This window comes from Tamandua tetradactyla, chromosome 9 (genome assembly GCF_023851605.1).
Source record: "Tamandua tetradactyla isolate mTamTet1 chromosome 9, mTamTet1.pri, whole genome shotgun sequence".
NCBI classification, from domain to species: Eukaryota; Metazoa; Chordata; class Mammalia; order Pilosa; family Myrmecophagidae; genus Tamandua; species Tamandua tetradactyla.
The window spans coordinates 99,694,550-100,843,810 of record NC_135335.1 but is presented as its reverse complement, the minus strand read 5'-3'; the positions used below and the strand labels follow the sequence as shown (position 1 = coordinate 100,843,810).

At 37.7% G+C, this 1,149,261-nt stretch overlaps 4 protein-coding genes, 7 long non-coding RNA genes, 1 other non-coding gene and 5 pseudogenes across 17 annotated transcripts; 8 read left to right on the top strand and 9 right to left on the bottom strand.

Annotated features, from left to right (window-relative positions):
* Positions 1-37,582: 37,582 nt before the first annotated feature.
* LOC143646238 (uncharacterized) lies at positions 37,583-47,136 on the bottom strand. The gene is made up of 4 exons (XR_013157409.1): positions 46,950-47,136; positions 44,598-44,701; positions 44,086-44,183; positions 37,583-37,701 (listed from the first exon to the last, which is right to left on the bottom strand). It is a non-coding gene; the product is annotated as an uncharacterized LOC143646238 (long non-coding RNA).
* LOC143646371 (ADP-ribosylation factor-like protein 5A pseudogene) lies at positions 43,399-43,953 on the top strand (annotated as a pseudogene).
* Positions 47,137-71,694: 24,558 nt separating the features above from the next.
* Positions 71,695-99,438, bottom strand: SNX18 (sorting nexin 18). Its single transcript, XM_077117136.1, has 2 exons — positions 97,666-99,438; positions 71,695-74,352 (listed from the first exon to the last, which is right to left on the bottom strand). Exons 1-2 carry the CDS (start codon positions 99,296-99,298, stop codon positions 74,099-74,101), a joined length of 1,887 nt encoding a protein of 628 aa, XP_076973251.1. The 5' UTR covers positions 99,299-99,438; the 3' UTR covers positions 71,695-74,098.
* Positions 99,439-104,483: 5,045 nt separating this feature from the next.
* Positions 104,484-107,363, top strand: LOC143645767 (V-type proton ATPase catalytic subunit A pseudogene; annotated as a pseudogene).
* A 24,044-nt stretch (positions 107,364-131,407) lies between these two features.
* LOC143646237 (uncharacterized) lies at positions 131,408-168,102 on the top strand. Its single transcript, XR_013157408.1, has 3 exons — positions 131,408-131,519; positions 135,027-135,124; positions 167,999-168,102. It is a non-coding gene; the product is annotated as an uncharacterized LOC143646237 (long non-coding RNA).
* Positions 168,103-168,638: 536 nt separating this feature from the next.
* On the bottom strand, positions 168,639-169,778 carry HSPB3 (heat shock protein family B (small) member 3). The gene has a single exon (XM_077115166.1). The coding sequence runs from the start codon at positions 169,634-169,636 to the stop codon at positions 169,190-169,192; it is 447 nt and encodes a 148-aa protein (XP_076971281.1). The 5' UTR covers positions 169,637-169,778; the 3' UTR covers positions 168,639-169,189.
* A 29,829-nt stretch (positions 169,779-199,607) lies between these two features.
* On the bottom strand, positions 199,608-318,909 carry LOC143646232 (uncharacterized). Of its 4 annotated transcripts, XR_013157402.1 has the most exons (8): positions 318,835-318,909; positions 294,020-294,131; positions 255,520-255,744; positions 226,992-227,097; positions 208,966-209,018; positions 207,439-207,573; positions 201,717-201,792; positions 199,608-200,850 (listed from the first exon to the last, which is right to left on the bottom strand). It is a non-coding gene; the product is annotated as an uncharacterized LOC143646232 (long non-coding RNA). The 4 variants fall into 4 exon arrangements; XR_013157403.1 differs by lacking the exon at positions 207,439-207,573; XR_013157405.1 differs by lacking the exon at positions 255,520-255,744.
* Positions 232,595-250,100, bottom strand: LOC143646233 (uncharacterized). The gene is made up of 3 exons (XR_013157406.1): positions 249,946-250,100; positions 234,437-234,616; positions 232,595-232,800 (listed from the first exon to the last, which is right to left on the bottom strand). It is a non-coding gene; the product is annotated as an uncharacterized LOC143646233 (long non-coding RNA).
* LOC143646235 (uncharacterized) lies at positions 284,499-286,336 on the bottom strand. Its single transcript, XR_013157407.1, has 2 exons — positions 286,234-286,336; positions 284,499-285,968 (listed from the first exon to the last, which is right to left on the bottom strand). It is a non-coding gene; the product is annotated as an uncharacterized LOC143646235 (long non-coding RNA).
* A 1,405-nt stretch (positions 318,910-320,314) lies between the features above and the next one.
* LOC143646231 (uncharacterized) lies at positions 320,315-335,357 on the bottom strand. The gene is made up of 3 exons (XR_013157401.1): positions 334,982-335,357; positions 331,721-331,812; positions 320,315-320,832 (listed from the first exon to the last, which is right to left on the bottom strand). It is a non-coding gene; the product is annotated as an uncharacterized LOC143646231 (long non-coding RNA).
* Positions 335,358-335,496: 139 nt separating this feature from the next.
* Positions 335,497-835,608, top strand: ARL15 (ARF like GTPase 15). Of its 3 annotated transcripts, XM_077117134.1 has the most exons (6): positions 335,497-335,651; positions 507,849-507,993; positions 538,878-538,937; positions 609,537-609,745; positions 832,929-833,069; positions 835,477-835,608. In XM_077117134.1, the coding sequence occupies exons 1-6, from the start codon at positions 335,604-335,606 to the stop codon at positions 835,477-835,479; spliced, it is 606 nt and encodes a 201-aa protein (XP_076973249.1). In that variant the 5' UTR covers positions 335,497-335,603; the 3' UTR covers positions 835,480-835,608. The 3 variants fall into 3 exon arrangements, with proteins under 3 accessions (XP_076973249.1, XP_076973247.1, XP_076973250.1); XM_077117132.1 differs by having other exon boundaries at positions 832,929-835,608; XM_077117135.1 differs by lacking the exon at positions 538,878-538,937 and having other exon boundaries at positions 832,929-835,608.
* On the bottom strand, positions 356,082-358,434 carry LOC143646370 (small ribosomal subunit protein uS2B pseudogene; annotated as a pseudogene).
* An 89,507-nt stretch (positions 835,609-925,115) lies between the features above and the next one.
* On the top strand, positions 925,116-925,751 carry LOC143645766 (protein Cripto-like; annotated as a pseudogene).
* A 5,474-nt stretch (positions 925,752-931,225) lies between these two features.
* On the top strand, positions 931,226-931,296 carry TRNAK-UUU (transfer RNA lysine (anticodon UUU)). The gene has a single exon. It is a non-coding gene; the product is annotated as a tRNA-Lys (tRNA).
* A 65,337-nt stretch (positions 931,297-996,633) lies between these two features.
* Positions 996,634-1,142,915, bottom strand: NDUFS4 (NADH:ubiquinone oxidoreductase subunit S4). The gene is made up of 5 exons (XM_077117131.1): positions 1,142,777-1,142,915; positions 1,093,479-1,093,557; positions 1,050,564-1,050,736; positions 1,019,874-1,019,947; positions 996,634-997,090 (listed from the first exon to the last, which is right to left on the bottom strand). Exons 1-5 carry the CDS (start codon positions 1,142,872-1,142,874, stop codon positions 996,987-996,989), a joined length of 528 nt encoding a protein of 175 aa, XP_076973246.1. The 5' UTR covers positions 1,142,875-1,142,915; the 3' UTR covers positions 996,634-996,986.
* LOC143647301 (uncharacterized) lies at positions 1,042,257-1,052,006 on the top strand. Its single transcript, XR_013157964.1, has 3 exons — positions 1,042,257-1,042,639; positions 1,042,902-1,043,079; positions 1,051,885-1,052,006. It is a non-coding gene; the product is annotated as an uncharacterized LOC143647301 (long non-coding RNA).
* LOC143647300 (isopentenyl-diphosphate Delta-isomerase 1-like) lies at positions 1,123,329-1,124,435 on the top strand (annotated as a pseudogene).
* Positions 1,142,916-1,149,261: the final 6,346 nt, after the last annotated feature.

Here is a 1,149,261-nt window from a genome sequence, read left to right as displayed (position 1 = left end):
GAAGAATCTATTTATTAGAGATAGTGGAGTACAGAGAGTTAGAATACTGGGCCCTCAGGCGGAAGGTCACCACTGACAACCTCATTCATGTCATTATAAAATTCCTTTTTAAGGTAGGACTACGTTGGAAGAGAAGTCTTATAGTGTATAAATGATTTTATCCTCTTTCTCCAAGACCAAGATTCTGGAATGGCTCTTTCCAAAAGTAGCACTATTGGAATCAGCCAATAAGAGCTCAAGGAATTTTGGATGTCAGAGACTGTTCCGGATGATGGTCTGTCACCTACCTTGACCATAGGGCCAGTTTAGTAATCAAGAATAGATTTGGGAGGAAGAAAAGGGAAGAAGGCATCCACTTGGAAAAGCACCATGCTGGGCATTGTCATCTTTCAATTTAATCTCTCTGGCATGGAGCTTGGTTGGGGAAGGAGGTAGATGGAAAGGAACAAGAATAGTTCAAGAGAAGTCAGATGATCGCTCTTGCTTTCTGAAATCAACACCAACGTCAGCAACATACAACGAGGAAAAGGAAAGAAAAGAAAAGAAAAGAAAAGAAAAAGGACTTGGCTATGAGTAGCTGATTTCTTCTGGGTTAATGATGGGTCACTGATTCATTTTTAACTGTCTTCTCCTTCACCCCTCCAGAGGCTGTTTGTTGGGGTCTTATCTCTTCTCCCCATACTCAGTGATTGTGATTGCTTTTCAAAATTCTTGGTTCCTATGGGGGTAAGAAGACAATATCTATATTTTAGAACCACACATACTCTTTTGAGACCAAAGGAAGAAAATTTTATATGATCTGGAAATGAAATTTTCTGTAGCCCATAATCTGACTCAACCTATCTATATAACTCATTTGAACAATTGAAACACAGGGAACGCAGAATAAGAAAGAGGTCCTTTATTCCTGTATAGATTATTGTAATGCCTGCAAACATCCTAGAATATATTAAGCAGATAATCAAAAAGTATTGGCAAAATCCCCTGAGGGAGGGGAGAAAGAATATGGAACTATTAAACCTTATCATCAGGGAATCTCCTAAAACTGTGTCAAACTTTAGGGACACCCAAATCAAAAGGCCATGCCCTCAATCATGAGGCTTGCTCTTGTGAAGCAGATATAGGTAGCAGAGAAGCTTAGACTACCTATAGGTATGCCCAAGTGTTACTCCTGGAGGACCTCTTTTTTTGCTCAGATGTGGCCTCAGTCTCTCTAAGCCCAATTCTGCAAGTGAAATCATTGCCCTCCCTCCTCCATGGGACATGACATCCAAGGGTGAAATTCTCCCTGGAAACATGGGAGATGACCCCCAGGGAAGAATCTGGCCCTGGTGCTATGCTATCAACAATTCCATCCTGACCAAAAGGGGGGAAAAGAGATGTAACTAATAAAGTATCGGTGGCAGAGAGAGTTCAAATAGTGTCAAGAGACTACTCTGAGGGTTGCTCTCATGCAAGCTTCAGGTAGACCTTGCTATCTATCATGACCTGCCAACCCCCAACCAGCACCATTCCAGCCAATCCTAAAAAACACCTAGGGAAATATATATGATTTTACAAGGGTTCCATGCACTAGAGTAACTTTCCAGAAACGTACAACCTTCAGATGGGTCCCTGAATCAGGTAAATCCTGCAATCTAAAGGGTCCAGCCTCTCCAGAATATCAGATAGTTTCATCTCCCCACCCAATATTAGTGATGAATCCTTCCAATATGAAAAAGTTAGAATTGCCATAGCCCAAACACCCCTAAAGACAAGAATGGAAAGATCAAAGATGATGGTGGAGTTATACAGTGAAAATAGAATTTAACAAATGAATATGAATGCTGAATCCTTAAACTGATACCTCTCTTAGTCTCTAGTATCTTAGAGCAGCTAGAAGTAAAAACCTAAAATCATGGAATCATAACCCACGTCAAAGTCTGAAATATGTTCTACAACTAACTGTGGTGCTGCTGTGCTTTGAAATTTATTGTTTTTTTGTACATATGTCATTTTTCACAAGAAAAGAAGGAAACAAAGTCGATCGTGATGATAAAAAAATATTTAAGCCTTCTAGGCTCCCATATTCTGAAGCAGTTAGAAGGAAAATCTGAGAGGATCATATGGTAGCCCATGACAAACTCTGGGATCTATCCTGTAACTACTTGTTGAAGAGTGTTTTAAAAACTATTGCTTTTTTATTTCTTTACTTTGTATATATGCTATACTATACAATAAAAAAGTTTAAAAAAAATTATTGGTTCCTGACCAGAGCTGGTATGCACAGTGCGGAGAAATGTCCTTTCTTGGCACTTAGGAAAATGGTCCTGCTAAATAGATAGTTGACCAAGGATGAATTATTTTCTCCTTGCCCATACCCATACCCAGCTTGAGATGAGAGTGCCAGCTCCTCATGCCAATGGACAGCCTCATAATTAATCCCCTTGCCATCTGCTCCAGTGGCCAGTTTCTTTTCTCTTGCTTCAAGCTGTCTCTTGAGATTTTTATTTTTAAATTCTCTATGATTTGAGTATCATGTGATGCCAACAAATATGGGGCAAGGTAAAGCATTTTGCTGCCATGAAGTTGGCCAACAGCTTAATTTATGTTATTGAATTTCAGCCAGCTAATTTTCCAAGATCTAGCATTGACTCACCTATCTTGAGAAATCAAGAAGCTTAATTCTTGAAGGCACATTGAGTACCCAACAATGCCATATTCTTAGAAGTCACTTTGGCTTCAATAGGAAGCCCAGGAAATCTGGCCAATCTGTCCCCAAACCTGCAGGCCACTTTTGGGTTTTCTTTCCCAATAGCCCGACATCCAAAATGGCAGTGCAGAGCTCTGGTTCATTCCCTTTATTTTAAGTTCTTGGCAAACATATCCTAAACAATAATGTTTAAGTGTATTTATTCAAAGCAGTAAATACAATGTTTAAATATGGTCTATGCATTGGTTGGGCAGGGAGGGGGGCGGGGGAAATTAGAAATTCTATCACCTAGAACAAAAAGCCAAGATAGAGTTTAATCAATGGAATTACTAGAAGGACACAGCACATGTTTCTCCTTACCCTACTCACTACATTTTTTAATTGACTCTATTGGGGTATAATTTACATACAACAAAATTCCCTCATTTTAAGGTTTGTTGGGGGACCCTAAGGCCACCACACGTTCAGATTTTGGCTAAAAGGTCTCTAAGCTTAGCGTAAAATTGCCTTCTAAGTACTTGAGGTTAAGATATATTAGAGTGATATAGTAAGGATACACAACCAGATGGTAAGGGAAAAAGAAATAGGCAAAATCTAGAGCAATCCATGTACAAACTTTCTTATGCTCTCTCTCCCATGAGGGGTTCACAGGCTTCCCCAGCACTAAGAATACAGTAAAAAAATAAATAAAAATTAAAAAAGATTGCAGCACCATGTATGTATATGTGTGTAGTGGACTAAATGGTGCCCCCACCAAAGGTATGTCCACATCCTAAACCCCAGAATCTGTGAATGCAACTTTATTTAGAAAAGGGGCTTTGCAGATGTGGTTGAGTGAGGGATCTTAGACATTATCCTGGATTATCAGGTGCACCTTAGTTCAATGACAAGTGTCCTTATGAGAGACGCACAGAGGAGCGATAGATGCAGAGAAGAGGAGGATGCCACGGAATCTGGAGGCCAAGACTGGAGCGATGCAACCACACACCTGGGAATGATGAAGTCACAAGAAGCTGGATGAGCCCAGGAGCAGAATTACCCCTGTGGTATCAGAAGGAAGCACGGCCCTGCTGATGCTTGATTTCAGACTTCGCCCTCCAAAACTGTGAGAGAAGAAATCTCTATTGATTTAAGCCACCCCACTTTGTGACAATTTGTTATGGTAGACCTGGGAAATTGATACAACATGAATGATACTTCTGTGCAGGGAGCTCATTGGACACTTAGCACTGGTTTTTATTGGGGGCCAGTCACTTAAGTACCGTCTGCCTAACATGTACCAAAATTCCGCCTCCCAGAAGGCAAGCCAGTGTTCAGCATAAACCTCTTGGTTGCATGGTCTAGACACAGTAAACTACCCTGATCAGACAGAGAATAGTTCCCAGGCAGCAGCCAAAGACTAGCCTTGCAAGCAGGACTTTCTAATGATAGCAGTCTCAGCCTACTATTTACCTCTTTTCTGCACATAAGAGAACAAACTGATGACTTTAAACAAGTGTATGTGGTCATTTAATCATCACCACCACAATCAAGACATATATTTTCAAAAAGTTTCTTTGTACACCTCTGCTGTCAGGCCCCTTGCTCTGGCTCCAAGCAAACACTGAACGAGTTCCTGGCACCATAGTTTTGCCTTTCCTGAAATTTCATATAAATAGAATAATATAGGATGCTGTCATTTGTGTCTGGTTTCTTTCATTTTGTGTAATTGGTTTTGAGATTCATCTGTATGGTTATCAGTAGTTTTATCCTTGTTATTACTGGGGACTAATCCGTAGTATGAATATACAATTTGTTCTGCACTAAACCATTAATAGATATCTAGGTTATTTCCAATTTTCTATTATGAATAAAGCTCCCATGAATATTCATGTATAAATCTTTGCATGAACACGTTTTCATTGTCTTGAAAATGAAATATCCAAAAAATATGAAAATGCCAAGAAATAAAATTGCCACATTGAATGGTAAGCATGTGCTTTACACTATAAGAAACTGTCAAACTGCTTTCCAAGGTGGCAGTACTCTTATGTATTCCCTCCAGCAATACATGCAAGTTTTATTTGTTTCACAACCTCCCCAACACTTGGTATTTTCACTCTTCAGAATTTTAACCACTCTAGCTGATGTGTAGGGGCATCTGGTAATGCCCCTACTATTCTCTGTCTGATCAGGGTAGTTTACTGTGTCTAGGCCATGCAACCCAGGGGCTTTGTGCTGAACACTGGCTTGCCTTCTGGGAGGAGGAATTTTGGTACATGCTAGGCAGAGGGTACTTAAGTGACTGGCCCCCAGTAAAAACCAGTGCTAACTCTTTAATGAGTTCCCTGCACAAAAGCATCACTCATGTTGTATCAATTTCCCAGGTCTACCATAACAAATTGTCACGAAGTAGGGTGTCTTAAATCAGCAGGTTTGTAACAGTTTTAATTTGCATTTCCCTAACAAATAATGATAAGTATCTTTTCATATGCTTATTTATCATTTAGTGTATCTTCTTCAGTGAAATACCTGGTCAAATATATTGTGAATTTTTTACCTGGTTGTGTATCTTCTTTTTATTACTGAGTGATAAGAGTTTCCTTATATATTCTAGATTGAAGTTCCATATCAGATAAATAATACAAATATTTTTCCCAGGTTGTGATTTTCCTTTTTATTTTTTTAATATTATCCTTCAAAAAGTAGTTTTAATTTTTTTTTCTTTTTATGGTTCGTGCTTTCTGTTTCCTATTGTGCTGGTTTGAGGGGATTTGTGTACCCTAGAAAAGCCATGTTTTAATCCTAATCAATCTTGTGGGAGCAAACTTTTCTTTTAATCCTTATCAGTGTTGTAGGTTGGAAACTTGATAGGGTTATCTTCATAGAGATGTGACTCACCCGCTGTGGGTATCAACCTTTCATTAGAGGGAGATGTGACTCCACCCATTCCAGGGGGGTCTTGATTAGTTTACTGGAATCCTTTAAAAGAGGAAACATTTTGGAGAAAGTTTGAGAACCACAGGAGAGCAACAGAGCAGAGTGACTTCTAGCTGCTCTAAGATACTGGAGACTAAAAGAGATAACAATTCAATGATTCAGCATTCATATTCATTTGTTAAAGCTTATCTTCTCTGTGTAACTCCACCATCACCTTTGATCTTTCCATACCTCTCTTTAGGGGTGTTTTGGGCTATGGCAATTCTAAATTTTTGATATTGGAAGGGTCTGTCACTAATGTGGGGTAGGGAGATGGAACTATCTGATGTTCTGGAGAGGTTGGGCAAGGTTTCAGGACTTATCTGGACCAAGGACCCATCTGGAGGTTGTAGGTTTCTGAAAAGTTACTCTAGTGCATGGAACCCTTGTGGAGTCTTATATATTGCCTTAGGTGTTCTTTAGGATTGGCTGGAATGGTCCTGGTTGGGGGTTGGCAGGTTATGATAGATAGCAAGGTCTATCTATCATAAACATATAGGCATAAGAGCAGCTTCTCAGCTCTATTTGAACTCTCTCTGCCACTGATACTTTATTAATTACACTTCTTTCTCCCCTTTTGGTCAAGATGTAATTGTTGATCCCACGGTGCCAAGTCTGGATTCATCAGAGACTTTCACCCCTGGATGTCTTGTCCCACGTAGGGGGGAGGGCAATGATTTCACCTGCAATATTGGGCTTAGAGAGACTGAGGCCACATCTGAGCAACAACAGAGGTCCTCCAGAAGTAACTCTTAGGCATGCTTATGTAGGCATACCTACATATGCTTCCCAAGACTAAGCCTCATGATCAAGGGCATGGCCTTTCGATTTGGGTGTCCCTAAAGTTTGACAAAGTATCAGGGGATTCCCTGATGGTAAGGTTTAATAGTTCCATATTCTTTCTCCCCTCCCTCAGGGAACTGTGCCAATACTTTATTATCTGCTTAATATATTCTAGGATGTTTGCAGGCATTACAATAATCTATACAGGAATAAAAGACCTCTTTCTTATTCTGTGCTCCCTGTGCTTCGATTTTCCAAATTGAAGTTTTCCAAACCTATACAGATAGGTTGAATTAGATTATGCACAGCAGAAAATTTCAGTAACACATCAGATAAACCTTTCTTCCATTGGTCTCAAAGAGTATGTGTGGTTCTAAAATATAGACACTGATTTCTTTACCCCTATGTTCTGAATTACTTTAACCCCAACCTGTTTTACTTCCTTCTTCTCTCTACATATCGTTATATATATAAAACAGCTTCTCAAAATCCAGAAATAATAATCACCACTCTGGACTTAATGTGTCTTCTCTAAAAGCATACAATCTAGGCCCCCGTTTTCTTATAAGCATTTTCTAAAGGTGACCATACCATTCTTGTTCTTTTATTTCTGACTTATTTTGTCTCACCAAATGTCCCACATGTTCATTCATATCGTTGCATGCCTTACAACTTTTTCCCTTTTTGTAGTAGCAAATCTTTGTTCATAAGTATACACCATCATTTGCCAATCTACTTCTCCATCAGTGTATCCTTCAGCCAACTTCATTCATCGGGCATCATGTAAAAGGCTCACAGTCCACAGTCCGTTAACATTCTCAATTTTAGATAATTTCATTGTTCCTAAGAGACGGAAAGCCAAAAAACACACCCTCACCAAATAGGAAATCTAAACCTCCTCTTAACTCTTGTCCCTCACCCCATTATTTACTTCTGCTGTTTCTGTGGTAGTGTTGATTATTTCCTTTTGAATATAGGTCATAGCATGCAATAGCAGTTTTCCCTCTGTACCCTGGACTTAAACACTCTTTATACAAGAACCATATCTTTGAAGCAATTCTTATGAGAACTAATTCATATTTCTAGTGTTAAGCAGTGGGACACGTCAGTCTACACTACCCCTTTCAACCTTGTTCATCTTCAATATGGTAATATTACTTCTAGACCCACTAGAGAATTACCTTCACTACTATCTCTTCCCTTACATTAGAGTTCAACCTCATTAGCTTATGGTTCACCCATCTCTAGCTTCTATGTATCTCTAAGTCCCCTATATTCTGTATTATAAACCTCTGATTATACCTTTATGCTGGTCATAAAAGTGGAATCATACAGTATCTATCCTTTTGTGTCTGGCTAATTTCTCTCAGCATTATGTCCTCAAGGCTCATCCATCTTGTCATGTGCTCCAGAATGTCATTTTGTCTTACCACTGCATAATATTCCATTGTAGGTATATGCCATATTTTGTTGATCCACTTGTTTGTTGACAGGCATTTTGGTTTCTTTCCATTTTTTGGCAATTATGAATAATACTGTTATGAACAGCAGAGTGCAAATGTCTGTTTGTGTCATTGCTTTCAGTTCTTCTGGGTATATACCAAGTACTGCTATGGCAGGGTCATAGGGCAATGTGATATTTAGTTTCCAAAGGAACCACCAAACAGTCTACCATAGTGGCTGCACCATTATACATTCCCACCAGCAGTGCTTAAGTGTCCCAGTTTCTCCACATCCTCTCCAAGATTTATAGTTTCCTGTTTGTTTCATAGCAGCCATTCTTATGGGTGGGGCCATTGTTCTTTTTTTTCCCCCTGGGAGTCATGTTCCATGTAGGAGGGAGGGCAGTGAGTTTACCCGCTGAGTTGGCTTAGAGAGAGAAGCCACATTGAGCAATAAAAGAGGTTCTCTGGATGACTTTTAGGTCTAATTTTAAGTAGGCTTAGCCTATCCTTTGCAGGAATAAGTTTCATAGGGGTTAACCCCAAGATCAAGGGCTTAGACTATTGAATTGGTTGTACCCACCGCTTGAGAGAATATTAGAAATTCTCCAAACGGGGAAGTTGAATATTTTCTCCTTTTTCCCCAGTTCCCTGACAGGGCTTTGCAATACTTCTTTATTCACTGCCCAAATTATTCTGGGCTATATCTGGGTATCACATTAACTTGGACAAACCAACAAAATCTCACACTCTATTCAAGATCCCACATTGCATTATTTTTAATGGGGTAAAAACCCTGAAAGCAATTAAATGTTCAATAAAAAAAGAAATTATTGGATAAACAAATCATGGTAGATCCAACGATGGCTACTTTGCGGTATTAAAAATTATACTTTAGAAGAATATTTAATGCTATCAAAAGATGTTCATTATTTTGTATAGAAAAAGAACAGGTTCAAAAATAAGATGATCCTATTTATGATGGGAAATAAAGTGTCTTTCTGTGGAATTAAAGTTGAAGGAAATACACCTAGATGAAAGCAGTAGTTATCTCTTAGTAGTATCATTATAGATGATTTTTCCTTCTTTTCTTTTTGTGTAAGAAATATTTTTAAAACTTTCAAAAATAAATATTTAAAATAAAAAATTGCTTTTTTTAAACAAAGAATCATGTACTCATAATTTTGTTGCTAACTTCCTTAGATATAAACAGAAGGTCTACTTCTCTACTTCCGAAAGTATGTGTTTGTGTATGTGTGTGATTTTAATCGATCTGTTTCTTATTGCCTTTTCTACATCTTTACTGGGATACACCACAGGTACTTCAAAATATTTTGTTTTTCCCACTGTCCCACCAGCTCCCACATTGTCTCTTCTCCTGTATTTGATATCTCAATAAATGGTACCTCTACTCACCCAATTGCTCAAGTCAAACAACCAGCATCATCCCTTGACTCACTCACTATTATCCTTCACTCTACATGAGCAATCAAAACTAGTGTCCTATCCATTTTATCTAAGTATCTCTCCAGTCCTCCTACTTATTTCCTCCTACTTATATTCCAGCTTCTGGAATCAGAAGCTGGAAGCAATGGAACCCAGGAGCAAAGGACAAGCTGATACCAACCACTAACAGAGGAATTCCAGATGCCAGCAGCTTTTCCTAAGAGAAAGCACCTTCCTCTTGATGTCTTAATGTGTTCATTTTCATGGCCTTAAACTGTAAATTTTTAAACTAATACATCCCCATTGTAAAAGCCAACCCATTTCTAATATATTGCGTTCCAGAAGCTTTAGCAAACTAAAACACCATGTGACAGAGGTGTCCCAGATGCTGGTGGCCTTTCTCCAGAGAAGGTATCATCCTGTTGATGCCTTAATTTAGACATTTCATGGCCTTAGAACTGTAAATTTGTAAGCTAATAAATCCCCATTATAAAAGCCAACACATTTCTGGTATATTGCATTCCAGCAGCTTTAACAAACGAAAACAGATTTTGGTACCGAGAAGTGGGGTGCTAAGATACAAATACCAAACATGCTGAAATGGCTTTATAAAGGGAGGATTCTGGAAGAATTATGAGATGCTTGATAGAAAAGACCTAGATTGCTTTGAAGGGACTGCTGATAGAAAAAAAAAGTAAAGGTGCTTCTAATGAAATGTTAGAAGGAAATGATGAATGTGTCATTGCAAACTGAAAGAAAGGTGACCTTTATTTTAAAGTGGCAGAAAATTGGGCAAAATTGAGTCCTAATATTGGATAGAAGGTGGAATTTGAAGCTGATGAGCTTAAATATTTAGCTGAAGAGATTTCCAAATTGAATGTGGAAAGTACGGCCTGGCTTCTCCTTGCAGTTTATAGTAAAATCTGAAAGGAAATAGGTAAGCTTGGAACTGAACTCTTGGGTACAAAGAACACCAGAAATTGATAGTTTGGAAAATTCTGAGCTTTTTGAAAATGATTCCCCACAGAATAGTGCCCCATGTAAGGATTAAACTCAATGTTTAACCAAACAGTCATTTCAGTGCGAATTAGGCTCATAATTGCAGATATTCAGAAAGGATTTATGGAAAATCCTATTGTCTGACAACAGAGACCCTTGTCTGCCAAATGTGAAACCAACAAGTTTGATGCAAGATCTGTATGAATGGAACCTCTGCCAGCCTGGACTATAAGTGACAGAATAGTGACTAAAGGGGAAAATTACTTCAAAGGCAGAACTATGGAAGCCAAGGTCTGGAGTCAAGATATTGTAGGCCAGGAAAGCAGACCCACCCATGCATGTGGAAAGGATGAGTTTGCCCAGCAGTGTGCAGAGGGAAGATCTTCTGCCATGTTGTTCAAGAAAAGTCTTGCCACCCTAGGCTTCCTAGAGCATGGAGTACATGCCCCGGGGTTGGGGAGAGTCTGACCGCCAGCCCACTGCTCTGAGGGTGTTGAGCCTGTGCTCCAGAGATGGGAAATAGTCTATCCACCACCCTAATGCTTGAGGAGGGTGGAGTCAAGAGCATGATCCAATACTTGGAGATTTTGGAGTCCTTACTCCAGTGTCTGAAGAGAGCAGTGCCACTGTATAAGCCCTTGGACAGAATGGGGCTGCCACTCTATCAAGCCCTGAGTATAAAACATCATTCAATAGCTGAGTCTCAGATCTGGAAATGTAATGGTGTATGTCCTGCAGGTTTTCAGAACTGTTTTGTTTCTGTTGATCCTATTTTCCTTCCAATTTCTCCCTAAAGAAATGGGAGTATATACTGTATGACTGTCTTTCTTTTGTGTATAGGAATCAATTAAGTTTTTCTAAGTTTCCCAGGTCCACAGCTTGAAGGGAATTTTGCTCCAGGACAGACCATGCCTGTAACTGATTTGATGAGATTTTGTACTTAACATAGTTGCTGAAATGATTTAAGCCTTTGTGATATTGTGATAGAATAAATCTGTTCTAGTTTGCTAGCTGCCGCAATGCAATATACCAGAAACGAAATGGCTTTTAAAAAGGGGAATTTAATAAGTTGCTAGTTTACAGTTCGAAGGCCAACAAAATGTCCCAATTAAAACAAGTCTATAGAAATGTCCAATCTAAGGCATCTGGGGAAAGATACCTTGATTCAAGAAGGCCGACGACGTTCAGCATTTCTCTCTCAGCTGGAAGGGCACATGGCGAACATGGAGGCATCTGCTGGCTTTCATGTGGCTCTACAAAAGGGACTCTCTCCAAAATGTTTCCTCTTTTAGAGGATTCCAGCAAGCAACTCCACCTTCAGTGGGTGGAGAGACACCTCCATGGAAATCATTTAATCAAAAGTTACCACCCACAATTGGGTGGGTCACATCTTCATGGAAACAATCAAAATGCTCCCACCTAGCAATATTGAATGAGGATCAAAGGGCATGACTTTTCTGGGGTCCACCACAGATTCAGACCAGCATAGAAAATATTTTGCATATGAAAAAAACATGTCTTTTGGGGTCCAGAGAATGTGGTTGTTTGCAGCTTTTACCCCAGAAAAGGTCATGTTCTTTTAATTCATTCTTGGGAGTGCAAACCTGTTGTAGGTAGGACCTTTTGGTAGTTATTTCAACTGAAATATGACCCACCCCATACAAGGTGAGCCTTAATCCTTTTACTGGAGACCTTTAAGAGAGATGAAATTGAGAGAAGCTCACAGAGAAAAAGTCCCAGAGGAGCTGAGAGAGGAAGCCACTGAAACCAGAAGCTATAAACAATGAAACCCAGGAAACAAGGTCTAGCAGACACTGGTCTTGTGCTTCCCATGGACACAGGTGTTCCAGAGGCCAGCAGCATCTTCTTCTTCAGAGAAGGTGTCATCCTGTTAATACCTTAATGTGGACATTTTCACAACCTCACAACTGTACATTTGTAAGCTAATAAATAATCATTGCAAAAGTCAACCTACTTCTGGTATACTGCATTCCAGCAGTTTTAGCAAACTGAAACATCTGTCTATCAAGAATATTTGTGATTTTTAGGGCGTAAATTTACAATGTGGCATAAATAAAAACAAACCTAGGATCTACTGCTCTCCTATGTTGAGAAATGAAGAATATCCATCCAAAGGAAAAGTTCATTCTCTCTATTTTCTTCCAGAATTTCCATTAGAGCCAACCCAACTGGAAGATATATCAGTGTGGTCATGTCATATTTTGTTTATTATGCCTCATGATCATCATCTTGGTAATTTTACCAGTGAATGTGGCTTTGGGCCCAGAGCTAACCAACATCAAGCATCCATTGAGAATTAGATATCTTGTGCATATTCAGGGAAGACAAATGTCAAGGAAGGAAGAGCAGTTGTTGTCTCTGGGCTTTAGTTTTGCAAGTGCTAGGAATAAACTTGTTCGCCTCCAGATAAATTCTTGGCACCTGTCTGTCTTCTCTACTCTTCCAGCTGAGAACGGTGTGCTTAGGTGAAGGTAGCTCAGATAGGATGGGAAGAGAAAGGAAGAGTTGATTCTGGAATAGTGCAGGCAAATATTGGCACATCCCATAAGGTCTAAGGTCCTCTAGGCCATACAGGAGAGCCCTGGCTATCTGAGAAAGTGAAGTGAGGGGTTGAAAAAGGGAAACAGTTGCTCCATTGTGGTGCATGACAATTTTAAGAGTAATATGTTGCCATTATATTTGTTGCAAACCGTAATTTTTAAAAAAGTCAGTAAGCTGACTTTTGCTTCCATAGGACATCCTAGGATTAATAATAAATTGAAACATAAATAATAAAACTGAGAAAAGTATATTAGTCTGGGTAGGTCAAGATATGCTTCAGTAGCACTCCACAAAGCTCTCAGGGGCTAAAAATGACAACTATTTATTTGTTTACCATGAAAAGTTCATTGTGGATCTAGGTGTCACCCCTCATGTGGATAGGTCAATAACCCAATCTTCTTCAGTCTTGTGGCGCCTCTATCTAAACACACACTTCTATGCACTGGCATGGTAACTGGTTGGGAAAATGAGTGTGGAAATCACATACCAGTTCTTAAATTCTTAGGCTCACATTTCATTGACCAGCACAAGTCAGACGCCTACACTTGAGTTCAAGTGGGCCGGGAAGGATAATTTTCTCTGCACCAGGAGGAAGAGAAGAACATTTAAGTGTTGCCACCTATAGGTGTTTAGCCCCTTAATTATAGAAGTTGGCTAGACTGAGAGATGAGGACATCAGGAAAAGGTAGAAAAAAGGAAAAGCAAGGGGGACAGGAAAGGCTGAAGACAAACTTACATCATTATTTTCTTTAGTATTCATTAACCCATGTGCTGGTTTGAAACTGTTATCATATTTTTCTAATCCAATCTTATAGAGGCAGACCTATTGTTAAGTGGGACTTTTATGATTAGGTTGTTTCCATGGAGAGGTGACCCTGCCCGTTCAGGGTAGGTCTTAATCCACTTACTGGAGTCTTACAAGAGGGAAACTGTTTGGAGAAAGGACCAAGGATTGGAGACAGAGTTTCTCTAGGAGATGCTAAGCAAGGACCTGGAATCTTGAGAGAGCCGAGAGAAGGTGAGATGATATCCAGAGTTTGCCCTGGAGAAGCTAAGAGAGAACCCAAAATGCTTGAAGAAGGAAAATACCTCAGGAGAGGCCAAAAGAACACACAGCCATTTTGGAAACCAACCCAGAAGAGAAGAGCCAGCAGGCATTGCATTGCTTTCCCATGTGACCAAGAAACCCCAGATGCAATTGGCCTTTCTTGAGTGAAGGTATCCTCTTGTTGATGCCTTAATTTGGACATTTTCATGGCCTTAGAATTGTAAATCTGTAACTTAATAAATCCCCTTTCAAAAAAGCAACCCATTTCTGGTGTATTGCATTCTGGCAACTTTTGCAAACCAAAACAACCCATGAGAGTGAGAGAAAGATACATGTCAATTGAACATTTACTGATCACTCACTATTATCATGCACTGTACAGAGAGATAACTGTGACAAGCTTCCTGGTCTCCAGGAAATAAGAATCTGGTAGGGAAGATAGGCTAGTAAACAAAACAGTGGATTAAGTGCTAACTGTGCAAACAGGGTGCCCCAAAGCAGGACATTGTATGCAAAAAAAAGCAGTTCATGGATTTGAAATTTATCACCATAGGTTTTCCAAAAGTATATTTTCCTTCCATTTGGTATCTGCTTAATTAAATATGTTAAAACACTTGACTTTTTGAAATAAATATCAGAAGCTGCAGGGTGGGGTGATGGGAGAGCCAGCCAGTGTTCAGGGGATTATTGACCAGGGTGAAAAATATTTGAACTGCACTGTCTATAATCCTGCCAGTAGCTGTCAGATCAAAAAGCTATGATCCTACGTGCCCAGCCTACAAAGATAGGGCTGTTCTGGTACAAGTCTCTCTCCAAAAGAAACCAACACCCTGACACATTTCAATGAAGAATGATGCTGAAAAAAAGTCAGAGAAGTGTTCTTGACTATTTCAGTTAACTTGAAATACCCTTTCTGCAGCATAGCATAAATAAAATCCTTCACTGGAGTCAACTTCAAAGGGGCATTTGATATACCCTAATTTGGCTTTTATAGCAAGCATCAGAGACAACCAATGACTGTCTCATTTGAATTTATAACTGTACAAGGATGATGGAAGAAGCCAACTAGAAAAGACAGGGTCTACTTAACTTAAGAAGGAAAGTGGCAATCTCTTCAATTTGCCTTAAGAACTGGAAAGGGAGTTGAGAGCGTAAGCTTTGGAGTGCAGAGTCAGAGGATGCGTTGTCCCCACAGTAAAGACAGGTTTGGAGGGCAGCAGCAGCGCAGTCTGGTTGACCTCTCCTTGGCCTGTGGCTGGGGTCACCGGTGCCCAAGCCCTGGCCTGGCAACACCCCCTCCACTCACAGCACGTACAGCCTGAGATGACAGCAGCTGTGCCCCCTGCCCCAGCCCAGATTCCCATGACTGCTGAAAGCACTTATGGACCCTAGGAATGAGAGGAAAGTGTCAAGAGCCTCACCGGTCCTGACCTCACCTACATGGCCTCAGGGATGGTGGTGCCCTGGGACTCTTCACTGCCACCCTTCCAGCCCTTGGATGTGAAGACTGCGAACAAACCTCAAGCCCAGAGTCCCAAGTACAGCATGGAGGGTAATGGTGTGATTCCTATTCCTTTCAACCAGTGGATTGAAGTATGGAAGGTTGTCCCAGGCCTAAGTACCAGTTGAAATGCTTACAGCTCACACAGTGATCAGTGTGACGTTAGGAGAGAGAAGACATCACCAGGACCAGGTACCTCCACTAACGTGGTGAGTAGGCAAAGAGCGACTGTGTGACCTTGGAGGACATAGCCATTTACTTCTCCCAGGAGGGACGGGGGCTCCTTAATGAGAATCAGAGATTCCTGTACCGCAGTGTGACGTTGGAGACCTTTGCAATTACACCATCCCTTCGTTGCTGGCATAGAATGAAAGATAAGGTGGTATCTTTGGAGCAGGGTGTTTCTGTAAAAGGTATGTTACAGGTCAGGACTTTAAAGACAGGTTTGTCCACAGAGAAGACCTACCCTTCTGAGATGTATATCCCAGTCTTTGCAGCCAAATATCTGGCCATATAAAGCACTACAGAATGTACACTGGTTCAAGGCCTTTGGATGGAGCAAATGTGGAAAATTCTTTACCCACAACTCAAATCCTTCGAAGCACCAGAATACTCACACTGGAGAAGGGTCTTACATATGTAATGAATGTGGAAAACCCTTCAGCCAAAGCTCTGGCCTCATTCAGCATGAGAAATTTCACACAGGAGCAAAGCCCTGTAAGTGTGGGGAATGTGGGAAAACCTTCAGCCATAGCTCCACCCTCATTCGCCACCAGAGAGTTCACAATGGAGAAGGCCTTATTCTGGGAAAGTGGAAAATCCTTGAACCACAAATATGACCTCATTCAATACTGGATGAAGGCCTTAGGCATGCAGTGAGTGTGCTGTTTCCATGTTCTGCAAAACAACACTGGAAGAGAACCTTTGTGATGGGGCCTTTCACCCAAATTGAATCTCATATGTCCAAACATTCACAATGGCATGATTCCTCATAAATTTCAGGCTTGTGGGAAGCTTTAAGGAGCTGCATTGCACTTTTCAACCTGTCCAAGGCCCTTGTCAGATTTATGTCACTGTTGGTTTCTGTTGCAGAAGACATTTCACCTCCTCCTGGCAGTTCTGCAAGGTGCATCCGTCAGCACCCCATCATGCTCAGGGAAACAGACTTTTGCTTTCCTGTTCACTGGAGGAAATCATGAGTAGCCTGAGAGGGTGTTCTCATTCCTGTTTTGCTGATTATATAGGGCATGGATCTGGTGCAGTTTTAGGTTAGAGGATGTGATATTACTTGTGCTGACAGCATGTAGAAAAGGGCTAACTTTTTCAGGGACATTGTTGGTCTCAGCTGATGTTTATGTTGAATTCACCAATTTGCAAACTGCCCATTGCAAATTGCTCTGATTTTCACAATAATAAGTGCCTTTTTGCTTCCGGAAAAAAAAAATAAGAAAGAAAAGCTCTCTGGGATTTATGGGGCTCTGGTTTCCTCTAGTTTTTCAGAATCCCTTGGTAAGGATATTTTCATCTATGGATAGAAGAAAGTAACAGAGCAGCATCTTTACTTTGGAGCTGCATCATCAGGAAGGAAAAGACTTGATTTCCAAGCTCATGGGCATGCATTTAGGTGCTTGTCTTATCTGAAGGTTAACTAATTCACATGTCCAACTAATTGTTTCTACTTCTAATTCTTCCTTTATTTTGAAAATATAAAGGAAGTGCACTTTACCACTTAAAGTGCAGTTATCATGGATGGAAAAGTTGTGCATTGTAAAAGCTATTGAAACATTTGTTTACTTGCTCACTTAAAGGGAATGAATTTTTTTTAAAAATGGATGCCCTGGGGAGTCAGAGGCAGCAGCAATGCAGAGAGTAAGGGTGGGGAGGATTGTAAGAGCCTTAGGGAGCACATGCATGCTTGTGTGTGTGTGTGTGTGTGTGTGTGTGTGTGTGTATGCTTGAGTGCATGTGTGTAACTTTCAAGTTAAATTCCCTGGTCACATTTTTCCTTTTTAACAGTTAAATTATGTATTAGATAGAATCACTGTTTGTCTGCTCATACAGGTCCTAACTCTTATTGGCTTAAAGACCGCTGAAAGTTCTTCTCTTACATAAGAGGTGCGAACAGTCCAGGGCTAGTGTGGTTGCCTCACAGTGATGATTTGCAAACTGTGCACTGGGGCATCCTGGGGTACCACAGCAAATTTTAAATTTTTGTAGAAAATCTACCCACTGATACTTGACCTCTGTCAAACCGAAGGAATTAGCATATTGAGGTAGTTCATAGTTTAAACTCTAGGTCTTGTTACATTCCTTTTGATGACATCATATCTCTGCAAACATGACTTTTTGATAGCTGCTCTGATAAATGTAAATCAATGACCATAAAGCTGTCCAATCCAACTCCCAGGTTTGAGAAGTTGTGCAGTGCCCAACAGACAGACACATGCCATTACTGAATAATTGTGGTTATTTAACAATGAAAAAAAAAACTTTTTCTTTCAATTTATTTGTCTTAGTTTTTAAATGGTTTCCAAGTTGGTAGGACATAAATATGTATTAAGTTGTTTAGATACAAAAATTTAATAAACAAAATGGTTAGGCATTCCTTTTGGAATGCTGTAAAAAGATTACTGAGACTCTTAGCCTGCTGTGAATTGGGAGTTTGGGAGCCTCTGCTCACAGGGTCGGAAACCCAGCTTCCCTCAGTTTTGTTACTTTGAATCTTTAGGGGATTGCCCTCTTCCACAAGACCCAAGAGGGGCTTCTACCATGAAAGGAGAATAAGGGGTAGGCACACTCCTTCCTTTTAATGGCAGGACCTGGCATGGGGACACATCACATTTGCTTATGACCCATTGGTCAGAACTTAGTCAATGGCCAAACCAAAGTGTAAGAGAGGCTGGGAAATTCAAACTGTTTGCCAGGTGTCCATGTGCCCATTTAAAAACTGGGATCTTATTAGTGTTTAACAAACAGGAGAAAAATGACTTGCAGCCACTGACACAGACCACAGTAATAAAAACCAACAGTGCTTTGTTCCTCCTGTCATAATAAGTGATAATATTATCAACTGTAATAATATTAATTGGTAAGTGAATTGAAGGAGAACAGCAGGATATGGGAGAAATGAGGGTCTGATGAAAGGAACACAGGAGACATGGACAGTGAGTACACACAATATGTGGGTGCACATGTATCAGGGCCCTGGCTGCTGGGTACCGTTGTGTCTGGCGGATGGTGATACCAGGAAAGGAGGGTCCAACCCCGCAGAAGTTATGGTTTTCTTTGGGACAGGAAACTTGCCTTTTGGAAATTATCAGCAATTTTCAGTCTAAAGAGGCAAAAACATTATCAACTTTTGGAGCGCAGCCTTTAGTTCTGGGAAAAGCTACTCTTAGTTTTAAGGGAAGGCAGCAATAGATTATGTCTTTGGCTTAGCCAGGACCTGTTATTTATATACTGTTTTTTTTATTAGCTTTTTTTATTTTTAACTGAACCACTAACATTTATTGATGAATTATTTAGAAAATCAGAAAACACCAAGCACTGTTTTTTTTAAGAGACTTAATTTCTTAGAGCAGTTGTGGGTTTACAGAAAAATTATGTAGTTCCCATATACCTCCTGACTTCCATACAGCTTTGTTTATTAATAAAATCACACATCAATGTGGCATATTTGTTAGAAATGATGACCCAATATTATTAGAATTATATTATTAAAGTCCTTAGTTCAAATTAGTGTTCACTCTTTGTGTCATATGGTTCTACGTTGTTGTTGGTTTAAAATTTTTATTGTGTTAACATATATATAGATATATAACATAAAATTTCCCATCTTAACTAAATTCAAATATACACTTCAGTAGATTATTATATACTATTACTGTATGTGGTAGTTAGGTTCTGGTGTCAACTTGGTCAAGTAATGATGCCCAGTTGTCTGGTCAGGCAAGCACTGACCTGGCCATTGCCACAAGGATATTTTGTGGCTTGTTGGTAAACCGGAAGGCTGGTATATTAAATCATTAGTCAATTGATTGCATCTGTGGCTGATTACATTTATGATCAACTAAGGCAGCTCTCCCACCAGTGAGGTAATTCAATCGAAGACTTGTTAAAGAAGAAGAGAGACCTTCTCACTTCGTCTTCAGCCAGCAAGCCTCTCCTGTGAAGTTTATCCAGACATTTCATGATAGCTGCCAGCTTCTCAGGCTGCCCTGCAGATTTTGGACTCTTCCATTCTCATGGTTGCGTGAGACACCTTTATAAATGTCATATTTACAGATATCTCCTGTTAGTTCTGTTTTTCTAGAGAACCCTACCAAAACAGGTTAATACTTTGAGTGGTTGTTGAGAAAAAGAATTTTAAAAATGGGCTTTTACAATTGTGTTTCTACTCTGCCTAGACTCAGAGGCACTAGTGACTCTGTTCCAAATAATCAAGATGGTACTGACAGTCCTTGAGGTGCATTGATGTTCTAGTTTGCTAGCTGCTGGAATGCAATATACCAGAAATGGAATGGCTTTTAAAAAGGAAAATTTAAAAAGTTGTTAGTTTACAGTTCTAAGGCTGAGAAAATGTCCTAATTACAACAAGTCTATAGAATTGTCCAATCAAAGGCATCCAGGGAAAGATACCTTGGTTCAAGAAGGCCAATGAAGTTCCAGGTTTCTCTCTCAAAGGAGAAGGCACATGGCAAACACAGTCAGTTTCTCTTTTGGCTGGAAGTGCACATGGTGAGCATGGCGTCATCTGCTAGTTTTCTCTCCTGCCTTCCCATTTCATGAAGATCTCCGGGAGGCATTTTCCTTCTTCATCTCCAAAGGTCACTGGCTCGTGGGCTCTGCTTCTCATGGCTATGTCATTCTTCTCTGGCTCTCTCTGAATCTCTCTCATTCTCCCTCTTTTATAGGACTCCAGAAACTAATCAAGACCTGCCCAAATGGGTAGAGACATACCTCTACCTAATCCAGCTTAACAACCACTTTTGATTAAATCACATCTCCAGGGAGATGATCTAATTACAGTTTCAAACATACAGTACTGAATACAGATTAGAAGAAATGGCTGCCTTTGCAAAATGAGATTAGGATTAAAATGTGGTTTTTCTAGGGTCCATACATTTCAAACCAGCACAGTTGGCAAGAGAGATACTCAAAATATCATTATTAGGTTCTGTTAATTGTGTGCATATACAAGGCATGGCTCTGGGTGAGAATGTTTTTGACATCTTTATGGAGTTTTGTGGAGTTAAAGGCATAATGATGTTGACTGGTTTGCCGCGTCCTCTTTTTCCTCCCCGGTTTGACACGGTTCCCTGGAAGGAAGGGCGGTGGCAAGGCCTTCAACGCCCCAAAAGAGGACGAGGCATAAAATGGTGTAATAGAAAAATACTGGGATTAACGACACTAATTGTGTGTTTCTATTTGCTGGTTGTGCTCCAAGCATTATATCAAAATGAATCAGAAAGCAAAAGAATTGGAAAAAATGATACAAATTGTACAAATTGCAAAACCTTGTTAATGACTGTTTGGAAAAAATTAGGTTGGGACGCCCCCATTAAGCAAGTCATGCTGTAGATACAGCAGGCAAAAGTGCTTTTAGAACAAGTCACAGAAAAGTACCCCATAGAAAGTAAACACTTACAATTAAAAAACCCTGCATTGAGCCATCCTAGAAATTTACTCCCCACCATGGCACCGGTCCATTGCTATAAAACAATAAAAAATCTAAGTAAACAATGTAACCTTTTAATCAAAACAAGCTAACCTTTAACCAGATTAAAATAGGTCTTGACATATTGCCTCACCTGTAGAATAATAGGAAAAGAAAGTCTAAACTCAGAAAACTACAAACACAATGTCTGCGTTTAAGCCAATATCTTGCTGCTATTAAAATCTTGTGTAAGTGTTCCTAAGAAAATCAGAACGTGTACTTTCGCTTTGCTTCCCTGAACCTGTAACTTTACCTAAAACGTAAGCCATGACACAACCATGATTCTGTGATACCTGTTTCCTTGCCAAGAATAAGGGTATAAAATCAATTAAGCAAAAATAAATCTAAGCAACTCTTCTCAGAAAAAAATTCTCTAAGCTGTCTCTTGGTGTTCTTTTCGTGCCGACGACCCTCCACACCTTCAAGCCCGTTCCCTCTGCTGCGGCTGGACCGCGGCACTGGTTGTTGTTAGATATGCTGGATACAGTGATGAAGGAAAAGGATGAGCTAAAGCCTTCCAATTGGCAACTTAAGCACTGCATGAATGATGTAAACGTTTCCATGTTTGCACTAAAAGAAAATCTTATTTCCTATGGTTGCAGACATGAGATCTCTGAAAACCAAACACAGAGCCTCATTGTGCAAGTAGCAGATTTACAATGGAAACTAAAATATCAAACTTGCAAGGTGTCTTCTATTAAAGTAAGGGCTTTGATTGGAAAAAAACTGGATCCTGAAACATGGGATGGGAATATTTGACTTGATAATGATGGCAATGGGGAGATGGACTTCCTGGGATCTGCTGAGCCTTTGCTAGATATATCAGTAATGGACTGTCCTGAGGAAAGAGCTTCCTAACCTCCAGCCTGCCTTGAGGAAGCAGCTTCCCAGCCTCTAGTCTGCCCAAAGGAGTCTGCCACCCAACCCCCACCTAATAAGATTAACCCTTCACTGTCTGCTAACTCTGTAACCACCTCCCCTGGGGAAACAGCCCTCACTCTTCTTTCTGGAGTGAACAATCCTGTTTCACCAGGTGAAACTGCAACAGAATGTTCTGAAGTAATTGGCTTGAAAGAAACTAGTATATCTTTACATGACACACCCCCACTACTCCTCTTTTGTCAAGACATAGAACTAAAGTCCCAGCAGGCCCTGAAAGGTGAGGTGCAAAGTGTGATCCATGAGGCGGTACACTATACTCCAAAAGAATTGCGTACGTTTTCTAATCTATATAGATAGAAATCAGGGAAATATATGTAGGAATGGACATTAAAGGTGTGGAATAATGGTGGAAGAAATATAAAGTTGAATAAAGCTGAATTTATTGATATGGGCCCACTGAGCAGAGATTCTGCATTCAACATTGTAGCTTGAGGGGTTAGAAAGCACTGTTTGGGTGGTTGAGGGAAACATGGATCAAAAGGTCATCAACGTTACCTGAGGTTGAAATGCCAGAACTTCCCTGGCATAATGTAGATGAGGGAATCCAGAGGCTTAGAGAAACATTCCAATGTCTCCAATCCAGAGTGAATTTATCCTGGAAGACCTACTCACACATCCCAGGAATATCCAGAGGACACATCTGTCACTAGAACCTTGAGAAATGAATTTGTGAGACCAGCTCCATTATCCCTGAAGAGCTCTAGAGTCGCCTTTCTCTGTAGATCAGATCCTACTGTGGGAACTGCTGTCACTGAGCTGGAATCCTTAAACACAATGGGGTTGATTGGATCCCAAGTTTGCAGAAGATTTGTGGTGACAGTTAATCACCATAGACAAGGTGGACATGGCCACCATAGTGGACAGCAGACTCAAAGCAACAGTCGAAATAATCTGACATGCAGAAATCTTGTGATGTTGGCTAGTAGATCATGGGGTACCTAGAATTAAAATAGATGGGCAGTCTACTAAATTCTTTTTTAAGCTGAATAAACAGAAGAATTCCAGGTCAAGTGAACAGAAGTCTAACCTGAATTACAAAAACAGAGAATCATGGCTCCTTAATCAATTCCCAGACTTGAGCCAGTTTGCTGACCCAGAGCCTTTTGAATGAGGAGAGGACCAGGTACCCTTGGGGAAGGACCCTTTTACACTGCCCAAAATTTACATTGTTAACCTTCCTCCCAGCCTTCCCCAAGGAGACCTGCAGCCTTTACCAGGGTGACTGTGCACTGGTAAGTGGAAATGAGCAGATATTTCAGGGAATATTAGATACTAGCTCAAAAGTGACACTAATTCCAGGAGGCCCAAAATATCACTCTGCTCCACCAGTCAGAGTAGGGGCTTATGGAGGTCAGATGATTGATGGAGTTTTAGCTCAGGTCTGTCTCACAGTGGGTCTAGTAGTTCCTGGATCCATTCTGTGGTCATTTCCCCAGTTCCAGAATGCATAATTAGAATCGACATGCTTAGCAATTGGCAGAATCCCCACATTGCTTCCCTGACTCATGGAGTGAGGGCTATTATGGTAGGAAAGGCCAAATGGAAGCCACCAGAACTGCCCCTACTTATAAGAAAAGGTAAATCAGAAGCAATACCAGATTCCTGGAGGGATTGCAGATATTAGTGCCACTCTTAAGGATTTGAAGGATGCGGGGGTGGTGATTCCCACCACATCCCCATTCAACTCTCCTATTTGGCCTGTGCAGAAAACAGATGGTTCTCGGAAGATGAAAATGGATTATCATAAATTTAACCAGGGTGGTGACTCCAATTGTAGCTGCTGTTCTAGATGTGGTATCATTGCTTAAGCAAATCAATACAACGCCTGGTACCTGATATGCACCTATTGATCTGGCAAATGCTTTTTTTTTCTCAATAGCTGTCAGTAAGAACCACCAGAAACAGTTTGCAATCAGCTGGCCAGTCCTGAAGTATACCCTTCACTATCCTGCTTCAAGGGTGTATCACCTCTCCAGCCCTCTGTCACAATCTTGTCCACAGGGACTTTGATCATTTCTCCCTCCCACAAGACATCCAATGGTCCCTTATATTGATGATATGATGTTGATTAGACCTAGTGAGCAAGAAATAACAACTACTCTAGACTTATTGGTAAGGCATTTGTGTGTCAGGGGATGGGAGATAAATAAAATTAAAAAAATACAGGGGCCTTCCACCTCAGTGAAATTTCTAGATGTGGGGCATGTTGAGATATCTTTTCTAAAGTGAAGGATAAGCTGTTGCATCTGGCCCCTCCTATGATCAAAAAGGAGGCACAATGTCTAGTTGGCCTCTTTGGATTTTGGAGACAATATATTCCTCATTTGGGTGTGCTACTCTGGTCCATTTACTGAGTGACCAGAAAACCTGCTAGTTTTGAGTGGGGACCGGAAAAAAGAGGATGCTCTGTGACAAGTCCAGGCTGCTGTACAAGCTGCTCTGTCACTTGACCCATATGATCCAGCAGATGCAATGTTGCTGGAAGTATCAGTGGCAAATAAGTATGCTGTCTGGAGCCTTTGGCAGGCCTCCATAGGAGAATCACAATGCAGACCTTTAGGATTTTGGAGCAAAGTCTTACCACTCACTGTAGATAACTACTCTCCTTTTGAGTAACACCTTTCAGCCTGCTACTGGGCCTTAGTAGTGACTGAATTCTTAACCATGGGCCATCAAATTACCATGAGATCTAAGTTGCCTATCATGAGCCAGGCATTGCATGACTCACCAAGCCATAAAGTTGGGCGTGCACATCAGCACTCCATCATAAAATGGAAATTGTATATAAGAGATAGGGCTTGAGCAGGTCCTGAAGACACAAGTTACATGAGGAGGTGGCCCAAATGCCTGTGACCCCCACTCCTGCCACATTGCCTTCTCTTTCCCAGCCCAGAACTACAACATTTTGGGGAGTTCCCTACAGTCTGTTGACTGAGGAAGAGAAAGCTCATACCTGGTTTACAGATAGTTCTGCATGATATGTAGGGACCACCCAGAAGTGGACAGCTACAGCAATACAATCCATTTCTGGGATGTCCTTAAGTCACTCCTGTCATTGCCCAATGGGCTCATGAACAAAGGGCACATAAATGGTAGAGATAGAGATTACGCATAGGCTCAGCAACACAGACTTCCACTCATCAAGGCTGACCTGGCTGCAGCCACTGCTGAGTGTTTAACCTGCCAGTAGCAGGGACCCACACTCAGTCCCTGATATGGCACCATGCCCTGAGGCAATCAGTCTACTACCTGGTGGCTGGCTGATTACATTGGACCACTTGCATCATGGGAGAGGCAGCGATTTGTTCTAACTAGAATAGACACATATTCTGGATATGGGTTTGTCTTCCCTGCATGCAGTGCTTCTGCAAATATTATCATCTGTGGACTTATGGAGTGCCTTATATACCATCAGAGTATTCTACACAGCATTGTTTCTGATCAAGGAACCCACTTCATAGCAAATGAAGTGTAGAAATGGGCACATGATCACGGAATTCTCTGGTCTTACCTTGTTCCCCATCATCCAGAGGCAGCTGAGTTGATAAAATGGTGCAATGGCATTTTGAAAACCCAATTATGGGGCCAACTAGTTGGCAATACCTTGCAGGGCTGGGGCAATGTTCTCCAGGAGGTTAGGTGTTCTCTGAATCAGTGTCCACTCTATGGTGCTGTTTCTCCCATACCAGGATTCATGGGTCCAGGAATCAAGGGGTGGAAATGGTAGGGGCACCACTTACTATCAACTCTAGTGATCCACTAGGAAATTTTTGCTTCCTATCCCTTAAACCTCAAGTTCTGCTGGTCTACAGGTGTTAGTTCCAAAAGGAAAAGTACCCTGCCAGGAGATACAACAATGAGTCCATTGAACTGGATGTTAAGACTACCACCCGGCCACTTTGGGCTTCTCATGCCACTGAATCAACAGGCATGAAAAGGAATTACTGTTTTGTCTGGGGTGATTGATCCTGACTATCAAGGGGAAATAGTACTGCAACTACACAATGCAGGTAAAGAAGAGTTTTCCTGGAACACAGGAGATTCTCTAGGGTGTCTCTTAGCACTACCATGAACTGTGATTACAGTCAATGGAAAATTGCAACAATCCAATCCAGGCAAGACTACCAATGGCCCAGAAACTTCAGTAATGAAGGTTTGGGTCACCCCACCTGGCAAAGAATCACAGCCAGCCAAAGTACTTGCTGAGGGTAAAGGGAACTTGCAATGAGTAGCAGAAGAAGGTAGTGATAAATATAAACTACAACCATATGACCAGTTACAGAAACAAGGACGGTGATTGGATGAATATTTCCTCTCTGTTTTGTTATAAGTATGTTTGCATTTATATATAAACAAATATCTTGTTCTCCTCTTATTAGATGACAAAAGTTGTATCATTCATGTTACAGTATTTAAGTCATAGGATATGAAGTTTAAGAGCAAATATTACCTAAGGACTTGCACCTTATTCTGGAGATATGTAGTACATTTCTGGTTTTACACAGGAGAGTTGAATATTGTTAGGCAAAACATACGTCTGCTATTGTGTTCTATGTGGAAATTAAGCATCTTTCAAGGTGATGTGTATAGGTGCCAAACTGACAAGGGGTGGACTGTGATGTTAGGTTCTGGTGTCAACTTGACCAAATTATGATGCCCAGTTGTCTGGTCAGGCAAGCACTGGCTTGACCATTGCTGCAAAGGTATTTCATGGCTGGTTGATAAACCAGAAGGCTGGTGTATTAAATCATGTCAGTTAAATTGTATCTGTGGCTGATTACATTGTAATTGACTAAAGCACGTCTCCCACCAATGAGGTTATTCAATCAGTTAAGACTTTTTAAAGAAGAGAAACCTCTTCACTGCTTCTTCAGCCAGCGAGCTTCTCCTATGGAATTCATCCAGACATTTCATCATAGCTGCCAGCTTCACAGCCTTCCCTGAAGATTTTGGACTCTTCCATTCCCCAAATTGTCTGAGACACCTTTATAAATCTCATATTTACAGATATCCCCTTTATAATTCTGTTTCTCTAGAGGACCCTGACTAATGCATTGCACTACCCTAATCACTTGTCCATTATTATTATGAGTGACCAATTCCCTTCCTTTTTGATATTCAAATTAATTAAATAATATTAGATGGACTAAAGTAGCCACTACCAAGACTTGATGACAGTGTAAGACAATGAACTTTTGGATTTAAACAATTTACTACGACATTAGAGGTTGATAGGATTAGTGGGTTGATTTTCAAGGGAAGCATCCATTCTGCACCTACAAGGCTTTTGGCACCAGAATCTGCTTCAACTCAGCTAACTGGAGTTGGGTGCAATGGGCTTAAACCCTAGAAGAGGGGTTATGTGGAAGGCAATCTAAATAGTTTGCCATTAACCTTAAAGAAGTTTTGTCTCTTGTCTCAGTGAAGGTCTCTTCTTCTGTTTGTGATGTATTCATATTCCTGTCCATGAGTCAGGCCCTACTCCTCTATATCATGTCTTCTTCCCATGCTGGCTTCACCTGGCTTTACTACTGGCCCCACAGAAGAATGACAGAGAGAAGCCATGCTGCCACAACCAGCTTTGTCCTATTTCCCCATAGCATCATTACACATCTTTATTACTGACATTATACAGATGTCAATAATGGCTTGTGATGGATTTGGTGGCAACTCAAGGAGATGCTGAAATAAGAAAAAGAATTCTTAATACCTGGCACGAAATTTGACCATTCCAGAGTCCAGGAGAAAGGAAGACAAAATTCACATCATTTATGCCCCATTCCTAATTCTGCTTCCTTGCCTTGAGGGTCATCCTCCTCTATTTTTCTCTTAGACAGTGAGTTTTAGGAGGGTTTTCCTTTAGGAAAGCCCATCCTTTACCCACAGGGCTGGACTTCCCTTGGCCTTTGGGAAATGTATTGCTGTGTGGATTGTGCTGGCGAGAAAGGAGAATCCAATCCACCAGTTATTCTGTTAAAAGTCTCATCTAAACAAAGAGTCCTTTGTTCTCTGTGGCTCCTGCCACAGCCAGCACAGTTACTGTTAATTTGTCATTCACGTTAAGGACCCTTTCCTTCCAATCCCACAAAGCCAGGCACAGCAAATCAGTCATAGTGGGCATCTAACTCAGAGGGAACCCCATGTCTCTTTATTCACCATCACAGAGGCCAGTGTCACAGGAGACTTCTATGATTCTCAGTCCATCCCACCCACCAGTGCAAAAAGATAGAAACATTGCTAAAATTTTAAGACTGAACCCTGTGATCCAGGAAAACAGTAAAGGTTGAGATATCCCACCACCATCCCCACACTTTTTGTATTCCAGAAAATGGCAAAGAACTACCCATACGACTTAGAGAAAACTCAGTGATGCCCCTTGTATATCTATGACAAGACCAAACTCAGACCCTCTACACTCCCACTCTTTGTCTCATAAATGATTAGCTAAAATGCTTGAGTTCACTGATCAAGTGGAACAAAACGGTTGTTACCCAAATGTTCGTTAAGCTTCTCTGCTTCTCCCAGATCCTTGAACTTTACGGCTGTATCCCAGAAAACAGTCCACTTCAGCATAAATTATTCTCTGATCTACTAAACACTACCCTTTCATCCTACTTCCCTACAATGCATTCTTTCCTCTCCACAAAAGAAAAAGGCTTTTTCCCTAACACTTGAGATGCTTGCAGACTTGATGATCATCACATTCTCCCTATTGCAATAGTTCTTTTCCTCTATTGCAACAGCCCATTTCTCCCTTTGCAGTCATCCTTTCCAATAAAGCCTCTCCTTACCAAGTACAGACTTGTTTTTTAATGTGGCAATATTTTCTCTGCACAACTGTGAACCCTCCTGCTAGTTGATTCTGTTGCCTATTCCCCACTCTCTCCTCCCAAACAGAAAGCAAGGAACTTTTCTGGACATGTATCATGGTATTTACCTTTTGACCCTCATCTTAACTTTCATCTATGGAGTAAATGACAGACTTCAGGCACAGAGTCAAAGGTATGTGTGGGCCCAGCCCAGGAAACTCAGTCTAGAATAACACCAAGGCATTTGCACAGGGCACACGGGATAGGTCTTAGTATTGTAGGTTTGGTTCCCTTCCAAGACCACCCATCCATGTGAGGCAAAGCTCTGTCTCCTTATTCTTTGGTGGTTAACTGTTGGAACACACACATATACCTCTCAATACTAAAGAAGATAAATATTTTTTCCACATACTATGATTCTCCTACCTGCAACCAAGCAGGATAGGGACAGTTCTCTCTTTGTTCATATATCTGTGTCCAGAACCATCCCCAGAGGCCTTCAGTACACAGAAATCTGATCTATTATTACTCTTTTCAACCAACAAGGCCACAAACCTCCGTGGCCACTCTCCAGCTACAGAAAGACCTGACTGAAACTTTGAAATCGCAGATTTTGTATAGTAGACCACATTAAACTTTTAGGCGAGGTATCCTTCCCTGTTAGTCTCTGTGGTGGCTTGGAGTTATGTATCCATGAAAAACGTGCTCTTAATTTTAATCCATTCCTGTGGGTATGCCTATTATAAATAGGACTTTTTTTTAAGATGTTATTTTTGGTCAAGTTGTGGCCAACTGAATAATTTGGAGTTTTAGTCCAGATTGCCAGAGTCCTTTATAAGCAGAGTGAAGTTCAGACTTAAAGAAAGCCCTGGGGAGCAGCCAGAAGCTGGAAGTCAATGGGACCCAGAAGAGAAAGGCAAAGAGACCACCATGTGCATTGGCATATGACAGAAAAGCCAAGGAACCCCAAAGACTGCTGGCCAGCCAGAAGACATCAATCAACTCCAGAAGGAAGCAAGCCTTCTAGCTTTGGAGACCATGAGCGAATAAATTTCCATTATTAAGCCAACCCATGGCATGTGTGTTTGTTTCAGCAGCCAAGAAACCAATACAGTTTCCATAATCATATATGGGTTAATTATTTCCCTTGACCAGAGCAAACCCCCAGCAGGTAGGGGAAGTTCTACTAAAAAGTTATAACTCCAGGGGTGCAAAGGTAGTTCAGTGGTAGAATTCTTGCCTGTCATGTGGGAGACTCAGGTTCAATTCCTGGCTCATGCACAACACTCCCTCCCCACCCTGGAAAGAAAAGTTATAACTCCAGAAAGCCAGAAACTATCTCTCTCATGGCCCAATGGACCACTGCGGATTTACCAATGGTTGCAAAGGGGCCTTACTTTGAATTGCCAGGGCTACAGTGGACTTCACAGCAGCAGCAGCAGGCTTTGGTAGCAACCTGGTTACAGATGAAGTCATCTGGGAAGGCAGGTTCAAGTGACACTTGAGACTGAGTAGGCACCTCTGGGGCTCCAGGCTGTCCACAGGGAAGGAACAGGATTATAAACTCTCCACATCTGAACATTAGGCTCTTCGGTTGGCATATTATGAGGCAGGCCATGGAATTACATTACTTCATACCCTGCTAAGACATGGCATCTTATGTTTTCCTCAACAAAAGAATGCTAAGAAATAGATACTATTCATATTCTCATTTTAGATAGGAGGACACTGAAGTTTAGTAAAATTTGCACAATGCCACACAGCTAAAAAAAAAAAAATGGCAAAACCAAGACCTGAACCCAGGTGTACTGTCCCCAATGCCCATGTTCTTAACCAAGATGCCCCACAGTCACTCCTATGGGGCATGTGCCAACATCATGGCACACCTTCACCATGTGCCCAGCTCTGGGTCACTCTGAGCTTGAGCTCCTCGTGAGGAATGATCCCTACTTTGATGCTCAACATTTTCATCCAATAAATCTTATTGATACCTATTACAGTCTCAGAATTATGTTTGGCTTTTAGGAGATAACAAGAAATCTAGCAAGATCCGTGCTTTCTAAAATATCTTGTCATCTGGTTGGAGAAACAGAAATGGCACATATAATAACAAATGATACAAAGAAGTTTATAATAAAAGACTAAGTTTTCATAGTAGCTCGGAGGAGAAAGAGGTGAATTCGGGCTGTACTGATACAGGGAAGGCCAAAGAAGAGATCTGAACCAAGCTCTCAAGGATGGATGGGATTTAGATTGGGCAAGAGACTTAAACACACTTAATCTTCTCCCTAACAGCCAAGTACCATGGCCAGTTTGTTTCTTCTAAAGCCAGTGACAGTAAGCTATCTAGCTTTTCTTTTTTTCAAATTCCAAACAGATTCTACATTTGAAACAAAATGATATAAACTTAAAAAGTATGTTGCCACTGAGAGTATCTGACATTGTGTCATGGACTTTTCTAGCTAATACTCATGGAATGTTTTGTGAGTTCCTCTAACAAATTAATTTCAGTTTAGGACACAGGCATCTGCCGCCATCTGAGAGACATTTAGAAGTATATAAAGGATGTGGGATCAAAATTCTAGTTCCAAAGGCCTTTTCCAGCAAATTCTCTTTCCAATTTTTTTTTTTTTTTTTTTTTTTTTTTGCATGGGCAGGTACCAGGACTTGGAATGGTAGGTGATAATTCTTCCACTGAGCCACCGTTGCATCGCCCTCCTTCCTAATTTTTAACAAGATGAACAAAGGGTCTTTAAAAGAGAGCATGTGAACTGGGTTTTACCCTAAATTTCTACACTTGCCATTTCTAGGGAGCTGTGGCAAGGTGTAGAGATAAGCTCTTACACGCAACTCAGACATAGTGGTTTTCTTGGCTCTCTGCCCTCAACTCATGCTTTACAAAGGGCCAGAAGTGCCACAGCCTCGGCAGTGGCCATAAACTCCATCTGGTGAGTAAATTCCAGCTGGGGAGGGGGGCAGTGATTGCTATTGTAACTCTGGGTTTGCCTTCTAACACAGTATACTTAGCGTCTTGAGATCTGAACTGTTGTTGACAATTGAATGTTTTGCTCCATTCCAACAGTAACTGAGCAGGGATTAGGTTAAATAAAACCACCACCACTGACACAGAGGATTTTGATAGAGAGGTTGGTTTGTAGAGGCTCCATTTGGACAAGAGAGTCCAGAAATTATCTGCTGCCAAAAAGTCCTGCTAGCCTTTGCTAGATTTGCTAAAAGGAACTAGTCCTTTGTTGAGTAATGATGGTAAACATGAAGTGCCGGGCACAAGGGAAGGAAGAAAAAAACCTTGGGAGCAAGCAGAGGTAGACCCGGAGGGAAGAGTATAGCTCTGGGAGAAGTCAGACCAGAATACCAGACATTTGTCCTCATTCACTCCCAAGTGCAACCTGGGCGTGGTCATATTTGTTAAATTTTTCTTTCAGCGTTGAGTTGTTCTGGAATCTATAGCCTCCAGGGCAATAGCAATCCCAGCTAAATCCCTAAAATACATTTCTTTCCCAGACATTGGCTTCCTAACTTGTCCCCACCCCCACCTCTAGCTTCTTCCTCTTCTAATCTTTCCCACACAGTGAACCAGATTAATCTTCCCAAATATAGCTTGACATGCACTATATTTATTCTGTTAGTGCTGCCCCTTGGCACAGAGAGAGCAGAGAGAGGGCAGAGGTAAAGAGTCTAGCCTATGGAATTCAAAGCAGCCCTTCATCAAACTGACTCTTCCAATCTGTCTCCCACAAATCACTTTAAATGACCCTCTGTGTCCTCTGGCCTAGGAATCATCCTTCCTTTACCCCTTCTCTCTGTTTTTTCTACCTGTAGTGCTTCTTCAGCATCCTGTTCAAGTCACACCCCCTCCATTTAGCCCACCTGTATCACTCTTACCTGAGGAAGCCCTGGCCCCATCATCACACCACTTAGGACAGTCAGGGTTCACTATTGATAAGTTTCCCTCAAAACCAAGGTCAAAATTCCTACCATTTCCTACTGAAACATAAGAAATTAATTTTTCCATTTATTCAAGAAGGATATGACTTTTTTTAACCCGTCTGTCATGACTCTGCTTGTGAGTCCCTTGAGGTCAGAGATTATGCCTCATCTTCTCGGTAATTGTCTTGGGCAGATCAGTTCTTAGTAGGTGCTTGTTGGATATTTTCGGGGAAAAATGAGAAAAAGTGACCATTTTTCTCTTCGTGTGTTTGTAGTTATACACACTTGCAAGGAGCCCTGGAGATAACACATAAACTGGCTTGAAATCTTAGTGTGCTTAAAAGATATGTATCTCCAGTCTTTAGTTATATACAAGGAAGTGTTTTACAGAGCTATTGAATGAAAAAAAATAATTTATGGCTGGAACTGTGGCTCTTGGGAGCTGTAAAATAAAGAAAGTGAACCATGAAATTGAAAAAGAAATCACCTAACAACAAAATGAGAGAGCAAGAGAGATAGAACAGCCCCAACGAGAAAGCTAATTAGTCAATTTCTTAATCCATAAATTCTATGCTTTTCTTATTTTTTTAAAAAAATCAGCAAAACATATCTTTCCTGCTAAATGTGGCAGTCCTTCAAAAGCTTATATAAAATACAAATGTAAGCCAAAGCTCAATAAGGAGAAATGCAGAAGCTGGTATTTATTAAGGCTGGCCTTTGCAAAGTTGTTCTGCAAATGCATTTTATTTTATTGGCCAGTTTTATAATACCTATGAGGCAAATGCCTAGTTTGGAGCTCTTTCTCTCTTGCTCTCTCCCTTTCTCTCTCTCTCTTTTTCTCTCTATTCATTTGTTTTCCCTTGCTAGCTCCTTCTCTTTCTGTCTTTCTCCCTCTCACAGAAAATCTTAATGTGTTTCAGCTATTATAAACCTGAAGCCAAACTGTACTGACTCAGTAAATGTGGCTGTATATGAACAAAAAACAATGTAGTACCAATGGAAGATTATTGAGTACATCTGGTAAATGCAGAAACATATCTTGTTCCCAAGGAAGATATGTTTCTTTAATTGAAGTCCTATATTTAGAAACTACTGTTTCATTTTTAAGGAAAAAAAGCTCATTGAAAGGAAACAAAATGCACTGCAATATTCACAATGCTGGCCATACCCTCCCTTAGACCTTACCATGCCAATCCTCTTGGGAATATATTAAGATTCTTCTGCCATCTTTGATTAACTTTTCTTCCCCATCAATAGTACTTCTAGTGAATAAGTACTATTGATTTTTCCCTCTAAAAGTCTCACATCTGTACTTTCCTTTCTGTATTCTTACTTATGCAATCCTTTCATCAAGTTTTTCTTGGGTGGTTACAATAAGCTTTAATTATTTTAGCTTCTTCTAATCCTTCCATCTTCAAGCCATCATCATACCAGATGGACTAAAAGAACCAACAACTTAATGGACTGGATGAATGAATGAGAGAAGGAATGAAATTTGCATTAGTGAAGTAAATAACTGGCTTTTGTTCCTGATTCTGTATTCACTTTCCTTTGCTATTTTGCTGACTACAACAGTTTTAATTATTATTAGGAAGCAGCTGTCTGGTGCTGTCCCAAGGGATACAGAAAATATATATGACATAGTTCCTGACATCAAGGACTTTTCTGCTTAGAGAAGAGCGGTTAGCAAACATTGAATAATTAGCAAATAATTAAGTATTTGAACTATATGGTGATACAGGATATCAGATAAATGTGGGTGTAAGTATGAGGGAACAAAAGGATATTTCAAAATGATAAGGTAGTGGTCATATGTGAATCATTCTTGCTTCTCCCCGCAGTCTCTCTAGCATTACACCTAGTAGGGATCTTAATCAAGAAATGTGTTTGGTAGCAAGAGACAGAGACCCCTCAAACTCACATTAGTAGAGAAGAATGAATTCTAAAGGTCCAGGAACATCTTGCATGACCAGAGCAGGGGGTGAAGCTGGCCTCACAGAGACAACACGAAAACATCCGGAAACAGGGAACCTATTCTCTCTGTCACCATCTTTTTCCCTGTGGCAGCGGGACATCTCACTACTGCTATACATCAGATTCATTCTGGGCTCTCTGGAGAGCAAGTCAAAAATGGATCCCTACAGGGACAGTTACGGCTTACATAGCCTCTAGCTACCTGACTGTGGTTACTTATTCCAAATTGCAGTACACAGCTAGAAATCTAAACAGTTCTAAGTCAGAGATCATAGGGCCTCTGCTGCAGGTTGTGAGTGGGGAAGATCTCTCAGCAGGATCTAGAAGCAGGGACAAAATGATTCGCATCTCCAACACAGAAGACACTGAGTAAACATTCACTCAGATCCTCTAAACTCCAGTTATACAAAAAAAGAGATGTCTCCATTCAGGGAAAGGCTTAATTCTCCTTTCTTTTCTGGAGGTAACTTCCTTGGCATTTGGGAATTAGAAATGTTTGCAATACATTTGCGCATTGGCATTGCGATTGGCATGTTCATTTCAACATTAAATTAAGCCATCAGACTTGATTGATGGGCTTAGGTTTAAGAGTTGTGAGTCATGGGTGATGGAACTCACCTGAAACCCCAAAATAGTGTATTGATTTGCCTGGAACCTTCCACAGTTGCAGAACAGAGATCCTCCTAAAGAGTTATAATTATAGATGGGAAGAAGGAGGGGTCCAGGCAGCCTGTAAACCCTGCCCTTAGACTACCTGTAGAATCCTGAGGTCTTTTTCCTCATGTATCGTAACTTTGGTGGGTCCTTGCTGTTTGACTAGACTGGAAGTCACTCATGAGCCACAGTAATATACTCAATAACAAAAGCAGGAACAAACAGGGCATTTTTGTGAAATAAAGTGTACCGTGATTTGAAAATCCACAGTATCTTTCTTGCTGTGTTAAGATTGGATTTGAGTCAGTGTAAAGAAATATCACACTTGGAATCTTGCAATTGTTGGGAGTTCCATCAACCACAGTGAGATGTGGTTGTTACCTCCTTGGATATTGCACACACAACCCAGGACTGGATGGAAGGAAACAACTATATGTAAACATGCCCCACCCTCATCTCGCGCCTGTTCTTTCCAGAGCTTCAAAATTCCCTTTTCAGTTTGTCACATGTCTTTAGGAAAGTCAAGCCCCAACACCCTTACTGGATCCCACATTATCTATTCTAGTTTGTTAACTGCCAGAATGTGATATACCAGAAACAGAATGGCTTTTCAATGGGAGAATTTATTAAGTGGCAACTTTACAGTTTTAAGCTTGTGAAAATTTCAAATTAAAGCAAGGTTATAGAAATGTCCAATCTAAGGCATCCAGGTAAAGATACCTTGGTTCAAGAAGGCCAATGAAGCTGAGGGTTTCTCTCTTAGCTGGAAAAGCACATGGCAAACATTGCAATATCTGCTAGCTTTTCTCTCCAAGCTTCTCGCTTCATGATGCTCCCCCAGGGGCATTTTCCTTCTTCAACTCCAAAGGCTGTGTGGGCTCTTGCAGTTCTCATGGTTCTGAGGCTCTCTCCAAAATGTTCCCTCTTTTAAAGGATTCCAGTAAACTAATCAAGACTCACCTGGAATGGGTGGAGTTAATCTCCCTCTAATCACAGGTTAATATCCACGATTGGTTGTGTCACATCTCCATGGAAATGATTTAATCAAGCATCCAACCTACAGTGCTGAATAGGGATTAAAAGAAACAGCTGCCTCCACAAGATACATCAGGATTAAAACATGGCTTTTCTAGGATACATAATCCTTTCAAACTGGCACACCATCCCTCCACTCTTTAGTCTCTTCTCCTGAGTTACTTTGTTCAGTTTGATGTAGCTGAAAGAACAATGGAGATTTAAATATTTATCCTTACTCTGCAGTATACTAATTGTGTGACTTTGAGCAAGTTACTTAGCCTCTCTGGACTTCCATTTTCTCCTTAGTAAAAATGAGGCCCTACTAATAGCAAAAGCTTTAAGAGTTAGTCTCCTTGAGCTCACTTTAATTTCCACTTTCTAGAATTTAATAAATTCCTTAAAAGAGCCCACACAGGGAAATATTTTGGAGAAAGCTCAGACAGAAATGTTTAGAGATACTTGGAGAGCTGACATAGAAAGCCACTGCAATCAGAAGCTGGAAGCAACACAACCCAGGAGCAAAGGACTGGAGATGCCAGCCACATGCCTTCCCATGTGACAGACACCAGTCTCTCTTCAGAGTCAAGGTATCTTTCTCTGGATGCCTTAGTTTGGACATTTTTTTTGGTCTTAGAAATGTAAACATGTAACTTAATAAATCCCCTTTATAAAAACCAGTCAATTTTTGGTATAGCGCATTCTGGCAGCATTAGCAAATCAAAACAGGTGGCTTTAAATCATGGCCCCAAAATTCTTTGCTAGTCCACTCATTGAGTGTTGGGATCTATGAATTTGAAAAACCAGCCTTTGTTAAAAACCAATATCAAGAAAGGAAGGAATAATATAGGCTCTGTGATTTATTTGTCAAAATTGTCCTCATGCCCATTTCTGGGTGGAGATCTTAAGGAACTATCAGCTTCCACTTCCTATCTATTGAGCTGCTCTTTTGAGAATGCAGCAACTATGCCAAATGGATGCCAAGCAGCTTCAGCCACAAGGAATGCCAATGAATTCAGTTGTGCAGTGATTTAACAGAGTTAAGCAGAACTTAGAGAGCAAGAAATCAGGGTTAGGCATTAACTTGCCATTGATTCAGAGGTTCAACCACACTGGATTCAATGATGCTGTGGCTCCTTCTGCTTTTCCAGCATGCTCGTCCACAGGTTATCCCCTTGGCCTTTCACCATTGCTCCAGTTCTAGACATCAAGTCTGTGTTCAAAATAAATAAAAGACAGAAAAAGATAGTATTGTCAACGTCATCTTTTACTTTTATTATGCAAGGAAAAGTCTTCTCCAAGCCCCAGCAGCCCTCTGTTCAATTCTCTTTGGCAAGAATAGTCACATGATTATCTCTAGGTAAACAGGAGACTGGGAAAGCAGCTAAATTGCTTAGTTACCAAGTTGGCTGCACGTGCACACACACACACACACACACACACACACACACACAATCAGGGTTCTGTTAGCAAGGAGGGAAAAAAGGAAGGAAGACAAGATATTGAGGAGGTAATTTATCATGACCGCAATGGTAATCTTCCCTCCACCAGGTTGGCTTTCTCACCAATCCTAGAGTTTACCTCAGTAGCTGATGTGTAGTAGAGGTGACAGTTTGTAATCATTTGTGGGGGGACAGAAATGGCAAACGTGCCGTGCACAGTCTCCCCTCTTCCAAACAGACACACATACTCTCACATAGCATCCAGTCTGCTGGGACCATAGCATGACCATAAGTAGAGGAAAAGCCCTACCCATCTAGACACAGAAGCCGGCCTCTGGGACAGGCAAAATGAACGCCCCCTCCAGTTAGGAGATCCATTTCTATCTTCCCTAAGATAAATGGAGCAGTGTCTGCAGGTCATTTCCCAAGGACCCCACCTCTCATAAATTCAGAATATGTGATTATCTCAATTCAATCCATTCTGTCCTCTGTGGGCACCCACTAGTGGAGCACAGCTTTCTTTGGATTTCTGTATTGAGATCTGAACTAAGAAATCAGAGCGGTTTTTACCAAGTTACGAACAGTGGTCCAGACAATAGAGTTCAGAGCTGCTAAAGAGCTTTTGAAAATGGCAAAGGCACTGCCAAGTGTTTCCAAATTAAAACAGGCTTTATTTTTCCTAGAGTCTAACTGTTTAGAAAACTCATAGTCTACGAAGGAGAGATGACAGATCTAGAATGGTTTGCAGTCTCTTAACTTACTAACTTAGCCTTCTGCTCTGATTTCCCACTGGAGTGAGACAGGGCAGGGCTCACCTGGATCTTTTCCAGGTTGGCTCCATACCCTCCCATGTAAAGGAAGTCACAAATGGGGCCAGGAAAAGAAAAGAGAGAATTGAACTGGAGAAGGAAAGTGCAGGAGGTCTCATGCAACCCAGAAAGAGGACCAAGAGACTCAAAGCCTGTAACACATGAGGTATGTTTCCATAGGGGTCTGCCAGGATTACATTTCTGAATCATTTCTTAAGACTTGGCAAAGGGGCTCAGATGTTTAAAACTTCTTTCATGGCTGGGGAACTGGAAATATTGCATCTGCAAACAACAGTGGATTTAACCTTCTTTGTACCATAATAACTTTCATTTTTTAAATATTTGAAATTTTACAGGAGTTTCCTTATAGGCTGAAGTTTTCCCTATTCCTCAAATCACCAATCCAAGCAGAGTTCCAGAAACAATATGGCTTTCTTTAAGTCCTTAATATCCTTAACAATTGGAATCCTTTAATATCATGCTTGTAGGTGATCAGTCTCTGCATTTTCTGAAATACATACTCTTATTGGTGGCGACAGGTCAAAAACTATTTTTGAACACTAACCCTATGCTAACTGTGCTAAATTTTGTGGGAAACAAAAGAAATCTATAAGATAGTCATCTGTTTAATTGTGTAAAATATAATCTCATGCTAAATTTCTTAGGCCTTTTTTAGATTGGTTAAATAAATGATAGCTAAGCATTCACTGGATACTGTGCAACCATGAAATAATGACACAGATCTATACAGATGTGGATAACTGCCCATATTATGTAAAAAAAAAATAATAAAAGTGCATTTCCTAATATAACTTATGTAGATAGTTTGATTGAGCGCCATAAGTACTTGGAATCTCAGGTAGGACATGAGATTTTGTTGGTTTGTCCAGAGTGATGCCCCGATGAATCCCAGAGGGATTCAATCAGTGAGTGGAAAAGTATTTGCAAAGCCCCCTTCAGGGAATGGTGAGAGCGGGGAGAAATTCAACTTCCCCAAGTTGAATTCTTGATATTCTCACAAGCAGTGTGGACAACAAAAGCTATAGGCTGAGCCTCCAGTCTTGGGGTTTGTTCATATGAAACTTAAAAAAAAAAAAATAAATAATAATAATAAAAGATCATCGTAGTCTTAAAACACAGCTGCAAATTCTTTAGCACCCCTTCCACGGAGAAGTAGGGTCTTTGCCCCCTCTGCTTGAGTTTCGATGGGCTTGTGACTGCTTTGGCCAGTACAGTATGGTGGAAGCAATGTAATGCAATTTCCATGGGTAGGTCATAAAAGGCCATGCAACTTCCACTTTGTTCACTGGAGCACTCACTCTTAGAGTCTTGAAGCCATGACGTAAGAAGTCCATCTACCCTGAGGAGATCATGTTGTAAAGAAACCCAACACACATGTAGGCGCTGCAGCCCCCAATCCCAGCTGAACCCAGACTTCCAGTTAACCCAATCCAGGTGCCAGCCACCCAGGAGTGGAGCCTCCAGATGTTTCCAGCCCCCATACATCCCAGGCATCCCCAGCCACTTGAGTCTTCCCAGCTGAGGTCCCGACTCCACGGAGCAGACGTAAAGCTATCCCTGCTGTGCCCTGGCCAAAGTCCTCACCCACAGAATTCATGAGATATAATAAAATGGTTGTTATTTTTAACCTTTAAGTTTTAGGTTGATTTTATGTGTGTGTGTGGCAATAGATAATGAATCAAAGCTTTATAAAACATCATGAAGAGTACAGTCACGTTTTGTAAAAAGTATTTATATGCAGGCACAGGAAAAGCCTAGAAGGTGTGGCCCCAAACCATGAACAGCGATTATTTAGGGGAGTTTTATTCACTTCTTTACACCTTTCTATAGTTTCTGAATTATTTATAATGAGCCCATGTTACTTAAATAATGGGGGGGGGGGAACGAAGTAATTTTCATTTCGAAAAAAAGGAACCACTGAAATATGGTAGTGTATCTAATCATCAGTAATGAGGGGAGCATTATGAGGATTGAGGCTTCTCAGTCCTATAACCACAATCAACACAAACATTATTTTGCCACTCAAGTTCGTTTTAGCTAAGTCACCAGGGCTGTGGAGGGCTATCTAGTCTCTTCAGGGCTGAGTTCTATGGAATGAGGAGTGACTGCAAAGGAGGGTCAGGCACTTTTCTCAAGTACTGTCCTTCTCTTGGTGGTTGGGCCCAGAACCCAGACCCCCACCCCCTCCACTGGGCATGGGAAGGGCAGTGGCCATGCAGCAGCTTGGGGAGGGGACGGTGAAGAGGCAATGAGAGGTGGGAGTGTGCATGAAGAGTTTAGAAGATTGAAGTCAGGGCCCTGTGGCTTCCTGCCCCAGCAGGGAAGTGGAAAAGTCTTTGTATCTGCAAATCTTGGCATAGGGTAACCTACCCACTCCTCAGAATGAGGCATGTGCTGTCAACATTATTTTGCCAGTGACAAAGTTGCTAACATTAAGTGTGTCACTGGAGCATATCCTTGTAGTTCAGGATATAGTACTCAAAGGTTAACAACATGTCTTGCCAAGAGCACAAACACAAATCTTGGCATGGCACATTAAGCCTTGGCCCTCTTGAATTTTCACACTTTAGAAACTGAGGGAAAGCAGGGAGAAGCAAAAGGCCACAACTGAAAAGAACAGACCGTGTGACACACAAAAAAGTTAGAATGAAGCCAAGAATGAGTAAAGTATTAAATGTGTAGTTTCTAAGGAGACTTTAAAAGCAAATAGTGCATCAGTGAGGAAGGTGCTCATTAAACAGAAAAGGCCCCAAACCTATGGACCAACTCTTTTTCTTACAGCAGCAACTTCCCACTTCTACAGAACAGAACATTGCACAGGGACCCCAGACACAGTCAGCACCCAGGGACCTCCACAGAGGTTGGTGGAGTCCTAAGAGGCAAGGCGAGAAGTGGGTGCCAGCGTGCTTCGAGCTCTGCTGGGCCAACGTGATCTATTTTCTGAGTATTTTCCAGGGCATCATTCTATTTACATTCAATGGCGACTTCTGCTAAACTTGAAATCTTGTATGTACCCATTTTTCCATCATCAGATACTCCAGTTGTTTCAAGTTAATTACATAGCATTACATGCATGGCCTTGGTTTCCATATGGAGACTATGACACACGGCGGAGAGCAGGCTGGAGTCAGAGCGCCAGTTCCTTCCAGCTCCTTTCATTTGCTCTTTCCATCACAGTTCCCTGACGTTATTGCAAGGACAAAACTGAAACGTCTTCAGTCCCCAAATGTGCTGGTTTGAAGCTGTTATATACCCCTAAAAAGGCCATGTTCTTTAATCCATTCTGTGGGTGCAGATCTACAGTGGGTGGGACCTTTTCATGAGGTTGTTTCAATTGAGATGTGATGCAGCCCGTTCAAGGTGACCCTTAATCCTCTGCTGGAGTATTTAATGATGTTAAGAGAGAGCTCAGAGAAAAATGTCCAGAGAAGTTTGGAGAGCAAAGAGAAGCACGTGGAGAGACAGCTCACAAAGGGAAAAGAGCCCCCAAGTTGGTAAGAGAGGACCTACAGACACTCAAAGAGAAAGCGACTGGAATCAGAAGCAGAAAGCAACGGAACTCGGGGATGAAGGACAGGCAGACGCCAGCTTTGTGCCTTCCCATGTGTCAGAGGTGTACCAGATGCCAGTGGCCTTTCATCAGAGTCCAGCTATCATCCTGTTAGTGCCTTAATCGGGACATTTTCACTGCCTAAGAACTGTAGATTGTAACTTAATAAGTCCCCATTGTTTAGCCCATGACAAACTCTGTGCTCTGTGCTTTAACTAGTTGTTAATATACTATTTGTTAAATACTTTAAGTATTTGTTGAAGAGTGCTTTGAAAACTATTGTTTTTTTCTTTCTTTCCTTTGCATGTATGCTATATTATACAATTTTAAAAGTTAAAAAAAAAATAGGCCCCCATTGTTATAAGCCAACCTATTTCTGGTATATTGCATCCCAGTAGCATTAGCAAACTGAAACACCAAGTAAGGCAGTTTGGGGCTTCTGTAGGCCTAAAATCTGCCTGCTTTAAAGTCTATAAGATACCTTCTGCATATTTCAGGTCACCCCTGTATTAGGTTCCCATGGTTGCTGTTACAAATTATCAAAAACAGAGTGGCTTCAAACAACAGAAATTTATTCTCTCATAGTTCTGAAGGCCAGAAGTTCAAACTCAAAGTGTTGACACAGCTGCGTTCTCTCCAAAGGCTCTTGGGGAAAATCTGTTTCTTGTCTCTCCTAGCTTATGCTGGCTGCCAGCAGTCCTGGGCTTATGGTTGCATCTCTGCCTCCAGGGTCACATAGCCTCCTCCTCGTCTGTCTGTCTTAAAATTCCTTCTGCCACTGTCTCCTAAGGATACAGGCAGTTGCATTAATGGCATACCCAGGTAATCTAGAATAAGCTCCTCTTCTCAAGGTCCTTAATTGAGCAGGCAACGCAACCCACAGGCAATGTTCGTGAGCAGCAGTGGGACCTCACAGGTGGGGGGGGCCCAGCTTCGGCCTCCCTCTGGTTCCTGGGAGACAGGTCAGAGGCAAACGTGGAAGCAGCAGCAGCAGAGGCAGAGGCTCTGGCTGGTCTCTCTCCTGCCCACCAGCCTGAGCCTGAGGTGGTCTGGCAGTCTGCGTGGCTGGAGGGGTTGGCTGCATGAGAATGGGGTTTTTCTTCACCAGGATATGGAGACTGTTCAATCACCAGGAGCACAAAGTAATCATTGTTGGGCTGGATAATGCTGGAAAATTACCATCCTTATCAATTTCTAAGAATAAAATTGACCATCTGTCCCCTATAGTAGGAAGTAATATAGAAGAGAAATCTGTTAATATGCATGTTACCTATATGGGATATTGGTCATCAGCAATCTCTTCATTCTTCCTGGAATACTTACTATACAGACACTGAATTTTTAATAGTTGTTGTGGACAGTACAGACAGAGAAAGGATTCCTGTAACTAGAGAAGAACTGTATAAAATGTTAGTGCATTTTATAATGAAAACCTAAGAAAAGCTGTGTTGCCGATTTTTACTAATAAACAAGATGTCAAAGAATGTATGACTGTGGCAGAAATCTCCCAGTTTTTGAAGCTAACTTCTATTAAAGATCCCCAGTGGCATACCCAGACATGCTATGCTCTTAGAGGCAAGATATTGTGCCAAGGATTTGAACAGATGATGTCTCTTCTGATCTCTTCTCATAGACTTGTATAAACAAAGTGCTGAACTTTACCCTAAAGCTGCAAAAATTAATGGTTTCTATATATTAGTAATAAACTGATTTAAGCTTTTACTATAAGAAGAAAAATGAAGACCATATATTTGCAAAAAAAGATGAAGTCTTACCTTCCAATGTGCTTTCTCCTTAGTTCCTTCCAAAGTAAAGTCTTAAAGCTGAGACTGGCATTTTTCTTGTAATAAACCCTGCCAGGACATTGTGTAGCCTGTGGTAAGTATAAAGAAAAGGAAGACATTGTTAACTTTAAAAGCTTTATTATCAGTGTAAACCTCCCTAGTTAAATGTTGTTCTCTATTAAGGCAAAATACAAATTGGCACAGATATTGTTTCTAATATTTTAATGTGTAATGAAAAGTATTTTGGCATAAAGTTGAGTATGTATTGTATATATCCCTCAAGTTCAATTTAATCTCTTTGATTTATATTCTAAAGGAAATGAGTCACACAAAAATTAATTTATCCTTAGTCGTAAGCACGTGTGATTAGTACTGGCATTGGCATTAAGTGCCATTTTGTACTTTTTCCCCTAGGTTCTCTGCATTGTACTAAATCAGTGAGTTGCTCTTTAAAAAAACAGGAAAGAAAGGAGAAGGGAAAAAACTTGATGTTGTATACATACTTATTGTTGATCAAATCATATGGAAATGGGTGGTGCGACAGTGGCTCAGTGGCTGAATTCTTGCCTGCCATGCCGGAGAGGCAGGTTCATTTCCCAGTGCCTGCCTATGCAAGACAAAACAAACAAACAAACAAAATCACATGGAAACATGTCCTGCAACCGAATTGAACCTGTATCAAATGCTTGGATTGTCTTACAAATGGGTGATGGGCAGAATTAGACAGATCATTTTAACTATTAATTATCAGATCATTTTCCTATATAGATCCTTATGCCATCCACATTACTGAATATAGTGTTGATCCACTAAAAAAAAAAAAAACCGGATCCTGAACTGAGTCACATCTTTTGCCGTATAAGATAGTATTTGGTTCTGGGGACAAGGTCATGGACATTTCTTTTGGAGGCCACCATTCAGCCCATTACAGCCTCTGATTGGCCTTCATGTCTGTGTCTTCTAGTCGGGTTGATAAGATTAACCGTGGTGGAGACGGCTGTCCACCAAAACCAAAACTTCCCTTCCTCCACAATAATGTGCACCTAACTGGGGCCTGGGGTGACAACTTTGCCTCATAGGGCTCCCTGCAGCTGGGTGTGGCCATGAGAATAGGTCCTCAATGGCAGGTGAGGGGAAGAATGTTTCCTCCTTCCAGCCTGGCCCTGAAAACATTGCACCTGTACGCCTCCATGTTTTCCCTTCCCATAAACCTGGGACCCAACTGCAACCTCACAGATGAAGACAACACACCACGACAAAAGTGGAAGGAACCATGGGCCGTGAATGACCACATGGAGCAGAGAAGCCCATCAACTCACCCTGGATCATTATAAGAGTAAGAAATAAACTTCCACATTCTTTAAGCCATTGCGTTACAAGGTCTCTTTTTTAGGGTAAAAAACAAAGCAGGAACTATTAAACTTCATGACTGGGGAAACCTCTGGTACTTTGTCAAACATTAGGGACACCCAAATCAATAGGTCAAGCTTTTGACTGGCCTATTAATTTGGATGACCTTGAGGCTTGCTCTTGTGAAGTTTATATAGGTAGCAGAGAAGTTTAGCCTACTTACAGGTATGCCTAAGAGTCACCTCTGGAAGATCTCTTGTTGCTCAGATGTGGCCTCACTCTCCCTAAGTCCAACTCTGCAAGTGAAATCATTCCCTGCCCCCTATGTGGGACATGACATCCAGGGGTGAAACTCTCCCTGGCAGAATGAGAGATGACTCCCAGGGATGAGTCTGGCCCTGGCACTATGGGATCAACAATGTCATCTTGACCAAAAAGGGGGAAAGAAGTGTAACAAATAAGCTATAAGTGGCTAAGAGAGTTCAAATAGAGTTGAGAGGCTACCCTGGAGGTCACTCTTATGCAAGCTTCAGTTAGACATTGCTACTATCATAACTTGCCAAACCCCAACCAAAACCATTCCAGCCAATCCTAAAGAACACCTAGGGCAATATGTAAGATTCAACAAAGGTTCCATGCAATAGATAACTTTCCAGAAACCTTGGACCAGGTAAGTCCTGGAACGTAGATGGGCTCCAAAATGTCAACTAGTTCCATCTCCCTACCCCTTATTGTTGACAGCTCCTTCCAACATGAAAAAGTTAGAATGGATATAGTCTAAATATGCCTAAAGAGTAAGAGAAAGACCAGAGGTGATGGTGGAATCATACAGAGATGGTTGGGTTTAACAAATGTGTATGATTGCTGAATCATTAAATTGATATTTCTTTTAGTCTCCAGTATCTTAGAGCATCTAGAAGTAAAAACCTAAAATTGTGGAATTGTAACCCATACCAAAATCTGAAATCTGTTTTATGAATAATTGTTATGCTGTGCTTTGAAATTTATTCCTTTTTTGTAAATATGTTATTTTTCACAATAAAGAAAAAAATGTCGATTGTGATGATAAAAAAAATATTTCTTCTAGCCTCTAATGTGTTGGAGCAGCTAAAAGGAAAAAACTGAGATGATGGCATGGTAGTCCATGACAAGCTCTGGGAGCTATCCTGTAACTACTTGTTGAAGAGTGCTTTGAAAACTATTGCTTTTTTCTTTCTTTTCTTTCTTTGCTTTATACATATGTCATATTATACAATAAGAAAAGTTAAAAAAAAAACTAGGCAGCAGCAATAATCAGACACCTTTTTTTCAACTACATTAGGCACATCATCTCATGTTATTCTCATGACATCTTATGAGATAACCTTTACCAGTGAGAAAACTGACACTCAGTGAGTTTCAACACTATTCTATTTGACAGGCACACCTAGAGTTAAGAGCTAAACTTTAGCAGTCATGCTGGATTCCAAAGTCTGTGCTCTTTACCTCTACTTTTTGAGACTTACCTGCTGAAAGATAATTTGACAATAGAGGGACCCATTATAGCCAATGCAGTTGTTAATTTTCAGTGTTAGAATTTTATCCACTGGCCTCCTTGAGTCTGGTTACCATGCTTGCCTCCTCCGGGCTCTCCAGGAACTGATCAAAGCCAGGTCTCTGACACATCAGTCTGCAGTCAGGCCGTGGATATAGTAACTCTGCTTGAGTGAGAAAGGTCACATGGTGAGAGCCCTCAAAGGAGAGCCTGGCAAGTTTTTCCCAGGCAACACCCATCTTTCTGTACCTCTGGATGTGACTAAGAGAGAGTCAGTGAGCTTTTTTCTCTAAATGGGGACATATTCATTGGTCAATGTTTATAATAAAAGTATAGCTTATTTGTTAAGTAAAACCCCATACAATAATTAATTATATGAAGTTAGAAATACAAATTCACTCTTCACTTCACCCCACTCCCAACATCCTCACCCCCACTGCTGATAAACTCAAGTTTCTACTGTTAATAGTTTGGTATGTGACCTCCAGGCCCCCTTGGAGCAGATATATATAGTTTTTGCATACACCAAATTGCAAAATAGGTTATAGAACAATATCCTGGCCATTTATATTTATGAACATGAAAGGATCTACTCTGCTGTGCCAGTTTGAAAGTTTTATGTACCCTAGAAAAGCCACATTTTAATCCTGATTCCATCTTTTGGGGGCAACCGTTTCTTTTAATCCTGATTCAAAACTGTAGGTTGGAAACTTTTGATTAGAACTTCTCCATGGAGATGTGACAGACCAAACTGTGGATGTGACATTTTGACCAGATGGAGATGTGACTCCACCCATTTCAGATAGGTCTTGATTAGTTTACTGGGATCCTTTAAAAGAGAAAACATTTGGGAGAGAGACAGAAATTACAGTAACTTCCCAGTAGAGCTGACACAGATGCCAACACTTGGAGAACAGAAATATGGGTGTTCGGAGATGGTTGGAGCCCAGCAGACATCACCACGAGATGTTAAGCAAGCCAGAACCTAGAGAAAGTCAAGGAAGCCAAGAGATGAAAGCCAGAGTTGGAGAAGCAAAGTGCCCCAACAGGAGCAAAAGCTGAAGGCAACAGAGCCTAGGAGCAAGGGACCAGCAGATGACAGCCACATAACTTCCCAGCTGACAGAGGTGTTCCAGATCCATCAGCCTTCCTTGAATTAAGGTATCTTTTCCTGGATACCTTGGATTGGACATTTTTATAGGCTTAGAACTATATACTTGTAACTTGTTAAATTCCTTTTTTTGGGGGCATGGGCAGGCTCCTGGAATAAATTCCCATTTTTAAAAGTTGTTACAGTTCTGGTATACCACATTCTGGCAGCTTTGCAAACTAAAACATCTGCCTTTCTTTCTTAAAAAAATTTTATACTGTTCAATATTTTTGTATGTATCATCATTTAATCAATCCCTTATGAACAGTTAGGTTATTTTGTAAATTCTTTAAAATGATGAACAGTGCTAAAATCAACATAATTTGTAATTGTCTTCACTCCAGCAATTCCACATTTGATAACCTATAGAAATACACATGCAAATATGCAAGGAGTATGTAAATTTAAATTTGTACTGATATATGCAAATTGCACTCCAAAAATATGGCATCAATTTATATTCCTACTAACAATGTATGACTTTGTTTATATCTTCACACCATCACACCACTGGTTACTGACAATCTTTTTCAATTCTGACTAATCTGATAGGCTAAAAAGTCATTACTTTAGCAGATAACTTCTTTTATCTTTATTGAAAATGAGCATCTTTTATCATATTTATTCATCTTTTGTATTTCTTCTTCTATAGAGTAGCTACTCTGCTTTTCTTTTATTTGTCCTTTCTTATTTTATTCATAAAAATAAAATGTTATTATCCATAACATGTTGAAAATATTTTTTCCAAGTTGTCAATGTATTTTTCAAATTTGTTTACAAATTTGGTCTTGTCAGACATAAAATTTTCATTTTTAGATATCCAAGGCAATTAAACTTTTCCTGTTTTCCCCAAGACATGAATTCTTATGTCATTTATACTTAGAAAGGCCTTTCCTATCCCAAGATTATAAAAGTATTTCAATAAATTTTCTTCTTGAATATTTTAATTTTTATGCTATATAGATAAATCTGATCCAAATGATTTACTATTTGTTGGAAGAATTCAAATTTATTTTGTGTTTAAAACAGGAAGCCATTATCTCCAAATGATTTACAGTTAGATCTTTTCTTCAATTATTTGAGGGCTTTTTTCTTTATCTACTACATTCCCCTATAAATTCAAATCTATTTCTGGACTTCATATTCTGTTCCATTGATCTGTTTAATCCTACCCTTGTACCACATTATTTTAATTATTTTAACTATATAATAAAGCTCTATATCTGGGTGGCAAAAGGTAAATTCCCTTTGTTACTCTTATTTCTATGATAGCATATTTTAATTTCCAGATCAAATTTAGCATCATAGGGGGTGCAAGTGTGGTTCAGTAGAATTCTCACCTGCCATGCAGGGGACCTGGATTCAATTCCCAGTTCATGCACAAACAAACAAGCAAAACAAACAAACAAACAAAAATTCAACAAGTAGTGCTGCAATAACGGGATACTTATATGGAAAATAATAAAATGCAACCCCGCCATACAGCATACAAAAAAAAAACTAGAATCATAACTTCCTACAAAAGTTTATTGGATTTTTTTATTGTGTTTACCTTATATTTAGAGATTAGGGGAAATTTATATCACCCTCTTTAATGTTATAAAACATTATAGCTTATTTTATGTTACATGCTTCTTGTTAATTTTATCCCCACATGTTCAAAATTTTCTTGCTACTGTGAATGATGTCCTTTTTCCTTTACAATTTGTAGCTGGTTATTGTTTCAATATAAGAAAGTTAGGTTGAATTTCTTTGATCATAGATTTCCTCCACCTCGCTCCCCCCCCCCCCCCATTATTATTATCTTCCAGAAGACATTTGGGGAATGCTGCAGAGAGCTTCAGATAGTGATTATTAGCTGTGGCAACAGTATAATTCTTTATGAAAATAGCAACTCATAGTAGTGAATCTATTTTGCAGCTTGATATGTTACATTATAAGTTTTTCTCAGCTAGAAATAGCCACTATTTTCATATTACAGAATACATCAACCATTTTTATAGCATAAGCACAATAAGATCTAGTGATAAGCAAATATGTCTCTTCTGAGATTGAATACATTTCAAAATATGCCTAGGTGCATTGAAACTTTGTATCTACAAAAATTACAATCATGATGAATCCATGTTTTTAAGTAAAAGATGAGAGAGAAGTGATTTCTCATTCATTTAAATAAATAATAATTCATTGTAGCTATTTTAGATATGTCTCCTATTTCAGGGATGATATATTAATTTACCTACACCAAGCATATCTAAAAACCTGTGAGGAGGTCAGAAACATGTGCATACTATATTACCATTTCTACAAAAAAGAGGGACTTATCCATATACGTGCTTATATATGCACAGAATATCTCTATAATAATATATATAAATGGTCACGCTCTCCTCTTGGGAAGGAGACTGAGGGATACATGTAAGCAGGAGATTTTTCACTGTGTACTGTTTTGTATTCTTTGAATTTTATATCACATGTAGGCATTATATTTATTAAAAAGCTTATTTCAAAACAAAAAACAAAAAAACACCTATGCCAGAAAGATATTGAGAAACAATAATATACAATACTGGCAATGGTGTACTGAGAATAAAATAGATATTTTAAAACTTCATAAATGGAATTATAAAATGGTACAATTATTTTTGACATGTCAGGAGCCTTAAAAAGTTTATATTCTTTGTCTGCAAAGTTTTCTCAGGATGAACTCCTAGAGGCAGAACTACTGTGTCAAGAACTACTGATTTATATGAATAAAAATCTGTAATCAACATTTATATCCAATATTAAGGGAACAGAAAATAAATGATGCTACATTCATATGAAAGGAACATTATACAACCAGTAATTTTTAAATTTTAAACCCCTTGATTTTTAAATTTGTGGAATTTTTATGAGATAATATTAAAATGAAAAAAAACAGTTTATAAGCCTATATCTGATTCCAATGATAAAAACTGCATACTCAATATATAATATATATGTTGAATCCATCAGGGTTCGGGTGTAGAGAAGAGAAACCACTCAAATTATTTCAAACCGAAAGCGATTCAAGATAAAGAATCAGATCCCTACAAAATCAAAGGAAAGCTTGAAGGAGTGACTTCTTGAGGGGCCTCTGAGCTGAGCCCGCTGCCAGGTTAAAATGACCTCCATCTGAAACAAAAAGGTAAGGTTTCAGGTGGAGTCCTCAGCCTGAGGGCCTCCATTTAAAAGACAAAGGAGATAAGATGGTCCCTTTCCTAACCATACCCTTCCTCATAGCCCACAGCATTCGACTCATGCAGTATGAAAAAGAACATTTAACTCTTACCACTATGTTTTTCTACAGCCATATTTACAATATTTTTGGAAGAAAAACCAGAACATACACCAAGGAATCCACAGTCATTAAGAACACAGTTCCTGGAGTTAGAAGTCGGGTTTAAATCCCTGTCAACACTCCTCAGCTGGCTCCTTCATCAGTAAGAAGGTCCCAACAGTGTCTCCCTCCGTCTCTGGGCTGTGGAGGAGAATGGAACGAGGCAAAGCACCTAGCAGAGAGGCAGGCAAAATCAAAGTACTAAATAAACGGTAACGATTGTTCTTGAAATATTCTTCTATACTTATTTTCTTTGTTTTCAGTGGCCATGTTACCTTTATCATCAGAAACAAAAACCTCATTTTAGAAAAATCCAAACTTAATGTTATCCTTCCCCCCAAATTTTAAAATAATCATGGCCTGATGAAAAACTATAAAATTTGTAAACTTGTTGCCTTACATCAGGTCCTGTCTGCTGTAGATCTGCTTCCTGTTGATAAGAAGAAGAATAAAGACATACCAGCTCTATTTAAAAGTTGAGAATCAAGAATTCCTGGGTACTTTTATTCTCAAGGTCGCTAATTCTATCTCGCAGATGCCATGTCCAAGCTGTTGTATAAAAAGCACCCAGTTTCAGCATTTGACAATGAATAAGATCCCATTCCCCAAATCATGGGTGATGAGAGGAACATTTCTGAAAATAAAAAGGGGCGTGGAAGAGAAGCAGTTTTCAGTGAGTTTGGCTTACTAGTTCGACTCTGATTTGACCATAGAGCCTCCTAAATATGACCATTTATAACTGAATGTTATGGTTTGAATTGTGTCCCTCCAAAAGGCATGTTCAAGTCCTGACCCCAGATCTGTGAATGTGACTTTATTTGGTAATAGGGCCTTTGACTAAGTTAGTAGTTAAATATCTCCTGGATCCAAACTGGATTGAAGTGGGCCTTAATCCAATATGGTGGTGTCCTCATAAGAAGGGGAGAGGAGACACAGGGGAGAAGAACACCATGTGAATGTGGAGACAAGAAAGAAGGTCATGCGGTGACGGAGTGAGAGAATGCAGTTACACTCCACAAGCCAGGCCAAAAATTGCCAGGCACCTCTAGAGTCACAAAAGAGGCAGGGAACGAAGACGGCTCCCAGCAGACTTCAGAAGGAGCATGGTCCTTCTGAAATGTTGATTTCAGTCATCCAGCCTCCTTAACCTGGAGACAATACATTTCTTCTGTTTTAAGTCCCTTAGGTCATTTGTTATGGGAGCCTTAGAAAACTAACACATGGATTGAACATAAATGTTGGCCATCACTCCGTATGATGTAACGTCCTCAACTTCCAGCCTGATTCCTTCATGAGGAACACAGACTTGGATGCCACCACTTCCTCTCATGGGGCTGGACCCCTGAAGTCATAAAGCCCTTTCACATGCATGATTGTCCCTAGGTGCTCCACCCTCCCTTTGGGCCAGGCAGCTCCTGGTTCTTTTGCCAAACAGGATGTAATTACGTCCAGTGTTCACTGCATTGCCCCAATTGCACAGGACATCTTCTTCAAAGAGCCACATAGAGCAATTTTGTTTGTAATGAGGGCCATCCTTTTTAACTACTATAAAAACCTCCACACTAGTATGAGTCTGGTTTTCCTTCTTGCACATTTTCAGCAAATTTGTGGGCTGGAAATCCATTTGCTAGCACATGGGTAGGAAAACCATGGCTCTTGCTGGACGTCAGCATGGCTCTTTTATGGTTCATTATTTTTCCACATCAAACAACCTTATAATCTCCAGTGAGGGGAAAGCATCCAAGAATATGAACTTTAAGGTACTGAAGTATAAACCCCACTAGGAAGTGATTTTACTTATCTTTCCAAATTCCTTTAAACAAAGGAAGGCTATTAATTTAGTCAGCATTGGAGATAAGGGTCAAGCAGAAAATGACTTATATGTGATGTTAGTGAGAGTCCATTCAGAGAATGGGGTATATCTTTTGGCCACTCCATTAGAAATTGGTTGCCAGTCCTCTCTGAAGGAAAGGACAGTAAGGGCAGGAGTTTATTTAATTATTAAGCTATTTCAACATGGGTGTACTGTTCTGGGTGACTGTGATGTAGACATTCTAAAATCAAAAGAATGATGAAGGAAGGAAATGAGAGGGGAAGGGAGAGAGGGAGGGACAGAGCGAAGGGAGAAGGGAAGGTGCAAAAATTCTAATTATTTGTAAGATAAACTTTAGCTGGGGAAGACAAAGTAAACATTTCTAGAAATAATATTTTCTAGTTGTGTCATATGGGCTTTTCTACATTAGAGAATATTTTGGAGGATGTTCACAAATATAATTACTATCTCACTTACGCACCTTTAATTATAAGGCATGAGGACACGGGAAAAATAAAACCGAGTTCAAATCCCAGTTGGTGTGACTCAAGTTTTTAGTCTTATCACCAATAAAATAGGACAATAAATACCTACTTCATAGCATTGTTGAGAGGATATTTAGTCAGTGTTCTCCAGAGAAACAGAATTATATATATATATAATATGTATATAACTTGGATATACTGTTTTTTGTATATATATGTGCAAATTTCTTATAGGAACTGGCTCCTATGACAATGGAGATTGGCAAGGTCAAATTCCATAGAGCAGGCCACAAGTTGGTGACAGGCTGGCTGAAGTAGAGATAAAACTTCTTTTTTCTGATTTCTGAAGTCCTCAGTTTTTCTTTTAAGGCTTCCAGCTGATTGGATGGGGAGACACTTCTCAACTGCTGAAGGCCATCTCTTTTATTGATTGTAGGTGCAAACTGACTATTGATTTAAAACCATCTATGAAATACCCTCACAGTAACAATCAGGCCAGTGCTTGCTCAAACAAACAAGTAGGACCATGCCTTACTCAAGTTGACACATGAAATTAACCATCACAGAGGATTAAAGAAATGAAGCATGGAAGTACCCCATGAAGTCAGCATCAATGAATGTTTGCTGTAACTTCTTCCCCCCATAACCTCTTAGAAGATAACCAGTTTTTCAGATTATTTTTTGAGACTTGCCTAATTTCTATAATTGGACAGAAGTTTTGGTGATTGGATCTTATATTGCTATATTGCATGATTTTTCAACTATTTAGCTAAAAAATATGAAGTTTTCCAAAACAAAGATAGCAGTAGATGGCTTTTACACAAATACAGTCAGTTCTCAATCACCTGCTATGTATTATCATTTTTATCCTATCCCCTTTATGCTTTGTGAATTCCCAGAGGTCTGGTGGGAATGTACGCCTAGCATACATTATGCTTATAATAAATGTTAACTGAGTAATTAATAAATTCCTACATCAATAGATTCAGATCATATTTTATGAATGGGCTAACAAGAAAAGGTTTATCATAGGATAATTCCATTACTATTGATTCTATGCAACAACATCTGTACTCATCAACTAATAACACTTTAGGATGCAAAATTATTTTTAAATTAAGCTAAGAAAAACAGCTTGAAAAATAAAGCAGATAAGAAACACTGGATGGGTCCTCTGACAGGCAAACATCATTGACTTTTGGATCAAGGACACTTCTGTGTCCCATTAACTTCTCAATATTAATACGCATGACAGACTCATTTAGTTTTCATATTCTGGAGTTCTAACTGATACTTAACAACACGACTGGCAAAGATCTACAACTTTAAAATATTCAATGCTGGTCAGGGTGAGGGAAATGGGGCTCCCATAGTGTTGGTGGAAATCTAAACCTTTAAGAGGGCAATGGAAAATGTTGTGCAAACTTCCCTCCCCAACCCTGCAAGATAATTTCTAGTTAATTTATTCTATAGAGAAGATTATCAAAAATGTATGATTGTGGTAGGCAGAAAGATCATGCCCAAAGAAGCCCACACGCTATTCCCCAGAACCTCTGAATATGTTCTGCTACATGGCAAGGGGCATGTTGCAGGTTGCAGGGATGGAATTAAGACTGCTAGTCAGCAAAGTTTAAAATAAGGAGATTTTCCTGGATTATCCGGGTGGGCCCAATGTAATCACAAGTATCCTTTAAATGTGGAAGAGGGAGACAGAAACATCATTGTCAGAGTGAGGCAACGAGCGAAGGGCTCCATTTACGATCGGTGGCTTTGAAGACGGACAAGAGCCATGGATCAAGGAATTGAGGCTTTTGGGAAAGGCAGCAAAACAGATTCTTCCTAGGGTTTCTAGAAAGGAACGCAGCCCTGCCATCATCTTGATTTTAAGAATTTTGACCTCCAGAACTGTAAGATAATAAATTCATGTTATTTTAAGCCACTAAATTTGAGGTCATTTTTAACAATAACAGTAGGAAACTAATATAGTGATGAAGGATGTCATTGCAGCATTGTTTATAATAAAAGCTGTATGTGCCCTGAATAGCCATCAATAAGAAACTGGTAATGGGTCATTACTACCAATGTTGAAGCTATTAGGCTTCCTCCAAAGACATGCGGCTGGAGGTATCCTCTCTTTCTACTTTGGACCCTTCAAAGACCCCAGTGACCAAAAAATGGAAAGACTTGCCAGTCTGTTTAAAATACAAAAGAGGCAAAATATAGCACAGAAACTCCAGTTGATAAATCGCCCTGCTTATAAATACATATAAAATATAACACCACACTGAGCTTGTAGTACTTTTGAATCAGTCCAGTCTTATATTTGATTTTTAAGATAGATCCATAAACATGCCAGGCATTGTACTGAATGCTGGAAAGTATAGAGAAAAGAAGCTAACAGAGACAGGGAAGAGAAGGACAAGCAGGTGAGAAAATTAGACTACAGTGCAACAAATGCCAGGGTAGAGGAAAGCACTGGGTAAGTTAGGAGCACAGGGTGGGGCACAAAACCAAGAGAGGTTAGGAGGAAGGGAGAGGGACAGCTGCCAGTTGGCAGGAATGCCTGAACCCAGTCCCAAAGGAGAAGCAGAAATCAACCAAAGGAGTCTTGAAAGGCCACCCTGGCAGAGCAAAGAGCTTACAAGAGGTTGGTCAGCATGACGGTCAGTAAGGGTGTATGGGTGGGGTGACGTGTGAGGAGGACAGTAAACGCTCAAACGCCACACAAAGTACCTTTCCATAATTACCTTTCTTATGTTTTCTGAACCTCAGTTTCCTACACTGCAATACGAGAATCATAAAATCTTCCTTGTGGTGGGGGAGGGGATAAGGGATCTGCCCAGAGTCCCAGGGCCAGAGAGGAAAGTCCAGCCACCTCAGTCTCCCTGTCCAACACTCTTTCCCCCAGCCACAGCCACCTCCCATAGAAATGCCTTCACCCGCCACTTCCTGTTTTTTAAAGCCCTGAGGTATTAAAGAATGAAAAACATTTTGTGGTATACTTTTAATCATTTATATGTAACAAATCATCACTTTTTAAACACATACACACAAAACACAATGAAATATAATTGTGCTATTCAAAAATGATTACAGATTGAAAACTATATTAATTCAAAATTCATATGGGCCATGTGCTCTGGTAATGGAATAGAGATTTAAATTTATATAATGAATGTTTTCTTCTTTCAGTCCCTGCACTAAAACCACATTCAGAGAGAACCTTTGAGGATCTTGGTGGAAGAGAAGCCTCGGCTCAATGGGCTGGTCCTGCCTGGCCCTATTTGTATTTACTCGAAGAAAGTTAAATTGCATATCAGACCGCCTGGGAGCTTTTAAAATATATGTAAGACTGGCCCATCCTCTAGATTCTGATGTAGCTGGTTGCATTTGTCAGGGTTCTCTAGGGAATTAGAACCAACAGGAGATATCTGTGTATATGAGATTTTATAAAAGTGTCTCATACAACTGCGGAGATGCATGAGTACAAATTCTGTAGGCCAGGCCACAGTCTCGCAACCACGATGAGGATGTTCAATGACTCCCACAGGAGGGGTTGACTGGCTGAAGTAAAGATGAAAGTTCTCTCTTTTGACTGCTGAAACCATCACCTCTCCCTTAAAAGTCTTCAACTGACTGGATTAAAACCAACTGATTGGATTCTCTCATTGCAAAAGACAGTTCCCTTAGTTGATGGTAGTGGTAATCAACCATAGACACAATCAACCAATTGATTATTTAAGTCCACAAAATGCCCTCGCAGTAACAGTCAGGTCAGTGCTTGCTTGGCACATCCCCTGGCCAAGGTGACACATGTACGTAACCATCACACAGGTCGAGAGTGGGACCCAGGCACCATAACATTTTTTATTACGGCTAATGTAAAACCAGGGATCAAAAATGCCACACCCATAAGTATGAGAGATTAAGAAATGACTCCTTTGATGTTCGATGAACTCCTTTGCAGAGGGAAAAAATAGTGAACATAGATAAACAAATGAGAGCAGAAGGCAGGTGAGCTACAAAGCTTCCCACAGTAGACAGGTGGGAAAGCAGAGGGGCCTCAGCAGGCAGAGCAAAAATAGCTCAAGGGAGGCAGAACCATAATGAGAAATAATCCAATGTTTGCACACTAGGGAGTGAGAAGGAGTCCAAAAGAATTCCAAGCAGTCTGTTAAAGTTTGCAGATTCAGTCGGGGAATGTTTGCAAGTATAACGTCACTAAGGTGAATGGAGAGGCAACTGCTGGCTTTTCGACCTCTGTGTTGGAAAATACTAAAACTGGTCAAAGGCAGCCATTATGGCCACCAGACAGGCATAACTGTACTGAAAGAGAGACCAAATTCTCATAAAATCACTGCCAAAATACAGATGTGTGGGCCAAGATCCTTGGAAGTCAGTTGTCAGTGTTTGACCTTTGGTTGCAGGCTATATTTGGGGGACCATGGTGAGTGGTCCTTAAGAATTTATAAATAAAATTAACAAGGGGTGCACGGGTGGTTCAGTGATAGACTGCTTGCCTTCCATGCGGGAGACCTGGGTTCGATTCCCGGACCATCCACCTGCCCCCAAAAATGAATATGATTATTATCTGGGTGCTAATTTATAAAACCAACACTTAATAGGTCAGAAGAGTCACCCTAAAAAGAATGAATGGTTCCTGAATTACAGCAAGATATATTGTTAAAGTAGGAAGGTATCAGTCAAAAGGGGATGGTCATCAGCCATGGAAGCACAGAAAACAGGAGAGAACTGTCGTTTGTGTTTTCCAAACTCATTACTGGGGACATGGTGCCCTGGTCAAGGAACTCAACCAACTGTCCTCAGCCTCTGCCACCACCATCTTTGTGTGCGCCACCTCTGTGTCTAGATTCTGGCCCTATGACTTTTCTTATACTAAATGTTTAAAATCAGTAAGATCATACAATATTTGTTCTTTTGTGTCTGGCCTATTTCACTCAACATCATGTCTTCAAGGTTCATCCATGTTGTCTCATGTATCAGGACTTCGTTCCTTTTCATGGCTAAATAATATTCCGTTGTATATAGTACCACATTTTTTTTTCATCAATTCATCCATTGATGGAGATTTGGTTGCTTCTACCTTTTGACAATTCTGAATAATGCTGCTATCAGTGTGCTATATAGAACATCAGTGTGTAGTATATTTGAGGCTCTGCTTTCAGTTCCTTCTGGTATATACCTAGAATTGGGATTGCCGGGTTATATGGTAGTTCTATACTTAGCTTTCTGAGGAACTACCAAACTGTCTTCCATAAGGCCTGCACCATTTACATTCCCACCGGTAATGAATGAGTGTTCCTGTTTCTCCACATTCTCTCCAACATTTGTTATTTTCCATTGTTTTAATAGTAGCCATTTTAATGAGTATGAAATGGTATTTCATTGTGGTTTTGATTTGCATTTCCTTGATGACTAATGATGTTGAACATCTTTTCAGGTGCTTTCTTGCCATTTGTATATCTTCTTTGGAGAAATGTCTGCTCAAGTCTTTTGCCCATTTTTGATGTGGGTTGTTTGGTCTTTGTTATTAAGTTGAAGGATTCATTTATATGTATATTGGATAGTAATCCTTTATCAGATACGTGGTTTCCAAATATTTTCTCCCATTGTGTACATTGTCTTTTTAAATGCAATTTAATTGAGATATTTTATATATTCACATCTATAATATCATCCAAATTATACAATCAGTGGTCACAATATCATCATATAGCTGTGCATTCATCACAATTCATTTTTGAACATTTTCCTTACTCCAAAAACAATAAAAATAAGTAAAAATTTTAAAAGTGGAAAAAAATTTAAAAACACCCAAAATCTCCCATATCCCCTCTCCCCCATTATTTATTTTTTGTCTTTTTTTTCTTACTCACCTATCCATACATTGGATAAACGAAGTGTCCGTCACAAGGTTTTCACAATCACATGGTCACACCTTAAAGGGTTTACAGTTATTCAGTCATCTTCAAGAATCAAGGCTATTGGATTACAGCACAACAGTTTCAGGTATTTCCCTCTATACTTCAATACACCAAAAACAGAAAAGGGATATCTATATACTGCATAAGAATAACCTCCAGAATGACCTCTCAGTTCTATTTGAAATCTCTTAGCCACTGAAACTTTATTTTGTTTCATTTCCTTTCCACCTTTTGGTCAAGAAGTCTTTCTCAACCCCATGATGCCAAGGCCAGGCCCATCCTCTGGAGCCGTCCCATGTTTCCAGGGAGATTTATACCCCTGGGATTCAGGTCTTATGTAAGGGGAGAGGGCAGTGAGTTGACCTGTGGAGTTGGCTTAGAGAGGCCACATCTGAACAACAAAAGAGTTTCTCTGGGGGTAACGCTTAGGCATAACCATAAGTAGGCTTAGCTTCTACTTTGCAGGAATAAGTTTCATAAGGGCAAGCCCCAAGATCAAGAGCCTGCCCATCAAATTGGCAGTCCCCAATGATTGCAAGAATATCAGATCTTCCCCAAATGGGGAAGTTTAATATTCCTACGATTTTCCCCAGTCCCTCCCTCAAGGTGACTTTGCAAATACTTTTTAATTTTCTGCCCAAATTACTCTGGGATATTTTGAGGTATCACAGCAACCTGTATAAACCAACAAGATCTCATTTCCTATTTAAGATTTCCTGTAGTTAGGGTGTTCTATAAACTGGCCATACAAGTTAAATTGGACAGTGTGCTACAGAATATAAATTTTGCACCAAAAAAAAAAAAGATCTCTTCCTCTGGTATCACACAGAGTTGAAGTTTTAAAATACAGTCAATTTCATCCTTTACTCTCTAATCTGATTTACCTTAGTCCTACCCAGATCAGCTTCATTCATATTTCGAATTGAAGTCTGGTCACTTTTTCAGTGTTTTTTTTTAACAGTTGCTGTGTGGAGTAATGCTGACTTTCATAGCTACAGAGCTCTAGCTCTGAGTCTTAGGTGCCGTACAAATACAGAAAGTTAGATGAAATGACCAGGTTGTACACAAAGAGCTCAGCATCTCAGAGTTAAGAAATAATAAGTTACAACTCTGGAGTAGATACAACTACTGCTATTATATTGTAGGCCTTCATTTGATAACATATTTCAAATTCAATTTTAGAGCTGGCTCATTATAGTTAGCCTGTATCAGTGAGGCATTGCAATATATGTTTTTTCGTTCCTGGCTTATTCATTAGACATACTATCCTCAAGGTTTATTTGCCTAGTAGCATGCCTCACAACTTCATTCCTTGTAGACCACCTTTTTACTTTCATGATAAACTACTATGAGAAAGAAAGGTTTGTCATTTGTTTGTTTGTTTTGGATGAGGTCCCTTTTATCTATTTTTTCTTTTATTGCTTATGCTTTGAGTGTAAAGTCTAAAAACCAGTACCTAACACAAGATCCTGAAGATGTTTCCCTACATTTTCTTCTGGGAACTTATAGTCCTGGTTCTTATATTTAGGTCTTTGATCCACTACAAATTGATTTTCATACATGGTGTGGGGTAGAGGCCCTCTGTTTTTTTGCAAATGGAGATCCAGTTTTTGCAGCATCATTTGTTGAAGAGACTATTCTTTTCTAAGTGAACGGTCTTTGCCACCTTGCCATAAATGTGAAGGTTGAATTCTGAGTTCTCAATTTGATTCCATTAGTCTATATGTCTGTCCTTGAGCCAGTGCCAAACTTATAACTACGACTTTGTAATAAGTTTTAAGGTCCGGAAGTATGTGTCCTCCAACTTTTAGTTCTTCTTTTTCAAGATGGCTTTATCTATTCGAGGACCCTTACCCTTCCATATAAATTTGATGACTGGCTGGTCTACTTCTGCAAAGAAGGCTGTTGGAATTTTTATTGGGATTGTATTGAATCTATAAATTGCCTGACATCTTAATGAGATTTAATCTTCCAATCCCTGAACACTGAATTTCTTTCCAATTATTTAGGTCTTCTTTAATCTCTTTTAGCCATGTTTTGTAGTTTTCTGTGTACAAATCCTTTACGTCTTGGTTAGATTTATTCCTAGATATTTTATTCTTTTAGTTGCTATTGTGAAAGGAATTTTTTTTCTTGACTTCTTATTCTGATTATTCATTGCTTATCTATAGAAATACAATCAATTTGGCATTGATCTTGTATTCTGCCACTTTGCTGAATTTATTTATTAGCTCTAGGAGCTTTATTGTGGATTTTACAGGATTTTCTGTATATAAGATCGTATCATCTGCATAGAGGAAACATTATTTCTTCTTTTCCAGTTTGTATGCCTGTTCTAGTTTGCTAGCTGCCGGAATGCAATGTACTGAAAACAGAATGGCTTTTTAAAAGGGGAATTTAATAAGTTGCTAGTTTACAGTTCTAAGGCCGAGAAAATGTCCCAATTAAAAGAAGTCTATAGAAATGTCCAATCTAAGCCATCCAGGGATAGATACCTTGGTTCAAGAAGGCCGATGAAGTTCACTGTTTCTTTTTCAAGTGGAAGGGCACATGGCGAGCCCAGAGTTTCTCTCTCAGCGGAAGGGCACATGGCAAACATGGTGTCATCTGCTAGCTTTCTCTCCTGGCTTCTAGTTTCATGAAGCTCCCCAGGAGGCGTTTTCCTTCTTCATCTCCAAAGGTCACTGGCTGGTGGACCCTCTGCTTTGTGGTGCTGAAGCATTCTCTGCTCTCTCTGAATCTCTTTCTCCAAAATGCTTCTTCTTTTATAGGACTCCAGCAAACCAATCAAGACCCACCCAAATGGGTGGAGATATGTCATCACCTAATCCAGTTTAACAACCGCTCTTGACTAAATCACATCATCCAGGGAGATGATCCAATCACAGTTTCAAACATACAGTATCGAACAGGGATTATTCTACTTTTATGAAATGGGATTTTGGTTAAAACATGGCTTTTCTAGGGGGCATACATCCTTTCAAACCAGCACAATGCCTTTTATGTTTTTTCTGGCCTAATTGCTCTGGCAAGAACTTCCAGTACAATGCTGAATAACACTGATTACAGTGGGCATACTTGTCTTGTTCCTGATCTTAGAGGGAAAGTTTTCAGTCTTTCAGCATTAATTAGGATATTAGCTGTGGGCTTTTCATATATGCCCTTTATGATGAGGAGGAAGTTTCCTTCTGCTCCTAGTGTTCAAAGTGTTTTTATCAAGAACAGGTGCAGCATTTTGCCTTTTCTGTGTCGATTGAGATGAAAATGTGTTTTTCTCCTTCATTCTGTAAATCTGGTGTATTACATTAATAGATGTTCTTATGCTGAACAGTCCTTGCATACCAGGGATAAATCCCACTTGATCATGGTGCATAATTATTTTAATATGCTGTTGGATTCAGTTTGCTAGTATTTTGTTGAGGATTTTTGCATCTATATTCATAAGAGATGTTGGTCTGTAGTTTTCTATTATTGTAGTATCTTTATTCAGCTTTGGCACGAGGGTGATGTTGGCCTCATAGAATGAGTTAGAGAATGCTTCCTTCATTCAGTTTTTTTTAAGAGTTTGAGCAGAATTTGGTTAGTATAGGTGCAAACAAAATTCTGGTTGCTGCATGTATATGACTGTTGCCATAGGATGTTGCCATGTTTATTACAAGCAAATATGAAGAAATGCATCCTCCAGAAATTGGCAACTTTGCCTTTGTAACTGACCATGAGCACCAGATCAGATCGATGGAAACGAAAAGTCTAAGAGCATTACACTTTGGTCTGGGTGGCCCTCTGCCCCTGCATCTCCTTCAGAGAGCATCCAATATTGGAGAGGTTGATGGTGAACAACATACTTTGGCCAAATACCTGATGGAACTGACTATGTTGGACTATGATATGGTGTACTTTCCTCCTTCTCAGATTGCAACAGGAGCTTTCTGCTTAGCACTGAAATTCTTGATAATGGTGGGTGGACACCAACTCTACAGCATTACTTGTCATACACTGAAGAATCACTTCGTCCTTATGCAGCACCTGGCTGTACGGTGCGTGAGCTTACAAAGTTCATGACTATCAAGAACAACTAAGCCACATCTAAACATGCTAAGGTCAGTACTGTGAATTCTACAATAGTTCAAGATTTAGCCAAGGCTGTGACAAAAGTTTAACTTATGAATTTGAGTTGGTGTGCTTTAATATTTGCAAATAAAATTGGCACTATGTGCTGTCTGTACATTAAAACAAAACAAAACAAAAAACAACAAAAGAATATGTTGCTCAATTTCCACATATTTGTGAATTTTCTTTTTCTTTCACTGACATGGATTTTTAGTTTCATTTTATTGTGGCCAGAGAATATACATTGTATGATTTCAATCACTTTGAATTTATTGAGACTTGCATTGTGATCCAACATATGGTCTATCCTACAGAATGATTCATGTATACTCAAGAAGAATATGAATTCTGTTTCCATTGGGTACCATGTTCTGTTGGTCTGTTGGGTCTATTTGGTTTAGTGTATCATACAGTTCCTGTACTTCTTTATGGACTTTCTGACTAGATGTTCTATTCATTATTGAAATTGGTAAGTTAAAGTCTGCTACTAGTAATATAGAACCATCAGTTTCTCCCTTTAAATCTGTGAGCATTTGTTTCATATATTTTGGGGCCCTGTTAGATGGATAATTATTTACAATTGCTAATCTTCCTGTTGAATTTCCCCCTTTATCAGAATGTGATGACCATCTTTGTCCCTTGTAACTACTTTTTACTTAAAGTCTATTTTATTTGATATTAATACAGGTACCCCAGCTCTCTTTTGGTTACTACTTGCACGGTATTTATTTTTTTCCATCCTTCCACTGTCAACCTTCTTGTACCTTTAAGGTGAGTCTCCTGCAGACAGCATCTTGCTTTTTATCCCTTATTTGTGCCTTTTGACTGGAGAGTTTAAACCATTTAATTTAAAGTTACTACTGATAATACAGGTCTTCTGTCATTTTGCTATTTAGCTTTGTACCTTTCATACCTTTTTTGTTCCTCACCTCCATTAAAGTCTACTTTAATATTTATTTGCTTTCCTGTGTTGCAGCATGTTGAGAGCCTTCTTATTTCTGCCTGGATATATCTCTAATCTGTTTTTCTTGTGATTACCATGAGGTCAAAATTTAATATCCTAAACATATAACAATTATATTTGATTTGATGCCAACTTCAATAGTATGTACAAATACTTTTCCTAAACCCCTCTGCCCATCTACCATACTTCTGTACTTGTTACTACTTATTACTTTATATACTATATGACCTAAAATCTAGATTTATCATTACTTTTTATGTATTTGCATTTTAGCACCTGTAGGAAGTAAGAGGTAGAATTACATACCAACAATAACATTACAATAATATTGGCATTTATAATTACTCAAACAGTTATGTTTACCACACGTCTTTATTTCTTTATGCTGCTTTGAACCATGGTCTAGTGTCCTTTCCTTTCAGTTTGAAGAACTACCTTTAGCATTGCTTGTAGGGCAGATCCAGTGGTGATGTAGTCCCTCAGCTTTTGTTTATCTGAGAATGTGTTAATCTCTCCCTCATTTTTGAAAAAATGTTTCACTGGATATAAAATCCTTTGCTGGCAGTTGTTTTCCTTCAGCTATTTAAGTATTTCATCCCATTGCCTTCTTGCCTCCATGGTTTCTGATGAGAAATCAGCATTCATTGTTTACTGGGATTCCCTTGTATGTAACCGGTTACTTTTCTCTTGCAGCTTTTAGAACTCTGTTTGCCTTTTGCATTTGGTAGTGTAATCAGTATACAATGGGGTGCATTTTTCTTCATGTTTATCCTGTTTGCTGTTCTCTGAGCTTCTTGGATGTGCATATTCACATCTTTTCCTAAGGTTGGGAAGTTCTATGTCATTTCTTTGACTATTCCTTTTGCCCTCTTCTCTTTCTTCTCCTTCTCGGACTCCCATAATGCGTATATTGTTGTGCCTGATGGTGTCCCATGGCTGTCTTAGGCTATTTTCATCTCAGCAACTTTTGAGGATGATTTGCTTTCCCACAGGGTTTGTCACCAGAAACATGCTATTCAGAAGACATGAAGTCTGGTTTCATTGAAAGATTTGGTATCAAAGGACAAAAAACAAAAACAAAAACAAAAACCCACAATGGCAATTGATTAATTTCCCATTTTATTTAGGACTTCAGATTACAAACAACTTTGATGGTGGTGAGTGTCCTGAGTCTGGTGACCTCCTCTGAGATCCCTGAACCACCCACATGGAGGCCAGCCTTCCTCATGACACTTGGACCCCAGCTTAAACCTTTCTTTCAAACTTTGCCAGTTGTGTTTAGGGAGAACAAACAGCAGTCTTGGCGTGCATACATTTGACAGTCAAAATGAGAGCCATTAACAAATGGCTCAGAAGGGCATGATTGTGCAGTAATTTGTCACGTTGCTAAGGCACAAATTTGCATCTCGCAGGCTGGTGTTCAGATGCGATGCCAGCAGCTGAGCAAAACCAGCACAGTAGCCCCTGGCACCAGGGCATTCTGTCCCCCCGCAGCCGACTCCTCTGTTTGTCTCAGACAGTAACAGTGTTCTTTCTTTGTAAAATACAGTCCTCATAAGAAGGCTGCCTGCTTCTTGATGAGGACCCAGAGGGTGAGCAATTTGGCATTTCATTTCTTTTAGAAAATGTGATTTAGAGTTAGTCACAAACTTAGTGAGTCATAAAGGTCTTCTGCTTTTCAAGACAAAGTCCTACTATATTTACTGCTCAATATATAGCATGGCACCAGATTCCTAGAAGTGTAAGAACTGGTAGTCCTTGTTCTCAAGGAGACCAACCCCTCACCTCCTAATTGCTTCATGTATGTTTGCCTTGTAGTCTCACGTCAGTTGTAAAGTGATTAAAGAACACGGGCTTGGGAACCAGGTGACTTGGGTTCAAATCTCAGCTTTGCCACTTGCTGGCTGTGTAACCATAAGACAATGTCTATAACCTCATTTGAAACCTTGCTTGTAAATTGGTTTTGTAGAAGAGTTCTGAAGGTAATAATTTTTAAAACTGTATAATGGTACCACACCTAGGTCATAAATAAACTTTATGTAGGTGGTAGGGAAAAGAAAGAAAACTAGCCCAGATCCCACAGATAATTAGCTGGTAAATGCCAACTCAAAAGGGCTAGTGTTACAGAGAGCACACAAAACACTGGGAGTGGAGGACTGTTTGGAAGGTTTCACAGGTGAGGGAAGAAAAGAAGGGCTTTGGATTTAGAAGACAAGAGAATCACCTGTACCTTGTAAGTCAACAGACTTTGGTTTGGTCATGTCTCTTCTTATAGTCTATGTGTTCATCCTCTTAAGTGTATTTCTTAAAGCTGTTGAACTTCAACAAAGACTAACACAAGATTGATTTGGTCATTATAGTGAGTCTATGTCTGTACAACAACGTCCTCCCCCTACCTTGTACAATTTTTCTCCAGGTATCAAAGGAGTTGGCACACAGTCATACTTTTTATATCACTTTTTTTTTACTAGTCCTCCTGTCAACTTAAATTTTTCCCCTTATTTATTATTTTCTAATTTTAAATAAGAAATACATTCAATTGTTTAAGTTCAAAAGATACAAAAGGGTATACAAGAAAAAGTCTCTCTCCCACCCAATTAACCCAGTTACTAGATCCCAAAGCAAATAATGCTAGTATGTTGTTGTTTCTGTTTTTACCAATTTTTTGCATCTACTTCCAGAAATAATTTATGCACATCTTATTTTCCTAGTGCTGCCATAACAAAATACCACAAACTAGGTAGCCAAAAACAGAAATCGATTGTTTCACAGTTCAGGAGGCTAGAAGTCAGAAATGAGTGTATCACCAGAGCCATCCTTCTGAAACCATCCTTGCCCCTCCTAACATGTGATGGCTTGCCCCACAACCCTTGACATTCCTTGGCTTGCAGCTGCAGTGCTTCAACCTCTACCTGTTGTCACATGGCCATCTTCTCCTGTGTCTGCCTGTGTCTCTTTTCTCCTGCTTATTAAAGATCTGCCCTACTCCTGCATGGCCCCATTTTAACCTAATTCCATCTGCAATGAACCTATTTCCAAATAAGCTCATATTCACAAGTACCAAAGGTAGGATTTCAACATATCTTTGTAGGGACATACTTCAACCTATACCAGCATATAAACAAATATGCAAATACATTTCTTTTTGTACTCAAAGGGTACAGAAAATATTGTTCTGTCCCTTCTAACTTTTCTTGGGAAAATTCTATATTGATATATAAAGAGCTTCCTCATCCTATTAATTTTTAAAATGACCAACAACTATAGTTTTTAATCTTTCAGGGAACTGAAATTCATCACAAGACCAACTCTCTGTTATTATGAGTACCTAAAAGTACTAAAAGGTCAAATATTCTTTACATGGATTCTAAAATAGAAGCCATTAAAAAGCACCATAGTAGAGTGTGCTTGTCAAAAAAGTCCTTTTCTCCCTGAAATTACGACCTTCACTTTCCCCATACATATTTTGGTTTATATAAAGAACACAGAATCATGACACAGTTGCAGCCTTGTACTGAATATGAGGTTAGCACCTAATTACTCCAGGTGGCAAAAACTGAGGCCAGGGATAGAGGATACAGACTCTCACCACCAACTGATATTCTGAACCACCATCAGCTTTTAGCTGAACCTAATTTGTTAAATTCTAAACTGTATTCCAATGTTTAAAGAGTCCCCACTCTCAAAAAGAACACCATTTTGATTCAAAAACCAAAGCTTTGCATTTTCTGGTGTTAAGTACGCACAAAAGTGGAACAAACAAGCTATCTAACCAAACTTGGTCTTAATTAATATTTTGATTCAAGTCATGGTTGCTCCAAAAGCCCCTCATTCATAAGGCATAACATTCAGCTTCCCAGAGTGAATGCATCAATCTATTAAAATTGTTTCTGTGTAGAATGAGGTTATGAGATATTGAAAACTGGGCCTGCTGCCCTTCTTTTTCCTGGATCTCAAATACGTATTTCTATGGTGTGAAAGCAGCAGAATTCAACAAAATCATTATTCATTTGTTAAACAAAAGCCAGAACTCTGAGCTATCTTCTCCAGGTATTCCTGGTGAGAACTCCAGGAAAACGTCTAAAAATATTGGTACTTACCTCCTCAAAACCAAGTAGGGGATCATACTGAAAAGGGTTTCTTTCTAGCGAAATAAGCCCTTCCTTTGGTGCAGGGCAGGCAAAGGCATGTGGAAGGTGAAAGATCCAGGGTTGAAAACAGGAGTGGTACCTGGTTGGAACCCAAATGTGGATACTTTAATCTTCCACAGTACTAATGATGTGAAATTCTCATTATTTAAATCCTTATTCTTATCACTTGTCAAAGATCCTAGAGGATCTAGATTGTGTTCTTTCTCGTACTATGTATTGGGTTCAGGGCTTTTCATTGTCACTTGGTCTTCACAGCATTTCTGTGAAGATACCATCATTCCATTACAGATGAGAAAATAGGCGTGGAGAGGTTATGTGACCAGCCCAAGGTCTTGGGATGTGTAGGAACATGGCTATCATTTGTAGAGTACCTACTTCTGTAATTTTTATCACTTAACCGTATTTGTTAGGAAGCAATATTACAAAATAATTAAGCATATGCTCAAAGGACTTTGCATGCCAGTTAGTTTAATACCCTGAAAATTCAAGAAAATCTAAGTAGGCCTATCACACAATTGAGGACACTGAGGCTCAGAGATAGGTTGGTGAGTTGCCTAAAAGCATGCAAAGGGTGGTGAAGCTAGAATCCAATGCAAGTCTCCTGATCCAAATCATTGCCTTTCTCTCTGATATTCTGAACATGCTTCCCCACTTGCAGAGAAGTCTGATAATTCAGTAATTATTAAGTCCTGAGAGCTATTTCCTGGGGTGACTGAGAACTTTACTGAAAATATAAGGTCTGATGCATCTGGCTACTTTGAACTTGGAAATCTTTTTCAAGATAGGCTGGTGGATCTCACAATGATGGAATGCCACACATATCCTGAGCATTGCTAAGCCACACTGAAAGTGGCCTTCCTTATGGACAACTGGCCTTGCCCTTGGCACCTTTCTGGCACAAGTCTACCCAGCCAAAATGGGAGCAAAGAGCAGATTTTGAGAGGTAGAGCCTGAAGAACAACAGAATTGGGTCCCTGGAGTGGTTGAAACCTGGGATATTGTATCTAGTGAAATTCAGTTTAAAAAACATAGGCTTGAGCTTGAGCCAGGCTCCAATTTGAATCTCAGCTCACCACTTAGTTTGTATGACCTTGGGAAAAGGATACCAGACCTTTCTGACCCTTCTAAAACTCATCTATAGAGATGGAATCTTCCTTGTAAGGTGTTATGACAACTAGCAGATAAAGTTTACCTTAAGAAGTATCATCACTCCCTTTCTTCCTTTTTATAGTAGATCAGGTGTCTACCACTGGTCTAAGCAGACTGGTGAACCAAAAGTCGGTTTGGCCATCTCAGACATATTGGGAGATACTGAGAAAGCCAGGTCACAAAGAAAAGAAAGAATAAAACAGACATGGAAAAGAAGCAGACCACAGATTACAAAACCCCACAAAGCGGGAAATCTTGATTCCTGGCAGACTTTAGTCCCTGGTAGGATTCACCAGGTCCCAGCACTGACCCACTACCCTTTTTAATCTGGTTTAGGCTGGTTTGAGCAGGACACCTCTGTTTTTGGCAATGTGCTAGTCATTGTCAGAGGCAGAGTACGAAGTATTTCTGGGACATCCTGGGATCAGAATGGACTCATAGCAGCTTTTATTTCAAAACATCTCACTCTCTGAATACACAACCAAGTGATGATATTGTGAGCCACTGATTGTACACCATGTATGGACTGTATGTGTGTGAAGATCAGTCAATAAAAATTTATTTTTTTAATTCTTACTCTCACTTAATTGCTACATGTTTAATAGTTACTAATGTTTTTAGTAAGATGAGCAGATAAGCAGTGGGACAACTTGAACAGCTCTGGTTTTAAATTAGTCAAATCAGCTCTAAGTTTTATGAACAATTTTCATGGCAATTGCAAATGGATGCTTATGACTCTTTCTATCCTGTGTTAAGTCTTTCAACATTAAATGACTGCCTCCTTGACTAATGGAGAAAAAGATTATTATAATATTCCATTGAAGCTGAGAAATAAAACAACTCTCATTTATTTTTTTAAAAGGTAAACATGGCTGATCTGTACTAATCATAACATTTTGAAGGAAATAAAACAAACAATACTCAATATTTCTAGTTGATAAATAAATAATACCCTGTTTTACTTAATTCTGTTAGACAAAGATAGTTATTAATGAGAAAATGAATAATGCTTATAGATTTAAAGGCATCAGACATGGTATTTAGTTCTAAGGAAACGAAAACATAAATGGCGGGAAAAAAACCTATAGCAATGAACTTTGTAAAGAATGACATTTAAAAGTCTATACATAAACTTATATGCTCAACTTCACAGACTAAAATATATTTCAAGTCCTTAATTATGAGAACAGCAGCAAAATTTAGAACAATTAAAAATCAGCTTTTAAGAATTTGTTGTGTTGTTATGAACAAATGCAAGACTCAATTATACCAGTGAAATACCAGTGAAGTCCAATGAAAACCCTAATTCCTACTTCGATCCCAATTCCTACTACATCAACTTTGTTTCACTTTCGAATGTGTTCCCTTAGTCTGAATAAAACCATACCTTCAGATACAACAGCCTAAAAGGGTAAAGAGGTTCCAATGCATGGTTTGTGGAACCAATCTCGCTGCATTATAGTTACAGCGTATCAACGTATTCCAGCTGTAATTAAAACAGCAAAGCCAGGCTCAAAAGGATGCCCTTGTGTTACAAACATATCATAGACCAGATTTCAAATTACAGAAATAAAGACAAGTAATGGCATGAAGGGCATGATAGTTTATTTTTAAAAATCGTTCCATACTGGTCGTGATAACCAGCACACACCATGATGGCTTTTCTCTTGGGTATTAACATCGCAGCATTGTTGTGTCCTGAAACGCTCCGATAGGACCAAGAACGTTTGAGAAATAAAGATCTTAGATGAAAAGGAAGACTAATAATTCTGGTGCTCTATCTCACAAAACCAATTGAAACCCCTTATGAATCAGTGGCATTATCATGTAATGAAGTTATGAAGAAAAAAGGTTCTCTTAGAAGTAGGAAGCATGAACTTCTACTTCCTTGTACTTTAATCTTTGTTTAAGCTATGTCCACCCTGGCTAAAGAACAATCATACAAGACCTCAGATAATTTCCATGCTACCATTGCACAAGTTTAGTGATTTCCTTTAAAAAAAAAAAAAAGAAAACAAAAATAAAAACCAAAACACCTCAAACCACCATCAAAATAAAAAGATAAAAGTGATTTTCAAATCATTTGAAAAGCATGGTGCTTGTTTGCCCAATAAAGACTCAAACTTTAAATTAAATACTATAATCTCCAAACTTCTGCAATAACATTTTTATGTATATGGGGTTTTGTTTATAGAATTGCATTTTGTACTCAAAGAGAAAGTTACCTTTTAGAGGACAATGCATTTGATTACAGTTCCATATATCCATAGTAAAGATAAAGCCACATGATGTCAAATCTGGCTCCAAGGCATGAAATTTTGACCAAGGGTCAAAATGATAAAGATCTAGTCTTAAAAATATAACCTATATAAGGTTACTTTTTAGAAATTAAATGTGCTGTTGAGCATATATTTCAGTAACCTTCTTGTTTTTACTATCTGCAAAATGACCTAATCTATGTGACTCACCAACATTTCCAACTGACCTCTTTACTTCCGGGTTACCATTTCAGTACCAAGGGATTTCTGAGGCAGCATAAGTTTGACTTCATAAAAACAATGGATACTTTAACCTTTCAGTGACAGTTTTTAAATCTGTAAACTCAAGGATCACATTATTTACCTCACCAACTACAAAAACATTGAGATTTTGGCATTTCAAGCCAGAATCTCTTTGTGCTTTTTAAATTAAGCTGCTTTTGAATTTTTTTTGGTATTTATCAGCCATTTGTATTTCCCTTATAATAATAAAATAACATATTAAAAATAATTTTTAAGGTCAAATGTCCTGGGGTCTTATCAATACTTTTTTTTTAAACACAGTATAAATCAATTATTTTTTTCCTTTAGTATTTGGAATAGTAGAAATTTCTGGTCCCTCCTTATATCAACCAATACGACTTTTCATCATCACGTATAACACTGAATTTTACAGACATCCCTGAAAAGTTTTTGATTAAGTAAACGAGTGAATCACAGTGGAGTCTCAATCAGTTAACAGTATGGATCCATTAAAAAAAAAAAACAAAACACACACACAAACACACTGAATATTAAAATCTTCAAACTAAAAACAAAAACGAAAAACCTTTTAAGAACTTAAAACTGAGTATGTATTATCATTGATCCTGCTCTTGTATCCCCTGATTGATCAGACTCCTCTTCTCCATTTTATAAGACATGTTCGCTCAAATCTTCTGCCAAGTTTCCACTTGCGTGAAGAGACTTAATGCTACTGTAGCATCTAAGGGAAGAGAGTGGCACCATGTTGTTCCCTAAGAGACTTCGTTCTGAGATGACCGAGTTCCCTTCTCTGTTCTCGCCAGCATTTTATCAGGAGATAATACTTGCTGTACAAACTGATGACAGCTGACCCCCACTTCCCACCCTCAGCAAATACGAGGTTGCCATCAGTTTGTCATATGCACTGGCCTTTCACTCTTTCATTCAAAAAAGTTGTGGCTTACTTAAAAATAAAAAATAAAAAAATTAAAAGGAGGGGGAAGAAATGAAAATCAAGAGTCTAAAGGCACAAAGTAGCATAGCTGCTCTAGTTGGAGTTTGTAAACAGAGAATAGGTTGAATTTAGGTAATCCCAATCTATGAGAGTAAAAAGGCATCCACAGCAGGCCTTTATCCAGCCAGCTTCTTTGAGACCCCTCAAGGGTTTTGAGGTCTACAAAGTATGCACTAAAATACCCATACTTCAAAAAGCAATAAGGCAAATAGTATAATCATTATTCCAAAAGTTACAATGGTAGTGTAGGCATACATAGTATAATTTAGTTACAATGCGTGGTACTGTTTCTATTACATAACCATATTAACTGTTTCTTTCCTACATAATTATATATTCAGCTGGGTTTCACTTGAACACAAAACCATCCTTGTACCACCACTGATAGTTGGCAATAGGTCTTTGATAGCAGTTTTTATTCTGCTGTAGAAATTATCCTCAAACTGAAAAAAAGTCCATAATTAAATGTCCAGTCATTAAACACTGTCATATTTGTGAAGAGCTTCTTCCAATTTCTGGGTCACTTTTTGGAAAAATATTATTTGTTGTTGTAAGAAATGCTGCATCTGTGATTTAAAGTCTCTTACTCGAATTTGATGGAAGTGATGAATTTCAGCCAAAGTGGCAAAAGAAATAGTGTTGCAGCGATCTTGAATGCCATCAGCCTTTTGAACCTCCATTTTCCCTTCTTCCACATGTCGCCTACTCTCCTTTACTTTGGTAAGAGCTCCTGTAGTTAAAAAAAAAAAAATTACAAAAAAAAATATATATATACACACATCTCCCCACTGACATAGCCACATATTAAACAGAATCTCAGACTCTGTAAATACTTGCATAAACTATTTTAAACTCCTTTGGAATGACTAGTGTTTACCATACTGACTGAATATTTATAATATTTTCCATCTCTTCCAATAGAGATACTATATATAACAGATAATAAACTAGCAAGTAATTGTCTCTAAATACAGACAGACATGAAACTACAGTCTTCATGTTCTTAAAAGAAAAAGTTGGACATTATAAATACATATATAAATAGAATTAAATATTAAAACAATACCCCATAAAAGATGCAAACCCACTGAAGAAATATCACCAGAGAGTATTAAGCAGGACTAAAGTCAGTCATCCTGGCAGGTGCCACATAAGGGAGAACCTCCCCTAGATGCACAGTTACATAAAGACATAAAAGGCAAAGAATGTTCTCGAGCAGCAAAATTCACAGGTTCTTAGAAATGAGAGATAATAAATCTCAAATCTAATGAATACAACCAGTTTAAGAATTCAAATTTCTGAACTCCATCTAGCATTCATTCTGCTAACGACAAGACAAGACAGAAAGAGAGAGAAGTCCAGGACACCTGCCTTGGCAGTCCGGCAACACAACAACATGGAAAACACACAGTTTTTCTTACATATATTGTAATAAAAAGTAAGGGTACCAATATTCAGTAAGCTAACTATGAAAGTTAGCTTACTGGTTTTAATGACTGGGAGCAAAGAGAAAAAGTGTGGCATATTTGAACAGCTCAAGCTATGCATAGGAACAAATAGCAAGGGTTTTTAAACACTTGGGAAGTTATAAGCAGAACTACTCTCTAAGTTCTCAGGAAGCTTCCCTCTACCTTAAACCTCTACCCACTGTACCTCTACACTCAGTGTTCTCTCAAGTGAAAGTAAAAGCATATTTCCCCCCAATAGAAACAATATTACAAATACATTAGATGTGACTGAAATAGTATTAATATTATTAGACACAGAATTTGGGTTTTATTAAAAAGGGCTGTGCTCTTACAGTTGATAAGGCAATTCTAAAACTAAGACTTGTCTGCACATATTTCTAGATTTCGCATATTCTAATGTTTAAAATTTAAAATAGATGAAAATCAAAAAGAGCAAAAACTTCAATCAGCCTTAGCATATAAAGAACAGGAGGTTAGAAAAAGAAAACAAATTAGGGTGGAGTTAAATCATTTATTGACTTGCTACTTCTAGGATTCCTTTAAAAGTTAAATTTTGCATAAGAAGCAACTACAGAGGTACAATATAACTAGATGCGGAGTTGTAAGAAAGCGTTATAGCATCTTTTAAGCATTTTTGCTTTCTAACAGAAAACGAAAGCTATCAACGTTATCCAGACTATATACATTTTTATAATGGAATCTATGAAAAACAGGCAAAGGTTTTCAAAAGCTTTAAGTGGCTAATTTAGGAGGAATCTACTCCTTGTCACATAACAGTGCCATATTTGCTTTCAAAACAGAAACGGAAAACGAAAGAATCAGGTAGGGAAATAATACAATAAAATATAAGGTGAAAACTGGTCACTGCTGGGATAAACAAAGGATCCCATAACACTCATGGGTAGGGCAACAGTTTTTAAAGAACAGACAATAATACATAGGAGTGCTCCGAGGGAAACATATTTTAGAATAGGGATATAAGTACAATACAGTGAAACTGTTTCCTGGGTTAAAAGAGACATTACTTGCATCTGGGATAACAAATGGTCATATTAAGATTTTATTATGAAAAGAAAATGCAGGCAAGTATTAGAATTTGAGATTACATAAGTAAGGACTGACAATACAGAGCAGTGTGAATATATTCTCAGGAAAAAAAAAACACAATTCAAGTACTAATGCTTCTAGTTCTGAAGAAAATACTGTTACAAGAAGATAACACATGAGAGAGTGTAGCCTCCCCAAGTTACACAATAGAGAAATACATTCTCCAAATGTATCTAAAGTACAGAAAAACTTAAGGTAAGGCAATACTCAACCAGTACTCTAATCCCAAACAGGTAAAAGTAATTCTACTGAGTCTCCAGCAAATTTCAACTGCTTCTTCCTTGGGGGAGTGCTAAGGAAGGAGGCAGGAAGGAGGCAGAAAGGGCCATGGAGATGCCTCCTCATAAAAGGGCTGACATGTTGAGGATGAATTTTCGGTTGACCACTCAATTTAATTTTTAAATTAGTCTGGCAAATTATTAGAATTCCTCCACAGGACAGCAACTTCACTCAGAATCAAGAACCCTGAAGACTTTCTTAACAATAAACTCTGGTCCTGACAAGACAGCCATCAGGGAAGGCAAATCAGGGCTGATCTGAAGGCGAGAAGGGCAAAGTTTGATCACAGATTTTTTTTAAGAGGTGAAAGGGCTTTAAAATAATTTTTTGATAAAATTCTCTCAAATTACAAACACAAAACCTGAGGTCCAGAAAAGCTAAGTCACTTGTCCAGTCCCACAGCTAATTCGTGGCAAAGCCCAAATTCCCAGCAGCCCTGGCACTTCCATTTCCATTCCATGCAGGGCCTTCGTCACTGGGGAGACGGCTCACCCTCTCTGGGGTGTATAATGAGTAGATTAGTGGATTAGGATTTGAGATGGTGGCCTAACCTGCTACACCCCACTGAACAGGGTCCTTCCCTTCACACACACACACACACACACACACACACACACACACACACACACACACACACACACACACACACACACACACACACACACACACACACACACTGAGGGTTAAAAGGAAAACTAAGCCAGTATTTTTACTTCGTTTAGGATGTTACTAAATAAAAATCTCTCCTGGATTCCTATGGCATTCTTAGCTGATTCTGAGCATGCAAAATTCATAACTGGGCTCGTTTTTATATTTATTTATCTATTTATATTTATTATGACCATAACTGCCCAGACTCAAAGAAAGGCACTTTGCCCCACTTCTCTCACTCCACCAAATCAATGTCTTAAAATTCATTCCCACTTCCTTCCTAACTTTATTATGTACATCTGACCACTTAAAACAGGCTCAGTCAAGGGATTGAGAAAACCTTCTTGATCAAAAGGGGGAAGAGAGAAATGAGACAAAATAAAGTGTCAATGGCTGAGAGAGTCCAAACAGGTTATGCTGGAGGTTATTCTTAAGCATTAAATAGATTTCACCTTGTTAGTCAAAAGACATAATGGAGAGGATGGAGGCAAGTGCCTGAAAATGTGTTCCAGTAGCCATGTTTCTTGAAGATGATTGTATAATGATATAGCTTTTGCAATGTGACTGTGTGATTGTGAAAACCTTGTGTCTGATGCTCCTTTTATCTACCTTATCAACAGACTAGTAAAACACACAGAATAAAAATAGGGGGAACAAATGTTAGAATAAATTTAGTAGATTGAAATGTTAGTGATCAATGAAAGGGAGGGGTAAGGGATATGGTATGTATGAATTTTTTCTGTTTTCTTTTTATTTCTTTTTCTGAATTGATGCAAATGTTCTAAGAAATGATCATGATGATGAATATGCAACTATGTGATATTGTGAATTACTGATTATATATGTAGAACAGAATGATCATAAGTTTAAAAATGTGTTTGCTGTTATATTTTTAAAAAATTGAAAAACTAATAAAATAAAAAAACAGGCTCAGGCTGGAGAATGCAAAGCATGAAAATATGCATCCTTGTTTATAACACATGTGTATGTAATTTTTGAGGGCTTGTTAATCACATTTTGAAATGAATATAAAACAACTAATATAAATTAATATAATTGTATAACAAGATTCTTTAATATTTCCTTAAAGGCTCAAACTCAAATTTAACTCATTTTATAAATTAATTTCGATCCAGGAAGTAAGCACCATTTGCAAATGTGTCACATGATTTACACAGCATGCCATTAAATTACCTTCATTGGTAATATAGGTTTAAGAAGCATTTCAATGTTTGGTATGGTTTTATTTTCTCTAAAATAAGAGTAGTTAGGTTCCGGTGCCACTGAGGCAATCAGCACACATCCAGAAAGCCCCTCAAGCTGAACGAAGCACACCAGCAAATGCAGCTGTTTATTACATTAAACTGTATTGTATAATTTTCTTCTGCTTCTGATTTGCAGAGAGAAATAAATTTCCTGGCAACTTGTGATCTAATACAATGAGAAAGAAAAAAAAAACATAACTTCAGTGCTTCAGGCATTTTAATCAGGGGTTTTTAAACTTTATCCAAGAAGTTGTCTAGTCTCCCCACAATTTTCCTCCTTAAGCCTTTCTCTTCCACCTCCTCAGTCCCCTATAGGACTTGCTGGTTGTTTAAGGTCTCGCAACCTCTCCAGGTCCACTTTGGCACCTGAACTTTGCCTTCCTTTCCTCAACCAAATCTCTTTTTCTCAGTATGTTTTGTTTCTCCTCAGACCAATGACACAAAAGGCTCAGTCACTAAGCAACAGGAATGCAAAGGCTAAATTCTCTCCCATTAAAAAAAGGCACCTTATTTAAGTTTGAAATGATGAACATGCCAAAAGCATTAATTCGATTTTCTGCCACCCTAGGTCCTTTCCCCAGAAAACCGAAGCCATGGAGGGACAGAAGAGGATACACGTTTAAAGGGTAACAAGAGCAGCTGAGTAAAAGCTGCTCAAGACCAGACATGGTCAGCCTGTTTTTCCTCATTCTCTGCACTTGCAAAATGTTGAAAGAAAATGCTAATTTGGTCAATGTGGCCTATTTCCTTCTTATCCTCTCATCACTGGTGTCCACACCCTCTCCTTTCCACCTACTCCCCATTAACCTCTTCCCCTCCTTTTCCTTCCTCCCTTTTGGTTTCTACCTATTTGTTGATTCTTGCCTTCCTCCTTTTTTGGTTTCTACCTACTTGTTGATTGCCCTTTTCTGCCTCTGCTCCACATTTCTCCTTTTCATATTCTTTTGAGTAAAACCTCTCAAAACACAAAGGCCAATGCCCACTTTCACAGAGAGGTAGGATGGCACTCCACCCAGCAAAAGAATCACATACAAATACCTACTTTGTATATCTCATTTTTCCCTCTTCATACCAGAGGAAGGCAATTATCACCTCCATTTTCAGAGGTGGAAACTCACCCTTAGGGAAGCTGAAGCTAAACAATTTGACTAAAGATGCAAGCTGCATGTGAACCCAGGTCTGCCCAACTCCCCAACCCAGGTGGTCCCTCTGAACCTGGCCCGACCAAGGACCTCCTCACCCATCGTTTCTCAAAGCCCCACGGGTCAGCCTCAAGGCACAGGACACAACACCTCCACCCCCAACCCCTCGGAAGCTGACTGAGGCTCAGGGATGAGCAACTCACAAACGAGCTCTAGGCCCTAGAAATGTTATTCTTGGATCAAGTGATACTAAGTGGGCTCCAGATTTGGGTCACATTGATAAACTCTGGAGGATGTAAATATTAATACTGAACTCCAGTCAGTGAAAGCAGTTTTTTAGAGGGACTAAAAATACCTAAAGCCAAGAACTATCAAAAACAAAAAACAAATTAATTTAAAATTCACTTTCAATGCATAAATATAATAAATAACTGAAAGGTTTAGGAGGCGAAAGAGTGAGAAAGAAGAAAGGTAGGCCAGGAAATTTAAAGTGTGTGGGGGGTATTTCTGCGCTCCGGGGCAGAGCTCACCAAACCCAAGATGGAGGGAGGTGAGTGCGCGCATGGGCTTTGGCGCGGGCAGCTTTTAAGGATGGAGGTCAGGTGACATCTGGAAGGGGCAGTTCATTAGTTCCGGAAGTCAGGTTGGGAGGGGTGACACAGCCTCCGCAGCTCAAGACCCAGTGCCCTTCCCCGTTCCCCCCACCTAACAATAACAAAGAAGGCTGTTAAACCATTTTAAAAAGGAGGGAGAGGGTCAGGTCAAGAAAATAAATTTCAGAAGGAAAAAAACAAACCTAGTTGTTTAGTGATGAAAAAAATCATTTAAAGATATCAGGTCTGGGTTTGTTTCCCGGATCCTGCACCAAAAAAAAAAAAAATTATCAGGCCTCAGTATAGTTTGATTCTGATGATGCAATAAGAAGTAGTTCATTCTAAGTAAAAAGTCTCGTTATATACTAAGTAGCTCTTACAGTTTCATTTAGTAATTGCCAAGTGTTTAAGGGCAGAAAGACATTTACTATGAATGAAAACATTCATTAAGTGAAAATGTATGATTATTTCTACTCACTAGGTACATATATCCATCCTGTTCACGTTGTTTCAAACATGAAAAGAAGGAAATCACATTATTATATCTCTTGTGGCGTATTAGGTAAAACAAGTTGTTTACTGCTAGGAAATTCTACACATTTTTAAAGCTTCTTGTGTTTCAGTTTATATTGAATATCAAATATTACTGATAAAATTATTAAGGTGATAGATTCAAGAGAATTCTGCATATATAATGTACTTTTAGTTTAGAAAAGTTTTTGGATACAGTGGTGGAAAATGATATTTGTGTTTGTCCAAGCAAATTACAGATGAAGATTTCAGAATTTGAGATTAGGAACAAAAGCATGTATTTTTCCTGTTCTTAATAAAAGTAAGTAGAAAGAATATCCTTGATGATCATGACCACACAATATAAGTTCTAAAAACAATTGATTTTGCAAAGTTAAACCCATATAATGTTTTAAATTCAGAGAAAACAAATGATGCCTGAGATCCACAGTTCATAATTTCTAATTTTTTTGTTACCTGAACTATGTACATGGATACTGGTCTGTACAAATAAAGTAGCTTTAGATATATTTGCAAGCTAGCTCTTTGGGTTCAGCTGATCTTTTGTTTTACAACACTATTTCTGTTCTAAGAGAAGAGTGAGTTTTGGAGACTACCTCTAATTAAAGTTAAAGCCTTAGTTTCTTTTTTTCTACAAAGATAAAGGGAGACAAACTAAAGTCAATCTAACAGATGGTGACAAGTCCCTCTCTATGGGCCAGGAAAGGAACAAATGGCACCAGCTCTTTCATAATAGAGCTAATTTTTAAACTTTAGGACTGAAATTGTAAACTTCATTGTCACTAACCGCTACTCAAACTACAGTCTTAACAGTGAGCACCCTAAGACTTAATCATTTCTCCTCAGCGCACGCATCAGAGAATTCTGCACTAGTAACTAATCATCTCTAAAAAAGGTGCCCTCACTGTGGCTACTATGACTGGCACTCCACATCCCATTATGAGCACTAAGCCTTGGGAATAATTCCTGAATCAGCTGTTCTAAATTTAAGCACGTCCCTCACCCCTGTGAACTCCTGCTTCCTCTGGCTGGCAGCTGGCAGATGTCCAGTGGCTAGGAGTCTACTCTGGCCACATCTGGACTTCTTTCGATTAGATCATAAATAACCAATGAGAGACTAAATAAAGTACCCAAAAGTATATATAAATTCAAAATATAAGTTACAAAACATGGAAATGTACATATTACCCTTGCTGATAATATTTAGCTAAACATGTCTCACTACAGATATTAGTGGCTTTTTTGAAAATCACAAATGCCAAAATAACTAAATACAATAAGGGGCCTGGAAAGTAGGATTTTAAGACCCCTTCTGGCCCCATTTTTTATGTTTCCTTCTAATTCTGCTCCTCTTCTTAACCTGCCTATTTCTACCAGTGGCATCATCATTTTCTATCGCCCAAACTTAAAACCTCCTAGGTAACGCCAGACTCCTCAAGATGGCTGTCCCCTCACCAAGTCCTGTCCATCCTTTCCTGCTGGTGCCTCGAGCTCCCACCTGCTTGCATGGACTACTCTCACAGCCTCCTCATCTCGGAACAGAGCCCACAGGAGAAACTTTCTGAGTGCTGCTCTGGGGGCCAGGGCCAGGCAGAGAACTACAGGCAAGAACCTGTAGTTTTTACTTCAGGTCATGGTTCCTTCTGTAAAATGAAGATGATAAAAACATTTACCTCCAAAGCTTCTGCGATGCTTAAGTTCATATACCGAATATAAAATACAAAGCAGAGTGCCTGGTACACAGAAGGCCCTCAAAACTCTTCAGCTATTTTTATGATTAAGATGTCACTGTTCAGTTTACAATCTTTAGTGGCCAAAGAATAAAACTAAACTTTCTAGCAAGCACAGTATTTATTGCAGCGTTAAGAGCATCAGCCTCAAGCCAAGGCAAAACATCAATTCAAATTCTGGCTTTCCTTATTAGCTGTGTGATCCTGGAAATCACTTAACTTCCCTTATCCTCAGTGTCACAGCCATATTATGAAGGAGTTAATAGCTAATATGAAATGCTTAAAAGTATTATATAGTTTTACCATATAATCTAGTTACTCCATTTTATACATAAGGTGACAGGCTGAAAAAAATTAAGTTCGTGGCCAAGATTGCACAGCGAAAGTGGCAGGAGCTCAAATGCAGAATCATCTGATGGCAGAGTTCATGCCCACAGCCACTCTGCTATCATACCTACTCCTGTGAACACACTATCCACAGTCACATATATTCAGGTGTAACTGTTAATTCTAAATTCTGAGATACTGAGCTGTTTGTATATAACCTGGTCTTTCCCAGAAACTTTGGGTATTTATGTGCACCTGAGACTCAGAGTTATAGCTCTGAAGCTGTGAAAGTCAGCAGTACCCCATATAGGAACCGTTTAAAAGTTGAAGAAGTAATGAGACATCAAGTAAAGACATGAATGAACTGATGTGGAGAGGACTAAGGTATACCAGAAGACTGGGTAAAGGAGGATATCATCCATGTTTAAAAACTTCAACTTCTATGTGAGACTAAAGAGAGAGACGTTTATTTGGTGCAAAATTTATATTTTAGGTCATGCATTTCCTAATTTAACTTGTATGGTCAGTTTAATAAACACCATAAGTACACGGAATCTTGAATAGGGCATGAGATTTTGTTGGTTTGTCCAGGTTAATGTGATGCCCCAATAAATTCCAGAGTGATTTGGGCAGTGAATAAAGTATTTGCAAAGCCTCCATGGGGGACTGGGGAGAAAGGGGGCAATATTCAACATTCCCATTTGGGGAATTTCTGATATTCTAGCAAGCAGTGGGGACAACCAAATCAATAGGCCAAGCCCTCTATCTCAGGGTTCGCCCTTATGAAACTTATTCCATAAAGAGAAGCTAAGCCTTCTTAAACTTAGGCCTAAGAGAATCATCCCCAGAGAACCTCTGGTTGCTCAGATGTGGCCTTTCTAAGCCGACGTGGCAAGTGAACTCACTGCCCTTCCCCTCAATGTGGGAATGACTCCCAGGGGTATAAACCTCTCTGGCAACATGGGACAGAAATCCTGGGATGAGCTGGGACCTGGCATCAAAGGATTGAGAAAATATTCCTGACAAAACCGGGGTGAGAGAGAAATGAGACAAAATAAAGTGTCAGTGGCTGAGAGATTTCAAACAGTTGAGAGGTTATCCTGGAGGCTGTTCTTACGCATTATATAGATATCCCCTTTTTCATTTATGGTGTATCAGAGAGGCTGGAGGGAAGCACCTGAAACTGTAGAGCTGTGTTCCAGTAGCCCTGTTTCTTGAAGATGCTTGTATAATGATATAGCTTTTCCAATGTGACTGTGATTGTGAAAACCTTGTGTGTGATGCTTCCTTTAGCTAGGGTACAGACAGATGAGTAAAAAATATGAACAAAAAATAAACAAATAATAGGGGGAACAAAGGTTAAAGTAAATTAGGTAGATGGAAATACTAGTGGTCAATGAGAGGAAGGGGTGAGGGAATGGTATGTATGAGTTTTTTCTTTTTTCTTTCTTTTTCTGGAGTGATGCAAATGTTCAAAAAATTATCATGGTGATGAATATACAACTATGTGATGATATTGTGAGCCACTGATTGTATACCACATATGGAATGTTTGTATGTTAAGAACGTTCGCATGTTGTTTTATCAGTAACAAAAAAAAAAGGTATACTGTCTATAATACGCCCAAAATACTGCTAGTCACATGAGTGCTCAATAAATGATAGCAATTACCATTTACTCTCACTTCCCCTGCCTGCTCTTTCTTCCTTTTTCTTAGAAGGCCAGATAGTAAATATTTTAGACTCTGCAGGCCAAGAGGCAAAATTGAGGTTACTGTATAGGTACTTACACAGCCATTTAAAACGGAATCACTAAAAAAATGTAAAAACTATTCTTCACCAGCTCTAACCAGACAGGCAGCTGGCTGAATGTGGAGTGTGGGGTACAGTTTGCAGACTCCTGCCCCAAGCCATCTCCACATACTATGACCCCCACAGTCTACTGGTCATCTTATACTCCTCCTTGTCCCCCCCACCCCACTCCTGAGCAAGCGGACCTTTTTGTCTTCTCCTCCCCACCCCTGCTGACATTGCCGTGGTTTAGAATTTCATTGGGTTTTGCCAGGATTATTGCAAGAACTTCCCATCTTGCTCCACTCCAAGTCACATTTTCCCCCCACCACCAGCATTTTTCCATCTGAAGTAGAAAACTGACCAAATCGATAACCTGTTTGGTCTTCTGGACTGTCCCTCCATTTTTTTTTAACTTTTTTTTTTTAATTGTATAATACAACATTTATATAAGGCAAAGAAAGAAAAAAGCAATAGTTTTCAATTGACACTTTTTTCTTTTTTTTTGTGAAAAATAACATATTTACAAAAAAGCAATCAATTTCAAAGCACAGCATGACAATTAGTCGTAAAACAGATTTCGGAGTTTGGTATGAGTTACAATTATATAATTTTAGATTTTTACTTCTAGCTGCTCTAAGATACTGGAGACTAAAGAAATATCAATTTAATGATTCAGCAATCATACTGGTTTGTTAAGCCCTACCTTCTCTGTATAACTCCACTATCACCTTTGACCTTTCTCCCACTCTTCAGGGGTATCTGGAATATGCCCACTCTAATTTTTTCCTGTCGGAAGGTATATGAGTAATAACGGATAGGGAGATGGAACTAGCTGATGCTCTGGAAAGACTGGCCCCTCTAGGTTTCAGGGATTATCTAGTCCAGGGACCCATCTGGAGATTATAGGTTTCTGGAAAGTTACCCTAGAGCATGGAACCTTTGTAGAATCTTATATATTGCCCTAGGTATTCTTTAGGATTGACTGGAATGGTTTCCACTGGGGTCTGGCAAATTATGATAGGCAGCAATGTCTAACTAAAATTTGCTTAAGAGTGACCTCCAGAATAGCCTCTTGACTGTATCTGAACTCTCTCAGTCACTGATACCTTATTTGCTACACTTCTTTCCCCCCTTTTGGTCAGGATGGCATTGCTGATCCCATGGTGCAAGGGAGATTTTCACCCCTGCTTGTCTGTCCCAGGTAGCAGGGAGGGCAATGGATTTCACGTGTAGAGTTTGCCCCCTTCATTTTTAAACCCAGCTGCACATCATAATCACTTAAGGAACTTTTTTTAAGAATGCCATTTCCAAACTTCCTCTCCTCTCCTTAGTGAATTCTGGAAAGTCATTTTATGGATACAGAAGTCTAAGACTTTTACATCACTCACATGTTAATTAACTGTCTCCATCTATCCATAAAATATATCTAGATCTTGTCATCTTTATTTCCTATAACTTTTAAATTCTGTTATACATCATCATATAAACAAAAACAAAAACATTCCATAAATCACAGAAGACAACTACTTTGAAATCGATCAAGATACATTTAGTGAGTGCCTACTTCATTAATCCTCATTAATTAATTCAACAAACTTTTCTTAAGCATTTACTATGCATGTATGTAACACTGGAATATATAATATATACAATATATACAGAAACATAAAAACATGGTCAGCACACACTAACCAATCACCAAGCAATGCACAGCCTTCACCACACCATTCAGTATTTTATCAGCTATAATCACTTCAAAAAGGATCAAAATGGGACACTTCAAAGAGGGAGGACTGGATCTGAGGCACGGCTGGCTGTGCATGTGTTGTAGTGGAGGGAAGAAAGGGACAGAATGCAGAAACGCAATTGATCAAAAAGGACTGAAGTGAAATCCTGACTCACAAGCCCATTCCTGACATACTCACAACCTTCCCCATCTCAGCTGACAGAAACCCCATTCTTACTGCTGATCAGGCCAAAAACCAAAACCATGACAACTCTTCTTTCATACTCATGGGATCCATCAGGAAAACCTACTGATTGTACCTTTAAGATACATCCAGACTCAGGCCCCTTCTCACAACCTCTGCTGCCCACACCCAGGTCCAAAGGACAATCATTTGATTATTGGGGTAGTCTCATATTGATCTCACTGCTCCTGTTCTTGACCACCACAGACTATTCTAAACACAGTAACAAGAGGAAGCATGCTGACACGTGAAATTAAACATCATTTTTTCTTCTACTCCAGGTCTTAATAATGACCCACAAAGCCCTACAAATGTGATTTTCCATGACCTTATCTCCTACGAGGCTCCTCTTAGCTCCAATCACCTGGCTTCCTTGCTGTTTCTCAATATGCCTGGCACAGGGTCACCCCAGGGCCTTTGCTCTAGCTGTACCCTCTGCCTGAAAAGCTCACATTCCAGATAACTGCGTAGCTGACACCCTTACCTCCTTCCAGGTCTCTGCCGAAATTGTGACTTCTCAATAAGGTTTACTTTGACAATTCTTTTTTAATTCTGCAACTTGCCTCCCACACCCTCTTACTCTGTTTCACTTTTTCTTTTTTCCTTAACACGTACTATACTCCAACATACATCACACTTTACCTACTGTGTTTGTTTTTCACTGTGTCCCCACCTTGCCAGAACATAAGGCTGGTGATCTCTGTTCTGGTCACTGATACAGTCCTTGTACCTTTAATAGTGTGTGCTGGTTTGAAAGGAAGTATGCCCCCTAAGAAAAGCCATGTTTTAATATAAATCCCACTTCATAAAGGTAGAATAATCTCTATTCAATACTGTATGTTTGAAACTGTAATGAGATCATCTCCCTGGTTGATGTGATTTAGTCAAGAATGGTTGTTAAACTGGATTAGGGGATGACATGTCTCCACCCATTTGAGTGGGTCTTGATTAGTTTCTGAAGTCCTATAAAAGAGGAAACATTTTGGAGAATGAGAGATTCAGAGAGAGCAGAGAATGCTGTAGCACCACGAAGCAGAGAGTCCACCAGTCAGTGACCTTTGGAGATGAAGAAGGAAAATGCCTCCCAGGGAGCTTCATGAAATAGGAAGCCAGGGGAGAAAGCTAGCAGATGACGCCGTATTCGCCATGTGCCCTTCCAGCTGAGAGAGAAGCCCTGACTGTGTTCGCCATGTGCCTTCTCACTTGAGAGAGAAACCCTGAACTTCATCGGCCTTCTTGAACCAAGGTATCTTTCCCTGGATGCCTTAAATTGGACATTTCTATAGAAATGTTTTAATTGGGACATTTTCTCGGCCTTAGAACTGTAAACTAGCAACTCATTAAATTCTCCCTTTTAAAAGCCATTCCATTTCTGGTATATTGCATTCCAGCAGCTAGCAAACTAGAACATAGTGCTTGACCTATGTTGTGCATTTAAATATTCATTGAATAAAACAAAATTTATCTTTTTAGAGTCCTATGAATAAATTTAATGCTTTTAGCTTCCCTCCCTATTCACTGTCTCCCTAACTGCTAAATAATACATGAACTTTCTTTATTCGGGAAAGGAAAATCAAATCACAGTGAGAGATAAAAAGTTATAAGAAAAGGTATAGAAATGATATAAGGGCTAAAACGCATTCAAAATAAAGTTAAATCAATCTATAAATACATGATCAGTATCAGATTGTTTCTGCCTTTGGAGAGATAGTTATTTAGAACATAAAGTGAAATATGCTTTGTAGAAAGGAAAAGTCATAACGACTCATCTCTTTGGTAGCCCTGATAATTACATCCCTCATATGGGTCAGAAAGAAGTTGCTTCAGCAGCCCACTGCATCTCAGCTTCAGACTATGTGGGATCCAACAGCAGCAGGTGGCAGTGACCAATTATTAATCGCTTTCATATTGGCAGGGCCTGGAGGGCTAAGCTCTCCATGCATGTTTGCTGATGTGAATTAAATGTGCATACATTTTCCTTCACATCAACTAATAAAGATTTTCATGCTCCCAGACTACACAATCACATAAGTAGATAGAATACCTCTAAAAACCAGCCTGAACGTCTAAACGTTTACTGTATACATAAGGAGATTTTATTTTCAACATAGGAATGATGCTATTAAAAAAAATCCACCAATAAAATGCTACCTAGGTAATTATTAAACTTATATTTACAGATGAGTGAATTAGAAGCTAGGAGATGTTAGAATGATTTGTGCTGTGACACAGTAATTTGGTGGGGAGAGGTTTAAGGAGACAATCTACATAAATCTTCAGTGTGAACAACAACAAACTACAAATAACACATACATTTATCCCTCTGTTATTATTACTTAGGGGTGCGCAATATAAGAAAACCTTATTTGTCTCTAGTGCTCCCTTTAGTATTTCTTGCAGAGTTGGTCTCTTGGTCAAAATTCTCTCAGTAATTTTTTGCCTGAAAATGTTTTAATTTCTCCCTCATTTTTGAAGGACAATTTTGCTGGATATAGAATTCTTGGTTGGCAGTTTTTCTCTTTTGTAATTTAAATATATCATCCCACTGTCTTCTTGCCTACATGGTTTCTGCTGAGAAATCTACGCATAGTCTTATTGGGTTTCCCTTGTTTGTGATGGATTGTTTTCTCTTGCTGCTTTAAGATTCTCTTTCTCGGACTTAAGGGCAAAGACACAAATGGACATTTGCACACCAATGTTTATAGCAGCGTTATTTACAATTGCAAAGAGATGGAAACAGCCAAAATGTCCATCAACAGACGAGTGGCTAAACAAACTGTGGTATATACATACGATGGAATATTATGCAGCTTTAAGACAGAATAAACTTATGAAGCATGTAATAACATGGATGGACCTAGAGAACATTATGCTGAGTGAGTCTAGCCAAAAACTAAAGGACAAATACTGTATGGTCCCACTGATGTGAACCGTCATTCGAGAATAAACTTGGAATATGTCATTGGTAACAGAGACCAACAGGACTTAGAAACAGGGTAAGATAATGGGTAATTGGAGCTGAAAGGATACAGACTGTGCAGCAGGACTAGATACAAAAACTCAAAAATGGACAGCACAATAATACCTAATTGTAAAGTAATCATGTTAAAACACTGAATGAAGCTGCATCTGAGCTATAGGTTTTTTTTTGCTGTTGTTGTTCGTCTGTTTGTTTGTGTCTTTTTTTTTTACTATTATTATTTTTATTTTTTCTCTATATTAACATTCTATATCTTTTTCTGTTGTTTTGCTAGTTCTTTTCCTAAATCGATGCAAATGTACTAAGAAATGATGATCATGCATCTATGTGATGATGTTAAGAATTACTGATTACATATGTAGAATGGAATGATTTCTAAATGTTATGTTAATTTCTTTTTTTTCTTTAATTAATTAAAAAAAAAAGATTCTCTTTCTCTTTGACCTCTGACATTCTGATTAGAGTACGTCTATTTGGATCTATTCTCTTTGGGGTACGCTGCACTTCTTGGATCCGTAATTTTAAGTCTTTCATAAGAGTTGGGAAATTTTCAGTGATAATTTCCTCCATTAGTTTTTCTCCTCCTTTTCCCTTCTCTTCTCCTTCTGGGACAACCACAACACATATATTCGTGCGCTTCATATTGTCATTCAATTCCCTGAGTCCCTGCTCATATTTTTTCATTTTTTTCCTATAATTTCTGTTTCTTGTCGGATTTCAGATGTTCTGTCCTCCAGTTCACTAATCCTATCTTCTGCCTCTCAAAATCTACCATTGTAGGTTTCCATTGCTTTTTTTCTTCTCTTCTGCTGTGCATTTCATTCCCATAAGTTCTGTAATTTGTTTTTTCAGACTTTCCATTTCTTCTTTTTGTTCATTCCTTGCCTTCTTTATATCCTCCCTCAATTCATTGATTTGGTTTTTGATGGTTTTTCATGTCTGTTTGTATATTCTGAACTAATTGTTTCAGCTCCTGTATCTCATTTGAATTGCTAGTTTGTTCCTTTGACTGGGCCATATCTTCAATTTTCCTGGTGTGATTTGTAATTTTTTGCTGGCATCTAGATATTTAATTACCTTAACTAGTTTATTCTGGAGATTGCTTTCACTTCTTTCACCTAGGGTTTTCTTGCTGGATGAATTTGTTGTGTATCTGTTCATTGACATTCAGTTCAGCTTTTTCTGGACCTCTAACTTAGGTTTTGTTTAACAGAGGAGAATTTTTCAGTTCTTGTTTTCTTGTTTCTTGCCCTGCTTGTACGGTGCCTTTCCCCCCCACACTTAGGAGGGTCTACGTAGGTATTATAGACCCCAGCCGGATTTTCCCAGACCAAACTGGCCTCCTATCAGGGGGAAAGAGTCACCTGCATCAGTTTTCCCTGAGGGTGAGACCCAGCAGGTTGAAAGACTTTCCTGTGAAGTCTCTGGACTCTGTTTTTCTTATCCTGCCCAGTATGTGATGTTTGTCTGCCTGCAGGTCCCACCAGCATAAGATGATGCCGTACTTTTAACTTTAGCAGACTCTCCCTGCTGGGGGCATGGTGGAGACAGAGGAGAGGTTGTAGGCTGGTTTTAATAGCTTCAAATTACCAAGCCCTGGTGTTTGAATTCCTTGAGGGAGGGAATCCACCTGAGTTGGGCTTCACCCCTCCCCTGGGGAAGGCAAAGGCTCCAGACAAGCCCTCGAACAAGCTTGTTTCTGCCTATGCCTAGGGCAGGTGCAGCCTGAGAAATCCTGCGGCTATATATGAAGGCAGTCAAGCGTTTGTAGAAACACAGCCACAAAAACCTCTGTTTCCTTTTTTTTTTCTCTTTCCGTCAGCCTAATGAGTGACCTCCGCTTTGACCAGGTTCACCCAAGCTGGGGGCCTATTTTTAGTAGTCAGAATTTGTTAATTAATTTCACAGTTGGCATTTGGTTGGGCTCGGCCCCTACTGCTGGTAAAGTCTCTTTCCTTTCCCCTCTGGGAAGCAGCCTGTGGGGGAGGGGCACTGGCCGCCGTGGCTTGGGGAACTCACAGTTCTGGGGGTGCTCACAGCTGGTCCAGCTGGCCCAGAATGACGTGGCTCCAGGAGCTGTTCTGTACTGTTTCTGATTATTTAGTAGCTGTTCTGGAGGACAAACTAAAACGTGCACACTGCTAAGCCGTCATCTTGGTCCCCTGTCAGAAAACCCTATTATTCAATTGCAGTATCAGTGATTCCTTGGCCTTGTACACTTTGCCTGCAATTTTGGTGATGAAAGGCTGGGTCAATAAAATTACTGGAATTGCCTTTTAAAGGAGAGTACCTCTCATTTTAAAAGTATCTTTCTACTCTTCAAAAATTAAATATTTACTGAGCAGCTATTATGATCCATAACAGCTAATCCTCATGAAGACCTTGTGAGAAGGTGTTCCAACTTTGCTGTTGAGAAGACTGAGGCTCAGAGAGGTTAAGAAACTTGTCCAAGGCACTACTCACACAGCCACAGCTGGTTTCCCTGTCTCCCCCACTAGTCAAAGAACTCACCTAGGACCAAACCGAGTCCCGTCCAGCCCTCTGCAGACACTAGCAGACTAACTAAAACCTAGTCTGCATGCATAAACGTGGGATGACAAATGGTACAACATCCAATCTTATCCAAAAGAGCTAAACAAAACTTACTAATTTACTTGTACCATGCTGTTTGTGATAATCCTTTAGTTAATGATGTCATGGAGCTTTGCAAAGAAATGGCAAATTAAATCTAACTTGAGAATTAAAACTTGACTTAAAAACAATTAGAAATAACAATCGGTTTTTTTTTTTTTTTTTTACATGGGCAGGCACCAGGAATCGAACCCGGGTCCTCTGGCATGGCAGGCGAGCATTCTTGCCTGCTGAGCCACTGTGGCCCACCCCAACAATCGGTTTTTATTCAACTTGAAGAAAAGCAATATAATTTAAGGGAAATATCATGCCTGTAAGTGAATTTATACCTTCTCTCTCTTACAGAACTTGTCAGTTGTTTGGGTTCTACCATAATGCTTGGAAATCCTAAGGCAACCACTCAGAAACCCATACAGATGACATTTCTAAATAGAGGAAAGTCCAAATGAGTACACAGTGCACCAAGAGTTACCAGAAGAAGCATGGATGGGAGGGCAGGTTCTCCGGCCTTTCAGACCCACTGTGATCAGTGAGACCTACTTGGCTTCCCAGTGTGATTGTGATGAGGGTTCCAGGGCTCAAACAAAACGTCTGAGAAAACACTGACAGGATAATATAAACAGAACTCCCACTTAACTAATGACTAACATCTTCTTGCCCAGTTAAAATTATGCTTTAACAAAGAAGCCCCCAAAATTTCTGAAGTTCCGAAAGTTACCTTATTTTCACTAAGAAAATACATACTGGGTCAAAGGTTAAGGCTAGAATTGAAGTCTCCTTAGAATAGCTGGGAGTGGAGGTAAGGGAGAGGAGGAAGAGGTGTAATTCCAGATGGGCTAAAAAAAACAGGTGCAATTAATAGGTGCAATTAAAATAGGGATGAATGGCCTCAATTTCCAGCCTAAATGTTAAAAATGAAGATGAGTTTGCAAACTGCCCAACTTATTAGAACTTTTCTCTATATTTCTTTTTCTATAACCCTCTCAGAGCTATTTTAGCCACAGGAGACTGTGGAGCAGACAAGAAAGGACTCACTACAGCCCGGCCTCACAGTGCGTGCCATGCCAGGACTCAGGTCATCTTTAATTAATGTCTGAGGGACTAGGACTAACCTACAAGTAGTAAAAGGAAGCACAATTGTGAAATTCTACCCAATAAGATTGCTATGCCTACTACCAGTGCACTATTCCTGAAGTCGTGGGGCTATTTCTTGCTGAAAAGAAGCCTCCATCTAAAACGCTGACAGAGAACAATGGAGTAGATAACGCACATTTAGGAGTACAGAAAACAGGACCGTCTGTCTAGTCCTGCCTCTCTGCTTCACATAGCTCAGTCTAGATTTTATCAACAAACCACCTTTATATGATTTTATATTCTTTCTCTAGAATAAAGAAATTTCACTGTGACTCCAACTATCTAGTCCATATCCATAAACAAAGATGAAACCAATGTTTCTCATAATCTAACTTTACAGTCTTTCCCTTTCACAATATTGCCCAAGAGATAAGCCTAAAGCTTTTAAATCAAGACTCACTGCCATTCAGATTTAGCTTTATTAAATATTATATTGAGAGTAATTACCTTTAGAAACAAAATCATATATGCTAAGAAATTCAGAGTAAATTATATTCTATGGACTACCCCAAACTTACCCACATGAGCATTATTACAAAGGCACACTGCAGGCATGGATAATAAGGGAGGAGATAAAATGCTACCATTTCAAGAAAAGAAAATTGAGACCACTGCATTTCAAAGTTCATCAGCGATAAGCCAGTGTGTACTGTCCAGCCAGAGATCAATGTACTACCTACAAACAAAGAATTGAAGGGACTTCTGTTAAGTCAAAGCAAAAGATGAATACAATTCAATCCGATTCCAAATTTCCATCTAATGTGCTGCAAACTATAGCAAACTGCCTTCTTTCTCCACTCTATTCCATTTATCTAAATAGGTCTGTTTATCCAAAATGCCATCAGATGGTGAAAAAATTAGAACTCTAGAATTCTTTTTCAGTGAAGAACCATATGGCTTCTTCCCTATTGTAGAAAGTACTTACACCAAAGCCATTATTAACTGTAAGCAATGGTTTCAGTACTAAGTATAGCTGGAAAAATGGCAGTCTGCCACATTTAAGAGTACTTGAGTTTTCTAACGATTCCGTAATGCAGACGTCCAATTGGAGACCAGTTGTATTTTCTGAACGGACCACGAACATGAAGGAAGACCACAAAGCTGGTGAAGTGCTACTGGCTCACATCACTGAAACACTTTCCTCATACACTAAGTGTCTGGGAAGTTCTGCAAAGAGGGATCTAGCAGGGCCTGCTGCTCCTTCTGGTTTTAAATCTTAAGCCTATGCGCCTATAAGCCTATATGAGAAGGAGGGATGCCATGAGATGACCATGTAACAAGACAGCTACCCGGAAAGTACATTAAAAGATAATTTGCTGGAGAAATGTATGACAAACTATTGGCAACTGTATAGCACAGCCCTGTCCAACAGAACTTCTGCGATGATAGTTTGTTCTGTATCTCTGCTGTGCAATAAGACAGCCATTAGCTATTAAGCACCTGAAATATGGCGAATGTGACTGAGGAATTAGATTTTTAATTTTACTTAATTTTAATGAACCTAAATTTAAATAGCCACGTGACTCACAGTTACTCTACAGCACAGGCCCAAAATTGTAGCGGTCTAGATCATTCTAAAACCTGACTGACCACAACAGTCTTCTGGGTTAGGAAAAAACTGAGAGGAGCTTAATGTTCCTTTTCTTTCTCCCAGGAATTCAGGAAAAAAAATTCTAACTCTCCAGAACTGCTTTTGTAACTAAACAGTACTTTCTAATTAGGTTCTACCTCATCTGAATGTTGACCTCGCAATATATCATTAGAACATGTGAAATGTAAAAGCAGTGAACTGCTTTTTCTCCTAACAATGGGAATTTAACAGGTGAAATGATCATTTTGAATTTAAAAATTTCTCTCTAAGAATAAACTTTAGACTAGAAATTTATAACAAAATGGTTAAGTTGCTAAGATTTTTATTTCTTTCATTATTTTTTAATCTGTTCTCAAAAGTCATAGTACAACCTTTGATGTGATTCTGCACTGACACTGGAGGAAAAAACAACCTATAAACAAAATCCCCAAGCGCTCAGACTAAGATTCATTTCAATAGCAACTGCATAGTTAAGGTAGGGGAAAAAAACTGAGCTGCTCTTTACAACCGTAAGTCCTGAACATGCTTAACACAGCTTTAGGCTTTTGTATATTTATCTCATCCATATTGCAAAAAAAAAACCAATAGCAACCCTGATAAATACTAGTTGTAAGCAACTGCTTTTAGTAATTTTTATGTACTGCAAACTATAGCCTTAACGACAACACATTCTAACGATGTCATCTAGGAGCACAGGCTCCCTGTACAGCAGAAACAAACTATACCGATAGCAACTGGTGCTCTTTCTAAAGTTCCTAGAGATTTTGTTTAGTGCCCCTGAATATGTTTAAACAACATAAAACGGCCCTGGTTCTAATGAAGGAGGCTTTTCAAATCCCAAGCAACAGGTGGCAATTTCAGTTCTAGGATTTTTAAAAAACAAACTAAATGGTTTATTGTTTTGCTTTAGAGAAGCAGAGGGGAACAGACTAAGTAGACTACTACTGTAAAGAAAAACAGACCTTGGGAGGGACACCACACCTTTTCTAATAAATAATTTCAACAAGAGGGCATTTGACAAAGGTTGGCCAGCATAATTTTGGGTGTATGGTCTGCATGACAGTGAAATTAGTGAATGAGCGATGCCATCCTGGAGTAGCAAGTCTGCGTAGCAGGGTTCTGTAATTGGTTCTACCCTCTTTTACCCACTTACCAACAATTTGCATAAACTCACAGAAACATGTAATAAAAAAGGAAGCAGCAAGGGTCCAGAATGATGTAACTGATGGAATTTAAACAAAAAGTCCTACATTAAGGTTTCAGAAGTCATTTCCACTAGCACATGCAAGTAAGTCAAGGATTCATGGCCAGTTACGCAAAAGAAGACAGTACATGTATTAGCAAGTGCAATATGGGTGACAGTGATATGGGTGCTCAAAAAGCCAATTCAATCTTGTCATTTACACGTTTCCAATTACTGAAAAAGTTATTCTTCTCAACTAAAGTTAGTACTGCAGATGTTTCAGGGTACATTTCAGCAGAGATAAGGGAACACTCAAGGTATCTGTAGGAGCACCCTACGCCCTCTCCATGGCAAGTCAGAAGACTAGCCACACACTTGGAAGGGGAAGGAGAGAAGCAGAGGGGAAGGAAGCAAGACTGCTGTTTCCAAACGTCCAAGGGCTGACATGTGAATAAGGAATAGACTTATTTTGTGTAGGCACAGGGGGCAGAAAGAGACTGAAGAGAGACAAATTTAGGCAATTCAAGAAGAGTATCTCAGAGATCAGGGCTGTTCACAAATGCTTGGGCCCACCTGGAAAGAAGTGCAGTGAAGGCCTTAGGACTGAAAGCTTCTGCTGGAAGGCCAGACCTGACGACCTAAGGTGGTTTCCACCACCCAGCACAGGAAGTCCCATTACACGACTCCCTCTTCCCACACTCCCCTCACAGTGGCTAGGAGGCTTTCACAGACAACCAGGCCTCCCTAACGCCAACACCTCCCCATTAGGTCTTATGCAAGGCATTACGTCAGAATGCAAATCAGTTACTTTAGGACAGACATTACTGCTCTAATTTACTGTATTAAAATTTGTTTTGCAAATTTTGGTGCTTTAACACAAGTTAGGGGCACTAATAACTTAATGAAATAAGAAATAATAAAATGACAAATAACAATCAAACAATATTACAGGAACTCTGTTCTCACTCAGATTCTATACATTTTATGTAGCTCCCCTACATCATTTTCTTAATTTTGGTCTGCTAATAGATTCCAAACTAAAAATAATTAAGCCTAAAGAAATTCATTTTCTTTAAATTTCCTGAAATTAAAGCAAGCCTTTTACCTCATTTTTACAAAGGTTGCAAACAAGAAGCCTGTTCAGGAAGTTCTTAAGTTGTCCAAGATAATTTCTCTAGAGGTGTGTGTGTGGGGGGGGGTGGGGCTGGCTTACCTTTATTTGTAGATACACTTTTTCCCCATCATTTCCCTGCTTTCCAAAACCTATCACTAAGTGCCTCTGCAGTACCTGAATAGATGCTTAAGAGGATTTAAGTTCCCTTCTTATTCTATTCTAATCACAAGATTACAAACCCAAAAAGAAGCTCATTACCCAACTATCCAAACTCTAAAATGACAGCACTGTCATAAAAAGTACTCTCAGAAGATTCTCTGAAGACTACTCACTCCCTATCTGGAAGACACGTTAAGGAGGAAGCTACCAGCGTGACCATCCACCACACTCTCCAGGCAAAGAGCCTAGCTCGGCACATCCCTGCTCAATTCTGGACCTGTAGAACATTACAAGAAACTGAGAGTGGTACTTCGTTTGAAGTCATCCCTTTTAGCCTGAAAAAAAACAAACAAAAAACCCTTCAACATCATTTGCTCTAAAGGCCAAGCTTTACCTTTCTGCACGTGGATGATGTCCGGGAAGTTGGCCAGGTGCCCCTGATACAGCGCTAACAGGTCCATGACTGGGTCCAGGTCCTGCCTGGGCTGCTCCGCGAAGAGCTCGCCGATGGCGTCATAGGCATCTCCGGTGAAGGCGATGGCCTGGTTCAGGCCCACCGAGAAGGCCTGCTGGTCCAGCTCAAAGGCCTGGCTGAGGCCACGGAACGACTGGCCCACCTTCTGATACTCCTTCTTGAAGCCCGTCACCTGCTTGCGCGCGAACTCGTTGGCCGTGTGGTTGAGCTGCAGCGCGCTATCGTCCATCTTCTTGGTGAAACACTTGAAGCCGTCGATCTTACTCTCCACCTCCTGCAGGTCGAGGGCAGCCGCGGGGGGCGTGCTCAGGGTCAGGAAGAAGTTGGCGCCCACCATCTCATCCTTCTCCGCCTTCCTCTTGCCCTGTTTCCAGGCCTTCTCGTCGGTGCTACTGGGACATGTCAGGAAGTGCTGGAAGACGTCGCACTGCGCCAGCACCGGGTGGCTGGCCATGTGGTTCATCCACCAGATCAGGCCCTTCCTGCGTTTGGAGATGAAGTCCTCCTCGAAGCGGCCGGTGGCCTGCTTCTCAGGCAGGTGGGGCACCGAGATGACAGGGAATTTCTCAGCCAGGCGTGCGTACAGCCAGTCGAAGTGCTTGTAGCGCCGGTGCACGGGCACCTGCGTGTGCGTAGGCACCAGCTTGTAGGAGATGTAGCTCTTCATGCCCTTGAACTTGGTCTGCTTAGTGGGGTCGTCGATGGTGCACTGGAAGGGGTAGGGGTTCTCCTGCCACTCGGGGCCATAGGGCCCCAGCACTACGCACAGCTTGTCGCCGTCCTTCACAAAGCCCGACGCCTCGCCGAGCACGAAGGCCTCCCCGCCGGACTTGACGAAGGTGGAGAAGCGGTTGAGGTTGCGGCTCACCGTGGCCGAGCTCTTGGCCCCCGACGGGTGGTGCTGCGGGTGGTGCGGGGGCGCCGAGCAGCCGCGAGGGCCGAGCGACAGATCGGAGCGCGTCGACAGGCGGTAGCGACCCGCCGCGCCTACCCCCGACGACGAGCCGTCGAGGTCCGGGTAGGCGCCGCTGCCCAAGGCGCCCGGCTCGTCCGCCACCGTAGAGCTGTCGTCCCACTCATCGTCCCAGTCATCATCACTGCCCTGGCTGGCCTGGTAGCCGCCGCCGCCGTAGAGCTGTTGGGGCGACGGCTGCAGGGCGCCCCCGCCGTACGTGAAGCCCGCGCCCAGCGGCTGGAAGGTGCTCGGCGGCGGCGCCTGCTGCGGCTGCAGCAAAGGCTGGAAGGCGTCCGGCGGCGGCTTGAAGGAGGCGGGCGGCACGGCGGGCAGGGGCTCGAAGCCGCCGGGCGGCACGTTGGCGTAGCGGGCCGGGGCGCCAGGGCCGCCGTCGGCCGCCGGGCTGGGCTCGGGGGCGCGGATCACCTGCACGTAAGAGGCCGGGAAGAGGCCGCGGTCGCCGCGGCTATTGATCCCCTCGAGCCAGCCCTCGATGTCCTGCTCGCTGCACAGGCTCAGCACCTCGTGCTCCCTCAGCGAGATCTCGCCCGGGTTCTCGGACCTGAAGTCGTAGAGCGCCCGGGCGCGCAGCGCCATGGTCCCGGTGCCCGGGCGGGAGGCCCCTGACTCCCGCCGCCCCGAGCCCCGGGCCCGCCCGACGGGCCCCCGGTATTGCCTGCGCTCTGGCGTGCGGACCGAACGCCGAAAGGCAGCGTGCACCCCAGTTCCCCCGCCCGCCTGCCGCGCCCGCCGCACCGCTCGGCTCGCAGCGCCCGGCTCACAGCGCCGAGTGCTGCGCTGGGCCGCCGCCGCGGGCCGGGGCGGGGCCCACGGCCTCCCACGTCCTCAGATGCGCTAATCCACGGCCGAGAGCCGCCCGCCAGGGGAGAGCAAGCGATGGCCGAGCCTCCGGGCCCCTCGGGTTCCACGGCCGTCGCTGCCCTCTCGTGGTAGTTCCTGGGTAGTGGGGCGCCGAGGCGAGGGCGCTTTGGAGAAAGGTTTCTTTGCAGTGTAGGGTTTCAAGTTAAGAAACGTTTCCTCGAAAACAAGGAAGAGAGTTGCATTCCTAATACTCCTACTCTGAGGACTGAGTGAATACTCCTTAGAATGACAACCCACGCATCTAATAAAAGATTTTGCAACCAATTTATCAATTTGCACTAAGAAATACAAGATTCCTTTGTCAGACGACTGTGCACCAGTAAGGCAGCTCCTGATCCTCTGCTACTCGCTGGAGCCTTTTGGCAAGAGCAAAGTATGGGCCGAGTATGATCTGACAAAATAAGAAACCTCGGATGCATACACCATAAGCGTTCACAGAGAGGTAGCATTTTGCACGTATCGCTTTTCCTCTATAAGGCATCCTCTCACGTAGTGCTGTGAATGAGAACTCAGACTTTTGAGCCTGGCTTCGGGCTTCGAATCTGCATTCTGACACTAACAGCTGTGTGACCTTGAGCCTATCACATTAACTGAGCCTGGGGTTGTCGTGGGGGTTATATAATTTAATCCCCGTTTTACTGATAAAGAAATAAAACACATTAACACATGGCAAATATTGTTCATGATCAGAGGAACAGTTCAAGCATTTGCAGGTGCTACTGTTATTTTGGAAAACAAAAACCCTGACTTCCTTCATAAAGAATAAATAGGGGTCCTAAAACCACAGTTCTAGAGTGTATACACAGGACTGGTCGCAGTACTCCCAGCTGATGTGATACCAGGGGCCTCCTTCTCCAGTTATCTCTGTGTCTAACTAAATTAAGATCATTTCTAAGATAAGTAGAGCAAAAATTACTTCCTGCAATATTAATCATTATTCTTCTGTAGTTGCCTTGTTTCGCATCTTCTTTTCCTTCAGTGTGTAATTTGCACAAAGCTTTTTCTTCTCATAATCCCTTCTAATTAAGTCTAGCCTAATTATCCCTTTGAAGACACCTCTAACTGGGATTCAGCATTCATATGTCATTAATCTCAGCCTGTCCTCTGACCTGATCAAGCAAATCTGGGAAACAGGCCAGAAGAGTATACAATTATTGTAAGGGCTGTGGTATTTAAACATCCTGCACAAAGCCACCAACCCAGTATCTGGGAATTCCTCTGTTCTAGTTTGCTAGCTGCTGGAATGCAATAAACCAGAAACAGAATGGCTTTTAAAAAGGGGAATTTAATAAGTTGCTAGTTTACAGTTCTAAGGCCGAGAAAATGTCCCAATTAAAACAAGTCTATAGAAATGTCCAATCTAAGGCATCCAGGGAAACATACCTTGGTTCAAGAAGGCTGATGAAGTTCAAGGCTTCTCTCTCAAGTGAGAAGGCACATGGCAAACACAGTCAGGTCTCCTCTCTCAGCTGGAAGGACACATGGCGAGTATGACACCATCTGCTAGCTTTCTCTCCTGGCTTCCTGTTTCATGAAGATCTCCAGGAGGCATTTTCCTTCATCTCCAAAGGTTGCTGAGTCATGGACTCTCTGCTTCGTGGTGCTGCAGCATTCTCTGCCCTCGCTGAATCTTTTACTCTTCAAAATGTTTCCTCTTTTATAGGACTCCAGAAACTTATCAAAATCCACCCAAATGGGTGGAGTCATGTCATCACCTAATCCAGCTTAACAATCACTCTTGATTAAATCACATCTCCAGGGAGATGATCTAATTGCAGATCCAAACATACAGTATTGAATAGGGATTATTCTGCCTTTACAAAATGAGATTTTGATTAAAACATGGCTTTTCTAGGGGACATATATCTTTTCAAACCAGTACATCCTCCCACAGTGTTTATCTCTAATGCAGTTCAGTAAGCAAAATCTGAATTATATCTTAAGCTGAAAATTCTGGGTTATCTATGGCTATCCTCTGAGTAAGTAACAGAAGTCACTGAATTTCAATGTCCACATTTTATGTGGTCAGAAACTTAAGTCAACATTACTTAAACATCTAGAATATAATTTTTTTTTCCTATTAAGTCTTGAGAGACAAATCTAGACTATTTAAGGTAAATACATTTAGTTTCATCTCTACTATTCATGTTGTGGTTACTTTTTAAGTTGAAGTGTTAGTTATAGTAACATGAAACTTGTAACGTTTCAGGCTTTGAAGCAGGGAGACTGAAAAAAAAAATTTCAGGGCTATCTACGTGGGACATGACTCCCAGGGGTGTGGACCTTCCTGGCAAGGTGGGACAGAAATCCTAGAATGAGCTGAGACTCAGCATGAGGGGATTGAGAAAAACCCTAGAATGAGCTGAGACTCAGCATCAAGGGATTGAGAAAACCTTCTCGACCAAAAGGGGGAAGAGTGAAATGAGACAAAGTGTCAATGGCTGAGAGATTCCAGAGTCGAGAAGTTATCCTGGAGGTTATTCTTACGCATTGAGTAGATGTCACCTTGTTATTCAAGATGTAATGGAGAGGCTGGAGGGAAATGCCTGAAAATGTAGAGCTGTGTTCCAGTAGCCACGTTTCTTGATGATGATTGTATAATGATATAGCATTCACAATATGACTGTGTGATTGTGAAAACCTTGTGTCTGATGCTCCTTTTATCTACCTTGTCAACAGACAAGTAGAACATATGGAATAAAAATAAATAATAGGGGGAACAAACGTTAAAATAAATTTAGTTTGAAATGCTAGTGATCAATGAAAGGGAGGGGTAGGGGTATGGTATGTATAATTTTTTTTTTCTGTTTTCGTTTTATTTCTTTTTCTGAATAGGTGCAAATGTTCCAAGAAATGATCATGATGATGAATATGCAACCATGTGATGATATTGTGAATTACTGATTATATATGTAGAACGAAATGATCAAAATAGGGATGTTTGCATTTATGTGGTGTTTTTCTGGTATTTTAAAAAAAAATTAAAGAAAAAATATATTTCAGGGGCGAAGATCCCAGGAGTTAGAGGTGATAGTTTTTACAGAGTGGTTGAGTGATGTGAGGAAGCAGTAATTCAGGACGTATGGGCGGGAATCTGAGGTTGTGTGTAGCATGTGCATGGGCACTGCAGGCTCCGGCGTACCAGCTGTGGCGTCTGATGGGAGACCTTTGCACCTGACCAGGATGTGAAGCATGGGAGATGCTGTGCACGGCGTAGGGCCCTGTGGCCCCAAGAGGCAGAAGAACCCCATTCTCTTGAGGTGGTTTTGGGTTCCCAGGAAATGTACTCAAGTATTTAAAAACTTATAAATGTTCACTCAGAGAAGTAAACACAGTAATGCGTTTTTAAAGGATTTCTCTAGAAAATGACTCATATTATCCATAATTTAACTTTGTCATCATATAACCATCAACTCTTTCATGATGCTTTTGTAAAGGAAAGTCCTCAAACAACTGCATTTTCACACTTCTCTCCTCGACCTGAGAGGCCTTAAATGGCCTGGCCCCTGGCTGTCTTTCCAACCTTCTCTCCCACTGAGAAGCCAGGATGATTCCTTGTTACATTCCTGGAACAAACCAAGCACATTTCTGCCTCAGGTTTTCCGTTGCTGTTCTCTCTGCCTGGAATCCTCTTCTCTCATGGGTCCATCAGTTGCACTATCACTACATTCTAAACCAGTGTGGCCTTGGAAACCTGAAAGCTGTACGTTCAAATAGTGCTCCCAAAAGTCAGAGGGAGCCTGGCACCTTTAGTCTCTGACCCTCATCAGACATTATGAGAAAAAAGATAAAAAAAAAAAAAAACCTTTAAGCAAAGCCACCAAGGTTGTGGGTTTGTTTTTTGAAGCAGCTGGCATTAATTACCCCAATACACTCTCTCTCCCTCTCATCCATCCCCCTTTCCATCTTGAAGCCTTATTTTTGTAGTAATTATTACTTAACATAAACTAACATGTCTATATTTAATATTTTCTATTAGAAGATAAACCTTTTGAGGACAGCATTTTTTCCCCAGCATTGAGGATACAGCAGTGAACAACTAATTATAGGCAACCAAGAAATATTTGTTCAGTGAAAGAATAGGTAAACCTCACTGTTCCCTCTCTCTATGTCAGCTCTTTTCTATAGCTTTTAGTGTGTCTGGGTCTATTTGCTTCTGTCCCTCTGCTGCCAGTTGTAACTAAGTGTTCCTAAGAGCAACAGATAATACATCTCTTTAAATCAACAGCTTTAAAGCTAATTCACCCACCCAGAATAGCATTCCAAATTTCCTGAGCTTGCTGGAAATTTCACCATCCGCTAAGAGAGCCATTACTTTTGGAAAAAAAAAACAACACTAGTTTATATTTTATTTGCGTTCTACAAAAGTATAAATATGATTTTATGAGCACTTTTATTTTGTCTTATTTCCTGTTATACTGTCACAGCAGTTCTTCCATGAGCAGAGTAGATATCATCCCTACTGTCACAGACCAGAAAACAGTCCTAGAGAAGATTATCTGCTGAAGTCAAATAGCAGGTGAGTGACCAGGGGCTAATCAGCTGCGCTGAGAAATTCCATCATCCAACTCATAGGTCTGCCCCCTGTCAGCTACTCAGAACCACTATCATTACCTGTAGCACACTCGCTGCTTGGAGGTCTTATAACTGGGGTTTAATAGGAGGCTTAGATTCAAGACCAATGCTATAGTAGGTAGACTTCCAGGAATCCAGTAGAGTGGAGGCATACAGGGCTCACTCCTCTTCCACTCTTCCAAAAATGGCTAGTAGAGAGGCAAAAACTGTCTGAAACAACTGTACTGTGGCTCCAGACATCAGGGGAATACTGTGCAATACCCAGGGAAGAGTGGAATGGAGAGACTAAGAAGCTCTGCTGAAGAACTGTGAGTAACTTGCTCTGATGCAACTCCTGGAGCCCATCAGCTTCAGGTCAGTCTGTTCTGCTCGGTGGGCTGCTGTGGACTGGAAGGGCGCCAGAAGTCCTCTTTGCTGAGAAAAGAGGGAGACACGGCAGGTACTAATCAGCTATTGGCCGGCAGATTTAGACTGCTGGGTCCTCCTGCTCTAGCCATCCAGACAGGTGTTGCCATACCATTGTTTTGACCTGCATCCAGAGACAGAGCCTGCAGAGGGCTAAAAATACCTTCCATTCTTAGGGCTGAGGGGAAGAGGTTGCTGAAGAGGGTGATCTTTTGGGCATGCCAGAAAAATGCAGCCTTGCAGAGCTGATAAAAGGGTTTTTGCATCTTTCCTGATTCTCTCCTCAGGGCCCTTTGTAACTAGTCTATGCCTCTTACATGGGTCCCCGACCTTATTTTGGCTGGGAAATACAGATGAACCAAGCATCGAGTAAGAAACAACACAGACCCAATCAACAACAAAATCCTAGATGAGAGAGAAGCCAAACCTCAAAATAATCTCATTAAGATAATCAGATGTCCAGGTATCAGCAAAGAATTACAACCCATACTAAGAAACAGGGAAGATATGCTCCAGTCAAAGGAACAAAAATTCAGAAAAAATACAGAATTTTCAGCAACTAATCAAAAATGTTCAAACAAATATCCTAAATCAATTTATCCCAATCAATTCAAGGAGGTGAAAGGAAATATGGCTAAAAAGATAATGGACATCAAAAAGGCACTGGATAAACACAAAGAAGAATTTCAAAGCAAGCAAAGAAAAGTAGTAGAACTTAGGGGGATGAAAGTCCTAATAGATGAGATTAAAACTACACTAGAGGCATACAAGAGTGGATTTGAACAAGCAGAAGAAAGGACCAGCGAGCTATAAGGCAGAGACATCCAAGATCTTATAGACAAAAGAACAATAGAGAAAAGAATGGAAACATTTGAGCAGGGGCTCAAAGAATTGAATGACAGCACAAAGCACACAAACATACATATCATGGTTATCCCAGAAGGAGAAAGAATACTTGAGGACGTAACAGTAGAAAATTCCTCAACTCTTATGAAAAACGTAAATATACATGTCCACCCACATACTTAAAAAGAATAAATCTGAATAGGCCTACTCTAAGACATATACTAATCAGACTGTTAACTGCGAAAGATGAAGAGAGAATGCCAGTAGCATGACAGGCGCAGCTATGTATGAATTGGTGAGAGTGGGTCACAGCAAGTTGCTTCGAAAAATTATTCAACTGAAGGGTTACATGGCTACTATCCAGGTGTATGAAGAAAGTTCTGGTGGGTCTATTGGGGATCCTGTCCTCCACACTGGTAAACCTCTCTTGGTTAAGCCTGGTCCTGACATTATGAGAGCCATTTTTGATGGTATTTAAATACCTTTGACAGATATCAGCAGCCAGACCCAAAGCATCTACATCCCCCGAGGAGTAAATGTGTCTGCTCTGAGCAGAGATATTAAATGAGATTTTACACCTTGCAAAACCCTATGGGTTGGTAGCCATATCAATGGTGGAGATATTTATGGAATTGTCAATGAGAACTCGCTTCTCAGACATAAAATCATGTCACCACCAGGAATCAGAGGAACAATAACTCACATTGCTCTACTTGGGCACTGTGATACCTCTGATGTTGTCTTAGAGCTTGAATTTGAAGGTGTAAAGGAGAAATTCAGCATGGTCCAAGGATGGCCTGTACGTCAAGTATGACCTGTCACTGAGAAGCTGCCAGTTGATCATCCATTGCTGCTGGACAGAGAGTCCTTGATTCCCTTTTCCCGCATGTACCGGGAGGAACTACTGCTATCCCTGGGACTTTTGGCGGTGGAAAGACAGTGGTATCACAGTCTCTATCCAAATATTCCAACAGTGATGTCATCATCTTTGTAGGATGTGGTGAAAAAGGAAATGAGATGTCTGAAGTTCTCCGGAACTTCCCAGAGCTCATGATGGAAGCTTATGGTAAGGTAGAATCAATTATGAAGAGAATAGTTTGGTGACCAATACCTCCAACATGCCTATTGCAGCTAGAGAAGCCTCTATTTATACCAGAATTATGCTATCAGAATATTTCTGAGTCATGGGCTATCACATCAGTATGATGGCTGACTCGGCCTCCAGATGATCTGAGGCCCTTAGAGAAATCTCTGGTTGCTTAGCCAAAATGCCTGCAAATAGTGGATATCCCACATATCTTGGTACCCTCTGGCCTTTTTCTATGAGTGAGCAAGAAGGGTGAAATATCTTGGAAATACTGAAAGACAAGAGACTGTCAGCATTTTAGGAGCAGATTCTCCACCTGTTAATTGGCTGATCAGCTACAGAAAGTATATGCGTCCCTTGGATGAGTATATGACAAACACTTCACAGAATTTGTTCCTCCAAGGACCAAGCTAAGGAAATTCTGTGGGAAGAAGAAGACCTGACAGAAATTGTACAAATTTTAGGAAAGGTTTCTTTAACAGAAACAGATAAATCACTCTGGAGGTAGCAAAACTTATCAAAGATGACTTCCTTCAACAAAATGAGTATACTCCTTATGACAGATTCTGCTCATTCTACAAGACAGTAGGGATGCTGTCCAACATAATTGCATTTTATGATATGGCCCATAGAGCTGCTGAAACCACTGCCCAGAGTGACGATAAAATTGCATGGTCCGTTATCCATGAGCACATGCAGGAGATCCTCTATAAACATTCCTCCATGAAATTCAAGGATCCAGTGAAAGATGGTGAGTCAAAGATCAAGGCATACTATGCACAACTTCTTGAAGATATGCAGAATGCATTCCGTAGCTTGAAGAGTAGAACTTTTTTTCTCAGGAAATTCATGTGCGGATTTTCCTAAATTTCTCATCTCAAACTCTTTGCTTCTTTATTGTGCTGCTTTGAGACTAGCGCCTATATGTGTAATTTGCTTCCCTGTTTATTTGGTAGGTGTTATATAAAACAAACATTCCTTTGTCCCTGTGTTCGAGGGGCCTCCCTGATTCTCTGTCTTTGCCGGTGAGTAAAGTAAATATGCCTTCATTACCGTAAACTTATATGTAGGATGATGTCCCTTGTCCTAGGGTTAGCCTTTCTTCTTCACCATTAAATCATAAACAGGGCTACTGCAGGTACTCAATTTGTATGGATTTGGAATGGAAAGCCAGACTTCTATAACTTTTGACAGCTTCTCTGCAAAATAACTCAATATCTATGTGATAAGGTTATTTGTAACTTAGCATTTTGCTAAGTAACTGCTTTGTAGGAAATATTTCCCTATTTTAAGCATGAATGATTATGCATTGTTCCCCCAGTATAAATCAGTAAAATTTGGAGGAAACTGTTGGGAACTATACTGTTTTCAATATAGGCAATTGTGTGGTTCAGCATAATATACAAATCAGTAGCCTCCAAAATAGTGAAAATAAAACCAGGCAGTCAAACTTAGATTACCATTAATCTTATTAAAACATTTTATTTCACTAGGAAAAAATCAGTATCAAGGACTATTGTACTGCACTACTGGGAAAATCTTTTTAAAATTACGTTTGAAACAAGCACTGAAAACTTGATCCACATCATACCCTCTTTCTTTTCCTCAGACATCTTAGAAGCCAGAATCTCTTAAAGCTATGTAGCAGTGTAATCAGCATCAAAATGCCTCAGAGAAGATTTTTCATACTGGTTGAAATATGTTTGCACCTTTAAAGACCAGCTGGGCTGTAGTATTTCTGGGGCCACAATGGCATTATGTTTTCACAAAGTAATGACGTGTCACATGTTTGCATGTTTGCACACTGCATTTTTAATCAACAACTTACCATTTGTAGAAATATTTTTTTCATGTAGTTTTTGATTGATTGGCTCAAAGGTTTCTCAAAACACCTATAACCCTAGCAGCATAACAACTTTCATTTTATTTGATTGGTACGAAATTAATTCTTATATCTGCTGATAGTAGAATCTGTATCATGTGGAAAAAGAATGCTTCATTCTGTCTCTTAAGTATATTTTTAGAATAATGATTATGGTTTTTATATAATAGGGCGCACTGCAGAGCAGCTCTGGATGCAACAATTTCCCATTAACTCTTTGAACAGTAGTTCTGGTCCCATTGTTTCCTCAATGGGAAGAGGAGAGGGTATGTGAACATGTCTAAAAATCTCAAATACTCAACTGTAATAGCATAAAGTATTTACTTTATACTTCAATATATTATTATTTAAATTTTTTGGTAATGAATTTCTGCTGGTCTCTTAAGGAAAGATGCAATCAATAGAGAATTCAGCTATGGTTTTGCTTAAATCCTTGCAGGCTGCCTGTTGTTACAGTTGTCTGCTAATCAGGAAAGGTATTTTTCCATGAAACTTTTTTTACTCTTTCAGACTACTGACAGATAAAAATTATGCAATGATTCGTTGACATGTAGACTTAATGGTGCTGCTCGATCAGTTTGCTTCTAATCCTCCTATCATAGGCCCTAAGACCAATGGAAATTAGAAGGATTTCAAAAGCTTTCTATTCCTACCTTAAACCCACCAGCAAATTAGGATTGTGATAGGAATGATGATAAAATGAAGAAAGTTTGAAACTTTTTTGTTGTGAATTTGCAATGTATTCTTTTAAGAATGTTGATGTATGAGTGTGAGGATACTAGAGAAACAGTGTGACGATGCTAGAGAAACTATACTCAGACATTCACTTTAAGTGTCCCTTCACCACTTATATGTTATAGAATTCAGATTAGGGCACTAATCATATTTCTTTAATGAGAATGTATTAAAATTACAACAATCTTTCAAAAAGATGATGCAGTTCTATATTTATTGTGCTGTGCCTGATCGTAAGTGGAGCCAGTTAAAGAAGTTTCATATGTATTTTTCCAGTGTTAAATCTCACACATTTACCCTTTGGAAATGTCCTTCCATCCTGAATAATGAATGAGAGGTCATATATATTGCTATCTTAGTCTTGAGACTTCACTATCTTTATGTTAAAAGTTGTGTATGGTTGTTAAAGTCCATGATATAATAAAAAATGGATTTAAATTTAAAAAACTTATGGAATTCAATAAAGGCAGTGCTGAGAGGGAAATTTGTAGCCCTAAACACTTCCATTAAAAGGAAGGAAGACCTAAAATCAAAGACTTACCTGCACCCCTAGAGGAACTAGAAAATAACAGCAAACTAATCTCAAAGCAAACAGAAAGAAAGAAATAAAAAATATTAGAGCAGAAATAAATGAAATTGAGGAAGAGAAACAATAGAGTCAACGAACCAAAAGTTAGTTCTTTGAGAAGATCGATAAAATTGACAAACTCTTACTGGGACTGATAAAGAAAAAAAGATAAGATGCAAATAAATAAAATCAGAAATGGGAGGGGGAACATTACGACTCACCTCACTGAAATAAAAAAGAGCATAAGAGGGCGGGCCACGGTGGCGCATCAGGCAAGAATGCTTGCCTGCCATGCCAGAGGACCTGGGTTCGATTCCTGGTGCCTGCCCATGTGAAAAAAAAAAAAAGATCATAAGAGATACTATGAATAACTACTACATGCCAACAAATTAGACAACTTAGATGAAATGAACAGTTTCCTAGAAACACACAAACAACCTACATTGACTTGAGAAGAAATAGAAGACTTCAACAAACAAATCCCAAGTGAACAGATCGAATCCATCATCAAAAACCTCCTAATAAAGAAAAGTTCAGGACCAGAAGTCTTCACAGGTGAATTCTACTAATCATTCCAAGAAGAATTAATACAAGTCCAGCTCAAACTCTTCCAAAAAGTTGAAGAGGAGGGAACACCACTTATTCTATGAAGCTAACATCACCCTAATACCAAAACCAAATAAAGATACTACAAGAAAAGAAAATTACAAACCAATCTCTCTAATGAATATAGAAGCAAAAATCCACAACAAAATACTTTCAAATCAAATCCAACAGCACATTAAAGAATTATACACCATGATGAAGTGGGCTTTTTATCACAGGTATACAATGGTAGTTTAACACAAGAAAATCAATTAATGTTTTCTAAGAAGAACAAGAAATCAATATACCACATTAACAATCTGAATGGGAAAAAACACTTGAGCATATCAATCAACAGAGAAAAGGGATTTGATGAAATCCGGCATCTTTGCTTAATGAAAACACTTTAAAAATAGGAATAGAAGGAAACTTCCTCAACACGATAAACGGCATTGTACTCAATGGTGAAACACTGAAAGCTTTCTGCCTAGAATTGAAACAAGTGAAGAAAAGAAAGCCTATTATCAGTACTGTTATTCAACATTGTGCTAGAATTTCTAGTTAGAGCAATTAAGGAAGAAAAAGAAATAAAAGGTGTTCAAATCAGAAAGGAAAAAATAAAACTAGGGCTATTTGCATATGACATGATCCCATATTTAGAAAGTCATGAAACATCTATGACAAAGCTACTAGAGATAATAAGCCAGCTCAGCAAAGTGACTGGATGTAAGACCAACATGAAAAATCAGTACTGTTTCTATACACTAGCTGGAAATGAGGGGGAAAATCCATTCACAATAGCAACTAAAAGAGTCAAGTATCTAAGAATAAATTTAACCAAGGACACAAAAAACATGTAAAACTATGAAATATTTCTAAAAGAAATACAGATTCAATGTGATCCCAATAAAATTCCAATGACTTACTTTGAAAAATGGAAAAGCCAATTATCAAATTTATTTGGAAGAGTAAGGAGCCCTGAATATCCAAAAACATCTGGATAAAGAAAAACAAAGTTGGAAGACTCCCGAATATTTCCCGAATTAGAAGCATATTACAAATCTATCAAAACCTCATGATGCTGGCATAAAGATAAACATATTGGTCAATGGAATTGAACTGAGCATTCAGAAACAGACCTGCATGTTATTGTCAATTTATTTTTGACAAGGCTTCCAAGTCCCTTCGACTGGGACAGGACAGTCTCTTCAACAAATGGTGCTGGGAGAAAATCTATGTCCAAAAGAAAGAAGGAAGACCCTTATCTCACACCTATACAAAAATTAACCCAAAATGGATCAAAGCTCTAAATATAGGAGCGAGGAACATAAAACTCCTAGAAGAAAGTGTAGGGAAACATCTTCAAGATCTTGTGATAGGTAGTGGATTCTTAGACTTTACGGCCATAGCATGAGCAACAGAATTTAAAATAGATAATAGGGACCTTCTCGAAATTGAAGACTTTTGTGCTTCAAAATACTTAGTCAAAAAAGGTGAAAAGGCACCCTATACTCAATGGGAGAAAATATTTGGAAACCACCTATCTGATAAGGGTATAATGTCCAGAATATATAAAGAAATCCTACAACTCAAAAATAAAAGGCAAAACAACCCAGTTTTAAAAATGGGCAAAAGACTTGAGTAGACATTTCTCCAAAGAACAAAAAACAAATGGCCAAAAAGCACACGAAAAGATGCTCAATATACTAGCTGTTAGGGAAATGCAAATCAAAACCTCAATGACATACCATTTCACACCTACTAGAATGGTCACAGAAAACTACAAGTATTGGAGAGAATGTGGAGAAATAGGAACACTTATTCACTGCTGGTGGTACATCAGTGAAAGTAAAATGGTACAGCTGCCATAGGAGACAGTTTGGTGGTTCCTCAGTAATCTACATATAGAATTGCCATATGACCTGGCAATTCAAAATTGTCCACCTGGCAATTCAGATCAGAAGATCTGAAAGCAGGGACATGAACAGACACTTACATATCAATGTTCATAGTGGCAGTACTCACAAGTGCCAAAAGATGGAAACAACCCAAGTGTCTATCAACTGCTGAATGGATAAACAAAATATGGTATACACATACAATGAAATATTATTCAGCAGGAAGAAGGAATGATGTACTGGCACAGGCAACAACATGGATGAACCTAAGGCCATTATGTTGAGTGAAATAAGCCAGACACAAAAGGACACATATTGGATGATCTCACTGATATGAACTAAATATAATGAGTAAACCCATGGAGTTAATATCTAGAACATAGGTTAATAGAGGATAGAATAAGGGTAGAGAGAATAGGAAGCTGATGCTTAATTTGTGCAGAATGTTTAATAAGGTTGATTGTAAATGTCTGGAAATGGATAGAGGTGATGGTAGCACATTATTGTGAGTATAATTAAGAGCACTGAATTGTGTGTGTATGATTGTGATTGAAAGGGGAAGTTAAGGGTGGTGTATATCACTAGAAAGAAAGCTAGAGGATGAAACATGGAACCATATAATAAGTAAACCCTGTCGTGGACAATGAAGGTGGTTAATAGTACAAATATAAGAATGTTCCTTCAAGAATAGAACAAATGCACGTCAATACACCTAATGCAAACTATGGACTATAGTTAAAAGTAATATTTTAATATCCTTCCATCAGTTGTAATAAAGGTACCACACCAATTCTAAGTGTCAATAATGGGGGAGGGGTAGAAGGCATATTGGGTTTTTCTTTTTGGAACAATGAAAATATTTTAAGATGATTGTAGTGATGAAAGCACAATTTTGTGATTATACTGAGAGCCTTAGGCTGTGCACTTGGATGGAACATATGGTATGTGAATAACCTGCTTTAAAAAAAAAAAGATGGAGGAATGCACAGCCCAGACAAAAAAAATGAACAATGCTGTTTCTGAAAGGAAGACTACTCACTGCGTCTCTGTGTGTACATTGCTTCACCTGGAGTATGAGATCCATGAATAAGGCAGGGATTTTTGTCTGTTTTTTTCATTTACTATATCCCTAGTATATTTAATCAAATAAATATTTGTTGAATGAACTAATGAATTAATGAAACGCTCTAAACCTTAGTTTCTCAGTCTGCAAAAGGGAATAAAAATAATCCACTTCATAGGGTTGAAGTCAGATTTAATGAAGTAATACATTTATATGGTGTTTTACAATGCTCGAAGTTTTCATTTTAACATAATTAAAAGCATAGTCCAATTATTGATCAAAATTAATTTCCCAAATTGTGCAACTTGTTCTTGAGATAAGTAGAGGGCTCTTTTACTTGGACAAAATTTTCATATTTGAATTTTATGACATTAGCTTCTTCTGCAGTGGTATTTCTAGCTGGGAATGTACCACAAATACTGAAAGAATTATTCACTGCTATTGAAAAAAAATCCCTCATTTTTCAATATTGGGCCCCTTTTGCATACAGCTCATTTCTACTCCAAGACCAAATCAAGGAACTAATTTCAATATTCATTACCTGATAGCTCCCTTTATAAATTTTCCTGTTTCCTCCAAAAATGTGTTTTCCTAAATTAACTCAGTTACTCCCTTATGAGTGTGTTCTTGTAGATGCTTTCTTCATTTGCTTATTTTCTATCCCATTGTGAATTGTGGCCTCAGTTTTTCTTCTCATCATCAGGAGACTAAAATTTTCAGTTTATCCATCAACAATCCTCAACTTTTAAATTTCATACCAGAAGTCAAAAACTGTAAAACCAGGTCTGAATCCAGCCTGATGTTTGTTTGACAGCATTTAAAATAAAATGGAGGCGTTCCATTTAAAAATATGGATTTCTGACTTATTTTGAAAAAAAATTAAGCCAAAAGATTGAGTCGCACTGAGCCTGCATTTCTGCTTAGCAATAATTAGCTTGTACCCTTTAGAAAGGGCATGTTCTCACTTGTTTACCATAGTCTCCACTTCTCCCTGTTGCCTTATATCCAAGACCACCTTCATCCCAGACCTTTTAAGCATATGAGATTCTACTCCTCACACATCTATCAGGGCAAAGCAATTCCTCCAGTGTCATCACTATGGTTAACTCATCTCTCTGCTGTGGCCTTTACCTGAGCTGCATAATTACATTTGATTATTTTCAAATACCATCTGGACACATCCCACATAATATCTGCCAGTCCACCCTTCCTTCCTCCCTTGCTTCCTTCCATCAAACAAGTATATAGCTGCCTAATTTGCACCAAGTCACAAGCTAGGCACCAGGACATAAAGAAGATACCTACTGCAGACCTCATGGAGCTGGTGAGTGGAGTTGGCATGGAAAACATGCTTTTGTGCTGTGGTCGGGGTATGTCAAGAGTGATGGGAGTTAGCAGACCAGGGAAGGAGGTAAGGTGGTGGTCAGGAAGGATTTACTGGAACAAATGTGCCTTATTTGATAAATGTAAGTGAGAAAATGAGTTATTTGGGCTAAGGTAGGAGGTGAGAAGGGTAAAGGATGACTGATACTCTAGGAGGAGTTGTTGGAAGCCAGAGACCTAAGGAGTCATTCTGTCTCCTTCATTTACTGTACCAATATTTGAGTGTCTGATGTGTGCAGCCACTCACTGTCTTAGTTGTAGCCAAGACTGAAATGGTGCTTGTGCTTATAGAACTTGGAAACTGGAGGAGCCTAGGTAACCAGACAGATGGAGGTGTCATTTGCTGAGATGAGGAGTACACGAAGAGAAGCAGGTTTGGATAGGAAAGATGAGTGTAGGTTTGGATGTTGAGTTTGAGATGCCTGCAGAACACCCAGGTGGAAATGTGCAGTAGACACTTGCACAAAAATATCTGCAACCCAGGAAAGAGATTCCAGCTGCAGACACGGAGTTAGAAGTCCCAGTCCTTAGACCTTTGTGAAGGGTGTGAAGTGAGAGATCAGAGAGTGAGAGAAGTGAAGACAGGAGAGATAGAAACATGGGCCAACAGTAGAGAGCCCTTTTCCCTCTGTCTAAGAAGGAGGGATAAGACAAGTAAGAGGAAATTTAGGAAAGGGGTGTTTTGAAAATTAGATGAAAAAAGAATTCCAAGGAGAGAGAGAGAAGTGCACATGAAAAAGGATAAAAGTATTCATTTAGATTTAACTAAAGAGTTTATTTAACAACCCCAGACTTACAGCATCCAAACCCCACTGGCATCTCCCAGATATGCTCCTCCACTTGGGTTCCCTTTCTCTGGTGATGATGATGTTAGCATACATTGACTCTCCCAAGATGGACACATCACAGTCACTCTACCTTCCTTCACACCTGTCTACTGAATTTAGCTCTCTCCTCCTACATTCTACCAATGAGTTGAGGCCTGTATTTCTTATTATGATTGGTTATTACAATGCCCTCTTAAAGGCACTGGCATTATTTCCTTCCTCTTTGGCCATACTAACTATCCCACTGACAGGCATTATGCCTGTGCTGGTTTGAAACTGTTATGTACCTCTGAAAAACCATGCTCTTATAATCCTAATCCAATCTTGTGAGAGCAGATCCACTATAGGGTGAACCTTTTGACTGGATTGTTTCCATGGAGATGTGACACACCCAATTGTGGGTGGCACCTTTTGATTAGATGGAGATGTGACCCCACTTATTCAAAGTGGATCTTAATTAATTTACTGGAGTCTTTAGAGAAGCCAACACAGGGAAAGATTTTGGAGAAAGTTCAGACACCGACTTTTGGAGATGCTTGGAGAGTGGATACAGACACAGACATTTGGAGATTGAGTTAGAAATAGCCTGAGTGCTGAGCAAGGACTCCCAGAAATAACCAGAACCTAAAGAGAAGAAATCTCCAGCTCCAGGAGATGCTAAACTAAGAGATAAAACCCAGAGTTTTGCCCTGGAGCAGCTAAGTGAGGACACATGGATGCTTAGAGAAGAAGTCACTAGAATCAAAAGCTGGAAGCAATGGAACCAGGAACAAGGACCACCAGACGCCAGTCACATGCCTTCCCATGTGACAGATATTGGCCTTTCTTTGGAGTTAAAGTGTCTCTCTTTGGATGCCTTAGTCTGGATATTTTTAAGGCCTTATTAACTTATAAGTTAATAAGTTCCCAGTATAAAAGATGATCTATTTCTGGTACATTGCATTCCAGCAGCTTTAGCAAACCAAAACAATGGCTGTCAAAACTTTGGCTTTTTACACATGATGTTTTCTCTGCCTGGAACACCCACCTGTCTTCATCTACTTCACTTGCAAATTCTTTCCTCTTCTCCCAAGAACCTTCTTTTAACAACCCTGGAAGAATCATTTACTCCTTCTCTTATATTCTCACAGCATTCTAATCACACCTGTTTTGTGGCAAGTATCCTACTGTGTTGTAAGGATTCATTATAAATCTGTCTGCTTCCCTTTAAACTGATTTTCTAGAGGCAAGAATCCTTTGGTTTATAGCTGTTTCCTCACTGGCTAGCTATCTTAATGGTACACGAGAGGTATACCATGGAATACAGTAGGTACTCAAATATTTCATGTTGGAAGTGACCAAATGTGCTGTAGCTATAGGGTACATAAGCATGTTATAAATGTGGACGTTAGCCAACTTTGGGAGAAGAATGGAAGGAGATACTTGTGTCAAGATAGGGTGAGTGTTGGTTCCTGGATATGGAAGTAGAATCTCTTGTTCTCATTATTTACCTCAGAGAAGAGGAAAGTAATTTGTAAAGTTAGAATGTCGTGGTCAAGAAGAGTAGAGAAAAAAAGAACAAAGTATCCTGTTAACCCAGCCCTCTGAGTGATGCCCTTACTTTCCCTCCTTGCTGATGGCAGTGGCCCTCCCAGGAGTGGCTTTGCTGGTCAGTCTTCTGGATGAATTCTAACAAGGCTTTTGTCTCATTGTTTTATCAGAACTCCAACCATCCACCTTTGCCTTGAGATCAGAAACTGCAAGAGAATCTGAAATTCAGAGAAGAAAATCAACAACCAAACCTAAAAGAACAAACAACCAAGCACAACCCATATGAAAATTTGCTAAATATCAACTTTCACAATAAATGGACACCTCCTCTAAGACTCATATTTCTAAAATCAGAAAATGACTTGGAAGAGAAATGAATATCTACATAATACACAGAAGATTTATCGCATTAAGAACTTTACATTCAAGGAGAGTGTAAACACTTACAAATCAATGTTGCAGGGTAAACTTAACAAAATTGATGTTGTATGGGGTAACACTATGTACTAATCCAGTAATTTAATTTACATAAAATGGACAGAACAGTCCTGTTATTTAAAAGTGAGAGATAGATGCTTAAGATAGATCAAGAGATCATGACATTTTAAGGCAGACATCATCAATTCAAATGCCCACTTGGATCAGGCAAGGACCGTTAAGAGGGCCTAGTGGGAGGTAGGGGCAAGTCAGGAATGTTGGGTCCCCGGTGAGCTGAGGTTCACCCCATTTAGAGGGCACCCTGGGACTGAGTCCCTGATCCTTGGTGACATGCAGGAATGCTGGCCCAGTACTGCCATATGGTTTGATTTTTCCAAGAAGCCAGAAATCCTAATTTTTATGTGAAATGATCTGATTTTCAAAAACATCATGTGGGACAAGCAACATGTTTCTAAGAACAAGAGTTGCCTTCCTGGCCTCCAGTTTTGGAAGCCCAGGTTGCTCTTACCTGCCTTGATCCTGGCTGGAGGGAGAACACCTGGGCCTTGCGAGGTGGACTGTGTTGAGTCCATTGTATTTCTCCTGGGAACATGCAAAAGTCTTCAGGGAAGTCAGGCTGGAGTTGAGGTGGGCATCTGGAAAAGGACCACCCATTTCCAACCAAGGTGGAATCACAATTTTTCCTCAGAGCAACTGGACCATAGACAAACCCCTCCTTTATAGAAAAACCTCTGCTTTCTTTAAGATGAATTAAAATGCCCCCCTGTGATCATGGGAAAAGGTGGGCTGCTTGTGACTGAAGAAGCACTTCCTCCAGCCAATTCTATGCATACTGACCAAATTAAGAGAACATGTTTATAAAAATTAGAGGAACAGTACAGGAATGGAACAGATGAATTTTCAATGGCACAGATAGTGCTGACATTAAACAAATTCATGTAAAGATCCATAGATCCACTCAGTATCGTCAGCATGGTTTATTATACTGACTCAGAAAGATATCTAAAGAAGAAACTGCAAAATGAAAGAGTATACCTCACTACTTCATCTAATCCATGGTATGGCACATGCACACACACACACATACACACACATACACACCAGGAAAGCTGCACAGAGTCTGCACAGAGTCTGGTACTCATGGTGTCCTGTTTTTTTATTCAAGCATTTGGCAGCCTTGTGCTATGTTGGCTTTAGACGGTGATATTTTTGCTAAACCATCTGCTTTAATATTGCCAGGTAAAGACTGAGTGTTATGGACAGAGACACAAAACACAACCAGTTACCTTTTGCTTGTGACAGGTAGTCCAGATATCTTCCCACATTTCTTTTCCTCATAAGGGGCAGCAGACAGCAGTCCATTGCTCTTGCTACCATATGGCCATCCACACTGCCAGGCCCTGGTACCTTTCCCAAATGCATCCCCTGGTTTGTGAACAATGACCTATCCATGCACCCTAATTCAGCCCCTTGGCTGCCCTGCATAGTCTCAGTTTCCCACCACAGAATGTCTGTACTAGGTTACATGGCTACTGCCATCCAGGTGGCAGGCTGCCCATGTGCTAATCCATCAGTATACAAGGCCGACTTAGCTATACTGCCACACTCATCAATGGTGGGCACGGAGACAGCCACCTTGGGAGGATAAGCAGGGAGGGGCACAAATTATTCTTCCACATAGGAAACTGGCCTCAGGATATCATTTGCATAAGTTGTTGAAAATGCTGTGCTGTAGCAGATAAGTACATCCCCACCCCTGTCTGGGGATGGCTGTTCTTAATTTCACACAGCATTTTTGAGCTAGTCCTTCAACTTGCAGTAAGGTATCATAGGCAGCACACAGTGGTTTTTCTATGGGATTGTCCAGCAATTCAGCTCCTTTCTAGAACTATAGCCAAAAGCCAATGGGAACTTACTTTGCTTGTTGCCTTTGCTACAAGCCCCACATAAAGCCAATATCAGAACTAGCCATGTTTAATTCACAAGTCACATCTGTGTCCACACCCCACATCCATCCCCCATGAAGTCTGAGCTAATGCAATGGCCCATCTGGCTTTTTCAAATGCAGGCTGCTGGGAGGTATTCCATTCCCAGAGATAGCTTTTCCTAATCAAAACATACACAGGTTTTAACATTGGGGCTGAGAGAGGAATGAAAGGTTCCAATATCCCAACAATTCCAAGAAAGCCATTAGCTGTTTTGGCATATGCAGCCTAGGAAAACATTGTGCTTCATCAATTACTACAAAAGAAATAAATTTTGCCTTTCCCGACCATACAATACCCAAGAATTTGTCAGGGCAGCCAAAGCATTGCAGTTCACCATGATCAATTGTCCATCCCCAGATGGTAAAATGAAATAGCAACGAGCCTGAGGCTATTTTTCAGTTCTGGAAAAGAGTTACTGGTTAACATGATGTCATCAATATAAACAAATAGAGTCACATATTTTCATTTAGCCAAATCCTTTGCTAGGCGCCAATAGCAGACGATCAGAATATGTGAATAGTCTCGTGGGAGCATGATGAAAATCCTTTGTTCTTCTTTCAAGGTGAGGCTGAAAATGGGGTGGACTGGCCCTTTTTAAGGGAATACTAAAGAATTGAGTGTTAATTCCTTATGGTAAAGAAGCAACCTTTGGAAACGCACCATACAAAGATGGTTCACACCACCCTTTACCTCCCAGACTTCTTTTTTCTTCTTTTCATTACCAGATAAAGGATCTATAAGACCCCAAGTCTTTGGATCCCAGTCAGGGGAAGTCAGGATGTATCCTGTCACTCTAGGATATCGGCTCTGTTATTTCTAAAGTCTAATCTTACAAGACATAGGCTCTCATTCAAGGCATCCTCCAAATATGCTGATCTTTATCTTTCTCAAACAGTCCCCTCCAACAGCTCCCACAGAATTACGGATTTCTCTGTCTTCCTCAAGACAGCCTGCCATAGCTGACAGCACTGCCCACAATGGCCAACCTACTGCAGCACAACCAGACAAGTGGGCGACCTCTCCCTGCACCAGGGAAGCAGGGCACCCTGGGATTATCCCCGCAGAGTTCCCTTTCCCCAGACTCTTGGTCTCTACATCTGGTGGCTCTGTGGTCTCCTGGCTAGCATGCCAAATGTTCCAGCCCAGCACAACCCTGAGACCAAAGAACGTGCCAGACAGATCACCCATGGGTGCAGTTAGGGGCTTATGGACAGGAGGCAGATCTTCCCCAATAACAGCCATTTGGGAGATGAAAGTCTGCACCTTGCCCAAAGTCAAAAGAGGAAGAGAGAGAGAGAGAATGGCATGCCCAGGAAAAGGCTGATACAGTTTAACAGTTTTGCGAGATTTGGTCATTAAGGGAGGGGGGTTTTACATTCTTTGACCTTTAACATCTGCCCTAGTCATGTAGGGGCTATGGGACTTGCTCTCAAAATGGAGGAGGGGGCAGGGCCCCAGTCCTGGGTCCTTATACATATAAGACAGATACATAAAGGGTCTGAATAAATTCATATTTCTGTATAAAATAAATTTTTGTTTCTATATAATACCTGTAACAAAATTAAGTTTAGCTTTCACACAAGATGACACAGGAAAGGGCTACAGACAGCTCAAACTGGTCTTGCAGGAAGGAAAGGAGAAAGCCTCTAATGTAAGCCTAGAATCAGTACCAAATAGGCAGAAACAAGTTTAAATAAGTAATGGCCAGGGTCACTAAAATGTGAAGTGTACTGGAAAGCAGGAACCTTCCGTGGGAAATTTGAATTATTTGGACTATCCAGATAGGGTGTAATCTCTGGAGTATCCAATCGGTGGAGAGACAGGGGAGCGGCCTGTGTGCTAGGCTTAGGTATAAAATCTATGGCATTCTATTGTATGGTGCACCAGTCACCATTTTAGGACTGGGCCCTCATCCTTGCAAGATCATGAATAAATGATTTTCTTCTCCACAATTGAGTGAGTGTTTATTCTCTTTCAGTATGGGTTTCTTTCTAACAATACCCCAGTATCTGGAGATTTGCCTGGTGCCTGAATTAAGGACCAAGAAAAATATATAAACCCAAAATATTTTTTAAAAAGCATCTTTCTCCCAGGCAGCATCTAACAGATCTGAGTGTAATGCCTAATTGAAAAGAGACAGGTAGGGAAGAAGCTGGCAGAAGATGCCCAATACTGTGCCATTCATTGAAGGAAGGGTGTTGCACTGCTCTCAGTGACTGTCAACACTGGGCTCTTTGGAGCAGAGATTTTTGCCCTGGTGAGATAATCAGACTTTACTATACTCTAATGGACTCCCATTAGACCCAGCTTTCATATTAGCCAAATTACCACAAGGATGTTAGGTACCAAGTTTCTATGTAGTTAAAATGGGAGTTTTCATTTAAAACAAATCTGAAGAAACTTTTTTAGCCTCTGATTGGGGGTTGCTTATTGAAATCTGAGCTTCCATAAAAAACATCAGCCGAATATCTTGTGTGAGCAGTGAACTTACATATGGTTTGGAGCTGGAGCTTCCTGAGTGATTGGAGGAATTGCTTGCCCCTGTGGGAGGAGGCCAACTTGAGGACAGTATACATCCTTCATTTAATCCTCAACTGCATTTAATGAGAACCTATTATATGACAGAGAAAGACTCTCCCTCTTTAGCTTAGATTGGTCCATAACTACTTTTTCTGATCTTCATGCTGAGTGGAAGGACTGGTGGGAAAATTAGGCAATTTGGGATATGGAAGTCCTTTGAAACATTTTCCAACGAAAGGTAGATTGTTACATGCAGAGGAGATAATGAGAAGTAAAAATACACAACCTATTGGATACAACTCTTTAAAGAACTTGGACTTTGAATAATTCCTCTAGTTATGATCATGTGTCTCTTTTCATTTTCAGCCAAAGGAGCATTTTAATTGTTTTTTCGTTATGTCTGTTTGTTTTAGGAATAAGAAAAACTCGAGAGTGATTTTATTACCAGACAAAGGCCATGAATTCTTTTGCCCGACGCACTCAATAACCAATTTCCGAGACACCGGGGTTTCAAAGAGAGAAAGAGTTTATTACCAGGCACATAGTAGGAGAGCAGATGGCCTAGCAGCTCAGTATCTGTCTCCCCGAACTGCAGTAATTCAGATAGTTTTATTAAAGAAAAGATGGAAAGGGTTTAGGATAAAGAGCACAATGGCCCCAGAAGGTATAATTAGAGGCAATCTGAGTATTCAGCATGCGCAGATTGAGTACATGCTTAATCACAGAATGTATAAAAGAAAAATGGCAGAATGAGGTATAGGTGACTTGTAGGTTAAAGTCTGAGCTACTGCACATGTCCAGTGGGCCCACTTTGGTTAGATGTGGTCTAGGTCATCAAGATAATTTTGGACTTGGGGTGGGTTCATTCCTGGTGGACAAAAGACCCTTTGTTAACAAGCATTAGGGGCTATCTTTAGTGATTGCAAGACTCTAAAGTTGAAAAACTGGATAACTGGGTACAAAAGAAGTTTAGTCACAAGTTTTTACAATCACGGGGTAGAAGATAAGGGCTATACGATCGTGATCAGAGATCAAGGCAGCTAGATTACAATTTAGAGATTTCAGGAATTTCCCTCTGTCTACTCCAATATACCAGAAAGTAAAAGGGAATATCTATATGATGATTCAATAATCAAAATCATCCCTTGAATCTTCATTTCTCGGTTACAATTATAACCTAAGCAGAGTCAGTAGCAAGGGGAAGATTTAAGGTACTAACAGAGATTTCAGTTAAGATTGTGTTGGCCTTGATCTGGAGGAGAAATTCCACTTCCTAGAGAACAGAGGGAAGGGAGGGATATCTGCAGATATAGATACATTATTAGGTGGAGGCAGAAGGTTGAGGAAGTTCTACTTGATGGTCTACTTTTGTTTTAACCAAATAGTCCAGGTTGTCTGCTGAGAGTAGAGAGCTTGAAGGTTTGGAATAGTCACTAAGAGTAATGAGGAAGAGAGTTGATTGAGGACAAGTAAAATGTCAAATGAGGTAGAGGGCCCTTTGGGAATCTGCCATGGTGAAAATCAGCACAGCTGTGTGATATTTCTCTGTGGTGATGAGCAGCCCCTGCATAAAAATAAAGAAAGGAAAAAAAAGCATTCCAAGTCTGAGCCTTAACCAGGGAGGCATGGCTGCAAGATATAAGGGGGCTGAATATGGGAGGAAGAAATCACTCAGGGGCTCTTCATACATGCTGGGTATAGGATTCACAGTCTAGTGAGAACACAGCCCAGCCAGGAATCCAGTGGGGCAGTTTATATGGAGATCATTTACATGAATGTTGGAAGACCTGGAAAATCACTAAGGGATGGTGAATCAGTGTGGAGATGAAGGCAGAAGCCACCCTGAGGGTTGAAGCGAGGAAGGGAGGAGATGGCATTACCAGCATCTTGTTGAGGCTGCCCAGTGAGAATGGGACCATGGAGGAGCCATGGTCAATTCCAAGACACCACAAGCAGAGAAGCAGAGAAACACTTCAATTTCTCCATCCCTTCTGGTCTGGAGCCTCCCACTGAAGTCTCTCATCTGTTCAATCTTCTCAGAAGCCAGTTGGGAAAAGAGCATGAGAAATATTCTTTCTGGGATATAGTTTCTCCATCAATTCAGAGTAGAGGAGGCAAAGGATGGGAACTGCATCTGAGAGCAAAGAAGTAAATGACCTGCATACCACAGTCAGAACCTGAAACTAGAAGAAGGCTCAAGGATAGAAAACAAACAAAACAAGCACAGCCACCACCAACTGGTCAGGGGAGCAGACACCTTTTGATCTTAACAGCAGGTATGGGCAGTGAGAAAAGGACAGGAGTCAGGGTCTGAGGAGGATATTTTTGATGTGCCATTGGTAAAACACAAGAGCGCAAGATAATAAGTGTAGTGTTGTGAAGATACTACCACAGAACAACTTAAGGTAAATCAAAATGGATATTGAGTAGCTGGGAAGCCACTGGAGGGTTATGAGCAAAGGGACGTCATCAAAATTCAAATACATTCTCACTTTCCAAAAGTCTTGGGCATGGTTGAAAAGACCCTGCATAAACAGACTCTCTATTAACTTTCTGGCCATATCTCCCTCCTTGCTCATTCTTCTTCACCCTTGCTTTTCTCAAACACACCATCTCAGGGTCATCAAACCTGTTGTCCCTTCTTATAGTAGCCTTTCCACAGATATCCATATGGCTTGTTTTCTCAGCTTCTTCAGGTGTCTGCTAAAGTTTTATCTTATCACAAGGCCTTCCCTGACCACTTTCCTTAGGACTCTCCTTCCATACCATGCTTTATTTGGCTTCTTACAAAGTAATCAAATTAAAATAATAGATTCTATGTTTCAGGTGGTAATATCCACCATCTCTGCACCAGAATGTAAAACTCTGGGAAAGCAGGGATTTTGCCTGTTTTTCTCCCACCTATACTCCAATAGCTTGGAAATAAAGCCTGATACAACTTAAGCATTCCATAGCTATTTACTGAGTGAATGGCCACGTGTATATTTCAACACAGAATTTATTGCCAAAGTAAATCCCGCAAAGTTTAGTTATATTATTCAAGATGAGGTAATGTAAACTTTTCAAAGTTTGGACGCATTGTCATAAGTTATATTAAAAGGCTAAGAAAAACACAGGAAAAAAGAGGAAGAATCATATGTTTGTCTGGACTGCATTTCTGATTATAAGATGGCTTAGGAAATGTCATTACATTTATAATCTGATATATTTTTCATTTAGATCTGGTCAACTTTAATTATTTACAGGCATAATTTTACTAAACATCAGATTAACTTTCATGGGAGAAAAGCAAAATTGTACTACATGCATTCCAATTGGCTCCTTTGCCCTAGAATTATGAAGGATATTGATCTCTTTGGTAATCTGATGAAAACATTAGATCATTGGAGCTCTGGATCACTGGGAAAAAATGCATACCCATGCAAAATATTGCACAGAGTTTCAGTAGAGTCCCCCCTACCCCATCCCTGAACTCCCCCCAAGCTAGGGGTCAATGGCCTCCAGATTCAGAACTCCTGCTATAGTGGGATAGCCATGATGTGGATTAGCAGAAGGAGGACAACAGAGCATTCCAGATGAGAGGGGTATTTTGATCTGGGTTTCACAGAAAGCAGAGCCTGAGAAAAAGACTTCTGTGCTACTGTTCCTCTACAGAGGAATTCATCTGGTTAGTTCCCATCTTCCATTTGTCAAAGATTCACCCCATAGGACATTTAACATCTCTGCATTTCTGCATAATGCAAGAATCTGTGTGGAAGCCAAAGCAAGAGCAAGCCATGAGAGTCATGGGATTTCATGAAGTAGGTTGGAGCCCAGAAAAGAGCCCTCCAGCAGGAAGAAAGACGCTTGGTACGAGGGCCTGGGGTGAGGTGCCCTTAGGCAAAGTAAATCGGCAACTACAAGAGATGAGCCACAAGCACAGGTGCATTTGCCAGGAAGCTAATGAAACTTAGGTTTGGCGGCCTCTCACCATGGGTCCCTTCTAAAACCCTGTACTCGATTTTGTATTCATAACTTTGTATTGTTTTCTTAAAGAGGGCTCCAAAAAGGCCCCTAAACTTCAGGACTCCCCAAAACCTAAATCTAAAGTGGTACATGAGAGATGTCTGATAAAAAGAACAGTAAACAACAGGCATTAACATTTCACATAAAATTTTTTAGTTCACTTGCTTCCTTTTCTCGCCATATTTCACTACACTCCTGTGGGGTAAAAAGGAAAGGTACTATGTTATCTTAATTTTACCACCTGACTTTCCTGATGGGAGTATTAGTTTCTTATTTGGCAAATGGTAGTGCATAGACCAGAGCCCAGCTTTCTGAATGCCCAAATCAGCAATCATTTCACTGTGCATGAGCAGTGCATACAAAAGAACAGGGGTGAAAATAAGCACAGCTGGTTAAAATAAGGTGGCAAACTTCAGGGAGTGGCATGGAAGAAGCATGCTAGATCTAGACAGACTGAGATCCCATGAGTAGCAGAATTGTAATAATTGGGACTTTGACTTAAGTAACCCAAATTTAGAGAATACAAACTGCTAAAATAATAGATTTTAAAGAATGGGCACATTTCAAGTTATCCACCTACACTACCACTGTAGGGAGAGGAAATCCACCATGGGCTCTGAATGTCCCTCTACATTCTTGCTAGGCAGGTCAAAAAAGCAAGACCCTCACTATTCTTGACCCGGGTCACTTCTCAGGGTTGTGTTTGCAGACAGCAATCTTGAGGAATGAGGCCTTCTGTTCCTCTAGGACAATGGAGTGGCTGTTTACATTTTGCTATGAAACAGGGGCTCCCCAAGCTGACTGTTTCCTTCTTATAACGCAGCCCACCTTGTGTGTAAGAAGACCGCCTGGGCCCTCTGTGTTACCCTCATGGAACTTGAAGGACAACAGAATCCAATGTAAACTTGCTAGTGTTCATGTTGCTTACTTGCCATGAGTAATAAAGCTCTTCCCATCTGACGCATAATTCTCATGTCTTCTGGAAGCACCCATGGAACAAGCACTGACTAATTATAATAACTTACACATAAGGTGAAATCAAATTTCAGACCCAGACCATCCCCACCCCTGCCAATTCTGAGTCGTGGTACTCTGCCGTTGGCAGCTTCTGGTAGTCACCTTAGCAGCCAAAGACAGACAGAGCAGGAAAAACATATATAACTTAAGAAGGCAAAAAAAAAAAAAAAAAAAAAAAAAAAAAACACCTGAGAAAATAGAGAAAACTAATGGTTTAAGGTGTCTAGGAGTAAGAATCCAAAAGCCAGAATCTGGCACTTAGGACTGCTTTTGCCCAAGGAAGTCTGCTGATCAGAAGCTAAGATCCTGAATTACATTTCTGGTAACTTTTAGAGACCAGGGGAACAAAAGTCAAGAATTAGAGACCCACCATGGATGGGTGCTTGCTTTGGGCTAAGATTAAAAGGCCTCTCACCACCACTGGAAAAAGCATATATCAGAAATAAGTCAGTTCATACAAGGCTTGGTTTACCATCATCTCATGATTTGGAAAACCTGAGGCTCTACACTTGAATTAAATTGAGCCTAGATTGTCAGAATGTTCCAAAAGCAAACAAAAGTCTTTTTAGAGGATGATTATATAAGTGTAGCTTCAAATATTTCTATAAATTCATTTCAGACCCAATGTCAACACTCAAAGATAACCAGAAATGAGGAGACAAGATCAAGAATAGGAACCAGCAGAAACAGCAGACAACTAAAATAGCGCAAGGGAGGATCCAGATAAGGGTATTATTAGACACAGACTATAAAACAATGATGTTCTCCATGTCCCTGAACAAATTTTCAAGCTTGGCTGATACAATGTTGAATGCAGCATTGCCAGTCACCTGTCCTTTCTTCTCTAATTCTTCTCACTTTCTTCTGAGATCTCTTTCCCTCATTTTTCCCTTACAATAATATTCTTTCTCTTTTTCCACAGATATCTTCTGTTTTCAAAGGTGCTTAGATTTCCCTATATAATGATTTAATACGGGGGCTCTGGAGACAAACTCCCTGGGTTTGAATCCGGGTTGTATGAAATACTCAGAGCTACTTACTTAATCAAGATCCACTCCTAAAATGTGTGCTACCTCATAGGGCTATTATACGGATTAAATGAATTATTGCAGGCAAAGTGCTTATAACAGTGTATGACATTAGACAGTGTTCAATAACCGTTAGCTACTATTTAAACCCTGAACCACTAAAGCTTAGCATCAGGGTGATATAGTTAGGGCATATAATCAACTGCTTTCCTTCTCTTGAAGCCTATCTTCAAGATTTCATCTTTCCCTTGGGCTGCTCTCATGTCCATCTCTCTGACTACCACTTGACCTAGGGATACACTAACTCTCCAAAGTCATGGTACAAACTTGGATAAAAATCCACCACCACTCTCCCAATCCCCTTAACCACAGTGGACAAGTAGGGATTTACAAAAGTCTTTTTAAATTTACCAAAATGCTGAGAAAAAAAAAAAAGGAAAAGAAAGTATATGAAACATATAAACCCAGTGGCTTACAAGATACAGGACTTTATTCCTGTAACTCTTTCACCCCTAGCACTCACAGGCTGTGTCCCATTCTGGCCACATCTCAAGAAAGAAGAACTTCTCCAGGCTTCCAGAGCTGGGGAATAAGGGGCGGGGCTCACCGGCTTCCATCCTTGCCTGATCACTCTCCGGCTCTCAGCCTACCTCCATGTAGAGGAAACTGAATGACCTGTCACATGCAGTTAGACACCTTGATTCTTCTGCAGCTGAGGCGGAAGAATAGGTCTAATTAATCTAACCAGCTTCTGATATGAGAAACCAGATGACAACCAGAAGTTGTTGTGACTGCCTGGAGGAATGCTGTCATCATTCATGTGGACCTTTCCTCCTCTAAGTAGGAAAGAGATCATCCCCACGATGGGTCAGATGTTAGCACATCATTCTTCAGGTTTGAGACGTGTTTGTCCCCAGTGCCGTCCTCACCAGTCCCATGTTCCTCACGGAACATCATCTCTCCTGGCTTCATTCCCTAGGCTCTCCTGTCACCCCGTGTCCAGCTGTGTTTGTTCAACTTGGGGCTCTAGAGGGGAATTATAGAGTGGAAGGAAGAGAAAAGGCAGAGGGTTCCCAGCCTTATTCACGGGTACCCTGGCAGCAGCTGCATCCTTGCATTGTCCAGCTCTCACATAATGGGCCCAACCATTATGAGTTTCTGGGTTCTGGTAATACCATCCCTTCCTTTTGGCCCTCTAGACTTGAGGTAGACATAGCTTCCTGCAGCTGCTAATCTCTGGGTTGCTTCATTGTCCCCTGCTTAGCTTTTCATCTGTTTTCATCACCTGTATAAAATATTACCTGCATCAAATTCTCCTGTTTCTTGTAGTGTCTGCTTTCCTGGTGGGATCTTGACTCATACAATTATCTTCTCAATAACACAACCATGGTATTTACAGAAAAGTGCTTCAGTTTCTCAGCTGCTGAAACAAATATCATACAACAGATTGGCTTAAACAATGGGAATTTATCAGCTCACAGTTTTGAGGCTAGAAGTCTAAAATTGAGGTGTCAGCAAGGCAATGCTTTCTCCCTGTTTGCTGTGGTGTTCTGGGGCTGGCTGCTGGCAATCCTTTGGGTTCCTTGTCTTTCCTGTCACATGGTGATGTCCTCCCCTTTCTCCTCTGACTCTAGCTTCTTGTGGCTTCTTTTACTGTGTTTGATTTCTTTCTTTCTTTTTTTTTTTTTTAAGGACTCCAGCCATATTGGGTTAAGGCCCACCTTCATTCAGTTTGGGCACATCTAAACTAATAACATCTACAAAGGTCCTCTTTACAAATGAGTTCACATCCACAAGACAAAGGGTTGGGAATTGGACATGCTTTTTGCAGGGGACACGATTCTACCCCAACAGAAGGATTATAGATACATGGTAACATGGGCTGGACATTCTGTTATGTTCTCCAATTTTGAAAAATCTGTTACCAATTTCTAATTTCTTTCTATTGCTAAAATCTCTCCTATATTAGTTATCTATTGCTGTGCAACAATTTACTACAAATGTAGTGGCTTAAAAACACACACTTTCTAATCCATGCATGGCTTAGCTGGTTTTTCTGCTCAGGGTCTCACAAGACTGCCATCAGTGTCAGCTGGCTGTGGTCTCATCTGGAGACTCAACTGGGGGAAAACCCACTCCCAAGCTTATTTTGTTGGCAGACTTCATTACCTTGGGGTTAATGTAACTGAGGACCCCGCTTTCTTGCTGTCTGTTGGTTGAGGGCTGCTGTCCACTCCAGAGGCCACCCACAGTTTCCTGCCACATGGCACTCTCACAACATGGTAGCTTAGGTCTTCAAAGCCAGCAGGAGAGTCTTTCCCCATTCTGCTAAAACAGGGTCTTATATAACAAAACATAATCATCTTTGCTATGTGCTATTGGTTAGAAGTAAGTCACAGGCTCTAACACACATGAATGACTATAAATGAGGGTGTGACTCATTGGAAGTTACTTTAGGGTGTGCCCACTACACTGCCTGGGGGGTGAGCAGACAGCAAGTGGATGCAGAGAGTGACAAGTATCCAATTGTGGCTGATTTGGAAGTTGCAGAGAATATCTCTAGGGAATCAGAGGGGGCAGAGAGGATAGACTAACTAATCCTTGTTGAAATGAGCTGAAAGTCCATCCCAGAGAAATGGGCGAGGATAAGACCGGGCCCGAGAGAGACATGGGGCAAGCATGGAGACAGAGCCTCTCTTGAAGATGGCAGCTTGATGAGGGTGGACTGGGGAACTGAACTGCTTATGAAATGGGCAAATCCAGTTGACAGCAGAGGTAAAATAGGATCAGGAGAAAAGAAGAGGCAGGAAGAGCCCATCAGAAAGAGCTGCTAAGAAATGGCTCCAAGGAGACAATCTGAATGGATAGAAAGGTATTCCAGTTTTATAACTTCAGACTCAATTCTTCCCCACGCACCCTTCTTCCCCATCCTAGACAATTGTAGAGAGGCTCTATTTTTCTTTGTTAAAGGCTGCCAGAAAGCAATACACCAGAAATGGAATGGCTTTTTAAAAAAGAATGTATTAAGTTGCAAGTTTACAGTACTAAGGCTATAAAGTTGTCAAAACTAAAGCATTCAGGGAAAGACATCTTTATTCAAGAAAGATCAGTGGATCTGGAACACCTGCTATCAGCCAGGAAGGCACATGGAGATTCTATAACTTTCTCTCCCAGCTTCTCATTTCAGAAGGCTTCCCTGGAGCATTTTCCTTCTGCATCTCCAAAGGTCTCTTGTCTGTGTCAGCTCTGAAGCTTTTTCCAAAATGGTTCCCTCTCAAAGGACTCCAGTAGGTAGATTAAGACCATTTTTGAATGGGTGGAGATACATCTCCATGGAAACCACCTCATTAAAAGGCCCCACCCACAATTGGGTGAGTCATATCTCCATGGAAACAAGATAATTAAAAAGATCCCACCCAACAATATTAAAGAACCTGACTTTTCTGGAGTACACAACAGCTTCAAACAGGCACAGGCCCTATGCCCCAGGAGGGTGGACAGCAGTGATAAGTGATGTTAACCAGACTTTCCTTGTTTTACCCTATGCAATGATGTTGTAAGGGCAGAAACCACATTTCATTTTTCCTCTTAAATATTTTCAAGTACACTGTTACATTTATTGGCTTTGTCCCATTCTCACCCTGTTTCACCTCTTTGAAGAGCTGAGCTTAAAGTTCTTAAATGGTACAGATCAGTTAACTTTCATAATACTGGGAAGTCCATATTCCTTCCTGTCAATGTTTCTCTTCTACCTTTTTTTAGCATCTTTTATTTCAGGAAGTTTCACATTTCATGGTTTCAGTTCTCACTTGTCTTCTAAGCAGGCACTTGGAAAGAAAGCATGAGAGTATGTTTCCAGTTTCAGCCATGCCCCTTTCCATGAGTAGCCCAGCTAATGTGTAGAGGATCAAGAACTAATATGACCCTCATCCTCAGGTTTCAGGATCCAAAGTTCAAGCCTCCATTCTGATCAGGCTGGTTTGTTCACTGAGCTCCTTAACAAGGAAGGACCACCCAACCCCCTCCCTTGGACTGAGAAATCACACAGCAGAATGATGTGTGATAATGGGCTTTGGGGGTCAGACTACCTCTATCCCAGCTTGGTCTTACTAGCTATGTGACATTGAGTAGGTGATCACTCCTTGTGCTTGAATGCCCTCAGCTATAAAATTGGTAAAATAATATCTATAGCATAATGTTATAAAGAGTAAAAGACTTAATATGTGTAAAGAGCTTAGAACAATCCTGGCATCCACAAACTGCTTCAAGTTTAAGAAAATATTACTCTGCTTGTTTCCCTCCCTCCACCCACTCTATCCTTAAAGAGGTGGCTTAAGTCTTATTTCCATGAAACATTTCAGCCTATACTGAACTCTCCTTTCTGGGAACGTTTGTTGGTAGATCCACATAAGACAAGTTAGCACAGAATTGTTTTCATGGATCAGTGTGTTTCCTTGGGTCTCCAAGGGTCCCCTTAATAAATAGCCATCCTCTTCTCAGACTGAGTTCTGAACAAATGGAGAAATATAATAAATGGTTGACGGGGGGAACTCAAATGACTATCTTCATTCTTAGTCAAACTAAATTGTAGGTTGTACTGTACAGTGAGAGTCAATGGGCTTGCTTACTACTTGGAAAATGCACTTCTTCCTCTTGGTAATAAAGAGTAAAGTGAGTATGTACATCCTTAACCCCAAAGCTTTCAACCAAGTCACTTTGTTTCTCTTGGAGAGAAGAAAGAGAGGGACAAGAGAAGCCAGGAGTGTGTTGAAGGAAAATTCTTCCTCCAGCAAACCCAGATGTGAAGTAAAAGCGTTAGCAAGATCTTCCCAAGTAGATTGCAAACTCTTTAAGGGAGGAGGTTTTATCTTAAACTTCCAATGCATTTTCTATAACTTCTAGAAGGATGTAGACACAGAACAGCTTCTTAATAATAATATCAAGTCTCTGTTCTAATCACTTTCTATATATTAACTTTTCAGTCCTCATAGCAGTCCTATGAAATAGCTAGTATTAATGCATGTTTTATAGACAAGGAAACTGAGGCACAGAGCTCATATAGTAAGTGAGAAAGTTGGGTTTTAACTCAATCTGGTTTCCTAGTTCATGCTTTCAATCATTATCCTACACTGCCCTGACTGAATTTCAAGTGTAGTAGTGTGAGTGCAAATGGAGACTGTGAGAGTCCAGAGGCCGAATGGGAATCAGCCCTGCTAACGTCCAGCTAAGAGAAATTCTGTAACACTGATGCTCAGAGAGGGTCATAGAGAAGAAGGAAGCTACAGCACATTTCCATGTTTTCTAAACCATCAGAGTTTATCAAAAGTCAAGTGAAATAATCAATTGCATACTATCTATACTTGGAAAGAAGTTTGATGAGTCATCCTAAGAAGCCACTGAAATAGTTTCTGGGTGTCATATCTAGTCACGAATGCAAAGTGAACCAAAGTTACATCCAGAGTAATCTGAGAAGAAGATAAAAAGTATTTGCTAAGACCCCTTGAGGTATTGGGGGAAAATGCAGAAATATTAAACTTCCCACCTGAGGAAGACCTGATATTTTCACAAACAATGGGGACTACTAATTTAATAGCCAAGCCTCAATCTTGGGGCCAGTCCTTATGAAACTTATTCTTGCAAAGGACAAGCTAAGACTACTTATGATTACACTGAGTCATCCCCAGAGAACCTCCTTTGTTGCTCAGATGTGGCTTCTCTCTCTAAGCCAACTCTACAGGTGAACTCATTGTCCTGCCCCCTATATGGGACATGACTCCCAGAGATATAAATCTCCCTGGTAATGTGGGACCTGACTCCCAGGGATGAGCTTGGCTCTGGCATCATGGAATTGAAAAGACTTTTTGACCAAAAGAGGGAAGAGGAATAAAACAAAGTTTCAGTGACTGAGAGATTTCAAATAGAATCAAGAGGTCATTCTGGAGGTTATTTTTATATATTATATACATATCCCTTTTCAGTTTTTGGTGTATTGGAGTAGTTAGAAGGAAATGCCTAAAACTGTTGAACCGCATTCCAGTAGCTTTGATTCTTAAAGATTAATATAAAACTATACTGCTTTTAAGGTGTAACCTTGTGATTGTGAAGACCTTGTGACTGACACTCCCTTTGTCCAGTGTATGGACAGACGAGTAAGAAAATAAAGACAAAAAAAATAAATAAATAATAGGGGAGGATGGGTGTCTTGGGTGTTTTTTTAAAAAAAACTTTTATTTTTATTCTCATTTTTATTGTTTTTGAAGTAACAAAACATTTTTATTGTTTTGAAGTCATTTTTCATGCAATGTTCAAAAATATTCAAAAATCTACTGTGATGAATGCACAGCTATATGATGATATTGTAAACCACTGATTGCATACTTTAGATGATTATGTGATATGCGAATATATTTCAATAAAATTGCATTTAAAAGTGAATCAAAGTGACTCATATTTGACTGGAAAAAAAAGTTTTTGGTTCTGAGTCTTCTGTTGCTTATGTAATTAAACAAAATTAGTTGTATGATGGAAGGATAGAAGAAGTTTTCCTTTATTTCATTCTTTTATGGTATGGCGTGAAGGTTAAAATTCTATCCAAATATTAATTCTATTTGATGCTATAGCTTTGTATCTTATTTCTGTGATTGATTTCAGTCTGAATTCTAAATTGGAAGTAAAAAATAAACTGCCTCTAGGCATTTAATTTGCTTACCACTAGAGGACACTATCTAGTCTTTTATCTATAAAAACCGAGCACTGAGCACGCATTTCCTGTGTGTATATCAGGGAGAGAGAAGGCGTGAAAGGCTGTCACATTCTGTAACAGGTTTATTATTTGAAATCATCTAAAGTATAAATAAATTTCAAGTCACAGTCCATTGATATGCTTTATTTGACAGTGACTAACTGATTCAAGCCTACCATGTGCCAGGCACTTTGCATTCATTACCTCTGAATCAAGCATCATTATCCCCATTTTAAAAATGGCTCAGAAAAGTCATGTAACTTCCTCAAGGTCATACAGTTGGCACAAGTACTTACTTGAGTTTTTTTTTTTTAACCCTAGATCATGATTGGTGAATTAAAAAAAAAGAAAATTTTCCAACGATGCTATTTGGCGATCTTCTAATCTAGAAGAGGCTCCAGGGAAGTTTACTCCTCCTGGTAGGACATTTGACAGCTCTCTCTGATGATGGGAGATTATTAGGAGCTAAAGATAAATGATAGCAACAACTCTGTAATCTACTGAAAGCTAGACAGGGTCTAGCAAAACAACCATCTAGATGTTTTGCTTCAAATTCCACCTAGTCCAGCTCATCCCCACTCTGTTTGCTGGAATGTAATTAGTGGGATCATTTAAGGGCCAGTTACAACAAGACAGTTTATTTAGTAAAGGCACTACTTTTCTGCCACAGATCTGTGGGTCAACCTTCACTCTTTCTTGGTTGATCAAGATAGCTAAAAAGGTGGTCATTTTTCATGCAAAAAATTTAGGACTTAACAGAATGATTTCTGCTCTTCAATTGTGCTTTAATGACTTTACATCTTTCTGCAAAAGTGGCTGCATTTGGCAGTGATGGGTATTAAATTCATCCCAAGTACTAAAAACGATTCCATTGAAATTGATTGGGCACATATTTTATGCCATCATAAAATTGGAGACTACCAATCTGATAGGCCAGTTAAATATCAGTTTTTGTGATGTCTTGAAACTGAACCTGTTCACCAAGATGATACTGTGCTTAGAATTCTTTATTATAATGGCTTTATATTTCCTGGTCTAGGTACTGTTTAGTCAGCTGCCTATATTATTTTCATATGAGGGAATGGAAAATAGAATTTCAATCCTAACTGTACTGATTACATAAAAAGAAGAATTCCAGGTTCATCCTGCATGAAACATATCCTACTCCAAAATAAAACTACTTAAACATTAATCCTCAAGGATATGAGTCCAGAACACACACGGCCTATCAGGGAGGGTTATTTTGTACACTGGACCAAGAATTACCATTTTCATTTTTTAAACATAGCCTATCAAGACATTTCCTTAAATCTATGAAATGTAAATTCATAGAGCCTAAAAAATTTGAACAAAAAAAATACATGGAAACCTAATATATATATATACCACACATGTTCTAAACACTCATTTCGAGTTAAACATCTAGAAATGTCTTTAAACTACATTTTACATTGCCTGTTCTCCTCTGAGAAATTTGAGCAGCTGTTGTTTCCCAACTGAGCCTTTATTAATGTGAATTATTTTTTTAATTATTATTTTAGTGATAAATAAGCTATTGAACTCCATTAACTCAAAGGCCTCTAAAAGAGAGCAATAACATATAAGACATTGAAAATATGTCTTTAACTGAACAGCTGTCATGCAGAGCAATTCTATTACAATAACCATGCAAGAAATAAACTCATGGACTGTGTGCATAAGGCAGATCTAGTTACAGTTTATCTTGTCAACTGACTTTCCAAGGCCTCCTGGGCCTTAGATTTATGCATTCTCATTCAAGGCAGCAACAGCTGTGCTTGACAGAAACAAGACCCAAGTCACAGCAGATCAGGTGACTCAAAAGTTTTCATTCTGATAAGAATAGGATACAAACGAGCTCAGTCATCGCTGGGGAGCTCCACCTAGATATCTTCCTATGTAGATTTTTAAAGCCTCAAAATCAATGATCAGAAGGAAAATAAGTAAAACATGAAGTGAAAATAGTTTTCTGCCTTTAAAGTTTTATTTTGAAATATTTCCAAGCTTACAGGACGATTACAAAAATAATTCAAACCCCATACAAAGAACTTCAACATATCCCCTATGCCCTCAGACACCCAGTACCAATTGTAGCATTTTGTCACATTAACCTTCTCATTCTATCTATCCATTAATCTATCGGTCCAACTATCTACCTAGATGGATAGACATGTCTGTCTATCTATTTATCAATCCATTTTCTGAACACTTGAGTGTAGGTTATGTACACCATGCTCCTTGAACACTTAGTACTGCCCTGTACATTTCTTAAGAACAAGGTATTCACTTATGTAATCACCTTAAATGCAGTTATCAAGTTCAAGAAATTTAACATTGCTAGAAAGCTGATAGTCTATATCAATCATTTTCATATGTCCTAATAATGCCCATTTGAGCCTTCTCTCCTTCCTTCATAGATCCCATCAGGGATCAAATATTATGTTTAATTGTCATTGTCTCTTTAGTTGTTTATTCATTTGTTGTTTCTTGTTTTGTTTTGTTTTGTTTTTTGCATGGACAGGCTCTGGGAATAGAACCTGGGTCTCCAGCCATTTTTTTTTAATTGTAAGAAAATACATGCACCATAAACTTTCCCATCTCACCCACTTCCAAGCATACCATTCAGCAGAGCTACTCATATTTATAATTTGCAGTAGCCTCATCAACTTCCTTTACTAAACCTTCTCCATCTCACCAAATAGAATCCCTACACACATTGTGTATTAATTCCCCATTGCCCCAATGCCTACTGCTATGCTTTAATTTCTTTCTCTTTGAGTTTTCATATTCTCTAGTGCTTTCTTTGTCCCTATCACAGGGTTAAATTTAACATCCTACACTATAGCACTCTTTTGCTTAGACACCAATTTAACTTCAATGGCATACACAAACTATGTCCCTATCTCTCTCCATCCTTCTACCTCTATGTCGTTCTTGTTACAGATTGAATGTTTATACATTATGAGTCCAAAACCACTGATTTATCCTTACATTTTTTATGCATTCACCTTTCAGATTCTGTGTGAAGTAAAAAGTGGAGTTACAAACCAAATACACAAAAGTACTGGCTTTTATATTTACCCAAGTTGTTACCCTCACCAAAGACCTTTATTTCTTCACTCAGCTTTGATATATTGTCTAGTGTCCTTTTCTTTCAACCAGGAGAACCCCCTTTAGCATCTTTTATAGGGCTATCCAGTGGCAACAAATTCTTTATGCTTTTGCTTGCCTGGAAATGTAATCTCTCCCTCATTTTTGAAAATCAGTTTTGCTAGATATGGAATTCTTGGTTGACACTCTTTTGTTTTTAGCACTTTAAATCTGTCATTCCACTGCCATCTCAACTCCATGAGAAATTAGCACTTAATCTTATTGAGGCTCACTTGTATGTGACATGTCGCTCTCTCTTATGGCTTTCAGAATGCTCTCATTATCTTTGGCATTTGACAGTTTGATTATAATATGTTGCAGTGTAAGTCTATTTGCGTTTATTCTGTTTGGAGTACGTTGAGTGTCTTGGATGTATGTATTCATGTCTTTCATTATATTGGAAAAGTTTTCATAATTTCTTTGGATAGTCCCTCTGCTCTTTCTCTCTTCTTCTAGGACTCCCACAACATATATATTTGTATGCCTGATAGTGCCCCACAGGTATTCAGGCTCTGTTAACATTTTTTCATTTTTTCTTCTTTCTGCTACAGAGATTGGATGATTTAGATTACATTACCTTCTTCATTGATTGAAGGAGCTGATTGACAGCTCCAGTCTGCTGCTGCACTCCTCTAGGGACTCTTTTATTTCTGTTACTGGGTCTTCAACTCTGGTTGCTTTCCATAATTCTATCTCTCTATCGATATTCTCTTTGTGCTAGTCTTTTGTTTTCCTGATTTCCCTTAGTTCTTTGTCCATGCTTTCTAGTTCTTTGAGCATATTTAGGAGTATTTTTTCAATAGTCTTTGTACAGTATGCTCCAATTCTGGTCCTTTCATTGACCAAAGACTAAGAAAGGTGGTTTCTTCTTTGCCTGGGCCACCAATTCCTGTTCTTTTTAATGTTTTGTAATCTTTTGTTGATACATGGACATTTTGATATTTCAATGTTACCACTGGAATATAAAATTTGAGGCTTCTGATCCTTAAGCATGTATCTAGCTAGTATTATGACAGTGCTTCTCTGGAATGTCAGGAGTTAACAGAGAAAGAGAGGGGGAGGGTGAGAGAGAAGGAAAAAAAGGAAACCACCTTTCTTAGTCTTTGCAGATTGATCTGTGCAAGTGGTCTCTTTCTGCATGTGCCTTTTGTCTTGGGCATGCATGTGTGGCCCTAGGAATTCTCCCATTTCCATGGATATAGCAGTTCCCTCTTCCCAAGGAAATAGTTTCCTCATGGTCCCAGGCATTGGACTCTATGTCCTATAGCCAGCAATCCCTTGCTCCTGGCAACCCACAGCATTCTGGGACAAAGCAAGTTCTGGGATGGTGGGGCAAGTTCTGGGATGATGAGTCCCTCAGGCCACCACCATTTGGACTGGGCCAGATATACATGTTCCCAGTATGTGCATGAGGGATATTCTATTCCCTCTAGAACAAGGACCAGGGATCCAAACAGGCAGCATATCTCCTGACATTTAAGGGGAGCTCTGTCATAACGCTAGCTAGCTCCATGCTGGTGAAGAGTTGAGAAGGGACCAGCCGGCACACCATAAAATCCTACTGATGTTAAGTAGCCCTTTTCTTGATTCAGCACACCCTGTTACTACAGTCCTTTAACTGTTTTATGGAACTTTGAGAAATGTTTCTGTCTGTTCTTGCTAGTTTTTCCAAGCTCCTGAGGGGAGATAGATGCCTCAAGCATTTCACTCCACCATCTTGCTTGGGGTGTAGCTGAATATAATTTATTTAATTAAACTTTTAATCTTCAAATAATTGTAGATTCTCATGCAGTTTGTAATAAATAAGATAGAAAGATCTTATGCACCTCTTACCCCTAAATATAACATCTTGCAAAACTATAGTACAATCTCACAATGAGAGCTGAATATACTTTTCTAGGAAGATAGTATTCTACTTAATCAGACCAATGGTCTACTTATTCAGGATTGGCCAATGGTGCCAGAGGACACTTATGGGGGAAAGAGTAATAGTTTGTCTCTCTGATATCCTTAAAACTTAATGATGTACCCAAACATTTGCAATTTGTTTTAAATCCCTTCTAAGAGGGAAATCACTTATGGATAAGTCTAATTCTTCTCTGCTGAACACCTTTCATTTTTCGTTCTTGTTGGAAAGAGGAAAGAATAGGATACAAGGTGTGCTGGCTTGAAAGGATGTATGTACCCTAGAAAAGCCATGTTTTAATCCTAATGCCATTTTCTAAATGCAGCTGTTTCTTCTAATCCCTATTCAGTACTGTATGCTTGAAACTTTAATTAGATCATCTCCCTGAAGATGTCACACACTCAAGAGTGGGTGTTAAACTGGATTAGGTGGAGACGTGTCTCCACCCATTCTAGGTGGGTCTTGATTACTTTACTGGAATCTTATAAAAGAGGAAATGTTTTGGAGGAAGTGGGAGATTTGGAGAGAGCAGAGAAGAACAGAGCCACAAGAAAGTACAACACAGAATGCTGCAGAACCACGAAGCAGAGTCCACCAGTCAGTAACTTTTGGAGATGAAGAAGGAAAACACCTCCCAGGGAGCTGGAGAGGAAGCTAACAGATGACACTGTGTTTTCCCTGTGCCCTTCCAGCTGAGAGAGAAACTCTGACCATGTTTGTCATGTGCTCCTCCACTTGAGAGAGAAACCATGAACTTCATCAGCCTTCTTGAACCAAGGTATCTTTTCCTGGATGTCTTAGATTGGACATTTTATAGACTTGCTTTAACTGGGACATTTTCTTGGCCTTAGAACTGTAAACTAGCAACTTATTAAATTTCCCTGTTTAAAAGCCATTCTGTTTCTGGTATATTGCATTCTGGTAGATAGCAAACTAAAACACAAGGCCAAGGCTCCCAGCCCAGGCTTCACAAACTCTGATTCCTACCTTGTCAATAACTAAAAGCTTCTATCTGGAGGTTCCACAGGTCCTTCAAATTAAACTACTGTGGGGTAATGCTGTGATGTACTGTCCAGGTTGCTCTTCTGGCTACTGGAAGGTTGCCCTCAGCCGACTGCCCTCTTTGGGAATTGCCTTAGCTTAAGAAAATGGCCTCACCCAAAGTCTTGCCCTCTCCACCAGCAGTCTGCATCCAGTGAATAATCAATAAGTCAGGTATAAAAACCTGCACCTGCCCCCACTAGTTCAAACTCTTATATTAGTCACCTATTGTTGCATAACTAATGTCCCCCAAATTAGTAACTTAAGACAACAAACATGTATTAGCTCACAATTTCTTAGGTTCAGGAATTCAGGAGTGTCTTAACTTCTGGATTTGTCTCAGAGTTTCTCATGAGGTTGCAGTTAAGTTGTCTCCTGGGACTGCCATCATCTGAAGGGACTGAAGAATCCAATTCTTCTGTTGGAAGAATGTTTCAGTTCCTAACCAAAAGGTCCTCACCATAGGGCCGCTTATGGCACTGTAATAATGTCTGTGTCAAAATCCCTTTTCCTATCAAAATTAGGCTTCCTTAATGATATCTCAGCCCAACATGATAATTTTTCAGTCACTTTCAGTTCATTAGAATAGTTGCTGCTATCTATTAAAACAATGATTTCCTATCTTTATGATTCAATGATGTATATTTTTAAATTTTGGTTTCACAAGTAACTTATGGCTCTCCTTCTCCTCTCCCCACTCCTACAGCAGAATGGAGGTGTGGTCTGGTTTGCACACATCTGTGGGTGTTTTTCCACCACATATCCTGCCATTATCAGGAAGGAGGGATAGGGAAGAGAGAGGTGTCCTTGCAGGACCCAACTTATTGTCCTTGTGTTCAGTGTGGACAGATGAAGACTGACAGCATCATATGACAAGGGCATTGTTCCCAAGCAGTCCCCCTAGGTGCTATGGGGCCCCTTGTAAGAGAGATGCATTCTCAACTTCAGGACCAGCCCCTAAGCTTTATGAATCTTATGCCATTCCTCTGATATGTGCTCTTTTTTTTCCCAAAGCTATGGTGATCTAAAGCCAGACTAAAGCTCCAACTATGATCTACTCACCACAGCCAACTCTTAGGTCTTCAGGCTTATGTGGAATGCCACACCTCTTGGGAACCAGGACTTTGAGTGGCCACACTTTTGATCCTTGCTCTACCTGGCAGTCCCCTACCATGCCATTTTCCCAATGTACTTTTTCTCTAGCCTGGACACAGAGGCTAGAAGTTAGCCTAGTGTCCAGCTCTTGCCCAGATAGGTATCATTATATCATATACCCACAGACCTCTGAGAAGTTCTTTTGAGAGCTCCCTCAGTTGTCACTGGGAATGGGAAACAACTCAGATCTACTCCATGCCTTTGTCTGGGGGAATAAATAGTTCTACATGAGTAGTATAGTTCTGTAAAAGGCAATGGCCTTCTCCCTTCCAACCTAATCTTATATGGGGGTATAAGTTGGTAGGGCTGGTTCCATTTACTGGTTTCTCTTAGCGAGCCTTGTGGGGAGATGATTGGTCCCAACAGCTGTGGTTCTTGGAATTTTAAATATGGGATACTTAGCTCATTTGATCCTTAGCAATACTTAGCAGCTGTTATCTATGTTTAAAATTAATCATCTGTCTCCCAGCCCCACTCTGATCCTGTATTGCCTATCTTGGTCAAGTGTCCCACCATCCTCCCTGTAGACTGACCAAGTGTCCCAGGATTGAGGATTTTTCCAGGATGCGGAATTTTCTGTAGTAAAACTAGGACAATCCCAGGCAAACCAGGATGGTTGGTCCCCCTGTCTTCCAATTATAATGACACTAACTAGTAACTGAAAGGAAATTCAATTTCTCCCCTTTCTTCACTGTTCCTGTTCTATTGCCCAATTATGTTGTTCCTCTTCCTTTAACAGCCCTTATCTTTATGTTCCCTTTCACTCTGCTATTATCCTAATTTATCCTAGTGATTCTCAACCTTGGTTGCATATTGGAATCACCTGGGAAGGTTTAGCATGTACTGATCCTGAGTCTCATCCCAAAGATTATGACTTAAATGGTTTGGATGGGCCTTGGACACCAAGTTTTTAAAAAAGTTCTCCAGGTGATTCTTGTATGCAGTCTCCCATCTGAATTATTGCTGATCTAAATGATCTTCCCAATTCCAGCATCACCTCCTCTAACCTACTCTTCACACTGTAGCTAGTTCTTTCTAAAGCACAAAGCAGATCACATCATGCCATGCTTAAAACTCTCCAATGAGTCCCTGTTGCTTTCAGGACAAAGACCAAACTCTGCAGCCTGATAGAAGGCAGACATGCATAGGAGATGAGGCTGGAGAGGAAGACAGGGCCAGACCCTATAGGACACAGGTGCTTACACTAAACTACTTGCTTTGCTTCACTTCCACCAGGCTCTATGACAACTCTGTCTTTTGCTCTTGCGCCTAAATCTATCTAAAAATACTCTCTCCCTCATTATCTATTTACTGAAGACTTAGTGGCTCCTTAATCCATTTAAGAACTGTTTACTGAGCACCTACTATGCGCAAGAGAGTAGGCATACAATGATGAGTAAAACATCACAGCCACAGACTTTTAGCCTCCATAGCTAGTAGCCTCAATCACAGAAGATCTCCATGGCCACCCTCCTCCAGCCATGTACAACTGACCATGCCCTTCTTTCTACCTATACTTTAACTTGGATATACCTAGACAATATCCCCTATAACTTTACTACAGCTCTTTGTTTATTTGAATGTATCTTTCTAAAAACTGTAGTAGAAATGCCTTGTTTTCACTTTTACTTATAATACCCATCAGAGTGCTAGGTACACAGAACATGCTCAGCAAGCAGTTTGCCAAATAAATATAAGGAAGCGATAAAGAATGCTTTAGTCTGACTTCCCATATGACTACTTGAAAGCCTTGAATTTTGCTCCCTTCATCAGTCACTGATCTCACAGTTCTATACTTTCCACTAGAAAATAAGGTTCAGTGGCAAATGCAAGTGAATTATGTAGGAATTCATTATATATTCAGAAGGTGTTCTAGTTTGCTAGCTGCCAGAATGCAATATACCAGGAATGCCTTTTTAAAAGGGGAATTTAATAAGTTGGTAGTTTACAGTTCTAAGGCCAAGAAAATGTCCCAATTAAAGCAAGTCTATAGAAATGTCCAATCAAAGGCATCCAGGGAAAGATACCTTGGTTCAAGAAGGCCAATGAAGTTCAGGGTTTTTCTCTCAAATGAGAAGGCACATGGCAAACACAATCAGCATTTCTCTCTTGGCTGGAAGGACACGTTGCAAACACTGTGTCATCTGATAGCTTTCTTTCCTGGCTTGAAGAATGAAGACCCCCAGGAGCCATTTTTCTTCTTCATCTCCAAACCACTGGCTGGTGGACTCTCTGCTTCAGAGAGTGGTGATGCAGCATTCTCTGCTCTCTCTGAATCTCCAGCTTTCTCCAAAATGTTTCCTCTTTTATAGGATTCCCATAAGCTAATTAAGACCCACTAGAATGGGTGGAGACACATCTCTACCTAATCTATCTTAATAACCACTCTTGATTAAGAATGGCTATCTCTTGATTAAGAGATCATCTCCCTGGAGATGATGAAATATACAGTACTGAATAGGGATTAGAAGAAACAGCTGCCTTTACAAAATAGGATTAGGATTAAAACATGGCTTTTCGAGACTTCTGGAGAAGATGGCAGCTTAGTAAGACGCACGGGTCTTAGTTCCTCCTCCAGAAAAGCAACTAAAGAAACAGAAACAATACGAAACAGCTCCCGGAGTCACTACAGAGACCAAAAAGACAGCGTACCCCATTCTGGAACAGCTGAATGGGCAGGGAGAATCTGCTGCAGTGAGATACCCGAGGGGCGCGCGTTTTCCCGGCCGGGGCGGCTGGCGACTGGGGTCCCCTCCACGCAGGTGGCTCCCCGGTCTGACTGGGAACATTGGATAGTGGGGCCCTCCCGTCACGCTTGGCATTTCGGGCCAGCTGGGCAATTAGGACCGGCACTCTCCCAAGCCGTGGCGGCCAGCGACCCCCGCCTCCACGCGCAGTTTCCCAGGCGACTGCCGTGCAGACAGACAAGCGCCACGAGCACCACCTACTGGGCAGGAAAAGAAAAACAGAGCCCAGAGATTTCACAGAAAAAGCTTTCAACCAGCTGGGTCCCACACCCAGGGAAATCTGATCAAATGCCCAGACACCAGCAGAAAATAATGGATGATGCTCGGAAAATTGAAGATATGGCCCAGTCAAAGGAACAAACCAATAGTTCAAATGAGATACAGGAGCTGAGACAACTAATGCTGAATATACGAACAGAAATGAAAAAAGTCTTCAAAAACCAAATCAATAAATTGAGGGAGGACATGAAGAAGACATGGGCTGAACAAAAAGAAGAAATAGAAAATCTGAAAAAACAAATCACAGAACTTATGGGAGTGAAGGACAAAGAAGAAAAAATGGAAAAAACAATAGATACCTACAATGGTAGATCTAAAGAGACAGAAGCTACAATTAGTGAACTGGAGGATGGAACATCTGAATTCCAAAAAGAAACAGAAACTATAGGGAAAAGAATGGAAAAACTTGAGCAGGGGATCAGGGAACTGAATGACAATATGAAGCGCACAAATATACGTGTTGTGGGTGTCCCAGAAGGAGAAGAGAAGGGAAAAGGAGGAGAAAAACTAATGGAAAAAATTATCACTGAAAATTTCCCAACTCTTATGAAAGACCTAAATTTGCAGATCCAAGAAGTGCAGCGCACCCCAAAGAGAATAGACCCAAATAGGCATTCTCCAAGACACTTACTAGTTAGAATGTCAGAGGTCAAAGAGAAAGAGAGGATCTTGAAAGCAGCAAGAGAAAAACAATCTGTCACATACAAGGGAAACCCAATAAGACTATGTGTAGATTTCTCAGCAGAAACCATGGAAGCTAGAAGACAGTGGGATGATATATTTAAATTACTAAAAGAGAAAAACTGCCAACCAAGACTTCTATATCCAGCAAAATTGTCCTTCAAAAATGAAGGAGAAATTAAAACATTTATAGACAAAAAGTCACTGAGAGAATTTGTGACCAAGAGACCAGCTCTGCAAGAAATACTAAAGGGAGCACTAGAGTCAGATATGAAAAGACAGAAGAGAGAGGTATGGAGTAAAGTGTAGAAAGAAGGAAAATCAGATATGATATATATAATACAAAAGCCAAAATGGTAGAGGAAAATATTATCCAAACAGTAATAATACTAAAAGTTAATGGACTGAATTTCCCAATCAAAAGACATAGAATGGCAGAATGGATTATGACCCAGCAATACCACTGCTAAGTATCTACTCAAGGGACTTAAGGGCAAAGACACAGACGGACATTTGCACACCAGTGTTTATAGCAGCATTATCTACAATTGCAAAGAGAGGGAAACAGCCAAAATGTTCATCAACAGACGAGTGGCTAAACAAACTGTGGCGTATACCTACGATGGAATACTATGCAGCTTTAAGACAGACTAAACTTATGAAGCATGTAATAGCATGGATGGACCTAGAGAACATTATGCTGAGTGAGTCTAGCCCAAAACTAAAGGACAAATACTGTAAGGTCCCACTGATGTGAACCGACATTCGAGAATCAGCTTGGAATATATCAATGGTAACAGAGACCAGCAGGAGTTAGAAACAGGGTAAGATAATGGGTAACTGGAGCTGAAGGGATACAGACTGTGCAACAGGACTAGATACAAAAACTCAAAAATGGACAGCACAATAATACCTAAGTGTAATGTAACTAGGTTGGAACACTGAATGAAGCTGCACCTGAAATATGGTTTTTTGTTTGTTTGTTTGTGTGTTTGTATCTTTTGTTTTTGTTTTTTTTCTTTTTCCTTTATATATATATATATATATTATTAGTATTATTATTTTAATTCTCTTTTCTATATTAACATTCTATATCTTTTTCTGCTGTTTTGCTAGTTCTTTTCCTAAATCGATGCAAATGTACTAAGAAATGATGATCATACATCTATGTGATGATACTAAGAATTACTGAGTGCATTTGTAGAATGAAATGATTTCTAAATGTTGTGTTAATTTCTTTTCTTTTTTTTGATTAATAAAAAAATTTAAAAAAAAACATGGCTTTTCTAGGGTACATACATCCTTTCAAATTTAGAAGGGTCTGAATTAATTTATTGAATAGGCCTTGTGTGTAATGGGAAGCAGAAATTCCATTCTTTGTAAGGCTCTTAATAGTAAAATAATATCCTAAGTCATCAATTAATGTCTTAGCAGAAATTGGTTGTACGAAGCATCATCTTTTACCATTCAAAACTACATGTTCAAAGACAATCTGAAGACAAATTAGAAATGGCCCTTTAAAAAGTAGAGTGAGAGGCAGTGGAGTTTGTATTTTGGGATAGGAGTTATTTATGGATCCCATAAATCTGGGCATGAGGCCTGGAGAAAGCAGCAGAAAGACCTTTGGAGTTCAGCTAAGCCTCTGGTAAGACTCCACACTTTCTCCCCACTGTCATCCCTCCGGTGGGAATTCCCCAGTCCTATAACTCAAATTGGGGAGACTCCTCAGCCCCCGCCATGCTACCCAGCAGCAGGTAGATCCATGTAGTTACCTTCTTTTCATCTCTCTTATTTTGTAAACTGCTCTGGGGTAAACTAAATTATTAGTACAGTGATTTTTACTTGACTAAAACTAAGTGCCAAAGGTAGCCTGTTTTTTCCAGAGGTGCATGCAAGCTTCACAGTCCACAACTCTAATGACCAACTCAGTCTCTTGCAATGGACTTCAAAGTCTCTCTTACTTACATATTTTGTTTCTCTGGTCCCTCAGGTAATCTGAATCCTGTTAATAATTTATTGTGATTCTGTTTTATTTGCATACTCCTCTAGCAATTATTAATCCTAAAACTGTAGCAACACAGATAGGTAGTTCTGATTTGAGTTACTCATCCCCTCAACTTTAGTGTCAATGTGTATTTTCCCAGTTTCCTTGCTAAGTAGAATGACTATTTATCCTGATTTGTCTAGGACTAAGGGGTTTTAGTATCAAGCAAATTGGAATGGTTGATCATCCTATACCAGGAGGCTGAACCATAATGGCTAAGATATAAGGCAGAAACTAAAAATTCTAGACAAGATAACTCAGAAAGAGTAAACGTTAGAAAGAAAATAAAGGAAAGAAAGATAGATTTTTTTCTATTTTTAGAAAGTATTTTTAAAAAGTACTTTTAGAATGTATTTTTACTTTCTAAGTAGAAAGTAAGCACAAGAAATAAATGAAGGCATCCATGGAAGAGGAAAATACAAGAAAAAAAAAACATCAAAATGAGAGAAGATGAGACACTGGTCAAATGAAACCTTACATCTATCCCAGAGAGAATAAAAATATAAACGGAAGGACAAGCGCTATACATGCCACTTTGATGAGCAGTGAATTGGAATAAAGTGAAGAATAAGACTTGTTAAAACGTATTCCTCTACATGTAGTTCTTTTCTTTCAGAACGCCCCTTCTGGAAGGAATGGTATATGTCTTTTCTAATGTTAAAATAAAACATAGCATTGTATAATGTTTGAAAAAAAAGATGATCAGGAATAAATCAGTTAAAAATAATTACCTGTCCAAAATTAGTTTTCCCTTATTCCTTAAAGAGGGTGATGTTTCAGCTGTTAGAAAATTACCAGTTCAGCCAGTATTTAGTCTAACTCCTTGGAGTATCTGTAATTTTGTTGTTTGAGGTTAACAAATATTAATGAAGTATATAAGTTATATATAAAGAGATGTACTTGAAATTATATACAGCAATTGTCTTCCTTCCAGTGTTTGACTTTGTCTGGTTTCCTCTCTTGTCTTTTTATTACTATTAAACAAGGATTCAATCTGATCTTCTTTCTCCAATAAAAGATCATCTAAGTGGCCTTTTCACTTTCACGGTGGAGTGTAGTTAGTACATCCATTGTTGTTTTGTGACAATAATTGTGTGCTGCTTCTCAATTTCATCAGTGGGAAGAAGGTGGCTGCATTTGCACAAGGAACCCGGGGCTTTTGGGTGGTAGCAGGAAAATGAGGATGGGAATGGATGGTGCAAAGCACCACTGGCCAGGCTGGGCACTAAGGGAGTGGAAACATCCTTCCTCAAAAGATTGTAGGCATCAGGCAGGGTCTTGGGCTTGTGAGGTACCACCACAGAATAGACCAGCTGGTTCCTGGAGTGTGTACCAATTTTCAGCTACAACCCGGGCCTAATTATAGAATCTGATCCACGAGTCTGGAACACAACAAAGCATAAACATTTTTCAAGACCCCATGTAATATGGGAACTTTATTATAACTCTTGTAATGCTGTGCTGGAGTAACAACAAAGTTGAGATTATTTCAGTGCTGAGATTTCTACCCATTCATATTGCCAGCAAGTCAGACTTTCACTCATTTAAAATATAAGAATAACTGAATCTAAGCCAGACAAAAAAGACTACATATTGTATGATGACATTTATTGAATGTCATCTTACTGAATAGAATAAGCAAATTCATAGTGAATTAAAGTACACTGGTGTTTGCCTAGGACTGGGGGACTGGGAAGAGGGGTGAATGGAATTGGGGAGTGACCAATGGATATGGGTTTCTTTTTGAGGTGATGAAATGCTCCAAAATTGCTTGTGGTGATAGTTGCACAACTCTGTGGATAAACTAAAAATCATTGAGCTATGCACTTTAAATGGGTATATTTTGTGGTGTGGTAGATTGAACTACTACATATATCCCAACAAAAGACATTCTCAGTCTTAATCTACATTCCTGTGGGAGTGAACTTATTCCTAAATAAGACCTTATGAAGATGTTATTTTTAGATCAAGTGTGGCCCAACTGAATCAGGGTGGGCCTAATTCCATTATTTATAAGGGAGGCCTTATAAAGGGAAATTAGAGAAAGCCACAGAGAGTGGAGCAAGAAGTCAAAGTCAGCAGAAGCTGGCAGAGTAGAACAAGGACGGAAATCGCCGTGTGAAGGGAGGCAGGGAGGCAAGTCATGGAGCCCCACAGATTGCTCCAGGCCATGACCATAATGCTGCAGACTTTGGGAAGGAAACTTGATTCAGACTCCAAGTCTCCAAAACTATAAGTGATTCAGTTGCTAACACTGCCAGAGTACAAGATACAAAAAATGGATTGGATTTTACATGAGAGATTCAGTAGGTTACAAATTTATAGTTCTAAGGCCATGAACATGTCCAGATTAAGGCATCAACAAGAGGATACCTTCACTCAAGAAAGGCTGATCACGTCTGGGTTTCTTTGTCACATGGGACAGCATGTGGCAATGTCTGCCGGCCCTTCTCTCCTGGGTTGGTTTCAGAATAGCTCTTGCAGCTCCTATGGGTCCTTCTGGCCTCTCCTGTGGCATTTTCATTCTGCATCTCCAAACTTCTATGTGGCCTCTCTTAGCTTCTCTGAGGCAAACTCTGGATTTCATCTGTCAGTTTAGTATCTCTCCCGGGGCATTTTCTGTATACAAGCATCTGTCATCCCTCTTCTCTCAGTGTAGGTTCTGGGCTCTCTCTATGTTTTCTGCCTTTTATTCTTTTCATAGAAGACTCTAGTAAAAAGATTAAGACCCACCTTGAATTGGGTGGGTCACATCTTCATGGAAACAACCTATCAAAAGGTCCCTGCCACAATAGGTCTGCACCCCCAAGATTGGATTAGAAGAACATGGCTTTTCTGGGGTACGTAACAGTTTCAAACCAGCACTGTAAGCCAATACATTCCTGTTGTTAAGTCAACCCATTGTGTGATATTTGTCATAGCAGCTGGCAAACAAAGACATATGGTATATGAATTATATATCAATAAAACTATTGTTAAAAAGAAAAAAATAAAAACTTGACCAAGAAGTCCATTGTTCCCTGTCCTTGGTAAGTATATTACTTTGGGGGAAGATATCTTTCAAGATGTGTAACATACAAGACAGCACATGCTAAGCATAAGAATAAGATCCTAGAGAAAGTTCAGGTTTTGAGTTCGGCCTTAGAATAAAGAATTCTAACCCAATTGATTTATTATGAAACTCAACTGTTTTTTTGCCATGCGACAGGAACAGAGTTCATAGAGAAAAGAAAGCTCCAACCAATTCTTCCTTCACCTGATCCATTTTGTGGACTGTTAGTGCTGCTATCAGGCTTTTGTGGGAGCCTCCAAACTAGAGAAGCCACTTTACTTTAGCACCCATGGGAGAGAATCAACATAAAACAATTCCTCTCATGTACACCCAAGGTTGTCCCAATAACTGCTTCTGGGAACTAGTGAAAAAGAATTGAACTGTGTTTTTAAAATGTCATTGCAAAACTATTGAAAGTAGAAATTATTTTCTTTTTTGCCATCAGCGTTATCCTTTGCAGTCATTTCTTATACAGTAGATACAATTTTAAAAGTCAGATCTTAATTTTCTCATAATTTTTACATACCCAAATTTGAGGATTAAAGAAATTTTTACTTGAAAATTAAAAGGATTATTCATTTAATACTTGATGATATTTTGTAATACAGTAAAGCATACCCAAGTAAACAATGCAAAAGAAATACTTTTAAAATAAAAAGTAGTATTTTCTTCCGACTCTCACATTCTGCTTGCCAGAGATAATTTAACTGTTCTGCTTGTGGTTCTCCTATTATAACATTTAAAATGTGAGAACCATAAATAAACATAGATAGCTCTTTTACTCCTAATCCAATCTTGTGGGAGTGAGCCTATTGTAAGGGAGATCTTTTGATTAGGTTGTTTCCATGGAGATGTGCCCCATTGAACTGTGGGTGTGGTCATTTGATTACACATCATTTGATGTGACCCCGCCCATTCAAGGTGGGTCTTAATTAGTTTACTGAGTCCTAAAAGAGCTGACACAGAGGGCAGTGAGTTCAGATGGTTGGAGAGCCAACACAGACACAGACGTTTGGAGATGCTAAGATAAGAAATGAAATCTAGTGTTTGCCCTAGAGAAGCTAAGAAAGGACCCACAGATGCTTAGGGAGAGGAGGCCACTGGAACCCGGAGCTGAAACAATGAAACCTGGGAACAATGGGTCAGCAGACATCACCATGTGCCTTCCCATGTGACAGAGGAACACGGATGCTTTCTGTCATAGTCAGGGACATGTGTCAACTTGGCCAAGGTGTGGTACCTGTTTCTCTGGTTGGGCAAGTGCTGGCCTGTCTGTTGCAATGAGGACATTTCATAGAATTAGATCATGATCATGTCAGCTGCATCCACAGCTGATTGCATTTGTAATCAGCCAAAGGGGAGTGTCTTCTGCAATGAGTGATGCTTAATCTAATCTCGGGAAGCCTTTTAAGGAGGATTCAGAAGATACAAGTTCCATTCCTGCTTCGGCTGGTGAGCCTCTCCTGTGGAGTTCATTCAGACCCCCCATTGGAGTCGTCGGCTTCACAGCCTGCCCTGTGGATTTTGGACTCTGCATTCCCACAGTGACGTGAGACTCTTCTAAAAATTTTATATTTGCGAGTGTTCCCTGTTGATTCTGTTTCTCTAAAGAACCCTAACTAATACACTGCCTTTCCTTTGAGAAGGTATCCTAGTGTTGATGCCTTAATTTGGACATTTTCACAGCCTTAGAATTATAACTTGTACCTTAATAAATCCCCTTTTTAAAAGCCAGGCATTTCTGGTATATTGCATTCCAGCAGTTTTAGCAAACCAAAACATTGTCTTTATAATTTTGATAAACTTAAATTCTATACTTTTTAAAATATATTAACTTTAGCCAGAATCTCTGAACTTCTTATCAGAATCTAAGATAAGATTTTTAACACTTCTACATTTCCCTCTCCTCTCCTTCCTTCATTTCTCTCCCAATTCTATTGCCTATGTCATTACTTCTAATTGTCAAGCTTTACTACAGTTTCTTTCTGTTCTCTAACGATAATTAAGCCCCCGCGTTTTGTCTATAGGTGGATGCTAAACGAAAGAAGAAGAAAACAAACAATAGAAGTACTATTTGGTTCTGTTGAGTATAATCGCTACACAATCAAAATTATAGTAGGATTTATAGAACACAGAGCACACATGATCCCATGTGACTACATCTGTACCTCTTGTAAGACAGTGTTCCCAGCAGCAAGATCAAATGAATTCTCTGCTTTTACACCCCACCAAGTGTTCCAAATTATGCCATATTTATTTCATCCAGTTTATTCTATGACTTCTATATAGCTATTGGATTTTCTGAAATTTCTGACTACATTTAGCTTCCCTTGTTTACAGAAATTTATTCAGCTTCCTAATAGTATTTGATATAAGAAATGGCTTCCAAAAAATGTGTAATCTTCTCAGTCTTTCATTTTCCTGTTCTTATTTGAATCAACAATCTTTTTAACTGTTTATAGTCAATGTATAAGAAATTTTTCTTCTTTGCACTCTGAAATGAATGCTGTGATTGAAGTGAATGCTGTCACTTAGGTACCTAGGAAAATTCAAACACACTTGGAGTACCATGCCTTCTAATATTTTCTATGATCTCTTTCCAGAATTTCTATAAAGTAAAAACTATGAAAGAAATATTAAGAGGCAAAAGAATCAATATAGAAGGTTGGATATCCATCTTTTAAAAATATTTTTCAGAGGACATAAGACCAGATAAAAGATTATTTTCTTCCCTAGTTTATCTTATTTTCACAATCATTAATTTACATTTATTCTTTCATGTTTTCTTGATTCCTCCCTTTTTTTTTTTTTTTAGATGCATGGTCTGGGAATTGAACCTGGGTCTCCCTCATGGAAGGCATGCATTCTACCACTGAACCACCCATGCACCCTTGATTCCTCCCTTTTCAAAGCAAACTATTCTTGTTTCATGGGTTTATTATGTCTTTAAAATGTCTCTCTGCCAGGCAGGCAAGATAGAAAAACATTTTTTATTAATTTTTACCTACAAACATTCTATATCCACTGTTTCAGTTTGTTAAAGTTGCCAGAATGCAATATACCAGAGATTGTCAGCTTTTACAATGGGGATTTATTAGCTTATAAATTTACAGTTCTAAGGCCATGAAAAATCTAAATTAAGGCATCAACAGGGTGATACCTTCCCTGAGGAAAAGCTGCCAGCATCTGGGATACTTCTATCTCATGAGAAGGTAAATGGCCACATCCACTGGTCCTTCTCTCCTGGGTTTCACTGCTTTCAGCTCCTGGCTTCAGTGACTTTCTCTCTCAACTTCTGAGGGTGTGTCCTTGTCTCAGATTCTCTTAGGCTTCTCTGAGCTCTCTGGCTCTGTGTGTGTGTCCTTTATCCTCTTAGAAAGGACTCCAGAAAGGGGATTAAGACCCACTTTGAATGGGATGGGTCACATCTCAACTGGAATAACCTAATCAAAAGGTCCCACCCACAATAGGTCTGCACCCACAAGAATGGCTCATAAGAACAAGTCCTTTTCTGGGGTACATAACAACTTCAAACTACCACATCCACCAAGAGAAAATCCCCTCTCATCACCTCCCCCATCTTCAGGTAACCTCTAATCTTTATGCATCTGCAAATTTGTTATTTCTAAATATCTCATACAAGTGACATCATATATTGTTTGTCCTTATGTACCTTGCCTAAGAAAACTTTTTTTTAATTTTTCATTCATGCCAAGTTATTTTTGTTTATGCTAGAATCAGATTTTATTTCTTCATCCTAATCCTTTTTTTTAATTCTTTTTTTTTATTAATTGAAAAAAAGAATTAACAAAACAATTAGAAATCATTCCAATCTACATGTACAATCAGTAATTCTTAATAACATCACATAGTTGCATATTCATCATTTCTTAGTACATTTGCATCAATTTAGAAAAAGAAATAAAAAGACAACAGAATAAGAATTAAAACAATAATAGAAAGAAAAAAAAACAAAAACAAAAAACCTATACCTCACATGCAGCTTCATTCAGTGTTTTAACATAATTGCATTACAATTGGGTAGTATTGTGCTGTTCATTTCTGAGTTTTTATATCCAGTCCCGTTGTACAGTCTGTATCCCTTCAGCTCCAATTATCCCTTTTTTTTTTTAATTAACGGAAAAAAAGAAATTAACCCAACATTTAGAGAGCATACCATTCTACATATGCAATCATTAATTCTTAACATCATCACATAGATGCATGATCATCATTTCTTAGTACATATGCATTGGTTTAGAAGAACTAGCAACATAACCGAAAAAGATATAGAATGTTAATATAGAGAAAAAAATAAAAGTAATAATAGTAAAATCAAAACAAAACAAAACAAAAACCTATAGCTCAGATGCAGCTTCATTCAGTGTTTTAACATGATTATTTTACAATTAGGTATTATTGTGCTGTCCATTTTTGAGTTTTTGTATCTAGTCCTGTTACACCGTCTGTATCCCTTCAACTCCAATTGGCCATTATCTTACCCTGTTTCTACCTCCTGCTGGACTCTGTTATCAAGGACATATTCCAAATTTATTCTCGAATGTCTGTTCACATCAGTGGGACCATACAGTATTTGTCCTTTAGTTTTTGGCTAGACTCACTCAGCATAATGTTCTCTAGGTCCATCCATGTTATTACATGCTTCATAAGTTTATCCTGTCTTAAAGCTGCATAGTATTCCATCGTATGTATATACCACAGTTTGTTTAGCCACTCTTCTGTTGATGGAGATTTTGGCTGTTTCTATCTCTTTGCAATTGTAAATAACGCTGCTATAAACATTGGTGTGCAAATGTCTGTTTGTGTCTTTGCCCTTAAGTCCTTTGAGTATATTCCCAGCAATGGTATTGCTGGGTCGTATGGCAATTCTATATTCAGTTTTTTGAGGAACCGCCAAACTGCCTTCCACAGTGGTTGCACCATTTGACATTCCCACCAACAGTGGATAAGTGTGGCTCTTTCTCCGCATCCTCTCCAGCACTTGTCATTTTCTGTTTTGTTGATAATGGCCATTCTGGTGGGTGTGAGATGATATCTCATTGTGGTTTTGATTTGCATTTCTCTAATGGCCAGGGACATTGAGCATCTCTTCATGTGCCTTTTGGCCATTTGTATTTCCTCTTCTGATAGGTGTCTGTTCAAGTCTTTTTCCCATTTTGTAATTGGGTTGGCTGTCTTTTTGTTGTTGAGATGAACAATCTCTTTATAAATTCTGGATACTAGACCTTTATCTGATATATCATTTCCAAATATTGTCTCCCATTGTGAAGGCTGTCTTTCTACTTTCTTGATGAAGTTCTTTGATGCACAAAAGTGTTTAATTTTGAGGAGTTCCCATTTATTTATTTCCTTCTTCAGTGCTCTTGCTTTAGGTTTAAGGTCCATAAAACTGCCTCCAATTGTAAGATCCATAAGATATCTCCCAACATTTTCCTCTAACTGTTTTATGGTCTTAGACCTAATGTTTAGATCTTTGATCCATTTTGAGTTAACTTTTGTATAGGGTGTGAGAGATGGGTCTTCTTTCATTCTTTTGCATATGGATATCCAGTTCTCTAGGCACCATTTATTGAAGAGACTGCTCTGTCCCAGGTGAGTTGGCTTGACTGCCTTATCAAAGATCAAATGTCCATAGATGAGAGGGTCTATATCTGAGCACTCTATTCGATTCCATTGGTCGATATATCTATCTTTATGCCAATACCATGCTGTTTTGACCACTGTGGCTTCATAATATGCCTTAAAGTCAGGCAGCGCGAGACCTCCAGCTTCGTTTTTTTTCCTCAAGATGCTTTTAGCAATTCGGGGCACCCTGCCCTTCCAGATAAATTTGCTTATTGGTTTTTCTATTTCTGAAAAATAAGTTGTTGGGATTTTGATTGGTATTGCATTGAATCTGTAAATCAATTTAGGTAGGATTGACATCTTAACTATATTTAGTCTTCCAATCCATGAACACGGTATGCCCTTCCATCTATTTAGGTCTTCTGTGATTTCTTTTAGCAGTTTTTTGTAGTTTTCTTTATATAGGTTTTTTGTCTCTTTCGTTAAATTTATTCCTAGGTATTTTATTCTTTTAGTTGCAATTGTAAATGGGATTCGTTTCTTGATTTCCCCCTCAGCTTGTTCATTACTAGTGTATAGAAATGCTACAGATTTTTGAATGTTGATCTTGTAACCTGCTACTTTGCTGTACTCATTTATTAGCTCTAGTAGTTTTGTTGTGGATTTTTCTGGGTTTTCGACGTATAGTATCATATCGTCTGCAAACAGTGATAGTTTTACTTCTTCCTTTCCAATTTTGATGCCTTGTATTTCTTTTTCTTGTCTAATTGCTCTGGCTAGAACCTCCAACACAATGTTGAATAATAGTGGTGATAGTGGACATCCTTGTCTTGTTCCTGATCTTAGGGGGAAAGTTTTCAATTTTCCCCATTGAGGATGATATTAGCTGTGGGTTTTTCATATATTCCCTCTATCATTTTAAGGAAGTTCCCTTGTATTCCTATCTTTTGAAGTGTTTTCAACAGGAAAGGATGTTGAATCTTGTCGAATGCCTTCTCTGCATCAATTGGGATGATCATGTGATTTTTCTGCTTTGATTTGTTGATATGGTGTATTACATTAATTGATTTTCTTATGTTGAACCATCCTTGCATACCTGGGATGAATCCTACTTGGTCATGATGTATAATTCTTTTAATGTGTTGTTGGATACGATTTGCTAGAATTTTATTGAGGATTTTTGCATCTGTATTCATTAGAGAGATTGGTCTGTAGTTTTCTTTTTTGTAATATCTTTGCCTGGTTTTGGTATGAGGGTGATGTTGGCTTCATAGAATGAATTAGGCAGTTTTCCCTCCACTTTGATTTTTTTGAAGAGTTTGAGGAGAATTGGTACTAATTCTTTCTGGAACGTTTGGTAGAATTCACATGTGAAGCCATCTGGTCCTGGACTTTTCTTTTTAGGAAGCTTTTGAATGACTAATTCAATTTCTTTACTTGTGATTGGTTTGTTGAGGTCATCTATGTCTTCTTGAGTCAAAATTGGTTGTTCATGTCTTTCCAGGAACCCGTCCATTTCATCTAAATTGTTGTATTTATTAGCGTAAAGTTGTTCATAGTATCCTGTTATTACCTCCTTTATTTCTGTGAGGTCAGTAGTTATGTCTCCTCTTCATTTCTGATCTTATTTATTTGCATCCTCTCTCTTCTTCTTTTTGTCCATCTTGCTAAGGGCCCATCAATCTTATTGATTTTCTCATAGAACCAACTTCTGGTCTTATTGATTTTCTCTACTGTTTTCATATTTTCAATTTCATTTATTTCTGCTCTGATCTTTGTTATTTCTTTCCTTTTGCTTGCTTTGGGATTAGTTTGCTGTTCTTTCTCCAGTTCTTCCAATTGAACAGTTAATTCCTGCATTTTTGCCTTTTCTTCTTTTCTGATATAGGCATTTAGGGCAATAAATTTCCCTCTTAGCACTGCCTTTGCTGCATCCCATAAGTTTTGATATGTTGTGTTTTCATTTTCATTTGCCTCGAGGTATTTACTAATTTCTCTTGCAATTTCTTCTTTGACCCACTCGTTGTTTAAGAGTGTGTTGTTGAGCCTCCAGGTATTTGTGAATTTTCTGGCATTCCGCCTATTATTGATTTCCAACTTCATTCCTTTATGATCCGAGAAAGTGTTGTGTATGATTTCAATCTTTTTAAATTTGTTAAGACTTGCTTTGTGACCCAGCATATGGTCTATCTTTGAGAATGATCCATGAGCACTTGAGAAAATGGTGTATCCTGCTGTTGTGGGATGTAATGTCCTATAAATGTCTGTTAAGTCTAGCTCATTTATAGTAATATTCAGATTCTCTATTTTTTTATTGATCCTCTGTCTAGATGTTCTGTCCATTGATGAGAGTGGGGAATTGAAGTCTCCAACTATTATGGTATTTGTGTCTATTTCCCTTTTCAGTGTTTGCAGTGTATTCCTCACGTATTTTGGGGCATTCTGGTTCGGTGCATAAATATTTATGATTGTTATGTCTTCTTGTTTAATTGTTCCTGTTATTAGTATATAGTGTCCTTCTTTGTCTCTTTTAACTGTTTTACATTTGAAGTCTAACTTGTTGGATATTAGTATAGCCACTCCTGCTCTTTTCTGGTTGTTGTTTGCATGAAATATCTTTTCCCAACCTTTCACTTTCAACCTATGTTTATCTTTGGGTCTAAGATGTGTTTCCTGTAGACAGCATATAGAAGGATCCTGTTTTTTAATCCATTCTGCCAATCTATGTCTTTTGATTGGGGAATTCAGTCCATTAACATTTAGTGTTATTACTGTTTGGATAATATTTTCCTCTGCCATTTTGCCTTTTGTATTATATATATCATATCTGACTTTCCTTCTTTCTACACTCTTCTCCATACCTCTCTCTTCTGACTTTTCGGTTCTGACTCTAGTGCTCCCTTTAGTATTTCTTGCAGAGCTGGTCTCTTGGTCACAAATTCTCTCCGTGACTTTTTGTCTGAGAATGTTTTAATTTCTCCCTCATTTTTGAAGGACAATTTTGCTGGATATAGGAGTCTTGGTTGGCAGTTTTTCTCTTTTAGTAATTTAAATATATCATCCCACTGTCTTCTAGCCTCCATGGTTTCTGCTGAGAAATCTACACATAGTCTTATTGGGTTTCCCTTGTATGTGATGGATTGTTTTTCTCTTGCTGCTTTCAAGATCCTCTCTTTCTCTTTGACCTCTGACATTCTAACTAGTAAGTGTCTTGGAGAACGCCTATTTGGGTCTAATCTCTTTGGGGTACGCTGCACTTCTTGGATCTGTAATTTTAGGTCTTTCATAAGAGTTGGGAAATTTTCAGTGAAAATTTCTTCCATTAGTTTTTCTCCTCCTTTTCCCTTCTCTTCTCCTTCTGGGACACCCACAACACGTATATTTGTGCGGTTCATATTGTCCTTGAGTTCCCTGATACCCTGTTCAAATTTTTCCATTCTTTTCCCGATAGTTTCTGTTTGTTTTTGGAATTCAGATGTTCCATCCTCCAAATGGAACTAATTCTATCTCCTGTCTCTTTGAATCTATCATTGTAGGTATCCATTGTTTTTTCTATCTTTTCTACTTTGTCCTTCACTTCCATAAGTTCTGTGATTTGTTTTTTCAGTTTTTCTATTTCTTCTTTATGTTCAGCCCAGGTCTTCTTCATGTCCTCCCTCAATTTATCGATTTCGTTTTTGAAGAGGTTTTCCATTTCTGTTCGTATATTTAGCATTAGTTGTCTCAGCTCCTGTATCTCATTTGAACTATTGGTTTGTTCCTTTGACTGGGCCATATTTTCAATTATTTGAGCGTGATCCGTTATCTTCTGTTGGCGTCTGCGCATTTAGACAGATTTCCCTGGGTATTGGATCCAAAAGTTTGGAAGATTTTCCTGTGAAATCTCTGGGTTCTGTTTTTCTTATCCTGCCCAGTAGGTGGCGCTCGTGGCACACGTTTGTCTGCGGGTCCCACCAGTAAAAGGTGCTGTGGGACCTTAAACTTTGGAAAACTCTCGCCGTCCGGGGGGTTCGCTAGCCGAAGTGGCTTGAGCCGGCCCGGGGTCCGAACGCAGGGAGGGTTGCTGGTCGCCGCAGCCCGGGAAAGAGCCCGTCCGAATTTCCTAGTCGGCCCTGGGCGACAAGCGCGGCGGGAGGGCGCCAGCGGCAGCGGCCCACCCGAGAGAGTGCATGTTCCCCAGGAGTCACGGGTTTGGAAGGGGCCTCCCCCACCCGTCACCGTTCTCCGCAGCCTGGGGATTTCCGATCCAATTCTCTCAGTTGGCGTGTTGTGGGCGCCAGCCGCCTTGGTTTCAGGGGACCGCCTCTCCAATTCTCCCAGCCGGCCTGGGAAGGGGGAAGGGAGTAACTCCGGCCGCTTGCCACCCCACCCAGTGAGGACCGCGCGCCTCGGTGATCTCACCCGAGCTGCTTCTCTCAGCCAGCCAGCCGTTCCAGGATGGGGTACGCTGTCTTTTTTATCTCTGTTGTGGCTTTGGGCGCTTTCTGTATCGTTTCTACTCCCCCAGTAGCTGTCCTGGAGAAGAAACTAAGATCCGCGCATCTTACTAAGCCGCCATCTTCCAGGAAGCCCTAATCCTTTTTTTAATGTGTAGTTTTACTTTCCCTAATTATAGGGTTGATTGTTTATATTTACAAAGGACTAGTTTTCACAGAATTGTAGACCTCCTCCCCAACTAGGCCTCTCTGCTGATGGGATAGGCTGACCACTCAGGTGAGGTAGGTCAAATGGCAGGTTTCTCTAAAGGGTGCATGGCCAAAGTTTCCCTCTAACATTAAAGTGAGAAGGCCTTTATTCTGAGCCACAAAAGTTTCAGGAGCGCTAGGTTCCCCAACCAGGATGGGACGTGGACTAACTTAGGTTGCTGTCCCTTAGACAACCTTTCCTTTGATGGCCTTGAGGTGTTGCCCACCTTCCACTTTTCTTCTCTGTTTCTCCTCGGAAAAAACCCGTTTCTCCAGCTGGAAGCCCTCCTTCCTGGTCTCTGTATTATCAGTCGATAAGAACAAAAGAGAAATTCATGGCACTAAATGGGATTGACAGGCAATAATACGCGTGATCAGGGGAGGTTAAACGAATGTGGTCATTCTGCCAGCTTAACTAGAAATGTTTCAGAAAGGAATATTATCTCCAGAAGCTTAATGTGTCTTAAATGAGTTCTTGGAGCAGAGCTTTATTCACAGTACAAAAGGAAAATTCCATAATTCATTTCTTATTATTTCACTGCTTCTTTAGCTTGCCACAGATGCACTTTTGAAGAAATATGTACTTGCATTCTACTTAACAGAGCAATGTGACATTTCTTTAATACTTTGCTTATTAGTAAATAAAAAATCATAGATAATTTTATAAATAATCAAATAGACTTTAGAAATGAAAAGTGATATTGATCCACTAGTGAAGCATCTTAGTTTTTAAAATCTTATGTTTAGTCTTTAGATCAAGTAGGAATGTGTCTAATTCATCTATGTAGAGAGCATAACTATGGGGATTTTCTCAAAACTATTTGTAAACCATAAAAATAATGGTTGACATTTATTGAATTCATTCTATGTACCAGGCATTGTACCAAGTATATGACATCTTTCAGCGTAATCAATCATCCTGGTTTGCCTAGGACTGTCCCAATTTTAGCACACCAGGCCTGCTGGTTGCCCTACATCTTTATCACATTTACTCTTTGAAAGAACTCTACGTGATAAATATATAATTATCCCCACCCTACAGAGGAAGAAACTGAGGCACACAGAGGAAGCAGATGGACCAAAATCACCAAGCTAGAAAATTGAAAATTTGGTGCTCAAAACTCTGTTTATTGACATTTTCATGAGATGTATGATCTCAAAGTCTGCATTTCTAATAACCTGCTCTTTGCTATGTAGCTACAGTCCTTGGATAAAACTGACTTTTGCACTTATCTAAATAGGCCATATTCAGAATTTGCTGGCCAATTAAAAAATCAGTTTCATGAGAAATTAATTGCATCTTATTCAATAACAAGAGGAAATTAAAGACACAATGAGTTTTCAAAGGCTTTGAATGTCTTTTTGGTGAATTTTGAGGATAGTGAGTTTGGAGAGATGAAACAAGAGCATTGGGGAAATTCCACCCTTTCAAAGAACAGAGCATTTAAGGAGAATGGTGTGTGCCTGGCAGCTGTTTCAAGGAGCACAGCAGCCCTGGCACAGCATTTTACAAAGGAAATGATGGTGGCTGCCCTTGTACAGTCAAATTCAAGAGCAGAAGAAAAGTGATGTGCTTTCTTGACCTGGCATTCAACCAGGCATCTCATTTGACTTTCCTACTAATAAACTCTGAGTTTAAGTCCTAGACTGCATCTACAGTTCAAAGTGGAAAATGCTTTGCAAAGCACTGAAAGCTCGACTTTAAGGGGAAAATCATTTGTATTTACCACATTTTATAGAATCATAGCCTCTTGGGATTTGGGCCACTGAAAGCTTTTATTACTTTGTAATAACCCTAGAGAGATGGTTTGTGCTCATTAAATGAGCAAATCCACTTGCTTTCTAGTGAAATTGTGACATCTGTGGAGAAACAACTGGGACTTTACTTTAAGGCATCTATTAAAGGCATTTATTAAATATTACATTTATAGACTATCTTAAACTTATAGTTACTATTTCTTTTCTGAATATAATTTTTGTCTGTATTTGTACAAAAAATATAAAATGGAAGACCCTAAAATTCCTATCATATACTCACTTTTGAAATTTTGATTCCTCCTTCTCTGCATGCAATATATGGCCTGTCCACACTATGGAATATGATACTATCATTAAAATCATATCCCAAACGAAAACTTATTGACATTGAAATATGCCCACCAAAATTAAGGGAGGTAGTTTTGTTTACTTTTTTATAACTTGCTTCCCCTTCTTCAGTTTTAGTGTGGGTTTATCTACTCTACTCAATATTTTTCTGGAAGATGATTTTTATTGGCAGTTAAGGATTTTATAATATACACAGGTTTCAGCTTTAAAAATTCTTACATATTTAATTCTTCAAATTAAAGAATGCCTTACAAATTTTTGTACAAAGTTTTAAATATATGTTTAGAGTAAATCCTTTGATTCCTGCTCTTCTGGTTCTAAAATTATCAAAAGCCTAAACCTACCTCCTGGCAGAAAGACTGTTAATTTATAGGACAAGCCAGCAGCAAGGGGTTATCATTTTACCATAGTCAACAGCACTGAATAGCATACTTTTTTAGTATCAAAAACAGTCTAGACAATTTTTTTAAAACAGTAAATATTTCTCAATTCTTAAAAATGTTTCTGTTTTCCTTTTTTTGTTTTTATTTTGGTTTGTTTTGATTTTATTTTAAAAGGCCACCTCCATCCCAAAGGAAGAATATTTAGATGAATATATCTCCTTTAGAGTTTCAGCAGAAAAGAAAAGGCATACTTCGCTTAGATTTTGAAACGAATATAATAAAATGATCATTTAAACAGATATGGGCAGAGCTGAGGGTCAAACAAAAATGTTGAGGAACCCCGTAGATGGGCCAGAGTGGGAAGCCATTACCCTCCAAAGCCTGAAGGAACAAAGGAGAGGAAGTGGAATTACTGGTCCAATGTCAGCTGGAGCCAGAGGAAAGGCTTCAGTTGCAAAGGAGACTTCAGAGCTTCAATCTCAGAAGGAGGCAGCCCCTTCCAAAAACTGGAACTGAAGCAGCAAAAGCCAGAGAAGAAATACCAGCCTCTCTTTCTGTCCACACGCTGTTCTCTTGCTGGTGCCTTCTGGGTGAATCCAACCTGAAGGTGGAGGGGGGCCCTATGGGGCACAGAACAGGGCAGGGGAAGGCAAAGATGGGGGTGGAGGAATGGAGAATCAGCACAGTCAATATTTATGACTTTTTGTTTAATTCACTTGGAATCTTTCTTTTCAATATGTGGTACATAATAAGGATGTACTTCTATTTTACTTTCCTAGCTAGCCATGCAGTTATCTGAGGTGCATATACGAATCATTTTCTTATTCATATTTATTGCAACCATTTTCAAACTAAATTTTTATGATGTAATGGGGTTTTGTTCAGTGTTTTCTACTCTGTTTCACTGATTTCTTTATTCTTATGCAATAGCATGTGGTTTTAATTATTGTAGCATTATAATATGTTCTAGCATTTGGTAACGCTGCTTCTAAAATTCTGATGAAAAATAATTGGGAAAAAATAACTAAAAATAATGGGATGGGGAATGTTAAATATTAAAATCTTTCGTACTCAAATATATTTTTGAAGTGGAAAAAATTAAGATTTATTTAGTTAGTTAATAAATTCTAATTAGTTCTATAATACAGGAACTCCTATTTATTACACAAGTAGGTATATATTTTGAAAGATAAACACAGGAATTACTAATAGTTTCTTTATGAGTCAGGGCTCTCCAGAGAAACAGAATCCACAGAATATATATATTTTCCAATGCCATGCCTCAACCTTAAAGGGCAAGCAAATGAGGAGGAAGGCAAAGGCAAGTTCAGGATCCCATGCAGTGAACTCTGAGAGTTCCCATTGTGAACCAAAATCTTCAAACCTTCAACAACTTCTGGAATTCCAGCATAACAGGCAGGCAACTTAAAATAAACATAAAACTTAGGTGTGCAGTTTACAGAAAAAGAAAAATTCTGAAGACGTTTAAGAGGCTTGGCACTGTACCTAAGTACACTAAAAATTAGATGAAATACAAGGCAATGTGGAGTGCATAAAATTTGAAGGCTGAGTACGGTGTAGAGGCAATAGATTTTGTAAAATTGTCTGATTTACCTGACATCCCTGTTCTGCAATTCTGGATTTGAGGCTGTGTTGAACATAATCCCTATGTCTTTTCTTGACTGCCTCCTTTTTTTCTGAAGGTGCCACCTGCCTTCCAGACCATGCTGGCTGCCACCTTTGCCAGCACCCTTGCAAAACTTCCTTCTTGATGGCTGGAGTCCAGGTTGAAGCCCTGAGTTTGCACTCCTCAGCCTGCACCCTAACTATGCTGAGTCATACTTCTGCTTCCAGCATGGATGAAATGTCACACCATCGGGAATAGGGTCTAGTTTTCTGAGCAGCCACTAGGGGTTAGATGACACAGCCCAGAAGTGCAGGAGTCTATTGCCTGTGATCCGAACCAGGACTAATGGGAAACAACACTGAGTAGGAAGAAGGCATACAAATTCCTTCTCTTTTCTCTCTCTATGGACTGCTCTGAAGTTTGGTTTCTCCCTTTAGAGGTTCTAGAGAAGATCCATGTGCTGAGCCAAAATCCCTGCCAAGAGAACTATGTCTCTCCTTAGTTCATTGTGTAGCTGTGTCCAACATGGTAATATACCACATCCATTGCTTCCCATTTTTCCTTGCCTTGTTTCCCCTATTTTTTCACCTTCAACATCTGGATTTGCACTTCCCTAATTAAGTGTCAGAATTTCCATCCTTGTCTCAGGCTCTATTTTTTAAGAAAAGATTTTCCAAAAGAACTATAGCAATAGCATTCCTTTTATTGAACAGCTGGATGTTTTCCCCATGCCCCTCAAAATTCACTCCCAATTTTTCTCCATCCTGACTTCTGCCCAGGTGATATTCAAAGCACATCAATAGAACCCTGTCCTCTGGCTTCCAGTTAGGTTCAGCCAGTGAGTTCATTGGTAGGAGACTGGAGGGAGGGAGGAGTTATTCTCCTTGTCCCTTCCATATGAGAGGTCACCTTGGGCTGGTTGTGTCCCTCAAATGAGTCACAACTCCTTTCATGATAGTATCCTCTAAACAACTTTATTTTTGATTTCTAAGAACTTATTCTTTCTCTGCTCATTTCTTTGGATCTGGGAGACATAGTCTCCATTGTACTACTCTTATGTCCCTGCATTATTCCTTATCAGTCCTCTATACCCTGTGTGCTCTTTTGTAATTAGTCTCTTTATAAGTAAACCCTTTCTGAGTTATTCTAATTTGAGGATGCCATCTTTTTTCTATTGGGACAAAGAGTGAACAAGAATGGTTAAAGTATAATATGGCTTATCTAGGCTGGAATAGGGCATAGCCGTCAGAATCAGATTTTTAGTTAATGTTTTGGTAGCAAAAGAAAGTGATACACCATTTTTTTAAAATCACTTAAAATGTCAAGCAGTCTGATGATAAAAAAAGAAAATTTAAGCCCTCTAGCCGCCTATATTCTGGAGCAGCTAGAAGGAAAAATCTGAATCATATGGTAGCCCATGACAAACTCTGGGATCTGTCCTGTAACTACTTGTTGAAGAGTGCTTTGAAAACTATTGCTTTTTTATTTCTTTGCTTTGGATATATGTTATACTATGCAATAAAAAAAAGTTGAAAAAAAAAAGTTAAGCAATCAAGTTTCTTGCAGGAAAGAGAATTCCATAACCTGAAGGGACCATTTAAGAAAAGTGGGCAAATTAAAGGGAATCAATAAGCGATGGTGAAGCACTAGGGATGAGAAATAGCAGCAAGCCATTATCACCTATCCTGCTGAAAGGACAGCGGACAGAAAATGTTGTAATGTTGGAGCCCAGGCAAAGTGGTAGTCACGTAGCAGCTGTAGCTGTGGAGTAATGCTGTCCCAGAAGAGGCTCCGTCTGCGGCAGATTGGGAGTGCACAAGGAACATCCTGCCCCTTCTCCTCTCCTGCTCACCAGTCTTCTCCTTCCCACTTCTGCTCTCCAATCCCTGTGCCCCCCATTGACTGAACCCAATTGGAAACCAGAATGATGCAGTAGACAGGGTCTCAGCGCCAGACGGAGAAGGGCAGAGAATGGGCTTGGGTTGGTTAGAGGTGGGAGGGCAACAGGCAGTACCCCGTACAATCAGGGTATCAATTTCCATCCAGATAGGATCTTAATTTTATGAATCTATGTTTAAGAGAAGACAGAACTAGCTATTTAAAGTAGCTAACTACTCTGCGGTCTTAGCATAATAGGTGATTTTTGTTTTTTAGAGTGTTTGGTGAATTTTCCAAATCAATGCAAATGTTGTATTTTAACAGTTGTCTTAGGGAAAACAGATACTAATTGGAGATGTGCTTATTTTAATTTTAATTTTTAAAGGAAATATTTCCTGCTTGTTGGTGCCTAGTGGTAAGAATTTCGTTTTCTGAAACTTTCCCAGAATAAGATCATGCTTAAGTGAGAGTTTTTCTTTCTTAAAGCACTAGTTTGTTTTCACACTATTCTGTCAATCAATGGAAAAGAATAATAATCTAATGTGACACAAATAGTATCACAGTTCTCATCATATAAATATATACGGGATCCCCTTAAATCCTATTAACTTGACCAGGCAGTAAAGCCAATCTGTCAAACAAACTTTCTTATCCTAATTGAATACAGAAAGTTCAATACATAGGCATTAACGTCCTTTAAATGTATCGTTGCAAATTTAACTACAAGGTAAACTATCATCCCTCTCAAATTACGTTTGTTTTGAAAATTACTTTTTGAAGTCTTTGATTTAGATTATTTACTCTATTATTCCATGTCTTTCATGTTTTAATTTGGTCAACTACAAGTAAAGCACTGATTCATAGTGCGGGTATTAAAGGAGCATGGGTGATACTGTCAGCAGTCTGCATTTAACCAGGCATTCTCCACAGCCGGCATTTCTCTTTCTATTCATAGCACTGTCTTCAGCCTTATTGTCAGCTCACACTGGATGCGGGTAAGAAGAAAGCACCCACTTTCTCCAAAGAAAAATTGAAGGTGTTCAGAATGAGAAAGCAAATCTTTGGAATGCCATAGACCAACTTTAGAAGGTAATAATCCTAAAGCAAATATTAAACCCTACCAACATCTCAATCCATTCCCTTGTGCCAAGGCAGCAGCTCAGGAGAAGATAAGCACTAATCATCAAATGTTCTGTGTAAACTCAGAAGTACTGTGAAACTCAGGCGTCATAATTTTCACTGGCTGCCAGGCTATTTAAAGCTAAGGGTTATGGAGAAAAAGCAGATACATCATATTTTGCCACTTTCCAAAATCTAAAAATTTAAGTTGCATCCAAATAGCACAGGTTAAAACTTTCTGAGTTCAGTATCTGCACTTTTTAAAGTGGTTTCCTAAATCACTAATGGGAATATGGGCTAATATATATATCTTATATCAATATATCATAAGTATCCCCAGAATATACACTATTTGAAAAAACAATATTCCAGTTAGGATTCAGTTTAGCTAAAAAAAAAAAAAGAAAGAAAGAAAATGAATAAGACACATTTGGAAACTTTTAAAAATAAGATTTGTATCTGAGAATTCCAACTGAAGTTTAATATAGTAAGAGTGATAGTGAACCAAAAATAGATTTGAGACCCAATTTCCCAGTACTATATTTTAATTTTCAAATTCTATATTAGGTAAGTGTCATTTTAATGAAAATACACAAGTTTCTCAAGTGGAGGAAAGCACAAATCTTTTCAGCAAAACAAACAGTTTTCATAAAATAGATAAGAATTCTTTAAATTAGTATGGCTGTTTTGCAGTCAATTATTACAAATGGAGACCCTCTGGCATTGCTGGAGTAACAGAGAAAACATTCTGAGCCCTCTCTAGAATAAAAGTACTATCTCCTAAATTGTATTGTTTCTGTTGCAAGGATAGCATCGCTTTGAGCTGCAGGCACATGTTTAATCAGTTTTCCTTGCTAATTAAGAACAATAAAGACAACCCCAACATACCTGGAACTATGAATGTATTTTTAATCTTCATAAAAATCATAGCAAATTATCTCAAACGTAGGTAAGAAAAACATACATGTGGTACCACTGATTGAACTACAATCTTCCTCATGTCATGTCAACACGAACCGATGAGGTTTCACTTAGTCCCAACTCGGTCCTTTATTTCCACGACCAAAATGCCATCATGGCAGAGAATTGCAGACAAATCTTTGGTTTCAACGCCATCTGGCAGTTTATACTGTCGGGTAAAGCTTCTTGAGATAAAACCATGTTCATCCATTCTGTTTCCGTGTTGGGCCTTAATCAGCAGCCAGCCTTCGAAGGTCTGAATGATGATATCTTCAGGAAGGAACTGGACCACATCCAGCAGAATCTGAAAGCGGAATTTGCCTTCTTGTGGTGGCATCTCTGCTGCCGAGTCCCCTGGAGGAGCCTCAGGGGCTTTTCCCAGGTCCACGGTGTTTGGCCCAGGCAGTGCATATAAAGCATGGTCCAGCCTGCAGTCTTCCAAACCTCGAGCTTCAAATGCCTCCTGGTAACGCACTGGGGTTTCTATGAAATGCCTCAAAATGATTTTTGCCATGGTGGAGGGGAAACGAGCATTGAACAGCTTCCCTTTCGCAATCTCCGGTCAGGTTCCAGCGGCGAACCGTCCCAGCTGTCTACTGATTCAATGACCAGTTGGAGTGGCTGTTCTTTTTTAGCCCTGCCCAGATGCAGTGACTTAATTAGGCCTGCTTCATCGCACAGCACACTCACTCTTGTCTTATCCCACACACTGACAATGAACTGCTATTTATAGGGTGCGGTTCAGAGTTGCATTTAGCACACAGCCTGCACAAGCTGCAGAGTAAGAGATCATCCTTAGTTCTCGGTTATCCTTGGCAAATGTGTCTGCCTTGCTAACCTCAAGAGAACAAGAGTGTTTGAATCAGAAACAGTATTTGAAAAATATCTGAGTGCTCCGTCCTTGGGAACCACAGTGATCTAAGAGAATGAGGACTTCTTAGAACAGTCCCAGAGAATGTGGGCTGACACTGCATTTATCCTGGCCATCAAAAGCAAAACTGAGGAGAGATGGATCTAATTGTAATTGATTCAGAATTCAGATACAGGCTGTATTAAATTCAAACATTCTACAAACCCTCAGCTCTTCATCTTATATATTTTCTTTTATTTCGTCTTTTAAACTTTTGTGCTTAAGGGACAGTTGAGCCACATCATCTGGGTTTTTACATTTGACTTATCAAAAATGCAGATCAGGGGTGGCCATGGTGGCTCAGCAGGCAGAGTTCTCACCTGCCAAGCCCGAGACCTGTGTTTGATTCCTGATGCCTGCCCATGCAAAAAAAAAAAAAAAAAAAATTAGATTAGATGACGAGGCTAGAAAAGTGGTAAACCTCGTATGGGGGCTGGGAGGCAGAGAATGGGAATCTTAGTTGTGAAAATAGAGCCGCAGGAGAAATTTTTAAAAACTTTGAAGTATTTGACCTAACAGCACCAATTACCCTAAGGATTAATGTAGTCACAGCTGTGCTACTGAATTGCGAGAACAAATTACATATACAAATTCTACACTATAACACCCTTTAAATTCGGCATCCATTGAAAGGAATGAGACTGCTCTTTCTCCACTGCTATGGGAGGATTTCCGAGACATGTTAAGTAAAAAGGAAAAGTTCAGAACAGCATATAGAATGCTACTATTTATCTTTTTTAAAAAAGCTTTATCCAATTGTATAAATGGAATCTCTCTGAAAGATAGGTACACAGTGTTTGCCTCCTGGGAGGGCAGCAAGATCACTGGAAGGTAGAAGATAGAGTGAGCCTTACTTTTCACTCTGAATATGTTTGTACTTTTTATTTGTGCAATGTGTGTTTAGTATATATATACACACAATAAGTTTTTTTTTCTTTTTGACATGTGTAGGTATCAGGAATCAAACCCAAGTTTGCGCATGGCAGGCACAAAGTCTGCCACTGAGCTACCCTTGCACTGTGCACAACAAGTTTTGAAATACAGAAAACTCCCTCTCCACAAAGGTTAGCATTTTCTAGAACAGGTATACTCAGAAATACTCTTCCTTTAAAAATGTAGGTGTTTTCTTAATATCAAACTATTAAACTTTACTACTGGGAAAACCCCAGATAATGTGTCAAACATAGACACTCAAATCAATAGGCCAAGCCCTTGATCTTGAGGCTTGCTCTTGTGAAGCTTATGTAAGTAGCAGAGAAGCTTAGCCTGCCTATGGGCATGCCTAAGAGTTACTTCTGGAGGACCTCTTTTGTTGCTCAGATGTGGCCTCTCTCTCTCTAAGCCCATCTCAGCAAGTAAAACCATTGTCCTCCCCTTTACTTGGGACATGACATCCTGGGATGAAAATCTCCCTGGAAGTGTGGGAGATGACTCCCAGGGATGAGCCTGGCCCTGGCATCATGGGATCAACAATGCCATCCTGACCAAAAGGGGGAAAAGAAGTGTAACATATAAGGTATCGGTGGGTAAGAGAATTCAAATAGAGTCAAGAGGCTACTCTGAAGTTCACTCTTACACAAGCTTCAGTTAGACATTGCTATCTATTATAACTTGCTAATCCCCAACCAAAACCATTCCTGCCAATCCTAAAGAACACCTAGGGTGTTATATAAGATTCTACAAAGTTTCCATGCAACTAGGGTAACTTTCCAAAAACCTACAACCTCCAGATGGGTCCCTGGACCAGATAAGTGCTGAAATACAGAGGGGCAACCCTATCCAGAACATAAACTAGCTGAATCCCCTTATCTCATATCAAAAGTCCCTTCCAACGTGAAAAAGTTAGAATGGGTATAGCCTAAATACTCTTAAAGAGTGGGAGAAAGATTTAAAGGTTATGGTGGAGTTATACAGAGAAGGTAGGGTTTATTTAACAAATTAGCATGAGTGGTGAATAATTATATTAATATTTCTTTTAGTCTCCAGTACCTTAGAGCAGCTAATAGTAAAAACCTAAAATTGTGGAACTGTAACCCATACCAAACACTGAAATCTTTTCTACAACTAATTGTTGTGATGCACTTTGACATTTTTTGCTTTTTTATATATATGCTATTTTTCAAAAAATAGAAGAAAAAAGACAGAAGGAGGAATATAACAGAGAAGATAGGATTTAACAAATGGGTATGACTGCCGAATCATTATATCAATATTTCTTTTGGTCGCCAGTGTCTTGAAGCAGCTAGAAGAAAAAGTGAAAAACCGTGGAACTGTAGCCCATACCAAAATTTAAAATTTGCTCTATAACTACTTGTTAAAACGTACTTGGAAATGTATTGCTTTTTTGTATACACATTATATTTCACAATTTAAAAAAATTTTCTTTAAAAAGTATGTTTTCTTAATGTGAAAGAAAAATGTCTGTAAAGAAATGAGAATCAAAGAACAAAATCTCCTTTAGCTCCCTTTTATGACTCCAAACAAACCTCTGTGGACATTTTCACCTGTAGTTAGGAACATTCCCTGATAATGCTGTTAACATTCAGCTTTCTTGACCTGTACTTAACAGGGTGGTGACCCTCAAGGGAAACAGTTTTAGTTGTCTTAATGTCCTCCAGGTCATAAAATACCAAGATGCTTTGATCAGTGCTGCTCTGAGGAGTAAGTCAAGAACAGAATTCATTGCCTGTGGTGGAAAATACATGTTAAGGACTTGGCTTTAAAATATTAGAAGGGTAGGGCAGAGATAAAATTATCCACTCCTCTTGCCTCCAGAGATCTCCAAAATAGGCAAGGCGGATTATCTAAGATCCGAGCGAGAAGTTTCCATGTGTGGCCATGGGAGTGAGCTGCTGAGGTTAAAAACAAGCATCCATATTTCTGACACAACATCTGAGACTTCTACTGTTCTGCCATTTTTCCAAAACTGCCCTTTGGTCCTCATCTTAACTACCCCCCTCCTCATCAGCTACCTTGACTCTTTCTCCCTTTGGAGAATTCACTGGGCTTTCCCGTTGATCTCCTCTGGTCCATCCTCCACATTTTAACTAGAGCAGTGGCTTTGAAACATAGTTGATGCCACTCCCCTGCTTAAAATCTCCAATCAGAAGCTCCTCACGGCAACCAGAACAAACCCAGACCCCTTCCCATGGTCTTCAAGGGCTCCTGGCCCCTGCCGACCTCATCCTCCCCCTATTCCCCTCGAACTCTATGCTTCAACCACACAGACCTCCTTTTTGTCCCTCGAATAGCCTAAGCTTGTCTCCTCCTCAGGCTCTTTTTGCACTTGCTTTGAAAGCTCTATGCTGGGAATTCCCTGGAGAACACGGGAGAAGAAGGGGAGCCGCGCAAGATCATGAAATGATAGACACAAGAAGTTAGTTAAGTGGGGTCAGGGGACTCAAACTTATCAGGAGCAAGAGCCCTGAATATACTGACATCCAAATATTTATTGTGCTCTTACATGGCACCTGCTTTAGGGAGTATAATCAAGGAAGATTATTGTTGAATATCTGTCAAGCCTACAAAGCTACAAAGTTTGGTTCCCAGCTCCTTGTCTTAGGAACCTTTCATTTCTTATCAGAATGCTTTCTATTCAGGTCTCTTCCAGCTCTTGAGTCAGCATCCTTGAGAGCATTTGCTTCAGCGGTTTTCCACATCAGCCAAGCATGGAGTTCCGATGCTCAAGCTCTCAGAGAACCGTCTCCAAAAGCTCTACTTTCAGGACTTCTCAAAGCTGACCCTTACTTATAATTTAGATTTCAGGCCAACTGTGTTCAGGTAGGTCTTCTCTGACCACCCAAGTATAGACCCCCTCCTTTCATTCTGATGTATATATTTTACCTCATAGCCAAAATTAACATGTAAAATAATCTTACTTACGGATTGATATCCCTATAGGGAAGGCTCCTTAAGGTCATAAAATGCCCGGTCCACTGCTATATCCCTGGCACCTAAGACAACAACTGGAAAATGGCAGGTCTGCTAAGCCACTCTTGAAGGAAGAAAAATCACCTACTAAAAGAAGTACTTAAGAAAAAAAAGGAAAATAACAAATGTTGGAAAGGATGTGAAGAAATAGGAACACTCATTCACTGTTGTTGGGAAAATAAAACTGTGCAGCTGCTATGTAAAACAGTTTCGTTGTTCCTCAGAGAGTTAAATATAGGATTATGACCTGGCAATCCTACTACTAGGTATATACCAAACGGAATTGAAAGCAAGGACTTGTGCACAGATTTGCACAGTGTTGCACATAGCAGCATTATTCACAGTTTCTAAAAGATGGAAGCAACCCAAGTGTCCATCAACAAATGAATGAATAAACAAAATGGGGTATATACATGCAATGGAATATTATTCAGCAATAAAAAGGAATGAAGTTCTGATAATGGGACAACATGAATGAACCTTGAAAACATCACGTTGAGTGAAATAAGCCAGACACATAAGAACAAACATCATGTGACCTCACTGAGATGAAATAACTAGAATAAGCAAAGTCACAGAGTCATATATTAGACTACAGTTTACCAGGGGCCAGAGTGGGAGTAAGGAATGAAGGGTTAATGCTTAACTGGTACAGAGTTTGCATTTGGGGTGATGAAAAATTTTGGTAATGCATGGTGGTGATGGAAGCACATTATGACTGTTAACAGCACTGAATTATATCTTTGAATGTGGTTAAATGTGGAAATTTTAGGTTGTATATATGTTACTAGAATGAAAAACTTTAAGAAAACATAGAACTGTACAACACAAACAGTGACCCCTAATGTAAACTATCATTAACAGTATAATTATAATAATACTGTTTCCATCGATTGTAGCAAAGGTGCCACACTCAGGCAATTGTTAATAACAGGGAAAACTGTGTGTGTGAGGGGGCGGTTTTGTGGCAACTCTGTACTTTTTGAGTGGTTTTTCAGTAAACATACAATTTTGCTAATAAAAAAATTATTATGTTTAAAAAAGCAGATTCCCATAAATTTTGTAATTTTTGTTTCAGATGAGCCTTGATGCCACTTGACCATCCTTTGCGGTCAACTTCTCCTATTTCTCCAAAGCAGAGATTCCACATTTCCTCAGCTCCTCGGGCCCTCTCTCATAGCTCAGGTCTCACTCTCCCCACTGAGGTGACTTCACCTCAGGCCTTCTACATGCACATACAGACATGTTAGAGCAGAGGACTCACCTCTTTCCCTTCACCTCCACCCCTGGGCCCTTTGTTCCTTGCCTCCTCCTCTAGGCTCTTGCCCAACCAGTGATTCACTTCTTTGATGTTCTGCAATCTCTCACTATCCACTGACTGACCTCAACCAGCCTGAAGGTCAATGTGTCCCATCTTTACTGTTATCAATAGACTTTATTTTTAGAACATTTCTAGTTTTACAGAAAAATAAGGAGGATAGCACAGAGTCCCCATATTTCTCTCTCTCTCTCTCTCTCTCTATCTCTCTCTCTCTCACACACACACACACACTCCACCCAGTCCCCTCCATCATTGACATCTTACATTCATGTGGTACGTTGGGTACAATTAATGAACAAATACTAATACATTATTATTAATAAAAGTCCACAGTTTATTCCAATTTCCTGACTTTTTAATCGAATGTCTTTTTCTGTACAGCATCCGATCCAGGAAAACACATTCCATCTTTTTGAAACAAAACAAAACCTCCTCAACCTTGTATCACCCTCTAGTTAATTATTTCCACCCCTCCCAGCCCAGTGCCTTGAAATTGCAGCCTGTATTCAGTGCTCAGTCTCCAAGCTGCTGCAGTTTCCCTTCTGTGGTGTCATGCCACTGATTTCGTCCTTCTTTAGGTCAAAAACATCCTCTTTGCTAAATCTAGCAAAAGTTAAAACATTCTTATCTTCCCCAACCTCTTCAGCATTTGTTATAGCTACTTATCACGAAAGAATGAGAACTTAAGAGGATAAGTATAATTTTGTTTTATTCTAGTCCATGCAGTCTCAGAGAGGATGCTATTACCCTCAAGTGGGTAAAAATTGGTTCTTGAAGGGTGTTAGGGAAATCAAAGACACTTTATGTGGCCATGGCCACCCTCCTTCTCTGGGAAAGTCACGAATACACACTCAGTGACATCTCTGGCTTCCTGCTACCCCCACTCCCTTTTTTATTATGTGTCATTCCACAACCTGAGGGAGATGTTGAGACTAAAGGAAAGGCCCTGTCAGAACTTAACACTTGAACTAGGAACACAAGCAATGCCAGAAGCTTATCAGAATCGGAGGGGCAGGGCCCCCTCCCCAAAAGGGGTACAAAAACCACACTCAAAACAGTATAAGTTGTTTTCTATTCCCCAGCACAAAGTGGGGTATGTGGAGCTGCCATCTGTTGACTCCAACCCAGAGCAGGTTTTCAGCCACCCTGGGAGACCAGGTGTGATGGGACTTCTTCCCCTGAGGAGATATGCCTTTTCTGGCCTCTTTATTCCATTCAATAAGGGGACCATTCACTGAACGTTTCTGTTGTGTCCTGAACATGTGTTCCCACAGTGCACCATTGTAACAACTTGCTCCAAAGAGGGCGGGGGGCAAAAAAATCTTAGACAGTATTTAATGGTTTGCGGCCCACCAAAGAGACACAGTACGTAAACGGACATATACTTTACCAGTGGTATTAAAGTTCCATGGAGAGTAGGGATGAAAAATTAAGAGGGGGAAATGTCTAAAAAGTTTCCTGAAGAGTAGGAAATTGTAATAAAGCTGCCTGAATTTTCACCAGTTGCTCTAGAGGTGGCAGCAGAATTCTTTTAGAGTAAAGACTATTTTTTTATTTCTTCATAATCAAATGACCCATTGAAGTATTTTTTTTTTCCAAATTAATGTTTGGATTCTATTCTGGAGTAGATAACTGAATTTCATGAATACCCATATCGGTGCCTTTTTTATTTTCCGGCACACACCCATAATGAGCTATATTTATTATCACAACATACTGTACACAAAATTAAAAGTTTTATAAAACACTTAGTTTTACTACATATGCTTCACTCTGATGTTCTCTATTCAATTCTATTTATTGTGACAAAAATGACCCTTGCAATTCACAAATTTATTTCATGGCCCCAGAATCAGAAGCAATGCACAGTTTGAGAGACATTTATGCATTATTAAATGTCTTCATTTTCTAGATGCTAAAATGCCATACAGTAGGTTGGCTTAACAACAGAAATTTATTGGCTCGTGGTTTCAGAAACTGAAGGCTTGCTTTCCCCCCAGGATCAATATCTTCTAGCTGGCTGGAAATATCTGGGGTCCCTTGCTTTTTCCATCACATGGAAATACACATGGTGGCATCTTCTCCTTTCTCTTCTAGTTTGGTTGACTTCTAGCTTCTAGCTACTCCCCATGGCTTCTCTCTCCATCTGACTTTCATTCTTTTTTAAAGGACTCCAGTAATCCAGATTAAAGTCCACCCTGATTCAGCTGCCACACCTTAATTGAAGTAACATCTTGAAGATATTCTTATCTACAATGAGTCTACACCCATCAGAATACAGACCAAGCCTAAGAACATGTCCAAACTGGGGTACATAATTCAATGCACCACCTTAAGCAAGGCAGCTTATCTTTTTTGTGGGGTGAGTTATATCTCTGCAGAGGGAGTGTGATAGTATTAACTGGGTTTTCTTCTGTGGCTGTGTCGTGACACTGAGAACTTTGGGTAAGAAGAGGTGGAGTGGGGCCAAGTAGCACAGCAGTTTATGTCAAATGCTGAAGAGGTTAAGGAAGATAAGAGTGTAAGAAAGATAAGAATGGAAGTGTAGATTTAGCAATAAGAATGTGCTTGGCCCACTAAAGGGAGAGTCAATGGTAAAATAGGGGCAGAAGTTAAGTTGCAGTTGGATAAGGAGTGAGTATTGCATATAGGCTACAATTGCAAGAAGCTGGTCTGTGAGGAGATGGGGAGAATTAACGAGATGCTGACATAAGATATAGATGATCTGTTTTGTTTTAATAATATGTTCTTCAGAAAACGTATCTTTAGTCTAATGAAAAGGATAGAACTGGTTAGCAGGGGACCCTGACAGTTCATAGTGAATGGAGTCTAAGAACTGGGTTGGCCAAAATCTTGTTTAAATATTTCTTTTAGACAAAATAATTTCCTTATGTCATCCTCAAGTCATCAGCAATATTGTGTTTATACTACAGCCCAGTGTTGACTAAGTTTTGGGAGAATTAAGGAAAGGACTACACCCAGGCTTTAGGGAAATCAGAGGCGACAACTTCAACTACCTGGAAAAGCTATTAATGAGATAGCAAGAGATGATAGCAGCAGTCTGGAAAGAGATAAAAATGCCAATGAAGTTAGAACATATGCACATGTTCAAGGGAAATATTTGAAGGGAGATTTTATTGAACCATGCTGCTGTCCCGTAGACTGGCGTCAACCCTGTAATGTTAGGATTATATACTTTAAGGAGTTAAAATTTTAGATAAAATAATAAACACAAATACTTTTTTTTTACAAATACATTTTAATAGGGTTTAAGAGGATGAATAAAGCAATCTTCATAAACTAAAGCTTTGATCACATCATCCTTCCCCTGATTAAAATTTGCAATCATTCTTGGTTTGCTTACTTGAAAACTGTTGTGATTGTGCAGTCTGATCTTGACAATTCTTTCTAAACCTATATTTTTAGTATATCCCTCATCATATATTCCAAACTCTTTGGTCTAAGATTCAAGACCCCAACCAATATGGCAAGAAGGAAATGAAAAATTAACCAATGATTATGATTGCAGAATCATTACATAGATATTTTTCTTTCTCTAATATAGAATAGGCAAAGTTAATACTTGAAATTACTAAAACTCAGCTAGTCTCACCCTTGTTTATACTTAATATTATAATGATGTTCCAACCCAATTTAGCCCAAGACCAAAGCAGGTCTGGCCTATAATTACCCATGAGTTTAATTAGGGATTTATGAACTAGAGAATATTCTCTCTGATGGTGGCCAGTCAAGATATGGAGGTCAGTGTTCCACACAAAAGAGAGAAAAATGCCATAGGAGTGGCTTATAAAGATTAAGATCCACAAGGTGTGGCAATGGAGTTTCAGCAGGGTCTCATATGAGTTGATTAGGAGAGAGAGTTCTAATAGCATTCTTTCCCCCCTAAGGGGGTCTGTTGACCTTTAATGTCTGTCATGGTCAGGCAGCTGTGTGCAGTGACTTGTTCTCATAATGGAGGAGGGGGCAGAGTCTGGGCCCTGGGCCCTCACTACCCACCCCCACACCACAGACTATATTGGCCATAGGACAGACATTGCATCCATATTCCACAACAATGGTATAAGAGAAAACAGAGCACCAGGCACCCTCCACAGAGATAACAACCCTACAAAGGGATGAAAACCTAGGATTTCAGTCTTAAAGGAGATTCTTTCTCCATGTGCTAGCCTGGAATTCTACCAGTCCAATTCTCAGGGGTCACAGTCCAAGGCAGGCCAGTGGTAATTGACAATGACAGTTCAGTGCATGCTCAGAATTGAGATCTATTGTGCATGTAGGTTAACACAGAAGCCTATTGTAGAAAGGTGTTTGCTATAATGCTAAGGGTGAAAAGAAAGATATTTACGGGAGTAGTCATTTTTTAAAGTTGCCGTAGTACAAAATACCAGAAATAGAATGGCTTTTAACAAGGAAATTTATTAAGTTATAAATTTGTAGTTCTAAGTTCAGAAAAATGTCCAAACTGAGTCATCCAGAGAAAGATACCTTGACTCAAGAAAAGCTGATGAGTCCAGAACACCTCTGTCAGCTGTGAAGGCACATAGCAATTTCTGCTAGCTTTCTCTTCCAGCTTCTCATTTCAAAGGACTTTCCCAGGGTGTTTTCCCTCTGCATCTCCAAAGGTCTCTGGCTCTATGGGCTTTGAAGATTCTTCCAAAATGGTTCCCTCTTAAAGGACCCCAGTAAGCAACCCCACCTTGAATGGATGGAGACACACCTCCATTGTAACGACCTAATCAAAAGGTCCCACCTACAATTGGGTGGGTCACATCTCCATGGAAACAACTTCATCAAAAATATCCCACCCAACAGTATTGAGTGAGGATAGAAGAACATGGCTTTTGTGGGGTGCACAACAGATTCAAACTGGCACAATGGGGAATGATGAAAGAAAACTCTTGCTGGTCTAATAGAATACAAGCTAAATTTCCATTAGCAGACAGAAGTGTTCTGGAGAAGGAGTGCTATAAAGGGGTTTTAGATACCACACCTTTCCTCTTGTAGTTGCAGGGAGGCTTCTAGAGTCAAATCCATGGTTAGTGTGGGCATAATAAGTGTCCACATAGTCATACATACTGTGCCTTGAAGTATGGGGGGTGTGCAGGTATGAAATTACTATGTACCCCAGAAATGCCATGTTCTTTATCCTAATCCAGTCTTGTGGGAACAAATCTATTGTTTAGGTTGAGACCTTTTGATTAAGTTGTTTCCATGGAACTATGACCCACCCAACTGTGGGTAGGATCTATTGATTAGATGGTTTCCATGGAGATATATCTCCACCCCTTCAGTGGGGGTCTTACTGGAGTCCTTTAAGAGGGAACCATTGTCTAAAAAGCTGAGCACTGACACAGACACAGATGTTGGAGATGTAGAAAGAAAATGCCACTGGGGAAGCCGTTTCAAACCAGAAGTCAAAGGTCTAGCAGACACCAGCCTCATGCCTTCCCAGCAGACAGAAGTGTTCTGGATGTCACCAGCCTTTCTTGAATGAACATATTTTTCTCTGGATGCCTTAATTTGGACATTTTTATGGCCTGAGAACTGTAAATTTGTAAATAAATCCCCTTTATAGAAGCCAACCCATTTCTGTTATATTGAATTCTGACAGCGTTAGCAAAGTAAAACAAGGGGATCCCAAGTTGGTTACATACATAACTTTTGACCTTTTTTGTAGAAACCATGGCCTAATGCTTAAATGTTGGGCAACCCCAATTCCCCACAGGCTTAGGATCCCCAACCAGTATGGCTGCATTGGCCAGGACCATGGCCAATTGACCTTATTTTCCTCAATTTCTAATGCTTGTGGTGCAGGCAAGAGCAAGTTATTTTCATTACTTCATTGTGGTTATAGCAATGCTGGTCCTTTTACCTGAATTCACAGTGCCTGCATAGGCCCTGCTGTTACCAGTAAAACAGGAGCAGGAACAGTTGCTCATGGTCATAAATTGAGGCTGGCAAGTTCTGGATATAACCAGCTTTTGTTCGTTGCTGCAGAGATTGCTTGTCATCTATTTACTGCTTCTTTAAAAGGCCATTCATTTTTTCAATTAACCCCACTGCTGTGGGGTTGTAAGGCAAATGAAATCTCCATAAAATGTCATGTTCAGTAGCCCAGGCTTCAGTTAGTTGTCCATTAAAGGGGGTCCCCTGTCACTGTTCACATATTTGGGAACCCTAAAGAATGCACTGAGCTTTTCTAAGTTACATATTGTCACTCTTTGGTTAGCTTTCCCTACTGGAAGGCCAGAAACAGTCCATATCTTTGGCTATAAAGGCATATTTCGCACCTTCAGATAAGGGAACGGGCCTGTCCTAGTTTGCTAGCTGTTGGAATGCAATACACCAGAAATGGAATAGCTTTTTAAAAAAGAGAATTTAATAAGTTATTAGTTTACAGTTCTAAGGCCATGAAAATGTCCCTATTAAAGCAAGTCTATAGAAATGTCCAATCTAAGGCATCGAGGGAAAGATGCCTTCATTCGAGAAAGCTGACGAAGTTCAGATTACCTCTCTCAAGTGGAAAGGCACATGGAAAACACAGTGTCATCTGCTAGCTTCCTATCCAGGCCTCTTGCTTCATGACGCTCCCCCAGGGGTGTTCTCCTTAATCTCCAAAGGTCACTGGCTGGTGGACTATGGCTTTCATCATTCTGTCATCCTTCTCTGCTCCCTCAGAATCTCCAAAGGTCACTGGCAGGTGGATTCTGTGTTTCTCTTGGCCTCATGGGCTCTGCTTGGCTCTGCTTGGCTCTATGTGGCTTTCTCGTTGTTCTCAAAAGGTATTCTCTCCAAAAATGACTCCTCTTTTATAGGATACCAGTAAACTAATCATGACCTCTGTAGAATGGGTAGACACATGCCTCCATCTAACCAAGTCTGATACCCATACCTCATCGAGTCATATCTCTGTGGAGATAAACTAATCAAGTTTCCAAACTACAGTACTAAATAGGGATTAGAATAAACCTTTGCTCCCACAAGACTGATTAAGATTAAAGCATGGCTTTTCTAGGGTACATAAATCCTTTCAAACTGGCACAGGGCCCAATATAATCTACCTGCCACCTGGTGACTTGAATCTGCTCACAGCCGATGTGACTGAGATAATGAGGAAACATATTTAGGTGTTCCAGCAAATAGAAGGCATAGTTGTCCACAGCACCCTTTAGCTGTTGTTTGATTTGGACAGCTGAAATTGCTATGCCATTCTCCAGAGTTTGGTACCCTCGGTGTCCTGTTTTCCTATGCACATTCAGCAACCTTATGTGATGTTGGCTCTAGGCTATGAACTCTTGCGAAAGTGTCTGCTTCAATATTGCCAGGTAAAGAACCAGTATTATGGTCAGAGACATGGAAAACAGTTACCTTTTACCTGTGACAGGCAGTCCAGATGTCTTCTCACATTTCTTTTCCTAATAAGGGGCAGCTGACAACAGTCCATTGCTCTTACTTTCACATGGCCAACCACCCTGTCAGGCACCAGTGCATTGCCCAATTGTCAGTACAAATTGTTAATGTATCTCCTGGTTCATGGACAATGACCATCCACATAGCCTTTAATTCAGCCCATCAGCTGCTTTGCATAGTCCCAGTTTCCCACCATATAGTGTCTATACTAGGTTGCATGGTTACTGCTTTCCAGGTGGCAGGCATGTGCTGATATATCAGTATACCAGGAATACTCAAGTCTACTTCCACAGCTGTCAATGGTGGGTACAGAGACAGCCATCTCAGAAGGATCAGTAAGGAGAGGCAAGCACTGTTGTTCCACCTAGGAAACTGGTCCTACAATATCATGCACTTTTGTACTTAAAGGGCTGATGTTTAAAATGCTGCACTATAGCAGTTAATCTTTCCATTTCATTAATGTCCTCAATTATGCACTGCCAGAGTGAGACTTAGGGGCAGTGTCCCATATCCACCACTATATAGGGATGGCTAACTACTTCCATGCTTGGATAAACCCTCATGTGGGGCCCTATTCACTGAAGTCTCACTTTCTTGAAGCCCAGAATTTTCTAGAACACAAAATTTCTGCTTTCTTTATATGCAAGAGTTCAGTTCTCAACTTACCTGTTTCCTCTCACATTTTACTATCAGCTTCAAGAAGCAGCCACACTGCATTTTCCACAAATAGCTTGGAAATTTCTTCCGCTAAATACATTACTCTTAAATTTTGCCTTCCATCTACAAAGAATGCCTTCCTTCTAGTTTGGAACAACATGTTCATCATTTGTCTGAAGCCTCAACAGAGGTATCTTTAGAGTCCACATTTTCTATGAACAGTCTCTTCAAAGCATTCTGTACCTCCTCTATCAAACTTCTTACAACTCCACCGGAATCCTCCCCCTTATCCATTTAAAAAGCTGTTCCAACATGTTTGGTATTTGCAGCCACAGCAACACCCCACTCCTGGTACCAAATCTGCTTTGGTTTGTAAGCTGCGGGAATGCAACACACCAGAATCGGAATGAATCTTATAAAGGGCATTTACTAAGTTACTAGTTTACAGTTCTAAGCTTATAAAATTATTCAGACTAAGGCATACAGGGATAGGTACCTTAATTCAAGGAAGACTGATGTCAGGAACACCTCTGTCAGCTGGGTGGTCATGTGGCTGGCATCTGCTGGTTCCTTGCTCCTGTGTTTCATTGCTTTTAGACTCTGATCCTGTGAGAGTTCCTCACTTTGCTTCCCTGCAGCTGGCTTCCATCTCTTGGCTTCCCTTGGCTCTCTCCAGCTTTATAGGTCTAGAGTAAGAGGAGAATTTTTTGCCTTAGAACAGATCATGCCTGTAGCTGATTTTGATGAGATATTGTACTTGTTTTAACTTTGTATTGTATTTGTATTGTTACTGAAATGGTTTAAGGCTTTTGTGATATTGTAATGGAGTGAGTGTATTTTGTATATGGAAAAAACATGTATTCTGGGGGGTCCAGAAAGTGAAATATGCTAGTTGGAAAGTATTATGTGCCCCAGAAAGGTTATTTCTTAATCCTGATACAATCTTCTGGGAGAAGACATTTATTTTCATGTAAGTTGGAAATCTTTGATTAGATTATCTCCATGGAGAGGTGACACATCCAATTGTGGGTTTGACCTTTTGATTAGATGGAGATATGACTCCACCCATTCCAAGTAGGTCTTGATTAGTTTACTGGAATCCTTTAAAAGAGGAAACATTTTGGAGAGAGAAAGGACAATAACTTCAGAAGCAACAGAGCCAACAGAGAGAGAGCCAACAGAAACTTTAGAGCAGAGCTGACACAGATGCTGACACTTGGAGAACACAGACACAGATGTTTGGAGATGCTTGGAATCCAGCAGACATTGCCATGAGATGTTAAGCAAACCAGGACCTGGAGAGAGCTAAGGGAAGCCAAGAGATGAAAGCCAGTTGCAGAAAAGAAAAGTGAGGAAATCCCACAGGAATAGAGGCTGAAAGCAATGGAGCCCAGGAGCAAGGGACATGCAGATGCCAGCCACATGACTGCCAAGCCAATGGAGGTGTTCCAGATCAATCAGCCATTCATAAGTGAAGGCAACTTTTCGTTGGTGCCTTAATTTGGACAGTTTCACTTCCTTAGACCTATAAACTTGTAACTTATTAAATTCCCCCTTTTAAAAGCTGTTCCAGTTCTGGTATATTGCATTTTGGCAGCTTGCAAACTAACACAGGTACCTTTGCTGATGACCACTTAGCATGTCTTCTTTGGACAGTTTTGACTACCTTGCATCAGCGATGGGATTCACCTATAGTAGTTTGCAAAGTGGTATTTTGCAAAATATCACTTTCCAATATATATTCTAGAATTGGAGATAGGTAGACTGTATACTTTTGAGGTGGTAACTGGCCAATCTGCATTAGTAGTTGTTGTTGTGTTGCTTTAATACTTTGGCTCTCATACCTGGCAATGACTAATGTAGGCACACCAGGTTGGGACTATTTTCCATACACTAAAGTGCATTCTGCTCCAGTGTCCATGAGTGCCAAAATCCTATGTTCATTAGTAGAGGACCAAAAGATTTTAAAATCAATGTGTGGCCCCCAATCCCAGAATCCCCATATGTAGTTCTTATTTGAGGATCTTGGCCAGTCCCCTATGTGAGGGGAAAAGGAACTTGCCAGGCCTCCTCAGCAGGAGGAGCAGAGGGCCCTGTAGACTGTAAGGGTAGGTCTTTCAGCTCAAGTTTCTCTCCCCATCCACTGATCTGGTCTCAAGTTTAATATATCTTTGTTCTTTGGGTAATTTACACCAGAGCCTGACAAGTACTGCATTTGGCTGCCTATCTTCAATTTTAGTATTGGTGGCTATTAAGTTGGCCCACATCCTGCCTGCATGATACATGGCTTGAGCCGTGACTCTCACTGTGGCCCCTCTGCATCTTAGGCATTCTGACTCTCCTAAACTGGCCAAAATTTGGGTGGCCTTTGAAATGGGTTGCTCTACTATTGGGCTAAGAATGGGCACTATGCAGGATAGCATCCGTTATACTTATTGTGAAGGTTTCATATCTGGTTCAACAAAACTAACAACATAAATGGCATGCTTCATTCCTAGTCCCCTCCATACATCTTGCAATTCATCTATCATATTCCAGTGGGGAGCAAGGTGTGGTAGGTCTCTCACATTAGGCTGAGTTTCTCTACATTGAGTTATAAGCCAATTTAGCAATAAATTGGATTCTGGCCTGGCAGTCAGAGTATATATACATTGGCAGAGAGAAAGGTGGTTAATGACTGAGGTTATGTGCTTATTTCTTTTCCTGAAAGTAACACTCCCACTGCACCTGCATCCCAAAGACATAGTAACCAACTTGGCAGGACTTCTCTAGTCTTTTTTCTGTATTGATTCCCAGTTTCATATAATTCAGCTGTGGTATGGTCCTACATGATAACTAAGATCTTTTGATCAAGAAGGGGTGCTGGGGCAGCTGCAGTGACAGCGGCACCTTCAGTAGCACCCTTCGCCTGTGAGGGGTAAAGGTGCTGAATACGTTGTGACTTAACTTTTTATTGGAACAAAGGACAAATAAGCTTCCTTTCCTCATTTTCAATATCTCACTCAGATTGGGGCTTATCATCAGCTGAAGAGAAATCATCAGGATCCCATATTTTAGGGTCCCAGTCAGGGGAAGTTAGGTTATGCCTCACCTGCCCCTTGGACAATTTACACGCTGTTACTATAGCATACTGGCATGCCATTATTTCTAAACTCTCATCCACACAGTGTAGCCTCTCATTCAATGCTTCCTTCAAATCTACTTGCAATATATGGAAGTCCCTTTCTAACTTAAGTTCTTCTTTTAGGTGGGAAACTGCAGCTTTAGTGGCCAGGGCCTCTTCCATGGCCAAACTTATAGCTTCTAACAGGGGCTATTTTAGATTGCTAATACTGCCAGAATGCAATATACCAGAAATGTGTTGGCTTTTATAAAGGGGATTTATTATATTACAAGTTTGCAGGTCAAAGGCCATAAAAATGTCCAAACTAAGGCATCCTAAGACAGATACCTTGACTCAAGAAAGGCCAATGTCTGTCATATGGGAAGGCACATCATTGGTGTCTGCATTCTCTCCTGGCTTCTGGTTTCAAATGGCTTTCTCAGCCTCTGTGGGTCCTTCTGGCTCCTGGCTTGTTTGGCATCTTGTGGGAAGGCCCATGGTGACATCTGCTGGGCTCTGCATTTCCAAACGTCTGTGTCTAGGCAGCTTCTCTCTGTGTCAGATGTCTCCAAGCATCTCCTTCAGCACTCCAAGCATCTCCAAATGTCTGTGTCTATGTCACTTCTGAACTTTCTCCAACATGTTTACCCTTTTAAACTAGTAAAATAATCAAGCCCCACTGTGAATGAGTGGAGTCACATCTCCATCTAATCAAAAGTCCACATCCCATAATTGAAGGGGTCAATCTCCATGGAAACAATTTAATCAAAGTTTTCCACCCTAAACAACAGGTCTGCCCCCATAAGATTGTTATAAAAAGAACATGGCTTTTCTGGGGCACATAACATTTTCAAACTAGAACAGAGGCCATGTGACAGTTGCAGCAGCCTGATGGTTCTCCTTTTCCTCAAATATCCTAACTTTCCTGCGGTCCACTGCAGGAGTACTAACAGTTTGGCTGGGGATTCCTGATCATCCCCATACTCCCTGGGTGGTCCCCATTCATCTAGGAGGGTAGCCACTCCTCCCCACATAGATGTTGCAGGCCATCCAGGATTCCACCCAGAGTCTTTCTTCCCAATATTCATGCCTTTTGTGGCCAGTGGTTCTTTGGTGTCCTGGCTGGGCTCGCCAAAATATCCCAACCCAAGTTAACCCCAAGACCAAAGGGCGCATCTGCCATGGAGTTACCCATGAGTTTAATTAGGGATTTATGAACAGGAGAAGATTCTTCCCGATGGGTGCCAGTGGCAAAACGGAAGTCAGTGTTCCATGCAAATGAAAGAGAGAGAAGAGTGCCATGGTTGTGGTGTATAAAGGTTTAGGTCCACAAGGTGTGAATGGAGTTTCAACAGGGTCTCGCAAGATTAAATTACGGGAGGGGAGTTTTAATGACATTCTTTCCCCCCTGAGGGGGGTCTGTTGACCTTTACTGTCTGTCCTGGTCGTGTAGGCAGCTACATGCAGTGACTCATATTCATAATGGAGGGGGGTGCTGTGGCCCGGGCCCTGGGTCCTCACAAATGGTCATTCTAGCCTGGCCTCAGGCTTGTGTATCGTTACTACTGCAATAGTGACAACTCCATCCCCCTTGTTTGAATCCATAAAAACTCCAAACTCCTTAGACTTGAAGAGACAGATTTTTGGGCCCATAGGCCATCTGATCACCTGCTTTGTGCCAAGCATTAAACTCTTTCTCTCTGTGAAACTCCCATGTCATGGATTGGCTATTATGCACATGGGATATAGAATCTACTGCTTTTGTTCAGTATCAACATGAACCAGAAAGGTAGGTGGAAGACATCATACCTCCTAGTAGTCTCTCAAAGATGCCTACCCACCAGGCTAACTGGGTCACTGTCTTCCAAATGCTCCTTTTGCCTTTTGCTTCTCTGTCTTTTTTTTTTCCTTATGCTATTTCTTTCAGAGGGATGCTATAGTAGGCTGTACATGTTACCTTTTACAGCAAAGACTTTGCAGATGTGATTCAGTTAAGGATTTTGAGACTAGGAAATTGTAAAGGCATAGAAGAAATAATATTTGGTGTCTCGTTATCAAGTCAGTGGTAATTTGCTACAGCAGACACAGGAAATTTATACAGATGTCTTCAACATTATTCCACCTTGGAGACTCAAATCTCTCCTTCCTTTCAGGGTTAACATGAACATTCCATCTTCCTGTGAAGTTCCCACATTACTTCAGCTGAAAGCACTAGTCATGCTTCCCTTCAAGTGATCACCCCAGTTAGCCTTGGCCTGGGCATCACTGCAATTAGCAGGGCCTGCGCCTCTATGTGATGTGGACGATAAAAGCCAGGCCCAGCTTCTCCCGTTGCCGCTTCTGCCCTTTTGCACTGCACTTTCCCAGCAAGGCAGGGACTTCCATATGGCTTTGATGATAAGAAACTGCCCTCAGTTTCTCCAAACTGCCCTTGCCACTTCTGCCTTCTGCCCCATAGAGTTTGAAATTTCTAAGTCCCCAGTTTCTGTGGGAAGCCCTACCCTAGGTCACAATAAGGGCAAGACTCCAGGATCTACGTGTGCTTCTTTTCCTCCCCTTCCTCCAAGGACCTCGCAGGAGCCTAGGCTAGGTAAGCCCAGCAAGCCCCTCCATGGCTCTCCTTCTCCCTTCTCCCCCTCCAGGGCCTTTGAGCTAACAAAGCTGCCCTTATCTGCATTCTCAGCTGGCTGGCTATATGCATTTGTGCCTCATCACCCAAATAACTTCATATAACATCCAGAGATTACTGTGGATTACCCGGGTGAGGCCTAATTACCATCACAAATGTACTTATACAACAGAGTCAGAGGGAGATTTGGTAACACACAGAGGGGAGGGTGATATGAAGACAGAGCAGAGAGAGGTTTGGAGACGGTGGCCTTGAAGGCTGGGGAGATACAGCCACAAACCAGGGAATTCTAGCAGTCCTAAAAGTGAGAAAATGTGCACAGTGGATTCTCCCCTAGAGCCTTCAGTGGGAGTGTGGCCCTGCTGACTCCTTGAATTCAGAACCCTGGTCTCCAGAACTGCAAGAGGATAAATTTCCATTGTCTAAGCAACCAAGTTAGTGGTAATCTGTTATAGCAGACACAGGAAATTTATACAGATGTCTTCAACATTATTCTGCCTTGGAGACTCAAATCTCTCCTTCCTTTCAGGTTTCTCTTAAACATTCCATCTTCCTGTGAAGTTCCCATATTACTTCAGCTGAAAGCTATGTTCCTTTCTTTGCTGGGCATGAGGTCCACCCGGCCCTTATAAATTCCAAGATCTGCCTTAAGGCACTATGCTAGGAATGATGGGAGATGGGGCAGGTATTCAAGAACTACTGGGTGATGAAAGAGTCTACTGCTACACTGGTTTCTAATGTGCACATGAAGCTTCAGCTTCAGTTCCACAACCAAAGGGACCTTTTATAAGACATTTCCTGATGGGAATGCTATCATATTGGAGTCAGGTTCCACTGGCCCTGGTCATGGATTGGCATGTCAGGAGCCAGGTATTAATATTTGGAGTGAGTACCCCACCACCACCATGTTGACTCTGCCTCCCAAATCCTTATTGCTGGGTTCACCACTGTCCTCCACATTCAGGCTGAGCATTATTCCTGCCCCTGGCTCAATTATAACCAAGGCAAACAACATATCAATGGCCTCAATTCAGTATTACCAAGACTTGACATGATGTTAAATTTCTTAGACCCTGTGGTATTGCCACAACAACTGGCAGTCCTCTTAAATCTCCAGTCAAATTCCAAATCCAAGTTCTCCCAACTCCTGGAGTTGGCCCAGTTTGTAAAGCTGAACATTGGCCAAAATTTTCTCCTTTCTTTCCTTTCCTCCCTGTCAAGTTCCATAGACCCTTTTCAGACCTGGGTCCTATCCTGAACCTTAGTTTGTGGCAGAAGTCATGTAGCCCATCTAGAGTGTATCTGTTCCCTCCACAGAGCTGGTTCCTTGTTTCCATGCCCTCTACCTGCTAGCCAGAGTTAACCACTGTCCCGCCTAACTTCTGGTTTTAAACAGCTTCTAGGTCATTGCCTGCCAGGCCACCTGCCTCAGGGAATTATCGTCTCTGAGTGTCACCAGAGCAGCTATGCCCTTTGATGTAGCAGTGCGGCCACCAAGAACAGCCAAATAGCTTCCACAGCTGCTTATCCTGCCTCAACCTCCCTTTTCTGACCATTGACTTTGTAAGCACCAATGTACATTCTTCATGAACCTGCCAAGTCTCTGTGGTCGGGCCCGCCACAGCCCTAATAGATTCACTATGTCCCTCATAGTGGCTAAGGGCATGGACTTAAAGTGGATCCTTTGGCATGCTAATTCACCTCAGCAGGTCTCAATTTCTTTATCTCTAAAATGGGGCTAATAATAGAACATAACTCTCAGGGATGTTAGGACGGTTGAATCTGATTCTGTCCACCAGGTACTGCACTAAGTGATCAATAATGAAAGTGTTTCTGGTGGTCTCTCCAAATCGTAAGTAGGCTAGGTACTTAAAAAGTTATTTATTGGGTGGGCCACGGTGGCTCAGCAGGTAAGAATGCTTGCCTGCCATGCCTGAGGACCCGGGTTCAATTCCCGGTGCCTGCCCACGTTAAAAAAAAAAAAGTTATTTATTAATTATCAAAATGTTCAATGCTTTTTCTCATTTAATCTTTAGAATCCTCATGAAAAGAGGTTATAAAAGCTAATTTTGTAGGGGAAATACTGGTTACTAAAACCAAGATGGTATTTAAATGAAATAAATTATGAAGGCATGGGCACTGAAGAATGCTTTTGACTCTCTCACTGTTTTGTGCAAAGTTTCCACCCTACTCCCACCCCGTCCCCAAAATAGGACCAATACAAGTATCTGTTGCTGACCCATTTTAACATTTCCATACGAAGAGAGATGGTTTCTAAGATATTTAAGCTCCTTTAAGTTGTTAGGCACACTTACACACACAAAGGCATGACATGTGAGCTTCGGACTTGCAAGAAGCAGAGCTCTTCTTAGGATCTGTACAAATCTGTGAAATGGAACCCAGCTGTGGTGTGCTATGGGGCTCTTCAAGTGAGCCAGGAGGGGTTCATTTTTTTTTAATGTGATAACTGCCCTCTGGTGGCAAAGACTGTAATTTCACTGACAAAAGATGGATTCTTGAGTAATAACTGAAATTCTGAGCAAGAAATTCTTCTTCTTTTTCTTTTTTTTTTTTGCATGGGCAGGCACCAGGAATTGAACCCGGGTCCTCTGGCATGGCAGGCAAGCATTCTTGCCTGCTGAGCCACCGTGGCCCGCCCAAGAAATTCTTATTCTTCTTGCCTCTGACTCTATATTCTAAACAAAGATTTCCACACACTGAATCCATGTCACCATTTGGTCTAAACTTTGCCACTTTTAGAACACGAGTGGGTGGAGTGGGGGGCACTACTGGGAAGTTTTTGAAGAATACCTTTTGAAGCCCTACTTTTTAATATATATATATATATATATTGGTATAGTGCACTCATAATTTATAAAAATAAATATACATATATTAGAGGTGTGCGCTCAAAAAAAATTTCTGTCTTTACTTTTTGGTAGGGGCATGTCACTGTTCTTTTTTTATTAATTTATTAATTTTGAAAAATATAACAGCAAACACAAACATTCTTATGATCATTCCATTCTACCTATATAATCAGTAATTCACAGTATCATCACATAGTTGTATATTCATCATTGTGATCATTTCTTAGAACATTTGCATCAATTCAGAAAAAGAAATAAAAAGAAAACAGAAAAAATTCATATATACCATATCCCTAGCATTTCAATCTAAGTTTATTTTAATATTTGTTCCCCCTATTATTTATTTTTATTCCATATGTTTTACTCGTCTGTTGATGAGGTAGATAAAAGGAGCATCAGACGCAAGGCTTTCACAATCACACAGTCACATTATACATGTATCATTATACAACCATCTTCAAGAAACATGGCTACTGAGCAGTTCCCTCAGGCACAAACTATGCTGCTTCTTCATGAATATAGCTAAAATGTATCAAAATAGCGTAAGTAAGGAATAACTTTTAGGAACATAAAGACCTAAATCTGAATCTTCACGCAGACATTTACTGCCTGATGGATCCAGGGCAAGTCACGACCTCTCTAAGCCTTCATTTTTCCTTCTCCACTATGGGAAAAAAAAATGTGTATACCTCTTATGGTTCTTTGAGGATTAAAAAAGTCATGTAAAACACTTGGAATATGTCATTTAAGAAGTATTCAGTAAATGTTAGGCATGATCATTTGTAATACACAAGGGGACTAAAGCTCTTTTAAAAAGCAGAGCCATTTCAACTCAGTAGTAGCTATTTTTAAAACAATAGCAGGTAGCATAACCCATGTTTCTTTAAACATTAATCAAGGGCTTGGCAAATATAAGACGTTACTGGATAACTATGCAAGTACCAATTCTAAGTAGATAAGGTTCAGACCAGCTGGATCCTGGAGAGGAATGTGCTAAAGCTTCCCTATTGCACTAGAGCTCTCTTTATCAGCTATGATCAAATGGGATTTTTTTTCTTTTTCCACAGTTCAGTTTTAAGCCCTTTGGTGGTATTAACATTACTTTTAAGTTATTGAGCTACTCAGCTTGAGAAATTCAAGCTTGCCTGTTTAACCCAAGGGAAATTCCAAAGAAATTCTGCTTTCCTGCTTATTACAGCTTGATCACAAATAGCTCTTAGGGGATTATAAGTTATTTCTTCCACAACATAGGTTAACCAAGAGCTCAGATAAGGATGTCAGGTTAAAGAAAGTGTAGAATCAGAGATAGTGAGGTAGAGGGGAGAGAAAGAAACCAGAAGTCCTAATCAGTCTTGCAATCCTGGGTAGATAGCTGCAACCCATCACCATGCTTAGCTGGAAAACAGGACAAGAGGTAAACTAAGTTTCTCAGTTCCCTTTTAAATTAAAAATAAAAATACCAAGAAGAAGAGAAATGAAAAAACTAAAAAGAAAAAATATATAGGTATCATGTTGATCATAGCTTGTCAAAGTGTTCTACAAACATTACCATTTGCCTCTTTGAACATGTATTCCCAAATCACAGTAATTCCCTATCCATCTAATTCATAATATCATCCAGGGGTATCTTATCTCCAGCACTAAATGGTGGGAAGGAGTCAGATGCTTCAAAAGCACATTTTTATCAGGTTTGAAGAGTTAACTAAAAGAATGTTATAGGAAAGAGTTCACCAATTCTACCCTATGCCCATACATTTTTAGAAGACTTACGTTATAAGCCCTTCTCTGAAAGACTGATCCAATGGCATCTGTTGGCATAGCAGGAAGCCATGTGACCCCACCCCCAGTCCTGGGGAGTGGACACTTGACCAGAGCTGAGCCAATCAGATTCTCTGAGGGAATTGGAATTAGGATTCTGAGACATTATCCTGGTCTCTTTTGCCCATTGAGCTGAGGAGGGCATGGACTTGGACTAGCCATTTGCTGCCATGTGTGGGCCAAAGCAAAGAAGTTGAGTCGTCATGTTGTCTCTACTCTCTTTTCTTTGTAGGAAGAGCAGAGCAAGGATTACACGCCTCAAACCTAGTTGCCTTGGAAATTCTCCAAAAAACAGAAAATTGCCAAGACTAATTCCCCGGACACTTTTTGCCTTTTTGCTTTGGAAAACGGCACTTGTATCTTCAGATAAAATTCTTTTTAATTCCAAAGCTGGTCTGAGTAGATTTCTGTTAGCCTTTAAATAGCAAACACCTGCTAGCAAAAGAGCTTTGAGGAATTTATTCTGAAGCTCAAGACCCTAATGAGTCCATGACTTGAAAGAATCATTCTCTAATAAAGCCAATTCAGACACCAAAACAAACTATTGGAGACATGTTTTTGGGCAGAAGGATTTTCTTGGGGTCCTTCAAATACACAGGCAGCTTCCAGTGCTATCTTAAGTGGGTAAAGCTGGACTTAGTCGGAGTTCCAGAGGAAAGTACTTGGCTAGGCTACCTAGGTCATTTGCAAAGCAAACAGCAACTAAAATCTAAGATCTCACTGACGGAAAAGTTTTGAAACTCAGAGTGGTATTTTATAATCTAGACTCTGAGGATCGATGTACACTTTTGTGTGGGTTCTCCTTTGGAGGTCCTTCCAGAGGAAGACTGAGGGCTTATGTAGCCAATGTAACCTGCCCCCACGCTCATGGCCCACCTGTCTTTGACCCACATTTCCTTTTCTAGTGAAACCTCATGCGAGGTGGCGTTGCATAATGTCTTGAGCATGAGCTGTAAAGTCAGTTGCCTGAGTTCAAATTCTGACTCCACTCCTTACCTAGACAAGTTATTTAATACCTACCTTATAGGGTTCTTTAAAAATCAAATGAGACTACGTATGGAGCAACCCGTGTGTTCCAGACACCATTCATAGTATTTCTACATACAAAATAAAAGCTGCCATGTATACAAAATGCTTTAGCTTATTGGTCACAGGAAGGGTCACCGAGAACCTGGGAGTGTACAGGTGTATACATGTGTGGAACACATGTCCAGTCCTTCAATTCGTAATACCCACTGGGAATTATTAAAATCCATTTTAGAAATGCACCACTTAGCAATTTTTCAGTAGCAGTCAGAGAGGAGAACAAATCACGATGGCCATTGTACCATTGTATGTGTAATACAATACAGGGGTCCTAATAGTAGGTTATTCTAAGGATGTCTTTTCCTAATCCCAAACCAAAATGCATGAACTCATGTCAAACTTATGGGCTTCGTAGACTGAAAGATGCAAAACAAATAGGCTTGTCTCCTTAAGTGAAATGAATGTCAGGATATTAACACAGGGTAAATACTTGAGTTCATTTCTTTCCTTGCCTTCCACAAAACATTAATTTTACTGTGCCACCAAATGGTGCTGCAACATTCTAGCCATCTCTTAAGCACCCCTTGTGATAACATCTTGGTAGTTACACATGTGCTTCGATGAAATTAATTGCTTTTCATTTCTCGCAGCACTGTACAATACTTATCCCAACCTCTAGAAAATTATAGATTTTAGACTCTACTGCTATAAGACTGGACCACCCTCCCCTCAACCAACTGATTTTTACAACTTTACTACTTGCATCTCCTCCCTTCCTGCATACTTGACTTTTCTATATAGAAACTGTCCCAGATTTCCAGAACACTGTGTCCCTTTCAAGCTTTCATGCTTTTGTACTTGCTATTCCTTTTTCTGTCTGAAAAATTTATACTTCAACACTAATGTCTCTTCTTCTGAGAAACTTCCCCAACTCAAACAAATAAAGCTAGTCACCCCATTCTCTGTTTACAAAACACTTTTGCGTCATCTAGAAAGTTTCTCATGTGGCCAGGAAGACAGAGTCACAAATAGTACAATGCCACATGGGGAGTTCCTCAAGAAAAAGGCAGAATCTTCCGTATTTCTGAGCTGGGAATTGTCCCATGTCCGAAGTAGGGAATTTTGCCATCTTGGCACTCAGATACTTCAGAGGAAACTCCAGTTCTCTATATTAAAGTGTGTCAGTCAGGTTCCCAGCAGAACTATGGCACACATAAACTGAGTAATTTAAGGAAAGGTTAAAACACTATTTACAAAGGCATGGACAGAATTTAGGAAATCCACAAGGGACAGTGCAGTACCCCCAGGGCCATCCAGAACATGAAGGAATTAAAACCATTGGGCCTGCAGAAGCCAAGGAGAGGAGGAAGATATTGGAGCCCAGAGTGAGAGCCCCAATGAAAAGGTCCTCCTGGCAAAAGTGACCCTCAGTAGAGAGGTATAGAAAACTCACTGTGACTGAAAGAGAAGGAACTGAGAGAAGACATATTCCTGTTGTCTCCCATTGGCCATTTCTATGGGAGGCCAGAGGCAAGGGGCTATGGATACAATTCATGTGGGTCATTCTCCCTGAGCACAGAGCAGGGCAGAGTGGATTCCAAGGGACAATGAAGACATCCAGGCAGTATGCATCGTGTGCCAGCCTGAAACTATTATCCAGAAAGACCATATTCTTTAATCCTCATTCAATATTGCTTGGTTGAACCTTCCTGATTGTTTCCATGGAGATATGCCCCACCCAATTATGGGTAGTAGCTTTTGATTAGATGGTTTCCACAGAGTTGTATCTCCACCCATTCAAGGTGGGGTTGCTTACTGGAGCCCTTTAAGAGGGAACCATTTTGGAAAAAGCTTTAGAGCCACCAGAACCAACAGAGCCCACACAGCCAGAGAACTTTGGAGAGGAAGAAGGAAAACACTCCAGGGGAGTTTCATGAAACAAAAAGCCGGGAGATAAAGCTAGCAGACATCTCCATGTATCCTCCCAGCTGAGAGAGAAACCCCGAACTTCATTGACCTTTCTTGAGTAAAGGTAACCTCTTGTTGGTACCTTAATTTGGACATTTTCACAGTCTTAGAACTGTAAAGTTGCAACTTAATAAATTCCCCTTTTAAAAAGTCATTCTGCTTCTGGTGTTGGAGAAGCCATAAAACATCGCTGACATAGCTGCCATGGCTGATGCAAGGCAACACAAAATGGCTAACCTGAAATCTGACCTCCACCCTAGCAACAACAGTGACCAATCCTGGTAATTTCCCCTCCAGCCTAGCAACAACGACCACCAATCCCAGCCCGACACGTGTCCCTGCATGCTTCCCAGCCTATATAAGCCTGTGCACTTCCTGAATAAAGCAGACGCCTTCCATTTTCCCCTGAGGGTTGTCTCTTGAGTTGCGTGCTGTGTGCTCTGTGTCTGTGTGACTGACTCAGTACGGCCGCTTGCCCCCAGCCATCAGCTAACTAGCCACCAGCGAGACAACATTCTGGTATATTACAAGCCAGCAGCTTTCAAACTAGAACACATGGTGACAAAGGTTTTGCACGCTACTATAAATGCTCTATCAGTAGCTTTTAGAAGCAGCAATAACAAGTCAGCTACATGTTAGAGATGTTTGGGTTCCCCAGGAAGCAGACCCTGAGATGTATATTAACATGTGGGAGAGATCACAGATCAACACTTGCGGAAGAGAAAGGACTGGAATTCATCTTGCTGTTCCTTTGTCAAAGTAGTTCAAGGTTCTCAATCAGAGAGCACTCCAGTTTTGAATCCCAATAATGCAATTTATTTTCCATGGTCTTTCTTTGGTCCAGGAATAGCAGTCACTTGGCCTCTCATGTCTACTAAGCTCAGAAATGTCCACATTCTTCACACTTTCTACCACAAATGGACAAGATCATGCACTTTTAGTGAGGATTATATCAACCTCAAGGGGTCAAACGTTGGTTCTTGGGGGTCGAAAAAATGTTAGCTATTGCTGTGATTTGTGGCCCCTCAAAGGACCACAGGAACATGAACAGATAAACATTATTTCTGTGATAGTGGGCTTGGGGGGCTGAGGAGACTGGAATGAGGAACTGAAATAATGTCTAAGAAAGGCCACAATGCCACCGAAAAGCTGCAATATAACTACATAAAGCTTCATGTGACCCAGCAGCACAAACAGCATTTCCAGCAGCTTCTCCAGCATCATCAGCAGGACCTCCTGGGTAGCTAGTGTGCTGGTTTGAAATGATGTATGTCCCTAGAAAAGCCATGTTTTAATCCTAATCCCATTTTGTAAAGGCGGCCGCTTCTTCTAATCCCTATTCAACACTGTATGTTTGAAACTGTAATCAGATCATCTCCCAGGAGATGTGATTTAGTCAAGAGTGGTTGTTAAACTGGATTAAGTGATGACATGTCTCCACCCATTTGGGTGGGTCTTGATAAGTTTCTGGAGTCCTATAAAAGAGGAAACATTTTGGAGAATGGAGGCGATTCAGAGAGAGCAGAGCAGAACAACATAGTCACGAGAAGCAGAGTCCACCAGCCAGTGACCTTAGGAGATGAAGAAGGAAAATGCCTCCTGGGGAGCTTCATGAAACTGGAAGCCAGGAGAAGAAACTAGCAGGTGATGCCATGTTTGCCATGTGCCTTTCCAGATGAAAGAGGTCCCCTGACTGTGTTCACCATGTGCCCCTCCACTTGAGAAAGAAACCCTGAACTTCATTGTCCTTCTTGAACCAAGGTATATTTCCCTGGATGCCTTAGACTGGACATTTCTATAGACTTGCTTTAACTGGGACATTTTCTCGGCCTTATGACTGTAAACTAGCAACTTATTAAATTCCCCTTTTTAAAAGCCATTCCATTTCTGTATATTGCATTCTGGCAGCTAGCAAACTAGAACACTAGGTGACAGAGCTTTCCTTTGCTTTACTCAGTGGAATAGGAGCATATGAGGTCAAGCCATAACGCACAACTCTGTAGCCAATGTGAAGGGCTAAAACTGTCCAAACTTTTTACATGATCCCATTAGTATTTGATCGCTTGCTTTTAGACACAAAAAGATATACCAGGCTCATTTGATATCTTCCATGCCCCAAACCTGGAATAAGCTGTTACCGCATAGAGCCAAGGACCTTTTTAATGGGGATGGTATAACAGACCCACCCTGGGTGCTAGGGGCACTAATTGCTTCTGGGCCATTTCTACAAAAGAGCTAGAATATACACATACAGATGATATAGACAGATACTGATAGGTAGATAGATAGATTATATTTGATAGATTCATAATTTCATATTATTATCTCCATTTCAGTCTTAAAATTATATATTTTGTCTTACACTAAAACTCTTATTTATTTATTTATCTATTTATTTTTACATGGGCAGGCACCAGAAATTAAACCCAGGTCTCTGGCATGGCAGGCGAGAACTCTGCCACTGAGCCACCGTGGCCCACCCTAAAACTTTAAAATAAAGAAAATTTTCCCAATAGAATAGAGAATTTTTTAAAGTCATCAGTAGTTATATTGTTTATAATAATTTTTGCATTTTTGTCTTTCTTTACCATCTGGTTTATGTTATCCAGAAGTCCAATGAGTCATCACATGTAATGCCTTTTAGCATCCATAATTCAATTCAGCAGCATTTATGCACTTATTTGCCCCCAATGAATCAAATGTGTGGAAAAGCAGAAAAGGGAATAGCTGATGACAATTACAAGACCATTGTTTTAAATGTAATATTTTTATTAAATATTTTATATTTTTTAACTTTTATTTTGAATTAATTATACATTCACAGGATGTTGCATAGCAATGTTCAGGGAAGTCCAAGGACGCTTCACTTACTCCCCAGTCCCCTCTCCGGCTCCAATTGGCAACATGTTGCATTTCTACAGAACAACTTCAAAACAAGAAACTGGTACAGATACAATCTCCAGAGATTACTCATATTTCACATGTATTCACCATGTGTATGTTTAGTTCTATGCAATCTTGTCTCTTGTGTAGATTCTTGTAAACACACCACAATCGAGACATAGAACTGTCCCATCACCACAATACTCCCCTCCCCTCTACCCTACCATTCCTGAGCCCTGGCAACCACTAATCTGTTCTCCTTCTCTATAATTTCATTTCAAGAATGCTATATAAATGGAATATTTCGTACATAACCACTTCAGATAGGTTTTTTTCCACCCAGCATATTTCCTTTGAGATCCATCCAAATTGTTGAGTTTATTGATAGTCTGGTCCTTTTTATTTGCTGCATAGTATTCCATCGAATGATTATCGCAGTCCATTGAACCCTTCACTCACTGAAGGACATTTGGGTTGTTTCCAGTTTGGCGGCTATCACAAATCAAGCCACCCTAAACATTCGTGTACACATCTCTGTGTGAATATAAGTTTTCATTTCTCTGGGGTAAAGGCTCTAGAGTGCAATTGTTGGGTCACATGGTAAGTTGACATTTAGCTTCATAAGAAACTGCCAAGGTGTTTTCCAGAGTGGCTAAACCATTTAACAGAGCTCCCAACAATGTATGTATAATCCAATTTCTCCACATCCTCATCAGCATTTAATGTTGCCAACAGTTTTTTACTTTAGCTATCATGGTATCCTGGTATCCTGGTGTGTATAGATATCTCATTATGGTTTTAATTTGAATCTCCCTAGTAACTAATGATATTTTCATGTGATTATTTGCCATCTGAATATCAACTTCTGCGAAAACAATGTTGTAAATGCAAAAATAAAAATTATCAGGTATGTCAAAATAGTGCATCTGCAATCAAATGCTTATTGAAATTAAAGTTATTGAACATGCTCTTACTGCATCCTATGATCTTGTAGATGCTCTCTGCAGATCCATCCTTCCCTAGTTGTCCAGACTTCATGTCCCATCACATGAACTCTCCTCTTCTCCACTTCTCATAGGAATTATTCATAGGCTTTTAATCAGTCTCAAGGATATCTTTTAGGGACAAGGTAAAAGCAATGCAACAGAAGGGGCATTTGTCTCCAAGTGCCAGTCTGCCCATCTATAGGGAGAGAGAAAACATGCTAGATAATTTTTTTTAATAGATCCATATGGATATAATTTACAAACCATAAAATTAACCAAAGTGTACAACTATGTGGATTTTAGTATATTTACAGAGTCATGTATCCATCACCATTAACTAATCTTAGAGCATTTTCATCACCCCAAATTAAAATAGCATACCCATAAACACCACTCCTGTGTTCCCTCACCATGTCCCTAGATAAATTTGTAATTTGATCTTGCATTGTTTAGATTTCTTGAATGTAGCATGTACAAACACAGCTTACTTTTAGAATGCATGCACTTCTGGGAAAGTTGAAGTATGACATTAAAGAGGGCACACACACTTTTGATTGCTTTCTAGGGCCATTTCACTTATTACCCTACTACAGCCCCTCTCACCAGGAAAAAAAAATGTCTTCTTGGCTAAATAAAAGGTATACAATATAAATGTCTTTGGAGCATCTTCCCAACCCATGTGACCTTTCCTTAAGTGATCTTCTCTCCCTTCTCAAACACAACACCAGGACTCCAGGAGCCATTTTATAATGGCTGATACATAGATGGAAACTGTGAAATAATACATATATATTGTTTCAGTCCATTAAGTTTGTGTTCATTTGTCATATAGTAATAGACGATTAATATGCCATCCCAAAGGTCTAACTGCATTGCTGGGTCCACAACACAGAGAGCTTGACATACTGTCGTAAATTCCTCACTTTTTACTTGAGCTAGCTCACATTTATTTTATTTTACTTTTTGTTAGAGCTCTGTTACTTCCAAGAAAAAATAAGAACCTAATGCAAAAAAACACAATATCCCACTTGAATCCTTTTGCATATTTCTACCCATACTTACAGCCTCCTCCCCTCTTCCTCGAGCAATGCATGATGTAAATCTGGATAGACTGGATAAGAATAATCCTGGAAAAATCCTGAGGGGTAGAAGGAAGGGGAGAAGAAGAGTACTTGATTTAAACAATTAAAATTAAAGTCACAGTGTAAGATGATTATCTCAAAGTAATACATTTTCAAGAAAGTATGCTTTCTGCTGAGGTTCCTAAAAAGGAAAAAGGTATAAGTTTTAAAATATATGTATCATCATGCCTTTAGGCAGCAGAGAGAATGAAATAGTGAACACACTGCTTTAGTGGTAACCTCCAATGTTCAAATTATATCCAGCAGAACAGGGACAGTATCTTTTGGAGTAAATACCCAGCTCCCCAACTTCTTAACCACAGCAGAGGGGACCTGGGTCATTTTATAAAACAAGATCCCACCCTCCTGGGATGGAACCCTTCCTTGGTCATTTGGGGAACAGACTCTGCCATGGGTAAATTCTATGTGGAAGTGCTCACGACAAGGGAAATTTTGAGTTCTTGATGGCTGTGGCAGCCATGGAGGTGCACCATGCCATACTCCATTCCAGAAAGAAGTCATTCAGCTGCAAAGAGTGGAGAGAACTCCAGCTGCTAGATGCTAGCACCTTCAGCATCTGCCTCGGCTTTTGAACTGAGACCCTGCTTTCTCCAGGCAAACCCTAGCTCATGACTAAGCACCGCACATGCTAGAGTCTGGCCATTTCTGTCCAACATGGAACATCTCTAAGATCATCTCTGCTCTGGAGCTCCCCCATTGGTTTGGCCTTAATTTTGTCACATCTGCATCATGGTCTGAGGCCTCTGCTTCAGTCTTTTCCCTCCCCCCTTTCCTTTAACAAGTGTCAGATGGGAATCAGGGTGCCGAGGCTTCCCCTGTCCAAGTTCGCTTCCTCTTCCCCTTATCTTTCACAGATACATGCCCTAAGAAACATTTTGCAATCCTAACGCCATCTCAGTATCTGCTTCACAGTGGACCCACTGACCCAGCCATGGGGATTGAAGAGATGAGGGAACCAAGCTATAGTGAGAGAAGAATGAAGCAGACACACAGGAGAGCAGGAATGAGACAGACAGACAGAGAGACAGTATCTGTCAGTTTCCTAGTGCTTGTTTCCTCTCCCTTTCAGAGACCTGACTTCTTTTTCATCCATCAGTTCCATGGGACACTGTTATTAACAAGCTTCCCATTTTTCTTGAGTTATCTTGGGCTTTTCCTCTTTGTCACAAGGCAAATTAATTAATATATTTTTGATACCCTCCTCAGAAAAAGAGGGGGGATTAGAGCCACAAAACCACCATCATAATTGTAACCCTTACGTAGCTCTACATTCGCCCCCGCCACTCACTGGGTACACCATTCAGTCTGAAAGGGATGAGAGCAAAAAAAAAAAAACAAGAAAATTCCCCACAGCAGGCAGAGAGAAGAAGCACAGGGGAGGAAAGACTATTAACGTTAGTTGGGATACTCTTCTTATAGCATGAAAAAGAAGGGCATTTTCAGCTAATGAAGTTAACTGGAAAAGGAAAAAAAGTAGAAGAAATGTAAAGGTATAACTTTGAAGTCATTAAAAAAAGCTATTTTAAGAAATACCCTTCATTGGCTCTGTAGGCAGCCAAGGACGTAGAACGCAGAATATGTTTCTATATTTGGTGGCCTCGAGCATTTAAACATATTTTAGAAGCACATAATGACTGAGCATCTACTATGTACCAGGTCTGGAAAAAACACTGGTGAAGCAAAGAGGAAAGACTCATATTTTAGGAGTTCAGATGATGAGAGCAGGAGACAAATAATGAAAAGAATATTGGACATAATCATTCAGAATGAAATGGCTGTGTCATTTGTAGTAGAAAAGCCGGGGTTGAGAATATCTTTCCAACAAGTTACTGAAACATCAGAGCAATAAGAAAATCTACCATTGTAAAAAGAACAGAAATTCATTGAAAATGTGGTATATGTTGAAATGAAGAAGAGGAATAGCATATGTGCTGGTTTGAAACTGTTATGTACCCCCCAAAAAGCCATGTTCTTTTAATCCAATTCCAATCTTGTGGGGACAGACCTATTGTTTGGGTGGGACCTTTGATTAGGTTGTTTCCATGGAGATATGATCCCCACCCATTCAAGGTAGGTCTTGATTGGTTTACTGGGGTCCTTAAAAGAGCAAGCAGAGAGAGCAGACAGTCATTTGGAGATCAAGTAAGCCCGGGTGCTACACAAGGACTCACAAAATAGCCTGAACCTAAAGAGGAGAAATCTCTGGTCTGGGGAGATGCTAAGAGTTGAAACCCAGAGTTTTGCCCTGGAGCAGTTAAGTGAGGACCCACAGACACCTAGAGAGGAAGCCACTGGAATCAGAGGCTGGAAGCAATGGAACCCGGAATAAGACAAGACACCAGCCATGTACCTTCCAATGTGACAGACATCGGCCTATCAGCAGAGTCAAGGTATCTTTCTCTGGATGATAGTTTGGACATTTTTAAGACCTTAAAACTGTAAACTTGTACCTTAATAAATCCCCTTTATAAACGCCAATCCATTTCTGGTGTATTGCGTTACTGCAGCTTTAGTAAACTGAAATAGCACATGAAAAGTAATTATCAAGGTTCAGCAAGAGAAGAATGAAAAGACTTTGGCAACAATGTTTGCAGGAAAGGATCCTGAGCAATGATCATGAAGACCTTATCTCCTAAAAGCCCCAGCTCCAAGCCTGGTCTGTCCAAATTCCCCCTGGGAACTTCGCATGGGTTCACACTGGTGACCACAGGGACATCCCCATATCTATTCTCTCTAGGTTTACAACCAGAGCTGCCATCCAGCCACTGTAGTCTACCTCTCTAGGCTTGTTCTGAATTTTATCTCAGCTTCCTTTGATAAATGTGGTAGCCACCCACCCCAATGGCCCTCAAGGATCCCTGACTCCTAATATTCCCACCCGTTAGTAGTCCTCTGACACATTGAGTAGAGTTGACCTTTGTAACCAATAGGATATGGCAGAAATGACAATGTGTGACTTCTGAGGTTAGGTCACAAGAATATTGAGGCATTCACCTTGCTCCATCTGTTGAATCACTCACTCTGAGGAAAGCCAGGAGCCATCCAATGAAGACACTCACGTAGCCTGTGGAGAGGTCCACATGGGGAGGAACTGAGGCCTTCTTCTGACAATAAGCACAAGGTAAGCAAATCACCTTGCAAGGGGATCCTCCAGCCCCGGTCAAGCCTTCAGATAACTAAAGTCCTGGTGGTATCTTAACTACCAGCATCATTAGACAACCTCAGCCAGAACCACTCAACTAAGCCACTAAATTCCTGACCACAGAAAAACTGTTGGCGAATAAATGTTATTGTTTCAAACTACTAAGAGTTGGTATAATTTATTATACAGCAATTGATAACTAATACAACGGGGGTCAGGATTTCTTAGTTTCATATCATTGTTACTCATTTTCTTCCTTCTATCTATGCATTAAAAATGCATTAATACAAATATTTTTAGAAATCACTTTTCCCACAATGCTGGAAAGATCTATGCCTCCATTTCTGTGACCACACAAAGTATTTTTCTACTCATCTTCGCCTCAAGAAGATTAAAGAGGCACACTATGTAAACAGCAACTGTTTGCTGCTTTGACTGGGAGAGGGACTTTTGACTGATCAAGGGGGCACAACCAGAGTCCACTGCAATTCATCCCAGCCATAGGGAGGAGCAGAAACCAACAATACACCTCACTCAACGCCCATCAGGAGACATAGTTGGAGATTTTGTTTAAAAAAACCATGTTTCCACATTAACTTACCCATGAGGAACTGGCCTCAAAAATCAGGTTTGCTTTAATGATCATCAAGTGAAATGAAGGACACAGAAGCAGCAAAACAATAGTCACTAGGAGGGCAAAGCCAGACTCTTCCAGCCGATAAAAAGGTGGCCTTATCACTCATTCATTCCAACAGTGATGGCATGATCTCCCCAGGGTTTCAGATTCTGACATCCATCTTTGCCTGGCTTTATATCATTACTTGAATATTGTGGGGTTTCTATCACTACCAGTAACCAGCCTCGACTTCTCTCAGCAAGATCCCTCAATTCTACCCTATTCCTCTGTTCCTCATGATCTACCCCAAGTGATGCAATCTGTGCTTGTTTGTGAGGCTCAGAGGTCCAGCATGCCCTTCAGCTAATTTTGTCATTACCTTAACAAATCAAGTCCTGCCCTTACTTCCTTCGATGCCTCAGTTCTCCCTGTCTTAGATCTAATTAAGGTTCTGCAGCTTATAGCACAGAGGAAAGTTAGGAATTCCAGAAGCTCTCCAACAAAGGTGTTCCCTTTTATTTCAAGAACCAGAGCTCTAGGTCATGCCAGCACTTGTAGAAGAAGGATCTTTTCATCTTTCCTCACTTTGTTTTTTCGCTCTTCTTTATTTTGTCTGATTTATAACCCAAATATATAGGTCAGAGACATTTCTCTGTTCTCTTTTTGAGATAAACAGCTCAGATAACAGTGGTCTTTGCAAACAATCTAACCTACTGAGTCACGGGTTATAGGAAACTGTATACACACATGTACATACACATTTATCTGTGGGTGTATACATGTGGGACTGGGTACATATAAATGCATAGAGGCAGTAAGTTTAAAGAAGAAAGTCATTGCTTATTCCCAATACTTTGGGTCTTTTTATCTCATCAATAAGACGGAAATAAAATAGCCCATATCACAGAGGCTTGTTTTGAGAACTCATTGAGATGTTTATAAACACAGGGCCTGGGACATATTGTTTCCAGAGTAAATAGAAGCATATTATTATTATTAAGATAAATCCGGTCACCTCTCATTCCACACTCTGTATGCTACGGGAAGGAATTTTTCTTTGTCTTGAAAGTGTCGGTCAAAGTAGGCAGGGTTTGCCTCTGACTAACTCGCCAGCATCATCTATTTAAAATCTAATAGGTTCATATACTTGGGCTTAGCAACAGTATCCAATGCTCATATAGACCACAAAATGTCCTGTCCCTGCACTCAGCACTTGATATCAACTCATGTGATCCTCACTACAATCCTATGAAGACATTTTATTATTATCCCCATTGGGGGGTGAGGAAATAAAGGCACAAAGGCATTGAGAGGTTAAGAAAGTTGCCCAATACACAGCTCAAAAGAGCCAGAGTGGAATTTGGACCTGATATTCAGGCTCACTTGTTTGTGCTGGAAATGTTCTCTGGAGAAACACTTGCTCGCATTTATAAAGAGGCATATGCAATCATGTTCATTATATTACCAATAAGTGAAGGATTGGGAATATGCTAAGTGTCTATCAATAGGGAACTGGTGATATTTGTCAAGGTATGTCCATGTTTTAGAATACCACGCAGAAGTTGTTGTCATTGTATTGAGGATGGTAGTCATGGGACCATGAGCCAGAAATACTGAGTGAAGATTTAAGGTGCATATTATGCACATGATCCTGTTTATTTAAAATATGAAAAATCTCCATATTTTCAATAGGCAATTAACTGTGTAGCTATAGATATATAAAATGCAAAGACATTTGAAACGTCTGAGGATAGAGATCAAGCTACAGTAAATTTTCTTGTTTCTGCATTTTTAAATTTTTTAACAATGCACTAGTCTCTTACCTGTGCATTTAAATTATATATGTCTACAGATAAATTTCAAAACAGGAAATTGGCTTTTCACCTCATTTCTTTCTGTGCTCCTCACTGTGTACATTTTGGAAAATGGGTTCCTCTTGCTCCTCTTTGCCATGCCTCCATTTACTACCCCTGGAAAATGGGCTCTCTCTTCTGTTCCTAGGATGTTCAGCCTGGTCCCCTGGAAAAATGGATTTTCTGTTCACAAGCCTTCCTGATTCTGTATTTTAGTCCATCTATTTGCAGACTTGACTCAACACCATAACTAGGCTAGAGACAAGAAATCCTCTAGGTAAAGATATAGACTTGGGGTACAGAGAGAATCTCTAACACCAGTCCCTTGAAGACTTGATTAAATGAACTAACCCATGTATTTGGCTAGAAGAATGTCTGCCATATACTAAGAATTCAATAAAAGTAAACTATAATAAAAAGGGAGTCAATGATCAAATATACTTATGGAATATAAAATCAGTGAAAATGGCAATATCCGTGCTGTCTCTGTTTATAACCCTCTGTTTATGTGCCATTGACATAAAACCCAACAACTTTCACATACAATTGTAGGAATAGTTTGCATCTGCTTGTACACAGATGGAGAGGGGGAACATTTTCACTGGGCTTTAGTTGCGATGCTTGAGTTAGAACACATGAACAGCCCAAACCCATTAGACACTGCTCCAGTCCTGGCTTTCCCTTCTGTCCCGTCTGGGGCCCTTAGAATGGGCAAGCTCTCCAAGGCTAACTGCTACTTGGTGGGACCAGGGATGGCCTGACCCCATGTCTCCCCACCGTCACTTCCTTAATTCCTGCCCAGGGGAACCCTGAATGTTTTCCTTATCTTTAAAGTACCCAAACTTAACTGGTCTCAGCCACTGACAACTTTCCTTTACTAAACTTTATTTCAGCCACTGTCTATTCAACTCACTTCTCCCCTTTTTTTGTGCATTTATAATCCAAATACTGATTAAATTGATTATATTGCTCTTTCTCCCTCTTCTTTTATTATTATTATATCACTAGCATAAAGAGGATTAGAAGTGCCTGAGCCACCAACACTTAATGTTATGAAGTTTTGAAAATATCTAGAATCTTTCTTCACCTCCTTAATAATTTTAATACTCAAATTAAGCCTACTTTAGTTCAACCAGTAGGACCCATGAATAGCTGACAGACTTTCAATTGTATTTTATTTATTTTATTCAATTAATGCTATTAACAATACCCTATTACAAAATATGGTGTGTAGTATTTCAGCCACCTTGAATCCAACACATTTTTGTACATTGGGCTTTGTAATTTAAAAAACTTGAAATATATCTTTGAGATAAAAATACTGACTCAATCTAATCGATCATGTTAGATAAAGAATAAATTAGCAGCTCATTATAGAAGACATTCATTTTATAAATAGCCTATGTACCAAATGCTTGGTTAGAAGTAATTTAAATGTGTAACAAATGTTAACTCTTTCCACCTTAAGAATCAAGAGAATGTCAGCAAAATTGACATGCAAGTATCCTCATTCATGAAGTACAGTATCTCATATATTATAATCTAAGTAGTGACCCACCTTAACTTTTATGGAAGCACCTGGGGTATGAGATGGTTATTGTGGGTGTGCACCTGTGAAAAGAAGGAGGAGGCTGCAGATTTGGGCAGAGGGAGAAATCGAACAATAATGCAGTAACAGCAAAGCCTTGCCCAGCCCAGCATGGGGATCTGAACAAGAATTGCACATCAGAGCTGCACAAGATAGCAGGTCCTTTCTTCCCACCTAACTCAGTCACCAGATGAGTGAAAGGACAAATTGACTCTTTGCAGCTAAGACAGAATCTGAAGCTACAGACAGCTGGAGACCGCCACTGAATTCCATGCAGCTGGGCAGCCAGGCCTTGCTCAAAAGGGGATCTCGGTGGTACTTCTCTGTCTATCACATATGGTATTTTCAATTGGGGTTTTAGAGCACCAGTGTTTTGCAAGGTATATGGCAGTGTCCCAGATTTATTTCTCATGGGAGGCATTCCTATTCCCCCTCCAGGGAGTTGGCCAGCTCAGTGAACATATTAATGTCTCTGAGAAGTCCTGCAGTAATCACGCCTGTTCCATTATTTAACCCATTGGTCGCCACTTATTTAACCATAGAACACCTTTTGAGAAACTAATGACATCTCTTGGAACACCAAAAGGAAAATGCACAATGAACTAAGTTAGTATTTAGGGTTTTGCTTGTTGTTTGTTTAGTTTGTTTTCTGATAGAAACCTGTAGACCCTCATTAGAAATGAAAGGAAAGCTGTGTTTAACTGTATTCTTTGAAACTCTAAAGAGAAGTATGGCTCATGTTTTCTCCCAACTTAATTGCTTTTAAATAAAGTGGTAGTAAAATAGAACAACTTGGTTAATAACCACTTTCTGAACTAATCATCATAATTATAGCTACTGCCTAAAACTTGGTGCTCAGAGAAAAAAGACCCCATGAAAACAAGCCAGGAGCTCAATAGAGCTGCCCAAACCCACACAAATGAATCAATTCAACGCAGGATATTCACATTCACATATGATACCCACTGCTTTCAGCTTGAAGGCTTAGAGGGGAGTTATTCACTAGGAAACCATTTATTCAGCTTACTGGAAGTTGATTTCTTTCGTACCTCTGATCTATATTTGGAGGGTACTAAAGAAGTTGACAGAAAGAGAAACAGATTTTTTTACTTCCATTTAGAGGAGTTGCTAAAGACGTGTTAGTTTTCTGACTGTACCCCAAATGTCCCAGGCCTTCTATATTCAGGCCTCATCCCTACACTATCGAGTTTGTCTTTATTTCCAATTTCGCTGGCTTTCCCCAAAATAACCTTGGCTTTTGGGTAGGAATGGAAAACGGTGTAGCCACTATGGAAGGCAATATGGCAGTTCCTCAAAAAATTAAATACAGAATTACCATTTGACCCAGAAATCCCACTTCTAGGTATATACCCAGAGAGAGTGAAAACAGGGTCACAAATCATTATGTGTATAGCAGTTTTATCACAATAGCCAAAAGGTGGAAACAACCCAAGTGTCCATCAATAAATGAATGGATAAACAAAATGTGGTATACACACACAATGGAATATTATTCATCCATAAGAAAAAAATGAAGTTATAATACATGCTGCAAACTAGAAGAATCATGAAATCATTATGTTGAGTGAAACAACCAAGACACATAAAGGCAAAAATTGTGTGGTATCACTTATAAGAGATGACCAGAAAGAGCAAATTCTCAGATATAGAAAGCAGATTAGAGGTTACTGGGGAAAGAAGGATAGAGGGAGGGGGGAAGAAGGAATGTTTTATTTATAAAAATGAAAAAAGAGACTAAGTTGTATATATTAGAACAATTACGTAAAAGTAAATTGCTTTAAAAATAGCTGTCAAATAAAATGTGACGAAAACAACTGAAAATGGGGAAAAGTTAAAAATACAAAAGGAATTTTGTATTCCAATTACTTCACAAGTGTCTTTTACATTTTCTCTATATTTTAAGGAAACCCAGGTTGAAAACTTTGGGCAGTTTCTTTTGTGGTTTATGAAAAATCAATCAATTAATTAATTAATTAAGTAGGAGATGCAAGATGGTGGTGGGCTGGTTTCCCCCTGAGATTCTCTGCCCTTCCGTTGATGCCTGGTGCTTCCAGTTACTTCAGGGAGGCTGGCCCACTGCCAGATCTCTGTGAGGATACCTCTCAGTCAGGGTCCCAAAGCTGCAAATCCCTCCCATGCTGAAAGGGCCACATAGTTTCTAGTCCTTCTCTCCAGATACCATATAGGGCACAGCACAGAAATAGAGAGAATGTCTCTCTAGCTATGTAACAATTGGCCTGCTAGAGCTGGAGACAGCACTACTTTTTACACCACATCTCAAAAAATTGCTGCTATCAACAGCTCCTTCAACTGCCACTTAAGACACAGTGCCACTTAAGGCATCAGACCCAGTCTCTGAGGTTGAGCGGGCAGAGAGTGGAAGGAATGAAGCAGTTGTCTCTGCCCCATCAATCTCTTCCCCCCTTTCTTTTCTCCATACATAACTCTCATGCAATGTGAGGCTTAGAACCAGCAGTAAGCCAGTCAGTAGCAGAGTAGAGATATGTTATACTCCAGCCCAAGTAGTTTTTCTCAATGGGAAGGAAATTCAGATTTTTTCTTTCCCAGGACTCGAAGAAGTTGTTTCCAATGTCATTGGGAGAAAGGGTGGATCTTTTGTGGGCATGGGTCCCAATTTTTCTGTTGATGCCCTTCTGCTGCAGCCTGTCAATCGAGAACATTGGAAATTCGGTGGATGATGAGCCAAGCCCTGACTGCAGACAGATTATGAACCCATACGTGGTAACAGCAACTTAAGATTCCCGTATGGTATTTCCCTTTTCTAGCATACAAGTCACGAGAAGTGGCTGGTGAGAAAAGTTGGTGGGGAAAACACGATTTAATTTTCAAAGCCTCAAAAGATTAGCATGTTACCACTTAAAAATAGCACAACAGAAGTAAAGGAAATCTGTTTTCATTTCTTGGAAAGACAATGACTAATGCTGCCAGTGGCCACCCCGGAAGTCACCTGCAGACAATTCCCTTAAGTCTGAAGGGCACCTGCTTCTCGCTGCCTGAGAATGTGCAGGGCTGGCTGGCGGTGCTTGGGAGTTAACACCCTGTGATCAACCTGCAACCAAAGATGGGCAGGAGCTTGTAGACAAATACCCTAAATTCTCTGTCCTTCAGGGGACAATTCTGAGGCATGTTCTACAAAGTTCCTCAGTGTGCCCTAGCAGAACTTACCCCAGTTGCCCCCAGGAGCAGTCCTTTAGTGTATGTTTTTTTCTTTCTCTGCCTCACTGTTTCCTGGAATCACGTCTCAAATAATTAACCTGCATCTAATTCCTTGTTTTAGGGTCTGCTTTTGCAGGAACCCAAACAAACAGAGAAACCATAAACAAAATTCCAAAATTTTATTTCAGAAAAATATTCAGAAGTTTTACATGCAGTCCTACAGACCTCCTCTGGTATAGGCCTCTGAGATGTTTTAATCAAGGCATCCAGGTCAAAAATTCCTATGTCGTTGCTCCAGGGCCTTCAAAGACCAAAAGGAAATAGAATGGTGAGCTAAGGACTGCCTGCGGTTGACAGTAGTGGAAAGGTTAAGGTTTAGAATGCACCTCCAAAGAGAGAGGGTTGTGAAATCCATGTCAATTAGGCACTAGGGCCTGACTGAGAGAAGAGGGCTGCACACTGAATTCTCATCCGTGTCTCCAAAACTGCAAATGGGTTGTAGTTTATGGACAATTGCTTCCCATCGTTTGAAGAGACAGAGAAAGCATTAGACATGCATTAAATGGGAAGAGAAGCAAACCTTGCAAGTCTGCTGCAGAAGGCAACATAGGAAGGAGCAATAGAAGAGGGTCTGACAAATCTGACCATGTTGGAACACATACAACTTACCAGCACTGTGGAATTTCACACTTCATGAGAGAGCAGGCTGTGAATTCTCACTGTTTCAAAGAAAATTCTTTAGGACCAAGGGAGGAAGGCAGCATTGGAGCCTGGCAGGAAAACAGTTCTACAATGCCAAGCCATAGGCTGAAACCCTCTGCGGAAGGAACTAACAAGGGTGAGGCCCAGAAACCTGAGAATCCAGATAAGAGAGCTCACTGGGTTCACTGCTTTGCCACCAGAATTGTGAAGGTGGGCATAAGAAGGTCAGCTCTAGCCACCAGGTCAACCACTTTCAGGAACTGGAGACCACATGGTGCAGATCTAGAAAAGGACCCAGAGCTTCGGCCATCAGTGTTGCAACCCGCAAGGGCGTCAGAATCCACAGCCCACAGGGGACAGACCAACATGGTGGAGGGGTCCGTCTGGCATCTGGTGCTCAGCCCTGCCCCTCAGACCAGGTCTGAACGCCATGGAAGGAACTGCATTCCACCCATTTCTGCACCATGTGGGCCCAGAGGACTGAAGGGCATGACTTGCCATTTAGTAACTGGAGGCATTTGTGGTCTGAGACTCAGCACCCTGGGCAGGGTGGCTTTCTCCAAAAAGTGACAGGGAAGTGGGCAAGGCATGACTCACTCAAGCACAGGCTCATTTGTGAACCAATGAGACACTGCTTAGGGTCCTCTGGGAAGACTTGGTGTAGAGGATATTTGCAGAGTGATAAAGTCTCCTTCTAGTAAGCAGATAAGAATGACAGCCAACAATTGTTGGGTATAACTCCAAACAGGGTTGTATGCTTTGCCATAAACTGATGACATATAAAAGTTATATATGAGAAAAAGGTAGTCCTGTTTTAACCTATACAATACATGGGCATGGATAGAAAATAAGATGGGAGAAAGGCAAAATATATATCAAACTTGTTAAATTAAACCATTCTAATGGTTTCCTACCTAAGTAGAGGTCAAGGGAGAAACATGACATAAAGCAAAATTCCTTTAATAGGCTGCTTAAAAGGCTCCAGATTTAAATAATAGGGGGAACAAATGTTAAAATAAATTTAGTAGACTGAAATGCTAGTGATCAATGAAAGGGAGGGGTGAGCGGTATGGTATGTATGAATTTTTTTCTGTTTTCTTTTTATTTCTGTTTCTGAACTGATGCAAATGTACTAAGAAATGATCATGATGATGAATAAACATCTATGTGATAAAAAAAAAGAATGTTCATATTGTATGTTGATTGGTTTTATTAATAAAAATTTAAAAAAAAAGGCAACAGACTTTCTAAAGTCTTATTAAGAGAAGTTCATTAAAAGCTTCAGATATCAGCTATGCTTCGAGGCAAAAGAACTTCGACAAATACTGAAGAGTTCCAAGCAAGCATTTTCTAAAGCTTTTCTGCCATTTTTACCAATCACACAGGAAATATAACTGAGCTCAATCAGGAGTTTACCACTGTGCCAATTTCTACAATGTCTTATTTTGGGATTTCCCGTTTCCCTTAAACATCTACCGGAACACCATGAAAAGATAATGTCTTCTGTGTGGCTAAGAAAATAATATTGTAGTAACATAACACCAGAGAACTTCTAAGGGCTTAATATATGCTAGCCATATGTGAAGCTCTTTATTTGAAATTATCTTACTTAGTCTTCACAACTCTCTAAGGAATGTAGCCAAGTCCATTTTGCAGATTAGAAAACTTAAGGCACAGATTGTTTAAATAACTTACTTGTAGGTGGAGAGCTGGGATGTGGGGAGTGGAGCTCCAGGGCCCAAGCTCTTATCCATTGGGCTGCACTGCAGAGGAGGCTGTATGTCCTCCGCCCCACCCCACCATATATGATTAGAGGATTATGTCAGAGAGCTCCCCAATGGTGAGTGAAAATGCCAGGCAGTGGGCACATGCATCCTATGGAAACTTTGGGGAAAACATAGGTTAAAAACACGCACAAAACACCCATTTCAATGTAGGTAAGGGCTGGTGTGAAACCTCACAGGGGGCCCTCATCAAACAGCACTGCAGTTGCAGTTCTTGAGCTAACACAGGCAAACCAGGGGAAGAAAAACCCACCAGGGCAGAGGCCATCCAACTTGGCACTCCCATTTTAAACATATTTTAATGCCATTTCATTGCTGTGGCCTTAAAGAAATTATATTTATATTCTTGCAGTTTAGCAAGCAATATGAACTAAGTGAGTAATTTAAATCAATTGGGATGAGTTAAGGGGAAACACACACACACGTACACACATTAGCACATGAAAATACTCAAGACTGAATCCAGCATTTGTGTGTGGCCAGAAGTATACTGTGAAATGCAGAGAACAAAATATAAACATAGTTTAAGTTATTTTGTTTTCTACAGTTTTCATTTCTGGAATTTGAGAGAAAACGCTGAAAGGAATAAGAAATTAATAGATATTTGTGTAGATGAAAATCTAAGTTTACTTCAAATCATCATGATTTGGAATAAAACATTCCTTTAGGGCAAAACTATGTTTCCTCCGAATAAAGTATAAAATTAAAATACCCCTTACTTCTGATGGCTGCAGAAAAGGACAAAGGGAATGAGTTGCTATCGGGAATCCTATATAATATTTCTGAAATCTAACCTTAACTTCTCCACTTTCACTCTTTCATCTCCTAAAGTCTATTTTCCCCTTAAACATCCTCTATCTTCCCTTCAGCTTTATGCACATGTCCCTAGCCCAGAGGAAGAAATGAATTTGAGAAGTTTAAAGATTGCATTCTTCTGTTCAATTCATTCATATTAAATGGTGAGCCAAGAAATTGTACAATAAATCATTTATAAAGAAAGAACCAGAGACTATATTAATAGTATATTAAACCATAAAATTTAATCAGACTACTAATACCTGTCAAATATAGATGCATTTAGACCAGTAAGAAAAGCTATACACTTTTGCCTGATAGTTAACATAGATGCAGCAAGAGTATTAGTAAGCCTTTCTCTTTTTCTTTTTTTTCATATTTTTATTGGCAAATCTTCACACACAGTCCATACATGGTGTATAATCAATGGCTCACAATATCATCATATAGGTGTGTATTCATCACCACGATCATTTTAAAAACATTTTCATCACTCCAGAAAAAAGAAATAAAAAGAAAAAAGAAAAAACTCATATACCCCATAACGCTTACCCCTCCGTCTCATTGATGACTAGTATTTCAATCTACTCATTTTACCCCTGTCACCCCTATTATTTATTTTTATCCATATTTTTTTTACTTACGTGTCCATACCCTGGATAAAAGGAGCATAAGATACCAGGTTTTCACAATTACATGGTCACATTGTAAAAGTTATATTGTTATACAATCATCTTCAAGAATCAAGGCTACTGGAACCCAACTCTCCAGTTTCAGGTACTTCCTCTAGCCACTCCAATACACCATAAACTGAAAAGAAATATCTATATGATGTATAAGAATAACATTCAGGATAACCTCTTGACTCTGTTTGAAATCTCTCAGCCACTGAAACTTTATTTTGTCCCATTCCTCTCTTTCCCCTTTTGGTCAAGAAGGCTTTCTCAGGGCGGGCCGCGGTGGCTCAGCGGGCAAGAGTGCTTGCCTGCTATGCCGGAGGACCTCGGTTCGATTCCCGGCCCCAGCCCATGTAAAAAACAAACAAACAAACAAAATATAATAAAACAAGAAAATGTTTAAAGATGTTTCCCTTTCTTCCTCCCTTCCTTCCTTCTATCCTTCCTTCCTTCTCTGTCTTTCCTTCCCTTCCTCCCTCTCTTTAAAAAAAAAAAAAAAAAAAAAAAAGAAGGCTTTCTCAGTCCCATGATGCCAGGTCCCAGCAAATCCTGGGAGTTCTGTCCCACGTTGCCAGGGAGAGTCACACCCCTGGGAGTCATGTCCCACGTAGGGGGAAGGGCAGTAAGTTTACCCACCGAGTTAGCTTATAGAGAGAGGTTCATAGGCCTTCTTAAGTTTGCTTTGCTGAAGGTTTTAAGGAATCTCAGATTGGACTTTTAAAAGTCTATATTATCTGCTCTCCTAAGACCTGAGAATTTCTCCCCACCAGATTTCATCAGCAGTAATTATAAATATGAGCTAACGCCTCTGTTCTTGAGATTCTCAGAATACCCACAAGGTTTCAGCCCTGCAGGAACTGACGTTCCTCACCATCTGTGAGGCTGGACCCCGTAAGCCAGATGCCAGGAGGGTTTTCCTGGGAGGACTTTGGAAGCAATGGCTTTATAGAGTGCCTTAGTTCCTCAGGAGCGTCTGGTCACATCTGATTAAATGAGCCTCTTTCCAAATATAACATTACAGTCAAAGCCTTGATTGCCCAACCAATTTTTCCCATTCTGTCCTGCAAAAAGGAAGACAGAGACTTATTGCACGTTTTCAAATAACTATACTGCCATGAAAAGTAAGAACATGCAACCATAGTTTTTTAATTTAAGCAGTTGGGGAGCAGGGCCAGTGGGAAAAATATATCATTTAAAAATGTTTTTTTCAGTTTACAGAAGCAAACTCTACCAAATTATTATGGGCTACAGATAGCTTAAGAAGTGAGGGGCTTCCTTATAGATCTAGAAAATATATCATTAAACAACATCAATAATATTCCTCCAAACATATAATTACACCATCCTTCATCAGTTCATTCAGTCCTTTTAATTGATTCTTGCTCCATTGTAATTTGAGATAGCAGTCATATGAAGGTGTCTGCTTCTCAACTAAAAAGATGGAAATCTTGATTCCGTGCACAGGAATGGATTGAAAAGTGTCCAAGAAATCCCAACAGAAGCCTAAATCTAAGAATCTATTCTTTGAAGTGTCAATAGTTAAAAGTGCCTGATACAGTTATTTCCCATGGGTTTCTGAGACAGTGTTTGTTTCAGACACAAACCCCGGCCAGAAGCTAATTGTAGAGTCTTCTCTGCATTAGAGAAAAACGCCCTTTGTCTGCAGACAATTAAGAATTGAAGTGTCCGTGGTAAATTTATTGCGAACGATTTTCAAAGTGTAAGGTCTGTTGAGAGGTCAGAACAAAAATAATAGAACTCACAAGGAAATTCAATTATTCCTGTGACGTGTAAAACAAAGATAATAAAGCCAATCCAAAGCAGTTTTAGACAAAATTTCTATAGGGACAATGACTACTCAATTTTCAAAGTCAGTGAAAATTGACTAATTTTTGAATTTATAAAAATGGATAGGGCAGGCAATGGAGGCTCAGTGGCTGAGTTCTCGCCTGCTGTGCAGGGGACTCAGGCTCGATTCCCGGTGTCTGCCCATGCCAAAAAAAAAAAAAAAAAAAAAAAAAAATTGGTTATAGTGGGTGCAAGGGTAGTTGTGTTAGTTAGATTCAGTTGTCAACTTGGCCAGGTGAGCATACCTAGTTCTGTTGCTGCGGACACAAACCAATGGTACGTGAATCTCATCTGTTGCTAATTACATCTGCAGTCGGCTAAGAGGCGTGTCTGCTGCAATGAGTGATGTTTGACTTAATCGGCTGGTGCTTAAATGAGAGAACGCAATGTAGCACAGCTAAGCAGCTCAGCGTTCCTCATCTCAGCACTCGCTGCTCAGCCCAGGCCTTTGGAGATGCAGGAAGAAGTCACCCCGGGGGAGGTTGTTGGAACCCAGGGGCCTGGAGAGAAGACCAGCAGAGACCATCTTGTGCCTTCCACATAAGAAAGAGCCTCAGTGGAAAGTTAGCTGCCTTTCCTCTGAAGAACCAACAAAATAAATCCCCTTTTATTAAAAGCCAATCCGTCTCTAGTGTGTTGCATTCCGGCAGCTAGCAGACTAGAACAGTAGTTCAGTGGTAGAATTCTTGCCTGCCATAAGGGAGACCCAGGTTCGATTCCCCGCCCATGCAGTTCCCAAAAACAAACATGAAGCAAGCAAGCAAAAACAAAAATTCAACAAATGGGGCTGCAATAACGGATACTCACATGAAAAAAAGAATGAAATGTGACCCTGCCATACAGCATACAAAAAAAAGATACAATGTTTACACATAATACTCTTGGAATATACTATATATAATATACCAAGAATATGCCCAGCATATACTAAGACTATACCAAGAATATGTCAAGGATATACCGATTATATCAAGTAAGGATATTCAGTAAATCTGGAGTAATTCCTAAAATCCATATTTCAATAAAAGTTTATGGGTAAGCCTAAAATTTATCCCCAATTTAAAAACACTGGTCTAAAAGATGCCAGATTCAAATTAAATAAGGTTGTGTCAAGTTATAAATAATAATGGAATTATCACTAATATAGTTAGTCTGGTTGACTAACATCATCAGACAAAGAACCACTACAACTCTGGCAAATATAGAAACCTCAATGCAACTATTTTGTTTTAATTTCAATGTTATACAAACTTAACAGATTAACCTGTTATATTAACAATGTTTTACTTATACAAATTCAACAGATTTAACCTATATTTAAAAAGAAAAGCATGATCCTTTCACTATAGGGGACTAATGAAAAATAAAATTGAGAAGCCAATTGCTCTGGCATTGCTCATCTTTGCTTAATAAGCAAAACACAATCCAATTTATGTTTCATTAATATACACAATATATACAGAGTTAACTTCCAATACAGATAAAGTGGGCCTTGTACTAAAGAATGCTTATGGGCTGCCACTAGAGGGCACTATAAACAGATTTCAGAACAAACCTCTAGAGCATCTTTCTTTTCTGGTACAGAGCTTGGTAGCATTTGTCTTGTAGAATCTGAAGAGATCAGTTACAAAAGAAAGAAGGCACAGATCTTCAAGAACTGATGAATCTACCTTCATATCTCGCTGCCATACCAGCTTCATGGATACGGATTAGGGGTTCTTGCTAGGGGTGGAGGTTCTGACAGTGACATAATTTACAAGTCTCTTCTCAGCTAATCTTAAATGAGACCCTTCTCCTCAAGCTTCAGTTACTCTAATACCTTTTGAAATATTTTATTATACAATAGTAAATTAGATAATACTACACATCTTTCTAGTCATTATTAGATAGATCTATCTAGTGAGATACAGATATTTTCTGCAGATGTAATTTAAGAAACAAAACATCACAGGTAAGAGTTGATATTGAGCCCTTTTCCAGTTCCATTTGCCTCCCTCCTTCCCTAGTAATTTAATAATTTCAGAGTAAGCCCCAATTCTGAAATTGATGTGTGCCCTTCCCACCCCATGATTAATACCATTGACAGAAAGGACGCACCATTCATAGTGTACTCTACCGTTATGCTCCAAGAGGCACTATTGCTTTCTTCTCTTTGGAGTGTTTTCTTTATTCCTGCTACCGAATTGAAAAGTATGTGTTCTTCCTATTCTTTTGGTACTGTATTTTCAAACAGGTGTACATGTTACATTTACGGATCTTAGAGTCTTAAATATGATATTCCCCCTTCCACTCTTCATGTTGTCTACCATACTGTTTTATCATTTTTATCACCATTGCCCATCACCCAATTGCTATTTTATTCAATATCTCTGAGTGTTGCCAGTGGGAGGGGCATCTGTCTGCATTAGCTCAGTCCATCATGTTGCTGGAAGTCCATAAATAACCTTCAAATTCATCTTCCTTCCAGTCCTTCTGAATACCACTGTGAGATTAATTTTTGCAAAGCTCTGCTTTCCTTTACTATTCCTTTGGGCTACCTGTGAACACTTAACCACATCCTAAATCACGAACTCACCTATAATGTTTGGAACCTTATATGTCTCATCACATTTCTTCTAACTTTTCTCATTGTCTTCAAGTATAAATCTCGAAATCTAGATCATGATCCTTCTTCACTGGCCGGCAATACTTTCTGTGATTGTTTCTGCATCTGTGCTTTTTATTATGCCTGTAGGCAATTCTCTCTTTCTCTTCTTTTCCTCTATTCAAATCCTGTGCTTCCTCCTGTTCTACTTAGGGTCCAACTTGTAGACAGATAGGTCTTATACAACTACTCCATACCAATCTTTATCTCTTGCCTCATATCTTAAGACTAAAAGTCTCTATCACATCATTAAACATCAACTGTTTACTTTCTTAAACTCTCTGGATTCCTCTTGACTGGAAAACAGCAAAAGTTGTTTACAGGCTCTTTCACTTACTTGACAGGGTCAGTAACAGTTGATTAAATTGGGTGAACTTTTACAACAGTCTAGCAATGAAATGTAAAGCATTTGTAACTTGTATGGAGAGAATTTGCTGGTCAAGCTTTCTCAAATAGTTCTAGTTAGCTCAGTGCTATCTCCCTTGTTTGTTATTTCACATAACTGTTACAGTCATTCAAATATTTTGTGAGAATGCGTGTACAAGGCTCGATGTTAGGCATGATGGAGAAAAGCAGTAACATAAAACACAAAAATCCATCCACTAGAGATCATGAGCAAGAGATGGTAGAGTCAGGACTCAGGCTGTCTGGTTTCAAATCTCACTTTAACCATTTACTTGCTATGTGAACTTGGCAAGTTCCTCCCTGTGTCTTAGTTTGTGGTGCAAATAAGGTCAAATGGCCAACTTTGTGGAGCAGCATTCATTGGGGAACACTAATGGAGATAAGAAAAGAACTAGGTGCACTGTTCTCTAGTTAGCCATTCTAGTAAAGCGCACAGCCATCTGGCAGATCTGGATGCCAGACTTCCCGAGGGGGGACCCCCACCCTTAGGTTGCAGAGCTTATAAGCAGCATCTTTAGGAAAGCACAGGAGTCTCACTGGCATGATTAGGGGCTGGAATTCAATAGCAACATGATAGGAAGGATCTTGCCTCCAGCTCTATCCTCCCAGCCTAGTTTTGGTCATTGAGGGCAGCACCAGTCCTTCTGCCTACAGGATCAGGGAGATGGAGTCCAAGCCAATGAATGGCAGGATCCATCATTGCAACAATCATGGCTGGGGAAGCACCAGCCCCTCCCCAGGCAAGATGAATATAGTGATCAAAACTTACACTTAGCTATGGCCCACGGTTTAAGGCAATCAGTCCTGATAAGTTTCCATAGAACTTTGTAGCAAAGCAATTCTTTTTCTTCGGGAAGATCAGCAGGCAAGGGGTCAATCTTAGACAAGTGAATTCTTACATCTCATCTTCTTCATTTTTAAGTCAAAGATAACAATAATGCATATCCTCAAAGCAATTGTGTGAGTTTAAATGGTTTACTCACAATATGCATAAAAGAATGTCTGGCACATACTAAGTGTTCAATAAGCACTACACTTATGATATGTGCATATAATTATAACACAAATGGCTTCCATGCATACAGTCCTATATGAGTTACTATCTAGAATTTCTAGAAATGATCATCTACATGAATCCATAGTCTGCTTCCTCTCAAATCTGCCCACTTAGAATCTCAGATCTGTTGCCAGCTTCCCTGTCATATAGAAATCCCACGATTAGAATGTGCCCAATTGTTTCCTCTGAGAGTCACTTAATTTGTTCTTTGCTGCTTTGTGTTTCCTTTAACTCTAATCTAAGAAAGGCTTTAGATCTAATTTCCTTTTTAAACATTATTGATGAGGATACAAGCAATACCATATGATTTATAAGGCATGATCTCAGGAGTCACACAGTAATGTTAATAGTGGGACGATCAGATGGTTTGTTCATTACCGAGTTATAATAGCCAAATTTCTTCACTGTAAAAAGTACATTTATTTTTCCCCTTTGCTATCAGCAAGTGATCTGTGGGGGTTGTACTTCAGCACCATCTGAACATCTGGTTTTCTATCAACCATTCAGCCAAGAGTTTTAGCATCCAATAGTGACACTTGCCAGGATTAATCATCTCATTATGCCCTGCAAGCATATTATTTTGTATATCATTTCTACATTTGTTGGTGAGCATTCTCCTGTAAATAAGAGCTTTACTGCATCTACTTAATCCACAGGTGCCATTTATTTTTCCTCACTACAGCTACTACTGTAAAAGCAAAACAAACCATTATTTTTTCCCCTTTAATTCCTTACTCCAAAGTTGGGTAATTTATGTAATACACTAATAAAAATTATGTATACTGAGCTTCATTAGTTAAATATTGGAATTCTGTATAATTAAGCTTGAATTGGTTCTCAGGAAAACTGAATGCTGTACCTTCTGATGGTGTTATGCTCAGACCTCCTGCCTTTCCTTATCTTTGATTTTTGCTGCAGGGGCGGGTTCTTAACCCAGTCATGGGACATTTCTAGTGTTAATAGATACAGACTTCGGGTAGCACAAACCACAGGCGCAAAAACCATTATCTGTAGCTGATCATTACACCGCAATTAGATTGTGCCTCTCCCAGGAGCCCTCAAATGCATTCAAAAAAACTATCACCTCTTTTCTCTCTTAGCTATTAGCTTCACAAATATTTGAGCAAAGGAGCCTTAAAGTTTTGCTCTATTGTTACACTGTTTCCTCTACATGTATACTAAAATTAGCCATTTTGCTCCTCTAAGTACATCTATCTGGAAGATATAATGGATTTTTAAAAGCTAAGCAGTGAGAATTCTGGGTTCTGTCTGGGTTGTTATGAGCAATCATTTGGGGACTGGCCATTTGTTACCCTTCAGGACATCTTGGATGACTCAGTCACCCCCTGTGCCCAGTTCTGGGGTCTCTGCTGCGGAGAACAGCAGCTGCTTCCCCAGCTTCCAGTCTGGGCTACTCATCGCCCGTCAGGGATCCTGCCCTCCTCTGCCTCGCCCTGAGCTTTACCCAACCCCATGCCCACCCCCAAGACCCCATCTTTTAGTAGGTGCTCTTCAAGTACAAACACCAAACCAGAGGGAGAGAATCAAAGTCAGAAAGAAAAGGCTGACTTGGCCATTACCACTTAACATTCTCGTCTACATCCAGACTAATAATTCATAATTAGCAAAATTCTAACAGCCTCATGATCATCACAAATAAAGCCTCTCTCATTAGTTGAAGTAACTATCCTTCAGAAAACCTAGAATTACCCATATACACCAGAAGCTTCTAGGCTAAATGATATGTACCAACACCACCCCCCAGAAAAGTGGCATAGTCTTTCTGGTTTTGTGTTGTTTGCTCTCAAATTCATTCTTTGCCTTCCCTTGTCTGCTCGCTATTACAGCAGATATTACTGCAAACTACAATTTCCAGTGTATTCATTTTCTATTGCTATGTAACAAACTGCCACAAACTTAGTAAGTTAAAACAACGCCCAAGTATTATTTCACCATCCTGAAGGTCAGAAACCCAAGTTGGCTTTGGCTTCTCTGCTTAAGATCTCGCAAGGCTGAAGTCAAGGTGTCAGCTGGGCTTCTCTGGAAGCTCTGACAAAGAATCCCCTTCCAAGCTCATTCAGACCTCTGGCAGAATTCAGTTCCTTGCAGCTGTAGGAATTGCGTCCCTGTTTCTTTGCTGGCAGCCAGGGGCTGTTCTCTGGCCCCAGAGGCTGCTTGCCAGCCCTCACACCTGGCCCCTCCATCATCAAAGCCAGCAAGGGCACATCAATTCCTTCTCTTGCTCTCTGACTACCCTTCTGCTGCTGGCCAGAGAAACCCCCTCTGCTTTTGTTGATGTCAAAAGCAGGCTTGTCTGCCCAATGTGCACAGAAGTCAATGCCGTGACACCAGGATTTCAATAGAAAGAGTTTACTGCATAATCGACTAGCAAGAAGACCAGAGGGAAAACCTCAGCTCAGTTTCCCCGAACAAAATGGAGTCTGTAGTTTTATAAGCAAGGGCAGACTAAAGGGAGTAGCTAAGGATGGGGTAAGATGATGTGGGTTAGTCCAGTTGGGGGAAAGCAGGCTTAAGGGACAGGATTTAGCAGAGCATGCTCTATTGCAAATAACGCTAGGTCTTAAAATGAAAGTTTGGTATGCCCAGGGGCTGGAACCTGTCAAAACCGGCCTCAATTGGCCTTAGCAGGTGCTGCACAGGGAAAGGAAACAGTAATTTTTCTTGCAGTGAAGCAAGCTTCTTTTGAATAAACATGAGGAGGTGGGAGCTCAAACAAAAGAAATGGAGGCTTTTTCAAACCAGTAGGGGAGGGGCTACTTCAGTGGAAAAGGGGTTTGTAAGTGGCAGTCTCACTTTTAAAAGGCTCACTCATGTGATTAGACTTAGGATCTCCCAATCTTAAGGTCAACTGATTAGTAAGCTTACTTAATTACATCTGCATCTGCAAAATCACTTTGCCTGGAAGGTAATGCAAACATTGCAGTAACATTACGAGGTGAAGGTCATGGAGCCAGCTTAGAATCCTGACTACCCCTACGCCCGGTTGCTCTTGCCAGCTGACTTCCTATATGGGTTTGACTGATGAGGGACACTGGTGGAAGCCTAATGAGCAGGGAAGGAGAGAATTCAGGATATTTCCCCATTTTTGTTGACTTCAGGCCAAGGTAGGTAGTAGCAACTTCCTATAATACCTCATCTTTGGGTTGCTCCACTTTCCCTGGTTTTCTGCTGTTCCAACACCCTTGTAGATAGTTCTCCTTGTTGAATGGCCTACATGGCCTACATGGCCTACATGGCATAGTTTCAACCTGTAACCTGATTTATAAATCCTCCTGTGTATTCATTCGTTAAACTGACAGAATGCAATATACCAGAAATGGAACAGCTTTTAAAAAGGGAATTTATTAAGTTACAAATTTACAGCTCTAAGGCTGTGAAAATGTCCAAATTAAGACACCAACAAGAGGTTACCTTCACTCAAGCAGGTTGATGCTCTAGGGAACACCTCTGTCAGCTGGAAAAGCATGTGACTGGCATCTGCTGGTCATTGTTCCTAGTTTCATTGGTTCCAGCTTCTGATGCCAGTGGTCTCCTCTCTAAGCCTCTGTGGGCCTTCATTCAATTTCTCTGGGACACAGCTCTGGGTTCAGGCTTGCTTAGCATCTCATGAGAAGGCACATGGTGATATCTGCTAGGCTCAGCTCATACGTAGCCATCTTCTCTTTCTGTGAGCACTCCAAGCATCTCCAAACATCCATGTCTCTGAAGTAACTGTATTCCAAGCATCTGCATTGGCTCTGCTCTCTCCAAAATGTTTTCCCTTTGAAAGGACTTTAGTAAACTAATCAAGACCCACCTAGAATGGGTGAAGTCACATCTCCATCTAATCAACTGGGCGAGCCACATCTCTGTGGAGATAATCTAATCAAAAGTTTCCACCCTACAGTATTGAATCAGGATTAAAAGAGACAGCTACCCCCACAAGATTGGATCAGGATTAAAGCATGGCTTTTCTGGGGTACATAATAGCTTCAAACTGGCACATCCTATAAGGAGATTAGACAGCTAAACAAATAATTGCGAAAAGAAAAAAAGTTGATGTCTTTGTCTATAGGCCTTATGGAAAACAGTGGTAGCTTTAGATATGCCATTGGCTTTGGAATTAGACAGGTCTGGGTTGAAAATCTGACTCTGTACTCCCTGGCTATTGAGACAGGTTATTTAGATGAGGCCACCCCAGTTTAGAGAAGAGGAGATGGCACTCACTATCATAGTCAGGACACAGGTGGCAAATAATGGGTAAACAGTACTTTGCCTATATCTCACAGCTGCCTGGAGAACACAGAGAAGTTGAAAGACCAACAAGTGATATCAGATAAGTCTAGCAGATGGCTTGGGTTGCCTTGACCTGTGAAGAAAAGTAGAGGGCACTGAAGCAGAGAGGAGAATATGAGGAAAGACACAGAAATACAAAAGAGAATTCATATTTGGAGAAGGGAAGCTGTCACATGGTTGAGTGGTATAAGAGTGTATATGAGTGAGTATCCAAGGGAATGATAGAATGTGAGTCTAGAATGGAAAGTAGGTTAGGTCAGAACATTAGGCATGCCATTCTAAGGCGTCTAGAGTAGAGCTTATGGAAAGCCCTATTCTGCCACACATCACCTCAAAGACTCTTTTGCTCAAAAAAGGAAAAAATATCCAGCATGTCTAGAAAGTTAGGTTACTGTGAACAGTTGCAGATTTCTTCTAGCAATGGCAATATTTGAGATACATACAGAAGATTACTTTTAACATAGGAGATCTGGGTGAAAAAAACAATAAAAAATAGAATAAAACACAGGCATTCCTCAGAGTCTATTTACAGCCAGTTCATGTGTCTCCCCAGCCAGGCATAAATAATTCAGTCCCAAACCCTACCTTACCTGCTTTCTTGGGTAGCTTCAGTGCCAATTGTTGCAGTTGGTGTTTCCCAGGAAGCTGATGCCAAGATGACTTCAGATGTGCCAAAGTTGTGTTGTGGGGCAGCAACTGTGAAAGGAAAGGAGGCAACAGGATTGGGTGGGAGGGCCAGATGCCAACCTGATAGAGTCTCTGCCAGCCCAATGAGGAGCTCTGGATCATGGGTTGCCTGCTAGAGGAGGAGTCCTGTGTTGGGTGGACATAACTTGCTCTACCACCTTGCTCAGCCATTGCCTGGGATCCACTGCAATAGCAGGGACATTGGCTCAGGGTTGAGATGGCCCTAATCCCTCTCAGGGCCATCAGGTAATAGTCCTCACAGTTGGGCAGCAAGTCTTTTCTTGAGAAAGATCTAAGTCAGGAGTTGGCAAACTATGGCCTGTGTGCCAAGTCTGGCCTGCCACCTATTTTTCTACATCTCACAAGCTAAAACTGGTTCTTTAATCTTTTCCATGGTGTCATTTTAAATGGCTATATGAACACCTACATAATATCTTGATATTACTTCTTTGCCCACCAAGATTAAAATATTTACTTTCTGTCCCTTTATAGAGAAAATTAGCTGAGCCCTGAATTCTAAGCAGAGCAACTTTGAGTCTGCTCAAGCCTCACAAGCCAGAAGAGGGAGTTTGTGGGCAGATCCTGATGTTTAGGGAAAGAAGGAAATAGTAGATACTCTTTAAGACAAGAAACCGAACCCAAAAACATTATAGCAGGGCAGCCCTAAAACAGTGAGGTTATGGTTTAAAATTCCCTGGCACTGAATACAATTTTTAAAATCTTTGCTAATTTGCTTTAATAAAAGCTTTCTTGTTTTAATTTGCATACCATTTGGTTACTAATGAAGTTGGAGTTAGATCTTTTTTCATATGTTAATTTGAAGAATTGGAAATGTCTGCCATAAATAAAATGAACAGATAATTGAACCAAGGACAAAATGCTTAATATCCATAAAACTAAAATAATCTACAAAACAGAAAACATATTAACTCCCCAACTGAAAAATGAGTCAATATTTACCTTCTTTAATTTGTTAATATCCAAAAACTGAAGCGTATTTTGTGGTTCAATTTCTGAATCCAAAATTTCATAGTTTGGGCCTCTTAAAATATGCAGGGTAGTTACTTAGTATTTGCTACCAGTCTTCCTCTCTATTAATTTATAGAATTAATTTGGTTAAACTCAATGGTTGTACTCCTAAGCAGACTCATAATATCGAAGAAGCAGAAAAAAATATACAAAGGGATAAAGAAGTCAAGACTACTTAGTTTTAGATTTATAATAAGGATATTTTCTCTAAGAGAAATCACAATAAAATATAAATAGCTATTAGTGGATAGCTAGAAAACGTCAATGTCACAAGGAGAAAACTATGTCTGATTGCATCTAGCTTTTGTTAAGAGCAGAACTCCCTTCATACCCAGATTGTGATCTTTAATTATTATTCCCCCCAAAAGAAGCTCCTTTTGAGAAATGATTGATTCAGGTCCATAGCAGGAGATTTACAAAACATGTTAGATATGGGTTTTTTTGTGCCAAAAAGCAAGGAAAACATCAAACTCTAACAAGGTTATGTCAAAATGATATAGGAGTCAAACTGAAAAGGCCCCATTGGCAAAGTTGGGATAATTTTAGCACAAAAGGATAAGATCAGTGCTTGAAACATAAATATATATTAATTCAGTAGTTGATAGAGGTACTCAGGAAAAGACTCATTTGTCACCATTGGAGTTTTCAATGGCACCAGCTCTTTACTCTGAAAATTGATAAAAGGAAAAAATTAAGACTTAATCTTTCCTGAACAAGCTGTGCTTCAGCTAATTTAGAAGGGTGATATGGTAAAATTCCTCATAGAATTCAGCTAACAAATGCAGACAGAATGATAGACTTAGGAAATCATCATTTTTCAATCTCAATGGATCTATTGGAAATGATCAATTTTGATAAATCATTAAGTGCAAAGTTGATGGGGGACTTTATAATGAAGGGGTGGAGCTGTCACCTCCCAATACACTTAGCATTACTAAAATTTGTTCTTGTCCTCATTCTTCAAGATAAAATGCAACAGAAATTCTAGAGCTGCACAGAAGGAGCATTCTTACCAAGAAAACTGAACCTGAACCTCAATCAAGTTTCAAAATCTAATGGCCAGTTTACAGGAAATATGGGGAACAGAGGAACTACTTAAATACCATCATAAGAAAGCAGTCAGCTAAATTCAGAATGTAGGACACAGTATGATATAAAGGACTGGTTTTCTCCAATAAATTAAAAAGGGGTATAGAATAAGAAAATTGTAGATAAAAGAATCAAATGCAATATATGGACCTTGTTTGAATCCTGATTTGAACAAACCAGCTGTAAAAAACATTTGAAACTATTACAAAATATTAACATTGCGTGTTATTCAGTGTTCTCTGGAGAAAGAAGCAACAGAAGAGATGTAAATATGAGATTTATAAAAGGGTTTAACACAACCATGGGAATGGAGGTGTCCAAAATCCACAGAGCAAGCTGTAAAGCTGACAGCTCCGATGAAGGGTCTGGATGAACTCCACAGGAGAGGCTCGCTGGCCGAAGAAGCAGGAAAAGAATCTTTCTCCTTCCTTAAAAGGCTCCAACTGATTGAATTATCTCATTGTGGGAGACATGCCTTAGTTGATCACTGATGTAATCAGCCACAGATGCAACCAACTGACTGGAGATTTAATGCACCAGCCTTCTAGTCTATCAACTAGTCATGAAATATCCTTGCAGCAACGGTCAGGCCAGTGCTTACTTGACCAGATAACCGGGCATAAACGTTTTGCCAAGTTGACACCAGAACCTGACCATCGCACACGGGTATTAAAATAAATTAAGAAATCACGACTGATTTTGTTAGGTATATCATGACAGGGTGACCTTGTGGGGAGGAAAAAAACAGTCCTCAGGTAGAAATGCTCCAGCCAGTCGAAACCACACTCAAGGCCATTCAGCCCTGTCTGGGGCACTAACGAAATTGCACAGGCTTTGAACGGGCCAGATCTAAATCCAAACAAGCTTCCTTTGCAGCAATGCACCTCAGACCTGAAAAGGCAAAGTGCAAAGTGAAGGCTGTGAAGACTGTGATGCAGAAATTGGGTTAGTTAATACACAATTTTTGCCAGCACATTAATGTTTTGAGGTAATCAGCTTTCTTACATTTAGAGAAAAAGTCATAAAAATAAACGAAGACAAAAGTCCCCAGGTGGTTCAGTGGTAGAATACCCACCTTCCATGCAGGAGACCCAGGTTCAATTCCCAGATTATGCACCCCCCAAAAAAAATAAATAAATAAAGACTTTAGGAAAAAGCCTGTACATCTACCTAACCTCCTTTCTCAAGTGGAAGTAGTAAAGCCACTAAACAAGCCACTTAGTTTTTCATTTATATTAAACCATCTGGTGAAGCTTTGAGTACAGATAAAGAAACTTTGAAAGTGCATTAAAACCCTGTATTAAATGCTCTCTGTATTAAAACCCTGCATCAGGTTTTTAATATTAATGCAAATGTATGTTGTCTGTTTGAAGTAAATGTCATAAGAACCTGCATTTCAAAGAAAGAAGAACCTCAGTGCCCTACTCATTGCTTCTGGCTACAAAAGCTTGATCAAAGGGGACCCCAAAAGGTGTCCTATCTATGGCAGATTCTTCTGGCAGAAGAGACAGATATAAAAGGAACCTGGTTAGACACTGCTGAGAACCCTTTAATCTCTATTCAATATGGCTGCCCCGTGTACATTTAGTCAGATCTGAGGAGAGTTTGAAAACAATGAGCTGAACTGAAGGTAGAGCCCTCTAACTCTCCTCGTGGAAGCTCTACTGAGGTTCAAGAGCAAACTGCTGGGGCTTCCCTTGAGACACTTCCTCCCTGGTTTCCCAGTAAGGAACAAACTTCTTTAATGACACATCCCTTCCCGCACAGCCCCGGGCTCCTCAAGTGGCATCCTGTACCAGAGCCTAGTTATGGTTATTTTTCCAAATGCTTGTGTAGTCCAGGATAAAGAAAAGGAAAAGTGGGGGGTGGGGGGGTAGGGGGGGAGAAAGCAGTGGAAGGAAAATAAAGGTAGGAATGGGGCTCACAAAGTAGCAATGGTAAATAATTTATTCATGCCTGGGGTGTCATATATTGACAATAGCATAATATATTCCCAGATTTATAAAATATCTAAAAGCACTTAGGAATGAACTACAGGATTCTTTCCTAAAGGGAGTAAGAGTTTTTTGTGTGAACCTGTGGGGCTTTTTTCTTCCAGGAAAATGAATGTACTAAAAAGATGGAAAATTTTTTTTAACCAACTAAGACATTTCTAGGGCTGTTTTGATTTTATCAACTTGCCTCACTGTCCAGATTTTCCCAAGTGCAGTTCATCACCTAGACACTTAATGTCAATAAATGAAGTGACGCTGAGTACCATTTGTATCGTCCATGTAGAATTGACTGTTGTCTACCCAGAACTTTCTTCCCAGATGGTGGAACGTTCCCATGGAAAGCACTAACAGCAGTCAGACCTACAACTGTTTCCTATAAAGTCCTTCTAGACTTGCATCTTCAGAGACAGTGTATTGCTAGCAAATAGTCTGAGAACAAGCCCTTACATGTTCTAGAATACAGGGCTCTGAAAACAAAAGGATAGCCCATTTTCCAAAAATGAGGTTAGAAAAACAGATACCCAGTTGACTGGACAAATTAGTTATAGGTAGGAAAAAGAATGTGAAACAGGTAATAACTTGAGAGTGAAAGGCAGTTATTATGTGGAGAGATGAATTGTGGTTACTGTGTGTGTGCTTTTGGGAAGGAGAGTTTAGACATTAGAGTTGATTGTTTTAAAATGTATTGGATTTTCATGATTCTCTATAATAGTCAGGGGCAAAAAGAATGTCAGAATGCACGTGCGGGTTTAGGAAAATATATAAAACATAGAGAAATAGACGTTAAGTGAAGCTTTCTATCCTGAATATTGGTCTAGAGCCCATCTAGGCATTTTAAAGGCACCACTACAAACACTGAATCTTACAAGAATAGAATTGCCACCAATTTCTATCTAAAAAAATCTAAAGGGGATTGAGTAAAAGAGTATTGCTTAGAGATCTGGATGAATTCCAAGATATTTGCATTCTTAATATTAAAGCCAACTAATTTAAAAGTTTTATGAAAAGTTTAACTGGCATCATTCTTAAATACAAGAAGAAAAATTATGTTGATTTTCTCTATTCAGAATTGTCTACAATAAAGGCAGAGTATGAACAATGTCTATTAGGAATACTGCTAAATTCAAGTTTTCACGTCTATCAAAAGGATTATACTAAAACAAAAGAAAGAGCCATTTCTCCTTCCTGTAAGAGGGACATGTTCTAAATATATAGATAACCACTATTTATCCAAATACATTTTTAAATTTCTCTTTTGTCAGATCTTATAGTATGTGGTATAACTAGGATAAGTGTGTGTTACCTATTAGTACATTTAAAAAGTGATACCAAATGTAGGAACTTAACAGACAATTCATTATCTCACACAAATTGTAGGGTCAGGGATCCAGGAGTGGCTTCTCTGGATGGTTCTGACTCAGGAGATAATAGTTTAGCTGTCAGCTGGGCTGAAATCATCTGAAAGCTTGACTTGGGCTGGAGAATCTGCTTTCAAGCTCATTCATGTCGTTGTTGACAGGCCTCAGTTTCTCAAGACTTGGTACTTCCCATTGGACTGCTCATTATGGCAGCTGGCTTCCCTCACAGTGAGGGATGAAATCTCGAAAGACAAAGATGGAAGCCACAGTCTTTTATAATCTAATCTTGGAAGCGATATACCATCATTTCTGCTATATTCTATTGGTCACACAGCCCAATCCTGGTACAACATAGGAAGGGACTATACAAGGGCCCAAAACCAAGAGAAGGCAATACTGGGTCCTTCTTAGAGGCTGGCTACTTCAGTCACCCTTTGGACCCCAATGATTCACACCTACCCCACATAAAAAAATATGCTCACCCCATTCCAAGACCTCTAAAAATCTCATCCCATCATAGCATCAGCTCAAATCCAGAATCTTGTCATTTAAAATCAGGTCTAGGTGCCCAAGGCTCCTTGGATATGGTCCCTTAAGTACAGGTCCTTGAGTACAGTGCCTCTCAATTTAAAAACCTAAGGACTCAAGAGAGAAGCTATCTGCCTCCCACATACCTAGTATACAATGATGAAACAAGGACAGGATAAACACCTTAGAAGACTATTCAAAAGGGGGGCACATGGGAGGTACACAGCGAACACCAGTCCATAGCACTTCTGAAATCCAGCCAAGCATATGTTGGACGCTCTTTAGGATACAGTCCTATTCCTACCCAGGAATTATTCTCCATGGTTCCAAACTCTGAGCCATCCTTTCTTTCTCTTGAAAATTAGAAAATGTATGCAGCTGAATATTTCCTTAGACCACAACTGAATTGTAGGGGAATATCTTTTCTTCATTTTAAACTCTCTCTGTTCCTTTGAGTTCAAGTTGACAACGTTTCTGCTGATCCAATTCTTTCTAAAATTTTGTGAACCTCCTGAGAAGGAGGGTCGTTCAATTAAATAAAAGTCATACTCACAAATCTCTTTGAGAAAATCCCTTCTCTACCTTCAGATTCTGCTGAGGGGCAATACTCTTAAGCTTTTTAAATGCCCTGTTGTTGGATTGAGAGGATCTGTGAGTCAAACTGTTGAAAACTGTACAGAGCATTTTGTGTGACTAAACTGGTCATCTTAGGCACCACTTTTTGATCTTTCTTAGCTTATAACAAAATATTATATATTATATATATATATATAATATATATATATATATAATATATATATATATATATCAGCTTTGCATTTAGTTCCTGACGGTACCCTGGATTTGACCTTAAATTTAGCATTGTTTCCCCTCTGTAAAGACAAGTAGCAAATCGTAGCTCCTTTCATTTACCAGTGCTTTAGCTGATCTCCCTCTTGTTTTTGTTACCAGGAACAAGAAGGAACCAGATGTAACACCCAGGCTGGAAATCCGCTTAGCTAGATGCCTAGTTCTTTACTTATGTGTTCTCCCTTCCACAATACTGCAGACAACAATGTTGCTAAACTCTTTGCCACTATATAATAAAGATTCTCTTTCCTCTGGTTTACAACGAGATTTTCCTGATGATCTTTTAAACCCCGAGGTAGTTAAGGCTTTCATTAATGCAACCCTTACAGTCTTTTCAGCTGCTGTCCATTGCCCAGTTCCAAAGCCATTCCCATATTCTAGGTGTTTGTTATGGTAGCACCCCAATTTCAGGTACTAAAATCTATATTAGTTTTCTATTTTAGTATAACAAATTACTTCCAAAACTTAATAGCTTAAAACAACAAACATCTATTATCTCACAGTGTCTGAGGACCAGGAATCCAAGAGCAGCTTGGCTAGGATTTTGTGGTTCGAGTGCCCTCATTAAGTTGCAGTCAAGCTGCCAGGCATGGCTGCAGTCTTCTGGAGGGTTGGCTGGGGCTGAAGATCCTGCTTCCAATCTCACTCCTGGTTGTTTGTCATGTGGGCCTCTCCACAGGGCTGCTCATTACACCCAGAGCAAGTGATCCATGAGAAAGAGAGAGTAGGGGAAAGAGGAGAGAGATATGGAATCCACAGTGTCTATTTTAACTTAACCTTAGAACGGACATATCACTGTTCCTACATTGTATTGATCATACAGACCAACCCTGGCACAATGTGGGAGGGAGGGGACCACACAAGGATGTGAAAACACAAAGATGGGGAAACTTGGGGACATTCTTAGAGGCTGACTACCACAGTGTATCACTGGAAAGAACACTCCTTTTTTCCCTCCCCAGAACCAATTGAAAAGTAGATGCAATGCAAGAATTCAGCAGAGAGATCCAAAATGATAACTTTACTCTTGATAGAAGCTAAATTGGAAGAGATGACTTAGATATATAGCCACAATGAGCTTTAATACTTGGCCCCAGGATTAGACATACCCACCCAATCACGGAGACAGCAGGACAAATTCTTGGAGAAAAGCTTGTTTAATGAGAGTGTGGGAGAAAAAGGAGAGCAGTGTTCCTCTAACTCTAATTCTTCCACAGAGATAAGAGGACAGTAAATAGAGATACCCCCAACACGCTTTCTCTGGGAGCTCACATAGAGGAGAAGTTTCAGGTATCTCCTGCACCACACATCTGTGTGTCCTGCCCCTTTTTCATCAGGTCAGAGAAGGTCTGACACAGTAGTTTCCAAATTTTAGCATGCATCAGAATCGGGGCAGCTTGCATAAATTCAGATTGTTGGGCTCCACCTCTGGGGAATTTGCATTTCTTTACAAGTTCCCAGATAATACTGATGCAGCTAAACTGAGGACTGCTCTTTAAGAATCACTGGTCTAGAATATTGGAGTGGCTGGAGGGAAGCACAAAAACTGTTGAGCTGTGTTCCAGAAGCTGTAATTCTTGAAGAAGGCTATATAACTTTATAGCTTTTACAATGTGCTTATGTGATTGTAAAGACTTTGTGTCTGATGCCCCTTTTATCCAGGGTATGGCCCGATGAGAAAAAAATATGGATAAAGTATAAATAAATAATAGGAAGCTTAAGGGGTAAAATAAATTGGGTGGTTTGAAATACTAGTAGTTAATGAGAGGAAGGAGTAAGGGGTATGGAATGCACTAGTATTTTCTTTTTATTTCTTTTTCTGGAGTGATGCAAATATTCTAAAAATGATCATGGTAATGAATATACAACTATGTAATGATATTGTGAGCCATTGATTGTACACCATGTATGGACTGTATGTATGTGAAGATCTGTCAAAAAAATAATAATTTTAAAAGTCAGAAGGAAATTTTTAAATGATGCTTTAAAAAAAGAGAATCACTGGTTTAACATTTGCCAAGTACCTAGAATGTAAAAGTGTTTTATAGTCACCTCATTTTTCATTCACAGTTTCACTAGTCCACATAACAGTGGAAGACAGGTTTCAGACAAGGAGCTGAGGCTCAGAAGTGAAGTAATCTGGCCAGGTTGACAAGCTAGCCATGCAAAGCCAATTTGAAAAGCTAAGTCTGACTCAAAACTTCATGTCATTCTTTTACACAGTGTTGCCATCCATAACTGAGAACTGAATACTGATGTAAAACAAGACACAGCCTGAACTAACTCCACTTTCCTGGTCTTCTTGGCCTGTGGCCTAAAACACATTTTGCTTCACTTTCATTTGTCAAAATCAATTGTACAACATTTTATGTACAACATATTCAACTATATTATGTACATATTATGCACAGCATTCAACTATGTATGACATATTCAACTTACGCTTATGTCTATGTACATGCAAATTAGCAGTAGGTAACCTTTAAAGGGAAAGATTAAATCTACTATATTACAATGTACTGCATTCTAAAAGTTCCATAAAAGAATTCAGAAAATAGCCAGCACAACAAATGTCCAGATCAACCCTCCACTTCTCCATCCTACTCTCTGTCCAGGAGAGAGACCTTTGTGGTTCCTTGCCCTCTGGCTTCCCAGGGAATTCAACCTCCTGAACAGAGGGAAGATGAAGATTCCCCCAGCTCCCTCCTTATAGGGTCACCTTGGCTGACTGCAGCCTTCCCCAAAAGACACAGGTCCTCTCAAGGCACTTGCTCTGAGTGTCCATTTCCTTCTAGGTTTCAGCAACAACTCTTTCTCTTGTCTCTTCAGGCTTAGGAGCAATAACAGTCTCCAGAATCTTGTTGTGGCTTCCCTCACCCTGACCATGCCTTTGTAAACAATCCCCTTATTAAACCCTACTTGAATTATCCTCACTTGAGTATGGTATTTCCTGCGGGGACCCTGAGTAAACACCTATTTAGGTAGAGTTTACAATTTCACTGTCTTAAAACTTAAGTCACTCTTCTAGAAGGCAATTCCTGCTGCTGTGCAGTTAATCAGACTCACTTGCCTACTCTTGGTTCAGAAGGTGCAAGAGAACTTGTGGCCCTCTTGTCACATTCTACAGGTAGGAAAAATGGCAAGAGGTAAACTGGAAGGTCATGCTAGCAAAATCCCTATCACCAAACTTGCTGCTAAATCTTAGGATGCCATGATTTTCTCCCTGGAGTAAACATTTGTTCTAATGACAGGTAAAATATCCCTGGAAATAATATATAAAGTTGTCAGTCAAAGAAATTTGTGTTAATTGCAAAGAGATGGAAACAGTCAAAATGTCCATCAACAGACAAGTGGCTACACAAACTGTGGTATATACATACGATGGAATATTATGCAGCTGTAAGACAGAATAAAGTTATGAAGTAAATAATAACATGGATGGACCTGAAGGACATTATGCTGAGTTAGATAAGCCAGAAACAAAAGGACAAATACTGTATGGTCTCACTAATATGAACTGACATTAGTGAATAAACTTGGAGAATTTCATTGGAAACAGAGACCATCAGGAGATAGAAATAAGGTAAGATATTGGGTAATTGGAGCTGAAGGGATACAGATTGTGCAACAGGACTGAATGTAAAAACTCAGAAATGGACAGCATGATACTACCTAACTGTAATACAATTATGTTAAAACACTGAATGAAGCTGAATTTGAGAATGATAGAGGGAAGAGGACTGGGGGCACAAATGAAATCAGAAAGAAAGAAAGACTATAAAGGCTGAGATGGTATAATCTAGGAATGCCTAGAGTGTACAATGATAGTGACTAAATGTAAAAAATTTAAAAATGTTTTTGCATGAGGACGAACACAGGAATGTCATTACTGCAGGGTGCTGAAAATAGATGGCAATTAAAATTTTAAAATTTTAATTTATGTGTGAGACTAAAGCAAAAAATGTTGATTTGTGTGTTAGTTAGATTCACTTGTCAACTTGGCCAGGTGAGCATACCTAATCTTGTTGCTGCGGACATAAGCCAATGGTACGTGAACCTCATCTGTTGCTAATTACATCTGCAGTCGGCTAGGAGGTGTGTCTGCTGCAATGAGTGATGTTTGACTTAATTGGCTGGTGCTTAAATGAGAGATTGCAACATAGCACAGCTAGGCAGCTCGGCATTCCTCATCTCAGAACTCGCAGCTCAGCCCAGGCCTTTGGAGATGCAGAAAGAAGTCACCCCGGGGAAAGTTGTTGGAACCCAGGGGCCTGGAGAGAAGACCAGCAGAGACCATCCTGTGCCTTCCATGTAAGGAAGAACCTCGGTGGAAAGTTAGCTGCCTTTCCTCTGAAGAACCAACAAAATAAATCCCCTTTTATTAAAAGCCAATCTGTCTCTGGTGTATTGCATTCTGGTAGCTAGCAAACTAGAACAATTTGGTACAAAATTTATATTTTGACTAGTGCATTTCCTAATATAACTTATGTAGACAGCTTAATTGAACACCATAAGTACATGGAACCTTGAGTAGGACATGAGACTTTGTTGGTTTGCCAGAGTGATGCCCCAATAAATCCCAGAGTGATTTGAACAGTGAATAAAAAAGTATTTGCAAAGTCCCCTTTGGGGAATGGTGAGAAAGAGGGAAAATTCAACTTCCCCAAGTTGAATTCTTGATATTCTCACAAGCAGTGCAGACAATCAAAGCAACAGGCTGAGTCCCCAATGTTGGGGTTTGATCATATGAAACTTAACCCCACAAAGGATAGGTCAAGCCTACTTAAAATTAAACCTAAGAGCCACCCCCAAGAGAATCTCTTTTGTTGCTCGGATGTGGCCCCTCTCTCCAGCCAACACAATAAGCAAACTCACCACCCTCCCCCTGTCATGTGGGACATGACTCCCAGAGATGTAGACCTTCCTGGCAACGTGGGACAGAAATCCTGGAATAAGCTGGAACTCAGCATCAAGGGATTGAGAAAACCCCTAGAATGAGTTGAGACTCAGCATCAGGGGTTTGAGAAAACCTTCTTGACCAAAAGTGGGAAGAGTGGAATGAGACAAAATAAGTGTCAATGGCTGAGAGATTCCAAACAGAGTCGAAAGGTTATCCTGGAGGTTATTCTTATGCATTAAATAGATACCACCTTGTTAGTCGATGTAGTAGAGAGGCTGGAGCGGACTGCCTGAAAATGTGGAGCTGTGCTCCAGTAGCCATGTTTCTTGAAGATGATTATATAATGATACAGCTTTCACAACGTGACTGTGTGATTGTAAGAACCTTGTGTCTGATGCTCCTTTTATTTATCTTATCAACAGACAAGTAAATCATATGGAATAAAGATGAATAATAGGGGGAACAAATGTTAAAATTAATTTAGAGTGAAATACTGGTGATTGGTGAGGGGACGGGTGGGGGTATGGTAAGTATGAATTTTTTTCTGTTTTCTTTTTATTTCTTTTTCTGAATAGATGTGAATGTTCTGAGAAATGTTCATGATGATGAATATGAAACTGTGTGATGATATTGTGAATTGCTGATTATATATGTAGAACAGAATGATCAAAATAAGAATGCTTGCATTTGTTTGGTGTTTTTTGGTATTTTAACAAAAATTTAAAAATTGATTTAAAAAAGACATTTGTGTTAAATGAGTTTCAGATGTTTCCTATTTTGGCAGCTAGCTGCAAAAGAGGGTAAGATTTTAGATTTTAGAATAATGGTTCTCAAGATGTGTGGGGAGAATGGTCTACAATGCTTCCTGGAAGGCACTTTGGAAATCATGGAGGAGTCTTTGATTTTGGGCCAAGGATCAGGGATGCCAGCCTGCCTGTGATGAAAGGGATGGTCCATACAACAAAGAATAACCCTGAAGGAACTTTAATGTCCCATGAACATTCATGTTGCTAAAAATTCTGTTTATAATTATTAAGAGCAAAGACATATTTTCTTTCACATAAGAAAAGAAAGAAAAAGAAAGCATTTGTGCATGGTTATAATATTCAAAGAAATTTCCAGGAATGCAACTAAAATGTAAATTGTGAGACTTTTATGCATTATTTAGTTTGGATTTTTACCAAGATGGCCATGATTTTGGATCTGTATGAACAGGACCACTGCCAGTCTGGACTAAAAGGGACAGAAAGGGACAGATTGAAGGAAAAATTACTTCAAAGGCAGAACCATGGAAGCTAAGGTCTGGAGCTAGGAAATCTCAGGCCAGGAGAGCATTATCTATCCATACATGTGGAGAGAGTGAGTTTGCCTGGAGACAGAGGGCGGCAGAAAAGTGTTGCTATCTCAAGCATCAGAGAGGATGGAGCACATTCTCCAGGGATTGAGGAGTGCCTGGCTGCCACCCCCTTGTTCTGAAGGGTTTTAGTCTATGCCCCAGAGGTGGTAGAGAGTCCAGGTGTTGCTGACATACCTGGAGAGGGGGGGACCAAGAACAAGGTTGTCTCCCCAATGGTCTCCAATATTGCAACCCTCATCCCAGTGTTTGGAGAGAGCCTGGCCTCTGCGTAAGCCCTTGGAAAGGGTAGGACTGCTATTCTCTCAAGCCCTAGGAGAAATGTCATTCTATAAGTGATTCACAGAATAATCTAACAAACTAGGTAATAATCTAATAAACTTGTTCTGCAGGTTTTTGAAACTGATTGGGTCCGGTGACCTCTGTTTTCCTTCCAATTTCTTCCTATGGCAATGGGAATGTTTATCCTATGACTGTTACTCCTTTGTATATTAGCAACAGGTAACTAGTTCTAAGTTTCACAGATCCACAGCCAGAGGAAAATTTTGGCTTAGGACAAACCATGCCTGTAGTTGATTTGATAAGAGTGTGTCCTGTTTTTGACTTGGTATTGTATTTGTATTGTTACTGAAATGGTTTAAGGTTTTTGTGATATTGTGAGGGAATGAATCTATTTTGTGTGTGGAAAGAATATGACTTTTTGGTGTCCAGAGGGTGAAATGTGCTGTTTGAAATTATTATGCACCTCCAGAAAAGCCATGTTCTTCTAAGCCAATCTTATGGGGGCAGACATATTGTTTGGGTAAGACTTTTAGATTAGGTTGTTTCCAAGGCGACGTGACCCTACTCATTAAAGGTATGTCTTAATCCTTTTACTGGAGTCTTCTATAAAGAGAACAAAAGGTAAAAAACTTAGAGAGAGCTCGCAGCCAGCATAGAGAGCAGAGAGATGAAATGAAGACCTAGGTGTTTGGAGATGTTAAACTAAGGAGTAAAACCCAGAGTGTGCCCTGGATAAGCTAAGTGAGGACCCATAGACACTTAGAGAGAAAGCCACTGGAAGAAGAAGCTGGGAGGGCCAATTGAAACCAGATGCCAGGAATGAAGGACAGCAAATGTTGCCATATGCCTTCCCATATAACATAGAAACCCCAGATGCTATCACCCTTTCTTCAGAGTCAAAGTATCTTTCTGTGGATGCCTTAGTTTGGACATTTTTATGGCCTTAGAACTGTAAATTTGTAACTTAATAAACCCGTTTATAAAAGCCAATCTATTTCTGGTATATTGCAAACTGGAAGCTTTAGCAAACTGAAACATGATCCAAAGCAATGTATAGATTCAATGCAATCCCAACAAAAATTCCAACAACCTCCTTTGAAGCAATGGAAAAGCTAATCATCAAATTTATATATAAGGGTAAGGGGACCTGAATAGCTAAATCCATTCTGAAAAAAGAAGAAGGACGTTGGACAGTGCACACTTCCCAATCTTAAAGCATATTACAAAGACACATAATTGAGCAGTAGAAAAGCAACACTCACATTTATGACTAACTGATTTTTGAGAAGATAGCAATAACTACTCAATTGGGGGAAGAATAATCTCTTCAACAAATGGTTCTAGGAAAACTGCAAATCCATTAGCAAAAAGAAGAAGAAAAAGGGACTCCTACATCACACCATATACAAAATCAACTCAAAATGGGTGAAAGACCTAAATATAAGAGTTAGAAATATCAAACTCCTAGAAGAAAACATAGGAAGCATCTTCAGGATGCCTGTGTTATGCAATGGTTTTTTAGACTTTACATCAAAAGCATGAGCAACAAAAGAAAAAATAGATAAATAGGATTTAATCTAAATCAAAAACTTTCATGCATCAAAGGACTTAATCATGAAATAAAGGGACATCTTACAGAATGGGAAAAAATATTTGAAAACCATATATCTGATAAAGGCTTAGAATCCAGAATATATAAAGAAATCCTACAACTGAGCAACAAAAAGAAGAACAACCCAACTTAAAAATAGGAAAAAAAAACTTGAATAGACATTTCTCCAAAGTAGATACAGAAATGGCCAAAAAGCACATGAAATATGCCCAGTTATTGGGGAAATGAAAATCAAATCCAAAATGAGATGCTATTTCATTACCATCCACTAGAATAGCTACTCTTAAAAAATAGAAAATAAATATTGAAAGGATTTAGGGAAATAGGGACACTCATTCATTGTTGGTGGAAATGTAAAATGGTGCAGTCATTGTGGATAATAGTTTAGCAGTTCCTCATACAATTAAGTATAGAATTACAAGATGACCTGGCACTCTCACTTCTAAAAAGAATTGAAAGCAGGGACTCAAACAGACATTTGCACACCAATGTTCATCATGGCATTATTCAAAATTGCCTAAAGTTGGAAGCAATCCAAGTGTCTAATAACTGATGAATGGATAAACAAAATGTTGTATGTGTGTGTGTAACATTTTGTTTATCCATTCATCAGTTATTAGACACTTGGATTGCTTCCAACTTTAGGCAATTTTGTATATTTTGTAAATGCTCCAAGTTGGTGTCAACAGATAGATGGCAGCTCTGCCTGCCTCACTTCATGCCAAAAAAGAGAACCCAATCTATAGTGTTTGAGTGTAGTTTTTGTTTTGTTTTGTATTGCTTTGTTTTTATCTACTTTAGGAGAGGAGGGAGCACAGCCACTGAGACTTCCCATTCTGATAAGAATTTGGAGCTGCTTATTTCTTGTTTGCAGGTTAAAGTTCTGGCCAGGCTTTTCCATTAGACTTGATATTTCCCCCAGTTTGTGGAACAGCACACTATAGAAAAAGAGGTGGGGGGAGCGGAAGACTGGAGGATGGCCATTTAGTGTGTGCAGCTGACTTCCCCAGAGAAGGAAGTAGGTGTAGGTGAGGTCTGGGCGATGGCTACATTAAACGTGTCTGTGCTTTCCCCAACTGTTTCCACTGAATGCTGTCTGCCCCAGCTTCTGAGCTTTCTACACCATTCTCCTCCAGGTCCTAAGACCCTTCTGCTTTGTCTAGTCCCTTCACCTCCAATTACATTGGGAGTGGGAAGTGAGGGTAGATTTGTTCTTAGTTGTTGGTTTAATTGTTCAGTTTAGAGCAGTTGGTTCTCAAACTTCATGCTAAGCCTCATCCCACAGAGTTTTTCATTCACTCGGTCTGGAATGGGCCAAGGAATTTGCATTTCTAAGAAGTCCCACAAATAATGCTGGTGCTGCTGGCCTGGAGATCACAATTTGAAAATCACTCGATTAAAGTAAGGAAGTTTTAGCCATTGTCATTCCCACACCACTTACTTGTCTTTAAATACATCTCTAACTGAATTTAAAAAGAACAAACAGGGTCCCGTGCCATTAAGGATTTGTAGATATCAGGAAATAAGTGGAGAGAATCTGGGGTACAGGAAGTTCTTGTATATACCCCAAAGTCCTTAAGACAAGTCCAATTCTGGCCTTTGGTTTGACAGGGAAAGAGGAAAAAGAAAGAGTCAGAGGGCTGCTTTCCATATAGCAACCAAGATGGAACTTGGCAAGAAGTAGGATGATTGTATAGTAGAATTCCCTAAGACCTACAGCTTCATTCATCCTGTCTAAGTCTGCACACAGTCACCTCCAACTCTTAACCCTGCCTAAATGGAAACTGCACAATTCTAACAATCTGGACTGAATCTGAAGATATTCCAATGAACCTATCTATTTTCCAAAGCATTAGTTACTTATTTCACATTTAATTTCGGATAGGAACAAAGTTTCTGACAAGATGTACGAAATAGGGTTGGAAAGTAATTTTTTTTTTTGGTTGTCTTGCAATATGTGTGCTTTTTCTTAAATAGGTGAGCTCATTTAGAAATTACTAGTAAGATAATCCTTTAACTCCTGCCATATTTGTCTAAGCAGTTACTTAATTTTGCTGTATGTCCTTCTTACTTTCTAGACTCAAAGCTCCCTCAGAGAAAGTAAGTATGGACTAAAATACTATTTTTGAAATAGCAACTAATGCTCCCTGGCCCTTACCCCTCTGTCTAGGCAGACAGGGCCAGCCCAGACATTCTTACAGAAGAATTTCTGTTCTCAAACCAAAGCCAGAAAAGAACATTAGAGGACCACTGAAGTGGAGGGGACGCATCTTGCTGAGATCAGTGATGGAGGCTAGTTCAGATGCTAGAGATGGATAGGGGTCTCCAGGACAGATCACGTCCAAAAATAGACAGATTCCTCTTCCCTACAACAGACTTGGGTCTAAATAGTGGCTTAAAATAGAAAACATGTTGATCTTTATTAAAATTAAGAGGGATTTCTTACACACCTGAGTTTTAGACCAAGTCCACACCCACCACACACATGAGCCTGATAACAGTTACATTGTCCAATAGAGTCCTTAACTTGTGACTTTGTCATTTTCTTTCCTTAATCATTGAAATCTTGTAATTGATCATTCTCTGGGGTATAGTCAATCTATTCCCCTTTATTTCTTAATGAAGTATTTTGAGCAAACTATATACAATGTATGATGAACACTTGTGAATCCAAAACTCTGCTTGATAAAAATTTTAACACATTTGAAGCTCTTTGTGTTTTTCTCTCCAATTTCATCCCTTTCCCCCAAAGTAAATGAATCCATGAGTGTCTTTATTTTATCTAGCACATGTAAGTCTCTATAAACAATAAATATTTTACTTGCTTTCAAGCTTCATACAAATAGAAGTTTGTATATATCTTCCCACAACTAGTTTTTCACTCAACATTATGCTCAGACATATTTATATTGATACATCTGGCTCTGACTTATCAATTTCTTGAACTATTCCACAACTTGGTTAGCATTTCTACTATGGACAATAATTTTGTTTCTAATTGTTTGCTTTTATAAGCAATGTCTCAATGAATATGTCAATAAACATCCTCTTGCATGCATACGCAAAAATTTCTCTAGGATACATACTATTTTTGCTTCCTAGGCTGCTCAAACAAATACGATGAAATCGGTTGGCTTAAACAATGGGAATTTAGTAGCTTACAGTTTTGAGGTTAAAGAAAGTCCAAATCAAATTGTCATCAATGTGATGCTTTCTTCCTGAAACCAGCATTCTGGAGCTAGCTGCCAGCAATCCTAGGCTCCTCTGTCACATGGCAAGGCAAATGGTGGATCCCCTGGTCTTTCTCTTCTCTTCTGGGTTCCGTCGATGTCCAGCCTCTTGCTTCCTGTGGATTTCTCTCCATCTTTCTGAATTTCACTCCACCTATAAAGGACTCCAGTGATCGGATTAAGACTCAACCTAATTGAGGTGGGCCACACCCTCTTAACTGAAGTAACCTCATCAAAAGACCCTACCTACGGGAATGGTTTACATTTAAGAACATGTTTTTCTGGGGTACATACAGCTTTAAACCACCACAAAGATTACAAGTAATATTGCAGGATCATAGGAAATGCTTACCTTCAATGTTTCTAGATATTATTGAATTTCTTTCCAAGGTTATACCAATCTTCACTCCTGTTAGCAGTATTTAAGAGTTTCGAGTATTCCATACCCGTACTAACTCTTGATACTATTAGTCTTTATGATTTTTGCAAATCTGATGGTGTGAAATGGTGTATTATTGTGGCTTAAAAGTGAATGTACCTCACTACTGGAGAGACACATCTTTTTATATGTTTATTGGCAAATATGAAACTCTGTTTGGTGAATAGCTTATTTAGATTCTTTGCCCATTTTTCTTTTGGTCTTATTGCTTATTACTTTATAAGAGCTTTTAATTTTTTCAGTTACATGTTGCAAATGCATTTTCCCTAAGTCTGGTCTTTTAATTTTCTTTATACTCTCTTAAAATATAGAAGTTTTAATTTTATGTGAGCAAATTTCAGTCTTTCCCGTTGGTGAGTTTATGAGCCAAGGGGTAAAGTATAATTTACATCCTCAGTTCTGTCTAAAGGTTTACTTTTCACAACTTCCTGGAAATTACTCGTATAAAGGCAAGAAGTAGGGATCTAATTTTATTTTATTTATTTATTTGTTTGTTTGCTTGTTTAATGTTTTATGGTGGGGGTCACATTCCATTCTTTTTCCATGTGACTATCCCGTTATTGTAGCACCACTTGTTGATTTTTTTTAGTTTGTGCATGGGCCGGGAAATGAACCCAGGTCTCCTGCATGGCAGGTGAGAATTCTACCACTGAACTACCCTTGCACCCCCTAATTTTATTTTTATATAGATAGATAAGCAGTTTTCCCAGTGAGATTTATCAGGTTGTCCTCTCCCCAATGGATTTGTAATGCTGTTATCTGTCAGGTCAAAAATGCAGAAATGCATAGAGTCTGGTTCTGGGCTCTGTTCTGTTCCAGTGGTCCATTTGCTGTCCTCTTATTTTAAAGCAATTGTATAGCAATCTGGTAAAATGAACATCCCTTCCCCACATTCTTGTTGATTTCAAAACATTTTAACTATTCTTAGACCTTTGCTCTCCCATAAATATAGACTCAACTAGTCAAGGTGTACAAAAGGTCCTGCTATGTGTCAGCTTAACCTTTCACACTGAGTTGTTAAAAAATAAAACAAAAACAAAAGCAAACTGAATCATTCTATCGGTTTTACACAGTATTTGAACTATTTATTAGTCAGCAGAAATGTACATTTGTTTTAGGTCCTAAAAATCCTGGGAACAACTGTCTTGACACTTCCTGGAGCTATTACTATAGTAGCTTTGAGAGAGAATGGGTTGGCCGAAAACTCTATTTTTCTAATCCCAGGGAAGATACAAACTCAGCAGTTGTTGTGTGGTACTCCAAGGGATTGGCGCACAGACCTCCCACTGAGATCTCCATGAACTTGCAGCTTGAATTACTCAGTGAGGTCACCCCATGCGGGCTCATGGGCAGATGTCCAAACTTTGACACAAGGCTGCTGTGAGATCCCAAACAAGTGCATACATGTAACTTCTTCTTTGCCTATTACTACAATAGCCTGAAAAATCTCCAGAGGAGTATATTAAATTAATATGGCTTAATATTTTCAAATAATTCTTGCAGATACGTTTTAGGTCAGACAGCTTTTGTAAAAGGCCTACATCCGTATGTATGTAATTTTTTTACTGCAACAAGCTTAATTACCCTAACTGCCTTACAGAATTCTAAATTTGGTATAATTTGCAGCTAAATCCAGAACTAGAAGGGAACATAAAAATAACCTGTTCAGGGGTGGTTCCAAACCTTGGCTGTATATTAGAATTACCTGGGGGCTTTAAAAAATCTCAGAGAACAGACTGCAAAGTCAGATCAATTAAATAACATTGGAATGGGAAACTAAGAACAGGCAATTTTTTTTTGGGGGGGGTGCATAGTCCGGGGAATCGTACCAGTAATTTTTAATGCTTCTTGATTAATGTCGTTGTGCAGCCATGATTGAGAACCATTGATGCAGTTCAAATCTTTTCTTTAGCTTATTAAGATATGAGATTTAGAGAGGTTTTTAAAATTATGCTCTAAACTTGCACTGTCCAGGATGATAACCATTAACCTCATGTAGCTATTTAAATTTAAATTGATTAAAATGGAATAAAAAAATTGAATTCTTCAGCACTAGCCTCTTTTCAAGTGCTCAATACCTTCATGTGAATAGTAGCTATCACATTGGACAGCACAGACACAGAAATTTCCATCATTGCAGAAAGTTTTCTTGGACATTGTTGTAACAAATAATTCCACCTGTTTTTCAGTCTTTCTTTGAAGCATGGCAGAAGACATCTTGTACCTAGCTATAACATGGGCTTGATTTCTGACTAATCATTTAGTAACTTCAGTAGCATTTTAAACAATTATTACAGAATGATTGGTATAAGAAGATATTTTTCAAACAAGTATAACTCAATATTGGCATGTATATCTGTAAAACACCTAATGCTGCAATAAAAGCGGCAGCTTCTTAGGCACTTACAAATGTGGCCCAAACCCAAGAGACCAACCTCACTCCACCACTATACCTACTGATGGATATTGATCCAGGAGGCCAATTGCTTTTCCACATTGGCAAAGGAAGCGCATCTGGGGGAAGCTATAGTTTCCCAGTGAGTGGTCCGTCAATTCCAAAGCCACCTCACAAGCATGTGATCTTGGCCCAAGCAAAGCATAAAGGATGTCAGTAAAGGACAAGCACCTCCTTCTTGTGAATTGAAAACAGGACACTATGAGAACCAGACTGAAGTAGGTTTTTCCATCCTCAGTATAATAAATTCTATCACTGTCTCTTTAAAATTACCAGACAGCTTTTATCATTTAAAACTCTTTGACCTCTTGCAGTAAACATTCCATGGAACAGATTTCATAAAGCAGGCATTGGTGCTAAAGGGATTCAATTCTGTTCTGTTGGTTGTATTTTTGCCATTACAAGCCTCTAGAAAAATATCAACATTTTATTAACATTGTTTTTACAGTTGTGTTAGGAAATTGAAACTTAATACCACTGTACCAGAATATGTTGTTCTTTGTTTTGTGGCTTAACATTTCATATTCCCAAGTACGTTGTATCTGCATGAGGCAGCCATGCCCAGGTCTGAACAAGAAACCAGGACGCCAGTAGGACAATAAGCAAACTTGTTAGTTGCAACGTGCTAGGCACGGTTCTCAACTTTTTATATAGATTATACCATTTAATTCTTACACAACTCACAGTGAGATAAGTGCTGTTATTATCCTCATTTTACAGATGAAGAAGCTGAGACATGGGGAAGTTAAGTAATTTGCTCAGGTTCACACGGCTGGTAAATGGTAGAACTGAACTTCAAAGCCAGGTCATCGAACTGTAGAGCACAGCATCTTCCTTGCTCTGCTGTACTTTCAACATGTGTATGTTTCATAAAAAGGACATACTTTGGGCCTGCCCAGGTCAAGATCAGAGATAGTGGAGGGGAGGGGTCCATTTGGGTGGGTAAAAGGACTCCAGGGTGTTATGAATTAGGTGCATGTGGACACATGCCGTCCTTTCCCCCCAGTTCCCCAAGATTGCTTTGTTGAGGGGCACTCTCATCCCACTTAGACATGTATATCGTCTACTCTCTAGCACTACGCACTCCACTTGTTTCGCAAGGGCATTCGCAGCAGTTGCAACAAAACTGATTTCCAGGGACTAGGAAAGAGAAGGGGAGGGGCAAATACAAAATAGCAGTGGCTGTAGTCACCCCTCAAGATTCCTGGAGTCTGGGCCCCTGATAGATATGAGGCAGTAAGGTTTCCTGGCTTAAGACAGGGGGCCGAGATGGAGAGATAGCATTAATTATATATTATTGCATTAACTATATATTAATTTATATAGACCACTATATAAACCATCACTCTTTTTAAGGCCATATTCTATCATCTGCAACCTTTACAAATCTCAGCGTGTTTCCACATTTCATTTACAAATATAAACAAGAAACACAATCTGTCCCAGTGTTGCTGGTTTCCCAGCCTGAGTGAACCAAAGTATTCTCTCACCCAGACAGCAGTATGACGTTCTCATTGGCAGTAAAGTGTGTTTTCACACCCACTGTTTCTTTGCTTGTTGTGCTACAGACTAATGTAACTTTCCCGTACAGTATTAGTTGAGCCTTATGGACCTGCTCCTCGTTTCCCCTCTAAAGATATCAATTATTTATTCTAAAAGGGTATCATGTACATACTTTTCTATTGAGGGGGCCCACCTGCTTTTTCAGTAATTCAGAGACTTTAGTCTCGTTTCTTACAGGTTTGGGGACTGATTCTCGCCTTGAATTCACAACCGAGGTCCGTGCACTTGGTGTGACAGTGAGTGACGGCAGAGGAGACTGGTCCCTCAGATGGTCCTCAGGCAGCCAGCGTGTGAGCTTGAATTCTGCAGTTGCCTTGGCAACTGCTGAAGTTTCCCTTCCTGGGGTAAAAAGCATAACGTCTCTTCATCTGTGAAAAGTCTATTTTACACTCTCAATCTGCTTCAGGCATAAATATGTCAGGAATGGAACCCTCAGGATTAGATTCTTTTTTTTTTTTCTGATATTTAAATAGGTAAAATGCTCACAGTTGGAGGTGAGCAGGAGGGAGGGGTCTACACGCACATCTCCTACCAGAAACTGGGTTCATATATTTTAATAGAACCAGAATCTAAGCCAGTCCAAGTCTTAGGCTTGCAGGTGACTTTATGAAGACAGAGCAATTTTTTTAGGTCATCACAGAAAGAATTCAATGGTGTTCCTTTGACAGGGTCTCCTTGTGCCATGGCTTGTATTTATAAATGCAACACAGAGAGTTTTGAACGGGGAGAAAAAAGTGAAACATCCTTAAGTGACTATATATTTGATTATACCTAAAATATCTTACATATTATTTAAAGAGCTCATAACATTCTCCAAATGTGAGCTTATTCTAGACCTAAATACTTAGGAAGCCCATCAGCCTTGAATTAGACAGTAGACATTCCCACCATTTCAGCTTTCTTTTCTAACTAAAGCTTCTGTTTGAGCCCAAAGATGCAATTTCCTTGATTGTCTCTTCTTCAAAATTTCCCAGACCATTGCTTACTCCAAAGCCCCAATTTCTGTCTGTCCCATTTACAGGTATGTAAATAGCATTTACTCTTTCTTTCTTCTTTCCGTTGAAGAATTAAGTACCTAATGTCTAATAAACATCTGCCAGATTTTATTTTAGTATTGGGGGAATCGCTGGATTTCCTGAAGCAACAAGATTCACATATTTCAATTCCTATACATTCAGATCCCTAGGGTTGGCCAACCACCCAAGCAGTAAGGCGCACCTGGGCAAGAATGGATTGGCAGGAAGTCAGCCAGGATTATCTGGTCCTAAGTAGATTCAGGAACCTCATCTGAATTCCAACATCCTTGTCAGGAAGTCAGACCTGCTCCTGCCTGTCCTCTGGTACCAAGGCAGGTAACGTAAGACTGAAAAAGCAGATTTCACGCTTTTGCTCTTTTCCCTTAGCAGAAGATAGCACAGAGGCCCTGCACAGTGGGAAGTGAGGTCAGCAACAAAGTATACTGGGAGGCGTGTGATTATATCTCTAGCAGTGACTGCTCACTGGCCATACATCTCTATCCTGATCTGAGAATATGGAGCCTTGTTATCAGTTCTCTTTCAGAACTTTATTCATAATAGATGCTTGAGGAAGGATCCAATGCCATGGAGACAATAGGAAAGAACAGAGAAAACATAGGCCTTGCCTGCAAAGAACCGCCAAGATCCTTGCTAGAATATTTGTCTCCCCACAGATGCACGCCATGACTGCAGCACAGGCAACAAGCTCTTCAGAGAGAGGTTCGGTTAATTTTAGAGAGAAAGAAGAGTAGGCACATCAAAGAAAGCCTCACAAAAACTTGTGTCTGATGCTATTTTTATCTACCTTGTCAACAAATGAGTAGAACATATGGAATAAAAATAAATAATAGGGAGAACAAATGTTAAAATAAATTTAATTTGAAATGCTAGTGATCAATGAAAGCGAGTGGTAAAGGGTATGGTATGTATAATCTTGTTTTTTTCTGTTTTCGTTTTATTTCTTTTTCTGTTGTCTTTTTATTTCTTTTTCTAAATTGATGCAAATGTTCTAAGAAATTATGAGTATGCAACTATGTGATATTGTGAATTACTGATTATATATGTAAAACGGAATGATCATATGTTAATGTTTATGTTCGTTTGTTGTTAAATTTTTTTAATAAATAAATTTAAAAAAAAAAGAAAGAAAGCCTCACAGAAGTGACGTTCAAGTTGAGATTTGAAGGAGAAATGGAAACTGTTCCTGCTAAAAGCAAGAGCAGAAGAGAAATTCTGCCCAAAAGGAACAGACCTGGCAAAGACAAAGAACTTGGAGTAATCCTTGGAGAATATCAGGTATCAAGCTGTTAATTGGGTAGGAATTTAGCTCCTGATGTGACTAGAAAGTTAGAATCCAGTAAGACAGCTTGGGTTGCCACAAACATAAAGTGAAGAATAAAATACATTTAGGAAGTCAGGCAGAAAATAAAATGGTGCAGCGTTTATCAACATAGGAAGATTTAACACCACTCAAGTGCTGTTATTCTAATGTTAACACCAAAATGGTCATCGAAATACTTTTGCAGACCATACAACTTATTGCCTGGACCATAAGGCTATTCATATAAGGTCATGGGTCCCAGGAAAAGGGATAGGATACAGGTCAGTTATCCAGACTAACAAACATTTGTCTCAACAATAGAAGTCCTTCAGGCAACAGGCTTCAGGGAGATTGCGAAGCAGTTGGCTCACTGAGGACTCACCTACTTTGTTCCAGAGAGCAAATTATTGTGAAACTATGATTTTTGTTTTAGTTTCTTAGCTGCTAAAACATACAATGGGTTGGCTTAACAACAGACATTTATTGGCTCATGGTTTCAGAGGCTAGAAGGTTTGCTTCCTCCCCGGGTCAGTATCTTCTGGCCCACCAGCAATCTTTGGGGTTCCTTGGCTTTTCTGTTGCGTGGCAATGCACATGGAGGCATCTTCTTTCTTTTCCAGGTTCCATTGACTTCCAGCTTTGTGCTTCTCTTGTTTCTTCTCTTTTTAGGTCCAGTTTCCTTTGCTTATAAGGACTTCAAATAATTGGATTAAGGCTCACCCTGATATAGTTTGGGGACACTTTAACTAATAACATCTTCAAAGGTCCTAATTACAGATGAGTTCACACCCACAGGACCAGGGGCTGGGATCTGAAAATGCCTATGTAGGGAAAACATGCCTCAATCCTTAACACATTTTGTTTTTTAAAATCATAGTGCGCACACACACACACACACCCTTTGTATCACATGGCAATGAACAGTTGTTCCAACCTAAGCATAAGAAGGAAGAGATCTCCTTATCATTTTTTTTCAATTTAAGACCCCCTTGATTGCTTTTTTCATCATCTATTTTGTTCATTAAGACCAAACGTACAGCTTTCATGAGTTAAGAGAATATTTGAATTTTATTCCTTATTGCTTAAACCAAGTACTATATAATTATATTTATATGTGAATAAATAAAGTCTTGCATATATATGCAAGACATTTTTCTGTCTACAGGGCGGTGCAATCTCTTCCTGTCAGACGTCCAGGAATCCCAGGTTGGGAAGCATGAGTCTTGGGTAAGACTTCAATCTACGTGGACATAAATTCTATAGGCTTTATGCATGTACATATGCGTCTTCAGAGGTCAGAAACAATGAGTATGTCCCCCTCAGTGCTTAGCACAGTAAAGTCCCCAAACACTGAACTCAACACCAGTCCTGTCCTGGGAACAATATGCTGGGATCAGCTGGAGTTGAGCATGCTAGCTGGCTTGTTAAGTGCATGCCTGTGGGGTGGGCACCCTGGAGATTCATGACTTGATTATAAGCTCCCTAATACCATCTAGGAAGAGAAAAGGATGAAGAGCTTACTATGAACCATACTAACAACTGCGCTAGGTATTTAATGTACCTTGTTACCTTGTATCCTTCACAATCTTACAATGCAGTTATTTTTTCCATTTCACAGGGGAGGAAATTGAGGTTTAAGTAGCGCCTCTAAGATTAGAAGATGTTGTGCTTTCGCAGGTCCGATTTCAAAGCCCAAAATCTTGACTCAAGAGAAAAAATAATCCATTCTCTGTTGAGAAGGAAATGTGTACTTGATAGGTGCTGTTCTCAGATTGGTCCCCCTCTTTTATTATTATTATTTAACAAATCAGGCTCTTACAAACTTGGTAAATGAACAAACCATGTTTTGCACCTCTGATAAAATCAGGTTTCTGAACCTGCAAAATAAGTTGTGATGGGAAAAATATTATCCTGCCTTGTGGCGCCCCTGTCAGAACACATCCCACTGCAATGCTAAGCCCCGAACATGTGGTCAAGCTTACCCGACTGCCACACCAACAGACCAGAAACAGAAATTTCAGAGAATTCTCTTTGAAAGTTCTTTTCTGCTCACATGGGCTTACATCAAAATGTCATGAACCTCCTCCTCTCGGGCCCTACAGCTAAGTTCAGAGGCAGTCATCCTGCCAGGATGCGTCTGTCATCCAGGATAACACTTATCACCTCAAACAAGTTCCTCAAGATTCCACTGGCATTTCTTATAGTTCTACCCCACAATTTGCAGCAAGAATGTGCTGTGCTCATAGTGAGCCTACAAACGTTGCAAGGTTCTGAAATAGAACTTCATTGGCAAGAAAATCCCCAGCTGACTGGAGAGGGATAGATGAAAACTTCTAAAGTAACCAGAATGTTGGGGAGAAGGAGGAGAATCAATAAAGGATATTTACTAATATAGAATATGGATAATAAAGGAAAGCTGCAGGCACGCAATAAAAGGAAGAGTGAAGAAACAAAAAAATAACAAACAGATTTTTAAATACCTTTTCGTTGTTTATTGACTTCTGTACCAGAACATGAAATAGATTAGGTAAGAAAGCAGAAACCTTTAAACAAGAGGAGTTTAAGAGGGTCCTCCTATAATCCCACATACTTTCTTTGCAAAATCTGGCCTTTTGTAGAGGGGGAAGCTCTTAAACTTTACAGTGAAAAATATGAGAGAGAAAGAGAGAGAGAGACCCAGCTAGAGAACCCAGTGGATACGTAACTGAATTTTATGACTTCCTCTGACCTAAAATCAGAGGATATCTATCAAATACACCTTTATCCGGACATTAAGAATGATGTACATTCTATTTGACATGGGATAATGCTTATGATATTGAGTAAAAGGGCAGGTTATAAAATAAAACCATTCTATATTAATATTTTTAAACTATCTGTAAAGCATAGACAAAGTGAGACAACGATTATACATCCAAATGTTAACAGTAATCTTGGAGCTATGTGATTGTGGGTTGATTTCCCCACCAAGTATTATTTACTAATTGATACATAACAAATTAATCCAAAATTTAGCTATTTAAAACAATAGGGCAGGCGGGCCGCGGTGGCTCAGCGGGCAGGGGTGCTTGCCTGCCGTGCCGGAGGACCCCGGTTCGATTCCCGGCCCCAGCCCATGTAAAAAACAAACAAACAAACAAAATATAATAAAACAAGAAAATGTTTAAAAATGTTTCCCTTTCTTCCTCCCTTCCTTCCTTCCATCCTTCCTTCCTTCTCTGTCTTTCCTTCCCTTCCTCCCTCTCTCTTTAAAAAAAAAAAAAAAAAAACAATAGGGCAGGCCACGGTGGCTCAGCAGGCAAGAATGCTTGCCTGCCATGCCAGAGGACCCGGGTTTGATTCCTGGTGCCTGCCCATGTTAAAAATAAATAAATAAAAATAAAAACAAAACAATAGACATTTATTATCTTACACAGTCTTTGAGGACCAGGAATCCAGAGACACTCAGCTGGGTGGTTCTAACCTAGGAGCTCTTGCGACATTGTGGTTGAACAGGCAGCTGGGGCTGCAGTCTCTGAAAATTTGCCTGGGGCTGGAGCATCCTCATCCAAGCTCACTCACATGACTGTAAGTGGGAGGCTTCAGTTCTTCAACAAACAGAACTCTCTACAAGACTGCTCATGGCATGGCTTCCTCCCTGAGAGTGAGTGATCAGAGAAAGAGAGAGAGATAAATTTATTTCATAGCCTAATCTCAGAGTCACATATATTGCCTTTGCAGATATTATTGACCAAACAGACCAACTCAGATACAACATAATATTTTAGTTTCCTCTCTACTAAAGCAAATACCATGCAATAGGTTGACTTCAACAATGGGAATTTATTGAATCACAGTTTTGAGACTAGGAGAAGTCCAAAAGCAAAGAATCATACAGGTGATGCTTTTTTCCAGAAGACTGTGGTGTTCTGAGAGTGGCTGCCAGTGATCCTTGGTCCTTGGCTTTTCTATCACGTGGCAATGCACATGGCAGCCTTTCACGGATTCTTAATTCCATCATTGACATCCACCTTCAGGCTGCCTCTTATGTCTTTGTGTGTCCTTCCTATAAGGCCTTATTAATAGGAGTAAAACCCATCTTGATTGTTGTACCATGCCTTAAATGAAGTAACCTCATTAAAAGATCTTATTTACAACAGTTCACATTCACAGGAATGAATTAAGTTTAAGAACATGTTTTTTTTTAGCTATATAGCTCAAAGCCACTACAATGGGAAAGGAATACTCAAAGGTGTGAATATCTCAGGGGAAAATCATCAGGGGTCATCCTGAAGGCTGGCTACCATACCTCACCAATCTTTATTTTCAAATGTAACAAAAAAGCATATCTTTTGTGACATAAAAAATATAAATAGTAACTAATATTAAAGACATTCAGAAAAAAAGCCTATAGAGAGTAAAGCATTTCCAAATAGAGAAAGACAGATAAGTAAAAATATCAGGATTTGACATCTGGTCAACTAAAATGGTGGTATAAGATGCTCCAGGGTTCCATTCCCCCACTGAAACTTTGGACAATAGCAAAAACTAGGAGAACTCCAGAAAACAGTTCAAGGTTTGCAGTAAACTGGGAAAATGCTGAATTAAGAAAGAAGCAGCTTTAAACATGGCAGGAGGAGCTTGTGGTATCCTTGCTGACTCCATCTCTACCACGTCCCCCAAATAGCGTGTTGCCAGCCTGAACTTGCACTGTAGATCCTTTGCCCTGTTTTGGAGGGAATAGAGTATCCCTATGTGCATACTGGAGTGTCTGAATGTCAGTGCCAATCTTTTGCGTGGCAGCCTAAACAATTGAACCCAGAAACTTGTTTCTTGTTTGCCCTTAGAATTTGCAGACAGCTAAAGCAATAAAAGAAACAATCAAAGCAGCCTTGGGCAGAGGATTGTTGGCTTTAAGAAAAAAGGGGGAAAAAGCCTATTTCATACATAAAGAGGGGATATCTGGACTCTTACAAATGGGGTATTTCCTAAAGCCATGAATGAGCACTAGTTCATGGCAAGATGCAGGAACAGAAATGATAGAGAGCACGCTGTACTGCACTTTTGCCTTGGTCTGATATTCCTCATAAGAATGCTAAATCTGAAGGAGAGCACCAGACAATGCAGAGCTAATTTGCAAAGACTGGGAAAGGTGGAGTTTTTTCTGTTGGCTTGTTTGCTTTTGTTAGCTCCTGGCATAAGGAAATCTCTGTCATATCACTAGCTAGATACAAACTTCAGGAACAGACACAGCTCAGGGACTAAATCCCAGAGCTAACAAACTAAAATATTAAAATGTACAGTTGCAGCAAAAGATTACAAGACAAACAAATAAATAGAAAATGATGTCCCACCAAAGGACCAAGATAAAAATCTAGAAACCATCAACAATGAAGGACAAAGTTCGGACATACGAGACAAAAAAATTTTTTTTTTAATGACCTTCAATATGCTTAGGAAAATGATGAATTAACAATATGAGAATTTCAGTAAAGAGATACAAAGTTTTAAAAGGAACCAAACAGAAATTCTGTAGTAGAAGGCTACAATATCTGAACGAAAAATTCCCTAGAAGTCTTCAAAAGCAGATTGGAGGGTGGTGCAACAGCGGTTCAGTGGCAGAATTCTTGCCTGCCATACTGGAGACTTGGGTTCGATTCCTGGAGCCTGCCCACACCAAAAAAAAAAAAAAAAGGAAATTGGAGTTGTAAGAAAAAAGAATGAGTGAACTTGAAGACAAGACAATTAAAATCATTCAGGCTAAGTAGCAGAGAGGACAAAGAGTTTTATATAGTGAAAAGACCATAACGACATGTGGGACATCAAGCATACCCAATATACACAGTATGGGAGTTCCAAGAAAGGAAGAAAAAGAGACAGGAGTTGGGGAATATTCCAAAATATAAGGGAAGAAAACTTCCTAAATTTAACAAGAGATATGACTATGCAGCTTTAAGAATGCCAACAAACCCCAAACAAGATAAACTCAAAGAGAACTACTTCCAGACAAATAGTAGTCACATTGTTAAATGCCAAACATAGGCAAGGGTTCTGAAAGCTGTAAGAGAAAAGCAATGTGCTATGTACAAAAGAGCACAAATACGAAACTTACAAATAGGTGAAAATTAATCCAGTCTTAGACAACCAGTAGATCAAAGAAGAAATCACAAGGAAAAGAGGGAAACATCTTGAGGCAAATTAAAATGAAAACACAACATACAAATGGCTATTCAATGCAGAAATGCAGTGCTAAGAGGGAAATTTAGAGATCTAAGTGCTTATATTAAAAAAAAAGACAATTCTCAAATCAAAAACTTAACCTCATAAGTGGAGAAACTATAAAAAAGAAGAGAAAACCAAACTCAAAGACAGCAGAAGGAAGGAAGTAGTAAAAATGAGAGTAGAGGCAAATGAATTAGAAATTTTTAAAAAATAGATTCATTGAAGCCTAAATTGTTTTTTTTTTAAATATAAATAAAATTTACAAACCTTTAGCAAGACTGGCAAAGAAAAATATATAGGGAGAGGACACAAAAAAACTAAAGTCAGAAATAAAATGGGGACATTACTACTGTCCCACAGTTAATATCTGTGAATATAGCAAATATAGTATGACAGTGAATCAGATAACTGCTTTGGTTTACTAACACTCCCAGAATGCAATATGACAGAAATGGGTTGGCTTTTACAAAGGGAATTTATTGGTTCACACATTTATAGCTCTAAGGCCATGTAAATGTCCCAATTAAGGCATCAACAGGGCAATATCTTCTCACAAGAAAGGCTACTGGCATCCAGGGTTCCTCTGTCAGATTACAAGACACATATCCAGCGTCTGTTGGTACTTCGCTCCGGGGTTTCATTGCTTTCAGTGTCTGCTTCCATTTGCCTACCCTCTGAACTGGGGTCTTGTCTTAGCATCTTTGGGGCTTTTCTCTCTCTGTGAGCTCTCTTCAGTGTTTGTCTCTGAACTGTCTCTCAGCTTTCTCTGCCTTTTGTCCTCTCATAAAGGACTCCAGTAAAGGATTATTACCCACCTTAAATTGAGTGGGTCACATCTCAGTAGAAACAACTTAATCAAAAGTTCCCACCCACAATAGGTCTTCTCTCACAGGACTGGATTAAGAGGACATGGCATTTTCTGGGATAGATAACAGCATCAAACCAGCACAATAATCTAGGTGAAATGGACCAATTTCTAGAAACACAAAAAGTAATTACACTGATTCAAGAAAAAATACAATATCTCAACAGGCCAATAATAAGTAAAGAGATTGAATCAGTCATCAAAAATCTCCCAATTAAGAAAAGCCCAGGACCAGACGTTATTACTGGTGAATTTTATCCAACATTCCAAGAAGAACTAACACCAATCCTTCTCAAACTTTTCCAAAAAATTAAAAAGAAAGGAATACTCCCAACTCAATCTATGAGGCCAGCATCACCCTAAAACCAAAATCAGATAAAGATACCACAAGAAAAGAAAATTTAGACCATATCCTATATGAATTTAGATGCAAAAATCCTCAACAAAATGCTACCGAACCAAATATAACAGTATAAGGAATTATTCACCACATTCAACTGGGATTTATCTCAGCTATGTAAGGATGGTTCAACATAAGAAAATTAATTAATGCAATACATCACATTAATAGAAAAAAAGGGAATTAAAACACATAACCATCTCAATTGATACAGAAAAGGCATTTGACAAAATCCAGCCCACCTTCTTGATATAAACACTTAGAAAACTTGGAATATAAAGAAACATCTTCAACATGATTAAGGGCAAATATGAAAATCCCACAGCTAACATCACATTCAGTGATGATGGGCTGAAAGCTTTCCCTATGTAAGGCAAGAACAAGACAGGGATGCTTACTGTCACACTGTTTTCAGCATTATACTGTAAGTTCTAGCCAGGTCAATTAAGCAAGAAAAAGAAATAAAGGGCACCCAAATTGGAAAGGAACACGTAAAACTTTCTCTACTTGTAAATGACATGAATCTATATACAGAAAATCATGAAAAATCCACAACAAAGATACTGAAACTAATAAATGAATTCAGCAAAGTGGCATGGTACAAGATCAACATGCAAAAACAAGAAGTGTTTCTATACATCGGTGATGAGCATTCTGAAAAGAAATCAAGAAAAAATAGCATTTAAAAAAGCAACTAAAAAATTAAGCATCTAGGAATAGATTTTATGAACAATGTAAAGGAAAGCTACAAAACATTGCTGAAAGAAATCAAAGAAGACCTAAATAAATGGAAGTACATTTCATGTTCATGGATTGGGAGACTAAATATTGTTAAGATGTCAATTCTACCCAAAGCTATTTATATATTCAACACAATCCCGATCAAAATTCCAACAATCCTCTTCACAGAAATGGAAAAGCCAATCAACAAGTTTATATGGAAGAGAAAGGAGCCACAAATAGTCAAAACCATCTTCAAAAGGAAAAATGAAGTTGGAGGACTCACGCTTCTCAATTGTAAGACTTATTACAAAGCTACAGTGATCACAAAAGCACAAGATCACACATATATGGGCACATGTACTGGCACAAGGACAGATTCATAGACCAATGTAATCAAATTGAGAATTCAGAAGTAAACCTTCATATTTATGTCCAACTGATTTTTGACAAGGGTGCCAAGTCTACTCAATGCGGAAAGAATAGTCTCTTCAACAAATGGTCCTGGTAAAACTTCATATTCATATGCAAAAGAATGACAATAGACCCAACTGTATATAAAAATTAACTCAAAATGGATCAAAGGTCTAAATATAAGAACCAAACCATAAAATTGCTAGACTAAGGAAGTATTCTAGTTTGCTAGTTGCTGGAATGCAATATACCAGAAATGGAATGGCTTTTAAAAGGGGAATTTAATAAATTGCTACTTTACAGTTCTAAGGCTGAGAAAATGTCCCAATTAAAACAAGTCTATAGAAATGTCCAATCAAAGGCATCCAAGGAAAGATACCTTGGTTCAAGAAAACCGATGAAGTTCAGGGTTTCTCTCTCAAGTAGAAGGGCACATGGTGAACACAGTCAGGGTTCCTCTCTCATCTGGAAGGGCACATGGCATACACAGTGTCATCTGCTAGCTTTTTCTTCTGGCTTCCTGTTTCATGAAGCTCCCCAGGAGGCGTTTTCCTTCTTCATCTCCAAAGGTTGCTGGCTGGTGGACTCTGCTTCTCATGACTATGTCATTCTACTCTGCTCTCTCTGAATCGCTTATTCTCCAAAATGTTTCCTCTTTTATAGGACTTCAGAAACTAATCAAGTCCCATCCAAATGGTTGGAGATATGTCATCACCTAATCCAGTTTAACAACCACTCTCAATTACATCACATCTCCAGGGAGATGATCTAATTACAGTTTCAAACATACAATGCTGAATAGGGATTAGAAGAAATGGCTGCCTTTACAAAATGGGATTAGGATTGAAACATGGCTTTTCTAGGGGACATATATCCTTTGAAACCAGCACAGGAAACTTCCTTAGGACCTCGTGTTAGGTAACACTTTCTTAGACTTTACACCAAAAGCATGAGCAACAAGAAAAAAATAGATCAATGGGATTTCATCAAAATTAAAAACTTTTATGAATCAAAAGACTTCATCATGAAAATGACAACCTACAGAATGGGAGGAAATATTTGGAAACCGTATAGCTTAGAAATCATATAAGTGCTTATATATCCAGAATATTTAAAGACCTCCCACAACTCAACAATAAAAAGAAAAGCAATCCAATCAAATAATGGGTGAAAGAGTTGAACAGACATTTCTCTAAAGAAGATATCTAGATGACAATTCCTCAGAAAGTTACAAATAGAATTATAATCCGACCCAGCAAATCAAAAGAATTGAAAGTGGGGATTTGAACTGATATTTGCACACTAATTTTCATATCACTATTATTCACAATTACCAAAAATAGAATCATTCCAAGCGTCCATCAACAGCAGATTGGGTAAACAGAATGTCATATACACATACAGTGAAATATTATTCAGCCATAAAAAGGGAATAAAGTTCTGATATATGTGATGTGACAACATGGATGAACCTAGAAGACATCATGTTGAATAAAATAAGCCAGATACAAAAGGATTAATAATGTATTATCTCACTGATAGGAAATAATTAGAACAAGCAAGTGGACAAAGTCAGAAACTAAAATACATGTTAGCAGGGGCTGGGGTGAGGGTAGGGAAGGGAAAGTTAAACTGATACTGAATTTGTGTTTCGGGTGAAGGAAAATTTTGGTAATGGATGGTGTTAATGGTAGCACAACATTACAAATGTAAACACCACTTAATTATGTATTTGAATGTGGTTAAAAGGTGAAATTTCAGGTTGTATATATGTTAATTGAATAAAAATATTTTCTAAAAATCCATAGGACTGTACAACACAGTGAACCCTATCATAAAATATGGACTATACTTAATAATGTAAGTATAATGTTTCACCAATTGTAACAAAGGTACTATACGAATGTAAAGTGTTAAAATAGGAAAAACTGTATGTGTGAGGGGTATAAATGGGAACTCTCTAATTTCTGCCTGAATTTCCTCTAAATTTACAACTTCTCTAATAAAATAAAATTAAATATACATATTAGGATTTATTCAGCTACTGCCTGACTTCAGAGAGAAGGACAGTTAGGAAATACTTTGTTTGAGGGAAGTTTTACTTTGCTAACTCATTCAGCCAGCATTCAACTTTGAAGGGAAGCCCCAGATATCTAATAATCAGAAACAAAAGTATAAAGGGGAAAAAAATCATCACCTGAAATTCTACTGTCTCGTGATAAACAAAATGGTTGGGCTTTGTAGTCAAGTAAACTTGGATTCAGATCCTGGCTCTGACATTGAGTAGCTGTGTGATCTGAGGGGAATTCCTTAGCCTCCAGGGGTCAACAATTTCTTCATCTGAAAAATGAATATATACTCACTATTCTAGTTTGCTAGCTGTCAGAATGCAATATGCCAGAAACAGAATGGCTTTTAAAAAGGGGAATTTAATCAGATGCTAGTTTACAGTTCCAAGACCAAGAAAATGTCCCAATTAAAACAAGCCTATAGAAATGTCCAATCAAAGGCACCCATCCAGGGGAAGATACCTTGGTTCAAGAAGGCCAATGAAGTTCAGGGTTTCTCTCTCAAGTGAGAAGGCACAGGACAAGGAGAGGTTGCTGGTGTGTGGACTCTCTGCTTTGTGGTGCTGCAGCATTCTCTGCTCTCTGAATCTCCTTCATTCTCCAAAATGTTTTCTCTTTATTGGACTCCGGAAACATATCAAGGCCCATCCATGGGCTTGGGTGTGTCTGCTCTCCTGACCTGAGGCTTCTTGACTTCAGACCTCAGTCAGCCTCCATGGTTTTGCCTTTAAAGTTATTTTTCCTCCAATGTGCCCTTCTCCGAACCCCCCAGTCCAGACTGGCAGTGGGTCTGTTTATACAGGTCCCACAGCACTCTCATTGGCTTTCTATGCAGTAGCCTCGGATCGTGCCCATCAGACATAAGGAATTTCCACAAATCCTTCCTGGATAACTTCATGTTCAAGCCTGGCTTTCTCTGAAGTGGCTGGCTGGTTCCACATTTGGTTAAATTCTCACATGGGGCACTCTTCTCTGGGGTCTCCATTCCTGGAAGCCCAGAATTTTCCAGATTATCAATTTCTAGTTTCTTTGTACCCAAGAGTTCAGGTCTCAGCTTATGTCTTTCTTGTTGCATTTCACTATAAGCTGAAAGGAGAAACCAAGCTGCTCTTTCTACATTTAATTTGGACATTTCTTCTGCTACATATCCAAGTTTATGGCTTTTAAAATCTGCCTTCCAGACAAAGCCACTAGTCAATTTTGCCAGATTATCTGCCATTTTAAAACAAGGCTCGCTTTCCTTCCAGTCTACTATAACACGTGCTTCATCTCTATCTAAAGCCTGGTCAGAGGTAAATTTAGAGTCCATGTTTCTACCAACAATCTCTTCAAAGAATTCTAGGCCTCTCTATCAGGCTTCTCACAACTCCTCCAGCTTCTTCCCCTTATCCATTTAAAAAACCATTCCAACATGTTTGATATTTGCAAACTGCAGCAGCACCCCACTCTCTGGTACCAAAATCTATTCTAGGCTGCTAGCTGCCAGAATGCAATATACCAGAAATGGAATGGTTTTTAAAAAGGGGAATTTAATAAGTTGCTAGCTTTCAGTTCTAAGGCCGAGAAAATGTCCCAATTAAAACAAGTCTATAGAAATGTCCAATCGAAGGCAACCATCCAGGGAAAGATATCTTGGTTCAAGAAGGCCGATGAAGTTCAGGGTTTCTCTCTCAAGTGAAACACATGGCACATGGCAAGCATGGTCAGGGCTTCTCTCTCAGCTGGAAGGGCACATGGTGAACATGGGGTCATTTGCTAGCTTTCTCTCTTGGTTTCTGGTTTCATGAAGCTCCCCAGGAGGCATTTTCCTTCTTCATCTCCAAAGGTCGCTGGCTCATGGACCCTCTGCTTTGTGGTACTGCAGCATTCTCTGCTCTCTCCGAATCTCCTTCTTTCTCCAAAATGTTTTCTCTTTTATAGGACTCCAGAAATTTATCAAGACCCATCCAAATGGGTGGAGACATGTCATCACCTAATCCAGTTTAACAACCGCTCTTGATTGTGTTACATCTCCAGGGAGATGATTTAATTACAGATTCAAACATACAGTATTGAATAGGGATTATTCTACCTTTACAAAATGGGATTTAGATTAAAACACAGCTTTTCTAGGGGACATTCATCCTTTCAAATCAGCACACTCACAATCACCCCAAATTAGAAACAACATCAATATCCATCAATTGGTGAATGGGAGACAATATGTGATAGAGCCAGAGAATGGAGTACTTATTCAGCAATAACAAGGAACAAACTAATGACACATGCAATGTCATGGGCAAAACTCAAACACATATAAAAGGAAAGAAACCAGATAGAAAAGACAACAGACCATATATTATATGATTTCATTTATAAGAAAAGGCAAATTTATAGGCAGAAAATAGATTAATAGTCACTTGGGACCGGGAGTGGGGATGGTGATTAACTATAAATAGGCATAAGGGATCTTGCTGGAGGGATAAAAATGCTCTAAATTGGATTGTGATATTTGAACCACTCAAAGTTACCAGAAATCACTGAACTATACACTTGAAATGGGTGAATTTCTGAAAGTAAAATATGCCTCAATAAAGCTGCTTTTAAAAAAAATAATAAAAGAACAGGAGCTGATTGAGTCATCCCACTTGTAGCAGTCTGTACTAAAAAATCAGAAGTATTAGTGATAAGGATTAAATCAATTTATAATCTCATCTTATGGTTACATTTTAAATGAGGATATTTGTAACTTGCTCAATGCAGGATCTTACACAGGGTAAACATTCAAGCATTACCTGTTACAGTAACAGCTAAATATCCACCACCATTGTATTGGTTTGCTAAGTTGCTGGAATGCAATATACCAGAAATGGAATAGCTTTTAAAAAATGAATTTAATAAGTTACAAATTTAAAGTTCTAACACCAAAAAAATGTCCAAACTAAGGCACCAACAAGAGGTTACCTTCACTCAAGAAAGGGTGATGCTGTCAGGAACACCTTTATCAGCTGGAAAGGCACATGGCTGGCATCTGTTGGTCCTTTGCTCCTGGGCTTCATTGCTTTCAGCATCTGTTTCCTGTGTGGTTTCCTTACTTGGCATCTGTGGACCTTCACTTAGCTCCTCTGGGACACAACTCTGGGTTCTGGCTTGCTTAGCATCTCATGGGAAGGCACATGGGAACATCTGCTGAGCCCTGCATCTCCAAACATCTGGGTGTCATGTTGGCTCTGTCAGCTCTGAAGCAACTATTCTTTAAGTGTCTGCATCTGCTCTAAGCTTTCTCCAAAATATTTCTTCCTTTAAAGGACTCTAGTAAATTAATGAAGACCCGCTCTGAATAGGTGGAGCTACATCTCCATCTAATCAAAAGGTCACACACACAATGCCGTATCTCTGTGGATATAATCTAATCAAAAGTTTCTACCATACAATATTGAATCAAGATTAAAAGAAATAGCTGCTCCCAAAAGATTGGATCATGATTAAAATATGACTTTACTGGGGTACATAATATTTACAGGCAGGCAAAGTGTTAACACTCAAAGGAAATACAATTAAAAGAATTTTTCTATCTGCATCTTTCATATAGTTCAGATCATCTTGTATACATCCTATATCTTGTCTATGCTCCATTTATCATAAATATTTTCTACATTATTATAAGATTTCTTAAGTATTCCATGATGGCTTGAGTCCATTATATGACTAAACATAATTTAAACATTCACTGATGTGTATTTAGCTTTTTAAATTTTTATTTATAAATAACTTTGATGAATAACTTCATTCTTAAGTCTTAAGAAAGTCACAGAAATGATGAGAAACTCAGAACATTTATATGGGATTATGGGATCTGAGGTTGAATGTATCGATACTGCTGATGATGCAAGTTGCCAAACTGCTTTCCGGAAAGCTTTTGCCATTTATACTTCCACAGACACTGTGTGAAATCCTGTTTTAATCACACAGCAGCAAGGAACATTATCGATTCTTAACATCTTGGCTCATTTCATAGGTGAAAAGTTTATTCAGTTCAAGTCTGTGGTTATTAGTAAGTTAAGTCTGAACATTTTCCATGTACTTATGAGACATCTGTTATTTCTGTGAATTGTTGGCTCATGTCCTTTGTATCTATTTATATTTTGTGGTTTCATTGTTTCTGGTGGACTTGTATGAACTCTTCATTAAGGATTAACTCTCTTTTGTTGTATTTTTTCCAGATTGTTGTCTTCTCTTTAATTTTATTAATAATAAATGGATAGACATTTTTCATATTTATATAGTTAAGATCACTTTGCAAAGCAGATTTGAAGAAGATTTAGAAAGGTGGACATGGGAGGTAGGGGTGGAAGGGATTGGGAACACCACTTCCTTTGCCTGCTTTCTAGTTTGTCCTAAATGTATGGACCAATGTCTGATTCTGAGCACAAATGTTACCTTCATACTCACAATTTAGCCTTCACTGATTCAACAGCCACCTCCTAATCTGTGACAGGTAAAGACTGTCAAAGCTCCAGGAGCCCTCTGGACCTCAGGACCAACTCAGGATTAAACTGAAAGCTGAAAGTTATAGCAGCATTGCCCTTATGTTAAACTTTTCTCAGGGCTGGGCTCCTACAACAAAAATAGTAAGTCACAGTTTGGTAATATCTCCTTGATCAATCAAGCAACCCAGTAAGAACTTTATTATTCTCACTCTGGAGCAACCTAAGGGTGGAAGTATTGGATTATCACTAAGCAATATGTCAAGTTGATATGTTCAATGGGCATAAGCCTGGAGGGCTGCTGTCCTAGTTTGCTGGCTGCTGGAATGCAGTATACCAGAAACAGAATGGCTTTTAAAAAGAGGAATTTAATGAGTTGCTAGTTTACAGTTCTAAGGCTGAGAGAATGCCCCAATTAAAACAAGTCTATAGAAATGTCCAAATTAAGGCATCCAGGGAAAGATATCTTGGTTCAAGACAGCTGATAAAGTTCGGAGTTTCTCTCTCAAGTGAAAAGGCACACAGGGAACACAGTCAGTTACTCTCTCATCTGGAAGGGCACATGGTGAACACGATGTCATCTGCTAGCTTCTTCTCCTGGTTTCCTGTTTCATGAAGCTCCCCGGGAGGTATTTTCTTTCTTCATCTCCAAAGGTTCTGGCTGGGGGACTCTGTTTCTCGTGGCTATGTCATTGTGTTCTGTTCTCTTTGAATCTCCTATTCTCCAAAATGTTTCCTCTTTTATAGGACTCCAGAAACTTATCAAGACCCACCCAAATGGGTGGAGACATGTCGTTACCTAATCCAGTTTAACAACCACTGTTGATTAAATCACATCTCCAGAGAGATGATATAATTACAGATTCAAACATACAGTATTAAATAGGGATTATTCTGCCTTTACGAAATGAGATTTTGATTCAATCATGGCTTTTCTAGGAGACATACATCCTTTCAAACCAGCACAGCCACCATCATTAATGGTGAAGCATCCATATTTGCTGCATTTGGTTAACATTACAGGCAAGAAGTCCCTACTCCACTTAATAAAGCTGAATGTGAGTATCATTGAGGGAAAAAGGCTGCGGGCACATATGAAACCAGAAGGAAAGACAAAGGATAAAGACTGAGATGGTATAATTTAGGAATGCTTAAAGTAGATAATGATGGTGATTAAATGTACAAATAAAAAAAAGTTTTTGCAAGTGGGAGAACAAATGAATGTCAACATTGCAGGATTCCTGAAAATAGACTGTATGCAGGAAAAAGTACAATCAATGCAAACTAGGGTCTTTAGTCAACAGTAACATTGTAATATGCTTCCATTGAATGTAACAAAGGCATTATAACAAAACTAAATGTCAACTGGAGGTGGGGGGTATGGGGGAAGGGTGTGGATTTTTCATGAAAGAAAAGGAAATGTCTTCATATATATTATGGTGGTGAAGGCATATCTATACACTTAGGTTGGAGTGTATGATGTGTAAATATGTTGTTCAAAAATGGACAGAGAGAAACAACTGCTAGAGAAAATGCACAGAAAGAAATGTACCTATTCACTGTCAGTAGGGAAACAGAGATGTACCCCCTTAGAGGGCAGTGTGGTGGTTCCACAGGAGGCCAGGGATGGGTTTGCCATATGACCCTGAAACCCTGTTGCTCCATGTGAATGGACATTTGCACACAGGTGTTTCTGGCAACAGTGGATGGAGGTGGCCTAAGGGTACAACAACTGAGGAATGGAAAAGGGGACTATGGTGTCTATATACAATGGACTATTGAGTGGCCCCAAGAAGAAATGAAGTTGTGAGGTATGCAGCTAGGTGTATGAACCTTAAGGAATGTATGCTGAATGAAATGTCAGGAACAAAAAGAAAAATATTATTGTGTCTCAATCATATGGAGTAGCTATAATATAAAAACTCGGTGAACTGAAGTCGAGAGCATGGATTAATTTGTTGGGACCTACTGTCAAGGGTCCTAGATAGTAAGCTCTTACAGCAGTTATGTATATTCAGGAGTTGTAACTGTTATTTCTAAATTCTGAGATACTGAGCTGTTTGTTTATAACCTGGTCATTCCCAGAAACTTCAGGTATTTATGTGACACCTGACTCAGAGTTAGAGCTCTGAAGCTATGAAAGTCAGCATTACCCCATACAGGAACTGTTTAAAAAGTTGAAAAAGTGATCAGACTTCGAATAGAGATATGAATGAAGCTGATCTGGATAGGACTAAGGTAAATCAGGATACGGGATAAAGGATGATATGGTCCATATTTTAAAAATTCAACTTCTGTATGAGAGCAAAAGGAGAGATGTCTATTTGATGCAAAATTTATATTTGGGTAGTGCATTTTTCTAATTTAACTTGCATGTTCAATTTAGTTGAACATCATAAGTATATGGAATCTTTAATAGGGCATGAGATCTTGTTGGTTTGTCTAGGTTAGTGTGATGCCCCAATGTATCCCAGAGTAATTTGGGCAGTAAATAAAGAAGTATTTACAAGGTCTCCTTGGGGGACTTGGGAGGAAGGAGGAAATATTCAACTTCCTCATTTAGAGAATTTCTGATATTCTTGCAAGTAGTGGGACAACCAAATCAATAGGTTGAACCCTTGATCTTGGGGTTCACCCTTATAAAGGTTATTTCCTGCAAAGGACAGGCTAAGCATATTTAAAATTAGGCCCAAGAATCAGCCCCAGAAAACCTCTTTTGTTGCTCAGATGTGACCTCTCTCTCTCTCTAAGCCAACTTGGCAGGTGAACTCACTGCCCTCCCTGTACCTGGGTCATGACTCCCAGGGGTGCAAATCTCCCTGGGAATATAGTACAGAAATCCAGGGATCAGCCAGGACCCAGCATCAAGGGATTGAGAAAGCTTTCTTGACAAAAAGAGGGAAGAGAAAAATGAGACAAAATAAAGTTTCAGTGGTGAGAGATTTCAAACAGAGTCAAGAAGTTATCCTGGAGGTCATTCTTATGTGTTGTATAGATATCCCTTTTTAGTTCCTGGTATATTGGAGTGGCTGCAGGGAAGTTCCTGAAACTGTTGAGCTATGTTCTACTAGCCTTGATTCTTGAAGACAATTGTATAAAAATATAGCTTTTCCAATATGAAAAAAAAAAAAGAAGTCTACTCAAGGCCTATGTTTTCAAAAATTCTTTAGGTTAACATGGAGGAAAAAGGTTGACTATTTAAAATCAATGTTAATAAATGGTAAAGATGTTTGTTAATTCTTTAAATGTGCAATTGTTAGAGTAAATGTAATGGAAAAATGATATTCAAAGGCACTAAATTTGTGACCACAGGAAAGTTACTTAACCAAGTAACTTCCTGAATTTGTTTCCCCATCTATAAAATGAAAAAATTAAATGTTTACCCCAGGCCTCTTGATAGTTATAAGAACTTAAAGTCGCTAAACACATAAATTTTCAGTTATTCTTCATTCTTAGGATAATGGAACTAACTGGTAGGTAAAGTGGTTTAATTCCTTGTATAATTTATTTAGGTAGGAATAGTAAATGCTCAATAAATATTGTCACCACTAAGTACTCAAAGCACTGTGCTAAATCCTTTTAACTTCTCATTAAACCTCTACAGTGCTGGCTGCTACTCCTCACCAATGAGGAAACTGGGGCTTGGAGAAACTTTTTTACTTTTCCCATCAGTGTGCCAGATGCTTTCCTGTAACTCATTTCTGGTGTTTCTTTTAATATAATTAACGCCTAATTTGTAGACTCATATATCCAACTGCCTACTCAATATGCCCACTTTGATGACTGATAGGCATCTCAAGCAAAATGTAAAGGAATCTCCTGATATTACCCCCAAAACCTGCTCATCCCATAATCTTTCCCACTCAGTAAATGGCAACTTCATCTTTCCAGATGCTCAAATCAGAAACCTCAGGGTTGTCCTTAACCCCCTCAAACTCGAGTTTAATCTTCCAACAAATTCTGCCAGCTCTATTTTCAAAATACTTCCAGAATCTGGACCACTTCTTACTGTTTCCAAGCAATCACTCTGGCCAGAACAACCAATGATTCTCACCAGGATTATTAAGTTTCTTCCTAAGTGGTTTATTTTTGCACTTCTGTCCCTTTAGCCTATTCACACAATGCTGCCAGCATGATTCGGCTACAATGAAGATCTGATCATATCTGTCTGCTCAGAACATGCTAATGGATTCCCCTGTGACCGAGTAAGAGCCAAAGGCCTACAGTGGCTCTGTGTGACCTGGTCCTCAATATTTCTGACCATGTTTTCTACTCCTCTCCCAGTTGCTCACTCCACTCCAGCCACACCAAGCTCATTATTCCTCTAGCTTCCCCATAGCTCACCTCCTGGCCTATCACTTGGCTAGCTCAGACATTGAAAGAGGCATGGCTGTTCCCATGTTTTCAGTTACTTAGTATATTAATACTTTTTATTTTTTAATTGAGAAGACTGGGTTATAAAAAGTGGCATATTTCAAATATCTATGTTTAACATACATTAATATTTTTAAAAGAAAGTAATCATGTGTTCCAGTTTGCAAGCTGCTGAAATGCAATATACCAGAAACAGAACAGCTTCTAAAAAGGGGAATTTAATAAGTTAAAATTTTATAGTTTTAGGGATGTAAACATGTCCAAATTCAGGCAAGGCTATGAAAATGTCCAAATTAAGGCACCAGAAAGAGGTTACCTTCATTCAAGAAAGGTCAATGAAGTTCAGGATTTCTCCCTCATGGAAGGGCACATGGCACAGTCTGCTAGCTTCCTCTCCTGGCTTCCTTCTTCATGAAGCTCCCCTGGGGGCATTTTCCTTCTTTAATGCCAAAGGTCTCTGGTTGCTGGGCTTTTGTGGCTCTAAAGCTTTTTTTCAAAATGGTTCCCTCTTAAGGGGCTCCAGTTAACAACCTCACCTTGAATGGGTGGAGTCACATCTCCAAGGAAACCATCTAATCAAAAGTTACCACCCACAATTGGGTGGGTCACAGCTCCATGGAAACTATCAAAAGCTCCCACCCAGCAATACTGAATGAGGATTAAAGGACATGGCTTTTCTGTGGTACAACATATATTCAAACTGGCATATCATGTCATTTGAAGATAAGGTCATAAGGTAAAAAAGTCTAAATTTTAGGCCTTTGTGATTATTAGACCCTGACTGAAATAGCCTTTTTGGTCTTTCTTGGTGATAAATTTTGGTTGACATTCAAACATTTGCTGAATCAATATAAAATATATTGCAAAGCAATCCAAAGTTATTTCTTGGTTGCCTCTATATCTTTTCTCTTAAATAGTCACTATTAGCAGGACAGAAAATGTTGTGCAAATATTTAATTTCCTCATAAATGGGTAGTTGCTACAAAATAAAGACAGGAATTTATGCAAAAAAAAAATCTAACTTTTCTTAATGTCCATATCTCATAGCTCTTGAGTAGAAATATCAGTTGTATGATATATAGAAGTACTCTAAGAGAGGTATGCACCTTCCCTGAACCATCCCATACAGCCTTCAAGGCAGAAACCATGTTTTACTTATATTTGTATTCCTACAATCTAATCATTCCCAGGTATTGCATTATAGGCAGTCTCTTAAATACGAAGGAAGAAAATTGGCTAAATTGACATTGCATATTAACTGTTTTTTTTTTTTTAAGATCTTATAACTTTAAATATTCAAAAGAGACTAGTTTTCTAAGTGGAGTTCCTTTCATTTTCCTGTCACTGTAGTCATCTCGCTGTTCCTCCTCAGTGTGTCCCTCATATTCCCCTCATGGCTGCAAGACAGTTGCCGTCAGGTTAAACATTGCATCTCACATGACAGCATGCCTTGCAGACACTTAAAGTTTTCTTCAAATTTCCACTTCACATTACCACTTCACTAACATACCAAATAGGGCAAGCTTTCCTCAAAGTTTCCATTGCTCTATCCCAAGCTTTCCAATAGGTCTATTGGTCGGTTCTAGTTCACATGCCAATCTCTAGTCCAAACACTGGCCAAGAGGGCAGGGACCACCATGACTAGCATGGCTCAATCATCATCATTCATTCCGTGGGACTAGGCTTCTGCAATTAAATCAGAGTTAGCAGGGAAAAGAATGGATTTTGTGCAAGAAAACTAGTGTCTATTGAGTACATTTAATCACAATTTCATGTCTGTGATTACATGTGAGCTCAACATCCTGTTGAGGAAGGGCAGGCAAGTTCTCTGACAATTTAACAGAGGAGGAAACAAAGTCACAGAGATATTGCCCCAGTTTGCCAAGATCATGTAGAAAATCAGATGCCTCTATGATTTTACAGAAGGAGAACAGTTTAGAGAAGAGGAGTGAGACAAAAGTCAGAAACCCAGGGATTCATCCTTAATCTGCACCAAAAAAATTATGTAACCTTGTGTGCTGGTTTGAAAGGAAGCATGCCCCCTAAGAAAAACCATGTTTTAATATAAATCCCATTTCATAAAGGTAGAATAATCTCTATTCAATACTGTATGTTTGAAACTGTAATGAGATCATCTTCCTAACTGATGAGATTTAGTTAAGAATGGTTATTAAACTGGATTAGGGGATGACATGTCTCCACCCATTTGAGCGGGTCTTGATTAGTTTCTGAAGTCCTATAAAAGAGGAAACATTTTGGAGAATGAGAGACTCAGAGAGGGCAGAGAATGCTGCCGCACCACGAAGCAGAGAGTCCACCAGCCAGTGACCTTTGGAGATGAAGAAGGAAGATGCCTCCCGGGGAGCTTCATGAAATAGGAAGCCAGGAGAGAAAGCTAGCAGATGATGCCATATTTGCTATGTGCCCTTCCAGCTGAGAGAGAAGCCCTGACTGTGTTTGCCATGTGCCATCTCACTTGAGAGAGAAACCCTGAACTTCATTGGCCTTCTTGAACCAGGGTGTCTTTCCCTGGATGCCTTTGATTGGACATTCCTATAGACTTGTTTTAATTGGGACATTTTCTCAGACTTAGAACTGTAAACTAGCAACTCATTAAATTTCCCTTTTTAAAAGCCATTCCGTTTCTGGTATATTGCATTCCAGCAGCTAGCAAACTAGAACACCTTGTAACAGGAAGGGCTCTCCAGAGAAAGAGGACCAATAAGATACACATACACACATGCATGCACACACGCTTATTCATTCATTCATTGCTTTTAATGAATAATCTCACACAATTATGATTTGGGCTGGCAAGTTAGAAATTTGTAGAACAGTCTGGAAACTCAGGAAAGAGCTGATTCTGCTGTCTTGAGATGGAATTTCTTCTTTTCTAGGTGTGTTAGTTTGCAAGCTCCTAGAATGCAATATACCAGGACTGGAATGACTTTTAAAAAGGGGAATAAATTACAAGTTTACAGTTCTAAGCCTATAAAAATGTCCAAACTAAGGTATCCAGGGAAAGATACCTTAATTCAAGAAAGGCCAGTGCATCTGGAACACCTTTGTTAGCTGAAAAGTTACGCTGGTCCCTTGCTCCTGGGCTCTGTTGTTTCCAGCCTCTGTCCCTGTGGGGCTTCCTCACTTTGCTTCTCCCAGACTGGCTTTCATCTCTTGGCTTCCCTTGGCTCTCTCTAGGTTCTGGCTTGCTTAACATCTCATGGTGACATCTACTGAGCTCCAAGCATCATGTGTTGGCATCTGTGCCAACTCTGCTCTGAAGTTTCTGTTGGCTCTGTCATTTCTCCAAAATGTTTCCTCTTTTAAAGGACTCCAGTAAACTAATCAAGACCACCTGGAATGGGTGGAGTCACCTTTCCATCTAATCAAAAATTTATACCCACAATTGGGCATGCCACATTTCCATGGAGATAATTTAATCAGAAGTTTCCACCCTACAGTATTGAATCAGGGTTGAAAGAAATGGCTGCCCTGACAAGAATGAATCAGAAATAAAACATGGCTTTTCTAGGGTACATTCAACTTTCAAACTGATACTCCAGAAAACTTCAGTTTTTGCTGTTAAGGCCTTCAACTGTTTACATGAGGTCCACCAACATTATGGAGAGTGTGCTGGTTTGAAAAGATTATGTACCCTAGAAAAGCCATGTTTTAATCCTGATCCATCTTGTGGAGGCAGCCATTTCTTTTCATTACTATTCAGCACTGTAGGCTGGAAGCCTGATTAGGTTATCTCCAGGGAGATGGGACACATTCAATTGTGGGTATTAACCTTTGATTAGACGGAGATGTGACTCCACTCACTCCAGGTGGGTCTTGACTAGTTTACCGGAACCTTTAAAAGAGGAAATGCTTTGGAAAAAGCTTCAGAGCCATGAAAACCATGAGAGTCCACATAGCCAGAGACCTTTGGAGATGAAGAAGGAAAACACCCCTAGAGGAGCTTCATGAAACAAGAAGCCAGGAGAGAAAGCTAGCAGATGTCACCATGTTCACCATGTGCCTTTCCAGTTGAGAGAGAAACCCTGAACTTCACTGGCCTTCTTCAACCAAGGTATCTTTCCCTGGCTACCTTAGATTGGACATTACTATAGCCTTGTTTTAATTTGGACATTTTCGCAGCTTTAGAACTGTAAACTTTCAACTTAATAAATTCCCCCTTTTAAAAGCCATTATGTTTATCACATTCTGGCAGCTAGTAAACTAGAACAGAGGGTAATTACCTTTAGATATTAGCCATATCTACAAAATAACTTCACAGCAACAACTAGATAAATGTCTGATTAAATAACTGCGTAGTATAGTCTAAGTTGGTATATAAAATTAACCATCAGAAACCTAAAAGGTTTTTAGACATCTCAGGGCCTCCATTTCTTCATCTCTAAAATAAAAATCTCTTTCTTGCTCCAGATCTGCACTTGGGCTGATTAATCATTAAGACTCTCTTCTAGGTCTAGCAGAAGTGAGTTGTTGGACTTTGAACCTTGCAGGGCCAAGAGAGAAGAATTAGATTCATTTTAATGATCTTTTTTAAAAAAACAAACAACAGAAAAACCACTCCCTCTTTTGTCTTGAAAGTAAATATGTAAGGGTGTTCTTTTAAAAACCTCTTGTCTATTCCTGAAGCTGCACCTCTGGGGTTGCATGTCTAAATCCTTCTAGATCCAGGTTTGACATTCAAGGAACATGGGCCTTCCTCTGCATTTTGTTCCTCATTTAGAGGGCAAGTCCCCTGTGAATCTACCCCAGAACCCATGGTGCCAGAGTCCTTTATTGCTTGGAAACTAGGATATCCTGAGGGCTCCCTGGTGGTCAGCCCCCACGGCACTTAGGCTGCATTCATTCTAAATTCTGTTCTCAAGTTACACTGCGTTGCCAAAGAAGTGGCTTTATGGGGGCTTGAGAGGGAAATAGTTATTTGGTAACTCAGGGAGCATTACATTTTAAGTTTTATTACCATATGATGTATTTTCCAATCTTCTAAATTCATAGATCTGGACATTTTGCATTTCAGCAGTATTGAAAATCCCTTACTTTTGGATTCTTTTGGATAAAAATTTAGGGTGCTCAACATATTATCTCATGAGACTTTACAATTAAGAATAGATTAGGTAACTTGCGAAAGATTGTCAAATTGGTGAAAAACAGAGTTGAGAGTAGAAACTAGGGCTATGGCACAGCTTCTGAAGTGTCACCTAGGTATAATAATTTTCGTACTTTCAAAACATACACTATTTGCACTCTAAGTCACCCACTGTTAGGATTTCAGGGTACATTGTTTCTGAAAAATCTGGATCGGGAATTTTACTTGAAGATGACTGCTTATAAATTTTATCACTTAAGCCAGGGACTAGCAAACTTTTTTCTGTAAAGAGACAGATAGCGAATATTTTAGACTTTGCAAACCAGATAGTTTCTCTTGAAACTATTCAACTCTACCGTGGTAATGAGAAATAGCCATATATAACATGTAAACAAATACACTTAGCTTATTTACAAAAACAGGTTGCAGACTAGATTTGGTCCATGAGTATTGTTTGCTTGTCATCCTGTGACCTATACTGGCATGCTATTTGGACCATATACTCTTCTTTTTTTGGAAGCAGATAGAAATTGTATTGAGTCCACATGTGAGATGACATGGGGGCACTTTTGCAAGAAAAGAAAGATGAAAGGAGAAAAGTGACAGGCAATGTGGGGCCATTTTCTTTTATAGATTAGCTTTACTTACTCCCCACCCCGCCCTCCTTCCTCGTTTGGGCCTTTCTCCTACCCTCCCTTCTCTCCAGGGTGGTGACTGGGGGTACATAGAGCATTTGTGTGGGCCAGTTGGCTCCACCCTTCTCTGTAGATGGCTCACTTAGGTGGGGAAGGGGGAGGTTGTTTGGCTCCAGGTGGGTCAGCTGCTGCCTGGTATATCCTGTAAGTGGATAGCCCCAGGCAGGTTGTCTGTCTAGGACACTGGCCCTCCTGACCTTAATTAACTGTCCTTGTTTAAGGTCTCCTGCAGTTTTTTTTTCTCTCTCTGTTCTAGTTTTCCTTACCACCACCTCCCTTCCACCTTACTTCCTGTGCATTGTCAGGCCAAGTCAATTCCACTGCCACAATATCTTTTGAATCTGTAGTTTCTTATTCATTCCCCAGTCCTGGCTGGAAAAATTATCCCAGCAGGATTATTGTGATAGCTCAACACACCTCCTTACTTCTTACCTCTTCTATTCCAAGCCTCCCTTGACACTGCTGTCGGATTATCCTTCCTAAATATACTTCTGATATAACTCCACAGCTCAAAAGCCCTAAAGGGCTCCCTATTGTTAGAAAGAAAGCCATTCCTGAAAGAGAACAAACCACTTATCTGATTGTGGAGAAGAAAAGAATTTATTCATGATCTTGCAAGAATGGGTGCTCAACCAAAAAAAAAAAAAAGATGGCTGGTGCACCAAACAACTGAAAGCAGTAGTATAATTTCCTAAACCTAGCACACAGTCTCTCCCGTTTCTCCACTGATTGGATATTCCAGAGATTACAGCCTATCCGGATAGTCTAACTAATTCAAATTTCCTGCCGAAGGTTCCCACTTTTGATTATGCTTTTGGCCATTGCTTATTTAAACTTGTTTCTATCAATTTGGCACCAATTCTAGGCTTGCATCAGAGGATCTCTCCTTTCCCTACCCTTAGGACTGGTTTAAGCTGTCCTGTAGCCCTTTCCTGAACCATCTTGTGTGAAAATTAAACTTGATTTTATTCTTACACTATTGCTTACTAAAATTATTTACACATTTTCACTCTGGTCTTCAACTCCTTCCATAATTTAAAATCATTCCGTTTTCTCTCTTCAACCTCATCTCCAGTGAAGCTGAACTACTCATCATTTCCACCTTCATGTCTTTGCCCAAGCTATTTCCAATCTTAAGACTTCATTCCCTGCTCTCTGCTTTTAGAAACTAAATTGCTTGCTGCTTGTCACATGCTTCAGACCTCCTCTAGGCTTTTGCTCACAATTGGACCTTATACACTTTCACATGATGTTTTATGTCCCTCATTGTGCAACTGGAAAACAAAGCATTTTTCCACCTTCCATCTGAAAGAAATATGGATATAACTGAGAACACCAAGAATAGATGAGTGGTGAGATTAATGTTTGGTTGGAACATGGATATTTCTTGATCATAGAATAAGCTGCCACATATAAAATGCACCTTGATAACTTCACTTTTACCTTAATCATATTACAACAAGTTTGTTTTTTCTTCTGAGATATTATAAAGGCTTTAAAAAATGTTGGCAGAATGATATGGAGAGCCTCCTAGTTTCTAAACTTTAGCAAATGTCTTTTCAAAATGGTGCTGTTCTGCTTCCTTTAATTATGGGCTGAGACACTCACAAGATCTCTTATTTCGATATATCTCCTACAAGATGCCCATGGACTAAGATCAGTTGGGATCACAACAGAAAGCAGATGGCTCATTAAAATCAAGATCATTCAGCGATGTGGGTAGAGTGTTAGAGTTCCCAGGGGATGGGACATTTACCCAAGGGTTATACCAGAGAGGCTGTTATCCACCCCTAGGCCTGTAAGGACGACTCGAGGGCAAACCCTGGGGCCTGCAATCATGAAAAGGAGGCTTTCTTAAAAGCACTAGTGGCACTCTGTCATGTACACAGCTAGCCTTGGGTAGACTGTTGTCCACTTGGTAGCTCTCCTCTTTAAGCTAGGAACTCTGTTTCCCAGAACCCCTTTCCTGTATTGTTCCAGGTTAGAGTTTGCCCATGAGAAGAACTTGCATAAGATTTGGAAGGTGGGTGTGAAGGAAGATCATTATTCTTGGAAGGTCACTTTGGTCAGAGGTGACAGACAGTTGTGGCTGTTCCTGGCAGGCCCCACCTCCCTTCCTGACCCACACACAGCTTATCTTCCCAATTGCTGATGTGTTCACCAACTCACCCTCAAGCCTGCCATCAAGTACTTGGTGGCAGTTTCCCCAGACTTCTCCATAACCTCCCCTTTCTTGGTCCCAGTTTGTCAACCAAACATGTATGGCTCCTCAAAATTTGCTCTGAGAAAATTCTTGGAAAGCACCTGTGCCAGTGTATCTGGCTGACGTGACTAGTAATTATTTTTCTGATCCTCTGACTCCACCAGATCTTCACTTGCCCAGAGCCTTCCACATTTGCATAACATCCAGTTTCTATCTTAAATTCTTATTTCTGTATTATCTGAAATGACTCTCTTTTCGTGACTGAACTCTGACACATAAATAGCTCAAAACTACTTTTCAGGGAGGGAACCAGGTAAATAAATACTTTGAGCCCCCTCCCATCCTCCTTTCAATCTTGCGTCAGAACTCTCCATTAGCTGAACATGACCAAAGCCAAAAGCAAGAGATCTCAGATTGTTGAACAAGCAAGCCAGCTTCCAGAATAGAGAATGGGGGCAGGAGTGGGGGGTGGGTGTCAGGAGGGGCAGAGAGATCTCTGGTACAGGCCACAAAACAGTTATGGTTAAACCAAACATTCAAGAAAATGTGAGACCTTCTTATATCAGTTACACACATGTAGCAAAAGACAAGGTGAATCACTTTTTCCGTACTTTCCCCTCTCAAAAAAAAAGTAAAAACAATCAAAGCCTTCAAATAAGTAGCTAAGAAAAAGTAAGAAGCTTAATAGCAACTTATTTGTTGAATGACTTGCTTTGTTTTAATGTAAATGAACTGCATTTAAACACATTTTATAAAAAGACTAAATAAAATAATGGTCGCTATGAACCACCTGTGTTTTGCCTTTATTTAGGAGAGAAGAAAAACAATGGATCCTGAATTTTTATAAAGAAATTTAAATTAGACATTAAAAAAAGAAGAAAAACATTAGCTATTTGTTCCAAAGTCATAAAGTAAGGACCTATTCTGGAGAGAATCCTAACAATCCTAGCAGAGCTTAGGTAATTTTTCACCTCTTTCTACGAAGAACCCTATTGGAAATCAAAAGGATTCTCGTAAGCAGTGCCATCCAACAAGAACATAATGCTGGCCACAAACGCAAGCCACATATACAATTCTCTAGGAACTACGTTTTTTTAAAAAAAAACTAAGAAAGAGGTACAATTAAATTTAATAATACACTTTCATTTAACCCAACATATCAAAAATATTACCATTTCAACATGCAATTGATATTAAAAAATCATTAATGAGTTATTTCACGTACTCTTTTCATACCAAGCCCTCGAAATCCAGGCTATATTTTACACATATCACACTTAATTCAGACCTGCCACATCTCAAGTACTCAGTAGCTACAGGGGGGTCGTGGCTATTATACTGGACAATGCAGCTTTAGAGTATCTTAAAGTCTATTAAGAGTTTGTCATTCAAAGAATACAGTATAATATTCTGTGGCTGAAAGAGCACACCTTTTTTCACCAGTGTTTCTAGTTCTCTTCTTTTGCATACTTTCCCACCCCCTTGTAGTTGGGCAAGGCCAAATGACTTGCTCTGGCCAATGAATTGCAAGCAGAAGGATTGCATAGCTTCCAGTTAGTGGCATTTCAGGCCTGACAAAAACTTCTCCGTGCTCTCTCTTCCCCTGCCATGATGATTGTGGAAGCTTGTGTTGATAATAAGGGGGGTGCTCTGAGATTGCAGTCTGAAATGCTGAGCCAACGCATGGAGGACAGCTGCCCTACATAACTGGGATAGGAAACTTTTGTTCTATTAAGCACTGCTTCTCTCTGGGGGCCTTCTCAGGGTTCTGATAATAACTGCTTCCTTTTTGCCCCTTCACAGCAACTGCTCTCTGATGTTGGTAGTCCTGATGTTCTGCTTTTCCCGACTCTCAGCCTTAAATTTGTAAGGAAATGCTTGGAACCAATTTGATTGTAAATAATTTAAAGAAAGAATAAAGACCAATCAGGTTCAAGCCAACAGATATTCTTAAACACAGATCATTCTTAAACACAAATCACTCTGAGCAATGAGTGCACATTTTTACCTAAGGATGAAGGGCATCTTTTGTATTAGAATAATAAGTGGTGGTAAGGGAATTATTTTAGATTGTTGCTTTGATTATTTTTTTATATTCATTCAAGGATTTCTTTCTTGAGTGTGTTCATTCCATTCTGTCTTTAGGCTCATTACACAACTTTGGCAAATATAACATACTGTATGTTCATTCAAAATTCTGGAAGGAAATAGATGGCATAATCAAAGGGGTAATTGAGGAGTGTTTACTAAAGGGACAGTTTACCAAAATCGATGCAAATCAATTACTGGAAGTGAGAATGCACATTTTAGAAGGTTATACATGTTTTAAAAGTTTCAGATAGATTTCCAATGCACCTTTCCAAAAGTGATCAATTTATGCTCTCACTGGGAATGTAAAATTGTTTTCTGTTTCCACATGGACACTTTGCCAACACTGGGTATTATCTTTGATTTGTCTCTTTGATAGCAAATAATGTTAACTCATTTCAACTTTGTATTTCTTAGTTAGTGAAAGAAAAAATATTTGGGACAATTGTATTTCTTCACTTACATACTGCCTGTCTTTATAGTTTTCCCTTTGTGCTATTATTGCATGTTTTGACTGGTAAAACTCGCTAAATGCTAACAATTGAGTGTTTTTATTAGACTAAATTCCCTACATAAATAATTTCATGCAATATCCCTTACAACCCTGGCATCAGTACAATTTCTCTCATTATATAGATGAGGAAATTAAGTTTATGAAGCTAAACTTTAATCAGAGTCACTTAACTATTGTAGTGGATGCCAGTGATGATATGCCCCAACCCCCTTCTCCATAGCACCCGCCCTTCAGCTGCCGTGGTTGATGGCTGACCACTCACAGAAGCAACTTCTGTGGAAAATAATCTCCAAGCCAAGCAGGGTGGCCAGCAACTGATGACTGACGGACAGGGAGGAATTTACAGAGCCCAGTCCCCTGGTCTCCTGTTTGCCCCATATCTTCCTGTGGGGGTCAGGCAAAGGCTTGACTTTAGCTGAACCCTAATATCTGCCCAGCTTCTTCCCCAACCTACCCTCCTCTCACTCCTCCAGCTCTCCCTGACAAGCAGCTCCTCAGTAAATCACTCGTACAAGAATTTTCCTCTGAGGCTCTGCTTCTAGGGAACCCAACCTAAGACAGCTGGTAAGTGTGAAATTTCATACTCAAACCCTGGCAATCCAACTCCAGAATTCACACATGCAATCAGCAGAGCATACTACTTTCCTGTCAGAGACACCAGCTCGGACAGCACAGATAGCAAACACTTTCTCTTAATTTGTTACTAGCCTTTTAACTTTGTATTTACCATACAGAGTTATTAACTATATATACACAAATCGATTGTTCTTTTCCATTGTGATTTCTACTCTTGATGCCATGCTTATTGATCCTGAGGTTTGAGATATGTATTGTTCCAATTCATTTTCTGGTTTCCTTTGTTTACATTTATTTTTTAAATCCATATGTTTAGTTGTTTGACAAATTATTTAGGAGGGAAAAGGTTTAGATTCATATACCCTGATCATTCTAGCACCATTAAAAATACATCATGTACTACAACATTTATCCCATTTACTCATAACGCACCCTTGATCTTGCTTTTTTGGCTCTATACTTTTCTACCGATTCCCATATTATAATGCCAGTACCAAAATTTAAAAATTTCTTCTTATTGAAGTTATGGGAAATTTTTTTCCATTTTTATTCCATATAAACTTTGGAAGTTAGGCCAGTTAAAAAAATAACTGAGGGCAGCCTGTGGGGAAAGAAGACAGAGTAGGGAGCTCCAGGACTCAGTCTGTCCTCCAGGACAGCTGGTAAACAGCCAGGAACTGTCTTAAGCAACTGTTCTGGGCCTCTGAAGATCAGAAGAGCACTTTGCAGCATCCAGGGAAGAGGTGGAGGAAGTGACCAATGAATTGTGAATTTTTCCATGAACCCACAATTTCTCTAAAAAAATTTTTATTAAAAAAAAAAAACTGAGAAACTCATTGAGCTGCACACTTGTATGTATTTTTCTGTATGTTATCTTTCAATTTAAAATTTTACAAAAAATACCTTTGGCATTTTACTGTTTATAAAACAATTTGGGGAGAATTGGCATCTTACAATATTGAAGAATTCCTTCCAATCATATGCTATCTCTCAGTTATTCAAGTATTTTTATGACCTTAGGAAAGTTGCATAGGTTTTAGATTTTCTTTGCTTCATATACCTTAAATTTATTCATAGATTTATTATGGTTTTTATTATTGCAAACACTGTGTTTTGAAATGGGGGTGAATATGTAGAAGAGCTATTGCCTATTTATTTTGTGAGACCGCATCAGTACAAATATATTCACATATTACCTGGATTGTAGTAAAAAAATATTACTGGCAAATAATTTTCAATCCTGGGATATTCAATTTAATTCTAATGTTTCATAGATGTATCTACTGTATGTATGGTTTCTTAAGAAGTAAATTTACATTATGTTTTGGGGACAAGTCCAATAGTCTCTCCTTGGTAGAAGGTCCTGGGATATCTGGATTCTCCTGAGGGCTTTATCCAGGGATGACAGATAGCTGCTACACACAACTGCAGCATGCCAGCTGCCATCTGTTCTGACTGATTGGACATCTGTTCAGATTGGTTGGTCAAATTATTAAATTTTGCATGACATAGCTCCCACTCAAGTGAAGTATGTAACACGTCATGCTGTTCACAGGTCCTGGGCATTAGTGCACTGATCTTAGAAAGCTATGAAGAATTTTACTGGTTCAGTTGAGCAAGATAATTATCTAAGCAAAGGAGTCTTAAATTAACCTCTGTTCTAGTTTGCTAGCTGCCAGAATGCAATATGCCAGAAACAGAATGGCTTTTAAAAAGGTGAATTTAATAAGTTGCTAGTTTGCAGTTCTAAGGCTGAGAAAATGTCCCAATTAAAGCAAGTCTATAGAAATGCCCGATCTAAGGCATCCAGGGAAAGACACCTTGGTTCAAGAAGGCCGATGAAGTTCAGGGTTTCTCTCTCAAGTGGACGGGCACATAGTGAACACAGTCGGGGTTCTTCTCTCATCTGGAAGGGCGCATGGCGAACACAGTGTCATCTGCTAGCTTCTTCTCTTGGCTTCCTGTTTCATAAAGCTCCCTGGAAGACATTTTCCTTCTTCATCTCCAAAGGTCGCTGGCTGGTGGACTCTGCTTCTCATGGCTATGTCGTTCTGCTCTGCTCTCTCTGAATCTCACTCATTCTCCAAAATGTTCCCTCTTTTATATGACTCCAGAAACTAATCAAGACCCACCCAAATGGGTGGAGACACATTTCCCCTAATCCAGCTTAATAACCACTCTTGATTGGGTTACATCTCCAGGGAGATGATCTAATTACAGATTCAAACATACAGTATTGAATAGGGATTATCCTGCCTTTACAAAATGAGATTTCGATTAAAACATGGTTTTTCTAGGGGACATACATCCTTTCAAACCAGCACAACCTCTTACCCGCAAAAAGGTATTTTCTTAAAGCAGATACTGTTCCCTACTTGGAGGCAAGGCAGCTTGAACAGGGAAATTATTTCTCCTAAAGAGATAGCAGGGTAAACGGTGGCTACTGAATTTCACTCTTAATAGGCACATAATCCTCAAGCACAGTAGATAGTAAATTAACTACTTTGCCTTTAAATAACAGAAGCATTGCCTTTCCAGCTCAAGATTTCTGGGTCATTACTGTCCCCACCTCCCCCTCAACCTTACTCAGACAATTTTTTATTTTAAAGTTCATTATTTTCAACATCTCACTCCTGGTTCCAATACTTAACCACTTTTCCTTTTAAATTAGGATCTGGAACTAGACATGATATAGAATAAAGTATTCAAACTAAAAAGAGAAACATGGGGCTAGGCTTTAGGAACCTACCAAAACCAAGGATTTCAATGCCATCAAGAAGGTTTACCCCTTAATCCTGCTGCTCAGGATGAAGTAACGTTTATCCCTCTAGTTTTACATCTTATAGCTTTAGCCACCTGCAAGAGACCATTTTGATTCACTGGCTCCAGTTCCAAAAGATCCCCCCCAAAATGCCTTTAACTCAGTTTAGATCAAATACACTTCTCTGTTCCAGTCAGCTATAGTCCATTGTCCTAGAAATGGGCCCTTTTGTAAAATTCAGCTGCATCTCGGGTAACCATGTGGATTGTGAGTATGGCTGTCTTCAAATTAAGTGCTTAGGAGCTAGAGCATGGTGAATGCAAAACAGATGGGCAGGGTGCATGGTGGGTGCAGTGGTAGAATGCTCATCTTTCATGAGGGAGACCCGGATTTGATTCCCAGACCATGTACCTAAAAAAAAAAAAAAAAAAGAGATGGGCAGATATTGCCACTGCATTTAATAAACAGACTAAGAAGCTGTTTATATAATGACATATTGCTATTTACCACTTGTTCTAGGTTGCTAGCTGCCAGAATGCAATATACCAGAAACATAATCGCTTTTAAAAGGGGGAATTTATTAAGTTGCTAGTTTACAGTTCTAAGGCTGTGAAAATGTCTACACTAAAACAAGGCTATAAAAATTGTCCAAATTAAGGCAGCACCAGGAGGTTACCTTCACTAAAGAAAGGCCGATGAAGTCCATGGTGTCTCTCTCAACTGGAAAGGCACACGGTAAACATGGTGACATCTGTTCGCTTTCTCTCCAGACTTTCATTTCATGTAGCTTTCCCAGGGCATTTCCTTCTTCATCTTCAAAGGTCTCTGGCTGCGTGGGCCCTCATGGCTCTCGTGGCTCTGAAGCTTTTCCCAAAATATTTCCTCTTTTACATGATTCCATTAAACTAGTCAAGACCCACCTGAAGTGGGTGGAGTCACCTCTTCCTCTAATCAAAAGTTAATACCCGCAACATCTCCGTGGAGATAATCTAACCAAGTTTTCAACCTACGGTACTGAATAGGAATTAAAAGAAATGGCTGCCTCCATGAGATGTATCAAGATTAAAACATGGCTTTTCTAGGGTACATAATCCTTTCAAACTAGCACACCATTGTTAAAACTTCCCCCTCCAATCAATTTCCCAGTGCCAAAATCCTCTCACTGTGTCAAGGCTACCTGTCTTCCAAAAGCTTCTGTTAAAAAGAAAAATGACCTCTTCTACTTCTGACTTCACATTGTACTCCCTTTCCTTTATTGCACTACAGTCACATTTGCCTTCTTTCTGTTCTTAAACTCACCTTGATAATTCCCAGTTTCAGATTTTTAGAGGTACTGTTTGCACTGCCTAAAGCACTCTGCCTCAGAGATCTTTACCTGGCTGGCTCTGTCAGGCTCAAACACCACTTTAAAGAGTTCTTCTATAATTATACAACTTTGAGTACATGTCAATATTTGAAAATTCTGAGTACATTTGCTTGTTTTCTAGTTATTTATAAGAAGCTGCAAGTAGTATAATATTCTACTAAAAAGTTGCTTAATTTAGAATTTATTATCTCACTTATATAAAAATGTTCCAGTTTCAAGGCTGGTTAGTTGGCTCAGGAATGTCAACAGGACCCCATAGTGGGTCTTTCTGCCCTTGTCATCCATAACCTCTGCAGCAAGAGAGCTGAAGAAGTTCCTGTCATATCCTAAAGTACGATGGAAGGAGTGGGAACTTCTTGCACATCTAAGGGAGAGAAAAACTTTCCAGGCAGCCACCAGCATACTTTCACTGAAATCTCAATGGCCAGTGTTTGCTTATGTATCCAAAGCTCTGAGGAAGGTTGAGAAAGCAGGTATCTGTCATTTTCATTTTCAGTTCTTCATGGAGGTGAGCTCTGACAGCAAGTGAGGGGGAAGGGGAGGTATGGCTCTTGAAAAGACAAAAAGCAAGTCTACTATATGGTCTGTTTCTATGAATTTATCTGTAGTATGGAAATTTCACAAGAGCAGGCACCTGATCCAGGTTCCAAGATCTGCCTCTGAATTTACCAATTACATGAGCCAATAGATTCTCTTTATTGTTTAAGCCAACCAGAGCTGTATTCTGTTGCTTGCAACTAAAAGCATCCTAAGAGATAGCCAAACGCAATCTGATAAGTAAATATAGTTAAGTCAATCTTTAGGCATCACTAATGCAGGGATGACTTATACTTTAGACACAATAGGCACATATCCCAGGACATACAATACTTTTAGATGCCATGAAAAGGTTTTCATTTTAATTCAATTAAAATACATACAATAATAATGAATAGACAATAACGAATACAGTCAGGATTATGTTTGTCTTTATCTCAGCACAGTTATAATCTAATTTTTAAATATTTTTATGGAGGAAGGGGCCCATGAAATTAAAAGTAAAGTCATAATGTGGCCCTGATTAGATTGTCAGATTATCATCTTGGGTATCCAGTATGGGACCCTTTGGGGATGAGAGAAGCAGTCAGGGATTTTATTAGTAGAGAGAAAATTCAAGAAACTACCAAATATATGAGATGCTTTTTCAGAAATACAGACCAGTCAGCATATTGTAATAGGGAGTCCTGAAAACCCAAAAGCAAGTAAGATGATCCTGGGAACCTAGAGAGTAGGAAATGATAGAAATGTGGGAAGATGGATAATAGAAGGAAAGGAAGAGAAGCTGAGAACGGACAAAAGAGATTAACTATAAATAATTTCCTTACATTAATGATGGCCCTGGTTCCAGGTCTACAGAGATATTCTAGCTGGGAGCTATGATTGCTATTCTAGGAACCCAACATTTTCCCCACTTTTGAAACAAGCTCTCAGATTAGCTTTCAGAAATAAGTCTGCCATCAACAGCTGGGTTAGATTGTTTCATATTGCAAGTTATTAGTTCCTGTTCCAGTTCTTATTCTTAATAATTCCGGTTCTTAATAATTCCATGGTCTCTTAGTGGTAAAACTAAAGGTCAAAAAAAAAAAAAGCAAAGTAGATTAATAGCCCTGCTCTTGCTACTCCTAGCAGTGCCCGATTATCCAAAATAAAACAAAACGAAAAATGCTTGAAGGATTTAATTCACTAAAAACAAGTGCAGCAGCAGGTGAGAAGCACAAGACTAAAGTCTCATTAATTCAAACATACCGAAATTATATATAATCTATCTTATCCGAACTCAATGGAATGAAGCTAGAAATCATTAACAGAGGAGACCTGGAAAATTAAAAAATATGTGGAAATTATACATTGCACTCTTAAACAACCTCTGAATCAAAGAAGAAATCACAGGGGAAATTAGGTAACATCTTGAGGCAAATGAAGATAAAAACACAACATGAAAATACTTGGAGATGCAGCAAAGGCAGTGCTGAAAGGGAAATTTATAGTTCTAAATGCTTTTATCAAAAAAGAAGACAAATCTCAAATCAGAGACCTAACCTCACAACTGGAGAGATTATACAAAGAAAGGCAAATTAAGCCCAAAGGGAGCAGAAGGAAGGAAAAAGCATATTAGAATGGAGGTAAATGAAATGGAAATTAAAAAAAAAATAATAAAGTTATTGAAAACAAAAGTTAGTTTTTTGAAAAGATCAATAAAATGGAAAACCTTTAGTTAGCAAGACTGGCAAAGAAAAGAAAGAGAGAGGACACATGAAAAGAGGGACATAACTACTGACCCAACAAATAAAAAGCATTTTAGGTCAGTGTGTTGGTGGCTCAGTGGCAGAATTTTTGCCTGCCATGCTGGAGACCCAGGTTTGATTCCTGGTACCTGCCCATGCAATAAATAAATAAATATGTGAAAATTTTTAAAAAGGCATTTTAACAGGATACTCTGAACAACAGCATAGCAACAAATTAAATAACCAAGATAAAATGGACCAATTTCTTGAAACACACAAAATAACTACACAGACTCAAGAAGAAATAGAAGATCTCAGACCAATAAATAGATTGAATCAGTCAACAAAGAAAAGCCCAGGACCATATGACTTCACTGGTGAATTTTACTAAACAATCCAAGAAGAATTCAAACGAATCCTTCTCAAATTTTTCCAAAAAAATTTAAAAGTGAGAACACTTCCCAACTCATTCCCTGAGGCCAGCATCAGATAAAGATACTGATACCAAAGTCAGATAAAGATACCACAAGAAAGGAAAATTACAGACCATATCCCTTATGACTATAGATGCAAAAATCCTCAACAAAATACTGCTCTTTTGGTTTGCTAAAACTGCTGGAATGCAATATACCAGAAATGAACTGGCTTTTAACAATGGAGATTTATAAGCTTAGAAGTTACAATTCTAAGGCTGCAAAAAATGTCGAAATTAAGATGTTAACAGGAGGAAACCTTCTCTGAAGAAAGGCAATTGGCATCTGGAACACCTCTGTCACATGGGAATGCATGTGGCCGGCATCTGCTGGTCCTTTTTTTTTTTTTTTTTTTTTTTTTTTTTTAGAAAGGGAAACATCTTTAAACATTTTCTTGTTTTTATTGTATTCTGTTTCTCCGTATTTGTTACATGGGCTGGGGCCGGGAATCGAACCGAGGTCCTCCGGCATAGCAGGCAAGCACTTTGCCCGCTGAGCCACCGCGGCCCGCCCTCTGCTGGTCCTTTTCATGAGGGTTTTGTTGCTTTCAGCTTCTGGCTTCAGTGGCTCTCTCAGCTTCTCTGAGACATCTCTCAGTTCTCTGAGCTTTTTCTGTCCATTTTTCTAATAAAGGACTTCAGAAAAAGGATTAAGACCCACCTTGAATGGGATGGATCACAGCTCAATTGAACATAGTCTTTTCTGGGGTACATAATAGCTCCAAACTAACACAACTACCAAACCAAATTCAACAGCACATTAAAAGACTAATACACCATGATCAAGTGGGATTTATTCCAGGCACGCAAGGAGAGCATAACATTAGAAAATCAATACTGTAACACACATTACTAGGATAGAGGGGGAAAAAACAGTTGCAACTCAGCTGATACAGAAAAGACATTTGACCAATCCAGCACCGCTTCTTGATAAAAACACTTTGAAAAATAGGAATAGAAGGAAACCTCCTCAACACGATAAACAGGATAAATGAAAAATCCACAGCTAACATCACACTCAATGGTGAAAACTGAAAGCTGTCCCTCTAAAATCAGGAAAAAGATGAGGATGTTCACTGTCACCACTGTTATTGAACATTGTTCTAGAAGTTCTAGCTAGAGCAGTTAGGTAACAAAAAGAAATCAAATACATTCAGATTGGAAAGGAAGAGGTAAAACTTTCCCTATTTGCAGATGATATGATATATACAGAAAGTCCCCCAAAATTTACAGCAAAGCTGCTAGAACTAATAAATTAATTCATCAACATGGCAGGTTATAATAGCAACACTTAAAAATCACTCATGTTTCTATATACTAGTAATAAACAATGTGAAGAGGAAATTAAGAAAAAATATCCATTTTCAAAAGGTACTAAAAGAATCAAACATCTAGGAATAAATTTAACCAAGGATGTAAAGGTCTTATGAATAGAAAGCTATAAAACATTGCTAAAAGAAATCAACATATAAATGGAAGGATATTTCATTTTCATATAATGGAAGACCAAATATTGTTAAGACATCAATTCTATCCAGAGCAATTTACAAATTCAACACGATCTCAATTAAAATTCTATCATACTTCTTTGTAGAAATGGAAAAACGAATCAAATTTATATGGAAGGGAAAGGGGCCCCAAATAACCAAAACCACCTTGAATAGGAAGAACAAAATTGAAAAACTCACACTTCCTGATGTTAAAACTTATTACAAAGTTACAGTAAACGGAAAAACACAAGGACACACATACAGATGCATGTGCTGGCATAAGAACAAACTTATAGATCAATGGAGTTGAATTAAGAGTTGAGAATTAAACTCTCACATCTATGTCCAGTTGATTTTTGAGAAGGGTACCAGGTCCACTCGATGAGGAAAGAATAGTCTCTTTAACAAATGGTGCCAGGGAAATTGTATACTCATCTATAAAAAAATGATGCTAAACCCCTATCTCACATCAAACACAAAAATTAACTCAAAATGGATCAAATACCTAAATATAAGAACAACAAACATTAACTTCTAGACAAAAACATAGGGAAGCTTCTTCAGGACCTTGTGTTAGACAATGGTTTCTTAGACTTTACATCAAAAACATGAGCAACTAAAGAAAAAAAAATCAATGGGACTGCATCAAAATAAAAAATTTCCATTCATTATGAAAGTAAGAAGACATCCCACAGAATGGGAGAAAATATACGGAAACCATATACCTGATAAGTGTTTAATATGCAGAATATATAAAGACCTCCTGTAATTTGACAACAAAAAGAAAAACAACCCAATTAAATAATGGCAAAAGTCTGAAATAGAAATATTCCAAAGAAGATATACAAATGGCCTAGAAGCACCAGGAAAGATGCTCATTGTCATTAGGCATTAGGGAAATGCAAATCAAAACCACAATGAGATACCATCACACTCACCAAAATGGGAACTTTGGGTAAAATTAAAAATAGCAAATGCTGGAGAAAATGTGGAGAAGTAGGAACACGCATTCATTGCTCGTGGGATTGCAAAATGGCACAGCCACCATGGAAGACAGCATGGGAGTTCCTCAGCAATTTAAGGATAGAATTACCATATGACTTGGCAACCCCACTTCGAGGTATACACCCAAAAGTATTGAAAGCAGAGACTTGAATAGGTATTTGCACACCAGTGTTCAGAGCAGCATTATTCACAATTGCCAAAAGATGAAAGCAACCCAAGTGTCCAGAATAGAAAAAACAAAATCTGGTGTAGACTTACAAGGGAATATTAATCAGCTATGAAGGGAATGACGTTTTGATATTTTTAACAACATGGATAATCCTTGAAGAAATCATGTTGAGTGAAATAAGCCAGATAGAAAAGGACAAATATTGTATGATCTCACTGAGAGGAAGTAATTTTAATCAGCAAATTCACAGTCAGAAGCTAGAATATAGATTATCAGGGCCCAGAATGGGCATAGGAAATGCGGAGTTAATTCATAATTGGTGCAGAACTTCTGTTTGGGGTGATGGAAACTTGGAAATGGATTGTAGTGATAGCAACCCAACATTGTGACGTGTACACCTGCATGCGGTTAAAAGGGGAACTTTAGGGTGTATAGATGTTGCTAGAATAAAATCAAAGAATCATAGGCCTGTACCACAAAGCGACCCCTATAATGAACAAGGGACTATAGTTAATAGTACAGTTATAATACCGTTCTCACATCAATCGGAAATAGATGCCACACTAATGTGAAATGTTAGAAGTGGAGTTGGGTATCCTGGAACTCTATTTTCTGTGTGATCTTTCTGTAAAATAACAATTTCTCTAGTTAAAAAAAAAAACTATGAAACAAAAATCAATGATTTGGTTTTTTTTTTTTTTTTTTTTACCTTTCTCAGCTCATTTACAATAAAAATCCTTATAGTGTGATTTTCTAGGAAGCCTGACCATAATTTCCACAGTTTTAAAAATTCACGTCTGGATATTCGCCTTTGCCTTTGTGTGAAGCAATAATGGTCTTCATAAAAACTAACTGGTCTGGGAGTGAGAGGCTGGCAAATATTACTATTCACACAGTGGTTTTCATAGTTAACCTACATATTCTAACTTAAATGCCTTTTTAGTGCCTTTGTTTCCCAGGCTCCTTCTCTTCTCTATGCATGCAATTGCTCACTGAGCCTGATGGTCTATCCACATTGCTTTCCCAGCCTTCAAAATAGAAAACAAACTAAAATCTGATTTGTCTTTAATTTTCCTTGTTAAATACAACATATAGAAAAGTGAATAAAACAGATACATAGTATAATGAATAGGTATATCATGAACACTTGTGATGTTATCAGTATAAAAGAAATAGAGCATTTCTATTTCTTGAGAGCACTCGAAGTCTCCTGACTGCCCCTTACCATTCAAAATGTCCTCCTTCCCTGTGGAGTAAGAACTTGATTACAATAGAAATAAAAATATTCTTTGCCCTTCTTTTAAATTTTCCATCCATGATACTTTACCTAACAAGGTAAATAAAATTGAACTTTATAAATTAAAAGCTGGATTCAGCTTTTTATTGACCTCCTCTGGACTGCCGCATTTAAGTCACTTTTCTTGCATATATTCTCCATTCGTGATTTTTTTTTTTATAGAAAGTTGTGCTATATCCAGTATTGTTTCAATACTAATAGATTAACTGTCTCCTAGTACTTTATTAAAAAGTCTCTTCACTGCTTTAGCTGAATAGGAAATGACATGTGCCTCTGCCTAGGAGTGATGTTCAGAACATTTAACAACCAGTCACAGGGATGCCCATCAATCAGACTCGGTGCTTTCTGACTGAATATCTGCTCCCCCTGGGCCCTTACTGTTCTCTCTACTGGACTCACCTGTCCTTCAAGGTCTAGGCCAGGAGATGTAAGATTCCACTGGTCCAAATAACAGCTCAGTCCCAATGTAACAGCAAAAGTTGGAGAAGTGACAACCTCTTAGTTTTTTTATCTGTAAAAAGAGGAGGATGAATTAGGATATTTTTGAGGATCCTTCCAGATTTAAAATTCTGTGGCTGGGAGGGTCAGAGAGTCATTTATCTGTCTGTTATTATGACATTCATCACTCGCTATAAGCTGGCTGTGTTCAAACTTTGAAACCCAAGACAACTGGGTTTAATTCACCTTTGAGTCCTCTGACGGAGTAATTCATAGAAAGTGTTAAATGAATGTTTGATATATTAAGTCCCAATTCTATGATGCATCTCTGATTACTCTGATCTCTTCTGTTTCCAGAAACTCTATCAACCACTTTGCTTTTAATCTTAGGCTTCCTCCTAATTTTTCATTCTATGAAATTGAAATTTTAAATGTGTACATCTTATTTCTATAAGTAAGTCTAGAAATTCTGCAGGAAGCTTGCATCCTGTCCACAACAATATCAGAACCTAGACTTCAGGAGGTGTTCTGAGTTTACAAAAAAAAAAAAAATGCTTGGCACTCGACCACAGAACCATAGCTTCTTCACCTGGAAGGAAATTGAACACTGCTGACATTCCACGTGATTGAAGATGGGGGCTCCAATTTTGGTTTTTCTATTTCAAGGTTAAGCAGTGTAGACCTCTGGCTCTACATTAGGGTGAACAGGAGAAATATCAGTACATGTAACAATGTCCTCAAGGTGGGAGTGGGGGTTTCTTGTTCATTAGCAGAACTCAAAAAGCTTTCCGCTCCATGTTGCAAGAACATTGTCAGAAGTTCTGGGTTTTCCTCTGTGTGGGTGGATAGGGTACCTCTCACTTTTCAGACTCAAAGTCCCAGAATCCTTTGGGTGCCTATGGGTTATTGAAAAGTTAGTCTGATGATGTGCCTGAATGCCTCCTCCAGTCCAGCACTAGAGTAATTAAGCAAATTGAAAACAGCAGTCTATAAAGTGACCCCAGCTATACTACTTCTAATGACTCCAAGCTGAGTTCTCAAGTACTTTACTATTTTTAAAGTCAGTCATTTTTCCATGCCTGCATTTTGTTTTACCATAACACATATCAGCCAGAATTTTTCCATAAGCTTTAAAAATAGAAATAATATACCCTTAAGCTAGTTCTCTCCTTGAAAAATCATTGCTGTGACAACTTCATTCCACTGGATTTTTTCCTACCCTCTTTCATTATGTCTCAAGAAGTTTTATCCTTTCTGCTAGGGGTGGGGTTAGTGGTTAAAATGTTCAATTTAGTGTGAATGGACTTAAGGAGTAAGCCATGATTTTCCTTGCGTTGAATTATTTAGGGTTAGCAGGGTCTGCTGTGGAATTTGCCTTGCCTTTAAAATATAAAGGATGACAGGAACTAGAATATAATATGGAAGCATCCATGCTATAACAGAACAAAGTGGGTTTGCCATACACCAAGGATTCTGCGGAGAAATCAGAACTTAGAGGGCAATGAATATGAAGTACCATTACCCATTTTTCCTAAAGATGAATAGGCCTCCAGTATTTGATATCAAGAAGCTGACTATAGCTGAATCCTTGCCCTGGCTGAAGTTAGATCTTGCTGAAGTAGTTACAAAAACAATATGACATATCGTCAACAATTTGGAAGATGTAAAAAAGCTTAAAAAGAATAAAAAATGAAAATAAAAATCACTGATAATCCTACTACCCAGAGACAGCCATCATTCTGTTTCCTCTGTTAAGATTACTATCCCCTTTGAAAGATTTTTCATGGAAAATTGGGGAATGCAGATGGAGACCAATTTATCAGAACCAGGGAGAATGGAGATTGAATGGGAAGACCCGAGAATCTAAGAAATATATGATATTCCTCTCTCACAAGCCTATGGACTGTACTAAGCAGGCCCTATCAGTAATCCAACTGTGACGCCCTCTCACATGCAGATCCACCTCACTGGCCTCACTCTCCAATCCCATACCTTGCAAAAGCAGGACTTTGCATTTTGACATATTCAGATAGACAAATGGTTCAACTAGGAAAATAGTAGAAATTTCAGCTCTCCCTTGTTTCTATCTCCTCCAGACACAGACAATCCTTTAACAATGAGTCCTACCAAACTCAGTCTGCGCTTCTTAGACTCTGAAGGAGCACAGCGCCTATTCTCCATTCAGTGGGATTCTCTGTCCATTTTGCCAACACCTCCAACTGCTGCCCAGCCCCCAGGGCCTCCTACAAGTCAGACTGATAAAAAGGTGGGACATTATTTGTAGACGTGAACTGTAGCAGCCAAAACTGCAGAACATGATTCAACATGAGGTACTCTGGGAAGGGCAAAGTGACAAGGTCACTATGTCTAAAAGGAACTAACCAAGACAGAGATTTCACTGGATTGTGGCCTACAATCTCCCTTGGTACTAGGAGGAGGCTACAGAGCATGTTGGGATTTGTGCAGTTATGGAGAAAGACAACTGGAACACTTTGCCCCAAGTACACTTACTCTGATAAGGAGCAGCTGGGAGGTTCTTCCACTAGCTGCTCCAGTAGACTGCTCTCAGCGACCAAGGCACGGATGGTCTGCATAACAGGGGGTGGGTGAGGGATGGGGAAAGACAATGACTCCTGCATTTTTAACCTGGCCCTTCAGGGAGGCAAGCAGCTGGAAATGTAACTGTAGGGACTCAGGCCTAAAGTTGAAAGACATTCCCCAGACTTTTCCTTCCCCAAGCTCAAGATATGACTCCTCAATCATCAGTGGGTCTAGAGTCACAAGTTGTATGAGCAAGTGACACATATGCTCATAGCTACTATAAAGCATCTTCCCTCTTAACCTTCGCCTCAAGTCTCATGAGGATTCTCTATACTTAGCTGCTGAGAAAGAAAAAATTTAGGTAATTCTGCATGATTTACTGATATTTTCCAAAATCAGCAGATGCAACACTACAGCCCTATGTCAGGATGGCTTGGAGGACAGTATTTAAGGAAGATTCCCCCTACGGGGAAGATCTGAGCAGTGTACCTGGTTGTTCATTTTGTCTGGAAGAAAAGATGGCTATCAGTATGGATCTACACTTACTACAGGAAGCTGCTAAGGGTTTGCATGGATAAGCAGGGATTTGAAAGAAACATGATTGGAAATTGGTGACAAAGAGGTCTGAGAAAAAAATTGTGGCCAGACTTCACCAATTGGGCACAGAATGTGAAGATATTTCTTTTTCATGTTGATGATCACCAAAAAGCAACCTCAGAAGAAGAGGATTTTAATAGTTATGTGGACTAGTTGAACTGTTCTATGAATATCTCTCAGTCTCTTCCCAGCCATCCCTGTCCTTATCAAAAGAGCTTTGAACCATTATAGGTTTGAAGTTTATGCATGGACTTATAACACGGATTTCCTCTTACCAAGGCTGATCTGGTTACAGTTACTGCTGGGTGTCCAAATTCCCAACATTAGAGATCAACACTGAAACCCTGATATCTGAATCAGGAAAAGTGAGGTGTCAGCCAGCCACTTGGTGGCAGGTTGATTACAGTGGACTTCCATCAAAGAAATGGCAGTACTCTGTTTCCAATGGAATAGATATCTACTCTAAATAGGGATTTACCTTCCCTACCTATAATGCTTCTGTCAAAACTATAATCAGTGGACTTATGAAATGTCTTACTCACTTTCATGGTACATATGGCATTGCTTCTGGCCAAGGATCTCATTTTATAAAAATATGAAGTATAGCAATGGGCTTATAGATTTGAAATTCATTGGTCTTATCATGTTCCCCATCTAGGAGGTGGCTAGAAAGAATGGTGGAATGACCTTGTGAAAACTCAGTTATGGCAGCAGCTGCATGGTAACACCTTGCAGGGTTGGGATAATACTCTCAAAGATGTAATAACTATTCTAAGTCATAGAATATGCTGCTTCTCCCATACCCAGGATTTGAGGAATCAAGGGCTGGAAATGGGAGTGGATCCACTTACTATTAACCCTAGCGATCTATTTGGCAAAAGTTTACTTCCTGATTCTATAATGTTAGGCTTTGCTGATCTAGAGGTAGTTCATCTCCATGCAATGAATCAGTAGGCAAAGAAGGGGTTTTTGTATAGACTTGGATGAGTCATCCTAATTATCAAGTGGAAATGTGGTCAGCACTACAAAAGGAGGAGATGGAGAAATTTGTCTGGAATGTAGGCAATTCCTTATAGCAGTTTTCGTATTTCCTATCCTGGCATTAATATCAACAGAAAATTACCAACAACCCAATCAGACAGGTTCCTAATAGCTTAGACCATTCAGGAACCTAAAAGGATTGGGTCATCCAATAAACAAGGATCTATGACAATATTAAATACTAGTTGAGGGCAAAGAAAATATGGAGTAGGTAGTGGAAGAACTAAGACCAAAAGTTACAGAAACAAGGACTGTAATAGTTTTTAGTGTTTCTACCTTATTTTGATATGATGTATTTATGTACACATTAAATTTTGTCTTTTTTTTGTTCCATTCCTCTACTATCTAACACAAGATGTGTTAATAGTAATTAGTTTTACTTCTCAGCCTTAAGTTATAGGATATCAAAGGGGAGTAGGACTCAGAAGAGGAATGAACCATTCCTTAAAGATGAGTAAAGGCATTTATGTGTCTTCCTTTGGGGAGAGTATTGCAGAATGTTGTAGTAAGGGATAGTTGCAGCATGATTTTACTGCTGCCTCCATTTAGAAGAGAAGATGGATAAAGAGGGGTTTATAGATGGCTAAGTAGATGAGGGGTAGACTGCGGTGGCTTTGGACTATAGCAAATTAGCTAAGCTGTAACCACATTTCCAGAATCCCCATCCCTGTATACTTCTGAGTTAGCACTGGCCACAAGAGAAATCTGTGGAAGATTTAGAAAGCAGAAGTGAAGCAGCAGCCTTATTTATTTATTTAGCCTTATTTTTTTAATACTCTAAAGGTCAGCATAGGGTACCAGGCAGCTGTACACATTGTGTTGCTAAGCTGGTTCACCTTGTGGACATGAAGCAGTACTTAAGCTCATAGTTCTGCCAGCTCCTTCCAGATTTCTATTGGCTCCTCCAAACTCTGGGCCAAAGGATGTACAGTTCTTTGGTGAAAGGTGCCAGTTTCTCTGGCAAGTCATACACCACATCACAGTTGGACATGGTGAAAGGCAGATGTGGATTCCAGTTTTTCCACACAGGTTATGGTTCGTCCTCAAGAGTTTCAGTTCATCTTTGCTCATCTTCCCACCTCCATCTGGCTGGGTTATAACAACTTCAGGCCCAACACTAGATGTATGAATGAGAGCCTTGCATAGGCCCCTCCAACAGTACCCACAATTGTGTAAGGTCTTATCCCCATAACAAATTCCTTAATTTATTCACCTGTAGCAGTGTGTAGCTGTATTTAACCTGTTTAGGAATGTTTTATACACTTATTCAAGTCCATAATTGCATACCCTTAGAGTTGAAATTAATTCAGCTTCATGATTTTCTCTTCAAAAATGAAGTTAGTTCATGATTTATATACTATTTTAGAAACTTCCTTCTAAAAGAAGGCTCAGACATAAGGCAATATTCTAAACACCGAGAAGACAATTTACCACAAAGAATCACACTTCATGAAGTTATGTATTCATCTGCAATATCTGATTATATCAGCTTGGGTTCATCATTACTGTATTCCTCAAAGGATGAGTTTTCATAGGAAATAGAGGGTGATTTAGCTGAAGCATGGAAGAGAGTTTAATGAAGGGGACTTGTATTAGCCAGTGTTCTCTAGAGAAACATAACCAACAGAATAATATCTATAATTATTATGATATTTTTTATAAGAATTTTCTCACATGACTGTGGGCATGGGTGAGTTCAAATTCCTTAAGGTGGGCCACAAGCTGGGAACTCTGGTGAAGGGTTTTCTTTCTTTCTTTTTTTGCATAGGCAGGCACCAGGAATTGAACCCAGGTCTCTGGCATGGCAGGCAAGAAGTCTGCCTGCTGAGCCACCATGGCTCTCCCTCTGGTGAAGGCTTTTAATGAATTGCTGAGAAGAAGCTGGTTGTTTGAATTAGAGATAGAAATTCTCTCTTCTGAGTGCTGAGGTCATTACTTCTTTTAAAGTCATCAACTGATTGGATAAGACTTCTCTCATTGTTAAAGGTAATGTCCTCCATTGATGGTAGACACATTCAGCCATAGATGCAATCAAGTAATTGATGGTTTAAGTCTATTTCAGTTTGTTAAAGCTGCTAGAATGCAATATACCAGAAATTGAATGGCTTTTTAAAAAGGGAATTTATTAAGTTGCAAGTTTACAGTTCTAAGACCATGAAAATGTCCAAATTAAGTCATCAACAGGAGGTTACCTTCCATTCAAGAAAGACTGATGCTATCTAGAACACCTTTGTCAGCTGAGAAGGCACATGGCAACATCTGCTAGCTTTGTCTTCTGGCTCCTCATAAGGATTCCCCAGGAGTGTTTTTCCTTCTGCATCTCCAAAGATCTCTGGCTGTGCGGGCTCTAAAGTTTTTCCAAAATGGTTCCCTTTTAAAGGACTCTAGTAAGCAACCCCACCTTGAATGGGTAGAGACATATCTCCATGGAAACAGCCTAAGCAAAAGATACCACCCAGGTATATGACCAATTGGGTGGGTCACATCTCCATGGAAACAATAAAAAAGATCCCATCCAGCAATACCGAATGAGGATTAAAGAATATGGCTTTACTAGGGTACACAACAATTTCAAACTGGCACAAAGTCCATGAAATATTTTCACAGTAACAATCAGGCCAGTGTTTGCTTGACCAAACAACTGGACACCTCACCTGGCCAAACTGACACATGAATTTAACCATCACAGTCCACCCCTTGTCAGCTTGGCTGCTATAAACATATTCTTAAACCATACTTAATCCCTAAATAAAAACAATGAGTTATATTTTTGCCTAACAATATTCAACTGTTCTGTGTCCAGAAAAACACTAACTCTCCCTAGAATAGGGTGCAAGTCCATGGGTAATATTCACTCTTAAATTTGACATCCTAAAACTTAAATACTATGACATAAAGTTAATACAACTTATATAATAAGGGGATAAGATGGGGAAGAAAACAAAGATATTTGCTTAATGTATATATATATAAACATGCACATAAAAAAGGGAATAAATATTCATTACCATTACAGTCCTCATCGCTGTAACTGGCCACATGGTCATAGCTCATATTTACCACTACCTTCTTCCACTACCCATTCCATATTCCCTTTACCCTTAGCAAGCACCTCAGCTGGCAATGATTCTTTACCTGATAGGGTGACCCAAACTCTTATTTCTGAAGTTTCTGGGCCATTGGTAGTCCTGCCTGGAATGCAGTTTTCCATCAACTTTAATCATAGGGCATAGTAGTACTGAGATCATCTGCATATCAGGAAAACTCTTTACCTCCATTCTTTAGTGGCAGTCCTATTTCTCCTTGATAATTGGGATCAGTCACTCAGGCAGTACAGTAATTCCCTTCTTTGCCTATTGATTTATAGGCATGAGGAGCCTACAGTGGCCCAGTAGTGATCTTAACTACCAATTCAAAAGAATCATTGTTGTGTCTCCTAGTGGAAGAACTCCTCCTTTTGGAACTAATACCTACTGCTCAGCAGAGCTTATAGTTATGGGGACAGGAAGCAAAAATGTTTCTAGAGGATCACTAGGAGTAACAGAAAATGTTGCAACTTCCATTTCCACCCCTTGAATTCTAGACCATGAATCTTAGCTATGGAAGAAACAGCAAGATAAGGTGGGCACTGATTTAGAACATACACAGTGTCCTGGAGAACACTGCCCCAGCCCTGCAAGGTATTACTACCCAGTTGGTTTCATAATTTAATTTTCAAAAGGCCATTCTATCAATCCAGCTGTTTCAGCATGATGGAGAACATGGTAAGACCAGTGAATTCCATGAGTGTTTGCCCATTCTTCCACTTCATTTGCCATGAAGTGGGTTCCTTGATCAGAAGCAATGTTGGGTGGAATACCATGATGCTGGATAAGGCATTCTGTAAATCTAAGGATAGTAGTTTTGGCAGAAGTGTTGTATGCAGAGAAGGCAAACCCATATCCAGAGTATGTGTCTATTCCAGTTAGTGTAAAATGTTGCCCCTCCCATGATGGAAGTTGTTCAATGTAATCAATCTGCCACTAGGAAACAGATTGATCACCTCAAGGAATTATGCCATATCTGGAACAGAGTGTTGGTCTCAGCTGCTGACACATGAGACATTCAGCAGTGGCTGTAGTCAGATCAGTATTGGCAAGTGGAAGCCCATGTATAACCTCCATCCTAAACGCCAGGGTCATCTTGTTCATGAGCCCATTGGACAATGACAGGCATGGCTGGGGAAAGAGGCCCAATGGTATTCACATGTGCCGGTTTGAAAGGATTTATGTACCCTAAAAATACAATGTTTTAGTCCTAAACAATCTTGTGAGAGCAACAGCTTCTTTTAATCCCCATTCAGTACCATAGGTTGGAAACTTGATTAGTTATCTCCACTGAGATGTGACTCAATCAAGTGTGGGTATTAAACTTAATTAGGTGGAGACATGTCTCCACCCATTCCAGGTGGGTCTTGATTAGTTTACTGGGATCCTATAAAAGAAGAGACAGTTTGTGGAGAGAATGCTTTTTGAGAATAACGAGAAAGTCACAGCAGAGCCAACAGAGCCATGAGGCCGAGAGAATCAGAGTTCACCAGCAGAAACCATTGGCAGTTCTAAAAGAGCAGAGAAGGATGACAGAATGCCACAGAACAACGAAGCAGAAAGTCCACCAGTCAGAGACTTTGGCAGATGAAGAAGGACGATGCCTCCTGGGGAATTAAGAAGCCAGGAAAGAAAGCTAGCAGACTTTGCCATGTGCCCTTCCAGCTGAGAGAGAAATTCTGGATGTCACTGGCCTTCATGAACCTAGGTGTTTTCCCTGGATACCTTAGATTGGGCATTTCTATAGATTTGTTTTAATTTGAATATTTTCTAGGCCTTAGAACTGTAAACTAGAAACATATTAAAATCCCCTTTTTAAAAGCCATTCTGTTTCTGGTATATCTCATTCCAGCAGCTAGCAAGCTAGAATACCACAGAAGGGGTCACCTTATCCACTTGATTATTAAATTTTTCCACTACTGAAGTCACCCTCTGATGATCATTCACAAGGGACACATCCTCATGTTTTTGCCCACTCAGAAATGTCTATCCACATACCTACGCCCCACATCTCTGTCACCAATTTTCTAATCATGTTCTTTCCAAGTCCCTGATGAACCAGACAAACCATTAGTGGGCAGCCCGAATCAGTACGTAAACACACCTTCAGCCATTTCTCCTTCTAAACAAATGAACAGCTATGTCCATGGCTTAAAATTCCACCACTGGGAGGATTTTCCCTCACCACTGTCCTTCATGGATGTCCCAGAAGGGATAGCTGTCCACTCTCCAGTGGTACCTGTATATTGTGCAGAACCATCTGTTAAGCCAGGACCAAGTTTTCTTTTCCCCAGTAAACTGATTGTAAGGAGCTCCCCAAGAGGCCAGAGCTCTGGGATTTGAAAGAGAAGGTAATGTGGCAGGAGTGGGGGCCATGGGCATTTGGGCCACTTTCTCATGTAACTGATTTGTGCCTTCAGGACGTGCTCGAGCCCTATCTCATATATAACATTTCCATTTTATGATGGAATGTTGCCATGCACACCCAAATCTATGGCTTGGTGGGTCAGAAAACACCCAGTTCATGATAGGTGCTCAGGTCTTATGGTAATGTGATGGCCCATGGTTAAGGATTCAGTCTCCACTAAGGTCCAGTATAAGGCCAAAAACTGTTTCTCAAAAGGAGAGTAGTTATCTACAGAGAATGATGAGGCTTTACTGCAAAATCCTAAGGGCCTGCATTGTGATTTTCCTATTGGAGCCTGCCAAAGCCTCCAGGCAGCATCTCTATCTGCCACTGGATCTGCTGGATTATATTGCCCAAGTGGCAGAAGAGCTGGCACAACAGCCTGGACCTGTTGCATAGCCTTCTCTTGTTTTGTTCCCTACTCAAAACTACCAGTTTTTCAGGTCACTCAGTAAATGGGCTACAGTAGCATTTCCATATGAGGAATACGTTAACTCCCAAACCAAAGAGACCAACTAGGCATTGTGCCTCTTTTTTGGTTGTAGGAAAGACCAGATGCATCAGCTAATCCTTCACTTTAGAAGGGATATTTTAACATGCGCACACCGCCAGATACCTAGAAATTTCACTCAGCTGGAAAGACCTTGAGCTTTTATCAGATTTATCTCCCACCTTCCGATACACCTTACCAATAAATCTAAAGTAGTTGCTACTTCTTGCTCACTAGGTCCAATTAACATATCATCAATATAATGGACCAAGTGATATGTTGTGGGAGGGAGAGATAATCATCGTTCCTGTGGACCAAATTATGATATAGGACTGTAGAATTGATATATCATTAAGATAGGACAGTGATGATGTATTGCCGGCCTTGCATGGCGGATAGGAGTACAGGAGTGAACACCCACCCCTCAATTCCTATCTCTTTATCTCCAGCTCATGCTTCCCATTGACAAGTGAGCTTGGGTAAAGCCATTAGTGGGGTTTAGTGCTACCAGGCAGAGAATGGAAATGGGGGAAGGTAGAGGTAAACTGAAAATAACAGCTACATTAAGAAAAAAAAGCTATTTAGGGCTCATCATGGACAACTGACCTACCACAATTCCTTTAACGCTATGAGAATTAGAGCAAGAACATAAGGGGTTAATACACTTTTTAGCCAGCATCCAGCTGGAAAAATTTATTTGCAAGATTAATAACAAGAATCCATTCAGAGTACTCTTCAGCCAAGGAACACAAGTTCCTGATAATGCTCTGCATTTTCCCCTCCTGTGTGTCTATTCAGCAAGAGATGAGAACAAGGAGCTCAGGGTTCATGAGCTTGATATGAATGCTCATGAACTCTACCTAAGAATTTGCTTTGGGGCTTAAGGAGAAGAAGCAGATCAATTGGCAACTACTCACTTTGATAAAATAGCTCACTCCCACTTCTTTAAGAAAATTGGAGCCCAGAATAGTTAAGCTACTGAACAGGAAGACAACTGAGGTCCCTGAGTCCAGGCCCTTTATATGCTACCATGCTCTTTCCAGAACTGAGGAAAATACCTTCTGTACTGGATTGAAACTGTTTTATTTCCCCAAAAAGCCATGTTCTTTAATCCTGATTCAATATTTTGGGTGGGATCTTTTTGATTAAGTTGTTTCCATGGAGATGTGACCCACCCAATTGTGGGTGGGAACTTTTGATTAGGTCATTTCCATGGAGATGTGTCTCCAACCATTCAAGGTGGGTCGCTTACTGGAGTCCTTTCAGAGGGAACCATTTTGGAAAATGTTTCAGTGCCAAATGTTTCAGAGAAGAGACATTTGAAGACAGAGAAAGAAAACACCCCTGGGGAAGCTGTTTGGAACAAGAAGCTGGGAGAGAAAACTAGCAGATGCAGCCATGTGCCTTCTCAGTTGACAGAGAAACACTGTGCATTATCAGCCCTTTCTTGAGTCAAGGTATCTTTCTCTGGATGACTGAGTTTGGACATTTTTATGGCCTTAGAACTGTAAACTTGCAACTTAATAAATTCCCTTTATACAAGCTAACCCATTTCTGGTATATTTCATTTCTGACAGTATTAACAACAACAAAAAAAACACTAAATACTTAAAAATTGAATTAATTACCATGGAATATTATATAATGTGAAACTCAATCCAATCATTAAGACCACAAAGTCCATAGCAAGGAAAGAGATAATATGAAATGGCTTCGAAGCTACTGTTCAACCCTGACAACTCTAGAGTTCTCAATGCTCTTTATCCTGACCCCCAACCATCTCTCATGGCTCTTGCCATACCTTGTATCAGCCCTCATAAGCCATTAATTCTTCAGGTGATTCTAATTACTATCAGCTGTTTTGAGAAAAGTTCCAATGTTCAGGAAATTAGCTTGCAATACTCAGAGGTCTTGACTCCTCTTTTCTCATGCTTTGTTTCATAAAAGATTTGAAACCTTTGGATACAAAGAGCAAGACCAGCAATTAATCTCTGTTTGTGTTCTGCAAGAGTACATTCTACCACCAATCACTTTATATCATTTAGATAAAATATTAGGCAGTAGAGACATACTTGAGATTCTGGAGACATCTTTGCCTGACTTCTCTTTTATAATCACTTAAAAACCTCTTCTTTTTTCCTTAGAAACTATTCACACTTACCACCCTGGTCTAGAATCTCACCTACTCATTCTAAAATGGGCCTCAATACTTCTTAACTGAAATATTTGCTTCCATACTCTGCTCTACATTCTACTCTGTGTTCCATGTACCTTTCACCGTTTCTGGAATATAATATTCCCTGATGAAACAACAATGGGCTCTTGTCAGAGCCTTATTTCTTCACCCATGGAATTCACAGTCCCGATCAACCAGCCTCATCTTATCTGGATAGTGTGTTCTCTCTCAGCTTTAACAATGGGACCCTGCTGCTCCAGCCAAACTGGTTTCTTCCAAGGCCATGCTCAGTTCTGCCTTTCCAGTCACTTAGAATGCCCTACCCGCTCCTCTAAACCAAGTCCTCTATCTCAAGGCCTTCTATTTCCTTCCTCTTTCCTAGAATTCAGACATTAGGCCTCAATAGTATTTTATATTTATGGCACAATGTAGCTCTTAACTGATAGAAGAGTGATCTATCACCTTTCTGTTAGTATCCAAGTAATCTTCAACAATCATGGGTGTAAAACAATTACTTTCAGTGTTTTCTATGTGCTAGACACCATTCAAAGTGCTGCGCAACTTTATGCGTATGAATTAATTTAATCCAAACAATTTTACACAATAGGAAACCGAGGTATGAAGAAGTTAAGTAACCTGCCCCCAAATCATCCCAGCCAATAAAAGGTGGACTGTGGATTTGAACTGAATTTGTCTCCAGAATTCATGCTAATAATCAGCACTATCCTGCATTCACCTAGAAACAGGAGACTGGCCTTTTGTGAGCCCATAGTATGCCAGGTACCTATCACACAGCACCTCTTTCTAAAATAGCTACTGTTTTCTACCAGTTAGTTGATGCACTGTATCTGAGGCAAATTAATGCATTAAGTGTTAAGCAAACTATCTTATTCTATGAGGCATAGGATTGAAAAGTCATAGCTTCCTATGAAAACTGACACCTATTGATCTTCCAATAGAGACCTTTAGTGAGCAAAAGTATATTTAGGTACTGTAAGCAATTTCCCCCTCTAGGAACTACCCCAGTTTTCAGTCCTTTGATAGACTGCCTACACAGCATTTTTTCCCTTAAGACTGATTTAACTTGCTTAATTTTGTACTTGTCAAACACAAGGAACACAATGAATTCTCTTGAGTTACAGATTTATCAAAAACATCTGTTAATTTACTAAAAAAAGCACCCCAGCCAGAACTGCCCCTTACAAAAGCAGGATCTTGTTCATCCATGAACAGACTTCAGTTCCTTTCTCAAGGCTTATATCCATGATGCTGTAGAGATTAGATAATCACACAGTATCAACTTGCACATTTAAAGACGCCATGTTTGTTTGCCCTGCTTCCTTTTTCAATACAAGGATGCTCTACTCTTTTGTAAAATTTAGCTTCTGGACAAAACATGATATAAAAAAGCATTTCCTTCCTTTCTATTCCATGACAATGCTGTGTCAATTTCTGTTTTAGAATTTCAGACAATGATACAAAGTTTTGTTAATTGTCCATCTGTGGTGCATTCTACACACAAATAGCTGGAAATTTTAGTAACTCAAATAGAACCACTAAAGAAAAGGTAAGATTTGAAGAGTCTCAGACATGCTAAATTTGCCTTACTATTTAACTACTTACTCCAACTTTGCAAAATATAAACATACCTGAAAGTGACCAACTATATTATTCTAGATTTAAGACAAGAAACTTTGTCTTTTAATAAGATTAAAAAATACTCACTAGAGGATTTCCTCTATGAAAATAGGCTTTGCCATAGTCTATGAAACATGTTTCTTGGTGTTACTCAATTATTAAAATGTTTTGAGAGTAATTTATCAAGTTTTGGGATTGTGATAGGTCTATAATCATTTTCAATAAAATGAACTTTGGTATCCTGATGATTTCATATTTTGTCATTGCTTTCTATTGTGACATGCTCTTTGAATAATACTACTCATAACCATGACTTATTTTCCTCCACATACTCAGTAATTGTAGTCTTTTCCTGTGAAGGTTGAGCAAGACAATAGAGACTTACTTCTTCCCTCACCAGTCATGATGATTAAACATCTAATGACTTTAGTTTTCATTAGACTATTGAGGCTGAGAGACAATGCAATATCAAATTGCTTAATTTTGAATAAGAGCTGCGCATTTCTCAATATTATTACAATTTACTTTTGTTACCATAAATAAATATTTGACTTATTAAAGTGTCCCTCTGTGACAAAACAAAACAAAATTGTTCATTCTGCTGATATGAAATAGAGTTATCTGTGATGTAATACTTCTTTAAAAGGTATGAACTGAACTCTATAAGTCTATAAGATTCTGAACCTTGATGGCTCAAGCAACATTTGTTACTTTTCTTCTCTTCCTCTTAACTATATTCTAAAAGTTAGGGACCAGTGGGGCTTAATTAGCAAAAGACAAAAGTAGATTTTTTCTCCTTTGTAAATTAAGTCAAATCATTGCTTACATCTTGAACTGTATGTGGTCTGGGACATTTAATCTAGGAGTCTAGACATTATCAAAACAATATGTTGCATGGAGAGCATTTATAAAAATAAGTGACTACAATTTTTAGAAACAAAGCAATTTTTGCAACTCAGATTTTTCCTATAATAATTTTTTGTTTCACATCTACATGATGAGAGCTCTAACTTATGGTATATTCACAATAAATAGTTCTGTTACCAAAGAGAACAGCAGTGATCCTCCACTTTTGTGTATTGGCATCTGTCACATACAAGCATAGCCGTGTGCCCATTAAATAGTACATAAGTCTTCGTTCAGTTGCTGTTGTGCAGACATGGTTTACATCAATGCTAGTGAGATTTCCTAGCTGCTAAATGAAAAGTTTGTGACAAATGTAACGGATAACCATTTACTTCAGTTGCAGAGGGTCTCCTACTGATGCACTTGACTGCCTTCACATAGATGGCACAAAAGATAGAGGACAGTGGCACACAAAGACAGGCTACTTTTAATAAGCCTGCACAGCTTACTATTTATTTTTATCCTATTTTGGGTTACACTTGGAGCCAAAGAAAAATCAACAAAACCCATGTCATGTTTCTACTGTTCTTTAGTTTATCCTTTGCATAGTACATATCATTTCATTCACATTTTAAAGATGACACAGTAATTTCAAAGTTGAGAGATTTCCCTGAGACCAAAAGTGAAGAATGGAAGAAGCAGGATTCTTTCACTTCTCCAAACTAAGTCAAAACCACTGTTCATAAAATACAAAGCTTTCAGTACAGGATAATAGCCAGTATTTGAGTCCTCAGTGCATTCTTATTTAATTCTCACAATAATATTGAGGCAGTTACCTATACTTTATCTGCCTTTTAAAGGTGGGAAAATCACACCTCAGAGAGGTTAAGCAATCTTCTCTAGGCCACAAAGCTAATAAAGTGCATGGGATTGCCACGCTGCTGCCAAAACTTGATCTTAACGACTGAGCTAACTGAATCAGAAATATATGGGATAGCTGTCTCACAGCATATGTTCACAGTTTTGTAAGTTAGCTATTGCTCTTTGGACCTCTTGAAATCCCAATGAAGTCATATCAGGCCTTGGTCTATATGGTTTCTTTTAGCTCCTACTGATAAAACTGGACATTATGAGGAAATTGAAAAGACAGCCTGAGAACAGGAGAATATAGTTGCAAACCTTAAATCTGATAAGGGCATAATATCTATAATATATAAAGAACTGCTAAAACTGAAAAACAAAAAGACAAACAACCCAACTGAAAAATGGTCAAAGAACTTAAACATTTTTCCAAAGAGATTATACACATGGCCAATAAATATACGAAAAGATACTCAACATTATCAGCCATTTGGGAAATGCAAAATGCAAATCAAAACCATGAGATAACACTTCACATCCACAAAGATGGCTATTATTAAAGGGAAAAAAAAAAAGAAAAGAAGTGTTGGCAAAGATATGGAGAAATTGGAACTTTGGTACATTGTTGGTGAGAATGTAAAATGATGCCACTACTATGGAAAGCAATATGGAGGTTCCTCAAAAATTTAGATATAAAATTATCATATGACCTGGCAATTCCACTCCTAGGTATATACCCAAAGAAAGTGAAAATAAGTTCTCAAACAGATACTTGTACACCAATATTAGTAGCAAGCAGCATTACTCATAACAGCCAAAAGATGGAAATAATCTAAATGTCCTTCAATAGGTGAAAAGATAAAATGTGGTACATACATACAATGGAGCATTACTTGGTTACAAGAAGGAATGAATTTCTGAGACAGCTGCAGTATGAATGAACCTTGGATATATTATGTTCAGTGAAATAAACAAGGCCCATGAGGACAAATATTGTATGTCACTTACATATCCAGAACTAGCAAATTTATAGAATCAGAAAGTAGATTAGAAGATATCAGGGGATAGGGGAACGGGAAAAGGGAGAGTTTTTGCTTGGTGATACACTGTTTGTAAACAAAAATTAAAAACAAAGAAAAATAAAACAGATCAAATCTCTCAAGCTGAAACATTATGTGATGCCCTTTATAACGCCAAAATGATGCTTATCAGTCCCAAATTGTCTTCCGTTTTCTGAACTATTTTCTTAGAGGCAGCAGGAGCAGCTGAAGAGAGCTGATGTAACCTCTAACATGGCATTTTTTGTTTCCCTAGCAAGTCCACTACTGCCATATGTATGCCATTGGTCAGCCACGATGTGTGCGAGAACATACATAAACACAAAGTGAACAAAAGAGGCCATGGTGGGACAAACGTGTTCTAGAACACATTCAATTCAGGATGGTACTTGTAGGGTATCCAGTGACTGAGAGTTTTTAAAAGATGATTCACTAATGTGCCTTGGCAGAGAGTGCACAGTACTGTCCACTTCTCTAGCTCTCATTAGCTGGGAGCATTTGACACCCCAAGTGCATTAAAAAAAATCACAGCAACAATATGGATTGCTATTTGAAGGAAAGCCTCTCAGAGACAAAGTGTTGTAATGAATCAGTCTGCATAGTCTGGTATTAAACAGAGCGTGCACGTACAAACTTTGGAGCCATAGGAAGGAGGAGAATGTGCTGGAAATGCTTTGCTCTCATTAATTCCCCACCTCTTAATAATTAATTAATTTTAGTTAAGTAATTAACAATTACTTTATTGCAAGTTTTCTTCTTAAGACTCTTTTCCTTCTAAGAAGAGATGATTGAGGATTTAAGTAATTGGATTAGAAATAAACTGCTTCTGGAGTATTGAATTTAGAAATAACTTTCTTTGAAAAGAAAATTAAATCACAATTGTTTTCTCTCTCCTTTTTTTAATGATAGGATATGTATACTATAGCTGAATGGAAAGGCACATTAGTGGGTAAAAATCAGAAAAGGAGAGACAAATACAATGCCCCTTACTTCCAAAAATTCTTTCTTGCAGTGTGGGGAATAAGGAAACACACACAAAAAAAAGGAATTGTGATGGGGTGATACAGAGAAGAAAGAAGCCAAAGAGATATGTTCTGTATTGGCATAAGAATAATTAGATCAATGTAACAGAGGAGAGCTCAGAAGCAGACTCCTGTATCCAAGGCATTTTATGTAGGTTAAAGTGACATTACCTATCAGTTGGGAGAAGAATTAATTGCTTAGCAGGTAGTGTTGGGAAATCTAGCTAGCTGGGTGGGCACAGATAGACCTTAACACACAAACAAAACAACAGACACCAAATGGATAAAAGGCCCCAAAGTGAAAGGAAACACTGTGAAGTTTACTGAAGATGTAAATTCTTGACCTAAGGGCAGGAAAGAACCTTTACCTTCAAAAGCACCAGACATAAGGCCCAAAGTTGGTGGATCTGATTATCTAAAATTTACAGATTTTTGTTCAACAAGGGACATCATGGACAAAGTTGACAGATGACAAAATAGGATACATAACATTAGGCACATTAGAATGATTGCCTTTCTCAGGGAGGGGAATGGAAATGGGTTATGCAGATAGAGGGAATAAATCAAGAAAGGGATCCCACTTGGACCAATGATGATAATACAGGCTTTTATGAGCTGAGGAATCTGATCCACCCACCCCTTCTCACCTGGAATACCACAAAAATGGTATGTTGGGAAAATTTCAGACATTTGGTGAACAAATGCTTTTATAAAAAATATTTTTATTGACAAATTTTCACACACATACAGTCCATATATGGTGCACAATCAATGCTTCACAATATCATCACATGCAAATAAAAATTAATAAATGAAGAAAAATAAAACTGGTCAAATCTCTCAAGCTGAAACGTTATGTGATGTCCTTTATAATGCTTAAATGACACATACCAATCTCAAATTGTCTTCTGTTTTCTGAACTATTTGCATCACTCCAGAAAAATAAGTAAAAAAGAAAAAAGAAAAATATCTTACATTTCATACCTCTTACCCCTCCCTCTCATTGACCACTAGTAGTTCCATCTACCCAATTTATTTTACCCCTTACCCCCCCATTATTCATTTATTTTCATCCTTTTTTTTTTAAACTCATCTGTCCATACCATGGATAAAGGAGCATCAGATGCAAGGTTTTCACAATCACAGTCATATCGTAAATGTTATATATTTATACAGTTGTCTTCAAGTATCTAGGCTACTGAAACACAGCTCAACAGTTTCGGGTACTTTCCTCTAGCCACTCCAATACACCATAAACTAAAAAAGGATATCTATATAATGCATCAATATTAATGATCAATAATTAGATCAATGTAACAGAGGAGAGCTCAGAAGCAGAATCCTGTATCCAAGGCATTTTATGTAGGTTAAGGTGACATTACCTATCAGTCGGGATATCTATATAATGCATAAGAATAACTTCCAGGATAACCTCTTGACTCTGTTTGAAATCTCCAAGCCACTGAAAGTTTATTTTGAACAAAATTTTGCTATGGATTATGCTTTGGGCATTTAACGTTTGAGACTCCCTTTCAAATTCTACAGGCTATGGAATCAGGCTTATTTAAATATGACAGGGCCACAGAGATCATTCCCCAGCCCTCACTGCCAATTTATTTTCTGTTATATAACTGTACAACCAACATTTGAGTATGTGCCAGGCCCTGAACTAGGCTCTTAGGCTGCAAAGTCTGATGAAATACTGTTCCCTTCCTTCAAGGAACTCACACTACTGCGAGAGAGAACAAAAACAACAGCAGCAGCCAATACTTACATAATGTTTAATATGTGCCAGGTACTGTTCTAAGTGCATAACATTAACTAGTTTAATCCTAATAACCCAGCGAGGTAGGTATTTGTTTCCTTACTTATAAAGTGGGGTAAATAAGTTACAGAGAAGTTAGGTAATATGCCTAAAGCCAGACAGGCTGGCTGCAGATCTATGTTTTCAACCATTCTGTACAAAACAGTCTGATAAACGCCAATTTAGAAATACACACAAGGTGTTTTACTCATATATATGAGGGGGACTCTCCTCAAATCAAGGGCATGTTTCTACATGTGTAAGAAATGTTTCTACAATATGTGCTCTGTGATTGTGAATGTGATTGTTTTGAGTCTATAAGTCAGTTTGGGGGAACTGACATCTCAACAACTGTCTTTCCATTGATGAATATCGTATCTATTTATTTAGGTCTTTAATTTATCTCAGTATCTTAGAGCTGTAAGAATTATTCTTAGGTGCTTTTAAATTTCTAAATTATTGCTAAGAAATGAGGAATACAATTAATTTTACATTTATTTTTAAGGAATAACAAGATTTGATCATTTTAATCACTGATACATAGATTTATATTTCATATACACAACCACAGTCTGCACATGAGTTGTTTCTTCCTTTCACTCTTGATTTATATTTTTTGTTGGATTATGTTATCCAGGTTCTCCAGTATCAATGGAGAATACAAGCAGTGATAGTAGCATCCTTGTATTGAACCTGACTTAAAAGTAAACACTTTTAAATGTTTCAACACTGAATATGTTTGTTAAGTTTTTTGTAGCTCTCGTCCTCATTGTGAGTAAATTCCCTTTTATTCCCAGCTTGCCATGCAAGAATAGAGCATGGATGTTGTGGTAGTTAGATTCAGTTGTCAACTTGGCCAGGTGAAGGTGCTTAGTTCTGCTGTGGACATGAGCTGATGGCATATGAACCTCATCTGTTGCTGACTGCATCTGCAGTCATCTAGGAGGCATGCCTGCTGCAATGAATGATGTTTGATTTAATTGGCTGGTGCTTAAATGAGAGACCTCAACATAGCATAGCCCAGGCAGCTCAGCATACCTCATCTCAGCACTTGCAGCTTTGCCCAGGCCTTTGGAGACACAGAAAACAATAACCCCAGGGAAAGTTGTTGGAATACAGAGGCCTGGAGAGAAGGCCAGTAGAGATCACCTTTGTGCCTTCCCATGTAAAAAGAACCTCAGTGGAAAGTTAGCAGCCTTTCCTCTGAAGAACTAACAAAACAAATCCCCTTTTATTAAAAGCCAATCCATCTCTGGTGTATTGCATTCCAGCAGCTAGAAAACTAGAACAGAGTTGGTACCAGAGAAGTGGGGTGCTGCTGCAGTTTGCAAATATCAGTCATGTTGGACCAGTGTTTTGGATGGATAAGGGGAAGTTTTTGGAGGAACTGTGAAGAGAATGATGGAGAAGTCCTGGAGTGCTTGAAGAGACTGTTGGTGTAAAGGGAACCACTATCAACCTGGACAAAGGGGGACACAAAAGGGATAAACTGGAGTTTTCAGAGTGAGAACCATGGAAGTTTGGGTCTGAAGCTAAGAAACCTTGGGCCAGGAAAGTGGACCCACCCATATACATGGAGAGGGTAAGTTTTCCCTGAGGGCAGAGGATAAGTCTCCCATCTCGTTGCAGTGGAAGAGTTGTGTCACCTCAGGCCTTTGAGAAGGTATAGCATGCTTCTTGGGGACTGGAGAGAGCCTGACTGCCACCGCATGGAGGGGTTGAGCATGTGCCCCAGAAATAGCAGAGAGCCCAGGTGTGGTCCTGATTCTTGGAGAGGGTGAGGCCGAGAAAAAGGTAGTTTCCTCAATGTCCCCCAAAGTTTGGAAAGAGGTGGGCCAGTGCATAGGTCTTTGGAAAGGGTGGGACTGTCATTCTTTAAAACTGAAGGATAAATGACTTTTAGACTTTGATATCCAATAGAGTTTGCCCTGCAAGTTTTCAGAACTGTTTGGGTCTTGTGACTCCTGTGTTCCTTCCAATTTCTCCCTATGGAAATGAAAAGCTGTATTCTGTGACTGTCCTCCTTTGCATATTGGCACCAGACAACTTGTTTTGAGATTCATAGATCCACAGCTAGAAGAGAATTTTTGCACTTTAATATTGTTTAAGGTGATCTGTGGAGTTGCCAAGTTGACAAGGCGTGGATAGTTGTCAACTTGGCCAGGGGAAGGTGCCTAGTTCTATTGCTGTGGACATGAGCCGATGGCATGTGAACCTCACCTGTTGCTGATTACATCTGCAGTCAGCTAGGAGGTGTGCTTGATGGAATGAATGATGTTTGATTTAATTGGCTGGTGCTTAAATGAGAGAGCTCAATGTAGCACAGCCCAGGCAGCTCAGCATACCTCATCTCAGCACTCGCAGCTCAGTCCAGGCCTTTGGAGATGCAGAAAGGAATCACCCTGGGGAAAGACATTGGAACCCAGAGGCCTGGAGAGAAGGCCAGCAGAGACCACCCTGTGCCTTCCCACGTAAGAAAGAACCTCAGCTGAAAGTTAGCTGTCTTTCCTCTGAAGAACTAAAGAAATAAATCCCCTTTTATTAAAAGCCATTCTGGCAGCTAGCAAAACAGATGTTTCCCAATACTTTTCAGGATCTATGGAGATTATCCTGGTTTTTCTTCCTTAACCTATCAATATGGAGAATTAATTGATTTTTCTAATGCTAAGACCAGCTGGCATTCCTGTAATAAGTTCAACTTAGTCACAATATATTATTTCCCCCTATTTTTCTGAGTGGTTTTGCAATATTTTTATCTGTGTTCATGAATGAGACTGAAATATAAGTTTTTAATGTCCTTTATCAAGTTTAGGTGGCAAGATTATTCCAGTTTTTTTAGTGTATCTGACAGTGTCATGCCTTTTTCTCACTCTGGAAGAGTTTAAGGTTAGAAATTTTTGTTCCTAGAATGTCGGGTAGAACTTGATGTAGCCTGTCTGTTACGGTGCTTCTGCAGGAAGGGTTTTTGTTTCTTGTTTTTTTAATTGTTACTTTAATGCTAGTGTCTTTTTTGTTCATTGTTCTGGACACGTGTGGGTCCTCTCAGTATATAAATGCAAGTTCTTTGGTTCTGGAATTATCTTGATTAGTTTACTGGAATCCTATAAAAGGGAATGACAAGAGAGAAAGCCAGGAGATTCTGAGAGAGCAGAACAAGGTAGCCACGAGAAGCAGAGAGCCCACCAGCCAGCAATCTTTAGAGATGATTGACAAATTTTATTTGACAGTTCCCCTCTCCCCCCGCCCCCGTCATTGCTTATTTTTGTCTGTCTTGAAACATTGAATTAGGTATTAGACCTTTGGATTGCTATTCTAAATTACTTTGCTCTACTGCCCCACATTTATTATTTCTGTGCGATTTCCTCAGCCTTCTTTCTGCTGTACTGTCTCTTTGCCTTTATGTTTCACCTAGTGTCCCTGACCAAAGCCTCTCTAGTTTAACCTGAAAAGTAAACTTTCATGCTGGTCTTATTATAGAATGGCAATGTGGTGATGACCTGGCTTTGTGGAACGAGGCAGGAGATTAGTAGGCTCATCTGCTCCCTTCAAAGGCTCACAAGATGTTTTGTGTTTTTGGCCTCTCCCACTTCAGAGGACCTGACTCCTCCAATTCCTGAGCAGTGGGGTTTCTGCAACAAGAATCAGCTTGCCTTTTGCAGGCTTTTCTCCCTGCAGACACTTACGCTTCCAATTCCCCTGCTCTGCTATGTCAGTTGCCACTTCTTTATCCATTTTTTATTTTCCAGAATGGTTGACCTCTCGTATAGTGGTGTCTCTTCTTTCATTTTTGCCTTTGTGGCTCTCTTTTGGTCTTTGGGAGGGAGTTATGATATGTAAGTGTTCTAGTTTGCTAGCTGCTGGAATGCAATATACCAGGAATGGAATGGCTTTTTAAAAGTGGAATTTAATAAGTTGTTAGTTTAAAGTTCTAAGGCCAAGAAAATGTCCCAATTAAGACAAGTCTATAGAAATGTCCAATCAGAGGCATCCAGGGAAAGGTACCTCAGTTCAAGAAGGGTGATAAAGTTCAGGGTTTCTCAAGTGAGAAAACACATGGAGAACAGGGTCAGGGTTTCTCCTTCATCTGGAAAGGCACATGGCAAACATGGCCTGCTAGCTTTCTTGGCTTCCTGTTTCATGAAGCTTCCCGGGATGCATTTTCCTTCTTCATCTCTAAAGACTGGTGGCTGGTGGGCTCTCTGCTTCTCATGGCTACACTGTTTTGCTCTCTCAGAATCTCCTGACTTTCTCTCTTGTCATTCTCTTTTATAGGATTCCAGTAAACTAATCAAGACCCACCTGAATGGGTGGAGACACGTCTCCACCTAATTCAGCTTAACAACCACTCTTGAGTCACAATTCCAGGGAGATAATCTGATCAGTTTCACATATGCAGTACTGAATAGGGATTAGAAGAAATGGCTGCCTTTACAAAATGGGATTAGGGTTACAACACGGCTTTTCTAGAGTACATACATCCTTTCAAACCAGCACAGTAAGTACATTTGATATGTTATGTTTAATGGAAGATCTACACTCATATTTTAGCTGTACATGTTTACTGTCCAATATGGTAATCACTATCTACATGTAGCTATTTAAATTTAAGTTAATTAAAACTAAATAAAATTTAAAATTCAGTTCCTTAGCTGCACAAATCACATTTGAAGTACTCAATAGCTGCATATGGCTAAGTGGTGGTAGCACCGTGGGCTGCCTGAACTAGAACATTTCTATCATTGCAGAGAATTCTATGAGATATCACTGTTTCACACAATCCACACAGAAGCTGTGCATGACTACCTAGTCTAGAGTAAGCTTGTGTTACTTGCTAGCACATCCCTTTAATTCTGCATAATATTTATCACTAATTGATACTTTTTCCTGTCTCCATCCACTAGAAATTAAGTTCCATGTGAGCAGAGACCCAATTTCCTTAGCATTCCTAATACATATTAGGTGCTAAATAGATACGTGGAATAAAAGATCTCATATGAGCCTTTCCAGAGTACCTACATGCCTGTCTTGCTCAGTATAAACTACATAGACTCAGAATCTCAAACCTGGAAGGGATAGGGTGCATCGTCTAGACAGCACATGATAACTACTTTTTTTCATTGCCCTTGTATAGTAGATCCTTGTTTCTGAGTTTCCTTATTCCTTGCAAGCTGCTTTGAATCAGGTGGTAACTTAGAATTAAGCTACTTACTTGTTAGTCTTGAAAGAAGAGACCAAAATCATAGATCAGAAGTATTCAAAATGTTTCCAACTTTCAGTGAAATACGTACAAGAAAGCAGTTTGGACAAAGTTCTTATGGTGATCTCATAAGGTGTAGGCATGAAAGCAAGTACAGAGCACTTTTTGGGACTTGTTTAACCATGCATTGCCACATCTTTACACTAGGCTCAGAACAAGTGTTCTAGTTTGCTAGCTGCCGGAATGCAACACACCAGAGATGGATTGGCTTTTAATAAAAGGGGATTTATTTTGTTAGTTCTTCAGAGGAAAGGCAGCTAACTTTCCACTGAGGTTCTCTCTTACGTAGGAAGGCATAGGATGGTCTCTGCTGGCCTTCGCCCCAGGCCTCTGGGTTCCAACAACTTTCCCAGGGATGACTTCTTTCTGCACCTCCAAAGGCCTGGGCTGAGCTGCGAGTGCTGAGATGAGGAACACCGAGCTGCTTAGGCTGTGCTATGTTGCGCGCTCTCATTTAAGCATCAGCCAATTAAGTCAAACGTCCTTCATTGCAGCAGGCACACCTCCTAGCCTACTGCAGATGTAAATCAGCAACAGATGAGGTTCATGTACCATTGGCTCATGTCCGTAGCAACAAAACTAGGTACGCTCACCTGGCCAAGTTGACAACTGAATCTAACTACCACAACAAGTGATTACATAAAATGGCGCTGCAAAGCAACTTGTCACCAATACCGTGATTGGGTTGGGGGTGGGTGGAGGGTTGTTAAGAGGAAATGATCTGCAGAGAAACTCCTCTTGGCGAATCCTCATGGCTACCAATTATTTGTGCCCCACATTTAACCATCTTGCTAACTTTCTACACCAGGGGCTCAAACATGTCTCTTTCAAGTAAACAATATCTCATACCCAACTTACTCCCATCAATTCTTCACATGCTGTTTTCCCGCCTGGAAAGTTCTACTCACTCAAGTGTTCAAGACACAGCCCTCCTTTCTTTAAGAATTCTACTTGACACTTCTGAAAAGTCCGACAGAACTCAGTGAATTTGTATCACTTAAATACTTTAGCAACTCCTCCTCTTAAATACTTTAGCAACTCCTCCTATGTCACATTGACTTCTGTACACATTGGCATTGTACTTATAAGTTTGTTGTGAAAAGATCTGTCTGCGTCGTTTTCCTTCATCCTGTTATTTCTATTAAGTAGAAGTTCTTCCATGATAAGCTCTAGCTCTTCTTTCTCTATAGAATCCAGGATCTTGTCACTTTAACAGCCACATGGGGGGCAAAACAATTACTCTGGAGTTAAGGAAGGAAACTCTTCATCCTTACTACTTATTGTGGATTTTGGAAAAGTTATTTCATCTATAATTCTGCTGTGAGATTTCAACATATTAATCATGGGGCCTAGCAGATTTCTTAATTTTTCTTTCCATACTCAGAGCTACCAATACTAACAGGTATGTCTAAGCAGTGACACATTGGCATAGCAGGGCTAGTTGTAGTGAATAGTGAGGTCTATATCCCCAACAGCTAATTGATCTTTAATGGTTCAAGGGTTATGTGCAAGGCACCAAGCCAGGCCTTTTAGGGCTATGTGAATACACATGTGTGGCCATCACAGAGATGCAACATTCAAGAAAGAGCTCACCTGGTTGCAAGGAATGTAAGTGATAGCCTTCAGCTATCAGCTCTGTCAGATTCTACTTCAGCCTTCAAGTCTGGGTCATGCTTTTCTCTTCTCAGGGTGGCTTCCACCCAATGACGAAGCATGGTAGTAGTACAAAGGCCTGGCTATTTCTGTCCAATATGGACTCCTGTCATTGCAATCCTTGCTCTGGAGTTCTCTATAAGGCTGGCAGGGAGAGTGTCAGGTCTGTATAATCTGTTGGTCCCCTTCTGCCAATCCTTTGTCTCTTTTCATTCACTGACGTTATTTCATGCCTAATGCCATCTCAGCATTTGTTTCCTGGAGAATCCAAGATGAAACACATAGTTTCTACAAAGTCTAATGGAAGAGATGGAAATCAGAAAAAAAAGAATGAAATGGTGCAAACAGTGTGTATCATTTAACTAGAATGTTTTAGGTTGTCAATTGTGAAAATGTAAAAGCTAAGATTGAGCTCTTTAGGTCATAGGTCTTAGGGAAAGTAGGCATGCCTGTCTGGTTTACAGAGAGTTTTATAAAATAAAAAGTCTTATTTTTAAAAACAAAAGAAATGATTAGATTTCTGCTAAATTATTTGGGTCTCTGGAGTATTAACATTTAATTTCATTGCATTGGAATTCATTTCCCCATGTGTTCTTTATTGGTTCAAGTGAAATAAGAACATGTCATAAGCTATTTTGTTAAAACAGATGTTTAATTCAGTACGAATTGTTTCTTAAAGTAGCATTGAGATAAATTTGCATACCATATAATCCATCTAAAATGTACAATCAATGTTTTCTAGTACATTCACAGAATTGTACATTCAACACCACAATCAGTTCAAAAACATTTTCATCCAGTGTGGAAGTCCACTATACAGTACCATGTTTCATCTTCTGAGTTTCCTTCCAGTGACATACAGGACCCCAAACTTTCCTTTTCAACTACAATCACACTCACATATTATCATTATTAATTATACTCACTATAATGTGCTACCATTACCTCTATTTTCAAACACTTACAATCAACCTCATTGCATGATCTGCATAAACAAGGCATCAGTTCCCCATTTTCTGACTTCATTCTATCTTCTGGTAACCTATGTTCTAGATATTAACACCATGAGTTTCCTAGTTATATTTAGTTCATATTAGTGAGGTCATACAGTATTTGTCCTTTTGTGTCTGACTTATTTCATTCAACATAATGTCCTCGAAGTTCATCCATGTAGTTACATGTGTCATGACTTCATTTCTTCTTACAGCTGAATAATATTCATTGCATGTATATACCACATTTGGTTTTTTCCATTCACTGGGGACACTTGGGTGGTTTCTGTCTTTTGGCAATTGTGAATAATGCTGTTATAAACATCAGTGTGCAATGTCTGTTTACATCCCTGCTTTCAGTTCTTCTGAGTATATACCTAGTAGCAGGATTGCAGATCCTATGGCAATTTTATACTTAGCTTCCTGAGGAACCACCAAACTTTCTACAGTGGCTGTACTATTCTGCATTCCCATAAACAGTGAAATAAGAGTTCCAATTTCTTCATATCATCTCTAACACTTGTAGTTTTCTCTTTTTTTAATAGTGGCCATTCAAGTAGTATGAAGTGATAACTAATTGCCACTTTGATTTTCATTTCCCTAGTAGCTGGTGATACTGAACATCATTTCATGTGCTTCTTAGCCATTTGTATATCCACTTTGGAAAACATGTCTTCTCATGTCTTTTACCTGATTTTAAATTGGGTTGCTTGTCTTTTTCCCATGGAGCTGAGGCACTCTCTAAATATCCTGGATAATAAACTCTGATCAGATATGTGGTTTGCAAATATTTTCTTCCATGAGTAGGCTGTCTTTTCACTTTCTTGACAAAGTCCTTTGAAGCCCAAAAGTATTCAGTTTTGAGGAGGAACCACTTATTTAATTTGTCTTTTGTTGCTTGTGCTTTGGGTATAAGGTCTAAGAAATAATCTCCTATCAAAAGATCTTAAAGATACCTTCCTACATTTTCTTCTAGATTTGTGGTTCTGGTTTTTATTTTTATATTTTTTAAAATCCATTTTGAGTTCATTTTTGTGTAAGGTGTGAGATTCTTTCATTCTTTTGGATATGGATATTCAGTTCTCCCAGAAGCAATTATTTTTGGAAGAGACTGATCTGTCCCAGTTTGGTGGACTTGGCAACCTTATTGAAAGTCAATTGACCATAGATGTCAGAGTCTATTTCTGAACTTTCGATTTAATTCCATTGGTCAATATGTCTATCTTTATGAACATACAATGCTGTTTTTGTACCATGGTAGTTTTATAATATGTTTCAAAGTCAAGAAGTAAGAGTCCTTCAACTATATTGTACATTTTGAGGATGCATTTGGCTATTTGGGACTCCTTACCCTTCCAAATAAATTTGGTAATTGGCTTTTACAATTCTGCAAATTAGAATTTTGATTGAGATTGAATTGAATATGTAAATCAACTTGGGTAGAACTGACGCCTTAACAATATTTAGTCCTCCAATCCATGACTGCGGAATGTTCTTCCATTTGTATAGGCCTTTTAAAATTTCTTTTAGCAATGCTTAGTAGTTTTCCGAATACAGGTACTTTACATCCTTGGTTAAGCTTATTCCTAGACATTTTATTCTTTTAGTTGCTATTGCAAATGGATTTTTTCCCCCTGATTACCTTCTCGGTTTTCTCATTACCAGTGTATCAAACACTACTGATTTTTGCATGTTAATCTTGCAAATCACCACTTTGCTGAACTTGTTCATCAGCTTAAGTAAGTTTGTTGTAGATTTTGGGGGACTTTCTATATATAGGATCATGCCATCTGCAAATAGTACAAGTTTTACTTCTTTTTTTTCTGATTTGGATGCTCTCTATTTTTCTTTCTTGCCTAATTGCTATAGTTAGAACTTCTAGCACAATGCTGAATAACAGTGGTGATTGTGGGCATCTTTGTCTTGTTCCCCATCTCAACAGAAAAGTTTTCAGTCTTTCACTATTGAGTATGATATTAATTGTGGGTTTTTCTTACATACCCTTCATCATGTTAGAAAGTTTCTTTCTATTTCTATTTTTCAATGTGTTTCTATTAAGAAAGGGTGCAGATTTTGTCAAAAGCCTTTTCTGTATCAATTGAGGCAATCATCTGGTTCTTCTCCTTTGATGTGCTGATGTGATGTATTATATTGATTTTCTTGTGTTGAATCACCTTTGCATACCTGGGATAAAACTCACTTGATCATGTTATATAATTATTTTAATGTGCAGCTGGATTTAATTTGCAATTATTTTGTTGAAGATTTTTGCATCTATATTCATTAGGGAGATTGGCCTGTAATTTTCCCTTCTTGTACTACCTTTATTTGGTTTAGGTATTAGGGTGATGTTGGCCTCATAGAATGAGTTATGTAGCATTCCCTCCTCTTCAATTTTTTGGAAGAGTTTGAGTAGGATTGGTATTAATTCTTGGAATGATTGGTATAATTCATCTGTGCGATCTGATCTTGGGCTCTTTTTGTTGGAGGTTCTGTTGACTGTTTCATCTCTTTATGATTGGCTTGATAAGATCTTCTATTTCTTCTAAAATCAGTGTAGGTTATTTGTGTGTTTTCAGAAAACTTTTAATTTCACCTAAGTTGTCTAGTTTGTTAATCAATTAATGTCTACACTACATCAGCAAATCAAAGAAAAAGAATCACATGATCACCTCAACTGTTGTAGAAAAGGCTTCTGACAGAATCCAGCATCCTTTCTTAATAGAAACACTTTGAAAGCTAGTAACAGAAGGAAACTTTCTCAAGTTGTTCATAGTATCCTCCTAGAGTCTTTCTTATTTCTATGGGGTCAGTAGTAATATTCCCCCTCTCATTTCTGATTTTATTTTTTTTACATCTTCTTTCTTTTTTTCTTTATCAGTCTAAGGACTTGTCAATTTTGTTGATCTTCTCAAAGAACCAACTTTTGGTTTTGTCGATTCTCCCTATTGTTGTTGTTTTCAATTTCATTTATTTCTGCTCTGATCTTTGTTATTTCTTTCTTTCTGCTTGCTTTGGGATTAGGTTGTTCTTCTTTTACTAGATCCTTAAGGTGTGTAGTTAGGTCTTTGATTTTAGCTTTCTTCCTTTTAAATGTAGGCATTTAGGGCTATGAATTTCCCTCTCAGCATTGCTTTCACTATATCTCATGTTTTGATATTCTGTGTTCTTGTTTTCATTTTTAAACTTGTTTTATTGTGAAATATGACATATATACAAAAGAGCAATAAATTTGCAAGTACATTTTAACAAGTAGTCACAGAACAGATTTTAAAGTTTCATATGGGTTACAGTTCCATGTGTTTTCATTTTTTCTCCTAGCTGCTCCAAGGCACTGGAGACCAACAGAAATATCAATATGATGATTCAGCAGTCATACTCATTTGTTAAATCCTATCTTCTCTGTTATACTCCTTCTCTTCTTTGTGAAAAATAACGTATATACAAAAAAGCAATATATTTCAAAGTACATCACAACAATTAGTTGTAGAATAGATTTCAAGAATATGGTACAGGTTACAATCCCACAATTTTAGGTTTTTACTTCTAGTTGCTCTAAGGTACTGGAAACTAAAAGAAATATCAATATAATGACTCAGCAATCATACTGATTTGCTACACCCTAGCTTCTCTGTATAATTCCACTATCAACTTTGATCCTTCTCTCACTCTGGGCATAGCCAAAGTACCCCTAAATTCTAACTTTTTCATGTGGAAGGGGCTGTCAGTAAAATGGGACAGGGACATAGAATTAGTTGATGTTCTGGAGAGGCTAGACCCTCTGCATTTCAGGACTTATCTGGTCCAGGGACCCTTCTGGAAGTTGTAGGTTTCTGGAAAGTTACCCTAGTACATGGAACCTTTGTAGGCTCTTTGCTGAATAAGGATGGGCAGGAATGGTTTTGGTTGGGGTTTGGCAAGTTATGGTAGGTAGTAATGTCTAACTGAAGCTTGTGTAAGAGTGACCTCCAGGGTAGCCTCTCGACTCTATTTGAACTCTGTCAACCACTGATACCTTATTTGTTCCAATTCTTTTGGTATCGTTGATCCCATGGTGCCAGGACCAAGCTCATCCCTGGGAGTCATCTCCCATGCCACCAGGGAGACTTTCACCCCTGGGTGTCATGTCCCATCTAGGGAGAAAGGCAATGGACTCACTTGCAGAGTTGGACTTAGAGAGGCCACATCTGAGCAACAAAAGAGGTCCTCCAGATGTGACTCTTAGGCATTTCTCTAGGTTGGCCAAGCTTCTCCACTACATACATAAGCTTCACAAAAGTAAGCCTCAAGATCAAGGGCTTGGCCTATTGATTTGGGTGTCTGTAATGTTTGGCAAAGTATCTGGGCTTTCCCTGGTAGTAAAGTTTAATAGTTCCATATTTTTTCAAGGGGCTTTGTTGATACAATAGTTTTTGATTATCTGCTTAATATACTTTGGGATGTATCTAGGCATTACATTAAGCTATACAGGGTTAAAGGCCCTCATTCTTATTCTGGATTCCCTGTGTTTGGATTGTTTAAATGATCTATCCAGACAGGTTGAGTTAGATTATGTGCTACAGAAAATTTAAGTTCCGGACAAAATAAATCTTCCTTTGGTTTCAAAGAGTAGGTGAAGTTCTGAAATATAGACAAAGTCTTCCTCTTGTTTTCATTTGTCTTAAGATATTTACTAATTTCTCTTGCAGTTTCTTCTTTGACTCACTGATTGTTTAAGAGTGTGTTGTTTAACCTTCACACATTTGTGCATTTTCTCATCCTCCTCTTGTTGTTCACTCCAGCTTCATTCTACTATGATCAGAGAAAGTGCTTTGTATAATTCAAATCTTTAAAAATTTATTGATCTGTTTTGTGACCCAACATGTGGTCTATCCTGGAGAATGATCCATGAGCTCTTAAGATGAACGAATATTCTGCTGTTACAGGGTATATATGTCTGTAAGGTCCAATGCATTTATAAAAGTATTCACATTCTCTGTTTCCTTAGTGATTCTCTGTCCAGATATTCTATTGATTGATGTGAGTGGTATATTGAAGTCTCCAACTATTATTGTAGAGATCTTATTTCTCCTTCAGTTTTGCCTGCATTTGCCTCATGTATTTTGGTACATTAACATTTATTAGGTGCATATATATTTGTGATTGTTATTTCTTCTTGATTGATTGTTCTTTTTATTAATGTATAATATCTTTTATCTCTTATTACAGCTTTGCATTTAAAGTCTATTTTGTCTGATTTTAGCATAACTATCTCAGATTTTTTTATATATTGTTTGCATGGAATATTTTTTTCCAGCCTTTCACTTTCAACCTATTTGTATCATTGACTCTAAGTTGAATCTCTTTTAGACAGCATATAGATGGAACATCTTTTTTATTATTACTCATTCTGCTAGTCTGTATCTTTTGATTGGGGAGTTTAATTCATTAACATTCAATGTTACTGTAACAGCATTATTTATTTCAACCATTTATCCTTTGGCTTTTATATGTCATAAATTATTTTTATCTTTCTTACTCTTTTAGTTACCTTTACTGAAAATCTTCATTCCTATACTCGCTTCTAAGTCTCTCTCTCCCATCCTTTCCTTTCAGCCTGCAGAACTCTCTTTAGCATTTCTTATAAGGAAGGTCTCTTATTAACGAACTTTCATCTTCTGTTTATCTGTGAATATCTTAAACTTCCTCTCATTTTTGAAGGATGGTTTTGCTGGATAGAGAATTCTTGGCTAGCAGTGTTTTTTAGTATCCTGAATATATCACTCCACAGCCTTCTCACCTCCATGGTTTCTGATCAAAATCAGTCTTTAAGTCTTTTTGGGCATTCCTTGTGTGCCAGTTTAAAAATGTTATGTACCACAGAAAAGCCATGTTCTTTAATCCTTGTTCAATATTGTTGGGTGGGATCTTTTTTATTGTTTCCATGGAGATGTAACCCACCCCATTGTGGGTGGTAACTTTTAATTAGATGGTTTCCATGGAGCTGTGACTCCATTCATTCAAGGAGGGGTTGCTTATTGGAGCCCTTTAAGAGAGAACCATCTTGGAAGGAGCCCACAGAATCAACATAGCCCACACAGAGACCTCTGGAGATGCAGAAGGAAAATGCCCCTGGGTAAACCATATGAAACGAGGAGAGAAAGCTAGCAGACATCACCATGTGCCTTCCCACCTGAGGGAGAAACACCATACTTCATTGGCCCTTTCTTTGGAGTTATCTTTCTCTGGATGCCTTAGTTTGAACATTTTCATGGCCTTAGACCTTTAAACTTGCAACTTAATAAATTCCCTTTTAAAGCTGTTCTGTTTCTGGTATATTGCATTCTGGCTGCTTACAAACCAAAACACCTTATATGTGATGATTCACTTTTCTCATGTTGCTTTTAGAATTCTCTCCCTATTTTTCACATTTGATACTCTGGTTATTAGATCTCTTGGAGTAAGTCTATTAGGATTTATTTGGTTTGGAATACATTGCACTCCTTGGACATGTATATCAATGCCTTTCATAAGAGTTGGGGAGTTCTCAGCCATTATTTCCTCAAATATTCCTTCTGCCCCCCTTTCTCTTCTTTTCTATTTTTGGGACACTCATGACATGAATGTTCATGTGCTTTGTGTTGTCAATCAGTTCCCAAAGACCCTGCTCATTTTTCCCCATTCTTTTCTCTGTCTATTCTTTTGTCTGTTCAAATTTAGATGTTCTGCTTTCTAGTTCACTGATCCTTTCTTCTGCCTCTGTTGTTGTTTGCCTCTAATGTATTTTTAATTTCATCTAATGTGATATTCATTCCCATATGATTATTTTTCTTTGCATCCTTTCCAATTCTTCTTTATACTCAAGCAGTATCTTCTTAACATCCTTTATCTTTTTAGCCACCCCTTGAGCTGGTTTAGATGATTTGTTTGAACATCTTTGATTAGTTTTCCCATATCCTATATCTCCTCTGATTTTTTGAATTGTCTTTCACTGAACCACATCTTCCTGTTTCTTTTTATGGCTTGCTATTGTTTGCTGATGTTGGGGCACTGGATTATCTTGGTGAGTTTATTCTGAAGGTTGGATTCTCTCTTTGGTCAAGGCTTCTGATGTTGATTGGCTTTGTACTAAATCTTTTCTTTGATACTTGGTTTTTATTGCCCAATCAGGGCTGGGCCAGGCACCCACAGAGGGGCATACACCAGTTCCAGTGGGCACCAGGGATATGATAAAGTAAAAATGCAAAAAATTCACTAATTCCTCTCCCCCAGGGTGCACTTTTTTGGGTTATCTTGGTGAGTTTATTCTGAAGGTTGGATTCTCTCTCTTGTCAAGGCTTTTGATGTTGATCGGCTTTGTACTAATACTTTTCTTTGATACTTGGTTTTTATTACCCAACCAGGGTGGGGCCAGGCACTCACAGAGTGGGCACACACCAGTTCCAGTGGGCACCAGGGATAGGATCAAGTAAAAATGCAAAAAAAAAAAGGCACTAATTCCTCTCCCCCAGGGTGCACTTTTCTGGTCTGTCCAGCACATGGCCCTCTTCACCCAAAATCCTTTTATATGTCTTCCTGGAGGTGTGCTCTACACCCCAGCCAGCAGATGGCAGGCTTTGGCAACCTATTCTCTTCAACTCTCAGAAGGCAGGCTAATCTTAGCTCTTTGACTCCAATCAATGGCTTAGCAGTGCCAAGTCTGATGGGGTGAAATTGTAGGTAGTAGCAGTCCAGCAAAAAGCTGGAATAGGTAGACCGTGTCCCACTCTGCTCTTGGGAGAGTGCACCCCTACTGCCCTTTCATTCTGTACATGTCCACCACTAGGGACAGGAGGCTTTGAAGCTTTCTGCCCCAAGAGTGGGGGTGTAGGGGCTGAAGGGGCTAATTCATGATCCCTCAATCTCCAGAGCCCCAGAACAGCTCTGGACAGTTTCTGCCTGGGACCCCTAGTTGTTTTTCTGGGAGAGAAGTGTGCTCAGCCTCTCCCAAACTGACCATCTTAGATCCTCTCCATGTATCGGTTTTTAATATTTGGATTTTAAAATCAAATTTGTTTTCCAGTATGAGTAAGCAAATGGCAACATGGATCATCTCTCTTCCTAAAACACTCTTCTTTTATTAAGAATTTTTCTGTTTTTGAAATGTTAGTTGAACAATGTGTGGCTTTTCATGAAGATGGTACCAAAAATGAAGAAGGAAGCCCCCGCCCCTCCCAAAATTGAAGGCACAGCAAAGGGCTTGAAAGCCAAGAAGGGTACTGAAAGGTGTTCACAACACAAAAAAATATATTTGCACTTCACCCACATTCTGCTGGCCCAAGACACTGCATCAGAAGACAAATATCTCAGAAGAGCAGCCCCAGGAGAAACAAGCTTGACCACTATGCCATCATTAAGTTCCTCCTGACCACTGAATCAGCCATGAAAAAGAATGAAGACAACAATACATTTGTTCTCATTGTGAATGTCAAGGCCAGCAAACACCAGATCAAACAGGCTGTGAAGATGCTTTATTGATATTGACGCGGCCAAAGTCAACACTCTAATTAAGCCTAATGGAGAGAAGAAGGCATGTGTTCAACTGGCTCCTGACTATGACACTTTGGGTTTTGCCAACAAAATTGGAATCATCTAAACTGAGTCCAGCTAGCAAATTCTAAATATTAGTTTTTGACCATTAAAAAAAAAAAGGAAACGTAGAACTCTGTATTTTATACATGATAATTTGCAAACCTACAGCTTCTCTAATAAACAAAGTTGAAACAAAAGAAACAGTGAATATTTTACAATCCCTTGTAGATACATAGTTGATTCATCTGGTTTACTATTCTGCTTTTTTTATGATTGTTATCAAGTAGGGCTTAAAACCTTGGTTACTGAAAGACTTAAAAGGAACATGGCATTTTATTCCCTCTTATAAAGGATAAAGCAACTTGGATGTTTATCCCACAGAAGGTTCAAATCCACCATAATGCATTGTCTAATTAAATATGTTCAGATCTTTTATCCTTCTCTAATAGAAATATTATAAATACTGGAATAGAAACAACTGACTAATAGAGTTTGAGTTGTGCAGAGGGGTGAACTAATCATATTATGAAAATCAGATAAATAAAATTAAAGGAAGGAAGTTAGTCTAGATAAATATTATGAAGTGGAAAGTTTAGCCATGGACAAGGAAAGAAAAGAAATGAGTGGAGATGATCTGATGGAAAAGTTAATATTGATGTAATCAAAAGAAATGGAAACCAAAAGTAAAATAGGAGATGACACACTATGGGAAGAAGAACACATGAGAAATAGCTGGACTGTGTAGAGATGGAAAGGACTTTAGTTGCTGCATCTGAAAGTTTTAAGTTATCAAATTCGTTTGAAAGTTGAGAGGTTATCCCCAGTTTTCTGATGCCAAGTCATTAATGAATTATTCTTGTCTCTGGAAGAATGGAAATATTTACTTTTTCTTCATATCATAAGATAAATGTTGCAGGTTGACTAATGGCCCCCAAAGATATATAGGTCCTAATCCCAGGAACCTGTGAATGTAACTTTTTATGGCAGAAAAGACTTTGCAGTGTGATTAAATTAAGGATCTTGACACAAACGGGTTATCTGGGTGGGTCCTATATACCATCTAGTCTCCCAGAGGTAGAGGGAGATTAGACTACAGAAGATGAGAGGGTAGTATGACCACAGGGGTAGAGATTAGAATTATTCCTCAAGTCAAGGATCGTTGAAGCCAGTAGAGGCAAGAAGCTGAAATCCAGATCATGACTCAGTCTGAACTTCTGGCCTCTAAACTCTAAGAGGATAAATTTATGTTGTTTCAAGCCACTAATGTGTTGTAATTTGTTACAGCACCAACAGGAAACTAATACTGTCAGCAGTGCAGTGCCATGTCTAAGATGCTAATTAAACTTGGGGACATACCGAAATGAATGCATAGCTTCATGATACTTGGTGTTTATAAGGTCTAATCACCTTTTCCTAGTATAATTATTTACTCTTGCTTTAAATGGTGAATTTTCATTTTAAGTGTCTTTTGTTGCTGTAATACTCCAATACCCAGCAAATCCTTTCTGGGAGAAAAAAGGATAAGTCAGTGAACCTGGACTATAGATCTCTAGATCTGGAAGTAACCCTTAATTGTTCAGTGATTAGTCTAACTCTATTCTATAGCTGTGTAAAGAGAAGTCCAAAAGGAATAGGTGACTTACCCAAACTCATATAATTAAGTAGCAGCAGAAGTTTATCATGACTTCAGGCCACTGAGCTTTAAAGAAGAGATGTATGAGACTTGAGCATCTACCTGTAGAAGAGAAAATAGGTTTCATTTGACATAGAGATATTTTAAATTTTAAATTTTCTAACTACAAGAGGTCCGGGAATTGAACCTGGGTCTCCTGCATGAAAGGTGATGATTCTGCCACTGAACCACCCATGCCAGAATATCTTAATCTTAATTCTAATCTCTAACTTTGTTCAATCTCTTCCATTTAATAATCACATACTGTTAGCAGCTTTATGTGGGAGCACTCTGCTCCAGTAAGGCTCATCTCCTAGGAGATAGTCGAATTTTGTTTAGGTTTAGGAAGTAGAGGAGGGGTCAAGAAGAGGTAAAGAAGGGGTAAAGCAGAGGTGGGGGTTAAGGCAACCCTGAAAAATAGGGACAGGGCTCAGAAGAGAATTTGAAGATCATAGGATTTACAGGAGGCAGTAAATGAGAAAAGCGCCTGAATGACTTCTGCAGAAGTCCATGTACAGACACCTCCATTTTTCTGAAAAAGGGGTGTCCATAGTTTAAGAGTGATTCTAATGAAAGACATGTCGCTTAGCTATTAAGGAATAATATACTCAAAGAATGCAAGGATCAAAGAAGATAAACACTCCCTACTTTGGAGTTTGGAGTAGGGGGAAAGAAGACTATAAGCTAATACAAAAATGAGTATTAAAAAGCATTTTAAGGGTGGGCCACAGTGGCTCAGTGGCAGAATTCTCACGTGCCGTGCTGGAGACCCAGGTTCAATTTCTAGTGCTGACCTATGTTAAAAAAAAAAAAAAGTAATTTAGCAATTTCATTTCTAATAATTTTTCATAAGAGTTTCATATGGTGAAGTTAACATATTAGGTCAACGTGCATGACCCAAAACTAGTAAAGACAGTGTTCTTCTGTAAGTTAATATATTCATCAAGCAAATGAACAACAAAAAGACTTTATGGAAATAGCCACTAAGATATTGATTTGGGGGCATGGTAAAATTTAGGGGACCAATTTGTAAAAAATGCAGTTCTGTTTTTGTTTCCTACGAGTGACATTTGAACAAAAATCTGGTTAGCCAGCCATCTTTGCAGAATTGTAGAGTATGGACTGTCAACAGAGTTTCCCCTTACTTTTGACAAGCAGCATAGATGGCCTCGTTCCTCCGGAACTGTGCAATACCATTGTTCAACAAGTCTATACATGTTTTCCTATGCATTTGGAAGAGGGGCGTTCTTTTTACGGAGGGCAAAGGCAGGACTAGATTAATGATACCATGTCTTATTCAAGACTGCAGCTCATTACTTGGTATATAGTGGAGTAGGTTGAATGAATGCATTCTAACCTCTGTACACTCTCTTTAAAAGCATGCATTTGAGTGATTACAGTTTTTGCTATCAAACCTATCAGCTAATACCACCATTTCATGTAGTATTATCTATTATTAGTGGATAGTGTATTATCTGTTCATACCAACACAGTCAAGTTAGTCTCTTCTCTACACAAGGATGGATCCATTAATACCCTGAAGATTAAAACCTAATTTGAAAAACTGGGCTCCATATAGAGTTCTGAAGCATCAGGTTTTTTACCAAGACACATTTTGAAATGTAATACACAATTGTTAAAATATAAACTTGCAACATATTAAATTCCCCTTTTTAAGAGCTGTTGCATTTCTGGTAAGTGGCATTCTGGCAGCTTGCAAACTAGAACACCTGCTTTGAACTGTCTAATCAGATGGTCAAGTGTGACCCTTGTCATGACAAGTGCATGGTCTGTTGCATGCTTTACGTGGAGATGCCCAAGGACATGAATGCCACCATTGCCACAATCAAAAAGAAGCGTACCATGCAGTTTGTGGACTGGTGTCCCGTGGGTTTCAAGGTTTGCATCAACTACCAGCCCAACAGTGGTTCCTGGGGCGGGGCCTGGCCAAAGTGCAGCAGGCAGTCTGCATGCTAAACAACACCACAGCTGAGACCTGGGCCTGCCTTGACCATAAGTTTGACCTCATGTATGCCAAGAGGGCTTTCGTACATTGGTATGCGGGTGAGGGTATGGAGGAAAGGGAATTCTCCCAAGCCCGAGAGGACCTGGTTTCTCTGGAGAAGGATTATGAAGCAGTGGACACAGAGTCTAGGGACGGTGTGGATGAGAGGGAGGAGTTCTAGGGGGTCCTGGCACCTGCAGCATCCTGTCTTCCCAGTTTTGTATCTCTCATTCCACTGTTTTCCCCACCCCTCTACAAATACAGTGAATGTCTCAAGTGAAAAAAAAAAAAAAAAACTGGTGTAGTTCTCATTTCTCCACTGAATGAACATACTCAGGTAGATTAGATAACATACCCAATACGTCATATGGCTCAACAACCTTAAGCCCTCTCTAAGGAGCTATATTCCTTTCAAGGTTAGCTGCAGAGTTAGGTGAATGCCACTGTTTTCTAACAGTAGAATTGCATTGGTAGCCTGAGAAATCTTATTGTTTGGAAATTCAGTACCTGGGAATACAAAAAGGGAAGGTGCAAAGTTGGGGGAAAATAATTCAACTTCAATCCCTAAATCAACATTTGAATACATTTAAAAACCCAGAAAGGTTTTAGCTAAAGAAGTTGCACTCGTGAAATATTATTGTATGGAAGCACTAATTATTAATACAAGTGAGAGCAATTTCTTCATTCTCCTTTCTCCTTAAACCCTGGAAGTTACCCAATCACCTGAGCCTAGTAAGGTAGGTGTGTCTGGCACTTATAGTTATTCAAAAGGCTGAATCTTCAATTACAGCCTCGAGAGTTCTTACTCGGCTTCTTGTCAGACTCAGGCTTTATCAGCTTAGCGTACTTTTGAAATCCAACTCCAATTCCCAAGTTATTCACCAGGAAAAGCACAAGTCTCAAGTCCCTCTGCTCATAGGTACTTTCACTTCTTCAAGTAACGCGGGCCATAGTACATGACTCGGGTCTTTTCAGAGAGCTTCTTATGCTCCTGCTAAATTTTATACAGGGGCATTGGATTTGTAATCAGTGTTAAGTGGATTCAAAGTGTTGAAAGAATTCTCCTTCCCAGTGTTTGGGAACTGCAACTGACTGTACCAAATCTCCAAACTTTTTTTTTCTTTTCAGGAGCTGGGAGTTTCTGATAATACCTCGTCTCCCGAGTTGCTCCAGGCTGCGATGGGAACGTGTGTGCGCCCCCAGGGGCATCAGGCTGACGTTGCTCACCTTAGCAGTTTCACGTGATGAAGGTGGGAGGGGTCTTTCCGCCCCCAAGTCAGGTGGAGTTTTGTCTGTTCACGAAGAATGCTCCTACACCCTTCTTGTCCCTGCAGTATGTCTCGTGGCCTCAGAGCCTTTAGGAAAACGCTCCTGAGAGAAACATTAAGTGTCGGCGACTACGTTCCTCCCACGTTAAAGTGCTTGCTTCTACTGGGGGACTGCAGCCCAGGGTTCTGTTCCCTCTACCTAATCTGAGGCTACAGGAGCACACAGCATTCAGGCGGCAGTATCTGGCGATTTTCCGCTTTTTCTACGCTCGTTCTTCCGCCTGCGCCTCCCCAGCCCACGCCCCTCTAGCTCATAGACACCTACGGCCTCGCCTCTCCCGCGCTTCTCACCAGCCTTCAGCAAAGGCCTGCCTTTTATAGGCACCTCAGCCAATGAGTGCCCTCCTTTCCCTCTGCTCTCCCGCCTGGCCAATCGCCGCGCCCCTTGTGTAATCTTCGGCTCTTCGGCTGCTCTCGGCTATTTTCGCTGTTGCTGGCTTTTCAGGGGCTGATCGCTCGCAGTCAGAGACGCTGCTTTTTTTTCCGGGTTCGGAGCCGTTCCGGATGCTTTAGGCTGCCGGATGTCTGATCTCCGGATAACTGAGGCGTTTCTGTACATGGATTATCTGGTAGGTGCGGGGCAGGGGTGGCGTGTCGCCTCTCAGATCTCGGCGTGCCCTATGTCCCTCCGCCTTGAGGAACAGCCTTTTTGCTTTCTTTCTTTGGTATGGGATGCCTTTGGGGTTCTTTCTCCTGCAGCGGCGGTAGAGCTTGCCCGGGGCTTGGAGAGGCGGCAGCCGGGGCAGCAGCGCAGCAGGGCAGGGGGGTGGTGGAGCCGACAGGTAAAGGTGAGGCCGGGGCCAGCCGGGCTGCCGGGCTAGGGCAGCGCTGGGGCTGTCCGAGAAATGGGGCTGCGGGCGGCGGGGCGTCCGTGGTAGGTTTCTTTGCTTCTCCGCAGAGGACTTTTCTTTCCCGGGAAGCCGGAGTTTTCTGCTTTCCCTTCAGGACTCCAGGTACTATTAAAGAGCCATAACCAGAATGGCTCACTAAGTGCCCGGCAGCCCCAGTCATTTGGTTGTTATTAGATCTCTAAAGCTATGACCTCGGTCGCGGCAGGGTTTTAAAAGCACATTACCATAAACGAGACTGGACTAAACTACATCGCCACCTGGCCGGAACAGGACTGTCCCGCCGTTCAGGTTGCGGGTGCATGCCGCTGTGCACGGGATTGATCCTAGCTGTTCTTCTAGGCCAGGCTTGTGCTGAGTTTAGGTGGGAAAAGTGTCCGCACAGAGTTGGGACCTGGACATTATTTTGAAAGTGGATTTGTATATATGTTTGTGGAATTATGAAAGCGTCGTATGTTGTTCCAGCGATTTCATTTCCCCAGAGTTGCATGTTTGCGGTTAGAGGGATCCTCATTCTTACACTGGCTGTGTTCCCATACAATTTCCATGTTTACCTTCCAAGCTAGAACCGCTATTGCAATGCAGAGTTGAAGTGGAGAGTTAAAACATTGACCCTCCTGTCATCCCCTGGGACACATGCATTGATTTTCGACTGCGGATTGGCCTGGCAATTCTAGGAGATTCGCCAGTGCCTTCTAGGAATTACACTTAAGACTGTGAAATGCTTTAAATGAAAGACTGTGAATGCTTTTCTGATAAAAATGCGCTGAAGGAATTCTGATTTAGTAATTTATTTAGGCTTATACATTAGTTTACTTGAAGAAAATGTTTCCCCTAAAGCTTCATGGCTTGGTGATCTTGTAGGAAAGGATGGTCATTGCACTTAATGCATGTAGTGAATAGAGCGCACTAAAAGAGCCAAAAATTCTGAGTTCAGATTTTGTTTTGTTATTCTGTTGCTGATGGTAGTAACTTCCTCCATGCAGCTCACCCCACTACCTTTAAGGGGATTATCTGATTTGGAGGGTACTTGATTATGCGGAGTGCCATATAAATTAAGAAACTTGCCAGATAGATCCCAAACATTATTTTCTAAATTGGACAAATGATTAATTTGTAAACTGTCTTGTAAGATACAGTATGTTGATTTTTGTCTTGCAGTATGCCTAAATTAAAGCCCAGTAGAATTACCGAATATGAAAGGATGACATTGCCTATAATGTTGAAAGCTAATTTTGGGTATTTAATTAAATAATTCCTGAAAATAAAATCAAGTGATTCTGATCATTTTATTTTCTTTATTTACTGTGTGTGTGTTAAATCTACATATTGCCTCACAGAGGCTGTCTTTAAGTGCAAATGCACCCAACATTTAGGAATAGAGTAATGGAAATACTGGTTACTCAGGTTAATCTCTAAATGGGTGTAGTCTAAGGAAAGGTGGGTGGATGAAGCTTTGTGGAGCTCAATGTTACCCTAAAAGCAGATTAATTTCTTTGCCAGTTTAGGGTCAGTTTTATGTCAAAATCCGTGGGCCTTCTTGTCTTATCTGCCATGTTTCCCTACATACTAGTTTTGCTTTCATAATACGAAAATTATTATTCTGTTACTTTAACTTTGCTTTTTAATAAATTCACAAGTGCAGTGAAACAGTCCCATAAGAAATGACTAACATTGCTTGGGTTATCACTGAAAGTGAGGAAAATATTTTAAAGCAAACAGTTCACTTTTATGAGGGTACTACATATCCTTTATCAAAAGATTAAAGAAATGCCAGAGACCTGGGTTCGAGTCCCAGTGCCTGCCCATGCCAGGAAAAAAAAAAATAAATAAAACCTTTAAGCATTAAGACCTATTTTTGCTGAAACTAAGACTGGAAAAATAAAAAAACAAAACTCAGCTCTCCTGAGGTGGTCGTTTTGTATAACTTTCAGAGAAAAGGATGTACCACTCATCATTCATTTCTTCTTCCTTTCAGAGTGACTCCTTTGCTAAGACATTATCCTTGTATGGCATTTATTGAAAACTTATTTCCAAAAAATAAAAATCAATTTCTTTGTGTCTAGGATCTTATTTTTAGAATAAGTCAATTCTCAAGCTCCTTTATGTATTCCTCCCCCACTCCATGTTCCTTTTAATTCTAAGTTTGATTCTTCAGAATTTGCTAATCTTGAGGACGAGATTAAATGTCCAGTCCATGCACTTGACAGGAATCATTGGTGTGTTGCCTTTTCTTTCTTTCTTGTTTTAGTCGTTTTTTACTATCTTCTTGTTGTTGCTATTGGAAGCTGGAAGAGGGAGCTGTGTGTGTGCATGTACTGTCCATTGTTCTTTCAACTGGATCTTATCACCTTTTTATGTGGAGGAGAGTGGAAAGGAAGAGAAATGAGAGAAAGATGGAGATGCTATTTTTAACAGCTTTTAATAGGATTAAATTATTAAAGCAGATGAAGAAACCTCTCATTTTAGAAGTTGCTGATAATTTCTTATCTTAATTTAAAAGAATGTTCTCAGAAGATAGGCAAGGTAAGGGACAGTACCTTCATATTTAAGACAAGGTTTTTATTCACTTCAGTTCAGGGAAATAAGTGGTTACTTACTAACTGTAAATAAATATAAGTATCACCCAGTGCTTCACATGGTTCCTGGCAGGTATTCAGGCCCAGAATTCATTTATTGCACTGAATCAGTATGAGATGGGAGGGACAATTCTACTTTTCTCACCAGTTTCTAAACAAGACAAGATAAAATCTGTTTGGCTTAGGTATTTTGTTCTGGGGAATGCAGAATGTATCTTTTACTCTTAACTTTAAGATTATCAAGATGTGGTTTATTTAACCTGGGTGGCAATTGAAAAATAAGTCTCTGTTTTCCATTTGATAAGGGACCTCCCTAGGAAGGCCACACATCTTTTTTCTCATCTTTTTTCAGAGTGGGGTTTATTGACAATGTTCATATCTGTCAAGTCTATTGGTAAAGGTTTTGCTGCTGTTCCAACAGGCAGGACCAGCATCTGGCTCCACCTCTCTTCTGACAGGTAAAGCTATTAAGATGGTGTGCAGAGCTTTTGCATAAGGTAGAAGAAAATAGTTAAGTTACAATGAAAGAGGAAAAACATGTCCACCAGGTTTTCTTGAAACATTGGATAAGATCAACTTCTTGGCTCCTTTTAGTTCAAAATTTTCCCTTTATTTTGACTTGTCTGTGTTAAATGGTTTAGGTTTCAACTCGTTCCCCCCCCACACTTCTGTCATTGAAACAGCAGCAATAAAATTTATGGTTTTAGGCTACCCCTTAAATTAGTCTCAATGTATGGAAAAATAGGGAGTATCAAACAGAAAATCATAAAACTTTCTTGAAGATTAATACCTCTAAAAATAAGACCTCACTCTGATATTTTCATTAATTCCTCTGACAGGTATTTACTCATCCCTGCTTTATGCATGGCCCTAAAAATCTTGGAGGATGAGCCCCAGCTGTGATGCCCTCCTTGGCTGTAGGACTGGAAGGCTGGTGGCTATAGGGGACCTGTTTGGCAAGACATGTTGGGTAGAGCACACAGGGGAGGATGGCAGCTTCTGATGTACTCCTTTGCTTTCTAGTACTTATCTCTTATTTTATGTTCCTTTGTTTTATTGTCATTTAAAATGCAATTAGACTTGAGGATGGGACAACTAAGAATTGCTTGATTAATCTTGGGATGCTAATTGTCAATTAATGAATCATTGCATTTATATTTTGTGTTTGTGATTTAATAAGGCCAGGCTTCTAGATTTCTTTGCTTGTATTAACTGGTGAACTTGGCCTGGTTTCATGGCTATACACTGTACCTACCATCATAAAAATTAGTTTGTCAGTGGGGAAGATCTGGTGAGAGAAGATGGATGGAACAGCGCAAATCCATCGCTATTCCTAGGATTCAAACCACCAACCTACCAAGAACAGAAACCTGTGATGTAATACAAAGGGAGGATTCATTGGTACATTGTAAAGAGCCTGTTTGAAAAGAAGAGTGAAGGCATGCTTGTGATTTTAATGATGTTCAGTATCTTAAAAGTGTGCTGTTTTTAACTCTGAATGACTGTGAACCTTTACGAGTTATATTTGGTGTGACTGACTATAAAATAATAATATGGGTTGACCATTTTAAAAGCTGAACTTTGGATTAGGCAGAGTCACATTTAATATTCCTTTATTAATAAATCATAAGATAAAAAATAAAGTGAACACAATAAACAGTGATTTATCAACTATGGCGTTCACAGCAAAAAAAATGTCTACCCAAATCCATCTGCATCTGCAAAGGTATGGACTTTGGTTTCTGACCTTGTGCTGGCTTCCATTGCTCCAGTTTGTAGAGTGAATCCGAGTGAATGACACACAGGAGATGTAATTCATGTCCGTCAGGAGGTATAGTCTGAAGGCTGTTTAAACCATGCATTTGCTGGCAGGTGGGCAGTGTTACTGGTGGGGGGAAGGCATGTGGGGTAAGCCTATGAGTTACCATTTGGAGGGTAGAACCAGTTAATATTTATTGAGCACTTACTGTTTGCCAGAAACTATCTTTAAATGCTTACCACATGTAATGGCATTTAAACTGAGGCTCGGAGAGGTACACAGCTAGCAAGGAATAGCTCTGGGATTGTGGTCCCAGACCCTCCTTCTTCGCTTCCTTCTACCTGGGAAGTTGAACTCCTTCTCATTTATGCTGGGGCAGAGCCTCAGGAGTTTAGTGCTAAAGTTGTTGGGATGCAGTTGAAATGTTCTTGAACAGGTACAGAAAAGTGCTCCTTAACCACTGCCCATGTTAAAGAAACCAGGGGCCTTGATGCTCCTGCACCTCCAAGGACTCAGCTCTGCTAAGTGAATGACTATTAACCAGGAGGTTGGGTAGACGGACAATTGTGGTGTCCCGAGCCTCCTGCGCCACCATATCCTAACTCTGGTCACTGAGGTGATCATCCACATCAAGTGACCACAATTGGGATTCCAGGCATCCCATTACCCTCAGCCCCCTAGCATCCCTTCAGGAGCATGTCCCTGCCTGCCACAAGCGCCAGTTTTCTTTTAAAGCTGTCACTGAGACTCGGGATCTATTTGTCTGTTTGTGTTAAATGTGTTACACTCTTTTTCCAAGTGGCCCGAGAAGTGGGGCAGCACTAGGCCCTAAGCAGCCTTTTGCTTTTGGGCTTCAGTTGGGCAAAGTTCCCTGATGATCTTAACTATAAAGCCTTTTTTTTCCCTGAGGCAGCCTGGAGGGAAGGAAAGGTTTTTAGGGAAGGTCTGATAATGGCATTATAGATAACAAAAAGCTATAATTTCCCCTGATACTTCCCCCAAATCAAATTAATGATGTCTATTATTTTGGAGCCTGCAGTCTCCTTTATTAGGCAGTGGCTCTCTCCCTCACATCTCTTCCAATGCTTTAAGTGTTTAGATGTCTCTGAGTAGCCCAGTTCTGGTTAATCCTCATTTCTGAAGGCCTGCAGAGTTTTGGGGCATGTTAAAAAAGGGTGCAAAGTAGACTTCATAGATGGGTGACCTGTGCAGACGTACAGAACCCCGTGCTCGGAAGAGCTCCATGCTTGATATAATGCTCTGTGTTGACATCTTGAAATCCTTAATAATTTTTAAACCAGGGACTTCTCATTTTCATTTTGCCCTAGGCCCTGCAAATTATGTAGCTGCTTTTCACTTCTAATGCTAAAAACATGGGGATGCCCCTTGGAAGACACCAGGCAGTGACTGTCCTCTGGATCTGTAACCTGCTTCAGTGCAGGGTCCTGACCATCTTGAGCACCATTTTATTACCAGATTCTAGTCTGGTCTCTGGTAAATAGGAGACTGTGTACCCTGTACTGTGCACAGCGTTGTACATGTATAACGTAATCTAAGCTTTCTGACAGTCAACAGTTGCGTTAACCAGATATTACAGATTTGCAAAAGACTTACACCGTTACAGAAGAAGAAACTTGGAGCTCTGAGAGGCTGAGTAATGGCTTGGATCCTCATAACCAGGGCAAAGCCACGGCTAGGGTATGAGTGTAGCTTGTCCGATCCCATATCCATGCTGTAGGCATCATTAGGTACTGCTTAATAACAATAATTCTTGAGAGGATGAGATATAGTGGCTGCACGGATCATAGATACATGCTGGAAGTTGAGGGGTTACTTGGTTGTACCCGTCACCTCCTTACCTGAGGGGGGCCTCTTCTGGGAGCTCTGTAACAGTTCAGCGTCCACTGGGGAGAAAGCATGGGTTTGTACCTTGTGCTCAGGTCTGCTCACTGACTTTGTTTTCATTGTTTTGCCCACTCTCACCTTGACATTTTTGTATCAACCTTGGTGTTCTGTGTTCGGCTCCTTGGTTTACAGCCAAATACACCTACATGATTTTGATGGTAAGTAACTGGAAAGTTTGATTTGCTGGACGATCTCATTTATCAGGTTCCTTTTTACCCAGATTTGCTGGAAACCATTGTGACCTCTGGACTGCTTCTCTCAGGGTTGAGGATTTATTTTTTTAGAATTGTGTCTGTGTTTCCCAGAGAGATATTTGTGGATTCTTTCTCTGGCCTCTCACTCTTGGGGCAAGGGGATAATAATCTGGAGCCATCCCAGGTCCAATAGTCGTGGCACATAAGGACCATAGATTGTTACTGATCAATCTAGACATGGAGTCAGGAGCTAAAATGAAATATAATTCTTTTAAAATTTTATTTTTAATTATTATAAGTCTTCAGAAAATAATGTAACAGACTCCTTTGTATCTAACACCCTGATTAAACAGTTGCTACTATTTTGCCATTTTAACTTAAAAGCCTTTACAATCTTTTAAAAGGAAATGGAATTTTAAGGATTCAACTAAAGCTTCCCAGCTCCCTCCATGTTTTTCCCCTTCCACCTTTCTTAACAACTATCCCAAAATTAGAGGGTATAGTTTTCATCCATGCTTTTGCCTTTTTATTATTTCTTTATGTTTATATAAACAGTGTATAGCATTGTTTTGTGGACAATGGTAATATACGGTACTTATCTTTTTGAAACTTGCTTTTTCCCCCTACTTAGTGTTTTTGAGATTAATAAATGTTGCTGCATATTCATGTGTAGATATTTGTTTTATATGTCTGTTTGGATATTGCCATTTTTATTATTTTATGTAGAGATTTTAATTTAGACTTTGTGAGATGCTTACGGAAGGAAATAGGTATTGATTTTGAGACATGGTTTTGTGTGTGTTTGCTAGTTATGGCTAACATGAATCATGTAAATCTTTAATAGAATATTATTATGTACACTTCAGTCTTTATTATGATTCCTCAGTTTTCCAGTTTACAGCAGTCATTTTCTAATTATATTAACACACATGTACTGAAAGCAAAATTGTTGCCTGTAGATGGACTGAGATTATTTTGACAACATGCTTATTATTAAAGTAAAAGCTTAATGAAGGAAATTTAGAGAAGAGAGCAAAGAAAAAATATATCTAATCTGGCAACCAGTTAACATTTTGGTATATTGGCCTGCAGTCTATATGCAGACTTACTCACTTACATAGAAAAATCAGCCTGGTATTATAATGACGATAAAGTTTTGTGACCTGCTTTTTTTTTTAAGAATTCAAACAGCTTTTCTAATGCAAAATGAATTTTCTGCACTATACTGATAACCAGGATTTGCTTAACTATTTACCTTTTCATTAAATATTTTAGGATTGTTCCGTTTTTGGCTGTTATAAATAATGCTGCAACAAACATTCCATGTAAACACTTTTGTATTTTTTATGGCAGTGTATTGTAAGGACAGTAGCTCCATAGTATTTTAATAGATCTTATCACAAAAAGGGTTCCAGTATCAAATATGTTTGGGAAACTAGATCGAACAAAGTTAAACAACTCTTTTAGAGCTTTTAATATGCTAAAGTACATGGTAACTCTGTAAAAGAGAGATTACTACATTCACTACTCGCATTCTGAAGCTCTTAATATTGATTAAATGATGTGCTTAGACCAGTGCCTGGACATAATTAACCACTGTTTGATAAATCAAAGTTAGGTAATAGTAAATAAAGATGGTGATAGTGATGATATCAATGTTTATTGAGAATTTGCCATATTCTGTGGGAAGAACGTCATATGCATTCAACATTTGTGTAGTCATTTCAACAACCCTTTGAGAAGTAGAGGCTATTTTTCCTGTTTATGGTTGAGGAAACTGAGAGTTAGAGACAATTGAGTAATCACAATTGCTTCACTTGTTAGAAGGCTTGGTGATCTTCCATATTTTTAATCTGGGCATATTTTTATTATTGCCGTAGATAAGAAAAAAGAACTGAGTTTGAAGTCCTGAATCTGGGTGCCAGGTATTTCACTTATTATCTCTGTGATAATTTCCCCAAATCTCAGTCCATCGCAAAATGGAAAAATTAGAGGTATGTTGCAAAATATTCATAAATTTAATTAATCAAATTAAAAAATGTGAGTTCATATCTTTCTAACATTTTGTGAATATTAAAATATCATCTTTATTCTGAAATGATAGTGAATGGTTGTCTTCCCCTTTCTTAAAATGCTATCACTGGCCAGAATGAAAAGAAGACAATCACGTGTCAGTCCTCAAGTTTTCAAGAATGTATCTATTTATGTATATGTGTATGTACATAAGTACGTAGAATATACTTGTTTCTAAAACTCCAAATACTGGGAACCTGGTCTAAGACAAATGACCTTCAGCCGCAATTTCCTCATTTGCAAAATTCACATGCCGTCAGAGTCACTGTGATGATTACTACTGATAAAAGCGTAAATACTTGATAAACTGTAAAGTGCTTTTGAAAAAAATCGCTTTATAACCTTTATACTGATTGTTGTAAGAGTTTATATAACTCAATATATGGTATCAACAGAAGGAGGGCAAGTGAGTCTCTCTCTCTCTCTCTCTCTCTGTCCTTGGTTTTTCCCCTCTCATCAGAGAAACCTTGGGAATCCACCCCACCCCCAAATGGCAATGTACAATGTTATTTTGTGAAATAATTTTAATAAAATTTATATGGGAACACATTCTTTCTTGTACATTTTAAGAGCTCAAGATCAAAAAGTTGCCCTAAACCTTGGACACAATCTATTTTTTTGTTCTGTTCTTTAAATTAGCCATATTTAAAATAATATGCTTTCTCCAAGCCCCAAAAAGAATGTAAAGGTTAATTTTTACCATCACTTAAATATTTATTCCTTCCTTTTTTCCCCCTCTCTAGTTCAGAAAGTTTTAAGGTGGCAATTGTGGTTATTAATGATAGGAGAATCTTATTTTCTGTAAAATAAAAAACACTTTAAGATAGGATTTTTTGAGGGTTGAAGTAATGTGTATAAAGTACTACTACATGAACATAAGGTGGTATATAAATCTAATGTGTGCCCATCTTTTTTTTAATTAAAATTTTATTCACCCAAATAAATAGTTGTTGTCTTTAAAAATTGAGGTATAATTTATGCACAAGTCTTAAAGATGCACAGCTAAATGACTTTATATATACCTGTATCTTGTAACCACCCCCAGATGAAGATATTAAAAATTTTCAACACTGCAGAAGGTTCACTTGGGTACCACTCCTAGGCAGTATTCCTACAGATTAGTTTTGCCTGCTTTTGTACTTGACATGAATGGAATCACAAGTATGTGTATTTTCAGTGTAATACCTTTTATTCAGTATTGTTGTCTGATTCATCTGTTGTTGTGTGTATCAGTAGTTTGTTCTTTTTCACTGCAGTGTAGTATTCTATTGTATGAATAGACTATTACTTTTTTTTATCCATTCTGTTGTTTATGGGCATTTAGATTATTTCCAGTTTTGGGATGTTTGGAATAAAGATGCCACAAACCTTCTTGTATATGTTTTTGGCTTAAATGCGCTTTCCTTTTTGTTAGGTATATATACCCAGGAGTGGAATTGCTGGGTCTTAGGGTATATGTATGCTTAAGTTTACTAAAGACTGCCAAATCTTTTACAAAGAGGTTGAACCAATTAGACTCCCATCAGCAGTGTAAGATAATACCGGATACTCTACATCCTTAACCAATATTGTCAGTCATTTTAACTAGCTATTGTGATATGCCTATGAATTTCACCAGAAATTTGGATAAATTATTTGGCAATATTCTGGAATTCCTACATTATGTTCTTCTGTTGTAAGATTATTTTGAAAATTCTGGTATTGCTGATAGAATTTTAAGAGGTTGTATAGGTGGCACTTTACTATTCCTGCCTTCACGACCAACTAAGTATGAGAGTTTGGACAAACCAGTCATTTTCAGTTTCTTTATCTTTAAAGTTAGTTAGACAATCTCAAGTGTTTCTTTTATTTAAAAATTTTGAGTAAAATTAAAAAAAATTGTCACTCATCCCTTGTCCTTCCTGGAATAGCTGTCTTTCCATTTTTTTTTAAATTCCTAATTCTATGATTTAAGTGATAATCAAGTTGCCTATAAATACTTGATTTGTCATTCATTCACTCAGCCACACTGATTTTTTGGTGCTGTCCTGGGCATAAGAGGTACACAAGAAAGATGCGAGCTTGCTTTCAAGGACTTTACAGTCCGGTAGAGATGAAAAATAAACAATAACATTTTAAAGTAGCATATTCTATCTAGAGGAAAGTAAAGTTTACTAAGAGAGTACATGAATGGGAAGCTAACTTAGGCTTGGGTGCTGGAGAGAGCTTCTCAGAGGAGTCTTATTTATTTATTTGTTTTTTTGTAAAAAAATAACATATATGCAAAAAAGCAATAAGTTTCAAAGCATACTGCAACAATTGGTTGTAGAACAGATTTCAGAGTTTGGTGTGGGTTATAATTCTACAATTTTAGGTATTTTCTTCTAGTTGTTCCAAAACACTGGAGGATAAAAGAAATATCAATATAGTGAGAGAGTAGACATACTCATTTGTTAAATCCTGTCTTCTCAGTTATAACTCAACCTTCTCCTTTGATCTTTCTCCCAATCTTTAAGTATATTTGGGCCTTGCCCGTTCTACCTTTTTCCTGTCAGAAGGGGCTGTCAATAATATGGAATAGGATGGAGCTAGTTGATGTCTGGAGAGGCTGACCCCCCCCACCCCCACCCCCCCCCACACACACACAAGTTTCAGGACTTACCTGGCCTAGGAACCCATCTGGAGGGTGTAGGTTTCTGGGAAGTAATCATAGTGCATACTAGAATCTCAAGTAAAGCCCTAAGTGTTCCTTAGAATTGGCAGGAATGGTTTTGGTTGGAGTTTGGCAAACCATGACAGTAGCAATATCTAGCTGAAGCTTGTGTAAAAGTAGTCACCAGAGTAACCTCTTGACTCTATTTGAACTCTTTCAGCCACTGATACCTTATTTGTTACAATTCTTTTCCTTCTTTTGGTCAGGATGGCATTGTTGATCCCACAGTTCCAGGGCCAGGCTCATCCCTGGGAGTCGTATCCAATGTTGCCAGGGATGCTTTCATCCCTGGATGTTATGTCCCACATGGGGGGCGAATGTAGTGATTACACTTTCAGAGTTGGGCTTCAAGAGAAAGAGAGGCCACATCTGAGCAACAAAGAATTACTCTGGAAGTAACTCTTAGGCATAACTATTGGTAAGCCTCTCTGCTACATAAATAAGCTTCGCAAAAGCAAGCCTCAAGATCAAGGGCTTGGCCTGTTGACTTGGGAAATCCTAATGTTTGAGACAGTATAAAGCGTTTCCCTGGTGGTAGAGTTTAATAGTTCTATATTTTCTCTCCCATCCCTCAAGGGATTTTGCCAATTCTTTTTAATTATCTGCTCAGCTTACTCTAGGATGTATCTGGGAATAACCTTAAGCTGTACAGTGGGAATTCCCACTCTGAGCTCCCTGTGTTTGGATTGTTTTAATGATCTATCCATCCATACAGATTGAGTTAGATGGTGTGCTACCAGAGATTTAGGTTCTGGACAAAGCAAACCTCTCTTTCTTTGGTCTCATAGAATAGGTGAAGTTCTAAAACACAGACAGTGCTATCTTCAGCTCTGTGTTCTGATTTACCTTAGTCCCTTCCTGATTCGCTTGGCTCTTATCTCTAAGAGAAGCCTGATCTCTTTTCAGTTTCTTTAACAGCTGTTGTCTATGTCAATACTGACGTTTAGAACTGCTGAAGTCCTACTCTGAGTCCTAGATGTCACACAGATACCAAAAGCTCCAGGGAAATACCAGGTTTTGCATATATAGCACAGCTTCTCAAAATCTAGAAAAAACAATTACTGCTCCAGACTAAATACGGTGGCTATAAGAACCTACAATCTAGGCCCTACTTTTCTTGTAAGTATTTTCTAAATGACACCATACTATATTTGCTCTTTTCTTTCTGGCTTATTTTGTATCACATAATGTCCCACATTCATTCACAATGTTGCATGCCTCCTGACTTTGTTCCTTTATGTATATACACACCACAGTTTGCCATTCTAAATTCGCAATTAGTATATCCTTCAGCCACCTCCATCCATTGGTCATCATGTGTAATGTCCAAAATTGACAGTCCATCAACACTTTCAATTTTATCAGAGGAGTCACTTTTAATCTGCCTCATTAAGACTGACTAGTTGGCCAGGTGACAGGCCGTGCCAGGGACAGGCAGAGAGAACTGCTTGTGTAGAGCCTGGAGGGGAGAAACCCCATGATTTCAAGGAACTGCCAGGGCTTGGTGTGGTTGGATCAGGGTGAGAAGCAGTTCTTTGGCCTTAAGCTGCAGTGCCTGGCCAGGGATATATGGTTGAAACTTTAAAATTTTGCCTGGAGTGACAAAGTCAGACCTGACTGCAGTGAAGAAAGGGATTGGAAAGGGAGGCTAGACTGAAATAAAAAGACCAGTTAAGAAGACATCCTAGTCTAGGAATAAGATGGTGGGTTTCCCAACCAGGTAGGGGCAGAAGGATGCAGAAAATTGCATAGATTTAAGCAACATTGAAGTATTGACAGAATTTTGTAACTGGAATATGAGAACAGAGGAGTCATCAGGAATGATTATCAGATTTTTGGTTTGGGCATTGTTCTGACTATCCAGAGTAACAGCTACCTCAAACAGTGGCTTAAAACGATAACAGTAGGGGCGGGCCGCGGTGGCTCAGCGGGCAAAGTGCTTGCCTGCTATGCCGGAGGACCTCGGTTCGATTCCCGGCCCCAGCCCATGTAACAAAAACGGAGAAACAGAATACAATAAAACAAGAAAATGTTTAAAAATGTTTCCCTTTCTTCCTTCCTTCCTTCCTTCTATCCTTCCTTCCTTCTCTCTGTCTTTCCTTTAAAAAAAAAAAAAATAAAAAAAAAAAAAAAAACGATAACAGTAATTTACTCATGAATCTGGGGATTGATGGTCAGCAAGGCCAATTTCTGCCTGGGATTTCTGAGGAAGTTACAGTCAAACAGTGGCTGGGGTCATCTCAAGGCTTCACACACTTTGACTGGTGCCTGAACTGGGAACATACCAACACTGAAGGCTGGACAAGCCTGTTCTCCTGAGTCATCCTCCTTCATGTGCTCTTTCTACATGATGGCTCCAGAGTAGCTGGACTTCTTATGTAGTGGCTGAAGGCTCACAGGGAGAATGTACCATGAGAAACTATCAGAAGTCGCCTAACCGTTTCCAACCTAGTTTCAGTGGTCACGCAGCATCCCTCTTACTGCATCCTGTTCATCAAGGCCATTAGGGGAGGGAGGCATAGAGAGCTGATGGAAAGAATATTGAAGAATTTATGAATGTGTTAAAATCAAGACAGGCATTGAGGTAGATAATGGAGTAATATTTGAGGTAATATTTGATAAGTAATATTTGAAGGACTATAGGTTGGGAGGTCTTTAATATGCTAAAGCTGATGAAATTCAATATATCAGAAATGGACCAGCTTTTAACAATGGGGGTTTATTACTGTGCTGGTTTGAAAGGAAGTATGCCCCCTAAGAAAAGCCATGTTTTAATATAAATCCCATTTCATAAAGGTAGAATAATCCCTATTCAGTACTGTATGTTTGAAACTGTAATCAGATCTTCTCCCTGAATGATGTGATTTAGTCAAGAGTGGTTGTTAAACTGGATTAAGGGATGACATGTCTCCACCCATTTGGGTAGGTCTTGATTAGTTTCTGAAGTCCTATAAAAGAGGAAACATTTTGGAGAGGGAGATTCAGAGAGAGCAGAATGATGTAGCCATGAGATGCAGAGAGTCCACGAGCCAGCAACCTTTGGAGATGAAGAAGGAAAACGCCTCCTGGGGAGCTTCATGAAACCCGAAGCCAGGAGAGAAAACTAGCAGATGACAACGCCATGTTTGCCATGTGCCCTTCCAGCTGAGAGAGAAGCCCTGACTGTGTTCGCCACACGCCTTCTCACTTGAGAGAGAGACTCTGAACTCTCGGCCTTCTTGAATCAAGGTATCTTTCCCTGGATGCCTGTGACTGGACATTTCTATAGGCTTGTTTTAATTGGGACATTTTCTCGGCCTTAGAACTGTAAACTAGCAACTCATTAAATTCCCCATTTTAAAAGCCATTCTGTTTCTGGTATATTGCATTCCAGCAGCTAGCAAACTAGAACAATTACATTACAAGTTCATAGTTCTAAAGCTTGAAAATGTCCAAATTAAGGTACCAGCAGGATGATACTTCCTCCCCCTTGAAGATGGTCTATTGGTGATCCTTAGCTCCTCTTCACACGGTAAACACACATGGTGACATCTGCTGGTCTGTCCCTTCTCTCCCAAGTTCATTGCTTCCAGCTTTTGGCTTCAGTGTTTTCTGTGTGTCCTCTCTTTTAGCTTCTTTCTGTCTTAGCTTCTTTGGGGCCTTTTTTCTGTCTTCTGTCTTTTACCCTCTTATATAAGACTCTGGTAAGAGACTTAAGATCCCTTAACTTAAGATCTTGACATCTTAAGAGTTGACATCTCAACTTAGGATCCTACTTCCCAAAAGATCCTATTTACAATGGGTCCACACCCATTTAAGAACATGATATTTTCTAGGGTATGTACAGCTTCAAACCATCCCAGGAAGGATAATGAAGAATTTGATTTTGAAGTCACCGAGTTTGACCTGCCTGTGCAAAATCCAATGTAAGGTTTCAGGTTGGTGGATGGGGAGCTCAGGTATGAAGTTTGGAGGTGTGTATTAGTTAGGGTTCTCTAGAGAAACGGAATCAACAGGGTGCACTCACAAATATACAATTTATAAAAGTGTCTCACATGACTGCGGGAACACAGAGTCCAAAATCCACAGGGCAGGCTGTGAAGCCGAAGATTCCGATGGAGAGTCTGGACAAACTCCACAGGAGAGGCTCGCCAGCTGAAGCAGAAAGAAAACCTATCTCTTCTGAATTCTCTTCCAGTGATTAGATTAAGCATCACTCATTGCAGAAGACACTCCCCTTGGCTGATTACAAGTGGAATCAGCTGTGGATGCAGCTGACATGCTCATGGTTTAATTCTATGAAATGTCCTCATTGCAACAGACAGGCTAGCACTTGCCGAACCAGACAAACAGGTACCATTACTGACCAAGTTGACGCATGAACCTGACCATGACTAAAAGTGTAATTAAAAATAATACCTAACATTTACTGTTACTATATACTATAATATATTGTGTTATTAATTGGTCATGTGCATAATGCTAAATATTTCTCATGTATTATCTGTTAATCATTTTAGAGATTAGAAAACAGGAATTTAGAGAAACTGAGTGTCAGGGCAAGACATGATATAGCCAGGATTTGAAACCAGGTCTGGCTAATGTCTGGGCTAAAGTTCTTTTCTTTTTGTTGTTGCATGGCCTGGAAATTGAACCCGGGTCTCCTGCATGGAAGTCAAGCATTCTACCACTGAACCCCCTGTGCACCCGTGGGCTAATGTTCTTAACCACCAAAATGATAATTGAAACTGCATATGTATGAACTTGCCTAGGAAGGCTTGTACAAAGGGGGATGGGAAGAATCCTAAGGAAGCCCAGTGCCTCAGTTAATGCTGGCACATGGTAGGTACTCAGGTTTTAAGGGACCATTAGGAAAAAAAAGAGAGAAAGAAAAAAAAGAACTGGAGAAGAAGCATGAGAAGACCAAGAGGTTGGAAGAAAACCTCGTGCAAGAGGTTGGCAGTCAGCCTGAAGTAGACAGTTCCGATAAGGAGTAAGTGACCAGTTGTGTTAAATGTTGACTAGAGATCATGCAGGTAACGACTGAAAAATGATCACTAGATCAGTGGTGACCTAGGTTACAGTGCTTTCACAGTGGTCTGGCGGGGGTGGAAGGGTAGAAAGTGATAAGTGGAGGAGTGGAAAGTGAGGAAATGACACTGCTACAATTATGTTTTAAGAAATTTTGCCCTGGAAGAGAAGAAATATGGGGCTATAACTGGAGGGGGATGGAAGATTCACAGTTGGCTTTCCTTTTTAAATGAGGCTAGATTTGAGGTTGGTTACATGCTGATGAAGTAGAATGAGAGGTGATTTTGCTGAGTCTGATTGAAGTATTGCTGGGGAGGGGTGTTTGAGCAGGGTAGGACTGAAGCAGCTGCAGAGGGATGTCCAGGGAGACAGAAGCATTGGCTACTGTGCAGTGTTGACGTTGGCCGAATTAACAATGACTCAAACTACCTCTTAGTTGTGAGATTATGATAATACCTGTACTTTTAGAATATGTAAAAAAAACTTTCCTTCTGCTTTTTGTTCTTCATTTTAACAAAGAAACACCACCATTTATACTGGCAGGCAGTTTCTAAGGGCTTTATTAATTTAATCCTCACAACAACCTTATACGCTGAATACTATTATCATCTCCATTTTTCAAATGTCATAATTGAGATATAGAAATGGTTAAGCAACTTTTTAAAGGTCATACAGCTAATGAGCCTCAGAGCTGTGATGTGAATCCAGGAAACCTGGCTCCAAAGACCTTTCTCTTAACCTGGGCTTAAAACATGCCTAATGCATATTAACTACACCACCCTCATCTCGCCTGCCACTGCCATCATCATCATCATCGTCATCACCACCACCACCACCACCACTATTGCAGAGGGTTCTTTGGAAAGGCAGGGGAGAGGGCACTGATGTGAGTTTAGCTTGTGAGAGGAGGCACAGAGCAGCGTGGCTTGAGTATCAGTGAATAGGAAAGATGGTGGAATTAGCTAGATGTTTTTCCAAAAAGCTGATAAAAAATGGCCCAGGTTGAGGACTTTCAGCTGAAACTAAAACCCATCTCAGGCAGTGTGTTGGAGGCAAGAGTTTGTTTCATTGTGGGCAGCCTGCTTAGCCTTCAGGTGTTATGTCTGGAACGATTGTATAGTAACCTGGATGGATTGTTAATAAAGTTGAAATGGCCTGTTTGATCTTTGCTTCTATTAGTATTGCAGAAATAGTTTTTCGTTAGATAGTTGACCTTTACCCTCCTGCTGTTCTTTAAACATTTTCTTCTTCAGCCCTTCACTGAAGACACTGAGTTGATGGTCCCTCCAGGGCTGCTTCCAGGGCTACTTTAGTTATGTTTGTTGGATATGGCACAGAGGTGCCTGACCAAGGTGGCGAGTGGTACTGAAACCTCTGCTCTGCTTGCCAAAGTACTTATTGTGAATTGACACAGCGGTGCCTAATGGGCTAATCATGGCCCTCCGTAGGCCTTTGGTCTGTCTCTGTTACAGGACAAAGCCCATTGTATCATAGAGCTGGGGTGGGTCTAAGCCTCTTTGAACCCCCAGAGTCTGGCACAGGTACACAAAGAGGTGCTAAGGAGTGGTTAGACTGGGAGAGCTGTACAGGAATGGGTCAGGGCATTGATTTGGAACGAGACTGGCTGCATTTGAATTCTAGCTCTGCCACTTACTTGTGTCTGTGCCTGGATCTTCTCATATGCAAAATGGACATAACAATTGCACCTACTTTAAAAAGAGAACCTGGTATTATAAGTCAGTGGTACAAAAGCATTTGCTATTTTTTAATTGGGACTTTGTATATAAAATTAGGACTTTATGATACTGTTGTCACAAAGGATTTCACTCTGGTTTTATTCATTTTCCTTTCTGCTACCACCTAATATACATAGTGGAATAACTAGGTTAAAAATACTGCTGCTGTTTGTCAGATTGTGTTTTAAGTGGCAACCGTTTCTGATTTACAGGGGTGAAAGGTCTTGACGTGGCATATGGTGGCCCACTTCTTTCTGCAGGCTGCTGCTTCTGCCTATAGCCATGTGTAAGTTTAGCCAAATGAGGTGACTTGCTTTAAACTTAAACTTTAAACCTGAAGTGTCCTGAGGTCTAGAAATGTATCATTGTTTGGACCTCTCCACTTCTTTTTTGTTGGAATCAAACCATTTAAAAGTTAAGTTTCCGCTCTTGAGAACTTTTTTTCCTTGCATGTGATTTATTGGCCAGCTCTTTATCCCTTCTTCCCATATGAATGTTTCCTGAAGTATGTTGTGGAGGAAAGAGTACTGGCCTGATTTATTAGATAATGTTGCTGTTCTTTGTCACTTTGAATATTTCCTGAATCTGACTCTTACTTTTCTTAAGTTACTTCATATAAGAAATGTTTTGATTTTTGGATTTCTCTTTTTAAAGTATAGAAATATTATACATTTATATTGTTCACTGATAATATTTCTCTTAAGGTAACATAATTTTTCCTCTGGTTTGTTGGGTTTTCAGGATGAGTATTTTAAGTACTGGCTGAATTAGATAAGATTATTTGATTTTTCCTGGTTTTTTTTTTTTCATTTCCTAACTTCACTGTCCCTATTGACCTGACCTTGGGCTGGTGCCCTTCTTTATCATTTCTTTTGGACTTAGGCCATAATTTTTCTGTAGCCTGAATGTGTTGGAAATAGATCCCTATGCTTGTGATGTTCTAGTTTCTTCTCAAATATGTCTTTATTTGGAGGAATGCATAGCTATATTGGTCATCTTGAGAAATACCCACAGGTGAATATTTTTCATTTTTCTTCTGTGCTTACTGTTTTAGCAAAAAAATAGTTATGTGGCTTTGATATTCACTTTGAATAGTTTTATAAAATAGATGCAGTAAAAATTTTTTTTCGATTTCATGTTGAGAAAAGATGTTCAGTTACTCATTCTAATCAGATTCTTTGCCATATAAGAGAACCCAAGTATAATAAAACTAGTTGCTAAAAAAGTTTATTTTTTAAAGAGCTGTACAAGAGATGATGCATATTTTAATTCTTTATGACAAAGGTTGCCTTGAATAAGTCAATATAAAAATGCATGGTTGTGAAGAAAGGAATAAAATGAATTAAAATTCAACAAGTTCGCTGATGGTTTGATTTCCTTCTCATCTGTCTTAAAGCAGTTCTCGTCTATTTTCCCAAATCCAGAGTGCTCAAGAGTTTACCTCTAAGCCAAAGCTGTTTATCCTAATTTTTTTATATTATTGAAATTGGTGATATTGAAACAGCAGCAGGCGCAACAGCAGATGCATATGCTTCTTAGCTTCTAAGTGTAGATGTGGTTAACATTTTCCTGGATATGTCAAAATTAACAAGTGCTTTTGTTTTACCCAGTGGCCTTCTAATCAGTTTTTGTTTGAAATGGAAAAAAAAAGTAACTATAGGTCCTCGATTTTAATTCAGGCAAATAGCCCTTTGTTCAAAGAAATAGTATGCCATGGAAAAGGACATTCCAGGAGAAGAAAAACCCCACCTTCCCTTCCTCCTAATTTACCTATTTTCCTGTCTAATTTTCCTCATTCAGCAAATTCTTATTGAGAGCTTAGTGCCTGCATCCTAGATAATGCAGGGATAACTTTTAGTTACTGAGCTTGTAACACTGAATGAAAGACGGTTCTTTGCTTGTGAGAAAACCCCAGATAATGGGTTAGAACAGGGTGGCCACATTTTTTTTTTTTTTTTTTCTGTAAAGGGCCAGTTGGTAAATGTTTTAGGCTTTGCAGGCTGTACAATCTCTGTCTCAACCATTGAACTCTGCCATTGTAGCTCCAAAGCAGCCATAGATAATGCATAAACAAATGGGTGGGACTGTGTTCCAAGAACTTTTTCATTTTTTTTAACTTATAGAAACTTCTTTATTTCCTGGCAACCACTCTTTTGTTTAAGAGCCTATGGAAGAAGAGCTCATGACCAGTCAGTGATTGTTCCTACCCAGAAGGGACCTGTGTGCCTTCAGACCAGTCTGTAACCTCGGGTTGACTGGCAGTAAATTTAGGAGCTGGAGCAGTCCATTCGCCCCGAAGTTCCTCCTTAGTCACAGCTTTTTCAGCAGCAGTCTGCTCTTCCTTTTCAGTCTTTTCAGGATGTCTGTAAAGTAGAAATCAGGCATGACTTCCCGAGGGTGGGCACAGGAGATATTCCATGCATGCTCAGAACTTCCCGGGCCAGGATCCACCACATCAGACCCACCAAGTGAGCTCCCTTGTTGTTACCTGGGATGACAATGACCACATAGCACAGGGGAGAATCTGTGTTACGCAGAGCCATGGTGGGCAGGTTAATATAGGATGCCTCTGTGAGAGGCTGGAGGTCAGCCCTAGGATTGGTCACCACCAGAAGATGTGGCTCCCAAAAGGCTACTCGTTCTGGTTGGTGAAAGCTCTAGGAGTCAAGCGCCCAGCAATAGGAGTTGCTCCAGTGACAGCAGTAAACTTTAGCACAGCTTACTGGCTGGTATTCCTAGAGGATATGACATTGACATAAATGGGTTTTCAATGGCAACAGTGGCATGAGCCACCAGCAGAAGCTTCTCCCACGTCCTCTTCAGAGTTATGATGTAGATGCCATCACTTTTCCTTTGTAGATGCACTGTTCCATTTGGAAGTCAAATTTGGTGCCGCCTAAGTGTGTTCCTGCTATAGGGAATTTGAGGACATCCTTCTCCTTCATCTGCAGGACCTCAGGGGCTCTGGACGTTGTTTACGTTTACCTTTAAGTTACGACGGAAATCAAGGACGCCATATGGACCCCTCTTTGGGTAGCACCAAAAAGTCCAATAACATTTTATTTACAGAAATAGGCAGTGGACTTGATTTGATCCATGAATTGTAGTTGGCCAACCTCAAGCTAGAAGAACAGGATTTACCTCCCTGGAAAGAGGGACAGTATTGCATTATAATTTTCACTGGCTTCGGAGTTTTGATTTGTGTGCTATGAGGTACCTTTAAGGAAGGAGACAACATAATTGGTGGCTTCAGTTTTATGAAGGGCATAAGCAGTGTTCTATGAATCTTCAGAAGGCAGACCTGGAGGTGTCAAAATCATAGGAAGGCACATATCAGATCAGGGTAAGAAAGAACTTTCTTAAGTTTCATCTACCTTGAATAGGAAATGAAAAAGCAGAAGCTGACTTCCTACCTTTTTAAGATTGTTACAGAAGTTCATGCTTGAGTAAGAAGTTGGAGTAAGTGCAAGCTTCCTTTCAGCTTTCAGTTGGTCCTAATTTATCAGGCAGTCTCTTCACCTTACCATGAGTTACTTAAAAACACTGTGGTCTAGTGCAAGATTTCAAAAATTTATTTTCTTTTAAGCAGTTGGAATTCTTTTGTCCAACCAATTTTATGCAGAACTGAGATATATAAAGCAAAGAAGTAATATTTTATTATATATGATTTTTTGAATTGTGTTTATGATATGTACTTATCATTATATTATATATATGCTGTTATCAGGGAGGGCATTGAAGTTGTTCGAGAAACACAAAACTAAATTTAGGCATGTGGAGGAAAACTAAAGGCTCATCTAATTTATTTGTTTCTGCATTTTTTTTTCTCTTTTTGGGTGAAATACTAGGGAAAAACAAAATCCCAGTGGCATTATAGTTACATATATTACATATTTTAAAGTAGTTTACATGTGCAATCCTGAGTTACTCTCCAAAAGGAAGGCCGAAGGTTTAATTCTGAGGCTTGTTCCCCCCTTCCCCCAAAGTTACTCTGGCAGTAAAAGTTAATGTGTGGGTAGACTCCAATGTGTTAAAATTTCATATACGGTATATTTTAGTAGGTGTTTCTCTGCATTTCGGTCTCTAAATAATTTAAATTCAACTTTCGTGGTTGTTTGTCATTTGTAGAATATCCAGTCCACCCCTTTAGAATCCCTTCTGGGGTATAGAATTTGAAAAGTAGTGGTTTGGAATCAGACCTGGGTTGAAATCTGTGTTCTACTTCTTACATGGCTTGGAAAGGGTAATGAACTCCTGTAATCCTCGTTTTTTAAATCTGAAGACAGGTCTAATAATCCCCACATTGTTCTAATTGTGAGAACTGAGATAAAGAGTGTAAACACCCTGCACATACAAGTTCCTTAATAAGTGTCATTTGTTTTCTTCTCCTGTGACTTGAAAGGTAATCAAGGCCATTCTTTTAAATTCAGTGTGGTTTACAACTGTGCAATAGGTGTGGTTTCATTTGTGGTTACTAGAAATTATTCACCATGTAAAAAACAGGCTTGATTAGGAACTCTGTTTTTATGGTCCCCCAAAAGACATGCTCACGTCATAAGCCCCAGTCCCATGAATGTGACCTTATTTGGAGGTAGGGCATCTTTGAAGATGTGATTAGTTAAGAGGATGCCAAACTGTATTTGGTCTCCTGTAAGAAGAGGAAAATTTGGACACAGACATGTGGGACAATACCCTGTGATGATGAAGGCAAAGATTGAAGGGCTCCATCTGCAAACAAGGGAATACCAAAGATTGCTGGCAAACTACCAGAAGCTGGGAAGATGCAAGGAAGGATTCTCCCCTACAGGTTTCAGAGAGAACTTGGCCCGGCTGACATCTTGATTTTAAACTTCAGAATTTTGAGTCAATGAATTTCAGTGTTTTAAGCCATGTAGTTTATGGCACATTGTTATGAAAGCCATAGGAAATTAAGAGATTTACCCTCAGAAATGCATATTACTCTCTGAAAGAAATGGGCTTGTGAGGGGACGTAGTTCCACCATTTGTGGGTTGTGATTCCATCTCTGGTTTAAGAGTGAAGAGAGGAGTTTGGAGAGATCCAGATAGGTGAAGGGCAGGAGGTCAAGAGGCTTCCTTCGCTATACAATGAAAACATGGATGATGAGTATATAGAGTTTCCTTATCAGATTGTAATATCATCTCCCCATATCTGTGTGTTCTCTTTAGTAATTAGCAGTAAAACCATGAAATAAGAAGGGTCAGTGTGCACATCTTTAGACAATCAAGTAAATGATCATCAAAGAAGGGAGGGAGGGCTTGTGCTACGTGGTGGTCAGGCTTCAGGGCAGGAATGAGAAGAAAACCTGTAAGGCTTATAAAAGTCTTGTCATTCTGAAAAAGAAAAGGGAAGTAGGCTGAGTCCCTGGGGACCAAAAGGAGATCCCAGTAACCTAAGTTGGCCCACTGCAGCCCCAGGACTTCACAAAAAATCTCATGTAATTCCCCAACCATTTTAATTTTTTTTTTTCTTTTTTTTTGTGGTACATGGTCCGGGAATCAAACCCCGGTCTCCTGCATGGAAGGCGGGCATTCTAACCACTGAGCTACCTGTGTACTCCCAACCATTTTGATTGAGGTTATTTATCTACGGCAGAAGTAAGACTGTAGTCTGGCTATTCATAAAAAATATCAAAGTTTGGGAGCATCAGATTCTGAAGGGTGGCCCAAAGAAATTGGTCTTAAAATTACAGAATCAACTTTTTGTAGCAATAGTTATCATAGTCCCCTTTGCCGTCCTTGGCCTGTGGGACTCTGAGGCAAGTGACAGGTAAGCGTGTAAATCATTGAAAAGCCTTCAAAGTAAGAACTGTTGTTGACTCTATTTATCAAAATTGTGCAGCTTTTACGGCGCTATAAAGTGAAACACTGAATGGGGGTTTTCTCTATTCATTCATCAGATAGTTATATAACTTATATATATGATCTTGCGCTAAGTGCTGGCAAGAACACAAAACTCCTGCACGCATGGAGGATAGAGTCTAGAGCTGCAGAGATTTTGTAGCATCAGGTATGCTGCTGATACTGGTGAATGTTCTACTCATTTGTTTCATTATTCTTTGAATGTTTTCTGAGTGTCTAAGAGGTGCCGGGAACTGTTGTGTGTGTTAGATGGGGGGGCAAATACAGAGCTGAACACAGGTACTTTCTCGAATATATAGTTTTGTGAAAGAGCCTGACACAAACTCAGATCTTTAAGATTCAGGCATCAGAGGTACATGTGAAGTCCTCTCGATGGTAGAGGGCTAGCTAGCTTCAGGGCCTGGGGGTGTTCATGAGTCTGCTTTAGGGCAAGAAATAATCTTTTCATCATCTAATCCAGTTGCTTCCATCCTGCCTGAACAATAGAATTACCTACAGCTTAGAAAATTCTGATGCCTAGGTCTCTTCATACATTTTTAGTACCTAGAAATATTGATATTGATACTTAAAAATAAAATGTCTTTAAGCTTGGAAACAATTGAAAATCTATTACCTAGCCCAAGCATTTCTTCTTTGAAGCTTTGCCTACTAGAAGAATTAAGACTTTCTTCTAATTAGTATTATGAGAAGTAACAGGAAGGGAAGGGATGAGAATTTTTGAGCTGGAATTAGGAGGCTTGGAGTAAGCCAGGTAAGAGAGGGTGGATGCCTGACTAAGGAGCTAACCTTGGGGATGGGTAAAAGGGCAGCAGAGAGAGGATTTGGGGAGTAATCAAGTTTGGGGAGAAAAAGGGGTGAGTTTTGTTTGAGGTTTCTAGAAAAAGTGTTCTGTGGCATTTTAAGTTTTTGGTGTCAGCTACAGATTTAGGAGATGAAGAATAATATTCTAGAGCATTGAAAGAGAAGATAGATGAAAATTTAGGTTTTGGAGGCACATTTCATTGAAGGGAGTTATTAGTAATTTAAATAATACAGAGTTCAAATAAATAATACAATAAATGTTACCTTTTTATTGATTTGACAGGCAGTAGGTCAGTTCTCCTGCATTTACCTATTCTGCATGCATAATCTCAATTAATTCTTAGACTTCTATGATTAAGATACTCATTTAATCCCTGTTTTACAGATAAGGGTTCAAGCTTAGAGAGGTTTATTAATTTGTCCAGTGATGTAGCCAAGATTTGACTATGGTAGTACTGATTTAGTAAAAGGGCTTGAATCCTGTGCCTTCTGTTAGATTCCTGTTTTCACCATTAAGCTTTTTCTGTAGACTGGAAAGCATCTAATGAAATTTTCGTTGGTGCAAAACAGTTTAGTAGAATGGTTGTAGCAGAAGCCAGAAACTCTTTCCTTAGAAGAGTTATAGGCACAGAATTTTGAAATTTAAAGAAAATGAAAATTAGGGGCAAAAAACAATCTTCAGATAAGAGCATGGACTTTGGAACTAACTTACCTGGGTTTGAATTTGAGTTCAGCCACTTTTTGGCTTTGCGATTTTGGACAAGACATGTAATTATTTTGTGCCTCAGTTCCTCTTCTTATGTAGATATGTAGACATAACTCACAAGGGTTATTGAGAAGGTTAAATGAGTTCTCACTTTCAAAGCCCTCGGAGTAGTGCCGGGCACATGGTGAGTCCTCATGAAACGTCAGGCATGTTTGCTGTTGCTGTGTTGTTGTTGTTTTTATTATTCACCTATTTGCTGAGTGCCTTCTAGGTGCCTGGGCCCTGCTCCCACAGAGAACAAAAGAGATCCCTGCCCTCACAGACACTACATTCTAATGAAGTGGCGGATCAGTTAACATGCAACTTTATGAATGAACAAGGTAATTGTAGGTTTGCTAAATGCTAAGAAGAAAATAAGCAGGGCCATGAGACAATGGAGGTGAGGACAGAGGGCTTTGAAAGTTGGGTGAGGTCTGTCTGAAGGGGTGTTTCAGCTGAGACCTGAAGGTGGTGAAGTTAGCCATGTGTGGGTGGAAAGAAGCTCTTTCCAGGCTAAGGCCCAACTGAGGTAGAGGCTGCTTTGATTTTAGGGACAAGGGGAGGCTGTTGTGACTGAAACACAGGAGGACTGTACAGAAACCGGACCCAGGTGGGAGCTGGGTCTGGATTCTGTAGGAGGTTATGATAGGCAGTTGGCCATCTTGCTTTGAGTGTTTTTCATCTGGAATGGTGTTGAGGTAGAGCAGGCTGAATGGTGTGACTGTTGTGCTTAGTTCCCGCCAAATGGAAATCCCTTTGGCAGAAAGTTCAGGATAAGTTTTAAAACAAGGATACTTTGTATATTAATATATAAATAAGTTTTAGGTAGCATGTAGGCAGTCAGTCAACAGGTATCAGTAACTGATATCAGACTGCGAAGTGCTTATTTGAAAACAATAGGAGGATGTTTAGGGCATTACACTGGCAGCCCTCCAATGCTTGCTTGCATACCCTGAGGTGATTCTTGTTTTCACTCATGCTGTCACTTTCGTCTGGAATGCACTTTCTTCTACACCTCCTTTCACCTACTAACTCCTAATCTTTTAAGATTTACGTCAGGGGGTGCCCCTTCTAGAAAATCTTTCCTGACATCCCTGTAATGGGTTCAGTGCTCCTCCTACTCTATCTCTCAGAAACCCTCTGTGCATACCTTCTCATGTGCTGAACACGTTTATATTGCTGTTGCCGTGGGTGTGTTACATTTCTGCTCTTTCTGAGCTAGGAGATCCTTGAGACCAGGGTTTGGTCTTTCACCTTTGTGCGCTCAGTATTTCCCCAACAGTGTGTTGTCACATTAGAAATGCCCAGAAACTGTTTTTTCTTTTACTTTATTTGGATTGAAAATTTTTTTTTATTCCTAGTACCAGTTTAAAAAATGAAGGAATGAATCATTAATGGTAAGTGGTGCTGTTTTCTTTATAAGGTTATTAGAAGGAGATTTCTTTGCGCCCCCTGCTCAGTACTTTTAAATTAGATTTTTTTGGAGAGAGTCCCTTCTTATCTTCATTTTGGGGGCTCACATCTGCTCTAGTTTGGGTATTATATGTGATTTTTAATTATGTTTTGCAGAAGGTTGACCAAAGTTCTGCAGGCATTAAAGTTATAAATTCTGATGTGATGATTTATAAATTTCATTTGGTTATTCCTGCTGGATGACTTTTCAAATATCTGTGGTTATTTCTGCTAGGTAGCTTTGCAAATCTTTGTGATTAAATTTCACAAGGAGGTTATGTGCTAAAGATTATTATTTTTTACAGGTGAGAAGAATGTTTCCTTTTTGGATTGCTGATTGAACACTTTTATCTTCTATCCACATACAATTGTAGATTATTTGGGAAGTATATACACTCTTGGGATATGGTGGTACTGTTATAACTGAAAATGCCTTATAAAATATTGAGAGGATAATTTTGTCAGCTTTTCTTTATATGAAAATGTTTTTTTATATTGAATATCACGTTCCTTTTCCCTAGTCTGAAGAAGCTATAAGATAGATGCTGAGGAGAAAAACCCTCCACATTTTGTAAACAAAAATTCATTTTATTTTATAATCAGCTTTTTAAAAAAAGTTACTTATTTTCCATTTGGGGAAAATAACCTTTCAAGCCTACTAAGCTAGTTGTTAAATAATTCACTGTTAATGCTTTCAGTGACAGCACTAACAGAAGGAGATACCAGTTCTAAAGTAGGTGGCATTCCCGAGAGTTTATTCGAGTCTGGAGGAGTAGTGGAAGCAAAATGATAGACATGACCTATACTCAGAGAGGATTCCACCCACTCAGGATTTTGGAAATCCCATGTACCCTGGAACGTGCTGATGTGTCCTCTCTCTACACAATTCTCCAAATCCTGCTTCTTTGTCTCCAGCCCATTTTTTTTGAGATGGGGCAAGAGAAAATGAGGGATCTAATTAACCTTACTGGGCAATAGATGAGCCAGGCTCTGGCTTCTTTTGAAGGTGTTTTACTGCCTCCTTCCCCCAGCCCCCCTTCTTGTTTCACTGATTTTAACATATTACTCTCAATACTTTTAAAGAGTTAGATTGGCTATATTAACATTTTAATTTTTATCTCAAGCAAAATTATAGAGAGGGAAAAACTACTGTCATCTAGTTTTATATCAGGATGACAGATTTTACCAAGCATCAAAATTGGAAATGTCACTATAGGACATATTTTTTTAAAAGAGCTCACTTAGAAAGAAAGCCATTGTGTATTTTCATCTTCTGATAGAACTGAAATTTGTTATACTTTGAAATCAGTTTTTTTGGGAACTATATGATGAATGACATTTATTTTCTGCCATCTTGTTGAAGATTTTTTTTTTCTCCTTTATTTTCATGCTTACCTTTGAAATTTCTTAGGGAAAACAACAGTAAACTGTCAGTAATCACATTAATTTCAAAGGGAGTGTTCTTTTTCTTTTGCTCTAGATTACACATATGTTTCTGTAGGCTCTCTTGAAAGATTTTACCCAATCTGTGACATCATCTTTTTTTGAACTTTTTATCAGATGAGGCGGCAAGGAAGATGAGCTGGTTCTGAGGTTATTGTTTTTGAAATAAATATTCTTTAGATCTTCCTCAGGCAAGTCTAGGTGTAGAATTTGTGAATGCTGATTTGGAGACTACTGGCCAGAGTTTATCTAAAATAGAGGGCCTTTTTTTTTTTAATTGGACATAATCACATACTCATCCTTCATTCTGAGCTATGCATTATGTCCCATGGGCTAACAGTTAAAGTGCAATGGGTTCTTACAAATAGACTTTCTCTACAGGGGAAAGAATATGAACTGATTATTTAAAATTTATTACCAGTTCCTATATTATAACCAAAGGAAATTTGATTATGTTTTTAAGTATCTCTTTGTATCTGACTCCCACTAATTGAATGAAGAGGCTTTTTACAAGAACCTTATTGTTAAAGTGAGTTTGGAGTTTGGATGATAAATGTGCCAGATGCTCTTAGGTATGATGGTTAAAGGTAAGGCAGCATTTATAAGGATTAGAGTTTAGAGGGAAAGAATGAGGCAATAAGTCTAGTAAGAAAAAAAAATTACACAAAATGAATTGAGGGTTTTCAGGGTAATCATTCTGGCAATCCCAATAACAGTATTTGTATGCGAGAGGAAAGAAAGATTGGAAAACAGATTTTTAGTAACTAAAGAATAAATATTTCTCCCTCTTTAAAAGATAAAAGCCCTTAAAAAGGATTACTCTACCGATAAATGCTAGGGCCCTTTCTTTTATGACACTGCTTTTGAAAATGCCAATTGGGGTTAGGTTTGGTTGAGAGGGACACACAGCAATTTTTAAACAAGTTGGAAAAACTTATTTCTATTTCATATAAAAATTCTGGAGAAGGTGGTATGACAGTGCCATCATCATTTGTGTCTCCAGTTTCACTCAAGTTTGTACTCCATTTTGTGTGATTTTCTTTCTCAAGGAGCCCTCACAATCCAAGATAGTTGCTGGACCTATATTAAGTCTCAGTTCTAGACTGGAAAAAGAAGGAGAAAAGGCAGAAAAGCAAAAAGAGATCTTCTTAGAGACACTTCTCTTGACGCATCCTTCACTTGTATCTTATTACCTAGAACTTATTTGGCCACATGGCAACACCTAGCTCCAAGAAATGCTGAGAAATGCAGTCTTTCATTCAAGGAAGCATAAAATAAGATTTTTCCATTTTGGAAAAATAAACTTTCCAGCTTACTGAGTGATTTGTTAAATAATCCACAGTTATAAGGGGCTACTTTTCCAAAGGTGGAAGGGAGGAATGGATGTTGGGGGAGGTAGTGAGTTTTCTTAATCTTAAGCTCTGAGGAGGTCATTGTGTTCTGAGTAGTGTGTTTCATTCAAAATAAAGAACCTCTACAGTTAAAATAGTGTTTATAATGATACCTTAATAATAATAGTTACAATAATTGATAATAAATGACTCTAATGTGAAATCTTCAATGTTTCATTTTGGACAACACCACCAGTGAATGTTTGAAAGTCTTTTCAAAGTTTTGGTTGAGGTTAAGAACTTCAACTAATAAATTATCTTTTGAGTTTGGGTTTCCATTGCTATAATTTTTATTTTCAATACTCATCCATATAGCCTTTGGCTTCCCATTCTTTTCCTTTTTGTGTTCCTTTAATCATATACAACTCACTTTATTGTGGTTATTGTTAAAAGAGGCAAGGGCATTTTGCAAAAATCAAGTTTATATGGCTTTTTCGCCTTCAAAAGGAATGCATCTTTGGAAGACTTTGACTATTCTGGGAACCCAGGAATTCCGTTTCTCTGTTTCCTTGGCATAATGGATAAAACTGTGATAGCTGAAGTTGATGGCATTATAACTTCTGCAGAGAAGCTTGTACTTGACAAGAAATAAACAATGTTGGGTTGTATAAAGTTAGGTTTATTTTGACTATGTACTAATTCAATGTGCTACAAATATACCCCTAGCTAAAGAAAAGAGAATAAGTCAATATTCATGCTTCTAGGCATCGTTTTGTAGTTGGGCATGAGTTTTGGGAATGTGAATTTTATTTGGGATGAGAAGTTTTGAATGCTAGATTGAGTACTGCCATTGATAGTCTGAGACCAACGATCTCAATTTTCTCTCTAAATTCAACCTATTTAATTTAAACCTTTCAGCATTTTAGCTAAAGATTTTCCCTTTTTTAAAGCTTACTCTTCTATCTACTATAAATAGTATAGACTTTTATGGTCTGGTAAGGATCGAATTAAACAAAAAGTGCTTAGAAAATTACTTATAGCAGTCACAAAAATTTATCATTAAAAACTGGATATTACAGCAACATTTAAAAGAAGATGAATTTAAACCATTACATAAATCACATCCCTTCAATGATGCTCTTGAGTTGGTGGATGTAATATCTGTTTTATATCCCCATAGTAAATAAAGCAGTATATCCCATATTTTGTTATCTCCATGTCCATTGAATCAGCCTTGAAAAGGCAGATAGAAGGGAAAAAACTTAGCCACTTGCACATAAAGCAGATGTCGGAATACAGGAAACATTTCTTTAAAAAGAGAAGCAAAAACGAGAGGAAAGACTTCAGTTTTTTAGTGCAAACATTTAGTTGTTATCTTTTATTCTTATTTTAATCTTGTAGAGAATGTCTGAATATATCCAGATCTCATTTGCTGTTTGTAGAATTGGCGTTTACACGGTAAGCAATGTATATTTTTGCCGTACCAAATGTCATGAAAAATAATGTGGAGAAGTTTAAGAAACAAAAAAAAGTGAAGAATCAAGGCATGTGGAGCAACAGGAATTGTCTCCACCACTAGTGAGAGTGTAGAATTATGCAGCCACTTTGGAAAATAATAAATCTGAGCACTTGGATAGCCTATAAATGAGTAGTTCCGTTCCTAAAAGCATACTTTGGAGACATTGTGGTGTCATTACAAGAAGATGTATACACGGCATGTTCTTAGCAGTGGTATTAGTAAACGTTTGCCTTATTAGAAATAATGCCTATGTCCATCAGTGGTAGAATGGGTTGATGAATTGTGGTATTTGGATTAATTTCATGAATTACCATTCAGGGCAAAAACATGTGACCTAGAAAAAATTATAGTTACATAATACAATAGTATATCATGGTTGTATCTCATAACATAGTGTTGAGTGAAAGAAACAAGTTACAGGAAAATATATGGGGTGTAGTTTCTTTTCAGTAAAGTTCAAAAGCAGCAAGACTATATGTTGTTTTAGCATTGCACATGTTGGTCGATAAACTATGAAGGCAGCCATAAAAATTCAGACTGTGATTACCTCTAGGGTGATGGTTCTCAAAAGGGAGCAATTTTTTTCTTTTTTTGCCATTTCCTAACCTTTTCTTTTTTTTCAGTTTTTATTTCTTTAAATTTATTGAGATATATTCACGCACCATACAATCCACCAAAAGTATGAAATCAGTGGTTCACAGTATAATCACAGAGTTCCACCAGGAGTAATTTTGTGCTCTTCAGTCCATATGACAATGTCTGGAGACATTTTTGGCAGTCACAACTGATTGATTGGGGATGGGGATGCTTGCTACTGGCATTTAGCGGATAAGAAACCAGGAATGTTGCTATATGCATTGGTTAAACACTTAGGAATTATCTGGCTCAAAATATTGGTGGTGGGGATGTGGAGAAACTAACGACTCTAGAGAACTAGAAAGAAGGAAAGAAAAGGGATACAACAGAGGGGACTTCCGGGGGTTAAAAATTGCAGTAATATTCTAATTTTTAACTTAAATGGTGGGAAGATAAGGTTTTGCTTTATTCTTTATATATTTGTTTTGTGCACTCTTTTGTATGTTTATTTAACAACAACAAAATATGTTAAGGTGTTTGGGGATTTTTTTTGCATGAGTCTGTGTCAGTTGACTCAAATGCCTTGTTGAGAACCCAATTATTAATTCAGGAATATGGGATTTTATCTCTGTAAATGACTATTAAAAGACTTTTCCCATCTTATGATTCAATGACAGAATGTCCTGACTTTCTCTTTGAAGGCCTAGAGAGGGGAAACTGAAACCATGGGCCAGATATACAATGATATCTACTTTTGAAAGACTGAATTATTTCTAAGTAAGGATTTAAAAAGATTTACATAAAGTAATTTTGTTTTCTAACCCACCTTGCACAGAAGAAAATGTATATACTTGTACTAAAAGTTTAAGGAAATTTTTGAAAATGAAATAAGAATTCTGAGAAAAGGCTATGACTACAGATAGTCAATTCCTCGAGGGCAGGGAGTCTAGTGTTTGTCTTTGTATCCTCCACAGTAGCTTGCCCCAAATCTGGCAAATGTTAAATGTTCAATAGTTATATGTTTAACTACGTTAACATCAACACAATTTTCTGTTTTGCTTAGTTTGAATTTAAGAGGAAACAGTATTTCTTTCTTCCTTTTTCACCTTTTATTTTAGCTCTCATCTTTTATTCATTTTACATTTTCATTCAGGATGCTGGATTTTGTATATATCATGTGCAGTCTCAAAACAAAATTGGATGATATTTGTCCCCAGTTAGATTAATTAGTGTACTTTTTATTTATGTGACATTTACGTTGTCTGTTTTTTCAGATCCTCTGAGAAGCAGATGCCAAATTGAGATTAGATCTATTGGAAGAAATGACTGTGAAGGCTAATAGGAGAACAGGAGAAGGTGGGGAGGAGCCTTCAGAATTTGAAGCAGTTCTGGTACCAGCGAAAGGAGAGTGAGAGGGAAAGAGGATTGGGTAAAAAGCCTTTAGGCTGCAGTGCATTTCTGAGAAAAGTCTTACCTAGGCTGGTGATTACTCCTTGAACAAGGGTGTTTGTTAGAGGAGTTATGCTTTGGGCAGGGAAGGCCTGACTCCAGTACCTCTGCATGCTGAGACTCTGGCTGGCAGCACTCCAACGGAAGCACAGCCTTGCATGAATGCCATGTAGATCTGAAGTTGCAAGTTGCAGCAGCTGAAGACCATCAGTCACCTGAGAGGCACACCTCTGTGGTTGCCATAGTGCGTTGATATTGTGCGTTTTTACAAACAGAACTTGAGAATACTGGGACTGCTGATGTCAGGAATTGTGTTTATTTGTCCTTGAATACCTAGCACTTAGCCTGGGCCTGGGACCTTTCAGATATTCAATCTCTGCTTAATTGATGACTTATTCTAAAGCAGATTTTAAAAATTGTCCCTAAAAGGAGAGGGGGTGGAAATCTTGTGAATTATAAATGAAGAACACAAGCAAAACCAGAAAAACTTTTGTTAGCTTCTATTGAAAACTAAATGCTAAATGCTAAGTAAAACAAAAAATAGCGGGGGGAGGGGGGATTTAAAATAATAATGGGTGAGGTTATGGGACAAGAGAAATGATGTTAAGTAGTTGACCTGACTTTTATTTCTGTGTACTTTCACCGTTGTTGAAGAACTGTGGGTTAAGTACTTATAAATGAAGGAAAAGAAAGCCCTATTTTTTTGTCCATTAGGAATGCATAATCTGAAATGTAAAAGCCCAAGATGGAACATAAATAGGGCAAACACAAGGATGACATATAAGATAAAATTAAATGTGTTGCTGTACTATAGGTGAATGCATACCGAAACCTAAACATTAAAAAGTTTAATAAACCATAGAGGATCTCCTATGCATGTTCTTTACCTCTTTTCCAAGGTTTCGAGTAGTTATACTTTCCTCTAAATGTTGAAAGGCAGTATTCTTACTTATAGAGCCCTCACAAATAATTCTTACTTCAGTTTTCTAGGAAGGAGAGTGAAAGGATAGTTAGAAAAACTTACCTCTTATTAATTGTAGAACTGTAAGTAGAATTTACTGCTATCAAAACCTGGAACAAAATAAAGCAGAATGAAGCTGAAGAAACAGTCCTTAGAACCAAGCATTTGCCCCGAGAAGATAAACGGTCTTCTACTTCCTGTGCAGTGAGGCACAGAAGATCGTGTGCCTTCTCCAGAATGTAATGTCAGGATGTATTACAAAGAAGTGATTTAGTTTTTGAAACAAAAGGAGTCCTGTTACTTGACTCTAGACTATTTTGGGTATTAAACATTCATTTGGTTCTGCTCTGCAGGGAGGAGGGAAATCAAGTTAGGCCAAGAGTTTTCATTACAATTGTGGATCTATGATTTTATGAAGCACTGGCAATAAAAACAGGACATACTTAAGAAAATGATCTTGAAATGAGTCTTCTGTGGACAGGTGTGGATTAACTCTAGGTCAGAGAGGCCCAGTAGGACATTGCTTACGATTTCCCTTTTGGAACTACCAAATAAGTGCCTGCAAAGGGACCTGCATTTGTTTTCCCAGACTTCTTCTAGTTGGCAACTACAGCATCATAAAGCCAGAAGTGAATGGTAGACAGCTGGTGCTGGCTAGAATAAGGATGAGGATGGGATGGTAATTTGAGCACCTAACAACTTTCTTATTGGATTGTGTACCTGCCTGTACCAGAATTGAAAATGGGAAGACCAGATGAATGAAGCTGGGGTCAGTTAATCTTGTACCTCTCTAGGAATGGTACTGTTTAAAGCATCCAGAAGCCACAAAGGTGGTTGTTTGCTTCTCTATACTCAACAGTTGCATGAACTAAAATTCAACCAAATGTTGGATGAGATTTGAACTAATAATTCTAGTAAAATACTATACATAGTCACACATACTGGTTGGTAATAGGAGCTTAAAAAAACTCTAAATTCTTCTTTTACTTTTGTAGAAATTGTTAAATGATATTTTATTGGCAGAGAAAAAAACTTATCCTTCAGAATAATAACAAAGAATTTATAAAAATGGTCTAGTTGGGTTCTCTAGAGAAACAGAACCAACAGGAGATGTCTGTAAATATGAGACTTATAAAAGTGTCTCATGCAACCATGGGGATGCAAGACTCCAGAATCCATAGGACAGGCTGTGAGGCTGGCATCTCTGCTGAAAGGTCTTGGCAAACTCTGCAAAAGAGGCTTGCTGGCTGAAAAAATAGTGAAACTTAACTCTTCTCCCTTAAAAGTCTTCAACTGATTGGATCAAATCTAACTGATTGGGTTCTCTCATTTGTTGAAGACATGCCCTTAAGTTGATCCTAGATATAATTAGTCACAGGTGTAATCACCTGACATGATTTAACAGACCAGCTTTCTGATTTATCAGTCACCCAGGAGATATCCTTGCAGTAAGGGTTAGGCCAGTGTTTGCCTGACCAGACAGCTGGACGGTATCATCTGGCCAAGTTGACACTTGAATCCAACCATCACAAATGGCATCTAATTTCATCTTCGAATTAAGATTCACTTTGTAGGGGTGGTACTAGTCCTTTATGTAGCTGCTAGATTTTCTTATACCTGCTGCATATATCATATTCAATTTCTGTGACTTTTTTGGAGGGGAGGTGGGGAGGGTGGAGAGAACTACCTTTGTTATTACAATAAAAGGCCCAAATGTATATTATTGTCACTAATATGATTAATATTATATATTACAAAAGGTGCTTATTTCAGTCTTAATCTGTAGGTCTCTACGTCTTACCCTGAACCTCAGTTGCATTCTTAAAGTGCATGGTGCTATACGTAAGGGCACTGTATTGGTTTCCTATTGCATAATCCAGGACAATCTCCCCATCTTAAAATCTATAATGTAATCATATCCACAAAGTCCCTTAGGTTGTGGACATCTTTGTGGGGGGAGGGCATTATTTTGTCTACCACAGGCCTCAGAGAGGAAGTTATAGAAGACTCTCTACAATTTTATCCTTTGTGAAGGAAAAAACTCAGGGTAGACAAGTTCTGATGCTGGGTTTAAAATGTTGTCATCACATATAACACCAAGGTTAAAATTGGTCAGATACACTGAAAATCCTGCATGTGGCCTCTGCTAATAGTGATCCTTGCAACAAATTAAAGAGCAGGTTTCATATGTGACCAGTGTGGAGAGGAGTGGTGTTGACTGTACCTGTTTATTATGTTCCTTGAAGACTCTAGCACAAACATTAATTATAAACTGTGTGGGATGCTGAGGTATTTGCAGTCATGATAAAGAAATGAAAATCTCCAAGACAAAATAAGTCATATTTTAATTGGAGGAATTCAGTGTTAATTATAGGCTTTAATGGAGCAGAAGTAAATTGATAACATTGTCGGTTTGAAAGTATTATGTACCTCAGAAAAGCCATGTTTTAATCCTGATTCAATCTTGTAGGGGCAGCTGTTTATTTTAATCCTGATTCAACACTGTAGATTGGAAACTTTTGATTAGGTTATCTTCATGAAGTTGTGGCACGCCCAATTCTGAGTGTGACCTTTTGATTAGATGATGTGACTCCACCCATTCCAGGTGGGTCTTGATTAGTTTACTCGAGTCTTTAAAAGGGGAAACATTTTGGAGAAACCTTAGAAACAATAGAGGCAAAGAAACTTCAGAGCAGAGCTGTGAAGACAGATGCTGTCACTTGGAGAACAGAGACACAGATGTTTAGAGGTGTTTGAAGCCCAGCAGATGCTGCCATGAGATGTTAAGCAAGCCAGAACCCTGAGAGACAAGAGAAGCTAAGAGATATAAGCCAGCCCCGGAGAAACAAACTGGGGAACCCCTACAGGAACAGAGGCTAAAAGCAATGGAGCCCAGGAACAAGGGACCAGAGTGCCTTCCCAGCTAAGAGAGATGTTCTAGACACCTTGCCCTTTCTTGAATTAAGGTATCTTCTACTGGATGCCTTAGTTTGGATGTTTTCATAGGCTTAGAACTGTAAACTTGCACATTATAAAATCCCCTTTTTAAAAACCATTTCCATTTCTGGTATATTGCATCCTGGCAGTTTATGAACTAGTGCAATCACAGATACTGGTATGGCTGTTTTAATAAATTCTGTAATAATAGTGGCTTAAACAAGGTATATTAGATTTCTTTCCATATTAAAATTCAATCTGGTAGTCGATTTGGAGTCTAGCTCTTTGCTTCATGTGAGTACCAGAGACTCAGGCTATTTCTGTCTTAATGTTCTTCCATTGCCTAGGTTATTCTGCTCATGTGAGGTGGGAAGATGTCCTACCGTGCACACACCTTTGTTTCAGTCTATAGGAAAGAGCAAATGGAGACCAAGCAGTTCCCTTTTTTAGGCATGACCTGAAAGTTGCACATACCTCTTCTCTCAATTGCTGTGGCTGTACTTCACCATAGACAGGGTTGGAAATGTGCCCTCTAGTAAGGAGCAAAGACTCTAAGGGTTCTGTTACTAAAGGGAACAAGATAATGGATACTGGGGGAGAAAGCCAACTCTTTCATAAAGAAATAAGCTAAAGCAGACTGATCTGAAGTTCATCCATTGGGTGGTACATTATACCTTGAGGAAGAGCTTTGAGTTTAGTATATTTACGAATATCAACATTATTATATGTGGTTTTTGCCCATAGACACATGCACACATGATTAGTGGAGTTCGTGGCAGTTTTATTTTGGGTTGTGTGAATGGAGAGGATACACTCTATGACCTAGGAAGTGAGACTTTAAGTTTGCTTTCTTTCTTTTAATAAACAAGGAAATGTTCTCAAGTGAAATAAAAACATCTGGTTAACCTCAATAACTTTCCTAGCAGGAGAATTTAAAATTTTAGGTTTAATAAATGAGCCTGTTCAGAGCCACAAAGATCTACCCTAATGTCATTTTATACAGTAAGATAGTTACACCATGAAGTGTTTGAGAGTGAAGAGACTGCAGTATTTTTCTGTCATCTCTTGAAATTGGAGCCCAGACAGTAGCAAGATAAAATCTGTTTGGTTTAGGTATTTTATTCTGGGGAATGCAGAATGTATCCTTTTCTCTCAAGATCCAGATTTGAAGCAATATTCATTTGGCAGTGACTAATCCCAGCAGCCCTAAGACATAAGTAAAAGTAACCATTTACTAAAGTATATAAGTATTGAAAAATTAAAAAAAAAAACTAGTAATATGGATCTTTCTTGGAGGAACATTATATTTACAGCAAACTGTATTTGATTTAATGTTATATTCTAAAATAAAAAAGGTGACAATTAAAAAAAATCCTCCTAGTTAAAGGTAGTTGTGAGCCTCATTTTAACTTTTACAAAATGCATTCCTTCCTTCCACACCCCCTCAAAATTTATTTTTTCAAAGTACTGATAACTGGACTGATGATTGGATCCATAGTGATGATTAATATAATGTCTAAAATGACTTAATTAAAATAATTCCAGAATGCCAGTAAAAAAGATTACGTAAAAATGAAATGTGGCACTTTCAATGCTATCTTCTGGAAGAATAGATGGGTCTTCAAAACATGAGAATTCAAATAGATTATTAATAACTAATGTATTCAATGGGGTACCCATTGGCAAAAAAAAAAAAAAAAGATCCGGATTTCTCTGCTGCAGATCTTTGTCTCCAATACAACTCCAGTTGATGAGGGCAGGGCTGAGGGAGGGGGAAGGGGTTCCTATTCAGTCTACCTTAGACCTAAACAGACCTTGCCGACTCTCTTTCTGCCCCTAAACTTGCTCTTGCCCTGTATTCCTTTTCTGGAACCACAGTCCATCCAGCTGCCATGCCAGGAACTGGATTCAGTCTTCAGTTCTCCCTGCTTCATTATCTTCGCAGTCCCCAGGCTCTGACTCTTCTATTTCAGACACTTCTCATCTGTACTGCCATTACCCTGAATCTGGCATCACTATTTCCAGTCTAGACAACCATGGCAACATCCTCCAAACTGATCTTTCCTTTCCAATCTTGCTCCCTTTTAGTCCATTTCTCCAGGCTGCAATTGTCTTTGTGAAATGCAAATCTGATTGTGCTTAAAGCTTTTTTTTTTATTAATCAAAAAAAAGAAAAGAAATTAACACAACATTTAGAAATCATTCCATTCTACATATGCACTCAGTAATTCTTAACATCATCACATAGATGCATGATCATCACCTCTTAGCACATTTGCATCGATCCAGGAAAAGAACTAGCAAAACAGCAGAAAAAGATATAGAATGTTAATATAGAGAAGAGAATTAAAATAATAATAATAATAAATATATATATATATAAAAGGAAAAAGAAAAAACAAAAACAAAAGATACAAACAAACAAACAAAAAACTATAGTTCAGGTGCAGCTTCATTCAGTGTTTTAACATAGTTACATTACAATTAGGTATTATTGTGCTGTCCATTTTTGAGTTTTTGTATCTAGTCCTGTTACACAGTCTGTATCCCTTCAGCTCCAATTACCCATTATCTTACCCTGTTTCTAACTCCTGCTGGTCTCTGTTACCAATGATATATTCCAAGCTGATTCTCGAATGTCGGTTCACATCAGTGGGACCATACAGTATTTGTCCTTTAGTTTTTGGCTAGACTCACTCAGCATAATGTTCTCTAGGTCCATCCATGTTATTACATGCTTCATAAGTTTAGCCTGTCTTAAAGCTGCATAATATTCCATCGTAGGTATGCACCACAGTTTGTTTAGCCACTCGTCTGTTGATGGACATTTTGGCTGTTTCCATCTCTTTGCAATTGTAAATAATGCTGCTATAAACACTGGTGTGCAAATGTCCGTCTGTGTCTTTGCCCTTAAGTCCTTTGAGTAGATACCTAGCAGTGGTATTGCTGGGTCGTAATCCATTCTGCCAGTCTATGTCTTTTGATTGGGAAATTCAGTCCATTAACTTTTAGTGTTATTACTGTTTGGATAATACTTTCCTCTACCATTTAGGCTTTTGTATTATATATATCATATCTGATTTTCCTTCTTTCTACACTTTACTCCATACCTCTCTCTTCTGTCTTTTTGTATCTGACTCTAGTGCTCCCTTTAGTATTTCTTGCAGAGCTGGTCTCTTGGTCACAAATTCTCTCAGTGACTTTTTGTCTATAAATGTTCTAATTTCTCCTTCATTTTTGAAGGACAATTTTGCTGGATATAGAAGTCTTGGTTGGCAGTTTTTCTGTTTTAGTAATTTAAATATATCATCCCACTGTCTTCTAGCTTCCATGGTTTCTGCTGAGAAATCTACACGTAGTCTTATTGGGTTTCCCTTGTATGTGACAGATAGTTTTTCTCTTGCTGCTTTCAAGATCCTCTCTTTCTCTTTGACCTCTGACATTCTAACTAGTAAGTGTCTTGGAGAACGCCTATTTGGGTCTATTCTCTTTGGGGTGTGCTGCACTTCTTGGATCTGTAAATATAGGTCTTTCATAAAAGTTGGGAAATTTTCAGTGATAATTTCTTCCATTAGTTTTTCTCCTCCTTTTCCCTTCTCTTCTCCTTCTGGGACACCCACAACACGTATATTTGTGTGCTTCCATATTGTCATTCAGTTCCCTGATCCCCTGCTCAAATTTTTCCATTCTTTTCCCTATAGTTTCTGTTTCTTTTTGGAATTCAGATGTTCCATCCTCCAGTTCACTAATTGTAGCTTCTGTCTCTTTAGATCTACCATTGTGGGTATCCATTGTTTTTTCCATCTTTTCTACTTTGTCCTTCACTCCCATAAGTTCTGTGATTTGTTTTTTCAGATTTTCTGTTTCTTCTTTTTGTTCAGCCCATGTCTTCTTCATGTCCTCCCTCAATTTATTGATTTGGTTTTTGAAAAGGTTTTCCATTTCTGTTCGTATATTCAGCATTAATTGTCTCAGCTCCTGTATCTCATTTGAACTATTGGTTTGTTCCTTTGACTGGGCCATATCTTCAATTTTCCGAGCGTGATCCGTTATTTTCTGCTGATGTCTGGGCATTTGATCAGATTTCCCTGGGTGTGGGACCCGGCTGGTTGAAAGGTTTTTCTGTGAAATCTCTGGGCTCTGTTTTTCTTTTCCTGCCCAGTAGGTGGCGCTCATGGCGCTCGTCTGTCTGCGGGTCCCACCAGTAAAAGATGCTGTGGCTCCTTTAACTTGCCAATCCGAATCTTGCAGTCAGCCCGGGAAACCGCGCGTGGAGGGGGGTCGCCGGCCACCGCGGCTTGGGGGAGTGCTGGTCCAAATTGCCCAGCTGGCCCGAGACGCCAAGCATGGCGGGAGGGCCCCACTATCCAACGTTCCCAGTCAGACCGGGAAGCCACGTGTGTGGAAGGGACCCCAGTCGCCAGCCTCCCCGGCCCGGGAAAGCACACGCCCCTTGGGTATCTCACTGCAGCGGATTCTCCCTGCCTGTTCAGCCGTTCCAGAATGGGGTACGCTCTCTTTTTGGTGTCTGTCATGGCTCCGGGAGCTGTTTCGTATTGTTTCTGTTTCTTTAGTTGCTGTTCTGGAGGAGGAACTAAGACCTGTGCGTCTTACTAAGCCGCCATCTTCTCCTGCTTAAAGCTTCTTAGTAGTTTCTCATTGCTCTAAGATAAAGCCCAGAATCCTTAACATAGTTTAAAAGGCCCTACATTACTGACTTTTGCTTATCTATTTAGTCTTGTTTTCTATCCCCTCTTCTACCTCCAGCATTATATACTTCAGGTGTATGAATCTATTTTCAGCTCCAGTTACATTATATTCTTCTTCTCCCTCCCCCAGTGCTTTGTACATGCTGTTCTCTCGCCTGGAATGGTCACGTGTCACCTTTCCTGGGCCTCCAGGACCTCCTAATCCTGGGATAAATGCTCTTCATAGTTGTTCCTTCCTTTGCACTTCAGAGTCTTTTACCAACGAAATTGCTTTTATCACACTGTCTTATAATCACCTGTTAATGTTTCTGTAACTCTCACCTCATTGTAGGCTAAGTGAGGGCAGCATCTATGCCAGTCTGTTTCTCTGTTTTCTCCCTAGCATCTGGTGGCTCTTCACCACCATCATCATTATCACCAGTGACATTTACTCACTAAGTGAGTGAAAGCACTATGTTACGACTTTTGAGATGACTTCATTTAGCCCTTTCTGCAATCTTGTGAAGATGGTCCTCTATTAGCCTCAGTTTTCAGAGAGGAAACTGGAGTATAGAGACATTAAATATCTTTTTCCTGTGTTAGAGACGTGATTTGGAGCCAGAATTTGAGTCAATATATTCTATTTCTAAACCCTTACAATTCCAGATAGTAGGCATTCAGTATGTATTTGTTGAATTTAACCTAAAATAGTTTCTCCGCTTTTTTAGCTGAGTTAGTTGTAACTTTTATTATTTCTATTAAATTACATGCATTTACTTTAGAAATATCAGAATAAAAATAAGCCAAAAATAGGAAAATTCACCTTCCCCAAGTGGAGAATTCTTGATATTCTCACAAGCAGTGGGGACAACCAAAGCAATAGGCTGAGGCCCCAATCTTGGGGGTTGTTCATATGAAACTTAACCTCGCAAAGGATAGGCTAAGCCTACTTAAAATTAGGCCTAAGAGTCACCCCCAAGAGAACCTCTTTTGTTGCTCAGATGCGGCCCCTCTCTCTCAGCCAACATGACAAGCAAACTCACTGCCCTCCCCCTCTCTATGTGGGACATGATTCCCAGGGGCATGGACCTTCCTGGCAACATGGAACAGAAATCGTAGAATGAGCTGGGACTCAGCATCAAGGAACTAAGAAAACTTTCTCGACCGAAAGGGGAAGAGAGAAATGAGACAAAATAAAGTCAGTGGCTGAGAGATTCCAAACAGAGTCAAGAGTTATCCTGGAGGTTATTATGGGGTAGGGGGATATGATTTGGTTAATGCTCTTAGAAATACTGATAACTCCGGGTTTCAGGGCTTATTTGGCCTATGAACCAGCTGGAGGTTATATCTGTAACTCTGAAAAGTAAACTTAGTGAGTGAAACTTTTATAGAGTCTCAAATAGAGCCCTGGGGATTCTTTAGGATTTACAGGAATACTGTTGTTTGGGGCTTGGCATACCATGGCAATTAGCAGTATCTAGCTGAAGCTTGCATAAGAGTAACCTCCAAATAGCTTATTGACTCTACTTGAAATCTTTTAGCCACTGATACCTTATTTTGTTACAATTCTTTCCCCTCTTTTGGTCAGCTAAACATTGTCGATCCCACAGTGCCAGGGCCAGGCTCATCCCTGGGAGTCATGTTCCATTTACCAAGGAGACTTCACCCCCTGAACATCATGTTCCGTGTGGTGGGAAGATAATGATTTTATTTGCAGAGTTGGGCTTAGAGAGAGAGTTCACATCTGAGCAACCAAAGAGGTTCTCTGGAAATAACTCTTAGGAATGATTACAGGTAGGCTTAGCTGTTGTGTTACAGATAATAGTTTCATAAGAACAAGCCTCAAGATCAAGGGCTTGGCCTGTTAATTTAGGAATCCTTAATGTTTGAGATAGTACCAGGGATTTCATAAGTGGAAAAGTTTAATGGGTCCATATTTTTTCCCCAGTCCCTCAAGGGACTTTGCCAATACTTTAAAATTATCTGCCCAATATACTCTGGAATGTATCTGGATGTTTCATTGAGTTATACCGAATTGCAAGACTTCATTCCCAAGTCTTGGCCTCATGTGTTTAGGTTGTTTGTCTGAACTGGCCAGACAGGTTGTTAGATTGTGTGCTACATAAGATTTAGGTTTTGAGCAAATAAACCTCCCTTCCTTTGGTCTCATACAGTAGGTGAAGTTCTAAAATACTGACAGTATCATCCTTTACCCTATATTCTGATTTACCTTAGTCCCAACCAGATCAGTTTTGTTCTTATCTCTAATTGAAGGCTGATCTCTTTTGGCTTCTGTAACAATTGCTGTATGTGAACTCCAACTCTGAGTCTTAGGTGTCACCCAGGTACCCAAAGTTTCAGGAAAATACCTGGTTATACACATATAGCACAGCATCTCAGAATTTAGAATTAACGCTTAAAGCTCAGGAATAAGTGTGACTGCTGTAAGAGCTTACAATTTAGGCCCCGATTTTCTTATAAGTATTTTCTAAATGAGACCATATAATATTTGCTCTTTTGTTTCTGGCTTATTTTGTTCAACATAATATCCTCATGGTTCATTCACCTTGTTGCATGCTTCATGACTGCATTCCTTTCCATAGCTGCACAGTGTTCCTCATATGACAGTTTGCCCTTTTGCTTCTCGGTCAGTGTACTCTTCGGCCACCTCCATCCATTGGGCGTTGTGAATAATGTCGCCATATACTTCAGTGTGCAGATATCTATTCAAGTCTCTGCTTTCAATTCTTTCTAGTATACTGCCTAATCATATGGCAGCCCTATTTTTAGCCTCCTGTGGATCCACTGCATTATTTGTGGAGGGGCTACCCCGTTATCCTACCCTACCAACATTGAATAGGTATACTTCTCTCTCCACATTTTCTCTAGCACTTGAATCCATTTATTTATTTATTTATTTTGGATCTGCAGATTTTGTTGAGATATATTCATATAGCATATATTCTATCCAAACGAAGCTATCAGGGTTTCACAGTGTCCTCACTTAGTTGTGCAATCATAATCACTCTCAATTTTAGACAGTTTTCATTGTCTAAAAACCAGATCAGCTGGGTTTTTTGTATGTTTGTTTGTTTTTGCGTTTCACTTTATCACTAACATTTCTTAAGAGGTCATATCGGATATTTTTATTTTATTTTTTGCATGGAAAGGCACCGGGAATTGAACCTGGGTCTCCGGGGTGGCAGTTGAGAATTCTGCCACTGAGCCACCGTCACTCCGCCCCATACCAGTTATTTCTTAGAGTGTCTTTCCATTTAGATTTGTCTAATTTTCCTCATGATTAGGTTCAGGTTAAACATTTTTGAATATAATAGCTTGGGTGACATTGAATCTTCAGTGCATTTCATCTGGGGTACATGGTACCAGTTTATCCCATCACTGGTGTTTGATTTTTTAAAAAAAGTAAAGCAGTTGTAGGTTTACAGAAAATCATGCAGAGTTCCCATATACTGTATCCCTCCCTCCCAGTTTTCCCCATTATTAACATTTTGCATTTTGTGGTAACTTTTTTAAAATTGATGAAACAATATTATTATAATTATACTATTAAATATAGTTGATAGGCTACATTAAGTTTCACTCTGTGTGTTTTTTTTTTGTGGGGTGCAGTTTTGTGTTGTGTTAATTTTTATTTTTATTCTGGTAAATTTTTATGACCTAAAATTTCCCATTTTACCCACTTTCAAATGTACAATTTATTGTTATTAATTATATTCAGAGTGTTATGCCGCCATCACCACCATCTATTACTAAAGTTTTTCCATTGCCCTAAGCAGAAACTCCATGCCAATTAGACATTAATTTCCCATTCCCCACCCCAGCTTACCCCTGCTAACCTGTATTCTAGTTTCTGAGTCAATAAATTTGCATATTCTAATGACTTCATTGAGATTGTACAGTATTTGTCCTGTGTCTCGTTTATTTCACTCAGCATGATGTCTTCAAGGTTCACTAATGTTGTATGCATCAGAAATCCCTTTAAAAAATTTTTTCTTAAATTCATAACCTAAATTCCAGAGGCTGATATTTTCTGGCCTTACCCAAAATTCCATCAATTTTTGTTGTACTATCTCTGTTTTTCCATTATATCTTTGTGGCATATTTTGAGATCAGAAAAGAGTATTTTAAGCTTAGTGCGGTTTTTACTGAACTTTCAGAATGTTTTTAGATTTGTAATCTACATTTTCATCTGGATGAAATCTTAGAGAGTGCTTTGCCCTCATTTGGATTATGGTGTTAATAAAAAAAATACATTCCATCCTGGGTAGTGTTTTTGGCTAGGCTGTTGTGCTGTTGAAGGTAGAATAAGAGTTCAGTTTTCATACAGTTCAGCTGGCTGTGATTCATGGTCACACAGTCTTTCTCACGCTATTAGCTGCCTTTACTTTCAAGGGTTAATGGTATGAAGTGGGGGCTATAAATTTAATTATATTACTACTAGTGGTGAAGAAATTCCATTGACATATTATCTGTTAACTAAAACTTATATATGAAGGGCAGCATGACTTATCTTTTGATGGTAGATACCCTAATTAACAAAGAGAGGCAAAACAAAAGAGAGGGAATAAGAAATTGACTACCTGTATCTACATGAGGAGCAGATAGGTATAAAGGGCCTTTGCGAAGTTTCTTTTGTTAATTATAAATTGTAGCTGTGTGGGTTGGACAGCTCTTTCTTTTATAAATATTTAGAGTAATGTAACTTAGAAACTTAAAATATTTCAAATTTTTCAACTTAAATGTCACGGAGGCCCTTAATTTTCATCAAGATTATATTTAGTTGATGGAAATTTCCATTCTAGGAAATGAGCATTTTTATCTTGTCTTGTTTTCATGGATGGCTGACTTTGTCTTTTTTTTTTTTGAAAAGTGTTGTATTTGGTTCTCAGAGCTAGTACTTTTCTCTTGCATGGAGAGTAATTTGTTTTGCCAGTGACTTAAAATTATCCTAGAATGCAGTCACTATCTAAGATGTGGTGTATTGGCATCCAAGCTTGGGAACAAAATTGTGATTTCTATGTTAAGTACAGCCAGTAGATTTACGTTATATCAACAGAGGAGCTTTTAATTGACCCTGGTTATGATTTAGTCCTGCCTTTGTAGAGCTCAAATTTATTTAATCACTGACGATGTGTTACACAAAGTGAATCTGAATGAGAGGCTTTATGCTTTCTGAATATTGTTAGAATTATTCTGTATCCTCTATATTCCTCCATATTCAGCTAGGGCTCCAGCACTGTTGACTAAGTGGGTAGACAGGTCCTTGGAGTGGGGAGAACAGAGTGCCTTGTCCAGGTTACCGGAGACACAGGCAGCTCTGGCTATGCCTATGGACTGACCTAACAGACTGTGTTCTACTTGGAAGGTCCATGAGGCAGGGAGTTTGCTGATTTCATTCACCGCTGTATTTCCAGTGCCTAGATAAGTGCATGGCACATTGCAGGTGCTCAGTAAGTATTTGTCGAATGAATGAATGAACAGCACTCCAATCAGTGTGGTGAAACTGGTATATACATGCCCCTGAGCATGTACAAAGACACTCCAAAAAGTATACGGGTATGGGTATTTTTTTAAGGGAATCAGTGTCCATCTGCATAGGGTCAAGAGGGATTTACAGTAAATAGCAAGGAAGTTAGGAGCGCTTGATATATCCTCAACCTTCCTGAAATTCTTGCTCAGCCTTCATATCAGCCAAAGTATTTGCACTAAGCTCCAGGAAACAGTTTGTCCCCTCTTCCTTTTTTTATCCCTAATGCACTTTGTTCATATGTTTATTATAGCACTTGCTGTCATACCATAGGATGGAAGTTGGGGGAGGTCTGGAAAACACTTATGGAAATACCTGTTTATCTCTTGTATCCAAGATAGGATGAGTGAATGAGTAAACATTACATTAGGAGTTGACAGCTCAACTGTAAAAGTTACTTAAAGCATTAGAAGTATAATTATAATTTGAATGCATTGTTTGAGGAGATGGTATATAATTTCGTTTGCTTTTATGGTGACTAGTACCAATAAATTTCAATTTAATGTCAGTAGTACAAAGCTAGATATGCAGTTGTTGCCTGTCTTTTGAAGTATTTGTTCTTAATTATAACTTTGTAAGTGATAGGATATATTATTTAGTTTTTCTTTGGGAATCCAAACTTGGGACCAAAGGTATCATTAATTTTTGTCTACTTGAAAATGGGACCACACATTTTCTGTTTCTCACACTTTTGTGTGTGTTGCATCATTAACGGTGTGACTGACAAGAAGCTTACTTTTGTGGTTGTTCTCTGTTGCTGCTGCTGCTGCTTGTTGTTTCTTAGTATCTTAAATGGTTTTCTTCTGTTTCTAACTCGAAGATAAAATTATTGTTTTCGTGTTTCAAGGCCCTCATTCTTCTGGGGACGTTTTGTTCTTTAAGCTAACTGTTCATATTTCTAAATGCTGACATTTCTAATACTCACATATTTTTTTCCTTTATGGTCAGTGAGAATTATATGATTTTCAGCCCATGTATGAAGCCAAAATCTAAATACTGAATAATCAAACTTAGTTGTAGTAACAGAAACCCACCTAAGCTGCTTAAGTACTAATGGGGAATTGATTTCCCAGATTCAAGGATTTCTCATAGAATCCAAAGTTAGGGACAAGGCCCATGCCCAGGAAGGGAAAACTGATCTTTGTCTCTCTTTTCTGCTTTTCTCTTCCAATTGCTTTTCCTTCTTTTTTAATGGACCAACATTTTTTCTGTTACTCTGTCCACAAGGCAGGCGGAAGTTCTTTTCAAGCTCATTTGTTACATACACCCACAGGGAGAGATCAGCTCTCCCATACAACCCCAAATCCCAAAGGGACTGGTTCCCTTAACTCTGTTGTGATCAGTTGAGGTGGGATTCCCTATTCCTCATGGTTACTGTGATATTGAGACAGTTAAGGTGTTTGGATTCAAAAGGTTTTATAGTACCTAACAGTTGATCAAGTAAGTTTGTTTTTCTATCATATGTTTGAATCAAGGTGGTAGGAATGGAGGTGGTAACAGGTGGTCAGAATAATGATGTGTTTTGGAACCTGGACCAATAGAATTTCCTGGTGGATTGGAGTAGGGAAGAATGAAGAGAGGAGTCAAGAATACTTACAAGGTTTTTTGGGAAGGATATGGTTGTCATCAGCTGGAATGGGGAAGGAGGTGTCGAACATATTTTGGAGGGAATATCCAAACTGCTTGGTTTGGAGGCCTTTGCAATAATGTAGGCAAAAGATGATGAGGGCCTGACCCAAATGATAGTGGGAATGAAAAGGTAGTGACAGATAAAAGAAACTTTGAAACCGGTTCAGTGATTATGTCTTTGGTTATATATCGAGGGAATTGGTAGAGGTGGAAATGAAGGAAAGGAAGGATAGAATTAAACATGACCAGGGGAGATGTGTAGGCAGTGATGCCTTTAAGTAAGAGAACACACAGAAGCAATAGTTTGGGTATCAAAGAAGATGACTTTGGCTTTAGATATGTGGAGTTGGAGGTACCATGTTGGAAATACATTTTTGGAGCCTAAAAGCAGTGTTAGAATTGAAGATTTATAAGGGTAGAGTCTCTCTCTGCTTGATTCATTGATCTGTCAGAACACTGCCTGTCCCAAATAGCATTCAAACATTGTTTGTTGGTTGGCTGGCTGGCTGGCTGGAAGTAATTTTGGAGATCATCCAAATAGAGAGGATTGTGCTTTGCCCTTTTGGTCACATTTGTTCATTAGATGGCCTACTCCATTTTGCTTATTATTTCATACTTCATGACTCTAAATTACTACGTTTTCCCATAAGTCCTTACCTTTTAAAATTATGTGAGTCCTTTAGTCTTTCTGTCTGCATTGTGGGGGTAGAAAAATCTTTCAACAAAATTTGCTTCATTGTTTTATTTTTATCTAATTAAACAGTGACGGTGGTAGGTTAACTGGGATATTTGAATTGCCATTCTTCAGCTTTATCTGGCATAAGTTTAAAATGCAAATTATTAATTATACTTGGGTTATCACTAATGATAATACAGTTCTTTTTTTATAGTTGCATTTCTGTTTTTTATGGATGCATAATTCACTTCAGCCTATAATTAATGTTTTTAATAAACTATATTCAGTGCTATGCTATTGGCCTTGTAATCTCTGCTTAGCATTTTCCCAACAACTGTAGGCAGCAAAGTGGAAAATTTGCCATATTGTTATCCTGTTTTCCCACCCCATCCAAATCAACTGGATGAGAAGATAAGCCAAAAGTTCTGCCCAAATGACTCTGCTTATGCCTATTATGTTTCCAAATGATACTTCTGTTGCCAGTGCCTGGCAAAAGGAATTCAAGTACCTATTCATTTCACTGAATTTCATCAGCTGATTTCCTGTCTACACTTTTAATATGAAAGGAACACAAAACTGAATTCTTTCTGTAGGGAAAAGAAGCTAATCTAGAAGTTAAAACTTTTAAAGGTTTTGGAACCTGAAAAGTTAATTTTAGTAAGATCACATGCAGAGTGTAAGAAGGGTTCTCAGCTCAGCTTAGCTGGAAAGAAAGATCAGTATACTTTAATGTTACTTTAGATATTGAGAGAGGAGAAAATATTTATTTGCTGTCATGGGAAGTAAAAACAAAACCCTGCACCTCTAGACATAGGCTAAGAAATAGAAACATAGTTATTAACAAAGAAATGAAAATAGGTAACTGGAGTTTGATCTTACTTTAGGGAAGAGGCAGATTTTCTGTACTAGGTCCTTTGAGAGTCTTAAAATCAGTTCCGTGAAGGGGTGGGCATTTGTGGATCACAAAGGCAGTTTCTGATTCAGACACAGCTACCTAATTGAATGAACTTGGGCAAAATACTTTATAATCTTGGCCTTATTTTCTTCTGAAAAATGATAAGGTTGAAAAATTCTCTTAATCTGGGCCTTATTTTCTTCTGAAAAATGATAAGGTTGAAAAAATTCTCTCTAAAAATCACCCTCAGTTATGCTTCCATGAATCTAGCTTAGTATAGAAAGCAGTTAGAACTAGAGGCTTGAATATAGAGGCTTGTATCTTAAGGGAAAAAAAAGAGGTTGCAGAGAAAGGAAGGAATATCCCTTTGAAATGAGGATTATGTGTGTGAAAGAGATGTTTTATCTGGAAAATAGACTCCCTAAATGAGAGAAGTTGAGATAGCAAATCCTAAAGAGCAATATCCTTTAACATGCACATAACTGTCTCAGAATCCACATTTGTCTATGACTAGTGATTTTTAGGAAATGCCTTTGCCCTAGTTTGTTAGCTGCTGGAATGCAATATACTAGGAACAATGGCTTTTATAAAGGGAAATTTAATAAGTTGCTAGTTTACAGTTCTAAGGCCAAGAAAATGTCCCAATTAAAACAAGTCTATAGAATGTCTAGTCTAAGCATCCAGGACAGATACCTTGGTTTAAGAAGGCTGAAGAAGTTCAAGGTTTCTCTCTTGGCTGGAAGGGCACATGGCAAACACAGTCAGGGTTTCTCTCTCAGTTGGAAAGGCACGTGATAAACACGGCGTCATCTGCTAGCTTCCCTTCTTCTCCCTGAGGCGTTTTCCTACTTCATTTCCAGAAGTCCTTGGTTGGTTGACTCTCTGCTTCGTGGTTCTGTAGCGTTCTCTGTTGTGGCATTCTTGTGGCTCTATCATTCTTCTCTGCTGTATCTGAATCTCCCCAGCTTTCTCCAAAATGGTTCCTCTTTTATAGGATTCCAGTAAAGTAATCAAGACCCACCTAGAATGGGTGGAGACAGTCTCCACCTAATCCAATTTAACAACCACTCTTAATTGAGTCGCATCTCCAGGGAGACAATCTAATTAAAGTTTCAAACATACAGTACTGAATAAGGATTAGAAGAAACGGCTGCCTTTACAACATGGGATTAGGATTAAAACATGGCTTTTCTAGGGTACATACATCCTTTCAAACCAATACATGAGTTATTCCAGAGTAGTTCATTTTTTAACTTAGCAATTATCCTCTGGACCACATTAACATGAAACTTTAATTTGAAGGGAGTCCAATTTACTAGGCTCTTAATGGGATTTTTGCTTGTTCAAATCTAGATGTTAAGAGCAAATGACATACATCTGCACAAAAGAGGTGGTGGTAGTGGTGTGTGTGTATGTGTGAGCCTAGCTGTATAAACTGTTGGTATTAGGTTCCTCTAGGGAAATAGAACTGACAGGAGATATGTGTGTGTGTGTATATATATATATATACGGCTTTGTAAAAGCCGGTCCTGTTCTGGTATATATATATATATATATATATATATATATATAGTGCTGTTTTGAAACTATTATGTACCCCAGAAGAGCCATGTTCTTTTAATCCTATCTGTGGGGGTAGGCAAATTATGGGACCATTTGGTTAGGTTGTTTCTGTGGAGCTGTGACCCTGCCCATTCAAGATGAGTCTTAATCCTTAATCTGCTTACTGGAGTCCTTTAAGAGGGAGACATTTTGGAGAAAGCACAGATGCTTGAAGACAGAAAACTCCCCGGGAAATGCTAAACTAAGATGAAATCCAGAATGTATCCCTGAGAAACTAAGAGAGGATCCATGGACACCTAGAGAGAGAAATATCCTAAAGACAGTAAGAGAAGACCCATAGGTCATAGAGAGAAAGCCACTGGAATCAGAAGCTGAAGGCAATGAACTGGAAGCAAGGACCAGCAGATGCCAACCACATGCCTTCCCAGCTGACAGAGGTGACAGGTGCTGGCAGCCTTTCTCCAGAGTCCAGGTATCATCTTGTTGATGCTTTAATTTGGACATTTTCATGGACTTAGAACACTAAATTTGTAACCTAATAAATCCCCTTTGTAAAAGCCGGTCCTGTTCTGGCATATTGCATTCTGGCAGCATTAGCAGACTATTTGTTTAGCAAACTGAAACATATATATAATATTATATATGCAGTGTAAATATACATATATAATGTGAATATTAAGAGGTTTTTAAAATAGGAATAATTGTTTTATAGGAATAAATAAAAATAAATTTTTTGTAGGAAGTGGCTGAAATGATTGTGGGGTTGGGCAAGTCCAAATTCCTTGGCACAGGCCTTAAGTTGGGAACTTTGATGACGGTTTTTTATTAATTCCCCATGAGAAGCTGGCTGGGTGAAGTAGAGATGGAAATTTTCTCTTTGACTACTGAAAATCATCACTTCCCCTTTTAAGGCCTTCAGCTGATTGGATGAGACTTCTCTCATTGTTGAAGTTCATTTCCTTAGTTGATTATAGATATAATCAGCCATAGATGCAGTCAACTTACTGATGAATTAAATCCCTGGAATTTCATCACAGTAACAATCAGGCTAGCACTTTTGTGACCAAACAACTGGGCACCAAAATCAGGCCAAGTTGGTATATGAACTTAACCATCGTTGTCCACCCCTTGTCATCTTGGCACCTATATGCATCTCCTTAAACCATACTTAATCTCTAAAAAAAGTAATAACCATCATATTTTTAATTAATAATGCTCAATTGTCCTATGTACAGTGAGAAACTCACTGTTTTCCCAAAATACAGTACAAGTCCTTGGAACAATATTTACTCTTAAACTTGATATCCTGTAATTTAAATACTGCGACAAGAAGTTAATACAACTGATGTCATATGATAAGAGATAAGATGGGGGAAAAACAAAGATATTTGCTTTATGTATATATATATAAACATTCTTATAGAAAATACAAGGAAGAAATATTTATTACTATATAGTCCTCATTTTTGTAAGTGATCATATGGCCATAGCTCATATTTATAACTACCTTCTTCCACTACCCATTTTGTATTCCGTTTATCCTCAGCAAGCACCTCGGCTGGTTGTGGTTCTGGGCATGGTGGGGTGACCCAATCCTTTATTTCTGAAGTTTCTGAGCCATTAGTAGTCCTGCTTGGGTTTGGTTATTACAGTTTTCCATTGATTTTGATCACAGGGCATGGTAATACTAAGAGATGCCTTAGGGGATCTCCTGTACTCCAGGCAGACTCTTTATCTTCACTGTGTAGTAACAGTCCTATTTCTCCTTGATAAGTAGGATTAATCAGTCACCCCAGCTAGTGCAGTAATTCTCTTCTTTGCCTGTTGATTCAGAGGCATGAGGAGCCTACAGGGGCCTGTTAGTCGTTTTAACTACCAGTTCAAAAGAATTATTGTTGTGTCTTCTGGTGGAAGTACTCTTCCTTTGGAACCAATATTCATTGACCAGCACAGCTTAAGGTTATAGGGACAGGAAGGAAAAAAATTTTCTGAACGATCACTAGGAGTAATAGTAGTGTGACTTCCATTTCCACCCCCTGATTCTAGACCCATGAATCCTGGCTATGGGAGAAATAGCACCGTTGAGTGGATGTTGATTAAGAACCTACACAGCCTTGTGGAGAACAAGGTCCCAGCCCTGTAAGGTTTTGCCACCCAGTTGGGACATAATTGAGTCCTCCAGCTGTTTCTGGATAATGGGGAGCATGGTAAGATCAGTGAATTCCATGAGCATTTTCCCAGTGCTGCACTTCATTTGCTGTACTATGAATACCTGGATGGTATTCCTCAATCAGAAACAATACTGTGTGGATTACCATGACGCTGGATAAGGCATTCTGTAAATCCAGGGATAGTAGTTTGGCAGAAGCATTACATGTAGGGAAGGCAAACCCATATCCGGATTATGCATCTATTCTAGTTAAAACGCTAACCCTTCCATGATGGAAGTGTTTTTTTCCCCATTATAATTCAGATTTTATTGTTTGTTAATTTTATCTTTCCATACAATTTTTTAAACTTTTTTATTATGTATAGAGCATGTATACAAAGCATGGAAATAAAAAAACAATAGTTTTCAAAGCACTCTTCAACAAGTAGTACAGGACAGATCCCAGAATTTGTCATGGGCTACCATATGATCCTCTCAGATTTTTCCTTCTAGTTGCTCCAGAATACAGTAGGCTAGAAGGCTTAAATATTTATTTATTATCACAATCGACTTTTTTTCCTTCTTTTTTTTTGTGAAAAATAACATATATACAAAAAAAGCAATAAATTTCAAAGCACAGCACCACAGTTAGTTGTAGAACATATTTCAGAGTTTGACATGGGTTACAATTCCACAATTTTACGTTTTTACTTCTAGCTGCTCTAAGATACTGGAGACTAAGAGAGATATCAATTTAATGACTCAGCATTCATATTCATTTGTTAAATCCTATCTTCTATGTATAACTCCACCATCATCTTTGATCTTTCCATCCCTCTCTTTAGGGGTGTTTAGGTTTTGGCCATTCTAAATTTCTCATATTGGAAGGGTTTATCACTATTATGGGGTAGGGAGATGGAACTGTTTGATGTTTTAGAAAGACTGGGCTAGGTTTCAGGACTTATCTGGTCTAGGGACCCATCTGGAGGTTGTAGATTTCTGGAAAGTTACACTAGTGCATGGAACATTTTTGGAATCTTATATATTGCCCTATGTGTTCTTTAAGATTGGCTGGAATGGTCCTGGTTGAGATTTGGCAGGTTATGATAGGTAGCAATGTCTAACTGAAGGTTGTGTAAAAGCAACCTCCAGAGTAGCCTCTCAGCTCTATTTGAATTCTCTCTGCCACTGATACTTTATTAAGTACACTTCTTTTCCCCCTTTTGGTCAGGATGGCATTGGTGATCCCATAGTGCCAGGGCCGGATTCATCCCTGGGAATCATCTCCCATGTCACCAGGGAGACTTTCACCCCTGGTTGTCATGTCGCATGTAGAGGGGAGGGCAATGATTTCACTTGTAGAGCTGGGCTTAGAGAGAATGAGGCCACATCTTAGCAAGCAAAAGAGGTCCTCCAGAAGTAACTCTTAGGCATACTTATAGGTAGTCTAAGCTTCTCCGCTACCTACATAAGCTTCACAAGAGTAAGCCTCAGGATCGAGGGATGTCCTATTGATTTAGCTGTCCTTAAAGTTTGACACGGTATCAGGGGATTCCCTGATGGTAAGGTTCAATAATTCTGCATTCTTTCTCCCATCCCTCCAGGGACTTTGCCAATACTTTTTTGGTTATCTGCTTAATAAACTCTAGGATGTATCCAGGTATTACAGTAATCCATACAGGATTAAAGGACCTCTCTCTTATTCTGGGCTCCTTGTGTTTCAGTTGTTCAAATGAGCTCTACTGATAGGTTGAATTAGATTATGCACTACAGAAAATTTCAGTTCCAGATCAAATAAACCTTTCTTCCTTTGGTTTCAAAGACTATGTGTGGTTCTAAAATATAGACACTGTCTTCTTTACCCCTGTGTTCTAAATTACTTTAACCCCAACCTGATCAGCTTCATTCTTGTCTCTAAATATCAGTTTATATATATATATATACACACATATATAAAAAAACAGCCTCTTGAAATCCAGAAATAATAATCACCACTCCAGACTTAATGTGTGTGCTCTAAAAGCTTTCAATCTATGCTCCTGTTTTCTTATAATCATTTTCTAAAGGTGACCATATCATTAGTGTTCTTTTGTTTCTGGCTTATTTTGCTCCACCAAATGTCCCGTGTGTTCATTCACATCATCTCATGCATCACGGGTTTTTTTTTTTCCTTTTTGTAGCAGCACAACCTTTGTTCATATGTATACACCAGGGTTCGCCAATCTACTTCTCCATCTGTGCACCTCATCGGGCATCATGTAGAGGGCCCAAAGTCCACAGTCCATCAACATTCTCGATTTTAGATAATTTCATTGTTCCCAAGAGAAAAAAAAAAACAATAAACACACCCTAACCAAATAGAAAATCTAAATCCTCTTAACTCTCATCCCTCCCCCTGTTATTTACCTCTGCTGTTGCTTTGGTAGTCCTGATGTTTTCCTTTTGAACCTAGTCCATAGCATGCAATAGCAGTTTTCTTTCTTAAACCTGGACTTAAACAGTCTTTGTACATGAATCATATCTTTGAAGTAATTCTTGCAATAACTAATTCATATTTCTAGTGTGAATCAGTGGGACACGTAGTTCTATACAACCCCTTTCCATCTTGTTCATCTTCAATATGGTAATATTACTTATAGACCCACTAGAGAACCACCTTCACTCCTATCTATTCCCTTACATTGGAGTTCAACTTCATTAGCTAATGGTTCACCCATCTCTACTTTCTATGTATCTTTAAGTCTCCTATATTCTGTATTATAAGCCTGTGATTATACCTTTATGCTGGTCATAAAAGTGTATTCCATACCATTTTAAGTAAAGACGCATTGAGAAAATATACTGAAAGTGTTACACAGATGATAACATCGATAAGAGTGCTTAAGTGTTTGACATAGGTAATAGGAGGCACTACTGCCACTATTACTCCCAGAAATTCATATATATCATATAAAAAAAGTAAAAATAATTCATTGGCATTTTACTAGCATTCTTGGTAATCATCTGTGAACTACAATAACCCTGAACTATTTTATGATCTTCAGAACAAAACAATGTATTTTCTTCCAGTACTAGGGCTAGCTTTTTCAGTTTCATTAAAAAGCAAGCAAACAATTAAATATGACAAAACTTGCACACCATAGCCTGAAAACAAAAGTTGGCATATTCCAGTAGTCCTGGATTTTAATGTTTCTATCATATTAATTCAAGAAATAAACTATGATTCAACTTTTAAAAATGAGATTAAACTCTTTCACCGTAATTATACTTTGTAATTCAAAAGTCTTAATTGAAGCCAGTGTTAACCCAGTAAAAAGCATGTATACCACCCAAGAAACTGCTTTTGTGCTAAGGTAACTTCTTTACAAGTTCATTATTCTTTAAAAACTCAGACAGGTGACTTCCGGAGAAGATGGCGGCTTAGTAAGACGCGCGGGTCTTAGTTCCTCCTCCAGAAAAGCAACTAAAGAAACAGAAACAATACAAAACAGCTCCCGGAGTCACGACAGAGACCAAAAAAGACAGCGTACCCCATTCTGGAACGGCTGAACGGGTAGGGAGAATCCACTGCTGTGAGATACCCGAGGGGTGCACGTTTTCCCGGCTGGGGTGGCTGGCGTCTGGGGTCCCCTCCACGCACGTGGCTCCCCGGTCTGACTGGGAACATTGGATAGCGGGGCCCTCCCGTCACGCTTGGCGTCTCGGGCCAGCTGGGCAATTTGGACCGGCACTCCCCCAAGCCACGGCCAGCGACCCCCGCCTCCACGCGCGGTTTCCCGGGCCGACTGCCCCGCAGACAAACGACCGCCACGAGCGCCACCTACTGGGCAGGAAAAGAAAAACAGAGCCCAGAGATTCCACAGAAAAACCTTTCAACCAGCTGGGTCCCACACCCAGGGAGATCTGATCAAATGCCCAGACACCAGCAGAAAATAATGGATGACGCTCGGAAAATTGAAGATATGGCCCAATCAAAGGAACAAACCAATAGTTCAAAGGAGATACAGGAGCTGAGACAACTAATGCTGAATATACGAACAGAAATGGAAAAACTCTTCAAAAACCAAATCAATAAATTGAGGGAGGACATGAAGAAGATATGGGCTGAACAAAAAGAAGAAATAGAAAATCTGAAAAAACAAATCACAGAACTTGTGGGAGTGAAGGACAAAGAAGAAAAAATGGAAAAAACAGTGGATACCTACAATGGTAGATCTAAAGAGACAGAAGCTACAATTAGTGAACTGGAGGATGGAACAACTGAATTCCAAAAAGAAACAGAAACTATAGGGAAAAGAATGGAAAAACTTGAGCAGGGAATCAGGGAACTGAATGACAATATGAAGCGCACAAATATACGTGTTGTGGGTGTCCCAGAAGGAGAAGAGAAGGGAAAAGGAGGAGAAAAACTAATGGAAGAAATTATCACTGAAAATTTCCCAACTCTTATGAAAGACCTAAATATACAGATCCAAGAAGTGCAGCGCACCCCAAAGAGAATAGACCCAAATAGGCGTTCTCCAAGACATTTACTAGTTAGAATGTCAGAGGTCAAAGAGAAAGAGAGGATCTTGAAAGCAGCAAGAGAAAAACAATCTGTCACATACAAGGGAAACCCAATAAGACTATGTGTAGATTTCTCAGCAGAAACCATGGAAGCTAGAAGACAGTGGGATGATATATTTAAATCACTAAAAGAGAAAAACTGCCAACCAAGACTCCTATATCCAGCAAAATTGTCCTTCAAAAATGAAGGAGAAATTAAAACATTTATAGACAAAAAGTCACTGAGAGAATTTGTGACCAAGAGACCAGCTCTGCAAGAAATACTAAAGGGAGCACTAGAGTCAGATACGAAAAGACAGAAGAGAGAGGTATGGAGTAAAGTGTAGAAAGAAGGAAAATCAGATATGATATATATAATACAAAAGCCAAAATGGTAGAGGAAAATATTATCCAAACAGTAATAACACTAAAAGTTAATGGACTGAATTTCCCAATCAAAAGACATAGAATGGCAGAATGGATTCAGCTTTAAGACAAGATAAACTTATGAACCATGTAATAACATGGATGGACCTAGAGAACATTATGCTGAGTGAATCCAGCCAAAAACTAAAGGACAAATACTGTATGGTCCCACTGATGTGAACGGACATTCGAGAATAAACTTGAAATATGTCATTGGTAACAGAGTTCAGCAGGAGTTAGAAACAGGGTAAGACAATGGGTAATTGAAGCTGAAGGGATACAGACTGTGCAACAGGACTAGATACAAAAACTCAAAAATGGACAGCACAATAATACCTAATTGTAAAGTAATCATGTTAAAACACTGAATGAAGCTGCATCTGAGCTATAGGTTTTTGTTTTGTTTTGTTTTGTTTTGTTTTGATTTTACTATTATTACTTTTATTTTTTTTTCTATATTAACATTCTATATCTTTTTCGGTTATGTTGCTAGTTCTTCTAAACCAATGCAAATGTACTAAGAAATGATGATCATGCATCTATGTGATGATGTTAAGAATTAATGATTGCATGTGTAGAATGGTATGATCTCTAAATGTTGGGTTAATTTCTTTTTTTCCGTTAATTAAAAAAAAAAAAAAAGAGAAGGGATAATTGGAGATGAAGGGATACAGACTGTACAATGGGACTGGATATAAAAACTCAGAAATGGACAGCACAATACTACCCAATTGTAATGCAATTATATTAAAACACTGAATGAAGCTGCATGTGAGGTATAGGTTTTTTGTTTTTGTTTTTTTTGTTTTTTTTTCTTTCTATTATTGTTTTAATTCTTATTCTGTTGTCTTTTTATTTCTTTTTCTAAATTGATGCAAATGTACTAAGAAATGATGAATATGCAACTATGTGATGTTATTAAGAATTACTGATTGTACATGTAGATTGGAATGATTTCTAATTGTTTTGTTAATTCTTTTTTTAATTAATAAAAAAAAAAATTCAAAGCAAAAACTCAGACAATGGAAGTATTTGGATGTTCTACTTTGCTAGTTGCTAGAATGCAACACACCAGAGATGGATTGGCTTTTAATAAAAGGGGATTTATTTCGTTAGTTCTTCAGAGGAAAGGCAGGTAACTTTCACCTGAGGTTCTTTCTTACATGGGAAGGCACAGGGTGATCTCTACTGGCTTTCTCTCCAGGCCTCTGTGTTCCCAACAATCACCCCTTTCCCCGGGGTGATTCCTTTCTGTATCTCCAAAGGCCTGGGCTGAGCTGTGAGTGCTGAGATGAGGTATGCTGAGCTGCTTAGACTATGCTATGTTGTGCTCTTTCATTTAAGCACTAGACAATTAAGTCAAACATCATTCGTTGCAGCAGGCATGCCTCCTAGCCGACTGCAGATGTAATCAACAACAGATGAGGTTCACTACCATTGGCTCATGTCCACAGCAATAGATCTAGGCACCTTCACCTGGTCAAGTTGACAACTGAATCTAACGACCACAGGTGTAATCTCCCTATCATCAGGTAGCAGGCTGATCACGTCTGGGAACTGTGCTATATCAGGAACTGAGTGTTAGTCTCTGCTGGTGGCATATTGGACACTCAGCAGTGGCTGTAGCCAAATCAGCCATGGTGAGTGGAAGTCCATGTTGTACCCATGCATAACCTCTGTTCGTGAGCCCATTGGACAATGACGGGAGTGACTGGGGAAAGACCCCAATGATATCCATCTTATCTACTTGATTATTAAAATCTTCCTCTGCTGAAGTCACCTTCTGGCGATCACGGGACACATCCTCATGTTTTTGCACTCGGAAATGTCTTTTCACATACTTCTTCCCCAGACCTTTTTGTCACCAATTTTCCAGTCATGTTCCTCCCAAGTCCCTGACCATCCAGCCAGACCATTGGTGACAGCCTATGAATCAATATACAGATGTGCTTCTAGCCATTTCTCCTTTCAGTTAAATGAACAACCAGGTGTACTGCTCAAAGCTCAGGGCAGGCACATGTAGGAACTTTTGTGTCCTTCTTGCAATGCTTAAATTGGGAATTTGAAGCCTTCAGCTTGTCCCTTTCTTTTACAACTTTTGCAGCTCTATCCAGTGTACTTAGAAATAAGCAGCAATGTCATTATACTTTTTAATTCCATAGAACTTTTAAGGTGTTAAAAACACTTTTACTGAGAGCCTTGCCTCTCATAAGCCTATGAGTAGCCATATCCAGTGGTGATATTTTGCATCTCTTTTTTATACCTTAATTCAAATTTATGAGATATTGTACAATAGGAAATAATGAGTAAAGTTTTCAGATTCCTTTGTCATTATGATTGAGGTTAACACAAATTGATAGTACAACTTCATTCCTTACAGATGAATGCCTTTAGTTATGTGTCCCCCATAACACTATTTTATAGTCCACACTTTTCCTACACTGGGTGTATGTTAAATATCAAATTTATATGGGGAGACAGCTCTAGGTCAACTTTTATTCCTGTCTCCCTTCTAGCAAAATCCCCCAGACCTGCCTACTATGAAGAGATAATGGCTATCCAGGCCTTCAATATGTTTGGCTACTCATCACTACCTGCTATTCAGAATCATCACTTGCCATATCTTTAAACATAAGTAACATAATCTGTCTTGTGGTTTGGTTCTTGAAGGCCCTGCTTATGAATTTCCAACATAGAGGTAAATGTTTGGAATGACTATGAAGATATATCTCTGGTAATCCTAGAGATAAAAAACTCCAAAGGATTGAGAATCTAATTGAAGCCCCAATATTAGGCAACTGAGATGCCACTTAGGGTATTTTGTTATTTTAACAGCTCTAAAAACTACCTTTTTTATTTTAACTTTTGTAATGAAAAATTATATACGTAAAGAAAATAACACATGCTATAAGTATACAAATTAAAGTTTTCTGCATAGCTCTTTTGCCAGCCCATGCCGTGGACTATCAGCGCCCTCTTGATTGTTGGAAATAGTCATTAGTGCCTTTAAATCTAGTCATGTTAGAGAACCAGTTCCCAAAAACCCCAGAACCAACTCAGAAATTTCATCCTTAAGATTCGGTTTCTCAAGAACCAGTCCTGCTGCCAGGATTGGTATTAGTCAGCCTTCTCTAGGAAAACAGAACTGATAGGATATATAATAATAATGATATATATGTAATATAAATATTATGAGATTATTTATAGGAGTTAGCTCATGTGACTGTGGGTATGGGCAAGTCCAAACCTGGGTGCAAACCTCAGTCTGGGAACTCTGATCAGAGCATTTTTGATGAATTTCCCAGGAGAAGTTGGCTGGCTCAAGTAGGGATGGAAAGTCTCCCTTCTGACTACTGAAGTCATCACTTCTCCTTTTAAGTCCTTTAATTGATTGGGTGAGATGTTTTTCATTGTTGAAGGCAATCTCTTCAATTGATTGTAGATGCAATCATCCATAGATGCAGTCAACTTACTGGTGATTTAAATTCCTGAAATAGTCTCACATTATCAGGCCAGTGTTTATGTAACAAATCACTGGACACCATTACCTGACCAAGTTGACCCATGAACTTAACCATCACAACCATGTAATGAGTAAGTATGGAATAATTCACCTACCTGTCCTGGGTCTCAGTTTTTTCTATATAAAAATAGAGGACTAGACCAGATCTCTCTGAACATATTTCTAGCGTATGTGTTTTGAGATTACATATGTAATAAATTGAAACCCAGACTTCTGAAGTTCATCTCTTGGGTACATTGCATATGTAGTTCCAATATTTCCATATTCATCATATGTCCAGGTTCTGTTTGACAAAAGTATCTACTGCAATGTCAAGTAAAGTAGTAGGTTCTGAAGGTAAGACACCATCCTGACCCTTGAGGAATTTTAATACTCTGGAAGGCCTTTCTGAGTTGATAAATTTAAGTGTAGTAAAACACCTTACCAAAAATCCTATCTAATTAATCTACCTGGATTGTGAACCAAAAACCCAAGACCACTTAAAGACAGAATGATGTTGATTAATGGGTGTGACTGGCAAGGAAGAAACTGTTATTTCCTATGTACTGCAGAGTCCAGGCATTCTCCCACAGAATTCTCCCACAGGCTGTCATGCTGTGATATTAATAAACTAATTGGACTATGACATGCTCTCTCTGGGTACATAAGAAAAGTCATGGAAGTATCAGAGCATTGTCTTAGTAAGCAAACGTATGTTGGTGGAGTTGCCATCTGACCTGGAAACATTGTTACCCACCTGCAGCTCCTCTTTCCTTTCTGATGAGAGCAGGAACTGCATCCACCTGGTCTTCCAGGAGGTTACGTCTCAGGCAATCAGAACTTATTATTTTTTCTTTGGCTAATACTGTGAAGGCCTATCCAGAGAAACATGCAGTTTAATATTATCTAAGTTTTATTCTAAGTTTTGAGATTGGGTGGCTTTGGGGACTGGTGTTGTCGTTAATTGACATTGAGAATACTGTGAAAAGTATGATTGTATGTCTTTGGGCACATTTTTCAGCACTTTGGTTTTCTCGTCTGTAAAATAAGGGGGTTGGGCTGTGGCATCTAAAGATTTTTCTAATTCTATGATTCTGCATTCAGAAGGATGGCCCTTGAGTCAATGTAAGAACCTCAGTTTGAAAATAAAACCTGAGTTTCACCTTGTTTAGCACACTTGCCCCTCTAAAACAGGAAAAATATGTTGTGCATTTAAAAAATAATTTCCTCAGATAAGGGTTAGAATCAGGAGGATTTCTAATTCTTTGTTAAGTAGAAAATCAGCTTAATCAGAGCCTTAAGTTCTCTTGGCATTTGTGACTACTCTGAGTATTGTGTGGTCTTCTTTGACTTGGGTTAATATGCCTGGAACATCTATGATTTTTCCAACTCTTTAATTGGTTCCTAAGGTAGCAAGGGTGAGAGACTAGACTCAGAAGCAGCAGGGATCACCCTTAGGCATCTCTAAGAAAAACAGTTTGGAATTCTGGAATTCATTGAATGAATCTGAAATCCATGAAATGGGGAGTATTGATTTATCTTATTGTAGTATTACTTATTGAAATACTGTGTTGCTTTGCAAGCTGCTGGAATGTGATATACTAGAACTGGAACGGCTTTTAAAAAAGGAAAATTTAATAAGTTACAGGTTTGCAGTTCTAAGCCTATGAAAATGTCCAAACTAAGGCATCTAGGGAAAGATACCTTAATTTAAGGAAGGCGATGGGTAATACCTCTGTCAGCTGGGTAGTCATGTGGCTGGCGTCTGCTGGTCCCTTGCTCCTGGGCTCCGCTTTCAATCTCTGTCCGTGTGGGGGTTCCTCACTTTGCTTCTCTGGGGCTGGCTTTCATCTCTTCTCTTCCCTTGACTCTCTCCAGGTTGGCTTGCTCAATATCTCATGGAAAGGCACACAGCAATGTCTGCTGGGCTCCAACCATCTCCAAACGTTCGTATCTTTTCTCTCTTGGCCCTGGAATTTGTGTTTGCTTTCTCTCTATCAGCTCTGTCATTTCTGATTCTCTCTAAAATATTTCCTCTTAAAGGATTCCATAATCTAATGGAATTAATCAAATTTGTCCCATTAATAAATCAAACTAATCTAATTAATCAAAAGGTCACACCCAGAATTAGGCATGTCACATCTCCATGGAGATCATCTAATCAAAGGTTTCCAACATACAGTGTTGAATCAGGATTAAAGCAAGGCTTTTCTTGGGCACATAATATTTTCAAACTGGCACAAATACTTACTGGAGTATCTATTAATCTAGTAATTGTTATGATGAAAGAGCACTTAGTTAGTATGGCAATATGGAAATTGGGGTTGAAGGAATCACAGTTGTATCCCACATGTTGTGGCTCTTCTTCCTTTTCTGCTTGAACCCGGGAACGTGTTCTAACTCAGGACAGCTCTGGGTAGGAGTAGAAAGAGTATAGGAAGCAGAGTACAGAACAGGATGCACATTCCAAAGTATAACATTAAAGACTCCCATGTTGTGTATCTTGCAATAGAATGGCTGGGGGAACATATTGGTCCTTTTCTTCACTCCCGGTCTTAAAAGTTTGTGTAACACTTGAAAACTAACAAATTTAGTTGTTGTTGTTGTTTGAGGGGATGTTATTTCAGATTTGTTGAGTGAATTCTAGTGTTTCCCACATTCTTAAGTGTCTTTATTAACTGAGTCAGTTGTACTAATAGAAGGGATGGAAATTCCCAGGGTGTTCTAGAAAGACATCCTTACTGTGATTTTTGGTTAATGTGTGGTATCTGAATTACAGTTCAACTATTGGTCTAGGAGTGAGAAGGCATCTTGCAAATGATAACGCAAAGCAATATTATAATTATGCAGTAATGTTATGAGAACATGTTTTAATATTATCTACTACTGATTGTCCTACCTGTCAGAGAGCAGTTTACTTGGTCACTGTATTATGTTTGTATTTTCTTTAATGCAAAAGATTTTTTGTAGTCAGTTAACCCCCCCACCCCATAATGTAAGAATCTCTAAGATACAGTTGACTTTTGCATGTCTGTCTAGAGGTGACCTCTGAACCATGAAAGCTTGTTAAGATCCTGAGATGTTCGCTTTCTTCTTCTTACCTCTATCCTCTGTTTCTTAACCTTGCAACTAATTTCATTATTGGAAAGGAGGAGATATGTAGGATAAACAAGTTAATAGAAATATTTGAGTCGCTACAAAATAACATTCTCAATCCTGGAAAGCAGTGATTTAGGGGTTGTCTATAGACTGTCAGTTTACTTATGTATCTGTGACACTGGTATGAATAACGGAACTGTTTTACAGCAACCAACCCCTAGGTTGAGTTGTGGATGTGTGTCTGCATGTGTGTGTGAGTGTGGATGTGAGAAAGAGAGAGTGGGGCCCTGCCAGTTCAGATTGGTGAGAACCCACTGGGCCACACAGGCTGTTCTGTTCCTTGTTAGTGGCTTGTTGAGTGCTGGGCCTGCTCTGAATGATCTCAGATGCACCACGACAGGCCCTCTCTGCAGTGATCAACCAGCCACTTGTAGATCACTCTTCCTGCATAGTTTGGCAGGAATGGGAGACTGTGTCTTCCCTGGAAAATGAGGGCTGAAGTAGCTGTCTGGGCTACATACAGTCTTGTCATTCTCCCTTGGACTAGTCTGTGCAGTAGTTGTTCATGTCTCAAGAGGTTGTCTGCTCTGCAGAGCCTGTGACAACCGCCACTGGAATCATAGTTTTCCTGTTCCACTGCATTTCCTCCCTCTCCCTGCCTCAGCCTGGCCTGGGAAGGATTCTGAGTGATGTTGGGCCTGTGGTCCTGATATTTCTCTGGGGCTTGGTCTTGATTACTGAATCTTAGGGAGACCCTGGCTTTCCATCCCAAGCCCTTCTCCCTCTATTCCAGTTCTAATCTGGGTGGTTTGTGCCCTGGGAAATTTCTATATTCTGGAACTATCCTAGGGACAGTGTGGGAATTACGTTTGAATGTAGGATCAGTTTGTGTTCTAGGACTTCCTTCCAAGAGCAGGTAACTTCTTTTAGGGTATAGCTCTTGAAGAACTAGTAATTCTTCCTTTCCCAACACCCTGCTTTTCTTATAAGCTGCTCAGATCTTTTTTTTTTTTAATGGGGCTACATATAAATAATACATGAAGAAAATCTTTGTGCCCCTCAGAATCTATCTGTACTATGAGGGTGGGGTGATTTTAAAAATGCATTAAGCACCAGTATCCTGTGAGTCTATGACAGTATGGCTGACTTAGCTATTATCTATAGAACAGTTCCCATGTGGCTGCTTAAGTATAGGGTTTGCAAATAAATACAGAGTGTTATTGTTATAGGAGTAAATAATGTAAGTCGGTACTCCTGTGTTTATATATGGCTCTAAAAAAGAAACCAATGGGAGAGAAAAACCAACAATTGTGGTCTGAAGAAAACAAATACCTATCCCCATTTTGCTGGAGGCGCTATCTTTGTGTGGGCTTAGGAAGGAGGGGTATGGTTTTTACCATTAGGAAACCAATAGTCTCTTCTTTAACGAGTGACTAGATTCTTAGGTTATTTCTTACCAAATTTTGCATTTGTTTTTTCAGTTTTGAGAGTAATACATGTAGGGCAGGCCATGGTGACTCAGCAGGCAGAGTTCTCGCATGCCATGCTGGAGACCCAGGTTCGATTCCCTGTGCCTGCCCAAGCAAAAAAAAAAAAAAAAAAAGGTAATACATGTAGAATGCTAGCCTGCCATGCAGAAGACCCAGGTTCAATTCCTGGTCCAAGCACTCCCTCAAAATAAAACAAAACAAAAGAAATACATGAGAATGGATACTGGGTGAGCAGCTAGCAGCCTCTCCTACAACAGATTTTTCAAAGAATGAGTTTAAAAAATGTAATACATGATTATAATAAAAATTAAACAAACTGTCTTTCTGTTAATTTTGAAACTTGTTCCACACGGTCCCTGGCCCAAACCCTGAATCAGAGTCCCTTAGATCTGGAACCTACAAGCATGATTTAGTTTCCAAATAGAAATCAATTTCTAATAGGAAAGAATTTTACCCAGTTCCTCTTTCTAGCTCCCACGTAAGTAAAGTTTCAGCCTATGGGTGAGTCTCTCTTGGGTTGAGCGTTGCCTCTGGGTCAGTCTGCTGTGCTTGGTCTTTGGTTTTCTGTGTGCATTGCTTGCTAGCTGGGGGTTGAGATGGATTGCCCGGAGTGGGGTGAGGGCAGAGTAGCCAATAATTGCCATTTCTAATACAAGCACCCATGGTTATTTCCTTAAAATAAGTTCCTACACATGAAATTGCTGGGTCAGAAGTTTTTTTCTGATATGAATTACCAGTAGCATTCCAGAAACATTATACTGATTTACACTTCTACCAGCTAGGTGTGACAATTACTGCCCTTTCTTAGACCTTCCCCTCTCAAATCTAGATACTGTAATTTGAAGCAAAACAAAACAAAACCTTTGCCAATCAAGATAAAATAGTCTCTTGTTGATTTTGCATAGTATCTTGTTTGATATGTAAAATTTACAAGATACTACTAAATTTGTTCATTTGTGTTTATATTTTTCATTAGAGAAACTTTTCCATTGTCCCAAATAGAAACTCTGTACGTTTTAAGCCTGAACTCTCCCTATTCCTACACATTTGCATATATTTTTATGTTTATAGGACAACTTGTATGTTTTAAACTCTTTTAAAAAATTTTCCTACATTCTGCATTCCTATTTAACTTCTCTTTCCGGCCATTAAAGCAAAGTATAAATGCAGGAACAGGAATAACAATGATTTGGATTACAGTTTGGAAAATTACCTAGAGTAATTATATATATGTCCATATCAGTAGCTAGTCTTTCCTGGGAACATAATTTCCTAGAATTGAAGGATTTGTTAGTGAAAACAAGATTACAAAGTAATGCCCATAGCAGCTCAAGATCATGGTTAGCTCTGCTCTGACCCAAGTTTTTCAGACCTTGCCTCGAAACAGCCATGATGGAAATACATGTCTGGGTTGATTTTGAAAGGCCAACAAAGAGTTTTGGAAGACTGGAACCAGCATCTTAGATTTGCTAGTATCCAAAACAGAAAGAAGAATACCTGTGCTCTAATGCAAAAAGCAAGTTCCTATTGAATATTTGTATAAACAATTTTGCAACAACATTTATCCATCTCTACGCCCCCCCCCCCCATGGTGATCTTTTCCAGGTGAGGTAAGTGGGGCTGTGTAGGCTAAGTAACTTGAGTTAGTTCACATGTCTCCATCTTCAGCATAAACCACAGGTTTCACTGAGTACCTTCTGTGGCCAGGTACCGAGCCAGGAGCTGGGGATTAGAAATATTTTGAAAAGCCTCTTTACACAAAACCACAACAGATGTCTTTGTGATTTAGAACTGTTATACTAAAAGAAACTATTCCTGTACTCCTATTAAGTCCATTATGATTTATGTATTAAGATTACTCACAAAAGCAAATATAGACCCCAACTATTGCTCTGGTTGGTCCTCAAACTCATTTAGTGGTGACAGAGCCCTTAGAAGTTATGGCATTCTTTCAGTGACACCTCAAAGTGTTGAAAAATTAAGCTTTAAATAACTAAATATGTAATCAGTTAAATCAAATCCCTTGTATAATAGAGGTTTGTATAGACAAGCTATATAGCAAGTACCCAAAGTTAAAAAAAAAAAAGAAGTGAGCATATCTTGAAATTGAGAACTATCTTATTAACTTCTCCCCTTTGTTAATTGGGAAAAGACCCCTCATTGTCTGATTCTGGAAGGTGGAACACCCTGTCCAAGAAATAGAGCATCAGTGTTCCATGGAAATACAGTTTGACAATCTCTGTTTTAATCCCTAGGAGTCTTTGTGTTTGAAAAGAAATGTGTGCATGATAGTCCAGTTTTTCTGACAATATTCCATCACTCCCCACCCCCTTCTCTCAATGCTAATTTTACCTGTTTCTTAAGAAAGCAGTTAGTCATCTTAAAAGAGTGCCAAAATTCGAGGAAGTTCTTTTAGCTTAGAAAAATAATAATAATCCCTCTGGTTGCTTAACTTTAAGCAAGTACTCTTGCTTAAAGTTCTTCCCTTTTTTCAGTTGTATCATTAACTATAACTTTTAAATCAGCCTATTTCCAGTGTTCTCTTGTGGCTTGGCAAAGAATGTACTTGTGTTTGAATAGTTTTTCATTTGGTGATACTTTGTTTTTATTGGTTCTTTAGTTTTCCCGGCTCGGCTTTCTGTCCATCTTGTCATTCTGAGCAGTCCTGATTGACCCTGGAAACTGTCCGTGCCAGACTATCCATGGTTTCAAGCAGGCTTTTGGGCAAACTGGGTGGGACAGGTTTGTCCTTTGTAAAATAGTTGGGGTTGTATTAAAGACCTGTATGCTGAAACCTCAGGAAGTTCAGGGAGGGAATACTTGAGTGTCTAAGTATTTAGTTCTTTCTTCAGAACAAAGTAAGCATCTCACAGTATGAACTTAAGAACTTTCTTGATGCTCTTTTGCAACTGAAGAAATGAACTGTTTGGTTTGCACACTGATTTAACAGGACTGTCTCTCTTCTGAAAAGAAAATTTCCCTTGATTAAATTAGCACATCCTTTGCTAATGCTAAGAGCATTTGGTCTATAAATTTTGAACCAAGCTTCTTAATTGGGATTAGCTAACATATTGCATGCTGTTTAGTTTGGTATCTGACGTCTTCCTGCTGGCTTATGAACAGTAGGACCAGTTACTTCAAAGTCTGTAGCCTGCTCACCATGTCTGCGTTTTGATGATGGTGTGGCGTATCATTTGATTTATTCATCAAATAGTTGCATGGGCCAGCTCTCTGCATACATAAAATTACCAGTCATTAGTGCACGTTTAAATGAAACATATGTAGAAATTGCCCTCTGCTTCAGTGGTTGTCAACCTTGACTGCTTGTTGGAATTACATGGTAGCATTAAAAAAAGGCTGATGATGGCCCAGAGCTTGCCCGTGCCAATTAAAAAAAAAATGTTGATGGCTGGGTCTCACCCTTAAGGACTCTGATGTTATGGTCTGCCCTGTGGCCTAGTCAGTGGGGTTTTTAAATGTTCCCCTGGTGATTCTAGAGTTCAGACAGGTTGAGAACCACTGCTTTAAAGTTGGTTGAATTCTTAGTTGAGGACACTCTGTGCTTACTTTATGCTACAAGTGTTCTCAACAGGAGGTAAGTTAGACTCAATGAGAAACAACTTAAAATAAGAATCTTCTGCTTGGAGTCCTAGAGATTCTGAGTCAGTGGTATTCAGGAAAAACTCCTTAGGCGATGCTGATAACGCCATTGGAAGTGCCGCAGGTATAGTATCAAACGAAAAAGGTGCCAATAGATGCCTTAGGATCCTGACAGTGGTTACGGTTCACTGAGGTCTCTGGTGTCTTCTGTCACCTGTTGAAACAAACACCTGGCCAGGCTCCCTGCTGTTTGCTGCCATGAAAACATCACATCACAGACTTTCAGTATTGATCAGCATTAATATTCAAACGTTAAAAAAAGTCTGACTTCTCTTAATTTGTGTGTGAGTGGGAAAGCATCCTCAACAAACAAACAAGGGTGGGATAATTAAATGAAAACACTTAGATGTCTGCCATAAGTCTGCAGATGTTTGTCTTTTTTGCTTCAGTACAGAGTGTGGCTTGTTTTTGGCCACCTTAGAAACTTTTGTATCATGAAAAGTATGAGGCGGTAATTAAAGTCTGACATCATCGTTTGCTCCCCCTTGTTGCCTAAGTTGGGAGACAATTTGAAGTCATTCACTTCCCAAGCTTCTGTGCAAACTGACAGTGCTATAATTTTGTTAGATTTTTCAAGCTGTGTTTGATAATTAGGAAAAGTGATTTAATTTAACCCAGCATTTGACTGAAAACATATTCGAAGTTAGATTACTTAGTAAAACAAGACTAACTTTGTTACTGTTACGAGGTAGGCATTTGTTTTTCATAATTTATTTTGTTTCAGTGAACTGTGTTTCAGCTAGTCTAAAATAGTGATCCTCAGTGACCTTTAGTATGCCTATTTGTAATTCTAGAGCTCTTCAGAGCCAGTTAGTTGCGGGAGCAGATGCCTAGTAGAGAGGGACTTCAAGTCCATTTTGCAGCCATATGCTCTACCCCCATGGTAGAGCACCTCAGGACTGTGCTCCATCTATAGTGATCCAGCTTTTGCCCTCTCCAGCTCTTCATCTGTGATCTCTTCAGCCCTTTCGCTACTACCCATGTCCCAACATTTTTCCCTCTTTTTGCTTCATCTCTCTCATCAGGACTCTTGGGTTGCAGGTCTCTTCTGCTTCGTGACTTTCATTCCTACTCTTTAGAACTTAAATTGACCTTGCTCTTCCCACTTCAGAGACTGAAAAATTGGGCATGTGCTTCTCTAGCCAAAGTTGCTCTTCACTGTCATGATGAGCTCAAAAATGTGGTGTCTCCCCTGCTCTTGTTTTATCAACCCCACCCTCCCCTTGCTCTACAATTTTATCAGCTCCTCCCATACCCTCTCCCTGCTCTCCAATTTTATCGACCATACCCACACCCTACCCTGCTCTCCAATTTTATCAGCCCTACGCACACCTGCTGCTTTTATTTCCCTACTTGGCTTTGGCCACCCATGACCAGTCATTGGATATATTTTCCACAGCACCCTTGAGATCTAATCCTCAATCCCGGCCACTCCAGTTCTGTTTTACTCCTGGCAGACTCCATTGCTGTTTGCCAGGAACCACTGTGGCCTGATGACTGGCTTTGATACAGATTGCCTCATCCTTCTTTTGCTCTTTAGCAATTCTCTGTTCTCTGTTTTTCTACTGTTGCCTATCCAAACTCTTCCCTTCCATTCAGTGATAGGCTTCCTAAGAATTCATTGCCAGTTTTACCTCCACTTCTCCTTTTAACCACTACAGTGGGATCATGACTCTCCCACTCCAGTTAAACTATTCCTATGTGCATCTGTTTCTTTTTAGCCATTGTCCATTTTGACACTGTTGATCACTTTTCCTTTGATTACACATTACCACTCTCTCCTAATTTTCTCCCAAATTTTGGATTGCTTTTTGTCTGATTCCTTCACCACCTGTTTTTTTCATTACTCATTCTTTAATTGTAGCCAATCTCCCAATGTTCTGTGCTTTGCCTTTACTCAACATTTCAGATGTAAATTTATCCATTCTTGTGAATTGTGTCATTATTTCAGTATATGCCCAACCAGTACCAGGCACTAAGGATTTAGAAATGAACAAGACAAACTCGTTGCCTTTGAGGAAGATGACAGAGATTTACAGAGCACTTAGTATGTGTCAGGCACTATTCTAACAAGTTAGACAGAAACCCCTGTCTTCTTGAAGTTTACTTTCTAGTGAAAGAGAACTACAATCAGCAAATTTCCAAAGGAAATTTGTAGGGGAGGAACCTCTTCCTAGTTTTGCAGGTTTGCCAAGTATCTGATACTAGGATATCAGATGGCGATAATAGCTATGGTGATTGATAAAGCAGTGATAAAAGGATGCCTGGGGTGGGAATTGAAAAATTCTCTCTACTAAGATATGTAAAGAAAATGTGGGAATAAGCTGTACAAACATAGCAGAAGGACTTTCTAGGCAGAGGGACCAGCAAGCTTGGTTGGTCAGGGAACAGCAAGAAGGTCAGTATAGCTGTAGAAGAGCAAGCCAGGGGAAGAGAAATCAGACAGGAGGGTGGAATGGAGTGGTGAGGACAAATGGTCTCTTCTAAGGTTTTGTTGGACATTGTAAAGAGTTTGGCTTTTACTCTGAGTGAGATGGGAAGCGCTTATTTTATACTTGTCCCATTTCCCATTTCTTGAGCTCACCTTATGATAACATCATTGTTTTTTCTGTTGACCCAGAGGTTGCTTTCAGAACATACTATCTTCCTTCGATTTTGGAAGCATTTATGATGTTTTTGGAACCATAGTCATTGGGAAAGTCATGGCCAGGAGAGGGAGATAGCCAATAAATAGGGAGAAATCAAGGTTCTAAAGGCTATGGCTGAAGTTTGCAGCTGGATCCATGGACTTCCATGATGGATGTAGGTCTGGTTTTTCTCATGAGGGAAGAGAGCTGAGGGGAAGGGGGCAGGTGGATATCAGAGAGGGCATCAAGAAGCAGATGAGAAGGACAGATGTGCATTGCCTGTCACAGCAAGGGCCTTGATGCAATCTACAGAAATTAGGCTTTATTCTTTGGAGGATTCAAGACTATTGAATATTTTTAGGGTAGAAAATGATATTAAATTTGGAAAGATTATCTGACTAGTGCTATGGACTAGAGTACATAGAACTGAAGAAGCCCAGGAAGATTCATCCTGTCAGTAAAAAGTTACATGCTTGTTTTTTTGGTACACTTTTTTTCCCTCAGCGGAGTTTTTTAGTTATTGACAATTAATTTTTTTATTTAATATTTACAAGTTGAGGAAGGAAACGGATAATTTTGTTATGTTTTAATTGTGTTTGTCTATTGTAACTATTGCATTTTTCCCAATTATCATATATCATGCTGGTTATTAAAGTACTACACCAATATCTATCACCTAATGGTAGTAGATGTGGTTTGGCAGGGTAATTTGTTAAGGTGATGCATTTCTCCTACACAGCCCACTTATTTAAGTGTTTGTTCAGGGTGGTTTTAACTCTGTGATTTACAATACACTGCTAACAATAACTCCCACCAAAATGGCTATTTCACTGTAATCCAGGTGAGATATGATGTGAGGTTAAACCAAGGAATGGTAGAGGGGTGGATCTGAGAGATATTTAGGAGCGAGACTAAGTAGGATTTTGGCCAGTTGGATGTGGTGGATGGAGGAAAGGTAAGGAGTCTAGGTTGAAAGACAAGGTTTTGGATTTGGAATGGGTAGTGACACTGAGAACCAAGACCAGGAACCCAGGAAGAGGAGAGGATTTGAGGTTAGAGATATGTGGGTTGAGAATGGAAGAAGGATGACCTAATCATGCTGGTTTTAGGTGTCTATGAGACTTCCAGGTAGAAAATTAGTTATTAACTCTATTCACCTGACTCAGATATATGTGGTCAAGAACACAAGGTTTCCTGGTTCTAGCATTTACTAGTTCTGGGACTGAGACAAATTAGTTAATCTAAGTCTCAGTTTCCTCATCTACAAAATGGAGAAAATAACACACTACCATAGGGTTTTTTTCTTTTTCCAGGATTCTAACAGATAATACATATAAAATACTTCATATAGGGTCTGCCGTAGAGTAAATTCTTTCTCTCTGAATTTCTTAGGGCTTTGTAACAAAGAATCACAAACTGGGTAGCTTATTATAATAGAAATTTCTTGTATTGCAATTCTGGAAGCTTGAAGTCTGAAATTTGTAGGGGAGGAAACTCTTCCTAGTTTTGCAGGTTTGCCAGCAATCCTTGGGCTTCAGTCTCTGCCTCAGTTATCATCTGAAATCCCCCCCTCCCCCATGTTTGTCTGTCTGTGTCCAGTTCTTTCCTTCTCGTAAGGACACCAGTCATATTGGATTAGGGCCCACCCTAATTCAATTTGGCCTCCTTTTAACTGGTAACATCTTCAGAGGCCTTATTTCCAAAAAAAGGTGACATTCACAGGACTGGGACATGACTTTTTGGGCAACACAGTTCAATCTACAAGACCTTCTTCCTATTTCTCCCCTCTCTCCCCATCTCCTCCCCTCTCAAACTTAGCAGAACCAATGAGAATTTTGTAGCAATTAAGATCTGTAAAGATGGACTAAGAATTTGACTTTAAGAATGGATAAGAAATGAGAATGATTATGGAAGCTGATTTAAAGAAAGAATTGTCAGGTTTTTTTTTTTTTTAATGTTTTCTAATAGGATTGTTTCAACATTTTTGAAATGAAACATTTAAGTATCTTTCATGAAGCAGGGTTATTAATCTTAATGTCTTATACATCCCAAATGATATTTAGGACATACCTTATATTTGTCTATTTTAATCATTAGTCTTGCTGCATAAGGTTTCTTGAGGAGCCTCCATTTATTCCCATTTGAAATTTTCACTGTTGCTCTTATGGATTTGCCCTTGTATTTTGTCTCTCTTAGGGCAGAAACACTTCAAAATGATGAAGCTTTTTTACCTGTTAACACGGTATGCCAGTTCTAAGAAACTCGTTCTGGCTGAGCTGGTTTTTTGTGACTTGGAAGAGTCCTAGTTAGAACATTTCATTTTTGCTAATTCAAAATGCCCCAAGAAATATTATATTACTAGAGTCTAGACCAGGATCAAGAGAAGATTTGCAACTAGTGAATTGTATGGACTCAGATTACTTCTTTGGGCTGCAGTTTCTTATCTGACAATGAGGGCTGATCTGGGTGATTTCTAGAGGCTCTTTTACTGCTAAAAGTCTGTGACGTGTATGATTAAATCATGTTTATGTTTTCAAAACGTGATGTGTTCTTGGAACACTTGTCAGTGCAGTTGATTGTCCCCAGTGCTGCTGGCCATGTCCTTCTATATTTATTGATTTGTTGCCAATGAACATTGCTTGTATACTGGTAAAGAGAAACTGCTGATTAGGGCATCATCATTAAGAATTTCAAATAAGCAACTAAAACTCCTGAGAAGTGAGTTATGTTTGTTTATTGGGAAACACTGAATGAGTAGATTGTTAAAATGTGAAGTGCCGAAAAACACAGGTACTAGGGATTTTTTTTCAAGGCAATTCTAAATTTTGTTAACTCTCTTGTGTCATTCTACTGTGGTTGCCACTGAGAGTTCCCTTCTAAGACATTTTTCCCCCAGTATGCCCTCCCTATCAGGAACAATGCTGGACTTACAGACGGATGAGAAATGGCTTCTGGGGCAGTAGATACATAAACAAATAATTTCAAGGTAATGTAATAAATGCTAAGATAGAAGTATGGGTGGTGGGGTTACGTATGGGTAGTGGCTATGGTGGTGGAGGAGTAGGAGAGGCACACTGGGGCCCAAAGTTCAGGAGTGGCTGCCTGGAGGTGCTGCTGGTGGAGTTGAGGTATGACAAACGTGTTCAGCGGTAGCCCAGTGAAAAACATTGGGAAATGCACTCCTCTGAGAGGAACATCAGAAGCAAAGGCCCACGTGGTCTGTAGTGTGGAGGGAACTACAGGCAATTTGGTATCATTCCATACAAAGTACAAGGCAGGAAGTAGCCAGAGAAGGCATCAGGGAGGGGCCGGGCCTGGACATCTGTGTGCAACATGCTGAGGATGGGAGCTTCCTGGCCAAGAGCACAGACTCTGGAATCAGACTCCCTAGGTTCAAGTCTCAGCTCATTTCCCACATTGTTAAGTAAATTCTCTGGGCCTTGGATTCTTCCTTTGAACAGTGGGGAATTATTGCCACTCTTATTATATGTAAAATTCTTTGCGTAGTGTCTGGCAATGAGTACTACATAGCAGTAGCTAAATATATTTTATTGTTTTGGCGGTATTGGGATGTATCGAACGATTTTGAGGAAGGGAGTGAAATCAGTCAATCATTTTGCATTTTAGCCAGATCAGTCTGGCTGTCGTGTGGGGTATGGATTCAAGGATAGGGGTAGGTTTGGAGGCTTATCTCTAGGGGTGGGTGCAAGTTAGTGAGGATCTAGTAATAGGACATGATAGCAAAGTTAGAGGGGATGGAGTGAAGAAATATTTAAGAGGTAAAACTGGTGAAAAGTGTTTTGAGATAGAGGCAAGGAGGATTCCTGATTCCTAATTGGTGGTTGTGTGGTACTGTCAACTGAGATGTAAAATATGGGAGTAGGAACGTGTTCAGGGAAGGTTAGTTTGGGACGTGTTGCATTTGAGGCGTCTATAGGATGTTCATGTGGCTGTGTACAATGGACTGTTTGCTATGAGAGTCTGAAGTTTAGGGGAGAGGTCAGGGCTTAGAGCAAGAGGTTTGGGAATGTCAGCTTAAAGGCCATGGTTAAATATAGCAGTAGATGAGCTCGTTGGAGGCAAGTGTGTATGTAAAATGCTTTGAATAGTGTCTGACAATAAGTACTCAATAAGCACTTGTAGCCAATATTATTATTTCTTTGGAGGAATTGGGATGTGTTGAAGGATTTTGAGGGGTGGGGTGGGGGAGTAAGCTGCAGAAGAGACTCTGGGGGTGTTTTAGTTTGCTAGCTGCCGGAATGCAATATATCAGAAATGGAATGGCTTTTAAGAAGGGGAATTTATGAGTTGCTAGTTTACAGTTCTGAGGCTGAGAAAATGTTCAATCAGAGGCATCCAGGGAAAGATACCTTGGTTCAAGAAAGCTGATGAAGTTCAGGGTCTCTCTCTCTCTCTCTCTCTCATTTGAGAAGGCACATGGTGAATGCAGTCACGGTTTCTTCCTCAGCCGGAAGGGCACATGGCAAACACAGCATCATCTGCTAGCTTTCTCTCCTGGCTTCCAGTTTCATGAAGCTCCCTGGGAGGCGTTTTCCTTCTTCATCACCAAAGGTCGCTGGCGCATGGACTCTCTGCTTCATGGTGCTGCAGCATTCTCTGTTCTCTCCGAATCTCTCTTTCTCCAAAATGTTTCCTCTTTTACAGGACTTCAGAAACTAATCGAGACTCACCCAAATGGGTGGAGACACACTTCTACCTAATCCAGTTTAACAACCAGTCTTGATTAAATCACATCTCCAGGGAGATGTTCTGATTACAGTTCCAAATATATGATGCTGAGTGGGAATTAGAAGAAGCGGCTGCCTTTACGAAATGGGATTAGAATTCAAACATGGCTTTTCTAGGGTACATGCATCATTTCACGCTAGCTCCGGGAGCCAGTAAGGTTTGAAGGGAAGAATGTGGAGGAGGAGACCCTAAAGGAGATGGGGAAGGACTGGCCAGAGAATGAAGAGATTAAAGAAAGTCAAGGCTTGGAAATGAAGATTTGTTTTAAGAAACAATAAGCAGTCTTCACTGTGGAAATGCAGAAAAGACATCCAAGAGAACAAGTTTTGAAAAATGTCAGGCTGCCACGTTGGTAAATATGGTCATTAATTACCTTTTCCTATAGGGTTACTAGAAACCCTCCAGCACTGATGGTAGCTATAGGTGTAAAAAGCAAATGTTCCTCACTACCATCCCTTCTGTTCCTTTTGTTCCCATTCTTTTTGCTAAATGTGCCTCGTTGCTTGTCTTCTATCTTGTGAAAATCTTATCTTTTCTCTTTCACATTTATCATTTCATGGTAGTTTTGCAATTGCTAGATTTTTATTTGTTTCATTTGACTTTATGTTTTGTCTATGGTTTGAGGTTTTTATTTAATAGTTACCTGACTTGACAGACATTAGTCCATTGATATATTGATATTGGGTGAAGCTGTTCTACATACCAGAAATATGTTACTAATGTGGTATTTGTTTTTCCCAGTCTCTGTAGTCCGTTTTTGAAGATTACAGAGACGAATTTATGACTTAATAAAAAAAAAGTAGACTATTAATATTACCTTTGTTTTTAAACATGTTTGATGATTTTTTTTTCTTTCCTTTGTGTTTTGGAGTTTCAAAACAAGGCTTTGTAGAGGAAATGGGATAGTGATGTTTTGTTTTTTTGCTTTAGAGCTTGAGTTGAGCAGGCTCTGTGATCATAGAGTGTGAATTGCAGGATGTGGTTCTGGGGTCCTCCCTACACAGCAGACCCCACATCAAGGTTATTCTGGGAAGCCTTATCCAAAGTTGACTATAAAATGCAGGGCTGAACTTTGTCAAAAGGCTAAACAGGAAACAGATATAAATAACTATTCAATCTTAATTCAGTTCTAGCTACTTTCTCACACATGCTTTATAATATACTTTAAAAAGCAGTTCCTTTAAAAAAAAATATTTCCTTAATTTTTAGGTCACTTTTAATAGGAAACTCTTTTCTTCTTAATGCCTATTTTTTAGTTTAGGGGAAAAGCCCAACATTTAGCAACACCCAAGATATGAGAGAAAATTTTGAGAAAATGAAGGTACAAAACTTACTTTCATCTGAATTATTTGTCTTCTATTTTTTGTATGGTTTTTAAATGCTGATAAGGAACTATAAATCTTTAACAAATTTAGCAAACAATCCATTTGGGTTAGAAAAGCCTTTTTCAACCTTTTTTTCATTATCTCTTCTTCTGGAGCCTTTTAGACTTTTTTTCTTAATTGCCCTTCCCCCATGATATTTTCATATCAAAATATGCTAGGTATATGTTCTTATACCGTATGTATATCTGTGCTTTATACATTAAAAGATGTACAATTTTTTTGCTCCCCAAGAACCAGTTTTTGCCCTCTTGTGGGCAATATTATCCTCATTGAAAAGCCGTGGTTTAGAAAGAAAGAGAAAATATGTCTAAATAATCAGCTATTGCAGTCATATCTAAACAGATACAATTTGCTTGAATACATTATAGGACTAATATTACTGAAAAGTTTTCTTGCATGAGCTACCCTCCCCTTTTTCAGAAACACAAATTTTTTTCTAACTGTCAGAAGGAGGGCTAGAGTTTGGCTGTGCCAATAGACCATAGGAGGACTTCTGTTTTAACTTTTGATAATTTGTTTTAGGATAGTTGGGATAATCTTCGAACGTAGGAATGTGTTTTAGGGTCCATATATTGATCATCAGATAATGATTGGCTTTATCAGACATATTCTATATTGCAAGTCCTATCTTAGGCTCAGTAGTGGACATACCAAGAGGTATAAGCCATGATCCTTGACTTTAAAGACCTTAAGACCTTGTTGAGTGAAATGAATACAGGTAAGTGAAAAGTTGCCACAGAGTTTAAATAGTAGCACAAGATCCTAGAGCATAACTGGTATGTAATAAATTGCCCAATGAAAATTATTACAAATAAGGCTGTTGAGAGAAAAGTGAGATTTCAGGGTAAAGTGGCCCATTACACAGGAGGAGAGCTAGGACTGGAAAGCTATTGAGTAGAATTATGTGATTAAGGGGAGGCACCAGGGTGAAGCAAAAAACAAAGGCAGGAATGCTGTAGATCGGCATTAGGGAGGAAGCCGATTTGATTGTTCTGGAGGATTTATGTGAGGCAGGGGTGTGGGAGATGTGGATGAAAAAAATTGTTAGGGACTCATTGACCATAAAGTTTTCTGTATGAGCACACCACCATTATCTGCATATTTTAATTTTTCCCATGTCTTCTAAATAGCTTCTTCTATAAAGATGGCTAGAAGTTGTTAAAGCGTTCTCTGATAGTTTTCTTTTTAGGTCCTCAGCTGCTTTTAGGATATAGTCTAATGCAAAAGGCTTCTGTGGCCACTATGTAGAGATCCTTGGATCCAGGCAAGAGACTTTGATACTTTTGGCTATTTAGTGGAGAGCCTGATATATTAGAAGGCTTCTTAAAGTCATTGTGTACAATGGTGTGCAAAGTGACTGGAGTGGGAAGAGAAAGGAAATGAGGGATCCAGTGAGAAAACTGATGGGTGCCTAACTTGGTGACAACATTGAGAATGAAGGAAAAGTTACCTAAACTTGGCAGTAGTAGCAGGGATAATGAGAGAAGGAGTGGGTTAAAACAAATATTTAGGAGGTAAAAGTGATAAGCCTTATTTATTATGTAACTTAAGTAAGGAAGATGAAAGAGTGTTTAAGCAGATTCCCTGATTTCTGCTTTGTGATTGAGGTGGTAGTTGTGTGGTAATGTAAACTGAGATGTGGAATATGAGGGGAAGATGTTTGAGGGAAGCTAATTTTGGACACGTTGAGTTTGAGGTGTCTGTGAGATGTCCATCTGGATGTGTACAGTGGACAGTTTGCTATGAGAGCCTGAAGCATGGGGAATGATCTAGGCTAGAGCACGAGATTTGGGAGTTCAACTTAAAGGCTGTAGTTAAATGTAGAAAGCAGATGCACTTACTTGAGGGAAGTGTCAGATGGGGAGAGCAGTGAGCTGTAAAGGAAACCGGGGGGACAAAGAAATGATTGAAGACGAGCCAGGGCTGAAGGAGTAAACTGGATCGTAGTTTTAACTGGATATGGGAGGCAGATGCCTAAGGTTTTAGAATTATGTAACTGGGTGAATGATAATATGTCTTGACTGTTAACTTGTAACTCTTCAGTCAGAAATGGGCCATGCCACTCTGCTCGGTATCCATTTGGCACCTGGGAAGCTGTCTCCTACTGGCCAGTCTTGAGCTTTCAGAAATTTTGAAGAGAGAGTGGTCTCTTCAAGTCTCTAGGAACTTTTAGATAATTATCTGTTTATGTCTGTCTCTGGTTGTGAGATTATGAGCACTGGTTTCATGTCTTATTCAATGTGTGTAAGCTATGCATAGCATGGTATCTGCTTTGCTAGCACGTGAGAAAAATTGTTAAATGCATGAATGAGTGAATGAGGTCAGGAGGTCAAATGTTTCAGAAAAGTTCAAGAAAATGAAGATTGAAGAAGAGACTTGAATTTGATGGTCCGCAAATCATTTATGACCTTCAAGGACCTAAACTCAGATTAGTGAAAAGAACAGACACCAGAGTAAGGGGAAAGTGGGGACTCATAGACCCTTATTTGTGAAGTTAATCTTGAGAGAAATAGTTTCTTTGACAGAGAAAAAAGAACAGTCAGATTAAGTAAAGCAATTAGTTTTGAAGCTGTGAAGATCTTATAGATCTTGTAAACCTATTAAATATGAATGAATGTAAAATAAGAAGAATTGGCTCAGGAAATGATCCCTTAAAGAGTCCCTAAACTTTCTAGGACATGCCTAATGTTTCAGGGACATTGTTATGATTTAAGAGATTAAGACACAGAAACCCATCAATTACACTTCCCTTGGGGGGACTTAAAAAAAAAAAAAAGAAAAACTGACAAAGGGATGCATTGTTGATTACCTGTTTGACCTATTTTAAGTACTATGTGAATTGGATACAGTATTTTCTTCTAAAGGTCCTCATCATAGAATTAATAGAACAGTCCATAGAGGGACTTTACTGGAGATTTTCTGGTTTCCAGGTTCTTATTTCATGAGTAGTTAGAAGCAGAGCCTTTTTAGAACTTGTTTAAGGTTACAGCACAGACACTTAGTAGCATCAACAGTACTTGAGCCCAGATAAATAGGCTTCTGTTCTTTTGTCAATACATCAGCTTGTTGTCTCTAAAAGATTTAAAATTTTGTTAATTCAGAAGTCTCTTTGCTCATTTAATCTGAAGGAAGACTTTTTTTTTTTTAATTTACTTTGATTTCTGCAATAAGGCAAGAGAGGTGAGACTTTTTATTTTGGTGGGGTGGTCGGGAGGTCTACATATTATACTGGAGACTTTTTAAAACGTAATTTCCAGGTTATCTTCCTCCCAATTATATATACTGAACTCCACTAATTTCTTTTGGATTTATGCAGCATTCTTAAAGTTTTTTTTAGAGCTTGTTTGAGAGAGACTGAATAAAGGAATTAGAAAATACCTTACGGTTTATTTAGAGAAGGATAGCAGGAGGGCACTTTGAAGTTACTGAAAGATAGCCCCAAATTAAATTACACCTAAACAGAAGAAAATTTCTACATTTTTGAATTGTCTGATTCCATAAAGATAATTCATTTGGGATCATTATTAGAGTGTTCTCTATTTATTTTAGATATAGAACACATTGGAAATTAATATGATTAATAATAACATTTATTAAAAATAGCATTTATAAATTTTTAATTTCAAAATTTAGAATATGGAAAACACCGACAGTGCTATAATTTTTATTAATGCTGACCATTAATCTTCTGATGACATTTTAATGGCTGCCTTTTTTCTTTGTTTAAGGGATGTGTGGAGTCAGGGAAATAATTGATGGAAGAAAATGATGGGAGGGTCAGTGTTTTATTGAGGTAGATAGTGATCACCCTGAACTCAGTTTCCAGAGCATGGTAGCAGGGCCTTTCAATCAAATTATATTTCTGATTTAAAAGCCCATTACTCTATATCTGTAACAGGAAGTGATGATATTGCTGCCAGTCTGAATTATTTCTTAGCTTGACCTTTATTGTGTTTGATTTTGTGATCCTAACTTTTTTTGTAACTTTTGGGTGTAGCCAGGAGAGAATTCCTTCCTATGTTTTAGGAAGTGGCATTAAAACACATTTTTGATTGGTTCCATACTTCCTTACAGATAAAAACCCTTTCTTTCTGTGTGATTGTGAGACTGGTGAGTTTGGAATGCCATTCTATAATGATATTTGACATGAAAAACTCATGGAAGTTTGTGAACTATTCTTGACAATAGGTCTATGAAGTACATTAGTTTCTCAGTTACTTTTATGCCGACTAGTCTTATTTCCCAAAATGAATAGTACAGATAGGTGGATACGTGCTTTTGTTTTACACACTCTTTTATAAATTGTTGGATACGGAATGGGTAAAATCTAAAGCGTTTTCTATTATAAAGATAATATTTTAGGGAATTTTTATAGAATGATATAATTATATTGCTGAAGTGAATTTTCATATCATCTAATCCAATTCTGCCATTTTTTTGGAAATTGAAGCGCAGAGAGAGATGGTTTGTCCAAGAGCTAAGAAGGAGAGCTTTGGACCTAATGTCTACCTGCTCTTTGGCTATTGCTCAAATTTCAGCCCATTCTCATCTGGACTGAATTTGTATCCCTTTCATTCTCGGTCTTTATGTCAAAAACACGTGACTTACTGTGCCCTCAGGTGTATTGCTTGGCCTACAGTCATTTACAATTTCTTGAAATTTATTGTCAACATTTAAAAGATTTTATACAACAATGTAGTTTTCTAGCTTCTTCTGAAAAAAATTGGAGAACTTGAAGGGCTGGTCATGTTGGGTCATTCATGAGTGACTGCTGCCCCCTTTGGGTGACACTTGTGCCTTCAGGTTCATCACATGGTCATTAGTCACCATTTCGTTGTGCTCCACAGTGTCCTGTCTAGTCTCTGCAGCATTTGTTTGGAACCCTACTGTAGTCACTAACATGATTTAGTTCCGGACTATTTTTTGCCTCCCATGGGTCTCTAATGTTATTATATTCACTACTAAATTTTATGCCAGGAAATAGAAGCTTTCCCTTATTATTTTCCTGTCTTTTCCCTTGCCATCTCACCTATCTTTTCTGTTGGACCGAGATATTTGCTGAGTTTCATTCCATAAGAAAATATGAATATGTTTGTAGAAATCCAAACTTAACAATTAGAGGTCCTCGTGCCTGCCCATGCCAAAAAATAAAAAATAAAAATAAATAGAAAACAGTTAGAAGGGATTGTATTATTGCCGATTTGTTACCAAAGACTTCTTTGACTTTAGGAAACAATTAATTTTTTTTTGTTTCTTTAGTTGGTCAATCCATGAACCAGGCTTTGGTGTTGTTGCCACAAGAAGTAGGAGAATGAGGTTTCAGTCCCAACACCTGCTTTATTGTGTTGGGATGACAGCGAGGTAGAAGGAAAAGATGCTCACACGTCCTTCAGAGAGCCATGTAGGGCATCACTAGGCCATCTGACTGATAAGGGCAAGTGTGGAGACAAGGGCTGGGAACTTACCCAATCAGTGTGTGATGTTTTATTTCCTAGATCATTCAGCCCAATTTCCCAAACTGTCTTTTATGTGTCTGCAGCTTACTTAGGACTGTTCCTTTACTGCTGTCAAATCCTTTATGATTTAGGGAAACAAAAAAAGTAGAAACCCTAAACTATTGTCCTCATATATCCCCAAACTCAAACTTAGAGCCCCCTGATGTTACGGTATTCTTTCTGGCAAACCCCAAAAGTTGAAAGAGGGGAAAAATTAGTAAGATTTTTCTCAGTTTCAAGTTGAGCTCATATTTTTTTTTTAACCTTGGATTCTTGCTATATAGATTCTTTGCACAAGCCTCTCACCCATTTTTTCTTTTGGAAAAGAATCTCATTTATCACAAAATTATATAATTAGTTATTTTTAAGATGATCCCCACTAATGAATTTGAGCCATAATAAAAAGTTGAATAATGTTTGATGTACTCTAAGAAGGCAGTGAATTGTATAATAATAGTCTTATTATTATTTTGCCATTTTTTTCAGAGATTATTGGAGAAGCAAATTAAGCATCGTGATTCTGAAAAAAAATTATGGGAAATCTAATCATCTCCATTCTATAGATAAGGGAATGAAAAGACAAAAAAATGTAGTACGTTTTAGAAATAATATTCTTATTTATCATTTCCTTATAATTCTATATAAAAGTAATATAGGTTGGTATTTTTTACCAATACATGGTTTATTTTGAGATTACCAGAGATGGTTGCTTATTAGTTTTGCAGGCTTATTCTTTAAAAGAATAATTAAAAATTGGGACTTTGAGTATCATAATATAGTATTCAACATAACCAATGATTCAAGAGTTTGAAGATTTTGTTAATGTAGCATGTTTGTGTTAAGAAATGTGGCTAAAGTCCCCTTGGGGGAATGGTGAGAAAGGGGGAAAATTCAACTTCCCCAAGTGGAGAATTCGTGATAATTCTCACAAGCAGTGGGGACAACCAAAGCAATAGGCTGAGCCCCCAATCTTAGAATTTCCCTTGAAGGAAAGGCTAAGCCTACTTAAAATTAGGCATAAGAGTCACCCGCAAGTGAACCTCATTTGTTGCTCAGATGCGGCCTCTTTCTCTCAGCCAACACGACAAACAAATTTACTGCCTTCCCCCTCTGTACGTGGGGCATAACTCCTAGGGGTGTGGACCTGCCTGGTAACATGGGACAGAAATCCTAGAATGACCTGGGACTCAGCACCAAGGGATTGAGAAAGCCTTCTTGACCGAAAGGGGAAAGAGAGAAATGAGACAAAATAAAGAGTCAATGGCTGAGAGATTCCAAACAGAGTCGAGAGGTTATCCTGGAGGTTATTCTTATGCATTAAATAGATATCACCTTCTTAGTTAAGGTATAATGGAGAGGCTGGAGGGTACTAGGCCTGAAAATTTAGAGCTGTGTTCCAGTAGCCACGTTTCTTGAAAATAATTGTATAATGATATAGCTTTTGCAATGTGACTGTGTGATTGTGAAAAGCTTGTGTCTGATGCTCCTTTTATCTATCTTATCAACAGACGAGTAAAACATACGGATTAAAAATAAATAAACAATAGGGGGAACAAATGTTAAAATAAAAAAAATGAACAGAGAAGAACTTAAGAACTTTAAAAAAAATGTGGCTAGATGGTATTAAATTAGTATTGTTGACTCCACAGGAAGTAGGTAGTCCAAAGGTAGATATCTGGCTATTTGTATAATAATTTGTAATCAGTTCCAGGAAATAATTGTTAGGTTTTCCCTAAAAGAGGAGTATTTTAAGAGAAACATTCTGATTTCCTAGAAAATCCTAAAAATGCTACCCTAGATAGCCTGTAGTAAGGTTAGAAGACCCCATAACAGATTTTTGTAAAAATTCATTGCAAAATTAGGTTTCTAAAAACAATATTGAAGAAACAGATTTTGTTTTGGTAGGTAAAATAAAATATTTTTCGTGATTTTTTTTTTTTTTTTTTTTTTTAAAGGAAGGAAAGACAGAGAAGGAAGGAAGGGAGGAAGAAAGGGAAACATTTTTAAACATTTTCTTGTTTTATTATATTTTGTTTGTTTATTTGTTTTTTACATGGGCTGGGGCCGGGAATCGAACCGGGGTCCTCCGGCACGGCAGGCAAGCACTCTTGCCCGCTGAGCCACCGCGGCCCGCCCTCGTGATTTTTTTTTTTAAGTACCTAAAAGCTGGCATTTATTATTTAAAAACGTGTGTGTTTGTGAATATGTGTGTGTGTCAGGGGGAGAGATTGAAAGTGATAACTAGTATTTGATGAAATTTGGAACACTAAAAAAATTGAACTGAAGAAAATAAATTTCAGCAATGCTGTCTTCATGGTTTGAATGTCCACTGGAAAAAATCTTAAAATTCAGAGGATTCCAGGAGAACCAAATGCTGCCTAAGTTTTTTTTTTTTTTTTGGCCTGGGCAGGCACCAGGAATCAAACCCAGGTCTCCAGCATGGCAGGCAAGAACTCTGCCTGCTGAGCCAACATGGCCTGCCCAAGATTTTTGCTTTAGAAACAAATATTTATTTATTGTTAAAAAAGGATATGAAGAGAGATTAAAAAACTTCTTGGCTAAATTCAGAATGGTTCAATGGTGAAAAAAAGCAAGTGAAGAGACCGGAAAAAGTGTAGAACCAGGTTGGATTCAAATGGCAACAACATTTTAGTAGTGACAGGAAAGATAAACCCAAAGGAAATAGAACTTACAAATGATATAGAAAGCAGGCAGTTTTTGAGTATGACTGGATAAGAAAAGCATTTCCCTCTATTCCATGTGTTAAACCAAAACACGTGATTTTGTTTTTGTTTCTTTCAATCAACATATTTTTTATTATTTATTTTTATTAATATATATTATGCATTCACATACCATGTAATCATCCAAAGTGCACAATCAGTTATTCACAGAATCATCATATGGCTGCGCATTTATCATCACAATTGACTTTTTTCTTTAACACGTGATTTTAAAGGCACCCATATATTCTCCTTCCCTTCGTTCCTTATAAATGTCAATAACAAACATGTGAGTTTAGTTTGCACACACTGCTATTAGTAATATCTCAAACTTAGTATTGCTGAAGGAATTTGCAGGATTGTTTTTCCTTGAGAGAAACAGGCCCTCAGGTAGTAACTCTCCAAAAAATGTCGTTTTTAAACCACTTTAACCAGAGGGAACGTAGATAGGTGCCAAAAAATGCCCTTTTAAAAATATGTCACAATAATGCATTTTTGCTTTGTAGCTTTTATAGCTTGTGGATTATAGCACTTAAGAATGATGGCAGGAGGGTAGTGAAATCAGATTAAGTTCACCCAGGAATAGGGTCGGTGTTGGAAGGAGTGGAAGATACAGTAGGGCAAGAAGTCTCATTTTGACTTACTCATTCTAACTCACCTAGTAAGGAGTTAAAAGCACAGATTCCTGGAATTCAACTTAGATGATTCTGATTCAGTGGCCTGGGAATGGGTGAGATCCAGGGATTGCCATTTTTAAAACATGCCTAGCTTGGGACTCACTGAGTAAATAGGCAACTCAGTTTGCTCAATTTACTCAGCCATGTCTAACGAGTACTGTAAGAGGATTTCAAATCATGACTAGGACCCCCTGTTTTAAAGGCCAGTCTTTCATTTGTTCACTCAATCTACAAGCATTTACTGAGTGCTTATTCTGTGCCAGCACTAAATAAGACATTGGGCATTCAAGAGCAATCAAATTCCTATTAATTGATTGGAATTTGGGGGTGGGGTGGGGGGCTGTGTGGCAGGGTGCATGGCAGACTCAAGTAAATACTTTCAGTATAATGTGTTAAGTGTGGCGGAAAGGATATAGGCACGTTGTCATGTGAACATGGATGAGGAATGCCTAACTATCCCAGGGTGGGGCTTTTTGATACTATATAATTTTACAATTGTGTCTCTCTACTCCATACACGTATATGCTCATACATTGTGCCTAAGGAAATATTTACCTTTGAATTTAAAGTAAATTAAAATTTTGAGAAATGTAATGGCACCTTTTGAGATAATTGGTGCTTGAAATTTGCACCCCAGTAAAAAATCATGGGTGCTGTATTAGTTAGAATTACATTCTAAACTCCAATGAACAGCAGCTTAAACAAGTTAGAAGTTTATTTCTGTCTCAGGTAAACAAATTTGGAGCAGATAGTCTGTGGCTAAGTATGATGGCCCCTGATGTTCCAAGACCCAGTGTTCCTTTTGTCTTGTTGCTTCACCGTCTGTGATAGCTTAAATCTCATTCCCAAGTGGCTACTTAAGGTCAGGCCATCATGCCCATATTTCAGACAGCTGGAAGGAAGAAGGGCAAAATATAATATGCCCCTCCCTTTCCTTTAAAGAACATGTTCTAAAATTTCACTCCGTTTTCGCTTACTTCCCCTACTCCAAAACTTAGAACTACTAGCAAGGTAGCAAAGTTTGACTCCCCCACCCCCACCCCACTGGGTCATGTGCCCAGTTCTCTCGCTAATGAAGCAGAGGAGAATATATATATTGGGGAACCCTCTGCAGTCTCTGCTACAGAGATAAAGCCTCCTTATCCCAGATAAGCAAAGGACCTAGTAAGCTTTTTTTTCCAGGTGATTCTTTACCCAGGTAAGTCTTAAGTATACCACCTTAACTGCATTAACATTTGGAATAGAAAAGAGATGTTTTCAAATTATACCTACCAATATTTTACTGCAGAAGGGATTTTTGAACTGTACTTTGCACATACCATTTTTTTAAATAATAATGTTAACGTCTTGGATAATAGGGTTGATTGCCTCTAGAGTATTGTACTAGGTAGGGTTCTCTAGTGAAACAGAATCAGCAGGAAATATCTGTAGATATAAAATTTATAAAAGTGTCTCACTTAACTGTGGAAACATAGAATGCAAGGTCTGTAGGCATGCTGCAATCTGGTAGCTCCAATGAAGGTCTACAATGAACTCCACAGGAGAGGCTCGCTGGCTGAAGCAGGAAGAGAGACTGTCTCTTCTGAATCCTCCTTAAAAGCTTCCCAGTTATTACACTAAGTGTCACTTATTGCAGAAGACACTCCCCTTAGCTGATTACAAATGCAATCAGCTGTGGATACAACTGATGCAATCATGATTTAAGTCCATGAAATGTCCCTGTAGCAACAGACAGGCCAGCACTTGCCTGACCAGAGAAATGGACACCACCACCTGGACAAGTTGACATATGAACCTGACCATGACAGTCCACCCCTTGTCAACTTGGCAACTATACACATCACCTTAAACCATACTTAATCTCTAAATAGAAAACAATAACAGGCACATTTTTTCCTTGCCTAACAATACTCAACTATCCTGTGTACAGCCAGAAATGCATTAAATCTCCCCAGAATAGGGTGCAAGTCCTTGGGTAATTTTCATTCTTAAATTTGATAACTTACAACTTAAATACTATAACATGAACAAAACAGCATTACAGTCCTCATTTTTGTATCTGATCATGTGGTCATAGTTCATATTTATAACTACCTTCTTCCCTGTTCCCTTTACCCTCAGCAAGCATTTCAGCTGGTCATGGTTCTTTGCCTGGTGGGGTGACCCAAACCTTCATTCCTGAAGTTGCAGAGCCATTGGTAGTCCTGCCTGGATTGGGTTGTTGCAGTTTTCCATTGATTTTAATCACAGGACATGATAGTACTAAAAGATGCCCTAGAGGATGTCCTATATTCCAGGAAAACTCTTCTTTACCTCCACTGTGTAATTGCAGTCCTATTTCACCCTGATAGTCAGGGTCAGTCACCCCAGCCAGTAAAGTAATCCCTTTCTTGGCTTGTTAATCCAGGGGTATGAGTAGCCTAAAGTGACCAGGTGGCAGTCTTAGATTCCAGTTCAGTGGAATCATTGCTGTTTCTCCTAGTGGAAGTACTCTCCCTTCTGGAACTGAAACCTGTAGACCAGCAGAGCTCAAGGTCACAGAGACAGGAAACAAAAATTTTCCTAGTGGATGACTAGGGGTAATAGTGAGTATGCCATTCCCATTTCCAACCCTTGGTTCCTGGACCCATGGATCCTGGCTATGGGAGAAACAGCACCATACAGTGGATGCTGATTCAGAGCATATACAGCCTCCTGGAGAACATTCCCTCAGCCCTGCAAGGCATTGCCACCTAATTTGCACCAATTCTGGATTGATAGAATGGTGAAACGGCCTTTGCCATTTCAGCTGCCTCTGGATGATGGGGAAGATGGTAAGAGCAGAGAATTCCATGAGTATGTGCCCATTCCTGCACTTCATTGGCTGTGAAGTGGGTTCCTTGATCAGAAGCAATGCTGTGTGGAATACCATGATGATGGATAAGGCATTCTTTAAGTCCATGAATGGTAGTTTTTGCAGAAGTATTGTGTGCAGGGAAAGGAAACCCATATCCAGAGTATGTGTCTATTCCAGTTAGAACATATCACTGCCCCTTCCATGAAGGGCGTGGTCCAATATAATCAACCTGCCACCATGTAGCTGAATGGTCACCTCAGGGAATGGTGCCATATTGGGGGCTGAATGTGGTTTCTGCTGCTGGCAGATTGGGCACTCAGCAGGACTGTAGCTAGGTCAGCCTTGGTGAGTGAAAGTTCATGTTGCTGACCCCATGCATAACCTCCATCCCCACCACCTTGACCACTTTGTTCATGAGCCCATTGGACAATGACAGAAGTTGTTGGGGGAAAGAAGCTGACTGGTATCCACAGAACGTGTCATCTTATCCACTTGATTATTAAAACCTTCCTCCGCTGAAGTCACCCTCTGGTGCACATTAACATGGGACACAAATGTCTTCATGTTTTTAGCCCACTCAGAGAGATCTGCCCGTATACCTCTTTCCCAGACCTCTTTGTCACTAATTTTCCAATTATGGTCTTTCCAAGTCCCTGACCATCCAGCCAAACTATTAGAAACAGCCCATGAACCAGTATAGAAATGCACCTCTGGGCAGTTCTCCTTTCAAGTGAGATGAACAACCTGGTGCACTGCTGAAAGTTCTGCCCACTGTGAGGATTTCCTTTCACCACTGTCCTTCAGGGACATCCCAGAAAGTGAATGGAATGCTGCAGCTTTCCACTTTCGAGTGGTACCTGCATAACATGCTGAACTGTCTGTAAAAGAGACCCAGGTTTTTTCTTCCTTAGTCAATTCACTGTAGGAAACTCCCCAAGAGGCCATAGCTCTGGTCTGGGAAAGAGAAGATAATTGATAGGAGTGCAGACCATGGACATTTGAGCCATTTCCTCATGAAACTTACTTTTGCCTTCAGGACCTGCTCTGGCCCTATCTTGTATATACTTGTTCTAGTTTGCTAGCTGCCAGAATGCAACACACCAGAGACAGATTGGCTTTTAATAAAAGGGGATTTATTTCATTAGTTCTTTAGAGGAAAGTCAGCTAACTTTCATCTGAGGTTCTTTCTTACGTGGGAAGGCTTAGGGTAATCTCTGCTGGCCTTCTCTCCAGGCCTCTGGGTTCCAACAACTTTCCCTGGGGTGATTCCTTTCTGCATCTCCAAAGGCCTGGGCTGAGCTGCGAGTGCTGAGAAGAGGCATGCCAAGCTGCTTGGGGTATGCTACGTTGCACTCTCTCATTTAAGCACCAATCAGTGAAGTCAAACGTCATTCATTGCAGCAGGCACGCCTCCTAGCCAGCTGCAGATGTACTCAGCAACAGATGAGGTTCACGTATCATTGGCTCATGTCCACAACAACAGAACTAGGTGCCTTCACCTGGCCAAGTTGACAACTAAATTTAACTACCACAATACTGTTTCCATTTTATGATGGAGTGCTGCTGCACATGCCGAACTTTATGGCTTGATGGGTTAGACAGCACCCAGCTCATGATGGACAACTCAGGTCTTATGGTAATCTGGTAGCCCATGGTTGAGTGTTCAGACTCTACTAAGGCCCAGTAGCAGTCCAAAAGCTGTTTCTCAAAAGGAGAGTAGTTATTTGCAGCAGATGGTGAGGCTTTACTCCAGAATCCTAAGGGTCTGTTTTATGATTCTCCAATAGGGGCCTGACAAAGGCTCCAGGCAGCATCTCTATTTGCCACTGACACTTCCAGTACCATTGGATCTGCCGGATCATATGGTTAAGTGCAGAGCAGCTTGTACAGCAGTCTGGACCTGTTGCAGAGCTTCCTCTTGTTTAGGTCCCCACTCAAAATCAGCTGCTTTTCTGGTTACACGATAAATGGGCCAGAATAGCACACCCAAATGAGGAATATGTTGGTACCAAAATCCAAAGAGACCAGCTAGACATTATGCCTCTTTTTTGGTCATAGGAGGGGCCAGATGCAGCAACTTATCTTTCACCTTAGAAGGGATATCTCAACATACCCCACACTACTGGACACCTAGAAATTTCACTGAGGTAGAAGTCCCCTGTATTTTTGTTGGATTTATCTCCCATCCTCTGACATGCAAATGCCTTACCAGTAAGTCTAGACTTCTTGCTCACTAGGTCCAATCAACATGAAAGCATCAATATAATGGACCAGCGTGATGTCATATGGGAGGGAGAAACGATCAAGGTCACTGTGGACAAGATTATGACATAGTGCTGGAGAGATGATATACCCCTGAGGTAGGACAGTGAAAGTGTATTACTGATCTTGCCAGCTGAAGCACATTGTTTCTGGTGGTCCCTTCTAACAACTATTGAGAAAAAAGCATTTGCCAGATCAATAACTCACACCCGGTACCAGGGAATGTATTGATTTGCTCAAGCAATGATACCACATCCAGAACAGCAGCTTCAGTTGGGGTTACCACCTGGTTGAGCTTATGATAATCCAGTGCCATCCTCCAAAGACCTGTCTGTTTTCTGCACAGACCATATAGGAGAGTTGAATGGGTATGTGGTGGGAATCACCACCCCTGCATCCTTCAAGTCCTTAAGAGTGGCAGTAGTCTCTGCAATTCTTCCAGGAATCTGGTATTGCTTCTGATTTACTATTTTTCTAGGTAGAGGCAGTTACAGTGGTTCCCACTTGGCCTTTCCTCCCATAATAGTGCTCACTCCATGAGTTAGAGAGCCAATGTAGGGATTCTGCCAGTTGTTCAGTATTATGCATTCTGGAACTAGGGGAATAACTACAGAATGGGTCCGGGGGCCCACTGGACCCACTGTGAGATGGACCTCAGCTAAAACTCCATCAATCACCTGATCTCCATAAGCCCCCACTCTGACTGGTGAATCAGAGTGATGTTTTGGGTCCTCTGGAATTAATGTCACTTCTGAACAGAATCTAATAATCCCTGAAATATATGATCATTTCCTTTTCCCCAGTGCACAGTTACCCTATTAAAAGGCCATTGGTATCCTTGGGGAAGGCTTGGAGGAAGATTAACTGTATAAATTTGTGGCAATGTAGCAGGGTCCTCCCCCATCATTCAAGGGGCATTGGGTCTGTAATCTGTCTCAAGTCTAGAAATTGGTTAAGGGGCTATGACTCTGTGTTTTTGCAATTCAAGTTAGACCTCTATTCACTTGAGCTAGAACTCTTTTGTTTATACAGCTCAAACAAGAATTTAGTAGACTGCCCTTCTATTGTATTTCTAGGTACTCCATGATTTACTGGCCAATGCCACAAGTCTCTGCAAGTCAAATGATTTTGACTCCTGCTTTGAGTCTGCTGTCCATTATAATAGCCATGTCCACCTTGTCTTTGACGAATAAGTGCTTCCACCTGGCTTCTGTCAAGTTGGGATTCCATTATCCACATCGTGTTTAAGGATTCCAGCACAGTGACAGCAGTTCCCATACTAATATCTGACCTACAGAGAAGGACAAGTACAGAGCTCTTCAGGGATGATGGCCCTAGTCTCACAAATTTACTTCTCACAGAACTGGTAAAAAGTGCATCCTCTGGACATTCCTGGGGTGTATGAGCAGGCTTTCCTTGATAAATCAACTCTAACATTCCAATCTCTCTAAGCCTGTAGATGCCCTGATCTACCAGGGGATTTTACTAGGGCAGTTCTGGCATTTTAGCCTCAGGTAATGTTGGCTACCTTTTGATCCATGTTTCAGCCAACCATCCAAACAAACTGTTAATGCCTTTTCTAACCCCTCAAGCTATAACATTGAATGCAGAATCTCTGCTTAGTGGACCCATATCAATAAATTTAGCCTGATCTGGCTTTATATTCCTCCCACCATTATCACATACCCTTAAATTCCATTGCCACACATATTCCACTGATTTTTATCTATATGAATTGGAAAACTCATCCAGTTCTTTTGTAGTATAACGTACTTTTTTATGGGTGATTTGTTGTACCTCACCTTTTGGGGCCTGTTGGGACTTTAGTTTAGTTATAGGTTTGGAAGAAATGAGGGGATGGGGGTGGGTCGTGTAAAGAATTAGAAGTATCTTACAAACCATTTGCTTCAGGGCATTCACTTGCAGTTTCGTCTGGTGAAACATGATTAATCGCTCTAGGGCTAATTCCTTCAGGTGGAGGTTGGGTGGCCAACTCTTGTAGGGTAGGCTGGAGGTAGGGCAGCTATGTCCTTAGGGCAGACTATTACAGAGTTATCTAGAGAAGACTCGACATGACCTAGGCTTTCAATCCCTCCACTGACATCATTATCAATCCATATGTCGCCATCCTATTTTTCAGGGTCCCACGCCTTTCCTATCAATGCCCTCACTTTAATGCAGACACCATGCAAGATTGAGATTTCAGTTTATGTTATAAAGTTGCTACTCTAACAAGATTCTGAATCTGAGTTTCAGAGATCTCAAGTCTGTGACTACAGGAAATAAGATTTTCCTTCAGGGCACTCATAGAAACGTTTACATCTGTCATACAGTGCATAAGGTTCTCATTTGAAGCCTCAAGCCCATCCCTTTCACTCATTAATGTATACAGCATATCTAACAACAACCAGCCAGCATCTCTATACCTCTATACAACAAAACTCCGTAAAGGTGTCAGAAACTTATCCCCCAGAGTCTGGCTTCATACAAGCAAAGCATTAGAGGACTTCAGTGGTTATATTTTGATTATCTCTTTTGCCAAGTCACCCATGGATTGGCAGTATCATTCTGATTACAGGAAACGGAGTCCTTAGTGTCTTTGAGTCCAGTCAGAATAGAAAACCAATCATAAAAACCCATTTTGAAGATTCGGTTTCTTAAGAACCACTCCCAGTACCAAGCTGTATTAGAGTTCTCCAGAGAAATAGAATCAGCAGGAAATAGTGGTAGATACAAAATTTATAAAAGTGTCTCATGTAACTTGGGACTGTAGAGTACAAGGTCTGTAGGCAGGCTGCCATCTGGTAACTCCAATGAAGGTCCACAACGAACTCCACAGGAGAGGCTCGCTGGCTGAAGCAGGAAGAGAGACTGTCTCTTCTGAATCCTCCTTAGAAGCCTCCCAGTGATTAGACTAAGTGTCACTCATTGCAGAAGTGAGAATTCTCCTCTTAGCTGATTACAAATGCAATCAGCTGTGGATGCAACTGATGTAACCATGATTTAAGTCCCATAAAATGTCCCCATAGCAATAGACAGGCCAGCACTTGCCTGACCAAAGAAAGGACACCACCACCTGGCGAAGTTGACACATGAACCTAACCATGACAGGTATAATATATGAAAAAGAAATTCTCAGGGAAAAAGGTGACATTAATAAAAGCCTTTCCTCTTGCTACTGTCCCAGGGTGTTTCCGTGTCTTAACTAGCAGCAATTGTATAGCTAGTCTTGGTATCTCTTTCAGATGTTACAAATTTAAAAGAGAATTGTACTATAGGATGGATGGAGTGAAATACCTCTGATCTGGAAGTCAGGAGATCTGTATTTGAGCCCTGATTCTCTCACTTATTAACTACACATCCTGGAATAATCATATTTAATCTCAGGATTCTATGGTTTAGATAGCTATAGCACTATCGTTTTAAACTGATCTTATCTGTTTTTGTCAGTTGTGAATATCAGGTCCCAAACCTTTTACAATTATTGTTAGTCTATCTTGGGCAAAACATTCATATCTTTAAGAACACACTTTTGGCTCATGAAATGAATTGATTACATTATTCTTTATTACAGCAACTGATCTGCTTCCTTTTGAGGGTAATTTGGAAAACACTTTACATTTAACCTTTGCTCAGGATTTTTCTTGTCCTTTAAACTGACATTTGGTCTATGAAGTTGGCTTAATGTCAGACTTAGATTCTTGACTCAGAACTGCTTGAGGACTATGAACTTGAGATAGCTTTAGCAGTAACTACTTATTCTAGTGCCCCATGTCTCTAAAACAGTATTCTTTGGTGGGGTGACATGGGAAGAATGAGCATCCTTTGGAACTCAAGTTCACAGTCTTAAGTCTTGTATTACAGACTGGTTTTAGAAGTCAGGAAGGGGACCCACTGTTGTCTTCCTTAATGTTTTAACAGCTCCTGGGTTCTTTGTTGTTTCTAGGTTGGGGCAAAGAGTCTTTCCGGTACTGAAGATGGAGCTGACAGTGGTGGGGCACTGGGAAAGAGGCCAGTGGTCCCGTGCAGTACTTCCACTGGTGTCACCCTCCCCACACCCCCCTCACACTACCACACACACCCCCAAATCTGGGTCTTGCCCTTGACCACAAAGGGTTTAGTGACCATGCTGCTCCATCTTTTTCCATTCCTACTTTTTGTTTTTTTCAACTTTCTTAGAATTCATGGGTGGGGTAACCACAATGCCAGGAAGGATGTTGGGGAGATAGTGATGTGGAAAGAATGGAGGGATGCTTTCCTATCACCCTTTGAGCAGTGTTCCCCACCCCTAAATATATAAAGATTTTTTAATTGTTAAAATTTTAAAACTTTTCTCTGGCACTCTTGTGATTTTATTTTTTACATTTAAAATTTCAGTTCAATTGGAATTTATTTCAGAGTAAGTTGAAAGCAGGGATGCAACTTTGCCTTTTTTTTTAATAGAAGCTTAGTTGGTTGCCCAACTAATTAACTGAATAATTCATTTGTTTTCCACTGTTAGAGATGCTACATAATTATATGCAGAACAATGGGGGGGGTTTGGTTTAAGGTGTATTTTGATAACTTGGCATTACTCAAGACAAATTCTACAAAGTGTCATCCCCATTTCTTTGTATCAGTTAAAGTGGCACCTTCATATGGCAATAGTTTTCATATGGTATGCCAGCTTTCAGATTGCGATGTTCTTTGTGAGTTTTTTTTTTAGATTTGTTTTTAAAGTTTTTTTGTATAAAAAGAGTTTTTATTAATAATCCTATACCATGTGTGAGTTTTTTCTTTTTTCCTTTTTATTTCTTTTTCTGGAGTGATTCAGTTGTTCAAAAAAATGATCATGATAAGGAATATACAACTATGTGATTATATTGTGAGCCATTGATTATACACCATGTATGGAATGTTTATATGTTAAGAATGTTTGTATGTTAAGTTTAATCAATAAAAATATTAATAAAAAGTAATAATCTTATACCATGCTACTGCAAATGGACACAATATTAATTAACATAAATGCTCCTGCATCCTTTTCTGTCCCCATGTATGTTTAGATATGTTCCCTCCTCACTTTGTTTTTTACCGCATGCAAGGGAGGCTGGAAACTGCATTCTCTAGTTGGGTAGCCATGTGTCCAGACAAATTCTGTTAGTAAGGAAGATACCAGGTTTGATATGCTTTGTTGGAGGGACATTTCAGTTTGAAGAATTCATGCATGCTTTCTGTATGGCAAAGTCAAGTATAACCTGCGTGCACCACCTCCGTTCCTCATTTGTAAAGTTGGCTTCATATGTGCCGCGGATACTGTGCTACCCCCTTTAGATTCCTCCTTCAGAACTGACACGTTTATCAGCAGCACTCAAAAAATGCTAGCTGCTACCGCTACTACTTTTCCAGTATCAGGGGTGTTTTCTCTGCATATCAGAGTAGTTTATTTAAAAAGCCTTCAGAGAAAAGTGGTTAAAAAGAATGGCCTTGCTTCTTTTTTTTTTTACGTCAGTCCTACCACTGAGACCCTGAATGTTAATGATCTGTGGTTAGGAAGGGGTTTCATGTGGAGACTTCCAAGCTTTTCTTCCCTCTGAATCTGAAAGGAGTGCCAAAACTCCAGCTATTACTTCCCACAAATACCACTCTTAGGAAAGGTGATTTTTTTTTTTCCAATAATTAGGGTCTTTCTTTGATTTGTTTCAAACACTTATAATTCCTCAAAACTTTTTTTTTTTTCCTAACACGGGCAATACTGAGAATAGAATCCGAGTCTCTGGCATGGCAGGTGAGAATTCTGCCACTGAGCCACCATCGCACCGCCCTTCCTCAAAGCTTTTTGATCACCTGTCGTTAGCTTTGGTTCTGATGAATTATGTGTTTCCTTGCGCCTATACCAACTCCACACCTTTTGGACATTTTGCAGCTTTTTGGTCCTTTTGGACATTAACTTTGGCATCTTACCTGCAGGTCATTATTCTTTTTGGAGAGGGTGGGGATGGGGTGTGTGGTCCAGGAATTGAACCTGAGTCTCCTGCTTGGAAGGTTAGCATTCTACCAGTGAACCACCTGTGCCCTCTAGTCTTATTTAATATAATCTTGTATGATTTAGTTTCATGTTTTTATAAAGGTATGCCAATATGTAAAAATCCTATCTTTTATTTTAGATTGGAGGTTGAGAGGTAATGTTGAAAGTGATAAGAATGTGTTTTAGTGGTGAGAATTGAGGAATGTACACGAAAGGATTCTTACCTCAGTGCCTGACACATGGGGTCAACAGTGTTTGCATCATAGCGAACCAGGTCAGCAGTTAAGGAAGCCTTGTGAATTCTCAATATTCCATAAAACTTGAGCACACAATTTGGGCAGGATTTAAAATTAAATCATAATTTATATATTGCCCACTCTTATCCTCACTAGTTTTTAAATTTTTCTTTTATTTTTTTAACTTTTTTAAATTGTAGGATGTAACATATATACAAAGCAAAGAAACGAAAAAGCATTAGTTTTCAAAGCACCCATCAAAAAGTAGTTACAGAACAGATCCCAGAGTTTGTCATGGGCTACCATACCTTCATCTCGTATTTTTCCTTCTCCATAACATAGGTATCCTCACTAGTTTTTAAACTTACTCTGCCTGTGTTCAAATATAACATTTAAATGCATTTGAGATAATTTGCATTTGTCTGATGGGAAGTTGTATTTCCTTGAACCCGCAGAGGATTTTAATAAAAGGAGACAAATGCTTGAACATTAATAATAATTGAACTGGCTTAAAAAATAGGACAAGAGATGAATCGAAGAAAGGAAAGGTTTTGTTTAAATGTATACACCCAGTAGGCAATATGGGATGAGAGAGTGAAACACTGGCACGTTATAAAATATCAGAAGGATTTCATCAGTGTTGACAACAGACATTTATTCTAGGCCAGTCTGCCTGATCTACCTAAGCTGTTGAATTTGGAGATACTGCGTGTTCAGATAAGAATGATAGTCAGAGCAGACATACCGTTTTTGTCTTTTTACACTTGATGCTCAGATGATAATTGGAAGAGTGTGCTCTTTAGTGGCTGTAATTTGGAAATCACTGAGTTTTAGTGTTTAATTCAACTGTATCACTTCCAATATGGATTAATGAGTCCCTTAAAAGAATCTACTCACCAAGCTGTCGTGGCTAAGACAAGCTCTTTAAAAATTCAAAGCCAGAAATGATGCCCTTGACCATGACTGTGTATCAGCACTTGATAGATCATAGAATTTGAGAGTTAGAACAGGAACACAGTGGAATCTGGTCAGGTCTTGTCAAGTGGAAAGGAGTAACAGGTCCTATCAGAGTTTTGAAAGATCGTAGCTATGATTTTGTATGCCACCACAACTTGTTTTACCATCAGAGGAATTAGATGTAATGTGGGCTGTTGAGAAAGGAGTGTAAAAATTCCTTTTTCAAATACTGTCTCATGATTTTAAAACTAAAATAGCTAGGTCAGGTTTCTTAATATTACCTAAACCTTCAAATACCCTAGTTGATTAAATAATTAATTACTTCCATTTCATTAGATGCTTCAAATGAATTGTTATCCCAGGATCTTATTAAAAATTCCCTATTTGATTATATTGAATTAAAAAATGCTCCAACAGTATAGAATTATACTAAAAAGTTCTCCCATTACTATTTCCATTAATACATTTTATTCTCCAGAAATAACAAATGTTTATAGTTTACTGTATACTAACATATATATGTGCTCAGAAACATGGATGTACATGTGAAGTTTTAAAATATGAATTAGATCACATCACCCATTCTTCTGTAATTTTTTTAACTAAACCATATATTTCAGAGATCTTTCCGTGTCATTACATTATTTTTAACTGATAACACTTGTAGAGTTGAGCATATTTTCAATCTATTTTCTTATGTCTTCTTAGAGAAAGATGCAAATAATTAAATTATTTTAACATTAACCATACAAATTTAAACAAAGGTGTGTACTCCAAGTATTGGTTCTCATCCTTCAAAAGTCCTTTTCAGATTTTTCGCTAGTCATTGGAATGCTGAAGCTGTAGGTTGAGAGCAGTTTTGATATCTGGAAATTGAACATAGTGTTACAGCTTTATCCATCAATGTAATGTTTTTAGATACTTAAAGTTAATTTATTAGCTATTAGTCTAAATAGTTAATAAATCATACATAATTTAAACATTATTTTGGATAACTGGTTTATTATCAAATCGTAAGAATTGAAGAAAGAAGAGGTTATTTTTTCAGTCAGTGTGCTGATATGTGACCTAAGGTTCACATTTGTATTTAGTTATTGACTAAGTCCAAACCACATTTGGGTTCATGTTTTCTTACTTATTTTTAAGATATGCCAATGGAAATTTAAAGATAATTTTCCTGTGCTCATATGTTATTGTTTTTTGACCTGCATTTTGTGGGATGTGACCATAGCTCCTCTGGCAATCCAAATACATTTCTTTTGTGTTCTTTGGGCTTACAATTCCACTAGAGGGTGCATTTTACTCTTTTTTGACACAAGACAGAAGCTTCAGTCTACTTCAGTTTTGTTTTCAGTTTCATGGATCTAGTGTTACTATCAGAAAGAGCAAGATTCCTAAAATTCTTAAACATGGATACTTAAAGATGACTGTCACTTAAATGTTATATGTCATATATAATTTAATGTCATATTTATCATGTCTTTTGAATATAACTCATTAATATAAAGTAACTATATGACTGTTGAAATAGTCGCCTTGAACCCATAAATGTTATAGGAGGGCACCAGGAGGGCCAGCACTGTGGGGTGGGTGTGGATAAGGAATAATTTATGGAGAAGATGGAATATGACCTGGCATCTAAAGTTGAGTCAAATTCAAGTAGGTGATGGTTCACAAACTTTTTTGACTCAGGATCCTTTTATATTCTTAAAGATTATTGAGGCATCCAAAGAACTTTTGTTTGTGTGGATTATATCTTTCAATATTTACCATAATGTTAATAATAGTATAATTAATAATAATAGCAAAAACAATGAAGATGGAGATACTCCAAAACTATTTATTTACTGATTTGTTTTAAAATTGCAGTAAATAAACCCATTACATATTAATATGAATAGTATGTTTTTAATGCAAAATAGCTACATTTTTCAAAGCAAGAAAGTTAGCGAGAAGTTTTATATCTTTTCAAATTTCTTCAATGTCTGGCTTAATAGAAGACAGCTGGATTCTCATATCTGCTTCTGCATTTAATCTGTTACAGTACATTGTTTTGGTTAAAGTATGTGAAAAAAATCCAGCTTTATACAGACAGGAGGTTGAAAAAGGAGAAATTTTTTAATAGCCTTTTCAGATAATTGTGTCATTTTCTGTGATTCTACATATAAACTATCAAGTTGTAGTTTCTCTTTTTAAAAAATATTTTTATGGAGGTGTCTTCACCCAGCATGCAGTCCATCTGCAGTATACATCATTGGCTCACAATATCATCACATAGTTGTGTAGTCATCACCGTGATCATTTTTAGAACATTTGCATCATACCAGAAAAAGAAAAAAAAATATGCACCCCATACCCATTTCCCCTCCCTCTCATTGATCATTAATATTACAATCTACTCAATTTTTTTTACCCCTTATCCCTCCCTATTATTTATTTATTCTCTTTATTTATTTATTTATTTTTACTCATCTTTCCATACCTTGGATAAAAGGAGCATCAGCCACAAGGTTTTTACAATCACACGGTCACAATGTAAAAGCAATATAGTTATACAATCTTTTTCAAGAATCAAGGCTACTGGAACACAGTTCAACAGTTTCAGGTACTTTCCTCTAGCCACTCCATTACACCCTAAACTAAAAAGGTATATCTATATAATGCATAAGAATACCTCCAGGGTAACCTCTCAGTTCTCTTTGAAATATCTCAGCTACTGAGTCTTTATTCTGTCTCATTTCTTTCTTTTCCCTTTTGGTCAAGAAGTTTTTTTTTTTAATCCTGTGATGCCGGGTCCTGGCTAATCCCAGATTTCTGTCCCACATTGCCGGGGAGATTTATACCCCTGGGAGTCCTCCATAGAGGGGAAGGCAATGAGTTCACCTGCCGAATTGGCTTAGAGAGAGAGGCCACATATGAGCAACAAAAGAGGTTCCCTGGGGGTGACTCAGGCATAATTGTAAGTATGCTTAAGTTCTCACTTCTCCTTGGCAAGAAAAAGTTTCAGAGGACTGAGCCCCAAGATCAAGAGCTCAGACTATTGAATTTGTTGTCCCCACTACTTCGAGACTATCAGGAATTCCCCAGTTGGGGAAATTGAATATTTCCTCCCTTCTCCCCATCTCCCAAGGGGATTTTGCAAATAACTTTTCATTCTCTGCCCAAATTACTCTGGGAAGTATCAGGGCATCACAATAACCTGTATAAACCAAAAAGATTTCACTCCCTATTCAAGATTCCATGTAATTATGGTGTTCAAATAAACTAACCATAATAGTTAAATTAGATAATGTGCTACCAAAAATATATATTTTGCATGAAATAAACATTTCTTCCTTTGATCTCACACAGAAGTTGAACTTTTAAAGTATAGACCATATTACCCTTTAACCTGTATTCTGAGTTACCTTAGTCCTAACCAGATCAGCTTCATTCACATCTCTAGTTGAAGTCTGATTACTTTTTTAACAATTGCTATATGGGATAACGTGGACTTTCATAGCTTCAGAGCTCTAACTCTGAGTCTCAGGTGTCACATAAATACCAGAAGTTTCAAAGAATGACCAGATTATGCAAATAGCTCAGCACTTAAGCATTTAGAAGTAACAGCTGCAACTCAGGAATAGATGTGACTGCTGTAAGAGTTTACAATCCAGAGACCTTTACAGTAGGTCCCAACCTGATAACCCATGTCCTTTGCTTCAATTCTCTAAGTTTGTTTATTATAATTAGTCCATATGAGAGATGCATGATAATATTTGTCTTTTTGTTTCTGACATTTCATTCAACATACTGTCCTCAAGGTTCATTCATATAGTTACATGCCTCACATCTTCATTCCTACTTGTAGTTGCTCAGTAGTCCATTATATGTATATGCCACACTTTTCCCTTCTGTTCCTCAGTCAGTGCACTCTTAGGCCACCTCTATGCATTGCAGATCACAAAAACTGCTGCCCAAACCACCAGTGTGCAAATGTCCATTCGAGTCCCCACTCTCAGTTCCTTCAAGTATATACCTAGCAGCAGGGCTGCAGGATCATATAGCAGCCCCACCCCTCACCTCCTGTGGAACACTGTCCATCAGTTACATGCTTCATGACTTTATTCTGTCTTACAGCTATGTAATATTCCATTGTATGGGTATACCATAGCTTGTTTAGCCACTCCTCTGTTGATGGACATTTGGGCTGTTTCCATGTTTTTGGCAATTGTGAATAATGATGCTATAAACATCGGTGTGCAAATGCTGGATCATATGGCAATTCTATACTTAGCTTCCTGCCTTCCAGAGTGGTTGTACATTCTACATTCCAACCAACAGTGAATAAGTATGCCTCTTTCTCTATCTGCATCCTCTCCAGCACTTGTGGTTTTCTGCTTTTTTGAAAACAGCTATTCTAGTGGATATAAGATGATCTCTTGTGGTTTGTTTTTCTTTTTGGTGCATGGTCTGGGAATCGAACCCAGGTCTCCTGCATGAAAGGCGAGCATTCTACCACTGAAGCACCCATGCACCCTCTCTCATGGTTTTGATATGCATTTCTCTAATAGCCATCTATTGATGGCTGAAGTTGAGCATCTTTCTATATATCTTTCAGTCATTTGTGTTTCCTCTTCTAAAAAGTTTCATGTCTTTTGCCCATTTTTTAATTGGGTTATTTGTCTTTTGTTGTTGAGTTGATGAATCTCTTTATATAGTCTGGATATTAAACCCTTATCTGATATGTGGTTTCCAAATATTGTCTCCCATTGTGTAGGCTGCCTTTTTACTTTCTTGACAATGTTCTTTAATGCACAAAAGTGTTTAATTTTGAGGAGATCCCATTTATCTATTTCTTTTTTCACTGTTCATGCTTTGGATGTAAGGTCTAGGAAACCTCAAGTGGTAGTTTCTTAAAGCTTGCTTACAGTATGGAATCTGAAAGCACATCAGTGAACCTACTCTGTTCTGTTATGTTAAAATCCATTGGTCTTTCTTGAACTTTGAATGGATGGATCTTTTACCCATGCGTGATGTTGTAATATTATTTATTGTTCTTGGAAAATATTGGTACATAGAGTTATGCAGATCTTCCAAAAGTTGGCATGTAATCAGGAACTCATTTGTTAAAATCACAGCAATCTTGATCAGAAAAGTCTTTAAGTATTGGAAATTTATCAGGTTCATGATAGCAGATTCAGATTTTCCAAAATTTTGATTTTAGTTGAAAGCTTCAGTTTGATCACTGGCAACAAATACTGTCAACTATGTTCCTTACACTGACAGGCTCACTTCATTTATTTTTTAAAAAATCCATAAAATACCCAATTTTGAGTATCATAGTTGTCTGTCAGTAATTCAAGTTAAAATGGTATTTCATGGGAAAAAAGAGGTTAGTTTGGCTTACAAGTACTTTTCCTCAAGACAACCATTGTTCTTTGGTATGAGCAGAATTACTCTATTTTCCATTTAATTACACAGAATAATAAAAAGATGTACTCAATAGTCAATATTTAATAACATTAATAACTTTACTCTTTGATCAAGGACAGTCTTAAATGCAACTATTGTTATTTTTTGCCAATGCATGGCAGTGAAATACCTTTGAGGTACTTTAACACAAATTCTGATTTGTAGTTTCCCTGATACATGGGCATGCATTTTAATTAAACACTCCCCTTCTTTCCACTGTACCCTTTTCTCCCTCACTTCTGCCCATTGTTTCTTCTATTTTCATCCCCAATTGTGGCAAGTGGTCAGTGTTATGGGAGTACATGGTGTGGGGAGGAGGTGTGCAGGTCAGGGAAGGCTTTCTAGAGGAAGTAAGGTTGTAGGTAGGCTGAGGAGTTAGTTAAGCAAAGGTCTAAGGGGCTGTAAGCAGTAGGAGGAGGAAGAGAGAGTTGGGAAATGTTGTTCAGAGTAGCCCCTCCTTGCTTTTATATGTGCTTTTGGTCCATCTTTTGTTTTATTTTCTGTTAGGTTAAAACAGGCAGTTTTTTGACCGGCATAGTCTAGTTATAAAAAATGGAGTTTGCATGCATTTTGGAGGGTCATGCATTCTCCTACTCACCAAAACCTAGTTGCTCCCTATAATCCCTCACCCTCTGACATTGCTGCTTCATATGCTGAACCTTTTCCCTGGCCCCTAGAGGTATTTGAGTTCATGATTCTCAACCTTTATGAACAAGTTTAAAGTTGCCATCTAGACAATTTGACCTAAAAGGAGGAGGTGGAATTGAAGATGAGGGTCAAAAATCAGTCAGATGAAAATGGATTTAATTTTCCCTCTCTACCTCTCCCCCTTATGATTAGGAGGCAAGTTCCCTAACCTGTGTGAGCCTCAATTCCTTATCAGTAAAATGCCTTCAGGGTTGTTGTGTAAGGGAACAGTATTTAAAATGCATGGCACAATGTGTGGTATTGTCCTCAAATGCGGCCACATTTCTTCCATTGATTTTAGAAAGGAATGTAGGGCTGAGAGTTTGAATTGTACTTGTGATTCTGGCTAGTGATTTCTTTTTTTGCTTTTTTGTGTTTTTGTTGCTGTTTATATTTATTCAGCTCTCCTAAGTGAGATTTGATTTTGGAAATATGTTGCAGGCATATTTTTATTAAATGGTACTTACCTGAGCTCTGACTTTTACAAATCCTGACCAAATATTATTAGGATATTTTGTTCTAATATTTTACCATTAACGATTAGCGCTTTTGTATTTTGAGAACACAAAGGGAACAAATTATAGAAAAGGTCTGAGAGCTTTTGACAGTGTAAATGATTTATGAGTGCCATCCAGTCCCCCTCTTTGTGTTAAGAGGTTCAACTCATTTGTCTGGTCTCAGAAGTTCTACACTCCCAGCCCAATCCCCACTCTTCTCCCAGGCATTCTTTTCCAAGGCTCCTTTACTGAGAATTGGTGCCTGGTTGCCTGTTTGCTTTGCATGTGTGTATGCAGTGGGTGTGGGGATATCAGATAATAAAGCAGACTGGCTTAGGTGTACCAAGGAATGTCTGTTTTCCAGATTCCCCAGGGAATAAGTCAAAGAAAAAAGAGACTGCTAGGTCTCATAAATATTTTCTAGCTGTCTGTCCTGTGGAAGCAAAAATAGTTAAGGGGATAGGGGATTGGGAGGTTGAAAGAAGGTAGATTGGAGAAAGTGTCCCATGAAGGATAAAAATATTTTCAAGCATTCATGCAGACATGGTGGGGCTTTTCCTTCCCGTTCCATTGTAAATTGAATCTATGTGGCTTGCTTAAAGCCTCCTCCTTCCATTAGATCTTGGTTGATCTGACCCTGCTTCCCATTCGGGGGACATCTGTCTCACAGTTTCCTTGAGGAAAATATCCTCAAGGTCATCTTGTCTTGAGGATATTTTCACCCCAGTCACAGGAGTTACCTAGCCCTAACCCCTTCTGTGTAATACTAGTTTTCGTAATGTGTTATGCTTAATAATTGCCCAAAAAGCTTTGAAAAAAACACAGAGTATAAGGTCTGCCTCCAGAGAGTTTGATTCAATAGGTCTAAGATGGGTTTGATTCTGTTCCAGGTGCTTCCTGGTTACATCCTTAGAAACAGTGCCCTAGATTACTGATTCTGAGCCCTGGCTGCACTTAGATATCATCTGATAGCTTTTAAACAGTACAAAGCCTGGTTCTCATTAAGATTGTGATTTAATTGGAAGAAAGTAGAAGAACAATAGGTGTACATAGATACCTAGCCACAGTATTTGTTCATAATTCAGGAGAGGCCACAAATCAGTGCATTGCAAGCTAAGATCTCTGTGCTTGCCTCTAAAACTACTTCTTAATAACATTTTTATTTTCATTATATTCTGTTTAATTTTATACTATATATTCACAGTTTTTCAACTGATGCAATTCTGATTTGTGAAATTTCTTGTGTTATCTCTCTTTAACTGTTTCAGACTTTGGATGTACGTATCCAAAGGATTTCCTCTAGTGTGTCCTTCACCCCACCACCCACCAGAGGGCAGACATGTTCAGTCAAATACTTTGACTATTAAAGTCTCTGGTTGCACAGCCTATTATGGCTTGAGATCCTTAGCTGACGCAAGGATTGTTTTCTAGAAAGGACATAGTTAGGTGGTCAAATCTTTACCATAATTGAGGTCTTGCTCATAAGGTCAGAAAATGATTAATGAATTGAAGAGATAAGTCATTAGAGCAGTGAGGAGTAAAATTCTATATGTGCCCATTGCTAACCAAAGTGGCAAGAGGGCTCTTGCATTCCCCAAGTGTCACAGATGCACCCCAGAAACAAGGGAGGGAATAAGCCTCTCACAAAAAACTTGAAGTGCTTCTCCAGCAGCAAACTTATTATTTTTAAAGATAGTATGTTGAGTGCTTTCAATGTGTTAGTTTGACACCCCCTTTCTGAAATGAACAGCTCGTTTAAAGGAGATATGGGAGTAAGGGAAACAGACCCCTTCACTGAAAAGTTCTTAGAATCCTTAAAATAGGATTAGTGACACAAGTGACATTTTCCTAATTCCAGAAATTCATAAAAGGGCATGATTTTCTTATCACTAAAGTGAAGGTTGTGTTATTGTTTACATGGGCTGGAGGAAGAAGATGAACAAATAAGCATCTTACTTGTAGAAAAGGTTAGAATGATTTCAGATAGCCATAAGTTTTCATTGTAAAACTTTGTAAAAATGTCAAGAAGCAGTAACAAGAGAATGGCATTTTCTGCCCTTTATTCATTGACTTTCTCTTATGTTGCTGCCTTGGGGTTGAAGTCCCTGTGGTGTTCAGGGATATTGAAAGTCAAGAAGCATGCCCTGGGATTGATAATACATCACTTAATAACTTGTTAGTTATTATAACTAAAAACTATAACTTAATAACTTGTTAGTTATTAAGCCACAAAGTTAGTAAGCTCTTATCTCTCAGCCCCAAACCCGCCCTTGACTGGGGCTCCCTTGGCAGCTGTGCCAGTGGAGACTACAGGAAGTAGGCTGCAAGGCTCTGGGGCTATGGGAGGGAGAAAGAACTTGTTCCTCCTTCCTATTTTCTTGCTGTTTCAGTTCCAGTCACCTAGGCAATGATCGTTCACCCCACAACTGCAGTTGGTTCAAGTTTACATATTTTTGCCCCCCACCCCACTCAGAGATGTCAGCACCAGCCAGCAGGGTGGGGCTCCATCCTCAGAGGCGTTCATCCCAGCTCCTTGGGGTCCTGCTCCAATTTGATGAGACACCAGCATCTGCTGAGCAGCACCCCCTCCTCAGATCTGGACCCTGTGCCCCCCTAGCTTCCTACACTTCTGTCATCTGTCCCGTCAATGTCCTCTTTTTTGCTTTTGTAGTTCTTCAACCTCTGTTGAACCTTCATTCTTTATAGTAATTTATCTCTCTTAAAATGAGTATGATTTCTGTTTTTCCGACTGAACTGTTTTCAGTGGATTGAAGTTTAACTGGTCCTAATTCTATGTCTATTTCTTTCAATTCTTAAGTTCTTTGCAAAATATCTCTGTATATAATAACTTTCCACCTAGACATTTTCTTCCTGTAGTCCTGTTCGTTGATAGAACCATAATTGGAATCATCATCAGAGAGCAGAAAGGATCTACATTTTAGAGGATGAATTAGTTTCCTGAATTACAGCCTACCAGACATGAGCTAGGGTACCTAATTAATTTCTAATAATAGCTAGCAATCTGAATATTTGAAAAGGAAATTTAAATTAATTAGGCTCCTCAAACTATATACTTTTAAATATACAAAGTAATACTTACATCTGTGGGTATCTATAGAAAAGAGATTTTCTAGATATATATGAGAACCAGCAGAGTTGAGAGAAATCAAGATAATAGCAAATAGATGAAATTGAAATGTTGCCATAAACAGAAGGAAGATAGATTCTAAAGATGGAGAGAGGAAGGGAAGGAAAAATACCATGCGTTTTTTTAGAAAGTTAAGATAAAACCAGAAATTACCAACAGAAAAGAATGTGGTTGATAGATGATACCCAATCTCTGATATTATATTTCTTTTTCTTAACAATTCATATACCATAAAATTCACCCATTTACAGTGTGCAATTCAGTGTTTTTTTCGTATATACACAGTTTGTACAGTCATCATCTAGTAATACACTTTTGCATATACAATGCCCTAATCCAGCTTTTGCTATTCACAAAAGATGAGATTCACTAGTTATCTGAGGAAATTAATCTGTTTGAGCTAACTATAAATATTGGACTTATCTGCCCTATACTTTATGCAGAATTTAGTGATTTAATTATGATTTTGTTTCAGTACTTCTGCAGTTTAATAATATCTATCTCAGGGACCCTGAAAGATTGTCCTGCCAGATTGTTTTGTTCTGTGATAGAATGTGGCATGTCACAGAATGGTTTGCCAGGGTTAGCCAACACCTGGCTGACTTGCTGTGGATAATTTTTTTCCATTTCATCTTTTATAGAAAGCAGAGACTGTATGAGTCAGAGACTGGAAGGAGAATGTGTTTGGAACCAGATGCTCTCTGATGGTTTTGTCCTTTCTGCTTATTCCCATGGAAGGTGCCCAAGGTCCTCTGACCCTGCATACATTTGGTGCCAAGTTCATTTCCCTAAACTCTGTCTTGTCTCTTTCTTGGTAAGAGATCCCAACCACCCCTCTATTTACTGGTTCTGCTTCTGCTACTTAGTCCAGATCCCTTCTCAGAAAAGGTGTTATTCTTCTATGTAACCAGAGACCACTTACTGTTTTGTACCTGCAGATCTAAAATGGTGATTTTGTGATTCTAGATTTCTGTGTTGATTCTGGATTTTCTTGTTTTCTCATTAATTGTGAGCATGTTGACAATTGTTCATGCCTTCGAATAGGTAGACGTTGGCCGTAGTGACGTCCTTAGGAATACTTATTGATGATGCTCATGTTGGGTGGCATTAGCTGCCCTATGTGGCCTTGAGAGCAACCCCAGGGCATTCAGCCTTCTGTGCCTCCCTAAGGAGAACACTTGGGATTTACAGAGCAAAGCAGACCGTTGCCCAGCTCCTATTTCATGTAGGACTAAAAGGTGGAGGCCATTAATGCAGAGGGGTCTGTACTTTTCTTTGTCCCAATGATTTTGATCGTGTCTAGCTGGGTGCTTGAATGACTTCAAGGAATATGATTTAGTGGAAAGGGCTGAACTCTGGAGTGAGACGGCCTTCCTAGAGTCAGTGACTTTTAGTGAGTCTCCTATTCCCCCAGAGGCCTCTATTTTTCATTTACCAAAAGATGCTTATAGTAATATTGACTCCCGAGAGTGCCTGGAAAGATTAAGAAAGGTACTAGACATGGAAAAGCCACGTAAATCAGTGATGACTGGCTCTCACTTAGTCACACTACTTAGCTTGATGGAAGAAGAAGTGCTGCAGCACGACTTTGCTTTCTTTAGCCAGCTATTGAGGGAGCCTGTTGTCATCAGTCCTTTCTTCCCTAGTGGATGATGGGAGAAGATGAGTTCAGAGAAGTTGGCCTGAGTGCTGACAGAATCAGTGTTCTTTCCCTCATTTTATTGTGAGTAATTGTCCCATGCTGTTTGAGATAGGTTGAGGTGAAGAAGACAAAGTTCAGATCCTTGATGACTTCTTTCAATTGAAAGCATATAAATGGTAGCGTGGCTTTTTCTAATGTGGATTTTATTCAAATCAGAAATATTTTATTGATCTTAGTCCTTTTTTTTTTTTAGTACATGCAAGAACTTATTTATATTTGTAGTGTTAATCAATGGGATACATGTCTCTATACAACCCCGTTCATTTTACCTTCAATATGGCAATATTACTTATAGACCCACTAATGAACTGCCTTCACTTCTATCTACTCCCTTACATTTAAGTTCAACCTCATTAGCTTACTGTTCACCCATCTCTCACTTTGGTATATCTCTAAGTCCCCTATGTTCTCTATTATAAGCCTCTGAGTTTACCTTTACCAAGGTCATAATAGCAAAATCATACAGTATCTCTCTGTCTTATTTTACTCAGCATTATATCCTCAGGGTTCATCCATGTTGTCATATGCTTTAGGACCTCATTTCATCTTACTACTGCAAAATATTCCATCATATGTATATATCACATTTTGTTTATTCAGTGGTCTATTGATGGGCACTTGGATTGATTCCATCTTTTGGCAATCATGAGTAATGCTGCAATGTTAATCTCTTTTTTTTCATCATATAATTGTATATTCATCATCACGATCACTTCTTAGAACATTTGCATCAATTTCATAAAAATACAACTGAAAAAAATTCATACATACCATACCCCTTATGCCTCCGTTTCATTGATCACTAGCATTTCAATCTACTAAATTTATTTTAATATTTCTTCCCCCTATTGTTTATTTTTAATCCATGTGTTTTACTTATTTGTCCTTAAGGTAGATAAAAGAAGCATCAGACACAAAGTTTTCACAATCACACAGTCACATTGTGAAAGCTGTGTCATTATACAATCATCTTGAAGAAACATGGCTACTGGAACACAGCTCTACATTTTAAGTCAGTTTCCTCCAGCCTCCCCATTACACCTTAACTAAAAAGGTGATATCTATTTAATGAATAAGAATAACCTCCAGGATAATCTCTTGACTCTGTTTGGAATCTCTCAGCCATTGACTTTATTTTGTCTCATTTTTCTCTTTCCCCTTTGGTCATGAAGGTTTTCTCAGTCCCTTGATGCTGAGTCCCAGCTCATTCTAGGATTTCTGTCCCATGTTGTCAGGAAGGTCCACACCCCTGGGAGTCATGTCGCATGTAGAGAGGGGGAGGGTAGTAAGTTTGCTTGTCGTGTTGGCTGAGAGAGAGAGGCCACATCTGAGCAACAAAAGAGGTTCTCTTGGGGTTGACTCTTAGGCCTAATTTTAAGTAGCCTTAGCCAGTCCTTTGTGGGGTTAAATTTCATATGAACAAGCCCCAATATTGGGAGCTCAGCCTATTGCTTTGGTTGTCCCCACTGCTTGTGAGAATATCAAGAATTCTCCACTTGGGAAAGTTGAATTTTCCCCCTTTCTCACCATTCCCCCAAGGGAACTTTGCGAATACTTTTTTATTCACTGTTCAAATCTTTCTGGGATTTATTGAGGCATCACTCTGGACAAATCTTCAAAATCTCATGCCTTACTCAAGGTTCCATGTACTTATGGTGTTCAATTAAGTTGTCCACAAAAGTTATATTAGGAAATGCACTAGTTGAAATATAATTTTTTTACCATGTAAATATTTTTTGCTTTAGTCTCACACATAAGTTAAAATTTAAAAATATGAATTATCATCTATTTTCAACACCCTGCGTTATTGACATTCCTTTGTTCTTCCTTATGCAAAACATTTTTAAATTTGTACATTTAGTCAATATTGTTATACACTCTAGGTATTCCTAGATTATACCATCTCAGTATATCATATATTTTTCTTTCTGATTTCATTTATACCCCCAGGCCTCCTCCCTCTATCATTCTCACATTCAGCTTCATTCAGTGTTCTAACATTATTGTATTACATTTGGGTAGTATTGTGCTATCCATTTCTGAATTTTTACAATCAGTCCTAGTTGTACTATCTGTGTCCCTTCAGTTCCAATTACCCAATATCTTCCCTATTTCTATCTTCTGATGATCTCTGTTCTTAACTGAAATTATCCAAGTTCATTCATTAATGTTAGTTTATATCAGTGAGACCATACAGTATTTGTCCTTTTGTTTCTAGCTAATCTCACTCAGCATAATGTCCTTAAGATCCATCCATGTTACTACATACTTCATAACTTTATTCTGTCTTACAGCTGCATAATATTCCATTGTATGTATATACCACGGCTTGTTTAGCCACTCTTCTGTTGATGGACATTTTGGGCTGTTTCCATCTCTTGGCAAAATTCTAAATAATGCTGCTATAAACATTGGTGTGCAAATGTCCATTTGTGTCTTTGCCCTCATGTCCTCTGAGTAGATACCTAGCAATGGTATTGCTGGGTCATATGGCAATTCTGTGCTTAGCTTCCTGAGGAAACACCAAACTGCCTTCCACAGTGGCTAGTCCATTTGACATTCCCACCAACGGTGGAGAAGTGTGTCTCTTTCTCCACATCCTCTCCAGCACTTGTCGTTTTCTGTTTTATTGATAATGGCCATTCTGGTGAGTGTGAGATGTGGTTTGTATTTGCATTTCCCTAATAGCCAGGGAAGTTGAGCATCTTTTCATGTACCTTTTGGTCATTTGTATTTCCTCTTCTGAGAAGTGTCTGTTCAAGCCTTTTGCCCGTTTTGTAAGTGGGTTGTCTGTCTTTTTGTTGTTGAGTTGAATAGTCTCTTTATATATTCCACATACTAGATGTTTATCTGATATATCATTTCCAAATGTTGTCTCCTGTTGTGTAGGCTGTCTTTTACTTTCTTGACGAAGTTCTTTGATGCACAAAAGTGTTTAATTTTGAGAGTTCCCATTTCTTTCTTTCTTTTTTCAATGCTCATGTTTGGATGTAAGGTCTAGGAAACCACCTCCTATTATAAGACTGATAAGCTATTTCCCTGCATTTTCTTCTAACAGTTTTATGGTCTTAGATCTAATGTTTAGGTTCGATCCATTTTGAGTTAATTTTTGTATAGAGTGTGAGATATGGGTCTTCTTTCATTCTTTTGCATTTGGATATCCAGTTCTTGAGGCACCATTTATTGAAGAGTCTGTTCTGTCCCAGGTGAGTTGGCTTGACTGTCTTATCAAAGATCAATTGTCCATAGATGAGAGGGTCTGTATCTGAACACTCCATTCGATTCCATTGGTCAATATATCTATCTTTATGCCAGTACCATGCTGTTTTGACCATTTTAGCTTTGTAATATGCCTTAAACTCAGGTAGCCTGAGACCTCTGATTTCATTTTTCTTTCTCAGGATACTTTTAGCTATTCAGGGCACCCTGCCCTTCCAGATAAATTTGGTTATTGATTTTTCTATTTCTGAAAAGTAAGTTTTTGAGATTTTAATTGGTAATGCATTGAATCTGAAAGTCAATTTAGGTAGAATTGACATCTTAACTATATTTAGTCTTCCAGTCAGTCCATGAACCTGGAATGCCCTTCCATTTATTTAGGTCTTCTGTGATTTCTTTTAACAGTTTCTTATCATTTTCCCTTTATAGGTCTTTTGTCTCTTTAGTTAAATTTATTCCTAAATATTTTATTCTTTTGGTTGCAATTGTAAATGGAATTTTTTTCATGATTTCCCCTCAGATTGTTTATTACTAGTGTATAGAAACATTACAGATTTTTGAGTGTTGATCTTGTAACCTGCCACTGTGCTGTACTCATTTATTAGCTCTAGTAGTTTTGCTGTGGATTTTTAGGGGTTTCTGACATACAGTATCGTTTCATCAGCCAACAGTGAGAGTTTTACTTCTTCCTTTCCAATCTTGATGCCTTGTATTTCTTTTTCTTGTCTAATTGCTCTAGCTAGAACCTCCAACACAATGTTGAATAACAGTGGTGATAGTGGACATCCTTATCTTGTTCCTGATATTAGGGGGAAAATTTTCAGTTTCTCCCCATTGAGGATGTTAGCTGTGGGTTTTTCATATATCCCCCTTATCATGTTGAGGAAGTTCCTTCTATTCCTATCCTTTGAAGTGTTTTCAGCAGGAAAGGATGTTGGATTTTGACAAATGCCTTTTCTACCAAGCCACCAAGATGATCATGTGGTTTTCTGCTTTGATTTGTTGATATGGTGTATTACATTACTTCCTTTAATTCTGTGGGGTCAATGGTTATGTCTCCTCTTCCATTTCTGATTGATTTTCTTATGTTGAACCATCCTTGTATACCTGGGATGAATCCTATTTGGTCATGGTGTATAATTCTTTTACTGTGCTGCTGGATTCGATTTGCAAGAATTTTGTTGAGGATTTTTGTGTCTATATTCATGAGAGAGATTAGTCTGTAGTTTTCTATTTTTGTGATATCTTTGTCTGGCTTTGGTATGAGGGTGATGTTGACTTCATAGAATGAGTTAGGTAGCTTTCCCTCCTCTTTGATTTTTTTTGAAGAATTTAAACAGGACTGCCACTAATTCTGTCTTGAATGTTTGGTAGAATTCACATGTGAAACCATCTGGTCCTGGACTTTTCTGTTTGGGGACCTTCTTAATGACTGATACAGTTTCTTGTGATTGGTTTGTTGAGCTAGTCTATTTCTTATCGAGTCAGTGTTGGTTGTTCATGCCTTTCTAGGAAGCTGTCCGTTTCATCTACATTGTCGAGTTTATTAGCATAAAGTTGTTCATAGTATCCTCTCATTACTTCCTTTAATTCTGTGGGGTCAGTGGTTATGTCTCCTCTTCCATTTCTGATTTTATTCAATTGCATCCTCTCTCTTCTTCTTTTTTTCAAAAGGGTCCATCAATCTTATTGATTTTCTCATAGAACCAACTTCTGGCTTTGTTGATTTTCTCGATTGTTTTCAAGTTCTCAATTTCATTTATTTCTGCTCTAATCTTCATTATTTCTTTCCTTTTGCTTGCTTTGGGGTTAGTTTGCTGTTGTTTCTATAGTTCTTCCAAATGGACAGTTATTTCCTCGATTTTTGCTCTTTCTTCTTTCTTGATATAGGTATTTAGGGCAATAAATTTCCCTCTTAGCACTGCCTTTACTGCATCCATAAATTTTGATGTGTTGTGTTTTCATTTTCATTTGCCTTGAGATATTTACTGATTTCTCTTGTAATTTCCTCCTTGACCCATTGGTTGTTTAAGAGTGTGTTGTTGAACCTGCATGCATTTGTGAATTTTCTGGCATTCTGCCTATTATTGATTTCCAACTTAATTCCTTTATGACCTGAGAAAGTGTTTTGTATGATTTCAATCTTCTTAAATTTATTGGGACTTGCTTTATTACCCAGCATATGGTCTATCCTTGAGAATGATCCATGAGCACTCGAGTAAAAGGTATATCCTGCTGTTGTGAGTTATAATGTTCTATAAATGTCTGTTAAGTCTAGCTCATTCATTATATTATTCAATTTCTCTGTTTCTTTATTGATCCTCTGTCTAGATGTTCTGTCCATTGATGAGCGTGGGTAATTGAAGTCTCCAACTATTATACATATGGTCTATTTCTCTTTTCAGTATTTGTCTCATGTATTTTGGAGCATTCTGGCTTGGTGCATAAATGTCTTCTAATTGAATTGTTCCTTTTATTAATTCATAGTGTCCTTCTTTGTCTCTTTTAACTGTTTTACATTTGAAGTCTAATTTGTTGAACATTAGTATAGCTGCTCTTGCTCTTTTCTGATTGTTATTCACATGAAATATCTTTTCCCAACCTTTCACTTTCAACCTATGTTTATCCTTGGGTCTAAGATGCATTTCCTGTAGACAGTATATAGATGGGGCCTATTTTTTAATCCATTCTGAGTCTTTTGATTGGGGAGTTTAATCCATTAACATTTCGTGTTATTACTGTACGGGCAGTAGTTTCTTCTACCATTTTGCCTTTTGGATTTTATATGTCATATCGAATTTTCCTTCTTATAACCTTGACTGATAATCTTCATTTCTACACCCTTCTCCACACCTTTCTCTCCTGTCTTTTCATATCTGTCTCTAGTGCTCCCTTTAATATTTCTTGCAGAGCCATCTCTTGTTTACAAATTCTTTCAGTGATTTTTTCATCTGAAGATGTTTTAATTTCCCCCTCATTTTTGAAGGAGAATAGAATTCTTGGTTCACCGTTTTTCTGTTTTAGGACTTCTCTTGTATGTGGTGGATTGTTTTTCTCTTGCTGCTTTCAAGACTCTCTCTTTCTCTTTGACATCTGACATTCTTATTAGTGTCTTGGAGTACGTCTATTTGGATCAATTTTGTTTGGGGTACACTGCATTTCTTGAATCTGTAATTTTAATCTTTCATAAGAGTTGGAAAATTTTCAGTGATGATTTCTTCCATTAGTTTTTCTCCTTCTTTTCTCTTCTCTTCTCCTTCTGGGACACCCACAACATGTATCTTCATGTGCTTCATGATGTCATTCAATTCCCTGAGTCCCTGCTCATATTTTTCCATTCTTTTCCCTGTATTTTCTTTTGCTTGTTGGATTTCAGATGTCCCAACCTCCAGTTCACTAAACCTATCTTCTGCCTTTTGAAATCTGACATTGTAGGTTTCCATTGTTTTTTTCATCTTTTCTACTGTGCCTTTTATTCCCATAAGTTCTGTGATTTGCTTTTTCAGACTTTCAATTTCTTCTTTTTGTTCATTCCTTGCCTTCTTTATATCTTCCCTCAATTAACTGATTTGATTTTTTATGAGGTTTTTCCATGTCTCTTTGAACATTCTGAATTAGTCGTTTCTACTCCTAATATCTCATTTGAATTGTTGGTTTATTCCTTTGACTGGGTCATATCTTCAATTTTCCTAGCATGATTCGTTCTTTTTTGCTGGCATCTAGGCATTTAATTACCTTAATTAGTTTATTCTGGAGATTATTTTCACTTTTTTTATCTCGGATTTTCTTGCTGCATAATTTTGTTGCCTATCTGTTCTTTGACATTCAGTTCAGCTTATTCTGGACCTCTGGCTTAGGTTTTGTTTAACAGATTAGAATTTTTCAGTTCTTGTTTCCTTGTTTCTTGCCCTGCCTGTATGGTGTCTCCACCCCGACTCCCCCACCGCCCTTAGGAGTGTGTACTTAGGTGTTACAGACTCCAGCCAGATTTTCCCAGACCAAACTGGCCTCCTGTCAGGAGGAAAGAGTCACCTGCGTCAGTTTTCCCTGAGGGTGAGACCCAGCAGATTGAAAGGCTTTCCTGTGAAGCCTCTGGGCTCTCCGTTTTCGTATCCTGCCCAGTATGTGGTGCTTGTCTGCCTGCAGATTCCACCAGTAAGATGATGCAGTACCTTTAACTTTATCAGACTCTCCCTGCTGGGGGCATGGTGGAAACAGAGGAGAGGTTGTAGTTTGGTTTTAATTACTTCACTTTTCCAGAGCCTGGGGTCTGAACTCCTTGAAGGAGGGATTCCACCTGAGCTGGGCCCCACCCCTCTCCCGGGGAAGGCACAGGCTCCAGACAAACCTCAAACAAGCTGAACTCTGCCTATGCCTGGGGCAGTGGAGCCCGAGAAGTCTTGCAGCTGTATTCAAAGAGCAGTCAAGTCATAGAAAAACAGCCAGCAAAATGAAAGAGAAAAACTCTTTTCAGAGCAGGACCCCCATTCCTCATTTTGCCAATCAAGAGCTTAGGTTGGTACGTTGCTCTGTGTATCTCCACGTCCTGTGTGCCTCCTCCTTTCCTTCAGGGCCCAGACCTTTTCAGATCCCAAAAAGCCTCTGTTTTTTTTTTTTCTTTTTCCATCAGCCCTGCCTTCTCTGTGCCAGGGCAAAACCCAGCAATCTCCACTGTTACTTGAGGTTCAGCTAAGCTGGGGACCTGTTTTTAGTAGTCAGAATTTATTAATTCCACAATTGGTGTTTGGTTGTGCTCAGCCCCTACTGCTGGTAAAGTCCCTTTCCTTTCCCCTCTGGGAAGCAGCCTGTGGGGGAGGGGTGCCACCCCCCATTGCTTGGGGGACTCACGGTTCTGGGGGTCTTGCAGCAGGTCCAGCTGGTCCAGACTGGGTTACACTGTGTGTCCGGTCACTGACATGGCCCCAGCAGTTGTTCTGTACTGTTCCTGGCCATTTACTAGCTGCTCTGGAGGATGAACTAAATCCCACGCCTCACTAAGATGCCATCTTGGCCTCCATCCCTCAGCTCTCAATGTTAATCTTTTTGAAACAGTGAGAACTACCCAGCAGGCAAAGGCAAAGCTTTATTCTTAATTAACATGACATTATTTTTAACCATCTTTAAAAACAATCTGTTTAGAAAATTGTTTCTTATATTTCTCCCCTTTGAATTTGTTCACACTTTTTCTTCCAGGTTTACTATACCTTTATCAATCCTCTATTCCTTTTTTCATCAGTTGCCAGAGACAGAAATCTCCCTACCCTCCAAATTTATGTCATCACACCCCAATGGAAATGTGTCCTGTTTTTCATCATTGCCAGAATGTCTGGCCCCCCTGCCACTACTCTGCTACCTTCACTCCTGAGTGCCATAATCAGAGGCAAACCTGAAACTCCTAGGTCCTACTATGATATCAGGTATTTTCATCTCCAAAATAACTGTTCTTGCCTCTTCCCTTGCTGAATTTCTTCCTGCTGCTTTTTTGGTGCTCTTTTCTATTAGTCATTGCCCTTAGGCAGTCAGCCTTTTTTTCCTTCAGGCTCTTCCTCCATCTCCTCACCATAATTGAAATGAGATTTTCTGAACTTTGACTCAGACATTTTTTGCAAAGCTCTCAAGTAATGGCCTACTAATTCTTCTATTTGCTATAATGTAGAGAATTTGACATTTCCCTTGTTCTCTATAGTTGCTTGCAAATAATTTTCACCACTGGCTTTCCTTAATCTCTCTTCCAGTGTTCTTATCATATAACTCTCACCATAACCTCTGAGAATGTCTGTCCCACCAAGTTCCTTGAAGTCTTTGGCACCTGACTTAGAATTCCATCCACTTGAATTTCTGACATTAGTGTAGATAACCTTGACTAAGGTCAGTTTTATGGTTGACTGAATGCCTGGCCTCCCAATTCCAAGTTTCTCTACTCATCCTAAACAGACAACTTTAGACCTTGTATGGCCTGTAATTCTCTCATTTCCAAGAGTTCAAACTCCTAGATCTCCTTCTCTCATCCAGCATCCACTCTATTCACCATCCCTCTACTCCCTCTAAACCTGTTTGTTCTTCACCTTAAATTCAGCCAATGGCAGTTTTTCACCTGTCCCTTTTCTTCCTGCCAGTCCCATTCTTCCTTCACTCCCTAGTCCCTCAGACCTTGAACTCCATTGTCCACCATCTCAGCTGTGTGCTCACTGCCATTCTTGGAATCCCTCATCCTTCTGACCTTCTGCTCTATCCACTGTTCTGATTATTGTCTTTCCACGCCCCCCATTCCACATTTCTACCTACCAAACCCCTGAGAATTGCAGGAGGAAATCATATTCCTGTGCCATTTGCTTCTAGTGTAGATGCGTGCCACCTAACTCTGCTGGAAACTGTGCTCCTGAAAAAGTTCTTTTAATTTTAGATCCTTTTTGACCCTGGGATCTAATTCCCATCAACTTTCTTTACTTTGGAAGTAATATTGCCTTCTTTTTTAATGAGAAATTGGATGTTGGCCAAATTGAATTTCCTTAGCTCTCCTTTACAACTCTACATTTATCCCTACTTTTTGCACATATCTTGTACTCTCTTCGTGACTCAGTAGTGTTCTTACTCTTCTGCCTCGGGGCCTCACATGATTGACTCTGCCCTCTCCTTCCTGTCTTTACTCTCTCCCCTTTCACAGACTTAACTCCCTTTATCTTATGGACCGCTTAATTTTCCTGAAGCCTTATCTTCAGCGAGAGCCTCTTAATCCCCTTAGTTACAAATTTCTCAGGAAACTCACTCTTTTCCCTCCTTCCAGTCTTTACCACTCAGTCATTCCTTATCCTTCTGGCCAAGTGGCATCTTCTACTGGAGCTGTTTTCTCAAGTCAACAAGGATCTCTTTCTTTGTTGCCAGACAATCTACTTCTCAACATCTCTACCAAACTTGTCATAGTTATTTACTCTAGCACATCTTAGATAGTTGGTAAATGTATGTTGAATGGATGAATAAAGTTTCTTCCTTGGTCTCCAAGACATGATAACATCTTTTTTTTTTTTTAATGTTTTTTTAAATTGTGAAATATAACACATATACAAAAAAAAGCAATAATTTTCAAAGTACACTTTAAGAATTAATTGCAGAATAGATTTCAAAGTTTGGTATGATTATCATTCCACATTTGAGGTTTTTCCTTCTAGCTGCTCCTAAACACTGGAAGTTAAAAGAAATATTATGGGGGTGGGGTTCTCCTCCTTTGGAGAATGCCTATACTCATCTTTGAGTGTGTACCTTTGCCACTCCTTAAAGTTTTGACCTGTACATACTGGCTAGTCTTTGGATTCTTTGCTGTACACACTGACTAGTTCTCAAGTTCGTTCCCATATTGAGTTTCCTGCAGCTGAGTCAAGAACCCTCATGGTTGAGGTCTCAGTTTCTCCGGGAACTTCCGGAGCTGTCCAGTTTCAGCTTGACAACCATGAAGGGACCCCATTGCACCTCCTACAGACTCTGTCTTTCAGCATGCAGTAAAGCATGGATCACCCATGAGTGAATTGAACTCCAAGTGGCCACATCCGCAACCAGTGGTACATCATCCAGACCAGTAGGCAACCTAATATTTGCTGTCTCTCTAAACCCCAATCAGGGAATATTCTTCCACTGTGGGCATAGAAGTTCCCTTAGCCTACCCCTATGGTGATCAAGGATATGTACTTTAGTGTATGTGGCCTCTGTACTCAAGCTAAAATGTGGAAATGAGCCTTTTCCCTTCCCAGCTTCCCAATCATCTGTCATCCCAAACTGGAATAAAAGCAGTCCAGTTCCTAATCCCACTCCTAGCTACCATCAGAATTGGGGGAGGTGTAGCCACTTAGCCTCAGGAATAGCCTATGCAGAGTAGGTCCACCATAATCTCTCCTTGAACTAACAGCCTCCACCATAACCCTTCTCTAATCCCAAATAAATTTATTAACAGGCTTCATCCTCCAAAACTGGCAAGCTCTAATTGCCCTTACAGTAGCCCATGGAGGAACATGTGCATTCCTGGGAGAGGATTATTATTTTTGTGTTAATCAGAACCCAAAGATAATACAGGATATTAACTCTCTTAAAGATCAGGTCACTTGATTGTTCACTGAGTCCAAGATTTCCTATTTAATTTACTTGAGTTTCTGCCACCCAGGATAAGTGCCATTCTTTTAGCTCCATCCTTTTCTGTTTAATGGGCCACCCATTTTTACTCAGCTTTGTGGGTTTTCATTTCTCTCTCTCTTTCTCTCTCTCTCTCTCTCAGAATGCTGCACTTCGACAGTAGCATTACCAGTCATGGTACAGATTGAATGCCCTTGTAAGACGTTGACAGACAACCAAGGGGTTACACCAGAGCAAGAAAGATATAGAAACTCCCATACCCTCCCAGAAGAAACATTAGATATGATAGCCAGAAAATTCCTTTCCCATTATAGGCAGAGATAATGCCCCCTGTGTCAGCAGGAAGCAATTACAGAAGACTGAAACTCCTTCCTTCAGCACCTCTTAAGATTCAGGAATGGAATTCTATGGCAGGGGAATGAGGCAATTTAGATAGGGAAGGTGGGAGGGGAAAGTGACCCTAAACCCCATAACCAGAAGTTGCTTTTGGTGTGCATACCCAGACCTCACTCAGGTTAGCACCTGAAAAGAACCAATGAAAGAGTGCGGCTCATCCATCCCTTATTACCATAACCAGAGGGGGAAGGGCCTCTCCTAGTCCTTATAATGCAAAGATCCTGGCCTTGGACTGCTTCTCCTCCTTTGGAGAATGCCTACACTCAACTTTGAGCATGTACCTTCATTACTCATTGAAGTTTTGAACAAAGAAACAAACAAAACAATATAGGATAGAGAGATGGAATTAGTTGATATTCTTGGAGCGGCTGGCCCCTCTGGGTTTCAGGACTTATCTGACTTATGAACCCTCTGGAGGTTGTAGGTTTCAGGAAAAGAAACCTAGTACCTGAAACTTTTGTAGAGTCTCAGTTAGAGCCCTAGGTGTTCTTTAGGATTAATAAGAATGATGTTTGTTGGGGTATGACGAACCAAGGCAATTAGCGATATCTAGCTGAAACTTGCATAAGAGTAGCCTCTAGAGAATAGCCTGTCAACTCCATTTGAACTCTCGGTTCAGTCCAGCAGGCCTTGTTGATCCCACAGTGCCAGGGCCAGGCTCAACTCTGGGAATCATATCCCCTGTTGTCAGGAGATTTTCACCCCTAAATGTCATGTCCCACATGGGAAGGAGGGTAATAATTTTCCTTGCAGAGTTGGGCTTAGAGAGAGAGGCCACATCTGAGCAACCGAAGAGGTTTCCTTCAAGCAACTCTTAGGCATAATCGTAGGTTGTCTTAGCTTCTATGATACTAGAAGTGAGCCTGTAAGGGCAGGCCTCAAAATCAAGGGCTTGGCCTATTTTCTTGAAAGTCCCTAATGTTTGAGAGAAAAACAGGGGTTTTCCAGATGGGAAAATTTAATATTTCCTTATTTTTTTTCCAGTCCCTCAAGGGACTCTACCGATACTTTTTAATTATCAGCCCATTATAGTCTATGTCTTCCAGTGTTACATGAAGCTATAAAGAATTACAAAGCCTCATTCCTGTTCTGGGCTTCATGTGTTTGGATTGTTTAAATGAACTGTCCAGACAGGTTGATTAGATTGCATGTTACAGAAAATTTAGGTTCTAGACAATAAACCTCTCTGCCTTTGATCTCAAAGAGTACATACACTATCATCTTTTGCCCTGTGTTCTGATTTACTTTAGTCCCAACCAGATTGGGTTCATTTTTATCTCTGATTTAAGTCTGGTCTCTTTTTTGGTTACTTTTAACTGTTATTGTATGTAGCAATGCTGACTTTCAGAGCTGCAGAGCTTCAGCTCTGAATCATCGGTGTCACAGAAAGTACTCAGAGTTCCAGAGAAATACCAGCTTATAAGCTTATAAAACAGCTTAGTTTCTCAGAATCTAGAAATACACTTAGAATTTTGGACTAGGTATGGCTGTTATAAGAATTTACAATCTAGGCTCCAATCTTCTTTTATGTGTTTTCTGAAAGAGACCATGGCATATTTATTTGTTCTTTTTTTCTGTCTTCTTTTGCACAACACGTTGTCCTCAAGTTTTATTCGGTTTCTTGTGTTCCTCATGACATCATTCCTTTTATAGCCTGACAATATTCCATCATATATATATATATATGTATATATATCACAATTGTTCCTCATGACATCATTCCTTTTATAGCCTGACAATATTCCATCATATATATATATATATATGTATATATATCACAATTTGCCTTTCAACTTCTCAGTCATTGTACCCTTTGGCCTCCTCCATCTCTTGGGCATCATGGAAAATGTCCACAGTAAACAAACCATGTCCTACAGTGTCCTTACTTGGTTGTACGATCAGCAGCACTCTCAATTTTAGACATTTTTCTTTGGTCCAAAAAGACAAAGTTCTGAAAAACACAGCCTCACCAAATAACAAATCAAAACTCCCCCTTATCTCTTGTCCTTCATCCCCTTTATTTATGCCTAGTATTGCTCTGGTACTGTTGCTGTCTTACTATTAAGTACAGGCTATAACATGCAATATTCGTTTTCCCCCTACACCCCTCTGTTATTGACTCTTTGTACAAGATCAAGCCTTTGAAGAAGTTCAGGTACCATCTTTTTTTACTTGCAATCTCTGTTCTTTTTCAGATACTTTTTCTGCCTAACTCTTAAATTTTGGGTTTCCTCAACTTGGCCAAATGCTGAAAAATATGGGAATATTCAAAAAGTAACTGCCGTGTGCCAGATGTTGCCCTTCAAGTGTTTTAGCTACATTAAATTTTCTAATCTTACAGTAAACATATGAAGTATTCTTTTAAAAGTCCCATTTTTAGAGAAGGTAAGCTAAACTTCAAAAATTTCAGAAACTCATCGATGTGAGTATTAATCAGTTGCAATGTAGAGATTTAAATCCAGTTTGCTTCTAATGTCTGTGCTTTACCCACTGGATTCACAGAGGACCCAGGTCCTCTTTGTGTTTCCCACAGTGCTAGCCTAGTGCTTGTATAGATGGTCTGTTAAGTTCTCAGGGAATAAATCAGTGATATCATCTATTCCTATGGCTTTACCAGTCCTTTTATTTCTTTAAAAAAAATTGGCTTAAAAATAGAGAAAAAAGTAATGTGTGCTTGTTGATAAAAATTCAAACAATAAAAGAGTGTTATATAGTAAAAGAAAAATGAAAATTCTTTTTCACCCCTTCCCGCCACTCCCACTCCCAAGGGGTGGTGACAACTATCATTTTTACACTGATGATTTCCAAGTTTTCAATTTCAGTCCCTAGATCCCTCTTGAGTTTCACAATCCAGTTTCTAACTGTTATTTGAGTCCAGATGCTGATTTATAGCTAATTATATTTTTCCATATAGTTGTTTGTATTCACATATTTGAACCATAGGAAATTATTTGGGGAAAGTGGCAGGTTTAAATCAATCAGTCAACTAATTAATCTCTCATTCCTGCCATATTTATATAGCTGTACGTCTGTCCTGCTGGCCCCACAAACTCATACTCTTCAAAATCAAACTCCTTTTCGTTCTTTCCTTCCTTCCATTTCTTGTGCCTTCGCTCATTTATCTGTGATACCTTCTTCCCTGTCATCCTTGTCTTTTCATCACATCCCCATCCAAACAGATGACAAGACTTTCAATTGTGGAAGGTCATTATAGTGCATTCCCGCTGCACTGTTGAGAGTTCGGCTCACATCTCCTCTTGCTTGGGCAGTTGCAGTGGCCTCCTTATGATTATCTCGCTCTCCCTCTAACTCCACTCTGCTGAGACTTAACTTTCTAAAGCACCAGTGTCATCATGTCCCTTCATTGCATGGCCACAAGCCATAATTTATCTTAACACAGTTTAAGCTCTGGCTATATACAATGCCTTTCTGTTTCTGGACCCTGCCCAGAATTTTCATACATTTAATGTATTTATGCTGTGCTCTTTGTTTGGAATGTTCCCTTATCCAACATTCAAAGCACAGCTCAAATACTACACCATCCTTGTGACCTCCTCCTGAGTCCAAATTCCCTAGTCCAAAGAAGCTCTTCTCGTCCCCAGTGCACTCATAATTGTTATTTGTCCTCAGTATTAGCACTTTGTGCGTTTTGCCTTGTGTGAAGTTTATAGTTTATATCTATCTGCTGCCTCTTTAAACTGTACATTATTTTAAAGGACTCTGTTGTGGCTATTTGTATTCCGTTTAATTTGTACATAGTAAATTATCAGTACTATTTGGATTTGTTTTCTTGCAACTTTAATTTGAGAACCTTAAAAAGATTGCTTGCTGTTCTCATCTTTAGATAATACTGTTAACAACCTTATCCCTCAAAGTCCAGCCATTCTATACAGTGGGAGACTGTGCTTAGTGGTCTAAATAGTTGATATAAATTATCAATCAATCTGTAGACCTTTTTCTATCTCTAAAGTGACCTAGTTACGAGCCTATAGAATTTCAGTAAGATTCAATTCCTGAACCATGGCCTATTATGTGTAAAGACTAAAAAGCCTTACGAAAGATGAAATTAAAGTATTGAACATGTTAAACATTTTAATTCTTATTTTTTAATTTTCATATTTTAATTAATCTTAACATAAACTTCTCTTACATGATCTTCTTAACCATGACATTTGAATACATAATTTTTGATGATTTAAATTTTAATAAAATAAGATAGTTATAAACAGTAAGAGGATGGTTTACTGTTTATGTAAAAAAAAAAAAATAATGGAGGACATGTACCATGCCGTAATCACTGTCTTTTGATAACATGGTGCATGGTAATTTCAAGGTTCAGCTTGACTCCCAAACTGTTTGTCTCCTTTCATGAATTATATCTAGACCAGGGCTCGAAATAAAGGGGGAATGATTTTCTCATTTTCCACTAGTGTCCTGCAGTTTTGTCCTGTTATGAATAGGTGAATAAAAAATTTCCTCTTGTGTTTTGGGGAAGATGAGAAAAAGAAGCAGTACCTGGAATGGAAAAGAAGGAATACAGATCCCTATTCCTCTCTCTTCCCCTGCCCCCACATTCCCTCCCATGAACAGCAAATACTTTAATACAAGGTGATGATTGCATGTGTTTGCATGACAAGTGTATTTTTTATTTCTAATTGACCAGCAGTGTCAGTGTTAAGTTAGGTTGGGAGCTCCCAGAGCACTGTGATGACTTTTGTAGGACGAGTGCCATAGTATCGAAACAAGGGGCTTTAATTTATTTGTTTTGTTGTTGTTGTGTCCTGTTTTTTTATGGCATTAGGCATTAACCAAATCATTTACTAATCTGAACATCGGTTTTGGGTATTTTTGGCTTCTTTTGAAGTATGGTTATTACTTCCTTGCCACTCTATTCTTAAATCTTTTGGGTGAAAATAATCAGTATCACTGTTTTTGAATAAAGTGTCAAGAAACTGACTTTATTATGAGATTTATTTACATTTAAATTTTTGTTCAAAGGATAGCTCAAGTAACTGTGTCTCTTAGAAATTGTCTCTTCAAAATGCGAGAATCGTTGGGGCTAAAGAGAAACTTGCTTACTTTTCCTTTTAGGATTGATCTTTCAGTTCTGCTTGGCTCATTTTTTACTTCCCATCCTCTAATCTTTAAAATTTGCCTTTAAAATTTATTTTGTTTATTCTTATTTGGCTCAAGAGGAGTATTTCCCAAGTTGCTTAAATTTCTCTTGTCCTTTCATTGTTCAGAATTGTTTCAAACTTCTAAATGAAAAACTGTATGTGTGTGTTTATGTCTTTGTGTTTGTGTGTTTTTTCTGGCCAAATAACATAAAATCACTTCTTTGAGCCCCTTAACTTCTCTTTTGGTTCCACTGTTAAGTTTGACAGAGATTTTATTTATTCTTTCTAAATGTGGTTTGTTTTATCTAGTTACTTTGTGTGAATTCATGATTAAAAAGTATGGGATTGTTTTTGTTATTATTTTTTAATTAGAGACCTTGTAGGTTTACAGAAAAATCATGTAAAAAACACAGCGTTCCCATTACCTCCCTATTGTTGACACTTTCCATTAGGGTATTAATAGAAATAGTATAGTAGTTAATAGTACTATTTGAATATTCGTTCATCATTTGTAACAAAGGTACCAAAGGATGGGATTGTTTTTTATATTATATTCTCTTGTACCAGCTGGACTCTTATTAACCTTTGTTTGAAGATGGGTGTGTGTATGTATATAGGTGTGTGTGTGTGTGTGTGTGTGTGTGTGTGTGTGTATGAATAGTGTGTGGGGGTACATAGCAGCTTCTTACTTGAGTGGTTTCCAATTGTAAGATTTGAAAAGAAGAAAGAAAAGAAAGGAAGGATCGGAAAAGGAAAAGAAAGATCTCTTAAGTAAGAGGACAAAGCAATGCTCTCTTAACTGGGCTGGAAAGTTTGTGTTTCATTTAAAATGACAAATCAGCAAATCCCTCCTCAACTAGTTGCATCAAGGTGAATTTCCCTTCGTTCTGGGCCTTGGACATAGTTTGTCTGGACGTCTTCCCAGGAAAGCCCCAGTGTAAAACCCCCATTAAAGCAAAATCACCATAAAATTATTTCATTTCCATAATGCTAGTCTTCTGGCCTACATGAAATGTAACACAACTCTTGAAGTGCATATTTTGAGTCTTAACGTTACGAAACAAGAAAATTTAAAGTGAGTACAAAATTCTCATATATACCCAAACTGTGATATAGATTGTAGATAAAAGGTGGAGATTCTTTCCTTCCATAAGGTGAAGTAATTTGGGTAAAGAACTTAGGCTTTCAGCAGGAAGAAAATATCAGACAGTTTTGTTTTGTTTGGGGTGGGGGCAGTTTTACGGCTCTAAATTCTGGAATTTTAGTCAGGATTAAAGAAAAAAAGAGATGTGTGTACTGATTTCACTCTAAGGACTTATCAATCTTAGTGCTAGAAACTGGATTCGGTGCCGTGGATCTCACCAGGGCAAGAGGGAATTTCAGGCAGACCGCCTGAAATTTTATTGGTCACCATTAGTTAGTTCCAAAAAATAAACAAAGAATGATAAATTATATGAAGGACAATGTCTCTAGTCTTACTGGGGGCTGTTGCTAGTTTTAGAGAGATGTTATTTGGTATTTACTCTTTAATTGCACTAATAAACAAATTTGTAGGAAAAGTGGAAGTAGCACGCAGTTCTCGAACCTCGTTCTTTAAGTTCGCTTAGCACCTAGAGTACGATGAAATATAGGATGGGAGTGAAGGCACTGAATATTTTATTAGAATAAATCAAGCAAGAAGAAAGTTTCTAAACTAAGGCCAATAATATCTGAATTCAGTGCCAGAATTTTTCAAGGTAATGGAATATCAAATAGAAACTTCAGTGAGGATGTGCTCTGGGGAAAAACAAGCTGAATAAAGTTCAGTAGCAGATTCTATTTAGATAAACGAATGAGTCTGGAAAGTTATGTATTTCCTTTAGAAACTTCTCTCTGCTTTTTCCTTCTTCATACACACTAAAGAGGTGACAATAGTATAGCAAAGAAAAGCAAACAGAATGGTGTGGGGTGGGAGAGGAATAATGAAATCATGTTCAAATGCTGGGTCAATTTCTTAAGCCAATTTTGACCTTTCTAGTAAACTCTTTTCCACGTCTGCCAACCACAAATGTCTACATATGGTAACAGGTAACTTGCTTTAGTACCATATAATCTGTGAGACATAAATAACTAGGCATTATAATTATATGGCAGTTACCGTACAGTTTGAGTAGTTACATGGTTGTTAGTACCCCATAAAATAAGGTGATAGTGTTGTTTGTTTTTATAATCTATTATATCAATTTCTCCTTTCCATAATTGTAAAGATCATAAATAATTTTTGTATGCTGTGACATTTCGTGAAACGCTGAAAAGAAAGGTAGTTATTCCTTGAAGGCACCTCGGGGGTCATTCTCTTAGTGAAGAAATCAATATTGATATGGGAGGTTTAATATTATGTGTCATTCTTAGTTTTGATGTATGACCACAGCTTATAGAGAACAGTCAGTATGAGGAATGGCCACAGTGGATCAGCGGGACCTTTGGAAATTCTTAAAAATCATGTATGAAATATTAATAGTTACTGATAATTTTTTTTCTTGCCCCCTCCCTCCTTTCATTCTCTCTTTTTTCTATGTGACCATTGCCTTTTTTCGCAGATAAAAAATGTGACAGATTTTAGGGGTTTAAAAACAAAAGCAAGACTTACCAAAAAAAATCCCCAAATAGCTTGTAGTCAATTAATATGTAATCTATTTAATTAATTCCCTGACTCTTTTGTGGTCATTGTCTTGGTTCCTGGTCCCAGTTTTTAAAACATGAAAAGTTTTAGGCCTTTGCTGGTTCAACTCATGTTGCCCACAGTCGCACCTTACTGTTTCTTCCAAATGAAACCTACCAAAGAGAAGCATAGAATTTGAGGTTTGATGCATTTTAAGTCTTCTTTTTTTTTTTTCTTCTACTCTGACCTTCTATATATGGCTTCTTTGCAAAACAGTTTTGTGCAAGCAGACATGACTTAACTCCCATTCCCTGCACAGAGAACTATTCAACTTTTATGTTTTTTGAATACTGCCTCATCTGAGACTGTGACAGCAATAAAGTATGCATGGCCAACCTTATTTTAATAGCGCACGAGAGCTGTTTTAATTAATAAGTGGATCTCTTTATGTCTGGGGTTTTCGGTTTATTTTGTGGTTCTTTGGAGTTCTGCAATTATGTGGCCTAAAAGGGCTATGTTAGTGGAGACTAAACCCCTTTAAAAGTCTGTCATTTGCATGTTTTGTGTCTGTAATCTGTGTTTTTAGACTACCGTCTTAAAATAAAAAGAAAAACACCGCAGCGGTAGCAGTTTTTCTTAAAAAATGGTATAAAATCTATAGCCCTTATTTATATATGTATTTTAACAGTCATTAATGGAATGCAGCATCTCTGTACACTTACAGAAGATTAGATGTCCTCTTGAGTTGTACATCATATGGATCCAAGTTACTTAAAAGAATCTTCATATTGTGTATTTTCCTCAGTCAGCATCTGCTTTTAAACTTAAAAAAAGAAAAATTGGTAGAACTTGTATAACGCAGCTGCTTGAGCTACTAAAGTTTCATTATAAAAGGTGCGTGAAGGCTCTTCCATGCTGCTGATAGTGTAGTTTTCTTGTTTGATGTGCAGAGATTTTGATTTATTTATGTACACGGTGACTTCCCTGCCATGCTCCTTGCCTAAGGAGTTGTTTATACTACAACAGGAATCCAAAGCCAGCTTTGGACCTTCAGTGACCCCAGATAAAGCAGTAGTATAGGAATACTTTTATGATTGACATTTGAATGCCACATCCAAGCTTTCTTAGGCTGGTTTGTGATCTGCTTTCTTTAGAAGGTGTATTCTATCTAATTCTGCATAAGGAATATGTGATAACAATAGTTCTTGGCTTTAAAAACAATTGTCAAGAGAAACAGGAGCATTCCATAGATCCAAGCCCTGTCCTTTTCTTGACTGGGCTTTAAATTACTAGGAAATATATCCAGTCTGTGGGTCACTATATTTTTACATTAAAAAAAAACCAAACAGGATACAGAAAAGATATCTTTTTATAAATCAGAGGTAATATTTTAGGTGATTTGAATTTTCTGAATTTTATTTTATTTTTTGGATTCCCTGTGCAGTGTTTCTGGGAAGGCTTCATTTGGACAACTCAACGGGAGGCTGCTCTGGGAAGTATTGCACCGGCACTGTTAAACAGATGTCAGTAGATGGCAGTACTGTTCCACTGCAACATTATTTTTCACCACTTCAAATACTGCCTCACATTTCATTCCCAGCCTGATTTTGAAAATGCCTGATTAGCTACATTAAACAATGTTTGGGTGATTTTTTTTTTTTTCCTCATTAAAGCTTACAGAATTATAGCCACTGCCTGAAAGAAAGCCACTACTGGTAGACAACATGATTATAACTTGAAATTTAGTTGGTTCAACCTGGGAAACAGTATATAGGTTTTTAATTACATTTGTAAAAACACTCTGTATATAAATATATAAAATGGCTAACAAGGATGATTGTAATTTCTCACTCATTTTGTCTCAAAATTTTTTTTCTTAGTTCTGTCTAGGGTAACATCTGGTTATTACAGTGATCATCTGAGATATGCATTTGTGCATACATGTTTATTTTTATTTCTACGGGCTACATGTATCCCTTGAAAATAAAATAATTTTCAGTGCTGCTAAGATATTTTGGTGTATACCAACTAATTTTTAGACCAGAATAACTGGTATCTTTACAGTTTTGATTTTTTAGGAAGTTCGGAGAATAAAGCTATTCTTGGCAAAGGGTAGGTTACCTTTTTATATTAAGTTTTTTTGCAGGTCCCTTAGGAAATATGCAGTACAGAAAATAGGGCACTCTCCTATTTTCCTTTTTGTTTCAAGTTATGTTGTAGTAATTAACTCTATCTTTTAGGTTGAGTATAAAATAACTATATAATTGTCATTTATAATGGAAATGTACACAGTTAATTGTATTTTTAAAACGTTTCTTATTTTAACATATTTTTAGGAAAGAGTTCCTATAAGATGGGAGAATGGAATTGGTAGTCCTGCCCCCTTTAAAAAAAATAAACACATTTTGTGACTAATACTGCTTTTGAGAAGAAGATAAAATGCATTTTGTTTTGTGAAATGTTTTGTGAAGACTTTTGGGAGAAGTCGTTTCAAGTTGAACTGAATTTTTAGAAAGTATGGCTTATAAATGTTTATCTTACATTTTCTCATTTCTTTACGGAATTCATTTCTAGAATTGTAAAATGATTGATTATAGACTTAATCTTGCTTTATACTTCAAGACATTTTCAAAATTGGAATATAATGTTAATATGTTTATTCTCTATTATCTTTAAAGGTTTTTGTAGATAGAGTACAAAAAGCTAAAATATCTGCATGCTGCTGAGAACAAGGATTCTGTTTGGTTTTAATTTTATGCTTAGCCTGTATGGATATTCTACTAGTAGTCTTAACTATTATATAAACTTGAAATTCGCAACATAAGCCATATCCTGTGATAGCTGAAACACCTACTTATAGCATGTAATTGCTGACAAGCTCTGCTGTTATCTTTTAGCTATCCCTGTGGCATGATTAATACATTTTAAAGATTCCTTTAAATTTTACATATATATGTGTGTGTATATATATATCCTTACATAGGGAGACACTGCTGTTATAACTGCTGTCTATAACAGTATAAACCTAAAATTTTGTATCTTATTCTAGAATATGTGAAAATTGGGGACATACTTAGTGTCTCTTAGTACACAGAGATGAGGGTAAGTGATAAAAAATTATCATAAGATAATTTTAGCTGTGTTCTTCCATCAGATACAACATAAGCAGCCAAGAAAGAAATGAAACAAAGGTACTTACAGTGGTACCCGCTGGAGTGAAAGAGTAGGTGTAGTTAGAACCTCCTATCTCCTTGGGAAGTTTGCATCTCAAGGCGGTGAAGAGTAAACAGAACCTCCATGGTTTGCAATTGAAGAGATGCTGTTGAGTGATTCATTTTGAAAGACTAGCTTAATGAAAGTTTTACATATTTACTGAAATTTTACCGTTAAAGCTAATCCATAAATGCCTGCATTCATTTAAGCCTTGTTAAATACTTTGGGGAAAGTCAGAATTCTTCCCATCCGACTGGCAATGGAGATTTCTCTAGCAAGTTTTCTCTCCAGCCAGCTATAGGATGAGGGTGGACCAAAAAAAAAAAGGCTTTGTTTCTATTTTATGCACAGCCAGACTTGCTCTTATGTTTGTAATATTTAAAGGAGTTCAATAGGAGGCCCTTGATTCTTTGATCTAATGCCACAGTGCAGTTTAATGAGAAAGGTTTTTAATATTGCGTGCAATATTGGCCATTTCTGCCAGCTCAGACCAATATAATATAATGTTAGATTTACACCTTGGATTCCGTCTTTTATTTCTTGGCGTGAATTTCCCCCACCCCACCCCTGTCTGAAACAGGTAATTACAAAGGTCCTCAGATCAATTTTTGTAAAGGGGCACCCTGACGGGTACCATGACTGAAGTGTGACATGAGCCTTTTCCAATACAATGGGTGGCCTAACATTCCTCTGGAAGCCGAAGCTCATTAAATATTCGGTTCCTTTTTTCCCCCTTCTCCCCCCTTCCTGCACTTAGCTTGAGTCGCGCTAAGTCTGGGGTTTCTTCACTGAAGACTTAGGAAAATTGCTTCGAGTTCTCAGATTGAATTTTTTATGTGTATGACTTCATGATAGCATTAGCATGTGCTTTGATCCATGTGTGAATGGTGCTGGGTCGGCGCTTATTGCCATATCCAGATGGTGTTACAGGGAACAAACAGTTGTGTTTTAGGATTTCTCAATAGACTGTCTAGACTGGCCGGGCAGCAGACAGATACAGCCACCCATCAAATTAGCGTTTGTCAGATTTATGGTAATGGTTCACCAAAGCCTTCCTGTCATTGACATTAAGATTTACGCCTCCAAAGTTATTTTGTCTTCCACAGAATATAGCTTGTAATTGCTCTGATTTAAAAAAAAAAAAAAAAAAAAGTTTAAGACGGAAAAAATCTTGCTGAATGTGAGCTGTTTCTGAATGAAATGAGAATGTAAAAGAAATTAAACAGTGGCTGTGGCTGAGGAGCTGTATTGATTAGGGAGAGGCATGTACCCCACCCCCTACCCACCCACCCTCAAATGATAAGAAGGATGTTCTGTTCAGGTTGGTGTCTCCCATTTGCCCTTGTTGGAAAGAAAAACATGTATGTGGGTGACTATGGCCAGATTTTGCCCTTTCATGTTGTTACTCTGGAGTAACGTGATCTGCTGCCCCAACGCAGTGGGAATAACCTTTTGACAGGCAGTATGTCCATTCTCAGTGGAAATGTTTTCCCAAGTCTGGCCAGGCTGCCTTTGATCATACCTCCTTCCAATGTGGGGTCACAGCTACTATGGTATGCAGAAGTCACTGGTTCCTGCGAGGAAAGTGAGAGACGTGAGGGTTTAAAATAAATAAATAAATATGACCCAAACCCTCTTAAGTTCTTAATCATTGATGTTATGAAGCTGAAAGGCTGGAAATGTCCACATGGAGCGCACAGGATGTTGCCCATTAAACTTCGTGTGTGTCTTTTGGCATAAATGGGTAGAGAGGCATTTTGCACATTTTCATCTGAAGCAGATTGAGTAGTGAGAGTTGATCCCATCTTAGACATGCTGAGGCATGTCTGCAAATGTGTTTTCCGATTGTACGTTGGTGTAAATGACAAATTGTGAAGACGTGAACAGCTCCAGCATTTTTCAGAGGAAGTTCTTTCATCCCTCCAAGAACCCGCATTTGGGGAATCCCCTACTAACCCCTTTGGTATGTCAGGATTGAGAATGGCTGCCTGTTCTGTTACAGGGCAGAATCCTTGCAGAGTTCTTATTCGCAGAGTATCTCTTATCTGCTCCGATGTCAGCAGTGAAGTGATATCTGTTGCTGAATAAAGCATACTCTATTCACTGTGCAGTGTACTGAAAGCTTCCTGCTAACCTACAGTGGCCTCTGCATCTCTCGTGGTGGTGTTTCCCTTTTCTTTTTTTCCTTTTTGTGGCTCTTGCAAAATAGAAATTGTTTGATAGACTGTTAATTTGGGCTCTTTTTAGAGGCTTCCCTCTCATATATTTGTGTTCAGATTTAGCCATAAGCGATATTGTGGGTGCTCAAGTAAATTAAATATAGAGAAATTGCATTCTCTACCAAATGAAATAATAAAGTAATGGGTTTTCAGGTTTACTAGTTTTTAAGTCTTTATTGAGTCAGATGCACTAAATTAAAATAATTTTCCACTTTGATTTTTTTTGAGTGTTAGAACTTTCACTTAGTTTAGGGTATATATTTTTTAAATGAATCAACATCCGTTTATTGAAAAGAATTTGTCTCTTTTATGTGGATATAAAGCTAGGATATTTCACAGAAAAACATGGGAACATTTTTGGTAAACAGAATTTTCCTCCAGACCTTTATCTTTCATCCTTCTCCCTCCCTATTTTCCTTTTTTCCTTCTTTCTTCCTATTTTGCTCAAGTGGCTAAAAAAAAGTTATCCATTTGGATTCCTTTTGAAAAGCATATTCCTTAAGGGACCTTACTGATTTTTACTTAGTTTTGTTTAATTACCAAAAGTATTGTTAAAAGGGTGATCATTTCAGCATCTCAAAAAAAAAACTAAATGAGCTATCTAGAAAATGTGCAGTGGTAACCCATACCAAACTTGGCAATGTGTTCTGTAGCTACTTGTTAAACTGTACTTTGAAAATTATTGCTTTTTTTTGTCTATATGTTATATTTCACAATAAAAATGTTTTCAAAAATAAATGTAATAACTACTGCCTCATCTTCTGCAGTGCTTAACTGGGGTCCTACATGGCATTGGAAGGGGTTACTAGGGAGCATCCTAAGCTGTGGTGTAGCTAGAAAAGGTGCCATATTGGACTTGAGAGCTATTTTAGGTTTGTTGTAAGAAACAGTATAATTTTTACAAGGCACATTTATGGTGTTTTTAAAAAGTTAACTACCCTTCTTACACGTTTATTTTCTTGGAAATTGGAAGAGTTGAATGGAATGCCAGTCATCTAGTAATGTGTGAAAAGTTATTAGAATCTTTTCTCTCCTTCAGTTTGAAGCTTTACTCGTTGGGAATCCTCCGTATTTGTGACTTGGGATTCACGACTCGTAGAATGGAATTTTGACTGTATACTTTTTGCTATATTTGTTTGACACAGACAACGTATTTAAGAGAATCGTAGGATGTTAGAGCTTGAAGAGACCTTAGAGAGCACCTAATTTAACAGCCTCATTTTTCCAGTCAAAGAAACAGCAGCATGGATAGGTTAAGTGTTTTGGCTGAGGTCACAGAGCAGTGATGCCAGGACTGCCATTCAGGTTTCTTACTCCTTCCCCTGCACCCGCTGTCTGCCTCCCCCTGTACCGTCAGTCACTACTTTAGGTATCTAGTACTAGATTTACTCTTTTTTATTATTATTTTTTCCCCCATCAAACATCATTAATCCTTCCGAATCTCCATTTGACTAATTAGTTGAAAGATAGGAAAGCACGTTATATTTTCTTTGAGCAAATTGAACCAATGGCGAAAATATAAACAACAAAGTTAAATGTGACAAAGGTTGTCAATTATATATCAAATAACCATTTACCCCTTCTTGCTAAAATGACCCTGTTTTGTACTTTCTTGTGAAAAAGGACGCATGCAACTGATTCAACCTTTCTCTTACTTCTGTTCCCCTCCTCCTATCTTGAATGTGGATTTGACATCTGTGTTGCTTTAGCCTTCTTGCTACCTTGAGAAAAAGGTCACATTTGTTTAAACAGAGGTTGTCATTCTGATTAAGCGGGGACTTGGCTAATTACAACCAATGGGCTGTCATTGACAAAGTTGAGTAGTTGCTACAGAGACTGTATCACTCATAAAGCCTAAACTAGTTACTGTCTGATCCTTTCAGTTTGCCATGTGCTGGTGTAAACCAGTATGACTGAAGTTTCTGTTACTTGCAGCCAAACACATTCCTAATGGAATCCACCAATAACAAAGATTCCTGAACAGATTTGTGACTTGGCATTTCTATCTGCTCAAAATTCCTATTATCTGATCAAGTAGATCTGCTCGAGATCAGCATACCTCTCGTTTTGATTTTATCCACTAACCTTTATTTCCATTTTGAACTTCCTCGTAATAACTCTACTCTTTTTTTTTTCCTCAAGTAAGTGAAGAATGTAAATGTGCTGCATTTAAGTGCTACCTAAAACCCACATCAGCCCTTTGGTGTTTCAATAACTGTCCAAGGAATTACTTTCTGAAGCATAGGTAAAGAAAATTACTAGGGCTTTTGTCAGTGAATAGAGGTCTATCAATGGAGCTTAAAGCCTTAACTGATGCGGTAGCTCTCCAACTCCTTGTATTATGCACAGACTTGTTGCACTTCTTGATCTGTCGGGACCAAGGGGAAAGCTGGCAGTAGTACCTACCCGCTCTGTGACCATCTACACTGCTTTGTGCCTACCAACCAAATTGTTAATTTGGTGTAGGAAGATAAACTGGAAATACATTGCTGGCCTCAGTAACAGCTGTAATTGGACAGTTTATCTTTTGAACAATAAAGACAATCCTAGCCTGATTTTGTGTGAAGGTAGAACTTTTTCTTACGTGTGAATACAAAGGTAAACCAATACTACCTATTAAAAATATGTATATTTTTATTCTGGTTGCTAAATATCAGAATAATTGTATCTGAGTTCAAGATTGTGTAATATTATTGCAGAAAGAATGTAGACTGGGTTCCAGGAGACTCTGAAATGACTAGAATTATATTATCATTTTTATCAAAATGCTTTTGCCTTGCTTATGAAATTATGAAAGAAAAAAAGAAGAAAAAAATGCGTGAAAGAGAGTTTTGATTAGAATGGGAAGTTTTAATGTCCTGTTTTATAGAATCTTGCTATGTATTTTGAAATTCAGACATGTCTTGGTTTTTAGTAAGAACTATTTAATAACAGAGATAGCATATGTCTATGAATTATGCTTGTCACATCTATTTTTTGGCTTTTCAGTTTACGTGGAAGGCATAAAGAAATAAAATTGATATTGTGTTCAAGCCAAATATTGAGGAACAAAGGACAGATTATCTTTCCCTTTTTTTCTTTTTTAAAGAACTATCCCTCTTGCTATTCTGGAAAGTATATTCTAATTAACACTCTGAATCTTCTAGCTCACTGTGTGTCTTTATATTTTGAAGAGAAAAATGTAACATCCTCATTTCTTTGGGGATAAGGGTGTTTATGAGTAAATGAAAGATAAAAAATAAGAAAGATTGTCCATTTAAAAGAATCTGGAAGAATGTTTTTAAAAACCTTTTCAAAAGATAGCCTTTTTATATAACATGTCTGGCCAGTGTCTAGGTACTAACTAACAAATGACATTAGGTGAATAATTTATTAAATTTGTTCCTGAATAGAGGCATGCCCTATCTGTTTAGATGCTTGTGCCTTACAGTTTTAAGAAGAGATAACATTGGGGGCGAAGTGTATCTTTTAGAAGGGTTTCAAGTGTAGGTGGGCCCTTTCTTCATTCTGTTCCTTGCCTTATGCACACAGATGCCCACGCAAATTGGCATATTGAATGGAACTGTGGGAGTGTGCCACATACTGTGGCTTTCAATTCACTGTGTACTCTTTTCATGTGGACAAGGGGGGCAAGGTTTCTCTAAAAAAAAGAGGTCAAGAGAAGATAACCAGCATCTTACACCTGAATCTGTTTCCTCATTTGAAGGGATTAGGGACTGGTTGAACTACATGAGCCTTTCGAGTTCCAGATGTTTGTGACTCCAGAATTTTGAGAATTTGTTTTATTTTTGAAAGTGATTACTTTTTCAGGTCTGGGTTTTAGATATTCGATATTATTATTATTATTACTAGCAGTGTTAGTATTGTTTGTATCTGAGATGTTGACTAGAGGCATTTTTAGCCTATTTCATGGGCCATGTAGGTTTGTTCATGTTTTGGTTGCGTTACATGCCTCTTAACCTTCTCCTGTGTTTTCATTCCCCTCTTTCCCTGGTGGCTTCTTCTCCACAGTACTTGCTTTTTTAAGCTTCTAAAACAAATCAAGTTCTTTCCTTCCTCAAGGCTTTTGCAACTATGGTTCATCCCCCTGGAACACTCTTGCCTCCATTCTCTGTCTGGCTCACTACTATTCATCTTTCAGCTAAATGTTGTGGTTTTGTTTGTTTGTTTGTTTGTTTTCCCAGAGAGGCTTCTCATAACTTTCCATCTAAATTGGATTATCTTTGTTAACCTTTTTAAAAGCAACTTTTTATGAAGTAAATCTTCATAGTACTTCTCCCTGTCAGTATTGAAATGTTTATGTGTATTCCTTTTTACTTAATATTTAGCTTTTCCTCTAGAATGCAGCTTCCATGAGGGCAGAGAGCAGGTCCTCCATGTTCACCAGGGAATATCTTCCTCTTAGCACTGCTAACCAGTCAATCAATATTAGTGAATAAGTGAAAAATACCAACTCAGAAAGTTGATCCCACGGGTCCTCTGGTCACTCTTGGGGAGTCCTACGTATTGCTTTGGGGAGTGCTAAGGTGAGATTTGTATATTCCATGTCTTACAACTATATGTACATTTTGTAACTGTAAGGGTTAAACAGCCTTAGACATTGGGCCAGATAATTTTAAGTAATAATTCAATGTTTTTTACTCCCACTGTTTGGTTTCTTTTGATTTTCCTTTCTAGCTCTCCAAATGTGATGTCATTAATCTAGATTCACCACAGAAAAAAATGTACAAGGTGGGGGTGGAGGAGGGAGTGCTAAAATCAGAGGATGGAAAGGGGTGAGAGGAGACAGTTTAGAGAAATTATTTAGTATTCGACAGTATTCATTTTCTTATTTCTCCGTTCCCTAGAAAATTATGTATTTGAAGGAACCAGGAAGTAGTAGTATTCATAAGATACCTCTAGCGACTGTTTCTGAAGGCCATCTTCATTCTAATTCATGCTTTTAACTGGAAGCTCCTGGAGGGCAGAGGCATGTTTTTCATATACTTAGTTCTGCACATCAAAATTCTTAGCAATAAATGCAGTTCCTAATATAACTTACGTGGACAGCTTAATTGAACACTGTAAGTACATGGAACCTTGAGTAGGGCATAAGATTTTGTAGATTTGTCCAGAGTGATGCCCCAGTAAATCCCAGAGTGATTTGAACAGTGACTAAGAAAGTATTTGCAAAGTCCCCTTGGGGAATGGTGAGAAAGGGGAAAAATTCAACTTCCCCAAGTGGAGAATTCTTGATATTCTCATAAGCAGTGGGAGCAACCAAAGCTATAGGCTGAGTCCTCAGTCTTGAGGTTTGTTCATATGAAACTTAACCCCACAAATGATAGGTCAAGCCTACTTAAAATTAGGCCTATGAGTCACCCCCAAGGGAACCTCTTTTGTTGCTCAGATGTGACCTCTCTCTCTCAGCCAACACAACAAACAAATGCACTGCCCTCCCCCCGTCTACGTGGGACATGATTCCCAGGGGTGTGGACCTTCCTGGCAATGTAGGACAGAGATCCTAGAATGAACTGGGGCTCAGCATCAAGGAATTGAGAAAACCTTCTGACCAAAAGGGGGAAGAGCAAAATGAGACAAAATAAAGTGTTGGTAGCCGAGAGATTCCAAACAGAGTTGAGAGGTTGTCCTGGGGCATTAAATAGAGATGGCCTTGTTAGTCAAGATGAAATGGAGAGGCTGGAGGGAACTGCCTGAAAATGTAGAACTGTGTTCCAGTAGCCATGTTCCTCAAAGATGATTGTATAAGTGATGTAGCTTTCACAGTGTGACTGTGTGGTTGTGAAAAACTTGTGTTTGATGCTCCTTTTATCTACTTTATCAACAGACGAGTAAACATATGGCATAAAAATAAATAATAGGGGGAACAAATGTTGGAGTAGATTTAGTGAATTGAAATGCTAGTGATTGATGGGGGGCTATGGTATATATGGTATATATGGTATATATGGTATATATGGTATGTATGGTATGTATGGTATGTATGGTATGTATGGTATGTATGGTATATATGGTATATATGGTATATATGGTATGTATGGTATATATGGTATGTATGGTATGTATGGTATATATGGTATATATGGTATGTATGGTATGTATGGTATGTATGGTATATATGGTATGTATGGTATGTATGGTATGTATGGTATGTATGGTATGTATGGTATGTATGGTATGTATGGTATATATGGTATATATGGTATGTATGGTATGTATGGTATGTATGGTATGTATGGTATGTATGGTATATATGGTATGTATGGTATGTATGGTATGTATGGTATATATGGTATGTATGGTATGTATGGTATGTATGGTATGTATGGTATATATGGTATATATGGTATGTATGATATATATGGTATATATGGTATATATGGTATATATGGTATGTATGGTATGAATTTTTTTCTGTTGTCTTTTTATTTCTTTTTCTGAATTGATGCAAATGTTCTATGAAATGATCATGGTGATGAATACACAACTATGTGATGATATTGTGAATTACTGATTATATATGTAGAACAGAATGATCATATGTTCAGAATGTGTGTTTGTTATATATTTTTTTTAATTAATTAAAAAAAATTTTAAAATTAAAAAAAAATTCTTAGCAAAAAGTAATTTAAATAGTGTGTTCAAATAAGCTTTGTTGAATGGCTAATCATATAGAAGCTATCCCTTTTCAGTTTAGGATTGGAACACAGGCATAATAATATTTACGTAGCATGGCCCTCAGGTGTTGGAAGATTACATTCTAATAGTTGAAAAACTTTTCGTTAGTAGCTGTCAGGTTGGGCAGAAATATGGGGCATGTGCTGTTTTGGGGATTCCAAGGTACCATCCCCGAACTTTTGTTCTGCTTGGAAGAAATTAGGTGGACTACTATGCCTACTCCCCACCCCCACTCCATGTTTTCCCTAAGAGGCAGTATAGTGCCTGTGCTAATTTTGAAAGCGGATTAGACCTGTGTTCAAGTCCCAGACTGTACTAGCTGTGTCATCTTGGGCAGGCTACTTCTCTGAGCTGCAGGTTGCTTCACGGTCGCATGGGACTGATTAAAGCACATGCCTCCCAGGGGAGCTGTGAGGATTAAATACGATAATCCTCCCAAAGTGCATGGAAAATACTTCACCCAGAATGAGTGCTCTTTACACGCAATAGCATTGTTATGATTTGAGGGGTGTGCAACCAGGGGAGTTAGAAAAGTACAAAAGAATTGATAGCAGATGATTATTAGTAAATGACTCTACATTTCACTGGGCACTCCCATGTGAAAATAGTGCACAAGTTTATATAAATACCTGAATTCTGAGAATTAGCTACTGAATGATATGAATTTTGTTTGCTCTAAAATAGGCAGAATGTTTAGAATCGATGCTTTATGGCTTTAATTATAGCCTTTTTGATTCTCAATAAGGGACAATTTAAGTTTTATTAAAACTTATCCTGTATCTCCCCTTAAATGTAAATAGATAACGAAAAAATCTAAAACTTGACTTGAAACTTTATAACCATTATAAAAAATTTAGGGTGCATGTATTATCTTCAGTTTCTAGGAGGAATACTAGGCGTTGGGTAGTCTATCAGTGATTTTAAGAAGGTCACAGTCTGGAATTAGTTTAATATCCAAGGAGATAATAGAAGTTCATGTTTAGATAAAAAAAAGTACTGAAGAGAAATTCAAAACAATATGCATTTGCTGGGTCGATTCCTGGTGCCTGCCCATGCAAAAAAAGAAAGAAAGAAAGAAAGAAAAACAAAGTAAAACGAACAACAAAAAAAAATGTGCATTTGCCAAAAACCTGAGTTCATTTGTGACAGTTTAAGACTGGGTTCTCTGAACAAGCGTTGAGAGAGAAAGAAGAGTTGAAAGGCCTAATTCCTGAAAATATAGAATAGAGTCTGGCATAGATAATATTTCTATGTGATTTGTTTCTTATCGTGATAAACGGTCATGGCTGTGAATACAAAAGTTCAGTCTTTAGTCTTGTTTTCTTTTCACCCTCACCGTTATTAATATAATGATCACAATAGGACATTTTGTGATTTGTTAACATTTGACAAACACAGACATTGATATATTTCTCAAAATGAAAATTGTATATAATTTAACATTATATCCTTTACCATTCAACTGTCCAACATTGTTTAGATAGTAATTTCCAGGTTTTTGGATTTCGTAGAATCATAATATATAAAGAAAAAAACCAAATTTTGAAAGGGGAGAACAATTGTGACACTTTATTTTGAAAAACAAGGATATTAGAAAAGCAATGTTCGTCTACTGTTATTGCGTTCATTTCGTAACAGAAAAGATGTTAGTCCCCCCTCCCAAAGTAGGAAGATTATAATCTTTGAATAAATAAGGCCTTTTAAACTGAATAAAAGTAGTTTTATGAAAAAAATCTACTTGTTTTTCTGAATTCATCATAGATTACTGAAAACTTATTTGTGGACCAAATAAGTCTACAAACCAGTTCCAGGGATCATTCCTTTGTGTATTAAATGGTAATAGTTGATGGCGCTACACACACATAAAAAAAAAATATTTCATAGACCTAAGTAATCAGATATTTGCTCATATTTTAACAATTTCCTGTTTTTAGGAGCTAGAAACAAGATATTATTATTTTTGTTTAAATTGTGCATTAGGAAGAGAATGATGTTAAATAGTTAGGTGTCCAGAATCTAATAGAAAAGAAAGGGAAGTCTGAAGCTAGGAAATATTTTAAAAAACCATCCTTTCCACCCTGCCCCACAATCTTTTATCGATTGTCCATGATGTTAATTCCATTCTAATGGAACATTTATCCAGCATTCATTGGGAAATATCAGATTACATACTTGAGGTTGACAGGTGGCAGAAGCCATTCAAACTGTAAAAAATTTAATCAGATGAAAAGCTAAAAAAAAGTCTTTGTCAGTAGTATATACTGAAAATAGTGTACAATGATCAGTAATTGTTATATAGTATACTATAGGTATAAGGAAACATTTAAGACTTTGAAATGGGCAAAAGAGAATAATGCAGTGCTGTAACCTCTGGGGATTACCTAATCTTCTAGGAGTCTACTTTTGTCTGTGACTGGACTATACTATACTTTGTAGAGCTAGAAGTTAACTTGTAGGAAATGGAAAGCAATGCAAATAATTTTTGTCCATAGAAACGCAAATCAGTGTGTCCTGTGGGATGCAGTTTTGATTACTGCCCTTTAAATAGAGCAGAGTTTGCAAATTCATTTCAACATTCCTTTGCTGCATATACTTCTGTGAGCTCTCTGACATCTCCTTTGAACAGGTTGTAACGTCTTTTCTGGTATCCTCATTAGTTAATGAGTTAATGGAGTAAGAGGCATCTTTGGCATATTCATTTTATATCTGTGTGAGAGCCATGATTTTGCCTCTTTGGAACTATTATCCTTTTATACAGGAATGCCTTCGAAAATTTTTAGTAATACATGGCTGTTTTTCAACCTCTATGTGGCTCCCTATGTGATATTCTTGCTAAAGTCTTGTTAGAATTATATCTAAAATGAATGTAATCAGGTTGTGAATGAAATGATGAGGAATTTTACTGACAATGATGTGCAAAACTTTATAGTTGATAGACTTTGGTGTGTCACCTTTGGCCACCCAGAGGGTTTTTGTTGTTGTTGTTCTGTATTTCTGTATTCTTGGCTATGTGCTATATACTTGAAGTTGATGGTTAACTGACTAAGAGAAGTTAGAGTTTACTCTTTTCAGTTTTGAAATATATTATAACTTCTTGCATATGATTTATCAGGGGATGATTATGTTTTCCATTGGTTGACATAAAAACTAATTTGTGTACCTTGAGTTTATACCAACACATGAAGTGTGTATAAGAAAAAGAGAGAGAAGGAGAAGGAAGAGAGGGAGAGAACAAGAAAGGGAAAGGAGGAGGGAAGAGGGAAGAGGGAAGAGGAGGGAGAGAGAAAAGGAGAAAGTTGCATGTATGTGTGACTGTGTATAAGCTGTGGGTTAAAGTGAGTTTCTTAGTTTGCCGGGCTGCTATGACAGATAGCACACGCTGGTGGGTTTGACAACAGGAATTTATTTTCTCACAGTTTCAGAGACTAGAAAGTCCAAAATCAAGGCATCAGCAGGATCATACTTTCTCCCTGAAGTCTTTAGCACTCTGGTGCTTGCCTGCTACAACTCTTAGGGTTCTTTGACTTGTACCTCTGCCTCCCATGATCTCCCCTCCCCGCGCCCCCCAACCCCCGACTTTCTCTCTCTTCTGTCTGCCCTTCATTTTCCACTATTTTTCTTTATAAGCCCTCCGGTAATGCAGATTAAATGATTTAATCGTACCACATCTAAATAGGATTTGAGAAGCTCCTAGCCACAAGTGAGTCCACATCTTAACTTATGGTACATCCTCGAAGGGTCCTGTTTACAAATGAGTTCGTGCTCACAAGAAACGCAGATTACAGTGAAGAACATGTCTTTGTTGGGGTGCATAATTCACTTTACCAGAGGGAGTAAAATAAGGCCAAGTGGGAGGGAGAAAACCTAGGATTATTTTAAAGATACTTAGACAGTGTGTTCCCACGTGAGCTGAATATCCGTGAAAAATAGCGGACTTTCTGAAACCATGAAATGAATGGGGAATTGCCAAATTAATTTTTCCTATCCTTATAATGGAAAAATGCTGATTCTCTAGGACTTAATTTTAGAAAACCTTAAAAATAGAAAAGAAAAAAATATAGCATTCTTCCTCCTAAGTACTTCAAAGATAATTCCATATAAAATAGCCTTTTATACAATTTAAAACAGCTGGATCGTTATTATTGCTATTTTTTTAGCATCCCACTTGTATTAGTTTCCACTTGCTGCTGTAACAAATAACCACAAACTCAATGACTTCAAACACAAATATATTTTATTGTTCTGGAGGTCAGGAGTCTGATATGTGTCTCAGTGGGTGAAAAGGTGTTGGCAGGGCTGTATTCCTTTCTGGAGGCTTTAGGGGAGAATTTGTTTTCTTACCTTCTCCTACTCCTAGAGATTGTCTATATTCCTTGACTTATGGCCCTCTTCCATCTTAAAATATAACAATGGCCAGCTGAGTTTTTCTTACACTACCTTCTTTCTGATTCTGACTTTTCTGCCTCCTTTTTACCCTATTTAAAGACCCTTGTGATTACAGTGTGCCTGCCCAGATGATCCAACATAATCTTTTAATCTCAAAATCAGCTGATTAAGACTGTAATTCCATCTGCAACCTTAATCCCCCCTTTGCCTTAAAACACCATATTTACAGGTTCTTGGGAGTAGGACATAGTCATCCTTGGGGTAGCCTTTATTTTCTCACCACACCACTATATCAAACGATTATATATTGTTTTCCTGCCTTGATTCTTCTATAGTATGGGAGGGTGTGCCTTTGTTGTTCCTGCCTGAAAAATAAGCATTAAAACTCTTAAAGGAACAAGAGCCATTAAACTCAGCTTAAAGACAGCCATCTATATGACTTTTAAAATATGAAATTTGTACAATTACCCTTTTGTACCATATACTCTAGCTATAGCCATGTCTTGGGCCATGAGAAAATACCTTCTTGCTTTGAGTGTCTCACCAGTTACAGAGTTTGCTCACCTGACTTTTTATCCATGTGTGGTTTTGAATTTCTGGCTTGACGTGTGCTAGGGAATCCCAGTTACTAAATTTAGGAGATCCGGAAGAAGGTCTGATATGACATTTTGGTTACCTCAGAGCTGAAAGCACAAAAGCTTATTACTTCCATGGTGAATGTGGTGAGCAGATAAAATGGGAAGGGTGGAAAGAGGTATATCTGTGAAAGGAAGCTCAAAAGGATTCATTCTAGAGTCAAGAATAAGGAAATTTAGAGAATATTGTGTTCTTGTCCTCTTTGGTAAGCCATAGATGTGAAGTAACAAATGAAACCAAGAAAAGCTTGTTGAGATCGTGCAAATGTGGAGTTGGGAATTATTCAACATGTATTTGCCTAACCCGTTGAATTTGAAGTATTTCAGTGGAGGGCCTAGTAGTTGTGTATCTGCCATGATTATTTAGCTGAGTTGCAAAAAAGTGGTAAAAGTAAATCTGTTTAGTTGGGAAGACATGATTCTGGTTGTTGTGAGAAATAATGCCTAAATAAAAAATGCTGTGAAAAAAAAAATCACTGAATCCATGATGGAGTGTGGAGTGTAGAATAAACCACCTAAAAATAGTTTTCATGAACAAAGTGTTTGATTTCTATGGCATCTAAATCAAGTTGTTTCCTATATGTGATGTGAAGGCAGATCTTTTAAGAATGATACGGTGAAAACAGTAGCTTCAGTCAACACGGACCCTTTCATAAAGTTTGTTTATAAGTGTATTTACTTTTTGAGAGGATTTTTTCCTGCCCTTCCTTTCATAATTTCGAGTACCCTAAATTGGTTGGTAAACACTTGTTTCTACAGTGTGTTTAATCTAAATGCAAGTCATGGCATAAATTTTCTTTCTCTAAGGTTTTCATATCTTGGCTATCCCTCAAAGCACAAGGTAAGCAAATTTGGATACAGTGCCTCTGAGGAGCTCTTGTCATTTTGATATGCCATTATGCTCTGTGTTTTCTAAGCTTTTTAAAATTGCTGAATGTTTTAAATAAGTGAATGAGCTGATGTTGTTTGGACTTGCATTCCCACCATACCCCCCCCCGCCGCCCCAGTGTTGAAGTACTGATAGAGTCCTGTTGGTGCAAAACATCCAGACGTTTTTTTATGTACTGCACTAGACAGAATGCTTGTAAGAAATGTAGGCAGGTAAAAGGATTAGTTTTAATTATGATCTGAGCTAGTGTATTCATGAAGTGGGGCAACCCCTCCCGTTCAGGTGTTTTTCTGTGACACCGGCCTTAAAACATTTACCTGAAAGGCGTGTTAAAAGAGCAGTCATTTAAAGTTCTTTCCTTGGCATTCATGAGATGTTTCTCATTACCTGGAAAACACACAGGCAAGTTGGTGCTGCTTTTTAGCATGACTTGCCTAATGGGTTTTTTTCTTTCCTTTCCCTTCTGTCTTACACTTCCAATTCCTGATTCTTCTGTAAGCAAATTTTCAAAGTGGTCTTTGTAAGTGAGACAAAGATGGGATCCAATTGAACTGATCCACACCCATTAATATATTTAGAGAGAAGAAGAAATTTATTATTCCTCTAAACAGGGATCCTGCTGAGGTCCTTGGAATGACCTGCCCAAGTTATTGTATTCACTCCTCTGGGGCTCAGATTTCCCAGGCCAGAGTTTCTCAGTACTACGCTGAAGCCCTTCCCTTCAATATCCCCACCAGCGATAGGAAGTTTGAGCTCATAGATTTACACTTTTATGTGATCCAATATCTTTAAGAAAAGCAGAGTTCATAAGAAAGCTTAGATTTTGAGTATGTAACTCATCCAGCTATAGCCCGAGAGAGAGTGAGCATGTACTACACAGCTTATTTGTTGAGGCTAAAATAGATAGAGCATTTTGGCTGATCCAACACTAAAATTTTGGAGGGCGAGTATATCCAGTTATCAGAACTCAGTTCTTTACTTTTTGCCTGATTTAGACTTGAACTCATCACTTCACTTTGGAACCCACATTGTCATATCCCCTTTTCAAAAGAAATATTTGGGGGCGGGCCGCGGTGGCTCAGCGGGCAAGAGTGCTTGCCTGCCATGCCGGAGGACCCCGGTTCGATTCCCGGCCCCAGCCCATGTAAAAAACAAACAAACAAACAAAATATAATAAAATAAGAAAATGTTTCCCTTTCTTCCTCCCTTCCTTCCTTCCATCCTTCTTTCAAAAAAAAAAAAAAAAGAAATATTTGGCAACAAAGAGTCAACCAGTACTCAAGTTTAAAGTTTAAAAGATTTCAGACCATATTTCTTTCTCAGGCCCGAACCCCCTAATCAGGTAAAATGGGCTCCAGTTGTTAAAATTACATAGTTTGCATCTCAGCTTTCTGCTTCTCCTGGGTGGGTTATTATTAGGTTTTGCCTCACAGGAATATAATGTTTTGTTCTTGTTGTTGAACGAGGTTTAAACAATTTGGGCTCTGCCACTAACACTTAAAGAGAATGTATTTTAAGTAAAAAATAAAAAATAAAACAGCACAAAACCAAATAACACCACCATTATTAAAGGAAGCGCAAATCTTAAGAGTTGTGAAGATGTGAAATGAAACACATCTGTTTCCTGCAAATATTACCCCACCACCTGGAACAGGTATTTTTACTGTTGAGAATCAATACATATTCAATGGTGTATTCTTCAGAGTGTATAGATCTCACCTTTTATTGTAAAATTCATATGAATGAAAATACAACATGACTGATAATTTTGATTTCCTTTTTTTCCTCCATCCCTCATTTGGAGGAGGTTTGTATAGGTAACATGTAATTCTAACACAAATATGTTTGTTCACATTTCCTTTAAGAGTCTTGATTCAATTAAATACACTTAAATCCTTCATAATTCAGTATATATGATTGTAGCAGTTTAGTCACATATTTTCATGTTTTAATAGTTAAAGAATAATGAAAAAATAACATTGAGTATTAAATATCTAAACCTTGATTAAAAACCAAATTGTGTTTCTATTCAGCACATACCAAGGACAGAAATTTTAATGATGTTATAATGCAAGTTTGAAGCAATGTGGTATAATAATAATAGTAACAATAATAATAATTAGCAACTGTTTATTGCTTATTATGTATGGGGCACTATTCTAAGTACTTTATGTTATAAGTAATTTAATCCTGACAACCACTATATTATTAACCCCATTACAGAGATTAGAAAAGAGACCCAGAGAATTTAGGTAATTTGGCCAAGGTAACTCAGCAAATATGTGATGGAGCTGGGAACCAAATCCATTAAGTCTGGCTCTAGAGCTTGAGCTTTCAACTTCTAAATAGTGGAAAAGGCCATAGCTCACATTCCTACCTGCCACCAAATAAATCTATGGAATTTTTAATTAATATAATTCAGTATCTTTGGGCCTTGGCATTTTCAACTATGAAGGGATAACCTTGGACTCCAAATTGCATACTTTTTGATGCATTTTTAGCTTTAGAAGTCTAAATTACCATCTACTTTAAAACTGATGTGGTATCAACCAGTCAGGGACTGGTTAAATAAATTTTGGGATAGTCTTACAGTGAAATTCTATGATGACATTAAAAAAGAAATCAGGTAGAATTCTCTATTATGACGTAGAAGAAATGTCTATGATAAGTAAGAAAAATAATGCACTTTTTCTCTAATTGTAAACATACTATGTTCCCATTTTTGACAGAAAAGAGAGAGTTGTATGTATTCTAATCTATGCATAGAAAAGTTGAAAAAACTGAAAACTGATGATCTCTGAGAGATTAGAATACAGAGGGATGTTTACTTTCTCCTTGATACATTTCTGATTGATTGGATTATTTTTTAGAAGTAGATACTACTTTAGAAATCAGAAAAAATAGAGAAAACAGAAAGACGGTTTCCTGAGCCATTAGGTTGTAGACCAACTTTCAAATTGATGGAGATTTATTTCCTTCTGTGGCCTGTGAGATGATTATATGACCTCTAGTTGTTTTTGTAGCCATTTAAACCATCCTATGTTTTTTAAAATTATTTGCTAGCTTTTTTGCATGATTCCCTATGAATAAAACGAGTTGGTGATTGAATTTATTTTATTCCATATATTCACTGATGATTATCTGTTACCGGATTTTAATTTATCTTTTTGTTGACATTGACTGTCTCTTGAATATTGCTGCCTGGGTATATATTGACCACAGACTACTTGATTTTGAGAGGAGCATCCCAATTATGAGGGTGGGAGCTGTTAAAAGAAAAGTATAGCTCTGACTCAAGGCTTATGGTTCCAAGTACTTCCAAGCAGCTTTATCTTTCTTTTTCCTTCTGTAAATCAAATAGCAGGCAACAGATTCAGACAATTAATGATTTTCATTCTTATTCTCCCAAAGCCAGCAGTTTATAAGAATATATGTCTCATTTAAAATTTTATTGCTTTTAAAAACACATTTACTCTTCTGTACTTATGTTATTCTTACAAATGTGTTTTAAAGCCTAAACCTAGGAATCTTTTTTTCAGATCTTTCTGAAACACTTGAATGAATTGCTGATTAAAATATGGGTAGTCAAATAGAAAGCCCACCTTAAAAAATGAGCTAAAACCTTCATCTCTTCCATTAACCCAATCAAATCTTGATTCTGGGTTATTTTAACGGATATATTCAATTTGCTTGGGATTGCCCATGATTCATTTTATCCATTGATTTATACATTTCACAAACATGCTATGTAGCCAAGCATGATGATACAAAGTTGAATAAAGAATGATTTAGAGTCAAACCATATATGTAATAGGAGAGGTAGACATTCAGGAATCTGGACTAAATAATATGAAAATATAAAGTGTAGTATGAGCCTAGAGAGGGAAAGGAGAGTTGGCAACCCTGGGCCTTGAGAAATAAGAATGGACAAAAGAAATATGGATTTATTTTCTGTGTAAATTAAAATCCCAAGTATCTCAAGAGATATCTTCATGTCTTTTCCATCTATTAGCAGAGAGGGACTGGAAAGATAGAGTCCTGTGTGGGGCACCTCCTCTTCAGGCCAACCCTTTGGAATTTCAAGTAGCATGACTAAAGGTCCCCTTGAGAAGTTTGTACAACTAAAGGTAAAACTTTCCTTGGCAGGAGAAAGATCAAAGATGATTCATTTTGTTTGTATGAGATGTCAGGTAGGCCAGAGTAGATTCAGGTAGTTTAAAACCTATAAATAGCAGTGTGTAAAAGTACAGAACTATGTAATGTTGCTCTACCTCCCCACTTTCCTACAAAGGTATATATTTCTTTTTTTTTGCCAGGTCAAAGATTTTTATTAGAATGAAATTTGGAAGATTTTTCGTTTTAGGTGGCTGGAAAGTATGTCCAGCTGAAAACCATCAGCTTTTTACACTACATGCTTCATTTGAATTGTGTTTCTGGACACAAGTCAAGTATGACAACTGTGAGTTTCAAAACTTTCTCTAACTTGAATCAAAAATGTTTTTGTACCAAAATACAAAGGTCTTTTCTATCTTCTCCTGGCAAGGCCCTATGGAGGTTATCAAAGTGAAGGCTATGTTTCTGGGTCTCATAAAAATGCAGGAGTCTCAGACTTGCGTCGTTTCTTATCCTTCTCTGTGTCCTCCCAGTAATGGTTTATCAGTTCTTGCTCATGACCCTCATAACATCTGTGCCTCTGACAAGGAGAAACTAATAACTTATGTCATGTGTTTTGTCTGCTTTATAAATGTTCAGGCTCCTTTCTTGGTGTTATAGCTTCTTGACAATTAGAGTTAGGTTATGAAGGGGAAATACACTGTCAAAGAAGTCAGGTGCATTACGAGAATGCAATTTTTTAATGGCATAATTCCAAAGAAGGGCAGTGAGGATTCTACAGGCTTCTACCATAGTCTTCCATAGACTGCCTGAAGAGAGATGTAACTTTCTATTTTGGAATCTTTTCATTTGCGGTCTTATGATCCATAGTGTCTCAGCCCCAGATTATACAATTTGTGTTTTTAAAAATTCAGTTATGGTTATTATGGCAAAAAACTTGCATTTTATACTCATAAAACTGAACAATTTATAATAGAACCATATGAATGACTTTAATAGGTCAACAAATATTTATTGAGCAACTACAGTGTGTGAGGTATAGAATTTAATGCCAAAGTAGTTATAGTTATGGCCAAGAAATGATGAAAGCTTTATTGCAAAATAGTGGGATGAATTAGAGTATATGTAAAATTAAGAAACCCTTAAGAATAGAATCAACATGAATAGAATGCCTGTTCAAAATATGGGCACGCGAGAGAGAAGAAATTGAGGATGTTAAGAGGTTTCCAGCTTTGATGGCTATTGGATTGAATGATGACACCATTCCTAAAATGGGAAATACAGGAAGGAAGAACAATGTTTATTGTGGGTGGAGGGATAAAAAGTGAATTTGAGTTTTTGTTAGTTTGACATACCTGAGGGATATTTTGATATAGATGCTTAACAGGAAGTTTAAAAACTCGTTCTCCAGAGAGAGGTTGGAATGGGATGGGATTTGGAAATTATCCATCTAGTTGAAACCATGGGATTGGAGGGAAGTAGCCCAGGTAAAGCACATAAAATAAAACTAGACTGTTATCTCTTGTGCCTGACTTCTAAAAGTTGGACAACCCCAGGATTCTGCTGAGGCTTCCCTCTTTGTGATTAGTGTGATTTTATTGTTACAACTCTAGAGGTAGACAAACTTGGTAGGAGTTGGGTAAAATTAAATCTGAAACAAAACCAATAGAATGTGATTTAAAAGGATGTATGTTCCTTTAACTTGAGAATAATATGGATGGCATACAGAATTCCATTAACCTCACTCTGATGATAAGAGATTAGGAAATAATTCAGTATAGTTTTGAAGGATCTATGGAAACCATTCAACAAATTATTTTTCAATTATTTATTGGGTATCTCTTTGGTGCCAGTCAGTGTTCTAAGTGCTGTGAATACATTAGTGAAAACCCGAACAAACCCCTACCCTCGTGGAACGTAAATTCTAGTGAAGGCTGCAGAACATAAACAAATGAAGAAGTAAATTAGTATATATGTAAAAAAAACAAGTGCTGTTATAAAGCATAAAATGCAGGTAAAGGGAATGTTGTGGGGCGGGGCGCTTGCAATTTTTAATAGAATGATTAGGACAGTTCTTGATGAAAAGATGTGTGGGCAAAGATATGAACAAGATAAAGGAATAACTGAATATATTGTGAAGACGAGATTTCCAGGTAGAGGGAATGGCACATGCAAAAGCCCTGGGGTAGCTATCATGGTAGGAGTTACAGGAGGACCAGTTTGCCTGGAACAGAACTGATTGAGGGAGGAAATAATAGTAGGTCAGGTCATAGAAATAATTGGAGATTTTAGAGGACCTTGTACTCATCGAAAGGGCTTTGTCTTTTATCCTGAATGATCTGGGGAGGCTTTGGAGGATCTTCAGTGGAAAAAAGATGTGATCTGAAATGTTTTAACAGCTGTGGTGTTGTAAATAGATTGTAGGGAGGCTAGAGTGGAAGCAGGGAGCCAGTTCTGATTATTGATTTGTAATTATTATATTGATCTGATTATTATATTGTAATAATCAAGGCAGGAAATGATGGTGATTTAGACTGAAATGGTAAGGGAAGGGGTGGTTAAGAAGCAGTTGGATTCTGGATATATTTGGGAGGTATTGCTGACAATTTCCTGATAGATTGGATGTGTGGTTTGAGAAAAATCGAAGCACCAGGATCTTTCCAGTGTTTTTGGCCTGAGCAACTGAAAAATGTTGCTGTTAATTGAGAGTAGGAAAGTTTCAGGAGGAATGGACTTGGGGATGAGTTAGGAGTTCAGTTTTGAATATGCTAAGTATGTGCTATTAGATGTTCACGGAGTGGGCATTTGCATATGTGAGTTTAGAAGTGCATGCTGCAGAAATAAATTTGAGAGTTAGAAGCCTGAAAAGAGATTTGAAAGCCTGTGACTGTATGAGATCACCAAGAAAGTGGGCATAGGTAGAAAAAAAATAACAATTAATATCGTTATTAATCACTGGCCCCAGTACCCTGTTGGTAAGAGGTTGGTGAGGTGTTAACCTCCTCAGTGAAATATGAGAACATCCAGAAGAGGGAGAAGTGCAAAAAGCTGTGAGAAAAGTATTTTAAGAAATTGAAATTCCAGATTCAAATATCCACCAGCCTATTTGACATTTCTATATTGATGTCCCATAATAGGCATTTATGTAGAAAGAAGGCTGAGATTTGACCATTAGGTTTAGTTGTGTGGAAACCATTGATGATCTTGACCAAAGAATAGTGGGGTTAAAAGCCTGTTTGGAGTTAGGTTTAGGAGAGAAAGAGAGGATTGGAAATAGAGACGATGTTTTCAAAGAATTTTGCTTTAAAAGAAAACAGAGAAACGGAGGGAGAAATGGTATTAGGGGAGAGCTGTGTTTTTATTCTTTCTTTTCTTTTTTCCAGGATGGGAGAAGTAGCAACATGATGTATACGGGTGGGAATGACCCAATAGTAAGAGAAATGTGGTGCAGAGGAGAGGGGAAACTGCTAGAGCAAGGTCCTCGAGCAGGCTGAAGGGAATAGGATCTGGTGGAGGGACTGATTTTAAAGAGGAGCAGACCAGTTCATCCACAACATTAGCTTTACTGGGTTCTGAAAGCTAGATACGATGTCAAAATGCCAAACAACTACAAAACCCAACCCAATTAGTGAAATAATTTAACTATAAACTAGCACCCAAATCACAGGGAAGAATTAGGTAATATGAAACTTGAATCTAGGTTACTGCCACAAGACCAAACCATAATTGTGGCACGAAATCTGCTGTAATGACTTGAGAAAAGAATTCTTTATGTGACTGACCAATATGGCAGGGAAGAATCTCAATCATGATATGCTGTTAAAAGTCCTCATTTATATTTGGAATTATGTATAGAAATGATGAAGTAAATCAAACTCACACTATTAATACTTTTGTGTTAGGTTTAAAATCACGTTTTTATTTTAAAAATTAAAATATTTATGCATGTAATAATCTAATTGTGATTAGAATCCAGTAGTTCCAATTTAAAATATCAAATTGAGTAATTGATTTTGACTTGTGTTTGTAGGTGTGAAAGTTTTTGTAACCAGGTGTAGAATGTTTGAGAACTTAAGATTCACCAGTTTTTATGTTTAATTTATTAAAGTTATAAGAATATAGTTCTTGGAAACATTTTGTGTGTCAGGAGATTGAAATGTTTAAAAAATTTAGTATATTAAATTTATAAATACAAGTTAAATTTAAGGGAGTTTAATAAACTAAGTTTATTACAAAAAGTTTATTACAAAAACTAAGTTTGTTAGTGGGACCAAACATTAATTAAAGTCCATATTTAAAGTGATTGCTATAATTTATTAGGTTTATAACTAGAATAATTGGATTTGTAAGATAAATTTAAAAGCATAAGGAAAAGCAAAATTTTTACATTTCTTGCTTTAATAATTTGAATGCTTTTTGCTAAGCAGTGTGAATACAAATCTTTTTTGTCCAAGAATATCAAAATAAACTCATGTTCATACAGACACCCTTTGTGACCTCATTCATGGCTTTATAAACCATTTACCAATTCTCATATCTGTAGCTTCCCTTCTGACCTGTCTTCAGAACCCCAGATTCAAATATCCACCAGCCTATTTGACATTTCTATATTGATGTCCCATAATAGACATTTCAAACATAACATACCTGAACCCAGAACTCTTCATTACATTTCCATGCTGTTCCCTCAAAACCTATTCCTTACTTGTTAAAGCCAAAAATTGAGATGTCATCCTTGATTCCTCTTATTTCATTTCAGACACTAAGAGGGGTTATATTGATTAAGGTCCTGGCAGGAAACAGATGGCATTAATCAAATTGGTTGGTATGAAGAGAGATAACTAATGGTACTACATAGAAAGGTGTGGACAGGGTATAGGGAAACCATCCTTAGTCCTGAAGAGGCAGAGAGGGAGCTCTTATTGCAGCTGGAGACAGAGATGGCAGGGTAGAGGGGCTTGCCTGATGAGAGCTGTGGATCTTGGTCTAAAGGTGGTTGTCTGCCCTCATGGGCCCGATGAGGAAGGAGCTGGGGGAATGAAAATACTATTTCATTTTCTTTCCTACCTTGAGCATCTTGCTAGTGCCTTCACTTTACTGAATCCAACTAGAAGCCAGAGAATACCAGTACCTGTTGCTGCAGCCCATAGAAGTCAGCCTCCCAGGGCATGGAGCAGGGTGGAGAAGGGTAGAGAAGGCTGGGCTCAGACACCTTTAAGACAACTAGTACAAAGGCTAGTGAAGCCCTCAGTAGATTATTTCTAAGACAGAACCTAAATAGTGTTTTTCTTTTTCTACATATTTTGTGCATTTTGGTTTTTATGGTCAGTTTCCCATTGAAGATAGTCTTAGAACTCGAGTTTTCTTGATAGTTTGTGAGCCTCTTTCTGTTTTTGTCTTTATTTAGTCATGATGCCCCAGTCCCTCACTTAGGATACCACAGCTTCACAAAATACTCTCCTAGGTTAGTCAGAAGTTCTGGAGGTTTAACCAGGCCTCTTAATTGATATGCTTTCTATGGCCAGGCAGTTTTAGTGTATTAAATTGTTAGGGGTTTTATGAAAATTGAAAAGTGCACATACTTCTTTTCAATATGTTTAATTACTTTATTATTGTTGTTAGTAGTAGTTGATATTTTAGCATCATGTGCTTTTAAAAATAAATCTTTAATCTTGTTTTCAAAATTCCATTAATTGTTCATTTAAGTAAAGTAAATATTAGAGGTCTTCTATGAAAGTGTTTGAAAATGTTCTCAAGCTGAGAATCAGTAGAATATTTGAGGTTGCAGTTCAGTTGGTTGCTGAAGCCATATCATCTGTCAAATCAAAGATTATCAAATTATTTGGAACTACCGTTATGATCCCCCACCCCCTTTTTTTTTTTTATTTTAATTTTCTTTTTCTTTTTTTTTTTTTCTGCATGGGCAGGCACCGGGGAATCAAACCCGGGTCTCCATCATGGCAGGCGAGGTCTCTGCCACTGAGCCACGGGAGCCGGCCAACCCCCCCCCCCCCGTACCCCCTTTTAACTCTCTTTTCTTTCCTACCCTTAGTTGATAAAACCTATAAATCCTTACCTTGACCCCAGTTGAATGTAAAGTGTATCTCCTTCCCCTATTTGATAACTATGTATCTAACTATTTGATAACTATGTATCTAACTATTTGATAACTATGTATCTCTATGCTTTTATTGTCACGTTCACGTCTCACCTGAATGCTGCATGAATAAAGACACAAATAATAAAACATATAAGAAGTAGTATGCGATTAATACTGTGCAATGTATCATTTCAAAAACCTAATGTTTTAAGATTACTTATCTTTCATACTTCTTTGGGAGCTGAGGGAAATTTATAAATTGTTAGAAGTTGTAAATTATGAAAATAATAATAGAATTAAAGAAAACCCTTTATTTTATAGTTGCTTTAGAAGTCCTGCTTGTTAAGAAAAACTCTCAGGGCAACTTTTTATTCTTTACCCTACCCTATTGCCCCCTGATTATGTGAGGTCTAATTTTAATATATGCAGAATTTGTTATGAGTGGAATTCTTTGTTTCAGATTTTTACATGGCAGAGAATACTAGCATTTTTTCAGGCCATGTCTTCTTCCCCCCTTTTGTGGTTTCCAAATGAGCCTTGCTCCTCTCAAACACATTTTATGTACTCTTTTGGTGATGAATATTTTATCTCTGACAGCGATGTCTCTAATTTGACCATGCACAATTCCCTTGAGGATCTTTGTATGCTATATTATTATAATTATAAAATTGATTTTAACAGTAAAATCAAAAAGTCTTAAGTATGCCCTTTGATTCTTTCTTGCTTATAGAGAGTTTATGGGGTCTATTCAGGATGGAATAATAATTACTTATACAGAATGTCATAAATTATTTCCACAGATTCACCAAACGAATGAGCCATGTGTCTTTCCTTCTTTTAACACATCTTTATTTAATCCTTTCCTTCCACCCTATCCCCCCACTTTTTTTTTCCTTAACATGATAGTTCACTGAAGGCCTTCAAATTTTATTCTTTTGGGAAAGCTGAATTTGTCTGCCAAGGACCATGTTTCATATATTTATTTTTTTTCCTAACCATAAATATGATTGCTCTATTTTATTTTATTTCTTGCATGTTCAGATGAGTAGCTTGTTGTTGTTTTAACAGTTGCTTCACAATTGTGGTGTGATTTGCAAATTGGAAAAGGGAGACTTGAAGGATTATACATTGCTTAGACAAACATGTTGAAAACCAGAATGGTGGTATTTAAAAAAAAATGTCCAGCCACACATCCTTGGGGAGTTTGTTTCTGAGGAAAAGCAACTGCCCAGACTACTAGATTTTTTGTTTTAATTAACAGAAAGTATGTGCTACACACAGCTTCAAATATGTCTTTCTTCCCAGAAGATATTAATGTTGAAGGGAAAGTAAGATTATGCAAGTTTCAGTGTAAGAGCTGTCAGACATTTGCCTTCTACATGTACACAGTCAGCCTACATCTTTTTCTTATATGTAGTAATATATTGGTGGAAGTGTGGAAAGAAGGAAGGCAACACATGGAGACTAGGAGAGCTGGGTCTTAAATGGCAGTGGACAAGGGGTACATTGAGAAGGCAAGACATTTTTGCTCAGAAAAATCCGGACCAAATTTTCCACGAACTTTAATCTTGCCCTTTGCCTCAATTCAACCTGACTCTTCTTTGCCATTCTCCAAGACTCTGGCATATTCTGTCAGAATAGGCCCAGGGAATTGGAAACCAAACAAATATTGTTCTTATTATTGTATGTCCTTAACTAGAATATTAGGTCAGATCTGCTGTCTGTTGAGCCAGAGGACAGAATGTATAGTTGATATTGTTTTTGGCTGTGCTGCAAATGCATACTCTATTTTGCTATTTGGGGGCAAATCTCACAAAAGCTTAGAGTCAGGGATCCTCCTTTCATTGCCTTCCCCCCTGCCCTCCCCTTCAAACTCTCTGGCAGCCAGCTCCCCTGCATGAAATCAACGTCTGTCCACTTGTATGTATGTCCTGTTCAGAGCAGTCAGAGGTCATTCTCCTGGCTGTGGGGGAGGCTGGCAGCAGGGTGGCAAGCAGTTAACTCCTAAACTAATGGGTGTTACATTCGGCTACTTTGGTTCTTGAGGTTCTTTAGCCTTCTCATCAATTCTGTGAACTCTCAATATTCTTCCAATAAATCACTGTTCTGTTATTTGCAGCCAGAACTCTGCCTGGTTCAAAAGAAAAAGAAGTACAGCCTTTTGGAAGAAAAACAATTGAGATGTTCAAGTACCATGTTTTCCTGGTAGTCTGAGAATTCCTTTTATGGAAAGTAGGGGCTCTGTTTGACAAATAAAGAATTAATGATATTCAGACTTTATTCTAGTGAGACCCAAGTTACATGTTTAAGGCCTATGGAGTCCCTCTGATTTGTTCATCAATCTCTTATATAACATGTATACAATATGGACCAAAAGTTCAAGGTACATAAATTAAGACATTTGTTCTTGTATTAATTTCAGGGAATAAAGTAAAGCAAATACTGAAAGCGTTTATGATGTAAATTGGTAAGTCCTTTTGTGACTTTTAATCTTTTCAGAGAATAGAAGATTATTTTTCTTGGTATTTCCTTTTTGTTAAACTCTGATAAATGATTTGCAGGTACTGAAAGAAACCGCTTGATATCTCATAGATAACCCCAAGTAGAGCTGCCTTATCTGTGTGTTCAGCTTTTACTTGTGCAGTTTGACAGTAGTTGCAAAGTGCCTTTTTAATAAAACACACCTTTAAATAACTCTCTCAGATTAATTTCAGCTTTTAAAGTGAGAAGATGGCTTGAACTACCACTGCTGCTAGCTCAGCTGTGGATCTGAAATATCCAGCTGTGCCCTTTCTGCCTCTCTCATCACCAGTAACACACTTTGTAATCAGAACCCGTCTGACACGTGTGCTGATGTGTGAGGTGAGATGGCATCTAGTTCACTGTAGTGGCTCTTTAGTGCTAGACCGTAGTAAACATTTGTCTTTGTCAGCCGTGAAAGCAATGATTTTTGAGGATGCGCAGGGATTGCAGACATTTTTTTCCGTTATGCTTTTGTCTAAGTCTGCACAGACATAGCAGGAGATTCATATCCAAAGAGACTTGATTTACTTATTAGGATATAGTGGTGTTTAAAAGCTGTTTCTAAGGGTTCTACCCTCCTCTCAAGGAAAGAAAAAGTTAACTGATGCTCCTATTAAGCCTCATATTATTTCCCCTTTTAATTACTCTAGTTATAGCAAATCAAAAGGACTGCCTACATGTAACTAGCCACCATTGGTATTTGGCCTATCATATCGGATCCTTGGCCAGGTGAACAATTTTAAAAAAATCCAAACCTTGAATTATCTATAATTATCTATTGTGAGAAGAATCCTGACTAGTAGCCCCCCAAATCAGTTTCTTTAGGGAATCATTATTCTAAGTGAAAAATTTTATAATAACAAATCTGATGAAAATAATTGCTTTAGATAACAGGACAGTAAATTGAGCATTTTTTAAATATAATACCTCGTTTACTACTCCCAAGAACTTTGTGAGATGAGGCTTCTTTTCTAGAGTAGTAAACTGGGACATTGGTGAAGTAACTTCTCCAGATCACATTAAAGCTTAATTCCAGGCTTGTCTGACTCCAAAGTCATGTGCTTAATCACTGGGGAGCACATCCTGTCATATGTGGATGCTGTGCCAGACACTCGGGTTACAAACTGGAATTTGAAGTAGCACTTGCATTCAAGTGCTCATTGTTTAGTGGGGCAAGATGGACAGTAAATCAGCAATACTTGACAGAATGTTGTGTGCTATGACAGTGCAGTAGAAAAGTGCTAAGGGAGTTTGAGGAAGGTCCTCTATATCAGACTTAGGGTCACAGAAGTTTTCCTGGGAGAGAGGATCCTTGAGTTAAATTTTGAAGGATAACTAGAAGCCATCCAGAGGAAGATAGCCGGAGAATGGTATTAGGCACAGAGGCATAGTCCCTATATCAGCATAGATGCATGAAAGAGAATGGATCAGGAATGGTACATAGGTCCTTATAATTGATGTGAGGGTCATGTATGTGGTGTGCAAATAATAATTATTGTTAGCAACTAAGTTTTATGTGTCAAACTATGTTTTAGGTGTTGCATCAACACTTTCTCATGAGGCAAAGACCAGATCTTGTAGAGCCTTGCTGCATAGATAAGGAGTTTATATTTTTATCCAGGTTGCCATGGGTGGCCATGGAAGGATTTTAGATCATGGGAATGACTTTATCTCTTTTAGAAAGATCATTGCTAGCTGTTTCAGTTCGCTGATGCTTCTGGAATATGATATGCCAGAAGTGGATTGGCTTTCTAAAGGGGATTTATTGAGTTACAAGTTATAATTTTAAGGCTATGAAAATGTCCAAGTTAAGGCATCAACAAGAGGATACCTTAACTCAAGAAAGGCCTATCACATCCGGTCTTTCTCTGTCACGTGGGAAGGCCCATGGTGATATCGGCTGGCCCTTTGCTTCTGGGTTTTGTTGCTTGTAGCTCCTGGTTTTAGTGGCCTCCTTTCTGAGCTTCTGTCGTTGTCCAAGCATCTCCACATGTCTGTGTCTTGCTTTCATCTCTCTGCTTTCTGAGTCATCTCTGAGCTCTCTCTCTCTGTGTGAGCTCTTTTAAGGACCCAAGTAAACTACCTTGAATGGGCAGGGCCACATCCATGGAAATAATCTAATCAAAAGGTCCCACCCACATCTCCGTGGAAACAATCTAATCAAAAGATCCCATTGGATTAGAAGAGTATGGTTCTTCTGTGGTTCCTAACAGTTTCAAACTAGCATAGCATTGTGAAGATTAAATTGCAGTTGGGTAAGACCTGAGGGAAAGACAACAATCAGAAGAACAGCATAATTATTCAAGGCATGGTGGTGATGTTCTAAACAAAGGCTTTAGAGCTGGGGTGGAACAGACAAATAGTAGAGGCAGGTTTGGGCAGATTTACAGGACTTGGTGACTCATGGGCTATATGAGGTCTTATGGAGCTTAAGAATTGTTAAGTGAAGGAATGCCCTTTGTTTCCCCAACAGTAGCATAGAATTTCTACTGTTAGGGACAAGAAGGAAAACAATTTTAGTTTAATTTCAATTTGTTTTCCTTTCTTCTGTTACAAGGCTTCCCGTCTCCAATTCTAAAAGCACCAAGAACAGAGTGTTTGCTTTGCTGGAATCTTTCCTTTGGATTTTTAGATGATACTTAAGCCCACTTGAAGGTCTACCTAGGAGGCCTAGCTCTTTTTAAATGTTTTTATGCCCTTGCTCTACCTAAGTGTACAAAACATTAAAAAAATGCCCTTGGTAAGGAATGTTATAAGTATTGGAGTATTTCTATGCCCTACTTTCTGTTTGGAAACGTTCTGTTCAGATAGAAACCAAAAAAAGAGGACTAATACAAAATGTATTTCCTTCATTTTCCCTCGTTTTTCCTTCATTTTCAGCGAAATTTGTATTTCTTCACTTTTTAGGAAAACATAGTACATAGTCTGAAACTGACCCAAGCGAAGTTTGATTTGGATATGTTTATGAATATCGTACAAAAATAAAGCATGTTACCTAGTTATAGTCAAGCCTGGGAATTTGCTGCGGTTTTTATTGGATAATGCTCTTCATATGAAAATTGATATTAAAATTAAACTGTCAGGGTGCACGGGTGGTTCAGTGGTAGAATACCCGCTTTCCACGTGGGAGACCTGGGTTCAATTCCAAGATTATGCACCACCACCAAAAAATAAAAAAATAAAAAAAATTGCCTCATTGTCAATCTCAAGAATTACATCTTAAAAATAGGAAGGGTACACTCTGTGCCTTTTATCTTCCTTATTAGACCTCTTAGTTTAAAAAAAGCAACAAACAAATCCTCCTCTGTGAACACCTGGAAGTTTGGATAATTAGGAATATATTTTTCTTGCATTAGAATCTCTCAAATCTAATTATCAGATAGACACCCTAACTTTCAGAAGCCCACTTTTGGTTCTTCTTGAAATAATGCACATGAGGGCGTATGAATGCCACTCATCAAGATGACTGATGCGTGGACTGGGAGCCACGTGGACCCCTGGCCTGGTTCAGCATAGCAGCACTCTCTTCCATTCAAAGTTTCAGATGTCTGCCCCTCTGCAAAACCTTGAGGCCAATGTCTATAGCTGCTAAGCATGAAATCCCCTGCTTCTGTTTGTTTCTTTTGTTGCCACAAGTTAATAGGGACAGAGGCAGGAGACAGCCCAGGACAAAGCAGAAATAATGGAGTATTCCACCCCAAAAAGGAATGTAGATTGAGAAATACAAAGGGTAAGGCAAAGACAGACTTAGTGTCCCCAGGCAATGTGGTGTATTGGCCAGAAGCTTCAGTTTGGGACAATTCCAGGCGAAAGCCCTTCATCTGTGATCTCGGAGCAGTCCACATGGTCAAAGGTTTGATCCATCTTCTGTAAAACCGATTTATTGTCTTTCCCACTGAGGTCATAATGAGCCATGGAATTTTTCACCACAGAAAGTGGATCAGTCCAGTAACGTGGGAGTCTTTACCTGGGATATATCTGGTGACCAAGGGCCTCATCATAGCACTGCATTGCCCTGAATATTATTCCTGTTGCTTTAAGTGCCATTTTAGTCTTCATGCTCTTCTCATTCCTTCCTGTGAAACTGTAGTTGCTCTAAGACATCAGGGTATATTTGACATTTATTTTTCTTCTTAAAAATTAAAAGCATTAGCTGCAAGTTTGCATGTTCATTTATAGGCCATCTCCTTCATGTGTGTTTTCACATAACCCAGTTTATCTGTGTATCTCCTGCCATGCTCTTCCTCAACACATTTTATTTTTTATTATTATTATTTACCTACTTTATTGAGGTATAGTTTATATGCACACACATTTTAAGGTATGAAATTTTAGCACTATTGCCACATAGATTTTCTCCGTTATTGTCCTGCTTTAAAACCAAAAGTCTTTGCAGTCTCGTAACTGAATGACAAAAAAGGGTTAAATGAAAGAAACAAACAGTGGATTTCTGTTGACTGTGGAGACTGGGGAAAGAGAAGCCCGGAGCTTTTCAGTCTCCCCTTGTTTTCCATCCCAGCCAGTCCATTCTCCTCCTTCCTTACTCCCTCACTCAGCCTTGCAGGAACCTTGAGTATACCATTTCTCACCCATGACCTCTACCTCTACTGCAAGAAGGATGCAGGTCCTCTTTCCTTAGAACGAAAAGTACTTTAGCTACAAACCTGACTGTGCAAGGAATCGGTACAAAGGCTTACCTTTTCTCCTTTCTTTTTTAGGTGTCTTTCTGTTCAGTAACCCAGGCAAACTTGCTTAAAACCCTCTTTCATGCCCTCAAAAATAACCGACAGAAACCTCTTCCTTCTATTCCTGTGCCTCTGTCTCCAGAAATGACAGCACCAGAATAGAGACATGAGTGAGGGCTCTGCAGCCCCAGCTCTGCCCCTTTCTAACCACAGGTGCAAATGCCCTCTACGCGGGATACCTCCTCAGATGTTATGTTAGAGATGCACTGGCTCTGGTGACTCAGAAAACAGCGGTGGGGCAAGACTTCGGGGTTAAAATCCTCACTCTGCTTAAGCAAGTGTCTTGATTTCTTTGGGCCTTTGTTTCCTTATCTTGAAATGAGAGTCATATAATACTTTTCTCATTGGATTGTTTTAAGAAGTAAATGAAGTGAATTCATACATATTCATCACTTACATCTGGTGCTTGATAGTGTTAGCTGCCTTTGAATTTATAAGTTATCAGGATACCTACCCTTCCTCGTATCTTCTCTAGAGCTCAGGCAGCTCTTAGAAATCCTGTAACATATTTTCATTGTGTTTTCTAAAGGCAAACCCATATTTGACTACAATAGACTTAGAAATATTTTACTTTAAATCAAGTAATGTTAGATGTTTAGGCACTTCTTAGTATTTTATCCAATAAATATGTTTAATGTTAGAAAACGCTTCTAGAAATTGACTTCTCTTTAAACACTTGTTTTCACTCTGAGCGTCATAATATACGGGTGCCTGTTTTTGGTTTTGAAACCAACCCACCTAAGAAATATACCCACTTAAAGTTATGGGTGATTTTCCCCTTGCTTTAAATTTTTTGTTCATCTCACAAAGTATTTATTGCGTGCTGCACCAGACCTCGCCCTAAAGCTACACAGAAAAAAGACCTGGTTGTCTGCCATAAGAGACCTTGCACTTTTGTCTGGCAAGACCCGTATTTAAATAATGAGGAAACAGTGCAGGGCTTGGACAGTAACTAGGGGAAGTCCCAAAGTGGACTGAAGAAAATTTTCCAGCAACTATGCAGAACTTCAATCAAATTGAAATCATGTTCAGAATAAAATCATGTATTCATGATGCAAAACAGAGCATCAATTGAAACAAATGCCATGGGCCCAGAAGGCTGGGAATTTAGCGACACTGGATGGTAGGAAATACTGGCAATGTGTGGGGCCGGTGCCAAAGTGGGGCGATTTTGAGCACGACTCCACAACTGTGAGGTTGGAGGATGTGTCTGCTCCTCTGTTGTGGCATCTGGCCACCATTGGTAGCTGTAGAATAAAAATTTTTGAACCAATAGGACCGAGAATCAATGTATCTTTGAATCTGTGTGTGTGGTTCTTTTATCTAATAAATCTAACAGGTGGAGAAACTACACATGGAATAGTATTAACTGCAGTATAGAAGATTGTGTGAAGGACCAAGGAATGGAAGAAAGGATTAATTTTCTCTGCGGGAAACGGGGAGCACTTCCCAGAGGATGTAGTCTTTGAGCTAAAAACCTTGAATAGGAATTCACCAAGTAGAAAAAGGAGGAAAGGGCCTTTATGCTGAGCACACGGGACCAGGGTGGCACAGCAGCATGAAGTGCTCAGATTGTCTGAGGTTCTGGAGAGTTATTTGGAGGGGAGGTGGAGATGAAGAAGGTAATGAGGTGGACAGTTAAGTGCTTAATTAGTCCTTTACTGTGTTGATTCATTGAACAGTTATTGCTGACTACCTACTGTTTCTGGTGCTCTGCCAAACCTGCCAAACTGCTCTCAACCTAAATGATAGGCTCTGGGGATATTTTGAGATGATCTCACTGCCTTGGTGGTAGGCCACCTGACTAAAAGGCAAGCTCTTATTTTACCCTTACAATTTTTATTTATAATATATGCGGTGACCTCCTTTTGCAAGCAAATATTCCTAAGGATTTTGTGTACATTTTTTAGCTAATTCATTTTTCAGTTAAAGATTATGTGATTAGATGAATTTTCCAAAATCACAGGATTATGACCAATGATTGTGGTCTTTGCCCTCTCTCAAGATCTTGGCACACTGTCTCCTCTCATATCATGTTGCTAGAAGTTTGTGAATACGTGCTATGGAGAATCATCCTATGTCTTAATATAATAAAGTAGGTTCTTTTTTAAAAGAAACAAGACATAACTGACCCTTTGTGAAAAGGCCTGGAAACTGATGCAGTCAAGGCAACTGAGACTATGCCCTGTGTTCCTCCACCCCACCTCCCACCCCTATAGAGACTATAGTTATAAATATGGACTGACTCTGTTCCTTATTCCCTGCTGCAAGTGAGGGCCAAGGTTGAATGCAGCTTTAGTATTGTGGGTTGAACTGGGGTAGATACAGCATGTGGAGGCTGCTGTGGGCTAATGGAAGGGAAGGTGCCACAGTCTGAGCTGCATGTTGAACTGCCAGTCCCCAGCCCATGGCAGCTAACTTTCACCCAAGGTACCTTTGGAAAATGAACATCATGACAAAGAGTCATTTACCTGCTATGGTGCCTTCCTCAATAGTATATATACAAGGTACCAAAGTCTCATGATTAACCTCCTAAAGAAGGCAGATAGTGAATTATGTTAAAATGTTACTGGTTAATCACAGGGAAACTGAAGCATGGATAGGTTTATGAGACTTGAACAGACTTATACAATGCGTTAGTGTCTGGCCTGGGAATGAAGCCTGAGTTTGCTGCTTGCTGTCAGGACTGCCGACAGCATTGTGTTTAGCATTGTACGACAGTGAAAGGAGCTTACTCTGAACAATGAGAGAGCTGCTTAGGAGACAAACACAATGAACTTTGGTACAGTATAGTCTAGAGGCCAAAATGAGTAATTTTAAGGGAATTGACTGTGAGATCCAAAGCTTCATTAAGTTTTAAAAAGTAAAGCACATGAAGAGTTTGTGCAGTTTTTAGAAACTGACTTTTAAAAACATGAACAGTCTTCCTACACGTGAAGTAGAATTTTCTTAAAGTCTTATTTTTTGGCTCAAAATCGGACACTATTCCTCTCTATGATTTAGTTCAAAGATTCTGCCTTGAAATAGTTGTCAGTTCAGCCTTTAAGTTCAAGGAACCAAAATACCTCATTTCCATATCCTATGGTTTTTGGGAGAGACTTTTGTTTTATTCAGATTTCATTTGAGCTTCTGCCAGAAAAGTCAGAAATACAGAGCCTGGAATTCAGGAAAGAGGTTCGGAAGGAGATGTCATGTTGGGTATCTTTGCCATGTCCAGGATTGAAAGCATGGGAGTGAGGATGAGATTACTGCAGAGAATAGAGAGAAAAGAGAAAAGAAGGCAGTGGAAAGGAATGCCACTCTTAAATTTTCTTTTTTGCTATAAGTATCTCAGATGACGTAGAGTAAATTAATAGGTGATAAAGACATGAATGGGCTTGGCTACAAGATTTTTGCACTCTGGATTTTTAAGAGAACATGAAGATGAAATTGTGGAACTTTTGACTAAAATATGCCAAGTAATGTTGTTATATAGATATTTTAAACAGAGCAATATAGCATCAGTCATATACAATTTAATTTTACATGTAAGTTTAAAATGGTAGTTTTTGCTAAGGTGGTTGGGCCAGTCTCTCTCCAGGAGATAGAGGAATTCTGGCAGAGTTGCTGAGCCAGAAAAATGGAGTCCTTTAGAATGAAATGGTCACTTGTACGAAGACTAAAGTATCCCATTAAAAGGAGTGAGTTTGTGACTAATGTTGTTTCTGTCAGAGTTGTGCCTGGCAGAGCTCACCTAAGTGTGAATAGCTGCTAGCATGTGGTAATCCTTGAGAGAATGAATGAATGAATGAATGAATAAACTAAAACTCCAAGAGAAACTCTTATCAAGAACATGGGAGGGTGGACAACAGTGACTCAGTGCCAGAGTTCTTGCCTGCCATACTAAAGACCCGAGTTCGATTCCCTGAGCCTGCCTATGTCAAAGAAAAAAAAAGGGAGACTTGTTTTGTCTTGGCTAAGAACAAGGCTTGCAAAAAGTCAGACAGCATCAGCCAACCTTCATTTGAATCTGGGCTGTGATGTGTTGGCACCCAAATATCGTTTATAGCTGTGGTCATTACTCTTATAGGAGAAAACATAATGAAACTAAAGTAAAGCCAAAGAACAGCAACAAATATGATGAGGGGATAGGAGGGGTGGTTATAAGAAGGCAGACTGAAGTAATCAGGACTCCTCAGGCTTGAAAAGGCTGAGAGGAAATAAAATTAGAGTTTAATAAATCCACGAAGAATATAGATTAGATGATGATAGCACTGTTTACCAGAAGTAGGCAGAATCTCCTAAAAATCGAGGAAAAGTAAATTTGAGATAAGAAGCTCTATCTTACTGAGAAAGTAGATCCTGTAAATCAAAGCCACTTTTTTGGAAACTGGGATAAATTTCTGACTTTGAAATGAAGTGAAAAAGTGAAGGCTGAATTTCAAGTCATGATCTTTCTCTTTATAATTTACATTATTTATTATGCACTAATACTTAGTCATTTTAAATGTTTCTAAGTTTTATTTTCACAGTTTTATTTAAAACTTTTTATTTAAAAAGAGTCTGACTGTTTTTCTCCACCTCTCTTGGCAGTGTTTCCGTGCACTTTGCTGCAAGGGGCCACCACCTGCACGGCCAGAATATGACCTGGTTTGCATAGGTCTCACCGGTTCTGGCAAGACCAGTCTGTTGTCAAAACTCTGCAGTGAAAGCCCTGAGAATGTCGTATCTACCACAGGTGGGTATCAGACCAGGGTTCTATCCCGTTCTCTCTCTTATCCCAAGAAGTTCTAGTTTCTTATGTTATTTGTCTGATTCCTCTTTCTCTCATGAGAGAAATATTCAGGGCCTAAATACTTCACACTGCACAAGTGGGCCTCTAATAATGGATGTTGAAAGTAGAAAGCTCAACAACGGTAAGGTAGTAAAAACAGTAGGCAACTTCTCCCTTCCTTTCTCTCCTCCTCTAATTTTGGTAAATGCTTCAGTCAGTTTATTTTAATTTTGAATACTTTAACATACTTTAAATACTTTTTCCAAACAAGATTTGAAGAAGGTTTAATAGCACTAAATTGCTGCATCCTGTATCCTCTGACTAGACATTTCATTGGCACTGAATAAATCAACCTCAGGGAAATATTAATAAACTAATCCTGAAATATGGAACTCAGGTGCTTTGACCAAATGGATTCATCTCAGGCCCAGTCAGTGTCATCCTCCATTGAAGTGTCACTCTTGCTTTCTTTTGTTGGTCGTATTCTGCCTAAACAGTACTACAGATATATCCTAAATCTTCTTATCATTTTTCATTCCAAGGATGAAGGGAAACATTGATCAGGTATACCATGTTGTTTCGTGAGTCGACCAAGGAAAGTCGGTCTAGGGCAGGGGTTCTCAATCAGGGCGATTTTGCCCTAGGAACATTAGATAATGTCTGGAGACATTCTTAGTTGTCACCACTTAGGAGAGAATGCTGTACTAGCATCTAGTCGATAGAGGCCAGGGGTGCTGGTAAACATCCTAAAATGTCAGTAGTATGGCTTTGGGCCTTTACCAAATGCTTCCTCTTTCAACAGTCAAACAAACGAAAGAGAGTATAAACTATGGCAGTTAAGGAAGGGGTAGGATAAGACATGATTTAGGAATGTCGGAAAGATTATTCATTCAGCCAGCTTTTTCGGAGGCACCTACTATGTGCTAGGTATAGTATTAGACACTGGGGATAAGTATACATAAGCTATGCTCCTAGCGTTCTAGGAGATTTTAATCTCTTGGCCATGCATACATTATGTTCATACCCAGAAATGACACAACAAAAAGGGAGTGATCAGCTTGCTTGGAAAGAGGGACATGGAGGAATATACAGTGTAATTTTCTGTATTTGAACTTGAAAGTAAGCCTGATAGAGTGTGAGGTGGAAGAAGAGAATTTCAGAACAGAAGGGAAGCTCCTGTGTAGGCAGTGAGGCATGAAACAGAGACCTCCTGGGGACAATAAGAAGTTCTGCATGGCTATAGTGTATGGTCAGTAGACTGCCAGGAGACCAATTGTAAGAGATAGGTTGGTTCAGCATGGTTGAATCTTAGCAAACTTTTACACTAGGAATTTGAGCTTTTCCTGCAGAAAGTACAGTGCAGAATCATTGGAGTATTTTAAGAAGGAAATGACATGATCAGATGTCCTTTTGAGAAGGATCATACTGACCATGATGTGGAAGCTGAATTGTGGGGAGCATAAGTGGGGGCAGGACTAGAAAACTATTGTAGTAGTGCGGCCAAGATTATGAAGCCCTTAACCAAGGCAATGGCAGGAGGGATAGAGGAGTTTGACAAAAAGTTTTGTCAATATTTGTTGAATGAATAAGTGAATGACAGTAAATGGAGACTGTGTAGTATTTTTATATAAAGTATGTTCATTGAGTCTCATAACAGCCTGTTACGTCAGGTGTGATTCTTTTATCCATAGTCTATTGTTAAATCACTTGAGGCTCTAAGGTATGGTGATATAGCTATTGTCACACAGCTAGTGACAGAGGTAAAATGCTAATTCATGTCATCAAATAAAGTCTAGTGGTAACCAGTGGTTACAATTTCTGATGGAAGTATTTATTTGCTAGTTGTATGTAATATTGTACATATCTGTTGAGTAATATATTATGAAGTTATATAAACCTCATTAGCTTGATAATTCTTTTCAAGTAAAATGATTTCTCAAAATGTGTGCAAGAGTATACTTTTCTCTACTTATTATAGTTATAAACAGAGAAGTGCTATTGCTAGCGAGGAAAGTTTTGAATTATAATATAAAAATTATGATTTATTAAATTCTTATAACTTTTTATTTGTAAATTATAATGTTTTATATTTGTTTTTATTATAATTTTTACATGTTTTCCTATGACTGGAACTCCTTATAACTTAATGGGCTAACTGATTTTCTGATGAGTTAGAAATATTGGCTAACATTTTAGATATCAGACTTCTATGAGTTATCATTATTTTGAACCAGGCATAGTGCCTTTTTGGAAGTCTCTTTGGAGATCCCAGCCATCAAGAAGGTTATACCTGGTTTAGGAAGATAGGGTTTCTAGTGATAAAATAGTTCATAATTTAATGGATGCTTAATATATGCCAGTCCTCTTGCTGAGATAGAATGCATGTGACTATACACTGTCCAATATATCAGGTGTGGACAAGAGGTCAAAGAACCAGAGTCAAATAATGCGTAAGAATAAAATCTGAGAATGAGCTTTTAGATTTGGTGACAATGTGGTTACTAATGACCTGTGATAGAACAGTTTCAGTAGAGTATTGGGGTAGAAAACAAACAAATGGGACATAATAATCAAGAAGAGGGAACAATCTTGCTCTTATGGCTAAGATTGCATATAGACTACTTATTCAATAAAGTAGAGACAAAAAGTGAAAGCAGTATTAAATAAATTGATTTTTTTAAAGAAAGATGCCAAGTGAGCATGTTAATAGACAGAGGTGTAGGAGTAGTGGACCGGGAAATGGAAAGACTAAAGATGTTTAAGGAAAGGATAATGAGCAAAAATGAGTGAGGAATTCTGTCCTAATTCTGACCAAGATATGGAGTAACAGGCACTTGTTTTACCCCACCACTTAAAACAATTTCTCTCTCTATATATATGAAACAACATTTTTTCAATAGAAAGTAAATACTAGTCAATGAAGGGCAGTCATTCTTGAAAAATAGGAAATAAATGTGTGAGCCTTATTACTGCCTCAGCTTATTGCCTTGAGAGAATTTCTAGTCATGCATTTTCAGGGGAGACTTGAGGTAGAGCTAGGTGGACTCTCTGGGTTGAAGAGAAAGAGCTGAGAGTTTGGGGAGACTAATGCATTTGGAGTTCATAGGATAGACTAATAGGAAAGAGAGAGAGAACCCCAGAGATCAGTGGTGGGTTTCCCTTGAGTATTCAGCAAACTATTCAACAGATGCACACAAGGAAACTATCAGAGGTCAGAGAAAGAACCATCTGAAAAGATTTGAACACCAGTGTCTGGTGCACACACAGGGCTAAGAACTGTGCCTGTTCACTGTGGACTGTAGAGACTCATAGTTCATAGAATACTGGATTGAGTACTCAGGAAGGTCTTGCCTCAGGAATGGGTGTAAATTAGCCCTAGGCTGAGCGCTGCTCTGGACCTGCTTAACAAATCATGTTAGCAAGACCCAAAGGCTCAAATTGTTTCCTTGTAACTTAAATACATCCCAGAACAAAGCTATAGAAGATTTGCTCCCCAAAACAAGAAAAATCCAACACCCATTGTGAAGATAAAATTCGCAATGTCAGGCATGCAGTCGAAAGTTACCAGGCTTTCAAAGTGACAGGAAAACATGACTGATAATGAGGAGACTAATCAATCAAATTCAACCCAGAACTGACACAGATGTTTGAATTAGCAAAGGACAGTAAACGTTTTTTAAACTGCATTATGTATTTTCAAGAAGTTAAATAGAGACATGGAAAATGCTAAAGACTTATACAAAAATTCTACAGATGAATACTACAACATCTGAGATAGATTAGGCACCAGATGAGATTGATGGCAGATTAGATGTTGCAAATGGAAAAATTAATGAATTGGAAGTCAGTAGACATAGAAATTCTAAAATTGGAAACTGAGAGAGAAAATAATTTTAAAAAATGAAAGACACTTCAGTGAACTGTGAGACAACTTCAAGTAGCTTAATATATGGATAGTTGGAGTCTGGAAAATGGGGGTGGGAGATGTACAGAAAAAAATGTATTTGAAGAAATCATGGGTGAAATGTTTTCTAACTTGAAAAAAACTATAAACCCACAGATACAAGAAGCTCATTAAACCCAAAGCACAAGAAACATGAACAAAACTATATACATAGGCATATCATAATCAAATTGCTCAAAGTCAGTGATAAAGAGAAAATTTTAAAAGCAGAGTAAAAAGGCATGTTACATATAGAGGGATAAAAATTAAGATCATATCAGATTTCTCACTGGAAACAATATAAGCAAGAAGACTGTAGAGGAGAGGCCCTTCCCAATCAAGATGGTGGCATAAGATGCTTCAGCGCTCCTTCCCTGCACAGAAACTTTGAACAACAAGCAAGAACTAGCAGAAAGATCTTTCTCAAAGTTTCAGAAAGCTGTAAAAGTATTGCAGTAATTGGGTGAGTGCCAAATCAAGAAAAAGGCGACTTAGAAGCAGTGGGATTACATGGCATCCTGGTCCCAGAAAAACAGAATAATCCTTGTACAAGTACTAGGAGCCTATAATTCTGGCTAAATCTGTCTGGTGGTGGTCTGAGGGACTTGCCATCCCAGAACTTGTCCTGCATGTAGAATACAGCTCACAGAGCTCTCCTACAGAATGTTGTGAGAGAGCAATCAAATCCCTGGGTCACAGGATTGCTGGCTCTGGAACATACAGTGCAATGCCAGGACCACGAGGAAACTGTTTTGAGGAATGAGGGGACATTTGGGACTGCGTTATTGGAGGAATGCCCAGGACAAAAGGCATATACAGAAAGGATCAGGAATCTCCTCAGACCATTGGAATCATTCATTCTGAGGAGTGGAAAGAAGAAAAAATGAAGAAAATTTGAGCAGTTTGAGAAACCTGTGAGATTTCTCACATGTATACCATTATGTGCTTTGGGGGAGTCCCAGAAGTAGAAAAAAGAGAAAAGGGAGCAGAGAAAATATTCAAAGAAATAATGGCTAAAAATTTCCCCAGTGGCATAAAAGACATGAATATACACATGAAGGATGCTGAACGAAATCCAAATAGGATAAACCCAAATAGACCCACACCATGACATATTATAACCAAATGGTCAAATGCCATAGATCCAGAGAGAATTCTGAAAACTGCAAGAGAGAAACAATAGTATGCCACGTACAAAGGCACCTCAATATGATCAAGTACTGATTTCTTATTAGAAACCATGGAGGCAAGAAGACAGTGGGATGACATCTGTAAAATGCAGAAAGCAAAAAAAGTGCCGACCAAGAATTCTCTATCCAGCAAAACTGACTTTCAAAAATGAGTGAGTGGGTGGCATGATAGTGGCTCAGTGACAGAATTTTCACCTGCCATGCTGGGGACCTGGGTTCGATTCTTAGTGCCTGCCCATGTTTAAAAAAAAAAAAGAAAAGAAAAAAAAATGAGTGAGAGGTTAAGAAATCCCCAGATAAGCAAAAGCTGAGGGAGTTCCTCATCACTATACTGGCCCTATAAGATCTGCTGAAGAGAGTTCTGCAGGTTGAAAGGAGAGGGCAATAGAGTATAGATTGAAGCTGAATGAAGAAATAAAGATCTCATCAGTGAGGGTCAGAACATGGGTAAATTATAAACATCAGTACTACCATATTTTTGGTTTTTAATTTCACTTTTTATTTCCTATAAGATCTAAAAGGCAAATGCATGAGAAATGTAATGATAAATCAGTGGTTTTAGACTCATAATTTAAAAACATGTAATTTGTGACAAGGACTATGTTAAGAGGAGAGATAAAAAGTTATAATAACATAGTTTCTGTATTTTTTGAATTTAAGTTGGGATCAAGGCAAATGAGATAGTTGTAGATTTAAGATGTTAAATTTAAGCCCATCGGTAACTACGAAGAAAACATTGGAGAATATGCAAGCTCTTAAGAGGTGAAAATTAAAGTACAGGTTTCCAGGAGTGGTCAGGAGGCAGGGGAACTGGAAAGTTAATGCATAATGGGTATGGGGATTCTGTTAGGGGGGATGGAAAAGTTTTAGTAATAGAAGGTAATGGAGGTACAGCAATATTATAAATGTGATTAATCCCATTGAGTGCTATGCTTTGAAATTGTTCAGATTGGAAAGCTTTGTTGTATATATAATAAAGCAAATAAAGAGACAATGGCAATTAAATGCAATACATGATCCTAGATGGGATTTAGTAAGGGAGGGTGAGAAAGCTCAAAGTGACATTATTGGGACGTATGAAAAAACTGGAATATAGACTGTAAACTTTCTATAGAAGTTAAATTTCTTCAACTTGATAACTGCGCTTAAGGAAGTTACAGAATAAACTTTTTTTAAAGATAGACAGAGATAGATGGATAGAATGATATGACAATTGTGGTAAAATATTAACATCATTGAAGGTGGATATCTAAGGATGTAGGTGTATATTGGAATTCTCTGTATGAGGTTTATATTATTTTGTAACTGTGTGGTAAGTTTGAAAGTATTTCAAAATAAAAGTTAAGCCAAAAAAGAAAAAGGAAAAAGATAGTGGAACAGCATCTTAAAGAAGTAAAAGTAGAATAACTATAACCTATACCCAGAAAAAATATCTTTTAAAAAGAATGACAAAATAAAGACTTTTTCAGATACATAAAATGTGAAAGAATTTATTGCTAGAAGACCAGGTGTGCATTGCAAGAAATGTTAAAGAAAGTCCTTCAGACAGAAAGAAACTGAGAGCAGGTAGAAATTTGGATCTAAAGAAAACAATAAAGAACACCAGAAATGGTCACTATATGGGCTATATAATTTATTATTTTTAATTGACATTTTTGGGGGCTGTACATTGTCCCAGAATATTTTTAAATAATGTCTTTAAAATATAACTGACAGTTTAAAAACAACAGTAATGTATTATGGGGTCTATAACATATGTAATAATACAAAGCATGAGAACAACAGTATAGATGCTGGGAGTGGGTAGGGGTAGGGAAGGGGATCTGTTATAAGATTCTTCTATTGTGTATGAAGTGATGAAGATGCACCATAAACTCTAAAGCAACCACTTAAATAAAGCAAAGAAGCAGCAAATGAGATGAGATTGAATTACTAAAAATATTCAGTTAATTCAAGAGAAGGCAGAAAAAGAGAAAAAATGAAACCAGAATGAATGGGACAAATAGAAAACAAGTAGCAAAATGATAGTCTCAACTCTGACCATCCATAATCAAATTAAATATGAATGCTCTAGATTCTCCTATTAATAAGCAGAGATTGATATGATTTGATGAAAAAGCAATACCCAGCTGTATGCTGACTGCAGTAAATGTGCTTTAAATTTAAAGAGACAAAGAGGTTAGAAGCAAAAGGGTAAAATTGATTTGTTGTGGTAACAACAACAAAAAAATGAAATGGTCATATTAATTTCAGAGAAAGTGGATTTCAGGGCAAAATTTAATCCCAAGGATAAAGAAGTTGTCTGAAAACTGAGAAAGTTTGAATGTAGCTCTGGCCAATAGTTTGGAGATTGTTGTTCCTGAGACTAGAAGACAATTGGATGTGTGGTACAATTGCAAAATGATAGTTAAGGCTGAGTTGGGCAAGAGAGGTATGAAGCAAGGATGTAGGAGAAAGGGGTAGATGCTTGCTGGTTGGGAATGTATGTTCATTATAACTATTGGGGAGGGGCGGAAGGCAAAGGAACAAGTTAGTTACATCAGAGGGGAGGGCTGGAGGACAGGCAGCAGAAGAGAGCCAAACACAGCTGACTTTAGTTATTGGTGGACTCACAAAAATTAATCAGGGCCAGAGACTGAGGCGGCATTGCTTGTATTTGCACCCTTGTGCAGGAGTCTTTCTTTCATAGCAGGGAGGGGTGTGTATTTGTGCATGTGTGTGTGCAATTGAGGAAGAGCATGGAAAGCAGAGAGGAAGGGTTTAAAATAACATAAAGCCCAGTATCAAGAAAGGTTACCCAGGAGAAGAAATTTGGGGCATACAATTATGTTCAGATATTATAGACAGTCCCCTGAAAAGTGGATACCTGAAATAAATCAAGTCAGAAAGTGTGGATGATTAATATGAAAAATGGGATAATGGCTAGAGAAGGAGGTTGGAGAATAATTTCAAAGGAAAAGAATGTGGAATTACTGGAAACCTAAAATTAAGACAAACAAAAAAAGACTTCTGAGAAATATTGGCATCAGATATTATAGATATGAGTTTTGGCCATACCGCTTAAAAAATTCAGTCATATTTAAAATAACATTGAATAAAGAATCTGGCAGATAAATTAACTAAATGAAGCTAAGTTCACAAAAGAATAAATGACAAACAAATAGAAAAGCACCTTTACAAGAAGATCATCTTTACTAGAAAATAAACAAGAAAATATTAATTTTATACCTAATGAATTTACCAGAAATGTTTTTTTTAGTGAAAAGACCCAGTGCTGCTAAGATTGTAGTGTAATAATACTGAATGTTAATGGATTAAACTCCCCAATCAAAAGATATAGATTGGCAGAATGGGTTTAAAAAGTATAATCCAACTATATGTTCTTTAAGAGACTCACCTTAGACCCAAAGACACAAATAGGTTGAAAAAGTAAGGATGGAAAAAGATATTCCATGCAAAGAGTAACCAGAAACTTCTAGGGTAGCTATGCTAATATTGGACAAAATGGATTTCATCAAAATTGTTAAAAGAGACAAAGAAGGACAGTGTATGGTAATAAAAAGGGTAATTCTCCAAGAAGAAATACCAATCATAAATATTTATGTACCTAACCATGATGCCCCAAAAGACATGAGACAAATACTGGCAAAATTGAGGGGAGAAACAGACGCCTCTACGATAATAGTTGGAGATTCTGATATACCACTCCCATCAATAGATAAAATATCTAGACAGAAGATCAATAAGGAAACAGAGAACTTGCATAATGTATCTTAACTAGACCTAAGATACATATACAGAATATTTCAGCCCCAAACAGCAGATGTACATTCTTCTTAGTGCACATGGATCATTCTCGGGGATCCACATGTTGAATCACAAGCCAAGTCTCAATAAATTTAGAAAGGTTGAAATCATGCAAGCAAGAAAATCAATTAATGTAATACACCACGTCAACAAAATGAAGAAAATCACATGATCATCTCGATTGATGCAGAATAGGCATTTGACAAAATTCAGCATCCTTTCTTGATAAAAATACTTAGAAAAATAGGAATAGATGAAAACTTCCTCAGCATGATGAAAGGCATATGTGAAAAGTTCACATCTAACTTCATGCTCAATGGTGAAAGTCTGAAAGCTTCCCCTCTAAGATCAGGAGCAAGACAGGGATGGCCACTGTCAGCATTGTTACTCAACATTGTACTGAAAGTTCTACTCAGAGCAATTAGACCAAGAAAAAGAAATAAAAGACTTCCAAATTGGAAAAGAAGTAAAACACTCACTATTTGCAGATGACATGGTCCTGTACATAGCATGTCCCGAAAAATCGGCAACAAAGCTGCTGGAGCTAATAAATGAATTCAGCAAAGTGGTAGGGTACAAGATCAGCATGCAAAAACCAGTAGTGTTTCTATAAACTAGTAATGACCAGTCTGAAGAAGAAATCAAGAAAAAAAAATTCCATTTACAGTGGCTACTAAAATGATCAAATATCTGTAAATAAATTTAACCAAAGATGTGAAAGATTTTGTGCACAGGAACATTGCTGAAGACCTAAGTAAATGGAAAGACATTGTGTTCATGAACTGGAAGTCTAAATATCATTAAGTTGTCAATCATTCCCAAGATAATTTACAAATTCAATGCAATCCCAATAGAAATTCCACAGCCTACTTTGCAAAAATGGAAAAGCGTATTCCAAATATATTTGGAAGGTTAAGGGGCCCCTAATAGCCAAAAACATCTCTAAAAAAGAAGAATGAAGTTGGAGGACACACTTCCTGACTTTAAAGCAGTATTACAAAGCTACATTGTCAAAACAACATGTTTGTTTTTTTTTTCAAAAGGATAGAAATATTGACCAATGAAATCAAATTGAGGCTTCACAAATAAACTGTCACAGCTATGGCCAATTGACTTTTTTTTCTTTCATATTGAAATTTTATTGGTTGTTCTGAAGATCAAAACACAGACATTATGAACAATTTGTACACAATACTTTATGTACAAAAAAGTCCAAAAAGCCATGTAGTTGTAATTCTTTTCGAAAGTTAGTCCACTGACTTTCCAGCTTGAAATTTCGAGGCAAGTTTTCCCTATGAGGAAATCAAGTACTGCTATCTTCAAATGTTGATAAGCTATTACATCAGAAGTCCTACTAATTCACAATTTAATATACACACCGTATATTAACATCATTATTTTTTTCACAGTATATATCATCATTATTAGGAAAACTGGACAATCATGACCAAGGATGTTATAGAGTATATACAATTCAGACAGGGAAAGCCAAGATCAGGGAGCAGTTTTAAGAAACAATTCTAAAAAACATGGGAACAGAAGTTAATTAAAATGTTCAACACATATTGAATGCATGGCTGTGACTCCAAATCATCATACAGTATGCATTGTATTATAGGATAGAAAATCTGCCACTCCCCACCCTATGAAATGTTGTCTTCCAAGCCAGTGACAGTGTGGAATTTATATCTCCTTAAAAATGTTTCTTCTAGAGCTACTGAAAAAATTGCATTTACAAAATAGTTGATTAAAATATTCCTCTAGATTATACAAGAAGGGAGCAAAGGGACCACTGATAAGTCATGGTATACGATATTAGTCAGACTTGGCTTCTTTCTCTCCTGCTTCATCAGAGGCTAGACTTTCCTCATTTTTAGTTTCTGCATTTTCTGCAGGTAAATCTTCTTTAGTTTATTGGTCAACCATTTCAGCTTGTTTTCCCTTTGCTTTCCCATTCCGTTTTTTGGGGCTTCATTTCCACATTCACAGGATAGGTTTAGCTGACAGCCTCGCTGACCTCCTCTTGGTGTCCTCCTTCCTTGCCCCTTCGGCAGAACTGACCTCTGTCTTGGACATCTTGGTTCCGGGTGCTGAGAGCCTTCTAGGAAACTAGGCTATTGGCCACTGCTGTTCTTCCTACCTCCAGGGATGCTGGGACCTGTCCAATGGACCTTTGACAGGCCGCAAAGCCTATTTAATTGGAAATAAATAATCTCTTCAACAAATGGTGCTGGGAAAACTGGATATCAAGATGCAAAAGAATGAAAGCTAACCCCTGTGATGGTTTGAAGGTGTATGTACCCGAAAAGATCATGTTCTTAAAGCTAATCCATCCCTGTGGGTGTAAACCTGTTGTGGGTGGGACCTCTTGATTACGTAGTTCAGTTGAGGCCTGCCTCAAGTGAGTCTTAATTCTCCTACTGAAGTTGTTTATAAGAGAAGCTAAGAGAGACAGAAGATAGAGATAAAGACACCGAGCTGAGAAGGAAAGCTAATGAAAAGCCAGAAGCTGAAAGCAAGGAAACCCAGGAGAGAAGGGAAAGATCAGCAGACCCACTGTGTGTCTTGCCATGACAGAGGCGTCCCAGATCGCTGGTAGCTGGTCTTCAGGGAGAAAGCATCACTTGCTGATGCCTTCATTTGAACATTTTCATGGCCTCAGAACTGTAAGCTTAAAGTAAGTAAATCTCCATGTAAAAGCCAGCTTATTTTTGGTATATTGCATTTCAGCAACTTGAGCAAACTAAAACAACCCCTATCATACACCATATAAAAAATTAATTTATAATAAATCAAAGCCATAAACATAAGAGCCAGGCCTATAAAACCCTTAGAAGAGACTGTAGGGAAACAACTTCAGGATCTTGTGCTAGGAGCAATGGTTTCTTAGACTCCACCCCCAAAGCACAAGCAGTGAAAGAAAATGTAGGTAAATTGAACCTCCTCAAAATTAAAAACTTTTGTGCATTAAAGAACTTTGTGATGAAAGTGATAAGACACCTACTGAATGGGAAAAAATATTTGGAAACCACATATCCAATAAGTGTTTAATATCCAGAATAGATAGGAAATCCTACAACTCAATAATAGAAACACAAATATTCCAATTTAAAAATGGAGAAAAGATTTCAACTGACATTTCTCTAAAGAAGATATACAAATGCCTGAAAAGCACAAGATGTTCAACATTGCTAGATTATTAGGGAAATGTGACTCAAAACCACAGTGGGATATTTCATACCCACTAGAATGGGTACTATTAAAAAAAATACAGAAATTTACAAGTATTGGAGAGGATGTGGAGAAATAGGAACACACACACTCATTGCTGGTGGGAATATAAAATGATGCAGCCACTGTGGAATACAATTTGGTGGGTCCTCAGGAAGCTAAATATAGAATTACCATATGACCCAGCAATCCTGCTGCTAGGTATTTACCTAGAAGAATTGAAAGTTGGAACTTGAGCAGAATCTACAGACTGATATTCTTAATGACATTATTCACAATAGCTGCAAGTGGAAACAACCCAAGGGTTCATCAACTGATGAATGGATAAACAAAATGTATATACATTTGATGGACTATTATTCAGCTATAAAAAGGAATGAAATCTTGATGCATGCAACAGCATGGATGAACCTTGAGGACATTATGTTGAGGGAAATAAGCCAGACAAATAAGGACACATATTGTGTGATCTTGCTGAGATGAACTAATTACAATAAGCAACTCATAGAGTTAGAATATAGAATATAGGTTAGTAGGAGATGAATTGAAATTAATGCTTAATTTGTACAGAATTTCTGCTTAGGTTGATTGTGAAGGTTTAGAAATGGATGGTGGTGAAGGCAGTAAATTATTAGGAGTGGAATTAACCTCACTGAATTGTGGGTGTGAATGTGGTTGAAAGAGGAAGTTTTAGGTTGTGTATGTTACTAGAATGAACATTTGAAAATAAAACACAAGACTTTTTAATTTTTTAATTTTATTTTTATATTTGTTTATTTTTTATTAAATGCAATTTTATTGAGATTAAAAAAACATGGACTTTTCTAACATGGTGAAGCCTATTGTGGATGATGGATTGGCATTTGTAGTACACGTATAAGAATATCCTTTCACGAACTATAACAAATGCATGACACTAATACAAGGTGTTAGTAATAGGGTGATATATGGGGAACGAACACACCTAACCATGAACTGTACTTAATAGTACTATTTTAATATTCTTTCATCAATTGTAACAAAGGTACCACACTATTGCACAGTGTCAAAAATAGGGGGATATATGGGAATGCCATATTTTTTACAGGACTTTTCTGTAACCTACAACTTCTCTAATTAAATAATAATAATTGGAACAAACATGTTGTTAAGTAAAAGAAACCAGACAGAAATTACTACATATTGTATTATTTCATTTATTTAATGTGTAAGTATAAATAAATCAATAGAGGCAGAAATAGATTAGTGGTTCTGCAGGTCTGGGGAAGGATAGAGGGATTGAGAGGTGACTGCAAAAGTGTATGGGTCGTTTTTATTTTTGTGGTGAAATTATTCTAAAATTGATTGTGGTGATGAATGCTGAACTCTGTGATTTTACTAAAAGCCATTGATTGTACACTTTGGATAGATTGTATGGTATGTTAATATATCTCCATAAGACTGCTTAAAAAAAAAAGTCAAAACTCAGAGGGCCACAAAATCCTCCAGAGAATAAAACCTGGTGGTGGAAAAGAAGAAAATGGGCAGCTTGCACCTTGTTCTAGAAATGAGTGATCTCTGCCCAGAGTGAATTCCTTGACTGTATGTGCACTCGGAATTTGTTGATAAGAATAGTTGTTGAACTTACATTATACAAATGTTCATTTTTTTCTTTTTAAACCAGAGGAATGGAAATCAAAAGACTTAGAATAATATATTGCCTCAACATGGAGAATAACCTAGAGAAAACTGAGCATTTGGAATTTTTAAATGTGGAACATATCTTCCAGGGATATATATTACTGCACTTTAAAAACTGTCAAGCAGTGCTTCATTAAGTTAAAATAGAAAAAGATCGCGATAATTTCAAAGAAACCTAAAAAGGTCCATGAAAATGTGAATGAGACATTTAAACAACTTTAGTATTATCTGCATATGTATTAAGTCAACAAGAAAGACAAGTTGGAAAGTCAAATTTTGGTATCTGCTAAAGTACTCTGCTTCATAAATTCCAGTAGATTAACTCTTTTGATGATGTTGAAATCATATTTAGAAGAATTTTGCTAGACTGTTTTCCAAATATCACAAATCTGCTGTTGTATAAATTATACCTTGAGTCCAGGTCAAAGCCAACAGATCTGTGGAATGTCTTTCCTTTCCATAGTTCCTTTGAGTGTCCCAGGAATTTCAGATGCACACATCAAGTGTCTGTGTTCATGCATGTGGACTCGTGTAGGGGGGAAGTGGTGATGGGGTTTGGTGTTAGAGGTCCAAGTAAAATACACGTGTTCCACTGATGAATAAAAATAGACTAGCCTTCCTTCCAAAACTAATTTTGTTATAATTCCAGGAATGCTTTTCCTGCATGAAAAATTTCAAATCCATCTCCCCCTATATCATAGGTTTTATTGGATTGAAGGACTAAAAGACAAAGACTAAAAGGCTATGCAAACAATTATTTCCTCAAAGATTTACTAAGTCATATATTTATTAAAATTTGTAGGGTTAAATCTTATGGGAATTTTTTGTCATATTAATATCAGTTCGGTAGGCTGGGGGAAAATGACTGATTAACTTAGGCTCCAGCCGTCAAGTTGCTTGAATGAAGCCTGTCTGGGGAGACTGACCCATGAGGACATCAGCCAAATACTAGAGTTCATTGATAATATACTCAGTTGTTAATGGTGTTTCCTCCTGTCTTGTTTGATATAAATAATCCTAAGAGAAATCTTAAAGCGCTAACCTAATCCGCTCATTTTGCAAATGAGAATTTGAGGCCAAGAAAAAAAATGACTGGCAGATCCAAGAGCTGGGGATGGGACTACTAGGTCAGTGCTCTTGTCACATCATCACACTGCCTCCCTATGGAGAGCATCAGAGTCCAGTTATTTTTTTGAAGCAGTAACAAAGAGCTCATCCTATCATAGCCGAAATAGGTGGACATTTTCTCTTCTCTCCTAAGTCCTGATTTTATTAATAATGTCTATTAAAAAGTACTTTCTAAACTCTTGCTATTATTTTTAATTCCATTAATAAGAAACCAGTATGGTATAGACCTGACAACATCTGTTTTGGTTGTTTGTGTTGGCCTATTTATAAGTAAGAGGGAAAGGAAATTAGTGGGTTTATTAGGTATGTAAATGTTTTCCCAGTTGCTGTCCCAGTACTCTGGTTCAAAATTGGTCAAAATAGTGTAGATGAATGAACTTGTGGGTTTATGGAAGAGATGCTGGAACTCAGAGTAAAGACCATAAGTTCTGGCAATGAGACTTGGGTTCAAGTTTTGAATATAGCACTTAGTTCTTTTGCAAGGTACTTAACTCCTTCTAGGCTTCACTTTCCTCTTAGGACAGTGGTACTGACATTAATTTTAAGATTATTTTGATGGTTAAATTAGGAAATAAATGTATATCCTTAGCAGAGATTTTTAAACAAATATTGAGATCGTATTATGTACCATATCATCCTTGCAGTCTAGCCAGGGGACAGATGTTCTGAAAATCACTGAGGAGATGTACAGAGTACAGTGAGAACAAAGAACCAGCAGAATCAACCTAGTTTAAGGACATCAAAGAAAGCATCCCTGCAGAAGTGAGTTAGAGCCACCTAAAAGATGAGGAGAAATTAGCTAGGTGAAGAGAGGGGCCAAGAGCTTATGGAGGTATGTGCAAAGGCTCTGAGATGGAAGGGCCTGAGCTTGTTTTAGGAACTGAAGAATATCAGTGAACAAGGGGAATATGGTAGAAAAATAAACCTTGCGAGGGAGAGAGGGATCAGATCAGGTAGGGCCTTATTAGGTGTTTTGGACTATATCCTGGTAATGGGAAGCCATCTGAAGGTTTTAAGTAGAGGAGTGTTTTGGGTTGCTAAAGCTGTTGGAATGCTATATGCCAGAAATGGATTGGCTTTTAAAGGGAATTTATTAGGTTACACCACCACTCTGGCCAAGCCATCACCATCAGCATCTAGACAATTGCCTTTTAACAAATCTCTTTGCATCTGTCTCAATTTGTCTTCAAAATTAGCAAAACTGGTCTATGTAAAATGCACGTCTGTTTATAACACTCCCTGTGCTGGTTTGAGTCTGTTACATACCCTAGAAAAGCCTGTGTTCTTTTAATCCCATCTTGTGGGGCAGACCGATTGTTGTTTCCATGGAGATGTGACCCCATTCATTCATGGTGGGTCTTAATTCCACCTCTAAGGAAGAGACATTTTGGAGAGGATTCAGAGACAACCAAGTTTAGAGGAGCTAAGAAAGAAAATACTCCAAGGAGAAGCAAGAAGGACCCACAGTAGCTGAAGAGAGCCATTTTGAAACCAGAATCCAGAAGAAAAGAATGAGCAGACATTACCATGTGCCTTCCCATGGGACAAAGGAACCTCAGATGCCAGCTGCCTATCCTCTGAGAAGGTATCTTTCTCCTGAGGCCATAATTTGGATATTTTCGTGGCTTTGGTACTATAAATTTGTAACTAATAACCCTCCATTGAAATATCCAACCCATTTCTGGTATATTACATTCTGGCAGCTTTGGAGATTCTGAGTCTCCAGAAGGCAAGTCCCTGTAGAATAGGGCCCCATGTGAGGATTTAACCAGTCAGCTATATCAGGGCAAGCCAGGATTGGAAATGGAGTTATCCAAAAGTATTTATACAAAGTCCTATTGTCTAATGATTGGGACCTTTGTGTACTGCATGCAAAACCAAGTGTTTTTTACAAGATCTGTACTAGCAGAACCACTACCAGTCTGGACTAAAAGGAACAGATTGAAGGAAAAATGACTTCTAAGGCAGAACCATGGAAACTGAGGTCTGGAGCAAAGAAACCTTGTGCCAGGAGAGCGGACCCACCCATGCATGTGGAGAGGGTGAGTTTGCCCCAGAGATTGTGGAGGGCGGGCCTTCTGCCCCACTTTTCAGGAAGAACGCTGCCATCTCAGGCCTCAGAGAGGGTGGAGCACATTCCCCGGGGATTGAGGAGAGCCTGACCACCACCCCACTGTTCTGAAGGCATTAAGCATGCGCTCTGGAGGTGGCAGAGAGTCTGGGTGCCATCTAGATGTGTGAGGAGTGTGGGGTTGAGAACAAGATGGTCATCCGAATGCTTAGAAATATTAGAATCCTCACTCCAGTGTTTGGAGAGAGCAAAGCCACTGTGTAAACCCTTGAAGAGGGTGGGATTATCACTCTCTCAGGCCCCAAGAAGAAAATGTCTTTCTATAGATGACTTTCAGACTTGGAAATCTAATGGAATTTGCCATGCAGGTTTTCGAAATTGTTTGGAATCTTTGACCCCTGTTTTTCCTTGAATTCTTCCCAATGGCAGTAGGAACATTTAGCCTATGAGAGGACCTTCCTTTGCATATTGGAAGCGGATAACTTGTTCTGAATTTCACAGGTCCACAGCTGGCAGGGAAGTTTGCTTTACAACAAACCATGCTTGTAATTGATTTTGATAAGACTTTGTACTTATTGTTACTGAAATGATTTAAGCTTTTGTGATATTATATTGGAATGATTGTACTTTACATATGGAAAGAACATGTGTTTTTGGGGTCTAGTGGGTGAATTGGACTGGTTTGAATATGCTATGTAACCCCAGAAAAGATATGTTCTTTTAATCCATTCTTGTGGGGGCAGACTTGTTGTGGGTGAAATCTTTAGATTAGGTTGTTTCCATGGAGATGAGACCCATCAGTTCAAAGTGAATCTTAATTCTTTACTGAAGTCATTTAAGAAAACTCACAGAGAGAGAGAGAGCAGAAAAAAGAAAATGCCCCAGGAGAAGCTAAGAGAGAAAGAAATGTCCAAAGACATTTTGGAGACAGCCATTGAAACCAGAACCAGCCATGAAGGGCCAGCACACATCACCATGTGCTTTCCCATGTGTCAGGGGAACCCTGGCTGCCAGCAGCCTTTCCTCCAAGAAGGTGTCTTCCTCTTGGTCCCTTAATTTGGACATTTTCATGGCTTTAGAACTGTACATTTGTTACCAATAAATCCCCATTGAAAAAGCTAGTCCATTTCTGGTATATTGCATTCCAGCAGTTTAGCAAACAAAAACAGCCTGCTCTCCCAGTTGTCACATTCTGGGTTCTTGATATCCTGAAGGTGGATTGATTCACCTCCTTACTTCTGCAGCTTCTTCATAAATTTCTCAGCATATTCCCTCTCATGAGATTGGTGAAGGAAATATTTGGCAAAGTTCTTTGCAGCCACTTCATCAGGGACATGTACAGGTAAATGTAAGAGGTGTAGAGCTCCAGGTTGATCTGGTGGTTGCTGGCTGCTGGAGGCCCCGAGTCCTGGTTGTAGTTTGGTGTGCCTGCTCCTCAAGCTGGCATTTGAGGAGAGGTAGTGATAGGGCCTCGGGGTGGTCTGAGGGAGCTGTGAAGAGGTGGTGGAGGGCTGGCTTTGAGTGGCCGGCCAGTGGGTAAGAGCACCCATTCTGTTCAGCACTGTTCAACAAGCAGGGAACCGTGACTCTGAAAATGTCTGGCCAGTGTTTGTGTTTTTATTGCTATTACAACCACTGCTAACCTAATAGAGCAGAGCTTGAGGCTACACATGATCTTGACTAAGAGAAATTTAAAGCATCCAGTAGTGTTTTGGAGCACTATGTTGATCTGAATTTATAGTTATATTTATTTAAAGAACACTTCATAGTACTTACTTTGTGCTGTTTATTCCCATTTACAGATGAAGAAGCTGAGGCACAGGAAGATTAAGTTACTCAAAGTCAAACAGCTAATCTAGTAGGACCAGAATTTTAACACAAATATTCTGGCTCTAGTGCCCATGCTACATGGTGGTTTTTATTCTTTAAAGCAAACTTTGAGAAAGGTATTTTGATGATTTGACCCTGTATCCCTACTAAAAATTATATTAATTCTCCCCTTGACCTTTTCCAATGTAAGGGATCTGATAGTCATCCTTCTTGGTTGCCCTTCTGGTGAACTGAAAGTGTGGCTTTAAATTTTTAGTTCTGTTTAATCCTTGAAAATGTTTAGAATGACTAAAAATAACACTGGTTCTCTTCCATGAATAGTATATTTTCTTATTTTCTGGACTGATTATCTAGGCTTTGATCTTTGGACATTAATTACCGTAGGTATACTGTAAAAATAGTATGAAGACAGCAATATGGAAGATTGCATATACCTTTGCAGTATAAATCTAGCCACACATGTTCTATTTGAGAAAGCATTTATGAGTCCTCTGCAGAAACAGTTATATACCTATAAATAAAATTTCGAAGTTCCTTTGCTTAGTGTAAACACTGAAGGGCATTTTTTTCTAGTGAATTTATTATGTAGACTGTGCAAGGATTTAAAGACAATAACAGTAATATAATCTGTTGGATTAAAAAATTTCAAAAGTTGTATTTTGCATATGGGTGCAACCAATTTCTGGAAGGATATTACGTCCCTTTGGGTGCCTGCATATCATCAGCTTTTAAGAATCAAAGTAGATTAAACATTGCTGGTGTGCTCTATACCTGTTTCTTTTTCAGAGTTGGGGCCTGTCCTACTTCTCTGGAAATTCCATACTTGAGTTGGAACCAGTAATAGACTGCTTAACATTTGCCTAGGACCTTACATTTCAGAATTTCACAATCATTGTCTTTTAATCCATATAACACCTGTCTGAGGTAGGTAGCTACACTCAAGCATCCAAGTCTCCTGCAGGCTAATTTCAGTGCCAGCAGGAGTACTGTGATTGGCACTGACTTTCCCTAATTTCCCAGAGGCCAGACACCTGGAGAGGCTTTCCTACAGGCCCAGGTACATGCCATTGTTTCAGACTCATGGGACTCCCTCCTTATTCCTCATGCTATTTTACTAAGATTCAGTGACTGTATGCACCATTAACCATAATGCTATGCCTACTGTTCAGTCTGTATTAAACCCAACAAGGAAGGGAATGTTTCAGAAGATTCTTAAAGGGCCCAATGACCTTTTACTTTCTGAATGGCAGATTTCAAATGTTCATATCTTAATCCCTCTAATGAAAGTAATTTTCATTCAGTAGTAGCTTTTATGATTCCAACTAAGTACTTAAAAGAGTAAATGAGCCTCCAGAATTTCTGTCTTAAAAGTTTGTAATATATTTGGATAGGCAAAAAATATGTATACCCCTTATAATTAAATGACAAACAATTAATCATTGGTTAGTTGATATATAATGCTAGCAATGATATATTGTATGCGTTTGTGTACCAGGCATTGTGATAAACACAATATGTATATTATCTCTTGCTCACATAACCCTGTGAGGTGGATATTAAGGCCTTCTTTTGGTCATTGAGAATGCCAAGGCTAGTAAGTTGCCCTTCATCATAGGGCTTATGAGTGACAGAGCTAGAATTTAAACTTTTGTCTGAATCCAAAATCAATACTGCTTAGGTGTAAGATAATGTATAGAATCTGAGAGTGCTGAGACAACATATAGCAAAGGAGTAATGCAAATAGGGCAGAATAAAAAGGTGCATATTGATTTCCTTTTTTTTATAAAGCAAAGCAAACAATTGTTCTTATCTGCGTGATACTTATATCTTTTTTATCTTTCTAGGTTCTTATAAGTTGCCTCAAGTGTAAAGTATTTGTGTGTCATCTCTTTGTACTTTCTTGAAAAGGGGATTGCATTTTATTCATATTTTAATTGTACATATTAAATAATAGGTGGGATTTGGACTCAGAAATGACTAATAAGATAACATAAAAAATTAGTTGGGCTTTTAATTGAAAAATAAGTACATGTAAGTGGTAAAACAATCCAATGAAACAAAAGAATCTCTCTTCTATTTAAGACCTCCAGGTCTCCAGTTCTCCCCAGAGTGATTACTAGTTCTAGCTTCTTGTGATCTTTTGAGAAATATTCAATATATATTTGCATATGTTTGTGTGTATGTGTAGGTATATAAATATATACTATGTTTTGAGTGAATTGATTGATTTAAATTGTAACAGTTAAATTCCCACATTAAATAGTTAATCATAGAGCAGAACTGTGCTCTCCATGTCTTTTATCATGCAGTTCTTTTTTTTTTTTTTTTAGAAAGGGAGGAAGGGAAGGAAAGACAGAGAGAAGGAAGGAAGGATGGAAGGAAGGAAGGGAGGAAGAAAGGGAAACATCTTTAAACATTTTCTTGTTTTATTGTATTTTGTTTGTTTTTTACATGGGCTGGGGCCGGGAATCGAACCGAGGTCCTCCGGCATGGCAGGCAATCACTTTGCCCGCTGAGCCACCGCGGCCCGCCCTCATGCAGTTCTTTTATCAAATGCATTATAAAATGTATGTCTATACATAAATGGATAATTATGATTGTACTTTTAAGAAAATGTGTGTATGACCTTTTAACTATGTCCTTAAAAGAAAATGTTAAGGATTGTGGGAAGAGGGGTAGATGACAGAATAAGAAGCTTCAGGAATTACTCCCTCCACTAAAACAACTATTGAAGTGGCAGGAAATATTCTGAATCAATCACTTTGAAACTCCCAAATCTAGGGAACACTGTCTAGCATCCAGGAAGGGCAGGAGGTAGAGGCTGGTAAATCTTGCTGAAATCCAACACCCTCTCTGCAGCAGCTACCATCTTTTTTCCAGCCTTCTGGCAGGCAGTGATGGAGACAGGAACTCTGGAGCTCAGGCTTCTGGTACAACTTGCTGGTGCCAAGGTGGGACAAGAAGACCTAGTCCTCCAAACTCTGAGTCTGATCCCAAATCTCTACCTTTGATCAGCTACTTCAGGTCACTTGGGGCTGGCTCTGAGGGCAGCCATTGTTATAACCCACCTTGGGCAAAGGCCACAAAGAAATTAAACACAGTAATATTTCTCAAAATTGTGGAAAATAGTTAAAGGGCTACATTAACTGGGCAAATGTTGAATTAAGAAAATAGAGTACTCCCATTGTAGTTCCCTGGCCCTATTCCAGAAGAATTAGAGTGGTTCCTGTGTGCACACTGGGGTGCATGTATGACAGTGCCTATCAGTCCTGTGACTGTCTGACAGCCTAGGCCTGGGAACTTGTCTCTGGCTCCCCTTACCAGAGTTTGTCCTAAGGGCAGAGGAAGTGGCTGGTTTACAGCTGGGACTGTGTGAGAAACAATCAAGTTGAAGCAACTTGGGGCAAAGAACTACCTGCATTAAGTCACTCAAGAGAGCACCCAGGAATGGGAGGAGATCTATGTCAAAGGGAGGAGAGAAGGAGTTCATTTGAATTCCTATAAACTTTTAAACTAGGAGTTCCTAAAGCCTCTTGTAAGCACAAGCCCAGGAGAAGAAGTAGCTTTCCCAACACAGGCTCTGGGAAAGATCAGATAAGATAGAGAGAACCCTGCACTTCTCATTTGCCTTGGGCTAATAGGAGGCCCACTCTGAAGGAGACCACCAGCTAAAGCAGAGGCAGTTTGCAAAGACTGTGAAAGGTACTTTTTGTCTTGGTTTATTTGTTTTAATTAGTCCTGGTATTCAAGAAAATCTGTCATATCATTATTGGATACAAAATTAAGGAATAGACAGCCCAGGGACTAAATCTAAGACTTAACCCTTTAAAATATTAAAATGTATGGAGTACAACAAAAGATTATAAAACAAACAAACAGGAAATGATGACCTATCCAAAGGAACAAGATAAAAATCTAGATATCATCAATGGAGAGTACCAGACTTTGGACTTAAAGGACAGAATCTTTAAAATAATGATCCTCAGTATACTCAAAGAGATAGAGGAAAATACAGAAGAATAATCAAAGGATATGGGGGAAACAATAAAAGAACCTGAAAGGTTTAGGAGGCAAAAGGGTGAGAAAGAAGAAAGGTAGACCAGGAAATTTAAAGTGTGTGTGTGTGGGGTATTTCTGCGCTCCCGGGCCGAGCTCACCAAACCCAAGATGGAGGGAGGTGAGTGCATGCGTGGGCTTCGGCATGGGCAGCTTTTAAGGATGGAGGTCAGGTGACATTCGGAAGGGGCAATTCATTAGTTCCAGAAGTCAGGTTGGGAGGGGTGACACAGCCTCCACAGCTGCAGTTGCAGTGCCCTTCCCCGTTCCCCTGACCTAACATTCCAGCCTTTTTGTGATAATAGGGCTCTGAGATCTTTCTGGCTACTTCCTGCTGTAATGGGCGGCTTGGGGTTATAGGCTAGAACCATCATGGCTAGGGGAGTGGGGAGGCTGGCTGTAGGAATCTGGTGAGGAAGGCAGGTGATGATAACGATGCAGGGGCATTTGGTTGACTGCTACCTGGGATAGTTCCTTCATGTGTCCCTGAAGGAACTTGAGGAGGCAGGGAGCTAGGAGAAAAAAGAGACAGATTAGGATAACTGGTCCTGGTAGTGGGAGGAGCCACATCACCAGAGAAGAAAACCAGCTTAAGGCAGAGTTGGTTCCTTGTTTTCTGTGGTAGAGATCGTCTCTTGGTTTGTTTAGGGTTTGAATATTTTGTTCCACCAGACCCGACTCGTTGACATAATAGCAGCATTCCTCTTAGGGGAATATACACATTCCTCCTTCTTCAGCCATCAGCAGGTCTAAGGCCCGTCGATTTTGAAGAGTTACCTGGGCTAGTGAGGTAAGTTGACATTGTAGAAAGGAAAGGGATTCTGATGTCGATTCCAGGGCTGCCTGTAGTCGAGTCTCAAAGTTTTGAGAGGTTAAAATACCATGTCCCAGTGCCCCTCCTGCTGTGGCTGAGGCTGCAACTGAGGCAGTTATGCTGATGCTACTAGGATAGGAGGAAAGGCAGCCCTTTTTTGAGTGAGGAGAAGGCAGTAGCCAGGTTTGTTCGGACTCCCCATAGAGGGTCAATCGAGGAACAAGTTACCAGGAAGCATGGTCCCGGGGCAGGGGAGTTAAGGCACTTGGTGAGAGTTCCATTACAGCAGAAATATTGTCCTTTGGGGGCATGGGTGGTGGTGTGGATAGTGACGTTAGTCTGCCACTTGCTATGAAGTTCTGTTTGAGAGCTTTTTATCCAGTGTAGTGAGGCTCTTAATTTGGCAAGCAGATCTTGCCCCATTAGTGGGCTGGGGCAAGAAGGCATTACTAAGAAAGAATGTATAATGGGGTACCCTTCTATTAAACATGTAAGCAGTCCAGTAGTTAAGGGGCACGAAGGACGGCCATCTATGCCCATAACCATGACCTGGGAAGGAAGGAGTTGACCTGAGTAAGAGGGGAGAACAGAAAAGGTAGCCCCTGTGTCCACTAAAAAGGAGGTGTACTTACCCGCTACCTTGATCGTTACCTGGACTCGACGAGGGTGATCAGGGTCGCTGAGGCTGGGCATCGTCAGTCGTTGGTGGCCAGGCCCAGGACTGCTAGCAGTGGGTTAGGGGTTGGAAGGACAGCCCCCCACGGCCAGGCACCGAGGGGCAGTCACTTTTCCAATGTGCCTTTGTACCTTGGGTGGTAGAGGATTGGAGCACTGGTGGGACCAGTGTCCGTCGAGACCACATTTGAAGCACTTTCATGGTGGTGGATTAGTCCTAGCCGGTTTCTTCTCCGTTGAAGTGAGCCGCAGAGCAGCAATCAGGGATTGGGTTTGTAAATTTGCCTTTCAGCGGTCCCGGGATTCCTTTTCTGCCCTCTCTAGTTCATCACGAGTATTAAAAATTTTAAAGGCCGTGTTTACCAGGTCACAGATAGGGGCCTGAGGACGGTCCTCAATTTTTCTAAGTTTATGACTTATATCTGGAGCCGATTGGGATATAAAGTGTGTGGCTAAAACAGTTTTACCAGCCTCCAAGTCAGGGTCTAGGTGGGTATACTGGGAGAGGGCTTCTGTGAGCTGGTGTAGAAAAGCAGCCGGGTTTTCATCAGGACCCTGGGTAATTAGCTTATGGAAGTTTACTACTTTATGTGAAGCTTTCTGCATGCCGGCTATGAGGCATGTAAGTATTTTGTCCCATCTAGTCTGCCTGTTCCTCCCCACTGGAGTGTCAACCTGATATTTCCACCCTGGCTCTTGGTCTGGCACAGCCTCGGCCCCTACCTGCATGGTGTGGTCGGTTATATGCACCTGGTTAGCATGAGCCCTGGCTGCATTGAAAATGCGGTCCATTTCATCTGTAGTCAGGGAAGAAAAGCAGATTACATGAATGTTATGCCAGGTTAAATCATAGGCATTAGCTAGATATTGAAATTCCTTAGTATAGGCGGTTGGGTCGCTGGAGAATGAACCTAGCCGTTCCTCAATATTAGGGAGGTCAGCTAGGGAGAAAGGGATATGTACTCGAACTAACCCCTCAGGTCCCGCAACTTCCTGTAGTGGACAGTAAAGAGTTCTTTGAGTGGGTATGAGAGCTTAAAGGTGAGGAGGGCAAGGCTGTTGAGGGCAGTGGGCGACTGGATGGAGATGGAAGGGGAGGGTACGATGGCGACTGGAGCGCTGCCAGCAGAGAATGAGGAAGAGAAAGGCAAGATGGCGACTGGAGCACCACTGGGGGGAGGGGAGGGGAGAGCGGGGGCGAGGAGGATACAAAGGGAGGGGCGGGGCGCGGAAGGAAAAAAGCCTGGACACAAGGAGTTTCGGCCCTTTTGTCGTTCCTCTGGCAAAAGTTGCAGAGGTTCGTAAGGATATTAAAATAGAAAGTTACATCCTCAGGCCCATGCGAGAGGACCTGCTGCCCATACTGCGGGGTCTCAAAGGAGAAAGGACTGGCCCAGGGAGTGTCGGCGTCCCAACGCCCTGAGAGTCCTCGGAGCTCTTACGAGCAGGGGCTCGTCTCCCCCTGGTTTGAGGCCCTTTCAGGTCCTGGACCTGAATGTGGGAGGGAACCGAGAAGCGGGGCGTCCCCATGGCTTTCCGAGTCCTGGTAAAAGGGTGTGAGGCTTGCAGACGTCCCCGTTCACCTCAGCCCTCGGAAGAGAACCTGACCTGAACTCACGGTTTTCGGAGTGTAATTAACAGATAGGCTCTCTCGGAGCCGTGAGACCCGGCAGCAGGGCGAGGAGGGAAGGGACTTACCCAGTCTGTGGTGGATGCAGTGGTGGGCCAAAGAATCCCTTGTCGCTGGCCATGTGGAGGAAGGAGGAGAGAGGAAGCCGGGGCACCTTTTGTCCAGGCAGGCGGCACCCGTGCTCCTCTCCCGGGTTTCCGGCACCAGATGAAAGGTTTAGGAGGCGAAAGGGTGAGAGAGAAGAAAGGCAGACCAGGAAATTTAAAGTGGGGGGGGGGGGGGGGTATTTCTGCGCTCCCGGGCAGAACTCACCAAACCCAAGATGGAGGGAGGTGAGTGCGCGCATGGGCTTCGGCGTGGGCAGCTTTTAAGGATGGAGGTCAGGTGCCATCTGGAAGGGGCAGTTCGTTAGTTCCGGAAGTCAGGTTGGGAGGGGTGACACAGCCTCCACAGCTCCAGTAGCAGTGCCCTTCCCCATTCCCCCCACCTAACAGAACCAAATTGGAATCTTTCCAGAGAAATACTGGAATTGAAGAACACAGTAAGTGAAAGGAAAGATTCCATCGATGTTTTCAACAGCAGATTAGAGGTGGCAGAAGCTCAATATCAGTGATCTTAAATACAAGACAACTGAAATAACTCAGACCGAGAAACACAAAGATAAAATAATAGAAAGAATAAGAAGAGTCAAAGAGACCTGTGGGACCCATAAAGTATACCAATATGTACACTATGGGAATTCTAGCAGGAAATGAAAGAGAGAAAAAAGCAGAAAGAATACTCAAAACAAATAATGGCAGAAAAATGCCCCAAATTTAATGAAAGACATGAATATGTTTATTACAAGAGTCCAACAAATCCAAACAGGATAAACTCAAAGATAACCTCACTCAAACACATGGTAATCAAATTGTCCTATGCCAAAGACATGGAGAGGGTCTGTAAGCTGTAAGAAAAATAATGAGTTATGTACAAGGGAATTCCAGTAAGACTAATGCCAGTTTCTTTTCAGAAACTATCTGTTTCATGGAGGAAGAAGGCATGGGTATGATATATTTTAATTGCTAAAAGAAAACAGTAGCCAACCAAGAATTTTATATCTGACAAGACTTTCTTTCAAAAATGAGGGAGAGAGAAAGACATTCCCAGATAAAGAAAAGGTAGGGGGTAGGTGGGTTGTCAACACTGAATGTGCCCTCTTCAGACTGAAAAAGAAATAGGACACTAAGCAGTGGATCAAAGCAGTGTAAAGAAAGGCTTCTAGGTGAGGTCATATAGATAACTATGAATGCCAGTTTGTTACATAACTCCACTTCTTCTTACAGACACTAAAATGAAAATGCATTAGAAGTATGATAAATCGACAATTTTAAACATACAGTGTACAAAGACATAATTTATAACAAGTACAAAAAGTGTGAGGATTAGGATAGAGTAATAGTATATACACATGCTATTGAAAATAAGGTAGTATCAAATCAAATATGATTGTTACAGATTTGGGTTGTTGGATTTTAACTCCATGGTAACCATAAGGAAAATACATAAAAACATATAAGAAAGAAATGAAAAGGTACTCAAAATGGTTCAATACAAAAACTAAATGAATAAGTAAGTAGACATTAGCAGAAGAATTTAGTGTTAAAAAAGTATAAGACTTAGAAACACAAAAGAGCAAAATGGCAAATAAAGTCCTACATTTTCAGTGGTTGTTTTATATGTAAATGGATTAAACTCCCTAGTCAAAAGAGAGGGATTGGCAGAATATATAAAAAAGGATGACCCAACTGTATGCTGTTTTTGAGAGACTCACCTTAAATGCAAAGACATAAGTAGGTTGAAAGTGAAAGGATGAAAAAAAAAAGATATTGTGTAAGTAGTAACCAAAAGAGAGTTGGGGTACTAATATAAGATAAAATAGACATTAAATGAAAAGCTGTTACAAGGAACAAAGAATGTTATTCTATACTAATAAAGGAGTCATCTCAACAGGAAGACATAACAATCATAAATACATATGCACCTAACAGCAGAGCACCAAAATATATGAAGAAAATGTTGACAGATTTAAAAGGAGAAATAGATGCTCTATATTAATTGTAGAATATTTCAGTAACCACTTTTGATAATGGATAGAACATCAAGATAGAAGATCAAGAAGAAAATAGAAGACTTGGATGATACTCTAAACTACTAACTTGGATGATGCTCTAAATTGCTAAGCTAGACCTAGCAGACAATTATTGAACACTTCACTCAATAGCAATAAAATACACATTCTTCTCTACTGCACCTGGATCATTCTTCAGGATAGACCATATGTTAGGTCACAAAAAAAGTCTCAATAAATTAAAAAAATAGTGAAGTTATATATTTTTCTCTGACCACAATGGAATGGGCTAGAAATTAATAACAGAGAAATAATTGGAAAATTCATGAATATGTGAAAATTAATGTACTTTTAACCAGTGGGTCAAAGAAGAAATCACAAGGGAAATTTGGAAATAATCTTGGGGTGAATGAAAATGAAAACACAATATATCAAAACTTATGGGACTCAGAAAAGATAGTCTTGAGAAGGAAATTTAAAGCTCTAAATGCTTACATTAAAAAGAAAATCTTAAATCAGAGACCTTATCTCAAAATTAAAAGATCTAGAAAAGAACAAACTAAACCCATATCAGGGAGCAAGAAGAGAATAAAAAAGATTAGAGCAGAAATAAATGAAATAGAGAATAAAAAAACAGTAGAGAGAAACAGCAAAACTAAAAGTTCATTCTTTGAAAAGATGAATAAAATCAATCAACCTTTAGCTAGACTGACAAAGAATAAAAGAGCGAGGATTTACATAAAATCAGAAATGTAAAGGTGGACATTACTATTGAATAAATAGGATTATAAGAGGATATTTTGAACAACTGTACACCAACAAATTAGATAACATAAATGAACAAATTCCTAGGAACACACAAGCTACCTACAATGACTCAAGAAGAAATAGATCTCAAAAAAACAGTAAATAGTAAAGAGATTGAATCAGTCATTAAAACCTCTAAAAAAAGAAAAGCCCAGAACCAGATGGCTTCACAGGTGAATGTTTACCAGGCATTCCAAGAAAAATTAACATCTTTTCTCTTCAGACTCTTCCAAAATCTTGAAAAGGAAGGAACACCCCCTAACTCATTCTGTGAAGCCAAAGCTAGATAAATGTACCACAAAAAAAAAACAAAACTATAGACCAATATTCCTTGTGAAATATAGCTACAATAATCCTCAACAAAATATTAGCAAACAGTCTTATCAAAAGAGTTAAATATCATTTACGCATGGGATTTATCCCAAGTGTGCAGGGGAGGTTCAATATAAGAAATGTATAAATGTAATGCACCACATTAAAAGGACAAAGGAAAGTAACCATGTGATATTTCAAATGATGCAGAAAAGGCCTTGGACAAAATCTAGCACCCTTTCTTGATAAAAATGCTTAGAAAATGGGAATTAGAAGGAAATTTCCTTAGCATGATAAAGGGCATACATGAAAGGCTAACATATACGCCCTTATAAATATATTCACACATACGTATATATATATATATATATATATATATACACACACACACACACACAACATGTATATAGCTAGCATCATACTCAATGGTGTAAGGCTAAACACTTTCCCTCTAAGATCTGGAAATAGAAAGAAATAATGGACATCCAAATTAGGAAGGAAGAGCTAAAACTTATCCTGTTTGCAGATGCCATGATACTATATTTAAAAAATCCTGAAAAAGCCACAATAAAGCTGCTAGAACTAATGTACACATTCATCAAAGTGGCAGGGTATAAGATCAATGTGCAAAAATCAATAATTTTTCCATACACTAGTGATGAACAATCTGAAGAAAAAATCGAGAAAAATATTCCATTTACTATAGAAACTAAAAAGAATCAGATATCAAGGAATAAATCTAACCAGCAATCTAAAGGACTTGTAAACAGAAAACTACAAAATATTACTAAATAAACCGAAGTAGACCTAATTAAATGGAAGGACATTCCATGTTCGTGGATTGGAAGATGCCATATCGTTAAGATAGTTCTACCCACAGCAATTTGTAGATTCTACATATTCCCACTGAAGTGACAAAGGCAATTATCAGATAGATATACTAAGGGTAAGAACCCTGAATAACCAAAGCAGTCTTGTAAAAGAATAAAGTTGGAAGACACACACCTGCCAATCTTAAGACTTATTACAAAGCCACAGTAATCAAAACAGCATGAACTGGCACAATGATAGACATATAGACCAATGGAATTGAATTGAGAGTTCAGAAATCAACACTTAAGTTTATTTTTTAAATAAATAATTAAAATGATAGTATGAATAGTATATAATTCTAATGTGGGTGGTTATGATTTAATTACCCTAATATCTCAGTTTGCTGAGTTAGATGTGGGGGAAACCTGCCATTTACTTTATAAATTAGTTGGATGCGAAGACCTCTATAGATTTGATGTTTTCTTCAAGGTTTCTCTATACTTCCAAGTGCCTTTCTTACAATTAATTAAATTTATTTAGTGACAGAATAGATTAAATTTATCAAATAAGGCAATATGTTGAAGAAAATGGATATTGTTGTATTTTGCTGTAAAATAAAACTTTTGAAAAATGGTAGAGAATAATGTTACTGGTTTATTTTAGAAATTGATGAGCTATGAAGAATATTTTAAGTATTTTAAGAAGTTGTTTTGCTAATTCTTTTGTTTTTTTGTTGTTTTCCTTTTTTTAGGTTTTAGTATAAAAGCAGTACCATTCCAGAATGCCATCTTGAATGTAAAAGAACTTGGAGGTATAACTTTTAAACTCATTTCCATGTCTGGCTTTCACTTTTATTCATTGTTGTGTTAACATGTTATGTGTAAATAAAACAATGATTTATTATTACTTTGAAAGTTGATTCTTTATAACCTTTTCTCATAATAATAGATTTCTTAGAAATATTTCTTTCTTTTTAGAACTATCTTGAGAATTGTTGGAGAGAATATGAACTGCAGTTTTTTTGCATGCATCAAAAAACTCCATTAGTGGAGTTTCATACATTATATTCCTTGGTTTTATCTCTTCAAGAAATTTAGTCTTAAATAGAAATATTAAGAGAATTTTAATATAATTATAGAAAGATAAGGAATATATTATGCATGTCGTAGAAGTGTATTTTAGAGTAATTGTGTTTATAGTGCAAGGTTTTCTGTATTAGATCTCTTTTAGAGTGTATTTGTTCTTATAATAAATCTTTACCAATGGGTTCTTTGCTGACCAAACACATTTATTGAATAGGATGTACCCCGAACTATATATCATTCAGTCTTCCATTGCACTCTCAGCCTGGCTTTTTTGGTTGTATTATGTCAATCAGGGTCTTAACCCATGTAAATAGGTTAACAAATCAGTCATTTCATTGAACCTGCTTAAATTCTCTAATGGCACAGGAAAATGGTAAGGGCACTGGAGTTCAGTATAATATTGATAAGTTTAATGACTTAGAAGAAATTTCTGCTCCATCTCTTTAATCAATTTAATGACTTTACCCTGTTTCGTTTTGTTTTTTTAAAGATCATTCTAACTGTGGCCTATTTTTTTAAAAATTTTTATTAATAAAATCAATCAACATACAATGTGAACATTCTTAACATACGAACATTCCATACTTGGTGTGCAATCAATGGCTTACAATGTCATCACATAGTTGTATATTCATCAACATGATCATTTCTCAGAACATCCACATCACTCACTCCAGAAAAAGAAATAAAAAGAAAAAAGAACAAACTCATACATACCATACCCCTTACCCCTCACTGTCATTGACCACTACTATTTCCCTCTACCCAATTTATTTCAACATTGGTTCCCTCTATTATTTATTTATTTATTATCCTTATTTTTTACTCATCTGTCAATAATGTGGGTAAAAGGAGCATCAGAACAAGGTTTTTACCATCACACAGTCACATTGCGAAAGCTGTATCATTATACAATCATCTTAAAGAAACATGGCTGCTGAAACACAGCTCTACAGTTTCAGGCAATTCTCTCTAGCCTCTCTAATACACCTTAAACTAAAAAGAATTTGTCTATATAATGTGTACGAATAACCTCCAGGATAACTCTCGATTCTATTTGAAATCTCTCAGCCATTGACTCTTTATTTTGTCTCATTTCTCTCTTCCCCCTTTTGGTCAAGAAGGTTTTCTCAATCTCTTGATGCTGAGTCCCAGCTCATTCTAAGATTTCTGTCCCACATTCTCAGGAAGGTTTACACCCTGGGAGTCATGTCCCATGTAGAGAAGGGGAGGGCAGTGAGTTTGCTTGCTGTGTTGGCTGAGAGATAGGTGTGGCCTATTTTTAGTTTGATGAAACCGAAACATCAACTTTATGCTATATTGATTGTGTTTAATGCCTTATTATTTTTTTCTAGCATTGAATCAGCTGGTCTTTTCAGGTGTCAGTGTTTTCAAATAGGTTTGCTTCTGTTAGTCTGTTGTATAGCTACCTTTGACTTTTGTAGTAATAATATTTAAAATTAGCCATGGTTGATAGATTTTTACTTTCTTTTGAGACATTTGGGTTTGTTGTTCTGACTTCAGAAATCATAAATAAATCAGAAAACATGAATGTTTTCATAATACAATAAGGAAATTGTTTAAAAATGATCTTCCTATTAATATAGATTGAATATTTTGATGTTAATTTGTGGTTTTTTTGTGACTGTTTGCTTCTTAGTGACAATAATATAACTTATGAATATTTTAAGATCAGAAAACATATTGTAAAAATCCATGGAATCAAACTGTGTTTGAAAATTCTACAGATTTTAAATAGTTTGTCCTGAATAAGTGTTTTATTATGAAGTTGACAAGAAGCTTTTATTGAACCTCTCCAGAAACAAGTGATTAATTAATGATTAACTGATTACTTGTGCAGGGATTTATAATATATAGTATTTAGATGAAATGGTGAATATATTGAATGATTTTAAAAGTGAACACTTTGAGGAATTTATTACCTTGATTCTGTACCATTGAAATCCAATACAATAAAGATCAAGTCACAGGATTAGAGGGTGTATAAGTTGGCAATAAGTCTGTTCCTAAGGAAGGTATTTTTTGCCAAAAAACCTGTGCTCTGAAAATTACTAAAATGAAAATTACAATGGAAAAGAACACCATGGGTTTGGCAGTAATGTTTTAGTTTAAACCTTTTCTGTGGTGACATTGAAAGATATATGTAAAAGACTGAGCCTCAGGAATTGGGGCAGGAGCATCAATTCTAGGCAATTGATAGGCAGTCTGTTGGCATGTGTTAGTATTGAAGAGCAAATTTCTAGCCTATGCCTAGAATCATCTACCCTTTCAATTTTAATAGCTGATTAAAAAAAATATTTTTATTGAGATATCTTCATGTACATACAGCCCATCCAAAACATACAACCAGTGGCTCACAATATCATTACATAGTTCTGTATTCATCACCATGATCATTTCTAGAATATTTGCATCATTCCAGAGAAAAAAAAGAATGAAAAAACCCCTATGTCCCATATCCCTTACTCCTCCCTCTCATTGACCACTAGTATTGCAGTCTACCCCAATTTTTTTTACCCTTTATTCCAACCCCCCCCCATTATTTTTCTTTACTTATTTTTTTTTTACTCATCTCTCCATACCCCAAATGAAGGGAGCTTCAGCCGTAAGGTTTTCACAGTCATGCGGCCACATTGTAAAAGCTATATAGTTATGCAATCATCATCAAGAATCAGGGTTACTGGAATACAGTTCAGTACTTCCCTCTAGCCACTCCAATATACCATAAACTATAAAGGGATATCGATATAATTCATAAGTATAACATCCAGGGTAACTTCTTGACTCTGTTTGAAATCTCTTAGGCACTGAAATGTTATTTTGTCTCAAATTTCTCTCTTCCCTCTTTCCGTCAAGAAGGCTTTCTTAATCCTATGTTGCCGGGTCTTGGCTGATACCAGGAGTTCTGTCCCACATTACCAGGAGATTTACACCCCTGGGGGTTCATGTTTCATGTAGGGAGGAGGACAGCGAGTTCACCTGCTGACTTGACTTAAAAGCTCTATTTTGTTTGAAAGACTGTTTCTAGGAGAAGAAAACCTGAGTGACTAGAATCTAGTTGCGTGCTTTGGAAGCAAATATTGGAGGAAGGGAGTTCTTGATCGTTCCCAGACTAATTCATTTATTCAACAATAGGTTGTCTGGGCATTGGGTGTTATCTTTTCCAAGAACATGTAAAAGGCAAGGCTAACATATGCAAAGAAAATATAGCTTTCTTAGGATTTAGAGTATATCCTAGGTAACAAGAGGATTGTCACAGTATAAGGTATATGAAATTTGGATAAAACATGACCTACTGAAATCATGTTTTCTGAAAGATGGTTACTTGACCATGAATTTCTAAGTTGAGAAAAAAAAGAGGTGAGTGCTCTAAGATCAACATATAAAAATATGAGACCTTTACTCACCAATGGAATGTTGCTTAGAGGATGGGTTAAATCAGAGTTAAGTCAGATTGTCAATTCAGAGGCTGATTCTGAATTTAAGGAAGAAACTCAAGAAGATAAATGATAAAGCTAGGCAGATAGTAAGAGCCAGGACAGTGGTGGAGTCTTAGTGAGGAATGTCAGGTGGTTTTGCTTATCCTAGGGTTAATTCAAGGGAAATACATGGCCCCTTTTTCTCCCTGCAGATATCCTTCCTCAGCCCCTTTCAGATAGTTCCAAAGCTCTCTGTACCCATCCACCCCAACCTTAAGTTAAATATCTCATTTCTTCAAAATAGGATGAGATATGAACTTATGCTGCTTATCTAGAAAGAGGAAATGAGGTGAAATAACAATGAGTAATGGGGATATAGTTAATGAAAGTCACTTTTGGGGGATTTTAATAAACTATATATTGCACACATGCTTTATATATTTGTGTGTGTGCATGTGTGTATGTACACACATGTCTATGTATATTTATACATATATCCATGTGTATACATATACATATTTATACATTCTATGCACTTATCAATTTTCTGTTTTATGAAAAGGTTTTCTGCATCTTTCACTTAAAAATTCCCATGATTCTCATTCATGTACAGTTCTTCTTATGTGATTTTTTTTGACCATTCAAGCAGTCATCCTATAACAATTAATTGCTTATCTGTCAATCATGATTCTAAGGACTGGGAGTAAAATATATTTAAGCACAGCCCCTGTCTTCAAGGAATTCATGGTTCAGTGATGGAGACATTCTTGAAAACAAATATTTGCAAAATGAAATTCAGATTTAAAAACAAAAGAAAAGAAAAGTAAGTACAAGGTAAGAGGTGGCACAGAGATAGGCCTAGTCAGTCCAACTTAGAGATATGATGGTGAATTCTGTTTTCACCATTTTAAGAATTACATGCTCTTGATACCCTACCTATCACATGACCAGGCTGTACTGATTATGCCTATTTTTGTGTAGAATTGGGACTCCAAATTTTCTTCAATATTTTTTTGTTTACTCCCATTTCTCTCTTCCACTCAACTTTCTCATTTACTTTTTTTGCAACTATATGCCTAAAGAGTACTTGCTATTTTTATCTCACAGGTAGTGAGGCACAGGATACCAGGACACAGGGTGATTTATTCACTGAGCAGGTTATTTAGAGGTAGAAATGAGAGCCAATCTGAGGACTTAACTAGTGTACTCTACACATAAAGCATTTTACCCGGTACCTGGCACAAGAGGAGTGCTCTACATATTATCTGATGCTGCTTGTATTATCATTATTATTATTATTATTATCTGTTCAATTTAAAGTCTGTTACATGCTTGTGTTTGTTTTCTTTAATGTTGTATTGGTAAAACATGTACTTGTTATTCTACTCAAAAACTTTTATATCATTTAATCTCTAATTATTCCAACTACTTTTATCATTGTCTTTTTTTTATCCGGCACTCTCTTATTTAGAGGTCTTTTGCCAGTTACTCTCCCAACTCCTGTTGCTTACCTCTCCTGATTTCTTCAAGACTGCCTTCTGAATCAAAGTCTTGAATCCCCTTTCCAAACTTTCTAGACTCTCCCATAAACATATCATTTTCATTTATTCTTTTACTCTTTTTAGTTCATCCACCCAACAAATTATATTAGATGTCATAATGTGTAGTGCATAGTATATCCCAGGCTCAGTCCTATGAAGTGTTGGTTGTTATGGTGCCAAGACAACCCTAATTCTTGCACAGACCAGGTAATACATACAAGGGAAGCTCTTGTTGTGTACTTATCTTCTCTCCTCGGTTCAAGTCCAGTATTTCTTATTATAGGCCTAGAACAAAATTCCAGGTTAATCTCTTCCATATGTGAAGGGATTTTCTAATACCATCTATCTGCAATTAAGTATTAGTTCTGATCCCTGTGAAGCACATTCTGTAATATTGCTCAGTGAACTTTTTTCTTACATATTCTCTCATTCAGAAGATTTTTGTTGAAGCTAATCTATACCCTTTCTCTGTAAGTTTTAAGTAATTTATTTGCTTAGTCTTGCTCTAGATTTTGTTCTTCTGAATGTTGTGCAAGATACCTATCAGCAGTCTTGGGTGGATAGATGGATTTATCTTTCTAAGATTTTTCCTTCCTTCTTAAGGAGAAGTTTGAAAGCCTCGTCATTCTGTTTGATTCTAGGCAAGTTCACTTCCCTGTATCTGTTTCCATATCTGTAAAATATAATGTTAATAGTTCCTACATCATTTAATACTGTGAAGACTAAACTGATGGCAGGACAGTGCTTAGACTGGAGCCTGGCACACAGCTAACACTTGTGGAAGATTTTTCTTTTATTGTAATTAACTTCCACTTCCCCACCCCCTTAACAACCCACTTACAATAAAATTTTCTCATGATCTCCAAAAATAACATAAGTCTTGTGTTGATGGTTTTTTTTTTTTTTTTCCCTTTCTGTGGTCTTTCTTCTCTCCCTTGTAGGCAGGGTGATCTTTTCCTGTGTTACATCTGTTTAAACTGAAAAGCCACTGGGAAAGGACCTCATTGGAGGATTTTGCCTACCATATTTTTGACCCTCCGCATGAGTTAATAATAAATGTTTTTGCCTCTCTCCACCTTATCACCTTTCCATCTGTTTTCAGAATTCACCTGAAAAATTGCTTCTGTTGTCATTTGCCTCTTAATTGTTTTTGTTTTCTGGTTGACTTATGTATTTTAACCACATTACTGAGGTAAGTGAAGCATCTGGTATTTAGCTGAGTTGAAATCAGTGGTTCACCCTACAGGGTGGTCAGTCATTTTTTCATTTCAAAAATTTCCAGTTCTTAAATCTAAAAGCAGATTTTTATGTATTGATAGGGAGTTTTCTCTTGATAGTAAAAGTTTGCATGTGAATTAATAGAATCCCAAAGAGGAAATATCCATTTTTTAACGTATTTGCTTCATTGTCATTTCTTGATAAAGATCCAGGTTTCATAATATTCCTTTTTCATTCCCAAACTGAATTCAGGAACTGTGATTGTTCTGTTGAATGACACTTTTTTTTCTTCTAATAGGCTAATGACTTTATATTTGAATTGTCCTCCTGCCTCTACCCTGGCTACCATCTCCACCGAATGCATAATGTGAAAATCTTGTCTGCACAATTGACATTGGGAAAGGCAAAGAAAAGCTGAAAAGCAGTGAGCTGCTTTTTAATTTCCACATTCATTGCTGCTAGATGTGAATCAAAAGGAAAAAAGTTCATGAAGATGTCATTTGCATTTTATTTTAATTTTTTTCCTCGAAAGAGAGGATGACTTTTCTTTTTTTGGAAGATGGTGAGAGCAGTGCAGAAAGTGCAGGTTGTACTCATTTACCCATTTACTTCAGCCCATGCTATACTGATTGAATGATTTTTGAGGATTGTCAGCTAAGTCTTTTTTTTTTTTTTTTTTTTTAAGGTTTTGCTTCTTTCAGCAGCCAAGCTGTTATACGAAACAGATGTTAACTCTGTCCTGTTTCTTTGTTTGCCTGGAGGAATATGCCTTCTCAGAGTGAAAGGTGCTGTTTGTTTGCATTCTGCTAGTTATCTTCGGGTACTGTTAATCTGTCCAGGTTATTTGCGTTGCTTAATTTCTCCAGAAACTGTACAGGGCAGACTTCTTGATAGGCAACCCAGGGGGCACTGCTGCCTGCTTTTTAAAATTTCTGCCTTTTGCTCCTGGGTCATCTGGTGTCTTTCACAAAAATAAAGCTTTCTTTCTTCAGAGTTTCCTTTTTATTAGAATTTACTTTAGAAGGAAAAATAGCCCTTTAATTTTTATCTTATTTGCTCCAGCAGTTCCATATATAGGTTTGCATTTTTTCTCCTCCATATCCCTACTACCACCACTTATTTAAAAAAAAATCAGCTAATATCTATGAATTTAATTAATATTATGACTGCCTCTGAGAGTAATACTCCACTACAAAGGGAGAGGTAGAATAAAGACAATTTAAGTAAATAAATTGGTTGCATATTGTAAAGAAGAAGCAGTGTAGCAGACAGACTTGAAGAGGTTATTATGGCCACATTGCGTTGAGGGACAGATGGAGGTGTGGAAATTTCTTGCTCATGTTGGAGAGCACAGCTTGCCATTCAAAACTGTTTTAGACTTCTGCAGATGCAGACCTAGGTTGCTTTGGTAGAGTCAGCTAGAAACCATGCCCCTGGCAACAACAAATGATAACACAGGGTCAGGTTCCGGTATGGCCATGTCCACAGAATACCTTATAACTGTGTTGTAAGCTAGATTATACTCAGCTACAAGTAAATATGCAAATTATGGGGGTTTTATATAATATAAGGAAGAAATTTGGTTCAGCAAATAGAGTTTAGCTTACTCTCTGCCATGCTCTGCATAGGAACTTCCTAATGTTTTCTTATCTGTAAACGTAAGTTTTAATAAATCACCTCTATTAATTTCCCAAGGGGTTGGGTTGGAAAAGAAAAATTCAATTGCCTAAACTCAAGAGATGCTTTAAGAATAGATGGTGATATTTCCACCAATTCTCTTTTTTTACAGCCGTATATTCCATATTACAGTATGGAATAGTACAGACTTCTTGATATAGTATTGTTTTCTTATCTAGGAAAAGAACCAGGCCTTTCTGAAATGGAAACAGCCAGTTAACTCCTGGCTCCCTGAGCTGTGTACTTTCTCACTTAGGCCTAAGCTATACTAGGGGAACGACGTTGGCATAAAGCCAAGTCACTTGGATAGGAGTTAAAAGGCCACAGATATCTGAATTGGTTGAACAGGATCCCAGGGTGGTGGTGTTCAAGCATTTTTTACACTTGCTAAGGGAAAACTGAGCCAAACAGTTAGGAGAGCCAAATAATTGAATCTAGGGGCTGAAAAGTCTGTTATTGGCTGATGTAGCCCTGACCTTAATTTTTGTTTTCTTCTGGAGAAGTGCCCTAGTCAATTTTTTTAAGTCTGTCTTCCCAGTCCTAGTGTAGCATAGCACTTTTTCTGAGATTGTATATACATATTAAACGTATGAATACTACTCTCCTGGCCTTTTGACCCCTTGGCTATGGGCCTCATGTGCTTCTGAAGGTTGCTGCTTTACCACTATTTCCTCTTTAGGAGCAATCAGGTAATTTTGTGTCTTCTAACCCTATTAAACAGAACATTTATGCCAGTTTTTCCTTAATTTTCTCTCTCTCCCAAGAGAAATGGTATTTTTGTTTTCCCTAGCGGTTGCCGTGCTAGTAACTAATTTTCATTATATATTTTGTTTCAGTGTGGTATTGCAGCAGCAGCACTCAAAGTTAGACCAGTATTTGCCTACAATAAAATAAGCCAGGGCAGGCCACAGTGGCTCAGTGGCAGAATTCTTACCTGCCATGCCGGAGACCCGGGTTCGATACCCAGTGTCTGCCCAGGCAAAAAATAATAAAATAAGCCACGGACATGGGGCAAGGCATTTAATTTTTCTGAAGCTGTTTTCTTTTCTAGTGGCTGAAGATGCTTATAACTGTTCTCATATACAACACAAATAGTTTATTTTTATCTTGAAACAACATCTCCTTAGCTTTGAGCCCTAGGAATCATTAAGCCCACCTCCGAAAACTCATCAGGACCATATGGCCTTATTTTCTCTATTTCCCTTTCATTCTGATTTCTTCAATTACTCATTTTTGTGTGTGTGTGCAGTAGATATTTGGATAGCCCTTAGATTTGTGTGTATGGTGTGAGGCAGGGCACACAATAACAAAAAATAACACTAATATAAAACATATTCTCCATTGTTGTGCTGTTTACTTTAAGAAGAATTACAGTCCTGTTCTATAATAGGATTGAGCACAGATGCAATTAGGATTGCATAGAAACTGCAGAGGAAACTTTTTCAGAGTAAAGGTCAGTCTAGGAAAAGGAATATTTGGGACAAAAGGCCTAGAAGTGGCAATGGGTTTAATTTACAGATTCAGCAAGATTGGAGAGTGGGGAAGCATTGAAAACACTCAGTAATCTGAAGGGTTCACTGTACTATAGTATAAAGTATATACTATATTTTATATATATCCAGCAGTTCCAAGCTGGAGAGAAATTTACCAAATTATGACATAAAAATATTAAATACTACATACTTCAGAAGCATGAAATTGTTGTTTATTCGTTACAATGAATATTTATTAAATAGCAACCCCAGCACTGAGTCTACTATCCCACACAAACACACACGTACATATACTGAGAGTGAGATTGTCCATAAGAATTATGGAAGTCCTCAGAAAAAAATAAAGTTTTATTAGATTTAGTTTTAATTAAATTTCTTTAATTAGAATGGCAACTTGGCAACTGTTGAAGAGGTAATATGTTTGCAGCTATCCATCACTTACCAAGATAGATTGATTCTCTGACTTACTCTACAGGCAATAAAATTGAAGTGGTTGAATTTGCTCTGAGGCTTCACAAATTTGTTGTTTTTATTTTCTCAGTAACCAGAGTCTTGTCAAAAGGTGTCATTAAAGATGCTTGACATTTTGATCTTGAAATTCCCTAATATTTACTACACATTTATCATAGGAAGTTAATTATAATTTCTTAATCCAAGTAATGTAAAGCTCTAAAATGTAAGCAAGTTATGTGATTCAAAGTTGAAGATTTATTCTGCATATGTGTCTATTCTCCCTTTCCTGGCCAAAATCTCATGAAGTGACACACATGTACACATACAAACAACATTTAGAAACTTGAAAATAAACTAACAAACAATAACAAAATCAGTAACAAGGGAAGAAAGACAAAGCTTGAGGTACAGACAGTGGAAACAGGAAATAGAAGAGGAACTCATCAGGATTGTTTATCAGGTTGGTTATCAGAGTTATTAATTGGGGCGCTGTATTTGTAGAGATGCCTTTCTTCTCTTCTCTTTTTGAGCTAGTTGTGGATAGCAGCTGTGTTTACTCACAAAATAAATCTGTGAGTATGGGAGCTAGGGCCAGAGAGGTCGGGCAGTGCCCCAGGAATGTACTGACTGCCAGGTGAGTTGGAAACTCCACACATGCAGGAGACATGCCACTCATCTCTCCCTATTAATCACTAGAAATAGGCAAGGATAACAAAAGACCTGGGAAACGGAGATATTCAAACAAAAGATGACACACCACAGTTTAGGGAGGTCAACATCATGAAAGAAAGATACCCAATCAAAAATCAGGAGTAAAAATATCCAAGGGTGTGGAGCTAATAGAGCACGCAGAAGAAGACATTCAGAAAGATGCAGAAAGCTTTTGTATTCATGAAAAAGAATCACACACAGAACTTGGGAATTTAAAATTGGACCTTAACAATTTAAATAAAAATATCAGTTGATACAATTCAGATGTAAATTAGTGAAATAAAGATTGAGCTAGGTAATTTCCCCTAGAATTCAATGCAAAAAGACTTTGGAAGTATAAGAGGAAACTTAAGAGACATAGTAAACATTTACAGAAGTTCTTCTGTCCTAAAAAGAGCTCCAAAAGTAGAGAAAAGAGAATATGGAGAGGATAGAGTAATCAAAGAAATAATATTTAAAAAATCTCCAAGATGAAGAAGCTAATATTCAGATTTAGCACAACCCCTAAAGTGCTAAATATAATCAATAAGAAAAGATCCATTCTAAATAGATTGTGAAGAAAGTGCAACCATTAATTATAATCACAGGAACACACATAATAAATAAATAGCATTTTTTCTGATTTCAACATGGGAAATGGCAGAATCAAATAAAGATGAAAGAACTGTGGAAATATGTATATTTAGGTTATAGATTATAATTAATGCAAGGAAAAAGAAAATTTGAAGTATGTGTTTTTAAAAATTGAGTAAGCACTACAACAGTAAAAATAGAAATGTTAATGCATAAATGTCCTTTTAAAAAGAATCTGAAAAGTTTGATATTCAGATAATATAATAAATTATCTTAAAAAAGGGAATGCGATTTCTCTGAGATCAAAGGCAATTTTTGCTTTTCCACATCATGTAAGATTCTTCAATGAGTATTTCATTGTTGTTATTTTTTAAAGAAAAAGGAGATATAGATTCTAAGCCACTATAAAGAGAGAAAGCAAAGAATATTTAATAAAATCAAAATGTAAGAAAGGACAAAAATAATATAAAGCAACCATTAAAAAGTTATGATATATAGATCACATCTGGGTATACATCAGTAGTCACAATAGATGTGAACATCTATTTTTAATATGGGTGACATTAAAAATACCAATTAAAACATACTCTGGGGCGGGTGTGGTGGTGCAGTGGCAGAGCTCTTGCCTACCATCCAGAGACCCAGGTTTGATTCCTGGTGCCTGCCCATGAAAAAAATATATATATATTCTGCTCTATCTAGTGACAAGAGATACTTCTAAAATAAAATGATGCAGTCAAGTTTAAAATAAAGAGATGGAAAAGATAACCTAAAGAATGGTTATTTTTTAGAAAGTACTTGGAATTATATTAATATGAGATAAAATAGAATTCAAAGCAAAGAACAGTAAGTAAAATGAAGATTTCATAGTAACATACTCAAATAGCAAGGTAGTCATGAACCTTTACGTATTTAACTTCATCATTCTGACCTATATAAAGGTAAAGCTAAGAGAAAAGTAAGGAGAAGCAAACAGATCCATAATCAGAAGATTTTTGCCCTATTTCCTTCATCAGGCAACAGTAAATAAAAATATATATTTAAGTAGCCAATTAATATTTAATTGATAATTATATAGTTTTACATGCAAATAGAAGATGCATATTCTTTTGAAATACTCAGAAAGTTTTCGTATAAGTTACCACGTATAATATCTTCTGGCTAAAATCGGTGTCTTCTGACTAAAATCTGGCAAAATTAGGAAGTAATAGCAAAGAGACAAAATGATCACATATAAAACAAGATTTAAAATACTCTAATCTTGCAGCATGTACACAAATTAAATCAAAATGTATTACAGACTAAATGTGCAACCTAAAACTGAAACTTCTAGAAGAAAGCAGAAGAGAAAGTCTTTGCAATTTTGGGTTAGGCAAAGATTTCTTAGACAGTCACCAGAAGCATGAATCACAAAAGGAAAATTAGTAAGTAGGATTTCATAATACTTGAAAAGTTCTCTTTGAAAGACACTGTTAAGAGAATGGAAAGATAAGCCGTAGACTGGACAAACATTTGCAAATCGTATGAATGATAAAGGACTTGTTTTCAGAATATTTAAAGAACTCTCAGAATTCAGTAGACAATAGAAAATACAACTAAAAGATGGACAAAAGATTCAAACACACATCAAGAACACATTAAAATGATGAACATTTTATCATTTGATAAAACACACATCAAGAACACATTATAACTGTTCTCATATACAACACAAATAGCTTATTTTTATCTTGAAACTCACAGCATCTCCTTAGCTTTGAGCCCTAGGAATCATAAAGCCCACCTCTAAAAACTCTTCAGGACTGTATGACCTTATTTTCTCTATTTCCCTTTCATTCTGATTTCTTCAATTACTCATTTTTTTGTGTGCAGTAGATATTTGGATAGCCCTTAGATTCGTGTATATGGTGTGAGGCAGGACATACAATAACAAAAGTTCTCACCTGTCATGCCAGAGACCCAGGTTTGATTCCCAGTGCCTACCCATGCAAAAAAAAAAAGGTATACACAACTATGTGATGATAATTGTGAACCATTGATTATACACCAGGTATGGACTGTATGTGTGTGAAGATTTGTGAGTTAAAGAATATATATATGGGTGGTAAATAAGCACATGAAAAGACATTCAACATCATTATTAGGGAAATACATGCCTCTTCACACATATTAGAATGACTAAAATTAAAATGCCTGACCATACCAAGCATTAAGGAGGAACTAGACATCTCATACACCACTAGTAGGAATGTAAAATGGTACAGCCACTTTGGAAAACAGTCTGCCGGTCTCTTAAAAATAAGTGTACACCACCCATGTGAAGCAGCCATTCCAAGAGTAATGCAGACCTATGTTTACACAAGCATTCATAGCAACTTCATTTGTAACAGCATAAAACTAGAAGCAACTCAAATGTTATCAGCAATAAATGGATAAACTGTGGTGAATTCATACAATAAAATACTAGTCAGCAATAAAAAAGAATGAACTACTGGTACTACAACATCAAGGATAAATTTTAAAATGAATGTGTCAAGTGAAAGAAGCCAAACATAGTGAAGAACATTTAGATATGATTCCATTTATATAAAATTCTAGAAAATATGAACTAGTATTTAGTGACAGAAAGTTGATTAGTGATTACCTGCAGATGGGGCATCGGGGGTCAAATGGAGAAATGGGAGGGAGGGGGATTATAAGGGTCCTGAGAAAACTTTTTGGGGTGATGAATATACTTATTATCTTGATAGTGTTGATGGTTTCTCGGATATATACATATGTCAGAGCTTACAAACTGCACACTTTAAATATGTGCAGTTTATTATATGTCAATTATACCAAAATAAAACTATTTAAAATATTCTATACCCTTAGAAATTAAAAGGTACTCTTTTTAACCATCTTGGGTTACAAGTGGTAGGAGGTATGTTTTTTGGAGGTTTTTAAGGCCTTTTCGTAGTTGTTTTTAAGTGAAGAGTAATTTTTAGATAGGCTAAGTTATATTATATGGTTTCAAAGAGAGAAATGTGTGGTTCAGTGGTAGAATGCTTACCTTCCATGTGGGAGACCCCGGGTTCAATACCCAGACTATGAACCTTAAAAAAAAAGATAAGAAAAGAAAAAAGAGACAGACGTGACTGGGGAAAAAAAATTCAGAAATAAAAATATCAATATCAGTGTCTACATAATCATATAGCTGAATTATTAAGATTAAATGTGTAAACACTTATATTCTAAGATATCAGTATTACTGAATCTATCAATTTGACATTGTAGATTTTTTGAATCTCAATTTTAAGAAGACAGATTGATCTGAACCTGCACAACAGTACTCAATCAATGGAATACATATGACAGATTTGTTTTACAAAGAAAGATTTCTTGGAATAATTCAGCTGTGGTTCATTCCAATGGGATACTGAAAATCATAGCAGTGTAATTGTGGTTTTATTTATGTAAAGCATTGGACTTGATAATTCTGCAGGTCTTACAGAAAGTAGAAGGTTGGGAGAAAACAATAATGACATTAAGATGAAAAAATATTAGAAAGTATTTGCTTCCAAAACACTTTAATTAGCATTAAAAATAATCTACCATGTTTCACAAAATGTGGAAGTGTGTGCCTGTAAAATAACTTTTTGGTTTGTTTGCACTTTGCAATAATCTTCTTGGGTAAATTCTGCTATAGATCTTATTCTATCCAGACTGCCCTTCTGGTTAAAGTTTTCCAACAGACCTTATTTTGTTATAAAAAATGATATATTTTCCATTTGGATTTTTCCTGATTTCCTTTTTTGCAAGTCTCAGTAAAATGCCTGGTTAAAATTGTTATAGGTATGTTTATCTGTAATGGTATTCTATATTTAATATGCTAGAAGGGTAGAATATAAGTACATATTTTTTCTCTGTACTTTGCCATCATTAATCCCAGCAAAGTCTGTGGAGTGGGAGCATGACTACTCTTTTTCCTTAAGATGATGGTGGGTTTTAAATTTTAGATAAGATATATAAAACCCCTCTATCTCAAAACCACTGTTGTTGGTAAAATCAGAGTTGGTGATAGGTTCCTGTATTAGAAAATTCACACTTAGCAGGGTGCCAACCCTTTTTTTTTTTCCTTCTGCATTTTCTCTTTTTCTTACAGTGTCCTCCAAATCGATTTAAATACCAATGGAAATCCTCTTATTATTTAGATTTTACCTCAGTAAATTAGGATGGGCCTAATGTAAACCAGGAAGTTAAATATGCAGGCACAGCGGTAGCCCAGCACTGTAAACATAGTTAACAGCACTGAAATATATATCTGAATGTGGTTAAAAGAGAAACATTAGTTGTATATACGATAATAGAATTAAAATGTTAAAAAAAAAAAACCATGAAACTGTACTACATAAACCTTAAATTAAATCATGGACTATAGTTAATAATACAATTATAAGAAATGTACCTCGCCAATGTAAGATGTTAACAGTAAGGTGGTGTATGGGAATCCTCTATATTACACATGATTGTTTTGTAAACCCACAGTTTCTCTAATAATTTTTTTTTAATGCAGAGGCACACTTTGGCAGCTCAGTTGCCAGAAGAGTGTGTGGCGTTTTGGTAGACAATAGATACATTTATGTTTTTAAGATGTGGGCTTTGATGCTTTTACTCTCTGTGTAAAATTATCCAACTTTTGTAAACATTTATCAAATCGTAGCGCCATATTATATCTACTTACACAGGTGGAAATCTTTTAAATGGCAAAGGCTTACGATCCAAAATGAGTGAGTATGCCCTACATTTAGAAATCGAGAGAAATACCTGAAGTCCTTAGGTGTACCTCTGAACAGTGTTAAGACAAAATTTCCTAGTTATTTCAGATTGTATATGTAGCTATAAAAAATCATGATAAGAGTTTCAGGCCTCTTACAAGAGATGCTGTGAGATAGTGAAGGCATTTGGCCCTCTAGTCTTTTTAAGTTTGGGGGAAAATATGACAGTCAGCAGCATGTGAAATTAAAGAAATGTAGATGATTCCCCATCCCCCCAAATCTCTTTACTCATGGTTCCATTAAAGGCTTTTTTTTCCCCATGTCTTGTTTAGTTTAACTCTTGCTACAAATTTACATGAGGACTCGGGAAAAAATCACCTTGTCGATAACACAAGAACCTTTTTATTGGGTGAGGGTATTTTTTTCATTTCTCCAAGTCTGTGAAAGAACTGGGATTGCAGGCAGGCAAAAGAGCTCAGAGAAGGCACCCCAAGACATGTTTCTACCTAATAAGAAAAAATACAATTTAGGGCAATATAAAAAAGAATAACAAAATGAGAATCAGATACCTAGATTGAACACTCTTGTTTTCTACCTATTTAATGATTATCAGCCTTTACAACAACAACTTTTTCTCCCTTCTTTGGGGAGAAATGCCTTTTCCTATACCTGTCCAAGACAGGCTTGATGTTATTCTTTGAGTCTTGGCACTTCTTCATGAATGATCTTTTTTTTCTTTTTAAGATCATCCATCATAAAGAATTTTATTCAAAGTGCTTAGGAGATTTATTTCTCTTAATTCATCTCAGAATATAGTAAAAATATTCCTTTTTGTTTCAGATGTTGAACAGCTTCATTACCTCTGAGTCCTCCTCTGTGCTGTTACTTCCTGGAATTAAAGCAACATACCCAGCTTTCCCTTTGGATGAACCTTCCTTCCCCATGCCTTCTTTCTCTTTGAAGTCTCTGAAATTTGTTTCTCTTCTGGTTTGTGGAGAAACAAGGAAAAGGGGGGGAAAAAACAGCACTGGGGAACAATAGATCAATGTGACACACGATGTTTTTCCCTTAATTCTCACATTCTAATCTGAAAGGTTTATAAAGTATTAGTTTTAGGTTTCTCTGTTCCAGCTAATTTCTGCTCTTTTCTCAACTGGTCTGCTTAATTTGTGTCTAAAGGTGTTTTTTTTTTTTTTTTTAATTTGTATTAAAGAGTGAGGAGTGGATATATATTAGTTAATGATTTTTATTTAGCAAATCCCAAAACATTAGGGCAGGTTTTAACAAAATGAGACCATTTAAAAAAACGAAGTGATGTACTGTGGTATTCTTCTCAGTAGTTAAAGGAAAACCTTTTTGTGCTGTCTTATTCAGGAAGTGTTGAGTATTATCCCAGACTGAAGGACGTGGGTAGAATATTTCAATTTTTTTTTATTTTGCTAACTTTGTTTCAGTTTGATTATTGTACCCAGTATACTGTTCAAAAGAATTCTCTGTTAAAATAGTGCTGGGATTTTTAGGCTAATATGATTTTGATATCCCGATGGTGCTACCACAGTACCTTATCACTGTTATTATCCAAGGGCAACGTGCTTTGACAAAGAACAGTAGAATTCTAGTCATCAGTCATTTAAATATCTACTGAGATGCAGATGTTTTAAGATGTGTATAGTTTAAATCCTGTTGGGAATTGAATCATATCTCTCACAGAAGGCATGTAGGTCTTAATCCAGGTTTCGGTGGGTGTGATGCCATTTGTACATAGCACTTTTGAAGATGTTAATATTAAGGTGTAGGCTTATTTGCAAATAGGATCTTGAGAGATCCTATTTAGATGAGACCATCTTTAATCAGGGTGGGCCTTAACTCATATATGATTGGAGCCTTATAAGCAAAAGATAGTTGGCTACAGTCAGTAGAAGCTAGAAGCCAGAGAATGAGGCAGGTTGTCATGTGGTAGAGGCAGAGATGTAAGCCAGGGAACCCCAAGATTGCCAGCAAGATGCTGTCAAACAGCTAGAGTCTGCAGCAGTGCACCAGTGGCTCAGTGGCAGAATTCTTCCTGCAGTGCTGGAGACCTGGGTTCAATTCCCAGAGCCTGCCTGTGCTCCCCCACCCCCCCAAAAAAAACCTGCAGAGTCTGGCAGACAGTGTGGCCTGTTGAGACCTTGGTTTCAGACTTCTAGTCTCTAAAACCATGAGACAATAAATATTTGTTGCTTAAGCTAACCCGTTGGTGGTATTTGTCATTGCAATCCTGTGTTAAAGATTGTTTGCCAAGATTTAAAAATAATCCTGCATAAAAAACAATATAGATTTATGCATTAGTCATTTATATTGAATATTTTATAGTATTGTGAAGGAATCATTGGTTTTATAAAAGGTTTCACTCCAAATTTTCTTTAAATATTGGGGTCCCAGTACATTTTAAGTTATTTGAGTTACCTAAATATTTTCCAGACAATTTCTAAGGCATGCATTCATTCTAAGATTTTCTTCAATGAGTTTTAGTCACTGCAATGTCTGCTTACATTATTTCTTTTAAAAAAGCTTTCTCCCTTAAAAGGATGCTAGTCCATTTTACTGGGTTTCAAAACCCCTGACACCCATCATACACAACTATCATATATAACTTTAACTTCAGGTTAAATTTCTTTGGGAACGTTCTCTATAGGCTGTTATGAAATTAAAATCTTATATACTTCTCCATTTATCATATCTGGAACAAATATCTCTGTGACAGAGAACAAAAGAGCAAGGACGTAATGGATGTCAGATGATGAAATCTAGAAGGTAAGAGCATAAAAAATTTTCAGTCCAAGCTCTTATTTTTTACTTGTGTCTTTATATCTTATATCTTGAAGACTTTCCTGGTCTCATTATGGTTTATTAATCAGAGAAACTGAAACGTTAACCTTGATTGGCAGTATAGTTTCTAACATTCTTATTTGTTCTATAGGTTTTCCCTGTCTTTGTCTTATTTTTCTTTCCAGCTCTTCTCTTAGATAGACTAGAGCTGTAGTGCCATGTTAAAGAGGAGTCAGCTGAAAACTGGAAAAAAATGTGATTTGCCAGATTCTGCCCCTAAAGTGTCAAGTCCCATGGCAGCACAGTGTGAGCCTTGGGGCGGAAAGGAAAGACTCTCAGAGGAGCCAAGGAGCCATAGTCCATGCCCTTCTCGCATAGCATCCCTGGGAAACTCATGCAAGGAGTTCAATGGGACAGGTCGCCAGAGGAGAACACAAGGGAGCAAGTACAGGACAGCCATGTGCATCATTTGGCCCATGTGCTGACCATATGAAACTTTCTTTGGGACTGGAAAGTGCCTGACATGGCTAACCTGAAATATATCACTTTGCTGGCTCCTGGCATCATCCTTGTTTTTAATGTACAGGGGATGCTGTTGCACTGTTTGAGTGTTGCTGCAGTTTGATGACCTGGGGGAGCCTGAAGCAAAGAAGTTATCTCCTGCAGTTCTAAATCAAGTTTTAAAACAACAAACCATTTTAATATCTGTAGCTGGAAGGGAAATGTTTGGAGCTGTATAACTGGCAGGCAGGAGTACAAAGAGTAAAAGAAAGGACGATTCTTGGGCCAGTTTTGGACATAAACTGAACTAAACTAAAAGAAACCCAGGCAGACTCTCCTGTCTGGCTTCCCAGTAAAGTCAGAGGGGACAGTCCTGGCAGAACTATGGATTTGTATGCTGGGATAGATATAAACAGCAAAACTCTCAGCCCTGTGGCTATAAAAAGAAATATTTTTTATGATGTATTCATTGTTTAAGAGCAGGCTGTGAGCTTTGTTTAACATTTATTCCTATGCAGTTCAAAAAACCAGAATTCTATCTTCTTGTGTGCTTAAGTTCTTTCAGATGTTTTTATTGTGTAACATTTTCTCCAGATTCTTCTTTTAATGTATGTCCCCCCCCAACACAATCTGTTAAAAGATCAGTTTGTGTGAATCTTGACACTGATGCTATTTCATGGTTTTAATTTGAACGTGAGTTGTTGCAGCTGGAAGCATATGATTAATGGCACAGACTTGTTTGTCGCAAAAGCAGATGATATTTTGCATTTAGTCAAGATGCATTGGAAAATTGACATGTTTATATTTTGCTGGACATAAGTCACATTTCAATTTACTTTTGAATTCTGCTTATAATTTGAATCAATCTTAAACATGCCAATGTACGTCTCTGGTGATCTCTGATACATCTCTGGATACTTAAGGTATTCAAGGAATGGCTACAGAATTGCATATTAAATATACATTGTCCATTATTTAGTTAGCCAAAATCTTCTGCAGGGAAAATTGTACTAAATGAGTCAATGACTCTGGGAGTTAATGTGTGAGAGAACGGAGGGCATGGTATAGAACTTAAAAGTTCACTTCTGTCGATTGCCTTTGTATTTTTAAATACTTTCACAGTTTATCTGCATAGAGGGGTGATGCTTCTAGTCTTCCGTGCCTACTGCCATGATGCAGAGTGCAGACTCATGTGAGACATGGCAGTGTCTTAAGGATCCTCTCTGTAGTTACTCTGGAACCCACAGTGGCTTATGCCTGTATTTGCTGCAGCTGCTTGAGCCTTCCTTCTCAGAAGCAATGTCTGAAACTTTATGTATGCAATCTACTTCAGAAATGGGTCTTGCAAGTCAGTTGAGGACTGTGATGGCATTCTCCCTTTTAGCTGCTTCATCTTGTAAAATATTATGAAACCGTAGATGTTAAATCAGGTGTTGCTTAGTTGAATCTGTTACACAGAGTAGAAATTCACTCTTTTCAAATCCTCTGGCCTGTGATTGTACTAGTCCAAATTGAGTATTTGCATGGTGAGGAACTTCTCAGGAAGCACCTGTATATGCCATATTTGAAGACTTTTCATTGTTATGATTGAATATAATTTGCCAAGTTTAATCTTCCTGCTGCTGTTCTACAGTGGATACAGTTCTGCCGTGTTGAGCCACATCTAACCACTAATACAGTTTCCCTATATGGCATTTGAGAAATATTTATTTTACCATCGTATACTCTGAAAGACTGTTTTCCAGGCTAAATATCTCCCATTTCTTCAACTATTTTCTGTCTGACTTCATCTCCAGGTCCATCACTATCCAGGTTGCCTGCTTCTGGACAAGTTTTAAATCACAGCGATCTCTCATACAATGTATTCCCAGAACTCAGCAGGATACTCTAGATGTGGTCTGGTCAGTGACATTCTAGTCGCTCTTCTTCTAGGCACTATGTTTCTCTTCATGCCAGCATTACAAGCCACATCATCCCATTGGCTCATATAGGATATGCGGTCAATAAAGCATCCAGCTGTTTTAGTCGTTCCCATTCTGTTCTTGCACAGTTGATTTTTTTTTTATTCCAAGTATCAGACATTACATTACTTATATCTGTATTCAATTTTATCATATAGGCTTTGGCTTATTGTTCCAACTTGTCAAGAATTTTTTAATTCTGTTATCCAACATATTAGCAATTTATCTTAGCTTTGTACCACCTGTAAATCTTAAATCATCCCTTCTAAGTTTTTATTTGATTAAAATGTATAAACATGTTTTGAATTGTCTACTCTGTGCCCTGCTTATCTTGGGTAATGAAGTGACAACAATGTATTCATTCTTTCAGGGAGCTCACAGGTTATTGGGAATGATAGACATTTAATTTTTTTTTAATTATAATGCAGTGTGATTATTGGTATAATAGAACTATGTGTAAAGTGCTGTGAGAACCAAGCTTGGTTACAAATCATCATTGAATACTCACCTCCTACCATGTTCGGACACATTTGTGAAGTTTTGATTATAGCGGTTAAATCAGCTATAATGCTACCTATCGTCATCCAGTTTGCTTTTCTCTTTCTTTCTTGCCAAGGATACAAAAAGACACTTGTCAAATATTTTGCTGAATTGATCTCATACTATGGTATTCCCAAAATGTTCCAACTTGGCAAAGTGATCCAAAAGGAATTGAGAATTATTTAGAAAGGCATTCTTAGTGAAAACATTGTGGTTCATGATGATCCCCTTTTCAAAATCTGGGGCAATATTTGCCTAGTGCAATCTTCTCGAACTTTCCTGTTTTTTATAGCATTGCTTAGAATGGTTTTGAGATCACATTTGAGTTTTTCTACCTTCTTGGTATATAATCTGTCTGGATCTGAAGACTTGGATTAATTTACAGAAACTTGATACATTCTCTCATGTCTTTAAATTTATCTTCCTCTTTAGCCTTTCCAAGTTGAAAATCATTGTTCTTATGATCTCCACCTGTTTTTTCATTATTGCCCATTCTTAACATTTTTGCAAAGCTATAGTTCATTTTAGCCTTTAGTCTTCTTTCCCTTTCTTATAATTTCACCCCCCTTTAACCATCTTCCCCTTTAGGATGAATAACCACTGACTTGCATTCTCCTCCTCTTTCAATTATTATTTTAAAATCCTTTGTAAAGTCTACAATAAATGGCCATTTTTGGTATTATGTTCTCTACGATAATATACTAACCACTTCATGGTCAATTCAATTCAGATACAAAACTCTTCATTATTTTCTCTGCTATGAAATAGTCATCTGAATAAGGTAGATACTTATCAGAACTGGGGACTTAATAGGAGGCATGCTTTTAATAGCATCTGGTCCTGATAACATGGATGATAATAGCAGAGTACTTAATACCAGGCCTGGCACGAATGTGCTCTTATGGGTACTGCCAACATTAGCCACTCTGTTTTCTGCTTCCAGGGGTTCTGCTATTGATCTCCCTTTCCTTCTCATTACATCAGTTAATAATCCTAATTCAATCTGATTTGTGGTGAATTTTTACTCTTTAATATGTCTCTACACTCTCTAATGAAAGATAGTAAAATAACTTAACTCTCAGTTTCCATGTCCTTCCCATGTATCTATATTGTCTTCTGTGCTTTGGTATGGATTTGACACCATAAGTATTTATCTGGAATTTTTTATCTGTTTATACCTCTCGAGAAATTCAAAACACAACTATCTTCAGTGTTTTTTTTTTTCCTTTCTACATGATGCATATTGCTGTCCATAACTATTTTACAGTGCTATTTCTTTCCAGCACCTTGGTCTCCAACATCACCCCATTGCTACTACTACTGTCACTTCTCTTCCTATTGCTAGTTCATGTTAATAGATACCCTGCTGCGTGCTCTACATGGAGTATCTCTTTTAATTCTCACATTAACCTGAGGATGAATGTTAGTATCTTTATTCTGAGGAAAGTGAGGCTTAGATTAGAATTTAAGTAGCCTGTTCAATATCATATAACTGACAACTGTCAGAGCCAGCATTCAGTCCTAAATTTGGAGTTTTAAATATATTTTTGTGCCCTGTTCTTTTAATTTAACATTGTCTCATAATGATATGTGGCTGCATAATATTTCATGCATGGTTGTATAATAGTTTGCTTAACCAGTTCCATATTATATACATAAGTTGTTTCTTTACGTATTTTTTGCTATCATAACTAATGCTATTATAATCATATTTTTGAGTTTCTGAATACCATCTTAGATTAAATAGTAAAAATGGAAAGTTCTGGATGAAAATATTTTAATTTGGCTTATTTTTCCAACTTGTCAAGAATTTTTTAAAGCTCTTGATACATAGTACAAAACCACTTTATAGAAAATTTGCATTGTTTTACATTCCTCTCAGCTATATTTTTCTTGCTACTGCATCTTTACTAGTATTGCAGATTATCATTTAGAATTTTCTTTAGACATTCTGATAAATGAAGAATGTTACATATAACTTTATTTTGTATTTCTTTGATAACTGAGTATAATTTTTAAATTTTTGTATTTCTTGTCATTTTTCATGTCTATTGATCTATTTTGCTATTAAAAATATGGCTATTTTTATGTTGGTTATTGCAAGAGAGTTTTGGGGATTAAAAGATTCTTCTGAGATTGGTTGGCAATACATTAAACTCATTAATAAATTTGGAAAGAATTGAAGTATATTTTCAATTGAATATATATTTTATATTTAGTCTTCCTATCTAGAAACTTAGAATGATTTTCATTTATACAGACATTGTGTGTGTGTTTTTCTGTGTCACTCATACAAATTTTGGGATATCCCCCCATATTAGCATGTTTTATTGCAGTCACCTGGATTTTCTTGTTTTTATTTTTTTAATGTCATATTAAAAACACTTTTCTTAAAACACTTAATTTTTAGCCATCTGATGGAATCATGTTATTAGTTCTAAAATTTCCGGTTAATTCTCTTGGGAATTTAGGTAAACAGTTATCATCTGTAAATAATGATTATTTTGTCTCGTTTCCAGTGGTTACAAGAACTTCTTCTCTTCTACCACTTTCCGTCCTTATTGTGTTGACTAGCACCTTATGACAATGCTAAAATAATTGCAGTGGTTGTAGAACCACATTAGTTTTATATCCTCAGCACCTGGTATAGTACTTAACACATAAAAGGCACTCAGAAAATGTTTGCTGGAGTGAATTTAACTGTCAGAACATTTTGGCTCTCACTGGTAACTTAAATATGATGTGCATATGTAAGGATAATACAAAACAAAAAGTTACACATGATATTAAAAGTTACAGTTATAAACTACCCTGGCTATTTAGTGGAGAAAGGATATTTTTTTACAAACAATCAAAAATGGTTTTGTGGAGGAGCAATTTAAATGAAGGTCTTCAGAGTGGATTATGTTTGGAGATATAGAGGTAGTGAGAAAACATATTCCTACCAGAGGGAGAAGTCCTGAACCGAGGCAGGAGCACTTGGAAAGCGTGATGGGGTAAAATAAAAGTGTAAGCAGTTTGTTTTTGCCAGTGTAAAGGTTCCATGAAATGGTGTGGAAGGATCCAACTCAGAAAGGTCAATTCAGTCAGAGCATCAAGAACCTTGAATAGCAGACTCAGCTTTGTGGGCCAATATTTCCCAAGGTTTTTTTTTTTTTTTTTACATCATCAGACACATAGAAAATGATAATATTTTATGGCATACTGCTCATTGCTAGAGGTGATGACAAGACAGGGAAGGCATATACCCCAGACCCCCCAAAGACTACAGGGATCTCAGCACATGTTTAATCCAACCAGTGCACATCCATGTTAGGAAGAAGGTAAGATTTATTGTTTCAGATTTTTTTTTACATTGTTATTGTGAAATATAACATATATACAAAAAAGCAATAAATTTCAAAGAACAATGTAACAAGTAGTTATAGAACAAATTTCAGAGTTTCGTATGGGCTACAGTTCTATAATTTAGTTTTTTCCTTCTGGCTGTTCCAAGACACTGAAGACTAAAAGAAATATTAAAATAATGATTGAGCAGTCATACTCATTTGTTGCAGATTTTATTTAGGTGTATCTCACTGAAATTTCAGTTAAAAGCTAGTTTGAGCTATCTGCCACACTCATTGCTCCCTCCTTTCCATATACTTGTATGCATTCTTTCTTAGAGTACATACTTTTTCAGTTCTATTTTAAATACCAAGAGTCCCATTCATTTACTTCTATTTCAAAACTGTGACTTTTAATTGTAAGAAGAAATGAAGATCTACCTGTGTCCCAAGTTCTTTAATTTCCTACCCAGGACAAAAAGATAATTTCTAGATTTCTCTAGTCTGAATCATTATACTTGTTTCACCTTACTTCTTATTCATTTTATGATCCTTTTGGAGAGTAACTACATCTTAGTACTAATTTAGTTAAATTTTGACGTGAAGTTCCCTCAAGATTACTTATAGTCTCCCAGGAAGTAAATACATCTCTGAAAATTCTTTCATGGAACTGGTATATGGCTCTGAAAAAAATAATCCATCAAATTGTTACACTTCAAAACTGATGAAACTATTGTAGACTGTAAACAAAATTAATGTTCGTTTCCTAGGTTACTTAAAGCAGATACCATAAATTGGGTTGGTTTAAACAATGAGAACTTGCTAGCTTACAATTTCATCAGAGAAAATGTCTATCATCAAGGCGAAGCTTTCCTTCCAAAGACTGGCTGCCAGTAATCCTTTGCTCCTCAGTCCCATCTAGACACATACTGGCATCTACTGGTCTCTCCCTTCTCTTTTGGGTTTTGTTGCTTTCAGCTTCTTGCTTCTGCGATTTTCTCTCTTTGTCTGAATTTCATTACATTTATAAAGGAATCCAGCAATAGGATTAAGAGCTATCCTTATTGAGGAGGGTCACACATTAACTGTAGTAGTCTCATAAAGAGGTCCTACTTACAATGGGTTTATATCCATAGGAATGGATTAGAGTTAAGAACTTGTTTTTCTGGAGTACATATGGCTTTGAACCACTAAAGTTAACTTAAGGAAGTGATTTTTCTATTGAAAAATTTCCCTTGAATTAAAGAAACAAGTTCAAAATATTACAATACCTTGATTTAATAATGTTGCATCTCCATTGTTCAGAGCACTTACTCCAACTCTTTTGACATATAACCAATTAAATTGAGTATAAAAACAGATTTTAATGTAATTTTGTAAGACATTTTAATAAATTTGAAACCTTTTTTATTTTTATTTGATTTCCTATTTTAAGACTTAGAAATCTTTATGTATTACACTTTTCACAGTAGTATCTCACTTTGACATTTTGGATATAGCTGCAACTATGTTTTTAGTACTGAAATATTATTTGAACAACTGGATATTTGATGATACTAAAGATTTATTGTTAATTTCTTTTAGATGAGATATTGGTATTTTGGTTATTTAAAAAATAATCCTTATATTTTCTAGATATATACCAAAATTTTTACAAATAAAATGATATAATATCTAGGATTTGCATCAAAATAAAATGGGGGTGATCATTGAGGGGGTGGGGATGGGGCAGGATTGGCCAAGATTTGTTGTTGTTGGGAGTGGGTAATGGGATTCAGTGTACTTTCCTGTTTAATTTTATGTTTAAAGTTCTCCATAATAATACATTTTAAAAGTTAGGAATATAATTCATCATTTATTTAATGAATGTCAGAAACCCTATGGGCTGTTGAGCGTAAGGATAGCTGTTAAATCTGCACTGGGTCTGAACTGCTTTGCTTTTTGTCTTCTGTTGTCTGTCTTAAAAAATATTATTTATCCCCTCTTTCTTTCTTTCTTGTTTAATTTCTTAGTTTCTTCATCTCTTCTTGCTGTTGTCCATATGCGCGTCTCTGGCGGATTCTCTCTTCCCTGTCTCCCACGCAGTGACTTACTCCTCCTAATGTGCTCTGAGCACGGAGCCAAGAAACTAAGTATGATCACATTTTTTTTAGGCAAGATTTCTATGTGGACTTGAGATATTTCTTGGAGTATTAAGCATGTGGGCTCTATGATGTTAATTTGGGGACACTTCCGTGGGCTGCCCCATGATTCCTACTTTTTAACTGTGTTCTGGATAGTGGAAGCATCTTATAAATATTTAAACATATTGTACAAATAGTCATCTGTGTTGGAAAATGTAAGTAAGGGGGTGGTATTATAGTGGTATTGGTAATAAAATTTCTTTTATGTACAACACATTGAAAAGAAATTTAACTTTCTAGTTTTATGATTACTTTAAGGACCAGAAGAGTAAACAAGCTTTTATGGGAAATATACATATTGATGAGCAATAGGTTGAAGCACTCTGAAAATGAAATCATTGTTTTCCCCCCATGTGGGACATGACATCCAGGGGTGAAAGTCTCCCCAGTGGCGTGGGAGGTGACTCCCAGGGATGAAGCTGGCCTGGCACCGTGGGATCAGCAGTGCCAGCCTGAATAAAAGGGGGAAAAGAAGCGTAACAAATAAGGTATCAATGGCTGAGAGAGTTCAAATAGAGTGAAGAGGCTACTCTGGAGGTCAGTCATAGGCGAGCTTCAGTTAGACATTCCTACTAATAACTTGCCAAATCCCAACCAAAACAATTCCTGCCAATCCTACAGAACACCTAGGGCATTATGTATGATTTTCATGGTATATAATATATATCAAAAATAATAAATATCAATAATTTTTTTAAAAGAGAAATAAGTTGAAGCCTAAATGACATAGTGTCATAAAGATATTATCAGCGTTGGGACTTTCTAGATTATGAATTCACATATCAAGCAGAGGCCATGTTTAATTGGCTTACCACTGTATTCTTGGTGCCCAGAGCTATGTCTAGTATATAAAGAAGTCACCCAAATATTTGTTAGTTGGTTGAGGGAATGAATAATATAAACCACATAGCTATTTTTAATTTGGCATTCATGAATTGAGTGAAGCCTTATTTTAGTTCGTCATTGCTAAAGCAAATACCATGCAGTGTGTTGGCTTAAATAATGGGAATTTATGGGCTCATGGTTTTGAGATTAGAAGTCAATTCAAAGTGTCATCAATGTGACCTTTCTTCCAGAAAACTGGTATTGCCAGTAATCCTTGGTCCTTGGATCCTCTGTCACATGGCATTGCATATGGCAATGCACATGGTGCCTCTCTGCCTTTCCCTTCTTTGCAGGTTCTGTCGGCTTTCAGTTTCTAACTGTTCCCCCTGAGGCTTTCTCTCTGTCTGTTTTAATTTCATTCTGCTTATAAAGGACTCCAGCAATAGGATTAAGATTCATCCTGATTGCTGGGCCATACCTTACCTGAAGTAACCTCATCAAAAGGTCCTACTTACAATGGGTTCACACCCACAGGAATATAATGTTTTAGGAACATGCTGTTTTGGGGTACATAATTCTAAAACCACCATAAGACTATATGCCTGTTCCTATATTAGTTACCTGAAATATCCAGAACTGGTCTCGGTACATAAGTACAGAAAGCTCTCAGCTCAGGCAGTCATAAAAAACTGGACTTAAAAAAAGTAAAAAAAACAATGTTAGAAGCATAACAGCAAAGACATGCGACATTTGCTATAGAAGCACATAGAATGGAGAAAGCAATTTTGTAAAAATAAAATTAAAGAAGGCTTTGCGTGGTGATAAAGTTTGAGATCAGACTTGAAATGTACATAGGTATTTTCTAGGTAAAGCAGGAGTGAAGCACAGGAGAAACAGCCAGAAGAAAATGCTTGATAGAAATTCGAAGTGTCCACCAGCTCAGCAGTTGTACTGGAATAGAGAGGAGGAGGTAACATTGGGTAATTCATGGTTGACTAGGAGTTAAGAATGACTCTAAGATTCATGCTTGGGTGGTTGCCAATGCCCAAACAGGGAGTTTAGGAGGAAAAAAAAACAGGCCTAGTTGGAAAAGGCTTTAAGGCAAGTATGAGTTCATTCTGGGACAAATTGAATTTAAAATACCTAGAAACAATTTGAAGTGAATGTATGATTGATGGTAAGAAATAAGAGTATTGATGCTCAACAGAATATTAGATAAAAGTATTTAAACGAAGTGTTTTCAGATTATTAGAGCTAGATAACACCATCTGAATACAGGCATTCCCTTGGAGAATGTATAAAGTGAGCAGAAAGAAGTTGAGAAATGGAATTTTTGTGTTTATCAGCAGGCGTACTTCTTTATTGGATATTTATATACTTTGAGGATAAAATCATATCGTTTTCATATTTTCATCTGTGGAACACAGCACATCGCATTTAGTATACACTCAGAGCAATTTTTTTTTTATGTTGTCTTTTAATGAATCATTTTGAGAATGGAATAAATGCTGTTTTCTAAAGCAATAATAGGTTGCCAAAAAGAACTGGATAAGTTAAGTTTTTCTTCCTTTAGTTCATTAATCTGCATTTGGAAGTTTCGTTTAAACTTTGCATTTATTGTCTATTGCTGTGTAACAATTTGCCACAAACTTAGAGACTTAAAACACCACAATTTTTCCTTAATAAGTTAGACTAGAATTACCGTATCATTTAGCAATTTTACTTCTAGGTATACACCCAAGAGAAATGAAAACAAGTGTTCACACAAAAAGCTATACATGGATTTCATAACAGCATATTCACAATATCCAAAAAAGTGGAAATGATCCAAATGCCCATCAACACATGAATGGAAAAGAATATATGGTATATCCATACAATGGATTATTATTCTGCCATTAAAAGGAATAAAGCACTGTTACATGCTACAAGATGAACAAACCTTGAAAACATGCTATGTAAAAGAACTAGACAGAAGGCCTCATATTGTATGATTCCATTTATATGAAATGTACAGAATAGGCAAATCCATGGAAATGTAAAGCAGATTAGTGGTTGCTAAGGGCTGGGACAAATGAGAAATGGGAAGTGACTTCTTAAATGAATATTGGGTTTCTTTTTGAGGTGATGAAAATGGAATTACATAGTGGTGATGGTATATTGTGAATGTACTTAATTCCACTGTCATACTTTAAAATGATTAAAGTGGTACATTTTATATTGTGTGTATTTTTCTACAATACTTTTTTTTACCACACATTTATTTTCTTGCAGTAGGTCAGGAATCTTGGCAAGCTTTAGTTGAGTCCTTTGCTTCAGGATCTCTCACAAAGCTGCAATCAAGGGGTCAGACAAGGCTGAGGTAATTTCTGAAGGCTGGACCGAGGAAGTATTCCCTTCTAAACTCACATTGTTTTTAACTGATTTCAGTTCCCCAACCTAATCCAGCAATTGAGGGCCTCCATTATTAGCCAGCTGTTGGCCAAAGGCTCCCTCAGTTCCTTGCTACTTGTGCCCTTCCAGTATTGCAGCTTATTTCATCAAAGCATGAAAACTAAGAAGGCAATAGAGGAAGTTTATAACCTAATAATGGAAGTGACATCCCATCACCTTTGCCGTATTTTTGGTTAAAAGCAAGATAATAGCCCACCAATCAAGGGGAAGGGGATTACAGAAATGTATGAATTCTAGGAGGCAGTGATCATTAGAAACTATTTAGAGGTTGCCTGGCACAAACTTTAAGGGGCAGCCTTCACCATGCAAAATTTCTTCAAGGCTTCTATAATTTACATTGGACAACCTTTTGATTGCCCTAACAAGATTTTCCTCATCTAATAATCTTAAATTATTGAGCACCTATGACCCCACTATGACAGGTATAAAGAAAGAGAAGATGTGGTCCCTAACCTTATAAAAATAGAAAATTTGATTCATCCTCTTAGTGCTTTCTACTTTTGTGCAGTAATAGTTTGCTTAACCATTGATTATTAACGAAGATATATGACATTAAATTAGTTTGTGTGCTAAGACTTTCATGGCACTTGTGTGTGCATTTGTTTGTGTATATTTCTGTATTAAATGAAATGATCTGAGTCTTCAGGTTTATAGCAAGACCATCATTTTCTAATTAAGGAAAAGATGACTTTAAAAAAAAATTTTTTTGGCATGGGCAGTTTCCGGAAATCGAACCCTGGTCTCCAGTGTGGCAGGCAAGAATTCTGCCACTAGGCCACCATTGCACTGCTCAGGAAAAGATGACATTTTGAAGGATACAAACCAAAGAATGGGAATGGGGTGGCTAGTGTTTTCCCTCTATTTTTGTTGTTGTTGCTGTTTAAGCATTGGTATATAACAAACTATTCACAATAGTGATATGTCTGTGATAAATGTGTTGAAAATATTTTTTTCTTCTTTTTAAGGACATTGATCTAATGCCAGAATGGCAAACTTAAGCAGATTGGCATACTTTTATACATGTCTACTCAACAATTGTTTTCAATTTTCTTGAAAAAGAAGGCTGTGAAAGGAGGGATGACTCTTCATTAGTCAGCTGTGAAAGCTAGAATCATTTTCTACGAAAAGTTAGAATCAGAGCTATAAGAAAATTCAGCATTGTGGAACCCAAGTGGATACCTAATAATGTTTCTTCTCATGTAGTCTGTTCTCTGCCCATAGGCAAATATATTTTTCAACCTTCCCAATCAAAATAAAACTTAGACAGTAGGCTTAACATCATTTAAACTATGCTGTCTCTCTCCTTTCTTTTGAGTGTGTTCTTCATGGGAAACTGTATTTGGAAGTGAAGTGCTTGACCTCAGGCAGTGTTTCCAACTCATTTGTCTTCTCTTTGGCTAGTGCACTGATTACTAATCTTTTCATGCTTGTGACACCCTATTTTGTGTAACCCTCTGTTCCCAAGTGCTTTATGACACGTACACACCTATATTTCAAAGATAATTAAAATTAATTTCATTACGAAAGTTCCATAAGCCTCTTAAAATAGTTGGAGGCATCCCATAACATCAAAGACATAAGACTGACAATGATTGATTGAACGATATGCTAAGTGTGACGAAATCGGTTTGATGGTATATATAATGTAGTGAGCTGACCTTGTTTTTGCATATATTAATTGTGTATAAAGGGAAATCTGATTACTTTAAGATATCATTTTAATGAATCATTTTATGGAGACTATTCATTTGGAATTGTCTGGAGTGGAGTCTTATCTTATCACTGGCATCCCATTTGTAATGGCAACTTAGAACCACCCAGGGAAGGTTTAACCCTGAAGACAGACAAAAAGGAACTGCCTTGCTTCAGAAAGAAGCTTAGAGAGAAGAGTACTTTAGAAAATAAAATTATAAAAGGAAGGGAAAGAGTAAGGAAGTGTAATTATAAAAGGAAGGGAGTGAGTAAGGAAGTGTTATTTAAGCCTGTATAAAAATGTCAGACTGCTTACCCTCAAATCCAAGGACAAAGTAGTATCATATATCTATTCTTTCATTCATTTATTAATTAACTTAATCATCAAGTATTGATTGAATTTTTGCTCTGAACTAGATTCTGTGTAAGCACCTGGAGACATGATAATAGAGGTGGATCAAACAAGAAGGATTTTGGGGCTTTTTAGCAAATTTGATTAGTGTAACTATAGAGACAGGTACTTGGTGAAATTTGTATGCTTAAGTAAAAGCTATGAAGAAGCTGGGTTATAAACAGTTATGGGAATTCTTGAGAGAAAAGATCCCATTTTGTGCTTTGACTTGTTTTGCTTTTCTACTATTTATCATCCAATTGCATTTTATTTGAAAGTAGTCTTTGACAGCAAAAAGAATACTTGCCTACAAATGGCAGTCCATACTACCAGAACCGTCATTAGGGTTGGCATGTTTGTCAATGAAAAGATGACATGGAATTTGATCATCCATGGGTTCATAAACAAAATGGAAGGAAGTGCCATAAAGCAAAATAATAACTTTGGATGTATATATGTATATATGTGTATATATGTATGTGTATGCCATATGCCATATGTATGACACCATCAACCCCCAAAACTATATAGACACACACACACACACACACATACATGCATATCATATATAAATGAGATCCATTTGTATTAGAGATTAATTTGGGTTAACATGCATTCTCATTTTTTTATCATATGTAATAAATGAGACAATGTCTCCAAACTGTTAACTTAATCACAGTTTCTTTCCAGATTTAGCTGAGGACAGCTGTATTGTAGGAATGTGTACTGAGGGAATGTGTATTTTCATCTGAAGATGAGAAACCTCTTTTTTTGGTGTTGGAGTAAAGAAACCTAGACACAGTGGGGGAGGAAGAAATTTGAACATACTGTATAGGCTCAGGGAAATACAGCAGATAGAAGAAAGTTATTGGAAGAGGAAAAGGATCAGTCTCAAGTAAAAACTTGACTTATTTGCATTGTAAATTGCAGAGAAACCTATTTCCCTTTGCCTGTTCCTCTCAACATTGGGTAGACTTTCACTCCCATAACTTAGAATTCAGATTAGTTCAGTGGTTCAATAAGTTATAGGGATAAATGATGGGCAAATAATAGTAACAATAATAACAAAAAAACACAGTTAACACAATGAAAATTTAGTATATCCCAAGCACTATACTAATTGACTCACTTAATTCTCACAAACCTGTGGGATAGCTAAATATTATTATTACCTCCATTTTACTGAGAAGGAAATTAAAGAATAGAACAATTACATTGTTTATCTAGGATCACTCAGATGACGTATAGCAGAGCTAAGTTTTGAACCCAGTGTGTCTAACTTCTGAGCTCATGCTCGTCATCACTCTGTGGTCATACTATCTATCAGGGTTAGCCCAGAGTCCAACTCAATGTACTGAGTTTTCAAGAAAAGTTGCATAACGAATTGTGAAAAAAATTGGAACATCTTGAAAGTTTTCAATTCCTAAATGCTAAGCTGCCCATATTTACTTAAGGTTTGACTTATCCAAGGAACCAGACTACTCTTCTGTAATTGGTAGGGTGGCAACAAATAGAACAAGGGGCCAGGAGGGAAAATTTAAATCTCTCTTCAGGAATTGTGGCTAGCATTTCCATCAATAATGTCATGGAGAATGTTAAAGGAAGATAGTGTAAATGTGAGTGGCATCAAGTAAATATTGTAAACAAGTAAACAAGCAGAATTCTTGTCTTGAGGTCAGACTAATCACAGTGGAGAAATGTTTGTTAGTGAGAGAAGGAAGCAGGTTAATATTCTACTTTTTGATTGTCAAGATTTATAATCCATGACTCTAATTATACTTTATTGTTGTATAAAATGAGAGAATAGGTGGCTTTAGAACATTTTCTGTGGGCTGCGAATTTGTCTTGGTCTTTTGTCTTCATCTAAAACCTGTCAGTTTTGCGTGTTTCTCAAATTTCTCATACAGTTGCCAAGTTAAAATTTACAATAAATAGAAATATTTGGGGGGAAAATGGTAACCAATGCTAGAATACAATAGTATTTTCACATTATTAAAAGATCTTATTTCACCTTCCATTTATAACAAACATCTTCCACTGCAGCCAGAAAGTTCCAAGACTAGCTTTCCTAGCATGGCCGTCAGATTTCCTGGAACACTATAAAAGTGCTTTGCTTTTTGTGTCATGCCAATAGTTCAAGATATCTGGGGCTTGGTAAACATTTGGAATTATGCAAATTGTGATTACCTTGGGGTTTGTGGGTCTTTGTAGGAGCCAGCTCTTTGCTTCTGCAGAAGTACATAAGGGAGCATTTCTCTAGAACTCTTCCCACAGCTTTTGCTTTCTCTGCTTTTAATTTTATGTGGCTATTGGTTTTGTTGGGCACCAAGCAGGACAAGCTAAAAGATCTAAACAGGCTAGAACAAGAAAAATGCCCTTGTCTATGTTTTTAGTACTATGCTTAGCACATGATGTATTGTGGCTACAAGTTTTCAAATACTAAAACAGAACTGTGAGACAGGGCAAACAATGAGCTGAGTGGTTTTATTGTTTTTTATAATTTTTACGTTGGATGTCAAGTGAGAAATTTCATGCACAAGTTATATGTGCCAGAAAGAAAAATTACATGCTGTAAAGACTGTATACTAACCACTACCATTAACCAAAACATGAGTTTATTTATGATCATGGAAAGTTTTGTTGGGTAAATCCCACATTCTGCGTTTGATAAATCTGAATAAATATTTTATTTAAAAATTAGTTAATTCATGGGTAAGATATGGAGTTTCACTATGTATAAAATTTTGTGTCAGATATGTTCAGAGTTATGAAGAAAGACCATCCACATTAATGTATAGAACTCCCAGATGATGCTTTCATTCTAGTTGGGTAGTTGAAATATGCATTCAGAATACTATGTTACAGGTTAGAAAGTGTTATTAGAAGAACTGAGAGAAGTAAACTAAGAGTTTCTTACTTCCAGCTGGAAGATCAGGGGCATCTTGATGGGGCAGGTAGTATCTGATGTGGCCTTTGAAGAGCATATAGGGGTTTGAATATACAAGAGCTGAGGGGAAAACTGGCTTAGGAACTCCAGGCATAAAAAGGATAGCAAAACCAAACCCAGGAAATTGAAAACTTGAATCCTGTTAAGGAAAGCAAGAGATTGCACTTGTGGAATATACAAGGAGAATAATAGACAAATAAGGCATGAGTGGCAGATTGAAGCTAGTTCTTGAAGAATTGAGAATGCTGTGTCAAATAGTTTGGCAATATCAAGTTATAGACATTGAATGTTTTCAGCAGGATGGTGATACAATTTGAGCTAGTTTTCTGGACATATATTAATGTTTTAACTGGATTAGTACTAATAGAACCAATTAGAAGGTGATTCCACTGGTCTAGATGGGAGGTGATGAGGTGCAGGAAGAGAATGTAGAGGAGATACATATATAAGGTATCAAGACATGGTCCATATGTCAAACATTAGGACTTAACATTGAAGTTAATGATGTAAAAGTGTGTCTTAAGTAACGTGGACATCTAGAATACTTGGTAAGGGAGGATGAGGTGAGAAGAGGGCAGTTGGTGTATATACTTGCATAATGTTTCAAACTTTGTTTTATAAAGTAGAGGCTGAGAACTACCTGGCTCAGAATCTTCTCAGAGGAGGGGGCTATTTAAAATTCAGGTTCAGATTCTTGGTCTGCACAATAGTAATACTTTTCCTAGGAATTAAAGATTGTGACCACAAGGCTAGAATTTCAAGATAATGAGACCAAGAAAATTAATTTGAATATTTTATGGGTCTCTTAGATTTGAGACTGCACACTATCTTTGGACATGAGAGAGACAGGTTGAGAGAAAAGTTATTTCAATCTAACACTTTTATTCCGGCTAGAACAGAACTCCAATTTTATGCAAATGTTTTAGTAGATTTTAAATGTCTCTTTTGCATATTAAAGACAATGAATATCTACAATTCTAAAACCCCTGGGTGGTCTCTGGTCCCTTCACCCTCTTAAAGTATCAAGGCCCCCCAAAGAGCTTTTGTTTATGAGGCTCATATCTTGTACCAGTTTGAAAGGATGTATGTACCCTAGAGAAGCCATGTTTTAATCCTAATCCTATTTTGTAAAGGCAGCCATTTCTTCTAATCCCTATTCAGTTTTGGATAAAGTATGTTTGAAACTTGAATTAGATCATCTCCCTGGAGATGTAACTCAATCAAGAGTGATTGTTAAACTGGATTAGGTGGAGACATGTCTACACCCATTCTAGGTGGGTTTTAATTAGTTTACTGGAATCCTATCTTCTAATCCCTATTCAGTTTTGGATAAAGTATGTTTGAAACTTGAATTAGATCATCTCCCTGGAGATGTAACTCAATCAAGAGTGATTGTTAAACTGGATTAGGTGGAGACATGTCTACACCCATTCTAGGTGGGTTTTAATTAGTTTACTGGAATCCTATAAGAGAGGAAACATTTTGGAGAAAGCGGGAGATTCAGAGAGAGCAGAGAAGAACAGAGCCACAGGAATGCCACAACAGAGAATGCTGCAGAACCATGAAGCAGAGTCTACCAGCCAGCGACTTTTGGAGATGAAGAAGGAAAACACTTCCCAGGGAGTCAGAGAGGAAGATAGCAGATGACGTCATGTTTGACATGTGCCTTTCCAGAAGAGAGAGAAACCTTGAACCTCATTGGTCTTCTTGAATCAAGGTATCTTTCCTTGGATGCCTTAGATTGGACATTTTTATAGACTTGCTTTAACTGGGACATTTCCATGGCCTAAAAACTGTTAACTTGCAATTTATTAAATTCCTCTTTTAAAAAGCCATTCAATTTCTGTTATATTGCATTCTGGCAGCTAGCAATCTAGAACATATCTATTAATATTCACCATGTTAAAATTAAAACTGAGAAATTAAAAAAAAATTAATTCCTTAAAAAATAATAAACCCAAAGAAGGTGGAGCAAGATGGTCACATAGTCAAGTGTGGAATTTAGTTCATCCTCCAGAGCAGCTTGTAAATAGCCGGAATAGTACAGAACAGCTGCTTGGGGAACATCAGTGGTGGCACACACAATGTACACCAGTCTAGACCAGATGGAAAAAGCTGAGCGCTTACACAGAACTGTAAGTTTCACAGAGCTGATTCTCTGAGGGGAAAGCAAATAGACTTTACTAGTAGCAAGGGTTTAGTTCAACCAAGCTCCAGTTGCAGAATTAATTAACAAATTCTAACTACTGAAAACAGGCCCACAGAACAGATGAGCCTAGGATAAGCACAAAATGAACTAGGAATTTTTGCCCCAGCAAAGAGAGTGGGTATGACAGAAAACAAAAACAAAGGCATTTTGAGTTGGACAGCACAAAATACTGTAAAAGGGTTCAACCTCAAGAAGAGGGGGCGCATAGATCCTGGAGATTCATAGAGCCAAGTACCAACTCAAGCTCTTTATTGACAAACTTGGGGCACAAGGGTCTCACTCTGAAAAGGCTTTTCTACTTTCTTTTTTAACTTCTCAACAGCTCATTAGAACTGGAAGCACTCTTAGGCTCTGGTACTGCCCTAGGCAAGGGCAGAAATAAAGTTTGTCTGAGAGACAAAGTCACTAGTCATGTGAAAGGGAATAATGCTTTAAAGGATATATCTTCCCCAAGAAAAGGGGGGCAGGGACCCAGCTCAAATGGAATCCCTCCTTCAAGGAATTTAGGGCCCAGGGGCTGGAAAACAGAAGCATTCTAAGCCATCCTACTACCTCACTTCTGTCTCTACTACACTCCTGGCAGGTAGAGTCTACTGATATTGAAGGCACCATATCACTTTATGCTGGTGGGAAGCTGCAGGCAGACAAACGCCACATGGTGGGGAGGATAGAAAATGCACAGAGACTAGAGTATTCATAGAAAAGTCTGACAACCTGCTGATCTCACCAGCAGGGAAAACTGATGCTGGCTATTCGTTCCTCCTGAGACATGGGTCTGTCTGGTCTGGAAAGATCTGACTGGGGCCTATGATATTTAGTGAGGCCCTCCTCAAAAACAAAAAGAAAAAAAGAAAAATAATTCCATATAGTCAGAGCAAGAAACAGAAAAAAAAAAAAAAACAAGACCTAAAAGTTCTAATCAGTTAAAAAGAACCTATACTAGAGGTCTAGGATAAGTTTAACTGAATGTCAAAGAACAGACAGTAAACAAAAACATCTAGTGAGAAAACCCTAGGTAAAAGAGTGAAAACAATCTCTAGAATAAACTAAGAAAATCAAATGCCTAGGTGTCATCCAAAAATAACAAGTTGTACTAGGAAAATCGAAGATATGACCCAGTCAAAGGACCAAACCAAGACTTCAGATGAGTCACAAGAGTTGCAAAACCTAATTCAGGATATTTGAACACACATGCAAAATCTCATAAAATATCAAATTAATGAGTTGAGGGAGGATATGGAGAAAACATTGGGTAAAATGCTTTTCAAACTCAAAAGTTTGAAAAAACAAATTGCAGAACTCATGGAAATGAAAGGCACAACTGAAGAGATGTAAAAACAATGGAAACCTACAACATCGGATTTGAAGAGGCAGAAGAAAGGACTAACGAACTAGAGGACTGGGCACCTGAAATATGATACACTAAAGAAAATATAGGGAAAAGAATGGAAAAAATATGGGCAGGATCTCAGGGAATTGACTGACAACAGGAAGTGCACAAATATACATGTTCTGGGTGTCCCAGAAGGAGAAGAGAGGGGAAAAGAAGGAGAAACACTAATGGAGGAAATATCACTGAAAATTTCCCATCTCTTATGGGAAATTATGTCTTATGAAAGACATAAGGCTACAGATCCGAAAAGTGCAGCATACCCCAAACAGAATAGATCCAAATAGGCATGCTCTAAGTCACTCACTAATCAGATTGCCAAATATCAAAGACAAAGAGAGAATTGTGAAAACAGCAAGAGAAAAGCAATCCATCACATACAAGAGAGCTCAATAAGACTGTGTGTAGATATCTCAGCAGAAACCAAGGAGGCAAGAAGGCAATGGTATGACATATTTAAGATTCTAAAAGAGAAAAAACACCAGCCAAGAGTTCTATACCCAGCAAAACTGTCCTTCAAAGAGGAGGGGAGACTAAAGTATTTTCAGACAACCACTGAGAAATTTGTGACTAAGAGACTGACTCTACAAGAAATATTAAAGGAAGCACTACAGGCAGATAGGAAAAGGCAAGAGAGAGAGGTATGGAGAAAGGTGTAGAAATGAAGACTATCAGTAAAGGTAAAAAGAGAAAAAAATTAGATATGACACAAAAAATAAAAGACAAAAGGATAGAACAAAATACTGCCTTTACAGTAATAACACTAAATATTAAAGAATTAAACTCCCCAATCAAAAGACATAGACTGGAAGAATGGGTTAAAAAAAAGGACCCATATATGCTATCTATAGACAACTCAATTTAGATCCAAGGACAAACATAGGTTGAGCATGAAAGGTTGGGAAACGATATTTCATGCAAACAACACTCAGAAAAGAGCAGGAGTGGCTATACTAATATTCAACAAATTAGACTTCAAATGTAATACCATTAAAAGAGACAAAGAAGGACACTATGTATTAATAAAAGGAACAATTCAACAAGAAGACATAACAACCAGAAATATTTATGCACCGAGCCTGAGTGCTGCAAAATACATGTGGCAAACTGACAACACTGAAGGCAGAAGGAGACACCTCTACTCTAATAGTTGGAGGATTTGATTTGCCACTGTCATCAATGGATAGAACATCTAAACAGAGTTTAAATAAGGAAACAAAGATTTTTAATAATACAGTAAATGAACTAGACCTAATAGACATTTACAGAACATTACACCCCACAACAGCACTATACACATTTTTCTCAAGGGCTCATGGATTATTCTCAAGGATAAGGTATATGCTGTGTCACAATACAAGTCTAGTAAATTTAAAGAGATTGAAATCATACAAAACCCATTCTTGGATCATAATGGAATGAAGTTGGAAATCAATAACAGGCAGAGGACCAGAAAAGTCACATATATATGTGGAGGCTAAACAATGCACTCCTAAACAACCAGTGGGTCCAGAAAGAAATTGCAAAAGAAATCAGTAAATATCTTGAGGCAAATGAAATTGAGAACAGGAGAGAGAGAGAGAGAAGTGGAAGAGGAGACATAACCACTGACCCTGCAGAAATAAAGGAATTAATGAGAGGATACTATGAGCATCTATATGCTAATAAACTAGACAACATAGATGAAATGGACAACCTCCTAAAAAGGCATGAACAACCAACATTGACTCGAGAAGAAATAGACAATCTCAATAAAGCAGTCCCAAGTAAAGAGATTAAATCAGTCATCAGAAAGGTCCAGAAAAAGAAATGTCCAGGACCAGATCACTTCACTTGTGAATTCTACCAAGCATTCAAGAAAGACTAAATACCAGTCCTTCTCAAACTCTTCAGAAAATTTGAAGAGGAGGGAAAACTACCTAACTCACTCTATGAAGCCAACATCACCCTAATACCAAAACCAGACAAAGATAGTACAAAAAAAAAAAAATTGCATCACTCTCACACAAGCATTAGTTAGACTCTGCTACCTACCATAACTTCCCAAACCCAACCAAAACCATTCCAGCCAATCCCAAAGAACACCGAGGACATTATATACGATTCTACAAAAGCTCCATGCACTAGGGTAACTTTCTAGAAACCTGCAACCTCCAGCTGGGTCCCTGGACCAGGTGAGTCCTGAAATGCAGAGAAACCAGGCTTTTCAGGATGTCAACTAGTTCCATCCCCCTACCCCATATTATCGACAGCCCCTTCCAACATGAGAAAGTTAGAATGGACATAATCCAAATACCCCTAAAGAGTGGAAGAAAGATCAAAGGTGATGGTGGAGATGTACAGAGAAGGTAGGGTTTAACAAATGAGTATGACTGCCAAATCATTATATTGATATTTTAGTTTCCAGTATCGTATAGCAGCTAGAAGTAAAAACCTAAAATTGTGGAATTGTAACCCATACAAAATTCTGACATGTACTCTACAACTAATTGTTGCTATGTGCTTTGAAATTTATTGCTTTTTGTATGTTTGTTATTTTTCACACACACACACACAAATCTTCTAGCCTCCAGTGTTTTGTAAAAGCTAGAAGGGAAGATCTGATTTAGTGGAATGGTATACCATAACAAACTCTGAAATCTGGCCTGTAACTACTTGGTGAAGTGTACTTTGAAAATCATTGCTCTTTCTTTCTTTTGTTCATATATATATGTATTTAGCAATAAAAACATTTAAAAATTAAAAAATAGTTACAGGCCATTCTCCTTAATGACTATAGATGCAAAAATCCTCAAGAAAATACTTGCAAATTGAATCCAGCAGTATATTAAAATATATATATACCATGGCCAAGTGGGATTTATTCCAGGTATGCAAGGCTGGTTCAACAATAAGAAAACCAATTAATGTAATACACCTGTTCTAGTTTGCTAACTGCCAGAATGTAGTATACAGAAACAGAACGGCTTTTAAAATGGGAAATTTATTGAGCTGTAAGATTACAGTTCTCAGCCTGTCATAATATCCAAATTAAAGCAAATCTATAGGCTTGTCCAGTCTAAGGCATCCAGGGAAAGATATTCAAGGAGGCTGATGAAGTTCAGGGTTTCTCTCTCAATTGGAAAGGTGTATGGTGAGCATGGTGACATCTACTAGCTTTCTCTCCAGGCTTCTTGTTTTATGAAGCTCCCCCAGGGGCATATTCTTTCTTCATCCCCAAAGGTCTCTGACTGCATGGGCTCTTGTGGTTGTCATGGCTCTTGGGACTCTGAGGCTTTTTCCAAAATGGTTCCTCTTTTAAAGGATTACAAGAAACTAATTAGGACCCACCTGGAATGGGTGGAGTCACATCTCCCTTTAATCAAAAGTTAATACCCACAATTGAGCGTGTCACCTCTGTGGAGATAATCTAATCAATTTCCAACCTACAGTACTAAATCGGGATTAAAAGAAATGGCTGCCAGAGGAGCCAAGGTGGCAGCTTAGTGAGAAGTGGGATTTAGTTTGTCCTCCACAACAGCAAGTAAATAGCCAGGAACAGTACAGAACAACTGGTGTGGCCACATCAGTGACTAGTGCACCCCAGTCTGGACAAGCTGAACTGGCTGTGAGCCCACCCAGAACCATGAGTCCCCCAAGCCATGGTGGCCAGCACCCCTCCCTTACAGGCTGCTTCCCAGAGGGGATAGGAAAGAGACTTTGCTAGCTCAGGGGTTGAGCACAACCAAGCTCCAATTGTGGAATTAATTAACAATTTCTGACTACTAAAAATAGGCCCCCAGATCAGCTGAACCTCGAGTAAAGCCTGAGGTTGCTGGTTTTGCCCTGGTGCAGAGGGGGCAGGACTGACAGAAAAAGAAAAGAAAAAAAAACTAGAGGTTTTGGATCAGACAGTATGAAATACTTGAAAGGGTCTGGGCCCTGAAGGAAAGGAGGGGGCACATAGGACCTGGAGATACACAAAGCAATGTACCAAGCTCTTCATTGGCAAACTTGAGGAATGGGGTACCTGCTCTGAAAAGGATTTTTTTTCTTTTCTTTTTTGCCATAGTTTTCTATGGCTTAACTGTCATTTGGATACAGTTGCAGGGCTTTTCAGGCTCCAAATGCCCTAGGCATGGGCAGAATTAAGCTTGTTTGAGAGTTTGTCTGGAGGCTGTGCCTTTCCCAGGAATGGGGTAGGGCCCAGATCAGGTAGAATCCCTCACTCAAGGAATTCAGAATTCAGAACCCAGGGTCTGGAAAACTGAAGCAATTATAAGCCAGTCTTCAGCCTCTCCTCTGTCTCTACCACGTCCCCAGCAGGGAGAGTATGCTGAAGTTAAAGGTACCACATCACCTTATGCTGGTGGGACCCACAGGCAGACAAATGCGACATACCGGGCAGGATAGGTAAAACACAGAGTCCAGAGGCTTTGTAGGAATGTCTTTCAACTTGTTGGGTCTCACCCTCAGGGAAAACTGATGGAGATGAGTCTTTCCTCTTGAGAGGAGGCCACTTTGGTCTGAGAAAATCTGACCGGGGTCTAGAATACCTAAGTAGACCCTCCTAAGGGAAAATAGGCACCATACAGGCAGGTCAAGAAACAAGAAAATAAGCACTGAAAAATTCTGATCTGTTAAACAAAACCTAAGCAGGAGGTCTAGAATAAGCTGAACTGAATGTCAAAGAACAAATAGACAACAAAGTATCCAGCAAGAAATTTCCTAGGTAAAAAAAAGTGAAAAAAATCTCTAGAATGAGCTAATTAAGGAAATCAAATGCCTAGATGCTAGCAAAAAATAATGACTCATACCAGGAAAATTGAAGATATGGCCCAGTCAAAGGAAGAAACCCGCAATTTAAATGAGATACGGGAGTGGAAACAACTAATTCAGAATGTTCAAACAGACGTGGAAAACCCATCAAAAATCAAATCAATGAATTGAGGAAGGATATAAAGAAGGCAAGGAACAAGCAAAAAGAAGAAATCAAAAATCTGAAAAAACAAATCATGGAACTTAGGAGAATGAAAGGCAGAGTAGTAGAGATGAAAAAAACAATGGAAACGTACAATGTTAGATTTCAAGAGCAAAAGATAGGATTAGTGACCTGGAGGATGGGGCTCTAAAATCCAACAAGCAAAGGAAAATATGGGGAAAAGAATGGAAAAATATGAGCAGGGACTCAGGGAATTGAATGACAGCATGAGTGCACTAATATACATTTTGTGGGTATCCCAGAAGGAGAAGAAAGGGGAAACGAATGAGAAAAACTAATGGAGGAAATTATCACTGAAAATTTCCCAATTCTTATGAAAGACTTAAAATTACAGGTCCGAGAAGTGTGGCATACCTCAAACAGAATAGATCCAAAAAAAACACCAAATGCAAATAGAAGTACTCCAAGACACTTACTAATCAGAATGTCAGATGTCAAAGAGAGAGATGGAATTTTGAAAGCAGCAAGGGAAAAGCAATCCATCACATATGAGGGAAGCCCAATAAGACTATGCATAGATTTCTCAGCAGAAATCATGGAGGTGAGAAGACAGTGGGATAATATATTTAAGATACTAAAAGAGAAGAACTGCTAACCAAGAATTCTATATCCAGCAAAATTGTCCTTCAAAAATTAGAGGGAAATTAAAACATTTTCAGGAAAAAAAATCAGTTTCGTAGACCTTACATCCAGAGCATGAACATTGAAGAAATAAATAAATAAATAAATGGGAACTCCTCAAAATTAAACACTTTTGTGCATCAAAGAACTTTGTCAAGAAAGTAAAAAGACAGCGTACACAGTGGGTGACAATATTTGGAAACGATCTATCAGATAAAGGTCTAGTATCCAGAATCTATAAAGAGATTGTTCAACTCTGCTACAAAAAGACAGACAATCCAATTACAAAATGAGCAAAAGACACGAGCAGACATTTCTCAGAAGAGGAAATACAAGGGGTCAAAAGGCACATGAAAAGATGATCAACTTCCTTGGCTATTAGGGAAATGCAAATCAAAACCAAAGTGAGATATCATCTCACACCCACCAGAATGGGCATTATCAATAAAACAGAAAACAACAAGTGCTGGAGAGGATGTGGAGAAAGAGGCACATTTATCCACTGTTGATGGGAATGTCAAATGGTATAACCACTGTGGAAGACAGTTTGGCGGTTCCTCAGGAAGCTAAGTATAGAATTGCCATATGATACAGCAATGCCATTGTGAGATATCTACTCAGAGGACATGAGGTCAAGGAAACAAACAAACATTTGCACACCAATGTTTTTAGCAGCATTATTTACAACTGCCAAGAGATGGAAACAGCCAAAGTGTTCATCAACAGAAGAGTGAAGAAACAAGCTGTGATACATACATACAATGGAATATTATGCAGCTGTAAGACAGAATAGAGTTATGAAGTATGTAATAACATTGATGGACCTTAAGAACATTATGCTGAGTGAAATTAGCCAGAAACAAAAGGACAAATACTGTATGGTCTCACTGATATAAACTAGCATTAGTGAATGAACTTGGAGAATTTCAGTCAAGAACAGAGACCATCAGAAGATAGAAATAGGATAGATATTGGGTATTGGAACTGGAGGGACACAGATCATGCAACAGGACTGATTATAAAAATTCAGAAATGGATAGCACAGTACTACCTAATTGTAGCACAATAATATTAGAACACTGAATGAACCTGAAAGTGAGAATGATAAGAGGGAGGAGGCCTGGGGACACAAATGAAATCAGAAGGAAAAATAGATGATAAAAGCTGAGATGGTATAAGAGTGTATAATGATAGTGACTAAATGTATAAATTTTAAATGTTTTTGCATGATGAAGAGCAAAGGTTTGTCAGTATTGCAGGGTGCTGAAAATAGATGGTAATTCATATTTTAAAACTTTGACTTAATGTGAGAGTAAAGCAAAAAATGCTTATTTGATACAAAATTTAAATTTTGATTAGTGCATTTCCTAATATAATTTATGTGGACAGCTTCATTGAACACCCTAAGTACAGAGAACCTTGAATAGGGTATGAGATTTTGTAGTTTGTCCAGAGTGATGCCCTGATAAGTCCCAGAGTGATTTGAACAGTGACTAAAAAAGTATTTGCAAAATCCCCTTGGGGGAATGGTGAGAAAGGGGGAAAATTCAACTTCCCCGTATGGAGAATTCCTGATATTCTCACAAACAGTGGGGACAACCAAAGCAATAGGCTGATCCCTCAGTCTTGGGGGTTGTTCATTTGAAGATTAACCCTGCAAAGGAAAGGCTAAGCCTACTTAAAATTAGGCCTTCAAGTCACCTCCAGGGAACCTCTTTTCTTGCTCAGATCTGGTCTCTCTCTCTCAGCCAACATAACAAGCAACTTCAGTGTCCTCCCCCTCTCTATATTGGACATGACTCCCAGGGGTGTGGACCTTCCCAGCAACATGGGACAGAAATCCTAGAATGAGCTGGGACTCACCATCAAGGAATTGAGAAAACCTTCTCGACCAAAAGGGGGAAGAGCAAAATGAGACAAAATAAAGTGTCGATGGCTGAGAGATTCCAAACAGAGTCAAGAGATTGTCCTGAAGATTATCTTTTTTATTTTATTTGTTTGTTTGTTTATTTGTTTATTTATTTATTAACATGGGCAGGCACCAAGAATCGAACACAGGTCTCTGGCATGGCAGGTGAGAACTCTGCCTGCTGAGCCACGTGGCCCGCCCTATTTTTTTTAAATACCAAAAAAACACCAAATGCCAACATTCATAAATTTTGATCATTCCGTTCTACATATATAATCAGTAATTCACAATATCATCACATAGTTGCATATTCATCATCATGATCATTTCTTGGAACATTTGCATCTATTTAGAAAAAGAAATAAAAAGAGAACAGAAAAAAATTCATACATACCGTTACCCACCCCTCCCCCTCACTGATCACCAGTATTTCACTCTAAATTTATTTTAACATTTGTTGCCCCTATTATTCATCATTATTCATGTTTTTTAAATTTATTTATTAATTAAAAAATTTAACAAATGAAGTAAAACATTAACATATATAATCAGTAATTCACAATATCATCACTTAGTTGCATATTCATCATTTCTTAGAACATTTGCATCAATTCAGAAAAAGAAATAAAAAGACAATAGAAAAAGAAATAAAATGCAAACAGAAAAAAAAAAAAGATCATACCTACCATACCCCTTACCCCTCACTTTCATTGATCACTAGCATTTCAAACTATACTTATTTTAACATTTGTTCCCCCTATTATTTATTTTTATTCCGTATGTTTTACTCGTCTATTGATAAGGTAGATAAAAGGAGCATCAGACACAAGGTTTTCACAATCACATAGTCACATTGTGAAAGCTACATCATTATACAATCATCTTCAAGAAACATGGCTACTGAACACAGCTCTACATTTCAGGCAGTTCCCTCCAGCCTCTCCACATCTCGACTAACAATGTGATACCTACTTAATGCGTAAGAATAACCTCCAGGATTGACTCTGTTTGGAATCTCTCAGCCATTGACACTTCATTTTGTCTCATTTCACTCTTCCCCCTTTTGGTCGAGAAGGTTTCTCAATCCCCTGATACTGAGTCTCAGCTCATTCTAGGGGTTTTCTCAATCCCTTGATGCTGAGTCTCAGCTCATTCCTGGAGATTATTTTGCACATTATATTGGTAATCACCTTTTATTCAAGATGTAGTGGAGAGACTGGAAGGAACAGCCTGAAAATGTAGAGCTGCATTCCAGTAGCCATGTTTCTTGAAGATGATTGTAAAATGATACAGCTTTCACAATGTGACTGTGTGATTGTGAAAACCTTGTATCTGATGCTCCTTTTGTCTACTTTATCGACAGACAAGTAAAGCATATGAATTAAAAATAAATAAATAATAGGGGGAACAATTGTTCAAATAAATTTAGCAGATTGAAATCCTAGTGATCAATGAAAGGGAGGTGTAAGGGGTATGGCATGTATGAATTTTTTTGTTTTCTTTTTATTTCTTTTTCTGAATTGATGCAAATGTTCTAAGAAATAATCATGATGATGAATATACAACTATGTGATGATATTGTGAGTTACTGATTATATATGTAGAATGGAATGATCATATGGTTAGAATGTTTGTGTTTATGTGTTGGTATTTTTAATAAATGAAATTTAAAAGTAAGAAAATAAATAAATAATACGGGGAAATTGTCCAGAAATTTTCAAAGAATTAGAAACAAAGGGTTATACCTGTAAAAAAAAAAAAAAGACAAAAACAAAGAAGGACGGTATGTATTAATAAAAGGAACAATTCAACAAGAAGACATAACAATCATAAATATTTATGCACTGATCCAAAGTGCTCCAAAATACAGGAGGCAAACACTAAAAAGAGAATTAGATACATCTACCATAATAGTTGGAGACTTCAATTCCCCACTCTCATCAGTGTAGAGAATGTCTAGACAGAGGATCAATAAAGAAACAGAGAATTTAAATAATACAATAAATGAGCTGGACTTAACAGACATTTATAGAACATTACACCCTGCAACAGCAGTATACACCTTTTTCTCAAGTGCTCATGGATCATTCTCAAAGATAGACCATATGCTGGGTCACAAAGCAAGTCTCAATAAATTTAATAAGGTTGAAATCATACAAAACACTTTCTCAAATCATAAAGGAATGAAGTTAGAAGTCAGTAATAGGCAGAGTACCAGAAAATTCACAAATATATGGAGGCTCAACAACACACTCTTAAACAACCAGTGGGTCAAGGAAGAAACTACAAGAGAAATCAGTAAATATCTCAAGGCAAATGAAAATGAAAACACAACATATCAAAATTTATGGGATGCATCAAAGGCAGTGCCAAGAGGGAAATTTATTGCCCTAAATACCTATATTAAAAAGGAAGAAAGAGCAAAAATGGAAGAATTAACTGTTCACTTGGAAGAACTAGAGAAAGAACAGCAAACTAACCTCAAAACAATCAAAAGGAAAGAAATAACGGAAATTAGAGCAGAAACAAATGAAATTGAGAACATGAAAACAATCGAAAAAATCAACAAAAGCAGAAGTTGGTTCTATGAGAAAATCAGTAAGCTCAATGGGCCTTTAGTGAGGTTGACAAAAAAGAAGACAGAGGATGCAAATAAATAAAATCAGAAATGGAAGACGAGACATAACCACTGACCTCGCAGAAATAAAGGAGGTAATGAGAGAATGCTATGAACAACTTTATGCTAATAAACAAAGGAAATAGCTGTCTCCACAAAATGGATGAAGATTAAACATGGCTTTTCTAGGGCACATAATCCTTTCAAACAAGCACAGTACCTTATCAAGAAATCGAAGTTGAAAAGCCACGTGTTCATCAAATTGATGCAAAAAAGGCATTTGACATAATTTAACATTTTTTCTTGTTGAAAACACTTCAAAAGATAGAAATAGATGGGAACTTCCTCAACATGATACATGGAATACATGAGAAAACCACAGTTAACATCATCCTCAATGGGGAAAGACTGAAAGATTTCCCTTTAAAATTGGGAACAAGACAAGGATGCTCACTGTCACCATTGTTATTCAACGTTGTGCTGGAAGTTGTAGCCAGAGCAGTTAGACAAGAAAAAGAATTAAAAGGCATCCAGATTTGAAATGAAGAAGTAAAACTCTCACTGTTTGTAGATGACATGATATTATATGTCAAAAATCCTGAAAAATCTACAGCAAAGCTACTAAAGCTAATAAATGAGTACAGCACAGGAGCAGGGTACAAGATCAGTGCCAAAAAATCAGTTGTGTTTGTATACGCTAGTGATGAAAGTCTGAGGAGGAAATCAAGAAAAAAATTCCATTTACAATCTCAACCAAAAGAATCAAATATTTAGTAATAAATTTAAGGATACAAGAGAACTGTACACAGAAAACTACAAGAAATTGATAAAGGAAATCATGGAAGACATAAATAAATTGAAGGGCATACTGTGTTCATGGATTGGAAGACAAAGTATAGTTAAGATGTCAGTTCTACTTCAGTTGTTTCATAGATTCAATGTGATACCTATTAAAATCACAGCAACTTACTTTGCAGAAATAAAAAAAAAAACAATAATGAAATTTATTGGGATGGATGAAGTGCCCCGAATATCTAAAAATGTCTTCAAAAAGAAAAATGAAGTAGGAGGTCTCATACTGCATGACTTTAAACCATATTACAAAGCTCCTATGGACAAAACAGCATGGTACTTGCATAAACATAGATATACTGACCAATGGAATGGAATGGAGTGTTTAGATATAGGCCTTCTTATCTATGGACAATTCATCTTTGATAAAGCAGTCAAGCCAACCCACTTGGGAAGTCAAGCCTCTTCAATCAATTGTGTTTGGAGAATTGGATATCCATATGTAAAAGAATGAAAGAGGATCCATATCTCACATGTTATATAAAAATTAACTCAAAATGGATCAAAGACCTAAACATTAGAGCTAAGGCCATAAAACTTTTACAAGAAAATTTAGGGAATATCTTATAGGTCTTGTAATAGGAAATAGTTTCCTAGACCTTACACCCAGAGCATTAGCAATGAAAACAGAAATAGATAAATGGGATCTCCTGAAATTTAAGCATTTTTGTGCCTCAAAAAACTTTCTCAGGAAAGTAAAAAGGCAGCCCATGCGATGGGAGACAATATTTGGAAACCACATATAGGATAAGGGTTTAGTATCCAGAATATTTAAAGAAATTCTTTAACTCAGTGACAAAAAAGGCAAACAACCCAATTTAAAAATGGGCAGAAGACATGAACAGACACTTCTCAGAAGAGAACATACAAATAGCTAAAAGGTACTTAAAAAGATGCTCACCTTCCATGGCCATTAGGGCAATGCAGATCCAAACTACTATGCAGCATCATCGCACCTACTAAAAAAAAAATGAAAAATAAAATGACAAATGCTGGAGAGGATGTGGAGAAAGAGGCACACTTATGCACTATTGGTGGGAATATAAAATGGTATAACTTTTCTGAAAGGCAGTTTGGTGATTCCTCAGAAAGCTAAGTATAGAATTGCCATATGATCCAGCAATCCCATTACTAGGTATATTCAGAGAAACTGAAGGCAAGGACACAAAGCATTATTTATGATTGCCAAGAGATGGAAACATCCCAAATGTCCATCAGTGGGTGCGTGGCTAAGTAAGTTGTGGTATATACATATGATGGAATATTACACAGCTGTAAGATAGAATAAAGTCATGAAGCATGTAGCAACGTGGATGAACCTTGAGGACATTATACTGAGTGAAATTAGCTGGAAACAAAATGACAAATACTGTATAGTCTCACAAATATGAACTAACATTAATGAGTAAATTTGAGAGTTGAAGTTAAGAATACAGGTTATCAGGAGGTAGAAATGGTAGAGATTGGGCATTTGATACTGAAGGAATACAGATTGTGCAACAGGACTGATCGCAAAAATTCAGAAATGGATGGCACAATACTACCTAATTGCAGCACAATAATACAAGTGCACTGGATGAAGCTGAATGTAAATATGATAGAGGGAGAAGAGCTGGGGACACATGAAACTAGAAGGAAAGAGAGAGGGAAAAGACTGAGATGGTGCAATTTAGGAATGCCTAGAGTGGACAGTGATGGTGATTAAATGTACAAATATAAAAAAAAATTTGCATGAGGAAGAACAAATGAATGTCATCATTGCCAGGTGTTGAAAATGGATTGGTTTACCGGAAAGAGTACAGCCAATGCAAGCTAGGGTTTATTGCCAACAGCGACTGTGTAATATGCTTCCACTGAATGTAACAAAGGCAAAAAGTAAATATCAGCAGGCGGAGATCATTGGGGAAGTGTATGGATTCTTTGTGGAAGAAAAGGGAATGTTTTCAGATAGAGTATGATGGTGAAAACATGTCTGTTTACTTAGGTTGGCTTGTATGGTGTGTGAATAAAATTGTTTAAAGATGAACCAAGAGAAACAAGTGGTAGAGAAAATGTGGAGAAAGAGATGTATCTATTCACTGTTGGTAGGGAAACTGAGAGGTTCAGTCCTTGGAGGGCAGTGTGGTGGTTCCACAGGAGGCTAGGGGTGGGGTCATATAGGCTTGCTATATGATCCTTCAACTCTGTTTCTTAGTATGTACCTGGAGGAATTGAATGTGGGGAACATGAATGGACATTTGCACACTGGTGTTATGGTAGCAGTGTTTGCCATTCATAATGGATGGAGGTGATCTAAGGGTACAATGACTGAGGGAAAGAAGGGAGAACTTTGGTGTTTATGTAGAACAACCTATTGAGTGGTTGCAAGGAGTGAAGTTGCGTGTCATGCAACTAGGCGAATGAACCTTAGCAGTGTATTTTGAATGAAATATCAGGGACAAAAAGACAAATATTATCATGCCTCACGCATAGGGATTAAATGTAATATAAAAACTCATTGAATTGAAGTTGAGAGCATGGGTTATCAGGTTTGGTCCTATTACAAAGGGTCCTAGATGCTAAACTCTTCCAGGAAGTGTATATATATATATATATATATATGAGTCGTAACTGTTATTTCTAAATTCTGAGATACTGAGTTGTTTGTATGTAACCTAGTCATTCCCTGAAAGTTCATATATTTATATGACTCCTGAGACTCAGAATTAGAGCTCTAAAGCTATGAAAGCCAGCACTGCCCCATACAGGAACTGTTTAAAAGGTTTAAAAGGTTGAAAAAGGGATCTGAGTTCGACTACAGATATGAATGAAGCTGATCTGGATAAGATTAAGATACATCAGAAAACAGCGTGAAGGATGATGTTGTCCATATTTTAAAACTTCAACTTCTGTGTGAGACCAAAGGGAGAGATGTTTATTTGGTACAAAATTTGTATTTTGGATAGCGCATTACCTAATTTTACTTGTATCATCAGTTTAGTGTGAACGCTATTAGTACATGGAATCTTGAATAGAGCATGAGATTTATTTTGGTTTGTGCAGGTTAGTGTGATGCCCCGATATATCCCAGAATAATTTTGGCAGTGAATAAAGAAGTATTTGCAAAGTCCCCTTTGGGGACTGGGGAAAAAGGAGGAAATATTAAATTTCTCCATTTGGAGAATTCCTGATTTTTTTTTATTAATTAAAAAAAATTAACTAACTACAACATTTAGAAATCATTCCATTCTACATATACAATCAGTAATTCTTAATGTCATCACATAGATGTATGATCATCATTTCTTAGTACGTTTGCATCGATTTAGAAAAAGAAATAGCAAGACAACAGAAAAAGAAATAAAATGATAATAGAGAGAAAAAATAAAAAAAATATGTTAAAAAAAAACTATAGCTCAGATGCAGCTTCATTCAGTGTTTTAACATAATTACATTACAATTAGGTAGTATTGTGCTGTCCATTTTTGAGTTTTTATATCCAGTCCTGTTGCACAATCTGTATCCCTTCAGCTCCAATTACCCATTATCTTACCCTATTTCTAACTCCTGATGGTCTCTGTTACCAATGACATATTCCAAGTTTATTCTCTAATGTCGGTTCACATCAGTGGGACCATACAGTATTTGTCCTTTAGTTTTTGGCTAGTCTCACTCAGCATAATGTTCTCTAGGTCCATCTATGTTATTATATGCTTCATAAGTTTATTCTATCTTAAAGCTGCATAATAGTCCATCGTATGTATATACCACAGTTTGTTTAGCCACTCGTCTGTTGATGGACATTTTGGCTGTTTCCATCTCTTTGCAATTGTAAATAATGCTGCTATAAACATGGGTGTGCAAATGTCCGTTTGTGTCTTTGCCCTTAAGTCCTTTGAGTAGATACCTAGCAATGGTATTGCTGGGTCATATGGCAATTCTATATTCAGCTTTTTGAGGAACCGCCAAACTGCCTTCCACAGTGGTTGCACCATTTGACATTCCCACCAACACTGGATAAGTGTGCTTCTTTCTCCACATCCTCTCCAGCACTTGTCATTTTTTATTTTGTTGATAATGGCCATTCTGGTGGGTGTGAGATCATATCTCATTGTGGTTTTGATTTGCATTTCTCTAATGGCCAGGGACATTGAGCATCTCTTCATGTGCCTTTTGGCCATTTGTATTTCCTCTTCTGAGAGGTGTCTATTCAAGTCTTTTTCCCATTTTGTATTTGGGTTGGCTGTCTTTTTGTTGTTGAGTTGAACAATCTCTTTATAAATTCTGGATACTAGACCTTTATCTGATATGTCGTTTCCAAATATTGTCTCCCATTGTGTAGGCTGTCTTTCTACTTTCTTGATGAAGTTCTTTGATGCACAAAAGTGTTTAATTTTGAGGAGTTCCCATTTATTTCTTTCTTTCTTCAGTGCTCTTGCTTTAGGTTTAAGGTCCATAAAACCGCCTCCAATTGTAAGATTCATAAGATATCTCTCTACATTTTCCTCTAACTGTTTTATGGTCTTAGACCTAATGTTTAGATCTTTGATCCATTTTGAGTTAACTTTTGTATAGGGTGTGAGATATAGGCCCTCTTTCATTCTTTTGCATATGGATATCCAGTTCTCTAGGCACCATTTATTGAAGAGACTGCTCTGTCCCAGGTGAGTTGGCTTGACTGCCTTATCAAAGATCAAATGTCCATAGATGTGAGGGTCTATATCTGAGCACTCTATTCAATTCCATTGGTCGATATATCTATCTTTATTCCAGTACCATGCTGTTTTGACCACTGTGGCTTCATAATATGCCTTAAAGTCTGGCAGCGTGCGACCTCCAGCTTTGTTTTTTTTCCTCAGGATACTTTTAGCAATTCGGGGCACCCTGCCCTTCCAGATAAATTTGCTTATTGGTTTTTCTATTTATGAAAAATAAGTTGTTGAGATTTTGATTGATATTGCATTGAATCTGTAAATCAATTTAGGTAGGATTGACATCTTAACTATATTTAGTCTTCCAATCCATGAACACGGTATGCCCTTCCATCTATTTAGGTCTTCTGTGATTTCTTTTAACAGTTTTTTGTAGTTTTCTTTGTATAGGTCTTTTGTCTCTTTAGTTAAATTTATTCCTAAGTATTTTGTTCTTTTAGTTGCAATTGTAAATGGAATTTGTTTCTTGATTTCTCCCTCAGCTTGTTCATTGCTAGTGTATAGAAACACTACAGATTTTCGAATGTTGATCTTGTAACCTGCTACTTTGCTGTACTCATTTATTAGCTCTAGTAGTTTTGTTGTGGATTTTTCCAGGTTTTCGACGTATAGTATCATATCATCTGCAAACAGTGATAGTTTTACTTCTTCCTTTCCAATTTTGATGCGCTGTATTTCTTTTTCTTGTCTAATTGCTCTGGCTAGAACCTCCAACACGATGTTGAATAATAGTGGTGATAATGGACATCCTTATCTTGTTCCTGATCTTAGGGGGAAAGGAATTCCTGATTTTTTCACAAGCAGTGTGGGAAACCAAATCAACAGGCTGTGCCTTTGATCTTGGGGCTCACCCCATTACACTTATTCCTACAAAGGATAGACTAAGCCTACTTATGATTATGCCTGAGTCACCTCCCAGAGAACCTCTTTTGTTGCTTTAATGTGGCCTCTCTCCCTAATACAACTTGCCAGGTGAACTCACCTCCCTCCCCTAACCCTCGCCTGCACCCCGCATGGGGCATGACTCCCAGGGGTGTAAATCTCCCTGGCTGTATGGGACCCAACTCCAGGATGAGCCAAGACCTGGCCTCATGGGATTGAGATAGTCTCCTTGACAAAAAGGGGAAGAGAGAAATGAGACAAAATAAAGTTTCAGTGGCTGCGAGATTTTAAATAGAGTTGAGAGGTCATCATCAGGTTATTCTTATGCATTAAACAGATATCCCTATTTAATTTATGGGGTATTGGAGTGGCTGGAGGGAAGCATCTGAAACTGTCGCACTGTGTTCCAGTAGCCTTGATTGTTGAAGATGATTGTATAACAATATTGCTTTTACAATGTGACTGTGATTATGAAAACCTTGTGTCTGATCCTTTTATCCAGGGTATGGACAGATGAGTAAAAAGATATGGATAAAAGAATAAATAATAGGGATAAGGGGTAAAATAAATTGGGTAGTTTAAAGTACCAGTGATCTATGAAAGGGAGGCATAAGGGGTATGGGATGTGTGAGTTTTTCTTTTTGTTTTGTTTTCCAGAGTTATGCAAGTGTTCTAAAAGTGATCTTGGTGATGAATAGACAACTATGTGATGATATTGTGAGCCATTGCTTGTACACCATATATGGACTATATGTGTGTGATATCTCAGTAAAAATGTTTTTAAAAATAATAATAATGATAAACCCATTGCATGCCAGTATAAATAACTTCATGAAATTACATTTGTAAAACAACAACTAAAATAGAAGAGAAGTAAATCTCTTTAATATCTTCTTAATAAAAGAGAGCTGGATTCGCATATCTTCTTCTGCAATTTAATCTGTTGCTATATGTGGTTTAGATTGAAGTATTTGAATAAAACCACCCTCATATAATTATGAAGTTGGAGAAGGGTGGAGTTTTTAGAACCCTTTCAGGTAGTGATTATTATCCTTTTTTGATACTGTACTGAAATTCTTTAAAAAGTCGTGGTTTCTTAAAGGTCAGTTGCAATGTGAAATCTGAAATCATGTCACTAAACTTTTTTTTTGTTTCGGTTATTACTAACATTCAGTGGTCTTACTTGTCCTTGGAGTGGACCTTCTACTCATGCGTTGTTTTCTAATATCATGCACTGGTCGTTTGGAAAAGATTGGTTCATTGAGTTATGCAGACCCTCAAAAGGTTGATGCATTTCATTATAAATATCTATCATCATCAATTTCATTATTGACTAATTGTCAAACTCATAGCAGCAGATTTAAGTTTTCTGAATTCTGTTTTTTGATTGAAAGCACATTTCATTATTGGCTTACTATACTATCATACTTACTAAACATACTATCAGTTGTTTACCTTGAAGTAATAGACTTCAACATACATTTTCAAAAGTCATAATTTGTCACCTGAAATTTCTGGTAAAAATGTAGTTCAATAGAGGAAAAAACTAGTTTAGGTAAGTGAGTCACATAAGTGCTTTTCCTTGAAACTACCATTTACTTCAATATGTAGCAGAAATGATTTTTGCCTACTTCTCCTTATGTCACACTGTATATATAAAAAAAGACATATTCAAGAGTCAATTTAATGAACAGAAACAAGTGCTAGAGAAAATGTGGAGAAAGAGATGTACGTATTCACTGTTGGTAAGGAAGCTAAGAGGTGCGGCTTCTGCGAGAGCAGTGTGGTGGTTCCACAGCAGGCCAAGTATAGGGTTGCCATATGATCCTGCAATCCCATTGCTCAGTATCTACCTGGAGGAACTGAGAGTGGGGACACAAATGAACATTTGCGATGGATAGAGGTGGCCTAAGGATACAATGACTGAGGAATGGAAAGGGAAACTGTGGTGTTTACATGTAACAGACTACTGAGCCACTGCAAGAAGGAATGACGTTATCCTTAAGGACAGTATGTTGAATGAAATGTCTGAAACAAAAAGACAAATATTATCATGCCTCACTCATATGGACCAATTATAATTTACAAACTTGGAGAACTGAAGTGGAGAACAAGGGTTATCAGGTTGAGGCCTATTGTACATTCCTAGACTGTAAACTCTTACAACAGGCACATATATTCAGGAGTTGTAACTGTTATTTCTAAATTCTGAGATACTGAGCTGTTTGGATATGACCTAGATGTTCTCTGAAACTTCATATATTTATATTACACCTGAGACTCAGAATTAGAACACTTAAGATACCTTAAAGTAAGCATTACCTCATTTAGCAACTGTTAAAAAATCTGAAAAAGGAATCAGACTTCAACAAGAGATATCATTGTAGCCGATCTGGATAGGACTAAGGTAAATCAGAATACTGGGTAAAGGATCATATGGCCCATATTTTCAGACTTCAACTTCTACACGAGACCAAAGGCATAGATGTTTGTTTGGTGCAAAATTTGTATTTTGGGTAGCGCATTACCTAGTTAACTTGTATAGTCAATTTATTTCCACCATTACATGGAATCTTGAATAGGGCATGAGATCTTGTTGGTTTGTACAGTTTAGGGTGATGTCCTCATATATCCCAGAGTAGCAGGACAGAGAATAAAAAAGTATTTGCAAAGTTCCCTTGTGAAGGCTGGAGAGAAAGGAGAAAATATTTAACTCCCCCATCATGGGAATTCCTAATATGCTTTCAAGTAGTGGGGACAGCCAATTCAATAAGCTGAGCCCTCGATCTTGGAGTTTGACCCTATGAAACTTATTCCTTCAAAAAAGAAGAGCTAAGCCTACTTATAATTAAAGTCAGCCCTAGAGACCCTCTTTTGTTGCTCAGATGTAGTCTCTCTCTCTCTAAGCCAACTAGGCAGATGAACTCACTCCCCTACCCTCTATGTGGGATATGACTTCCAGGGGTGTAAATCTCCCTGGCAACTTGGACCTGACTCCCAGGGATGAGCTGGAATCTGATATCATGGGATTGAGAAAACCTTCTTGACCAAAAGAGGAAAGAAAGAGAGAAATGAGACAAAATAAAGTTTCAATGGCTGAGAGATTTCAGAGTCGAGAGTTTATCCTGAAGAATATTCTTAGTCATTATATGGATATCCCTTTGTAGTTTATGGTGTATTTAAGTGGCTAGAGGGAAGTACCTGATACTGTTGGTCTGTGTTCCAGTAGCCTTGATTCTTGAAGACAACTGTATAACTGTATAGCTTTTACAATATGATCCTGTGATTATGAAAAAGAAAGTATTTAATATAACTAACAATTTTTACTGCTTTATTAAGGGCATTTGTAGGCAAAAGTGGCTCCCCCCCCCCGCCCCCGCATATAGGATGCAGTCAAGAATACAGTGGTACTAGTTTGGTACCAGCGCCTCCATTCATGCTGAGGTGAATTGCAGTTTTACTCACAATCACTTTTGCACCATCCATGAAAATGTCAACCCAGTGAAAAGGGTAAATAATGTGGTAGATAATTGTGAAAAATGGTTTTAATCTCCTGGACTTCCTGAAAGGGTCTTGAAGACTCCCAGGATCTGGGACCACACTTTAATATCAGCTTGATATTAGCATACTTAATTCTTTCTTCTGCTCTAAAGTATGTAGACATTACTTATACAAAGCCTCGGTTCTTTTTTCCACATAATAACAACTGTACTTTCTGTGCTTTTTACCACTGAGCCATGAGTCTATCCCCAAAACGTGGTGAAAGGGCCCAAATTAGCACTTTCACACTATTCTTGGGTAGCTGATAGAGGCCTTGTTGGTGTACTGTGTATAACCTCATTTCCATGAGTTCCAATCCAACTTGCAACTCTTAGTACCTTGAATTCTTTGCATAGAGGCTTTCTGGCTGTTGGAGCCTGCTCTGCTTGGATGCCTTGGGCAAGCTGGAGGAGCTGGGAAATTAAGACCCTCCCTCCTCTACAACCTTCAGCCAACCATTAATGGGGAATCCATTGATAAAGACCCTAATTGTTTCAACCTTAGTGCCTAAGCTCTGGCTATCCACAGGAGTAGCTTGCTTGATAGCTCTATTTTTGTGGTTCTCTTTCCTTAACGTACCCACTCTGTCACTATTGTTTCTTGGATTTACCTCTCAAATAAATCCTGCTTCTGGGGTAATCCAAAATAAGGCAGAAGCTATTTGTTTCCTTTTCCATGTTTCCTTTATCTTACAGCTTTTAGGAGAGGGAGAAACTTCCTTTTTTCTTCCCCATAGCATTTTGTCATGGTAAATTTTTAATGTATGTTTTAAGAAGCTAATTTCTTTGAAGTCATGCACTTAGGCATATTTCCATTATTGCATAGGGCATTTGTTTATTCATTTTTTTTTTTTTTTTAGCATGGGCAGGCACCGGGAAGCGAACCCAGGTCCTCTGGCATGGCAGGCAAGCATTCTTGCCTGCTGAGCCACCGTGGCCCACCCTTATTCATTTTTTTTGTTTGTTTGTTTTTTTTGTTTTCAGCTTCTTTTTTTAATGCAGTTTTATTGAGATACGTTCACACATGAAACAAACCATCCAAAGTATACAAACACTGCATGACAGCATTATCACATAATTGGCCATATAGCCCCATGATTAGTTTTAAAACATTTTAATTACTCCAGAAAAGAAATAAAAGTAAAAAAGAAAACCCAAATCCTCCCATACTCCTTTTCCATCCCTATTATTGGCCCATAGTAATGGTGTTGTTTATTTGTTATTGTTGATAAAAGAGTATTAAAGCATTACTGTTAATTATAGTCCATAGTTAGCGATAGGTTCTACATTTCCCATACACCCTCTATGATTACTTTCTTGTAATAGTGCCATTCATTTGTTCTAATTCATGGAAGAACTTCTTTATATTTGTACAATTAATCACAGACATTTCTACCACACTTATTCATTTTTAAGATTTATAAATTCTGGAGGATTGGCAGTTTGGGTCTGGGGGAAGCTCAGGCATGGGTAGGTGGAACTGTCCACTGCAACTGCTAACAGACAATGAATAGTAGACAAGTCACTTCAGAAAGGCAAGCCAGCTATATTCTGTCTTCATACTAACTAGCCAATTACTTGTGTCCCCAACTCAGACTTCATATTTCATGTTCATTCTCTTCACTGTGCCCCACCTTCCACTTGTTCCTAATTTCTTTTTAGCTTATATTTCCTTAGCCCATCAGAATGCCTTTCTTCCTCTTCTCTCTAACATCAGTATTAACCATTCTTTAAAGCCTATGGGCAGCACATCTCTTAAGGACACATTCATTAAATAGATCACTTGGTCTATTCCCATTCCATTGGAATATCTTATTCACTCATTGGGAAGCAGTTCCATGTTGTGGAGAAAAACACATAGTCTTTGGAGTCAGATAGTTCATGCTTTGAATCCTAGATCTGTCACTTATTAGCTTTAGACTTGTAGAAAAGTACGTAGCTTTTCTGTCCCAATTTCTTCATCCATTAAATGATAGTAAAGAGTAAAGGGTAAAATGATATATGTATATGAATGCCTTACAAGGGTAGGTTAGGTGTGGTGGTGATAAATATATATTACTAATCTTTTGTTTCCTATGTGGGTGTTCATAGCAGATCTCACAGACCATGGAGTCTGAGGATTTTGGTCTCTAACTCAACACTGTATCTACTGTTCCAGTAGTGGTTCCTTAATCATACAGACCAGATTTTTGTTTTACGTAAAGAAGTCACCAATATACATTTTCTTTCTTTTTTTTTTCATCATTTAGAATAAAGTGTTTTCTGATTTCTTGAAAAGTAAATAGGGCAATACACCTCCCTCAGAGAACTTCACTTTTAGTCTTCTTTAATTTTTATTTTTCACTTTGTATTGCCCATTTAGGTAGGGTTTAATTTGCTTTAATATATTTTAGCTTATATATTGGGGGACTTAGGTATGCATGTCCTAGTCCTCATGAATTCCTAAAATTCAGTTTTTTAAATAATATTGAGTCTATTTTATAGAAGATGAAAAGAATCAAAGGAACCACCAATCGGAAAGTTTCCAAAGATGGGAGAAGTAAAAGGGAATTTAAAATTGTTATTTTTTCCCCTTCTTCCCTCCTCCTCCCTCTCTCTCTTTCTTCTCCTCTTGGAACATATTTTCCTCATCTTGGAAACCATTCCTCATAAAGTAATAATAGTGAGGTGACATTTGTTCCCATGCTGTACCCTTTGTTAGGACTTGAAGACATATTGGCAGTTCAGGTTCTCCAAAACTGGCTTAACCCTCTATCCATAGTTTCTGGGTCTCCATCCTCATTAAGATTTTCAGAGAGAAAACCCCTTCCTTTACAATTTCTTAAAGTTGTGGTAAGAGGACTGAAAGAGAAGACAATCTAATCTTTTCATTCTGACTCTCTCTGCTACCCAAGGAGGCTGACAGCAGTGGCCGGCAGCCCTCACCCTGGCGAGCCTGTAGCAGCGCTCTTTGACAGTGGCCTTCTGGGAAGCCATATTTGTTCAGGATAGCTGGCAACCAGCCCTTTTTCAGCAAGGCTCCTTCTTGATGGTTGTCCTGATTGGCTTTCCTTTCAGAGATAGGATTAGATCCCTGTAATTGCTCTTGTTTTACTGTTTCTAGCAGTCACTAATGTCATAAGTCACTTATGGAAGTATCTTGAGAATCACTATCTGATATATGTGGACATCAGCCACATGTGGCTTTTTAACTTTAAATGTAAATTGTGGGCCACGGTGGCTTAGCAGGCAGAGTTCTTGCCGCCATGCCGGAGACCTGGGTTTGATTCTCAGTGCCTGTCCATAACAAACAAAACAAAACAAACTTTAATAAAGTTAAATTTTGAAAATTCAGTTCCTCAGTTGTACTAGCCAGATTTCATTTGCTCCATAGCCACATGCAGAGAACAGGTATAAAATATTTTTGTCATCACAAAAAAATTCAATTGGACAGAAATCAGAATTTCCATAGAGACGACTCTGAGCAGCAGTTTTTATTGTTGACACCTGTAGGATCCTTATCATTTTTTAGTTCATTGTGTCTATCTTTCAAAGAACAACTCTTTAAAGAAATTTATCCATAGCCTTTTATTTTAGCATAAGGGACCTTAGCATTGCGACATTGGTTGCAAATAACTAAATAGTCTTCTAAAATTGTCTCACATAATAAAGATTTATTGTGGTCACACAATAAGGCCGCCTTAGTATAATGTAGATGGTTGGATCTGCTACCCAGCAGTGATCTTAAGGACCCAGGCTCTCATTATCAAAAAAACAGAAAACGACAAGTACTGGAGAGGATGTGGAGAAAGAACCACGCTTATCCACTGTTGATGGGAATGTAAAATGGTGCGGCTGCTCTGGAAGACAGTTTGACAGTTCCTCAGGAAGCTGAGTAGAGAATTGCCATATGGTGTAGCAATCCCACTACTAGGTACATATTCAGAGAACCTGAGGGCAAGGACACAAGCAGACATTTGCACACCAATGTTTCTAGCAGCGTTATTTGTGATTGCTAAGAGGTGGAAACAACCCAAATGTCTTATATATATATGATGGAATATTATGCAGCTATAAGATGAAATAAAGTCGTGAAGCATGTAACAAGATGTTGAGGACATTGTGTTGAGTGAAATTAGCCAGAAACAAAACGACAAATATTGTATGGTCTCAATAATATGAACTAACATTAAAGAGCAAACTTGGAGAATTGAAGTTAAGAACACAGGTTATCAAGAGATATAAAGAGGGCAGAGATTGGACAGTTGGTGCTGAAGGAATACAGATTGCACATCAGGACTCGTAGATTTTCAGAAGTAGATAGCACAATACTACCTGATTATAGCACAGTAATATAGGTACACTGAGTAAAGCTGAATGGGAGTATGATAGAGGGAGAAGGGCTGGGGGCATGTGTGAAACCAGAAGTAAAGATAGAGGATAAAGACTGAGACGGTGTAACTTAGGAATGCCTAGAGTGGACAATGATGGTGATTAAATGTACAAATAAAGAAGCGTTTTTGCATGAGGGAGAACAAAGGAATGTCAGTATTTCAGGGTATTGAAAATAACTGGGGTATATAGTCAAAAGTAACATTATAACATACTCTCACTGAATGTAACAAAGGCATTATGCCAATGCTAAATGTCAACAGGCGGGGGGTGGGGGAAGTGCATGGGAAAGGGGTATAGACTCTTTGTGGAAGAAAAGAAATGTTTTCAGATAGAGTATGGTGATGAAGGCATGTCTGTACACTTAGGTTGGATTGTATGATATGTGAATAAAATTGTTTAAAAATGAACAGAGAGAAATAAGTGCTAGAGAAAATGCTAAGAAGGAAATGTGCCTATTCACTGTCAGTAGGGAAACTGAAAAGTGCAGCCCCTTGGAGGGCAGTGTGGTGGTTCCAGAGGATGCCAGAGATGGGGTTGTCCTGTTATCCTGCAACCACATTGCCCAGTATATACCTGGAGGAACTGATTGTGGGGACATGATTGGACATTTGTACGCTGGTGTTTATGGTGGCAGTGTTCCCCATCCACAAGGAATGGAGTGGACTAGGGGTTCAATGATTGAGGAATGGAAGGGGAAACTAGGGTGCATACATACAGTGGACTACTGAGCGGCTGCAATAAGGAATGAAGCAACTAGGTGAATTAACCTTAAGCACTGTATGTTGAATGAAATGTCAAAAACAAAGTCAGATATTATCTTGTCTCACTCATATAGACTAACTATAATATAAAAACTTGGTGAACTGAAGTAGAGAGCATGGGTTATCAGATTGGGGCCTGTTGTAAAGGGTCCTAGGCTGTAAGCTCTTACAGCAGTCACATATATTCAAGGGTTGTAATGTCATTTCTAAATTCTGAGATATTGAGCTATTTGTTTATCACCTGGTCATTCCCAGAATCTTTGGGTATTTATGTGACACCTGAGACTCAGAATTAGAGCTCTGAAACTATAAAGGTCAGCAGTACCTCATACAGGAACTGTTTAAAAAGTTGAAAAAGGGATCTGACTTTGAGTACAGATATGAGTGAAGCTGATCTGGATAGGACTAAGGTAAATCAGAATACAGGATAAAGGATGATGTCCATATTTTAAAACTTCAACTTCTGTGTGAGACCAAAGGGATGTTTATTTGGTGCAAAATTTATGTTTTGGGTAGTACATTTCCTAATTTAACTTGTATGGTCAGTTTAGTTGAACACCTTAAGTACATGGAATCTGGAATAGGATGTGAGATTTTGTTGGTTTGGCCAGATTAGTATGATGCCCCGATATATCCCTGAGCAATTTGGGCAGTGAATAAAGAAGTATTTGCATGGTCCTCTTGGGGTATTAGGGACAAAGGGGGATGTATTCATCTACCCCATTTGGAGAATTTCTGATATTCTCACAAGCAATGGAGGCAACCAAATCAAAAGGCTGGGCCCTTCATCTTGGAGTTTGCCCCTATGAAATTTATTTGTTCAAAGGATAGGCTAAGCCTACTTAAAATTAGGCCTAAGAGTCGCTGCCAGAGAATCTCTTTTGTTGCTCAGAAATGGCCTCTCTCTCTAAGCCAACATGGCAAGTGAAGTCCCAACATAGCAAGTGAACTCACTACCCTCTCCCCCTACCTCGGACATGATTCACAGAGATGTAAATCTCCCTGGCATTGTGGGACAGAAATCCCAAGATGAGCCAGGATCCAGCATGAAGGAATTGAGAAGGTCTTGACTAAAAGGGGTAAGAGAGAAACAAGACAAAATAAAGTTTCAATGACTGAGAGATTTCAGTCCAGAGGCTATCCTGGAAGTTATTCTTAGGCATTATACAGATATCCCTTTTAATTTATGGGGTATTGGAGTAGCTGGAGGGAAGTATCTGAAACTGTTGAGCTGTGTTCTAGTAAATAGCCTTGATTCTTGAAGTTGATTGTATATAGCTTCTACAATGTGACTGTGTGATTGTGGAAATCTTCTGTCTGATGCTCTTTTTATCTAGGGTCTGAATAGGTGAGTACAAAATTATAGATAAAAAATAAGCACATAATAGGGGGGACAAAGTTTAATATAAATTGAGTAGATGGAAATACTAGTGGCCAATGAGAGGGAAGGGTACAGGGTATGGTATGCATGAGTTTTTTTCCTTTTTCTTTTTGTTTCTTTTTCTGAAGTGATACAAATGTTCTAAAAAATAGTCATGGTGATGAATACACTACTATGTAATGCTATTGTGAGCCAATGATTGTGTACCATGCATGTAATGTTTGTGTTAGGACTTATCAATAAAAATATTTTTTTAAATAATAAAAATAAAAATAAAAGACCCTGGGCTATTTTCTTCTTCCTTAGTTATGTTTTCTTGTGCTTCTCTCTTTACTGAGATGCGAAATATCTTCCAGAAGCTCACGAAGACCCTTGGTTAGTTCTTGTTGGCAGAACTGGGTCATTTGCCCATGCTATTGAAGACTGGAAAAATGAGTGTCTCGCATTTTTAACCTATATTGTAGTAGGCTGGCTCTGCTGATAAGGAAAGTGAGCACTCTGAAGACAGATTTTTGTGTTTTGTTTACTATTATATCTAGGATTGTGCCAGGTACTTGGTAAATTTATTCAGTGAACGAGTGAATGAATGAATAATGAGAGATATTATTGAAGTCCATAATGTTCCCCAGAAATGAACCTATGCATTGTGTTCTACTCCTTTCTTCTTCCTCTCACTTCTTAATAATGTAATACCTTAAAGCAGACATCTGGCTGTTTGGCTCTCAGAATGAGTTCTTAGGTTCTTACCAAGCGTTCCTACATAGCCTTTAGTTAGGGCAGTATGTAACTTTTGGTAATTAGGACATCAATCCCTCTACTAATAAGAATACCTCTTATTTTTTAATCTAAATGTGCAAAACATAAACCATGCTTGAGTTTGCTGTTAATTTTATTTAACAATTGTAGCATAAGTGGCACCAAACAATTTTCGGTCTTTAGAATAAGAGGGCTTCAGATTCCTATTAGGTGTGTCTGGTGTTTGTTACTCCATTTGGATTTGGTTTATGGGTTAAGAATGTTGGCATTTGGGCATCAAACAGGTGTCTCTGCCCTTCCTGTTATGTTCACTTTCAAAGCAGCTGGGTTAATGATACATCAATTTCTAATTTAAATGTAGTGACTAAACCGTGGCCCACTAAGCTGAACTGAACAACTGTTTACCACTCTTCCCTGCATTGCTGGTTTCCTTTGCCCTAATCTGGGTTTAGGCTGCTGCTGACTACACACATTGTGCGGGAATTTAGAATTTAAAATTCCATGCTTAGTGTTTGTGGTGAAAGTTAGAAATGCTAAGACTGGGCATAAGACTATGTAGTAGGAGATAAAGAAAAGGCCCTTTTCATTATTAATAATAATGTATTATTCATGTATTATCAGGTAAGAGACATTTTTAAAATTTATAGCGTTTCTTTTTGGGTTTGTTTCATCCAAAATGTATTTCCAGGTAGATTTTGTGTTCTGAAATGTGACAGATGAATATAGTTTCTCTTTGAAAGAGATGACTGCATGACTTGGACTTTCAGTGTTGTTTCCAGTAGACAAACCACGTTAAAAAAATGCAACCAGTTTTCTTCTCTGTGTACTTAACTTTCTGGGCATCATCTAATGTTGTGTTCTTTGATAAATTTACAGGCGTCAATGTGATTAGTATTATTTTGGCCGGGTTTGAGGGTCTGAGTTAAGAAGAATAATGATTTTCTAAATATCCCTTATAGAACCTAGCTTAATGCCTGGTACAGCACAGGTATTTAATAGCTGTTTATTGAATTAAGTGGTTGGGAAATATTTTTGCATGTATTCCTAATCTGGCCATTAATGTGTGTAGGTTCTTAGGGACTTTTTTATTCTAAGAGGTTCCATTTTTTTCCTCCTAATTTATGTGGTAGTAGAGTTCTTTATTTGGTCTCATTGTCCCTTGGGTCAATGATCCCTTATTTCAAGCTTCTAGACCTAAATGTACTTTTAGGTGTGTATCTTTGGGCAAGTTTCCTAATATTTTAGAGTCTTGTTTCCTTCTTGATAAAATAAGGATATCTCATGAGACTATCATGGGTAAATGAGATAATGCATGCAAAATACTGAGAACAACCAACATCTATGTCAGAACTAAACTTGTTCAATTGTAACAAATCAGCTATGTATACAAAAGTTCAACAAAAATCATCAAAAGCATTATGTGAGCATTGGCTCTGGCATTTATGGTAAAAGAATATTGTATATATTCTTATATGAAAAGTGTATGCTACATACCCTTTACATTTGTGAAATTTATAATAAACTTGTATAATTACATATGCACACGATATCTTTGTTGTTCTTTTAAACATTTGCCACTGGGTAACACTGCCTCAATTTTCTCCCTTCAGCTTTTAGATAGTGTCTGGATGTTGCCTATAGTAGATGCTGTTAGCCTCCCACCCAGAGTTCCTTCCCTGGGCTAGTACACCCATTTTCTAGCTGCTGTGGGTGTTGGCTACTAATGACTCACACCTGTACCCTCCTCCAGAGGCCTGCCCTTGGCTGCTGGGAATTCAACAAAATCTATTTAGGAGATTATGAGGTCACAGCATGGTTAAACACCACTCTTCTCCATGAGTGGCTATGAAGACACTGAAGACCTCTTCGGTGACTATGAAGAGGTATAACAGCCAACCCTCTTGCCCCTGGACTGGGCAACCTCTATGGTTCTGTCTATGCTCTGGAGCTCCCCGTATGATCAAGCTGAGCCTAGATTTCTGAAATCAAATCTTTGCCTAGCTTCTCCCCCCTATTCTATCTTGCATTTTTCTGCTTTCTCCTGATGGTGCTCCCTCTATAAAGCAGGCGAACAAGAAACCCCATCTCAGGTTCTGCTTCTAGGGAACCTAACCTAAGATGTTGCTAATTCCAGTACCTCTGTTGTTTTTTCAGTTCTGCCATCACCTATGGAACTAACTCCCTATATTAAATACTCTCTGGTTTATATCTCCCTTCTTGTTTTGTTTTGTTTTCTTGCTTGGACCCTGAATGATATGTAGCAACCTGCTCATATCCCATGTCTTTGTGCATTTAATGTTACTCAATCTCAAATGCTCTTGACCTGTCATACCTACTGAGTTATTTCATTAGAGTATAGTAGAGAATTCCCAAGGTTTAGAATCCAGAAGCTAGGTTCAAAGCCTGAATCAATTATATTTATTAACTAGGGACTTTGTAATGATTATATATGAACTATTCACTGTGCCTGGAAGATAGTAACTGCTTTTATAATCTTTGGTTTTCTCTTCTATTTCTCCCTGAGGGATATGAGCATCTCACTGTCATACAGTGGCAGGTTGGCTCTCCAGGGAGAAGAAAAACCCTAATTTGTAGCATTTGCTGATTTCCATGGTGAAAATATTCCCATTGTTGTCCAATTTCAAACTACTAATGTGATATTACTGAATATAGCGTCAGGAAGAGAGGCACAAAATTGGCTGTTGCTGGTTAGTAGATGCCAGCTCATTCTCTACTCTTGGTATCCCTAACACTTGGCACAGTTTATCAAACATAGAAGGTGTATGTTCAATAAATGACTGAACTATAGTTATTAACTGGTTATGACTTCATGATGTACAATAAGTCGATGAAATTCCTTGATGTGTTTTTTCTTATATAACCAAATATATGCCCATACCTCCCGTCTCACCTCCACCCACCCATATGAATTGCCCATGCTATTCATGAAGCAGAGTTTTAGTGGTTGTTATGAGGTAGTAGGAAATGCCCATGTCTTCCCTGAGCAAGTTGTTTACTTACTCAAGTGCAAATCCCAATTTTGAGATTTTCTGAATATAGGACAAGAAATCAAACATTCAGCTCTCTTGACCTCAGTGGCTTTTGAGGTTCGTTCTTTCCTAAAGGTCTTTCCTGCTCTTAAAATTCATAAAACCTAATCCATATGCAATTTAATTTCTTAATTCATTCTTTCAAAAAACTGCATTGATCTTTATTTATACATTGTGCTAGATATGGAAATACAAACAGGAATAAGATGTGGCCCATGCCCATGAGAATCTCAGTATCTTTCTTTTAAACATATGGTCCCATACAGAGCATGAGTATGCTTATTACCGTTTATTCTTCCCCCTGGATTATAAACCATAATGGGCATAAACAGTTGTGCCAAATGCCAGTGTTTTAACCCTTCACAGATTCTAGTACTTTGACATGTAAAGTATCATGCTAATAGTTTTAACTCTTTAGATGAAATTAAGTAAGGCTGTACTGATCAGTAAGCAGTTCTATTAGAAATAATCACCAAGTATAATGCTAATGGTATGGAAAGAAGCCTGGATGAACATTGAGTTTAAATCTTAGAAGTACTTATTCTGGTTCTTTTTCACATATTTTGATAAAAAAAAGTCATGAAGATTGGCTCTTAAACTTTTGCATTTTCCTTCATATCTCACTATTGACTCTTAATACCTTCTCTATTCTCATCCACCTTGTTCGCTGCCTTTTCTGAGTTCCTGTTCTACTCTGTACCACAGAGTTTAGCACTTAATTTTTTAAAGCTACATTGTTTCCAGTAGGAACTGTCATTTGGGAACATTCTTCAGTTGCTGAAAGCTATTTTTAAAAAGAGAATTTGTTTTATTTTTGACAGGGGCTGATAATATCCGGAAATACTGGAGCCGCTACTACCAAGGATCTCAAGGGGTAATATTTGTATTGGACAGTGCCTCTTCAGAAGATGATTTAGAGACTGCTAGAAATGAACTGCACTCAGCTCTTCAGCACCCACAATTATGCACTTTACCCTTTTTAATTTTGGCCAACCATCAAGACAAGCCAGCTGCTCGCTCAGTACAAGAGGTATGTCGTATTAATATGACAACTCTGTCTTCCTGTGTTTGTTGGACTTTTGCTGCCACATTGAAATGTGAAAAGATGCATAAGATCAGGGATATACTGATTAAGCTATTTTCAATGTGAAACCCTAGTTTTCTTAGAATGTAGGAAGCCTATACCAATAGCATAGATATCTCATATATTTTCATACCTAAATCCACTTGGAGAGCATAGATTGTCTTTTAACTGCTTAGCAAAAGTTCTATCTGGACATTTTTCTTGTGTATTTTGAAGGGCTAAAGGGCCCGGTTATTTAACATGTTTTTTTTTTTTCAGTCCAACGACTTAACTTAGTTCATTCTCTTCTTCTCCAGCTTTTTAAAGAATGCATCATGTGAATTACCATACATCTTTGCATTCAACTGTTGTATTTTGTCCTCTTAAATGCACACTATTGACAGGAAACAGTGGGTCCCATTCTGCAATCATCCTGGTTGAAAATTCATGCCTTATCTTGCAAGTTCCATGCCACTAAATATGGGCCCACCCTTTATCTTCTTCACTGAATTTTTCCTAGGTTGTATTTTTCCTATGAAAGCATGAGACTAATTCTGGGCAAATCATCAGTGTCTCATTCAGCAGAGCTTCTGAATCATGATACTGAAGTAATAAGATATAGGAATAGTTTTAAAACTTATTTATAGTGAATTATAATCTTGAGTACAGTATGATCAAACCTTTTGATGTATTCCTTACACCTGTAACTTTCAGGATGTGTTTTTCAGAAAAGTGTATGCTCACTCAAATGACTTTGGAACAAGACGATTAGTAGGAACGTTTCCCTTTGGCAGAATTATAACATGTTCTAACGCCAGTCTTCCCCCACATTATGTGTATGACCCATGGGCAAATAGCTTTGTTCTTATGCCTGGCTTCTGACTTGTAAAATAGGAATAATGCAATTTATTATTATAAGTGAGTGGGATTAATTTAGATAATTTACTTTGAAGTATAAAGTACTAAGTAGAAGAGGTACCATATGTAGAGTTTTCGTTTGAGTTTCAGAACAATAACAAAGAAGGCAGAAAGCCCCTTATTAAGCAGACAGAGCTCATGCCTATCTTTAATTGTCTCATTCAGCATTAAGTGCTTAGCACTTTTTTCCCTTATAGATTTTGTAAATACCTTATAAATAATATTAAGTAATTAAGATGAAAATAGCAATAAAAATCCATTCAGGGAGGCATTAATGTGCAGATTTTCAGCACTTTAATTGTGGTGCCTTACTGAGCTCTTCTTAAGACCTCAGGCAAATCTTTTAATTTCTCAGCATCAGTTTTTCTGTTTATAGAATAGATATAATAATATGTAATCATGGATAGTTATGAGTATTAAATTAGTTTATGATTATAAAATGTTTTGCTGAAAATGCATTGTTACTTTGGCAATTATTGTGGAAATAATAATACATAAACTATATGTATACATATATGATATGGTATGGATATACATATATAATATAATACGTGATATACAATAATATAATACAACTGGCATTATAACTTAAATCACTTCATTTGAGTAATATGTAATATCTGATAAGTTTTTTTTTTTTTTTTTTTTGCTTTTAAATTTAAGAAACTATCTATTTTCCTTGGGTATCATTTGGTTGCTACTTTCTTTAAACCTAACATATAACTCATGGTAATCCTCAGTAAGAAGTAAAGACTGTGACATTGAATAAAAGAAGCTTTTCTCAATTAATTGCTTCTGGGTTTGTCTTGCGTGTGTTGACTGGCTATTTCCTGTAGGAAAAGGGCCAATATCTTTTTTCTCTTTCTGTTTATGAAAGTGTTGGAATTCATCTTTTAGTAAGGCAGAGGCTATGAATATAGAGTAGTCACAGATACGGTTTGAAAATGATCCCATACTTTTGTATGCTTGAATGTATGTGACTTTGCCTTTCCTTTTTGTTTATACCCAGTGTAAATGAATTTTCCCCAAAATTATTGCTGGTAATAGAATTTGCAAATAGCAGCTTGGGGACTGCTTTAAGTAAAGCGGTTTCCTTATGATTTTATAAATGCACATCAAACAGGTGTATGTTAACATTTTAGACTGCTTGTAATGGGAAATATGGGTAGATTGTTTTATAGTTCTCCTTGAAGTTTATGGAAACATAATGAAGTGCTCATACTTACTTTAGGATTGGCAGAAAGAGGAGCTTCTTTTTTTCCCCATTGCTTAAAACAATGCTGTTTTTCTGTAAAGTGGATTATAATGTCAGGAATATTTTAAGAATTAATTTAATGCCTTATTGTTAGATAAAAAGGGAGATGTGAAAATGAATCTTAAACTTTTTGGATAAGCAATAGCCTAAAGTGGTTGGGGGTAGGTGCCAGTAGAAGAGGGGTAGAAGATTGAAGGTGAGCAAACTCACATGCTACTGAAATATGTGTAGAAATATTCATTTAAAAAATATTCTTTCTTTCATTGTCATAAAGGGACATTGAAATGCCCTGTATCTTATGCATTTGCATCCACTAGTAAGTATGCTCTTTGTGGAATTTTCAAACGCTCTGAAAAATACCTGTGAATTTTGGGCAAAATTCTGTTTTTTTTCAGAAGCAAGGAAAACAGTGTACCAAAAAGCACTGAATGATTATTTGATGCAGTTAAAAAAAAAAAGAGTCAGAAAAGCTCCCCACAATGAAATAGTTGCATTCTGTGCTTAACACATCATGCCAAAATTGTGTGCTTATTTATCCCGTTACTGGAGTAAAACCAGGAATTCACTTGCCATTTAATGAGGATATCAGGATATTACTGACTTTAGAAGCCAGTGAAATTCAAAGAAGCCAGCTGAATTTTCATCAGGATCCCATAAGAGGATGAAAATCATCAGGAAGTTGTACATTTATTCCCCTTCTTTGTGTGAGTGTTGATATGTTTGTGTAGATCACTGAGTTAAGAAAGGAAGACAATGGTTAAAATTACTATATAATACTATGTAACCCACAGACAGAGGGCAACATGCCCAGTTGTTTTGTTGCCCTTTCAAAATGCAAGTGGAATCTTGCACATTGCATAGTTTCCCTTTCTGTAATAGACCTGGTAAATGACCTGTGTTTAACTCAAAGGAATTTTAAGAGTTTTTTATCCTGAGAATTGATAGTGAAACATACATTTTTAAACAAATAAACCATTCTAAAAAAATTATCAAAACACTAGGAAAAAGAACACCCTTTATATACTGTCTGAAAGCCAAGCAATTCTTGCAACAGATGTTTGTTGTATTCACTTTGGGGAGGTGTAGTTACCACAGTTTTCCAAAATTTACTCAAATCAAGTACTTTTCTCTATAGAAAACATACTATAAAATTATGTCAAGTGGTCCACATGATTCATCAGGGAAAATTCTGGTCAAATTTAAATGCTAAAGCTCTAAAACGAGAAATCTTAAGGGTAAAAGGTTGGGTTTTTTATTTGTATTGAATTGTAATTGTATCTAATTTATTTTATAACTCCCATAGGAGAGCATACTTCAGTTCTGAAGTTATTTAGTAGATGAGGAGGATTTTATGAGAAGTTAAGTTGATGTAGTAGCCAATAAATGTAATCCTCTTTTCCCTTTACACAGTTGCTGATTGTGATTCTTTTACTTCCTAGCTTTTTTTCATCTTAGTTTTGTTTTATTGGGTATTACCATATCTTGTAAAGACAGCATATTTTGTTATATGGAAGGAGCAGTCTATCTTTTCAGCAGTGTCATCTGATACAATGTCCATATTCCCAATCCAAAAGTATTTAACCTTTTTAGAAATAGTACATCAAAATCCTGTTAACTGTTTGTTGCATATTAGAAAAAATGTTAATTGAAAAAGTGAAAACTGTGAAACAGATTTTTGAAGGAGAATTATAAGGTCCAATAACTGTATTTATAGGATTGTTTGTTCATGTTTCATTAATTGTAGTGTGGAGAAATCCAACTCCTAAGTTAAGATATCTACATAAAGTTAAAATTTGCGATTAGGCCATTTCTCTGGTGTTATATATGAAAAGAAGAGGATTTAAACGTGAAAAGAGGATTTGGTGGTATTTTTGTAATGACATAAGCATTACTAGCTATTTAAAATCATGTTTTGTCTGGGGATATAAATATTCAGATTGTTTTGGACAATGCATTCAATATTCAGAGTATCATGAACAGTTTATCTAGTTCTATAGACATCTTCTGTAAGAGGGTGCTAGTGTGTATTTTTGTGATATTTAATTGTTACCTTTAGCTAAAGTTACTCCTTGTTGATAGGTATTCATTTCCAAATTGTGCTATTTCTTTTTCCTCCAGAGGTTCAGAGAGAGTTTTGAAGGATTGAAATTTTTGCACAATTTTAAATAATTAAAATATTAATAAATGTAAATTTTATTTATCAATAAATAAAATTGAAATTATAAAATAGAAATGTAAATAAATTTCTTGATTTAAATTTTTACTTTATGCTGATATAATAATAGAGCAGTTCTTCTTTTAATATCTCTATGATGTAGTGAATATTTTCTGTCTTTACATGACAAGTCTTTTGTTAGAGAATGTAAAACATTGTTTAAACCAGGTGAAACACTTTGCTTAATTGAATATTACTTTCAGTATATGTAGAGATACATGTGTTTGTAAGATGCTCATTGCAAGTGTCATATACTTAAATCTTAAGATTCCTCCAAGTATCTTGACCTGCCTCTTGGCAGCATTCTAGAATTCTGACTTTGATTTCATATAGTGCAGTGTACATACCTTTTGTGTGAGAAGTTTGAAAACTCCCTTATGGGACATATTCTTATTTTTAAATGATATAAGAGATACAAATTATTTTCTGTCCATTCCTTACAGATGTACTCCTTCTAAACACTGTAAAAATTTATTCTTGGGGAAACAGTGAGAGGGTTTGAAAGTCAATTTTTCACTGACTGACTAGTAATCTCCTGAAAATGTTTACTAATTTGTAAGAGAAGCTAAAATAGCAATCATTTCATTAGTTAGTTACTAAAGTATAATTATTTTAAGTATTTTAAAAAGCAATTTTTAGCTCAGAATACTAAAACATCCAGAATATTTTATTTATTGTATGTTCAAATACTTTGTCCTCTTTACACGCATTCGTAGAGAAAGTGAACTTGTGTATTTAATTTCACTGATTCTAAATCTATGCACCTTGTTCTCACCATTCTTCTCTTAAAATATCTGGGTTTCTTGTAGTCACCAGACAATTTTTTTGAGCATGTGCCAAGTCCTCTGAAAACAAATAAAATTCCCATTTAAAAATATGTTACCAATGAAAGATCCTGTCTATCACGAAGATTATTTAGGTGGGGTAAAAAAAAGTAAAACATTTCAAAATACAGCCAGGCATATTCAAAAAAAGGATTCATTATGTTTTCTTTCCCTTTCTACATTCTTCCTTATATTCAGTCGCATTCTCTTCTTCCTTTTATGCAAAGCTGGCAAATTTTGAATCCTCTTTCAATTCTTACTCTTTCCACATCTGAACATTTCATTAAGACTCTTCCAGGTATCTTGACTTGCCTCTTGGCCACATTCTAGAATAGTGGGGGGTTTTTTGTTGTTGTTTTGCATGGGCAGGCACCGGAAGTCGAACCCGGGTGCCCGGCATAGCAGGCAAGAACTCTGCCTGCTGAGCCACAGTGGCCCATCCTAGAATAGTGTTTTGATTTCAAACTTAGTAGCGTACACACTGAAAGTGTCCTTCTGCCCCTACAGTACTCAGAGCTTCCTTGTTGTTTGAACCCCCAGATTTCCCTACTTTCCCTATTCCTCAACACAGAGGATAAGAAAGCAGTTCCCACCTACTTTTCATAATATCTGTAAAAACAAATGCTATCTTCTTATTTCTTTTGCAATCAAGTAAAACTCCACAGATATTAGATGTTGATATGCTTCATAATTGGATTCGCTTTTCTCACTCACACTCATCTACCACTCAAAATTCCTGTTTCCTTAGGAAGACCACCTCAGAATTATATGTCACATGAGTAATTCCTGAATGCTGGTGGCTGAATTAAGTGCCCTCTTTCTGACTTCCCAGGACACATAGGGCTTACCCTAATATTAGCATGAAACTTACCTATTAATTTTTCTGTCTATCTCCCAAGATTGTAAGCTCCTTGAAGGGTAGCAATGAGGGTTTCTTATGTCTCTGTGCTCAATATATATTGGTTGACTGAAGACCACCTGAGTCTTACTACATGCTTTCCTACTTTCTTCAAGCCATTGACTTTATCTAGATTTTCTTACCATCTCTTTACCCAGAAATAGTCCAGCCTTTCTATTTCCATCCTTTCATATAAAATGTTTCCTTTTCATCGATACCAAACCTGACCTCTGAATATTGCTCATGAATCTCACTTTTCATGCATCCTTACCACTTTAATTTTTTTGTAGTTTTAAAAAACTTTAATTTGTTAATTTATTTACAAAATTGTTTTCATGTATTTTTATATACTTACATTTGTGTTTGTGTTTGGGAACATCAGATAACAGCATACCTGATTGCCCTTTTTTTCCCAGAATCCCTTATAGAGAGTGGGTGGCAGGACTTTTTTTTTATGGTTTTTTAATAATTGCCTGTATTTTAACTGTATGGAGTTTATTTCATTTGCTAGCATCGCAAACTTTTACTGTTTGTTTTTCTTCTGTAGATTCTGTGGGATATAATAAAACTGTGTGGCAACATAATTGAGATGGTTTTAAACCAATGAATTCAATGAAATAAAAGCACATTTAGCCTTTTAAATTATGAAATTGTTTACTAGACTAGTGTAATTTAGAAAGATTTCTTTAATTCTAATATTTAGCACTATTTCTTATGTCCTTAAATATTTTACAGTACTGAACCATGACTAATAAAGTTAGAGACTAATTATATTCAAACAATATTACTTTTCTTAATCTGGGTCTTTTTTGAAACACTGTGTATATGAGTGGTTGGAATGGCAAAATTCATCCTTTATTTCAATTTTGAATTTTTCTAAAAGTTACTATTTTATAAACTCTTATTTAACCAAGTCAGTGGATGATTTTGAGGCAAATATGTATATGGTACCATTTCCTTGGAACTCAGTTCCTTTCATTTATATATTTGCAGAAGAAAACTCAGTCACTGTACATTCCATAGCTTATAAAGTTAATAATATATTTGTTAAGTTACATTAATTTGAAAATAGACCCATAGTTAATCTTAGTAAGGTGCTTTGAAGATAAAAAGCACAATAAGTGTTGGTTATTATCATTATGATAATTATTATCATTATTATTATTACATAGTGTCTGCTGAAAAATGCCCTTGGTTACTCTGACGTGGCTGAGACTAACGGGGGGGGGGATTTTATTCAGAATAAGGATTTGAAACAATATGCTAAAGACTTATGATTTTTTAAGAGATCATAAATCTTATGCTAATTCTCTTCACCAAAGAAAAATAAACTTCCTGGTGATTCTGTAATGCAGAAGCGGTGGAATTCATTTTGAATAGTTTGAATGTTTTCGTAATCTCTAAAAAGATATGTCTGAGGAGTAGGAATATAGGTCTTCTTAAAAGGTTCTAAAAACACAGCCATTGATTTCAAATAGTAAAAAAATATATATCTCTTAACTATTTCTTAGATGTGTAGAGCTCAAAATTATAATTTAAGTATTAAAAAGAGAGTAGAGCCTAATTATAGGAAGAAAATGCAAAAGCTCCACTAACATTACAAAAATGAAAAATTAAATCTTTTGATAAAAGAAATAAAATAAAAGATATTTTGATAAAAATAGCTCTAAATAATTATATAAATTAACCATGGTAAGAATAGCTTAAGAAGAATTCTTTAGATTATTCTTTAGAGAGCAGACTTCAGGATTTAGCAGAATTTCTTACAAGTACTGCAAAGATTGGTATCACAAGTACAGGGATAAAGGAAATTATTAAAACATTATTTTAATAGGCAAATGTATGAAAGAGGAATGTACCCCCAGCCTCATAATCAGTGAGACATTAGTGACATGTCTGAAGAAGACATTCCCTAATATTATTGCAAATTAAGTAATAAAAGACCTCAAGAGAATGAAAGAGAAGAGGTGCCTGGAGCCAATGAATTACAATTGACAACCTAAAGGCAGTTGAAGAACCAATTGCTAGAGTGATTGCAAAGCTATTCATAATGTGCAGCAGACAGAGCACACCAGAAAGCTGGAACAATGCCTTCAGTTCAGCAATATTGCTTCAAAAGAATGGAAAGAGGGGAACGGGAAGAGCCACTGACCCTGAGACCAATTTCCAGACAGCTGCACAAACTATATACTGTAATTAAAGGTTTTGACCAGTAATCACAGCAAAGCCAGACTACAGAAAGTCTAGGGAGCCAGCAACGTTTATAATAAGGCAGGCATCCTTAACTTAAAGCATGGAAAAAGCAGGTAAGAAAACCAGTCCATTTCTGGCAGTGACTTTGAAAAGCTCTGTTGTGTTAGCACAAATACGAAAATCACGTATTTTTGGCCTTCTTCCTATAAGAACAAAAACATGTAATGAAAGGTACCTGCTTTCATCTTTTGAAATGAAAAGAATACTCTGCTACTTAGAAACAGGCATTCTCTCCTTGCCATTTTATTTTGTTTTCTTATAAATTGCATGTGCCTTTGATGAAAACGATGAACTAGACATGCAGTGGTACATATAATAGACTGAATTCACTTAGAAGTGATCACTCTCCCAGTGTGCATGGACTGTTAGAAATACACTAATCAACACCTGAGTAATTTGCCTGTAGACCCTCTTCTCCCTTCTGTTTACTGGTATCTAAAATCTCTTACTCTTTTTCTTGTTTTCCTATGTCTCTTAGATAGAATTCTATATACAGCCACAGATCAATTATTTAAATATTCACATAACCATTTTAGCATTTATATCTTGAGAAAAAGATTGTCTAGTGGCATGATGAAGATGTTAACTACAAACAAGAAGGTGTCATCCAGAGGTCTAATGAAGAAAAATAGCATCTCATTTTGAGGGTGTCACGTAGTTCCCTCCAGACTGGGTCTGTTATGGTCTCTGCCGTATTTGATTTCAAAGCATCTGATAGTGAAGTGGGTAATATTTTCTTTACAAGAAATTCTAGGAACAAAATTTATACATACATAAATCTTTGTTTAAAAAAAAGGAAAAGTAAGAGAACAGTTACAACTACTCCTATGCAGTTGTGAAAGGAAAGAGTGAAGTGGGATTTCATTTTATTTTATTTAGGCTTACAATTTAACATATGCTCAAGTGTTTGGATTCATTTGTGCTAAGCACACTGTACCATAGGTTAAGTTTAGTTCATGCCACACCTGAAACAAAATTATGGAGGTTTAAAAGAAAGCTTTATAAAGAATGCTTAAAATAGCCCTATAAAGTAACTAGAATATCATATCCATATATGAGAAGTAAAAGTGCTTGAGTGCTTTTGGGAAGAGGATTCTACGTATGACCTGTGGAATAATTTAGGGGTTGCATAGAACAATGTAAGCTTAACATGTAGAATTTGAAATATATCATTTATTTTTAGAATGTGGCTATGACTAATAAATTGTCAAGCCAAAACAAGTCTTTTTTGAAAGAGGCCAAAGTGGAAAATCTGGGTAACTTGTGTACAGTTTAGACAAGGAGGACAAAGAAATAATGAAATGAAAATAAGAGCTTGGCAGGGGAATCCTTAGAGAACAGCTGGTTGGAGAATTGCAATTGTTAACTGTGTTATAAAAGAAAGATGTTCTCTCATCATGTTTTAGCATATTGCATTGAAGACAAGATTGAATAATCATTAGCAGGATCCTGAAAAACAGATCAAAAAAGATCTTGAGATAGAGGTATTAATTTATATGCATTAAATATTATTGTTATTATTATTTTATGAGACAGCACATCATTGTGCCCAATCGCTTGTATTACATAACAAGAAGCCCTATTTTTCCAAAACATAAAAACGTACATTCTTAAGGAAGAAGACCTTTCTTTTTTATTTTATATAAAGATTTACAGTTTGCCCAGTTCTAGATTAGTGTCATATTTAAAGGATATTTGTTTAACTTATTGGAAAGTTACTTCTGAGTAGTTGCATTATTTAAAAGTGTGAGTAGAGATTCATAAACGTGAAAATGCTTGTTTCTGCATGTTTGGTGGGCTATTAACAAAAAAGGAATGCCTACTTTCCATGTTTTCATAGTAACTTTGATGTTTTTCTTTAATTAAAGTTTAAGTTTCAACATTTTTCTCTTTTTTTAATTAACAATAGCTTTTTAATGGCTTTTACATTAGTAAGCAAATTACACTCACTTCTTAAGTGAAAAAGAGAAAACAGACTAATATTCTATAAGGTAAGACCTGAGGTCACCACATTGCTTGAGCAATGGCCTGTTGTGGTTAATAGAAAATTTTGATTAACATAACTATCTCTTTGACATTTTACCAGAAGGTCTTTTCTTCTTTTTATATTATTAAAATCTTTAAAACTCCATCAGCACAGTTTTTTGCTCTAGGGAAATAAATTCTTTCTTTAATGGTTCTGAATCTTGCAGTGCTCCTTGGATTTATTATAGTATTATTTGTAACAGGATAAATGCAGAAAGTATAGGATATTTTGTTGAATTTATACTAACTCCACACGAGGTCAAAGACATTGTATTTTTGATGAACCACTGACTATGATCCTATGTTCTTATAGTTCTATCTTTTTAAAATGCAATATAGAAACCCTAATTCCTGTTGTACTTCTTATTTGAATTCTAGTTAGTCAAGATTTTGCCATGTAATTCTTTAGCTATCACAATGCTGAACTGAAAAATGTATGCACTTAAAAATTATTGTAGTTTTAAGATGTGAAATCAGGACGTATGGCTATAGTTCCTGGGTTTTTCTTCCACCAAAATTCTTTTTTGAATAACTCTTCTCCAATACAATTTCTTCAAAAGTATTTACAAGTTTATAAAGAATTCATAGTTGAGATTACTTGATCCATTCTCTTTCCATCAAATAAGATTTTATGACTAATAAGCAGTAGAAAATTTATATCTGTCATTTTCATTTGGGTCTCCATGGAATATTACATAATCATTAAAAATATTTTAACCTTATTTTAATTAATTATTTGAATGATTAATAAAACCATATGGTACAATTTTGAAAAAGTATAGAAAAGTGTACTGTGAAAAGGATTTCTCTTTTCTACTCCTGTAGAATTGAGCTCTAATTTACAATTCTCCATCTCAAGTCAGGCTGCTTTATACCAAACTCTGAATGCCAAAAGTTAGAAACACCAACTTCATGAATTTTACTTAGCAACATAATGAAATGTGAACTACATATTAATGAGTGTAATTCTCTTATAGATGGTAGTAAGCTAACTTACATTAAAATACTACAATTACCTCAAGAAAATGTGTTTTAATACTTGAGTCTCTAAGTTGTAACCATGGTATGAGTTTTAAGCAGGTTATTGAATTATATGAGCGAAGGGGACTTAAGAGGAACCGTGTGCTTTGATTTGTGATTGTGTGACAATCTGTATCTAAATAGACATAATTTATTTGGATTATGAATATTTTCAGACATACAGAAATAGAGAATATATGACAGATAAACCCACTTTTAACATGCTACCAGATTTGTTTCAGATCTTTTTGAAAAATCATTAGCTGAGTCATTAAAGATCATTAAAGATTCAGTTAAGCTCCATTCCTTCCCATGTCATTTATTGCATCTGCCCTTCTTCAGAAACAATTAATATTCTGAAGTTGGTGAGTATTTTTCCCAAAGTACATTTTTATACTTTTACTACATATCTGTGTATCTATAAGCAATATACAGTAATGTTTGATATGATCAGATTTCACACAAGGTATACTTTTTTAGTCATATTTTTTTCATCATATTTTTGAGATTATCTAAATGATGCCTGTAAATCTATCACATTCATTTTCACTACTATAGTATACTCTAGAACATGACTGTGCCATGATTTTATTTTTTCAATCCCTTATTTGTAAAGTGTTAACATTGGATTTGGGGGATTATAATCTGTCAATTAATATCTTTGAGTATGCTTCCTTGCTTCCTCATGTACATATACATATGCAAGCACTTCTCAAGTATATATAATAGATTTGTAGTTACAAGGTGATAGGATATGCACATCTTTAGCTTGACAACTATGGGAAGAAATTTCCCATGGCACTTCTGGTTTGGAAATGACAAACATTAAGATTCTAAGATCAGACTGCCTGTATTTAAATCCTTCTTATCATTCACCAGCTAAATCAAATTGGATGAAAACTCTAATCTGCTTCCTTACCTAGAAAGTAGAGATAATACTAGAACCTACCCCGCAGTGTGTGGTGAGGATTAATAGAGTACTTAGCACATAAAGAAGGCTCAATCGATTAACTTTGCTCCCTACTTTCTTACCTCTTTGTCCTGTAGGGTTGTTATGACGAGTTAATGATATAATGTTTTTAAGACACCTAGAACCATGCCTGAGATAGAGTAAATGCTACGTGAGTGCTTGTTAAACACACAAAAATGAAGCAGAAAAAAATTCCAGTTCAGATATAATATGTTTAAATGCTCTTGACTTGAGTGTGAGTGAAGAATAATTTCCAAATACTGCCCCCCAAATCAGGGTAAAGCAAAAATCAATGAAGACCTTACCCAACCCTTACAACTTTTATTAGATTATAAGCAACTACTTCATGTTACCTTCATTTATATGTGCAGTACTCTTGTCGAAACCTTTTTTTATCATTAACTGATAATATTTGTACTTTCCTCTTTAGTTGTGGGAAAACCAGGAAAACCAAATTCTTTCGTGATTTTCACTTGTGATGTTGGATACGAAATCTTGTTCTTGAAGATGTTCTGGATATATCATTCTCCATAATTTTCACAACAGTTTTCAATGCTGTTGTTAAGAGCATTATCTTAAAATAAAAAATAAAACCTACAAAAGCAACTGTAGGACGTTAAGCTTTGGAAAGTATAATAAAAATAAAGGAGCTGAGTGAACAAGGTATAGGCCTACTTGCAGGTTTCTGTGGCCTCTCCCAAACCCAGAAATCTGCCTTTTATAGCATGCCACTCGGCTGGTCTCATGACTTGATTGACAGGCTTGAAGGCCCAAGAGGTCCCTCAGATTATTTTAGAGTATATGTTGCACCAACTCCTATATTCAGATTTAAATAGAATTTTCTCAAGCATTAAAGGTGGATTACTTTGTATTACTTTCATTGCTTTTCAAGTGTTTTTTGAAGCATTTAAGAGTCCTCCTCAGAACTGGATTTCCTGGAGTATGTTTTCTTTTGGGAAATTTTAAGGATTAGTTGTAGACTTTCCAAAAGCCTGAAGTTTAACAACCAAAAGGACTTGATTAAAACAAATTACTTTAAAAAAAAAAAAGAAAGAAAGAAGAAAAAGAAAACAGGGCAAAGGAGGAGGAAAACCCATACTATCTCTGCATTCCTTATAATAAATCAGACCTGTGTGTGTTTTTAACAAAAACGAGGGTGTGCTTTTCTCCCCCTTCATTCTCAGTTTCTTTTGATCATTGATCTGGGTGACCCCACGCTCTGGGTTTTTTTTTCTTCATTTGACATGGACAGATTTTTGAAGTATAGCTCTCCTTTGGGAAGCCCAGGCAGTTCCACTTGACTAACCTGTGATCTAATGAGCAGTAATGCAGGGTTACAGTGGCCATTTTGTTTGCTTTGAGGGAGGATGGCTAGACAGAGAGTGGGAGAAAGACGACGTCTGCAAAGAAAAAGAGAGGCAGGGTGATCGAACAGTGTGAAAAAGACTTGTTAGCCCACATTAGTTTGCCTGATTTACTTCACAACAGGTCAGGAAAGGCCAACAGCAGCGTTGTTAAATTGCAAAGTTGAAAATCCTGGTATTAGAAAGCTTTCAGATCTCTGAAAACTGTTGATTTCAACGTTGGTCTTAATTCACGTTTAAATGACAACAAACAGGGTAGCATCAAACTTTTCTTCAGTCCTAAGTATATTTATGAAATAATTATGGGACCCTAGATTTTCTTTTTTAATGCTGCAACTTTTAAACCTATTGTCCTGGTTGGCCCATTTTCAATGAGTATGGATATGAAAGAGAAGCCAAACACTAAGCAAGGTCATTGCACTTTTTTTTTGCCCTATGTACGACCCTTAATGAGGTGCCTGTGCTTTCTATTTTGAAATGCTCTAAGAGTGTGTTTGTTGAATTCGTATCTGGATAACTGCCCATAGCTCTTAAGTTTGTTCTCGCATGTCTGTGTTTGTGCACGCGCATGTGTGTACATGACTGTTTGTGTGTGCATTCTTACACATGCTTGTCCTCCTTTTAGATATTAATGAATAAAACCAAATTAGGTTTATATGTCCTGTGCTCTTCCATCTAAAATTTAAACTAGTATGTTTTACCTCTTATTGTTTGTTTATACCTTTTAGTTGAAAGAGAATAGATGACTTACCAAAAAATACGCAAATTCCTGTAATGTCTTACCCAGTTTAAATGTCTGTTAAAGGAACCTAAAAGTAATGTCCTTGAATCTTAAGTTTTTCCTTTATATTCCCAAGAACTTTGAAGTTTATGCACCACACACAAAAAAAGTGCAGTTGTTGATCACAGCACTGCTTCTATTTGACAACCATTTTTGTAAGACTAGCCAATAAAAATCAATTCACCATGGGATTAAAGAACATTTGGTATTGCCAGCATCTTGATTTTATAAAAGAAAGCATGAGGTATCTAAAACCTTGTGTTTGAGATAAAAATGGGAACTAAACCAACATGGCAATATTATTGCATGATTATGGCATCATCTCAAGCTGCATGGTTGGTACTTTATCGGGGCTATAAAATGTACCTGGGCTTAAGTGTAGTCTTTGTTCCATAAAAGTGCCCAGAACATGGACTGTCCTATTGGTAGTCCTAATCCAGATGCTTTCACTGTAGCAAGAATTGTTTCAAACAGAATAAAAATATATTAAAGACCAACTTTAGGCTTCTGGTAGTCTTGAAAACTTACATGTACAAACTGTCCTCTTTGTAGGTATGCCTGTCCATCTACACATTGGGAAAAGGGACTTCCCAAAGATGGAAGAAAACCTTGATTCAAAATTTTAAGTATATTTAAGTATTTTCAGCAATGTATTACCTCTTTAAAAAACAACTTGTGTCCATTTACTCAACTAATATTTATTGCCCACTGACCATGTGCCAAGCACTATGCAGGGAGGTACTGATATGATTAAGATACAGTCCCCCTCCTCCAATTATTTGCACATAGTAGATAATTATAATTTACTATATAAGATCAAATGGATATAGTAAAAGAATACTAGGAGGAACTAAAATTAATATGGACTAACATCTGTATAATGGAAAGTATGTCTCATATACTTTATTATCAGTAATTCTCCCAACAATCCTGGAAATCACAGTATTATTTCTTTATCCATTTTAGGAATGAAGGACAAGAGAAATGAAGTAATAAGCTACCCATGCTCTAACTTGTAACCTGAACCCAAGTCTTTAGACTTCAAATCATATTCTCTTTTCACTCTACCACAATAATCTCCTTTCATCGAATTTTTTAAAAAGTAACAAAAACATTTCATTGATTTGATTTTTAAAATATAATTACATTTCCATTTTTTTACTTTGAAGTCTTGAATCAAATTTTTCTCTTTGGATGTTTCTTGCTACTTGGACAGGCCCCAGATACCACTTTGCAGATGGGCCCTTTTTACAAATGAGCTCAATTGAAATGAGAGTAATATATTGAAGAAACCAAGCCAAGTATGTTTTTATATATTTGTGAAACAGAGTGGCCATTGTATTTCAACTGCTTGAGGGAGAAAGCCTACTGATTTGGGCCTAACTTATTGTCCAGTCAATCTTTGTTTTTAGAAAAAACATAAGACTGCGTTGGAGAGCTAATGACACCGAAAGCAATTTCTGTAAACACCCAGCCTCTTCCCTAAGCTTTCCTGGCTGTAACCCATCTCTGACAGCTTTCAGGCTCCATTCATTCATGTGTTTAGTCATTCATCAATTTAACAAACTAGACAAGAAGAAAAAGGGAAGGTAAAAAAGGGACTTTGGAGACAGAGTCCATATTTGGAGAATTGTAGGCCATTCCAAAGAGAGCTATAGATTTCCTAAATGTAAACTTGATGCTTAAATGAGAAATTAAAAAAAAAAGTCATAGGGTAAAAAGATAGTCTTTGCAATAGATAATAGTTCCTTTTTTTCATATCACTTTTCAAATTCATGCCCTCTTCCGCACTGGTATCGTGATGGCGGAAAGTTAGACTGGAATTTTACATCAACTGATCTGACCCCAGTGTGGCAACGGATTCCTGCATTCTTCTCCCTATTCTATAAAATGCTGCAGGCATATTGAAGAATAAGAGACACTAAAAAATCTGTCTCAGTTCTCAAAAGATTTCTGAGTCTTGATTTTATACTGTCAATGATAAAATACCACTGTTATCTTCTTTCAGTAGTAAAGTTTCTCCTTGCCGAAAAGTTATTGATGTTCTTGCGAAGAAGGCAGTTGATCTACCTTTTATCAAGTGAGCAAATACTCACTTGTTTTGTTTTGTTTTATGGTTCATTTTTTAAAAAAATATAACAACAAACAAAAACATTCTTAACATATGATCATTCCGTTCTACACATATTATCAGTAATTCACAATATCATCACATAGTTACATATTCATCATGATCATTTCTTAAACATTTGCATCAATTCAGAAAAAGAAATAAAAAGACGACTGAAAAAAATTCATACATACCATACACCTTACCCCTCCCTTTCATTGATCACTAGCATTTCAAACTAAATTTATTTTAATGTTTGTTCATTGATCACTAGCATTTCAAACTAAATTTATTTTAACGATTATTTATTTTTATTCCATATATTTTACTTGTCTGTGGATAAGGTAGATAAAGGAAGCATCAGACACAAGGTTTTCACAATCACACAGTCACATTGTGAAAGCTATATCATTATGTAGTCATCTTTGAGGAACATGGCGACTGGAACATAGCTCTACATTTTCAGGTAATTCCCTCCAGCTTCTCCATTACATCTTGATTAATAAGGTGATATCTATTTAATGCTTAAGAATAACCTCCAGGGTAAGCTCTGAACTCTGTTTGGAATCTCTCAGCCATTGACACTTTATTTTGTCTCATTTCACTCTTTCCCCTTTTGGTTAAGAAGGTTTTCTCAATCCCTTGATGCTGAGTCTCAGCTCATTCCAGGATTTCTGTCCCACGTTACCAGGAAGGTCTACAACCCTGGGAGTCATGTCCCACGTAGACAGGGGGAGGGCGGTGAAATTGCTTATTGTGTTGGCTGGAGAGAGAGGCCACATCTGAGCAACAAAAGAGGCTCTCTTGGGGGTGGCTTTTAGGCCTAATTTTAAGTAGGCTCGATGTATCCTTTGTTGGGTTGTTTCATATGAACAAACCCCAAGTTGGGGATTCAGCCTATTGCTTTGGTTGTCCCCACTACTTGTGAGAATATCAAGAATTCTCCACTTGGGGAAGTTGAATTTTCCCCCTTTCTCACCATTCCCCCAAGGGGAACTTGCAAATACTTTTTTACTCACTGTTCAAATTACTCTGGGATTTATTGGGGCATCACTCTGGACAAACCTACAAAATCTTATGCCCTACCCAAGGTTCCATGTACTTATGGTGTTCAATTAAGCTGTCCACATAAGTTATATTAGGAACTGCACTAGTCAAAACATAAATTTTGTACCAAATAAACATTTTTTGCTTTAGCCTCATACGTAAGTTAAAATTTTAAAATATCAATTACCATCTATTTTCAACACCCTGCAGTAATGACATTCCTTTATTCTTCCTCATGCAAAAACATTTTAAATTTGTACATTTAGTCACTATCATTATACACTCTAGGCATTCCTAGATTATACCATCTCAATTTATCATTGATCTTTCTTTCTGATTTCATTTGTGCCCCCAGTCCTCCTCCCTCTATCATTCTCACATTCAGCTTCATTCAGTGTTCTAGCATAATTGCATTACAGTTAGATAGTATGGTGCTATCCATTTCTGAGTTTTTACAGTCAGTCCTGTTGTACAATCTGTATCCCTTCAGCTCCAATTACCCAATATCTTACCCTATTTCTATCTCCTGATGGTCTCTGTTACCAATGACATTCTCCAAGTTTATTCACTAATGTCAGTTCATGGGATCTTTGTTTTGATGAGAGATTCGTAGATGCCTACAGCAGTTCCTCAAACACACTTGCTGCTCAGTGAATATTTGTCAAATAAACAAATTGGTTCTGTGCTTGTGATGGATCCAGCAGTGCGCTGTGTCCTGGATGTATAGTAGCGAGCAGCCCAGACTGAGTTCCTGCCTTTGTGCAGCATTCCATGTGGCTGGTTTTCAAAATTACTTGTTTCATAGAGCAATCACTGTCCTTTACTTTAGGGGTGGGAAAAAGAATCATAATGCATAATGATGGTAACAAATAATTATCAATATAACATTTCTAAAAATGTTTTAAAACTTTTATTGTGTCATTTAGGAGAAGATGGTTATAGTTATTACAGCTATTAAATAATGTACACAAATTAATTGCTGGGGAAAATATCTGAATTTTACGCCCCAGGGCTTTTTTTGTTGTTGTTGTTATTTTTACCTTTGTGTTTCTCTATACCATTATTTAACTTGATGCTATATTGATTCTTAGTTGGAAATTTCCATGTTTTACTAGCCAAATGAAAAAATCTCTAATTTGATTATATATTAAAACGTTTGGGCATTTCTGGCAAAATTTGATTCATTTAGTGGAATGATTCTTCTTTCCTCTACACTTTCAGAATTGGAAATGCATTTTTATTTATATTGGGAAAATGTGGCAATTTTTAAGGAGATCTAAATAGAAATTTTGTAAGAATCATTCTTCTGGTAGTAGAAGTCAGAAATTTGGTGAATATCAAGATTAACTGGTATGACATTGGCTAAGGCAGTTGGTAAATATCAGAAAAGCATCTACTAGTCCATTATGGCATACATGCCTCAAGTCTTGAGAAGCCATTGTGTCTCAGGGGTAATCATCTAAATGCCTTTCATCTGCTTCACTAATTGTTTTGCACACTAAACCCTGTATAGAAACTTTTACCTGCGACCACATTGAAAAAATATCTGCACTTAAGGATGTGTATTTTGAAAAGTGTGCATGTGTGTGCATCCATAAAAATTGATATTTTTATAGCAGACTTTTGATATTCATTAGGATATATTCTAAACTTCCCACCTATAGCAAAGTCACTTAAATATTGTGAAGTATGGATTCTTAAGCGAAAAAAGAATACGTTAAAGTCACTTTTGCAAATTTTCCAGAGATCACTTCCATATTTTAAAAAGTAGCTTGATTACCCAAATCAGTCTTTTAATAGATAGAATATGTGTAGGAAGCATAGTGGTACTGACGCCTTTACACACCCCTTTTGCCTTTGAGAATCAGTGCATCCACTAAAATAAGTCCTGGCTCTTTTATTAGGAAAAGATATCAATCAAATAGAGAGTTGCTGAATGTTTGCCCGAGTATGTGTAGGGAGAGTCGGAAGGCCCTCCAGCATCCTTACCCTACGGCCAAATGCTGCCCAAGTGTTTCAGTTCTTGTTAGGTCGGGTTTGGGGTGCCTGGATTAATCCCAGGGGGAGCGCACCAGGGTCCAGACTGTGCCCTTCCCCAGCCATTTGGCACAATTCCAGGATCTCTTTAATGTTGGAGTTGAGTTATGGAGAATGTACCTTGGAACAGAGCAAACTCCCTAGACAAGACTGCTGTGAGCACTTTACATTCAACAATGGACACTATTCTCAGTGATTACCAAGAATTCAATTCGTTTTTCAACAGTAAGGGGCTGCATCTTTAACATCAAAGCAGAGCTTTGTTTGTCCATCACTTCTCCTTTATGAATCCTTCTTTTATATGTCTGCATATAAATGTGCCTGGAAACTGTATGTGCATGGATATAACTATAAAGCAATAAGACTTTAAAAAATATATCCCCAAAATATATGAATGCTTTCCCTTCTAAGCACAGAGACTTTTCAATTTATAGTATATTATAAAGCAGGTAAAAGTGATATAAATTGAGGTGATATAATCTGAATCTTATCTTCCTATTTAAAATATATTAAAGTTTGAAAATTCATAACATGGTAAAATTTGACAGAATTAAGGTCAGCCTAGAGATCCTCTGGATTGAGGTTATGCCTGGGACCTGGTGCCTTAGGACTGAGTGCAAGAGAAGATAAAGAGCACATAGATATACACCCTTGGGAAAATAATGCAGAGATTATTATCCTAAAAAAGGTTGCTGTTTTCTGTGTCCAAGATTACCTTGAGTGGTTCTGTGGTTATTTTAGCAGTATCTCCTTTTCTCCATTCATATTGTCTTCTGGATTTTGAAATATGAGCCATAAAGAAAATCTTTGTATGGTTTTTTCTTTTTTTTTTTTTGCATTTTCCTTTTAATTAAAAATTTCTATATTCCATGCTTGGTCACCCATTTCATTATGAACTTGTCTAAGAACAATGGGGGTGTGTGTGTATTTTACCCATCTATTCTTTCTTTTATTCAGAATTCCCTGGGCACTTACCTACTTGTCCAGGCAAATAAAATTTACCTTTTAAAACCAAACATCTTCATCTCTGAAGGTATTGACAAGAATACATCAAGGATTCTAAAGCCAAATACTAAAAAATTTCTAGAAAGCTTTAGGGCATCACTGGGAATAAATATGTAGTGTACAGCTTCATGTTGTAACTGTTTTTGCATGTATATTTTAGACAGAAGTTCTGGGATAAACTTGTACAGTCTATTAGGCACATGTTAGTAGCTGGAGGCTGGGGAGGGAGTGGAATGTACGGAAATGGGTCTGTCTTGGGATGTCTCGTTTTCCAGAATCCCTGCCAGGGGCTGGCAGGCTCAGAAAGGCAGATCCTGGCACCATTCCCTACCGCTCTCCTGCCCTCTGTGGCATACCCCATCAGACGCCTGTTCTAGGCATGACCTAGATTCCCAAGCTGATGCCTGAAATCAGCGGGGCTCAGTGTTTTTTTTTGTTTTCCTGTGTTTCCTCATCTCTTCATCTCAAGTCTTGCCTAGCCATTAAGTTAAAGAACTGCTCCAAAGGCTTGTGCCAAAATGTGTCTGCCCTTATTCTCAGTGGCATGAGCCCAACTGTCAGTTGACAGGTGGGCATAACCACCTGGGGAACAGTTAGCTTCCCACACCAGATGGAATTTTAGTGGTCCAGGATAAGACCCACAACTGGGTTTTTGGAACAGATGCTCTGCAGACAGTCTCTGGATATCAGTTTTCCTTGTCCTCCCCTTTTTCTCTGCATATGTAGGCATGAGTAGAACTCTATAACATTACAGAAGATTTTTGAACTTGAAGTTTCTCTGCTGACTTGGTGTGTTAATTAAGAGTCTTCAGCCCTTGAAGACTTAAGAGATAAAGTCTCCAAAAGCAAAGCTGTGTATAACTATGGAATTTGAATAGTAACCTTAAAGAATATAGGTTATAAAAACATTTATATTAGCATTTGCCGAAGTGTTATTTGGCTCATCTTGGGAGTATTGACACTTAACTTTTTCCCCTCTCAATAGCACAATTTGGATTAAAATCTGTTTATGGTAGATGGTCGTATGTATAAGTTGTACCCTTTCAGATTTCCAAAGTATGGAAGAAAATTTTTTTTTGTTTTATTGCAGATAATTGAAGGAATATATATGAAAGTGAATTCCTCTGATTTCCAGATTAGTATTTAAAAATTTTAGAACAATTTTAATTTTGTGAAACTCTAACTTTTTAAATGAAAAAATATATATACCAGTGTTTACCAGTCCTGTCTTCAGCCACAGAATATCTGCATTATGACAAATGACTCAGTTTTAGTGATTGATGTCTAATGTCAACACTAAGTGGGCCTTCTAATGTCAACACAGCCTCTTGTGGTTGTGTTGAATGTGCGTCTTGCTCCAGAGGTGTTTGTAGCATTCACAAGAGGGTGCCCTCGCAGATTTTTTTTTATTAACATTTCAAAGATTTCATAATTATCTTCCTTCTTTTTCCCTTTCTTCTTCTTCCCTCACATCCTCCCTCCCTTCCTTTCCATGAAATCTATGAAAGATGCAGAAGTGTATATGTGGATTAAAGAATGGTATTAAAAGTCACTCCTTCATCACATATGTTAGAAAGCAGAACACCACCATTATCTTACAAATCCCTGTGCTTCTTATTTGCAAGTGCCCTCCAATATCCCCTCCCAGAAGTAACCACTGTCTTGAATTTTCTGTTACCTAATTCCTTGTTCTTTATACGTCGGTAACCTATACATGCATCTCTAAATTGCATATTTGTGCCTGTTTTTAAAATTGCATGTAAATTGGGAATCATACTAATTGTGGTCTTCTGTGGTTTTTCTATTTTTCTTCTCACTTATCTTTTTGAGATTCATGCTTGTTCATCCCTGAGGCTATGATTCGTGCCTCTTTATTTCTATATAATATTCCATCACTTATATATCACAGTTTATCCATTCTACTGTTGTTGGGCTTTTGAGTTGTTTCCATTGTTTGGTTATTACAAACACAGCTGCTATGAACATTCCTGAACATATCTTGTAATTATGTACAACTGTATCTCAACAGTTTTCCCTAAGAATCAAAAGTGTTTTAAGATACTTGCCTATTTAACTTTTGTAAGTAGTGCCAAGAATTTTCCAGTGTAGATAGGAATTCCCTTTTGTTCACATACTTGTCAGTATTTCATATTATATATCTTTTAAATTTTTGTCAAGCTCTGTGCATGGTGTGACATTTTCTAACTGATTGTTGCTATTAATATGAGAAATAAACCTATGTGTATTGATTTTTTGGAATTTGCAAACTTGCTAAACTGTTAATCCTTATAATTTATATGAATAGCTTATGGTTTTTCTACATATACTCATTTTATCATCAAATAAAAGTTGTTTTTTTTTTTCCATGTCTTGCTTCTTGTCTTCCTACATTAGCCAGGATCTCCAGGATAATTTTGAATAGGGGTGGTGACAGCAACTGTTATTGTCTCCTTTCAGTCCTATAGGGAGTACTTTGAATATTTTTCCTTGAAGTATGACATTTGCTGCAGGATATTTATTTATTTAGATAAATAGCTTTAATCTGGTTAAAGATAAAGGGCATTTTTAAAAAGATATCTGTGCTAGTTAAAAAATATTGTGAGTCCCAGAAAAGCCATGTTTTTTAATCCCAATTCATTATTGTTGGTTGGGATCTTTTTGACTGTTTCCATGGAGATGTAACCCACCCAAATGTGGGTGGTACCTTTTGATTATGTGGTTTCCATGGAGAAGCATCTTTACCCATTCAAGGTGGAATTGTTTACTGGAGCCCTTTAAGAGGGAACCATTTTAGAAAAAGCTTCAGGGCCACAGAGCCCACACAGCCATAGACTTTGGAGATTGAGAAAGAAAATGCCCCCAGGAAAGCCATTTGAAGAATCTGGTAGAGAAAGCTAGCAGACATCGCCGTGTGCCTTCCCAGCTGAGAGAAAAACCCCGAACATCATTTGCTCCTTTCTTTGAAACTAAGGTATCTCTATCTGGATGCCTTAGTTTGGACATTTCTATGGCCTTAGAACTATAAGCTTGCAACTTAATAAATTTCCTTTTTAAAAGCCATTCCATTTCTGATATATTGCATTCTGGCAGCTTTTGCAAACTAAAACAATATCCTTTTCTGTCGTGAAATGAATTTATCTTGAATGGATGCAGACTCTTATCAAATGCTTTTCCCAGGATTATTGGGATTATGTAATTTTTCTCCCCATTAATAGCAACCTATGAATGTCGTAAATTACATTAATGTATTAAATAATATTTAATCACCCTCAGAGTATTAAATGTGATGGCTACAGTAGACATTCTCTCCTCTTAATTAACATAAAATCTAACTGAAAAAACAAAAATATGATTTAAGAAAAGTTAATAGATGCCACAAGCATAGCTTGTAATTATTTGCAACATTAATGGTGCTCTGAGTTGATTTGGCCAAAGCTATTGGACTGAACTAGCTTGGAGGAATGGGGCCAGTTGTGGGGAGCTGAAACTAAAAGAACGGCTGTTTATCTTTTTATGGCACTTTGAATAGCAGACTTCCTTACCAAATTATGTGTTATGAGACTCTAACACTGATTACAAGTAATGGGAGCACACTCAATATGAATGCTGCTGCTTAGTGAGATTTATTGCGTTTTGTCTCATAAGACCACCTCTAGGCTCTACTATTGTTTCCAGCAGATACTTTGCTTACCCAGTTTGGCGGTCATTAGTCCCATTCTGGAATTTGCTGTGACAAAATTGGCTGCCAAAATATTTGGATCTTTTTCCTTATTAAGCTATTTGATTCTCAGGATTGATTGGGGGGAAACAGCTATGTTAGAACAGTTTGATTCAACAAATATTCATATGGAACCTACAATATGAAAAGGACTCTGCTAGTCTCCTATGTAAATAACTAATCATCCAGCTCTCAGGAAGTTTCCTGTATACTCTGTTGGGTACTGATGTCCTTGAATATGATGTGATTAAAAATCTCATTTGTTTTCATATTGGAAATGATGAGTAGTTTCAGCAGGATTATTCTTCAGGCTGAGAAAATCATTCTCATGCCAGGCAATGGAGCAGCAAGGACTGGAAGAAGCTTATTTTTTCAAGGGCCAAATAGATTATTTTTGGTAATTTTGTTTTAAACTACTATGCATATGCATATCTTTATTCTGTCTTGTTTAACTTAGTCCTGTGGGTTTTGCTGTATTTTTATAGTTCTTTATACCTGCCTACCCCAGTTTTGACACTCCTGTGAGATTTCTTTAGTCAATGCTACTTCCTGCATATTCTTTACCATAATTTATTCATAGCCTTGTCATGACAACCCCTCAATTATATAATTAGCTGTTTTATTCTTTTGGTTTTTTGTGTGTATTTTGCTCTATTCTCTGTACTCCTTCTTTATCACCTTTCTGGAAATAGTCATGTTAGTAGGTAGTGTCTTGCCCGCTTAGCATGATCATTATAGTGCAATTCATCATATTTCTGTGGCTCTACAATCCATCAGCTAATGTGGAAAACACAGTATCATGATTATGCTTATTAATATTTGGAGGTTTTTGGTTTCACTTCTGTTGGCTGTGGATATGGTAGTAGTGTTTCTGGTGTCCTGCATTGTTGGCCTTGTGAAAGTGGTAAATCCCAATGGAAAAGAGTCACATGTTCATATTTTATCAGACTGGAATATTTGTGGTAAATGTAGTTATGGCCTAGCACTTCTATCCTCCTTGTGTAGCTGCCCAAGCCAGAGGTGCTACTTCCTGAAAGTGAGGCATTCAAAGAATCCAACCATAATATGCTTTTGAGTTTTGCTGTTAAGGATACCTAAAACTAAAGTAGTGTAATATCATGGCTCAGTTTAGCAACTGTGAGATATAGCCCCAAATCCTGAGCAATTCTTGTTTATAGATTTTCTGACTCGGGGTTCTTAAATACTTTACTTCTGCCTACAGAATTTTACAGTGGAAATAATCGATTAATTCAACCTTGAACAAAGTTTTTAAAAATAATTTAAAGCATGAAAGTTATTTGCTATAAAATATGTGTTGCTTTGCATATATAAATTCCTTATTCCTCTCTTATGTCTTCATGCTTTGTCCTCCTGTTTTCAAATTATTGAGTCATCTGCCTGTGGAAACTTGATTCTAGTTTCTTTGTAAACTAAACTCAAAGACTAGAAAAATGATGGGCAATTTCATTCGAATTATCATTAGGCCAATTGCCTTATTTTTATTTAACTCATTCTGGATTTCTCTTTGTTCCTGACTCAATGGACCAGTGTGTATTTTTATGTCTGATTAGCATACATGTTTCATAGGGTCATTGTCAGGATTAACTAATTAAAAGTAGAGGGAGGATTAAGCATTCTCTTTGTTTGCCCTTATCATGTTAGAGTGGTTATAAAATCTGTTGCAGCCAAGGTCAACAGTCATCACTTCAAGAAATCTCTGAAAGCCTGATGAAATTCACACCTGATAAACATGCATTTATGCCTCTGTAAAATTTGTATACATGAATTACATTTCATGTATAATAGTCCTTTTATTGTTTATGTGCCTTGAAAGGTATCTTTTAGTTCTTGATATACCTTCCTAAACTCTTATGAGCAGAGTGAGACTATTTGCATGTACAGAATTTTAGAGCTAAAAGAGCTTTAAAGGGATTTTTTTTTAGTCTACAAGTTCTAAAGTGATCATCTGTCCAAGTATTAATCAGATATGATCCAGTTTAGCTGCATTGTCCAGATGATAAAATTTATGAATGTTGCCACTCAGGGGTGAGTAAAATTATTTGTCAGCCTGCCTGCCCTGAGACCCATTAACCCCTTCCCTGCTCTTCAAAACCATGATTACCACCATCGGTACTGACTTTTCTCTTAGTGACACCTGCCAAATAGATTAGAGGCAAGCAGAAAGTTCCAAAGACCAAGGATATCTTCATATTGTGTCAAAAGCTACAAGTCAGACAGTGCTGGACAAATAAATTTTGTGTCAATTTGCATATGAATAGCTGAAGGGAATTTAAAAATATTTTGCACACAATTGCCAGATGTTTTAAACCACTGCTAATCAAACCATTTGTGGGGAAGGACCCATGCCCCCACCTCTGCCTGCCCCAGGTCAATTCATCATACGCTGATACTTTTGATCTATATGTTCAATGAGATGAGACCACAGATCACATGCTTGGAAGTCACAGAAATGTCAAATTGCTGTAAAAGTTTCTAAATCTTTTTCTCCATTTCTCTTTATCATCTTGTCTACTAGCTCTTGTCTTCAGATCACACTTTGAGTAGTGTTGCTCTAAATTTTACAAAGGGTAAGAAAATGAGGTCAATAGGAGTAAAACAAAGCAATAATAGATGTGGTAGACAGAATTATGAGACCAGCTAAATATTGTCAAGTAAAATCAAACATTATTCTATGATATGTTTTGATCCCGAACAGTTTGCTAAGCACTGTGCAGATCATAGAGTTAAAACAATTCACTCGTTTTCTGTTGTTCTCATATTATATAGCGAATAGACAAAGTAGCAGTGTCATTTCAGTTTACCCAAACTGAATGAACTTAACCTTGCCTAGAGTGTAATATCTAAGATATATTTGTTCTATAATTTCAGTGACGTAGTTTCTCAAATTTCATGGCCGTTTTTATTAATATCCATGTATACATACACACAGACAATAGCCAAAGCAATAATATCTGAACCATAAAAGAGTCCCACTAAGGATTCATAAATATGACCTCTCCCACCCAATCATTTTCAAATCTGTTTGTCCCTTTAGCAGCTTCCAAGATGATGTTTTTCAACTCCCATTACACCCTAAGAATTTGCTTGGATGAGTGAAATCAGTTGCAGCCCTCTTTGCCAAAACATGGTGCCACACCCTTGGCAGGTAGGCAATGTTGTCTTCATATGTTTGCAGAATTACAGAGCATTAGCACTTTGTCCTCCAGAGAGCACCCAACCCTGCCCCTTCAGCTTACAGTGCAGTCATGCCACAGACAGATCTGGCTCTAGAGGGGAAATGGCAATGTGAAGGCTCCTGATAACTTTGTGCAGACAAAAAGGTTCTAGAAAAACAGTGGCATCCTGCAGTCTTGCTGGGAGAGAAGGTATGGAGAGATATTGAGGTGGAAGGGTGGACAGAGTGATTGTTATTCTTTCCACTCAAAAAAAAATGAATAAATTTAGACAGACCACTTTAAATTACAACCTCTGGATCTTTTCCGAAGAAAGTCAGCACCACTGTGGTGGCCCCAAAACTATCCTATTCCTCCACCCCTCTGGGAGTCTCAAGATCTCTAAGATTAGATGAGCCCAAGAATAGTTTTACCCCACCCAGCCACTCTATCAGCAGCCATCTGTGGACTGAGAATCTGCTCCCATTCAAAAACATTATGGTGTCCTGAAAGGCCTCGTAGATCCCTTGGGGGTTTGGTCACACAAGCTAGGAGTGCCAGGTCCACTCACTAAGGCTAATGGTCCCTCCTACCCTGGCTGATTTCCAGTAGTCCTCCTGGAAAACTTCCTGATTTCCTCCGAGAAGATGTGACTCCTGCCAAAGATGTGCAACTTAGTCCCTTAGTTCCCATACACCCTGACTATGGGATAAACACTGGCAGTGTAGGGATAACTACCCTCATATAGATCGCTCAGTGTCTTGTCTGTATGATTAATCCCCACAACCCCCACTCCCACTCCATTAAACTGTAGCTCATGTCTAATAAATATTTGTTGAATAATGAGTGACTGATGAGGATGATAAGCCCTTTCTAAAATTTTGCTGCCCTGTGAAACTTCTGTTTGTTGAATAGTACTTGAAAATCATTAGCTATCATAAAGAACTCATAGTTCTATATGGTATAATATCATATATTATAAATGTGTGTTATAATTTTAATCAATGATTTACTTTAGGATACTTTTGAGCTCCAAGTTTGGCAACTCAGGGCATCAACATTTACTATACATCTATTATTAATAAGAACAGGTGCAATTCTGATAATAAAATGAATGCACTTAAAAGGTTCTGAATAGGGAGAAAGTGACATTTTCCCCTTGACTTTAGGTATAATTGGAGATATTTTCTCATGGAAAGACTTTTGACCTGAAGCAACAATATGTACGACATTTAAATATATCCCAGTTCATTTCATTGTCAATGCCCAGCCAAAGTGCATTCAATTCTTGCACAACCACATCTGCAATAAGTTAGTAAAATCAGGACTCAATCCCCACAGCATCGAATATTCAAGAAAAGCATTTAAAAATTAAAGAGTACTATTGAATTGACTCCAATTATATTAAAGAGATCTTTCTACCCCATGAATCTCAATTGTTTGAATAGCCACATTGCCACTATGTATTTGCTACACAAAAACTCAACAGAATACACTAGTTTTTCTCTTTTCTTTCTTCTTTTAATTAGAATGTATTGCTCATGAAATACAAGTCTTTGATTTATACTCTTGACAGTGGAAAGACAGCAGAGTTACTTTTTCCTGGATAAATTAAGTCCCTCTTGTCAAATATAACTACTGAAAAAAGAAACGTACAGTGTGAAATCCTAACTTTTCAGCATATCATATATACTTACATAATCTCCTTCATGTTTTCCCCAGATATTTTCACTCTAAAATATGATGCCTTCATCAGTCTTCTAGCTTTTCAAAAAAGGTAGCCAGTTATCCAGAGCCAGAAATAAAATAGCAAAATTGTTTGAATCTAGATCTTTTAATAAGCTCAATTCTTTATTAAATCCTATTTCCTGAAGGTACCACTTAATGAAAAAGTTTGACTGATTTTCATATTACAGAAGGATGATATTTGCAGATGGTACTTCTTTTCCCTGTTAATTTTAGGCTTGAGGAGGAAGGACTAGGCAACAGCTACAGTCTCTGCTTCTTTCTCAAAGCATTTAATGTCTAAGAGCCATATACTTTCAGATGCAAAAAAGGAGGAAACACAGAAGAGAGGAGAGCTAACAAGAGTTGGTGTGAGGACTTCCTTCTTCCTATCTTAGCTAGTAATTAGTTGAGTTGATGGTAACTTTTTTTTTTTTTTTTTTTTTTTTTTTGATGGTAACTTTTTTTAGTGTAACTATGGAAAACTTGGATCAGCAATTGCATTCAGAATAGATGCTATCTTATAATGATAATTAAAAAAAAGATCTTTGAGGATTATTTTTCTTCCAAGTGTGAGTGTCTATCTATAAACACAAGTTTGGAAGGGGTAAAACTTAGCAATTCAGGGAATATTGTTCATCTTGTATGGACATTCATATCAGGAATGTCGTTGTCTAACAGAGTACCTAAATCTGTCTTGACCATAAAATTCCTCTATCCTATGTTTTATTTAATTTGGTGACATTTTCCTGGAAGCACTTTATAATTTAGTTGCACCTAATACATACAAGGTCTCATTCACAGAAATTGTATGTAGAAGGTTGTCTCTTTTTTTCTTTTGCTTGGGCAGGCACCAGGAATCGAACCTGGGTCTCTGGCATGGCAGGCGAGAACTCTACCTGCTGAGCCACCTGGCCTGCCTAGAAGATTGTCTCTTAATGGCTTAAATTAATATAAACCTTAATTTATTTAATTTTGAGAACTTTTTGGTGTTCTAACAGTTGACATTATTGCTTATATCTGTTGCCCAGTTTTCTGCAGGTATCTGTCCTTTTAAAGGAATAGCTAGACATTTTTTTCTTTCTTTCCTTATCAGCATTTCTTAATCTGCCTATATTTTTAAAAGGAGAGAGGGTTCGTTCAAAATGCATTTGAGAGAATGTTCATATTACGTAGACTTGCAACTTAAAAGAATTTTCAAGCATCAAAATTTTGCGTTAGCACTTACCATTGGAGCCTATTTGCTTGTTGCTTGGTTCTGTTTTAAGATCCATGTTACATTCAATTTTCTTTCAATTCTTTATTCTGTGGTTGTTTGGGTTGGGTGATTTGGGTTCTCTTCAACAATGGGTGCTTTGAGTAATGAACTTCAATGCATAATTATCCAGTGAAATCATAGGGAAGTGATGAGGTAACAAAAAGCCAACTTATTTTCAGGAGCTAAAAATAATGCTATAATATAGACATTAATCCATACATGAATATTCCAACATCTGACTTTTTCCTGATCATTTTACATATTTATATAAATTATAATTCTAAATTACAAATTTTTAAAACTCGCTATTCATCTTTAAATATCATTTAATTTTTTAACAAAGCAATTAAACCTGATATTTTAATGAAATTATATAAACTACTGAGCTCTTTTGAACTAATAAGATATTGATGTTAATTCATTTAAAAATATCTCCCCCTTTGCCACTTTAGTTGAGATGCATTACTATAAAAATCAATGGTGACTGCAATACCATTTAATCATAATAAAATTTGAAAATTATGCTAAGCTGATTTTCATGCTGTGCTGGGTCACTGGGTTAGGGAGTTAAATTATATGTAATTTTTATTTATTTATGAGCTAGTATTTTACATTTGTTTAAAGCATTTTTGGAAATTGGAACTGATGCATTCTAATTTTTTTTATTTTGTTTAGGAAATATGTAGTCAACCGTATTTCAATTAGAATAGTCATTCTAACTATTTGTGTTCGTGAGGTCGTTAATTTGGGGGAATCTTCTATCCTTATCTCCTGAAGTAGGGAAAAGAGTTGAGGATTTACTATGGGACAAATGTTTTTAAAACTACTTTATGGAGTAGTAGTCTGTCTACTTATATAGAAGTTTAAAATATAGAGAAATAAATAGAAGTTTAAAATAAACTAATTCTTAAAGGAGAGTTGCTGAGCTTTTAAGGTTCAGGTATTTGAAGTTTCGTGTATTGTTTCTTAACTCATAGTTTTTGCCAGTGAGTCACATATAGCAAATGCAGCCACTTTCACTGCCTGACCTGTGCATTCTAAACTTGCTGTTATTCAAACCAACCTGTGCAATAAATATAATACATATTCGAAGCAATAACTATTCTGAAGTTTTTTAGTTAATCGTGACACACTGATGCTTAGGAGTAAATTTGGTTCAGCAATGAGAAAAACCCAGCATCTGAAACATTAGGAATAACTCACTGTGCTTGCTTTGTTTATCTTAACCTTAAGCGGGTGTTATAAAAATAATGGGCAAATAAAATTAAATTCAAAAGAATCTTTGTGGGCAATTCCTTTAAATACTGGAAATGCAATTGTTTGAAAGAAATAATTCGTTTAGAATTTATTTAGAGTCATTTTAATAAAATTAGCATAGTTCAAGAAAGCCATTGTCATTCATGTGTTTTCCCATAATGCCTTATTAATTACATCTTTCAAAAGAACTGGTTTCTCAGATTCCAGAATCCACCAAAAATGTTCACAAATGCCTTGTAAAATATTGTTTGAAAAGAAGTTAAAAGTTTGAGGTCATAATAGAGCCTTTTCACTCCTCCTCCTCTTGCCCTATGTTAAAAACCTTAATGTTCACATCTTTGCCAAGTAACTGACAGCTCACCTGGGTTGAGGTTTACAATTTAAGACACAGAGTTGGGAAAGAGTCTGAAGTGATTTACCCATGATCCGAATTAGCTGTTTTATCGGTGTTTTTTTTTTTACAGACTTTATTTCTGCATGTTAATTAAGTAAAGAGAACCCATCCAGAACATTTAGCATAAATGTTTAAACATGTTTTCCCTTGGAATAGTGCTCATCAGTTTTCCCAAATAATGTCTGACATAGGACATTAAATTCCTTCAGACCTTTGTAATACTTCACGCCTTGTTGTTTGGAAGGTGAGCTGCTTTGATGTGAGTTCTTTACATTTATGGCTCAGTCTCTGAGTTCATATTTCTGGTGAACATTTCCATGGACACAGCAGCCACTATACAAATCTCTCTTCAACGACTGACCTCTGAAAAGTTTAATGAACAGTTTGAAATGGTGAGTCACTACCTGACCCTGGTAAGACACTTCTTAATTGCTTCTTTGCAGCCATGTTTTCTATGCTATTTTCATAATATTCCTACAACACGCATTTTTTTTCCTATAACAGCAGACAGCCTTAAACATCACAATTTGAGAAAACATCACTTTATCATTTTTGCATCCCATCCAAAAAAATCAGAGTTTGAAAACCTCAAGTAACTGAATGACAATAAATTTACAGGCATAGGAAAACTTTACCTGTACTCTTAGCTTCTCTCTACTGAATTTTTGTATACCAGGATGAATGATAACGACCTATCATTGGGATTTCTTCAGCCATCCTTAATAGTATAGAATATGTTATCATAATGGCAGCTTCTAAGAACTCACTACCACCTCAGCACCACCTCAACAGAAGGTCCAGTGATTGGTGACATGGCAAGCACAGGAATCTCTTTTGGAATAACAGTGATCTCTGCCTCCACAGTTGATTTGTACATAGTCATGGAAATTTTTTTTAAAAAGGTCACTTTAATAAAGTATCAGTGGCAGGGAGAGTTTAAACAGAGTCAAGAAGGTACTCTGGAGGTTGCTCTTACTTCAGTTAGACCTTGCTACCTATCTTAACCTGCCAACCCCCAACCAGGACCATTCCAACCAATCCTAAGGAAAACCTTCGGGCAATATATAAGATTCTACAAGGGTTCCACACACTAGAGTAACTTTACAGAAACCTACAAACTCCAGATGAGTCCCTGGTCCATCTGAAACCTAGACCAGCCTCTCTAGAACATCAGATAGTTCCATCTCCCTACCCCATATTTAAAAATTTAGAATCGCCATAGCCCAAACACCTCTAAAGAGAGGAATGGAAAGATCAAAGGTGATGGTGGAGTTATACATAGAAGATAGGATTTAACAAATGGATATGAATGCTGAATCATTAAATTGATAACTCTTTTAGTTCCTGGTGTTTTCGAGCAGCTAGAAGAAAAAACAAAAAATTGTGAAATTGTGATCCATGTCAAACTCTGAAATATGTTCTACAACTAATTGTGGTGTTGTGCTTTGAAATTTATAGCTTTTTTGTATATATGTTATTTTTCACAAAAAGGGAAGGAAAAAAGTCAATTGTGATGATAAAAAAATATTTAGAGTTTACATGTACTAAGGCATAGTATAAGACAGTGGTAACAAAGGAATAAAAGTGCTGGAAGAATTTTAAAAGCAGATAGATGAAGAATTACTTAAGAAGTCCTCATAGAAGAGGACACATGTAAGACCTTTAAATAAGAAAGTAACATTTAAACAACTAGAACTCTGAACTATTTTTAAGAAACCATAACTAAGTTTTGTGAACTAACATATTCCTGACATCATTTAGGAGTTGGCAATAATATTGAGAAAAATTTGAGTCTTTTTCTGGATATAAATCCCTTAAATATAAAAAACTGATTATATTTCAAACGGGTTTTTTATGAACTCTGAAGGTAGTGCTGAATTGGACTGAGAGATTTTAGGTATATTATAAGGTAATCATTTGTATGTTCTGAGTATAAAGTATTTAGATGCATGACTGTGTTCCAAACCCAAGCATTAATTTCTTCCTTCTTCCATTATTTTGTAATATCTTTGTCTCTTTTCCCCTTCATGAATACTGCTTTTGGAAGGAAGTATGCAGGTACAAGAGCTTTGTGTATCATATATTTTAAAAAAAAGAAATCTTTTGTGTTAAGCTGAGTATTGATATAAAACTAAAGTTTAGTTTTCTTCCTGTTAAAATAACATGGACAACAGAATAATATCCTTGCTAATGTTTATGTTGGCATTATCCTTTATTTCAGAAGACTGGTCTTCTCACTGTTAAGGGGAAAACTGTTACGAATAATTTGTTCTTTCACCTTATGCAAGTAAGGTACTAAAATAGTTTAACCTATTACATAGGAGGTGTTTGGGAAGTATTACAGTGGTTTAAAGGGATTTTCTATCCTGCTGCTGGTTAAATTTGTATAGGTTAAATATTATTCATGTATTTAGAGACTGTATAAAGTCCTAAAAATCTGACAGTTCTCAATGTCCATGTATTATGCTGATGGTAATCTGTGGGATGTTAAGAAATGGTATGGTGTTTGTTAGTCATGGTTTTAGTTATTCTTAAAAGGCTGCAGATCATAGAAACAGCCAAATTGTCCATTGCACTGCTTTGCTCTAATACTTCTCTAAAAGTATTTTTGCTCAACTGTAGATCAGAGCTCCATTTGTTACAAGGAAAAACTTTAAAAGAAAGGTTGGACAAATATATATGTTATATGTTATCTGATACATAACAGAACTCTGGTAAATGTGTAAAAGTGAAACAGAACAAATCCTCTACTATGGTTTCTTAATATAAAATAACTGTCTAATGTTTTTATTTCTGAAAGAAGCTTCATTTAAAAATGCTTATAAAAATTAAAGCTCAGATCGTAAGAGTTAAAAAAAGAAGAAAAAAAAAAAGGTCACTGCGATATCAGACCCAATTAATACTATAAATCTTGTTAGTTCATTTAGTTTCATCTGTTAAGTATTGAAGTTTTGCACCTTCATAATCTGTTAAAACTTAATGCCATTTTTTTTTGAGAGAGAAAGAGTTTATTACCAGGCGCATAGTAGGAGAGCAGATGGCCTAGCCACCCAAAATCTGTCTCCCCAACCTGCAGTAGTTCTGATAGTTTTATTAGAGAGAAGGTGGGCAAGGTTTAGGATACTGAGCACAATGGTCCCAGATAATGTAATTAGAGGTGATCTAATTAGCGAATTTGTTCAGATTGATTACATACTTAGAGACCATGTGTAAGGAAATGGCAGAATGAGGTATAGGTGACTTTGTAGGTTAAAGACCAAGCTCTGCATGCCTGTTGGGCCCATTTTGGTTAGAGCCAATCTTGATTATCAAGATTACTTCGGACTCAGGGTGGGTTAGTTCTGGTGTGACCCAAGAATCTTCATTAATAAACATGAGGGGCCATCTTTAGTGATTTCAAGACCCTGAAGTTGAAAAACTGGGTAACTGGCTGCAAATGAAGGTTAGTGACAATGTTTTTACAGTCACAAGAGCACAAGATAAAGGCTCTACAATCATTATTAGAGATCAAGGCAGCTGAATTATAATTTAGAGATTTCAGGAATTTCCCTCTGTCTACTCCAGTATACTACAAAGCAAAATGGAATGTCTATATAATGGTTCAAAAACTTAATACCTTTTTAACAAAAGATGTCAGCCAAGAATGTAATGTCTTGGTCTTGGGAAGGTGATTTTTTTCACTGTGATTTCATTCTGTGGTGACCACCTTTGATTACCTTCTCAAAGATGTTTTATGTGTGTTCTTTGCAACTGTTTCAAAGACGTTATCATGAGGGCTTTGATTTTCAAGTATCCTATGATATTCACAAGTTTCCCTCACATTACCTTCTATACCACCCAGATTTCTTACTTTGCTATTGAATATCTGCCAGTTTGTGACACACACACACACACACACACTCATGTTTATCTAGATGTATAACTTATTATGGAAATATAAAAGTATTTTATATATTTCAGAAAGCTAATATAAGATGTTAAAAGACAAACTGCAGAGTCAGCATACAAATCCAGGACTCCCTGACTCCAATCCATTATTCTGACTTAGTCCATACTCTTCATTTTTCCACGTTTCATTTGGTACTTTAGTTTTTAATCTGATATTAAGTTCATAAATTAAATACAAGAGAATATAATAATGACTTTAAAGTCATATATGAAATATATCATAGTTTATTTAAAGGGATGTATGTTATTAACCCAGATACTATTTTGTTCTAACTGTGCTTTTTAAAATCTTGTCTATCTTATGAATGAAATCCTAAATGATGATTAAGAAAAATAATATTAGATAAAACCTCATGGAATTCCGAGTGAACAAGCTTCATATCTACCTGAGGAAGAGTATATCACATTTCCCAAATCTGTCTTGGTTGGCTAGGGAAATAACAGGATTCTAGTGTTGGAAGAATTACCTGTATTTATTCTCCCTTGTTGGGCAAAGATCATGAACATTGATTTAACCATCCAAATTATAGATTATCTTAATAGCTTCTTTAGCTATGTGACTTTAACCACTTTAGAGCAGTGTGATAGCCCATAGCTTTTCTCTTTCTTCTGTATTGAGTGCTGAGAATCATACTGTCCGTCCGCTTTAGGTTTTCCTGGGAGTGTTTCTCTTCGTCCTACTCGGTCTTTGAATCTTTCTATGCTTAGGAATTCCGTCATACGAGATCCACTTCTATTTCTAGAACTGTTGCATCCCATAAAATCCTGTGGGAGGATAGGAATTGACACTGAAAGTATGTGAAGATTGGTAGCATTGGGACGTCAAAATGTGAGATGGACAAAGGAACTCTTTTAATTTAAAACCCTTTTTAACTTTTACCCATACCTTTTATTTAAGCATTTTGACACTAGGTATAACTAAAAGAATAAAGCTGTACAGTCAAATAGGGAAGATCAAAATTGAGAAGAAATAGCTTTATTTTACTACCTATCTACCTCTAATACAATTACATTACAATCTCTTTGAATTGGTTAGTGAAAACTGACAGCTCTAGAAATTTGTGCCTTTTCTTTACAATATAACAAATCATATTTTATCCATCTGTTTGGCAAAAGACTGTTATCAATTAATGAATTTCTTCAATAATGCAAAAGACATTTAATCTCACATGGGTTTCAGTGAGCTTCAGACATTACTCATCAAGCTGTTATAAAAGCAGTAAAGCAGATACAAATAAAAAATTAACAAAATCTGTTTTCCTGTTGAGATCCTTGTCTTCCTTACCTCCCTACCTCTCAACCTTTTCTTAGTTCTTTTTAAACTTTCCCTTGAATTTACAGCACTTTATTGGCAATCTGTGGTTTATGGACTGAATTAATCCCAGTCACTCACTTTGAGGACAAAAGAAGTAATAATGATAATAGCCAACATTTTTAGTATTCACTCACTGCTAGCCAACCATGTTGTGAAGTAGGTAACATCAAATCCTCATTTTATAAATGAGCTCAGCTTGTAAGCAATTCATACTGGTGTTTGAATACCAATTTGATTTTGAGACAGGATTTTTTTTTGTCCCATACCACTTGAAAATGTTATAATCTAAATCTGGTGTATAGTTAAGGTGCTAATCGACAAGAAAATTACCAAATTAGTGAGCTAGAAGAGAGGCTAATGCAAACAGCGAATATTCAGATTATCATCCTGTGAATAAAACAGTTCCACAATGGATTCTCTCTGCTGCCAGCACAAACGAGACTGAAAGGCAACACCTGGACTGACGGGACTCCACCCAGGCTCCATGATATTTCTTGGCATTCCTACTGAAGCTGCTTAGAAGCCTGGAATGTTAAAATAACTAGCAAGCAGCACAGGAGTCAAAATGAGTTTTGTGCTTACAGGTACTGCTACTTCCCACCTGGCTGATATTCATACATCCAATTGTAAAGTTTCTTGTTACTGCTAGTTTGAGCCACCTTCATGTCTCTTGGCTTTTCTTTTGATCGAGGGGACTAGAAGTAGGGAAACATTCCTTGATATTTATATGTCAGTAATTGGCAAAGAGGAAAAGAAAATTTAATCTGAGATTATCACTGAAACATTGGTCTTTTCCTTTTTTAAGTAGACCCTGTCAGATTATTTCTATTTGCTTTACCCACCATGTACATTGTTCAATACTCCATAGAGGGACCAGCCATATCTTTTATATATGAAGCCACTTTTTCAAGCAAATACTAAAATGTTAACACTCTTATTTCAAATTTGGATTTCCATACATCCCGCATGATATGAATTTGCTTCAGAGTCTGAATCCTCTTGTATATGTGGTGAGAAGTTCAAAATCACCCCTGTTTATACAGCCTTTGGCAGTTTGGGCAATGTGTTTTGTCACCTGTTTGCTGTCTTCTGAAGAGCTGGAAAGTTTATGAAGAAATAGAAAATATGACTTTGAGCCCTTGACATTTTTAAATAAATGTACATATTGTTAGTGACAGATTGCTAAACTTGGCTTTAGACACTTAGCTATGTTTCTTGCCAAAAGTAATCCAGATGTGCATAATTTATCCGGCTGCCATATGTGCACTGACATGTCTTTCTATAATCAACGGTCTGTTCAGTATAGTTACAGTTAAATGTTCTTTTTTATCAACAATCTTTTGAAATAGCACTGACTTGATAAATTATTTTAAATATAACAACTGCTCAAAAAGTAATGATCATCCAGTTTGGCTTTAAACCTGAGTGACCAGACATGTTGAGTGTCTAGAAAAGACATTGACAATCAGAATTCTCTGGGGCCATATGTGCTTTATGTGAAAAATCTACAGTACCAACATCAATGTGATTTCATTTCGATGAATTTCTTAGGAGTGTAGAATGGAAGTTATATATACGCAATTAAATATTTTTAAAACAACAACAAAAGGCTAAGGTTTCTAACCAAGTCCTTGTTTTGGAAAGGAAAGCTTGATACAGATGAAATAAATATGTAGAAAGGGAACATTGCTTTTCTTCATCCACTGACTCTACCTTCTGTGTGATGTGTGGGCCGTGTTTGCAACTTTTACATGGGTAAGTCACCGTGCTGATTGCCAAGTGATATCTTTTTGTTGAAGAAAGGCAATTTTGCTCCTAGAGAAATTTTAGAAAACATGTATATGATAAGAAATGTCCTCCTCTATTGCCATTTTTAAAATTGATGTGTAAATATCTTGGAGAAATTTAGACCACTTGAGGATAGCACTTCCTTAGTGATTGTGCTGTCCCTGAGAGGTGGTTACCTTGAAACCATGTCCTTGTTTTTTATCCTCTGTGACACTGAGCCACCATCAAGTCTAAACAGGGAATGTTGTCAACCATGTGTGTCCTTGTTTGTGTTTGTCCACAGCTGCAATTAGGTTTTTCATACTGTCCCCATCTGTGGAAGCTGGCTGTGCAGTGACCTTGGACATTTTGAAATCTGTTCAACCAAGCCCATGTGTGGGGAGAAACTCAGAGGACAGATGGTGGGACTGATGATGGGGAACTGTTTTGTTAGTGATTGTGACTGGTAGTAACCAACCTATCCTGTCACCAGTATGATTTAAAAGACATATCGTGAAACCTATTATGATAGGACAAAAACTGGCCGAGTCTTAGGGCATATGCAACTGAATATAAGAGTGATGCAGTGGCAGTTTGGGAGACAATGTATATTCTGTTACTATTGTAGCCAACATTTAACTTTTATTTTGTAATCAGCTCCCACTTTCCCTGAGAGTTCAGGAGGAGGTTCTGAACAGGAGTGCACTGAAAATCAGAGAGGCCTATGGGAATTCCGAATTTCGTACTTGAATGCTATTACTTGAGTTTGTCTTTAAAAATGAGCCTGCCATGTACCAAAAAAAAGAGAGAGAGAGGCTGCATTTGAGAAAAAGCCTACACAATCTGATTTAGACTAAATTCTGTTATTTACCCTGCCTGTGCTCAGTTGTCAATTTGGAACCCATTGTGAATGATTTGCAATTTGAAATGTTCAAGTTGTATCTTGTACAAGCTGCTGATCACTGTTTAATGCTTAAATTCTTCTATTTTTGGTATATTTAAGGATCCTCTAGTTTTTACAGATGTTCACAAACACAGACATATATGATTATGCGGTGAAGTTTAGGAGGAAAATTATTATTATTACTATTACCAGCATTATCATTACCACCACAGCCTATATATTTTTTGGTTTTGACTTATTAATTTTGAGCTAATTAAATTTTCCCAAATTGGTAGATTCGTCCAAATACAGAAAAACTAAATTTCTCCTACTTTGTCATCTTAGGGTGTCATGTTATTACGAAAATGCCTCAAAGTCTTTTTAAAAAACTGTATGTTAATATGCCCTTTTGGAAATAACAGTGTTTTATATTATATAACAATAATGATAATATCCAGGCACTGTGGCTGTAGAGCTCATTTACCTAATTATTCTGCCCTTCAATCTCTTAATACCAGTATTAACACATCACACTTATAAAGAGCCTATCCATCAATGAGATGATATGACCCAGATAAACATTTTGTTGTTATTTTTGTTATTTTGTTATACTGAGGAAATTGTAATTAGGATCATTTTACCTCAGAATCTCTTCTCTGCTTTGTTTAAGTTAATGCCCCAGTCTGACGATGTAGTGCCTGTGATAGGATTTACCTCACCTGTCTTACCTGCTGAGGTCACACTACTGGGTGCCCTTCCACTGGGACCCTGTCTTATCATTCATTCTTCCAGCAACTTATAAATTAGGAATAGAAAAACATACATATATAGTCCCTCTCCTCAAGGAGCTTACATCCAGTGGCCCATGTTCATGGTTAATTTTCCATAAATGTTGAGTAAACTGACTTTCTAGAGACTTTTTCTGAGCTACATGCCTGTTGGACAGATCAATTTCTTGACTCGCTGCTTCTCAGGGCCAATACTCTAGAACCCACTGATTGTACCTTACTTTGCTTAACAGCTAAAATTTTTTTTTTTTAATTCATACTCTTCTTTTCCCTCACTTTACCTCCACCCTGTTTTCTCTGCAATCTATTAAAATGGAAAGAAAATAGTTTGGAGTGACACTGGGTTTCAATCCTGGTTCTACCACTTGAGACTATAGTCAAATTCTCTAATCCATAGTTTACTTATCACCAAGTCCTATATTGAAGATTAAATCAGAATCCAAAGTAACTGCACATGGTTTCTGTCCTTGAAATGATGGTACTTCAGTGGAAGAGATACAAACAAATAACAACAGCAAGTGATAGGTATTATAGCAACATACTATAGGAGCTCAGAGGTGGGTAATAAGTTTTGGTGAGTGCTTAAGTGTGTGAGTGAAACTTAAGAAAGGGCACTGAAATACATAAAGCTTCTTGTCAGACGGCTCAGTACAACCTGTAATAGCCCATGGTATGACTGTATAGGTTATTGAGTACCTACTATGTGCCACACAGTGTACGAGAGCGTGGTTGTTGTTCAAAGGAAAAAGCTGAATTGCCCACTGCTGTGAATATTAAGTGAACATGTACCTACGTTGTCTTTCTCTGACCAGATGACATTCTATAAGCATTTGATAAAGACCATGACTAGACCCGCTTGTAGCATCAGTACACCTCTTTAAATTGTTTCTTTTCTGGCCATTTCATGGAAAATGAACTAAGAAGAAGATGAGTATATAACAGCTTGCAGATGCACTCTCTTTCATGCCTGTAAGCAAAACATATATATCTACTTTTGAGAAATTTTTAATCAGATAATGTGCTAACACAAGTAGTTTACTTGACAAAATGAATAGTTTTTAAATCGAATTCATAAAAGTATAAGCTTTCTGCTTCTGTTTTTCATTACAAGGTGGATAAATTGATGCAGATACTGAAGAAAATTGTAAGGAAAAACTCTTTCTGTCTCTTCCTAAAATGCAGTGTAAATAGCAGCATATATTGTCAATCTCAGTAATAATAACACTCACGAAGCACTACTTGCTCAGAGGAGTGAGAAAAATATTTTGATATTTAGCAAATGCTATCCCAACAGTGAAAGGAGTGCCAACTTCCTATTAGATGTTGAATCAATCATTCCGACAGCCAGTAGTTATTGAGCAAACATGGCTAAATTTTAATCTATAAGTAATTTAAAGACATTCTTTTTCATATAGTTTTTAGGAAATTTTTTTTAATTCTATCATATTATTATTCCCTTCCTTCAATGCTTAGCCTCTACCTCTCTGTATATAAAATAACTTTCTAATATGTCAGTGATTATGCTTTAGTTTCTCTTATTTTTTAGATCATTTTTTTGTATGTTTAATTTTATTTTTAATTTTGTAGAACAAATATAACATTATATTAACCTGGAGAGTGGAGCAGGAACAAATTTATAATCCCGTGACCCTAATACATGTTTTTAAAATCTCAGCCCTATTGACAGTTGGGGCTGGATAATTCTTTGTTGTGGAGGCTGTCTCGTACATTTGTAAGCTGTTTAACAGCATCCCTGGCTTCTATCCACTAGATGCCAGTGGCACCCGCTGAATTGTGACAACTGAAAATGTCTTTAGATATTGCCAGAAGTACCCCCTGGGGGACAAAATCACTCCCCACTTCCAAACCTCTCCCAACCCCTCCATTTGAGAATTGCCCTAAAACAAAGCTATTACTAATCTTGAGTGTTCCCTGTGAGTCTTTCTTCATGCAAGTCTTTCACAGTGCTGTAATACGTGTGCTCTACTGATATATTTGTCATATCACATCTGAGCATTTTCTCCTATTAACTAGGCATCAGAATTATCACTTTTTAATTGGTCTCCTAATCATGAGTTTTTATGAATAATGTGGCAACATCTTTGTGCAAATATTTTTCTACTTCAGATTTTCCTTTTAAAATGTGCATTATTTTCCTACTTTTTCTGGAGAGTAGAGGGCTTAGGCTCAGATAAAATGGAGCCAGAAAGGGTCTATTCCTGGGAGATAAAGCATTGCTGGAGTTGTCTATAAATTCTAAGAATGTTTGTCTCTTGCAAGACTAGAGTATTTGCATATACAGCAGAGTGCTTTACTGAGGAATGCTGGAGCCCCAATACTCATGAAGAACCCCTTCTTCTCTTCTGCTCTTCCTCCTCTCATTTCCCTAGAGCTTCATCTGAGCTCTGGTACAGGAGAAAACATCCAGCCTTTGAAATCAGACAGACATGAATTCATTCCTGCCCTGGGCACCACTAGCTTAGTGATTTGGATCGCTGTATACTCTGAAACCTTCTCCTCATATAGAAAAAGTGGAGAAAATACAGCCTATTATACAGAGCTAGAGTAATGCTTAGAAATAATATATATAAAACATGTAACAGGAAGTGATCAATAACTGTTGGTTAGATGGAGTGATACTAATAGTTTGACTTACAATTTTTGCTGATCTAAGCCAGCACTGTTCAGTGGGGATGTAATGTAAACTGCATATGCAAGCCACATATGTAATTTAAATTTTCTAGTAGCCACATTAAAATACAGAAAAAAAGCAGGTAAGATTAATTTTAATACTGTATTTTATATAACTCAACATTTCCTTGTATCATAACTTCACCATGTAGTAAATATAAAAATTATTAGAGATGTTTTACTTTTTTTCTTGTACCAGATCTTTGAAATCTGACATGTGCTTTACATTTACAGCATATTCCAGTTTGAACTAGCCACACTCCAAGTGCAGTAGCCAAATGTAGTTAGTTGCTACCATATTGAATAGCACAGCCCTAAGCAATATGTGAAAAATACTAGTTTAAAATATGTGCATTAGTGGCAAATAAATTATTATTAGGCATGATAGAAATGTTTCCCTTAAAGATTAATAGTTCTAATTATCTCCACTGCCCTTTTTTTATATAACAAGAGAGAGAACTGTTAAAACTTCTATATTTTATGATTGACTTTTTCAAATTTGTTTAATTCCATAGTTATCAATAGAAATAACTTGCAAATACTATCATTTTAATGTGTATTACATCTTATTTGCTATTCAGTTTAGTGTTTGCCTTAGTATGTTCAAACTTTTCCATTCAGCAAATATTTATTGAAAGCTTAATGTGTGCCTGTGCCAGACACTATTCTAAATTCCTTCTTCCATTAACTCTTTAGTAGCCATAAGAGCTCAGTAGGGGACAGTACTAATATTATTCCCACTTTTCCAAATTAGAAAAGTGAGGCACAGACTGGTCAAATTGCATGCCTGAGATTGCACAGCATGGAAGTGGAAGAATTGAAATAAGGCAGGAAAACTGGCTGGATAGACTCATGCTTTTAAAAAATGCAGTGATTCTTCTTTAATCTTTAAGGGAAACATTTCTATCATGCCTAATAATAATTTATTTGCCACTAATGCACATATTTTAAACTAGTATTTTTCTGTCTTTTTCTCAGTCCTCATTTCTCTCAACCCAATCCAATTATATTTATCCATCCCATCGTAAAACTTGGTCAGCCTCAGGACCTATTAAGAATAGATGATCACATCACCTTTTGGGTTTTCCGCAGTTGCCCTACTATACCAAAAACACTGTATCTTATTTTTGATGTGAGGATGAGCCACTAGGGTTGTAGGCAGACTCAGACCACATTATTCACTATGGACCACACCCTTTGGATACTTTCTTCCTTTTGAGGAATAATCTCTTCATCTGTACTTCAGTATCATGTGAGAATACTCTGGCACTTTTTTAAATTTTTTTATTTCAATGCAATTTTACTGATAAATATTATATATTCACATACCATGTAATCATCCAAAGTGTATAATCAGTGGTTCACAGTATCATCATATAGCTGTGCATTCGTCATCACAATCGACTTTTTTTTCTTTTTTGTGAAAAATAACATATATACAAAAAAGCAATAAACTTCAAAGCACACCACAACAAATAGTTGTAGAGTAGATTGCAGAGTTTGGTATGGGTTGCAATTCCACAGTTTTAGGTTTTTACTCCTAGCTGCTCCGAGACACTGGAGACTAAAATAAATATCAATATATAGCAGTCACATTTAGTCTGGAGTGATGATTGTTATTTCTGGATTTTGAGGGGCTGTTTTATGTATCTATCACCTCATATTTAGAGATAAGAACAAAACCAATCAAGTCAGGATTAAAGTAATTCAGAATACAGGGGTAAGGAAGACATTGCCTGTATTTTAGAGCTTCACTTACTCTTTGAGACAAAAGGAAGAAAGGTTTATTTTGTCCAGAACCTGAATTTTCAGTAGCACATAATCTAACTCAACCTGTCTGGATCATTTAAACAATCCAAACACAGGGAGCCTAGAATAAGAATGATTTTTAATCCTGTACAATCTAATGTTATGCGTGGATACATCCCAGAGTATGTTAAGCAGATAACCAAAAACTATTGGCAAAGTCCCTTGAGGGATGGAAGAAACAATATGAGGCTATTAAACTTTACCACCAGGGAAACCCCAGATACTGTGTCAAACATTAGGGATATCCAAATGAATAGGCCAAGCCCTTGATCTTGAGACTTGGTTTTGTGAAGCCTCTACATGCAGTGGAGAAGCTTATCCTACCTGTGCCTAAGAGTCACCTCCAGAGGGCTTCCTTTGTTGCTCAGATGTGGCCTCTTTCTCTCTAAGCCCAATTTTGCAAGTGAAACCATTGTCTTACCCCTACATGGGACATGATATCTGGGGATGAAAGTCTCCCTGGTGGTATGGGAAATGACCCCCAGAGGTGAGTCTGGCCATGACACCATGGAATCAACAATGTCATCTGACCAAAAGAGGGAAAAAGAAGTATAACAAATAAGGTATCAGTGGCTGAGAGAGTCTAGAGGCTACTCTCGAGGTCACTCTTATACAAGTTGCAGTTAGACATTGCTACTATCATTACTTGCCAACCCCCAACTAAAACCATCCCTGCCAATTATAAAGAATACCCAGGGCATTATACACGATTCTACAAAGGTTCCATGCACTAGGGTAACTTTCCAGAAACCTATCACCTCCAAATGGGTCCCTGGACCAGATAAGTCCTGAAATGCAGAGGGGTCAGCCTTTCCAGAACATCACCTAGTTCCATCCCTCTATCCCATATTATTGACAGACCCTTCCAACAAAAAGTTAGAATGGGCATAGCCCAAGTACCCCCAAAGAATGAAAGAAAGAGCAAAGATAATGGCAGATTATATAGAGAAGATTGGGGTTAACAAATGAGAATGATTGCTGAATCGGTATATTGATATTTCTTTTAGTCTGTGGCACCTTAAAGCAGCTTAAAATGAAAAGCTAAAATTGTAGAATTGTTAATCCATACCAAACTCGGAAATTTGTTCTGCAACTAATTGTTGCAATGTACTTTGAAATTTATTGCTTTTTTATATATATGAGTTTTTTTTACAAAACAGATAAAAAGAGAAGGAAGCGTATAGTAGAGAAGATAGATTTAACAAATGAATATGACTGTTATAATCAATATATTGATATTTCTTTTGGTTTCCAGTGTCTTTGAGCAGCTAGAAGAAAAAAATGAAAAATCATGGAACTGTAACCCATACCAAACTTTAAAATCTATTGTTTAAACTACTTGTTAAAATGTACTTGTAAATTTACTGGCTTTTTGGGTATGTGTTATTTTTCACAATTAAAAAAAAGCATTAAAAATATATCAATATAATGACTCAGGAATCACGCTCATTTCTTAAACCCTACCTTCTCTGTATAACTTGCACCATCTCCTGTGATCTTTTTCCCACTCTTTAAGGTTATTTGGGCTATACCCATTCTAATTTTTTCATGTTAGAAAGGGCTGTTAATAATAAGAGAGATAGGGGGATAGAATTAGTTCATGTTCTGGAGAGGCTGGCCCCTCTGTGTTTCAGGACTTATCTGGCCTAGGAACCCACCTGGATTGTATGTTTCTGGGAAGTAATCCTAGAGTATGGAAACTTCATAGAATCTCAGATAAAGTCCTAGGTTCTTTAGGGTTGGCAGGAATGGTTTTGGTTGGGGTTTGGCAAATTATGCTAGGTAGCAATATCTAGCTGAAGCTTGCATAGGGGTAGCCTCCAGAGTAGCCACTCGGCTCTTTTTGAACTCTCAACTACTGATACCTTATTTATTATACTTCTTTTCCCCCTTTTTGTCAGAATGGCATTATCAATCCCACAATGCCAGGGCCAGCTCTTGCCTGCGAGTCATCTCCCACACTGCCAGGGAGACTTTCATCCCTGGATGTCATGTCACACATAAGGAGGAGGGTAATGATTTCACTTGCAGAGTTGGGCTTAGAGAGAGAGAGAGCGTCTGACACTTTGTTTTTAACTTGTGCAGTCTGAGTTGTGTGTGACTCATTGAGCAGAATGGGCAAGATAAATGGTGGGAAAACTAAAACCCACTTTCCTATGACCCTATGTCAAAATGGCAAATTCCACTCTGTGCTCTAAGAAAAATGTTAAAAATTATGTGGTCAGAACAGAAGAGCTACAGCCAAGAGACAGTATTGGAGAGAGAATTTCTAATTTTAAGAAACTTGCTAACATCATAGCCACTGCTAATGGCTGTATAAATATTAATAAAGCTTTAAACACCTCCCAAATTAGGTTTATTTTTAAATCAAAAGTGCAAGACATGGAAGTGGTAATTTGTGTTAGTCCGGCAGACGCAAAATTAATTGAGATAAAAACAAGAAGTAGCAGGCAAACCCTTTGGGTGAAAAAAATAATAAGTCAGTCTAACTCATTTAGACAGTTTTGAGTGAAACCTAATAACAAGAAATGAGTTCACATTATTGAATTGGGAGTTTGTCGTATGAATTGATGCCCCTTAACATCAGAGTCAAAGTATCAACTAGACTTGGGTTCTGTGGCCTTACCGTTTGCTATGGAAGTGTATGAGAAAGCCACACCTCGCTTAAAGCTTGGTTTTACGAAACTCCTATGTGATTACCATATCAGGTCTGCTGCTTTACATCTGTCAGTAAGCTGGACAGCAGGGATGAGAGAATGAGTGTGGCCATAGCTAACACATGGAACATTAGGGACAAAGAGGCTTATTGGTACCTCCAAGTCTTTTATGTGTTTCCCAGAACAGTTTGGCAACACAGTGAAAACTGACTGCACTGTCCTCATATTTCCTAGAGGAATGTTCTGTCCACCATTTCACAGAACCCCTTGTAGCCAGCCCATAGTCTTAAGGGATAAGCCAGTAAGACACGCTGCATAGTCATGATGCCCTACCTTAAATACGATTTATTATCAGCTGTTACTGGTTGTCTAATTTTTTGCTCTTCGTAACATACTGTGTCTCATGTATGAAGAATTTCTCTTTGAAGTTATGTGAAATCTACTGTGAAAGGATTATTGTGAGGGCTAAGGATGTTGGATTACACAACTGGGAATTTAGACATAAGGGAAGAAAAGAAGCAACTTCAGAGGAACAACTCAAAGAGACTGATTACACAAGTCCTGGATTTCTCTACCTTCAGGGGTTACTGAAATTCTTATCCTCCAATGGCCATTTTATTTCCTCTTTCCTGTTTCTTCTTATGGGTTTCCTGGTAAGGAATCTGGCTTTACTATTTGTGTGCCTAGATAGTGTTCCTTTCATGGACTGGAGTATGTTATTCATTTTTCTTTCTGCAGAATCTTGGCTTAGAAAAAACTTTTTAACTGCTTTAAATATTTAGGCTTGAATTTTCCACAAACCTCATTTTCACATGCAAGAAACTACCATCTAATTCAGTAATGCTGAAGGCACCAAATAACTAACGTGAACCCTTAAAAAAATTAGCTATAGAAATAAAACAATAAATTGTTCTTAAAAGAAGGTGGGATGTTACAGATAAATCAATCTTTTCTTTAACCACAGTACATTCCCAATCTGATGTCCACCAGCACCCCTTGCAGGTAACCATTACTGGGACTTAAGTTCCAATATCTTTCCAGACCTTTCCAGATAATTTCTCACATTCTGCATATATCCAGAGCAAATGGAATAGTATTTTTGTCTCTGTTTTTGCATAAATGCTGTTGTACCAATACATCATGTTCTTCTAGCCAAATGATGAAATGAGCAGGTTCTTGCCATTATTTAAATACAAATGGTTAAGCTGTCACTTGAAAATTGAAGTCTGTGCACTAAGTCGAAATGTAGAATTTGGAAAACCCTTGAGGACCCTGAAGGTCATTTTTGGCTGGCCTTGTAACGCTCTCAAGCCAGTTCTGCTTTGCAGTGAAAACAGTGTCAGAATTGGAGGGAGGTCCTAGACAAACTAGAGTCAGCTTCTCTAGGTTTTTCAGATCTATGAACCTCTGAAGCCTATTCCCCTTGTGCTATTTGGAAAGGGGTCATGTTATGTTTTTTAGCTAACTTAATAAGCTCTGTGTTTTTATTAGGTTAAGACAACCTGCTAATGATAATTATTCTGTATAAATAAAAAAGCAACTGTAAATATGCATAAATAAAAGCAAGAGGGATTATCTGAGTGTCTTAATGACCCAAGGCTTATATAAAGGCTTCCTTTGAAGGAATGCGTTTTGGACTGGGGGGAGGGATATGTTGTGACAATTGTAAAAGGAGTATGTTATTAAAATAATTAATCAAAATGATATATTCAGAATCCAACTACATCTCATGAGCTCCACTGCTACCACCGTCATCTCTTGTGTGGCTCATTGCAAGGGTCTCTAGCAGTCTTCCTGCTTCCGCCCTTGCTCTTCTATACTCTATTCTCTCACAATAACCTGAGAATCCTTTAGAAGTGGAAGTCAGATCAGATCACTCCTCTTTTCAAAACTTTCCAGTGACTTCCCCCGGTAAAAGCAAAAAGCCTTGTATGGTCTGGATTCTACTACCTCCCGATTTCATCTTCTACCTCTTTTCCTACCGCTCCCTTGGCTCCATCCACACTGTTCTCCCTCCACTGCCTGACCCTGATAAGTATCATCTTACCTCAGAGCCTTTGCTGTTCCTTCTGCCCAAATATCCCTGTGGTTCACTCCCTTACTTCCTTCAGGAATTTTTGCAGTTGTCATATTATTGATGAGATCCTTCCTGACATCCCAATCACTTTCTAGCTCCTTTACTATTTTTCCCCATAGCACTTCATACCATCTCACATAGTAGATATTCATTTGTTTCTTAATTATTTATCTCCCCCCATGAGAGCATTAGCTCCTTGAGAAAAGGGCCTCCATTTATTTTGGTGCCTATAAAGTAAGGACTCAATAAATATTAGCTTAATTAATAAATATGTTATTTAGACTAGTCAAATTAGAAATTCAGTGGGGAAAATGAGCTATGAGGACCCATTTTAAAAATCAACTTGAATAGAAAAAAGAGAATCAGTAAAATAAGAAGAAAGGGAGATAAAATACCACTGTATATTTTTAGTTTTCTGATGTCTTCAAAAATGATCAAATTTGGAGACCATTATATGCTTTGAATGATAATGAATGTTTTCTGTCTGTAGAGGCCATTTTTGAGTATGGTATTATTTCATTAATAACAAGAGTTGACCCCCTCCCTGTTCAGTAGATAATCAAACACATTAAAGAAAAGAACATGATGGGAATAGAATGTTCTTTTTAAACCATGGCACAGCCCTGTGATAAAACTTCTGCTTCATCACCTTTAAATATGTTGTCAACCTTAAGGTTTTCATATTGAAAGAGAAGTGTGTTGATGGTCTTTTAAAGGCTTCAGAGAGAACATCTGTTTCCTTAGAATGTGCTCCAGAAATACCAGTCCAAAAATACTGGAAAGTTTAAAGACTAGCCAATTTAAATGGATGGCAAGATGACCAATAATTTTTCATCTTATGGGTATCTTTTATTCCTAAAGACCCCACAGTATTTTGCCCACTGATGTTTACAAAGTACAATTCCTACTTTAGGCTAACTATAATCTCTTAAACTTTCATCTCCCTCCTAAATGATTTCTAGCCTGTTTTCTGTGAAGGTACAATTCTTCTTTCTAAATAAAACCTTTCTTTCTGCAAGTTCATTAATCTGTCATTTCATCGTTCAGTGTGTGTGTGTGTGTGTGTGTAACTGTCACCATCAGCCAGAACAGCAGCGTCAAGGGCCTATGTGAGTACCGTTTCCCACTTAATTCTCAAATCTGTTCTCTGGTATTTACTGTCCCCATGTATTGAGGAGGAAAATGAAGTTTAGAAAATTTCGTAATTTGCCTAGTTAAGAGGCAGGGCCAGAATTCAAAATCGGGTATTCTGTACTTTACAGTACATGATCCTTCTGTTCACTACACTGCCTCCCCAGGAAGCAAGTGGCCTCTGCAGTCTCGCTTAATGAGATGGCTGGGTGTCAGTTTCTTCATTTGTAAAATGAGGGAATTGAATCAGATAGTCTTTAGGGTCCCCTGGTCTTTCTCTTTATGCCTTTTATTAGTGGTAAGGATAATGACTACCACTACTGAGTTAAACTCTTTACAAATATGATTTAATAAATTCATATAACTATATGAGTGAGATATTATTATCATGTTTCTAATGGGACTCAAAAGTGGTTCAGCAACTTGTCAAGGTTACACAATTATCAAAAGCAGAACCCAGGTTTGGGACCATACTAACATTCCACTGCTATGTATATGTGTATACTGTTTATATACTACCACATGGTCCTTTTATGTAGAAAGTGTTAACTTGATAAATGTGAGAAGAATTTACTCATATGCTAATTCAGTGAACATTTGTTGAGTAGGTATTATGGATCAGACTCTGGTAGGTGCAGTGGACCCAAAGAGAAACAAATCTTGGTCCCTCCTCCTATGGAGCCAACAGTCTTCAAGTGGGTGGAGAGGGGAAGGTACACATGGATTATTGTAATACAGCTTGAAAGGTGCAATAATTGTGGTTGAACAGAGGGTCATGGGAATTGGAGAAGTAATTCTGATCTGGGCATTGAGGGGTGAATAGCAATTTGAGAGACAGAGAGCAGGGAAAAAAGCAGGAAAAAAATGACAGAAGAAACTAGATATACAGAGACAAGTGAGTATAGCCATGTGATAGAATATTACTTGGCTATAACTAGGAGTAAAGTACTAATGCAAACTGCAACATGGATGAACCTTCACAATATTATGCTAAGTGAAAGAAACCAGTCGCAAAAGGCCACATATTAAATGATATCATTCTTATTAAGTGAACAGAATGGGTAGATCTTTGAGGCAGAGAGTGGATTGTGGTTACCTAGGGCTGAGGGACTTGGAGGAAATGGGGAGTGACTGCTATTGGGTACTGGGTTTCTTAGTGGGGTGATGAAATGTTCTAAAATTGATTGTGATGATGGTTGCACAATTCTGTGAATCTCTCTGTCTATTTTAAATGGGTGGATTAAATGGTATATGAATCATATCTCATAACTTTTTTTAAGGCAAATAAATGTCAGAGAATATGGAATGTTTAGGTAGCAGTGAGAAGGTTGGTATGATTGGAATGTTGGGTTTGCAAGAACTGAGATAAAGTAGGTTGTGTTCATTTGACAAAGGGCCTTCTACATCAGATTAAAACCTTTACTTTTCTTTCACTCTGCATTCTAATCTCTGTGGTTCATCCACACTGTTGGATGTAGCTGTAGTTCAGATTTTTCACTTTTTATAATATTTCATTGAGTGAATATACCACAATTTACTTTTTCGTTCAGTTGTTCTGAGTCATTTGTTTCAAGATTTTTTTCTCTTACAAATTGTACTAGTGTACTACTAGTGTGTAGTCTCAGAAAACAATATATGGTAGAGTGCCATTTTTATAAAGCTCAAAATTAAGCAAAACTTTGTAAGGTATACATGCATATTTATATGATAAAGCTGTCCTTGTAAAAGGAAAGAAATAATTTTTAAAATTTGGGACAGTGATTTTGGGGAGAAGTGGGTTGATTGGGGATAGGTAGACAGAGAGAAAGGAAAGAGCAGAAGCACATAGGATGAATACAAGTTTCAGGTAAAGTTCTAGGTCTTTATTGGGTGGTACATTCGTAGTTACTTATTAACTATTTCAATATACTTTGGAACAATTTTAGATTTACAGAGTTATTTCAAAAATAGTACAGAGTGTTCTATATTCCCCACACCCAGTTTCCCCTTATTTGTATAGTACATTTGTCACAATTAACCAATACTGATATAGTTATTAACTAAAGTCGTACTTCATTAAGCTTTCTTTACTTTTTCTGTTCTAGGATTCCATCAAGGATATTACATTATATTTAGTCATCACATCCCCTTAGGTTTCTCTTGATCATGACAGTTTCTCAGAAATTCCTTGTTTTCCATGACCTTGAATTTTGAATATTGGGTGGGTATTTTGTAGAATGTCCCAGGAATTTGTCTGATGGTTTTCTCATGGTTACATTATTCTCGAGAAGAAGGTCACAGAGGTAAAGTGCCATTCTAATTATATTTTATCAAAAGTACATACTATCAGTATATCTTATCACTATTGATGTTATCTTTGATCACATAGCTGAGGAAGTGTTTATCAGGTTTCTCCCCTACAAAGTTTCTTTTCCCCCTCTATTTCCGTATTATATTCTTTGGAAGGAAGTCACTATTTGCAGCCCATAGTTAAGGAATAGGGAATATTCTCCACCTCCCTAAGGACAGAGTGTCTATGTAAATTATTTGGAATTCATCTCCATGGGAGATTTGTCTCTTATCCACCATTTATTTATTTATATTTGATCAGTCATTTCTTTATACCAGTGTGGACCCATGGTTATTTATTTTATACTGAGTTATACTACAATATAACTCTATTTTGTTCAAATTGTTCCATCTTTGGTCATGGGGAGCACCTGGACTCTTTGATATGTATGCACTTCCTTACTTCATGGCACTGCAAAATGTTCCCAGCTCATTTTGTATATTTCCTACCCCACCCCTAGATGAGCCATTTCTCTAAGAACCCCTGATTCTTTTATTAGAGAATGGTATTAGAAACCATGATCTTGCTAGTAGAGGTGCTCATTGCTTCTGGAATATCTTTGCTTCTGGGACCTCTCAGCTGATAGAACAAGGAAATACATGTATATATGAACCTGAGTATATACACATATCTATAAATATTTTTGTGTGTAATCCTTTACATTTATAGTAAACTAAACCTGAGTTCATACTGATGTCTTTGCCTCTAATTTATTCCCACATGGATCACTGAAGCCTTCTTCCTTGTGTGGTATCAAGATTCTTAACCCATACCACTGTGAGAAACAGTTTTATTAGCTAGAGTACTTACATGTAGTGTACCTTCTGCCTTTAGTGTCACACACTCTGTGTGTTTCCAAGTACCTTGTTCCCCCCATCCCCTTCAGTGAAGTTATTTCATACATTTGTAAGGTATTTTTATTTTATTTTGTTACACTCTGCATCCCATCCAGGGATCTACCAACCTTCTAATTGATTTTTTTAGTTTACATATATTGAGGATTACTCTTGGTGCTACAAAATTCTATGGCTTGTAACCAGAACTTAATGTCTGATACCCATCATTAATTATAGTATCGTACAGAACAGTTTTAGCACCCTAAAAAAAAAAATCTCCTTTCACCTTTTCAAATTATCCCTGCCCCATGCAAGTTCCTAGCAACCCTTGATCTTTACTATCTCTATAGTTTTGCCTTCTCCAGAGTGTCATATAATTACAATCATATAGTATATAGTTTTTCAGACTGGCTAATAAGACATTATGCATTTAAGATTCATCTATGTCTTTTTGTGACTTGATAGCCCATTTCTTCTTATTGCTGAATATATTCCATTGTATGGATTTTGCTACAGTTTATTTATTCACTTATTGAGAAACATCCTGGTTACTTCAGTTTTGGGTAATTACGAATAAAATGCCCTCGTCACAGGCATTTGTGTGAAGATAAGTTTTCTAATCAGTTAAGTAGATACCTAGGAGTGTGATCGCTGGATCATATGGTAAGGCCATATTTAGTTTTGTAAGAAACTGCCAAAGTGGCTGTATCATTTTATATTTCCAACATCAATTACTGAGAAGTCCTGTTGCTTCATATCCTTATCAGCAATTGGTGTTGTCAACTTTTTGGGGGATTTTAGCCTTTCTAATAGGTGTGTAATGATATCTAATTTCTGTTTTAATTTGTGACTCCCTAATGACAAATGTTTAGCATTTGCCATTTGTATGTCCTCTTTGGTGAGGTGTCAGTTCAGATATTTTGCACATCTTTTGATTGGGTTGTTTATTTTCAGGCTCCATAATTTACGTATGTCACAGATATTCTTTTGTGTGTATCATAAAATATTTACATAATAAAGGAAAGGAAAAGGAGCAGCTTCATGCTGAAGGTGTGGGGACTTTGGATTCAGACGTAACTTCAAATGCCAGCCTTGCTATTTATCAGATTTGTATCCTGGAGAAAATTATATAACCTTTTAGCTCCTTAGTTTCTATATACTTAAAATAGGAATGTTAATACCTCCCTTACTTGGTTTTTGTGAGAATTTAATAAAAGCAACATGGGGATCAAACAAGTCGTAGGAACTTTATACATGTACTACATCATAGATTGTCAATAAATAATGGTTTCCCATATCCCCAGTAGTGGGGCATTTACTCATTCATTAAACAAATATTTATTAAGTGCCTATTCTGTGCCAGGCACTGTTCTATGTGTTTGAGATACATCCATGAATCTCTCTTGAGTAGAATTTATAAAAGTCTTTACAATTTAATTGTGATATCACATTCATAATTTGAAAAATAGCTTGGGGTAAAGAGACGAGTAGCAGAAAAAATAAGTTAACAGGCCCTTCTAAAAGTTCAGGCAAGAAATGATGGGAACCTAAGAGATAGAATTGGAGATGAAGAAGAGGAAACAGCTAAAAGAGATGTTGCAGAGTTAGAATCCAGTGAACATGGAGATTGCTAGGTGATAATGGATAAAAGAGTAGACATTAAAGATCATTGACTTCCTCTGAATGCAATATAATAAAATACTAGTTTATAAAACAGCATAACTTTTATAATCAATAGTTTTGAAAATATATACTTCATGTCCTTAGTCAAGTTTTATTTTTTTAAACTCTTCAACTTAGAAGTGCCAGTTCCCTAGCAGAAGCACCTGAAGAGAGAACCAAACATTCAAGTCAAGTGAAAACCTTTGAGAGTAATTTTCTGAACTCATTAGCCACCAGATTTTTGGTGTTGGTTCTCATAATTGTATTTTGAGCATTTTAAGAGAAGCCTGATAGTCTTGCTTCTTTTATAAAGTTGGAAGGTAAGCTGCAGCTCGATGGCATGATTAGCTCAGCAGCAAAAAGAACTGCACAATTTCATCTCCAATTGTAAGCTAAACAGAGCCAGGAGATGATTCCCCTGTGTATTTATAAGTAAGAGTTAAATCTCTCCCAGTGTAATGTAGCACCAGATCGAAGTAAACAGACTATGATTTCAGTGCTAGACACAGCCTTAAGGCAGAAGAAATTACACTGTCATGCAGAGGATATGTAGCTGCTGCTATTTTGGTGCTTGAGTTCTTTGTTGTCACATAGTTGAAGGCAATCCAGATGAGGAAGAGTGTTAACCAGCAAAAGGAGAAAATTCCCTGCATATGGCTAGGGGGATGTCAGGGATAGGAAAGATAGTACAGTGCCATCTGAACACACCGGTATGGGGTCTGTTCCAATAAGTGCAGTCTTCAGCTTGTCTGCTCATTCTTACTGGGAGCAAGTTGTGCAAAATGCTGCCTAAAGCTTAAAATCTATATCTCATCAAAGGTTTGCTCTACCACTGTAGTATCCAAAAATCATTATTGCTTCTGTCATTGAGTTAGCTTTCTGTTGCTTGTAAAATAAACTTAAGAAAAAAAAAGTTAACTTATGTAAGTTAAATAACAATATTGTGAGGTTGTTATTTAAGGTATATATTATTTAAGAAACATAATATTTGCCTTTGTATGTCTCTATCTTTAGATGTATATGTAGACATTTTAGGCAGTTAAATTTAGAATCAAAGGACTAATTCCAAACAGTTTTAACACCCAAAATAGAAAGTTAAGTGATGAAAAGAATATTGTATACTATAACAAATCTAGAAGGCAAAACTGAAATCATGTTTTCCCATGTAACTACTAAAACCAAGGCACATGAACCAGTAGGGAAAAATGTAGGATAAATTTGAAACTTATCTTAGCATTAGAATGATCCACAATGCTTATATAACTTTAAAATATCTGCAGAGAAAAAAAATGATAACTGAATTATGTGATAATGAATTACCTCAGGATAACAAAATTAAATCCATGACCCATGCCATTTCTGTCATCTTCAGTCATGGAAGAATTTGTCTTAGGGGTTTAGTTTGTCTTCAGTATTTCCTAACTGTTGTGAATAAATGTTGTCTTTCCAGAAAAACTTCTTCAATATATTCAGAGACCAGCATTCCATATTCCTTTGGGACACTATCCCTTCATGTTTTATTTTTAATAAATTAACTGTACTGTCAATTCAATACCTCTATTTCCTGCCTAAAGAGATGACCAATCAGAATCCTTTCCTGGTATTTTATACAAAGATATTAGGAAAAGATCTTTTTTCTCTTTGCCGACTAAATTGAAATGATATATCCCACAGTGTCTCTCCTGCTCCCTGCCCTTCCTCCATGATGGAGAAAGGCAGTCAACATACAGAGAAGCAAGGCTGAGATATTGATTAATTGGCTTACAGATATTTGTCTAGCTCCATTTATCTCTTTCGTAGTTACATTACTAATCAAGCTCCCCTTCCTTTTTGAATCTTTCAATGGAACTACTCCTGACTAGTTTTGTTTAATGCAGACTCTGAACACCAGTTGGTTAGATCACACTTTCTCGACCACTGAAGTGTTCACATCACCCCTTACTCAAAAACTTCCCACATCTCCACTGGCAAGAGCACTAACTTTGTGAGGTGGAGAGTCTGAGATTGAATTATGACTTTTCCACTAATGAGCAAGTCTCTGAGCCTCTTAATCCATGTGCCTAGTTCCTGGGGTTATTGAGAGACTGAGATGTGATATTATAAGTGGAGGGTATTTGATACAGACCAGGGCACAGTGAGCCCTCATTGAGGATGTTCCGATTCCTGAGCATGTCTCTCAAGGCTTTCCACGAGTAGCCCCCACCCCACCCCCAGCCCCTGCCTGCCCCCTCCCCACCCCTGCCTGCTCTGTCATCCTCGCCACTCACTCTTCTCCTAATTAAACTCTATTTCAACTGGTTTGCTTGTCTATCCCACATAACCCTTACATTTTTTTTCCTACATGGCTTGCCTCTTGCCTTTTATCCACTTATTTAAATTTAGCTCGTTTTAAAAAAAATCAGTAAAAGCACTCCTATGTCTCGCATAAAACTTCTTGATTAACCATTCTTAAGCAATTATTTCCTTCTCCAAATCCGTGTAGCACTCTATTTATTGCCTTTCTCTTTAATCTGGGAGTTAATGATATAATGTCTGCATCTTTTCTGTTTTTTTTTTCCTTGATCTGTCATACATTCTGAATTGTTTGTGATTTTAAAAATATTTTTGTTTTAAATCCAATTGTGTGGTCCTCCTGGGAAAGAGCTATTTTTACTTCTTTCTATGCTTTATAGAGTTTATCACCTACTAGTTACTAAATAAGAATGCTGAATCTGGTCCTTCTTTTCTTCATAGATCTGTTTATTCTCATCCCTCAGAGAATAGTGGGCTATATAAAAACTCAAGTGTTTTGAGCCAATCTTTTTGTTACAGATATACTCTTACTTTAATAAGTAGCCTCCCATGAGAAAAGGAGCCAATCACAGGCAATATAGGAAATATAAATCAAATAGGACTGAAAGAGATAATGCCAGGCATTGTTTGGGCCTCAGAAGGGTTAGTTCTTTTATTCTATTGTTAAAATTTCCTTCAGATGAGTTGGCTTTTAGTATTCCAATATGGAATTATAAGAGAAATGGGAACTAGAATTCATTGCCTCCTAGTAACTGAGATACAAATGCCGAAAAATTTCTGTACCTACAACTTTGGCAAGCTCCTCTCAGTGACCAAACTACTCCTGTGACTTAAGGCCAAAAATGGAATAATAATCAAGTGCAGGTAATTTTTTTCCCTCGGTTCCTGACGTTTTTACTCTAAGGTAAATTATTGCCTCCTTGTGAAACAAATCACTCTTTGACATAATGCAATTGCCATCATATGTTCCTTCAAAAAATGTTTGTCTGCTACAATGTGCATCATGTCACAATTCAACACCTGCAGTAAAAGAGTAGACACAAAACCGGCAACTTGAGGAGAATTCTGGAGTTCAGTTTGACAAATTCAGATAAAGTTTATGAAGAAGCCTGGTTCCTATCCCCACGTTTAGACTTGCAAGCAACTGGATTTTTTATGCCATTGTAGTTATCCCTACTGATGGTTCCATTGCTAAAGATATGCTGGGTGTTATGTTCAGGGAACTACTTTATAATGCTGGTGTTGAGGTCTAGGAATACCATGTTCAGTGCAGACAAGCTATAGTGAACTAGGCTTTTGACTCTTTTCCAGCGATTACTTTTCCAGAATCATGATGTAACTTGTGGTATAGCCAAATTCTTGAGCTAACAAGTAGTGATATAACTGGGTTTGCTGCAATCATTATGAATTATTGAAACTTCTAAAATGAGTTCTTAGTCTGAAATTTGGCTCACCAAAATCTTGGCCCCAGAGGTGCATTTTAAAACAAACTAAAACCAAAAAGGAGATCTTAAATCCAAAATCCCCTTAAATTCGCTAAAACTGGTTTAAAATAAAATTATGTCAAAAGTGGACCACAGTGTCTCAGCAGGCAGAGTTCTTGCCTGCCATGCCGGAGACCCGGGTTTGATTCCCAGTGCCTGGCCATGCAAACAAATAAAAAATAATAATAAAAATAATAATAAAATAAAATAATGTCAAATTAAAAAGAGTAGAAATTTGAAATTGTCAAGTGTTTTATCATGTGATGTCAATGGAAGTCTGCAGAGAATTTAAAAATTTATATCAAAGATTTTACTAACAAGATATACACCAATATTTAAATAAGATAATAATATAAATTAAAATAGCCCAAGAAAATGATTTAAGTAGAAAACTTCATGTTTTTGACACATTATAGTTTATAAATATGATATATCAGATAGGAGTAGAATAATTGCTTCTTTAAAAATTGCATCTTTACCTTCTTTTGAATTCAAACTATGATTTGAGCTAATTGATGATCTACTTCTAAATTAAAAATCAAAACAGCTTGGAGCTGGAAGTTGCAGATTTTCAGGAAGATTTTATATGTTAAAGACACAGATCACATGCTCAATATATTTTATGCACAAATCAGTAAATCAAATGAGTGAGTAAACCGGTAATCAAGATGCAATGTGAATGATAATATACAATTTACTGGTATTTAAAGTCATACTAAATGACTTTAATATTTCCAAGCTTCATAGTCGGTGTTTATAAAATGGAAATAATAGTTCAACCTTATTTGCAGTTTGGTATTAAATGAAATAATATATCTAATACGTCTGACAGTGCCTAGCCCATAGTAGTAAATGGTCTCTTCCTCCAAGATGGGTATTTAGTCTTAAGAAAAAAATAGAAATCTACTTTTTAGAACTGGAAAAGATATTTGGAGAGACCAATGTAATTAGCTAACTCTTTATTTCACAATGGAGATCACTTCCTAAAGGAAATTTTCACCCTTTACTGCTGTCCTTGATCCCAAATCTATATTTTCAATTCAAAGATTCTGAAAACTGTTGCTCATGAGAATATTGCCATGGTCACTATTACAGAATTCTCTTCCATCTTGAGCAGTCTGAGAACATTATAGACTGCAGGTTGAAAATCAATGACTTCCATTTCACTCAGACCTTAATGAGGAACTCTTACATGCCAAACATTGTGCTAAGTACAGGAAATATAAGTAAGACATATCATCCCTGGCCCTGGGAACATATTGTACCATGAGAAAGATAGGCTTGTACAATAGTAACTGTTTTAAAAGGTATAAAGAAGAAAGGTATATACACAATGGGAGCAGATCCCTAATAATTCAGCCTTGGGGTTGAAGAAGCCTTCACAGATAAAGTTCCAGAAAGATGAATAGGCCTTTCCCAGGAGGGTATGGGAAGGTGAGGGTGAGGGGCTCAAGGCAGGAAGGCATGGAATTACTATTAGTAGTTCTGTTAGAGGTACCATGGTGGCCCTGTGTATCTGGAACAATGGTTTTCTAAAGTGAAACCTTTTCTTATATAAAATTCCACATGGAAAAGAGATAAAAAAAAAAAAAAAAGCACAGCTGCTTTTTTGAAACAGGGAGGAAGGCTTGAAATCACATCTGTTAGCCTTGGTAGCCCCAGGCACTCTGAGGAAACGGAGAAAATAGTGGTAGGACATGATGCCGATCCATGAGGCCAGAATATGCCACTTGAGAAGGTTAGGGCTTTGTCTTCTGAAGACTTAGCAGGTATTGACATTTTTAAACTAGTATCACGTCCATTAGATGTACTTTAGGTGTTCTGTAAGATGGGTCAGAGCACAAAGATTCAGAGCAGAGAGACCTGTAAATCAGATATTCCAGGAGTCCAGATGCTAAAAGAGAGACCAGGTAACTAATATGCACGATCTTAGTACCGATTTTGAATTCTTCTCTGCCATACTCCATGACCTTTAATCAAAGAAATCTTGGATTTCAAAGGACCTTCTATGTGTTCTAATTCAACTGCCTTCCTAGAGAGGTGCCAATTTAACAATGCATCTGACAAATGATTAGTCCACTACATGAATTAGAACATTTTCAGGAGATAAAGCCAGCTCCATTGGCTTCTTCATAGCCCTAACTGCATTTAAAACTAAAACCCTTCCCTTAATTTCCACTAGAGTCAATCTGTTTGGAGGTTTTTACCAGATATTTATCTACATAATATATATCCTTTGGATATTTATATACATACATCAGGTCCTCACTCTTTATTTCCTTCTCTAAGCAAATCATTCACGATTTCCTGATTCAGAGTTCATGGGCATGGATTTCAGGCTGCTTGCTTTCCTGGTTGCTCTGTGTAGATACTATTTTCACTGTGAACTATTAAAATATGACATCCAGAACTGGAAGCTATTCTTCAGAGATGGGTTGAACAACGCAACATCCAACGAAGGAGACTTTACGTCTCTTAATTTGGAAGTAATACTTTTTAAAGAAGTGTATGATTGCAATAATATTTTAATAGTCAGGTCATATTTGTGGCTCACATGGAGCATGTAGTCAACCCAGACCCTGTAGCCTTGAGCAAGTCGATTAACCCATCCTGTCCTCAATAGTATGACAATAAAGGTCACACCTGCCTCCTGTTTATGATAATTATGGATAATATGATGTTAAATTAAATTAATAAGCAATGTTGTATTTGAAATTCAAGGTGACCTAGTTGTTGTGCAGATGTAGTTTTAAGAAAGACAAAAGAACCATTGACAAGAAAGTCATCTGTATCAAAATCATATTAAAACACCCTTTGTGGGAAGAAAATGGTTCCTTAGCATTTTGTGTTCTATGACCCCTACTCTTTCAGTTTTAGCAATAAAACATTTAGCTTGACTGCTCTATAAATAGATTTTAAACTTATATTGTCAAATAATACACAATTTGATGTGAGTGAAGATGGTTTCCCTGAGAGGCTAAGTTAGTTGGTTTATATATTATTGTCTTGTATGTGTCTCAGTTTTTCCCTTGGCTTCCAAGTCTTTGAGGCGTATGTTACTTGCTCCAACAGAATATTCTCTTGGCTGACTTCAGCAATGGAGTGACCAAGTCTGCTCTACAATCACTGGCAGTGATGTTGCAGTAATCGGAATAAAATAAGATCCTAAGGAGAATCTGGCTTGGAATATAAGAGTTACAAAGTAAAAACAAACACAGACCCTTGCTATTAGCCTTCTGCATACTGAGAGCCAAAACACTATTTGGACAATCACGTTCCAATGTATTTTATAAAAGCTGTTATAGAGCAATTTCCCTGCATGATTTAGACAAGATGATCTCTTCCCCACTGACTTTATTATATCAGTGGCAGCCAAAAGCTTTTAGAAGATAATTTGTACCCTTCACAGGTAGTCTAAAGCAGTTACTAAACTTCATTATACTCTGAAACTCTGCTGGGCATGGTAGGAAACTGTGTTTGGCTCTGAGGATTAAAAAACATTCCAAGATATGGTTACCAGCTCTGCCATGATCAGTCTTATTAAATTACTCTTCCTCATGTCTTGCTGATACTCTATGGGAACAATGGACATAGAATCCAAGCTTTTAGCTCCAGTTATTTCATTATAAAATGAAGGGAAATATGACTCTTTGACAAAAATTGTGGACCCTCTCTGTGAAAATTATAGCTGTTATTTTCAAAATCCTATTGTTGCTGCTATGTTGATATCCCTGATACTTGATTTTCTTATCACACTGGAACTTTTGGTGTGTTATAATTCATCCATTCAAGTATAAACTTTCTAGCATTAAGAGAGAGAAACAAAGTGTATTACTGATATGCCTTTGGCCACTTTTAAGACATGATTAATATTGTTTAATACCTAGCCAGGAAGAAATGTGCCATTTATGCCAGACAAGTCCAGATAAGATGTTAATGGACTAAACGAAACTAAAGATAAGAAATACTGAAAATTAAAATTAAAATTTCATCAAAAACACTTCTGTGAATCACAGGAAATTAAAACAAAGAGGACTAAAACTGGTGTTTTGTCAAATGAGTTAAATACCTCCTTTCAATGTTATATATTCTTATTTGAACTTGGAACAAATGGGTTGCAATTTGAACTGTATGAGCTGGTAATTTTGTGTGCACATATTTTATGCTCCTGTGGTTCCTGTCTGGTATTCAAAAGCATGGTGAATATTGAAATGCAGAAGTTTAGAAAGCAAATATGTATTTTTCAAGACAAATTTCTATCCATTTCTAGCTGTATTTAGTAAATTGTTTAATTTTTAAAGAATTTTACAGTTCTCCAAAAGTAATCATATCCCTTTTGTACACGTTATTTCAAATTCTCTTCGATAGAAACCTCACGTCCAAGAGTTAAATGAGTGATAGAATATAACATGCAGCAGAAAGAATATTTTGCCTTACAAGTTATACATAAGCTCTTCTACACTTTATATTCTTCTTTCTGGTGGTTTTCATTTTCTTTCCTTTCTTCTTCTCAGTTCAGTTTTCATGTATTAATCTTTCAGGTCTGTCTTTCCTCCTCGATTTTCATACTCCTAGACACTAGGATTGTGTTACTATCCCCATCAACCAAAATAGGGAACACTATTGGGGTGTTTGATTGGGTGGGTGGGTGAATGAATGCTTGCATGGTGGATAGAAGAATTAATGGTTGAGTAGATAAAATAAGCAGGTGTGTGGATGAAAGGGTGGGTAGGGGGGCACCCCTTCCCTACTGATTGCTAGAATCCAGAGACTTACTGGTTGGCAATTATAGGGCTTCAAGATGGTCATAAAGAAGTTTGTTATATTTTAGAATGTGCTTTGAAACTATAAAACTTGGAGGAAGAGTTTTGGGTGTCTAATGTTTAACAAGAAAATTGTAAAAGGCTTAGGTTAGCACTGTTAATTTTACTGGGATAGAAAAAAATCTTTTTTTTTTTCCAAGTGAATTTATAGTTTAGAAATGGAGTATGACTTTATGGCAATTAAGGCAATAATTCCATTGACAACTAGTGTCTCAGTATCTGCTTGTCTATTATAATATAGCCATGAATGCGATTTATATAATTTTTTACAAATAAGTTCAGACTGTTTTGTTTAACCAAAAGTGGTATCTATAAATACTGGTTTGTTACTTATTCTCTCATGTAAATTCGTGCAGTGAGATAGAAAAAAACTGGATGTCTTGTTTGTGCAATTCCAATTTTGCTTTACTCCACTCTTTAATAATTCAGTTGCTTACAATGTATTTTATTTTTTTCATTGACTTATGAGAGAGTTTATACTTAAATTTTCATGAACTCTTTGTAGAACTTGGTTCTTTTATATTATTGCACTATTTCTGTCTGGAATTGTATATATGTTTTAATATTTTGAAATCAAGTAAATATAAGTTCATCTAGGGACTAAAGCATTTGAGTTGTCAATTTGGAAATCCTTTGCCAAACCGTCACAAGGATATTGGTGTAGATACATTTAAAAATAAATTTTCTTATAATTTGTCTAGACTGCTAAGTACTAACTATATCTGCTCTGCAGAGAATCAGATTCTGCCAGAAGCGTCTCATGTCTTCATTATGCCATTATCGCAGTGCATAGTGTTCTAATGAAATATACTTTTTCTGATATCTCTAAGCAAGGTTTAAATAAGCAAAAACTTTTTAGGAGTAATAATTTCATTACATTCACAGTATGAGAGCATCATGAATGTGCCCATTAAATATCCATTACTATAATCAGCCACAAATTACTGGGTGTGGAATTCGTTATACAGATATATATTCAGTTGGCTACTTAAGTATGACAGATTCGTGTTTCTACATATTGATTAAACAGTAAAAATAGATTATTCAATTAAGAATTGTTTCTAAGATATGTAATAGTTGGAGGGTTCAGGTGGATAATGAAATCCCATAATGAAAGGTCTATCTATAATATTTCCCAAATTTGGAAAGCCTCAAATAAAAGTGTTTGTATTGCTACCAAAAAGTAATGGGAATAAATGATAGGTTTATTTTAGTTTATTAGCATGCCATGATTAACTCATTGAGTTTCAAATACACTATTTTTAAGACTATGACAACTCTTGTGAATTGGAGGCAAATACAACTGGAATTTTTAAAGTGAATATCATCCATTTTCAAGCATACTTCACCATCTCTAAGTACCGTATCGTCCTAGAATTCACAGTGGTTGCCAAGATTCCTGGGTCAAGCATGCTAAAATCTTTGAACTATTTTTTAGAGTGTATATCTTATTTTACCTAACAGAGAAAACTAACTATAATTAGGGTGGAGGTATTGGACATCACATAGGCTATTTCTGTCTATTGCCGTTTTAGTCCAGTGGTTAGTTTTTAGTGTCTGGAAAGAGATTAACTTAATCTGGGTGAGTAAAAAAATGGGCTATTGCTTTCTAATTTTTCATTTTTATAATAGTTTACTAAACCTCTTATTAGTCATTAGTTTTCAATATAAACTTTTCCTTGATTTGGGGAACAAAAATAATTTCCTTGAAACCTACTGCTGTAAGAGAGAAATTTGCATTAGTACTTAGAGAGAACTTTGTCAGTGAAAAAGTGGTGTGTTTTATTTCAAAGATAAAAATTTTGAGATTTTTTTGTTCATTTTTCTTTCATTTTTTTATGACTTAATTGACTGTCATTTTAAATATCAGTAGATTTCAGTAATCTAAAATTAGACCGGTTTCTGGAAAATAAAGCAATTATTTATTTATAAGACATTTATGTTCCCTATAGTTTTACTTTTCCATTTAAGTATAAAAGATACAAAATGAAATATATTCTTGCTGATATATCATGAATCCTTTATGTAAATTCCCATTTAAAAATGGAACCATCCTTCTAAACTTTGTCATGTTTCATACAACAGCTTTAACAGATGCTTTTCACTCTGCTTATACAGAGTATAGACTTGAAGGAAAACAGGATCTTTCTCTTGGGTGCATCCTCAGAGTTCTTCTCACATCTGAGTAAACAAAGAAGAGAATGAGGTATTTGCATTCAGTCAGTATTCTAATATGTGGAAATGTGGTGAAAGAAATTGAACTGAATATGTCTTCTAAGATGTTTTATGAATAGAAAGTATTCTGACATTATTGCAAGTCCAGAAATAAGGTAGTAAAGTGATATATTGAATGAATTTTATTTGGAAATTTTAATATATTGCAAAAAATGTGTAGTCATTTTTTAATTCAATTTTATTGAGATATAGTCACATACCATATAATCATCTGAAGTGTGCAATCATCGGTTCACACTATCATCATATATCTGTGCATTCATTACCATAGTTTTTTAATGTTTTCCTTATTCTAAAAAATAAAAAAGAATGCCCAGAACATCCCATATCCTTTAAACCCCCTATTATTTATTTATTTATTATTTGTTCTCATTTTTTACTCATCTGCCCACACACTGGATAAAGGGAGTATCAGTCACAAGGGTTTTCATAATCACATGGCCACACTGTAAAAGCTATCTAGTTATTCAGTCATCCATAAGAATCAAGGCTACTAGATTACAGTTCTCCAGTTTCAGGTATTTCCTAGCTTTTCTAATACACTAAAAACTAAACAGAGATATCTGTATTATACATAAGAATAAGCTCCAGAATGGCCTCTGGACTCTATTTGGAATCTCTCAGCCACTGAAACTTTTATTTTGTTTCATTTTTCTTCCCCTTTTTGGTCAACAGGGCTTTGTCAATCCTGAGATGCCCAGGCCAGGCTCATCCTCTGGAGTCATGTCTCACGTTGCAAGGGAGACTTAACACCCTTGGGAATTAGAGTCATATCCCACATAGTGGGGAGGGCAGTGAGTTTACCTGCCGAGTTGGCTTAGAGAGAGGCCACATCTGTGCAACAAAAAAGGATATCTGAGGGTGATATGGTCACTTTTAAATTTGCGCAAGATGTATTTCATTTGGAATAATTCAATGTTTGTTTGTTTTATTAATTTCCAGGGTGTTTCTAATACCTAATCAATATTGTCTTCATTTTTCTCTCTTGATAAGTGGAGAGATTAAATTTTTTCAATTAATTTTCTTATTCATTATTTAATAGACTTGTTTTCTTTCCTAGCTATTCCAAATATATTGACAGAAAACATATTTTGAATATGACTTTACTAAAACAAAAATTTATTGATCTAGATATTTCTCAGATATTCCCAGTAATGGAAAAGAATGATCCAGAATAGCAATTAAATTATGGCTAATACCAAAAACCCAGTTTTTCAGTTTACTTATGACCTTTTATCTTTGACAATTTTTTTCTTCCCTTCCACTTTAAAGTGGACTTTATCATTACATCATCTAAACACATTTCTTAAAGAGCTACTAATTTACCAATAGTGTTCTAGTTCCTGGCTGTTCCTTTGTTTAGAAGACAAGTACAAATTTCCTTTGACTCATCTTAATTGGGAGAAAATCAGGTATACTCTTCAAGAAATTCATGTTTTCCCTTTTGTTAAATTTCTGATGACCAATATATATCATAATTATATTTAATTAATTTTTCCATTGCCTAAGAAAAGCTAAAGTAAGGATATATATTTCATTCTAACATAATCAAGGAGTTTTGTAATTAATTTTAAAATACTATGAATCAATTTTTGACTTGCATGTCATCCATTAATCCTGCATGGGAATTTGATTACAGTGTCTGTACAATTTTTCCTCCAGACAGTTGCTTTATTTGGATATCATAACTCCTCATCTGGAATTGAATTCTTAATGTTTTATCATTGTGAGTTTAGCAAAACTATGGACTGATTTTATAAAGCTATCAAAAGTGCTTGCTCATAACTGAGGAGCATATGATTCAGTGTTTCAGAACTTAAAATATATATTTCTTGAAGTAATTAACTGAAAGGTTTGAAAAAATGTATCTATCCTAGTTTGGTACATTTTTCTAACCTGTGTTGCCAACTAGTATTCATTTCCCTTTAGGAATGCATGTGTTTTCATTTCAGTGTTTTACATTAAAGCCTTAAAAAAATATGTTTGTTTGTAAATTGATTTTTTTAAAACTATGGTGTCTTTTTAGGCCTACCAAATCTGTTTTACTTCAGAAATTTGTGATGCCTGTCTAAAGAGTAGAAATATTTTCAGAATCATTCGCATAACACCTTGGTAGACTGACCACCTTTTACTTTAACAAATGACATTGTTTTAAATGTATCTTATTCATAATGGTAGAAAGGAGCAATTCTATATAGTTTAAAATTTGTTCTCTCTCAGCCTAGTGTCAATTGTTAAGATTCATGTAGTTGAGGTTTAGAGGTTAAAAACTAGGGTCTTGAGTTTGAATATTAATTTTAGTAACCCATTAATTTATTTTATTAGGAGCTTTACAGGCATTTGTTTGCTTTAATTATTTAAGCAAACAAATTTATTTTACTAGGAGCTTTACAGGTACTTGTTTGATTCAGCTGTTTAAGCAAACATTTTCAAAGCACGGTTTGGTATAATTTGTTACCTGATACAGCTGTAGCCCCCATCTTCCACATGAGTGAAAAACACATACATACGTATGTTTGTTTCTATATACTGACCTAAATCCAAATAAGATTATCGAGTAAAATGATAATCAAACTTTTCAATTCAGTCCGTCCAATCAGCCCAGGAAAATAGTGTGCAATTAAAAACTATACAGGGTTGAAAATTTTAGCCATTCAGAAAGTGTCGGGAACCATGACTTTAAGTTTTATTCTAATTTACTTTAAAAGTCAGGAATTTGAATAGCTTATTATATATAAATAAAGTAATAATAACACATATCCCTAGCCTTCAGATTTTGTTTTTGTGAGGCATTGATCATACCCACACTTAAGCAGTTTCTTCTTAAGTCATCTTACTTGCATTGCAAGATGGTTTCTGCATATCACTTTTTTTATTGTGACTAGGCCAGGTACTCATTGTATCCTCAATATGAATGTGCCAGAAGAAATAATGAATAAATAATTTTTTCATTAGACTTAAGGAAATTTAAAAAGTCAAAAAAATATCTTTTAAATTTCTCCAGTACTGAGGATAAATCCCTCACGATTTCCATCTACAGCTTTGAGTGGAGGTTGATTGTTTATGCATATAGTGACAATGATGTGAAAAATGTCTTTCCTGTTAGCAAGTAGAAAGACTTCTCTACTCAGTAATTCCAATCATATATAATCAAACATGATACATGACTGGGATTAAGAATTAGGTATTTCATAAGTTTTCCAAACTTCTCTTTTTCTTTCAATATGACTAGCCCAAGAAAAGCTTTGCCATTTGGTGTGGTGAATTGTGTCTGTGTGTGTGTGTGAAAGAGAGAGAGATGAGAGATCAGGGAAATGCATTTATCTTCTGGAAAGAGAAAGTCTAGAGGGTAAGACAGTCATTTCTTAGACAACAGTGATAAGACCATGTCCATCACTCATTCCATGCATGGTAGTGTATTTTAGAAGTTGTTTTATGGAGAAATGGAGCACATTCAGATGGGCCTTTAAATGATGCAGTTCTGAGTTTTGAATAAACATCCCATAAAATATTTTTTTTCTTAAGTGAATAACACCATCCAACAAGTCACCTGACCTTCCAGAACATGGCCTCTAGAGTGCGGCAAAATTTATCTAGGACTGAAGGAGTACCATGTGTTCTGTCTACAAGGTTCCTGCATACGATAAAGTTTGAATGTTTTGTTGAGGACCTCTTCCAAAATCTTCTAGTGATGAGACAGAATGTCATCTATTCATCTACTTTGAATAAATGTCTGAGATGACCTTGACCTGGTGGTACCAGGAACTAAATGGCATAACTTTAATAGTCTGAACATCAGATTATCTTTCCCAAGTGGTGCATAAGGGTTACTCACAGTCTAGATAATTTTAGGCTAGATAGTTTAAATGTCTATTTTTGTAAGTGGTTCATTATTATTAGAAAATTCTTTGTGTGGCACCAAACCTTATACTCATGATGAGAAATAATGCAGTTTTGACCTTTGTTAAATAAGATTGGTCTTCTACCATGATCCTAGGCTCTTGGGACTGATTCTGTACTCCTTGCTCTGGAGGGTTTATCTCATTGATCATATACCATGTGTACCACATGGACATGGTAGCTTCCATCTGTATTTGCCTTTTGCATTCAAAATGGTATCTGGATGATTTCTCTTTTGTATCCCACTCTCATCTTAAATTTAACACAGTAACCCAAATCATCCTCATCCTTTTAAGCCACTGTTACTTCTCGGCTTTCCCATTACGTTGAATGGCACTTTCAACCACTTAATGTAGTTCAAATATTAGGACTGATTTTGCTTCAGTTTCAGTGCTCTTTACATTTAGCCTTGGGAGAAGAATCTCCTTTTACTTCTAACTCTCTTCTTGACACCATGCCACATCCCCACCTAAACCCATACGAGGGCTTCCTAGGATCCCTAAAGTCAAACCCAAACTTTTTACCATGTTCTTTAAGTTTTTATATGACCTTGCTCCTGCTTATTTCTCTACCTTTTTTTCCTATCACACCAGCTCTCACTGTGTCCTTCCAACAAGCAAAGTTCTTTGCTTCCTAAGGACCTTCGAACTTGCTGATAATTCTACCTGGAATTTTCTTTCCTCAGATATATGAATGTCTGGCTTTAGGTCTCAGCTTAAATGACTTCCCTACACACACCAGTCCCTACTGTTTTTCGAAAGGCTGAAGACATGCAGTTTTGAAGATTATTCCTTATTCTGAGTTTATGTTCTTCCAACATTTTTGTTAATGTCTTTTTTCTTAAGAAATGATAATTGTAATGTGCACTAATATGTTGTGACTCTGGGTCACAACCTTTTATTTTATTTATTTTTAAAAATTTTGTTGCTTCATGAAATTCTTAGAATTCATTCCAAATTCTTGGAATCACTCATCTAAACCACTCTGGGCATTCACTTCATTCCTGTTCCAGGTCCCTTATTTCCTGTCATCCTTTTCGCCAGTTGCTAGTTCTCCAGTCCAGATCATACAGCCTAAGGAATTTTTTGCTCAAGTATTGTTTTGGGATCACTGTTCTCCAGTTTAGAAAGAGAAATGACTTCCCTTAGCTCATGTCTTTATACCTGAATAAGGGATGTAGAGGCAATGGCTTTCCAGTTCCTGCATCCTGTCAACATAAATTACCCTAATTCTGTTCACCATAAACTGCCTTGAAGTCATTCTGTAGCTTATACATACCTGCTTCTGTAGCTTTCCTTGCTATATTAAAGTGCTTTTTTATATCCTTCTTCACTTTCAGATGTTCTTTGAATATGAGTACTCCATTACTTACATCATTTCAGTGAATGTGTGATATGTCAATACTGTGTATGTGTGTCTCTTATGTATGTTATGTGTGCTTATATTTCTGGAGGATTGGGACCTTTAATACCTCCAAATAAAGATGGTAAACTCCTTAAGAGCTGGGTGGTGACTTCTCTTTAGCGTGTCTCTGTAGATGGAGCTGCAGAGATGATCTTAAGTATTTTTGTAAATTGACTGTTTTTCAGGCGTTTTGCCAGGCTCTTTAAAACATTTTATCATTTAATCCTGACAACCCAGTGAAGTGTAAATACAATTGTTATTCCCATTTTACTTCTCAGAGAATTCCTTAACGAAATTGCCCAAGATTACATGGCAAATAAAAGACAAAGCTGGGATTTTTAACCCTGCCAGTCTGACTCAGTGCCTTACATTTAAAATGACTGATGCAGCATCTCGCATTCCTCATAAATTCTTAATAATTCTGACTGACTACCTGCAGTGTATCCAGAGAGAGCCAATCCTACTCTTTTCCTTCAGTAAACTGGGTGCCAGTTAAATGTTGGGTAGAAAAGAACATAAAATATCAACTTCATAAGTTGGTCAAAAATCTAAGTAATGTAAATCAACATTTTTCTTAGCAAACAAAGGATTAAGTAGTCAGTGACAGAACTTTTGAGGCACTGGGGTTGTTATGGAACTTAGTGTTATGAAAAGTCTGGGGAAGTATAAAACATGTTTTTATGAGGTAGATAGCATAATTTAATTTCTGACCGAAGGCGGTTATGAAACAGAATGAGTCATCATAGCCATTTATGCAAATTTACCTAAATCATTGCTGCTCTAAAACAGAAGCACTGGTTACTACTAACTGGTTGATATTACAATAAGTATATTTTAATATGCATTATAATAATGACTACCTCTCTCTTTAGAGTGTATAATCCAGAACTCCAGGAATGAGTTTGTTCTTGTTGTTTGACATAAGGGCCAAGTGCTTGATGCTTTAATTAAGAAGTAGATCATTTAGAATACCAAGGAGAGAAGAGGGTCGAAGAACAGCCCCCTCTGCTACAGATGGGGCCAGGTTGGATATGGTAACAGTTGCAAGCATAGGTCAAAATGGCAAAAGTAAAAATGAAACAAACAAACAAAACCAACAGTATTCAACTATGTATATGCCCTGCTTTTGTCATTGACAGGTATTCCACAGTTTTATACTTTAAAATTCTTGGGTTAACAACTTTTTTTACTGTTCAGTAAATAGTGAATTTATCCTTGTTGGTATTCATAGTAGACCTCTCTTAACATAATTAATTCCCCTTTGGCAAATACCATATTCTATAGCTGAGTAAACTGTGCTGGGCTGCAGAGCCTCAGGGATTACACCTGAATTTCATTAAGGAAGTTTAAGTAATATACAAGGAATCTCACCCCTCACAATTGCCTTAGACTGGTTAGGACAAGATGAGATACAATTTTTTTTTCCAAAACTTTCTGTAACAACAACTTTTTTGCTTTTTTGGGGGGGGGGGAGCAAGATATTTGATCATATTGACTTTCAACACGATACTACTGTCTATAAATACTGGATGACTCATTTTCTTTTTCCATTCTCACCTGTTCAGAGTTTAGAGTGCTACAGGCCAAATACCACCACCACCGCCGCCCCCCCACCCCATTTGTATTTTTTAAAACACTGCAAACCCACTCATTTGAAATGAGTAGTAAAATGCACTTCAGTTAGTATCAAGTGAGGTCATCTCATATCTCCAAAAGGAAAACCTTAAACCCTCCACAGGTATGGTTTGTATGGTTTCCAAGCTGAAGAGACCTTTGCAATCCAGTGGTTACAGACATATGTCAGTGAACACTAGAAGATTCCTTCTGGCAACTCAGTTCGCATGTTTGTCACAACTCTCAGATACTAAGACCTTTCTCTTAATATGGTATTCACTGGTGTCTCTCGTCTTCATTGTTTAGGAACAGGTGCTATTCTAGAAATGACAGCATATGGCTGAGGGGACATCTTTGGTGATAGTAGGCCTCGTCTTTGCTCATCTTCCCTAATCTCTGTAAAAAAGACAGGAAATTGACCTCTTAGCAACTTGAGAAAATTTCCTTTTGCCCTTTTGAGAATTCAGATTCAAAATCATATAGTAAAAACTATGATTTTGCTATGTAACAGACTATTTATTTGATAGCCTTTGATTCTGTTGAATGTGGCTTTTTCATTTCTCTTCTCAGTAAATATGGATTGAGCATTTACTATGGGCCAGACAAATCTGGAAGAAGTTAGTGAATCTAAATGTTCAGCATTAACTCAGTGGCTAATAAAACTATAGGGAAATGACTTAACATCAAATTATTTACATTTCTGATAAATGGCTGAAACCCTAGTGCTGAAAATTTGTTTGGTTTTTGGTTTGTATGTCTCTGGAAATTATCCAGTCAAGCCCACTATTCCATAGTGGAAACTGAGACATCATAGGAAGGTGGTATTCTAATGTTCCTGCCAAAGAGAGATGTTAAGAATAATAAGAACTACAGTTTGAAAATTCTGTAAAATGTTTCTGAGAATAAGTGCCAAGGGACTCACACCATCCGGTGTTTCATGGCAAGTAAAACATTCTAAGAAATTAATTATTCTTATGAGTGAAATGAAGACCTAGAAGCTTTATTCAAAATACCTTCCTTGACAGTTTATCTCTGGAAAATAGTTTTCTCACTGACGTGATCAGATTTTGTAATTAAAACAAAACAAAACGAAACAAAAAAGCACTCCCCTGTAAAATAGGATCTTTCCCATTAAAATGAGAGGGGAAAAAAGTGATTATCGCTTTGCATTGTTTTGAATCAAAAAGAACCACATGTCTTTTGGCACATGGTACTTTCCAGTTTTTAAATCCTTGTTCCTGAAAATGTGATCATGATTTATTAGAAATTTGCCTCAGGTTCTGTATCACTTTAGCATCTAATGTTCAAGGTTCCAATTAATTTTACAAAATTGAATTAAATTCTCTTGTTTCCTGACAAAATCTCCTTCTTCATAAGCCGTGATATTAAATTTGCTGTTCTTGGCATGGGAAGTGCTTTCAATACATGACTGCACTTTGTGTGTTTTTCCCTCCCTTGTCTCCCCATAATCATATCATATGTGTATATTCAGCTAGCAGATATAAGAAAACCTAGGTGAGAGTAAATTTAAGTTTTCAGTCGCTGTCCTCACTTTACATTTGCTCCACAAAGAAAGGATTGTTTCTTCCAAGGATCATTTCCATTAGTGGCAGGAAAGTGTTATCATAGTTTTCTGTAGAAATCAAATCAGCCTGTGATTTAGTCCTTTATCCTCTGTAAGGTAGTAACCTACTTTCATCATTTTTGTATCACTTCATGTGATTCAAATGTTTGTTTATTTGTCAACTTCTTTATTCATTAAGTACTTGTAAAAACAGTTCCCCTCCACTTAAATGGGCTCTTCAGAAGTCTCTGGACTTTTATATTTTACTCTGTGTATTAGTATTAGCTATAAATGTAACTGTGTGTGTATAATTTTTTGACATCAACTCTTTATATTATTGTGTAATGGGGCCTAATTGTTCCCTGTTCTAATTAAATACAGAGTAACTATGCGTGGTTTAGATAAGGGAAAAAAAAGTGAATTCTTGAATACGTAGCAAAGTAACTCATAAGGCTTAGTTAAGGGTCAACATTATACACAGTGTTATATTCCTGGAGATGTAAAAGTTAAATGAATTCTATCCTATGGCATAGAATTCAAAGCATTGAAAGATTCTGGATAGATTCAGCTTTATGGTACATGTTATTCATGTGTTAGTTCACATACCTACAAAGGTATCATGACCTTCATATAGCTTGATATCATATATTTGCCATTGACTTTTTTTTGTTTTTGTTTTTTTTTTTGCATTGGCAGGGAATCGAACCCGGGTCTCTGCCATGGCAGGCGAGAATTCTGCCACTGAGCCACCAACGCACTGCCCATTTGCCATTGACTTTTTAATGCAATTTTATTACGTTATGTTTACATACCATATAATCATACAAAGTGTACAATCAGTGATTCATAGAATCATTATATAGTTGTGCATTTATCACCACACTCAATTTTAGAGCATTTTCATTACTCCAAAAAAAAGAATAAATTTAAAATTAAAAAAAAAAACAGAACATCCCATACCCCTTACCCCCCTTATTATTTATTTTTTGTATTTATTTTCGTACTTATCTGTCCATACACTGGATAAAGGGAGTGTCAGTCAAAAGGTTTTCACAATCACATGGTCACACCATGAAAGCTATATGGTTATTCAGCCATCTTCAGGAATCAAAGCTACTGAATTACAGTTCATCACTTTCCAGTATTTCCTTCTAGCTATTCTAATACACTAAAAATTAAAAAGGGATATCTATGAATTGTATAAGAATAAGCTCCAGAATGACCTCTCAACTGTATTTGAAATCTCTCAGCCACTGAAACTTTGTCTCATTTCTCTCTTTCCTTTTTTGGTCAAGAAGGCTTTCTCAATCCCTTGATGCTAGGTCCCAGCTCAACCCCAGAGTTCTGTCCCACGTTGCCAAGGAGATTTATACCCCTGGGAGTCATGTCCCACATAGTCAGGGAGGGCAGTGAATTCATCTGCTGAGTTGGCTGAGAGAGGCCACATCTAAGCAACAAAAGAGGTTCTCTCAGGATCACTCTTCGGCATAATTATCAATAGGCTTAACTTCTCCTTGGTAGCAGTAAGTTTCATAAGGGAAAGCTCCAATGTTGAAGGCTTGGCCTATTAAATTGGTAGTCCCCAATGCTTTTGAGGATACCAGGAATTCCTGAGGTGGGGAAGTTTAATATTTCTGCTTTTTTCCCCAGTTCTTCAAGGGGACTTTGCGAATACTTTTTTATTTTCTGCACAGATTACTCTGAGATGTATCATGGCATCACATTGAACTGTACAAACCAATAAGATCTCACTCCCTGTTCAAGGTTCCATGTAATTTTGGTGTTCGACTAAACTTATTATGCAAGTTAAATTAAGTAGTGTACTACCAAAAATATAAATTTTGCACCAAGTAAACATCTCTTCCTTTGGTCTCACACAGATGAGATTTTAACAGTCAATATCATCCTTTACCCTTTAGTCTGATTTCCCTTAGTCCTAACCAGATCAGCTTCATTCATATCTCTAATTGAAGTCTGATCTCTTTTTCAGCTTAACAATTGCAGTATGGTGTAATGCTGACTTTCTAGCTCTGAGTCTCAGGTGTCACACAGATAACCGAAGTTCTAGGGGATAGCCAAGTTATATATGAAGAGCTCAGTATCTCAGAATTTAGAACTACCCATTACAGCTCAGGAATAGATGTGGCAGCTGTAAGAACTTATAATCTAGGAACGTTTACAATAAACCTTCCCCTGATAACCTGTGCTCTTGAATTCAATTCTCAGAGTTGGCATAATTATAGTTACTCCATATTAGAGAGATATAATATTTGTATTTTTGTATAATATTTGTAATTTTGTTTCTGGCTTATTTCACTCAACATACTGTTTTCAAGCTTCGTTCACCTAGTTGTATACTTCACAATGTCATTCCTTCTTGCGGCCATTCAGTATTCCATTGTATGTATAAACCACAGTTAGCCTTTTCCGTTCAACAGTCGTTTTACCCTTAACCATCTCTATCCACTGTAAATCATGAATATTGCTGCCATAAACATGTAAAAGTCATTTGTATCCCTGCTTTCAGTTCTTGCAAATATATCCCTAATAACGGGGTTGCAGGATCACATGGCAACCCTATACTTAGCCTCCTATGGAACCATCACACTGCCCTCCAGAGGGGCTGCACCATGCTTCCCTACCAACGGTGCTTATGTACATCTCTCTCTCTGTTTCTCCAGCACTGGTATCTTTCTGCTTATTTTTTAAACAGTTTTATTCACATACCATCCAGTGGTTCCAGGTATAATCAAATAGTTATGCATTTACCACCACAACCTATATGAGGACATTTCCATTTATCCACAAAGGAAGAAGAGGATAAAAAAAGAAGACGAAAAAATATAAAATAAACTAGAGAAACACTAACAACATGAGTGAACTTTGAGAGTTAAAGTTGAGGACACAGGTTATCAGGAGATAGAAAGAGGGTAGAAATGGGCATTTGATGCTGAAGGACTACAGAATATTCAACAGGATTGATAGCAAAGATCCAGAAACGGATAGCACAATACTATCTGATGGTATCACAATAGTGTAAGTACACTGAACAAAGCTGAGTGTGAGTATAGTTGAAAGTAAGCTAGGGGCATGTATGACACCAGAAGGAAAGACAGAAGATAGAGTTGAGACTGTACAACTTAGCAAAACCCATAGTGGACAATGATGGTGATTAAATGTACAAATATAAAAATGTTTTTACCTGAGGGAGAACAAATGAATGGCAACATTGCAAGGTGTTGAAAATGGGATGGTATATGGGAAAAATACAGTCAATGCGAATGAGGGCCTATAGTTAATAGTAACATTGTAATATGCTTCCATGAAATGCAACTGTGCCAAGTTTGAATTTGTTGGGTACCCCAGAAAAGCCAAGTTTTTAAATCCTCATTCAGTATTGCTGGGTGGGATCTTTTTGATTGATTCCATGGAGATGTGACCTACCCAATTGTGGGTGATAACTTTGGATTAGATGGTTTCCCAGAGATGTATCTCTACCCATTCAAGGTGGGGTTGCTGACTGGAGTCCTTTAAGAGAGAACCTTTTAGAAAAAGGTTAGAACCAAAAGAGCCCACACAGCCAGAGGCGCTTGGAGATGTGGAAGGAAAAAGTTAGCAGATGTCACTGTGTGCCTTCCCAGATGAAAGAGGTGTCTAGAACACAAAGACCCTAGCAGCTGCCAGCCACATGACTTCCCAGCAGACAGAGCTGTTCTGGATGGCATCAGTACTTTTGAGTGAAGGTAGCCTCTTGCTAGTGCTTTAATTTGGACATTTTCATGGCTTTAGAATTGTAAAATTGCAACTTCATAAATTTCCTTTTTAAAAGCTGTTGCATTTCTAGTACATTGCATTCTGGCAGCTTTTATACTAAAACAGTAACAAAGGCAGTATACCACAGCTAAATGTCAGAAGAAGAGGATATAAGAGAGGAATATGGGATTTTGGGTCCCATATGTCAGTTCATATTAGTGAGACCAAACAGTATTTGTCCTTTTGTTTCTGGCTAATTTCACTCAACATACTGTCCTCAAGGTTCACCCACAGTGTTGGGTGCATCATGTCTTTATTCTTTACCCTTACTGATAGTCTTCATGTCTACGTCCTTCTGCAAACCTCCCTCTCCTGTCTTTTCCTATCTGCCTTTATATTAAAGTGTTCGCTTCAGTATTTCTTATAGAGTAGGTATCTGGTTCACAGACTCTCTCAGGGTCTGTTTGTCTGAAAATATTTTCAACCCCCCCTCATTTTAGAAGGACAGTTTTACCAGATATTGAATTCTTGGTTGGTAGTTTTTCTCTTTCAGTATCTTGAATGTATCATACCAGTGCCTTCTCACCTCCAGGGTTTCTGCTGAGAAATCTATACATAGTCTTATCAAGCTTCCTTTGGATGGATTGCTTTTCTCTTGTCCTTTCAGAATTCTCTTTGACATTTGATAGTCTGATTAGTAAATATCTTAGAGGAGGTCTATTTGTATCTATTTTGTTTGGAGTATGCTGCACTTCTTGGATCTATAATTTTATGTCTTTCATAAGGGATGGGAATTTTCAGTGATTATTTCCTCTATTATTCTTTCTTCCTTTCCCTTTTCTTCTTCTAGGATACCCATAGCAAGTATGTTCACATTCTTTATGTTGCCATTCAGTTCCCTGAGACCCTGCTCATATTTTTCCATTCTTTTCCCTATCTGGTTTTTGTGTGTTGGATTTCAGATGCTCTGTCCTCTAGTTCGCTAATCCTTTCTTCTGCCTCTTCAAATCTTCTGTTGTAATTCTCTATTGTGTTTTTCATCTCTTCTATTGTGCCTTTCATCCCCATAAGTCCTGCCATTTGTTTTTTCAAGCTTTCAAGTCCTTCTTTATCGTAGCACGATGTCTTCTTTATGGCCTTTATCTCTTTTACTATACCTTCCCTCAACTCATTGATTTGGTTTTCCAGTTGATTTAGCATGCATGTTTGAACATCTTTAATTAGTTGTTTCAACTCCTGTGTCTCATTTAAAGTGTTAGTTTGTGCCTTTGACTAGGCCATATCCTCGTTTTTCCTAGTATGACTCACAATTTTTTGCTGGTGCCTAGGCTTCTGATTTCCTTGATTAGTTTATTCTGGAGGTCAGTTTTACTCATTTACCTAGGGTTTTCTTGTTGATTGGCTTTGTTTTCTGTTCTTTGGCATTCAGTTTAGTTTATTCTAGACCTCTAGCATAGCTTCTTTTTAACTGATCAGAATTTTCTAGCTCTTTTTTTTTCTGGTTCTTTCTGCCTATATGGAGAGCCTTTTTTTGAAGAGGGTCTCCCCATATGTGATTGACTTCAATAGGATTTTTCCCAGCCATACAACCCTGGATCTCTGGAAGAGGGGGGTGTAATCAATATCAAGTTTACCTGAGAATGAGACCCAGAGTTTGTCAGACTTTTCTGTGAAGTTCTAGACTCTGAGCTTTTCCTATCCTGCCCAGCAGGTGGTGGAGGTCAGCCCACAGCTCCTCACTAGTATAAAGGCCCTGTCCCTGCCAGGGTTGTGATTGAGACAGAGGTTGAGGAAGAATGTGGGCTTAAGCTGTTTCTGTTTTCTAGCCCCCAGGGTCTGAATCCTCTGAATGGGGACTACCCCTTGAGCTGGACCTGCCATCTCCCCACCTTTGAGAGAAAGATATGCCCTTTAGGTAATTATCTCCTTTACTTGACTAGTACGTTATCTCTCTGACCTACTTGAACTCAGCTCTTGCCTGGGTCAGGCTGGCAATTGAAAATGCTTCAGTCTTTATTTAATGAGCTACTTAGAATAAAGTGGGGGGGAAGGGGGAGAGAGAGGAGAGAGAGAGAGAGAGAGAGAGGAGAGAGAGGAGGACAGAGGAGGAGAGAGGAGGAGAAAAGAAATCCCTTTTCAGAATAATTTATATAACAGGGTCGGTGCTGGAGCCTGAAAGTGCTTGCAGTTCTATCTAATGAGCTGTTAAGAAGTTAAGAAAGAAAGAAAAAAAGTAGAGCTGTACCCCTACTCCTCAAGTTTGCCAATCAAGAACTCGCATTGGTACGTGGCTGTATGTGCCACCTTTTCTTCGGGTCCAGCCCTTTTCCTGTATTTTGTGCTGTCCAACTCAACCTGTTTTTTTGTTTTGTTCTGTTTTCTTCTTTTAGGATTTTCAGTCCGACCCCCTTTCTGCTGGAATAGAAACTCCTAGTTCCTTTAGTGCTTATTCCAGGCTTATCTCTGCTGGGGGCCTGTTTTCAGTAGTCGAATTTTGTTAATTCTGCAGTTGGAGCTTGGTTGAGCTAAGCCCTTGCTACTAGTAAAGCCTGTTTCCTTTCCTCTTGGGGAACCAGCTTGCAGTGCCCCTGGGGAGAGGTGCCGGCCTCCGCGGCGTGGGAGACTTACAGTTCTGTGTGGGATCTCAGCTGCTGTACCAGGTCCAGACTGGTGTGTGCTATGTGTCCAGTCACTGATATTCCCCTAGCAGTGGTTCTGTACCATTCCTGGCTATTTACTAGCTGCTCTAGAGATCTAAGTAAATTCCACACCTGCCATTGACATTTTTTAAATTTTTATTTGAAAATAATTCTAGAGTCACCTGATGTTGCAAAATAGTGCAGAGAGGTTCCTTGTTCCCTCACCCAGTTTCTTCTTATGGTTATTTTATAAAAATACATACATATGTATATAATTGTGAAATCTTCAAATACATACAGTCCATACATAGTATATAATTAATGGCTTATTTTTTTACTTATCTGTCCATACCCTGGAGAAAAAGAGCATCAAACACAAAGTTTCCACAATCACATGATTACATCGTAAAAACTATGTAGTTATACAATCCAATTCAAGAATTAAGACGATGGAACAGAGTTCAACAGTTTCAGTCACTTCCCTCCAGCCACTCCAATACTGGTGGGTTCTCTTTTATATAACTATAATACAAAGTCAAAATCAGGAAATTGACATTGGGATAGTGTGTGTATATAGTTCTTTAATTTTATCCTATAGGTAGGCTCATGTAACCACTATTGCAGTCTGTGTAAAGAACCATGTCATCTACACAAAGAGCTCTCTCATGTCACCGCTACCCCAGCCTCCACCCTCCCTCACCCTAGAAATCACTAATTTTTCTCCTTGTCTAATTATTGTCATTTCGAGAGTGTTGTATAAATGGAATCATTGCTGTATTGTCTTACACCTGCCATTTTATTTTTTCTTTTTATCCCTCTGTTTATATTTCTCTATTTTATTTTTCCTGCTTTCCTGTGGGTTGCATAAATATTGTTTAAAATTCCATTTTGAGTTATAGATAATGTTTTTGAGTATATCTCTTTCTATAGCTTTTATACTGGTTTCTCTAAGTATTACATTATGCATTCATAATGTGTCAGTCTCTGGTGTCAGCATTCACTAGGTTAAAGTGAAGTGTAGAAATTTATCTCCCTTTACATCCCTTCACTCTCACTACTTATAATTGTTTTGAACATTTCCTCATTTTTCAGTCTAGTTTCTCTCTGTTTTAAAGATTGGGTAATTTCTATTGTTCTGTCTTTAGGGTCACTCTTTCTTCTCATCCTTCCATTCTCCTTTTGAGCCCAATCCAATTGAGGGTTCCTTTTTTTAATTTAGGTATTGTGTTTTCCAGTTCTGAAAAATGTCTGTTTGGTTCTTCTTTTTATCTCCTATTTGAGAACATTGAGAACCTCATCAGTGTTGTAATTTTTGCTTCAACCATCAAACATAATTTAGAAATCTCAAAAAGAGAAGGAAAAATCTCTTGTATTTTCCCATATTTTCACTCTTCTCTTATTCTAAGATTCCTGTTCAATCATTTCCTTTCAGTTTAGAGAACCATCCTTTTGTCATTCTTTTAGAATAGGTCTGTTAATGATAAGCTCTCTTAGTTTTCTTTCCATTTAATCCTGAAGGATATTTTCGGTGGATATGGAATTCTGGGTTGACAGTTCTTTACTTTCATTACTTGAAAAATATTGTGTCCCGACCCGCAGGACAGTCAACGGGGGTCCGCCACCTGCTGAGGGAAGAATGGCGATGGGACAGAGAGACGCAAGAAGGACAGCAAGACAGGATTCTGATCAAGCTGCAAATTTTATTAAGCAAGCCGGGTGTATATATACCGGCTTGGGGAGGGAGTAGGGTATGTGGAGCATTATGATAGGAGGGAGTTCGCGCCGGCGGGAAAGACTGGTTAGATAATTGGTGGGGAATTTGCGCCGGCGGGAAGGTCCCGGCGGCGGGAACCTATTTCCGTGAAGAACCTTGTTATACTAAGTAGGTGCTGTTGTATCAGCCAGGGTGGCCATGTTAGCCCAGTCGCCGTCTTAGGCTAGCCTCCTGTCCCCAACATCATTGTGCCACTTCCTTCTTCCTGGCCTCCATAACTTTTGATGAGAAATCCACTGTCATTTACATCCTTTTTCTTCTATAGCTAAGGTTGTTAATTTCTCTCTTGCCACTTTCAAGATTTTTTCTTCATCCTTACTTTTCAGAAGTTTGATCATGGTATGTCTTGACATGGATTTCTTTGGGTTTGCCCTGTTTGGGATTTGCTCACCCTCTTGAATCTGAGTAGGTTTATTTCAATTATTGTATTTTGGGTTCTAAAATTTCCATTTGGTTCTTCCTAACATCTTTGTCCCTTTTTTGGTGTTGTCTGTTGATTGTCCTTTTTCATTCAATTTTTCCTGATTCTTGGTATAATGATTGACTTTTGATTGTATTCAAGATATGTTTGGTATTATTTTATGAGGCTTTGGATCTTATGCTCCTCTGATACTGCTCTGCCTCTTTACTGCCTCTTGGGGGTGGAAGTCCAGAATTCCCACTCTGCCTTCACTGTCACCCAAAGAGAGGAATGACTCATCACTACTTTGGAGGGGGTGGGACTTCCAGCTCCTCACTAGAGCTCTGCTGATACCACCTGGGAAGGGTAGGAATGCTTCTTAATGCTCTCCTTGTGGCCTCCACTAACACTGTAGGGGTTGGAGAAGACAGCCTATTTCTACTGAGCTGTGGTGGAAAGCCCTGACTCCCCTGGGCCTCCTCTGACACCACTCCAGCAGGGAGGGGTAATTGTGCTTCCTAGCCTCCAAGTTAGGGAGGTGGAAGTCCAAGTTCCCTACTGTCTCCAGTGTCTTTGTGGGGAGAAATGTCACCGTCATTGATTCTTAAAGACTCATTTCAGCATTTTAGATGGATAGGTCTTCCATTTATAAGTAACTTTTGTATTTCCTATGCTTTCTTTGGAATTTTTTTTTTTTTGGTACTATTTCTCGTAGATCTACAGATCAGTATATATTTAGCTTTTGTCAGACCAATTTTAACAAAGCCTCAAAGCTTACAATTTTGACTGGTGTTGTAGCATCACATTTGAGAGCTGCTAATTTGCTTTTCAGATGTGAGAAGAAGAGAATAATTGCAAAGTGTGCTGTGGATGAGAGGGTTTAATGCTTTTCTAGGTATTTTGTGAAAAACAGTGAAAGTATAAGTTTTTTTAATGAAAGGAGCAGTGCTTGTATTCTTACTTGATTCTTTGGTTTATAATCAGTGCAATTAGAAATACTGCTTTTTTTGTTTTAGATTTTTGACAGAATTAAATGTATATGCTTGTATAGGGATATGTCAGCATGAGCAGTGGATGTAATATTGTTAACCTTTATATCCCTTTGTCAGCTTTAGGATACATTTTATTATCTTTCTAGAATTGCATATAAATAGAAGATACAATTTTGAAATTTAAGAATTTGTAAACACATTCAAACATTTAGGGATTCAGTGATTTTGTGGCCCCAGCATACTCAACTGTTGTTCAACATGTTATGAATTGATTGCCTTTAAAAATCCCTCCAAGAAATGACAGATTTATAGGTAAATCTGCATATTTACCGAGCAACAATTTTTAATTGCTCTGAAGATTCTCAAGTCACTTGCTAATATAAAGCTTCTAAAAATAATTGTGCCTAGCCTCTTAAAAATTGGAATACCAGGGAAGTATGTTAGCCCTATCTCTAAGCAAATGTGAACCTACTAGAACAATATTTTGTTTACCTACCTTTGATACATACGAATGAGGTTCAAATCAGATCACTTGCAAAAGACTTCATTGATAAATGTCAGGCTTATAGATTAAAAACATTATAGCTTAAAAATAAAATATTTATCCTGTTAAGGGAGATTCAGAAAGTGTTTTACACATTACAATGATAAATTCCTCAATTTTATAAATTAAGTTAATGTACTTATTTTTTTATTAAATTTAATAGCGAAGATGCCAGAAGTATTTAATTGACTAAAAACTGTTAAAGGATAAAGAATGCAGTGGTACCAAATTAAGAAATAAACGATCCCTTTCCTTAATTCAGCTTGCATACATTATCGTAGAAGTGTGCAAGTCATAGAAAAAATAACTGTGAGAACTAAATGAATTAACCAATTTGGGTGTTTTGTTCTGTTTTTGTTTTTTAAGAAAAGGGAGAAACTTTCTTGCTTATCATGTTTGTTGCTTCTCTCTTCAACAACTTTGGGCTAGACTTTACGGTTTGTTTAGCTGTGAAGGAATGACAGACTTGGGGGATGGTGAGGGAGCTTAGTTTTGGAATGTAAATACATGTAGAGCTTGCCTCCTTTTGTTTAGCATCTCTTTAAACTAAGACAAAAAAAATCAGTGAATGAATGAATAGCAGCATGGTGAAATACCTAAATGTTTGAGTTAAAATTTTTGGATGTTTGAAATCCTATTTGGATCCTTTTCCCAGATTGCAGTGCATTCATATGCACTCAGCAGGAAACTTCATGGAGATGCACATTTGGTCAGAAGGTCTTTGAAGGTGCCTTTTTCTTAACTTGTGCCTTTTCTTCTTTTGAAAAAAGTAATGGCTTAAGTCTGACTGAAGAACAATCTTTTTTGTATGTTCCTTATAAGAATTTACTTATGGTTCACAGATCTTTACCCACCATCTATGTCTGCAATCCTTGGATTTAAAATAGCATATATCCTACTACAGACTACAGGAAACGCCAAATTAAAGACTTAATGACATAGTGTTGAAAAAGACAAAAGGTGACAAATTATAAATCAGTCCCCTAAAACCTTGTTCCCTTGAAACTCACGGGAAAAAGAGAATGTGCATTTGAACCATTTTTTAGGAAGCCTTAGCTTTTTGGTACTCGTGCAACAGTAAAAATAAATGGTACACTTGGGTTTGAATCCAGATATGTAAATTTTTTAATGATAAACATCAGGAGTTTGTTTCTTTGGTGGGCAGTAAGCTTAGCTGTTATGTGGATATTTCAATACTTCTAAATTCCGTCAGCTTTCCAAAATTTTGCCCCTTTTCCTAATTTTAGAATTACTCTGAGGATTATCATTCATGATATCAGTCTGTCTAGATAATTTGGTGGTTTATTAATTTTCCTCCTCATGTTTGCCTTAATCATACTCAAGTCCATTCCAGTTTTCTTGACTTGTAAGGAAGTGAGTGTCTTTTGTCTATCGCTTAAGTTCTGGGGAAGGGAGCAAGAACAAGAGGCTCTGGGGGTGAATGGAAGGGTAGAGAGCAGATGGAGTGGGAAGGAAAAGGAGGCCTTTAAAAAAAAAAAAAAAAGAGCTAGTTTCAAAAGGCCTCCGTTACTGCTTCTGGCTCATTTTTCCAGCCTTTCTGAGAAGGGTTTCTTTCCCAAAGGCACTGATTTCCCTTAATCTCTGACAGAAAGTACTCTTCCTGGGTGGTGGAATGGGAATGCAGACGTGAGCTTGTGACAGTACAGCTGGTAGTGAAGTTATAATAATAATAGCAGGGAGAACCCCAGCCCCATGGCCCCTGGTAAAACTTTGGAGCTACATTTGCTCCTTGGGGTGAGAGAGCTCTGTGCTGGTGCCATTGGTTAGGAGAGCTTCACAATCTAATACCAGACTTAAAACGCTGAAGCACACTCAGCTTTCACTCCATTTCAGTTCAGTTCATTTGAAGTTACTGAAAAAAAAATAAAACTAGTCAGGGTTGCACAAGCTTGCGCCTGAGTGAACACAAACACACCGTTTTGGAAAAATTATGTCAAGCCTAAACTCTCCCTTGTGCTCAAGGGTGTGTGATTCTAAGGTTAAATGTATTGAAGAAAATTCCATACACATTACCATCCTTATTTTTATGATGTTGCAGTTCCAACAGAGAATTCATTGTGACACAGGGCAGAAGAGACAAAAACAGCTCAAATCAAATGCCAAAACTTCAGGCAAAAGTAGAGAACTTACCAGCATTAGAGTGTTGGCAAGTTCACTTTCTTTGCTGTTATCTTCACTTCTTCCTTAGCCTGGAGTCATGGGGATCCGTTCTGGTTCTTCCAACCATAAAATTGACCTTTTCATTCTAAGGAAGTGGTTATTAAAAGGGGTGAGAGAGATGAGTGGCAGTGGATACAAAATGTCATGGAATTTATATTGAGAAAATCATTTGGTCAGAAACGTAGAAGTAAAGTATTTCTTCAGTAAGTCATAGCATGATAAGGTTAGTATAAAAAATAATTAGGTGATGAGATTGCATTTAAGTGTAGTCTGTAGTGTATTGTGGGAAACATGTCAGCAGGCAGCATTAAGTGAAAGAAGGCCTGAGAAAGGACATAGAGCGCTGGCTTCCTTGTGCCTGTGGCTCTTAAAGGCCAATTAGTCAATGGGGAAAGGTGGGTGTTATGAGTAAGGAGTAAGGAGGCAGGACTTATTGCAGGGCCTACTGCTACAAGAAAATGTGAAGCCCCTTGTTCAAAAAATAAGAATTTCAAGACATTGGCAGCAGAGTGTTAAACCAAGTGCAGGTTCCTTGGAGTGGTAAAGGGGACTTTTCACAGGTTACAAACCCACGAAGCCAGCCCTGCAAGCTGGGCAGGCATGCTGATGGCCGATCTTGTTCTAGAATCTTAGGGATCCTTTTTCCTCACCCACTGTCACTCACTACCTATCTAAAAAGGATTTTGTGAAAATTCCTTGACAGGGAACAACAAATACTTGGAAGAAACTCAGAGAAAATAAGAGATATGTTATATGTACACTTAGACAAGGCCTGTTTATGAATACACATAATTCTCTAAATTAGAAAGCAGATGTTTTGTTCACAATTGAGGGAACACTACTGTTTTGTGACCATCTGAAATTATTGCTACGGCAATTGTAAAATTAATGTAACAGTACTACAAAGCTTCCCAAATCTAAAATTCTGTGATTCTAATATCCATAATCATTTATATGATATTATAATTTAAATTCCTACCCAGTGTTCAGCATAACAAAAGAACAACTCATATATGGATGTTAGGGAGATATCTAAAACGAATATCTAATATAAGCTAAAAATCTTCAACTTAAATTTATGGCTTGAATATTTAAAAGTTGCAGAACTAACATAGATTTCTTAAAATTGAATTTAAAAAAATAAGATAAGGGAAGAAATGTTTGCCTTCATTTTTCTATCCTGGGTTCAGTGCAACAAATGAGTAAAATGCAAGTCCCCAATCACTCAAGGCATGGCTTAATTATTGTCTTCAGTGATATGAAGTGTTTTCAGGAGAGTGACCAGATAAGAAACAATGAACTGACACACCAGAGCAGGAGAGACTTCGGCTGAAAGCTGAAGCATGGAGCCTACAGACAACAAAATACCATGGTAGGATGTATAAGGCAAGTTATAAAGTCTTCATTTCCAGAAGATTTTACTATTTGCCCCTCTAAAGGGATGGGCAGTATCTTCGTTCATATATCTTCCAGACATATGATTTGAACTGAACTATGCTAAGATATCAAAGGACTTTGTAATGGGTCCATGTCATTTTAGGCACTCTTATTTAAATGGTATGTTTAAAATATGTGGTTATTTTTATAGAAAATGCTGGTATTTTGTTAATCCTCTTGAAATGCTACTATGATTTGTAGTATCTGGTCTGTCTAGAGCTGTTCTTTTAAAATACTTCAAAAGCAGTTTACCAGGATTACCCCCACTGTCTTTGGTACAGTGACTGCATTCAAACTTTCCTTCTCTATTTTTCTAACTAGGCAAGTCTTTTCACTTCTGTGTGTTAGGTTGTTGTAGTAGGTTAAATGAATTCTTAGAAATGAAGCTGAGAGTGGAGCTCGTGGGATTTCTCACTCCTCTTACCCTGCAAAGGTGGTAGATTATTTTGCCCGATGTGCTCAAATGACCAATTCCTGAGATACCTGGGTGTCAAAGCGAGAAAGAGTTTATTGCCAGGCACAAAGCAGGAGAGAAAGAGTTTATTGCTAGCAGCCCCAAAAGTTGCTTCCTGGAACTGTAGTAATTCTGATAGTTTTATAATATCAAAAAATGGGCAGGGGACGGGCTGCATTGGCTCAGCAGGTAGAGGTCTTGCCTGCCATGCCGGACACCCGGGTTCGATTCCCATGCAAAAAAAAAAAAAGATGGGCAGGTTTTAAGATAATGAACACAGTGATTCCAGATTTTATAATTAGAGGTGATCTAATTTTTGAGCATGTGCAAATTGATTACATGCTTAGTCACAGAACATATATAAGAAAACAGCAGCCTTAATATGATGATGGGTGTGACTTTAGTATTATAATGAGGTATAGGGGACTTATAGTTAAAAATCTAAGCTACCGTGCATGTCAGGCAGGCCCATTTTGATTAAATCCAGCTATAGTTAGGAAGATAACTTTGGATTTGGGGTCAGTTAGTTCTGGGTCGGCCCTTCATTGGTAGACATTAGGGACTGTCTTTAGTGGTCACAAAACTCCAAAGTTGAAAAACTAGATAAAATGGGTACCAGTGAGTGTGAGTCACAAAGTTGTTACCATCACAAGGGTACAAAATAAAGGCTCTACAATCATTATCAGGGATCAAGGCAGTTGGATTATAATTCAGGGTTTTTGGGTATTTCCCTCTGCCTACTCCAGTATACCAGAAAGCAAAAGGAATATCTATATAATGATTCAGCAAACATAAGTATCTCTTAAATCCTAACTTCTCAGTTACATTCTCACTGCCTTTGTAATTACAAAATCACATTTCTTCCAGCCATGAAGAATAATACTTCCAAATATTTAAACTTTTTTCTGTTCTTTATTTTTAAAAAGCTAGACAACTGTTTTTTGACAACAAAAAAAGTGTTCATGCTAAGAAATTTACACATTTCAGAAACAAGTCATAGAGAAAATGGAAGTTCCCTAAATTCCAGCTTTCTTGAGGCAATAGTGATGAAGTTTTGTGAAACATTTAAACTTTGCATTTTTGTAATCTATAAATCAACAATATGTAGAAGCCTGGGGTATTGGATTCAGGTTCTGTGTATCTGCTGATGGAATACCTTATATGACTTCTGTTCATATTGAATAGTTTTTCTTGAGTTGGAAATCTCCCCTTGTATTTTAGCCCTGCTCACAGAGGATTTTTCAACCCACATTATAGGCATTTGTCTTTATTACTTTTCTAGGACTTCTTAACATTAACAACAGACTTTTGTTACCGCTAGTTTTTAAAATCATCCTACTGTTTCTATGGAGTTGTTGGGATAGATTTATTTCAATTAAATAATATATGAGATAATTCCTTCAGAGACCAGTGTTTTCTTCTGATGTCCTTAGTGTTGGAAAATCTTGGACCTAACATAGCAGATTTTTTGTTTGTTTGTTTTATAAAATTAGCCTGCAGTTATTCTATGTCAAGTCCGGGAAATATATTGAATTACCAGGTTAGATCTCTTCCAGATAGGGTCAAAGATGAGGTAATATCTATCAGGTATTGAGACTGATTTTCTTGTATGTCTTGTCGAATGATCCTGGAGGCAATTCCAATGGAAAAACAACCACCAAAAAAAAATAATAATTGAATGTAAAAATGTTCAAACCGTGAGAGTATTGATTGGGATATTGCCCGTAGTGACAGTTTTTTAAGGCAGTGCACTTGAAGTCCTAAATTTGTAGATCATTTGTTGAAGAATCAGTCTTGTTTTATTTCAGAGTGTGTAACTGGCTTGATACTCTAAAGTATAATTGTCAAATTAAACAAATTAAGGTATGATGATTATTATTATGCATGGATCGTCTAGCAATTATTCAGATCCTCTTCAGGCTGAATTTTAGTCATGGTTGTTCTGTCCTAGGGGAAGAAATAAAGTGTCACCCTGGTTTTTTTGTGTGCTTTTCTGAAGAGCTTTCATTTTACTCCCAGTCCTCTCAAAGGCGGCGCATTATTTCAGAACAGCCACCACTCTCCCTCTCTTTGTGTTTGTCTCAACCTTCCCTTCCCTGTCTTCATTTTTTGCTTTTGTTTTTGTTTTTTTAACTCTGTAAAAGGAAAGTAGAGTATCTTCAGCCTGCCCTCTCCTCCCCTTCTCTGCTTTTCAGTCCCTTTCCCTTCCCCCACCTGGATATTGGGCTGAGAAATTATAAAGAACCTTAAATTCTGCCTTTTGTTAGGCACTCTGATGACCAAAACTTTTGGAACATTGCTAAAATGGGCTTTGGAGACTTTTCCTACTCTCCCTGCCTGCCATTTCTGCAGATTATTGAGAATTGGTTCTATTGCCAAACACGGCAGATATTGAGCCTCAAATTTTGACCCATTTTTCATCGTTTGTCTTAATATAGAAATTGCAAGAGATAAAAATGATTATTATTCTTAGAGCAATAGTCAACTCCATGTATGCTGAATTTGGTTGGGCTCTTGGATTGAAGACAAAACATTTTGTGTGTGAAGGTCCACAGCCCATTGTGTTATAAGCAGTAAGGCTTGCAGCCACAAGAAAACTCAGGGGTTTTTTTTGACCTGAGATAGTTATCCAACAAATTTTAGAGATAAAAATTTCTAAGTATTGCTTTCTTTGGACTAGAGGGCATTTCATAAATAAACAATTTTATAATAATGGAATTATATACTTTATAACAACCTACATATCTATGTTTGAAATGAATAAAGTGAATTGTAGAAAATTTACGGTTTTATGTAAAACTGTAATTTTAGGTTGGTTGGTAGAGAAAAATGACAAACAAGCTCTTCGACAAGATGCTTGGTCTGAAGTTGAAGCCAGTACTGCTGTCTTTACCATCTAATTGTATAGTTGTAAGCAACTCTGTGATGTCAATTTGATAATGATGGTGAATATAGAGGAAGTCAAAAGAAAACTTTTATTTAGACTATCAAAGATTCATGGGAAGTAAGATGTGTGTGTATATATACTGTGTATGTATACACTAAGTATGTATATACTGTGAAGCACCTTTTGTTTTACATTTCACAAATTCTGATGGAAGTTTTATTTTGAGTGAAACGTGAATGCTGTTGTCAGGATATACTAATGATAATGATCAGATCGCTTTAAGAACATTGAAATAAGTTTGCTTTTCTAATGTTTGCTTCTCTTTCATTAACGTAAATTGTTCCTTGGACTTCCAATCAATCACCCATGACACTGAAATGACAATGTCAAAATATATAGTAGAGATGCAAAATTATTTCTATGTCATTAACATAAGCTTTAAAATTTTAATCTAGGGGAAGAAAAAAGATTAAAATAATAAAAAGAAAAATCCTCTGGAGCAGTTTACAAACAGTTGGGGAAAAAGAGGAAAACAAAGATGAAGCACAGGGACTAGTAAAAGGTTTCAGTGTTTCTCTTGTTCACATGACAAAGTAGCAGTCAAAATACACCCCGGTGATTTGTTGCATCTGGTAAAAATGCTGCAGTAGCTAAAGGGACGATCTCTGGCTTCGATGAAGAAATGAATAAACAAGACAGTGTAAAGAGAAAACGCCAGTTAGTGATCAGAGACCGCATTCCCCATCCCTTACAAGTGCTAGCTTTGGGTGATGCCAGAAGTAGAGAGGTCAAAAGTCTGAGAGAACTTTTGTTACGAAGGGTGCTTGTTTTGGATTTTCAAAATTTGGATGACATAGCCCTGTGCTTTGGGCAAATGGATTAGCTCTATCAGCACAATTGTAGTAATCTGTCTAAAATGTGGTAACGCCTTACCATCTAATAGGATGGATTTTAAAATGCAGTCCGTACCTAGATTTCACTACCCACTGGATGTTCATTAGGATCCACCTTCTTTTTAGATATCTTTGCTCACCACTTCTGTTTTAGGGAGTTTCCCAACCCTTCTCACTCTCCCTATGAAGTGCTTTAAAATTATATGTATGTGTCCAGAGGTCTTTGGAAATTTAGGCAAATTTCTCAACATTAAAAAAAAAATCTATTTCTGACTTATAGACGTTACTTAGCTCTTCTGACACATAATGCATAAGCTATATAAGCTGTGGAACAATCAAATATAGCTGCTTTGGGGGACAGAACTGAAGCAGGAGTACTCTCCACAGTTTTCCGTGACTCACTGATGTACTCAACGCCTGAGTCTCGTGCAGAGTTTAACCCTCGATCTCTCCAGAAAATGACAGTGTTTCCCTGTACTTCCTCTTTTAAATGTTAAGGGCAGGCAAGACCCCCAGCATTTCGATTTGAAATAAAGTCTTGTATAGTAGAGAACTCTGACTTATGTATCTTCTTTTAACTCATGTTGGACTGTCTGTAAGGAAAGTAGCAGCATTAGGCAGTCTATTAACAGGGTATTATTTTGCTTCTGTGCTAATAAAATTTTATGGTTTCTCTTTTCCATAGCTCTGAAGGTTAATCCTCTATTTTGTCACATAACTGTGTTTTTGTTTTAAGTAACTGCAGTATGAAAACCCTGTAAAATGAGAAATAATTAAGAAAGTGTTATTCCTGAATTTTAAAAAAACGAAAGAAAACCTGTCAATAATATGCTAAAAATTTTACCTTTTTTTCCTTTTAAAATTCAGAAAGGTAAACATATTTAATCTGAGGATAAGATCAGATGTCCTTTTGATGAAAATCTAAGCTGAAGTAGAGAGAAAATCTGTTGAAAGACTATTTGAATAAGAGAAATGTATTCACATCTAGAAGTTCAATTATTTGCAATTCAGGATAGTAAACAAATTGGCCAAGTTTATTGTAAAACCATTGATTACCCATTTTGAGAGTGCATATGATTAGAAAAGATCCCATGATGAATCTGTATTTTTCAAAGGAAAAATTGGGATCTGGAAGCCACAGATCCAAAGTTAACTTTCTTCTTGAAAAAACTATTTTTTTTAAAATTAGTCTTAAAATACTAGAAATAAAATCAAACAAAGCAAAAACAGTCCTAATTATAGAATGTGATTTTCAGGAGGGGTATATTTTCATTTTATTTAACTTTTGAGTCGTCAATACATTCACCCAGTACAAAATTGAAGGCCCAAAAGGGTACATGGTAAAAGGGTACCTACCCATTCCCTACCTTGCAGACAACAGTAATAGTCTCATTTTAAGTAACTTTAGATCAGATAAGAGCTAAGTAATAGATGTTATTCATTTTAATTAAATAAGCCTTTTTCAATTTAGTTCTGCGTAAAATATTAATTAAATTAGAACCATATGCTCTAGATCCCTGTTTTTTAAGCAACTGTTTGCAAGATGATAGGAAGTCATGTAAAGATTTTGTGAACTTTGTGTTAAAAAAATGAATCATATATAAAATATCAAAATTTGTTGGTAGTAAGCACTATTTTATGAATTTTTTCTTGCCTATGTATCTGTATTCATACATACACATACACACATACACATGTATATGTATATTGGGTCTCAATACCAATATCACTTCTTAATGTCAATCATGGCGAAAATTTTTGAAATCCGTAGTTCTACTTTTATTCCTATAGGCATTTTTTAAAAATATTTTTATTGACAAATCTTCACACACATACAGCCCATACATGGTGTATAATCAATGACTTACAATATCATCACATATTTGTGTATTCATCACCATGATTTAGAACATTTGCATCACTCCAGAAAAAGAAATAAAAAGAAAAAATTCATATATCCCATACCTCTTAACTCCTCCCTCTCATTGACCACTAGTATTTCAATCTGCCCAACTTATTTTACCCCTTATCCTCACTAGTATTTATTTATTTATTATCCTTTTTTTTTTTTTTTACCATCTATCCATATCCTCGACAAAAGGAGCATCAGACACAAGGTTTTCACCCTCACACTGTCACGTTGTAAAAGCTGTATTGTTATACAGTTGTCTTCAAGAATCAAGGCTACTGGAAACAGCTCACCAATTTCAGGTACTTCCCTCCAGCCACTCAAATACACCACACACTAAAAAGGGATATCTATATAATGCATGAGTATAACCTCCAGGATAACCTCTTGACCCTGTTCGAAATCTCTCAGCCACTCAAACTTTATTTTGTCTCATTTCTCTCTTCCCCCTTTTGGTCAAGAAGGCTTTTCAATCCCATAATGCATGCAGGCATTTTTTAGTACAAAGCTGTTTAAAGATTCATAGCCAGGGAGTGTACCTGTACAATGTAACTTCAGTTATAGACTTATACACCTGTAGCTAAAATTATGGAAGAAAGAACATGAGCTCTGAAACCATTGAGGGCCCTGGGAGTTCCAGATACAGTAGCCTCTAAATTCAAAGGGGTTGTCAGTACTTGGGAGATGTGATTTAAACAATCAATGAAGTTTCCTTAAAAGGGATATGACAAGATGGAAGATCATTATAAGCTCTACCATGAGTACTACTGGGCAGAAAGCAATCTGGGGTGATACTGGATTCTGTGATTAGCTGTCAGGATATTTGAAATCTGAAAAAGAGGGCAAATTCCAAATAGTATTGGATACTGGGATGCATGAAGAGGGTGGGTACAGGGGTCTCAATCTTCTGCCATCCACAAACTCTGTGACATTTAATAGTTCACGTAACCTCGCTGAGCTTTGGTTGCTATACCTGTTTGAAAGCAACGACAAAACTAGAAATGAAAAGTAGAAACAGAATACTTGTCTCACAGGATTGTTGTAACTTGAACAGAAAACATCACACACTCTGGATAGCACATTGTAGGTACTCAATAAAATGTGAATTCATTTTTTTTCCCTTTACATGAACTCATTGAAACAAATTACAGTTAAAGCCTTCCTCCGCACACCACACATGTTCCCACCCAGTCATGCACATGCCCACACACCCACATACAGAAGTTTAACCACAGGAACCTTTATTGATGTTTATTTACTTTATTATTCTAAATAAAGTACTACTAATGTCTTCCAAATTATCTGTCAGCAAGTACAAATGACTGTTACAGAGACTGATGATACATAAGTACTTAAGAGCAGGTCTACAGAACTTTGCCATCCAGGCCACTGGCAAGTTATTCAGCCTCTCTGTTCCTCCAGTTTCCTTATCTGTAACATATCAGTAGGAATAGAACCACCTCATAGGTTTTTGTGGTATGAGTTTAAGTGAATTAATATATGCAAAGTTTAAGAAAAGTGAGTTCTTCATTAATACGTGAGTGCTAAAGGGAGCGTAAGAGTCATCAGTTGGCCGCTGACTGAAGGCTTTTTATAAAAATGCAGACATGAGAATTGAGCAAGATTATAAAGTGGGGCTAAATAGAAACATAGAAAATAGAGAGATGCTTGTTTACCTTTGTGCTATATAGTTTTTATCGAGTTGTTTTGAAATTCCTCTTTTTACTTTTAGATTAGGATGTCTGTATGTTTCTTGCATACAAACTTATTAACTGGCACATTTGCTTTTTAAAAATTTATTGGTGATTCTTGCTTTTAATGAAATATCCTCTTTAGATCTTTTTTTTTTGAAGGGGTAGGGGGTACAAAAGAGATGTATTTTAAATTCTTAAGTTTAGTTCCAGGCTAAAGGCAGTATATATGCTCTGACTGACAATCCTGGTCTCTTTAGAATAAAATACAAACATCACAGGTGAATTCTTTGGCAGCTTAAACCTGTTTCCATAGCTCAGTCATTGTTTGGGGAAAAACAGTTTGATCTTAAAGTGAATTTTCAAAATTCTCATGTAAAAACCTCAGCTCAAATCCCTTTATATGAAAATTCACATTGTGAGAAATTTTCTGACTGATAAACGTAACCAGCTCGAAGATTTGGGGAGCTGTGGTGTGTAGTTCGGGGGTACCTGTCTCCTGTGGGCTTCTTGCTAGAATTTGAAACAAAGATATCGCTTCATTCATACATATGGGTAGTTACTCAGTTCTCACTCTAAAATTGAGGTAAGTGCTCAGTTGTGAATATCACATCCCTTCTATCCCCCACACCACTTGGCGCTCTGTATTTGTAGCTTCCAAAGTTCATGAACTGCATTCTGAGTTACCCTTGGAGCCTATATGCCTATTGGGAATATGTTTTAAAAACTCATGCTTTTTGCCAGAATGCTTCAGTGCAAATCCAGAATTTCACAGATTTAATGTCCATAGTGTCATTCCCAAAGCAGGGCAATTTCCATTGACTACTGCCTAGTGCCAATCCTTTTGTCCGATTTACAGCAAGCCCAGAAAATTATTGACTATCATGGCTTAGCTTTCTTACCAAGCAATAGCTAACAGATCAATAGAAAACTGACAGAGATACCCAGGATCATTAGTAGTGAGCACAGTTGAAAAGAAATTCAGAAACATGTATTTCAGAGCAACAAGAAGAGACCTGTGATGCAGAGCTTGTCAACTTTGTTGAAGAAATTTGCAAATATATGCATCTGTTAGCGATCAGTGTCCTGACTTAATAAGCAAGTTTAAAAATACTGATTATGCTGATGTGCTTCTGATTTCTTTTTGCAAAACAGATGAGTAGTTTTTATTCCAAAATTTGTTCCAAATCCTATTTTTTGGCAGTATGCTGGGTTTAGTCACAGTGTGAATAAAGTATCTTTATTTAAGCTCCCCGTATCTTGATTGCTCTGCCTAAAATATCTCAACACAGTGTACATTTGGTCCTTCTTAGATTGTTACAACTAATGTTAAACATCAACAACTTCTTCTTTTAAGCTAATAAAAAAGTTGTAGCTGCGACTCTTAGTACCCTAATAATACCTCCCAGACTCAATTTTCTGCTCTTCTAAATACTGAATACCCATGTTGTTATTCTCAACTCACTTCCTTTGCCTCTTAGCCACTGCCTTTTTGTTTTGTGGCCCTCCGTTATCACTCAAAGAACAACTGATGCCTCCGCTTCACCTTTGGATAAAGAACATCATTATTAAACTGGCATTTGATTAGTGTGTCCTGGACTCCTTCCCCTCTTAGTAGCCAAGGACACATTTCTGAGTTCTTTATCTCGATCCTTGCCAAAATGGGAAAAAGAAAACTGCTGAACCTGGAGTCTTGGGAGAGACTTCACTAGTTTAATCCATATTTTTCATATAAGTGACTTTTTATCATTCAACGACTCTAGCCATGGAAACTAAAGAGTTGTTTGCCCCTTGTGGCATTTAACTAGGGTATAGTCATCTCTAATAGACTTGAATCATAGAATATAAGTAATTTCCTTATAAAGAGCCTTCCATAGACCAGCATGAGAATCTAGCAGTGGTGTGAGGGATGCTGATGCTGGGAATCCGAGATGGAAACCTGATCTTAGTTACTTGCTCTGGATTGCCAGAGGCTGGTAGTTAGATTTACTCCTTGTGAGAGATAAGCACTTGGGGATCTTCTCTCAGTCATTTGTTGACTCAAATTATGCATCACATTAAACAGCATTCAACCCTTAGGAAAAGTCAGTTGCCATGTTTTGGAACCTTAAATGCTGGAACAGTAAACTTTCAAAAAATGCTTTGATGCTCATATTTAACAAAAAGTTCAAAGGAACTTATAAACAAACCTAATACCCTGCCACTTATCATTGTTTTATTAATATGAAGTGTTTTTTTCTTACAAGCAAATAAGGAAAAGTTCACCTTTTTTAGCCTTCCATAGAAAGGGAAGTTAGTAGTTCATAGGGTTTTGAGAACCATATAGATTTGTACTTTAGAAAAGATGTGGCTGTGGTCCTCTTAGAACAATAAATAGTTGTCTATTGTAGTGGTGTATTGACTTTACAGATATTTATCAAGTACCTTCTAGCACTGTATGGGAAACTTATGATACAAGGGTGAAAAAGATAGTGGCTCTCCCCTCAAAGGTACATAGAATCAATGTTAAGGTACACAGTGCAAAGAAATGAATAATGGGAGGACGGAATGATGAATGGAATACCCAAACGTGCAAAACCCTTTTGGGAGTGGTGAAAGGGTTATAGGTGGGACTGGTTTCATAAGCTTAGGGGGCCCAGGGCAAAATGAAAATGCTAAGCCTTGTTCAAAAAGCAGGGGGCATGCCATGAGAAGTACTAAAATATAGAGCTTTTACTTTTCTTCCATGTTTCACCTCTGTTCACACATATGATTCACTGTCCCGTTAGACTTCATTGACAAAAATACAAGTTCAAAGATACAATTAGGAATTTTTTAAGATGATGATAGCAGAGCATTAAAGTACAGAGTCCTTCAGGTCTCGGACCCCTTTGGAAGGTCAGGCCCTGTGTGATCACATGGGTCACACACCCACAAAGTAGTATCTAGTACCACACTGTACACATGAATACTATATATATAATATGTTGACACTATACTCTTTTTCAAGGAAGGGGTTATATAGAAAAATTGGAATCAATTTGTACAAGAGGGATAGGTTTTGGTAAGTATATGTCTTAGATTCTTTGGTTGGGAATGGGTTGTAATGTTTGATTTCTATACGGAAGGAGAGACAATAGGGTATAAAAAATTTAGCAGAAAGAGCAGGTTTGGAGCAATTTTAGGAATAGGCTAGGCTGTTTGTTAAACTGTAGCTGAGGATCTGCCATTAGGACCTTATATTTTAACATTCAAAAATTCACAGAAAATATAGGCATTTAGGCTTTTTTCCTTAATAGACTGACTTATTAAATGTGAATTGTGTTATTTTTGTTTTCGCTTTAGAGGAGTACAAAGGAAAGGGAAAATATTACTAGCCAGACCCCAATTCATTCATTCCCATAGTGGGTTTCAGTCTCTGCAGAGTCTGAGTAGCGGTATAGCATCTTACCTGCAAAGCCACATGCACTTGGGAGCTGGGCCGAGGTGGGTGTAAGTAAGTCCCTGCTCCCCCATTTATCAGCTAGATGACCTCATAGGAGTTACTTAAACTTTCTGCGTCTTTTTTACTTTCGTGTGTAAAAGAAGAATGGTCATTGGTCTCACCTCACAAGATTGGAAGGATTAAGTTAATTGTTATATGTAAAATGAATTTATATATATATATGCGTGTATATATATGGTGAACTAATATATATAATTTACATGTATATTTATGTATATAAGCACGTATGTGTGTGTTAACATATATCACAGATTTTGGAAATCATATTGTCTGTTCTGTTCTGCTTTCTGCTATGGCTGCTGCTGGGTTGGCCTTCCCAGCATTACTCAGCGGAAACAATACTCATATTTAAATAAATAAATTCCTTTATTTGTGCAACCTATAGCCTACCCCCTCCAGTAGCCCATGTGAGAGACGGCTCAATCACCTGTCATCTGCACTTGAGACTTGGATTTGAAGCACACATTTGAAACCCAATTGCTTTTTTCTGTTCAAGGTGCATTAATACGTATGGCACATCTTTCTACATCAGTAGTCACATCAGCCCCTCCCTTTCCGCTCTTCTGGAGGGTGACTGTTTAGTCTCTTGCAGTCACAGCCTGTTAATGTCAGACCATCCCACACATGCCTCCAATTGTGATGAGAATTCATCCAGGCATTATTTAAGGCAGGCCGAAAGTCTGTCTCATTTATAGATATTACCAGCACCACTGCCACATGTAAATAACCAGATGACCAGAAGAATGTTTTTCAAAAGATCAAAAACCCTTAACTTAGAGAGTTAGTATCTTCAGTTTTTGTTGTGGAATAGATGGTGAAGTGAACTTGTAGCAAGCTTATTTCTTTTCCTAACCTGTAAGCCTGTTCAAGCCTCCTCTAACCTTTAAAAAAAAAGAAAGAAAAATAAAAGAACATTTATGGAGTCTACAGTACCTCATTTTCCTTATGGCCAGCTTTCTCTAAAGCAAAGTCACCTTCATTCAATATTCTTTTTTCTGATTCTCTCTTAAATTCTTTAATATCTAGTACCCTGTCAAAACTGCCCTCTCAAAAGTCTTCATTAACTCACTACCAAATCTCACAGCTGCTTTTTTTCTCTTCCTACCCGACTTGACTTCTCTGATCCTGTTTCTTTGCTTTGTCTTGTGGGTTGTTGTTGTTTATTGTGTTTTTTCCTAATTATTTTTTACTGTGGTAAAAACAACTTTTAAGTGTACAATTCAGTAGCATTAATTCCATTCACAGTGTTATTCAACCATTACCACTATCTATCTTCAAAATTTTAATCTGAAACTTTGTGTCCATTAAGCAGTAACTCCTCATTCTTCTCTCCACCCAGCTCCTGGTCACTTCTAACCTACTTTGAATTCATCTCTATGAATTTGCTTATTCTAGATATTTCATGTGTTATTTTGTGCCTTGCTTATTGCATTTAGCATAATGTTTTCAAGGTTCATTTACATTTACTTATTTATTGCTTTTTAATGTTTATTTGGAAGTACAGGAACCCATTCAGGCATTTTATTTGTATGTATGTAATACATCCCTTGAAAAAGAATCCCATGATATTTCCTCGTGTATGTTTCATCTTGCTTTCTGGGGGTCCATATGCCAGCTGAGGCCATCAGAGCAGTATAACCAAGCCAAACTGATGAGACAGGAGCAAGTTATTCTGCCATTTACCTAGGTCTTTGATTTGCACATCAAACCTTGTACTAATCACGCCACAGTTATTGAACATGCCTGTGAGTTTGACAACAATTTTATCAGCTCTGTGATCATCAGTGATTTCAAATTTGTCAGTGTAACCATGCTTCATCATCACAGTTAGAAACCAGATGATGACTTTGGAGCCAGGCTAATAAGAACACGGTGTTTACCTCTCTCCTTGGCTTTTGAGAACATCAGCATGGTTTTCATGCACACCATTATGACTACACAGAACCTCATTGAGTTTTTGAATGCTCTTTTTCTTTCAAAGCTGTCTTCTTGGTTGACTTGTTCTGGCATTGCACCTCCTCTCCTACCTTACTTTTCAATGTTGTCTTTACTCAGTATTCTTTTCTTCCCTAACCCCTTGAATGTAGACACTTGCTAAGCTTTGGTTCCACATCTTTCTCTTTATTTCTCTAGTCTTTCTCTCTGGGAGATTTCTTTTGTTTCATGACTCCACCCTTGATAACATTTTCAGTGTTGATATTGAGAAGTTTCTCCTAAGTTCAGATCCAAATGCTCATCAGATTGTGCCTATTTGATTGCTCCAACAACCCTTTAGCCCCAACATCCCCATAACATCAACATGTTAAGTAAATTCATCATCCCAGATGGAATTTATTAATCTTTCTCTTTCCATTCCATGTCTGCTGTTTCTGACATGACTCCTCCCCTGCTTGGTGTTGTACTGATTCTCCTAGACCCCAAACCTATTCACTCGTCTGTCTCTCCTTTCCAATTTTTGTAACTACAATATCTAGTACAGTGCCTGGGAAATAGTGTCAGCTCAGTAAGTGCTTGCCTGACTGATTGGATGATTTACTCAGTGAATTAATATTGAGCAGCTTCTTTCTCATTCCCGATGCAGTTCTCGAGTTTAGTTGCTTTCAAGTGAAAGAGTTTGCATGCTCCCATCTCTTGTGAAAATACTTCCACTTCTATGCTTTTGCATCTCTAACCTGGTCCTTTATATTTCTGCCAGATAACACTTATATGTTATCATCCTAAGACACAGAACCCATTCAATACAGGGCTGTGTCTTACCCATCTTAATATAACCCAAGTGCTGAGCCACTGTGCCTTGTATACAGTAGCCACTTAGAGTTTTTATACTGAGCTTAACCGGAGCAGAGCTAAGAAGGAAGGAAAGAGATGTGAGGGGGTGACAGATTGAAAGGAGCATTAGAGAGATAAAAGGAGAGAAACTAAAGGACTGAGGCCAGCCAGTCTGTGTGTAAACATTCCATTACTCCTGGTGTTAGATTAAACAAAAGCTTGTGGGTTTTTTTGTTGATATCCCTGGACACTTTCCCTCCAACTTTGAAAAAGGAGGATACATTATTTGAACAGATGGGGAAAGTAGGGAGAAAATGAGCTCTGTCCCCTCACTCACATATATTCATAGAACATGGAACATGGAACCTACTTAACCTTGTCTAACTGTACAGACAAGGAAACTGAGGCACTGAGAGGTTAAGTGGTATAATAGCTAGCTACTGAGAAACCCAGCAGTACGACATGAATCCCTTCATTCTTCTTCCAGTACATCCACCAATAAATTACATTTCCCCCTTTCAAGGTGGTTTAGACCAGTATTTAAAGGTGAGGGATTAGAATAAGAAGCTTAAACATGTAAAGACCCTTTTTTCAAGCACACATTTTCAAGATTCACATTTGACTCTCTTTAAAGGGCTCAGCCTGGTTGAAAATAGATTAGTAGTTTTCAGTTTCTTATTTTAAGTAGAGATTCTACACCATAATTTGGAAAACAGATTAAAATGAAATTGTTGTGGTTAAATTGTGGGTGAGACCCTAAATTCTTCCTGCTTCTCTCTTCCCCATTAAACTTCCTCCTATCTCAAGATGACCCCAGAAGAATCTGAAGATTTCTCAGAGAACACTTTTCAAGCTGCTGGATTAGATGATGTCTAAGATCCTTTCTATTTCTTACATGCAGTGATTGTGTAATTGTTGCCATCTGGGTCTTTATTAAAAATTCCCAGGTGATGGAAAGCACTGAGACTCAGCATCAAGGGATTGAAAGAACCTTCTCGACCAAAAGGGGGAAGAGTGAAATGAGACAAAATAAAGTGTCGATGGCTGAGAGATTCCAAACAGAGTCGAGAGGTTATCCTGGAGGTTATTCTTATGCATTAAATAGGTATCACCTTTTTAGTTAAGGTGTAACAGAGAGGCTGGAGGGAACTGCCTAAAAATGTAGAGCTGTGCTCCAGTAGCCATGTTTCTTGAATATGATTTTATAATGATAGAGCTTTCACAGTGTGACTGTGTGATTGTGAAAGCCTTGTGTCTGATGCTCTTTTTAGCTACCTTATCAACAGATGAGTAAAACAAATGGAATAAAAATAAATAATAAAGGGAAAAATGTTAAAATAAGTTTAGCTTGAAGTGCTGGTGATCAGTGGGGGTAAGGGGTATGGTATGTATGAATTTTTTTCTGTTGGCTATTTCTTTTTCTGAATAGATGCAAATGTCCTAAGAAGTGATCATGATGATGAATATGCAACTATGTGATGATATTATGAATTACTGATTATATATGTAGAATGAAATGATCATAATAAAAAATAAATAAATAAATAAATAAATAAATTCCCAGGTGATAGGGATTTCAAGAAAAAGAAAAGGAAGCGGTGTGGGAAAGCATGCTGGCTATCAGAAGGTAAAAGGCACCTCCCATCTGGCACCTCCCAACCTCTAAAAAACACTGTTTAGAGGTTTTGAAGGATGTAGCCAGGTTGATAAACAAAGATGATTGTTGGTGATGGGAACAGAACAAAAAATGAAGAGCAAGGAGGCTAGAGTTGGGGAGCTCAGGTTAGGGAACTCTTCTGAGCTCAGGAAATAAAGAAGGAAGCTAGCAAATGCTTGGGAGAAAGAGTTTGTAGGATGTTTGTGAATTAAATTTACAGCGTAAAAGGCAGAGCTTTGGGGAGTTGATTTTTAAGGTTCAGCAAAAAAATTTATTTCAGATGCATAAATTGGTCAAATGGTTGTTAGAAAGTTTACTGTTCACCATAGTAAGGTAATGATGTTAGAAAGATTTTGCTGCGCATTGCAAGAGAATAAAAATCTAAGCTAATTAACCAATTTGATTGATTTGGTAACTTCTTTGAATAGCTGGAATTTCTTCATAATTTGTTTTTATAAGGGCAGCTGTCTTGATAACCAGGAATAGTAGCAGTTGATGATAATGTTTAATTGTGGAAAAGTGGGAAATGGAAATCCTAAAAGGCCTGACTGTATCAACTAAGTATCAACTAAGAGGCCTTGTAGCCTCAGAGTAGGTTTCTGCCATTTTTCTTGAGCCCACTGAATTGAGCTGGATGACAACTCTCCAGAATATGATGTCCAAAGAATAATTTACAGAGTAATAAGGAAAGAGAGAAAAGAAAGGAAGAAAGAGATGAGGAAAGGAAAGGCAAGACTGGTAAGAGAGATAAAGGAAAAATAAAACTGAGAGTTTATCTTCATCAAGTAAGACCACACCAAGAATAGTTTGTTCAGTTATAAGCAGCTTGATTCCAGATGTGGAACAGCTGGAGAGATTTCAGAGGAAAGCAGCAAGAAGAGAATTAGACTGAGCAAGAACTGGAAAGTATATGAAAGGCAGTACCCTTTGAGAATGAAGTCAATGATATGAGGCCTTTTCTAATTTTTATGGCAAGGGTTAAGAAGCATAAGAAGTTCTTTTAGATGTAGTTCAATTTTCTCTTCGTATCCAGGGCAGTCACTTGCTAAATATGTGAGCTTTTGCAAACAGACAGAAAGAAAAATTTGTTTGCATAAGAGATACTCAATAGTCTGAGCAGCTCCAGAGCTTTATAGTAAGATGGGGTGCAGTGAGGATAAGGACAGCCTAAATAAAACAGCAGGGAGACAACTGTGGAGTGTGGACTCTGCGAGTCAAGGAACAGCCGATGGTGGACGTGTTAGCGGTTCCATCCTTGAAGGCAAATAAAAAGTGTGCTGAACTGGTCCTTGAGGTTTTATTGTTGGGAATCATCCTGAGTCTGGCAGGGAGCTGCCTGAGATTACCTAATGGGTTTCTTGGTCTCTTTTCTGTGATTCATCCACCCTTGCTTAGGGCAGTACATGGTTGAGTCACTGCTGAAGGTAGATATCTCATTAAAAGGGGGAATTAAAGACTATTAAAAATGATTTGCTTCTAGCCCCAGATGAAAGAAAGTAGACCAATTTACAATTACAGTTGCCCTGGTCCAAAATAAAATGCAAATTGTCAAAACGGAGTAGTTGTAGAGAAACAAGAGTGAACCAGGGCATCACTCCTTTGGCATTCTTTTAGAAGAAAGGAAGCCTGAAAGGAAATGTCTGAGAGAGTGTGATTTAAGAAGCCTTCCCTCACCTGCTATGAAGAGTAGAGTCCCCAAAATGAAGTTCTTTGTCAATCTTTGACATAAATTTGGAGTGTGAATCTAGACATTGAGTTTTCTGTATTCCCTTAAGATGCAAGAGGATTGAGTCCATTAATCATCTTTTCAAAAGAAAATTTATTTTTAAAAAAAAATCACAAAAAAACTTATGTACAGGTCATCTTGTGGCCCAAAGTAGGTTTACAAGTTTTTCCTGTAAGAATCTGGAAACTGCATAAACAGAGTTACCAAATGATGATGGAAGTCACAGCCTCATGAAACATTGAATTGTCCACTATATACATGATGTCATATCCCATCCTGAAAAGAGTAAGAACCGACCAATTCCATAACTGATCGTTTATGAAGATATTGTGAAATTGGAAATTGTGTGTTATGTCTGGAGGGATTTACTAGAAGTTATTTAGTTAAGTCCTTCATTTGTAATGGCTGGCTCATACATCCCAGAAGTATTAAAAAATGATTGTGCTGTTTTTGATTCTATCTTCTGCATATACCTTAGGCATCCCTCAAACATAGCCCATATATACTCTGTGTAAAATAATTAGCCCAGCACATTAAAAACTTTCCACCACTGGCCATTTGGTCCCAAGGGAAAAAAAAATAAGTGATTAAATTTCTGGGGAAATCAAACGGTGGAGTAAACCCACAAGTATCCAGGCTAGATGTAACTTTCATTCCACTTCTGTTGCCTCTACAGTGGTCCAGATTCTCCCCACCTCAACATCACTTGCACCCTAGTTCCAAGATTGACCTTTCTAAATCCTATCCTATTCATAAACCTCAAGTAGTTTCTTCTTTACTACAAGAAAAGTAGGCTCCTGGCTTAACTCTGAGTAAGAAATGCTCCATTATTTCTTTGGAGAATTCTTATTCATACTGCAAATCAGTGTTTTGTTTTGTTTTATTTGCATTTTCAAACTAGGAGTCCTGCATACAGAGTAATTATTTTCAAGATTGTACTGAGATATACACATCACTTCTCACAGAGTATCAGATGGACAGCTGCTGGAGTCTTTAAGCAGAATCAGAGTCCTGATGCATGGCCCAAGAAGACTCAGGCAGTAGGACTCCTGTTCATCCGTCCTCTCATTCAGTGACCAGTAATTAAGGACTTCCTGGGTACCTTCTGGTTTACTCTGTACCCAGTTTTGCACTGGGTTAAAAAAAAATCAGTGAAAACTAGAAAAATACTGCCTTAGGCCAAAGTTATACAACCCTTGTAACTCTTTAATTCATTTTATTGATATTTATTCTCTCACTTTTCCCTAGCATATTTAAAAAGAACAGGGAGTAGGAAATTCTATGATTTTTTTTTTCTTCTGGATACAGCTGTTCCTTTGTCAGTTTTTTAATCTATGAGATTCTCCTGGGCCACTGTAACTCAGCCAGTATCCCCTCTGAAGGATTTGAGGTTCATTTGAGTATAGAACACTCCCCAAAACTGTTTCATTTCCTTCAGTAATTCCTCTGGCCAAGGGTGCAGGGTAATTTTAGGGAAGCCTTTTGGTGTTTTAATGGCAGGAGTGATTGTAATGGAAATACACAGTGCTTTGTTTTAGTGTTCTCTTTTCCTTAAATGTTGAAGTGAACATAATTTTGTTTTAGGAAAGGAGATTCAATGTTGTAATCTTAGCCCATTGTTCTTATTTCCTCCTTAAATTTAAAGGCTTTCTCAATAATTCATGACCCTAAATTTTTACTTCTTTGGGATTGAAAGTAAATTAAAGTAAAGTGAGGACAACTGGAGTTGAGCAGGTATACAATAGTAAAATCTGATAACTCCTTGTCTCTCCCTATCCAGCTCCTTTAATTTTACCATTAATCTCTTCTGACAAGAATTTGTACATATCTTCTGGGGAGGCATAGTGTAATGTTAAAAGCAGATTGAATTGTCCTACAGACCTCTGAATCCTATCTTAGCTACTCATTAGCTCATTAGCTGTATGAACTCTTTACTCGCCTATGAAATGGAAACCCAACATCAACTAAATAGCTTTGTCATAAGAATAAGTAAATAATGTAAAGAAGTGTTTAGCACATTGCTGGCATTGCTTGGCTGCTAATTAAAAGTGACTGCAGATTGCTTTTCAAACTATGAGGAAATGGAGAAGTAGGAGATAAAGACAGCATAGCGTGTGTTTGAGTTGCTTTGATTTTTTTTTTTTTTTTTTTTTTTGCCAAATGAATGTTGGAGAAAATAAGGAAATGCAATAAGTAGAATAATTTAGGAATCTTATCCAGTGAAAATCAGTAGTGCCCAAAGGGATAAATTGTAACCTCTAACCAATGGTTGGCAAAAAGAAACCAGAATCAAGACTTTAAACTAAGTGAGGTAGGTGCTGAACAGACGTTTCATCATTTTAGCCTCCCTTGCTGGAGAAAATTCATCAGTTCTGTGTGCTTATCACCCATTGTAGGTAATGTTGGTATCGTGAAGAAACAGGGCTTTGAAATCAGGCCAGCCAGAATTCTCTCTAGGTCTATTATACTTCTCTGAGAGGCTCCCCCACAAAAAAAAATAGATTAAAAGAGGTACCACATTGTGAGGTTTTAATGATAATCTATGTAAAGTTCTGGAACAAGGCCTGGCACATAGGGAGTTACCAATATATAGTAGCTTTTATTACTTATAAGTTTTCTTCTCATGTTGATAGAACAGGTTCACCTGTCTCTGGATGTGCTGTTGTGATAGCATGGACGCATATCGACATGTCTGACTCAAGGAGTGTATGACCCCTGACAGTAAAATGAGAGCACTGACTCCTTTAATAGACGAAATCTCTGTTAATGCCCCCATGGCTCTATGGTTGTGGAAATTAATATTTTTGCCCCTACAAATCATAACCGCTTACTATTCATATGGTGATTCATACTTTACAAAACACTTTATCTACACAAGTGATTTTAGATGTATTTTATAAACAGACTTTTTAAATGCAATTTTTATTGAGGTATATTCACACAGCATAGAAATCATCTGAAGTATACAATCACTGGTTCCCAGAATCATCACATAGTTGTGCATAGAGCCCCATGATCAAATTTAGAACACTTTCATTACTCCAAAAAGAAAAAAGAAAACCCTAATCCTCCCATACTCCTTATCCCCCCATATTATTGACCCATGGGATTGGTGTGGTACATTTGTTTCTGTTGTTGAAAGAGTATTAAAATACTGTTAACCATAGTCTATAGTTTGTGTTAGGTACATTTTTTTCCATATACCCCTCTATTACAGTGTTGTACATATGCTCTAGTTCATTTAAGAATTGTTTGATATTTGTACAGTTAATCAACTGTACAAATTGTCCATCACAAGATTCCCTGTGTTATACATTCCCATGTTTTGACCTCGAACTTTCCTTCTGGTGACATGCATGACTCTAAACTTCCCCTTTCCATTCTGCTCACACACCAGTCAGCAGTGTTTGTTATTCTCACACTAACATGCTACCGTCACCTCTCCATTGCCAAACAGTTAAGTTCACCGTAGTTAAACATTCTGCATATAGGAAGCAACCACTCCCCATTCTTTAGCTTCATTCTATATCCTGGTAACCTATATTCTATATTTTATGTCTCTGAGTTTATGTATTATAATTAGTTCATAGCAGTGAGATCCTGAAATATTCGTCCTTTTATTATTCTCTTTTTGAAAAGTATGGAAACTTAACCTCGATTAGTTGTGCTTCTACTTCCTTCCACTATTTCATTTGGCTTTCTGCATGAGTGCAATCTGGAGATGCTTTGTTCCCTACTCCCTGTGGAAAATATTTTCTTGAATGAAAATTCCTGTCAGAATGCTAGACTTTAACATTCCTCTTGCTTGTGATTTGTTTTTTTAATTGCCATGACAGGTAGGTGAATTAGGGAGCAGATCTTAGAACCAAAGTTTAAGTGAAGCTAAGAGGGGTTTACCGCATTCAGTCTTTAGAATGGCAGGGTGGGCCTTAAGCGTTAATATCAGAAGTCTCTTATTCTCATTGCAAACCACGTGTTGCCTGTGACTGAATGAGGGGTTATGTCTTACCTGTACAGATACACCTTTTAAAAATATACATATGTGAATACCATGTGGTTAATAAAAATAGAAATTCCTTTACAAGCATTCCTGACTTGGCGGTAACTTCTGAGCATTATATATTTTCTCAGGCTAAAGATAATAAACAACATATCACTTGTAGGATTTGTCCCCTTGATTTCTTTTATTCCCCCATCCCCCGCCTTTTTCCCTTTTTTTTACATTGAAATGTTGGGGAGCACTGACCTAGGCTTTTGTTGATTTAAGTGTTAGCTGGGGGGTAAAAACACTGCATAAAGTTTTTGTCTCTGGGATGTTTATATGCAAGTGATTCTTTCTTCCCATTGTAAGTAAAAAAGCCTCAGATGTTCCACTTAAGTGGTATACTTTCTATCTTTCATCTAAAGAACACAAAATACTGTATAAAACTCCACATGGTGATGGAGGGGAAGAAAATGAGTGACTGGCAGGGTGAGAACGCCCAGGGTCATACGGGGCACCAGAGGAAGCATTGAGGAGAGAAAAATGATCTTCCTGACATAATTCATTGTTCTCCGTTCTTGTTTCCAGAGACTTGATAAGACTTCTCTGCTGAGTTTTCTGCTCTAATTTCGTCATCAGAGAGCTTGGATTTGAAATACTTACATTTTGTGCTGCTGTCTCTCAAAATATGATATCCTCTATCAGTGGAGTCAATCATTTGGGTTAGTTTGTTTTGGCAGAATTGTGTGGACTTTAAGGACTGAGGCTGTATTGCTCTATATGGTCCATAAAAACTCAGGCCAAGTATTCATGGCACAGATTTGACAAGGGAAACTCTCAGGTTAAATAGGAATTAATCCTAAGAGTAAAATTATTGCTGACAGTTTTTTAGTTCCCCAAATGGGACAAAATTTCAGTGCAAAAGACTGCTATGCTAAATTTAACATCAAATGCTTAATTTAAAAACATTTATTAATGGGGTATTAATGGGGTATTTTTCTTGCCTATGTCTAGAATTTCCCAATATTCACATTGTAACTTGGAGATAAAAACATACTAAAACACTTAGGTAAGTCTCTTGGAAATTAATCCATATTTGTGATAAGAATAAAAACAAATATATTATTTACCACTGTACAAAGACAAATCAAATCACTGCTGGGTGTAAATACTCCAGCAGATAATATCTGTGAAATTAGTCACTACTTAAATCCATCATCCTTAGAATGAGGTGGGGAGCCATCAGTCTTCTTTATAAGGGAGTAACGACCTTCTGGATGCTGATGTTTCCCACAGCTGCCTCTCTTAAGCTCCATCCTTAAACTTTCCTGCTGGAGAGTGACATTTCTGAAAGCCCAAAACCACCTCAAGCCCAACATGCCAAAAATTGAGCTCATCTCCCCTTGAACATATTCTCTTCCTATTTGTCCCATTTCAGTGACTGTCACTTCTGTCAACAAACTAGTCACTTTGGGTAGTCATCTAGACTAGTCTTTCAGGCTGCTTGCAGGCCTTAGCTTCTCCAGTCCATTCTCTGCGTTTGCTCTTCTTGTTCTCCATACAGGAAATCTGATCATATCAATCCCCCTTAAAATCATAAAGTGGCTCCCCATATCCTTTAGTACAAAATTCCATTGTTTGGCACAGAATATAAGACCCTCTATGACCCCACCCCTGTCCCCCTCACTTATTTCTGTCCTTTCTGGTTCACAATATGTTACAGCCCCATGAAATGTTGTTGTTTTCTAAATGGGCTGTACCCTCACACTACTCTTGGCGCATTTGCAAATGTTATTTTCTCCACCTGCATGCCCTTCATTTATATTCTGTACTCGGCTCAGGCATGTCTTTGACATGGCACTTACCCAACTATCTGGTACTCATTGATTGTTGAGCTCTCCTGCCTCACACTCCGCTAGACCCTAAGTGAAGGGTATATGTCTTATTTGTGTTTCTCATCCCAGCAAATAGCCCAGCACCTGAGACATGGAAGATGTTCAAATAATGTTTGTTAATGCATGAGTGAACAAAGGAATCAAGAAATCAATTTATTTCCTTCTGATAAACAGAACATTGATGATACACGGGCTAAATCTTAGACATCTGAATCTTCAGTGCTGAAGGGAGTCTGTGATGAGTCCGTGATGGTTGGTACCTTTTGTTGACAGAATGGTATGGCCACTCACTTTCCGCTTTGCCATTTTTATTTTTAAAGCTGAACGGTCAGATGATGTAGGCAGGGCCAGGGATTCTGGCCAAACATATGTACTAATGCTCCTAGACCTATCAGCAGCCTTAGGCAGGTCCTATCAACATGTTTTGCTCACCACCTCCACCTGCAAGTCCCTTCCCTAGAAAATTTATATGGACACTTCCCCTTAATTCCTTCGGTTTTCAGACTATTTCTCAATAAGGTCCTTAGCATTATCATGTACATGGGCTTAGATGCTCCTGGCATCTTTCTATCCATAATTAATTATAAAAGTCACTAAATGTTGCCATGAGATGGAATAAAATTAGATAGTGAGCACATCACAGTAGTTGACTTGCTTATTCTTAATGTCCTGCATCATGTCCAGGTCAAACACTAACCAAGGATTTAGAGTATCCCTAAAGGACAAGATCTTTGAAAACTTCCTAGAGATATAAAGTATCAAGGAGAACACTTTGCAAGTGTTCTATAGGCAAAACTCTCTTTGAATGCATTGGTCAGAACTAGTGAACTGTGGTGGTTCCAGCAATGGACATCACTGAATCAAGCCCCAGCTGGCTGAGGCTGGAAGAGACTCAGAGGGCAAACTTATTGGCTGTGCTCATTCATTGGAAACCACTGGTGGGTCTCCTGGACAGCATTTCTACTCACCTCTTTTTATGTTCTTCTCTTCTGATTGATATGGAAGAAAGGTTAGAGAAGGAGAAGGAAGTATTAGAGCAAGTGGGAAGGAGGAAAGACTGAGATTGTAAGAGTAGGAAGAAGGAAATTACATTTTCAGACTGGAGTAGAAGTACAATCAGGTCCACCCAGTCACCTTTCTCAATCCAGTGAACACGGGGCTGCCCTGGCCTCATGTACAGATCCTTTGCTCCTCACCTCTCCAAGTTTCATATAACTAGATGACTTCCCTCACTGTTGTCATTGACCTTCTAATGGTCTATTACCATCTCTTATAATTCTAGAATTATAGTTGCTTCAAGACCTGTGTGCAACAAAGCAGTCATTACATCCATTAATAAACTGATAAGTTCTATATGGACATAATTTTTCTCATTGTTTTGTTTACTAGAACAATGTTTGTTCACTTCACATCTCTTTATTGAGTGATTTGAATATATAGATGAATAAAAAAATACCCAAATAGTGTTAGGTTGTGAATTTATTGTACTGAGACAAGTCTAGGCAAGAGTATAAGTTAAACGCTACAGTTAGTGCCTAATGTAGTGACCTCAAGAATTCTGCCATTAGCTCTAATTTCTATGCTCTTGGTCTCTACTCACAAATATACTGTTTCCAAGCAGAAAACATTTAGCAGAGAAACTTTTTGTCTGCTTTTAAATAATTTATATTCACCTAATAGACAAGAGAAATTTCTCAAAGGAGTAAGGGCATATTTGTATATCACAATTTAGGGCAGATTATCTATGAGAATATAACCTATTTACTTTATAAAATGTCATTTTTCTTCTCTAAGATTAAGTCATAGGAAAGGAAACTTCATTGACACCCCAACACACTTACAAAACAACTTAGCTGCCAAGCTACTGTCTTCACTCGTCTTTTCTAGTCTAGACCAACCTGGTCAGCATGACAGATTCTAAGGAAAACTTGTCAAAAGACAGGTTAATAACATCACCTTGCTGAACGATAGCCTGTCCCCAGTTTCAAATATGTTGAAAAGTTAATGTGGTTATTGTTTCTGTGCGAAGATATAGTCTAACTTGTACACAGTGTTTTACTTTGAGTTGCTTTCCCAGTCAGACCACAAAGGCCAAGTCGCCTGATAATGGGGCTAAAGGCATATTAATTGTACTCTGGACTTCTGGGTTCCTCCGAGATCTCTAAGCTCTGGTCCTGTGTTACCTCAAGAGATCTCTAGTCGTACAGAGGCATGTTCCACAGACTGGAGACAGGTAAGAGAGTCAGGGGAACAATAACTATTCAGTGCTCTTTGTTCACAAGGCCCTGACTACTCGTACCTTCTTCTCTTCTGCCCAAAATATCATCTGTTCATTCATTTATTCAACAAATATTTGCTGAGCTACCACGCTAAAATATGCACATTTAGAATCTGTGAACAGTGAATAAAACCAACAAAACTCCCTGTTCTCACAGAGCTTTTATTCTAGTTGGGTGACAGAATTAATAAACAAATAAATAGCACATGTAGTAGGTTAGACGGTGATAAATTGACAAGTCAGATGGCGGAGGTTAAAGCAAGGATGGTGGGTAGGGTCTTGGTGGGGAAGGGTGAAATCATTTGAAATAGGGTGAACAGGGCTGGCCTCAGTGAGAAAGGGACACTTGTGCAAGGCCTTCAGAAAGATGAGAGAACATTGACCAAGGCATGAGGTGCAAGCATGCCTGGAGTATTTGGAAAATAGTAAGAAGGTCAGTGTGACTTGAATATTGGGCATGGGGGAGGTCAAGTCTAGAAGTAATGAAGGTGAATGAGGATCTTAGAGGGTGCGTAAGGGCTTTGTCTTTCGTTCTGGTTGGCGTGGGAAGCCTTTAGAGAATTGTGAGTTGAATGATCTGAGATAACATATGTACTAAAGCATCTCTTCATACATAAAGCATATGTACTAAAAATTTGCTAAAATTAACTAATTTGTAAATTTACTTAAATGTGCTAAAGCATCCTCTCTGGCTGCTGTAGACTGCAGTGGGACAAGGGCAGGAGCAGGATCGGTCAGGAGACTATTACAGTATCTAGAATGGAGGCAATCATGGTGGCAAAGATCAGGCCAGTAGCAATCAAAGTGTTTTGACAATCACATTGCTAACAGGATTCCTGATGGATTAGCTATGTGGTCTAGGAGAAAGAAGAATCAAGATATGGGACCAGGGCAGGCGGCGGTAGTGGGTAGAGGGGGAGGAGTGCTGCAAGGGATCTAAACAACTAGAAAATGAAGTCGTTTTCTGAGATCCAGAGCGCTTTGGGCAGCACAAATGTGAGGGATATGTTAAGTTGGCCCTACCTGCGAGGCATCCAAGTGGAGAGGCCAGGTAGGGTTGTAGCCAATGGAGTGAGTGAAAATGGAGAGAAGCAGCCCAAGCTGGAACCCTTATGGAGCCCTGAAGCACCCCACAACATTAAGAGGAGAGAAAGAGAAGGAGGAATTGGCAAAGAAGTCTGAGGAGGAGCAGTTACTATGGCAGGAAGAAATCCAGGAGATTGTGGAAGAGGAAAAGCATGTAAAGTGAGAGGAGTTAGCAAGTCAGCTAAATGCTGCCAGTGGTATTCCTGAAGCTGCTGTGAGAGAAAAGAAAGGGAGGGGGGAGAAAGAAGAAAAAAGGAGGGAAAAAGAACATACAAACAACAAAATGACTCCGATGCTCTGTTATTATAAACACATACATTTTATATAGTTAGATGTATGTTTTATGTGTTCGAACAAAGCTGAATTATGATATATAATTAATCATGATTCAGTTTTGTGTCAAGATATTAAGTGACTAAATTCATTGCTCTGAAAGCATACCTTACAATCTCATTATATTAATGTAATAAGTGAGCTGCTATTTCAGAACTCAACCTGTTTCTATCGGTGTTTCATAAATTGGGAAAACAGCTAAAATAAATTGTTGTATTGTGAATTGTTAATTTTCAAATCAAACCACATTGTTATATATTTTGAGTCTGGCCTCCATACTTATTTGTATCTCATTAATTCTAGATAGTAGCAGACTTTTTAGTAAGTGAACATGTAATTCATTCTTTACATACAAAGGCTTTTTTTCATATAGTTACATTTTTGTATGAAAGAAATAGGGCTGTGAAGTTCAACCCCAGCTCTTAGCATAAAGAAGAATGTGTAGGTTTAATTCTAAAACTGAAGAGTATAGGAAATATTTAAAAAGAAATTAAACTTAGAAATCAGGTCTTTTACAAAGTTTTATCAATGTCGGCAATAGGATTATTTTTAAGAATTGTGTGTCTTCTTTCAGTAGCTTTGGAATTATCAGAAAATGTTGTTTGCCATTAAAATTTGGACAGTGAGTTGCATTTTAAATTTTTATTGCCAGCCATATCCTATAAACCCTACTTATATTCCATTTAAGATTAATAAGCCCCCAAAGAAATACTTTTTTGGTGTAGTCAAAATGTTTCCTGTTTAACCTTGGAATCAGATGCCTTGTTTCAATTGCAATTAGATTGTGGCATTGGCAAACTGTGACTTATTCACAAAATTTGAAGCTTCATTTAATGAAATTTCAAAATCGAAGTACAAAATGGAAAAATCGTTGGAAATACCTTAGCATCATCCATGCAGATACTTTAAATGATTGCATCATTTCAGCTTATAGCTTTTCTAAAATACGCCCATGTAGAAAATCAGTTAACTTAAGTTTGTATGTATTTTTTGATACTAAAATTTTTAAGAGCAAGTTTGTAGTCATTATAAATGTTTATATTCTGTTTGTCTCTTGGAACTTTATTCTTAAATTTCTTGCAGTCTGCTGTGTTTTTAGACTGCACTCCCTTAGTCCAATGCTGTCATTTTCATCACCTATAAATAATATTTATTTAGTGTACTCATGCTCTTTCTAACAGCTGTTTCTCCAAGTAAGCTTGCAGTTGCACAAGCAAACTGAATGTGATAGAGTAAAAAGCAATGAATATTTCTAGACATTTTACTTCAGGCATCTTCAGCCCTGGTGAAGTAAGAAGGTGAAAGCAACAAGGAAAAAAAAGGTGGTAGCGTGGAACAATTAGCAAAATCAGTTCCAGTAGAGAGCAGTTCAGAAGGGAAGGACCACACCTTCCCATGGCTTTCATTCCTACATGCTCTCAGCATTAAAATTGGATGGGACCCATTTTAGTTTATAATTTACCTGTTGAAGTAGGTTTCTATTACATGATTCATAGAAAATGCCTTGACCCATGGCATCCCTAATGCCTGTATAATAAGTTATATGATAATGAGCTTTGGCTCTTAATTCCTCTGGAAGAAATAAATCATAATCATAAAGTCTTATAATAGGTTAAAGCCATATGAAATTGCCACTATTCCCCTGTTTTTGACATATTTCTTCTGGTTTAATTCTAGTATTTGTATAATGCTGTATGTAGCAAGCTAGGGGAAATTTTATATCAAGTCTAAAACATCTAAGTGACTTGTTTCAGGTAAGATGGTTGGAAAGTGGCAGAAGTTGAGACTTTAAACCCCAGTTTTCAGAACCAAATTCAGTGTAAGTTCTACTATACTGTATTATGCTTCTGAGGAACAAATTAAAATAATCATAATATTTGTGATATTGAAAATACAATACACACTAAGGGAAGAAAAGTCTTTAGGAAGGAAATTATCATATGTTCAGGTGATAATCACAGAGAAATTAGAAATTGCAGGAAAACTTGCCTTGTCTAATTATTTTCATTCGCAAGTCGAGGTAATGTTATTTTGATATTTTGCTATTTCTTTTTTTTTAACTCTCATTATAGAAAAGTAAAATTATAGAAATTTACGAAAGTAGAACAAGTAGTATAATGAGCTCCCATGTACCCATCACCCAAGTTCAACAGTTATCAACTCACAGATAATCTTGTTTCATCTCTATTCCCACGTACTTTCCTATCCCCTACTGCATTATTTTGAAGCCAGTCTCCAACATTATGCTATTTCGTCCATTAATATTTCAGTGTGCATAATAGATGATTCCTAGTCTGTTTTCAGGATAGTTTGGGGTGACAAATATTGCACTTGTTGATGGGCAAACAATTAAAACCTTTACAAAATTGAGCAAAGCCATTGTAAGCATTGTCTAGAACTAAAAATTGCATCACATCAGCAAGAATTCAACTACCAAATCTTCCTTTTCTGGCCTCTCTATATCAAATACTAGCTGTAGGTATGCCAAAGTATGCATAAGAAGTGTTATTAAACATGTTGTTTAGGAAGTATGTGTATACTGAAAGTTACATCCAACATGTCCAACTCAAATAACAAAAGCCCCTCTTTTTTATTTATCACTCCATGTTTGTTTGTGTGTGGATGCACTAAAAAAAAAATTGTGTATAATGTAGTTACCACACTTAATAACTTCTGGACACTGAATCGGAGATAGCATTCGTTGATTCTGAATATTTTTATTATTGTTCTTCAAGTTCTTTTGTTGTCTAATTGGAAAACTAGTAAAATACTATAATTTTCCAGATAAAGTTCTTGGCAAGTTTTCCTTCTTTCAAACCCCCTAGGACAGTCCAGAGCTCCATGAAAACATGAGTCAAATACATTACAATTTCCCAAGGAGAATCAACATCTTTTCCAGCTGTTTGGATAGTCTGTCTAACATCTGACCAAAGTCCCCCTCTCTCAGTATTGTTCTGCGCTTTTACACTTGGACTTTGATTTTTTTCAATGTCATAATTTTAAAACTGAGCCAGTAGTTTGAGTATTCAGTTTTTTATTTTTGCCTTTTAACTCTTATCACTTACAAAAAAATAACAATAATAATTTTTTTAAAAAAAGAAAATCCCAGCCACAGAAGATATTGTCTCCTTAGATATTTCTTTCTGATGGTGTAAAAATTCCTTCTTAGTGCTCTCAAATTTCTCTCTTTCTCTCATATTTTTTCTGTTGTTTATAGAGTGAAATGTCTCCCAACTATAACATCAAAAAGAATTAAATTTGTTTTAATTGATTAGTTTCAGATTGTCTATTTTAAGTGTTTTTTGGCCCTGGCCAATGTGTTTTAATTTATTCAGAAGGAATGTATTTGTGATCATTCCAATTAATTCCTTGTCTGTTTTTACTGGCATCTGTGTGAAACTAGTTCTGATAACTTTAAAGTTTGGCAAACTATACGGTAAACTGCCCAAGGTGGGATGGAAAACTTTCAGAGCCCAATTAATAAAAGTCAGCTTGTCTTCCAGCCTATCTACATAAAATCTTCTGTTGCTTCGAGGTGTCTTCATAACCACTAATAAGTTAATAATATTTGTTGACTAATTCAGGGAAAGAAGGTGAAACGGAGTAACTGTGTTGATAAGAACGGATTCTGAAATAGAAGACCACATATCAGCCAGTAAATATGGAAGACATGCATATACACATGCACATACCCACATTGCTGTAAAGTTTAGAGTAGAGAGGATGGAAGAGAATTTAACTCTAGAAAACCTGTAATTTTGCTCAAGCTTTTATTCCAAGAGGAAGCGATTTCAGTATTTAAAATATCCTAGAATTTGAGTTGTGTTCTGAGTTTCTCTGTAACCACCTGAAATTGACACCAGGACATGTACATCAGTATACTATTCAAAAAATAATTATAAGAACAACCTGATGGTTGTTGTAATCAAAACTCATTGATTTATTTGTAACACCTTCCTATCTTCATTATCTGTCTTTAATCTTTTTTACTAAAAATTGGAAAGTTGTCTCAAACTCTTCAGCAGCCATAATTTATATCACTTGGGAGGGAGAGTGTTTCCTCTCAAGCTTCAATATACCCTGTAGATATTAAACTGAATGCATATTTGGGCATGTTCTGTGATTTGGATTTACCTCTTCCAAGTTCTCCCTCATTTCTATATGCTGCCACTTTAAAATATGCCAAGAGACATACTGTGATTTGGGGACATCAAACGCAATTTCCATTTAGATATGCTCACATAATAAATGCAAAATGTATCTTAACTGATGGTTTGGGTTTTTTTTAGCATGTTTTTCTTTATTAGAGAAGTGGAGCATTTACAGAACAATCAAACATAAAACACAGTATTCCCATATGCCACCTGTCATTAACGCCTTGCGTTGGTGTGGAGCATTTGTTACAATTGATGGTGCCGCATTTTTATAATTTTATAATAATTTATAACTGATTTGTACCATTAGTTACAGTCCATGGTTTAAGGTATGGTTCATTGCTTATATAGTGTGGTTCTATCGATTATTTTTTCATTATTTTTGTTCTCTTACTATATTTACAATCTAACATTTCCACTTTCAGTCACACTCAGATATATATTTTGGGGCTATTAATTACGTTCACAATGTTATGCTATAAATGTCCAAGCCCGTTTTATAATCACAGTTTCTTGAATAAGCCTGAATTGTTTTTAACAGTGAAGTGGGGTTTTTATTGTTGCTTTTTTCGGGGGGTGGGGGCGGGGTGCATGGCCCGGGAATCGAACCCGCGTCTCCCGCATGAAAGGTGGGCGTTCTACCACTGAACCACGGTGCACCCCTGTGAAGAGTTTTAACCTTTCACATTTTTTTAATTGACAGGAAAAGGTCTTTATTCTGGAATATCCTAAGCACTTGAGGAAAATTAATATCAACTACAAAATTCAGAAATTACTATCGTATTGCATGTTTCATAGTGGGATTTGTTACTGATTACATTTGAGCAGAAATAAATTTTTTAAAATATGTATTATGCATAATGACTTGAAAGGCTTGCTCTTATCTGCTTGATAATTCTACCTGATTCACCAGAGCATGTACCTAAACTAATTAATCTTTTTCTTTTTTCACACTGCATTTTGCCTCTGGGAAAATGTGCTGAAATCAGTGTTGTCACATGTTTTTAATTTTAGAAAATCCATCTTTCTAAGATAGACACGGTAAGAAAAACTAACTGCACAGAACACCACATTAGTAAGAAAGTAGTTGAAGTTCTGCCATGAATAGTTACCAAAAAAGAAAAAGTATGACACTATTTGGCCTCATCTCCTTAGCTTGGGAATTCAAGTTGTTGAATACCTAATAGTGCTTTTCTAAGTATTTCAGTTTTTAAAAAATATGCTGTGGTGGACAAAGAATGCCTGTTATGTAAACATATAGTTACTAAAGACCCTAAGACATGTTTGAGTATTTCAAAATATAAAATGTGATCAGATAAAAATAAAAAATTACTGATGCATGTTTAAGCAGTGTACATCAAGAGATAAGCCCCTTTGAAAACTGCTATTTGATTTGCCTGTGAACTTTTCCTGTTTTAGTAAGGTGTCTGAATGAATCCAGTTTGAAAGAAGACTTTTTTTTTGCCCCCATCGCCCCCAAATGTTCAAACTTAGCTTTATATTTTCAGTTCCCCTGTTTCAGTATGTGAGGTCTTAGATCATTATAAAATAGGAACAACTTAAGAGCAAAAGATCAGGCATGCTAGGTTTCCTTGCATTTTTGTTAAGTAAAATATTAAGTAATTACTTGACAGCTGCTTTAATTTATCCAAACAACTAGATTTTTTATAGATTATCCGTTCGCACATAAAATTTCACTTTAGCATGCTTAATGAGAAAAAAACAAACCCTAATCTCAATTTATGTCCCCAACCAGCTACTCACAGCTCTTATTTTTTCTCTAATTCCTCATCTTTTCTTGATCTTTTCTGTGCAATCACAGTCCTCACTCCAGGAATCTGGCCTCTCACCCCATCCCATTCCAACCACTGCACCGTAACTGCTTTTTCCAGGATCGCTTCTGTGTTACCCACTTCAGTGGCCACTCGCCAGTCCTTGTCTTTCTTTTTCAACCTCTTGTACCTTTGGAGGTCATTGCTTAGTCCTGACTTCTCCATTTTCCCCCATCTGTGGCTTCTGTGACACCATATTCTATTACCTGTCTTGTTACTTATTTCAGGTCTTCTCCATGGATTGTTCTTCCTCAACTGCTTATTGTATATTGATTATTCCCAGGATTCCATCCCCTTGCCTCTAAAGAAGGCCAGTCTCCCTGTACGGTCATGTCCCCTCTGAGGACTGCCGCTATACATGCAGATCATTTCCAAATCTGTCCGCTGAATGGCAGATCTGTATATTCAGTGGCCCTACTGAATATCCCACAGGTCTCTCAAACTTAACCATACAAAACTGCATCCATTTCTATCTATTGCTGTTCTACCTGCGCCTTTTATTTTCCCCGATTCAGTGAGTAGTACCACCGTCACACCAGCCTGAATTCTGTGTTTGATTCTTAATACCTTTGTCTTCTTCCATATCCAACTAATAAGTCCTATCAAGTCCACTGTAGCCTTAATACCTCCATCTTCTTTGATGGCATCTTTCGTCTGCTTTTGGCCTCCCACTGGTTTGACATTATCATTCAATACTTTTACATTTCTTTATTGTCATTTTAATGGAATAATTAGAGAAGAGATAAAATTTGGGTGGTAAATTCATCTTGTTTAAGCAGAAGTCTAAGCCAACTTTTAAATTAAACTTTTAATATTTTTTTGGAAAACAAAAGCAAAAAATTTTAAACTACATACCTGAAATTATAATATATGAAGATTGGTAATTAACATTTTGTCTTTAACATTGCAGACTTTTCTATTCAAATCTTTTAATGGGATCACACTATACAAACAGGCATATTAATGTGTACATACTTCATTGTCAGTGATTATAGATCTGTAATATCATTTTTCCATGGCAATGTTATTTGACTGCAGCATAGTTTATTAAGCAAACATGCTATTGGAGGATGTATAGACTCCTCTCAATTTTTATTATAAACAGAGAGAACAGTCATATTCATAGATCCTTCTATACTTGTCTATTTTCTAGTGACAAATTCATACAGGTGAGATTTGTTGGTTTGAGGGAATGCATTGTTTTAGGGCTTTTAAAATAGATTGTCAGAGGCTTAGTACAAGTTCACAAACTGTCCCTAGCATCACATGAGTTTCTCTAGGTCCCACAGACCCACAATAATAATTCTTCTATATTTTTGACCAATTGGCTAGATGAAAAAATGGTGACTCCATCGATTTGCTCTAATTTGGACAGATTTTTAAAATGCTTGGTTATCTGATGGCCAAAACCACAATAGATCAGGAGCAGGAAATTGGAAGAAGAAAGATGACTTGCTATAGTCAGATCCATTGGCAGCAGTGTGAAGTAATAGCAGCCAGACGTGAGGAAGTATACAAGGAAACCAAAAAACCAGAAATAGAGTCCCAAAATGCACAGTGCATGGCCCATTTAATTCAAGGCCCAGCAGCCCAACCCTCTTCAGTGGTCTCTGAGGCTTTCACCATATTTCAACACAATGTCCCCAGTCTCAGCATTTTGAACTCCTATGAAGAGAGTAAAACTTTGGCTTATAGACCTAGTAACTAATTAAATGTCAACTGTTGTCAGTCAGTTGCAGATAGCTAAAATAGCATTCTTTGTGTAACCTCATACTAAAATAAAGCCTTTTAAAAACACTTACTACATATAGTACTTCAGTTCTCCACTTACCTTCTTCTGTAAAAATGCCATGAATGAATTTTGTCCTTTTACCCCACTATATCATTTGCTAAAACATTGACAGTTATGCTAATAATGTGCAGAAAAGAAATATATTCTAAGACATCCTTTCGGCCTGGGGTAAAGAATTCTTCTGGCATAAGTTAGTTTTAGGAAGTTAGTTTTTAAGGAACTATTTGGGAAAATGTACTTATTGTTCTAGGCTATAGACTAGGTCACGTGGGTGGAAGTTAAAAGAATTAGAAGTCTTCTAATTCTAAGAATTAGAGGTTTCTAATTATGGCAAGGATTTCTTATGAAATGTTTTCCAAACCGTTGGGCCTCAAAAAATTCTTAGTGATCAATAAATCCAATCCCCTTATTTCACAGCAAAGCAAACCAAAGCTCAGAAAGGGAAGCGTGGCTTCTCCTGAGGAGTGGTATAGCACTATAACCCCAGCTATCCCAAATTGCCATGCAGTGCATTTTTACTTGATAAAGTATCCCTCATAGCAAGCTCCGCATTTCTAGAATAGTGTCTAATTGTCAAGGATAGAGTGTCTGCTTGTCAAGGATGTTATGGAAAGGATTTCTACATTAGGAGGGACATAAGGTTAGAGGACTAAAAATCCCTCTCAATTTTAAGTAACTCTGTTTAACAAGCAGAAGAAGGCCATCTGGTATCTTCTTCAAGGGGGAAAATACTAGGTATTTTTTAAAAAGGAAAAATGGGAAGCTAAAATGACTTTACAATGAAATATCGTGCTAGTGGATTTCAGTGGAGGCTTTCCTGTGTAGTGAATAGTCTCTAAAAGGGACGACAAGGAAGTCTCCACTCCTGTCCAGAGGGGTCGGAGGAAGAAGTGACACTTTGCTGAGAAGCACTCTCTGTTTCTCATGGAGGGGAAGATGGCCAAATTCTACTACAGAATTTGCCTCAGCTCTGGTGATATGCCCACACATCTACCCTCTCTTGCTTGCAATCTTCAAATAAAAGAAATTACCAGAACAAATCTAGAGAATCTTACTGCTGAGAAGAACTAATCATCTACTTCCAGAATTTACATAGCAATAAATGACCAAAGATGTGAAATGTTCAAGTTACATTTTAAGTCAATTTTATAGTCTTGAATTTTCATATTTTATTATTTTTTTCCATGAAATCCATAAAATTGGATGAAGAAATAAAGCTAAACCTGGCTTCTTGTATCAAAAGCAACCTATGAGTTTCTGCACTGGCTCTTATGGGGAAACACTATTTTTGACCCAAAACAAAGAAGTTAACTTCAATTCTTCAGTTCTAGAATAAGGATTTCAAGATGTATTTTTACCATGCCAAATTCTGCAAAGTCTTGGAAAACCAAAACCATAATGTGGAACTGTGACAAGAGTGTACTGTGATCTGTTTCTTCAGAGATAACATGTTCATTGTTCATTTGAGGGGTGGGGGGATTAATGTGCTAATTAGGTAGTAAATTTTTATTGTCAAATTCTTCTCCTCCTTTATTACCTTTTTATCTATATCCTAGGGAAATATTCTTTCTTATTTTCCAGATCCACTCTTAATATTGGCCTAGATTAAATAGCCCACATGCACAGAGCCTTTTCCAAAAACCAGGCACTGTGCTGGATGCTTTATTTATATTACCTCATTTAATTCCCACACTAAACTAATGAGAAACTTTTTCATTTATTATTCATATTTTTATGGATGAGGAAATTAAAGCATAGAGTTAAGTAATTTGTCTTTCAAGTCACACAACTTGTAAGAAAAGAAGCTGAGGTGTAGACCCAAGGCTGTCTGGCTCCACAGGTCTCACAATTTTTTTTTTTCAACTTCTTTGGATGACTCTTAAACACCACGTTCTACTATCTCCCATCCCCTCATATCTCAGAATAGTTCTCTTCTTAATTCAAAATTCACCCTAAAACTTTCATATGTCCTTTAGGTCTTCGATCTGATTTAAATGAGCCAAAGTTAAATGAAGAAATCTGTTCATGTGTAACAAGGCAGACACTTGCCTTGCACACTTCTGTGAATTATTCCGCCTTGCTTTTGAGGCAAATAGAATACACATATAATATATATTTCTCATCAGTCTTTACATGGAGACAAGGAAGGAATGTTTTGGTTTGGGAAATCTTACAAGCTGATTCAGATAGATTTCAAAATGAAACTTACTGTTCAAAATTGACAACACACAACACACTCTTATATGGTTCCAATTATGGTTGCTGGGCTGGCTTCCAATTCCCAGGATCATTTTTATGGATGTTTCTGTAGCAGTGAGTAAGAACTGTTTTTCCAGTGAATTAATGTTGTTTGGTAACAGATTAGATTATTTATTGTGTTATAGTAAATGGTAATTATTTATGTAAATCATGGAAGCTCCAAAGACTGGATACATGGAATAAATGCAACATAAGTATAGTGTATGTTTACATGCATAGTTTGTAATTTCATGTACCTTTTGATTAAAAGTATTCTATATATTAATGTGCTTTCATTCATTGTAACAAACATACCACACCAATGCAAGGTGTTAATAATAAGGTTGTATATGAGAATCCTGTATCTTATGCATAATTGTTCTGTACACCTACAAATTCTGTAATAAAATAAATAAATAAATGCAAATATATTCAGGTGACATTACAAAATTAGGAAAGTTTGTGTAAAAGATTTGCTCAGAATCTTGCTAGCCTACCCACATTTTCATCTTTCTGTACCTCGTTCCAAATTCATCCATATGCATAGTTGCAGTAATTATAATCCTAACATAGGCACCATTTTGTAGAATCCCTTTCTCATTAATACATTTCTTCACACATACACAAAGTGTTCTGGATACTCTTGTCTCCAGTTATTTGTTGAAGTACAAATTGTGCCACCATTTATGGTCATACCTGTCAAAGTTGTTAATGCATTCCCTTTGACGTGCTACTCTTACTATCAAGAATTTTCCATAGAGTTATATTGTAGAAGTATAAAAAGCTATACATATAAGAATGTTCATTGAAGAATTACTGATAGAATTGCTGATAGTAGTTAAAAAAAAAACCAAGCAAAAATAACATGGGGACAATTTGAATGTCCATTAGTAAAAAAACTGATTAAAGAAATTATGTTATTCTATATAAAAGAACCCCATGTAGTCCGTGAAAAATATATGGTAGATATATATATGTGCTGCTGTTGAAATACCTTCAGAATAAATTAAGTGAAAAAAGAAAATTGAACAGTCTGGGTTGATTTTGTACACTTTTTTGAAAATATACCCACATTAAATTAACACACAAATTCCTAAAGCTTTTTTTTTTAATCCATTTTTTTCAGGAAGGATACACAGAACTGTAATATATACAGTTAAAAGTAACTAATTTTGCAGAGTGGGATTATAGATGATCATGAAGTTTTACCTTCTGTTTCATGCTTTTCTCTACTGCTGCGATTCTCTAAACCTGCACTTGTATTCCTTTTTTTTTTCCCTAATTTAATGTTTGGTTGGTTCATTTGGGTGATGGGATTAGACACATTTCTTTTAAGCTTTCCTGCATGACAAACACTAATAAATGTGATTTAACAAATAATAATCAGTGGAAAGGATTTTTTGTTTTTGTTAAGAACACAGTCTTGAGCCCGAGGATATGATTTCTGAAGTTTGTGACTGTCCTGATTAATTTCACCTTAGCCAAACAGTAAATGAAAAAAATTCAAAACTATCCCAAACTATGTTGTTGTTTGTTTATTTATTTATTTGTTTTGAACACCAAAAGGATAAAAGCCTTTTATTCACATAGAAAATGTTAACCCGTTTAAAATATTAATATGGTGTTTATATACTACCTTTCTTCCAGGAACTGAAAGAGTTTTATATACCTCATTAATTCTTTCTTTTTTCTGTTCTTTTTTTTTTTTATTGTGAAAAGTAACATATATACAGAAAAACAATAAATTTCAAAGCACACTACAGCAATTAGTTATAGAACAGATTTCAGAGTTTGGTATAGGTTACAGTTCCATAATTTTAGGTTTTTCCTTCTGCATACTCCAGAAGACCTGGAGACTAAAAGAAATATCAGTATAATGATTCAGGAGTCATCCTCATTTGTTAAATCCTATCTTTTCTTTTATAACTCTACCTTCTCCTTTGATCTTTTTTTAAATTATTTTTTATTGATGTATATTATATATTCACATATCATGTAATCATCCAAAATGTACAGTCAATGGTTCACAATATCATCATATAAATGTCCATTTGTCATCACAATCAACTTTTCCTTTTTTGTGAAAAATAGCATATATAGAAAAAAAGCAATAAATGTCAAAGCACATCACAACAATTAGTTGTAGAACAGATTTCAGAGTTTGGTATGGGTTACAATTCCACAATTTTAAGTTTTTACTTCTAGCTGCTCTAAGATACTGGAGACTAAAGGAAATATCAATACAATGATTCAGCAACCATACTTATTTAACTCTACCTTCTCTGTATGACTCTGCCATCATCACTGATCTTTTTCTCACTCTTTAGGAGTATTTGGGCTATGCCTATTCTAATTTTTTCATGTTGGAAGGGGCTGTTGATAATCTGGGGTGGGGGATGGAACTAGTTGATGTTCTTTCTGGAGGGGCTGACCCCTCTGCATTTCAGGACTTATCTGGTCCAGGGACCCATCTGGACGTTGTAGGTTTCTGGGAAGTTACCCTAGTGCATGGAACCTTTGTAGAATCTTATATAATGCCCAAGATTTTCTTTAGGATTAGCAGAAATGGTTTTGGTTGAGGCTTGGCAAGTTATGGTAGATAGCAATGTCTAACTGAAGCTTGTGTAAGAGCATCCTCCAGATTAGCCTCTCCATTCTATTTGAACTCTCTCTGCCACTGACACTTTACTAGTTACATTCTTTTCCCCCTTTTTGTCAGGATGGACTTCTTGATCTCACGGTGCCAGGATCGGACTCATCCCTGGGAGTCATCTCCCATGTCGCCAGGGAGACTTTCACCCCTGGATGTCATGTCCCACATAGTGGGGAGGGCAATGATTTTACTTGCAGAGTTGGGCTTAGAGAGAGTGAGGCCACATCTGAACAATAAAAGAGGTCCTCCAGAAGGCACACTTATGGGGAGGCTAAGCTTCTCTGTTACATACATAAGCTTCACAAGAGTAAGCCTCAAAATCAAAGGCTTGGCCTATTGATTTGGGTATCCGTAAGGTTTAACACAGTATCAAGGGATTCCCTGACGAGTGAACTCTCTCAGCCACTGATACTTTATTTGTTAACACTTGTTTTCCTCCTTTTGGTCAGGATGGCATTGTTGATCCCATAGTGCCAGGGCTGGACTCATCCCTGGGAGTCATCTCCCACACCACCAGGGAGGCTTTCACAACTATGATGCTTTCTGTAGAAGAAATTACCTTATTGCCTGCTTGTCCTTGTCATTTCCCAGTCCTTGACTGGATGTAGGTAGGAAAAACAACATAGGGCATATGTCTGAAACCCTGCATTTGAGCTGTGTGGTATAAAGGAAAAGTATGAGGAAACCCCAACAAGAACAAGCCTCTTCTACTTTCTGTCATTGTGGATGCCCTGAGGGAAGTTAAAAAGCCAGACAGCTCCAGGATCTCACCCACAGTGTTCCCAAAGTTGGACATATCATCTTTTATCATGCGAGTTTACAAGCACAGAGGATTGAGAGGATTGGAGTCCTCTCTCAGTTAGGAGTTCAAAGCCCTGGGGTCAAGGCCAAACTCTGCTACCAGCCCTGTGACTTTGGACAAGTCGCTTAACCCTCATCCCCCACAAAAAGGTGAAATGGCCATTTATTTTAGCCAGAAAACAAGTCAAACACATCAATGTTTATGATAAAGTCTAGCCTTACAGCTTGAGCACATAGTGTACAAAGCATTTTACTCTCCCTTCCCTCGGTAATTCAAAATAGCTGTAAGAGAAATCAACCTTCAACTGAATGCTTCTGTCAAAACAAAATGAGAGGAAGGACAAGCTATCTATTCCATTAGCTATTCTAAATTCTATCCTTAGATTAATTTACAGCTTAAGAAATCTTTGTGCCCTGGCCTCACTGGTTTGGACTGCTATAGATATAAATGCTTCCACTGAAGTCCATTTACTTTCATATTAACTGAACTGTCATCAAGCCACCACAATAAGAAAAATCACAGTTAAACATACAGTGTTTGAATTTTTTCACTATGTTTTTAATACTTTTATTCAGAAATCTTCACACACATTCAGTTCATACATGGTATACAATCAGTGGCTTACTATATCGTTACATAATTGTGTATTTTCATCACTGTGATCATTTTTACAACGTTCGCACCACTCCAGAAAAAGAAATAAAAAGAAAAAACTCATACATCCCATACCCCTTACCCCTCCCTCTCACTGACCACTAATATTTCAATCTACCCAATTTATTTTACCCCTTAACCCTCCTACTATTTATTTTTATTCATATTTTTTAATTTATTATACCCTTGATAAAAGAAGCATCAGACATAAAGTTTTCAAAATCACCCAGGCACATTGTAAAAGCTATATCATTATATAATTGTCTTCAAGAATCAAGGCTACTGGAACATAGCTCCACAGTTTCAGGTACTTCCCTCCAGCCATTCCCACACAGCATAAACTAAAAAGGGATCTCTATCTAATGCATAAGAATAACCTCCAGGATAACCTCTCAACTCTGTTTGAAATCTCTCAGCCACTGAGATTTTATTTTAATAGTCTCATTTCTCTCTTCCCCATTTTGGTCAAAAAAGTTTTCTCAATCCCATGATGCTGGATCCTAGCTCATCCTGGGATTTATGTCCCCCACTGCCAGAGAGGTTTATACTGCTAAGAGTCATGTCCCACATAGAGGGGAGGGCAGTGAGTGAGTTTACCTGCTGAGTTGTCTTGGAGAGGGAGGTCACATCTGAGCAACAAAAGAGGTTCTCTGGGGAGTGACTCTTAGGCATAATTATAAGAAGGCTTAGCCTATCCTTTTCAGAAATAAGTGTCATAGGGGCCCCAAGATCGAGGGCTCACCCTGTTGATTGATTGTCCCCACCGCTAGTGAGAATAGCAGGAATTTCCCAAATGGGAAAGTTTAATATTTCCTCCTTTCTCCCCAGGGCACTTAGCAAATACTTGTTTATTCATTGCCCAAATTACTCTGGGATATATAAGGGCATCATACTAACCTGGACAAACCAACAAAATCTCACGCTCTATTCAAGATTCTCTGTACTTATGGTGTTCAACTAAACTGACTATACAAGTTAAATTAGGCAATGTGCTACCCAAAATATAAATTTTGCACCAAATAAAAATCTCTCCCTTTGGTCTCCCACAGAAGGTGAAATTTTTAAATATGGACCAGGTTTTTATAGCATCGTTAATCCATATGAGTCACGCATGATAATTTGTCTTGTTTCTGACATTTCATTCAACATACAGTTCATTCACCTAGTTGCCTGTCTCCCGACTTCATTCCTTCTTGCAGCAGCTCAATAGTCCATTGTATGTATACACCACATTTCCCTTTTGCTTTGCTCAGTCATTGTACCCTTATGCCACCTCCATCCACTGCAATCCCGAATACTGCCACATGAACCCCAGTGTGCAAATGTCCATTCGTGTCCCCTCACTAAGTTCCTCCAGGTATATACTGAGCAATGGGGTTGCAGGATCATATGGCAATCCCACCCCTCGGCTCCTGTGAAACCACCACACTGCCCTCCAGAGGGGCTGCACCTCTCAATTCCCTACCAAGAGTGAATAGGTGCATCTCTTTTTCCACATTTTCTTTAGCATTTGTTTCTCTCTGTTCGTTTTTAAACAGTTTTATTTGCACATCAGACAATCCAAAATAAATAAATCAGCATGTTTTCACCAACATAATGTATATGAAGACATTTCCTTTTCTTCCACAAAGAATTCATACCCCTCCCTCATGACCCCCACCTGTTGACGTTTAGTTTTGGTATAATACCTTTGTTACATTTCAGTGGAAGCATATTACAATGTTACTGTTGATTATAGACTCTAGCTTGCATTGATTGTGTTTTTTTCCTGTTGCAATGTTGACATTCATTTGTTCTTCTTCTGCAAAAGCATTTTTATATTTGTATTTGTAATCACCATCGCTGTCCACTTGAGGAATTCCTAAGTTTTACTGCCTCAGTCTTTATCCTCTATCTTTTCGCCTGGTTTCATACATGCCCCAGCCTTTGTCCCTCAATCATACTCACATTCAGCTTCATTCAGAGTACTTATGTTATTGTGCTACAACCAGGTAGTATTGTGCTATCCCTTTCTGAATTTTGTGCAACAGTACTAATGGTAAAAATTCAGAAATGGATGGCACAATATTATTCCTTTTTTAAAAGGCCAAATATTAATTTCCCCTTAGAATTTTTACCAGGAAAATATTTTTCTCTTTTACCAGAAAGGTTTGCTTTGGCTTATAAGGTAACGAGAAGATAAGATATGCATTATACATAAGCATTTACCTTGTCTGAACCAATTTTTACAACTTTTGGTTGGAGAAAATAATATCCATTTTAATGTCCTTTGACTTTCATACTGATGTCTTCAATTCAGGCCCTTTCACATGAACTCTAGATTCAGATATCCATCTGGCTGCTCAACATCGCCATTAATTAATCAATTTAATGAACATTTACCAAGCATCTCCTCTGTATCAGGCACTGCTCTAGGCATAGGGTCGGGTAGGGTGCGGGTACAGCACTAATCAAGAAAAGCCAAAGTCCCTGTCCTCTTGGGATTTACAGTTTGGTAGAGGAGAAAGGTAATAAGTTAGCAAAGTAAAATGTGCTCTATGTTTAATAGTTGATAAGTGCTAACTAGGAGGAGAAATAAATCGAGGAGGGAAAGGAAATTGGCATCATTGTGGGAGACTAGAAGAGGAAGAGTGCAATTTTTAGATGAGGTTGGGTAGGGAAGGCTTCATTAAGAAGATAACTGAGCAAAAACAGGGAGAGAGCAAGCCAGTGCAGACATTTCTTGGTTGTAGGAATAACAAGTACAAAAGGCCCTGTGTGGGATCGTGCCACTATGTCACCCTAGCTAAAGCAGGCTTCCAAGTCACTCCTTCCCGTGGCTACCCTATCCTGTCTTCTACATAGAGTGTATTAGAACCTGCAACTCAGCTCTTCATTTGTCAGTATATATATTGATCATCTCCACTACCAAATGTGAGATTCATGAGGGCAGGGATGCTGTGTTTGTTTTATTCACTGTTGTGTCCCTACTGCATGGCACAGAGATAGGAAATGCTTTTCAGGGAAATGCACACCCACTTCTTCCTCCATACAGTTGCTTAGGTACCTTGGCAATCACTTAGCTTAAGTAATAATCTTCTGTGTTACTAGTATTCTAAATATCACAGTATATTTATTTGAAAATTAGAATAAAAATGAATTTAAAATACTTTTTAAATTAAAAGCTAACAATGTTTGCCCTACTTTAAAACATAAGTTTAGACATGTTTTATATTTATCAAAATTCTTTCTAAAAATCATTCCCAGTTTTAGAATTTTAATTACAGCTGCAATCCTCATATCATAATATTGCTGTAAGCACACAAGGAATTCTTTGCAAAGTATTTATGTATTTACAAAGCTCTGTAAAGAAGAAATTCTAATGAGCAAACACTGAGAATTGAATTCTAGAGCGTAGGTAATCAGGAGAGAGAAAGTGGGCAGAGGTTGGACAATCGATAATTAAGGAATACAGAGTATTCAATAAGGCTGATTGTCAAGATTCCTAGGTTGTAAGCTCTTATAACAGTCATATCTATTCTTGAGTTTTAACTGTTACTTCTAAATGCTGAGATCATGAGCTCTTTGTGTATAACCTGGTCATTCCTTGGAACTTTGGGGATCTATGTGACACCTGAGACTCAGAGTTCTGCAGCTCTCAAATCAGCATTACTCCATACAGCAACTGGTAAAAAAGGTGAGAAAGAGATCAGACTTCAATTAGAAATATGAATGAAACTGACTTGGTTAGGGCTGAGTTAAATCAGAACATAGGGTAATGACTTATATTGACAGTGGTTTAAAATTTCAACTTCTGTGTAAGACCAAAGGAAGAGATGTTTATTTGGTACAAAGTTGATATTTTCTGTAGCACAATATCTAATTTAACCTTTATGGTCAACTGGGCCATGCTTGCCCATATTTCCTACAATCATTTTTTAAATGTGTTATCCAGACTTTAAAGAACCCAGCCCTAGTTTCCCAAACAGAATAACTGTACTACTTGGAAAAATGAGACACAGCTCCATTGTCTTTTGGGATTATAAAAAAAAAAAAAAAAAGATGTGTAAGATGAGAACTATCTAATAGAGCAGAGAATTCCCTGAACCAGTACTTATTCAGCTAAAGATCTGAAATTAAATACTCTGAGATTTTGAAAGTGAAGTGCTATTCTCATACCAGATATTTAGTGTGCTTGTGGAGTAAGGTGTGAGAATGAAGTTTATAAAATCCAATACTATGTCATAACATAGCTTTAATCTTGAGAAAGAAAACTTAGTGTTTTTCCAGGGATCATGGATAATGCATTAAAAACATAAGTTCACTACATATATACCCATATCAATTGTATTTCATAAACTGATTAGCTCATAAATGAGAAAAATGTAGTATGTAAGATCATTGTTTTGCTCTCATCTTCATGTAGCTAGTGCTTTTCTGCCTTCAGGTTCAGTTTGAAAAAAGTGTAATTGCCCCTGCCCCTTTCCATCTCCCTTATCCCCCACCCTGTCTCATATTAAAAAGGTCCTTCTGTTTTACACTCCCTTAACACCATGACCTTCAATAGCTCTGATTACGATTCTACAACTGATTACGATTCTACAATTACTTAAAAGTTTATGATAGATTGTGTGATGAGTGTTTCCCTCAGTATGTTCACTCTCTACTTCAAGCTGTAGCGATGTTGTTAGAAAAGGGTGTTAATGGGTTTAAACATGTCAGAATCCATTTTGCTGTGTGAGAAGTTCATTTTACTTAAAACAAGTCTATGGATGCAAATAATATATATTAAGATTCTATTAAGTCCCTACATGATGGTAATAATCACTTACATTTATATAGTGCTTTATAGTCTGCAAGGCACCTTTATCACTTACCTTTATTCTTCTGAGCTGGGTAGTATCTCATTTATTTTACAGATAAGATACTGAGGCTCAGAGATTGAGTGATTTGCACAGATCATGGAACCTAGTAATTGGCAAAATGAAGAACTCCCATCAAGTCCCTATTTTCTTTCTAGACCACAGCTGCAACTCTTAGTAATGGTCTAATTCAGCATACATATAAATATTTATAAACATTATGTCATTGTTCTGAACTAGCACATTTACCCTTTTGACTGCTTTATGACAGTGTAGCTGTGTAGCAAACCGTACATTTGCAGACTTTCAGTCTACTGCAGTTTTATATTCCCCCTCATTTGAAAATTTCATCCTTTGCTAGCAACATCATTGTCATAAAACAAAAAATAAATCAAAGCTTTTCCTATTTGTTGTCTAATTAAACAGTTCTGACACTATTTTGCTCTTTTCACATGCTTAACACACCTTGAGTTCCTTTTTGTACACTTTCACTGCTGTTTATATTGTGAAATCACAGTGCTGTTTCTTATTTGAATGTTTTATCATCTGACACCTAATAATAAAAAAAAAAATTTGTTGGCTCTACAGTGGAGTTTCATCTTTCTTAATGTTTAAAAATGGTTAGGAGTTATTTCACTTCTCAAACAAAAATCATAGTGGAATTAAATAAGCATTTCCCTCTGGAGATAAAGATAGAAATTTGAAAGTAAATCACTACTAACTTTGGGCCAATTAAAAAAAAAGTTGCATAGAGATGATTTTTCACATTCATTTTTTAAATGCAATACTAAAACCAGACAGTGCCATATAAAATAGGCCCAAAGCACTTTTTGTACCTAAACTAAAAATTGCTTTTGTGGCCTTTTGCTATTATAAAGCAAACAATAAAAGGAAACCATTAAAACTTTTTAAAAATTTAAACATACGAAGCTGTTTTTGTTTGTGCAAGGGCTCTGATTCGTTTGCATTCTTCTTTCACACAAAATTTCCAAAATCACAACACATATTGTCCAAAAACATTTGTACTAATAGTGTTGTGTATGAAATTGTGTTATCATTCCCAAAAACATGAAATTTAAAAGTGTTTTCTTCCTTTAACCAAAGCCTAAGAGAGTAGTAAAATATTATATAATGTGATAATCTGGTAAAAGAGAAGCAACCTTTATAACACTCAAAGGAAAAAGATCTATGGAGAGACTGATTTTATCCCTGTGTGTATATATTTATATACTGATTTTTTTCATGGACATCATATCAAAAGTATGAAAGCAAGGAAAGAAGTTTTCCAAAAGGTTGTTTCAAGGTATTATTGTGTTATCTAGACCAGGCTTTAAAAGATATAGTCTGTATCAGTGGTTGAGAGATTTCAAAGAGTTGAGAGGTAATCCTGGAGGTTATTCTTACACATTATATAGATATCATTTTTCAGTTTATGGTGTATTTGAGTGGCTAAAAGGAAGTACCTGAAACTGTAGAGCTGTGCTCCAGTAGCCTTGTTTCTTGAAGATGTTTGTTTGAAGATAAAACGTTTACAATGTGACTGTGTGATTGTGAAAACCTTATGACTGATGCTGCTCTTATCTATGGTGTGGATAGATGAGTAAAAAATATGGAAAAAATAAATAGGGGGAACAAAAGTTAAAATAAATTGAGTAGATTGACATACTAGTGGTCAATGAGAGGGAGGGGTAAAGGGTATGGTATATATGAGTTTTTTCTTTTTGCTTTTTTATTTCTTTTGCAGGAGTGATGCAAATGTTCAAAAAAATGATCATAGTAATGAATACACAACCATGTGATGATATTTTGAGTCATCGACTGTACATTGTGTATGGAATATTTGTATGTCAGGAATGTTTGTATGTTAAGTTTTTACAATAAAAATACTAAAATCATACATATATACATACACACACACACACACACACACACACACATAGCCGGTAGACTGTTGTTAGTCTGCAACAAGACAAATACAGAAATTAAGAGTAAGCATTTAGAAACTTACAGCCATTTGACATTGCTGCACCATCCAAGGGCATGAATTTGTGTTCTCTAAGAGCATAGCTCTGTTCCATGACTGATTAATGCTCAATTAATGCTCAATTAAAACAAAACAACCCAGATCCTTCACCCCAGATAATAGGAGAAGCACTGATTTCAGAGTTGACAGACATTTTTTATAAAGGGTCAAATAGTAAAAATTTTAGGCTTTTCTGGCCATTCACAAAGTCCCACATTCTCAACTCTGATGCGTGAAAGGGCCAGAGACAGTATGTAAATAAATGAATGTGACTGTGTTCCAATGAAACTTGATTTATGGATGCTGACATTTGAATTTCATATGCTTTTCAGTTGTCGCAAAATATTCTTATTATTTTGACTTTTATTCCCAACTATTTAAAAATGTAAGAACAATTCTGAGTTCTTCCTGCAAGCCATATAAAATAGGCAGTGGCCTTGTATGAATTTCTTTAAAATATATACATGTATAAAGAAGACTGGGATGGAAGAGCTCTTTATCAGATACATAAGCATAGTAGTAGATTATTATACTACTTGAATGGTAGTTGAATGGAGTGGGTAATGATAGAGCATGAGGTGAAATCCTGCTTCATTCTGACCCTCAAATAGAGAAATAATCTCTTTCAGTGGTAAGCAAACATATCCTGTGAATAAAACAATCAGTGTCAAAATTCTGTAATAGATTGTGTGAGCTGAGATACAAAATAAAGAATTACTGAGATTCCTCCTCTGTCTCAGGCTCCTCATCAGAACGGGTTATTTGTGCTCCTCTCTCTCTCTCTCTCTCTCTCTCTCCCCCTCCCCCCCACCCCCACAGAAACCCAGAGCTGAGCTGAGCTGCTCCCACAGTTGACCAACCAGCGTGAAGCCATCACATTTCTGTTCTTAATATCTCCACTTGGTTTATTAGAATCACTTCCTCACTATCTTGACATAGCATTGCATACTTTTAAACTTATTTTATTACTTGGTTGATCTATTATATAATCGTCAAATTATGATATCCATGTTTTCACTTTTACTTGTCATTTATTTTTTCACATTAATGCACAGTGCCTTTTTCTCTGCCTCTTTTGAACAAAGTTATGCCAACAAATACCTGCACATGATCTAAGCAAGCCAATCTTTTGGTATGTGAACGTTCAATAAAGACACTTATCTTCTTTATTATTCATTTGTTAGTCTTCAGTCATAACTTAAGATTCTTTTTTCACTCTTCACATATATGATAGTTTGGGTTTTTTTTTTTTTTTAAAAATTACTTGTAGTATGTCAAACTTGGACCAACCATTCATGAAGCCAATGAAGGTCAATGTTTTGAGTTAATATAATAAAATCTCCTGTTAGAATATTTGATCCTTTTTTTTGCTCTATTGAAAAATATAAGAAGTTCAGTTTTGTATATATGCTTTGGCATTTTTGGACTAAGCCAAGCCCTCCAAAAAAGTAAGAACTGAAACAAGCCAAGGTTCAAGGAGACATATCTTTGCAATATAAGCAAATCTATTAAAATTCTGTATTAAAAATAGTGTTTGCATGTATGCCATCTGCTGTTGTCAGCATTTTAAATGAAGAAGAAACTGTACCTCCTGATAATTGAGAACAAACTACAAAAGTTGGTCTCTTGATTATATAAAAATTTTTTAAAAACAGCCATTTTCAAACAGCAACTTTTAAAATAGGCAACTGCCTATTTTTCACTTGAAAATCAAAGTCAAATTGTTATGAGTGCTTCTTCATTATTCATATTTAATGATATAATGGCTTATTCTTTAATATCTTAGGTTTATTCGTGAACAGAATGTCTTGTCCTGTAGAAGTCGGGACATTAAGTAGAGCCCTGTCTGAAAGCAATGCTAAGCAGAGAGCACTTAGTTGGAAAGTTACAGAGCCCTCTACAGTGCTGTAGCCAACAGGAAGTAAATTATTCAGTTGTTGTGCATGCATTGGGGGGTATTCGTTTAACTAACGTTTACCAGGCACCTTCTGTGTGTCAGGCATTGTGTAGCTTTTATTTTATTTAGCAGGATATTTTTAGATTATAAATTACTATTGTTATTGGGGTATTATTTGCAATCAGCCACACTTCTAAACTTAAGCTTTTAAAGTAACTGAAGAGCCCAAACTAGAATCTTTAGAATGGCAGTGAAAGCTAATGATTTGTGTGTGTGTTTTGTGTGTTGCTTTAATTCTCTATAAAAGTCTTTGAGCTCTGGACCCTGTGCAGTTATGACCCCATAGCATCTCTTTGTCTGGAAACCTTTAGTCCAGTCCTTCTGATGAAGTGAGTCCTGATCAATGTGAAGGAATAATGAATGGGCACAATTGTGGCTTACTTGATCTATCACCTACAGTGTGTTTTAAATATATATATTCTAGCAAGTGTGGGACCCTTAATTAATGAAAAAAAGTGAAAACATATCAAAACCAATGAACGATCTTAATTGTTTTTGTAATAAAAATGTGTCCACTTGGAAGCAATAACTTCTCTATTTTAATGACTACAGCTGTTTTGGAAATCTATTAGATAAAGACTCCAACAGCATCAACTAATGGTTCTGTATTACCAGATTGCTTCCAGATTTCTCTTTTATATTCACTGAATAAGAGTTCTGTCCATTTGTAAGTATAGGACAAATTTCTAATGTTTTTCTTCAGGAGAGCCAGCCATTATATAAATACCAGATCTATAAGTAGCCATCAGATCAAATTATTCAAAACCTAACAGTTAATTTTTACTTTTTGCTTACAAAAAGCATCTTATATAAGACCAAAAGGACCACAAAATACTGTTTTTACACAAATGATGATTGAAATGAGGTGCGGGAAAGTATCACTAATTTTTTCACTCATGTCTATTTCTTCTCTTTCTGATTTATTTATTATTTCTATGATGGTATCATTTTGTTCATTACTTTCCTGCTTCTGCAATCTCCCTTTTTATCCCATTCTTTTAATTTATCTCGTTTAATTCATATTCTCTTTAATTTTGGGAGTATAATACATGCATGGGAATTTTTATTGTGGGTGAGGGGTCTATATTTTCTTCCAAAATGGATTCTTGCTTCCTTCTCATCCCTTATCCTTTTTTCCATTCTCTGTTTGTTCTAGTAACTGGCATAGTTGACTCTTCTCTTTGTTGGACTAATATTTAATATTTCAAAGGAAATTAAGAGCTTTCCTTCGCTCTTTAGTGTTGATGAATTGTCCTTAACTTTCCTTTTTCCTTCTCTGATTAGACTTTTGTGCTTTGTACCCAGAATTTCATCCAGTGTGAGGATGTGAAGTCCTGAGGACCCACGTGCTGGAGGAGGGGTAGATTTGAGCTGGTCTGTATTCAGTTTGTTGTAGGATCCAAACTTTGCTGTTCTTCAGTAATAGCATTAAAGCCTTTCATCCAGCTTCATTCTGTCTGTTCACAGTTGTATCTTTTAGGAGGAGTTGGGATGTGGGGTTTTGTTCTTTCTGACTTTGTATTATTCCTCCAATTCAAGGAAGTACTGGCAAATCTGAGTTCCAAGAAGAGCAGCAGCAGGTGGTGTTTATTTCTCTCTCCAAACCCTACCTGCCCCAGCAATCTTTCCATTCTTCCCAGCTAGAGGAGAAAAGGGGAGGCCAGTGGGCTTTAACCATGATATCATTAATCCACAGAAGGAGAATGAAACTTCACTTGGGGTTCTTCTCCATCACATTGTCACGTCATGCCCTATCCCTATACAATACACACATACACTCACACACACACTTATTTAGATGACCATATTTATCCCTCACATTGAGTAAATCCTTGCTTATTGCTTAAACTACAGTAAACCCTGACATAAACTCATGCACCCTTATTAACACAAACTCAGGTGTAACGTAAGTGGCAGTTGGCTGCCCCTTCTCTTCATCCCAGCCCCTGTCCTTATTGACTTTACCATAATGAGCTCCCAAATACATGATTGAATTTGTTAGACTCCTACATATCATGTTATCAAAAGATTGACTGTAATTAATTAGCTTTGCTTGATTATGACTCATCTCCCTTTCTTCTTCTTTCCTGTCAAACATGAAGACTAAAATGGTGAACCCTTTTCTTGCTTTTTTGTGTCTCAGGAGATCCTGTGATGGCAGGAAGGGTTTTTCCTCAGGATGGATTTTTTTTCGTGTTTTCCCCAGGATGCCCAAGTGCCACCTCAGATCCATTTTCTCCAGGTTGGGAGCTATAAATGATAGTTTCCAGGATTTTGTCCACTTAATTGTCCCATCTCTACCCCAATCCATTCTGGAGTTGGAAGCCTGTTTTTCCTTGGAATCTTTTACTCCTAGGTATTACTTTTATGATTTTCTCTTTTTCCTTTTTTTTTTGAATAATAATTATTAAGTTTATTCCATTAGTTTTTAGGGGAGAAATCTATAATCTGGCTTTATTCTGCCTATTTATATTTAGCCCAGAAGTTCTAAAATTATCATCACATTTAATCTTCACAATGTCCCTTCAATATAACATAGTTGATATTACCTCGATTCACAGAAGAGGAGACTGAGGTTAAGAAAAGAGTTTCCCAATGTCACATAGCTAAGGAGTCAAAGAACAGGGGTCAAAAGCAAACTTTCTTCCTCCAGAGCCTGTGGTCTTCCCACTTCTACACCACCTCCTGCTGCTGTCAGTAACCCTTCTCTGGGCTTTAGTTACTTCATCTACAAAATGAGGGGGCTGGACTGCAAGATCCTTCCCAGCTCTAAATTTGTGTTTATGGTTAGTGGAATGAGAAGACTACATTTTACTTTAGCATAAATTTATTTGACTTTACATTTAATAGGAATGGCCATATATTTCAAGTTTAAATATATATTTACATATTTCTGCAGTCAAGAGTTTGGGATTATGTAAACCTTTTTGTTTTCTCAACTCATTTTTCAGGTGCTTTGGAATTTCACTGCCCTTCTCTTTAACATATGGTGTTTGCAGTTGTAGAGTTGGAGATTTTTATTCAAACATTAATTTCTTCCTATATTATTCTTTCTCTAACACTTCCCAGTGTGCTGAGACTGAGTTGGAGGTAATGTGAGGCAGTGAAACAAAGCAAAATCAAATAATCCATTTAGAGGTTAAACCCTCAACCTTGACCCAAACAAACTGAGTTAGCTAACCAAAGATTACATTAAGGAGTCTATAAGCCCCTGCTTTTAACAATTTATAATTTAAAAGATAAACTGACTGATGTCAATGTACATCTGTCTCACATGTACATACTCAATAAACAGCTCATATGTCCATATTCACAGCTGCAAAGTAATGATGGTGCAGACGTAAGATTACAGTGGAAATAGTGCTGATCTGTTAGAACAAAAAGTAGAGAAGAGCACAGGAAATAACTGTGGGACAGAATCGTGGTTGTCTTAGGAATGAGGTCAGAGTTTGTATGTGCATGGAGAAAGACTTTGAAGATAGATGAATGGAAAAGAGGGAATATAACCCAAATCACTCTTGGCCTCTCCCAAGCTTGTTCCTCCAGCAAGTGATGAGTGGCCCTGTGTCCACAAGACTACAGCTTCCCTGCTCTGTTCCTGGGAATCAACATTCAACATTTTTTTCTTATCTCTTCCCTTCTAAGTGTTGAGTCCATCCCAAGAAAGGAATCCATTGTAGTCTTCAACTCATCTTAGTCTTTCATTTGGATAATGTAACTTAATGGAGCTTCTTCTAACCGTTCTTTTCTCCATGTCTATTTTGTTCATTCAGTATTTTTGAGCATCTTATATTTCCCAGATATTTTGATAGGCCCTAGGTATATAGTGATGAACAAAGAAAGAAATGGTACCTGAGTCAATGAAGTTCTCATAGATGAAGTAGAAAACTGACAAGCCTAGAGGGGAAAACAACAAGCTAAGAAATCAAGGAAAAGGATAAGGTGCAGAGATGCAGAATGGCTGGGAGTACAGCAGGGAGCTACCCATTAGATGATTAGGTCATTTCTTTTTTTTTTTTATTGAGAAATCTTCACACACATACATTCCAAACATGGTGTACAATCAGTGGCTCACAATATCATCACCATTGTCATGGTCAGGATCATGTGTCAACTTGGATAGGTGATGGTACCTGTTTGTCTGGTTGGGCAAGTGCTGGCCTGTCTTTTGTTATGAGGACATTTCATAGAATTAAATCATGACCATGTTGGCTGCATCCACAGCTGATTCCATTGTCATCAGGCAAGGGGAATGTCTTCAGCAATGAGTGATGCTTAGTCTAATCACTGGACACATTTTGAGGAGGATTCAGAAGAAACAGGCTCTCTTCCTGCTTTGGCCAGCGAGCCTCTCCTGTGGAGTTCATCCAGACCCTCCATCAGAGGCTTCACAGCCTGCTGTATGGATTTTGGACTCTACGTTCCCATGGTTATATGAGACACCTTTATAAGTTTTTATTTATGAATATTTCCTGTTGATTTTGTTTCTCGAGAGAACCCTAATTAATACAACTATGATAATTTTTTAGAACATTCATATCACTCCAGAAAAAGAAATAAAAAGAAAAACTCATACCTCCCATATACTCTAACCCTCCCTCTTATTGACCCTAGTATTTCAATCTAGCCAATTTGTTTTACCCTTTGTACCCCCTATTTTTTTTATCCATATTTTTTTACTCATCTGTCCATACCTGGATAAAAGGAGCATCAGACACAAGGTTTTCACAATTACACAGTCAAAATATAAACATTATATCTTTATATAATTGTCTTCAAGAATATAGACTACTGGAACACAGCTCAAGTGTTTCAGGTACTTCCCTCTACCCACTCCAATATAGCATAAAATAAAAAGGGATATCTGTATAATGCATAAGAATAACCTCCAGGATAACCACTCGACTCTGTTTGAAGTGTCTCAGCCACTGAAATTTTGTTTTGTCTCATTTCTCTCTTTTCCCTTTTGGTCAAGAAGGCTTTCTCAGTCCCTCAATGCTGGGTGTTCTGTCCCAAATTGCCAGGGAGATTTACACCTCTAGGAGTCATGTCCCACACAGGATGGCAGTGAGTTCATTTGCCATGTCAGCTCAGAGAGAGAGAGAGACCACATCTGAGCAACAAAAGAAGTTCTCTGAGGGTGACTCTTAGACCTCATTTTAAGTAGGCTTAGTCTTTCCTTTGCAGAAATAAGTTTCATAGGGGTAACTCCCCAAGATCAAGGGCTTAATCTATTGATTTGATTGTTCCCACTGCTTGCAAGAATATCAGAAATTCCCCAAATCAGGAAGTTGAATATTTCCTCCTTTCTCTCCTGTCCCCCAAGGGGATTTTGCAAATACTTCTTTATTCACTGTCCAAATTACTCTGGGATTTATCAGGACACCACGCTAACCTGGACAAACCAATAAAACCTCACACCATATTCAAGATTCCATGTACTTACGGTGTTCAACTAAACTGACCATGCAAGTTAAATTAGGATATGCACTCCCAAAATATAAATTTTGTACCCAATAAACATCTCTCCCTTTACTCTGTCAAAGAAGTTGAAATCTTAAAATATGGACAATATGTTCCTTTTCCCTTATTCTGATATATCTTAGTCCTATCTAGATCAGCTTCATTCATATCTCTAGTTGAAATCTGATCCCTTTTTCAACTTTTTACAGGTCCTGTATGGGGTACTGCTTACTTTTAGAGCTGTAATTCTGAGTCTCAGGTGTTAACATAAATACCTGAAATTTCTGGGAACAACCATGTTATATACAAACAGCTCAGTATCTCACAATTTAAAATTAACAGTTACACCTCCTGAATATATTTGACTGCTATAGAAGCTTACAATCTAGGATCCTTTACTATAGGTCCCAACCTGAGATAACCCATGCTCTCAACTTTAGTTCACTGAGTTTGTATATTATACTTAGTCTATATGATTGAGGCATGATAATGTTTGTCTTTTTGTTCCTGACGTTTCATTCAACACACATTCCTTAAGGTTTGTTCAGCTGGTTGCATGCATCACACTTCATTCCTTCTTGTGGCCACTCAGTAGTTCATTGTATGTATACACCATAGTTCACCCTTCCATTCTTCAGTTGTAGTACCCTTAGGCCACCTCCATTCATTGTAAATCAGGAGTACTACCTTCATGAACACTAGTGTGCAAATGTCCATTCGTGTCCCCCCACACAGTTCCTCTGGGTATATACTGAGCAGGGGGGATTTCAGAATCATTTGACAAACCCACCCCTAGCTCCTGTGGAAACACCACACTGCCCTCCAGAGGGGCTGCACCTCTCAGTTTCCCTCCCTACAGTGAATGAGTACATCTCTTTATCCACATTTCCTCTAACACCTGTTTCTCTCTGTTTATTTTTAAACAGTTTTATTTCACATCATTCAAGTGTATAGACATGCCTTCGCCACTATACTCTGTCTGAAGACATTTTCTTTTCTTCCACAAAGAATCCGTACCCCTTTCCCATACCCCGCCTTTTCTTAATTTATTAATTTAAAAAAATTAACAACAAACAAAAATATTAACATATCATTCCAGTCTACATATATAATCAGTAATTCTTAATATCATCACATAGTTGCATATTCATCATTTCTTAGAACATTTGCATCAATTTAGAAAAAGAAATAAAAAGACAACAGAAAAAGAAATAAAAAGATAACAGAAAAAAAAAGATTATACATACCATACCCCTTACCCCTCTCTTTCATTTATCACTAGCATTTCAAACTAAATTTATTTTAACCTTTGTTCCCCCTATTATTTATTTTTATTCCATATGTTCTACTCGTCTGTTGATATGGTAGATAAAAGGAGCATCAGACACAAGGTTTTCACAATCACAGAGTCACCTTGTGAAAGCTATATCATTGTTCAATCATCATCAAGAAACATGGCTACTGGAACATAGCTCTACATTTTCAGGTAGTTCCCTCCAGCCTCTCCACTACATCTTGAACAACAAGGTGATATCTACTTAATGCATAAGAATAACCTCCAGGATAACCTCTCGACTCTGTTTGTAATCTCTCAGCCATTGACACTTAGTCTCATTTCACCCTTCCCCTTTTGGTCGAGATGATTCTCTCAGTTCCTTGGTGTTAATTCTCAGCTCATTCTAGTGTTTTTCTCAATCCCTTGATGCTGAGTCTCAGCTCATTCCAGGATCTCTATCCCATGTTGCCAGGAAGGTCCACACTTCTGGGAGTCATGTCCCATGCAGAGAGGGGGAGGGCAGTGAGACTGCTCGTAGTGTTGGCTGGAGAGAGAGGCCACATCTGAGCAACAAAAGAGGCTCTCTTGGGGGTGACTCTTAGGCCTAGGTTTTAGGTAGACTTGACCTATCCTTTGTGGGGTTAAGTTTCATATGAACAAACCCCAAGACTGGGGGCTCAGCCTATAGCTTTGCATACCCTGCCTTTTGACATTTAGTTTTGGCATAATGCCTTTGTTTGCATTCAATGGAAGCATATTACACTGTTACTGTTGACTATAGACCCTAGCTTGCATTAATTGTGCTTTTTCCCATATACCATCTGTTTTTAACACCTTGCAATATTGACATTCATTTGCTCTCCCTCATAAAAAATGTTTTTTAATTTGTACATTTTGTCACCATCATTGTTCATTCTAGGGATTCCTAAATTATACTGTTTCAGTCTTTATCCTTTATGTTCCTTCTGGTTTCATACATGCCCCCAGACCTTCTCCTTCTATGATACTCACATTCTGCTTCATTCAGTGTACTTATATTATTGTGCTACAATCAGGTAGCATTGTGTTATCTATTTCTGAATTTTTACAGTCAATCCTGTTGCACAATTTGTATTCCTTCAGCACTAATCACCCAAACTCGACCCTATTTCTGTCCATACAGTATTTGTCCTTTTGTTTCCAGTTAATTTACTCAGTATAAAGTCTTCAAGGTCTGTCCACATTGTTACATGCTTCATGACTTTATTTTGTCTTACAGCTGCATAATATTCCATCATAGGTATGTATATAGCTTTTCAGGCATTCGTCTGTTGATGGACATTTGGGCTGTTTCCATCTCTTGGCAATTGTAAATATTGCTGCTATAAACATTGGTGTGCAAATGTCCATCTGTATCCTTGCCCTTATGTCCTCTGAATAGATACCTAGCAATGAGACTGCTAGATCATATAGCAGTTCTATACTTATCTTTTTGAGGAACCACCAAAATGCCTTCCAGCATGGTTGTACCATTTTACATTCCCACGAACAGTGGATAAATGTACCTCTTTCTCCACATCCTCTCCAGCACTTGTTGTTTTCTATTATTATTTTTTTTTTTTTGATAGTGGCCATTCTAGTGGGTGTCAGATGATATTTCTTTGTGGTTCTGATTTGCATTTCCCTAATAGCCAGTGAAGTTGAGCATCTTCATGTGCCTTTTAGCCACTTGTATTTTCTCTTCTTTATAAGTATCTGTTCATATCTTTTGCCCATTTTGTAATTGGGTTGTCTGTCTTTTTGTTGTTGAGTTGAAGAATCTCTTTATATATCCTGGATACTAAACCTTATCTGATATGCTGGTACCAAATATTGTCTCCCATTGCGTAGGCTGCCTTTTGACTTTATTGACAAATTTTGTTGATGCCCAAAACTTTTTAATTTTGAGGAGTTCCCATATATCTATTTCTTTCTTGACTGCTCATGCTTTGGGTTGTAAGGTCTAGGAAACTACCTCCTAGTACTAGTTTGATAAGATATTTCCCTACATTTTCTTCTAAAAGTGTTATCATCTTAGCTCTAATGTTTAGGTCTTTGATCCATTTTGAGTTTATTTTTGTATAGGTTGTGAGAAATGGATCATCTTTCATTCTTTTGCATATGGATATCCAGTTCTCCAAGCACCAGTTATTGAAGAGATTGCTCTGTTCCAGGTGCATTGGTTTGACCACCTTATCAAAGTTCAATTGTCCATACATGAGAAGGTCTATATCTGAGCATTCTATTCAATTCCATTGGCCAGTATATCTAACTTTATGCCAGTACCATTCTGTTTTGACCTCTGTAGCTTCTTAATAAGCTTTAAAGTCAGGTAGTGTGAGACCTCTACTTTATTTTTTTTCTCAAGATATTTTTAGCTATTCAGGGCACCCTTCCCTTCCAAATAAATTTGGTTATTGGTTTTTCTATTTCTGCAAAGTAAATTTTGGGGATTTTAATTGGTATTGCATTGAATCTGTAAATCAATTTGGGTAGAATTGACATCTTAACTCTATCTAGTCTTCCAGGCAATGAATGCAGTATGCCCTTCCATTTATTTAGGTCTTCCATGATTTCTTTTAACAATTTATTGTAGTTTTCTGTGTATAGGTCTTTTGTATCCTTAGTTAAATGTATTCCTAAATATTTGATTATTTTGGTTGCTATTGAAAATAGATTTTTTTTCTTGATTTCCTTCTCAGATTGCTCATTACTAATGTATAGAAATACTACTGATTTTTGGGTGCTGATCTTGTACCCTGCCATCTTTGTCTTGTTCCTAATCTTAGTGGGGAAGCTTTAACGTTAACTGTGGGATTTTCAAATATTCCCTTTATTATGTTGAGGAAGTTCCCTTCTATTCCTATTCTTTGAAGTGTTTTCATCAAGAAAGGATGTTGAATTTTGTGAAATGCCTTCTCTGTATTAACTGAGATGATCATGTGGTTTTTCTGATTTCTTGATTGTTGATATGATATGATTAATATTACGTTAATTGATTTTCTTATTTTGAACCATCCTTGCATACCTGGAATAAATCGTACTTGATCATGGTGTATAGTTATTTTTGTGTGCTGCTGGATATGATTTGCAAGTATTTTATTGAGGATTTTTACATCTATATTCATCTGAGAGATTGGTCTATAATTTTCTTTTCTTGTAATATCTTTGTCTGGTTTTGGTATTCGGGTGATGTTGGCTTCATGGAATGAGTTAGGTAGCTTTCCCTTCTCTACAATTTCTTTGAAGAATTTGAGCAGGATTGGTACTAATTCCTTCTTGAATGCTTGGTGAATTCACATAAGAAGCCATTGGTCCTAGACTTTTCTTTTTGGGGAGCTTCTTGTTGTCTGATTCAGTCTCTTTACTTGTGATTGGCTTGTTGGTTATTTCTTTCTTCTTGACACAATGTTGGTTCTCTCTCTCTCTCTCTCTCTCTCTCTCTCTCTCTCTCTCACACACACACACACACACACACACACACACACAACCTAGCTAGGGATCCATCATTTTATTGATTTTCTCAAAAAACAATTTCAGATTTTGTTGACTTTTTCAATTATTTTCATCCTCTCAATTACGTTTATTTCTGCTCTAATCATTGTTATTTCTTTCCTTTTGTTTACTTTGGGGTTTGCTTGCTGTTCTTTCTCTAATTCTTCGAATTAAACAGTTAGTTATTTAATTTTTGCTCTTTCTTCTTTTTTAATATAGGCATTTGAGACAATAATTTTCCCTCTTAGTGCTGCCTTTGCTGCATCACATGAATTTTGATATGTTGTGTTTCATTTTCATTTGCCTTGAGATATTTACTGATTTTTTTACATTTGAAGTCTAATTTTTCAGATATTAGTATAGCTATCCCTTCTCTTTTATGACTGTTGTTTGCATGAAATATCTTCTCCCAGCCTTTCACTTTCAACCTATTTTTGTTCTTTGGTCTAAAGTAAGTCTTCTGTAGACACCTGTTTTTTAATCCATTCTGCTGGTCTATGTCTTTTGATTGAGGAGTTTAATCCATTTACATTTAGTGTTATTACTATCAAGGCAGTACTTTCTGTTACCATTTTGTCTTTAAGATTTTATGTCATATCTAGTTTTTTTTCTTCTTTTACCTTTACTGATAGTCTTCATTCCTATACTCTTCCCCACACCTCTCTCTCCTCCCTTTTCCTACCTGCCTGTAGTGCGCCCTTTAGTATTTCTTGCGGAGTCAGTCTCTTGGTCACAAATTCTCTCAATGGTTGTTTGTCTGAAGGTATTTTATTCTCCCCCTCATATTTAAAGGACAGTATTGCAGGATATAGAATTCTTGGTTGGCAGTTGTTGTCTTTTAGAATCTTAAATATATCATACCACTGCCTTCTCACCTCTTTTGTTTCTGCTGAGAAATCCACACATAGTCTTATTGAGCTTCCCAGTGTATGTAATGGATTGCTTTTCTTTTGCTGCTTTCAAAATTCTCTTTCTCTTTAACATCTCACAATCTGATTAGTGTCTTGGAGTACGTCTATTTGGATCTGTTCTATTTGGGGTATGCTTCACTTCTTGGATCTGTAATTTTATATCTTTCATAAGAGATGGAAAATTCTCAGTGATTATTTCCTCCATTAGTCTTTCTCCTCTTTTCCCTTCTCTTTTCCTTCTGGGACACCCATAACACATATATTCGTGTGCTTCATGTTGTCATTCAGTTCCCTGTGACCCTGCTCATATTTTTCCATTCTTTTCCCTATATTTACTTTTGTGTGTCGGATTTCAGATGACCAATCCTCTAGTTCACTAATCCTTTCTTTTAGTCTTCAAATTTATTGTTGTAGGTTTCCATTGTTTGGTTTTTTTTTTTTTCATCTCTTCTATTGTACCTTTCATTCCCATAAGGTCTGTGATTTGTTTTTTCAAACTTTTGATTGCTTCTTTTTGTTTGCCCAGTATCTTCTTTATATCCTCCCTCAATTCAATTTGATTTTTGATGAGATTTTCCATATCTATTCAAACATCCTAAATTAGTTGTTTCAACTCCTGTGTCCATTTGAATTGTTAATTTGTTTCTTTGACTGGGCCCTATCTTCAGTTTTCCTACTTATGACTTGTTATTTTTTTATGGCATCTGAGCATTTGATTTCCTTAGTTAGTTCACTCTGGAGGTTGTTTTCACTCTTTTACCTAGAGTTGTCTTGCTGTATGACTTTGTTCTTTATCTGCTTTTTGACATTCAGTTCAACTTCTTCTAGACCTCTAGCCTAGGTTCTGTTTAGCTGGTCAACAATTTTCAGTTGTTGTTTTCTGTTTCTTACCCTGCCTATATGGAGCCTTTTTTTTTTTTTTCATTCTTGTTGAGTGTGCCCTGAGATATTACAGACCCCAGTCAGATTTTCCCAGACCAGACTGGCCTTTTCTCAGGAGGAAAGAGTCACCAGTTTTCCCTGAGGGTGAAACCCAGCAGCTTGTCAGACTTTCTGTGAATCCTTTAGACTCTGTGCTTTTCCTATCCTGCCTAGCATGTGGCACTTGTCTGTCTATGGCTTCCCACCAGCGTAAAGTGATGTGATGCCTTTAATTTCAGTAGACTCTCCTTGCTGGGGCAGGGTTGAAACAGAGGTGAGGTTGTAGGTTGGCATAAATTGCTTCAGTTTTCCAGTCCTTGGGGTCTGAATTCCTTGAAGGAGGGATTCCACTTGGCCCTGGCCCCACCTTTCTCATGGGAAACTACAACCTTTAGGTAATTAACTCCTTTCACCTGACTGGTTATTGTCTCTCAGACAAGCTTAATTCTGCCCTTTCCTGGGGCAGTGCTGGAGCCTGAGAAGCCTTCCAGTTCTGTCTAATAAGCTTTTAAGGAGTAGGAAAAAAAGCAAAAAAAAAAAAAAAAAAAAAATCCTTTTCAGAGCAGGACCCTAGCTGCTCAGGTTTGTCAATCAAGAGCTTAAGTTGGTACATGACTCTATGTATCTCCAGGCTCCATATGCCCCCTTTTCTTAGGGTCCAGCCCTTTTCCAGTATTTTGTGTTGTCCAACTCAAAAAGCTTCCTTTTTTTTTCAGTCAGCACTCCCCCTCTTTGCTGAGGCAAAAACTCCTAGTACCTTTAGAGCTTATTCCAGGTTTATGTGTGCTGGGGCCTATTTTCAGTAGTCAGAATTTGTTAATTAATTCCACAATCAGGGCTTGGTTGAGCTAAGCCTTTGCTACTGGTAAAGTCTATTTCCTTTCCCCTCAGGGAACCAACCTGCCATTGTGGGAGGGACACTGGCCTTCATGGCTTGGGAGACTTACAGTTCTTTGTGGGTTCTCAGTCAGTCCACCTGGTCCATACTGGTGTACACTGATGTCTAGTCATTGATGTAGCCCCAGCAGTTGTTCTGTTTTGTTCCTGGCTATTTACTAGCTGCTCTGGAGGGCAAACTAAATTCTACACCTCACTAAGCTGCCAACTTGTCCCACATCCCCTAAAGACTTTCTAACTCTAGAAGTCTGTGATTGTTTATGTTATCCAAATAAAAATGTTAGTGTTTTTTCTATAAAAAGCGCTGATAGCTGTATTAGGTGCACATCGCATTTCTCTTCCATGCCTTCCTAAATTGTCTCAATTCCTACACCTAAGTCATTTCTTTATTTCATCCCTTTCCTCATATATTCCAAGTCTCTCGCTCAAAGTATTTGACCACCCTCTTCTGACTTTTCCTAAAGTCCCATATCTAGGCTGTTTGTCAGTATAATTGATAATATTTTAATAAGTATTTGTTCAAAACCTTTTATGTGTTCGACACTGTGCCATACCCTCTGGTGTTTGTCACATGAGTTTAAGTCCTATAAGATCCCTGTAAGGATTTTAGTTCATTCCCCATCCTTCATTTGCTCTGCTGCACCCTTTTCATGATTTTTATTTCCCAAAGTCCACCTACTACGAGACCAAGAGTAGGCTAAATGACTTCCTTATTCCTTACTGTCACTTGCTGATCATTTCTCCTCCAATTAAGAAATCTCAGTTCCTTTTGAGTTATAAGTGATTATACCATTCTATCTGCTACTTTCCTTGGTACATTTATCTACAACCTCTTGTTTACTCTGCCTTTCATTCATTGAAAGTTTTAAGTACCCGGTTTCACTCTTCCTCCTACTGTGGTTCTATCATTATTGGAAACTCCAGTCTCCAGTTAGAAAATTTATCCAGCTCCCTGGTCTCTCAGTTTTTTGAGCTTCTTCCTTTCAGCAATCTTTACTCTACTCTGCCTGAGTCACCCACTCCTCAGACCACTATCTCACTAATAGACCTTGTCATTACCAGTAGCTGCACCACCCATAAAACCTCAATTTCATGTGCTATAACTTTTGCCATTCCCTCCTATCTTTTCAATTTCCTTACTCTATACCTACATCTAAATAATTGAGCATAACATAAGGAAAAATCTTTAACAGTCTTGACTGTCCTCTCATTTAGTTGATAACCATCGATTTCAAGTGGCCCTGAATATCTGGCAATCTTATTACATTTTCCGGGGCTATTCTCTGGGGACAACTAGTTCATACTTTCATCTTCTCAGACCTCTACATTCCCTTCCTCTTCTTAATGGATGGCCTTACTTTGTATTTCACTGAGAAAATAAAAGTCATCAAAAACAAAAACAAACAAACAAACAAAAAAAACATCTTACAATGACCAAACCTACTAACTTATGGTACCCACGTACTCTGCCTTACTCTTATCCCTTTTCCTTTGGTTACTGAAGTTATACTTTCTGGCATTGTCAGTTTTTACCCCTCTAGTGGAGCATTACAATCAGGATACAAACAAATGGCCTATTAAATTTTGAAATCCTTTCTTATCCATACCTCCACCTTCACACCAGCCAGCTCCATTCTTGGCCATGCAAACATGCCTTTATAGAAAAACTACTGAAGAGCATATTGTCTGTTTACTGACTCAGTTTCCTTACCTCTCATTCCCTCTTGAAATCATACCAATCAGTTCTCATATGACTTGACTACTGGACAATCCATTGTTGATCATTTCTTCTCTATCTACACTTATACCCTTGGTGATCTGATCTTTCCCTTAACTTTAAATACACCAATAACTCCTATATACTGATGATTCCTACATTTACATCTCCAGCCAAGCCTTTCTACTGAACTCCAGATTATACCATGCTTCCTTGGCTTCTGTACTAGCCTGTCTAATGTCATCTCTTACATTTACGGTCAAAGATTTCTGAATTTCTCATCACCCCACCCCTACACAAACCCAACCCCTCTCCCAGTATTTTCCATCTCAGCGAAAGTACCACTATCCCACCCCTCAATTATCCAGTTCCCATGCACCAGTTTCTCTCATCCCCCATATGACAAGACCTGTTGGCTTTATCTTCAAAATACATCCCAGTTCATTGACACCATTATCACCCTGATTCCAAGCCACCAATCCTAACTGGCTTATTGTAACTGCTTCCTACACAGTCTCCCTGCTTCCATTTTTGCCTTCCTGCATCCTCCACACAGAACCCATGAGCTTTTTATACGTGCAAATAAGATCAGGTCACTCCTTTTCTCAGAACCCTGCAGTGGTTTCTCATCACACTTAGAATAAACCCAAAGACCTCGCCATGGTCTCCAGGACATTTAGTGATCTAATCCTTGTAAGTACACAAGAAAAAGCCTACATTAAAGGGACACTCTTACCCTGATCTTCATGTGAATCTCTCACTCACTCCTACTCAGATCGCTGCTCAGATGTCACCTCCTCAGAGAAGTCTTCCTTGATGCTATCTGAAATGCAAACCCAACCTACTCCCACCTCTCTAAAAATGCTCTTCTTTCTTATCATGCTTTAATTTTCCTCAGAGTATTTTTATGAGTATATATGGGTGTGTTGTGTGTCTTTCAAAAATTTTCATTACTTGTATACATTCAGTTATCCCACTAGAATGTTATCTCCATGTTAATAGGAACTTCTGTCTTGTGGCTGCATTGTATCCCCAACATTTACAAAGTACTTATCACCCAGTAGGCTCTCAATAAATCTTTGTTCAGTGAATTAGTAATTCTGTCTTCTCTCTCTGTTACAGTTTTTTCTTAAAAATAGGCTAGGATATGCTGCAATCACAAACACCCCCCAAATTTCAATGCCTTAAAGCATCAAAGGTTTCTTTCTTACTAACACTACCTTAGCAGGAGATTCCTTTGTTCACTTGTAGTTGCACAGAGACTCAGGCTGAGAGAGAACAACCACTATCTTGGTTGCCAGTTGCAGTGGTAAAGGGAAAAAAGAGAGGGAATGGGGGGAGGGGGTCTTTCCTTGGTGAGTAAATACTGTACTCATCACATCCACTCACAGTTCATTCTCCAGTAGCAGGCACGTAGCCCTATCCAACCACAGGGAACCTGGAAGTTCATTCCTACAAGTTACCAAAGGCAGAGAGCCAGAAATTTCAGCAAATAGCACTGACTACCACAATCATATTTTTAAAAATTTGCAAGCAAAAGGAGCAGAAAAAGCGCATTCGTTATCCTCTCATCTTAACATAACCTCAGTAATCATTTTTATGTATTTCCTTTACTAATTTTTAAATTCTATATATACTTTTTCTTTTTCTTTAGATTACAGAATACATATTTCATACATAAAATAGCATAGCAGAGTGTACACTGTCTTAATAAATGTTGACATTATGCCATATTTATTTAAGATCTCAATTCTTTTTTAAATAGAAACTTTATAAATAACTCTACTTGATCCCCTTCCCCTTTCTCTCTTCCTTCCAAAGTAGTAGTGTAGTATTTTGTGTTGGGTATCTTTCTGCAACTTGCTTTTCTTGAGCAACATTATGCTTTGGAAAGTTCATAGAATTCAGTTCACATTTTTGAATGCTGCATAAATAATCTTTCATGTAATAATACCAATTCTGAGTAAATATATGCCCTTGTTCCTAAGCCCATCTTTAGGCTGCCTAGATACTCTTACCTTATGTATTAGTTAGGGTTCTCTAGAGAAACAGAATTAACGGGGAACACTAGCAAATATAAAGTTTATAAAAGTGTCTCACATAACCGCGGAAATGCAGAGTCCAAAATCCGCAGAGCAGGCTGTGAAGCTGATGATTCCAATGGAGGGTCTAGATGAACTCCACAGGAGAGGCTTGCTGGCCCAAGCAGGAAGAGAGCCTGTCTCTTCTGAATCCTCCTTAAAAGGCTTCCAGTGATTAGATTAAGCATCACTCATTGCAGAAGACACTCCTCTTGGCTGATTACAAATGGAATCAGCTGTGGATGTAGCTGACATGCTCATGATTTAATTCTATGAAATGTCCTTATAGCAAAAGACAGGCCAGCACTTCCCCAACCAGAAAAACAGGTACTATCACTTGGTCAAGTTGACACATAAAGCTGACCATGACACCTTTAATCACCATATCCCAGCCCCTCTACCTATTTTATATAACTTCACAAAGCCTTTTCTCCTCCAATTACTTTCCACTTCTAAGAATATCCCAGCTTGACATCTGGTATAATCCATATTTAGCTATATGTTGGCATAATGTTTCTTGTATTATCTAGAAATCTTGAACATGAGACCACTCTATGTCATAGAGTTCAAATTCTCTGTGATTCTTGCTGTTCATTGCCAGCCAGGCATAATTAGGGACCAAGAAGCAGTTTTAGTAGAAATAGAAGTGAACACTCTGCAGACAGGTGGGGCCTCCTCTGGGTGGAAGGGAACAGGAAAGGGAGAAAGGAATGAAAGGGAGAAACCACTGACAACACAGAGAGGAACCCCCAAATACAGAACTCATGCCCCAGCATGAACATGCATCTTGCCTGCTATTGTCTGATAATGCAGATGTAAAGTGGCAGATAATCTGTGGGTTCCTGTTATGGAGAATTGACCCAAATGGAACTTTACTCAACCAGAGCCACTGGAGTTTGCAGTTTCTGAAAAGATTTGTCTTCTTTGGCAAAGCCAGAAATGGGCATTACTTATCTTCATGTACTTGGCTAAAGCCCTTGAAAAACTTTCCTGACTCATAAGAAAACAATTTAAACCCAATAATCCCTGCTTCATTTCTTTTTAATGACAACCCATTCTGTAGGGGTTTCCTGTGTGAACTTACTCGACCTCCTTTAAAAAGAAAAATCTACTTCGGATGTGGAAATGAATTTATTATCTGTCGCATGATGTTATTTTTTTAAAAAAGCTTTTTTTTCATGTATTTCTGTATTATAATCCTGGTTTTGAGGATTGTAGGTCCATTTTATTGTGAATTTGGCCATGGCTTGATGTGTAATGTTGAATTCTTCCTGTTTTAAGTATTTTCTTTTAAAAAATCATACACAAATAAAGGGAAAGAAGGAAAAGAAGAAAAGAACGAATAATGCTTTGGTTTAACAAATAAATAACATTGTAAAATAAACCACTGACGTTTTGTAAGGTAAAAATCTCTCAAAGCTACTCATTATTATGAAAATAAGTAATAAAATATTCATGTCATAGGCAGTTCAAAGGAGCTCCATTGACTGAACTTGGTAATTAATTGGTAAGCTTTAATGAGCAATATAATAAACTTCTTTTTCCTGTAAAAGCCTGACCTCGTACCATTTTTAATGAAAGTTTGTTTTTATAGAACAATAAAACTACAAAGAAAATGTGAGAATTAAGTCAGCTGCATGATGTGATTATTAAACTATTTGCTGTTAAATGTACATTCAAATTATTAGAAGTTCGAAAGAACTGACATCACATTATAATGTTTTTTCTATTTTTTATTTTAAACATTGCAGGTCCAGAAGTTATGAGCCTAAGTGAGGTGTGCATGCTTCTTTCTCTCCTTTGTTTAATCCATAATTGTTCTCTGTTAAAGGCAAAATTCAATCTGTGGGCATGTAATGTTATTCAAGAACACATACGATGAATGAATTTCTGTTAACTTCATTTCACATTGAAGAAAAAGTTCCTCAAATATGTCAAAGTAACTGTCTCAGAATAGCCAGCCTTTTCTTACGCATCTCTGGAACTGTGCTTCCTTTCCTTAATCTCCGCCAAGGTTTGCTCGAAGTCAGAGAGAAAAGGATATGATTATTTGAACTTCATAAGAAATACCCAATACAAGCTTAAAGAATTAAGATTCACTAACAAGTAAAATGTGATTGGCTATTTTGCTTAAAATCCATATGAGAACTAGAATCTCAAAGAGCTAGCCTTCTTTGAGAAAAATTTGTTTCCAGACGATATTTAAATCTCCAAGACTCCTTTAATTTTTATTTAAATAGCTGTGTAAAACAGGATATTTGTGGGACGTAAATATTTTGTTATCCATTATTATAATTTTCAAGCAGAATATTTTCTATAATGCCAGAAAAATTGCCAAGATTTAGTATTTATTTTAAAGTTCCAGAGGTAAATATATTCAATAATTCAAAAGACACAATTTTAACACAAGGAAACACAAAAAGGATAGGCAGCCTCACACAAAAGCAACATTGCAAAGGAAGCAATTTTAATGTCATTAGTAACAAACTAATCTCAGAAAGATGAAAACTGGAGTTCAAACATAAGCATGAAATAGAAGACCATGGGAAGATACAAAAGATAGATAATACTTTGATGAGGAAAATTAATAGAAAACAATAGTTCTCTAAGTGAAAGAAAAGAAGAAAAAAGGTACTTGAAGACAAATAACATTTGCCTTTTTATTCACCATGACGTGAATGGATTTGGAGCACTTACTAAACCTAATGCAGTTATTGATGCTTGATACATGCTTAATTGGGGCAATTGAGGAAAGTATATTCTAGAAGAAGTACAACCAAGATATTTGGGAATGAGTCTAGGTGGAAGCAATGGAATGTTTGTCACCATTACCATAACTGACTTCGAAGGAAATCTAAATACAATAAAGAATTTCAGTGTACTTTTATAATACTGGGAAATCTGTGTAAAAAAAGTGGGGAAGATTCACATAACCTTAGACAAACTTCATCCTGATTAACTCTAAACACAAAGCAGTAAACTGAGACTCATGAAAAGAGTCTCAGTAAACTAAGACAACAATGTCTGACGGATACCTATAGGAAGGATTTTTTTTTTTTTAATGTTTAAGCAACCTGATAAAGAGAATGGTGGAACATCTAGGACAAAAGTTTGATATGTGCAAAATAATGAAAAGATTATCTGTAGGCAAATGTACACAGGCTATTCTGGAAATATGATTTGAGTACTTAAGGTTTTGTACAGTGTTTACCAGTGCGTGTGAGGGGCAGGGTAGCTTTAGAACACTAAATGTTTTTGGGTGTCAGAGGTATTATACTCAAGTTTAAAATTCTGATTTTTTTTTTTAATCAGGTTGTGTTAAACCACGGGACACGTGTATATACCACATTTTGTTAGCTTTTGGAAAAGAGTTAGATTGGTAGAGAGATATAAACAAGAGTCAAAGCAAGCATTTGATGTGCTTGTAAGTTCTAAATTCAGAATGCAATGTTGTTTAAGGCTGTTTAACAACCCTCTGGATCAAGAGAAAATTATTTCAGCCTTTTAGTATTATGTGTGTCTTTGACAAAGAGCACTGTTACTTCTACTTTTAGAGGAATGAACACAGACTGTGAATACTGATCTGGCCTTGATATGGGCGGCCACGGGAATTGTTTACCCCCAAGCAGTGGTGATATTATTGTTGTACCAGTTATGCAGGGTTTGGGCTTAAAAGTCTCCGCAGGCTCCCTCTGCCTTCTTTGCCATTCTGTCACCTACCCCTTACCACGCATCCTTGGTATGTGGTATATCACTGCTGGTGTTATCATTACTCTATTTTGTACTTCCATGAGGCTCTTTTCTCTTAAACACTAAAAGTTGTATAAACTACTTATCTGTTATCCTAACAAAGCAAGACCAGTGTGACTGTGCTGAAAACTGAGTAAGACTTCTTTTTAACTCCGCACGCACGTGCGTGTGTGCGTGTGTGTGTGTGTGTTGTATTTATTCTGTGATAACCTTTTATCTCCTAGACACTTAATTTGTCGTTTAGGACATCTGTGGTTGGGAATGGAAGGCCCATTTTGTAATTGCTCACCATGCCAGAGGTGAAAACCATTGACATTGAACCTCCAGGGAGGGAGAACTCTTGGCAGGGTTCACTGTCAGTGGGTGTTTTGTTTTTGTTTTTGTTTTTTGTATTTTTTTCAGTTCTGTCAGGTTTGTGTTCCCTTGGGGGAATTTGTACCCAGAGTATTGAGTTTTTTCTGTTGATTTTTTTCCAAAAGCATGTTTTCTGCATTCCTACTTTATGGTTCCTTGCAAAGAAGGAACAGTTTCTTTCCTTATTTGGTTTGGATTTGATTAGCGATGTTTGGGATTAGTTCAGTCTTTCTAAAGTAAAACAAATGAGAGGTAGAGAGTGTGGTGGAAATAGTGCTAGACAAGGAAGCATGAGACCAGAGTTGTGGTCCCAGCTTTCCTTCTATCCAGGCCTTGCAAAGGGACTCTTATTATTTAACCATTGTGATCCTCAGGTTATATGCAGATGAAATGCATCTATAAACTGAGAAAATTGGGTAGTCAACTCTAATGAATTTTTCCGAAGTATTTCAAAATGCTCCTTTTAATAATCATGCTAATATCAACAGCAATAGCAGTTATCAAGCACTTAATTGTTTCTAATTCCCACAACAACCCAGAAAGAGACAGGTACTAATTTTCAGCTAGGGACACTAAGGTTTTCCCAGTCTCACACACATAGCAAATGACAATGCCAGGATTGAAACTCAGGTTGGCTCAATTCCCCGCAATTGTGCCAATACTACAATTTCTAGGCTAACGTGACAGTGTAATCGTTATTGCATTTAGGTTTAGAATCAGTCATGTCTGGGTTTAAAACTCAGCTTCACCACTTTCTACTGGAGTGACCTTGGGCAAATTATTTAACTTGTGTCTGAGCATTGTTAAATTGTAAAATGGGTGAAAATCTCCTCATAATGTTGTTGAGGATAGATTGCAAACAACATGTAAGGCCCTAAAAATAGTGCAAACAGGAAATAAATGGTAGCTTTTGCTTGGGTTTTTATTTATAATCATTATTACTAAGAGGCCTAACATGAAGATATTTATATAAAGAAAACTTGTTTTATTGTGCCTATGTGTGCATTTCTTTTTAAAAGCTAATTATTTCATTAAAATTTCTTATTTTTTCCTTTCTCTCTTTTTTCAAGGATTACTAATCTCTGAGACTGTCTAGGATTTATTGTTGTTGCTGCAGTTTGCTTTGGGGGCATATGGCTATCAAATACAAAGTAGACATGAATAACCCCCCACCCCCATTATTTACCAGCCCTGTCCAGCCCCAGACTTACCTAGGAATCCAGAAAGCATTCAACCATATTTTAGAGGATCTCTCTCAACAACGAGTTGTCAAGAGCTTACTCTTTCTTGGGCACTATCCTAGGCACTAAGGTTTTGGATATTCTCAGTTGCTATCCTGTAGGTAAATGTAAAAAAGTCCAGGGTACAAGGAAATCAATAGGCTGAGCCCTCAATCTTGGAATTTGCCCATATGAAACTTATTCCTGCAAAGGATAAGCTAAGCTTACTTAAAATTGGGCCTAAGAGTCATCTCCAGAGAATCTCTTTTGTTGCTCAGATGTGTCCTCTCACTCTAAGCCAACACGGCAAGTGAACTCACTGCCCTCCCCCTCTACGTAGGTCATGACTCCCAGGAATGTAAACCTCCCTGGCAACGTGGGACAGAAATCCTGGGATTAGCTGGGACTCAGCATGAAGGGATTGAGAAAATGTTTTTGACCAAAAGGGGGAAGAGAGAAATGAGACAAAATAAAGTGTCAGTGGCTGAGAGTTTCAAACAGAGTTGAAAGGTTATCCTGGAGGTTATTCTTACACATTATATAGATATCCCCTTTTTAGTTTATGGCGTATTAAGAGTGGCTAGAGGGAAGTGCCTGAAACTGTAGAGCTGTGTTCCAGTAGCCATGTTTCTTGAAAATAATTGTGTTATGATATAGTTTTTGCCAAGTGACTGTGTGATTGTGAAAACCTTGTTCTGATGCTCTTTTTATTTACGGTATGGACAGATGAGTAAAAAATATGAATTAAAAATAAACAAATAATACAGTAAAAAAAAGGTTAAAATAAATTGAGTGGATTGACATACTAGTAATCAGTGAGGAGGAGGGCTAAGGAGTATGGTATGTATGAGTTTTTTTTTGTTTCTTTCTTTTGGTGGAGAGATGCAAATGTACAAAAAAATGGTCATGGTGATGAATACACAACTGTGTGATGATATTGTGAGCCACTGATTGTACACCATGTACGGAATGTTTGTATGTCAAGTATGTTTGTATGTTTGTTAAGGTTTACAATAAAAATATTTTTTTAAAAAATGAAATATTGATATTAATACCAAAAAAAAAGTCAACCCACTGTGCTAAAAGAAGAGAAGGATTTGTGATAGACCCCTCTAAAGAGTACAGGCTTATTTTGTACTCTCTTGGGCTAGTGGTTTAATAGGATTATGCTGGGGATTTGTTTTGTTTTGTTGGTCAATAATTTAAATCTATTTAATTCAACAAATTGTTAATACTTCTACCCCTCAAAAGCATGTGTTTAGACACTGCTCCTAGGTGAGAATGAGTGTGGAAAAAATACCTCCTTCAGTGAGTGGCAAAACGATTTGGGTCAGATTGTTAAAATGTGGGAATGTTTATCAGTAAACAAAATCTCATCAAGTGGTAATGGGGTCTTAATTATGATCCTCTCTTCCCTTTTAATCCCAGTTCATTCTTCAGTTCCACATTTTTATTAAGAACATTTCTGAAAATACCACCTCTGGGAAAAGGCTCTGGATTCACCCATGTGAGAACTCTTTTCTGTATAATTAGCCTAATTTTTTTAAATCAGATCATGCTAGTCATTGTCCTAGTATGTTTTAACTCTGTGATGTTACCAGTTTGAATATTGAGTTTGAGGCAGTAAACCTCCTTAAAGAAAGATGTATACTGTGCTTTATGCATCATTACTGAAGGAATTTTGCTTTGAAGCCCAGTGTGAACACTTAATTTTTATTTGCTATTATAAAAGAGCCTCTTTGAGCTGACAAATATGAAAATATGACTGTGATTTGGGCAGGAGTCCAGAAACTTTAGAGAGAATGATGCTTTTATCTTTTGAAAGTCTTTGACTACTGCATTATTCTATTAATAGAGAATGGGTAATAACCTCCTCCAAGTCCTTCTTCTATTAGAACTGATCTTTCTACAGACTATAGGGGAAAAGATGTACGTGTGGAGTGGTAAGAATTTAATGTACATTTACTTAAATTTACTTGGGGCTGTTGTTAAGTTTATTTTAGAGCTCTTTGTCTAAGGTTTCTTCTTTTTTTTTTTCTCCCCCTCAATTTATATGCTATTCTTCCTGGAATTTCACTTAAACAATTAAAATATTATACTTTTAAATTGATGTGCAGCTATGTATTTCTGATGTCTCATGAACTGACAGTAAGTTACCCTTGAGCTAAATGGCAACTTCACTTGGCATCCAGGAATTCTGATTTGCCTTCATGGAGTCTGTGGAAGTGTCCAAGTCCAAGTACGTAGACATATGAAACCTCTTCTTCTCACTCTGTTTTATTATTACAAGTAATTTAAGATTTAGTGAAGGTTTAAACAACATTACAGAGGGAAGATTTTCATAGGCCAACTAAGCATACCTGCTAATTATAGGTAACATTTCTATGAATATCTATCAAAAAGGACTTTAACTAAATAGCTATAATAATTTCAACGTTCATTTAGAATCATAGATAAAATTATAATGGTTTCCTATTTGTAGAAGCTGTCAGAGTAGAAGAAACCTTAATTATTTACCATCCTGACTGATGATGCGTTAAAGTTTCAGAGAGTCTGCCTACACAGGGAGATTATTTAAGTAACCTCCCAAACTTCAAAATCAAAGTTTAGCCTTTGAGCATTGCTATTTAAGCCTGATTTGAGAAATATCCTGCAGATGCGATTGTGAAAATATGATATATCAGCCATCATCTTCTAAACTGAACTAAACAAGTTAGAAGGAAGTACAGAACTTCATCTTTTAAGAGACCCTTAAACTTGGTGGACATTGACACAAGCTTTCCAAGTATTCACTCTAATACATTTGAATGCTTTTTCTTAATCTGTACTAATAAAAGGAAAGCTTTCTTCTGCTGGTCAAAACCTGTGAAGGAATGCTCTTCAAATTATACCGCCCCTATGTACTGTGTCTCTTTTCCTTTCAGAATCTATTAATCCTTTTCTCAGAGGGTAGCTCTATCCATGCCTCTTTCTGACTTTGGAAGACTCTTGGAGAGCATGAAGGAAAGGTAGGTAGGATTATAATTGTCAGAAAAAGCTCTGGGTTTTCTCCTAAGAAGAATTGTCAAAAGATAAGAAGAATTGTCAAAAGAGTAGAGCAGACAAACCCCCACCAGGACCATTCCAGCAGATCCTAAAGAACACCTAGGGCAATATATAAGGTTTCACAAGAGTTCCATGCACTAAATGTAACGTTCCAGAAACCAACAACCTCCAGATGGGTCTCTGGACAAGATAAGTCCTGAAACCTAGAGGGCCCAGCCTCTCTGGACCTTTGGATGGTTCCATCTCCCTACCCCATATAACTGGCAGACCCTTCCAAAATGAAAAAGTTGGAATGGCCATAGCCCAAAGATCCCTAAAGAGAGGGATAGAAAGATCAAAGGTGATTCTCTTATACAGAGAAGATAAGATTTAACAAATAAATGATTGCTGAATTGTTAAATTGATCTCTTTTAGTCTCCAGTATCTTAGAGCAGCTAAAAGTAAAAACCTAAAATTGTGAAATTGTAACCCATATCAAAATGTGCAAAATCTGATTTGCAACTAATTGTGGTACTGTTTGCTTTTTTGTATATATGTTACTTTTCACAAAAAAGAAAGAAAAAAAGTAAAAAAAAAAAAAAAAAGAGTGGAGCAGAGACGCTTGGTCCTATTCTAAATCATTTTTTTTTACTTGTTTCTTTATTTTAAACTGCAGCAGTGACTTTGATAACTATGGCTTTAGCTTTTCGCACTTGTATGAATCCTTTTAAATATGCCCAACTGCCCCCATTAAATTTGGAGACATTTGGGGGATGAGGAGGATTACGAGAACAAGCTCTATTTGCTAGAAGTGGATCAGAAACTGACGATGGAGCTTGGTTGCTCTTTGCTCCAAGTCTCCTACATTTTTCTCTGTAACTTCTTGAGCTCCTTCATCTTTTAAGAACTCACATTTAGCCTCTATTTGCAAATCTCGATTCTCTGACCTCCTTTGTCCTTGCCAGCCATTGTTGATATCTCAAAGGCTACATACATTTTTCTACATAGTATACCACAATTTCCTCAACGGCATAAAAACCCAATAAAAGACAAACAAAATGAGAATGGCTAGGAACAGGTATTTAATTTCTTCTAACTTTAGCCCACAAGTCTCTATTTCTCAACTCCAGTTGGTAGTTTTATTGTTGTTGTTGTTTGTTTGTTTCAGGGGTTGCATTCCAAATAAGTTTGTAGGCTGGAGGGTTGGGCTTGTGTCCTAAACATCTTCTGTACTCCCTGAGGCACCAGCACAGTAGCTATTTAATTAAAAAAATACTTTTTGATGGGCCAGCTTATCCTAAATCATTTGCTGTCCTTAGGCTACCACTCAACATAATCCATACTTTCTGGAAATCAGTCCACACTTTGTTGAATCTCAAAATCTAGTTTTCTAAATTGGCATTTGTACTTACTTGCAAAAACTAATAAGGGACAGTCTCAGTGCCCTTATTGCTACGTTACCAAAAAAAATCATAGCTATGAGCATTTTTTAACTAATTTAAACCTTTTAAGGAAAGGAACTTCTTCCAGTTAAGAAAAAATAGGATACAGGAATGCAGAAAACATATGCTTTTGGGGAGGGTGAGAGGAGGCAGTAGAAAATTAAACCTAAAAAGCTTTGGGTACATCCCCCAAGGGGGTATAAACTGAACGGAACTGAGCAACGCCCACCAGCCCCTGTCCCTGCCAACAGCTTCCCCTTCTTGAAAGAGCTTTGCCAATGGCATTTTAACTCTGGCACAAGGACCAGTTACAAAATGGTCCTACTATTCCCAATCCCAGACTTTCTAAATGATAAATAAGCAAGGAAGTAAAAAACCTTCCAAAGCAGATCACATCTGGGTTGAGGAGCAAATTTACACCAATGAAATGGTGCTACCAAATAGCAAACAGTCTGGAAGACTCTGTGCCTTGTTCGGAAGTATTGAGTGAAGTCAAATTTGCAACAGAAAATGGGATGCAGCCAATGTTTGTGATCTTTCTCTGCTACATTGGTTTTAGGTAAGGCTGTACATTGTGACAAAGTGAAATCAATGATTCTTAAATTGTTTCAACAAAATAATGAGACAATAAGTTTATTCTAAGCAGTAACATCTTGATTGTATGCTCTGTGCACCTTTGTTTAAGTAGAAGGCAGGGCTGCTATATCCCCAAATTCCAGAGGAACATCCTCCATGTAATCACTGTTTGAATGGTTCCCTGGAGTTGCAGTGACCCTAGTTGTGAAAAAGATAAAATTGGGGAAAGTATTTTCCCCTAAATTTTTATCATAATATATTCCTATTTATTTATTAATATTAATAAGCAACATGAATTCTTTTTCCTTTTTTTGTAAGCCAAATAAAGCTGAGACTATGCATATATGTTCATAAGGATTTGATTTTGAACTACTTATCATCACAATTTATGATTTATGAAAGTACTAATTTTAAAAAGGTGTAAAGCATTCCGTGTTTACCCCCCTTTCTTTACTCAACTATCAGGAATGCCGTTATCTATTCTCATGGAATCCTCTTTAGGTAGAAATAAATTTTAAAATGGAGTATCAGGTCCATTTTAAATGGATCAACTGGGACAGGATAGTATCTTCAATAATTAATTTTGGGAGAACTGGATATCCATATACAAAATAATAAGAGAGGACTCCTACATCCCACCCTACATAAAAAAAATAATTTAAATGGATAAAAATCTAAATACAAAAGTGAGTACTGTAAAACTCCTAAAAAGAAAATATAGGGAAATATCTTCAAGACCTAATGATAGGAGGTAACTTCTTAGGCATTACACCCAAAGCATAAGCATTGAAAGGAAAAGATAAATGGAACCTCTTCAAAATGAAATACTTTTGTGCTTCAAGGGACTTTGTCAAAAGACTGAAAAAGCAGCCAACTCAGTAGGAGAAAATATTTAGAAACCACATATTTGATAGGAGTGTGATATCCAGAATATATTAAAAAATCATCCAACTCAACAATAAGAAGATAAGCAGCCCAATTATAAAATGGGCAAAAGACATGAGTAGACATTTGTCCAAAGACAAATACAAATGGCTAAAAAGTGCATGAAAAGATTCTCATCTTCAGTAGCTATTAGGGAAATGCAAATCAAAACCACAATGAGCTATCATCTCATACCCATTAGTATGGCCACTGTTAAACAAACAGAAAACTACAAGTGTTGGGGAGGATGTGGAGAAAGAAGAACACTCATTCACTGCTGGTGGGAGTGTAAAATGTTGTAGCCACTGTAGAAGACAGTCTTGAGGTTTCAAAAGAAGGTAAATATGGAATTTCCATATGATCTGGCAATGCCGCCACTAGGTGTATATCCAGAAGAACTTAAAGCTGGGACACGAACAGACATTTGTACACTGTTGTTCATCATGACATCGTTCATAGTTACCAAAAACTGAAAGCGACCCAAATGTCCATCAATCAAGGAATGGATAAGCAAAATGTGGTATACATATGATGGGGTATTATTCAACAACAAGAAGGAATGAAGTCCTGATGCATGTGGCAACATGGATGAACCATGAGGACATTGTGTTGAGTGAAATAAGCCAGGCACCATAAAACAAATAATGTATGATCTCACTAATATGAACTAAGTATAATAAGAAACTCAGACTTAAAGTCTAGAATGTAGGTTACCAGGAGATAGAATGAGAATAGAGAATGGGGAGCTGATGCTTAATTTGTACAGAATTTCTATTTAGATTGAGTGTAAATGTTTGAATATCAATAGAGGTGATAGAAGCACATTATTTAATTATTATGTGTGTGAATATGACTGAAAGGGATAGTTTGGAGGGGGTGTGGAGAAATAGGAACACTTGTTCACTGCTAGTGGAAATGTAAAATGGTACAGCCCCTGTGGAAGATGGTTTGATGGTTCCTCAGAAAACCATCAATATAGGGTCGCCTTACTACTCAGCAATCCTGCTACCCAATATATACCCAGAAGATCTAAAAGTAGAAACATGAACAACCATTTTCACAGTGATGTTTATAGCAGCATTGTTACAGTTGCCAAAAGATGGAAACAATCCGACTGTCCATCAACCAATGAATGGATAAATAAAATGTATATACCTACCATGGAATATGCTCAACAGTAATAAAGAATGAAATCCTGAAGCGCACAACATGAATGAACCCCGAGGAACAATGCTGAGTGAAATAAGGCAGACACAAAAGGACAAATATTGTGTGATTTCACTAACATGAACTAATTACAATATGTCAACTCATAGTCATAAAATTTTAAATATAAGTTTTTACCAGGAGATGGGATGAAGCTAGAGAATGGGAAGCAGTTGCCTAATATGTACAAAATTTTAACTGGGTTGAACTGAAATGTCTGTAAAGGGATAGAGATGACAGTAGCACATTCTTGAGATTTCAAGTAAGAGTGCTGAATTGTCTGTGAATGTGTCTGAAAGGGGTTGTTTAGAGTCATGTATGTTACCAAAAGGAAAACTAGAGATTAAAATATGGGGACATGTAACACAGTGAACTTTGTGGTGGATGATGTCTGTGATTAAAAGTACAAATAGAAATAAGCTCTTTCAAGAACCGGAAGAAACGTACAACACTTTTACAAGGAGTTAATGATAGAGTGGTATATGGAACAAATGTACCTATTTTACAAACTACAGACTTTATTTAACAGTCTTATCTTAGCATTCTTTCATTAGCAGTAACAGCTGTACCACACCAAAACTAGAGGTCAATAATTGGGGGGATAAGGGGAGTGTTTTGGGTGTCTTTTTTATGTATGTTATTTTTCTTTTTGGAGTAATAGAAACGCTCTAAAATTGAATGTGATAATGATTGCACAACTGTGTGATGATACTGTGAGCCATGACTTATATACTTTGGATGGATTATATGGTGTATGAATATATCTCAATAAAATTTGCGTTTTTTGAAAAATGGAGGGTGGACATAGTACCCAGAATTCTTTAGTTCTGTGCCATAGCCTCTCCACTTAGTTAAATTGCTTCTGTTGCAAAAAGATTTCATTGTGCCTAATTGGCACAAATATGGTTTAATCCTTAAATTGATTTATATTTTTTCTATGGAGAAACGTGTAGAATATTTTAAAGTTTCCCGAGAGGAAACTTAGTTGCTCTGCTTGTAGGAATGCCTCCTATAGTCAGTATGTGCATTAGTTGACCTACGAAAATGCTCCCCTGTTGTGTTAAGCAACCCAGAGTGTGTCCTTTACTGAATTAGGAGTTTTGAAACGCTCTCTCATTCCCAAAGCAATACCTTCTGCCTCCTCTCCAACAAACGTATCTCCTACATTCAGCAAGAGTGATGTCTATTTTTATGGAATATTCATTAGAATCATTGAAATTTACCTGACTTGGGGAAAATTTCACCCACATGATGATAAATTTCATCTTGCTCAAGTGACCTTTCCTTCTCAGACTCTTTGAAGATACCAAATCCAAGCAGCCCTGAAGATACCTCCTGGCTGACTGAAGAACGTTGGCAGGTTCTTAGTAACAGAGATGTCTGAAATCACTTAGGAGGTCTCTAGATAACATTCAAGTTTTAAAAATGCATCAGTAAAAAGTCTCTCCTTCTCACTCTCCCTCTCTCTTTTTCTTTTATCTTGGTAGCCAATACGTAATACATTGGATCAGAAGAGGCAACCTGTATGGCAATGCAAATTTTAGAACATTGTTTATGAATATATTTTATTACTATATTATAACTTTTTAATTTGAGAAAAACTGGTAATCCATGTTTATTTACGCTAGTTTCTCCAGGTGTTCAGTTTCATTGGGCTTCATCAGAAACTACCCATGAAATTATTAGGCTCTACATTAAAAAAGAGCTCATAATAAATGGATCAGTCTATCCTTAGGACAAGGTGTAAAGAAAGAAAACACTTCAGCTTAGCAACAGATGTGCCCTTGATGAATTATCATCCTTTGCTCTTTTCCTTTTCTTCAATAGAAATGCCCAAGCTTTGTTGTGCCTTAATTGCCCTATTCCATTCTGCCACACATTTACCTTACAGGCAGTACTTTGATGGAGAGTTAGGTTTGGTATGATCCATCCATTTATGGCAGTCCACTGGGTCTTCCATCCCAGCTCCCATGATTTATTTCATTAACACAACCAAACCTAAAATGCTTATTTTCTATAGTGCCGTCAGATAAGAGAATTATCTTTTAGGAACTAAATTTAATAAAGGGGAATTTATCTTACAAAATGATAGAAGAGCTAATTTTCCAAATTGTTACCCATTTTACCAATTTAGTGAATTGGTTAAAATTCTCAGTTATATTTTCTAGCAAACGTGTATAGCAGGCAAACTGTAGTATTATAGTTTCAAATTTTCATTATACATTTTTTTAAAACCGTTTTTGAGCAGCGCAAAGAATACTTATGTTATCCTGACTTCTATATGAGCCAAAGAAACATAAGTTTCTGGTTGTTTTTCCCAAGTGACTTATCACAGCGAATACTTTACATAACTCTTGACTCTTCGGGGCAAGGCATTTAGCTTTAAAATACACTCACTGAAAGAAAAATAATATTTACCCTCATTTCCTCCTTTTATCCTTCTTCCCTTCTGTCTGGCTAATCTGCATGCTTTTCTTATTCATTTTTTATAACTTTTCTCCCTATCTGCAATGCTTTTCTAGTCAAAAAGGTAGATAGTCTTGATAGGTGAGACTAAGAATTGATTCACTTTAACTGCATAAAATTTTTAGAGTATTTTCCTTGATTCTCAGTACTTCTGTTGATAGAAGAAAATAATGATATTTCAGAAATGAAAATTATAATGCTTTTGCTAAAGTATAAGTATGTGGGCCTATACAAACTGGCAAATCCAATAACCTCAAAGCAGATATTCAGGTTGCCACGGGTATTTGGATTACACCATTTTTATATTGGAAATAATTTCATCCTGAATGTGAAATGGGCATGGGCTAAGGCAATGAACTTTCTATGATGTAGACACCTGGAGGTGAAGGGACTGTACAGAAGCTTTGTTTGAACTCTGCTTAGCGTTATATAATATTCTTCTTGAACCAGGCAGGCATTCAGACAGCTACTTCCTAGAATAACAATGTTTTGCAATATTTTTTTCAAGTTTGCCATTTAAATATGTGTATACATTGAGAAAGAGAGAGACTCTGGGAATATGAATAAATGAAAATTGGTGATAATTTGTAGAATTTGGGTAATTGCTCTATTTGTTTATAAAGTTCTCACAGTTTTGTCTCAATTTATGATTCCCATTTACACAGGATATTCTTCAAAGCCTCTTCCCCTCCTTAACTTGAAGACTTTTATTGGATTTAAATCCTTTATGTAGCTACACCCCATAGTGAGGTTGGGAAATAGAAGTGAAAAGAAAGATCTGAGGCGCTGAGGGATCTTATAGATACATCAGGGTCAGACCAGTGACATTGATTTTCCACTAAAATGCTTGTATTTACTTTGCAATAAAAAATAAATATTAAATCCAAGTTCTGGTCCTAAAATACTTTCCTCATTTAGTATCTAAACTACTTAAGAAACCATAAACTACTCCTCCTTGCCTAGAATCTTTTCTGGCACTCAGGGTCCTCTATTTATATCTTGATTATAATCAAACACCCATCTCAAATCCTGCCTCTTCTATGAAGACTCCAGGAACTCTTTGTACCATCAAGGTGTCTTTATTACTGATAATGAGGTCAGTGATATTACCTGATGTTTATGCTATGCCTCCCGTGTACCAGGCACTGAGCTAAATGTTTTTTATGCAGCCTCTCACCCAGTCTTCACAACAGCCTTAAAGGATATCTACTTTTTACTATCACCATTAACAAATGAGGAAACTGAAGCAGCTCAGGGAGATTGAGAGAAGCCCCAAGATGACATAGTAAAGGGCAAAGCCAGAAATTGAACCCAAACATCTGAGCCCAGAAAGCACCGTACGGTAGACTGTCCATGAGTTGCTTCAGCCCTCGTTCAAAAAAATAGATGTTCAGCTCTTGATGATGATCAGTTTTCACCTCACTATATTTTGAAGGGAGAACATCTATTTGTTATCCTTTTAATTTTGATCTCAAACATAATATGTACCAACACCCTAAGATCCTTTTCCATGCTTATTTTTCAGGGAGCAGAACATGGTCCTAGAAACCTAGTACATGCACAGAGCTGCACTGAACTGAATTAGAAAGCACTGATGATTAGAGAGGGAAATTTTATGATGATCTAGGCAGATACTTCATGCTTAAGGATGTGATTGCAGAGGAGAATTAGAGCCAAGGGGTAGGTGTTTAAATGGGAAATAATAGAAAATGAATACCCACATGTGGGAAATAATTTTTAGCTAAAGGAAGAGAAAAGAAAGGCGATGTGTGTATGTATGTGAGCCTATATTTGTGACTTGGCAAGACCAAGATATGAATAGGGCCAGACCTGCGCAAGAGTGGAATAGAAAAGGAATATAGATGATGCCAGACTACATACTTGAGAGACATGGAACAGATAAAGTTGTCAAGAGAGAAGACTTACAGACGTGAGGAGTTTAGTATTTCCAGTATTGAGGTCCTATTAATGTGCTCAGTGCAGGTTAGGCTATTAAAGATTAAATGAAGAAAGGTAAGTTGAAACTGGAAAGGCAGACTCTTTTTTTTAACATTATGATTGAAGGTTTGATCAGATAGTTCATCACACGAGGTAATTGACTTGACGCATGATTTCTTCCGGTTCTGCTGCGCCTTGGGGCGTAGTTTTTCTGGCCCAGGAAACAACTTCCTTTGGCGATTTAGTTTATATAGGTCCATACATAATAATATCTTCCAGTGAACTAAAGTAGAGAGGAAGAGGACCTTTGGTAGGGAAAGAGAGAGAATATTTCCCATGAAGCTAGTTGTTCCATATTAGCAGATTTTCTATTGTTTCAGCTAGATTGTTATTTTTTTAGATATGGTACCATTTTAAGAGAAAGAAGGAACTATTTGTTATTACATCTATTCCCTTCCCTTCTGCAAACAGCATTTCCCAGACTCCCTTACCAACGTGCTTCTGATTTGGTTTGGCCAGTGGGAAGAACTGTCAGGACATTAGAGGGTAAGGAGAATGGGAGAAATGAGGTATATTTACTTTTCTGTGTTTGGGGTAGAGTGGTTCACAGGAAAGGGACACTTTTTCTGCAGTGGCTGTATCACTTCCATGGTTCCAGATCCCACTAGGCAGTCCCTGCCATGGATCTAGGTCCCACTGGATGGACCTGATTTGCGTCATCTAGTAAATGACTTCCTCCCAGGTCTCTTGAATCCTAGATCTATTAGTGGCTTCCTGCTGTTGGGAATCTCTAGATTGTATCACATGTTGATTGGGCTTCTAAGTGCCTACATCACCTGTATAACCAGTTTTCTGTATGAAATTCAATATCTTGGAGCACCTAAAGTGGTTTCTGTTTTCCTGCCTGGATCTTGACAGGTACAAAAAGATACTTGGATTAAAACAAATGTGTCTTTTCCAGTGTTTTAAAAATGGCTTTCCTTATTTCTTTGTGTAGTTAGAAACAAAAAAGACTAAGACATAGAGGTTAATAACAAGATAGGTTTGTCTTGAATAATCAAATCCAGAAAAGATGTTTTCCATTTTAAAACTATCAACTTGATCACATTTTTAGTATTTGAGACTGGGTCTTCTTAAGTTGCTTACATGGTAGATACTGGTAATTTTCCTTAACAATTGCTTAATAGTAATACTAATGTTGTTTAATACTGAAGTCACGTAAATGAGTGCTGATATAAATTGACTTTTAACCCACATGAACAATGTGTTTTAATTAGATCAGTTGTAGGTTTACAAAAAAAAAAAATCATACAGAAAGTACAGCATTCCCACATAGCCCCTCCAAACCAGTTTTCCCTATTATTAGCATTTTGTATTAGTGTGATACTTTTAATAAAACAATATTATTACAATTATACTATTAACTTTATCCCACTGTTCACATTAGAGTTCACCTTTTATATTGTAATTTCCATAGTGTGTGTGTATTTGTGTAGTAACTTATATACAAGATACAATTTCCCTTTTTCTCTCTTTTTCAAATGTACAATTCAGTGGTATTAATTACATTCGCAAACTTGTGGCTCCATCATCGTCATCCATTGCTAAAAATTTTCCATTGCCCCACAGAGGAACTTCATACCAATTAAACATTAACTCCCCATTTACCTCTCCCATCTGACTCCTGGTAATCTGTATTCTAGTTTCTGACTTAATGAATTTGCATATTCTGCTTATTTCATATAAGTGAGATCATACATTGTCCCATGGTGTCTGGCTTATTTCACTCAACAGGTCTTCAAGTTTCATTCATGTTATAGCATACCTCAGGACTTCATTCCTGTTTGTGTCCAAATAATATTCCATTGTATGTATATACCACATTTTGTTTGTTTGTGTCCAAATAATATTCCATTGTATGTATATACCACATTTTGTTTACCTGTTGTGTTGATGGACACTTGTTGTGCTTCCACCTTTTGTCAATTGGGAATAATGCCACTATGAACATCATCGCACAAATATCTGTGTAAGTCCTTGCTTCTAGTTCTTTTGGGTATATAACTAAAAGTGGGATTGTTGGGATATATTATTATACTGAACTTTCTGAGGAATCACCAAAATGTTTTACACAGTGAATACACCATTATACATTCCTAACAACTGTTTATGAGTCTTCTTATTTCTCCATGTCCTCTCCAACACTTAGTTTTTATTTTTGTTTTTTAATAGTAGCCATTCTGGTAGGTGTGAGATGGTATTTCATTGTGATGTTGATTTGCATTTCCCCAATGGCTAATGACATAGAGCATCTTTTCGTGTATTTATTGCATTTGCATATCTTCCTTGGAGAAATATCTATTCAAGTCTTTTGCTCATTTTTTAATTGGTTTATGTTTTAGTGTGCTTAAAGCTGTCAGAATGCAACATACCAGAAATGAAAAGCTTTTAAAAAGGAAATTTAATAAGTTGCAAGTTTACAGTTCTAAGGCCATAGAAATGTCCAAACTAAAGCATTCAGATGAAGGTACCTTAACTCCAAAGAAAGGGCCAATGGACTTCAGGTTATCCCTCTCAGCTGGGAGGGCACATGGTGACATCTGCTAGCTTTCTCTACTGGCTTCTTCAAACGGTTCCCCAAATGGCTTCCCTGAGGGTGCTTCCTTTCTGTATCTCCAAAGGTTTCTGGCAGTGTGGGCTCTATTGGCACAGGAACTTTTCCCAAAATGGTTCCCTCTTAATGGGCTCCAGTAAGCAACCTCACCTTGAATGGGTAGAAATGCATTTGCATGGAAACCATCTAATCAAAAGTTACCACCCACAATTGGGTGGTTCACATCTCCATGTAAACAGTCAAAAAGACCCACCCAGCAATATTGAATGAGGATTAAAGAACATGGCTTTTCTGGAGTACACAAAATCTTCAAACCAGCGCAGTTTGTTTGTCTTTTTGTTCTTGAGTTGTAGTTCTTTATATATTCTAAATATTAAAATTTTGTCAGCTCTATAGTTTCCAAATGTTCACTCCCATTCTGTAGGTTGTTTTTTACTTTCTTGATAAAGTCCTTTGATGTAAGAAAGTTTTAATTTTAATTAGTTGCCATTTATCTGTTTTTACTTATTTTACCTATTCTTTTGGTGTAAAGTCTAAGAAACCACTGCCTAACACAAGGTCCTGAAAATGTTTCCCTATGTTTTTTTCTAGGAATTTTATAGCTCTGGTTCTTATATTTAGGTCTGTGATTAATTTTGAGTTGATTTTTGTATGTAGTGTGAGGTGGGGACCACCTTCATTCTTTTGCACATAGACATCCAGTTTTCCCAGCACCATTTGTTGAAGAAACCATCCTTTTCCCATGCAGTGGACTTGGCACCCTTTTCAAAAATCAGGTGGCCATAAATGTGATGATTGATTTCTGAACTGTCAATTCAATTACGTTGTTCTATATGTCTTTCCTTGTGCCAGTACCATGGTGTTTTGGTTACTGTGGCTTTATAATAAGTTTTAAAATCAGGAAGTATGAGTTCTCCAACTTCATTCTTCTTTTTCAAGATGTCTTTGGCTTTTCTGAGTGCATTACCCTTGCATATAAAATTAATGATTGGCTTTTTTCATTTATGCAAAGAAGGTGTTGGAATCTCTGTTGGGATTGCATTGAATATGTAAACGGCTTTGGGCAAAATTAACATCATAGCAATATTTATTCTTCCAATCCATGAGCACAGAATGTGCTTCCATTTCTTGGTCGTCTTTGATTTCTTTAAGCAATGTCTTGTAGTTTTTGTTGTTCAAGTCTTTTATATCCTTGGATAGATTTATTCGTAGATATTTGATTCTTTTAGTTACTATTGTGAATGGAATTTTTTTTCTTGATGTCTTATTCAGTTTGTTCATTATAGAAATTCTACTGATTTTTGCCTCTTGATCTTTTACCTGCCACTTTGCTGAATTCATTTATTAGCTCCAGTAGCTTTGATGTGTACTTTTCAGGATTTTCTGCATATTGGATCATGCCATTTGCAAATAGGGAAAGTTTTACTTCTTCCTCTTCAATTCGGATGCCTTTTATTTCTGTATCTTGCCTAATTGCTCTAAATAGAACTTCCAGTACAGTGGTGAATAACAGTGGTGACAGTGGGGATCTTTGTCTTGTTCCTGATCTTATAGGGAAAGCTTTCAATCTTTCACTATAATTATAATGTTAGTTTTTTGTATGTGCCTTTTATCATGTTGAGGAAGTTTCCTTCTATTCCTAGTTTTCTAAGTACTCTAATCAAGAAAAGGTGCTGGATTTTGTCAGATGCTTTTGTGCATCAATTGAGATGATGTGTTTTTTTTTCTCTCTTTGTTCTGTTAATGTGATGTATTACATTTGTCGTTTTTCATTGAATCACCCTTGCATACCAGATCATGATGCATAATTCTTTTAATGTGCTGTTGGATTCAGTTTGCTAGTATTTTGTTGAGGATTTTTGTATCCATATCCAGAAAGAATATTGGTTTGTAGTTTTCTTATTCTGAGGTATATTTATCTGGCTTTGCTACAGGGGTGATCTTCACCACATGGAATGAGTTAGGGAGACTTTGAGTGGTATAGGTGGTAGTTCTTTTTGGAATGTTTGGTCAAGTTCATCTGTGAAGCCTTCTGGTCCCGGTTTATTCTTTGTTCAGAGGTATTTTATACTGATTCAGTCTCTTACTAGTGATTGCGTTGTTGAGATTTGCTATTTCTTCTTGAGTCAGTGTTTTTGCGTGTTGTGTATGTGTGAGAAAAAACATTTGTGTGTTTCTAGGAACTTGTGCATTTCGTCTAGGTTATCTAATATGTTGGAGTGCAGTTGTTCATGGTATCTGTTTATAGTCTTTTTTGTTAAGTGAACGAAGCAGTAGTAATTCTCCCTTTTTATTTCTGATTTCAGTTATTTCTATCTTATCTCTTTTCTTCTTTGTCAGTCTAACTGAAGATTTGATTTCATTGGTCTTTTCAAATATCTGATTTTTAGTTTTATAGATTCTTTCTATTGTTGTTTTATCCTCTAATTAATTTATCTTTGCTCTAATCCTTGTTATTTCCTCCTTTCTACTCCCTTTGGGATCAGTTTGCTGTGCTTTTTCTAGATCCTCCAATTGGTTAAATCTAATTAAAGGCTTATTGATTTGATTGATCTTCTCAAATAACCTACTTTTGGTTTTGTTTTATTATTTTTTTATTCTTTATCTCATTTATCTCCACTCTAATCTTTCTTACTTCCTTCTTCTCACTTTGGGTTTAGTTTGTTCTTCTCTAAATCCTCTAGTTTTGAGGTAAAGTCTCTGGTTTGGGATCTTCTTTTTTCTTTCTTTCTTCTTTTTTAATGCAAACATTTAGATATAAATTTCCCTGTCAGCACTGCCTTTGCTACATCCCAGGACTTATAGTGCAGTGTGTTTTTATCTTCATTCTTCTCCAGATATTTGCTAATTTTCCTTATGATTCTTTTCGTTGAGCCATAGGTTGTTTAATTATAGCGTTTAATTTCCATATATTTTTGAAGTCTCCAGTTCTCCCTATGTTACTTATTTCTTGCTTCATCCTATTGTGGTCGGAGAAGATACATTGTATTATTTCAATATTTTTTTAGTGGATTGAGACTTGTTTTGTGACCTAACTTGTAGTCTGTCATGGTGAATGATCTATGTGCAGTAGAAAAAAATGTCTGTTCAGCTGCTCTTGAGTAAAGAGTTCTAAATATGTCTGTTAGGTCTAGCTGATTTAGAGTGTCTTCAGGTCTTCTATTTTGTAGTGATTGTTCTAGTTTGCTAGCTGCAGCTGCTGGAATGCAATATATCAGAAATGGAACAGCTTTTTAAAAAGGGAGTTTAATAAGTTATAAATTTACAGTTCTAAGACTGTGAAAATCTCCAGATTAAAGCAAGTCTATAAAAATGCCCAAACCAAGTCACCATCAAGAGGTTACCTTCACTCAGGAAAGGTCGATGAGTTAGCATTTCTCTCCCTACTGGGAAGGCACATGGCGAACATGGTGACAATCTGCTAGCTTTCTCTCCTGGCCTCTTGTTTCGTGAAGCTCTCCTGCGCATTCTCCTTCTTCATCTCCAAAGGTCACTGGCTGGTGGCATCTGTGGTTGTCTTGTCCTTCTATTGTAGTTCTGCAGTTCTCTCCTTGTTCTCAAAAGGAAGTCTCTGAAATGTGTCCTCTTTTATAGGAGTCCAGTAAACTAATCAAGACCCTTGTAGAATGGGTGCAGACCTGTCTCCATCTAATCAAGTTTAATACCCACAATTGATTGAGTCACATCTCTGTGGAGATAACCTAATCAGGTTTCCAGCCTGCATTATTGAATAGGGATTAAGAGAAACAGTTGCTCCCACAAGATTGATTAGGATTAAAGCATGGCTTTTCTAGAGTACATAAGTCCTTTCAAACTAGCACATTCCACCCTCTGAACCCTAAAAGGACATGTTTTTCCACATACAAAATACATTCATTCTATAACAACATCAGAAAAACAAAACATTTCAGTTTTTTTCAGTAACGGTACAAATATAATGCAAGGTTAAAACCAGTACAAATTCAGTTACAGGCATGGTTCTCCTCTGACTTTGGACTTGTAAAACTCAGAACAAGTTATTTGCTGCCAATATACAAAGGAGGAACAGTCATAGGATACATATACCCATTTCCATATGGAAAAATTGAAAGGAACACACACAGGGGTCATGGGACTGAAGCAGTTTCAAAAACCTGTAGGACAAATTCCATTATATTTCAAAGTCTGAGAGTCACTTATCTTGGGCTTTTAGAAAGCAGCAGTTCCACCCTTTCCAAGGGCCTACACAGAGGCCTGCCTCTCTCTGAACACAACCTTGGGGGACACTGGGGAGACCACCATTTTCTTGGCTTCACCCTCTCCAAGCATCTGGGCTGCATCTGGGCTCTCTGCCAGCTCCAGGGCACATGCTCAGCCTCTCCATGTGGTAGCAGTCAGGCTCTCCCTAATCCCCAGGGAATGTGGTCCACCTTCTCCAAGACCTGAAGCAGCACAACTCTTTCACTGCAATGAGGCAGAAGGCCCATCCTTTATCTTTGAAGCAAATTCACCCTCTCCATGGGTTGGGTGGATCTGCTCTTCTAGGCCCAGGCTTCCTGACTTCACACCCCAGCCTCCATGGTTCTGCTTCTAAAGTTATTTTTCCATCACGTTGTCCCTTTTCTGAGCCCTGTCAGTCAAGACTGGCTGCAGTTTCTTTTATACAGGTCCCACAGCATTCTTGTTGACTTTCTATGTAGCAAGTAAGGATCATGCCTACCAGACAGCAGGAGTTTCTACAGATCCTTTTTTTGGATAATTCCATTTCCAATACTGACTTTTTCTGAAATGGCTGACCAGTTCCACATTTGGTTAAATCCTCCCATGGGGCATTTCTCTCTGGGGTCTTCCTTCCTGCATACCCAGAATTTTCTAGAACATCAGTTTCTGGTTTCATTGTACCCAAGAGTTCAGATCTCAGCTTCTCTCTTTCCTGTCACATTTACACTATAAATGCGAGGGGAAATCAGACTGCACTTTCCACATTTAATTTGGAAATCTCTTCTGCTAATTATTCAAATTCATGGCTTTTAAAATCTGCCTTCAGCCAAAACCACTAGTCAACTTTACCAGATTATCTGACATTTTAAAACAAGGATTGCCTTCCTTCCAGTTTACGATAACACATGACTCATCTCTGTCTAGATCCTCATCAGAGGTATCTTTAGAGTCCACATTTCTACCAATAGTCTCTTCAAAGCATTCTTGGGCTTCTCTGTCAAGCTTCTTACAACAACTCCAGAATCTTCCCCTTATCCATTTAAAAACCATTCTAACGTGTTTGGTATTTGCAAACCACAGCACCCCAATCCTCTGGTACTAAAATCTATTCTGGTTTGCTAACTGCCAGAATGCAATATACCACAAATGGAATAGCTTTTTTAAAAGGAAGTTTAATAAGTTACAAGTTTACAGTTCGAGGCCGTGAAAGCTCCAAATTAAAGCAAGTCTATAAAAATGTCCAAACCAAGGCACCATCAAGATGTTACCTCCACTTCAGAAAGGCCGATGAATTAGCATTTCTCTCCCAATTGGGAAGGTATATGGTGAACATGGCAACAATCTGCTAGCTTTCTCTCCTGGCCTTTTGCTTCATGAAGCTCCCCTGTGCGTTCTCCTTCATCTCCAAAGGTTGCTGGCTGGTGGAGTCTGTGGTTCTCTCGTTATTCTATTATGGTTCTGCGGCTCTCTCCTCGTTCTCAAAAGGAACTCTCTCCGAAATGTGTCCCCTTTTATGGGATTCCAGAAAACTAATCAAGCCCCACATAGACTAGGTGGAGACCCATCTCCATCTAATCAAGTTTAATTGGATTGAGTCTCCATCTCTGTGGAGACAACCTAATCAAATTTCAACCTACATTGCTGAATAGGGATTAAGAGAAACGGTTACTCCCACAAGATTGATTAGGATTAAAACATGGCTTTTCTAGGGTACGTAAGTCCTTTCAAAGCAGCACATTGATCTCCTGTCTAGATGTTCTCATTGCATTTGATGAAGTTTCTGCCATTATTTCTTTGGATATTACTTCTTCCGCTTTCTCTCTTTCTTCTCCTTCTGGGACTCTCTTAATGTATATGTTGGTTGTTAGGCCTGGACACAGGACCCCCCCCCCCCCCCCCCCCCCCCCCCCGGTATGTAACCTACCTCTGGCAGATATTTCAGAAAGCCTCTCTCACACCAAACCGCACCAGCCGGGCATCTCCTTCACCCTCCATCAGCTGCCCTCATGTGATAACATCTCATTAATCACTCTCTGGTAAATGCATTCTTGTATAAACTTCCCTTACACACTGTCTGCCCTCCAGCATTTACAACCCTGCATGCCTAAGGCAGCATTTGAATTTTAAACTTTACCAATGGAAAGCTGCCAACTCCTAATTTAGCCCCTTATTTCTGAAAACTAGCCAGTAGAGACCTGCCTAAACCTTGCTCCCCAGCTCCCTAACCCTAAGCCTTAAAAAGCCTATCCCCCGCCATCTTGGGGCAGCTGTATCTCTCTTTCTCTCCCCTGAAATGCTGCCTGGTGACTCTGTTTCTCCCTGAAATAAAGCCTTTTCTTGAAGTCCTCTGTTCCCCGTCTCATTCCTGGTGACTTTGCTGAGTTTGCCTTTCATTGGTCACTTGATGGTGTCTCACAGTTCTCCTGGGCTCTGTTCATTCTTTTTTATTCTTTACCTTTCTGCTTCTCAGTATGAATTATTTCAGTTCTCTTGTCTTTGAGATCACTGATTCTTTCTTCTGCCACCACCAATCTGCTGTTGAAAATGTCTATGGACGTTTTCATTTCAGTTAAGTTCTTCAATTCACTATTTCTCTTTAGAGAGTTCCACATTGCCCATTCATTATTTTCCTCATATCCTTTAGTTTTTCTGTGTTTTCCTTTATCTCTTTGAGCATATTGAAGATCATTATATCTAAATCTCTGTCCAGTATTCCAAAGTGTGGTCCATTTCTGGGTATTTATTTTGTTCCTTTGGTTGGACCATCATTTCCTGTTTCTATGTTTGTCTTGTATTCTTTTGTTGCACAATGTATATTTTAATATCTTAAAGTATTACTCTGAGATTTAGAACCTGACTGTCCCTTAAGTTTGTGTATACCTAATGATATGACATAGATTTTCTTGAATGCCAAGAGCTAATTAAAACAAATAAACCAAGGCAAAAAGTACCTTCTACTCTCTACAAATTGGCTCGTGGTCTCCTTCAGAGTTTAGTCCTCCTATTAAGAGGATCAGCCCCAAGACAAATGGGAAATGCACAGTCCTCTTTCTTATCTGAGCTTGTGTGAAGTTGAAGCTGGGGAGCCTGCTTCTTCTCATGAGCTTGTGCTTGCTAGAAGCCCTAGGAATTCTCCATTTATAGTTTGTAGGCATTTCAGTGAATGCCCCCTTCACTGCATTTGAAATAGACCTCCTCTCCCCCCCGGGTGCTCTCTTGAGTGACTTAATGCAAGTAATTCTCTGTCCCAGGCTGTTTCAACTCCATTGTTTCTCACACAGTCCCTGTTGTCTGCAAGCTGCATCACTGCTGTCAGGACTAACTCTGGGAGGGGAGCCTGAGGCATGTTTCCTGAGTCAGTCCCTCAGGCTTCCACCCAGTAGCTTGGCACTGATGTACATATATTCAAGTATGCATGCTGGGACCACTCTGCTCCCTCTGGAACACAGCCAGGGACCCACAGTGGGAACACAGTGGGGGAGGGACCAACAAGGATGCCAGGATCTTTTCCATGGCTTTTGAAGGCCCATTTTCTTAATGCAGTTAAGTTAATGCAGCTCTTCAACTGTTTTCAGTAGTTTTGAGAAAGGTTACTCTCTTTAAGATTCCTCTGCCCCTGGGATAGGGGTTGGGTGGGGGTGGGGGGGGGGGGGACAATGGATACCCTCAGAGTAGGCTCTCAGTGATCTGAATAGCCAATCAAAGGTAGATCTGGAATGGGCCCACACAGTCCCAGAGTTTGGAGCACTAGATCTTTATGTCCCACCTGGACCAGTAAGCTGGGCTAGGTGTTGGCTCTCCAGGCCCCACTGCTGCCTACCACAAGGCTCGAGGAAGTGGGGCGGGAGCCACTGCAGAAAGAGTGAAACTCACAGGCGTTTATTGCATTTTACCAGCCACTTCTTCCTACTCCTTCCTGTATGCTTCCTGGATGGAGTTTGGTTTCCCTAGACTCCAAGTTTCAAAGTGGTTGATTTATACAGTTCTTGCCAATTCAATAGTTGTGTTAGTGAAGGGACTGATTCCTAGAACTTCCCACAATTCCACACCTCCTTACTTCTTCCTAGTGCCTACTTTTATTTATGTTTTCCTTTTTGTTCCCTTCCTTATCACTTCAGCCACATAAATAAAATACTGAGGAAGGAGGTTGATATAAAAAAAAGTTGTTTTCCTCTTAATGAGTTCTGTTCAATTATGATACCATCATCACTATTCTATTCCTTTAAGCCATCACTGTAGATATGAGTGAGATTAGCTATTTTGCATTTATATATTGTGATTTGTTTTATTATTCTGTCACTGTGTTTTTAAAAGTCTTACATTAAAGAATATTTTATTATGTCTTTGGCTTTTTTTCCCTTTCTTACAATACACACTAACAAATTTATTATTGAAATCTCCAGAAAAACAGGACTCAATATGCATCTATTTGCATTTCTAAAGCAGGAGTATACTCTGTTAAGTTAAATTTAATAACAATTTATAATCATTGGCAAAATCGATCTTTCCTCTGTAACAAATGAACCAGTAGAATTTCCATTTACTTTTTCCTATGATAGTCATAATTTATATAAAAGAGACAACATGAATCATTTTAACCTTTTTATCTTTTTAACCACTGTTCTATTTACTGATACATGTAGCAGATTTTAACTGCTTAAATTAAACAGGTTTAAAAAATTTTACATTCATCTTCAATTATTATACTTTCAATTCACCCTGTCTTTATAATACTTACCAAAGGAGTAAAGATTTTATTGGCAGTACATAAAATATAAATGAAGAATTTATTCAAAACTAGTAGGTGAGTTGATTATCTAGAATTGTTCTGTCCAATATGTTAGCCACTAGCCACATTTGATTGTTTAAATTTAAATTAATTAAAGTTAAAGAAAATTCAGTTCTTTAGTCACACTAGCTACATTTCAAGTGCTTATTAGCCATACTTGGCTTATAGCTACCATATTAGACAATGCAAATACAGAATTTGGAGCCTGTTTTCCCATGGAAACAGTGTACCATCAGTGATTCTTTATCTTATGGAAGCTCAGTGTCCCACACAGGTGCCCTGGTCATGCTGGGGACCCGAGGATGGGAATGGATAGAAGGGAAGGCTGAGTGGGTGGGTCCCAAATCCTTGCTTCAGTCTGAGACTCCCCTCCTGAGTTTATTGTATGTATGTAAGTTCTGTGTAAGATATCATTTTAATAAAGTTTTTACTACTTAAAAGTCAATTTTTTAAACCAATGTTATATTTAATTAAGCTTAGCTATAGAACCTCATTTAATATATTGTAAAATTAAAATTAGAGAATGATAGGCCTTTACATTAAGAAGATAACCTAAAGTTTTTAAAGTCTAACACTATCTTCTTTCTACCGAAGGAAAAGTTAAGTGATTTGCCCAGTGTTCCGAAGTTAGTAAGCAGCATGAGAAAAAAACAGAAGTTTCAAGGAATAGTTGAAGTATCTGCAAATTAGGCCAAATAAAGTAAATTAAAGTTTAATAATTTTTAAGAAGAACCAGTCTTGAAAACTGGCACTTGAGAGAAAACATTTTATTAAAGGCAGTAGGAGACTTCTGTAAAAATGCTGGAAGACCATGATAAGTACTTCTTATGGGGTTTATTCCTTTATTCTAATATCCCTTCATACTTTGAACTTAGCGGTTTCTTGATTTAATATATTGCTTCCCCTCTCCTAAAATTTAGCAGCACTGAGTCAGGTATTTTGGGCTCACAAACAATACTGAATTTGATAAAAATTGAGAGAAAAGAGAAAGTATGCAAAAGAGAAGAAGAGCCAAACAGCCGTATATCCGTCCTTGTGAGGACCGAATGCAACTCCTGTGCCACCCACCAGATGACGCCGTTAGCCAAAGACAGCTTAGTTGCTGGTCAGTGTTGAGTAGGAGGGGCAGAGTAGTTGATGCAAGCAGCCTCTGAGTAGGAATGAAAACAGGAAAGGCTGTGTCTGTTTGACCATTAGTAGGAAGGAAATTGAACTAAATGTTAGGGATACAGATTCATGTCCTGAACTTTTTCAGCTGACCTTGTTTTAGTCGTTTCACCCATCTGGGTCTTGGGCTCCTTATCTGTAAAACAAGAGAGTTGAAGTAGTTGCTCCTTCTGGCTCTAAACTTCTGACGCTAAGAAAATCTTTTCCATGTCTGTTCTTTGGAATGAATCTTATTTTCAATTCATCTCAACAGTTTTAAAATGCTGTTTAGAATAATTAAAGTAACACTAAGAAAGGCTTGAAAAGTAATCAACAAAATTGTGAATATCTCCCATAATGTCGTTTTTGTGACAATCTGCTAAAAATGTTCTTAAGCTAATAAAAGTAAAAGACAAATACCAAATGAATGCTTTTAAAGAAAGCAGCTAAGGAGACATAATGGCAACTTTCCAAATGCTGCTAAAGCTTTCAGTCTGCTCCTCCCAGCTGTTACTTCTCAAGGTGCTCATGGGCCTTAGGAAATCTGACACAATGTCAGACAAATACCTTTCTCCCGACACTTTTATTACCTCCTTTTCCTGAAAGTCATAATCTAACACCAGGAAGAGAACTTATAGTCATGTCCCATTTATCTCCAGTGTTCTGCTTTCTAATTGAAAACTTTCATTCATGTAGTTCTCAAATAAGATCTTAAGCATTAGTTCAAAGTGTCTGCGTATCTTTTTCATTTTTTACACTTTTTTTTATTAGAGCAGTTGTAGGCTGACAGAAACATCATGCAGAAAGTACAGAGGGCCCATGTATCCCCACACACGTACACATAGTTTTCCCTATTACTAACATTGTGCATTATGTATGTCTTTTTAATTTTAGTGTGTTTACCTGGTCTGGAAAAGTAATCAGTGGGGTTTGTCAACGGTTCAAAACTAAAACTTAAGTTTTTTTGGATATTACAAGATTTTTATGCCCAAGGATATACTAGAAATAAAGGAATATCTTGGTCTAGGTTACTATTAAATGAATTGCATTTAAGTAAATCATCCTTACTTAAGAAAGCTTTGTGTATTTGACAGATTTCAGGGTATATAATTTGTCTCTAGTACTTAAAGATCATTTTAGCAAGTAGCCTTTTACCAAGGTGGGGGGAAAAAAGCCTGACCCTCAGAAGCAACTGCATCATATTTTATGCAGATGTAAAGGTTTAGAAAGGGCTTGAAATTCAGATCACAAATACAAATTTCTGTTTCAAGTTGGGGAGATGTGAGAATTTTTTTTCAGGTGTGGTGGGTGGCTGTTTATTTGTTTTGAGTTACTTGAGTTTCATTCTATCTGATAATTACCAGTGGCAGCTGATAAAGACCAGAACTTGAATGCTGTAGTAGGGGAGCACTCTGCAAAACATTTGACTCTAAGTTTGGAGTTATTTATCTCTCTATAAGACTTCATTAGGGTGTAGTTATGATTATATACTCACCTCCAAAAAAGCTACCTCTTTTTACCTTTTTTTATGGTATAGTATAACATATATACAAAGCAAAGAAATAAAAAAGCGGTAGTTTTCAAAGCGCTCTTCGAAAAGCAGTTGCAGGACAGATCCCAGAGTTTGTCATAGGCTACCATACCATCCTCTCATATTTTTCCTTCTGGCTGCTCCAGAATATAGGAGGCCAAAGGGCTTAAGATATTTGGTAATTTATCTTGCCCATAATGCTATCTAGTGGGTTAAGTATTAAGGAATGAGCAACCAGGGGGTTAATATGATAAGCACTGTCTCTTCATAGTCGTGTTTGCATATAACATCGTGAGTCAAAAGAGGAAGGAGTAACACGTGAAAAACCTTAGATTCAACCCACAGCATAGTACATTTTGTCATGATAAAGTGCCATTGATCTCATCATTCAAAAACTACATCGATCGAGTAAAATTTATTTTTATCTGTGATTTTTTATCACATCATTGTATGTTCATCATCATGATCATTTCTTAGAACATTTGCATCAATTCAGAAAAAGAAATAAAAAGAAAACAGAAAAAAAATTCATACATACCCTTTACCCCCTCCCTTTCATTGATTACTAGCATTTCAATCTAATAAATTTATTTTGACATTTGTTCCCCCTATTATTTATTTATTTATTTTTAATCCATGCTTTACTCATCTATCCATATGGTAGATAAAAAAAAGCATCAGACACAAGGTTTTCACAATCACACAGTCACATTGCAAAAGCTATATCATTATACAATCATCCTCAAGAAACATGGCTACTGGAGCGCAGCTCTACATTTTCAGGCAGTTCCCTCCAGCCTCTCTGTTATGCCTTAACTAAAAAGGTGATATCTATTTCATGCATAAGAATAACCTCCAGGATAACCTCAGGACTCTGTTTCGAATTTCTCAGCCATTGACACTTTATTTGGTCTCATTTCTCTCTTCCCCCTTTCAGTCGAGGTTTTCTCAATCCCTTCTTGCTGAGTCCCAGCTCATTCTAGGATTTCTGTCCCACGTCGCCAGGAAGGTCCATACCCCTGGGAGTCATGTTCCACGTAGAGAGGGGGAGGGCAGTGAGTTTGTTTGTCATCTTGGCTGAGAGAGAGGCCACAACTGAGCAACAAAAGAGGTTCTCTTGGAGGTGCTCTTAGGCCTAGTTTTAAGTAGGCTTAGCCTATCCTTGTTCATAAGTTTCATATGAACAAACCCCAAGATTGGGGGCTCAGCCTATTGCTTTGTTTGTCCCTGAAAAGCTACCTTTTTTATCAACATGAAAATAATAAGTTTAATTTGGGTAAATTGTATCTTCTGTACAAGTTTCCCAGAACAAGCTCTGTGTACAGCGGGCATTCAATAAATATTCGTCACTCAGCCAATAACATTTATTAAGTGCTACTATACTTTTCAAATGTGCATAATCAAAAGTGAATGTTCTCAAGAGAGTGTACAGTTTTCAGGTTGTTTTTCTCTTGTATTTCTGGTTCGAGATCTCCACAGCTGGCTAGCAAAAGAAGTTATTCTTTTCTTATGGAGATGGTATTCTCAAGACTTATTTTCCATTAGTTACACTAGATCAGTGTAGTATTCAGTCACTGTTCATCACTACACTACACTTCATCATGTACTAGTTGTGAAAATATTGAAGTACAGCCCATCCATGGAAGGGCACTCCTGTTCATCTGTCTGCATTGGTCCTTCCTCCAGGACATCCTGGGCTGCTCCCCAATTCAACAAGCAAAGGAACAATTCCTGGTTCAACAGGGGGCCTCTAGAGCCATGCTCCAGCACTACCACCAGCATCCGTCCATTCTGGTTGGTTAGTGTCCATGTCGTACCAGTTCGTACATATTTTAAATATTACCCTTTTACTAGGTAGGCATTATCTACAAAGAAACTTAGGGCATCTTCAAGAAGTCATTGTCATTTAACAAAAAACATCCAGAGATCCAATGAACTAGTACAAAACAATGATTCTTTTATGGTGAAATATCAGATTCTTTTCCTGGTCCTAGGGTAGTCATGATGAAACCACTTTTGAATCCTCATTTCAAAACACAAGCAAGGGGACAGTAAATATTAACTAAACTAAGCAGAGCTAAATATAGACTACAAAAGTAAGGAAAGAAAGAATTGAACTTTGGAGAAAGAACTGAAATTTAGAGAAGGGCCAAACCAGAAACTCAGACTAAAGGCACATCAGAAGAATTAGTCTTCTTCATCACAAAATGGCTGGCTGGAGAGGATTATTAATTAATCAACACACCAAATGGTGCTACTGTACAAGTGACGTGAAATAGGAAGTGGTTTGATGAGCAGGCATTTGACAGATTTATATTGTCATGCAGGTATCCCTTGCCTTAAAGATGTAAATTAACTTCCAATCTATAGCCCTGATGTGTCCATAGGATTGAATTCTAGAACTGAATTAGACATTAAAAAAGAAGAAATCTGAGTAGCATAGTGTTATTGAGAAGCAGTATGATGTAATGTAGTGGTTCCAAATTATTCCCTCCTAGGAATCCATTCCTTCAATCAGAGCAGCCCTGCTTTTAATATTTTATATGCATTAATCTGTCATTGTCTGAATGAAATTATTTACAAAAATTAGCCCATGTTAATTTCCACTGTTTTCCTTTATAATTAATGAGGAAATAAAATGTTTACATTTATTTCAGTGGAATGTAAATTCAAGTTTAAAATGAGAAATGTCAATTTTGTGGGTTTGTAAAAATATACTTATATAGCTATTACTGAGGCAGTCAACCACCAAAGGTAAGAGCATGGTTTTTGGATTAAACATAAGTTTTATCACTTGTTTGCTCTGTGACCTTGGGCAAGTTACTTACCTCTCTGAGCTTCAGTTTCTATGTGAGTTTAATGCATATAATAAGTTGAATGTACCTGACTGGATTGTAATGAAAATTAAATGAGGTTGTATTTCTCTATTGGTTAGGGTAACGAGTAACCCAACCAATATAAAGCCTACAGTTTCCATGGTTTATCATTATGACTTTATTTCTTCATCACCTCACGTTCAGTGTGGGTCAGTTGGGTCACTCTGCTCCTTGTAGCTATTCAAGGATCCAGAAACCTTCTTGTTATTCTCTCCTTTAAGTCCTTGGACCCACTTTATTTAACCATTCTTGGAAATAGAAAGCACATTCTTTAATAGAAAAGAGTATAAAGGATTCATTTGGGCCAGGTCTGGAAGCAGTGCACATCACTTATGCTACCATTCTGTGTGCCAGGACTCAGTCTCCTAACCATGCTCAGCCATGGAAAGGCTGCAAAGTCTAGTCTGGTTTCCAGCCCTGAAAGAAGAGAATGCAGATATTGCTGTAGCTGATTCCACCATAGTATCTAAAGCACTTAGCACAGGGGCTAGCACACCATGGTGCAATTTGCAATGATGCTCACAGTTTTGGCAGGTGCTCAGACTATGCAAGTTAGCATGAACCCATGGAAACATTCACAATACATTGAAGAGCCATCTTTGTACAAAATTAGAAATGAATTCTGAGAGCCAGTCTAGCAGAGAGACAAGAACAAAAGACATGGCATGAACCTTGCCATCATGTCCCTAACCACATTGCAACTGTATAAACATAAAAAAAAACTTTTGTAAAACTTGGGATAAATTGTACAGAGCTTCTGTTTGCATTGATGGAAAAGTATTGGTAATGGATGATGGTGATAGTAGCACAACATTTGAACATAATGAGCAGGACTGACATATATTTGAATGTGGATAAAAGTGGGAATTTTAGGTTGTGTATATGTTACTAGAATAAAAATTAAAAACACAAAAAACATAGGACTGTACAACACGAACAGTGAACCCTAATGTAAACCATGGGCTATAGTTAATAGTATAATTATAAAAAATGTTCTTTCATGAATTGTAACATATGCACTGCACTAATGCAAAATGTTAATAATAGGGTAGTATATGGAAACTCAAAAAATGGTAAAAAGTGGTAAAAGCAAAAAGATAGTTATGGAAGTGTTTTTATAGAAGGAAAGATTGGGGATTTGACATGTTTGATTTTTTTTTTTTTAATTCTTCTGCTTGAGAAAAGAAAACAAATTGAGAACCCTTAAATGGGGAAAAAAGCAAACATGTCTTTAGAGTTGAAGGCCCAGGTTCATATCTCATCTTTTGTACTAAGTAGTTACAAATTTCATTCATGAAAGTACCAAATTTTGAGCTGCTGTTTGAGCAAGACACTTTTCTAAGGACTTCACCTGGATTTGTGCCCAATCTTTACAAAAACTCTTTAACGGTAAATGTTATTCCCCCATTAAAAAAAAAAAAAGATTAGGAAACTAAATTGAAAGATATTGAATGACTTGTTCAAGATTATCTGGTTGAAAATGGCAGGATGAAGTTTTTTCCAAGCCAGGGAGCACAGGGCGGATGTGAGAAACAAAAGAACACCCATTTCACTGGTTGTTCTTAGAACCCAGTGGGATAATTCAAATAGATGGTGTTCCAGAGTCCAATACAAAGTAGATGCTCAATAAATTTGAACTCCCTTTATCCCCTGTTCTAGTTTACTAGCTGCTACAATGCAATATACCAGAAACGGAATGGCTTTTAACAAGGGGAATTTAATAAGCTGCTAGTTTACAGTTCTAAGGCCAAGAAAATGTTCCAATTAAAGCAAGTCTATAGAAATGTCCAATCAAAGGCATTCAGGGAAAGATACCTTGGTTCAAGAAGGCCAATGAAGTTCTGGGTTTCTTTCTCAAGTGGAAGGGCACATGGTGAACATAGAGTTTCTTTCTCATCTGGAAAGGCACATGGTGAACACGGTCAGGGTTTCTTTCTCATCTGGAAGGGCACATGGCGAACACAGCATCATCTGCTAGCTTCTTCTCCTGGCTTCCTGTTTCATCAAGCTCCCTGGGAGGCATTTTCCTTCTTCACCTCCCAAGGCTGGTGGACTCTGCTTCTTGTGGCTATGTCATTCTGCTCTGCTCTCTCTCAATCTCCCTCATTCACCAAAATGTTTCCTCTTTTATAGGACTCCAGAAACTAATCAAGACCTACCCAAATGGGTGGAGACACGCCTCAACTTAATCCAGTTTAACAACCACTCTTGATTAAATCACATCTCCGGGGAGATGATCTAATTACAGTTTCAAACCTACAGTGCTGACTAGGGATTAGGAGAAATGGCAGCCTTTACAAACTGGGATTAGGATTAAACATGGCTTTTCTAGGGTACATACATCATTTCAAACTAGCACATCTCCCATCCCATTTCTCCCCTCCATGATGCGTTTGAGGGAAATATGCTCCCTCCCACGTTTCTTTGATCTTGTCTCAGTTACTTATCAAAAGTTCTCACACAGACATGCTGCTCTAACTCTGCTTTCTTTCCTTTCCCATTCTCTTTTCTTTCCCTCAACCACTACTTTTTTTTTTACCCCACTCATTGTTTGTGGCAAGCACTAAGTTTATCTTTTTCCTTCTCATCATTAGAAAGATAAATTGTATTTATGCTATTCTTCTTCTAAGGAGTGTGAACCTCCTTGGCAGGAGTGCAGTTATTTTTACAAGGAATAGATAGTTTTACATTTGTAGATTCTACCGTGAATACTTAAGGTTCTTCAAACCATTCCACATTCATTTCAATGGCCTCCCTGATTCATCCCAAGTTAAGGGAGTCTTATTTAAGTAACGGGAAAGCTTTTGCTATTTACTACTCAGTATATTATATAACACCTTGGTTGGGCACTTCTTGGACTTAGGTTTTAGTACTTAAAGTTGTTAAGGAAAACTGTGTAACTGCTTATATTTGCCATGTGGTTCATACTTTACAGAGACTGGTGGTGATCTATAAGAAATGTCTTCATAGGGAGGTGTCATGAGAGGGTTTATGAATGTCCTGTATACTTGCCCAGTTTTGATGTTCACCCACCCCAGATGCTTATAAGATATACCATTAAAGTTTTCCTCTACAATTGATAACAAAACCAGTGGAGGAAATAAAAAGTCCCATAGAAATCCAAAAGTTTATCTGCTTGTTCTAATTTAACTGTGCAATTAGATCATAGATTTATGTTGACACTCTTAAAGTTTAACAGACCTTCAAAAGGAATGCAAAATTTTTTATTGTCTACAACACCAGTTTATACCTCCCACCCTTGCATGTCTATGTTCCATTAAGTTCCTCAAATAAAAAAGTAAATTTCAAAATCTCATCTGTTTCATATACTTAATTTTCTTTCAGATATTTAGAACCTTTGATTTCATTTGCTAAACATTTGTCAAGGGTCTGCTATTACTTTAGAACCAGTTTTTAAGTGCTTCGCATTTATGATTATGCAATCCCCTGTTCACATTTTTTAAAGCCTTACTATCATCTTCTCTTTTTTTTACTATCATCTTTGATAATTGTTGAAATTCTACTGAGTTTGAGAAGTCTCTTCTACTACTCCATGCTCACCCCCAAATCCAGATCACTCATTATCACATTTATGTAAATATTTTTAGATATTGATCCAGGTTGTCAGATGCCTTTAAAATGTCTGCTTTTTCTAAGTCTGCTTTCCTTCTCTCAACACATCTCTGCATTATTCCTTAATTCATTAGTAGTTATACATTTGGGTGTCTAGTTTTCTTGGCTATGGTACAAATGGAAGCCTCAGCTATCTTGTTGCCATATGTTCTTACTGCATATGCCATGTGATTTCTAAGAATGGGAAGTTCAGAGTCTCTTTTGAGTCTCAGTTTAAGATTGATAGCTCAGAATATGCGATATGGGTAAGCACAATGCTGTCTTACTGCTATTTACCAAAACCGTTTTGAGGAATTTAGCATCAGTTTTGATTGCCAGTTCACTCCTGGCAGACTCATAAAATCAGGAGAAAAGGGGTCCCCTGCACTCCTCTAGTAAAAGAATTTGATAAATGAGGGATTAGAGAAGTGTTAAATCCTTCTAGAGGCAATGCAAAGCAGCTTCTCTTGAACATCAGAAAAGGTTAATCATAGCTGCTCTTCTCAAGCCCAAGACTTGAAGAGCACTATTTTCTAGATTAATAAGATTTAAGAAAATAAACTGTTTAGCATTTTTTAAAAAGATCTATTCCCTGATGTGTAGTCTCTGGAATGAAAGTGGGGGAGGGGGAGAGGAATAGGGGATAGAGGTTGTTTTCTTAGTGTATGAGCTTCGTGAAGGCAGAGACTTTAGATCGTATGAGTTTGATTAGTAAGCAGAGAGAATATGTAGACTCCTTATAAACAATGATGATAATGTTGATGGAATGGCCTCAATTTGAGCTTCCATTTATAAAGAATGAAGCCCTTGTCTGAAAGATATCTGTATCTTATCTCTACCAGGGTCCCATACAGGCTTGAGCAATGGAGTAATTCTCCATCAAATCGTCTACGTTAAGTTCCTAAGAGAATTTCTAATCATTCAATCTATTGGTATGTTCCACTAATCTTCATATCTAAGTGATATCAGAGACACACTTAATGAGTTGCTGCTCTCAAATAAGTTGCTACAATTGGACCTAAAAGGCTTTTCTTAGGCAAGTCCAGATATCCACTTTCTCTTATCTCCTTACTTTCTTACTGCCTTCTAGAGAACAAATGGCTGGTCCTTTTCCAAAGGGACAGATTTTCCTATCTGATGCTTTTGTTCCCCAGAAAGAAAAGAAAAGGAAAACTGTCCTCTTCCCCTAAGATACTGAATCCAGAGCAAACAGAAGCTTTGTGGATTCCTTTTGTGGTGGTCTTCATATAAATATGAATAGAGCGATTACTGAATATGGGGGGTTTGGGTTAGAGGTAAACCATCCCTTTGATATGCAAAGTAAAGTGAAATGGTAAAACATCAAATGTTGGGATGTTTGAAAGAGTTTCCTAAATGACCTGTGAGGACTTAATTTGCACAATGTTAATGTGTTGTACCTCCTTGTGATGTTAACAGACTTTGGAGGAAATTATGTTGGGTCTTTACCAACCATCTAGCCTTTTCTTTGTTTCAAAGGAGAGTCCCTGTACCTTTATTTTTCTATCAGAATATTTTAGGTTAGCCTGTGTCCTTGCCGCCAGGTTTAGCACAAATTTATAATCTGCCTCTCTCATAGTAAAAATTTTCTTCATAAAATAATACTTTGTATTTTGGAACCTACATTTTTTCTTTCTGTATTATATTTGACTCTTCACCTGCTACAGCCCAGTTGAGTTTAAGATGTTCTCTCAATTAATTCTGTTCTGGGGGTTTAATAAGTAAGTTCTAGAATTTCTACTTTGGAATAAGAGAAGCCAAATTGGACAGCAATAAGTAGATCATTTAAAATCTCCTGACGTCAAAAGTCAATTTGTGATTAAAGTGGTTTTATCTTTCTTATTCGAAACAGTGAAATTCAAAATATATCTTTTTGGATCAGTATCACTCTAAAGAAAAAAGCTTAAAGATGATAGTGGGGTCATATTTAAATTTTCTTCCTTTCATTTTGTTGGCATCTTAAGACTAAAATATGAAATGAATGGCTACTGGAATATAGGTGCCTCTTATTGACGGGGTCATAGATGTAGATACTTTCAAAAACAATATATTCCCTGTAAAATAAGATAGTATAGACATCTTTAAAGCATTGAATACTCGATTTCAGGATCACACTTTTAAAAATCCTTTGTATTAGTTTCTCATAGTTGATAAATATGAGCTCTTTTGAATGGATTAATGGCTGTTGTAACAGGTAAATCTCTTGCCCTCCTCTGTGCTCCCCACTGCCATTTTCATGCACATGCAGCACATCTCATTGTAATCACTGCCTTTCTCACCCAGTAGCCTGTGAGTTCTTTGAGGGCTGCATCCAGGCCCATTTGTCTTAATGTGTCGCTCGCAGTGCCTGCCACATAATAAAGCCCCAACCAACCAAGTAAATAAAAACCACAGATGATCACACCTGCCCTATTTTAAGAAGTATTTGTGGATCTCTTCCTCCCTCCAGAAGTTTGGTTTGGTCCAACTTCATGCGCCAGCTTCTCTGCCAGGACAGCAAGGCCCAGGGAGGGAAGAAAGGACTCATTCGGTTCCATTCAGTGATCACCCGCCGAGCATCTGCCTCTTATCAGGCCCTGCTTCAGCACTGACCAACATGAGTGAATGTAGACAGGGCCTGTGATAAAAGGAATATATATTCATAGTATATATAGAGAGAGAGGGAGAGAGACATGTATGTGTCTGGCTAACCTTGGGCTGAGGGAGCCATGCATTCTTGGGGGAAGGGAAAACCAAAGAAAACAAAAGCAGGGGATATGCTGGATAAGCAGCAGGTCAAGGTATGAACAATAAAGCATGGTGTATTTGGGGAGCAGGTATGGCTGGGCTCAGGGTGGTTTGGTTAAAGGTATTCTTTTCTCCTCTGGGATTTCTATGTCATTTGGCTGGTGACTCCTTGGATGTTAAGGACTGTGCTCTTCCTTCTTTGCTCCCCAGATGAGCTTTCCTCAGAGAAGATCAAGAGTGTTAGTAGATTTAAATGTGATGAACTGATATAGAGCTATAAATAACGTGTGTATGTGTTCTAATTTACTCTCACTTCCTTGTCTTATCCATCCTCTGGTGTACAAGAATAATGAATGGACCAAAACATTCCACAGAAGGGAAAAGAAGGCGATAAGGAAGAAGAAGAAAGTTTATGTTCAGACTAAATCCCAAGGGCCCATGACTTCATGGAGGGAGGGGTTGTTTATAAATATATAGAAATAATTGCACTTTAAGAAAGAGTTTATATTTGCAGTGATATAGGGTAAATACCATTGGAATTATATAATCAAGGAACTGCAAGAGCTCAGAGAAGGGAAATCTTGCCTGTGATCGGGGATTGAGGAAGAGGCACTTGATTTGCATCTTAAGAATAGGCTAGACTTTAACAGTGGTGACAGCAGTAGCAGAATATTGAGTGCTATTCTAAGTGCTATCCTACCTCATTTGAGCCACACAACGAACCCTGTGAGCTAGGTAGTATTCTTCTTATAATTATTATTATACCTATTTTTCCAAATGAGAAAAACAAGGCCTAGAGTAGTTAAGGAACTTGCCCAAAGTCAAGCAGCTAGTAAGTGGTAAAGTGAGGATTTTAACATAGGTAGTTTGAGCCCAGTCCAGTTAGCTGTTACACTAAACAGCCATCTATACAAAGATGGAGCAGAGGAGAAAGAAATTCCTTGAGCAAAAAACTCAAATGTGGGATGGGCAAGATGGATTTAAGGAACAAATGAACCCAGTTTGGATATAAAGTTAGAGACACAGGAATCTGTGAGTGTTGAGATGACCACCCCCATTTTGAATCTTAGGTCTTTCATTCACCTTCTCTGCTTCACTTCCCTAACATTTTGTACCATAGTCTGAGATATTATATAGTATTTTACTGGCTCATCACATTTATTGTCAGTCTCTCCCCCCACAATATAAGCAGCTTGCAGGCTAGAATTATTCTGTTGTTCACTGCACTCTACTTAGTTTCTAGAACAGTATCTTACACTTAGTAGGTCCCTAATGGATATCTGTTGAATGAGTGAGTGTATAAGTCCAATCCAGATCATGGAAGGGCCCACAACACTTCACCAACTTTTGACTGTCTCTTAGGGACCCCGTGTCATATAGAAGGCCACCAGTAAACCTTTGCTAAATCAATGTGTTTATCTGTTAATGCACTCAGTGCTGCCATTTAGAGGAGTGACTACTGTAATGATTGTACTGAAGAGATAAAAAGACATCAAAAAGAACTCTATGGCAGAAATGCTTTGTTCTAATCATAAGTTCTAAAGGAATGGCTGCCTATATGGACTGATTTTAAGGGACTGCAAGGAGGCATGGCAACCAGACCTCGTCTCAGCCCTAACATAGGTGCCTGAAGTTGCATAGTGTTGGGTTGCATTTCCATTTATTAATCATTGGTTTTTCTTTATTACTGGCACTCTCTCAGGATGTACTATCCTGGCAGGCATCAGAGTTCTATTGTGTGCAGGCTCTCCAGCTAGACCCCACCATCACATTCCAGCTCCATAGCTTGGGCATGTTATTTAACCTCTCCAAGTCTCAGTGTCCTGGATTTGAAATAAAGAAATAATAAAGGCCCTCCCTTAGTGGGTTGTCACCAAGGTTAATGAGTTAATATATTCTTAAAAATCTTGAAAACAGTGCTTGATGCATAATAGGATATATGTAGACTTAGGGTTTCTGAAATGGCTAAAAGGAATTCTTGGAAAGGAAGGTGGAAAAGGAGGAATAAAGGCAGATTTTATTTATCTCAGAGAGTTTGGCCAAAGACCAATGGCTAAAGATAATTGAACTTTGCTATTTTTTCAATCCTCCCTCCCCTCCCTGCCACCCTGAGAGGTTATTTTGAAGAGTGTTGTTGGGTTTAATCATGTGATATTAAAAATGCCAGATGACATCTGATCCAGAAGATAATTAGAACTAGAACTGGATATCGTTCCATCACCCAAAAACACCACAGGGGGAAAAAAACTATATGACACCACAACTGACTATCTTTAAAAAAAGAAAAGACAAAAAAACTGCATAATGATATATTTTTTAACTTTTTTATCACATAATATAACATATATACAAAGCAAAGAAAGAAAAAAGCAATAGTTTTCAAAGCACTCTTCAACAGGTATTGCAGGACAGATCCCAAAGTTTGTCATGGGCTACGATACCATCCTTTCAGATTTTCTTTCTAGCTGTTCCAGGATATAGGAGGCTAGAAGGCATAAATATATATATTTTCATGCAAATCGACTTTTATCCTTCTTTGATGAAAAATAACATATATACAAAAAAGCAATAAATTTCAAAGCACCACCCCACAATTAGTTGTAGAACATATTTCAGAGTTTGACACAATTTTAGGTTTTTACTTCTGGCTGTTTTAAGATACTGGACACTAAAAGGGATATCAGTTTAATGATTCAGTATTCGTATTCATTTGTTAAATCCTATCTTCACTGTATGAATCTACCATCACCTTTGATCTTTCTATCCCTCTCTTTAGGGGTGTTTGGGCTATGGTAAGTCTAAATTTTTCATAGTGGAAGGGTCTGTCACTAATATAGGGTAAAGAGATCGAATTATCTGATGTACTAGGGAGGCTGGGCCCTCTAGGTTGCAGGACTTATCTGGACCAGAGACCCATCTGGAGGTTGTAGGTTTCTGAAAAGTTACTCTAGTGCTTGGGAACTTTGTAGAATCTTATATATTGCCCTAGTGTTCTTTGAGATTGACTGAAATGGTCTGGTTGGGGTTTGGCAAGTAATGATAAGTAGCAAGGTCTAACTGAAGCTTGCATAAGAGCATAAGTAGCCTCTTGACTTTATTTGAACTCTCTCTGCCACTGATAACTTTATTAGTTACACTTCTTGTCCCTCTTTTGGTCAGGATGGAATTGTTGATCCTACAGTGCCAGGGCTGAAATCATCCCTGGGAGTCATCTCCCATGTCACCAGGGAGACTTTCACCCCTGGATGTCATGGCCCATGTAAAGGGGAGGGCAATGATTTCACTTGCAGCGTTGGGCTTAGAGAGACTGAGGCTACATCTGAGCAACAAAAGAGGGCCTCCAGAAGTAACTCTTAGGCATGCCTATAGGTAATCTAAGCTTCTCTGCTACTTACATGCACTTCACAAGAGTAAGCTTCACAAGATTGAGGGCATGGCCTATTGACTTGGGTGTCCCTAAAGTTTGACACAGTATCAGGGGATTCCCTGATAGTAAGGTTTAATAGTTCCATATTCTTCCCATCCCTCAAGGAACTTTTTTTTTAATTGTACAGTATAACATATATACAAAGCAAAGAAATTAAAAAGCAATAGTTTTCCAAGCACTCGTCAACAAATGATTACAGGACAGATCCCAGAGTTTGTCATGGGCTAACATAAGATCCTCTCATATTTTTCCTTCTAGCTCTTCCACAATATAGGAGGCTAGAGGGCTTACCTACTTTTTATCATCACAATCGACTTTTTTTGTGATCAATAACACATATACAAAAAAGCATAAATTTCCAAGCACAGCATCACGTTTAGTTGTAGAACATATTTCAGACTTTGACATGGGTTACAATTTTAGGTTTTTACTTCTAGCTGCTCTAAAATACTGGAGACTAAAAGAGATATCAGTTTAATGATTCAGCAGTCACATTCATTTGTTAATTCCTATCTTCTATGTTTAACTCCACCATCACCTTTGATCGTTCCATCCCTCTCTTTAGGGTTGTCTGGGCTATGGCAATTCTAAATTTTTGGTATTAGAATGTTCTGTCACTAATATGGGGTAGGGAGATGGAACTATCTGATGTTCTGGAGAGGCTCTGCTAGGTTTCAGGACTTACCTGGACCAGGGACGCATCTGGAGGTTGTAGGTTTCTGGCAAATTACTCCAGTGCCTGGAACCCTTGTGGAATCTTATATATTGCCCTAGGTGTTCTTTAGGATTGGCTGGAATGGTCCTGGTTGGGGGTTGGCAGGTTATGATAGGTAGCGAGGTTTACCTGAAGCTTGCATAAGAGCAACCTCCAAAGTACCCTCTTGACTCTATTTGAGCTCTCTCTGCCGCTGATACTTTATAATTATACTTCTTTTCCCCTTTTGGTCAGGATGTGATTGTTAATCCCATGGTGCTAGGTCTGGATTCACCCCTGAGAGTCATCTCCCATGTCACCAGGGACCTCAAGACAATACTTTTTGATTACCTGCATAATGTACTCTAGGATGTATCCAGGCATTACAATAATCTATGCAGGATTAAAGGACCTCTTTTTTGTTCTTTAATAATCTAAAGGGCTCCCTGTGTTTCAGTTGTTCAAATGAGCTATACAGACAGGTTGAATTAGATTATGCGCTACAGAAAATTTCAGTTCCAGACCAAATTAACCTTTCTTCCTTTGGTCTCAAAGAGTATGTGTGGTTCTAAAATATAGGGACTGTATTCCTTACCCCTGTGTTCTGAATTACTTTAACCCCAAACCGATCGGCTTCGTTTTTATTTCTAAATATCAGGTTATATGTATATATAAAATAGCCTCTCAAAATCCAGAAATAATATTCACCACTCTGGACTTAATGTGTCTGCTCTAAAAGTTTACAATCTAGGCCCCTATTTTCTTATAAACATTTTCTAAAGGCAACCATACCATCCTTGCTCTTTAGTTTCTGGCTTATTTTGTCTCACCAAATGTCCCACATGTTCATTCACATCGTTGCATGCCTCATGACTTTGTTCCTTTTTGTAGCTGCACAACCTTTGTTCATAAATATATTAATAATAATATTTTAAGCCTCATTTGTTTTATGCAGAGAAACAGTTGAAACAATCCCTGGATTTTACTATAAGAGATTTGGTCTATAGAAGTATTTATTCTGACTGTGCTGTATAAAATCCATTCTTAAAATGAAGTAACTTCAGTAAAGTCTGCTCCTAAAGCAAGGCTGAGAAAATTAGAGTCCACTCTCCATGGTAACAGTGTTCATTTTTAAGATACCTCTAAAATAGTGAGTATGACCCGAAATTGGTGATTTTCAATGAAGGATAGTGTTTTTTTAAGTAATAAGGCCAAGCAAAGAGATGTTGACTGAATGTTGTTATTCAACTCCAGACTGAGATACTACTTTATTTTTGTTTGTCTATGTAGTTCTGTTTATAAAGAACTTAAAGTGACTCACACAAAAACAATAATAATAAAAGAAATTGAAATAGAAGTAGTCAAGACGAAGAAAAAGAGACTATAACAATGCCAACCACATGGTCAAATCATTGCTTTAATGGGGTTTCATATGTAGCTCTGAGTTTTTGAAAAACAGAAGGCGAGCGATTGAGATCAATGACATATTTTTCACTATTAGAAAAGAAGAGGATGTATCTTCCACAGGGAAGACAAAAGCCGTCCTAGCATGGCTCTAAAATACTTTTTCTATAGGATACACTGAGTGTTGTAATAAGTATTCCTTGTCAACATTTTTGTGGTAAAAGTATAGATCTGAAATACTTGTGACTCTTTTCTGTGATGACATTAAAGTTGAGAACCTAGTCCAAGATGCCATCCAGCAAAGTGATGTAATAGCCTTCAGCAGGCTGTACTTGAACTTCACTCTAGGGTAGCATTAGACTGCCTGTAGGGGAAGAGGGATGGCCTGGCCCTTTAAATGATCTTCTCTTAGAAGGGGGTCCAATGGATAACAGATGATAGATTTCCTGGTCTAGAACCTTAAGCGCTGGTACCATCAATTGTGGAAAATATAAATATCAACTTTGCAGCCTGGTGAGCAGGTGTCGGATTTTCAGCTGTTCAAGTTAAGAACCCTGAGTGATATTCTTCCTGCCTGGAAGGCTTTCCACCTTCCAGAAGTGGACAAATTTAAAGAAATTGTTATTGACTTAGTGTGGAAAGCCCCAGAATGTTTTGATAAGATAAAAATTCATATTTCTAAGAAATATGATTTCTTAGATATAATCAAAATCACCACATAAGCTGTGATGAATAAAAGCTACTGCATTCTTTGTGCTACATGAGTAGATGTAGTCATATGAGTGCTATCGTATATTGTCATTTGTTGTTTTCTTCACATTCATGCAATAAATGTTTATTGAACTTCAGCGATGAGCTAGATTACCTTCCTGCTTGTAGCTCTGCATATAGGCGCATTTTTATTGGCTTTCAAAACTGGTATCTTTCTACTCATTGATCTGTTCATATGTCTGCTTTGCTTTGTTAGTTTTTAAAGTGTAAAAACTACAGGTGGTTATTGTTTCAAGTTCAAAGATAAATGAAGAAAAAGTTAATCATCTTTGTTCCCCATCTACTTCCCAGGGTTACCATCCAATCTTATCATTCTGGTGTGGCTTCTTCCCCACCTTTCTCTATGTTCAAATAACTTTCTTTCTAAAACTTAAATATGTAATATTAGTGGATTTTTAAATGGAGCCATATTTATTATGCTGGTGCGTAGAAGAAATTTTTACTTCTTATAACTGATTTTTTACAGTATACTTATTTGTTTGTTTTGTCTTGAGGAAGGGAGGGGAGGCATAGTTATCACTCTCCAGAATAACTTAAAAGCTTAAGACCCCACCTGCAAAGAAACCTTTCCTATTCTAAGCGTGACCACACTTGGCAGGATGTGATATGCTTGTATTTGTCTGGTGATATCAACTTTCTTCTCATGTCAACTTTTTTTTTTCTATAATGCAAGTTTAGATATGCTCATTAATTTTGAGACTGGTTTCAGTATAATAATATCAAATCTAAATACATCCTGTGCATCCCTCCAAAAGAGTCAGTGCATGAGTAGCTTTGCATTAAGCTTTGATCAAACGGGGGGAAATTCCAGTAAGTAGCATTACTGTGCATTTAGAGAGTATAGGGAATCCTAGGAACAGCATGACCTTAAAGATGCCAACAAGAATTTAAAAACTGAATATATAATTATAGCATCACTTTCATGCCTATAATAATAGGTTAGGATGATAAGTATGAAACAAGATAGATATCTGTTGGAAAGGACAGGACAGCTTTGTGTGGAAAGCTTAAATAGCAATGGTATATGAAGCATTTCTAGATGCCCAAAATTTCTATCTATGAAATACAATGTGCGGGGAGTTTTTGCAAATTAAGTTGTAAAACACTGCTAACACAAAGAGGGGGATATATTACAGGAACCCTAAGCCAGCTTTCAACCACTTCCTCCACAACCACTTTCTCTAGTCTACCCCCACCCCCCAAAAACAAATACATGCACACACACTTTCCCATTACAAAAACTCCACTCTTAAACCTAAAGAACAATAATTCTTATAGATTCATGCATGCCATGTGTCAGTAAATGAATGTCCTTGCAAAAAATGTTTAAGAAAGCAAACTTCACTATTCCCATTTTAAAGATGGGAAAATAGATGCAATTGGAATGTGGGAAGTATAGGAACATAGGACAAAGAGTTCTATCTTAAATATAAGTGAAAGTAAGTCTCCTACTAGGAGACCATAATTCTCACCAGCCACAAATGATGAGTATATGGCTGACCATCCTTTCCTGGAAACTTCAACTAACCTGAAGGAAGAGGCAGCAGCTTCATCACATCCAGTTGGTTAATCCCCTATCTGTCAATCACTGGTGTACAAGCTGAATAGACTATAAATTCACATTTCTGGAGCCACATGGTCAAAATAGCACTTTATATTCAGTGTGAAATTCTTAAAATGAAACCCAGCTGGCAGGCGCAAAGGGTACTTTGGGGAGGGGGGGGTGTGGCAAGGGAGGGGAGAGGGAAATGAGGAGGGGAATATTGGGTGTGTAAAAGGTTCCAGAGAAAATCATGGAAAAAAAAAAAAAGCTTTCCACAAAGCTTTTTATGCTTTGTGCAGATATAGGAACATGTTTCATGAATTTCTTAAACCTGAACTTCAAGAGTCTAATTTATAATCTTTCATGAAAACCATTAAGATAGTTTTGCAACCCATTCCAAATTGAGCCTTGCCTGTAAGGATGGAATCATTTGCTCATTTAGGGAACTGTTTTCAATTCTTCCATGAGTGCTATTTAATAAATTATGTCCCTCAGTGCTTTAAATAAGTCCTTGGCTTAATAACCTAATTTGAGAGAGAAAGTGGTGTGGGGGTGGAGAACAGTGAGTTCATTTCACTTACATCTCATGCTCAGAACTTCGGCCCATTATGTTGCACATCTTTATTCTGTTTCCTTCTCTTTTCCCAGATTGTATAGGAAGTATCTTATGTCTTGGTGATTTACAGGGTCAGTGGTCATGTCAGAACCAGGCAACCCCCCATTCCAGAGCACAATGCTTTTAGTTAGTGATCCGAGCCTTGTAGCACTTAGATTAGACCAGACATCTTTACAGGTTTATCCAGTCAGTTTGTTCCTTCTAATGGCACCAAAAAGCAGTTCAACCTGTGACCAGGTTCCTGCATAGTTGGTGTCTGTGACTTCATATAAGAAGCCAGGATTCAAACACACTGGTAGCTGCAAAAGATTTCAATTTGTCCATATGCTTTATTAAAAAGATATAAAAAAAAATGCGTGCTGCCTTTTACCTGCTAAGAAGTGTGTACATCACCTGTGCTGTTCCTCTGGATCAAAAGCCAAATCAAACAGTCAAGAATCTGTTTCTCAAATCTTCATTTCTCTAGAGCCACACATCTTTATTTCTTTTTGTATATTAAATTAGATGTTGCACTAGTGTTCTAGGGTTGCAGTAACAAATTACCACAAACAATAGAAATTTATTCTTTCGCAGTTCTGGAGGGTAGAAGTCTGAAATTAAGGTGTTACTTGACACTGCCTCTGAGGATCTTAGGAAGCTCTTCCAGCTTCTGGTTGTTCCAGGCGTTCCTTGGCTCATGGCAGCATTACTCCAACCTCTGCCTCCATTGTCACAAGGCCATCTTCACTCTGTGTCTGTCCGTCTGTCCTCTTCTTATGAGGATGGCAGTCATAATGAATTAGGGATCACTCTACTTCAAAATCAGGTCACATTCACAAATATGGGGTTAGGACTTCATTGTATCTTTTATGGGGACACAATTGAACCCATAAACATGCTATGATTAGGCACCTAAAACTATAAAACTGTACCTTTTGCTAAATATGTTGAAGATAAGATATCAGTTGATTCATTCACTGAAAATAAATTTGTGGAAATGCAGAAGTAAATGCCATTTATATGTATCATCTTATCTTATTTTGTGATTGATGCTTATCTCAAAAATAGATGGTTGACACAAATAGTCATTTGTCAGGCATTGGCATTATATGATTTTTTTGACATTATATGATTGTTTTAACTTTTTTTGTTGTATAATATAGCATTATATGATTTTTAACTGTTGTGATAGTATTGCCATTTTACCAATGAAAAAAGATGTGAAAGGAGTGGAAAGAAGAAGTAGATAATAATTTTAAGGTAAGACAGGACTGTTCTGCAAAGCACTAAGTTTGCTTGTTCCTTAGAAAACTAAGTTTAGTAGATTGTAGTCCACAGCAGTGGCTAAGAAAAGCTCAGGGAAATTTTCCTGGGGGGCATACTTTATAATTCTGTTTCCATTTCTGGATCTGGAAAATTCCATTTAAAAAATATTTTACAAATGCACTCAGAATAATGTAATGTTTAATATTTTAAAGGACATTCTATTTAATAGCCAGGTATCCAGTAGATGGATATATATTTTCATAGATGAAGGTACATAAAGGTTTTTACAGGAAATTGCAGGGTGTGAATGTGTGGATGTGAGTATAAGTGTGAATATTTTAATTTTATTTATTTTTACTCTACTTTCTTGTACAAAAAGGTTTGAGGCGATAGACACTAGTATTGATTCTGACAGTGGACATGTTTTTATGTAACACTCTGTACTTCAGACTGAAGTAGGTGTTAATGACTTCCCCTCTGAGAAGGCTTTTGATTCAGACATAATGAAAAGCACAATTTGATATTAAAGCAGTAAATACACAGTTAGAAGCCCCCGTATCTGGCCTAATCTGAACTGGTAGTTGAAAAGTTAATCAAGATTTGGTAAAAATGGGAAGTCATTAAAATACACACACACACACACACACACACACACATATCTTTATTTTAGCTTGAAACATAAAAATGGTACTAATCTTTGGATACTGACCCAAGGCCTTTTCTCTGAATGTGTGGCCACTAATCAGAGTTCCATATTATACTTCTTGCATAAAACACAACCATTGCCTATAATTTTCAGCTTCTGTTTCTTTAAAATGGAACCATCAGTTAAAGATACTTATAATCTGCACCTTTCCTTTGCAGTCCTTTATAATTGTCATATCTAATTCAATAGCAGTTGTCTTTGGTGATTCACCTTAATAGAGTCTTTTGAACACATTCAACTTAATTTTTCATAAAATCAAAGTTCTCTTTTCAAGTTCATAGTCCATCTGTTGGTGCCACTTTTGGGAGGCAGGGTGTACATGGTCCAGGAATCAAGCCCAGGTCTCTTGCATGGCAGGCGAGCATCCTACCCCTGAACTACCCTAGCACCTTCCAGGTGCCACATTTAATTAATTAAATTGCTTAATAATACTAAGATCCATTGCCTTAAATTGAAGTTGTGACAAGTTGGAGACGCATACAGATCCACTTTCAGGAACAGAAATGAACAGACATCTTAGAAAGGAGCCCAACAGTCATGAGCATCTAGGGGTAACTGGCAACAGTTGTGAGCAACTCATGTGGAGCCAGCCTCAGTAGCATCTGGTACTAGGACAGTAAAGAGATTCCATTCATCTTGGACAATCGAGTGGAAGTTCATCAAGAGAGTTTTATTGTAACTATATGAAATTTCACTCTGAAACTAAAGATTTGTCCTTATCTGTGGCTGCTTAGATGGTGTTTAACCCATCTTACACCTTCATCAGTTATGTGGCAAATGCTGTGATTGATATAGAACTTTATTTTTTCTGTATGGCTTTGATGACTTACTTTCTTACTTGTCAGTCTCTTCCAATACTGTGTAAGCTCCATAAAGGCTGAGACTGTATTATATTGTTGTCTCCCCAAACAGTAATTGTGTAGAATGAATGAAAAGAGACTACTGCCTTGGTGTACTTGTTTCAGCCCAGTTTGGTGTGCTGACTTGACCCCACTGAGATCTATTGATGATCCCCTTTGAACAAGAAAGGACAGAGGGCATGTACCATCACCCAGTGGTACTTCCTAATGTAACTCCTGGCCTTCCTTTCCAGTCAGTTCCTGAATCTCCTCATAATTGTAGGGAAGGAGTGTGATGATTTGTGCTGCTAAACCATGGATTGAATCATTTGCAGAACATTTGTTCTTTGATCTAAAGATCAGTTTAGAGCAAGATTTCTTAACCTCAAATCTCTGTACTCTTGACATTTTGGGTTAGATTGGTTTTGGGGGGTGGGGGAGAGAGTGCAAGCTGGGCATTATAGGATGTTTTGCCGTATCCCTGGCCTCTACCCACTAGTTGCCAGTGGCACTCCCTACCCCCCACCCTCACAGTTCTGACAACCAAAAATATCTCCTAACATTGTCAGATATCCCCTGGGAAGTATAGTTGCTCTTCCTCCCCTAGTTAAGAACTGGTAGTTCCTACTCGTCCTAGGATGACAACGAGGACACAAGGCCAGACTAGCAATGCTGGGTAAATCCAGTCAGTGGCTTTTTTTTTTTTTTTTTTTTTATAGTCAGTGGCTTTTAGAAGCTTCATTTCTGGTGTTCTCCTTGTGTCAGATTGTAATGTTCACCAAACCTTTGTCTTTCACAGACTTTATACCGAGTTTAACTAGTCCTGTGTGGGTTGATTTTGTTTTGTTTTGTTTTGGCTAAAATTCTTCAGGATGGATTATCACTCAGCTTTTCTTTCCTCACTCTGACTGCCAGCCTCTTTCCAAGCTCATATTTCTCAGTTGCCAGGATATTAGGCTTCTGGTCGTAATGCCAGCAGGGAAAGAAATTCTCTGTCCGTGACTAACATGGCAGTTTGTTACGAGACCATTTGTTACCTGTTCCCTTTGCTCAGATGTGTTGTTGAGATGGTTATCAGCTTTTTCTGCCTTTTCCCCCTATCTTTCTATGCCTTCCTGTTTTTCCTTTTCCTCCCAGTGTTTCCATGGTGGCATCTTGCTGAAGCCAGAGGACAAACTGCTGACAGGAACATCCTTTGAATATCCCTGCATCTGGACAGGGCCATTGGCACCCTCCATTGGTGGTTGAGCAACCCATGTCTTGCCATATTTGTCTGTCTCCTGTTTAAGGCCCAAGAATTTTGAATCTGCTCCAATATCTAAATGTTGTCGTTGTTAGGACAGAGTGCTGCCATAGTACCATAAGGCCAATATTAAACATGTTTATTTGGGTTCCATAGATTAATATTTTGATCCGTTACTACTGCTATTGCTTTCTCACACCCACAACTGCAAGATTGAGATATGGAACACATTTCCACTACCAAAAGCCAAATAAATTCAAATATATAAACTATTTTGAAAAGATTGTGTGTGTATGTGTATGTGTGTGTGTGTGTGTGTTTAATATTCTTTAACTTTTTACTAACATCTTTTTTTCCTAATATTTTGATGAATCAAAGAATCCCTTGATTCTGGCATCAAGGGTGCCAGTATCAAATAAGCAGAGAGAATAGTTGACAAGATAGAATCCAAGCATACTTTTCTGGTTGTCTGATTAGGTACCAATTGATTGGAGTATATTTGTGGTAGTGAGGCTTGTATACAGAAAAAGTTGAATGAGTCATGGCTAAAAACTAATTTTAAGATAGATAAATGTTTTTAAAGAAAATGCAAAATATGAAATAGTATCAGTGACTGTGTTCATGTATCTGCTAACATTATGTTATCTCAAATGTTTTCATAAATTTAGTGTTTATGGAATGAAATTTAATGTTCACTCTTAGGCAAATGTTGAATTTGAAAAATACCAGGTGTGGGGGTCTTTCCCTCGTGCACTTTGCAGAATCATGGTCTGTGGTAAGAAAACAGTGTAATTTCTTAACAGAAAAGCATAAATTCTCATAATTGGAAGGTCCTCAAAGCATATTTACCAATCCCAGGCTAAGCTTTCAGCAAGGCAGAAGACAAATAATCTAATTGTGCTGATCCATTTCAGTTACTAAGGCAGACTCAACTGTTGGTAATTGGTGATTTTTTGTTCAAATACTACTCAAATTCATAAAATATGGAAATCATATCTCCGGCCTGTACATTACAATACCAGAAGACCCGTCCACCCTCCCTCCCAGCCTGCCATTTCAGCATGTGCAGTTAATGAGTATTAGGTTTAAAAAAAAAGCCATAAAAGAATCAATTTCATGGTGAATGCATCTAGTTAAGCAAGCCATTTAAACAACATTTTACTCGTGTGTAGCAGACCATTTTATAAGTCACTGATAGCTTTACAAGCTTGTGTTTCAGACAAGCTAATTGGTTGACTCTGATATGTGTTTAGGACTTTCACTCATTAACGCCTTTTCCTGTCCCGTACATACTTGACTAGCTCTCATACATATGGGTGGGACTGTTTAAACAACCAGATTCTTATTGCCAGGAGAAAAAGGTTTTCGTAGATAGGGTTCTTCTTACTTACAATGTTTTGTCTCCTTGAAACAAAATTAAATCATAGCTGAGTATTATTTCAAACATGGAAGATACATATTCAAGTATAGCACTATAAAATACATGGTACTAAAAATGAATGCTTTTTTGAAAGAGTGGAGTGGAAATGATTACAGAAAGGAAGGAAGAGAGGAGAAGAGAAGAGAAAAGAAAGGGGAAATTATGAGCTGTTGCAGCCAGGCTGCATCTGTAATTAATGACTATGTTAAAGATGTTATTGAAAAATCTGTTGCCTGCACCTGCATGCAAAGACAAGTGTACAATCTTTTTGCATATGTCAATGCTTTCCATTCTCTGAGATAAGAATTAGATGCTTTGTTTGGACACAGATTAAAGGAATAGCTCAAAACATGAGTGTCCTATGGGTCTTGAGAATTCTGGAGTGGTTCTATTTTTCCATGATAGGCTGTTTACTTTTCTATTTGCAAAACGATTTGTTGCAGCTGCCTGTAGGCATATGTATAATAGAGCTTAAACCAATTAGACCTACAGTTCTGAAACTTTTCATGAAATCCCAACTCCTGCGTGAAACCCTAGCCTGATTAATTAGAAAGAGAAGTACCTTTTCTCCAATATTCAATTTCCTTCCTTTGCTAAGATTTTAATATAGGATGAAAAGTAGTACATATTTTGTTGTTCTTTTCAATATACTTTCAGCTATTTAAATGTATCAAAAAAGAGTATTGTCTTTGTGTCCAGAGTTGTACTGGGTACATTAGAGAATATAAAATATTTGTTTTCCTTGTCTATGCCCTCAAGGAGCTGAGGACTCATATACATGAAAAGAATTAGTGAATAATTATCCAATCTGGGTTATCCTATAATTGAAAATTAATTTCACCACAGACTTAAGGAGATATTTCATCCTTATTTAGTCTTAATATTTTCTGACCCGTGAGTTTATAAAATATTTATTTATAGCGCCTGTTTCAAGGAGAAAGTGATGACTCATATAGCTGAAAAGTTCATAGGTTGGTGGGCTTTAGGCACAGTTTGATCCAGAGGTTCTATCAGACCAATTTTTCTGCAGTTCTCTTGGTGCTCTCCTCCTCCGTGTATCATCTTTATCCTTATACTTCATTCCCTCATCATAGTTAGATAGCTGCCAGCAGCTCCCAGAGCTACCTCCTTTGGCATTCATATCCTGCAAAATGATAAATTACCAAGAACCTGAATCTCAGCCCAGATGACCCTAGGAATCTTTGAACCAAATTGTCCCACCATAGCAGAAGACTTTACAGTTATGTGAAAATATAAACCTTCTTCATCTTTTTAGGCCAGTTCAAGTGTGACATTCTGTTTCTTTCAACTGGAGGCCTCCTCAGGTATACATAATTTGGCAACAGAAGTGAGGTGAGACAATTAATGAAAGCGTGCAATGATTAGATACATGTAGGGAGGAGGGAAATAAGGAGGTCTTTTCTGTCCCTGACTTGTAAGGTTACCTATCCTGTACTCTGATTGCAAAAGAGATTATTTAACTTTTTGCCTATTATTACTTGAAATATGTCATTAGTTGTTGTGAATATAAAAACAACGAAAATATGAGATAGACACAATCCAATTGGATGTCATTTTCACATTTATGAGAGCTGTAGCCTTGTCAGGTAGCAAAACTATGACAAGAATATAGAACTCTATCTACCCAAATTAATCAATGAAGTTAAAGAAATTAAAACAGAATTACAAATATGGGGATTAGAGAGCCGTAGAATGCCATTAAAATTAAATTACTGTTCCATCTTAAGAAACTAGAAAAAGAAAGAGCAAACTAAATTTGGGTTTAACAGAAGGAACAAAATAGTAGGAAAAAAAAATAGAGAAAATCAACAAAACCACAAATTGGTTCTTTAAAAATATCAACAAAATTGCCAGACCTTTAGTTCAACCAACTAAGGAAAAACAAGAAAATACTCAAATTGCTAAAATCAGGAATGAAAGCAGAGACATTATACTGACCTTACAGAAATAAGAAGGATTATAAGGAAATACTGTAAATAACTGGATGCCAGTAAAGTAGATAGCTAGGTAAATTAGACATGTTTCAAGAAAGATACAAACTACTAAAACTGACTCAAGAAGAAATTGAAAAACTGAAAAGATCTATATAACAAGTGAGGAGATTAAATTAGTAATCACAAAAACTTCCTACAAACATAAGCCCAGAACCAGAAGACTTTACTTGTTGAATTCTATGAAACATTTAAAGAAGAATTAGCACTAATCATTCAAAACTCTTCTAGAAAAATAAGAGGAGGGAACACTTCCTAACTCATTCGATGAAGCCAATGTTACTCTGATACTAAAACTAGACAAAGATACCCCAAGAAAAACCTGCAGACCAATATCCATTATGAATATAGACGCAGAAGTCCTCATCAAAATACTAGCAAACCAAATCCAACAACATATAAAAAGGATTTTATGTCGTGACCAAGAGGGATTTATCCCAGGAATGCAAACTCAGTTCAATATCTGAAAATTAATTAATATCCTACATTATAACAATAGCCTATAAAACAAAAGGCACACAATTATCTCAGTAGACACAGAAAAAGCATTTGACAAAAATCCAACACCTTTTTCTGATTAAAAAACACTTCACTCATTCAACAAAGTAGAAATAGAAGGGAACTTCTTCAACCTGATAAAGGGCATGTATGAAAAACCAAAACTAACATCATACTTCATGGCAAAAGACCAAAAGCTTCCCCGTAGGATCAGGAATAAGACACAGATGTCTGCTCTCACTACTTCTATTCAATATTGTATTGGAGGTTTTAGTCAGTTAGGAGAGGAGAAAGTACATCTATCTTTATCTTCAGATGACATGATCTTGTATATTAAAAATCCTAATGAATCTACAAAAAAAACTATCAGATCTAATAAACAAGTTCATCCTTGTACGTAAGGATGCAGGATACAGCATCAATATGCACAATTTATATGAAATGTGTAAAATAGACAAATCCATATATACAAGTCAGTTGTATTTCTTTGCAATGGCTCTGAGTAATATGAAAATGAAATTAAGAGAAATTTCTTTATCATACCCTCAAAAAGAATAAAATACTTAGGAATAAATTTAACAAAAGAACTGCAAGATCTGTACACCTGAAAATTGTAAATCATCATTGAAAGAAACTAAAGACCTAAAATAAAGTGGAAAAAAGTCTGATGTACCCAAATTGGAGGACTAATATTGTTAAGATGCAATACTCTCCAAATTGATCTACAGATTGAAAAGAATCCCTATCAGAATTCCAAATGGCTTTTTTTTTTTTTTGCAGAAATTGACAAATTTCATATGGAAATGCAGGGAACCCAGAATAGCCAAAACAATCTTGAAAAAGAACAATGTTAAATGGCTCACAGATCCTGATTTCAAATTTGATACAAAGACTATGTGTTACTTTAGGATAGATATAAAAATCAATGGAATAGAATTGAGACCCCAGAAATAAACCCATATTAATATGGGCATTTGATTTCAACAAGGGTTCTAAGAAAATTCAATGGGAAAAGAAAAGTTTTTTCAACAAACAGTGCCAGAATAACTACATATCTAATGGAAAAGAATGAAGTTGGATCCCTACTTGATACCACATACAAAAATCACCTCAAAAGGGACCGTGACCTTAACATATGCATTAACATTATTGAACTCTTCAAAGAAGACATAAGAGGATATCCTCATGACCTTGGATAAGGCAGTGGTTTCTTAGATATGACACATAAAGTACGCAGAAACAAAGGAAACATAAATGAATTGGACTTCATCAAAATTTTACATTTTTGTGCTTCATAGGACACTATAAAGAAAGTAAAAAGACAGCCCACAAAATGAGAGAAAATATTTGCAAATTATCCAATAAGAGTCTAGCATCCAGAATATATAAAGAACATTTAGAAGTCAACAATTAAAAGGCAAATAAATCAGTTTAAAAATGAGCAAATAATTTGAATAGGTATTTCTGCAAAGAAGATATACAAATAGACAATAAGCACGAGAAGATCCTCAGCACTGTTAGTCATTAGGGAAATCCAGATACCAAAACTACGGTGAAATACCATTCCACACTCATTAAGATAGCTATAACACATGTTAACACCAAACTTGTACGTAATTTTCAAAGCAGCTTTATTCACAACAGCCCCAAAATAGAAATAACCTAAACATCCATCAACAGATGAATTAATAAACAAAATGTTGTATATCCATACGATGGAATATTATTCAGCCATAAGAAGAGATGTAGTACTGATACACGAAACAACATAGATGAACCTTGAAAACATTTTGCTAGGTGAACAGAGGCACATGCAAAAGGGCACATATTGTATGATTCCATTTATATGAAATGTCTAACATAGAAAAATCCAAAAAGAAATTAGATTAGTGGATGCCACAGGAGAAGAGGCAATGAAGAGTGATTGCTTATAGGTAGGAATTTCCTTTTAGGATAATGAAAATATTTTGGAATTATATTGTGGTGATGTTTGCACAACCTTGTGAATATAATAAAAAACACTGAATTGTGTGTGTGTGTGTGTGTGTGTGTGTGTGTGTGTGTGTGTGTGTGTATATTTTTATGGGCAGGCACTGGGAATCTAACCTGGGTCTCTGGCATGGCAGTTGAGAACTCTGCCTGCACTGTGGCCCGCCCAAACTGTATGTTTTTAATGGATGAATTTTATAAGTAAATCTTGTCTCAATAAGAGAAAATTAAATGGTTGTAGAACCAGATGGAAAGATATTAAAACATGTACTAAAGAAATGTAAAATCCACCCGAGTAGAGGAGGAAATAATCTCGAATTTGGGTATGGGGGAGGTGCCCACTTCTGTTAGTAGACCATGAATTAAGTAATAACTTGTATCCCGGCACGAACAACCCCCTTTAAGACAATGAGGTCCTTTTTGCGACAGCAACTATTTTTTTCAAGAACTTAACCTGTCAATGGGTGTCTCCAAATATTTTGCCCTGGTTATCTGCTGCTATCTGCTGCTCCAATCTCATGTCTGAGCCAAAAAATTCTAGTTGAAAAGCAACCCAAGTCCACTGAGATGAGAGCCTCAAATTTCATGGGATGATAGCCCATTTCATTTGAGATGGGGAATTGTTTCCTTGAGGAGAAAGTCTTTTAACCCTGCAAGGGTCAATATTAACGGTATCAAAATGATAAAATAAATCAAACCCAGCATATAAAAACTTTCATTAGAAGTACGGGTAAATGTAGGTCACTCTTGTGGATTTATTTTGTGATTCTCATTTAAAATGTGTAATTAATATCAGAATTGACCTGTTATGTGGAAAGGTATGAGACTTTAGTTATTTGTAAATAGTGTAAAAACATCAGGAAAAACTAGGCTTTAGATTGTGTCAATTTAATAAATTGTGTATATATTTCTAAAACTTCAAAGTAACAATAAATAATATTGCTGTCCTCTAAAAGCTATCCTCAAGGACACCAAAACCCTCAAACTGACAGGTCACAGCCGTATGCCTAATGGAGTGTAGCTTTAGGGAATTGGTAGGAAAGCTTCTTCTTGTGGCCTTTAGGATGGTTCTACATGAAAGAAACTCAGGTTGAAGGCAAAGAGGAAATAAAATATGGCTTTGCTGAGAGATGGCTCTTGTAGCCTGCTAGACCACAATCCAAAATATGAAATGGTAACTATAGCCTGGCCAGTTTGGAAAAGCCAAACTCCCACTGAGGTGTGCCAAAGCTGGGAAGTGGGCATCTGGCAAACTGAGGTCAAACTGCTGCCCCCCAACCCTCCCAGGCATTCCTTCTGCCTCTTCCGAGACAAAGAGGAGAGCTGCAGATTGCTTTAGGCCCAGGGGTGGGCATTATTTTGCTATCATGCCAGCTCTGTGGCAACTCCTCAACCTGGCCATTGAAGCATGAAAACACTTGTAAGTAATACTTAAATGAATGCATGTGGCTATGTTCCAATAAAACTATTTGTAGGGTATTTATCTATCTGTCTATCTGTTTGGAAGGTAGAGGTTGGCTGAGGGCTTGAGAGGCAACTAACGTTGTGACTAAGGTCCCTTCTAATTCTAAAAGTTTCTTCTTTATTATTAAGGCTTCTTCATGAGGAGAACTACAGCTGCTTTTAAAGGATGAGCTAGTTATAGGCTCATCCTTTCCATCTGTGGATGAAGGTGGCCTTTGAAGTGGAAGCAGGAGTTTGAGGAAGCCTTGTATGCAAGAATCAGTCCAGGCCGTAGAGGGCAGGGTGGAATAACTGGAGTGACGAGGGTACGGGTGTGGGAATACTGAGTGTCTGTCATTAACCTCTGGAGGAAGGAAGCTTTCGTACCCAATTTGTTCCTTGCACAGTGGTGTCTGATAAGCACACTTTTTGGTTAAGATAATAAAGCATACCCCAGAACATATCAGAAAAAAGAAAAATAGCTGCCATTTGCTCTATACTTCTAGATTAGCCAATTTAACCCCAAACAGGAATGCTTTCCAGATATCAGGTTCTACCACCAGAACCATGGGACCATTTTATTTGTCTCCTCTGGAACATGCCCAGTTAGCCTGTCCAATGACAGATGGGGTGTCTATAAAATTATCGCCACAGCACGTAACCATTCTGTACAGTCAGACATTACTGACTGGGGAAGAAGACTTACAGTAGAGATGAGGCTCTATCACAGGTCACAACCTGCTGTCGTTTGTCTGGTTTTTAATTATTCTCAGGTCAGGAGGACTACATAGAACTCCTAAGAAGAAACAGTCTTATCAAAACTGTACTTTTATAGTGCACACAATATTTTAGTGACCAGTCTCCATTATAAGATGCATTCCCAAAGTAAAACTGTAGTATTGATTAATATCAGATTGCCATTTCCTGGTCCTTGTTAACACCTGGTAGAAAGTAAATAATAGCCATATGTGTTGTAATATTTTTGGGACTATAACAAATTGGTTTTAGTTGTATTATTTATTTCTCCCTTTAATAACATATTTAGTACTTTTCTAAGCGTTTCAGAATCCTGCAGGCAGTACAATGAAAAGGGGAACAGCTGGTACTGCTCTCTCTAGACTAACCTTTCTTTGAACATGCTGCCAAGAATGCACTCTGAAGAATCTTAATGATGCTGTGCCACTTTATCTCCAGACTGTCCTGGAGTCACGGAGTGGGCAAAGTTCTCTGTAACTTTGGTGAAGGCTGTCAAGCTAAGCCTGCTCCACCAGCTTCTGTAACTAAGACAGTGAAGCTGGAGAGTCCTTTTGAAAGCATACATCCAAGATCTATTTACTCAGTGGTTAACAAACAGCTCTCTGGAAGGGAAAAAGCCTGGTTTGTTGCACTTGCCAATTTCTGTGGTATAAACACTCCAACTGTAGCAGATTTCACTACTTGTACAGTTTGAAGTCATTATGGCCAAAACTGGGAAGAAAATGCACACAATCAACTTCTGACCCCACAGTCAGTGGGCTCCAGCACACCACCATGAAGCATTTCAATACAAAAGTTTACCCCCATGTGACATGTTAATACAATGGGTGCATCTGCTTTAGTGATTTAAGTAGGGAGCAAGGTCAAGATGAAGAAAGTATTTTTAATGGTTGTGGAAGATATACTTCAACATTTCACAGCCTCTTCGTACTCTCTTAGCATCCTCTTAATTAGAATCCTGGGATAAATTTATCATCCAGACCATACTTTTAACAGAGCATTCAAAACCAATATGAACCTTTCTCGAAAACCGATGTGAACCTGTCTCGAGAACCATTATTCATATAGTTCTTTGAAAAATATAAACCATGCAATGGATGCTTTGTGTATTTGCTATTGTAAGAAGGCAATAATGACTCCACTGGGTTCAAGATGGTTTATGGAGTCAGTCGTTTCTCTTGCATTGTCCTCCAGCTTGCTTTCTACCAACTCCCATGACTATAGTTCATTTTCCTGGCTTTCTGTATTCTGTCTGAAATCCTCACCCAGTAGTCTCACAATTGCCCTAGCTGCTTCCCTATCACTATTGGTTTGAAGGAGCTAAAATGATCAGATCCGATTCTCTTGTGAGACCTGATTTCTTTTCCAGAGATGAAGAAAACGTGTGCCTTTATTCCTAAAGTTTCTTCTAACAGCCCTTTATCAAGATATGTCTTGTCCAATTGACTTGGATGATTAGGGAAGTGTTCTAAATAGCTATATCTTTTTTCATTTTGAATCCATTGCTTTCCTTATTCCTTGCTTTCCCTTACTAATTGTGCAGTATCAAACAATCTTTTATGGTCACTAAAATGCCCAGAGGAAAGAATAACTTGCAGTCTTATAATACAAATGATGACAGTCCTCTTGTGAGGCTGTTTTTGTTTCTGTTTGTTTTGTTTTACTGTAGTCTGCTCTCATCAGACAACCCCTATGTTGACAAATGGAGTGCTGGCACAGAGGGCTCATTAGAGTGCATTCAGGCTGCCTTCACACATGCACCACAATCTCAGTTCAAGAAATGTTGGTTGAATGAATGAATTTATGGGAAACCTACTTTCGGGATGACAGTTTCTAAAGCTCCTTCCACTGACCCTGACCCCACCACAACCTGCCACCTCTACCCCCAAGTTTTAAGAGGGATTGATGATAATCTGCTAGCTTTTCACAGAGAGAAGACATATTATATGTGACTGAGGATCGGGGGAAGTATGAGTGAAGCAAATAACCAGCTTCTATTTGCGGTGGTGAATGTGTGAAAAAATAAACTAATTGTGCCAGACGGAGCCACAAGGCACCTGCATTTCACATGAGCTAGAGCAGCAGTTCTCAGTTCGCAGCAGAGGCAAGACTGGACCACACTTTTGAAGATGGGGGTGGGGGTGGTGACTAGTTTTTAGTTACAGCCATGACATGTGAGTGCTAATGGCATTTAGTGCAAAGGAACTAGGGGTGACAGATATTCTAGGATGCACAGCATCCTCCCACACAACGAAGAATTGCCACACATCCTAACTCTCTTTTTAATGTCTTGCCACATGTTCAAGTTGATCGAAGCTCTTTTTATAAATATCTGAACTTAGACCCCAACTCTATTTTACATAAAAACACTAGGTAGATCCCTTCTGTCCTATCCCCCAGCTCCCCAGAGTGCTTAAAGGAAAACGAAGCCAATTCTGGGTGGATTCTACTCATGTGGTTTAAAAGCAAAAACAGAAAAAAAAAAATCAGATTTACATTAAAAACAAAATGAGGTTTGCAGGTATTTGAGAAGGAAAGACCTTTCACTGTAGCTCAGAAACTATTGCATGACTTCTCGAAATGTCACCACCATAAGTTTGTAAGAATTGAAAGTAAAGTGTTTGAATCTGAAGTGAGGGCAAGGCAGGGAAATCAGTGAGTATCATTATAACCATATTCGAGAGCCTGTACCTAAGAAATAATTGTTTTCATGATTTCTCTACTCAAGGAAACATAAAGTACATCTATCAAAAAAGTGTATCACCCATGCTTTGTAATGTCTCACAGGTTTAACAGCTGTTACAGACATTAGCTGCAGTGAGACACTGCCAATCCATCTCTGTTATATTAGGGCTTTACAGTAAATGCAGTGTGTAAGTAATGGAATGCAGTAAAGCACATCACCCTTCAGTTGCATGAGTAAAGAAGGGCTTTGATGACATGGCAAAAATAAGTTGACTACTATGGTGGCTTTGTTTTCCTATCTCTAGGGTGGACACATGGCTGCTGCTAACAAATGCCCACTCTCTGTGACTCTCCTGAAAATAGCTAAATGACCACAGGTTGCCAGGCAGCTGTATTCCACTGTCACTCCCCCAAGTGCCGTCTCCGTCACCAATGTGAAACAATCACTGTCTCCGTCCAACAGTTTCTAGTTAAGCATGACATTTAAGCAGCTGATGAAGTTTTCAAAAGACTTTGATTCATTTTCTCTTGTCATTTTTTAAATGTTTATCTTGATAAGAGAAAGAGTTTTTAAAAATTATGTGTATCATAAAAAAAAGATCCTTACATCACAGGCATTTTTTTTAACCTTAAAAACAGTATCAGTTGGAAGCATACGACTTATGCTGGTCAAAGATAAACACTATCCTTTAATGTTATATGTCAACATATAGAAGGACAAAATTGCAATGGTGGGCAAGTCAAAAAATGATGGAATAACTTTTCCTGTAGTAATATAGAGGAGGTAAAAATTTAAAGTTCAGGTTAATAAAAGAAAACAAAAATGTTACCCTAAAAAAAATTAGTCATCAGAGCTTTAAGTTTCATCCTCTCACCTGCATTTTAGTCTTTGTTTTATAGAAATGTGAATTCCTAAATAATCAAAAGCTATGTTCTGGTGGCAAATATTTACTCACTGTATTTGGATATCAATGTAATGCTGAAACATTTTAAAATTGATATTATAGTTACAGAAATGTGTGGAATCATTTAGATTCCAATAGGGTGAATATGGCAGAGTTAGATACCCACTTAGGTTGCAAATCCGAAAATCTCAATTGCCCAGCTATATTTGTCAGCTTCTCACCACCATCCGCCGTTAGCTGGTTGGCCACTCTGAAATTGCAGCTTCCATTTCCTTCTCATGTTTAATATTCAGCAGGACCAATTACTGAAACATAGCTACCTTCAGACATCTTTATTATATGTGCTTACATGATAGACTATATTTTCAGTTGCCTAGAAACCAACATAATGGAGAGCTGGATCTCACTGTTTTTTGTATCTGGTCAGTATTGCAAAGCATCACAAATTACGAATATTCTATGATTATTTAAATCGAATATTGTTCTCAAATTAGTTGTAAATACGTTACCAGGATCAATTCTGTATAATTTTTAAATGGACCATTTGGAGGAAATACTATTAGTGAGATATCCTTATTTTCTTCATTTTAATTTTATTTAGTTTCTCACCACCAGCCCTCTCCCCAGTATTAGCAGAACTTGAAACACTGTCCTTTGGCTTGGGGGTTGTAAATGCATCAAGGGTCTTTTGTGCCTATGCCATACTTTGTATGCTACATGCTGGCCCTCTCTTGAACATTATTGATCAAATACCAGATGGCATCGTAAGCACAGGAGTCACCTGTTTCCGAGCTCAGTGGTACAATCTAAAGCTTTACTTTGTGGAAGAAGCAAGGAGACTATTTCAGTGATTTTAAACCCTTTAGAGCGGCCAACTCCTCCTCCACTTGTAGCTCCTGCCAACTCTCTTCTCTCCCTGCTGGCCGATGGCTTCCTCAGGCCGCTGGCTGGCAGCTGCTCCGGTGAGACCGGGTGGGTTCCCTGGTTCAGGTCATAGTGCACGTTTCAGATTCTCTTGGAGGTAAATTGTTCTGAGTGCCCTAGAGAAGAGAACTGAAGAAAGGTGTGGGTTTTATATTTTCCATAAACAAGAATATTCATGGTTTATAAAATACCTTGGGCAAAAACTGTTCTGAAATTGTGTACCCATTTTCCGATCTGTAAATGAGATTTTCATTACCCTTCAGAATCAAAATTAAGGAAGGTCTTTCAAGTCTCACACAGGCTTCTGAGTTTTCTGTTTTGTTTTGTTTTTTAAATTAATATGTATTACAAATTTGCAAATAGGACTTTTAAGAGACACTTGAATTGCAAAATGTTAGCATTTTGTGGTTCCTAAAGCTAACATAAAGACTTAGTTTTTCTTATATACATGTCCTTGCTCACATGAAAGAATATATACATTACTGAGGCCAGTTTGGATGGTGTATCTCTGCTATGGACAATAGTTTGATGCTTGCAGTAATAAGGCAAAATGAAACTACACTTGGGAATGACATGAGGTCAAGACACTTTTTTTTTTGTTTTTTTCCCTGGACCAAGTACTAAGGTAAAACCTTGGAATTTTTCCATGGCACATGGGATTTAATGAAATTTATTGGCCAAGCATGTCTTTGAACAGTGCCTCTTCTGATGTTGTTACTGACTGTATTTATTTTGTGTGACATAAAACTTTGCTGGATCATAAATGTGATGTTCTGTTCCTGCATGATGTGGGTTGTGAGTGAAGGAGCTTCATGAACTTTGTACATTATCATGCCTTTTGAGAGAAGATCACCTGTATTTCTGGAAGTCATAACATTTTAATATATATTAGCAGTGAGGGTTGGTAATACTAGATGCTGTAATACCCTAACTAATATAAGAGTGACTTAAGAAGGGTTAGTTATCAAACAGGTTTTTAAGGCAGCAAATGTTCCACTCCACTTAGCAGTTGTAAGATTTTGATCTCTTTCCCCCCCCTAAAAATTCAGAACTGGGAAAAAAAAAGCTGAGAGATTTTATTACTGTATATATATTTTTGTAAGTTTGTGTATATATATATCGATACATACATACACTCAGTTTCTACCCTCTTTCTAGAATACAGTTTCCCAGGTCTCAAAATAGGTACTAGAAATTTAAAGGAGGGAGAAAAAAATTGTTTAATTGTTGCATAGTGTGCTTAATTGCCAAAATAATTGTCTTGAATAATTGATATAGCACATACAAAAGTTGTCACCAGCTTAATAAGTCAGCAAAGTGATATAAGCTGCTCCGCTAGAGTTATTTTGATCGAATCAAGTTTTTTTGGTGTCTGCAGTGTATTTTGCCCGTGCCATAAGCGCATATAGTTCTTTTTTAGACTTCATCAGACCTCCCATGCTGTTAAGTGAATGAGTGGCTTGCAAGCAGGTCATTCACCCCTAAAGAAAACACTCCCAGGTTATAACATATAACCCACATTATAACAACAGCTGTTGGATTGGATCCTGAAAAGGCGTAGGCATCGCAGTTCATATACATTCTCCTGGAAATCCGCCCACTTCATCACTCTCAAAGTTTTGGTATGAGAAAAGTTCTGATATAATTAATAACACATTTTTTTTTTCCGTAGGTCAAAAAATATTTTGAACTTGAACCACTCGCACGTGGAAAACGCTGGATTCTGCAGCCCTGCTCCCTGGATGACACGGATGCACTGAAAGACAGCTTCTCTCAGCTGATACATTTGTTAGAAGAAAAAGACCACGACGCTGTAAGAATGTGAAATCTGGCAAAGAAAACGGGTTCCCAGAAGGCCTTCAACCTATCACGCTAGTTTCTCATTTTAATTGTATTTTGTTCTCCAGACTCGAAAGGCTTCAGCATCTATTTTTCTCTAGCTATCTCAGATTCTCATCTCTCTATTCCAGTGAATATTCTGTAAACCAGGTAAATTATCATCGGCATTAACTTCAAGCACACACTACTGAGAGAGAATTTATTCTCTGTTTACCACTAATTATCTTCACCGCATGTCTCTTCCCTCTGTTGTTCGAAGCATCTCTTGTACACTCTGTCCTAAAATGGATGGAATTCATGGCTCATGGAAATCAAATCCTTTATGAAGGACTCAAAAAGACTCACAGTCTCTTGGCTAATTTTCCAGGTTTGGGGGTGGAGTGTTATATGGCTGGGCCTCTACGTGATATGTTTATCATTTTCAGATCTCTTGGGGTTTTTATTATTTTATTTTATGTTTTTAGTTACTTTGTTTTTATATACTGACCTTATAAACTATGAGAGAAAAATAAGAAAAATTAATTTAATCACCTTATCAGGAAGGACTATCCTACCATATTAACTTTGAAGAACTTAAGGATAAGACACCTGATGTTTCCTTGATTTTATTTGTCTCACTTCCTCCCCTCTTTTAAGAGCTAAAACATTGCTTTAGTTTTTGAGAAAGATCAGAGGAAATTCAGGCACAATGCATACATCACTAATTAATCTTTGCACGAAGCCTCAAATCTTGAAGGGAAAGATTATCCTGCATAAAGTCAAACTAAAAATCTCAACAGTTTGAAACAGAGAAAATTTTTACAGTAGTGGATAAGACTTTAAAAGCAGCTGAACTGAACATAGTTTTGAACTGGCATAGGGTTTAAGTTGGCGTGTATTGTGACAAAGCTATCACAGGGCAGATTCATCTGTATATTCATTCATTAAGTGCTAATATCGTTTAATGGAGTCTCTAATTGCCTCCATTTATTAAACGATTAACACTCTATCAGTACTTCTTATTATAAACCTCTATTTTCAGGGGTTTCAGTGTGCCCTTAAAAGTGTGCTGGGGCTGCAGAGAATAGTTTTAGGGCCCAGATTCAGTCTTTGGAACTAATTTTTAATTCATTTAATTTAAATGATAAAATTACATAGAGAGAATTGTACAGTTTTACTAAACTTTAGACCTTTGACCTTTTGTAAATCAGGAATAATCTATGGCTATTGAGGTTTGTGGATTAAATACAGTATAGCACATTTGGTAGGCTTTTGACCACGTAAAATACCAACTGGCTAAATGATAAAAAACTGCTCCCTACACCTGAGCAATAAAACATGTCTGTAATTTTTAGGTACTATACACTGCTACTCAAATACCACAGACGCACACTATATTACGGGGTGATGTAATCCCTTGTTCATCTCCAGAAGATACACGTCAGGCCCTTAATGTTGTTCAAATACCGTTTCTGTGGTTTAATCTTGTAGGTGGATTTTAATGGAATCATTACCTTTGGAACATTAAACACTTCTTTATGGTCTTTTTAAAAAAATGCAATGGATCAAAAACAACTTCATAGCAATTCATACAGAATTTTGTCCCCCTCATCCTTGAATATCACAAAACATTTATTCTAACGACCAGTTACACAATTCCTGCTTTTATTTTGTCCTGTTGTGCTCATCATCTATGAAAAATAAATGATCATTAGGCTCTGCTTTCCCTGCAAGTTCATTAAATGTAGAATATTATCTTTTGAAGATACTGTGGCTGAGTGCTCCTAAGCCATCTGTTAAATGACTTCCCGGTGTGTGTGTGCGTGTGTTCAAGTGTGCGCCGGTGATGGGCCTCTTCTCAGACCCACGACTGTCTGCAGTGTCTCAGCCGTCAGAATGAAAACATTATCAATCAGTACCCAACAACAGCTGTTTTTGACAAGTTTCTGTCTGACGCCTAATGCTTTACAACTGTCAATAAGGCTCCTTCTTTGTCTAGCAGTTCAGAGCTCGCCGTCTTGCTGCTTCCTTGCGGCATCCTGTCCTTGTAACTCTAGAATTTGTCATGTTTTGGAAATCCACATGGGGGGAAAGGAGGGGGGCTGGGACTGGGGTGTGTGGGTGGGTGGGTGGACGTGTGTGTCGTATCCCTACTTGCCTGTAAAGTGCCACAGGTGTCTTCGTTTGCATATTCAGATATTATATAGGAACTAATTATGGAAATGTTCTGTATTTCTTCACTTAGCTTCTTGTTATATTTATGGAAGTTACCAGTTTTTGTACCTTCTTAGCTAAAACAATTGCCTTTTATGATGGCAATTAATTTATATGACAAAACTTTGTATCTACTGTAGTTTACAGTATTGGTTGCTAATTAACTGCCATATGCCCTGTCTTTCTAGTAAACAATACCATATCGGCAATTCAAGGTTACCAGACTCGCGTGGACAATTGCCAGACAAGAAGAATTCATATTGTCTGTGATTTATATATGATTTCCATTGTCTTCAAATGAAAATAAACGCTCAGTAGAATCAATGTTTTCAGACTGGCTCCTTTCAGCTTTAGCATTTGGGAGTCCCAGATTTCTGTTTACGTTTGTGTTGCCTGTTTAAGTCCTCAAAATAAGTTTTGCTGCTCTTGGTCAAAACAAATGATTAATTCGCATTTCCTTTGAAGCCATTGTGAAAGACTTTAGAAAAAGAAAAAGAAAAAGCCAGTGTCTTTTCCAGTTGGTTTGTCTTCAGCAGCAATTTACTTTCACTGGAGCCATTCCTGCAGAAGGAGTGAGCAGAGTTGGGATACTAATGTGAAGTGACAAGCTTCAATCAAAGCATCATTTTATAATATTTGCTGTGAAAACAATTTTCTAAGAGTGGCACAGTTTGGTGTAATAAAACTATTTCCTTTTACTGGCGATGCCCTTAGGAAATAAGTAAATATTTTTAGTGTCTCAAGAGAGACTATTAAATGTAATTTAAAGGTCCTTCCTTAAGGGTGAGAATACTCTATTTAAAAAAAAAAGAGTGAGAAATAAAAATTTAAAAGATAGATGAATGGGAGAAGAGAGAGAAAGAAAAAGAAAAAGATACCTAATAGGAGATGAAAAATTCAAATCCCAGTCCTTGTTTTATCCCAAATGCAACATTATCCTGACACTGATTTGACTACAAAGAGAGCTGGCAACACTTCACTCCTAAGCTGCCATCCAACCTGCATTCCTAGTCTGGTTTCCAGGGTAGGCAATTAGCATTTATCAACTTCCTAAGAGTCTCAGACCTATCCAAGCAAATGCGGTGAGAATTGTAAGATTTTAAAGCAAATGGAGTTTTCTTCGTGTTCAGATTGCATATTCAGACTTGAATGGAAAAGTAATAATCGCGCCTGGCTTCATCCACTTTATAAGTTTAGAGTGCATTTTCATTAACCTCCTGACCTAATGGCACAAACAGAAATGAAAAGATATGCATGTGGGGGCGGGAAGTAGGAGTTGCCTTTTGGGATCTGTCATTTTCCGTTGGTTTGGAAGGGAGGGTCTGTTATCATTATGCCGAAACTGTAGGAGAATATAGATTCCCCGCTTCCCACCCACCCACCCCCAGCCCGGGTCCCAGAGGTCTGAAGTTCACACTGTGAGATGCATTGCCACAGCATGTTGGGAATTCCTCCCTCTGAAGGGTTCACAACTTTTGGTCGCCACTGACTCAAGCAGGATTAAATGTTTTGCATCTCAGGGTTAAATGTCTTCAAACTCAGTTGCATGAAGTGACTGATGAGCCTAAGTTTTGGCACCCCACCCCACCCCCACTGTACTAATTTAGGAACATGAAAAGAATGCCTTCCTTGTAAGACAGGAGGGCCTCAATTGGAATATCAGCTTCCCCTCCCTTTTCCCATTCCCTTTGAATTAAAACCCTAAATGAAAAACTTCCTTCCACCTACAGAATCTGGAAATTCTCCCTTACCATCCTGGGGGTTCATCTATGCATGACAACCTCTTCGTAACGTGACATTTTGTAAAAACCAATGCGAAGAGTTTAAAGGCACGTCCAACATGCGACGTGTCTAACCTGCTCTTTTCATTACAGAACAGCGAAGTAAAAAGCTCTTCATGATTTTCTACCAGATTTTCCCTATGCTCGCATCTTGCATTCCATCTCTGCTCCAGGAGGAATGCTCTATTCACTCAGTCCTGGTTTAGAAAGGCCACCTACAGTGTTCTTAGGCTTAGCTTGCCGCCCTCCCTCTTCAGGCTTTGCTCCTCAAGTCCTTGGATCACGCACTGGAGTGTCTCTATGAATAATCACTTTTTACAAGGAAATAGCAAGGTCTTTCTGGTTTTCAAAGCAACTTCACTTACCATATATGTACCTTGTGAGAACACTGGTTAAGTATCATCATACCCTGTTTGGACGATACGGAAAGGAAGGGGGCTCCTAGATTTCATGCCTTCCCAGATTTTAACCCTGCCTAACTCCTGACCCCCACTGCATTGGCTAGACATTTGCATAACAATGGCCCAAAGTAGACCAGGAGATCAAAGTACACTTAAAAATAATGGTCTTCTACAAACTACCAAAGAATGATAATTATTTCTTTCCTTCCTACCTTCCTTCCTTCCTTCCTTCCTTCCTTCCTTCCTTCCTTCCTTCCTTCTTTCCTTCCTTCTTTCCTTCCTTCCTTCCTTCCTTGTTCCCTTCCTTCCTTCCTTCCTTCTTTCCTTCCTTCCTTCCTTCCTTCTTTCCTTCCTTCCTTCCTTCCTTCCTTCCTTCCTTGTTCCCTTCCTTCCTTCCTTCCTTCTTTCCTTCCTTCCTTCCTTCCCTTCTACCTCCCTCCCTCCTTCTCTCTCTCTCTTTCTCAAAAATCTCTTCCTCTTATTTTGATGCTCATAAAATAACCTACACAGACATTTCAGCCTGATTCTAACAGCAACATTCCAACTGTGGAGGTAGGTTGGCAACGTAGTTCTCAGAGAGGAAAGCCTGGCTGAAGCCCACAGGGACAGAGTACGCACTGACAAATGAAACTAAGCCTTGGGTAAGCATCAGGTTCCTGGACTCCCTTATTTTCCTGTTTTCCTCCTGGGATATGGGAGGGGGGATGGGTGCCAGGGTGGCTGGTTGTTTCACAAAGCCTAAGATCATTTATATCACAGGCAAACCCTCTTGAAGGTGTGAAATCCAGCCTAGAATGCCACAACCTTTCCCTGACAAGTGATTCATTGAGACAAAGGCTGGAGCTCCAGCATCAAACAGATGTCAGACAAAACACCAAATGCCTATAAATGATTGCTTTTCAAGCAATGGAATGAGTGTAAGACCTGGCCTACTGATGCACTCCATGTCTGGACAAGCTTACAGAAGACACAGGTTAGAGGTGGGGGTGGGGTGTTTTTAAATGGAGTCTGGGAGGAAGGCTGTTTCTGGAGAGAGACGTGAAACCACGATTCTTACCTGAGTGGTTCCCATGAAGATGAGTGATTTCTGGCTGGTTTGTATATAATATATATAAAAGGTCACTCAGGAAAACTCATGTCAAGGGCACCCTGAAGGCCAGACTGATATGATGTGATATTAAGTCCATTAGACATGTAAATATCAGAGTATATTAAAAATGAGAAGATTTTGCTGGAACGGAAACTGCTCACCAAAAAGCAGAGACAGGAATGCTAACAGTAAGTCTAGCTGTCATTCTCTATAATCTGGACCAAGTCAGGTTTAGCTCTGGACCTTCTCCAGTTGTTTTACAACTTTCTAGACATGGGGTATATCAACCCAACACTTTTATTAACAGCTTCAACAGGATTTTTCAGATGACAGCTTGTCAAGACTCAACTTACCATTGTGCTTTTTACAGGTTTTATCTTGCAGTTGGAACTGTCTCTTGGTTTTAATAACTTTTAGAATTCTAATTTATCCAGACATTACATTTTTAATGAGCACCTACTTGTACTGGCATTAAGTTAAGTACTTGGAATATAGTAGTAAATTTGACCTACTGAGTCCTTAGACTGTGTGTCTTTAATCCCTGTAACGTTAATTGGATTATTTCTATGACCTTGGATAACTTTTTTTGAGGGGACGGTCATTTGTTAAATGAAAATTATTATTTGAGTTTTTAGATAGTTTTATACTTATTCTTGGCCCTAATTTCTGTTTTCACCTCTCCTAATTTAGAATTGTCTTTGAATTATTTTAGCCATGCTCCTTCGTTTCTTTTGAGGTCACTAATCAAACTAAACATCTAAACAAATACGTGCACAGAAAAAGCTTTTCCTCTTTACAGAACTTAGAAGTGGAATTCTGTAAAGCTGGCAAGGTTTATTCTGCCACTTTACTGCTACAACAATGAAGTGTGTTGTCTGATACAAAATGCTTCCAAAGTGCAAATCGAAACTGCCAATCGGTTACTGTCAGGTTGGTCTTCCTTGTGTTCAGAGAATTCTACCTCCTTCTCCAGAACAGCATTGTTTCATCCTTCTGTCTGTTGTGTGACAAACGATCTCTATTTGAAATGTTGAGCCCTGAATCTCCAAGGGAGAAATTCTTACTCAGTAGTAGTCTTGTGGGGGGATTTTGTTTTGTTTCATTGTTTCCACCTAACAGTAAAGGCTGCTAAGTGAAAGCATGCCACAGTTCACATGTGCAGATAGAGACAGTAGCCTATAGACTAGAGAACCCCCTGGATTTTGTACCTAGTCAGGCAGCAGCAAGTTTCAATTGGGTTTTAGGAAACTGCTTTGTTTTTCTTTCATTGAGGATTGGGAACTTGGAGAGACACCTCTAAACTCATTTATTCCAACATGGAACCCAGGGAAAGTGATTCCGTTAACAAAAAAGAGCACATTTTGGATTAGAACACATTCGCAAAATTTATGCCAATACCACTCTAATTTCCTCAAACACCTAAAGTTCATATTCTTTTTCCCTCACCAGCTACCGAGCCCACAACATATGTTTCCATCCAGTTCTCCTGCCTTGGTGTCCACGTAGGTCACAATAGTAAGATGAAACAGAAACCTCTCTATTTCCATTCAGATCATCAATGTCAAATCATCCCAACATTTTAGATAAAACAGCAGGATCCATGATGTCACATAATACTAGAAACTAATTAAAATGTGTGGCTCATAATTGGGTGTCTACCCCTAATGAAATAATGGATCAGCACAGTGCCCATCAATGACAGCTAACGTGAAAATGAGGGAAACAACCAGACATCATGTGCTTCTTGAGAGAAATGCACAGACCCACCCAGGAAGGAAGCTTGCCAAAAAATTGCACCTAAGTCTGATCAAGCCTCTAGATCTAACTAATAGTTTATAGAAAATACAGGGACAAAGGAACATGTTAAATGACACATGGTAATGGAACAGTCAAAAATCTAGACTACTGGAAATTTGACAAGACAAATGAGTTGGTTTCTTAAACAATGGTGAGGGGGAAGAGAGAAACAGAGGAAACCTATAGATTTAAAAGGTATTAAAAACTCTATCAAACAATTGCAGAGTATGGATCTTATTTGGATTCTGATTCAAACAACCAAAATGTAAATGCATGAAATTTGAGATGGTAAAATTTGAACACCTTACTAAATTTGGTATGACTGAAGGAATCATTGATTACTGAACTATTTGAGGTGTGGTAATAGTATTGGTATTGGGTTGCTTTTTTTTTTTTAACTAAACTTTATCTTCAGAACCACTCAAGACTTACAGAGAAATTGTGCAGAAAATACAGAAGGTTTCCATACTATCGCATTCCCTTCTGCCACCCACCCCCCAAAAAAACCAGTTTCCCCTGTTAACATCTTCCATTTATATAACTGATGAACTGATATCAACACACTATTATTAACTAAAATCTATAGTTTTCATTAGGGTTCACTGTGGGTTCTGTGAGTTCTATGGGTTTTAACAAGGACATAAGGTTACCATGAGGATTAATGAGCATCTCACATATAAATTGCCTCTCCTGGTGCTTAACATATAGGAAATATTCAGTAAGTGTGACAATTACAATTCTAGTAACATGTTGAAAGCTAACATTTTCCCTTTGCATTTCTTAGGTAGACAGTTATGCAAAAGCTGAGGTTGGTTGGAAAGTACAAATGGTGAAGTTTTGCGACCAATGAAATTATGCAATGGCTGCAACGATAACTAGGGCTCAGGAACCCCATTCTCACCTGATCATGGAGCCATTCTATAGCAGAGATGACTCAAGTAGCCTCAGTCTTTCATCGTTCAGCTACCATTCATTGATTCATTCCTTCAGCAACTACTTATTATATGTATATTGTGTGCAAGGAATTGTGCTATGTGTACTAGAGAAGGTAAAAATCAATAAAAGGCTATAACCTAACATAGTTCTCTGTACTAAATATTTTCTATTTATATGTTTATTTCTTCAGGTATCACCATTTTTTTTCTATTATCTTCTGTGTCATCGTTTGCTTATAAACCATAGAAAAAATGCTGATGTCTTCTGTTGCCCTTTGAAAATTGTATAGTACTTTATGCAAGAAATTTCATGAATATTGCTAACTGGCAAACAATGTCAAGTGAGAGGCAAAGGTTTTAAATCTAAAACATTTTTTTGTAAGGCTGGAATTGTATAAGGTGAGTTTTATCATCAATGATCATAAAAGTAATTTATATTTATTGTGGGAGATGCAAAGTTTATAAAAGAGAAAATAGAAAAATCTAAATCACATTAAATTCATGATGTATATCCTTTCGGTCTTTTTTGTATCCATATATAATTTTACAACATTGGGACCATACTAAACATACTGTTCTGGAACATGCTTTTTTTATTTGTTAATATATTAGGAACATTTTTCCACATTGTTGAATTTTTTCCTCAAACATGATTTTTTAATGTAATTTTATTGACATATATAATATATTCACATACCATATAATCATCCAAATTGTACAATCACAGTATCATTATATAGCTGTGCATTCTTCATCACAATTGATTTTTTAACATTTTCATTACTCCAAAAAACATAAAAATAAGAACAAAAGTAAAAATAAAAGTGAAAAAGGGTACCCAAAACAACCCAGACCCCCAATCTCCCTATTATTTATTTATTTTTATCTTTTTTTTTCTTGCTCATCTATCCATACATTGGATAAGTAGAGTGTCAGTCACAAGGTTTTCACAATCACATTGTCACAGCTTAAAAACTGTGTAGTTATGCAATCATCTTCAAGAATCAAGACTATTGGATTACAGTTGAACAGTTTCACGTATTTCCCTGTAGCTGCTCCAATACCCCCCAAATTGAAAAGGAATGTCTATATATTGCATAAAAATTACCTCCAGAATGACCTCTCAGCTCTATTTGCAATCTCTCAGTCACTGAAACTTCATTTTGTTTCATTTCTCTTCCCACTTTTGGCCAATAAGCCTTTATCACTATCTTTGATGCCAGGGCCAGGCTCATCCCCTGGAGTCATGTCCCATGTGGCCAGGAGATTTACACCACTGGGAGTCATGTCCCACAAAAGGGAGAGGGCAGCAAGTTCACCTGCAAAGTTGACTCAGCGAGAGGCCACATCTGAACAAGAAAAGAGGTTCTCTAAGGGTGACTCTTAGGCATAATCATAAGTAGGCTTAGCTTCTCCTTTGCAGGAATAAGTTTCATAAGGGCAAGCCCTGAGATTGAGGGCCCAGCCCATCAAATTGGCAATCCCAATGACTCTGAGAAAATCAGGTCTTCCCCAGGTGGGGAAGTTTAATCATTTTCCCCCACTCCTTCAAGGGGACTTTGCAATTATTTTTTAATCTTCTGCCCAGCTTACTCTGGGATATATCAGCCTCACACCAAACTGTACAAACCAACAAGATCTCACTCCCTATTCAAGGGTCCATGCAGTTGTGGTGTTTGAATAAGCTTACCATTACAAGTTAGACTAGATAGTGTGCTACGGAAAATATAAATTTTGCACCAAATAAACATCTCTTCCTTTGTTCTCACACAGAAGTTGAAGTTATAAAATACAGTCAAGATCATCCTTTACCCTATAGTCTGCTTTACCTTAGTCCTACCCAGATCAGCCTCATTCATACCTCTAATTGAAGTCTGGACACTTTTTTCAGTGTTTTTAACAGTTGTTTTATGGGGTAATAGCCACAGAACTCTAGCTCTGAGTCTCAGGTGTCACACAAATACCCAAAGTTCCAGGGAAGGACCAGATTATACACAAAGAGCTCAGCATCTCAGAATTTAGAAGCAACAGTTACCACTCCAGAATAGACTTGACACCTGTCAGAGTTTACAATCTAGAAACATTTACAATGGGGCCTCACCTGATCGTCTGTGCTCTGGAATTCATTCTCAAGAATTTGCACATTATAGTTAGTCCATAGTAGTGAGGCGTAATAATATTTGTCTTTTCATTTCTGGCTTATTTCATTCAACATACTGTCCTCAAGTTTCATTCACCTCGTTGCTTGCTTCAAGAATTCATCCCTTCTTGTATCAACTCAGTAGTCCATTGTGTGTTTACACTACAGTTCCCCTTCGCATTCTTCAGTGGGTGTAACCTTAAGCCACCTCCATCCATTGGAAATTGAGAACACTGCTGCCATAAACACCAGTGTGCAAACGTCCATTCGTGGTGTGTTCCCACTCTCAATCCCTCTAAGTATACACCTAACTACGGAGTTGCAGGATCATATGGCAACCCCACCCCCAGCCTCCTGGGGAGCCACTACACTGCCCTCCAGAGGGAAGTCTACTTTTCTACCAACAGTGAATAGGTGTATTTCTCTCTCTCCCACATTTTCTCCCATATTTGGATCTCTTTGTTCATTTTTAAAGAGTTTTATTTACACACTGTACAATTCAACCCAAGTAAAAGATCAATGGTTCCCAGTACAATAACATAGCCATGCCTTTGCTACCACAATCTATACAGTGACCTTCTCATTTCTTCCACAAAGAATCCATTCCCCTCCCCCAAACACCCCCCTTCCCCACCTGGCTTATTGGCATTTAGCTTCGGCATGTTGCCTTTGTTACATTCAATTAAAATGTTACTGTTAACATATTAAATGTTAAAATGGAAGCATATTAGAATATTACTGTTCATATAGACCCAAGTTTGCATTGATTATATATTTTTTCCTATATGCCATCCCATTTTCAACACCTTGAAGTGTTGACATTTATATGTTCTCACTGATGCAAAAACATTCTTATATTTGCACATTTAATCACCATCATTGTTCGCTCTAGGCATCACTAAATTATACAGTTCCAGTCTATATCTTTCCTTCTGACATCATACATGCCCCAGCCCTCCTCCCTCAACCACAAAAAGAGGGTAGAAATCAAAACTGATTGTTAATGGCTGCATAGTACTTACAAATACTACTATTTATCTAATTACTTCCCTATTGCTGGATGTTTTGATTTGTTTTAATGTCTGTAGAAAAATATTTGTCCACATTCCTTGATGATTTCCACAGAATAAATTCTTTGAAGTGGAATGACAGGATTAAAGTCTGAACACTTTAAAGGTTTTTAAGACATATTGTCAAATTGTCCCCCTCAGATGTATTAATTCACAGCTCCTCTAAGTATCTGAATGCTTGTGCTCATTTCTCTATTACCATGTGAACTTGTGGTAGTGAATTATTTAATCTTTCCTGGTTTAATAGGTAAAAAATGAAATCTTGCTTTAATGTGCTTTTGTGATAACTTGCATCTTAGCTAGATTTTAAACAAACAATACAACCTTGGCCTCCATTTTCTGGGGAAGTGGGGAAAGTGACTAATATTTAATTCTGTAGGCTAAATTGTTTACTCAAAATACTTCCCATCCGCCCATTACATGGCACTGATCATAGGGCAGTAATGCAATAGATGGATGGATGGATAGGTGGATGGGTGGATGGATGGACAGACAGATGGATAGATGGTTGGATAGGTAGATAGATACAGATGGATAATTTGTATGTGTGTGTATGTGTAAGTGGTAGAAGCATTTATAAATAAATAGCATGTACTATTGATGAGTCCACTGTGTATTAGAAAGCAGGTGAGGGAAGGGAAAGAAATAATAGAGGTACAAAGGAGGTGAGGATTATGTGTGTGTTACTCTCTTCCTCACAATGAAAAAAATTGCAACATAAAGAGGAAGGTAGTTTTGAGTTGCAGAGGACCTCAAATGCCAGGAAGAGGAACTTGGGCTAAATTTGTTCAATGGGAAGCCATTTAATGTTTTTGAGAAGAGCATGTTTTGTTTGGCATGATCAAAGCTATGACTTAAGAAGAATAATCTGGGGGAAAGATGAGTAGGAAAAGGAAAGATATAGGGTGAAGGTAACTAACAGGTAGAAGAATAACTGTGATAAGATAAAAGATTTGGCAGGAAAATATTTGTCAGAGGAACAATAAAATTTACCAAGATGTTATTAGTCAAGCTGTGCCCAAACTAAATGAGGGTCAGCCTTAATCCAGCATGGCTAAAGTCCTTAGAAACAAAGGAAATTGTACAAAGAAGGAGAAGCCATGGAAGAAGCAAGAAGTTGGAAGTCAACAGATCCTGGAAGAGAAAAGAGGAGATGCCAGTATATGCAATGCCACGGGACAGAAAAGCCAAGTACCAAGGATCATCAGCAGACAGCCCCAGAATGCCACAGTCTTTGAAAAGCAGTGCCTTGCTGATGCCGCAATTTTGGATTTCTCCTAGACTCAAAACCATAAGCCAATAAATTCCTATTATTAAGTCAACCCATTTTATGAAATTTGTTTTAGCAACCAAGAAACTAAAACACTTTTGTTTCACCCCATCGCCCCATAGTCCTGAATAATGAAAATAGGATGAGATTGTCTCCAAAAGCTGGACTTGGCAAATTCCCATAATGCTATGTAGATACGTAGAGATTCTGTGGATGTAGCAAAGTGCTACTCACACTATCTACAGAGGAGTTCCAAAGGACTAAGGAGTGACCACAGATCACCCAGAAAGTGCTCTGATGAACACAGTCAAGTTGCCTCAGAATATGAAATTTAATTGTATGACGATGAATTAACCAGCTAACACATAAGATGGGCAGGAATACATTTCTGTGGCTGCATTCCTAGGCTCCTGGGGTAACTGGAACCGTTTTTTTTTTTTTTTAATTAATTAATTATTTTTTTAAATACCAAAAAGCACCAAATGCAAACATTCTTATGTTGATCATTCCGTTCTACATATATAATCAGTAATTCACAATATCATCACATAGTTGCATATTCATTATCATGATCATTTCTTGGAACATTTGCATGAATTCAGAAAAAGGAATAAAAAGAAAACAGAAAAAAATTCGTACATACCATACTCTTCACCCCTCCCTTTCATTGATCACTAGCATTTCAAACTCAATTTACTTTAACATTTGTTCCCCCTATTATTTATTTTTATTCCATATGTTCTACTCGTCTGTTGACAAGGTAGATAAAAGGAGCATCAGACACAAGGTTTTCACAATTACACAGTCACAATGTGAAAGCTATATCATTATACAATCATATTCAAGAAACATGGCTACTGGCACACAGCTCTACATTTTCAGGCAGTTCCCTCCAGCCTCTCCATTACATCTTGATTAACAAGGTGATATCTATTTAAGGCGTAAGAATAACCTCCAGGATAACCTCTCGACTCTGTTTGGAATCTGTCAGCCACTGACACTTTATTTTGTCTCATTTTACTCTTCCCCCTTTTGGTCGAGAAGGTTTTCTCAGTCCCTTGATGCTGAGTCTCAGCTCATTCTAGGATTTCTGTCCCATGTTGCCAGGAAGGTCCACACCCCTGGGAGTCATGTAACCACGTGACAGGGGGAGAGTGGTGAGTTTGCTTGTTGTGTTGGCTGGAGAGAGAGGCCACATCTGAGCAGCAAAAGAGGTTCCTTTGGGGGTTACTCCAAGGCCTAATTTTAAGTAAGCTTGACCTATCCTTGGTGGGGTTAAGTTTCATATGAATAACCCCCAAGACTGGGGGCTCAGCCTATAGCTTTGATTGTCTGCACTGCTTGTGAGAATATCAAGAATTCAACTTGGGGAAGTTGAATTTTCCCCCTTTCTCACTATTCCCTGAAGGGACTTTGCAAATACTTTTTCATTCATGGGACAGTTTTTAAAGATGTACTAGCATAAAATTAAAGTCATCCTACAACAGCTAGATGATAAAAACTTCTCTACTATTCATCTCCCATCCAGGTAATCTCCACAGGTATGCAAACAGAGCATTGTGCAAGACCCCGACTCAGAAGGGCCCTGCACTTGGTTTAATGTTCTACTGTCATTATCTTGAAATTCTTAATAATTTTATCATTGATCTTGTGTTTTGTCAGTGAAATCCAATGAGACAATGGAATATGCACGTGAGTAGAGGAGATAGACACTATATGTGAATCCCTACCTCCCTATTCACAGAGTTTGCTAGGCCATGATGTGTGAAAGTTCAGCAAGACTCAAGGTTTATGATTTTGTTGTCTAGTGAAGTTCAGAAAGCTGTGCAGGTACATTTCCTTTGATAGACCACATTCTGAAATCATAATGGTTCTTTCTTGCATGCATGGAGGAAAAAATAACACTGTTGATGTGCCCATCATACTTGGCATTAAAAAAGCATTATTCCAGCAGAGTGAGCCATCATGGCTTCTGAGGATGTGGCCCATAGACGACTGGCATCAAACTAATCTGAAGTACTCCTACAAAAGATTCCTGGGCATGCTCCAAGGTCTACTAAGTCAGAATGCCTATGAGTAGGAGACCAAGAATTTCTTTAAACAAGCTCTTCATGTGATTCTCACCGTGGATACCCCTCAAGTGTTTATGGGCAGCAGACGGCAGAGGAGTGTGAGCAACTACGAAGGTGAATTAAGAATAAGAACCTTTGTTTTTCCAAGAGCTGGTAAACTCAGCCTGTATCTGCCAGGTTCTTCCCAGCGCATTGCCCTGGAATGAGAAGCTACAGATTGTCTGCAGTGTTGGGTTCTGAGTACTAATTTGCTCTATGTCTTCTCTTGTTGAGATCGAATGGCATCTTATGGAAAAAGAATGGGGGCTGGATCTGCAAAAGAGGAACATGGTCACATGAGGACTCTAAAGACAAACTGTATGGCTTTAATGAGTAGGTTTGGGTATGCTCTAAGCCAGGAATCAAACTGTATTACATGTACCCTTTGGTTGCAGGAAGATGTTCCAGGGGATACAAGGCAGGATAGTTTTATGGGAGGTAATTTCTAGATCTTCAACCTACATACGTATTCTTTCCTAAAAGTTGTCTGCCTGAAATTGGGCCTGCAGTCTGTCACTTCACCTTTATCTCCTTTTCACAGTCACCCTTCCCCCAGTTTAGAAAAGAAAGGCAGATCTCATTGTCCCTTAGAGTGGCCTGAGTACTTAAAGACCGGCAGTGTTATTGAAAGAAAACCAACTGTTAAAAGAAATCACAGAAGACATAAATAGATGGAAGGGCATACCGTGTTCATGGATTGGAAGACTAAATATAGTTAAGATGTCAATTCTACCTAAGTTGATTTACAGATTCAATGCAATACCAATCAAAATCCCAACAACTTACTTTTCAGAAATAGAAAAACCAATAAGCAAATTTATCTGGAAGGGCAGGGTGCCCCGAATTGCTAAAAGTATCTTAAGGAAAAAAACCGAAGCTGGAGGTCTCACGCTGCCTGACTTTAAGGCATATTAGGAAGCCACAGTGGTCAAAACAGCATGGTACTGGCATAAAGATAGATATATTGACCAATGGAATCAAATACAGTGTTCAGATATAGACCCTCACATCTATGGACATTTGATCTTTGATAAGGCAGTCAAGCCAACTCACCTGGGACAGAACAGTCTCTTCAATAAATGGTGCCTAGAGAACTGGATATCCATATGCAAAAGAATGAAAGAGGATTCGTATCTCACACCGTATACAAATGTTAACTCAAAATGGATCAAAGATCTAAACATTAGGTCTAAGACCATAAAACAGTTAGAGGAAAATGTAGGGAAATATCTTATAAATCTTATAATTGGAGGCGGTTTTATAGACCTTACACCCAAAGCAAGAACACTGAAGAAAGAAAGAAAGAAATGGGAACTCCTCAAAATTAAACACTTTTGTGCAAAAAAATAAAAAAAGAAAAGAAAAGAAAAGAAAACCAACTGCCATGATGAGTCCAGAAAAGAAATTAATGTTTTAACCAAATGCCACTATTCACTGCAGCAACCTCCCGAATTTATCTTGTCTTCAAAATCTCCTAGTAAGTTGCCTTTTTGCATTCACTCTGGCCAAATGATCAAGTTGTCTGAGTGTCGAATAAAAGCAAAGAACAAGGGGTCATGATTTTTAAATATACAGACTATAGAATGTGTTCATAGCCTTTTCCGTCTTTATACAGGACTACCTTCCCCCTTCAATACAGTATCTACAGTATGGGGCTGGAAAAGCCATCAAAAACATTAAAGGTACTAAGGGCGTTTGCTCCACATTCCTATCTATGTGTTTGCCAATTAACATGATTTGCAGCTGAGAAAATAATACTCAATCCGTCAAAGATAAATTGGGTCCCCAAACTGTGAAACAAAGGGGAGAGAACCGATGATGTTTTTTAAAAGTTATTGCAAACAAATGCACTTCAAAAGGTACTGTGGTGACAGATTCTGTTTCACAGCGTCTTCCCAATGCTTCTCAGCCTTCCGAGACCCTTCTTCAGAATCTGCTGGACCTTTTCACCATGGCTCTGCTGATTGAGGATATAGGTTGAGGATATACAATGTGTAGAATTTTTCTGAAGTCTAGACTTGCAGTATCCAGTATAGTAACCACTGGCCACATACAGCTATTGACACTTGAAAAGTAACTCGTCCAAATTGAGGTATGCTGTCAGTGCAACACATACAATGGATTTCAATTAGTTCAAAAAGGAAAAGGAACATAAAGCATCTGGTTAATAATTTCTGCATTGGCTACATGTTGAAATGATACTATGTGGGTTAAAATATATCATTAAAATTCAGTTCTCCTGTTTGCTTTTACCTTTTTCTGACATGACTTATAAAAAATTTAAATTAACATAGATGTCGTGCATTTGCAACTCACATTATATTTCTACTATGGCTTCAGCAGCCTTGGAGAAAGTTTGATAGGAATGTGAAAATACAGTTCTAAACAGCAAACTGAGTTGGGGACATTTGAGGCTGACAGTGGCCCTTCTTGCTAAAAAGAGATGTACTTGTGACAGTTGCAGCATGTGAAAGCCAGACCGATAGACTATAAACATACCTTCCTTCTGGTTCTAATACTTAATAAACCTCAAAGGAACTTTAATATTTAAACCAAATGGTATGTGAGATTTCAGTAGGTTTATGTATTGCTCTCCATTCAGCCATTTGAGAAATCCTATGGAGGTCTCTGCATGGCTGAGTTCCAATCACCTGCCATATCCCAACTGAAGACTGACCCAGCACTAATGATCCAATGAGATTTTTTTTCTCACTGATTTGATATTAAATAGGAAAGCTTTTGAATTTAACGCTTACAGATAGCATGAAAATTGGAAGTGTGGGTTTTAGCTGAGCCAACTTCAGCAGATCCAAGGACTGCTGTTGCCGGATGGTGGGAGAACAGTGCTTCTGGTTCCCATTATTAGCTCCAGTTTGGCTAGAGGCAGCTGTTTGCAGGGTTCCTCATCTCCAGTGGGGAATTATGCATACACTGAGTCCACAGGGTTTTTTCTACTCTAGGTAAAGCACTGTTCTTAAACACCATTATTTAAGACAACCACGATTTACTGATCTAAGCCAAGAATTTAGAGCTTTCAGATTATGAGACTTAGCCCATTTGTTCTGTTCAGAAGCTGGTGCCAGATATTATGTAGGGGCTCTGAAAGGGTCCCCCAAACAATAACAATAATAACTGAAAATACTTCCTATGTGTTATATATCAACAACCAATGAGCCCTATCATATCTCTAATATATAAATATATTAGCTCCCTTAATCTTCAGCCCCACTTGACATAATGGATTTTGTTGTCGTTCCATTTGTTTGTGTTTGCCCAAGGTTATGTAATTAGTAAGTGGTAGTGCCAGCTGCAGACCTAGGCTGTTTGACCAGAACCCACCCACATTCAGAACCATCTGCTATTCTTGGGAAGAATAAATTGTAAAATCTCAACAGCTTCCATCAGAAATAGGAAAATGGAGAATCAGAACTTCTTCCGTCCCTGGGGATCCAGGACCATGTGTGTGTGAATCAATGACTCAAATGGAAGTGTGTTCTATTACAGGTGTCTAGTGAGGGCAGACCTACCTGAAACTAGCTTCCAATTTTATCTTAATAGAATCTTCCTAACGTGGAGGTAACATGATGTGGACAAGACAACCTTTCTTTCACTGTGAAACCTCCTCTTCAAATGAAATCCTATGCTTCAATTAAACAGAAAACATCGCTATACGAAGAGCAGTGTCTCAGAGCCCTGTGCTCACTCATCCCTGCCCAGCAATGTTGCCCTAGAGCACACACACAACCCATTGGGCATACAGAGCAATCTGAAATTTGGGGAATTGGGTTAGGAGTTCCAGATTCCAACTCTAGTTTTGCCACTTACTACTCATGAAAGTTTCACTGACCATCAGTTTGCTCGTCCCACCACTAGGTAACTACCCATAATTCTCTAGAGAAAGGAAGTCAATTAAATATCAGAGTAAATAGAGCTGTCTTCAGCAGAATCTTCTTTTGGTCAATGTGTGAAAAAAGAAAGGTCTTGACTTCTTAAGCTTCTTACCATGTCTCCCTTTCTTGAGTTAGTGTGGACAGCCGGTCTCTGAGTTGAGCTTTTACCTCTAAAACCGGTATTCTCTGACCTAGGAGGGAGTGAAGTAAGCCATGGCAAAGTTTCTCAGAATTACCCTTTTCTGAAGGGAGGTACAGAGCAGCAGAAATGGAAAGAGAATGAGAAAACAGGAGGGTAAGCAAGGATCCAGGAGATTTAAGAGGTGGCAGTATAACAGCTAAATGTACCGTGGAGTCAGAGACTTTTGTAGAAAGGCAAAGGAATTTCTTTTGCAGCTTTGCTACCTTTTAAGCACAGATAAAAATATTCTACTCCACCCCACTTGCCCTCCCTCCCTAGCTAACACCTTCACTTTCCTTATATCATCCATGAGGCTGTATCATGGAGGAGATGCCACGTACTTTGGACTCTGGGGAGAAAAGACACGTTACCAGCAAACCAGAAGAACAGTAGAAATAATCTGTGCGTGGATGGTAAGTCAGAATGATGCTTGAAATGGCTTTAAATATAAAACGTTCTTCCTTAGCAGGAGTGCTTGTAGAAGAGAGAGAATAGAACTATACAACGGGATCATCTTTCTGCTTCTGTTGTCCCTGTACTAGGTTGTCATGTCCAATGTCAAATTAGATCAAGAGAACAAGAGGGGTTGGCTATGAAGGGCCTTCCATGTGGCATTGTACTCAAGACTGAAAACATAAAAAAAAGTCTGACGACATTAAGACATTCCTCCTGATTTGAGGGGCTTTTGGGGAAGTTGGACACAGAAAACTGAAACCACCCAGGGCAGTCAGAGACGCTACTGATAAATCTCCTGGGCACTATGCTGTCATTCAGATAGTGCACATGCTCAAGTCTTCAGTAGCTCCTTAGGCTCCGGTAAAATAGAGCTGTGCAGCGCATATTAGATTCTGATCCAACTTCACACCCACGGCATCTGTCCTGTTGTCCTGTTTGGGGGGACACACTGGACCCTACGTGGATCCCTTCCTGGTGTTCCTGCACTAATCGCCCTTCTTATGGAGCTCATTAACCTTTGCAAATAAATGCTTTTGACTGTAATAGCTGCCGAGTCTCTTCGTTAACTTACCTAAAGCTTGAAGCTAATTTAACATCCAATTAATTTATTAGATTTTATTCAAACAAAGGGAGGAAAAATGTGCCATCTTGTTGTCAATATGCTACCCTGAAAACATTCCCCAGCACGTGTAAACTCTGTGGCTCACTTCACTTTTCCAGATGTGGCTGACTGGACCGCCGAGTTGGTGACATTACAGATGGATAGCAACAGCCCCACTGCAGGCAGATGAACGTGGTAACTTTGAAGTGATGGGGGAAGTCTACTCATCCATTAGCCAGAAGGAAAAGCTATTTTCTTCTGTAGAATCGGCAGTTCATTCCCACCTCAAGGAGACCGTACAATTAGCACACACTAGCACTAGGAATTGGGGGTCTGGGGTTTTCACTCCTACCTCACTGAGCATGCAGCCCCAGTGGAGTCAAAATAAAATTTATTCCAAAGAGAGCTAACTGTAGGCTCCTCTTGAGAGAGGGTATGCTGCTTGGGTATATAAGAAAACAGTTATACTTCACCCGTCTAATCAAATCTTCACCTTCAGCACGTAAAACAAAGCCCCCATGTCCCATACAGCTGGATACAGTTCATCCTTCCATATCCTGGACATAAAAATTTCAGAGTATACTGCTTCCCATATTCCAAAGAGGAGAGTAATAATGATGAGAAGGAAAGAGAGAGCTCTTTAGCCTTCCATCTTCTGTGCAGATACAGGTAGTGAAAGAATTTTCTGAGGTGGGGGTGGGGATTTTCCAGCAGGATAGAATGAGTCAAGATTTTGGCATCAGAGTAACCTTGCTTCAAAATGTGCTCAGTTACTAGGTATTTGGGTGACTTATTGAACCTCTGGGAAGCATGATGTGGTAGTTAGATTCAGTTGTCAACTTGGCCAGGTGAAGGTGCCTAGATCTATTGCTGTGGACAAGAGCCAATCGCGTGTGAACCTCATCTGTTGCTCATTACATCTGCAGTCAGCTAAGAGATATGCCTGCTGCAATGAATGATGTTTGATTTAATTGGCTGGTGCTTAAATGAGAGAGCGTGATGTAGCACAGCCCAAGCAGCTCAGCATGCCTCATCTCAGCACTCACAGCTCAGCCCAGGCCTTTGGAGGTGCAGAAAGAAATCACCCTGGGGAAAGTTGTTGGAACCCAGAGACCTGGAGAGAAGGCCAGCAGAGACCACCCTGTGCCTTTCTACGTAAGAAAGAACCTCAATTGAAAGTTAGCTGCCTTTCCTATGAAGAACTAATGAAATAAATCCCCTTTTATTAAAAGCCAATCCATCTCTGGTGTGTTGCATTCTAGCAGCTAGCAAACTAGAACACATGGTTTCCTTATCTGAAAAATGGGGATATTTTGCAGTGATATCATGAGGAACAAAGAATCACACATGGAAAGGCTCATAATCGGGTCTCACATAATCAGTCCTCACTATTTATTTATTTGGACAGTATGACAGAAATCTTTTTTTTCTTCTTCTTCTTCTCACTCAGTACAAAGTACGCAAGGCTGGTAATTAATGAATCCAGGGGAACCTGGACATTTCAAAGTATATTCAGAGGCTAGAGCAAGGCTCCTAACATAGAATTAGATATCTTGTGGCCAACTTATTTGAGGAGAATTATCTGGTCCCAGCCCTTTCTGAGATTAGCAATGTATCAAGATCTATATTTACAAGCAATTGATTATGGAAAGTTAACTTTAACAATCTGCCCCTTATGAAAAACACCACTACAGAGTTTTTTAAGGTGACAATCCCTTCTCAGGTACCTTTAAGTTTTAGTTTTCCTTTATTTAGAGAGATCCAGGGCCCATGCAGGTTTTAGGACACACCTGTGGCCTTTGAAAGTTATATCTTCTAGAGTGAGGTTCATAAAGATCTAAAGGGTCAAAGCTGAAAAACAGTTCCAGAGGCATATGAGTAAATTATTTTTATCCTTGTGTTTTCTTGCAAATGAGTAATTGAGAGGCAGGCACAAAATGGTGGAGTAGGAACTTTTACAGGCTGATCCCTCAACCAGAAAAATGAATGAGCTGGTAAAAGAGATCAGAATTAGCTCAGTTGCAATCCTTGAACCGGACTGGAAATTTAGAACAAACAGTGGGGTGCCAGATGAAGGGGGAGGCTGAAGATCTCAGCTTTCTCAAGCGAAGACCAACGCAAACCAGCAGCCAGCCCCCATTCCTCAGCTCCATTGCTGCACAGATGCCAGCCTTGGCTTCAGCAGTGGCTTCCGGTCTCTCACCAGCAGCCACCAGGATAAAGAGCAAATGTACTTCTCTGCTTTTGTTTTTGTTTTCTCTTTCTTTTGTTTTGTAGTCCAGCAGATCCTTGAAGGACAAGCATAGATGGTAGCCAAGATGGTGGTTCCCTCAGCAGCAAGGGTTCCAGCCTCCCACCAGCATCTACCAGGTGGTTTTGGTTGGTTTCCTTTCTGTCCTTTTTGGCGTGTGCACACACGTGTGTGTGTGTGTGTGTGTGTGTGTGTGTGTGTGTGTGTGTGTGTGCGTGTTTGGCCTGGAAGAAGATACCTGAGGGAACTGCATGGGTGCCAGCCTTGGTTTCAGCCTCCACAATGGCAGCTTTGGGCTTCCCATTAGCATCTACCAAGAAACTGGAGATGCAGTGTATATTTCTTGCATGTGTTTGTGTGTATGTGTGTGGGGGGTATTTTTTCTTTTTCTTTCTTTTTTTCTTTACTCTTGGTCTGGTAGACTGATGAGTGAAAGAACCAGATTTCCAGAGTAACCACAATATAACCCTCAGAACATGCAGTTCTCAATAGAAATTATAAAACATACAAGGAGACAGGGAAGTATGGCTCAGTCACAGGAAGAAAAGAATTCAACTGAAACAATCCTGGAGCAACCCCCATTGCTAGAATGACTGATCAAAGATCTTAGATCAACTCTCTTAAATAGAATGAATGAACTAAAGAGAAACATGGACAAAGAACTAAAGGGAATTAGGAAAACAATATATGAACAAAATGAGAACTTAAATAATGAGATAGAAATTATAAAGAGCAACCTAATAGAACTTCTGGAGCTGAAAAGCATAATAACTGAAATGAGAAAATCAAAAGAAGGTTTGACAGCAGCTTGGAACAAGCAGAAGAAAGGATCAACAAACTTGATAATAAGACCACCGAAATTATCTAATCTGAGGTGGAGAAAATAAAAAGAATGAAAAAAAAATCGACAGGGCTGGACAAACGTGTGGGATACCACCAAGTGTGCTGATATATGTATTATAATAGTCCCACAAGGTGAAAAGAGAGGGGTGGGGTGTAGAAAAAATATTTGAAGAAATAATATCTGAAAACTTCCCCAATCTGATAAAAGATATGAACATATAAATCCAAGAAGCTCAATGAACTCCAAATAGGGTAAACCCAAACACAAAGAGAGAATCTTGAAAACAGTAAGAAAAAACAGCACATAACATATAAGGGATATGTAAAGGATTAGCATCCAATTTCTCATTAGAAACCATGGAAGCCAGAAAACAGTGGAATGATTATTTGAAGTGCTAAAAGAAAAACAATTATCAAACAAGAATATTACATTTGGCAGAACTATCCTTCAAAAATGAGGGATAAAATAAGATGTTTCTCTACAAACAAAAGCTGAGGAAGTTCATTACCATGAGACCTGCCTTATAAGAAGTCCTATAGGGAGTACATTTTGAAAGAAACGAATACTAGACAATAACTCAAAGCTGTATAAAGAAAATACATTTGTTATAGGTAATTATATGTAATGTAAATGCCAGTATTATTGCATATTTCATTTGTGACTCCATATTTTATTTTTTATATCACTTCAAATTCAAATGCATAAAAAAGCATAAATCTTTGTTATGGGCATATGACATGTAAAGATGTAATTCGGGACAAGAACAAAATAAACAAGAGGCAGAAGGATGTAGGAACAGAATGTGTGTATAGGCTATGGAAGTTAAATTAGTATCAATGCAAACTAAGTTGTAATAGATTTAAGATGTTGAATGTAATCCCCATGATAGACACAAAGAAAATATCTTAAAAATATACACAAAAGGAAAAGAGAAGTGATTCAAAATGGTTCATTAATAAAGATTAAACAAAAAGAAGGCAGAAATTGAGGAAAGAAGGGACAAAAAAGTTGAAGTCATAGAAAAACAATAAGAAACATGGCAGAAATTAGTCTTGCCTCATTAGTAATTATCTAAAATGTAAATGCATTATACTCTTCAATCAAAAGTCAGAGATTGGCAGAATGGATAAAGTAGAATGACCCAATTATTACCTGTTTACAAGAGACACAGCTTAGATCCAGATACAAAAATGTTGAAAGTGAAAGGTTAGGAAAGAAATACTTCATGCAACTAATAATCAAAAGAGAGTGAGGTTGCTAAACTAATATTAGGCAAAATGGAGTTTAATTTAGAAACGATTACAAAAAACAAAGAAGGGCATTGTATGTTGATAAAAGAGTCAATTAAACAAGAAGATATAACAATTATAAACATATATGTGCCTAACCACAGAGCCTCAAAATAAATGATGCAAACATTGACAGAATTGAAGGGAGAAATAGACAGTTGTAACAATAATAGTTGGCAACTTACATACAGCAATTTCAGTACTACATTGACCATCTATACAGAAGATCAACAAATAAATATAGGACCTAAACTACAGTACAAACCAAGTGAACACTTTAAGCAACCAGTTAATAAAGAAATCACAAAGAACACGAGAAAATAGACACATTGTTATAGCTGTATTAGCTTGTAATACAAGCTGTATTAGCTTGTAAGCTGCTGGAATGCAATATACCAGAAATGAAATGGCTTTTAAAAAAGGAATTTAATAAGTTACAAGTTTACAGTTCTAAGCTTATGTAAATGTCCAAACTATGGCAAGCAGGGAAAGATACCTTAATTCAAGGAAGGCTGATAGGTCAGGAACACCTCTGTCAGCTGGGAAGTCACAGGACTGGCATCAACTGGTCCCTTGCTCCTGGGCTCTGTTGCTTTCAGCCTCTGTTCCTATGGGGGTTCCTCACTTTGGTTCTCCTCACTCTGACTTTCTCTCTTGGCTTCCCTTGGCTCTCTCCAGGTTCTGGCTTGCATAGCATCCCATGGTAATGCCTGTTGGGCTTCAAACATCTCCAAGCATCCATGTATCTGTCCTCCAAGTTTCCTCATCTGTGTCAACTGTGTGTTGAAGTTTCTGCCAGCTCTGTCATTTCGGGCTCTCTCCAAAATGTTCCCTCTCTTAAAGGATTCTGGTAAACTAATCAAGACCCCCTGGAATGGGTGAAGTCATATCTCCATCTAATCAAGGTCACAATCACAATTGGGCACGCCATATCTCCATGGAGTTAAACCAAAAGTTTCCAACCTACCGTATTGAGTCAGTATTAAAAGAAATGGCTGCCCCCTCAAGATTAAATCAGAATTGAAACATGGCTTTTCTGGCGTACATAATACTTTCAAACTGGCACATTCCACTCTCCGGACCCTTAAAAAGATATTTTTTTTCATATAGAAAATACATTCACTTCATCACAATATCACAAAAGCCTTAAACCTTTCAGTAACAATATAAATACAATACAAACATAAAACAGTACAAAATCTCATCAAACTCAGTGTGCCAGTTTGAAAGTGTTATGTACTCCAGAAAAGCCATATTTTAATTCTGATACAATCCTTTAGGAGCAGCCATTTCTTTCAATCCTGATTCAATGCTTTAGGTCAGAATCTTTTGATTAGATTATTCCCACAGAGATGCGACAAACCCAATTGTGGGTGTGACCTTTGATTAGATGGAAATGTGATTCCGCCCATTCCAGGTGCGTCTTAATTCATTTACTGGAATCCTTTTAGAGGAAACATTTTGGAGAGAGTCAGAAATGACGGAAGCTTCAGAGCCAACAAAAACTTCATAGCAGAGCTGACACAGATGAGGACATGTGAAGAACAGAGGTACGGATGTTTGGAGATGCTTGGAGCCCAGCAGATGTCGCCATGAGCTGTTAAGCAAGCCAGAAGCTGGAGCGAGCCAAAGGAAGCCAAGAAATGAAAACCAGCCCCAGTGAAGCAAAGTAAGGAGCCCCCAAGGGACAGAAGCTGAAAACAACGAAGACCAGGAGAGAGGGAATGCCAGCCACCTAACTGCCCAGCTGACAGAGCCATTTCAGAGAGTATCAGCTTTCCTTGAGTGTAGGTCACCTCTTGTTGGTGCCTTAATTTGAACACTTTCACTTCCTTAGAACTTTAAACTTGTAACTTGTTAAATTCCCCCCTTTTAAAAGCCATTGCAGTTCTGGTATATCACATTCTGACAGCTTGCAAACAAATGCAGTCAGTTATTGGCATGATCTGCTCTAAGGCAAAAAATTCTCCTCTGACCTGGACCTGTGGAACATGGAACAAGTTATCTGCTGCCAATATAGAAAAGAGGGACAGTCATAGGATACATGTTTGTATTTCCATAGGCAGAAGACAAAAGGTAAACAGGGGTCACTTGACCCAAACAGTTCTGAAAACCTGCAGGGCAAACTTCATTAGATTTCAAAGTCTGAGAGTCAGTTATCCTTGGGGCTTAGGGAGCAGCAGTCCCACCCTTTCCAAGGGCCCACCCAATGGCTTTGTTGTCTCCAAACTCTGGGGTGGTTTCAATCTTGGGGAACATTGGGGAGACAACCTTTTTCTTTGCTCTACCCTTTCCAAGCTTTGGGGAAGCACCTGAGCTCTCTGTCATCTCTGAGGCACATTCTCAAGCCCTCCAGAGTAATGGGGTGAAAGCCAGACTTCCCCCAATCCCCTATTTATGTGCTTCACTCACTCCAATGCCTGGGATGGCACAACTCTTCCTGAGCAATGAAGTAGAAGGCCTGCCCAATGCTTCTAGGACAAACTTACCTTCTCCACATGTATGGGTGGGTCCGCTCTGAGAGTTCCTGGTTCAGACCTTAGCTTCAATGGTTCTGCCTCTGAAATTATTTTTTCCTTCAATTTGTCTCTTTTAGTCCAGACTGGCCATGGTTTCATTTGTACAGATCCCACAACAATCATTTTGACTTTCTAAGCAGTGTACCCATCAGACAATAGGATATTCCACAAATCCTTTCTGGTTAACTCAATTTCCAATCCTGGCTTTTTTCTGAACTGGCTTACTGCGTCTTTATTTGCTTAAATGCTCACATGGGGCCCTCTTCACTGGGGTCTCACTTTCTGGAAGCCCAGAATTTTCCAGACCATCAACTTCTGGTTTTTCCTCCTGCATTTTACAATAAGCTGCATGGAGTAGCCAGAGTGTATTTTCCACATTTAGTGTAGAAATTTCTTCTGCTAAACATCCAAGTTTATTATTCTCAAATTCTACCTTCCATCCACAAAGAAGCCTTCTTTCCAGTTTGCAAAGACACATTCATCATTTCTATGCATAGTTTCATTGGAGATGTTAGAGTCCACATTTCTACCAATAGTCTCTTCAAAGCATTTGGGGCCTTCTCTATCAAGCTATTCACAATTCTTCCAGTGTCTTCCTATCCATTTAAAAATCTGTACCAACAAGTTTGGTATTTGCAAACTGTAGGACCCCACTTCTCTGATACCAAAATCTGCTCTAGTTCAAAAGCTGTGAGAATGCAGTACACCAAAAATGGAACTACTTTTAAAAAAGAAATTTAATAAGTTATAAGTTTACAATTCTAAGCCTATGAAAATGTCCAAACTAAGACATCCAGGTAAAGATACCTTAATTCAAGAAAGACTGATGGGTCAGGAACACCTCTGACAGCCAGGAAGTTAGGTGGGACTGGCATCTGCTGGTCCCTTGTTTCTGGGGTCCATTGCTTTCAGTCTTTGTTCCTGTTCTCACTTTCCTTCTCTGGGGCTAGTTTTCTCTCTTGGCTTCCTTTGGCTCTTTCCAGGTTCTGGCTTGCATAGCATCTCATGGTGATGCCTGCTGGGCTCCAAGCATCTCCAAACATCCATGTTTCTGTTATTGAAGTGTCCACATTTGTGTCAACTGGGCTTTGAAGTTTCTGCCAGCTCTACCATTTCTGGCTCTCTTCAAAATGTTCTCTCTCTTAAAGAATTCCAGTGAACTAATCAAGACCCCCTGGTATGGGTAGAGTCACATCTCCCTCTACTTAAAAAGTCACACCTGCAATTGGGCATGCGATGTTTCCATGGAGATAATCAAATCAAAAGTTTCCAACCTACAGTATTTAGTCAGGATTAAAAGAAAGAGCTGCCCCCCACAAAATTGAATCAGAATTAAAACATGACTTTTCTGGGGTACATAATAGTTTCAAACTGGCACTACAGTCTTCACTAAAACACAAATATTCTGATTAGGCATTTTCTCCTAATGTGGCTGGCTCACTGGATATACCCCAGAACCTGGTAGTGCTTGGCAGAAAATAAGTACTCAGTGAATATGAATTGTATGAGTGAATCAATGAATGGAGGAAGGAAATTGGAAATAAAGGAAACTGAAAGTTCCTATTTAGTTGCTTTGCTACATGAAAAAATATCTAGTTTAGTGTTTCTATGCTACTACTGTTGAGGATTTTGGGGTGCCTACAGGCATGTGTTAGGTACTTAAGAAGCGTTATCTTCAGTTATGCAGATCTAGGATGCAGGTATTATTAGTCTTATTAATAAATAAGTAAACTGTGGCTAAAGGAATTGAGTAAATAAAAGAAAAAGAAAGTGAGTAACTTGCACAGGCATATAATAGTAAGTACAGAACACAGGAGCACAATTATAGTTTTCTTTTTGTCATTTATTTTGTTATTTTTGGTTTTTTTTTTATCTTTGCATGGCATTTGTTCTTCTGTTACTACAAACCCATCTTGGCAGTCATAGTTTTCAAAAAAGTACTTATTTGCAACTGAGGCAGAGATAACCAGTCAACCTCCAATATCCCGTTCTCTTCTTTTCTTTTAAAATTGACTTCTTTTTTGTGTGTGTGAAAAATAACATATATACAAAAAAGCAAACATTTCAAAGCACAGAGCAACAATTAGTTGTAGAATGGATTTCAGAGCTTGGTATGGGTTACAATTCCACAATTTTAAGTTTTTACTTTTAGCTGCTCTAAGATACTGGAGACTAAAAGAAATATCAATATAATGATATTTATATTCATAAATCATATTCATATTCATTCATATTCATTTGTTAAACCCTACCTTCCTGTATAATTCCACCATCACTTTTGATCTTTCTTTCACCCTTTAAGGGTATTTGGTCTATGCCCATTCTAGCTTTTTCATGTTGAAAGGGGCTGTTGATAATATGGAATAGGAGGATGGAACTAGTTGATGTTCTGGAGAAACTGGCCCCTCTAGGCTTCAGCACTTATCTGGTCCAGGGACCCATCTGGAGGTTGTAGGTTTTTGGAAATTACTCTAGTGCATGGAACGTTTGTGGAATCTTATATATTGCCATAGATATTCTTTAGGATTGGGTAGAATGGTTTAAGTTGGGGTTTGGCAAGTTATGCTAGGTGACAATGTCTAACTGAAGCTTGCATAAGAGTGACCTCCAGAGTTACCTCTCTACTCTATTTGAACTCTCTCACCCACTGATACCTTATTTGTCACACTTCTTTCCCCCCTTTTTGGTCAGGATGGAATTGTGGATCCCATGGCGCCAAGGCCAGGCTCATTCCTGAGAGTCAATGGCAGTTTTCTAACTCCAAAGCATGGGTGTCTTTCACTGCCCCCCATCCCGTTTCTTTGATGGAGGTGCAAATTACAATTTTGGTCATTTAAAGACAGTTGATTTATGCAAAATCATATTTCAAAGGTAGGTCCCTACAATGGGTTAAACTGGCAGAGCTTCCCAAGCAGTTTGTGGCAGCCATTGGGCATGCCATGAGCAAGTTATACTTGGGCTGAGATGCCAGTTCCCTCAGTCCTTAGGGAGTGCAGATGTGTATTCTGGGGTCAGTCCCCTTTGGGGGAGAGAAACCTCCTCATTTTGATATGTCCATGACATGAAATAGTTAAGGAAATTCCAGATGAGAGTCAATGGTTCCAGTTCAAACTGGTCCATTGCTTTCGGGAAAACATTTAAAGCCAAATTTCCAATGGCTTTACTATTTCCAGTTTGAGTCTATTACAAATAAGGCTATAAACATCCATGTGCAAGGCTTCATGTAGACATGTGTTTTCATTTCTTTAAGATTAATACAAAAGATTGGGTTTGCTGGGTTGTATGGTAAATATTGTTTATCTTTATAAGAAACTGCTAAACTGTTCCCTAAAGAAGCTGTACCATTTTGCATTCCCACCAACAAAATACAAGATTTATAACTGCTCTATTTCCTCACCCGAGCTTGCTTTTATTAGTCTTTTTAATTTTAATTTTCCTGGTAGGTATGCGGTGGTAACTCGTTGTGGTTTAAATTTGCATTTCTCTTTGAAAAATTATGTTTAACATCTTTTACTGTGCTTATACCATCTATTGTATCAGCTACATTACTGTAGCTGTTCAAATCTTTCACTCATTTTTGAAACACTGAGTTTCACTCATTTTTGAAACTTCTTATTACTGAAGCAAAAGAGTATATATATTCTAAATTTAAATCCTTTATCAAATATATGTTTTGCAAATAGTTTTTCCCAGCCTTTGATTTGTCTTTTTGTTTTCTTAACAGGATCTTTTAAAGATAGAAATTTTAAATTTTGAAAAAGTTCAATGTATTAATATTTTCTTATTTTTCACTTTGGGTTCCTGCTTTTTGCAACTTATCCTAGAAATTTTTGCTTGAGCCAAGGTCACAAAGATTTTCTCCTAGAAATTTTATAGTTTTAGCTCTTTTAGATCTATGATCCATTTCTAGTTAATTTTTTACTCAATTCTTAAAATCTAACTCAGGAACAAAAAGTTATACTTCATTTAGTGAATCCTGGAGCTCTGCCGGAAATCGTGTAATTGTTTCTTGGAGAACCTGAATATAAACATGTCTTTTACCATATTTTTTTTGGATTAGCCCAGCTGTTGTTATGTAAAAGATTTGTATTTCAATACACTTTGAAATTCTATATCCTAAAATCTATATAAAAGCACAGTTCCCATGGGACTGGAAGATTAAGTACTCCCTTCTGGATATTCTTAATTAACTTGCTGAGATGTTGAGAAAACTCCAACCCTGTTTCATTACCTTTGAAATGGGTCCAGTCATACTTGACATGAAGCTACTTTATAGGCTTATGTAGACTGATTGAGAAATCTTGTAGAGAGGCCATAGAGATCTCAAATGTAATTGTTATTATTGCTAATTATACTAATTCTCAGTTAAAACTGCTGCCAGAAAGCCTGCAGATGACGTCAATAATAAGGGGTTCATTGATTTGCATGTGTTGTAAGAGTGTTAATTGTAATTATTGCTTTGGCAGCTGCAATGTCTAATTCCACAGATGTTTATTCCATTAACGATGCATTATTTTTGAAGTATTATTCTGGTAGTGATGAGTTTATATTACAGACCAAGACCCTCCTGTGATGAAATGTTATTATTTGTGGGGTTTGGGCTGCCTTTCTCACACAAGACAACCTCAACTAGACATGCCCTCAACACATGACCTGGTTTAAGTCTAGGATGGGAGAAAATTATTTCAAAGCCAATGCTGGAGTTTTTTCTTTCCTCCCTCGTCACAGGTGCCTTCCCATAAATATTTTCCTGAAATGGAAGTTGCCATGGGAAGTGGGTGGGTGGTCTGGACTTTAGACTAAGGGCCTGGCAGTCAGGGGTCTGGAGCTACCTTTGTGTCTAAAGACCCAGGGCAGTGGTAACTCAGCCAAAAGATAAAGAGGGCTGCTTTCCAAGGACTATTGTTAAGCATTTAGCACTTTGTAATTGTGATGTGCCTTCAGCCTTTACTTACTTCTTCACTGCAGCCCTGTGGAGTTAGGGCAGGACTCTCAACTGTCCCGGCAGAGGGAAAAAACCAGCCTGGGGGTGGGGACCGAGAGATCATCAAAGTTTCCTTTTCTGCTGGACCTTTTCAGCTGGTCTTTGCTACCATTTTAAATGCTGTCTGAAGGGTCAGAATCACTGGCTCTTTTAGTAAAATTTTTTCTCTTAATTTTTTAGTAGGAAAAACGTTCAAAATAGTCAAAGGTAGGAAGAAAGTGTAATAAGCCCCCGCGTACTCATCTTCAACAATGATAAAGTCAGGACCAATCTAATTTTATCTATATTCCACCCACTTTCTCCCAACCTGCTGAATTATTCTAGAGCAAATCCCAGACCTCTTATCAACTGTAAATATTTTGACATCTTCTCTAAAAAATAAGGCTTTTCTTTTTAAACATAAACTATCACACCTAAAAAATGACCAATAATTCTTATATATCCAGTCAATGTTCAAATTCTCCAAATACCTTATTATTATTATTTTTCAGTTTCTTTTTTAGAATCAGGATTCAAACTGAATTCCATTGGTTAGTTACAACCGGTTGGTGTCTTTCAAGGCTCTTTTAACCTAGGGGTTCCCTGACTATCTCGATTTTGTTTTCCCTTGCAATTTAGTTAAGCAACTAGATCCCTTTTCTGGTAGGATTTTTATCCTGGATTTTGTTGATTGCACCTCTTAATATTTTTAAATAAATCCATCTGCCCCATGTATTTTCTGTAGGTAGTAGTTAAAGCTAGAGAATTTGAATAGATTTAGGTTTGAATTCTTTTTTACAAGAATACTTCACATATTATGTTGTGCATACCCCATAGAAGATTCATGGTTGTCTTTGCCATTAATGACTATTGCCTGAATCCATGAATTAATTTACGGTTGCTATATGCTAATCTGTCACCTATTAGCTGGTATTCTTCTATAAAGAAAAAGTTCTCTTCTCTTACTTGTAGTTACCCAGGGATATAGTTCATGTAGAAAAGGCAAAATAAGTACTTGATTCTTTCCTTTATTTATTAGTTATCAAAGTATAATTAGTTCTCTAGTATCCTACAAATGTATCTAAATACATTTTTTAAATTTTTTTAATATATCGGTATGATCTTATGGATTTAAATATGCTTACTTGTCTCACTTTATTGGAATTATTACTGTTTTGCTCAAACTGTGCCATTGCCAATAGCAGCCCCTTCAAGTTGACTCAAACCTTTTTGACATAGCCCCAATAGTCTTTGATAAATTCATCACTTTCTGGTAAGACGAAATGTTGCAGACTCACTTTTCACCTTTCCTGTTGATATTCAGAATCAGCCTTCATTCCTAAGCTAGTAATGATATTTAAGGACCACAGTCTGAAACTGGGGGTGGTTATTATTACTGGTTTAGTTATTCCTTTTAGGCCTTTATAAAGAACAGAGGTTAAAAATGCCCATCAAATCATCACCTATTTCTCCTTTCTCATATGGAAAAGTCCTGGTTCTCGGAAACACAATATGTCTCTTTTATGTTATCACACAATACTCACACAGCTCTCTCAGAATGAAAATGATAATACTACACCAACGACATGATTACTGAAAGTAGATTAAGTTCTTTCTTTTTGCAACTCTTCTACAGTGAAACTTCTGGGTATTAGCACCATGTGAAATAGTTTCTCTGTATGCAGTTTTGCCACCAACTTGATGTAATGCTACATTCATTTGTTTCACTTAATTTTCAATTTTTAGAGGTTGTGTTTTCAGATTAAATTTTGCCCTTGTACATAAACTATTTTGAGAGTTCCAAATTCTAAAATACAATGCAAGGTATAATCATAGAAATCTAGTTTTTATGCCTGTCTACTCCATCTTGTCCTCTCCTTTCCTTAGAGGTTATCATTTAAATGGTTATATCCTTCCATTTTCTCCTAAAACGTTTATTGTGATAACATTTATACAACATAAAATTTGCCATTTTAACCACTTTTAAATTCAGTGACATTAATTGTATTTATAATTATGCTACCGACACCATTCATTATCAAAACTTTTTCATCAGCCCAAATAGAAGCTCTGTACTCATTAAATAGTAACTCCACACCCCTTCCTTCCCCATCTCCACCGTCCAATCCCTGGTAGGCTCTAATTTACTTTCTGTCTCTGTGAATTTCGTTATTATAGATATTTCATATAAGTGGAATCATGCAATATTTGCCCTTCTGTGTCTGGCATGTGTTTCTCTTAACATAAGTTTTTCAGCAATATCCATGTTGTAGAATGTATCAGAACTTCATTTCTTTTTATGACTAACTAGTAGGTTATTGTATGTATACATACCACATTTTGTTTATCCATTTTTCTATCCCTGGGATCTTGGGTTGTATCTACCTTTTGGCTATTACGGATAATGCTGCTATGAGCATTGATGTACCAGTATCTGTTTGTATCTCTGCCTTCAATTCTTTTTTTGGTATATACCTGAAAGTGAAATTGGTGCATTCATGGTTAATTCTATTTTTTACTCTTTGAGGAGCCACCAAATATTTTCCACAGTTGGCTACACCATTTTACATTCTCTCCAGCAACAGCCCAATTGTAACTATTTCTCCACATCCTCCTTATTTTCCATTTAAAAAATAGCAGCCATTCTAGTGGTGTGAAGTGGTATATTATGCTTTTGATTTGCATGTCCCCAATGACTTATGATGCTGAGCACATTTTCATGGCCTTATTGTCCATTTGCCATCTTCTTTGGAGAAATGTCTATTTGTCTATTCAAACCCTTTGCTCACTTATAATTGGATTGTTTGCTTTGATGTTGTTGAATCATAGGAGTTCTTTATATATTCTGGATATTAAACCTTTATCAGATATATGGTTTCCAAATACCTTTTTTTATTCCATGAGATGTCTTTTCATTTTTTTGATAATGCCTTTTGATATCCAAAACATTTTAAGTTTGATGATGTCCAATTTATCAATTTTTTCTTTTGCTGCACATGCTTTTGGTGTCATATATAAGCATTCATTGCCCACCAAAAGGTCATGAAGATTTACCCCTATGTTTCTTACTATATTTTATGATTTTAGCTTTATATTTAGGTAATTGATCCATTTTGAGCTAACTTCGTATATATATATATATATATATATATATATATATATATATATATATATAAGAAAATATGAGTCCAATTTCATTCTTTTCAAGGTGGAATTGCAGCTGCCCAGCACCATTTGTTGAAGAGGCTATTTTTTCCCCCATTGAAGGACCTTGGCTCCCTTGTCAAAAATCAATTGTGGGCAGGCCATGGTGGCACAGTGGCAGAGTTCTCACCGGCCATGCTGGAGACCTGGGTTCAATTCCCCATGCCTGCCCATGTAGGAAAAAAAAATCAATTGGCCATCTCTCTCTTGAAGCCAACTTGGCAGGTGAGCTCACTGTCCATCCCTCCTACATGGGTCATGACTCCCAGGGATGACAATCTACCTGAAAATGTGGGACATGACTCCTGGGGATGAGCCTGGATCCAGCATTGTGGGAGTGAGAAAGACTTTTTGACTAAAAGAGGGAAGAAAAATGAAACAAAATAAAGTTTCTCTGGCTGAGAGATTTCATATAGAGTTGAGAGAACATTCTGGAGGTTATTCATATGCATTATTTGGATATCCCTTTTTAGTATTTAGTATATTAGAATAGCTAGAGGGAAATACCTGAAACTGTTGAACTGTATTCCAGTAGCCTTAATTCTTTTTTTTTTTAAATATTTGTATTGACAAATTTTCATACACATCCATTCCATAGATGATGCACAATCAATGGCTCACAATATCATCACAAAGTTGTATATTCATCACCATGTTCATCTTTTTAGAACATTTGCATCACTCCAGAAAAAGAAATAAAAAGAAAAAAATCTTACATACCTTACCCCTTGCCCTTCTCTCTCATTGATCACTAGAGTTTTCATCTGCCCAATTTATTTTACTCCTTATCTCCCCATTATTTATTTATTTTATCCATATTTTTACTCATCTATTCTTATGAAAAAATGAATAAAAAGATCATCAGACCCAAGGTTTTCAAAATCATACAGTCAAATTGTAAAAGTTATATCTTTATACAATTGTCTTCAAAAATCAAGGCTGGTAACCTTAATTCCTGAAGATAATTGTGTAACTATATAGCTTTTAATTTGTGGCTGACCCTCACTTTATCCAGTGTCTGGACAGATGAGTAAAAAAGTAAGGACAAAAAATAAATAAATAATAGGGATATTTTTCATCAAGAAAATCCCATATAAGGGATATGGGATATTTTGAGTGTTCTTTCCCACTCTAAATAGTTTTCAAAGCACTCTTCAACAAATACTTACAGGCCAGATCCCAGAGTTTGTCATGGGCTACCATACCCATGTGTATGGTATTTTCCTTCATCTCAGATTTCTCCTTCTAGCTGCTCTAGGACATTAGAGGCTAGTAGGAATATATATTTTCTATCATCACTTTTTTATTTTGTTCTGAAAAAAGACATATAAACAAAAAAAAAGCAATAAATTTCAACACACAGTGCAACAATTAGTTGTAAAACAGATTTCAGAGTTTGGTATGGATTATAATCCCACAATTTTAAATTTTTATTCTAACTGCTCTAAGATACTGGAGACTAAAAGAAATATTAATGTAGTGATTCAGCAATCATACTTGTTTGTTAAAGCCAGCCTTCTTTGTATAATTCCACCATCACCTTTGATCTTTCTCCCACTCTTCAGGGGTATTTGGGCCATACCCATTCTAACTTTTTTATGTTGGAAGGACTGTCAATAATAAGGAGTGGATTAATTGATTTTTGAATATTAAGCTTGTATTCCTGGAATAAATCACACTTTCTTGTATTTATAATGCTTTTGAATGTTGTTGGACTTACTTTGCTAGTATTTTATTGAGGATTTTCATTTCTATATCCACAATGTAATTTGCCTTAGGTTTCTTTTCTTGTGTTGTCTTTATCTGGATTTTCTATCACTGTCCTCATAGAATGAGCTGGGAAGAGTTCCTTCCTTTTCTATTTCTTGGACGAGGCCTTCAAATATTTTACCACACAAAAATATATACACATTCCACCTTTTTAAGATAAACAGGAGCAAATTTTTACATTTTCTTTCTCTTCCTTCTCTCACTTAAGAGTATATCCTGGAGTCCAACCAATCATAGCGGTAGGATAAAACACAAGGATTCTGATCCTCCACAGAGTCTTTTAATAACTAGCAAACACAACTATCCATTCTTCTCAAAACTCTGGAAAGCAGAGGTTACAGCAACTGAGCAAGTGCTGCATCAAGAAAATGCAGGTTTAAAAATGCGATGAGAAACTTGTGGTGCTCTTACTGGTCCTTTTCTTACCCCTCCTCATTGTGGTATAGAGCCAGTCTGTGATCCCATTGTAGGTCCCTAGCCCTGTTCTGGAGGGAGCAAAGTAACCCCTATGTGCATCCTGGGGTGCTTGTATATTGGTGCTAATCCACTGAGTGGTATGACTGAACCAGGAAACACATCTTTGGTTTGCCCTCCCAGAACTTACCCTGCAGGCAGATGCAGCTTACAGACAGCTAAAGCAGTGTAAGAAACAATTAAATCAAAATGCCTAGGGTAAAAGGTTACCAGCTTTTACACATACAATACAATACAATACCCAGGAGAGAGAGAAAATTCCATTTCATAGGGGGTAGAGGGGGCATTCATGACCCAACTACATGTCCTTTACAAAAGACTAAACTGAGATTCAAAGACACAAGTACAGGGTAAAAAAAAGGATGTCAAAAAACATTCTATGCAAAAAGTAACTGAAAGAGAATTGGGATAGATATACTAATATCAAATAAAATAAACTTAAACTAAAAAACTCTTATGAGGGACAGAAGTGGGAACTATATATTGAAAAAAGGATTAATGCAACAAAAGGCATAACAATTTATAAATCTGTACGTACCTAATGTCAGAGGCACAAAATATATGAAATAAATGTTGACAGATTTGAAGGGAGAAATATATGATTCTAAAATTATAGTAGGAGACTTCAATACACCACTTCCAATAATAGATAGAACATCCATGCAGAATATCAGTTCTGGAAATTGAACACTTGAATGATACTATAAGCTAACTAGAACTTATGGACATATTTAGAACACTTCACCCAGCAGCAGCATAATACACATTTTTTTCCAGTGCACATGGAACATTTTTCAGAAAAGACCATATATTAGATCACAAAACAAGTCTCATTCAATTAAAAAATATTGAAATCATACAAGTATCTTCTCTGACTACAATGGAATGAGACTAGAAATCAATAACTGAGGGAGAACTGGAAAATTCAAATATGTGGAAATTAAACAATGTACTCTTAAACAACAAATAGGTCAACGAAGAATTCAAGAGAGAAATTAGAAAATATTTTGAGGCAAATGAAAATGAAAGCACAACATGCCAATATTTATGGCATTTGGTAAAGGCAGCACCAAGAAGAAACTTATTGCTCTAAATGTTTATATTAAAGAAGAAATTCTTCTCCTCCTTTGGAGAATGCCCACACTAATCTTCCTTTGAGCATGTACTTTTGCTACACAAAGTTTTGAGCTGTAAAAAAAAAAAAGGAAAAAGAAGAAGAAATCTCTCAAATCAGAGACCTAACTTCAGACCTAGAGAAACTCTAAAAATAAGAACAAATTAAACCCACAGTGAGCAGAAGGTAAGAGATAACAAAGATTAGAGTGGAGATAAATGAAAAAAGAAGTTAAAAAAATGGAGAGAATCAATGAAATCAAAAGTTCATTTTTTTGAAAAGATCAATAAAATTGTCAAACCTTTATCTAGACTGCCAAAGAAAAAAGAGAGAGAGGATGCAAATAACTAAAATTAGAAATGAAAAAGGAGGCATTACTACTGACCCCACAGAATGACTTATATGGAGAAGAGTCTGTATGAGTAGATATAGTTCTCAATCATTTTTACAGCTTTACAGTACTCTGCTAAGTGGATATTCCAATGTTATTCAACCAGTCCCTTATCAACAGAAATTTGAATTTTGTCCAGGCCTTCACTATTACAACTCATACTGCACTGAATTAACTTTGTAATAAATCTTTTCATATTTTTACTAATGTATCAGTGATATAGATTTCTAGAAGTAAGATTGATTATTCAAAAAAATAACCACATATGAAACTCCATTAAGTATTGCCAAGCTTCCAAAAACAAGTTGTACCATTTTGCATTTTGTAAAAAAAGTAACTATTTGTGCACAGCCTCACCAACACTATATTCTGTCACACTTTTTGTTTTTCTCTTTGTTTGCTATTCTGGTAGGTAACAAACAGTAACTTCTTATAGTTGTAATTAATAATTATTTCATTAGAAGTGATTTTAAGCATCTTTTCATATGGTCAAGGTCCATTTGCATATCTTTTTAAATAAAGTTCATTTCTCTAGTCTATTTTTCTATGGAGTAGTTGAATTTTTTCTTCTGTTTTTAGAAGTCTTCATATTTAAGGTTGTTAAAAAACTTTGTCTGTGATTTAAATTGAAAATGTTTTTCCCAATTTGACATTTGTCTTTTTACTAAGCTTGTGGTATTTTTCTTTTACCATGCAAAAGTTGTGATTTTAGTTTTCATAATTGATTCTTTAGCTTCAACTTCTCAACCAAGCACAGACATAGCAATTATTTAGAAACAAGGAATGCTGATTGAGAGCAACTCAAATCCAAAGAAATCATTGGCTACTTGCCCATGGACAGCAACTTAATGCTTCTCCTCAAAGCCTTTGATGCCCACCTTTCCTCCTTATCATTATTAACACAGTCATTACTAGAAAAACCATAGATTTCTGAATGACAGTTCTACCTCTAACTAAGGGTCTGTTTCCTTATGGAGTTTTGCTGACTTGGGTGGATGAAAGTGATAATGTGGTGATGTGGACAGGGAAGAGGATTCTGAGGATGCAAAAGCTTTGGGTGAAGCTGAGGGGCCCTAAACAGTGCAAAATGGGGCTGCCAAATGTATTTCCCTCTAAAGATACTGCCATGAGAACAGAGAGGTGTTTTCTTAAACTCATATCCATCTTCTTAAAAATGAACTGTGGCTTTCATCATGACTTCTTTTGCAGGCTAAAACAAACACCTCAGGTCTCAATCATGTCTGGAAGAGAATCTCACAGATGTGTAGATAATGCTGCATTTCTTTGATTTTATAGACTTAAACCCTGAAAAACAAGTGGTGGTAGGGTGATAGTCAGCATTTCCCTCTCTTCATGTCTACTGTTTCCTGGCAGGTGAGCTCTACCAAACACACTGCATTTATTTCACTCATTTGGGCTAATATGTTTATTTTTGTTCTTTAAAAAATTAAATTATGAAGAATTTATAAATGATTTTTTTTAAAAGCACTGAATGTACCATAGCAGACACTAGGTATCTACCACCGATTCCTTAACCTAATTCCTTCAGAAGGCGTATATTTTAATATTCAGTTTTAAACATTAGATTAGAACAGTTCTCTGCATTATAGTCAATTATATATATAGTTCTATATATTTATATAAATAAAATATGTGAGTGTGTATTCATGTAGGCTTTAAGAAAGTTAGGATAGGGGATTTTTTTTTTATGTTATTGTTGGTACTTCACCCCTGATGTTTAGCTCTTGCCCTATATCTCTGAAGAGCTTGCTTGCCTTTTTCTTTCATGACTTGCAATAGAGGATACATTGGACTTAATTTATTTTTTTAATTGTCCCCAAACATGAGTTGGTTTGGGAAAAATGTAGGACAGTACCCAACACAGAACACAAAGAGAGTGTCCTGTGTCTGGTTATAATTTAGAAGTGGTCTTATTAACTTTAACATACCCCTTGCTACTGGACTGTGCTGAACTTACAGAAATCTGAGCTTTATCTCTACGTGGGAATTTAGACAGTGTTCAAAAGTTGTGATCAGGTTATGAATCTGACAAATTAGTTCCTAATTATTTGGCCCCAGGCTCTGCCCATATTGCACGCAGAGCAGGCTTTTACCAGGACAGTTGGAGAGTTTTTGATGCTTAAACTGTTTTAATTTAAAACAAATGGATTCATGTGATTATCTCAACCACAAATACATGACACAATGGGTAATATATTTAAAAGACAAGATGGAAATTTAGTAATGGAATTTCAAAACTGTTTGAAAGAAACGGACTTTGGGGCGAAAGAAAGGAAGAAGTATTGGTGACGCCAGTTTGATTATTTTCAAATACCATAGCTGGACTTCCATTTGTACAATAGAAAGAATTTATGGAGCTGTAAATGGCACCAGCAAGAATCTAAGTGCTGTAGTACCATGCAGAGACCTCAGACACCCAGAAAACTGCAAAATTCATTCACTCTTATGTAATTCACTTTCTATGGGAAACTTTTTTATTTATCTATTCTACCAAGAAATATCTAGATAGAAATATAGTCTTGATTTCAATCACTTTCCTCCTTTATTTAGTTACTATCACTGGTTACTCGGGCTCTTTGTTGCTATTTCAACATATGTGCATTCTATACGGACCAAACCCTATAATAGTAATAATAACAGCTAACATTCATTGAGCTTTCCCTATATCCCAAGCATTGTTCTTAGTCTATGCGTTACTTTATTTAATCCCTACAACAACCCTAAGTGATTGATACTATTATTGTCTTTCTCTTGTTATTGAGGAAGCTAAGAGAAAAGTAAGTATGTTAACTGCCCAAGGCAAACAAAGTAGTCCATAGTCTTAGCCATTACATGATACTGTCCTTCCAAGCATGTCAAACATCTTGTGAAAAATGCCTTCCTTGTGCAAGGAAAGGGTTTCCAAAGATCAGCTGATTTAAAGTGAATAGCAGGACTTAATCTTTTCAGAACTACAAAAATAAATGAGATTTGCAATAAAGTGTGACAACAGGTTGTTCAAAGCATTCATTTAGAAGTTTTAGTTTTAATACAACTGTTTAAAAACCAGTAACCTTTTGGAATAGTCACTATAATAGATTCATTAGGTTGAAATGTACAAAAGTGCCAATAGTAGACTCTTTTTGACCTACAACAATTGCAATTTCCTATGGTGCAGTCTAATACTTTTGCTGTCATTGAAATGTGGCACTTTTTAGGGATCTAGGCTGTTTGTTAATCTGTCCATCCAATAATATTTATTGAGTGTTGGTTGTGCCAAACATTTGGTCAGTTGTAGGGACATATGGTCACACAGATATAGATCTTTCCCCCAAGAAGGTCCTGGAGACACACAATTACAAATAAAATAATATTATCGCCATTCCAACTTTATGTATTACGTCTTAAAGGTATTGCAGAAAGAACATACAGATAAACCTAGAGAAGACCGATAATTCTTCACACAGAAGGAGCAGGTTTGACTGACATGTACTGGATGAACAGTAGAAAAATTTGCTTCTACTGCTGAAAAGAATGTTAAAAGTATTGAAAAAAAATCCAACCAATGTAATTTTCAAAGACGAAAAATATGACATTTTAGGGTCATTTGATTTTTTTTGAGGCAGTATTGCGGACAAGGCAAACTTAGATGCTTTTGAGTCTGGGATGTACAACATAAATCTTTATTCCTTGGGACAAGTTACGTCTCTGAACATTGATTTTCTTATCTAGAAGGTAGAGATATTAATGCCTACCTCATAGAATTACTAAGGAGAGCAATTACATTGTGTATGTTAAAAGCTCAGCAAAGCTTTTTTTAGAGTCACAAGAACCAGGAGAGCCCATGCAGCAGAGACCTTTGGAGATAAAGAAGGAAAACACCCTCGGGAGAGCTTCATGAAACAAGAAGAGAAAGCTGGTAGAAGTCGCCATGTTCGCCATCTGCCTTTCCAGTTGAAAGAGAAACCCTGAACTTCATCAGTCTTTCTTGAGTGAGGGTAACCTTCATTTGGACATTTTTATAGACTTGCTTTAATTTAGACATTCTCATGGCCTTAGAACTGTAAATTTGCAACTGTCCTTTTTTTTTAGAAGTCATTCCAATTCTGGTATACTGCATTCCAGCAGCTAGCAAACTAGAACACCTACCTACCTTCAAGCCATAATGATCACACGTACACATGATCAGCAGAAACAAATAATTGAATTTAATTTTTGGTAGAAAAAAAAAATACCTTTACCTAGTCCCCATGTAACTTCATATATTCTACCAGGAGAAATTTTGTTTCTTTACTCCAGCTGGTGAGTTGATGAGGCTCTCAGGCTTGGGAATTGATGGGCCTTGTAATTGCTTTCCTCACTTACATAACCACAGCTGCAGTTTTCATTCATAAATTGTAAAACTAATTCTTTAAAATTTTTCATATTGGCCATTTGCTTCAAAGACATCCAGTGCCAATGAGTTCGCAGGTGTAGATTATGAGACAGAAACATATTTGATTATTGGTCAAGCACTGGACTAGCTGTCAAAAGTCCTTGGCTTTCACTCTCTCATTTGTTGTATTTTCTTATGGCTCCTTGGAAAATCACTTCATTCCTCTATACCTCCGTAGCATTGCCAAGAAACTAGAAAAGCTTATTATTTATTTGTAAGGTACTTCAAGAGGCTTAAAGAGTTATAAAAAATGGAAAATAGAACAGTGCTATACATGGATTCAACATCTTTTTAATAAAATAAACTTTAAATACACCTAATTGCTTAAAAAAATAGCTAAATACGTTAGTGAACATTTCAAATGGTAGGAAAAAAATATGTATTTGAAGAAGAGAAAATCTAGATAGAGTTTATTAACTCTGATCTATAAAGGCCACAATAATGTTCTCGTACTTATTCTGCATATGTAAACACGTACAAATAGTTAATAATTGGTAAATGCATGTGCTTGAAGTGCTTGTCTATGTTTGGTATGTAAATTTATATACTTTTCTAATTTTTTCCATTATATAATTTGCTATTTTTAATCCCATAAAATAAAGGCATTTGTAAAAGAAAAAAAGCTCAGCAAAATTATATGTGCAGAATACTTAACCAAATACTTAATCAAATTGGATAATAAATCCAATTATTTTCCACAGCAACTTTTGCTGTAAGGATGTCAGATTTTTTAAAATGAGACTCCATAAACCACATCATCACAGAGCCATGGTGCTGTCTCCGGGGGATTTCAGAGTTCCAAATGCTGGACTTTTTGGACTTTGCATTGATGTGGCCCTGGGGACTGGTTCAAGTAAGATTATTTTACTTCTTTGTTAACCAGCACATCACTAGGGCATCATCATGGAAGTGTCAGCTCTATTTCCAATGAAAGCCATTGACGACATTGTTGATAGATGGGTAGGTCTTGCGTTGGTGGGTGTTGCATGATTTTAGACAGTTTGTGGCTTTTCATCAGGCCATGGTGTGGTACTGAATTTTCCCAGAAACCCACGGTGTCTGCTTGTCATCTTGCAAGTATGTGTGTGAGCTTCAAGAGCAAACTTGTCAACACATAAAAGTTCCCAGGTGGCCTTTTCAAGGACTTTTGATCTCTATGGTCTTTGATTTGAATGTTCCAAAGTAGATTTCTTGTTGCATCCTCAAGCATGGCTGTGCAAACTTAAGCTAATACCTGGCTCAGTTAGTCCAACTTGTTTGACTACAGTTGGATCCATGGCAGGAAGAGCAACCTCATATCTGACATCCTTGACTGAGCCATAATCCACTGGCTTTGGGAGCTCTGCAAACATCTTAGCAGAACCTTGGAAGAGGCTAGCCAGGTGTTGACCTGTGGCCAGCTGTAAGGGAAAAGTTCCAATTATGGAATCTTGCCTGGGAAATGGCTGTCAGATTTTTGTCCTGCTGCAGGCAACTGTTCTGATCCTTGAGTAGTTTTATTAACTGCAACCACAAGCTGTAGTGGATTGGAGATGTCAGTTTAGGAGCAGCAAATACTGAGGTCCTGGAACACAAGCAGCGAGCTACAGTAAAATAAGGCTTAGTGCAACTTGCTTCCCTGGACTAGTTTCCTGTGAATAAGATTGGCAAAAGGAAGTGTTATCAGACAAAGACTGTGAATTCTTTTGCTCAATGCACTCAATATCTAATTTCTAAGACACCAGGATTTCAAAGAGAGAGTCTATTACTAGGTGTCTAGTAGGAGAGTAGATGGCCTAGAGGCCCAAAATCAACGAAGTAGAAAAACTGGATAGCTGGATGCACAAATGAAGATTAGTCACAAGGTTTTTACAATCACAGGGACAGAAGATAAGGGCTATACAATCATTATTAGAAATCAAGGCAGCTGGATTACAATTTAGAGATGTCAGGTATTTCCCTCTGTCTACTCCAGTATACCAGAAAGCAAAAAGGAATATCTATGCAATGATTCGGTAATCAAAATCATCCCTTAAATCCTGATTTCTCAGTTAGAGAAGACTCTCCAAGCTTCTGCATGGTGGGTCCTGAGCCAGAAGTGGGAAAGGAAGGTCCTAGTCTTAAGGCTTGAGTACAACAAAAGGTAGAGTTTGGCTATGAGAGACCCTATTGTAAAAACATCAGGGACTACAAAACATGTGCATACCCCCAAATTAGAGCATAATATTTCTTGGGTTTGTTAATTTTGTCTTGATATTTTGAAAACACTATTTAAGCATCACATTGCTTACATTTTACAAAGGGTTAATGTAGAAAGATCCACTCTGGAGGGGAAATGTGTTTTGGTTGTTACAAATCCTCTTCCCCTTATGGTTGAGTTCTGATATAACCCTCATGCCATCCAAGGCAATAAATAGCAAGGGGTTTGGAATAAATCCAATTATTTTCCACAGCAACTTTTGCTGTAAGGATGTCAGCTTTTTAAAATGAGACTCCATAAACCACATCATCACAGAGTCATGTTGCTGTCTCCAGGGGATTTCAGAGTTCCAAATGCTGGACTTTTTGGACTTTGCGTTGATGTGGCCCTGGGGACTGGTTCGAGTGACTTAAAACAGTCAGCACTGGATCACCTCGTGGCTGAGCCGAAGTGAAGATCCTGTTTTCAAGAGCTTGCAGGAGAAGGACTGAAGGGGAAAGACCTGAGAATGGGCCACGCGGTCTCTGCGGCTAAGGAGAACCGGACCCTTGACTTTCCCTGTCTTCGGACACGAGAAGCTCCTTTCTGGTCACACACACGTTCACATCCGTCTTGGCAGCCTGAGCCCCTACCCCTCCCCCCTCCCCCATGTCCTTGAAAATTCCTAGAAGTGTAAAGACAAAATCAGCTCTGGGTTGTTGGCAGGGCTCACTGTGTTACTAAAAATGGGTCTTTGTGGATGGAGCTTTAAAAGTTTTAAGTGAGAAAAGGAAAGAAATTTATGTAATTATCAGTGACTCCAATGACTTCAGTTGTTCTGAAATGGTTCATTACCCAAGGCTGAAATGGGGTCACAGGAACACCGCTTCCCAGTTAGGGAGAAGCAAATCTCCCCGCCGCCCTTACTCCTCCCTCCCACCTCAGTCGGCCAAGAGCATCACTTGGGAGCAAGTCAGGGAACTTTTCATGGGGGTTTGGATGTACAGACGCCCAAAGGGATCTCTGTGTGCTGCAACCCACCTTCACAGTGATGTCTTCTCCCTGCCTCCTGCCTAACTCTGGGTCCTTTCCCTCCCACTGAATAATGGGACGTGGGGAAAGAAGACAGTTTCTTTTCCAAACTGCAGAAGTGGAAGGCTGGGCGTCAGCGCTCTCCGAGCCCCGGGCCTGACTCCAGCCTGCTGGCTGATACCTGTCCTGGGTCAGCCTGCAGAGGCCGAGGAGGGGAGCAGAGTGGGAAGTGGTTTTCATGACAGGCTCCCTTATTCATGTCTGTCCTTTTCTCAGCCAAATCTGTATTTCCTGGTACCTCTCTCGGGGCTGCAGAGGAGGGGCAGTTGGATCACTTGGTCAGCTTTTTCCCAGAATAGGGAGCCTCCCACTTTTGTTTACTTCCCAATGAGTGAAGAAGAAGGCAGAGGAACGAAACAGAAACTGGTTGCCCCAGGGTCAGCCCTGGTTTTGTTAAACAGAACCATTTTCTCATGTCAGGTAGACACCTGCGGACCCTCTCCTTCCTCTCCCTCCTGACCTACTTCCAGCTGGCTCCCTGTCCAGCCCTCTCCACAGACAAAAGAAACTCTACTTGGTCCTCAGAGACCATTTGTCAGGTATTTTTGAGGTGCCCATAGGCTGAGATGTCAGGCCCTTGGCTCCCAGCTTTTGGTTTCACTTTTGATAGTCCTACATCTTTTCTATACCAACCACCCATATCTAGAATTTGTAGCAGGTTCCTTTCCTCCAAGAGAAATACCACTGAGCAAGGAACTCACAGCCGGCTGGCCTTTGTGCCAGACCCAAGTCAAAGGAAAACATGGGCCTTTCCTTTTCAATCTCTAATGCTCTGTTGTGTTCTTGCAATCCCATAGACAAACGCAAGCACTTGGCACCATCCCCCTCCATCTACAGACGAACCTTTCTGGCATCTTGGTACGTTCTGCCAAGTGGAATTCTGCTGTTCCCAGCCTCTCTGGGTCCTCAGTGTCATTCTCCTGGCCTTATCATAGACTACCCATACCCATGCTGGTGTTGAAGTCAGGCAGGCACTCTGCTCTCTTCCTGTGGGGGTGGTGGCTCATTGAGTGCAGCTTGGCCACTTCTGGACAGCCTGGCAGTCAGAAGGGGCTTGGTGGTTAGCGGACCACCTGCTCAGGTGGAGGAGTTCTGGTCTTCTGCTGGAAAAGCTCATCTCCTTAATGTTGCAGAAGATGGAGTGAGACTTACAGAGAGATTGTACAACTGAATCCTTTCTCCTGGGCTGTCTCTGGAGTGATGTGGGTTTTGGTCTTGACTAGGAGCTTATGACTTGGATGAGGTGTGTGTGTCTTCTGCACACTTTTCTCATCCACCGGTTCCCTGCCCCCAATCCCAATTCAGATGCTCCTTCAGCCAATACAAAAGCACACACACACACACACACACACACACACACACACACACACGCACGCACGTGCTGAGGGTTCCTGCCCTTTTCAGCCTCTACTTTCCGCTTCCAACCAGTTTGTTCTATTTCCAGCTTCTCACTTGGGATTCTTAGTTCCAAAGGGAAAAGTAAAGGGTAAAACCCCTTAAGATTGGCTGCAAATGGCTGCTCTGAATCTTGTCAGTCTGGCTTTACAGGTGAGAAGGGGAGTTTTCAGAACAATTAGAAATCCCTCCCAAAACAGCTCCTCTAGCAATTTGCATTGAAACAAAAGTGCTGATGTTAGAGAATCATTTCATTGGTTTTGTGCTGCCCCCCCCCAAAAAAAACTGAAAAAAAGAAATGCAAATATACCTAACAGGAGTAACAAATCGCCACTGACACTTAAATTTAGTTTGTCAGATGACTTCCCTCTGGGGGAAGTGGGTAGGGAAATGCAGAGGCTGAAATACAAGAAAAACACAGAAAAGTGGAGCTGGGGAAACATTAACAAAATTCACTTGTTTCCCAATTTTTTCCTAGTATCACCTCTCTGTATTTCGGTTAGAATTTCATGACTCTTTATGTTTCAGCACTTGTCTACCTTAGGAAAAATTGAGGGAGCAAGTTAGCCAAATAGTTCTTGACATCCTAATTTTACAAGCTGGTACAATGTTATGAAATATATGGGAAGGAGGCACCCCCGGACATTTGTCTTTTTGTCTCTTGTCTTAATTAAGTCCATATGGATCCCATGTGACTTCAGAGCACACGGACCATGTTTCTTTATTTATTTTTCATATTTTCCTTTAATGTGCTGCTTCAATTAGAGAAGGAACATTTCCATGTTTGGATTCAGAGGTACAGTACAGAGAGAGAATTGTTTGGACCATAAACTATTGAGGGAATATATGAGCTCTTAAATCATCAAAAAGATATTTCCTGGTATTAGTTAAGACAACTTTTGGATGAAAGAAATAGAGAACAATTTGAGCTAGCTTAAGCAAAATAGGAGGGGGGAGGGGGATTTATAAGGATAAAGGGGTATCTCATGAAAACTGAGCAGGAATACAACCCAACCTGAGGGACGCTTGTCAGCAACTCAGGAACTAATTCTGTCTCTTGTTTCTGCTGCTCCCTGAACATCTGCTTCTCCTTTTATCTCTCACTGCAGACCAGCTTTCTCTGGTTCTCTGATCACTTTGCAGAATACGGCTGCTCCCAAGCTCCTGGATCCACATGTTATCTTTCCAGCCACTCAAAGACTAAATACCTGTTTATTAGCTCCAGTTCTTGGGAGGGAGAATCTGGTTTGTTCAACCTAAATCAGATGTCTTCAGTGGCCTAATCAGCCATGGACAAAGGAGCAGGTCACATACCACAAATGTGGTGGCTGGGGTCTCAGTCTTGGGCATCAGGGGTAATTTCTCAGAGAAATGAGAATGGTCCATAACCCAAGCAGTCAGCCCCTGTTCCGAAAGAGAGCTCTCCAGAGCTCTGTATCTTAATTGCTTGGAGCTGAATGTCCCCATCTCATCAGCTGTGGGCACAAACAGAGCCTTCTTACAGCACTGGAATAGTTCAGGACTTGACCTGTGTGCCTGGCCCACCAGGGTTTTTTGAGTGTTCATCTGAGCTCAAAAGGTGGTACCTCAGTTCCCCTGCAGGCATCATGGTCTGTGCGGCTGCTCTTTGGGTATGCCCACAGCATCAGGCTTGACTCTTCATCAGGTGCCCATACATTTTGAGCTTATGCCTACTCTCTTGGTTTAATTGCTATTAACACCCCCTTTTATAATCAATAATGTCAATAATGTCCTGGTTTGTATAGACAGATTATATATTCTGTCTGTCTTTAATGTGCAAGTTTTGTAATGGCCCAAGATGAGAAGGCCTTCATGAATCCTCTGTTAGAAATGCCTCCCAAAGGTGCAGTTTGTGCTCCTAACATTTTATGGAGAAGCAAGTGACAGAGACCCAATTTGACCTAAATTAATTAAAGTGGGGAGTTTTATTGATTGACATAACCAAATCAGGAAAGGGCAGGTGTCATGGGTCAAATTGTGCACCCCCCACCAAAAAAAAGACATGTTTAAGACTTAACTCCAGATGCTGTGAAAGGACCAGATTTGGAAACATGAAGATGTTTTTAGCTAAGATGAGGCCAAACTGGTTTGGGGTGGACCCTAGTCTAATGTGAGGATACAGACCCTTCCTTAATGTGAAGGAAGAAGGCCACGTTACAGAAACAGGAATTGAGTTATGCTGCCACAAGCCAAGGAACACTGGGGATTGTCAGCTACTGCCAGAGGCCAGGGGAAGAGCACGAAACAGTCTCCCAGACTTGTCCCTGTGAAGCAGAAAGCTTGGACATTCTCAGTTCTGGACTTAACATCCTCAAAACTTTGCAACCCAGAACTCAGAGTGCTGTTGTTAGGAAAGACCCTGTTTTCTTTTTTTTTTTTAAATTTATTTATTAATTAAAAAAGATTAAGAACAAACAAACAAAAACATTAAACATTAACATATAATTCTGTTCTACATATATATTCAGTAATTCTCAGTATCATCACAGTTGCATATTCATCATTTCTTAGAACATTTGCATCAATTCAGAAAAAGAAATAAAACAGTAACAGAAAAAAAAGATTATACATACCATATCCCTTACCCCCCACTTTCATTTATCACTAACATTTCAAACTAAATTTATTTTAACATTTGTTCCCCCTATTATTTATTTTTATTCCATATGTTATACTCGTTTCTTGACAAGGTAGATAAAAGGAGTATCAGAGACAAGGTTTTCACAATCACACAGTCACATTGTGAAAGCTAGATCATTATTCAATCATCCTGGAGAAACATGGCTACTGGAACACAGTTCTACATTTTCAGGCAGTTCCCTCCAGCCTCTCCATTACATCTTGAATAACAAGATGATATCTACTTAAAGCATAAGAATAACCTCCAGGACAACCTCTCAACTCTGTTTGGAATCTCTCAGCCATTAACACTTTGTCTCATTTCACTCTTTCCCCTTTTGGTCAAGAAGGTTTTCTCAATTCCTTGATGCTAAGTCTCAGCTCATTCTAGGAAAACCCTGTTTTCAATGCCGGGGTCACAGGCCATCACTGGTCAGTCACTGTGGCCAGGCCCTATCAGAGTCCCACTGAAAGGAGGAGAGTGCTTTTCCAGACAAAACAACACATGCCCAGCACAGTGTCTTTCAGTGTTTACTATGAGCCCATCTTCCCCAGAACTGGGTCCGGAGTCCAGCTGGGGGAGGTCATAAGATAAATAGAGATGGTCCACCATCCCTTCCTTTCAACAGCTAAGAATTTCTGACTGAGGCAAGCCCCTCCTGGTCCATATTCCCTTAGCTCACCCAGGAGGATCAGCAGCCCTTAGGCAGATGGACTTTCGTTAGGCTGCCCTAGTGGTTCAGCAGAATGCCAGCAGTGGTCATAGTTAGGCATGGTGGTTTGAAACTACCCCAGAAAAACATCTTCATAAACCTAATTCATTCTAATGAGGGTGGGCCCGTTGTAAAGAGGAACTTTTGATGAGGTTGCTTCAGTTAAGGTGTGGCCCGCTTCAGTCAGGATGGGTCTCAAGCCTATTATTGAAGTCCTTACTAGGTGGGATGAAATTCAGGCAGAGAAAGCCATGGAAGCAAGAAGCTGAAATTCAGTGAAACTGGGAAGAGAACTGAGAGACCAGGGAGGCTGCCAGGTGCATTGCCATGTGACAGAGGAGCCCAGGACTAAAGATGGCCAGCACCAGTCCCCAAACACCTCAGTCTTTGGGGAGAAAGCATCACCTTGATATTGCCTTGATTAGGACTTCTCGTGGCCTCTAAACTGTGAGCCATTAAATTTCCTTTATTTAAACCAACCCATAGCAATGGAATTAGTTTGAGCAGCCCAAGGAAACTAATACACTTAAGTACAAATATACATCTACCATTATATATCTCTATATTAGCAAAAACAAACAATGTTGAGGAAGACTCATGCATTGCATTCTAGTCCAACCATTAGTACGTTCTTGAAATTAAGCCCTTCTACTTCATGGAACCGTGGCTTGAATCCTAAAAACAACCAGGTGGGATTAATGGGAAAGAAGCTTCTCCCCACTCTCCATCTCTCTCTATCTCTCTCTATGTCTGTCTATAAGTGTGTGTGCCTGTGTGTGTGTACTACAGATATATCAAGGTGTTCATGAACAAGGACTTGTATGGTCCATTTACTAGCTTCAGGGTCAAATGTTATTCATAGAAGAGAAAAGCTCATTTCTGCTCTGTTGAGAACTTGAATATTATCTTATCTGTTCATGGGTAATCCTACTTTTCTATAGTATTGCTAATTACCACGCAGCTTTTAAAATTATTTGCAGCAGTGCTTCTGAATGATTCTCAGTGAAGTTGGACAATTTCAGATTTGTTCAGCATTCATTGCATGCCTGTGTGGGTTTCCTTATCTGCAGGAGATGGTGTACTGGTTGACCTTCAAGTTTCCTTCAACCTTCCATTCAAAGATTCTTGAGTCCACAGATAAAGCCAATTCAGTTTGCATGTGAAATCCACCTACTTTAAAATTCTTTCCATCTCCTCTCAAATATATTTGGGAAAATAATTCCAAATTAAGAGACTAATAGGAGGCTTGTGATGTACATTAAGAGGAAAAGGATTAAGGTTTGGACAGCTAACCATGGGTTGAACTGCTGAGTGACCAGAAGTTTTCAGAGGAGACAAAATTGCAGGCCACTATGTTTGGAAAACTGTGGCCTGGGCTTTGCTTGCAAGCTCGTAGGGCTTCCCCTCACTGGGGAGCAGTGAGCATTGGTCTGCAAGATAACTTGCCTACTTTGTACCTTCTCAACCCTGTGCCAACCCTTCCCAATTCCCAGTGCCAGGTCCAAAATGAATTAGCAGTTTATTGGATGCACCATATGGTAAATCTCTCTGAGAACCAGCCTTCTGCTGAAAGACACACGCCAGGGCATGGCTTGTCTGAGTTTAAGCATCTTCTGCCAAAAGATGATTTTGCCACAGCTTTAAAACATATGACGCAAGTTTTGTGCTGTGAAAAGTCCCCACTCACAATTTGTATTTTTGTTCAGAGAGATAAAAGAAAAGAAAACAAACACATGAGTCCTAACGCAGGGCCTGTTTACAGTATGGCCAAGGAGTGTGCAGGTCTCATGTTTTCTTCTGCATCCCTGACTGCTTGGAACTGAATGCATAAATTGGTTTAAAGGTGCTCCAGGTCTACTTGATAATGAAAGAAAATGGTGATACTTTCTGGAACTAATTATGTAGAAGAATCACCCAGCTCTGGTTTCTAGTCACCATTCACGGTACTGAGTTTCTGTCCTTCTATAAATTTTCAGTTTTAGAAAATGAGTTCCGTGAGAAATGGCCTGGCTGACCTTGATTGTGCTTCTAGGAAGCTATACGAATATTTTTGAAACCAAAGATCTTATAATTTTGCTAATTTTCCAGAAAGGAACTCAAGTCTGAGACAGACAGAAACCCAATTCTAATTATACTTCAACCCTCCTGGGCTCCATGGACACCCCTTGCCCCTCCCTCCTCTTTCTCCCCATCCTATTTCTAGTCAGTAGAAATGTGAATACGAATACCCAGGCCTCTTAATCGTAATGTTTCTCTGGAGTTAGGCTCAGCAGTTTTCTCCAGTGTCTTCTTAAAAATCCACTCCTTCCTCTGGTCATCATTGTATTTTCTCTTATTTTTTTTTAAACCTCTGTCTCTTTTTATAAAGCATTTTACTGGAAAACAACTTGGCACCAAGCATCTCTTCTTTCAGTTATAGCACCATCAAGCTCCCATTGGCCCACACACTGCACTGCTGGCTGAGTGCGGGTGAGTGTGAAGGGAATAGATTTCTTTTAAAACACTCCACATTTCTACCACAAATGGGAAGCAGCAGAGCTCTCCCCAAGTCCATCACATCTGGTGAAAGCACCATTAGAATGGACTGATGTGACTTTGGCTACCGAACCTAGGAGTCCTATCCCTGCTGTTGCTGCTGCAGTCTGAAGTAGGGGAAAGACCACGGCATGGGGGGAGGGCCGAGATTGGCCAGTTATTTTATTACTAAATTTCCAAAGTCAAGGACCAATGAGGATTTACAGCCCTGACACTGTAAAATGGCTGCTACCTGCAGGAGCGCTCTCTCTTGGAGTTTCTATCTTCGCCCCAAAGGAGGAAATTTCCAATCCACCTCACTACAAAGTTGGGAAGATGCCTGTCATGGCTAATTTTATGTATTCAAATTTTTGTGTTGGCCAGGCTGAAGTATTTAATCCACCACTAATCCAAATATTTCTGCGAAGGTATTTTGAAGATGTGATTAACATCTGCAACGAGTTGACTTCAAGTAAGGGATATTACCCTCAAAAATGTGGGCGGGCCTCATCCAATCAGTTGAAGGCCCTAAAAGTTAAAACTTAGATTTCCCGGAAAGGAAGAAATTCTGCCTCAAGGCGGCAGCGTCAACTCTTGCCCTACAGATTTTGGACTCAAGACTGCAATATCAACTCTTGTCTGAGTTTTCAGATTGCCAGCCTGCCCTACAAATTTTGGGGTTTCCAGCCCCTACAATTGCATAAGCCAACTCTTAAATCTCTTTTACACACACAGAGACACACATACAGGATGACTGCCTCTATTCCCTTCCTTCTTCTCTAATTGGTGAGTTTGGATGCAGAACTGGTCCTTTGTTGTTTAACCCTTTCCTTTCTCACTTTCTGAGAAGTTTCTTCTATTCTTTGTAAGTTTCTTGGGACTGGACTTTGCTTGTGCAGAGATGTGGCCTGCAGCTCTGGATGGCAAATGACAGATAGGGGTATGTGAGAAGTATCCCGAAGCCCACTGAAGACTCAGATCCTAGGTTTGTTTTCTAATCTAGCTTTATCAGCAATAAAGCTAAATTCTTGTCTCCAGCTCTTTGCATCCTTTGTCCATGTCTCGATTGTTTTGAGGCTTGGAAAGGAAAAGAAGGAAAATAATTAATCATCATCTTCAAACTCCAGCACTGTGTGCAGTGTGTTTGAGAAGCAAGACAAAAAAATTCTCGGAGAAGACCATGAGGACAGAAAAGAAATGAAGCAATGTAGAAAAGCAATCGGTGACCAGTATGGACACTGAGGAATAGATGCAGAAGAATACAGGAGAGCTGAACCATCTACTTTCCTCCTAGGTGAATTCATTCAACAAATAAAATAGGAAGACAAGGTTTCTCAAGGATGGAGGTTCATCTTGGAGCCTTTTAAAGAATGGTGCCTTCAAGATTAACTTCACAGTGAAGCAGGTCTGGATTATTAAGAAGAATTATCTGTCAGGGCACCCATGGGTCATTAAGGGAGCTTTCTTAGCATGTCCACTCAGGGGCTACTAGAATTTGATTTATACAAATGTTCTTGTGTCTTTTGGAAGGGTAGTGGGCATTTGAAGGGCAATTGAGAATTTAACTAAAGTCTTCCAGTATAAAAGATTATACCCTGCCAGGAGGGGTAAGAGAATTTGGTAGAAGGTGAAAGTAGGGAACACTCATTGATTTTAAGAGCTCACTCTTAGCCAATAGTTCTCAATCCATTAGACTCTCCTAGGGAATTTCAAAACAGTTCCAATGGATAGGTTTTATCCCACATCATTCAAATCAGACACTCTGAGGATAGGCCAGACTGAAGAAAACTGTCCACCATATTCTGATGTGCAGCTAGGACAGTGTCCTAGGCTAAAGGAGCATCAATTATCTGGGTCCTGCTTTGGGAGCAGCCACAGGTTATTGTAGTACTGGAGGTAATGTGGGGCATACACAGTGCTCCAACTTGAGACTGCCATTGGAATGGTTCTGAAAATGTTGCAGGGAGCAGCATCAGGAACATAAAGGACAATGTAGATTTCATGGAAGTGGCTGACATTTCCAGGCCAGCCATAGGAAATACCACCATTAGGAAATGTCACTGTTGGCAACTTTCAGGAACCTCCAACACGAACTCACACCAAAGGCCTCCTGCAAGAGAAGGATCAAGCTAACAAGAGGAGCTTAGCAAGTTGGAAGTCTCTTTGCCACCCAGCTCAAGTCACACTTGGGAATGAGGGAATTGGCCACTTTTATCACTTGCTATCTGGAGGTGTGGACCAATTTTTCCATATACTTCCCACTGAAATGAGTGAATAATTTCCTCCTGATGGGGCTTATGCATACCTAAGTTTTTATTGAGAACATATTTTGAAGCAGACACAGTGCTAAGACCTAGATTTGGAATCCCAGAAACTGCATGAAGCTCCAGCCAACAGTAGAGATCTAGAATCACAACCTAGCTCTCATCTGAGAGGACACTGTGGTATGAGAGAAGAAGGTTCTGATGGAATGGTGCCCATAAACATCTTAGCTATTATAGGAATCCCAAGCTTAATGTCAATTGAAGTCAACTTCAGAAATGAGACCATATTTGATTTATTTGGAGTCAGGCAATGGAAAAGCCAATGTTATTACTGGAAGGAATTTGACACCATTGAGCCACTCTGGGATAAAGGCTAAGTACACATTATTTTGGAATGAAATGGCAGTCATAGAAGATATTGTATGACTGCACTGAGAGTTTGGGAAAAGCTTGATTCTGGGTAGGGACTGCACTGAGAGTTTGGGAAAAGCTCGATTCTGGGTAGGGAATGGAAGTGTGAGCTTGAACCCTGGGTCATGCATCTCCTCCCCATATGGAAAGGCCTTTCCTGTGCTATTCAGGGCACAGTGCTCAGAGAAGGCCTTGTTGGTCTTGGGAGCTCTCAAAGGCCCTACTAAAAATGTCCAAGGCCATGCTTGTTGTGATTTGTGACAGGCACAAGGACTTCCTCTTTGACGTGCTGTGCCCACTTGCTGTCAAGTGGGAAAACCATCTCAATAAACATGTACACTGATGGCTCAGAGGAAGGGGAAAGTGGAACAAAAATTCACTGATGAGGAGCTCTGAAAGCTCAACAGGGCTAGAAATACAATATGAGTTCAGGAACCCTAAGTGAAAGCCAGTAGCATTTTTTTCCATTTCAAAGAAAAATAGCATGCACAGCTCACTGATGTTAAGTGGCTTGTATAACAGTGCAAGGTTCTAGGCAGATAGAAGTGGAGAAGAGGTTTTATGACTTCAAGTCCAATACGCCAATGCCTTGTAGAACTGAAGTTAATGGGGAGGGAAATCAGAGGTGATTAAGAAACACAGAGGAGAAAGTATGTCACTATATGCTAGTGTGTATGCCCAAAAGGAAATGTGAAATCATTTACATTTGAGGGCCCTCCATGTGTGGAGCACACACAACTGTGAAAAGTCACAAAGGAAATGGAAGACGGAGCTCTTCTTGTCAAAGGAGCTTGCAGTGGAGCTGTGGAAGTAGGACATATAGAAATGGATATACACATAATCCAAGTAACGTAGGAACAAACCACATGCCTAAGTGAAGAAAGCTAGTTGAGGAGCCAGGAGCCAGGCAGGAAAGAAGAAGGCTCAAGGAGGTATTTGGAAAAGGTTGTGGGTAGAAAGTAAATTAATAGAAAGCAGAGGATTAGCATGACCTGAACTAGGAGCCTCCTACCAAGGGGGGTTTACGTCAGCTCATTTGGCCATGCTGCAGCCCTCCTAAGGGTTCCTGGGTTCTAAGACTAGAGAAACAGCATGAAATTCTCTCCCAGGCATACTCTGGAAGAAAAGGGAAGAGGAGAAATAAGAGAAAGCTTCACTGTAATACTGCAAAGAGAAAGAACAATAGCAAATGGGATGCTCTGAAACCATGCGCACATTGGAACACAACTATGAGAACAACTGGGTAAAAAGAGTTCATTTCCATACTTTCATCCCCTCCTCCTCTTTCCAAAGCATCCTCTATGCCATTTCCAGATGGTTCATGCTAAAATTTTCAACTTATGCTAACTGGCTAGTAGCAACTGATTTGGCCTTTCTTAACCTACTTTCCAAAAATATTTGTGAAGACTTAAGTAACTATGAAAATACACAGAATAAGATTGGCAACAAACAAAACAAAACAAATTCTATTGCTGGAAGATGAGAGGGATTTTTAATATGGCTTGTGGACCTGAACTGAAGTAGAAAATAAGCCAGAAACATAAACACACACTACCTATACACACCCTTTTAGCATAAGGCAACACTGCTCACCAGAGAGAGAAAAGGAAGAAGATTCTGCATTCCATTCAGAGACATGTACATTGCTGACCACAGAACTCCTGCTGTTTAATGGATCTGGGCTCCCTTCTCCACCACAGCTACCTTCATTCAGGATCAGCCTGCTGGGGAATGAATGGTAGAGTACTGTTGACTTAGACCCTCACATAAACCACCATGGGCAGGGGCAGAGATCAAAAGCTCTGATAGTGTGCTTGCTGTGGATCAGAGATTTAATGTACTTACTTGGTTCAGCATTTCAGAGGTGAAGGTCTTGGAAATAGGGGGGAAAATTCATAGCTCTTTCTAGGAGAGCCAACATGAGGAATGCCCGTGAGTGATCAGGAACTGTGTTGTATGCTGTACATATTCATCTCATGTCTGGTCATAGACCTAAGCGGGTTGAACCGCCTCCAGGGGACCCTCGTGAGTTTGGGGCACCATTTGCATCAGCGCAGCCTGCTGAATCGGTGTCTCTTGGGTTGGAACCAGTTCCCCACCAGGTTTCCAGGTGATTCTGACAGTTAAAGCACCAATGACCTAGAAGGGGACTGCATGATAATAGAAATGACTTATTTTAAGAATAAATTATTAGAAAATGATTGGCATCCTCAATAACATGTGGCCACAATGAAGTAGGAACAAAAGGCCGTAGATGAGAGCATTCTGAAGAAAGGGCTACCCAGATACAATCACCATGTCTATCACATGATACAACATAAAGTGAAAAAGTTGAGAAGAAAAAGGAGCTGTAAGTGATAAAAAAGGACAGCAGAGAAACAATCACTGCAGTAGCACAATTAAAATATGCCCCAGAGACAGTAGACAGCAGATTGATGGAGTAGAATTTAAATCAGCAACATGGAGGATAAGCCTAGAGACAATTCCAGAAGATAGAAATAAAAGGAGGTGGGAGGACGAGATATTAAATGAAATGATGGATCCACCAACCAAAAATGGTGGATAAGAAGATGCTGTCATTCAGAGACTAGAAAGCCAACCTAAGAACCACAGATTTCCTGAAAAAAGAAACTAAAGTAGTTAGAACAGCAGTGATCATCCAAATTATTTTGAAAAAGAAAACCTTTCAAGAGAGAGGAAAGGCTTGACTTTACAGATGTAAAAAAGCACCCTGGTTTAGCCAAAGTTATTCTTAGAAATTATTATAGCAAAACTTTTAATTATAAGGATAAGTGAATAAAATCCCCATTCATCTAGCCAAAAACAAAAAAAAACCTTACCTACAAAAATACCAGACAAGCTTTTGACTTTCTTCTGCAACTTCAAATGCCAGAAGGACAACGGTGCTTTGTTTACAAGGTTTCAAGGGAAAATTTATAAATCAGGAATTCTGTGCTCAATTTTTCATCCATGAAGGCAACAGACATGCATTCCCAGATGTAGACAGGTTCCAAGAAGGTACTTCTCATGTATTGCATCTTGAAAAGTTATTTAAAAGTGTACCCTCACTGACTAACTGATGAATCGAAATTAGGATTTCAAGAACAAAGAAATAAATCATAGTACCAAAGACTGGCAGGGAGAAAAGAAAATAGCTTCATCAAGGGTTAAATCTAAATAATTGTTGTAAATATATAACTGGGTTTAAATGCCAACAATATTTTTAAGAATTCTTAAAGCTCTTAAAATGAAACACAGAGATTACAAAAAAGGAGGGGCTGGGAATGACAAAGAAGGAAATCAGAGGTAACAAAACTATAGTGAGCAGAAGAAAACTAAAGTGTAATTTTTTAAATGCTATGATTAATTTTCATAGAAAGAAAAGAAAACAGTGTATCTATAATATAGAACTATAAAAAAGAATTTAGAAAACTACTGAAAATTAAAAAAAAAAATTTTTTTAAAGAATAGCTTGAAAGTAGAAAGTCAATCTAATCCAACCCTTTCCTATTATAAAGAAATTGAGTCTGGTTTTTCTAGTCCTCTAGCTCCAGGATAGAGAGTGGCTATGGTTGAAGTATCATCTTAACTCTACCCATCATAGATCCCCACTTTTTTTTTTAAGGTAATAGGAAGCTGCTGTCTTACAAGAGTTCTAGAGCCACGGCAGGTGGAAATGGCTATGTGTGGAGTCAGGAGGGGTTTCTCTGGAAAGGCAATGAAAAGTCTCAGATTCAATATCCAGATGAGTTAAGTGTTTTTTAAGCCCTGGGTAATTTACAAGTGGAGCAGACAAAACCCTTTAAATGGACATTTCCTTCAACACCAGACTTGTTTTGGAAGTCTGGGCCAGGCGACAATGATGGCACCAAAAGCGTGTTTTCCCAATTGGAGTCAAAACATTTGCTGAGAAGCCCCATCAATTGGCTAGACAAAAGTAAATAGGAAAGAGAAACCTGGGAAAAGAGGGGTGACCACACAGGCCTGGGTAAAAAGAAAGGAGAGCTGGAAGGAAGAACACTGCAAAAGAGAGGGCAAAGGAATGGGATGCAGGGATGGTTGGACCAGTCAATTAGTTAACATTCATTGTTCATTTATTTATTCATCACAGATATTTATTAAGCACCCTTTATGTACTAGGTATAGCTGTAGATGATAAGGATACAATAGTGACTGACCAAGTGCCTACCTCACGGAGCTCACAGCATTTCACATCACACATCTCACATCACTGAGTCTTAATATCATTTCTTCATATCTTCACATCACATCCAGCATTCCATTTTCAAATGTGACAAGGTGCTCACATTTTATACCATTTCATACCAACCATCCAAAACCTAGAGGACCCTCACAAATCTCGATGATCTTTTCCAAAACTTGGCAAGTTCAGAGGCCCTAATACCGTTGTTGGCATCACCAAATCACGGGTGGAATGTGTAGTGGGTAAGCTGCTCTGGTGTGATCTGCATTTGTTTCATTGCAGGAACTTACTGTCTTGCCTCCTTTACCTTGAGGGGAGCTATTATCAATCCTCTATGATTTTTAAATTTAGCTATGACAATGGTCACCTTTAGTCTTTGAAATGTCTCTTGGTTGGGGGTCTCACTTCATAGTATCCTGGTTAAGGCACATTCTTGTGGTGGGTAACAACTTCATCCCAATTGCATAAGCATTTTGCCCAGGTTGAGAGAATGGATTTAATTTTTGGTTTGTGTGATAGAATCTCTGTTCAGTTCATTTTCTTTATCAAGAAAGAATGTGAGAAGAAATAATGGTTTATGACTAACTAGAAGCTCTGGTAAGTTTCCATTGTTTATGTCTGCAGAGGTAGAATTTTTTCTGGATGGTGCTATAATGATCATTGCATGGGCAAATATCTGCATCCATATGGGCAGCAGTAGATACTGAAATAATTCACCCACAGGGCATTAATAATAGATATGGTTATGTTTCCTGGGATTATGCTTTATTTTCCCTTTAGTATTTCTGGTTTATTCAAACTACTTTTAAACCATGGTGACAGTAACTAAATTCTACCCTCTGCTCAGTCTAATATACTTGCAAGGCTGAAAATATCTATTAAATAAGGACTCATGGTGAGGACACACTGCTTCTTATAGGGGCTGAGGTCTTGAAGTTGTTTGAATTTGCTCTTTACCTGTTACCATTGCCTTACAAAGGAAATTGGTGCAAGCCCTTTATTACATGCCCCATTCCTGATACTGTGCTTTCTTATATACAGCATTGTTCACTCCCTCCTGGAATTCTGCCCACTCCCCTTCCTCCCTGTATCCAGCTTATCTCTAGCCCTCCTTTAAGGTGTTCTTAAGGCATTCTTATATAGAGATTACTCAAAAGAAATGCTACCAGTGCTTTGTTAGATAGCAGAGATTTGACCCAATGCCTTGTTGTGGAACAGGGAAAGAAGAACACCCATCCACGGATTGAAATAAAGGTCATACACACACACCCCACCAGACCCTGGTCAACTAAGGGGGACAGCTAAGGGACTACCTTCTGTCTCTGTTGCTCTGACTATGGCAGACTGACCATGCTCATTGACTGGGCAGCCAGAAGTCCAAGTCACCTGGATAGGATTGGGATTCCTCGACTTGTTGAGTCTATCCCTTGCAATAGAGAATGTCCCCAGGCAAATTCATACTGCTGATTGTGGGTTTTTCTGAGGGCAGAGATTATGCCCTACCTCCTAGGTCTGATACACTGAGGACCCCCAATGGGCAAATGGTATACCTTTTAGTAGGTAAGATTTTTGGTTCTGAGATTGCATCATGGGCTAGTCATCTCTCTATCTAGACTATAAAAGGATAGATCCAATAAGTGGCTGATACTTTGAAGTTTAACAAGCCCCCTCTTCCTTCTAGGAGCTTTTTATATCTGAAGAGGAGCAAACAGTTTTTTTTTTAAGTGAGCAAGAATATCATTTTAAAAATAATGAGATGAATAACTGCCACGGAACCAAACAGTTGAACTCTCTGTCAATTCATCTTTCTTTCAAGAAGTGTTCATGGTATAGAAGATACTTTTGGCTACAGTGGATACTCAATAACCACTTCCCCTATATTTCTGATAAGTAGAATTCTGATATGTTCCCATGTGATTGTGTGCTTCAAGGGTGCTGGGTCCAGCCTAGGTACCAAAAGGGGTGAATCTTGATAAGTCTAAGTTAATTATAGTGACTCCATTCTCCTTTTCCAGCAGTTGGCTTAGAGATGGGCATAGGAGCAATAATGGCCCATAAAACATGAGGGGAAGTTTGTGGACAAGGGTAGGAGAAGGACTAGAGAAGTTTTCCTGCTTACAAAGAAATGCCATACTTGCTTACGACCTTTGGGTTTTGTTGTGTAAAGATATTATGGTTACAGCTGTTGCACCATCTTTTAGCCATGTTGCTATATAACTAGAGGATCAAAGCCAGCACCCTGAAAATGGCAGAACAGAATTATGGGAAGAATCTGGTCCATGCTGACTTTGTTGAACCACTAAGTTAACCAACTTATATCTGTCATACCTCAGATTACTCTTCCTTTGAGAAAATAATATCCATTATTGTTTAAGCCAGTTTCCATTAATTTTCTCATTAATAACAGCCAAAAAATAAAAACGGGGAAGCCAAATTTCGTCAGAAGATTGCCAAGTGTGTGAGCAAAGACTCAAAGTCAATTAAATAATTTAAATGGCATTGGACCCATGTCTGATGCATCCATTTCCCACTGGACAATTAATTCCTGCAGGGAGGTCATCCGTTTTCCTAAGTTCTATGAGGTGAGCACTACTAAATATGAACTCCTTTTGGGGGAACTTAGGAATCTTTAAGGTGGACTTGAGACATGAGAACCAAGAAGTTTCTCCCAGGTTTCTAAAATCATAATCTACTTGAGACTCCCCGTTCTGCTCAGCAGATGCCATGGCCTGGGTTCTGAAGTAAGTCCTCCCAGGGTCCACACTGTGTGTGGGGAGGAAGGAGAAGAGGATGGGTATTGACAGGTGGGGGAGGCAGGCCCGAGAGCGGCGGGAGAAACTACCACTCTTACCCTCCCACCTTCCTGGGTCCACATAGCGCCTTCTGCCCTGGCCTGCCAGCCAGTGTGGCTTTACTTGCTGGGTGCTGAAAGACTGCAGCCTGGGGAGGCTTTGTTTAGTGAGACGTACTTTTCTTTCTCTTTTGCGCTCTGACAAATATTCTGTAAATTAGTCTCGCCAGTGGAAGGGAGCCTGGTGGTTTCAGCTACTCTATATGCACTGTAACGCACTCCGCGTGACTTCCTCCATTTCAGCTCTTTGCAGAGTCATTCATTAGTTGCAAGTGGGGTAAGAGTAAATTGCCTTCCCAGGCAAACCTCTGTGGATGAGTATCGGCTAAAGTGAGACCAGGTAGGGAACAGACCTTAAAGTGCAGGATCTGAACTCCATGGCAGCAGCAGTTCCTGAGCCTCGGGTCAGTTTATGAGGCTCCGGTTAGAGATTCCCCACTAGAGCTAAAGAATGAAATCAGCAGATCATGGGTCAAGCAAAGACTTGCGAAAGGATATTAAAGAGGAAAGAGACTCCTCAGGCCAGTAATTAGATCTAGGTGTTACAAGGCGAAATAAAGAAGGGTCCATCAGAAAGTATGCTGGTCAGTTATGGAAGTGGATATAGCAGGGAAATATGCTGAGCTACTGAGAGGTTCTTGTTTCCTGGGCAGAACTGATAGCTTTTCATCTGTCCAATTTCAGGGAGAAGGCAGACGCAGTCTAAGACAAAGAAGTCTTTGCTTGGTCTGAGTTTTTAAGTCCACAGAAGAGATTGTAGTCTAAAAGTCAAAGTGCTTTCTATTTTTTATTTTCAAAAGGAAGGCTTTGTTAGGAATGAATTTGTGCTATGATTCCAAATTCTAGTTTTTTATATCAAGAGCAAAGTTAGAGAACTTATCACATAGAGTTTATAAAGAGCAGGGAAAAATGCTTGCTGGCTTAAGCACACGTATCTGGTTTATACAAGAGAAGATAAGGCCCCTCTCTCAGCAGATAAAGGAGTAGGGAGACAATAGGAAGAAGAGAGAACATTCAGATACCAGTGTTGGGCTATGCTTCCTGTCAACCACCTGACCCAACATGCCCAGGGTGGAACCCAAGGGATAATGGAAACACCCAAATAGATTTGTTGACCTCAAAGCAGAGGAAGTTTACATCCTGTTTCGACTAAACTCTGAGACCACAAAGGTTTACAGAGTGCCCCATGCCAACATGGGGCAACTGGAGTGCACAGCTGGGGAGAACTGGCCCCCACTTTGGTCTAAACAGGGGTGGGGGCTGAGGTAGACTTTGCCATCCCAAGTCCTTTTGGGTTCCCCTGGGTTTTAGAAGCGATAGGTTTCTATGTGCTAGAGCATGGCAAAGAAGGAAGCTGAGAGTGAAGCCCAAAGGCCTGCAAGGGTTTGTTGGCCAGAGGGTAAAGGGATCCATGGCAGAGACTAGTGGACTACTCAGTCCAAGTCAAGCCCTGGATGGAAGACTTAGTTACGTGGCACAGACTGGCAGTGCCAGCATAAGCTGGTGTGGGGCCTGGACCATCTGAATCAGTTTCAGCAGTCTAGGGCAATGAATAACAAGCCAAGTCAGGAGGATAGACAAGTTGGGAGGCTATAAAGATTGATAATTATTACCAGTAATCTCCATAGCCACCCCCATCCCCAACCCATCTCCAAGCATATGTCATAGCCTGGGAGAAGGGAAAGGGGGAGAATTTGAAATGAACAAACTACCTGATTAAAAGGGCCTGGGTTTTTTATTTTTATTTTTTTTATCATGATCATTCCATTCTACATACATAATCAGTAATTCGTAGTATCATTACATAGTTGCATATTCATCATCACGATAATTTCTTGGAATATTTGCATCAATTCAGAAAAAGAAATAAAAACAAAACAGAAAACAATTCATACATACCATACCCCTTTCATTGATCACTAGCATTTCAATCTAAATTTATTTTAACATTTGTTCCCCCTATTATTTATTTTTATTCTATATGCTAACTCATCTGTTGATAAGGTAGATAAAAGGAGCATCAGACACAAGGTTTTCACAATCACACAGTCACATTGTGAAAGCTATATCACTATCCAATCATCTTCAAGAAATATGGCTACTGGAACACAGCTCTATATTTTCAGGTGGTTCCCTCCAGCCTTTCCAGTACATCTTGACTAGCAAAGTGATATCTATTTAATGTGTAAGAATAACCTCCAGGATAACCTCTCAACTCTGTTTGAAATCTCTCAGCTATGACACTTTATTTTGTCTCATTTCACTCTTCCCCTTTTTGGTCGAGAAGGTTTTCTCAAGCTCTTGATACTGAGTCTCAGCTCATTCTAGGATTTCTGTCCCATGTTGCCAGGAAGGTCCACACCCCTGGGAGTCATGTCCCATGTGGGCAGGGGGGAAAGGTGGTGAGTTTGCTTGCCATGTTGGCTGAGAGATAGGTGACATCTGAGCAACAAAAGAGGTTCTCTTGGGGTTGACTCTTAGGCCTAATTTTAAGTAGGCTTGGCCTATCCTTTGTGGGGTTAAGTTTCATATGAACAAACCCCAAGATTGGGGGCTCAGCCTATAGTTTTGGTTGTCCCCACTGCTTGTGAGAATATCAAGAATTCAAACTGGGGAAGTTGAATTTTCCCCCTTTCTCACCATTCCCCCAAGGGGACTTTGCAAATACTTTTTTATTCACTTTTCAAATCACTCTGGGATTTATTGGAAGGGCCTGGGTTTTAAACAGGAATTGGCTGAATAACTTTGAATGGCCAAAATGAAGATTCCTGCCATCAGCACAAACAGATACTTGTTAGCTCAGTTGAGCTCTAGGAGAAAAGTAAAGTCCGTTTGTGGACACTTGGATTTGTGGACTGTATAAAAGTCAAACCCACTGCACCAAAGAAAAGTAACTCTCACCAAGGCAAAAGCTGACCATGCCTATTTTCTGCCCTTAGCCATTAGTCTGAGGACCCAGAAGAAGAGTCACTCACAAGGGCATCACTCTTGTGAGAGGGAGGGGAGCAAAGAGACCCTATATCTAAGTGTAAACTGGGACATAAGAAGTCAAGGAAAGTGGCACTGGTTTGATTATGGTCCCTAGAGCACAGGGTCCCTAGAGCACTCCAGTCTTGGGAGGGGGTTGCCTGAGGCACCTCTTCAAAAGTCTATATAGCTCTAAGAACATTGCGCATTAGATTGTCCTAGCTTGTGGAGTTTTGTGAATGGCATTTGAGTCAGAATAATTCTTCATTGTGAGGAACTGTCCCTAGTAAGACTCCCTCCCAGGTAGAGCTGTTTATAGGGCAAGAAGTTCTCTGTAATGTTGATTTCTTATGATAAGTCAATAATTTTGTATTCTAGTTCAGTATTTCAGCCTTGTGAACACAAGAAGTCAGCTTGGCCTGGGGTGCTATAGAGAAATTCTTGTATCCTTTAGACTGAGACCACAATCAATGGCAAATAAGAGAGGACAATTATAAGATGTTCCTTCAGAAAGTGTACTTTTATAGTCCACTTAAGACCACTACTTATTAACTACATGACTTTGGACAAGTAATTTACCCTTTCTGTTCCTCAGTTTCCTCATTTGTAAAGGGAGAATAAAATCATATTTTTATTGTAAGGCTATTGTGATTAAATGAAATAATCTGTATAGACACAATAACATCTAGAATAATAATGGTTAATTAATGTTCTAGTTGTTATACCTGAGCCCCAGGTACCTGGGCACAATAGAGAAGCTATAAGGACCAGGTATGTCTCTCCAATAGTGACACAGTAGAGCATCCTGGAAGAGACACCCTACCCCAATCCTACTGAATTTTCAGAAACCAGAACCCTGTCTTCTGGAAGGGTGAATGACACAGGGTTCACAAAAGCACCAAGAAAAGAAAAAGGCCCATGCAGTATCAAGAAATAGAAGGAAGGCATGCTTTGGCACCCAACCCAACACTTCTTCAGCCTCTATTATGGTAATGGCTAATAAGATGCCAACCAATACACTGAGCTGTTTATATGATCTCATTTAATTGTCAAGTGACACTACAAAATAGGTACTTTTGTTAGTTCCACTTTATAAAGAAGAAAATTATGTTCTAGAGAGGTTAAACAAATATTGCTATTCCTTAAATGGTATATTCTAGTTTGACTCACTCAATGAATTTTTATTGAATGACTTCAAAGTGCCTGAAACTATTCTAAGTTCCTGAATACATCAGTGAACAAAACAGAAATGCCTGCCCTCTCAGAGCTTGTATCTTAACTGGGGAAGAGAGACGCATCCCAGAAACACAACAAATAAATAAGTGTGTCAAATAATGAAAAAAGAAAAGATAGCAAAAGGTGAGAATTCAAAACCTGCACTTGAAACCTCTACGCTACAGTTTTCTACGATGGTGTTTTGACCACGGGGAATCTACAAAGAAACTATTTTCATTAGTGATAATAAGCAACTTGGTCTGGGCACTTCCTGAGGCAAGAAACACATATGTGTAACATGTCTTGAACATAATGAAACTCACCCATGAAAATACTTAAAGATGGGAAACAGGCCGCAGGGGAGACCACAACTCAGCAGCACATCCTGCAACCTTAAATTTCTTCTATGTTCTAAACTCTGCTTTTGGAAATGGAAAAGACACCCACAAATTAAATCCAAACCTCTAACAAAATGGCCCAAAGAATGAGCCATGTCATGCACTTGATTTACACCCGTGCCGGCTCCCCAGGGGTCTGATCCTCAGCTAAACCAGAGCTCCACTACTGCAGGGTTTGTCTGTTTCCAAATGCAAACCCTCTACTGGCCCTTCCCATCAGTCACTGCCTAACTCTGCAGGGGCTTCCCGAAACATCATTTGTGTTTTCTTGTTCTTTTTCCGAAACTCACAACCAAGAAAATATTGAATAAGTAAAATTACCCATGACATATAATTTTATCCACATTTATTACAAAGGTTGTCTCCCCCAGACTTCAACTTCCAGTTGAAGCCATCAGGAAGGGATTACTGTTGTTATGAAATGTGTAAACAATTGTTTATACAAGATTCTCATTGGCTGAGCGTCTGGCAGGCTCCCCATGTGTGGAGGGTTCATGCATACACTTAGAATGTGGAAAGAGGGGTCAGCAGACAAATAGACAAGTGCCTCCCACCGGGCAGGAGAGAAGTTGGGGTGCAAATGTAGAATAAAATTGTAAAATTTCTTTGCCTCTACTCAACTTCCCTGGCTATTAGGGAAATACAAATCAAAACCACAGTGAGATATCATCTCACACCTACCAGAATGGCCATTATCAATAAAACAGAAAATGACAAATGCTGGAGAGGATGTGGAGAAAGGGGCACACTTATCCACTGTTGGTGGGAATGTCAAATGGTACAACCGCTGTGGAAGGCAGTTTGGTGGTTTCTTAGGAAGCTAAGTACAGAATTGCCATATGATCCAGCTATACCATTGCTAAGTATCTATTCAGAGGTCATGAGGGCATGAACACTGTTCTAGTCTGCTGGCTACCTGAATGCCCTATACCAGAAACAGAATGGCTTTTAAAAAGGGGAATTTAATAAGTTGAAAGTTTACAGTTCTAAGGCCAAGATAATGTCCCAATTAAAGCAAGTCTATAGAAATGTCCAATCAAAGGTATTCAGGGAAAGATGCCTTCTTCAAGAAGGCCAATGAAGCTCAGGGTCTCTCTCTCATCCGAGAAGGCACATGGCGAACACAGTCACAGTTTTTCTCCCTCAACTGGAAGGGCACATAGCGAGAACAGCATCATCTGCTAGCTTTCTCTCCTGGCTTCCTGTTTCATGAAGCTCCCTGGGAGGTGTTTTCCTTCTTCATCTCCAAAATGCTGGCTGATGGACTCTCTGCTTCATGGTGCTGCAGCATTCTCTGTTCTCTCTGAATCTCCTTCATTCTCCAAAATGTTTCCTCTCTTATAGGACTCCAGAAACTTCTCAAGACCCACCCAAATGGGTGGAGACATATCATCATCTAATCCGGTTTAACAACCACTCTTGATTAAATCACATCATCCAGGGAGATGATCTGATTACAGTTTCAAACATACAGTATGGAATGGGGATTATTCTACCTTTATGAAATGGGATTTTGATTAAAACATGGCTTTTCTAGGGGACATACATCCTTTCAAAGCAGCACAGACACAAACAGACATTTGCACACCAATGTTTATAGCAGCATTATTTATAATTGCCAAGAGATGGAAACAGCCCAAGTATCCATCTACAGATGAGTAGCTAAACAAGTTGCTATATATATATATATATAATGTATATATATATATACATACATACAATGGAACATTATGCAGCTGTAAGACAGAATAAAGTCATTAAGTATGTAAAGACATGAATGGACCTCGAGGACATTATCCTGAGTAAGATTAACCAGAAACAAAAGGACAGATACTGTATGGTCTCACTGATATGAACTGACACTAATGAATGAACTTGGACAATTTCAGTTAAGAACGGAGACCATCAGGAGATAGAAACTGGGTAGGTATTGGGGAATTGGAGCTGAAGGAACACAGATTGTGCAACAGGACTGATTGTAAAAATTCATTAATGCATAGCACGATACTACCTAACTGTAGTACAATAATGTTAGTACAATGACTGAAGCTGAATGTGAGAATGATAGAGGGAGGAGGCCTGGGGACACAAATGAAATCAGAAGGAAAGATAAACAATAAAGACGGAGATGGTATAATCTAGGAATGCCTAGAGTGTATAATGATAGTGACTAAATGTAAAAAATTTAAAAATGTTTTTGCATGAGGAAGAACAAAGGAATGTTATTACTGCAGGGTGCTGAAAATAGATGGTAATTAATATTTAAAAATTTTAACTTATGTGTGAGACTAAAGCAAAAAATGTTTATTTGGTACAAAATTTTTATTTTGACTAGTGCATCTCCTAATATAACTTATGTAGATAGTTGGTTGAACAACATAAGAACATGGAACCTTGGGTAGGACATGAGATTTTGTTGATTGTCCAGAGTGATGCCCCAATAAATCCCAGAGTGATTTGAACAGTGAATAAAAAAGTATTTGCAAAGTCGCTTTCAGGGAATGGTGAGAAAGGGGGAAAATCCAACTTCCCCAAGTTGAATTCTTGATATTCTCACAAGCAGTGTAGACAATCAAAGCTATAGGCTGAGCTTCCAATCTTGGGGTTTGTTCATATGAAACTTAACCCCACCAAGGATAGGTCAAGCATACTTAAAATTAAGCCTAGGAGTCACCCCCAAGAGAACCTCTTTTGGTTCTCAGATGTGACCTGTCTCTCCAGCCAACAAAACAAGCAAACTCACCACCCTCCCCCTGTCTACATGGGACATGACTCCCAGGGGTGTGGACCTTCCTGGCAATGTGGGCAGAAATCCTAGAATGAGTTAAGACTCAGCATCAAGGGACTGAGAAAACCCCTAGAATGAGATGAGACTCAGCATCAAGGGATTGAGAAAACCTTCTCAACCAAAAAGAGGAAGAGTAAAATGAGACAAAATAAAGTGTCAATGGCTGAGAGATTCCAAACAGAGTTGAGAGGTTATCCTGGAGGTTATTCTTAAGCATTAAATAGATATCACCTTGTCAGTCAAGATGTAGTGGAGAGACTGGAGGGAACTGCCTGAAAATGTAGAGCTGTGTTCCAGTAGCCATGTTTCTTGAAGATGATTGTATAATGACATGGTTTTCACAATGTTACTGTGTGATTGTGAAAACCTTGTGTCTGATGCTCCTTTTATCTACCTTATCAACATATGAGTAAAACATATGGAATAAAAATAAATAATAGGGGGAACAAATGTTAAAATAAATTTAGATTGAAATGCTAGTGATCAATGAAAGGGAAAGGTAAGGGGTATGGTATGTATTAATTGTTTTCTGTCTTGTTTTTATTCCTTTTTCTGAATTGATGCAAATGTTCCAAGAAATGATCATGATGATGAATATGCAACTATGTAATGATATTGTAAATTACTAATTATATATGTAGAACTGAATGATCAAAAGAATGTTTGCGTTTGTTTGGTGTTTTTTTGGTATTTAAAAAAAAATTAAAAATTGGTTAAAAAATGGAAAAAAAAAGACTGCTCTCAGTCCTATTACTGGAGTCCTTTATAAGTGGAATGAAATTCGGAAAAAAAAGAAAAAGCCACAGGAAGCAAGAAGCTGACCATCAATGGAAACCATAAGAGAAGGGAGAGACCAAGAGATGCCACCATATGCCTTGCCATGTAATAAGCTAAGGACCAAATATCAGCAGCAAACAGCTGCCAGAATGCCACAGTCTTTTGACAGCAAGCATCGACTTGACATCGTCTTGATATGGATTTTTTCCCAGCCTCAAACCGTAAATGAATAAATTCCCATTGTTTAACCCAACCCATTCCATGGTATTTTCTTGAACAGCCTAGGGAACTAAAACACTTAGTATTCAGACTAAAAAAGTTATCTCACCTTGGGAAAGAGAATAAATATATAGCTATGTAGACCTGTATGCAATATAATGATTTGGGTTTGGTTGATCCATCTTCCAACCCCAGGTAGGGCACGTGATTCAGGTCTGACCAGTCAGCACAATTCCATCCCCCCTGGCCAAAATGATGGGCTCAAAGATGGGCACATAGTCTAAGCTGGGCCAATGACAGTCTCTCCCAGGACTTTGGCTGGCACTCTCAGGAAAGAGGTGTGCTCTTCCATAAGCACTGCTAAATGGGTAAATTGTGGGCTCAGAGCTGCTTTGGCAACTTTGTCTTCACATGTGGAAAGACAGCCTGAGGATGAAATTGATCCAGATAACAACTGGGAGAAGAGAGACATAATGTCCTGAGATACCACCGAGTCCCCTGACGTTAAATGGACTTCACAGTGATACTAATCCATGCATTTTCTTCTTTGCTTCAACAAGGTTAAATTGTCTTTCTGTCACTTACTACCAAATTAGTATTAATATATTCAGAAACATAAACATAGAGCTACTGTTTGTTGAATATCCACCATGTACCAAGCACATTGCTAGATACTTGACATAGAATGTTTCATTAACTCCTCACAATAGTATTCTCATTTGGATAATGCTACTCTATTTCAGAACAAGAAAGTAAGATTAAGTAGCTTGTACAAAGTTATATGGTTAGCAAGATGGGAGGATTTGAAGTGTATGTACCCCCAGACAATTATGTCCTTAAAGTTAATCCATTCCTGTGGGTGTGGACCCATTTTGGATCTTTTGGTGAGTAGGATCTTAAATTAAGACAGCACCCATCTCATTTAGTGTGGGTCTTAACCCTCTTACTGGAGTCTATTATGAGAGAATGAAATTCAGACAAAGAGAGGAAAAAATCATGGAAGCAAGAAGCTGGAAGCAATGAAACCCAGAAAAGAAGACAGAGAGTAGCAGAAGCCACCATGCACCTGGCCATGTGATGAGGAGCCCAGGATCACTGGCAGCTGGTCTTTAGGGAGAAAGTGTCTTGATGATGCCTTGATTTGGACATTTTCATGGCCTCAGAACTGTAAGCTTGTAAACCAATAAATTCCCATTGTAAAAGCCAATACATTTCATGATATCTGCTTTGAGCAGCTTAGTAAGCTAATACATAAGAATAGTGGAGATTTGGACACAGGACACTAAGGTTCCCAAGTCCATGCTCTTTCCACCCTATGGTGCCACTAGGCACTAAATGTTGCATGGTGGAAAATGGACTTGCCATCAGAAGACTCTGAGAGTTATGTATTAGTAACTCTTGGATATTCATTTACCCCTTTGTAAAATGGGATTATAAAGCTTACCTCTTGAAATGAAGGATATGAATGATCTTAGCAGGCTCTATGTCTATACCAATGATTTTTTTTAACAGCTTTGAGATAGAATTCATATACTGTACAATTCACTCATTCAAAGTATACAATTCAATGTTGTTTAATATATTCACAGATATGTGCAGCCATCACCACACTCAATTTTAGAACATTTTCACCATCCCCCAAATAAATTCCATATAGCTATCACCCCCACCCCCCATGCCACGCCCAGCCCTAAGCAACCACAAATCTACTTCCTGTTTCTATAGATTTCCCTATTCTGGGTTTTCATATGAGTGGAATCATATAGTATGTGGTCCTTCTCAATTAACTTCTTTCACTTAGCATAATGCTTTGAAGTTTCATCCATATTACAGCCTGTAGAGTACTTGATTCCTTTTTATTATTCCACGGATTCTTAACCTTTTTTGGGATTAAGGAGTCCTTTGAGAGTCTGATGAAATTTAAGCAGCCTTCCCTCTGCAAACATACATATGTAATAGCTTCCAAAGGTGCCTGGATCCTTTATCCCATCCATGAAATTCAGTACAAATGAATAACTGTAAGTGTTTGCCAGTAAAACTCACACATGACTTTCAATGGTGCTTCTTTTCAAGGAGCTGTCTTCCCTGTGTGCATGTAACTGATCCAGCCGGGCCCCATTACAACAGGATTCTGTAAGGCGGGGCGTCTGCCTGGGAACATACCTCAAGCACAGCAAGTCCACAATGATCAAGTAGATCCCCTGACTACAAACCACCATCTCCAAGAACAGTTGCAGAGATTCTTTCTTTTAGGACTTTATGAAGATACCAAAGGATTAAATAAGAGTGGCTAAACATAGTAAAAATAAGAACTAAGTGCAGTTTACTATACAGTAAACTTAACCATGTGCAGTGTGTTTATACTATAGGCTATAAATGATATACAGAGGATTCTGATAAGAGTTTTCAATTCTTCTCACTAGTTGCTAGTGAAATCTTATCGTGTGTTGCTGAGAAAATAGTCTCTGTTCTGGTTGAGTCAGGGTTCTGATACTCTTCTTCAGTTTCCTGCACTATTATCATATCTCAGCAGTCCATACTTGGAGAGTGGCTTCTTTGTATCAGGGCCCTCAGTGCTATGGTGGAAGATTTTTATCTGATGGTTAGGATGAGGACTAATCAGATCACTGAAAAAAGTGTAGCTAAAGAGGGGAATAACCTAAGCAAAAGATACCTATGTACCTTTACATCTGATTTTTATTTAAAACATATCAGTTTCACATAGGCTTATGAAATTGTTGGTCTTCAAATGCTTATGACATTCAAGACAAAACTTTTATAGAGTGCAACCTAAAACAGGTATTCGTTTGCACAGTCTTCTGGTCTTATGATCAGGGATCCTTGTCCTAAGCATTTGCTGTGGAATTCGAGTGCTGACTATGTCTGGTTTTTTCCTCTTCAGTCGTTTAGAGTTGTCTTGTCCATGCCTAAGTTCACAGGCCATTTCATATTAGAAATATACACAAGCTCCCCCTTTAAAGTAGGCCTTTGCTGAATCCTTTTCTAGGATGACTAAATTCCTCCTAGTATCATAATTAGAACTTTCAGATATGGATTTCCTGAAGCAAATTTGTAGGACCAGTTTCAGGCAAAATCATGAAGTTGGTCAAATTTATCTTCAGTTCATTCCTTCCCAATTACCCTCTTCACCTCTCGCTGCCCCTGTCTAGTCAGACCCGTCACCAACAGATTTGCTAAGACTTAACCTTGTCAGGATAGGATGTGACTACGCATATCTCTTGCCTGACTGTGCCCTATCTTTGAGGTATCTTAGCTGAATTTGTCTCTAACCTCGCCACCGCCTGGGTCCAATCCATCCTTGTTTCCCACAGGGACTGCTGCAACAGTTTCCTAACTCTTTTTGGAATTCTCCCTGCCCTCAATCCAATGTTTTCTTCATTGAGCAGTCCCAGGATATCTTTTTTGAAATCTAAATCATGTCACTTTCTGTTAAAAATCTATTCTCTTAGAATAGAGACTAAAGTTTTCAAAACGACCCTCTAAGTCCTTTCTGACCTGGCTTTGCCTACCTTTCTAGCCTTTTCATGCCACATCATTCTTCCCTTGCTCTCTAAACCTATCCGTGTTGTCTTCTTTCAGCTCTTTAGGCATGCTGTGTGTACTCTTCTCTGCCTCTAGGTCTTCTGTTCCTTCTTTCAAGGACATCACCAAGGTGTCACTCAGGTCTTAATGGTCCCAGGGAGGCTTTCCTGACCCTCTAGCCTAAACTCTCATAGCACCCTGGACTGTCACTTTTTGAATGTTCCTCAAATTTACAACTCCTAGTCTAACATCTGACTCTCTCAATAGGCTTTAAGATACATGAGGGAAGGAATCATGTTTGTTGTGACCACAGCTATATCCCCAAACACAAAGTGTGGCACCCAGGAGAGGCTAAAAAAGTATTTATTGGATCAATGCATGCACGTGGCACCCTTATTAGGGTTATTTGCCCTTGCATAGGGGACTCTGGGTGACACAGAACCTTAACCGAAAAGCACCTAGGTAGACCAGGTGGTACAATATTTGTGAGCAGAGGATTCTTTTCTTCTGTTTGTCAAATGACATTTCACTGGGGGACTAATAGCATTGCAGGCCACCAAGGTCTTGAGTTCATCTCTTCCCAGTTCCAACGGCCATCATGTTTATTTCTCAGGCCCTTCGACCTATCTAAAGAGTCCTGTGCATTAATGTGGTGCATTTGTTACAATTTATGGAAGAATATTTTAATAATTATACTATTAATAGAGTGTAATATGGGAACTCTATATTTCATGCATGATTTTTTCTATAAACCTAGAACTTCTCTAATTAAAAAAAAAAAAAGTCCTGGATTAATTCTCTTGAGAACCTGAGAGAATCTCATAATTTAAGCTAAATTTATATTTGCTACCTGTAAAACCCATTAAGAATAAAATGACAGTGACAAGAACAATCCAACAAAAGAGTAACATCAGTGCTCTTGTTTTGGATCCACTGGTTCTTCGTGAGCGTGGCTGTTCTAGTTTGCTAGCAGCCGGAATGCAACACACCAGAGACGGATTGGTTTTTAATAAAAGGGGATTTATTTTGTTAGTTCTTCAAAGGAAAGGCAGCTAACTTTCCACTGAGGTTCTTTCTTATGAGGGAAGGCACAAGATGGTTTCTGCTGGCCTTCTTTCCAGGCCTCTGGGTTCCAACAACTTTCCCTGGGGTGATTTCTTTCTGCATCTCCAAAGGCCTGGGCTGAGTTGGGAGTGCTGAGATGAGGTATTCTGAGCTGCTTGGGCTGTGCTACATTGAGCTCTCTCATTTAAGCACCAGCCAATTAAGTCAAACGTCATTCATTGCAGCAGGCACGCCTCCTAGCCGACTGCAGATGTAAATCAGCAATAGATGAGGTTCACGTGCCATTGGCTCATGTCCACAGCAACAAAACTAGGTGCCTTCACCTGGCCAAGTTGACAACTGACTCTAACTACCACAGTGGCAATCTCCATCTTTCAGTCAAAGGGTGGCTTAGAGAGAACCTGGGCTGCAGAGACTCGCAGCTACTCTCAGGCTGAAACTTGGGTCTCCCCTTCTGTAGACTCACCTGGTTGTTGTTTCATAGCTGCAGTCACCATTTTGTTGTGTTTGTTGTTGTTGTTTTTCTGGAAGGTAGGAGGTGTTTCAGATAGCAAAAATGGAGATTCAGTGGAGGTTGAAAAATATCCAAAGCCAAACCTCAGGTCAATTGATGCTTTCCATCAGGTAGTCTATCTCATTTCACTTCCTTGTGTTTGCATGACTTCCTTACTTCCTTTCTACTTTCTGATATTCAGGAAACTTGCACCCAAAATTCTTCTGTGTTCTCTGGCTGACTATCTCCAGTCCTCTTACAGCATAGTCACACCTGGGGAAACTATACTGACCTCCCAAATCCTCCCTTGCCACACAGATGGGTCTGTGTTCTCACATCACTTCAGTCAGCTCTAGACTTCTGCTTTGACACTATGTGAGTCTGTGTCTTTAAGAGAGAAAGAAACACAGATGAAATAAAGGTCACCTCTTATATTTGAGATAATTGTTGGAATGAGGTTGCTTTGGTATACTGAAGACTCATTTTCCATTTTAGGTCCCATCAGTAACTTCCTGACTCTTCTGTTAAGCAGACATCCTTGGCCAGAGAGGAAAAGCTGGTAATTTAAAAATAGCCAGCTATCTGGTGATATTTCAAAGGCATAATGGAGAACTGTGACACATTGCTGGAGTGTTGGGCTCAGTTTATGTCTTCCATCTTCCTTAGGCGGACAGAAGAATTAGTCTGGTTTATGATGAGTTTTGTGTATGTTTATTGGAAAATGTTCTGCTTTAAAGAGACCTTTCACCCTAGCCAAACACACATCGCAGGGCAGACACCCTGCATAGACCTGTGTGTACTTGTCATGTGGCAAACAGTCTCTCTTGGGTCTGCAAGAACAGAGACTTTCATTTATTCCCAGATGCCAGGCTGAGGACAATTAATACACAGTCTGCTGGGCTTGGCCAATCCAGAGCCCTTCATCACTTAGCCTTGATGATACACTCAGCCATGCTCGTGGGTTTAGAAACTCAGAAAATGGTGAGAGGACAAGGGCAAATGATCAGAAATACACCAATGGAAGCTCATTTCTGATTGGAGCTATTGTTTAGGTTTATGACAGGTTCCTCATAAACCATTCTGTTCAGAGTTTAGCCTGTGTAAGTCACATCAGAGGCTCCTTGCACCCGACCAAACCAGACCAGACACACAGTAACCACAAAAACATTCCTATCTTTTAAATATAAGAAGCCAACCTATTATAACCTCCTCGGCAAACACTGTCATTTTATTTATTCATTCTTCTTTGATGCTTAGTACTTAACCTGAATGGCTTCTTTTATGTGTTCAGTTTGTCAAGACAGGATGTAGAGTGTATCATTTGATTTTAAATCGCTTTTCCTGGGTAGATACTTTGGGCATAAAACAACAGTTAAATCCTATCTCTTTGGGACATGCAAGCAGGTAAATTGGTGCATTTGGGGATTTGTTTTCCCCATTCCCTTTGCCTTCCACATCTGTGCCTGTGGAATTTGTTTCTCCTTGTTTTCTTAAAATATGCCTCTGGAGATCCATTTGCTCAGCCATGAGCTCCAGCAGACACCCATGGTTTATGGATAGTAAGCAAGGCCACATGCTGAAAAAAAAAAAAAAAGATGAAGAAAAGAAGAAGGTGGTGAGAAGGAGGAAGGTAAGGGCGGCACAAGTCTGCACTGAAAAGAACAGGCAGGTTGGCAGAGAAGGCAGCCGCAGCCAACCAGAGCTGGTAGGAGTGCCCACCATGGATGGAGGTGTCTGCTGGGGCCACTAATTATTTTGCAGTCAGAAAGTGCCTGGTGAAAGGCTTAAAGGAGAAATTCAATGCACTTTCCTTTTATCTGCCTTTCCAATTGATGTCTATACAGACCGAGCAGGGCTCCCCAAACACGCCAGTCTGTTTCAGATACACAAGATTAAGTAGCTAGTGACATTCAAGACCAATCGGCCCACCCAGAAGGACTGAAACTAGCGGAAAAGCTGTCAGATTTCGCCTTTTCTCCATTAATCTTGAAGCTTTTCAGTGGTGCCAGGCCGCATCTCCATCAGACAAGTTGAGAAGAGCATCCAGCAACTTTCTACTGCCCCCCATCCCTGCCACCAGGAGAGTAACCCCTTCACTGCTGGGCTGAGCTTTCAAGATTTAGAAGGTCTCTCTTCAGGGTCAGATTCTGAACCCCATCCTTAGCAACAGACGCTCGCGTGCCCCATCCCCTTATAACACTGTGGGGAGCTGGAAGCGGTTTGCCGGGTGCTTCTCCCTTAGAAGTGTATGCTTAGTGCACTCCCCAGGGCAGGGGCACAAAGATGTCAGAGATGAGCTGGCATAGAGACAAGATGACTTTAGGGGTAACGGGGAGGACTGAGGAAATGGGGGGTGCCTTCAGGAGTCCGAAAGCCTTGCCCCTCCAGACAGAGTGAGTGAATGGGGTAGAAGGGGAGAGGGGCAAAGAACATGCGAAGATGGGAGGAAGGAAGAAGAAAGAACGTGCATATAAAGGGAGATGCACTCTGGCTTTGTACATCTCCTTCCCCCACACCCCACATTAAATCCCTTTGAAAGCAGGTGACGGCCTGGGCAAGAGGTCACCAGTAAGGAGCAAAGGGACAGACTATCACGCTTAAGCAGAAGCGCTGGCTGAAGCAGGATTTCCAAGAGCTCCAGCCGGCCCGGGGCCTGGCTGAGGAGTGTCGGGTGTGTGAATAGAGGCCACGAGACAGAGGCAAAAGAGGAGAGCAGATCAGGGTGGGATGTGCCTCCGGCTTCCTGAGACCTGGCTTTGCCTTTGAAGATGGACCTCAAAGAACCACTGGCTGGAGGGGGCGAGGGATTTTCCCCAAAATGTCCCCACCCCTCCTCCTTTCTGTTTACCCCTGAGAACCTTTTCTGCAGCCTCGTCTGCTGTCAGCCTGAGTCTGCCCCCAACAATGGGTGTCTGAGAAAGCTGTGGGCCCAGTTCCCTCAGATGGGGATGATTTATGCCAGCAGGTATAGGCCAATCCTATTCAGAAACTAAACTCCAGCCTCCACTAAAATCTTTCACAGCTCATATAGTTTTAACACACACACAGTCTCGGTCACAAAAAAAAAAAAAAAAAAAACCATTCTTGAGTAGCATAGCTCACTCTGTGTTGGTTTATATTCTTTCCTTTAGTAGGTGAGGGCTTCCCAAGCCCCTCCGCCCACCTCCCCCCAGATGACTGCTGGCTGCAAGGGCTCAGCCTTTCTTCCATGTGCAGAAATTGGAAAATAGACCTCTGGATGATTTGTTTTAGGGCAACTTCCCACGCGGTACTCAGACTCATTTAAATAACTTTCATTACATCAAAGAAGTCACCCTCTGCATTAGTCCTAGCCAACTGGATGACTAGACACCTCCATCACCCAGAGTTAATAGCATTTCTTAATTTGATTAAAGTGGTAATGAGCATAAAACTATGCAAAGGTAGGCTTGTATTGTCAGCAGTCTCAACTTAATGAGAGAAGACAGATGTGTCATATTGGTGGATATTAATATCCACTATCAATGGAGTATTAACCCCCAAGAAAACAGATCAGAGGCATAACTATATCCAGGCATAATAGCATATGTACTGAGCATTACCTTTGCCAGGATCATGCAAATACATTAACCTTATTGACCATGATAAAATATTTTGATAACCACCCACCAATGTGAAAGGTGCCCGGCCCAGTATGGAGTTAATACTCAGCAATTTAAATTTTATAACGTGCACTTTCTGATAAATGTGTTCAGTGTACAAAGCAGCCAGGGATTGGTATGGGATGCCAATGTCTGGCATCAGCATGATTCAACATCTAAGATTTCAGTTCAGAAAAAGATAAGGACTCGCACAAAGGGAATTTAAGACCCTGAAGGCAGGTGTTTTGTCTAGGAGTTTAACAGAGGCTTTGTGTGTCTCTCTAGGAAGGGCCAGCACTCAAGAGTACAATCACCTTCTACCTGTGCGATAGGGGTTCAGCCTGGGTGGCTGGGCCCAGTAGACCATGCTTCTCTGCATCTCCCCCGCCTTGGCACCTGTCAAAGCTCTGAAGACACAGGAATAGGTAAATGGGGAATGTACTCAATGAAAGTCTGAGATGGTGGCCAGCTGTCACAGCCTCCACTGCTTTCTGGCTTCCTTTAAAAGTGTCAGCATGTCTTTGCACTCCCCCAGAAATTGCTAACTAGGGGAGCACCACTTCCTATTAGAAGAGGAGAGGAGCCACGCGTTTGCTTCTCCTGTCTCAGGAGACGAAGGGCCTGAAATCTGCAGGCACAGAACCATCCATCCCAGGGCACGTTCACACGTTGTGCTCTGATAAGACAGCTGCTGCATAAAAACCCTTTTACTCTCTTCTCCAGTCATCCCTTATTGTCACCTGCTCACCCCGAGAGGCCGCGGGGCTGGAGCAGCCCTTGATATGGTCCTACGTGTGGGGGCTTCCAAGGAACAGTACTAGTCACGTGCCGTCGTCATTTATTTTCCTCTCTTATTAGGGCTAACTAGGTCTAGGTAGAAGTACATTGTGTTTTCATTTCATCAAAGGGAGGCTTTTATTCTGCCCCTCAACAGATGGAAGCAGTTCTCCAAACTGGTCCCCAGGACTTCCTTTTTTCTTTCTCCATTGAGTCTTCCAGAACAAAATCATAACTGAGCGTAAGGATGTGGTCAAAACTGGAAAATGGGTATTACATTAAATACAACATATTCTTACTGTCATTCCCGGATTACTTGATAAAGGATTTATACATTGCAGGGACATATATTTTAAATCAGTATTATAGTTTTCTCAATGAATACCAGCTAAGTTTATAATGTAACTTTAAAAAAATTTAATGCTATTTTATTGATCTATATTATATATTCACATATCATGTAATCATCCAAACTGTACAATCAATGATTTACAATATCATCATATAGCTGTACATTTATCAGCACAATTGACTTTCTTTTTTTTTTTGCGAAAGATAACATATACACAAAAAAGCAATAAATTTCAAAGTATACTGCAACAATTAGTCGTAGAACAGATCTCAGAGTTTGGCGTGGGTCACAATTCCAGAATTCTAGGTTTTTACTACTAGCTGCTCCAAGACACTGGAGACTAAAACAAATATGAATATAGTATTCAGCACTCGTATTCATTATAATTTAACTTTATATTATGGAAAAGAAAAGAGATGTGAGCGGTTTAGATCTGGAAGGGAAGTGTGGGGGGGGGGGAATCCAGCAACCTGGGATCCCTTGATTAAAATCCTTTGTGGGTGGGCCACGGTGGCTCAGCAGGCAGAGTTGTTGCCTACCGTGCCGGAGATCCGGGTTCAATTCCCGATGTCTGCCTATGCAAAAAAAATCCTATTTTGTGAAGAACCTGGACTTTTCTAGAACATGTCTTCTTTCCCTCCAAGGGTTCTGTTCTGTTTTTTCCCTCTCTTGTGTTCTGTTTTTTCCCTCTCATGACCCCACTTCCACCTCCTTATGTCTATCTTGCATGGGTAGAATCAGCTGGTCCCTTTACTTTACTTGCTGTCTTGACTTTTTTGTTTTGTTATTCCAAGTGCCCGCCTCTACCCAGCTGCCCTTTCCATCTGGTCCCAGTCTTAGTCACTGGGCAATCATTGTGAGGAAGGACACCTGAATTTTAATTACACAGAGACACGCAGTAATATCCAGTTGGCTAATACTCAAATCTCCGCTGTGGGTTGACTTATTGTGCGGTCAACTTTCTTGGTGGACTCAACAGTGTCGTTCAGACAAAATGTGTGGAGCCGCTGCTGGCCACCTTCATAGGAACAAGCCACCCAAAACGCGCCACTCAAACCTACTGGTGAATGGCTCAAGGAGATGGGTATGAGAAGGCAACAGAGCCTGGAAGGTAACATTTAACAGAAGCGTGTTCTCTGGGTCCCATCAACATGTGAGGGAGGGAGGGGGAGAGGGACTTCACTTTTGTTGGGAAGAAATGCTGTCTAAACCAGATTCTATGTGCAAACCTCATTGCCCATCAAAATATCAGTCCTTGTCTGGCCCTTAACTGAGAAAACAGTTGCTGTCAGCATGAAGCTGAGAGAGGAACCTAGAGGCTGAGGTGAGGACTTTAGGACTAGAGTCAGAGAAACAAAGGAGCACCGTAGGAGGCTTTAGAATTTCTCTAACCACTGTTATTCAATGAGAGAACATGTTACCTTTAAATCCCCTTAAAATTATAGGAGTGTCAGGCTTTAGTAGTCATGCTAGGTATGGGGAATTAGAAGGAGAACTAGAATATGAAGCTCTTTATCCTTCCTAAAATCCTTATTAGAGGGTATGTCACTGATTATGAGGCCTGGCTATGCACTACCTGGGAGTGGGGTGGGGGTGAGAGGTACAGTGGCAAAATGGGTCAATTACATTCCTCACTTGCCTCAATTAAGCTTTTAGAGACTGGGGCAGGACATAAACTGCAGTTGTACAAAGAAGACTGCAATTTAAAAATGCTCTGGGGAAAAAAAAACCCAAACAAACAAAAAAATAAAAATGCCATGTCAGTCTCCAGAACACCAACTAATTCCATCTTCCTACCCCATATTATCGACAGCCTCTTCCAACATGGGAAAACTGCAAAGGACATAGCCCAAATACCCCTAAAGAGTACGAGAAAGAGCAAAGATGATTGTGAAGTTATACAGAAAAGATAGGGTTTAACAAATGAGCATGATTACCGAATCACTATATTGGTATTTCTTTTAGTTTCCAGTATTTTAGAGCAGTTAGAAGTAAAAACCTAAAATTGTGGAATTGTAAACCATACTCTGAAATCTGTTCTACAACCAATTGTTGCAACGTACTTTGAAATGTATTGCTTTTTTGTATGCTATTTTTCACAAAAAAGAAAAAAAATAATTGATTGTGATGATAAATGCACAGCTACATGATGATATTGTAAGCCATTGATTGTACACTTTGGATGATTACATGTTACGTGAATTTATAATATTGATTAAAAAAAAGAAAAAATTGTGCTGGGACATCTGGAAACCACCCCTGCCCTCATAATGTGCCAGGCCTGGGCTTGACTGCTATGTTTTACTTTTGCTTTTAGGTGCATGGTCCAGGAATCGAACCCAGGTCTCCCACATGGAATGAGAGCATTCTACCCCGAACCTCCTGTGCACCCGACTGCTATGTTTTATGATACAAAAGCTGAGAGTTTGAACTATGATCTGTTGGAACAGAAACCGTCAGTGCTTCCAGAACAAAGGCTTTGACCAGACCTGGGGCCCCTCTGTGAAGGTGCTAATACCAGTCAGACTCTTGACTGCTCACACAGAAACCCTCATAGTCCACCCTTTTGGTTGTCTTCAGCCAACAACTTGAACATGTCCAGGCATTTCTTAGGTACCTCAAACTTAATACATTCATCTGGCAAAATGTCTTCTACGAAACGTTAGGGTGAGGTAAGGAATATTCTTGAGGGACCGTTTAATGCAAGGAGGCTACTGTCAACATTTCAGAAAGGGTACTGGAAGTGAAACATTTGTTCATGACATGGCTACCGAGGCCCTTCCCAAATAAAAGTACATTTGTTTAGCTGGCAACGATCTCAAAATAAATGGCTCAGTTGGGATTTGGAGAAGATAATAGAGGGAGTTTGAGTGTTGAGCAGGTTAAGGAGTCCAATCTGAAACACAGACTGACCTGAGCTTGCAAGTGCTTTCCCTTAGTTTTAAGCATCCAGATTGCCAGAAAGTTATATCCTTGGCTCATGTTCTTCTGGACCACCAGAGAGTCAGGTTTACAGAACCAGACTGTATGAGTTTGTTAAATGCTTCCAGAACGCAATATACCAGAAATGAGTTGGCTTTTATTAAGGTGATTTATAAAGTTACAAGTTTACAGTTCTAAGGCCATAAAAATGTCCAAACTAAGGCAGCCAGAGAAAGATACCTTGACAAAAAGAGGCCGATGTTTGTCACTTGGGAAGGCATGTGGCTATTGTCTGCATACTTTCCTGACTTCTGGTTTCAAATGGCTCTCTCAGTCCCTCTTGATCCTTCTGCTTCTGGCTTGCTTAGCATCTCATGGGAAAGCACATGGTGATGTCTACTGGGCTCTGCATCTCCATACGTCCACGTCTAGGCATCTGCTCTCTCTGTCAGCACTCCAAGCATCTCCAAATGTCTGTGTCTACATTGCTTCTGGCTCCTGTCTAGCTTCTGCCATCTCTCTCAGCTCCCGGCATCTCCTGGGGCGTCTGCATTTCCAAACCTCTGTCGGCTCTCTAGCAACTGTTCTCCAAGCATCTGAGCTTCCTCCAAAATGTCTTCCCTTTTAACAGGCTCCAATAAACTAATCAAGACCCACCTTGAATGACTGGAGTCACATCTCCACCTACTCAAAAGTCACACCCACAATTGGTTGTGTCACATCTCCAGGGAAAAAAGTCAGTCAAAGTTTCCACCCTAAACAAAAGATTTGCCCCCACAAGATTGGATTAGGACAAAAAAAAAAAAAAGAAAAAGAAAAACATGGCTTTTCTGGGATACATAACAATTTCACACCTGGGGGGGCAAAGGAAGGCAATATAAGAGAGACGACACACTCCTTTAAGTGTCGTTATTTATCCAGAACTGTTTGGAGGATGTTGTTTACTACTTCACACAGAGGCATATGATAAATTTCACATAGAGTTGAGGGCAAGGAAAAGTTTGCCAGTCTCACGAGCTGGCGGCTCTGCATCCTCCTGGTGGACAACAGTGATTACATTGCCCACTTGGTTTTTCCATAAGATTTGAGTTTGCCAGCATCCAAGACCAAGGTGTGGGCTCATTGCTGTTATCTTTCATCTGCCCAAGCTTTTTGGTAGGATTTTTCCCCGTTACACTTGCTCCTTGATTTTTACCTGTGTTTATAGTTTTTTGTTTTATTGCACTTAAGCTTTTCATGTAAACAGTCTTACGTCCTTTTGGGAAGTAGGTGAGGTAAAATGCCATGCGAAACAGCCTGATATCATTTTGGTCTTGGGGCTCCAAAGTCAAAGGTATCGATGTATCTGTTCCAACACTTATTACTACAAGTGTTACTCTCAAGACCATGCATGCTGCCTCTGGTGGAGACAGAGTAAATGTGCTAGAAAGCACCTGAATGGAGAGGGAAGGATTTTTAAATCTCCTGTTTTGCTCTACACCAATCTACGTCTAAGGAAATGTTACCCACCCTTGCTTGCACCAGAGGTGCTTGGAGAACCTTCCGCAGGAGCCCACACAGAGGAGGTCTTTGGTTTGGTCACTGGAACTGCTGCCAGTCTACAGTGGACCTCACCTCTTCTGGTCCTGCTGCTCACTTCCTGACCCAGACTTCTGCTCAGAAAAGAATCCCTCATTCCTTGTTGCTTCCCCACAGGCTGCTCTGCCTGCTTTGCTGTTTAAAGATGTGGTGCTTTGTAATTTGTTGCATCTCAGAGCATCTTTGAGGCATTTCTTCTGACCACCCTGCTTGCAGCTGCCTACTTCCTCTGCCCTCCAGCAGCTGTTCTGGTGTCCTGCTGTCATCTCTCTCTGTATATAGCCAGACAAGCAGTCTCTTTACACTAGGATCCATCCTTTCAGTGTTGGTAGGCTGGCTGCATTCCAGGACCTGGGTAGACAGATACAAGAGAACAAGCTTGGGAACCAAATGTTGGCAGGAGGATGGCATCAACACAAAGCTGTTTGCTAGTGATCATCGAGGAGGGGCAATCGGAGCATCTTCTTCTTGAGCTGATGACCTCTTAATTCTCAGTCTCTGGAGATGCTTTGACATCCAGGAAACAGTATCCTCTAAAGGGATATGTTTTCTTCAAGGGCTGTTGTTTTCACACCCAGAAATGTTTTTACCACCCCTATGGCTTCTGGCACACTGGACCCAGCCCTAGGATCTTCCAGTAAATGTAAAACTAATAAAGCAAAGAAACCAATACCAATGATGCAGGCAGTTTGTAAAGATGTGTTAAATTTTCGAGTACGGATGTGGAAAGTAGAGAAGGAAAAATGACAGCTTAAGTCTTCCTTGTCTGTCTGTCAGGGTGAATTAAAAGGGATGACATTTCTTTCTTTTAAAAAACTGGCACAAGGAAAATGTTGGAAAGAAAACTAGAAGCCTTGTTTGTCACTGACCCTGGGCTGAGAAGCCACACCCTGTGGCCAAAGAAGGAGCTGTAGCCTGGAATCCCAGGACATTCTGTAGATAGGAGATGGAAAGGGCATTTGGATAGTGCTTGTTTGCAGAAGACGTGAATGAGGGACAGAATGGAGAATGGTGAGACACATGTGGTTGATATTTGTCATTGTTTTGCTGTCTAATATGTGAACCGTATTTCTGTGCTTTAGAAATTTCCTTCCTAAAGCCCAGAAACCTACCTTATTAGCCTCCCCTTGAAGCTAAAGCTAGAATATGAGACTTAAGGTGGGTCTCTCAGATGCAAAATCCCAGCCTTTAAACAGGAGCCATAGCACAAGCAGAAACAGTAGATAAATCATTTGGGGAGGGTGGTAGCAACAGCTCTAACATCCTGCTTGCCACGTTCCGCCCCACAGCAGGATGACCACAGTGGACTGATTCTGTGCTCCTGCCTGCTGTCTGAGCAACAAGTTCCTGAAGAGTTTGTAGGCCACCTCCTATCCTTTGAAAACTATTCTTTTTCTGCATGTCAGCCACAGTTGCTGTTGCTTGCAAAGTGAGATTTCAAGTAAGATAACACAAGTGCTCCCTTCTAACTCCTCACCCCAAAGATTGGACAATTTGAATCAAATTCAGACTCCCTACATCAAGCTTCTGATGTCCAGGTCTCAACTCTGAGGGCTAAAGGTTACAGCCTGGTCTGTCTATAGAAGGGGGACCAAATGAGAGTAAACACGGGGTGAGGCAGCTGAGCAAATGGCAGGGACAGGTAGGTGGTCTTGGCAGGCAATAAGAGAAAGTAAGTTGCAGTACTTAGAATGCAACCAGGGGAGAGCCTGAGAATTTGGGGGTAGTGAGCAGAGAGGTGAACAAGGTACATGATTATCAGATTCAGAAGGTAGGTGGAGAGCACCTTAGCTTTCATGTTTACTCAGGAGGCCCAGGCTGGCTAAGCAGACCAACCATGGAGTTAACAGAGAAAAATAGGTCACTCTTCTAGCAAGGAAAGCAGGGTGTTGACATCCTTTGAATGGCCATCCCAGCAGAGACAGGCAGAGCTGTGTGAAAGGACATGTTCTCTTTATTCCTACACTTTTGGGGCTGAGGTGGGTAACTAGGGTCCAGCACATAAAGCAGAAATCATGCAGCCCCCATTCTGAGATTCCACCCAACTTCCCTTTGATCTGACAAATTGGGACCTAAATGATCTAATAGTGCCAGATGGCTTCCGAGTAAGCAAACTAATCGGACATTTCTTCAAAGGTATACTATTCCATTTGGGATGAAAAGTAGGAAAAGTTCTCTGAAATAGTGAGGGACAAGAGAGGCAGGGTTTTATTTGAATTAGAAACCAGCTCAAATTTTGCCCTGCAGGCTCGCAACATTTTGGAGTTTGATTTTGTTAGATGTGGGAACTTTGCTACCGGTAGCTTGAAACAATATTCTTGCTGTTTATCAGCCCTCCAATATTTAGGAGAGTAAATGCCCGAACATCAGATATAACATAGGGAGTTAAAGCTTTCCGATGGGTGGGTAATGAATGCATTCATTTATTTCCTCCTCCATTCATCTACTCATTCAGAAAATATTACTGCATTTTATTAAGTACTTTGTGTGCCAGGGCTTTTCTCTAAGTGAGATAATTCTCCCATTTAATCCATATAGTAGACAGAGATAAGTACATTCGCTACCCCCATTTTACAGATGAGGAAATTGAAGCAACTTGCCCAAAGTAGAGACCAGAAATAGAGGAGATCAAGAGGTACAGCTGTTGCTGGATCTGTTAGAGCATATTTATGTGAAATCTCAGCCTCTCAGAGGGGAGTATAACTAATGGAAAAATGAGGTTTTCTTGCTAACTTCCTTGGCAGTCAGTGAAGTCAGGGTTGTTTTCATGTTCCTAAAAAGTCCCATTAATTTGTTAGGCACTTTCAGAGGGGCAGCCTAGCAAGCAAAAGAGGAAAGGTGGGGCTGTGAAGCATCTGTTGTTTGCATAATCTTTTCAAATGCCAATTTATAAGGACTTGCCCTCTTCAATTCGAATCTATCTGAACACTCTTCCTTCTCTCTAATAGATGAAAACATGTAAATGTAACTTTTTTGATGTTCTTAAGTAAATGGTGATATGAAACACTTTCTTATCCATGAAGAGCTCCAGAAATATTTAGCCTTCATTTAAAAAGTTACATAAATATGTGCTAGTGGAATTTTTTTCGAGGCCAAATACCCTGAAGGATCTTAGTTGTCCATCTCCAACTTCCTTGCTCCTGGAAAACGTCAACCTTTGGGCTGCTTTGACTGTTTGTATTTACCTAAAATTTTGCTTCTGCAGTAGCTTTTACTATATTTTGGCTACATTGCCTGTCCAGGGATTGGAAATAGTGTTCTTATTGGTATGAATACAAATTATAGCTCTAAATCCTATAAAAATCTGCTTTTTTCCCACATGCTTTTCCTGATAGGAAAGAAGGAAACAGAAAGCCCATAGGATGGATTTCTGGGATTTCCTTCCAAACTGAAAAACAGGCCCCACAACTTTGGCCCCTTCCATTTCACTTCTCTGTGTGATTTCCATTCCCTGCCACTTGGCAATTCCAGCCAATGAATTACATAATCTTCAGATCTTTTAAGAATCAGCCTAATTTTTATCTGACATTCCTCCCCATTTTGCTCCTTGGAAATGTAATGTTCTAGTCAGTCTTTCAAAGTGAACATGGTGGATTGAGGTTTCATAGCTTATAAAAGAAGCATACTTAGAAATATATTCTGACTTTATGTCACAGAAAAAAAAAATCATAAATTTTATCTGAAATTCTTATAATTTTGGGAGGACCTCAATCCCAAAAAATCTTTATTGAATCTGCATCACAACTGATTTTATTCCTAAACATTTTATTTTGAAATAATTTCAAACTTACAGGAAAGTTGCAAAAACAATACAAAAAAATAGAGAACTCCAATATTCTCCCCACTCTAGATACCCAGATTATCAACTTTTAATATTTTTCTACATTTGTTATATCATTCTCTATCCATCCATCAAATATCTATTTGTCTATCTATCTATCTATCTATCTATCATTTATCATCTTTAAACATTTGTGGGTTGCATACATAAGACTCATATAACACTCAATATTTCCATGTACATTTCCTAAAAATATGGATACCCATTTATGTAATTTTATTCAGTTATCAATTTCAAGAATTTTAACTTTGATAGAAATCATATGCTCTATATTCAATTCTTTCAATTGTGTCAATAATACCCTGCTGGGCATTTACTCCTCTTTTTTAGATACAGTCCAAGATCATGAATTACATTTAATTGTCAGTGTCTGTGTAATCTCGTTTGTTTTTGTTTTGTGGTAAAATTGATACAACATCAAATTCCCCATCTCAGCAACCCACAAGCAAACAACTTAGTGGCATTAATCATACTCTTATTTTTGTGCTACCGACACCACCATCCATCACCAGAACTTTTCCACCAAGGTGATGTCATCAAGCTGGTGAGGTAAGATAACCCCTAAAAAAATCTTACAAGAGATTCAATGAGTAAAAGGACAAATCCCACTTGCTTAGAAATCTGATGGATGGACAGTAGACATGGAAGGAAGACTCTAGAAATGCTGAATAGAAGAAAGAGAAAAATAGCTGGTAGTTAACTTCTGTCCCAACCCATCAGTCCTCATCCTTCCCCCTCATTCAGTCCTGTGCAACTTTGGAGTTGCTCAGAGGCAGTCACCTGGATCCTGCTTGCCTCTCACTGTGGACACTGACTATAAAGCCACTTACATCAGTGATTTAGAATCCTGTGCATATTCATGCACAGGGACCCAAGTCCATAGAGACCCAAAGCAGTACAGAAACCACTGAGGAGTTTCGCATACAAAAAAGTCCCCAAAGTGGGGGTGGTGGTGTTGGTGGTGGATAGAGACCATGCTAGAATGACAGTTGCCAACTGCAGCACTCAATAAATCCAGTTACTGTCAACTGGACCACCTAAAGACAAAACAGACTTTTCTGGAATGACTCACCATTTTGGATTGACCTCACGTAGCCCCCCCTAGGTCTGGATACCCTAAAAGGGAAGAAACCAGAGGTAGAAAAATTTCACTCAAAAAAACAAAAAACAGGGGCTAATAAACTGAATTGTGATAGACAAGAGGGTCCCAAAACAGTGTAAGGAAAATGGGGCACTGAGTGAGAAAAAATAATTTAAATCATAGGAACTGGGGAGAAGATTCTGCACAAAAACAAACAGTACAGATCACGACTCCTGGAGAAGGAATGGAGGAAAGGAAGCTTCCTCATGGAGGTGAAACAATTCCATAAAAAGTGCAATCTTAAAAATCGTACCACATATCCAGGGCAAGAATCTGATGAAGAAGAGCTGAGAAAATCTGATCAGTTAAACTTGAGTCATTCTAAAGGTCCAGACTAAGTTGGGTAAGTGTCAAAGAAGAGCCTCAACACAAAGCTAATCAACAATAAAACTCTAGACAAGAGGGAGAAACTAATCTTCAGAGTTGCTCATCAAAACAATCATATGTCTAGAGAGCAGCAAAGAATTATGGGCCACACTGAGGAACAAGAAGATATGGCTCAGTCAAAGGAACTAAATAAAATTTAAGAGGAGACACAGAATTTGGAGTAATTAATCAAAGAAGTTCAAATAAATGTCCTAATCAATTCAAGGAGATGAAGGAAAATATGCATTAAGAGATAAAGGATATTAAGAAGATAATGCGGTTGAAGAAGTAGATTCCCTGGAAAGACTAAATGCCAGGTTTAAGGTCAAAGCATTCATTAGGGCCAAAGAGTGTGATGAGCCCCAGTTTCTTGGGCATCCTGACTCTAGCTTCTTTTCGGGAACGTGCATTCATTGTTCTGGATATTTTTCTTTATAGATTCCCCTTTTTCACTTCAAGAAATTTATGTGTTTTTTTTGGGTGTTTTAGTGATGCACAGGTCAATTAAAGCCATGCTATCATTTTTTTCCCCTTAAATTGAGAGCTATGGACAGCAGGAAGATGGAGTGTTTTTCTTCTAGTGTGATTTTAATCACGGCCATTTCCAAAGTATTTGAATTGGGATTAGTTGCTGCATTGGGCCACCATTAACTGGCATGATGTCACAGGGAGGCCTGGACTTCAGGGGTGCTGACTCTCAGTCCCAGGAGGAGCCTGCAATTTGTCATCAGTCTTTCCAGTTGGTGTCATTCCTGGGAATCCAGAACACTCAGGAGCTCAATAAAGCCTGCTGTCTGAATGGGGAAACCTGCATGCTGGGGTCCTCTTGTGCCTGCCCCCTCCTACTTCTATGGACGGAACTGTGAGCATGATGAGCAGAAACAACTGTGGCTCTATACCCTATGACACCTGGCTCCCAAGGAGGTTTCCATGTGCAAATGCCGGCACCACTGGCTTCACTGGTTCTCCCAAACATTTCTACCTGGTTGTGATGGTCGTGTGATGGATAAGCCCCTCACAGCTTCCAGGACTCCAGAATTGGTGCCATTTGCATATAATACTCCTCTACTGGCTGGCATCTATCTTTCTACCCAAAGTTACTATTCATCAACATGTGCCTTTCTCTGGAACAAGATTAGATGCCATGAAATTTCATGGCAGCCTCTGAAATTGCTGCTCTAACATCATAACAAAAAGATGATCATTTGTTAGTTGCCTTGACATAATAAGTACATATCCATAACAGTCCCTAATACTTCCTTGAAGTACCAGCTCCTTTCCTCACTCTAACTCTACCCCCTCAATAAAAAAAAACACTTCAAATAAAGTCAGCTGTATCTACATGGTGCCCTTGTCATGTTTTTTGAATCATTAGCTCTAACTAATTATAAGTAGTTAATATATTTTTTTAAACAATTCAATTCTATCTCCAGTTTATTAAAGTCTAATCCTAGTGTGATACAGAAGATAAAGTTTTGAGTAGCAATGATAAAAATCAATAAAGACAGTATCTTTAAAAGAAATGGAAGAATGCCTTTGTACCAGAGAAACAGAGAAGAAAAGAGAAAGCAAACAGAGAGACAGTGGAAAAGAGAAAAATAATTACTTGCTTAATGATTAGATGGATGCAGAGAAGAAAGTTAAAAAGCTAAATTGAAGAGCAATTTTCTATCACCTCTAGAAAGCTACATAAGACAAAATATCCTTGTTTCTCAAGACATTGTAAGGAGGAAAAAGTCTTCTTAGAAAAAAGTTAAATCTAAATTTCTCCCAATAAGACTGGTTGATAAATTGTTTTCTCCATACTGTGCAATTATCTTAACTCTTATAGAAGACACGAGAAAATGTTTACAATATATTTAGCTATAAACTAGGTGATAAAACTATATTGTAAAACCCATTTTAAAGTATGTATGCACAATAAAAATGGATAATATAATTTAAAAAAAAGAAGACAATGTGTGAGCATAAGAAAAATTTGAAGAAAAATTTGAAAATATAAAAAGAAACATAACAGACATTATGGGGATGAAAGTTACAATAGTAGAGATTAAAAATACATTAGAGATGCAGTACATTGAGCACCATAGAGACAGCACCATGGCAAGTGCAGGCCAGGTGTGCACTGGGCAACTCTGATCCTCATGATGAAAAATAATTAGACATGGGCAAAGGAGACTCTAAAAAACCGGGAGGCAAAATGTCAGCATATGCCTTTGTAAAAACTTGCAGGGAGGAGCACGAGAAGAAGCATCCAGACACTTCAGTCAACTTTTTAGAGTTTTCTAAGAAGTGCTCAGAGAGGTGGAAGTCCATATCTGCTAAAAAGAAAGGAAAATTTGAAGATAGATCTGACAAATAAAATAGAAAAATAAGATGGTGGATTCAAGAAATGTCTTTACATTAAAAACTTTGAATGTTAAAAGAGTGAATTTACCAATTGAAAGATACGAATTGGCAGAATGGATTAGAAAACAAAATCCAGCTATATGCTGCTTACAAGAGACTTATCTTAGACACAACGATACAAATAGATTGAAAGTGAGAGGATGGGAAAAGATGTTCCATGCAAGCTGCAACCAAACGAGAGCTAAAGTTGCTACATTAATATGTGACAAAACAGATTCTTAATGTAAAGTCATCATAAGAGATAATGGAGGACAATATATATTAATGAAAAGGATGATTCACCAATAAAAATAACAATTATATGTGTTTATGCTCCCACTCAAGGAGCTCCAAAGTATATGAGACAAACATAAGCAAAACTGAGAGGAGTGATAAATATTTCAACAATAATAGTAGAAGAGTTCAATACACCATTCTCCTCTATAGACAGAACAACCAGACAGAGGATCAACAAAGAAATAGAGAATTTAAACAATTTAATAAATGAATTAGAACTAACAGTAACACATAGGCTATATACCCCAAAACACCAGGGTATACATTCTTCCTAGTGCTCATGAATATTCTCTAGGATAGATCATATGCTTGGACACTAACAGGTCTTTATAAATATCAAAACATTGAAATAATTCAAAGCACTTTCTCTGATCACAATGGCATGAAGCTGGAAATCAATAACCACCAAAGAATGAGAACTTTCACAAATATAAGGAGATTAAATAACACATTCTTGAACAACCAGTGGGTCAAAGAAGAAAGTACTAAAGAAATTGGTAGCTATTTGGACATGAATAAAAATGAGAATATAACATATAAGAACTTATGAAATGTAGCAAAGGCTGTGCTGAGAGGAAAATTTATTGCCCTAAATGCCTATATTAAAAAATAAGAAAGAGTAAAAATCAAGGACTTAATTGCTCACCTCAAGGAACTTGAGAAGGAACAGCAAACTAACCCAAAGGCAAATAGAAGAGAAATAACAAAGATTAAAGCAGAGTTAAATGAATGGGAGAACAAAAGATCCATAGACAGAATCAATAAAACCAAAAGTTGGTTCTTTGAGAAAGTCAATAAAATCGATGGGTCACTAGCAAGACTGACAAAGAAAAAAGAAAGAGGATGCAAATAAACAAAATCAGAAATGAGAGGGGGTTCATTACCACAGACCCCGAAGAAATACAAAAATCATAACAGGATATTATGCACAACTATACACCAACAAACTATACAACTTAGATGAAATGGACAAAATTCCTAGAAACACATGAACAAGCTATACTGACTCAAGAAGAAATAGATTTCTCCATAAACCGGTCACAAGTAAAAGAAAACTACAGGCCACTCTCCCTAATGAACATAGATGCAAAAATTCTCAACAAAATACTAGCAAATTAAATCCAACAACACATAAAAAGAATTATTCACCATGACCCAGTGGGATTTATACCAGGAATGCAAGGATGGTTCAAAACAAGAAAATCAATCAATGTAATTCAGCACATTAACAAATCAAAACAGGAAAATCACATGATCATCTTGATGCTGAAAAAGCATTCGACAGAATTCAACATCCTTTTCTGATAAGAACACTTCAGAAGGTAGGAATCAATGTAACTTCCTCAATATGATAAAGGACATATATGAAAAACTGATAACCAGTACCATACTCAGTAGTGAGAGACCGAAAGCTTTCCCCCTAAGGCTGGGAATGAGACAAAGATGCCCTCTGTCACCACTATTATTTAACATCTTCCTGGAAGTTCAAGCTAAAGCAATAAAGCAAGAAAAAGAAATAAAAGGCATTCAAATTGGAAAGGAAGAAGTAAAACTTTCATTATTTACAGATGGTCTGATACTATACTTGGAAAATGCTGAGAGTCTACAGAAAAGTTATTTCAGTTAATAAACAAATTCAGCAAAGTGACAGGATATAGAATTAATGTGCAAAAATCCATAATGTTTCTATACACAAGTAATGACCTAACTGAGAAGTCAATTAAGGAAAAAATTCCATTCAAAATAGCAACTAAAAGAATCAAGTATCTAGGAATTAACATAATTAGGGATGTAAAGGACTTGTATATAGAAAACTACATAACATTGCTAAAAGAAATAAAAAACTGAAATAGGTGGAAAGACATCCCCTGCTAATGGATAGGAAGGTTAAATGTAGTTAAGATGTCAATTCTACCCAGAATGATCTACAGATCTGACACAGTACCAATCAAAATTTGAAGTCTTGGAAAAGCTACTTACCAAATTCATCTGGAAAGGAAAAAGATCCTAAATAGCTAAAATCATCCTAAAAAAGAATGAAAGTGGGAGGATTAACACTTCCTGATTTTAAAACTTATTATAAAGCCACAGTGGTCAAAACAGCAATGTACTAGCACACAGAGAGAAGTATTGACCAATGGAATTGAATTGAAAGTGCAGAAACAGACCACTAAATCTGTGATCAAAGGGATTCAATAAGGCCCCCAAATCCACTGAATTGGGACAAAATAGTCTTTTGAATAAATGGCCATGGAAGAACTGGATATCAATAGCCAAAATAATGAAAGAGGACCCTTACCTCACACCATATACAAAAATTAACTCAAAGTGGATCAAGCACTTAAATATAAGAACTAGCACTATAAAGCTCCTAGAAGAAAATGTAGGGAAACATCTTCAAGACCTAGTAATAGGAGGCACCTTCCTAAACTTTACACCCAAAGCACAAACAACAAAAGAAAAATAGATAAATGGAAACTCCTCAAAATTAAATGCTTCTGTACCTCAAAAGATTTGCCAAAAAGGTGAAGAAGCAGCCAACCCAATGCAGGAAAGTATTTGGAAAGCACACATTGGATAAAGGTTTGATATCCTGTGTACATAAAGAAATCATACAACCAAAAGAAATCTCAACAACCAAAGAACAAACAACCCAACAGATGACTGGATTAACAAAATGTGGTACAAAATGTGGTATATATATACAATGGAATACTATGAAGCATTGAGTTGAAATGATGTCCTGAAGCACATGACAAGATGTAAGAGTCTTGAGGACATAATGCTGAGTGAAATAAGCCAGGCACAAAAGGATAGACACTGCATGATTCCACTTTTATGACCATAGTAAAGGTAAAATTAGAGGCTTATAATACAGAGTATAGGGGACCTAGAGATACATGGAAGCTAGAGATGGGTGAACTGTCAGCTAATGAGGTTGAACTTAATGTAAGGGAATTGATAGAAGTGAAGGAAGTTCACTATTCTATAAATAATAGCACATATTGAAGGTGAACACGATTTTGAAAGAGGTTTTATAGACCCATGTGTCCCACCAATTAACACTACAAATATAAATAAGTTCTTGCATGAACTACTGCAAAAGTATGAATCTTGTACAAAGAGTGCATACATTTGGGGTATAGGAAGAAAATTGCTATTACATGCTATGGGCTATGTTTAACAGGAAAACATCAACAGTACCACAGCAAGGCCAGGGGTAAATAATGGGGGAAGGGACAAGAGTTAAGGGGAAGTTTGGATTTTCCATTTGGTGAGGGTGTGTTTATTGGTTATCTTTCTCTTGAGAACAATGAAACTATCTAAAATTGAAAGTGTTGATAGACTGTTGACTTTGGACTTTACACGTGAGGCCCAATGAATAGAAGTGGCTGAAGGATGCACTGACTGAGAAGTAGTTTGGTGAAAGATGCTGTATACATATGATCAAATATTGTGCTGCTGAATGAATCTGTGGGACACTTGATGAGGCAAAATAAGCCAGAAACAAAAGAGCAAATATTGTATGGTCTCATTTAGAAAATACTCATAAGAAAACAGGGGCCTAGATTGTAAGCTCTTATAGCAGTCACATTTATTCTGGAGCAGTGATTGCTACTTCTGGATTTTGAGAGGTGGTTTTATATATGTGCAACCTGGTATTTAGAGATAAAAATGAAGTCAGTCAGGTTAAGATTAAGGTAATTCAGAATACAGGGGTAAGTGAGACATTGTCTATATTTTAGAACTTCATCTACTCTTTAAGACCAAAAGAAGAAAGGTTTATTTTGTCCAGAACCCAAATTTTCTGTAGCACATAATCCAACTCAACCTGTCACAATAGACCATTTAAACAATCCAAACACAGGGAGCCCAGAATAAGAATAAGGGTCTTTTATCCTGCATAGTTTACTGTAATGCCTGGATATCCCAGAGTGTATAAAGCAAATAATAAAAAACTATTGGTGGGTGCAAGGGTGGTTCAGTGGTAGAATGTTCGCCTTTTATGTGAGAGATCTGGGTTCAATTCCCGGACCATGCACCCAAAAATAATAATAATAATAATAATAATAATAAGTATTGGCAAAGTCGATTGAGGGATGTGAGAAAAAATAAGGAAGTATTAGATTTTATCAGGGGAAACCCCTCATATTGGTCAAACATTAGGGACGCCTAAATCAACAGGCCAAGCCCTGGATCTTGAGGCTTGCTCTCATGAAGCTTATGTTTATAGCAGAGAAGCTTAGCTATAAACTCTCAGGCATTCCTAAGAGTTACATCAGAGGGCCTCCTTTGTTGCGCAGATGTGTCCTCTCACTCTCTCTAAGTCCAACTCTGTAAGTGAAATCATTGTCCCCGCCCCTACATGGCACATGACATCCAGGGGGGAAAGTCTCCCTGGTGGTGTGGGAGAGGACTCCCAGGGATGTATCTGGCCCCGACACCATGGGGATGACAATTCCATATTGACCAAAATGGGGAAAAGAAGTGTAATAACTAAGGTATCAGTGGCTGAGAGAGTTCAAATAGAGTTGAGAGGCTATTCTGGAGATTACTCTTACCCAAGTTTCAGTTAGACATTGCTGCCTAACATTACTTGCCAACCCCCCAACCAAAACCATTCCTGCCAATCCTAAAGAACATCTAGGACAATATATTAGGATTCTACAAAGGTTCCATGCACTAAGGTAACTTTCCAGAAACTTATAACCTTGAGATGGGTCCCTGGTCCACTTAAGTCCTGAAACCTAGAGGGGCCAGGCTCTCCAGAATATCAACTAGTCCCATCTCCTTACCCCACATTATTGAAAATATGAAACATGAAAAAGTTCCAACATGAAAAGTCAGAATGGCCATAGCTCAAATACCGCTAAAGAATGGGATAGAAAGATCAAAGGTGATGGTGGGGAAGAAGAGAAGGTAGGGTTTAACAAATGAGTATGACTGCTGAATCATTAATTTGATATTTCTTTTAGTCTCCAGTATCTTAGAGCAACTAGAAGTAAAAACCTAAAAATGTGGGATTGCAACCCATTCCAAAGTCAAAAATCTGTTCCAGAACTCATTGTTCTGCTGTATTTTGAAATTTATTGCTTTTTTGTATATATGTTATTTTTCACAAAAAAGAAAAAAGTTGATTATGATGATAAATGCAGAGCCATATGATGATATTGTGAACCATAATTGGACACTTTGTATGATTACATGATACATGAATAGATAATATACATCAATAAAAAAATGAAGTGTCTCAAAAACAAAGCAAACAACAACAACAAAAAACAAGGGCCCAAATGGCTAAAGCAAGTGCTGTCTTACAGTAATAACATTGAATATTAATGGATTGAACTCTGCAATCAAAAGACCCAGATTGTCAAAATAGATTTAAAAAAAGGGCATGATCTAATTATATGTTGTTTACAAGTGACTCACCTTAGACCCAAAGCCACAAATAAGTTGAAAGCAAAAGGTTGGGACATGATATTTCATGCAAATAGTAACAAAAAGAGAGCTAAGGTAGCTATAATAATATGACAATATAGACTTTAAGTCTAAAATTTCTTTATGAGACAAAGAAGGATATGATGTATTAGTAAAAGGGGTAATCCACCAAGAAGAAATAACAATCATAAATATTTATGTACCTAACCAGGTGCTCCAAAATACCTGAGGCAAACACTGGCAAAACTGAAGGGAGAAATAGACACCTGCACAGTAATAGTTGGAGACTTCAATACAGCTGTCCATCAATAGACAGGACATCTAGACAGAGCATAAATAAAGAAACAGAGAACTTGAAAAATATGGTAAATTAACTAGACCTAAGAGACATATACAGAACACTGCACCCCAAAACAGCAGGATGTACATTCTTTTCAAGTGTTCATGGATCATTTTACAGGATAGACAATACGTTAGGTCATAAAACAAGTGTTAATAAGTTTTAAAATATTGAAATTATACAAAACATCTTTTCTGACCATAATGGAATGAAGCTGGAAATCAATAACAGGTGGAAACTGAAAAACCCACAACTATACAGAAATTAAATAGCAAACTCCTAACCAATCAGTGGGTCAAAGAAAAAAATGCAAGGGAAATATGTATATATCTTGAGATGAATTAAAACATGAACACAACAGGTCAAAACTTTTGGCCTACAGCAAAGATAGTGCTGAGAGGGTTATAATGTAAGCATTTATAACCCTAAATGTTTACATTTAAAAAGAAAGAACTTCCAGGGGAAGATAGCAGAATGCGGAATTGAAGGACACACTCCTCCTCCAAAACCAGTTAGTGCATAAGCAGAAACTGAAACAATAGTTCCAGGGCTTCAGAGGCCAGGGGAGTGCTGCACAGTAACCAGGAAAGAGTGGTATGGGGAGACTGAGAAGCTGTGGCAAAAAGCTGTAAATGAATCATGCTGTGGTAGTGGCCAGTGCCTATTCCCCACCTTTGAGGCAAGCGACACTGGTACACTCAATGGCTGGCCGATGTGGATGGAGAAGGATGTGAATGCCTTCCTCCATGGTATCAGGGTTGTTTGTTTTTTTATGACCAAGTGCCAAGCATGGCTTCTGATCGGTGAGTTTGGAAAGCTGATTCCTAGCCCTGAATTGCATTTCCAGCCTACCCCAGACAGAGTTTCCTCTGGACACTGTTTCAGCACCACCCATCCCAGGGGTGGAGCCTGTGGTGTTTGAATAAACACAAACCCTCCTTAGGGTTTGGGGCAAAATTTACTAAAGGCTACCATCTGCTGGGAAGACCAGTAAAGTGCAGTGTTGGGGAGCCAATAAAAATGGCTTTGTGGCATCTTTCCTGATGTCTCCTCAGAGTCCTTTGAAACCAGTTTTTGCCACCTTCCTGGGTCCCTGACTCTGTTTTGATCATTAAACATGGGCAATTTTAAAGATCTAGAATGATATCAACCAAGTGTCAAAGAAGACCCTTAACTCAATGCCAATCAACAACAAAACCCTAGGCAAGATGGAGAAACTTATCGCCAGCATAAACTCATAAAGATAACCATTTGGCTAGACATCCAAAAAATGACAAATCATGACAAGAAACAGAAAGATAGAGCCCACAGGAGCAAATTTAAAAGTTGGAAGAGATGCAGAATTTGGAAAAACTAATCAAAGATGCTCAAACAAATCTCCTAAATCAATCCAAGGGTATGAAGGAACACACGGCTAAAGGGATAAAAGATCCTAAGAAAGGACTGAGTGAGCACCTGGGAATGAAAGACACAGTGGGAGAAATTAAAAATACACTAGAGGTGTACCACAGCAAATTTGAACAGGCAGAAGACAGGACCAGTGAACTAGCAAATGGGACATCCGAAACTGTACAGAAAGAACAGAGAGAGAAAAGAACGGGAAAAAATGAGCAGGGTCTCACAGGATTGTATGACAACACAGAGCTGTCAGAAAACCCTCTGCTCTGGGAACAGAGGGGGACATGCCACAGTTCTGATCCTACTGTTGGTGGGCAAAATGGATCCTTTGTGTCCTGCATAGTTGGTCCTTTCCAGACTAGGACCTGTGGAACCTGTGGCACCACTGATTCCATAGATGGAGAAATAGTGGTGAGTGACTCGACTTGGCTGTGGCTCCTGGCACACATTTCCACCCTTGACAGCTGCACCTTCTAGTCAGCCTGGACCCTGCCCTATTGGTGCTATGGACTGATAGAGTCAGGGAAGTCCTCCCACCTGGGATCAGAGGGAAACATGACACAGTTCTGATACAATTGTTGGTTGGTGAAATTGGATTGTGGAGTTCCACAGCCCTGGTTCTTTCTGGACTAAGGCCATTATTTCCACCTGCCTCAGAAGCAGAGGGGACAGAGGCTAAAAAACCACTTACCTTTTTAGGGCCATGGGGAATAGGCTGCCGAAGAGAACAATCTTCTGGAAAAGTGGGAAAGTGCAATCTTGGGAAGCTGCTTCCCTGACCCTCTCTCCTTTGGAATTGACCTTCATCCCCTGTGTGGGACTCTGACCCTGTTTTGGCAGGGGTATACTGATGAGCCAGGTGCCAAAGAAGAGCTTTAACATGAACTCAATCAATAATAAAATCTTAGACAAGAGGGGGAAATTGACTTTCAAAATAATCTTGTTAATCAGATGGTAAAATATAAGCAAAAAATTGAAAGACATAGTAAAAAACAAGAAGATATGAGCAAGCCAAATGATCAAATTAGAAGACTGAAATTCAGAGATGCAAAATATGGAACAACTAATCAAGGATGTTCAAACAAATCTCCTAAACAAATTCACCAAGATGACTAAAGAGATAAAGGATATTAAAAAGACAATAAGTGAGCATAAAGTAGTATTTGAAAGCATACAAAGAAAAATAATAGATCTTATGGGAATAAAGGACATAATAGATGAAATTTAAAATACACTAAAGACACACAACAGCACATTTGAAGAGATAGAAGAAAAGAATCAGGGAGCTAGAAGACTCAGCATCTGAATTTGAATAGACCAAAAAAAAAAAAACAAAAAAAACACACAGACCAACAAAGCGATGTACCTACAAAGAGAATAAACACTAATAGAACCACTCTGAGATGCGTACTTATGAGACTGTCAACTGCCAAAAATGAAGAGAGAATTCTGAAAGCAGCAAGAGAAAAGCAATCTATCAATTACAAGGGAACTGCAATAAGATTAAGTGCAGATTTTGCATCAGAAACCATGGACGCAAGAAGGTTGTTGTATGATATACTTAAGGACCTGAAAGAGAGAAACTGCCAGCCAAAAAGTCTTTATCTGCCAACACTGTCCTCACAATTAAGGGAGAGTTTAAAATTTTCCCAGTTAAACAGAAGCTAAGAGAGTTCGTTAATGAGAGTCACACTCTACAAGAAATACTAAAGGGAGTTCTGAAGTCTGAAAAGAAAAGATAGGAGAGAGGCTTAGAGGAGAGTGTAGAAATGAAGATTATAGGAAGAGTAACTGAAAGGATAAAAAGAGTGACAAAAAGAAGATACGACGTATAAATACCTAAGGATAAAATGATTGAAGTAAGTACGGCCTTTATAGTAATAATATTGAATGTTAATGGACTAGATAGTCTTTGCCTATTTTAAAACTGAGTTGTTTGTCTTTTTTGTTGTTGACTTGTAGTAGTTCTTTATGCATTCTGTATATCAAACTCTTATCAGATAAATTAGCTTCCAAATATTTCCTCTCATCATGTAACTTGTCTTTTCACTTTCTTGATACTGTCCTTAGATACACAAAAATTTTTAATATTGATGAAGACCCATTTCTGTATTTTTTCTTTTGTTGCTCATCCTTTCAGTATAAAGTCTAAGAATTCATTAGCTCCTACAAGGTCCTAGAGATATTCTCTATGTTTTATTCTAAGAGATTTAGCTCTTATATTTAGGTTATTGATCCATTTTGAGTTAGCTTTTGTTTACAGGATGAGGTACATGCCCAACTTCTTTCCTTTATATGTGGAAATTCAGTTTTCCTGACACAATTTTTTGAATTGACTATTCTATGTTCATTGAGTGAACTTGTTAAAAATCAATTGGCTATTCTCTCTCTCAGCCCACACAGCAAGCAAACTCACTGCCCTCCCCTTCTCTACATGGGACATGACTCCCAGGGGTGTGGACCGTCCTGGCAACATGAGACAGAAATCCTAGAATGAGCTGGAACTCAGTATCAAGGGATTGAGAAAATCTTCTCGACCAAAAGGGGGAAGAGCAAAATGAGACAAAATAAAGTGTCAGTGACTGAGAGATTCCAGAGTCGAGAGGTTATCTTGGAGGTTATTCTTACGCATTAAATAGATACTACCTGTTTGGTTAAGGTGTCATGGTGAGGCTGCAGGGAACTGCCTGAAAATGTGGAGCTGTGCTCCCGTGGCCATGTTTCTTGAAGATAATTGTATGATGATATGGCTGTCGCAGTGTGACTGTGTGGTTGTGAGAGCCTTGTGTCTGATGCTCCTTTTGTTTACCTTATCGACAGACAAATAAAACATATGAATTAAAAATAAATAAATAATAGGGGAAACAAATGTTAAAATAAACTTAGATTGAAATGCTGGTGATGGGTGAAGGGGAGGGGTAAGGGATATGGGATGCATGAATTTTTTTCTGTTTTCTTTTTATTGCTTTTTCTGAATTGATGCAGATGTTCTAAGAAATGATCATGATGATGAATACGCAACTAAGTGATGATAGTGTGAATTATTGATTATACAAGGATGGAATGATTATATGATAAGAATGTTTGTGTCTGTATGTAGTTATGTATCATAAATTAAAAAAAAAATCCTCACACACACAAAAAAAGGAAATCAGGAGAGAGCTCCCTTTTTCAAGAGTTAGGAACATGTCTTTGAATATCTTTGTTATTTGCCTTAGTGGCTTATCATATGGGGTTTTTGCACTTAGTTGTTGGTCAACTGCTAAGCAAGAGGAAGCTCAAACCAGAAACTCTGACATCGTACTCCAGAGAAAAAATAGATGGAAGAAAACTGACCACAACTGCTGAAGTCGAGTGATGAATTCATTAGGGGTTTATTACACTATTCTGTCTACTTTTATATATGTTTGAAATTTTATGTAACAGAAGATAAATGTGATCATCAGTGAGACTAAAATATGTCAGTGGACAAATGCTTTCATGCCCAAGTATCTATAAAACCGTGGTTTTTGTTTGTTTTAGAGTCAGGGATTTTTAAATCTTCAAGACAATTTTTTAAAATGAATCTTAATGGAAAATGCCAAGTGAGAAAATAACTTAAGAGAAAAATAACACGTGCCCCCCCAAAATTCAAAACCACAGAATACTTTACATTTTTTCTATATCATAAAACTTGTCCAAAAAAAAAAATCAATTAGCCGTAGATGTGAGGTTATGTTTCTGAACTCTCAATTTCATCCTTTGGTCGATAGGTCTGTCTTTGTGCCAGTACCAAGCTGTTTTGATCACTGTAGCTTTTCAATAAGTTTTAAAATCAGGAAGCATGAGTTCCTTAATTTTATTTATTTATTTATTTAAAATTGGATGGTTATGGAAAAAGTACCATCAACACAAGCTAGGGTCTATAGTCAACAGTAACATTGTAATACGCTTCCATTGACTGTAACAAAGGCAATATACCAAAGCTAAAATCAATAAACAGGGGGTATGGGATTCTTTGCAGAAGAAATGGAAATGTCCTCATACAGATTTGTGGTGATGAAGACATGGTTATGTGATTACACCAGGAACCATTAATTTTTTGCTTAGGTTGGATTGTATCGTTTGTGAATAAAACTGTTTAAAAATGAACAGAGAGATACAAATGCTGGAGAAAATGTGGAGAGAGAAATGTACTTATTGAATGCTGCTGTATGATGCAGCAACACCATTGTTAGGTGTATACTTGGAGGAACTGAGAGCAGAGACGTGAATGGACATTTGCATACTGTGTTTATGGTGGCAATTTTCATGATTTGTAATGGATGGAGGTGGCCTAAGGGTGCATTGACTGATGAACAGAATGGTGAACTGTGGTGTAAACATACAATGGAATATTGAGTGGCTGCAAGAAGGAATACAGTTGTAAGGCATGCAACTAGGTGAATGAATCTTGACAATATGTTGAATGAAATAAGACAGAAACAAAAAGGGAAGTATTATTATGCCTCACTAATATGGATTAGCTATAATGTGCAAACCCTGAAAATTGAATTTGAGAGCATAGGTTATCGGGGGAGGCTTATTGTAAAATTTTCTAGATTGTAAGCTCTTTCAGCAGTCACATCTATTCTGCAGTGGTAACTTATTTCTAAATTCTGAGATGCTGAGCTCTTTGTGTATATCCTGGTCATTCTCTGGAACTTCAGGTATGTGTGTGAAAGCTGAGACACAAAGATAGAGTTTTGCAGATAGAAAGTCAGCATTACCCCATACAGCAATTGTTACAAACAGTGAAAAAGTGATCAGACTTCAATTAGAGATATGAACGAAGATGGTCCAAGTAGGACTAAGGTAAAGCAGACCAAAGGGTAAAGGATGATATTGACTGTATATTCAAACTTCAACTTCTGTGTAAGACCATAGGAAGAGATGTTTATTTGGTGTAAAATTTTTATTTTTGGTAGTGTTCTAGTTTGCTAGCTGCTGGAATGCAACACACCAGAGAAAGATTGGCTTTTAATAAAAGGAGATTTATTTCATTATTTCTTCAGAGGAAAGGCAGCTAACTTTCATCTGAGGTTCTTTCTTATGTTAGAAGGCTCAGGGTAATCTCTGCTGGCCTTCTCTCCAGGCCTCTGGGTTCCAACAACTTTCCCTGGGGTGATTCCTTTCTACATCTCCAAAGGCCTCGGCTTAGCTGCGAGTGCTGAGATGAAGTATGCTGAACTGCTTGGGCTGTGCTATGTTGAGTCTCTCATTTAAGCACCAGCCAATTAAGTCAAACATCATTCATTGCAGCAGGCACACCTAGATGACTGCAGATGTAATCAGCAACAGATGAGGTTCACGTACCATTGGCTCATGTCCACAGCAACAGAACTAGGTGCCTTTACCTGGCCAAGTTGACAACTGAATCTAACTACCACATATAGCATAATATCTAATTTAACTGGTATGGTCAGTTTATTTGAACACCATAATTACATCAAAACTGGAATAAGGAGTGAGATCTTGTTGGTTTATACAGGTTAGTGTGATGCCCTGATAATCCCAGAATAAGCTGGGCAGAATATAAAAAAACTAGGATGCTTTTTAAAAACTAGGATTGCAAACTCCTTTCCTTTTGAGGGACTGGGAAAAACTTCCCCACCTGGGGAAGACCTGATATTTCCACAAGCATTAGGGACCGCCAAGTTGATGGGCCAGACACTCCATCTTGGGGCTTGTCCTTATGAAACTTATTCCTGCAAAGGAAAAGCTAAGCCTACTTATGATTAGGCTCAAGAATCACCCCCAGAGAACCTCTTTCCTTGCTCATATGTGGCCTCTCTCTCTAAACCAACTTTGCAGGTAAACTCACTTCTTATATGGGTCATGACTCCCAGGGGTGTAAATCTCCTTAGCAACCTGACTTCTGGGGACAAGCCTGGCCCAAGCACTGTGGAGTTGGGAAATTTTTCTTGACCAAAAGGAGGAAGAGAAATGAAACAAAATTGTTTCAGTGGCTGAGAGCTTTTAAATAGTGTTGAGAAGTCATTCTTGAGGTTATTCTTATCATATATAGAGAGATCACTTTTCAGTTGTTGGTGCATTGGAGTAGCTAGAGGGAAATAACCTGATATCAATAGCCTTGACTCTTGAAGATGATTGTATAATTATATAGCTTTTAAGGTGTGATCATGCAATTGTGAAAACCTTGTGACTCACACTCCCTTTATCCAGTTTACAGAAAAGAAATAAGAAAATAAAGACAAAAAATAAATATATAATGGGGGAATAAGGGGTATGGAATGTTCTGTGTGTAATTTTTATTTTTGTTCTTTTTTTGGAGTAACGAAAATGTTCAAAAATGTATTGTGATGAATGCACAACTATCATCATACTGTAAACCACTGATTGTAAACTTTGGATGACTATGTGGTATGTGAATATATAATATATGTCAATAAAATTGCATTTAAAAAATCAATAAGCCATGTATGTGAGGGTCTATTTCTGGGCTTCAATTTGAATCCATCAGTCAATATGTCTGTCTTGTGCCAGTACCAAACATCTTGATTATTGTAGCTTTTTAATAAGTATTAAAATCAGGAAGTCTGAGTTCTCTAACTTCATTTTTCATTTTCAAAATTGAATCGGCATTTGAGGGCCTTTGTACTTTGCTATGAATTAGTTTGTTCATTTTTAGTTAAGGCAGTCGCAGTTTACAGAAAAATGCAGATAGCACAGGGTTCCCATATACTATCTCCATGCATCCAGTTTTCCCTATTTTTAAAATTTTGAATTAACATGGTAACCTTTTTACAACTGAGGAAACAATATCATATGTATCATTGACTATCTTCTATAGAAGATATCATTGACATCTTCTTTACATAGATGTCACTCTTTGTGTTAAACAGTTCTGGTTTTCTATTTTAATTTTTATTCTGGTAACATATATAAAACCTAAAATATACCATTCTATTCAATTTCAGTTATACAATAGGGTGGAGCTAGTTGTATTCAAAATATTGTATTAACATCCATTACCAAGCCACTTCCATCATCCAAAAATAAATCTCCTTACCAATTAAGAATTAACTCTCCATTCCCCACTCCCACCTGGTCCCTAGTAACCTGTACTCTAGATTCTGACTTTATAAATTTATACTATTTCATTTAAGCAGTATCATCCAGTGTTAGTCTTTTTTGTCTGGCTTATTTCATTCAGTATGATGTCTTCAAAGTTCACCTATGTTGACTCATGCATAAGAACTTCATTCCTTTCTATGGACCCATAACATTCCATTCTATGTATACACCATGTTTTGTTTATCCATGCATCTGTTGATGAACAGTAGGATTGTTTCTACCTTTGGCAATTGTAAATAATATAGCTATAAACAACAGTGTGTAAATATCTGTTTGACTCTACTTTCAATTGCTTGGTCATATGGTAATTCTATTCATACTTTTCTGAAGAACCACCAGATTATTTTCAGCAGCTGCATCAGTTTACATTCCCACAACAGTACCTGAAGTGTCTTATTTCTCCACATCCTTTCCAACACTAGTTATTTTCAGTTTTTAAAATATCAGTCATTCCACTGTCTGTGAGATGTTATCTCATAAAAGTCTTGATTTGCATTTTCCTTATGACAATGATTTTGAGCATATGTTATGTGATTATAAATCATTTGCATATTTTCTTTGGAGAAATGTCTATTCAAACTTTTTGCCCATTTTTAAATTGGGTTGTTTATCTATTTGTTGTGGAGTGTAGGAATTCTTTATATTCTAGATATTAAGCCCTTTTCAGATATAAGATTTCTAAAATGTTTCCCATTCTATAGGTTGCCTTTTACCTGTATAATAAGGAATGTGATGCACACAAGTTTTTAATAGTCCCATTTATCTATTTTTCCTTTTTCCTGCTTGTGATTTTAGTGTAAAGTTTAAGAAACCATTACCTAACACAACATCCCTAAGACACATCTGCAAGTTTTCTTCTAGGAGTAGTATAGTTTTGGGTCTTATAGTTAGATCATTGATCTGTTTTGAGTTAATTATCATAAATGGTGTGAGGTAAGGGTATACCACTTGTTTGCATATGGCTATCCTTATTGTATATGAGGTTTCCAAATATTTTCTCCCATTGTGTAGGTTGGTTTACTTTCATGATAAAGTCTTTTGATACACAAAAAGCTTTTATTTTAATGAGGTCCATTTATCTATCTTTTCTTTTGTGGCTTCTGCTTTGGATGTAAAGTATAAGAACATATTGCCTAACACAAGGTTCTAAAGATGTTCCCTCTGTTTTTTCTAGGCAATTGATAGTTCTGGCTCTTATATTTAGGTCTTTGATGCATTTTGAATTGATTATGGTATATGTTGTGAGGTAGCAGTCGACCTCATTCTTTTGCACATGTTGAAAAACTATTCCTTCCCATTGAGTGGTCTTTGTCCCTTTTCAAAAATCAATTGGCCATAATGTGAGGTTTGACTTCTGAGCTCTTAGATTCCATTGGTCTAAGTGTCTGTCATTGTGCCATACCATGCTGTTTTGATTACTGTGCCTGTATAATAAATTTTAAGATTGAGAAGTGTGAGTCTTCCAAATTTGTTCTTTTTCAAGAGGGCTTTGGCTTTTCAGGGTTCCTTACCCTTCCATATAAATTTGAAGATCGGCTTTTCCATTTCTGCAAAGAAAATTGTAGGAATTTTGATTGAGATTGTGTTAAATCTATAATTTTCTTTGGGTTTAATAGATATCATAACAACATTTAGTTTTCCATTCTGTGAACACAGAATGTCCTTCCACTCATTTAGGTCTTTGATTTCTTTGAGCAATGTTTTGCAGGTTTCTGTGTACAAGTCCTTTCCGTTCTTCATTAGATTTATTCCCATATATTTGATTCTTTTAATTGCTATTGTAAATGGATTTTTTTCTTGATTTCTTTTTCTGATTGCTCATTACTAGTATATAGAAATACTACTGATTTGGGGATGTTGACCTTGTACCCTGCCAATTTGTTGAATTTGCTTATTAATTCCTGTAGCCTTGTAGATTTTTCAGGATTTTCCACATAGGATCCACATAGGATCATGTGGCCTGCATAGAAGGAAAACTTTATTTCTTCCTTTCTAATTAGGATTGGGTTTTTTTTTAATGTTTTTTACTGTGAAATATAACATATATACAAAAACACAATAAATAATAAATTTCCAAGTACATTCTAACAAGTAGTTGTAGAACAGATTTTAAAGTTTGGTATGGGTTAAAGTTCCATGTTCTTTTGTTTTATCTTCTAGCTACTCCAAGACACTGGAGGCCAACAGAAATATCAATGTAATGATTCAGCAGTCATACTCATTTGTTAAATCCTATCTTCTCTGTTATACTCCTCCTCTATAAATAACATATATACATAAAAGCAATAAATTTCAAAATACATCACAATAATTACTGTAGAGCAGATTTCAGAGTTTGGCATGGGTTTACAATCCACGATTTTAGGTTTTTACTTCTAGCTGCTCTAAGGTACTGGAAACTAGAAGAAATATCAAATTAACGATTCAGCACTCATACTCATTTGTTAAACCCAGTCTTCTCTGTATAACTCCACCATCACCTTTGATCTTTCTCCCATCTTTACAGGTATTTGGGCTATGCCCATTCTAACTTTTTCATGTTGAAAGGGCTATAAATAGTATGGGGTAGGGAAATAGAACTAGCTGATGCTCTGGAAAGGCTGGCCCCTCTAGGTTTCAGGACTTATCTTGTCCAGGGACCCATTTGTAGCTTGTAGGTTTTCAAGAGTCACCCTAGTGCATGGAAACTTTTAGAATCTTATATAATGCCTAAGGTGTTCTTTAGTATTGGCTGGAATGGTTTTGGTTGGGGTTTGGTAAGTTATGATAAGTAGCAATGTCTGAACTGAAGCATATTGTAAGAGTGACCTCCAGTATAGCCTCTTGACTATATTTGAACTCTCTCAGCCACTGATATCTTATTTGTTACAATTCTTTTACCTCTTTTGGTCAGGATAGCATTGTTGATCCCATGGTGCCAAGGCCAGGGTCAGGCTCATCCTGGGAGTCATCTCCCACACCACCAGAGAGACTTTTAACCTTAGATGTCATGTCCTACATAGTGGGGAAGGTAATGGTTTTACTTGAAGAGTTGGGCTTGGAGAGAGAAAGGTCACATCCAAGCAACAAAAGAGGTCCTCTTGAGGTGACTCTTAGGCACATCTATAGATAGTTAAGCTTCTCCACTACATACATAAGTTTCACAAGAGCAAACCTGAAGATTGAGGGTTTGGCTTATTGATTTGGTGGTTCCTGATGTTTGGCACAGTATCCAGGTTTTCCCCAGTGGTTAAGTTTAACAGTCCCATAATTTCTCTCCCATCCCTCAAGGGACTTTGCCAATTTTTTTTTTTATTATCTGCTTAATATAATCTGGAATCTATCCAGGCATTACATTAAGCTATACAGGATTATAGGCCCTCATTCTTATTCTCAGTTCCCTATGTTTGGATTGTTTAAATGGATGACTTTTATTTCTTTTTCTTTTGTGATTGGCCTGGCCAGAACTTTCAGTACAATGTTGAATAACAGTGTGACAGTGGAATCCCTTGTCTTGTTCATGATCTTATATTTCTTTTACTTCCTGCTCATTTTTTAAACATTTTTAATTGTATAACATAACTTACATACAAAGCAAAGAAAGAAAAAAGCAATAGCTTTCAAAGCATTCTTCAACACATAGTTACAGAACAGATCCCAGAGTTTGTTTTGGGCTAGCACACTATCATCTCAGATTTTTCCTTTTAGCTGCTCTATCCTCTACTGGAGGCTAGAAGGACCACATTTTTTTTTATCATCACAATCAACTTTTTTTTCTTTTTTTGTGTGTGAAAAATAACATATATACAAAAAAGCAATAAATTTCAAAGCACACCACAACAATTAGTTGGTAGAATAGATTTCAGAGTTTAGTATGGGTTGCAATTCCACAAATGTAGGTTTTTACTTTTAATCAGTCTAAGATTCTGGAGACTAAAAGAAATATCAATTTTTGATTCAGCAATCATACTCATTTGTTAAAGCCAAACTTCTCTGTACAACCTTCCCATCATCTTTGATCTTTCTCCCACTCTTTAAGGTGAAAAAAATGGATTATGCTTATTCTAACATTTTCATGTTGGAAGGGGCTGTCAGTAATATAGGTCAGGGAGATGGACCTAGCTGATGTTTTGGAGAGGCTGGCCCCTCTAGGTGTCAGGACTTATCTGGTCCAGGGACCCATCAGGAGGTTGTAGGTTTCTGGAAAGTTACCCTAGTGCATGGAACCTTTATAGAATCTTATATATTGTCCTAGGTTTTCTTTAGGATTGGTTGGAATCATTTTGGTTGGTGTTTGGCAAATTATGATGGTAGCAATGTCTAACTGACACTTGTGTAAGAGTGACCTCCAAAGTAGCCTCTTGACTCTATTTGAACTCTCTCAGCCACTGATACCTTAGTTGTTACACTTATTTTCCCCCTTTAGGTCAGGATGACATTGTTGAATCCACATGCCAGGGCTGGACTCATCCCTGGGAGTCATCTCCCACGATCTTATATTTCTTATATGAACATACCTTCACACTTTTTTAAAAAATAAGGTAAATAAGCACTTTAGTACAATAAGTAAGCAAAATTAGTCATAGAAAAGTTAAAATTTCAATTCCCTCACCCCCGACTTTATTTTTTCAATTGCTAGTCATATATACCAGAATTTGCATAAAACAATTTCCTCCTTTCATTGTGTCATGCTTTTTTATGCATTCTGTCAATCTCTGCCTTTTGACTGGACAGTTTAGACTATATACACTTAAAGTCTCTTCTGATAATGCATGACTTTTTTCTTCCATTTTGCTACTTACTCTTTGTGTTATCCTTTTATTTCAGTCAATTCTTCCATTAATGCCTACTTTCATATTTATCTTTTTATTTTTTGTATGTTATCATATTAAGTCACTTCTCATTTCTTTCTGGATATATTTTTCAGATATTTCCCTTGTAGTCATTATGTGGTTAAAATTTTTTTTTTTTTTTTTTTTTTTTAGTCTCCAACAACTTTCTTTTTTTTTTTTTTATTAATTAAAAAAAGAATTAACAAAACAATTAGAAATCATTCCAATCTACATGTACAATCAGTAATTCTTAATAACATCACATAGTTGCATATTCATCATTTCTTAGTACATTTGCATCAATTTAGAAAAAGAAATAAAAAGACAACAGAATAAGAATTAAAACAATAATAGAAAGAAAAAAAAACAAAAAAAACAAAAACAAAAAACCTATACCTCACATGCAGCTTCATTCAGTGTTTTAACATAATTGCATTACAATTGGGTAGTATTGTGCTGTCCATTTCTGAGTTTTTATATCCAGTCCCGTTGTACAGTCTGTATCCCTTCAGCTCCAATTATCCCTTCTCTTTTTTTTTTTTTAATTAACGGAAAAAAAGAAATTAACCCAACATTTAGAGATCATACCATTCTACACATGCAATCATTAATTCTTAACATCATCACATAGATGCATGATCATCATTTCTTAGTACATTTGCATTGGTTTAGAAGAACTAGCAACATAACCGAAAAAGATATAGAATGTTAATATAGAGAAAAAAATAAAAGTAATAATAGTAAAATCAAAACAAAACAAAACAAAAACCTATAGCTCAGATGCAGCTTCATTCAGTGTTTTAACATGATTACTTTACAATTAGGTATTATTGTGCTGTCCATTTTTGAGTTTTTGTATCTAGTCCTGTTGCACAGTCTGTATCCCTTCAGCTTCAATTACCCATTGTCTTACCCTGTTTCTAACTCCTGCTGAACTCTGTTACCAATGACATATTTCAAGTTTATTCTCGAATGTCCGTTCACATCAGTGGGACCATACAGTATTTGTCCTTTAGTTTTTGGCTGGATTCACTCAGCATAATATTCTCTAGGTCCATCCATGTTATTACATGGTTCATAAGTTTATCTTGTCTTAAAGCTGCATAATATTCCATCGTATGTATATACCACAGTTTGTTTAGCCACTCTTCTGTTGATGGAGATTTTGGCTGTTTCCATCTCTTTGCAATTGTAAATAATGCTGCTATAAACATTGGTGTGCAAATGTCCGTTTGTGTCTTTGCCCTTAAGTCCTTTGAGTAGATACCTAGCAATGGTATTGCTGGGTCGTATGGCAATTCTATATTCAGCTTTTTGAGGAACCGCCAAACTGCCTTTCACAGTGGTTGCACCCTTTGACATTCCCACCAACAGTGGATAAGTGTGCCTCTTTCTCCGCATCCTCTCCAGCACTTGTCATTTTCTGTTTTGTTGATAATGGCCATTCTGGTGGGTGTGAGATGATATCTCATTGTGGTTTTGATTTGCATTTCTCTAATGGCCAGGGACATTGAGCATCTCTTCATGTGCCTCTTGGCCATCCGTATTTCCTCTTCTGAGAGGTGTCTGTTCAAGTCTTTTTCCCATTTTGTTATTGGGTTGGCTGTCTTTTTGTTGTTGAGATGAACAATCTCTTTATAAATTCTGGATACTAGACCTTTATCTGATATATCATTTCCAAATATTGTCTCCCATTGTGAAGGCTGTCTTTCTACTTTCTTGATGAAGTTCTTTGATGCACAAAAGTGTTTAATTTTGAGGAGTTCCCATTTATTTATTTCCTTCTTCAGTGCTCTTGCTTTAGGTTTAAGGTCCATAAAACCGCCTCCAGTTGTAAGATCCATAAGATATCTCCCAACATTTTCCTCTAACTGTTTTATGGTCTTAGACCTAATGTTTAGATCTTTGATCCATTTTGAGTTAACTTTTGTATAGGGTGTGAGAGATGGGTCTTCTTTCATTCTTTTGCATATGGATATCCAGTTCTCTAGGCACCATTTATTGAAGAGACTGCTCTGTCCCAGGTGAGTTGGCTTGACTGCCTTATCAAAGATCAAATGTCCATAGATGAGAGGGTCTATATCTGAGCACTCTATTCGATTCCATTGGTCGATATATCTATCTTTATGCCAATACCATGCTGTTTTGACCACTGTGGCTTCATAATATGCCTTAAAGTCAGGCAGCGCGAGACCTCCAGCTTCGTTTTTTTTCCTCAAGATGTTTTTAGCAATTCGGGGCACCCTGCCCTTCTGATAAATTTGCTTATTGGTTTTTCTATTTCTGAAAAATAAGTTGTTGGGATTTTGATCGGTATTGCATTGAATCTGTAAATCAATTTAGGTAGGATTGACATCTTAACTATATTTAGTCTTCCAATCCATGAACACGGTATGCCCTTCCATCTATTTAGGTCTTCTGTGATTTCTTTTAGCAGTTTTTTGTAGTTTTCTTTATATAGGTTTTTTGTCTCTTTAGTTAAATTTATTCCTAGGTATTTTATTCTTTTAGTTGCAATTGTAAATGGGATTCGTTTCTTGATTTCCCCCTCAGCTTGTTCATTACTAGTGTATAGAACTGCTACAGATTTTTGAATGTTGATCTTGTAACCTGCTACTTTGCTGTACTCATTTATTAGCTCTAGTAGTTTTGTTGTGGATTTTTCCGGGTTTTCGACGTATAGTATCATATCGTCTGCAAACAGTGATAGTTTTACTTCTTCCTTTCCAATTTTGATGCCTTGTATTTCTTTTTCTTGTCTAATTGCTCTGGCTAGAACCTCCAACACAATGTTGAATAATAGTGGTGATAGTGGACATCCTTGTCTTGTTCCTGATCTTAGGGGGAAAGTTTTCAATTTTTCCCCATTGAGGATGATATTAGCTGTGGGTTTTTCATATATTCCCTCTATCATTTTAAGGAAGTTCCCTTGTATTCCTATCTTTTGAAGTGTTTTCAACAGGAAAGGATGTTGAATCTTGTCGAATGCCTTCTCTGCATCAATTGAGATGATCATGTGATTTTTCTGCTTTGATTTGTTGATATGGTGTATTACATTAATTGATTTCCTTATGTTGAACCATCCTTGCATACCTGGGATGAATCCTACTCGGTCATGATGTATAATTCTTTTAATGTGCTGTTGGATACGATTTCCTAGAATTTTATTGAGGATTTTTGCATCTGTATTCATTAGAGAGATTGGTCTGTAGTTTTCTTTTTTTGTAATATCTTTGCCTGGTTTTGGTATGAGGGTGATGTTGGCTTCATAGAATGAATTAGGTAGTTTTCCCTCCACTTTGATTTTTTTGAAGAGTTTGAAGAGAATTGGTACTAATTCTTTCTGGAACGTTTGGTAGAATTCACATGTGAAGCCATCTGGTCCTGGACTTTTCTTTTTAGGAAGCTTTTGAATGACTAATTCAATTTCTTTACTTGTGATTGGTTTGTTGAGGTCATCTATGTCTTCTTGAGTCAAAGTTGGTTGTTCATGTCTTTCCAGGAACCCGTCCATTTCCTCTAAATTGTTGTATTTATTAGCGTAAAGTTGTTCATAGTATCCTGTTATTACCTCCTTTATTTCTGTGAGGTCAGTAGTTATGTCTCCTCTTCCATTTCTGATCTTATTTATTTGCATCCTCTCTCTTCTTCTTTTTGTCAATCTTGCTAAGGGCCCATCAATCTTATTGATTTTCTCATAGAACCAACTTCTGGCCTTATTGATTTTCTCTATTGTTTTCATGTTTTCAATTTCATTTATTTGTGCTCTAATCTTTGTTATTTCTTTCCTTTTGCTTGCTTTGGGGTTAGCTTGCTGTTCTTTCTCCAGTTCTTCCAAATGGATAGTTAATTCCTGAATTTTTGCCTTTTCTTCTTTTCTGATATAGGCATTTAGAGCGATAAATTTCCCTCTTAGCACTGCCTTTGCTGCGTCCCATAAGTTTTGATATGTTGTGTTTTCATTTTCATTCGCCTCGAGGTATTTGCTAATTTCTCTAGCAATTTCTTCTTTGACCCAGTCGTTGTTTAGGAGTGTGTTGTTGAGCCTCCACGTATTTGTGAATTTTCTGGCACTCTGCCTATTATTGATTTCCAACATCATTCCTTTATGGTCCGAGAAGGTGTTGTGTAAGATTTCAATCTTTTTAAATTTGTTAAGACTTGCTTTGTGACCCAGCATATGGTCTATCTTTGAGAATGATCCATGAGCACTTGAGAAAAAGGTGTATCCTGCTGTTGTGGGATGTAATGTCCTATAAATGTCTATTAAGTCTAGTTCATTTATAGTAATATTCAGATTCTCTATTTCTTTGTTGATCCTCTGTCTAGATGTTCTGTCCCTTGATGAGAGTGGTGAGTTGAAGTCTCCAACTATTATGGTATATGAGTCTATTTCCCTTTTCAGTGTTTGCAGTATATTCCTCACGTATTTTGGGGCATTCTGATTCGGTGCGTAAATATTTATGATTGTTATGTCTTCTTGTTTAATTGTTCCTTTTATTAGTATATAGTGTCCTTCTTTGTCTCTTTTAACTGTTTTACATTTGAAGTCTAATTTGTTGGATATTAGTATAGCCACTCCTGCTCTTTTCTGGTTGTTATTTGCATGAAATATCTTTTCCCAACCTTTCACTTTCAACCTATGTTTATCTTTGGGTCTAAGATGTGTTTCCTGTAGACAGCATATAGAAGGATCCTGTTTTTTAATCCATTCTGCCAATCTATGTCTTTTGATTGGGGAATTCAGTCCATTGACATTTAGTGTTATTACTGTTTGGATAATATTTTCCTCTAACATTTTGCCTTTTGTATTATATATATCATATCTGATTTTCCTTCTTTCTACACTCTTTTCCATATCTCTCTCTTCTGTCTTTTTGTATCTGACTCTAGTGCTCCCTTTAGTATTTCTTGCAGAGCTGGTCTCTTGGTCACAAATTCTTTCAGTGACTTTTTGTCTGAGAATGTTTTAATTTCTCCCTCATTTTTGAAGGATAATTTTGCTGGATATAGGAGTCTTGGTTGGCAGTTTTTCTCTTTTAGTATTTTAAATATATCATCCCACTGTCTTCTAGCTTCCATGGTTTCTGCTGAGAAATCTACACAAAGTCTTATTGGGTTTCCCTTGTATGTAATGGATTGTTTTTCTCTTGCTGCTTTCAAGATCTTCTCTTTCTCTTTGACCTCTGACATTCTAACTAGTAAGTGTCTTGGAGAACGCCTATTTGGGTCTAATCTCTTTGGGGTGCGCTGCACTTCTTGGATCTGTAATTTTAGGTCTTTCATAAGAGTTGGGAAATTTTCAGTGATAATTTCTTCCATTAGTTTTTCTCCTCCTTTTCCCTTCTCTTCTCCTTCTGGGACACCCACAACATGTATATTTGTGCGGTTCATATTGTCCTTGAGTTCCCTGATACCCTGTTCAAATTTTTTCATTCTTTTCCCTATAGTTTCTGTTTCTTTTTGGAATTCAGATGTTCCATCCTCCAAATCACTAATTCTATCTTCTGTCTCTTTAAATCTATCATTGTAGCTATCCATTATTTTTTCTATGTTTGCTACTTTATCCTTCACTTCCATAAGTTCTGCGATTTGTTTTTTCAGTTTTTCTATTTCTTCTTTATGTTCAGCCCATGTCCTCTTCATGTCCTCCCTCAATTTATCGATTTCATTTTTGAAGAGGTTTTCCATTTCTGTTCGTATATTCAGCATTAGTTGTCTCAGCTCTTGTGTCTCATTTGAGCTATTGGTTTGTTCCTTTGACTGAGCCATATTCTCAATCTTTTGAGCGTGGACAGTTATCTTCTGCTGCTGGCGTCTGGGCATTTATTCAGATTTCTCTTGGTGTTGGACCCAGCAAGGTTGTAATATTTTTCTGTGAAATCTCTGGGTTCTGTTTTTCTTATCCTGCCCAGTAGGTGGTGCTCGTGGCACACGTTTGTCTGTGGGTCCCACCAGTAAAAGGTGCTGTGGGACCTTAAACTTTGGAAAACTCTCGCCGTCCTGGGGGTTCGCTAGCCGAAGCGGCTTGAGCCGGCCCGGGGTCCGAACGCAGGGAGGGTTGCTGGTCGCCGCAGCCAGGGAAAGAGCCCGTCCGAATTTCCTAGTCGGCCCTGGGCAACAAGCGTGGTGGGAGGGCGCCAGCGGCAGCGGCCCGCCCGAGAGAGTGCACGTTCCCCGGGAGTCACGGGGTCACCGTTCTCCGCGGCCTGGGGGTTTCCGATCCAATTCTCTCAGTTGGTCCGGGGGCTGCGCGTGGTGTGGGCGCCAGTCGCCTTGGCTTCAGGGGACCACCTCTCCAATTCTCCCAGCCGGCCCGGGAAGGGGGAAGGGAGTAACTCCGGCCGCTTGCCACCCCGCCCGGTAAGGCCCGCGCGCCTCGGCGATCTCACCCGAGCTGCTTCTCTCAGCCAGCCAGCCGTTCCAGGATGGGGTACGCTGTCTTTTTTATCTCTGTTGTGGCTTTGGGCACTTTCTGTATCGTTTCTACTCCCCTAGTAGGTGTCCTGGAGAAGAAACTAAGATCCGCGCGTCTTACTAAGCCGCCATCTTCCAGGAAGTCGTTAAAATTTAATTTCCTAAACATATAATAATTTAAATTTATACTAATTTGACTTTGATAGCATACATATACACTGTTCATATGCATCTTGCCTTTTTTATTCCTGTTACAAATTATGTCTTTGTGCATTGGGTGTCCAAAACTATACATTTATCATTAATTTTTTGTATTTGCATTTTAATACTTGAAAGAAGAAAGCAGTGGAGTTACATATCACACAATACGATATAATAGAATAATACTGGCACTTATAACTACCCAAATGGTTTCCTTTAGAGCAGCTCTTTATTTCTTTATGTTGCTTTGAACCACTCTCTAGTATCCTTTCCTTTCAGTCTGAAGAACTCCCTTTAGCATTACTTGTAGGGCAGGTCTAGTGGTGATGAACTCCCTCAGCTTTTGTTTATCTTGGAATGTCTTAAATCTTGCCCTTATTCTTATGTCTTACTAGATATAAAATTCTTGGTTGGCAGTTGTTATCCTTCTGAAGTTTAAGTATTTCAATCCACTGCCTTCTTGCCTCCAGGGTTTCTGATGAGAAATCAACACAATATAACTGGGACTCCCTCGCATATAACACACTGCTTTACCCTTGTAGCTTTCAGAATTCTTTTTGTTCTTTGAATTTAACAGCTTGATCAGTATGTGATGAACATAATTTTCTTCAAGTTTAGCTTGTTTGTTGATCAAAAAGCAGTGGGGGGCTAGTCAGAAGAGAGAATTTCCATTTTTGCTTCAGTCAGCCAGCTTCTCCTGGGAAATTCATCCAAAAACTTCATCTGAGTTCCCACCTTGCAGCCTGCCCTATGGAATCTGGACTTGTGCATTTCCACAGTCAAATGAGATAATTTTTATAAAGTCTCATAATATTTACAGATATCCCCTATTGGTTCTGTTTCCTTGACAACCTTGATTAAGACAGCAATGGAGTCAAATCTAAGTTGGAGGTGGCCAAATTTTTCTCTGAGAAATGCCTTTCATTTTGGCTTAGTGGTAGATTGCCTATTGAGGAAAGCTTTGAATGCAAGTTCTCAATATAAATAAAAGATCAGCCCTGAACAGCAAGTAGGAACTAGATTTTCCATCAATATGTATGAGTAATTAGGTAGATATGTGGTATGTTCTAGTTTGTTAGCTGCCAGAATGCAATATACCAGAAATGGAATGGATTTTAAAAAGGGGAATTTAATAAATTGCAAGTTAACAGTTTTTAGGCTATGAAATGTCCCAATTAAAGCATGTTATAGAAATGTCCAATCTAAGGCATCCAAGAAAAGATACCTTGATTCAAGAAGGCTGATGAAGTTCAGGATTTCTCTTTCAAATGGAAAAGCACATGGTGAACACAATCAGGATTTCTCTCTTGGATGGAAGGGCACATGGGGAACACAGTGCCATCTGCGTAGCTTCCTCTCCTGCTTCCTGGGAGGCATTTCCTTCTACATCTCCAAAAGTTGCTGGCTCATTCACTCTCTGCTATGTGATGCTGTGGCATTCCCTGCTCTCTCAGAATCTTATGGCTTTCTCTCTTATCATTCTCTAGCTTTTTCCAAAGTGCTTCTTTTTTAAAGGATTCTAGTAAAACCTATCAAGACCTACCCAGAATGGGTGGAGACATGCCAATCTAGTTTAACAACCACTCTTCATTGAGTCACATATCCAGGGAGATGATCTAATTAAAGTTTCAAACATACAGTACTGAATAGGAATTAGAAGAAATGGCTGCCTTTATAAAATGGGATTAGGATTAAAACATAGCTTTTCTAAGGTACATGCATCCTTTCAAACTGGCACATGGTATGATTTGAGAAGTGTTAATCAAGTGTTTTAGTTTCTTTGAGGCTAAAAGAAAGTCTTAATCAGGGCCTCATCAAGGCAATGCTTTCTCCCTGAAGACTGTGGCATTGTGGGGTTGGCTGCTGGTGATCCTTGGTCCTTAGTTTGCCATCTGCCAAGGCATATGGCAGCATCTCCTCATCTGTACCTTCTCTTCCAGATTCCATTAAAAGCCTTTTGCTTCCTGTGGCTCTCTCTTTCTTTCTCTCTCTCTGTTTGAACTTCATTCTGCTTATAAAGGACTCTAGAAACAGGATTAAGATCCATCCTTTTTAAGTTGGGCCGTACCTTAAGTGAAGTTACCTCATCAAAAAGTTCTTCTTACAAGGACAGGAATCGGTTCAGTTTAAGAACATGTTCTTCTGGGGTACATACATCTCCAAAACACTACAAATATCAACTTCAAGATTTAAATGCCTGTCTCTAAACCTTTCATTCCACTTGCCCCAGTTCCAGACATCCCAGCAAGTTAATAGTTTAGGAAACACAGACTGGGCCATCTGATTGCAGGTCAGGATGGGGTGTTTGGGGCAGTCAAGATTTGTCAGAAAGTGGCTGAGAAGATTTTTTTTTTAATGTGTATTTGTGGGGGTAGGAGGTGGAAATGTAGTTTATTTGGGGAGGAAGAAGGTAGGTAAGTGGTAAAGAGTTAGGGAAGCCTGACAAAAGGAAAGATGAAAAGATGCCAACAGTATTAGAGTAATTTCAGAGATTTAAGCACTGGAAATAAAAGTAAAAGCAACATTAAACTGTAAAACAAAGCATATGTACAGCATTTTGGATAAGTTCATCAGAGCTGAACTTTTCTCATTTTCACTGGCTGTCCCTTGTTGATGCCTTACCCCAGGGCTGGATCTGAATGGTTGGCATTCATGAAGGGAAGTGTGCCTGCTGATATAGAGCTCAGTATAGGGCTGCACAGGCTGTATAGTACTACACAGCTCCAAAAAGAGGTTGTGAATATTATACCATGTTCCTGGAGCCACGCAACTTGGAGGCCCTGGGATTTAGCCTTTGCTTGAGAATAATTGTGCTGAACCAAGTATGCTCAGAGAACTCCCTGCCTGGGGTCACTGGAGCTCTGATTGAAACTCAGATTCCTATAGAATTAGACTGGGTGGAGGATATGGGAACTGGAGTTTCTATTTTAAATAAGTATTGCAGTTAATTCCTGGTACACTTCAGCTTGACAAACAACGGCAACATATGCTATGGTATGTTGAATTATGTGCCCCAACAAAGACGTGGCCTTAACCTTAATCCATGTTCCTGTGGATGTGAACTCATTTGTAAATTGGACCTCTTGAAGATGTTATTTTTAATTAAGGTGTGGCTCAACTGAATGAGAAGGCCACACGAAGATACTAGAAGTCAGTGGAAACTGGGAGAAAGAGATAAGTATGTGACAGGAGATAGAGATATAAGCCAAGGAACCCCAAGAATTGTGGCAAGCCAGAACTGGATGCTACAGTCTCTGGGGAGAAAGCCTGGTCTTGCCAACACTTTGGTCTTGGCCTTTCAGCCTCTGAAACTGTGAGACAATAAATTCCTTCTGGTAAGCCAATCAGTATAGGATAGCTGTCATAGTAGACTGGGAAATTAAGAAATACAGGCTAACTACATTTAGGTGATGTTACCGACTACTGTTTATCCTATACCCCTAAGTAAAACTCCAAGTCACAGAGGCTTGAGCTTCTGCTCTAGATAAGTTCTGGCATGGCCTGCTTCAGAGTCTGGTCAGCTTGTTACAGTAATTACAAGTTCTGGCCTAAGCCAAAGAAGCATCAATTCCATGGCATAGCAGTGCTATCAGGAGTTCTAGAGGATCGGGATTCAAGATCTGGGCCCCCATGTCAATTGTACCACTAACTAGCTATTTGATTGTAAATTCATAACATTTGGGGGAACATGTTTTCTTGTGTATTTGATTAGTGTATGTCAGGAAGCATCTTCTAGAACTTAACCTAAACCATCTTTCCTTTTCTAAGTTATGAGAGAGAAAGAAAGCACAACATATAGGTCTACTACTCAGAAGTCCTTGGTCCAAATTTATATATATATATATTTTTTTTTGTATGGGCAGGCACCAGGAATCGAATCTAACTGAGTTTCCCACATGGCAGGTGAGAACTCTGCCCAAATATGCTTTGAAATTCAGAATTGGTTGTTTTTTTTAAATGTAATACACTTATATGCTTTGAAATTCAGAATTGGTTGGTTTTTTCTAATGTAATACACTTATACCTTATATATGACATAGTATCTTCAGCAGAGTCTGGGGCAATGTCCCATAATTGAATATGTTAATTATTTCTGCAGTAAATATATGATCATTTGAACTAGTGAGATAAATAAAAACTACAAGTAGTCTTAAGTCACGTATTCTTGTGAAATGAGATTTCCTCCAAACTCCAAAAGACTTACAGATTTTAGAGCTTTTTAATCTTTGGAATTTTAGGATAAGGAATTGTGGACTGGTACTAATGCAAAATCTTATATCTTAGCTAAAGTCATACTTGTGGTCCACTGTACATATTTGATGCAAAAGGAAAGAGCACTGAAGAGGATTACAGGTGCCAAGTTGACCACAGCATTATGGCTAAGAGGGCACTGAAGCTTAGATTCACAAGCCCAGGCCTTTTACTTATTAACTGTGACCTTGGGTAAATTAATTAACCTCTTAGTGTCTCACTTTCCCATCTGTAATTTATAGAGTTGTGAGGATGAAATAATTTATTACATTTTAGGCACTTAGAATATTGCTTGTATTTTGTATGTACCCAACAGGTGTTGTTATTTTAGGAATTGTGTTGACTCACTTGTTTTATTTGTTAACTTGTTTCCATGTGGAAGGAAGGGATGCGTTGAGGTACAGAAAATAAGAGGTTATTATATAGTGTGCCAGTCAAACTCTTTTCACCTTAGTATTGTCCTCTGGTCCTGCTACAGACATAATCTTTGCTAACTTCTCTTTCTACCTTGTCTCTGTGCTCAGTCCCTCCATCTATAAAACTCAGTGTTATCCTATGTACGGATAAGATCATGTAAATAAAAGCAGACTAAATTTTTCAAACAGGGAATTGTTATTATTTTCCTGAAGGGTAAACTGTATTTCTGCCCTATTTTATCCTACATGGATTACTAAGAGAAGTTATGCAAAGTAGGAACCTTGAGGACTTATTTTATACTTAAACCATGTGTTTGTTCAAAGTGATTCCTGATAAAATAATAAAAAAATGAGAGGTGTGGCCAAGATGGCAGCTTAGCAATGTGCGCGTTTTAGTTCGTCCTCCAGAACAACTACTAAATAACCAGAAACAGTATAGAACAGCTCCTGGAGCCGTGTCAGTGACTGGACACACAGCATACCCCAGTCTGGACCAGCTGGACTGGCTGCAAGCCTCCCCAGAATCATGAGATCCCTAAGCCGCAGTGGTCGACTCCCCTCCCACACAGGCTGCTTCCCAGAGGGGAAAGGAAAGAGACTTTACCAGCAGCAGGGGCTGAGCCCAACCAAATGCCAATTGTGGCATTAATTAACAAATTCTGACTTCCAAAAATAGGTCCCCAGCTCAAGTGAACCTGGTCAAAACAGAGGTCGCTCATTGGGCTAATGGAAAAAGAAAAAAAGAGAAGAAACAGAGGTTTTTGTGGCTGTGTTTCTACAAAGGCTTAACTGCCTCTGGATTCAGTAGCAGGACTTCTCAGGCTGCAACTGTCCCAGGCATAGGCAGAAACGAGCTCCTTTCAGGGCTTGTCTCAAGCCTGTGCTTTCCCCAGGGGAGGGGTGAAGCCCAGCTCAGGTGGAATCCCTCCCTCAAGGAATTCAGACCCCAGGGCTTGGTATTTGAAGCCATTAAAACCAGCCTACAACCTCTCCTCTGTCTCCACCACATCCCCAGCAGGGAGAGCCTGCCAAAGTTTAAGATACCACATCATCTTATGCTGGTGGGACCTGCAGGCAGACAAGTGCCACATACTGGGTAGGATAAGCAAAACAGAGGCCAAAGACTTCACAGGAATGTCTTTTAACCTGCTGGGTCTCACCATCAGGGAAAACTGACACAGGTGACTCCTTCTCCCTGATAGGAGGCCAGTTTAGTCTGGGAAAACCTGGCTGGAGTCTATAATACCTACATAGACACTCCTAAGAGTTGGGGGTGAAAGGCACCATACAACCAGGGCAAGAAACAAGAAAACAAGAACTGAAAAATTCCCCTCTGTTAAACAAAACCTAAGCTACAGGTCCAGAATGAGCTGAACTGAATGTCAAAGAACAGATAGACAACAAATTCATCCAGTAAGAAAACCCTAGGTAAGAGAAGTGAAAGTAATATCCAGATTAAGCTAATTAAACTAATTAAATGTCTAGACACCAGCAAAAAATAACAAATCACACAAGGAAATTGAGGAAATGGCCCAGTCAAAGGAACAAACCAACAGTTCAAATGAGATACAAGAGCTGAAACAATTAATTTAGAATATACGAACAGACATGGAAAACCTCATCAAAAACCAAATCAATGAATTGAGGGAGGATATGAAGAAGGCAAGGAAAGAACAAAAAGAAGAAATCAAAAGTCAGAAAATACAAATCACAGAACTTATGGGAATGAAAGCCACCATAGAAGAGATGGAAAAAAATAAAACAATGGACACCTACGATGTCAGATTTCAAGAGGCAGAAGATAGGATTAGTGAACTGGAGGATGGAACATCTGAAATCCGACAGGCAAAAGAAAATATAGGGAAAAGAATGGAAAAATATGAGCAGGGACTCAGGGAATTGAATGATAATATGAAGTACACAAATACACGTGTTGTGGGTGTCCCAGAAGGAGAAGAGAAGGGAAAAGGTGGAGAAAAACTAATGGAGGAAATTATCACTGAAAGTTTCCCAACTCGTATGAAAGACTTAAAATTACAGATCCAAGAAGTGCTGCGTACTCCAAAGAGCATAGATCCAAATAGACGTACTCCAAGACTCTTACTAATCAGAATGTCAGTGGTCAAAGAGAAAGAGAGGATCTTGAAAGCAGCAAGAGAAAAGCAATCCATCACATACAAGGGAAACCCAATAAGACTATGCATAGATTTCATAGCAGAAACCATGCAGGCAAGAAGACAGTGGGATGATATATTTAAATTACTAGAAGAGAAAAACTGCCAACCAGGAATTCTATACCCAGCAAAATTGTCCTTCCAAAATGAGGGAGAAATTAAAACATTTGCCGACAAAAAAATCACTGACAGAATTTGTGACCAAGAGACCAGCTCTACAAGAAATACTAAAGGGAGTGCTGGAGACAGATATGAAAACACAAAAGAAAGAGGTGTGGAGAAGAGTGTAGAAAGAAGGAAAATTAGATATGACATATAAAATCCAAAAGGCAAAATGGTAGAAGAAAGTACTACCTATATAGTAATAACACTAAATGTTAATGGATTGAACTCCCCAATCAAAAGACATAGACTAGCAGAATGGATTAAAAAACAAGATCCTTCTATATGCTCTCTACAGGAAACACATCTTAGACCCAAGGATAAACATACATTGAAAATGAAAGGTTGGGAAAAGATAGTTCATGCAAATAACAATCAGAAAAGAGCAGGAGTAGCTATACTAATATCCAACAAATTAGACTTCAAATGTAAAGCAGTTAAAAGAGACAAAGAAGGATACTATGTACTAAAAAAAGGAACTATTCAGCATGAAGACATAACAATCATAAATATTTATGTACTGAGCCAGAATGCTCCAAAATACATGAGGCAAACACTGTAAAGAGAAATAGACACATCTACCACAATAGTTGGAGACTTCAATTCCCCACTCTCATCAATGGACAGAACATCTAGACAGAGGATCAATAAAGAAACAGAGAATTTGGATATTGCAATAAGTGAGCTAGACTTAACACACATTTATAGAACATTACACCCCACAACAGTAGGATACATCCTTTTCTTAAGTGCTCATGGATCATTTTCAAAGATAGACCATATGCTGGGTCACAAAGCAAATCTCAACAAATTTAAAAAGATTGAAATCATACAAAACACTTTCTCAGATCATAAAGGAATGAAGTTGAAAATCAATAATAGGCAGAGGGCCAGAAAATTCACAAATATCTGGAGGCTCACTCTTAAACAACCAGTGGGTCAAGGAAGAAATTACAAGAGAGACCAGTAAATATCTTGAGGCAAATGAAAATGAAAATACAACATATCAAAACTTATGGGATGCAGCAAAGGCAGTGCCAAGAGGGAAATTTATAAGTGCCTATAACAAAAAAGAAGAAAGGGCAAATATTCAGGAATTAATTGTCCACTTGGAAGAACTGGAGAAAGAACAGCAAACTAACCCCAAAGCAAGCAAAAGGAAAGAAATAATGAAGATTAGAGCAGAAATAAATGAAATTGAGAACATGAAAACAATTGAGAAAATCAATAAAACCAGAAGCAGATTCTATGAGAAAATCAATAAGATTGATGGGCCCTTAGCAAAACTGACAAAAAGAAGAAGAGAGAGGATGCAAATAAATAAGATCAGAAATGGAAGATAGACATAACCACTGAGCCCACAGAAATATAGGAGGTAATAGCAGGATACTATGAACAACTTTATGGTAATAAGTACAACAATGTAGATGAAATGTACAACTTCCTAGAAAGGCATGAACAACCAACATTGACTCAAGAAGAAATAGATGACCTCAACAAACCAATCACAAGTAAAGAAATTGAATCAGTCATTCAAAAGCTACCCAAAAAGATAAGTTCAGGACCAGATGGCTTCACATGTGAATTCTACCAAAAATTCCAGAAAAAATTAGTACCAATTCTACTCAAACTCTTCAAAAAAATTGAAGAGGAGGGAAAGCTACCTAATTCATTCTATGAAGCCAACATCACCCTCATACCAAAACTAGACAAAGATATTACAAAAAAAGAAAACTACAGACCAATCTCTCTAATGAATATAGATGAAAAAATCCTCAACAAAATTCTAGCAAATCGAATCCAGTAACATATTAGAAGAATTATACATCATGACCAAGTAGGATTCATCCCAGTCATGTAAGGATAGTTCAACATAAGAAAATCAATTAATGCAATACACCATATCAACAAATCAAAGCAGAAAAATCACATGATCTTCTTGATTGATGCAGAGAAGGTATTTGACAAAATTCAACATCCTTTCCTGCTGAAAACACTTCAAAGGTTAGGAATACAAGGGAACTTCCTTAAAACGATAAAAGGAATATATGAAAAACCTTCAGCTAATATCATCCTCAATGGGGAAAAACTGAAAACTTTCCCCTTAAGATTAGGAACAAGACAAGGATGTCCACTATCACCACTGTTATTCAACATTGTGTTGGAAGTTCTAGCCAGAGCAATTAGACAAGAAAAAGTAATACAAGGCATCAAAATTGGAAAGGAAGAAGTAAAATTCTCACTGTTTACAGATGATATGATACTATATGTCAAAAACCATGAAAAATCCACAGCAAAACTACTAGAGCTAATAATGTGTACCCCAAAGTGTCAGGTTACAAGATCAACATTCAAAAATCTGTAGTGTTTCTATACACTAGTAAGGAACAATCTGAGGGGGAAATCAAGAAACGAATTCCATTTACAATTGCAACCAAAAGAATAAAATACTTAGGAATAAATTTAACTAAAGAGGCAAAAGACCTATACAAAGGAAACCACAAGAAATTGTTAAAAGAAATCACAGAAGACCTAAATAGATGGAAGGGCATACCATGTTCATGGATTGGAAGACTGAATATAGTTAAGATGTCAATTCTACCTAAATTGATTTACAGATTCAACACAATACCAGTCAAAATCCTAACAACTTACTTTTCAGAAATAGAAAAACAGATAAGCAAATTTATCTGGAAGGGCAGGGTGCCCCAAATTGCTAAAAGTATCTTAAGGAAAAAAAATGAAGCTGAAGGTCTCATGCTGCCTGACTTTAAGGCAAATTATGAAGCTACAGTGTTCAAAACAGCATGGTACTGGCATAAAGATAGATATACTTTAAGGCAAATTATGAAGCTACAGTGTTCAAAACAGCATGGTACTGGCATAAAGATAGATATATTGACCAATGAAATCGAATACAGTGTTCAGATACAGACCCTCTCATCTATGGACATTTGATCTTTGATGAGGCAGTCAAGTGAACTCACCTGGGACAGAACAGTTTCTTCAATAAATGGTGCCTAGAGAACTGGATATCCATATGCAAAAGAATGAAAGAGGACCCATATCTCACACCCTGTACAAAAGTTAACTCAAAATGGATCAAAGATCTAAACATTAGGTCTAAGACCATAAAACAGTTAGATGAAAATGTAGGGAAATATCTTATAAATCTTATAATTGGAGGTGGTTTTATAGACTTTACACCCAAAGCAAGAGCACTGAAGAAAGAAAGAAAGAAATGGGAACTCCTCAAAATTAAACACTTTTGTGCATCAAAGAACTTCATCAAGAAAGTAAAAAGACAGCCTACACAATGGGAGAATTTATTTGGAAATGATATATCAGATAAAGGTCTAGTATCCAGAATTTATAAAGAGATTGTTCAACTAACAACAAAAAGACAGCCAATCCAACTACAAAATGGAAAAAAGATTTGAACAGACACTTCTCAGTAGAGGAAATGCAAATGGCCAAAAGGCACATGAAGAGATGCTCAACGTCCCTTGCCATTAGAGAAATGCAAATCAAAACCACAATGAGATATCATCTCACACCCACCAGAATGGCCATTATCAACAAAACAGAAAATGACAAGTGCTGGAGAGGATGTGGAGAAAGAGGCACACTTATTCACTGTTGGTGGGAATGTCAAATGATTTAACCTCTGTGGAAGGCAGTTTGGCAGTTCCTCAAAAAGTTGAATATAGAATTGCCATATGACCCAGCAATACCATTGCTAGATATCTACTCAAAGGACATGAGGGTAAGGACATAAATGGACATTTGCACACCAATGCTTATAGCAGCATTATTTGCAATTGCAAAGAGATGGAAACAGCCAAAATGTCCATCAATGGACATTTGGTTAAACAAACTGTGGTATATACATACGATGGAATATTATGCCGCTTTAAGACAGAATAAAATTATGAAGTATGTAACAACATGGATGGACCTTGAGAACACTATGCTGAGTGAGACTAGCCAAAAACAAAAGGAAAAATACTGTACGGTCTCACTGATAGGAACTGAGATTAGTGCATAAACTTGGAATATTTCATTGGTAACAGAGACCATCAGGAGATAGAAATAGGGTGAGATTTTGGGTAATTGGAGCTGAAGGGATACAGACTGTGCAACAGGACTGAATACAAAAACTCAGAAATGGACAGCACAATACTACCTAACTGTAATACAATTATGTTAAAACACTGAATGAATCTGCATGTGAGAATGAGAGAGGGAGGAGGGGTGGGGGCATAAATGAAATCAGAAAGAAAAATAGATATTAAAGATTGGATGGTATAATCTAGGAATGCCTACAGTGTATAATAATAGTGACTAAATGTACAAATTTAAAAAATGTTTTTGTATGAGGAAGAACAAAGGAATGTCATTATTGCAGGGTGCTGAAAATAGATGGTAATTAATATTTTAAAATGTCACCTTATGCATGAGACTAAAGCAAAAAATGTTTATTTGGCACAAATTTTACATTTTGACTAGTGCATTTCCTAATATAACTTATGTAGATAATTTGATTGAACACCATAAGTACTTGGAATCTCAGATAGGACATTAGATTTTGTTGGTTTGCCCAGAGTGAAGCCCCAATGAATCATAGAGTGATTCGATCTGTGAGTGGAAAAGTATCTGCAAAGCCCCCTTCAGGGAGTGGTGAGAATGGGGAGAAATTCAACTTCTCCAAGTTGAATTCTTGATATTCTCACAAGCAGTGTGGACAACCAAAGCTATAGGCTGAGCCCCCAGTCTTGGGGTTCGTTCATATGAAACTTAACCCCACAAAGGATAGGTCAAGTCTACTTAAAATTTAGGCCTAACAGTCACCTCCCAAGAGAGCCTCTTTTGTTGCTCAGATGTGGCCTCTCTCTCCAGCCAACACAGCAAGCAATCTCACCACCCTCCCACTGTCTACGTGGGACATGACTCCCAGGGGTGTAGACCTTCCTGGAAACATGGGACAGAAATCCTAGAATGAGCTGAGACTCAGAATCAAGGGATTGAGAAAAACCCTAGAATGAGCTGAGACTCAGCATCAAGAGCTTGAGAAAACCTTCTTGACCAAAAGAAGAAAGAGTGAAATGAGACAAAGTGTCAATGGCTGAGAGATTTCAGAGTGGAGAGGTTATCCTGGAGGTTATTTTTACACATTAATTAGATATCACCTTGCTATTCAAGATGTAATGGAGAGGCTGGAGGGAATTGCCTGAAAATGTAGAGCTGTGTTCCAGTAGCCATGTTTCTTGAGGATGATTGAGTAATGATATAGCTGTCACAATGTGACTGTGTGATTGTGAAAACTTTGTGTCTGATGCTCCTTTTATCTACCTTGTCAACAAATGAGTAGAACATATGCAATAAAAATAAATATTAGGGGGAACAAATGCTAAAATAAATTTAGTTTGAAATGCTAGCAATCAATGAGAGCGAGGGATAAGGGGTATGGTAAGTATAATCTTTTGTTTCTTCTTTTCTGTTTTCATTTTATTGCTTTTTCTATTGTCTTTTTATTTCTTTTTCTGAATTGATGCAAATGTTCTAAGAAATGATGAATATTTAACTAAGTGATGATATTGTGAATTACTGATTAGATATGTTGATGTTTTATTTGGTTTGTTAAATTTTTTTAATTTATAAAGAAATTTTAAAAAATAACAAAATGAAATTGAAACAGTTTCCATTAACTCACTCACTCATCTTCTCCACAGCCCAGGAGATTCTCCTTATGATATTGAAAGATTCTAAGCCAGAGGCTTGCCTCTCTTCGCACTCAAATTGTTTAATCTGGGCTGTGACTGGCTGTGGCCACTGAAACAAATCACTGGTTCTGGGATCAAAATTCTGCAAAAGCAGAATAATTCAGTTCCAAACCATAACCCTGGGTGGAATTATATTATTAATTTAAGTATCATTGAGAGGGTGGTTCTTCTCAATCTGATATTTATGTGATGAAAGTAACCACGACATTATCAGATGTTTAAACATGCACCCAAATCTAAAGTTTCACTTCTGCTACCTAGGTCCTAAACAACATTTGCTGGAGTCTTCCAAACTTATTAAAAAAAAAAATCAGGGAAAAGGGATTAATGAATGGCATTATTCTACATCATGGGGAACAAGGATTGGTATAGGAAAGGGAGATGAAAATTTGGATTTTTTTTCAGTAATAAGTTCCAAAGAATTTACTTACCACTGCCAGACATGACAAGACTTTTAAGGGGGTAAAAATTCTTTCTGTGCTTTCTGATCACCCCTTTTTAGCCCCCCTTCACTGACTAATTTAATTAGATTTTCCTTAAAAGGATTTCTCTGGGCTAAAAATTTGTATATGCCACATTTCAGCCTTGAGTGTATTTTCACTATGGAATTAACTCTGGGAAAACTAATAGAATCTTAATTATACTGGTACTACCAAGAACTGTTATAGTAATCTTTTCACTGCATGCCACTTCTTTGGCTTTGATTTACATTTATTTTAACCATGGTCTTTTATTTAGCACCTTGTGAACAACCATCCACAAGAACCCACAGTCACAACATAGGTAAAGAATCTTTCATTCAATGCTTCTAATACACACTGTGAACTAACTATAAAGCTTTCAGTACCAACAAGATTTCTGCAATTTATCTTTCATGGAAAGATATTGCTAAGTAAGTGGAAAAATCACCAGATCACCAGTTTAGGATACCTCAGTGAACTAATGATGATAAAAAACATTGACTCAGAGTTTGAAATTCTCTTATATGTATCCCTTGTAACACCACATAATTGGATCTTATTTTTTTAATGTAGTCTGGTAATCTGTTCTTTCTTTGCAGTGTTTGGTTTATTCATTTTCTATGCTATATTGTTATAGTTGGATTAATGTCTGTCATTTTACTATTTGATTTCTATGGTTCTCATGTCCTTTTAGTTTGCCTGTTTCTCTTTTATTGCCTTCTTGTATTATGGGATTACTTTCTGGCATACCATTTAATTACCTTTATTAACTTTTAAAATATATTTTGAGTTATTCCTTTAATGGTTGCTCTAGGGCTTACACTATACATCTTAATTTATCTATTTCAAATTAACAATAACTTCATTCCACTAAGATACAGAAACTTTGCTACAATAGAACTCCATTTCCTTCTCTTTCTTCTTTGCTGTTATTGTCATACATAGTACATCAATATGTTATAAACACAATACAACCAATTTACTTAATCAACACGTTCAGCCCTCTTCATTTCCAAAGGTTCAAGTTACTCTCTGGTCATAGTTTCTTGCTTCAAGGTAGATTCATTCACTCTCCCTTCCTTTATGATGTTATTTTCATATATATTACACCTGCATAATTATAGTTTATTTAATTGTTTTTAAAATCAGTTAAGAGAAGAAAAGAGAAAAATATGTAATCCTGCTTTCTTTTATAGTTACGTCAAAACTACCTTTACTGGTACTCATTGTTGCTTTGCGTAGATTTTAATTACTCTCTGGTGTCACCTCTTTCAGCCTGAAGGACTGCCTTAAAATATAGCTTTAAAGGTACTTTGGCTAGCAATGAATTCTGCCAGGCTTTGTTTATCTGCTAGTGCCTTTATTTTGTTTTCATTTCTTAAAAATAGTTTTGCCGAATATAGGAATTTTTTTTCTTTTAGTACTTTGGCTATATCAGCCCACTGAATTCTGGACTTTATGGTTACTGATGAGAAAAGTCAACAGACTGATTGTGGTACCTTCTATATAAAGAGCTGCTTTTTTCTTGTTACTTTTGTGGCTTTCCCATTGCCTTGGGATTTCTACAACTTGCCTATGATGTGTCTAGCTACAAATAGACATATTAATATATATGTATATATTTAAAATATTTTATTGAGTTATTTTCACACACATACATTCCATACACAGTGTGCAACCAATGGCTCGCAATATCATGTAGTTGTGTATTCATCACCATGATTTTTTAGAACATTTGCTTCAGTCCAGAAAAAGAAATTAGAAGGAAAAAGAAAAAACTCATGTATATCATATACGTTAACCCTCCCTGTCATTGACCACTAGTATTTCCATCTACTAAATTTATTTTACCTTTTGCCCCCCTATTATTTATTTATTATCCCATATTTCTTTACTCATCTATCATACCCAAGATAAAAAGAGCATCAGGTACAAGGTTTTCACAATCACACAGTCATATTGTAAGCGCTGTGTCATTATACAATCATCTTGAGGAATCAGTGCTACTGGAACACAGCTCAAGTGTTGCAGGTACTTTCCACCACCCACTCCAATACACTATAAACTAAAAAATAGTATCTATATATTAAATAAGAATAACCTCCAGGATAACCTCTTGACTCAGTTTGAAATCTTTCAGCCACTGAAACTTTACTTTGTCTCATTTCTCTCTTCCCCCTTTTGGTCAAGAAGCCTTTCTCAATGTCTTGATGCTGGCTCCCAATTCATTACAGGATTTCTGTCCCATATTGCTAGGGAGATTTACACCCCTGGGGGTCATGTTCCATGTAGGAGGGAGGGCAGTGACTTCACTTGCCTTTAGCTTAAAGAGAGAGGCCACATGTGAGCAACAGAAGAGGTTCTCTGGGGGTGATTCTTAGGCCTAATTTTAAGTAGGCTTAGCCTATCTTCTGTAGGAATAAGTTGCATAGGGGCAAACCCCAAGATCGAGGGCTTGACGTATTGATTTTGTTGTCCCCACTGTTTGAAAGAATATCAGAAATTCTCCAAATGGGGTAGTTGAATATTTTCTCCTTTCTCCCCATTACCCCAAGGGGATTTTTTTCAAATACTTTTTTATTCACTGTCCAAATTACCCTGGAATTTATTGGGGCATCACTAACCTGGACAAACCAACAAAATCTCACACCCTATTCAAGATTCCGTATAAGTTAAATTAATTTAATTACCCAAAATATGAATTTTAGGTGCAGATATTTTTTTGCTTGTCCAGTTTGGAGTTTGCTGAGCTTATTGGTGTGTAGATTAATATTTTTCATCATTTGGGTAGTATTCAGCTATTATATTTTTGAATTTTTTTTGTTACTATAGTAGGCAAAATAATGCCTCTACCCATGCATACAATGTTCATGTCCTATTCCCTGAATACTGTGAATACATGACCTTGCACATGTGATTAAGTTTAATGACCTTGAGATGGAGAAATTACCCTAGATTTTCTGGGTGGGCCCAAACTAATCATGAGTCCTTAAAAGAAAATATCTTTTGGTGGTTCAGTAGTAGAATGCTTACCTGCCATGCAGGCTGGATTCCTGCCCCATGCCTTCACCCAACCTCCCCCCAAAAAACCTATCCTGGCTGAATCAGGGTCAAATGTATATGTAACTGCATAAGAATGGTCAGAGAAAAGTAACATTACTGGTTTTAGAGATAGAGGATGGGGGCTATGAATTAAGGAATGTGGACATCCTTCAGAAGCTGGAAAAAGCAAGGAAAGAGATTTTTTCTTAGAGACTTCAGAAAGGAATACAGTGTTGCCAACATCTTGATTTAGCCCCATGAGACCCATGTTTATATGTCTAACTTATAGAATGGTAAAAATAAATAAATAAATAAATTTGTGGATTTAAAACTTTTTACTGTGTTACATATATGTAACATAGAACCTGCTATTTCAACCATTATTAAACGTACAATTAAGTGGCACTAACTACTTTTACAATTGTGAAACCATTAACAGCATCTATTAAACATCTTTTAATCACCCCAAGCAGAAACTAGAACCATTTACTATAACTACCCATTCCTCCAGACCCTGATAACATCTAATCTACATTTTGTCTCTATGAATTTGCTTATTCTAGATATTTCATATAGGTGGAAGGAATATTTGTCTTTTTATGCCTGGACTATCTCACTTAGCATAATGTTTTCACGTTTAACCCACATTGTATCAAGTATCATTCCTTTTTATAACTGAATAATATTGCATTATATGCATATACTATTTTATATATCATTCCCTATTGATGGACACTTGAGTTGATTTCACCCTTTGGATGTTCTGAATAACGTTGCAATGAACACTGATATACAATTATCAGTTTGAGTCTCTGCTTTCAATTTTTTTGGTATATAACTAGAATTGGAATTAATGGGACATATAGTAGTTCGATGTTTAACATTTTGAGGAAATACCAAAATATTTTCTTCAGCAGCTGCACCGTTTTGTATTCTCGTCAGTAATTCATGAGGGTTTCACTTTCTCCTCATCTTTCCCAACAAAGATTTTCCATATTTTTTTTTGTAGTAGCCATCCTAGTGGGTGTGAAGTGGTATCTCATTGTGTATTTAATTTGCATTTCCATAATGGCTAATGATGTTTAGTATTTTTTCATGTACTTATTGGCCATTTGTATATCTTTTTCAAAGAAATGTCTATTCAAGTCTTTGCTCGTTTTTTAGTTGGACTGTCTTTTTGTTGCTAAATTGTAGAAATTCTTTATAAATAATAGATAATATTAAACAATAGCAGATAAATCATTTACAGCTGTTTTCTCCCATTCTGTAGACTGTATTTTTACTTTCTTAATAGTTTTTTTTAAAACTTTTTTTAAAGTAGTAGTTACAGGACAGATCCCAGAGTTTGTCAGGGGCTACTATAGAATTCTCTCAGATTTTTCCTTTTAACTTCTCCAGAATATAAGAGGCTAGAGAGCTTAAAATTTTTTTTTTTATCATCACAGTCAACTTTTTTCCTTCTTTTTTTTTTTTGGTGAAAAATAACATATATACAAAAAGCTATAAATTTCAAAGTACAGTACCACAATTAGTTGTAGAACATATTTCAGACTTTGACATGGATTACAATTTCACAATTTTAGGTTTTTACTTCTAGCTGCTCTAAAATACTGGAGACTAAAAGAGATATCAACTTAATGATTCAGTATTCATATTCATTTGTTAAATTCTATCTTCTCTGTGTAATGCCACCATCACCTTTGATCTTTCCATCCTCTCTTTATGGGTGTTTGGACTATGGCAATTCTAAATTTTTCATATTGGAAAGGTCTACCACTAATATGAGTTAGGGAAATGGAATTATCTGATGTTCTGGAGAGGCTTGCCCCTCTAGGTTTCAGGACTTATCTGGACCAGGGACCCATCTGGAGGTTGTAGGATTCTGGAAAGTTACTCTAGTGCATGGAATCTTATATATTGCCCTAGATGTTATTTAGGATTGGCTGGAATGGTCCTGGTTGGGATTTGGCAGGTTATGACAGGTAGCAAGGTTTAACTGAAGCTTGCAAAGAGCAACTTCCAGAAAAGCCTCTCAATTCTATTTGAACTCTCTCTGTCACTGATATTTTATTAGTTACACTCCTTTTCCCCCTTTTGGTCAGGATGGAATTGTTGATCCCATGGTCCCAGGGCTGGATTCATCCCTGGGAGTCCTCTCCCTTATCGCCAGGGAGTCTTTCACCCCCGGATGTCATATCCCACATGGGGGGAAGGCAATGATTTCATTTGCAGAATTGGGCTTAGAGAGACTGAGGCCACATATGAGCAACAAAAGAGGTCCTCCAGAAGTAACTCTCAGGCATGCCTATAGGTAGTCTAAGCTTCTCCACTACCTACATAAGCATCACAAGAGTAAGCCTCATGATTGAGGGCGTGGCCTATTGATTTGGATGTGCCTCAAGTTTGACACGGTATCATGGGATTCCCTGATGGTAAGGTTTAATAGTTCCATATGCTTTCTCCTATCCCTCAGGGGACTTTGCCAGTCCTTTTTGATTATCTGTTTAATATACTCTAGGATGTTTCCAGACATTGTAACAATCTATACAGGATTAAAGGACCTCTTTCTTATTCGGTGTTCTCTGTATTTCAGTTGTTCAAACGAGCTATACAGATAGGTTGAATTAGATTATACACTACAGAAAATTTCAGTTCCAGAAGAAATGAAACTTTCTTCCTTTGGTCACACTGGTTGTTTAAGAGTGTGTTTTTTTAAATCTCCATTTATTTGTGAATGTTCTCATTCTTTGGTGGTTATTGAGATCCAGCTTCATCCATTGTGATCAGAGAAAGTGCTTTGAATAATTTCAATGTTTTTAAATTTAAAAAGACATGTTTTGTCCAGCATATGATCTACCTTGGAGAATGTTCCATGAGCACTAGAGAAGAATGTATATCCTTGTGCTTTGAGGTGCAATGACCTATATATATCTGCTAGGTCTAATTCATTTATCAAGTTTTTAACTTCTCTATATCTTTGTTGATTTTCTGTCTGGTTGTTCTATCTATAGAGGAGAGTGTTATATTGAAGTCTCCTATTATTATTGTTGAAACATCTATCACTCCCTTCAGTTTGTTTGTTTTGTTTTTGGTCATTATCATTGCATTTATTTTTTTTTTAATTTTTTTTCTTGTGAAATGTAGCATATATACAAAAGAAGCAATAAATTTCCAAGTACATTTTCACAAGTAGTTATAGAACAGATTTTAAAGTTTGATATGGGTTATAGTTCCACAATTTTTTGTTTTTTCTTCTAGCTGCTCCAAGACAATGGAGACCAACAGAAATATCAATAAAGTGATTCAACAGTCACTCTCATTTGTTAAATTCTATCTTCTCTGTTATACTTCTCCTTCTCTTTTGTGAAAAATAACATATACAGAAGAGCAATAAATGTCGAAGTACATCACAACAATTAGCTGTAGAACAGATTCCAGAGTTTGGTATACATTACAATTCCACCATTTTAGCTTTTTACTTCTAGCTGCTCTAAGGTATTGGAGATTAAAAAATATGAATATAGTGATTCAGCACTCATATTCATTTGTTAAGCCTTACCTTCTCTGTATAACTCCACCATCACCTTTGATCTTTCTCCCATTCTTTGCATTTATTTTTAAAAAAATTTTTTATTAATTAAAAAAATTAACAAACCAAATAAAACATCAACATATATAATCAGTAATTCACAATATCATCACTTAGTTGCATATTCATCATTTCTTACTCCCTTCAGTTTTGCCAATATCTGTCTTATGTACTTTGAAGCTCGTTGATTGGGAGCATGAACATTTATGATTGTTGTATCTTCTTGGTGAATTGACCCTTTAATTAGTATATAGTGTCCTTCTTTGTCTCTTATGATGTTTTTACATTTAAAGTCTATTTTGTCCAATATTAGTATAGCTACTCTTGCTTTCTTTTGGTTACAACTTGCATGGAAAATTGTTTTCTATCCTTTCATTTTCAATCTATTTGTATTCTTTTGTCTAAGATGAGTCTCTTGTAAGCAGCATATAACTGGATTATGTTTCTTAATCCATTATGCCAATCTGTATTTTTTTAATTGTTAAGTTTAGTCCATTAACATTCAAAATTATTACTGAAAAGGCATTTCTTGAATCCAACATCTTATCTTTTTTATTTTATTTGTCAGATCCATATATTCTTTTCCCTCTTTCTCTTTTTATTCTTCAAATTTTCCTTTGTGGTACTCTTCAATTCTGTGCCCTCCTCCAGACCTCCCTCTCCTGTCTTTTTTTTTTCAACCAACAGAACTCCTTTTAGTATTTCTTATAGGGCCAGTCTCTTGTTGACAAATTCTTTCAGGTCCTCATTGTCTGTGAAAACTTGAATCTCTCCTTCAATTTTTTTTTTTTTTTTTTTTTTTTTAAAGGAAAGACAGAGAGAAGGAAGGAAGGATAGAAGGAAGGAAGGAAGGAAGAAAGGGAAACATCTCTAAACATTTTCTTGTTTTATTGTACTTTGTTTTTCCTTGTTTTTGTTACATGGGCTGGGGCCGGGAATTGAACCGAGGTCCTCCGGCATAGCAGGCAAGCACCTTGCCCGCTGAGCCACCGCGGCCCGCCCTCCTTCAATTTTGAAGGACAATTTGGCAGGGTACAGAATTCTTGGCTGGAAGTCTTTCTCTTTCAGGATGTTGAATATATCATACCACTGTCTTCTTGCCTCCAGGGTGCTAGTTGAGTAGTCTCAACTTAGTCTTATCTGGTTTCCCTTATATGTAGTAGATTGTGTTTCTCTTGGTGCTTTCAGGATTTTCTACTTCTCTTCAACATTTGCCAGACTGATTAGTATGTGCCTTGAGGAAGGCCTTTGGATTTATTCTGTTTGGAGTTCTTTGGGCTTCTTTGACTTGCATATTTATGTCCTTTATGAGGGTTGGGAAGTTTTCCCCCATTATATCCTCAACTACTCTTTCTAGCCCTTTACACCTCTCTTCTCCTTCTGGGACACCAATGATTCTTATATTTGTGTGCTTTGTTTTGTCTATCATTTCCCTGAGATCCAATTAAAATTTTTCCATCTTTTTTGCCATTTGTTGTTTTGAGTCTTTGAAATCAGTTATCCTGTCCTCTATATCACTTATTCTTTCTTCTGTCTCTTCAAATCTGGTGTTGTGTGCCTTTAGTAAGCTTTTTATTTGGTCAACAGAGTCTTTAATCTCTGTGATATCCACTACTTTTCTATTTATTCTTCCAAATTCCTCTTTATGCTCTTCTACTGTCTTCTTGATCTCCTTTATGTCATTTGCTATCCCACTTATTAAGTAGAGTTGTATGAACATCTTTGATTAGTTGTTTCAGTGTCTGCGTCTCCTCTGGTGTTTTAATTTAGGCATTAGGTAGGGCTGTACCTGTCTACATTGTGATATGCTTAGTGATCGTCTGTTGTCTTTATGGCATGTAAATATCTTGTTTGATTTACTTTGGGAGTTGATTTCTTTCAGTAGTCTAAGGCCTTTTGTTTGCAGGATGGTTGTACAGCAGGAAGAAGGGTATGGGGTGGGGTGCTCAGTGTGGTGATTTGCTTCAGGGCAGATATGGGCATAGGTTGGGGGTGTTATGCTGATACTTGTGACATGGGCATCCAGTGGCCAGGGAGGATATAGCTGTGTGGGTGCACCAGTCTGGGGCATAACCTTGGTGTGCACTGATCTAAGGTATGGAACACTTGTGTGCATGCATAGAGCTGTGGCAGCAGGTCAGTGTTATGCCTTCGTGGATTGGGAGCAGATGTGACTGGCTGGGCAGGTGAGCACTTTCTGAGAGCTGGAAAGTGTGGCTGAGGGCTGTGTCACATGCTGTTCTAAGACTGTAAAGTGCAGTTCTGAGAGCTGAATGATGTGATTGGGGTCCCGTGTGCCTGGTGGGTCTAGGAATGCCGTAAGCTGATACACAGAGCTCAGGGAGGGTGAGATGAGGCTGTGCAACACTATGGGCAGGGGGCAGTGGTAGCCTGGGTATGGAGGTTAGTGCCCACAGCCTTCATGTGCTGGCCACAGCCTGCAGGGAACAGGGAGAGGAAGGTAGTGCTAAGGAGGGGTGTAGGAGAGGTGGGTTGGGGTGGGGGGTTGGGGCAGGTATGTGCACTGGGGGTGGTGGGGTGGGGGCACCTGGAGCATGGGGAATGGGAGTGGGTGACCAGGTTTGGGTTCTTGGGGTATGGGGTGTCGCTGGTCAAGGGCTGCATTGGTTGGGTAGCATGCTCAAGGAACATGGCCTGGATTGCTTTCTAGTGCCCGGCTCCTTTCCATGCACTCCTGTGTGGTCTGTGTCTCCACACCAGGCTTTCTGCCTCTCAGTTGCTCTGCCTCTGCAAGCAGGGTGCCCTATGAGGTACTGAAGGGGCTCTCCCAGGTCAACCACACTCCTAAATCACCACCTCAGTTGCCCTCCTGTCCCTTCTCTAATTTTAACGTGGAAAAGGGTTAATCTCGAGCTACTCTACTTGGCTGTCTTCCTGGAAGTCTTATCTCTTGACAGTGTTCTGTTGTGAAAAATTCTTTAATTTTCATTAAGTCCAATTTATCTATTTTTTGTTGTTCTTGTCTCTCATGTTTAAGAATCCATTGCATTACTAAGAATCCATTGCATGAAAATCATGAAGAGTTTCTCCTATGTTTTCTTCTAATAGTTTTATGATTTTACATCTTATATTGAGTTAATTTTATATACGGTGTAAGGTAAGGGTCTAACATTCCTTTGCATGTTGAAATCCAGTTTTTCTAACACCAGTTGTTGAAGAGAATAGTCTTTCATCATCGTGTGGACTTGGGACTCTTGTCAATAAGTGAATTGACCATAGATGTGAGGGTTTATTTCTGGGCTCTCAATTATACTCTATTGGTCTGAATATTATCCTTATACATTGTTTGTGCAATAATATAAATTCATAATTCTTTTTATGCATTTGTATTTAAGTCCTATAAGAAACAAATAGTGGAGTTACAAACCAAAAATACAAATAATACTGATATTCATATTTACTCATGTAGTTATATTTACTATAGATCTTTGTTTCTTCACATGGCTTCAAGTTACTCTCTGTTGCCTTCCTTTATCACATTTGTAGAGCAGGTCTAGTAGTAACAAACTCCCTCAGCCTTTGTTTATCTGGAAATCTTACTTTTACTTTCATTTTTTCTTAAAGTCTCTTTTTAAAACATTATTTATTGCAAAATACAACATATATAGAAAAAAGCAATAAATTTCAAAGTACATTTTAACAAATAGTTGTAGAATAGATTTCAGAGCTTGGTATGGGTTACAGTTCCACAATTTCAGGTTTTTCCTTCTAGCTAATCCAAGACACTGGAGACTAAAAGAAATATCAATCTAATGATTCAGTAGTCATATTCATTTGTTAAATCCTAACTTCTCTCTTGTAGCTCCTCCTTCTCCTTTGATCCTTCTCCCAATTTTTAGGGTTATTTTTATGCTCATTCTTTCCTTTTCATATTGAAAAGGGGTCTCAACAATATGGGGTAGGCAACTGGTTGATGTTCTTGGAGAGGGTGGCCCCTCTGGGTTTCAGGACGTATCTTGCCTAGGTACCTATCTGGAGGTTGTAGTTTTCTGGAAAGTAAACTTAGCATGTCAAACTTTTGTAGGATCTCAGATAGAACCCTGAGTATTCTTTAGGTTAACAGGGGTGATGTCAGTTGGAGATTGGCAAACCATGGCAATCAGCAATATCTAGCTGAAGCTTGCATAAAAGTAGCCTCCAGAATAGCCTCTTGACTCTGTTTGGACTCTCTCAGCCACTGATAATTTATTTTGTTGTTTTTTTAGCATAAGCAGGCACTGGGAACTGAACCTAGGTCTCTGGCATGGCAGGCTAGAATTCTGCCACTGAATGACTGGTGCGCCGCCCTGATACTTTATTTTGTTACATTTCTTTTCCCCTTTTGGTCAGGACCGCATTGTCATTCCCACAGTGCCAGGGCCAGGCTCATCCCTGGGAGTCATATCCCATGTTGCCAGGGAGACTGACACCACTAGATGTCATGTCCCATTAGGGGGTGGGAGGAGGGGCTGATTTTACTTGCAGAGTTGGGCTTAGAGAGAGAGGCCACATATGAGCAACAAAAGGGTTTTCTGGAAGTAACTTTTAGGCACAGCTATAGGTAAGCTTAGCTTCTCTGCTACAGAAATAAGTTTCATAAGAGCAAACCTCAAGATCGAGGGCTTGGCCTATTAACTTGGGAGTCACTAGGGTTTGGGAAAATATCAGGGATTTCCCAGGTGGGAAAGTTTAATAGTTTTGATTTTTTTCTCCAGTCCCTCAAGGGACTTTGCCACTACTTTTAAATCATCTGCCCAACATACTTTGGGATGATTTTACCTTCATTTTAAAATCGCAATTTTGCCAGATACAGTATTCCGGTTGGCAGGGATTTTTTTTCTTTCTACACTTTAAATATGTTATCCCACTACCTTCTTGCCTCCATGAAATAAGTAGTTAATTTTTTTTTTACTAAAATTGCTTTATTTATCCCACCTCTTTTATTATACACATTATGTGCATTTTTAGAAAAGGCAATAGGAAAATATTAATAGATTTACATAAAGCATGTAGGCAAAACACACTAAATCTATGTCTTCTAAGCCTGTTCAGTAATATATAAGGGAACTTGTTACAAATCATAATGTTTTCATAATCTGTCAGGAAAAAGGTCATATTAGCACCCCTTTATACTTTAATAAGAATGTATTCTCTTAGCCACACTGGGAAAAGTAATATCCTGTTTGTTTGTGTCCTGAAGTAATTATTAGTATTTTACACATTAAATTTATCCTTAAAAATTTCCATCAGTTTGGAAAATCATAAAGTTAGGAAGCTAGCTAGGCCACTTTTCCTAATTTTAGTAAATATTTTCAGTTCAGAAATCAAAAATTGGGCAGGAGAGTTGCATATAAGGTACATACATAGTTTAAATCTTTGGGACAAGAAAATGCAAGCAGTTTAGCAAGACAATAACCTTCCTAATCTTATACCACTAAAACTGAAGTTCACAGCAGGCAGATGTACACATCCATGCACTGCAAAATAAGTTCAAATTCTTTGACATTTAGGCTTTCTAAATAACTGCATGCTAAGGTCAAAAAAAAAAAAAACTAAAAATATTACATGTAACAAAGAATTCGAGAAAGTTAAAGATACAAACCACAGAACAAAAAATCCACCCCTCACATACTGGAGAAAAAGATGGCAATAATACTGTAATATTTAGTAACCAATATGAAATTTTCACCAAGTTGAATCATGCTGATTGAAACCTTTTTTTTTACACGGGCAGGCATCAGGAATCAAACCTGGGTCCTCTGGCATGGTAGGCAAGTATTCTTGCCTGCTGAGCCACCGTGGCCTGCCCCTGATTGAAACATAATAGTAAAATTTACATATTATTAATGTATGAGATAATCACATACACACAGCTCTGACTGAGTCTTATAAACTCTTAAAAGTATTTTAAAGGTAAAGTGAAACAAGCAAAAAAATGGCAGCCACAAGTAGATTTGTTGGAAGTACAATACACTAACGTAAAAGTAACAGATATAATGTAATCTATACAACTCAATATCCTAATAGTGTCCTCTCAAATATATAAATAATAAATAAATCATATTTGACTTTGTCAAGTTAACAAAATAATTACTAACCAACCTTGTATTTTATTAGTTAATTGCTTAGAAACACCAATTGCCACTTTAAAATTACTTTCCATAAAAATAGAAGGTACATCAAAGTCTTTAATCTTCAAACATTCCCAAATTTTGGAAGACAATTTGTCAATCAAAATAGATCTGTTAAAAAAAAGTGATTAAAAAACATACATACCAGACTTCCGGAGAAGATGGCGGCTTAGTAAGACATGCGGGTCTTAGTTCCTCCTCCAGAAAAGCAACTAAAGAAACAGAAACAATACGAAACAGCTCCCGGAGCCACGACAGAGACCAAAAAGACAGTGTACCCATTCTGGAACGGCTGAACGGGCAGGGAGAATCCGCTGCGGTGAGATACCCGAGGGGCGCGCGTTTTCCCAGCTGGGGCGGCTGGCGACTGGGGTCCCCTCCATGCACGTGGCTCCCCGGTCTGACTGGGAATGTTGGATAGTGGGGCCCTCCCACCACGCTTGGTGTCTCGGGCCAGCTGGGCAATTTGGACCGGCACTCCTCCAAGCCGCGGTGGCCGGCGAACACCCTCCATGCGTGGTTTCCTGGGCCGACTGCGAGATTTGGATTGGCAAGTTAAAGGAGCCACAGCATCTTTTACTGGTGGGCCCCGCAGACAGACGAGAGCCACAAGCGCCACCTACTGGGCAGGAAAAGAAAAACAGAGCCCAGAGATTTCACAGAAAAACCTTTCAACCAGCCGGGTCCCACACCCAGGGAAATCTGATCAAATGCCCAGACACCAGCAGAAAATAATAGATGATGCTCGGAAAATTGAAGATATGGCCCAGTCAAAGGAACAAACCAATAGTTCAAATGAGATACAGGAGCTGAGACAACTAATGCTGAATATACGAACAGAAATGGAAAAACTCTTCAAAAACCAAATCAATAAATTGAGGGAGGACATGAAGAAGACATGGGCTGAACAAAAAGAAGAAATAGAAAATCTGAGAAAACAAATCACAGAACTTATGGGAGTGAAGGACAAAGAAGAAAAAATGAAAAAAACAATGGATACCTACAATGGTAGATCTAAAGAGACAGAAGCTACAATTAGTGAACTGGAGGATGGAACATCTGAATTCCAAAAAGAAACAGAAACTATCGGGAAAAGAATGGAAAAACTTGAGCAGGGGATCAGGGAACTGAATGACAATATGAAGCGCACAAATATACGTATTGTGGGTGTCCCAGAAGGAGAAGAGAAAGGAAAAGGAGGAGAAAAACTAATGGAAGAAATTATCACTGAAAATTTCCCAACTCTTATGAAAGACCTAAATTTACAGATCCAAGAAGTGCAGCACACCCCAAAGAGAATAGACCCAAATAGGCATTCTCCAAGACACTTACTAGTCAGAATGTCAGAGGTCAAAGAGAAAGAGAGGATCTTGAAAGCAGCAAGAGAAAAACAATCTGTCACATACAAGGGAAACCCAATAAGACTATGTGTAGATTTCTCAGCAGAAACCATGGAAGCTAGAAGACAGTGGGATGATATATTTAAATTACTAAAAGAGAAAAACTGCCAACCAAGACTTCTATATCCAGCAAAATTGTCCTTCAAAAATGAAGGAGAAATTAAAACATTTATAGACAAAAAGTCACTGAGAGAATTTGTGACCAAGAGACCAGCTCTGCAAGATATACTAAAGGGAGCACTAGAGTCAGATACGAAAAGACAGAAGAGAGAGGTATGGAGTAAAGTGTAGAAAGAAGGAAAATCAGATATGATATATATAATACAAAAGCCAAAATGGTAGAGGAAAATATTATCCAAACAGTAATAACAGTAAAAGTTAATGGACTGAATTTCCCAATCAAAAGACATAGAATGGCAGAATGGATTACGACCCAGCAATACCACTGCTAGGTATCTACTCAAAGGACTTAAGGGCAAAGACACAGACGGGCATTTGCACACCAGTGTTTATAGCAGCATTATCTACAATTGCAAAGAGATGAAAACAGCCAAAATGTCCATCAACAGACGAGTGGCTAAACAAACTGGCGTATACCTATGATGGAATATTATGCAGCTTTAAGACAGACTAAACTTATGAAGCATGTAATAACATGGATGGACCTAGAGAACATTATGCTGAGTGAGTCTAGCCAAAAACTAAAGGACAAATACTGTATGGTCCCACTGATGTGAACCGACATTCGAGAATCAGCTTGGAATATATCATTGGTAACAGAGACCAGCAGGAGTTAGAAACAGGGTAAGATAATGGGTAATTGGAGCTGAAGGGATACAGACTGTGCAACAGGACTAGATACAAAAACTCAAAAATGGACAGCACAATAATACTTAAGTGTAATGTAACTATGTTGGAACACTGAATGAAGCTGCACCTGAAATATAGTTTTTTGTTTGTTTGTTTGTTTGTTTGTATCTTTTGTTTTTTTTTCTTTTTCCTTTTATATATATATATATTTTTATTAGTATTATTATCTTAATTCTCTTCTCTATATTAACAGTCTATATCTTTTTCTACTGTTTTGCTAGTTCTTTTCCTAAATCGATGCAAATGTACTAAGAAATGATGATCATACATCTATGTGATGATACTAAGAATTACTGAGTGCATGTGTAGAATGGAATGATTTCTAAATGTTGTGTTAATTTCTTTTCTTTTTTTTGATTAATAAAAAAAATTTAAAAAAAAAAAAAGATGATTCTCAAAATAGGTAAAATCCAAACCATTCCTGCCAATCCTAAAGAATACCTAGGGCATTATATAAGATTCTACAAAAGTTCCATGCACTAAGGTAACTTTCCAAAACTTGCAACTTCCAGATAGGTCCCTGGACCAGATAAATCCTGAAATGCAGAGGGGCCAGCCCTTCCAGAACATCAACTAGTTCCATCCCCCATCCCATATTATCGACAGCCCCTTCCAACACGAAAAAGTTAGAATGCATAGCCCAAATACCCCTGAAGAGTGAGAGAAAAATCAAAGGTGATGGTGGAATTATACAGAGAAGGTTGGGTTTAACAAATGAGTATGAGCACTGAATAATCATATTAATATTTCTTTTAGCTTCCAGTACCTTAGAGCAGCTAGAAATAAAAACCTAAAATTGTGGAATTGTAACCCCTACCAAACTCTGAAATCTGTTCTACAACTAATTGTCGTGATGTACTGTGAAATTTATTGCTTTTATGTATGTATGTTATTTAAAGAGAAGGAGAAGTATAACAGAAAAGATAGGATTTATCAAATGAATATGACTGCTGAATCATTATATTGATATTTCTGTTGCTCTCCAGTGTCTTGGAGCAGCTAGAAGAAAAACTGAAAAACTGTGGAACTGTAACCCATACCAAACTTTAAAATTTGTTCTATAACTACTTGTTAAAATTTAGTTGGAAATGTATTGCTTTTTTGTATATATGTTATATTTCACAATAAAAAAACATTAAAAAAAAAGAAATAAACAAAATATCCAATGGAAAAAAAAAGACATACATACCATATTCCTTTATGCACAGTTTTCTTCCCTTATGAAAAAGGGCACTTAGTGTATAGCCAAAGTTCTCAGAAAATGAAGATCCTGTTGACTTTCTTTTTACACAGATGATATATTGTATGGTGTTTTTAATATAAAAATATGAATATTTTAATAATCAGAAGATGAAAACATGGTCATTATAAAATAATCTCACTCAGTATAATATCCTTAAGGTCCATCCATATAAAGTTTATATATAAACTTTATATAACTTTATAAAGTTATAAAGTTACTTCATAACTTTAGTCTGTCTTACAGCTGCATAATATTCTATTATATGTATATACCACAGATTGTTTAGCCACTCATCTGTTGATGGACATTTTGGCTGTTTCCATTTCTTCACAACTGTAAATAATGCTGCTTTAAACATTTGGGTGCAAACGTCCATTTGTGTCTTTGCCCTCATGTCCTCTGAGTAGATACTTAGCAATGGTATTGCTGGCTCATATGGCAATTCTGTACTTAGCTTCCTGAGGACCTGCCAAACTGCCTTCCACAGTGGTTATACCATTTGACATTCCCACCAACAGTGGATAAGTGTGCCTCTTTCTCCACATCCTCTCCAGCATTTGTCATTTTCTGTTTTATTGATAATGGCCATTCTGGTGAGTGTGAGATGATATTTCATTGTGGTTTTGAATTGCATTTCTCTAATGACCAGGGAAGTTGAGCATCTCTTCATGTGCCTTTTGGCCATTTGTATTTCCTCTTCTGAGAAGTGTCTGTTCAAGTCTTTTGCTCATTTTGTAATTGGGTTGTCTGTCTTTTTGTTGTTGAGTTGTAAATATCGTTTCCAAATATTGTCTCCCATTGTGTAAGCTGTCTTTTTACTTTCTTGATGAAATTCTTTGATGCACAAAAGTGTTTAAGTTTGAGGAATTCCCATTTATTTATTTATTTCTTCAGTGCTCTAGCTTTGGGTTTAAGGTCTAGGAAAACACCTCCTATTATGAGATTTATAAGATATCTCCCTACATTTTCTTCTAACTGCTTTGTGGTCTTAGATCTGATGCTTAGGTCTTTGATCCATTTTGAGTTAACTTTTGTATAGGTGTGAGATATGGATCCTCTTTCATTCTTTTGCATATGGATATCCAGTTCTCTAGGCACCATTTATTGAGGAGACTGTTCTGTCCCAGGTGAGTTGGCTTCACTGCCTTATCAAAGATCAATTGTCCATAGATGAGAGGGTCTATATCTGAACACCCTATTTGATTCCATTGGTCAATGTATCTACCTTTATGCCAGTACCATGCTGTTTTGAACACTGTAGCTTCATAATATGCCTTAAAGTCAGGTAGTATGAGACCTCCAATTTCATTTTTTTTCTCAGGACACTTTTAGCAATTCGGGGCACCCTGCCCTTCCAGATAAATTTGCTTATTGGTTTTTCTATCTCTGAAAAGTAAGTTTTTCGGATTTTAATTGGTACTGCATTGAATCTGTAAATCAATTTAGGTAGAATTGACATCTTAACTATATTCAGTCTTCCAATCCGTGAACACGGTATGCCCTTCCATTTATTTAGGTCTTCTGTGATTTCTTTTAACAATTTCTTGTAGTTTCCTTTGTATAGATCTTTTGCCTCTTTAGTTAAATTTATTCCTAAATATTTTATTCTTTTGGTTTCAATTGTAAATGGAATTCGTTCTTGATTTCCCCCTCAGATTGTTCATTATTAGTGTATAGAAACACTACAGATTTTTGAATGTTGATCTTGTAACCTGCCACTTTGCTGTACTCATTTATAAGCTCTAGTAGTTTTGCTGTGGATTTTTCAGGATTTTCGACATATAGTATCATATCATCTACAAACAGTGAGAGTTTTACTTCTTCTTTTCCAATTTTGATGCCGTGTGTTTCTTTTTCTTGTCTAATTGCTCCAGCTTAGAGCTTCCAACACAATGTTGAATAACAGTGGTGATAGTGGACATCCTTGTCTTGCTTTTGATATTAGGGGGAAAGTTTTCAGTTTTCCCCCATTGAGGATGATATTAGCTGTGGGTTTTTCATATATTCCCTTTGTTATTTTGAGGAAGTTCCCTTCTATTCCTAACTTTTGAAGTGTTTTCAGCAGGAAAGGATGCTGAATTTTGTCAAATGCCTTCTTTGCATCAATTGAGATGATCACGTGATTTTCTGCTTTGATTTGTTGATATGGTGTATTACATTAACTAATTTTCTTATGTTGAACCATTCTTGCATATCTTGGATGAATCCTAGTTGGTCATGATGTTTAATTCTTTTAATGTGTTGCTGGATTCGATTTGTTAGAATTTTGTTGAGGATTTTTAAATTTATATTCATTAGAGAGTTTGGTCTGTACTTTTCTTGTTTTGTAAAATCTTTGTCTGGCTTTAGTATGAGGGTGATGTTGGCTTCATAGAATGAATTAGGTAGCTTTCCCTCCTCTTCAATTTTTTTGAAGAGTTTGAGCAGGATTGGTACTAATTCTCTCTGGAATGTTTGGTAGAATTCACATGGGAAACCATCTGGTCCTGGACTTTTCTCTTTGGGGAGTTTGTTAATGACTGATTCAATTTCTTTACTTGTGATTGGTTTGTTGAGGTCATCTATTTCTTCTCAAGTCAAAGTTGGTTGTTCATGCCTTTCTAGAAAGTTGTCCGTTTCATCTACATTTTGTATTTATTAGCATAAAGCTGTTCATAGTACCCTGTCATTACTTCCTTTATTTCTGTGGGGTCAGTGGTTATGTATATCTTCCATTTCTGATCTTATTTATTTGCATCCTCTCTCTTCTTCTTTTTGTCAATCTTGCTAAGGGCCCATCAATCTTACTGATTTTCTCATAAAACCAACTTCTGGTCTTGTTGATTTTCTCAATTGTTTTCATGTTCTCAATTTCATTTATTTCTGCTCTAATCTTCATTATTTCTTTCCTTTTGCTTGCTTTGGGGTTAGCTTGCTATTCTTTCTCTAGTTCTTCCAAGTGGACAGTTAATCCCTGTCTTTCTGCCTTTTCTTCTTTTTTGATATAGGCATTTAAGGCAATAAATTTCCCTCTTAGCACTGCTTTTGCTGCATCCCATAAGTTTTGATATGTTGTGTTTTCATTTTCATTTGCCTCGAGATATTTATTGGTCTCTCTTGTAATTTCCTCCTTGACCCAGTGGTTGTTTAAGAGTGAGCCTCCAGATATTTGTGAATTTTCTGGCCCTCTGCCTATTATTGATTTCCAACTTCATTCCTTTATGATCTAAGAAAGTGTTTTGTATGATTTCAATCTTTTTAAATTTATTGAGATTTGCTTTGTGACCCAGCATATTGTCTATCCTTGAGAATGATCCATGAGCACTTGAGAAAAAGATGTATCCTACTGTTGTGGGGTGTAATGTTCTATAAATGTGTGTTAAGTCTAGCTCATTTACTGTATTATTCAAATTCTGTTTCTTTGTTGATCCTCTGTCTAGATGTTCTATCCATTGATGAGAGTGGGGAATTGAAGTCTCCAACTATTATGGTAGATGTGTCTATTTCTCTTTACAGTGTTTGCCTCATGTATTTTGGAGCATTCTGGCTCAGTACATAGATATTTATGATTGTTATGTCTTCTTGCTGAGTTCTTCCTTTTATTCATACATAGTATCCTTTGTCTGTTTTAACTGTTTTACATTTGAAGTCTAATTTGTTGGATATTAGTATAGCTACTCCTGCTCTTTTTTGGTTGTTATTTGCATGAACTATCTTTTCCCAATCTTTCACTTTCAACCTATGTTTATCCTTGGGTCTAAGATGTATTTCCTGTAGACAGCATATAGATGGGTCCTGTTTTTTAATCCATTCTGCCAGTCTATGTCTGCCAGTCTTTTGATTGGGGAGTCTAATCCATTAACATTTAGTGTTATTACTGTACGAGTAGTACTTTCTTCCACCATTTTGCCTTTTGGATTTTATATGTCATATCTAATTTTCCTTCTTTTTACCTTTACTGATAGTCTTCATTTCTACACTCTTCTCCACATCTCTCTCTTCTGTCTTTCCATATCTGTCTCTAATGGTCCCTTTAGTACTTCTTGCAGAGCTGATCTCTTGGTCACAAATTCTCTCAGGGATTTTTTGGTCTGAAAATGTTTTAATTTCTCCCTTATTTTTGAAGGACAATTTTGCTGGATATAGAATTCAGGGTTGGCAGTTTTTCCCTTTTAGTATCTTAAATATATCATCCCACTGTCTTCTCGCTTCCATGGTTTCTGCTGAGAAATCTACACATAGTCTTATTGGGCATCCCTTGTATGTGGTGGATTGCTTTTCTTTTGCTGCTTTCAAGATTCTCTCTTTCTCTTTGACATCTGACATTCTGATTAGTAAGGGTCTTGGAGTATGTCTATTTGGATCTATTCTGTTTGGGGTATGCTGCAGTTCTTGGAGCTGTAATTTTAAGTCTTTCATACGAGTTGGGAAATTTTCAGTGATAATTTCCTCCATTAGTTTTTCTCCTCCTTTTCCCTTCTCTTCTCCTTCTGGGACACCTACAACATGTATTCGTGTACTTCATATTGTCTTTCAATTCCCTGCTCATATTTTTCCCTATATTTTCTTTTGCTTGTTGGATTTCAGATGTTCTGTCCTCCAATTCACTAATCCTATCTTCTGCCTCTTGAAATCTGACATTGTAGGTGTCCATTGTTTTATTTTTTTCCATCTGTTCTATGGTGGCTTTCATTCCCATAAGTTCTGTGATTTGTTTTTTCAGTCTTTCGATTTCTTCTTTTTGTTCACTCCTTGCCTTCTTTATATCTTCTCTCAATTCATTGATTTGATTTTTGATGAGGTTTTCTCTGTCTGTTTGAACATTCTGAATTAATTGTTTCAACTCCTATATCTCATTTGAATTGTTGGTTTGTTCCTTTGACTGGGCCATATCTTCAATTTTCCTAGTGTGAGTCATTATTTTTTTTTTTTTTTTTTTTTTTAAAGAGAGAGGGAGGAAGGGAAGACAGAGAGAAGGAAGGAAGGAAAGGAAACATCTTTAAACATTTTCTTGTTTTATTGTATTTTGTTTGTTTGTTTGTTTTTTACATGGGCTGGGGCCGGGAATCGAACCGAGGTCCTCCGGCATGGCAGGCAAGCACTTTGCCCGCTGAGCCACCGCGGCCCGCCCCAATGAGTCATTATTTTTTGCTGGTGTCTAGGTATTTAATTACCTTAATTAGTTTTTTCTGGAGTTGTTTTCACTTCTTTTACCTAGGATTTTTTTGCTGGATGACCTTGTTGTCTATCTGTTCTTTGACATTCAGTTCAGCTTATTCTTGACCTCTAGCTTGGGTTTTGTTTAACAGAGGGGAATTTTTCAGTTCTTGTTTTCTTGTTTCCTGCCCTGCCTCTATGGTGCCTTCCACCCCCCTCCCTACCCTTAGGAGGGTCTACTTAGGTATTGTGGACTCCAGCCAGATTTTTTCAGACCAAGTTGGCCTCCTGTAAGGAGGAAAGAGTCACCGGTGTCAGTTTTCCCTGAGGGTGAGACCCAGTAGGTTGAAAGACTGTCCTATGATGTCTCTGGACTCTGTGTTTTTCCTATCGTGCCCAATATGTGGTGCTTGTCTGCCTGCGGGTCCCACCAGCATAAGGTGATGTGGCACCTATAACTTCAGCTGACTCTCCCTGCTGGGAGCATGGTGGAGACAGAGGAGAGGTTGTAGGCTGACTTTAATCACTTCAAATTTCAAAACTCTGGGGTCTGAATTCCTTGAGGGAGGGAATCCACTTCACCTGGGCCCCACCCCTCTCCTGGGGAAGGCACAGGCTCCAGACAAGGTCTCAAACAAGCTTGTTGCTGCCTATGCCTGGGGCAGTTGCAGCCTGAGAAGCTCCACCACTGTATCCAAAGGCAGTCAAGCCTTTGTAGAAACACAGCCACAAAAAAAAAAGAAAGAGAAAAATCCTTCTCAGAGCAGGATCCCCATTCCTCAGGTTTGCCAATCAAGAGCATACATTGGTATGTTGCTTTGTGTATCTTCAGATCCTATATGCCCCATCCTTTCCTTCAGGCCCCAGACCCTTTCAAGTATTATGTGCTATCCAATCTAAAAAAATCTGTTTCTTTTTTTCTTTTTTCTTTTTCCATCAGCCCTGCCCCCTTGGGGCTGGGGCAAAAATCAACAACCTCCACTTTGATGAGGTTCAGCTGAGTTGGGGGTCTATTTTTAGTATTCAGAATTTGTGAATTAATTCCACAATTGAAGCTTAATTGGGCTCAGCCCCTGCTGCTGGTAAAGTCCCTTTCCTTTCCCCTCTGGGAAGCAGCCTGTGGGGGAAGGGCACCGGCTGCCATGGCTTGGGGAAGTCATAGCAAGCCTTGGGGGGGCTTGCAGCCGATCCATTGGCCCAGACTGGGGTATGCTGTGTCTCTAGTCACTGTCGTGGCCCCAGCAGTTGTTCTGTACTGTTCCTGGCTATTCAGTAGCTGTTCTGGAGAACGAACTAAATCCCACACCTCGCTAAGCCTCCATCTTGGCACCCAATGCTATTATTGATTTTTGCATGTTAATTTTATGGCATCTAACTGACTTCCTTTACTGAGGCCTCATTAATTAAATAAACTTTACTTTTTATAGCAGTTTTAGATTTACAGAAAAATTGCAGATAAAGTTACTGTGTACTCCACATTATTATGTATTATTAGACATATATTATTATGTATTATGTTAATTTATATTAACATTATACATTAGTATGATTAATTTCTTACAGTTAATGAATCAATATTGATACATAATTAACTAAAGGCCATAAATTATTCAGATTTCTCTAGTTCCTTAAAATCCTTTTTCTATTCCACAGTCTCTTCCAGAGTACCACATTGCATTTAATTGTTATATCTTCTTAGGCTACTCTTGGCTGTGACAGTTTTTCAACTTTCCATATTTTTGGTGATCCTAATAATTTTGGGGGGTACTAGTTAAGTATTTTGTAGAATGGCTCTCAATGGAGATTTGTCTGATGTTCTTCTCATGATTATTAGACTGGAGTTATGGGTTTTGCAGAAGAAGCCCACAGAGGTAAAGTGCCATCATTTTATCACATCATATTAAGGGTACATACAGTTAACATGACCTATCACTGTTGATGTTGACCTTGATCACCTGACTGAGGCTGTATTTGTCAGGTTTCTCCACTCTAATGTTACTTTCCTATCCCTGTGTCATATTGTACATCTTGGAAGGAAGTCACCAGGCTCAGCCCTTACCTAAAGATGTACATACATTTTTAGAACCCCTCTGCATGGGAGATTTGTCTCACCCCTCCCCCCCAACATACTCATTTATGCATTCAAAAATTTAATCATAACAGTGTGGATGCTTGGCTATGTATTTTACAATTTGGATTACATCCAATACCATTTCACTTATTTTATTGCTCAAATAGTTTCATATTTGGCCACTGGGAGCTCTTTTAGTTGACTCCTGTGTCCCTTTCACATACCTACAAAACTGATTTTTAATTTTTGAACGCTACCTTACTTTCTGGCACTACATACTTCTCCAGGATTTTCTTGTATATTACCTGCCCTAGTTCTAGCATTATCCATTTTCCTAAGGAGTCAGGGTTCCTTTTTTTGGGGGGGGGGGGTGTGTGTGCATGGTCTGGGGATCTCTCTCTCATTTTTTTTTTTTTTTTGAGAATGGTATTAGAAACCAAGATCTGTGTACCAGGTGTGCTCATTGAAGGTGGACTGTCATTGTTTCTAGACTCTTTCACCTGACAAAACAGGAAAACACATATATATGCATACTAACCCCCATATATACCTGTATATCTAAATATCTTTATCTATGAATCTCTATCTGTGTTTTGATTTGTTAAAGTTGCCACAATACAATATACCAGAAATAGGTTGGCTTTTATAATGGGGATTTATTAACTTATACAATTTCTTAGCCATGAAAATGTACGAATTAAGACATCAACAGGATGATACCTGGACTCTGAAGAAAGGCTGCCAGCATCTGGGACACCTATGTCACATGGGATGGCACATGGCTGGCATCTGCTGGTCCCTTGCTCCTGTGTTTCATTGTCTTTAGCTCTGGTTCCAGTGGCTTCCTCTGTGGGTCCTCTCTTATCTCCTACAAGGCTTTCTCTCTCAGCATTCTTCTGTCCTTTATCCTCTTATGATAGACTCGAGTAAAAGGATTAAGACACAATTGAATGGAGTGGACTGCATCTCAACTGAAATAACTAACCAATAGGCCTGCACCCATAATAATAGATTAAAAGAACAGAGACTCTTCTGGGGTACATAACAGCTTCAAACTAGTACAATCTGCATATTAATATTTCTATATTTGACCATCTGTATTTATATTAGGCTAAAGATGAAATCATACTGATGTTTCAAACTCTAATCCAATATCCCAAGGATCATTCTTGTCTCATCCCTTGCTTATCTGTAAATTTGCTTCCAACAGTGAGAAATCTGGCTCTTACCATCTGCGATCTATTTACTTAATTGTCCAAATTTCAGCATACTTGCATAGCAGTATGAGGATTAACATATAATCCCATGGGAAACAGGAAATAACTTTATCAAGTAGAATACAGTGCTTATGCAGTTTCTTTTGCCTGTAGTCTTAACAGACTTATTTCCAAAGTTACGTAGGTCAGCACTATTTTGCTCCTTCTGTTGGTTGCCAGGCTGCAATGTGAGCTCTTCTGCAAGGCAATCACTGAGAAGAGTGGGGAATGCAAGTAAGGCAAGTTAAAATGCCAAGTTTACCAGTCTTACTAATATTCCACTGTTTTTTCTTGGGAATAAATACTCCCTGAGTTGCTGCAAACCTTTGGTTAATTCCCAGAGTTCTGAAAATGTTGATTTTGACAATTTTCCCACTTTCTTTTTTTTCTCATTTATACAGAGAAACTTTTCAGAGGTCCTTATTCCATCATTTTCATTGATATCACTCTTTTCCCTGGTCTTTCTGCCATCCCTTTAATTTTGCCTTTTCCAGAACGTCATATAATTGGAATCATACAGACTAGATTCTTTCACTGAGCAGTATGCATTTAAGATTCACTCATGGTTTTTTTTTTTTGTGGCTAGGTAGCTAATTTATTTTTATGTGAATTATAGTCCATTATATGGATGTACTAGAGTTTGTTTCTCCATTCACCATAAAAGGATATCTTGATTTCTTTGATTATTAGAATGATTTGTATGATTATGAATAAAGTTGCTAATAACATTATTGAGTCAATTTTGTGTGAATATGCTTTCAAATGAGTTGAATAAATACCTAGGAGTGTAATTCCAAATCCTTTAGTAAGACATTGATTAGCTTTGTAAAACATGGCCATACTATCTTCTAAAGTGGTTGTACCTTTTTGCATTCCTGAAAGCAATGAATGAAAGTTCCTTTTGTTCCACATCCTCTCCAGAAATTGGTATCATCAGTTTTTAAGACTTTAGCCATTCTATTAGGTGTGTAGTTATATATCATTGTTGCTTTAATCTGCAATTCCCTAAAGATAAATGATATTGATCATCTTTTGATATGCTTATTTGGCATCTGTATATCTTCTTTTTAGGTCTGTTCATAACTTTTGCCCATTTAAAAATGTGGTTATTTTTCTTATTCAAAGTTAAGAGTTCTCTGAATAGTTTGCATACAAGTCTTTTATCAAATATGTCTTGAAATATTTTCTCCCAGTTTGTGATTTGTCTCTTCATTCTCTTTAACAATGTCTTTCACAGAGCCAGGTGTTTGATTTTAATAAAGTCCAACATCATTTTTCCTTTCATGTACTGTGCTTTTAATGTTGTATCTAAAACTCATAGTCAAACTTGAGATCATCTAGATTAGTTTCTCCTATGTTTTCTTCTAATAGTGTTATAGTTTTGTATTTTACATTTAGGTCTATATTCTAGTTTTAGTTAATTTTTGTGAAAAGTGTAAGGTCTGATCTCCAGCTTTATTCCTTCCTCCCTCCCTTCCTCTTCCTTTCTCTGTTTCTTTTGCATATGGACATCCAATTGTTCCAACACCATTTGCTGAAAAGACCATCCTTTCTCCATGGAATTGATTTTGCTACTTTGTCAAAGATTAGATCTATTTGGGGGTGGGGGTTGTCTCTATTCTGTTCTCTGATCAATGTATTGATTCTTTTCCAAATACCATGCTGTTTTATTAGTGTAATTTTATATACTAAGTCTTGAAATTGCGTGGTATGAGTCCACTAACTTCCTTTTCCTTCTCCTCCTTCTCTTTCGTCCTCTTCTCCCATTCCTTTTTCCCATCCTCCCCTGCCTCCTCTTTTTGTCTTCTTTCCTTTTTATCTTCTGCTTCTCCTCCGTCCTTTCCCCCATCCTCCTCCTTCTTCAATATCTATACTCTTCCTCTTCTTTTTTCTTCCTCCTCTTCCTCATCATCCCCGTCATCTTCCTCCTTCTTTTTCTTCTTCTTTAATGTTTCAGAGGCTACTTTAGTTATTTCCCTTTCCATATAAACTTTAGAACTTTTGCTAATTACTAAAGAAAAAATGGGATTATGAGATTATGTTGTCTATAGATCAAGTACAGAAAAATTAACATCTTAATATTGTCTTCCACTCTATGAATACAGAATATCAATTTATTTTTAAAAAATTAATTCACCAGTTTTGTAGTAATGCATATGTATTAATGTATTTAGATTCATAACTTTTTTCATTTTTTTCTTCTCCCTCTTCCTCCTCTCTCTGTCTCTGTCTCTCTCAGTGCAATTGGAAATGTTTTCTTTTCTTTTTTTAACTTCAAATGTCATTGCCTATTGCTGGTATATGAAAAGCACTTGAGTTACTGACCTCCAAAAATGTAAGAGAATAAATGTGGATTGTTTTGAGCCATCAAATTTGCTATAATTTTACTTAGAAATTTGCCATAGGAAACTAATACCGAGACTAATAAGACTTGTACTTACTAGCAGAACTACATTTTCTTAGGAAATTGCATCTAATTTTGCTCTATTTCCATTTCTGATACTAGTAATATTAATCGTAAGTCCCTAGCAACCTATAAAAAGGCACATAGACTTTGACCCTAAAGACAAATCTTTTCATTTTATAAAACCTTTATTGATTTCTTTTATTCCTTGTTTACCACCTACTTTTGATTAGAAACATTTTTTTCCAATGGACTGTCCTTGACCGCTCTTCATTCTTCCTCATAATCTTGCTTTTTTTTACCCTATTCACTGTCACAATTTCAATTTCACCTTACAGCCAATGTCTCTTGACTCTTTTCCTAAGCTCCAGACCCCAATATCCAATTGTCTGCTTTGTGCATCTTCAGCTGGACTCCCACATTGGCCCAGAGGGTGGGACCACTGCCCAGGTGGGTCCAAAAGACAGAGTATCAAGCCATCAGGCCTTGATATCCAATGGAATTTGCCCTGTTGGGATTTGGAGTTGCTTGGGACACAGGACTTCATTTTCCCTTCCAATTTCCCCATTTTAGAATGAGGATATTTATCCTGTAACTGTCCCACCATTGTATTTCAGGAGCCTGCAACTTATTTCTAGTTTTCACAGGTCTGTCAGATGGAAATGAATTTTGCTCCAGGATGGTCTGTACCAGAGTCTCACCCATACTTGATTGATTTGACTTAGATGATGAGAATTAGAACTGTTTTGACGGGATATTTAAAAGAGATTTTGGATGTAAGTTTAGGATGTGTAGCATTAATAAAAAGTTGGCTGGTCCCTTGAAATAGTTGCTGGGAAGGCTAACTGCTATAGCTTTGGAATTTCCTGTGATAAAAATGTCTTTGCTATTCAGGGTGAGCCTAGGACCACATTCATATTCTAACAAAATGAGGGGGCTATCTGTAGATAATCATGTGGGCATTGATATCACAAATCATGCTTACTAATAAAAGCCCATATAAACTTGTGATCCTTGAAGTTCTGGTGAGCTTCCATGACTGAGAAGATACATCACTGTGCTGAGAGAATGACATTTCTGAATCCATATGGTGAAGACATAGAGACTTGCATTTGAGACTCTCATAAACCCCATCTACACCTGCCTATTTTTGACTTCCTACTTGTACCCTTTTACTATAATAAAACTATAGGGTGGTGCAAGAGTGGCTCAGTGGCAGAATTCTCACCTGCCATGCCGGAGACCCGAGTTCCATTCCCGGAGCCTGCCCATGCCAAAAACAAAACAAACAAAAAATTATAATCATAATTACAGCACTTTCAATGAGTTGTGAGTCATTCTACCAAATTATAGAACCTGAGGGGCTGGTGGGCACCCCTTAATTTGCAGCCAATTGGTCAGAAGTGAAGTTGGTTTAGACCCCAAATTTCAACTGGTGCTTGAAGGGTAACCTTGTAGAGAATTGTCCCTAACCTGAGGAGTCTGGCCTAACTTTAGGTTGAATTAGAATAGAATTGAATTGAGTTACTGCAGTATTTGTAGTTGGTGGTCTGGTTACAGAAATGGATGGGAGTTTTTGCAACTGATGCAATCTGAAATGGATTATGACTTTTGGGATGTTGGGATGGGGTGAAATGGTTTGCACATTGGAAGGATGTGAGTTTGGGGGCACCTGAGGGCAGACTGTACTGGGTTGGACAGTATCCCCCTCCCCAAAATTCATGTCTACTTAGAAGCTGTGAATGTGACCTTACTTGGATAGAGGGTCTTTACAGATGTGATTAGTTAGATAAGACATTCTTAGAAGAAGAGGGAAATTTGGACAGAGAAACATGCACACACAGACACAGAGAATGCAATATAACAACATAGGCAGAGACTGAAGTTATGCTGTAACAACCAAAGAAATGCCAAAGATTGCAGGTAACCACAGAAGCTAGGAAAAGGCAAGGAAGGATCCTATCTTAGAACCTTCAGTGAGATCACAGTCCTACTAATATCTTGAGTTTTGACTTCTAGCTTCCAGAATTCTGAGAAAATAAATTACTGTTGTTTTAAACCACCCAGCTTGTGGTACTGTTATGGCAGCCCCAGGAAACGAATATAGATTTTGGTTTATTGGACTCTTGTGTTCAATAATAATTAGAAAGAATTCATCTTTCCATGCACAGAGTTGTAAACATAAAACCAAATTACACCAGAAAATGAATGTTTTATCAAATTACATATTAACTTCAATTTGTTTTACACAAGGGAAAACTAGAGAAATATCATATTCTTCAATTTTTGCACATGCCAATTTTGAGTAATATTTCTTCTAACATTTCTTCACTTTGTCTTGTTCCACATGGACCATTCTAGTCATACTGTAAATGACCACAGGAATGGAAAATCTGATCTCTAGACTATTCTGGGTATGAATTCTAACAGTCTTCTCAACCAAGTATACCTAGAAGAGAGATTTTAGAATTAAATGGAATATGCAGCTAACATTTTGAAAAAATATTGCTAATATGCTCTTCAAGACAGGACTGTACAAATATATACTCTTACATGTTTTCTTGGTTTTCTATGGGTTAGTGAGCTATTAGTGTTTCTTTGAAATGAGAGAAAATATGTATTTATATACATTTTTGAAACATTGGGAATATATTAGCAATTCAAGGAAATCATATACCGTTAATCAACTTTCTTTCTTTATAACTACAGTGATTAAAAGTATGGACTCTGATAGACAGACCTGGGTTTAAGGACCAGCTTTGGTACTTATGAGCTGTGTGATTTTGAGCAGGTTTTTTAATCCTTCCAACCTTGACTTACGTATTTACAAAATGGGAGTAATAATAGTGCTAATTTAATAGAGTTACTATGAGGATTAATATACAAAGTGTTTACAGAAGAGGCTGACAAAAGTATGAGCACAATAACACATACCAAATGATCCAAACAATTAACAAACAAAAACATATATTTATATTTAAAAAAACAATAGTCACACCCAAAATCTCCAAGATTAAACATTTATTTTCTGAGTCTCTCAATTTCAAAATAATATAAAATCTTTACCTGAACCCCTCACAGACATTATGTATTGATTTGTGGGTAGATATTAGGATGGAACAGAATTCACGTAGCCTCAAAGAAGCTTAGAGAATATACAGTTTTAACTAAAGAGAAAAATTTCAATAAGGAGATTTGGGCTTAGATTTATCAGTCTGTAATGTTAGCATGTAATTCTCTACATATAATAAAAGAAATCTAAGACAGCATTTTAATAATGATGGCTGGAAGTTTATTAACACTATTAAGTTAGGAATGGTTATAAAAAGCAAGCATAAAACTTCAATGTTGCAAGTGATTTCAAATACTCCTTTTAATAGATTCTAAGTACCAAAATTTCCTAGAGGTATAATCACCTCAAATCTCTTCTATATATAGGAAATTTGTAACATGTTCAATTTGAGACATCAAAAACATTTTAAATAGACACAGCAAAATGTATCTGTAGTTTAAAGGTCAAATTTATTAGGAGATTAAGAGATATATTATACACAGACTATAAATACTGCACAGCTGACTTTATTTACAGTCAAGCACAGAGATATAGTCAGTGCCAACCTATTTTGTGGATACCCTTGTTCTTTTGTTCCAAGAAAAGTTAGTTGCATAAGACTTGGACTTTGGTTTCGGAACCTTCCTCTCTTCAACGTCATAGTTCCATCCTAGGAAAAGAAACAACACAGGAACAGAATTAAAGAGGATACCTGAAGGACACAGCAAACAGAGGTTAATTTTTATAAATTTTGTGTTCATTTATCATAAGTAAATGTCAACATATCTTAAAGGCTTATTTAGTAATTTGTTCCTTTTTAATCCTCTGTAACAAGAGGGTCCAAAAACATTGCCTGGTGATGATTTACCATAACTCAAATTAAAAGTGTAAACCATGATTTGATTTTTCCTTAATACTCCTTGCTCACTTAACAATGGCTATATATTATATAAAAGTTTCCATTCAGTTAGGTGGTTTAACATATAACTTCTTTAATAACTTCAGTGAGGAACACTGAACAATATAACCTCTCTCACTGTTCTTCTAAAAGCTGGTGTCTTACAACTGTTTGAAGCTTATCCGAAGTGATATAGAAATACATGTACATACATATCTACAGGAAATTACAGCGTTGGTGTGGATCATGAGAGATTCAGTTCAGCCTCCTAGACTTTGACAGGCCAAAGACTAAACTCAGAAAGTTGTTCAATGTTTGTTTTAAATGCTATATGCATCAAAATGAAATGAAAGTACACCTGAAGAAACAATGAAAAATTGTAGGCCTCATTTCAAAGGCCCATTGGATCAGAATCTCTGGTGGGGGCCTGAGAATATGCACTTTTAACTATCATCCCAGGACATTTTTATGTTTAAATAAAACATAAAAACCACAGGCCTAATTGTCTTCTGAGAATTTATATATTTTCTCCAAAGCCCTTTATAATGTGTTGTAATTTTTAAAGGTGGATTTACTTATGTCTATATCTTCTGCTTTAAGTCCAGTTCTACTTCAGTTCCCCTCAGATATGGAGAACAACTGAATCATCATCTTTCTCTCTGAAAATATACTTAAGTCACCTTTCTACTCCCTGAGCTAATGAACTCTGTCATAGTTTATTTCATGTGTCAAGTTGACTAGGTTATGGTGTCCAGTTGTTTGGTCAAGCACTGGTTGCCCCTCTAGTTATTTGTGAGGTACTTCATAGATGCAATTTTCATCTATAATCAGTCGACTGCATCTAGTCAACAAAGTTGGTGGTCTAAAAAGCCAGAACAATTGGTGGTCTGAAAAGCCAGAATTGAGGATTTCAAAGGTCAGAAGAATAATTTCTGCTTCAACTTCAGCATTTGGCTCTTGTTGGAATTTCTAACCAACAAGCTTCTCCTGGGGAATTCGGACTAAGGATTTCTGTATCACCTTTACTGGAGCTTCCAGCTTGCGGTCTGTGCTTACAGAATATGGACTTGCCAACACTACAGCCACAGCAGTTGCACTTCTTATAATAAACAAACATATCTCCTGTTAGTTCTGGTTTTCTGGAGAAGTCTGACTAATACGCATTCTTAAAACTCTCACACATTTTCCATCCCTTTAATTTTTTATCATTCTTCTAATAACTCATTTTGAAACATTTGAAGTGTCAAGGTTGAATTGTGCACTCATGTATAAAATGCCTAAACTGAATATTATACAGTCTAATTAAGTGAGCTCCTTGATTATGTGAGTTCTTATAAGTGCTGGTGTCACCTGACAAGTATACTTCCTGCTGCCGCAAAGTTTACATCTCAATAGATGTAATTCAATTTTGCCAGAAAAGTGAAATCAATGAAACTCAAGTCATCAAAATATACTGCTACTGTTGCTTATTTCAATGTTGAAAAAGGAAAAGGAAACTGTCTAATAACATTTAACAGAATACTTCAAATTTACTCTTTTATTTTATCCATGAAGGTAAATGATATTTCTACTATAGAATTCCATATATCTTCAAAGAAAGCCCGTTTGCTATATAAGGAAATGGAGAATCAGGAAAGCAAATGAAACAAATGTTTTTAAAATACAAAGGCCTCAAGAATCAAGAAGAGAAATAACTCATTCAATTCCTGCTCATCTTAAATTTATTTTGCCTTAGAGAGTAAAGAAAAATGGCTTGAGTACTATTAGGCAGGATCCCTTCCCCCACATGTGACTAGCCCTTAACATATATTCCCACACAGTAGTTCCATAATTCCCCCTACGTCTGCCCTCCAGCAACTACATTCCTGCGATAGCCCTCTTACCCAATACCCTCTAGCAACTGTTCCTATGATAACCTCCTTACACAACATTCATCTTCCAGCAGTTACAATCCTATATGACCACAGCAGCGTTTAATTTTTAAACCCCACCAATGGAAAGTTGCCAACTCACAACTTAGTCCCCTGCTTCCAAAAACAACCAATGGAAATCTGCCAACTTCCCACTCCCAAGCTAGATAAAGAAAACCTGCCACTTCCCTTTCCCATTTTTCCCGCCAATCATATTATATAATCTGTGTCCTTTTCCTTGTTCAGGGATGTCGCCATCTTAGACTTCAGCCCTTCTGTGTGTAGCCTCCCAGTAAAACTCTTCTAATCAAGTTTTAGTCTCTTCTCCTCACTTCCAGTTAAAAATCTATCAAGTACTTTTTTAATCATTAAAAAAAAATCACAAAGCCATATATTACTTTAAGAGAACCTGAATTTATAAAATAATTTCATTAAGAAGTAGCTATTTACATTTCAAAGAAAATTACTAGAGGCACAAAAGTAGTAGCTATTCCATACAGTTGTCATGAGAATTAAACAAGTTAATTCATGTGAGGAATACACAATCATTACTTAGCTCTTTGAGAAAGCTACTTTTCTAAAACCATCATGTGAATTATTATTATCCCCTTTCTACAGCTGAGAAAACTGATGCATGGAGGGTAACTAGCACAAGATCATTTAGCTAGGAAGAGGCAAAATCAGGATTTGCACACAGCCTGATTCTGGAGCCTGTGCAATTAACTACTATCCTGTACTATCTCTGGTGGTTTATAGTAAATGTTAAGTTACTATTTTTCTCCCAAGCTTAACTTTTTCATTAATTTCTTAACAAAATATTTTCTATATAATTTGAAGTATGTGTGTAAATAAAATTGCCATCACACTGAAGCCCATTAATTTTGATTTTGAATTTGTGGTATTTTGGGTATAGTTAGGTACAATTTGACCCAGTTATTACCTAAAAAGGTAGTTTGGGTAAGCAAATTAACATTGTGAACAAGTCTGTACTTGATAACTGTGGTGTTTTGAAGCTGTGTACTCCCCAGAAAAAAATGCTCTTGGATTTAATCCATTCCTTTGGGTGTGAGCCCATTGTTAGTAGGACTTTTCAAAGAGGTTACTTCGGTTAAGGGGTGAGCCACCTCAATCTGAATAGGTCTAATCCTCTTATTGGTGTCCTTAATAAGAAAATAAAATGCAGACACAGAAAGAGAAAGCCAGGGAAGCAAGAAGCTGAAATCAATGAAACCTAGAAGAAAAGGGAGCCCCAGGAGATGCAACCACATGCCTTATCACACAGTAGAGGAGCCAAAGATCGTTGGTAGCCAGTCTTTGGGAAGAAAGCATTGCCTTGATTTGGACATTTTCTCGGCCTTATAACCATTTCATATTTGCTTTAAGCAGCCTAGGAAACTAAATCAATAATTACAATTATAAACTCCTCAAGCATGTCTTGCAAATACTCTTGATAATTTAAAAAAATATTCAATTCAATGAAGTATAACAATAATATTTACTGAGCATTTGATATTTAATAAATATTATCGATTATTTACTCTGTGTCAGACACTGTTTTAGGCAGTGGAAATAAAATGGTGAATAAAACAGAAAAAATCCCCAGACTTCTTTATGTTAATAGAGAAGAAAAATTCATAAGTAAATGTATAGAATAGTAGGTGTGAACACATGAATAAATATGATTAAAAATACTTACACGGTAATGAACACTAAGGAGAAAACATTTTAGATAGGGCAGACAGGGATTCCCTCCCTGAGATGGTAACATTTGAGTAAGACCTGAAGGAAAACAAGAAGCCATGTGCATATGCAGAAAAAGAGTTTCAGGCAGAGAACAGAAAATGCAAAAAAGGCCTGGAGGCAGGAATGTGCCTGGTGTACTATGCTCTATGCTAAGTGCTTTAAATTGTACTCTTTCATTGAATTACAGGTTGCTTGGCTTTATGAGATAGGTACTATATTTACTTATCAGGAAAAATAAAGCATAGAGAAGATAAACATGCAGCCTAATGCTACACAGCTAATAAGAGGCAAAGCCAGGATTTTAACCTAGGTGACATTAGAGCTATGCATATAACCACCTCATCAATGAAACTGCATTTCTTTATAAAAATATTCTGAGTTCCAATTTTTTATCTATTTCACTTTCTTTCTTTCAGTCAGTGTGAATCTGTAACTTTTTTTTTTCATTTTTAAAATATGCTGAAACACTGTTTTCAGAATCCCTGGAAAAACAGGTTTATGTTTCCCACATTTTTTCCCCAGAAACGGTTTCTAGTGTAGATTCTACGACTGTCTGGTTATAAGGATCATTGGCAAGTTAGCCAAGACCTCCATGATCTTTTCTTACCAACTGAAGGGGAGAGAACTCATGCTTTCTCCCCATTTACTTCCTCCCAAATTCTCCAGTCCAATAAAGACATGATAGGAGGAAGTGAAGAAATGAGATGCCCTTGGAAATATTTAGGAATGAGTACTATATTCAAACACATACCCAAATAATAACTCTTTGATTCACCTGCAGTTATTCAGTCTTTTAACCACCAGGGAGAAAAAGAATTTTTTTTTAACTGATTCAGAACTCAAACATAGTTCTATTATTTGTTCTGGTTATGGAGTCTAAAATGCTGTCAGGGTCACTGCAATGTGAGAAGACTGGGGTTTTGCACATATAAAAGAAACAACTGGCTTGGGTTTTCTCCTGGTAACTAGGGAGTGAGCTGACTCCTGGGAATTGTGAGCCAGATTATAGTTGCTGTTGATGGTGATAACAACAATAAATAGAAGTATCATTATAGGGAGTGGAATGCAGATGGGCAAAGCACCCTGAGATAAACAAGAAAACACATGGAAGAAACCCATGTTTACTAATAGGATCCATTTCTACATTACTACTCTACCCCAACTACCACACATAATTGTTGGGATGTATAGCAAATAAAGTCTATTTCTCTCATATTTTTCTGTGGAAAACAACTTTGTTCTAAAAGCTGTACAACCAACTAAGCTTCTCTGATAAAGTAAAAGCAAAGGAGAGTATAAGGAAGGCTGATGAAAACTCACAAGAAACTGAACTTTTTTTTTTATTGTCAAATCTTAACAAGCAATATATAACATCATCACATAGTTGTGTATTCATCATCATGATCTTTTTTGGGGGGTATTTGCATCACTCCAGCAAAATAAATAAAAAAGAAACAACTCATATATACCATACCCCTTAACCCTCCCTCTCATTGACCACTAGTATTTCAATCTACTCAGTTTATTTTAACCTTCGTTCCCCCTACTGTTTATTTTTTTATCCATATTTTTTAATCATCTGAAGAGACTGAACTTAAAGTTAGAGCCCACATAAACTCTCATCGGATTTCCTATCCATCATTCAGGAAACTTTACTATGCAGGGCTCACAATTATAATGGAAATTTTCTCTCTTCTTGGAGCACTTAAGAATCTGATCAAATTTCCAAGCATTCCTCCCCAAAGTACCCAGATGAAGGAATTTACTGGTCTCACTACACTTCATACAATATTCTTTCCCAAACTACTTTTTTCTAAATAATGTGGCAATATAAAAACTATTGAATCAAGAATAGCCTTTAGCTAAAAAGACAAAATAATTATTTAAGAATAACAACATTTGAAAGGGTAGTAAACACTGTCTTTAACAATGGGGTGGATTACATAAATTGTACTCCTTTTTTCTAATTCCCATTTGAAACTTGATCTTAAAAAGAAAGAATGCAATATAATTTTCTAACAGAATACAGAAATTTAAGAAAGGAAGTTTACGTGTCAAATGTTTTAAGTTCTATACAAATTACTTTTTCAACCCTAAAAGAAGTTGTTTTTGTTTTTTAAAATAACTCAAACTTATGTTTCTGAATGAGATCACAGAAGTGAAAACACTTGCACTATTTCTCTAAAATCAAGGTGTAGTGTAGTCTACAATGACAATGGTCCCATATGTTGTCCTGTTAGGACACTGAAAACCAGCCCTTGCTCTTCCCAGCTGTGCAACAGAAGAAGATCAAAGCAACTGAGTCCAAGGCAGCTGCCCCAGGGATGGGGTAAAGCTCCCAGGACTGCCGTCACTTCCCACTGAGGAGAGCAGCCATATGGCATGGATTAGCCACAAATCCAACAACCAGCACCTAAATGATGAGAAGCTGACTTCCTTTGGTGTTTCACACACTGGAATGCTTTCACAAAGATATTCTGAACTTTAAGTCCCAGTATCAGAGAAGTGCCTCTGGCAAGTATTCTAGTAAACTTAAAATGTAATCTGTAATATCCTAGGCTCAGTTTCTTTTTCAGAAATATGCCAGTTTTTGTTTTGTAGATCTCCACGCTGCAAATGGGATATTCTATTTCCTATTATATGAATGTTTGGTGTAATCTTTTCAAATTCCACCAAAGACAAAACAAAAAAAGTTTCTGAGCAAAACCAGACTACAACAAGTAACTTATGAATTACATGTCTGAGACAGAAAAGGAAAATTAATTCATTCATTTTTATTTACAGAATCATTCTATTTATGGTCCAATAATGCAAACATAGAAACATTAATCAGTGTTTTTATTGCTTGTAAAATGTATTACCTCTAAAAATCTTGGTTCAAGTCCTGTGAAAGGTCTTTCTCTTTTAATAAACTAATATCAAACTCTGATATTAGCTTAGAAGTGAACAGTATAATGATTTCTCATACTCTCCACGTGTGCATCAAAGAACCACCACAATATACTTTGGTAGTCATTGCTAACTGAGGCATGGAATCAGAAGAGCAAAGGTTTGGGGAGGCTTAACTAAAGAACGACGGTACTTGAAAATTTTTAAGATTTCTCACATTATGCCTGACTGAAAACAAAAGGATGATTTCTATTCTTCCATAAGCCTAAAATCTAATCTAAGGGGAGAAATAAAGGGAGAAAAATAGTTTTTAGGAGCTTCATTTTAAATTTACCTCTCCTTTGAAATTTTCCAAGTATTTAATTTTTAGGGAGGAGAAAGGAAATAATTTATCTTAGACTTAAAAAAAATACTATGGAGCAGAAATAGTAGGGTTTTGGATACACTGGCGAAGCATTTCTTTCCTCCAAAATTATATAAAATGAGTTAAATAAGCAAATAAGGTGAAACATGAGGCACCTGGAATAGTTTTAGATTAATAACACACTGTATCTGCCCCAGCTGCAACACCTCTCAAGCAACAATAAAAAAACCTAAAGACATCTTTGATGTGATAGTCATTGCCCCCCTTAAATCTTATCTTTTCAAATAACAGAGTTGCTGCAGAGTATTTTCTCACTTCCAAAACAATAACTGGAACCACGCTATTTGGAATCGGCCACAAAACAAAGCAGGATATTAATAAATTATTCCGGTTTTTGTAAAATAAATATACAACGTGTTTTTCTAGATAAAGAAACTATACACGATGGTTGGGTGTCCAAAAATCACTTCCAGTGATTTTGATATAATTGGTGCAGAGTATCATCTGTTCACAGGGATTTCTAGAATAACCTATAATATACAAGTAACTTCAGCACTTCCCTAGACACAAGACAGGACTAGGAATTAAGAAAAATGCAGGAAGAAAAAAATCGTGGTTCAATGGAAACCTATGCATATCTTATAGCACATCCTTCTGGGTTATCAAATCTTAGTCCTATTTAGGTCTTTGAGCTTTTTTACAACTCTTTGTTAAGTTGTAGGTAATTGATAAACATATAAATTGACCTCTCTGGTAGTATTTAACTGACTTCCGCTACCTTACTACCCACCTCCCTACGGTGGAAAAAACAGTTTTGTTTCCATTTGCAATTCATCTCAGTGTTTCTTTAGTCCATATACATTTGTTCTGTTTTGGCTTTTCCTTTGAAGTGAGTCCTTAATATCACTTAAGAAACATTCCTTAATATATGCTCTTTTTATATCTATATGAAAATGATTTTACTTTTACTGGAAATTTTTAACAGTTTTGGAGGTCCCGTTGAGACTCCAAATAGATTTACCTGTAACCAAGAAGTTAGGAATATACAAATGATTTTCACTACTGAAATATTATATAGATATTTCTTTTTACCTTCTAAGTAGAATAGCTTAGAACAGCCAGAAGTAAATACCTGAAATTGCTGAACTGTAATCTAGTTGCTTTGATCTTTGATAGTGATTGTATAATTAAATAGCCTTTATCTTGTGCTCCTGTGATTATAAAAACCTTGACTGACACTCACTTGTACATCTTTTATCCGGTTTTTGGACTTTAGGGTCTTATGATCATTAAAGACAGTTCCTAATGTTTATCAATGAACGGCCTTGAGTCAGCCCAGGACTAGCCCGCCCAATTCCAAAATTATCTTGATAAACACAGCTGGATTTAACCATAATGGGCTCCCTGACATGCACAGTCACTTAAACTTTAACTTGTAAGTGACCTCTACCTCATTATAATACTAAAAATCACACCCATCATCATATTAAGGCTGCCATTTTCTTACATAAGTTCTGTGACTAAGCATGTAATCAATCTGCACCTGCTCAATAATTAGATAATCTCTGCTTATATCATCTAAAGCTTTGTCTTCCTATCCTAAAACCTACTCATGTTTTGATATCATAAAACTGTCAGAATTATTGCAGTTTGAGACGATAGATTTTTAGACCAATAGGCCTCGTGATTTCTTGCTTTGTGCCTAGCAATAAACTTTTTCTCCTCTTTGAAACCCCGGTGTCTTGGGAATTGGTCATTTGAATGATTGGGGCAGGTGACATCACTCTAACAAGAGCCAGGCAAACTTCTTCACCAGAGAAGTGGTACACCAAAGTTTTTTCTTGATTCCCAGGGGTGAATCCAAAGCAGCAAGAAAAATTTTCTTACTCTCTGTTCCTCTAATTTTAATCTTGCCCACTACTAATTCTGGGAATCGGTTTTATGGTCTGCCTATTAATTGATCCCTTGTAAAAGGATTAATCGTTATCATAGAGAGCTTTTCTCTGTTGGGTGAGAAATTACAGAATTTGGTTTGTTATCTGTCTATCTATTTTGAGCTCAAAACAATTAAGAATTTGTACCCAATGAGAACAGCTCTTTGGTATGGACCAAAGAATTCTGTAATTTTTTGTTTGCTATTGACCATGACTGAAATTTTAGAATTAAAGGTATAAGAGCTCCAAGTATTTGTAATTCATTACAAATCCATTAGCTTATCATTTTGTGTAAAGTTTTTCTACTTCTGAATATTCTTAAATTGGATTATAAAACCTCTTTAAGCCTCTGTTCTGATTGAATTACAGAACTAAAGAAAAAGCATTTATAAAATGAATATTCCTACAATAACTGAGAAAACAAGGATATTGAACTTCTAATATTTTCAATATTTGGACTGAAAAATTATTCTTATAGAAACTAACACAAATATTTTCAGAATTCAATTTCATATAATGTAGGTAAATCTTTGGTAAACAAGAAACATCTATGTTTTCCTTGATTTATTAGTGTTAAACATAATATACACATAGGTTTTTATTCTTTTTGGATATGTTATTCCTAAAGTTATAGAAGTTTAGTAATAAAATAAGCTAGCATTACATCTATTTCATGTTTATTATGAAAAATGTAAATTTGTATTTAACTGAATGTATTAATTATTCTGACTAAATTTTATTTAACAGTAATTATATTCAGAGCATGTCACCTTAAAAAATCAATTTCAAAAATCTTTAGGCAACTAAAAACCTTAGACAAATATTAATGGATATTTATTAAATATCTAGATTATTTCTAAGTAAGATAGAATACTGAAACATTGATTACTAAGCAGAATTTTCTGTTTGAATACTTTTGCTTCTTGTTTTTATATGCTACAGAAAGTCTATGTCATTGGGTACAGACCCAATGGATGAATGTATCGATTTTTGTGATGTGGAGTAGCTGAAAGAATGCACATGGTTATACAAAGTTGTGCTAATGCATATTCATGGGTTCTGCTAGTCTGCTAAAATGCTGATGTGTAACAGTTTTCAGTTATCCATCTCCCAGTTTTCTCTATGAAATTAAGGTTACATTGGTTAAGTTATAATTAATATACATGAATGAAACTCTATAGGAGCAACAGTGGCAGAGAGGTCCATCTTTGTAAACATTGTAATGAAATGTATTTTTGTTTATTAAAGGAAAATGAGAATAGTTACATCTTAAAGTAAAATGACTGGCTATTCCAGAATGAGAAAAAATGGTGAAGGAAAAAATCTGGATGGATATAGAAAGTTCACAGAAAGGAAATTATATTTGACTGTATTATAGTATGTGCAAATAGTAAGCCTGAAATGCTATGAAATATGTTAAAATCTTAGCAAAGTTTTCTCAATTTTGAAAGGCCTGTTTCATGTTTGCTGTCATATACAATATGAAGAATTATTCGTCTTTACGTGTAATCTGCCTAGATAGCAAAGGTGACTATCTGTGGCTTATTAGAATAATCATTTATGCTTTATAAATGACTTGAAGTCCCTGATCACTTTCGTAAGTGCTAAGATTTTTTACAATCATGCTACCTTCTATGTTTATTTTGATAAGTTTTATTGTCACTTTGAAATGAATAGTCAGATTTTTTTCTCAGGCATCTATAATTCAATTCCTTTCTTAAGTGTTTAACTCTCCTGATAACTTTTTAGCTTTCCCAAGATTGAATCCTAATTGTAGAATAAAATTAAATACAGCTTTTAGGATATCTTTGCACTAAAACTGTCTTTGAGATTCTCCAGAGGGCCCCTGGAAAATTTCAAAGATGTGTTCTTTTGCTTTGTAAAAAGATAGATAGAACTATAGGTTTATGGGATATATCACTATTGATGAGATACATGGGAAGAGTTGTCAAATCAAATAAGATGCTTAGTTTCCTGAGGTTAAATTTGTACAGATAAATTAGTATAAACATTTCAGAAATTGTGTGCTATATAAGAAATTTCTAGAGATTTATCAATGCCTTCACTGTCCATAATATATGGTCTATCTATAAGAGTCTTGGTACTGTTTTGCCTGATGTTAGACAATAAAGGAATAAGTCATCAGTCATAATTTCAGTTATTTTTTTAAATGTTAACTTGGTTGCATGTTTACTTCGTTAGTTTGAATCTATCATCTTCTGGGTCAGTAGATGACAATTTGGGATCTATATCACTTACCTATGGAGTTTTATTAATATACAATGTTTAAGATCCACCCCACACTTATTCTTTTTACTTGACATTATTGATATATTTTTGGTATTTTCTTACTATGTGATTTGCATATTCATGGTATGCATTATGTTCTTAGGATTATTATATCACATCTCAAGATTTCTTTCTCTGTAAAGATTGTATTTAGGTACTTTTATTAATTAGATGTTATGTTCACTGTCTTCTTTGAAAATAGGCTCAATGACTATGCTTATATTTTGTCTACAACTTTTTTGGATTGACTTTTTAAAAAAATTTATTTTATTTATTAAATGCACCAACGTACAAACACAAACACTCTTACCACATGATCATTCCATTCTACATATTGATAATTTACAATATCATCACATAGTTGTATATTCATCATCATGATCATTTCTTGGAACATTTGTATCAATTCAGAAAAAGAAATAGAAAGAAAACAGAAAAAAATTCATACATACCATACCCCTTGCCCCTCCATTTCAATCCACTAAATTTATTTTAACATTTGTTCCTTCTATTATTCATTTATTTTTAATCCATATGTTTTACTCATCTGTCCATAACGTAGATAAAAGAAGCAATGGACTGACTTTTAAGCTGTATTATTTTTGTAATGAACTCATTATATTTTTCACTTTTGAAAATTATAAGTAATGTTAACCACAGCCACTTAAAGCCTTTTGTCACCTAGCTTTTTGTTTCACTCTGACGCTTCCCTGAAAACGTTTGCAATCAGATACAGGTCAGAATGTTTTAATTTCAACAAAAAAGGACTGTGCCATAGTCTGTGGAAAAGACTATGATAGGTCCTTTTGGGCAGAGGCTTCTGATGGAATTGCAAACAATTTAAAACCAGATCAGTGAAATGAGTCAGGATTTCCAGAACTTTAGTTGAGAAGCAGACGAGTTCATGATTCAGCGTGGTAAGTAAAATAAAATGGCTACCTGCACTGTGCATTGCCAGGGGTGACCATCTCGAGAAAGGATTTTTCAGAAAGCAAAAACAACTAACCTGCAGGTGCTTTCTAAGAGAAAATGGAACTATGGGCTGTACCCCACAGAAATGCAGATAAGCAAGACCTGGTGACAAACCAGTTTCCTCCAGAAGAGAGGGCTTATCAGGACAAACCATTGAACAATGCATATCTGCTCTGGGCCATTTCTGTAAGACCCTTCATATGGGAAATGGAAACAATGTCAGCCAGTCAGAACATTTCCTCACTTGCTTCCACATTTGCCCTATTTAAGCTTTCCTGTCCATTTCCTTGGCAGAGCTCCTTTCCATGTGTAGTTTGAGTGTTGCCTGATTCATGAATTGCAAACTGCTCAAATAAGCTCCCATAAATATCTTGTGCGTTATTTGAACAAGTAGAACAAGAATTAATTACATAGGAAAGAATGAACTGATGCAGGGGTGACTGTAACTTTTGTTTGGAATACTGCTGATATTCTATTTTTTAGATATGTAATGAAGTTTTTTCCATTTCCTCTTAACTCATTATAATTTAGTAGACTCTGTTTTGTAACTTGAAATCAAACATCTGTAAATTATATTCACCCTATGTGACCCCTTCAGAATTCAGAAACTCTAATTGAACATTTTTATTTTTATAGCATGTTATTTGCAAATGTTCAACACGAAGTTTTTACTGGGACATAATGATAAACATTGGTTATGCAACCAAGGCCTTACATGAAATGCCATATATGAGAATAATGCTCAATCCGATATGACTAGGCGATTTTAAGGAACTAAGGATGACTTCATTGGGCCAATGATTATAAAACCCAGGAAAACTGGCCTGGCACCTGGCTTACAGGGTTCCTAGTCTTAGAGGCGGTAAGGAAGATCACTTTCTGGCAGTCCAGGAACCTTAGCATATTTGGAGGACCTATAAAAGGTAAGAATTTGATGAAACAGATATCATAGGTAAAATCTCGTGGCAAGTTCTTGGTTTGGCTTCTTAGCCTTAAGTGCTTTTCAAAGTCCAATCTGAGATTCCTTAAGAAAACTTTGAACAAAGCAAGCTTAAGAAAATTAATAGGGCAAATTAATATCATGGTATACCTATATAAATAATCACACCAAATATGAGAATAATCTCATTTTGTCAAAATGAATAATCTTTGTGATTATTTTTATCAAAAGGGGAAGAACAGAACAAAATTTGTGTTTCAATGGAAATCTAGGCTTCATCTGCAGCTCACCCTTGAGTTACCAGATTCTAGTCTTGTTCTTTGTCTTTCATCTATCTGCAATTCTTTATAAAAAAAGTTGTACATGACTGACAGATATGTAAATTATGTCCTGGGTCCTACTGGTAGAGATTTAATTGACTTCACCTCTTCTGACTTCCCTCTATTTTGCAATTCATCTCAACATTCCTTAACTTCAATATGAATTTCTGCTGCTTTAACTTTTTCTTTGAGTGGGTATATAGTATCTGACTGATTCCCTCATATAAGTAAATAAACTCTTTAAAACACACTATATTTCTATATGAGAGCCACGATTCTTAGCTTTGTTCTGAAAACTGTGCTTTACCAGATATAAAGGAGTGAGGATGAGATACTTATCAGAGAGTCTAAATTATGTGGAAGTCCAGATCTTGTTGATGCTGTCCACTTCTGGAATAGTTATCCTGGGCTGTATCTCCAATTATCTTCTTTTTTTATTGTTCTGTTTCTGGGCCCAGAACTGTCTGATTCCTTCCCTACTTCTACTTCTATTACTTCAGAGGCAGGTTTTCCCCTCCAATAGAATGTGTTTTCACAGCTTGCCCTCTGTCTTCCTATTCCTGAAAAAAGCCCATTCTATTTTGAGAATTTCAAAGAGTTTTTACAGCTAACAATAGTGAGAAACAGACAGGGGGTAAAATGACATACCAGAAGAAAGTCACAAAGTTTTAAATCAGATCAAACGGGGGAAAAAGCCATTTCTAGTTTTCATTAGCATATAAATGGTAGCAGATCCTAGTCTTCTACGTAGTTTTCCACAGCTATCTTCTACCTCCTCCCTACCCTTCTAACCCACCACAAAACACAAGGAAAGACAAAAACCAAATGAGTGAGAAAGACGGGTCTCTTCAGTACACAAAGAACTAAAATAAAGCTCATCTACATTTCAGAGGAAACGTCAGATACTTTTTTCCCTTTTTTACAGAGAAAAGTTATCTTTGACGAGTTCCTCTGGAATAGATGCTGAGCTGAAAGGGAGACATTTAGGTTGAGATCCTGGAGGAAAAAAGAAGCCAAAAGAAACAGGGGTATTTATACTTTCTTTACTTTGTGTGTGTGTGTGTGTGTGTGTGTGTGTGTGTGAGGTCTGGAGAATAGACAGAACTAAGTAAAAAAAGATAGAAGCAGAAGGGTGGCTACAGGAGGAAGAGAACTTAATAGTTTTAGAAATGCAAGTGTTCTTATATATAAAAAAGATGGACTTGCACAATACTTTATTTGGTTAAGAAATTTAAAACAGTTGATTAATAGAGATTTTGTGACTAATATGGGTTTCTTTTAATTATTTTATATTATCATACTATATTTAACATAAGGATTTCCTCTCATCCTTGTTTTATAATGCTTAACATTATCTGAAGAACAGAACTGTACTGCTTAAAAATTTAAATAAAAGTTTTTCAAAGTTGGATTTTATTTTTCATACTCAGTATAGAATATGTATTATGAAATATTTATAATATGTATATAGTATATAGCATGTATATTTCTAACTACTCTAGATCAGCACTGTCCAATAGAATATGAGCCACACGTGTAATTTTTAATTTTCTAGTAGCCACATTACAAAATAATTATTTTAAATTTATTAAAATACAGTTAAATTTATCTAACCACATATTTTATTTAATCCAATATATCCAGAACATCCTTATTTTAACATGTAATCAATATAACAATTATTAATACCTACATATTTTCATAGTAAGTCTTCAAAATCCAATGTGTATTTTACACTTACATTACATCTCAATTTGAACTAGACACACTTCAAGTGCTAAACAGTTACATGTGGTTCATGGTTATCAGAATGGACAGTGCAAATCTAAATGATTAATTTTTAAGATCTACCAGCAGCACTGTATTACAGAAAAAACAGTGGACTGAGGAATCTAGAAGTCTGAATCCCATCAGTTAGGAGCTATGTGACAGATCTTGTCTTGGCCTTTTCTGTTTGTTTTTAATTTCTCTGGACTCATTATTATTATAAAATGAAGAGTTTAGAATAAATACTGTACAGCTTAGAAACAACTCTAACATTATGAAATTATCATATTAAGTACACTCAAATTCAGGGTGCCAACCCTTAATAAACTCAGGATAAGCTCCAAATAAATTTGGCAGAAAAATATTTATTGACTATAGAATATTTTACAAATACACTAAAATATAAGAAACTGTTAACCAGTGTATTAGAGCTTTCTTTCTTCAGATTCTAATTAAAGGGAATTAACAGTTCTTTTAAAAGATAGCACAAGTAGCCAAATTAATTTAAAGTGATTTCTTTAAAAGCGTAAAGCATGATCTGGGGAATAATTTTCAACATCACTTAACCTACAGTTCAAAATCACTGGTATTTATTGAGAACAGTAAAAGATAAAGATGAATGAGACTTGGGCTTATCCTGGATTTTATAGCCTGGTAGGCAGGATAAAGTATCAGTTTGAGTATGAGGGACTTTGCTTTATTTAATTATTTATCCCCAGAGTCTAGCTACTCTGTGTCGGCATACAAAAGGGGACTCAACATATTTATCATTGAATACAAAATAAAAATTATTATGGAAGTTAAAAAGAAAAAGGAGCACGTCTAAGTGGTGGTAGGAAATAAGGGTTCAAGAAGGAGAAAATATTTAAAACGTATTCTGAAGACTAGGTTGGAGGTTTATAGGCAGGGATAAGGATGCAGTAAGCTTGAGTAAGGTTGTAAATGGAAGAAAGTTTATAGAAGGTTTGGGGTACAAGGACAGAAAGAAAAGTTCGGGCATAGTAAGATAAAACTAGAAAGGTTAGTGTAGCGCTTTAGTGATATTAGTGCATATATTGTGAACTTGGAATTATCAGTTGAGGAATTTGTCTTTTAAGCCATAGCCCTTTGAAGGTGTTTGAATAAAGGACATTTTTGGATTTATAAAAATATCAGAGAAGAAAGAGTTTCCCTATTGAGGAAGTCTACATGATTTAGACCAGGGGTCAGCTAATTTTTTCTGTATATAGGGCCAGAGAGTAGGATTTGGAGGCCATATGGTCTCTATCTCAATTACACTTGGTAATTGTAGATGAAAAGCCATCATAGACAATATATAAATCAATATGCATGATTATATTAAAGCAAAATTTGCTCATCCAACAAGGTATGTGACCTTGTTAATTAATGCTACATTATGTCTCTGAACTTCAGTTTCCTTTAATTATAAAATGTGGATAATTAACTGTCCCTATTTCAGAGGATCATTGTGATATTAAATGAGAATGAATAAAAAGCATATAATATAGTGACTGGTTTATGACAGTGTTTATGAACTGCTGGCTACTGAGATGATGACAATGACGTTCCCTATTACCTAAGTCTCAAAAGCAACTAAATCTGAGAATCTTAGTCAATATTGTATTAATTCTCTATAATATAAGTCAAAATGTGGTGTTTTGGAACTGTATGTACCCCAGAAAATCATGTTATTAAAGCTAATTCATCCCTGTGGGTGTAAATATATTGTAAGTAGGACCTTTTGAATAGGTTACTTCAATTAAGGTGTGAAACAGGGCTGAGTCCTACTTCTCTTATTGGAATCTTTTATAAATGGGATGAATACAGAAAGAGGAAAAAAAAAAAGCCATAGAAGCAAGAAGCTAAAAGCAACAAAACTTGGAAGAAAAGGGAGAGTCCAGCAGACTCCACCATATACCTTGCCATGTGCCAAAGGAGTCCAGGATCAGCAGCAGCAGCCAGTCTTTCAGAAAGAAAGCATCATTCTGATGATGCCTAGATGCAGACATTTTCACAGCTTCAAAACTGTAGGCTTATAAGCTAATAAATTCCCATAGTTAAAGCTAATGCATTTCATGGTATCTGCTTTGAGCAATTTGGCAAACTAAAACACAAGGGAATTGACGGTTATGGCTTTTCTTTTCCTTTCCTTTTTTTTGGTCCACCATTTAGAAGTAAGGTTTTATGAAAGGTTTAACTGTTTATTTTCAGAAAGGTCCCTGAGTGTACAAATTATCTTATGGCAGTTTTACTCTAACTTCCTATTTCTAGACACTATTGAAGGACAATCATCTTATGTTCCTGAATAGATATTTGTCAGGTTTTACTATCAACACAAAATCCCCCGTATCAACAAAAAACACATTTTTCTCTCTAGAGCATATAGTGAATAGCTATTGGGATAGATAGTAAATAAATATATAAATAAAAATATCCAAGATTGTCCATGGCCTTAACATCCTTAAGTTCAAAGTTTTAGAACATTACCAATCTAACTTCTCATTTTAAAAATGAAAAAACATGTTTATTAAAGCAAGTATTAGAAAACATGACTTGCTCAAGCAAGTCATTCCATAGGGGAGAAATTATGGAATTAAAAATACTAGTAACAGCCTCCCAATCCAGACATCTTTCCATACTAGTGCTTCTGATCTTTATTTTTTATGCCTTAACTTACCAGAACATTGGTTCATCCAACCTTCAATGATACTGCCTCACAATGAAATGATGTGAGGTGGGAGTGGGGGTATTCATTTGTATGTGACCCCAAAACATCCACTTATTCAAGGGGAGCAAATCAGAATGGAGGGGGTATTGTGGAATTTCAAATTTGTTTATTTTGATCCTCATGGTGTTTATTCAGACCTTACTTCACTGTAGCTGGAAAAATAGGACTTACCTAGTTAAAGATATAATACTCAATGTGAAATAAATGAGGCAGATCACAAGTACTATAGTGGATTCAAAGGCAGAATAATCACTGAGGACTTTACCAGAAGATGAAAGTGGCTTCAAATTCTTGAGTAAAAGAACATATTTCAGAAAATCATTAATTTCACCAAATACTGAGAGTGTATTATATGGGACGTTTTGTGCTAGATGCTGGGGACAAAGCAGTGACCAAAACAGACGTAATTCTTGCTGCCTTGTAGAGCAAAATTCCTGATTCACTGTTACCCTACAATTTTGGAAGTCATTATCCAGTAAGCTTTTTCAAGTTATATTTTCTGATGATTTTGTAAATGTTCCTCAGTATTCCTTCCGGAGGTAGAATCAGGTTGGAAAGGCACCTGATTTCAACAGCAGCAGTGGCTAGCTCACACCTGCAATCCACATGGCAACTATAGTCATTCATTCTTTGTACCCACTTAGAGAGACACTAAGCAGTGATTTAACAGTTTGATTTCTAGTTATTCAGCTCAAAAGAACTACAGACCCAAAAGAAAAATTTTCAAGGTGCCGGAAATGAAATATGGTAGGCTGCAAAGATGGAAAACATTAATGGAACTGTTTTTGGTAAGTTACATTACAGGTCAATGAAGAAGACAGAATTGCAAATTTTTAAGCAAAATAATATTTTCAAGATTATCACCACTTTGAGAACAGCTATACAATTAACAAATCAGGAACTTGCCAAGAACGAGTTAATAAAATATTTCTTAAGAAATCTTTGTATAATTGTAATTTGTAAAAAATTTTTAATTTTTTATCTGCTATTAATAAAATAATAGTTTTATACAATTATATCCTTGCTTACTAGTTGTCCTACTCTGCTGTACACACTTTAGTCTTATTAATTAATTTAATCCTCACAACAATTCCCTACTGTATATATAAGGAAACTGAAGCACAGGGCCAAACAAATATGGATTCCAACCTAGAGTTTGGTTTCAGACTCTTAATCATAAGTTGGGAGAAAAAGGAAACATTTTAGATAATAATAAAAACTTTTATAGTACTTTCACACTTATATGTCAAATATGGTAGATAATATTAATCTTTTACATGTATATCCTGCCTTATAGTAACAATACACTTAAATAGACACGATCTCATATGAATAATAACTAAATTAGATCCAAATTTAATTTCATCAATTAGAACAGTAGAATGCATTAGGTATAAATGTACAGTAATGCATTCAAATTCAAGAAAGATAAACAGCAAAAATACAGGGAGGAGGAAAGTGAGGGTCAGAACTAAGAGTTATTAAGTGCTTAACAGCAGAAAATGAGAAAAAATATGTTTTAAGAGTTTTTATTTATCAAAGTTCAATGTAAGCCAGTAGATTTAGGCAGCTGCCCCAAATGATTATATACTCTTAGGGAACATTATTATAACTATAGAGTTGAGATTATGTTTGATATGAGGTCCACCATATCTAGAAAACTAGTAAATGGAGACATTTAGGGTAAAAGGAGATGTTCAAGTATAAGATAATGATAACTATTTTTAGACACTGAAGGAATATCATAAGGAATAACAGGCATGAGATTTGGGCTCAAAAAAAAAAAGAAAAAGATCTTTCTAATAAATGGAGGTGTCAAAACTGGAATTAGCTGCCTGATGAAATGTTCAACTGGAGTTTAGACACCCAAATATCAAATGATTTAGGAGACAAATTGACAGACAAGGAGCCTTATTACCGGTATTTACATCAAATTAGAACAGAATGGCTTTACCTATTCTAGTATACTGGAATTCCATTTTTTATTTTTATTTTTTGTAGTGGGATGGATTCTGATGATGTAAAAAGTTTTAAAAAACCACTGGATTAGATACACTGAAAGATTTCTTTCAACTCAAATTCCTGAATGCTTTTTTTTAAAACTTTTTTTTATTGTGAAATAAATACATACATACACAAAAGCAATAAATTTCAAAGTACATTTTAACAAGTAATTATAGAACAGATTTTAAGGTTTGGTATGTGGTACAGTTCCACAATTTCAAGTTTTTCCTTCTAGTTTCTCCAAGACACTGAAGACTAAAAATAAATATCAATAGGATGATTCAGTAGTCATACTCATATACTAAATCCTAACTTCTCTGTTATAATTCCTCCTTCTTCTTTGACCTTTCTCCCAATCTTTAGGGATATTTGGATTATACCCATCCTAAATTTTTTTATGTTGAAAAGGGGTGTTGATAATATGGAACAGGAGGATAGAACTGTTTGATGTTCTTGGAGAGACTGGCACCTCTGGGTTTCAGGATTTACCTGGCCAAGAAACCATCTGAAGGTTTTAGGTTTCTGAAAAATAAACTTACTTAGTGCATAAAAAACTTTCGTAGGATCTCCGATAGAGCCCTGCTGGTTAGCATTAAGAGGAATGATGTGTGGGATTTTGCAAACTATGGAAATTAGCAATATCTAGCTGAAGCTTGTATAAGAGTGGCCTCCAGAATAGCCTCTCAACTCTATTTGAACTCTCTTAGCCACTGATACCTCATTTTGTTACATTTCTTTTCCCCCTTTTGGTTAGGAAGGCATTGCCAATCCCACAGTACAAGGGTCATGCACTTCCCTGGGAGTCATGTCCCACGTTGCCAGGGAGACTTTCACCCCTGGATGTCATGTCTCATGCAAGGGAGGATAACGATTTTACTTGTACAGTTGGGCATAGAGAGAGGCCACATCTGAGCAACAAAAAAGATCCTCTGGAAGTAACTCTTAGGCATAATTACAGTTATAGGCTTAGCTTCTCTGCTGCAGAAATAAGTTTGATTAGAGCAACCCTCAAGATCAAGGGCTTGGCCTGTCAATTTGGGAGTCCCTAATGTTTGAGAGGGTATCAGGGGTTTCTCAGGTGGGAAAGTTAAATAACTTCATATTTTTTTCTCCAGTCCCTCAAGGGACTTTGCCAATATTTTTAAATTATCTTCCCAACATACTCTGGGATGTATCTGGGTATTACATTAAGCTATTCTGAATTTCAAGCCCTCTTTACCATTCTGGGCTCCATGTGTTTGGGTTCTATAAATGAATTATCCAGTTGAGTTAAATTGTGTGCTACAGAAAATTCAGGCTTTGGACAAAAGAAAACACTCTTCCTTTAGTCTCACACAGTAGGTGAACTTCTAAAATACAGACACTGTCATCCTTACCCTGTATTCTGATTTACCTTAGTTCCAATTAGATGGGCTTTGTTTTCACTAACTGAAGTCTGATCTTTTTTTCTATTTAACAGATGTTGTATGTAGCAATACTGACTTTCAGAGCTACAGAACTCCAACTGTAAGTCTTAGGTGTCACACAGGTACCCAAAGTTCCAGGGAAATACCATGTTGGATATTTGTTTCTATGTTTTATTTCTACAACAGGGCTGCAATAAATATCTTTAGTATATGTCTTTGTGCAAATGTATGTGTAAAATTTCTAAAAATGGAATTATAAGATACAAAATACACATTTAAAAATTTGATAGAAATCTGATAGGTATTATAAAGCATTCTTTTTTTATTAATAAAACCAATCAACATACACTATGAACATTCTTTTTTATCGCATACTTGTATTTTCATCATTATGATCATTTCTTAGAACACTTGCATCAATTCAGAAAAAGAAATAAAAAGAAAGCAGAAAAAAATACATACATACCATACCCCTACCCCTCCCTTTCATTGATCACTAGCATTTTAATCTTCTAAATTTATTTTAACATTTGTTTTGCCTATTATTTATTTATTTTTAATCTAATACATCTGTCCATAAGGTAGATAAAAGAAGCATCAGACACAAGGTTTTCACAATCACACAGTCACATTGTGAAAGCTGTATCATTACTTAATCATCTTCAAGAAACATGGCTACTGGAACACAGCTCTACATTTTCAGGCAGTTCCCTCCAGCCTCTCTGTTACGCCTTATCTAACAAGGTGATATCTACTTAATGCATAAGAATAACCTTGAGGATAACCTCTCAACTTTGTTTGGAATCTCTCAGCCATGGACACTTTATTTCGTCTCATTTCGCTCTTCCCCCTTTTGGTCGAGAGGGTTTTCTCAATTCCTTGGAGCTGAGTCCCAGCTCATTCTAGGATTTCTGTTCCATGTTGCCAGGAAGGTCCACACCCCTGGGAGTCATGCCCCACGTAGACGGGGGAAGGCAGTGAGTTTGTTTGTCGTGTTGGCTGAGAGAGGTCACATCTGAGCAACAAAAGAGGTTCTCTTGGGGGTGGTTCTTAGGCCTACTTTTAAGTAGGCTTAGCCTATCCTTTGCGGGGTTATGTTTCATATGAACAAACCCCAAGATTGGAGGCTCAGCCTATTGCTTTGGTTGTCCCACTACTTGTGAGAATATCAAGAATTCTCCACTTGGGGAAGTTGCAAATTTCTGAATTTTTTATTACGGTTCAGTGAAAATATAAAATCATATCTTGATTTTATTTTTCAAAACAAAAACAAAACAGATCAAACATACCATTTTTTTCTGCAAAGGCAACTGCATCTTCTTTAGTACTGAAGGTCAGTACCATGTTGGACAAAGGATCAGCCCTGTAAGAACAATATTTTTTCCAGGGTTTAGCATTAAGTTTTGGCTAGAAAAAAAATATTAAAAATAAAACATAAAATATTTAAAAACTAAATTGTCATTATATAATATTAAATACAATTGGTGGAATATATTATTTCTACTAATCTCTAAAAAACAATAGTCTGAATACCCTCTTCTATGTTAAATTTGGGATATTATCTAAAATATATTATCAAATAAAATTTATACTTCCAAAGACTTTCGGCTATTTTTAGACTATAAAATCATTTTATTCAACTCTTTAAACACAAGAGGATTCTCAAATTGGCCTAACAAATTCCATATCAAGATGATTACTGATGATGTAATTACCACTATTATTTCCTCAAAAAATAGATGGCAAAAACACCTACTCTTTTTAAAGAACCTTCTATCACTAATGATGATAACTCTCTAAAGCAAAGCACCACTTAAATATATAAAGATCCAAGATATGGCGTCCTATTGAGTTTTTCAATCTAGGATAGTAGCAATGTTTATAAATTTACATACATGGTATTTTTCAAGATATCATATAATTTCGGAAGTGACACTCAGGTTTATAAAAAGGAAAAACACTGCTATAAAATGTTATTGTGAATCTCTAAGAGGTAAATAGATGATTCTATGAAACATTGTTTAGGAAATGTGAATGTAAAAATGTAATGAAAACAGGGCTCAGGAAATAACATTTGGGTGTGGAGAAATATGAGATATTATGAGGACCCACATATTGCTGCTGAAGAAACTCTGGTCACACACTATGGTCATTATTCTGGGATCTGTGTAAGATTCCTGTTATCATATTCATTCTTGTTTTTATGCAATTTTATTACGATAAATTCACAGACCATATAATCATCCAAAGTGTACAATCAGTGATTCATGGTATCATCACAGTTGTGCATTCATCACCAAAATAAATTTTTGAACATTTTCACTACTCCAAATAAATAAAAATAAAAATAAAAAGAATACCCAGAACATTCCATGCCCTTTAACCCCATTATTTACTTATTTTTTGTTATTTTTTACTCATCTGTCCACACACTAGATAAAGGGAATGTCAGTCACAAGGTTTTTCAATCACACAGGTATACCATAAAAGGTATACAGTTATAAAATTATCTTCAAGAATCAAGTCTCCTGGATTACAGTTCAATAGTTTCAATGTTTCCTCCTACCTATTCTAATACCCTAAAAACTAAAAAAGTGGAGGCAGGCAACGATGGCTCAGTGGCAGTGTTCCTGCCTGCCATGCCAGAGACACAGGTTCAGTTCCCAGTACCTGGCCATGTAAAAACAAAAACAAACAAACAAAAAACTAAAAAAGGATATCTATATAATGCATAAGAATAACCTCCAGAATGATCTCTTGACTTTATTTGAAACCTCTTAGCCACTGAAATTTTATTTCATTTCTCTTCCCCCTTTGGGTCAAGAAGCCTTTCTCAATTCCATAATGCCAGGTCTTGGCTCATCCCTGGGAGTCATGTCCCATGCTGCCAGGGACATTTACATCTGTGGGAGTCATGGAGGGCAGCAAGTTCACCTGTGGAGTTGGTTTAGAGAGATGGGCCACATTTGAACACCGAAAGAGGTTCTCTGAGGATGACTTAGGCATGATTGTAAGTAACTTAGCTTCCCCTGTGCAGGAGTATGTTTCATAAATGGCAAGTCCAAAGATAGAGGACTTGATCTATTATATATTGGTAGTCCTCAATGCTTATGAGAATATTAGGAATTCCCAAGGTAGGGAAGTTTAATATTTCCACATTTTTCCCCAGCCCCTCAGGGGACTTTGAAGACATTTTTTTATTTTCTGCCAAGATTACTTTGGGATGTATCGGGTCATCACTCTAATCTGTACAAACCTAGAAGATCTTATTCCCTATTCAAAGTTTCATATAATTATGGTATTCGAAGAAACAGAACACACAAATTAAATAGTATGCCACAGAAATACAAATTTTGCACCAAATAAGTATCTCTTACTTTGATCTCACAAAAAGGTGAAGTTTAAAGCAGTCAATATAATCCATTACTTTTAGTCTGATATACCTCAGTCCTAACCAGATAAGATTAATTCACATCTCTAACTGAAGTCTGATCTCTTTTTCACCTTTTTAAACAGTTGCTGTATGCTGACTTTCATAGCTGTAGAACTCTAGTTCTGAGTCTGAGGTGTCATAGATACCTGAAGTTCCATGGAATGACCAGGTTATATAGAGAGAACTCAGCACCTCAGAATTTAGAAATAACCATTACAACTCTAGAATTGATGTGACTGCTGTTAAGAGCTTACAGTCTAGGAACCTTTACAATAAACCTTTCCCTGAAGGCTCATGAATTCAATTCTCAGAGTTGGCACACTATAGTTAGTTCATATTAGTGAGGTGTTATAATATCTGTCTTTTCCTTTATTTCATTCAACACATTGTCTGCAGGGCTCATTCACCTAGTTGTATGCCTCACAACTTCGTTCCTTCTTGCAGCCGTTCAATATTACATTGTATGTATATATACACCACAGTTCTCCTCTTCATCAGTTGATGTACCCTTAGCCACCCCACCCACTGCAAATCTTGACAATCACCACCACAAATGCCAGTGTGCAAAGGTCCATTTTGTCCCTACTTTCAGTTCTTCCAAGCATATATCTAATAATGGGATTTCAGGATCATATGACAATGCTATACTTACCCTCCTGTGGAACTTCCACACTGTCCCCCAGAGGGCTACACCATTCTACTTCTCTACAACAGTGAATAGGTACATATCTCTCTTCACATTTTCTCCAGTACTTGTATCTTTCTGATTATTTTTTAAACAGTTTTATCCACACTCCATATAAACCATCCTAAGTAGACAATCAGTGGTTCCATGTATAATCACACAGTTATGCATTTACAATCACAACCTATATGAAAGACATTTCCATTTATTCTGCACAGAAGGGGGGGGCGGGGGGGACAGATAAAGTATAAAAAAAATAAAATAAAAAGGAGAACAATACTACCACCAAGAATGCCCCCTCCCTTATAATCCCTTTTTATTGATATTTAGTTAGGTAATTGCCTTTGTTACATTTAATGGAAGCATATTATGTTAACGTTCACCATAGACCTTACTTTGTACTGACTGTATTTTTTTCACATACCATTCCATTTTCAACTCCTTGCAATGTTGACATTAATTTGTTCTCTCTCATGTAAATATTTTATTATATTTGTATACTTTTAATCACCATCATTGTCCACATTAGGTTTCACTAAGTTATACAGTCCCAGTCTTTATTTTCTATTTCTTTCCTTGCGTGTCATAAATGTCCCTAGCCTTCCTCTTTCAACCATACTCACACTCAGCTTTGTTCAGTATACATGCAATATTGTTCTACCATTAGATAGTATTGTGATGTCCATTTCAGGAGGGTTACAATCAATCCTGCTGAATATTCTGTACTCTTTTAGCATCAAAAGCTGAATCTCTACCCCTATCTCCTGATAACCTGTGTTCTTAATTTTAACTCTCAAGGTTCAATCATTAATGTTAGTTCATATTAGTGAGACCACATAGGAATTGGCCTTTGGTTTCTGCTGATTTCAGTCAAAATAATGTCCTCAAGTTTCATCCACAATGTTGCATGCTTCATGACTTCACTGTTCCTTACACCTACATAATATTCCATCATACCCATATACCACAGTTTGTTTAACCATTCATCCATTGATGGACATTTGGGCTGTTTCCATGTCTTGGCAATCATGAATAATGCAGATATAAACATCGGTATCCAAATGTCACTTTGTGACACTGCCTTTCGTTCCTTTGAATATATACCTAGTAATGGGATAGCTGGATCATACAGCAAGTCTATTAGCTTCCAGAGGAATAGTCAAACTGCCTTCCAGAATGGTTGCAGCATTCTACATTACCACCAATAGCAAATAAGCATGTCTCTTTTTAAAAATCCTCTTCAGCACCTGCAGTTGTGTTTTAGTGATAATGACCATTCTAGTATATGTGAGATATATCTCATTGTGGTTTTGATTTGCATTTCCCTAGTAGCCACTGAAGTTGAGCATCTTTTCATGTTTTTGAGCCATTTGTATTTCCTTTTTAGTAAAATATCTGTCAATGTCTCTTGCCCATTTTTTATTAATAAAGCCAGTCAACTATGAACACTATGAACATTCTTTTTTTCATCACATAGTTTTACATTCATCATCATGATCACCTGCATCAATTCAGATAAAAACAACAAAAAGAAAACAGAAAAAAAATCATACAAAACCATACCTACCCTTCCCTTTCACTGTCACTAGCATTTCAATCTACTAAATTTATTTTAACATTTGTTCCCCCTATTATTTATTTTTAATCCAATACATTTACCATAAGGTAGATAAAAGAGCATCAGACACAAGGTTTTCACAATCACAGGCCACATTGCAAAAGCTATATCATTATACAATCATCTTCAAGAAACATGGCTACTGAAAGACAGCTCTACATTTTCAGGCAGTTCCCTTCAGCCTCTCTGCTATGCCTTAACTAAAAAGGTGATATCTATTTAATGCGTAATAATAATCTTCAGGATAATCTCTCGACTCTGTTTGGAATCTCTCAGCCACTGACGCTTTATTTTGTCTCACTTTTCTCTTCTCCCTTTTGGTCCAGAAGGTTTTCTCAATTCCTTGTGCTGAGTCACAGCTCATTCTAGGATTTCTGTCCCATGTTGCCAGGAAGGTCCACACCCGTGGGAGTCATGTCCCACATAGAGAGGGGGAAGGCAGTGAGTCTGCTTGTCGTGTTGGCTGAGAGAGAGGCCACATCTGACCAACAAAAGAGGTTGTCTCAGGGGGTGACTCTTAGGCCTAATTTTAAGTGGGCTTAGCCTATCCTTTGCAGGGTTAAGTTTCATATGAACAATCCCAAGATTGGGAGCTCAGCCTACTGCTTTGGTTGTCCTCAGTGCTTGTGAGAATATCAAGAATTCTCCACTTGGGGAAGTTGAATTTTCTCCCTTTCTCACCACTCCCCCAAGGGGACTTTGCAAATACGTTTTTATTCACTGTTCAAATCACTCTGGGATTTTATCAGGGCATCACTCTAAAAAACCTACAAAATCTCATGCCCTACTCAAGATTCCATGTACTTAGGGTGTTCAATTAAGCTGTCCACATAAATTATATTAGGAAATGCACTAGCTGAAATATAAATTTTGTACTAAATAAACATTTTTTGCTTTAGTCTCACAAGTAAGTTTTAAATTATTAATTACCATCTATTTTCAACACCCTGCATTATTGACATTCCTTTGTTCTTCCTCATGCAAAACATTTTTAAACTTGTACATTTAGTCACTATTATTATACATTCTAGGCATTCCTAGAGTATACCATCTCAGGCTTTATCATGTATCTTTCCTTTTGATTTCATTTGTGCCCCCAGGCCTCCTTCCTCTATCATTCTCACATTCAGCTTCATTCAGATTCTAACATTATTGTATTACAGTTAGGTAGTATTGTGCTATGCATTTCTGAATTTTTATAATCAGTCCTGTTGCACAATCTGTATCCCTTCAGTTCCAGTGACCCAATATCTACCCTATTTCTATCTCCTGATGACCTCTGTTCTTAACTGAAATGATCTAAGTTCATTCATTAATGTTAGTTCATTATCAGTGAGACCATACATTCTGGGTAATCTCACTCAGCATAATGTCCTTAAGGTCTATCCATGTTTTATATACTTTATAACTTTATTCTGTCTTACAGCTGCATAATACTCCATCGTATGCCCATACCACACCTTGTCTTAGCCACTCCTCTGTTGATGGACATTTTGGCTGTTTCCATCTCTTGGCAATTGTAAATAATGCTGCTATAAACACTGGTGTGCAGATGTCTGTGTCTTTTACCTCATGTCCTCTGAGTAGATACCTAGCAATGGCATTGCCTGGTCATTAGGTATTCTATACTTAGCTTCTTGAGGAACTGCCAAACTGCCTTCCACACTGGTTGTACCATTTGATCAACAGTGGATAAGTGTGCCTCTTTCTCCACATCCTCTCCAGCACTTGTCGTTTTCTGTTTTATTGATAATTCATGCCCATTTTTAATTGGGTTGTCTTTTTGTTGTTGAGTTGCAGGATCTCTTTATATATCCTGGATATTAAGCCCTTACCTGGAAGGTAGTTTCCAAATATTGGCTCCTCTGATGTACAAATGTTAAATTTTGAGGGGATACCATTTATTTATTTATTCTTTTACTGCTTGCACTTGGGTATAAGGTCTAGGAAACCACCCCCTATTACAAGATTGCTAAGATATTTCCCTACATTTTCTTATAAAACTTTCTCCACATCCTCTCCAGCACTTGTCGTTTTCTGTTTTATTGATAATTCATGCCCATTTTTAATTGGGTTGTCTTTTTGTTGTTGAGTTGCAGGATCTCTTTATATATCCTGGATATTAAGCCCTTACCTGGAAGGTAGTTTCCAAATATTGGCTCCTCTGATGTACAAATGTTAAATTTTGAGGGGATACCATTTATTTATTTATTCTTTTACTGCTTGCACTTGGGTATAAGGTCTAGGAAACCACCCCCTATTACAAGATTGCTAAGATATTTCCCTACATTTTCTTATAAAACTTTTATGTTCTTAGCTCAAATGTTTAGGTCTTTCAGACACGGTAATTTCTAAATAAGGTGTGTGATGGGGTCTTCTTTCATCCTTTTATTGAAAAGGCTGCTCTGTTCCTGTTGAGTTAACTGATTTGCCTTATCAAAGATCAAATGTCGTAAATAAGAGGTTCTATTTCTAAACACTCAATTTGATTCCACTGGTCACTATATATATCTTTATGCCAGTGGCATGCTGTTTTGACAACTGTAGCTTTGTAATATGCTTTAAAGTCAGGTAATGTAATCTCTGTTTTTCTAAAATAAATTAACTGAAAATGTGTTAAAAAAATTTCAGGTAATTTGCGACCTCTCACTTCATGCCTTTCTCAAGATACTTTTAGCTATTTGGGGCACCTACCCTTCCTATCAGACTTGGTTATTGGTTTTTGTATTTATTCTAAGTAAGTTGTTGGAATTTTAATTGGTATTACATTGAATCTGTCAATCAATTTGGGTAGACTTGGCATCTTAACTATATTTAGTCTTCCAAACCATGAACGTGGTATGTCTTTCCATTTATTTAGGTTTCCTTTGACTCCTTTTTGGCAAACTTTATAGTCTTGTGAGTGTAGATCTTTTATGTCCTTGATGAAATTTATCCTTAAATGTTTAATTCTTTTGGTTGCTATTGTAAATGGATTAAAAAACAAAATTCCTCTTTAGATTGTGCATTGCAAATATATAGAAACACTACTCATTATTATGTGTGAACCCTGTATACTGCCACTTTGCTATACTCATTTATTAACTCTAGAAGCTGTGCTGTAGAATCTTCAGGATTTTCTACATAAACTTACTTTCTATCTGTAAAGAGTTAAAGTTATACTTTATCCTTTTCAATCTGAATGCCTTTTGTTGCTTTTTCTTGCCTAATCGTGATACCTATAACTTCCAACACAATTTTGAATAACAGTAGTGACAGTGGGCATCCTTGCCTTGTTGCTGATCTTAGAGGGAAAGCTTCTGGTCTTTCCCCATTGAGTATGATGTTTTGGGTTTATCATATATTCCCTTTATCATGTTGAAGAAGTTCTACTCATATCCTTTGAAGTGTTCTTATCAAGAAGGGATGTTGAATTTTGTCAAATGCCTTTTCTGACTCAATAAGATGATCATGTGGTTTTTCTGTTTTGATCTTTAGTGGCATGATGTATTACATTAATTGATTTTCTTGTGTTCAACCAGCCTTGCATACTTGGAATATGTCCCACTTGGTTATGATGTATAATTCTTTTAATGTGCTGTTGGGTTCGAATTGCAAGTGTTTATTGAGGGTTTTTGCATCAATACTGATTAAAGAAATTGGTCTGTAATTTTCATTTCTTGTAGTATTTTTGTCTGGTTTTGGAATTCAGATGATCTTGGCTTCATAAAATGAATTAGGCATCTTTCCCTCCTCTTCAATTTTTCTGAAGAGTTTGAGCAGAACTGGTACCAATTCTTTTTTGAATGCTTGGCAGAATTCACATATGAAGGCATCTCATCCTGCAGTTCTTTTGCGGAGCTTTCTAATGAGTGATTCAGTCTCTTTGTGATTGGTTTGCTGAGGTCATCTATTTCTTCTCAAGTCAAGATTGGTTGTTCATGTTTTTCTACAAAATTTTCCATTTTGTCTACGTTTTTTACTTAATTAGCATATACTTGCCCATAGCATCCCTTTTTTTTTTTAAATCTCCATTATTACCATGGGATCAGTGGTTATGACCCCTCTTCCATTTCTGATTCTATTTATTTGCATCCTCTCTCTTTTTTTTGGCCAGCCTAGCTAAGTGTCCATCAATTTGATTGATTTTCTAAAAGAACCATCTTCTGGTTTATTGATTCTCTATCATTTTCATGTTCTCAATTTCATTTATTTCTGCTGTGATCTTTGTTACTTCCTCCATTCTGTTTGCTTTCAGGGTAGCTTCCTGTTCTTTCTCTAGTTCCTCCAGGTGAACAGTTAATTCCTCAATTTTTGTTCTTCTTTTTTAATATCGATATTTAAGGTAATTAATTTCCCTCTTTGCACCACTTTTGTTTTATCATAAATTTTGATAAGTTGTGTTTTCACATTCATTAAAAGAGATATTTAATGATTTCTTTTAACATCTTCCTTGAGACACTCATTGTTTAACTGTGTGTTGTTTAGCCTCCATACATCTGTGAATTTCCAGTCTTCTGACTGTTACTGATTTCTAGCTTCATTCCATTATGATCCAAGGAAGCATTTTCTATAATTTCAATCTTTTAAAATTTATTGCGATATGCCTTGTGACCCACTGTATGAGTTACTCTGGAGAATGATTCATGAGGACTTGAGAAAAATGTGTTTCCTACTGCTGTGGGGGGTAATGTTCTGTAAATGTCTGTTAAGTATAGTACATTGATCATATGATTCAAAATCTGTTACCGTACTGAACCTCTGTCTAGATGTTCTATCTATTGATAAGAGCAGTGTACTGAAGTTTCCAAATATTATTACAAAGCAGTACTTCTCCATTCAGGGTTGTTAATGTGTGCCTCATGTATTTTGGGGCACAATGGCTCAGAGGATAAGTACTTACTTATGATTTTTATGTTGTTGATGAATTGTCCCTTTTATAAATATACAGTGTTCTTCTTCACCTCTTTTGTTTTTATATTTTAAATTTAATTTGTCTGATATTAATATAGCTACCCTTGCTCCTTCCAGGTTGTTCTTTAAGTGAAATATTTTCCCGAACTTTCACTTTCAATCTGCTTTTATCATTCAGTCGAAACTGAATCACTTATAGACAGCATATAGATGGGGCCTATATTTTAATCCATCCTGCAAATCTATGGTTTTTGGCTGGGGAGTTTAATCCATTAACGCTAATGTTATTAATATAAAGGCAGTACTTTCTTCTACAATTCTTTCTTTTGGATTTTTTTTTTAACTTTTTAAACAAATATATAAAGCAAAGAAATAAATAAAAATAGTTTTCAAAGTACTCTTCAAGAAGTTGTTACAGGAAAGATCCCAGAGTTTGTTATGAGCTAACATAAGAGTCCTCACATTTCTCCTTCTAGCTGCTCAAGAATTTAGGAGGCTAGAAGGCTTAAATTATTCTATCACTACAATTGGCTTCTCTTTTTTTTTTTTTTTTTGTGAAAGATAACAAAATACAAAAAAAGCAATAAATAAATAAAAAACCACAATTAATTGTAGAATATATTTCCAAGTTTGACATGGGTTACAATTTCATAATTTGAGGTTTTTATTTCTATTTGCTCTAAGATACTGGAGTCTAAAAGAGACATCAATTTAATGATTCAGCATTCATATTCATTTCTTAATCATACCTTCTCTGTATAACTCCACCATCACCTTTCATCTTTCCATCCCTCTCTTTAGGGGTGTCTGTGCTATGGCCATTTTAATTTTTCATGTTGGAAGGATCTGTCACTAATATGGGGTAGGGAGATGGAACTATCTGATGTTCTGAAGAGACTGGGCCCTCTAGGATTCAGGACTTATCTGGTCCAGGGAAACATATGGAGGTTGCAGGTTTCTGGAAAGTTACTCTAGTGCATGGAGCCCCTGTGGAATCTTATATACTGCACTAGGTGTTCTTTAGGATTGGCTGGAATGGTCCTGGTTGGGGGTGGGCAGGTTATGATAGGTAGCAAAGTCTAATTGAAGCTTGCATAAGAGTGACCTCCAGAGTAGCCTCTTAAGCCTATTTGAACTGTCACTGATACTTTTAATTATACTTCTTTTCCCCCTTTTGGTTAGGATGGAATTGTTGATCCCATGGTGGCAGGGCTGGATTCATCCCTGGGAGCCATCTTCCATGTTGCCAGGGGATTTTCACCCCTGGATGTCATGTTCCGTATAGGGGGAGGGCAATGATTTCACTTGCAGAGTTGGGCTTAAAGAGAGTGAGGCCACATCTGAGCAACAAAAGAGGTCCTCCAGAAGTAATCTTTAGGCATACTTATAGGTGGTGTAAGCTTCTCCACTACGTACATAAGCGTCACAAGAGTAAGCCTCATGATCAAGGGCATGGCCTACTGATTTAGGTGTCCCTAAAGTTTGACACTATATCAGAGGGATTCCCTGATGGTAAGGTTTAATAGTTTCATACTTTTTCTCCCATCCCTCAAGGGACTTTCCCAATACTTTTTGATTATCTGCTTAATATACTCTAGGATGTGTTCAGGCATTACGTTAGCCTATACAGGGTTAAAGGACCTCTTTATTATTCTGGGCTCCCTTTATTTCAATTGTTGAAATGAGCTATACAGATAGATTGAGTTAGATTATGTGCTATAGAAAATATCAGTTCTAGACCAAATAAATCTTTCTTCCTGTGGCCTCAAAGAGTATGTATGGTTCTAAAATACAGACAATGTCTTCCTTACCCCTGTGCTCTAAATTACTTTAAACTCAACTTGATTGCCTTTGTTCTTATTTAAAAATACCAGATTGTATGTACATATTTCCATATATATATATATATATATATATATATGGAAATATATAACAGCCTCTCAAAAACCAGAGATAATTACTACTCCAGACTTAATGTGTCTGTTATAAAAGCTTAAATCTAGGCCCCTGTTTTCTTATATGCATTTTCTAAAGGAGACCATCACCATTGTTGTTCTTTTGTTTCTGGCTTATTTTGCCTCACCAAATATCCCACACATTCATTCACATCATCACATGCGTCACAACTTCATTGCTTTTTGTAGCAGCACAACCTTCATTAGTAAGTATACACCATCGTTTGCCAATCTACTTCTCAGTCAGTGCATCCTTCAGCCACCTGAATTAATCAGGCATCATGTATAGTGCTGAAAGTCCACAGTTCATCAACATTCTAAATTTTAGATAATTTCATTGTCCCCAAGATGAAGAAAACCAATAAACACACTCTTGCCAAATAGGAAATCTAAACTTCTTCTTAACTCTTGTCCATCCCATTACTTACCTCTGCTGTTGCTGTGGTAGTGTTGATGTTTCCCTTCTGAACATAGCCCATAGCATGCAATAGCAATTTTCCCCGGACATAAACACTCTTTATACATAGATCATATCTTTGAAGTAACTCTTGCAAGAACTAATTTATATTTCTAGTGTTAATCAGTGGGACATGTAGGTCTATACAATCCCTTTCAATCTTGTTCATCTTCAATACAGTAATATTAGTTATAGACCCATTAGAGAACCACATTTACTTCTATTTATTCTCTTACATTGGCGTTCAACCTCGTTAGCTAACTGTTCATCCATCTCTAGGTTCTATGTATCTCTAAGTCCCCTATATCCTATATTAAAAGTTTCTGATTATATATTTATGATGGTCATAAAAGTGAAATCATAAAGTATCTATCCTTTTTTGTCTGGCTCATTTCACTCACTATTATGTCCTCAAGGCTCATCAATCTTGTCATATGCTTCAAGACATCATTTCATCTTACTGCTGCATAATATTCCACCATATGTATATACCACATTTTGTTGATCCATTCATCTGTTGATGGGCATTTGGTTTGTTTCCGTCTTTTTGCAACTGTGAATAATGCTTCTAAGAACATCGGTGTGCAAACGTCTGTGTGTGTGTAATTGTTTTCAGCTCTTCTGGGCATATATTGAGTAGTGCTATTGCTGCTTCATTGGGCAACTTGATATTTAGCTTACCAAGGAACTGCAAATAGTCTTCCACCAGCAGTGCCTAAGTGTCTCAATTTCTCCACATCCTCTCCAGAACTTATAGTTTCCTGTTTGTTTGACAGCAGCCATTCTTATAGGTGTGAGGTAGTATCTCATTGTAGTCTTGATCTGCATTTCCCTTTTAAACAATGAAAATGAGCGTCTCTTCATGTTTTCAGCTATCTGTATTTGCTCTTCAGAAAAATGCCTATTCATATCTTTAGCCCATTTTATAATTGAGTTATTTGTCTTTTGTTGTTGAGTTGTATAATTTCTTTCTGGATATAGGATATTAAACCTCTGTCCGATATGTGATTTCCAAATATTTTCTCCCACTGAGGTGGCTGCCTCTTCACCTGTTTGATAAAATCTTTTGAGGTGCAGAAGCATTTGATTTTGAAGAATTCCCATTTATTTATTTTTTGTTTTGTTACTTGTGCTTTGGGTGTAAAGTTTAGGAAGCTAACTCCAATTACTAGGTCTTGAAGATATTTTCTTACATTTCGTCTAGAAGTTTTATGGTGCTAGTTCTTATATTTAGGTGTTTGATCCTCTGAGTTAATTTTTGTGTAGGGTGTAAGATGGGGGTCTACTTTCATTCTTTTTGCTATTGATATTCAGTTCTTCCATGCCCAATTATTGAAAAGACTATTTAGTCCCAGTTCAGAGGATTTGGGGTCCTTGTCAAAAATCACTTGTCCATAGATTTGGTGGTCTATTTCTGTACTGTCAATTCGATTCCATTGGTCAGTGCTTCTGCCTTTGTGCCAGTACCATGCTGTTTTGAGCAGCACTGTGGCTTTTTTGAAAGTCAGAGAGTGTCAATTCTTTTACTTCGTTCTTTTTTAAGGATGCTTTTAGCTATTCAGGGTCTCTTTCTCTTCCAGATGTATCTGGTAACTAGCTTTTCCAAGTCTTCAAAGTAGGTTTTTGGAATTTTGATTGGTATTGTGATGAATCTGTATATCAATTTGGGTAGAATTGACATCTTAACTATATTTAGCCTTCCTATCCATTAGCAAGGAATGTCTTTCCACCTATTTAGACCTTCGATTTCTTTTAGCAATGTTATGTAGTTTTCTGTGTACAAGTTCTTTACATTCCTAGTTAAATTCATTCCTAAGTACTTGATTCTTTTAGTTGCTATTTCGAATGGAATTTTTTCCTTAACTGACTCCTCAGTTGGGTCACTGCTTGTGTATAGAAATGTTACTGATTTTTGCAGCTTTAATTAGTTGCTTCAACTCTTGTATCTTATTTTAAGTGTTAGGGTCATATATTCCTTTTCCATAGTATGGCCTAGTTTTTTGTTGGTGGTGGTGATGTCTAGACATCTGATTTCCACGATGAGTTTATTTTGCAGGTTGTTTTCATTCTTTTACCTAGAGTTTTCTTGTTGTTTGGCTTTGTTCTCTAACTATTCTTTGGCATTCAGTTCAACTTACCCTAGACCTATAACATTTGTTTAACTGATCAGAATATTTCAGCTCTTGTTTTTCTTGTTCTTGCCCTGCCTATATGGAACTTTTTTTGAGCATGGTCTCCCCAGATATGATTAATCCCAATCAGATTTTCCCAGACAAGGCAAGCCCAGGTCTCAGAAGGAGGACGTAATCATATCAAGTTTCCCTGAGGATGAAATTCAGTAGGTCGTCAGATCTTCCTGTGAGGCCTTTAGATTCTGTACTTTTACTATCCTGTCCAGCAGGTGGTGCTTGTCAGCCCTGTGACTCCTGTTACACCATTAAAGTGGTGTGGTGCCTTTAATTCTCAGCAGACCCTGTCCCTGCCATAGGTATGGGCAAAACAGAGGGTGAGGCAGAAATCAAGCTTAAGCTGTTTCTGTTCTCTAGGCCCTGTGGTCTGAAGTCTCTGAATGAGGATTGTCACTTAAGCTGGACCTCACCACTTCTACTTTTGGGTAAGATATACCCTTTAGGGAATTATATCCTTGACGTAACATGTTATCTTGTCTCTGAGGCTTATTTTAACTTCACCTTCACAAGGGTCAGTCCTGACAACAGAAAATGCCTGAGGCTTTTGTAACTTCCTGCTTAGAAAGTTTGAAAAATAAAAAAAGAAATGCCTCTCAGAGCCAGTCCCCACCTCCCAAGATTCACGATTTGAGAGTCAGAGCTGGTACCTGGCTCCATGTGCTTTTCTTGGGGCACATCCCTTTTCCAGTATTCTGAGCTTGGTTGACTCTTAGCTTATTTGTTTTGTTTCCCATCAGCCCTGTCTCTTCTTTGCTGGGAGAGACCTCAGGGCTCCTTTCTGCTTGCTCTGGGTTTATCTGTGCTAGAAGCTTATACTTAGCCGTCCAAATTTATAAGTTCATACCACATTTAGAGCTGGGTTGAGCTATGTTCCCGTGCTCCTAGCAGACACCGCTTCACTTTCCCATGGAGAAATGTTTCCAACATTACTGATAGATCAGTAATGTGCCAGTGGGGGAGAGGCACCAGCCTCCATAATTTGGGGGTGTTATTTACAGTTCTGTGCTGTGATCTTGGCCCTCCACGAATTCCAGACTGGTGTACACTATGTGTCTGGTCACGGACTTCCCTCACAAAGTTGTTCCAGAGAGTTCCTGGCTATTTACTAGCTGCTCTAGAGGATTTACTAAATTCCACACCTCCTTACGCCACCATCTTGCCCTGCCTCCTACAATGTTAAATTTTACCTGAATTTTCTCATATGTACTTTTACCATAACCCCTCTTTGAAAGCAAGAGACCTTCATATGAATAGCTACACTAGTACTAATAACAAATGATAATGTAAAATTACCATTATCATTTGTCTTCTTTTTCAAATACATTAATTCTCAGTTGATAGTTAAATAACTATTTATACTGAGAATAGAAGGGTCACCATAAAAATGATCTCGTAATTTGATAAGTGTTGACGGAGACATTAGCTTAGTTTATAGTAAGGCTATAAACAATAGCCACAAAACCTGAAAGAGGTGAGCAGATATTTCAACAGGTGAGACTGAGATTGGAGTTCAGTTCCACAAAGTTAGAAGGACTTGGTCAATACTTTGGGCTTTCCAATGAAACCTGAAAAAGGTCTGAAGAGTAAATACAGGGCAGGCCACGGTGGCTCAGCAGGCAGAGTTCTTGTCTGCCATGCCAGAGACCCAGGTTCGATTCCCAGTGCCTGCTCATGCAAAAAAAAAAGAAGAGTAAATACAATGTTCTAGGATTAAGACTCTGAACAATACTGAAAAAGAACACTCACACAAAGCATAAAATCAATTCTGCACAAGTTCAAGGTGATCTATCAGTAATTTAACAGCCTGCTAGAGCAAAGCTCATCATATTACTACTCTCATTAACTAGACAAACAAAAGGTTTCAGAGAATGAATAGATAATTGATACTTAGTATAAATTACACTGATTATTAACTGATGACTTTTCATTTGTATCATATTAACAGGAAGTCACGTTAAATAAAAGAAAGGTATAAGAATCTTCATTTTAATATGATTTGTAATACACCCAAACAGAAAACCACTTAAATGTCCATTAATAAATAGCAGAATGGATGATTCTCACAAATATAATGTTAAGCAAAAAATCCAGTCACAATAGAGCATGCCAGAGATGATTTTCTTTAAAATACAGAAACAGATCAAACTAATCTATGCTGTTTGAGTTCAGTGTAGTAGTTACCTTTGGAGGGTTGGAATTGGAAAGGGGCATGGGATGGGATAAAACTTTTGAGATACTATCAAAAGTCAACCTGTATATCATTCACAATGGTATGTTTAGGCTGTGAAAATCCATGGAGCTGTGCACTTATCTGTATAATTTTCTGTACTTATTTTCCAACAAAATTTTTTCACAAAAGTAATATAAGCTTGGCAATTATTACATTGTGTTTGCCTAGAGTTCCAAGGTTGATTTGATTTTTTTTTCCTTCAATGAGATATTTTTCATACTGTTTTAAATTTTTAGTTTTCATTTACTATTACTTTCAACAAACATTATACTCAGTGCGGTTTTAGGTTTATAGAAAAATTGCACAGAATATACAGAGTATGCATAACCTGTTCTTCCTCATATATATAGTTTCCCCTATTCAATTATATCCTCTTAACGTACTTACTAGATATCACTAAATCAAAAAATATTTATAAAAAATTATTTCATCATTAATTATAATGTTTAACATTGGTCAAAAAATTGTCTTTTGTTCCATATAAAACAGACTTTGTGAAGATACCTACCATTTGTGAAGGGCAATTATGATTTTCTGCTTATGGGCAGAGCCTATTAAGGGTTCTCTAAAACAAAATTAAATATCAGTACAATATGAGAACTAGTATTATGAATATCAACCAAACTCCTAATTTTTTGTAAGAAAGATATTTCTGAAAATTTAGGCACTGAGAATTCTTAGAAGATGCTTCTAAAAGGCAGAAAATGGCAAGTGAACAAGTTTCTACTTGGGAGAGCTTAGCTTTCTTTGTCCAGTTGAAGTAACACTAATTTTTATGAACAGCCCTAAATGCTGTTAACTTATTTAGTACCCCATAGAAATGTTAAATGGTCATCTTTTAGCACACAGAATACAATAAAACAGAAATATAAAATGAAAATGTAGAAAAAAAGTTTACATAAAACCAACATTTTAATGAATGCTTTCGCTGTTTTTAAATTTTATGCAGGTAAGGAATGTCAGAGAGTTGGATAATGACAAAAATCAAGTGCAAAAACCTTAAATACACATTAACAAACCAAATCAAGCCAGTGTATTTAAAAATAATAAAATCATGTCAAAGTATGACATAACGAGAAAACATATCATTGCAATGTCAAAAATCAAAAGATTAAAGGAAAAAATGCATCTCAATAGATGCTGGAAAAGCATTAAATAAAATTCAATACTTATTCCTGATTTTTAAAAGAATCCTCAGTCAAAATTTGAAAAGTAATTTCTCAGTTTCATAATACGAGACAAATTCCCACTAAAGAGGAAAAAAAGGCAATAAGGATGTTGGATATTGCCACTATATTCAACACTGCCTGCAAATTCTAGCCATTGCAATAAGGCAAGAAAAGGAAATGAATTATAAGAAAAGACAAAAAATATGGTATTACTTTTAGATTTTACAACTAGACAAAACGAATCTCTTGAAAAATCATAAGAACTAAGAGACAATGCAATAAGGTGGCTATATACAAAATCAAGTTTAAATATTAGCAACAATTACAAAATGCAATTAAAACAAAAAATTCATCCAAAGTAGCAATAAAAACTATAAAATATCTAGGAATAATTTTACTAAATGTAAAAAAAACTTCTATCAAGAAAACCATCAATTTTTGCCAAAAGATATGTAAGACTAAATGGAGCAAAGATCACATTCAAGAATCAAGATAAAACATATATACTACAAAATACTATGACGAAATCTAAATGAAGCAGGTAGATCTGTATATCAGTATGGAGAGAGTCAAGACATATGGAAAAAAATCAAGTCACAGCACAAAATTTATAGTATGATCTGGTTTATGCTGATACATACACAAAAGGATATTAAAAATCACATATATGTGTATGAATGCTCAGGAAAAAGTCTGCCAGGATGCACAACAAATTCTACAAGCTTTACTTCTATGGAGGGTGAGGGTATGCGGGCAAGAAGGCAGTGAGAGGAAGGGAAGAGTAGTGATTGGTAACTTTCACGGCATATTCTATAGATATGTGTATTGGTTAAACCTATGAGACATGTTAATTTATCTGAGCAATAAGGGAAATAAGGAGAAGAAAAGTAGAATATTAAAAGTTTTTTTTTTTTTAATTGAGCTCCTTGGATTAAGGCAGATAAAAAGCCTTTGCAATGTGATGGAACAATGTAAAGAGGAAAGACTATATAGAAAGTAGCCTCATTTGGCAGCACCTGCTACTTATAAACAAAAGGACAATCTCCAAGCCTATGTTTGATAAACACTGCTCACAGTGGATTAAAATTGAGAATGAAGTTTACTATTTAGATAGGTGATGAGAGAATTAGTAAACATTTGAATTAGTAAGCATATCTCCTTAAATTAGTTGACATTCTATGCTATGATGACATGAAGAAACCCTTGTTTCTAGAAGTTCAATAAAAGATATATAAATCTCTAATGAAAAAAATTATTTAAAAAATAAAAAATGCAAATTATATTTATCAAAAATGATTAATCTAACCCAGAAATTATTTTTAAAGTATTTTTATTAATAAAACATACAAACATTCTTCATATACAAACATTCCATACATGGTATATGACCAGTGGCTCACAATATCATCACATAGGTGTGTATTCATCACCATGATGATTTTTTTGAACATCTGCATCACTTCACAAAAAGAAAGAAAAAAGAAAAAAGAAAAAACTCACACGTACCATACCCCACACCCCTCCCTCTCATTGATCACTAGTATTTCCATCTACCCAATTTGTTCCCTCTATTATTTGTTCATTTTTTATCCATATTTTTTACTCATCTGCCCATATCATAGATAAAAGAAGGATCAGACATAAAGTTTTCACAATCCCACAATCATATTGTAAAAGCTATAACAATATACAAACATTTTAAACAAACAAGGCTACTGGAACACAGCTCTACAGTTCAGGTACTTCCCTCCAGCCACTCCAATACACCATAAACTAAGAAGGGGAGATCTATACAATGGATAAGAATAACCTCCAGGATAACCTCCCAACTCTGTTTGAAATCTCTCAACCACTGAAACTTTATTTTGTCTCATGTCACTCTTCCCCCTGTTGGTCAAGAAGCCTTTTACAACTTTTTATTGTGAGGTCCTGGTTTATCCTGGATTTCTGTCCCATGTTGCCAGGGAGATTTTTATCTCTGGAAGTCATGTCCCACATAGGAGGGAGGGCAGTGAGTTCACGTACTGAGTTGGATTACAGAGAGAGGCCACATCTGAGCAACAAAAGAAGTTATCTGGGGGTGACCCTTAGGTCTAATTTTAAGTAGGCTTAGCCTTTACTTTCAGGAATAAGTTTCATAGGAGCAACCCCCAAGATCAATGGCTCGGCCTATTGAATTGTCCCCACTGTCTGTGAGAATATCAGAAATTCTCCAAATGGGGATGTAGAATATTGTCCCCTCTCTACCCATTTCCCCAAGGGGACTTTGAAAATACTTCTTAATTCACTGTCCAAATCTCTCTGGGATTTATTGGGGCATCACACTAACCTGGACAAACCAATAAAATCTCATGCCCTATTCAAGATTTCATGTACTTACAGTGTTAACTAAACTGACCACATAAGTTAAACTGGGAAATGCACAATCCAAAACATTATTTTTGCACCAAATAAACATCTCTCCTTCAGTCTCACACAGAAGTTGAGGTTTAAAATATGGATAATATCATCCTTTACACAGTCTTAACCCAGAAATTATTGAATCTAATCAGTTTCCATGATCAGTGCACATTAATATAACTAAGAGAAAACATAAATATCTCATATTTTGGTTTTATCAAAATTATAGTACTGCGGACAGAAATAAAACAAATGTAAAAACTTGCCAATGTAATGGATAAAAGACTGTCAAGAAATACACTAAATTCATAAGCAAAGTAATCTTACGCAACTAGCTACAAAAATTAAACATGGTAAGTCATCTCTAACTATTCACTGAAAAATAGATGATGGGGTAGCTTAAAAACCTTGGATCAAACACAAGGGATGATTTTGCATCTTAAGATATTTTTAATATTACGCAAACACAAACCTTCTAACGTTGAGTTCTAACATCTAAAGATACAGGTAATTAAAAGAGCATAAGATGGATCCCTGGTCCAGGTAAGTCCTGAAACCTAACCCAGCCTCTCCAGAACACAAGATAGTTCCATCTTCCTACCCCATATTAGTGTCAGACCCTTCCAATATCAAATATTTAGAATTGCCATAGCCCAAACAAACCCAAAGAGAGGTATGGAAAGATCAAAGGTGATGGTAGAACTAAACATAGAAGATAGGACTTAACAAATGAATGTGAATGCTGAATCATTAAATTGATATCCCTTTTAGCCTCCAGTATTTTAGAGCAGCTAGAAGTAAAAACCTAAAATTGTAACCCATGTCAAAGTCTGAAATAAGTTCTACAATTAATTGTGGTGCTGTGCTTGGAAATTTATAGCTTTTTTGTATATATGTTATTGTTCACAAAAAAAGAAGGGAAAAAAGTCAATTGTGATGATAAAAATGTATTTAAGCCCTCTAACTTCCTATATTCCGGAGCAGCTAGACAGAAAAACATGAGGATTGTATGGTAGCCCATGACAAACTGCTGGGATCTATCCTGTAACCACTTTTTGAAGAGTACTTTGAAAACTATTGCTTTTTTATTTCTTTGCTTTGTATATATGTGATACTGTACAATAAAAAAAAGTTAAAAAAATTTAAAAGAGCGTAAGAAATATATAGTACTTTAGCATCTAAACACAAAGATCTGATAAAAAACTCATTTAAATATAAAAGTTTTGGTATGCTTATTAAGTCAAGCACAATTTATCTTAAAATTCTAACATGTGAACAAAGGTGGCCTTTCAAAACTAAAAAAAAAACTGTACACAGTTTACAATGAAATTTATTCTGTATATTTAAAAAAATAAAGTATTCACAGCCATGAAGTACACTTTCACAATAACATCTCACCCTGAAAAATGTATGGGAAAACCTTATCACATGACCACAATAACTTTATAAAATTACCTTCTACATTAGCCCTGCCTCTAGTACTGAGGAAATATCTTAAAGGTCTTTTTCTTTTTATGTATTCATAATAAGTCTGTCAAAAAAATTTCCAGGGTTTGAAAATATGTCTGTAAGTAATATCTATCCTGTTTCTTATTCTGTATACTTTGAACCTCCTGTGTTATCGGGGTTAGGTGTCCATTAAAGCCTCTAAGCCAATCCATTCACATGTAACAGATAATTACTTATAATTATCTGTTATTCTCTGATAATTATCTCTGATAATTAGTCACAGAGATAACTGTATATCTATCAGAATAAATGAATATAGTTAAGTACTAGATTCTCTACATTTGGAAACAGTGACTTTGAACATATATTGTTATGTATAGTAGGGACAAAGTAATTTCTCTTTTATTCTGTCCCCAAATCATTTCTTTGACCAATAATAAAAATCTTACATTAAAATATTAGCATTCTTTTTTTCCTCATACATAAGGTGGTTCTCTTCATAAAAACAAAAACTAAAAACTACATGGATATACCTAGCCAGTTCTTAAATTTTTCTCAAGCTTCATATATTAATATTAGATACATAATCATAAAATGAAATACAAGCAGATTAAGAGCCCAAACTATGGTCCAGTCATTATTTTCTTCGGGCCACAGGTTTTCCTTGGTTAAATGAACTTTAAGTAGATGATAACAAGGAAACTTCAGCTCAAAACTCCAACAATCTTATAAATGCTTTAAATATTGTACAAAAAGAATTCAATATGTCTAAGCATTAACTAATACTATATGCCATATTTTCTGTCACTAAAATGTTAAAGAGCAGGAAAATAAAATATAGGCCTGATTTTATTATTAACAATATTGCAGAGTCCCTATTTTAATCAAGTAAAATTTTTAAAAAATTTATTTCTTACTGTATTTCTTAATGTTAGTGGGTTTTTTCTTAACATCAGAACAAAGAGAAATAATAAAGAACTTTTTTTTGAGGAGCAGGAGGAGAAAAACTGTTTATTTCTCCACACACAGTGGGACTGAGAGCTTTTTCAAAACAGCAATTACTGGTGTCTCTTTAAATCTTGGCTGACTTCCACCAAGACAGCCTATCAACAGGTAGAGCTGGTGAGTTGCCTGAGCAACAGGGCTCTAGTTGGCCCAAACTATTAGCTACCTCACTGCCCACTCCCAAGGAAAGGGAAATCGACTCTTTAAATAGCAATACTCTGCTATTTAAACACACTTGCCTAAACTTCTCTACTTCTTCTCTTCTCGCTCCAGAAGCCAGAGATCTGACCTCTGACTATCAGTTGGGAGGGATGTGGTAAAGAAGATGGGGTGGGAAGGACAGAGAACAGTGCCTTTATCTGGGTCAGACATATGGCCGAGGGATCAGAGGGGAGAGGAAGTAGGTCACAATCCCAGAGAGATGAAGAGTCACCAGCACAAAATGAGATACTTCTAGTCCCTCCTTTCTGGCCCACCCACTTTGGGAAACTACTCAACCTGAGGCCCTCACCACAAGGACACACAGTTGCCGACCACTGGGTAGAAGAAATGGGTAGATGGCTAAAGAATGGGTGAGGCATGGGGACAAACTAAGCTTCCCAAGTCCCCTTTAACCCCAACTGCCCCAGAAGGCTTGCCCTGAATTCTGTTTACAGACAAGCCTGTACAGACTTGTAGAGACAGAGACAGGAATCCACATGGAATATCACTGGATCTTTTCGTGTCTCCCCAAGTCTGGGAATAAGTAGCGTTTATGTGTGAGGGGGTGGATCTCTGTCTTTTTGGTAGGGAGGTCGCTGTGGTTTCTGATATTTTGTATATATTTCTTGCAAGAAACCTTGGGTTGCTGCTGGCTGGCCTGACATCCTCCCATGATTTCAACTGCCACCAGTCAAATATCTGAATGTGCCTGGATCTTTCTGCAGACTCTTAACCAGCTCTGAGTCTGGCCACCAGGATACTCTCATTCTTGCCTGCCACCCTGGTGGAAGGAGGCTTGTGCGAGACCAGGGTAAGGTAGGAGGGAAAGTGGGCAGTTTTGGGCCTCAGGCCTTGGCCCGGAGTGTGGGAGACACCCTGGGTTGTGAGCTTGGCCAGCACATGGTCTAGACAGCTAGTGTCTGGGAAGCCATGGCCCATGAGGTCAGGTCTTATGGTGTATCTCATTCCACCATGGTGTCCAGTCCAACTCATTGGTAGTAACGGATGTATGGATGGTGAAGACAGGAATGTTGTAGATGATACAGATGGTTGGGGTGTCAGTGAAAACAGGAAGTGAGTTGGGGGTGATGTGGAATTCCATCTTCCTAGGCAGATGGGTGCCTATCTTCTTATGGATGACCCTGCAGGTAGGAGGCACTGCAGGCTGCCATCCTTGTTGTCATTAGTGTACGTGGCCACAGGGCACAACAGGTGGTACCTGTGGCGGCAGCAGCCCATGAGCTCTGGCTACACATCCTTGTGGCACAGGATGTCCTCATAGCTTGACATTGTGACCAACTGCTACATGGAGATGAAGTAGGTTCTTCCCATTCTGCATGCACCTCCAACCACATCCACAGGGTTCTTACACTTCCTGAGGTGTTGCTTCTTGGTCTTGCTGCACACACTGGGCACCCCTGGCATTGGCCTGATGTTGCACCTGCTCACTTGGCAGTAGGTACAGGATGGACTTGGGGGCCCACTTCAGGCACACCAGGGTCCCTACCCTGGGTCTGACACAAGTGCCACTGCTGGGCTGGGGGTAGGGAGGCAAGCTGCATCCTCCAGGCCCTGCCCACCTGGTCAGGCCAGGAATCCTAAGTAGAAACCTAGTGGAGCACCTCTGTGGGCCCTGCCCACTCACCCATCAGCTGACTTTTAATACTCAAAATTCTAAGCTCGGGTTTGATTCCCAACCCATGCACTTCCCAAAAACAAACAAACAAGCAAAACAAACAAAGGAAAAAGAACACAACAAAAATTCAACAAACTGTGCTGCAATAATGGGATACACACATGGAAAAAGAATGAAACGTTACCCCCACCATACAGCATACAAACAAAAAAAACTTCAAAGCAATGTCCACCTCTTGCAGACAGGGTCTATCTTTCAAAAACAGTCTTTACTTTGGAAAAACATTTTGAAAAGAACTCTTCATTCACAACGTACATTATATCTCATTTTCATCCAATATGTTATAAAAACAGCATTTCTGTATTCATGAATGATAACAGGTTATAGTTTTGATTTTAAAGCAACAAGGTATAAAATAATCACTATGTATTTAAAAATTAAACTGTACTATTTGTAGGATAAATAATGCTATAAAAATGATTGCATGAACCTTTGTACAAGCACAGAAAGGTGAAACATTTATCTAAACCCTCTCAAATTTATATTCTTAAAGTATTTTATACAGAAACAAATTATTAGAGTATATAAGACACAAAAACCCTGAAAAAGTTAAGAAGCTCCCCCAAAAGAAAAGTCCAGGAACAGATGGTTTCACATGTGATTCTACCAAACATTCCAGAAAGACTTAGTACCAATCCTGCTCAAACTCTTCAAAAAAACTGAAGAGGAGGGAAAGCTACCTAACTCATTTTATAGAGCCAACATCACCCTCATACCAAAGCCAGACAAAGATATTACAAAAAAAAGAAAACTACAAACCAATCTCTCTAATGAATATAGATGCAAAAATCCTCAACAAAATTCTTGTAAATTGAATCCAGCAGCACATTAAAAGAATTATACACCATGACCAAGTAGGATTCATCCCAGGTATGCACGAATAGTTCAACATAAGAAAATCAATTAACGTAATACACCATATCAACAAATCAAAGCAGAAAAACCATATGATCATCTTCATTGATGCAGAAAAGGCATTTGACAAAATTCAACATCCTTTCCTGTTGGAAACACTTTAAAGGATAGGAATAGAAGGGAACTTCCTAAAAGGAATAAATGAAAAACCCACACCTAACATCATCTCCAATGTGGAAAAACTGAAAACTTTCCCCCTAAGATCAAAAACAAGACAAGGATGTCCACTGTCACCATTGTTGTTCACCATTGTGATGGAAGTTCTAGCCAGAGCAATTAGACAAGAAAAAGAAATACAAGGCATCAAAATTGGAAAGGAAGAAGTAAAACTCTCACTGTTTGCAGATGATATGATACCATAGGACAAAACCCCCCCAAAACCCACAGCAAAACTATTAGAGCTAATAAATGAGTACAGCAAAGTGGCAGGTTACAAGATCAACACTCAAAAATCTGTAGTGTTTCTATACACTAGTAATGAACAATCTGAGGGGAAAATCAAGAAAAAAATTCCACTCACAATTGCAACCAAAAGAAAAAAATATTTAGGAATAAATTTAACTAAAGAGACAAAAGACCTATACAAAGAAAACTGCAAGAAATTCTTAAAAGAAATCGCAGAAGACCTAAATAGATAGAAGGGCATACCATATTCATGGATTGGAAGACCAAGTATAGTTAGGATGTCAATTCTACCTAAACTGATCTACAGATTCAATGCAATACCAATTAACATCCCAAAACCTTACTCTTCAGAAATAGAAAAACCAATAACCAAATTTATCTGGAAGGGCAAGGTGCCCTGAATAGCTAAAAGTATCCTGAGAAAGAAAAATGAACTCAGAGGTCTCATACTACCTGACATTAAGATGTATTACGAAGCTACAGTGGTCAAAACATCATGGTACTGGCCTAAAGATAGATACACAGACTAACAGAATCGAATGGAGTGTTCAGATATAGATCCTATCATCTATGGGCAATTGATCTTTGCTAAGGCAGTCAAGCCACCTGGGACAAGTCTCACCTGGGACAGAACAGTCTCTTCAATAAATGATGCCTAGAGAACTGGATATCCATATGTAAAAGAATGAAAGAGGATCCATATCTCACACCCTATACAAAAATTAACTCAACATGGATCAAAGACCTAAACATTAGATCTAAGACCATAAAACTGTTACAAGAAAATGTGGGGAAATATCTTATAAATCTTATAATAGGAGGTGTTTTCCTAGACCAACACACAAGCATTGAAGAAAGAAAGAAAGAAATGGGAACGCCTCAAAATTAAACACTTTTGTGCATCAAAGAACTGCATTAAGAAAGTAAAAAGACAACCTACACATAGGGGGACAATATTTGGAAATGATATATCAGATAAAAGTCTAGTATCCAGAATATATGTTGTTCAACTCAACAACAAAAAGACAAACAACCCAATTACAAATTGGATAAAAGACATGAACAAACATTTCTCAGAAGAGGAAACACAAATGGCCAAAAGCACATGAAAAGATGCTCAACTTCCCTGACTATTAGCGAAATGCAAATCAAAACCACGAGATATCATCTCATACCCACCAGAATGGCCATTATCAATAAAACAGAAAACAACAAGCACTAGAGAGGATATGGGGAAAGAGACACACTTAGCTACTGTTGGAGGGAATGTCAAATGGTACAACCACTGTGGAAGGCAGTTTGGCGATTCCTCAGGAAGCTAAGTACAGAACTGCCATATGACCTGGCAATACCATTACTAGGTATTTACTCAGAAGGCATGAGGGCAAGGACACAAATGGACACTTGTACACCAATGTTTATAGCAGCATTATTTACAATAGTGAGAAGATGGAGACAGCCAAAATGTCCATTGACAGAAAAGTGGATAAACAAGCTGTGATATATACATATGATGGAATATTATGCAGCTGTAAGACAGAATAAAGTTATGAAGTATGCAAAAATATGGATAGACCTTAAAGTCATTATGCTGAGTGAGATTAGCCAGAAGCAAAAGGACAGATACTGTATGGTCTCACTGATATGAACTGACATTAGTGAATGAACTTGGAAAACTTCAGTTGGTAACAGAGACTGTCAGGAGAAAGAAATAAGGTAGATATTGGGTATTTGGAGCTGAAGGGATACAGACTGTGCAACAGGACTGACTGTAAAAATTCAGAAATGGATAGCACAATACTACCGAACTGTAATACAATAATGTTAGAACACTGAATGAAGCTGAATGTGAGAAGGATAGAGGGAGGGGGCCTGGGGACACAAATGAAATCAGAAGGAAAGATAGACAATAAAGACTAAGATGGTATAATCTAGGAATACCTAGAGAATAGTGATAGTGACTAAATGTACAAATTTAAAAATGTTTTTGCATGAGGAAGAACAAAGAAATGTCAGTACTGCAGGGTACTGAAAATAGATGGTAATTAATATTTTAAAACTTTAACTTATATGTGAGACTAAAGCAAAAAATGTTTATTGGGTACAAAATTTTCTATGTTGACTAGTGCATTTCCTAATATAACTTATGTGGAAAGCTTAATTAACACCATAGAACATGGAACCTTGAATAGGGCATGAGATTCTGTAGGTTTTTCCAGAGTGATGCCACGATAAATCCCAGAGTGATTTGAACAGTGAATAAAATAGTATTTGAAAAGTCCCCCTGGGGGAATGATGAAAGGGGGCGAAATTCAACTTCCTCAAGTGAAGAATTCTTGATATTCTCACAAGCAGTGGGGACAACTGAGCAATAGGCTGAGCCTCCAATCCTGGGGTTTATTCATATGAAACTTAACCCGGCAAAAGACAGGCTAAGCATGTTTAAAATTGGGCCTATGAGTCACTCCAAGAGAAACTCTTCTGTTGCTCAGATGTGGCCTCTCTCTCTCAGCCAACATGAAAAGCAAACTTCCCCTCTCTACGTGGGACATGACTCCCAGTGGTGTAGACCTTCCTGGCAACATGGGACAGAAATCCTAGAATGAGCTGGGACTCAGCATCAAGGAACTGAGAAAGCCTTCTCAACCGAAAGGGGGAAGAGCAAAATGAGACAAAATAAAGTATCAATGGCTGAGAGATTCCAGAGTCGAGAGGCTATCCTGGAGGTTATTCTTACAAATAATATACATATCACCTTTTTAGTTAAGGTGTAATGGAGAGGCTGGAAGGAACTGCTTGAAAATGTAGAGCTGTGTTCCAGTAGCCATGTTTCCTGAAGATGATTGTATAATGATATAGCTTTCGCAATTTGACTGTGTGATTGTGAAAACCTTTTGGATTTCAAAATGTTTCTCTTATCTACCTTATGGACAGATGAGTAGAACATATGGATTAAAAATAAGTAAATAATAGGGGGAACAAATGTTAAAATAAATTTAGTAGATTGAAATGCTAGTGATCAATGAAAGGGAGGGGTAAGGGGTATGGTATGTATGAATTTTTTTCTGTTTTCTTTTTATTTTTTTTCTGAATTGATGCAAACCTTCTAGGAAATGATCATGATGATGAACACACAACTATTTGATGATACTGTGAATTAATGATTATATATGTTGAATGGAATGATCATACAGTAAGAATCTTTGTGTTTGTATGTTGAATAAAAAAAAACTGAAAAAGGATATATTAGTGAATGTTCTGGAAAAGCACTGATGAACATGTTAAAATTTCAAGTGTCTCAAAAGAGCAATCATATTGTGTTTTTCCTTATAAATTTCTTTAGTCTCTTTAAGCAAATGATTTACAAAACCCTCTTTTATATGAACAAAATCTCCAGGATAACAAAACATCTAAAAACCTGTGCCTGAATATATTTTGGTTAATAAAATATAATTCTATTTAAATAGCAATATGGCGGGTATTTTTAATAAAAATTCTCCCAGCCTCATTGACAGAAGAAATGTTAAATATCATATTTTTCTAAAAAGGGGTATAATTTAAGCCAATAACTATCTTAAAACTGGAGACTGGACATATGAAATATTCTAAGAGTTTTAAGAGCAACAATTTTCTAGCCTATTTATAGTTAATGTTTTTCTCTAATGCAGCAACTTTTATTTAACTACAATCCTGCTATTTAACATTTGGGCCATATTCAACTTGGAGATTTAGATCACTGACTTCATTGGTGATGCAAGAATTATGACTACTTTATTCCAATGCTCTGTAAAAAGTAACCTATTAATCACAAGATCTTAGGAACTTACAAGTTTTTCTCAAAGTAGCTAATTTCTAAACTCACCTCATTTTTCCCCCCAGAAACAAAAGTAAAGTTTTATAAGGATGTTTTGTTTTAATTCAGCAATGGGTAAAAAGTATACATAGCTTGGGGACCAAGCTAAGAGTGCTCACAAAGTCAGCCATTTTTACCCAATAAATAGTACTCTGAAAAAGACTGGTTCAAGTGAGCAAAAAATTATTTGCAAAGTCCCCTTGGGGGAATGGTGAGAAAGGGAAGAAAAATTCAACTTTCCCAAGTGGAGAATTCTTGATATTCTCACAAGCAGTGGGGACAACCAAAGCAATAGGCTGAGCCCCCAATCTTGGGGTTTGTTCATATGAAACTTAACCCCGTAAAGGATAGGCTAAGTCTACTTAAAATCAGGCCTAAGACTCACCCCCAAGAGAGCCTATTTTGTTGCTCAGATGCGGCCTCTCTCTCCAGCCAACGCAACAAGCAAATACATCGCCCTACCCCTGTCTACATGGGACATGACTCCCAGGGGTGTGGACCTTCCTGGCAAAGTGGGACAGAAATCCTAGGATGAACTGGGACTCAGCATCAAGGGATTGAGAAAACCTTCTCGACCAAAAGAGGAAAGAGCGAAATAAGACAAATCAATGGTTGAGAGATTCCAAACGGAATCGAGAGGCTATCCTGGAGGTTATTCTTACGCATTAACTAGATATCACCTTGTTAGTCAAGATGTAGTGGAGAGGCTGGAGGGCACTGCCTGAAAATGTACAGCTGTGTTCCAGTAGCCATGTTTCTTGAAGATGACTGTATAATGATATAACTTTCACAATGTGACTGTGTGATTGTGAAAACCTTGTGCCTGATGCTCCTTTTATCTACCTTATCAATAGATGAGTAAAACATATAGCATAAAAACAAATAATAGGGGAACAAATGTTAAAATAAATTTAGCAGATTGAAATGCTAGTGAACAATGAAAGGGAGGGGTAAGGGGTATGGTATGTATGAATTTTTTTCTGTTGTCTTTTTATTTCTTTTTCTGAATTAATGCAAATGTTCTAAAAAATGATCATGATGATGAATATGCAACTATGTGATGATATTGTGAATTACTGATTATATATGCAGAACGGAATGATCATATTTAAGAATGTTTGTATCGGTTTGTTGTCATATGTTTTTAAAAAATTAAAAAATTAATTAAAAGAACAAAAAAAGAAAAGACTGGTTCAGTGATTTGTTGTGCTGGGCCAGATTTATGTGCGTAGATATGTATTTTTGCATGTAGATAAATGTATGCACATGTCTTTGAGCATAGTGACACCTAAACCAAACTGTTTCTAAAAAGTACTGTCATAAAGCATATTTCATATGAAAGTGTTTAAAAATGAGTTATTTTAAAATAAAAATCTACATAGTAAAAGAGGTGAAAACAAAATTTAAATTAAACCAAAATACTCACGTTGATGCCCAACCCATCAAGGGGTTTTCCCACCGCTCCCTGGTATCAAACTCCATCTTCCATTTCTTTGTATTGTTTACTCCAGACTGCATGTTATTACGAGCAGGAACAAAGATCCTAACTCTTCTAGTTTTGATATGCTCTTCTGGAACGCCTGTTAAAGTTGTAATATCCTACAGAGAAACAAGCAAAGAAACACGTTCCAATTCTATTCACATTTCTTTTAAATTGGGTTTTCGGCTTTCTGGCTTGGCTTAGAATTTTTATTCTAAATATGCATCAGCCAATTTTTCCCAAAGAATTACACTATGAAAAGAGTTAGGGTCTTTCAAATGTTACAAACCATTTCTTTAAATATATTTATCTCACAATCCTGTTATTTTTACCATATAAAGTGCTATATGATATTCAGAAATGGTATATTGGGAGGTGGGGCAGGGGTAAGAGGACAGTGGGAATGGGTCTTATAATCTACCACATTATTATTTAATATTATATATGTTTGATAGACATCTTATTTGTTTAGTAGTAGCTGAAGAAGGGTATAACAAGCACATAGGAATGTTACAGAAGTATGGGGTAGGATATTTTGCCCAAATCCCACAGTATCCCCTCCATTCTGAATTGGATTCATAAAAACTATAACCATACATTTTTTGACTTTCTTCAAATTAAGATTTATATGAAAGCAAACACAAACTCTTAACATTAAATACTTCAGGAAGATGAAACTGTAGGAAACAGACATGCTTTCTTTCTATATTTCTATACTGTGGTGTGCATATGACAGAGTATTTAAAAATCAATAAAGTTTTTAAAAATTTACAATCATTCGCATATCTTGATTTGTACTATCAATAAAGTAGAAAAGGATAGAGTGACTTTTAGGATGGAAAAACTTTGAAGTAACTGGCTACAAAATGTGGCTAAGTTTTTTACATTTTAAACTTATAATTACTAATGCTTCCTAGCCTTCTTGAAATATGGCAATTATATATTGATGTCATCCCCCAATGTGAAGTTGTCATTCGAACAAATGGTTCCCAAGACAATGGGCTTGTGAAATTTGAAGCCTACACGTTGTCTAACACAGAATCCTTGTTTTTGCCTGCAGTAGAAACGTAAGGTACTGCAGCTGAGTTGAGCTGTTGCCAAAGATAGAGAATAAAAATGGCTTGGCATCTCTCACATACTTGACACTTAAAGGGACAGAAGCTCTAAAATTCCTAGTCCCTGTAGGCACACTCTTAGTCTAGACAAACTGATTTCTCACACTTTTAAAATGCATTAAGGCAGCCTTTTGTTATCATTTCATCCACAGAGCTTCGGCTGGTGACAGAAGAACCTGTGCTTCAAGCAACATTTCAATGGGTTAAGGCACCTGCTCCAAGAGTCCATTAAAACAATATAATACCTGAAAAGAACTTTAAGACACTAAGTTGAACTGTGTACTTGTGTTTTCAATGCTTTGCTTTCCCTCTAGGTTCTCACTGAGCTACCTATGACTCAAGTTTAAAAAAAAAAAAAAAAAGTTAAACTATATTAAACTAATGGTATTCTCCATAGATTTTTACTTCTGTATTGCAATATGTACCACTTGTGATTTGTGTCTATTTATAAAATACACAAGTGCAGTGAAGATTTCAATACTGCCTTTACATATTTCTCATTTTATTGATAAAATAGTGCTAAATAACATATAAATAATAATTCATACATTTTCTTATGATTACAAAAATGTTAAATCACATAAGGTATAAGAGCCTTCAGGTTGGCATCTGAAGAACCAACCTCAAGATGTGCATTTTACCTAAGACTCAACAGTTAGGAATTACCTGTTGATAAAGCAAGTTACACTATACATAATAATCACGCATAAGAGAACGAATTATAAAGCTTGCAATTTTTTAACAGTTGCGTCAAGCATGAAATCTATATTCTTATTAAGGAACACCATTATCTTGTTAGGATAAAATTTCAGAAACACAACTTTATATACAATATGCTATTTTAAACATTGGTAACTAATTTTTAAAAGTTGTTAATAATTAACAGATTTAAAGGGCATCCAAATCAAGATTTGCTACTGAAAAGATGCATATCAAAAATCTGAAATTCCGCTCTTTCAGCACCACCTCTTCAACATTTTGAATTCTGAAGCAACTAATAGCTAACCTTCCAATTCATAAGTCAAGTTAAATGGGCAAAGAATTTTAAACATCATTAAGTTATATACCCTATTATAAACAAATTTTATTCTTTTAAATTTCTATTTCCATTGTAAAAATTGTATGATTCGGTTATCAATTGTACCCATTTATATTGTGTGAATTCACTTTTTTTTTTTTTTTAACAAAGGAAGCAGGGAACAAGCAATGGGAAGTTGATGTCAAAATGCAGAAAAACCTCCCAGCAAGGTTCTTGCAACCACCCAGGATTTAGAGTCTTGCTTGCCGCTCTCTTTTCAATACCAGAATTTCACACATTTCAATGACTATTATGACTTCAAAGAATCAAATTTTCATCATTGTCCGTCATCTGCCGGTTGATTTGTATAAAGGAGTTCTTCTGCATGCACTCCAAACAAAAGCCTCCTTACTTTTGTGGCTATATATCAAGTTTAAAAGTTTTGTTTGTGACAGTTGTGTCTTTGGTAAATTAGGGTAACACTGAAGGAGTGCAGCTGCTCTGCAGGAACCTCCTTTTTTGGCACCATTTCACTTAAATAAAAACTGAATAATTAGTTTCTGCCTTTATTAAACCACAAAAATGCCACTGGCCTTAGTAATTACTTCCGGTTGCCCCACCCACTTAACCTTAACAGTTTACACTTGCCTTAAAGAGAAATAAATGAAAAGTGTTTTTGCCACTTTGGATGAATCTTTGATAGATCTCTAAGTATACCCAGAAAATTAAAAACTTTTATTAGGCTTTTGGTAGTAAGTTCACTAAATTGAATGGCACCATGGATCAATGTTGAAAGTTTTAATAGAGCACTTACTGGAACATTAAGTGCAAATAGTGATTATAGAAACCTGTTCTCTTGTGAATTGTTACTTGCCAATTTATGTGTTTTAATTTATTTCAGAGTTACAAACTAATCTAAATTTGATGATTACATTTAAACATGAAAAATGATAAAAGCAAAAACAATCTTAGGATGTGTAATGAAAACTTCCTTTCAAGAACGTTACAGATACTTTGAATGAGAAACTCACTGAATGGTCTCAAATAATTAAGAACATTTTAAAATTAATTTTGCAGCATAAATTTTACAGTTGAAAAAACATAAAAATTTGGCAGCCTAATCATGTCTATTTACTTTCCACAAAAGAACTTAAAGCAGTTCTAAGAAGTTAGTGACTACAGCAATTCAGATATAATCAAAACTGTAAAAATAAATCAGAGGTGTGCTAGTAGAACCTATTTTGTTGTTGTTATTCAAGTAAAATTTATGTGGGAGTCTGACCAAATAATGAAACAGGTGTTGAAATATGACATCCACTATGTTTTGCATATGAGGCAAAGATATAAGGTAGAATCAAAAGTTAAATTTAAAGGGAACGTTGTTGATAAAATCTGAATGCATCATGTAAAATGATGCTGCTGATAATATGAAGAGTAAAAAAACTATATATATAGTCATATTTTTCCTTCTCAAACTACTTTCCTTATTTCCAGCCTAGATCCTTCTCAGCAGGATTGGGAAGAGCAATGGCTAGAAGTAAAGGACTGAGTCAAAAATGAGTTAGAATACCAACCCTCAATTTTGGGCAAATTTTTAGACTTTGCAAAGTGCTTAGCTTAGGCAACAAAAAAACTATTTCTCATTTATTCAACATATTTTTCAACATTTAGTAGCTATCAGATATGACAAAATGCTCAACATTACAAATGTCATCTCGGTTGTCATGAAAATTACTACTCAACTTTTTAAAAAAAGGAAGCAGTGGACAAGTAATGGGCAGTTAGTGTCAAGATTGAGAAAAATCTTCATCTTTGTTGAGAAATATTAGTTAGGAATTAAACTACTCTACAAAGAAAAGGTTTTATCAATTAGAGTCAATAGATCACTTCAAGTCTGAAGAACAGAAATATATAGCCTCTTTTTGGCATTTTAAATATTTTATTTCATAAAATAGTAAGGAAAAAGTGAAATATGATTATTGATATTAGCGCACTTAAATTAAAGTAAAGCACTTTAAAAATGTAACTATATTTCCCATTTGTGATATATTCATATCTCCTAATCAAAGAAATTGTAAGGTTATCCCATGAGCATGAGCATTTATATTTATTTATCTGTGAATGATTTAAGAATTGAAGCATGATCTTTAAAGTCAACAGAATGGCAGTACCCTAAATAACATAAAGAACGATCCTGCCATCCTACATTGTTGTTAAAATGGTTTTGAAATGTAGAGTAACACCACCATCACCCCCACTCCCCAAGATGGCCACACTATAATACCCTGTAGCCTGTGAATATTACTTACATGTAAAGGAATTTTATAGATGTGACTAAAAAGTTAAGATTCTTGAGATGGGGAGATTATCCTAGGTTATTCAGGTGGGCCCATTCTAATCATATGTCCCCTGAAAAGTGAAGACCCTTTCCCAGCTACAGTCAAATGAGAGATCTGATAATGGAGGAAGGGTCAGAGAGATGCAATGTAGCTTTCCTTGAAAAGGAAAGTAGGTGACACCATCCAAGAAACAAGGCAAAGCACTGGATTCTCCTGTAGAGCTTCCAGAACACAGCCCTGCAGATATCTTCATTTTAGCCCATTGAGGCCCATGGCTGAATTCTGACTTATAGAACTTCAAAATAATAAATTTGCATTGTTAAAGCACCAAGTTGTCTAGCTTTTTTTTAAAAATAAAGAATGAATATTCCATTTCTTGTAGATGTTACAAAAAAATGAAATACATTATATGTTAAGTAAATTTATTGCATTAAATATGTAACTACACAGGGCCTGACATCCATGAAATTAAAGGAATAAATTATAATTTACTGTAGTTTGGAAAAGTGCCTTACTGATCTCAATTCAAATAGAAAGATCCTACTATACCAAATTAACTATGCTGGGAGTGGCAGGGGATATAAAGATAAGACTTCATACCTAAATTTAATAAGCCTATAATTCCTGGCGGTGGAGAGATAGTGTTGGGGGAAGAGAGATGGTGAAATACAATAATAATCAAGAGAATGGCATTTTAATTCAGAAAAACCTAAAACGTCCCCATTTGCTATGTATAAGACTTCTGACAAGCTGCTCAAATTTTCTATATGTTAGTTTCTTTCTCTTTAGAAAAATATACACCAAAACCTACCTCATGGCACTGTTTGAAAAGATTAAATAAGCATACAGTGAGTATTGAATAAATAGTAATTGTTGCTTCTAGTAGTTATGAAGTAAAATATGAAAAAATGCCATGGGGGTCAAATAAGAGATCAATTTGGTTTTGAGAGTGGAAAGGTATTAGAAAATACCTGGCCAAGGGGGAAGGCAGATGATTTAGGAAAATTATGACTTTAAAAAAATGATTAAAACATAACATTAATGCGAAATTTTAAAAACATACACATTTATCATCCTAGCTATTTTCTAATCTGCATTTCCTATCAACAACTACCCATATACATATTCATTTTACACGGTTATAATAGTAGTAAACTACATTGATTTTTTCAAGTAACATCACTTCACTAATTTTTTTCCCATGTGGTTACCCAGTGTTCATATTTCTCATATTAATGGCTCCATTAATAATCTATTAAGCCCATATGCTACAGTTTCTTAGACAATTCCTTATTATTGAAAAATCAAAGTTTTGTTATTACTGTTGAAATATGGATTGCTACACTGAAATTCTCAGAAACCTAATCCTTTTAAGGTTAATCTCTAAGAGTAAAATTAACTGATTCAGAGTTATGTGAATTTTCAAGGTCCATAAAATGTTATCAGATAACTTTCCAAAAGAGTGATAGAATACTATATTGCCACCAAGCATATCTAGGTATGCCAATTTCCCTTTATTCTCTAAGGCACAGGCAAACAGGTATATATTAATTGTCTTGAATTTATTTAGTGTGTGTTCTTTATACAGAACTATAAAGGAGACAGAAGGTGTTTGGTTTTTGACATGTAGTAACACTTTAAAAATTACAACTGAATTTCCTCAAAATTGCCTAAACCATATAATTTTTTTTTAATTTTTTTATTAATCAAAAAAAAGAAAAGAAATTAACACAACATTTAGAAATCATTCCATTCTACAAATGCACTCAGTAATTCTTAGTATCATCACATAGATGTATGATCATCATTTCTTAGTACATTTGCATCGATTTAGGAAAAGAACTAGCAAAACAGCAGAAAAAGATATAGAATGTTAATATAGAGAAGAGAATTAAAATAATAGTACTAATAATATATATATATATATATAAAGGAAAAAGAAAAAAAACAAAAACAAAAGATACAAACACACAAACAAACAAAAAACCATATTTCAGGTGCAGCTTCATTCAGTGTTCCAACATAGTTACATTACACTTAGGTATTATTGTGCTGTCCATTTTTGAGTTTTTGTATCTAGTCCTGTTGCACAGTCTGTATCCCTTCAGCTCCAATTACCCATTATCTTACCCTGTTTCTAACTCCTGCTGGTCTCTGTTACCAATGATATATTCCAAGCTGATTCTCGAATGTCGGTTCACATCAGTGGGACCTTACAGTATTTGTCCTTTAGTTTTGGGCTAGACTCACTCAGCATAATGTTCTCTAGGTCCATCCATGTTATTACATGCTTCATAAGTTTAGTCTGTCTTAAAGCTGCATAATATTCCATCGTAGGTATACGCCACAGTTTGTTTAGCCACTCGTCTGTTGATGAACATTTTGGCTGTTTCCATCTCTTTGCAATTGTAGATAATGCTGCTATAAACACTGGTGTGCAAATGTCCGTGTCTTTGCCCTTAAGTCCCTTGAGTAGATACCTAGCAGTGGTATTGCTGGGTCGTAATCCATTCTGCCATTCTATGTCTTTTGATTGGGAAATTCAGTCCATTACCTTTTAGTGTTATTACTGTTTGGATAATATTTTCCTCTACCATTTTGGCTTTTGTATTATATATATCATATCTGATTTTCCTTCTTTCTACACTTTACTCCATACCTCTCTCTTCTGTCTTTTCGTATCTGACTCTAGTGCTCCCTTTAGTATTTCTTGCAGAGCTGGTCTCTTGGTCACAAATTCTCTCAGTGACTTTTTGTCTATAAATGTTTTAATTTCTCCTTCATTTTTGAAGGGCAATTTTGCTGGATATAGGAGTCTTGGTTGGCAGTTTTTCTCTTTTAGTAATTTAAATATATCATCCCACTGTCTTCTAGCTTCCATGGTTTCTGCTGAGAAATCTACACATAGTCTTATTGGGTTTCCCTTGTATGTGACAGATTGTTTTTCTCTTGCTGCTTTCAAGATCCTCTCTTTCTCTTTGACCTCTGACATTCTAACTAGTAAGTGTCTTGGAGAACGCCTATTTGGGTCTATTCTCTTTGGGGTGCGCTGCACTTCTTGGATCTGCAAATTTAGGTCTTTCATAAGAGTTGGGAAATTTTCAGTGATAATTTCTTCCATTAGTTTTTCTCCTCCTTTTCCCTTCTCTTCTCCTTCTGGGACACCCACAACACGTATATTTGTGCGCTTCATATTGTCATTCAGTTCCCTGATCCCCTGCTCAAGTTTTTCCATTCTTTTCCCGATAGTTTCTGTTTCTTTTTGGAATTCAGATGTTCCATCCTCCAGTTCACTAATTGTAGCTTCTGTCTCTTTAGATCTACCATTGTAGATATCCATTGTTTTTTCCAGTTTTTCTTCTTTGTCCTTCACTCCCATAAGTTCTGTGATTTGTTTTTTCAGATTTTCTATTTCTTCTTTTTGTTCAGCCCATGTCTTCTTCATGTCCTCCCTCAATTTATTGATTTGGTTTTTGAAGAGTTTTTCCATTTCTGTTCGTATATTCAGCATTAGTTGTCTCAGCTCCTGTATCTCATTTGAACTATTGGTTTGTTCCTTTGACTGGGCCATATCTTCAATTTTCCGAGCGTCATCCATTATTTTCTGCTGGTGTCTGGGCATTTGATCAGATTTCCCTGGGTGTGGGACCCAGCTGGTTGAAAGGTTTTTCTGTGAAATCTCTGGGCTCTGTTTTTCTTTTCCTGCCCAGTAGGTGGCGCTCGTGGCGCTCGTCTGTCTGCACGGCAGTCGGCCCGGGAAACCGCGCCTGGAGGCGGGGTTCGCTGGCCGCCGTTCCTAATTGCCCAGCTGGCCCGAAACGCCAAGCGTGATGGGAGGGCCCCGCTATCCAACGTTCCCAGTCAGACCGGGGAGCCACGTGCGTGGAGGGGACCCCAGTCGCCAGCCGCCCCGGCCGGGAAAACACGTGCCCCTCGGGTATCTCACCGCAGCGGATTCTCCCTGCCTGTTCAGCTGTTCCAGAATGGGTACGCTGTCTTTTTGGTCTCTGTCGTGACTCCGGGAGCTGTTTCGTATTGTTTCTGTTTCTTTAGTTGCTTTTCTGGAGGAGGAACTAAGACCCGCGCGTCTTACTAAGCCGCCATCTTCTCCCTAAACCATATAATTTTACTTTATAAGAATGGCTACCAGAAGAAGTAGGATGCAAAGGAAACACTTAAAAACAGCTAACTGTTCAAAACATACCTATGGAACATAATACCTATGGAATGTATAACATTTTTGGAATGTATAAGGGATTGTAAAAATTTTCAGATTTTACTGGATAGAGGTTATATTTTGTAGTACATGATTTGACATGGCAAAGGCAAACCAAGTCAACTAAGGAACTACTCTATAAAGAAATTCCACAATTAAAAAAACATGATACAGAAATAAAGGTTTTTTTCCCCTAAAAAGCAGGAAAATTTATTTCCTTTTAAAAAGAAAGTACTTGAAACAATTTTTCTTTTCTATTAACTTGAAATAACTGAAAGTGAAGTTGTTGAAAAATATCATGCTTAGCCCTGGCACAGAGGGATTGATAATGCCTTCCTGACTAAAAGGAGGAAAATTATTTAACAAATAAGGTATCAGTGGCTAAGACAGTTCAAATAGAGTCGAGAGGTACGCTGGAGACTACTCTCACACAAGTTTCAGCTAGACTTTGCTATTTACCATGGTTTGCCAGCCCCAACCAAAACCATTCTGCCAACCCTAAAGAACACCTAGGGCTTTATTTGAGATTCTACAAAGGTTCCATGCACTATGATGACTTTCCAGAAACCTACAACCCCCAGATGGGTTCCTAGGCCAGATAAATCCTGAAACCCAGAGGGGTCAGCCCCTCCAGAACATCTATTAGTTCCATCCCCCATCCTGTATTATCAACAGCCCTTTCCAACATGAATATGAATTTGCCCATAAATACCCCTGAAGATAGGGAAAAAGACCAAAAGAGAAGGTGGAGTTATAACAGAGAAGATATGATGTAACAAATGACTATGACTGTTGAATCATTATATTGATATTTATTTTAGTCTCCAGTGTCCTGGAGCAGCTAGAAGGAAAAATATAAAATTCTGGAATTATAGCCCATGTCAAACTCTGAAATCTGTTAGACAACGAATTGCTGTGGTACGCTTTTAAATTTATGTATATGTTATTTTTCACAGAAAAAAAAAGTTGAGGGAGAAAAAAAAATTATGCTTAACAAATAAATGGATCAGCACTGCCTCAATGAAAACTAGTATGCTTAAATGAAGCATTTTGAAAGTTATTAGACAAATGTTTAAAACTTACAGAAACAAAGATATGACATTAACAGTGATCAACTTTTTAATAGCTAAAAATGGCTTATTTGTTTGCTTTTTATTCTTTAGCCCAATGCTCCAGATGTTCTGGATTTTTAAATCATTAAGTAGTGTAGCTCTACTACCTTTTTCATGTGCTGAAATGAAATGGGAAAAAAAAGTTTGACCATGTGGCACTTGGAACTTATATAGGGTATTAACATTTTGAAAAGATCCAATCTGCTATTACTTAATCAAATAGTCCTCCTCATTTTCTGGCAATAAATTAAAAGCCTTGGCATATACACAGCATACATTAAGAGCTATGAGAACAAAAGCCACAGCAACAGAGAACTAAGCATAAAATAATCCTTGAATAAACAGGGCAAAGGCACAGAAGATAAGTAAACTTCCTACAATCGGGAGATGATATAAGCACTAAATGAAATTAATTAAATCTGAAGAGGAAAGTGGTAGTCTTAGAAAATAATTTAACAGATCAAAAGCTGAATTTTATTGGTTTAATAAAGACATATTCATGAGGCAATGATGTGAAAATCAAACTAGAATGTAAGGAGATACATAACAAAGTTTAAGACAATTCCTATTAATTTGGCACAGAAATAAAAGTTAAAGTATGCAACAAAAGTCCTCCTTTCCATTATGTCAGAAACTGGCAATTGGTGAGTTAACTGAAAATACTAGTGAAAACAGATCACAAATAAATACATACACCCACATCCCTTAAACTGTGTTGTGACTCAAAAAAGTATACATGAATGCTGGAGACCCGGGTTCGATTCCCGGAGCCTGTCTGTGCCAAAAAAAAAAAATTATACATGAACATTCTTTTAACAATCTCCTGACATAAGGTCAATGATTTTTAAGTATAAGCCCTACACTTAGAACTTCAGGTTTTATTTCTTTCATAAACTACCTCAAAAATCCTTCATTTACAATTTATAGTTTTGGTTTCTTTAATGTGATGTGAGCATGTAAGAATGTTTCTGAGACAATCTGAATGAAAAATCTGTCTGGACTATTATGATTCCCTTTCACATCACAATCTTACAATTCTTTCCTCCACCTAAATTTGACTGTAGTTGTCTGTTAAAAATTCATCTTTAAAGACATTTCAAAGCACTCAATACAGCTGTCACAGAAATGACTCTTTTCTTTTTTGTCCTCACAAAGAAACAGATCATAAGTTTTCATTAATTTATGTAATTATCATTAGTACAACTGGCAGAAAAAGGTGTGGAAAGAAGCGTAACTGATTCTTGGTAAACATATGACTCAACTACTGAGAGCTGAAGTCTGACAACAGAGTGAAAAGGAGCCTAAATTAAGCTATTTTATGCTCTGTGTTGAGGATGTTTCTATATTATACAGAGAGAATTCAGAACATTAATAACTGAGCAATTGCTAAAGATTGGTTAAAAAAAATAAGATTGTGCTTGTATGAAATGATGTATGTACCCTAGAAAAGCCATATTTTAATCCTAATCCCATTTTGTAAAGGCAGCTGTTTCTTCTAATCCCTATTCAGTAATGTATGTTTGAAACTGTAATTAGATCATCTCCCTGGAGATGTGATTTAATCAAGAGTGGTTGTTAAGCTGGGTTAGCTGGAGGCGTGTCTCCACCCATTTGGATGGGTCTTGATTAGTTTCTGAAGTCCTTTAAAAAATGAAACATTTTGGAGAATAAGACAGATTCAGAGAGAACAGAGCAGAATGACATAGGCATGAGAAGCTGAGTCCACCAGCCAGGAACCTTTGGAGATGAAGAAGGAACATGCCTCCCAGGGAGCCTCATGAAACAGGAAGCCAGGAGAAGAAGCTAGCAGATGATGCTGTGCTCACCATGTGCCCTTCCAGATGACAGAGGAACCCTGATGGTGTTCACCATGTGCCTTTCCAGATGAGAGAGAAACTCTGACTGTGTTCGCCATGTGCCCTTCCACTTGAGAAAGAAACCCTGAACTTCATGGGTGTTCTTGAACCAAGGTATCTTTCCCTGGATGCCTTAGATTGGACATTTCTATAGACTTGCTTTAATTGGGATATTTTCTCAGCCTTAGAACGGTAAACTACCAACTTATTAAATTCCCCCTTTTAAAAGCCATTCTGTTTCTGATATATTGCATTCTGGCATCTAGCAAACTAGAACAAAGATGTTGTTAACAAAGCCAGTATTGCAAAAAAAAAAAAAAAAAAAAAAAAAGTTACACTTCAGCATACAGACCTCTATTGCCATCCGTTATGGAGTAATATGTACCAGAGTACCACTCCTGTCATATATAACTATAAACTGGGGGAAATTATTTAAAACAGCTATTTTTATATATTGGCCAACCAGAGAATAGACAGCATAGCACTGTATGATCCCTGAAAGGAAGAAAACTCTTGATTTAATCTTAAATTTGTCTAGGATTTATACCTAGAAGCACATTCCAGACCATAGTGCAGAGAGGTAGAAACTAAGCAGTCTTTCCAAGCAAAGGAGGTGGGAACTGGAGTTCAGGTTGCTGAGGTGATGGACATGTTTGATGCAGAGTTTTTAAGAACAGGGCATTAAGCAGAAAATGAGCTTCAGAAATCATCATAACCTTAGTGTAAAGGAGACTAGGTGAAGGAGCACAGCTAATGGAAAGTTCTAACCAGCCAGAGTAGAGAGACTTTGCTGAACACCCTGAGACATTCCACTGAGACAAGAGAATGGCCAAATGGTAGAACAATGAGAAGACCACCTAAACAATGCTTAAATGCTTAAAATCAATCCTTAAAAGATCAAGACAAAAAAATCTTGACACCTAACAATACAGCAATCACCATGTCCATTAAACACTCAAAAATTACTAGAGATGTAAATAAATAGAAAAATTTGACCTACAGAGTGAGCCATTGTGGCTCAGCAGGCAGATTTCTGCCATACCAGAGACCCGGGTTTGATTCCTGGTGCCTGCCCATGTAAAAACAAAAACAAAAACAAACAAACAAAAATCTGACCTAAAATAACTATAACAATAATAAAGCAGTCAATAGAAAGAGACACAGAGATAATATACATGCTGGAAATAGCAGACAAAGATTTTAAATATGCTATTACACATATGATCAAAGATCCAAAGAAAATGATGGACAATGAGTATTGAAATGGGGGATTTCAATACAGCAATGAAAACTACAAAAAAAGAAAAATTCTATATCTAAAAAATATATCAACTAAAATTAAAAAATAAATGTACAGGATTAACAGAAAATCGTATACTGCAGAAGAAAAGACCACGGAACTTGAAGACAGAGCAACAGAAACTAACCAAACAGAACTAACCAAGCACATGGGGAAAAAAGAATGTGAAAAATTAAACTAAGCCCAGTGTCCTGTTGGGCAATAATAAGTAGCATAAGTGTTAATTAGTTCTCAGAAGGAGAAGAGAGATTATAGGAGAAAAATTTTTTGAAGAAATAACCACAAATTTGATGAAATTATCAACAACAAAAAAATCCAAGAAACCTAATGAACAACAACTGAGATAAACACAAAGAAAGCCACCATAGAAGCACAGTATAATGAAATCTCTAAAGTATAAAGATAAAAAAAGAAAAATCGCAAAAGCACTCTGATGGAAAAAAGACATGTTATAGAGAACAACAAAAATGAAAGCTTAAAAGTAGTTTGAGGCAAAAGAGACACATTATATACAGGGAAACAATCATAAATAAAATGGAATGACATCTTTAAAGTACTAAATAAAAATCTTCAACTTAGAATTCTTTATCTAATGAAAGGTTTTTCAAAATGGAGTCAAAACGAAGGTGTTTCCAGATAAATAAAAGCTGAGATATTTTTTGTCATTAATAGACAACAGACGCACCCAACAGAAAATATAAGAGGAAGTTCTTCAGGCTGAAGGAAAGGGACACCAGGTGGAAATTTGTTTCTATATGAAGGAATAAATAACTTCCAAAATGATAAATTTGTGGATAAACATTAAAAATATTTCTTCTTGTTTCTTAATTATTTACAAGATAACTGATAGACAAAGCAAAAATAATAATTCACTATGGGGATTATAACATGTGAAAGTAAAATATATGGCAGCATTAGGACCGGAATGATAAATGGAAGTATTGTGGTAAGGTTCTTAGGTTACATGTAAAGTGATATTAGTTCATGGTAGACAGTGAAAAGTTAAGGATGCATACTGTAATCCCTAAAGCAACTGCCAAGAAAATAAGAGAAAAAGGTATAAGCACAACATGAACAGAAAAGCTAATTTTATATCCTAAAAATATATTCAATCCAAAATGAAGACAGGAAAAGAAAATAAATGGGATGGAACAAATAGAAAACAAATAGCGATAGTAGACCTATACTCAGCCATATCAATAAATACATCACATACAGATGTTCTAAACAGTCTAATCAAAAGGCAGGGATTGTCAATTAGGTCTTTAAAAAAAAGCAAGATCCAAATATATACATGACAGGATAAAGAAGGTGGCATTTTTTTTTTAATTTATTAAATATAACAACATACATATACAAACATTCTTACCATATGATCATTCCATTCTTGATATATAATCAATAACTCACAGTATCATCACATAGTTGTATATTCATCATCATGATCATTTCTTAGAATATTTGCATCAATTCAGAAAAAGAAACAAAAAGAAAACAAAAAAATTCATACATACCATACCCCTTATCCCTTCTTTTCATTGATCACTAGCATTTCACTCTAATAAATTTATTTTAACATTTGTTTCCCCTATTATTTATTTTTAATCCATATGTTTTACTCATCTGTTGACAAGGTAGATAAAAGGAGCATCAGACAGAAGGTTTTCACAATCACACAGTCACATTGTGAAAGCTGTATCGTTATACATACAATCACCATCTTTAAGAAACATGGCTCCTGGAACACAGCTCTACATTTTCAGGCAGTTCTCTCCAGCCTCTCCATTATACCTTAACTAAAAAGGTTATCTATATAATATGTAAGAATAACCTCCAGGATAACCTCTCAACTCTGTTTGGAATCTCTCAGTCATTGACACTTTATTTTGTCTCATTTTGCTCTTTCCCCTTTTGGTCGAGAAGGTTTTCTCAATTCCTTGATGCTGGGTCCCAGCTCATTCTAGGATTTCTGTCCCACATTGCCAGGAAGGTCTACACCCCTGGCAGTAGAGAGGGGGAGGGCAGTGAGTTTGCTTGTCATGTTGGCTGAGAGAGGCCACATCTGAGCAACAAAACAGTTTCTCCAGGGGTGACTCTTAGGCCTAATTTTAAGTAGGCTTAGCCTATCCTTTACGGGGTTAAGTTTCAGGATGAACAAACCCCAAGATTGAGGGCTCAGCCTATTGCTTTGGTTGTCCCCACTGCTTGTGAGAATATCAAGAATTCTCCACTTGGGGAAGTTGACTTTTCCCCCTTTCTCGCCATTCCCAGGAGGGAGACATTTATAGAACACCAAAACCAACTACAGAAAACAGTTCTTTACAAATACACACAGAATATTAATTAAGACAGACTATATCCTAGGCCATTAAAAAAAGTCTCAAGAAATTTCAAAAGATTGAAATCATGCAGAGAATGTTGTTGAATACAATGAAATTAAATAAGAAATCAATAACAAAGTAATTATTGAAAAGCAAAGATAAGTATTGTAGGTAATACTGAAGAGAATGACGATCACCTTGAATTGCTCTGGAAAGGTTTTATACAAAAAAGAGAACACAGACTGACATGTAAGAACAGGGAGAGAATGTCATTACCTCATCAGACACATTCTTCTGCTACAAACTGTTGAAAGGCAGTATAAAAAATGATGGTTGTAGAACTAATAATAGAGTAATAGAGTGCAAGTATAGTGCCAGTAGCAAGAGTTAACAGATACGGCACTAATCACTGTGCATTTGCCTAATATTTTATATACATTTATGGCAATTGGCATCAACTAGCGTATCCACAATTCATAGTACAGTGATAGCTAAATACATAATGTTGTTGCTCAGAATGTGCTAAGCTTTGAGGACCTTCTAATTCCACACTATGGCATGTAAGAATTATGTGCTTTTACTGTTTTCTAATGCCTATACATATGGCAGCTACCTATTCTGAAGAATTTGCTACACCCCGCAAGTCAAAGCCTGGAAGGTATCTATCGAACTGGGCCATGTATATTAGAGATACAGCACCAGGCTATGAAGAGCCATATCTCTAAAATTACATAGAGTAAATTACCAATTGGCAAATACCTCTCTAGAAATATTCTGAATCAATTATCTTTAGGCAGCAAAAATATTTAATATGTAAATACAAAACCTTTAGATTTAGTAATCCCACTTCAAAGAACAGATCCTAAGAAAATAGAGCTGTGATAAAAAATTCAGACTTAAGGATAAAGACGTTCATTCTAACATTATGTACAATTTAAAAACTGGAAATAACCTGAAGTAAAACAATAGATGGTTGGATAAATGCTTTATGATATAGCTGAAACAATATCTATTTACAATTATGCTTTTGAAAAATTTAAAGACAGAAAGGTATTATAATATAATGCAAGTAACACATGATTTATATTATATATGAATATGTTGGATGTTGGTTTAAATATGCATATAAAAAAGTAAATATACCAAAATTGCAGGATTAGAGGTGAATTTAATTTTCTTTACATTTTATCATTTAAAAATTAATGTTCCTACAATGTGCATATATTAAAATCAATAAAGAAATTTTTAATCACACAGAGTTTACTGACCAAATGTAATGTTTATTAATAAGAATAAAGCCTACAGAAACTTTTTTGGATTAATACAGTTTACAATTCCCATCATTAAAAATACGTTATAAATGACTAAAAAAAGTCTTCCTTGAATGAAAACTATACAGTAACACATCTCCCTAGTAAAGAATTACACAATTGACTGTCAGGAGCTATGTAACTTCATAGTGGTTTAGGAAAGTGCTATAGGCCATTAGAAAAGGCAAATTACATGATAAAAAACAATAAATGCCAACTATACTTACATACAGAAATGAACAAATATAACTAATGTAGACCATTGTACTTGAGGCTAACATTTTTCTTGAAAATGCCCTGGAACTCAAGACCTGAACAGCAAATGTGGCTCAGAAGTGTAACTGCAATTAAAGATTTGCTTAAAGATAACAATGACAATTCCAGGTTGCTTCTCTCTCCAGAACAACTCCAAACAGAAAACAAAGGGGAAAAAATAAATGTTTTGAATGATGAACATAAATGAGGCATGGTGTTCTATTATTTAACACAAATATTCTTAACTCTCAAAACAACCCTAAAAAGGTGTTATTTTCCCTTTATAAGATAAGGATGCTTAAGGTCAAATAGTGAAAAGAAGAAATTAAAGATCTAAAACTGTATCTGTAAGTTCATGCCTTTCTTCTATCCCATGTTTCACACTAGGGTGAAAAATGTACAACTGACAGCATTTCTTTTTCCATTTAGTAAATGTTTTTAAAAGTCCTTTGCATTTCCAGAGAAAATAAGTCAATGAAAGAAAAACAGCTCTTATAGAGTTCAGAAATCAGTGTCTTTTCCCTCTAGATCTGATGCAGCTACCTTGTCATTTTTGTAGAGCGAGAGGAAATAAGAGGTAAAGAAAGAGAATGGACAAAAGGAACAGAAGTGTAGAAGAAACAAGAGAGGAAGAACTACAAGGAAAGAAGAGAGAAGAGAATGGGGAAAAAAATGATCATAGCCTAGGAAACCCAGACAATCAAAACTGTTTAGGTTTTTGAGAGAGGGAAGAAGGGAACAGAGGAAGAGACAGAAATAGCCACTTGATGAAGAGGGAAACAAGGTGGTGGGCACAAGAGCAGCCAAAAAGAGATAAAAAGATGACCAATTATACAAGAGGAAGAGAGAGTCACAAGGAGAAAGGCAAAGAACATACAGGCAATGGGAAGAAAAGCAAAGTGCAAAAGAGCAGAAAGAAGGGAGAAAAGGAGAGGCAGACAGAGAAGTAGAGTTAAAGTTAGAATGAAGACAACAGCCATTAGCACCCACCCATGCTGTCAGCTGAAGCAAGGTACAGAAGCTTAAATGTATTTGATGCTTGTCAGCACCAACCTGGTGGACAGCAGCTCAGTCAATTTCTTCTCATCATCTTTACCCTTGGGTTTGTAAACCTCCACTAACTTTTTTCTCTGGGGGAGAGTTGGGATGGTAAATTAGAGGAGGGAGACTGAATTTACTACTTCAGGTCTCAATATGACCTTTAAAAAAAGCAATTTCAAATTTAGGAGATCCTTTAAAAGAATAATCACTGTATTGTAGTATTATATATGATCTAAAATACAAAGACAAAAACTGATATCCTTTCAACGATAGTCTATTAAGAATTAAATCATTTGTATCATTATGTAGAAAACAATGAAAACTATAAAAATGACCTCTGTAAAAAAAGTTAAAAGGGTAAATAAAAACAGCAACAATCACTTCCTTTAAGTTGTTCTGAAGTGACTATTAACCATTAAGAGATAAGTGATTCTCAAGCTTTTTCGCCAATATAAATCATCATACCACCCCTCTATATAAAACCTTCTGATAAATTAAAATAAAATTCCAACTTTCTGGTGTAAAAATCTTCATTCACCGCCTGCCTACTTCTCTAACTTCTCTCCCTGTTCATTATGTCATAGCTTTCTCACTAGCCTATGACTACTTCCAATTAGTTCACATTTTCAGGCATTGGCTATTTCCCTTTTCTGGAGCATTCTTACTTCGGATAATCACCCAGCTGGTTCTTTCATCGTTTGGATCTTCATTCACATTTCACTTTTCTAAAGTGGCTTTCCTTGATTATGCTATTTATATAGCCCCTATTTTACTCGACCCCAACCTCCTGCTCCAGCTATTTTCTATCCCATCACCTTGCTTTTTCTTCATAACATTAACATTAATCTATAAAAGCATCTTATTTATTTATAAACAAAGTTGGTGTCTACTTACACTTGAGGATATATGCTCTAAGGGCAAGGATGTTGTCCCTTGTTCACTATATCCCCCTGGGCCTAGAATGTGGTACCTTGTAGGTACTCAAAAAAAATCAAATCAATGGCAATGAAAAAAGTGCAGTAGTATTTTAAATATTTTATACTAGAAATAAGAAACCAGCTCCCAATCCCCTGAAGGATCTTTACAAACTACAGAATTTGAAGTTTAATACCACCTAGAGGAGTTTTAATTTCTAAACAAAATAGGCACAGACCACAACAACCACACTTGACTGTTTAATAAATTATAATACTAGCCAAGTCAATAACTTTGTTTTAGTAGTCAAACTGAAAACTATCCAATTAGGTTTAGAAATCTTTTTAATTGATAGATTTTAATTATATAAATATATACTCAGTAGTCACTGTTATGGATGCTAATCAGATCCTCAATTCTTCCATTTAAATCAGCAAGTCACAGCCAAACCTTTTGGTATTTCTCTGTGTCTTCGGTATTGCTCAGAGAAAGCCAAAATCAGTTTTGATGTTTATTTTATTAGAAGCATTACACTAAAAAACCTCCATGGAATAAAATATAATCAAAGCTGAAAAAAGTACAGATCTGAACATTAAAAGAGGAACTGAATTTTTTAAAAAGCCTATTCACACATTTCTTGAAAAGTATAAAGTATGCTTTAATAAAGAGGCAGAGTTTTGTGGAAGCATTGTGCACAGCATCCAATATGTGTCCATATTACTGCCTGATATTTTTAAACTTCCCATCTTGTAAAATATGAATGATACTTATCAGCTTGCAAGTGGCATTTTAAAGAGTTAAAATCAATGCAGAAAATAGGTGATATATGGTTAAAACACCTGAATAAAAAAACAGAATTAATGTTTCCTAGTCTCAAATTCTGAGGTCTGCCTCTCCTTTTCCTTTCTTGCTCTCTAATTCTATTCCCTGAAATACATGATAAGGAGAAAATATTAACTGGCAACAAAAGATGCTAATCCTATTTCTTTACCTCTTCTCACCCCTACTTTCATTGAGAACTTACTATAAGATAATGGATATTAGTTTAAGATGGTATCTGGATAAATTTTGGATTTGAAACTATCTGGCAAGCTAGCCAATTAAAAAGGCTATAACTGTAAAAACAAAATAATTTTTTTTTTTACTATCAAAGACACACATTAAACAAAGACTACAATCAAATACAAATAAAGCATCTATATATCTACATAGCCTATAAAAACTTTGATGATTAGTTTATAATTATATTCAATTAAATGAATAAAATTAGAATGAGCAATTTCCAAAGAGTTCAGATAAAATACGGCTTATATTTTGGCTTCATTAAAGGGTTAAACACTGATAATGCCTTTTCAAATACAAATTGTTTAAACTTTAAAAAATATGACAAAAAACTTTAATATAAAATACAAACAAAATATTATCAATTCTACTTTACTCAGAGCCAAAGCTCCTACATAATAATATGCAAGAATTTTAAATTCTTGAAAGCAAGTGTCAAGTACTATACACAATTTCCATACACAGCAGGTAGTAAATCAAGAAAAGAACTGACACAGTTACTCTCCTTAAAAGAGACATACAATGGAGAACTGTTATACAGCTCTAGCATACTACAGGTCTATGCATTAAAGATGTTGTGGCTATTAACAGTTTAAACCTTTACTGTATTTTGCTAATTGGTACATAGAACTTTAAAGCTTTTGAAATATAAAACATTCCAGTCAGTTCAATTCTCCAGCACTGTTCATGTATTCCAAGTAGGAACAAAGAGGAAAATAAACCTGCTTTAATTGCTGAAGAATCACAGATAATAGAGATGGCTGAATACTGTAGGGGAAAGATCTTTTGTTCCTTTAACAATTTTAATATAGAAGAATCATTCTTTATTAATGTGTTAATGGTTCTTATCTGCATATAAAACTATTATTTTTAACATTCATTTGCTTTGTATTTAATAAGTAGAAGTTTTATATAACTTGATAATGTGTAAAAAAGTGCCTTATTTTCATTGAGAATATATTTTAGAAAACAAAAGCAGTATAATCTTATTTAGAAATAACTGTATATAATAGTTTGACTTATTTTAATCACCAACATTGTTTAATGTAAGAGTTTACTGAAAAAACATTTTAAAACAAACTAATATTATATCATTAATTTAGGAAAGTAGAAACATTTCCATTTTAAATGATCAATTAATTCTATCTAAATAAATTTTCAATAATTTAAGAGCATTACCCAAAATCATAAAATAAGTTATTTTAATATTAGTTCATATGCTTAGTTATATATGTCATGTGAAAGGAGTATCAAATGTAATTTAATAATTTTCTAAATATATGAGCAATCACCTTTTATTATGTGATTAGTGTCATTGGTACACAATTAATTTACTGACCAACCTACTCAAGAAGTACAGAAAGAGGAATATTTAGTAATAGCTTTACCAAGACTTAATATTTTCATTACTTGATTTCTTTGATATTTTCCAAAGCCAGTCAATCTTTCTTACACACACTCCCGAACATACTCCCCCCACCAGAGGCACTAAGAAAAGGATGATTAAGAAATCAACATTTCACTATAAAATGTATACCTCCCCAAATCATTAGTCATTTCTTCTTACTTAGAATTTTAAGCAATAAAATTGCTATTCATCTTTTTTTGCTGTTTCTAGTAGCTTGTTAAGTAGTGTGAAAACTGACCAAGGGAAGCACATATTTAAAAATCATAATTGTTTTTAAATATTAAAGTATATTAAAACTTAACCTTCATATTTAGTTAATGCTTTTTTCTCTTTTTATTTAATAGCCTCATATGAGTAAAAGAATGTAAATAAGCATTTTAGGCTGAAAAACTTTAAAACATTTTTACATATTTAGTGAAAGTCTTTAAAAAAATCCACACACGAACTGCCAATATGGTAGGTTCTCAAAGGCTGCTATTCTTTGATATAAAATGAAATACTACTTAGTGAATAAAACATAAAAAACTCCTGTCTACCCTTCAAAGAGACATATCCTTTGACCCAGTGCTCCAGACTAAAGCCTTGAAATTTTTGCACAAGAATGCTGCGTGAGGAAAGTCCAGACAAAACAGACACTTGAGATGCTAGAAGGCTGTATAACTCCAATGGCAGACACTACTGCTTCCAATAATCTAGCAGAGATAGCGCTGCCAAACACCAAAAGAAAGTAATCTCACCAAAAGAAAACTGACCCTTTAAAAGAAAAGCAAACAGTCAAAACAAATGTTTTATCTTTTTTGTGCAGGTCACTCCTTAATGACCTATTTTTAATTCAAGTTTGCAAACTCATAAAAAGTTTTCATCTATAAACTTTTAGTATGTTAGGAAGCAAAAGCAACATAACACAAATACCTGTGCAGCAAATATAATCTGAAAGCCTGCAAAAATCAGTCATTTTTATAAAACTCTTAGAACAAGTTCAAGCAATGAAAAAATTTAAAAAATTTTTTAAAGTGTAAGAGTGACGAAAATTTGTTTTAAGCAACTTGTTGCTACCTGCAGACATTCTAAAAAAGCAGTATTAACACTCACTCAACTGAGTGTGCTATCACTATCATATACATAATCAAACAGCAATTATTTACTGCAAGCATCAGCAGGTACCAAAGCTTTAACTGCTGAGTTAGTGCTATTTGGAAGAAATTATCAAGTAGTGGAATACAACAAACCAGCAACATTGAGAACAATGACTATATATTTTACATGCACATTACTAAAAATGCCCCAAATTTTATGATTGCACATTAATTGCAGTGTACTATAAAATAATTTCTCAAAAAAGCTTTGAAATGATAGCTGTCCTTCAAAATCAACCTCCTAAAAAGATTTTGAGATTTACATATTACTAAATATTCTTTTTTTCACTGTATTTATGTTGAGGATGCATGTATAAATAATGATAATACACTTTGCTCATATACTTTAAATTAAAACAGGTGGTGCTTAATAATTTTAAAACAGAAAAACTAAGCACCTGAATGAAAACCATTGAAAGTGTCAATATAAATGCAATAACAGTACCAAGCACATAAAATAAGTGTTCAATAAGTATTTATTAAATATATAAATAAAGAATAAAGGAAAAATGGCAGCCAGCCTATTTTACAGAAAGTATTATATTCAAATTATTAAGGCTTTTTAAAATACATTTATTAATAAATTGAAACAATTCATATATGTTATGAGCTTATTTTACTGTTTTTGGATTAAAATCTTAACTGTAATAATAATCAGCAAGGCAAATGTGACAAACGAGTCAATATTTTAAAAAGGTAATAAATATGATTAAAAAGCAAATCAAAAGTGTACTTATGTATGTCTAATTCACACTTCAGTCATTTTGGTCGGGGGGCAACTTACTCAAAATCTTTAAAAAGTACTGCAAATTTAACTTCTCTTTTGTATAGTCCAAGTGAATATAAAAAGACAACAGGCTCATTGGGCTTGGGTATTCATCAAATATACTGAAAGGAGATTGGAGTGGGTGGGGTAGGGGCCGCAAAAAGGAAAAAAAAAGTTACCCTCTTAATAAAGCACAAAGGCAAAGACATTCTTCACCCAACCTCCATGGCACAGCTACTCTTGTAACAAAACCAAGGACCAAGCAAACAACCATTTGCAAGCTTTCCTTATTATCTATAGGAACTATCACATATTTGGAAATAATGTTGCAACCCACAAAAGATTTCTTCAAACACGTGCTTCATAAATTTGCAAGCTTATTTTAAGGTTCTGCCATCTATTCATTATTTAAAATCTTATTTGTTCAGAGAATAAATAAAAAGAGTAGTTAGCAGTTTATACACAACAAATTTTGGACTAAGAGAGGAGACATTCTAACAAATGACGGAGTAGAAATTTATAATGTATATTGATAAATAAATTTTTATTAACAATAATCCAGAAATTACTACAATTTTATTCTTAGGAAATTTGCTTTTAAAAAATGTCAACACTGGAAATAGTTTTAAAACAGAGAGACTGGATTCTTTAAACTAGAAAATGCTAATCTGACTTTTCTCCTCTATATTCTGTGCCTAAAGAAAAAGGTAGATTCCATGTTGTCAGTAAACAATTGATGCTCAGAATAAAACAATATTTTTTTGTACTTAATAATGATACTGACATCCCATGAAACACTATGAAAACTTTTTTATGTTCTCTATTAAATTCTGCCTGTTAGCTGTAGTATTTAAAACAAATTTAAGGTTAAGACAAATGTAACTTGCCCTTTGAGCATATCTGAGAATAAGTTAAAAATAATAAATAGCTATACTCAAGATAGAAGAAAAGAAACATGACTTGTAACTGGACACAAAAAAAGTATCTGAGGTTTTAACTCTCCATGAAATCCACTTAAGAAGTATGAGAACCTAAATTTTAAATTGCTTTACTGGAACTGCTGTAAATAGCAAGAAAAGAGGTAATGATTCCCACCATACTCTACACTGTACATATTATGAGAAATTCTGGTAGTATTTTAAAAGGGATACAGTCAAAATGGAAAGTAATCAAGGTGATGAATTAACTGGAACTCAAGTAAAATAAATCAAAGCCCTGGGGATGTTAAAGCAGAAGAGAGAAGACTCAGGACAACAATTCTCAAACTTTCTGGTCTCAGGACTCTTCTACATTCATAAAAATTATTGTGATCCTAATGAGAAATAAACCTATTGATATTTATCATATTAGAAATTAAAATGGAGTAAAGTTAAATATGTATTTGTTAATTTAAAATAAACATTCTTCCTGGTGACTGCCCATGCAAAAAAAATTAGAAGAAAAAAAAATAAGCATTTTATGACAAATAACTATTTTCAAAAATTAAAAATATTAAGTAAAAAGAGTAGCATTTAAAAAAATCTCTTTTTTAATGTCTGGCTCAACAGAAGACAGCTGAATTGTAACATCTATACTTGCATTCAAACTGTAGTGCTAGGTTGTTTGGGTTGCAATATATATAAAAAATTCAGCCTCATACAAGATATATGTAACTAGAAAAAGAAGCACTATTTTAATAGCCTTAATATTTTCATATTCAGTTATATTAAAATCCATCGTTCTAGCCTGCAGTTTAAATTAAACTTCTACCAATTTATGACTTTATTACACCATGTTCCTGGTCATAAGGAAAATACTGGTTCACTGAGGCATACATATATTTCCAAATGTTGACATATTTCATTACACACTATCAAAAAATCATGTTACTTAACACCACCTCCAATCCCATTAGAAAAGTCTTTAAATATTGGAAAGTTATCAAGCTCAAACAAATCAGTGGCAGAATCAAATTCTATAAAAATTCTAATTTTTCACTGGAAAGCTTACTATGGGCCACAATTCCTTGAAGTGACAGGCTCACTTTTGAGAAAATATCTGTCATATAACCAAGACTGAATAACCAAAGTTTGTCAGTAGTCATTGTTCTTCCAATTAAAAGATGTTTCATTTAAAAAGTGGCTAGTTCAGTTTGTAAAAAAAATGTCAACCATACAGGTACTTTTCCTAGAGATAATCATGTACTTTGGTACGTAGTAGAAATGTTTTAGTCAAACTCTGTACTGCCACGGGAAATATAAAAAGAGTGTATGCAAGGGTTGAGATTTTTAAGAACTGTTAATTTTCAATGCTTCATCAAGGACACAATGTAATTGGTTTTTTCCTTCTTTTTCTTAACCTTGAATGTAAGGAAGTGAAGAATACAAAGACTAGTAAGAAAGTGTAGGGTTGCTACCCTGGTTTGTGCTAAGGTGCAAATGTCAACATAAAGTGAAAAAGAAAAATAAAATCTTCAGTACTTGTGCTGGTTTGAAGCTATTATGCACCCAAGAAAAGCCATGTTCTAATCCTAATTGAATCTTGTGGGGACAACCATTTCTTTAATCCTCATTCAGTATCTCTGGGTGCGATCATTTTTATTGTTTCCATGGAGATATGACCCACCCAATTGTAGGGGATAGGTTTTGATTAGTTGGTTTCCATGGAGAAGTATCTCTACCCATTCAAGGTGGGGTATCTTACTGGAGCCCTTTAAAAGGGAACCATTTTGGAAAAAATTTTAGAGCCAACAGTGCCAGACAGAGCATTCCATCTGTCTGTCAGAGATCTCTGGAGATGCAGAAGGAAAATGCCCTCAGAGGAGAATCATGAACCAAAAAGCCAGGACAGAAAGCTAGCAGATACTTCCATGTGACTTTCCAGATAACAGAGGTCTTCTGGATCCATCTGTCTTTCTTGAATCAAGGTTCCCTGACTGCCTTAGTTTGGACATTTTCACAGCCTTAGAACACAAACTTGGAACGTAACAAAAGTCCCCTTTTGAAAAGCCACTCCATTATGGTATATTGCATTCTGGCAGCTTTTACAAACTAAAACAGCATTCTTATAAAAATAGTTTTGATTTTAGGGTCCTCCTGAAAGGATCTTGGACACACATAAGGGTCTGAAAACAACTCATTGAGAACCACTATTTAGGAATGAAAGAGCTGTTTTCAAATATACAGAAGACTGTCAGGTAGAAACTGGCAGACTTTGAACCAATGACTAGAAGTTATAAAAAAGTGGACTTCAGCCAAATGAAGAAATAACCTTTCTACCTCTTTACAAAAATTGAAGTATAAATTACAAACAGTAAAATTCATCTCTTTTGTGTACAGTTCTCTGGGTTTTGACAAATGAATACAAACAAATATGCATTTTCACAAACAAATGACTACCACAATCAGGATAAGAAATAGTTATATCACTGTCAAAATTCCCTCATGCCCCTTTATTATTAATTTCTCCTCCCATACCAAGTCCCGGGCAACCACCAATCACTTTTTGGTCCCTAGAATCTGTCCATTCTAGAATACCATATAAATGAAATCATATAGTGTCTGGCTTCACTTACTCAGACTAATGCACTTGAGATTCACTCATGTTTCTTTCTTTCTTTTTTTTGCTCAGGAGAAATCCATTGTTTAGATATACTGAAGGATATACGGGATGTTTCTAGTTTGGAGAATTATGAATAAAGCTACTACAAACATTTGCATGAAGATTTTGTGTGACTATCAGATTTCATTTCACTTGGGTACATTCCTAGGAGTAGGGCTGTTCAGTCATTTGGTAATAAGTCTATGTTTAATTTTATTAGATACAACCAAATTTTTCTAAATTAGCTGTACCATTCTGCATTCCCAAAAGTACTGTATTTATGCCTGCATTCTCACCAGCACTGTATGAGTTCCAGTAACTCTGCATCCTTGCTATCACTCAACATTGTCAGTTTTTCTTTTTAAACCTTTGAATAAATGAATAGTGGTATTTCTTTGTGTTTTTAATATTTATTTTCCCAATGAATAATGATGCTAAGCACTTCTTCATGAACTCATTTGTTATCTATGATCTTGGTGAAGCATCTGCTCAAATGTTTGGATCACTTTTCATTGGGCAATTTTTTAATTATTTATTTCTAAGAGTTCTTATATTTTCTAGATATAATTCCTTTTTTACATTATTTACTAATGTTTTATAAATATTTTCTTCCAATGTGTGGCTTGTCTTTTCATTCTCTTAATGTTTTTCAAAGAGCAGGAGTTTTTAAATTGTTACGAAGTACAGTGTCATAATTTTTTTTAAAAATTGGATCACGCTTTTAATAAAATATCTAAAAAAATCTTTATTGAGTCCAAGGTTACAAAGATTTTCTCCTACATTTTCTTCTAGAAGTTTATTTTTTTATTTTTTTTATTTTTTTTTTATTAACGGAAAGAAAAAAAAAAGGAAATTAACACAACATTTAGAAATCATACCATTCTACATATGCACTCAGCAATTCTTAACATCATCACATAGATGCATGATCATTGTTTCTTAGTACATTTGCATCGGTTTAGAGGAACTAGCAACACAACAGAAAAAGATATAAAATGTTAATATAAAGAAAAGAAATAAAAGTAGTAGTAATAGTAAAAAACAACAACAACAAACAAACCAACAAGCAAACAAAAACAAAAAAAAACCCTATAGCTCAGATGCAGCTTCATTCAGTATTTTAACATGATTACTTTACAATTAGGTATTATTGTGCTGTCCATTTTTGAGTTTTTGTATCTAGTCCTGTTGCACAGTCTGTATCCCTTCAGCTTCAATTACCCATTGTCTTACCCTGTTTCTAACTCCTGCTGAATTCTGTTACCAATGACATATTTCAAGTTTATTCTCGAATGTCCGTTCACATCAGTGGGACCATACAGTATTTGTCCTTTAGTTTTTGGCTGGATTCACTCAGCATAATATTCTCTAGGTCCATCCATGTTATTACATGGTTCATAAGTTTATCTTGTCTTAAAGCTGCATAATATTCCATCGTATGTATATACCACAGTTTGTTTAGCCACTCTTCTGTTGATGGACATTTTGGCTGTTTCCATCTCTTTGCAATTGTAAATAACGCTGCTATAAACATTGGTGTGCAAATGTCCGTTTGTGTCTTTGCCCTTAAGTCCTTTGAGTAGATACCTAGCAATGGTATTGCTGGGTCGTATGGCAATTCTATATTCAGCTTTTTGAGGAACCGCCAAACTGCCTTCCACAGTGGTTGCACCCTTTGACATTCCCACCAACAGTGGACAAGTGTGCCTCTTTCTCCGCATCCTCTCCAGCACTTGTCATTTTCTGTTTTGTTGATAATGGCCATTCTGGTGGGTGTGAGATGATATCTCATTGTGGTTTTGATTTGCATTTCTCTAATGGCCAGGGACATTGAGCATCTCTTCATGTGTCTCTTGGCCATCCGTATTTCTTCTTCTGGTAGGTGTCTGTTTAAGTCTTTTTCCCATTTTGTAATTGGGTTGGCTGTCTTTTTGTTGTTGAGTTGAATAATCTCTTTATAAATTCTGGATACTAGACCTTTATCTGATATGTCGTTTCCAAATATTGTCTCCCATTGTGTAGGCTGTCTTTCTACTTTCTTGATGAAGTTCTCTGATGCACAAAAGTGTTTAATTTTGAGGAGCTCCCATTTATTTATTTCCTTCTTCAGTGTTCTTGCTTTAGGTTTAAGGTCCATAAAACCACCTCCAGTTGTAAGATCCATAAGATATCTCCCAACATTTTCCTCTATCTGTTTTATGGTCTTAGACCTAATGTTTAGATCTTTGATCCATTTTGAGTTAACTTTTGTATAGGGTGTGAGAGATGGGTCTTTTTTCATTCTTTTGCATATGGATATCCAGTTCTCTAGGCACCATTTATTGAAGAGACTGCTCTGTCCCAGGTGAGTTGGCTTGACTGCCTTATCAAAGATCAAATGTCCATAGATGAGAGGGTCTATATCTGAGCACTCTATTCGATTCCATTGGTCGATATATCTATCTTTATGCCAATACCATGCTGTTTTGACCACTGTGGCTTCATAATATGCCTTAAAGTCAGGCAGCGCGAGACCTCCAGCTTCGTTTTTTTTCCTCAAGATGTTTTTAGCAATTCGGGGCACCCTGCCCTTCCAGATAAATTTGCTTATTGGTTTTTCTATTTCTGAAAAATAAGTTGTTGGGATTTTGATTGGTATTGCATTGAATCTGTAAATCAATTTAGGTAGGATTGACATCTTAACTATATTTAGTCTTCCAATCCATGAACACGGTATGCCCTTCCATCTATTTAGGTCTTCTGTGATTTCTTTTAACAGTTTTTTGTAGTTTTCTTTATATAGGTTTTTTGTCTCTTTGGTTAAATTTATTCCTAGGTATTTTATTCTTTTAGTTGCGATTGTAAATGGGATTCGTTTCTTGATTTCCGCCTCAGCTTGTTCTTTACTAGTGTATAGAAAAGCTACAGATTTTTGAATGTTGATCTTGTAGCCTGCTACTTTGCTGTACTCATTTATTAGCTCTAGTAATTTTGTTGTGGATTTTTCTGGGTTTTCTACATATAGTATCATATCGTCCGCAAACAGTGATAGTTTTACTTCTTCCTTTCCAATTCTGATGCCTTGTATTTCTTTTTCTTGCCTAATTGCTCTGGCTAGAACTTCCAAGACAATGTTGAATAATAGTGGTGATAGTGGACATCCTTGTCTTGTTCCTGATCTTAGGGGGAAAGTTTTCAATTTTTCCCCATTGAGGATGATATTAGCTGTGGGTTTTTCATATATTCCCTCTATCATTTTAAGGAAGTTCCCTTGTATTCCTATCTTTTGAAGTGTTTTCAGCAGGAAAGGATGTTGAATCTTGTCAAATGCCTTCTCTGCATCAATTGAGATGATCATGTGATTTTTCTGCTTTGATTTGTTGATATGGTGTATTACATTAATTGATTTTCTTATGTTGAACCATCCTTGCATACCTGGGATGAATCCTACTTGGTCATGATGTATAATTCTTTTAATGTGTTGTTGGATACGATTTGCTAGAATTTTATTGAGGATTTTTGCATCTGTATTCATTAGAGAGATTGGTCTGTAGTTTTCTTTTTTTGTAATATCTTTGCCTGGTTTTGGTATGAGGGTGATGTTGGCTTCATAGAATGAATTAGGTAGTTTTCCCTCCACTTCGATTATGTTGAAGAGTTTGAGGAGAGTTGGTACTAATTCTTTCTGGAATGTTTGATAGAATTCAGATGTGAAGCCCTCTGGTCCTGGACTTTTCTTTTTAGGGAGCTTTTGAATAACTAATTCAATCTCTTTACTTGTGATTGGTTTGTTGAGGTCGTCTATTTCTTCTTGAGTCAAAGTTGGTTGTTCATGTCTTTCCAGGAACCTGTCCATTTCTTCTAAATTGTTGTATTTATTAGCGTAAAGTTGTTCATAGTATCCTGTTATTACCTCCTTTATTTCTGTGAGGTCAGTAGTTATGTCTCCTCTTTCATTTCTAATCTTATTTATTTGCATCCTCTCTCTTCTTCTTTTTGTCAATCTTGCTAAGGGCCCATCAATCTTGTTGATTTTCTCATAGAACCAACTTCTGGTCTTATTGATTTTCTCTATTGTTTTCATGTTTTCAATTTCATTTATTTCTGCTCTAATCTTTGTTATTTCTTTCCTTTTGCTTGCTTTGGGATTAGTTTGCTGTTCTTTCTCCAGTTCTTCCAAGTGGACAGTTAATTCCTGCATTTTTGCCTTTTCTTCTTTTCTGATATAGGCATTTAGGGCAATAAATTTCCCTCTTAGCACTGCCTTTGCTGCGTCCCATAAGTTTTGATATGTTGTGTCTTCATTTTCATTTGCCTCTAGGTATTTACTAATTTCTCTTGCAATTTCTTCTTTGACCCACTTGTTGTTTAAGAGTGTGTTGTTGAGCCTCCATGTATTTATGAATTTTCTGGCACTCCGCCTATTATTGATTTCCAACTTCATTCCTTTATGATCCGAGAAAGTGTTGTGTATGATTTCAATATTTTTAAATTTGTTAAGACTTGCTTTGTGACCCAGCATATGGTCTATCTTTGAGAATGATCCATGAGCACTTGAAAAAAAGGTGTATCCTGCTGTTGTGGGATGTAATGTCCTATAAATGTCTGTTAAGTCAAGTTCATTTATAGTAATATTCAGGTTCTCTATTTCTTTATTGATCCTCTGTGTAGATGTTCTGTCCATTGATGAGAGTGGTGAATTGAAGTCTCCAACTATTATGGTATATGTGTCTATTTCCCTCTTCAGTGTTTGCAGTGTATTCCTCACGTATTTTGGGGCATTCTGGTTCGGTGCATAAATATTTATGATTGTTATGTCTTCTTGCTTAATTGTTCCTTTTAATAGTATATAGTGTCCTTCTTTGTCTCTTTTAACTGTTTTACATTTGAAGTCTAATTTGTTGGATATTAGTATAGCCACTCCTGCTCTTTCCTGGTTGTTGTTTGCATGAAATATCTTTTCCCAACCTTTCACTTTCAACCTATATTTATCTTTGGGTCTAAGATGTGTTTCCTGTAGACAGCATATAGAAGGATCCTGTTTTTTAATCCATTCTGCCAGTCTATGTCTTTTAATTGGGGAATTCAGTCCATTGACATTTAGAGTTATTACTGTTTGGATAATATTTTCCTCTACCATTTTGCCTTTTGTATTATATATATCATATCTGACTTTCCTTCTTTCTACACTTTTCTCCATGTCTCTCTCTTCTGTCTTTTTGTATCTGACTCTAGTGCTTCCTTTAGTATTTCTTGCAGAGCTGGTCTCTTGGTCACAAATTCTCTTAGTGACTTTTTGTCTGAGAATGTTTTAATTTCTCCCTCATTTTTGAAGGACAATTTTGCTGGATATAGGAGTCTTGGCTGGCAGTTTTTCTCTTTTAGTAACTTAAATATATCATCCCACTGTCTTCTAGCTTCCATGGTTTCTGCTGAGAAATCTACACATAGTCTTATTGGGTTTCCCTTGTATGTGATGGATTGTTTTTCTCTCGCTGCCTTCAAGATCCTCTCTTTCTCTTTGACCTCTGACATTCTAACTAGTAAGTGTCTTGGGGAACGCCTATTTGTGTCTAATCTCTTTGGGGTGCGCTGCACTTCTTGGATCTGTAATTTTAGGTCTTTCATAAGAGTTGGGAAATTTTCAGTGATAATTTCTTCCATTAGTTTTTCTCCTCCTTTTCCCTTCTCTTCTCCTTCTGGGATACCCACTACACGTATATTTGTACGGTTCACATTGTCCTTGAGTTCCCTGATACCTTGTTCAAATTTTTCCATTCTTTTCCGGATAGTTTCTGTTTCTTTTTGGAATTCAGATGTTTCATCCTCCAAATCACTAATTCTATCTTCTGTTTCTTTACATCTGTCATTGTAGGTATCCATTGTTTTTTCCATCTTTTCTACTTTATCTTTCACTTCCATAAGTTCTGTGATTTGTTTTTTCAGTTTTTCTATTTCTTCTTTATGTTCAGCCCATGTCTTCTTCATGTCCTCCCTCAATTTATCGATTTCGTTTTTGAAGAGGTTTTCCATTTCTGTTCGTATATTCAGCATTAGTTGTTTCAGCTCCTGTATCTCATTTGAACTATTGGTTTCTTCGTTTGACTGGGCCATATGTTCAATTTTCTGAGCGTGATCTGTTATCTTCTGCTGGCGTCTGGCCATTTAGTCAGATTTCCCCGGGTGTTCGACCCCACAGGTTGAAAGATTTTTCTGTGCAATCTCTGGGTTCTGTTCTTCCTATCCTGCCCAGTAGGTGGCGCTCGTGGCACACGCCTTTCTGTGGGTTCCACCAGCGAAAGTTGCTGTGGGTCCCTCAACTCTGGAAAACTCTCGCCGTAGGGGAGTTTCGGCAACCGAAGCGTCTTGGAAGAATGCCAGCCGGCCCGGGGTTCCAAACGCGGGGAGGGTCGCCGGCCGTCGCAGCACAGGAGAGCGTCCGGCCAAATTAGCCAGTCGGCCCGGGGCACCAAGCGTGGCGGGAGGGCGCCAGCTGTCGCAGCCCGGGAGAGTACACTGTTCCCAGCCGACGGGGGAGTCACGTGTTTGGAAGGGATCCCCCGGTCACTGTTCTCCACAGTCTGGGGATTTCCGACCCAACTATCTCAGTTGTTCCGGGGGGCCTCGTGTGGTGGGGGCACCAGCCGCCATGGCCTAAGGGGACCGCCTGTCCAATTCTACCAGCTGGCCCAGGAAGGTGGAAGGGAGGGACTCCGGTCGCTTGCCGTCCCACCCAGGAAAGCCCGTGCCCCTTGGTGATCTCACCGGAGCTGGTTCTCCCAGATAGTCAGCTGTTCCAGGATGGGGTACGCTGTCCCTTTGATCTCCCTCGTGGTTCCGGGAGCTGCTCTGTATTATCTCCACTCCCCCAGTAGCTGTTCTGGAGGAGGAAAGGTGAGGGCGGCAAGGCTGTCGAGGCTGGTGGTGGAGGAGCACGGTGAAGGCGGGGGAAGAGGGCACCGTGGTGGTTGGAGAGCAGCCGGAGCAGGAGGGGGAGGAGAGGGGAGAAGGATGGCGGGCGGCTCGGCTGCTGCGGGGCGTGGGCGCCGCGCGGCAGGCCGGCGGAGAAAGAGAGGGGAGAAGGATGGCGGGCGGCTCGGCTGCTGCGGGGCGTGGGCGCCGCGCGGCGGGCCGGCGGAGAAAGAGAGGGGAGAAGGATGGCGGGCGGCTCAGCTGCTGCGGGGCGTGGGCGCCGCGCGGCGGGCCGGCGGAGAAAGAGAGGGGAGAAGGATGGCGGGCGGCTCGGCTGCTGCGGGGCGTGGGCGCCGCGCGGCGGGCCGGCGGAGAAAGCTCTTCTAGAAGTTTTAAAGTTTTACATTTAGAATTATGATCCACTTTGAGTTCACTTTTGCATATGATACAAGGTATGGACCAAGGTTCCCTTTTTTGGCATATGGATATACAATTGTTCAGCATCATCTGTGAAAAGACTATTTGCATTAGAAAGTGCTTGCTAATAATTATGGCTACTGTAAAGGGCAGCCTCGAGAAGAAGTGAGAGCTTGATAACAGGACATCTTAAAAAAAGGAGTTCAAAAACCAGTTGTTCAGTCTAACAAAAAAGGGCAAAAGAATAAACTACCTTTCATTTCCAAATCTCACTTAAGAATTCTCTTCAGAAGGCTACTCTGAGGAAGGCTTGTAAGTATGAGCTCCTGTCTTTTTCCCAACATTCACCTTTTAGTGGTTACTAACTGGGTTCCCATATAAGATTTTCCTTGAACAATTTTTTAAAATTAAAAACCAATGGAATTAGTAACATCACTAGGTAACACAGAAAGTTATAATCTGGCTTTAAATGCCTAAGATTCATTTTTAGAAACTAGAAATAGCCACTAAAATAACCATTAAAATCAATTGAGTTTTTCCCATAGTTTTACTGTGGGCTATACAGATATCACCAAGTATTACCTATATGCATTTAAAAAAAAAACATTCTATATAAATATTCAATGGAAATCATGATAATAGCTATTTCTCTTAAAGTACAATTAAGACTCTAGATTGTATTCAACTCCAGGTACAAATATGAGAATAATGGAATGTTGTATAGTTAATAAAAATGGCATAATAATCTAATTAAGTTGGTTCACACTACATAATAGCAACAATAAAATGCTTTTTCTTATCTCCTTTTAAAATAATGATTTACTTCACATTTTGAAATATTTTTTCTTTAATGTTGATATATACTTTTAGAATCATTTTTGCTCAGAATGCAAATATATGCAACTCAAATTACTCAGTATGTCTGTAATTGCCCTTCTAAATCCCTAGGCTTATCACTATGCTACTCATTAAACTCTCTTCATCAGAGGGTGTATAGGAAGAAGTCATGAAACCCCTTTCAGTACTATGCTACCGGATGAATTAATCAATCCTTTCATTTGTAAAATAAATGGCTAAAACCCAGGCTTGAGAATGACTTATGGGATTCACTTAGCCATATTAAGCATTACTTTATAGATTATGAATAACTATACATATAGACTGCAACCGATTTTCACCTAGAATACCATAATGGCACTCTGATTAATATACTTCAAAGAAAGACATAATAAAGCTGGAGAAAATCTGTATAGGGCAACAAAATCCATCAAAGGTATGTGACTGATTTTTGTGAGATATAATTAAAAACAATACACTCAAACCAGTCTGGTTTACTTCTCTGGTATGCTTTATAGCACCTTGTTTAGAGTAATGTGTTGCTGGCTGACTCACTCATTCTTCAAATTAGAAAGAAGAAAACTTAGAAGGATAAAATCTGGGGATATTATAGGGTGTACACCATGATACTGGAACAAAGAGACAATCTTGTGGGGCTTGATGGTCATAGAAAAAACTAAAATAATAGTACCATCACTAATTAATAAACATTTGGCAAGTCTAAATCACCCTTCTCTCATATACCTACCTATACAAGAAATAAAGTGAGGAGAATAGAGGCAATTGGGTGATGTCATAAATAAATAATGGGGATTTTAATTCAGGGCCAACAGTAACTACAATATCTTTAGTGCCACAGGACATGATTTGCCATGACCAAATGAAATCCTACTTTATGACTTCAGTTTTGATTGCTTTTAATATACAATTAATTGATGCTTTCCCCCAAAACAGTTTTACAACACTATATTATTTTCTTGCGATAATTATACCTCTAAGGCATTGCGCTATTTTGTCATCAATCTAAACTTCTAAAATGTATTTGAAAGTGCCAGAGGAGTGGAGGAGTAAAAATATGAAGGATTTTTATATTTAGAATGTAAAAATATTAATGGATATATCCTCATTTACTACAAACTCAAGAATATTTCATTATAAAATCCTAAAGATCCCTACGAAATTTTTCTAATGTTTCAATTCTGTTATTATGTTACTAAAGTAGCTTTCTAATATTACAGTGAAGGCTAAGATGTAACTAATTAAAGAAAAAAATTACTGAAGCAATGTTTTATTACTGCTACCAAATTTAATTCTCTTTACATAACCCCTAATTTTACCTTTTTAAATAACAAAGATTTGACCATAAAACAACTGTGCAAAATACTGGTAATAGATCTCACTCTATACATCAAAAATAAATTACTTTAAAAATGATAATAAGCAAACTCATTTTACATAATTTAATGAAATTTTTAGAGGAGAAAATAACATATGTTGTATTTATCACGTGCTGAAGCATGAGTAGGTCATTCAACACTGCATAAAAATTTGAATAAAATCCAGGCCCTGGTAGTGCTCAGAAGGAATAAACATGTAAAATAAACACTGAAAGGAATATTCTTTAAAATATAAATACTTCTAATGCTATATTGGGAGTATACACAAATTTCTAAAGGAGTTCAGAGCAGAGAGTGATTATTTGGGTGGGTTGGGAGAAGACTCACAAGAACTTTTTTTTTTTTTTTTTCAAAGGAAAGACAGAGAGAAGGAAGGAAGGATAGAAGGAAGGAAGGGAGGAAGAAAGGGAAACATCTTTTAAACATTTTCTTGTTTTATTGTATTTTGTTTCTCCGTTTTTGTTACATGGGCTGGGGCCGGGAATCGAACCGAGGTCCTCCGGCATAGCAGGCAAGCACTTTGCCCGCTGAGCCACCGCGGCCCGCCCAAGAACTTTTTTTTTAAACATAACATACAAACACAAACACTCTTACCATACGATCATTCCATTCTTGGTATATAAACAATATCATCATACAGTTGTATATTCATCACCATGATCACCTCTCAAAACATTTACATCAATCCAGAAAAAAAAATTAAAAGAAAAAAAATTCTTACCCTCCTCCCCCTCCCCCTCACTGATCACCAGCATTTCAATCTACTAAATTTATTTTAACATTTCTTCCCCCATTATCTACTTATTTTTAATCAAGATGTTTTACTTGTCTGTCGATAAGGTAGATAAAAGGAGCATCAGACACAAGATTTTCACAATCACACAGTCAAATCGCGAAAGTTATATCATTATACAATCATCTTCAAGAAACATGGCTACTGAAATACAGTTTCACATTTTCAGGCAGTTCCCTCCAACCTCTCCATTACACCTTAACTAAAAAGGTGATATCTATATAACGCATAAGAATAACCTCCAGGATAACCTCTAGACTCTGTTTGGAATCTCTCAGCCACTGACACTTTATCTTGTCTCATTTCACTCTTTCCCTTTTTGGTCAAGAAGGTTTTCTCAATCTCTTGATGCTGAGTTCCAGCTCATTCTAGGATTTCTGTCCCACATTGCCAGGAAGGTCCACACCCCTGGGAGTCATATCCCATGTAGAGAGGGGGAGGACAGTGAGTCTGCTTATTGTGTTGACTGAGAGAGAGAGGCCACGTCTGAGCAACAAAAGAGGTTCTCTTGCAGGTGATTCTTAGGTCTAATTTTAAATAGGTTTAGCCTATCCTTTTCAGGGTTTAAGTTTCATATGAATAAACCCCAAGATTGTGGGCTCAGCTTACTGCTTTGGTTGTCCCCACTGACTGTGAGAATGTCAGGAATTCTCTACTTGGGGAAGTTGAATTTTCCCCCTTTCTCACCATTCCCCCCAAGAGGACTTTGCAAATACTTTTTTTTTTTTAACATGAGCAGGCACCGGGAATCGAACCCAGGTCCTCAGGCTTGGTAGGCAAGCATGCTTACCTGCTGAGCCACCGTGGCCCTGCAAATACTTTTTTATTCACTATTCAAATCACTTTGGGAATTATCAGGGCATCACTCTGGACAAACATACAAAATCTCATGCCCTACTCAAGGTTCCATGTACTTATAGTGAAGAACTAACTTGTGAGCTATATTTTGAAAGGTGGATGATGAAAGAAGAGAAAGAACCTTGAGCAAATATTACAGACACAGGCACATAAGAGAAATGTAGAATATGTTCTGAGAAATTTGTTGGTGAATGAAATATAGAGTATGTAGAAGATCTTGATGGGCTGCATGCATATACTAAAGTCTGTGAACTTTTTCATACAGGCAAAAATGAGCCACTAAAGATTTTTTAGCAGGGGAAACAATTTGATCAGATCTGCATAATATAAAGGGAGCTACCAGTAGGAGGGTAAATGTATAGGGGAATCATGTGGAGCAAAGAACTGAATGATCAAAGAAAGACAGATTTGGAAGCTATGGTTGATATTCAGAATATATATATGAGGAGGGGTTAAATAAAGGAAGTGACATTGGGGGTGAATGGACAGAGAAAATGAAAGAGAGATAGAATAGAGTTATTTAAGAAGTAGAACATATAGAACCCTTGCATAATGTGAAATATAGACTTAAAGATAACTTCAAAGTTTATAATTTATATATCAGTTGAAATGTGAAGTTTTTAAAATGGCATTTCCACCATATAAATATTTTTAGAAAAGTATTTTCCTAAATTATGACATTAAGTTGGTTTACTCCACTATATCTCAATATTCTAACTTAAATTCTTGAATTTTTGTGTATTTATCTTTTGCTGCATTAAACTAAAATGAAACTAAACAGGTCAGCTGTTAAAACACTAAACCAAATAGCTAGACAGTCTCATTAGATACTGATTTTTTAAAGACAGTGTACATTTTTAAAAAAATAACTTTTTAATTATATAAAATAACACAGATATAAAGCAAAGAAAGTAAAAAGCAATACTTCTCAAAGCATATTTCAATAAATAGTTACAAAACAGATCTCCAAATTTGTCATAGGTTACCATTCCATCATCTCAGATTTTTCCTTCTAGCTGCTCCAAAACACTGGAAGCTAGAAGGAATGTTAATAATTCAGCTGCCATACTTGTTTGTTAAATCCCATTTTCTCTGTTATATCTCCTCCTCCTTTAATCCTTTTCCCAATTTATAGGGATCAAAGATAGGGTTCTTAATTTATTTTTTTAAGAAATGATCATACATTGAAGGGCTAGATGAGAGCAATTTTATTATTATTTTTCACATAATAATAACAACAACTAATACGTATTAAATGTTTAATTTAATGAGGATACTGTGCTAAGTATTTTATGTTATATTCTCATTTCTTCCTCAAGAAGAGATAGAACCTGTTTATCCTTGTTACGCAGATTAAGAGGCACAGAGAAGATAAAATAACTTGTGCATATCGTACAGCAATAAAGTAGTGGACCCAGGATTTGAACTCTGGAAATGTGATTCTAGAGCATGCACTTTTGTGGGGCGTGGGGGTGTGTGTTCTAGGGGAGTGCATGGTTGGGAATCAAACCCGGGTCTCCCGCATGGCAGGCAAGCATTCTACCGCTGAATCACCTATGCACCCCCTAGAGTATGCACTTTTGTTTTTAGAGCATGCACTTTTAACTACCATTGAGTAATGTAATTTTGTCCCTTAGGGTTTTTTTTTAATTATTTATTTTTTATTGATATATATTATATATTCACATACCATGTAATTATCCAAAGGGTCCAATCAATGGTTCACAATATCATCATATAGGTATGCATTTACCATTACAATCCCTTAGTTTTGTAGAATTAATTGGTATTAGGGTAGTTTAGGAGAGCAAAAGGGAAACTGGCAACAGGAAGAGCTGTTAGGAATCTAATATAGTAGCTAAGTACACTATCATCAATAAGTATTTGCTAAGTAAACATTAACAGTATAAGTCACTGGACAATGGGTCCATCTAACCCTGCTAGAGTAAAGCCTTAGGAGAATTATGTGGGTCAGAAGAGTGACCAATAAAAGCATCTCAAAGAATGGACAAAACTAAGAAACCACATGGGGAATGGTCAGGGGCTTTCCCCTGGAGTAAAGAGCATCTTTTCATTAAGCTAAAGGCCCTAAATATGTAAACCTAATATTTTATGAGAAAGCAGAATAAGATAACATTTTCCCAATATAATTCACTTAATAAATAGACTCACAGCCAAAATTAAAATTATGGCTCTTTGAAAATCACCAAGTATCTCCTTTAAGCTTACAATACATTGTGAAAGATTGTTATGGTGAAAAAAAAAATAATATCCCTATTTTATAAATAAGTGAAACCTAATTCATAATCAATTAAAGTAAAAACCATAGCTGATACTTTTTTGATCCTGGACCAGTTGTAACTCCAAAAGACTAGGTTTCAAAAACTAGGTTTAAATACCTTTTTCAATTCTATTAACACTATTGCCTGTACAAATGTATAGAAATAGTATATCATATGTCAAAAATATTCACACTATAGGTTTCAGTTATTAAAATGTGTTTAGCATATTAATATACTAAATATACTATACTGAAAAATAAATATATTACACTGAAAATATTAAGTCTTTAAGCAAGGAAGAAAAGTGAAGGTGATGGATAAAATTACACTCTAGTTCATTTTATTCAGCCAGTATTTCTGGAATGCCTATTTTTTAAAAAAATAAATTTTTATTGAGAAATATCCCCACACAGGTATTGTCCAACCATATTATATAATCAGTGGCTCACAATATCATCACATAGTTGTATATTCTTCACTATGATTATTTTTAGAACATTTGCATCACTCCAGAAAAATAAATAAAAAGAAAAAAAAAACAGAACTCATACATCCCATACTCCTTACCCCTTCCTCTCATTGACCCACATTTCAATCTACCCAATTGTTATCCTTTATTTCCCCCTATTACTTATTTAGTTTTATCCTTATTTGTTATTATTTATCTATCCATACCCTGGATATAAGGAACATCAAGCACAAGGTTTTCACAATCACAGTCACACTGTAAAAGCTATACAGTTATAGAGTCTTCTTCAAGAAACAAGACCACTGGAACACAGTTCAACAGTTTAGGTACTTCCCACTAGGCAGTCCAATACACAATAAATTAAAAACGGACATCTATATAAAAATGTTCAAGAATAACGTTCAGGATAACCTCCCGACTCTGAAATCTCTCAGCCACTGAGATTTTATTTTGTCTCATTTCTCCCTTTCCCCTTTTGATTAAAAAGGGTTTCTCACTCCCATGATGCCGCATCCCAGCTTATCCCCAGAAGCAACATCCCCCCAGGGAGATTTACACCACTGGGAGTAATGTACCACATAGAAGAGAGGGCAGTGAGTTCACCCACCAAGGTGGCTTAGTGTGAGAGGTCACATCTGAGAATGCCTACATCTTGCCCTTAGCATGCTGGGATAGAATTATGGAATAAAACTACATAATCCATTCTACAGAAATAAATATAAAACAATAAATGGTGATATGGCATTATAAAAGAAATGAGTATTTTTAGAATATTTAAATGGGGACCTAACCTAGGCATACTTGACTAAATTAAGTGGTACTTCCTTAAAATTTGAAGAATAATCAGATCTTAGCAGGATGAAGAGAGAAAGGATTGGCAGAAAGTATTGAGGCAAAGTGAACAGGATCTCTGAATACCCAGAAGCAGGAAAAAGAATAGCAAGTTCCAGGCTTGGTATAGCTGGAATACACAGTATGAAAAAGAGTAGTACAAGATAAATTTAGAGAGGAAGGCAGGAGCTAAATTATGTGGGTGGTTCAAAGGCCATGTTACAATTTTAATACAAACAAGGACAATAGAAAGGCACTTAAGGATTTTACACAAGAGAATTGCAAAACTTGCATGTTCAAAAGACCATTCCAGCTTTGTTATGGAAAATGAATTGCAGGCAGATTCAAGTGTCTGCGGAAATCAAATAAGAGGATACTGCAGTAATCTATGTGAAAGATGATGGTAATCTACACTAGGATGATGGCATAACCAGTAAGAAGACCTAAGAGATAATCAGAAGATAAAACCCACTAGTATTGAGTATTAGATGTGTTTCCCAATTTTCTATTTATTTATCTCTCTATATCTTTAATGGCGCAAACAGAAATTTTAAGTATAGCCTATTGTTTAGATTATGCTTTCAGGCCCAAAGTCAAGTGATAAAAAGACTACACAACAAATAGAAGGGGGGTGGTAAATAAATATATCCATATATTTGATTACAGTAAACCAGATAAAAAAAATGAAAAGCATGCTTATGCTATCACACATTTTCACCAGAAATCTTGGAAACATCACAAAATTTGTACTATTATACAATATAAGCATAAATATCAAGTTGCATCTAAAGTAATGGACCACACATTGAAAAACTGAATAAGCAATGGCTGCCAAAATTCTAACCTGCTGTCGATTAAGAGAAGAATGTTATTCATCTGTTACTAGTTGTAATTTAACCCTCCTGGCAATGTAGAAATGGTGTGTGTGTGTACATAACAATAACATTGCATGATTCAGGAAAACCCAATATACTTAATTTTAGATAATAATGGTAAATATAACTTCATTAAATAATAACTGAGGAAATTAAAAAAAAATCAGAACATTAATTACAAAAATAAGAATGTTCTGATTGCTACTTATAAAACCACCAAAATGGAAGCCTTTCATAATTTTAATTACTTAATATTTGTATATAACAATATTCGTACAAATGCTTAATATAAATTACCTTTAACTTTCTGTAACTAATGCCTCTTCCTAAAATTTATGATCAATCTAGCAATCTGAATTCAAATCATGTTCCTAGAAGAACCCAGAATGTTATACTGACATATATTGTACAAAAATAACCCTGAAGGCAGAATCATAGCAGTATGTGGTAGAAAATCCTTACCAATTTTTCATCAACTGTGATGAGTTGCGTGTCTTGAATTTGATCCTGTGCTAACCTCCATGTGGAAGTGCTCAGCAACCTGCAGTGAAAGACTTTAAATTAAAAAATGATCCAGGCAATCAGAAAACAGAGGAAGACAAATCTTAATGAAACAGCTACTTTAACAATATGTATCTCAAAGAAAGAAAGAAAGAAAAAGAGAGAGAGAGAAAGAAAGAAGGAGGAGGGGAAGGGAGAGGACAGAGAGATATATGAGGGCACAAAAATCCTTTTTTTCTCTCCAATTAGTTTTGTTTGCTGAGTTTTTGGCAAAAGCTCACTTGATGGTTCACGACAGGCTGTACTTTCTGTCAGTTTACAGGCTCTCTGTCACATAAAGGGCACCAGTGACAAGGACTATACTGCTCTCTGAGTGTACAGTGACTGGTTTATCATGACCAGACAGAAAAATGTGAAAGTATACCAATTGTTCTGGAACTCTGATTCCTAAATGAAGGCATTAGAAAGGAAAACAAATCTCAAAACTATTCTTAATGGCTTAAAGCTGCAGAATTTAATTATAAAATGTTAAACAAAAAGTTTCTTCACTCTGATTTCAAAATAAAGCAACACAAAGAGGAATAATTTGCACAATCATTTAAACAAGTTATTTCTCACTTTAGTTAAGTATCCCACTCACATAACTGAAGAAAGCCTAAATGGTTAAAACAGAAATATTAAGTCAGAAGTAAAAGGAGCACAGACTTAGATCCTTTATATTAGCACCCTTCACCCTCGCCACAAGAAATTACTAAAAGCTAACAAATTTTTTTTTCATGTACACATCGTAGTTTGCACTAATGAACTTCATAGCTATCCCTGTTTGTGACATTTTAAAGATTTCTAAAATACTAAGCCATTCTATGTAAATTTCTCCTTCAAAAGTAAGTTAGTATTGGGCAGGCCATGGTGGCTCAGCAGGCAGAGTTCTCACCTGCCATGCCATAAGACCTGAATTCGATTTCCAGTGCCTGCCATGCAAAAAAAAAAAAAAAAAAAGTTAGTATTAAAAAAAATAAGTTAGTAATGAAAGAGGAAGACAATAGGCCCAGGGAATAGGGAATTCAATGCAAGACAGAAGCTAAGGTGATCCCCAAGATGGTGGTAATGAGATATCCCATGTCAACAGATATGTAACCAGCCTAGGGATCAATCAATCCTATCTGGATTTCCTAAGAGTAATTTCTGATGGAATACCTAACATGTCCGAGTATATTGAGAAGATATTCTCATAAGTGGAAGAAAGTTTGGGGATTATTTAAATATATAGAAAACCAAGCAAAAGAAAAAGCAAGACATTATTAATGCCAGGGAAAACAATACGTTTTAGAAAAAAGGCAAATCATAGTATGTAATATTATAGAGCTAAGCTGTCAATAGCATTTTAAATGGCCAAGAGTAGTAACTTACAGACTGATCTAACTAAAAGCATGTAAAACTACTTGGGAGTACACAGTTGGAGGGTGATGGTTCATAAATATGAGTGGTGGGAGGAAATAAAAGAATACAAAATCTCATCAGACTTTTCTGTAATAGGAAGTCAACAGATAATATTTTAAAGTGAAAATTCAAGAAGTATCGATGAAAGCATGTGATTTAGATAGACAAATGTAAATATAATTTAGAAAAATCAAATGCGGATGCCTTCAGAGAATGGGAAATGGGTGAGGTGAGGGGTGGAGACAGCCGTTTTTCATACAAGGTTTGTACAATTCTTTACCTCTTTAAATATGTGCACATATAAGTTTGATAAACAAAGAACTAAGTTAAAATTTTTTAAGAGTAAGTTAGCATATATAATTAGAGATCAAATTTTCAAACCAACTATACAGCATATTCACTCTTATCTTTTCTAACATAACATAATCACATCATAATTTCAATGCAACATAATCACCAATAATGGAAACAAAATTTTATGCCAGAAGTTTAATTTTTAGTAACAAAATGTGTGCACAGCTTTATAGAAAACTTACTCTCTAACAAGATAATTTAAAGATAATTCGTAACACAAAAGGCATTTTCACATTATGAACATGTATCTTTAAAAGTATCTGTCAATTATTTTCCAAATTTAAGCTAATGATCTTATATAATTCTTTATCATTTCAAATGCCCTGCTCAGAATTTGCCTACACAGAAATTTCATGGAAATTATTTTAAATCCTTTACATACAGTTAAAATATATACTCCTATTGTTATAATACTAAAGAAGTATAATCAAGAACCTTTAAAAATCTATGTACTCTGGTAGTCAGCCATTCTGCCACTGGTATACCCATGCACTCCGGCCTACGTTATAATAGACCCTTAAGTTGAATTGTATCCCCTACATGAGAAACGGACTTTGACTGGACAGAAAATAACTGACAAAGTGCAAAAGGAAACATTCAGCAAAAACCAAATAAGTACAAAACTTTAGAAGAGTGAAGGAAACCAACTGCACAATAACCATAACAAGATAAACAAATGGCCAGAAAACAACAATCACAAAGGACATAAAGATCCAAGCAGAAATGGCCCAGCAAAATGACCAAATCAAAATTGCAGAGGGGACACAGAATAAGAACTAATTAAGGATATTTATAAAGAAATAAAGGACATCAAGAAGACTCTAGAGGAACATAAAGAAGAATTCAGGAGATTAAATAGAAAAATGGCAGATATCACAGAAATGAAAGACACAGTAGACCAAATAAGAAATATACTGAAGACACATAATAGCAGCTTCGAAGAAGCAGAAAGAAGAATTAGTGAGCTAGAAGTAGAACAGAACTAGAGATCACAAAAAAACAAAGAGCAAGAAAGATGGAAAGAATGCAACTGGATCTTAAGGAAATGATGGACAACAAGAGGTGCAAAAATACAAGAATTATTGGTGTCCCAGAAGGTGAAGAGAAAAGCAAAGGGTTGGGAAAGTTAGTTGACCATACAACTGGAAAAAACTTCCCAGCCCTTATAAAAAGACATGAATATGCATATCAAAGAGGCCCAGCGAAATAGAATAAATCCAAACAGCCTCACTCCAAGACACATATTAATCAGACTGTCAGTGTTGAAGAGAAACAGAAAGTCTTGAAAGCAGCACAAGAAAAGCAATCTACTACATATAAGGGAAAAACACATAAGACTGACTTCAGACTACTCAACAGGCACCATGGAAGCAGAAGGCAGTGCTATGATATTTTTAAGATCCTGAATGAGAAAGGCTTTCAAGCAAGAACTCTTTCTCCAGCCAAGTTATTGGACAAAATTGAGAGAGAGACTAAAATCTTCAAAGATAAAGAAAGATTGAAAGAAATAGTCAACAAAAGACCAGTCCTACAAAAAATACTAAAGGGAGCCCTGTCAGTTGATTTTAAAAAAGGCAGGAGAGGAGATCCAGAGGAGGGCACAGAATAGAAGAACATGAGTAAAGGTAATTTAAAGGAAAAGAGAGACAGAGAGAGAAGGAAAATAATATATAGATCTGATGAGTAAAAACTAAAGGACAATATAGTAGAAACAAGAACTGCTCTTACAGTAATTACTTTGAATGTTAATGGACTAAACTCACCAATTAAAAGATACAGACTGACAGAATGGATTAAAAAACATAACCCACCTATATGCTGTTTACAAGAGACATACCTTAGACTCAAGGACACAGTTAGATTGAAAGTGAAAGGATAGAAAAAGATCTATGCAAGCTATAACCAAAAGAAAGAAAGAGTAGCTATACTAATATCAGACAAAATAGATTTTAAATGTAAAGACGTCACAAGAGACAAAGAAGGACACTACATATTAATAAAAGGGACAATTCACCAGGAAGAAATAACAATCATAAATGTATATGTTCCCAATCAAGGAGCTCCAAAGTACATGAAGCACATATTGGAAAAACTGAACTGAGCTAAGACATATCAACATAATAGTGGGAGACTTCAATACACCATTCTATGCTATACATAGAACTACCACACAGAGGATCAACAAGGAAATAGAAAACCTAAACCAGTAAGATAAATGGATTAGAGCTAATAGATATAGAGAGATCATTACATCCCCAAACAACAGAATACGCATTCTTCTCTAGTGCAAATAGAACGTTCTCCAGGATAGATCACATACTGGGACATAAACTGAGTCTCTATAAATTTAATAAGATTGAAATTATCCCAAGCACTTTCTTTGATCACAATGGAATAAAGTTGGCAATTAATAATCACCAAAGAACCAGGGCTTGCACAAATATATGGAGATTAAAAACACACTCTTAAATAATCAGTGGGTCAAGGAAGAAATTGCTGGGTGAACCAGAAAATATTTGGAGACGAATGAACTGAGAACACAACGTATCAAAACTTATGGGATGCAGCAAGCACAGTGCTGAGAGGGAAATTTATTGCCCTAAATGCCTATATTAAAAAAAACAAGAATGGGCTAAGCTTGAGGATCTAACTGTTCACCTGGAGAATTTAGGGAAAGAACAGCAAACGAACCGCAAAGCAAATAAAAGAAGAGAAATAGTAAAGACTAAAGCAGAAATAAACAAACTGGAGAACAATAAAACAATAGAAAGAATCAGCAAAACTAAAAGTTGGTTCCTTGACAAAATTAATAAAATTGATGGTCTCCTAGCTAGACTAACAAAGAAGAAAAGAGAGAGGATACAAATAAATAAAATCAGAAATGAGAGGGGGATTGTTACCACAGATGAAGAATAAATTTTAAAAATGATAAGAGAATATCATGAACAACTATACACCAGCAAACTAGATAACTTACATGAAATAGACAAATTCCTAGAAAACACAAATTACCTATACTGTCTCGAGAAGAAACATCTCATTAAACCAATTACAAGTAAAGAGATTCAGTCAGTCATCAAAAATCTTCCCACAAAAAAAAAAAGCCCAAGATCTGATGGCTTCACAGGACAATTTTATCAAACTTTCCAAAAAGAACTGACAACAATCCTGCTCAAACTCTTCCAAAAAATTGAAGAAAAAGAAATGCTACCTCATTTTATGAAGCAAACATCACTCTAATACCAAAATTGGATAAAGATGATACAAAAAAAGAAAACTATAGACCATTCTTCCTAATGAACATAGATGCGAAAATTCTTAACAAAATAAAAATACTAGCAAATCGTATCCAACGCCACATTAAAAGAATTATACATGATGATCAAGTGGAATTCATACCAGGAATGCACGGGTGGTTCAAAATAAGAAAATCAATCAACGTAACACAGCACATTAACAAATCAAAAGGGAAAAATAACATGATCATTATCGACTGATGCTGAAAAAGCATTCAACAAAATCCAGCATCCTTTCCTGATAAAAACACATCAAAAGTTAGGTATTGAAGGAAACTTTCTCGAGACCATAAAGGGTATATATAAAAAATCCATAGCCACCATCATACTTAATGGTGAGAAATTGAAAGCATTCTCCTTGAGACTGGAGACGAGACAAGGATACCCACTGTCACCACTATTATTCAATATTGTATTAGTAAGAACTAGTTGGAGCAATTACACAGGAGAAAGAAATAAAAGGCATCCAAATAGGAAGGGAAGAAGTAAAATTTTCATTATTTGCAGATGACGTGATCTTATACTTAGAAAACCCTGAAAAATCTACACTGAAACTACTTGAGCTAATAAACAAATTCAGCAAAATGGCAGGATACAAGATTATCATACAAAAATCAGTAATGTTTCTATACAGAAGCAAAGACCTATCTAAGGTGACAACTAAGGAAAAACTTCCATTCAGAGTAGCAACCCAAAGAATTAGGTAACTAGGAATAAGCCTAACCAGGGATGTCAAGGACTTATAAACAGGAATTTTTTTAAAAATTGCTAAAAGAAATTAAAAAATGGCCTAAATAGATGGAAAGATATTCCATGCTCATGGACAGGAAGGTTGAATATCATCAAGATGTCAATCCTACATAAGGTGATCTACAGATTCAATGCAAGACCAATAAAAATACCAACAACCTATTTTGAAGACATGGAAAAACTGCTTATCAAATTTATATGGACGGGAAAGAGACCTCAAATGGCTAAAGATATCCTAAAAAAGAAGAGCGAACCAGGTCTATCACTTCCTTACTTTAAAGCTTACAGTGTAAAGCTTTACAGTAAAGCCACAGTGGTCAAAACAGGATGGTACTGGCCCAAAGACAGAAGGACTGAATAGTGGAAAAGAATCAAGAGTGCAGAGATTGACCACCAAATTTACAGACATTTGATCGTCGATACGGCTGCAAATCCACCAAACTGAGACAGAATAGTCTTTTCAATAAATAGACATGGGAAAGCAGGATTATGATAGCCAAAAAAAATGATAGAGGAACCTACCTTACACCCTATACAAAAATTAATTCAAAATGGATCAAAGATCTAAATGTTAAAGCCAGTACCATAAAACTTTTTGAAAAAAATGTAGGAAAACATCTTCAAGATCAAGTAATAGGAGGGAGCTTCTTAAACTTCACACCTAAAACACAAGCTGTAAAAGAAAAAATAGACAAATGGGAACTTATTAAGATCAAGAGCTTCTGTGCTTCAAAGGACTCTGTTAAAAAGGTGAAGAGGCAGCCAACTCAATGGGAGAAAATATTTGGAAAAAACATATCAGATAAAGGCTTGATATCCTGTGTACATAAAGGAATTACACAGCTCACCAACAAAAGAACAAACAACCAATTATAAAATGGGCAGAGGAAAATAGGCACTTTTCTGAAGAGCAAATACAGATGGTCAAAAAGCACATGAAGAGCTGTTCATCTTCATTGGCTATAAGAGAAATGCAAATCAAGATAACAATGAAATACTACCTCACACGTATAAGAATGGCTGCTATTAAAAAAACAGGAAACTATAAATGATGGAGAAGATGCAGAGAAATTAAAACACTTATTCACTGCTGGTGGGAATGTAAAATGGTTTAGCCGGTGTGGAAATCAGTTTGGCGATTTCTCAGAAAATAACATACTGAGTTGCCCTATGAGCTGGAAATATCAATACTCAGTATATACCCAGAAGAATAGAAGGCAGTGACGCAAACAGACATCTGCGCACCAGTGTTCATAGCAGCACTATTCACAACTGTCAAGAGATGGAAACAATACCGATGTCCAACAACAGATAAGTGGATAAACAAAATGTGGTGTATACAGAGGATGGAATATTATGCAGCATCTTGGAAAAATCATGTCCCGAAACATATGACAACTTGGATGAACCTTGAGGACATAATGCTGAGTGAAATGTCAAACACAAAAGGACAGATACTGTATGATTCCATTATTATGACTGTGATAAAGCTGCAAGTGTTTTGGAGCAGCTAGAAGGAAAAAGCTGAGTTGAGGGCATGGTAGCCGATGACAAACTCTGGGAACTGATCTGTAGCTGCTTGTTGAAGTGTGCTTTGAAAATTATTGCTTTTTTCCTTTCTTTTCTTTGTGTATATATATATATATCTTATAGTTTACAACTAAAAAATAGTTTTAAAAACCTGTAGGCAGTTATAGCAATATTAGATAAAATAAATTCCTGAAATCAAAAATTTGAAAATATTTAGTAACATAGCATACTACTATAGTAAAATTGATATTTGTAATAACTCTTTATTTGATATTTTGAGAAAGTACAGTTTCAATAGTTTATTAAATGGTATTTAAGATACTGATTAACATTTAGAAATCAAGTAACTCTGATATCTATATTTATAGATTATTTTCCTTCCTTGCTTTAATTTTAAATTGGTTTATGAAACATACTGTACAATGACTACTTAGAAATTTTTTTTTTAATTTGCCTATGGATAAGCAAACAAAGATATCCATTTTCAGTGGTTAAAATTTCCATATGTTCATTGTAAAAATATTTGTATCTTCATATTTTCTGAAATAAGAAAAAATATTTAGTAACATAGGTCATTAATATAGTGATAATGATATATGTAAGAACTTTCTACTTGATATTTTGAAAATATTCACGGTTTTGACAGCTGATCAAATGGCATCAAAGTTAGTGTTTAATACTTAGAATTTAAGAACTTTGCTACCTGAATATATAGATTTTTTTTTCCTTGTTGCCTCTATTTTAAATTGGTTTAGGAAACTTAACAGGCTTTACAATGATTACTGATACATTATTTAAATATGCCTATTGTTAAGTTAACTAAGACATCCATCTTTTGGAAGTTCAACATGTATTATTTGTTTTCTTAAATGAAAATAAATAAATACAACAAATAAAAAATGAAAAACATCTATGTACCCAGGAGTTCCGGGAAGATGGATAGGTCGGGTTCATCCGTAATCTAAGGAATGGCTAGAGAAGGGATGGGAGGGTGACTAAGATGGCAATTCCAGGGTGCAAGTGACCTGCGAGGGTCTTCTAAACCACATAGGGAGGCCTTGGTTGCAAAAGCTGAAGAACTGAGAAGCAGAGAACCAGAGACCGTGCAGCTGGTACAAACAGCCTAACACGGGAGCCCAGAGCACTTAGGAGTGCACAGACAGGGAAGAAGGGGACTGGAAAGTGAGCCAAGCTGTTTTCCTTGAACCCACTGCCCTCAATGGTGCAGCTCATGACCCATGACCCGCCCCATACCCCACACACCTGAACCCCATCACCCGCTGCCCCCACACTCCAAGAGCCCCTGCCCTGCCAACCCCCTGCACACAAACTGGTCCCACGCCTCCACCACAAGCATGCGAACGCCTACCCAAGCCAACCCACATCACCTGCAAAAGTGCAGTCTTGCCCCGCCACACCCACCTCCCAGTCCCAGCCTTCTACAGGTGCTCACCAGCAATAAAGGCTGTGGGCACTTACCTCCATATCCATGCTATACCCGCTGCAAGCCCATACACTCGTGTAACCTGAACCTAGACTGCTGAGCACTGCGCACATGTTCATCGGTTTATGGTCCTCTCAGATCTACACATGCACATGGCCTCCAGTCACACCCCCAGGTCTGGTCAAGTGCTGACCTGTGCAGCTGGGCCATACCTGTCCTCAGCTCACGTAGGTGCAACTTCAACCTGCTGCTCTGAGCTCACGTAGGTGCAACTTCAACCTGCTGCTCTGAGCTCTGCACATGTGCACAAAGGGTCCCGCTCCGTAGACCAGTGCACACCAGTAACCTGCCACCAGACCCGTGCATCCGCACAGCCACATCCTCCCCACCGCTGGGTGCCCATGCTCACAGGCATCAGTGTAGCATGCCCAATTCAGGCTGCAATGCACCACTGCACTGCTGTGGCCCACCCCTTGCCCTGCATCCTGCTCCACATCCATCCCACAAATACAAGGCCTTAGACTACTGAAGAAAATCAATTTTCAAAGTAAATCAATCAAGATATTTACATGCTGGGAAGACGACAGAAAACAACTAAGCACATCATGATGCAGAGTTACATCCCAGTCTAACGACCAAATTAAAACCACAGAAACACAGACGTTGGAACAACCAATCAAAGATGTTCACAAAAATCTACCAAATAAAATAAATGGGATGGCTGATGACATAAAGGAGATCAAGAAGACATTAATTAGAAAGCTTTGTTTTAGTTTGCTAGCTGCCAGAATGCAATTTAATAAGTTGCTAGTTTATAGTTCTAAGGCTGAGAAAAAGGTCCCAATTAAAACAAGTCTACAGAAATGTCCAATCTGAGGTATCCAGGGAGAGGTGCCTTGGTTCAAGCAGGCCAGTGAACTTCAGGGCTTCTCTCTCGGCTGGACCAGCACATGGCAAACACAATGTCATCTACTAGCTTTCTCTCCTGGCTTCCTGTTTCATGAAGCTCCCCAGGAGGCATTTTTCTTCTTCATCTCCAAAGGTCGCTAGCTGGCAGACTCTCTGCTTTATGGTGCTGCACCATTCTCTGTTCTCTCTGAATCTCCTGGCTTTCTCTGTTGTTCTCTTTTATAGGATTCTAGTAAACTAATCAAGTCCCACACTAATGGGTGGAGACACTTCTCCACTTAACCCAGCTTAACAACCACTCTTGATTGAGTCACATCTCCAGGGAGATGATCTAATTACAGGTTCAAACATACAGTACCGAATAGGGATTAGAAGAAACAGCTGGATTTATAAAATGTGATTAGGATTAAAACATGGCTTTTCTAGGGTACATGCATCCTTTCAAACCAGCACAAGCTTAAAAAGGAATCTGAAAGGATAAACACAAAATAGCATGACAAAAAACATATGTTACTGAAGAAGCTCCCAACACCAAAAGCTAGAAAAATTTGAGTTAAAAATAAACAGGGTGGTATTGTATTATAAATCAAACTGTAAAAGAAATATGAGTTCATTATGACATAAATAAATGACTGAATAAAATTTAAAATAGGGTAGAAGAGATGAACCTTACATACAGAAGAATTCCAAGTAATATAAGAAAATATTCCTAGTGCATTTCCTAATATAACTAATGTGGACAGTTTAATTGAACACCATAAGTACATGGAACCTTGAGCACAGCATGAGATTTTGTAGGTTTGTACAGAGTGATGCCTTGATAAATCCCGGAAGTATTTGAACAATGAATAAAAAAGTATTTGCAAAGTGCTCTCAGGAGGAATGGTGAGAAACGTGGAAAATACAACTTCCCATGTGGAAAATTCTTGATATTCTCACAAGCAGTAGGGACAACCAAAGCAATAGGCTAAGTCCCCAATCTTGGGGTTTGTTCATATGAAACTTAATCCCACAAAGGATAGGCTAAGCCTACTTAAAATTAGGCCTAAGAGTCACCCCCAAGAGAACCTCTTGTTGCTCAGATGTGGCCTCTCTTTCTCAGCCAATACGACAAGCAAACTCACTGCCTTCCCCCTCCTCATGTGAGGCATGATTCTCAGGGGTGTGGACCTCCCTGGCAACATGGGACAGAAATCCTAGAATGAGCTGAGATTCAGCACCAAGGGATTGAGAAAACTTTCTCAATCAAAAGGGGGAAGAAAGAAATGAGACAAAATAAAGTGTCAATGGCTGAGAGATTCCAAACAGAGTTGAGAGGTTATCCTGGAGGTTATTCTTATGCATTAAAGAGATATCACCTGTTTAGTTAAGGTATAATGGAGAGGATGGAGTGAACTGCCTAAAAATGTGGAGCTGTGCTCCAGTGGCCATGTTTCTTGAAGATAATTGTATGATGATATGGCTGTCACAGTGTGACTGTGTGGTTGTGAGAGCCTCGTGTCTGATGCTCCTTTTGTCTACCTTATCGATAGACAAGTAAAACATAGGAATTAAAAATAAATAAATAATAGGGGGAACAATGTTAAAATAAATTTAGTAGATTGAAATGCTGGTGATCAGTGAAGGGGAGGGGTAAGGGATATGGTATGTATGAATTTTTTTCTGTTTTCTTTTTATTGCTTTTTCTGAATTGACGCACATGTTCTAAAAAATGATCATGATGATGAATATACAACTATGTGATGATAGTGCGTGTTATTGATTATATAACAAGAACGGAATGATCATATGATAAGAATGTGTTTGTAAGTAGTTATGTATCACAAATAACAAAATAAATTTTTTAAAAATAAATAAATAATAATAGGGGGAACAAACGTTTAAACAAATTTAGTAGTCTGAAATGCTACTAATCATTGAAAGGGAGGGGTAAGGGGTATGGTATGTACACTTTTTTTTGTTTTCTTTTTATTTTTTTTCTGAGTTGATGCAAATGTTTTAAGAAATGATCATGATGATGAATATACAACTATGTGATTAAAAAAACAACATTCATATTGTATGTGATTGGTTTTATTAATAAAAATTTTTAAAAAAGAAAAAAAAATACTCCTTTCTGCTGAAGGTGAAATTTAATTTCACCTCCCAGCCCCTTGAGTGAACACTACTTAGAAACTTGCTTCTAATGAAGAGAGTATGCAGAGGGAAGAAATAGTAACCCTACAGTGAAGAAATCTAGCAAACACTATCTCAACCAAATAATCGTGATTAATATCATAACTGCTAGATTATGCTGTCATTAGGTACTCCCTGATATAACAAGAGAAGAAAGTCACTTCACCTCTGTGGTATTATTCCTCACAGCCCATAACCCCACCTATTCATGAGGAAAACATCAGGCAAACCCAAATTGAGGGTCATTCTACAAAGCGCCTAGCCGGTATTCTCATAAAGCTATTGAGGTCATGGAAAAGAAGCCAACACTGAGAAACTGTTATACATCAGAGGAAACTAGAGTCATAATGACTAAATGCAACATGATACCCCAGATTGGATTCCATAACATTGGGAAAAATTGAGTGGAAAAACTGGTAAAATCAGAATAAAATCTGGAGTTTAAATAATAGTAATGAAACCAATGTCAGTTTCTTAGCTTTGACAAATGTGCTATTAACACTGGAGAAAACTGGATGAGGGGTATACAAGAAATCTTTGCACTATCTTTGCAACTTTTTTATAAATCTAAAATTATTCCAAGATAAAAAGTTTATTAAGCAGCAAACTGCCATCATCTAAGTTTAGGAAGATAGGGGAGTAGAAAGCTCCAAGAATCAGTCCCTCCACCAGAACTATAAACAAACAGGAACTGTCTAAATCAACTATTTTGAAACTGCAGAGTTCAGTAGAACACTGTATAGCATCTGCAGAAGAGTGGAAGGAAGAGGCTGGTAAACTGATAAATACCTATGAACTCCACGCTTTGTGCAATGGTTATCACTGTCCATCCCTTCATCAGACAGCTGTGAGATCCTTAATGCCGGCCCTAGTACAGCTTACTGGAACTAGGGTATAAAAACCTAGTTCCCCAAATTTCAGTGATATGAAGTCAGATGGCTGACCCCAGCTACTTCAGATCTCTGGGCACCCAGCTCTAGGGTAGCGACTGTTCCAACGTGCCTCAGGTACAGGCAGCAGAGGAAATTTAAAGACAGTATCTTTTCTCAAAACTATGAAGCAGAGCTAAAGAGCTTCATTTACTGGACAATGTCAAATAAAAAAAAGCTTCAAAGAGCCACAGGAGAAGTTCCTGGCACCCTTGCCAGACTCTTCCTCAACCCCTCCCCATGGTGGTGTGGAACCAGCCAGCAGTCCCTTTGTGGGATATTCTGGCTGGGAAAAACTAACCTATAAAACTCCTCTGGCTCACCTACTTCCTAGAATTTTCCTCCAGGGAAAAACCTTTGGACATTAAAAGCAGTGTAAGAAACTCTGAGTCAGGAGAACTGGGGCAAAAGATTACTTGTTTTAAATCTTACTGGGGAGCATCCAGGAGAGGGAGAAGGTATTATTTCCTATGAAATAGAGGGGACATTCAAAACCCTGTAAACAAAGGAATACCTAAAGTCTCATGAGCAAAAACAAACCAACAAAACACAGTCTCAGGACAGACAGAGTACCCTGCACTTTGTATTCACCTTGGGCTGACCATCTAAGCAGCCAAGCCAAAGCCTGTTTCCAAAGACTGTGAAATGTTTTTTTGCATTGGTTTATTTGATTTTGTTAGCTCCTGGCATTTAAGAAAATCTGTCATGTCACTAGCTGGACACACTCAAGAAACGGATAGCTCAGGACAAAATCTCAGAGATAACATTTTAAGATATTACAATGTACAGTGTACAAAAGAATACAAGACAAACAGACAAACAGAAAATGATGGTGTTCTAGTTTGAAGGCTGCCAGAATGCAATAGGCCACAAAGTTTACAGTTCCAAGGCCAAGAAAATGTCCCAATTAAAATAAGTCTAACAGACATGTCCAACCTAAGGAATCCAGGGGAAGATACCTTGGTTCAAGAAGGCCAATGAAGTTCAAGGTTTCACTCTCAAGTGAGAAGGCACATGGTGAACAAAGTCAGGGTTCTTCTCTAATCTGGAAGGGCACATGGCGAACATGGCATCATCTGCTAGCTTTCTCTCCTGGCTTCATGTTTCATGAAGCTCCTCAGGAGGCATTGTCCTTCTTCATCTCTAAAGGTCCCTGGCTGGTGGACTCTGCTTCTCGTGGCTATGCCGTTCTGCTCTGCTCTCCCCGAATCTCCCATTCTCCAAAATGTTTCCTCCTTTATAGGACTTCATAAACTAATCAAGACCCACCCGAATGGGTGGAGATGTGTCGTCACCTAATCCATCTTAACAACCACTCTCAATTACATCACATCTCTAGGGAAATGATCTAATTACAGTTTCAAACATACAATACTAAATAGGGATTAGAAGAAATGGCTGCCTTTACAAAATGGGATTAGGATTAAAACATGGCTTTTCTAGGGACCATACATCATTTCAAACCAGCACACATGGCTTATCCAAAGAAGAGGATAAAAATCAAGAAAACATCAACAAAGAAGACCAGAATGTGGACATACCATACAAGAATTTTCTAAAAATTATATTCAATATGCTCAAGGAAATTAAAGAAAATAAATAGAACCAAAGGATACAAGGAAGGCAATAACTGAAAATATGAGAATCTCAATATACAGACAGGAATTAAAAAAAAAAAAAATACTGGAATTAAAGAACACAATAACTGAAATGAAAAATTCCCAGGAGGGTTTATGACAGCAGACTGGGGCTAGCAGAAGAAAGAATAATGAACTTGAAGACAAAACAACTGAAATGACTCAGGCTGAGGGGCAGAAAGAAAGATAAATTAATTACCCATAGCAAAGATACTTTAAAAAATCTGTGGTACACCATCAAGCATACCAATATATGCATTATGAGTGTAGCAGAGGGAGAAGAAGAAGAAAAAGGAGCAGAAGGAATACTAAGAGAAATAATTAGAGAAAAATTCCCTAACTTGGGGAAACTCATGAATATGCCAAGAAGGGCAACAAACACCAAACAGAATAAATGTGAACAGAAATGTGCCCAGATGCACAGTGGTCAAACTATCAAATGCAAAGGACAAGAAACAAATTCTGAAAGCTGCAAGAGAAAAGCAACATGTCATGTACAAGGGAGTCCCAATTAGATTAAGTACCAATTTCTTATCAGAAAACACAGAGGCAAGAAGGCAGAGAGTTGAAATACTTAAAGAGCTGAAAGAAAATAATTGTCAACCAAGAATTTTATATTTGGTAAGATATATCCCAGGAAACTTACTTTCAAAAAGGAAGGGAACATTAAGACACTCAGATAAACAAAAGTTGAGACAGTCCATTACCACAAGACCTGCTTCAGAAGCAATGATAAATAGCAATTCAGACAGAAAGGAAAGAACCCTGACAATTGATAACAGCAGCATAAAAAAAATAAGACGTCCAAAAAAGGTAAACACAGGTGTAAAAATATATATATCAGAACTACTGTATTGCATTTTCTGGAACACAACTTCACTTCTTACTTCTTAAGGGTGCTAAAATATAAGGGCATAAAAAGTAACGATCAGGCAGGCAACGGTGGTGCAGTGGCAGAGTTCTCGCCTGCCATGCCAGAAACCTGGGTTCAATTCCAGGTGTCTGCCCATGTCAAAAAAAAAAAAGTAATGTTCAATCTATGGTTGTGGACATAAAAGATAGAAAGATAAAATTAATAATAAATACAAAAAAAGTGGGGGAACAGAGAGATATGTGTATGTGTATGTGTATGTGATTATAGACAAGTTGGAATCAAAAGAAAAATGAACGTTACATATTTAGGATGTGAAATTTTATCCCCATAGTAAACCACAAAGGAAAGATATGAAAACATATCCAGGAAGAAATGAGAAAGAATTTTGTATGTTACCATACAAAAAATAAAAAAAAATATGAAAATAGACATTAACAGAAGAACTGAAGGTCAGAAAATACTTGACTTTACAATGACTAAAAGAGCTATAAAGACTAAATAGTCAAAAAAGAAAGTTGCTTTAAAGGTGTTCTGTTCAACTTGTTTTCAGTCTCAGTGGGTAGCAAAACAAAATAGTAATTTTGTTGGAGGAAAACGGAAATCAGTTATATACATTAACTATCCCATATGCTGTGAATTGAAAGACTTCCTTGAAATAATGTTTTTTTCACAATGCTATCTGATTTTCAGGCTCACTGTTTCTATACTTGGTCATTTAAAAAAAAAAAACAAAAAAACTTCAACTTACATACGTGTATTTTAACAGTAAATATTATTTATTTAGGTATAGGACACTAATCTCAGAATGCATGTAAATCCAATTAACAGATGATTTGATTTTTATAAACATATAGGTAAGAGAAATGGACAAATCAATATATGTAGCAATTCAGTTGTCATGGAAATCAGGGAATGAAAATAAAGCATTTTGTTCACGGAAAAAAAAAAGACTAAATAGTAAAATGGCAGAAGTCCTGCATTATTAGTCTAAACGTAGATGGATTAAACTCTCCAGACAAGATGTAGAGACTGACAGAATGGATAAAAGAGTGCAATCCACTCTTTTTACTTTTACTGAAAGTAAAAGGATGGAAAAAATACATACCATGCAAGTAGTAACCAAAGGGAGCTGGAGTAGATATATTAATATCAGATAAAAGAGACTATAAGTAATAAACTCTTATGAGGAACAAAGAAGGTTACTATATACTGACCAAGGGATTCATTCAACAAGAGACAAAACAGCTATTAATATATATGCACCTAACAGCAGACCCCAAAATATATGGCATAAACACTGAGAGACTAAAAGGGAGAAATGAACGGTTCTACAACAACAGGAGATGTTAATGCACAATTGTCAATAATGGAAAGAACACTCAGAAGATAAAAATAGGAAATAGGAGGCTGTCCATGCAAAAAAAAAAAATATATATATATACACACAGGAAATAGGAGACTTGAATAATACTCTAAATCAACTAGACCTAATAGGCACACATAAAACATGTCACCCAACAGTAGCAAAATATACATTCTTCTCTAATACACATTGATCATTCTCCAGTACAGATCATATGCTTTGACATATGCTTTCAATAATTTTTTTAAATATCAAATTCATACAAGTATGTTTTCTCCAACAATGAATGAAACTAGAAATCATTAATGGTGGGAGAAATGGAAAATTCACAAAAATGTGGAAATAAGAGCATACAATTAGAGAACAAATAGGTCAAAGAAGAATTGAAAATAAAACTATGGAATTCTTGAGAAAAACAAAAATAGGAACAAAATATACCAAAATTTATAGGATGCAGTGAAAGCAGTGCTGAGAGGAAAATTTATAGCTCTCAATGCCTGCATTAAAAGAGATGAAAGATCTCAAATCAGAGAATTAATCTCAAAACAGGAAGACCTAGAAAAAGAAGAACAATCTAAACCCAAAGTGAGCAGAAGGAAGGAAACAAAAAAGATTAGAGTGGAGATAAATAGAGAATTAAAAAACAATTGAGAGGAAGCTAAGTATAGGGTTGCCATATAATCCTGCAACCTGTTACTGAGTATGTGCTTGGAAGAACTGAAAACAGGGACAGGAAAAGACATTTGCATGATGGTGTTTCTTTGGCATTATTCACAATTGCCCAATGGATGGAGATGGCCTAAGGGTATAACAACAGGTGAAGGGAAGAGCAGACTGGTATATACATATAATGGAATATTGAGCAGCCACAGAAAGGAATGAAGTCATGAGGCATGTAACTAGGTGAATGAACCTTGAAGACATTATGTTTAATGAAATAAGCCAGAAATGAAAGGACAGATATTGTATGGTCTCACTAATATAAACTATAATGGGCAAACTCTGAGAATTGAATTTGAAAACATAGGTTATCAGGGGATAGAAAGTGGGCAGAAATTGGACAATTGATCATTAAGGAGTCCAGAATGTTTAATATGGCTCATTATGAAGGTTCCTAGACTGTAAATTTTCCAGCAGTCATATTTATTCCCGAATTTTAACTGTTATTTCTAAATTTTGAGATACTATGCTTTTTGTGTATAACCTGGTAAGTCCCTGGAACTCAGAATAAAGGGAAAAGGATGATACTGTCGGTATTTTAAAACTTCAAGTTCTGTCCAAGACCAAAGGAAGAGATGTTTATTTTGTCCAAAATTTAAATTTTCTGTAGCACACTGTCTAATTTAATCTGTCTAGTCAGTTTATTTAAACAACTTAATTACATGGAACCTAGAATAGGAAATGAGATCTTGTTATTTTGTACAGGTTAATGTAATACCCTGACACACTGCACAGTATTTTGGGCAGATTTTTTTTAAGTTGCAAAGTCCCTTGAGTGAGTGGGGGAAAATGTGAACTATTAAACTTCCACACCTAAGGGATTCCTAATAATCTCTCGAACATTAGGTACTCCCAATTTAGTAAACCATGTCCTTGATCTTGAGGCTTGCCCTTATGAAACAGCAGAATATACAATCTTCTCAAGATCACATGAAACATTCAACAAGATATGCCACATTCTGAGCCATATACACACTTTAAGATGTTAAAATAATAGAAATCACATAATATATTTACTCTCAGACCACAATGGAATTAAAATAGAAATCAATGATAGAGATACAGTTGGAATATCTTCAAATAATTGCAGATTAAACACTTCTAAATAAAACATGGGTCAAATAAAAAGCTTTAAGATAAATTTTGAAAATATTTATTTGTAGATTAACTGTGTGATTATCCTGAAGGAACCATAACTAATAATTTTGGGGGTGACTGTCTAATCATACTAGTCATCTCTGAGGTGGAGCATAGCTGCTATGTTTCTATGCTGTCCTAACCATGGTGTTTATATAAACTAAACCAAGCTGGGCCAGAGATTCCTTTTCTCTTCTAAAAATTTAGGATTAGGACATAGCTATTCTATTCATTTTGAGCAGATCACTTGAACTTGAAACACAATTTGAAGAGACAAAGTTTGTTATGTTCATGAAGACAGAAAATCCAGCTTAAATAGAATGGAATGGCATATATAATAAATGTCATTTTTGTTAACCTAGCAAAAATGGTTTTCACACAAAAGAACTTTAACTAGAACTATAAAATATCATGCCACACTGTTAATTAATTAGCCAAGAAAATAATTTTGCTTATACTACATCTTTGTAGAATTTGCAGTTTAAAAGAAATGTCAAATGAGGAAAAAAAAACAGTAGTGTATATATTTAATTTTAGTTGTACTGGTTCAATTAAAAAAATAATTAAAAGAATATTAAAAAAAGAGGTATCACCCAATTTTGTTTTAAGCCTCCTAACTATCCTATACATAAGTAAAACTGAAGGCTGAGTTATAAAGCTTCTCATTACAGTAGTATATTCCTTGAGACTAATCAATCAAGACCTATACCATCCAATACGGTAAGCACTAGCCACATGTAGCTACTGGCACTTAAAATGTAACTAATACAAATCGAGATATGCTGAAGTGTAAAATACACACTGGATTTCAAAGACTTAGAATGGAAAAATTTTTTTTCATTAATAATTTTGTATTGATTAAATGTTCATCATTTAAATGATAGTATTTGGATACATTGGGTTAAATAAAATATTATTAAAATTAATTTCACCTGCTTATTTTTACTTCTTTTAATTGTGGCTACTAGGAAATTTAAAATTACAATGAGCTAGTCTATGCTCAAAAGCGCTTTTTTTAGAAAACCAATGCTTCAAATTTCTAGCACTTAAATTTTTTTTTACCATCTTGATGCATTGTTTTGTTATCTATTATATCAGTCTGAGTATGGATTTAGTCTAATTCTGAAAATAATAAGCTATTTTATTATATTGCTTTAGGTCTCAGTTTCCTATTCTATAAAAAAAGGACTCTGTAACAGTTATCTATTTCTGCACAACAAATTATTCCAAAACTCAGTAGTTTAAAAGCAAAATTTATTATCTCACACTGTCTCTGGGAAAGGCTTAATTGAATGATTCTGGATCAGAGTATCTTATAAGTCTGTAGTCATGATGTCAGCCTGAGTTACAGTCTTATGTAGACTTAGCAGGACCAAGAGGATCTCTTCTAGAATGGTTCACTCATACGGCTTTCAGATGGAAGCTTCAGTTCCCCACTGGCTATTGGCAAAAGGCCTGAATTCTTCATCACATGCCTCTCTATAGGGATTCTGAAGTGTCCTCAGGACAAGGCAAATAAATAGTTTTCTGGAGTGAGTCCTCCAACAGATCAAGGAGGAAACTTCTGTACCTTTTATGACCTAGTCTCCAAAGTCATAAACTGTCATTTCTGCTTTATTCTATTAATTAGAAGCTAATTACTAAGTCCCATCCATTCTCAATGGAAGGGAATTAGACTCCATTTCTTGAAAGTATCAAAGACCTCATGGACTTGCTCAGTAAACAGTCAAATTCAAAAAGGTGAAATAATATTTCTTGAAACATCATAAACAACTATCACTAAGCTGTGATACTGAGATACAAATGCCTACCTTGGAATACTTAAGTATGAAGGGCTGTCATTTTATTTTAAAAGGCACAGAATTCTAAGCTAGTGGACAGTTATTTCGAAAAATTTTTCCTTTGTTTCCAGCTATCATAAATTTCCAAATGTCCTATTATTTTGTATTCTGCATAATATCACAAGTGCTTGAGATAGTCCAAAGGAAATGCATTTTAAAAAATAGAAACATGGAAATAAAACTATGCAATATGTGAATTAAAAAGAAGTTCAGACCAGGTGTGTGGAAGATGAGGGGTGGTGACATGTGGGGAGGGGCAAGGAGTGCAGGGATAAGCCACAAATAAATTGGCAATATGTACGCAAATGCTAAAGTTGAGCCCTCAACTCAGAGTTACCTGAGCTAGCTGATGGCCAAAACTAAAATGGTACTCTCACCAAATAAGCTTATTGTCCAAATGAGAAACTTCTTTTCACCAGTTCTGCACTCTAAAATAGGTTCCAAGGTAGGGAATATACAGAGGACATGGATATATAGAGGACAAGATCCTTAACTACATCCCTAGAGCAATAATGGATCTGTAGCTTATATGACCTCTCAATGAAATGATTATTTCTCAAAATAAAACTCATTCATAGAAATATTTGGGGCAAAGGAAAATATTTGGCAAGGCAAAAGTAAGAGTGAGGAAGAAATCAAGAAATTACACTCTCTGACGGTAAAAGAGCTTGACCCAACAATGAATATCTAGAGTAACGATTCTCAGAGCATGGTCTCTGGACCAGCAGCATCATCTGGTAAACATGTTAGAAATGCAATTTTTGGCCCTCACTCCAGATCTAATGAATAAATAACTCTGGTAGTACAGCCCAGCAACTGTTTTAACAAGCCTTGAAGGTGATTTCTTATGCATGTTTAAGTTTGACTGCTCTAGAGAAAGGGACAGATTGCATGTCTTCCAAACAACATAATCTTCCATTGATATTCCTTCTCTGAATATGACTTTTTTTTCTTATGGGCAGGCACCGGGAATCAAACCCAGGTCTCCTGCAAGGCAGGTGAGAATTCTGGCTATTGAGCCACCATCGTACTGCCCTGAAGATGCCTTTTTAAAATACCTTTAGTTAGAGGTTAGGAACTGCCAGAATTAGCATTCTGATACTTTTTAAAATACTCCTTTTTAACTGAATTTTATTTTATAAATGAGATCCCCAAACAATAGATGGGAATAAATAGTAAACAACTAAGGTGCCCTCCAATCATCCCTGCTTGGTATTCAGTCCTTCATATAATTCTCTCCCTTGTGTGAGCCAGCTTCAGTGACTTGCTTTTAACCCACAGAATACAGCAAAGTTGATGGGAATGTCACTTCCATCTTTATGTTACAAGAGTTTGTGGCTTCTGTTTGTTAGCGGATGCTCTCTTTTGCTTTCTCAGTGTGCCTGCACTGATGAGCCAAATTCACATGCTGGAGAGGAATATGTGGCAAGGATCTGAGGGCCAGCCCTGCCAACAACCCTCAAGGAACTGAATTCCTCAGTTCAAAAGCCCACAAGGAACTGAATCCAATAATCTCTAAACCTTGCCTATAGCCTTGTGATAGACCTCACTGAAGGAGGGGACCCCAGTTAAGCCAGGACCAAATTCCTGATTCAAAGAAACTATAGGATAATACATTCGTGTTGTTTCAAGATACTAAATTTGGGGGTTACTTGGTAGACAGCAATGGACTCAGAACTGGACTTCAGGTAATAAAATAAAACATTACTTTCCAGGATCTAGAGTATTTTTCAAATAGCCTTAATACTGTGACTCTGTTAAGTCAGTCTTCCTCATTTATTCATTAAAGAGTTTAATACTTGGCTCAATTTCTTCTTTACCAACTATTTCTGTCTCTATCTTTAGTGACTTCAACATCAATAGTTAATTTATTCACCACTCTGGCCTCTCAGTTCCTTGGTCTCCCTCCTCCTCATTTCCAACAATCTTTTCCTATAATCTACATTGACCACCACTCCCATGATCATGTCCTGGGCCTTGTTCATTACCTAGTAACTGCATGACTTCAAAAATCTAAGTACCAAATGATCCACTCTGATGACCACCACTAATCCTTCTAGCACTCTTGCTCTAGTTAATCCATTCCAACAATCTTTGGCACTGTGACAACTTCATGGCAACGCCTATCATTCATTAACCAAGCATTTATAGGGTTCATCACCCTCACCTACTCACTTCCATCGATTTCATTACTCAGTTATTATAGTCATTGCCTATCATACATCTTCAATTACCTTCATCCTCTTTTTCTCTATCACACAATCAGACAAAACTTGAACTAGCTTAATCTTAGTCTTGTCTTCCATATTCGTTCTTGAACCACAAAACATAGAGAAATAAAAAAAAAAAAACAAACCATTCCAACACCCAACTGTGCTGATCTCCCTTTATACTGATTACCATAAACCTCAAGTATATCCAGCATGAACACAACATTTCTATAATCTGGAAGTCTTCAAAGTTTTTAATTTGTAGAACCTTTACATACTTAAAAATTATCAAGGACATTTGGGCTATTTCCATTTCTTGGCAATTGTAAATAATGCTGCTATAAACATTGATGAGCAAATGTCCGTTTGTGTCTTTGCCCTCATGTCCTCTGAACAGATACCTAGCAATGGTATTGCTGGGTCATATGCCAATGCTATACTTAGCTTCTTGAGGAGCTGCCAAACTGCCTTCCACAGTGGTTGTACCATTTGACACATGTGCCTCTTTCTCCACATCTTTTCACATGTGTAGTTTTCCTTTGTTGTGGTATCTTTACCTGGCTTTGGTACAGGGGTGATGTTGGCCTCAGAATGAATTAGGGGTTGCTCCCTTCTTTCAATTGTTTGGAAGAGTTTGAGCAGAATCAGAATAAAGTCTTCTTGGAATGGTTGGTAGAATTCCCTGTGAAGCCATTTGGTCCTAGGTTTTTCTTTGTTGGAAGGCGTTTGATTACTGATTCAATCTCTCTACTAGGAACTGGCTTATTGAGATCTTCTATTTCTCCTAAGCCAACATAGGTTGTTTGTGTGTTTCTAAGAATCTGCTCATTTCATCTAGGTTTTCTAATATTGACATACAGTTGTTCACAGTATCCTCTTATAGTTTTTTTTTCCCACTGGGTTGGTTGTAATGCCCCCCTTTAATTACTAGAGCTAATAAAATGAATTCAGCAGAGAGGCAGGGTATGGGAGCAAGACAAAAACCAATGGTGTTTCTATATACCAGGAATGAGTAAGAAGCTGCAAGAATCATTTCCTCCACGAAAACAACTATTGAACTGGCAGGAACTGTCTGAATCAACTATTTTTAAACTCTGAAATCTAGTGAAACTTTGTGCAGTATCCAGGGAGAAGTGGGAAGAAGAGGCTGGTAATTTGGATAAAGCAGTGAGTTCACCCTTCTTGCAGTGGCTACAATCCCCCCTGCCCCAGTCTCATGGCAGGCAACAGAGGGGACAGCAGCTTAGGCTCCTGGAACAGCTTTCGGTGCCAGAAAAAAAATTCAATTTACAATAGCAACTAAAAGGTTCAAATACCAAGGATTAAATTTAACCAAGGATGTAAAGGACTTATACACATAAACCTATGAGATTTTGATAAAAGATCTAAATAAATGGAAAGACATTCCTGTTCCTAGACTGGAAGATGAAATATCATCAACTCTACCCAAATTGATTTACAGATTCAATGCACTTCCAATCAAAACTTCAACAGCCCATTTTGCAGAAATGGAAAAGCCCCAAATAGCCAAAAACATCTTGATAAAGAAGAACAATATTGGCGGACTCACATTAGGGTGGTCAAAACAACATGTCACTGGCACAAGGATAGTTATATAGACCAATGGAATCAAACTAAAAGTTAAGAAATAGACCCTCACATCTATGGTCACTTGATTTTTTTTTTTTAACACGGGCAGGCACCGGAAATCGAACCCAGGTCCTCTGGCATGGCAGGCAAGCATTCTTGCCTGCTGAGCCACCGTGGCCCACCCGGTCACTTGATTTTTGACAAGGATGCCAAATCCACTTAATTGGGACAGAATAATATGTTTAACAACTGGTGCTGGAAGAACTGGATATCAATGTCCAAAAGAACGAAAGAGAACCTCTATCTCAAACTTTATACAAAAATTAATTCAAAATGAATCAAATATCTGAATATAAGAGCCAGTAAAATTCCTGGAAGAAAATGTAGGGAAGCATTTTCAAGAGCTTGTGGTAGGTGGTGGTTTCTTACAACTTACACCCAAAGCACAAGCGATGAAAAATATATATATATATATTAATGAGACCTTCTCAAAATTAAATAATTTTGTGCTTCAAAGGACTTTGTCAAGAAAGTGAAAAAGAGGCCTACTCTAATGAAGAAAATATTAGAAAATACATATTCAATAAGAGTTTAATATCCAGAATATATAAAGAAATCCTACAATTCAACAAAAAGAAAGACAACACAATTTAAAAAATGGGCAAAGAACTTGAATAGACACTTTTCCAAAGACAAAATACAAATGGCTATGTCCTGGGGAGAAATACCAGAGACCCAAGACTTTTCTTAGTAGACAGTCCCACTCCTCAATTGTCTGTTGAGCATTTCAAGTTGGGAGGGAGAAAGAAACTTCAACACCCCTCCAGCACTTAAGCAACTCAGATGTTGAGGGCTGGAAGGAACAATGTGTTTAAACAACCTTCAGCTCTGGCCTTAGACCTGTGGCTCCCCCCAAATCTAGAGATCTTGCCTGTTTCTGGCAGTAATGTGAGAGCTGTACCCGGCCTGAGTTCAGTGAACAAAGGGAAAACTACATTCAGATAACTGCCCCCCAGGTCTGCAAGTATCAGTGACATGGCCCTAGCCCTCCTCTGAGAATGAATACTTGTGAAGAATGCCCGAGGGAAAGGAGAGACTTAGCCATCCCTCTCCTTCATAGCCCTTAAATGAGCTGTGCCAAGATCCCAGGACGGAGGCTTGGGAGGAAATTTTCAAAGGAGTCCCTTCCACTTGCTCAGAGCCACTCTGTGAGTGGGAGCCACAGCCTTTGCAGGAAGGCCCAGAGGCAGGTGGGTTATTGCAATTAGAAAATGTGAATGACGTCTAGAGTCCACTTTTGGGGAAGTGGATAAACTACCACCCCACTATATGTATGTTATTTCTTGATTTCCCATTTTTTAAATAGGAATTTTCAACCGTCTGTGCTTGTCTAATGTCTGCTTGGAACAGTTTGAGACCCTGTAACTGTTTTAAAATGCATGCAGGTTAAGATGAATCTCCAACCCAAGGGAAAAATAAAATGCAAAAAGCTTTGTGTATTAAAAAAATAATAATAATACAAATGGCTAAAAAGCACGTAAAAAGATGTTCAACAACATTAGCTATTAGGGAAATGGAAATGAAACCACAGTGAGGTATCATCTCACACCTATTAGAATGGCCACTATTAAAAATACATATATATCAGGTAACTACAAGTGTTGAAGATGTGAAGAATTAGGAATATGTATTCACTGCTGGTGAAATGCAGAATGATGCAGCCACAGTAGAAGACATTTTGGCAGTTTCTCAGGAAGTTAAGTATAGAATTGCCATAAGATCCAGCAACCTGCTACTAGGTATATACTTCGAAGAACTAAAAGCAGGGGTGCAAAAAGACATATGTATACCAATATTCACAGTGGCATTATTCAAAATTGTCAAAAGATGGAAACAATACAAGTGTTCATCTACTAATAAATGGATAAACAAAAACGTGGTACATATATGCAATGGAATATTATTCAGCTTAAAAAGGAATGAAGTCCAGATGCAACAACATGGATAAAAGCTTCAAGATATTATGTTTAGTGTAATGAGCTAGACACAAAATGACAAATATTTTATGGCTAAAGGGAGTTCTTTAGACAGAAAGGAAAGAACACTAGACACTGTATAATTAACATAATGAACCCTGGTGTGGATGATGAATGTGGTTAATAGTACAAATATAAGAATATTCATCCATGAACTAGAACAAATGTACTTCACAATTACAAGGTGTTAATAATATTGTGGTTAATGGGGAAAAATACAAGCTGTGGAATATAAGTTAATGGTAATATCATAATATTCTTTCAGTTGTAATAAAGGTATCATACCAATGCCAAGTGTCAATAATAGGAGGGTATAAGAGATATGGGATTTTTTCTTTTGGGGCAATGACATGTTCTCAAATTGACTGTAGTGATGAATGCACAACTCTGTGATTATATCTAGAGCCACTGATTGTACACTTTGGATGAACTGTATGGTGTGAGAATGAAAATGTTTTAAAAAAATTATACAGAGATTAAGACATTCCCAGATAAGAAAAGCATAGGGTTGTTCAACTCAACAACAAAAAGACAGCCAACCCAATTACAAAATGGGAAAAAGACTTGAACAGACACCTACCAGAAGAGGAAATACGGATGGCCAAGAGGTACATGAAGAGATGCTAATGTCCCTGGGCATTAGAGAAATGCAAATCAAAACCACAATGAGATATCATCTCACACCCATCAGAATGGCCATTATCAACAAAACAGAAAATGACAAGTGCTGGAGAGGATGCGGAGAATGAGGCACACTTATCCACTGTTGGTGGCAATGTCAAATGGTGCAACCACTGTGGAAGGCAGTTTGGCGGTTCCTCAAAAAGCTGAATATAGAATTGCCATACAACCCAGCAATACCATTGCTAGGTATCTACTCAAAGGACTTAAGGGCAAAGACACAAACGGACATTTGCACACCAATGTTTATAGCAGCGTTATTTACAATTCCAAAGAGATGGAAACAGCCAAAATGTCCATCAACAGATGAGTGGCTAAACAAACTGTGGTATATACATACAATGGAATATTATGCAGCTTTAAGACAAGATAAACTTATGAAGCATGTAATAACATGGATGGACCTAGAGAATATTATGCTGAGTGAGTCCAGCCAAAAACTAAAGGACAAATACTGTATGGTCCCACTGATGTGAATGGACATTCGAGAATAAACTTGAAATATGTCATTGGTAACAGAGTTCAGCAGGAGTTAGAAACAGGGTAAGACAATGGGTAATTGAAGCTGAAGGGATACAGACTGTGCAACAGGACTAGATACAAAAACTCAAAAATGGACAGCACAATAATACCTAATTGTAAAGTAATCATGTTAAAACACTGAATGAAGCTGCATCTGAGCTATAGGGTTTTTTTTGTTTTTGTTTTTGTTTTTACTATTATTACTACTTTTATTTCTTTTCTCTATATTAACATTCTATATCTTTTTCGGTTGTGTTGCTAGTTCTTCTAAACCGATGCAAATGTACTAGGAAACGATGATCATGCATCTATGTCATGATGTTAAGAATTACTGATTGCATATGTAGAATGGTATGATTTCTAAATGTTGGGTTAATTTCTTTTTTTTCTTTTTTTTCCGTTAATTAATAATAAAAAAAAAAGCATAGGGAGTTCATTACCACTAGTCTGGTCCAACAAGCAATGCTAAAGGGAGTTCTTTAGACAGAAAGGAAAGAACACTAGACACTGGATCAAAGCAGCATAAAGAAACAAAAACGCCAGGTAAAAGTAACCATATGGGTACTTATAAATGCCAGTATTACTGAATTTTTTGGTTTTGAACACCACTTCTTACTGGTACTAAATTAGAAACCCATGAAACTAATGATTAATCAATGGTGTTGAATACGTACAATGTATAAGGATAGAATTTGTAACAAGTACAAAAAATAGGTGGAGGAATGAAAGGGTACAGAAAGTGGAAGTTGCCCTTAAATCATATACATTTGTTATAGATTTCAGATGTTAAGTTTTAACCCCATGGTAACCACAGAGAAATACATGAAAAATGTATTTAGAAAGAAATGAGAAGGGACTAAAGATGGTACAATATGAAAAACTAAACATGAAAGTAGGCATTTAAAAGAGAATTGAGGTTCAAAAAATATATGATTTACAAAGAAACAAATAGCAAAATGGCGGAAGAAAGTCTTCTACTGTTAGTAGTTATGGTAAATGTGAATGGGTTGATTGATGGGTCTTAATTAGTTTACTGGATTCCTCTAAGAGGGGAATATTTTGGAGAAAACTCAGACACAGATGTTTGGAGATGCATACACAAACACTCCAGCCCAGAGAAGCTAAAGAAAGAACCCACAGACACGCAGAAAGAGGATGACACTGGAATCAGAAGCTGAAACCAGAAGCCAGGAAAGGACAGCTGTGATGGTTAGGTTCTAGTGCCAACTTGGGCAGGTGATGTGCCCAGTTTTCTGGTCAGGCAAGCACTGGCCTAACTGTTGGTGCAATGATATTTTCCTGGCTGTGTGATAAATTGGAAAGCTAGTTTATTAAGCCATCAGTCAGCTGACTGCAGCTGTGGCTGATTACATCTACCATGTTCAACTAAGGGCCTGACTTCTGCAAATGAGATAATCCAATCAGGTGAAGACTATTAAAGAAGAGACTTTTTCACTGCCTCTTCAGCAAGCAAGCCTCACCTGTGGAGATCATCAAGCCCCTTCATCAGAGCTGCCAAGATTTACAACCTGCTTTAGGGATTTTGGACTCTTCAGAACGTTGCAATTCCCCACAACGTTTTAGCATTCACAACTAATTCAAAAAGTTTTAAATACTCTGAGACCAAAAACATACCTACCTTGACCAAGAAATCAAGTGAAGTAGTAAAATGTTTGAATTCATCATTATCATAGTACTTATCCAGGGATATTATATATTACATGATTTAGCAATCAGCAGTATTATAAGTTTGCTGAAACAGAGAGCTTCCCAAAACTAACCAATCAAAAAAATTTGTAAAGTACTGCTGAAACCCAAAAAGGGGCTAAACCCTAACAAACAACTCCCATACCCCAAAAAGGGGAAGAAGGTGAACTATATGTATGCACTTGGATTAAAAATAGCATGGAAAAAAATCCTTTGAGATGAATTGTCATAAAAAAAAGAGCAAAATTTTAATCTGAGATTTTTTTCACTTTTAAACAAAACTAAATTTTTTCAAACTAAAAAACTTTAATTGAAAACTATTACTTTTTTCTTTGTTTTATATATATGGTATATTATGCAATAAAGTTTTTTTAATTTTATTTAAATTGTTTCTTATAGAGTTATATTCTGACATGAAACCAGTACTTTTCTACTGACTTAAAATAACAGCTCATTTTTGAAAATCACCTAAAGATGATGTTGTAATTTTAAAATATTTTTGGTTATGTTAGTGAATACACAGGCAATAAAATACTCTTCGAAGAGAACAGCTAAAGACCTGGCAAGGTTTATTATTATCAACTACAAAATAGTGTATCTAGAGTTGGCGTTCTCATTGCTAAGCTCAGCAACCCAGCAGCCTGCTATGACTGGAACAGCAGTATTTTAGGACATCTCAGATATATTGTAACGATGCCTGAAAGTAACGCGAACAATATCAATAAGTAATAGGTTCAACTTCTGGAAGAAATATGTATTATTATTGATGAAAATGACCATAAAACTGGATCCAAGACTAAAAGAACGGTCACCTAAATGAAAACACTGACTGTATTAGTTAGGGTCCTTTAGAGAAACAGAATTAACAGGGAACACTCGTAAATATAAAATTTATAAAATGTCTCACATGACCGCAGGAACGCAGAGTCCAAAATCCGCAGGGCAGGCTGTGAAGCCGACAATTCTGATGGAGGGTCTGAACAGATCCCACAGGAAAGACTCGCCAGTCAGAACAGGAAGAGCCTGTCTCTTCTGAACCCTCCTTAAAAGGCTTCCAGTGATCAGATTAAGCACTACTCATTGCAGAAGACATTTCCCTTTGGCTGATTACAAATGGAATCAGCTGTGGATGTAGCTGACACGATCATGATTTAATTCTATGAAATGTCCTAATCGCAACAGACAGGCCAGCAGTTGCCCAACCAGACAAACAGGTACCACCACTTCACCAAGCTGACACATGAACCTGACCATGACACAAAGGATTATTGCATCAAGATTTTAGTATCTTCTTACTCAACAACAAAAGTAAGCTCCTACTATAACAGAGATCAGATGCTAGAATTACCTTTCCAGGTTGTTTTATAAATACTTATTGCAGCCATCCATTAAGTAATCCAGGAGAACTTGGAAGAAAATGATGCAACTGGAGTAAGACAAATAGCACAGAGGCATTTAAAAACTGAAATAAGAATTTCCATGGTAGAGATTCCTCCAGAAGAAATTACGTAACACGAATTCACTATAGTGCTCAGTCTAACGGTATTTGGGGTGAACATGAAACTGATTATGTTTTGTTTATAAGGAAGAAATGAGATTAGAAGCTATTGTTGCATCAGAGAACTAGAAGAACTTCTGACAAAAGCAGCCAATAGTGAAATTAAGATAATTCTATGGTTTAAAATTATTGCAGAGACTTTTCTCTTTAAATGGTGGGAAAATTTAAATTATTTGAATCACTTTGTTGAATATGGGATAATATATAGAATGTGAACACAGAGATGAGTAATTAGTAAAGTACTGAGATTTTCTATATAGTAAACTTAGAATGCCTTATTTTTAAAAAATGGCTATTAGGAAGACATACACTCATGCTTTTACAACTAGAATTTAGGTAGAAAAGATTACAAATTCTTAATTTTATATCATACATGCCATATACGCACTGTTGTTTGTAAAAGAAGACATTTATGAGATACTGCAAAATTAATTTAATGTATTAAAAAACATGCTCATGACAAATGTAAACAAATTAGTGAAGCTCTTCATTTTCGATACTGGTGTGATAAACATTTTCAGAACACTTGTAGAACACTTTGCTATTTGCCAAATGCTTTATATAGCAGTGACTTCTTTTATTACATCATGGTCCAGAAAAATGTGCAAAGAAGCTATTTGCTTGGGTACCTCAAAACAGTGTAATTAAATTTCAGTTTTAACAGATGAAACTAGTAGATTTAAGGGAAATTAAATGGTATATACCCTAATCTCTATCATTCTAAATTGATTTTGCAGTTTAATCATTCTGGAATATCATTTGGTATTTAAATTAATCATTGCTTTTGGTAATAAGCAGACATTTATAATGACTAGGTTAAATCTTTTAATACTCTTGTCAATTAGCAAAGTTTATTCTTTCCGAATCACAGTGAACAGAGGGGCTATACATAAATTAGGAATCGGGTCATACTGTACAACAAGGTTTCTTAACCCTGGCACTGTTGACATCTGGGGCCAGATAATTCTTCGTTTTGGGGCTGTCCTGTGCATTGTAGGATGCTCAGCAGCATTCCTGGCCTCTACCCATTACATGCCCGATTTGTGACAACCAAAATGATATCAGATATTGCCAGATGTCCCATAGGGGTCAAAGTCACCCCCAGTCGAGAACCTCTGCTCTACAAAGTCAGGCCATAATTGCAGGAGATAAACAAAGCAGAAAAAAAGCTAATGTTCACATTAAATAGATTCAGATTATGGAATATTTATATATTAATATTTAAAAGTATACCTCAACTAGGCAGTTTTGCAGGTTTTTAGACTCCTACCATAGACATCTTAGATTTGAAATCTTAAGACATCTTTATAAATGCTATATAATAATGAAAAAAGTTGTTTCTTACAAAGCTAAATGGTACATACATTCATTAGAAAAATTATTTTTTTTAACCCTCTGCAATTTCAGGCAAGACTGTTATAAGTAGCATTTATTTTATTGATAAGTAAAAGCAATAAAACGTTCCACTTTTTAAAAAAAATAGCGTATGTATGTTCAATAAACCCACTTGAACCCTGTCTACCATATATACCTAAGAGTGTATACCAGTTTCTAATCTCTAGTCTCAATTTATCACCTACTGAAACATCTACTATATACTACACACAATGCTAGACACAGTAGCTGACATTAATGGTTGTCTGGCTTATTAGGGGAAGGCAGATTTATTAACAATAATTTCAGTGTCATTGGTTTGAATGCTAAGAGTAATTGCTATGATAAAGGTTTATACAAATTAAACATGGTGCTTTTCAATGCACTGGGGAACATCTGTGTGGGGAGAGTAGGAGAAAGACAGGTAAAAATTCCTTAAGAATGTTGCCTATGCTATCCTTTTGTTTTCCCTGAGCATCTACTTAATGCCTCAGAGTTAAGAGGGGAATTTCAAAAGATTTAGCATACTACTTAGATTGAGTCACACATTCAGTGCATATTATATGTGGTACATATAGCCTTAGCAAACAGGTTCATAATTTATTTTTCAACGGAGGTATACTGCCACATAAGCAGCAATTTAGATTCTAGTTGCAAAGTCAGGAATTTTTTATTTTCCCAAATGTATTTCCACCAATGTATCTTATTTTGTCTCTTCCCAACTCCGTTCCAGTAAGTTGTACAAATGGTGAAATGTTTGTACTCCTACCATAGATCTCTTAGATTTGCGATCTACAATAGCAATATCTACAATATTATGAAATGTCTTTAAACCCTAATAGTTTACATTTTTAGTTGCTTTTTATTTCTAAAAAGAATTTAGCAAATTTAATCAAATAAAATAATGTGTTTTCCTTTATGTGTACTATAACAACAGAACATGCAACCTCAATCTCAAAATTCAGCATTTATTCTGCATAATAGGCAATCTGCCTATAGATTCTAAAATCTATAGCATAACAGCTACACAGCTATTTACTACAGAAGATGAAAGTACTATTGCCAATTATTTAAATTTGCAATCTCTCCAATTTTTTTTTTATAGAAAACTCTGGTGACCTAGTTAAACCCTATGACCCAAATAGCTATCTTTCTGACATAATTCCACTTACATATTTTAATAAATACTACCTTAAGATACAATCTGCAATGCTATCTATTGTTTAATAGGATAGAAGCAAGCAAGAAGCATCATAAAGCCATGTGATTAATTTTTCAGTAATCTGTGACATCATTGTCCATAATTGTTGTATTTAAAACCCAAGCAGCATTTCAGAAAAAAAAACTAAAATGCAATGCTGCATTCAGAGACGCTGCTATGCAATACTCTTTTTTTATTTCTATATTATTCCATAATCAAATAAGCCCACAGGTCTTTACCAAGTAAATATTATGTGCTAAGCATTATGTTATGTTCTGAAAATACAAAAGTAAAGAAGAAACAGTCTCAAAGTACTTAAGTCTAGAGAAAAATACAGACAAGTCAATAGACAATTACAGTTTCTAAAAAAAACATAAGAACAGGGGCCTCTAAGACCACACAGGATTAGTACTTAACATAGGCTTCTCAAGCAGGGCTTCTCAGAGAACGTGATGTCTAAATTTCCACCTAAAGGATGAATAGGACTTAACTAGGAGGCAAAGAGTACTGAGGAAAGGGGGTTAGGGGAGTGGACACAGAGCAGAAAGCAGAAGAAACAGTCTAGGCAAACAGAACCTTAATTACAGAGGAAAGAAACAACGTTAACCAACAGCATGTAGTTCAGAATCACTAATATATAGAGTATGGCTGGAGGCTGGGCTAGGAGGGGGATTGATGAAAGGATGAGTGCCAAGGAATAAACAGAAATGCTAGCATGGGATATGAAGGACTCTCTGGCATGCTGAGAAATTTGGACTTTTATCATGTAGGCAAAGACAACAAATTAAAACCGATGACAAGGAAACTAGCTAGGAGGCAGGATGATGGTAGCTACAGTTGTAATAAGGATGAAAATGAATTTGAGACTTAGGAAAATGAATATTAGGATTTAACAACTAACTGATATGAGTTTTAACAGAGGGAGGAGACAAGAATGGCATATAGGTTTCTGGCTTAGATATCTAACTGGGTATTGGTGACAGCAACTAACAGGGAAAACAGGAGTGGAGTCGTAGAGATGATGATCAACAAACTGTTCTGGATATGCTGAACATGAGATGCCTGTGGAAAATGCAAATGGTGATGTTCTGGTATACCTATAAGCACCTAGAGTTCAAGAAAAAGATGCAGAGTTACATCTTACATGGGAGAGCAGGTTGTAAAGTCAGTGTGTTAGGCAAAAATTACAAATAGGAAATTTTAACTTTCGAAATTCTGTAGGAAGACCTCTCCAATGGAGACCCATATATCAGTTCTTAATAAGCCATTCTCCAGCACTGGAACAAAGTGCTGCTTCTTTTTAAATGATCACTAAATAGACTGAGAGAAATAACTTGCACTCAAAACTTTTTAAAAAACATCTTTTTAAAATTGCCAGGCATATGTGTTCAATTTACTTGAGTGAAAAGTGTATATAATGCATATAAACTGTATACATTTGGACTTTAATGTAAACAGATGATAACTTAAGTTATAGCAAATAATAAGATACAGGGGAATTTCTGCATTAATTACCCACTGCTGCTCCACAAGTTTAAAGCTTTAAAACAACACAATTTTTTTTTTTTTTACAGTTCTGGCAGTCAAAAGTCTGAAATTAGCCTTACAGGCCTAGTAGTAAGTGTAGGACAGAGCTGGGTCCTTCTGGAAAATTCAGTGGAGAATCCATTCCTATCTCTTCCAGCTTCCAAAACTTGCCTGTATTCCCTAGTTTGTGGTCACATCATTCCAATCTCTGATCCCTTTATCACAATATCTTCCCCTCTTATTCCCCTATATTCACTCATAAGGACCATCGTGATTACATCTGGCCCACCAGGATAATCTCCCCATCTGAAAATCCTTAATTTAATTACATCCACAAAGTTCCTTTACCATATAAGGTAAAAATCCACAAGTTCTAGGGATTAGTATATAGACATATTGGGGAGGCAAAGGGTATCATTCAGCCTACCACAGAGTATGCAGTAAATAAAGGTATTGATAATGTTCTAGCTCTTAAATTGAATAGTGGGTTCACAGAAATTCATTTTGTTATTATGTTTCCTAACATATGCTATATATATTTGAATGTATATCAACTATTACATAATTGTAAACATTTCCAAAAGAGTAAAAAAACTAAATTAAACTTAGGAAATACTGACAGTTCAAGGAATGGGCAAAACATGATGAGCTTTCAAAGGTAACTCAGAAGGAGGAAAGTCAAAACAGATGTCAAAGGAAGACTCCAAAATGAGAAAGTCATCTTTACGAATTGCAAAAGTCAGATATGATAAAGACTGAGAAGAAGCCATTCAATTTATCAACAGGGTCACTGTTAATCATGATGAAAGCTTACTTCAGTGAAATGGTGGATACAAAAGACAGATTACATTGAGCTCTCCACAATCTGGCAAAAGCCAGGTACAAAGAAATTCTTCCATATACTTACAAATAAACTACAGTAAGTAAATAAGACAAAATCCAGGATGTTCTAGTAATCCAGAAAGAGGAACTATGATCTAGGCAAGATTTACAAAAAAAAAAAAAGCAAAAAAGACAGGGAAGGAAGAACAGAAATGAGAAAGAAAAGAAAAAAGGCCACAGAAGAAAGAATAAGGATAATGATACTGACGATAATGATGATCTTATACTATGACTATACTTACTACGACACTTAGACTATGCCAGGCACTGGGCTGAGCATGTCATATACTTAATAAAACAGAGATTATTATGTCCATCTGATAACAGAAAACAGGTACAAAGAAGGCACAAAGCTAGGAAGTATCAGAGCTGGGACTCAAATGTAGGTAGATATGACTTCAAAGCTTGTGCTCGTAACAATTACCTTAGACAGATGTAATGGATCCAATGAAGTAGGTTAAGTAGAAGGCTAAGAATGTGGCCTAGCAGCATGGCTAATAATGTGAAATTAATAGAAAATCTCTGCAAAAGAGTTTTTTCCAAAGTTGAAATCAAGGGCATTAGTAAAAGCGTTTTTATTTTATTTTTATTTTATTTTAAAGATAGTTGGCCACATCAACAATTTGAAATCATAAATCAAATACAGGATACCCATATACTATCGCATTATTAACAGCTGGCATTGGTGTGGTATATTGTTGCAAATTATGAAAGCAAATTTTTATAACTGAAGCATTACATTAATACAGCCCATTGTTAAACTTAGGTTTCAATGTGTTGTGCAGTTCCATGGATTTTTTAAAAATTTTTATTCTATAGCATACATACAACCTAAAATTTCCCCTTCTAACCACATTCAAATATACATACCAGTGCTTCACAAACATTCACAATGTTGTGCTACCAGCACCACCATTCATTACTAAAACTTTAAGATTAATCCAAAGGGAAACTCTGGACAACTTAAGCATTAACTCTCCATACCTATCCCCAACCCATCCCCTGGTAACCTATATTCAAGAGTTTGACTTTATGAGTTTGCTTTTTCTAATTAGTTCATATCAGTGAGATTCTACAGTGTTTACCTTTTATGTATGGCTTATTTCACTCAACACGATGTCTTCCAGGTTCAGCCATGTTGTCAAATATCAGAACTTCATTCCTTTTTCTGTCTGAATAATATTCCACCCATTGTCTATATGCTGCATTTTGTTTAAACACTCATCAGCTGGTGGACACTTGGGTTACTTCAATCTTTTGGCAAATTGTAAATAATGCTGCTAAGAACACAAGTATGCAAATATCTGTTCAAATTTGGAAGATACCTGCTTCCAAATCTTGTGGGTATATACCTGGAAGTCAGATTTCCAGGTGATATGGTAATTCAGTATTTAACTTTGAACTGCCAAACTGTGTTTCACATTGGCTGGACCATTTTACATTCTCACCAACAATAGATTTGTTTTCCTATTTTCCCACGTCCTCTCTAAAACTTGTACTCTTCATTTTCTAATAGTCATTTTAGTTGGTGAGAAATGCTATCTCATGTGGTTTTCATTTGCATTTCACTAATACCTAATAATATTGAGAATTTTCATGAGCTCTCTGGCCATTTGTATCTTCTTTGGAGAGACATCTGTTCAAGTCTTTGCTCCATTTTTTAATTGGGTTGTTTGCCTTTCTGCTGTTGAATTATAGTAGTTCTTTATATATTCTGGGTATTAGACCCTTATCAGAGATGTGGTTTCCAAATATTTTCTCTCATTGTGTAAGCAGTCATTTTTGCTTTCATGATAAAGTTCTTTGATGTACAAAACTTTTTAATTTTGATGAGGTCCCATTTACCTATTTTTTCTTCTGTTGCTTATTCTTTGGGTATAAAGTTTAAAAAACGATTGCCTAATACAAGGTCCTGAAGATGCTTCCCTACATTTTCTTCTAGGAGTCTCACAGAAGAAAGAAACATATTATTTAGGCCTCTGACCCATTTTTAGTTGACTTTTATATAAGGTGGAGAGGTAGGGAGTTCACCTTCATTCTTTTGCAAATGGAGATAGTTTTCCCAAGATTGCATGTTGAAGAGACTCTCCTTGTTCTTTAACTTTTGACCATAGGCCCAACTTTCATTAAACTTCATTTGGAGGGCTGATATATGCCACATGGGGAAAAAACAATCTGAAGTAGTAGCTGTCGCCCACATTAAGATATGGACAAGTTAGATAAAGAAAGGCTGGTAAACTAAGACTAGCTGGCTGTACCTTTGGCCTTCCCATTGTTTTGATAATATAAACCAATTTCCTCTTCTTGCCTAAACCATTAAACTAAGTTTCTGGATTTCTGTCACTTGCAACTGAGAAGGGACCAACACAAGAGTTAATATAAACAAAGTCCTGAATACATACTACTGCTCTCTATGGAAGGGCTAGAAAACATGGGATCCAAGAAGCCTCTAGAATAATTACTCTGATGTCATAGCCCCAAAACTTTCATCAGTTAATCAAAACAGATCTCTCACTCCCATACCCTCAAAAAAACATTTTGCTGATGGACTTTACCAATGATTCTAAATATATTCTCTGCTTCCACACAATTTACATAGGCTACAAACTGCCATCTTTTATTAGATGCCATGATTTTCAACCAAGCACCAACCCCTTTCTCTGTTCCATTTCCAAGATCCTGGAACATTAATTCCTCCCTCAGTTGAGAATCAGTGATTAATAGTTTGATTATATGAAAAATTTTTGGAATCATTTTAGATCCTTTACATCTATTCAGACGTGTTCAAATGCAATAAATAATAGAATTAAGCTTTTTAAAAAATCTATTCTAAGATGGCCTGTCCCAGGGTAAGATAGAGTAAGCACATTCCACCCTTTCATTTCCACTGAATGCAACTATAAAATCTGGACAGCTATGTGAAGTGGGTTTACCACATTGTTTTTCCTCTAGTATCCCCTGCCTGAACATAAGGCAGATGGAAACCAGGAAGTAAGTACTGTGATATGCAGAAATAGCTCTAGGAGAAATACTTTGCCCCCAAGGTGTTGAAAAGGGAAGTAACTCTTGGAAAGAGTATTGAAATTGTCCATTTTTTCCCTCATTTCTCTGTTTTCTCAGGTAGGATGAACAAAACCTTGGTAATCCCATGGTCACATGACAGTAGTAACAATGGAAATATGCAAGAGGCAAAACCCTGAGGGAGGTAAATCTTCCTCTCCTTTCACTAGAGGCGTATTTATAAGAAGGTAGGCAATGCCAGTGTTCTATTTTTCCCTATCTCTTTCTGACTTGTCTCCTGTTCCCTTGGCCCTGTAAAATAGTATCTGTGCTACAAAGTCACAAGTTTTAGACGGAAAAATGAAAAACACAGTCCCATGGACTGAGTTCTCTGAACATAATGGAATTAAATTAAAAATCAATAATGGAAAAAGGAAAGTGTCAAAATACTTGGAAAGGAAACTAAACATCTCTAAATAGTTCATAGGTAAAGAGGAAATCTCAAGGGAAATAAAATATTTTGAATAGATTGAAAAGAAAACATATCAAAATTTGTGGGATGAAACTAAAGAAAACAGAAAGGAAAGAAACACTTCCCATTTCATTTTTTGAGTCCAATATCTCTGATACCAAATCTAAACAAAAAAAGAAAACTACAGACCACTATTCCTAATACACATAGATGGGAAAATGCTCAATGAAATATTAGCAAATCAAATCTAGCAATTTTTAAAAAGAATTAAACAACACAACCAAATAGAGTTTATCCTGAGAATGCAAGATTGGTTCAATATTTGAAAATGAATCAATGTAATCCACTACATTAACAGTTTAGAGAAGAAAAACCAAGTGATTTTTCAATTGCTGCAAAAAAGAGATCAGAAAAAAATACATCTATTCACAACAAAAACTCTTAGCAAAGTAGTAATAGAAGAGAATTTCCTCAACCTGATAAGGGACACCTACCTGAAAAGCCAATAGCCAACATCATACTCAGTGGCAAAAGACTGAAGGTTTTCTTTCTAAGACTGATAAACGGCAAGAATGCATACTCTCACCACTCTTACTTAATATCCTTCAGGAAAAGGATGGGAAAAAAACAATTGTTCCTTTTTGCAGACTACATGATTGTCTACTTAGAAAATCCCAAAGAATCTACAAAAAAAACCTTCTAGAACAAATGAATATAGCAAAATTTCAGGATACAAAGTCAACCCACTAAAACCAATAGTATTTATAAATCATATCCACAATTAGAAACTGAAATTAAAAAAAAAAATGCACAAAAACAATGATTTTTACCATATTCCCCCAAACTGAGATACTTAGGTATAAAACTATTAAAACATATAAGGAATCTGTACATTCAAAACAAAACACCAGTGAAAGAAATAAATCAATAAATAGATATACACGTTAACCAAAAAAAAAAAAATTAACCTTGATTTAACCCTCATACTTTATACAAAAATTCCTCAAAATGGATCACTGATCTAATGTAAGACATGTACTTCTCATATGACCCAGGTATTTCCCATCACATATCTATCCTAGAGAACCGAAATAATGGTCACACAAAATCCTGCTCAAAAATATTTATAGCAGCTCTATGTACAGTTGCCCCAAACTAGAAATAACCCAAATGTCCTTCAATGGGTAAATGGACAAACTGTAGTATAAAGATAGAACGGAATACATGCAGCAACAAAGAGGAACAAACTATTGGTACATGCAGCAACTTGGATGAATATAAAAAAATTGTGCTGAGTGAAAGTTAATATCAAAAGCTTTATACTATATGATTCCATTGATATCACTGTCTCAAAATGACAAAATTATAATGATGACGAACAGATAACGTCTCCAGGGACTACAGGGGCAGGAGAGGGTTAACATGATGCCAGGGATTACAGGGGTAGAGGAGGGATATCATGACGAAGGAGTCTCTTGAGGTGATGGAGCTGTTCTGTACCCTGATTATGGTGCTAGTTACATGAATCTATACACGTGCTAAAATTCTAAGAACTGTACATGAAAAGGAAAAAAAGTGTATTTTTCTGTATGATATTTTTAAGATAAATTTAAAAGAAAAAATCCAACTTAGAGTCAAAAGTGTTTTCTCTAGTTTAGCTTACCAAGCCATCAATACTGTTCATCTTATTTAATTAAATATATATAGTTCAAAGAAAAATAAAGATAGAATGGAATATATAGTTCAAAGAAAGATACTGATAGAATGGGATACATCCTAGGGAATATCAGGAGGTTACAAAGCATCAGGTATCTGGTCATTAATAAGGAGTAAACAAACTGGAGATGCTAAACTTAAAGCAGGATTTGGCAGGAGAATGAGTGATGACAAATGTTTTCAATTATCTGAAGGGCTGACATGCATCAGGAGTTAGACTTGCTCTATATAGCATTAAAGAGAAACATCATTTATCAATGAATCTTAAAGTATAGAATGTTTTCTAGGGCTACCAGAAAGTCATGATATCCTCCTCAACAGCTAGATTATAAAGAGGGAGGCCGTTTTAGAGATTCCTGCATTAAATCAAGTGTTAGACTTGATAATCCTACAGTTTTCTTCCAATTCAAACATTACATGAATCTATGAACTATAACTTAATCTGCCAAGGTAGAATGCATTGAACACCTACAAAGGTATCCCTTCGTGCCAAAATATCATTTTGTGCAAAATATCATTGCACAAATACTACAAAACACTTTCCAAATTTTTATAAAGGACATACTACAGCAAGCATTTAAATACAAAATCTTAACAACAGCTATATTATGAGATCTATTTTACATCTCTAAATCTCATTTATACTAAGGATGTTAATATTAATTTACTGAATTCAAATTTCTAATGTCTAAGTCTAATTTCCTTAGATGTAAAAGACAAAAAATAAATAAATACAAATTTCATGCAAATTTCTATAAGTATACTGAAGAAATCTCTTGAAAAAGAAGTGTTCTTTCCACACAAAGAGTGGTAGTCCTCAAAAGAGCCCAAACATCTGCATTCACTTTAAACCTCATCAAGACAGACTGACATTTTTAGGAGAAGCATATGGCTTACTGAACAGTCATCTAGAACAGCATCTTTTGTCTAGTAAGCCCTATTCAAGCACCATTTACTTATGTATGGAGTGGCTGAATAAAGGAAAGAACATATTTTTGAGTCCTAGAAACACAAAGAAATAAATTCTTCATCTAACTTTCTTTAAGATATAGCAAAACATATTAGAAAAGCAGTCAGATCTTTCCTCTAAGAGACAGTGCTCTCAATATCTGAAACAATTCTAAGAAATCACTGAAACAAAAGAACTCTAGAGAAGCATGAAACTTTCTTAGAGAACTATAACCAGCCAAAGACCACCTCCCTAAAAAAGCCATTTCCATTTTAAAGGATAAAACACTTACTTCTTAAAACTTTGAAGGGCAGAGTTCAACAGCTGCACTATATTAAACCTGAGCCCTTCCAAAAGGAAGAACAAGAGTCTCCAGAGAGGGAGTAACATGGCCTGCTTTCTCCAAAATTACCAAAATGCCTGTTCTGCCTCTAAGGAAAGTTTCTCCAAAAAAGGGGGGGGGGAAGAAAAGCCTCTACACAATGCATAGGGGAAAAGCATAAAACTTAAAACAATTTAGATTAAGGAAATATGCAAAAACAGAAGCAGTTTGTTGTTGTTGTTGATTGGTTGGAAATCTTCTCCACCAAGGAAAAATTGTTTTCAAAATATAGCATGGAAACTATTTTTTCAAAAAGGCAGTTTTGTGCCCTGGCTTTCCATCAGAATCACCATAAAACTAAATCTCAACCCAATGTTACTGAACATTGGTGGAGGCCAAGGCATCTGAATTTTTTAATGGCTACGAAAGGTGATATTGAGGCACAGCAAGGGTTTATAAAAAAAACACTGAACCAGACAATAATTCCATAAAGGAAAATTTAACTATAGTAGGAGTCCAGCAAGAAGAAAAGGTCACATTCAAGTAACTAAGTAGTTCTTATTCAAGCAACTAACTAGTTCTAAAGAATCTAAGGTTGTATTTATCTATCAAACTACTAAATGACAGACAATAGTACAGGACTTGGAACAGGAATTCTGAATTGCTCTACTGTCACTACTTAAAGGACAAAAGACTTAGAACAGTTTGTTAAAATAATCAAATATTTATATGAAAAGGATTATGATGAATGAGGCCACTGAATGGCTCAGGTACAATCAGAATCAGGTTCCATTAGGGACTTCTGACCCTGCAAATCAAAACAGAAAATTATAAGAGTTCATGTACTAAATGTAATTATCTACGGATCTTAAAAGAGCTCAAGGCTTCAATAACAACAAAGTAAACTGTGGCCATCTTCAGACCTTCATTAAGGCCTACTTTATTTTACATTCCAACAGGTTTAATTGCTTGATATTCAAGCCTATGATAAATTAAAAGTGGTGGTGAAACTGCTAAGGGAAGCAGACCAGTCAAGAAAGACAGAAAAACACTCAAGGCAGACTTAAGAACTCAGAAATCATAGCAGTCACTGATAGTTTTTAAAGGTAGCAGAATACACTGATTTTTCTAATGATCAATGGAGAAGAAAAATATGTTCAGTATACCCTATTGAATATATATATTACATGTATTTTGTTTAAGAGGGTAAGAAAGTGTAAGTCACCTATAGGAAACCTCACCAAAATTTGGAGAAAAAAAAAATCCTCAGCTGCAAAAATACCATAGAACTAATACCACATTTGGAAACCCTCACTGTACAAAAGGTACAGTGCAGTGAAAGTAAATATAAGCGCATCAATAATATAAGCGCATCTGAAATAAAGAACACACCTTTAAAAAAGAATGTAAGAAAACACTGAGGTTTTATTATGATTTATTATCAGACATAATAAATAGTGCAAACGTCAATGTTTTAGACAGCTAAATCAGATTATCTCCTAGCAATATAAACTTGAAGAAATTAGCATCTGAACCTCAATTTCCTCATCTAAAAAATGAGACCACTTGAGTTCATAAAATTCCTGTGAAAAATACATGAGATAATTTCGGTAAACTCCTTGGCACAGTGGTCGATACACAATACGTGAGAAATAAATGTTAGCTCCTATTATTAATTTTTCCTCAGAAAAAAGCAGCCATAAAAAACAACCCTCAGCTTTTAGCAAACCATATGGTATGTTAGTTTTGAAGCTCTCCTATTTGAAATTGTCTTATTCTGTACTTATCCTACTCAAAATCGGAGACCTCTTCTAGCATATGAAACCAAGCTGCTCTATCTTTCTCCATTAAGGCTATGTAGTATTAACTTTTAAAAAGATCAAGAGCACAGCTTGCAGAAAACAAGTCTAATAATCACAGTTAGTTGCTCTTATTCCAACCTCTTATGGCCCATGACTACCTTTTCCAAAAAAGATTCATTTTCACCTTTCTTTTTTTAACCTGTATATAAAGGAGGAGTCAGGACACTTGTGGAGAGATATGTGGGTACAATTAGAACTATTTACATAGCAATTTCAATCCAGAAGTTAACAGTATTCTAGGTGACTATCCTAAACTCAGTTACAAATAATTAGGAAAAATTATGATTTGTAGATATTTTATATTCAAATTTATGCAGATTAGTGCCGACCTGTCTTTTACTGATGAGGCTATTAAAAAAAAATTATGCTTATGAAAAAATGTTTATTTGGTACAAAATTTATATTTTGACTATTGCATTTCCTAATATAGCTTATGTGGACGGCTTAATCAAACACTATAGTATTTGTAATGTTGCGTAGGGCATGACATTTTGTAGGTTTGTCCAGAGTGATGCCCAGATAAATCCCAGAGTTATTTGAACAACGAATAGGGGAATAGTTGGGAAAATGGTGAGAAAGGGGGAAAATTCAACTTTCCCAACTGGAGAATTCCTGATATTCTCACAAGCAGTGGGGACAGCTAAAGCAATAGGCCAAGCCTCCAATCTTGGATTTTTCATATGAAACTTGATCCTCCAAAGGATAGGCTAAGCCTACTTAAAATCAGGCCTAAGAATCACCCCCAGAGAAGCTCTTCTGTTGCTCAGATGTGGCCTCTCTCTCTCTCTGCCAACACAGCAAGCAAACTCACTGCCCTCTCCCTCTCTACGTGGGACATGATTCCCAGGGGTGCAGACCTTCCTGACAACGTGGGACAGAAATCCTAGAATGAGCTGGAACTCAGCATCAAGGGATTGAGAAAACCTTCTTGACCAAAAAGGGGAAGAGTGAAATGAGACAAGATAAACTGTCAGTGGCTGAGAGATTCCAAACAGAGTCTAGAGGTTATCCTGGAGGTTACTCTTATGCATTAAACAGATACCACCTGTTCAGTTAAGGTATAATGGAGAGGCTGAAGGGAACTCCCTGAAAATGTGGAGCTGTGCTCCCGTGGCCATGTTTCTTGAAGATAATTGTATGATGATATGGCTGTTGCAGTATGACTGTGTGGTTGTGAGAGCCTTGTGTCTGATGCTCCTTTTGTTTACCTTATCGATGGACAAGTAAAACACATGGATTACAAATAAATAAATAATAGGGGGGACAAATGTTAAAATAAATTTAGTAGATTGAAATGCTGGATATTGGTGAAGGGGAGGGGTAAGGGGTATGGTATGTATGAATGTTTTTGTTTTCTTTCTATTGCTTTTTCTGAATTGATGCAGATGTTCTAAGAAATGATCGTGACAATGAATATACCAAAAAAAACTCCTGAATTGCACACTTGAAGGTGGTTAAAATGGGATATTTTGTGTCATATACTTTTTACAACAATAAAGTTTTTTTTAATGAGGTAAAAAAAAATAATAATGCCTATGGCTTCCTGCTTTTCCTCATAACTACAGTAAATCTGTATTTACTCATTTATACAAGCATTTACCTGCTACACACAAGCCATACACTAGGTGCCATGAAGTATACAAAAATGAAAATAAATTTGTTATTTTCCAAAAGCTTGTGACCTCATTACTGATATATCAGTTCATGTGCTAAAGCCTGCTCATATGCAAATGCGCACATGTGAATTTAAAAAAAAGAGCCAGTATAGGTGGTTAACCTGAGATAATCAACAATCCAAACATCTTTGTGGCTTAACAACAAAGGTTTATTTCTCATTCACTTAACATAACCAATAAGGTTCAGCTTGTGCTTTGCTCCATGTTGTCTTCACTCAAGGATCCAGGCTGAAAGGGCAGCCCCAACCTGGGATATGCCCATCTCTAGAGCAGAAAGAAAACAGCAAAAACATGAGATAGCTCTTAAAGCCTCAGTTGGCTGTGGCCTATCATTTCCACTCGCATTTCAATGGCCAAAGCAAGTCATTTGACCACTAAGGTCAGAATACATAATCCTGTCATAGAAAATGGTAGTGTTTTTAAACAATACAGTCTACCACAATACCCATAGTCAGGATTAAAGAAAAGAGTATTATTCAAGGTATTCAAATCAGTAACAAAAACAGCTGGCATCTATTTAGAGAAGGCTCTTTACATGCCAGGTACTATTCTAATAGTTTATGTGTTAAAATATTTAATTCTCCTAGGAAGAATTCAGTCAAGATGTCTACAATGGATGAAAACTGACCAATCACTTATGGATATTTTGTAATAAGGAAAATAAGCAAAACAATGGAACCTATTAAAAGACACTTTAGAAGTATTTCAAACTCTCAAAACTTGGCTTTGACATGTTAGAAAGACAGAAAAAGTAGCTTTCCATTGGGCAGGAATCTATTTATTTATGCTGCTTATTTGAAGCAGAGGCCAACCTACTGATCTTAAATGTCCTAAATGTTTCTCAAATTTGGGCTGCGCTAGCTGCCTAGCAAGGTGTAATATACGCAGAAATCTTGTCAACCATAGGACCTCTCATTCAATTGGAGGTCCCTATAGATTCATAATTTCACACAGGCTTAACTAATGCTGAAAAAAGGAAATAAAGCAACAAAATATTGCCAGAGATTCAAGCACAAAATAGGCTTTACAGAGAGATCCCATAACCATTCCCACCAGTTATTAACACCCTCTGAGGATCTACCACCCTAGAGAGCTATGTTTGAGATAACCCCAAGACCCAGACCCAACTGAGAAGTAATAAAACAGATACGTACACACACAGACGAACAGTACACACACAGGTGAACAAAACCTGCATCAAATCTCCTGAGTCCCAAGTACTACTATTTTGAAATAGTGTATCATTTTATTAGTAAAAATTACCCTAGAAAATCCTTTAGGAAAGTAAGGATAAATGTAGACTATTTATGCCACCTCCCCCATTCAATCCAGAGAAATGAGAAGTACATGGAAACCGAGATCAATTGCGATGTGCCATGTCATACTCACTCTAGAGCACACACTCAGTAACTAGATCAACTGAATTACCAATGCCATTTAATAACCGTTTCTCTCCCATGTGTATATGCTGTTTGGTTTTTTGTTTTGCTTTTTGTATTTTACAGATATAGTTAAGTTGATATAAATTAATTAGCAGCTAATTGCTTCCCTTTTTCTGATAGTTCCTTTTCTTGAATATTTGTATTTTTTCCCTACTCCCTACCTTACCATGGGCCTTACTGATTCCACTCTCCCTCATTCTACTTCTTTTCAAATGATCTGAAATGTTTCATCATTAGCAAATACTTTCCTAAGCATTAGAATAAGATGAATTTTAGAAGTAGATGGCCCTCTTAATTAGTCCTCTTTTCATTCAATCTTTTCAGATCTTCATTACCCTCAAGCCATAATAGAAGTGTTTAAGATTATAAAGAAAGATTATGCAAAAGAAAAGGGCCATAGATTTCCCCCAAGGAGATGACTATCATAAGCTCTTAGGGTAAAAAGGTGGTTTAGAGAGTAAATAAATTTTGTGTTTAAATTTTATTTAAAATTCAGTTTCCTTTGCTTTTAAGTTTTTTAAAGTATTAAACAAAGATTATATGATCTTAAAAATCATTTTATTTTCAAATTTCTCATAACACACCTGCAAATAGAAACTCAAGTCAGGGTAAGTAGTGATAACTATCTAGCATAGTTTCCAAAATCTAATATCATTCTAACTTCAATAACTATAATTGCTGATAAAATGGCTATGTTTTAAGCTAAGATTCACAGCCATGTTTTGATTAACCATGTACCAGTGGATCTCTTCAAATTTGTTTTTGGCTCTAGGGAATGTACAATTAATCCCCATAATATGTTGGAGAAAAAGAACTAAACTGGGTCACATCTACTCTAGCTCTAAATAAACCAGTGGAGTAATTTACCTTAAAGAAACACTTCTCATTCTTCAAGATCCCCATATATAGAACAGCTGCCTACAAAATGATCATTTACCTTTCCCCAGTCTCAGCACCCTTATTTCTCAGTGACTCTTTATTAGGTATCTTTCTATTGTTTTCAAGCTATTTAATAAGCCACTGATCCTAGCAGGATAACTACTTGGAATACTCCCTTTGTCATGCAACACCCACTATCTAAAAGTCAACTCCAAAAATTCTTTATAATTTACCTGATTTTGACTCTCTGCATTACCTTTATATTTCTTTAATATACCACTAATCAGAATTTGATTAAACCCTGTTACATTTTTACTATACCCATTTCTCTCACTTACTTGACATCCCTCCATCCAGTCTTTCCATCACTGTTTGAAACACTTAAGTGTAGTAGTTATACCAAGAGGCTACCACACTAAGAATAAAACATACTACTTTACAGATAAAAATGCTAAAATGTATGTGCGTGTCTGTGTATGCTGTAGCATTAGTATTATAATAAAGTGGGGAAAATTGAGGTTACATGGAAATAGAGGATTAAGCAACGCAATTGAAAATTATCCCAAAAAAGCTTCAAGGCAAAAAACAAACTACAAAAATCTTTGATTTACCGTGAGGCTTTAATAAAAACGTGGATGGAAAACCTCCTAGCATTACCACCAGTATTTTAAAAATTACTTTCCAAAATTATTGGCAGTGATGTTTTCTACCTAGCATTGAACTGAAATCAACTTTTCCTCCCAAACTTAGTAAAACAACCTTTCTCTTCGAAACTTAATTCCACATAAAGCTGTGGAAGGAAGAGAGGGACGTAGACCTCCTATAAGGGCTCAAATGGCAGGAAAAGAGGTGGAAAATGCGGGGGGGAGGGATGTGAAAAGTGGGGAGAAAAACCAATGAGACACTTCCCGTTTCTGGGGAGAAGGGGTCTTGCTCGCAGCTTCTGAGACGACCCATCCCCCACAAACTAACTAACTCTCTCTCTCTCTCCCACTCTCTTCCTTTCTCTTTCTCTCTGCCACAGGCCAAAGGTTTCCGAGAAACACAGATCCTCCGCCCCCTCCTCACATTCACGCCCCCACTCGCCTGGCTTGCGGCCCCATAATCGCAATTAGTCCCAAATCCGCCAGTTCTCTCCCAAGACAGGGTCAGCAGGGGACGCTTCCCGGAGGTTCCGGAAACCAGTGAGAAAAGACCTCCACAATAGTGGCAGGACCCGAAAATCTTGAGGAAGAAGCCTGACAATCCTGTTACCTGGTTGAAACCCTGGAAACGGAAATGGCAGCTAGAGCTGCTGCCCTTCTCCCCCACATCGCTTGCTTCAGCGCCACTGACATTGAGACTGCCGCCATCTTGCTGCAGGCAAACGCCGGGATGGGAGGATGGGTCACCGCAAGGGACAAACTTCCTTCGTTCTCAAGCGTGTGCAAGTGCAACGTAACGGAGTGTGGGCTGGGTTTTTTTTTTTTTTTTTCTTTCTTTAATACCGGAGTTCAGAAAAGTCGTGAAAGATTTTTGGTGGATAGATGTAATAAGGAAAGTGGATGCAAGGAAAAAAATGCAGAAGTACATTAAGTGAAAACATTACGCCTTAAACTATAATCTTTGTCAGTTGTCAGTACTGGGTATTTACAATGAGAATGAAAAGACCAAAAGAAAATAAATGGAAATTTAAACACCTGCAACTTATAATTTTTTCAAAGGACTGAGAACATTTGGAGCTGAACTCACTGGGAAAGCCAGAGGGTTCCTTGGGTCCTTGAAAACTTGAAGTAGTACTTTTCCAAAGTGTTGCCAGATTCAGTCTGCAAACCCTCAGGACAGGACTGTATTCTGTTTGATGTCCTGTAGTTATAATCATATTTTCCAAACGAAAAATATGGACACATGGCCTGGCAAAGGATTATTTTTAATGTGTGGATTTTTTGAAAACTCAATGGAATAGAATATTTGATATTACTATTAAGATCAGTGAATGTATGATCATGATACATAGAGTACAGAAAATATTACTGAAACTCAGTGCATTTGAAACAAAAATTAGGCGCTGGGGCAAGTGTTGGAAACCTACTAGCATTGTGAGCTACTGATTTTAAGAACAATGAGTAACCGGATTATATAAAAAGCAGCATAAGGGGTTTTGTCTTTTAAAAGATGTTTCAAATAGAATAAGAATGCTCCTGCTTTTAAAATTAAGTCCACCAAAACATAACCTTTATTAAACAAAATCGAGGAATGGGGAATGTTTTGTATCTACATTATAGCCAATTAGAGGAACACTATACACGTAAAAGAGAAAGGGGGAAAAGAAAATTCAGGGTCAAAGGAAAGAGAGATACGTCCAGGGAGAGAGAAAATGCACAGAAGGATGAAGGAAGGTGAGGGAGAGATACCTCAAAGGGATTTTTTTTTAATCTTTTATTATGAATAATCATAGATTCACTGAAAGTTGCAAAAAGAGGCCTTTTGTATCCTGCACCCAGTTTTCCACAATAATTACATCCCACTTAACACTTGGTACAATGTTAAAAGCTGGGAGTTGACAAAAGTATAAAGTGTGTATAGTTCTGTGTCATTTTATGTGTCAATTGTGTGACCATCACTACAATGAAGACAAAATATTCAATTACCACAAAGGTGTCCCTCATACCACCTTTCTCTAGTTATACCCACCACCCTAAATCTGTTCTTCATATTCAAAACTTTGTCATTTCAATAATGGCATAAATAAATGGACTCATGGCGTATGTGCCCTTTTGAGATTGACCTCGTTCACTCAGCATGATGCCGTTGAGATCTATTCCAATTACCTATATCAAGAGTTCATTCCTTTTTATTGCTGAATAGTAATACAAGGTATAGATATACCAGCTTGTTTAGAATTCATTTATTGCAAAGCATACTGTTTGTTTCCAGTTTTTTACTATTACAAATAAAGTTTCCTTATGAACAATCATGTACAAGCTTTTGTGTGGACATAAATTGTCATATCTCTGGAAGAAATGACCAGAAATGCAATTGCTGTATGATATTTTATATGTATGTTTAGTTTTTTAAGAAACTGCAAAGCTATTTTCTAGAATGGCTGTACCATTTTATATTCCTAATGGCAATGTATGAAATATCATTTCTGTACGTGCTTGCCAACATTTGGTACTGACACTGTCACTGTGTAGTGATATTTCACCAGTCTTAATTCACATTACCCTAATAGCCCATGGTGTTGAATAATTTTTCATGTGCTTATTTGCCATCTGCATATCCTCTTTGGTGAAATATCTCTTGTCTTTTGCCCATTTCCTAGTTGCATTATTTGTTTTTTTGTTTTTTACTATTCAGTGTTAAGAGTACCATATATATTCTAGATATGAATACTTTATCAGATAGGTGATTTGCCAATATTTTCTCCCATTTGTAGCTTCTCTTTTCATCTTCTTAACCGGGTCTTTCACAAAGCAAAAGTTTTTTTTTTATTTTGAAGTCCAGTTTATTGAATTTTTAAATTTATGGATTGTGCTTTTGGTGTCATGTCTAAAAGCTACTTGCCAAGCCAAAAATTTTCTCCTAAGGATTTTTTAATTTTACACTTTACATTTGAGTTAATTTTTGTGGGTTAAATTTTCAGTTGATATGATGTGAGGTTTAGATGAAGGCTCTTTTTTTTTTTTTGCCTATGGATATCCTATAGCTGCAACTTTGTTAAAAAAGACTGTCCATCCTCCTTTAAATTGCTTTTGCACCTTTGTCAAAAAATCAGTTGGCCATACTTGTCATGGCCATTTCTGAGTTCTCTATCTCAAGAGGGAATTTTAAGCCCAAGGGAGGCTTTGATGTTTGTATTAAACTTTGAAGATTTCTATTTCAAAGTGAGACATTCTATCTGTCCCAGTCTTCTTAAGGGCACTTCCTGTATCTCTTATTTTCACTACTGTCCATCTCTATTGACCAAAGCCTAATCTCTCTACCTACCACCTCTTCTGGTCCCTTGTTTCTATGGATTTGGAATCCACAGTGATTTTTCTGCCTTCCTATGGAACCCATAAACCAAGATCAGCATTACCATCAATATACTCCTGTAGCATTCCTAGTTTTCTTGACCTTCTGCTGGATTCCCTTAGCTGCCCATACATGAGGCTTATAATCTACTATTCATCTTTGCTAAACAGAACAGCAGCCTAAGAGACTTTATTACAATTGAGTGCTGTCCAACCTTATTTGGTTCCTCAATAGTTTGGCACAGCTTTTAATTCACTTAGTGTTCTTTAACCTCATTTCCCAAATGGTATTCTGGGGAACACTAATTGTGTGAGACTTTAACAGGTGTTCCTTAAAAAAAATGATTCCATACTATTAGTATATTCCTGACTCGGAAAGTCATCATGCCCTTGGAGTCATCCTTAATTCTTCTTTCTTTTACACTCCATCTCAATCATTGATATATTCAGAATCTGTTTTCACATCATCTACTGTTACTACTCTAATCCAAGTCACAATCACCTCCTGCATGGTTTGTAGTGTTGGCTTCTCAGCTGCTTCCATATAACAACCAGAAGCATTGAAACATAAAACAGATCATGCAATTTCTCCATTCAAAACTCTTCAGGACATAAAGTACCTGACACTATTGAACTATGTTCCAGTAGTCTTGATTCTTGAAAATGATTGTATAACTCTATAGCTTTTACAATGTGACTGTGTGATTGTGAAAACTTTGTCTGATGCTCCTTTTATCCAGGATAGGGACATGTCAGTAAAACAATATGGATTAAAAATAAATAAATTATAGAGGGGATAAAGGGTAAAATAAATTGGGTAGATTGAAATATTAGTGGTCAAGGAGAGGGAGGGGTAAGGGGTATGGGATGTATGAGTTTTTCTTCTTTCTTTTTATTTCTTTTTCTGGAGTGAAGCATGTTTGAAAAATGATCATGATGCTCGATACACAACTATGGATGCTATTGTAAGCCACTGATTGTATCCTGTCATGGTCAGGTTCATGTGTCAACTTGGCCAAGTGATGGTACCTGTTTGTCTGGTTGGGCAAGTGCTGGCTTGTCTGTTGCAATGAGGACGTTTCATAGAACTAAATCATGATCAGGTCCGCTGCATCCACAGCTGATTCCATTTGTAATCAGCCAAAGGGGAGTGTCTTCTGCAATGAGTGATGCTTAATCTAATCACTGAAAGTCTTATAAGGAGGATTCAGAACAGACAGGTTCTTCCTGTCTTGGCTGGTGAGCCTCTCCTGTGGAGTTTGTCCAGACCCTACATAGGAATTGTCAGCTTCACAGTCTGCCCTGTGGATTTTGGACTCTGTGTTCCCATGGTCACGTGAGACACTTTTATAAATATTATATTTGTGAGTGTTCCCTGTTGATTCTGTTTCTCTAGAGAACCCTAACTGATACATATACCATGTATGGACTGTACATGTGTGAAGATTTCTCAATAAAAATATTTTTCTAAAAAACCCTCCAGGAGCTTTCTATGTCATTAAAAAAGCCAAAGACTTTCTGTTCAACAGGATCTCCTAAAAGTTCTCCAACATCATTTCCTAACACTGTCCTTCGTTCACTGCACTGTAGACCCAGTGGCCTACTTCATATTTCTAGAACATTCTAGACAACTCTCCTATCTCAGAACCTTTGCATCCACTGTTCCTATGCCTGGAATGCTGTTCCCTATGTCTGAAATACTCTTTCCCCTGGTATTTTATGATTCTTTCTCCTTCAGATCTTTGTTCCCATGTCACCTTTTCAGTGAGGTGCTTCCTGATCTTATCTAAAATTTCAACTTCATGCTAACAATTTCCATGTAACTACCCTGATTTATTTTTTTCCCTAGCACTTTTGTAAGTTTAGTACTTTATGAACTTTCTATTATGCATGTGATTATTAACTAAGGAACAAATAATCCCTGTGGTAAATAACGTCAATCTCTCTCCAACTATGGACTTAGACTTTTACTTACCATCACAGTAATGCTTCCAGATATAATTAATTCTTCAATAAATATTGATCAAATAAAGAATCTCTTACTTAACTTAGAATAATTAGTTAACCATATATTTTTACTCTCACTTTTTATTTGGGCTACTGCTATGGCCCCTACTAGATTACCCCATTCATTCTGGCCTCCAATTTATATTCACCTTCTCTATTAAATCCCTCCAATGGCTTGCCACTTCACTGAGGATACTCAGAGTACCTTAACCTGATCTTGCAGGATCCACATTATTTGTCTCCTACTATGGTAAATTAAATTTGGTACACCCCCCACCAAAACCCCGACATGTTCTTAATCTTAAATCTTGTTCCTGTAAGTGTGAACCCATTTGTAAATAGGACCCTTTGAAAATGTATTATCGGTTAAGGTGTGGTCTCATTTGTGATTAGGGTATTCTAAAATCCTGTTTAGATTTGACCCAACTGAGTCAGGGTAGGTCTTAATCTGTATTACTGAAAGCCTTATAGAAAGAAACCAGAAACCAGAGTAAAGCCAAAGAAGGAAGCCAGAAGTCAGAGGAATCCAGAAGAGCAGATGCAAGGAGAGAGAGAGATCACCATGTGATGGGAGGCACACATGCAAGCCAAGGAACCCCAAGGATTATGGCAAGATGGCACCAGAATCCTACACACTTGGGGGAGAAATAATGGCTGGGCTGATGCCTTCATTTTGGATTTCTAGCCTCCAAAACTGTGGGGCAATTCATTCCTCTGGTGTGAATTGTGCTCTCCAGTTTGGGCATGTGTTCTTGGTCCTGGTTCTCATTTTGTGGGTGTGGACCCATTGTAAATAAGATCTCTTCAAGATGCTACTTCAGGTGAAGTGTGGGTCCACTGAATCAGGGTTGCGCTTTCCTCCAGATTACTGGAGCCCTTTATAAACCCAGTGAAAATTAGACAGGAAGAGAAGCCAGGAAAGGCCATCATGCAGATTGCCATGAGGCAGAAAAATCAAGGAAAAAGGATTGCTGCAGCCATTTCCAGAGCACCACAACCTCCTGTGAAAAAGTATTGCCTTGTTGACACTTCAGTTTTGGACTTCTCTGACTCTCAAAACTGTGAGCCAGTAAATTCCTGTTGTTTAAGCAAACTCATTGTATGGAATTTGTTTTAACATCTGAAAACTAAAACATAAGCCAACCAGTGTACGGTGTTTTTCACAGCAGCCTCTTAAACAAAGACACCCACCTTCCTCTCCAGGTTTGCTTTGTGTGATGCTCTGCTGGCTGTCTTTCTGTCCATGTCCACATTTCCTCCTACCCCAGTAACTTTCACAGGTTGTTCCCTTGCCTGGAGGATTTTTCTTTACCTCCTCTCTAGTCATCCTTCTTGCCCTTTAGATCACAATTTAAAAGTCACTCCCTGTGGTAAAAAACTATGTATATTTATGGGCATTTTCCACAGCACCCCTTCATTGCTGACAGGGCCTTGCTCCTACTATAGAGACCAAAACTACCATGTACTTGCTTTCCCATCATCTCTTCAACCAGCACATAGACATGTCCAAGGCTACCATATCTGAAATACCTTCCAGATAAAAAGATACACAAGAAGAGATGCCTACCTTCCTGCCTTTGGATGCAGTTGTGTGAGAATATGATGCCCAGAGCAGTGGCATCTGATGATCTGCATGGGGCAGGCAAAAGATCCTGGTGAACAAGTGAGGCTGGAGGAACAGAGAGAGGGAAAAAGCCGAGGACTTGATGGACATCGTTGAACTTCTGAATCAGTCTG

Bases quoted from the DNA above. Each gene is read 5' to 3' on its own strand.
- SNX18 (XM_077117136.1), bottom strand. From the start codon at position 99,298: ATGGCGCTGCGCGCCCGGGCGCTCTACGACTTCAGGTCCGAGAACCCG. The intron at 74,353-97,665 runs GTAAAGCTTGGC...TTTTAACTACAG, and splicing joins CATCATCCACGTGCAGAAAG to GAGCTCTTACCAAAGTAAAG.
- NDUFS4 (XM_077117131.1), bottom strand. From the start codon at position 1,142,874: ATGGCGGCAGTCTCAATGTCAGTGGCGCTGAAGCAAGCGATGTGGGGG. The intron at 1,093,558-1,142,776 runs GTAACAGGATTG...CTTTCACTGCAG, and splicing joins GTTTCCAGGGTTTCAACCAG to GTTGCTGAGCACTTCCACAT. The intron at 1,019,948-1,050,563 runs GTGAGTATTTTG...TTGTTCTTACAG, and splicing joins TTGATGGGTTGGGCATCAAC to GGCTGATCCTTTGTCCAACA.
- ARL15 (XM_077117132.1), top strand. From the start codon at position 335,604: ATGTCTGATCTCCGGATAACTGAGGCGTTTCTGTACATGGATTATCTG. The intron at 507,994-538,877 runs GTGGGTATCAGA...TCCTTTTTTTAG, and splicing joins GAATGTCGTATCTACCACAG to GTTTTAGTATAAAAGCAGTA. The intron at 538,938-609,536 runs GTATAACTTTTA...TATTTTTGACAG, and splicing joins GAATGTAAAAGAACTTGGAG to GGGCTGATAATATCCGGAAA.
- HSPB3 (XM_077115166.1), bottom strand. From the start codon at position 169,636: ATGGCAAAAATCATTTTGAGGCATTTCATAGAAACCCCAGTGCGTTAC.